General features: G+C 45.1%; 2 protein-coding genes across 2 annotated transcripts in view; both read right to left on the reverse strand.

Moving 5' to 3' along the window:
- Window positions 1-196,543: 196,543 nt before the first annotated feature.
- LOC147730763 (BRCA1-associated RING domain protein 1-like) lies at window positions 196,544-739,866 on the reverse strand. The gene is made up of 11 exons (XM_086955577.1): window positions 739,546-739,866; window positions 676,608-676,664; window positions 639,830-639,981; window positions 481,335-482,320; window positions 388,356-388,436; window positions 364,790-364,962; window positions 282,297-282,411; window positions 271,084-271,219; window positions 238,472-238,564; window positions 200,137-200,234; window positions 196,544-198,733 (listed from the first exon to the last, which is right to left on the reverse strand). Exons 1-11 carry the CDS (start codon window positions 739,713-739,715, stop codon window positions 198,392-198,394), a joined length of 2,403 nt encoding a protein of 800 aa, XP_086811703.1. The 5' UTR covers window positions 739,716-739,866; the 3' UTR covers window positions 196,544-198,391.
- A 300,517-nt stretch (window positions 739,867-1,040,383) lies between these two features.
- The window catches only part of LOC147730764 (uncharacterized), a 625,137-nt gene continuing 532,094 nt past the window's right edge, over window positions 1,040,384-1,133,426 (reverse strand). Inside the window, exons 47-57 of the mRNA XM_086955578.1 lie at window positions 1,123,760-1,123,931; window positions 1,121,664-1,121,917; window positions 1,114,179-1,114,392; window positions 1,112,687-1,112,796; window positions 1,081,100-1,081,250; window positions 1,078,495-1,078,629; window positions 1,076,123-1,076,226; window positions 1,070,733-1,070,825; window positions 1,068,202-1,068,307; window positions 1,058,856-1,058,993; window positions 1,040,384-1,041,914 (exon numbers count right to left, since the gene is read on the reverse strand). Coding sequence (XP_086811704.1) covers window positions 1,041,828-1,041,914; window positions 1,058,856-1,058,993; window positions 1,068,202-1,068,307; window positions 1,070,733-1,070,825; window positions 1,076,123-1,076,226; window positions 1,078,495-1,078,629; window positions 1,081,100-1,081,250; window positions 1,112,687-1,112,796; window positions 1,114,179-1,114,392; window positions 1,121,664-1,121,917; window positions 1,123,760-1,123,931 — 1,564 coding nt within the window. The 3' untranslated portion in view covers window positions 1,040,384-1,041,827. The remainder of the gene's footprint in view (window positions 1,041,915-1,058,855; window positions 1,058,994-1,068,201; window positions 1,068,308-1,070,732; window positions 1,070,826-1,076,122; window positions 1,076,227-1,078,494; window positions 1,078,630-1,081,099; window positions 1,081,251-1,112,686; window positions 1,112,797-1,114,178; window positions 1,114,393-1,121,663; window positions 1,121,918-1,123,759; window positions 1,123,932-1,133,426) is intronic.

Raw genomic sequence — 1,133,426 nt, forward strand, 5'->3', positions numbered from 1 at the left:
GGAGGCCAGCATACTGGGTTTTGGGCTGCAGTTTCACTGTGCATGAAATGCATGGCATTGTGTTGTGTGTCACAGCTCCTTTGCATGTGTTGCTGGGATTTGTCTATGCTTTCTGTGCTTAGCACAGCCAGTATACCTGCTGCCTTGGTATGCTTGTTTCTGTTTTGTATTGTTTTGACAATTCTATTTTGATACTAGTACAAGCTCCTCTGTGGGGAATGTGTTCTGGTCCCTAAATTTCACAGACAACTCTTCAGCAGTGTATGTCTATTTTGTTAAATGGTATTGAAGAGTTATTCTTGTGTACTCATGGTGTTGTGTCACAAGCCAGACCATTACCTAAGTAATTTTTGTTCTTTTATAGATTTCCCTTTTGCCGCCATTTCCCTAATGAATGTCGCATAGTGTCTGGTTATGGGGGATTTTTACAATTTCCTTGTCCTTACTCCTTAATGGGAATAAAAGGCCTCAAAAGAAGTAGTGTGTTTTGTAATAGATAAATAATAATAATGAATTCTCGATATTAATAGGCACACACATCATTTTATGGCAATGACATTTGTACATGTGCTAAAAGATGTTCTAGCCCTCTCAAAAGTGCTATGTATCTCCTACAATATTGTTTATGCCCAGTGCTACACCCGGGGGTTGATGTTTTTGACTGAAGTGAAATATGTTTTGGATTTCCTTCTGTCAAAAATGGGGGAGGTAGCTAGCTCCCCGCTAGCTCTCCTATAAATTAGGAATAGGTAACATGTATATTGCTCCCTCCTCTTCTCCAATTTTTATTAGCCTGTCCTGCTTTGCTCTAAAAGGGGAATTAGATGTGGGTAGTTTTGTTTTACAAGTGTTGGGTAATAACACCATTATTGTAGTCGTGCGAGTACATTGCTAGTTCTTTATTAGCTAGTCTGTGAAAATAAACTGATAGTCTTTATTAGAGAAGACGCCCCAGACTAATGTTTCCTTATTTGACCTTTGAAGGGAACAATAGTTCTGTACTTTTTTCTTGTTTCACATTCCTAGGTAACAACATCATTATTGTGCAGCACTGAGTAAAGGTGCACAGGTATCACAAGTTTCTTATCTTTTAGTCTGTATAGTTGAGCTGATATGATCTACATAGTGAAAAAGGTGAAAGATGCTTGTGTGATCCGCAGCAAAATATCCTCAGCAAAATATTTTTTCTGTTGCAATTATAGCTTTGTAGAAGTTAGTTTCATGCTGCTTCCCATAGTACGTGAGCATGGTCATGAGCAAAAAATAAATAAATAAATAAAGTTGTTTTGAGTAAAAAAAAGAGAATATTAGAAGTGTTTGATGTTTTGCACAACAGTGAGGGTTCACAAAGTAGACGCTGTGTGCATGCTATAGGAATAGCGGTTTGAAATTCCCTTTTTGAGGATTCTCAAGCAAATGTTTTGCGGGAATACAACATGTCTGTTTTGTTTTATTTTTTCTCTTCTCTTAGAATTAACGCATACGTCCGACCACAGGTAATACAGTGGAAAAGTCAAATATGTAATGTATTACCTATTGTTAGCACAAATTTATTGATAGGCCTGAGATGTTTTTTTTTTTTTCATTCCAATCCACAACGCCCAGCAAATGTTTGAGGTGTCCTGAGACCAAATTGTTTTGACCCTTTGTTGACAGACTATTTGTATGCTTTGACTAAAGATCTTCGCTCCCTTCATCAGCAGGTAGCAGACACACTGAAGCCGCAACCGGAGGGGCCTGGACACACCATCCAACATGAGGACTGTGTCGACATCCGAAGATACCAGCGGAAGTCTTACTTTGAGCCGAGGCAGGTGCTGCTGCCACCCAAACCGCACTCAGGATCCGGGCTCATAAGTTGTGCACCCATGCTAGCCGTGTAAAGAGGGTCCAGCTTCTGTTGACCTATAATGAGTGGGTGAGAAAGGGCGTCGCTGATGACAAATACGCTTCTCAGATGCGTTATTGAGAGGTGAGGAGCGTGATCAAAAGGAGAAGAGGCCGGCTCTGATTGCTAGTGGTGAGGTCTCTCTTGATCACAGTGAGCAAACATCAGCGGATAAGTCCCCTGCAAATGAGCCCCCCATTCTGTTCACAGATCCAGAGGTGCGAGGGAGCACTCGATACAATCTGTGGCCCAAGAAAGGAGAGCAGGGCACCGGAAGAAGGGCTGAGAAGGGAAGTAGGGAAGGACTAAAGAAAGTGTTAGGGATGGACTGCTGGAAGAGCCCTGGTGCACTGTTGAGACATTGTCAGGTGGGACACTAGGATTGCGCCTGGGCCCAGATTAAGTGCTCCTCTGAGTAGTGAAGCTGTGCGACTCCGTCGTGGGAGTTAGGGAATGAACAATACAAGCCTGCCTGTGAGGCTTTAACAGACACAGGGAGAATATCCCTTGAAGGGAGACGATCCCCTCTGGTTGGCCTCAGTGTGAACTGTTTTTCCCCTAGTTTACTTTGGTCTTTTAGCTAGGAGAATGAGTCCCTTTTGAATGTTCCTTTTCCCCAGGAGGAGCTGCCTCTGCGGCTCCTTGTCCAGATGCCCCTGCCCATATTTGGTTCACATGGTCTACAAATTTAATATTGTGTTTGTTTCTGGGAAGTTCATTAGGATGATGTAGTATTCCATTGTTGCACAAGACACATGTTACTTATAGTACTGCAGATTATTGGGTGTGTGGGTCGTTGCCTTCAAACGCACACAAGGGTGAAAAAATGTTGCTTCTATTCTTGCCCTATGGAAGTAGCTGTGAGAGTTAGTATACTTTGAGTAGTCTAGTAAAAAAATATTTCTCAGCCCAATAAAGATATGCTTCATGGATGTTAGATACAGGTCCTCGCTGATAATGCAAGTGAACACTGAGTATATGGTTCAATAGGGTGTTTTCTCTGATAATGATAGTTCGATATTATTTGCATTAATTCCTGCTCATGACTTGAACTGTGATGTCTTTTTAAGTTGTCCGATCATGACATAGTGTTATAGAGCAATGGTACGCCGAGAGCATATGCTTAGATTAGTCAAAAAGGAGGGTGCCTCACACCCAGAGAATAATAATTGTTTTAGTAGTGCAGGGGTTGTTCTTTTACTAGTTGCCTCTGCACTTCCTGTCCTATAGTATGCTGCACTACTTCTATGATCATGCTCATCCTAGTATTTCCTTTCCCGACCTTTGATTGATGAGTGATGCCGTCCCCGTTCTCTCCTTTAGAATTGTACAGTCCCTACTTTGAGCAATAAAGGCTGCACTTATGTTAGCCACATTAGGCGAAAAGGAGGGTCTGATAGATTGTAATTTTCCTGCTAATGATGTTGTGAATATGTTAGCCTAATGTGTCTAAACCAATATGCAGTTACAGCCTATTATTCATGTGCTGCAACCCACTGAGCTATTTTTGTAATATGCCAGCTTCATTTGGATAGAATTGTTTCTGTAATGGTTAAGTTTTTGTCTTATTTTTGCCTTCTAAGTTAGAAGACTTGCTGTAGTACATTACCTTCTATCTGTTAGGTTCCCATTATTGATATTTTTGTATACTTTCCTATAAGAGAGAGAAGCGTGTCTATGACAGACAGATTTCTAATGCTGACATTTGCTCTGCAGCTCAAATGTCTCATGGTACAGTTTTCCCCCCTCCCTTATGAGCAGAAAGCCCCTGTTTCAGCATTTCTTTCCTCAGAGCTTCGGCTCTGTGGCCTTGAGAGGTGATAACAGTGTTGCCTTCGCAGGTGCAGATGCCTCATGTATGAGTTCATTGTTCTCCCTCTGCTGAGCCCAGTACTTTTCCAGTCTGGGCGTGGTTTTACTCTGCCATGCTATGTGATAATGTATTGCTGTGATGAGAGGGGTCAGTCCTCTCGATGCACTCCCTGGGGTGTAGACCTGACAGGGCCCATCTGCAGATGAATATTATGGCCAATAAATATGTTTTTAATTCTTCTCCACTGCCTGGCTGGCTTATTATATGAGAATGATAGATGAGTGAGGTAAGTCGCTCAGGTGGATTTGAGCCACTCTTATCAACGCGCACTGTTAGTCAGACTGTCCTGGCATGAGAGAGGATTCAAAAGTCAGCTAGAATAAAAGCAGAAGGTCTACAAGGTTTGCCTAAATAGGTAAGTTTTTAGGTGTTTTTTGAAATATGTGAGGTTTGTCGTGTGTCTGAGGGGGTCGGGGAGATTGTTCCACAGCTGAGCAGCTCTGACCACCAAGGATTTACCCCCTAGACGAATTCTCTTGAATCTGGGGGTAACCAAATGTCTCAGGGTGGCAGATCGCAGTTGACGCGGAGGATGGTGGAAAGCAAATCTGTCCCTTAAGTAGGACGGACATGGGCCATGTAAGGCTTTAAAAGCCAGTGTCAGGATCTTAAAGCGTACTCTGAGAGTTACTGGAAGCCAATGTAACTCTGAGAGCTGCTTGCGTACGCTGAGACTCCTGGGAATGTTAAACAGGAGCCTTACTGTCGCGTTCTGGACCACTTGCAATTTGTGAAGCAAAAAGTCAGGTACGCCTATATGAAGGGCGTTGGCGTAATCCAGACGCGAGAGAATGAGTGCTCTGGTCACTGTTTCTTTTGCCTCTTAGGGGAGAAGGGGAAAAAACATCCGGAGAGTGGTTAGGGTCCCATAGCAGGTTCCTGCCAATCGCGTGATTTGATCTCGGAAGCATAAGTCAGCTCCGAACCAGATCCCTAAGTTCTTTGCGACCCCGCAGTTCCCAGCGGGGCAAGGCAGTCCCCTGGGCCAAATGGATTCCTTAAAGGCCGCTGGAAAGTGGCCGTACAGAAGAATCTCTGACTTGCCCTCGTTACATTTGAGACAGGCCCGGGCAAGCCAGGCAAACACTGAGGACAAGCACTGTTGGACTCCGTCTGTACAGAGGTTCTTCTTGTCCCAAGTGAAGAGAAGTTGGGTGTCGTCGGCGTAAGCCATTATTTTCGCACCCAAGCTCTCAGCAAGGTAGACAAGGGGGGTCAGATAAACATTAAAAAGTAGGGGACTCAAAGTCAACCCTTGTGGAACACCAGTATCTACCCTGCTGTTCGAAGAATGGTAGGGGGGAAGCCAAATTTGTTGGAACCGGTCTGTGAGAAAGGATTTGACCCAGCTGAGGGCCGTGCCCATGATGCCAATGTCCTCCAGCCTACAGAGAAGCTGGACGTGGGGAACCGTGTCAAACGCAGCAGAGAGGTCCAATAAGATTAGAGCCGCTCTGCCGCCCCGTCCAGACATTCCCTAATGGCCTCGGTGACTTCCACGAGCGCGGTCTCAGTGCTGAATGAGGAGCGGAACCCGGATTGGGCAGGATGTAAAGCCCCTGTAGATTCCACAAACTTTTCCAGCTGTCGAAAAGCAGCCTTTTCACAGACCTTGGCTAGGGCCGGGAGTAGGGAGATGGGCCTATAGTTGGAAGTAATCAGAGGGTCCGCTGAAGGTTTTTTTATCAGTGGGAGGAGTTTTGCTTGTTTCCACTGGGGTGGTGCAATACCGGTTTGTAAAGACTCATTAACCAAATCGGTTACTGTAGGAGCAATAACCTCCGCCACACCGCTTAAAACTCTAGCAGGGCAGGGATCAGAAGGAGACCCAGACTTCAGCGCTTTAAGGATGGCCAAAACATCCTTCTCTTCGACTTTTTTAAAAGAGCACAATGCGCCTTTCGGTTTTATGCCGTTGGTTGGAATAGAAAGTTGAAGAGAGTCGTCTTGTTCTCGGGCCCCCTGAACTGATATAGAGTGACCAGAGTCAATAGGCTTAAGACTCTCTTGAATTATTTTTTTTTTCTATAAAGTAAGTGGACAGTTTCTCACACCAGCCCTCAGGTATAGGGGCCGCCTGAGTTTCTGCCCCTGGAGACGTAAAACTTTTAACGATAGAGAAAATTTCTGTACTGTTGGTTTTCGCCTTTTGAATTCTGTCTGCATAGTAGTCTCCCTTAGCCTTCTTGATTACAGCGTAGCAATCTTTTTGCACTGCTCGGAGTTCCGCCTTGACTAATGGGCAGTACTCTCGCCTCCATATTCTTTCCTGCTCCTTACAGGCTATTTTTAAGGTTTTAAGATGTTCCGTATACCAGGGGAGGAAGGAGAGGCTCTAGGCCGCTTTGTACCTTTGGGCTGTGGTAGCAAGCTAACCGAGGATCTGATCCATGTCGAGGAATTCTCAACCGCTTCTTCTAGATTCCCAGCCTTGTCCGGAAGAGTATGGGTTAGGGATGCTGCTAAAGCTGGGATACTAATTTTCTGGGGAAAGGGGACCTGCTGCTCTTTAGCTAAGGCGCGAGCCCTGTCAGTCTCCCAGGCGAAGCCTACCAAGAAATGGTCTGACCACGTAACTGGACGAGGGGTATCAGATGTGATACTAAAATTGGTGTAGACAAGATCAAGGCAGTGTCCTCCAATGTGAGTAATGTCCTGACCCTGTGTCCTAAGATGCGCTAGGGCGCATAATTCACCCAGGTCCCTGACCCCCGGGGCTGTGGGAACATCCATATGAATGTTAAAATCCCCCAGGAGCAGGAACCTGGGGAACCTCAACGCTCTCTGGGCTACTAGCTCCTCCAGAGATTTAATAAAGGAGCCCAGAGGGCCCGGAGGGCGATAGATCAGCAGCCCGCCCAAGGTGAACTGCGGAGAGAGAGCAATCAAAAATTCCAGTGCTTCCCGTCCTCCAAGGCACCTGAGCATTCCTTTATCAGAGACCATTGGTCCCTATAAATGACAGCTAATCCTCCCCCCTTGCCCGAGCTACGATCTAACCTTGTTATCTTGAAGCCCCTGGGTATAATCAGCTCAATCGTAGAGGCACAGAAGGTGTGTAGCCATGTCTCTGTGACAAATAAGAGGTCAAGCGAGTTAATGATTATCAACTCGCGAACCTCCTCCGTGTGCTTGACGAGGGAGCGAGCATTGATGAGAGCAGCACGGATTCTGGAGTCAGCATCCCCATTAACCAAAGAGGTAGGGGTGGGGTAAGATGTTCTGAGTTGGAACTGACATACAGGGCAAGCCCTATCAAAGGAGTGTTGAACCTCCCGTGGCGAGCAATAGCCGCACGAGTTTTTATTAAGGGAGAGAAGTAGATCTCTACTATATGTGATAGCACTTTGAATGATGGAACCCTAAACGAGCAGCGCCTCTGGCCCTGTGCGCTACCGGTGTGCGGACGGGCGCAGAAGGACTTACCTTTGGCGCACCTTCGGCGCGCCATCGTCGCGCCCGCTGCGCCCGTCCGCTGCGCTCCCGGAAACACATTTGCTTCTTATGCCCTGCCTCCCCAAAACTGAGTAGCCTGACAAGCTTTTAGATGTAAATTGCGAGCTCGTAGATGGAGAATCAGCTCACACTAACACAGAATCCCTCCAGCAAACCTCAGGTGCTGCCACCTACCTGAAAGTTCACCGTGAGCCCTGCGCTGCTTGTCTTCTTATGCCCCGCCTCCCCAAAACCGCTAGACCACTAACTCCGGCCAGGCTTCAGGAACAACACAGCCCAAGATGGCGCCTCGCCCTCCACTCAAACAGCACTGTCAGCTGTGGTGGAACGGGGCGAGGGAGGCCGCAGGAGGAGCGAGAATGTGCAAAAGATGCAGTAGGAAATGCGAGTATTAAAAACAGTGCTCAAACATGGTAAGTGACAATTTTTAAAAATGAGTTAGGCGCCAGCATCTAAATCATGCCTGTGCACACTGAGTAGCCTGACAAGCTTTTAGATGTAAATTGCGAGCTCGTAGATGGAGAATCAGCTCACACTAACACAGAATCCCTCCAGCAAACCTCAGGGGCTGCCACCGACCTGAAAGTTCACAGCTTACATCCTCTGTTTTCACAAGTCCTTTACCAGTACCACTGCAACAAGACTGTCAACTAGTCACCTTTTCTATTATGTTTTAACTGCAAAGTTTGGGATTTTTGCGAACACCAATCCACATGGTAAAGGTATAAGCAAAAATGTGTCACTAGGAGAAATTAGTCAAAAGGCACAGCCTGACATTTGTCCTCTGAACACATTGCAGTTGTGACAAGATGAAATCAAAATGAAGGATCTATGTACTGAGTTCCTACTGACGATGACAACACTAAGTCCACAATAAACAAATATTGTGTGAATCTAAGCAATGAAGTTTGAAGGGAAATCACAGCGGTTACGGTGAGGTCTACAAACAGCAGGAAGTAAAGACATCCTAGTAGGTAGGTAAAGTTTAGGACAAGAGGCAGTACTACGCATAGAAGAGCATAAGTCTTTGAGATCCAAAAATGCAACTTTCTGAAAGTTTAGCTATCCAAAAATAACACCTACTTGTATTACACCTCAGCACAGAACAGGATATGTATGTTGGGTGTAAGGCTAATAAATTAAGGCATTCGGGATGCAGAGGTAACGCTAGGTTGAAAGTGGCATGTTCATATGTAATGTGCTGTATCATTTAATAAAGGTTATGGTGCAATTATGGCTTTTATCCAATACAATAATGCCCTATTTAAAATGCATATAATTTACATGATAATGCTTATTGTGTCCTCTAATATTCATTGTCTCACTCTCAGTTGCACAGAGGTGTTTTCGACATATACAAGTGGGCCCTGGCCAAGATGCCAGCCTTTCAGTGATAGAGCCAGCACTGCCCTTGCGCTGATAACCTTTAGTTTGTCTCAACAGATTGGTTTTGGTGGAGGGAGGAGGGGAGACACACAAAATATTTATTAGCAACAACATTAGTGATCTGCTGATGAATTATAATATTGAAAACACACATCACTACCCTGGGCAGAACTTTAGATGTAAACATATTTAGAATTTGTATCAGCCTGCCTCTTTCAGTGACCTCACCAAATAGGGTATGTAAGTGGTGAAATTGATGATAAATTCAAAGGTGTTGTGAGGGGCTCCCAAAATTTGTTTGGGCCATGACCCCCCAAATCCTTAAGATGTAACTTGGAATTGCACATGAAATAATATAGTACAACATGGCATATCAAAATAAAAATCATCTCAACTGAAAGTAAATTAACTCAACCTAAAAAATGAGTTAAACAACACCAAACACAATGTTCAACGTGTCACTTTAACTAAAAATAGCTCCACATACTCAGCCTAAAATAATGCAACTCAGCACTCTAGTAAGCAAAATGTAATGAGTTTAACATATCATGCACATAACACACAACGCAACATAATACTGTGATCAGAGAGTCAGCTGTTTTTAGGCTGATCTGATCACCGAGACATAGTCTGAAGGGGAATCATGGCATTCGAAAAACTTAAATGTGGGAGAAGAGAAAGAGACTGGGGAGTGAGTAAGTGCTTCCTTGAATGTATTCCAAAAGGGAAAAGATAAGGAAAGTGCATGTAACTAGAGACACGTCATTTTAAGTCTAAAAGTCAAATAGAGCTTTGTTTAGGTAGGAAATTAAGAAACATGGGCCCCAGAGATGTTGGCTGTTGAAGACAATAAAATAGTCTTGCAATGAAAATTGCGATTCTCCTATTAACATGCCTAGAGAATCTAGATTTCATTAAAGACACAGAGGCTGATATTATGCAATTACTTTTTAATGCAGTTCCAAGCAGCCGCATGAGTCATAATACAAAGGTTCCAAAAGAACATTGAAACAAGGTAAGAAACATAACATGACAACCATGTGCCTCTTTTAAATCAGGCGAAGAGAAGATCCAATGAAATAGCAGAAATGAAGAACTCGAAGGCTGACATCCAAAGGAGACGTGAAGAAGGTAACCAACCAAATAAAAATCCACAAACGTAGCTCACGAAGAAGGATTACCTGAAAAGAAAGAAAGTAATGAAAAATTGTGACCAAATATCCACCAATGGAACAAAATAATCACAAAATTGAATCAAGGTAAAACATGTCAATGAGAAACAATTCAAACAATTGAAATAACATGTCAATGAGAAACATATGAGCAACCAAAGTATAAGTGAGAATAAACATGGAGTCACTGTAGTATTCCATGTTAGTGCAGTATTCTCTGTTAGAATTGTTATCTTACATTTCCACTAGTATCTCGGTCATGAGATTTCTCCAGAGGGCATTAAACCTAAGTTTAACCACATACAGAGTATCTTAAAAGCTCCGGCACCGTCAAATAAAGAACAGTTGGTCTCTTTCTTAGGTTTAACTGAATTCTACAGTAAGTTCGTTCAGAATTATGCCTCCAAAGTACACTCTTTAAGGTCTTTACTAAAGAAAGATGTAACATTCAGCTGGTGCAAAGACCAGAAATTTGCTTTTGACACTATGAAACAAGAGGTAGCTAATGCTCCGTTTCTCAGACCCTTTAATCTGGGTAAAGAATGCATAGTATGCGTGGATGCAAGTAATACTGGTTTGGGTGCTGTTTTAATCCAGAAAAATGAAGGTGTAGAACATGTGGTTTCTTATGCTTCCAGGACATTGCGTGGTGCTGAATATAATTATTCCACCATAGAGAAGGAACTCCTAGCATGCACTTGGGCTTGTGAGCATTTCAGGCAGTTCATTTGGGGTACCAGTTTTCGTTTAAGAACCGACCACAAGCCTTTGATACACATGTTAGCAGCTGGTGGTGGAAGAACTTTAACCGCGCGTTTGGCCCGTCTGGCTGCCAAACTACAAGAGTTCCAATGCATTGTAGAATATATTCCTGGTCGCTTAAACGCACATGCAAATCTCAATGTTGATTGACTCCTGTGCCTGGTACACCATTATCGGGAAAAATGTTTTCAGTCGACATTGGCATTCGACCAAGTTGTTACCACCAGACATAAATCCTGGTGGATACACGGGTAAGAAAATTGACATTGAGGGTTACATGTGGGCAGAAATCAAATTCAAAGACAGATCCATCAAAGGAAAGTTTTATGTATCTTCAAAAGGAGCATCCATTTTATGTTGGCCTCATCAGTACGATCTAGGCATTAAACTTGAACCCAATGCTTCTCCTCCGGTGTATGTAGTTCCTCCTGAAAATGATTTCATTTCACAATTAAAAAACAAATTTTCATCCATTTTTTCAGACAATTTGGGGACCTTTGTGAACTTTAAACACCGCATTACTCTTAAGGATTCAGCCATACCCATTAGACATAGAGTAAGGAATGTTCCTTTGGCATATCGTGAAAAATTAAAGGGTATTCTTTCGGATTTGGTTGATAAGAAAATAATTGAGCCAGTTGAGTCCTCCCCATGGGTTTCGCCAGTGGTTTTGTCACTCAAGAGCAATGGCGAACTCCGTCTATGTGTTGACCTACGGAGTTTAAACAAGGAAATTTGGATTGATAGACACCCCCTACCCAACATCCATGAACTCATCTCCACCTTGTCTGGGGCATGGGTATTTTCCACACTAGACTTGACTAGTGCATACCATCAGGTATTGTTGCACGAAGAGTCAAAATTCCTAACAACCTTCATCACGCCGGAAGGCATGTTTCAATATTGCTGCATGCCTTTCGGCTTAGCCAGTGCAGCCTCTGTGTTCCAAAGGCTGATGAAAAAAACTGTGCTAGAGGGTTGTTTGGGTGCAATTGCATTTCAGGATGATATCTTCATTTATGGCAAGAATCTTGAGGAGCACGATGCTAACCTGGAGAAAGTTCTCAAGTCTGTCCAGGAAAAAGGTTTAACACTAAAATTGTCAAAATGTAAGTTCAGACAAAGCAAAGTAGAGTATCTCGGTCATGAGATTTCTCCAGAGGGCATTAAACCTAAGTTTAACCACATACAGAGTATCTTAAAAGCTCCGGCACCGTCAAATAAAGAACAGTTGGTCTCTTTCTTAGGTTTAACTGAATTCTATAGTAAGTTCGTTCAGAATTATGCCTCCAAAGTGCACTCTTTAAGGTCTTTACTAAAGAAAGATGTAAAATTCAGCTGGTGCAAAGACCAGCAATGTGCTTTTGACACTATGAAACAAGAGGTAGCTAATGCTCCGTTTCTCAGACCCTTTAATCTGGGTAAAGAATGCATAGTATGCGTGGATGCAAGTAATACTGGTTTGGGTGCTGTTTTAATCCAGAAAAATGAAGGTGTAGAACATGTGGTTTCTTATGCTTCCAGGACATTGCGTGGTGCTGAATATAATTATTCCACCATAGAGAAGGAACTCCTAGCATGCACTTGGGCTTGTGAGCATTTCAGGCAGTTCATTTGGGGTACCAGTTTTCGTTTAAGAACCGACCACAAGCCTTTGATACACATGTTAGCAGCTGGTGGTGGAAGAACTTTAACCGCGCATTTGGCCCGTCTGGCTGCCAAACTACAAGAGTTCCAATGCATTGTAGAATATATTCCTGGTCGCTTAAACGTACATGCCGACTGCATGTCCAGTTTACTTCTAGTCAATTCTATTTGTTCCCATCTTTCTGATTCTGATGTGGTTTTTAACATTGATGACGTCAATGAATGCAGCAGTTCAGGTTCATCTACTGGCATTTCTGAGGTTGCTTGGCGAGAAGCTATGTGCAACGATACTTGTTTATCTGGTGTTGTTGATTATTTACAGCATGGTTGGCCTCAAGAAAGGTATTTGTCTGGTGATGTTCTCTCTTTCTTCAAAGTTAAGGAAGAGCTTATGTTTAACCAGGGTTTTGTGACTCGTAGTGACAAGATTGTCCCCCCTTCCTCTTTAAGAGAGAAGATTATTTCTATGGCACATGAAGGTCATATGGGTATGTCCAGTACCAAAAGGCGTATCCGTGAATTTTACTGGTGGCCTGGCATTGACAGGATGGCTGATAAGTGGGTAAGTTCTTGCCTTCCGTGTGCCAATAGTGACAAAACTGTAAAACCTTTGTCCACAGATATTTCTCCCATCGAGTGTGTCAACTGTCCCTGGAAAAAACTAGGTATCAATATTGTTGGACCTCTTTCTTTGTCCCCGAACAAAGAGGTTTTTGCTTTAGTTCTAATCGATTACTTTTCCAAATGGCCTGAGCTCAAGATTGTAGATAAAATTGGCTCTACACAGGTTGTTCAGTTCCTGGACGAAGTCTTTTGTAGAGAAGGAATTCCTGCCGAAATTGTGTCTGATAACGGTCCGCAGTTTGTCAGTAAGGAGTTTGGGTCTTTTCTTGAGAGATGTGGCATTGTCCACAAAATAGTGTCCAATTATAATCCCCAGGCCAATGGTCAGACAGAACGCTTCAACAGGGTTATCAAGGAGTCTATCCAGTTGGCAGTTAAGAGCAACCTTGATTGGAGGAAATCCTTATGTGCTACACTTTTATCATATCGCACCTCCCCCAACTCTGTTACCGGTCTTTCTCCCTTTGAGATGCTTAGAGGTAGGAAACCTGGTTCAAAACTTCTTCCTTGGTGGATGAAAATTAAATTCCCAGTTGGATCTTCCTTTGACTGTGATGAAGTTAGGGATAGAGTGTTGAGATACCAAGAAAAAATGAAAGGTAGTGCTTTGTCTTCTAGCAATTGCAATAGGAAAATCAGTGTAGGTGATTTTGTTCGTGTCAAGTTTGGAAGGTCTGTTGGGAACAGGTGGAACAAATGGTCTGACCCTTGCAAAGTTATTGAAATTTTCTCCAAAGCTGTTCGTGTTGAAGGGGGAAAAGTATGGAATTTCAGGAGAGTTTCACTGTGCAAAAACCCGAATCTCTTGTCTTCTCCTCTAACTAAGAACCCCATTCTTGAGGACCTAGTACCTTATTCTCCCATGGTTGACACTTTCATGCCGGAGAGTCAAGATTCAAATGTTCCTGTTCCTGTGGGTAGTATTCCTTCTCAGAGTGTTTCCCCTACATCTGTTTCTGCTACACCCGTCAATGAAACTTATGTTCCCACTCCTCCCAATGTAAGTAATGTTGACAATTCCAGCTTTCAAGTGGATGTGTCCATGCCTCAAAATCCTGTTTCTCATGAAAATGTTCTTCCTGAATTTGTTCCTAGGAAAGTTCTCGAGTTAAGCAAATTCCTGCAAAGTTACTTGATTATTGTTGTTGAGCTTTCTTTCTCATTTTTTTTATCTTACTCTCTCCTCAGTGTATTAGTTTTTTTTTTCTTTTTTTTTCTTTCAAAGGGGGAAGGTGTGTAGTATTCCATATTAGTGCAGTATTCTCTGTTAGAATTGTTATCTTACATTTCCACTGTAACATTCTATGTGCTGACCATCCATTCTCTACTGGGCTTCTGCTGGAGGTGGTTGTTTAAGCTGTCTGTCCTAATAAACCTACAGACTTCTACTTGGTCTCCTTGAACTTAATTACCACAGTCACCAAGCACCAAACAGGGGAATGGGACGGGTGGGATAATGTCAGCCTCCGTGTCTTTAATGAAATCTAGATTCTCTAGGCATGTTAATAGGAGAATCGCAATTTCATTACAAGAACGGAGGCAACATTATGCATGTTGGTAGCCTTGTAAAACGACATTAAACATGTGTTCAATTAGTTTACAATAGTGTCTAGCAAAGGTACTAGCGTTAGACCAGTCGGCAGCTTTAAGAATATCATCCAACTTACCTCCGGACCATAGTGACTTACTTGCCATAGCACCTCTAAGTGAATGAGCTTGAAACTTGGCTACGTTAATATCTGCTAGATTCATAGCAGACTTAACCCATTGAGCAATGGAAGTCGAGGAAATGGCCTTATGGGGTTTAACAAAGGAAATAAGGAGTTGATTCTCATTAATAGGGTGCAGGTTAGACATTTTCTGATCATACGCTTTCATACATTCAACTACACAAAGTTTTGGGCAAGGGTCGAAACGAGGATAAAAGATTGAGTGAGGCATGGTTTTGGTTCTTCTGTAGACATCAAATTTAACTCCAAATAAAATATAGTATCTGTTGGAGATCTCCAGAGCTTTAACGTCAGAAACTCTTCGACAAGAGATAAGACAGAGGAGAGTAGCGAGTTTAATGGAGAGAAATTTTCTATTCAAAAGAAAATTGTTGGGCCAAGAAATGAAAAGATCAATAATCAAATTCACATCCCAGAGGATATCATATTTTGTTTTTGGGGTACAGGCCAGCAGTTAGTTCAAGGAAATGTATGTGGTGAGATGATTCCTCCCGAGACCATACCCCTCCCGTATTCTGGTCCAGGAAGCATGCACCCCAACCATGAAGGGAAGCATCCGATTCCAAAACAAAATCTGGTTCTGATCCAAAGATTGCTTTCCCATTCCAAGCTTCCATTTTTTCCAGCCACCAGCCTAGTTCTGCTTTGGCCTCCAAATCTAGGGTGATTCGGTCTTCGTACCAGAGACCGTACCTTAACGCTCTGCCTTTTATCCTTTGCAAGGCCCGGTAATTCAGAGGGCCTGGAAAAATCGGCTGGATGGAGGAAGATAGGAGACCTAGGAGTCTGGCCAGCTCCCTAAAAGGGAGATCCTCCTGTCTTAAGACATGCCGTATCTCTTTCCTGATCTTTGACATTTTGGAAGGAGGTAAGAGAAGAAGACACTTGGAAGTGTCCAGAGTGAAACCCAGAAACTCCAGAGATTTTGAGGGGGTTAAGATTGACTTCTCTTTGTTTAAAATGAATCCTAGACTTTCTAGCAGATTCATGACTGTTTCCAGATCTAAGAGAATTTGTTGGAGGTCTTGAGACATTATCAGGATGTCGTCGAGGAAAATGATAAGACGGATACCTCGCTCTCTGAGGAAGGAGGCTACTGCTCTCATAACCTTGGTAAAGCACCGAGGAGCGTAAGAAAGCCCGAAGGGAAGAGCCTGGAACTGGTAAAGGTGATTCTTCCACAGAAATTGGATGAATGGTTGATGCATTACCGCCATTGGAATCGTGAAATACGCGTCCTTTAAATCCAGTTTCACCAACCAGTCTTCTTTTGGAGAAGATCTCTCAGGAGATGTATTCCCTCCATTTTGAAATGCCTGTAAACAAGAAATTTGTTGAGGTTTTTCAGATTTATGACTGGTCTCCAACCCTTTCCTTTTTTCTCTACGAGGAATAGTGTACTTACGAAAGTTAAAGGATCCAAAGGAACCTCTATTATTGTGCCTTTTTGGAGCATTGAAGAGATTTCTTCCTCTACTATTTTCTCTTTCTCCAGAGAAACAGGAATGTCCCTTGGTAGGGTAGTTTGAAACGGAGTCTGAACAAAATCTATCATAAAGCCTTTTACTGTGGATAGAACTCAAGGATCCCGGGTTATCTCCTCCCATCTTTTCGTAAAAAACCTGAGTCTGCCGCCCACCTTTAAGGGGATAGAAGGGGAAGGTAAGAGTGGAGGACTTACTTGGAGGATTGGTGGTGAATGAGGCATGAGATCTTGTCCCTCTCGCTCGGTTTCCTCTTCTGCGAGTGTAGAAGTAAGGGGTGTTGTATTGTTGATAGCCTCTTCCAAAGGCGCGTGTTCTCTGGTAGGGCCTCTGGTTAAATCGGCCGGAAAAAAGGCCCCTTCTTCCGGCCCTCCCAAACAGATTATTATTAAACACCCTTCTAATGTTATGTTGGGCCTTATCAAGGGCTAGGAAAGTAGACACGTACTTTCCGAGTGATTTGATAAGCTCCTCCCCAAAAAGGAGCCCTTTTGGATTTGAGGAAGACTCTTTTTTGGCCATGTCAGAAAGTTTGGGATCGAGTTTGTATAAAATCAGTCTACGCCTTTCGGTGTGAATACTCGCATTAGCGTTGCCCAGAAGAATGAGGGCTCTTTGACTCCATCCTCTAATCAAATCCGTATTGAGAGGGGTACCGTGAAGGTGACACTCTTCTGCAGTGTCAAGAATTCTAGTAAGGGGGCCAAGAACATCTAACAGGCTGTCTTGGCAGCCCTTGAATGATTTCTCCAGTCCTTTCCTCGGATCCCGTCCGAGTCTGAAAAGGAACTTAATTAGCTCAGGATCAAGATTAGGGGTATAACACGCCTTCTCGTCAATGGACGGTCTTGAGCACTCTGCTCTAAATATAGTCCTCGTACCCCTTTCAAGGGGAAAACGTATCCATTTTTTAATGAACTTAGAGACATGATCCTGGGGGGACCACTGTGATGAACGAGGATATTTCAAGTTCAGGGGGGAAAACATTTCCTCCCCGAGGGGGTCTAAGATACTATCTTTAGAGGAAGTAGGAGGTTCATCCTCCGTGTCGAAGAGGCCAACGTCCTCATCATCCAGGTCTAACACGTACTCATCCGGATCATCTGAATTATCATCAACAAAGTCCCCCATAACATGCTGAGCACCAATAATCAATGAGCCGCCAAGGGCATCCGAAATATCCGGGCCGTGATGGGCACCCAAAGATGATGTGTCGCTAGGGACTTCCTTATGGTTCGAGGTGCGAGGACCTCCGAATTGTTTTGAGGTGCTAAGACCCCTCATACCAATAGAGGTGCTAGGACCTCCTGAGCTCGCAGGGACATGAGATACGATATTATTATGTTTCTTATTACGTTTGCCACTCACAGGTAAACTATCACAGCAAGGGGTTTCCTCAGACCCATCCTCCTGAGATGGTAGGGGCCTCTTATAAGGCACGACCTGGCCAAGTGTCTCTAGCATACATGACCTCATCTCCCTTTGGATCAGGAGTCTAAAGCCTTCCCTATCAAAATTAGGGAGTGTGGTATTATTCAACTCTGACTCAGAGTCAGACAAATGCTCCATTCTGTTATTTTTTTTAATAGAGCCTTAAACACTCTTAAGTTATCTTCCCTTTTTTTTTTTAAGTATAAAGATCTTGTTATTAAATAGCAGTAAAGCGATCTCCTTATTTTTTTTTTGTGCCACGACCGCCGTTTCAGAAGTCGACACCTCGAAGGAAGAGACGAACGAGCAGCTGATCGCTCAACTGCCGATTGAGGGAGGTGAGGAAAGTACCTTGGCAAGGCACGCTCGAAGCGTGTCTCTTGCCAGGGGCAATTTCTCTTAATTTGCTCTTCCTACGCGCTGAGGAGAGAGATTGGGCCTGCCGCGGTGTACCTTGCGGTAAAACCACCGACCAGGCTGGCCCCTTGCATAAGGAGCGAGGCGGAGCTCTCCCTAAATGCTCCGATCCGGCCCGTGTGCAGGACAAACAACGAGCTTGAGCGAGCGAAAGGGAGGTTGTAAAAGCACTCCGACCTCGCTCGTAGGTGACAGCAGTTTAAGACATGATGAATAGAGATCACTAATGAGCTGGGGAGCGCAGCGCCAAAGACGATAGGACACGGTAGCTGCACGGTATAAACGGAAACAAGGGTAAATATATCCATAACTAAAAGGCAAAGGTGGGTTAATCAATGGCATTAAGAAATGATGAAGACATATAGAGAGACGGACATTAGAACAAGGGAGAAGATCTCCATAAATTGCAGATCATTGGGAGGGGATGGGAGAGGACAAAGGTGGGGAAATGGCCACCATTAATCATAAACAATTAAAATATCAATATATAACACTTAAAATATCAATATATAATCAAAAAACTGAAAATAGCGAAATATAATTAGAGAAGACAGTAGGCTACTTATCTGCTTGGAGCCGCATTTAAAAGAGGCTGATGGTTGTCATGTTATGTTTCTTACCTTGTTTCAATGTTCTTTTGGAACCTTTGTATTATGACTCATGCGGCTGCTTGGAACTGCATTAAAAAGTAATTGCATAATGTTGCCTCCGTTCTTGTAATGAAATCCTAAATCAAAGCTATGTCTTAGGACGCATGTGGCCTAAAGACATCCTGTCAATTTCATAAGGACACGCACCACTCTGTCCTTGTTAGTTCTTTAGCAGCACTCTTACCCACACTATTGTATAATCATCTGATTAATATATTTAAGAATCCGAAAAAAAAAACGCTGATATATGCAAATAAAAGGTGCACCAACCTTTCTGTTTAATGGTGTTTTCTAAAGTTTTGTTTCCTGAAATCGCCAGCCAACCAGTCGCCTGCAACCAGAGGAAATGTCTCCAGCACCGGAGAGAATGAGGCAGAGTCTGAAGGGGTATCAAAGCTTATATAAAACTTGAACAAACGTGGGTGGAGAGAGAGACCATGGAGTGAGGGGACTCGCTCCCCGGTCTCTCTCTCCTCCCACATTTGTTTAACTTTTACAAATTCCGTGATTCCCCTTCAGACTCTGCCTCACTCTCTCCGGTCTCCGGGGACTGAGGCATATTCTGAAGGGGAATCACGGCATTTGTAAAATGTAAGCAAACGTGGGTGGTAAGAGAAACACCGGCGAGTGAGGAAATTCCTCACACGCTTGTTTAACAAACCGTGATTGTTGATTGAAAGGCTCCAAACGAAAGGCTGTCACCCACCAGCATTAAAATTACGGACAAATGGTGTTAAAGAATCCTTCTCGGACAACGGACAGACGGGCGAAATTAAGGACTGTCTGTGAAATTTACGGACGGTTGGTCGTTCTACTAGTAGTTTGGCGAGTTATGCTCACTCACTCTGAAATGTGGTCCAATCTTTTAGGACATCAGGGGTTGCCCCTCTCCACTCTGTAGTAAATATTCTAGTCATGCTTCCTCTTTTGAAAAAATTGGTCCAATCTTGAATGACATCAGATGTTGTGCCTCTTCACCCTGTAGTGCATATTCTAGTTGTGCTCCATCACCCTTGATGGCAGCGCCACTTTGTGCTAAAACAGTATCACACATTGGAGATTGCATAAATTGGCATGGTCGGAGAGTAAGCTAAACCTTTCCACACTGAAAATAAAGGAATATGTATTAACTCATTTACATAAAATTTCAGGTTGTTCTGGCATGGTCATAAAAAGTTAATTCTGGGCACATCAGTAGACTCAGTCTTCCATTCTCCTTGCTGGCCATTTGTTGCTATAAAATTGTTTATTTTTAAATAATGAATTATATAATAACTCTTGCATGATATTAGTTTAATTATTAATTTACATAATTATGTGATTTGTACAGTTTGTATGTGTAGCTGCCTACTCCAAACATTTGCAGTTCATGTGTCTCTGCATTGGCTCTTCCTCCCGCCACATATTTGCTATTTCTTCACTTTTTATGTCGAGCTTGCAAGACCTGTTGTATTCAGCTTAGCTTAAACCCCATCCACTGCTTTTCATTTGTTTGTTTCAGTGTTGTTTAAAAATCCTTGCTTGCTAGTGGTCAGTCCTGCCTTGTTGTCCCTCCTTTTTCTCTTTCATGCCTCCCAGGGAGCAGGGGCTAAGTGCTGCATCATTATGCTATAGTTGTTTATCTGTTCTTTGGAGGACTTTTTAAAAAATGTCTTTCCTGTTCGTATTAAACTGTAGGTGCACGTTCAGCTACTGTGCCACATCTTCGCTTTTCCCTTTGTGTAAGAGCACTCCACACGAGCACTTGCTCCCACTGCAGTTTCTGTAAACAGGGTAATAAATATTGTGTAACTTGGGCCCCTCTTTTTTCAGCACTCCATCTCCAGTTTCACTGCTCCCCATGTCACCTCCTGTGGCCGTCGCCCAGTCCCTCTCTCCCGTTGCTCCGGAGCACTGCTTCTCCCCAACCTGTGCTTATGCAGAATGCCCCTTGTGTGCGCAGAGCTCGGACAGACCTTTGCTACTTCTTTTTTTTTTAGACATGTGGAGATGAAGTCATGTACTTACAATCACAGCATGATGAGTGAACGCCAGGACTTGAACTCAGTTCCCCATCTATTTTTTTAGGCACTGGGAGATGAATCATACGTCCATAATCACAGGCTGGTCAGCCTATGCCGGGACTCAAGCTTGGTTCCCTTATTACAAAGTTGGCAGCCTTGGGCTGTAAGAGGAAGCGTGGTAATGTCAGACATTATTATCCATATTAATTGTTCAAGTGGCAGTCTAGGGTTTACTATGTGCGAACATGCAGCAGGGCAGTGCCAGTACCGTCGTAAACTGCCCCTTGCGTGTGCAGAGCTTGGGCCGACCTTTGCTCCTTCTGCTGTTTTTCTTAGGCACGGGAAGATGAAGTCATGAACTTGCAGTCACAGGCTGATGAGCCAACACCGGGACTTGAACTCGGTTTCCCATCTATTTTTTTAGGCACAGGGAGATGAATCATGTGTCCACAATCACAGACTGGTGAGCCGAAGCCGGGACTCAAGCTTGGTTCCCCAGTTACAAAGTTGACAGCACTGGCCATAAGGGTGTGCATGGTAATGCCAGACATTATTATCCATAGTCATTGTTCAAGTGTCATGCAAAATGGTTTAAAGATTGTACAATTTGCACTGTTAGAACCGGGGGTCTCTAGTTGGCAATGGTATACACCTTTGACCAAATAGGGACCCTTGCTTCTAAGTCAGGGAAAAGGGATTACACTTCTTGACAACCCCTGCTTACACCCCTAGTAACTTGGCACAAGTCGGCTTATCTCAGAGGCAGGATGTTAAGCATTTGTGAACACATACAGTAATACAGTGAAAACACTACAGATGGACACAACACAGGTTTTATAAAAATCACTATTATTTATATAGACTTAACCCAAGACCACAACAACAAAAATCTCCAATACTGTACTTAAAATAGACTTAAAGATGGTAGCAGTAACTTAATTTCAGTTGATAATAAATGCGACACGTTTCTCACAAAAGTACCTGGATGCATAATGCAAAACAACCAAAAGGTCCGCATGGAGGGTGATGCATTGGTTCTTTACTTCGGGGGAGGGGATGCGTCGCGCCTCAATGCCTGCGCAGAGTAGGGGATGCGTTTGTTCCTTACAGGAGAGGAGGTGATGAGGTGATTCTCGAACTGCGTTCCGGTTGCGATAACATGGCGTCCTTGATGCGATGCGATGATGTGAAGATGATGCATGCACGCCCGACGGCCGTGCGGTGAACTCTGTAACTTTGGAGCCACGACAGGCCCTGCGACACGCTTCTCCGGTGATGCGACAGTGACCCTTGTGGTGGCGACGTGCTTCTCCGGTGATGCGATGGCAAACAGCTGCGACAAAGACACGCTTCTCTAGTGATGCTGCGGCAATATCCTTCTCCAGCGATGCGACGGCAACAGCTGGGACGGCGACATGGTTCTTCTTGTTGAGTCACGCTTCCACCTCCCAGAGACACGAAGACTTCTGTGGACAGAATTCCCAGCAAGGGAATTCAGAGGGGAGCTGGTGGTGAAGTCTTGTATCTCTGAAACCTCAGCAGGAGGCAAGCACAAGTTCTAGCCCTTGGAGAAATATTCTGCAAGATGATGAAAGTTCCTTAAAAGTTCCTTCTCCTTTCCTTGGCAATAAAGAAACCACTGCAGGCCAATCCAGCAAACAGCACACAGGCAGAGGGGCAGTCCAAACTCTTGCAGCTTCCTTGGTTCTACTCCTTGACAAAGAGTTGCCATTTTGTTCCAGAAGTGATCTGAAGTCCTGGGGTCTGAGCCCCACTATTTATAGCAGTACATCCTTTGTCCTCTGAAGGCAGAGAGTCCTGTACAAACACCAAGCAAATAGAGAGGCAGCAATAACATAATTATACAGTGCATCAACGCACTAGATGAAATACATTTTAAAAGATCAAAAAAACATAGCAAGATCTAGACACAGAATAGGAACAGGTAAAATAAAAATTAGTATCAAAGAGACGTCTCTTTGATACAAATTTTTATTTTACTTGTTCTTATTCTGTGTCTATATCTTGCTATGTTTTTTTGATCTTTTAAAATTAAAAAGTTCAAACCAAGAAAATGTTTCTGACAGAAATACCTTTATGTGATTTATTCTGTGTTTAGACTGATTATTTAAAAATGTTTGCGTTTGAGGTATATGGTGTGTTTGTTTTCATTTTGTTCTTTTTCTTCTTCTTTTCCCCTGCCTCTTAAATATATAAAAATAATATGTTTGATTTTTTCATGATACAAACATCAGTTGCAATTTCCTGTGTGATGTCCTTTGGAGAACAATATGCTAGTATATGAAATTAAGTGGGGCCATAACCCATTAGTAAAACAACTTGAAGCATATGTTTTAAACTTATTGATTAGGGTTTTGATTATATCAATGTTATGGTTACAGCCCTGAAGAAGCCCCAAATGGGCGAAACGCGTTGGCTGTTTCTCTGACTACCCTGTATCAAGCATATTGGCTACCTCTGTTGACATCTTGTACCAAAAGGATACATTAAAAAGAACTTTTTCCATTTTATTGAAGGGCATTTATTTCGTCTGGTGCATTGATGTACTGTATAATTACGTTATTGCTGCCTCTCTATTTGATTGGTGTTTGATTGTTTGTTTATGGTCCTTTGGCAGTGGACATGAGAGGTGGGCAGCATGTGTAGAGTAATCTATTGTGAGTTCTGTGTATAGGTAGGTGGTGCAACGTATAATTCCTTACTGCCTATATTTGTTGTCCTCTTAGAGAGTCCTGTACCTAGACCAAACCAGTTCTGGGTGCAATCTGCCAGTGCACACCTTCCTTTGTCAGTGTGGGCCAGGGTCATCAGACACACCACAGGTGGTGGAGCCAGCATTGTGGAAGGCAGGCACAGCCCTATTCAGGCCCAGGTGCCACTCCCCCCACCATTCCCAATGCAGATAGGTCTATTCAGCCTTGTGCTGACTCACCCTGTCTCCTGAAGCCCCCAGCCCCTGTCAATCACAAAACCAGACATACAATGTACAAGCTAACAGAGGCAGGCTGGATGGTTAGGTAAGAAAATAGCTACTTTCTAAAAGTGGTATTTTTAAACACAGAATGTTAAAACCAACTTCACTGAAAGATATATTTTATCATCCTGAGTTCAGGCATACTAAACTCGAATTTCTACCATGTCCCTGGGTCAATTAAGATTATAAGATGTTATATTCAATCTGCTTATGGGAACAGGTAGCCTTGCAATAGTGAAAAATTAAATAGTCTGTAATTAACTATCAGGACATGCCACACACACCTGGGCATGTCTTACCTCTTACATACAATGCACCCTGCCCTTGGGCCTACAATAGGGGTGATTACAATGTAGAAAAGGAAGGTTTAGGGACTGACAAGTGGGTGCACTTACCAAGTCGACATGGCAGTACTAGAGTCCACACAGGATCTGCAATGGCAGGCCTGAGACACACTTTTCAAGCTGCTTCTGTGGGTAGCACAACCAGTGCTGCAAGCATTTGATTTACTGGCCCTGGGCAAACATGGTGCACTGTACTAGGGTCTGACAAGTAAATCAAATAAGCCAATCATGGAGTCACTAATCCATTACATAAATTTAACATTAGGAGCACTTGCACTGTGGCACTGAATAGCAGTGGCACAGTGCCCAAAACACCTAACCAGCAAAAACATATCAAAAATAGAGAAGGCAATCAGTGAAAAATGGAAGGGAGACTCACGCCAATGGTACCAGGTCTAACACGTGTCCCCTCCAGCTGAAATGTGGAGAGAACTACCTTCCCCTTGGGAGTTCTCTTCACTAAGGCAGAAAAATCTGGACAGACCATCAGCATTGGCGTGTTCTGTACCAGGGCAGTGTTCACCGTGAAGTCATCCCCTGTAGGGAAATGGACCACCTCAACAACTTTGGGTTCCCACCCCTCATTTTCATCAACCATCTGAGTGGCCTGCAGTATGTTTGAACCCGGAAGTGAGTCCCAAACAGGTATGGTCTCAACTTCTGCAGTGCCCAGACCACAGCAAATGCCTCATGCTCAATTGCACTCCACCTCTGTTCCTGTGGAAGTAACCTCCTAGTGATGAAGGCTACAGGTTGGTCTAGGCCCTCCTCATTTATCTGTGAAAAAACAGCCCCCACACTATGCTCTGAAGTGTCTGTTTGGATAATAAATTCCTTTGAGAAGTTGGGTGCTTGAAGCATGGGTGCTGGGCACATGACAGTCTTCAGGTGTCGTTCAAGTTCACTTTCTTGGGCTGATTCCTGGAAGTCAGCTCAGTCAAGGGTGCAACTATATTGCCATACCCCTTGACAAACCTTCTGTAGTATACAATGAGTCCTAAAAAGGCTCTCACCTATGTCTGAGTCTTGGGGGGTTCCCATGCCAGGATGGTATCAATCTTGGGTTGTAGGGGCGCCACCTGGACACTTCCTACCAGGTGCCCGAAGTACATCAGAACCCTACCCGATCTGGCACTTACTTGCCTTGATCATGAGGCCTGCCTTTTGCAGTGGCATCAACATTTCTCAGAGGTGGCTCAGATGTTCTTCCCAACTGGCGCTGAACACTGCGATGTCATCCAGGTAGGCGGCACTGAAATCCTCCAGTCCAGCTAAAACACCTGGTTGACCAACCTCTGAAAGGTGGCAGGGGCATTCTTCATCCCAAAGGGCTTAACCCCGAATTGGTAGTGCCCATCTGGTGTGGAGAATGCTGACCTCTCTTTGGCCCCATCAATTAAGGTGGTCTTCCAGTATCCAGACGTCAAATCAAACGTTCTGAGGTACCGTGCAGCCCCTAACGATCAATGAGCTCATCAGCTCTGGGGGTGGGGTGCGCGTCAGTCCTGGTGACTGAATTGAGTCCTCGGTAGTCCACACAGAACCACAGTTCGGGTGTGGAATCAGGCGCGGCAGCCTTTGGGATCAAGACCACAGGGCTGGCCCAAGTGCTGTTAGAAGACTCAATCGTCCCTAAGGCAAACATCTTGGAGACTACCTCCTTGATGTAAGCTTTGACCCGGTCAGTCACTCTGTAAGCCTTGTGCTTAACAGGACGACTGTCCCCAGTGTCCACATCATGGACGCACCAATCAATGACACCAGGCACCAGGGAGAAACAGATCAGGGAATTGTCAATGCCCACCTGTTCAAAGGGGGTAATGACTGCAAGGAAAGGTTGGAGAGGAGCCTTGTGCTTTCTTCCACTTTTCCCACTTGCCTGGCAAGTTTGACAAGTCCTATAATGAGTGTCTGAACTCTTCCACTTCTGGGGCCAATAAAAGTGGGTGACAAGCCTTTCAAAAGTCTTGTTCTGCCCCAGATGTCCAGCTAACGGCACATAATGATCAAAACCCAGTAGGAAGGCACTGAAGTGCTGAGGTACGACCAGTGCACGGGCTGACCCAGGCTCAGCAACCTTAGGCTCGCTATACAGGAGGTCGTTCTCCCAGTAGATCCAATGTGATCCAGACTGATTACCTGTTGCCTGGTTTGTGGCCTGTTGCCGCAAACCCACAAGAGAAGGGCACGTTTTCTGCTCTGCACCATTTCCTCCTAGGACGGTCCTCCTTCTTGCTGCCAATGGGTCAGCTCAGGCAGGTCCCCCAGTTCAGCAAACTTGTAGGTTCCAGGACATCACCCTCAAGGTCTGCCTCCTAATGGACAGTGGGAACAATGGGGGCTGGTTTCCTGCGCCCCTACTTCTTCTCTTTAAGGCAGGTTCCTTGGCCATACTTTCAGGCTCCAGGACCTCTTGAACACCCTTACTGGCTGCTATAGACCGAGTGGTCAGACATGCCCACCCAGGCGGATTCAACATCTCCAAATGAAACTTCTTCTCCACCTTAGCCCAAGGGGAGCTCTCTAAATCATTGCCCAACAGACAATCCACAGGCATGGCTGGCCTCACAGCTACTTGGAGAGTACCCGAGACCCCCCCACTCAAAGAGAACCTGAGCCACCTCACACTGGCTCTCTGAGTTGTCCGTGGCAACTACAGGAAAGAATGAATGGGGGATAACCTGCTCTTTGGACACCAGCTGTCAACTGACAACTATCACACTAGCCCTGGTGTCTCTTAGAGCTTTCTCGCCATCTGACGGGGTGGTGCAAAAGGTGGTGCTTTTGAATCTCTCATGGGACGCTGTGCATCATACCAACAATGGCCCACCTGACCACACGTAAAGCACTTAGATGGGCCCCTGGGAACAGGTTCACCTGTTGGGCCTCTTGCTTTTTCTCAGGGGGAGGCTGAGAACCCTTCCGTTGGTTCCCTTGGGAATTACTTTGGGGCCCTTTCTGGAACTCCCTCTGTTTACCTTTGTCCCCCCCTCTCTTCTGCTGGGGACCCTGCCCACCTTTGGCAAAGTCTCCCACATGACCCTTGCGGACCGGGTGCTGACCCAGTAGTCTACCTCCTTAGCAAGCTTCCTAGGGTTAGTTAACCTGCTATCAATAAGTTGCTGGAGTAGCTCGGGAAAACAATTAGCAGACAAGTGCTCCCATGCAAAAAATCATAGAGCGCTTCAAATGTATCCACTTTGCTACCCTTCATCCCACTATCTATAGCTCTGCAAAAGAAAGACACTTACTCCACCCAGGCAGTTGCCTCCAGTTTCTTGCAGTTCCTGAACCTCTGTCTATAGAATTCTGGGGTACAACCATACCTTGTCATCGGGGCTTCTTTTATGTGGGCATAAGACATCCAATACTCACTGGGTCATTCTAACAAGGTATCCCTCCCATCACTCATCAACCTTGCTATCTCATAGGCTGCAAACCACTGCCCAATATCTGCACTAACTGTCTTGCTGCCATTTAGGGTTTACTTTCTGCGAATGTACACCAAGGCATTGCCTGGACCACCACAGACTGCCTCTTGTGTGTGCAGGGCTCAGTTACAAAGACATTAGCCTTAGCCATAAGGGTAAGTGGTAAGCATGGTAAATGTTTTATTTGACCAAAAATTGTCACTGTGTATTAAGACTGATCTTGAAAACACACCGTAAACCATTGGGTCACACATTTCCACTTTTATCTTCAGAAATTAAATTGCATGTGGAAATTAAATCAATCTAAATGGTGTGTGCCACCCGCCAGTATATTCATGTTTCATGCATGCAGACCAGCGCTGTTAGCAAAGGATGCGTCACCGACGCTTTTAGACGCTGTTTTGCATTCTTCCTGCTTAAGCTCCCTGAGAGTCAGGCATGGTGAAGATTTTGTGCTCTCCTAAACAAATGTTGTTTACAAGCCCAGAGATCACATTTCTGGTATTCCTCATTTCCCAGAGAGCAACAGAAGGGGCAGTATGCAGCATTATACAAGCGTTGTAGTGACATGAAAGGCAGCTACTTTGATTTATTTGCTTTGTTTGGGATTTTTAAATAAAGTGCGGCGAGTAGTTTGTCTACTTCTGAGTCAGCTTTTCAGTAACTCAATCTGGTTGCTTTAAAAACTTCGATGGCTTAAGTTTGTGGCTGCAAATCTTTTTGATAATAAAAAATATAGAGGCAATGGATGTGCCTTAACTCTAAGATTCTGCCATTTTTCCATGATTGCTCATTGTGCTTTAATGTAAAAAAAATTCTATCCCCTCCTGCAGCATGCAATGGTAACACTGCCGCTTTCATATACTCCTGATTCCATCATCGTAGTCCACACATTTAATCAATCTATATACAGCTACTTACAAATATAAAATTGGTATGTAACAATTTTTTCACCCACTGAAGCGATCTGTGTGCATTAGCCACAGCCCCTGATCCCTCCGAGAGTGATGGATTATGTGGGATTGAATTGTGACTGAAATGTAATGCTAAAATTTGATTTAACTTTTGGTGAACGCTTTCACTGGTTCCATTAGTATTATTTTTTACTCATTAGGTAGACCCTGTGTGGGGGATATACTCAAGAACGAGTGATAATTATCCCAAAATTACCTTAATGCAACTCTACGCATCGCGGGAAATTAACACTGTGTTAACATTGTATTCACAACACAGTGGTACCATGCGATAGTCTCACCATAACGCGGCAAATGTCTGCGATAAAGTCACTGGGACGGCGATAAAAATGTAAACCCCAACGTGAAAAAAGTTGCGATGGGCCCAACCGCGATAAAAAAACAGCAATAAGCTGCGCCAGGCCTGCAATTCACAGACATGAAAAATCTCTATAAAAGTAGAAAAACACATACAAACAAAAGCCAAACAATAGCGAAGCAAAATGGAGGTTGCCGGAGCAAGTACAGAGGACAATCAGAACCCCACAAGCCCCCCGGAGTACCAGCCTGGAACCTCAGGGTCAGGGAAAGGCAAGGACAAGAAGAGTAGGAAGAAGTGTTTCAGTCCGCAGAAAAACAGGACCCTAACAACCGAGGTGGTAGAACACCATCAACTACTGTTCATCACCTCCACTGTGTCATTGGCAACAAAAAATGGACTATGGCAGACCATCATGGACAAGGTGAATGCAGTCGGGGTGCTGAGGAGGAAAATGAAAGAGGTCAAAAGGCCCTGGAATGATGTGAAACGCAAAACCAAGCAGAAACACACCAACAACCAGAAGGCAGCAATACAGACTGGAGGTGGGAGTCCCGCGCCACAGGAGGAGCTGGACGAGATGGAGGAAATGGTGTCCACAGTCCTCAGGGGGGAGATGGTGGCAGGATTTGGGGGACCGGACACTGCTCAACGTGACCTGACACAACAGCACCAGGGTGAGTAACGCTCAGGGACTGGGGGGACGAGGGGAGATGGCCACAATGGCACACATGCACAATAAAGTAGAGCATATCTGCAGATAAACTATTCCCCAGACCCCCAACTCCCACCAAGAGACCAATGTACCTAAGTATGCAACATCTCAGCACTGTATAAGCACAGAAGTCAAAGGCACACAGCATGAAAGGGAGAAGGGGCAGCAAAATCAGAGCTGCAGGGGCAACTCCCCCAAAATGCAACACACACACATAACATGCAGAGCACATCAACATCGACAACGATGTGGTACAGACCGCAACATGTCCACAACAGAACAGAGGACACAACTGTTTCCGCTTTGTGTAGAAACTGTCCAATCACATTTGGCATTGCAGGGAAATGTGAGTTGATAATGTACAAGTACAAACACACATCCGTAATGTTGTCGAAATGTCCACTGTTCCACATCAAATAGGCAGCTCCACTCCAACAGTCACAAAGTACACTGTCATGCAGTCTGTATCTAAACATGTACAATGAAGAGGATCATGGAGACCATGAAGCAGACGCAGACGGAAAGAGCGGCTGCCCTGGCTGCACACCAGTGAGAGGTAGCTGGGTTCCACAATGCCCTAAAGACCATTCTCATGGCATTGCTGTCCCAAGGGCTGGTGCTGATGACTGCTGCTGCTACCACTGCATCCACATCTACTCTCCCTGAAGTGTCAGTGCCACACATAGCGGCGGACATCCCACATCTGGCCCCTGAGGTATTACTGCCAAACAGTGCTGGAGACCGAACACCACCACCACCAACATGGGAGGCACATGAAATAGCAGAGGACGAAGATGTGGCTGAACCTGCCTTTGTGGTAAGAAGGACGCAGTAGCATTCATCTCCGCCATATGGCCAGTTTCGGCTTGGTTCTGCCCTCTGCATCATCACCTCCCACTGTCCCCCGATACACTCTGCGACACTCACCTTGTACCTCAACATGGACTGCCATATTCTATTTGGTCACCAATGACACAGCATTCAGATTGGGAACTGAACTCTTCCTCTTCCGTTGGACTTGTCATTCCCTGAAGGACTCCGACTGGCCCCCCACGGGCCAACAATGTAAAGTGGGGTTTGCATGGACCTGTACTGCTCCAGCTGCAACACTTCACTGAATGTGCATTAAACATTCATATTCACACAGATGTGTCATCATTATGATCTTTCAAGTGTGGAAGTATGGATGAATGTGGGGTCAGCGATGTTGCTCATGTCGTTGGACTTGGGTCACAGGGTGACATATTGCCAATTGCGGTCCGGGTGGCGCCGACACTACAACAGAGACACAGGCATTAGTTACTTCCTTGTACAGCCCAGTACGGAACCACGCCCAGAGCCCCGGGGTCATTGTGCACACTCTTCCGCTGGACGGACATACGCCAGGCCAGCCCACTCCACATAAGCTCACAGGGGGGGACAACGCTACATGTCACAGGTCTTCCCTGCAGTAATCAGCTGATCACAGGTCTAGTTGTCAGCATACCACAGCCACTCCTTCATGGCGGGTTTACACCAACACACACCCATCCAGCACACGCATCACAGAACCCTGCCAATAAAGAAGGCCGGGCACACGTGCTCGACGCCATTTCTACTCTCTATCTGGGTGTATCTGTGTGGTTAATATTTAGGCATGAGGGCCTAGGGCCCTGCCACATCACATTCCCCAGGGCCGGAGGTGGTATGATGGCGTCATCACCACGATACTCAATCATAAAGGGTCCATGACTTGCGGGGCACAGACTTGGTGGCACCAGATACACTGCGTCCAGCACAGGCATACGGCCACAAAAACAGTATCCACTACAGGACATGAAATTTACTTAGAGATAATGTGAGAAGTTTGTCTGGTGTATGATGTCCACTATTCTAGTGGGCACCTGGAACCAGTCCAAACGACCCTTAATGATGGTAGGTTATAAAGTGAACCTTATAGAAAGCTATCCTCGTGGTAGCTGTGAAGAGCAGCCTTCAGGCTAAAACTTGGAGACGAGTTAAGCAGGTTGTTTTACCAATTATAATCTTTTGAATGATCAAATGAAAGCACACCACACAAGGTATATATCAAATATATATGTATTTATTCTAAACACAACCCCTCTGAACTCTTTATAAGGTCAGAGGTAAAAGTACAATACAAGGAACTTAATTAGCATACGATAAATTGCACAGTATACGTTATGCCCTAGGGGCCTCACAAACTATATACTAAAATAGTGGTATAAGAATTACTTGAGAGTTAGAAAGCATGCCTACTGCCTATGGAATTGCTTGGGCTGCTTAGAACCACCAACGGTTAGGATGTAGGAGGCCCACGGGAGAAGCGTGCAGTGTCTAAACAAAGCCGCGGGTTACCATTGACTTTCTATGGAAAACGAACAAGTTACAAAGTTACAATTTAAGGGCACTTCTAGGTGAACTACGATGGAACTCTTTTAGACTAGGACACTTCAAGAGTCAAGACCCATGGGAGCACCAGAGTACTTGTGTTACCTCACCCAAGGAAGCCGGGTGCATAGGTGTCTTTTGGTGTCAGGTTTCGTCGTCGATTCCAAAGGAGAGCTGCGAAGAAGTCCTGCAGGTGACCAGAGGAAAAGTGTCCGGGTGGATCTAAGTGTGGATCGGAGATGTGAGGAACCTGAAAGCAGAGGAGACAGAGTCTGGGTCTGTCAGGATTAATGTGGCAACCATGCACACTGCAGACATAACTGCAAAATCAAACACACACACTCACCGAATCAAATGAAACATGTGTGTCAACATAAAGGAATTCCAGTGACAAGACTTTTTGTGAGACGTTGCTTGAAATACCTTCAGAACTCTTGCATAGAAAATGGCGGCACAAGTAGAGACTATTCTTACGCAGGATCGCGGTCTAGTGTTTTAGATTGCGTGACCGGCACCAATTACGAAGTGCGCATTCCAAGAAGGAACTGCGCACTTCAACTGTAGCCCGACACGCGGAAGCAGCGTTTTCCATTCGCGCATGGGTTCTGTAGTTTTGTTATTTTTTTGGAGACGCCAGAAGTTCAGTCAAAGTTTATTCAGTTCATCTCTTGAGACTTCCAGCAACACATACGCAACGAGGGACTTTTCGACAGAGAATATCGAAGACAGCAAAATAACTCCGTATTGACGAAGCACCACAGAATACCCACCGAGGTTTGACACAGAGGGTTAAGAGAGTAGCGGTAATCCTTAAAAAAATTACTTAGAGCAGATTAGACAAGACAAGGCATCAATGACGTGTTCTAAAGATTAATTCTGACTGAAACGACATAGATGAAAGTTATTAATTAGCTCACTACAAGTAATAGGAAAACCTGGAATTAATCTTGTGACCTTCAAACAATTTACCTTCAACATTTAACAGACATTTAACAACAGCTTTAGGTGAATTAAATTGCACTAACGATACAATTTATTAGTTAGTAGAACTAGAACTGATACTAAGTAAGTGTGTTTATTTCCATGCAGTAATTTACTACAAAGTCTAACATATCACAAGAGAAGCAGCAGCCTAAGGTCAAATGGGTAAGGTTAATGATAGCACATGATGTAATTGTAATTCATTGACATTTAAAACAGTTTAGTTGCATGTCTGTCAATTATATCTCCATGCAGGTTTAATTCATGTGAAGTCACCACATTGGCCTAGTAAAGAAATACCTCGCTATCAGAAGGAGGCTGTGTCTCTCTTTTCTTTCCACTTCCCCTTTCCCCTCTGCTTGAGGCGCACCTCTGGATTGAGTATTCAGGGTGAGGTTTGAGGTGGAGTGGCGTTGTGACCATGATCGACTTCTGTGGACATTGGGTGACTTGACAGGGTCACTAGCCAGTGACCAGGATTGCCATAGGAAGATGCCAGCCGATGTCGGGTGATTTCAGGTGAGAAGGTGAAGCTTTTCTCTTCAGCCACGAGGACAAGGAGATGTCAACAACAGGAGCTGGGTTCGAGCTGTACCATGAAGGATCTAGTTGACTGCGGTGTTGGTATCTGGATTGGACCCAACAAGCCTTGGCAATTGCAATCCACACAAGATGTCAAGATGGACTTCGGTGCAGACCAGCAAGGTCTGGGGAACTCCTCCTTTAGAGAGAAGTTGGAGCAAGCTTGGAGCAACCAGGAAAGCTGAAGAAAGTGAAGATTGGTCTTCGTGGGGGTTTGCTAGCCAACAGACTAGAAACCGCAAAGACGCATCAAGTTGAAATGCGCAAAGTGGGCCCACGGGACACTCGTGGAGTGTGAGCCTCTGAGCTTCGGTGCAAAAGGTGCACAGGGCAGTGTCTTCAAATACCCCAATGCACAACTTCGGGATTCCTCGGGAAGTAGGTGCAGTAGCAAAAATGCAGGATGTCCAGGAGTTCCGGTCCCACATCTCTTGTGTCCGCCACTGGTCTCAGCTTTTCTGGGAGCGCAGGTCAGTGTCACAGATGTCTGTAAGTCTGTGTCCTGTGTCGCAGATTCTTCAGTATCCGGCTGTTGTATAGCATTTTAGGACCCTAGTGTAATTTTCCCGATGCATGCCCTTATATAGGTATAAATCACCATGTCCTTTTATAGTCATAGAAATCATAACCATATTTAGACATAGCTCATGCAGTCCAAATACGGCATGGCTACTTCCACTAATTCTGAAAATCCACAACAATTTCTTGGAAAACTCGGCTTCAGCAGTTAAGGGCTTCCCCTTGCTTGAATACTGATTTGTCCAAGAACTCATGGAGTTTTCAAACAACTGAGACTCTTTGATGCCGTTATTATGTCCACCTTGTGCAAATTCAGCACCTTTAAGGTATAAATATACCCACACTTTCCCAAACAAACACATGGTGGTTTGGAGCAGTTCGACTATCTACTTGCCTGACGCATCTCGCTACTGCAAGTGCCGAAGGAAGCCGACCCACCAGCAGACGCACTGAGAGAGACGCTGTCTTTTCTCTTACCGAGAAATCCAGCTCCAGTGTTTCCAAGCTCCCCTTGCGGGGTGTTGGGAAATCGAGTCCGGAGACAGAGAGATACCAGACTTCCTTCATTCTAAACCAAGGTACGGAGCTGATTAGACCCAAAGAGAAATCTTGGATAGATTCTTGGCAAAAGAATACTAAACATATGCTACACCACACTTACTTCTTCCCTCGTACTAGACTTAGGTTAGGTACATCGGGGTAGGCTTATTTTAGAAGCACCAGTTGAGTACTTTTAGTCTTTATTTATTTATATATGTATTTTATGGCTTAGAAACCATACATGCTTTTACAGTATTATTTTATAATACTCTTTTTGCTGTACGCATTATACTTTACAACCAGTATTACGATTGTAGCAGTTCATTTCTTCTGCATGAGAAAGAAGACTGTTAAATAAATACTTTTTATTCAAAACACCGTCTCTCTATTTCTCTGCACCTCTAGTGAAACTAAGCATGCACGAATGACTGAGTAAAATATCTAACTATTGTTTCCACGACTCTGAAGATCAGTTTTATCTTGGGGAAACAAATTTGTCATGTTTATGCGGTTGTCAGAAACAAATCCCTTCTTGTGAATTCGAGAAAGTTTCTAGTGACCTCTGAGCTAGCTGGCACTCACAATTAAGTTTAATATATTCGATAGAGACCTAGTAGACATAAGTCCTATGTCACATCTATAGGATATATTATTCCAATGTGCAGAGCCTATTGGGAATATAGGAACTACACTACATGGCTCCCAAAGTTTGGTAAGGCACTAATTTAACACTAGATACTAGAGTAACTCAGTTGTGCTTTTCACAGAGACCCCCTTGTCCCATACAATACTCCAATAGACGTCTGGAGTGGGTTAAAGGATAAAATATCCGCCATAACCGAGTAGGACGAAAATTCCTATGTATTAGTTTTTGGTTTTATTCAACGTTGAAGGATACAGTGTTCCAAAAATATTGTGCACCTTATCTTTGTTTCCTTGATACTTGCTCTGCAAGACTTTCAACAAAATGTCGAATAGCGACTCCGAGACAAGTAGACCTACAAGAACCGGTGGAGCTGCAGCTGCAGACCAACCGGGTTTAAACATTACAGGTTTCCCAGAAACCGATGCGGATGCTATAATCATCCCGGAAAATGTACGGAAAACAATAGCTATAGAGCTTATAGAAAATTGCCTAACACCAAGAGGTGGTAGGGTTATATTTGTGATAGAGGCACACGAATATTGGCAGACAGAGGTATTCTATTCATGGATTATCTTCCCTGAAGCAAATCCAAGAACACATGTGTTCCACTTCTACAAGATAGAGGAACCTCCAGCAGAATACGTTCCTTTTGAGGACATTGAAATTCCACTAACTTACCAAGAGCATCAGCTCTGGTTTAAAGGTGCCCTAGGGCACTCGACCTCGGACCTGGGGTTCTGGGTTCGAGTCTCAGTAACAACGCCAAAAACCTCCTGTGATTCTTGGCAAATCACTTAATCTCCCCGTGCCTAAAATGAATGTGTGTCCTCATGTAACTTAACTGGTGCTATGTAAAGCACTCTGATACCCGATTCGGTTCAGGTCTAGTTCGCGCTATATAAAACTCTGCACAAAAAAAAAACATCAAAATGACATTACCAGGCTCGGACCACTAGGTAGACCAGGAGCAACATGGCTGGTACTAGCCAGCTATACACCACATCCTGACATTGAAAGAATGTCAGATGTAGAACTGTTAGCTCATCTAAAACAATTAATTAATATACATAGTCAATTGGTTCAATATGTCATGCGGACTCTAACAGTCCAACCAACTATCAGAATTCCACAGCAAACCCTTCATCAAGGGAACACAAACAAAATTACACCACAGACTATACAATCAGTCTTTGGTAAATGACCCACAAAAAGGGAACAAATTCCATTCTGGTTAGCTCAACAAATTACTCAAATCGATGCAGTATTCCCAGATAGTACACCTCATGAGAAACACAGGATTCTAACAATCTGTTTACCAATGGGGATTGCACCACACCTGGAGGACTGTGACACTTGGGGTACAGTCTTTGCTGCAATCTACACAAAAATACATGGTGTTCAGTTCATGGCGGTAATACCAGAGGTCCTGAAACAGATTCAAAATGAATACAGGGCAGAGCCTGCTTTAAATCTCAGTATGACGTTACTGAAGGATTTCAAACAGGTCTCAGCTATAATATTATCTAATATTAATGGTGAAGCAGCATCCGTGGCAATCCTCCAAAAACTAAAATAACTTGATGTAACTGAGCAACCATATGAACTGGCCAGAATAATAGAAAAATCCTAAGAAGCACTAGGAAGAGATAGTTTGGGTGGGAAACCAGTAAAACCCAAAATAACAGAAAATCCTGTTTTTTTTTATTAAAAACACTCTCACTACTCCTAAAAGGAAGTGGACAATATTAGACAGACACTTCCTAAGGAGAAGCGTTCTCAATCAAGAGGAAGGTCTCCTCAAAAGGAGCCCTCTGAAAAAAGGTATAACCTCAGAAACAGGAATGCTTTGAGAAAACCTGATAGATATCAAGATAATGATAAGCGTTCCTCCCGTACCTTTCAAACTTCCTTGCAGAATTCCAAAAGAAGAGGACGATCAGAACACAAGGAAGAAAGACGATAAACATGTTCCAAAAAATAAGAAAACTCAATTCACCAAGAAGAAGGTAGCAATCTAAAAATCAGACATGCCGAGGATCTTGAGGACACAACTCAAGAACGGGGAGTGGGCCCAGGCAAGGCTGGACAGCGCAGCAGAAGTTACCATAGTTCACAAGATCCTGAAGGATCATCTGGAGACAGTGGACCTGAATGAATATATTCAAGTTGAAACTGCAGATACAAGGGTTAGTGTACCACATAAGTTATATGAAGTAACACTCCGGATAGAGGGGGACATAACTAGAAAAATAAAAGCACTCTTTTGGGAAAAACTATCTAAGGGTTATGACATCCTTCTGGCTGAAGAAGACTGGCCACCTGAATTTGTCATGGAGTGCACAGATGGCGAAGAGATCATCATGCCAGCCTTGTCCAATCATATTCCTATGCATAAAAAATACACCTATGCCAGAAAATGGGCAGTGGCCCAGGCTCCAGCATTATATAAAAATCATTTGGGATGGGATGAGGGCTCGAATCACCATAAGATCCAGTTAAAAAATCAACCAACTGCTCAGAGGCAGTATCCAGTTAAGCAAGAAGCTAAGAAACAGGTCAGGGAGATCTTAGATCAACTTGAATACCAAGGGGTGATTGAAACATGCACCTCGTCCATGAACAATCCTTTGTTTCCTGTCTCCAAACCAGACAATACATATCGTCTAGTTTTGGACAACAGACATTTAAATTCCTTGTTGCACAGCACCGCACATTATTGCTGTTTTAGGATTTGGTCCACCAAAATAAACAAACCGTCCATGATGACTGATCTTTTGGCGTGTCTTGTCCGCAGAATAAAGTTGTTAGAAGGAGGATATTCCATCCTATTTTAAGTCACTAATTTTCCTGTTGCACTTGTTTACTTTACCATCAAAAGATCAGTCATCATGGACGGTTTGTTTATTTTGTTGGACCAAATCCTAAAACAGCAATAAGGTGCGGTGCTGTTTGTCCCAATTATCAGAGGACCAGCCTAATATGCACCAGGGTTTGGCCAAATGATAGGACTGATCATTGAGTCTATTTGATGGAAACCCTATACTAATTGTGTTGGATAAGTCAGCCATATACGAATAACCTATGATGTACCGGTCTCTTCTATGCATGCAGTGTTCACCCCTCTCTCCCTTTTTTCAGAAATACGCTGTCTCTATGTGATACATACACTCTGAGATCCTGTGGACTCGATCACGACAGTGCAGCTTTAGAATTTAGCTGGTAGACCCCCTGTGTTTCGTGTGTTGTACACGAAGACCTCAATGGTCATAATTCAGTGGTAGAACAAAAACCCTTTGATATCAAAGAACGTTTGGCTGTTTTGCAGGACTTAAATGAAACAAGAATAAGTCTAAGCAGCACCATTCAGAAGCCAACGACCACTGAGGGAAAACCACCTGTCCCAACAAGACCTGTCTGGATTCCAAAAATTGGGGATCTGGTCAGAGAGAAAATAGCAGATAAGAAGGAATTTGGGCCTTCTTACAGAAAACCAGTACCTGTACTAGCAATCCACGGATCAAGACCAGTGTTACCGCCACCCCTTGCTGGAAGAAAGGTGAACCGGTTCGTATCAATTGACCTGGTAAAACCACACCATGTGGCTGATAATAAGTAGTAGGCCCAGTGGACTCCAAAGATGTGGCACACTACCAAATCTCGCTACTATCCAAGAGGTTCAAACTGAAAGACTCATCACCTTTGAAGAATCTGCAGTGAGAAAAGAAGGACTATGCAACAAAGCCATGGAACTTGTGCCTCTTGAAACCCAAATAACAGTTCGTCAAGAAACTCCCGTCTACAATGATGTAGCATCCGACTATACAAATATGTCAAGGGAACAAGCAGCGCCAGCGATTTCAAATAATCCGAATGCAATTCCAACAATTGACAGAACTGCCTCTGGCTATTTCATCAACTTTGATACCTTTTCTGAGGATCCCAGTGAGCCCGAAAAAACCCCAGCAAATAAAACTTTCAAGGAACAAGTAACAGAACTTTTTCACCAGCTTGCAAATACATACTTAGTTTCTCCATGGGTTGAATTTTGGATTGTGTTAGGTGTACTTTTTCTCATTCTTGTTTTAAGTTTGGGAAAGCTTGGAGAACCGCAGCCTTAAGGCCCAGCGGCGCAGGGTACGCCTGAAATCCCCGGGATTCACCTGCCTTGTCAGAAACAGAGACACGGACTCTTAGTCTGGCGTAGAAGATTGCATTTATTAGCTGCAGCTAGTACAGTGGTTCTTAGAAGTCGTTGGTATAACGAGGTTCAAAAGAGACTGCCACTTAACTCCGTGGCGCACAGGTTTATATACGGTACAATACAATGCAAAATGCAATCACACAAGAGCATGAGACATAGGCAAATGTTATAGACAGTGCTTTAAATCCAAAGCAACTCAAGTTCCCGGTTATGTTTGTCACTCGACCCCTTAAGAAAATTACAAACGAATCCACACAATTCAATTTACAAGTAGAGAAAACACAGTTGTATGTTCTAGAAGGACAGTCTTGAAACAAGAGAATGCATGAGACGTGTAGCGAAGGACAGCAGATAACTGATAAGATAACTTAGAGGAAAGAATGGTGCGAACCAACAAATGGTCCGGACGGGGATTAATCAGCTCAGACAGGAATTAGTGTACTCGGCCAGACCCTGACACTCGTTAGTAAACATAGGGTAAGAAGCCACCTGACACGTAAATGCAGAAACGACAAAAACATTGCGTTCGCCGCGCTGCCTGAGTGAGGGCAACACAAGATGGCGGTGATTACAAAATGGAGGCTGAGCACGAACAAATTCGCAATTTATAGAACCTCAGACCCTCCTTTTGCCATTACTCAGGCAAAAACAAACCTACTCATGCTAGTCTGAGTCCGAATCAACATCGATGTTTATAAAATCCTCAGCCTGTTGCTGCACCATCATCCTAATATTCTCTGTCTTCTGAGTTACAGGTTGTGGAACACATAAAGTAGCCAGTAGGCCACAAAATGCAGGACCACATTGGACACACAGACAACAAGAGAATATGATGGCCAAAATTGCTCCAAGGAACGTTAGGATCTTCCATCCCCAAGTTGACAATATTCCCCAAAACCATCCCATAAAAGACCAATCCCCTTCGTCCTGATGAATCGACTCAGAGAAGGTATGCAATTTGGAAATGGCCTGGTATATTGTCGGAGCATTATCTGGAATATAGATGCAGCAGCTAGATCTGATCAATCTACAGACACCTCCTTGGTCTGCTAAGATCACATCTAGCGCAATCCGATTCTGCAACGTCATAAGACGGTCAGCCTGAAGCTCTGCTGTAATGTTACCTATCGCACCTGCAGTAACATTAATAGTGGTCTCAACCACATGAACCAATTGCATGATGTTTCTGCTGTTGACCATTGGGCCCCAAAAGGGAAGGAATCCTTTAAGGAAATCTCCTCCCTCTTGTCCTGCCGTGTCCTTGGCATCAAATATACCTCGGCTATATCTAACTCTGTGGTGGTCTGACGGAGCAGTATATGTAGGGGGAAGAAGGAAAGCTATATAACAGGTTCCAGAAAAGTTAGAAGGGAGCCATGTATAAGCTCTGTCATTACAGACAAAATATGTTCCTTGAGACGAAACCACGGAGGGAAATCAGGGGACGAGAAAATATAGGTGTACAGACAACTCTGCTTGCTGTCAGTTTTCTTGCTATTGACTTGGAGACAAAAATTACCTTGATGGGGTAAAGTCCATACTGGAGAAGACTCACCCTTTCTAGTTTTGTCACCAAGGCTAGAAACATAGTGGGTAACATTCCATCCTTCACAAGCTCTCTTCTCGTCTAATGGGATCTTGTTCTTCTCTACGATCTTAGCCATCACCACCATACCCTTGATTAAAGAGCTGTGGCTAAAATCCAATCCATTCCCAAATGTTTTAGCAGGGCTTCTAAGTCTGTTGTGGTATGCAGCCGAAAACATAGTCAGATAGGCCCAAGCTGAACCTTCATATGAGAAAGGAAGAACAAAATATGGCATTCCCTTTCGTGTATTGTGTGGCATAAGTCCGCACACCCAAAAACCAATCATATTAATAGCCAACTGATGTTGGTGTAACAACTGGACAAATGTATTATTCATATATTCGGCTCTCCTTATCTGCTCATGCGGAGGTAGAGTATGCATTTTATGTGAAAGGACAGAAAGACGAGAAGGCAAAGAAGTTGTAGAATTAACAACATTTCTCTGCTGCAGAACATGTACAATCCAACCTGTGCAAGCTAATAATATACACAAAAACATAAAAACACACAAAGTTACACCAAATCGACTACGCAATAATTTACAATACTTCGATCTCATTTCCTGCTTCCTATTTTCCCTACCTATGGTTGTTGTACCATCCATCTTTATCTAAAAAAAATGTCACTCACGGCAATCTTCCTCAATCACTCAGCTACTCACTTCTGTATATCCTGAGGTACTAGCCACTTGCTAAAAGAACAAAAACTAGGTTACAGTCTGAGTCTCCTACCGTGACCCTGCGACGGAGACAGATGGTACATCTAATACTAAATATCACACAAAAAACAAGGAGGCAAAAAGATTTTAAAAAATGTCTTTGGGTAATAAGGAAAAGTGTTCAAAGTGTTCAGTTCCTTTGGTCAACTCTCGGCCTCAGATTGTAGCGTGTTGTGCTCGGCACGGTCTGGTCCTTAAACAAAGTCTCAGGATTGGTAGTGTCTATTCAAAGATGCGCAGGCACAGCGGCTTGAAGAATGTCGTCATCCACTTTCTCAGACTGAGTTCCATAAATTTGAGCGTCACTGAAAGGCACAAAACAAGGAATCGCTGCAAATTCAGATTCCCTTATGCCACTGCGGATCCACTGGTCGAAGGGTAATGGCAGTGGCACCTTTTTACACTGCATGCCATGTATCCAATTCTTCTTACCGACCACTTTCACAGCTGTGCGGGTGACGAGCAAAACTTGTCGAGGCGCAGACCAGCGAGGTTCCAAGTTTTTAGTCCGCTGAAAGTTCTTGGTGCAAACCCAGTCACCGGGCAAAATGGTGTCACCTGGGTCTGTGGAGGCCTCCGGCAAAGCACTTTGTACCTGTTGGCGAATAATACTTAATTTAGCAGTCAAGTCATGCAGGTAGTCAGTTAACAGAGGATGTGGTATGTCTGAATATTTCCTGGGACGAGGGACACCCCAAACATTAGCTGGGCGTCCGAATACCACTTCATATGGGCTAAGTCCCATACAAGAGTGCACAGTAGTTCTGGTTGACAAAAGAGCCAGGGGCAAGGCGTCAGGCCAAGCAAGGCCCGTACTGGCTTGAATCTTGGCTAGTTTAAGCTTGAGTGTACCATTATAACACTCAACCAAACCCGCTGACTGTGGATGGTTTGCCGCATGGAACTTCTGTCTAATACCAAGACCAGAACACACTTTCTGCATAATTTGACCCACAAATTCACTTCCATTGTCACTCCAGACAATTAGCGGAAAACCAAACCTGGGAAAGAACTCTTTAAGCAACACTTTAGCAGTTGACAGAGCAGTGTTATCTTTCAAGGGGTAGGCCTCTATCCAACGGAAAAAGGCACATACCACCACCAGAACATACTTAAGGTTGTTGCATCGATCCATGTGAATGTAATTGATCTGTAACACCTCAAAAGGATATGACGGGGGAACAAAATGACCTGCCGGGGTTGGGGTACCCTTTCCTGGGTTGTGCATTAGACAAACAATACAATGCTTAACCACATTCTCTGCACATTTTGAGGTTCCTTCATTCTGCCACACAGGAGCCAAGAGCTTATATATGCCTTTCGCACTAATGTGAGCTGGACCATGAGCCATAGTCACAACCGGCAACACATAAGCGTCCGGTAATAACCATCGCTGATGTTCCGACAACTCCGTCCAACAACCCATCGAATCTAACATTCCCGTACTTTCTTTCCATGTACTCAATTCCTTCTCAGTAGCCTCACCCTGAATCGTTTTCACACTCTCAATCGTGTCTTCACATATTCCAATTTCTCTAACCCAATTTGCAGGACCTGCCACATACATTCGGCTAGTGGTGTCTCTAGCTGTAGTTTTTGTTACCTCATCTGCAAATGCATTTCCACGACCCACATCATCTGTGACTTTCCTATGCGTGCTGCAATTTATGATCGCTATCTGTGCAGGTAAAGTAACTGACTCAAGAAGATCGGTCACCAACTGACCATGCTGGATCTTTGTCCCGTGAGAGGTGAAGAATCCTCTCTCCCTCCATAATTTACCAAAGCTATGTGCAACGCCAAAAGCATACTGACTATCAGTGTACACATTCACTCTCTTTCCCTTCGACAACACACACGCTCTAGTCAAGGCTATCAATTCAGCTGCTTGAGCTGAATTATGTCTGATACGTGCCGTCTCAACAATTGTGCATAAGGTGGTGACAGTAATCAGACAAAATATCGAAAATAAAATATCTTAAAGACAAAATATCGAAGAAAAATATCGAAGGTCAAAAATATTGGGAAGCAAAACTATCGGATACAAAAATATTGTAATAGGTAAGTAAGTATAAATATCGAAAACAATAATATCGTTTGACAAAATATCGACAATACAAAATATCGTGTAGTAATGGAAAAAATCAATAGTATAGGAAAAAATAAAATAATTGTACATAAAATTTTGTTAAAAAGGTCCATCTTAAAAAAATTAAATATGTTAAATAATTTTTTTTTTTAAAAAACATATCTAGGTTTAGGATCGGGTAATTGGGTTTATAGGGGATAAGGGTGGGGAGTGTATTAAAATGTATGTAAAAAAACCTAAAATAATAAAAAAATATAAATAAATATTTAAATAAAAAATTTTTTTAAATAAATAATATAAAAAAATAATAATAGATATCTAGTTTTAGGAGCGGGTTATTGGGTTTATAGGAGATAAGGGTGGGAAGTAATTTAATAATGATTAATTAATTAATATATGTTAGTAAATATTTCTAATTTATAAATAATTGGTAATTAATTAAAATTAATTAGTTAATTAATTAATATCATATTGTACATATTTTTAATTAATAATTAATTGGTAATTAAATAATATTAATTACTTAATTATATTAATTAGGTTAATTTTTGTTAAATATATATTTTATTTTTTTGTTAATTAATTTGGAAAAATAATATTAATTATTAAAATTAATTAATTACAGCTAATGTGCTAATATATTTACTTTATTGTTTATTAATAATTAATTGGTAATTAAATAATAATAATTAATTTTGAGTAAAGGAGTTTTTTTAGGGTTCAGGGTCAGTTTTCAGTTTTTGGGTAAAGGGGTATTTCTTGGGGTCAGGGTCAGTTTTCAGTTTTTGGGTAAAGGGGTATTTTTTGGGTTCAGGGTCAGTTTTCAGTTTTTGGGTAAAGGGGTATTTTTTTTGTTCTGGGTCAGTTTTTAGTTTTTGGGTAAAGGGGTATTTTTAGGGTTCAGGGTCAGTTTTTAGTTTTTGGGTAAAGGGGTATTTCTTGGGTTCAGGGTCAGTTTTCAGTTTTTGGGTAAAGGGGCATTTTTTGTGTTCAGGGTCAGTTTTCAGTTTTTGGGTAAAGGGGTATTTGTTGGGTTCAGGGTCAGTTTTCAGTTTTTGGGTCAAGGGTTATGTTTTGGGTTCTGGGTCAGTTTTCAGTTTTTTGAGTAAAGGGGTATTTTTGGGTTCAGGGTCAGTTTTCAGTTTTTGGGTAAAGGGGTATTTATTTGGTTCTGGGTCCGTTTTTAGTTTTTGGGTAAAGAGGTATTTTTAGGGTTCAGGGTCAGTTTTCAGTTTTTGGGTAAAGGGGTATTTATTGGGTTCAGGGTCAGTTTTCAGTTTTTGGCTAAAGGGGTATTTTTTGGGTTCTGGGTCAGTTTTCAGTTTTTGGGTAAAGGGGTATTTTTAGGGTTCAGGGTCAGTTTTCAGTTTTTGGGTAAAGGGGGATTTCTTGGGTTCAGGGTGAGTTTTCAGTTTTTGGGTAAAGGGGTATTTTTAGGGTTCAGGGTCAGTTTTCAGTTTTTGGGTAAAGGGGTATTTCTTGGGTTCAGGGTCAGTTTTCTGTTTTTGGGTAAAGGGGTATTTGTAGGGTTCAGGGTCAGTTTTGGGTTTTTTGGGTACAGTTGTACAGGGTAAAAATAAAATTAATTTAAATTCAATCAATTAAAGGAAATTACAAAAAATAAAATTACACCTACTCTAATTTAATGTAGACTGAGGTTGGAATATTATTTAATAATTAATTAGTGTCCAGCACCTACTACAATTTAATGTAGACTGGAGTAGGAATATTAATTATTATATAATTAGTGTCCAGCACCTACTCTAATTTAATGTACACTGGATTTGGTATATGAAGAATTACATTATTAGAGTCCAACATATACTCACATTTAATATACAGTGCAAAAGTTCTAATAAGATTGTTACTTTATAGTAAGATAATGATACAAATAGTTCAACATGATTGTAGAAACATTTTTTTTATTTATGTTTCACAAATAAAATGTTATTTCATAACAATTTCTTTTTATTACATTTGGTTTTAAAAACATATTTTATAAACACAATGATAACCAACTATACAGAAGCATTATTATTTTGTGAATTTTTGTACAAAAATGAAAATTCTTTATTATCTCTTTTACATATTGTAATTTCAGAAACAAATGTAGAAATATCCCAAGTATTTTTCCATTAAGATTTTTTCAGCTTCATTTGTAAAGATCAAATATTTATAATATAAGTCACACATTTTTAACACATTTTAAATTATTATAATTTGTGACAGTGTAGTTATATTTCTAGACATTGTTAACATAAACATTATTGTTTTCATAATATTTATTTATTACATTCATTTACATATTTGTTAATGAAATCATTGTAGGATTAAAGTAAATATTTTTTTACAATAATAGAAACTTAATGTTTATTTTTCCCTATTTAGTTAAGTATAGATATTATATTTTATACTTGGGACTATTTTATTGCATTTGGGTGCTTTATTTTGTAACCGGGTTAGGTCGTTTTGGGTTATTTGGAAGAAGGGCTGATCGCGGTTGGGAGACACTTCACGTCGCTTCAGGTAAGGTTGATTTTATATGTTTTATGTGTATTTTTATGATGTTTTGAGACTAGTGACCTTATATTTAGTGTTGTTCGATGTGAGGGAGTTATGTTTTAGATTTCGAAAACAGATAATTACTTATGGTATATACACGTAGTGTTAGTTAGTTAACTCTTTATTTATAGAGTGAATTTTAGTCTTTTAGGGTATATCTACAAGTGAAATCATCAATGTTAATATGTTTGTACCTAATTACTGTCTAATTAATGTGGGTGGGAATGTCTGTTTTCTATGTTTTTGTCATAGGTGTACGCTACATCGGAAGTTCTGTTTTTTTTTTAAAGGAAGTGTTTGTTTGTTTAATTCAACACTGCTTTACAAACACTTCTTTACATTTTTCGGGTTTCCAGGAGCGATTCTTTCTATTTTTCAACTTTTTTGGGTTTTTAATGGTTATTCGATGGCTCTGGACAACGTGGATTTCTTAATTTTGGAACAGTTGTATTTTTTTGGGGGTTAATTTTGCACTACCTGGATTACTTTGGTGGAGAAGGACGTTATTGGATTGACAACATAATTGGTAAGTCCTTGCTTTCTAATTTTGTGTGGGTGGGTAATGTTATTTTTATTATGGAATTGTTTTTTACTTGTTATTTAGTTTTAATGTGTGCATATATTATAATAATATCTCTATATATTGTATACATTAAATACTTTAGAAGCTCACATTACATATTTTTGCATACTTAGGTGATAGTTTTAGTGTTTTATAACATTTTGGGAATTAATTACAGTAGTGTTTTGGCTATGATATTTAGGTATTCTATGCCTTTTGTACTAGGGTAAAGTTTTACTTGTTCTTCCAGGTACTTGTGCATTTGTTTATTTTGCTTTGATGTTTTAGGGACAAGTTTAGTTACAGATTGGTCCATTCTAAATTCTTGGTAGCTCTGTTCTTTCTGTAGGCATTTAATGAAATTTTCTAGAGTAGGTTTGGTTCTGCCAGTTGATTGTACAAATGCATTGTGCCAACCTTCCACTGCATTGTTAGTTTTTGATTCTCCGTTAAGGGTACTTTTGTAAACGTTCCACCAGGGTATGAGGAATTTTGGATTTCGTCTGTGGCCAGGTCTGTGGAGTCTGCCTACCCAGGTGTCTTCAAAGTAATCGAGAAATGAACTTAATTTAGCTTCATTTTGTTTGTAGAATGGGCTGTCTATAATAATGTTGTAGTGTTCAGCTACATCTGTTTCAGGGACATAAGCAAGTGCAATGAGTTTTTGATTTGGAAAGCAAAAGATGAGTTTGTAGCATATTCGACACTTAGGGTAGTTTTTTGAAGGTGTCTCCGTAAACACTGGTTGAAATGATAATAGCAGCCTTGAATGCAGGTATGGGGTGGATTTTTAGGATAGTTGAGAGCATTGCATGCTCAAAATCAAGAATGATTTTTTCTGGAGAAAAATCATTAGTTTTTTGTTTTATTATATTTAATAATTCCATATATGTGGAATTATTTTTGTTTGGCAATAGTGCATATAGCAAAGGGATGTTGCAGTTGTGGTAGAGGCCATGTATTGTGTATAATTGGAAAAATGGTTTGGGACAGATGTTAAATGTTCCATCCATCATCCAATATTGGCTTTGCTGCAGTTTAACTAAATTCATATTGGTACCAAAAATTATAAGCCTTTTGTCATTGTTTTCGTTGTCGTAAACTATAAATGGTTGTTTATTTAAAGTTATTATTTGGTTTGCAGTTAAATTTATATCCTGATATGTTCTGGGAGATGGTGTTGTAGCAGTAGTAGCTTTTTTAGTTCATGCTATAGTTCTTTTTAAGGAGAGGATATTTGGCATTTGGGTTGTGGCTGTTTTGAGGATTTTAGGAATGGCTTCTTTTAAAATGACATTTGTTTGCTTTTGGGAACCTGTACTAGCTTCTTTTATATTTTCCAAAGCTGTTCTAACTTCTATTTCAGTAACATTAGGTGGATGATTGTGTTCCCTAGTATACAGTACTGTAGCTTCTCTAGTTGTTGCTCTTCCATAGCACTTATTAGAATAATATTTACAACATTTCCAATTAACTTTCATGCCATATTGCTTTTCTTGTGTATACGTGTAACCCATGTAGCATAGTAATAGTTTTCCTTTCTGGCTGGTCACAAATTCGGCTCCTTCGGTCATTTTGTACTTTGTATATCTATAAAATATATATATAATAGTTAATGTCAAATTAAATGTGATAAATAATCTATGTTAGTGATAAGTAGGAATGTTTATACTTACGTGTTTTAGAATTTACAGCAAAATTAGGAGTTGCTTGCTTCTTTAGTTGGGGATAATTGTTTGTGATGTTGTTGTAGCTGTTATGAAAAACATGAAAGTAGTATATTATTAATTAATGTTTCGGTACATTTGCAATGTTAGAGCTCATTTCTACTACAAAAGTGTATCTTCATGATTCACATTGTGAAGATACTTACATATTTTTTTAGGTTGGTATTTGGCAGTATAGTTGTTTCTTCAGCTTCTGGAGAGTAGTTTGTAGTGTTATCTTAAAAAAAAGGAACATATGTGTTAGAATAATCACCATGTTGGTACGTTTTTTAATACATTATCTGGTAATTATGTTCTTTAATATACTTACTTTGTGATTAGTATCTGTATTATTCAGAATGTGGAGTTCTGTATTATATCTAAATATCTATTCGCAGTGTTTGCTCTGTAAATAAACAATATATAATAGAAAATAATTAGAACAGTTCTAAATGTTTGTATGGTTTTTCCACATTTATTTCAGTTGCATAATACTTACTTAGTAAAATTTATTGTAGAAATAGTACTGATGTCCTTAGTTCATTAGTAGTGCAGTTTTCAGTAGTAGAATCTACAGAAAAAAAGAAATATGTGGGGCAAAAGTCATTATTTCTGTGTGTTTAAGTAGTAGTAGCAAATTATGCAGTTTCTATTTTATTTACTTACTTAGTAAAATGTAATGTAGACATAGTACTGATGTCCTTAGTTCATTAGTAGTGCAGTTTTCAGTAGTAGAATCTACAGAAAAAAAGAAATATGTGGGGCAAAAGTCATTATTTCTGTGTGTTTAGATTTATGTGCACATAATGAAACAATGTGAAATTACTTACATAGTTTTTAGAATCTGTATTCCTATGCTTTGTTCACAGTTATTTTGAGTAGAATATTCAGTAGTCGTAGTATCTAAAAAAAATAGTTTTATATAATTATTTAGCATGTTAAGTAGTATGAATAGCAAAGGGGCACTGGGTATTTAGCAGGTAAGTAAGTAGTAGTAGCAAATAATGCAGTTTCTATTTTATTTACTTACTTAGAAGATGTAATAGTAGGTTGATAGTCTGGTTCTTCTAGTTGTTGTGCAGCAATTCGAATAGAGATGAATCTCCTTCAGTGACTTTTGGCAAGTAGTTTGTGCTTAGATTTTCATTGTTTATATAGGGGAGTGTCAGTAGTAATTACTTTGCTATTGGTTCATTTAAAAAATTAGGGTTGTGATTGGTTAGTTAGTATATTTGAATTTCAGTTGTGATTACTTTGTAATAGAAGTGAAAAAACAAAAATAATTATAAAAGTATACAAACTAGCATAGAATATTTTTATATGTGTAGGTGATATAATTATACCAATAGGATATTTTTGATGAATTAATAGTGTGTCTATAGTATTAATGTAAGTATTGTGTGTTTATTTAGATGTGAAAACATATAAAACGTTAATTAATTATGCTAACAGATGCATATAAAAAGTCGATATAGCTTATAATCCGATATTGATGTGCACAATATTTTTGAAGTCGATATTATAGTTAATGTCATTATTTTTTGTAGAAAGCGATATTTTTGTTTTCCGATATTAATGTAGTCGATATCAAAGTAAACAATGTTTTTGTATATCGATATTAAAAAATCGATCTTTGTGTATATATCTAGTTAAGTATAGGAAGCCGATATTTTTGATTTCGATATATTTGTTCCGATATTTTTGTACGTCGATATTGTGAATTTCGATATTTTGTCAGACATTCGGTGGTGACAGCATAGGCAGAAGTAGTCTCCCCATTCGGAAGCTTGAAACAAGAACCGTCCACCCATAGGATCCCATCCGGATCCTTGAGCGGAGTGTCCTTCAAATCAATCCTACCCTTTGTTTCTTCTTCCGTTCGAAGAAAACAATCATGTTTTTCCTGAACATCTTTCTCATCTGGGAGTGGCAACAGTGTAGCTGGATTTAACGTGTTACATATTTTGATATGCACATGACTCGCCTGAAGTGTCAATTCGTATCCAGACAAACGAGCACTCGTGAGATGTTGTGTTCTTGTTCTGTTCAACAAGGTATCCACTGCATGTGGAACCATAACAATGAGTGTGTTATCCAACACTAATCCAGCAGACTGTCTAATAGAAATCGCCTCAGCTGCTGTAGCTCTGAGACAAATGGGCAAAGCTTTTGCTACTGGGTCTAGTGTAGCGGAGAAAAAGGCACATGGCCTCTGCTTATCTCCAAAGTGCTGTGTCAAGACTGACAATGCATAACCCTCTCTCTCGTGAACGTACAGTGTAAAGGACTTGCTATAATCTGGGGTACCCAACACTGGAGCAGAACACAGAGCAGTACGTAGGTCAACAAAACTTTTCTGACATTCATCCGTCCAAGGGAGCAGATGGGGCGTATCTTTCAACGTAAGTGCCAACAATGGTTTAGCCAAAAATGAAAAATTGGGAATCCATTGTCTACAGTAGGAAGTGATACCCAAAAAGGCACGCACTTCTCTCTGCGTGGTAGGTAAAGACATCTGTGAAATAGCCTGAATACGTTCTGGGGTCAATCGCCTTCCCTCCTTCAACAAGAGATGACCTACGTAGGCGGGCATTTTGCAACTTAGAGGGCGACACATTATGAATTAGAGCAGACAAATGATGTAACAACGCAACAGTCACACTCTTACACACATCTTCCGTATCAGCAGCCACCAGCAAATCATCCACATACTGAATAAGCGTAGCGCCTGGAGGCAAGGAGAAAGCATCAATTTGTGACTTAAGAGCCGTGCTATAGATGGAGGGACTTTCACAATAACCTTGAGGTGCTCTTTTAAATCGGAAACTTCGGCCACCTAGAGAGAAACCAAAAATATCCCTACTTTCTTCAGCAATAGGAATACTAAAGAAAGCATTTTTAAGATCTATGACTGAAAACCAAGCTGCCGAGGCAGGAATCATCGTCAACAAAGCTGTAATGTCCGGAACAACAGGAAACTGTGGCACAACAATTTTATTGACTTCTCTAAGGTCAATAACAAATCGATAAACAGGAGGCTGTGAAGGATCAGTTCCCTTAAGAATCAGGAGAAGAGGGCTATTACAAACATTGCCTCTCGTTTCTTCGACCACGCCCTTCTGAATAAAATCATCAACAATAGCCAAAAGTGCTCTCTCGCCATCACTAGAGATAGGGTACTGGGGAATACGTGGCATTCTAACATTCTCTTTAACTGTGACAACATACGGTGGGATCGTAAGACAACCCACATCATTTGGACCTGTACCCAAAGACTTTCAGGAAGAGAAAGCAACTCAGGTGGAAACTGGTCACGGAACAAATACATAGAAGATGTCAATTTCTTCCCTAACATAAGATGCACACCAGAAGGAGAACAATACAATGTTGCATGTAGTCTTTTCAACAAATCCAGACCCAGCAGGTTCCCACCACAACCAGTTGTCAGAATAAGTGAAGCATCCAAATTATAAGGCCCAATTGAAACAGGCAAGGGACAAGAAACTGGGTTACGGACTGGGGCACCAGAAAATCCTACAGACGTATTTATTAAGCCAGACAATGGTGCCCCGGGGAGTTTAGAATGAATGATAGAACTTCTCATCGCACCAGTATCCAAAAGAAACGGTTCTGAAACACCCATAGCATTGACCGTGACATACGGCCCATTTTGATCTACTGGAATCGGCACAATTCCCTTACTTCGTCCATGGCTGTCCTATTCGGTATGAAAATCATCAGCCCCATCTTCAACACGAGAATCGTCATTATAATACTGTGCAGACTGAACTCTCTGCTGATCAAAATAATTTGTAGTAGGTGGAGGAAAAGAACGCTGCTCCTGAGAGGACACACCTCGTCCTCTATCTCTAGATCCTGACTGGAAATTACCACAACCTCGTGGAACAGACGTCCCATTATTACGCTGTAATAAAACCGGACAACTATTCTTGAAATGTCCCTCTTCCCTACAGTAGCACATTGATTAGGACCTAACAACGGTCGCGGTACAAAAGACTCAGGCTTCTGGAACACCTTCTGAAACTGTGGAGGTTGAGAAAACGGAGGCTGTGCAGGGCGCGGAGGATAAGCCTGCTGTAAAAGAACCTTCGTTTTCAAATCTTTATTCTTCATCTCTTCTTTTTCTTTCTCCTCCTTATCTCTATTCTCATAATACTGTGCAGTAGCCAATATTTTAGCAGGAGAAGAGACAGCCCATGCACTTTCAGAACTCTTTAATTTATTTGACAATTCGGGGAGCAAATTATATACAAACTTATCCACAAACAACCGCTGACCACCCTCTACACTAAACTCCTGACCACTATGGTCAATAAACGTCTCTTCAAAACAAGTGAAGAAATCCGAGACACTTTCGTCTTTCTTTTGCTTGCATGCGGCCAGCTTATCCCAATTTACTTGCACCGCAGGCATCATCGTCTTCATCAATTCAATTATTCTGCCTGGTAAGGCAGTAATCAGATCATCGGGTTTCGCACCACCCACTTGACCTGCATCGGCGGCTCTAAGAGCAGCCCAATCACCACCTAATTCAGCATCATGATTTTCCCTACGAATCCGCGCCCATAATGCTTGCGGAACAACGTTTCCAAATAACATATCAATATCGGGCAAATTGATAATACAGGCCTCAACTGTTTGAGACAATTCTTTATAATATCCGGCAGGATTTTCACGGGGGTCCGCAAGAGTCTGTTTAAGTGCCAATACTTCAGACCTTTTCCAGGGTTCCTGGACCCATATACGCTGGAAATGAGCAGGGACAGGAGGTGGACCATTCACCGCTTCTCTCCATACGGGAGGAACTTCACGCATCGGATAATTCTTAATGCCCTGTTTATTAACAGGATCAGCCTCGGAAAAAGACAAGGATAAAAACATGCCTCTAAACACAACAAGTCTATTCACCGCTTCTTCAACCCGTGGTCCTACAATAAAACCTTTATCAAATCAGCTTGTAACTTCAGTAGCTCCGAAGGAACTGTATCTAACTCCATATCTTCCCATCCTTTAATAAGAGTTTGACACATGACATTAAAAACGTATCTCTATGTGGGCTCTACCCATTGATGGAAGGAACTCATAATGTCTTCTGTACTATATTCTAGTCCCTTCTCAATCCATTTACAAGCAAGGGAACCCAAAACTACTTTTTCGTCCGTAAGAGGAAGTTGACAACGAGGTTGTCGTCTAGAGAAAGCTGGCGACAGATTCAAAGACCCAAGAAGAGGAGAAAAGAAGTTCGAGACAGCATGTGCTATTCTCCTATGTGAGGTAGGAGGCAGCATCGGATAGCATCTATCTATCGCCATGTGATGTTGTCTCTCCAGTATCTCATTCGCACCATCTACTTCATTATTTTTAAACTGCTGAGCAGCCTGTATAATTGACATGTCTTGCGCTTTCTTATCTCTTTTCGCTTGCTTAATTTCTTTCTGTTTGGCTTACTTACGCCAAAGGCGAAAAGAGTCAAACATTGCCGGCCGGGCTTTTCTTCTAAACAGAATCGCTTCCAAATTATCTAGTATGGCGGGGTCAAAACTACCATTTTGGGGCCATCTCAAAACTCCACTATTTTTCGTGTATCGGACCCATGTCTCGTTAAAGGTAATGGGACCAATACCATGTTTCGAATAGAGTTCATAAGTGGGAGTTCCAACTGGAGGAATCGGACATGAATCCTCTAACTGGGAATCCCTAGTACAACCTAAGCAACAAATTCTTTTAAACTTACTCAGTCCAGGCATTGTTACTTCTCTAGACTTCTCACAAACAACAAGGGGTTTAAATCAACAAAACAGCACAAACGTACTTACCCCTTGGCTTCGGTTATTGCAATACCCGAATAAAAACCCAAAAACAAGACAAAACAAAGTTTGTGGGAGAGACCCACCAAATACTTAACTAAGGATCGACCTACACCAGCGAAGGTCTGTCTATCGTCTCGCTTTACCAAACATCATCAAAGGGTCCAAGGCAGGGCGACAGTCAGGGCAGCAGTCGTCAGCAGCCGTCAGAAAGGAGTAGCCGCGCTGTAAAAGACCTTCTGTCCACTTTCGACATACAGGGGTCGATCACGTGGTGCGCTTCCTCCGGAATTTTCTTGTGGGGCTCCTCATGACCCTCGGGCTCAACCGCTACCGCTGAAGTCACCCCACGTTGGGTGCCAGTTGGAGAACCGCAGCCTTAAGGCCTGGCGGCGCAGGGTACACCTGATATCCCCGGGATTCACCTGCCTTGTCAGAAACAGAGACACGGACTCTTTGTCTGGCGTAGAAGATTGTATTTATTAGCTGCAGCTAGTACAGTGGTCTTAGAAGTCGGTGGTTATAACGAGGTTCAAAAGAGACTGCCACTTAACTCCGTGGCGCACAGGTTTATATACGGTACAATAAAATGCAAAATGCAATCACACAAGAGCATGAGACATAAGCAAATGTTATAGACAATGCTTTAAATCCAAAGCAACTCAAGTTCCCGGTTATGTTTGTCTCTCGACCCCTTAAGCAAATTACAAACGAATCCACACAATTCGATTTACAAGTAGAGAAAACACAGTTGTATGTTCTAGAAAGACAGTCATGAAACAAGAGAATGCATGAGATGTGTAGCGAAGGACAGCAGATAAGATAACTTAGAGGTAAGAATGGTGCGAACCAACAAATGGTCCGGACGGGGATTAATCAGCTAAGACAGGAATTAGTGTACTCGGCCAGACCCTGACACTCGTTAGTAAACATAGGCAAAGAAGCCACCTGACACGTAAATGCAGAAATGATAAAAACATCGCGTTTGCCGCACTGCCTGAGTGAGGGTAACACAAGATGGCGGCAATTACAAAATGGAGGCTGAGCATGAACGAATTCGCAATTTACAGAACCTCAAGCTGAGAGATGGAAAATATAGTAAAATGGACACAGCAAGTAAGAACATCAACTTGCTCTGAAGCCACACAAATCACCTCATCGTGAGCAAAGAGACCTGTCGTCAGAAAACATCACAGCTGTTCCCCTGCAAGGTGGTATAGCATGGGACAGAACTGACTATTACATTTATGGTCCGGTCGAGCTGTTGAAGATTCCACACCATTTTAGGGTTTCCTTGAGTGATTTTGTTTCACTCAGCACATTTTCTGATGATTGGGACTTTGAGACTGTTAATAACATGATGGCAGACTTAGAAATGTCAGCAAAATTTACAAAACATGAATACTTAGAAGATTCATCAGATTATGAACAAATGTATTGTTTTAACCATTATGGTCACCATTATTTGCACAAATCTTCAAACCCTAGAAATGTTTTAAATTATAATCAATGGGAACATTGTCCAACGCCACCAAAGGGTAGCTCTAAAACATTCTATGAAAAATATTCATACTTCTCAGGCTTTAATGTCACAAAACCAGAAACATTTTACTTTAAAATGCTAATTAGACAGGAATGATAAGTATGTTGACTAATAATAAGCAAATTTATTTTGCAGCCTTTTATGCTCGATTGTCCACATTCGTTTTTGACTTTTGGAAAGACAACATTGAGACAAAAACTTTCTGGGGCACAAAAGACTGGCAGGTGCAAGTTTAGAAGCCTTATTTAGAGCCTGCATCATCCCAGAATAAATAATGTTTTTAAATGAAACTGTTCAACAGACATCTTGTCTTGGCCTAGCTAAGATTAAAGACTTAAACAAACCGTCCATACCTAAGCCCACACTTGATAGTAATAGAACTACAGATGAGGAGGTAGATGTAAATTATATTTTACAACAAAACAGAACTAATCCTGATTGGAAAAAATGGTTAATCTGGCCCACAGGCACGAATAACTGTTAAGATAGATTCCTGAACAAGACACAAGGGTTTACAGTAACTAGGCCAGATCCAAGATATATGCAGAGACAACATCCAGAGATAATACCAACTTACAGTGTAGGAAAACTGTGCCTTGAGTGGCAACAAAAATCCGCACTCCCAGATATAAAACAACACTTAACTTTGCTTAAAGACGGCATTGATTTGAGAGAATTCTTACTAGGACCTCGCAAACAACATCACAAACGTTTCATATACGCCGGTATTTACGCTGCTTATAATGAAGCATGGAAAGTCACACAAATGGAAACTGCAGAATGAATACGAGAAATTGATCGTATTCATTTAAAGAAAGCTCTCTCTGTAGTTGACAATGGGTTAACAACTCTGTCATCCAGAATTTATTCTTTGGACAGCGTTGTATCCTCTGCCATAGACATAATGGAACAAGACTTGCTCATGTTACAACATGGACAGTCTCAATTGTATTCTATAATGCTGTTAGGCTGGACGTTACAAAACCTTTGTTCAGGCTATGTGCCTTGGCGTCTAATCAACATCACGTCATTGTTTACTGGATGTAATCTTACAGATGAACAAATCTCTTTGGCACAGAGGGGAGCAGACTATACGGTGCTGAGCATAGAAAAACTGGAAAGATTACCATTAACCGTTTCTGAGAAACCAGCCGTTGAATGGATAATACATGGCACCATTACGATTCCAGTGACAATTTTCCAGTTTCAGTATTGCTTATTACACATACCAGCAGGCCTGTATGAAAGGTTGGGTAAAGAATACATAAAGTCGACCTGGGATTTACCATACGCACACAAATGTTGGAGTGGGGAAAAGGAGGTATTTCTTAGTGGTAAAAATTGCAAAACTACACTGAGCGGTACACTTCTGTGTCAGGGTATTAATTTACATGAAGCCTGTGACGGTTCTTCAACCAACTTATCATGCCACCTGCAGGGTTCCCCGGCAGCAGTGATAGATCCAATTTTTAGGCAGCTTTCCAATGGGAGCTACATAATGTTGAATGATCACAGCAGTTGTGGAATGATGCCAGGAATAGCCTATCTAGTTAGTGTGTCAGCCAGGGTGACTTGCTGTATGCAAGTATTCTTTCCAAAAACTAAGACAGACGGGGAATCACCGCTTAGGCCTTCACTAAACATCTCTTCTATACAAATTGATACTTTAAGCAGAATGAAAGCCTTTCTTTTACAAAAAACTGTGTCACTGACCTCGTCCAGAGAAACGTATGATCTGAAAGTTGCAAGGTCCTCTGCAGAGATACATGCCTTATTATCAACGAACTGCCCCATACATTTTGCAGGAATGTTAGGTCGTATCTTAAACATGTCTGATACAAGTGGTATTGTACATGTATATAAGACGATTTTTTCTGAACTGTTAGCACCCTTTGAAGCAGTCCTAGGCATTTTTGCTAACTTCGTGCACTCGGCGTTCGGAGGCCTGCCTCTCATCTTGGGACTCGTAGCAGGGATACTATTTTTGTTCCTTCTGCTCCGTTATGGCAAGTCCGGTCACCAGCGATACCCAGATTACCATGGAGAACACTCTTCTGGCAATGCAGTATCATGAGCGCATAAGACAGATACTTGGCTTGGCTCGTTTGAGAGATCTGAATACCACATGGTTCCTATCATTCAGACCAATCTGGCAAGATTGCATCTTACCTATTCTACGATGCCTGCTTTGTGGAGAGGAATGCGTGTTGGATATTTGTCTAACACTTCCATCAGCACTGCCAACAGATGTTGACATTTTGCTTGGTTCAGTAGCGCCTCATGCATTGCGTTTTCCCCAGCGGCTATCGATACTGATGACGGCATTCATTGAGGTCTCACCAGCAATTCCAGCTCTGAATGAGATACGTGGACAAACAGGCACACAGGTACCATCTACTGCGAACATTGCTAATGCGACTGACGCTGACAGCGATGCTTCTCATCTGTGTACAATTGATCTACTTAATGAAGTGGTTCACCTCTCACCTACTGTGGTAGACAATGTCTTTGCCAGATTAGAAGATTTAATGTTTTCTCCTGACACCCAGAATAACTTTTGAAATTAGCACACAGCGTTCTATCAACTTCTGAATTCGACATTCATTTTCAAAACAAAAACTTTTAACTTTGGAACTCTATTTTTCTACGACTTTACTTTTTTCCAAAAATTGAACTTTGGCACAAGGTAATCTGCTTAAAGTGAAACTATTCTTAGAGAACAAGAATTCTTTGAATACTTCCTAGAAACAATATCGAACTTATTAACAAACCAAAATAGTATATAAATTCTGCTATGGGATGGTCTGGACCGTTTTTCTTCTGTATTTAGAGATAGTTCATAAATGTAAATTCTGTGATTCATTCAGTTAGCATTGCCATTGTCATATTATATGCTTACAATGAAATAATTTTTTTTAAATGGGTATAGTACAAATGCTCATTTTTGTGTACAACCATTTCAAATGGATTTTATGTATTTTTGGGTGGGATTGTAAACACATGCTTTAGATATGTTTTAGTGCTTACATTTTAGTAATGTCGAACACAATAAAGTGGAGTGGGTGTTGTATAGCATTTTAGGACCCTAGTGTAATTTTCCCGATTCATACCCTTATATAGGTATATCACTATGTCCTTATATAGGCATAGAAATCATAACCATATTTAGACATAGCTCATGCAGTCCAAATACGGCATGGCTACTTCCACTAGTTCCGAAAATCCACAGCGATTTCTTGGAAAACTCGGCTTCAGCAGTTAGGGACTTCCCCTTGCTTGAATATTGATTTGCCCAGGAACTCATGGAGTTTTCAAAGAACTGAGACTCTTTGATGACGTTATTATGTCCACCTTTACATCAAACTCTGCATCTTCAAGATATAAATATACCCACACTTGCCCAAGCAAACACACAGTGGTTTGGGGCAGTTCGACTATCTACTTGCCCGACGCATCTCGCTACTGCAAGTGCCGCAGGCAGCCAACCCTCCAGCAGACGCACTGAGAGAGACGCTGTGTTTTCTCTTGCCGAGAAATCCACCTCCAGTGTTTCAAAGCTCCCCTTGCGGGGTGTTGGAAAATCGAGTCCGGAGACAGAGAGATACCTCCTTCATTCTAAACCAAGGTACGGAGCTGAAAAGACCCTAAGAGAAATCTTGGATAGATTCTTGGGAAAAGAATACTAAACTTATGCTAGACCACACTTACTTCTTCCCTAGTACTAGACTTAGGTTAGGTACATCGGGGTAGGCGTATTTTAGAAGCACCAGTTGAGTACTTTTAGTCTTTATTTATTTATGTATGTATTTTATGGCTTAGAAACCATACCATGCTTTTACAGTATTATTTTATAATACTCTTTTTGCTGTACACATTATACTTTACAGATAGTATTACAATTGTAGCAGTTAATTTCTTCTGTATGAGAAAGAAGACTGGTCAATAAATACTTTTTATTGAAAATGCCCGTCTCTCTATTTCTCTGCACCTCTGGTGTAACGAAGCATGCACGAAGGACTGAGTAAAATATCTATGTATTGTTTCCACGACTCTGAAGATCAACTTTATCTTGGGGAAACAAAGTTGTCATGTTTATGCGGTTGTCAGAAACTAATCCCTTCTTGTGAATTCGTGAAAGTTTCTAGTGACCTCTGAGTTAGCTGGCACTCACTATTAAGTTTAATATATTTGATAGAGACCTAGTAGACATAAGTCCTACGTCACATCTATAGGATATAATATTCCAATGCGCAGAGCCTATTGGGAATATAGGAACTACACTACATGGCAGGAGCCTTGAAAATGCAGAATGGCAAAGATGCTGTTGGTGCCTGTTTGGACAGGGTGGTCACTTCTTGACCACAAGGGAGATTCTTCCATCTTCCAGTCGAAATGGAATGTCGAAGCTCCAAGAATTATGTATCAGAGTTTTGTCCAGGGTAATCTAAAGTCCTAGGGAGTGGGGTTCTATACTTATAGTAAGTTTAGAGGTTGGACTAACTCTAAGGTCCCTCCTATAGGTGGACCTGGGGAGGGGGAGGTTACACCCCTGCCCCTTTGTCCAGTTTCGCGCTGGGGCTGAGTGGCTCCAGCAACAGGTTTGAACTGGGAAATGCATGAAGAACCTTGTGTGCCCCAGGCAGTGTCTGAAAAACATTCACTAAATGCAACCCTCCCTGCCCCAATGCACTAAAGCCTGTCTGGGGAGGTGCTAACACCTCCCTGGACAGTAAACCTATTGTCCAGGCCTCCCCTGCAAGAGTTTTGTTTCATAAGTGTGGCAGGGTATGCTCAGACGTGAGTCCCGGTCCTTGGAAGCTTGTTTCCGGTCCAGGGAAGACATGGCTTGGCAGTTCGGGCTGGACTGTTCCCATGAGGCACATGGTCAGACTGATTTGCATATGGCCATGTCTGAACTGGGGTGGCAGAGTGGGCAAAAGAAGTATGATGGATTAAACCCAGATCTTTTGACTGGGTGTGAGTGTTTGATTGATTCAGATGCTCTGTCCATCACCACCCCCTTTTGTACCGCTTTTGGCTGCCATAAGTGTGGCAGGGTATGCTCAGACGTGAGTCCCTTGCTCACTTTGCCACTGGATTCAAGCAAGCCGGGCTGAAGACGGCTGGAATGCCAGAAACCGGTCCTCAGAAGCTTGTTTCCGGTCCAGGGAAGACATGGCTTGGCAGTTCGGGCTGGACTGTTCCCATGAGGCACAGGGTCAGACTGATTTGCATATGGCCATGTCTGAACTGGGGTGGCAGAGTGGACTAAAGAACGGTGATGGATTAAACCCAGATCTTTTGACTGGGTGTGAGTGTTTGATTGATTCAGATGCTCCGTCCATCACCACCCCCCTTTTGTACAGAGTTTCGTTCAGCAGCAGGAGGGCAGACTCGTGTCTTTGGCAGCAGCATCCTCTGTTTAACTTTAACCGGGTTTAACAGTAACTACATGTCTTCTCCATCTAGAAGAGTGGAATGCTACCCCCGCACCCAGAACTGGTGGGGGGGAGATAGTATTCCAAAGTTGCTTGACATCCTACACGACATGTTTTGATAAAGCCAAACCAAAGTTAGCATTAACCACGAGGATTATAATGCACTTAAGAGTATATGGTATGGCTATATCATAAAAAAGCTATAAGGAGATAATTCAGAAACCTGCAGAGGGGCTCAGCTCATGCTAGGCACCCTCTCACACAAAACCAAGCACTCTGCCTCCAGGATTTTCAAGGCGTGCCATAGGAGTGACTTATAGGTTACTATGTGTCTATATATAAGGTAGATATAGATATACTATATCTAAGTAAGGGGTGATTACACCACCTTACCCAGGCTGTAAGGACAGACCTGTGGTGTCAGTTTGGAAGGCTAACTAGGTGTGGCACAATACATGCTGCAGCCCCTGCTAGGCCTATGGTGCACCTTTGCCCTGGGTACCTAAGGTACCATTTACAGGGGCTCACAAGCGTGACCTAGTAACCAATCGGGTATGTACCTAAAGCACATGGTATCAATTCAGAGAGAGTACAGCTAGGCTGTGAGCATTGATTAGCAGGGCCACAGCCATACTAAAGTAAAAAAAACAGTGAAACACAGCAAACAGTGTGGGTAACCATAGGAAGCAGACCCTACTCGCCTACAGATAACACCCACAATTATGTTCTTTATAATATAGCAGGAGAGAGAATGATAGAAATTAGTTGGCAAGGCAATATACATACAACTCAGTATCAACATTTAAAGACCCTCATATTGTAGCTGCTGGAGAGCTTCTTGCAGGAATTAGCAAATAACTTCGGAGAGGGTTCCAGAATTCTCGGTCTCACTAGTGTTACTGCAGCTACCAGAAGTCCTTTTCCCCACTAGTCAATTGCTTTTAGACTCCCACTTGACGGTACCCCTCTTAAGGAAGGTGGAGTAGACTGAGTCATCTGTCCTAAAGGAAAAGGAACAGTAGAATCTGAAGGATTTGCAGACGTTTCACCGCTGGGCAAACACCAACACACTCGCGATGCCGGTGTTTCCCCGAGGTGATGGTTTAGTTTCTTTTTTTTACCTGGGGTGCCCCTCTATTCCCCCAGCCCTGCCCTGCCCACCCTGCCAATTGGCATTTTGCCACCTCCAATTTCAGCCGTATTTAACTAGACGCTGGAGTGCAGGCGGTGAAATGGCAGTCGGAAAAATATGTGTGTCACACAGTCTGCCTATTGAATCTTGACTTTTCTTGTAACCTTCAGCTCCCAACTGATCTGAGTATAGGCATTCCTACCAAGTTGTCTTCCCTCCTCTGATCAGAAGAAGGTCTTATTAAGCTAGGGTGGTTACTTTTATTCTTCTTGTTCAGTTTCTGGTACCCAGGATGCAATTTGTGGCACCCTGGTGTCCCTTCCATGGACCCAAACTCAATCACAGGTACCATTCACATTGTTTCATTCAATACTGCTCCTACCACCATAGCTTTGACACACATACATTTGCCTGGCACTCTATCAGTGCCATTAGAGGGTGTTCAAAGCTCCTGTAGAAACACTTACTCATCCACCTCCCCTCAAAAGGCATAAATTGAGGGATCTTGATGCTATCCCACTCACCATTCCCTACATTGGTACAAGAGACCATGAGAATCGATGGAGAAACAGACCTGGTCACCCAAAGACAGTTCATTCTTTGTCCATGGGCAATCCTACTAGCTAGGTTCTGCTGTGACAGTATCTTTTGGCATAAGCAAGAAAAGACATTCTCCACACAAACAAGAGACAGAATATCTTGAAACGTTACCAAATGGCAGTCTAGAAGGAAGGTCAAGGCTATCATCACAACTTATGTGGCATGATCAGCATTCTTCTGTGCTCTTTCACTATACCAGGGAGGAGTGTATATTATTTAATCTGGAAAGAGAAGCAACTGATAAAACAAACCTGATGTCCCACGTACTCACTTATACAGCCACCCGGACAATGCACAAGCTGGCCTGGCTCAAGTCTTAAGATCTGAAACTAGAGGTCCAGTAGAAAGTCACCAACCCCCCTTTTGATTTGATCAATGCCAACAGGTTTATTGAGTACTACAAAATGGTCATGATTGAGACCAAGTAGCTGACTGTCCAAGATGTACCACCAAAGACCATAGTCCTTCTTCCAGCTTGCAAAATCCTTTTTGCCATTGAAGGTCAGAGAATCATTTCCCTAAAAGTCTCTGATGGGTGACTTCTTTACTGCCGGTATCACTTCACAGCCTAAGAGGGGTAAAGGAGAAACCTGTTCTCTGGCCTTGACAAATAAAAGTGGAACACGTCAAGTATTCCTCATGGTGAAACCACCATTTCTACAAGGGGCCCAGTGTTCCTACGCCCAGGATTACTGGGTGCTGGAAAACTGGGTCCAGTTTTTCTGTATGTAGAAAAACACTTGGTAAAACCTTCCAGAGCTGGACTTAGGAAGATGAGACTCAACATGGGCCACACCCAACATGCTTATACGCACGGATGTAACATGTAACACCCTGATCAGCCACAGCAGAGACATACATGGGCAGAAAAAGAGCAACAGAAGTGCTGTGAGGAGGGGGAGTTAAGGGAAGAGAAGTACATGAGTAAGACAGCTATTAAACACACGTGGGGTGCTTTAACAAATAGAAAAAACTAGCACCTGAAGAGTGAGCAGTGGAAGGTCCCAAGTAATGTGTCCATGCTCCAAGGGATGGACAAAAGCACAAAGAGTAAGTAAAGTCTACCCATGCCAATGAATAAGAAGTAAGTAAATGACAATGACCATTACGTCAACCAATGATAAGCAATGGGCGGACTAGAAGCCAACTTTAAGCTGACAATTTGTCTCAAAACACTTGGTAAAACCTCTGGGGCTAGGCCGAGCAAAAAAAGGATCTGCCTGGCCTGCACCAGACACCCTCATTTAGCACAGAAGCAAAATATAGCACTCCGTTCAGCCACAGTAGAAAAATAAATGAACAGAGAAAGAGCAATACAGGTGCGGCATATAGGTGGGGAGACAACACAAGCGTGACAGCTGGGAAACATGCGAACTGTTGTGATATGGACTGTTGTGGAGTGCTTAAACTAAAAGAAAAAAATAGCGCCTGAAAAGTGAGCAATGGAAGGACACAAGTAATGTATCCATACTTCAGGGGAGGGACAAATGTACAAAGAGAGGTTAAAGCTCACACAAGCTAACAAATCAGAAGCAAGTAAATGAGAGTGCCAATGAAGCCTACCAATGATAAGCAATGGGCAGACCTTAAGCCCACTCTAAGCTGACTATATATATCTCACAATAGACAGCACATGAGCTGTCTAGAGGTGAGAACGAAAAAGTGTAACAGTCGTAAAGGCAAGGAGTGTGGGGTTGTGTGAAAAACAGATGGGACAACCTGGGCACAGGAGGTAGATCATCACGAAGACTGCCACTAAGACCCCCAGGTGAAGATTATGCTAGCCCCAGATCTGCCTAGACCTATTTGATTACCCAGAAGTATTGAGGCAGCTGGAACATCTCTGCCATTAACAATTAAGTAAACACTAGGAGATGATGGACAGAACGCTGAAGCTTTTCACAGACTCACCCCCAGTCACAGGTCTAGGTTGAATCCATCATCGTTCTTTAGCTCACTTTACCACCCCAGTTCAGACACAGCTAAAGGCAAATCAGTCTTGACCCTGTGCCTCATGGGAAAGGTCTCATTGTGTTTGCTTCATTAAGAATTAACTGCCCTTACATATCATTTTGGTGCAAAGACTTACATGTAGAATTCTATGGGAATGCATGAAACACACAGTAATCACAACATATACCAGCAACGGAGACAGAGCATACAGAATCCCTTGAAAAAGATGGCGACTAGACCACTTGGTTTTCCACTGTTGACACCAATATCACTCTTGGCAAGCACAAATGCTATATCTAACTCAGGCAAACTCTTACCACTAAAGTAGTGCGTACAATATTGACATGAAGAATGTAATGCAACTGCTGCAAACTGAGGAGCTCTCAACATCATTTCACGTGAGGACACGGAGGATGATATTGATGACATGGATTGCACCCAGGACAACCTCACAGCAAAAAATCATGATGAGGTCTGAGAACCGAAACTCCTTTTGTCTGTGCAGTCATGCAAATTGAAATTCGAATATTACCCATGATTAGAGTAAGTCTGAACAAAAAGGAATACAGCCAGGAAGGAAGGTCCTTGTGTCGTCCAATTATCCAACTCTCTGGCACAAGCCTTACCATCAGATCGTAATAAAGATATAGGGTCTGCATTTGTCAGCTTTGCTACATTACTTGAAAAGCAGAAAAGTGTCCTACCCTAGATGATGCAGTTTGGCACAAGGGACACCAGTACCACATCCAATGTTTCCTCAACCTCCCTACTACATTCTTCTAAACTATCATGTGAAATGTGCAGGGGCAGCAAGCACAGCACAACACTCGGCCCACATAGTGACTCCCACTACAAGACTTTGAAGCAAATGTGTGGATCTCCTTTTTGGTATGTGGTAGGATGCATGATCCAGGATGAAGTGTGATGTGGTAAGGGAAAGGGTAGGTGCTGCTGTGTTCAGGTAGGGATTAGGGAGGTATTGGATATAGCAGCTAATGCAAAGGATCTATTGAGGTTAGGGAGTGTCCCAAAGAGGTATGGTCTCAACTTCTGCAGTGCCCAGACCACAGCAAATGCCTCACGCTCAGTTGCACTCCACCTCTGTTCCTGTGGAAGTAACCTCCTAGTGATGAAGGCTACAGGTTGGTCTAGGCCCTCCTCATTTATCTGTGAAAGAACAGCCCCCACACCATTCTCTGAAGCATCTGTTTGGATAATAAATTCCTTTGAGAAGTTGGGCGCTTGAAGCATTGGTGCTGTGCACATGATAGTCTACAGGGCATCAAAAGCTTTCTGACAGGTGTAGTTCAAGTGTACTTTCTTGGGATGATTCCTGGAAGTCAGCTCAGTCAAGGGTGCAACAATGTTGCCATACCCCTTGACAAACTTCCTGTAGAATCCCATGAGTCCTAAAAAGGCTCTCACCTGCGTCTGAGTCTTGGGGGGTTCCCATGCCAGGATGGTATCAATCTTGGGTTGTACGGGCGCCACCTGGACACTCCTTACCTGGTGCCTCAAGTACACCAGAACCCTGCCCGATCTGGCACTTATTCACCTTGATCATGAGGCCTGCCTTTTGCAGTGGCATCCACATTTCTCAGAGGTGGCGCAGATGTTCTTCCCAACTGGCGCTGAACACTGCAATGTCATCCAGGTAGGCACAGGGTCAGACTGATTTGCATATGGCCATGTCTGAACTGGGGTGGCGGAGTGAGCTAAAGAATGGTGATGGATTAAACCCAGATCAGTTGACTGGGGGTGAGTGTTTGATTTGCTCAAACGCTCCATCCCTCATCCCCTTTTGTATCGCTTTGTTCGCCCTAAGTTGGCAGGGTATGCTCAGACGTGAGTCCCTTGCTCACTCTGCCATTAGATTCAAGATAGCCTGGCTGATGAGGATTAAGAATCCGAAACCGGTCCCAGGATGCTTATTTCCGGTCCAGGGAAGACATGGCTTGGCAGTTCGGGCTGGACTGTTCCCATGAGGCACAGGGTCAGACTGATTTGCATATGGCCATGTCTGAACTGGGGTGGCGGAGTGAGCTAAAGAATGGTGATGGATTAAACCCAGATCAGTTGACTGGGGGTGAGTGTTTGATTTGCTCAAACGCTCCGTCCATCATCCCCTTTTGTATCGCGTCATCCAGGTAGGTGGCACTGAAATCCTCCAGTCCATCTAAAACACCTGGTTGACCAACCTCTGAAAGGTGGCAGGGGCATTCTTCATCCCAAAGGGCATAATTTCGAATTATAAGTGCCCATCTGGTGTGGAGAATGCGGACCTCTCTATGGCCCCATCAATTAAGGCGGTCTGCCAGCATCCAGACATCAAATCGAATGTACTGAGATACTGTGCAGTCCCTAACCGATCAATGAGCTCATCAGCTCTGGGGATGGGGTGCGCGTCAGTCCTGGTGACTGAATTGAGTCCTCGGTAGTCCACACAGAACCACAGTTCGGGTGTGGCATCCGGCGCAGCAGCCTTTGGGACCAAGACCACTGGGCTGGCCCAAGGGCTGTTAGAGGACTCAATCACCCCTAAGGCAAACATCTTGGAGACCACCTCCTTGATGTAAGCTTAGGCCGGGTCAGTCACTCTGTAAGCCTTGTGCTTAACAGGAGGCCTGTCCCCAGTGTCCACATCATGGACGAACCACTCAGTGACATCAGGAACCAGGTAGAACAGATCAGGGAATTGTCAATGTCTACCTGTTCAAAGGGGGTAATGACTGCAAGAAAAGGTTGGAGAGGAGCCGTGTGCTTCCTTTCACTTTTCCCACTTGCCTGGCAAGTTTTACAAGTCCTATAATGAGTGTCTGAACTCTTCCGTTTCTGGGGCCAATAAAAGTGGGTGACAAGCCTTTCAAAGGTCTTGTTCTGCCCCAGATGTCCAGCTAACGGCACATAATGAGCAAAACCCAGAAGGTAGGCACTGAAGTGCTGAAGTACGACCAGTGCACGGACTGACCCAGGGTCAGCAATCTTAGGCTCGCTATACAGGAGGTCGTTCTCCCATTAGATCCAATGTGATCCAGACTGATCACCTGTTGCCTGGTGTGTAGCCTGTTGCCGCAAACCCACAAGAGAAGGGTACTTTTTCTGCTCTGCACCAAATTCCTCCTTGGAGGGTCCTCCTTCTTGCTGCCAATGGGTCAGCTCAGGCAGGTTCCCCAGTTCAGCAAACCTGTAGGTTCCAGGGCATCCCCCTCAAGGTCTGCCTCCTCATGGACAGTGGGAGCAATGGGGGTTGGTTTCCTACGCTCCCCTACTTCTTCTCTTTAAGGCAGGTTCTTGGGCCATACTTTCAGGCTCCAGGACCTCTTGAACACCCCTACTGACTGCTATAGACCGAGTGGTCACACATGCCCACCCAGGCGGATCCAGCATCTCCAAATGAGACTTCTTCTCTACCTTAGCCTAATGGGAGCTCTCTAAATCATTGCCCAACAGACAATCCACAGGCATGGCTGGCCTCACTGCTACTTGGAGAGTACCTGAGACCCCCCCCCCACTCAAAGAGAACCTGAGCCACCTCACACTGGCTCTCTGAGTTGTCCGTGGCAACTACAGAGAAGAATGCATGGGGGATAACCTGCTCTTTGGACACCAGCCGTCAACTGACAGCTATCACACTAGCCCTGGTGTCTCTTAGAGCTTCCACCCTATGGCCATTGATGGTCACCCACTGCCTGTACTTCTTAGTGTTATCAGGCAGCTGGGTTTTAGGGACCATCTCAAAGTCTTCTAGAGAGACAAGGGACATTTCTGCGGGACCCCACCTACCTTAGACACCCATCTCCTCCCCCCGCCAGAGCTACACTCGTCATCTGACGGGGTGGTGCACGAGATGGTGCTTTGGAATCTCTCATGGGACACTGTGAATCATGCTAACGGTGGCCCATCCGACCACACGTAAAGCACTTAGAGGGGCCCCTGGGAACAATGTACCTGTTGGGCCTCTTGCTTTTTCTCAGGGGGAGGCTGGGAACTCTTCCGTTCGTTCCCTTGGGAATTACTTTGGGGCCCTTTCTGGAACTCCCTCTGTTTACCCTTGTCCCCCCCTCTCTTCTGCTGGGGACCCTGGCCACCTTTGGCAAAGTCTCCCACATGACCGTTGCGGACCGGGTGCTGACCCAGTGGTCTGCGTCCTTAGCAAGCTTCCTAGGGTTAGTTAACTTGCTATCAATAAGGTGCTGGAGTAGCTCTGGAAAACAATTAGCAGACAAGTGCTCCCATGCAAAAAAATCATAGAGCGCTTCAAAAGTATCCACTTTGCTACCCTTCACCCCACCATCCATAGCTCTGCAAAAGAAAGACACATACTCCACCCAGGTAGTTGCCTCCAGTTTCTTGCAGTTCTTGAACCTCTGTCTATAGAGTTCTGGGGTAAAACCATACCTTGTCATCAGGGCTTCTTTTATGTGGACATAAGACATCCAATACTCACTGGGTCGGTGTAACAAGGTATCCCTCCCATCACTCACCAACATTGCTATCTAATGGGCTGCAAACCACTGCCCAATATCTGCACTAATTGGCTTGCTGCCATTTAGGTTTTACTTTCTGCGAACATACAGCAGGGTGTTGCCTGGGCCACCACAGACTGCCTCTTGTATGTGCATGGCTCAGGCCGACCTCCACTGTGTCTGCTGCTTTTTTAGGTATGGGGAGATGAAGTGATGTGCCCACAATCACAGGATGTGAGCTAACGCTGGGACTCAAACTCGGTTCCCCAGTTACAAAGTCAACTGCCTTAGCCATAAGGGTAAGTGGTAAGCATGGTAAATGTTTTCTTTTACCAAAAATTGTCACTGTGTATTATGACTTTTCTTGAAAACACACCGTAAACCATTGGGTCACACATTTCTACTTTTGTCTTCAGAAATTTAATTGCATGTGGAAATGAAATCAATCTATATGGTGTGTGCCACCTGCCAGTATATTCATGTTTCATGCATGCAGACCAGCGCTGTTAGCAAAGGCTGCGTCACCGAAGCTTTTAGACGCTGAAGATTTAGTGCTCTCCCAAACAAATGTTGTTTACAAGTCCAGAGATCACATTTCTGGAATTCCTCATTTCCCAGAGAGCAACAGAAGGGGCAGTATGCAGCATTATACAAGCGTTGTAGTGACATGAAAGGCAGCTGCTTTGATTTATTTGCTTTGTTTGGGATTTTTAAATAAAGTGCGGCGAGTAGTTTGTCTACTTCTGAGTCAGCTTTTCAGTAACTCAATCTGGTTGCTTTAAAAACTTCAATGGCTTAATTTTGTGGCTGCAAATCTTTTTGATAATAAACAATATGGAGGCAATGGATGTGCCTTAACTCTAAGATTCTGCCATTTTTCTATGATTGCTCATTGTGCTTTAATACAATTTTTTTTCTATCTCCTCCTGCAGCATGCGATACCACCATTGCCGCCTTCATACATCCTGATTCCATCATCGTAGGCCACACATTTAATGAATCTATATACAGCGACTTACAAATATAAAACTGGTATGTAACAATTTTTCACCCACTGAAGCGATCTGTGTGCATTAGCCACAGCGCCTGATCCTTCCGAGGGTGATACATTATGTGGGATTGAATTGTGACTGAAATGTAAAGCTAACATTTGAATGCATTTTTGGTGAACGCTTTCACTGGTTCCATTAGTATTATTTTTACTCATTAGGTAGACCCTGTGAGGGGGATATTCTCAAGAACGTGTGATAATTATCGCAAAATTAGCTTAACGCAACTCTACAAATCGCAGTCTATCGCGGGAATATAAAACTGTGCTAGCGTTGTATTCACAACACAACGGTACCATGCGATAGTCTCACCATAACGCGTCAAATGTCTGCGATAAAGTCACCGGGACAGCAATAAAAAATGTAAACCCCAATGCAAGCAAAGTTGCGATGGGCCCAACCGAGATAAAAAAAAACAGCAATAAGCTGCGCCAGGCCTGCAATTCACAGACATGAAAAATCACTATAAAAGTAGAAAAAAAATACAAACAAAAGTCACACAATAGCGAAGAAAAATGGAGGTTGCTGGAGTTAGTACACAAGACAATCAGAACCCCACAAGCCCCCCGGAGTACCAGCCTGGGACCTCGGGTCAGGGAAGGGCAAGGACAAGAAGAGTAGGAAGAAGTGGTTCAGTCCACAGAAAAACAGGATCCTAATAACGGAGGTGGTAGAACACCATCAACTTCTGTTCGTCACCTCCACTGTGTCATTGGCAACCAAAAAATGGAATATGGCAGACCATCGTGGACAAGGTGAATGCAGTTGAAGTGCTGAGAAGGACAATGAAAGAGGTCAAAAGGCCCTGGAATGATGTGAAGTGCAAAACCAAGCAGAAACTCGCCAACAACCAGAAGGCAGCAATGCAGACTGGAGGCGGGAGTCCCGCGATACAGGAGGAGCTGGACGAGATGGAGGAAATGGTGTCCATAGTCATCAGTGGGGAGATGGTGGCAGGAGTTGGGGGACCGGACACTGCTCATCATGACCTGACACAACAGCTCCAGGGTGAGTAACGGTCAGGGACTGGGCGGACGAGGGTAGATGGGCACAATGGCACACATGCAGAATAAAATACAGCATATCTGCAGATAAACCATGCCCCAGACCCCCAACTCCCACCAAGAGACCAATGTACAATGCAACATCTAAGCACTGTATAAGCACAGAAGTCAAAGGCACACAGCATGAAAGGGAGAAGGGGCAGCAAATTCAGAGCTGCAGGGGCGACTCCCCCAAAATGCAGCACACACTCATAACATGCAGAGCACATCAACATTGACAACGATGTGGTACAAACGGCAATATGTCCACAACAGAACAGAGGATACAACTGGTGCCGCTTTTGTGTAGAAACTGTCCAATCACATTTGGCATTGCCGGGAAATGTGAGTTGATAATGTACAAGTACAAACACACATCCGTAATGTTGTCGAAATGTCCACTGTTCCGCATCAAATAGGCAGCTCCACTCAAACAGTCACAAAGTACACTGTCATGCAGTCTGTATCTAAACATGTACTATGCAGAGGATCATGGAGCCCATGGAGCAGACGCAGACAGAAAGAGCGGCTGCCATGGCTGCACACCAGAGAGAGGTAGCTGGGTTCCTTAATGCCCTAAAGACCATTCTCATTGCATTGCTGTCACAAGGCCTGGTGCTGATGACTGCTGCTGCTACCACTACATCCACATCTCTGCCCCCTGAAGTGTCAGGGCACACAGTGTGGCAGACATCCCACATCTGGCCCCTGAGATATCACTGCCAAACAGTGCTAGAGACAGAACACCACCACCATCCACATGGGAGGCACATGAAACAGCAGAGGACGAAGATGTGGCTGAACCTGCCTTTGTGGTAAAAAGGACGCAGTGGCATTCATCTCCGCCATATGGCCATTTTCGACTCGGTTCTGCCCTCTGCATCATCACCTTCCATTGTCCCTCGATACACTCTGCGACACTCACCTTGGACCTCGACATGGACTGCCATATTCTGTTTAGTCACCAATGACACAGCATTCAGATTGCGGTCTGAACTCTTCCTCTTCCGTTGAACTTGTCATTCCCTGAAGGACTCTGGCTGGCCCTCCACGGGCCAACAATGTTAAGTGGGGTTTGCATGGCCCTCTACTGCTCCAGCTGCAACACTTCACTGAATGTGCATTAAACATTCATATTCACACAGATGTGTCATCACTATGATCTTTCAATTGTGGAAGTATGGATGAATGTAGGGTCAGTGATGTTGCTCATTTTGTTGGACTTGGGTCACAGGGTGACATATTGCATATTGCGGTCCGGGTGGCGCCGACACTACAACAGAGACACAGGCATTAGTTACTTCCTTGTCCAGCCCAGTATGGAACCACACCCAGACCCCCAGGGTCATTGTGCACACCCTTACGCTGGACTGACGTATGCCAGGCCAGCCCACACCGCTTATGCTCACAGGGGGGACAACGCTACATGTCACAGGTCTTCACTGCAGTGAGCTGCTCATCACAGGTCTAGTTGTCAGCATGCCACAGCCACTTCTTCACGGCTGGTTTAAACCCACACACACCGATCCAGCACACGCATCACAGGACATGTGACCCTGCCAATAAAGAGGGCCGGGCGCACGTGCTCTATGCCATTTCCACTCTCTATCTGGGTGTACCCGTGTGGTTAATATTTAGGCACGAGGGCCTAGGGCCCTGCCACATCACATTTCCCAGGGCCGGAGGTGACATGATGGCATCAGCACCGCGATACTCAATCATAGAGTGTCCATGACTTGCGGGGCACAGACTTGGTGGCACCAGATACACTGCGTCCAGCACAGGCATACCACCACAAAAACAGTATCCACTACAGGACATCAAATTTACTTAGAGATAATGAGAGAAATTGGCCTGTTATATGATGTCCACTATTCTAGTGGGCACCTTGCACCAGTCCAAACTACCCTTTTGATGGTAGGTTATAAAGTCAACCTTATAGAAAGCTATCCTAGTGGTAGCTGTGGAGAGCAGCCTTCGGGTTAAGACTTGGAGACGAGTTAAGCAAGTTGTTTTATCAATTATAATCTCTTGAATGATCCGATGAAAGCACACCACACAAGATATATATCAAATATATATTTATTTATTCTAAACACAACCCCTCTGAACTCTTTATGAGGTCAGAGGTAAAAGTATAATACAGGGAACTTATTTAGCATAGATAAGTTGCACAGTATACGTTATGCCCTGGGGCCTCACAAACTATAACCTAAAATAGTGGTATAAGAACCAGGTGAGAGTTAGAAAGCATGCCTAGGGCCAGTGGAATTGATGGGGCTGCCTAGAACCACCAAAGGTTAGGATGTAGGAGGCCCACAGGAGACGCGTGCAGTGTCTAAACACAGCGGCGGGTTACCTTTGACTTTCTATGGACACTTCTAGGTGAACTACGATGGAACTCTTTTAGACTAGGACACTTCGAGATTCAAGACCCACGGGAGCACCGGAGTCCTCATGTTACCTCACCCAAGGAAACCGGGTGCATAGGTGTCTTTTGGTGTCGGGTTTCGTTGTCGATTCCAATGGAGTGCTGCGAAGAAGTGTTGCAGGTGGCCAGAGGAAAAGTGTCCGGGTGGATCCAAGTGTGGATCAGAGATGTGAAGAACCGGAAAGCACAGGAGACAGAGTCTGGGTCACTAGCCAGTGACCAGGATGGCGATAGGAAGATGCCAGTCGATGTTGGTTGATTTCAGATGAGAAGGTGAAGCTTGTCTCTTCAGGCACGAGGACAAGGAGGTGTCGACAACAACCAGGAGCTGGATTTGAGCTGTACCATGAAGGATCCAGTTGACTACGGTGTCGGTATCCGGATTGGGCCCAAGAAGCCTTGGCAAACGCAATTCACGCAAGATGTCAAGATGGGCTTCGGTGCCGACCAGCAAAGTCTGAGGAACTCCTCCTTTGGAAGGGAGTTGGAGCAAATCTGGAGCAACCAGGAAAGCTGAAGAAAGTGAAGATTTCTCTTCATGCGGGCTCACTAGCTAACAGACTAGAAACCGCAAAGATGCGTCAAGCTGAAATGCACAAAGCGTGCCCACGGGACACTCGTGGAGTGTTGGCCTCTGAGGTTCAGTGCAAAAGGTGCTTGGGGCAGGGTCTTCAAACACCCCAATGCGCAACTTCAGGATTCCTCAAGAAGTAGGTGCAGTAGCAAAAATGCAGGATGTCCAGGAGTTCCGGTCCCACCTCTCTCGTGATCTCCACAGGTCTCAGCTTTGCTGGGAGCGCAGGTCAGCGTCAGAGATGTTTGGAAGTCTGTTTCCTGTGTCGCAGATTCTTTAGGATCTGGCGGAAGCCTAAAAAATGCAGACTGGTAAAGATGCTGTTGGTGCCTGTTTGGACAGGATGGTCACTCCATGACCACAAGGGAGATTCTTCCGTCTTCCAGTCGAAATGGAATGTCGAAGGTTCAGGAATTATGTATCAGAGTTTTGTCCAGGGTAATCTGAAGTCCTAGGGACTGGGGTTCTATACTTATAGTAAGTTTAGGGGTTGGACTAACTCTAAGGTCCCTCCGATGGGTGGACCTGGGGAGGCGGTGGTTAGTCCCCTGCCCCTTTGTCCAGTTTCGCACCAGAGCTGGGGCTGAGTGCTCCAGCAACTGGTTTGAACTGGGAAATGCATGGAGCACCTTGTGTGCCCCAGGCAGTGTCTGAAAAGCATTCACTAAATGCAACCCTCCCTGCCTCAATACACTAAAGCCTGTCTGGGGAGGTGCTAGCACCTCCCTGGACAGGAAACCTATTGTCAAGGCCTCCCCTGCCGGAGTTTCGTTCCGCAGCAGGAGGGCAGACTCGTGTCTGTGGCAGCAGCATCCATTTTGTGATGCTGGGACTCTGTTTAACTTTAACCGGGTTTAACAGTAACTACATGTCTTCTCCCTCTAGAAGGGTGGAATGCTACCCCCGCCGCCAGAACTGGTGGGGGAGATAGTATTCCAAAGTGCTTGACACCTTGCACAACATGTTTTGATAAAGCCAAACCAAAGTTAGCATTAACTGAGAGGATTATAATGCACTTAAGAGAAATTGTATGGCTATATCATAGAACATATAAAAAACACAAGAGGGAGGTAGAGCAAAAGGGTTGGATTCCTGCTCCACAAAAATGCTTAAGTAAACAACGAGAATCCAACGCGGGGAAAGGGAGGGCGGATGAGTGATCGACAGATGTTGAAGCACTCAGTGTTTTGTAAAATACCCCTCACACACCAAAAGGCCCCTTGGTGTCATGCTTCATCATCGGGGTCTTCGCACCCCTCTAACGGGATGCGGCGTGCTGCGACCAACGACTACGCGGGAGCACTTATAGATATGACTATGTGTGGTGTGAAGTGTGTGGGGTGTATTTATAAGTGAGTGGTGGGGTGTGGTGAAAAATTAAAAATTAAAAAGTACCTGGCACATGAGTATAAAGAAAAAAACTTTTTATTCTGAACTCTGGCTGGTACTGTTAAAAGAAGTGCAGTGTGAGGTCGAATCTGTTATATTAAAGAACAGGACCTCTGGTGTGCGTCGACATGTTTCGGAGGCAAGTTCCTTCTTCAGGACGGGGGCACAACTTCCCCACCTTACTCACGTATTCTTAATAAAACTATCTGTGTATTTACAGAAAAGTGAATTTTTAAGGCTAAGTGTGCCTACAGCGGTCTGCTACAAGTACAATGACCTGTAGAAAGACAAAAAAGAAAAATAAATAAACTAATGGTTACCCATGTAGCGGGTAGTTCAAGCAGGTGCAGTCACCTGGAACCTCACCAATTGCTTGTAATAAGCTCTGTTGAAAGAAGGGTACTCACAACACATACAACATATAACACAAAAGTACTAGGAGTTACTGGCAATGTTAATCATACTTGTGAAGCTTGCTTGCTGGCTTCATGAGCATAAAGGAACGTCAGGGGTGTTGCTTGATTGCAATCTGTAGTGAGGAATGATGCAGGTTTTAATAATTCATTCTCACTTACTTTGGGGGAGATGTTCAGATAGCCGTTTTATGGTTGCTCTGGTTAATACTCACAAAATCAGGACGCAGTGGTCACCGTCTTACCCCTCACGCTGCTCCGCTGTTATGAGGTGGTCAAAGGGTTTTGTGCTATTTATACCCTGTATTGTAATTGGGCGGAAACGTCTGTATGCCCAAACAAGGGTATTCCGCTCTCTGTTTTCTAATTACATACCCATGTATGGAGCATCCGCTCCTCAGCCATACATAATGCTTGTATGTCCGACACGGACTCACATGGGACCAGCGTCGATGAGCGCGTGTGTTGCTCTCAGGCGCATACCACTTGCATCGTTCTTAGCCTTGTAAACGATATGGTTGTGGGTCCCCAGTACTACTTTTGCAAACATTATCTCCCTCGTAATTTAAAAACCATCGAATCAGGTTACGAATCACTACCCTCGCCCCGCAGTGCATAGAGTACAGGCACGCATGCGTAAAAAACACATGTCCCACAATCGAGCGCAGCAGCATAACACGCATGCGCGATGGAAAACCAGTGCGGAATCTAAGCGCATGCGCCTGAGAGCAACACACGCGCTCATCGACGCTGGTCTCATGTGAGTCCGTGTCGGACATGCAAGCACCCTGGGTTAGATAATGGCTTTATGCAAATCAGCTCTGACCCTGTTGATCCACATTCGGTCCATCACCTGTTATGTTTGCATATTCCGCCCTAAGTGCGCTGGGGATGCCCAGACGTGGGTCCCAGGCACTCCACACCACTGGAGTCAAGCTAGCCGGGCTGATGAGAGGTGTTACCTCGAAACCGGTCCGGTCCTCGGATGCTTGATTCCGTTCTGGGAAGGACATGGCTTTTGTAGTTCGGACTGGACTGTTCCCATGGGGCACAGGGTCAGAGCTGATTTGCATATCGCCATTGTCTTACCCAGGGTGGTGTGGAGTGCAAAAAAACGATGGATTTGGGCCCAGATCTTTGGACTGGGGTGAGTGTGTGACATTGATCCACATTCGGTCCATCACCTGTTATATTTGCATGCAACAGAGACACAGCATACAGAATCCCTTGAAAAAGATGGAGACTGGACCACTTGGTTTTCCACTGTTGACACCAATATCACTCTTGGCAAGCACAAATGCTATATCTAACTCAGGCAAACTCTTACCACTAAAGTAGTGCGTACAATATTGACATGAAGAATGTAATGCAACTGCTGCAAAATGAGGAGCTCTCAACATCATTTCACGTGAGGACACGGGGGATGATATTGATGGCATGGATTACACCCAGGACAACCTCACAGCAAAAAATCATGATGAAGTCTGAGAACCCAAACTCCTTTTGTCTGTGCAGTCATGCAAATTGAAATTCGAATATTACCCATGATTAGAGTAAGTCTGCACAAAAAGGAATACAGCCAGGAAGGAAGGTCCTTGTGTCGTCCAATTATCCAACTCTCTGGCACAAGCATTACCATCAGATCGTAATAAAGATATAGGGTCTGCATTTGTCAGCTTTGCTACATTACTTGAAAAGCAGAAACGTGCCCTACCCTAGATGATGCAGTTTTGCACAAGGGACAGCGGTACCACATCCAATGTTTCCTCAACCTCCCTACTACATTCTTCTAAACTATCCTGTGAAACGTGCAGGGGCAGCAAGCACAGCACAACACTCGGCCCACATAGTGACTCCCACTACTAGACTTTGAAGCAAATGTGTGGATCTCCTTTTGGGTAGGATGCATGATCCAGGATGAGGGGTGATGTGGTAAGGGAAAGGGTCAGTGCTGCTGTGTTCAGGTTGGGGTTGGGGAGGTATGGGATACAGCAGCTGAGGCAAATGAACTATTAGGGTTACGGAGTGTGTAGAAAAATGCTGATAGAAGTATGGTGTGTTGCAGCCAGAAAACAGCCTGTGTTTTGGTAAGCGGGGAACAATGCAGCAGTGGCACAGGATGTGCTGGGGTTAGGGAACAGCTACGATATAAGGTGTGTTGAGTTACAGATGGGTTGGATAATGTTACTGAGAGACAGGGTGTGTTGAGTCATGGGGAGGGTAGGATATAGCAACCACTGAATACGGTGCAATGTAGTGACAGAGTGATTACATATATATTCAGAGAATTTCAGGCGTCATACAGAATAATATTTAATAAAGTGGGTTAGAGTCCAAGAAATAAAGAAAAGTATAGAAAAAAAGAAAAGGAAATGAGGAAGGGTAGGTAGAATTAAAACGTGTCACGTTTGAGAGAGTGGTGCAGTCTGTTGATCAGGAGTAATTCTATGTAATGGATCTGGCTATTCATAGAGTTACAAAGCCATCCAAAGCTGGTCGGGCCCAGGTGTCTCTCTGCATTCTTCTTCATTGCGCATATCTGGGTTTATTACGTTGTATAAATCTGACAGAATCTTTTGCAGATGAGAGGTTCCTGTGCCCTATTTCTCTCTTCTTGCGTGATGAAGTGGTTTCCTCTGGCGCTCCTCTGCTCAGGTCACCTACGCGAAAAATAAGGGCCTTAGCATTTTTTGTAGGATTACTTTTCATTTCTGGATTTAGTGCGCTCTCTAACAATCTAGCCACATACGGGGGGGGGGTGTATGAAAAAATGTACGTTACCTGTGGCCCTGGCATGCACTAAAATCGCTTGTGCTCATTCCTCCAGCCAGATTTGCTGAGAGGTATTCTCACTGCCATGCTCTAATGACAATACACCCACACTTTTTACGACCTCGTCAGTATTTATCCAATCTGAGCGCCATTTTGTTATTATCAGCATTAATATAAAATCCAGATTTGAGTGTAGGAATTATTGAATCCGAGAGCAAAATAACAACCCATCGGCAACTATGGAACACTTCAGGACTTAGGAGACAAATATAATGAAAGGTTTATTCTAGGCCTGCATTGTCAATGTGGTCTGCCACAGCCCACTCGGACAACTGTAGGTCGACTGTCAACAAACTGAAGGAAAAGGTGGAATTAGGAGGCCATTCAAAATCAATCCCAGTGCCCCAGTTATGGCCCTTCACGGACACATGATGGTGCCAGGTCAGTAAATGTGTGCAGGAATGCATACAAGGGGTAGCTGAATAATGCCATTTTACTTACCAGTGATTTTCATTACTGTTGTCCTCGTCCGTTCATCTCTAATACGAACAAGAAGAATGCTAAGTATGTGCCCTTCCCTTGGAGCTGGCGCCTATAAAGGCTATACATACCCAGCATTCCGCCTGAAATACCAAGTCTCCAAGACTGCATTACAGGTTCAAGGGAGGGAGGGGCGTGATGAATAGGATGAGGACAACAGGACCAGGAGTAATGAAGATTGCCAGTAAGTAATATGACATTACCGCCAGGCCCCCTTGTTACCGCCAGGCCCCCTTGTCCTCGTTCCATTCCTCACTAATGGGGAATACCAAAACAGTGATTTGTTGCAAACTGATTGGGAAAATAAAGATAAAGCAGACTGCAGTACTCTCGGTTATCAGACAACTCATTATGCAATAATGGGGTACAAAAGTGTTTGGTGTGGGCTAGGTCATTGCACTACAAATCTCAGCAAAGGACGTACCATGAATCTCTGCCCAGGTGGCTGACACCCCTCTGCTGTAATTCCCCCACGCCACCTCGGGAGGAGGAGGTCCTGACAAAGTATAAACCAAGGAGAACTCCTCCTTAATCCAGCGACGTAGGGACTACAATGAAGCCTTCTCCCTCCTTGATGGAGGACCCAAAGGACCCATGGGACACAAACAAGCAATCAGAACAAAAGGTTTTAGATCTATTAACATAAACCCAAAGGACCACCACGATTAACTCCATGCGTTCCCACAGCATCCTGGACAGGAGTTTGGAATTTAATGATATTAGGGAGAAAGTATATAAAAGAGACCTTGGCCAAGGGATCAATAAGGCATCCACCTACAGGCCCTCTCATGGGGTACCCTGGCACAAAATCAGGGAACCTGAGTGTTGTGGTGGGAAGCAAACAAATCCAGAGCTGGTTTCCCAAACCTTGCATAGATTTGGAAAACTCTCTTGGTTAGGGACAGCTCTTCAGAAGAAGGAAACACCTGCTGAGGGAATCTGCCACCACATTGTCCACACCCTTGATGTGCACTGCTCAAAGGGGCACCAGGTGACATTCTGCCCAAATGAACAACTGAGCTGCAAACCAGGTTCAAGGACTTTAACCAGGTACCCTCCAGGGTGTTTCAAGTATGCCATCGCCACCATATTGTCCATTTTGACCTTCAGATTACAACCCTCCAAAATCTGTCAGAAACCCAAGAGTGTCTAGAACACAGCCATGAGTTGCCACCAGTTTGAGAAACATCTGCTGTTGGGAAGGGACCACCTGGCTTGAAGTGACTTGCCCTCCAGAGTAGCCCCCCAACCAAATGACCTGGCGTCCATTGTCATTTGATTTGGGAGTTGAAGAAATACTCCTTTTGACAGACAGGAAAGAACCATCCGCCACAGAAGCTTCTGCTGAATGTCTCAAGTTACTGGGACCTGAACATTAAAGTTCCCCAAAGCTAGGCGTCCCAAGGCATGCAGATGATTCCAAAAGGGTTAAAGATGTTACCTGGCCCAAGAGACTGTTAATAAAGCTGCTGCCATGTGTTCCAGAACTTCAACAAATGCTTTACCAGAAAAGAATGAATGTTGAACATCTGTGGAGCCAGGGACCGCAATGCCATTCCCCTGGACTCTGGAAGAAAGACCCTGTTGAGATGGGTCCGGGACCTGGCTCCAATGAAGGTCAAATCCTGCGATGGGTCCCTTATTCATTTCACTTATTGAGAAGGAAGCTGTGACTCTGGACACAGTTGCAAACCACCATGAGCTACTGACATAGCTGGAGTCAGGAAGAAGAAGGAGGTGCCAGTTATCCAGATATGAGTAGATGCGAATCCCCTGCAGGTGGAATAATGCAATCAAGGAGCCACCACTTGCAAGAATTCTCGGGTACCATTTTGAGCTCGAATAACAGGACTCACAGATAAAAATGTTGGCTCAGAATACAAAAACACAGGAACTTCTGGTCGAGTGGATGAATTGGGACGTGATAATAAGTCTCCTGGCGATCAAGAGTGCACATCAAATGGCCTTTTGATTTCCAGGAGAATTACCCTCAGCAAAGTTTGCATCTTGAAGAGTGGTGTCTGTATGAACCTGTTTAGAGAGGTCAGGTTCAGGATCATTCAAAAGTCCCTGTTGACTTCTCCACCAGAAAGACAACGGAGTAGTACACCCGTCCTCTTTCAGAAAGAGGCATCTGCACTATCGCTTTCTTCTGCAGAAGAGATTCCACTCCTTGAACCAGAGCCAGGCACTTATTCTTCAGCTGAGGACACATGGTCTTACTAACCCCTGAATCCCTGGGAGGAGATACAAACTAGATTGTGTAGCCCTCCTTTTGATGGTGTGCAAAATGCATTAGTCGAAAGTATGCCTCCCATGCCGCCTGGAAATGGGGAAGTCTGCCTCCACCGCCAACCTTGAAGTAGTGTCCATATAACCAGGAACGCTTAGTGGGAGACTTTGCCTTCTTCTGCCCCCCCCCCCCCCCTTCTTAGGATAGAACTTTCTTTGAGGGGTAGGTTGTTTCTGCTGTTGATGCCCAGAAGGTTGATGATAAATTGGCCACTTTTGTATATCAAATTTGTCTGCTCTAGACTGTTTCAAAGAGGAACAGCGCCTTTTCTCTTTGAACAATTCATGTAGCTGCTCCTCTAATACCGAGCGAAACAGCTATGACCCCTTGTAAGTCTACTTTAGAGCTGAGGACTTTTGGGCAGCATCTGTGTGCCAATCTTTCACGACCAGATTAAGCCTTGCTCCCATACAAGCACCACCAGTTAAGGCCAAAGCCTGAACCACATCAATAACAATGTCAGACATAAACTCCACCTGCTTTTCAACTTGATCCAGCAAAGAGGAACATTCAGAGGAGTCCTCCATTACACTAAACAGTTTCTTTATATCCAAGAGCAATGACAGGCAAAAACATAAGAGCCACAAATCTCAGCTCAAAGCCAAATGAGAACCAGAATAATCCTTCTTTTAGTCCCCCTTCTTTTCAGTTATGTTCCTGATAATAACATCCTCAGTCAAGGAGGTCCTACCCACTAGAGTTGCAAAAAAGAGCAAATAGGAATGAAATCTAGTAATTTTGTGTGCATGTCGATATCATGTTGCCATGAAGCGGGCCAAAATGATTTTATTCTGGTCCTTCCATTTCCGCTCAAGTGCATCTACAAAGAAGAGATGTACCAGATAATCCAACACTGATGCACTCTGGAATTGGTCAAATAATCCAGAATAGGTTTCTGGTGCTACCTCTTCCTGGAAACTCACTATCTTTTACATGAGCAACTCAGGCAAAATGTCTTTTCCGATGTACTTGCCCTTTGCGCTTCCAACCCCTGAACTGCCTCCTCAAACTCGGAGGAAACTGGTTAACGATCTCTGAAACAATCCTGTAGCACTTTCTTTACAGAAGTCAATTTCAACAAAGTCTCTCCAATTAGGAGGCACTTCAGACGATCCTCTGAACTCCCACAAGGAGTGGAGGAAGAAGAGGAGTGAGATGAAGAGGAAACCTCATGCCTCCTCCTGTGCGAATGCTTGCCACGCTAGCACCAAATTCCACAGGGACAAACATTACAAAATAGACATGGATACCGCTGTGCAGACTTACTTGCCTGTATCGTCTTTAAAAATCCTCTTCCAATAGCAGGAGAAAGACGATCAGCCTTCTGCATATGTGCGGACCTGTGATAATCGGGCATGCATGGTCCAACAACCCAATAGAAACTCACAACACATCCAGAAAAGAAGACATAGAGGACGACCAGCTCCCCCAAACCACATCATCACTTCCTGTGCCTTCAGGTCCTCGAAGCATATCAGCGAACTGAGCCAGCAGGTTCCGCCTGCTCCTCGTCCCGGTCTGTCCAGCAAGACAGAAAAAGAACAGGAGGAATGCTGGGTAAGTATAGCCTTTATGGGTTCCATCCTCATCAGAGGGGCATACACTTAGCGTTCTTCTTGTTCTTATTCTGTTTGCAGGGTGGAATCACCTCATTAGTGGAGAATGGGACGAGAACCAGGGGACCTAGGGGTAACTGAGGAATTACCAAGTTGTAAAAAACTACAGTTACCCTTAATTTGAGATTGTTCGAATCGCTTGTGGAAGATATTTGAATTTAATTGGTGTTAGAACAAATTTTGCACTTTTTTCCATAATTTACCAGATTTATGGTAGTTTAGAAGTAGAGCACATGGAAAATGGACAAATCAGGAAAAAATCATTGATGTGCCAGTTTCATGGGTGAGACTGCTTACCAACTGAGAGGGAACCTAAAGTCCTCTAAGTTTTAAAATGGGTGGCAACAAGCTGACAATCTGCTCATATGAAACTGGCAGCTAGCAAGCCTCCAGCTCCATATATAAAAAATAAACTTTATTTCATTTCTCAGCATCCAGAAAACAACTCCATGGCAATGTCAGTTTTTCATGTGAGATATTGTATTGGGAGGTTACAGGTCAACAACAACAGGAGCATATTTCAGTTACCAAGTTTCAGCAAATGCAGGTGTATGTGATCGAGGGAGAGGGGTATGAGTATAATTAAGAAGGATTTATTGTATTAGATGCTTGGTTTGGAAAGTTAATGTTTTGTATACTTACTATTGTTTTTAAGTGGTACAAAATAAATACAATATACACAGAAGATACAGCACAAGAGATAGTGAGTAATCTCTAAAATTCCGTAATATAAACGGCAAAAAAAACTGGGTTGCCACAACAGGACACCAATTTAATGAGTCCAACCATTCATATTGCTGGATTCCAAATTAGAGCTAGATGTCTCTAGTTCTTGCTAGCAGGCAAGATAGAGATGTCCAGTGCTTAATAATCCACAAAGAAATTCCATCAATGCCTCAAACTGGAGGGTTTCCACTCAAGCAAATTTTGGCTACAGGAGTCTAGAAACTGGGATAGCTGAGAAGACACCTTCATGCTCCGGATATATTGCTGTTGTATATCCAAGCACAATTAGCTTAGAGTAAGGTGTAAATGACGTCCCTAAAAAGCAATAACTACATTAAAAATGTTATTGCAGAATTGCTGGACCTTGTTACAGCAGGTGAATAAGATTTCCATCTTGCCCACCATACATAACATAATGTGTCAGATTGATATACCCATTAGCGAGGCTTCTCTTGTATAGTCTAGATTTTTTTTCCATTTTTCATTTATAAATGCCAAGATTTAAGATTGGATGTGTTAACTCACTATGGCTCTGCTTAACACTATCTACTAGCTCATCACTTGATTTGTGTTTCCTCTATACTGCAGCAGTTTATCTTCATGCTTACTCATGTACAGTGTATATAGGCTGCTATCAGATCTTTCTCTTTAGATCCAATCTACATCGCAGAGAGAGCAAAAGGATTTGTATTTAGAACAGATGGTGCTAAACTCATCAAATAATCCATAACTTGTAGGTATTTATGGAATCCAACCTTTGGGATAAAGTATCGGATTGCAGCTCCTCAAGAAAGCAAATCACTGAATGCTTATATATCTATTTAATGCTTCTGATTTAGTTGTGTCTGCAGAATACCCCATGAAGACCCCAGGTATGGTAGCTTTACCCCAGAGTGGAGTATATTTCATAACTGTAAGAATAATACAATGTCTAAGCCAACACTTCGAAGATACAGGTGAAAACTCTGTTGTCTTGTATCTAACCTTTTTGAAATAATACAGCTCGATGCAGCCAGCTCTAAGGACAAGAGGGCCTGATTTAGATATTGGCGGACGTGTTACTGCTGTGACAGATATCACATTTGTCGAAAACTAAATTCCATAGGATAAAATGGGACTTATATTTTGGTGGGCGTGATATCTGTCACCGTTGTGACGAAGTAACCCATCCGCCAAGATCTAAATCAGGCCCAGAGTCTCTATATAATTTCTGCAGATACCATTTACATTTACATACATATTATCTGTAAAATTATATCAACCACTGAAGTACCTCAAACTGGATACAGCCAAGCCCCCTGAGCTTTAGTCGACATTGAAAAAAACAGAAAGCTCTGTGTGGGTTTTTGTATGGCCCCTTAAAACAATTCCAAACAGCTTTCACATGACAGAAACATTCTCTCAAAAGAAAAAAATGGATTTGGTCTGAATAATTTAAAACGTTTGGTAGGACCACCTTCATGATGTTACACCATCCCACAATACCTAAGCAGACCTTTTAAGGTCTCGCCTGAGCAAGCGCATGCGCTACTCTGGCGAGACATTTAGTAACTGGCTTTTCAAAGTGCTACCCAAAGTCTTTTGCAGGCCTCCAGCGTGCGGTCACGCGTGCGTGGACGTGCACAGCTGCCATCTGTCTTTCTATAATGGCTCATTAAGCCTTACACCCTTACAGCTTTACAGCGCATAAATCCCCTCTCCTACCCCCTCACTTCTCCCACTCCGTCCTCGTCAGCTTCATCTTCATTTTCCACTAGCATGCTTGCTGTGGCGCATGCGCACCCTGCTTTCACTTTTGCCTTCACGCGCGCACCACTCGCGTCCTTTTTTTTTTCTTCTTCTTGCATGCTTGTTCCAGCTTGCTGCCTGCATATAACATGGCTGCCAATGTCAGCCCTGTGCAGGCTCCGGCTCCCTCGGCACTCTGTACCGTAACCCAGCTCCTGTGTCTCTCTGACTCGCTCTACAGTCCGTGACTAAAAGACTTTAACCTTCGCCCTGCAGCACGCGCCATCACGTGATCGGAGAGCCCCACAAGCTATTGGTTGACACAGCTCCCATTCACTTGCCTTGAACATCGAGCTTGCACGGTCTCACAACCAAGTCGTCCTTGCTTCTTAATTTTGAGACACTCGAAGCTCTCTCGTGCATGTCACCATGGCTACCCGTGGCGGCGATGCGAACGACTCTTGCAGAACCTACCAGGTGGCAGTGCTTGGCGCCTCTGGTTTCACTGCCCAGTTCATGGTGGAAGAGCTAGCAGGGGTTACGTCCGAGGAGGAGTTCAGAGTATCATCGCTGCGCTGGGCCGTGGCAGGGAGAAACCGGCAACGGCTGATAAGCTGGGTAAGGGGCGGAGATAATTACCTTGGGTGCAGCAAGAGTCATTTGCTGATTCTCCCAGAGCCTTCTTGCTTTGACTGTTCATCGTTTTTCCATACGAGCGATCTACTCTATGTTCTCAATGCGGTCTCGTTGTATGCCCTCTTGTCGTTTTTCATACATTCTCAGCGGCACTTGTGCAGCAGCTCATTGCTTTCTACCACCAGTGTCTGCTGGCAGATGTGGTTTCCGCCATGGTCTCTTACCTATTTGACTTGTGTCGCTTCCTTTACAAAATGGGATTTGTAGTCCAGAATAGTTTTTTACGCTTATGTTGATTATCTTTGTGGTATGTCTATGGATGTCGCTTGCCAATTTTATATTCTTGTGGATTCATGGCTTTCTTCCAAATCAACGATCGGGGTAGATTTTACACAATGAATTTACTGGCAAACAGAGGATTTGTACCAGGAGATCCCTGCATCATGTCAGGCTCTCTCTGTCTCTCACTGTCTCTCTCTCTCTCATCTCTCTCAACTCTTTTACTCTCCCTTTCATCTCTTTTACTCTCCCTCTCTCATCTTTTACGCTCTCTCTCTCATCTCTTTTATTCTCTCTCTCATATCTCTTCCACTCTCTCTCATCTCTTTTACTCTCTCTAATCTATCTTTCTTTCCCCACAACCACCGCCCGCCTCCCTCGCTCTCTGGGATAAAGAGACAATGAAACCTATTGTTTTCACATGTTGAAGCTGCAGTAATACGTGGTCACATGTTGCATTTGCACGCCATCCCTTTGTGTTTTTGCCGTGGGTAGAATTCTCCAGCCCCTCTTCTTGGGGTGTCATCCCAGCCACACCCCCTCTCCTCAATCCCCACCAGGGCCTTCACACATCATTATTTGCTGAATCACTCGGATGCTGTAATGTTCTACAAAAACAACAAGTGTGTAGTTCGGACTGGACTGTTCCCATGGGGCACAGGGTCAGAGCTGAATTGCATATCGCCATAGTCTAACACAGGGTGGTGTGTAGTGCAAAAAAACGATGGATTAGGACCCAGATCTTTTGACTGGGTTGAATGTGTGACATTGATCCTCATTCAGTCCATCACCTGTTGTTTTTGTAAACTCGCTATAAGTGTACTGGGGATGCCCAGACGTGGGTCCATATTTACAACAAGGGGTGGTGAGGGACAGAGTCTCTGAATTAAGCAGAAAGCTCTCACCCAGTCAAGAGATCAGGGCTAGATCCAACACCGTTTTTTAGCTCACTGCACCATCCCAGTTTCAGAACCTGGCTGTATGCAAATTAGTCTGTTCCTGTCCTAGTGCATGATGGGAACAGGGCAAACCAAACTACAGAAGCCAATTCTTACACTGGGAAGGAAACAAGCTCCCGGGGACCGGTTTCTGGCATTACAGCCGTCTTCGGCCCGGTTTGCTTGAATCCTGATGGTGCAATGAGCAAGGGTCTCACATCTGAGAATACCCTTCCACGCTTAGGGTGGACAAAAATATTTACAACAAGGGGTGGTGAGGGACAGAGACTCTGAATTAAGCAGAAAGCTCTCACCCAGTCAAGAGATCAGGGCTAGATCCAACACCGTTTTTTAGCTCACTGCACCATCCCAGTTTCAGAACCTGGCTGTATGCAAATTAGTCTGTTCCTGTCCCAGTGCATGATGGGAACAGGGCAAACCAAACTACAGAAGCCAATTCTTACACTGGGAAGGAAACAAGCTCCCGGGGACCGGTTTCTGGCATTACAGCCGTCTTCGGCCCGGTTTGCTTGAATCCTGATGGTGCAATGAGCAAGGGTCTCACATCTGAGAATACCCTTCCACGCTTAGGGTGGACAAAAATATTTACAACAAGGGGTGGTGAGGGACAGAGTCTCTGAATTAAGCAGAAAGCTCTCACCCAGTCAAGAGATCAGGGCTAGATCCAACACAGTTTTTTAGCTCACTGCACCATTCCAGTTTCAGAACCTGGCTGTATGCAAATTAGTCTGTTCCTGTCCCAGTGCATGATGGGAACAGGGCAAACCAAACTACAGAAGCCAATTCTTACACTGGGAAGGAAACAAGCTCCCGGGGACCGGTTTCTGGCATTACAGCCGTCTTCGGCCCGGTTTGCTTGAATCCTGATGGTGCAATGAGCAAGGGTCTCACATCTGAGAATACCCTTCCACGCTTAGGGTGGACAAAAATATTTACAACAAGGGGTGGTGAGGGACAGAGACTCTGAATTAAGCAGAAAGCTCTCACCCAGTCAAGAGATCAGGGCTAGATCCAACACCGTTTTTTAGCTCACTGCACCATCCCAGTTTCAGAACCTGGCTGTATGCAAATTAGTCTGTTCCTGTCCCAGTGCATGATGGGAACAGGGCAAACCAAACTACAGAAGCCAATTCTTACACTGGGAAGGAAACAAGCTCCCGGGGACCGGTTTCTGGCATTACAGCCGTCTTCGGCCCGGTTTGCTCGAATCCTGATGGTGCAATGAGCAAGGGTCTCACATCTGAGAATACCCTTCCACGCTTAGGGTGGACAAAAATATTTACAACAAGGGGTGGTGAGGGACAGAGTCTCTGAATTAAGCAGAAAGCTCTCACCCAGTCAAGAGATCAGGGCTAGATCCAACACCGTTTTTTAGCTCACTGCACCATCCCAGTTTCAGAACCTGGCTGTATGCAAATTAGTCTGTTCCTGTCCCAGTGCATGATGGGAACAGGGCAAACCAAACTACAGAAGCCAATTCTTACACTGGGAAGGAAACAAGCTCCCGGGGACCGGTTTCTGGCATTACAGCCGTCTTCGGCCCGGTTTGCTTGAATCCTGATGGTGCAATGAGCAAGGGTCTCACATCTGAGAATACACTTCCACGAGAAGACCCAGATCTTTTGACTGGGTTGAATGTGTGACATTGATCCTCATTCAGTCCATCACCTGTTGTTTTTGCAAACTCGCTATAAGTGTACTGGGGATGCCCAGACGTGGGTCCCAGGCACTCCACACCACTGGAGTCAAGCTAGCCGGGCTGATGAGAGGTGTTACCTCGAAACCGGTTCGGTCCTCGGATGCTTGATTTCGTTCTGGGAAGGACATGGCTTTTGTAGTTCGGACTGGACTGTTCCCATGGGGCACAGGGTCAGAGCTGATTTGCATATCGCCATTGTCTAACCCAGGGTGGTGTGGAGTGCAAAAAAACGATGGATTAGGACCCAGATCTTTTGACTGGGTTGAATGTGTGACATTGATCCTCATTCAGTCCATCACCTGTTGTTTTTGCAAACTCGCTGTAATGTTCTACAGCACAATTCTTTTAGCGTTATCTTTCCTCCAGATGGCTTGACCGTAAACATCACACACCTATCCTGCCTGTAGCCAGCAGGTGTATTCATTCGGTCCTTCCTTGTGAACATGAAGTGAAAATTAGAACTATTTGCAAACAAAATTAAGTGCCTTGAGCATTTTGGCAGGAATATATTAGTAAGTAGCAGTAAAGAAGGAGCTATACCTTATTGTTAGGTCTCGGCTTTAGACGGTCCATGCGGTGTCTCTAAAACACATTGATACCACACCACATAAAACACCAATAGCCCTTGGATTGCTGAGCCGATTGGCCTTGCCAGTGATTGTTTTCTTTGCTTTTTTTATCAACACTGGTGCGGAGCTCTCTGATTTTTACTAAATTCTACTAAACTTTTCAACCTTGCTTTGCTAGGGCATGTGATGACTGGATGAGAAAAAAATGGTTTTGTCTCAGTAGTTCACAGGCAGATTGTTCATCATCAAAGGCCCACACCTTCTGACCTAAAAGTCTTAACAGCCCATGTGTCCAGATGATTCGAGCATCTTCATTGAAACTGAAATCAAGTGCTTTCCCTATAGCACATCCAGACTGGTGGCCCAATCATTTCAACTCCATTGGTATAACGTTTTTTTGCCTCGAAACAGTTTGCTCTTAAGCACTGTCAATGCCATCTTCTCACGCACAATTTAAGTGCCCTGTAGAAAATCGTGAAGTTGGATAGAATTAATCTCTGAGATTACATGAAGACCAATTAACTGTCGGAGTTTGTTAAATACTGCTTAGACACTTCCATGCAAATTCAGAAATATACACTTCACTCAGCTGACACTAATGCCCACACTGGGGCTTCTGCGTTTACCTTGCACAGTCGAGCCTGTTTGCACTCAATAAGATTTTCTGGAGTCCTCCAGTCTGCCCTAATATGACTGCCTACTAAGAGGAACATGGGACTTTGATAATGCACCCTGGCAGTTCATGTTGCATCTTCAACAATTGAACGTTTCACCATCATCATGAAGCATGGATATGCCTTAAACCTCTCTGTAGTCCCTTCTTCATGTTGTCCTGAGATTTCCGATGTCATCTACAGAGCTAATTGCAAAGACCACTTCTTAGAGCAGTTAAGCCAATTATGAAAGAATTAAAATGCTGCCAGTTTTTTCCACTAAAAAGACTATGGCTGTTTTTAAGCCTTTAAGATCTCAAAAAAAGGTTCATTTTGCAGACTTTCTACATGGTTATGCTTGGTCACGCCTTCGTAGCGATGAAGGTAGGGTCCTGGATGATATCTTTTGATTTCCAGAATGTGCACTTCAGTATTTCTAGTAAAGAAGTGCATCATCTTCATTTGAAGGTTGCCATCAGAGGCCTACATTATCTGTACTGATGTATGATTTATTATCCTTTACATTGCCTTTGAGTTTACTGGTTGGATCTATGTTTGACGGTAATCCCGGTTGTGACCCTGTAACCTGGAAAAGGGCCGTGAACTGACCTCAGATATGACATCTGCATTTGGTGGACTATCATTGGACTAAGCATTGGAATTGCCAATAGGTCTCGCTTTTGGGACCTTATAAGTATTTAGTTATGCAGCGCAATATTGTTGGTGCAACAACATCAACTGTTGCATGGCTAAACACTTATAAGGTACATGGTTTAGCCATGCAACAGCTAATGTTGTCGCAACAAGGATATTGTGCTGAAAACTAAATACTTTTAAGGTCCCAAAAGCAAGACCTATTAGCTATGCCAATGCTTGTTGTTTTGTGCAGTAGCCCAACTGAGTCCCATAAGCAAGGCTCATAATTAGGATTGATCATCCTAATGATCTTGGGTTTGACAGTATTCCTCATAAGTAACTAATTCAGCACGTCTTCAATCCTAGATTGGTACATTGTGTTAGCCAACATCTGCCTCTTATCAGGGTTCAGAAAACATCTGCTATTATTACCTAAAGGGAGGGCTTCTCTTTCTCAACTTTCCATTCTGGATCAGGTGTAAACACAGGTTACGTCATCTGTGTTTGCAGTGAGATTCCACACTACAGCAAGACGAATCAATGGGATATCTGTGATTCTCCCTAGATGGGATTAAAAGGGATCCACATATAGCACAAAAAAAGCTAGTGGAAGAGATTGCACCCTGATCAGGGGCCACACAATATCCTTGCCTACTCCCCAACAATGTTTATTAAGCATTAACAAGGAGGTGGTGGTAGGGAAGCCCTCCATTTTGGAAATGAGTTGCCATATACTTTGAGGTGTTGATGACTCTTCAATCGTTGGGAACCAGAACTGTGGATGCAAGCCATCAATACATTTGAACAGGTCAGTTAAAATGGTACCATTAAAACTACAAAAATAAAACAATGCTATAGGTTACTGAGCTAACTCGAACTTGTACTCTTCAGCATGCTCGGCTTATGACCTCACAGATTGCATCACTCTTGACACGTTCAATGATAGCATGAAATCATTGATAACATCACTGATAGCATCTCAAATTACATTATTGATGACAACACTGAGCATGGTGGGGAAACATGTTCTAGCTAGCCCCTATGCCAAATTTCTAACATTTCATTACAGCTCTAAAGGCTGGTTTCCACATCAACCAGATCGAAGATAAAGGCCCAGATTTCGCTCTTGTACATTAATGACCCTTGCTTCCACTTGCAAACACACTGTGTGATCCTGTGCCATTCACTTTTTCTTCTGAATGCTTCAGTGCCATTATGTAACAAAATTGCAATTATACGAAGGTTACTGCTGCTGGCACATTAACCTAGTGAATTATCTTTCAAAGATGTTAAGCTGTAGAATATATACAGAATCACTTCCATCAGTTCTCTGATTAACAGCTCCCTTTTTAGGTCAATCATTCAAGACCTCTTATATATACTTTAGTATATACTTATATGTGTATGTACTTTGGGGGCTCTGGAGATCAGCCCTAGGACAGGTCTGCTTCCGCTTAGGGACTTTTTTCTGTTCAAATGCCTCTATTTATCTGTCTTAATAGAAAACAGCCAGTTGAGGTCAGTAAAATACCAGCATTCCTTTCTGCTTGTTCAACTGCCTCTATTTAACTGTCTCGATAGAAAACGACCAGTAGAGGTCAGTAAAATACCAGAATTGCTTTCTGCTGAGGGACTTTCTTTTTTAAATTTTTCTGGCAACTACCTCTATTTAACTTTCTTGATAGAAAATGACCAGCAGAGGTCAGTAAAATACCAGAATCACTTTAGCATTCTCTAGATTCCAGTCAATAGAAATTGCCTTCCACAAGCACCCGTAGACAATAATATTTTTTCAAATCTTTTCAGTTATATTACCACCGAAGGCCATGATTTTATATTAAAAACAGAGCTTTGGTCTATACCATTTCCAGCTGAACGCCAATATTTCTCTGCATGTGTTCCCATACCTGATGTGTCACACAGTTTGGTACTTACTTTCTTCCATGTTAACACCTTGGCTGCTAAGGGGTTTTCCCGCTGGGTGCTGCAGATCATTGTTTCCCATTGTTCATGACAAGGTCAACTCGTCATAAGCACAGGGCAGGTAAAACCCATGACGAGTTGACCTTGTCATTAGCAGGGAAGTGGTTAAAGAACAGTAGATGTTTCAGCACCCAGGCTAATGTGCTGCATTGCTAAATACATATAAGGCGAGGCCGATTGCATTGCAAATGCTGTTCATATAATATCTCCATTCCTTGCTGTTCAGATAGCATAGACTCTGGGATGAATGTCTAACTGTCAGGGACTGTCCGGGACTATGTCAGGAACACAGTCAGGGGCTTGGGCAAGGACTGGGAACTGGGTAGAAAACATACAGTGCACAGAAAGAAAGAATAATACAGCGTTGCCCAGGATCACACAGGGAGTCATAGGAGAAAAAGTGATCCACAGGGGAAGCCTGTACATGATAGTTAAGACTCAGAAAGGAAGGGCACTCACGAGGCAATTTAGCATTCAGACTAACTACACCCAGGACGGACGTGCAAGACATATATATATAATACAACATTAACAATAAAGGGAATGTGGGGTAAAGCACTCAGGAGCCCCACACGGTAAGACTGAAGCTCAGTAAGTTCCTTATCCACAATTGCTGTTACAGATACTGACTGAAACTCCCCACCTATAAGATATGTATACAAAGGCAGGATCTGTGGAGCTTATACCTATGGTGATGTTATAACTGTAACTCAAAGACAATACTCACAGTGAACAAGAAATACCAACTAGGTAGTCAGCTCTGCCCACAGATCCTGGCAATCAAACAGGAACACGCAAGGTAGTAACAGCAAAGGGGTAGAACTAAACACAAGCACAATAGACAAGGAGCTAGCAAGGAGGTGTGCTTAACAGGAAAGAACGGAAATGACAGGGCACATTTGGCAGAAAGCAGGTAACAAACATACAAGGTAACAGAAGCAAGACAGCAGGAATAGCAAGACAGTAAACTAGGAACTGGAATCAATGAAATGGGAAGAAAAGCAGGGAATGTAAAAGGATATACAGAAGGGGAGGCTACAAGGGTATACTAGAATAGTGCTAGATCAGGAGTCAAGAAAACAAAGTAGCACTGAAGGCTGTGCTGGAGCAAGCAAATTTAGCAAAAGCTCAAAAGCCAAGGTAGAACTGCAGACAGTGCTAACTCAGGAACAAGGGAAACTGTTGTAGCTCAGGAACAAGGAATGCTAAGGCTCAGGAGCAGGTACTAGAATTGATATAACGCTCAGGAGTCAAGGTAGCACTGCAGGCAGTGCTAATTCAGGAACAAGGAAATTACTAAAACTTCAGGAGTCAAGGTAGCACTGCAGGTAGTACTGGTTCAAGGAAACAGGAAATAGCTACAGCTCAGGAAACAAGGAGTCAAGAGAGCACTGCAAGCGGTGCAAATCAGGAACAAGAAATAGCTAAAGCCCGGGAATAGGAACAAAGAATAACTATAGCTCAGGAACTCAGGAAACAAGGTAGCACTGTAGGCAGTGCTAATTCAGGCGCAATGAGTAGCTGTAGCTCAGGAATCAAGGAACATCAAAAGCTCAGGAAACAAGGATCAGTCTCACCTGAATTAGCTACAAATACCAACACTGGGCTGAAGGGAGCTAGGGCTTAACAGAGCTCACAGTATTCATGCGCATCAGGTGTGAGCAGGCTACCAGCAGCCAGCCACAGTTGAGCTGAATTCCTCTACCCATCCTTGGCCTGCAGGGATGGAGACAAAGCAGTGAGCAGGGGATGATAGGTAATGGAGTTTTCAGCATGAGCAGACTGGTTTCCACATATCTCAGCATGGATTTGGAATGGATGTCAATTCCTAAATGATGTCCATATGCCTGGAAGTCAGGATATGCATACTGGGGAGTGTCTGGAAGCATATTAGAATACTGGAAAGCCCCACAGTTCAGCCCCCTGGTGGTGGGAACGAGAGCACAGGGCATGAATCGTGACAGTGCACCCCCTCCAACGACAGGCTCCCGGAATCTGAGACTCGATTTAAACCCTTAGCTGCTATGAAATAAGTCAATTTCCATCAGAGATGGATACCAGAGGACTGAAGGAAATATGTGATGTTCTGGAGGGTAGAATAATATGCTGTAAATTAACAACAGTGTTGGAGGCAGGATCTGAAGAGTCCAAATCCAGTAAAGGGGGCTTAGAAGCTTGAATCAAAGGTTTTTGAAGTTTAGATGATGGAAGGCTAGAGTAGCACTCTAATGAAAGCAGATTGACTGCAGGGCCAAAAGCAGATAACGGATTGGCAGGAGGCACAGCGGTCAAAGGCAAGCTGGCTGAAAAAAAGGAGGTGACAGGAAGCAGACCTGAAGTTCTGGCCCTGGAGGAAAACATACAGAAGACTCACATGCAGGACACTTTGGAAGCGGGTATGCAGGAGACCCAGGACCTGGATCCTTAGGTTTTGAGAATTGTATCTCTGATGCCAGAGGTTCAGTCCCTGCATGTATACTTGCTGAGACCTCTGAAGGCTGGCAAACTGGAAGCACAGGGTCAAAAAGTAGGTAAGACAGAGGCTAAAGGTCGGAAGGCAGGCTGCTTGGAAGCACCGGTTCTGAAGTCAGACAGGCTGGAGCTCGGGCACGGAAATCAGACAGGCTGGAAGCACTAACTTAGTAGGCAGGTGAGCTGTGGGCTTGGGCTCTGAATGCAGGCAGTCTGGAGGCTCCGGTACTAATGGCAGGCAGGCTGCAGACTCGGGCTCAGATGGCAGGCAGGCTGCAGGCTCGGGCTCAGATGGCAGGCAGGCTGCAGGCTCGGGCTCAGATGGCAGGCAGGCAGGCTGGAGGCTTGGGCTCAGATGGCCGGCACGCTGCTGGCCCGGGTTCAGATGGCCGGCTGGCTGCAGACTGAAGTTCAGAAGGCAGCAGGTCGGCTGAGGACTCTGGAGACTCTGAAAGCAGCAGGCAGGCAGATGACTCTGGAGACTCTAAAAGGAACAGGCTGGCTGAGGACTCTGGAGACTCTGAAAGCAGCAGGTCGGCTGAGGGCTCTGGAGACTCTGAAAGCAGCAGGCAGGCAGATGACTCTGGAGACTCTAAAAGGAACAGGCTGGCTGAGGGCTCTGGAGATTCTGAAAGCAACAGGCCGGCTGAGGACTCTGGAGACTCTAACAGCAGCAAGCCAGCTGAGGACTCTGGAGACTCTAACAGCAGCTGGCCAGCTGAGGACTCTGGAGACTCTGCTAGACGATAAGCTGGTGGCATGGAGGCACAAGGATGACAGACAATACATTCTGGGAATGGTGATTGCCCATGAACAGTAGATTCCTTGTTGTCAATAGTGAAATCTTCACAGTTCCTTGGCACATTAAAACACACTGACGTTCTGTCTTCAGGTTGGCTCAGAATAGTGCTTTTCTTAAAGTCTCTGTTGAGCAGACTTCCTTTACCATTTGGCAGTTCACAACTCTTAGTCACAGGAAATAGGTCAGAGATTACTTGGTCATGGGACATCTTTTCATTTTCTTCAGCATTACAAGGTGGTACAAGTATATCCATCAGAGCATAGATCATTATAATTTCCTTACTTTTCAATTTGCATTGTATTTGAAGGCAAGGGAGCAAACAAGCGGTCAGGATTTTGTTTCTTCTCAGCAAAGAGGTTGACTTCAGTCACAGACGTTAAATCAAGAGCATGGTCTGAGTACAGGATATTGTCACATCAGGGATTATGAGGGTCACTGGTTCAGGTTTTGTCTGTATGTCAATGGCCTGTCCATGGGTTATCTCTGAGATAGAACTGACCTCACTACCAGGAAAAGCAAGCAAAGAGCTGTTTTTTGTTTTGGCTGGCATTTGGGGTTCCTGAATAGTGTAGGGACACTTCTCAGATGTAGCGCCTGGATGTAATTTAGCACTCGAGAAGTTAGAAAATTCAGACTTCAAACACATACTTTCATTAACTGCACTGTGAGAAAAGGTAGTAGGGCTTGTCTAAATGGAATCTAAGTGATCAGCCACAGTATTATTCGCTTATACTGGAAAGCACCACAATTTGGCCCCCTGGTGGTGGGAAAAAGAGCACAGGCAGTGAATCGTGACACTAACAAGTGTCTTGGAGATGATCAAGCTTTAGGAAGAATACTGAATATATCCTCAACAGTATGGAAGAGAGTGGAAGTAGAAAGAGCTTCTATTTCATGTAAACTGCACTGGGTGCTGGAAAGATCTTGACATTTCCTTGAAAATATATACAAGTAATACAAAGGTCAATGGGGCAGGTACATTAACACTCCCATTACTACTATTTCACCAGGATCAGAGCCTGTGACCTGCAGTTTGCACTCAGACCATGTCTCCAGCCTTTATAACCTTTATGTTAGGGTAGTAAACAGATTTTTGAATGTGGCTATCTGTGCATTCTTAGGGGAGCATTGATAGCATGTATGCAACCGGTTGCTTCACCATCAGGCAACCATAGATTGACCATTGCTGAACAAAGGAGATACAGAGCTGTTCCCACAGTAGTCTGTCTTTTGGCATATTGTCTCTAGTGTGTTACTGGCAATGGTGGAATGGAATGTGATGGACATCCCAGAAGGATATGGTGTGGGACCCCTGAAATTTCTTTACCTCAAATGGTCAAAATTAGCATGCCTTTGTGACATCCCGCAATACAAAAATCCTCAATTCCCCTCAGCTGACTGTGAATACTGACTGAGTATATCGGCCAATAACGAAATGTGCAACGATGTGAAAGCCTGTAATTCAGAGGGTCTCACAACTCCTGGTTCTACAGAAACTATATCGTCTGACAGTATTCTGCCCACTTCCAATGAACTACTTCACTACGATAATGGGAATACTGGGAACAGACTTGTCAAACATGGAACCAAACACGGCTTATCAATACTAAGCTGGAACGTTGCAGGTTTAGAATCCAAGCTCTCGGACCCTGCATGGATTGAACTAATTAATGATGCGGACATACTTATGTTTCAAGAAACTTGGGCTGTTGATAATCTGTACATTGAAGGCTACCACTGCTTTAGCCTGACGTCAGCAAAACCTAGTTTCGGTCGAGCAGTGGGTGGTCTTTTTATGGGGATTAGAATCCTGGCTGGTGGTGTAATCAGAGATCTGAAGCTAGATAACCTTGCCAATCCCAATATTCAAATCCTTGAATACAAACTAAAATCAAAGACCACAATTTATTTAATTAATTTTTACAACAATGATTTTTATGGTGTACTGAACAAAAACTTTGTTGCATTATCCAAGGTCCTAAATATGATTGATTGTTCCTTATCAGTAGATACAAAGACTGGCATTCTGATAGGGGGTGATTTTAACGTGAAACTTGTAGAGAACTATGGATCTACTAACTCTGTTTATTGTGATGACCGCAGGGGATTGGAACTGATTAGAATACTATCTGATTTTGATCTTGCTGATGTAATGAGTGTAGGATATGATATGAATCTTCCTTATGCCCCCACGTTCATGGGCAGGGATAACGGTTCAATTATCGATTACATATTTACATCACCACTGCTAACAGATTGTATAACTAAAACGTCTGTGGTGCAAACGTCTTTTAGCGATCACAATCCATTGTTAGCTACTTTTAATTTTGTACCCAGTCCAATTTTTATGAATCTAAATGGGGCAAGGGACATTACACCTTCAATTGATGGCCTTCGCTTAAAATGGAGGGGAATTGATTGTGGGGCCATCATAGATACTGTTCAGGAGACATATCCCGATTTGTTGAAATCTCTTTCGTCCCCAAGTACAAATACCGAAAAATTGATTGTAGACTTTGAAGCTTTATGCTCAAATATTAAAACCCTCCTGTCAGTCCCACTTCCTAATGAATGCAAAGAGCCACGGTGGTTTGATTCATCTTGCTCCCTGGCCAACAGAGAATTAAGAAAGGCCCTCTCTGCCAAACCTAGGTGCAAAGATGTAGTTCGAGCCGCCAGGAAAAACTACAAAGATAAAATATCGGAAAGGAAGGCAAACTTGCTCTCCGAACACTGGGAAAAGCTGGTTATTAGCGCCAACCTGGGTGGCAGCGGCCCATTTTGGTCGGCTGTCAGGAGAACGAGGGAAATGGGCAAAGAGCTTACACAAATCAGCTGCAATATAACAAGTGCAGCCTGGGAGACCCATTTTTCTAAAATTTATGCTGCCCCCTCTGATGAGCAATCTCTCCCTAATACAGGTCAATCAGAGGGTTTACAGATTTTGGATCAAGAAGTTAGGAAAGCCATAAAAGAGAGCCTAGGTAACAAGGCACCCGGACCAGACGGTCTTCCTATCGATATTATCAAACATAATGTCGAGCTATGGTCACCAATACTCCTTAACATCTTTAACAGTCTCCCAAAAGTAGCCATGCCTGTCACCTGGGCTACGAGTATCATCGTTCCTATTTACAAAAAGGGAGACAGATCAGACCCAGCAAATTATCGTCCCATTTCCCTTCTGGATAATACTTTAAAAATACTAGGACGTATAATTTATAATAGGGTATTGGAATGGGCGGCTGATACTGACTTTTTAGATCCCTGTCAGATGGGGTTCAGGAGCGGGGTAGGAACAGTGGAGCAATGTTTAAATCTCAAATTGATAATCGACAAATATTGCATTGCCCGCTCATCCCCTGCCTACCTAGCTTTTATGGATCTCTCATCCGCATTTGATCTTGTGAACAGATCTAAGCTATGGTCAATCCTCCTGTCCAATGGCCTTGATGCCACTCTCGTTAGAGTTTTAGCCTATCTCCATACTGACCTGAAAGCACGGGTACGTATCGGGATGGGCGGAGAGGTATCAGGAGCTATTGAGATAGGGAGGGGGGTGAGACAGGGGTGCGTTTTAGCACCCCTGTTGTTTATCATTTACATTAATGGCCTGTCCAATTGTCTAAAGAAAGCCACTCCTGATGTCCCAACAATTCTAGGCAATCCCCTACCTGTGCTTTTATATGCAGACGATGCTGTCCTTATGGCACGCACACCTAACGCTCTACGTCTGCTTGTACATAGTTTTGTAAATTTTATGGAGGGACTGGACCTGAAAGTTAATTTTAAAAAGTCTTTTATTATGTCCTGTGGGCCGGGCAAAAGGAAACTCAGTACAATTCGAATTGGAACAGATAAACTAGAATCTGTTCATAAGTTTCCTTATTTGGGGTTGGTTTCGCTGCGAACAGCTCGTGGAGTGGGCATTTGGCCCACGCCACGAGCAAGTTCTCGAAAGCCAACAATTCTGTTCTGAGTCTCCCCCGCCCAAAGAAAATTGGTGCCTCAAAGGCTATTGTTAAGATTTTTAAATTACAGTGTTCTCCTGTCGCTACGTATGGAGCTGAAGTTTGGGGATCGGATAGTAGCATCTGAATCCAAAGAGAGGAAAATCGTTTCTGTAGAAAAGTGCTGGGTGCACCGATTTCCTCTTCTGATTTTATTTGCCATAATGAACTTAACCTCCCCTATATAAGTGATTTTATCAAAGCAAGACCAGCTCTCTTCTGGATTAGAATCTGGAGGAATGATGCTGCTGTCCTTACACAAAATATCATCAAGGACTGCCTAAATTGTGAATATGGTATGCAGATTCCCTGGTTTAAAGAAGTTCTTAAATCACTTAATGAAATTGGTAGAGGCATTCTGTTCACTGACCCAATGGCAATTGAACCAAAGGATAAATTCGAGGTACAAAAAGCGCTTTATGCACTTTATCACAATGGGCGCATAGGAAGAGAATCTCAGAAATCAAGGGTCAAGAAATACATAGGAAATGGTCTCTGTATGCAAATTCTGCCGCCCTACCTTTCCCTCCCTATGTCAAACTGGAAGCAATCTTTATTGTTTCGTTTAAGGGCTGGTACTGTGAAATTTTTGCTGTCTTTTCCTTTGGGGTACCGACATAGTACAGACCTTACTTCATGCCCTTGCGATGGTATAAGCACTCAAGATGACCTGCACTTTCTATTTTTCTGTAAATTTTATGTGAGATATATTAAATGGTTTTTAACCCCATATTTTAGAAAACATAGACCTCTCACACTCAAAGAATCTTATATGTTGCTGCTTACCCTGGATGCCGATGAACTGACCTTTCGCACTAGCACTTTTTTGAGATTAGCCATACGTGCACGCAAGACAATGGAAAGTCCCTGAAATCAGAAACTAGTCACAATGATACTACTGTAAAATTTTTATAAGAAAATGAAATTTACTGCTCAATCACTGTATGAATTACTTTGTTATCATGGAATGCTATTTATATAATTGTCTGTATTACATGTATATGTGTGTTTTTGCTGTGTTCGGTACTTTTATGAATTATATGAAATTCGAATAAAGGTCTTTTGAACTGAACTGAACTGACTGTGAAGCTTGCAGCACATAAATTATTTTGATGAAGATTGAGTAGAAATGATTTTAGAAAGTACTTGGAAATTGACAGGACTGAATTACTATATTTATAGATCAGTTAAGGTGTTCTCTCTAAAGGAGAGTTTGAGAAATCTGATTGGGGAAGGTCAGTTCTGCATATTTCTCTGTAATGTAAATGGTGCCACGATCACATGCATATAGGTACACGTGCCAGTTCCCCCATGATGGATAAACATTCTTGTACTGCCTTGTAAAAGCTGTGTGAGAGAATGGATTATTAGTTGGAGTGGATGTGAATCCTCACCAAGTAATGTCACAATTCTGTAAAAAGTTCAGCTAGGCCTCTATAATGTAATCCTGAACTCAACTCTAGGTGGCTGTAACACAGAGCACACAGGCTTAAATTAGAAGAAAAGTGTAAAGCATGTATCAGTATTAAAACAGTTAAAACTGAAAAAGCACAAAACAATAAATATCCCACATCAATTTAATGAAAATAGACGGCATTTTAATTAACAAATAGACACCAAAACAATAAAAATCGGATGTAAGCACCCAGAGATATTATTTTAGACATTTTAAGTCAAAACAGTGCCTAAAAGTGCAAATCAGCAATTTCAGTTAAGTGGTCATGCTAGACCAGGTCCAAGTCAAAAGGTAACGTCAATTGCTAACTACTGCCGGTCAGATATGAGGACTAGGTTTTTCATGGTGGAGAGTTTATCTTCTGACTTAGATGTTTTACTACAGAAAAGTCCTAGTTGGCAGATCGTCTGTGGGTCAAGCTTCAGGTTGGATCCAAAGGAGGGCTCTACGGTGGCCTAATGAAGCAAGGGTCATCGGTGTGAGCCTCACCTCCAGTGGGAAACTTTGCATAGTTAGCGCTGACAGCGGGAAAGTTTGGAACGGGTGACATCCGGAATCTGTGCCCAAGACGGCCTAGTCGCCTATCGGCTGCTGTTCGACATCTACCTTGGTGAAGACTCTCTATGTTTGGACTTAAAAACTTTGTGGAAGTCAAGATTATTTCAGAAGGGGAAACCTTCAAGTTCAATCCGATTGCCGATTTGATGCCAGTGGCTTCGGTCCCGGTCTCCACTGATTCTCTTGAGGAAAAAGCTTTGAAAACTTTTCGAAGTGTCCAGTCTTGTGGGTTTTAAGGGCAGATGAGTTCATTCTAACACCAGCCATAGGTCAAGGGCCTCATGGGAACCACTTTGGTGTTAGGACTTACTCCCCCAGAAGCCGCCAACAAGGTCCAGGCCCACTCCAACTCAAACTGGTCTGCTGTGCCCTTGGAAAAGGGAAACTTCTTTCAGCTTTTGTGGCCCCTAGCTTAACTGGTAGTCAGCCAACTGCCACTTGGAGTCCACCTCTTTGCACTGGGTATAGGTGGGAGCAGGCCCAGTCCTTTGGATTTCTCTCCACAGTTCAGCAGAAGGTGCAGTCCTACTGTCTTCCACAGGTCTCCAGGGGTGCTCTAAAGTAGGTACTCTGGGTGCCACATTTACGCCTGGCACAAGCTTGTGACCGCATGAACAACAGGGAAACAGTTCTCATGTGCAAACCTTCCCATTGCGAAATTTCCTCCTGGGAGTTTGGCCCTAAAGAATCCCATAGAACACTGCTCTGCCAAAATCCAACATGGCAGAAACATTCTTCTCCTGGGAAGAGCGCTGGGCACACCCCTTAGGTATGTCTAGGAAAATGAGAAACTCACCCAGCTAACCAGTTCTGAAAACAGGGCCGGCTTTAACACAGGTTGCCTCCTGTGTGACAGTGTTTGTTGCCCCCCCCCCCCCACCCCCAATGACCACCTCTGCCACAGATTCTCTCACTAGCACCCTTTAACAGTGCCCCTCAAGTCTCCATAACCACTGCCTCTCAGAGTAATTTAGTTTTATAGTACCACTCATTCCAGAGTACGGTGTCAGAGCACTTTACATCACACTCACATTGCACAGAGACAATCATATGTGTGTAAAACAGTGCATAGGAAATGTTACATCAGACAGGACTACAAGGTGTAGTGTAGGAGTGACATGTCATTGATACTGGTAGGCTATATAGTTTAGGAATCCTTATTTTGGAAATGCACAAATTCAGAATTTAAAACATAACATTGTTGGGGGTTCTCTTTAATAATAAGAATAGATTTCTACTCGAATGACCCCTTTTGGCAATGTTAGGATAATGAAAGAGGGGACAAAAAACATATAGCTATAACATATGCCTTGCAGTGTGCATTCAGCTCTTTGAGGACAGTTAATAACTCAATGTACTATTTTACGATTTTGACTTATAAACGACAAGTACCAAAAGGTGCTCTCTTACAGAAAAAGTAACCCACTGACTCATTTACATTAAATGCACTTTGTTATCTGCATGGTACACGTTCTTAGCAGCAGGTATTGTAACCCTCTGCGCTACCTTAAAATTAGTCAAAACGAAGACGATTAATCACAGAGTTATCTTGACTTTTTAACTGATGCCTGAAAATTGTTGGAGGCACGGAATGTTGCAGCAGGTGCTTCTAAAATGATAATATACTTGCAAAAATGACACCCCCTACCAGCAACGTAGAGCCGGCCCTGTCTGAAACACTGGGATAGTTGTGAGTTGGAGCTGCCTGTGACAGGGGATACCCCTTTGACGCTTGTGCAGTTGGTGGGCACATCTCCCAGGCCATCCTGTCACATCTCCTCCCGCCCAAAGCACTTTAGTTCCCTTTCCTGGGAGCCATTACACCTTCTGGCGGTGGCCAGCAGGCAGGCAGGCAGGCGAACGTTGGGGATTAACTCTGAAAAGGCTATCATTAGCTTTAGGCAGGAAAATAGTGACTTACTCAAGTCACAATTTCTGACATAATTAGACATAATTTGATTAAAACGAGTGTTTGAAGTATTTTTCTAGCTGGTCCCATTCAGAAGTTAGCTTCCTTAAGTGTAATACAGCAACTCGGTGTTTCCTATCTCACAGTCAGCCTTGCTACAGTGAAAAGTGGATTTTGGGCCTTTTGCACTGTAAGGACATGTAGAAACATTAAATACATGTGTCCTACTTTTAAATACAATGTACCCTGACTTATGGCTGGTAAGAATCAAGTTAGGGGTGTGGACTACTATTTAAAGGAAGGTTTAGGCCTGTCTGTGTAAAGGATGATTTTGACAGGTTTAAATGGCAATTTTCAACCTTACCACATAGGCCTCTACAGCAGACATAGAGTCATGTTTTACATGGCCATCGTTTTGGCACCACAAGAAATGCTGTTGTCCACTAGTGACATTTAACTTACAGACTCTGGGTACTACAGGCAGATGTCCTGTCCAGGACAAGGGCACTAGGACCCTGGGACAGCGCAAGGGCAAGGGGACACCGGACACCACATCCGGTCAAGGGGTGGGGAAAGGGACACTCGGCGGTTGGACCTCGGGGGAAGAGGTCGCGCTCTGGACATGATGTAACAGAAGTAATAAAGACGTACCTATTTACCAAAACCTCGTCCTGTGTGGTTTTCCTGGGTTGACCGGCACGACAACTGGCGACAAAAGGTGAAACGGACCGACGTGCAGATCGTTATACATCGATCGACGGCGACATCGGAGAAGAACCAGAAGATCAGGCAGAACCAGGTGCCCACCCTGGATGTGCCAAGAAACAGAGGAGGAAAGAAGCGACATCGGAGCCCACCCGACCGCTTCTGAGAAATTGCCTGCAAACGGCGGTAAGAGCGAAGGGACGTGTGATTTCAAAATAGCAGCGCGAGCTCTCGCGAGAGTCGTGGCGGCCATAGTGGGGTCAGGCGCAAGAGCCAATAGGAACAGCGATTGAGAGCGGCGGCCATTTTGGAGTCAGGCGTCGCGTTGATTGGACGTGAAGTCCCGCGAGAGCACCGGCGGCCATTTTAAGGACAGGCGCAGGAGCCAATCAGATCAAAGGAAACGGTGGTGGCCATTTTAAAGGGTCAGGCACAGCGCAAAGATCGGCGAAACAAGGGAAAGAATGGTGGAAAGTGAAAAGCACTGGCAATAGCAACACAAAAAGGACAAAGAAAGCCCAGAATACAAGGAAAAAGAAGAGAATACAAGGAAAAAGAAGAGAATAAAAGGAAAAAGGACGAAGAAAGCCCAGAAGAGGCCACATAAAGTAAAACAAAGGAAGAAAAAGGGACAAAAGATCACAAAGAGAAAAGGAAATATAAAGAAAAAGGACGAAGAAAGCCCAGAAGAGGCCAAATAAAGTAAAACAAAGGAAGAAAAAGAAAAAGTTGAGCACCAGGAAAAAAAAAAACACAGGCAATAAAGATAAGAGGACGAAAGGAAGAGATAATAGATGAAAACAGAACAGTGCCAGAAATAGCACAGAGAATAGAAGAGTGCCGGAAGAGCACGGAGAATAGAAGAGTGCCAGGAAGAGCACAGAAGACAGAAGAGAATAAAGAAAAGAGGACAAAAGAAAAAGACAATAGAAGAAAACAGAAGAATGCCAGAAAGAGCACAGAGAATAGAAGAGTGCCGGAAGAGCACGGAGAATAGAAGAGTACCAGGAAGAGCACATGAAAGAGTGTCAAGAAGAGCACAGAAAAGAAGAAATGACAGACCCCAAGCCAGAAAGACAAAGTGCACAATGCAGAAAACCACCACCACCATTCAACTTGTCGGAGCCACAAGTAGGAATAAGGTGGGAGAATTGGATCAGACGTCTGGAGAGATACATGGAAGCGACTGATGTGACAGAGGCAAAGAAACTGGGTCTACTACTAAATTTTGCAGGTGATGACATTGAGGACCTCCTAGTGACGTTACCAACAAAGGAAACAACTACTTATAAAAAACTAAAGAAATGTTTAACTGCGAAATTTGACCAGCAAAGAAATATTAATCTTGAACGATACACTTTCGCAACTGCGTCTCAACAAATAGAGAAACACCAGATGACTTTGCGACCAGACTGAGGAAACTTGTAACACATTGTGAATTTGACAAATTTGACAACACCCAAGCAATAAGATTGCGAATCATAGAAGGCTGCCGTGACACGGGATTCCGTGCAAAAATACTAAAAGAGCCAATGTCACTAGAAAACATCCAGGCCCTAGCAAGAACGGAGGCTAGAGCGACAGCAGACGCAAAGGAAATGGAGCGAGGAAAGTTCACAGAAGAAACAGCGCTGTGCCTGTTGAGCAACATCACAACGCAAATGATGGGTCTCATGGCAACTGAAAGACTGGAAGTAGATGACGCTGCCTACACCCCACTGAGGGGGCTAACAAACAAAGGAAAACGTTTCACAGGGACCGAAGAGCACCACAAAGAATTGAAAGAGATCAGATTTGCTATAACGGCCGAGGACGACCCAGCACACGCTGACCGGAGGCTGCGCAGAGAGCCAAATTCAGATGGGAACGAAATGGAACTGGTAGCAAAGGTGACACAACATCAACAAGAAAAAAATCACCGAAGACAGGTGGTGGCACAAGAAAGCAGAAATGGAACGGCGATGAAGGAATACAGAAGAGTGAGACTGTCACACACAAGAAGGGTAAAAAGAGTGGAACAAGAAGACACTGCTGCAAGAGCTCAAACAGCAAACGCAACAACAAAGGCCCATGAAAAGAAAGGAAGACATGCGACAAAACGAAAAAGAAAGAAAGGAGGCATCGCGATGGTCAAAGAAGGACAAGCGAGGAAATGGAGCAACGAGATCCCAGGAGGCAAGTTGAAGATGACAAAAGCAAAAGAACGGATGGCAAAGGTGGCAGTTTGGCCAGTGTCACGTCACAGGGCACCTTTCGCATGTCAGCAAGGCAGAAGCAAGAGAAGCGCAAAGGTCAAAGCAAGAACTGTAGAAAGACACACCAAAGGAAGAAACTCAAGCGGATATCAGAATACAGCGATCAAGAAGGAAACACATTGAACCAAAGACACTAATTGAGGAGGTGCAAATGTAGGTGCCTATGGGCCATCGAACAACATCTCTCTCTCTCTCTCTCTCTCTCTCTCTCTCTCTCTCTCTCTCTCTCTCTCTCTCTCTCTCTTTCCTTTTCAAAAAAAAAAATGTTTGTTTTGCAACAAGGGGGGAGATGTCCTGTCCAGGACAAGGGCACTAGGACCCTGGGACAGCGCAAGGGCAAGGGGACACCGGACACCACATCCGGTCAAGGGGTGGGGAAAGGGACACTCGGCGGTTGGACCTCGGGGGAAGAAGTCGCGTTCTGGACATGATGTAACAGAAGTAATAAAGACGTACCTATTTACCAAAACCTCGTCTTGTGTGGTTTTCCTGGGTTGACCGACACGACAACTGGCGACAAAAGGTGAAACGGACCGACGCGCAGATCGTTATACATCGATCGACGGCGACATCGGAGAAGAACCAGAAGATCAGGAAGAACCAGGTGCCCACCCTGGATGTGCCAAGAAACAGAGGAGGAAAGAAGCGACATCGGAGCCCACCCGACCGCTTCTGAGAAATTGCCTGCAAACGGCGGTAAGAGCGAAGGGACGTGTGATTTCAAAATAGCAGCGCAAGCTCTCGCGAGAGTCGTGGCGGCCATAGTGGGGTCAGGCGCAAGAGCCAATAGGAACAGCAATTGAGAGCGGCGGCCATTTTGGAGTCAGGCGTCTCGTTGATTGGACGTGAAGTCCCGCGAGAGCACCGGCGGCCATTTTAAGGGCAGGCGCAGGAGCCAATCAGATCAAAGGAAACGGTGGTGGCCATTTTAAAGGGTCAGGCACAGCGCAAAGATCGGCGAAACAAGGGAAAGAATGGTGGAAAGTGAAAAGCACTGGCAATAGCAACACAAAAAGGACAAAGGAAGCCCAGAATACAAGGAAAAAGAAGAGAATACAAGGAAAAAGAAGAGAATAAAAGGAAAAAGGACGAAGAAAGCCCAGAAGAGGCCACATAAAGTAAAACAAAGGAAGAAAAAGGGACAAAAGATCACAAAGAGAAAAGGAAATATAAAGAAAAAGGACGAAGAAAGCCCAGAAGAGGCCAAATAAAGTAAAACAAAGGAAGAAAAAGAAAAAGTTGAGCACCAGGAATAAAAAAAACACAGGCAATAAAGATAAGAGGACGAAAGGAAGAGATAATAGATGAAAACAGAAGAGTGCCAGAAATAGCACAGAGAATAGAAGAGTGCCGGAAGAGCACGGAGAATAGAAGAGTGCCAGGAAGAGCACAGAAGACAGAAGAGAATAAAGAAAAGAGGACAAAAGAAAAAGACAATAGAAGAAAACAGAAGAATGCCAGAAAGAGCACAGAGAATAGAAGAGTGCCGGAAGAGCACGGAGAATAGAAGAGTACCAGGAAGAGCACATGAAAGAGTGTCAAGAAGAGCACAGAAAAGAAGAAATGACAGACCCCAAGCCAGAAAGACAAAGTGCACAATGCAGAAAACCACCACCACCATTCAACTTGTCGGAGCCACAAGTAGGAATAAGGTGGGAGAATTGGATCAGACGTCTGGAGAGATACATGGAAGCGACAGATGTGACAGAGGCAAAGAAACTGGGTCTACTACTAAATTTTGCAGGTGATGACATTGAGGACCTCCTAGTGACGTTACCAACAAAGGAAACAACTACTTATAAAAAACTAAAGAAATGTTTAACTGCGAAATTTGACCAGCAAAGAAATATTGATCTTGAACGATACACTTTCGCAACTGCGTCTCAACAAATAGAGAAACACCAGATGACTTTGCGACCAGACTGAGGAAACTTGTAACACATTGTGAATTTGACAAATTTGACAACACCCAAGCAATAAGATTGCGAATCATAGAAGGCTGCCGTGACACGGGATTCCGTGCAAAAATACTAAAAGAGCCAATGTCACTAGAAAACATCCTGGCCCTAGCAAGAGCGGAGGCTAGAGCGACAGCAGACGCAAAGGAAATGGAGCGAGGAAAGTTCACAGAAGAAACAGCGCTGTGCCTGTTGAGCAACATCAGAACGCAAATGATGGGTCTCATGGCAACTGAAAGACTGGAAGTAGATGACGCTGCCTACACCCCACTGAGGGGGCTAACAAACAAAGGAAAACGTTTCACAGGGACCGAAGAGCACCACAAAGAATTGAAAGAGATCAGATTTGCTATAACGGCCGAGGACGACCCAGCACACGCTGACCGGAGGCTGCGCAGAGAGCCAAATTCAGATGGGAACGAAATGGAACTGGTAGCAAAGGTGACACAACATCAACAAGAAAAAAATCACCGAAGACAGGTGGTGGCACAAGAAAGCAGAAATGGAACGGCGATGAAGGAATACAGAAGAGTGAGACTGTCACACACAAGAAGGGTAAAAAGAGTGGAACAAGAAGACACTGCTGCAAGAGCTCAAACAGCAAACGCAACAACAAAGGCCCATGAAAAGAAAGGAAGACATGCAACGAAACGAAAAAGAAAGAAAGGAGCCATCGCGATGGTCAAAGAAGGACAAGCGAGGAAATGGAGCAACGAGATCCCAGGAGGCAAGTTGAAGATGACAAAAGCAAAAGAACGGATGGCAAAGGTGGCAGTTTGGCCAGTGTCACGTCACAGGGCACCTTTCGCATGTCAGCAAGGCAGAAGCAAGAGAAGCGGAAAGGTCAAAGCAAGAACTGTAGAAAGACACACCAAAGGAAGAAACTCAAGCGGATATCAGAATACAGCGATCAAGAAGGAAACACATGGAACCAAAGACACTAATTGAGGAGGTGCAAATGAAGGGGCCTATGGGCCATCGAACAACATCTCTCTCTCTCTCTCTCTCTCTCTCTCTCTCTCTCTCTCTCTCTCTCTCTCTTTCCTTTTCAAAAAAAAAAATGTTTGTTTTGCAACAAGGGGGGAGATGTCCTGTCCAGGACAAGGGCACTAGGACCCTGGGACAGGGCAAGGGCAAGGGGACACCGGACACCACATCCGGTCAAGGGGTGGGGAAAGGCACACTCGGCGGTTGGACCTCGGGGGAAGAGGTTGCGCTCTGGACATGATGTAACAGAAGTAACGACAGCAATTTAAGTATGTTAATCAGGGATTAGCAAATTGCTCACATTTTAGGGGTTAAATCATATGCACAGGGGCCTGGTTAGCAGAGCCATAGTGCAATGGAGTTTAAAATCCAGCAGCATTATACCTGCTATTTGGGGGTGATCATGAAAAAGAGGTATTTTCTAACAAACTCTATCTCCCAATTTCTCTTAGATGTGCTTGACACATGCATGTACGCACACAATGTCACACAAACATCTGCTTATCAACAAATGTGCACCAGTACTCTCCAACATGTGCTCACCTACACTTTAACATGGTTATTTCACATAGTTGGCTCACATACATGCACAGACACAATCATTGTCACACACTTAAACATGAGTAGCCTCAAGGAGAGATAGTGAGTCAGAGAAAATCAAGGAAAAGGGAAAGCCGTAGGCGTATGCAGACAAGTATATCAGCCTAGGTTGTTCTAGTGAGGCCTGGTTTCTATATGTACTAGTGTTGGCTCAGCTTGTGACATGATTTAGATGGTACCACATTTTCTTAAGGGATGAACCAGATCAAGAGCAAGTTTTATGCACTCTGCGAGAATGGGAGAGAAACACAGTTAGACAAGAGCCAGTCATAAAGTAGAGTGAGACTTGAGAGAGGTAGAGACGGTAAAAGAGTGTGACAGTCTCTGATAAGGAAAGGTACAAGAGGAGATATAAAGCCAGAATGTAAGTGTGGTCAAGGAGTGAATGACAACAGATGATAATGGATTTGGAGGGGAGACAGACTGAAAGAGGATGTGTGACGGCACAGTCAAAGACAGAGAAGGAGATTGAGAAGGAAAGCCCATGACAAACAGTAGATACAGACAGTTAGTGAGTGACAAAGGAGCCTTCTTATAGAAGGTGAGAGAGAATAAGTAAAAGATATCCATAGAATAAGACTGTCTCAAATGAGGGACAATCACAAAGCATAAGGGAGACCACATGGAGGAAAAGGGGAGAGGCACCGAAGATAGATACATCATATGGATAGAGAAAGGAAAAAAAGTAACACACACACACAACTTCCTAAGAACCAGGGAGCTTGGTGCTCCACCCATGAGAGTTGGCAAAATAGTGCACTCTGGGATTTCTAGATGCCACACATAGCCGGAAGTCATCACATTCACAAGGCGGGAGGGATCCTGGTAGCCGATTGGCTAATGATCGCATCATCCCTCCGGGCACTTTCTGGGCATAAATATGGCACCCCGGGCTCCCTGAACCTGCGATCACATCTGGACTGGAGAACGGACGAAAGAAGCACTGCCCTAACCCCTGGACCTGGCAAAAGAGGCTGTACCAATCACCAGACCACACCTACTGCTCCTTGGGCTAGTGAAGAGACGTCTATGCCTATGGTGTCTGGCTCATTCAAAAGCCACTCCAGAGCCCTAGAATGAAGCAGTGATTCAAAGGGTCAGTCAGCTATCCCTGTGTTCTAGCACAAGGGACATAAAAACTGGAGTAGCCTATTCAGACCAGTCAGTAGTCACCTTCACAGAACCACGGCTGATGTGCAGTCGAGAAGACTTCCTCTTAGGACTCAAAAGTGGAACCCATGTCTGCCAGAACCAGGAGAGTCACCAGAGTGTGGTTTGGTCAACAAAGACGAACACACTAGCTCTCACCAAAGGAAACTGCTGGACCCGCTGTGACCGGAAATCTGTAGCCCAGCCACTGCTGAACTTCTACAGACCGAAAGAGTACTTCCAGGGACGCCAGCTACCACGGCCAAAGTCTCCCCACCAAACTCGAGGACCAAAGAATAACTGCAAGGAGATCGCCCTTGACCGCACAGCATCCAGAGCATCTTTCAGCATCCTGTATCCTTAGCATCCAGACTACTCAAATGACGTCTATGGCAGTTTTGATGTGCAGTGTGGAACTGGAATGGAGACTGCTTTGGTGACCAAGGAACTGTCCAAATTGTCCTTATTGGCCTCCCTTACCTGCTCCCTCTTTGAATTGGTCACCCCGTCATGGCCAGAGGAGTCACAACTCTTCCAAACTTTTAAAAAGTGTTCAAACCTTATTGTTACCAATTCTTGTGTGCAGATTTATATCTCTGGAACCCTCTGGTGGATTTTGCTCATCTTGCTGTCTAACAATTCTTAGAAATATAATCTATTTTCATAAATGGGTGTCAATTAACCAATCACTGGTATTTGTATAGCAAAGCACTGTCACCCCTAAGGATATCTGGGCACTTTGAGGGCAGTGTCTCTGGCAAAAAGCCAGGCCTGGAGTTTCTCTCGGATGTCTGCCAAGGAGGGTGCTGTTCATAGGAGATGAGGTAGGTTGCTCTAGTTCTTGGCTGAGGTGTAGGAGAAGCAGCGGCTCCCACTGCGGCTGCAAAGGATGTGAGGGGGAAGCAAGGCAGAGAGCTGGTGTCTTTATGGGAAGTGGAAGCCTAGTGAATGGTTGATGTAGGTAGGCATTTCCTTGGTTGTTTAGAGCTTTATATGTGAGTGTGAGGATCGTGAACTAGCACCTCTTCTGGGTCAATAGCCAGTGGAGGTTTCTGAGGTGAGGGGGTGACGCTGGACCATTTGGGGAGGTTCAGGATGAGTCTGGCTGCGGTGTTCTGTATGGTCTAGAGTCTTTTGAGGAGGTGGGTGGAAATTCCAGTGTAGAGAGCGTTGCCTTATTCAAGGCGGCTGCTGATGACGGTGGCATGACTGTCTTTCTGGTGTTGATTGGGATCCATCTGATGATTCAGCAGAGTATGTAAAAGGTGTGGAAGCAAGTAGAGGCGACTCAGTTGATTTGCCATTTCATGGTCAGTTGGCTTTTGAGGATGATGCCAAGGTTGCGGGCATGGTCTGTCGGAGCGGCTGTTGGTCCAAGTTCTGCTGGCCACAAGCTGTGGTCCCATGCAGAGGTGTTCTTCCCAAAGGTCAGAACTTTTGTTTTGTCAGAGTTTAGTTGGAGGCAACTGTCTTTCATCATTTTTTTATGTCGGTCATAGTGTTGCAGAAGTCGGTTTTGGCATTGTGGGGGTCCTCAGTGAGCGAGAGGATCAGTTGAGTGTTGTCGGTGTAGGAGATAATTGGGGGCTAGAGCATTTGATAGGCACATGGCCTAGAAGAAGCGTGCAGCAGGATTGGCTTGAACCGGACGGAGACCATGATGCATGAAACTCAAACACAGCCCTTGCTCTTTGTAGCTGGCCGCCTCTGTAGTCCGACTTCGATATTGGATTTTTACGGAAACATCACAGCACAAAACTGAGGTCTGCCTTCATTCATCCACCCAGCCCTTCTGCAAGAACCTTCGACCCACTCCTGAAATTAAAAAGACTGTGGTAGTACCTCCTGACCATTCAGCAGCTTCCTAAAACGTCTCTGCATAGCAGTGTCAATCAGTTGCACTGTTTCTGCACACGGAACAGCTGGCTGCAACCTGCTGCAATATATCAGCACAGTAGCCAAGCCAAAAGGCCAGTAGTGCCTCGTGCACTGTGGGGGATATTGGGTGCACTGGCGCTGGAACTTGGGCGCAAGAGATTCTGCTGCACCCCGTAAAACTTGGAAAAGTGTATGTGGAGAATGAATAATAAAAAAAACCTTCAAATGTTTATCTTCTGGCAGCATTTGTTGTCTTTTTGAAGTCAGACACTCACAAGAGTTGGTATACGCCAGCACTCCCACTCTAAAATGTATTCTAGCACCACTACAACAAGTGGGTTGTTAGGTGTGTGAGTGCGTGCAGGTGTACATACACATAAATACAGACACATCCACTGGACTCTCTCCTGTTTCTTTATATTCTCTCCCAGCAGTGTCTCTGTATTAACGTCTTCCTGTGCTCTGCCTTAGTACCTTCTCCTGGTCGCCTCTCCGCTCTATTGGCTGCTTCTTTCTACACTCCATTACTAAAGTTTACTGAGCAACCCTATACAATACCTTCCTTCCAGAACTTTCTACACTAGCAACAGTGAAAAGATATAAATGTCAACGTTGTTACTTTTTCTGCCTATGAACGCCACCATGTTGGTATGGAAAACGACTGTACAATTGTGGCTGAGGGCTCCTGCCCCCATCCCCCTCCCCAAGTGTGAGGAGCCTCTGGACCCCACCTGCTCTGCAGAGGCTTGTGGTACGCCCCTGACAGCAGGAAGAGTAATAAAGAGTACCAAGATACAGGAGCAACCGGGTAGAGAATACCTTGTAGCCTAACGTTAAAGCCAAAGATAACAGGAAAACTGCAGAAGAAAAACTGGAAAAAAACAGCCCATTTCGGTTCTTAAACGTTAAACTTCTGCGACCCCAGTTGAATCAGCACTGGAAGCCAAAGATTTCTAAGCCATCATAGGCAAGTGGTTAAGCAAGTACTGGGCAAATGCCGGGATTTGATTGGCAGCGAAATGTACGCACAGATGTATTATGATTTTGAACAGATGCTTATGCGGTGCAAACAGCATTGATCAATTTTCGCACTCAAAATGGTTTTTGCGCTGATGGTTTATGCAAACGAAATAATAAAATTAAATATTTCATGTAACACAAAACTACAATAATAGATATAAAGTGGCATAATTGAGCGAGAAGAGCTCAAATAGCCACAGGATTCAACTAATTCACACAAAGCAGCACAAAATTGCTGTGTGTGGTATGCCAGCACCATGTGAGAACAGGCGCAAGCAAAAGGTAAGAGGAAATTCTGAGATATTTACACAAATAATATATGCAATTCCCACCAATATTACACATACTGCTTGATTTAGCCTTGGTCCTCGATAACTACGCTCATACAAGACACCACTTGCTCTGCCTTTGTGTTTGCATGGTCCATGAAATTCTGTGCATGTGATGCACTAAAACTACTACGCAGCACACATTTTGAGTGTTTGCACAATGCAGGAGATTCTGGCACTGCATTGTGTTTCCCCAATATTGTTACAGCTGTCCACCAGTCTTTTACCCAAATCAGCAAAAAGGTGATCAGCAGAAAGGAATATTTTGGACAAACTAAAGACTCCAGAGTTCAAATATAGATCAATACTACAATTACACAATGGCTGACAATATTTGTGGGTAAATAAGACGTATACTGCAGATCGCAGGATTATCAAGCACCACCAGAAATTTGACATGGAACCCTGTTTACTGAAAAATTGAACAGGTATGGAGTGCACACTCATAACCTTCATTCACAACTCTAGCAATCCACATTATCCATGTAAGTGTTTTACCCCACCACAGTTATAGGACCTTGAGTCAGGGAAAATTATTATTATTATTATTATTATTATTATTGGGACATTTGTAAGAGCGCTGCGTTACGCACACCGGCGTGTCCGCGCGCTGAGAGTGGGAGAGGCAGCGAGCAGGGAACACAAAAACTGAGCGGACAATTATTTAGTATAAAGGAATGTTTTAAATGGGTGCAGTTGTCTGATGTAGATCGCCTACCTGTTTTCTTAGACAAATTCCCTCTGTTATTTAGTATCCTATAATCCAAGGGACAACCACTGTACCAATACTAGGCTACTGCTTAATAAAGATGGGATCTCAAACGAGTTCCTATTGAGTTCAAAAGAAGTTTTTTCACGACTCTGAAAGAAAGCTCGTGGAGAGCTTTAGTATTTTTGTTTATACTGACCAACGAAGTATAAATTTCATGCAGCCCTCATTAATTGGAGCCTCTTTCTTCAGTCTTGAGTGAACAATGGAATTACTGAGCTGTTATTGACCACGTTTTTCTGAAGAGGGTTGTGTATATGTAATGGGTCCCCGAGATGTTATCTTTCGTCTGCTGCCCTATCTCTGTAGCTCTTGTTTTTTGGTCTTCCATGTCTGGTTTTGCTGGGGAATAGCTATAACCTCCCACTCAGCCAGGCCTCTACAAAAGATGGAGGAAGAAGTCAGTGCAGATGTCCTGAAAAAGAAAGAGCTCCAAATAAGGAGTGTTTTTCGTATGTGTCTTGAAAGCTGGATTCATTATTCTGCTATGGTTACAGTCATTTTTCCGTAGTGAATGTCATGTCAGTCTCCTCGCTTCATGGGTTGGCTGAATCGCCAAAACCTGAATGTTGCTCCTGATAGGTCTTCTACCCGTGGGATAGTGATGTCATAATATGTAAGGCACCCGGAATTACTCATACTGTGGGGATTGTTTTTTTTGTTTTTTTTGGAGTGTGGAGTTACACCTCCTAACTACTCTTGAGCTACAATAGATACTGCCCTCTTTGACCATAGATATGCTAGAAATAGATACTCAAAATGTGCACAATTTAAACATTCCGGTAACCGCATGGAATAGAACAGTGAACACACAGGTAAAGAAAATATCCCACGAAAGAGATCTGGAAAGTTTACACCATCATCCCAATCTCTCTGCACTGGACCCCTCCTACACAGTGGGAAAACCACAGCAATATTTTGAGCAAGCACTGACAGTCCAGGCCCGGAAAAAAATTGCCTATATGAGACTACTTGCACTGCCTATCGCGGATTTTAACCAAGCCTGGGCCCGGAAGGACAATTTAGCAGCATGTCGTCTTTGCAGCTATCACCGGGAATCCTGGCTCCACTTGCTGTGCTGCTGTCCTAAACTGGCTAGCGAGCGGCACCAGCTGGTTGTTCCTATCTGCAGGTCGCATGCCCTAGTACGATGTAGAGAAGTCTCAGACCTGTGTTTTTCTGCTAAAACACCCCAAATAGCCGCACGGCTAGGGAAATTCATAGAAGCAATCGGGGCAGCCTTGTCACAGAAAACTGAGTCACTAAAACAAAACCAGCCAGGCTTCAAGCAAGAGAGACTATAACAATACTCTCCACAAAGCTTTATGTACTTGCACTTTACTGCCATTTTTTGATAATCGTTTTAATGTTTTAAACTTCTCTACAGTTTGTAGCAAGTTGCCTGAGATTTTAACTTTTCTTCTTTTTTTTTTCTTTTTTCTTCTTTTTTTCTCTTCTTTGGAAGTTTTTTTTGTTAAAATAGTATATTGTAACGATTTTAAGTAATTGAACAATAAAGCTTAATACCATTACTCTTGAGCTACAATAGATACTGCCCTCTTTGAGCAAGTACTGCAATTCCTCTAAGGCCTTTTACTTGGGTCCATGAAGCACTGTCCTGCAGGTGCCTTGTAGAATGGAAGAATTGTGAATGGCCGTGCGCCCATTTGTCGGACCAGCTTGACAAGGCCTGCCATAGGCAATGCTGCTGCACGTGCTGGACAGTGAGCCAAGTGATATTCTCAGGACATAGTCACCCTCCCTAACATTTAAAGGAACCACAGGAGGGTCGGGATCACTCAGAAAGCCACCCCTGTCACATATAGTGGGGCACTGAGTGCAGCAAGGTTTGCATCTGGAATTAGGACGTTCAGCCACATTTTAAATGATGCTGGCTTCCTGTTGTACTCGCAGCTACACCAGTATTCAAGCTGCTATACATTTTTCAGACAGTTGTTAATCTAATTACTCTTCAACATCTGACCAACAGAATGCATCGCTCTATATGTCAAAATTATAATCTGCAACATTAACGTCTTTTTTACAGCGGGGTGGGAAGAAGGGGATTAAATAAAGGGATAGCCAATGGAACAAAAATTCCAGAATGGTACAGATATGAAATAAAGTTAAGGGATAAAATAATGTTGGCATAAGAGAAGAGTTAAACTTAAAGAAAAAAGGTTAGCTTAAAGGAAAAAGGTCAGGTTAAGGCAAGAAGTGAGGAATATCCGTGCTATTAACAAAAAGTAAATAAGGAAAAAGTAACCTTTAAGAAAAGATATTTAGATTAAACACCCCCAGATTAATCACCTGTGATTAACCTTTAAGCAACTAATGCATTCTAAAACAACACACGGACACCCTGCAAAAGCCTTCAGTGCAACTTCAAATAACAACCCCCTCTTGGCTTCAACAAAGCGAGTAAAATGTAATGTTTTAAGTTTACTGGAGGAAGGATTCAGTTTAAGGTTTGCGTCGCCTAGACAAACGCACTGCGGGGCATATTACCAAGCAATAGCGATAATTATCGCTATTGCTTGGTTAGCGGGAAAAAAATATCGCCGAGCACCGAGGATTTTTACCGCTGAGATACCTTGATATTATCAAGGTTTATCTCAAAAGCGGTAAAAATCCTGCAAAATGCATGAATATCGCTGAAAAATCTGCGATATTCATGCATTATCGTGACAATGCTCTTAGCCATGTTATCCACCTTCCATTGGATAACATGGCTAAGAACTGCTTTTAGCAGGCGTTAGCTTTTGGAGATATTCGCGCTTAGCGCGAATATTTCCAAAAGCTGTTAATAGGAGTTAGAGATGTTAGCGACTGTTTTCAGTCGCTAACATCTTGGCACGCCCACTTTGCATGTCATTAGCGATAATTATCGCTGACATGCAAAGTGGGCCCCTAAATGCCCGCTATCGCCTACAAGCTGTCGCTAACTGGTGTTAGCGACAGCTTGGTAATAAGGCGATGAAATTATCGCTGCATTAGCGGGAAAAAATCCCGCTAATGCGGCGATAATGCCCTTGGTAATATGCCCCTGCATTTTTTCTCACTAGAACTTGTTGAACAGCGCTCATTCACGCGGTCGCCAGAGCCTAAACCAGAGAGCTTTGCCGTCGCTGACATCAAGGACCAGACACGCACTCGGCGTCATCCTTCCTGTACGGAGACCCCGAGTGAGGATTCCGGGGTTTGCAGTAATTACCGAACCGGCTGGTCGTTCACAACAAGATTTTCACGAGGTATAAACCTGTTGGAATTAGTGCAGGAAAAAAAATCTAATATTCCGAATTTCCGACTCAGAACCAGGAAAACAAGGAGCATTTCCACTTGTTGTACTTGTAAAGCGCACGGCTGCCCCAGAGTTGCAGAGTGGGATCCATGATTAGAATAGGCACCGAGGCGAGAATTGTCGGGTCGAGGAAATTGAGCCCAAGAGCCGCCTCTGCATCAGGGTCTGCTGCTCTAACCATTGAGCCACACTTCTTCACTGTAGTGTCCATTCCGATATGCAATGTAGTAACTCCGCACTTTGTAGTGTCCTTTCCGATATGCAATGCAGCAACTCTGCACTTTGCAAAAAAACAAACAAAACAATCCCCACGGTAGGAGTAATTCCGGGTGCCTTACATATTATGACATCACTATCCCACAGGCAGAAGATAGCTAGCGGCCTGTCCTCCTCCGTCGTACTAGCTGTAGAAATGCAAACCACGGTGCTTTGAGCAGTATGCCACTAAGCGTTTGCAAACATATAAACTTCCGGTCTTTGGTATGATAATGGTGCTGCGCTCAGCAGTTTTCGTCCTGATGGATATATGTTGTGTTGTTTGGTTGCCCACTCACTCCTCCAGACGTTGATTGTGAGCTACAGAAAATGTAACCAGAAAAGAAATGAAGGCCCGAGGGTGGAGCAGCCGCGGCCCGCTCTGCTGTGTATTAGTTTCCGAGGCGGGATGGAAATGTCCCTGATTAGACCCATTAAGCGGAAACCGCGGCACGCGGCCAGTAATGAGGTGAGAATTTTCACAGCGTCAAAATCAGCAGTAAAATAATTCACACAGCAGTTGGAGAGCACCCCAAACATATCAAACAGCTCCTTTCTCATTCTGCCTGCTTTCTAATTACCTCAGCATGATTCAAAGCGTCTGAAAGTTCCATTGAAATGATCTTATTACAAGCTTTCTAGCATCTGAATAGATGAACGTGGTATAGTCCCAAGTCCCTATTTTAAATGGATGAACTGGATTAAATTCAACATCCAGTTGTTATCAAAATGGCTTCTCTTCTCCGGGAATAGAGTTGAGCTGATCTTGGCTCATTTATGGAGCGCGCTTTAAGTTGATAAACCTCTAAGCAGTAAGAATGAAAATGTAGGTTGTTAATAACTGTTTAATATACCGGCTTCATTAGTTAATTAATGACATGCTATAGTGGTATCTGTGAGGTGCTTAATATCAGGGGCGGCTCCATCGCCCCACTGCTATCAGAGCAGTGGAAAAGCAAAAATAAACAATGTTATTATCATTTTATTTTTCATATCTACGGGGCTAGGATAGGGCGAGGTGGGGCTGGTGTCACAGGGAGGAGGAGTGGTTTGTGGACAATAAGAGCACATGAAAGTTTGGCCGGCCACCTTGGGCCGGCCAAACAGTCATGCGCACTTAGCATGTTCTCCACCCGGCTGTATTACACAGGAGAGCATGCACAGTATCCCACACCCTGTCTGAACGCTGAACCACGGTACTCAGACCAATCACGATGCTGCGGTCCTGCTTGTGACAGCAGAGTCGTAATTGGCTTAGGGGAGCCTGTGTGCTTCATGCTTCTGGAACTTGGAGTCCAGAAGAGAAACAGAGGAGAGACCGTGGCTGTGAAGAGGTAAGTGTGTTTTTTAATATTTTGTTTTTTCAATCTCCCCTGCCCCGACTCACCATCCCTGTTCCCTACCAGATGACACTGATTTTACAATGGCAAATCAACACTATGGTCAGGAAGGCACAATATCAATTGTGTTTTCTCTGAGTAAATTTGCCGCTACGTTCCAGAGCAAGATCTGAAAACTCTTCTTCAATCACTGGTGCATTCCAGAATCAACTACTATAACTCCTCATCACTGGTCTCCCCAAGACTCATCCCACTCCTCTTAAATCAGTTCTAGACACTGCAGCACATTTCATCTATGCGGGCCAAAAGGAATGACCATTTTTTACAATGGTTACATTTATAAAACATGGCCATATACAAAACAATTATTCACACTGAAGAGGAGGGTTGAGGGTTATGGACACTACTACTTCGGACCCCCAGAAAACACTTACATGCACCAGAAGGTCAAGGGAGTGGTAAAATATCTCTATATGTGGTGGCACGTGCTGTGTGTCTTAATATTGCCCTCATTCACACAGTTGTGTGACATGCTTATTCATAGGGCTGCTTCAAAACACCACTGCGCAGCCAACACCTGGAGTGGTAGGGGAAGACAAAACACAAAGCCCCTGCAGCTCCACTCTGCCTATTGCTGGAAGACTTAGCCCCACCCTGAACTTTTTATTGGCCCCCCTGAAATTTGGCTCTAGTTGCGCCTCTGTATGTGGGTGTCATTTGATTCAGACCTGGTAGTGTTATCACTTCAATGTAGCTAATGTTTCTTTGAATTTATATAGTCCCTGAAACACCTAAGGTTGAACTTCATGGTGGAGTAATAGTGGCCTCAGTAGAAAAACCCCAAATACTTATAGTTTACTGAGCTCCCACCTTGCTTATCTAAATGTGTAGATTTTATGTTGGTTAAGGTTTTTGCTTTAGTCCTTCTTTTCTTACCTTGTCAACACCCACCCTCTTATAACTTTATGATTTTCCACTTAACATTTCTTGCTTTAATAGAGGCATGTCTACAATAATGTTTGACTAAAAGATGAGTTACAATAGAGAGTGCAAACAGGATGACATAGCAATTGTCATCTCTCAGCCTTGCATGACTTTTTTGGTGGATGAAATATGCTTCGGACAAGTGACGGCTCCCAAGCACTTGTGTGGCCTATAGCCATCCTCTGCCTTAATCAAAGCAGGATACACAATCCCGCCCCACCTTGTGCAAGGTCGAAGAGTGGTTTTTATTAAGCAAGCCCCTGGCTGGAACAGCTAATGTTTGAACTGATACATATTGTTCTCTTACAGCGAGGCAAAGAAGGAGCATGGGGCTATATCCCTGGCCTTCGGAACAGCATAGTTCTATGCAACCTGCTCTGTTTCTGTCCTTGAACACGGTGATGGAGAAAGGCAGTTAGGGCTGCTGATGCCTCTACAATATTTTTTTTAATGTCTTCCCCAGTGTTAGCTCTAATGCTTAAGAAAACATTGGCAAAGCCATTCAGTATGGCTTTGGGAGCACATATTGGAGGAGAAGAAGAATACAGAGCAGTTGCAGGGGGTAGATGGACATGCAGAGGGCATCATGAGAGGGGCGTGAATACACACAGAGGTTGCAGGGGACAGGTAAGGTCAAAGAGAAGGTGCAGGGAGGCAGAGAATACCATCGCCCCCTCGCTTGACATAAGTTTCGAGGGGAGTGGGAAATGGGTGAAAGGTTTTTAAAGGAAACCCTGCTACTTTGCCAAAGGGCCTTATTCCCTTGCATTGCACAAGTTCACAGAGGGCTCAACAATCAGCCACCCCTAGTCTCACCCAAGACCGATGGAGGATATACACTCCTAATTCTCTCCTTGCCTGACAGGGGGTTTACTCACACACACACGTACCACTTTGCCTTGCCCAAGGAAGAGGAAACATTACAACATACTCTTTAGCCTCACCTAACAGAAGGGATTGTCCCTCTCCCTGCATTGGTCAAAAATGGGTGGATGCCCAGGCAACAACAATTCCTTTGCCAAGTGCAAGGGGGGTGGGTGGGTGGGGGAATGTGCACTCGCCTTCACCAAGGGCTTTAAAGAATACCTTTAGAGAATACCTGTTGATTTGCTCTTCTTATAATCAGCGCATATATGCTGGAAAACGTTTCCCTCTGTGCCCTGTTTGCAAACAGGGACACAATTCCCCAAGGTTCTGAAAAAGAGAACAGACGTTCTGGAAAGTTCATAAAAGTCTAACATATGTTAGACCTGGCATCATTGGCGTTGGTTTCCCCGATATTTTTGCATTTGCCTCCTGTGTTTGTGCTGTGTTTTGGACTTCGTTTTGCTGTTCCAGATGCTTGGACACTTTGCCACTGCTGTTGCCAAAGTGCAACTGCTCCCTTTGTAAATTATTGTTATGTATTGGTGATTCCATGACTGGCATATTTGATTTACTAATAAGTGCACTGTGTGTGCCCAGGACCTGTAAATCAAATTCTGCTATTAGGCCGCAGCACTGATTGTGCCACCCACATAAGCAGCCTGTAAATGTAACTCAGGCCTGCCGTTGCAGAGCCTGTGTGCAGTCTGGTACTGCCATGTCGACCTGGCAGGTGCACCCACTTGCCAGGCCCTAACCTTCCCTCTTCTTATATGTTAGTCACCCCTAAGTAGGCCCAATGTACCCCTGTGAGCAGGGTGCAGTGTATGTGAAAGTTAGGACATGCCCTGGTGTGTGGCATGTCCTGATAGTGAAATACTGCCAATTTGGTTTTTCACTATGGCAAGGCTACCTGTTCTCATAGGATAGAATGTGGAGTTTCCTTATAACATCTTATAAACATAACTACCCCTGGGAACAAGGTAGGAAAATAAAATTTAGTATGCCTGAACTCAGAATGTTTAAACATCTTTTTAGTGAGGGTGAGTTTTACATTCTCTGTTTGAAAATACTACTTTTAGAATGTAGGTATTTTCTTGCTTAGCCATCCAGTGTGCCTCTGCCAGGATGTATATTGACTGTCTGGCTATAGAGTGAAAGGGGTTGCGGTTGCGGTTGTGCAGTGGCTCCAGAGAGTCTGGAGGAGTCAGGCTGGGCTGCATAGACCTGGGCTGCATTTAGAGTAGGGGGGAGGAGATTTCCTTTCACCTGAATGGACCTGGTTTGCCTTTCACAATGCTGTCTCCAGCTCCTGCCAGGAAGCTGTACCAGAGAGGACAAAGCTGGTTTTGACTGAACACTGGCTTCTCTGCCAGAAGATAACAAAGGATTTTGCTGTGTGTGCATCCTGCTTGAGAAAGTATCTCCAAGGGCTTGAAGTGGAGCTTGGCCCCTGTTCAAGAGGTCTGAGGAACAGCAAAAACCACACCATCCTTCTGGGCACAGTCACTGGTTCCGCTGGTTCCAGTTGCCAAAGGAGAAAAGGGCAAATGACTCTGTCACTGAGTCCGTTGCAGGATTCTGTGTCCTGAAGGCACGGCAGAGAGCATTGTCTCGCTTGGCAACGCAACCCTGGTCTCACCGACTCCGTCCACTAGCCGCTGCTTGCACCATGTCCAGTGGCCACCGCACTCTGCACCTCTGCGCTGCACACTGCACAGACGTCACCAACTCCATCGGTGCCCGGTTCAACCATCAACTGGCACTGACGCTGTACCATGAACTGCCAGCACCGCATCGAGCACCGTCTCACCATGCAACGTAAGCCTTGCTCTCACTGACTGCTTGCACTGAGCCATGAGGACACCGCACGCCTCATCGCTCCCATCTCACAACGATACCACGCCGGCTCATACCATTGTGTCGGCTGTAACAAGAAAGGTACTGTCTACGAGTCTGTTGATGCTTTAGCTAGCCCGTACTGATGGGGTTGGCTGGAATTGTTAGACTCTGTTGTGTTCAGTATCATGGTAGCCCCCAGAGGAACTACTGAGTCGGAGGAACTGTGTTTTTACTTTATTCCTGTAATTTAAAGGTTATTTTGCCCAGTAACTATTTTTACATGTAATGTATGTTGGATTTTTCTTGTTTCTAGTCATGTTGGTTTAGATAAAGTTTTGCTTTTTTTTGGCATGGTGTACATTTGTAGTGTTTTCACTGTGTTACTGTATGCATTCACAAACGCTTTACACAATGCCTCTGAGATAAGCTTGTCTTCCCATGCCAAGCTACCAAGGGGGTGAGCAGGAGTTCTTTTAGAACTGTATCCCCATTACCCTCACTAGGAAGAATGGTTCCTACTTGGTCAAAGGTACCTACCTCTGCCAACTAGAGACCCCCCATTTCTAACAATGTATTTAATGTAAAAATGGCTAGCAAGCATCAAACATTTGCTAGGTGTACATTGCCATATCAATGGGCTACAGCTTTGCCCCTGTCAGTTGGAGCATGAAATATTAAATTCCATATATTTTAGTGGTATATCTATACACTTTTTCTCAATGAAATCGGATGGAGGGAGGAAGACTTGATACAACTGAAACTACAGATAGACACTAATGAGCAGGTGCTAGGCTATTCTGGTAGGAAGAATGTGAGTGGACCTTGAAGGCAGTACAGTGAGCTAGAGTAAACAGTTGATTTTACTAAATCTGCAGTTCTTACTTCATTGTGCCATATTCAGAACTAGGTTATGCTTACTCCAGTAGTTAGGCTAAATGTGTATTGTGAAACATGGAGTAATAAATTGGCTCTGCATTCAAAATACATGTAAATTTACAATAAAGCTAAGGGTTTTGCATGCTTTAAGTTGGAAAAAAGGAGCTTGCAAATATTAATACAATCAGAAAGATAAATGAAATTCAATGTCATCAGTTTATGTGTATTACCATTGACACGGACTATACCCGACAACCACCATGCCGAATGGTGAAATAAAGACTACTTAGTACTGTAGATCAGACCTTGTTCACTGTGTCACAGCAAAACAATATAAATGAAAATATTGCCCATGATGATCAAAGCTCTCTTCTGGAGCCAAAACACAGCAGGTCTGTTTGTATGCTGTACTATAATGAAACAGTTTAAACACCTGCTCCGGTTTAGGGGCTTGTTACTGCAGAGAGAGAGAGCAGTGTATATATATATATATATATATATATATATATATATATATATATATATATATATATATATATATATATATATATATATATATATATATATATATATATATATATATATATATATATATATATATATATATATATATATATATATATATATATATATATATATATATATATATATATATATATATATATATATTGATCATGTTGATGGAAATGTTGAATATGTCTTAACACCAATTTTTTCAGATTCCAGGGTCAGATATCTCAGCAGCTGCGTGGTGTGGCGATGGGCTCGTGTTTCTCCCCCAGCTACTCTTGTTTACATGTGGGCTGGTGGGAGGAACACAAGCTCAGGACCACGCACCGCCGCTGGCTACCCTATATTGCGCATTACTGGCGCTTTATAGATGACGTCTGTATTATCTGGAAAGGCTCATCAGAAGAGGCGGAAGCATTTGTTAATGAACTCAATGCTAATGTTTTCAATCTCAAATTCACCTCTATCATCACCACTGATTCAGCTGAATTTTTGGATGTGAGCATTTTCATCAAGAATAACCAAATTGAAACCCGCCTGCATAGAAAGGCCACTGCGGGCAATTCAATTTTACATGCTCGTAGTTCCCATCCTGCCCACACAATCCGCAGCATCCCCTATGGGGAGTTCATTCGTATTTTCAGAATTTGCAGTGATAAGGACTCTCTCGATAAATGTTTAAGTGAGTCTAAACAGCGATTCATTTACAGGGGTTACTCTGAGTCTATTGTGGATAAAGCCCTCCACAAAGCTTGTACATTTGAGCGGAAAACATTACTCACACCTAAGGCTCCTAACATTTCCACCACCAAGTGCAATGTACGTCTGATCACCAACTACAGCACTCAGGAGCGCAAAATTAGGCGCATCATTTCTTCTGAATGGCCCATCATCCTAACGGATGTCATTCTTGGGCCTCTACTCCCAAGCATCCCTAACATCACATTCAGAAGGGCTCCTACTATGCGAGATGCCCTTGACAGACCTATGCCTGAAGGCCCGCCCAAAAAAAGCCTCACAACCAAAACTGGCTTTTTCAGATGTACATCTTGTCGAGCCTGTACCTTTGCTAAGAATAGCACACACTATGTTACTGCATTCTGTTCCACACCTATTCCCATTCGAGAATACCTGACATGTAGATCTGAGTATGTCGTGTACAAACTAAGGTGCACCTGTAATCTTGAGTACATCGGTAGTACTAAACTTCCGGTGCACCAACGGATTTTGCAGCACATCCGTGCAATTGTCAACAGCGACAATAGTTATCCTGTCGCTAGACATTTCCGTATAGTACACGACAAGAAATTGAAGGATCTCGAATACACAGTTCTATGCTCTGTACCCCAACCCGGCCGGGGGGGTGACCGAATGAAGCTTCTTCGGCAGAAAGAATCGCACCTGATTCTTGCCCTATATACTAAGGCCCCAAATGGACTTAACCTCACTGAAGATCTGAGTAATTTTCTATGAGCTGTTTTCATCTCATCATGACTTTGTTTTCTGTAACTTTTTCTGATGCGATCTAGATTTTCACAGAGTGGTTGGCCGTCTGGTTAGCCTTCATATGTATATATTTCGGTCTGGTGTTTACTTTATTTCTATGGTATCAAATGTGTATATATTCAATGATGTGACACCAGTGTGCAGGTTCTCTTGCATTGGATTATTCCTTTTTCTGTCATCTGTATTTTTCTCAGCTGTGGCTTTCTCATACTCTTTGTATATTCTTTTTCTCTTTTCATTTACTTTTAATTTTCTTGCTTTCTCTGATCGGATAGCATGTTTTGCCCTTTCAGATATAATTTGTTTTCTCTCGTTTATATGGACTACTTATACTTAGTGTGTTGAGGTTTGCTCCACATGACTGTTCACTTTTTTCATCCCATTATCTAGGATATTTCATCATTATTCCTTTGCACAGGGCAATTACAATATGTAGTAAATAGCTATGTTTTTTGCGATGCAATTTGACACTATGTCATCATGTTCTTTTCATGATCTCTTGATCAGCATTGCTTTTTGTGGTCCATTTTGGCACTATGCCATCATTATGTTTGAAAAACTTTTCAGACCTCCACTTACATTTTAACTGGTGGCTTTACTCATTGTACATACTTTATTTCGTGTCCATGTGCGGAATAATTTGATTTTTCTTTCTTAGTATTGTACTTATTTGCTTGTGATCTTGGAACCTCACTATTTACTAATTTTGGTTCATTGTGTTTTCATTTTGTTATTACTTTAACTCCTCTCATTTCATGAGTCTTTCCATTATGTCCATTGTTCAGTGAAGGCGTGTATTATTGGTTGTTTTCAATTGTCCTTTGTTTATGTTAATTATATATATGCTTCGTGTGTTCCTGGCGTGTTGTGTGAACAAGCTCTCGTGTAGAGTGAAACGCGTCACCTTTATTCAAATAAACGTCTTCCCTGTCATCCATTGTCGGATTTCTGATTCCTGCGAGGCTATGGTTGTTTGCTGGGCGTGAGGCTCCTGAGGTCCTGACCTTTCGGTTCCGCTTCACCTTTACGAGACCTGGACTGCTTTTATATATATATATATATATATATATATATATATATATATATACATATATATATATATATTCACTCAAAAAAACCATAGGTTTCAGGGGCGTTATAGCTAGTTGGACATTTCACTCGTACAAAACCATTGATATTCCCCCGTAATAGTTAGTTCAGCTAACTATAACTCGGCGCCCGCAATGCACTGCTGATGATGTCACATATTACATCAGTCATGACATGGTCAGTGACATCACTCATGACATCACTTATTACATCTCAAATGACATCACTTATGACATCAGCCAGTGATGTGTGTTTTTCTGAAAATTGAATATGTTTTATATATGTATATCTCAAGATCGATGGAAGAATAAATGGGTATATATATGTCTAAATGGATGATTTCTTTTTGAAAAATTGATTGTATAACTGACTAAGTGTATTTTAGTGAATACATGGGTTAGTGAGTAATGTTTAAATATATAAATATCTGTATCAGTCTCTCACTTTGTGTAGAAGTGGCTGCATGGGTTGGTGAGTAGCTACATGAGTGTCTATATAGGTTATTAGTTGTTTTTTTGAGTATCAATATGAGTGTCTGTATGGTTCGGTGGGGGGTATTATGTAGTGCATAGATGCATGAATGAGTGACTCACTGTTTGTATGTGTTGAAAACAGCATGTGTGCAGGACCTTATGGGTGGATGAGAAGGTGTATGGGTGTGTTAGTGAGTGAATGACTGTCTCAATAGTGTCTTTATGAATAAGTACCTATGTTTTAAACTAGCATACATGAGTATTGGTGTATATAAGTGAGTATATGTGAGAGGGAGAGATTGGCAGACTATCTGTATAAATTAGTATATGTTTCTATAAGTAAATGCTTAAGAGAGTAAGTATGTGTACGTTTCTGTAGAAGTAATTGTGGTGGTGTGTGTATAACTGTATATGCAAATTAATGGATGTTTGATACTTTGCATGTGCGACTATGTGTGTGAGTAACTCTATGGATGAGTGTCAGTGTGTAACAGGATGTATAGGTGTATGAGTACATATGATGAGTGAGTACATGTATGAGTGACTGTATAGGACTGTTGGTGAACGAGCGGATGTGTGTTTAGATCTTGGAATTACTGAATAGGTGTGTTGTAAGTGGTATTGGTATGTCCATTGTTTTGAAAATGTTAGTTTCTATTTTTGAGTGTGTATAAAAGGTTATATTAGGGTGAGAGGAGGTCTGCCACTCTATTACAAGGATGATGTCATTGGTGATGTCATCAGTGATGTCATTTGAGATGTCATCAGTGATGTCATGAGTGATGTCACTGACCATGTGATGAGTGATGTAATATGTGACATAACTATAACGGGGAAATTTCAATGGTTTTGTACGAGTGAAATGTCCAACTAACTATAACGCCCCTGAAACCTTTGTTTTTTTCAGTGCATTTCTAAGGTTTTTTAAATGCTAATTTCTAACTATAACGTGCCTAAAAACAATGTTTTTTCCAGTGAATTTCAAAGGTTTATTAAATGCTAATTTGTAACTATTACATGCCTGAAACCTATGGTTTTTTCAGTTAATTTTAAAGAATTTTTAAATGCTAGTTTCTAACTATGCTTACAGAGGTAGGACATTTGAAGAAAGAAGAAAAAACACAAAGAAAGAAGAAAAAGAAATGCAGAAAGAAGCAACAAAAGTCCTCAAAGACGAAGTAAAGTGCAGGAAGAAAGAAGACGTGCATAAAGAACAAACAGAGGAGCAGAAAGAGGCCTTGTTGCAAAATCATCCGGTACCCCCAACTTTTTCAGATGGCTACTGGTGGTAACTGACCCTGACTAACCAGTCCTAGAGCCATTGCTATGCTAAAAGACACTTAAAATACAGTTAAAACACCTACATACACGGCCTGGAGCACCTCTCTGCAACGCAGCGCTGTGGCGCTTACTGGAAGCACCTGGTGGACTAGTTGGCACCCCCGGGGCCCTCAGGATTGAAGGTGAATTATTTTCCCAACTTAAAACACGTCACCTCAGGCCCAGTTTCCTCCCTTCGCCACTGTGTAAACCTGCCCTTTGGCCTTTTTAAGTTTGGAGATTAAGTCCCCTTGAATTCTGAGGGCCCCAAGGGCCCTCAGGATTGAAGGGGAATTATTTCCCCAACTTAAAACGCGCCACAGGGCGTATTTGCACATGTCACCTCAGGCCCAGTCCCCTCCCTTCACCAATGTGTAAACACACCCTGTGGCCATTTTAAGTTGGGAGATTAAGTCCTCTTGAATCCTGAGGGTCCCTAGGGTCCAACTAGCCCACTAGGTACCTCCAGTAAGCGCCACAGAGGTGCGTTGCAGAGAGGTGTAAAAAGGGGCAATGCCTAGACCACCTCTCTGCAACGCAGCACAGTGGCGCTTACTGGAAGCACCTGGTGGGCTAGTTGGCCCCCAGGAGCCCTCAGGATAGGAAGGTAATTATGCGCCCAACTTAAAACGCAACACAGGGCGTGTTTGCACACATCACCTCAGACCCGTCCCCTTCCTTCACCACTGTGTAAACACGCCCTGTGGCCATTTTAAGTTGGGTGATTATGTCCCCTTGAATCCTGAGGGTCCCTAGGGTACAACTAGCCCACTAGGTACCTCCAGTAAGCACCACAGAGCTGCATTGCAGAGTGGTGTAAAAAGGGGCACAGCCTGGACCACCTCTCTCCAACACAGCGCAGTGGCTCTTACTGGAAGCACCTGGTGGAATAGTCTGCTCCCAGGGGCCTTCAGGATTGAAGGGGAATTATTTCCCCAACTTAAAACGTGCCACAGGGCGTATTTGCACACGTCACCTAATTCCCGGTCCCCTCCCTTCAACAATGTGTAAACATGACCTGTGGACATTTTAAGTTGGGAGATTAAGTCCTCTTGAATCCTGAGGGTCCCTAGGGTCCAACTAGCCCACTAGGGACCTCCAGTAAGTGCCACAGAGCTGCGTTGCAGAGAGGTGTAAAAAGGGACATAGCCTCTGAACACCTCTCTGCAACGCAGCAACCTGGCGCATACTGGAGGTACCTGGTGGGTTAGTTGCCCCCCAGGGACCTTCAGTATCGAAGGGGAATCCATTCTCCAACTTACAACTCGCCAGGGGGCACGCTTGCACAGTGGTGAAGGAAGCGGGCAGGGCCTGAGGTGACATGTGTGCAAACACGCCCTGTGGCGCGTTTTAAGTTGGGGAATTAATTCTTCAATCCTGAGGGTCCCTGGGGGCCAACTAGCCCACCAGGTACCTCCAGTATGCTATTGATCACCAAGGAGGGAGGAGGAATAGCTGTCCATTCTGTTCCCCTAAGATAATCCAAATAATCAATGAGAGAATGTACACTTGTAACTGCGTTGCAGTGGTTCTCTTAGACAACCCTCATAAACGCTATGTTGATCTCGGTTGCGGTTTATATTGTTTCTCCGCCCCATATATGCGTTATGGCATTATCATCGGGTTATCTAAATTTGTGCTGTATGCCAGCCTCAAGCCGGAGGCAACCTCTGGTGTAGCGCAGTAGTGTCCAGAGATATATATAGGCCCACAGAAATTATCTAAAAACAAACCTACATCATAGAAAGTATTTTTTTTGCCGAAAGAGGACGTTTATTATTAAAATAGTCGGGTATACACACAGATCGAGTTACTTGGTCGGATTATACCACTTAAAAGTTCAAAAAAATCGTCAACATGTTTCTGCCCCACCTCGCCCAGCCGGGTCTAGGGGGCATTCGTCAGGACAAACAAACTCAAAATGGAACTATACTCACACGATTTGTGTAGTAGTCACAGTGGATTTTGTGTTACCACTTAGTTTCTAAGGAGGTATTGTTTACCTCTGTAATATTTTCGCCGCGTGTCTTCAGGGGAAAGTGGACACAATGGTCCCAGGCCGCTAATGGAGGTTCCTCCGCATCTTGTCCAGGGGCAGAGCCAGCACAAATTTAGATAACCCGATGATAATGCCATAACACATATGTGGGGCGGAGAAACAATATAAACTGCAACCGAGATCAACATAGCGTTTATGAGAGTTGTCTAAGAGAACCTCCAGTATGCGCCATTGAGCTGCGTTGCAGAGAGGTATTCAGAGACCAAGCCCTTTTCACAACACTCTGCAACGCAGCTCTTTGGCAAACAGCAGTGTTCCAGTGATGGGCACCCCGGACACTGCAGGAGCCGGCCGTGGGGGGTGGCGGTCCCCAGGGCCATCATTGGCTTCAGGAGGGGGCTGCATGGACCCCCTCCCACTTAATGCAGAGCCCGGGGGTGGTGGTTCCCAGGGCTCAGAGGTCCGTACCGGAAGCCCTATTTTGAATATTTAGTGCCCCGAGGCGTGTGAGGGGGGCTCAAGCCCCCCACACAGGTTACATATTTTTTTTTTTAAAGCTCCAGGGTAGCGGTCCCCGGGGCAGCAGGGGGGCAGTGTGCCCCTCACAATCATAATTAGAGTCCCTGGGGGTGGCGGTCCTCGGGGGGACATTAGAGGCCCCCACCTTTTAACTTAGAGGCCCTGGGGGGTAGCGGTCCCCTGGGCACCTGGCCCACCCGGGGGGCTTTAATTAAACGAAGCACGGGAGCCCGCAGTTCTTTTTATTTTATATTATTTTCGGCTGGATTCTCGGATCCTCTGTGGATTTTGCCGATTTTTTAAAAAAGCGAGAGCCGGAATTGCTATTCCATAGGGGAGTTGCTGACATGCAGCTCCCCATATGGAAAAGCAATTCTGCTTTGCTTCATTGAAGCGAGAGCAGGTTTCCCTGCTCTCGCTTCAATGAAGCAAAGCAGTTTGCAATGACACGGTGGGAGCCGCGAGGCTCCCGCCCTGTCATTGCAAACAGCAATGTCCAGGGTGGGCACCCTGGGACACTGCAGGAGCCAGCCCTGGGGTGTGGCGGTTCCCAGGCTTCAGGACAGGGGCTGCGTGGCCCCCCTCCCACCTACTGTAAAGCCCCAGGGTTGTGGTTCCCAGGGCTCGGGGTCCGTAATGGACTCCCTATTTTTTATATTTAGTCCCCTGGGGAGGTGGCGGTCCCCAGGGCTTGGGGGGGCTCGAGTCCCCTCCCCCCCCCACAGGTTCAGGCATGATTTTATATATACATGAGGCACCGTTACAATATGGCGCTTAAACAAAGTGTGTTGTATTATGGTTGCACTAGTCCTTTGTTGATGTTCATTATTATTTTGAAATGTGATCACAAGGTTAACATATGAAATAATGGCCGCGTCCGGCACGCCCTCGTACCACAGAGGAAGGCGTATGCCGAAACGCGTCTGGTGCGTTAGAAAGTCGAATAAAATCTATTTCTTTCGCCCCGCGAGTGCTGTGTCTCTTTTGGTAACAAGTAAGGGGACAAGGAGCGTGATATATTGCGGTAGCACTTTCCGCATTAACAGCACCCATGTAAAAGTGCTCTGCACTTTCTGCATTAAATGTTCCCCTGCTCTTATCTGATGGTGTGAAGGCGTTTTACTTCAGAGCCTAATCTATGCAACTGAGAAGAGGTCTGCGCCTGCTGGGTTACCGCTTCGAAAGTGGTCAGGAGTGCTGTTTTGATAAATATATATATGTGTGTGTGTATATATATACACACACACATACATACATACATAAGTATATATACATACATACATAAATATACATTTGATCAGTCAAACAGGGACCGACAAAAAGAGAGGCCCCCAAAACGTGTTTTCCCCATGATAATTTCCATAGGAAAATTTAGAAATGGCTACAGTCTAAACTGCTAAACAGAATTATACCAAGGCAGGAAGGTAGCTGTTGGTCCAGAAAGCGCCCTTTTTGTTAAATGGTGTAAATCTGTTTAGTAGTTGCAGAGTTATTTAAAAGTTTTTCAGCTATACAACTGGGGATGCAGAGGATCTGTGACCCCATCAGAGATCTCGTGCTGAGATCTGATTGGCTGCCAACACTACAAACCAGGAATTATTGGCAGCCATCCTGTTACTCGGTTGAACAGAGCCAAAGGAAAAAATGTTTAAAAAAAGAAAAAGGGGCAGGGTAGATACACCCTAACTACCTAGGCCTCTTGGAGGGAGGCAAAAGGGGGATACCACATGGATGCGGGCTAGGAACTTAAATACTCGCTGCTGTTGGCAGATTGACAGCCTGAGCCTGGTCAGAACTTGCCTGTTTATTACTTTTTACTCAAACTTTACCCAACCTGGCTTTTAATATGTGTGCTTGTCTATTTGCTTTTTAATGTTTTTAAACTGCACTTACCTCAGACACTGCCTTGTCCCCGGTCTACCGCGGTTCTATCCCGATTGTTGTGGAGGGATTTGGCTACTTCCGGTTGCGAGGAGGTTGGTGTTCTAGCAGCCCCTACCTCCCTTGATAAAACTGTATGCCTTACAGAACGCGAAGCGGACGTGCGCAATGGGCACACCGGCGGCGCACCAAAGGCAAGCCCGTCTGCTCCCGTCCGCGCCCGGACGGGACCAGGGGCCATAACCCCTGGCCAAAAATCATTAAAACATATTCTCCCAATAAGATATTCCTTCGCACAGCTGGTGAACTATTGTAGTATGCCCCAGTCTGAGTGCGATCGACTTGATCCACTGGATGAGGTTACTAAGTGCTCTTGCTGTAGTTTTACATTTCGTAAATCACTTCCAAGAGAGCTGAGTAGCTCACGTACTGCGACCATTTTTCCCCCGCAAGACTACTACCTCTCACTACGCTGCAAGTCTTCCAATATGGCTTTCGCCTTCTGGAATATTAATTGTCGTTCCCTTCCCAAACATAAAATAGACATCTTTGACCTGTTAAGTAGTGAACAGCCTGATGACATCTTTTTAACCGATACATGGCAGCATACGAGCTCGGCCCGGATGTGGCTTCTGCTTTACCTTCTAACTACGCCATAGTTAGGATAGAAAGGGAATGTAAGATAGGGGGTAGCATTACCATAATTTTCAAAAAAATCTTTTTCATGTAAATTAGAAGTACTCCCATTCAAGGGATGTGTGGCAGGCCTATTTAAACTTGTGTGACCCCTCACTTTACCTTATCCGGTATTCTTGTCTACCACCCCCCTGGTCCATCGTCCCCGTGGGCTGCTTAATTTCCGGAGTTAATCTCCCTTCATCTTCTTAAAGCAGCAAACTTCACTATCTTGGGTGACCTTAACATTCATCTGGACAACCCTACATGCTTTACCAGCAGCACACTGATTTCCGACTTTGCAGCAATTAATCTGCTGCTTTGTAATAAGGGTCCTACTCATATGGCAGGCCATCTACTGGATCCTATATTTTCCAACTTGTCTGATATTCAATGTCGGCCATCTATCCTTTTATGCTGGTCAGATCACTGTGCAGTCAAATTTTATTGCACTGTCCCAGCTTACCTGACCACAGCCACTTCTGGTGCACAGCAGAAATCTAGGAATTGGAGCAAATTGGAAATGAAATCTTTAAATAAACTCCTCTCCGATAGTGCATCCTCTATTTCTCAAGTTTCAACCTCTTCCTTAGACATAAACCATAATTGGACTCTTAAAGCATTCGACAACTGCCTTCCTACTTAAATTAAAAAGACATACAATCATCGCTCCCCTGCCCCTTGGTTTACGGAGCAACTAAAAATAGATAAAACGAAATGCAAGACCCTAGAAAGGCATTGGAGGAGAAACTACGCAACTGACTCCAAATTAAAATATAAAAAGGCATTAAAAGAATATCAAGCCCCTTGTAAATCTACTTGCGCAAGTTATGTTGCATCCACCATTTCCAATGCACAGAACTGTTCGCAAACTTTGTTCACAATGGTTAAAGAACAATCCGGCTCGGACACTCAACCCACGCCCCCCGCCCTAGACAGATCACAGTGCGAATACCTTGCTAATTGTTTTGTGAACAAAGTAAAGCATATTCCCACTTAGTAGCTCTCAGACAGTCATGCCTTTGCAGCAAAAATCCAGTCCTGAGTCTATTTATATGGCAGAACCCATCAACAAATTGCAATCTTGGTCACTACTAGATAATAATTAAGCATGGGCAAATTTTGCGAATTCGCGATCCGCGAATTTGCGGATTTGCGAATTCGCGATCCGCAAAATTCGCGAATTTGTGGATTTTTAGTTTTTTGCGTGTTCGCTGGGTTTTTTTGCGTGTTCGTGGGGTTTTTTGCGTGTTCGCGGGGCTTTTTGCGTCTTCGCGAGCCGCTTGCATAGCGAAGTTACCCATGCAGTCGTTTATGGGAGAGGGAGAAAGAGATAGATAGATAGATAGATAGATAGATAGAAAGAGAGGGAAAGAGAGAGGGAAAGAGAGAGGGAGAGAGAGAACGAGAGAAAGAAAGAGAGGCCGGATCTCTGAAGGGCCAGATTCCTGAGTTGCCCCTACAGAACATACAGCATTTTATTTTTAGCAAAATGCATATGAAAATTGTGCTGTAAAGGTCTCTTTTAGTTTAACCCCTCCTGACAACTCAAAATGGGTGTATTTGCCATCCTCTCCCTTCTTCCTGTTTTTTATATCTGTAAGTGCTTCCTGATGAGGTTTAATTCCTTGGACAGGTGCCTCGTTGCCTACTTGTAACTATTCTCTGATCCTGCTTCAAGGGTCAGAGAATAGTTGCAAGTAGGCAACGAGGCGCCAGGAAGCAATTAGCAGCAGGTGTCCAAGTTGAAGTTAATTTGTTTGTAACCCTTTTGTAAAAAGTTACAAAGAAATTAGGTTCAACTTTTGCACCTGCTGCTGTAACCCTTGCTTGGCTGAAAATTCGTCCCCGCTGATTCGCGGATTTTACCGCGATTTCGAGAGATTCGTGGATCGCGAAATCGTGGAAAATCCGCAAATTCGCCCGCGAAACGGATTTTACACCCACCCTTAATAATAATTCACTTAAGAAAATCCTAGGTAACATCAAATCAGGTTCCCCCCGTGACCTTCTACCTATCATGGTGCTGCAACAACTTGATACATCTTCTCTTGAATTAATTATGGACCTTCTTAATGGCTCCTTACAAGAAGCAATTGTTCCACCTGAATGGAAGCACACTATGATCCTTCCGCTCTTGAAGAAGGCCAACGCTGATCCTGCCCAACCATTCAATTTTAGGCCAATCTCCCTACTTCCGATATATTCCAAAATTTTGGGAAAGTATATAAATTCTCAACTCACCCAGTTTGTTGAATCCTCCAATTTCCTACATGGTTCCCAGTCTGGATTTAGAGCCGGTTTTTCAACAGAGACAACCCTATTGGGTTTACGGAAATGCTGAGACATCATTTGGATTTGGGGACACAACAGCCCTCATATTACTCGACTTTAGCACCGCTTTTGACCTGGTGTCTCACACAGTGTTAATAAAATCCCTTCAATCCCTGGGTATTTCTGGCTCAGCACTGGACTGGTTGACATCTTTTCTCACCAAATCGTACATTTCACATTCTTTCTTCTACTGCCACTTCTAAATCTCACTTTTCTCCCTACATGGTCCCTCAAGGCTCTATTCTCAGCCCGCTGCTATTCAATATTTATGTTAAACTGCTGATGACCACTGCAGAGGAGGCCGGGTTGTCCCTTTTTTTCATACGTGGACGACGCTCAGATTATCTTTTCGCTTTCCACTGAGAAGGCGCCCGGTCCATAAGTTCTTGAGGACGGCCTAAGAAAAATTGCAGCATGGTTGCAAATTAATATGCTCAAACTTAATGGTGATAAAATCGAGGTTTTGGGAGAATAATAAAGATCTATGGGGCCCCCAGCATTGGCCTACCAAAATGGGAGCCCCAACCCAGCCCACCCAACAAGTCCGCAATTTGGGCTTCATTATTGACAATCAGATTTCTATGAGACAGCAAGTAGTAAAGGTGGTGGCTACCTGCTTTACTGTATTGAAATGACAAAAAAAAATGGACTGAATGCTTCCCTGCTCCACCTAAAGAACCGTGGTCCAGGCTTGTGACCTCAAGACTGGACTACGGCAACATCCTCTATCTAGGGGCTAACAAGGACATACTACGGAGGCTGCAGCTGGTACAGAACGCTGCGGCTAGACTACCATGTTGAATTCCCAAAGCTACCTCCATTTCCAGCTATCTACGTGATCTTCACTGGCTGAAAGTGGATATCTCTGTCAAGTTCAAAGCCTTGAGCTTTTTACTTAAGATCAAGTTCAGCACAGCTCCTTAATATCTGCAAGCCCTTACCCAGCCTTACAAACCTATACGCCTGCTGCATTCCACAACCCAGGGAAAAATGTTGGTTCCCAGAGTTAGACTTTCACGGATGGGCGGCCGCTTCTTTGCCTTTCTTGACCCTACTTTGTGGAACACTCTTCCTACATCCCTTTGTCATGAAAGAAGCTTTGCAAACTTTCGCAAAGATTTAAAGACATGGCTGTTCAACCAATCATACCACTCTTCAGGCTGGCGCTGGGAAACCCTTTTTTCGGTAGCTGTGCGTCTTACAAAAATAATTTAACATAACGTAACATAATACAGGTTCAAAAAAGCATTAAAAAAATGAATTCATTGGGATTCACGTTGGATCTGTGAATCCTGAAATAAAAAAATTAAAAAACAAAGAGTGGGCTCCTGTGCTTCATTTCTAAGTGGCCATGGTCTTGGGGGCATTATAAAATAGGAGACGGGTACCCCCCACCTCATGAGACTCATTGATGCTCCGAGGACCCCCACCTCCCCGGGGCTCCTTTTACAAAAACATGTGGAGGAGGACGTATGGCTTCGCCCAGGGACCACCACCACCACCCTGGGGTTTTAACAAGAAAGAATGCAGGGGGCCCGCGTGGACACCCCCATGACCCAGGAACCACCACCTCCCTTGGTCTTAAGTCAAATTAAATTCTGGGTGCCATGCAGCCCCGGGGACCACCACCTCCCCAGGGCAGATTAAAAGAAAGGAGGGGTGCCATGCCATAGCCCAGGCTGTCCCCAGGGCCATGTCTGGAGATAGACATGGCCCTGGGGACAGTCAACCCCAGGGCCGGCTCCTGCTATGTCCCAGGGTGACCATACCCAGGTTGGGGGATGAACTTCCCTCGACTCCAGAGGGTCCTTGGGGGGACAACAAGCCCTGCTATTACCTCCAGTAAATCCCAGACAGCAGGTTTGCTGAAAGGTCTTTGTAGGCCACATCCCCTTTCTCCATCCTCTACAAATGCGCCTCCTGGTGCACTACTGGTTGGGGGATGAAGTCCTCTTGGAAGATGATGTTCCTTAGGGGCCAAGAAGCCATACTGTTACCTCTAGTATGTGTGACACAGCAGGATTCACAAGAGCTACTCGGAGGTCTGCCCTCTTTCTCCACCACTCTACAAACATGACTACTAGTTAAAAAACATAGAAATTCAATGAAAAAAACTAAAGATTACATTGACGTTGCAGTTAGGAAATAGATTTCTTTTTAAATTAGAAATTCACTGAAATAAACAAAGGTTACAGGGATGTTATAGCTAGGCTCAGATTTCCCTCATACAAAACCAGTGAAATTGAGCAGTTATAGTTACCTGTGCTAACTATAACTTACGCCCTCGCAGTGCTCTGCTTATGATCTCATATATTACATCACTCATCACATGGTCAATGACATCACTGATGCTACCACTAACAACATCATCCACAGAACCACTCACACCCCCATACAACCTCTTGTACACCCACTCACACACCCATACAACCACTCACATACCCATTCACAGACCCCCATCAATACTCACACACAGCCACTCACACAACCATTCACTCCCCCATGCAGCCATTCATACAACCAGTCACTCACACACCCACTCACTAACCCGTAGGAGCCTTTTAACACAGCCACTCTCATCCATTTCAGCACTCACCCACGCAACCACTTACATACCTTTTCACACATCCATAAAAGCACTCACACATATGCTCACTCACCCATACAGCCATTCACACAGACACCTACTCTATAATACAGCCACTCACACACCAACTCACTTAACCAAACACTTACCCAAACAGCCACTCACTCACCAATACAGCCAGTTACACAACGAGTCATTGACTTATACAGCCATTCAGACAACCACTCACTCAACCATACAGCTACTGACACACCCTGCCCACTCACTCACCATTACAGCCACTCATACAGCATCTCCCTCACCCACAAAGCTACGCTACACCCATACACATACGGATACAGTCACACCACCACCTACATAGTATATGTTACAAGTAGAAACACTCAGTAGTAGTGCACCTAATATACCAATTTAACTTTGCAGTAGGTTACTTTATATGTTTAACATCCCTAAACTCCTAAAAAATACTTACCTCACTTGATGATGTCATCAGTGATGTTATTTGAGATCTCATCAGTGATGTCACTGACTATGTCATGAGGGATGTAATGTGTGAGGATATAAGCATTACATTGCGGAAGCAAAAGTTATAGTAAACTCAGGTAACTATAACTAGTGAATCTCACTGGTTTTGTACGAAAGAAACCTGAGCCTAATTATAACATCCCTGTAACCTTTCTTTTTTTCACTATAAATAGAGGGGCAGCAGATCATTTGCTGTTCTGACTACAACTAGATATTGGGGTACTGACTCTTCTATGCCCACTTTGGGGAATACATAACTATATTCTACCCACCGAAAAGCAATTCATCATGTTGCATGTCTGTCTTTACAAAGCAGAAAATGAGGGAATGTTGCCTTCAGCCTAGGTTTTCTTGACAGTGGGAAAATCATCCTGGAAAGGCATCTTAATATGAGACTCTGCCATTGCCAGGAGGAGAACTGCGTCTGAGTTGTTAAGAGTTGAATAGTCAGTGAGGATACCAACTGCTGACCCTTAGACGATCTATAACTTAGCCGGGTCTGGTGGCTCAGTGGACTAATGCGTCTACTCCAGGGGCCTGTGTTCGACCTCATGGTCACAGGTTCAAATCCCGGCGGGTCCACTCAGCCTTTCATCCAACTGAGGTCGATAAAATGAGTACCATTGAGTTGGGTAACAACAAACATCTGTTATTCAGCGCCAAGATACCCGTAGTGGTGAACGTGCGCTTTACAAATACACATGTTATGTTATGTTATAACTCTGCCTCCAAACTGCAAAAATAGTGCTCGAGATGTGAGGAGAAATCACTGGTGAACCGCAAGCTGAAGCAATCGAGTAGTGAGGGATATGGAAGGAAAGATTCTGAAAAGAGAGGCTCAGTTGAACATTCTTGTAATTAAGGGTATGACTGGCATTGTCACTTCATATTGGTTGAAAATTGCAGACAACTTTGCATTCTTTTAGCAGCCTCATATACATCTAAGGCACCATGCGACACATGTCCCAAGAAGTTCTTTCTGAAGTCCTTAAAGCTCTGCTATTTCCAGAAGACAGGGTCTTGATTGAGGGTGAACTCTCAGTTGATGTGATTTTGTTGCCATTTCTAGCCTGCCCACTTGCAAATCCCCTGGTGAAGACAGCTTCCCGGGAGAGGTTTACGAGAATAAGATTAAGAAATTACTGTAGGTGCCCATGTTTTACATGGAATTAAATGAATCAAAACAGAATAAACTGCAGGGTCCTCTGTCCAAATGGACACTTATATGGCTTACCACCAAGGAGAGTAATGACCCCTTGGAATGTGGCATCTATATCGCTCATCAATGTAGACCTCAAGATGATGGAAAAGATTCTTTCCAAAGGTTGCACATGGTATTAATATCCTCCTTTAAACATCACTTTCAAGCGGGTTTTGTACAGGGCCAATAGTCCCAAAATCACCTGAGGACCCTTGTACACTTGTTGTAATGAGCAACAGATCTGAAGGAGGATGCCTACATGCTCTTTAAAAAAATATCTTTATTAAGTGCTGCATTGCTCTGACCTGGGCAGGGATACAATTTGTAAAGTTTGCTGGCTCGATGAGGGACCTTCACCAGGGTCAAGTGCGGAGGCTTTATCACACAAGCAACACAGATTGAAAGGAAGACCCATCAGGATGCTCCTAATCTTCCTTACTTTATTTTGTTAGTCATTGAGCCTTGTCTCCTGTGTTCAGGGCCTCTCCTTCGATTGTGGGTATTCCCACTATTGTTGGGTCTTTATATGCAGATGACATTCTCCTCATCAACACTTCATACTAATGGTAGTAACATCCCTCATACAATCATTATCAGACTTCTCTGGGTATAATGTTAACTGGGAGAAAATTGAGCCTCTGCCTATGACATATACATCCACGAATTACTACATGGGGGACCATAGAGTGAGGTGGGTCTTTGAGAAAAGGAAATATCTTGGGATGTTTGATAAAAGAGGAGTGGCGGGCACGGTGAGGGATAATTAGGAAACAGATTCCCAAATCAAACAATAATTTCATCAAATGGTCTGGCCTCAACCGTCGGTTGCTTAGTGATAGCTTTTTCTCAGCCCCTTATTTTGTTTGCTACAAGGCTATTTGGTAAATAGCATTCAGCAACGAACTTCCTGAGGATGACTGGTTATTGCTACTAGCATCACAGGGCAGATATCGAAGGGAGGCATGTCTGAAATACTCTTTAAGATTCTAAAAAAATTGGTTTTAGACACCTGTGAGTATTTTTTTTTTGTTTTTAGTTTTTGTCCTACATATGAGTGGAGGTTAGATTATTTGGTAGCTTTATATATATATCTTTCCTTTTTGTTTTTCTGCATTTGAATTTATAAATACAATATTTTTAAATTGTAAATGTCATGCATTTATGATTTTTTGATTGTCACAGCCCTGAGGAAGTTCCATCTCTGTAGGAATGAAACACATTGGCTGTTTTGTGTGCTAAAAAGATTTATAAAATTGGAAAAAACTAATTTTTAACTATGGACATACACAGTGGATTCCTCTATTTATTTGTTTTAAATGATGGACTCTCTTTTCACCCTTCAAGAAATTAGGGTACTACAACATTACACTATTTGGTTGATAGTTGTGATGCTTCTCCACCATTTTATTATTTCATTGTGTTTCGTGCATCGATAGCTAGCCCTTGAAAATTAGTTAAACTGTGTTTATCACTACAGCGGTTGCCTTGAAATATTATAGAACTCCTGCTATACTATAATGCATACTAGTTGATTGGTGGAACAGTTTGTATATAATAGTATTGTGGCATATTCGTTAAACCACATAAATTCCATCCTACCACCCGTAGTCATCTATTTCCATTGTTGGTTTACAGCTTTTTTCCTCCATTGAGCTATGTTCGGATTTCGAATATCTGAAGACTACTTTTCTTCTGTTGTTCTGGAACTTCGTGCACTGCTTACACCCTAATTTGTTCCCATGCTACTGTGTCAAATATGTTTCTATTGTTCATACTATTCCAGTTGATGTTTCTGATTCATTTACTGTACGGGTTTTCTGGCCTTTTGCTATTTGCCTCTTTTCAGTAAAGAATTGTTGAAAAAAAGAAGCAGAGCTTCTCTTTTGTGAATGTACAGACAGTACATCTTGACCTGTCTGCTTTTATATTAACACTGATGCACCATCTACCTCTTTTCCAGAGACAAGACTCAAAGGTCATAGTTTTAATATGGGTGTGTACGTCTGCCCTGAAACTAATCACCCTCAGGCACGGAAACTGTGCGGCACCCAGACCAATGGATCTGTTTGGCAGATTTCTATATCTGCTAAAGGAAGTCTCATTTATTCAGCTAGCACATGCTGGAAAATCGTTTCTACTCTAGTGTGATTTTCTGAAAGCTACTAAATGAGGGATTTTATTATCTGCTGTTTTAGTTTGCCAGGGGTCCTGCTAAAGTAGAAAGTTGTATAACTTTGGAAGCAACCCAGCTAGCAAGGGCCTTAAACTTCTTTCTTTTGTTGTCTGGAGGTGGGCCTCTTGAGGCCAGAGCGTATTCTATGTTTTCATTGTTCTAGTAATAATTACAGATTCAGCTTCTGGAAAATACTACACCGAAGGCAGTTCCTGGGTTTGTAGTATTACAATTTTGAGAATTTATCTGATGCATAACACCTGATTTCGGAATATTTCCTTAACCTACTTGATAAATTGAGACAGAAAATATAGAGTTTCCAAACACCCACATTGGTCATTTGTTTCTAAGTCTTTCGAGTGATGATAACAATCAACAGGAAGTGCGTGACGAGGTAAAGAAATGGGACTATTTTTCATCCGCACAAGGAGACTCGATCCTCCCAAACACTTTCAGTCATGTAAGGAAGCTGGTATTCTCCTTCACTTTTTATTGTGGGGACTTTAATTATCATTTGCTCCTCAGCAGACGGTCTCTTGGCAGGTGCTGTAGAGTAAAATCTCCAGATTTCGAAAGCTATAATCTTTAGAGGAATCTGTGTGAAAATATTCAGCTGCAAAATATCTATTTTCAGCTTTGTTTGATCACCATGGATTCTTTCTGTGTTGTATTTAACATTCAACATCACTGTACTCAGATTTTATATGAGGCTAATGGCTTTAAGATTTTGACTCTTTTTAAAGTAAATTCTAGGGACCATTTCCAAGTATCTCAACTGAAGCCTTCTCAATCAATCCCTAAAGAGCCCAGGTAGAGTTACCCAATTTGGGTCTAGTGACCTTAATTTAAGGCAGCCTTCAAAAATGCTGGGGTCTTTTCACTCAAACAAAAACTTTATTTGGTTTGTTACAACCATAACATTATACAATTTACATCTTATCAGTCTGTTAAAAAACATAACCACGGCAGTATCATAAAAAATGTGGCACCTGTTCATCACACATTAAATAACACATTCCTTTTAAACTAAAAGTCAAATATCATCCTAAAATTATTAAAATCAAATAATTTATACATATACATCAAATCATTCCGATATAACGGAAGCAGTACTGTTATCCATTAGTAGCACAATCTCTTATTATTCTAAGGAAACCACTTATGAAGCTTACTCTGTGCACTTGAGGAACACTAACTTTACTCATAAATTTCCCCATAGCACAGGCTATATCTAAGCTCTTCATTTCCACCAAAAGGTTAACAGCTTGCATCCGATTCTTAATCCTATATTTTAAAAAAAATCTGGCATAAAATCTACTTTCGTATATCTAAAATCTGCATGCAATCTAATAAAATGTGTAAGATATCACAGGGGGTACCTAACGTGCAAGTGCATTTACCATTTCTATCTATCATAAAGTTTTTAGCCCCTTTATTCACGTATCAAGGGTTTATCCAAATTCGCATTTTTAATACTTCCCCCCTTAAACGGTAGCTGGTCTACATAAGGAAAATGTTGTTCATTTTTCCACGCCAAGGTCATATGGGCCATTGATATTTTTCGCGAGAGATACTCCCGGTCATGTAAACAAGATATATCAGTTCCCCGTGACCCAAGTTCTTTCTTGTCTATTAACACATGGCCTAGCTGCGGGTATAGCCTTAAACCAAGCACTTCATGCGCTTCACTTATTGAGGCTCTTGTCCCTTTTGCACAGGACAGTTCACTAGTGGCAATTTCACCTTTACACCATTGGGACATTTTAAGAGACTTCCCTGACCCTAGACGCTGCCAAAAGCGTATTAGGGCCATACAGGCTTTTATAGCCCAGGAGGTAATTCCCAACTCAAGTCTTGCTGCCTGTACCATTGATGATCTGGGCAGCAAGAACAAGTTTTTAGGATATTTCCCTCCTCTTTATCCCAGCAGGTCTTGCCACTTAAGTAAAGTACCTCTGCCCCATACAGAAATTGTGGAGGGACTATTGCTAGATAGGGCTTTATAACCGGCCTATCCGACAATTCTCCCTAAACACTGTTAAATCTTTTTAGGCCCTTCACAGAAGCTGATGCCCTCATTTTTAAGCTTCCAGATGAGTATACAATTTCAGGGTACTCAAAAACCACATTCCTAGATATCTATATTCTGTTACCCTTTTGAGCAATTCTGTGCCAAGATACCAGGAGAACTTTAATTTGCTCCTCCCGAAACATACAATTTTAGTCTTCTCCATGTTCACTACTAATTTTTTATTTAGGTAGTATTCTTTAAACCTATTTAATTTTCTCTGGATGCCTATCTTCGTCTGGTTCATGATCACCAGGTCATCTGCATATAATAAGCAGGATATATGATTTCCTCCCAATTTCGGGCTAGCCCCTCTAACCTCTCTTAATTTTAAAGGCAGGTCAGCTAAGAACAGGGAAAGGAGTAGAGGGGCAAGTACACACCCCTGCATCAGGCCATTACCAATCTGGATCCTCCCAGACAATCCTCCCTCCTCATCCAAGATTATCTGGGCCCAGTTTTCAGTATGTAAGGCTTGGATCAGGGCCAATAGATCACCATGTATTTCGTATCCTACCAAGATTGTCCACAGCTGCTCCCAGCCCAAAAGGTTGAATGCCGCACGGAAGTCAACAAAACAGCAAAATAAATTATCCCTCTGTTCTATTGACTTCCAGGCAATGGACCAGAGAGCAAAGCAGTGGTCCACTGCTGAGTGTCCTTCTTTAAACCCACCCTGTTCTGGGGGTACTATTGGTTTGTCATCTGCCCAGTCTTTTAGCAAACCTAAAATTACTTTTGAAAATACCTTTTCACCTATGTCCAGGAGATTTATCAAACGATAGTTTTTAGGGGAATTTACGTCACCTTTTTGTGTATTGGTCTCACAATCGCTCTTTTCCAACTATCTGGCATAATTCCGGTATTTGTTATCCCCTGGAACATATTCGAGAGGAACTCGGCCCACCATTCTGGATTTGTTTTTATAATAACTGCTGGTAGATTATCTAGGCCCGCAGCTTGTGTTAAATTTAGCCTAGCTATTATACTCCTAATATGACCTGGGGAGAATTGCTCTTTTACTTTTTCCCTAACTCGAGGCCAGCTTTTGGGTATTATTTCCACCATCCTTGGCCATTTACCATAAATTTCCTCAAGATAGACCACCCACTTATCTTCTGGCACAGAGCACTGCAGGGTCCCTACAACTTTCCCCGTACATTCTTGTATTAATTTCCAAAAGCCTTTCATATTTTTTTCTTCAACTACTTCGAGTAAATTCACCCAACATTTATCCTTATATGATCTTTTTTTGTCTCTAATAATTGCCTTGTATTTTATCTTTAATTTCCTAAGTTCAGATGATGCTACTTCATTGTACCTACCTCTAAGGCATCTCTCATGTTTCCTAATACCGGCCTTTACTTTCTGGCAAACATCAAACCAGGGTTTGTTATCAGGATGTAATTTAGCTTTACTTACTACCTCGTGTTTACCACGTTAAATTTTTACCCTGAGGCATTCTACCAGTTGCCTTATTATACCCTCATACCAGGATATATCCTCTCCTGGTAGTGGGTTATCTAACTCGACTTAACTGGAGTGCACTCAGTTTCTTTATATATTCTTTACTAATCCGGGTTGTAAGTCGCTTTGGGTATTCAACCTCTACTTGCAATGCTTTTTGTCTCTGCGGGGCGCTGTTTACCTGTAATTCTACCAGCAGTGGGTAGTGGTCACTGCTCTCCAACCTAAGAAGGGAGAGCTCAGGCATTTCCAGTGGCGGTCAGCGCTCCAGTCGCTGCAGCAGAGGATAAAGGGCACATGGGTGAGCGGCCACGCAGCGTACGCGCGCCAAAGGCAAGCCCATCTGCGCCCGTCCACTGCCGCGCCGGCGGCTCGCCAAAGGCAAGCCCATCTGTGCCAGTCCGCGGCCGTTCGGGGACCGGGGCCATAACCCCTGGCCAAAATCCGGTAAGAGTCCAGTGGAGTGTTAGGCAACTTTATGAGCTCTGCCCCAAAATACCTAGTGCATGTGGCCATAGCATGAAGGTAGACCAGGACGTAGGATGCGAACATTGGTCATTTAGATATGACATGATGCGCAAGATAAAGCGAGGGGCATCTAGCTTGTCCTGCAGTCTGCTTAATTGTAGATCAATATGTAAACACAAACTATACATTTATGATCTACTTGCAGATAAAAAGCTTGATCTCTTATTCCTCAGGGAGACTTGGCTGGACGCCGATTCCGAGCCAGAAATTATTGAGGTATATGATTGTTAGGCTGGATAGGTTATCTGGCAGAGGTGGTGGGATAGCTATTGTTTTTAAATACCCTCTAAGCTGCCAAATGGAACCTATGGTTATAGCTGATAGTGAGGTAGGTGCATTTACAATTGGGGTCAGTCCGCACCTTACAGTTAAAGGACTTTTGGTCTATAGACCTCCTGGCCCAAATGCACGCTTCGTCCCCAGCCTGCTGGAAGGCTTTAGGGATTCCGCTCTACGGAAAGATGAATTCCTACTATTGGGGGACCTTAATATTCACTTGGAAAATCCCCTTGATAGGAGGGCTGCAGATTTACGTCAGGAACTACAGTCATTACAATTAAACTTGAATTCCTTGGCCCCTACTCATCAGCATGGCCATCTATTGGATCCAGTATTTGACAATTGGGGGGAAGTTGAAGTGAGTACTCCTATCCCTATTCCCTGGTCCGACCACTTCTTTGTACCCTTCATGGTAAAGACTCTTGAAACTAGAGCGCATGAACAACCTGTACTCAACAACCCGTGTCGCAGATGGGCTGGCTTCTCACAGCTGATGTTTAATGAAGCTCTGGCTAAAGGGGACAGCTAGGGGGTACTGATGTTGAATCTGCTTGCTGTAATTTAGAAAGACTCATAAGAGAAGCCCTTGACATTGTAGCTCCACTACGTCTGAACATAACAGTGAATAGACCTCAGAAATCTGCACCTTGGTATAACGACGATTTGCGCCTAGCTAGGTTAGAGTGCAAACGGCTAGAGAGGCAGTGGAGGATAGCTTTCCTTAGTCGGGCAAAACTGGAATACCATAAAAAGAGGAGAAACTATCATGGCCTTATTAGACGGGCCAAAGCCACTTACTATGCTGAGAGAATTGGGGCGGCGGGAAATTCTATGAAGGAATTATTCAAGATCTATAAGGAGATTTCCTCACTTACATCGTCGACCGTTCCCACAGAAAGTTCTGGGGAATCCTGCGACCGCATTGCGGGTTACTTCTTAGAAAAAGTTGGAAAAATATACTCTTCCTTCCCAGGAGAAAAAAAAGCGGGTGCAGAGTTTGTGGAACCAATTGGTGGTGTTGAGGGAAATCAGAGGTTGGATAGCTTTTTTACCCCTCCCTCTGAGGCGCTCTGCAGAATCTGAAGCTCTATAAAGTCTGGCTCACCCAGGGAACCTGCCTCACCAAAACTGCTTGGGGAGAGTATTGCCACTCTTGAGCCGTATATCAGGCATCTTTTAGATGTATCATTTAATATGCACACGGTGCCTGAAAGCTGGAAGCAGGCTGTGTGTGGTATTGCCACTTCAGAAGAAGCCTAACATCAGCATCGAGAAACTGGATAACCTCCGACCTATCTCGCTGCTACCTTACTTGGCGAAAGTGGCCGAGAAGGCTGTAAATCTACAACTTATGGCCCATGTGGAAGAAGCTAATCTTCTTCATCCCGCACAGTTTGGGTTCCGGTTACTCCACTCTATGGAGTCGGCTCTACTCATGGCCACTGAGGCCATTAGGCAGGGAGCCGATGAAGGGCAGACAATGGCCCTCATTCTTCTGGACCTGAGCACCACCTTTGACACTGTAGCACATTACAACTTGCTGCAGTGTCTGAATAAGGGCGGTGTCTCAGGCGCGCTGCTGAAATGGATACAATCATTTTTAACGGATCGTAGTTTCCAGGTGAGACAGGGTGCCCACTACTCTAGAGCTGTGAAACTGGATCAGGGTGTGCCGCAGGGGGCTTTGGAATCCAGATCGTGTCATATGCCGATGACACGCAGCTGGTGATCTCGCTATCATGTGCGCCGGATCAGGCTGCCTCCAACTTCAGAGCATGCATGCAGGAACTTGCCTCCTGGATTGCCAACAACTGCCTGAAGTTGAACGGTAGCAAGACAGAGGTGCTCGTTGTGGGGGGCCATCTGTGTGGTCATCAGCATGGTGGCCATCCTGCTTAGGCCCAGCCCCAACGCCGTGCGCCCAGACTAAGAACCTGGGTGTATGGATAGACTCGGATCTTACATTTGAACATCAAATCAGACCTGTGGTGGGGACGTGCTTTGGCGTCCTCAAAGGTCTGCGTAAAACTATGGGCCTTCTTCCAATAGAAGCTAGGAGGACACTGGTGCACGCTCTTGTCACCTCACGGTTAGATTACGGTAACATACTGTATCTGGGGGTGACGGTCAAGAGTCTTGACCGGCTTGTGGTGTTACAGAATGCAGCTGCCCGGCTTGTCCTTAGGCTTCCAAGAAGGGCCGCTTCTAAAAAGGCCTTGGACGCTCTTCACTGGCTTCCTGTCAGGAAGAGAATTGTGTTTAAGGCCCTTTGTACATGTCACCGTATTACTCAGGGAACTGGGCCGAGGTATCTGCAGAATCTCATCACTGTCACAGGCCCGTACAGTCCCTCAGATCTACTGGGACTGGCCTGATGGTGATTCCAAAAGTCAAGAGAGCACAAATGAGTGGCAGATCATTCCGGCTCTTGGCGGCCAGGAGTCGGAATAAACTCCCTCTTGAGCTCCGGTTAGAACCTTCTGAGACCAGGTTTAGAAGAGAGCTTAAAACATAGTTGTTCCTTCACTAATGGGCCGGGCATGGGTTGGATATTCAGGGCTCTAGCATCATCCCACTTACTACAGCGCGGGGGAAACCGGTGGGCGTAACCAGGCGCTTTACAAGCTTAATAATAATTTCAATTTTTTTAATTCAATGAAAGCTCCATGCCTGGATAAATGCGTAATCTATAGGGCACTTTTGCTGCCCTATTCTAAAAGTACGTTTAGCTGGCTGATCCGCTTCCTTTCTTCCATTTGCACAGATCAGACCCATAGCCCCCAGCAGCTGACCGAGCTCAACATCTTGTGTTGAGATATCACAACTAGGGAACTAAGCAAACTCTATGTTATATACTCTTAACAGATCACTCTGCCAAGAGTACATTTTTGGGGGATATAATCTATGGTTAAAGTCACCCATTATCAGGAGCACATCTCTCGGGTAAATATCACATAAACCTTCCAAGTCCTTTTTTAAGCACTCCAAACCCGCTTTATACTCCATTATTTTTCCTTTTGTATGTACACATTTATAATGCATAGGTTTTTACCACCTACATTATTATTTAATATCCGCACTCTACTACCTAATGCCCAGTTACACTTAAGTTCAATGAGTTCTATGTCTCTAGCTATCCTTCTTGAAACCAACGTCATCTACCCACCTGATGGCCTACCTACTATGTTCTTTCTTGCAGGTTTTACATAGTGAGTAAAGCCTTCGGTAACAGGGGTTTCGTCGCACAGCCAAGTTTCCTGTAAACAGACAATGTCGGTCTTCTTAAGGATGTTTTTAAAACTTTCCTGTCCCAATATTCTTTTATATTCATTAACGTTCCAAGACAAAATGGATAGGCTGTGCGACGACCCCAGGGTCTTTACACTCTAAGTACTGTCACCCGTTTTTTCACTTATGAGACTCTGGTTCCTCCTCTGTAACCCCACATTTTATTTTGTACCACTTTTTTCACAATTTTGGAAAACATCTGACAGCCTGGTTCAAAAAGTTCAAGGTTTCTGGCAATACATCTCTTGTATATGCACTTGAATAGCTCACAAACCGAGTATGTGGACTCACCATTCTCATGCGGCAAATACTTTAAAACCTTGGAGTTTACATATCTGCGAAAATCAATGGTTACATCCAGGGCATAAGTTACATGGGATATGATGCAAATTTCAAAGTTAACACACAACAGGTGTTAATGGATAGTGGTACTGCCCTACTCTATGGCTTCCCAGACTCCACTATGACATGCCTTAGGGTCATCCTACACGCCACAGCACAGCTAGTCCAGGGCCCAGAGAAAGATGGTCACATCACCCCCCACTCTGATGGAACTCCATTGGCTCCCTTTGCCAGATCCCAACATCTTCAAAACTAGCTGTATCATTTTCGAAAACAATCACAACCAGCACCCTTACTTTTTTTACAGACCAGCTCACTATCTCGGTGGTTCTCGGCACACCCACTGTCAGAAGGCCATCAGACTGCACACTAAAGGCCAGATTACAAGTATCGGTGCTATATATCGCACCTGGTAAATAATTATACTACAGGGTTCCTTATGTATCTGGAGCGATAAAAGGCACTTATTACTAGTTTCTGGGGAGTAAATAGTGAGTTCTGATGTTTAACGCACCAAAATCCAAATGATACTGTAAATATTGAATGCTTTTCCCTGTTAAATTTCAACAAGTTTGACCTGCCAAAATTGAACAAATATTGAGTTATTTAACACATCCGATAATTATCGAATGCGTTAATTAAAACCAAACTCTTAATTCTAACCCATGCCTAAACAGAGCTTTACACATGGGTCAGAATTTAACAAGCAACTCGTAATCAGGACCGAAGTGTAAAAAAGAAAAAACAAGATAACTGGCATTTCCTAATTATGCACTCAGAATTTGGAACAACAGCGCTGGAGCAGGACTACTCCACCGCTGCTCCAATTCAGGGAAGAGTTGAAGACTCACCTCTTTAAAGAACATTACATCGCAATCCACTAACTTTCCACAACTCTGCTTTTTCTCCTAATAATTGCTGAATTTAAGGTTGCCTTTGAACATATATATTGCTTGGCTTTTTTTTTTACGTTTGCGCTATAGAATTCCCATGTAGATACATACATACCTACATACAAAATACTAAAATCCCTTCAGTCCATGAAGCCAAGTGTACCATTCTGATGCCTTAGTCTAGTACTGAATTTCAGTGTTACTAGATTAGAGCCTGGAAAAAAAATCCAAAGATGCAAGAGGTATTGAGCCACACGATTAGGCTGTCTCGCAATAGGCAATATTATGCTTGATGTCTAAAAGAGAAACCTTTGAGAGAAACAAATGAACATTTTCAACCCAATCAACAGATGGCAGGACATGAACATCTTGTGGCTCTACAACAGTTGCATACAGCAAAAATAAGAGTGCTGTAGACTTGATGGCAAAATTATTCTGTGTTTCATCTCAGATACTTCTAATCACAGGAATGGTTGGCTGACAGGATCCATCAACTTGACTAGAACTAGCGGCGTGGCCTGGGAACATGGCCAACAGGACGTGATAGGGGAGAACTCAGTCTTCCCCGACCTTTATCTTGCCACATCCTGCAGCCAGCGGCTTCCACCTGCACACCGAGAGAACCTACAGACTACCCGTCACCCAGGTCTACCTGATACACACTGGGATTGCAAGACTGCCGTATTAGTCTGGGAGCGGCTGTGGCTGGGCTCCGTCGAGGGAGCTAGTGGCCATTTTTTCTAGGCCACGGCCGGCAGCTCCGGGGATCACATACTGGTTGCCTGGTCTGCTCGCCGGCGGTCATACTGGACACCTCTCCTTGCCACAGGCTGGATCGCTCAGGCAAAGGACTACCACTATGGGGCTGCCTACTGGAAGCTGACAGCAACACCTCTCCAGCTACCAAACGCCAGCTGTAGATGCCTTGTGACAACGTCCTGACTTTGGTCAGAAAGTTGACAGACCGAAGTGGCCAGGGTAGCAGAGGCATAAACTTCACTGCAGGCAGGACCCTGCCAAGGGATTCTGGGCTCTGCCCCTACCACATTGCGGAAGAGAGGGGTAGCTTGGCACTCTGTGGGCCCCGGAAGGGGGATGGATATCAGGTGCACTGGGCCTCTAATAGGTCCTAGACTGAAGGAGGCAGAGGGACCCCACAGTGACACAAGATAGACTGCACTGCTGTGGTCGGGCAATGATCCCCCCCACCTGGAGAGAGTCGAACACACCATTCCTGGGATTGCCTGTCATCCACATGTGGACAGCTGTCCTGGAAGCGGTGCACATGCCAGAGCAACTAAGAAGGTGAGTCCTATCTGTACGAGGAGATACAGGGGTATAAATCTGGACTGGGGAGTCTAGCTGTCCCCCCAAAAACACAACCTCAGACTCCCCTGAAACACACCGCGATATACAAGAAGCAGGACTTAGGTGGAATGGAGGATCTGCTCCTGTGACCCCACTTTCTGAGGTACGAGCTGTTCCATCCTGGTTTCCCTACTAAGGCTGCGAACCTACCAGATTAGAAAAGACAGGGCAGCACCATAACAGCAACACAATATGATGACACATAATACTATTCGCAGCTACTGCCACAGAGGTCCACAAGATTAACAGGGGTCCATATTATGCCAACCTAGGGAACTCAGGCAGACAGAGGAGCGAATGTGTGCCGAACTCCTGGTGGCAATTCAAGGTTTCAGACAAGCTTTGGTGTGGAAAATTGAAGATTGTCGTGGTGACGGTAAACCTGCTGTGTGCCGACCTACAAAAGGTCTCAGACAGGGTCCAAATGCTGGAAGGTAATGCAGTAGAGCTGCAGATAGAGGTCACTACCCTTAAACATCACATGACTGCCTTGTTTACAACGATGACAACGTTGGAAAACAGAGCAGAGGATGCTGAAAATCACTCTTGCCGTAATAATATCTACTTTCTCCGATTCCCAGGGAGAGCAGAAAGGAAGGAAGTGGAAAGAGAATCCACTAAGAAAATAATTGAGGAGTGGACAAAACATGAGTTGAAACCATAGGAACTGTTGAAGGAGGTTGAAGGGGAGAGAGTGCTTGGAGCATTGGTGGCCAGACCACTGCTGTTGCCCTCTGATGCTCTGATTGTACATATTTGAAATCATCTAGACAGGGATTGTATATTCCACGCGGCCACAACAGCAGACATGCTGAAATTTGAAAAACAATCCATTGTTGTTTAACCACCTTTTACTAGGATGGTCCAATCTTAAAGGAAATCCTTCTTGAATGTAAAGCAGGAACTTTGTGAACTCAATCTACAATATATCCTGTTATTCCGGGCGTATCTCTGGGTTATCACTCTTGGAGGAGCCATTACTCTGAGCAACCAAAGGAAGTGTGACACTGTCTGGAAACTTAGGATAAGGCACTCCCCCTGAGAAAAAGGGGCTCATTGCATTGTAGAGGGCGCTCACAGTCCAGAGGAAGAAGTGAACAGAGACACTAGCCCTCCCAGAGACTCCAGGATGACTTGCTGTGCACCCCCAGAGTGATCATACAGGAGGAAGGTAACATGGCCACAGAGGGTGATACGGACTGGGATGTTGTGATGGACTTGGACACACCACAGTCGGAGGAACTTGACATGGAATCTGGCCAAAGTGCCAGAGAACTGGAGCTATGGGAGATCAGTCTGGAATTACTTTGACCACATGTAAACTTCTGAACTGCCTAGTGAGTTCTAGCAGGCCATATGATTGTATTCTGTGAATGTAAAAAGGGATTTGGGGAACTAGGTTTGTGTAATGCTGTATTCCAGATGGTGTATGGACGATGCCTGCAGGATATACCAATTGTGATTCGGGGGGCAGGGGGGAGTTGGCCACGGTTGCTTGAGACCTTCCTAGCTGAGGGGACCTCTTTGGCTTCCTAGCTGGTGGGACCCCTTTGACATCAGCCGGAAGAGGATGTCCCTCCGGTAGGGGAGGTCTGAACTGGATAGCGTCCACCTGCATTTTATTTAGCTTCTGCTAGTTTATTGAAGATTGTTTGCTATGTTGGGATATCAATGGGCACTGTGCATGTCCTCTTGTTGGTGACAGAAGATCACATTTCTGCCCATGGGGGGAGAGAAATTGTTCTCCCAGAGGCAGACGCCATATTGGAAACCCAGCTGAGGACCATGACACAGGGAGAAGGTGGGGAATTGAGTCTTCGGTGGCCTCCCTGTACACACACACCAGATTGACAAATGCAGACCACAAAAATAACTTGAAATGTAAGGGGACTTAATAGCTGCCCAAGAGCAACCCAGTCCATTCTTACCTCAAGCACTATAAAGTAAATATAGTGATGTTGCAGGAAACACATTTATTGCAAGCAGAAATGGAGACCCGCAACAAAAAAATGTAGGGGACACATTTATGCCATCAGATACTCAAATTATGCCAGAGATGTCGTGGTCTAAATAGCAGCGAACACCCCGTTCAAATTGTCAGTCTGTGATAGACCCATTGGGGGGGTATGTGGTGGTGGTGGTGGTGGGCGTTCTACAAGGTTATTACACCTGTCTGATAAATGTCTTAACCCACAACATTAATGGCAGGACATTTTTCTCTGAAATCCAACAGATTTTAGCCCCCAATATGTGTTGCAGGAAAATCAGGGCTGGAGACTTTAATTGTGTTTTAGATTTGAGGCTCGACATATACCCTCCAGACCTAGGATGAAGCTGGGAATGGAGACAATGCTTAGTAAGGTTATTACCACTTTTGACCTGATGGAGGTGTGAAGTTTCAACATCCACAAAATAAGGCGTTCTCACTTCAGTCTGGGATACACGGAGGGTATAGCAGACTACACTACGAGCCATAAAGTCTACCCGAATATGTTTCTTTTGGGCCATACTCCATTGCTTATTGTCCTTCAATGGTAGAGTGTAGACCGCAGATTCCCATATGGTCATTGTGCGGTGAGGTACTGACCTATATATGCCCTTTGTGGATCGCATAAAAACATTCAACACCCAATTCTTTGCATTCAATCAGGGCTAAATCCAGATTAGGGCCAAGGAATGGGAGGCATACAAGGTTGTTTTATGGGTGGTGGGGCTGGGGAGAGTGGACAGACGGTGGGGGTGAAAATACAAATGGAACACTCCCTGACAGAACTAGGGAGAGACTAGATAGCACTGGAGCACCAAATGAGCACGGACCCTGCGACCTCCAGGAGGTTGATGGACTTGATGAGACAGATAGTAAATACCTGGGCGGGATTAAATAAATTTCCCCAAAACTGCCAGACACTTTTCAAGGGGAGAGACAAAGCCGGTAGGATGTTGAGTTGGCTACTAAAGAGGGAAACACCTCAAGGAAACTTTCTCACAAAAGCACACCTTAACCCCCAGCGAATGTAGCTTATTATAAGAAGCTGCTATCCCGCGGATCATGAGGGAACAACAGCTGATGCCGGAGGCTCCACTCACACTGGAGGCTCTGTTAGGTATGAAAAAAATCTAAAACCTGGGGTGCAGATGGCATCCTAGCTGACCAGGACCCATCTAACACTGAGGTTGCATGAGCGGCTAGGCAGTGGCTCTTCAGTGCTCTTGCGGCTACCTCAACATAGGCTCATGCAGGTACACACATCCCCAGCACGGCGAACAAGCAGTTGTTTGGCAACCCAAACAAGGGGCCTCCCTCAAGTGCGAGAGATGGACTTGATGTTGCCCCACCAGCAGATTCCAGGAAGGTATCAAGGCTGTCTAACAGAGACTACAGCTAGTCTCAGTACACCAAGACTGTCCTCATTTGATCAAGCAAGCCCTGTGCTACCACACTCCTGTATCAGTGTGATGCACGCAAGGGGGCTGCCTCTATTTTGAAGTACCAGAGACTGAAACCCCCCAGCAAAGAAGGCTGCTGTGGTTCAAGAAGAGAGGTGCTGCCACGCCACCTAGTGTACATGTGCTGCCAGATTACCTTGCCACAGTGAGTAGTGAGTAGTAGGGAGAAATGTGAGGAGAGGCATATACCCACGGCCAGTGGGAAGGACGGTATAGCTCAAATGATAGGCAGGAAATGAGCAGAAGAGGTGTACTGCTCCCAGGCACCGCAGCAAGAGACTGTAAACCCCCGCAGAGTGCCCCAAGGAGCCCAAACTGCCTCAACCAAGAGAGCTGCCAGATGTCCAGTAGGAGTGAAGGCTGTGAAGCATCAAGTAAGCCAAGAAATGTTCAGGGAAGGTAATGGAACCAAACGCCGACAAGCAGCAAGCCCCATAAAAGGTATGAGGAGAATGTACACAGCACCCACACCCCCAATGGCTATATGACACCACCACAAGTGAGGAGATTGTGCCTCATGCCCCAGTGGTGTACAGCCACCACTGCAAGAGAAAGGAATGACACGCAAAATACCAGAAGACAGTGCCCATAAAGAAGACCACATCTGGAAGGCTGACAGAACTGGCAGGAACCCGGGAGAGAGAGAGCTCTCCGAAAGGAAGAAGCAATGCTGAATGGAGGAGACTGTGCCAGCCGGCTGCCCCAGCACTGAAAGGCCACTGTTAGCCCGTCATGGAACATGTCACATGGAGTGACCAACCCTGCCGAGAATGTACAAACCAAGGCAGGATCCAGCTCTGCGATGGCACAGCATCGAGGCGCAAGCAATGCACCCTCGAGTGACGAGGGGGGGGGGGGGGGTTTAGGGATGTTGCCGCTGTCTACAAAGCAAAGCACCAAAGAGATCCAAGAGAGGGGCCTGTGTCTGCCCGAACACAGTTCACCCTAATTGCACCAGCATCGCCGGCAGTGGGCCAAAGACTGAACCAAGAGTGTCCCCCACACTGCCTTAAGGTGGAGTTGCCAGTGGCCTAATACAAGCAAGAGGAGAGTCATATACCTGAGTGGCAAACTGTCACCACCACAGCTCCTTACTGTCTGAAGAAGCTATTCTCTGAATAGGGAACACCCAGGGTAGGAGCTTCAAAACGTTCCTGAAGAGGGAGCCAGAGACATGTAGCCAGACGCCACCCAGCGCTCAAGTAGAAAAGGAGAACCAGATCAGCAACTTCCATCATCCTCACTAAGCCAGAGCCCAATAACCGAGGCCAATGCTGAACTAAGGAAACAGTCGACCACTGTGTGGTCCTGTTGGCAGACCCTGGAGAAGGTGCATACTACTGCAACCAGATGAAGAGTTGGAAGTGTGACCTGCTGGTCTACACACAGAACTGATCAAGTTCAGGAGGGAAAATCGTGATACGACAGGCCTGAAAGGCATGCTCAAGAAGACTTGAGCTGCTGATGGAGCGCATCCAGAATCACAAGCAGCAAGCTACCAAGGAGACACGACACGAGAATGACACGGTGACCTCACTATGGGAGACTGAAGAGTATGCCGCATACATATGCCAACAGAGTCTCTGCCTCACACTTCTTAGTGTGTCTATCCAGTCACAGACGGATCAACAACTCAAACATCCAGGCACAGGAATACCTCCATGAATGAAGAAAGGGAACCCTTGGCCACCATCAATCCTGGTTGTCGACGGCTCAAGAAAGAAGGCTTGCAGTCTTCAGATGATTCGTCACCACCTGTAGTCCAGGTACACCACGTAACTGGCAACTCAATCTGCCAGCCCAGGTCAAAAGCGTAAACACTACCACCTCTGGAGTACCGAACAATCAGACTGTAGTTCTCCACCATTGCCATGCCAATTGACAAGAAACACCAGTGACAAGCTGAAGAGCAAGCTTGTGTCCGGATCTTGGTAGCGGGGGCACATCTTGTCCAGGACCCATCTAACACTGAGCTTGCGTGAGCGAATAGGAGTGGCTCTGAAGTGGTCTTGCAGCTACCTCAACACTTGGGTACACACATCCTAGCGCAGCCCACAAGCAGTCGTGTGCCAACCCAAACAAGGGGCCTCCTTCAAGTGTGAGAGATGGGCTTGATGTTGCCCCACCGGCAGATTCCAGGAAGGTAGCAAGGCTGTCTAACAGAGACTCCAGCAAGTCACAGTACGCCAAGACTGTCTTCAGTTGATCAAGCAACACCATCATGAACCTACGCAATAGACCACGACCCAACTCCTGAGGCACCCTGTTTCTGAACTATTGAAACCTACTACAGATCATCCTCAGCATCAGCGTAGTGGAATGGTAAAGACCAAGAACACATTTCCACACGTATGCTGCCAGAGTCCTGCTGACGTATCCAAGCCAGCATTCGTGCACTAAACCCCGGAGGTTAAACTATGGATACAGGCATAGATGTCCAGTTGCAGTCTGTGCCATAAGCCCCATGTCCACTGCTGTCCCCTGATCAGATACAGATGCTGATGGACCCTTTGGTGTTCATTTTATTGCTGTTTACTTCCACAAGTTGGACTTGTGTCTGTTTTTCATAAAGTTTATAAGGAATGTAGTGCCCTGCTGGACACGTTCTATTGACCCAGCATAGATTAGTTCACCAGCAACTCCTTTGAAGGGTGGCCTTCACACACACCCCACACTCATCCAACAGAGGCATCAAAAGTGACGTGGGCCTGCTAATAAAAAGTGCCTGAGCGCAACTGCTACGGGCCAGTTCCAGTTACTGCAACTGTGCCTCTGTGTCTTTAATGCATTGGTATGAGGGCCTAGGGCTCAAGCCATTACAAGCCTCAACATAACCTTCATGAATTTAGTAAATTAATCAGAAAGCAAAATGATAGACTGAATATAACAATTTAGATAGGAATGTCTGTAGGATTTTTGAATACTTCTTTATTTATGTAGTTTATGATAGATACAACAAAGTTGCCTGCGCTGGCATTGGCTGTGATTTTTGAATCGTGTGCAGTGGTGTGTTTGTTGCGGTTTTCATTATCTTAATGGCTACACTCCTACAAGTCCTCTCTCTATCCAAGGAGTCTGTCACATTCAACTAGCTCTCAAGACAACGTAATGTGTTGTGACCGAAGCCACTTTCCAGGGGGCTTGCGCTCTCTCCGTCTACTCCAATTCTATAAGAGGCAGACAGCAGCCGTGCTGCTCTGCTTTTTAAGGAAGAGCTGGCATCACAGTAACCTGTAGTGTGGAATCTGCAAAGGTGAGCAGGAGGGTTTCATGTGTCTGGGGTACCACATGCGTCAGTGGCACAGAGTGGGGCAGTTTGTGCTGTTTGGTTAACTGTAGGTGAATGCTGCTCTTACTACATAGGCTGCTGAAATGAGAAAATAAGGGTCTTGTGGCAAGGATATTGTATTGGGGAAGAGGGGGAGCATCACAGACCACTGACACAGGATTTGTGTGCAAAAGGCCACTTTTGTTGAAACAGGAGCACATCAAATATATATATACCCTGGGCATTTTCGTCTTACAAAACTAAAACCTCACTATACAAATATGTTACCTATGTTAAACTAGCCCTTACCCCTAAAAGTCCCCCTCCCCCCACAAAACCTAAACCTGCAAGTCTGAACTTCCTCCTGAGCTGATCTTCAGCAATTAAGACCTTTAACCTCCCATACATTTTTACTACAAGTATTAAGCTCTATCTTAACTTCCTAATGAATCTCAAACTCCCTGCCTTATCGAGGCTTGAGCTGATACTCGTCAGGTAGTTTGTTCCCTGGATTTATTGCGTTTTCCACATGGATTTTGCGGATTCTCCTACGTGGGCCGGGGCTTTGGGCACTTTCCCACTGCAAATACATGTGAAAGCATGTGCGCCCTTCCTATCCATGTTGGGAAGTGGTGCTGAATCAATGTTCTGAAACATGGGCCTATGCAGACTAGTGGGTGCACACTGGAATCTACTGAGAATATACTCATGAGCAGTTGGTCAGTGCAGGCTGCTGTAAGTGCACACCCAGACCTACGGGGCCAATGTAGGCTTGTGCAGGCGCACGGACACATGTATTAGTTAAACCCATGACCGGTCTGTTGACTCGGGCGCAAGTGCATCCCTGGTGCTGGGAACAATGTGCCCACCTGCTATCGCTGGTCGGTGTGCAGATTAGCACACGTGCGCCCAGGTAGTGAGGTATTCCTATGGGTGTTTTCACTACCTATGAGGCCTTCTCTTCCCATAGGTTGACACAGGGAAGCTGCTACTTCAGACTGCAATAGAAGAGTTACTTGCCTTCGGTAACACCTTATCTGGGAGTGACATGATCTAGCTGTAGATTCCTTGCTTTGAATTTCCCAGGCGTCAGACTGGATACAGAATTTTTTTCCTCAAGCAATACCCTTGCACTCCGGTGTGTCGCGCCGGTCAGCTCCACATGATGTCATCAGCGCCGCCTTTCCCTCTGGGATGTCTGCGTCACCTATATAGGCACCACCTCGAAGCCCTGACATTAATTACTTTCCACGTCAGGAGTACAGAGCCATGAAGTGCACTGACACAGGTGTGTTTAGACCAACTAGGGCCCTGAAAGGGAACAACCCTGAGCCTAAAAACCTGTCTACACTGCGGGGAGTATGGGTGGATCCGTAAGGACTTTGCGGCTAGATCATGTCTCTACCAGATAAGGTGTTAACGAAGGTAAGTAACTTGTCCATCTGACAGAGACATCCAGCTGAAGATTCCTTACGTTTGAATAGATATTGAAGCAATGCCATCCCTGGAGGAGGTACTGCAGACAAGTTTAGACCCAGAAGCCCTGCAGGACAGAGCGGCCAAAAAAGTTGGAATTGACTGTCCAGGAGTAGTGCTTGGTGAACGTGCGCAGTGATGCCCATGTTGCTGCCTGACAAATGTCAAGGACTGGGACTCCACATTGCAAAGTTGTGGTAGCAGCCGTAGCTCTGGTAGAATGAGCCCTTAAGCCTTCAGGAGGCTGATTCTTGGCCAGAGCGCAGCAGAATTTAATGCAATGGATGACACCTCGAGAGATCGTCCTTTTCTGCACCGCGTGACCTTTCTTCGCTCCCACGTACCCCACAAAGAGCTGGTCGTCCAACCAAACTCTTGTGTGGGCAAGAAAGAACAATACTCTCAAGGCAATGGAGTCACTCCTCTTCTAAAGAGAGGTGCGTAGAAGCATAGAAAGTGGAAAAGGTGACAGAGTGGCCCACGTGGAATGGTGTTACTACTTTCCGTAAGAAAGAGGCTCTAGTGTGAATCACTAACTTAACAGGAAAGTTGGTCAGGTAAGGAGGCTTAGATGAGAGAGCGTCCAATTCACTCACCTTCCTGGCACTGTCACTAAAAAAGCTGTTTTGCTGGTAAGTGGCTGGAGGAGGCAGTTGTGCAGAGATTCTAATGGAGCACACATCAGGAAGATGAGAATCAAATTAAGGTACCACTGAGGCATGATGAAAGGGGAAGGTGGAAACATATGTATAGGCCCCTTTAGAAATCTATTTACAATAGGGGGGTTAAATAAAGAGGGTTGGTCTGGTAGCCCCAAAATGGCAGATAAGGCCAAAAGGTACCCTTTAAGAGTGCTCAGAGCAGAGCCCTTCTGGGCAAAGGTCAAAATAAAAAGGAACCTAGAGAGAGAAGATGATAAAAGGTAAATAGATCTGTCTGTACAATAGGATACAAATGTGTTCCACCGGCAGGCGTACATGGTCTTGGTAGACTGACGCCTGGCTGCCAAAATAACATTACAGACTTTGAGAGGAAAGTCAAGCGCTATCAATTGACACCGCTCAATCTCCACTCAAGAAGGCATAGAGTTGGCAAGTTTGGGTAAAGAACTCTCCTCTGCTACTGCAACAGAAGATCCTCCCAAGAGGCAGCCTGATTGAAGGATCAATGCTCAATTGGAGAAGCTCAGGATACCAGACTCTCTGTGCCCAGTCTGGAGCCAAAAGATCCTGTTTTTCATGAGCACTCTGGGCAAAAGTAGTATGGGCGAATAGGAATATAGGAGGACTAAGCTCCACTCAAGATGAAAAGTGTCTCTGTGCGAGCCCTGCCTTGGAAACTCCAGTGAACAGATCTGACCAAGGCTCTCCCCACTGCTGAAAGAGACCTAGCATCACCTTCGGATGGAGCCACCATTTGGGATCTGCTAGACACCGACTGCTGAGTTTGTCTGCTCTGGCATTCAAAGAACCTGCCAGGTGTTGAACTACCAGGGATTTGACCTGCTGTTCCAACCATGTCCAGAAAATGAGGGCCTCTTGACAAAGGGTCCATGACACCCACCCGCCCTGTTTGTTGCAGTACCACATGGCGGTGGTGTCCATGAGCACTTGAACCAGCTTTCCCTTGCTTGAAGGAAGAAAGGCTTTCAGTGCCAAGCGAACCGTATGGGGCTTCACAAGACTGATGTGGAGAACGGATTCCGCCAGAGACCAGCGTCCTCTGATCTCCACCTCTCCCAAATGGCCGCCCCATCCAAGGAGTGATGCATCTATCACTAATGTGGGATGAGGGTGGGGAAGGGAGATGAGACTGCCTCTGACCGAATCGCGGTTGGACAGCCACCACACAGTTCCCTTCAATATCTGAACCAGGTCCGAGATATACCCTGATGCTGCACCCACTGGAATTTCAGGTTCTACTCTAGAGCCCGCTTATGCCATCTGGCATGTGTCACAAGCAAGATGAAGGCGGCCATGAGGTCCAGCAGCCTCAGAGTCATATTCACAGAAATTCAAGATACAGGCTGAAATATAATTATCATAGCCAGAATATCTCGGACCCTCCGCTTGGGAGGATAGACCCAAACTGCACTGTGTCCAGAATAGCTCCAATAAAAGGGAAGGTCTGAGAGGTAGTCAGGAGGGACTTCGGCACGTTGATAGTGAACTCCAGCGAATTCGGGAGATGCGCCGTAGTCTGGAGGTGGGAGATGCCAGATCAGAATGAGGTCACCTTCAACAGCCAGTCGTCGAGATAGGTGAAGACAGGCACCCCTGATCTGAACAGATCAATCAATCAATCAAAGCATTTGTATAGCGCACTACTCACCCGGGGGGTCTCAAGGCGCTAGGGGAGGGGGGCTCCGCTACTGCTCGAACAGCCAGGTCTTGAGCTGCTGCCTGAAGGCGAGGTGGTCCTGGGTCAGGCAGAGGTGGGTCGGGAGGGAGTTCCAAGTCTTGGCGGCAAGGTAGGAGAAGGACCTTCCCCCTGTGGTGGCTCTTCGGATGCGGGGGACGGCGGCGAGGGCGTGGCCGGTCGATCGAAGCTGGCGTTTGGGAGCGTAGAAGTTGAGGCAGCTGTTGAGGTATCCTGGGCCTTGGTTGTGCAGGGCTTTGTGTGCGTGGGTGAGGAGACAGAAGGTGATTCTCTTGTTGACCGGGAGCCAGTGCAGGTCTCTCAGGTGTCCGGAGATGTGGTTGCGACGGGGGATGTCCAGGATGAGTCATGCTGAGGCGTTCTGGATCCGCTGGAGTCTCTTCTGGAGTTTGGCGGTGGTTCCGGCGTAGAGGGAGTTGCCGTAGTCCAGTCGGCTGGTGACGAGGGCCTGGGTGACCATCTTCCTGGTCTCGGTGGAAGATCTTGCCTAGCATGCGTAGGATGTTGAAGCATGACGAGGAGACGGCGTTGACTTGTCTGGTCATGGAGAGGGAGGAGTCCAGGATGAAGCCCAGGTTGTGTGCGTGGTCTGTTGGTTTGGGTGCGCTGTCTAGGGCGGGGGGCCACCAGGAGTAGTCCCAGGCGGAGGGTGAGGATCCCAGGATGAGGACTTCCGTCTTGTCCGAGTTCAGTTTCAGGCGGCTGTTCTTCATCCAATTGGCTACCTCTTTCATCCCTTCGTGTAGGTTGGCTCTGGCGGTGGCGGGGTCGTTGGTGAGGGAGAGGATCAGCTGGGTGTCGTCGGCGTAGGAGATGATGTTGAGGTTGTGCTGGCGTGCGATGGCTGTGAGGGGACTCATGTAGACGTTGAAGAGGGTTGGGCTGAGCAAGGAGCCTTGAGGGACTCCGCAGATGACTTCGGTGGCTTCTGATCTGAACGGGGGAAGGCGGACTCTCTGTGTCATTCCGGCGAGGAAGTAGGTGATCCACTCCAGTGCCTTCTCCTGGATTCCGACGTTGCTGAGGCGCTGTACTAGGGTACGGTGGCAGACAGTGTCGAAGGCCGCGGAGAGGTCTAGGAGGATGAGGGCCGCTGTTTCTCCGTTGTCGAGCAGGGCTCGGATGTCATCCGTAGCTGCGATCAGGGCGGTCTCGGTGCTGTGGTTGGCCCGGAAGCCAGACTGCGAGAGGTCGAGGGATCCGTTCGTCTCGAGGAAGGCTGCCAGCAGATGAGCTGCTACCACCGCCTTCACCTTGGTGAACAACCGAGGGGCGCTGGTAAGGCTAAAGGGGAGCACGGTGAAGTGAAAGTGCTCATGGCATTCCATAAACCGCAGGTAGCACCGATGAACAGGAATACTGCGAATGTGAAAATAGGCATCCTGCAAGTACAACTCTACCATCCAGTCTCCTAGATCCAGGGCAGAAAGACCTGAGCTAGAGTGAGCATCTTAAACTTTTCCTTTTTGAAGAATTATTTGAGGGCTCGTAGATGTAGGATTGCACACAGGCCCTTTTCCTTCTTCTGCACCAGAAATAGTAGGAATAACAACCACAGCCTACTTCTGGAACCAGAACCCGCTCTATGGCTTCCTTGGCCAAGAGAGTTATTACTTCCTTCTGAAGCAAAGCCATGTGATCCTCATCCCGTCTGTTGGAGGCATGGAGGGAAGGGTACTCTTTAAATGGAGGGAGTAGCACATTCGGACCATCGGAGAACTCACCTGTCTGCCATGCTATTTTTCCAGTGGCTGAGGCAATGGCAGATCCTGCCACCAGCTGACCACCCATAATCTTGAAGGGCCGGACTAGGATTGTTTGGAGGCTGAGGTTGCAGGGTGGATGGTGGACTGACCTGGTCTCTAGCTGCCTGACCAATGGGTCGGAACGAGCTGCACCCACGGCTGTGCAGAGGTTGCTGAACTTGCATGGCCTTGTGGTTGGGTATGGCTAGAGCGGCTGAAAGACCCTCCTGTAGCCATGCACAGGGTGAAAAGCAGACGGAGGACATGCCCCACTGAGAGGCCCAAGGACTTGGACGTAGCCTGAGAGTTCTTAAAGTGTTCTAGGGCCCTGTCCACTTTGTCTCTGAAGGGATGGGTGCCTTAAAGGGCATGTCCATGAGTGAGGCCTGGACATCCACTGAAAAGCCAGATGTTCTCAACCAGATGTGGCCTCGAACAGCCTCCATCAATGACCGCTCTGCCAAGCAAGTTGGTCATGCCAAGCCCACAATAATTGCGAACTTTGCCGCATCTCTTCCATCTCATTCCGCTTGGGAGAGGATGGCCCTGGCCTCCTTCGGGACTTGTGGTAGCACTTGCACAAATGTTTCCCACAAGGAGTGGGCATAATGGCCCAATAGGCATGCAGTATTCAATGAGTGCAATACAAGGCTGGCGGAAGAAAAGATTTTCCTACCCCAACTATCCAGAATCTTGGATTCCATGTCCAGGGGTGCGGAAGGGAATGCACTTTGTGAGGTAGAGGCTTGGAACTACCGATCTCTCGGGGTAGGGTGGCTGATGAGGAGATTTGGGTCGTCCAGTGTAGGGCGATGGCCGCAGACAATTGTCCTCTTCACAGGAACCCCTGTACTGGGCTTGGACCAGGTTTCTCAAAGGACATCAGTCAATGCCTCATTGAATGGGAGGAAGGGTTCTGAGGAGGAGACACCCACCTGCAAGACCTCTGTCAAGATGTTAGTCTTGACTTCCACTGAAGGGAGCTGAAAGTCCAGGCACTCATCTGCCCTTTTCAACACCATTTCATATGAAGCTCTCTCCTCCGTAGCCACAGTAGGGGTAGAAAGCAGGCCAGAATCTGGAGATCCATCCAGTCCACTGGCCTCACCCAATTCTTCATACCTGTCCAGTTCATGTTCAGGATGGTCTTGTAAAGGGTCCAGCGACTCCTTCCAATCTTTCTGTGTTCCTAGTCCATCAAAATAAGACTGAGGAACTGACCTAAGACCCAAGGATGCTGTTGGTGCCAGAATCAGCGTCGGTAGGTGCCGATCTGGCTCTGGGTTGGTGGGGATAAGAATGGGGATAGCGCTGGTCCCGGTGCTGGGGCTGGAGCTGGTCTTGGTGCCGGGGCTGGCCCTGGGGAAGGTAGCAGTAATGCAACCGGTGTTGATCTTGATCCACTACTAGATCCAAGGGGGGCATCGGCACCGGAGTCAAAGGCGTGGAACCTGATGGAGCTTCCTCTGAGACTCTGGGGCCCGAAGTCGCGCCAGGAGGGTCAGGTCGCCCAAATATGAGGGCCATGCCATCATAAAATAGTTTGAGCTAGGCAGAGAAGCACAAAGCCGATCCAGACACAGGTTCCGCAGAACAAGGCCTAGATCTACAAGGCTCCTCTGTCACATTGGTTAACTGATGGTATGAAGTCGAAGCATGCTTAGACTTCTTGTGTTTCTTATGCCTCTTACCTGACCTCCCCGACTACTTCGAGTGGGAGGACGAGGACTTAGGACACCCAGAGCGGTGCCTGGACCTTCCTCTTGACCAGGACTGAGAACAAGACCTCCAGGGCGAACGACACGAGGAAGAGCGCTGGACCACAAGCCACTTTAGGGACCACTTCCTCAAAGGTTTTGGAGCCATGGTGCAGCAGTGGGAGCGCAACTGTAAGTCGTGGTCATGCTCTAGGCACCACACACAAATCAGGTGTGGCTCCATAACAGACATGACGCGGCGGCAGCCACTGCACAATTTGAATCCAGAAGTCTTCTTTGATATGTTGGAAAAACCTACACAACAAAAAATTTTCAACAAAATGTTGGAAAATGCCTGCCAAATGGGACAAGGGGTAGCTCTCTCCACGAATCTGCGCTGACTGGTGCAGAAAGTAAAGAACTGATGTCAGGGTGCCGAGGTGGCGCCTATATAGGTGACACAGATGTCACAACAGCCGAGACAATGCTGACCTCATCACATGGAGCTGACCAACACCACCTTCCGGTATGCAATGGCATTGTTGAAAGAAAATTCTTCCAGATCCAGCCTGACACTTGGGGTATTTAAAGGTAAGGAATCTGCTGCCTCATGATGTTTCAGATCAATGGATTCGCAGTTCCAAACACATTCCACTGGTAAAGGGGTTTTTGGCATAACTCGCTTTAAAATGCCACTTATAGAATATTGACATTTCTATGCTCCAATAGTCTTGAGGGCCATGGTGCCTGGCTCCAGTGAATACCAGGGGTCGGGGGGAGCACATCTGTGCAGTCCCCAATCGACAGGCATAAACCATGGGCATCCCAACAGAACCCCTGCCATTTGAGGGCCCAATGGGAAAGATTGAAGATAGAGGTTTTGTCACTTAGCCTCTAGGGGCTAGATCATGGCCCCACTAAAGATTAATATCTGCATTTCAAGGCACCATGGCAGACAGGCCTACAATTCAGGGAAGACATCTGTGGTTCAAAGGGAAAATCCCCTAAACCACCTGAACTTCAAAGACGCACAACAGGTGCCAACTTTCAGCAAGGGTGGAGATGCACATTTGGGAATGTGAGACTGGAGAACCCGGACTGAGTGGTGTACCATGTCAGAGGACTCTGTGGTGCACATGGAGGATAACTGTCCAACTAGAGACTGGCCTGTGCCGAGGACCTGCTGAAGTGTGGCTCCCTGAAGTGTGCTCTCCAAGGGCCCGTCTGAGGACTCCTGTTCTCACGGAGAGGTCAGGGACATCAAAGATCTCCATCGAGTGACCTACACCATCTACCTGTAATGTCTAGAGAGCGGTGCCCTCCAAGTGCCCACCTCAGTTATTGATACCACCCACTATGTTGTAAACAAAAAGTCAGTAATTCCAGCAAGAAAATTTTGTTGACACTAATTTCTGGCATTTGCAGCAAAGCCCACTCACAGGCCTCAACTCCCTCTCTTAAGGGTATTGAGGTGTACAAAGATATCACATTGATTGTGCACATTAACCATGATGTTTGTAAGTGATCTTGGAGTTGTAAAAGTTTAAGGAAATTAAGCATGGGCGAATTTTGCGAATTCGCAAATCTGCGATCCGCAAAATCCGCGAATTTGCGGATTCCGCGGATTGTGTGGGTAAAGGCCGGGCGGGAAAATGGTGCACATCTCTAGTTTGAGGGGCAGGGCCAAACGGGCGAGGCTTATATGAGAGTTCACATGCCTCTTGTGTGTATAAAAGGACAGGCACGGATCAGAGAAGCTTGTGGTCACAGGAACTGCACAGGGATTGAGCTCGTGAAAGTCAATAATGCAAGGCCTCCATCAAGCATCATAGCTATTTTTCGACGATAGATATGGGGAGAACGCACACCTGCCCAGCCTCGACAAAACTCACATTTTGGCGGGGGCTGATTAACTTTGCCATCACACCGAAGAGCACCGGGGTCCCTTGAGTGAGCTGTTCTTCATCGTGGGTAAAGGGCTGGAAAACGGTGCACATCGCTAGTGTGAGGGGCAGGGCCAAACGGGCGAGGCTTATATGCGAGTTCACATGCCTCTTGTGTGTATAGAAGGACAGGCACGGATCAGAGAAGCTCGTGGTCACAGGAACTGCACAGGGATTGAGCTCGTGAAAGTCAATAATGCAAAGGCCTCCATCAAGCATCATAGCTATTTTTCGACGATAGATATGGGGAGAACGCACACCTGCCCAGCCTCGACAAAACTCACATTTTTGGGGGGGCTGATTAACTTTGCCATCACACCGAAGAGCACCTGCTTTATTTTATCTATTAGTGCTTCCTGTTGAAGCTAACTTAGTAACTATTTTAGGATGGCGCTGGCAGCTTGCGGCGCCATCCTAAAATAGTTACAAGTTCAACAGGCTTGAACTTTTGCACCGCAAATCCGCCGCTCGCGGATTTCGCGGATTTTCAGTAAATTTGCGGATCGCGGATTTACCGAAAATCCGCAAAATCCGCGAGCGGAACGGATTTTGCGCACATGTTTAAAGGAAATGGGTGCTGTCTTTCACATAGCTGCGCCAAGATTGCACAAATTTTTGCAAAAAATGATCAACTAGTTGACCTGCTGGTGCAAAAATGGATTCGCAACCAGAGACGATCGGACGGAACGGAGGATCTGTTAAACTTTTGTGCACCTTAGGGAGCATATAAAGTTTTGTTCTTCTAGGGTACTAGGGTGTGCACTAACTATACTACTGATTGTCTCAAATTTTCCCGCCAAACCCCTAGTTGGTAGCACCCGCCCCTCATTGACCATGTCTTTCAACAGTATTTCTAATCTTACTGACAACAGAGCAGAGACCCTTACATACACCAATGCACAAGTACAAGACATTTATTCTTTAATTCAGGACGCACCATTATTCAATGCCCAAGGAAGTTCAGTATCGCAGCAAATTCGACAATTAGAGTTCGTTACTCGCAGAGCACTAAGCCAACGATTACACGCATCCACACTTATTCAATACCACAAAGTTCAATGAATACCACAAGGTCTTCGATTACCAATCAAACCTCTTCTTTACAAGTTCCAATTCAATAAGGCATTTATGGAAAAATGGCAGGCGGTTCTTAACAAGTGTTCACTTGATCTGATTTTACTTCTCATAGAAGAACTGTCCAGAACTATTAAAGAACTAGAGGAGTAAATTCATATAATTAAATCAGATTTGTCCAGTAGTTGTGAAACTGAGTACTGGCGAATTAAATTAGATGACATTAACAGCAAGCTTGACGCCTACGGCAAAGATATTCAGGAACGTAAATTGCGGAATTTCCGCAGAGATACAATTGACTATAAGTTGAACGAGGTGTACACCTGGGCAGAGGTGTACGCCCGTAGAAGTCCATACCAAAAACCAAATACTTCTTCACAAGAGTCAGTGGTTTCAGACAACGACTTAGATCCTTCTGGACCATCAGCAGCAGCTCAACTTGTATCAGTGGCATCCGCCAATAAAAGGGGAGAAGAGGCAACAGTACAATCTTCATCTTCATCAGCTCCCACTATTTCTTTTTTAGAGAAGGGTCCAACCAGTGGCAGACATCTAGACGCAAAAAAACAAGGAGGAGTAAAAAACATAGACAAAGAAGTGAAGGACACAGAAGCAGAAGCACGGAGCATGAGAAGCAGAGGCAAACGCTTGTCATAAATATTTCTTCTAAACAATTGACAAAAGCTGAAGAAGAAGTTCTCAAATAAAAAATAACTTTAGCGGGATTTGAACTAACTTTATTCTCGGAGGCATAGTAGTCTGCCCGGGCCCTGCATATAGCTCTGTGATAAGCTTTGAGTTCCTCTAAATAGCAGGTTTTTTTCTCCGAGGAGTATTCTTTCCTCCACTCCCGTTCCTGCCTCTTGCAGGACTTCTTTAGGGCTGCCAGGGTATCATTATACCAAGGATTAGCGTCCTGAGTACGTCCTTGGACCCAAACAGCAGGTATAAGCTTATCAAGCGCCCGTGTGATCCAGGCGCAGAAAGAGTCATAGCCTGACTCCACCTCGTAAAGAGGACCTAAAGGCTCGGCTCCCAGAAAAACATGGAGATCTACTAAACGGAGCTTACGCCAGGGCCTTTTAAGCACAGCTCTTTGGGTATTACAGGAGTTGGAGGCAGGAATAGAAAACGTCATACCCACTAGAAAGTGGTCCGACCAGGCTATTGGAGTAGGAGTAGCAGTGCTGGACACCTCAATGTTCGTAAAAATTGGGTCCAACACATGGCCTCCAATATGAGTGGGACCAGTTACGATCTGATGAAGATGAAAGGCAGCTAGATCAGTAGTCAGGGTGCGTATAGTTGGATCGTGCTCCAATTCAAAGTGGAGAGTAAGGTCACCCAAAATGCTGAAATTTGCTGTCCCCACAGCAAACGCCTCTACAAACTCCAAAAGGGAAGTACTAAATCCACCCATAGCTCCAGGGGGTCTGTAAATTAACAGCCCCGAGAAGGTGAAGTTAGTATTAATAGAAATGCTAAAATGCCCGCATTCCCCACCCTCCATACTGATTTTCTCAAAGCGGCAAGAATAGACAGCTCTCGTGATCACTGCAATACCGCCTCCTCTGGTAGCTCTATTAACCAAAGAGATCGAAAAATCAGGGGGTAGGGATAAATTCGGAATAGACAGTTGATCCTCTCATCCATGTTTCAGTTAGGTAAAGGATGTCTGGGGATTCATCATCTATAAGATCGAATATTTCTGCATGATGTTTCGTTAATGAACGCACATTCAACTGTAGCACCTTTACATGTTGTTGCACATGAGGTTTAGTGAGGGCTCTTATAGTGGTCGGGATAGGAATGTAAATGTATGTAAATGTATAGGCATTTATATAGCGCACTACTTACCCGTAGGGTCCCAAGGCGCTTCGACCGCTGCGAAACCCTTCCTGGCTTCCCTGAGAGATGGTCCCTTAATGGGTATCTCCAGGGTGAGACCAGGCATCCCCGGCGGTCTGGTGGGGCCGTTAGTGAAGATGAGGCAAGCTAATGCCCAGAGTTGCCGAGTGTGATCGCTGATCAGAGTGGGCACCGAGGCGAGAGAATTATCGAGTCCGCTGACCCTGGTCTAGAAACCTGCCGCGCCGGGAATCGAACCCTGGTCCCGGGCCGTCCTCTGCTCTCGGGTCTGCCGCCTCTAACCGGTGAGCCACACTAAAGGGAAAACTGACCACACTGGCAGGAGAGCGGGCCACTCAGAGGATGAGAAGGGACACAGCCTTCTCGAGACTTTGGGGGACGTAACTTATACAGGTCCTCTCGTGAGTAGAACTCCCTAACCGGCAAATTTTGGGCAGCATCTCTGGCGAGAGGCGACGGCCTGGCGCGGACGGACGCAGACGGGCGCGCCTGCTGCACCCGCCCACTGCGCGGACGGAAACCAGATGTCATTTTATAAGGCGAGAGGAGGGTGGGAGGTTGCCAACAACTAGACCGCAGCCCTCGCAGTCCCCCCAAGATGGCGGCTCCCCCTATCTCCTACCGCGTCAGCGCCTAATCGGCTGCGCGGGGAACAGGGGTCGAGATGAACAGACAATCGGGTAAGTCAGCACCAGAGTGTGGTACAAGTAGGGGTGTAGCAAACAATACAATATTAAAAGGCAAAACAAATTATAAATTTAAAATGCTGTCTGAGGACCTAATCCCCTGGTTCAGGGGAGAATCGAACTCTGAATCAGCGCGCCCGCACTAAGCTCGCGGTTTAAATCCCATGGGAGGGCGGGAGGCTGCCAACAACTAGACCGCAGCCTTCGCAGTCCCCCCAAGATGGCAGCTCCCCCGATCTCCTACCACGTCATCGCCTAATCGGCTGCGCGGGCAACAGGGGTCGAGATGAACAGACAAGGTGTTGGGTATAAGCGTTTTTACATACATCCGGTGTGAAGTCTCTTTTGTGATGTATAGTGCATTTTTTGCGAGTGGCTGCTGTGCCTTTGCTTTACATTTTGCCTCTGTAGTGAGCCCGACTGCTCAGTGCCAACCTACCCAAAGGTGAATACGGGTTACCCAGCAAGTATAATCACCTGCCCTTGATGGGAGCAGGAGTTATGTCTGGTTGGGGTCATCCCTTCAGCCAACCACACACTGCTGGTTCCAACATCTCGTCCACCCGCTCCCTTTCAACCTGGTTGCCACTGTCAACAACAATAAACTTGGCTCACCCATGCCAACTTCTCAGCTAACAGCCACCCAGAAAAAAGCCCTGACAACTTTTTCTGCCCATCCACTTCCCAGCAGCACCCCCAGCCAGACACTAATGCACGTTCAGAGCATTGGCCACTACGTCATGTACCTACAACAAATATAACCTCATACCATTGTACAAAAGATTAACTTCATCCTGAAGAAAAAGTTCAAGGCATCGTACCTCAAGTGTGCATGCTCGATTCTATTGCTACCTCTATCCCAGCAAAAGGTCCTCATTTCTCTCTTACTCTTCCTCCTCACAATAATTGCTGGCTCGGTGGCCCCATGCCACTCTCTCCTAGGTATGAACTCTGCCTACATGATGTGGCATTCCGACCACCGACCTGGTACCTCCATCAAATTATCCTTCATCGCTCTCATCCAAGCCAACCCATTCTGTACCACGAGGTCATTCTCACCAAGCTGCACCAACAACTGATCAGGGCGCTTCCCTCCTACCAGAAACATATTCAAACAAGGTAACAGTTCCCTCCATTGCATGCCTCCTCTGCCATGTCCAAAAAAACCAATGGATGGATGGAATACTGAACAATATCAAACATTCACTTAAGTGTAGAGATCTGGGCCTAAATCCATTGTTTTGTCTTTTGCTCACAATGCCATTCCAGTTTTGACCCAGTCATATGCAAATCAGTCTTGACCCTGCTCCCCATGGGAACAGTGCAGCCTGAACTATCAGTCTAGGTCCTTCCCAGACCGGAAACAAGAATCCTGGAACTGGTTTTGGGGTATCACTCATCAGCCAGGTTAGCTTGGCTCCAGTGGCATGGAGAGAACAGGGTCCACGTCTGGGCATACTCATCCCACTCAGGCTGACAAATTCAAAAAGAACTACTGATAGATGGAATGCTGAACAATGTCAAACATTCACCCCCAGTACAGAGATCTGGGACTAAATCCATCATTCTTTTGCTCACCATGCCATTCCAGTTTGGACCCAGCCAAATGCAAATCAGACTTGACCCTGCTCCCCATGGGAACAGTACAGCCCGAACTGGCAGGCAATGTCCTCCCAGAACGGAAACAAGCATCCTGGGCCCAGTTTCGGGTTATCACCCCTTATCAGCCAGACTAGCTTGACTCCAGAGGCATGGAGAGCATGGAACCCACATCTGAGCATACCCCTCCCACTTAGGGAGACAAATTCAAAAAGAACAATTGATGGACGGAATGCAGAACAACGTCCAGCCTCACTATAAGCCCCCCTCATCGACAAGGCCAGCAACTCTACCATCAGCTGGAGCATCCTCTGTCGCTTGCCTACTGTCCATTGCTCCTATGGCATCCTGGTCCTTGGAATCACTCCCACTATGAACAAGATTAAGCATCTACAATGTCATTGTCCACACCTGGCAAATGTAGCTCTTAAACTTAAAACAGAAAGTCAAATTTCAGACACTTCAAAGACAATAACCCACAGCAACTTTCTGAACACTTGAGTGTCCATGGATTACTGCCAGTTATCATTGAGGAAGCGAACCTTCTTATGCCATAGCCGTTGTCGCCACAATGACACAGACACTACAAGGGGGAAAAAGTCTAAGAAAGCTATGCTCCTCCCCAGCGCTTCCTTGTAGGAGGCCATGCCCCCAGACACCATTTGCCTTGTGAGTATAACCCAAAGCCTGTACCTCCAACAGCATCAAAGTAAACATTTGCAACCCACTCCAAGTCTGTCATTGACACCAACGGCACACCTCTGAGGCATTTAAAAAAGAAGCGTAACCTTCTCAAATCCTCCTTAGTCTCCACTGACAATCTGATGTTGTGATGTGGCAAAGGCAAGCCAGACAAAGACATCCCGACCGCCTACAAAATGTCCTCCGTGCTCACCACCCTTCAGGCAAAATTCAAATGCCCCAACAGCAGCTGCACCTCTTTAACCATAACTTCCTTTTTTGCCAAAATGGCATCCAACAGCAATTGCATAGTTAATTTTTATGCTACTGGTAGTCGGGCCGCCTTTGCCCCCGAGTCAATTTTAATGCCGAAGAATGACAGTACAGTACTGGGTCTGGCTGCCATCTCTGGTACTCACGGCACCCAGAGGTCCCCTATGAGCTACTGAAAACTGACCAGCATCCGCTGGTAGTCCATGGAACCCGGATTCCATACAAAAAGAAGTCATCAAGATAGTGTGTCACGTGTGTTTTCCTCTGAGCTTCTAACATAAATCCAAACACACCAACGATACATATGTTTCAAAAAAGGGATGCCAGTAACAGCTGCCAAATCAGATCACTCTATTTCTGGGTAGTAATAACTATGCTCCAAAGATGACTTTGCCATTTATGTGAAACTCACCAAATGTCACTTGCAAATACATCTGAATGATGGTCTTGGGATAGTCTTCAGGTCTTCATTGATTATTTCAATTGAATGCTCAATATGTTTGGCTTGAATATTCCAAGTAAGAGTAATATTTGCTAGTTTTAGTACAAGATTTTCACTGAAATTCTGTATAAGTTTCAAGTGTCCACTGTTAAAATGCGCTCAAACCCACACCCTTTCTTGCACTTTAAAAGGCGACTTTCTGATTCAGTCTCCTGTGTATGCGGGAATCAAAGACAAACATCCCCAACTCTTAGCTGGGGAGGCCAGCATTTGGTTCCTTGGCTACAAAGTGTTGAAAGCTTTGATCGAAAGTTCCACCATTTGGCTAAAGGGCTACTCTGAACTTCACTTGTTTTTCCAAAAGTTGTTTAATTTTTACAACTCCCAACTTCACACATCTGGGCGAGCTAAGCCAATCCTATCCCTTCCTCAGTCCACGCAGGAAAAATAGGAAAAACTTTCCTTCAATAAATCACACGTGACTGAATTTGTGGTACACTGGCTCAATCACTACATACAATGAGAGAAAGGGTACTTCTGGCCTTTCTGCAAAGCAATGGTCACTCCCCCTTTGCTTGGCACCAGATCGGCAATATCAGGGGCCCTCTACAGAATTCTTACTTGATAAGCAAAGTAAAGCCAGGACAGCATTATGCAGGCTAGGTGGGCTTCATCTGTGTCTAGTACCTCTAATTCAAAAGACGTTATGTATTTTTGGAAAAAACTCCCGAGAGATTTGGGCATGCAAAATACCGACATACAGCCTTCTGATATAGTTGTTAGAGTTTTCTTCTACACAAATGAAACTGAAAGTGATTAAATCAAGATAATCTGGTCCTTATAAGGAACTTTTAACTAAATACCTATAAAATCGGTATTTTTATTTGAGTCACCCTATCCAGTCGATGGAGTTTGTTTCTTTAAAAGCTTGGTCACTCCTTAGAGAGATAATCTGACCAAACGCTGGCACCCTTGTACACACTCATTTGAAGGGGCCTGAGTACAGTTGGCAAAGGTTTCCTACTGAGGAACTCTTGAAACATGGATGTAAAAGCCAAGTAAACTTTCAAAGGGTGATTAAAATACAGGGTAATTTCATCTCCTTTCCTGTTGGCCTCCTTGTGGAGGTTGCTCCTCTTTGTGGGTGGTTCAGGAATGGAGGGCCTCCATGGCTTTTGCCATCATTTTTTATCTGCTGTAGTGTCTCGTCCACTGCTGCCTAGAATAGTTGTTCCCAAGTATAAGGGCTGTTGACGATGTTGCTCTGCATCTCATTTTTTAAGCCTGACACTGCAGGCAGGTGCGTCTCCTCGGGGTCGTCCCCATGAGCAGCTGCCTACGTTCTGTATTAGCAGCACTCAAAGCAGATTTAAGGCAGATAGCAGCAATGTTGATCCCTCCTCTATGGGAACAGCCACCCTTTTCTTGTATTAATCTGGAAGGGGCTTCATTAGTTTCTTTACTTCCTGCCATTTTTGGTGAGCGAGCAATTTATCAGGTCGCATGACAATTGTTTATTAGTTTTGTGTTCACTCTTAGTGTTACAGATTTTCAGCCCACCAGATAATTGAATACATTTCTCCCTTGATTTAGAATGCTTTGTGTTGTAAGGTCTTTTCTGGTCTTCCTCCTTTTCACCCTGTCTTCCCTCTTTGTTCAGCCGGAGCACATTTAGAATGTTGTATGATGTCACAGAATATGTGGCAACTCATGTTAGTCAGTTGACTTCAGGCTACGCAGAAGTAAGCTGCTCCTGATGGGGCCTTCATTCCAACTTACTTCTGGCCTTTGCTACTTACCTTCTCTCCTCTGTAACTGAACCATCTAATAAACTACAGCTTGGAACCACTACCTGGCCTCCTGTGGACTTCATACTACAACACTTTGCAGCATAAGAAGACACAGATTCCAGCTCTGCGAGTGTAGGAGAGTCTAGCAGAAGGCGTGCACTTTTTCTTCCTCGAATGCCACCCCAAACTTGTCTGTGGCTCTCCCGATCACTGCGTTATACCCCACTATGTCATCGGTTGAGATAGTCTTGATGGGTATTACTCAACTCCCTCCTCCGGCGACTCGGCATTAAGATTTTTCTACTGGTCATCAACGTTTTCAGTGTCCTGGGACATCTCTTGACAATCAAGTTCTTCTTCGTGGAACATTTGCACTTCTACCTGGGGCGCAGGCGTAGGGCGTGGTTTGAGCTTACCATGCTCTTCCTCCTTTCTCTTGGTTTTGAAGGGATTCAAATTTCCCTGAGGGATGCCTCAACTCCCTCTCCTTCTGGAAGCTCATTGCCATTTCAGCCTCAAGGTACTTCTTTTTCAACTCACGCTTGGGTACTCTTTTTTTCACTGTCGAGTGTGACAATCTGCCTTTTCTCCAGGCTCATAGTCTCTATGATCACCTCCGTTGTTCTTGGACGCTTCTGATCGCCCTTCATCCTTGAGTGTTTTTTACGGGGATGCCCTCCATTGGTCCCATAGTTTCCGGACCCATGAGGCTCTTCTTGTTTTGATTTTACTATGGTTGATGAGGATTTCGGCGTTGAACCATTCTTGTGAAGCTTTCAGTATGAAGGCTTGGACTCTGCTCCATCAGGTGTTTTGGGCATTATCTGAGAACAATTGTTTTAGTTCTCCTTCCTTATGTCTTTTCGGCAGCTGTTCTGGTTCGATCTTGACAACCTCCCCTACGGCCGTGGCTCCTCCTACCTGCGCCACCTCTGTGTCTGCTATGTTCTCTTGAACATCGCTTGACAGTCTGAGATCCTCCAGCAAGAACATTCTTTCTTTTGTGGCTGCATGGTAGCGTAATGCGCTTGCCTCTGCTTCTTTATCGATCCAAGCATTTTTGGTTGGAACTCAGCACAAGGTTTGTAGACTGAAGCACTGTGATCCCTTGACAAGCAGACGTTGCAGACCTGGTGGTTATCCCTTTTGGAGCGAATACATGATGAAACATGGAACAGAATCTAAAGGGCATATTTTCCATCTTCATTGACAATATGAAATTCCCCCATTCGTGCATTCTCTGATCATGCGGTTGGTCGCCCACATGGACAACCTACTATTTTGGTATTCTTCCATTTCTTTGGTCTTTGCCTATGAACGTTGTGTGTAGACTGTATTTTTCTCTAGAATCCCTTGACAATCAGTCAAAATCTTGGGCTTCTTTTCAGCATCTGGGAAGTTCAGGTTTTGATCCAATGGTGGAAGATTTTACGTGAATATGTCAGCCATGCACTGGGGCTTCTGGGGACTCACATTTGAAGTCATAAGGGGACACACATATCACCAAATGAGAACAGAAGACACCCAGCAAGAAAAAAAGATGAGTCAGGACAACATTCTTTGTTTCCAAGAAATACATCCTTATAGAAATATTGCCCATTTCCCAATTCATTGATAATAAAGTTACAAATATTGTGAATTCAGCAGTACATATTACTTAATTAAATCAGTTTGACAAACATGTATCACCAGCCTAAAATTAATATAAAATGAAATATAAAATATAATATCTTCTCACTAAAACTCATTAAGTGATCTGCATCCTATCATCCCACATGTATTAAAATATTTGAATGCGCAACAGTTTAACCATTAACATGTAACTCATTTTAAAAAACAAATGAGCATTACACAGGTTAAAATAGCATGCATGGGAGAGGCAATCTACGTAAAAAATCTCATTTGACAGGGCATCATTGATGAGAAAAGAGGACTTAAGTATTTCGGATACAACAACTAGATGGTGGAATAATGCACAGTATATGCATCCAGAAAAGATTCAAGCTGCAAAATCATTGTAATTGGGTTATTAGCAGATAATCACTATGAGGTTCTTCCTGGAGAGATGTTATAGCCCAGAGTAGCCATCATGCATAACCATTGACTATGCACTAGGACTGTAGGGTCATGAAACAGTAAGAATTAGTAGAAGTGCCTGATTGAAAATGCAATTTCTTTAGGCTGTCTGTTCCTCCTCCTTCACACTCATTAGAATGCCATCTAAGCAAATGTGCATCAAAACAATAAAGAAACCAACACATGCAGTGGTGTGTTACCTTGCAAACTCTTCCAGCCTTACAGTATAACTTATTTTCAAAGTTGAAAAATGGATGATATATGGTTGCATCCCAAGAGAGAGGATATGGCGATGAATGAATGGCCACTGCCACTCAGGGGGCCTGAAAGTAGCAATGTTCATTAAGTTTTAACCCTATTCATTGTCACTATTGGCAGAGGTCCCAAGAAACAAAAATGAATAGGTGTAATCAGCTGCATTATGTGGAATAGGTCTAAACAAAGATGCTTTTCAACACGAATGGACCTAACCAAACAGTTATGAAATGCATCTTGAAAGCATGCTGGTTAGAGAACATGTGGGGTACAACTCTTGTAACAGCTTTACATAGAAGGTTGATGAGAACCCACCTCTAGGCCACCAATGCTACTGTGGAACTAACAGCGTTATCGTAGACTGCTTCTGAAGGGGAATTAACAAAAACAGACGATAATCTAGAATACATGATACAACTACTAAATGACTCCATAAGCACTTCCTTGCCTAGAGTTAGGGCCATCATATAAAACAGATTTCTTAAATAAACAAATTGGACATATTTGATCTAGAAAAAACTTTTATTTTCCAAAAGTCTATGAGGAGGACACCATGCTTTGGAAGATGGAGTTGAAAAAACGTGAGACAAAACTTTCATCATTAAGGATGAATCTGATTATATTTGGTGCAACAACAGATTTATTCAATGCACCAACCTATGTATAATCATCAAGTTGGCAAGTATAAATGAAGAAAACACCACATTAAAATAATACATATGATTGTGTTAAGGTGTCAAGGAGTCGACAACGTTTTGATCCCATACATGAAATAGCAGGATCATCATCGGGACATAGATCCCTACCAATTTGATGATTCCTTTGCCAAGCATCAAGCAATGCCTGAGCCTTTCTGTTTGTTAGTACTCCGATTGATGCAGAGTTTGTGTTCCCACTTTTGCTATGTCACAAATTCTCAAAATAGTAGTAGTATTCTTATCCGGCTGGACAACGCAATATAGATTTCATTACATTTCTATATTTATTGTTTCTTTCCTATTTTTCTTGTGAGGGACCATTGTGTTTGTAACATACTTGTACCCAAGGTCCCTGACCAATCCTATTGGGTTCCCCGGTTTGTCAATGATATGACCTCCCATATGACCTCACTAATGACATGTTCTATGACATCATTTATGATATCACTAGACATAAACGTTCTGTCCAGAGGGCAGTATTGCAACCATTCTTTTCAGTAAATAGACAGCAGTGAATAGTGTTCTCCATGGCACAAGCCATCACCCCAATAACCTTAGCATGCCACAAACCGGACTTTATCGACACTCTTGCACCAGACAGTCTTCCTCATTGACACCTGGCTCAACCCTGGATCAGCCCCCAACATCGTCGCCATACCGACAAGATACAGAATCACTGAACCCAATGGAACACCTCAACTTCATTATCCACACGGACGATAAAACCACCATAAGTGGTTCCCTGGCTTACCACACACCAGTACACCGCACTGCCTTCTGCAACCTCATCACCGTTTTCATTGCCCCTCCGCCACTGACTCCAAAGATTGCATGTTCTTGGGTGACCTCAACTTCCACCTTGACAACCAAACATACTTTAACTCTGCCAACTTCCTAGACACGGCCCCATGCACAATCCAGGACACATGCTCAATCCTATATTCACTTCCAGCAGCCGCATCAAATACACACCACCAAACTCACATGGACTGCCCACTCCATCATCCACTTCAGCGTCACAACCGCTATGCCCCCTGTTAGAAATGGGGGTCTCTAGATGACAATGGGTTGCACCTTTGGCCAAGTAGTGAGATCTCTTTCTAGTCAGGGTAAGGGGGATACACTTCTAAAAGAACCCATTCTCACCCCCTTGGCACAAACAGACAGGCTTATCTCAGAGGCAGTGGGTAAAGCATTTGTGCATGCATACAGTAACAGTAAAAAATACTACAATGGGACACCACACCAGTTTAGAAAAATAAGCAAAACTTTATCTAAACTAACAAGACCAAACACAATAAAAATCCACAATACAGTAAGCAAAATCTCCCCAAAACTAAGTTATGATCAAAAAGAAAGTATGTAGCAACAAATAACTCTCCCTGGAGTTATCACAACGTTGTGACAGAACAATCCCAAAGTAGGGGACCAACCGCGAGATGCGTGGCATCGGGCCTGGAGTCGCAGGCACCCCAAAAAGAACAGTACCTTGGGAACGATGAAAGCAGAGACAGTGAATGGCGTCAGGGAGGTGATGGTTCGTTGGCACTGGTTCTTTACGACCACATGGGAGGTGATGCGTCAATTACTTATGACCTCATGGGAGGTAAGGCCTCTGTTCCTTACTGCGAAGCATGGGAGGTGAGGCGTTGGTTCCTTACTGTTGTGGGGGAGCTGATGCGTCGGTTCCTTACTGGTGCTGATGAGATGACTTCACTGCGGCAGTGAGGTGTTGATTCCTTACGAAGTTCAGTGTTGATGGATTCAGGAGTCACCCATATTGAGCAACGACTCCGTGTTGATGAAGCACGGGCGTCAGTGAAGTTGGGGCTGCAGTGCGAGTCGGGACGGTGCATCGTGAGGGTCACGAGCCGTGTCCCCTGCTCCAGTACAGGCAGCGGCATCGGTGAAGGCTTCGGAGTCGATGCGGCGCGGTGTCTGCAGGTGCCCGGGACTACGGTATAAGTCAGGGCGGCGTCCCGTGCTCTTCACCAGCGGTGCCCACAACTTCGGTGCAGGTTGCGGTGTCGCTCGCCGGCATTGGTGTTGTAATTTCCCTCTGTGGTAGCTGAAAAAGAAGTCCCAGTTGCAGGATGACAGAGGGGATGCAATCTTTGTGTCCCTGAGACTTCCGAACAGGAGGCAAGCTCTACTTCAAGCCCTTGGAGATCTTCCTCAAGCAGGGGACACAGCAAACATCAAAGTCTTTGTCCTTTCCTTTGCAGAAACAGTCACTGCAGGCCAAACTCCAGACAGCACACAGCAAAGGGGCAATACTTCTCCTTCAGTTTCTCCAGCTCTTCTCCTTGGCAAAGGTTCTTTTTGAATCCCAGAAGTGATCTAGCGGTCTGGGCCCCAATATTTATACAGCATTTGTCTTTGTTCTCTTGTTCCAGAGAGGCTCAATTAAAAACAGTTCTGTCCTCTCTAGTCCAGCTTCCCGGCAGGAGGAGGAGACAGCATTGTGTAAGGTAGACCATGCCCATTCAGGTGCAAGGAAATCTTCTCCCCCTATTCTAAATGCAGCCCAGGTCCATTAGCCCAGCCTGACTCATCCAAGGAAAGGCAGGACACACCTCAACCCCCCCCCAGTGGCTGTCTGCAGTGAATACACATCCCAGCCCCTGCCACTCCAAAACCTGACAGTCAATACACAAACCGGCAGATGCACACAGGATGGCTAAACAAGAAAATACCTACTTTCTAAAGAACAAGTTACTTACCTTTGGTAACAATATATCTGTAAGAGACATAGATTAGTTATAGATTTCTTACCTGGTAAATTACGCCAAGGTGTCAGATCCGAAGAATTGTTTAGTCAGTAGTACCCCTGCGCGTCGAAAGGTGGCGTCGGTCGGGTCCGCGTTAGTCGTTGACATCGTGGTCGCCGGGATGACTTTGTGGCAGCTACTTAGACGCCACCCGCGTGTGTTGATGTTAGTTCTGTATACGACTTTCCACACCAGAAGCGCAGGGCAGTGCAAGACACTGATCACTGGTGCACAAAAACTAGGGCCCTGAAAGGAAATCCTTAACCCTAGAAGCCAGTTCGCAGAACGGGAAGGATAGCTGGGACGGTAAGGAATCTATAACTAATCTATTGCTGCAGAATTCTACACATACACAGAACTATGCGCAGGAAACCAGTACCTGGGTGTGCAGTGGTGTACCAGAAAACTCACCTCGGTGCCCAGAACCCCAATCCAACTAGCTATAGTGGCTCATTCGTTCTCCATACTACAGCAAAGCTACCAATGATTAAACATCCTAGAACATGTCACTCCGTCCCTGTCAGGAATTGCGGGAAGAACACTCTTTCATTCAAAAACTCATACTTGTCCACAACGTGAGTAAACAAAGACACGGTATAGTGTAAAATGTTTATTTTAACTAACATGCTCTATAATGCAGTACACAAGCCACTACTAGCAGCAAAATGCATAAGAACAATATAATCAGCATGGTTACAATTCCATAAAGCACAAAAGTGGAAACCATATTATAATGACAGTGGAAACAGGGCTGCAGCGCCTTACCACCCTCCCCGTGCTCTAAGCTAGTTTATTATAATTATAGAAGACCTCTGGGCTTTGTCAGGGGGACCCCATACCTCCAAGTCTAGATGCAAGGTATCACATCTCAGGACAAGCACAGCTCTTCTTCGTTAGAATAAATCTCTCCAAGTGCATTTTTAAGCATGCAATGCCTTATTAAAAGCACCCGAATTCCAGGAGTGCAGCTGTGTTCGATGTTGTGTCTATGGACGCGGGCCTGACCAAAGTAAATCAACAGCATACATTGTTTTTCGATCTTGAACACACTGTGCAGACGAGGAGCACAGTTTACAGCTAAATGTGTGAAAGGCAGAGAGTTCTCCTGCGAAAATGCACCATCAGTCTATCCATGAAAATAAAGCGATATAGTAACGCGTACAAAAGCGGCAAGATGACAGTCAAGCATATACTAACTAATGCTAACTTAGCAATGTCTGCAGTTAATCCCATGACCTCACTACACCCTCCCCTGGTCAGGCCATCGGACAGAGGTTTATGAAGAACACAGAGTTCAAGAAGTCTGAGCAAGAAGTTAGAGCATCGTAATTTGAGATTCCCGCATAACAAATTTGCAATGGAAAAAATATCTTTTGTCTTTCAATGAGGTTGACATATACAAAATATCAACAAAAGGGAAAGAGAGAGAAGAATCATAAAATAAATCCTGCAGATGATTGGTGCTAGCCAGGTTAATCCATCAAAGTGTATGAGCAGTAAGTTGCAACAGCCTCCAAGAGTAAGTCATTGTTATCGTTAGAAAAAAGAGACACCATCCACTCAAGCAAATTGAAAGAACAAACATGTTCCTCAATAAGTGGTGCCTCCAGCACCATCAGCGGACAACTTGCATGATATTCAATGTAACTTTGTTGTAGGAAATCCGGTGCAGCTGCACAGATATGCCACTGTGCCAAAACTCCAAGAGCAGCTGCGCAGGCCACTTGAACACTCCTGGTCATGGGACACTAAGGGACTCATCATCAGATCAAAATCCGGGGCAGGAGACACCGTATTGGAGAGGAAAAGGTCCAATGCCCATTCAATTGAGCATTCAAAGCAGGTGAAGACAGGTTGCACGCAAGTGTAATATACAAAAAAAGAAAGGACAATCGTTAAGACTTGCGCTGGGATACTTACGGGTGACTACGCGCTCTATAAAATTAAATAATAATAATAATAATAATGCTGAGTGTGGCCAGGAGCAGAGTACCATAGCATTCACGCATACGGCTATAAAGCATCTGCAGACGGTCTTGGCTGTGTAGGGCCACAAGAAAAGCAGCCATTGGGCAGCAGGTAAATTAACAGCAGTACTCCAGCAGCTAAGACAAGTAATAGTTGCAACCCACCGAAGACGCTGGAAAAAATAGAATGAATAAATGGCGGTATCACACCAAATATAGTTTGGAAAGAAGTCACAAGGCCAGAGCCCACAACTTAAAAAAAAATGGGCCAGGCCGGAAGTAAGAGAGGCATTGAAAATGGTATTAATCAAAGCACCGAAATGCAGTTGGAGGTCAGTATTAAGAAGGGCTTGTACCTCTGATCGGGTATTGGCCACATGAAGGACGAATGACTCAAGTGCAGATGTGAGAGAAACTTCTTTTTGGGTTAACAATGCTCTAAATCTGCTCAGCTTATCGAAGTCTGCCCTCAAGGTCAGAATGGAAGGCCAGACCGAGTTATTGAGTCTCCCATGTGGGGGCAGAAACAGTACATTTTTACAGCAAATTATACAATGCGAAACTGTCACAATGTAAGGGATGCTGGTAAGCATACCGCAGCATTCTTCATTATGTAAAAGCAGATAGCAGAGTGAGAGTAGGCGTAATAACTGGTACTGGAATACCTTACAGAATGCATGCGAGATTCAGGGCCGTAAGGTTACAGGCTCCATACAACTGTATATTTTTGCAAAACACAGAATGACATATGTCTGAGTTACATGATTCCCCAGTTAGGTTAACTTTTTTGTCATCCGCAAGTTATGTGTTAGCGAATGGTACTGACCACACCTCTTGAAGGAAAGCACTGCCTAAGGGTTCATAGCGGCCTAGGGGCTAATGCTTCATGCAGGATCTCAATTTAAACAAATAAATGGTAAGGTTATTACCCCGTGGATGAGCCAGACAGCAGCTTCAGTTTCGGCCACACAAAAAGGCAAAGGTTCAAATTTTTCAATGTGTAAAAGCGTGTATGTAGCATATTTCATGAACATAAATCGCGGTTTGTCCGTTAAGTTAAAAGGCAAAAACAAAGAGGACGCGTTCAAATAATCCCAAGGAACTTTCCCCATCTTAAGAGTTTGTAATGCCCATGAAAACTGCATTACTGAACGCAATTGATTCTGTCCATGATACAAAACAGACACATCATCTTGTACAATATCAACAACAGATGAAACAATACTGCCCAATGTGTAAATGCGGGAAGAAAGTGTGTTAATACTATTATCAACGACAGCAAGGACTTTTTCTAAATTAGCCTTGTCTATGGCCCTTAAACGGGAAGCAGCCTCAATTGAGACAGCTTCCCTATTTCATTATAGGTTGCGTAAATAAATCGTTTAGATCAAGCACCAGCCAATCTGTCAAATCAATGTCACCTGATAATAACAACAAATGTTATTTTACTGACGACAGTGTCGAGTGTTTTAACCAGTTCTGACATAATTTACCAACAGAGTGCAGCATGACCAACCAAGTCAACGCAGTCTCCTCCTCCTGCTTCCACACCCTCCGTATGCTCCGCAAGATCTACAGATGGATCCCGGCGGACACACGAAAAACCGTCACCCACGCCCTCGTGAGCAGTCGACTCGACTACGGAAACGCCCTATACGCCGGAGCCCCGTCCAAGCTCATCAACAGACTCCAAAGAATCCAGAACGCCTCCGCACGCCTGATCCTAGACGTTCCACGCCGAGACCACATCACACCGCACCTGAGAGACCTGCACTGGCTCCCCGTCGACAAAAGAATCACATTTAAACTTATGATCCACGCACACAAGGCATTCCACAAGACCGGCCCAGCCTATCCCAACAGCCGACTCTCCTTCTACGCCCCCAACAGGAAACTCCGCTGCGCCGACCTGTCCCTGGCCGCTGTCCCGCGCATCCACAGAACCACTTCCGGGGGCAGATCCTTCTCCCACCGCTCCGCCAATACCTGGAACACCTTCCCCCTCCACCTACGACAGACAGCAGACCTCCAGGCCTTCAGAAGACTGCTCAAGACCTGGCTCTTCAGCTCCCCCCCGCCCCAGCGCCTTGAGACCCTAGCGGGTAAGTAGTGCGCTTTACAAACCCCCTGAATGATTGACAGAGTAGGTGGTAACCGAATGGGAGTTAGAAAAACGTGGATCAGGCCTATCTTGTGTATAGCAATGGGCCTGGTCATGGAAACGAATTAGGCAAGCATCTGAGCTTGTCTGCCAAACCAAGCAACCTAGGGGTCTATAGCAGAAATTTTAAAAGTAACACTTTGAAAGAACGATTGTAAGTTGTCAATGGAATAATCAGTATGATTGGTCCAGTTCAGATATCTAGCCAGAGCAGGACAGGCAGGGGCATTCATTTGCTTTGAACTAGCCAATCCAAAACACGTAGTCTGATATACCGAATGTTTTAAAAATAAAATTTGAGTCGGGATGAGGCATGCATGATGTAAAGCTTCAGTGCCAGGATCTAGAACCCCACACAGATTTAACATCTAATGTGGTCTTCCACAGATAATAGCCACCCACTGACAGCTCATTAATAAAGGATTGGAAATACACTAATTTGGTGTGGGTGAGCATCACCTTAGGATTGGACGAAACATTTATTTAAAATAAAATGATTCTGGTTTGGATTTTTAAAAATCTGTAAAATATGTAAATGTTTTCAAAAATGTTTCCAAGCTACCTTCCAATGGAGCCGGGCAATGTTCCCACTGTGTGTAATTAAAAACATTTCTAAATGTATTAGCTTTATGCAGGTAATGATGGCCATAATGCTGGTAGCAAAATAAATTAGCATAATTTGCAGTATTTAAATACAAATCTTCAGCATCAAATGCAGCATAATACTTCAAATCTGAAAACAATGATTGTATGGCATGTACATCCCAATCATCAGATCTTATATTGTGTTTCACTACATCACCCATGGAAACATGAATTACATTTGGTACGTTAATTATCTCTGTAGGCCATGAATTTGGAACTCCACTGCATCCCAAACTATGCCATCTGCAACTGGCCAGGTGGAGGGGTTGACAGAAGTCCGGTTCCTTTTCATAATCTGAGAAGGCGAATGCGGGGCCAAAGTTCCATCGACCAGTTTCACAGCAGAGCGTTCAGGTATGTAGTGACCATTTATGAGAAGGTAAAAGAATGTCACAAATCCAATTGACATAAATAGAAAAATGGCAAAGAGGACCATCCAGATGTATGTCCAAGGCAGAACCAAATAAGTCTTTTTAAACCAGGCCACAAAAATAGAGGATTTGGTGGGGTTCAATGATAATCTAGAGTTCGAGCCAAAAGAGAAACGTGACTGGTTAAGGGCATCCGGTTGCAAACGAGGCAATGACTCGGTAGTGGGATAAGCATACTCTGTTTCTTCATTAAGACTTGAACTAGGGAGGTTTAGCAAAGGGTTAATAACAGAGTCCATTTCGATGGCAGTGTCACACTGCATGGCGTCGGAAGCGCCCAAAACCGGATTCCTAGAGATCGCTGGACAAGACGCTGGTGTTATACTATTTAGGATCGGTCAGATGTTGTAACTTGACATTGTCCACTGAGACGTTTGTTGTCTTTCCGACCAAGAAGTGGTGGTAAAATGACTGTACGAGTTCCCTTCACGCCAAGCACTGGGACAGGGGCACAATAAGACGGACCAAACTCTTTTTTGTTGTCCACCTTCTCTCAGACCAGGTCTCTGACTTTGGGGAGCAAGCCGACTACCGGAATCTGCAGTGCTGCATCAGTGACTGAGGGTAAGTGTTCCTTTGCAAGACTGTCTCCGATCTCTTGCAGCTTCTGTAATATAGCAGAATGATTATCTACATCAAAGGAGGTGGCAGCCGCCGCCATGGCTAGACCATCAAGGTCTGGTACAAACATTTGCATGCCAAAGAGCATTTCGTACGGGGTCCGCCCACCCAGAGATCTTCTAGGGAGATTATTTAGTGCACGTTGTACGCTATACAAATGGGCGAACCAGTACCTAAGACCCTAGCTGTCAAGGATTGCTTTAAGTCACGGTTTATTTGCTCCACAACTGAAATACCCTCAGGCCTGTATAGACACGAAAATTTGACCTGCACTCCCAAAGACCTCATGTCCTCCTTGTACACCTTAGAGACGCATGCTGGACCCTGGTTTGAATGGAAAGTGCCACATGCAAAAATTCCCACAAAGACACGCAAATCCCTGATGACAGTTCGAGCGTCAGCACTGTATTGTGGCCACACCCAAAGAAAACGTGTGCATGAATCAACTGCAACTAAGATGAATTTGTGGGCAGTATCTGAAGAAAATGGATCGCAGTGATCCAAATAAACACATTCAAAAGGTCTATTTGATATACACAGCGGTGTTTGTGGTGGACATGTTACTGTAGATGGCTTAATCTATTGGCATATGTCACACGAAAGCACATAATTATGTGTTTGTTTATATAAACCACGCCACCAGTAACGCTGTTGTAAGATAGAAACAGTCGCAGACACTCCAGCATGGGCCGAAGCCAAGCCGTTGTGTGCGGTGTTATCAGTGAAAGTCTGCGGTAAATGTTGGGAATCAACCTGTCACCAACGTCTTTAATTCTCACATAAGGAACTTTATCAGGACTTAAGTGATAAGAGTATCTCGAAGGAAGTTTCTCGTGGGTAATTGCCACCCTTCTCTGTAGCAACAATTGCTGCCAAGATGTCAAATGTCGCTACTGCCGATTTAGCTGCATCATCAGTCAAACTTTTGCCAAACGCGTTTACTCCTACGCGCTGGTGGCCAAGAGCATGAATTACATGTGTGAGAGGCAGACGCTCTTTAAGATCTGCGACTCGAAACCATAGCATCTTATGCTTAATTGCGCTGCCTTTAGAATCACGATAGGGCAGCAAGGAAGGTTAGGGTCCTGTCTCTGACCGGCTTGGACCACTCCAATATACCAAACAAAACAGATAGCTAGTCAGGTTTTACTTTTTTCTCATTTGATCGCACCCTGCCTACAAGTACTGAGCGGTCAATGTTTTATTTGTGTTTTTTTTGTCTTCTTGTATTTTTATATTTCTTTTTTGTATGTCATGAAAAGAACTGTTATCAAACAATAAAGAATGCATTCAGAAAACAATGTGCGCAATATATAGAAGTGTTCAATATGTACATCATCAATACTGAGTGCGAGCACCAGGGCGCCCAGCTCAGCTAATTGGGCGGTACAGCCTCCTAGTGCCTGAGCGTGTATAACACTTGACTTGAACTCTCCGTTCACTATAGCACAATTGCGCATGCTGCTGAATACGAACGCTTTGACACCGTCGCTGGGTGCGCTAAACCGTCAGTGTAAATGATACAATGGTACTCCAACGGACGCATAGCCAGAGGAGCGGGATGAACAAATTCATACTGTAAAAACTCCTGTGTTTGAGGGGAGGAGTCGAAGATGAAGGTGACATACGAAGATGTCAATGAAGTAGCCAATTGTATCCAAAGTGGATGCAAAGCTTTTGAGTTTGGTACACTTGCCTTCGTCACTGCTTCTAGAGAAGGATATGGTGTCACAATCAAAATGCGCTTCTCCTGTGCCAGTGCACGTTCCTTCAGGATCGCCATCTGGACAGCTGTCAAGATCTTCTTAACAGTGGGAAACCGCAGTTCAGCCAAAGTGTACAAATGTGACTTGTAAGCAATAGGCACTGTGTTGCCTTCATTAAACGTCAAGTATGTGAAACTCACCACGCCTGGCACGATATGTATCACCAGGTTAGTATGGTTATGGTAATGTTAATGAGATTTATAAGAGCGCACGAATACCAAACGGTGTCTTGGCACTACGGACCCAAAATAACCTAACTGTGCGCCTAGACCTGGAACAGCCATGTTTTTAGGCTTCTTCTGAAACCAACAAGTGAGTTGGCGCTCCTGATCTCGAGTGGAAGAGCGTTCCACAATCTTGAAGTACTGTAGTGACAACCACGGCCACCCCAGTGAGAGGTCCGGATTCTGGGGACCGACAGCAGTCTTGCCCCCATCAAGCGGAGCTGTCTGGTAGGCTGATACCAGACAAAGAGTTTTTGGAGATTAACAGGACCTGTCTGCACCAAGGCCTTATATGACAAGCACAGTGCTTTGAACTTAACGCGCTGAGCCACTGGGAGCCAATGTAACCTGCGGATCTCATTTGAGATCGGTTTGTGCCGTGGAATATTCAGCAGTAAACGCGCCGTCGAGTTTTGAACTACCTAAAGCTTCCTGAGACATTGCTTCTGGGCATTTAAATAAAGCCCATTACAGTAGTCCAATTTAGATTACACAAGTGCCGTGACTACTGTTTTTTGAGAATTCACGGGATATATGGAAGTATCTTTCTTATTAATTTTTTATAAGGAGGTAGTTGCTGACACGATAGCATTAGTTTGTTGACAGAAAGTGAGTCTGTTGTCGATCAACACCCCTACATTTTTTGCTTTGACCGTAGGTTTAGGAGGTAAACCCATCTCTGCTGGCCATCACAGATTGCTCCAGGTAGGCTTCAAATTGCCAAATACTAGAACTTCCGTTTTTATCGGAGTTCAGTTTAAGGCAATGCCTGCTCATCCAATTGTTAATTGCAATCATGCAGTATTGAAACTGCAGAGTAGGAGAGCTCTGATGTTTAAGAGCAGCTACCACTATCTGGGTGTCGTCAGCATATGACGTCAGCTTAAAGCCAAAATTCCTAATCAAGGGGGTCAGTTCAGAGACAGATATTGAACAAGGAAGGACTCAACGAACTGCCCTGCGGTACTCCACAAGGTAAATAGTAAGGCTCAGAGTTGAAGCCATCAAGAGACACCGTAGATTTCCTCTCTTTAAGGAAACTTGATAGAAGGGCCAAAGCCATTCCATCAACTCCCAGATGTTTTAACCGATTCTGCAAGAGAGTGTGATCCACCGTGTCAAACGCTGCAGATAGATCGAGGAGCACTAATGCCGCTGTTCCCCCTTCATCTATTACCACTCTGAGTTCTTCCTTGGCCTTAATAAGCGCTGTTTCGGTGCTATGTTCGTTACGGAAGCCGAACTGGGAGTGATCCAACAGTTCATTTTCATTAATAAACTGAGTCAATTGGATGTTCATAATTCTGTCCACAATTCTTGCTGGTAGGGGTAGGCGGGCAATAGGACGGTAATTAAGAGTATTAGTGGCATCCAAACTGGGCTTCTTTAATAGACGTCTCCTTCCAGCAAGAAGGAAAAATGCCAGAGGAGAATCTCATATTGAAAATTTCAGCAAGCACCGGGCTTAAAAGGTCTGTAAAATCTTTAAGAAGGACTGGTGGATAGGGATCCAGAGGAGAACCTGCCTTAGCTTTCTTTAGATGTTTTCTCACTAATTCTGAAGAAACAGGGGTAAAATTAAGCAGGCTACTGTTATCTGCATCTAAATCATGCTCTTGAAGAGTGACACACACTGATCGAACTGAATCCTTATTAAAAACTTTAAAAATATCCAAAACTTTAGATTTAAATGTAGCTGCCATATCATTTGAGAATTGTTGGTTCCCTGTCCTACCCACTACCGTAGGTACTGTCAGCTTATTGATAACAGAAAAAAATTCTTTAGAGGATTACTTTGCTGATGTAATCAGTTTACTAAAGTAATTACTCTTCTGCAATCAAAAGTTTTTTATAATTTGTTAATGCCATCTTATACGCTTGTTTATCTGAGTCCAGATAGTTCAGACGCCAGTGTCTTCCATCCGTCGACAATACTGTTTTTCCTTGCGAAGCCGCTCAGAAAACTAAGGTGCCGACGGCGCAATCCTATTGCTAGATATTTTTTTAATAGGAACCGCACTACTGATCGCCTCAGAAATCCAATCCGTATAATTAGTGACAGCAGTATCCACATTATCTAGAATTTGCGGGTAAGAACCTTCCAGTTGGGTTCGGAGGATTTTTGCGTCCACTTTACATGCTTTACAAGAGATCACATGTCAACAAGTATTTAGATTCAAGAAGATCAGACTACAAAGATTGCAGGATAGCTGAATGTTCCGGAAGCCAGCAGGCTTTTGAAAAAGTAGGTTGTATCAAAGCATACAATGGTTTGATATGCTGGGCATACTTGGGAATATAGGTTTGACCGAAGTTTAGAAATCCCAGCTAAGAGTGTTTTTTTTCAGGGTTGTAGGAGGTCAAACGTTCGCATTTCTCCAAGAAGTGAGGCGCCAAGCCTCTACATTCATTATTGAGCTCGTAGCCCAAGATAAATACTGTGTACTCTGCAATGTCTGATTTCGCAAAGTTAATCCACCGTGTCAAACGCTGCAGATAGATCGAGGAGCACTAATGCCACTGTTCCCCCTTCATCTATTACCGCTCTTAACTTATAGCCGTAGTCCGCAAACAAAACTATGATGTGGTCCAATCGACACAGATGCGGCCATAAGATAAATATCATCAAGGTACGAATACGCACTGGGGTCTATGCCGTCTAACAAAGAGACGACACGGGCGACTAATACACCTTGGCTGTTCTTATTGACCATGGCCAAATGCCGGAATTGTTTCTGTTTTCCACCGGCGGTAAAAGCGATCCAATGACTGCTTGCCAGTGACAGGTTTTGACTGAAAAAGCCGTTGGAAATATCAAGGGTAGTTTTATATTTTTTTAAAACAATACTGTCCGCTAGAGCAGAACTATGGGTATTCTGAACCGCACAGGTGCGACAATGAGAATTCAAATGTCGGTAACCCAAAACTATGCGGTACGACCCATTGGAATAACTCCTTGATACTTTAATTGATCTAGAATCTCAGAAAGGGGAGCTTTTGCCTCCCGCCAGATAGGATACTGGGGTTGTGGTTGTGGCATAGACTGTAATGGTATCTCATGCGGGGAAGAGTCTTTATCCCAGCCCACCTGAGTACCATACTGTGCTGGTGCAAGCACCAAAGCCCACTCTTCTGCAAAAGCCTTCGCATGCTCCTTGGAGACGTGATGTGAAAAACTCAGGAGTATTACTTCCTCCCCCCTCGAAACGGCAAGAACAAAAAAGGCTGGGCCAATCTGCCTCTGCCAACAAAATGTCATAAGAAGAAATCAGATTCTCCTAAAAAATCCCTTTAATTACCTGCTGTATGTCACCTTTAATCATAAGGACTATGCCATATTATCTGTCAGGGAGAGCCACTCGGTTGTCAGCCGTTTCAACTGTGAGGAACGTTTCAATTGCTATCGCCTCCAGAAATGGTAACCTCCGAAGCACAGTCTAGCAGTGTTACTGCCCATATTTGGTTCCGGAACAGAGTCCTCACCGTCTGTGGCATATCTTGCTGTCAAAACAGGAACTTTCTTTTTCTGAAACTGTGGGCGCTGATGAGGAAAATCGTCCTGTTTCCCTTTCCTTGATGTTGGAGCCTACTCCTTATGAAATCTCTGATTATGCCCAAGTCGACATAGTCCAACATTCAGCCAGAAACTTTGGAACAGTAGCAATGATAGACTTTAGCACCCTGGCCCCTGCAAATGAAATGTCCACCCTTGATCATGAACTTACACCCTCAACAGATGAGCCTTAAAATCATCAAACTTTTTCATCTATTACAATTTTTGGTTCTAATCAACCACTGAAGGCAAAAGAAGTTACACCAATAGAAGAACAATTTAATAGCAACAACCATTTTTCCGTACAATTTTGAAACACACAAAAGATATTCAAGTGGAAGACTTTCAATACTGAAAAATACAAATAGGTACATTTATTTTATAAAGATTCAATTTCAGAAGTCAGCAAAACACAGGCTTCTTTAGCAAAAGTAAAAATCAGAAAGAGTTAGAAAATTTCACTTCCTGGCTGGAGGATCCAAGCAGATAAATGGATGCATTAAAAGTAAACAGAAAATGTGTACATATTTTTCTATATGTCAAAGATGGGCAATAGTTTAATTTACCCACTTTCTGTCCCAAATGTTCTCACCTGCACATTCCCTCTAGTAGCCTCTTGTTTTATTTAAGCTACCAAAACTCAGAAAAATGCCAAATTTGTATGCCCTTCGCAAATGACCTCCTCTTTCTTTAACTGCCACCTCCCAGCGAATCTCACCCAGTAACTCTTCTGTGGTGGTATACACCGCTGGACAGAAACAGGGAGTTGCTGGGCATCTATAAAGTCACAAACAAAAAAACACCCACAGTGCCAAAGACGTGGATTTTTTTCTTGCCTTGGGGCCCACAGGCAGGGAAGCAAATTCTGCAATTTTCTTTGCACTGCAAACGGCTAAACTTTATAAGCAATAAAAAATAATTTTTGACTGTTCTGCAGTGGTTGCCTATGTACAGTTCAATAATCCCTTCCAACAGACCACACTTCACAAACACCTCACACTCTCTTTAACCCTTTCGATGCTGATGACGAGCTCAGCTCGTCATCACCCACGGGTGTCGTGTGCTGATGACGAGCTGAGCTCGTCATAGTGCCACTAAAATGGCATTTTCCAGCACTGGGGGGGAAAACGCCCAGCAGCCATGTGGTTAAGTCAATAGCAAAAGTGAAGGTGGTCTTCAAGGAAAGGCCATTTGCCGCCACTGTGACAGACTGGGCTGAACTTGGACCAAAGGGCGGCTGTCCATTAAAGCTTCTGAAGGGCTCGAGTTTCTTGTTCCCTCAGTAGTGAAAGAGGTTGTGGGATGTGCCTTGTGACACTATGAAGTCTCTCAGACTAACCTACTCCATGAACTACCACGGGCAAACAGTACATTACTATAAATCCTAACCATGATTATCAAGTGAAAGACAAATGAAGTCAGACTTCACAAGAAAACATCTAAAGAAACATAATGAGTAATGAGCGAGCAAAAGGCACGCCTTTGCTATGACAATCAGCAAGTGACATTCATGACCTACACAGGGCAATCACTAGAGCCCTGCCTGTTTAAACACCGACATCGGTAATTTCTAATAAAAAATATGCAATTATCTGAACATTGAGTCGAGCCAAATAAGGCACTTTTGTCAAAAACCTTCGGTATCTATAAGGGAAAACAATTGTTCGATAATGTCTTTGCTTGACAAATCAAATGAAACATAAATGGTGGCAGTTTTCAGGGTATTAAGTTTGAGAAATCCTCAACTCAGTAGCTATCAACTGGCATTGCTGTGCGACAAAGGCCTTATTTTTAATAAGTTTAGCTGGTAATTGTTACAGCACAGAATCCAGCAGGCAAATCCAGATATATTTAGAACTGTAATCATCAGAAATGTGTCGCCAATGGCTCTCCTACCTTTCTAGAGGCCTCCAAGTGGGTCACAATCAAGGCCATATTAATCCCGTTGGGATCAGAATCAATTTAGGCAGCAGATCACTTCAGCAAAGATTTCTTTTACATTCTCTACAATACGACTGTCGGAGTCCTACAAACCTCAAAGCACGAGCTATACCACAGCCCAGCATGTCTATGAACTCGCAGTAGCTCGGTATTACCCAGCAGCACTCTTACAAGCAGCAGGAAATATGCTCAGCCTGGATGGTGTCTGGTAGGTTACAGAAATGTCAATCTCTGTCCAACTACACCATGTACTAATCTACACATTATCACTGGGCACTGGAAGTAGCTGAAAGGAAGTGATACAATCTATAAGCCAGCTGGAAGGAGCTGTCCAGACTTTGCCCTGACGGACACGTGTTGGGCAATAGTTGGTGGACTTGTCGTAGATGATGTACTGGGTGCAGAAGCTCTGGTCTGAGGTGGCTTCTGCATGATAGGCAACTGTGTTGATCGTCTGGGTTACATCACTGTCTGGCTTTGGTTGCCGTGCCAGAACCTGTCCACCAGCTGCCTTCACCAGCTCCATCAGGTCTTCCTTGCAGTGAGTCTTAAACCATCCCAGAAAGAAGAAGTAGCAACCATCAAGCAGGTTGGGCAGCTATTACAACAGAAAGAAAGAAAACTTTTGTCAGGTAAGATTTGATAAAATACAGGTAATTGAAACACTGAATACACTATGACAAATAAAAGATTCACACTTGGGCTTCATATGAGGCTAGATGCCACTACTGTAGGTCATTGGTTGAAGTTCCCTATGACATGAAAACTCAATGAATTTGCCAACTTATGCCCTCAATCCGTTTAACTTACTTTCATTCTAACATAACCATTTACCTTAAAGTCTGCCTCTAATATGGCAAACTGAATACTCCAAACACTATTTCATGGAGTCACATCTGCAGTTTAATAGTATGGACATACTGTAGGCTATTACAGAATATTCTGTGTCAGGAAACAATGATCTAATAAAAAGCATTATCCAAGATGATAATGTGTGAATACTTTTCACACTGCGGCAAGACGCAAGCTAAAAAGTGTAACATTCTGGTCACAAGACATCACACCGGCAGTTAAAAAATGCAGTCACACTAATATTGCTATCCAGTGATCGATTTTAAAATGAAATTAAAGACACAATTCAACTTTTCTGTTTTAGACCTAATCTTAACCAGCTACAACCACTCTCTGCCAATACCCTCACACGACTACAATTAGCTAAATAAAAAATAAGTGTGCATTCAGAAGCATATTTCAGTATGCAATCTAATACCCAGCAGCAGCTACTACGTTATGGCGGAGGAGCGGCCGCCTACTGCGAGTCGTCTCTCACACCCCCCCGCCTCACCACTCCCCCCGCACACCAACCGTTACTGCTAATACCCCATGATTGGCCAAATATTCAGATGAATTGGAATATGGAGGCTTAGAGGTGTTTTATAGCTAAAGTTAAAATCCAATTACACACTTAAAACAACCAAAAAAAGCATGATATTTGATTTTTGTCCAGGTAACTGGGTACAATGAAAGCATTAGAGACATACAATCTAAAAATAACATCAAATAGGGGCATGAATTAAAACTGTAAAAATTCCAGAGTCAACAATCCACGCCAGCGTAAACTTACAGTTTGATAGAAAACATTTGGAAAAACTTGAAAACGGGGAATTGTGGCTCAATTTTGACAAATACCTCTGTAAAGTCAACAGTGGTGTCGCTCTACTGACAAAGAAAAACATTTTTTTTTTAACCAAAGTGTTGAAAAAGCTAGTGTTTTAGATTTAAGGACGACTTCATGTCTCATAAATTCAAAGTAAAGTATAACGTAAAAACTCCATTGGAAACCATAAGTAAACAAAAGCAAATGAACACAAAAAATAAGCATAAGAAAAAAGCATCGAATCGTCTATATATATCCCACTTTTCAGTACCAAGGAGCAAAGCACAGTTTTATTTTTTTATTTGCATAAACACGATACCAGTGCAGAGGTAAAGACAACCTACCAGATGTTCCTTGTTGAGTCGACCTCTTATGGGTCCACCGGGTACTTCATAGGGCTCCTCCTGTTCTCTTAATCTGCTCTTCAGACAGGCTTGAACCCCTGAAATTATGAAGAAGAGAGGGTGAGAAGAACAGAAAAGTCACCTAGGGCCAAATATCACAAAAGGTTCAGAGGCAGACTTGATGAGACTAATGCCGCGGAGTAGTAGGTGTGGGTTACAAAGAGTTGGAAAAATCAACAATGGATTTTAACTGCTAGTGTAGTGAGTTAAAAGTTGATGCTAAATTATGGTGCACACAATATTAAGTGACACTGCCCCTAAAAGACAGGCATACCCTCCTTGCTGATGAAAGGGGCTCACAGGCCAACTTCTAGATTTGATAAGCATGTGTGTGGACTTGTCCTCTATCCACCTCTGAAGACAGGGCATCAAACAGACCATGCTTCTCCACTAAAGAGGATAAACTGGATTGCAACCAGTTCTCAGCTTCAACAGCTGCCTTCACTAAAGTTACTAACTTTCGATAGCAATATTTCTAGCGGATGCATAATCTTCATGGAAAAATTTAACTTTAAGAATAACCTCCCCAGATGTCAGATTATTTATAAAACTTTCTTTCCCAGCAGTAATTCTCCAGCACCACCAGGTTCCAATATGGTGCTTCAGCTGCAACTCTGCTTGCATACCATGGGTACCATCCTGCAAGCTGGCATTAGCTTCTGGATCTTTTACCACTTCCCAGCAAACCGTGCAGAGAGGAACAGACAGCACATCAACGACGGAGACTACAACAGTATAGAACAAGTTAGCTTACCTTAGTATCTGATTATACCCTACACACAGGCTTCTCCAACAATTGACTTGTGAGCTACTGGCAGCTCTCCAGCAACCTGTTAGTAGCTCTCCTGTGTCAAGTTCAACCAAGCAAATTAGAAGTGTTTGTTTGTCTTCTATTTTTATCGATTCGTCCCACAAACATAAATTAATTGACCTTTTGATAGCCATTGCCTTGCACCATATTACATCTCATTGGAAACAGGCTAATGATGTTTCCTTTAATGCTTGGTGGAATGCAGTTTGTTTTAATCATCGTTTGGACGCTAATTTTGTTTCCCCCATTTCCCTTGCAATCAAACGTGATCTTTTATGGCTTCCCCTCACCGAGTATTTAACCAGAATTGTCAAAATCCCACCTACTTCTAAAATCCGCACTGTTGAAGTTCAAAAACCACAGTGATTGCATTTTCTTAATTATATTTAATGTTTTTTCCATACCACTTATGTGTTTTTATTATGCTGGCTCTTCCTCAATTCCCATGTACACATGAATATTATTGTATGCTGTATTTTTCTGTATGAATATTTTAATCAGTTCTACTTTTTTGTAAGAGAGATTTCTTGTTTTTTTATAACTTATGATTGTTTCTTCATTTTCTGTCTTTGCTTCTTTATACTTTAATAAACTTCAAACTAAAAAAAGAAGTGTTTGTATGTCTCGGTACCAAAACTAAAAAGTGTGTATTCATACGAACATTTTTGTATTTTCAGAACTGATAAACTGATATTCAAATTTCCAAAATCTATTTAAGGCTGATATTTAGTGTTAAATCATGAGGCATTATGGATGTTTATTACTAATATTACCTATGTTATGTTATGTTATGTTATGTTAAAAGAATTTGGTACCGCGCACATACACCAATTGGTTTCTTGGCGCTAGGTGCCAGGGACATTTGAGCTATTGCTGCTAGCCACGTAAAGGCATTCCAAACTGACAAAGCCCTTTGTTTTTTGTGCAGTACTGCTGGCAAACCTGCCTGATGCACTGAGGTGATTAATGAAAGTAATCTTCCACAGGGTAGCCACTAACAGAATATTGTCTGCTGTGGTCACTATTACAACACTAGTGATATTAGTAGGTCAGGATAAGTAGATCTTATTACAGAAAAGGATAGAGACCTCTGCTACAGATTCACCCAGAGAGGAGAGAGAGTAATGAGAAATATGCAGGAAGATTAAGTATCCACTAGAAATATTGTTACCGAATAGTAACTAGGTTCTGATGGATATATCTTCCTCCAGTTTTTCCACCTTAATTGTCTGAAAGAAATACACCCTGGAAGGAAGACATTAGTAGTGCACAATAACCAAGGAACTCTCGATTGGAAGGGTTTGCCAGTAAGTAGACGGACATTATAGAGGGTAATCCCTCTATAATGTATGATTGCAAATCTTTGAAAACTGAGGGCTCACCCTTCAATGTTCTCACTACTTCTAAGTTTAAAGGTTTTCCAGTAAGGACCCTTGTGTCTTGGGCAAGTTCAATATAAGAAGTTACTTACCTTTGGTAACACTCTTTCTGATAGAGACTATCTGCAGATTGCTCACCTTTTGACTATTTCTACAGGCACCGGACTGGATCTGGAAACTTTTGAGCAGTACCTTTGTGCCGTCAGATGGTGCCTGGCGACTCCGAACTGACAGGGTTTTGCAACTGACATTACTTGCAGTGCCAATATAGATGCCACTCCTGCACACTGACCTCTGTTGCTTTCTAGGCTGTCCGTGCCCCCAGATGCAGAACATAAACGGCAAACTGGCCGACTAGTGCCCAGATTCCTAGATTTGGGATCTTTCTTTTGGACAGAATCCAATTGACATAACAGTTCAGTGAGGAATCTACAGTTAGATCTCGATCAGAAAGAGCATTACCAAAGGTATGCAACTTATTCTTCTGATAGAGACTTCTAACCGCAGATTCCTCACATTTTGAATAGTTCCCTAAGCAGTACCTAGTTGGAGTGGTCTGTGATTTGGCTCAAACCAAAAAGTCCTCTAGGGCCAAGAGGGAGAAATGTCCTTCTCGGCGAACCTCGGTGTCAAGACAGTAGTGCCTCCTGAAAATGGCCCACGTAGGCACCTAATAAATGCCCAGGACAGAAACACCACCGGATAAAGCAGTTGTAGCAGATTTGTCTCTGGTGGAAAGAGCTCAATCCTTTTTTTAGGTGCTGTTTCTGGGCCAATGCATAGCAGATCATATTAAAGATGATCCAGTGAGAGATGGTAAGTTTCTTCACAGCTTTGCCCATTTTTGTTCCAGCAACCCAACAAAAAAATGGTTATCTACTCGGTGTTCTCTGGTATGATCACTGTAAAAGTTCAGTGCTCTTTTGAGGTCTAGGCAGTGGGATCTCCTTGCCCTAGAGATGTAAGGCAGAGTATAGAATGCCGGTAGAGTGATGGTGTGACAGACATGGAACAACAATACTACTTTTGTAAGGAACAATACCAGTGTCTGCAGAGCATCTTTGTTTCGGAAGATGGTAGTGTAAGGTGGGTTATCACAGAGCATGGAGCTCGCTCATCCCCCCATGCCAATGATATGACAACTATGAACTCGTCTTTAGGGAGAGAAGCCGCAAAGGAGAGTTGTGCAATGGTTCAAAAAAATGTGCACATCAAGTATGTGAGGAGCAGTTTAAGATCACACTGCAGCATTAGAAAAGGAGAAGGAAGACAAAATGCTGGAGTCCTTTCAAGACACACATCACAACAGGTGATTTAAATGATGAAGGCTGGTTGCCCCAATGACAGGCGTATATAGTTTTGTTGAGGGACGCAGGGCTAGCAAAATGACATCAATCACCTTTGAAGAAAGGTCAAAGGTGTTCAGCTGTCGCTGCTTAATCATCATGTATGCAGGTGGAGATTGTGAAGTCCCAGGTGTAAGTCCTTTCCTCATTGCAAAAATAACAGATCTTCCCTGAGGGGTATCCTTATCGGAGGACCAATGCTCATGCCCAGGATCTCTGGATACTGTACTCTATTTGCGCAATCGGGGGACAATAAAATGACTTGCCCATTTCGTTCCTGATCTTCTTCAGAACTCTGGGCACAGGAGGTATTGTCAGTGAGGCATACAGATGTCTTGAGTACCCCACAGGCAGAACATTCCTCCGCTATAAAGACACCTTGGGAATTCCAGCATGCAGAACTGCTGACATTATGTCTTCTCAGAGGTGGCAAAGAGATCATGCCAAGGCTATTTCCATGTGTGAAAGAGACCTTCCACCACCTCCAAGTGTAATTACCACTAGTGGTCCAGTGGGTGTCGATGGTCTAGCTTGTCTGCCCTGGTGTTCAAATATACCGCGAGGTGGTTCAGCACCAGGAAGATTAGTTGATGGGCCAGCCATTTGTAGCTGTGCAATGCCTCCTGGCACCGGCCCACGACTCTACTGCACACTGTTTGCTGCACTACCACATGGCTGTTGTCTTGTCTATGAGCACCAGCCTTCCCTTGATGGCAGGATGCCTTTCAATGCCTTGAAGCTCCACACAGTTGATATGGAACTGGGCCTCCGCCAGAGCCATGGTGGGAATCCCAAACAGAAGTAATGCATTGGTCACTACTGTCCGCTCTGGGTTGTGTAGGGAGTGGAGTCTGTCGTTGACCCAATCACGGTTGAGCACCTACCACTACAGGGCTTCTGAAGTCTCCATTGAGATCTCAAAAAGATCAGAGCGGTACCCCTTCATGCTGGGCCCACAGACTTCAGATCCCAATGGTCACTGGAATCCGGGACCAAGGCTTAATCATAGAGTGAATATCCTGGAATCTCTTTTCCAGAGGGAGGGCACAAAAACAGACTGTGTCCAAAATGGCTCAGTTGAAAGGAAACGACTGTGAAGAAGTCAGGTGTGGCTTTGCCATGTTGAGAGTGAACTCCAAAGATGTCAGGAGATTCACCAAAGTCTGTCTGGAGATGAGTGAAACTCTCAGGGGCAAGCCAGCCTTCAGGAGGCAGCTGCAGAAACAAGGGACGACTGATAACCCTGACCTCCAAAGATGTGCTGCCATCAATGTAATCACTTTCGTGAGCACCTGAGGTGCCCTGGAGAGACCAGAAAAGTTTACAGTAAACTGAAAATGCCACTGTACAACCCAATATGAACCACAGATAGTGCATGTGGGCCTCCAGGACAGGGATATGGAAATAAGCATTCTGCAGGTCCAACACTACCATACAGTCCCCAAGGTTGAGAGCAGACAAGACTAGTGTCAGGGTGAGCATGAAGTTGATGCAGGGTGGCCAAGAAGGGTAAGGCAAACCTCTTCCAGACAGTTTGCAGGACCCACCTGCCCGATGTTCTGGTCTGTCAACCTGTTAAAGATCACCCTTTGGTGCAGCTTTCTTTGAAGAGCTTAATAGCGGAGTCTGCTTTATCCCCAAAAGGGAGACTCCCATCGAGAGGCATGTCCATAAACGACAGCTAGACATCGCCTGAAAAACGGTTGATCTCAGCAAGGCATGGCGTTGAATAGCGGCGCAAATAGAAATGCCTCGTCCAAAGGAATCTAGTATTCAAGCCACAGTGGACTGCTAATTTAGCAGCATCACAACCAACTTGTACAGCTTGTGTCACTACAGGACAAATGCTTACTTGGACACCTGGAAGGACTTGAGCAACAGAATCCCAGAGAGCCTGAGAATATCAGCCAAAAGGCAACTAGGATTGACTAACCAGAGAGCCAAATTGTGGATGAAAAGACCCTCTTCTGAAATGTCTCGACTTTTTTAGATTCCTTATCCCGGGGGGATAGTTGGGAAGGCATTTGTGTTTGTCTGACTAATGGAGGCTTGCACCAACAAGCTCTCGGGAGGAATGTGGAGTCAAAAAAGTCGGGTTGCCAGGGGCAGGGTGATGGCACTGCACAATTTGGTGATTTGAATGGAGACTAGAACAGGGTTTGGCCTAGACCCCAACAGAATGCCAGTAAGGGCCTCCTTAAAAATCAACGTGGGTTAAACATAGGTTTTCTCAGGTTGGAGAACTTCAGTCAGCACATTTTTTTAACCTCCAAGGTGAGGAGCTGGAGGTTGAGAACTTCGGCCACCCTCCCGTAAGACCACTGGCAAGGAGGGACTTTCTTTGGTTGTAGGCCTTGGGGCGAGACTAGGCCGGTACCAGGAGAGGTGTCAAGGTCACATAAATCTTGGAGGTTCTCAGACCAGTTGTCTTCATGATAGGGTTTCACAAATGCATCATACTTCTCATACTCCTTATCAGAATCAAGGAATATAGTGTATGAGTCCTGCTCTGAGAACGGGGCATTAAGTGGCTCAGTTGGAGAGGGAAAAAGCTTTGGTTCAATTAACAGCGAGCACAGCCTCGATCAAATTCAGGGCAGTGCCGACTCAAGAGTCGGCAAGCACAATACGATGCGCCTCATCCTCCAGCGTCAATCCAGAAACTAGTGTGAGCCATGGAGCCAGAGGTGAAGTTAGCAAGGGTGCCGGAAATGTTTCAGTGGTGGCAACAGATGGTATAACTGGTACCAAGGGAGAATCTATAGGCTCTGTGGACTCGCAGGCATGGCAGCTGAAGTCATAAGGAATCAGAAAATTGCAACATGCCCTTGTGGAACTCTTTGACCAGCCTAGGAGATGCTGGTGGCGCGAACACACAGGTTGTGCTGGGACTAGTTACGGTATTGGCTCTTAAGTCGCCCAACTTTAGGTGTGAGATTGATAGGCATGGCATTGCCATTGCATCTTGTCAGGAGCATAAGAGTTGCTGGAAGGGGGGAGGAGCCAAGCTCGCGACCGTGATGGCCGCAATGTAGCTCGGCTCCGCTAGCCTTCCTGCCCAACACATATATCCTGACACACATCCTGCCCCGAGACGACGTACTCGGGATGATACGGAAAGACGAAGGAAAGCTTGTACTCACCATCTGTCCCGGGGGCTCCTGCGAGCGGCGGATCCGAAGTTACACCCCTGCTTGGTCTGGGGCCTCCGTGACGCAGAGACCGGGGACTTGCCTGTGGAGGTCAGCCGGCGAGATGGTGTCGACGGCGGCCCCTGGTGGCGAGGAGAGGTCGGCTGGGAGAGGCCGTGGTACGGTTATGCCGATGGCAACGGATCGGGCCCGGTCCAGCGGCCGGGGGGCCCCGTGGTGAGGTGCGGCACGCCGTGGACGGGGGAAGACCGTGTAGGAGGCTCCCCCCTTTGTTGCCTTGTCCGCCCATCTTGAAGCCCTGCGCCCGGAATCGGTGTGTGGTGCCCGCGGGGCGGTGGCGCTGGCGGTCCCCCTTTTGGTGGCTCTCCTTTCTGCACCCAGATTGCCATTCCTGGGGTTCGGGGGGGCTCCAGCGGTGGCCCGCTCCAGAAGTTGAGGCGCAGGGGGACGCGGCTGGATCTACAAGATGGCGGCCGGCGCCCTGGGTCACAGACTGAACCAGGGCGGCGAATTTGTGTCGCTGAAGTGTACGGGGGTCTGGTCATGTGAGCGGGAGCCCACGCTTGGTGATGTTCTTGACGCCTTGAAGACTTTGCTCGCGACCCTGGCCCTCGACGCCCCTGTGCTGGAGAGAAGGACGGCCGCCATTGCTGTCGGGCCGCCCCTCATGGACGCGGTTCGCTTCAGAGTGTGTGCTGTTTCGTCCCCCTCTGTTGCCTTGAGGAGTGCTGTCATTGTGCATCGGCGAGACTATACACCAGCGGCCCCGGATCCCAGGGTCGCCTTGATCGTGGCGGGCGTGGGCACCGCGCCGGGGACCGTTCCTGCTCGAATGATCGGGGAACAATGTAGATTGCCGATTCGAACTGCCCCGCCAAAACCCCAGTGTTATCCTGAGGGGACGACTCTACTTTCCTGGGCGGTGAGACTCTACCCACACTGTTTGTTGTTCCCGTTGTCATTGCTGAAACGTCTAGACTGCCGCATAAAGTTCTTGCTTGGCCGCTGGTTGATGGAGTCCTCTGGTTTGCTCCCATGGTCTGCCCTGCTTCGACCATACGGCCTCTCCACTTTGATTTGTTTGCTGCCCGCTACTCTACCACGCGCGGTAGCGATGGCTAGGGAAGGACAGGGGTGAGCCGATTCAGGACCCGGAGGACTACTGGTTGGCGGATGGAGATGAGGAGTGCCCTAAACCATGAGACTATGGACGATTCCTTCAAAGGTTTATGATACCCGAGACTATGTCGATTTCGTTCTGATGTTGCATTAACGTGTGTGATGGCGGGGGGTAGGTGCCGAATGGTTCGATTGATGGTTCTCCTCTACCCCTGGTTCTTTTTCCTTTTTGTCTCTCTTGTTTCATTTCCCTCTCTCTAACTTTCCCTATATTTCGGGTCTCCTATTTAGGGCGACAGGCACGCTGCTGGGGGGGTAGGCCGTAGCCTTCTGCAGGGGTGCAGGGTGGGGTGGGTGGGTTGGGGTCTTTTTCTGATTTTTTTTAGTTTCTACGGCTCTGTTGTGTCCCTTTCTTGGGACGCCGTGGCTGTGCGTGTTTCCCACGGTGTGCTTGCTTGTTGGGGGGTGGGGGGGGGGGGGGTGAGATATTCCTACTTTATACGATATTGGTTGCACAGATATCCTGACTTGAACGCCCCACCCCCAACAACGTGGTCCCCAGTCACTTTGCTCGCCCTTATCGCTGTGGGGGCGCGTACAGCAGCACGGCGTTCCTTCTTTTCTTTCTTTTTTAGCATTCCCCTTTCTTCTTATCTTCTAGGTCAGTATAGAGAAAGGTTACTCAGTTAGGTATAAGTATAATAATTTGGTGGTCTGTGTGCACGTGGCGGGCTACGATGGGTACTGCATGGAAATATGGCATCTATATTCTGCTTGCTGTAGACTATTGCTGATAACCGTTTTTATTGATGCCTTAATGTTTTGCTGCTTGCTTCTTGGCCCGCTATGGGCACTCAGATGATTAAACTGCAACTGATCCTGCTATAATTTCTATTCACAAAAAAAAAATTTAACCTTCTTTGATCCTGCATCCGGCGGTCACACTCAGCTCCTCTACGATTGAACTCCTTGTTTGCAATATACTGGGTGACTGCCGTGAAACCTCTTTATTGATTTACGTGCTCTTCAGATTGTTTTGTGGCCGGCCTAATTTGTTGTAGGCCCGTATTTGTATGCTACTATCAGCACAATAAAGGTTTTCAAAAATTTTAAAAATAAAAATAAAAAAAAGAGTTGCTGGAAGGGGCCTAATTCTGCTTGGATTTTTTGTGTTTTTTCTTGGACTTATCCAATGATTTGGAGCTCGATGACAATCGACCTCCCCACTTGCTTTTGGACCCAGGAAAGGGACCGGGACTGACCCAGGGACTAGGACCTGTCCCAGAGTGGTGTTTTCCAATGCTTGGTGATGTAGGACATCACCTTGCGGTAGGCTTTGGATTCATCGCCATGCAGTCACCGCAGACCTTAGAGTTGTGCTCAACCCAAGACACCAAGCCAACCAGATGAAGATCTGAAACAGACATTTGCTTGCAACAGCCCGTGAATGGTTTAAAAGCTATCATTTTGAAAGGTGACATTTCCCTTGCACACTGTATAATTGTGAAGTAAATATGTGTTAACCACATGCGCGCTGCTTTGATTCCTGCTGGAATGCTGACTTTTTTAAAAACCCATTGTTCATGACGAGCTGGGCTCGTCATCAGTGTTTGAGGAGGCTACACCATGACGAGCCCAGCTCGTCATCAGCCTCGAAGGGGTTAAAAGAGACAAAAGGTAGCTCCGGATATGTGTCTGGTTGCGTGGAAACTAAGGACCGGGCAACAGTGCACGGGAGTGGTGCCTTTATTGGCTTTGCACATCATCTCTGTAGCAGAATGGCGTCAGTGTAGAGCTGCATGTTTCCAATGACTGCACAGAGAGGTACTTCTCAAACGTTTCTGGATTCTGTTTGACACCTGGTTGATTTTTCAAAAGATGAGGAATCTGTGGTTATTAGTCTCTTGAGAATAACAGTACTTTTTATCAAAGCTGTTTAACTCTATTATGCACAACGATATTTATTTCTCACAATTTCAAATCTTTTACCACTAGTAATGAAAAAACGTATCCAGGACAAGCTAAATTGGCATTATCAAACAGTGTCAAAGATTAAACAAATCCACACATTTTCTAGAATAAATATTCATGCAAAATGGAAAAAAGAAAGACCCTTTTACTAATGAAAGCAGTGCTAGTATTTACAATAACTGTTTCCACACAAAAGTATTGGACTCTCCACTTCAGAAAAATAACAATTGGTCCTAAAATGTATGTGTTATTGCATATGTGTTCTGAGGATCACCAAGAGAATGCCTGGCAAATGCGAAATTTCAGTCTATCCACTTCCCCTGTTTGAGGCTTTACAAAACCTTTCTAGAGATGCAGCTGAAAGCAATTTGGTCCATGGTTTGTGACTGTAGAGTTTCTGCAGGTCCAAGTTACTGCTACTAGTACTCAAATGTTCTTCAGTTGACATGCTATCGAATAGGCACTATTGATGCATTTCAACCTCAGTCCCATTTGAAGGAGAAGTCAACAAGTTCTTCATCAGGATGTAATGTAATCCTCAGTCTTCCTTAGTGTGGGATGTCCTGGGTCATTTCTTGTGCCGTTGCCACCTATTCTTAGCCCTGGGGATGTACGCCCTGCTGTTTTCAGGAAGCAGATAGTCTTTCTTTTGGGAATGACCTATTCTACTTTTTTTGCAGGTCAAAATAAAGGCCAGCAGCATCAGCCTACGGATCAATTTTCGTGTGACCACGGTCCTTATCAAACATAGTTGTGGCACTGTGGATGAAAACTCCTTCATATGGGCATATTTCGGAATCCTAGTAAGGCACTTTTCCTCAAGGAACGTTTTGGTATTCTCTTTTGCTGACCAAATTATTTCAGCTGACTAACAGCTGCAGCGATACAGAGTCCGAGCAAAGTGCCACGGTCGGCATTGAAAATGAGGCTGGGCAGACAAGGGGTGACACCAGAGATTATGAACACTGTGTCGGTTGGTGTCAAGCAGATTGGCTAGAGTCACCAAGCCCAAATGTCATTGGGGAGTGGCCTAGAGGGTAACAAAGCCACCCAAAAGACATCCAGCATGATCAGATTGAAGACCTCAAACTGTGCAGGGTTGGCATATGGAGCAGGGTATTCCTGGCAGAAAATGTTTCAGCTTTCGAATTAGCTAGGACGAAGAGTAAAGCCAGGATTGAAGAATTGAGAGTCCCGGAACTGGGATAATTTTCTGGGAAAAGAAGAATCTTTCTCCTTCCTATGGCAGTTTTTGTGTTTCTGGTGGGAACACCTCTTAGAGGATTATTCCCTACAAGACAATTATTATAGGGGAAGGTGTATGCTTTGGCATGTCAGTGTCCTGGTCAAAATTAACTGTGCCTCCTGTTCACTGATGGTCATTGGATGCATCAGCAAACACGTGTCACACCAGTCACAGTCAAGATGTGAGCCAAGACATCACATGCAGCTGTCAAGTGAATTTGACATACATCCGCTAACAGGGCTTGAATCCTGCCCATGGTGCCCTAGCTGTAATGATGTCTGGATCCCTGAAGCCGATTTGGTTGTCATGGTGAACGTGGATTATGAGTGTGCGCCTTTACTCCGATTGTGGTTATTTTGGACTGGGAGGCGTGCACAAAGAGCTACCCTCACTGTGGTGAAAGGATACTGCCTTTGCCAGGAATTATGCAGCAGGAACGCAGAGGTGGCAGCATACGTTTTAGCGATCAGTAGGAGTGAACAGACCTTTTTACCTGTGCCGCTGGAGTAAAGCCAAATTACACTGCTGAAGGGGTTGCTAGAGAGTCCACAGCTAGATGGTCGCACCTTACTGCAGCTCTGCTGGCTGGAGTCAATAACCCACCAAATATCTATGCAATAAACTAGCATCTATACACAAAAATCGGGCTTATGCTGTAATAGACATGCTGGACTGCAACTGGGCCGAAAGCTGCCTTTTTTTTTTACATCTGCCAGCCCTGTACAACCGACATATTAGGTACATTAGGCCAAGGGAAAGACGGCATAGCAATGTGGCCGGGGAGGCAGAGAGTGAAGCGGTTACCCTGGACCGGAGACACCTAATTGTTGGGGACCTGCTAGATGGACCCACTGGCTGGCAGCATCAGGCTACCTGGGATACTGTGAGTGGTGGTGTGCGGGTGCTGGCAGGTGCCTTGCTGGGACTGGGAGGACGGCCTACTGTATGCCGTGATCCGAGCCAGGAGTGATGGGATCTGCCTCTGCAGGCTTGACTGCCGGACGGTGCCAGGGGTGTAGACAAGCCAACCGGGCCCTGGTGACAACATCTGAAGCTATGGCTAGAGTGTGCCGGCAGTGACATGGCCTGGCTCACAGGTGGCGAGTTAAGGGCCGAACTCCTAAACCTGTGCCCCGCTTGCGAGATAGCCCGGAGGTGGGCTGGGCGCAGACCAGTACCAAAATTCAAGGAGTTACCCTATAATACAGAATAGGGACAGAATAATATAAACCAATGAAGAAAAACAGGTCCCTAGACTAATGTATGGATCATGTGTTGCGCCGTAATCATGTACAATACTTAATGGGGTTAAAACGTATACAGTAATTAAACAAACATTAATTACATGTGACTTTTAGATACAGTTAAGGCAATAATGCAAAAAACTAAAGTTTTTTTCATAAAAGGTGGGCGCAGACCATACACGCTGCCGTAAGTACTGTTCTGTTGTGAAGAGGGGTGCTCAGATACTGACATGATCTACTGCTGAACGCCAGGCCTATTTCCATTACTGTGATGTTGGAGAAGTCAGGTGGAGTTATGTAGTACACCAGACTTGTTGGCCAAGTTCCTGTTGGAAAGGGGATGTCTTCGGCATAATTAGATGCTGAAGTGGGTGGTTGGGGAGGGGGGTGTTACGGTTTGCTATACATCACTATGTCAGCACATCATGCTATCGCTTGCCATTATGCCACACTATGCTCAGTCACTGAAATCACTCAACATGACCGGAGTACACAATTCGATAACTTGACGCATAGCAGAGTCCGCTAATAGTCATATCCTGGATTGTTAGAGGATTAACTAACCCACAGAAAATCTGGCATGTATTTGCTTATCTGGACCGAAATCAGGTACAGATAGTCCAGATGCTGGAAACTCACCTCACATGCCCCAATGACCTACAGGTGAGGTATAGGAGGGCAGCTGTCTGAGCTGCTTCATCCTATTCATCTTACTCTAGAGGAGCTCTTATACTAGTTAAAAATGAGAAACGCTGTATAGGAGTTTTGCGAGTTACGGGCGATTGCGTGTATTTGTTCTTGCTGCACGCAGTTTTTGGTAATATCAAGGAAATCAACTGTACCTAGCGTTGGCAATGCCAACAGGTCTAGCTTTAAAGGAATATTGCATGGTAATTTGAAGCGTTACAAATAAATAGCATGGGAATAGCTATGTACTTGTGTGGAAGCAAAGAACTGGGGAATAATGTTGGTATAGGTTAATAGGTCAAGTGACAGTTGCACTGCAAAGCAGTACCTAAAATTCCATGTAGGTTAATGACTGCCCTCAACCCACCAAGTACTGCTGCCAGAAAAAAAACATAAATTATCTAGTTATCTAGGACACTTGAATAGCATTCCAATGTCATGTGTGTCCCTGAAAGTTTAAGGTTAGGTAGGTAGGAAAATAAACAAAATTATCACAGTTACTAGCCGCTTCGATGCGGTGCACATTTCCCCGCTGTGCGGGCGAATTCTATGCGTGCTCACATCGGACGACCCCCAGCCGTCCAACGCACACACCCTCCGTGACGTTAGACAGCCAGGGAAGGCTAGAGGGCGAGAACCAGGGGCGGATTGGCAAGGCGGGCATTCGGGAATGGGCCGAAGGGCCGGTGCCTCAGTGCCCTCTGTCGGCCGTTTTTTTCTCCCCTGTCCCAGTCCACAGAGAATGGACTAGGAAAGGGGAGAAAAAAAAGGCCCACAGAGGGCACTGAGACAGACAGAGAAAATGAAAGCAGCCTCGCTGTGCAGCCGGACAGCGATTGTCAGCTGTGGCCTCTCCTTCACCCCTGCCCTGCCAAGCAATCAAGCTGAGGCTGGGCTGGGGAGGGGTGATTGTTTGCAAGAATCGGCCTCCCTGGGGGCCAGGTGTTTCTCAGGCCTTTGAGCCATTTGCACCTCGGCCCCCTGGCGCCCATGCAGCCCAAAAACCGTGTTAGTCTTAGCACCTCGCCCACAGCCCTTCACATTCAGGGCATAGTGGACGAGGAAGAATGGGTCTTGCTGTGGGGGCCAGGTGATGTTTGGAATTTTTTTATTTTATTTATTTATTTATGCGATTTTATAGAGCGCGGACTTTACCCGAAGGTGTCAGAGCGCTTCACACAAGGAACAGCAATAATACATGAGGAGAAAAATTACAAGTGGACAAATTACAAAAGCAAACGTTAAGTTACATGAATCAAAAGTGACAATCGTGAGCAACCAAAATACATGAGGTAGCAATCGGTACATTACAGGAGGAAAACGTGATATGTGTGCAGGTTACAAAAGCGTACAAAGTACAAGTAGAGGTATAATACTGCAATAAATGGCAGACACTCCAGCACAAGAACAAACGTTACATAGGCAATGGTGGCACTTGTGCAAGTATCTAAAGCAAACAAAAGTGAGAGGTAGCATACAGTGTGATACCAGAGAAAAGTGACGTGTGCTAGTTACAAAAGGGTACCATACACAGGTACAAGGGTAATACTACAGTAAATGGTAAACAGACAAACTGCCAGAACACATTGGGAAGGCACTTCCCATGCACCAGCTTCACCTCAGCCTCCCCCTGGCTACCTGGCTACCTTGGATGACCCAGAAAGCTGTGTTTTGTGCTCCCCTGCCAGGACATTTTCCCAAGGCCTGGAAGGCTGATTAATTTACTAATTGCAGGGGCCTTACCTGTTCATGTGCTCCTGAGCTGAAGGTCTGGGGAGGGCTAAGTAGGTTAGTAATAGCAGGGGCTTTGCTGCTTTTTAGGTGCTCCTGTGATGGAGGGCTGGAATCATTTTGTGACAGAAAGGGGCCTTGCTATTTTTTTTAGTTGCTCAGCATGTAGGCCACTGGCACCTTTGCCCTGTGTCCTGTGCAAGAACAGTATCCTCCCACTTTCATTCCTTGTCTGTGCAAATAGTGTTTCATGAAAGGGCACGCCCCTTGAATGTGGGCCACGCCCCTTAAATATGGGCCACGCCTCTTGAATGTGGGCCACTTTTTTCATCAGTGCCAAGGCCGAATTGTGATCCCAATCCGACCATGGCGAGAACGTATTTTTTTTTAAGTAGGCACACAACGTCCACCCAATCAAAACATGCACTCCTCATCCTCAACATGTGGGCGGAGCCTAAGCCCCACACTAGTGACGATCACACAATTATCTGGCGACAGCTGCGCTGTCAAGCCAGACCATAATAACCAGATCGCTAGATCATAAAACAGCCCCACAAACATTCAAAACACCAGCCCACACAATGAGCTATCAAACCAGCCCTTCGAGCGATAGGCCTGTCCGACCCTGCCCACCACTGCTGGAACAATCCGAAATAACTAAATAATCTTAGTTATAAGGCATGCGTTTATGATCAGAACAGTTGTACGTCTCATGTGTATGGAAAGAAGAGGTCGACGTCCTAGGCACTGCATACCCTGCCGCAGCCACTTGAAATGACTCAAACAGGTCTTTTTAGTAACTTGTCTTAGAAGGCTGAAGCGCCAAACGCCGCTTATATTGTACAATAGAAAATGAAATTGCAGGGTATGGACCTAAACAATGGAGAGAAAAAACGCTTACATCCCGATGAGCATCAGTTTAGCCTCCGAGTCTCTCACAGCGGGAGGAACCAGATAAAGCAACGAAGTTAGACTTTATTAAACATATTAAAACAAGGAAATGGGAAGATCACTCACACGGAGGACACTTTTACAGCCACAGAGGTTTTTTATGAAATCATCTCCTTTCCTTAAAATGTAATTTGCAGACACAACTGCAATATTCCGAGTTTTAACTGCACAAACATGCAGAGGGCGAGCTAATGAGAAACCACTCCTGCTAAGCCTCTGAGGAAGAAAGATCTGCACCATTGCATCTTCTCTTTTCAGTGCCAAAAATACTGCTAGGTCATGAACCACACTCCAACAAAAAGGCCGTGCCCAGCATCTTGCACCACAGCACGACGAGTGACGTCTTTGACATTCATCCCTTTTCAGAAGAACCAGTAAATGGCACCGTACCATCCTAGTTTGACCCTTACCTTTGGATAGAATTTTTTTTAATTTTCTTTTTATTTTTTAATATTTTAACGCATTAATTCGTCACTCGAATAGCCAGCTCTGGATTGAAATCCAAGATGTTGGCAAATCATGTTTATAGGATAAGGCCCAGAGTGCGACTAGTCATTTAATTCAGTTTTATTTCTAAACTTTTATGCACGTCCAAGCTTTAATACAGTTTCGGGTGCATTTGATGTGCGTCTTCCAGCTCCCTTTACGTCTTACCACTTTCCCAAGCACTTTATGGTAGCAAGGTTTCTCCCTATATCCCATTTTAACCTCGAACGCACGTGCCTTTCATCCACAATGATATCTAGGCCTGAGCTTTCCCTTGTTTGTAGACCTCCTTCTTCCGGTGTGTTACTAGGTCATGGAGCATCACCAAAGTCCGAAGTTCAGACTCCCACCATACTTTTCTACACAATTCCAGAAAAAGCTTTCACCCTGGCACTATGATTCAGTGTTTTGCATGACCAGGTGGTTCTGCTTTCAAAATATACATACACCATGATTGGAACACCTCCAACTATGCCCTAACTTTGGTACCTTTCGAAGCCCTTCATACATTCTACTCTAGAAGTCAATTCTCACTTGCTGCACCACGATCAGAGCTCCTCAATGACCATCACCCATGACGCCTACATATGTAGAACACAGGAATAAATGTCTAGCACTTCGGTGCTATCAGCATCCTACATTTTATTCTGTGTCCTGCATGTTCAAGAACTGGTGCATCTCTCACACAATCATGATCAGCGTGAATCAATCAATACGGCAGACAGGAAAATTGTGAGTGCCAAGGACTTAAAATCCAGATACACCTCCAGGAAACATCCAGACTTTTTTGTGACAATCCTTCTTACCCCCAGGATCTTACCATTCTAAAATATGTTACTTGGAAGACCTTCGTGATCCACTGTCAGATCGTCCCGTGGGTTGAGCCTGTGGAGCAGTGACGGCGTCTGGACCTTCACTGGGTTTTTTTCAGACTTTTTTATGTCTGCTTGACACATTGACTCATGAGAGGCAAAAGACTGAGATGGGTTGGAGGAGGTGGGGCTGGGGAACAAAGTGATGGATGGTTTAGTAATCCCTTTCAAATCAAGTATCCTTGTGGCCTGCGGGGTGGCTCAGTGAGCTACAGCCAAGCGCTGCCTGTACAGACCAACCAGATCTAGCCAACACTGCGCTTATCCATTTTATCCGTCCACAATCATCTGTCCCCATCACACCTGACCCTGTGACGAATTTCCCTAACCAGAAAAGGATGATCTAATGCCCGAACACCACATAGAGAGATGGTGCTTTGCAGCACATACTCCTTTCTAGGTCGGTGGAAAGGCATGCTCATTTGGACGTCTGGTCTTACTTCATCGAGGTATGACTGGTGGTAGATGGAGGCTGCACGGTGTGGGGACAGTTTTGGAATTTTGTGTTTGGGAAGCTGGATGTAGGGGAGAAAAGAGTGGCGGATTCACTGCAATACTAAGTTTGGGACACTTACTGCAGTGGTTTTATACTGAAGAGCACTGCAGGGTAGCAATGAGGTCTCCATCCTTCCCATTTTATTCTAGCCTGGCATCCCTCCAAACACAGCGTTTTTTTTCCGGCTTGCTAATGGTCACTATAAGAGGCCGTATGCCAGCTCGTTTGATACTTGATATAGGCCTCAAATTTTTAGCGGGTGGGTTAAGGAACATGGGCGCGCCAAATGTTGGCAGAGATAGGGGTCTTCTTATCATTAGCTGCGTTTGCCGTTGTATCAGGTTGGAAGATAGCAGAGGGGCCTCCCTGGCAACAGTGGTATGGGGAAGGTGGTGCAGTTCAACAGCAATCTAGATCATGGGAGTCTGGCTTGTTCGTTTTGATCTGCACTAGAGGTTGAGGGAGCTAAAATGTGATTCTAGGTTCCAGGTGTAATAATGGGCTCTTTAGGGTCAGGGAGGACCTTTGATGACTGTAGACTTGTTTTGGCTTCTCACTGCCTTCGAGATTCTGAATACCAGTGGATGATGGTGCACGGGGGAAGGCGCTTGTTGAAAGGAGGGGACAGCTGCGCTATACTGATGAAGGGAGGGCAAGTCTTTGGGGGTGGGGAGTGATGACTTGGGTGTATGTTTGGCCCTCCATTAGAATCGGGTGCATTTAGATGTAATGCAACACTACAACTAAACTGTGACAAGCAGAACAGTGAAGTAGTGAAGCGGCACTCTTCCTGAAAGCCTGCCAAGCCCAGGTAACTCATATCACCCGCATTTACAAAGGACCCCAGGAGGAGTTTGGGATCCACCATGGCTTGGCGACGGGAGAATATGAGCATATGGAGTCTATCTTTACCTTGGGTCCATTGTGCTAGATGAGGTGGTAAGCTCCCTCTTTCTGAATTGTCGGTCAACAATGTACACTAGTCAAATGATGTGACTATGGAAGGTAGAGTTGGTCAGGGGCCATTGGTTATTTCCAGCCCTGCCAACCGACACCCAAACATATTAAACAACTGTAAAATGCAATCCATTAAAGAGCGGCTTTGGCTAAAGTTCATATTTTCCTTCCCTTTACGCACCTTGTTGAGGCAAGTTGTGCTTGCTTGCTAATCAACTCGTTTCTACTCACTGCAGAGGGTCACTAGCTACTTCCAAAGGAGAGCTTTTATTAAGACCTTTGGATCCACGCATCCTGGAGCCGTCCGACGCCTATACCCCACATTCAGTGGCTCTGCCTCAAGACTATTGGCAGTGGTTAGCCTTCTGTACTTCTGAGTCCAGCATCTGAAACGTACATCTCGAGTGTCTAGTGTGTCCTAGAGTTTTTTTATTTACTACTTTGTTTGGTTTACCCTTAACAGTGACCTCCACCTTTGCCACTGTTTTATGTCCTTTGATAACGTGCATTACTGCACTGAACGGGAAAAGAGTGAAGTATCTATTGAGATGGCGGACAAACAAAGGAAGCCATTTAAAAAGTAATGCAACACTGAGAAAATCCTCCTCCTTCTAAGACCACCCACCCCTGCAAAGCCCCAGATTTTACAACTGGGTATCTCACCTTTGTGCCATGCTTTCTTCCATTGGAGGCCAAGCAGCAAGTGGACCTGCGCCTGCCCTGTGTTCTTGTGGGGTGGTGTGCTCCACTTCGTGAGGAAGTCTCCCATCCCCAGAGTTACATTCTGGTCTCTTAGCTATTTTAGGTCACAATCAGCATTGCCGCTCCAGACTTGCCTGCTTCTTGTCTGGTTTAGAATGTGCTAACATGTTCGGTGGCCTCCTGCATGACAGTGCTGGGAGGGAGGGTTGCCCGTGTGGAACCTCGTTGTGCCTTCTTCACCCAGAAGGGTGGTAGTGTTCCGAAAGAGTTATTTGTTGTGGTGTGAGGTTTGGATGAAGCTATATGCTGTTGAGGTTTTCTCTTGTGAGATGTAGCATTCGGAACTGATGTGAACTTTTTTATCTTTAAGAGGGAACTCCACACAACTCTGATCCACCTATGGGCACATATTTCCCCTCTCCCACCTTACTCTTAAGATGCCCCACAGTCTCCCTTTACCCAAACTTTCCCTGGCCATTCAGCTCCTGTCACTCGCCATGGAGTGCAACACCAAAGACATATGCCTATTGCATTGCAATCGATCCTTCAATTTCCCAGATCTTTCTCATCATAACACAACTTTACAGCAGTCTTCTATAGAACTGACCTTAGAACATTTGTAGACACCAGCACCAAAGCCTCATCACATCTGCCATTTCTCCGTGTATATGCCAAGTAAGTTATTTACTTTACATATGCAATGATGGGTCTCTGCTAATCTCTGCATGTAGGTAATATGACGTTTACCTTCAATGCATTGTTCTTACAGAACATCCATTAGCACGTGTTAAACAGACTATATTAATGTTCCATAAACTTCCATATGTTCAGCCCAGCATGGATATTCCAAATATATGGCTATTACGGTATTACCACGATTCACCTCGCACATGCATCTAACAGAAATCGTTAAATAAACTCCAGGCTTTCACCCACAACAGAATGATGGACCTTGATGGAGGTGTCCAACAGCCCCTGCTACCTGGTAACATCATGCACAAATCAATACCAGAACACATAAGGAAGAATATCTTGCACATCCAGGCATCGCAACCACAGAGAACACATTAGATCAAACATCACACAAATCAGACATGGGGCGGAAGAGTCACACACCTAACAACACTCTTTAACTATATAACGTGCATTTCTGCCAACTATTAATTCATCACTTATGACTCTGTGCATCATAAGAATCATTCATACACACAAATAACTTATGACCCCCAAGTTGCACATCATGAAAAGCTTCGATACTATGTATGAGTACACTTTTATAAAAATTCCAAGTCCATCAGTTTGCTCCTTATGCTGAAACCTAATCTTTTTCCTTCCCCCGTGGTCCCTTGATGTCCTTTTAGATCAGCCGCTTAATGCTCCCAACCATTCGTAATCTACTGTGCCACGATCCTTTATTACAGTGGGTTCAGGTAGCGGGAGCTAGTTCCTAGGTTTCATCGGACTTCCCTCCCAGGTTGCATCTGGCGTCTCCCAGCTCAGCCTCCAGGGCGAGGTGCTTCAGACCTTGATCTGCCCAGACCCTAGATGTAGGAGGTCATCTTTTGCGTCGCCGGCTTTGAGTTGAGCTGAATTTAATCTCATGAACGGGTAACTCAAGACAAGCCATTATTTTGGGATTAGACCTTAATTAATAGCTTTTCTGCCCACACTTTAGGCCTCGCCCAACTGGTGCCTAGTCTCTGTATGTCCGCAGCTTTCATACGGCTCAGTGAAGTCCTCTGGCTTACTTTCAGATAGCGCCTTACTGAATAGGAGCAGCACTTCAGAGCGCTGGGTCCCGGAGAGAGTGGAGCAAGTAGGGCGGGGGAACAGGCACAGGTGGCTTCGGTTCCCAACAAAAGTAAGATATAATGCAAGAGTGAGCCCAGCCTCCCTCTCAGGAGAAGAGCATGTGCAGCCCTTTCATCCAGGCCAGGTGACTAGAGTGGCCAGTAGAAAGAAATGCACCATTGACTGTACGATGGAAGGTAAACTACAATACTAGTTCCTGAAAAACCAAAGCTTCTGCTGTTTCGAGACAAATATGTTAAACTCTAACCTTGTCACCAACCTTGCCCCCCCCAGTATTGCTGTTTCGTGGCAGATAATGTCTAAAACACGAAAACGACAATTTGCAGTCTAATTGCATCATAAACCAAAGGCTGTGACTGCAAGCCTGCTGGCTGGTCCACAAATCTATTTTTAATACCAACTTTATGAGGGGGAGAGACAGGCGATGCACATAGAAAGAGGCGAGCAGCAGAGTGAGAGCGAGAGACAGACACAGACAAGGGAAAGATATAGAGCGAGAAAGACCGTCACAAAGGCAGAGAAAAAAGCAAAATAGCAGACAACAATAATAACAACAAATGCGTGAAAGGGAATGGAAATACGAGAGAATCGTGAGCAGGACAGGCGGAGAAACAGAGGCAAACATAGGAGAAACAGGCAAGGAGGACGAGAAAGCATCTTGCTGAGGTAGAAGAAAGGAGATAAGGATGCCAACTGCAACGTTTTGCTCAGATAAATGTAGTACCAGCGTGAGCCTAATTATTTCGCATAACATTCTTTAGCTGGTAACGATGCCGAGAAAGACTAATACCGGAACACTGGTGCGAACAGATGGAGCGGTGTTGTTAATTACAGTCACTTAGCTGCATCCGACCCCACGGGACCGTGAGTTATTACCAGCATCCCCCACCGGGGACGAGCGCCGCCACTTTTATTGGAGGAAGGCTCTTTACCGACGAGCACCGTTAGAGCCACGCTGCGCCTCAGCGAGGAGAGTAAATAAGGCTCGGGGAGGCGAGAGAGCTCAGCCTGGAGCTACCCGAAGCAGGAAGGGATTTAACTACTTAAAAAAATATGCAGGTGCGGGGATGGTCCACGTTTTTATAGGAGCCAAGTGCTGGGGCTGTTGAATTAAGGGGTTGGCTATTATCACATGTTGCCTCATTTTGATTTCACCACCTTGCACTTCCTACACTGTATTAATACCACTCCTGCAGGTTGCTTTCTCGCTGTGTCACTGTTTTGCTATCTTTCTTTTCCTCCGTCTTACTTACGTGTCTTCTCTTTCTTGTTCTGGGTAAAACCCCAATGAGGAAAAATAATCACCAGTTCCTAAAAATGAGGGCCGGTGTCTACCTCCAGCAGCCACCAGTGCCAATAAGCAATCGAAATTCCACCACCACTACTACTACTACTACTGGCCTTAGGCTCTGGAAAAAACGCAACCATTGAAGGAAAATGATGGCAGAATGGGGTCTCAGGTCCATCTCGGTTAACCATCAACATTTGTGAGGCCAAAACGACCTTGCTATTCAGTGGCAACACCACACTGTCGACTTACTCCGTACCAGAGCCCTGATTAAGACCTGTGTGCACGAACATCCAGGGTGTAGACACACTTGCTTTATTTAGTAAGAGCTGACAATCAGAAGTCGGTCTTCAGCTACGTTTTTCCTTCTATACATTTATTGTAAGAATTTGTATAACGTGTAATCAACACTTATTTGTCCCAATGTGTTTGTTCTATTCCATTAGAGGGTGTACCAGGAGGAATGGAGCCGGGGAGGAGAAAGACCTGACGCACGTGGAACGAAGCCAGAAAAGAAGTCCAGGGGTAGAGTCGATTAATGGGTTCAGGGCTCTGAGGTGGATCACTGGTTGACAGGCTGAGAGAGCAGGATGCACTAGGCATTTTGTGGAATTTGGGGACAGGATTTAGAGCGGATGAAGAGTTGTCTGAAAGGGTGTAGGCATGAATGGCAAAGCCTCAGCCTTCAGCATATAAGAGGGGTTGTAAGACATGGACAAGAGGGGAGGGCTGGGTCATCTTAGCAGGTCATCTCGCTTTAGAGGAGAGTGCGGGTGGTAATGTGTCGGCAAGGAAGATTTGGGAATCATGGAGTGGCATTCGAAAGGAGCATTAAGCCATGGATAAAGAGGAAGTGAGGTGGCATTGTGCAGGGACAGGTGGAGCCAAATGCGTTATCTTTGCATCTGCCGAGAAGAGAGAGGAACCAGACATGGAAAGAAGTCACTGCAATATGTGTTATACTCATTAGGAGCTTGTCAAGCAAGATGGGGTGCAAGGACACAGGCCCGCAGGTGAATTGGTGCAGTGCCCAAATACAAAGAGTTTGCCCGTAGTATAGCATAGATGACAACATGTGTTGTAAATCACTGCTAGTTTATGGTTCATTGTACAATGGCTTGACTTATTTAAATGGAGATAAGAACTTGTTTGCTTTAATAGAGGAGTCAAAGCACCAGATTTAGTATCTGCCGAACGGTTAACTCGGTCACAAGTGTGCCTGTCTACAAATGTATTATATCCTAAGGCACGTGTAATAAGGCAGAAGGGATTTTCGTCATGTTTGTGACTGATTAACCTCTCCGCAAAACTCTGAATCAGGCCCGTGGCATGCCTGTCCTAACACTGGTGTATCCCTGTGCCATGGGTTGTTAAAAAACGGGTGTTGGACTGAGCCAGAGGGACTACTTAATATACCTAAAATGTGTTTTATGCAAAAATCATAATTTTTTGCTTTTATATTTTCTCTGCAGCTAGCTTTTCATTATGATTTAATCAAGATTTCACCCTTTCTGATAATCCTACAGATTAGAGGTTTACCAGTATATGGAAACCGGATTGGTGTTCTCCAATTTGGTTTTCCAACCTAGTTTTCAAAAGAAGTGCACGATTAACAGACTTGAGTTTATTGGGTAGAATGATGAGTGAATGTAGTATAAACAAGCATTTACAATGCAATGGTTTCGCCCTTCGGAAAAGTTAGAGCTATTGGCATTGTAAATGACAAACTTTTTATTTATGTGTTGGTTTTGAAAACAGATAAATAAATGGCATTGTCATTTACAATGCCAATAGCTTTATGCAGCAGCGCTGCCAAGTGACTCTGCGTGTGCCACGTAGTTGTTTGCCTCTGTAGTGAGACTACTACGCACGTTCAAAGCTTTGCTCTACAAAGTCCGAAATGCATTTTAAACATTATATGCCAGCCTGATTGTTGGGAAATCTGATTTCCCCACAATTTCACCCCAGTCCCACTCACCAAGCTGCGCCCCTGTGTGGTGTCTAGGAACCAAGACATTATGCAGAGGTAGATGGAAGGCGCTGCCAGGGCCAGAAATGTCATGGGCGGAAGCTGGCAAGGGCTGTGCGATGATAGGGAGCGGGTGATCTTCAGAGCCCTGGGGTCCGGGGCAAAGACGCAGGGGCAGATTACACCTGGGTCAGACTAAAGGTAGGCGATGCCTGGTGCAAATGATGTCACGGGCAGATTTTGTATGAATACAGGTAGGGTCCAGGAGCATGTGAACGAATGGGCAGGTGGTTTCGGGGGTGTATGTTCGTACGTGGCATGTGATGTCCGTGCCCAGGGCCGGTTGCTACCCCCGCCGATCTCCCCTTTGATGCTTCGCGAGCCCTGTGTTTGTGTGGGGGTGGAGGAGGCACTCCCGGGGTGCGGGGGGGAGTGGCGAAGGTGTTTGTTTATAGCACTCGGGAGCGCACCTCTGTGTACAGTGGCAACAAGGACTTGGTGTGCTGCCCCCGCCGAGGGCGGAGTCTGTGTGCAATGGGTACAGCTCTAGACTGTGCTGCTGGGGGGTGGGAGAGTCAACGCACCTGCAGCAGAAATCTGAGCACTGACTCCAGTCCCGCAGACAAAGCTTAGGTGGTGAATGCGCCTGCTGCAGGGATCTGCTCGTCAGATCCTTCAGGCCACAGGTTCAGTAAGATAGCTCACTGGGTTAAAGCATGCATGCTTAGTGAGCTGCACCGGCTGCTGGGTTCTATGTTCTTCCTGCTGGTCACATGGGTTTCGTTATTTACAAGACAGCGCATTGGAATAATGCACCTACTGCAGAAGCGTGCAATCGTCATGTTTTACTCTCAGTGTGGTAATATTGAATAAATAGCGGTAGAGACACAAGGTTCGGATGGATAGGAGTTTCCCGCCCAGACCACTGGAACAGCAGACTGGCCGAGGCACTGAGCAGGACCTCAAAGCCCAAGCAGTGCGTACACGCCCCACTGCCCCTGAAAGTACATTAACGCTGTGGTCCGAAGGGTGGCGAAGGCAGTGGCACCCTCTGCCCAGAGGGTGCTAGTGAAATGTCCTGACTGTTCGTTACAAGTGCCTGGACACCCCCGGGGTTTGGCGCTATATAAATACCTGCATTACCAGGCACGCTTCCCTCCACCTCCCAGTGTTTTCACATCAAACAGGCGGTGTGTCCCGCAGGTGAGGCCAGGGCTCCGGTGCACGGTGATACTGTGTGTAGTGTACACACCAGGGCAGCACAGGTCCAGGAGCAGGCCGTGCATCAGAGGCAGCGCCAGGACTGTGTAGAGTGTACACACGGGGGCGGGGGAGGGCCAGGAAGCAGGCCGTGCGTCTGAGGGGGCAGTACAGGCAGCAAGAAGGAAGTGTTTACATACAACAGCGGGCACTAACCCCGGCGCACTCCACACATACCTCGCAGCAGCATCCCACCCCTGGGGGCCGAGACTCTGAGTTCAACCAACTTAAGCATTTAAGTGGTGCGGGAACGGGCACACGGAGAGCGGGAGGGGGGTCAGGGGCGGGAACGGGCACACGGAGAGCAGGAGGGGGGGCAGGGGCGGGAACGGGCACAGGGAGAGCGGGAGGGGGGAGGGGGGGTCGGGAACATGATAAAAACAAAATTATTAAATAAAAAATGCTGCTTACCTGATCAGCGGCCTCAGTGCACAGCCCACCCCTGCAAAAGACACGGTGAAAATGAGGAAAACATGGAGAGACAAAAAAAAAAACATTGCACACGCCCACCGCCGCAATGACGACATCGCAGAGGCGGAGAGGGAAAAAATCGCGGGAACGCCCACGAATCTGGTCCGGCCATGACGGACAGATCTCTGTTCCAATGGCTAGCCTCCATTTATGGAGCTAGCCAATGGAACAGAGGGCGTAATCCCAAGCCCACTCTGTTCTAACACAAGATTTCGCCTGCGCCGAAAAGCTGCGCAGTGCGCAGCCTTCGGCCAGGCGAAACCTAAAAACCAGTAATAGCCGAGTGAGAGTTAGTCAGATACACGTTGAAAAAGGCAGTTGAAAGAGGTTGCTTGAATAGATTTCAGGAAGGATGGACCTCTTATCCATGACTAGGAGGCTCAGAGTGTGGCAGATGCCGAACCCTCTGGAAGTTCTGCAACCACCATACTGGCAGATTCTTTATAACTTTTCAAGAAGAGGGAAATCACCTTATCTTCGGACTCCAGCGCCTCAACTGGTTTCTATGTCAGAAACCTTGCACTGGTGGCTCATCCACCGCATGGCTGTCAGCAAGCCCTGACCTACAATGGTCGGGCCCTCCTGGGTTGCTTTTTAATGTTCACATCTTCTGTGAAAGAAAAAGAAAAAACCTATGACCTACAGAAAAACGTTCTTCTCTTTGGGGGGTTTATTTCTAAAAAGAAAAAAAAAATGATGAACTAGACTCCATGAAGAGCCAGGAAGTCCTGTGGTACATTTGTAATGAAAGCGCTCCTGTTATGTAGTAGAAAGTGTCTGAGAGAAGCACGTTTGGTGAAAATGTCCCATCAAAATAGCAGGGAGATTTTTAGTAATTGTGCTACCGGAGGACTGGCAGCGCAACCACAGAATGTGGTTTGGAAGCCTATCCAAAAGTCAAACCGACCCAATAAGTTCCTTTTTGTGGGCTTCTGGACAGTGTGCCATCTGCCAGAATTAACAGACAAAGAGAATAAGGTCTGCAGCCAGAAATGTTATGTTAAGTACAATTTTATAGTGCATATTCACCAGCAGGTCTCTTAGCACTTGTTGAGAAGACACAGGAGCCATCTGCCAATCCCGGGAGCACCTAGGCGGAGGAGTTAGACAATGTCCAGTGCCTCCCTGAACAGATAGGTCTTAAGGCGTTTCCTAAAAGGAAGAAGGGGGGATTCCTTGCGGAGATTCTCGGGCAATTGATTCCAAAGTTGAGAATTAAAACAGAGAAAGATCTGCCACCTTTAGATGCAGTTTTGACCCATGGGTAGGCCAAGAGGTCTGCCTCGGAAGATCAAAGCGAGCGTCCTGGCACACAGTTCACCTGGCGCTCCTTGATATCAGATGGGGCTGGCCGTAGATGGCTTTATGGGCAATACAGAGGCCCTTAAACTTTGCTCTCTCTTTGACTGGGAGCCAGTGCTACGTGTGCACCAGAGGGGTAGCCTTAGCCCTTCTAGGCAGCCTAAAGATCAGCCTAGCTGCATCATTCATGGTCACCTGCAGCTTGCGGATTAGTATCTCAAGGAGACCAATATATAAGGCATTGCCATAGTCCAGCCTGGACACAATCGTGGCCAACACGATCGTCTGTAGAGTAGTGGGTAAGATAAGAGGGGCAAGTTTCCACAGCTGTCTCATTAAGCCCAGACAAGTGGCGACCACATTAGCAACTTGGTTGGCCATAGAGAGATTGGCATCAATATTGATGCCCAGGCATTTTACAACAGGAACCAGCGTAGGTGCGGTGCCGAGCTCTTGTGGCCAGAGAAGGTGGTTCCAAGGGTTGCCTTTGGAGGAGATTACAAGAATCTCAGTTTTGTCCGGATTGACTTTTAATGAGTTGGCTGTCATCCAGCTCACAGTGTGTCTAAGAAGGTTTTGCACACAAGTGTGGGCATTCGGGGAGTTATTGATCTGCAGGATAAGTTGGGTATCATCTGCATAATAAAAACTTGACAGTCCATGCCAGCTAGGGCAGCCACCAAAGGCTGGAGATACACATTAAACAGGAGACGGGACAGGGCTGAGCCCAGAGGGACACCACAGGTGAGGGCGCCGCAATTTGACATCTGCTCACCCAGTTGGATTTGCCCCAGCAAAAAGGACTCAAGCCACTGGAAAGCCAATCCGAAAATGGCCATATTAGCAAGCGAAGAGTTGGGCATGATTGACCGCATCGAACGCCACTGACAGGTCTAACAAAATAAGGGCGCTCAAATCTTTGTTATTGGCCCTCACTCTGAGCTCATTGAGTATAGCCAACATCACCAGTTCAGTACTATGGTGGGCTCTGAAGCCTGCCTGCCGCCCCTGAAGTAGATGGTGTTCCTCTATAAAGACTGAAAGTATTTTGAGGACATGTTGCTCCAGGACCATTGCCAAAAAAGGGAGCTGGGAAAGTTCCTATAGTTTTTAAGATTGGCCGCCTCTGCCCCTGGTTTCTTCAGCAGGGGAATGACCCTAGCTTCCTTCATACTGGTGGGTAGATAGCCTGTCTTCAGGAAATGATCAAGTAGAGAGAGGATCTCTTTTTCTAGCCCGGGGAGGGCCATTCGGAAGATCCTTGGGGGATAAGGATCTGCAGGGGAGCCAGATTTAACATGGTTCATGAGGTATGTCAGGGTCGCTGAGTCTAATTTAGGGAAAAAACAGAGTTGCTTGCCCGGAGTGATGCCTAGGACTGTTTTCTGAAGCAGTCCAAGATGTTGGATAGCCAATGCAGACTCTTGTTAACCAGGGAGAAACTGCTTATGAGTTAGGGAGATTTATGCACAAAAACAATAATTAGACGGAAGACTTCCGACTGAGAGGAATGAGATGGTGGTATTATCCATTCTTTAGGAATAAGGCTATAGCATTTCCAGGCTTGCCAGAGTCTCTTTCGTCGACATGGATGCAAAGACCAGACACCGTGTGAGCACAGACTTCTCTGTCACTACAGAAGGAGGACATATGTTAGAAGGAACAAGGTATACTGGGCAGATCGACTCTGTAAATAAAAAAATTACTAGAATTCAACCGGGTATTAAAAAAAAACAAAAAAGAAAGAGCAATTTTTCTGTGAAAACATAACTACTTAACAAAAGTATAAGCTGAGGGCAAATTGCTCCTGTCTAGAACAGACACATTCGCCAAGCATGCAAAATTGGTTATGGCCTTCGGCACGACTTCACCGTGTGATAAATTCCTCTCTTTCTTCTGGTTTTGTACTAACTGGACTGAGATCATCAGTGGTGGAATGCCATCGATGAAAGGCGGAGGTGCCTATGCTCCAAATATCCACTGTTGCTCAGCTGGCTTCATCAAAGCTTCCCCATCCTCTTTTCCATCAATGGTTCTGACACCGAAATCCAGAGCAAGGCTTTAAAGTGGATCAAATTCCTCCTTCTTTCTCTTACCCAAATCCTGTCTTTGAGGCACGATGAATCTTTCCTTAACATCATGCGCGCTAGCGTTATTCCGCTCGCACGCTGAGATTTGCGAAAACGCACTTTACGTGACGAGCTGGGCTCGTCATCAGCGTGCGAGGAGGCTACGCCATGACGAGCCCAGCTCGTCATCAGCCTGGAAGGGGTTAAACTTGTTGACTGGTGAGTCTGTCGGGGGTCAGAGCTTTCTGCCCTCTTGTCAACTACCTTCTACTGCCCCTCTCTCTACACTAAGTTTCAAGTATGCCAAAGTGAAAAAACTTATCCTTGGTGTAAAAGTTAGTGTTCGATCTATTCATGCTCCAGCTCTCTCCAGATAGATGATGGGATCGACATGCCCTTGAGTCTTTTAAAGCAGCAATTGGATGAAGTTGGATTCCTGTTTTTTTTAAGAACCTTCAGAAGGTTTGGCATACACTAGAAACGTGAAAAAAGGTACCTAGATGATGCAAGTATGTAGGAGGATGCGGCTGCAGAGGCAGATTATGAATCACCATTAAGTTGTGCTGTCAGTGGGGGCCTATTTTCAGATCCCCAAGGAGGGCTGCACACGCGGTACTAATGCCTAAGGTCTTACTGACTTTGGGCAGCCCTGCCATTCGGGAAGAGCAGACTTTTGATGCACATGAAAAATACAAATGGGAAATAACACACTTTATTTGTTGATGTGTATGGATTCCCTCCTGCTCGATACCCGTCCACCAGAGAAAGTCAGTCCCACAGATCATTCTGCATACAAATATATGAATCTACACTACTGAAGGAAAAATGTTAAGGGCAAAAAAAAGTTCAATCTAGACGAGCAAGGGAACTGACTGAAAACAATTTCAAGTAGTAAACCTTTTTTTTTTTTGGTGTTCAAACTGCTTTTATTGAATATTATAGACAGTACACAGCTTCCAATGCCTACAACCCGGAGGCCGGCAGCGTGGAGTGCAGCTAGAGCATAAAATCAGAATAGGTGTAACACAGCTGTAGGACCGGCATCCCGGGTAGGGTAATTAAGCACTGTGCCCTGAGTGTCCGAGAGCTAGTACAGAGGACATAACCCTTAGGAGCAACTGCAGAAGAACAGAGTTTTATGGATTTTTGGTTTAATTGTAATCCTGTGAAACAGTTCCCAACTTTAAACAAAACAGTGAGGTCTCATAGACACACTCGGGTGTATAGTCCTAATACAAAGATATAGCAGTATATAGCAAGAGTCTTCTAGGGCAATGTTTCCACATACGCTAATCGCAGCAGTACCTGTGCATCTGACGGATAGGGGAGAAGTGTAGTGTCAAAGTGCGGTACCGGGCCTAATAAAAAGAAATAAGAAAAAAGGAAAGTGTATGGAAGTGTCAGGGCAGTAGAGAGTATATATCAAGTAAGGGTTCGGTTACGAGTGCTGCGCGTGAAGTGTCAGTGTAAATGTCACAGGAAAAAAGTCTTGCCGGTGTATGTACAGTAAGGCAGCATATGGGGCAGTGTGTCAGGTTGAAAGGTTGGGCATGGTGTAGGCATCTACAGGTAGCAATCTATAGCCCCAGGTGCATTCAGTGTAGCTAGTTGTTAACAGCCACTCCCTTGGGGATATCATTGTCATCCGCCTGGGCAAGCAAATAGCCAACCAACGGGCTCCAAATATCCTTGGGTCGGCTAGAGATCGGTAGTAGTTCAGTAAATGTGAGGTGTTGTTCCTGGCAGTATGTCACGTCCGCCAGCCACTCCTTAAATTTAGGGGCTCTTCCTCTACCCTAGCGACATGCCACTCGACGCTTCGCCAATAGCAGTGCCATATCCACAAACTTTCTGCAGGTTTTGGAGATATGGGGCGTGTGCCCCAGCAGCACGAGGAGCGGCTCTGCCTCAATGGTTACTGTGGTCATGGATGTAAGAGCGTCAGTCACCTGCTGCCAGTATAAGTGGACAGAAGGGCATTCCCGAGCTAGGTGCAGGAAGCCCGCATGTTCAGCATGACAACGCTCACATCTATCATCTTCGGCTAGGCGGAATCTGTGTTTTTTGACTGGGGTATAGTATAGTTGGTGCAGGAATTTGTAGTGTATGATCTTAAATCTACTACTAGCCGATATCCGGGCCGTCAATGCACAACAGTATTGCCATTGGTCGTCTGTGAGTTCCGTGGCTAGGTCAGCACTCCAGCGCGTTCGAGACCCTGCCTCGGGTAGCGAGGAGACAGTTCTGAGCTGGCGATAAAGACCAGCAACCAGGTTGTGTCCCTTCCTGCGCGCATAACAGAAAGTAGAGGGGGAGGAAGGTCTCAGGTTCCCCAGGGAACGTAGGGAGGATGTCCTTCATGCCCAGAGGAGGTGCAGGTAGTAAAAGACATCCAATGGGGTACGTCCGTGGGAGGCGAAAAACTTGTCTGCAGATTTGAATTTACAGTTCACAAAAAGGTCGCCCCATGCGGTGATCCGCAGTCGTACGCAGAGCAGTCGAAATCCTCGTTCCAGTAATAGGGCAAGATTAGTATGAAACGTCAACGGCATTCTGGGAGAGTATGGCAGGCGACAGGACATTCTCTTGGCTATGCGACGCCATGCATCAAGTGTACAGGAGACTGAGGTGTGTGGTGTCTGTATTAGTGACTCTGGGCAGAGAATCAGGCCATTAAGTGGAATGGGATGTACAATCCAGTCCTCTACCGCTAGCTGAGGCATGAAGTGGGTGGGGACTAACCAGTGGTATGCATAATGCGCTTGTGCGCATAAATATTAGGCCTCGAAGTCAGGAAAGTCAAAGCCTCCGACCTCATAGGGTAGGGTCAGTGTGGACCATTTCAACCGTGGGTTCTTGCCCCCCCCAGAATAGCCGACAGAGTTCTGATTTCAAGGTTTTAAAGAAGAACGCGCCCGGATAGTATGGGATGTTGAGGAAGAGATCTAGAAACTGGGGCAGAAACACCATTTTGATAAGGGACGCACGGCCAGCCATTGAGAGCGGCAGTGCTATCCAGCGGTCGACTGTAGTTGTGAGTTTGGTGATTGCAACCCCATAATTGGCGCGGAGCATTTCCTCCCTGTCGTGAGAGATGTTGATACCAAGATCGTCAAGGGGAAAGTCAGTCACTGCATCAGTAAGTGGGAAGAATTGTGACTTGGACCAGTTTATGTGTATCCCCGACATCCTTCCGAACACCACAAATTCTCGTAATAAGGGGTTGAGGTGAAGGTCTGGATATTTGACATAGAGGGTGATGTCATCAGCATATAGGGACACATCGATTTGGCGCTGGAGGCATTGTACCGCGCCCGCTCGATGCAGCTGACGTAGCCTGCAGGCCAGAGGTTCAACCGCGATGGCAAAGAGGAGGGGGGATAGGGGACACCCCTGGCGAATACCCCTGGTAATGGCGATAGGGTTCGATAGATGACCATTGATAAGGACCTTAGCGGTGGGCTGTGTATAGAGTAACTGGACCCAGGAAATAAAGAGTTTAGGAAACCCCATTTTTGCCAGGACGGAGAACAAATAGGGCCATTCGACGGAGTCGAATGCCTTGGTGGCATCTAGGAAGACGGCAGCAACTGGTAAGTCGGAATGGACTGTACGAAGCAGGGAGAACAGGGTGCGTAGGTTATGAGAGGTCGAGCGACCGGGAACAAATCCAGCCTGATCAGGTAAGACAATCCTGGTCATGAGGAGGGATAGCAGAGTGGCCAAAACCTTTGCTAGGATCTTAACGTCGCAATTAAGGAGGGAAAGAGAGCGGTGTGAGCCACAAGAGCCAGGATCTTTGCCCGGTTTCAAGAGTGAGGTAATAACTACTTCTCGCATGGAACAGGGGAAGATGCCATCGGCCAGCGACTCCTCATACACCTCCCGCAGGACAGGGGCCATGATGTCGATATATGCCTTGTAGAACTCGGCGGGAATACCATCTAGGCCTGGTGCCTTGCCATTCTTCAGTGACATGATGGCATCCCGGATCTCATCCAGTTCGAAGGGAGCGGCCAGGAAGGCTCTATCACCGTCGCTGAGCCAGCATAGCGCCCCATCTCCTAGGAAATCAGCATATGATGCGTCAGCCGGAGTGTCAGTGGTGTAGAGCGTGCGGTAGTGGGATGTAAAGGCATCCAGTAGTGCATCTGAGTCTCTAATGACGTGGTCTTGGTCATCTGTAAGTTCTAGGATGATGTTATGGTCCCTTGGGGTGCGTGTCAAGACCGCAAGTGCTCTCTCCGGTCTATCCCCTTCGCAATATTTCCTGGCCTGCCAATGTTTCCCCCATTTAACCTCTCTACTAGCCTCTTCCTCGTACTGCAACAGCTTATCTCTAAAGGCCGCATGAATATCGGGATTGTCGTCATCTACCATGCGTAGTTCTAATGCTCTGAGTTCCCTGTGTAGCGAGTGAATAGTGTTTTGTATATCTCGCAGGACCCCGAAGCTCTTGGATATACAGTACCCCCTTATGGTGACCTTGAAGGCCTCCCAGATGCATTTGACCGAGTCCACCGACCCCCTGTTCCTGGGAAAAAAAACAGCAATCTCCTCCCCCAACTCAGCACGGAACAAATTGTCTAGCAGGGCCATCGGCTGTAATCTCCAACTAGGCCTAGGGCTGTCCCACCCAGGGATACGCATATGTATTAGGACAGGGCTGTGGTCAGAGTATGTTCTTGGCAAGTGTGCAACCCCCAGGATCTCCGAGGTGACCTCCCTGGTGAGGAGAAAGTAGTCCAAACGTGACCATGTACCCGTGTGTGATATAAAGTGTGTACCTTCCCTTCGAAGCGAATGTAGGTGTCTCCAAGCATCCACCAGGCCTCCCTGGCCCTTGGTTTGTAATGATGAGCTCCATCCGAGCTATCTAAATGAGGTGAAAGTGCCAGATTAAAGTCTCCACCCCAGATGACATGGCGGGACCCTATATCCATTACCTTGCCCCAAAGTGTGTTAAAAAATGAAGGCACATCCGAGTTGGGAGCATAGCAGTTTATGAATGTAATTGTGACGTGGCCCAGGCGCTCCCATAGTAATGCATAACGTCCCTCACTATCAAGTAGGTCTCCGTATTTATGGAAGGACACTGTGCGTTTAAGCAGGATGGTCACCCCTCTAGCGTACGTAGAATAGGAGGAGAATACACGGATACCAGCCCATTTGCCAGCAAAAGTGGCTCTAACTAATGGCAACAGGTGTGTTTCCTGTAGCATGGCAATATGGACATTATGCCTGTTAAGATAGGCAAGCACATCACAACACTTCCTGGCATTGTTAAGCCCTCTAACATTCCATGATATGCAGTTCAGTTGTGTATCAGACCCTAAGCCCGCCATCGGCATCCACATATCAGTGCATCCCACCCCAGTGGTGGCGAGAGAGCAGGCATTGTACTACTTAAAATAGATAGTCGCCCATTGCCTTTCGTGTCTTGAGTGTCGTCCTCGAGTCTGGTCTGGTTTTCCCCAAATGTTCCCATCCCCCCTCCCACTACTGCATCCCAATCATGCCAGCAGCCGCCTATCCCCACCCTCCCCCCCCACCCTTCTGCCCATTGTCCCGTAACATTAACATTTCAACATAGTGCATGGGGTACACCCGAAAGGGAAACAACGACAAGGGCGCACAGCCACATCTCCCGCCAACCGGCCTCCCGATCTGTACCGCCCTCTGTGGAGGTCGGGGCAGGGAGAGTGGTCCTTGGAATACGTTACCATCGGTGAGTTTTAGTAGTCCAGTTCAGTAGTGCAGGGTCTGCATCTCTCACCTCCCGAAGCTAGGGGTGATGGTTGCGTCTCAGTTCAGTAAGTAAGGAGGACAGTACGTGATCGTATGTTCATTGCTCCTCCGCAGCTGAGGATGGGTCATCCCCTTCCAGATTTGCCTCATCGCCACGACCATTCCGCCAGGCCTTGCTGATCGATTTCAGGAAGTCCTCAACTTTCTGGAGGTTTGTAAAAAAGCGATGTTTCCCCCGATGGGTGACACGCAGTCTCGCTGGGTAGAGGAGAGCGTATTCCAGCTGGGCCTCTCGCAGTTTCTTTTTGACAGGAAGGAACTTTCGCCTCTCCTCTTGTACCAAGGGGGTAAAGTCAGGATATATGGAGAATGCCACACCTTTATATTGCAAAGACTGTTGAGTCCGGGCCGCTCGCAGTGCGACATCGCGGTCACGATAGTTTAGCAATTTAGCGATGATCGGCCTGGGCGGTAATCCGGGCATAGGGACAGGTGCTAAAGATCTGTGTGCCCTTTCCACGATAAACTGCGGTGAAAAGGCTTCCTCCCCCATCGAGCTTTTGAGGAGTTGTTCAATATATAGTTCCATTCTGCCCGTGTCTGTGGATTCCGGAATGCCTGTGACGCGTATGTTGTTGCGTCGGCTACGGGCTTCCAAGTCTTCGTTCTTAGCCGCTATAAGCCGGAGCAAATTGTCCATGCGGGCCAATTGTGTAGTGTGGGAAGAGGTTGTATCATCATTGTCCGAGATCCGCTGCTCCACAGTAGTGATGCGTTCTTCATGTCGATCAACCTTATGGACTAGGGCATCCAGTCTGGAAGTCACGCCGTCCACCTTCTCCACCACCGTGGCGAACCCCTGTCTCATCTCCTGAAACAAACGGTGTAGGTCAATGTCTCTGGCGGGGGAAGCAGCGGCTGATGTAGTAGCGTCGCCGGACCTTGTTTCAGCTGGTACTGACTTTGTACCCTTCTTGGCGCCATCAAAGCTAATTTTAGTTTGGCGATTTTCAGGGAGCACCATTTTGTCTGTTGACCGTGTTTTTACCACCCCTGCAGGCAGTACCGCGCAAGTTCCCGCAAGGTCGAGGCCGCGGGGTGGGTCGTAGACAAGTGGCAGATGGTCCCAGAAGCCGGCGCCCCTGGCGTCCACCCTCCCCACAGGGGGCCCCGGCAGCCGCGGTACAAATCCCCAACCTCCACCCGCACCGCCCAGGCCAAAAATGAGTCGTGCAGAGGCAGAGTACTGGCGCTTCGCGGTGAAGGGCGCAGATCGCGGTTGCACCGTATGTGGATAGGGTTAGGGCCAGCAGGACAGCGTGCAGGTCCGAGTCGTTGGTCCAGTACTATGTCCGCAACCGGTGCCCAGCAGAGCCTCCCTACGAAAACAAGTGCCTATTGTCCCTTCAAAGCACCATGGCATCGGGTCCCAGCATGCGCCTCTGTACTGTGTAGCCAGCTGTATCCCCTGTGTTGTAGGGCGGACGCCAGTGCGCAGGAACAGCAATTGTTTAGGCCCGGAGCTCCGGTAAGTCGCACCACAGGTGGCTCGAGGCGCAGCCCCCCACAGCACACCCAACAGCAGGCAGTTCAGGACACTTACGAGAGTTCAGGCTCCTCACCCTGAATGCAATGGCAGTGAGTACGATGGTCGCACGGCGCCTCCCGGTGTGTGTGGGAGCCGCAGCAGCGCTCACGGCTCTCCCCCCTCAGGTCTCTCCGTCCCTCCGGCCGCCCAAAGAGAGTAGCAGCGCCCGCCTCCTGTGACAGCCTTAAGCAGCGGATCAGGCACTCGGGGTCTAGCCGGCAGAACAGGCAGCTCGCAGCGGGGGAGATCCGCTGATCACAGCGCTCCCGTGGTTCAGGATCAGTCGCAGATCGGGCACCAAATCCAAGAGCGCCAGGCAGGCCCACCACCTTGTGGCGAGCCCCGGCCTCGCGTGGACTCCCGCAGCTGGCCACCTCAGGGGGTACACTCCGTAGACTCCTCCGGTTAACTTTCCGATGCCGATTACTGCGGTCCTGTCACAGCTAGAGATTCAAGCTTCAGGTCGAGTGTTGGGAACAGTCCACTGCTTCGGATAATGATTTATTTTAGAGGGTCACTCGCCTCCGGCAGCAGATAAATGCAGTATTATAAACCAAGGAACGGGAGCTGTTCAGCTAGGCAGCCATTCCGCTTGCGCGCCCTCTAGCGCCCCCCAAGTAGTAGACAGACACAATACCGGTAAGGTCTAAACCACGAGACATTATCAGAATCTGCGAGGATGAAAGCTTAACAAAGGAAAATCAACTGCAGGCACAAGCACCATCAGCAGAACTGGACACACAAAAACAGTCCGTTTCTTTCACCTCCTATGTTTTTGACCGAAGGTTGGTACTGGAAGCCTTCCACGGTACTGGAGAGGTATCAATGCATTGGTGTGAACAGGTTATAAAGCTCAATGAAAAGGGGGGTTTTCAGCAGAGCCAATCAGACTCTTTTCCTGCATCTGTTCCAAGCAGGTATTTCAAGCAACATTTAACGCCCAACAGACTCTTCGATAGGTAGTGGCACGGTAAGACATGCAAAGGTCCTTTATGCTTCAGATGGGTCAACAAGGCGCAAAAATAACCCTTTCAGCCTATTGTCCAACTATCAATCCCCTAGACTTCTTAATCATGTAATGACCAGAAACAGACTGTTCCAGAGTGGCACCTGTCTAACTCTGGAGTTGGATCTCCAGAGATAGCAGGACAAGGCGTTGGAATAAAATGCCAAATAGGCTTAGCGGGGAACAAAAAACATGAATTCCTTTGAAAGAAAACTAAAACAACACTTATTTTAAATGAGATTCAGTTGTGTTTTTAACACCTTGTGGTATTCATTGTTTAATTCAAATTTCGACTGCGTATAATTTTACGCTGTCAAAGTATTTCTGTATTGTTCCTGTTTTTCGGTGTTTTTCAAAGGTCTGTCACCAGAAAGAAACCATCTCCCCGCCAACCAAGGACTCTTTGGATCAGAAATCACTAAGCCAGGTGACTTGAGAACATGTTTTACTTTTTATTCTTCAAATCTTTATTATGAAATTTACAGTGAGCTATGAAATGTTAATTTAACTAACACGCTTGAAAGAAAAAACGTAAGTAACGCCAAAGATCAGCTGGAAACAAACAATATCAACTAGCAAAACTAGCTGTAAACCACGTTTGTAACTACTTACACTGAAACCTTACGATCCAGCAGCCAGCTAGAATGCCCAGCATCCCTTTCATGGTGCTCACCACGCCCTCATCCGGTACAATGACATGCGTTACTGAAATAAAACAAAACAAGTAATTAAAAGTTAAAAATTCTATTTATAACCAGCACAAACAAACTGTTCTACATCCACCAGTTAACCACAAGCTCGTTCGTCCACTGTTTCCTTTGTCTCATACATAAGTAGGTTACATGGCTACCAGATACATGGAAGTATTTACATTTGGAGACATGGCCTATAAGTATTTCATCATCTTGCTGAATGGAATAAACAGCAATCCAACAGCAAACAAAATAGATCAGCTTATACAGTCAAATGACAAGGACATGTCCATCAATTGTTCAAATTAAGCACAAGCTCGGGACCAATCCAAGGCCAATTTTTAGATGTCTGGTCTCTGCCTGGCGCCGAACACAGCCCAAGGAATTACCAGTGAGCTTACTTCAAGTATACCAGCCATTGCTATTTTGGTTTTTCAATGTGGGATGCATGAAGTGTTAGAGAGTATGTCCAAACGTGGTTTCCCTGCTCACAGAACTCAAGCTGCACCACAACGAGGAGACCCAAAAAGAATAAAACCTGCCTGCGATTACTTATGTTCCTTTTCAGAGCCTTGCAGTTCTGACTGGAGAAGTACCATACCTGACTGTCAAAACAGAGATGGACTGGAATGTGGCATCGAAATTCAGCAGTGGCTGAGATGAATTCAAGGTTTTCACTGATCACTTCTTTGTTTTTCTAAGTGCACATGAAAAGCAAGCAAGAACACATGAAGCTTCTAACTTTCTGGCCCATGATCCATTTTTAGATCAAGCCCTGAGCCATCCCACAAGCGCTGCTCTGGGGTTGATCTGTGGTAGTAGAGTACGGGGGAGTAGCCATGCTCACTCCCCCGCCCACTTTTTATATTGGTTTATTGGCTTGTTTGTCCTTTCTAAATGCTGCCTTCCGATTGGTTTATAGGCTGTTAGTCCCTCCTTATGACAGCCATGTTGTCATTTGTATCCTTCCATGGCTACTGGCCCCTTTACTTTGTGTTGCATGAGCACTATTTCTTCCTGTGCCCCCCCCCCCCCCGCTGTCCGTGTCTTCTCTACCAACGCCCCCACTCCCGTTGTTCGTGCCTTCCCGCCCACCAAAATGGAGATTTTTGCATTTTTTTGCGTTGTATCGGATTGTTCGCTGGGGCGTCTTGGTATGCATATTAACTGTGTCCATGTTCTGTTGTATGGCTGCCACGTTTTTGTGAATTCGACCGCTTTCTTATGCATGGTAAAAACACAGGTGCTCCCCAGCGTAATATAATTACAGAACCACTTCTTGAGGGGGTATATGCGTTTTAACACGCTTGGTTTCCTTTCCAGTGAGTTGACGTTTGTACTCGCCGTGTATGACTGCTCATCGACGAACGGGGATCGTCTATTAAAATTGTACTTGGTGTAAGTGCATTCAACATCAGAAAGTGATGGTGCACCTAAGGAATGGGACTTAATACTGCTTGAGCGATCCTACCTGGTATTTGTGGGCACTTGTGCTTTGACATGGTGTCTCAAACCTTTTCTGGTATATGCTACTTGGCTTCTGAGAATAATCCCGAGCTGCTGATAGTGCTGTGCAAGTGACTCCACAAAATAGGACAACCGTAGTGACTTCCTTATTTAAGGTTACTGGCAGTGATAAACTTCGCGCATCAGGAAAGGTTACGAGTAGTAATGTAAGAAGCTGGCGATCTGGAATTCTCTATGTAAAATATCAGAGCTCTAATGCTCTTGGCACAAATATACTACTTTGTGAAGTTTGCCCACGAAACATGACTTAACCCTCGTTAGTTTGAAGTGTTTTGCCCATTCAGCCATTTTTAGGTCGAGCATTCGAGATCTCTTATATATACTTTAGAATACACTTATATGTGTATGTACTTTGTGGGCTCTAGAGATCAACCCTAGGACTTGTCTACATCGCTTAGGGACTTTATTTATGTTCAACTGCCTCTATTTAACAGTCTTGGGAGAAAACCACCATTAGAGGTCAGTAAAATACTAGAATTGCTTTCTGCTGAGGGACTTTCTTTTTATTTTTCTGGCAACTGCCTCTATTTTTCTTTCTTAATAGAAAATGACCAGCTGAGGTCAGTAAAATACCAGAATCATTTTAGCATTCTCTAGATTTTAGTCCATAGAAATTGTCTTCCACAAGCACCCGTGGACAATAATATTTTTTCAAATCTTGTATTTTCACTGATATGACCACCGAAGACCTTGATTTTATATTAAATAGAGAGCTTTGGACTAAACCATTTCCCGCTGAAAGGCAATATTTCTCTCTATGTGATCCCATACCTGGGTGTCACGCAGTTTTGTGCTTACTTTCCCTCCATGTTAAAGAACAGCAGATGTTTCAGCACCCAGGCTAATGTGCTGCATAGATAAATGCATATAAGTTCCCAAAGGCAAGACAGATTGCATTGCAAATGCTTGTAAAGGAGGCGCTAAAGCGCAATTTGGTCAAACAATAACAATGTTGTTTGTGTCTGAGGGAGGCACCACAGAGCTGAGATCCAGACTGTGGCGTTGGTTGGAAATGGCAGAGTGTCGGGCTTCCCGGGTAGATTCAGATGAACACAACTACATGGAGTAAGGAGATGACTGGCAACTGACGTGACCCGACTGACTGGGCCCGCCTCTCGACAGTGAGGGTACAAGCAGACCCACAGCACACACACAGAACCTGCTCCACCGGGGCTCGAGAGAGTACAGCAAAGGACTTTGGCTCCGTCAATACTGAAGGAACCCTCAGGAGTGATTTACAAGGGAGCAGATCAGCGTGTTAGGCCAGTGTGCTCTCAATCATCACCGTACATCATGGCCCTCAAGAGGCTTTTAAGGACTGCAACTCGGCTGACGCACGCCTGCCAATTAACCGACAATGGGCTTAGCTAATAACAGCAGGAGACATATGCCTTCCCAACGAGCAGGCAATGCTCTGAGGCACAGTAAATGCAGCTGCTGCTCACGACTTGCTGCGATGGGCCTTTCACGAGCTACAACTGTGGACATGACCTTCCTCTGAGCATGAATGCGTGAGTGCTCACTGCGGTTATGGCCTAGTGGATCGCCTTATGCTACAGAGACCGATCGAGTAGCACCTTCACTTGAACCTTGGAGGATTAATACAAGGGGCAGCATTGAGTAACTGTAGTGATTACATCGCAGAGGCCTAGAAGTGCTGTGACTGCAAAACTACAGCATAGGGACACCTATATTTAGACCCGCTTTAGCCAATAGCTAAATCCTAAATGCAAGAAAAAAGGGACATAGGGCGAAATTGATGTTTGGCTTCAAAAGAACTGCCTGTGCAGTGGAGCAGACGCACAATGTCAACAGAACCCAGAATTCAGAGTTTCAGTGTAATGCAAATGTTAAACGACTGCTACTTGACAAGCAGAAAAGACGGTCGACCACTGACCGTAAAATTGACACACACATTAAACGGGAATGTTGTAGGAAAGGCTAGATAAACAGAGCAGCCATATTGACATGACTGAGGGTTGATTTTCCGAGATGGAACATAATAATTCGGTAAGACATGATAAACTAAAAATCGAGAAAGTACTTGAACTAATCTGAACAAAGAAGGAAAATCTAGAAGCCAGATCTAGGGTTTACAATGCCGCATAGTGGCATTCCGGAGTCAATGGCAACTAGACGAAATAGGAGGTTTGTGGAAATCAGACTGAGCAAACTAGCGCACGGAACACAGTTTTCAGCTAATTTTGTGGTGAAGATAGCACACTGTACACTGGAGCAGAGGCCTATACTGGACATCCCATCACAGCCAAACCTCTCTTGGATACTACACTACAAAGATACTGAGACATCACCCAGAGACTTGTGTGAGAAACAATGGATCTGGGAGAACCGAGGTCCACAGTGTACCTCTAGCCCAATTTTCCAAAGGGAGTACTCGACGGCCGGAGCAACTTCATTAAAAAGAAACAAACAATTGCACTCCAATATGGCATGTTACACCCTCCATTGTTAAAATGTTCACTCCATGGTAAAAACACGTCTTCAGCAACCATTTGCAGGTGGCAGCATTCCCGATTAAGCAAAGAGAAGAAGGGGCACTAACAGTGACGGGACATGTACCCTCAGTGCCATCAAGCAGCAGTGAGAGTTACTTTCTTGACATTTCTATACCTGGAGACTTTCAATGTCGATCAAGAAACTTATCATGTTAACGTTAAATTTACAACAATACATGTACTGGGTATATTGAACCCTGGATATTTGTACAACAGAGACAAAATTATTAGTGGAACAGTGGCTTTCGACCTTGAAGATGTGATGGCGCTCATGCTGGACATGCTACACGAGCCACCCCAACATTGGAGTGAACAGAAATTGCCAGTTCTCGTCATCTCAAGGGGCTACACACATATTTACCAACACTTTCAGATCCATCCGCTTAGCAAGTTTCAGTTATGAGGTTTAATATGCAAGTGGGAGGATGTGCTGGAAAGTTGGGATTCAGTGTAGTGGGAAAAAGGTGAAGGTTGGGATTTGTCAGGCACTGTATGCAATGGAAAGCTGGTAATAAATGTCTCAGCTAGTGCAAAGAAGAATACCACTCTAGCACAGCTACACGTGTAACCTCGTTATAGATCCAGGAATGGATGTAATTGGTGTCTGGGTTAGGTCAGAGATAGTGGTAATGGGGACAGTACATCAACTAATAACAAACTCACAGATACTGGGCACACCAGACATGAGGATCACAGTTCATTTACATTTTACTCATTGGTACAGGACTCCTCATCTACAACAGACATAAAAGGGATTGAAGAACAGATATGGCTGCGAAAAGAAACTAAACACCTTCCCAGAACATTGCCAAACCTATCCCCAGTGGTGCTGAAACTCTTGTTGTCTCAACAGTGGTACAATGGTCATTGTTAGAGACTCCCTCCAGTATACTGCTTTAAGGAAAAATCAGGGCAGTGAAATAAAAATCAAGCTTTATTCGGCTGATCAAAAACTGCCATAAAAGCGTAATAAATAATACATATAGAACATACAATCAAAAGCAGCATGTGCAATACAACTTAACAGATTGCATGTAGGTAATCCATTACAGTATATACAGAAATCCATTAAAACAAAAAAACAAAATAAGATAAATGGCAAATATATCATAGAATTATACGTTTATGATATCATACTGATTATTTTAGAGAATGCCCTACACCACCACAGGAAAATATATTTGAAAGAGACTGCAAAAAAAAATACAAAGCTGGTCTGCATTGAAGAAAACACTGCATTTTCTGAAGAGACCTTAAATAACGCTTAGTGAACTGCTTATAGTGCCCACAAAAAACATACAAAGTGCAACACGGTCTGGCTGGAAGATTCATCCCCGGTGCAAGTTAAAATAGTGGAAGAATAAAATTTGCCGAAGGGGAATGATAAAGGCTACCTAATGCTGTTTAGTCGAAATCTCGTCTACAGGGTTCTCTTCTAAACAGTAATCACCCGGTGAAGGTAAGACCCATAAGACCGGGTAGAAAAAATAATAGTCACAAACCGAGCGTTTCAACAATTGAACATACTTTCTATGTCTCTTCCTCCTCTCCCAGTAATGTGCCTTCACCCAGGTTTTGCCCCGGTTAGTAATTTTCCCGGGTACAAGAAACAAATCTGATTGTCCTAGCTCAGCAGTCAACAAATTCAGTCAAGGCATTGTATATCCGTCGGTACGGCTCAGATAATCCTCAATGAAATTAATATTGAGGCTAACGTTTTCGTTAGTCCAGGCCAATAACCAGAGCTTTAGTGGTGCCAGCCTAACATCATCCATAACCTAGTTAATCCCCAGCTCTTCGTGGATAATGAAATGAGGGCTATAGAAGTGTAGCCCTAAGAGTTTCCTACAAAACCTATTTTCTTTAACTTGGAGACATCCTCTAGAGCAATAACTCCAAACTGGTGCCCCATAGGTTAGAACAGGGAAGCACTTGCGTTTATATAATCCTAGCAACGCTGGAACAGACTTCGATCCTATTCTGTTGACAAATTGAAAAACAGCTCTCGGTGCTTGCACATATGTGCTAGGCCTGTTATTCAGACAGGGGCTCCAATTACATTGGGAGTTTAGAGTAATACCCAAATAAACCCCTACCCATGACAAAAATCGGTTGAATCTTGAATGGCAGATATCAAGATGCCAAGTAGGGTCTTTTGGTAAAGTTTGTCACCAAATTAAGGTCATCCATAAATGACACACAGGGCCTGATTCAGATCTTGGCGGACGGGTAACTCTGTCACGACGGATAGAATGGTATTGCATTCACCTTACTCCTGAGGCTTGAGCTGGGAGGATTTGCTTTTAAAATTACAGCACTATTGGATTTTAATTGTGTTATCATTTCCCTGTGTGTCCTTTCCCTCCCCCCAGCATTGAGCTGAACGCGCATTGACTGCCACCTTAGCGCCTAACTAAGTAAAGGCGATCGTTTTTAAATTTTCTGATTCTTTAGTTGGGAGACATTATACTCGCTTGCCCTGGGGGTGTGGTCGAACCTATGACCGTCATCAGTGGGGACTAAGCAAGTATTTGAGATAGGCAGCGGCCATCTTAGTAAGGGCTCGCGCTGCACGTCACGCTACCGAGTGCATAAAACCATACGTCTATGGCTCCACGCAGCGGACGCGCATTGCGATCGCGCGCTGGAGTCAAGCCAGAGTCCTGCCCGTCTGCGCCCGTCCGCGCTGAGAACGCGCCGGGCGGCTGGACTCTGGACTCAGACGATGCCATTTCACCCCACCATAGATACTCCCATCAGGAGATGCTACGCCTGAAACCTCGAAGATTAGGGTGTTCACACTCCTTTGAGCCTGACAAACTCCTTTTTCCCTTACGATGTGGCTGCTACCACACACGTAGGCCTTCTATTTCTGCCCCCTGTCACCTCTCCCCTGGCCACCCCGACGTTATCAGTCCTGGGACAGTGGGAGTAGAAGGCATCTTGATCAATGCCCGCTCCCTTGTCAAAAACAAGATAATGTTCAGGGAGATGGTCCTAGACAGAAAGCCTGCCCTAGTGTTCGTCACTGAAACTTGGGCTAAAGACTCATCTGGTCCTGATCTAACCGAAGCGGTCCCTGAAGGGTACTGCCAGGCTAGACTGGACAGACAGGGACGAGTGGGAGGGGGCATAGCGATCCTTCACAGTGACTACCTGCAATGCCACACTGTGCCTATACCCGACTTCCCGGATTGCTTCCAAGCTCTCTATTTTACAATAAAGGAAGCGCAATGTCCCTTCTTCAATGGAATTCTATTATATCGACCTCCTGGCCCGAGGACCGCTTTTACGCACAACTTCCTACAGTCCCTGGAACCCTACTTTGGTCGAGAAAATTTCTCCATTTTGGGTGATTTCAATTACCATTTAGAACGGCATGATTTATCTGATACATCATGTCTCATTGAGGCTTTGGCGTCCTGTGGACTCACGCAGAGAGTTAGCGGGGTCACACATCGCGCAGGCCACACACTAGATGGTATTTTCTCCAATGACAATCGTTTGACCACCAAGGATCCGGTGCATCTATCTTGGTACGATCATCTTGCGGTTCCATTTCTCCTGAAATATCACAGGGTGGACGGAAGTAAAAAAGGGATTCACATAATGGAAACTGCCAGAAACTTTAGGAATATCAGCAGTGACTCCTTCGCGCCTTGGGCTGCCAGCCTTTCTATCACTGGCTTGGACAGCGTACAGACCGCGGTTGGCCATTTCGAACAGGTCACCACGAAGGCCTTGAATGAACTGGCCCCAGTACAGACCCGCCGCCGAGCCAGAAAGAGACCATCTGCCCCATGGTTCTCAGATTCCCTTAGACTCCTCAGGCAAGAAGTGAGGAGGAAGGAGAGGCTCTGGCACTCTAGTTGGGACCTTAAGAACAAGGAAGCCCACAAACTCCTTGTCAGGAAATACAAGGCTGAGATTGTACAGGCCAAACAAGATTACTTTGTGGCCTTGACAACTTCGCTTTCCTCGCCGAAGGAGCTCTTTAAAATCGTTGATTCCTTAGTCAACCTACAAGCCCCTGACCCTGTTGTACCATCACAAGACCTATGTGATAGGATTGCCTCCTTTTTTCACACCAAAATACAGGATATCCACCTGGCTCTAGAGGAGCAAAGAGCATGTACCAGTGTGCCCCCTGTTCGGGTTGAGATGAATATGACTACCATTGACATCTCCCCATCGTGTACTCTGGACTCCTTTCCCCCGCTGTCTTTGCAGGATCTGGAGATCTTGCTTAATAAGACCAAATCTGGTTCCCCCCTGGATACCTGCCCACTGAAAATCATCAAGCAGTGTAGGGAGACCTTCCTACCTCCTCTGCTAGAGATAATGAATCTAGCCATGAGAGACGGTATCTTCCCCTCGGAGTGGAAGAGCGCAGTAGTGAAACCCCTGCTAAAGAAGGCCTCCCTTGATCCGGAGGTCCTAAAAAACTTCCGTCCAATCTCGCTGCTCCCAGCTCCAGCGAAGATGCTAGAGGCACATCTAAACAAGCATCTCGCTGCCTTTGTGGAAAGCTCGGGCTGCTTGGACACCTCCCAGCACGGATTCAGGAGGGAACACAGCACCGAGTCTGCCCTCACCATCGTGCTTGATAAGATCCGCACGACAGTGGATGGGGGCCAGACCAGCCTCCTGGTCCTGTTAGATCTAACTGCCGCCTTCGATACCCTCTCCCCTCCCCCTCAGTACTTACATCTCGCCTGAGGGATGTGGGGGTGAAGGACGCAGCTCTAGATCTATTGACTTCCTTCCTTGATGGGCGGGAACAAAGAGTCAAGCTGGGGGAGTTCCTATCTCCATCCCGACCAGTGCTGTGTGGGGTCCCTCAAGGGTCGGCTCTTAGCCCGACCCTATTCAACATCTACGTGACCCCACTAGCCAGACTAATAAGAACTTTCGGGATGGAGGTAGTTTCTTACGCAGACGACACCCAAATACTCGTCTCTCTTTCCCATTCAGATGTACAAACTGCCTCCAAATTTAGATCTTGTATGGAGGCGGTCGGTCACTGGATGATCCAGAATTCACTTAAACTGAATGGGGAGAAGACTGAGGTGTTGGTGTTTGGAGGGAAAGAGAACATCTGGTCAGCCAGTTGGTGGCCTGACTCGCTAGGACAGTGCCCTTCCCCCACAACATCTGCTAAGAATCTTGGGGTGATGATAGACCCTGCCCTGGATATGAGCAGGCAGGTGAGTAGAACCCTCTCCACCTGCTGGGGCTTAATTCACACCCTGCGAAGGATCAGGAAATACCTCTCTTTGCAGTCCAGAAAGCAAATAGCTGTCGCACTCATTGGCTCACGTCTGGACTACTGTAATGTGCTGTATGCGGGGCTAAATAGGAGCCTCCTGCAGCGCTTACAGGTAGTTCAGAATGCCACAGCCAGATTTGTTCTGGATATTCCCAGACGCTCTTCGGCCACGCTGGCCAGGAAATCGCTGCACTGGCTACCGGTAGAACACCGAGTACAGTTCAAAGTCCTATGCATGACCTATAGAGCCATTGCACAAAACAGCGACAGGGGAGTCGGCTCCATCATCTCCCATTACATTCCCGGAAGGAACTTGCGCTCCTCCGAGAAATCGCTCCTGACAGTTCCCCGCACACGGAGAGCCAAGTGGGGTGGCAGGGCCTTCTCCACCCTAGCTCCTAAATGGTGGAATGATCTTCCTTTGGATCTTAGATCTCTGCCTTCCCTACAGAAATTCTGATGTGCCCTTAAAACTTGCCTCTTTCTGCAAGCCTATGTGTAAGGATGTATGTTTCAATTTTCTGATGGTATTGTTAGGCGCCTTGATACCTGCGGGTTATTGTTTTGTGCGTTATAAATTTTTATCTATCAATCAATCAATCAATCTATTGATATTTATATTTTGTGAAGGAGTAACCCGTCCGCAAAGATCTAAACCAGACCCAAAGTTATCAATCTGATCCTAGAACAAAACTGCATCATTGGCAAACAACAGAGCAGCCACAGGGCCATTCTCAATTTTTGGGAGGCCACGCCATGGGCCGTTAAATAGTCATGCAGCTTAACCTATATTAAAAAAAGAGAAAGCACACAACCCTAACTCGCACCTCGATCCAAACCAAAAGAGTTAGTGCACTCGCCCCTGGACGAAACAAACAGAAGCAATAAGTAAGGTCATTGTAGGGCTGTCGGAGAAAATCGAACAGTTCAGAATCCATCTTTATATCCCCTAAAATAGCCCACAGGTTTGATCGGCTAAGACGATCAAAGTCTAAGCTAAGATCCATAAAAGCCAATTATAATACCCCTCCTTAGCCACAGTATATTTTTGAATTAACAGTGTAAGATTCCCCCTCTGCTCAATGGTGCCTACGCCTTCTCTAAATCCATACTGGACGGGGATACTCATGCCTTGAGTCTCAATCCTGTCTCAAAACTATGTGTCCACAATCTTTACAGAAGAATCCAACAAGGAAATCGGATGATAGCACCCAGGATTTTGCCTGCAGCCCTTCTTAACAATAATTGCACAATGCAAAGAGCAAAATAATTTGCAGCAGACATCTGAATGGAGGGCATTAGTGGTCATAGGGGTCCAGAACTCCGGCTTTGCCATATAAAGGGTGCATCAGGACCCCTTCCGGACTTAGGACCTTATTACCAGGACATCTTACAAGCAAAACTAAATAGTAAGAGAATTACTTGAGAATCCTCGCCGTAATATGATAAACAGAATGATGTCCATAGATGCATTTGAAATGCGATACCCACATGTCGGCAGAGATAGTAGTGCTTTAAATCCTCCTTCTGTCTTACAAGGGGGTCACCAGAATTAACTATCTTCCACAAACTTCCTGTATCCTTCTTTGAGCAGGTAATAGTTAATTTGCCCCAGTTATCCGTCTTAATTTCGTACTACCTTGCTTTAACACCCCTATCTCTGGGAGGATTGTTAAGAGCAGTCCTTAGGCACTTATTTACAGCTTTACAAGTACTATACCACCTCGGTTTCATGTTCAGACCGAAAACAGAAGGAATCAAAATACATTTTTTAATACTTTCCCCCAGTATAATGAATGCATCCACATTATCATCTTGTGCCGTAGGTTCAATCAACAATTTATTAAGAAGCAGGGCACTGTCAGAGCTAACCAGCCATATGAATAAATAATTACAGTCGATAGCCCACCACTTAAGGCACAGCCCTTTATCCACCGCCCTGGGGTCTATAGGGCCTGTATAGTTAGAAGATAATTTGGTACTCTGTATATAAGAGTGTAGGGGTTGTGATCGCTAGCACAGTTATTCACTGTTCTCCAGACTCAAAAATTGGGAGCAGAAGAAGAGATAACAAGCATTTGCAATGCAATAGGTATTGCATTCGGAAAGTGTGAGCTATTAGTATTGTAAATGACAATTTTTTAAAATATGTGTTGGCTTTGAAAATATATAAATTAATAACATTCTTATTCACAAAGCCAATAGCTTAGACTTTCCTAATGCAAGTTCTATTGGCTATGGCAATGCTTGTTGGTAGCAAACAAGGACATTGCTGTTGTAGTGCTGAGTGACGCTGTTGTGGTGCTGAGTGATGTGGTGGTGCCCCCGAGTGATGTGGTGGTGTCCCCGAGTGATGTGGTGGTGCCCCCGAGTGACGTGGTGGTGCCCCCGAGTGACGTGGTGGTGTCCCAGAGTGACGTGGTGGTGTCCCCGAGTGACGTGGTGGTGTCCCCGAGTGACGTGGTGGTGTCCACGAGTGACGTGGTGGTGTCCACGAGTGACGTGGTGGTGTCCACGAGTGATGTGGTGGTGTCCACGAGTGATGTGGTGGTGTCCACGAGTGATGTGGTGGTGTCCACGAGTGATGCAGTGGTGTCCCCGAGTGATGCGGTGGTGCCCCTGAGTGATGCGGTGATGCCCCGGAGTGATGTGGTGATGCCCCGGAGTGATGTGGTGGTGCCCCTGAGTGGTGTGGTGGTGTTCGCGAGTGGTGTGGTGGTGTTCCCGAGTGGTGTGGTGGTGTTTCCGAGTGATGCGGTGGTGCCCCTGAGTGATGCGGTGGTGCCCCTGAGTGATGCGGTGGTGCCCCTGAGTGATGCGGTGGTGCCCCTGAGTGATGCGGTGATGCCCCTGAGTGATGCGGTGGTGCCCCTGAGTGATGCGGTGATGCCCCTGAGTGATGTGGTGCTGCCCCGGAGTGATGTGGTGGTGCCCCTGAGTGATGTGGTGGTGTTCCCGAGTGGTGTGGTGGTGTTCCCGAGTGGTGTGGTGGTGTTCCCGAGTGATGTGGTAGTGTCCCTGAGTGATGTGGTAGTGTCCCTGAGTGATGTGGTAGTGTCCCTGAGTGATGTGGCGGTGTACCCGAGTGATGTGGCGGTGTACCCGAGTGATGTGGTGGTGTCCCCGAGTGATGTGGTGGTGTCCCCGAGTGATGTGGTGGTGTCCCCGAGTGATGTGGTGGTGTGCCCGAGTGATGTGGTGGTGTGCCCGAGTGAGTTGGAGGGTGGAGTTGGAGGGTGGAGTTGGAGGGTGTAGTTGAAGGGTGGAGTAAGAGGGTGAAGTAAGAGGGTGGAGTAAGAGGGTGGAGTAAGAGGGTGGAGTTGGAGGGAGAGCAAGGAGTAACAGATAGAGCGTGGGTGCGAGAGCAAGAAAGAGACGTAGAGAGAGGGGTAGGAGGAGAAAAAAAAATAACACACGAATGGTGCGCACGTAGAAAGTGAAAAAACTTGAGTTAAAAACCCCTGGCGACTGCTTATATTTTTCAATATTCAGCATTGAAAGAGAAAGTAGGTTAGCGAGAGGGATGTTACGGGGAGAGTGAGGGAGAGCGGGAGAATGAGAGTGAACTACAGGGGAGGAATGGAGATAAAGAGAGCAAGGAGTAACAGAAAGAGCGTGGGTGCGAGAGCGAGAAAGAGACGTGCGGAGAGGAGCTTTTAGTGAGGGGCAAAAGGCCCACTGGTGAGCTTTAGCTAATGCATGGCAAGTGTAGGGCTAAAAGAACAAGATAGCGGGGAGTGCATTCGTTTCAAGTCTGATGCGGGGGTGGGCGGCAGCCTTTGAAGTCTGATGCGGGGTGGGGGACCAAATGGTAAGGTACATGCAATGGGCATAATCCGTATTCCAAAGCCCTCTGGCATCAAAGGAAGAGTGGGAGGGAACGAGCATATGGGGTGTGAGCAATAACGAAAGTAAGAGGGGGAGCAGAAAGTAAGCCCGAGCGCGCGCTGGCGAAAGCAGTCCAGATGCCAGCTTCGCGCTTGAATGCCTCACATGCATTGGCCATAAACCGCATTTTTAAAGCTCTTTGGTAGACTTTTCTTTTCCCCTTACTATAATCTTGGCAACAATGCGCAAGCGCATTGTCTCACACGAGAACTAAAAATATAATCAATCGTGCTTCCCTACCCCGTCCACTGAAGGCAGGGGACCAACCTCAACCCCTGTGACTTCAATGTAATGGATGATCTCGCAATCACGTAACTTCCTATGTAAAATTTCCCTCCACACTCTGCTGGTTAAAAAACTCATCCTTAAGGGAGAAAGGGTTGAGCCAAGTGAGACTCGTGCCAATTTTAGAGTTAAAATCACCACCAAGAATAATTCTAAAACAATTACGTGCCAAAGAGCATTTCTGTCCGAGAAGGCCAATGACATTAAACAGAGTCACAACACTGCTGGCTTTCTCCGCTTGATTAAATGCATTATAAAAATGGATTAAAAAGTAGTAAAAGTATCACAGTGCAAAACCCAAACTACCTGCATGCTAGATCATGAAAGTTTAATCGGCGAAACCTTGGGAAATAACATGGAGAGCAGAAGTGGCGAAAACCTTACCCTCAGTCTGCAAGAATGAGAGGGAACAACTAGCAAGCAAAAGCTAAGAAAGCTCTCCCACACAATATCATTCAAGGCCCAGGATTTTTGGAACATGTTAACATCTAATTTGTCTTCGTAATCTGTATAATCCCTTTCAGAAACTTTGGCTGCATGCACAGTAATATTCCAACACACAAGGTCAAAAGAAGAGGACTGTGGGGCCATTCCACGTGGTGCTTGTTGCGCTCTTACATCAGTCCTTGGCCCTTCTTTGTACTGAACTTTCAGTGGGGCAATATTCGTGCGTAGTCAGTCCATCTCAAATAGGCCTGATAATGGTGCAAAGTGATTGGACACCCTAACAGGCTTTGAATGATGTTTCCATCTCTCTGTGACGGGGTCACCAATCGAGGGTCAGGTACTATGGGTGGAGGTTGATAAAAAAAAGCCAAATGGTAAAACACCAATGTTCAACCCCTGAGCAGGCCAAGCCCACCTTGGCTTAGAATGTAACGTGCCAGGTCAAGATGCCTAAAGTTAATGATTACACAATCCCCCTGGAAACTCTTCTTAGCAGAGCCAATTCATCCCACTGTTGGCATGCTCACTGAGCCAACGGCACACTATGTTCTTTAGCTGAGCAGTTGTCTCAGATGCATCAGGGCCTAGTGGTGGGACGCTCCTTAGAATGGCTACGTAAGGGCAATCATCAGGGGACAAATTAGTAATAACACCTGGTTTCCTCTGTGGAGCCAAAGCGATAGGAACAGTTTCAACCCGTTCCGCCTTTGCAGAATTCCCTGCCTGACTACTAATGCAGCAGCTGGGCTCCTCCCCTGCCCGAATCAAGAAAACCAAAAACAACAATTGATGGACGGAATGTTGCACAATGGCAAAACATTCACCCCCAGTCACAGATCTGGGTTTAATCCATCGTTATTTTGCTCACCACACGACTCCAGTTCAGACATGGCCGTATGCAAATCAGTCTTGACCCTGTGCCTCATGGGAACAGTCCAGACCGAACTGCCAAGCCATGTCTTCCCTGGACCGGGATCAAGCATCCTAGGACTGGTTTCTGGCTATCAGCTGTCCTCTGCCAGGATAGCTTGATTCCAGTGGCATGGAGAGCACAGGACTCGCGTCTGAGCATACCCGTCCCACTCGGGGTGACAAAAGCAAAAACAACACTTTTGATGGACGGAATGTTGCACAATGGCAAAACATTCACCCCCAGTCACAGATCGGGGTTTAATCCATCGTTATTTTGCTCACCACACCAAAAATGAAGAAAACAGCTGATGCAGTGTTGAACTGTGGCAGGCGCGACTTAGCAGCGACAGCCATGGAGGATTCTCACTCACAGAATTGTCAGTGCTTAATTTGTGCCGGTGGATCCGGTGCTCAGCACTGGCACTTAATTGTCAGCACCGGCTATATGGACAGCCTACCATATGGTGGTGTTTTTTTATTTAATTTTGAGATGAACACAAAGTCAATATACACTGAAAACGAATAAAACCAGCCCCTCATGCCATTATTATAGCATCTTGTGGTCGGACAATGTCTGAAATGTCAAACTTGTAGGATGTTGATGCTTAGGTGTTATGTTGCTACTGTCAATGGCAGCACTGGCAGGGGCAATGGATGGTGCAGGCTGCAGTAGCCTTCCAAGAAAGGCCCTGGCACTTAATTCTTTACAAATTAAGCACTGAGAATGGTGAAGGTTGGAAGGGAATGTAGGATGCGTGTAACACCTCTACACACCTAAGAAACTGCCCGTTCACCCCCAGGGTAGACCGTTTAGCCAGCTCTTTCTTTCGCTAGAGCACCTATTAGCTCAATCAATGGGCTGATACATGTCTCGATCATAGATCTTAATTTGACAAATAACACATCCCAGTCCGAATCCCCGCTAAATGCGCTGATAGAACTGGGTAGACTTCTTGGCTCGCTTGTGTTCCAAGCTTGAAGATAGGAAAATTAAAACTGGGGTTCCTCGAGCTTCACTTTCCTCTCCCTCTTGCCTGTTGGTGGTCCAATATCGGCCCTGCTATTTACAGCGGAGCGCTATCGCATGGAGTGTTTCAAATGTAGGAAACTGAAGAAACAATATGACTGCACTGGTCCACAGAAGATGAGGTAGGACCTGGCATCGACTGATGTATAATGTCCCTTGGGCAGGTAATGGACTGACCAAATAACAGTTCGACAAGGACCAAGGGCAATCGTCTCTCAGCCAGATCTATTTCTTTAGTATTTACCCCTACAGCACAGATAAGAAAGGAGTCCACTTGTCCTGCTGTGAGAGTCTGTAGAATTTTATGAGCATGCAGATTTCTTTTTCCCTACGTTCGAACCAAGAAGGTCAAGGTTTCAGAACCAAGTAGGATCACCGCCTCAAAAAAATAAGAAATGGACAAAAAAAAAACACGACTTTAAAGGTAAGTACAAGTCTCACACAGGAGAGGTACCAGAGCTCTCAGCAGAGGCCAGGGTCTATGTCACAATCTCAATTGTGCATGCCGCTAACAAGCATTTGCAAGAGACAGACCAAAAGGTGAAATCACAGTACCAGGATGGGGTAGCCCAGCCCAGTCTCATTGGACTGCAGATGGGCGCAGATGTGCCCCCACACCGCAGGGAGGAGTAAGCACTTCTGAATCGTGAAGCACGGAGGAGCCCCTCCTCCTCCTGCTCATAGCTCGGTGAATTGTGGGTAATGTAGTACCCCACACAAAAGCAAACGCCCCAGGCCACGGGGAGATGAAAGAGCTTATGAAGCACAATGTGCGTGGAAGCCCCTCCTGCTCAGGGCTCAGTGAATTGTGGGCAATGGAGTTCCCCACACAACAGCAAACATAAGGGCACTCATTGAAGAGTATGCCGAGCACAATATGGGTTCAATAGAAAGGCACTCCATACTTTGGGAGGCTTTTAAATGTGTTTTATGTAGGATATGTACAGTAAAACCTCATGCGCAGCAAGGTCCATTCGCTTATCCCAACTCAGAATTCACTTAGGGATCTTGAACTGATATATGAAACCAAAGAAAAGCTACGAGGATTTAAGGACAAAGTTGACAGAGAGATTAGAGTCCTGGAAAACATGCTGCCAATCGGGCTTAAGGTGAAATGTAAGGCTGAGCAGGACACTAGCCAGACTGATTAGGCCCAGTGAGCCGTGGGAGACATTGCACAGAAACATACAGATGGGAATAAGGAGAGAAATGCCCAGGAGGGCATCACTGGGGAGTTTGTGACATACTACACTGAGCTTTTCTTCCCTTTGCATAGCAAACCGTGCACAAGAGGTTACCAGCTACTTAGAGAGGGAGACCCTGGTGTTGCTAGAAAACACAGATATAGTGCAATTGGAGGCACCTTGAGCATCACTGAAATGGCAGCAGCGAAAAGTAAGATTAGTGACCATGCTCTAAGCAGTAATCGTAGGTCTGTGGACTTTTATAAGTAGTATACAGATATATCTGTGCCACTCCCTGTTATGGCATGTTGAATTACATAGTGCACCAATCACCTGAGTGATTATCCAAGTGCTTGGGCAAGGTGTGTGGTCCCCACGGTGCTTATATGAAGAGCCAAGTCTTCAGCTTCTTGATGAACACAAGAAATGTGGAGGAGTCTCTGATGTGTTGAGGGAGGTCGTTCCATTTCTTGGGTACGATGGAGGAGAATGAGTGACCTCCAGTTTTGCATTTGCGGATTTATACGATTTCTTATTATCACCCTATTGAAACCAGGCAAAACTCAAAAGAGATACAAACCATACCATCTGCTTTCTCTCAACCACAGACAATAAATCCTGGCCAAGATTATAGCAATAAAACTGCTGCCATGCACATCATGTTCAGCCATTCCAGATCACTCTGAATTTATCCTGGGTAGATCTACAACATGTAACCTACGTACCCTATTTGTAATTATTCAAAAGTTCTGCTCAGAGCTAAGTGCAGCTGTTGTCTTACTTGGCGTGGCCATAGTTTTTGATTTGATTGAGTGCACCATCTTATTCACTGTATTAGGTGGGTTGTGGATGGTATTCCTTATTTGAATCAAATGGGTATGCATGGTCCTTGTGGCTAAAATCCAATTGAATAGACTCACAGAGCAGGTTCACGTGTTATATTCCATATAGGTACCCTAATATAGGCCCAGGTAACATTGTAACCCATCACCTATATTCTTCCCTACATAACATAACCGTTATAACGGTTTACAGGGACTGACCTTTTATCTAGATACGACACTGCACTCAGAACACAGGTTTTCCCTAGTTCGAATCTCATACATTAAGCATGAGGTTTCTTGGTAGCACAGCGGGACTACCATCTGCTGTATAATATATATGTATAAAGTTCATGCCCGATGTCATCTTTAGGCAGACACAGTAACATAGCGAGGTAGGACCCATGGGGAGGCCAATGGGTATATATGCAACACATCTTACTCAGCATAAACAGAGACCGAGACTTGCCAGCCGACACACTGGCCAGAGCCGCTGAGGTTCCTGCATGCAGACACTCCAGCTCGCAGTGGTCTAACATCCCTTGCGAGGTGTCTAACTCAAGACCAGGACGGGGGTCCCAGTCTCTCACTTCAGGTAATGGGGTTGACTAAATCCTAGAGGAATTCTTGGCTTAACACCTACACACATGCTAGGTACACTTAGATACATCTAGTTAGGAAGGCATTGTAGGAGTATGCACTTTTATTATAATGTATTTTATATACTTTTATGTATTCATGATTACTGCAAAATGGTAGAGCGATACCAGTCTAATCATCTAACGGTCGTTGCAGCTCATCTATTCTACACTAGAATAACAACTGTTCAAGTACGTATTGAAAATGCCTAGCCTGTTTATTCTGTGTATCTCTCTGAGACAGACTAAGTAAGCACGAGTGACTGAGCAAAAGGTAGTATATTGTTTCCACGTTCTTGAGGATCAGAGTTGTCATGTTCCATGGTTTCCAAGAACTATTCTCTCCCCGGTAAGAAGAGATTCTAGTTGCACTGTGAGCTAGCTGATACAGAAGGTCAATATACCCGGTGAGGGTGTACAGAGTCAGGCTGACACCAATCCTACAGTGTATGCTGTCCGAACGCGCAGATCCTGCATAGTATTTTTATAGGAATTACACCAAACACGTTGACCAGGGGAGCAAGGCAGATCTGCACAATAACACCCATATTACTTGCACTGGTAATGAACTGCTTGCTTTTTTCTTAAGGGAACACTATTCAACTAGGGGACTGTAATTTGAGTGCTTTTGGTTTCCTTCTCTCTGTATGCAGACAATATCATGCTGCTTGTTAGGCACCCAGGTATTAGTCTCAGCCCCCTGACACAGGAATTTGTAGGTTACGAGGGTTAATCTGGAACTCTGTCAATTGGTCCAAAAAGCCAATTGTATCATGAACTCCTCTAAATGATCAGTACAAATCCCACTAACCTGGAAGGAAGCCCCTGTGCGATATATGAGGAACACAGTTCATTAAAAACCATATAAGGTCATAAATACATAAATTGTTGTATCTGTTAAACCGCATATCCCAATCGCTCTTACTCACAAAGTTTTGATCAGCTGAGATCGTTATTATTAAAATTGGCTTGGACTGGGAAGCAAGCCAAGATCAGCGGACAAAAAAATCACTAGGCTGTATAAAACTGCGATATTCTCAGCCCTCAACTTTGAGCTGTATTAATTAAGTGACTCTGGTAGGTGAAGTTGTTGATGTTCTAAAGTCATGTATGAAATTCTCAGTACTCGCTCAAAGCCTGGCCAAGAGAAGGGTAGTGCTGAGATGCGGTAGGGTCTAAAGATGGCAGACTGATTAAAGGATCTGGTGTTATTATATGATAACACAGAGGTGTGTTCCTCTGCGTCCAGGCCTAACCTGGCATAACCAACACGAGCACCAACACGAAGGTTATGATACTACAGAACTACAGAAAAAGTGTTGGATTCCATACACACGTGCAGTGCGTACAAAGAAGGAAACAGAGGGGTATGTTAACTGTTCATCACATGATACTTTGTGTGACTTTCTAAAGGGAATGCTCATAGCCGAGCTACACCCAACCCAAGCGTATATTCAAGGACAGTCAGACACCCAGAATGGGTAAGGTAAGAAAATGCCAACTTTCTTAAAGTGGTACAAAAGGGGGTGGTGATGGACGGAGCATCTGAATCAATCAAACACTCACGCCCAGTCAAAAGATCTGGGTTTAATCCATCACCGTTCTTTTGCCCACTCTGCCACCCCAGTTCAGACAAGGCTATATGCAAATCAGTCTGACCCTGTGCCTCATGGGAACAGTCCAGCCCGAACTGCCAAGCCATGTCTTCCCTGGACCGGAAACAAGCTTCCGAGGACCGGTTTCTGGCAGAGTGGGCTAAAGAACGGTGATGGATTAAACCCAGATCTTTTGACTGGGTGTGAGTGTTTGATTGATTCAGATGCTCCGTTCATCACCACCCCCTTTTGTACCGCTTTTGGCCGCCATAAGTGTGGCAGGGTATGCTCTGACGTAAGTCCCTTGCTCACTTTGCCACTGGATTAAAGCAAGCCGGGCTGAAGACGGTTGGAACGCCAGAAACCGGTCCTCGGAAGCTTGTTTCCGGTCCAGGGAAGACATGGCTTGGCAGTTCGGGCTGGACTGTTCCCATGAGGCACAGGGTCAGACTGATTTGCATATAGCCATGTCTGAACTGGGGTGGCAGAGTGGGCTAAAGAACGGTGATGGATTAAACCCAGATCTTTTGACTGGGTGTTAGTGTTTGATTGATTCAGATGCTCCGTCCATCACCACCCCCTTTTGTACCAACTTTCTAAAAGTGGCATTTGCAGATTTATAATTTAAAATGCAACTTCACCATAGGATGTGAATTTAAATTGTGAGTCCAGCAACACCAAACTCCAAATCTCTATGTTTTCCCAGTTGGAAATGACACCAAATAAGTTATAAAGCAATCACAATGTTAACCTATCGGAAAGATAGGCCTTACAGTAGCGAAAAACAAAGGTAAAACTCAAATGTACATGTTCTACCCTTTCAATACAGTACACCCTTGCCCATAGGGTTGCCTAGGGCCTACCTTAGGGGTGACTAATATGCAATAGAAGGGAAAGTCTGGGCCTAGCAAGTAGGTTAACTTGCTAGGTCGAAATGACAGTTTAAACTGCACACCACACAGGCTCTGCAGTAGCAGGCCTGAGCCATGTTTAAAGGGCTACTGAAGTTGGTGGCTCAATTTGAGCTGCAAGCCCACTAGTAGCATTTAATTTACAGGCCCTGGCCACATATAGTGCACTTTACTAGGGACTTATAAGTAAATTAAATAAGCTAATTACGAATAAGCCAATGTTACCATGTTTAGAGTACAGAGCATATGCACTTTAGCACTAATTAGCAACGGTAAAGTGCCTGGAGTCCTGAAGCCAACCAATATGAATTTAGCAAAAAGGGGAGGAGGAAGACAAACTTTTGGGAGACCCTGTAGAAAGGGCCATTTCCAACATAGACCATACACACATGCTCAGCAGATGCACTGAAGGGGTCAGAAGGGTATAGTAACTGAACAGAACATTATAACAGGTATGGGTGCTCATATTGCATGAGTTATGACTCAGTCCAGTGTTCGTACTGTCAAGGTAAAGCACAAGTATTAAAAAAACAGACTATTTCTCTGCGACCTGGGACAATGGCTATAAAATTGAGACTTCTTGTCTACTTTTATGTTTTTTACTATTTAAGTTGTTTGTCATGAATACTGAAACTGGTTTCCACAATCGTGTAAACTGAAATTGACACGAAGAACTGCACTTATGACATGGTATTCCGTACCTCCAAATATTAAACAACAGATGCAAGTTGAATTGCGCATAAAAAAATTAAAATGGAAAACTATTTGATAATATACACTCATATCTCAGTCTGCTTCTGTTCTGCAGACTGAGAGGCCGAAGGCATGTTATCCAGAATAGAGGGCCTGCTGTTGACAGCCTGCCAAATTTAGAAATAACTGACAAGCTGACCGCCATTTTTTAAAGCATAGGTAGGAACCACCATCATGGCAGGTCCTGTCAGTGGTCTGTGAAGGTTGGTGCATGGCTCCGTCAACATGATGGGGCCGCCCACCAAACTGTTTTCTTTTGTATTTTCAAAACGAAAATTGCAAAGCGAGATTTTCTTTTTGAAAAACCAAAAGAAAACGCCCTCCTCGCCACGGGAGCAGTGGCGTCACTAGGGTTGATGTCACCCAGTGCGGTAACTCATGGTGTCACCCCCTCAAGACTTACCCTATGATGGACCGCCTCAGAGTCCGCCAGTGACTGGCGGACTCGGTCCATCATGCAGTAAGTGGCGGCCAAAGCTTGCTGACTGCCCTCCTTACATTCATTTATTGAATGTTTAAGTGTTTAATCACTAATTGTAGAAATATAATAGAAAACTGTTTATAAGCATTTGTAAGTATAGTGGGCTCAACAACAAAGGCGCGACATATAAATGTTTTTTCACCATTGTGTTCTTAACCACTCTGTCCCCCCGCCCCCCCTCCCGTACGCTTTGAAGTGGACTCTCAAAGAGACTCGTTTTTAGATCTACCCATCTGAATGCTCACTGAGAACTGGCGCTTTGAGAGGTGTGGACGGGATTACTTCCTAAGAGTATTGTAGGTGAAAATAAAAACAATTTATTAAGATTGGCTAAACTCTTCTAAACTTACACTTTCATGGATGCGAAAGCATTTTAGCTTTTACCAAAAATCTCTGGAAAAAACCCTACCATCAATCTTCGAAGGGCCTTTCAATACTGACCATCTTGCTCCTCTTGTGACTAGGCATGCAAAGAAGTTCGGGCAGTTAAGAGAACCACACAAAGACTTAATGTTGATAATTGTAACTGTTTTTCTCTGAACGATTCATGCAGTCCATGTTAAGTAAAAAGAAGACTCCCTTCCCTTGCAAATGTGTAATGCCAGATCTGTATACATGATGGGAAGTGTTCTATTGTCCACTTTATGAAAATACTTACCTTTGTATTCTGTACATACAACTTGTGGAGATTCTTGACGAACGGAAGGCTACTTACCTGCCGCCACTGCCAGGAGTCATTTTAAGGCAGCCAAGCACCGCGAAAGCACGCCGCCACCGCCAAGAGTCATTTGCCAGCAGATCATACGCGCTGCCGCTCCGGGACTACAATTCCCGTCAGCCTACCCGGCGGCGCGCCGTGTGACAGCGTGAGGGCGCCAGGAGGCGCACATAAGCGCCACAGGAACCCGCTACGCGGGACGCCGGGCTAAGCCCGGGCAAAGGGCGGGCCCTCTACGGCCCTCATCGGCAGGAAGAGGCGAGGCTAGGCCACCTCCCTAAAATTCATCATTGTGCACCAGGGATTAGCTCCTGTCAGTCTATTGTGAGTGGTGGTGTTAATGCCTTTGGTTGACCGCCTCCTAAGTCCTAGTTATCCAGATGGGGGTCGGTAAGTAGGCTGTATAGCTGCCACCGAATCGCCCAGGAGCTCGGAAAAAGGAGGGGGCCTTCGCTGATAAGTTGATAGCAGATAAAACACCTCTACGAATCAGGAAACGAGTCCGCTGGATATCTGCACAAGGCGTTGAAGTAAGACTTTTGTTTTAACCTTGAGTAATACCTTGTTATTTTATTGAGTTGTGGGCGTAAGACTATCACACACCTTTGTATAATTATGACTAAAAGAAATCATCACATGGCATCTGAAACACCAAAGAACACCATGGAAAACTACCTTGTTCAAGTGGTTAACAAGATAAACAGTGAGCGCAGACAATCGTTGGGTCTGTCCCAGTCACCTATCCTCCCTCCTATGAGCCCACCCACTTCCTCGCAAACAAATGAGTCTCTGCTATTAGACTCCAACAATGATGCCCATGAAACAGCTTCCCCAGTAAATGTTAATATTGATACCAGTGCAGCTAATGTGGCGGACAGTGAGCCACATGTGGGCAATGACTTAGATGCACAGGTTGTCATTGAGGTTGAAGAAAATGATGAAAAAGAAGAAGTGGAGGACGAACCACCTGTAAAGCAGTCCTCAAGGGCAGTTAGAGCCTGTCGCAGATTACAAAGTAAACGTGGGGGGGCACGTTCAGGAAAAAACAAGGTTACATCACCACTAAAGTCAAAAAGTACTTGCCAGAACAATGAGGAGAACAATCTGAGGGAAATACTGGATGAGGACCTAATGACAAGAATAGCGGAGCTGTTAGAAATAAAAATTCAGACAATTATCAAGCCACTTATTAGCAAGATTGAAAACTCTCTGCAGAGATAAAGAAATTGGGAGGTACACAAAATGTATTAGCAGATGCGATAGGAAATGTTTTAAGTAATGTTAATAAGGGCCGTGATTGCCCAAAGGAAGATAATGAATCCGGGTTAACATCAGATGCTACCCCACCAGGGCCAACTCTTCCAGAATGCCCACAAACTGGCCATATTATCAATGACTTGCCACCAGAAGCCCCAATTGTTCAATTAATTGATCCACCACATGTCGCAGTGCCCCCTAGTTTTGAAGAAAATTCAACACAATTTGTAGTTGAAGCATCACCGTTGGTGTTAGTGCTAGCCAATACACCAACCCTACAACCGGGTCAAACCGAGTCAGCCTCGTCACTAATAAGCAAGGCACTATACTGGCTGTCAAATAATATGCGGATAGCACAGGGGGGCGAACAACGGCTGGCTGACGAAATTAAAATGGCAAGGAGGGTTGGATGGATAGGAAATAAGCAAAAAAAATGGAAGGGCGACTGTGTGATACTAAATTTCTCAACCCCAGCTGCTCTTCCTGATATTCTATCCAATATTCTTCCACCACAGAGAAGAAGTAGTTCTATAATCCCCCTTACATTAGAATTTTTTTATAATGAGTCGCAAAAAGCCAACAATCATAAGCCCCTGAAGCCAGCTTGGTTAGCGAGAGATAATGGATGGGGTGGGGGACCTACAATGTTTGACACGAACTATGTTTCCAAAAACAGGGCTGGCCCATGGCAAGTCAACCAACATAACACTCCTCGTCATATTACTCCAGGGCAAAACTGGAACCTAATGGGTAGACGAGGGCCTGGTATACTAGCTAACAACTGTGGGACCTTAGGTAATGGCAATTATAACGGAGGATGGCCAGGTATGCAGCAGAATTTATTGTATCCTAATACCCCAGCACCCATAGGCAATGGCAACTATAATGGAGGATGGCTGGGTACTCACCAGAATCCACCTTTTCCTATTACCTCTGCACCTAGATGGAATGCTCCTGTAAATGGTTGGGGTTTTGGGGCCCCATCTTACAATTGGGGAGTCAGCACCTCAAATAGGTTTGAGGCCCTAGCTGGTTTAGCTGATTGCGATTGACTTGATGGAGGGGCTTTGACAATGTCATGTAGCATAAATCACACACACCCTGGTTTGCATCCTGAAGTTGCATCAAAGCAGATTGCACTTGTTAAAAATTCTTAACAGCCACTGCATCCTGCTGACACAATGGCACGAACACCACATTTAGATGCAAACGGGTCAACTACACTACAGCAGGTAACAGAGAAACTAGGCGTTCTAGGAATCACAAAAATTATCTGTTGGAACATTGCAGGTCTGAAAAAAAATCTTTCAGATCCGGCCTGGCATGACTATCTGGCTAGTGGGAATTTAATTATGTTCCAGGAAACCTGGGGGCTCGAGAATTACTTTAAGGTTGACTATAGATCTTTTTTCATCCCCGCAGTAAATACAAATGGGGGAAGACCTTCTGGCGGTCTAACAATTTGGGTGAAAATTACAGGACGCCTGTCCTTCAAGCAAATTGATACAAATAATCCCGACCTTTTATTACTTGAGTTAAAAAACACTAAGGGTTGTAGCATTTACGTGATCAATATCTATAGTAGACCACATCGATCATGTAAAGAATCAACAGTGGTAACCCACCTGAGTAATATTGTGGCGGGGTTTGATCAAAATGCAAAAATGATTATAGGTGGTGATTTTAACAGAGGTTTTGAACCCATAATAGGTCTAGAAGACATCTATAAGGATGAGGACAGTGCCAACAATATCCCTTTAGGTGACACAAATTATAAAGCACCTTGTACAGTGAGTGCCTTACAACTATTGAACTTGACTCTAGAGTCAGGCCTACGTGCCTGCAATGGGCGGTTGCCATCAGACTGCCCCAGCAAACCAACATTTACCAGGGGGGCAAATCCCAGCCATTTAGATTATTTGCTAGTTTCTCTGAATTTATGGCCCATGACCATCGACCTAATGGTGGATGACCGCACGGAAAGCGATCACTATCCCTTGACCTTATCTGTCCAGACTCAGATCTTTAAAACCCTTGACAAAAGCGTTAATAGTACCGTTTCCTTGCCACAGGACCCTCTTTGTGGCAAATAACCGTAGATCCCTGAAGTGGCCAGTGGTATTAGACAACACAAAAATCATTAGTCAAATCTATAATGTATTTGTGAGGCATATGTCTTCTCTCTTAGGAAATAGTACTGTCATCCAAAATCCTTGGCTGATAGAATCCCATGAACACTTAATTAACCAACTTGGCGAGATCCTGACTAGGGCGGTAAAAAGATCATATAACGCCCAAAAGAGCAAACAAACAGGGATCACCTGGTACAACCAGGATTGCCGGAAAGCTAAAACAGACCTAATTACAGCGGTCAGGGGGGATTCAGCGGATATTGTGAGAATTAAGAGAGCCCAGTATAAAAGAACCCTATTAATGGCCAAAAAAGAGTGGGACGAAAGGGTTTGGTCAGATTTGTTGGACGCATGTAAGTGTAAAGACCAGACCTCCTTCTGGAGCCTCATTGCTAGAGGCACCAGGGGGGAGACCGAATGCAAAGACAAATTCTTAGAGGAGAAAACATGGGTCGAGCACTTTACCTCGTTATATTCTTGCGAAAGCTCAGGCGAGATTGAAGGCTGGGATAGTTTGCAGGCACCTTTGGCAGCGCATGATACACCTCTTGTTTTCTCCTTGACAGAAACAATTCTAGCAATCAAGGCAGTTAAGCCAGGGAAAGCGCCAGGCCCTGACAGAATACCAGGTGATCTTTGGAAACACGAGAACTATATTTGGGCTCCTTATATCAATTTATTATCTAATGATATTGCTCGAGGAGCTCCTGTTCCAGAAACCTGGAAGGGGGCGGAGATTGTAACACTGTTCAAGAAGGGTGATAGGTCAAATCCTTCGCATTATCGGCCTATCAGCCTAATTGACGTGTTGCAAAAAAATTTTGCCCGACAAGTTCTTAGTCGGCTCTCCTCTTGGATTGAAGAACACTCTATCTATACAAAATACCAGGCAGGTTTTAGATCAAAGATAAGCACTGTAGACCAGGTTTTTAGATTTTTATGTTTAGTATGGAAATATACGATTATAAGAAGTTCCCATATATACGTGGCTTTTGTTGATTTGAAGGCAGCTTTTGATATGGTTCCAAGGGTAGCCCTATGGAAGACATTAAGTAAGATGGGCGTCCCTGGGAATATCCTTCAAATTTTAATCAGACTCCACGAGAATAATTACGCACGAGTTAGATGGGGACCAAATGGAGAAGTCAGTGAGAAAATAAAAATAGCAAAAAGGGGTAAGGCAAGGATGCGTAATGGCACCTACCTTATTCTCTTTATACGTCAATGACATTCCCGATACTCTTTTGGGCTGCGAGCATGACTCTCCCAAATTGAGCGGGCAAGCCGTTTTGGCATTATTGTTTGCAGACGATACCATTTTAGTTTCCCAGACACCCAGGGGGCTCCAAAACCTTTTAAACACATTCAGTTTGTATTGCCATGACAAGGAATTAGAAATTAATTCCTCAAAAACAAAAGTTATGACAATCAACCCACATAAAGGTTTTAACAAGGTTTTTAAGATAAACAATGAACCTATTGAAGAAGTCCCCAATTTTAAATACCTGGGTATTATTTTAGACAGCCACGTTACATGGAAAACACAATTGGAGAACTCAAAATTAAGGCTGACCCAAAATCAGTGTCCGATTTTAAAGAGGCATAAGAATAGCCATTTCAAAGCAGTCTCACCAGCCATTGAATTATTTAAATATAAAGTGCAATCATCTTCACTTTATGGTGCGGACCTTTGGGCCTATGCTTTAAAGGATACTTTTCGAGTGAGGGAAAATTCCTTCATTAGGCAACTTTTAGGGATACCTGGGTCAACACCATTGACACCCGTATTATGGGACCTTAACTTTCGACGTACAGATGACTATGCTTCTCTTCGTCCGTTGCTCTATTGGGTCCGTTTATGGTCCGTTGAGGAGCTGGCTGATTATAGAGAAGCATTGAAAGAGATATTGGCTATAAGGAATACTACGCATCTGCCATGGTTAGAGTACGTCAAAAAATGGTTTGAAAAACTAGGGTTAAGTGATTTCTGGTTTGACCCTGATTGCCTCACAAACAGCTCAAAAAAGATCTTGAAGCAAAGGTACTGGGACTATATTAGAGATTCAGTGTTGTCAAACCCCAGAACAGGGACTCTAACCTCAAAGTTTTTTGAAATTAAAATGACTATGCAATTAGAGCCCCTTATGGATGAAATTCACCCTCCACTGGTCAAAAGCCTATATTTAAAGTTCCGGTATGGTATTCTGCAACTAAAAGAAAGGACAACTAGCTGGAACTGTAATAAGGGGTTGGCCGGGGCCGCTGGCTCGGATATATGCGAGTTTTGCGAGATGGGGCTGAAAGAGGATGAGTCCCATGTTTTATTTATATGCCCAGCATACCTTAAAGCCAGGAAAAAATGGCTTAAGCCAATCTGCAAAAGGTTAGGCCTCAGACAAATTAAGGTTGGGCTTAGAATTTTTAAAGGAGACACTGCACAACCGATCGTGTTCAGCCTAAGTCGTTTTCTCTTATGTGTAGCCTTGATTAGGAGGATGAAAAACCAAAAAACCTAATGAAATAGGCTACTTCACCATGTTACTGAGTCATCTGTTAGCTGCTAAAGTGCTGCTTGCTTTACTGTTCTGGTATATATCTTTTTAACATAAACAGATGTTTAATTTATTGTTTTATTATTCTGTATATTTATTTAGTGTTCTGTATACTAGAGGGGCCGATTAAGATCTAGCCAACCCCAAGTGGATGATTTGGAAAATGAATTGAATTTTATGTATTTTATGCAAAGGAAATGTGTTGATATTTTTATCCACCGCTACTTTAATATTATGTATTTATATTGTGATATGATGTACTATGATTGAATGTATTGCATCTTACAAGGTTTTTTAAACCGAAAAAAGATTGAAATGAAATGATTAAATGTCAATAAAGAAATATAAACATTAAAAAAAATAACCCTCAATGAATTCGAATGAATGACTAAAAATCAGCCTACAGAGAGTCTAAATAAATGAGAAGAACAAATAGGATACCAGTAAACCCATGGCACTACAACTAACAGTTCTACACCCGTTGACCTTCTGTACTTTACTTGCCAACCCAGGTATGCTGATGCAGATTACATATACGGATCTCCTGGCCCGTTATATACAGTGCCCTGGTGTTTTTAGGCTTTCTTGCATTCATGAGTCCAGCACAGATTAGATTTGCATTACATGCTACATAAACTCGGATAACTCACAACTTATTATGCACAGTAAACAATTCTAGTATCTTTCCACTTGATCACATGACAATTCGAAGTTATGATTAATCTATGCAATAGTGTTCCATCCTGTGAAAGGACAGGAGTAGAGAAACCTGCTACAGATCTTGACAAGGGCAAGGTTTCTCTTGACTGTGTGCACCTTTTCTGCAAGAGGAAGGACTAGCGTGTGAGGTTAATGATCTGTTCTCGAAAGCCTCTTATGGTGCACACAAGAATTGAAATCTAAGATGGCTCCACCGGAAATTCTCTCTTTGTATTTAAATGTTACCCACGGGCAATCACGCAAGGCAAACACACGGAACCTGCATATAATAGAAAGAAGTGCACACTTTTGGAGCAAAAACACATCGACTCCAATTGTACCACTGCCATTGCCAGGCAGTCGTACAGACCCAGTTACTGCCTGCATGGAGAAAGCAGAAGTGCTTAAACAGACGCCTTGAGTGGTGCCGACTGTTCTTGCCATAGTAATCTTTCTGAGGATTGAACTTCACGGTTGCCCTCTTAGGCTCTGATCAGAAGTCGACAAACAGAAGCAAGTTACCTTTCTGCGTGCACAGTATCCAACAAGCAAATCTCCTCTTTCAAACCACAAGGCGATCTCTGGGCATCTTCTTATGTAAAGGGAAATCAAACGCGCTCCTTTCGACAACACCCTTCACGCGCTTTGAAAACGGCGGGTCCGGGAGCCACGTCATGTGAGTGACGTTGGGACGCCGACGTCATATAGCTGAGCTAATTGGACAATTTTTGCTGGCGGCAGGGTAAGGAGATTGCATGGAAAACCCCTATAAATCTGTGCCCGTCGCAGATTAGACTTCTGTCAGAAAGATAATGATGCCCTAGAGACTTTAACCGGCGCAATAGACTTTATCAATTTTAAACACTGACTTTTTTTCAACAAAATAATAAACCCTTTATTTCAAATATATACTATATTATTGCATTCTTTCTATAGTTTCTGGTCATGCACTTCATTTAGCACGCCCTAAAACCAGAGGGCGAGTACACAGAATGCACGGCTACACTGCCTGAACATTTTTGCATTACATTGCAGATTAGCAAATGCAATACCACGTGTGCGCCACCTGACAAATGCCAATTCGGCATTCAGCTTTTAGGTACAAACATCGGCGGAAAACTGCACAGGCACCAACGCAATATATATTCGGGTGCATTGCCGGGGAGCTCAGAGGTGTGGATACGGTGGCTTATTACGGATGTTTGAAGCTGTGCACGGTAAACGCGAATATTTCACACCATTGTTCTCTGTGACACCCGCACTATTACGGCTGTTTTCAGTGTAAGAGTAGCAAAAAACGTCATTGTGAATAAACGCCACCTCCTAATCTGATTGAATACGGCATGGAAACGATTGGGACCACCCACTATGAAAAGAGCGCCTCAATAAGCAAGGCGCGAGACCACTGACAAACAAGGGTTCCTCATCACGTGGGGTGACACCATGAGTGAGCCTCTGCTTTAAATCGTGACATAAATCATGACTACTGATTTATGTAGCGATTTAAAGCAGAGCTCACTCACAGTGTCACCCCATATGATGGTGTCACCCGGTGCGGTCTGCAAGCCCCCCCACACCCCCCCGCAACCCCGTAGTGACGCCACTGCACGGGAGTCTTGTCCTAATACAAAATTACTGACACCACACAAACCCACGTGAGTGTTAGGAACACCTGGAAATCAGGAGCCGCTATCCTACAACGATTCCCTGCCCAAACAACAGCTGGGACGGAAGTATAACCGTCAGGAAGGCAGGCAACAATATCTTAGATCTAAATAGACCTGAGGAAGTCGTGGGTCTCAATCCCAGATGACGAAACACGTGTTGGCTGGATCAACCACGGAAAGAAAATTAAATCCTAAGAAGTCGTGTATAAAAGAATACTGTGCCATGTTTGCTATTATGAACAATGTATACTGAACCATAGTATGTGTGCTAGGGCGTGCAAGTAGCCCCAATGTATTTGTGATCCTAGAATTCGGACTTTAGTTCACTGTAATCAAACTGTGGATTTGAATTTTATTTTTACATTTTGTGTCTGACGTTTGCGCTACATTTTCTTGTTTCCCTTTCCAATCTTGTCTATCCCAATTCTATATTCGGCTCCTTTTACAGCCCCAATGCCCGTGTGATCTTAGTATTCTGACTTTGGTTCACTATAATCAAACTGAGGATTTTAACTTTCATTTTCATGATATTTTCTGTTATTCACCTCAGTGTTACACTTTCAAGGAAAGAAATGAGTTCAAAGTTCCCAATATGACTTCTAAAACTTAACAAAATGGATAAACTAAGATTTTTTTTCAATCAAAGATTCATATCCGTCCACGTTTTCCATCGTTTCTGCTGCTGAGTTTCACCTAGTGCCATGTGAACATTTAAGATACATTTCAATATGTTTGGCAACGAGCAATTGTGATAATTTATACACGATTTTATAATAGATAAGAAGGAAACAGGTGGCAGTCCAGAGCACATGAAATGTTTCCATAGTATTCATGCACAAAGTCCTAGTAAATTGCTAAATTTAACAGATGGTACATCAGTTTAAAGTGGCTACGGAAATACACCGTTAACCATTTTACAGAAGCCAACTAAGTTTTTAAAGCAACAATGAAAACAAAGAACTTCGAAACTGCCATTTGTGAATGGCTGGCAAAATAAAAACAAAATGAGAAAAGAAGTGCCCCTTAGGCTCTATTATTATGTAATTGAATTATTCGTCACACATGATCTATTGAGCAGCAAACGTTATGTCACGATTCTACATTGGTCATTTTGATAGTAGACCTCATATTGGCGAAACTTAAATTAAAGATATGGCACAGCAACTTGGAAGGCACAGCCCTATTATGTCGTCCAGCTCTTAACCAAAGAGTGAATTTCTAGTACAATGAATAACAGAATGAGCAATCCTTACCGGTGGTGTTAAACTCGGTACACCTCCCCGCCTTCAGGACTCCACCAAGCTTGCTTAGAACTTTCTGTTGAGCAAAACTGAGGCCACTTCCCATTACGACAACAGGACCCTCGCGCTGCTGGCTCAAGATCACCGGCTGCACGAGAGGGAGAGAAAAGGAAGCAGAATGTATGTACCAATACACTTTAATGCTGCCCCAAAATAAAGTTACTTACCCGCAATACTATTTCTCAATCACGATATTAAACTTCAGAAATTAAAACGATATAAACGTCCCTGCCATGGAGCTTCATGATGGAAATTATCATATACACGGTACATTTTATTATGTCCCACAGAAGAGAAGAATGAAAAAGCAAAACTTAACGTTTAACGCTTCAGGCTTCAAAGTTCTAGCGTTCAGAAGTGAACCACTGACATTCCACTTTCTACTGGCAGCTTAACCAAAGTAAATGAGTTACCACATCACTATTAAAAGCAGGCAGTGCCGCTGCTGCACGGCCACTCTTGTTAGGTCGAAGCCTACCACTAAAGACATCTTCGGGAGATTCAGAAAGCTTCCCTGGAAACGCATTCCACTCTTGCTTACCATTGGTTTTGTGATTGTAACTCTCATTTTCTGGATTCCTGTTTGATAGCTTAATTTGTTTAATGCTGTTCAGTGAGTTTGTCCCTCCCAAGGGGCAAAGCATTTTCACACCAACTGCCCTTGTATTCTTCCATGAGTGCTTTTTCTGTGCACAGGTCTATAAATCTTGCGTTAACTTTTCACAATTGCTATGCCTTTAACAACAGCGGTGAAATGTCAGGCTCTGCTTTCCAAGGAGAGCTTGGTGTTTACTTTTCTTTCTCAGGCTTCAAAGTGAGAGGATTTATGAGACAATCTTGCTGGATACTGAGAGTAGGAAAGGGTTTGCTTTTTGTACACACAATTTAAAAGAACTTTACAAGTATTTCCGAAAATATCAATATTAGGAACGCACAAATGAAACACATTTTTTGTTAATTCTGAAGTGTACTAGAAACAAATACTTGAATATGATCAAAGCAAACCAATACACTTAGGTGATGCCAGTTCCACCATTTTCGTTTGTGCTCTACATCGGTTTGTTAGTAAACTGTATGTCTGTGCAAATGCTAATGAAATTTCAATTCAAGATGTGTTGTCTGGAATGGCAGTGTGCTACCACACCATGCATACTCCACTCTACATTACTCCACTCTGCACCACTTCATGCCACTGCACTCTACTCTGCACCACTGCACTTTACACTACTCCATGACACTGCACTTTACTATACTCTGCACCCCTCCACTCTACTCTACGCCTCTCTACTCCTCACTACTCTATGCCAATGCATTCTACGCCACTGCACTCTTCGCCATGCCCGCTACACCACTCTAGTCTAGGCCACAACAATTTACTCTGCACAGCTCCTCTCTAGATCACTCTGCAACACTTGATTTTATGTCAATGCACTCTACGGCAATGCACTCTACACTTTATCACTCAAGTCTACACCCCTACACTCTAGGCCAGTCCACTACACACCACACTAATCTACTCTGCACTCCATTCCACTGACCTCTACATCACTGCACTCTACGTTGCACCATTGTACTCTATGCCATTCTGCACCACTGCACTCTATGGCACTCCACTCTGTAATACTGCAGTCTCCACCACTTAACTCTACGCCAATCTACTCTGCACTCTATGCCACTCTATTCTGCATCACTGCACTCTGCATCACTTCACTCTACGTCGCTGCACTATACTCTGCACCGCTGTACTACACACCACTTCACTTTACATTACTTAACTCAACACTTCTCTACTCTATGCCAATGTACTCTACACCACTGCATTCTACGACACTCTACTCTGCAACACTGCCCACTATATAGCACTGAAGTCTGTGTCGCTCTACGCTGCACTACTGCTTTCTACGTCAATGCACTCTATGCCACTCAACTATGCATCACTCCACTCTGTGCCAGTGAACTATGCAGCACTCCACTCTACGCCACTCCACTCGATGCCACTGTATTCTAATCTGCACTACTTTATGCCACAGTGCACCACTGCACTCTACACCAGTGCACTCTGTACCACTCCACTCTGCACCACTGCCTCTACTCCTCTGCATATTACTATGCAATAATCTGCACCACTGCGTTCTATGACTTTGCATTTTACGCCGCTGAATTCTATGCTGCAGCACCATACCCCACCTTACTCTGCAACACTCTATGCAAATACACTTTACAACAGTCCACTCCACTCTACCCCCTCCACTCTATGAAACTCCACACCACTCTCCTCTAAGCCACTAACTTTTACCCTTGCTGAACAGCAGCCACGCTGGTATGCAAGATGGCTGAAAGACATTAGAAAAGTCAATAGCTCTTCCATTGGAGAGACCTGCTGGCTTTGGTAATGCTTGTTGAATGTTAGGGTGCAATATTCCTAAACCACAGCAGTCATGGGCCATCATTTTCTTACTATAGATACACAAAAACTGGATTGGGCCCTTAGGTGTACGAGAAAGTAGGGGAGGCTTGGATCGTCCAGCTCTCCCTCACAACAAGACTAATTTCAACATAAACCTAAATGGTTAAGATTTTAAATTTTAATTGAGGATTGCCAAAGAGTTACAAGTTACAAAGGTCAGAAGCCAAAGGTCAGTGCCAAATCTGGCGAATATCGAACTGCATGATACAAACATACAATATTATCCCAGATACACTGCATAATCTAATATTTGTAACGTTTTGTGATCCACTTATATGGACTTAAATCTGTACTACAAGTAAGAATTTATCGTTTATTATGGAGATTCCCTCCTTAAATATGGTTTAACATATGGGTAAAAAAGGTGTCATAAAAAGGCATGCCGCTGAAATAGGCCAACCATGTAAAAAAATACTTTAAAAAAAAGTTACGTTTGTGGATCTGTATAGCACAGCTTTGTCACCCGTGAGGGTATCCAGGCGCTATCCATATGCATGGGGAGATTAAGTGATTTGGCTAGAGTCACAGGATGTTGAGCCTTGAGCCGACGCTGAGGACACGCCCCCGGATCCCCAGCTACCGAGTTCGTAGCTTGCCAGCTGCGCCGCATCCTGTTTCCAAAAAATAGTACCATGCTGACAAAACGATATAGGCTGACTAATCTCCTTTTGTGGGTGTTTTTTTTCTCCGATTTCAGGTAGACTTAAGGAATGACCAGAATCGCACAATATTGTCCCATTAGAAAGGGGTGGGGGTTATGGAAGGATATTCCACGATACACCATTGCTTTAGTTTGTGGTAGCTTGCACTGAAGTCTGTGGAACCAAGGAGCAGCTTATGTTGCTGCTTTGTGGATTTTCGTGCAGCATTCGACTCGGAAGATCGTAAATGTCTATGGGAAACTGAGACAAAGTTGAAAATCCTCCTCATTATTAGAAAGAAGCTGCACTCAGAATTGGGCTCAGGTAATCATCGATACTGAAGGAAGGTCGCGATCAGTAACGGGTTGGACCCTTGCTGATTTACCATCAGTAGGACCTGTATCGAAGGGCCTCAGTTAAAAAATGGATGACATCCAAATTGTATGCCTTTTACATGCAGATGACCTTGTCATGGATAGGACGGAAATAGGCCTCCAAAAGAAGCAGAACTTATTCATGGAATACTGTAATAGGAATAAGTCAGTTGTAAACATGGACCAAGGCAGTGATAGTTGTGCTCCCTAAAACAGGTCGTGACCCTCTGAGTGTAACATCCTATCACCCGTTATATCTTTTGAATCTGGATTATAAGGTTCTCAGCAAGATCTTAGTCAATCGACTAGGTGAGGTAGTTCACTCATTAATGCACTCGGACCAGAACGGTTTCAGAGTGTAACACATTCCTCAACCTGAGGGGATTATTGACTGGGCGAGGTGTACGGAGATGGAGGGCTTGGCTGCACCCTTTGATATAGAAAAGACGTCTGACACCCTAGGATGGGAATATCTTATGGCAGCCTTGAGACACATGGGGTTTGGAGCACCCTCCCTTAGACGGGTGGCACTGTTGTACACTAGGCCAGTCCCCCGATTACATTTAGAGGGAGTAATATTGGACCCTTTCTCAGTACTAGGCAGGGCTTCCCTCTATAACTGCTGGAACCACTGGCATTCTTCCCAAGGGAAGATGCACAGCAGTGAGGTCTTGCGATATTGGGACATCCCCAGATCATATCCCTTATGCGGATGACAAGCTTTTGTACTTGAAGGCAGACCCTACTGTGCTGCCGGGAGTTATGACAGTGCTAGACGATTTTGGGATAATATCAGGATCCCACATCAATTGGGATAAGTCCTGTTTCTTCTCCTTGATGCCTCTGACTGATGACCAGAGGGAGGCACTGACTGATGCATGTTTGACCCGGCAGTTCGACTCCATCTAGTATCTGGGGATGCAAGTATATATGAGGCAAATGCCCTGATGCAGGGGAACCTGGCAGGGTGGTGGCCTCCATGCGTTGCTCACTCCCCTTTCTGAACCGGGTTGCAGCTGTCGCCAATGAGCAGGATCGAATCTCCAAAATGCTGGTATTGTCCAGATTGTTGTAATTCTGCGGAGCCATTCCGTTGGCCATATGGAAGCCATTCTTTGGAGAACTGCAGGGTATGTTGACAAACTTAATATGGGGCACTGGTATGATCCCTCGGAAGAGGGAGTACTAAGTGCTGCCAGCTATATTACGTGGCAGCCCAGTTACAATGGCCGATTCTATGTTTGGCCGGGGAGCGGTCACTTGAACATACAGGGATCCTGAATGAACTGGAGGGACAACCCCTCTTGCATTGACTCCTAGAAATAAACCCCCCAAGAATATGGACAGTGTTACCTTGGACAGCCCTATACATATGGAGGCGTGCCCAGTCTCCTGATATGGGCAATGCCACAATGTATGTGACTGATGACAACATACCGCACTAGGGATAGGGAAGAAGCAGGGTGGTAGTGGTGTCCACCTTTAATGAGCTACTACCACCACCACCACCATGTCCATCACATCCACCACCACCACGTCCACCACCAACAGGTCCACCACATCCACCACCACGGCCATCACCACATCCACCACGAGGCCACTACCACGTCCGCCACCACCACCACACCCACTACCACCACCAAGTCTACCACCACCACGTCCACCACCACCACGTCCACCACCACCACGTCCACCACCACCACGTCCACCACCACCACGTCCACCACCACCATGTCCACCACCACCATGTTCACCACCACCATGTTCACCACCACCACGTCCACCACCACCACGTCCATCACCACCACGTCCACCACATCCACCACTACACCCATCACCACCTCCACCACCACGTCCATAACCACCACCTCCACCACCACCATGTCCACCACCACCACGTCCTCCACCACCACCACGTCCACCACCAGCTCCACCACCACCACGTCCACCACCACATCCACCACCTCCACCACCACATCCACCACCTCCACCACCACGTCCATAACCACCACCTCCACCACCACGTCCACCACATCCACCACCACCACGTCCTCCACCACCACCACGTCCTCCACCACCACCACGTCCACCACCAGCTCCACCACCACCACCACATCCACCACCTCCACGTCCACCACCACCACGTCCACCACATCCACCACCACTACGTCCACCACCACTACGTCCACCACCACCATGTCCACCACATCCTCCACCACCACCACGTCCACGGCCACCACCACGTCCACCTCACTCTATCTATCTATCACCCTGATTATCTATCTATCACCCTGATTATCTATCCGTCACCCTCATTATCTATCTGTCACCCTCATTATCTATCTGTCACCCTCATTATCTATCTATCTATCTATCTATCTATCTATCTATCTATCTATCTATCTATCTATCTATCTATCGCCCTCACTCTATCTATCTATCTATCTATCTATCTATCTATCTATCTATCTATCTATCTATCGCCCTCACTCTATCTATCGCCCTCCCTCTATCTATCGCCCTCCCTCTATCTATCGCCCTCTCTCTATCTATCGCCCTCCCTCTATCTATCGCCCTCACTCAATCTATCGCCCTCACTCAATCTATCGCCCTCACTCTATCTATCGCCCTCACTCTATCTATCGCCCTCACTCTATCTATCGCCCTCACTCTATCGCCCTCACTCACTCTATTGCCCTCACTCACTCTATCGCCCTCACTCACTCTATCGCCCTCACTCTATCTATCGACCTCACTCTATCTATCGACCTCACTCTATCTATCGACCTCACTCTATCTATCGCCCTTACTCTATCTATCGCCCTTACTCTATCTATTGCCCTCACTCTATTGCCCTCACTCTATCTATCTATTGCCCTCACTCTATCTATCTATCGCCCTCACTCTATCTATCTATCGCCCTCACTCTATCTATCGCCCTCACTCTATCTATCTATTGCCCTCACTCTATCTATCGCCCTCACTCTATCTATCGCCCTCACTCTATCTATCGCCCTCACTCTATCTATCTATCTATCTATCTATCTATCTATCTATCTATCTATCTATCTATCTATCGCCCTCACGCTATCTATCGCCCTTCCTCTATCTATCGCCCTTCCTCTATCTATCGCCCTTCCTCTATCTATCGCCCTTCCTCTATCTATCTATCTATCTATCTATCTATCTATCTATCTATCTATCTATATATCTATCCCACTCACTCTATATATCGCATCACCACGGCATCACTCAGCACCACCAAAGCATCACTAAGGGGCACCACAACATCACTATGCGTTACCACAGCATCACTGAACGACACCGCATCACTCGTCGCCACCACATCACTCAGTGCCACCACAGCATCAATCTGTGCAACCATTCAACAACTGGTTCAAATATGTTCTCTCAATGTTTCAAGCTTTATTACAAATGTCACAAAAAGATGTTAATATTTCACTTCTGTTCTTGTATTTTTGTCACAATTATATACACTGAACATAATCTTCGCAAAAGTTATTTTTTCCTTAGGAGATCAGGCAGTTGATTCTGTTAGCGCTTCAGATCTTCATGTTATGTATTATGTTTCCATTATTTAGTTAAATATTCTTTTCTCCTTTTACATTTCAAACAATCTTCTTAAAATTCAAGGTGATTTAAAGACCAATTACATTTTAAAGCAAGCATTGGCAACGCCAATCGGTCTAGCCCTGGAAACTGGTGTGATTTTTTTTGTAATCTTTTATTTTTATTGCAAGCATACATAACTTAAAAAGAACAACAAACAAGCATTTGCTATGCAATAGGTCTCGCATTTACGCAAGTTTAAGCTATTGGCATTGTAAATGACAATGCCTTTTATTTATGTTTTAAAAACGAAAACATAAATAAAAGGCGTTGTTATTTGCAATGTCTCGCATTTGCGAGAGTTTAGCCTATTGGCATTGTAATTGACAATGCCTTTTATTTACGTTTTAAAAACCAAAACATAAATAAAAGGCAGTGCCATTTACAATGCCAATGGCTCAAACTCTAATAACTGCAAAACCTATTGCATTGCACATGCTTGTTCTTTATTAACGTTGCAGTTGTTGCTACAGTTGTCTAGCATCTGGGGCTGTATTATCTATCTACAGGGTACACTTTCCCTGTTTGCGCCACGGCGCACCTTTCAAATGGTGTGCCAGGTGCAAAAAGGGAAAGTGCACCTTATTAAGCAGAATGAGCCAGCCCCAGGGCCGCTGGAAAAGGTGTGGCTTCAGAGGCAGAGCATTTAACTGAAACACGGCGTGGCTGCTTCAAAGCCGCTCCGTGTTTCATAGTGCAGGCGGCATGCCGCCTGCATCTTTCAAAGGGGAGAGAAATCCCCATGCAGGAGGATGCAGTGAGTGACAGCACCCGCCTTGAGGGGCATTTCCTGGAGGGGTCCATGGGATCCTCTTTCTCCCTCCAGAGGGCTGCCTTTAGGAGGCGTACTTTCAGTGCACATCCTAAAGACATGTTTGCCTCTACGCCTGTGTCCATAATATGTCTTGAGCGCAGAGGCAAAGGATCCCCTTATTGCATGGGGCCATGCCCCTATTCAAATGAGGGAATGCCCTCTCATGATTGCGCTAGCACTACATGTGCACCAGTCCTATCAGTATTACAGAAGGGGATGCACAAGCTTTTGCAGCCTCTTCTGTAATACCATTGTGCCCTAGAGTTGCACAAAGCGGACGCACACAGCGTTGCACCCCCAAGACAGAATGTATAATATGGCCCCCAGTTGGTTGCAGATAGCCAGTTCGAGAGACTGCTGTATGACCTGAGCAAAGCCAGACAGAGCTGCCACCCATCCTTACCAAGGTGGACCCAGCCTGTGAGATCTACGGCATTTAGGGACCAGATGCAGCAAGATATCCCATTTTGGTAACAGTAAATGTTACGGACTCCTACCAGACCTTAGTTTTCAACGAGAGTGAGCCTAAGTTTTACAGTGTTTTGATGATAATCATCTAGCGATTACAATAACTCTGTTCTTTTGGTCACTGCTTAACCTCACAAATGTACCTGTAATTCCACTGTCGTGGTTTGGAACTCTTCTATCACAATTGTGCTGATATGCTAAGAGCTCTGGAGTTACACCTACATCCTCCTAGACTACTTTTTTATTGTGTATTTTCCACCATTTCAACTGCTCATATATAATGTATAGTATATTTATATTTTTGAGTTATTAAAGTGTTCAGTACATTCAACTCTAGAAGTATATTTACATTTTTGTTGCAACTATGAACGTTATGCTGAACCTACACTCACTCTAAACCATCTCCCTTGAACTATGCCTGGACTGCTCAACCCTGTCTAACTGGAGAGTTAAGGAGGCCTGGAGAGCTTACCTTTCGATTGTAGCCTCAGCTCTTGGAAGTCCCAGTTGTTGGGGACACCAGCATTTTTTTTTTTACTTTTTAGTGCTTGGTGGCCCCTACAGCTGTTGATTCCAAAGAAAATGCCCGATAAGTGTGCAGATCTCCCTAACCATTTGCATGAATCTGAAATTAAACATCCCATAATTCATACCTTGACCGAGTGCGTTGGCGAAGTCACCCAGATGTGTTTGAACATCTCAGAGTAAACAGGACTGGTCCAGTAAGGTCAAGAGTTGAAGGAGGTTGTCAAGATGGGGCTGTTTTACAGGTGGCCGATAGACTATTGCACACATTAATGTTGTAGTGGGGATGGTGACTCATTTGTCCAATAAGTATGTTAGGAAATCATAAGACTGGCCAAGAAGTTCATTGCATGCATTGGGGTCAGAGTACTTTAGGATGAGCAGCATGTCTGAGTACACGTTTCTGCAGTCTATTGTTGTCTGCTGGCTGAAGTTCATATAGAGTAAAAAGGTTCTGTAAACCATTGGTCTGGGTGGGCCATGAGGAGTGGCGACTGGCCAGTCAAGATGTCCCACACTTGTGCTTTTAGTGACTGATCTTAGTGTGACTTTGAGCCCCAGATCATTTTGGCACAGAGGGGAGTGGCAGCCCACAAAAGGCTGCAGGAATGCCATTGTCTAAGTAAAAGGACCACGTTGTAGGGAGGTACTTCTGCATGGAGTCCATGCATTTGGAGCAGGGACTACAGGCACCGCAAAGTAATGCTAAATTGCAATTCTTGTGACCTGAAGAAAAGCTGCTAAGAACCGGGTGGAGCAGAAGGAGGTGGGCTGATTGAGACAGGAAGAATAGGACATGAGTAGAAACAGGAGGTTAGTGATGCTTTTTTTACTTCGTAACCTTTCTATTTTGTAGATATTTTAGGTGACTATTGAACTGCGACTGATGTTAACAGCATGCCATCCAAAATTACTTTGAAGGCATCTACACAAGGAAGTATTTCAGGTTTCAAAAAAAACCCTAGAGTTTGAGTACAGACATCACAGCGATTATAGTAGCGATATGCAAAGAAGGCCTTGGGTGGTGGGCTAAGATGCGATAGTCCTATTGCTTCTGGAGCTGTGGAGCTCATGGAGTTAATTTTGTAGGTAATGTCAAGGCAGGAAAAGCCCTTGTGATTAATCATTGGTGCTCTACCACTGTTCCCTCTGCCTTGGCATGGATTTGTAATGACTATGCAGCAGACAGGTCAGCTGACTGCATGCAATATGGGCCTTACTTGGCAACTTGCTTATTTGTGGGGGAAATGTTTAGGTAGATGCTCAGGTAGACACCAATGTTCTTCACAGAGTAAGAAAATGCTGAAGGCCATAACATGAAACGGGAGGATTAGTACCCATGTTGAGAGCATATCAAATGGACCTATATTTTACAATGAGGTTAAAAATGCGAGCCCTTCCCAACCGCAACTGATACACAATAAGGTAGGTCAGGCTGTAATCAGTGTATTATTGAATGAGGAGTCCAAGGGTATTCTAATATGTGGTTGGGGCATGGAAAGCCTACAATTAATAGAAGGGAGAGCCATAAGGGAAAAAGCAAATGAGATCGGGGGTGGTGGTGGTAGTTTATGGGAACTGGTGGGGGTTTTAGCCGCTGCTCCTGGTTTCTCAAAACCTAGTGGAGCCTTCTCAGAAGGTTCAGATGCCTTGGTAGCTTTTTGTACAGTTTATGGTGTACAAAGCAGACCAAGACCAAGCACGCCTAGGCATCGATAGCAGGCCTGGGAAGGGTCTCTATAACTAACACGTACTTAAAAGACGGTAGAAAGAACATGGGATTCAATTAATTGTTTTAGATTGCCACTACAGCTTTTCCTATGATTTTTTGGGTATTTAAATATCCACAATTGGGCTCGCTGTCACGCTTTCTGTCTCGGTATGATTTTTTTTTGTTTACAATGTTTTTCTGTATTTTCAGAATTCACTATTTAGAGGATTTCTGTACAGTGCCTTTAATTTGTACAGAAGCGGCGCCTGAAATGCAGCATTATAGCACTATATCAAAGAAAGAAAGATCTTTCACTGTAAGGTATGTCCCTGGCTGAATAAAAAATGTTTCTGGTTAAAATTGTAAAATGTATTGTGTTTTCTTAGCATTTTTAAGTGCGGGTTCTAGACAAGGTTGAGAGAATACCATACCAAGCTCACCCGAACTCTAGCAGGCTAGTGACTGCGCTTCAATAATCGGCATTTCTAAGCACTACAAGAGATCCGCTGCATTCACATCTCACGGCAGTACTTACAGCAGGGCCCTGGCCATCTGAAAGGGACTCCTCATTATTTCTTGACTGTAACAGCAGTACCGACTTCATCTCCTCCGTCTCCGCATAGTCCAGGGGCCGCAGACCGAATATATTGCTGATAAAACAAGCACAGATGGGGTTTAAATGAATAAAATATGTGACCGAATTGTTAAGCAGATGCATTACCAGAGCAGTTTTATTTCATCCTCCCAACTCCTTGTTTCGTTTACAGCCACAACTTCTCTGCGGCGCCATAGCAGGCACCGCCTGTCAGACACCAAGGCAGAGGGATGAGAGCAGCAAACAGCAGCCTTAGGCCTCGCCCAGTCAGCCACCTGCCCTCGCTCAACAAGGACAAGCATTTACAATGCAACGGTTTCGCATTTGGAAAAGTTTGAGCTATTGGCATTATGAATGACAAACTTTTTATTTATGTGTTAGTTTTGAAAACAGATAAATAAATGGCATTGTCATTTACAATGGCAATAGCTTAATCTCTCGCAAATGCGATTTGTATTGCAACTATTTCACTTATCATTTTGCACTACAATGAAAACTGGCTTGTGCATTTACTCCTGCAGAAGAGTATCAAGAGGAGAGGCCCTGTTGCAGACCCGTGGAGTTTCAAGTATCTGTTGTGCATCACCTCATAACAAACAGCATAATTGTAAACGGGACTGAGAAAACTTTTTTTTTTTTAAGAGGAGTGCCCCTCTAAAAGAAAGGCCCCGGTCTCTACTGCTTTCTTTTACAAGGACGCACTTGGTTGTTGTGAGGCGCAGGCTGAAAAGAGAAATTGCGTTGTCAGTCCTCGCCCTGGTCCAGTCAGCAGGGCCACATTGGTGGTGCCATACCCAACCTAGCGCTGCCAACTGCATGCCCAATGAACTCAGTGCAGCAACGTGTGCCCACCCTCATGCTAAAGCAAGCCACCCTGTCCTGAAGGCAGCAGCCCTGGTTCCGCCGCGGTGTCGCCGCCCTGGTCTCCCTGGTCCAGCGGGTGTCTTCCTGCTGCGCCCGCTCTCTTATCGACCAGTCAGTCACTTTCCCTCATCCGAAGCCCTGCTCCGTGCTGCACGTGTTCCTACCCCGCTGCAGGTGCCCCTCACCCGGGGCAGCTGCCCTTCACTCCTTCTGCGGGTGCCCCATTTCTGTCTCCTCGTGCAGCTGCCCTTCACAGCCCCCCCCTTGCAGGAGCCCCTTTCCCTGCTGCAGGTGCCAGTGTCTATCTCCCTTGTGCAACTGAACACCCCCACCCTGCTCCCCACGGTGGTACACCTCTCACCCTGGCGAAGGAGCCTCGCTGCCTGACGCATGTGTCCTGCGCCCCTCTTCCGGGTGCACCAGCCCCACTCCCAGGTGCCTCGCCCTCATCCTGCTTCCCCTCTGCATCCCCTGAGCCCTAGTGCAGAAATCTCACTCCAGGCCTCCCTCTCTCCAGCGCAGTTAGCCCTGCCCCTGGAGAGAGGGCAGGGCTAACTTTAAGGAACTCTCCAAAAATATTAATTTGGTCAACACAACACCTTCTTTGTTTATCTCTATTATGTTTCTCCTCCTTTAGCCCAAATCCATCCTATATTTCCATTGTAGACATTTGTAATTTGGATTCGTGCAAAGACAGCCCCCTGATATACATATTTGCATAAATAAAAATTCAGAGGCCACCAGATCTAAGGTGTACAGTAGTCACTTTTACAAGAGACCCCCACATTCATGAGAGAATAGCAACGGAGACAACAGAACGTGGGAACGCTTGCTTGTGGCATGTCGGTTCCTTCTGCTGCAGGGCCAACAAAAAGGAGATTGTTTTCCCTTCTATTAAACACTGCCAGTATGATAAATTTAAGAGGTTGCGTATTATTGAACCCTGGCATAGATGTTCATTGTCCACTGCGAGCTAGAGTGTGTGTATAGCATTTATCAAAACTTTCTGTGACTCCCCCCACACCTCATTAGCATCTCAATTTCTGTTCACTGCCTAATATGCGTTACAGCTCAACCGCATAGTTCTTGTTTTCAGAAAGGCAGTTGTAAAATGTCAGACTGTCACAATACAAAACCCCCCAAAACGATGGTATTTGTAAAAATGTTATCACCTCATAAAAACAAATTGTAAAGACACGAAAGTAGTCTGGTAGGCTGTGCGTTCAGGAGCCAGTGAGTGCAGCTGCTTCAAGTACCAGTTGCCCTGATTCCCACACTCTCCCACCAATGGAGGGTCAGACACAGGCATAATTTAAGATACAATTACGCCAATTAACATCTCATTTGCATAACTTGGTGAAGTCAGAACAACAAAGAGTGTCTTAAAAGACTTCACCCTGTTTGCCCAAAATAGATTTTCTTTTTTTTTTTTTTGCTCGTCCGTAAAAATGTAGCCAATTTATTGTCGCTAGTGAAAAGGGCTCACACTGTTTCTACTTGACAAAATCTAAAAGAAGGTTTTAACTATTAGACGCTGCTCACCTCCAAGTATCTGGTCTCTCCCTGCAGGGCCGAGAGGCAGATGAGCATCAAGTGCACCTGAAGCCTGGAAGCTGGGGCCATGGCAGCGCCCGCAGAGATGGCCACACCGCACCGGACCGCTTCTGCTGTTTTCCGCCGCCTGCCCGCCGCCACCTCAAACACCGTCGTGGAGTGTGGTATGTGCGCTGCGGGCTGTAGATCGCGGGTCATAGAGCTCCTGCCGAGCCGCCACTGCTGCCTGCTCTCCCGCGCCTGACACCCCCGCAGTTCTCTGCGCAGATGAGGGGGGGCCACAGAAGGAATGCGGTTGCAAAAGCTGCCGCGGGACCAAACAAGTACAAGGGAAAATGAACTATTTGCCACGCACCTGGGGCTCCACTCCGATGTAGGACAGTTCAGGCTCCGGGCCTCAGGCTCGGGTCTCTCTTCACTTCTGCAGATCTGAGGCAATGCGGCCTACAGTTCGCCGTGCTGCCCAGTCGGTGCGCTCTGCAAGCGGCGGTCCCCGAACACCTAGTTCACCATCCGGGGCCACCCGCCTCTGCTGCCACCGCTCTGGCTCCTCAGGATGATGGGACACTGCCACAGGGCTCCCCCGGCCCGTCCGAGTCACTCTCCTCACCAGCGCAGCTGTCCGCCTCCACCCGGCAGCTGAGTCGAGACCGGGGAGGCCGAGAGTCTCCGCTGATCCTAGACTCCACAGGGGGCGGCACCAGGCCCTAGTCTCTACCGGCCACAGAAATTGCAGCGCTCCTCGTCCACATGACACCGCTCAGCTATCACGCCCAGCTGCCCTGCCTCTCGTGCCTCCCAGCAGCGCTGTCTCAGGATTCGCAGGACGTCTGGTCTCAGAGCAACGGCCGACGCCCCGCAGCGGTGCTCCTCCACTCCAATGGCTGCCAGGCACTTTTCGAGCCCTCCATCTCGGGCCTCGGTGCCTCCGCCTGCCGGCAGTCTCCACGGTTTCATCCGCGGCCCCAAGTCGAGATCCGCTTTGCTCCGCAGGCTCCCCGCTGTATCCCCGCACAAGCTCCTTACCGCACAGGCTTTAGAAACACCTCTGCAGGGTAAATTGCAGGATAATTAGGGGTCAAACTCTGGAGCCCTACACGGACATGTCTGCCATGTTGGCTGGCTAGCCACGCCCCCTGCCCATTTGCACAGTGACGTATACGGAGGAAAAAGATACTCAGCAACACGGGAGGGGGCGGAGATGTTCCTAATGCCGTGGTTGAACCCGGGAGGGGCGGGAGAGTACACGAACGGCGGGAGGGGGGCGGGAGAGAACGAGGGGGGCGGGAGAGTACACGAACGGCGGGAGGGGGGCGGGAGAGGACGAGGGAGGCGGGAGAGTACACGAACGGCGGGAAGGGGGCGGGAGAAGACGATGGGGGCGGGAAACGTGCACAGGACAGCGAGGGGAGGGGGGACGGCGGGAGGAAGGCAGGACAGCAGCAAGCACGGCCCGGCCGGACCAGATTCGGGGGCGTTCCCGGCTTTTGGCTGACGCTGACGTAGCCAAAAGCCAAAGATTCTCGGGAACGCCCCCGTGTCTCCTCCGGCCATGACGGACGCCTCTCTGTTCCAATGGCTAGCCTCCATTTATGGAGCTAGCCAATGAAACAGAGGGAGGGACTAAGAGTACACACTAAGAAACATAAGATTTCTCTGGAGGCGGAGCCTAAAGGCTCCGTTCCCCAGCGAAACCTAAAAAAAGAGGGGAAGGCTGGGTCCTGTCTCTGACCGGCTTGGACCACTCGCTCAACAAGAGCACATAGAAGGGACTGGCGCTCTGAACGTTTTGAGTCGTCGCACCTGAATGACGATTTTTTTTTATTGAACCGCAACTCACCATTATTCAAATGTTGCAGGCAGAAGAGATGCAGGTTATGAAGCATCGAACCAGTGTTGGTATTTTTCTGTTCTGTGTATTCAGATGTTTCTTAAGTGGATATTCTATCATCCTTACCACTCACAGCACTGTGGATATACTGCACTGTAGCATAGGGGTGGGGGGAGTTACTTTAATTTTTAAGAAAATAAATTAAATTTACCACCTCTTCCAGTCCCGTATTGCCTCTCCTCTCTCCCCTCTATACAGGAAGGAGGCGATCCCACTCTGCAACTCTGGGCAATAGCTTGCTTAATCTCCACAACGGCCCCCACAACTCTAAGGATCCCTGGCCTCCACCTTGGGGGTGCCCAGGAGTGGACGCCTCACAGGGAAAGCCAGGATGGGTTCCACAGCGGTATTCGTACAAGCGCCTTGAGACCCTTGCGGGTGAGTAGTGCACTATACGCGCTATACAAGTATCAATTTACATTTTTACATTTATGACTGGTTTGGTCGGCCCTGGGGCCGACCAAACAGCGCACTCAGAGTGGGAAAGCCACTCCGCCCCTTGACTCTTTCAGGACCAACCACTTGCCCGCCCTCAACCAGGCATACCCTTCTGCTTCCTCGCAGTGCGAGAAGCAGAAACATAAAATGGTGTTTAAAATACTATTTTATGTTTCTGCTTCTCGCACTGCGAGGAAGCAGTGGGGCGACGCTCCTCCGCCCAAATGCAGGAGCCGCCCCTGGCACTGTTGGAAATCCGGGAAATGTATTTACCATTACAGAATTCGGTTAGCGCAGTCAATGATGAATGAGGATGAGCTAAAACAAGGTTTCTGCTTGGATGAGAAAAGTGAGGGTATTTTAGGTAATTCTCTAATTACTTTATTCCAGATAACCCCACCTCAAATCAGACTAAATGTATGTATGCATGCATTGTGTACTTATAAACAGAAAACTTAGCTGCAGAGGAACAGAGTACTGTAGCCTTGTAGGTTGGATGCAATAACTAAATGTAACAACGCATTGGCAAGGCAAATAAGTCTCGCCTATGCAAGAGCTATTGGCTTTGCATACGTTTTAGCCGTGTTGTACATCTGTGTGGCTGCTGTTTAGCATGGCTAAAAGTTAGTGGCAAGGAGTGGAGTGTCATAAAGCGGAGTGTTATGGAGTGGCGTAGAGTGGCGCGGAGTGGCATAGAGCGACATAGAGTTGAGTTTCAAGGTGTAGTGCTGTGGAGTGCGGTTGAATGGGGTACAGTGGAGTAGAGTGTCAGAGCTAAGTGGCATAGAGTGTTAGAGTGAAGTTGCATAGAGTGCCAGAATGAAGTGGCGTACAGGATGTTGTGTAAAGTGTTGCAGAGTAGACTGTCATGTAGTGGAATGGCATGAAGTAGAAAGTTGTGGAGAGGAGCAGAGTGTTATGGTGTGACAGTGTGTCAGAGGAGCGGATTAGTGGAATGGAGTAGTGTGTCGTGAGAGAGAGTGGGTAAAGTGGCATGAGTGGCCTAGAGAGAGTTGCATAGAGCATCGTAGAGAAGTGCCGTGGAGATTTGTGGGGTGGCATAGACTGGAGTACGGTATCAGAGTGGAGTAGAGTTTAATGGAGTAGAGAGACAGAGTGAATGATTGTAGAGTGGCAGAGAGTGAAGTGGAATAAGGTACAGAGTGGATTGTCGTAGAGTGCAGTGGCATAGAGTTCATTCGTTTTGATTAGAGTGGTTTAGAGAGCATTGACGTAGAGCATAGTAGAGTGGTGCAGAAAGCAGTGGCGCAAAGTGGAGTGCTGCAGCATAGAGTGCAGTGGCGTAGAGTGGCACAGAGTACAGACTAGATTGATTCAGAGTAGAGTAGAGTGGTGCTGGGTAGAGTGGAGTGGTGCAGGGTAGAGTGGGGTATCGCGTAGGCTTCGACCTAAAAGAGGATGGCGAATGTATGAGTGCTAATTCACATCATGTGAAGGAGAGGATGATACTATGAGGTGGGTCTCATGTTAAGGGCAGAAAGAAGAGGGGAGTTGGAGGCCAGGGGTCAGCAGGATCTGCCAGATGTTAGAAACAGTAAAGGGATCAAGGCCACTTAACATAACACTTAATATAGCTCCCAGATTTCCCAGGATCATGTGTGATGTGTCACTCAAGGGCCAGGTTATTTCCTTTTAATTCTGGGGCTTGTAGACCTGTTTTATAGTAAATTAAACAAGATTACAAGTCCCAGAATTCAGAGGAAATAACTTGGCATAGTGCAGTACATCACGCATGAACCTAGAAAACATGGCAACTGTGCATGAGTCCATATAAAGAGGTAGAAAGTCCACACAGGGCAGTTAAACTGATTGCAATTTCAGAACGATGTTCTTCTTCAGACTCTAAGCTAAGCATGAAGTAAAAAGTATGTCTCCAAGTCTCCATGAGGGAGGGGGCCCGTAGAGTGAATTAGCACCAAGAATGAGGTAGGTGACAGATTTAAATCCTCGGAAACTTCTATTCGTTCGTGTTTGCAACATTTCCAATAGAGTGCAGTTCCATCATCACAGACCGATTCTTCTCACCCCATCAGTTCGCCAAAGAGTCTTCTTCAAGCCTTTCTCACAAATCCCCCGTTGCAACTTATGTTATAGCTCGTTTATACTTCTTTTCAGGTGACTGCTAGTCAATGTTTACCTGAAAAACATATTACTTTGAAACAAACTTTAAGTACTCAAAAGTGTGAAAGAATTCAAGGGGAATATTTTTTTTAACAAGTTATCAATATGATTGTATCCTAGCTGCCTACTACTTTCAAAACCCTTCACCCGACAACACCATAAGAGATCCTTTTACTCTTTAACTCTTATTATCCTTGGCACTAGATACATTAGAAAATGAGTTCGAGTAAATAAAACTTAATCTGGGCAAAACAAATGGAGACACTCTCCATCAGTTAGTGATGAAAAACGAGCTTGTAGCAAAATCTGCTGAGAAAGGGGGATCAATCATAATTCAGATTACTGACAATTATAAGGCAGATCATGATGAGGCTAATCATTTACTTTACACCAAATATTCTAAGGATCCACTCAAAAAAAAGATACAGGGTATCTTAGTTCTCACGAGTGATGCTTGCTCGGACGTATGGCTAAATACTAAAGAATCAAACTTTCTCAATAGTGCTGAGGCACATTAACCAATTAGTTACACTCTCCCAAAAATATAGAATGGCCCTACTAATTCTCTGGGCTGTCCAACCGCAGGCTGATGGTCTCTAATGGAACCCTTCTGCCAATATGTGAATATTTTAAGGAGACATTTTGTAGCAATAGCAAATGTTTGAGCCAGTGCAACACTGATTAATCTGATTGAGGTTTTTTCATAACACAACAGATTACAAGCATGCTGCAGGAGGCGTTATTATTATAATTGACATTATTGAAACTTGTGATAAACCGCGGGGAGTAACCATAATAGTCATAATTGATTGTGCTGCTATTTCACTCACACCCAACTCCTACTTACAATGGGTTCTAATTACAAACGGTATTTAGATGACCACATTTGAAGATGTGCAAAGCTTTCACAACTGGGACCAACACAGTGAACATATACACTTAAGGAGGCGTTATATAGATCCTTTTTTTGTATGGATTTAAAATACAATTCTTTAATTGTAAGGTGAGCTTCCCTGATCGTTTGATCACAGTAACCGATGAACTGCACACAGCGCTCTATTGTATTCCAACCACAAGAATTCCTTTCTGCAATATGCAAGTCGCATAATTTAAGGGGTGACTTTTCCACAGGCATTTTTTTTTCTCAGACACAATTACAAACTAAAACTTCAATTGAAAAGCAGTCTTACTATTCTGGTGCTGGACCTAGTGACACTGGGGCATTGTAAGGTTCCCTGTCATTTGCATCACATATTTTCATATATTATCTAATCAGTATCACATTACATGTATGGAATCTCTTTCTGGTGCTGTACATTACCACTCTACTGTTGACATTTAGTTCTAGAAATTATTCCCCCAAAATGCATCCTGTGTCTTATATTTATATCGAGTTTTCTTTTCAAAAGGCTTACATATCTAAGCAACACAGATATTTTGCACAGAGGCAACCTTTCCTCTTGTTGCATGGGCAACTCAGCCTTCCACAAAAGGCTGTACTGACATTTTGACACTAAGTCCCTGCACAAAAGACACTGCAGCAGGCTATGGGCTGACTAGGTGTTTTCAAGCCTGTAAGAATAAGCAATTAAATCAAATGCAAAAACACGAACTTCCTAATATCCATAATTTCTGCAATATGGAAAGATTCAGTTCAAATCAGGCGTTTGGAGGAAGATTTAGATCAGAAAGGAGGCGGTTGAAATGAAGGGAGTTAATGATATACTTATTTTCTTTACAGAAAACGTAGGATAATAGGAAATAACAAGCCCATCCATCCAATATGTAGGACTCACTAGAACACAGGATTTGGAACCTATTAACCCCATGTGCTGAAATGATGGAATTTAGTAAAGCTCCCTTCCAAGAAAGGTGCTGCAAACTCGTTTTGAGCTCAAGTTGAACACAAAGGCCCATGTCATTGTCAAGACAATACTTGCAAGAGGAAAGAATTTGGTCATTGATTAAATATTTTAATTTTTTTCCAAATAATAAAAAAAAGAAATCATTTTTTCAATAGTGACATCGTATTACTTGGCAAGAACTTCCAGGTAAAACTTTAGGGTGGAAAACAAAGTTACATTTTCCAAACGCAGGAGTGAAGGTAGTAATAATTCATCCTAGCACACTGAAGGAAAATCTTATACTATTAGAGGGGTTCGTGCTAGCTAACTCCCAAAGCAACACATACATACACAGCGGTTAGCAGAATAATTATATTATGAATGCCAACTGTTGAAATAAAATAGGAAATCTAGGCCTCTTCACACATAAACTCGGGAAACTCCGACGAGTACAATTCACCAGTGGTGCTCCCAGGCCTTACAAATCCATTCTAGCTCACTGTAGAATTTCTTTAATGAGAATAGAAAAGGACCACCGATCCACTGCCCGGAGGTTCTTCCCAAGTGACACTTTGTGCTTTGGCAATGTACCACAAGCTTTTCCTATATTTTTTTTATCTGTCTAGCGACGTGTGTGCAGGCTAAATGTCGCATGTGCCGATGTGGCTCTGGGTGCCCCCCCCCAATCAGTTACCAGAAGTTCTTTCCTTTCGATTTACGATAACACAATTGTCATGCAATTGCAAATAGCCATTGGTACAGGATTCACGCCGGATAGACTGGCCCTTTATTGGAAAAGTTCACTGTTCATCACAAGCTTTGAATTATCTGTGTGTCTCGGCATTTGGGATATGTGCTGTAGATAGAATTTTTTGCCTACATTAAATTGCTTTCCTTAAGTTGATGGAAAGTCTGGTTTAGTGCCAGCATTCTGAATGTCTACTTCTTCCACATATTTGCTGTGTTAGGTCCAACATGGGCCAGTATTCCTTTTTTGCGTGATGAGGAGACGCTTCTGTTCTTGAGGGGCTTCGGCACTCGATCATCTGCATATACTGTTGACTACTGGGATGCGCTTCTCCACATGGAACTGGTGAACTGAATAGGCAGTACCTTTGAAAAGTGCAATGCGATCAGTCAGGAGTGACCAATATACATTTGTTGGCTCGTTGCACTTTTTCAGTTTATTGACATTGCTCCTCCAGTGGGTAAAAGTGAAGGTAGAGTAGGGAATTCATTGCTCAGTCAAGGTTAGTGACTTGCCCACTAAGGCCAATGGTTGTTAACCTTCCTTGCCTTTAAGATAAAGCCTGAAATGAAATCAATTTGCCAGTGGTCCAGTTAATGCTGCCAGAATGAATGTTCCGCCATCTGGTGATGGAAGTAAGCGTCTTTCTGACAACTGTAGTAGAACTCGAGCATCCGAAGGCTGACAGCCTTAGTGCAATGGTTTGAATAAGTGAGTTATTGACTTATCAGTGCAACATAAGCCCTAAGTCCTTTAGGCACTCAGGCTGAAAGAGAAAGTACATACAGAAAACTTTTAACAAAACAGATCTGATTTAAAACCCATGTGGAAAATCTATGTGGAAAGATCCATGGTTGGCAATTTGTCAAACAACAATCATCAAACTATTTATTACATTCATTCTATGTAGTTCATACTTTGAATGACATCCAAACAGCTATGAGTGTAAAGGGAAGGTTCATGATTTATCTGTAGCAATCTGAACGAGCAATGTCCGCCACTTGGAATGGACAGGGCAAAGCCTAGACAACAGTTATAGACTGCTAAATCTGCCATGTCCGCCCCAACACTGAGCACCTAGTATGACACTGGTAGGCTTCCCTGAACAGTCAAGTGACATTTTGGTTTCTATTGGTAGGGACAACCACAGCAAATCTCAATCGACTTCCACAAGGATTAATCACATCCTCCCCGAAGTGCAGAGGAACTGGCGGGCATCCTAGTGGTGAATGAAGTTCTAAAAATCTTACCTTTAACTGTCTCTACCTACTGGCTGTCTTCAAAGGAAAGTATTCTGGATTATGTGATGGTCAGGGCTCTTTTCCTCAAAACTGACATTACCACTGAGCCGCCTTAAGAGTGACGCTTGCAAAACAAGATATCCTGTACCGCGGATTTATATTGCTTCACTACATGATGAGCCACCGACCGTCCTAGCTCAAGTAACAAATATTTACATTGTTGGCTCTAACAAGCCAAAGACTAAAGGAGCCACAGATCTAGAAGGAGCTCTGCACGGCAAGGGGACAGCAATAGGAATATTATGTTTTGGGACACCCGCAGTCAGGACCTTGTGTAAGTATTAATTTCATCTACTGACAAGATTCTGGATGGAGGTTCTTGGCAGAGTTGCTGGTAACCTTAACGATGATTCGGAGATAGTTATGACAGGTATGACGTGTACTTGAAGCTAATGATCTAGGCAGGTGTGTTCCTCATTTTCAGGCACAAAATTAAATAGCAGGGTCACACTTCAATGATGTGGTCTTTCATGTTTGCTTTTCTTTTTAGACCCCCTCCCAAGACGATTTTTTACAATTGTGAAACAGACTTCGCAATTAATCAGAATGGCTGACTTGTAAAGACATCTTAAACCCCCAATCAAAAAAAACCACCACTTTTTTTTGTAAATGATTGAATCCCCAGTGAGATACAAAAGTGATGTGGTGCTTGGGTCTACTATTGTTCTATTTGATGGTATTCATAGGTCAACCTAAATAGCATGAAGACTGAGGTAGAATTAGCAGTGGCGCAACAAATGCCCTCGCAGCCCCTGCTGTATGGGAGCGGCCTGAGCTCAGGGGACCCCTTCGGCACTGGCAGGTCTTTGACCTGAGAGCTTCGAACTGGATCCGGAACATCAGGGGCCCTTGCATGTTCTTTCGGAGGGCCTCCTCAAATTTCGTTACGCCACCAAGTGGGACGCATCTGGTCTGCTGGGGTGTACCGACTTCTGCTGCAGCACCCCAAAACTATTTAGCAGCTGTGAAGAGCTGCATTCCCAAAGTACTACACGCTCCTCTAGTCCTGAAGCGCAACCACGTGTCCCATTTCAAACCCTGATTCAAATTTCATTTGTCCAGGTCTCCTGGAGCGCAGGCTTCACTAACCTGCAATCTTACTCAGTTAGGCAAAGAGTCCCTGGTCAGAGATTCCCGACTGGCCGCGTCTCAAACGCCACGATTAATGCCCCACGATTGCAAACTCCCGGCCCTCCAGTGTTCCTAATGAGCTGGAGGCTGGCATATTACAAATGCTGCAGATTAAAAGATAATTGGTTAAACCTCAGCACAGCATCACGGGAGTTCCAGCCCATTAAATGCTGTCATGCTGCTCCAGCACAGGCATGCATCATCAGAAAGGCACCGGCTTACTTTAAGGTTTAGATCACATTAAATGAGGTAGATTTCTTTCAAACAGCTGGTCAAAAAGACAAAAGCTCATATGTGCTGCCTAGAGTCCACTCACTTATGAATAGCATCATGACATTTTTGCTAATTGACATCTTTTAGCGAAATGGGTATGCAAATCTTTAATGAAAGGCTCTTCCTTAGCACGAAAATGAACAATTATGGTTGGAAGCTGTAACTTGGAATCTACACAGGAGTGAGTCCACATCATGCCTTTAAATCAGGGGAGGACTGCATTAACTGCCTAAGTGTTGCGGAGGAGTCCGACCTGCCTGAAAAGTGATTGACCAGGTTCCATTCCTATAAGTAGATTACAAGTAAAGTGCAGGAATCCACATAATTGTGGGGCAATTCGAAACAGACAGCCAGACAGACAGTCCCTCTCTCTCTCTCTCTCTCAGAGCCAGTAGCTGAAAAATAAATAATATTTTATTATAGTTTTATTTTTCAGCTGCTGGCTGGGAGGGGCCGGGCCTAGTCACGGCAGGGAGGTGCAGTGGAGTGCACTTATAAGTGTGCATGTAAGCTTTGGGCCGCCGTTTAACGCCAGCCTAACAGACATGCCCAGTTAGGTTTCTCCAACCCAGCTATATTCACCAGCCAGGTGGAGAAACAGCACACACTCCCCGTGCCTGAGCGTACGTTAGACCAGCCGCTCAAGCCAGTCCCTGCTCTACTTTCATGCAGCATGATAGCAGCGCGGGAATTGGATGGGGAGTCTCTGAATGAGTCCCAGGGACTGCTACAAACAGGAAGCAAAAGAGCACTGAGGCTGCTGACAGCATCACATATGTTTTTCTTTATTATGAATTCCCTCCACCCCCAAAACTGCTGCCCAGATGCATAAAGACACTTTTAGTAGCCTATATCAGTGACTGGCTACTGTAGTCTTCGGTATAGGCGAAAAGGGTTGTCCATCACCGCTGATGTGAGTCCATGGCATTTCATGAATGTAAATATCACAAATGGTGCTTCTATGTACGTACAATTTTTTATCCACTGGGAGCCCTCAGCCCTTGCCCTCTTTCCACTTCCTCCCCTAACACCACCCTCGCTCATTCATTGCTTCTTGGTGCTCCCCGCCCATACTTTCTTATTTATATCTCCAAAGTCCAGGCAACTGTAAAGTGCTGCAGGGCTGCTTACTTCTAGTTTCACACTTCTGTGCACTTTATTTTCTTTTTTACCATAACAAAATGGCAGTTGGACACGTTTGAACAGTAAAGTAAAACAGCCATGATAGCCTCCAGTGCACCACGACGCATGACCATGCATGGGCACACACGAAGCATGACAGTGCGTGGAATGGATATAAACCATTACATTATGGTTGTCCTGTGCCAATGTGTTTCGATCAGCGGCGAACATTTCGGATGTTTTATTTTATCGTTCCAACACTGCAAACTTTTAAGAATGTAAAAGTAAAAATAAGAAGCATTGGCAAAGTGAATAGTTTACACTCTCTTGGATTCTCAAGTTCATAAAGCTCATTTATTCAATTAATTGTGAGGTGTTGCCGCCCGCCGCCCCCCCCCCCCCCCCCGGACCCTCCACCCATCCCCCACCCACCCTCTTCTGGTCTTAACATCACTCATTGACAATAGAACCATGCTAAGCAGTTGGCACGGAATTTTGGAGCTTACTGGAAGAAAGCAGCAATTCCTGTCCCAAAGGAGGAGATAGGCAGTCTTTCTTGTTCAGACAAGATCTTATATTACTGGCTAATGCTTGATATCAAAGGATACAACTACTTTGTTGGGACAATACATTTCAGGATTTAAACATAGGAAGGACGTTTCCAATTGATCAGCCCCGAGAAAACGACATCTATATTAATCCAGGATCCCTACTAGCAGGGACAACCGAGTTTCACGTGCTTCTGTATATTTTATACCTAATAGTTTTGTGTTTTTTTCCCTTCGGTCTTCAACCATCTTTAACCATTTTCATCAAATTTCTTTTTTTGAGGACTAAGAATTCTCCTTTACCGATTGTCTTTCCACAAATAGTGCTGTGTTGGCAACAATTAGACCATGGATTCATCTTAAACCTTTGAATGCCCCAGCGAACCATGTTTGATACACATAAACTTCAGAGATGCCTGTTGTAGGACACATGACGGCAGTATTCCTGCTAGAAACAGAAGCTATTAAGTAAAGGTAGATGCTGACTGCTCTGCTGCAGAAGGTTTGCAAAGAATGGCTGCGGTTTCCATAAGATAGGGTAGGTACTGCAATAATACCCCCAACACATACTTACAAGTGAGCACCTCTGGCATGGACCCCAACATGACTGCTCTTTGATTTTTATCTCATGCAAACTTGTCTTTGTACTTCTAGGGAACCTTCTGCTCCTGGGTCCCACGATCGGACACTTGCAACAGCGCTGGTGTTCTATGAAAGGCGGAATCCCATAGTGGAGAAGATCTGTGGTCACTACAGATGTGTCTGCTTCCCCGAGCCTATGCTGAATTGCGCCCCTTTGTCTCGCAAAGCCTTGGGCATTGCCACAGGTGCTACCTGTCATGGGAGGCATGTGGGAGAGTAACAATCCACAAGGGAGCTGGCTTCTCTCTGAGATATACACATCCTGAAAGTGGAAAGAGTTGGTAGTAGGCAAGGGAAAAGTTTAAATGAACTGATATGATGGCTACACTAAAAAGGGTAAAGACTGTGGCAAATTTATACATAGAAAGAAAGAGGAATGGTACAGGTACCCAGCTGCTCTCACTTTACCAATCGAATCCTTGACAAAACACCATCTGACTTACCGTTCATAAATTCACATTTGGGTAGGCACGAACAATTACAAGGCCATATGCCTTAGCTGTGTGTGCCCTTTCTACCGGGACATTTGCCATGCTCCAAATATCATCAACGCTATCCACAGGATTTCAGATGTCTTCTGTTGCACCTTTTTGTGGAGTAGTCAACATTTCTACATCTCTTGTTTTTCTCCAGGTTCCTTCCAAGCAGAGATCGGTGGTGGATGCTTTTCATTTCTAGAGCCTATGCCTTACTGCTTACTTCTACAATTCCCACACTCCTGTCTGACCCATTCAGCAACCAGTCACGATTGTAGTGGTGGTCCTTTTGTGCCCCTTGATTGAATGGTTCCCACTTCTAGATCAACTGTTGATGTCCCAGAATGGATTACAGCCTTGAAAACCGAGGGGAGAAGGGTCTAAGATCAACAGAGAAGACTGGAAGCAAGTATGCTATTCTGACCTGCGGTTAAACCACTTACTGTCTGCTTTTTTTGGTAGCTATTATTTCTGACAGGAAGCTGGGGAACTAGAGGTCATGGTGGAAATACCACATATTTTAAGCTCTTCCTTGATAGGTTGGTGCTGTTAGAGACTAACTAAACCTTACCCTCCACGGGGTCAAGCAGTTCAGGCTCCTTTTTCCCCAGATGCATTTATAGAGGAAGGGTATATGTAACGCATAGCAGATGTAGCAAGAGCAGTGGAGGTTACCTGCACTGATCTGGGAACTAAAGATATAGTGACAAGATAAAACCACAGAAACAAGATTATGAGCATGCCCTAATGGGTTATAGTGTTCCTTTCCCACCATAAAACATGGATTAAGACAGGAACCACAACGGCCTACAAGATGGCAGATTTAATCTCCTGGACTCAACAAGGGTAATTAATAGCTGAGTTTCCTCCTGTAAGTCCCTCCTAGTTAGAATTGACAATAAGCTTGTCAAAGAAATAGCTATCAATGTTAGTTTTGTACTACTGGTTAAAAATAGGATAGAAGAGGGCTCAGGACTTTCATGCAAATTTCTTGAGGACTGCTGGTATAATGATGGTTTTGATTTGTTTGGGGATGTTCAATAAAATGATGAGTTGCTATATAGTCAAAGTAGGTTTGTTTTGTTGGGCACAAATCAAAGACTAACACATCACATGCACCCTCAATAAAGAAAAGATTGGGACGCGAATCACATGATGAGAGAAATGGGGATTGTTGCCAATTATCAACAGTACTAAACTGAAGTAATAAAACTATACTGTAAACATTAAGTCACATTGCAACCTGAAATGTTCCTGTAAAGCTATGTGCAAAGTATTAATGTTTACACAATAGAAAGGTTTCCCGTGCATACGTCTCTAAACCACTCCCAAATTATTGCAGAGCAGAAAATCAAAATGCATATTTATCCATAACTACAACACTTCGATTTAGGTACTATATGATAACTACTCAGCCAATCATTTTCAGAGATACCAGATCAATCCAATTTCTAAAATTGTGTATAATAACCATTTTACATGTTACTAGCACCATTACATAATATCGGTAAAGCGAAAAGTGCCCAGTATACTCTCCATCCATAGACTTTCAACCCCACTTTTATAAGACCACCCCCATATATTATAACGCCTCACTCTTTGTTTATCAGTCTTACCAGTTACTCATACAGATTAATTCTGAATCACAAATTGCAAGGAGCCACATGTAGATATATCAAAAGCAAATACTCGCTTAACTGTGAACAAACCATATGTTGGACTCTTTGCACTGGGCAGAGGAGCATAAGACCTGATGTGCTCAAGAAGAACTAAGTTTAGGGTTTGAGGTTAAGATGCCCATTCTTCCAACAGCCCTCTTCAACTTTCATCCTCCTCAGAATTCAGCAGTTCCTCCCACTTACTGAGAGTGTTCTCTTCTCAATCATTCAGACCAATCAGCTAACATTCACCAGCCATTAAGACAACAAACAAAACATTAATCAAACAAGCACAATCACCTAAACCTCCTGTATGGTAAGCCAGCCATAAGCACACCTCCCATGTTATGTAACAGGCTGATCTTTAAGACCGTGATTTGAAATTCATTTTAATACACAAACACAAAGCTAACTTGCCACACATTTTTTTACGCACACATACCAGTGTACCTCACTAACCTCTAAGAACTAGGGTGCTCCATTGCCAGAGGGAGATAACAGAAGTCTGATTGACACTCCACTGTGTAACCAATCCTGCTTAACATTAGGCAGCCAAAATGGTAAAGTGGAGTTGGGAGAGAACAAGAAGGATGAATGCAGTAGTGAGAACTCACTCAATTTTCAGCTCTGCGTTCTTAGTGACTGCAACATAGAACAGGAAAATAGCCTTATCGCAACAGCTCATTCGCCCTGCATTCTGTTTGTAGGCTCCAAAGCAGTTGGAACAATGAGCTATTTACTTAGTGCTAACGTCCAAAGAGAGCAACCCCAGGGCACTGGGCGGAAAATAAATCTGGCAAACTGGGCTGGACGAGGATCAGTTTTGTTCGGAGTTTTCCCAGAAAGGTGTCTGAAGGTTCAGCCTTTGCTAAAAATAAGAGAAAGGCTACGAGTGGGGCTCAACCAAAGCCAAATGTAACTACACAGGAACCAAAACAAGGACGCAAGTGGAAGGCTGGATGTTTGTAGGAGGACTGGCCGGTCTCAACACTCCCACGGTTTCAAAAGGTAACATTACTTCTACAGCTGTCTTTCCCAGTGTCTTGATATCTGGCAACCTATTAGAGCCCACCTCTCTATCATAAGCCATAATATATGGTTCCTCGTAGCCATCAAGGCCATTTGGGAGAGGGCACACCTGAAAAGCTAACAGTGCACAAAAAAGGGTCACAATGAAAGTCAATTTCAATAAAATGACAACATCCATCAAGCTGTAATGTTGACTCTCTGAAGAAGCAGGCAGACCACCTTTCTTTCGGATGGAAAAGTGCAAAAAGGTACGACTGTGGCAGGCAATGAAAGAGACTGCTGAGTTTGGGCACCTTGATTGTTACCTTTTTTTGGGATAAAAAAGTTTTTAAAGTACTGATCCAGGAAGGACCAGGTTCAGCTTCAAGTTGTACAAAACGCGCACAGAATTTTATGCGTGGACCACAGTTAATGAAAGTCAGGATTAGGCGGTTGAAGAAAGGCTTATGAAGCAAGAACTACTTTTACTAATGCCAAAGGCACTGCGCATGAAACCCTGACAGGGCAGACTGCAGTGAAAGGGCAGTCAGGCAATTGCAAAATGGGAAATGCGTCCATCTAATTGATGAAGGCAATCGGCCCATTGAGCAGCAAACAACTTCTAGCGAGAGAGAGACAGGTGGAAGGAAAACAGATATAAAATTCATATTACTTATGTGCAGGAGATTATGGTAAAAACACTGCTAGATCAGAGGGACAATTAATAGGTCCATTGGTCCATGGAATACTTTCTATTCGGTTGTGTGGTATCTTTGCAAGTCAGGCAGACGTTTGTGAATAGCTTGGAAGGCAGTAGGACTGCTTAATCTTTTAGATGCTAAAATACATATTTGCTACGCAGATGAGAAAACAATAAATTATATTGCCAACAAATAAAAACAAGTTAGAGCCTAGACTAAAGAAATCAACTTTTGAAATGTAGCTTTCTCTTTTCATTGCAACAGAACATGTTAAAAAAAAACACAGTCATTATAAAATGCCCATTCATCCAACAGCTCTCTTCAACTTTTATCCTCCTCAGAATTCAGAAGTTCCCCTCACTTACTATGAGAAGTCATCTCTGTGGACACCACGTAATGACGGGTTCCTATAGTGCACTATAAAGCAGTCACCAGTAGTAGCCATGCTGATGGGAGAGAGACTCGGCTGCTTTAGGTGTACACTGAAGACAAGGTATTCAGATTTACCCCTAACATGCAGCAATTGCACTTAGATGGCAAGGTTATCTATCCTGCTATTGCACAGTTGCAACTAAACATCAACAGCAAGGCACATGAGAGATCCTAGCCCACTGACACACCACATACATACCAAGGATGCTTCTGTTCTACTAAACAAACTGGTTCTCCACATCAATAAAGTCAGCATGAAGCATACAAATAACTATGTACACAGTAACTAACCAACTGCAGCTCACAGTGTCAATGTCCTCTAGAACTATGTTACTGTCTAGATGCAGGCCACCACAAGTGAAACTGCCCATTACAGGAGTGCTGCTAACCAGCTGCTGGTCGAAAGTAATGACAAGTCCCTCTAGCGTTCTACTAACAAATAGCAGGTAATCACATAGGGAAGGCACACTAGAGGGGTGTTTGTTACCAGCAGTATTAAGCCACACTGGAAAGGCCCACTATAAATGTGTTACTGTCAGATGCAGTGCACCACAACTGCTGAGGTCCACTAAAGGTATGTCACTAACCAGCTTAAGCTCACCAAAAGGAAGATGGTCTCTATAAATGCGCTACTAATGAGCGGCAGCTCACGACACTCCATTAGAAATGCACTTGTGCAGCGAGACCAACGAGCAATATGGACACAAATAAGATAGAAACGTCTCATTATTGTAAAAAAATAGTATTTTAAGCACAATGCCCATAGAGGTAAAAATAGAACCACCCATGTGTAACACCGGTTCAGTATCCCGGGCCGAGTGTAGGAGAAATTAATGGCTGTCAGAAAATCAGAAGTCCAGAAAGTTATAAGTCAACAGAGTGAAGAAATATTATAAACTCTGGGCCACAACTAGGTCCCGAGTTTTACTTGAAAGCTTGTGGGCGAAAATCGAGTAAACGTGTCCAAGTGATGAACTTAAAGAAAAATGTTAATTTTACTACCATATAATTATCTTTTCCACTCTACTACAAATGCGTATTAAAATAATTCAACACAAGCAGTCAGTCTCCCTGATAACGTGGAGCCAACACCTCATTCAGGTGACGTCAGTTCAAGAAAATACTTTCCCCGCATTTAAGATGCTGGGCAGAGCACAGTGGAAGGCTACCAACCCCTGACAGCAAGGCAGCCCGAATAAACAACAAATGACCACCACCAACTCCATCCCCATCTCGGGAAAAAATCCTACTTTTATTGCTGGGAGTGGGGAAGGGAGCTCTGATAACCACCGTCGTTCATTAGAAGAGGACCACCAAGGCCAACGCCTTAGACATTAGTAAAGGGAAGCCACCAACTAGGCCACATCTTGTTAATTCTTGCCTAACCAATCCCCTGCCAGTGTGCAGATGGCACTCCAAGATGCAGAGCAGGAGGATCCTGGTAAGCCAAACTACAGAAGAGAAGTTTTTATGGGCCTAATAATTGTCCCTACTAGTGGTGAGATTGGATGTCAACCGTGTAAGCTCTCTAGTTTCGCTTCAATATATGAATAGCTCTTCTATTCCACTTTTTTTTTTTGGACCGCTAAGCATTTGACAATGGGGACAAAGCAAGTGAAACCGATGAGTACAAGGACAGGAGAAATGGAAGACAGACCCCCTAGCAAGAGGTCCAGAGTCAGAAGGCGGGAGACAGCAGCACCATGTTTACACACAGCTAATTCCCAAGCAGGCTTACTGATCTAGTGCCTACCTGCATGCATGGAAGAAGGCCTATTGAAGCTGTGAAGAGGGCCGAAGTTGCATCACAAGAAACTCTCTGAAGAACTATCTGCAGGTTCAACTAGAAGTCATTGGCAGATCCAGGAATATGCTAGAAAATCAAGATGACTTGCTAGGAATAAAAGAGGACATTACAACACTGGCCAAAATACATTTTGGCTAAATGGAAACACACAGACAGAAATAATCCCTTAAAAGAACATAGTGAGGTAGAAAGACGAATAGTGGCAGGAGTAGGAGATAGACAGCAACAGACTTATCTGAGAAGATGTATGAAATTGAGGTAGACGTTAATTTTGAAAATGTTTTCATGCATTTTCTTTTTCAAAATGTGGTGCACCGATCAGGATCGCAGAGCATAATCAGAAGTATTCAGCGTTAAGGGAATTATCAAAGAATTTTCTTAACAAATGAGACTATATGGTTTAAAATGATGGTCACTTTGTTTCAGGTTTCCAAAGAACTAACATGGTGGGAAAGGTTTTATACTCTCGGCTATAAAATTGAATTATTTAATTCATTTAGCATTTCCTTTTATAGGAGCTGTCGAGGATGTTTGTAACACGATGGGAATTACCCAAGCTGTGCCATTCCAATGACCAACTAACTCTGTCAAAGCCAATATATCTCGCCTATGCAAGAGAAACGGGCTTTGCCAATGTGTTTTAGCCATATTTTACACCACCGTGGCTCTGTCAGCAGAGTGGAGCGGCGCAGAGTGCAGTGAGGCAGAGTGAAGAGCGGTGTCCTACAGTGTTGTAGAGAGGAGTGTCGTGGAGCAGAGCGGAGTGTCGTGGAGCAGAGTAGAGCGGAGCAGGGTAGAGTGGAGCAGAGTCGTGCAGTGGGAGGGGCATTGAGTAGAGTGTTGTGGAGTGGCATAGTGTGTCATAGACTGGGTTGCCATAGAGTGGTGTGCAGTGGAGTAGAATGGTGTAGTGTGTCAGAGTGGCATAGAGGGAGTGGCACAGAGTGGAGTGGAGTGTTGTTCAATGGCATGGAGTAAAGTGGAGTGTCATGGAGTTGCGTGGGGTAGAGTGAGTGTTGTAGCATAGAGTAGAGTGGACTTGAGTTTCACAGAGTGTTGTGGCATAGAGTGTAAGAGCAGAGTGTCACAGCAGAGTGTCAAGAAGTAGGGTAGAGTGGAGTAGGGTAAAGTGGAGAAGTGTGGCATAGATTGGAATGTTGAATTGTGGAGTGTCTAAGTGGAATGTCATGGAGTGGCTTAGAATGGAGTAGAGTGGCATCTAGTAGGGTGGAGTAGTGTGTTGTGGAGTGGCTCCGATTAGAGTAGTGTCATACAGTGTCGTGGAGTGGTGTACAGTGGAGTGGCATAGAGTGTCATGGTGAAGAGTGTCCTAGAGTAGCGTGTCAGAGTAGCGTGTCATAGAGTAGTGTGTTGTATAGTGGAGGGTCAAAAAGTGTCATTGAGTAAAGTAGGGAAGGGTGGCTTAGAGTGGAGTAGAGTGTCGCAGAAGGGAATATCAGAGTAGAGTAGAGGAGCGTAGAGTGGGGTGTCGGAGAGTGCAATGTCGGAGAGCGGAATTTCATAGAGTGTTGTGGCCTGCAATGGCACAGAGTGGAGTGGTGCAGAGGGGAGTGACGCAGAGGGGAGTGATGCAGAGGGGAGTGGCGCAGAGGGGGGTGGCGCAGAGGGGGGTGGCGCAGAGGGGGGTGGCGCAGAATGGAAAAGAGTGCACAGAGTGGAGTACAGTAGAGCGGCGTAGAGTAGAGCGGCAAAGAGTAGAGCGGCGAAGAGTAGAGCGGCGAAGAGTAGAGCGGCGAAGAGTAGAGCGGCGAAGAGTAGAGCGGCGAAGAGTAGAGCGGCGAAGAGTGGCGTGGCGAAGAGAAGAGTGGGGTAGAGTGGCGTAGAGTACAGTGGTGTACAGTAGAGAGGCGTGGCGTAGAGTGGTCTGGTGTACAGTGTTGGAGCATGAAGATGTATAGAGTGGAGTGCTGTAGATTGGAGTATAGTAGAGTAAAGTGGCACAAAATAGAATAGAGTGCCATTGAGTACAGTGGCATAGAGGAAAATAGAGTGGAGTAGAGAAGAGTATAGGGGTCCAAGAGTGGACTAGAGAAGAGGAGAGTGGCATAGAGTGGAGTAAAGCGTGGTAGTTCAAGTTCAAGAATTTATATAGCGCACTACTCACCCAGAGGGTCTCAAGGCGCTTGAGGGAGGGTGTGTGTATTACTTATCGAATAGCCAGGTTTTTAGCTGCTTTCTGAAGGAGAGGTGGTTCTGTGTAAGGCGGAGGTGAGTGGGGAGAGAATTCCAGGTTTTGGCCGCTAAGTAGGAGAAGGATCTTCCTCCCATGGTGGATCTATGGATGCGCGGAATTGCGGCGAGGGCTTGATTGGATGATCGTAGTTGGCGGGTGGGTGTGTAGAAGGACAGTCGTGTGTTGAGGCATTCGGGTCCTAGGTCGTAGAGGGCTTTGTGTGCGTGGGGGAGGAGCCGGAACGTTATTCTCTTGTTGACGGGGAGCCAGTGGAGGTCTTTCAGGTGACCAGAAATGGGAGCTTGACGGGGGATGTCCAATATGAGTCTTACTGAGGCGTTTTGGATGCGTTGGAGTTTTTTCTGTAGTTTGGCTGTGGTTCCGGCGTAGAGGGTATTTCCATAATCCAGACGGCTAGTGACCAGTGCGTGGGTGACTGTCTTTCTTGTTTCGGTGAGGATCCAACGGAAGATTTTTTTGAGCATGCGAAGGATGTTGAAGCATGAAGATGAGACGGCGTTGACTTGTCTGGTCATCGAGAGGGAGGAGTCTAGGATGAAGCCCAGGTTACGTGCGTGATCTGTAGGTATGGGTGCTGTACCCAGGGCCAGAGGCCACCATGAGTCGTCCCAGGCAGAGATGATCCTAAGATGAGGACTTCCGTTTTGTCCGAGTTTAGTTTTAAACGGCTGTTCTTCATCCATTCGGCTACTTCTTTCATTCCTTCGTGTAGATTGGTTTTGGCGGTCTTTGGTGAGGGAGAGTATCAGCTGGGTGTCGTCTGCTTAGGAGATGATGTTGAGGTTGTGTTGTCGCGCGATGGATGCAAGGGGACTCATGTAAACGTTGAAGAGGGTGGAACTGAGTGATGATCCTTGTGGTACGCCGCAGATGACTTCGGTGGCCTCTGATTTGAATGGGGGGAGGAGGACTCTCTGGGTTCTCCCGGCGAGGAACGAGATGATCCAGTCCAGAGCTTTTTCTTGTATTCCGACATTGCTGAGGGGTTGTATGAGGGTGCTATGGCAGACTGTGTCGAAGGTGGCGGAGAGGTCAAGTAGGATGAGGGCAACTGTTTCTCCGTTCTCCAGTAGCGTTCGGATGTCGTCTGAAGCGATGAGGGCGGTTTCGGTGCTGTGTTTGGCTCGGAAGCCGGACTGTGAGGGGTCGAGGCAATTGTTGGATTCAAGGAAGGCGGCGAGCTCATTATTGACAGCTTTCTCAATGACTTTGGCAGGGAATGGGAGCAGTGAGATGGGGCGGTAGTTCTTAAGTTCAGAGGGGTCTGCTGTGGGTTTCTTCAGAAGGGCGCTGAGTTCGGCATGTTTCCAGATTTCTGGGAAGGTAGCGGAGTTGAAGGAACAGTTGATGACATCGCGGAGATGGGGTGCGATGATGGAGTCTGCTTTGTTGAAAATGTGGTGGGGACATGGGTCGGTTGGTGATCCTGAGTGGATGGAGTTCATCAGGCGAATGGTGTCTTCAGTGGTGATTGAGTTCCAGGCGCAAAGGTTGTGAAGGTGCTGTTTTGGTTCGGAGGTGGGTGGGGTGGACTGTTCTTCGGACTGGTTTTCAAAGCTGTTATGTATGTCAGCGATTTTGTTGTGGAAGAAAGAGGATAAAGAGTCGCAGAGGTCTTGGGAGGGAGTGATGTTGTTGGTGCCGGCGGTGGGGCTGGTAAATTCATTGACAATGTTGAATAGTTCCTTGCTGGTGCGGGCGTTGTTGTCGAGTCGATCCTTGAATGCTGATTTCTTGGTGGATCGGATCAATTGGTGGTGTTTGCGGGTGGCGTCCTTGAAGGTGGTTAGGTTGTCAGTGGTTGGGTTTTTTCTCCAGGTTTTCTCGAGAGTACGACATAACTTCTTGGATTTCTTGAGGTCATCGTTGAACCAGGGGGCCTTTTTGCTACCTTGTTTGATCTGGTGGTTTTTCAAGGGTACTAATTCGTCAGCGCTGTGGGTGATCCATTGTGTGAGTTTGGTGGCAGCTTGGGTTGGGTCCGATGATATGGCAGGAGGGTTTTGGTTAGGCGATGTGAAGAGTTGGTCGGTGGTGATTTTGTTCCAGTTTCTTCGAGGAATAGGTTGTGGGTCAAGGTCTTTTTGTAGCTGAAGTGAACGCAGCTGTGGTCCGTCCAATGGAGAGCTGTGGTGTGATCGAAGGAGATGTGTTTGCTGGAGGTGAAGATAGGGTCGAGCGTGTGTCCGGCAAGGTGGGTGGGGGTGTTAACAAGTTGTTTGAGTCCGAGATTGGCCAGGTTGTCCAGAAGGGTGGTGGTGTTGCTGTCGTTTTTCTTTTCCAGGTGGAAGTTGAGGTCTCCCAGTTGGATGTAGTTCTCGGAGGTGAGGGGATGTGGGCTGACGAAGTCAGTGATGTCTTCGTTGAATTGTGTGCGGGTTCCTGGTGGTCTGTAGATGAGGGTGCCTCCAAGTGTGGTCCTGGGGTCTGGAGTAACAGAGTGGTGTAAGCTGGATTAGTGTTGTAGAGTGTCAGAGTGGTGGGATGTGGAGTGCCATGGCGTGGAGGGCATAGAGTGGAAGGGAGTGGAGGGGCATAGAGTGGAGTGGGCATAGAGTGGATGGGGCATAGAGTGGAGGGGGCATAGAGTGGAGGGGGCATAGAGTGGAGGGGGCATAGAGTGAGGGGGCATAGAGTGAGGGGGCATGGAGTGAGGGGGCATGGAGTGAGGGGGCATGGAGTGGAGGGGGCATCGAGTAGAGGGGGCATCGAGTGGAGGGGAGTGAGGCAGAGATTGGAATACTGTGTTGTAGAGTGGAGTGTTGTGAGCGACGTACAGTGTTCTAGAGTGGAGGGGTGAAGAACGGAGTAAAGAGTCGTAGAGTGGTGCAGCGTAGAGTGGAGTAAAGTGTCAGAGCGGAGTGGCAAAGCGGTGTAGCGTGGTCTGGAGTGGTGCAGAGTAAAGTGTCGTTGAGCGGAGTAAAGTTGAGGAGTGGCATAAAGTGGTGTAAACTGGTGTAGTGTTATAAAGTGGATTAGAGTGATGTAGAGTGGAGGGGCATATATTTGCATAGAGTGGAGAAAAGTGTCGTACTGTAGAGCAAAGTGTTGTAGTGTGGAGTAAAGTGTCAGAGTGGAGAGGAGTTAAGTCTCAGAGTGAAGTGTTATAAAGTAGATTAAAGTGGTGAGGAGTGGCATGGAGTGTCTAAGTGGAGTGTAGTAGAGAAGACGAAAGTGGCCTAGAGTGAGTGGTATTGCATGTCGCAAAGTGGAGTGGTGCAAAGTGGAGTGGCGTAAATAGGAGTGGCGTAAATAGGAGTGGCGTACAGCAGAGTGGCGTACAGCAGAGTGGCGTACAGCAGAGTGGCGTACAGCAGAGTGGCGTACAGCAGAGTGGCGTACAGCAGAGTGGCGTACAGCAGAGTGGCGTACAGCAGAGTGGCGTACAGCAGAGTGGCGTACAGCAGAGTGGCATACAGCAGAGTGGCATACAGCAGAGTGGCGTAAAGCAGAGTGGCGTAAAGCAGAGTGGCGTAAAGCAGAGTAGCGAAAAGCAGAGTGGCGTAAAGCAGAGTGGCGTAAAGCAGAGTGGCGTAAAGCAGAGTGGCGTAAAGCAGAGTGGCGTAAAGTGGAGTGACACAGAGTGGCGTGGAGTAGTGTTGTAGAGTGGCATGTCACAGATTTGAGCAGACTGAAGACCAGTGGAGTGACATAGGATGGAGAAGAGTGTCGTAGAATGCAGTAGCGTAGTGTGGCACAGAGTAGAGTGGAGGAGTGTAGAGGGTCGTACAGTGGAGTAGAGTGACAGAGAATGGATTAGAGTATCATGGATTGGAGTATGCATAGTGTGGTAGTGCACTGGGATTACAGACAACACATTTTTATTTGCCCATTACATTTGCAGAGGCAAACTGTTTTACTGCTAAAACAATACAGAACAAAAATGACAATGAGTGGATATGGCATCACCTAGGGTATTGATTTGTGTTGATGGTATTCAAATATTTGTTTCCAGCACACTTCAAAATTACAAAAAAATGTGCTTGATTTGTGTTTTCCTATATTTAATACATTCTGAAATAACTTCAGTCAATTTAAAGACTTTAAAATGTTGTTGTTGCTAGAAAACATCCATTAGCAAGCACAGTCCCAAAGGTATCACAGCACTATTAAAATACAAAAGCTGTGACAGAGGAAATGAGAGCAAACGAAGAAGAGAAAACCATGCACAGAATCATAGGGAAAAAGCCACCCTGTTTCACACCCCCAGATTGTCAGATAAAGCCTCTCATTTTGAAGTCAGAGAAAGAAAAGTAAACATAAAGGAGCCTCGGAAGACAGAGCCTGACATTTGAACTCAGTCTTTAAAATCACAGCAAAGGTGATGAGAACAACATTTTCCGAAAGCGAGCACTGTAAAAGAATACATTAAACAGGCTATGCTCCACAGATGGTCTAACTTAAGCTGGACAGCCTAAAACAAATAAAGGCAACAAATAGAAAGCAGGCAAATGTCAGTTACAAACCACAACGCCACTGGTAAACAGCAGGTGGAGTGCATTCCTTGGCCAGCTTACTGAATAGCCCCAAGATCTTTTTAGCGAGCTGTCTGGTAGTCTTCGACCTAAAAATTCATACTGAACTGAATGATTTACAAAATCAGATCACTGTTTTTGGGCTGTGTACAGAGAAGCATGGCTCAGTTCCTGCATGAATTCTGCTAGTGTTCTTTGATGTAGGACTCTCACGGTTGTAATTGTCTTGAATATCACTGGGGGCATCCTAGATATTTATTTACATTTACACTTACATTTACATTTACATTTACAGATATCAAGCAAGGATGTGCATTCCTCCAGCTCCAAACCTTGAAGCGGGGATGCAAGTATCATTAATTTCCAGGAGATAGTGGGCATTATCGAGGGTGTACAGTCATCAGCAATCCAAACTGCAACATTGAAATTTGCAAATAATGCATCTTCAACAAGCTTTGCCTTCAAATTGGTGTCAGAAGGTAGATTGTCATCATCGCAGTCTTTTTCCATTATCCTGTTCCCAAATACCCTAAAGTCCCTTAAATCACCCCTCAGTTTTTTAATAAGTCTAAACTTCATGTGAACCCAATCTCATAAGGTGTTTGCGATATCCTGATATTATAATACTAAAACCCTTGCTGTCAGAAACTATAGTGCCCATGATTCTAAGGTCCACGCTAAGGTGGCCTCCAATCAGGCCAATAGCCAAAGGCGGGCTTTCCACTCACTCGATGGGGTATATCTTGCTTGTGGACAATGATTTTGATAGAATTAGGGCTACAATGCAGTGTTTGATCGTCTATGATGGATTTCAGAGAGGTGCAAATTAAGACGAGCTCACATGTCCTGTATAAGTTTCATGCTTACCATTCTGCCTAGATAGCGACATTTGATAATTACAAGGAACAAGTGTGCTTTGTTGTATGGAAACGTTTAGAAACCTATATGACGATGCCTTAGGTTTCTTCCTAAAGCATACAACGCTGTGAACAGACCAGGTGGAGCAACTGTTCTCCCCTTCAGGCACAGTGCAGCTTCCTTTATTACTTTCCCCGTTCTACAAACTTCAGTGCGGTTCCTCAACAATTCGCCTCCATCGTTTTTGCAAGACTTGCTAAAACTTTTCAGGCTGCTACCCATTTGCCACCTAATTCTTGCCCAAATTTTCTAATACAAGGTACATGAACGTATCTCACCTTGGAGCATTACATATACATCCATTAGGGGCAGATCCATTTTTACAATATAACCTCAGACTAAGGAAATAAATTACATTTGGTTTCATTTTAAGCACATCTATTATGTGGATATGTTGAAAATCTGGAACAAATTTGGCGCTCCTGAATCTACATTAGAAAACACCATCCTTAACAAAAAGGAGTTAAAGTCTGCTAGCACAACAAAACTAGCATTTGCGTAGCCAATAGGTCTCTCCTTTGGGACTTTATAAGTGTTTAGCCAGAGCTATTGCCTTTGTCAATGTCTTTAGGCTATGTTGTAGAGCAGTGTCGCTTCAGTGCACCATGTTGAAAAGTTATAGTAAAAAAGTTTTATAAGCATTTTTGTTACCTTATATATAACCAAGAGGACATTATGAACAACTGAAAGAGCCAATTAAATATAGAATAAGAGTAAAAAATGTCTCCTAGTTTTTTTGTCCTTGCAATGCTGGCAGATTCTTCCTGCATGTTCTAACGCTTGTTGGTTACAGTTTTTTTTTGTTGGGGAAGATGGAATAAACAACAGCAGGGTGGAGGTCGAAAATAGTACCTAAATATGAACAGCGGATGGACATTAGAGGAGAATCAATAGATGCCAGAGGGCAGACTGAGGTGGTGCTGAGATGGAGGTATGCTGCTACGGAGGTGATGCTGAATGATGCTGAGGTGGTGCTGAGCCATGCTGGGGTGGTGGTGCTGAACTGGTGCGAAGTTGGTGCTGTGCTGAGGTGATTATGTGCTGATGCTGAAATGGTGCTGTGTTGGTGCTGAATTACTGCTGAGTGGGGGCAGCGCTGGTGCTGAGGTAGGGCTACACTGGCGGTGGTTCACTGGTGCTGAGGTGGTGCTGCAATGGTGCTGAGGGGGAGCTGCGCCAGTGCTGAGGTGGAGCTGCACTGGTGCTGAGGTGGTGCTGCTGTGGTGCTGCGCTGATGCAGAGTTGGTGCTGCCCTGGTGGTGCACTGATCAAGAGGAAGTGGTGCTTTGCTGATGCTGAGAGGCTGCTGAGCTGATGTGGTGCTGTGGTGATTCTCGGGTAGTGCTGCGCTGATGCTCAGGTGGCGCAGAGTCCTACGGGAGGTGGTGCTGATGTGGTGTAGTGCTTGTGCGGAGGTGGAGCTGAGTGATACTGAGGTGGTGCCGAGTGATGCTTTGGTGTTGCTGTGCTGTGATTAGGTGGTGCTGAGTGATGCTGTATTGGTGCTCAGGTGGTGCCAAAGTGGTGCTGTGCTGGTGCTGAGTTATTTCTGTGGTGGGGTGTGCTGCTGGTGGTGTACTGATGCGGAGGTGGCGCTGTGCTGGTGGTGGTTCACTGATGAGGTGTTGCTGTGGTGGTGCATTGGATCGTTTCCTGATGCTGTGATGGTACTGAATCATGCTGTGGTTGTGTGGAGTCATGCTGAGGTGGTACTAGTGCCCAGGTGATGCTCAGGGATGGTGAGTTGGTGCTGCACTGATGCTGAGGTGGTGCTGCAGAGATGCTGCTGAGCTGGTGCTGCACCAGTGCTGAGGGGGTGCTGCTCTGATCTTGAGTTGGTGCTACACTGGTTGTGGTGCACTGATGCTAAGGAGGTGTTCTGGTGTTGAGTGATGCTGAGGTGGTGGTGCTACACAGGTGCTCAGGTGGTGCTGAGTTGGTTCTGTGCTGATGCTGAGGTGGTGCTGCATCGGTGCTGAATTGCTGCTGAGGTGGGCCTTCGCCGGTGCTGAGGTGGGCTGCAGTGGTGGTGGTGCACCGATGCTGCGCTGGTGCTGCATTTTGCTGAACTGGTGCTGCACTGGTGGTGCACCAATGAGGAGGTGGTGCTGAAATGGTGCTGTGCTGAGGTGGTGCACAGGTGCTGGTATGTTTAGGTGGTGCTGCATTGATGCTGTGCTGGGGTGGTGCGGCACTGGTGATACTGAGGTGGTGTGTTTGTGCGGTGGTGGTGCCGAGTGATACTGAGGTGGTGCTAAGTGATGCTTGGTGGTGCTCTGGTGATACTGCACTGGCATTGAGGTGGGCTGTGCCAATGCTGAAGTGGTGCTGTGCTAATGCTGTGGTGGGGTTGCGCTGGTGGTGGTGTACTGGTAGAGATGGTGCTGTTGAGTGATGCTGAGTAAATGCTTCCCTGGTGCTGGGGTGGTGCTGAGTGATGCTGTGTTAGCACGGAGTGATGCCGTGGTGGTGTTGATAAGCAATGGGTGGACTCCAAGCCGCTCTGTGTTCTTGATGAGCAACAATATGCCTCGACCTAACAAGTAACAAACCATTACGGGTAAAGAGGTCTTTTCGAGTTTTGAAACTTTGGCCCAATAATAAGCAAAAAAGGTAGATTGGCAAAGAAAAACACTCACTGCCTGAAAACAGCATGCTTCTGAAGTATACATTCGGGGTGTACTCCACTAATCTCAGAAGACTTCTACTCTTCTTACCAGCTGCTTTGATCTGTCAAACATTCAGAATTGTAAATGTGCGTCACAAGCACGTAAAGACTAAGCCTCGCCGTAATAAGGCTTCTATGGGGACGCCTGCCTAGATCTCACGTGCAGGCTCACTTGTTCGACTTTTGAGAAAGGGATATGTATTTTTTGTAACATGTCAGCTTTTCATTAATGTAAGTGTTCACACAAATGGTGGCTTTCAGGATGTAGGTCACACGCAGAGCAAAACCGGAGTGCAGCAGTATCTACAATTTGTGACTGAGCATAAGGAAGAGTATTAATTACGGCTTCTTGGTTTTATAAAAAATGGAGTCAATTAGCAGATTAATTTGCCTCCAAGATTGCAGAGTGGAGAGCCCATCCAGAGACCCGGCAAGTTGCCTGGCTATGCAAGGTTTCTTTCTTCTAGCCTGAGAAATTGAGAACCAACTAATTTGGTCATGACGCCTATAAAACCAGCCCCTGCAAATTAATACATTTATGATGTGGATCATATAAATAGCCACCCGTATTGTCTCTCTGAGACATCTACGTCGTTTATGATTTACAGCAATAGTATAATTGCCCAACATGTTATTAAAACGGCATTACATGTACTTCCTAGACAGTATTACAATAAAAAAAATCAGACTGAATTTCTCCCGTTACAATAGCACATTACGAGCGTTGCATGTACCCATAACGTCTGACATTTTGCTAGTTTACTACATAGTAAATTACTCGAAATCTAAAGAAAAATTGGGAATTATTATAGTTCTTTTTAAATTGAGACCGTGCCGTGAAACACAAAATAATGGATTTAATTAAAACTGTGGACTAAAGAGATTATGCCTCCTTTAAGTAAACAAAACTTCTAATATATGGTTCAATGGGAAGTAAATCCTGTAAATCATTGTAATTCAAGCCAAATCCCAAAGGGCATTAGACAAAGAAGCAGCAATCTCAGGAGCAACTTAATCACTGGCCCACAGTCCCCGACCAACTATGCACTGATGAAAGGGGCCCCCATATATACAGATGAACTATATTTAATACAGCACTTAAAAAACGACACCTAATATTGAGATATTTCACTGAAACGTTCCATTTCCTTTTTTTCTACAGAGAGGCATGGTATACACATATCTAAGGTGTGGGAGAGCTAGTGAGTGTCAGTAATGCAATCCATACATTTATCTACACACACACTGTAGGTTATGGCTGCCAACACACACGTGCACACGAGGGAGTTGACTGGTAGGAATATTTGTTCTTTGCAGAGCTCCAAAGTGGCAAACTGATCTAGCAAGCACTACATAGAACACAATTTCGTTTTTCGTAACTGAAGAAGAAAAAAACTTTCCATGGAAGTAACGGTTTTAACGCGTGTAGATTGGCTACAATACCAAATAAACAAGTGTGAGGGGTGGGGGAGTGCACAGAACGGAAGAGACGCCCTCAGAAGGCCTCCGATTACAACTAATTGTTTCAAAGAAAATACTTTCATATAAAATATAAACTCAAAAGCGACATTCAACTTCAATATTTTACATGCTGTGCGACACCAAACCATGCAGGACCAAATTAAAAGAAGTGGGAGAGGTGGAGAAGTGCAAGGGACAGGCGCCCTCAGAATGCCTCTGTCTATCTACAACTAACAAGCGAATGGCATGGCTGCCAGTAATCCAACTGAGGCTTGCCACGCTAGTTAAATACATTTTTAGGTCTCACGTGCGAACGCAGCGCATACGCTGTTTCGCTATCAAGACCATTGTTGCCGCTTTGGTGCTGGAAGGGAGACAGATGTGCACGCGTATGAACAGGAGATGTGCACGCGTGTCAACACCTGTCTACCTTCGGTAGAGAAACCAGAGGCACAGTGCGTGCATCGCGTGCTTTCACTTTCCCTCCTCCCGTCGGCTACACAGCTCATGGAACATGACACCGCTACTGAAACAAAGTTGAACTGCGAAGATCTAAATAGACCTTGTTTTTCGGCTTCTATTGGAGGCCGTTCTCTTTGAAGTGTTTTTCCGCCTGTACTTTGCTCATTCTGCTATGTCCAGTTCTCTCCCTTAGTATGTGTACAATATCTAAATGGTTGGAAAACAAATATATCCTGGAACGTTGTGTATAAAAGAGCTCTAGCTATAAATTACAGGTTGGCAATGAGAGACTCGAAGGTGAGATGCGTGTGTTACATATGAGTGACAGAGTGTGTGGAATTAGCTGAGGTTTTCCTGTGTTTTTTAATAAACCCTTATTTTTGGGCTACAAATCCCCTCTGCTGTCAGGGAACAACATGGAGGTCAAATGGGAGGGTGTGGGCTGACCTATCTTTCATGCTCGGTTGTAGAGAGGTGACTCTCTAGCCAGGAGTTAACACTATTGTGATAATGCTCAGTGGTACCTAACCAAGATGCATGTCATCCTCCCACACCTGCTATACCCCATACCACACTTCTTATCCCCTCCCCCCATCCTGCTGGGACACCATGCACTATGCTGCGGGAACTCACTCAGATTTATTACTGGAAGAGTGGGTTGGCTTTCCAGGGGAATAATTTAATCTGCAAGGAAGGGGAGGCACTTTTGGTAATGAGTTCTAATCTGTCAAGGGAAGGATGTTGTCTGCAGTCCCTGTAAACACCAGACCACGGCTGCATTGGATTACACGTGGGCTCTGAGAGATCGGGCTGCCTTCATTGAGAGTGTAAACATGCTTTGCTTTGTACTCCAATGTCTGCTTACTTGATTTAGTATTCCCTGTCCTGTATCTTTTACTATTGTTGAGTCTATAAATATACAATATATTCCTCCTGAGAGCCCGTTTTCTGTGTGTGACATTTTTGTGATGCATTCTTCCTTACCCAGTTCAAGGGAAGCTTTCTTAGAGGTCTGGTGCCCACAAGGGATTGTTGTGCGGTGCAGACAGCCATTGCTCCTGGAGTCTGCATCCACGTTTTGGTAGAAAAGTGGGGCTGCCTCACTCTTTTCTTGGTTTCTACTGATGCTGTTCCACTATCAGTAATGTTTACCTACTGTATGCACGTTTTCTGCCTGAAATGAAGGTTACTCTACATCTGTATCCTTAAACATGACATACGCATACGCACACAAACAGTTCCCTTAAACCCCCCTATTTCTCACGTATAGTATTTAGCTTTGAATTCACTTTTGATTTGCATTGTATTGATTTCTATAAAATGGTCTGGTGTCCTCACGAACCCTGACTAACACTGGGAAAACATATTCAAACAATACCTCTATTGGTCTGTGTGAGAACTGGTTCAGTGGAAATGGCATTTAAGGGTTAATGGGTTGCATTGGCATCAATAGAGATTAACACATTTCTCGAGGGGTCCCTTACTATTGGTCCCCAAAACTCAAAACCAAACCCCGTCTGCAGGTGACTCTCAAGGCAATCTACAGGTCTCCTTGTAGGGGTCTTGTTCAGGTTGACCCATTGGGGAAGGATGCTAGCAATTAGGGCTCCTGGTTCCGGCTCTCAAATTTTTGTCACCTAACTGGTGTGTAGGTCCAAACACTGGGCATGACAGTCATAATATACTGATCTGTGTCTACTCTGTATTTCTCCTAGTTTTGCAGGCCCAGGTGTGTATTCCAAGGCAAACAAAGCAAAAGTTCAGACTTTTTGCACTGCTGCTATAACACTGCACAGAAATTTGGAAATGTACGTAATTCAGTACATGGGCTAAACGGTAAAAGATTTCTTGCAAAAAAAAACGAATCATGGAGTTGAGTTAGAAACAAGAGCATCATGCCCATGAGTGCCTTTTCTCCATTGATTTAAGGAGAGGTAAGTTTAAACTGAGTGCAACATAGGAGAAGCAAGAGAAACGCAATTGGCATTATGAAACTATAATCCCCATAATTCTCTGACACTATGTGATTTAGTGAGCGGCAAGTTTAAAATAAATAGAAAAAAACAAAATAGGTTTTTAATTAGTATCATTCCCTGACACTGCATTATTATACAAGAGGCAATTTTAGATAGAATGATCCATAGGCGCAGTAAAGATAATATGAGACTTCAGTCCTCATTTTCACAGGATGATGCGCTATGCCATGAGAGGCGGGTCTAATCTGAGAAGACGCAAATAAGTAAATGGGCAAATGCGGCAGACACAATGGGACTATATTTCTCATGATATGATGGGCCAACATTAACCATTATCCCCTTACGCTGCCAAACGCCACATGACTATACGCAAGGTATCGGTATCAAGAGCATGAAACGAGGGAATAACAATACAGCATCCAGCCGCTGTCTGTTGTATGCCTGGTAAGGCCAAAGAGAGTCATGCAGGTAATGACTGGTGACGCTGCATCCTTGGATTAGTAAGCAATGCAAGAATCTCGTACCCAGCAGCAGCATTGATTACCTTGATTTTCAGCTCGGAGAGTAGCACTATAATTTATGGCTAACATGAAGCACCCACCATGTTAATATAACCAAAGAGCACAACACTGGCTATACCGATTTTAGGGGGAATCACTAGGCCTGGGCGGTAAATTCCATTCCGCTCACGGAATTTGGGTAATTTCGCGTTCCCTGGAGAATGCGAAATTGCCCAAAATTATGCATTCCGCGAGTTTGCGAAATGTTTTGCTTGTTCGCGTTCTCAAATGCGTGTTTGCAAGATATTTCCCCCGAGCATGCAAACAGCAAGTGTGAACAGTAAAAAAGCATTGCGAACAAGCAATTCCGCATGTTCGCAGAATTTATGCGTGTTCGCAGAGATTTTTTACCGTTTCGCTGAGATTTGCGTAAATTGATTACGCAAATTCCGCCCACCGCTAGAAATAACCACTCAACAGGCAGAATATATCCGCAGAATATAGGCTGAATTGTAAAATAAATACAGGTGCATTTGGTCTTTTTTTGTTGTTGTTGAAAGAACATCAAAAATAGAGAAGAGAAGCAGAGAATATTGTAAATATGACATTACTAATGAAAGATTGTGTCTGTAGGAGAGTAGGGTCTGCTTCCTATGGTCACCCCCACTTTTTGCTGTGATTTTTTGGTTTCTCGACTTTAAGGTGGCTGTGGGCCTGCTAATCAGACCCACAGCCCAGCTGTTCTCTCTCTAAATTGATACCATGTACTTTAGGTACATACCTGATTGGGTATTGGGTCACCTCTGTGAGCCCCTGTATAGTGTACCACAGGTACCCAGGGCATAGGTGCATCCAAGGCCTACCAGGGGCTGCAGCATTATGCCACTCCTGGCTGGCCATCCAAACTGACACCACAGGCTGATCACTCAGCTTGGGTAAGGTGGTGTAATCACCCCTTACTTAGATATAGTATACCTATATCTACCTTTATATATAGACACATATGCACCTATAAGTCACTCCTATGGTAGGCCTTGACAAACCTGGAGGCAGAGTGCTTGGTTTTATGTGAGAGGGTGCCCTAGCATGCGCTGAGCCCCTCTGCAGCTTTCGGAAGCATCTCCTTATAGCTGTTCTATGATATAGCCATACCATATACTCTTAAGTGCATTATAATCCTAACAGTTAATGCTAACTTTGGTTTGGCTTTTTCAAAACATATCTTGTAAGGTGTCAAACACTTTGGTATACTACCCCCCGCCAATTCTGGCGGCGGGGGTAGCACTCCACTCTTCTAGAGGGAAAAGACATATGGGTTACTGCTTTACCCGGTTAAAGTTAAACAGAGCCCCAGCATCACAAAATGGATGCTGCTGCCACAAACACAAGTCTGACCTCCTGCTGCTGGATGAAACTCCGGCAGTGGAGGCCTGGACAATAGGTTTCCTGTCCAGGGAGGTGCCAGCACCTCCCCAGACAGGCAGATGTGTATTGGGACAGGGAGGGCTGCATCAGCAGATGCTTTTTGAGACACTGCCTGGGGCACACAAGGTGCTCCATGCACAGCCTGGTTCAAACCAGTTGCTGGGGCACTCCAGCCCCGCTCTGGCGCGAAACTGGACAAAGGGAAAGGGGTGTAACAACCCCCTTCCCAGGTCCACCCATAGGAGGGACCTAGCAGGTAATCCAGCCCCTACAATCAGTATAAAGATAGGAGCTGTGTCCCCAGGACTTTAGATTATCCAGGAACGAAACTTTGAAACAGAAATCTTGGACCTTCGGCGTTCTATTTCGACTAGAAGACTGAAGACATCTCCCTTGTGGTCAAGGAGTGACCACCCTGTGCAAACAGGCACCACCAGTAACTTGCCGATCTGCTTTGTCGACGCTCCCGTCGGAACCCGAAGACTCAGCGACACAGGAACTGGACTTCCAGACTTCTCCTACTCCGACCCACATCCACAGCAAAGTTGAGACCCGTGGCGGACACGAGAGACGTGGGACCGGACACTCTGGACATCCTGCATCTTGCTAACAGCTCGACTACCGAGGTACCCTCACAGTTGTGCATTGGGGTACGAGAAGCCCCAGACCTGAGCGCCATTTGCACCGAAGCTCAGCCCTTCACGATTGCCGCATGGGGCGCGCTCTTGCATTTCAGCTCAACGAGTCTTCCCAGTTGCTAGCCCGCTGGCTCTTGAGCCCCCTGAAGTAAACATTTGAAACCAAACCGCTTTCCTGCTTGCTCCAGGCTTGCTCCAGCTTCCCTGCAAAGGAGAAGCTCCTCAGACCTTGCTAGTCTGACCTGAAGCCCATCTTCACTTCCTGCGTGGATTGCGTTTGCCAAGGCTTGTTGGGTCCAGTCCGGATACTGACACAGTCAACTAGATCCTTAGTGGCACAGCTCGATTCCAGCTCCTGGTCGTCGTCGACACCTCCTGGTCCTTGTGGCTGCAGAGACCAGCTTCACCTCTTCTAAGATAATTGCGACATCGCCGGGTTCCTTCCTGGTCACTGGTTAGTGACCCAGACTCTGTCCCCTCTGCTTTCAAGTTCTTCACTTCACTGATCCACCCTTGGATCCACCCGGACACTTTTCCTCTGGTCGCCTGCAGCACTTCTTTGCAGATCTCCATAGAAAACGATGACGAAACCTGACACGAAAAGACACCTATGCACCCGGCTTACCTGGGTGAGGTAACACGAGCACTCCGGTGCTCCCGTGGGTCTTGACTCTCAAAGTGTCCTAGATTAAAGGGATTTTACCGTACTCCATCCGGAAGTGTCCTTAAACAGTAACTTTGTAACTTCTTCGTTCTCCATTATAAGTCAATCGTAACTCGCGACGTGTGTTGAGACACTGCACGCATCTCCTGTGGGTCTCCTACTTCCTAACCTTTGGTTGTTTAGTGTAGCCCCAGCGATTCCCTAGGCCCTAGGCCTACTCACTATTTCTGCAGTGGTTCTTATACCACTTACTTAGTATATGGTTTGTGAGGCCCCTAGGGCATAACTGAATTTGTGCAACTTATCGTATGCTAATTGAGTAACTTGATGTACTTCGATCTCTGACCTCATAAAGAGTGCAGAGGGGTTCTGTTAGAAATAAATACATATATATTTGATATATACCTTGTGTGGTGTCCTTTCATTTGGTATTCAAGGGATTATAATTGGTAAAACAGCTTGCTTCACATGCTCTCTGAAGTCTTAGCCTAAGACTGCTGGTCCATGCTACCACTAGGATAGCTTGTCTATAAGGTTGACTTTACAACCCCATCAATAAGGGTCGTTTAGACTGGTGCAAGGTGCCCACTAGAATAGTGGACATCATATGCCAGGCTAACTTCTCACAATGTCACCCTCAAGAGTGTGACTAAAGAGAAGTGTCTGCTCCCTCTGACCTTCTGGGACCTACTTAGAAACCTAAATTAGGTGAGTTCGATTGGCATCCACACAAACATTTTAAGCCACAGCAACTGACTTTGTTGTCAAGTTGCTGTATATATGAGCAATTAGTGGCTTTTACGGCATGCAGGGTCCATGTACTATGGAGTTAGGTCTCACTTATACACCCTTGAGTGTGCATGTTCTGTTGTGAACACAGAATGAATAGGTGAGACGTCCCCACCTGAGGGAGTCCGGAGTTGATGGACTATTTTACGCACAAATAGTGACATCATTATATAAATAACAAGTAGCTCTTTTTTGGTATCCTGCATAAACATTCCGATAGGACAGTCTAATGCCTCCTTTTATTCACTTTCCCCTTTAAAAACAGAAAAGGGTAGACAGGGAGTTCAAGGTGCCCTGACAGAAGGCCAAATGACTGATTAGGCATTTTTAAATCAGCTGAAACAGGTTGGCAAAATGAGGATGCAGGAACCATTGGATTTCCCATTGGCATCCGAGTTATAGGTTTTTAACCATGGTATGGATCCCTACAGAATAAAGACATTTAGGGCACACCCATAATCTCTTTTATCCTGAACAGTACCCTCTCCCCCACCCTGTAATGTCCAGATGCCGCCTCCCTCCTAGCCCTTAACCCTGGTCGCGCCCCCAACTGCGTCCAAGCCGCTCCTGGACACACCCATGGACCTTTCTCTTGCTACTCCTGCAAATTCAGCGGCACCGACAACATCCCCGCTACGTCCACACCACAGATTCCCGACCCCAATCACCTACAATGCATCCTTCTCAACACCCGCTCGATCCACAGGCACGCCATTGACCTATGGAACCTACTAGACACCATCTCTCCAGACGTCGCCTTCCTAACGGAAACATGGATGAACGCTTCCTCCGCACCAGACATCACCATTGCCATCCCTGAAGACTATAAGATCACTCGCAAAGACCGTACCAGCCACACAGGAGGAGGAATCGCTATCGTCCATAAGAAATCAATCCGCATCTCAACCAGCTCTGACGCCAACCTCGCCAACTCCGAACACCTTCACTTCCAGATCCACATCGACCCCAAAACAACACTCAGAGGCACTCTCCTCTACAGACCACCAGGACCCCGCGCAAAATTCAGTGAAGACATCACAGACTTCATCTCTCCACACGCGCTCCCCTCCAAAGACTATATTCTTCTAGGAGACCTCAACTTTCACATTGAAAAGATCAACGACCGCAACACCGCCACCCTCTTGGACAACCTCGCCAACCTCGGACTTAAACAACTAGTCACTTCCCCCACCCACATCGCAGGTCACACACTCGACCCCATCTTCACTTCCAGCAATCATGTCTCCTTCAGCCACACTACGGAGCTCCTTTGGACCGACCACAGCTGCGTTCACTTCACCTACAACAAGCCAAAACCCATCAACCGCTCCCAACCTACCCTGCAAAGAAACTGGAACAAAATCACCACGGACCAAATCTCGGCATCGCTCCTTCGAAACTCCCCAGCCCTCTCTTCTAACGTCAACGAAGCTGCCGCCAACCTCACCCTATGGTTATCCAACACCGCCGACACCTTAGCTCCACTGAAAAAACGCCAAAGCAAACCTGGCAGCAAGAAAGCCTCTTGGTTCAACGATGATCTCAAGAAGTCCAAGAAAATCTGCCGCTCCCTTGAAAAGGCCTGGAAAAAAGACCCAACCACCAGCACCAAGGACGCCTTCAAAAGCGCCACCCGCATACACCACCAACTGATCCGAAAAGCCAAGAAAACAGCATTCAAGGATCGACTTGACAACAACGCCCACAACAGCAAGGAACTTTTCAACATCGTCAAGGAATTTTCCAATCCCTCGGCCAACTCCAACGACATCACCCCCTCTCAAACCCTCTGCGACTCCTTAGCCTCTTTTTTCCACAACAAGATAGCAGACATCCACAACAGCTTTAACAACCAACCCGGAATCCAATCCACCCCACCACCTGCTGATCACCTCCCCCCCGTGAACACCCTTAACGCCTGGAACCCAATCTCCACTGAAGACACCATCCGCCTGATGAACTCCATCCACTCAGGATCCCCCACAGACCCATGTCCTCACCACATCTTCAACAAAGCAGACTCCGTCATAGCACCGCACCTCCGAGACGTCATCAACTTCTCCTTCAACTCCGCTACCTTCCCAGAAGACTGGAAACACGCTGAACTCACCGCCCTTCTGAAAAAACCCACAGCGGACCCCACCGAACTCAAAAATTACCGCCCCATCTCACTTCTTCCATTCCCGGCCAAAGTCATCGAGAAAGCCGTCAACAACCAGCTCGCCGCCTTCCTCGAAGCCAATAAATCCCTCGACCCCTCACAATCTGGCTTCCGAGCAAAACACAGCACTGAGACCGCCCTCATCGCAGCAACAGACGACATTCGAACTCTACTGGACAATGGAGACACAGTCGCCCTCATCCTCCTCGACCTCTCTGCAGCATTCGATACAGTCTGCCACAGCACCCTGTTACAACGCCTCAATAACATCGGAATTCAAGGAAAAGCACTTGAATGGATCACCTCGTTCCTCACCGGAAGAACCCAGAGAGTCCGCCTTCCTCCTTTCAAGTCCGAGGCCTCTGAAGTCATCTGCGGCGTACCTCAAGGATCCTCACTCAGTCCCACACTCTTCAACGTTTACATGAGCCCCCTCGCGGCCATCGCACGCCAACACAACCTCAACATCATCTCTTACGCGGACGACACTCAACTGATCCTTTCCCTCACCAATGATCCCAACACCGCCAAAACTAACCTACACGAAGGAATGAAAGAAGTTGCCGAATGGATGAAACAAAGCCGTCTGAAACTGAACTCAGACAAAACAGAAGTCCTCATCTTAGGTACATCCCCCTCCGCTTGGGACGACTCCTGGTGGCCGGAAGCCCTCGGAAAAGCACCCATCCCGACAGACCACGCACGGAACCTTGGAGTCATCCTGGATTCTTCACTCTCAATGAACAGATAAGTCAGCGCCGTATCCTCTTCCTGTTTCAACATTCTTCGCATGCTCAGAAAAACATTTCGCTGGATCCCCTCCGAAACTAGGAAAACAGTCACCCACGCTCTGGTCACGAGCCGACTGGACTACGGAAACACCCTCTACGCAGGTACCACCGCTAAACTCCAGAAGAAACTCCAACGAATCCAAAACGCCTCAGCCAGGCTCATATTAGACATCCCACGCAACGAACACATCTCTGGTCACCTTAAAGACCTCCACTGGCTACCCGTCAATAAGAGAATCACTTTCCGACTGCTTACCCACGCACACAAATCACTCTACGATATCGGACCAGATTGCCTCAACTCTCGACTGTCCTTCTACACCCCCTCCCGCCAACTTCGTTCTTCCAGCCAAGCCCTCGCCACTGTACCCCGCATCAACAAGACCACCATGGGAGGCAGATCCTTTTCTTACCTGGCTGCTAAAACATGGAACTCACTCCCCGCTTACCTTCGCCTCACCCAGAACCACCTAGCGTTCAGAAAGCAGCTTAAAACATGGATATTTGACAAATAATCCCCTCCCCTTCTCAAGCGCCTTGAAACCCTCGGGGTATGTAGTGCGCTATACAAATTTGTTGACTTGACTGACTTGACTGACTAGAAAATTTAATAAATAGGAGCTCCCAGGCTTGTTTGAGTCTACCCAGGTTGCATTGACCTACCAGGCCGAGAGGAAACACCAATGATGAAGCATGCCACCCTTTGGTAGGTGCAGTGTTTTCGCATAATATTGTTAATATCTCTGTAGAATCAGGTACCACGCACAGGTATCAATACGTTCCTGGGCTTTTAACGTTTTGTGGTGAAACTGTTTATTTCGGGGCACCATTTATGGAACTTGCTTCATTCAGGTAGTTCCTGCCATTGTGTTTATTAGCTCCAAACTGGTCATATGATCATCCTTTTTATTCAAATTTAGCACAAAGATGGGGTCGGGTATTTGATGTTTCCTTAAGAATCTTACAGTGATACACAAATGGTAGAGAAATAGGCCTCTTGGCTAAAGTATTACACAAAACTGCATGTAGTAATACCTCTGGAGAAGAATGATGCAGAAGAACGGGGCAGAAACTGTCCCTACACTTCAAAGAGGCCTTTGCCTTAATTCTTTATTTGATCCACTTCAAAGGACCTAAGAAAAGTTCCTACAGTTTACATCCTTATCTGCCAGACTCTTGAGCCTCTATGCACACTAAGAAGATCCAACATGGATTGCTGACCCCATGCACTAAAGCACAATAGGCACATTCCATGCTCACCCTAATTCACTCATGCAACATGCATGATGCAAATGCATTCTCCATAAATGTCCCGCACAACCTACCCAGAGCCATTTTTCTTAGCAGTCCAGGCTGGTCTTACATTAAAAAGGTGGGCACCACAAGTTCATAGCCCAATTATAACAGAGCTTACAGTGGGGGAGTCAACGTTAGAAAGGATCACTTAACAATACCAGAGGTCAAAAAGGGTTGAAACGTGGAACCTATTTTCCTAACAGTATGGGCATGAGCGTCTGTCTATATGTCTGTTTAGGTGTGTAGATCTGTTGGTTTGTTAGGGAGTTCTTTGTACATGTACTACAAACATCAAAACCTATTGGATAGAGGAGAACATTGCCAGTTACTGAAATCCTGTTACCCCTTTATCTCTAATCCTATAAAAGCAGCAGTTGCCAAGCAAAGGATAGCGAATAGGTGGTCAGGTTTTTGTGTGCAGGTGACAGTTCTCTAGAACTCCTTTCCTCAGAGAAGCTTCAGAGCAACCAGTAGTGTGCAGCTACTTGTGAGCAAATGATAGTATTGAGCCAGTATCAAAATTGTTGCTTTTTTGTAAACAAATAATGTGAAAGGAGGTGCACCACACACAAAAGGCAGGTGTCCCAACAGAGAAAGGTGAATAAGTTGACTATCATATCCTGTGGAAACTTTGACCTTCCAGTCAGGTGATTGATTGGATAAGTGGTAATAAGGGGGTGTGACAGGGTGGGTTCCCTTGAACCCCTAGAGGGGGATCAAAATATGGACTGGTGGTCCGCCACCGCTGTTTCACGTGCCTCCGTTCCCTCCCTGCAACAGGCTGACAGCCCCGAGGAGGAGGACTGGAAAACCGGAGACCCGGAGTACTGGTGGCCGACCAAGGAAGGAATCCAACCCTGTGCCTTTAAGGACTTGGAGCCCGCACTGACAGCCCCGCCCCTATGGAAGAACGCGCCGGCGTCAAAAGAGGCCCGGATATAGGCAGCGACGGACAGCGTTTCCCAGGAGGAGAGGAGTGAAACCGAGGAGCGAGTGAGCAGTTGCCGGGAAGTCGAGGAGAACATATCGAGAACCGGAGAGGAGTCCGAGAAGCCAGGAGGCCAACGGAAAAACGAGCCGCCCCGCCACGCTCCCACGGGAGGAGTGTGGCTCGCCTCCCGTTGACTAACTGTATAGTCCTTTGTACAGCTCCACCCCCGATACCCTGAGATTCACGAGCACAACCCCTTCACAAACCGCTCTTTGTAAAAACACCTGAGCACTAGTTTCCCTCACTCCCGGCCCTTAACGTATAGTCCCTGCTTGGTCCTAATACGCCCTTTGTCTGTTCTTTCATACGGCGATACCTGGTTCACCGGCAGACCGGACCCGAGACCGAGGCACCCTGGATCCTCCCCGCACCCAGGCCTATGATCCAGCTGCATTTGCCAGAGAACGCATTACCAGCAGGCGGAGAAAGACTTATACTCAAATGAAGCCATCTTTGAAAGGTTTATTCAAGTTCTCTGCCTCTTCTTCAATTGAACAGTCTCCAAGGGCCTCGACTAGAATAGAAGAAGCTAGCCCTGTCCCCAAGCCCCCTCTCACCCCGCGACAGGGGGTTATATTAAGAGACGATTTGTTGTTGAAGACTAATGTTCAGAAAATGGTTTTTGAGTTTCCTGCCCCATCAAGCTGTCACCCTCACTCTATCTGTCTATCTATCGCCCTCCCTCTATCTATCGCCCTCCCTCTATCTATCTATCGCCCTCCCTCTATCTATCTATCGCCCTCCCTCTATCTATCTATCGCCCTCCCTCTATCTATCTATCGCCCTCCCTCTATCTATCTATTGCACTCACTCTATCTATCTATCGCACTCACTATCTATCGCACTCACTCTATCTATCGCACTCACTCTATCTATCGCACTCACTCTATCTATCGCACTCACTCTATCTATCGCACTCACTCTATCTATCGCACTCACTCTATCTATCGCACTCACTCTATCTATCGCACTCACTCTATCTATCGCACTCACTCAGCACCACCACAGCATCCCTCAGGGGCACCACAACATCACTATGCGCTTCAACAGCATCACTGAATGCAACAGCATCACTCAGCGCCACCACAACATCACTCAGCGCCTCCACAGCATCAATCTGTTCAACCATTCAACAACAACTGGTTCAGATATGTTCTCTCAATGTTTCAAGCTTTATTACAAATGTCACAAAAAGATGTTAATATTTCACTTCTGTTTTTGGATTTTCGTCACAATAAAATACACTGAACATAATCTTCACAAAAGTTATTTACTTAAGTTTAAGCTATTGCCATTATAAATTACAATAACTTTTATTTAAGTATTAATTATTAAAAAAATGAAAAGCCATTGTTATTTGTAATATCAATACATCTAAGTCACGTAAAAACAACATATTGCATTACAAATGCTATAGGTGTCACATTTGTGAAAGTTAAAACCATTGGCATTGTAAATGACAAAGCTATTAATTTCGCTATTTTCAAAACCAACACATAAATAAAAAATGTGTCATTTACAATACCTATAGCTCAAACTTTCCTAATGCGAGACCTATTGCATTGCAAATGCTTGTTTAAAAAGCCATGAGGGAGAACACTGCAGGCAGGAAAAAAAATATTTGCAATGCAATAGGTCTTGCATTTAAATGCATGACCTCTGCCGCTATTGTCCAGGCTGCTTCAAAAGAGAAAGCATGCATGGCGTGCTAAATGTAAGCAGACCACATCGTGCTTACAGCACGAGAAACTCAATAAAGAAACAGTGCTCACAGACTTAAAAAGACGTACCGGGTAACATCCTAAGTAAAGGGGTCGGTCACCATGGGAGATTACAGATGAAGACAAGGCGGTACTAAGGAGGGACTAACTAACTCTTTACGAATCAGATACCAGCATTTACGTAGGACACCAACATAAGCCAATGACAAATTGGGGCGGGGTTTCTATAACATACTCCACTACAACATGTCCCCCAGAGCAGCACATGAATGCTGCCTCTAGGCTTGACTGAACGTATCTCCCAGAACAGCACATGGGCGCGGACTCTAGGCTCAACCTAAAAAAACGAGCAGGAAAACCTTCTCCGAAGAATATGGCGCCCGGACCCTAATATGGGTATATACTTCAACAGGCAAAATAAACACAAGGGTACATAAGTCTCTGGAAAGACATGCCAAATATCCACAAATCAAAAATGTGGTCAAAGAGAGAACCTTGTAGAATGCAGCAATCACAGAAACCCTAAAGTACAGTTATGTACATGCAAAGAACCAATAAAAATAGGAGATTGACATCTTGCAGTCTCAAAAAGAGTCAATCACATTCCCCAACAACTCTGGTACTTCGGAAAAGGAATGTGCTTATAGCAGTGTGGCGGGATAGCCACGCAGGATTGGAATTTGCTATGCTAGTGCCTCATGGCAAACTCCAGATTGCCCCCTGACCCCAACTTTCTATAAACAATATTTCTTGTACTCACTACTTAATTTGATGGTGAGACTATCATACATCTTCCTTACTCCTAGCGGCTTTGGTTGAGAGCTGCAGAATGGACATGTGCTGGCTCTTCTTTGCAGCCAGGTCGGAGAGAGACTTGTATACAGCAACTCCATGTGCCCCTCTAAGTGTTAGCGCCCTGGGCCCAGTTTGTCTATTCTGAAGGCTGGCAGTTCAGAAGCAGATACTTCAGGGACATAAGTATCTTTAAATGTAAACCTCTCCTGGATGTCACTGGTAATGAGATTGTGTTAGACTTGGCTTTTTCAGCCGGTTTACCCTCAGACGTTTAGACCTTGTTTTTGCTGGTTTAGTGTCTCTGTGCACTTTCTCACTGCTGTTCAGTGTTAAAGTGAAAGTGCCCATTCTATATAGTGTGTTATGATTGGTTTCCAATGATTGGCCTATTTGATTTACTACTAAGTCCCTAGTACAGTGCACTGTGTGTGCCCAGGGTCTGTAAGTCAACTGTAGCACTGATTGTGCCACCCACACAAGCAGTCTTTCAAAGGGTTCTCAGACCTGCCACTGCAGTGTCTGTGCACAGTTTTCACTGCCATGTCGACCTGGCCTTTGACCTGGCGGCTAGTCTACCTCTGGACGGCCAGGTCACCTCACCCTATTTTGGGCAGGGCGAGCGTCACTTGATGTCCACTCACTAAATGCCTGACATCACATTCTCAGTCATTGTTTTTAATGAATGAAACAGACCCTAGGGCCATTTGTTTTCTGTTTCCCAGTAAAACAAACTCTGGCCTAGGGTTCTTTCCAGAAAGCAAAATATTTTGCTATGTGGGCACAACAAACATGCCACATGCTTTGCAAAGTGCTCAGCCTTTATAGCAACCGCCTACCCATTGCTTGCAGTAGAGGCTTTGGAGATCACACTGCAGACTGGGATCTCGAACAATGGTGGTCGAGTGCCGGGGACATCTTAGTTTTTGCTGTAGAGAGTGGAATATCATGGGATTTAGAGCCACCACATTACCTACTCTTAACTGAATGGAACCACAGAGATTAGACTCATGAGCCTGCAAACCCAGCATGTTCATTATCTGCTCTCTGACTGTGAGCCATGTAAATTATGCTCAGTGTAAGGAGAAAAAGCTTTGATTGTGAGCCTCAGTCTATCCTAAGAAATATTACACCCGATTCAGTCTTTGTTGTGTGGCATACAATTGTACTTTTCACCATATTAATATTGCCTGCAATTTATTAGAAATGGGGGTCTCTAGTTGGAAGGTTGTTACCCTGTCCAAGTAGGGGCCATTCCTTCCTAGTCATGATGGAGTTACCCTTCTAAAATAACCCCTGCTCATTACCTTGGTAGCTCGGCACGAGCAGTTAGGCTTATGTTATGCTATGGGGTTTTATATAGCGCACAGCTGCCCCGGCAAAGAAGCGTCTCAGAGGCAGTGTGTTAAGTATTTGCACATAACCAACAGTAATACAGTGTAAACACTACAAACAGACAACACACCATTTCTAGAAAAATGGCCATTATTTATCTGTGTAAAATAAGAACAAGACAATAAAAATCCAACATCCGTTACTTAAAAGAGTCAAAGCAAAAATAAACTTTAAAACATTTCCTTGAAGTTGACAGCTCCGTCTGGGCCTACTACGGCATAGTGAACAAACAAATCCAACAGTTCTGAATGAGCGTGACATCGTGAGCAAGCTAAGGTTGCCAGGAAGACGCGCAAAACAGTACCTGTAGAAATTCAAGGTGTCTGGGAACTTGCGATGAGCTGGCGTCGGTCCCGGAGGTCGGTGCAGGGTTGTTGGGCTCTTGAAGTCACACACGTTGCAGGTTGAACTCCGTGCGGTTGAAGTCAGGAGCGCCGGCATTAATACGAAGTGCAGCGTGTGGTGCCCTCAGGTCGCGGTCAAGACATAGGCTTGATGACTGTATCCATCAGTGATGTGAGACCTGGGATGTGGTGCAAAGCGGGATGGTGCTCGTTGCGGTGCTAGCAGGGAGCGTCGTCATTGCTAAAGCGCTTTCATCAGTGACGAACTGGAGTCGATGGCGCCGATGTCGGTGGATTAGGGCTGCGGTGCTCGTTGCAGTACGAGCAGTTAGTAGTGGCATCGTTGCTGAAGGGTTGTCTTCTACTGACGAGCTGGAGTCGATGGCGCCAATTTTCGTGGACCAAGGCTGGAATGTGGGGCGGTGCATTGTGAAACCTACGAGTGGAGCGTAGATGTCAACTTGGAGCATCGTCGCCAGTGAGACGAGGTTGCAGTGCGAAGCGGGACGGTGTTCTATGTTCTCCAGGAGCGGTGTCCAAAGGTCATGCTGCAGGTAGCGGCTCGGTGGCGGTGTCGAACAGCGCCATTGGTGAGACCAGGGTTGCGATGTGAAGTGTGGCGGTGTCCTCTGCGGGGCCTTCAGGTCTCAGAAGCAGCAGCAGCGTTGTTGACGGCCCCGGTTGCTTTTTCTTCTGTTGCAACACAAAACACACACTTCCCAGAGCAGGTAGCACAGATGAACCTGAAGTCTTTGTTGTTCCTGAGACTTCTTGAACAGGGAGCAAGCTCTACCTAAATCCCTTGGAGAAACTCAGGGAAAACAGATACATAAAGTCCAATCCAGTCATTTCACTGCTCAAGACAGAAGCAGTCACTGCAGGCCAACACAGCAAAGCACGCACTAACATGGTAGTCTCTCCTCAAAGCCTCTCCAGCTCTTCTTGGCAGGTTTCTTGATCCAAAAGAGTTCTAAAGTTCTGGGGTCAGGGCCCCAATATTAATACCACATTTCCCTTTGAAGTGGGTACAAACAAAGTTCCACTGGCATACATAAACCAGTTCTGCCTGGCTCCGGCCAGGTTCACTTCAGGAGGAGAGAGACAGCTTTGTGGAAGACAACCACAGTCCATTGAAGTTGCATGTGACAACTTCTCCGATTACTCTAAATGCAGCCAGGTCTATTCAGTCTGACTATGAGTAACCCAGGAAAGGCGGAGCACACCTCAACCCCCCCTTGTGTATGTCTAGCGTGAATGCAAATCCCTGCTCCTGTCAATCTGAACCCAGACGGTGAATACACATATGGCAGACATACAGGATGGTTCAGCAAGAAAGTGCCCACTTTCTAAAAGTTACATTTCCAGACACACAACATAAAAATCATCTTCACTAAGAGATGTATTTTTAAATTCGGAGTTCAGGAAAGTTATGCTTGTAAAGGGTTACTAAGCAGCTCTCATGCTAGCCTATGTACAGATAGCCGCTCAATAGTGATAATAAAATTGGCATAATTTCACTATCTGAACATGGCACACACACACCAGTACATGTCCTATCTCGCACATACACTGCACCATGCCCGGGGGTTGCCTTGGGCCTACCTGAGGGGTGTCTTACAGTCTTAAATAAGTAGAGGGACATTTTGAGCCTGGCACGTGTGTTACCAGCCCCATCGTAATTACCTCCGTATTCTTGATGGCGCACTGACAGAGGCAGTATATTAGGACCTATTTCACAAGCTTTACTGGATTCCAGATTGGGGTGCAGCCCAACTGAGATGAGACACTGGATGCAGAGTGTTAACATAACAGTGGATTTCTGCATTTCTTCATATTGAGGAGCATTTAAAAACAGTGCACAAGAGGTCGTACACTAAATCGCTGAAAACGGTTGGAAAGGTAACCTTTAGATGACTGTTAGTTTCTTAGTTAACATTGCTCTGGGTTCTAAGATAGTGAGTGTCCGCTTTGGTAGTGTCATGCACTTCCTGACTTGAGTGTCTTTTTCTCCCAAGAGCCATAGGGAGTGATTTGGAGCTTGGCGGAGTTGGACAACTTTAGTAAATCAGTAGTTTTTATGCCTTGTCTAACTCACAGTGCCTTTCCCCATGAGAGAAGCATCAGCTTTGCACTGGTGGAACCTCAGCTGGCCCTGCCTGCTCAAACCTGTCCATGTGCCATCAAGAATATGGCGGTAATTCCGATGGGGCTTGTAGGAAGGTGGTATCTGACTACATGGTTGCCCCCACTTTTTTCTGGTGTTTTGATGGTTTTTTACTTAGTTTGGCTGGGATCCTGCTATTCAGGGCCCCAGCCAACTGCTTTCCTCTATAAATTGATTGCATGTACTTTAGGTACACTCCAGCTTGGTTACTGGGTTACCCTTGTGAGTCCCTAGAATATTGTACATTAGGTACTAAGGGAATAGGTACCCAGAGACCTACCAGGGGCTGAAGCATGTATTATGCCACCCCTGGGAAGCCTTCCAAAATGGCACCACAGGTCTGCTACTGCGGCCTGGTTAAGGTGGTGCATGCACCCCTTACTAAGATATAGGTTACCTATATCTACCTTTAATCACTGACACATATAAACCTATAAATCACTCCTATGGCAGACCTTATCAATCCTGAAGGCAGAGTGCTTGGTTTTGAGTCAGAGGGTGCCCATGCATGAGCAGGACCCCTCTGCAGCTTTCGAAATCTATTCTCTGATGCTGTTCTGTGATGCAGCCAGACCATATACTCTTAAGTGCATTATAACCTCGCGGTAAATGGTAATTTTGGAATGGCTGCATGGAAACATGTCGTGTTTGGTGTTAAACACTTTGGAATCCTAACCTCCCCCCCCCCCTCCCTCGCAGCCAGTCCTGGCGACGAGGGTAGAATTCCACCCTTCTAGAAGGAGAAGACTTGTACACACTAACCTAACCGGTAATAGTTTAAAGATGGATACTGCAGTCACAGACACAAGTCTGACCTCCTGCTGCTGGCTGAAACTCCGGCAGGGGAGGCCTGAACAATAGGTTTCCTGTCACAGCGAGGTGTAGCCACCTCCCAGACAGGCTTTACTGTATTGGGGCTGGGTGGGTGCATTCATAGAATGCTTTTCAGACAGTGCTGGAGGCACACTTGGTGTCCCTGTGCATACCCTAGTTCAGACGGGTAGCAGTGGCACTCACTGGACAAAGGGAATGGGTGTAACCCCCCCTCTTCTCTGACCCTCCCATAGGTGGGTCTCCAGAGTAAGTCCAACCCCTAAAGTTAGTATAAGTATAGGAATACAGTCCTTAGGACTTCAGATTACACCTGGACGAAACTCTGCAACATATATCCTTGAACTTCGACATTCTATTTCTACTAGAAGACAGAAGAATCTCTCTTGGGGTCAAGTAGTGACTCCCCTGTTCAAACAGGCACCAACAAAGCATCTTGCCGGTCTGCATTTCCAAGGCTCCCACCGGATCCCGAAGGATTTGTGACTCTGGACACGGACTTCCAGACATCTCAGAGGCCGACACGAGTTCCCAGCAAAGCTGAGACCCGCAGCCCTCACGAGTGACGTGGAACCGAAACTCCTTGACACCGTGCACATTTACAAGTGCTTCGACTTCCTGAGCTTTCCTAAAATTGTGCATTGGGCTACTTGTAGTCCAAGCCCGAGCACCATCTGCACCGAAGATTGTGGGCCTTAACTCCACGAGTGTTCAGTGGGCCCGCTTCTAGCATTTCCGCTTGAGGCTCCTTCGCGATCCCTGGTCTGTCGAGTGGTGGGTTCCCACGAAAGTAACTCTTTCTGTTTCTTGGGCTTTCCTGGTTGCTCCAGACGTGCCTTGACTCCCCACCAAGTGGTGAGTCCCTCAGACCTTGCTGGTCTGTACCGAAGCCAATCTTTGCTTTCTGCATGGGTTGCTGTTGCCAAGGCTTGTTGGGTCCTATACGGATGCAGACACCGCAGCACTCGACATCCTTTGTGGGACAGCTTGAATCCAGCTCCTGATTGTCGTCAACGCCTCCTGAGGTTCCGTGACAATTGTAAGTGGTGTTTTCGACTCGCACGAATATAGTCGAGTCTGGTATCTATGAACCGCAAATGACGAGTTTAGTGGGTGTACGCAGTTTCGCTGTGCTAACCTAAACCGTTTGTCTGTTACGTGGGTATTTCTATCTGTACCCACGGGTTCCATCTTAGATACGGCATCCATTTTGTCTCTTGCCCTCAAGTAGCCAGCGAACGGACGTTGTCCGCTTCGCGACCCTGGGACTCCCAAGATATTTGCGGAAGACACATGTTCTTTGTAAGTGTCTTTATGATGAGGGGGATGATACTGTAAGGCAGATGGCGCCGCTCGAGGCTCATCTCGAGCGGCCGGCTTATTGTCTCAGCCGTGCATCTCATTAGGCACGTCCCTTTTGATGCCTGTAGCTCGTGTTTCCTGATACCTCCCTTTTTGCACCCTTTTCAATCCCCCACTGTTTCCATCTTCCTCCACACCTGTCCTTGTTCCTTCTTCGATCTGTTTTACTGCTGATTGGAATGTACTAATGGTGGGAAGATAGGTTTTTACAGTTGGGAACCGCCAAATGTTTCCGCACTTATGTTCCAGACCTTGTGTGTATCAAAGTAACCAAAACGACCCCTCTGGGGGATAATTGTGGGAACCAAGCCATAAACTTTTGTGTACCATGTAACCCTATGGGTAAAATGTGTATAAAAGGAGCGATCCGCAGAACCAATTTGAAGCAGTCTCCACAAGTAGCACATGATGTACTTGCCGTGACTTCTGTGTTCCCTGCAGTAAATAAAGCTTGAATCTTTGACGCCGAAGGAAGTGTCCCGTGTCTCTGTCACTTGTACGCCGGAGCAGGTTACCCACGAAGGTTTCAGGTGTTGTTCCCTGGCACCGCTGGGTCTTAAATAACCCAGTCCTTCAGTTGGCGCCCAACGTGGGGCTGCATCAGTGGTACCGGTCCAAGCCCGACGATCGTGAGGAACTTGGTGTGAAATCTCCGAGGGAAGGTGCACTCCGCTTCATCGATCCTGTTGTCGAAATAAGTGGCCCAAAGACTTTTCCCGCGAAGATTCCCGCCTCCTGACGGCTGCGACGGACTGCTGCCCTGACTGTAGACCTGTTTTGGCGCCTGGCGTAGACCTTGGTATAGCGAGACTATTGACGGGCTTTCCTGGTGACGCCATCGATCTTTGAGTTAAGTATTTGTGGGTCGCTCCCAGTATTCTTGGTTGTGGTTCTTAGTTGTTGCATGGTTCCATTGCATTTGTGGTTCTTGGTACTTTGTTGTGATATTTGACGACTGCAGACGCCAAAAACCGAGGGTTTTCGCTCTTTGCTGGGGACTTGGTAAATCCCGTAACCCTTGAAGTTTGTGAAACTCGGCTAGTGTGCAAGATGCCTGGTCGTAGTGCTTTGTTTAGTTGTTTCAGACGTTGTGGTACGGATTCCCGGCTGGAGGACTCGTGTCCGATACCTCCGGTTGGAACTCCCACTTATGAACTGTACAGTAAGCACGGATTGGGCCCGATTACTTTTAATGATTATTGGATTCGGTATACTAAGAAGGATGGTGTCCTTAGTTGGCCACCTCATGGTAGTTTTGAGACTCCAATCTTAGATAATCTAGAGGCTAAATTATTTGCGAAAAAGTCAAGGCCGGCCATGTTTGATGCCTTTCGGTTGTGGCGTAAAGAAGCCCGACAGAAAGAAATCAGACAGACTAAACGAAATCAGAGAGATGGTGTTGCTACCATTGTAAAGAAAGCAGAGCAGTTTCAGCGTGATAAGGAGGATAAGGAAAAGGAAGTGTTCGATAGGCTACAGCGTATGTCCATAGATAAATGCTATCCTGTTTTGCCTACGGAGTCGGATAAGAAGGAAGAACCAGTTGAGGATCCTTTAATGTCTTATCTTCTGAAGTCACCACCTCCGTATGTACAGGGTACCGCTGCTCCAGTGGCTCCCCCTGTACCTGTTCCACCACCTATTCCTCAGCCTGTTCCTCAACCTGCACCCGTTCTTCCGACTGTTCCTGCTCCTTTGTCCGTTGCTATCCCTACCGCTCCTCCACTTCCACATACTCCTGCTCCCGCTACTGCTCCTGTTTTGTTAACTCCTGTTGTTGCTTCTGTTTCTACCCCTTCCCTTGTTAGTCCTGTGTCCTATACTTCTCCCTCTGTTCGTAGTCGTACTTCTCCTGTTGCGGCTAACTTCTTTCATTCTCTCGGACCTGTTCTTGGGTCCGCTGGTTCAGATGGTCCTCAGAGACGTAGTCAGCTTCCCGGTAATAGGGAACGCGCTTCGCTATATAATATGGCGATGGGTTGGATGACACATCCTCTTAGAAATCCACCACGTATTGTACTCGATACGTTCTGTCAATTTAATATACCAACACAAAGATACGTGTTCGAGGAAATGTGTAAGGTCCTTCGTGATCAGATATCGGCCGATGCACCTGACGAGGTGCTGTCCGCTTTGTCTGATCTACAGCTTCAGTTCTCGAATGGACTGATAGTGGATACTAACGTTCGACGTGCTGTTGAGCGGTTGCTATCTTTTCGTCCCACTCCTATACCTCAAGCCCTGTTTGTTGAGGACGTTGAGAGGCAGTTAGATGCGTCTGGTCAGTTTCCTATGCGTGAAGTTCCGCCAGTATGGATGCCAGGTGATGCCACCCAAGCACCGCCGGTTCTGCCGCATTTCCAGAGAGTATGGATTCATCTCCCGTGGAAACGATCAGAGGTGTTACAGGTGAAGCAATCATTGCCTGACCCTCGCAAAAATCCTACAGGGTACTACAAGGAATTATCGCAGCTCGTAGATGCTACGATAATGAACCTTGCTGATATCGATATGCTGTTCGGCAATGTCGTACCGCAACCGGTTTGGGCTAAAATCCGTCAGGAAAATCATCCGAATGAACTAGGTGGTGATTGGGCTGCCATTGTAGCGGCAGATGGTCGACAAACTGGTGGTGCTAAACCCGAGCAGTTGATTGCTGCTCTTCCTCAAAGAATAATTACGTTAATGAAAACTCTTATGCCAGCTATGAGGGTAAATTGGGACAAATTGTCGGCTTGTAAACAGAAGAAGGACGAGAGTGTCTCCGACTTCTTTACGAGATTCGAGGAGGCATTCATCGACCATAGTGGTCAGGATATGGGTACTGAGGGTGGCCAACGGTTGTTTGTGGATAAATTTGTCTCTAACTTATTGCCCGATTTGAGCAATAAATTGAAGAATTCAGAAAGTGCATGGGCCGTTTCTACCTCGGCTCAGATATTGGCTACAGCCCAATATTATGAGAATAGAGAGAAAGAAGAGAACGACCGCGCTGATAAAAAGACGAAAGAGCTTAAAACTAAAGTGTTGTTACAGCAAGCGTATCCTCCACGTTCGAATCAGAATGCTTCGCAACAAAATAGATCGCAGTCGCAATCTACTCGACCACAATCTAGAAATGACTCCTCTTCCCAAAGATCCTCTTTAGGGTACAATCAGTGTGCCTATTGTAGACAGGAGGGTCACATAAAATTCAATTGTCCTGTTTTGAACGACCGTAATAGTGGTAATTCATCTAGAGGAGGTCGTGGTGGTTCTCAACAGACATCACGCGGTAGGGGTCGCGGTGTTCAAAATGATCGCTCAGATAACCAATCGAATTCTAACAACTGTTTTGATCAGCGTGGATCATCGCAAGGACGATCTGCGCAGTACAATGTAGATGATTATTACGTCGATCAGGGAACTGACGACAGTAATTACTAGGACAGCTATAGACAAGGAGAGGGAGTGGTATCAGTTCCGGTTGATCAGAGAGGGCCTTACGTCGCAGTTGCTACATCGGGCGTCGTTGAGCCTTTTCTGTTGGACACTGGTGCAGCGAAAAGTTCCATTATGCATTCGAAACTCCCTGGCGCACCTTTGTCTGGCTTAACAAATGTTTCCGTTGGATTCTCTGGCGCCCCCGTTAGCAATCCAGTTTCACGCCCTTTGCCTCTTACAATTGGGCCGCGTGAGCTTGAGGCTCCGTTGATTTTGGTTGTGGTGAAAATCTCTTGGGTCTGGATTTGCTAAAACGTTTGTATGCAACTCTATATTGTTCTCCTGCGGGTGTAAAGCTTACGTTGGGAGAGAAGGTTGTCTCTCCTATGTACTTGTCTCTTGATAGGCTTCCACCGGAATTGAGCTCCCTTCCTGCATCTTTGTGGGCAACAGGTCCCAATGATGTGGGCCTGCTTGACATCTCCCCTTATGTTGTTCAGTTGAAATCCAATGTGCGATTGCCACGTATTCCCCAGTATCGTATCTCTCTTGATGGTGAACGAGCACTGTTAGCGATCATCTATGATTTGATCGACAAAGACGTTATTGAAGAGACTCGGGGAAACGTGTGCAACAGCCCTGTACTGCCTATTCTAAAACGTACTGATCCTTCGAAACCACCTGTTTATCGTTTTGTCATCGATTTACGGGAGGTAAATAAAATTGTGATTCCTCAGTTCCCTGTTGTGCCTGACATCACGGCGCTACTGACTCTGATTCCAGCATCTGCGTCTTGGTTTTCGGTGATCGATCTGAAGAATGCGTTCTTCAGCATCCCGATCGCAGAGGAGAGCAGAGACCTTTTCGGTTTCTCTCTTGGTGGGCGCAGCTTCCGGTTTAAACGCGCTCCTCAAGGCTACTGCGAGAGTCCATCGATTTACAGTCAAGCCTTGAAGGGTCAACTGGATGCGTTTATGTTGCCGGCTGGTGCGGCCTTAATCCAATATGTCGACGACTTATTGGTAGCTGCGGATACTCAGGACATTTGCAAAATTGCTACGGTGTCGTTGCTGCAACATCTCTGCGAGTTAAATCACAAGGTGTCACCTTCTAAACTCCAATATTGTTGTCAAGAAGTAACCTATCTAGGTCACTTATTGTCAAAGGAGGGAAGGTGGTTGACCCCAGAAAGAATTGCAGCAATTGCTCGAATGACTGTGCCAACAACGGTGGTTGACCCCAGAAAGAATTGCAGCAATTGCTCGAATGACTGTGCCAACAACACAAAGAGATGTGCGTGCCTTTCTAGGTATCATGTCATACTGCAGGCAATGGATTCCAAATTTTTCATTGCTAGCGAAACCATTGGTGGCTCTTACGTGCAAGGATGTTTCTACTCCTTTACCATGGACGGAAGAATGTCAGAAGAGTTTTTCTGAACTGCGTGACTCACTGTGTTCGGCTCCTGTGTTAGGTACTCCTGACTACAGTAAGCCATTCACGTTATATGTTCACGAGAGGGAAGGTTGTGCTTTGAGTGTCTTAACGCAACCTTTTGGTGGTAAGCAACGTCCATGTGCATATTTTTCCTCGACCTTGGACCCGGTAGCTAGAGCATTGCCGAGTTGTTTGAGAGCAACAGCGGCAGCTGCGGTGTCCATCCGACAATCAGCAGGATTGGTCATGGATAATATGCTTACGGTGATGGTTCCGCATGCAGTCGACACTCTTTTAAATCGTACGAAAACTCAGCACTTGACAAGTGCGAGGTTGTCCGGATACGAGTTGACGCTTCTGGCAAGTCATATTCAGATAAAACGTTGCAATGTTCTGAACCCGGCAACTTTGTTACCAATTAGTTCAGAGTCAGATGAAATAGCAGCCCATGACTGTTATTTGAGGACAGAAGAGGAAACAAAAGGTTGAGTGGACCTTAAAAACACCCCATTGGAAGACCCAGATGGAACGCTGTATGTGGATGGTTCATGTTTTAAATTGCCGAATGGTGATGTGACTACTGCTTATGCTGTTGTAACGTTGAATACTGTTGTTGAGACTGCGAGGTTAAATCAGAATTCTGCCCAAGCTGCAGAGCTGATCGCTCTCACTAGAGCGTGTGTGTTAGCAAAAGGGAAACGTGTGAATGTGTTTACCGACAGCCAATATGCTTTTGGCGTCGCCCATAGCTTTGGACGATTGTGGAGAGAGAGAGGTTTTCTGACATCGCATGGTACGAAGATTCAGCATGGCCAGCTTGTGAATGATCTTTTGGATGCACTTACGTTGCCTAAGCAGGTAGCGATTGTTAAATGTAGTGCACATCGTAAGGTGACGGATGATGTTGGTCGTGGTAATGCGTTTGCGGATGAGATTGCTAAGGAGACTGCCCGGAACCTTAGTACTAGAATGTATGTGACGAGTTCGGTTAGGTGGCCTGCAGAGTCGAGCATGTGTGAAGACACTATTGAGAGTGTGAAAGAAATTCAGAATGAGGCCACCGAGACTGAAAAGACGAAGTGGAAAGAAAGTACGGGAAAGTTGGATGCGAATGGTTGTTGGATTGATTTGTCGGAGCAGAAAAGATGGATGTTACCAGATGCGTATGTGCTGGCTGTTGTGACAATGGCACATGGGTTAGCACATATTAGCGTGAAAGGTATTTGCAAGTTGTTATCTCCTGTGTGGAAGAATGATGGTATCTCGAAATGTGCTGAACGCTTGGTTAAGAATTGTATGGTATGCATGTTGTACAATCCTGGTAAGGGAACCCCAACTCCTCCTGGTAGTTTTGCTCCCCCTTCGTGTCCCTTTGAGGTGATTCAATTAGACTTCATCCATATGGAGCGATGCAATAACATGAAGTATGTTTTAGTTGTGGTTTGTGCATTCTCCCGATGGATCGAGGCCTATCCTCTCAAAGACAACACTGCTTTGTCTACTGCGAAAGTCCTACTGAAGGAATACTTTCCTCGGTACGGAATGCCTAGAGTCGTGTGCTCAGATAACGGAAGTGAGTTTGTGGGGAGTGTGATGAAGAGTGTGTGTAAAGGCCTTGGAATTAATCAGAAATTCCACAGCGCCAATCATCCCCAGTCAGCTGGTTTGGTTGAGGGGTATAACGGCACCCTTAAACTAAAGCTAGCAAAGATTCAGGCTACGACTGGTCTCTCGTGGCCTGACGCTTTACCCTTAGCATTACTGTCAACTAGGGCGACTGTACACTCCCGAGTAGGGCTTAGCCCCTATGAAATAGTGTTCGGTCGTCCTGCGAATGTTTGGGGGGTCCCTAGGCCGGGTGTGTTCTGTGATCTTGAGTATCCAATGTTGATCGATTACTTACATGACTTGACTGCTAAACTGAGGTTAATTCACCAACAGGTTTACGAAGCACTGCCGACGCAGACTGAGGGTCCAGGACACCAGCTCCAGCCTGGAGACTGGGTGGTTACCAGGAATTTTTCTCGGAAGAAGAACTTGGAGCCTAGGTTCACCGGACCCTACCAGGTCCTCCTTGCCACGAGAACTGCTGTTCGTCTTGAGGGGCGGAAAAACTGGGTGCACGCCACCCATACGAAGAAAGTCCCTATTCCGTTGCCGGCAGACTCGTGGGTGAGGAGAGGCATTGCATCAACTGAAACCGAAGGGTTGTCGGCGTTTGTTCCTTTCAGCGACGCACAACCTGTCGGAGAATCCTCAGTGCAGCAGAAAGACACTGTTGAACATTTGTCATCAAAAGACTCAAGACCAGAACATTCGACTGATCAGCAGGACGTTGTCCCTTCAACGGATCCTTTGTTTGACGAGCAGACACGTCCTGGGAAAACCCGATACTTTTTGCGATCCCGCACTAAAGACTAATAAAAAGATCCTGTTTTGTCCTTTGACAATTGCATTATCCCGTTTTCCACGATCAGTCTGAACATTTGTATCATTGTAGTTATTCCTGTACATATTGAAAGTTTTTTTCTACGTATTTTTGCTTCCACAGCTGAGAGACATTGATTATAAATAAAGGCCGTAGGGCCGCGCGCGTACTTCTTTCTGGTTAGTAGGTCTTGACGCTAGGTTAAAGACCGTCGGTTTCTGGGAACTCCTGGGAATTGACTACTGCTACACAGAACAAAGTGCGTCAAGAAACGTTGCGGACGGTCATAGGGGATGGCGTTTTCGAAGCTGATGGATGTAGAAAGAGCACAGGCACAAAGATTTGAGCTGCAGCGACTTAGTCGTACGAAATGTTTCATGTTTCAGATATTTGTATTGTTTCTGATTATTTCTGCATTTTTGGCGGGTGGGGTGTACTATATGATGTCGTACTTCTTACCTTCTGCCATACCTACACCTATTCCTACTTCTGACTCTAAATTCACCTCTACTTCGTCTCCTCATTCCTTCCATATCTTACCCGAACACGAGCAGGCTAGACGTGCAGAATTTCGCAACAATTCCTTTATTCAGCTCCTTCACCAGCACCAGTTAGTGGTTAACACTACTAATTGTTGGGTGTGTGGGTTAATGCCACATACCACAGATAAGGGAATTCCATATTTGGTTTTACCGTATAGTTCCCAGGGTTCTGCTCGAGCATTCCAAACAATGTTCCGAAGCGCACTAGGTTTCCACCCCATTCGAGAACCACGTTCTCCCTACTCTGGCCCTGGCTCGTATCAGAAGCCTTTGTCTATAGCAATAGAGGATTTAGATAGCGATATCTATGATCCCTCGCTTATTCCCGAAGAAGAGGTACAAGCCTATAGGGTTTTGAGTAGAGGCGAGTATAGTGTGTTCACTAGTGAAAAACAGCTTAAAAGCTCACCTCCGATATGGGTCGTACCCCACATTGGTAATTTTTGTCTCATAGGTCGTGGCCGAAGATCGAAAGCCCGACTTGGAGAGAGTGCTTGCACTGAAAATTACATATTGCCGATGGTCTCGTCCCCTGTGTTTCTGGCTGCCAAGGGTACATACTTTATCTGCCATGATCGTGCGTATGCATGGTTGCCCTTCGACTTTGTGGGCTCATGTTTTATCGCAAATTTGTTGCCTCCGACGTTTACTGTAGATGCAGATTATCACAAGACTAGAGTTTTGAGAGGCGTAATTAGCGAAGAGGATACTGCCGGTCAAGAGGCAGGAGACTTTTTCAAGGGTTTCCTCCCGTTTTGGGGGCCTATGGTTAATAGTAGGAACCTGAGACAGTTGACCCGAGTGGTGGAATCGACAGCTAATATTACTGCCAGTGCCCTTGGTAATATCACCACAGAACTTCAGGCGGATAGACTTATGACGTTACAAAACCGTATGGTTTTAGACGTGATCTTAGCAGATCGAGGTGGGGTATGCAAGGTGATCCATTCGAGCTGCTGTATTTTCATTCCTGATAACGCTCCGACTGTTTATCAAGCCATCTCAAAGTTGCATAAGATCTCTGAGTCCATACACGTGGACGTAGGGGATTGGACGCTGCTTGGGTGGTTTTGGGGCTTGATGTCGACTTGGGGTTGGAAGATTCTGATGATTATCGGAGTTGTTGTGGCGTTCCTGTTCACTTGCTGCCTTTGCGTGCAGTGTGGTCCTGCCTTATGTGGCCTCTGCGCTACAACGTGTATAAGACAGCCGCCTGTTACCAAAGAAGCTCGATTGGACAGAGCTATGTTACAGCAACATCTAGATGATCTGATGAATATCGAGTAGGATTCCGACTAGTGCTTGCCTACATGAGGGCAAAAGGAGCGTCTGAGGTTCCGTGACAATTGTAAGTGGTGTTTTCGACTCGCACGAATATAGTCGAGTCTGGTATCTATGAACCGCAAATGACGAGTTTGAGGCTCCTTCGCGATCCCTGGTCTGTCGAGTGGTGGGTTCCCACGAAAGTAACTCTTTCTGTTTCTTGGGCTTTCCTGGTTGCTCCAGACGTGTTCACACTTCGTTTTGGCACAAGTACCATTTTAGGGTTCCCAATTTTTGTTGGTTGAGTCCCATATTCTCTTTATTAATGTTATCGGACATGCCTTCTTTGTATTTCTCTAGTGATATGATATTAAACCCCCCCTCTCGTCCTTTTATAACTTCAGAAGCATTAGGGATCTTCACTGGACCCTCAATAATATAAATTTTATGAATTATATTTTTATATAGATTCTTTGCCCCGCCTTCCCCGCTCCACCTTCCTGATGAAGACCCTCTAGCAAGGTCACAATCAAACCTGCATCTACCTGGGTCGAAACGTCGACATTCCGTCTTTTGTTCAGCCTCTTCCCAGACATATCATTTGTGATTTTATTGTTTCAGAGGCATGTTTATGTAATTGACTGATGAATTTTTCTCCATTGTGTTTATTGATGATGATGCTTTGATTTACTTGAATTCAATTGACTTGTGTTATAACTTCCTATACCTTCACTATCCCAACACTACCCTTCCCTGTCCTACCCATTAGGGGCATTGTATGTGTTTGAACTGTGTACTCATTTTTATGAATAAGTTTATATGACACGTTGTGATTAAAAACAATGTTGCTATAATTCTCATTGAATTCATCTAAGTGATTTCGATTGACTTACTTTCTGGGACCATCTTGTTTGCACCAATCATTCACCCAGGTCCCAGGGACTTGCTGGGTCAACCCGTGTCTTTACAACACATTCCTTCAAGACTTAGCCTGAAGGATGCTCTCCACAGTTACCACTAGGATAGCTTTCTATATAGGTTGTCTTTAAACCTACCATCAATAAGGGTCGTTTGGACTGGTGCAAGGTGCCCACTAGAATAGTGGACAGCATATGCCAGGCCAACTTCTCACAGGGCTGGTAACTTGTTCCATCAAAATGACGAAGTCCACAAACTGACTGCAAACAAAGTACTTGTCACCCAGGGAGTCTGGCTGCCAAAATAGGAAGACATTCTGGGGGAGAATATGGAAATTAAGGGGGGCAATCAGAAACAGAATTAACAATTCATCCAGTAATTCCTTATTTCATTGGGGGTTAGGGCTTCCCTTAATATCCCTGTTCACTTCACCCCCTAGTACTTCTATACTGAGGGTTGGGGGGTGGTGTGAGGTGTGATTGCACTTAATATCCGAACTGTAGCACATGTAATGTGCTCCCATATGCATGCTGTAAACCGTGGCAGTTAGGATACAGACAGCGAAGATTGTGAATTGCTTTACCACCTTCCCTTATGATTTGCAGATCATTTTGGGCCTGCCAAAAAAGGACAGTTAACTCTCTGTGAAAGGCCGATATATTGGTCATTTAAAAGCAGCAAAAGATGTTTTAGTGGGGGGGGGTAAGCTGCACCTACGCAAGACTTCACAAACAGCTTCTAAATTAACACATTTATTGCTCACCTTTAAACTCTTTTTTAGCAGATGAAATTTGAAGTCTATAGACCACCAGAGAACTTGACAGGCTACCTGTAAGAAAATAAGTTTATAACTTCATTTCCCACTCACCCTTATTAGCTTTCGCACCATAGGCTCATGAGGGCCTTATTACTTTATAATGAAATTGGTCTTATTGATCAACACTAATCTTTTTTAAATTTACATTATTAATGCCTAAGGATACATTGTGATTCAATCTCTTCGAGATGAGTACGAGATTCCCTGGACTGCCCAAATTACTACAAACGATTACATTGATAACACGCTCCTATGGGTGATTAGTTTCTCAATGAAGCCAGAAATGAGGAGGATTGTTCTTGCACAGGATCCTGTCAATATCACGGAAGTGGTTAATTGAACCCTGCACTGCTTTTACCCTGACATGTGGTGTGGGATAAGATGCGGGTCACCCTATACACAAAGTATCCAAATGAAACAAGCCATTTTGATGTAATATCTTTAAAAAAAACTCAACACCAACGTGTTTCTTGCACAAGAAATGAACATATTGTAGATCAGAAAGTAAGATGGGATACAGGAATGGAAGAGTAAAGAGCTATCAAGATTAAGACTGTCAAATAAGCCTGCAGGAAAACGTTAGTTTTCGGTTGATGTTTAAAGATTGGAGAACTCACTTGCCCTAGTGATTGTGGGATGGAATTCCATAAATTGGTGGCACACACAGAGAAGGACCTGACTCATTATTCTGATGGGTTAAACGTAGAATTCAATAAAGCCGATTTACTGTCGACCGCAGAAAGTGGCAAAACGATACTTTGAACAGAAGGAGCTAAGACAGAAAATGACAGTATGTACAAAAAGCTTTGTGCAACCCAGGTATTCAGTGACAGACTTATACCCATAACTTTGTTTCCGGGTCATGCTTCTCATAATTGCAATCATTTTTAAACAGAAGCAGGAGACAACATAAAAGTAAAAAATCTCCATAATACATGTGTTGCATGCACAAAATAACCGCAACATCAGTGAAAGAGTGTAATAATCTTAGCACATCAATATAACCGGCATTCCCGAAGGGGTAGCACATCTACGCTGGCAGTATTAAAATATAGCTTATATAACAAGAAGATTGCAATTGAATACAATTATGCAAACCACATGAATTGATATGACCAGATCACTTACATTTTGCAGAGCGGCACACTGTTGCATATATGCAGCAGGGAAAAGCTCCCTTTCAGATGATTATAATTAGATTTCAGATCAGACAAATTCAATAACTAAACCTTAATTATATTATTTAGAAATTGAGGCAGTAGACCGGATTGTGTACATATTTCTAAGCCATCTCAAACGTTTCAAGCAGAAGCATGGCTTTCAAGACAATAAGCCTCTCCGAAGCACATCCTCCGGTACCCTCAGTGATTTGTTGGGATTTAAGAAATTAAGTTGCATCTACTATTGAGGTAAGGCACAACTAACCAACCACCTACAATCAAGCACAACCCTCCCCTACCTGCATAAACCACTCACTGAAGCAAAAGCTGTGCACCCTCCGGGGAGGCGAGGAATCTTTTGCCTCCCAAGCAGGCAGTGGACAGGAAAGAGGCAGCGGTATGCAGGGCAACGGTAGTATTACAATAGGATTCTGAACTCCCTGCACGTCTAGCATCTATGAATCTATTGGCTCTCACAATCTCTGCAGCAGAACACGGCCCACATTTTCCTCTCATATGACCTCCCCACAATAAATGCCAGATGAATTCACGGCAGAGGGCACGCTTTTGGCGTGCTAAAGGCACGTCCATCTGCGCCTGTCCGCACCCAAACGGACCACAGGCCAGGATCCCTGGCCCTCCTCACCCCAGACAGTGGTCTATGCCAGTCAACATTTGCTTGCCCTGGGGGCTTATAATCACAAATGTCTTCACTCTGGACTTAACTAAAGGCAGCAGAGCTTGTAAGCACTGTTCTTACAACGTGTTACCTGTCCTTCTCACTGACAACACCCTTCTAAGGCCGACAGGAAAATGTTTCTTCTAAATTGCCATTCTCTCCCTCGAGATTAGATGGATATTTTCTCCTTTTCGGAGAAAGTTATGCCTGGTGTTTTTCTTACAGAAACCTGGCTCCATGAGGAGTCAGGACCGGACATCGTTCAACCTCTCCCCCCTGATGATTCCTAGTCACAGTAAGGGGATACACATCTAAAATAACCCCTGCTCACCCCCTTGGCAGCTTGGCACGAGCAGACAGGCTTATCTCAGAGGCAGTATGTAAAGCATTTGTGCATGCATACAGTAACAGTGAAAACACTACAAATGGACACCACACCAGTTTAGAAAAATAGGCAATTCTTTATCTTAACCAAACAAGACCAAAAACAACATAAATCCACAATACAGTTCTGAAAAATATGCAATTTGCAAGAAAACCTTAAATTTATAGAGATATCCACAAAACACAGTTCTTCTGAGTCTGTCGCTCCGTCCAGGGGTACCACCATGTTGAAAACAACAGATTCTAACAGTTCCACCCGACACGTCAGTAGGAGCCAGCTACTTTCTCATTGCGGCCTCGTCGTTGGTGAGAGTTGGTCGGTCGCAACTGTCACGGTTGCGTTGCAAAATGGAAGCGGTGCAGGCAGCGGCTCGGTGATCCTCCAGACGGCGTCGGTGAGACCAAGGCTTACGATGCTGGGTGAGGCGCTGCTCGGTGCAGTGCAGGGGACAGAGTCGGTCGAAGCTCGGGTCATGCAGCGATAGTGTCAGTGATATCCAGGTAGGGTGAAATGAGGCAGTGCGAATGCGGTGCCCACAGGACGCAGTGCAAGCAACGGCTCAGTGTTGATCGTCCAGATGGAGTCAGTGAGGCCAAGGATACGGTGCGAAGTGTGGCGGGCCTTCTGCAGTGCCTTCACGACACGGAACCTGAGAAGGAGTCTGTGACAGAGTCAGCTGCTCCTTTCTTCTGCGGCGACTGAAACCAGCGGTTCCAGAGACGGTACCCAGAAGGATGGTGAGGTCTTTGCTGTTCCTGAGACCTCTAGAACAGTGGGAAAGCTCTACTTCAAGCCCTTCGAGACACGTTATAAGCATATACACACTCAGTCCTCTCCTTGGCAGAAAACAGCTACTTCAGGCCAACCCCAGGCAGCACACAGCAAAGGGGCAGTATTTCTCCTACAGGTTTTCCCAGCTGTTTTCTTGGCAGAGGTTCCTCTTGAATTCCAGATGTGGTCTAAAAGTCTGGGCCCCACTTTTTATAGCACAAATTCCTTTGTTCTCTGGTGGCAGAGAAACTCTTTGCCCAGCCAAAACCAGTTCTGTCTTCCCAGGTGCAACTTCCTGGCAGGAGGTTGAGATTGCATTGTCCAAAGCAGACCAGGCCCATTCAGTTGTGAAATAAATCTCCCTTCCCCCTACTCTGAATGCAGCCCAGGTCTATTCAGCCCACCCCTGACTCACCATGGAAATTTAGGACACACCTTAACTCCCCCGCCAACCCTTAAGTGGCTGTCTGAACATAATGCACATCCCCAGCCCTTGTCACTCCAAAGCCAGACAGTCAATACACAAACCAGGCAGAGGCACACAGGATGGCTAAGCAAGAAAATACCTAGTCTCTAAAAGTGGTGTTCTCAAAAACACAGAATGTAAAAATCATCCTTACTAAAAGATGTAGCTTTATATTCTGAGTTCAGGCATTCTAAACTTTGTCTTTCTATCTTGTCCCAATGGGAAAATATATTTATAAAAAATTATAAAAACTCCCATTCTATCCTATGGGACAGATCGTCTCAATAGTGACAAACAAAACGGGCAGTGTTTCACTATTAGGACATGCCACACACATCAGGATATGTCCTACCTTTCACCTACAATGCACCCTGCCCACAGGGGTACCTTGGGCCTACCTTAGGGGTGGCTCCCTTGTACGGCTACCTTATGGGACAGTATCAGCAGCTCTCAGCAGAGGTGCTTCACGGGTCAGTATCAGCACCTCTCAGCAGGGGTGCTTTACCCTTTATGGGACAGTATCAGCACCTCTCACCATGGGTGCTTTATGCTTTATGGGACAGTATCAGCTCTTTTCAGCGAGGTTGCTCTGCTACTAATGGAGCAGTAGTGCTGCTGAACATTTTTTCGGACAGCCCAGAACCGGTGGGCTTTGCTGCAATACAATACCGGCCCTTCTCAGAATGATTTAGATCCTTGCATAGGACAGCGTCAACATTTCAGTGCTCTGCTCTGCTGCAACCTTTACTCAGGAGGTGCGGGCACTCATCAGTAGGGCTACTGTAGTGTAGTAGAATAGTACTGCAACGTCAACATGTTCAATGAACGTTCTTGGCTCAGTACCAGTGCTCTACTTTAAGCCTACATGTTAAACATGTATAGTGGCAGAGCCGACACCCCTAAGCAGGGCTTTTAAATGGGCAGGACAGAACTTCTCAACAAGACTGATATATTGAATAGGAAAGTTCTGTCCAACTGATAGACTTCAGCCTTAATGAAAACCACAGGGATGTCTTCATCATCCCTCAAGTTGAATGGGGACAAAACAGAGCTGATGCTCCTAGGCCCCTCAGATCTTGGCCTCCCCCCCCTCCTTGTGGCCTCCCTGTCTGGGTCCCCCACCCCCCAACCCCCAAAAACAATATTAAGAGCCTCGGAGTGTGGCTGGACAGATCTCTGTCCTTCAACGTCCAAGCCACAAAACTATCAGCCACCTGTTTTGGCATCATGAGGATGTTAAATAAAATCTTCCCCCTCCTTCCCATGGAAGCCAAACAGGTGGCCATACACGGTCTCATACACTCACGCCTCGATTTCAACAATGTGCTCTATCTCGGCGCCCCAGAGTACACTCTGCGCAGACTGCAGATAGTGCAGAACTGCACAGCGCGCTTACTGCTCAAGATCCCTCGTAGACAATCCGTGAGGGCCGGACTGGCTAGCCTTCACTGGCTACCGGTTCGGCAGAGAGTTCTTTTTAAAGCAATGTGCATAGCCCACCAAGCATTCTGGGACACAGGCCCCAGCATTGCCCGTGACTTAGTTACTCACTACATTCCCAACCGAAGCCTTCGCTCCAGCCAGACCTTTTTAGCAGTGGCGCCAAGAATAAAAAGATCCAGATCAGGCGGAAGGACGTTCGCCTACAATGCGTCCAGAACATGGAATACTCTGCCATTACATCTCAGAGCCAATCCCAACCTCACTGTGTTTCGTAAACAATTAAAGACTTTCCTGTTCAATTCCCCCCACTAACCCCCAGCTTCCTCCTCCTCTGCTCATCGTTAGGTTCTGGTTACCCTAGCGCTTGGACGCCTCCGGGCAGCAAATCGTGCTCTACAAGTTTACAAGTTTACAGTAAAATTACTTCTAACCAACAATGCATTTTTCTTTGAGAGCGCCCCCTTAACCCCATGGCCCCAACCCCCACTTTCTAAATGCCCCTTGGTTCGGCCCCCACTCCCCAGGGAGAGGGGGATAGTGGTTGGACCCGGGGACTCAGTGGAGGGCGCCCCGATGAGCAGAGCCCGAACACCAATATACAGGATTGGTGAGAGATAAGGAAAGGGAGAGAGACTAGGAAAGAGCGGGACCACCAGATAATAGGGCTGGGCCAGCTCAGCCGTAAATCTAGGGTTAGGAATGTGGGAGTGAGGAAAGGATATTTAAATGTGGGGGCCAGCAACAGACGTGGCTAGGTCCCATGCAGCAACAGACAAGTGGAGGACAAAGGCTATAACAATTGGGATCAGCAGGACCACAGATCACACAGGTGGGGCATAGGCAGCAGGCAGACACAGCTTTTCAAATTTCCAGCATGCAGCCTGGGGGGCAGCTACCACAGGGCAACAATGGGCTATCAAATGCGCAATTCAAAGGGGGCAGGGGTCATCAGCTCTAGACGGCGGTGGGGTTCCCAGCTGGCGTGGGGTAGATGACGGCAGGGCAGCAAGGGGAATAAAGTCAGGTCGGCATGGTGACAAAGGAAAATACCACAGGATCGGTGCTGGGCCAGGGGAGGCACCAGCAGCCGCTCCAGGAACAGCTGCAGGCATTTCAAGCGCAAAAAGTGGCAGACGGAGCCAAGCAGCTGCTACATCGTAAATAAAAAGGGATAATACCTGTCGCCTGTTCAATACAGGCAATTGCAACTGGGGGATGTAATGCATTTTCAGCGTGGGTGCTCCCGGTGTAGTGGAGACTATCCCGCTTTGGCATGCAACACGCTCGTTAGAGTTGCACCAGGAGCCACGTTCATGGGTCAGCCATAGTCTGGGCCTGGTAACAAAAGGTCCATCCCCAATAAAGTTTGAATTGCTAGCAACACCTTTGAATGATTGCCCAAAAGATGAGGAGAGTGAAATACTTCTTAGGGGACCTTCGATCAGCAGAGGAAGTTCCTGAAATAATTGTGGAAAAGATACAAAAAGAGCTGCGGCGGAAGAATAGCAGGTCCAGTTGATACCCCCTCCCCCCCTTTAACAGCTTTATTATTTCTCCACTAGGTATGGTTCCAAAAAGGAAAGAGGCAAATACAGAAAGATCCACCACCTCTCTTACCCCTAAGGCAACTCAGTAAATGACTGGCTACGCTAGAGTAGAAGATAAAATTGAAGAGCATAGTTAAATATATCCCAACAGCACGGCATAGCGCCTCTTACTGTAGCATAAAACATCACGGCGTGACATGACCAAGCATAGCATAAAACAGACGATGAGCAGCCTCTAGGTGCTTCCTTTACCTGCAAGCTCGGGCAAGGTGCTCCTGGGTCACTGCTTGCAAGGGATGAGTTATGCCAGTGTGAGTTATCTAAAGAGGGCAGGCAAAGCACGGAGCGTCTTCTTGGCCCTGGAGCAGGAGGGCGCTTGAAGCTCACAGGCAGCACTTGCTCTGACTGCCTCCGGGCCCGAGGCAGTGTTTTTAGGTTTGGGGAGACGAGGGCTCGCGCAGCTCCTGGAATCCGGCGCACTTGGCAAGTGTTCTCGTGTCCTCTGACGAAAGCAGAGGCAGTGTCCTCGAGGTCCGAGGAGAGGTAGATAAGCTCGTATCCGAGGGAGGGCCTGGCCGGCGGTGTGTAAGAGGAGCAGAGGGGGCTGGACGGGTGGAAGGGCCGAGGAGGGTGGAAGTGGGACTGGCAAGCGTGTGGGAACCAAACCCTCCTCCCACTGAAGCAAGAGTCAGGTTAGCAACAATGCCAGCGGCGTGAGCCCTGAAACAATAGAAAATAAAAACATGAACTGAAAGAGTGGCGAGAAGCCCATAACAGGAAATGGTGTTCCTCCTAGAGTGTGGGAAAGGTAACGCTCTAAACGAGTGGTGTACACACGCGCCACAGGAGACGTGCTTTCAATTATCGCGCTGGTCTGGGCGCGATAATTGATACCACGTGACAGCCTATTGGTGTCTATTATGCGCACCAAGCGCGTAATAGACACCAATAGCCCGTGGGCGGAGCAACGCGCAAGCCTTTGGCCAATAGCGTGCAGTCTTTCATTAAAAGACACACGCTAAGGCCAATGGGGTAGCTGAAAAGGAAACGCACACACACACCAGCGTGTGCGATTCCTAGGTCAGCTTGAATTCCCCGTTTTTCACCTACTAGAGGTCACGCAACCTGTGCGTGCACAGCTGCGCAGTGCAACGCATGTTGCAAGACCTAAAAAGCAAAAAACAGCAATGAAAATATCAACATCTGAGTGATATAAATATATCAAAGAACACATGGACTCTGAATTACACACGTCACATTGCTTCTGTTGTCTAAAAAAGGAATTACTTTAGCCCATCATCAAAACCCATTGGGAACACAAATAGGCCAATGTAACCACGCACGAAATGCCATGGTCTTGACAAACAGCCCATAAAGTAGCAGTAAACCATGAAATACCCATAAAAGCCAATCGTTGCAGTGGGGTTTTTTTGTGTTTTTTTGGGGAGTTTTATATAGCGCAAACTAGACCCGAAGGTATCAGAGCGCTTTACATGAGCACCAGTTACATTACAGACGGATGCATTCATTTTTGTTAGGCACAGGGAGATTTAGTAATTTTCCCAGAATCACAGAATGTTGAGCGTCCCTGCCAAGACTCGAACCTGGTTCCCCAGCTCCGAGGTCGACCGCCCTAGCCATATACCTCGGGTGGCTTTGTAATCATCAGTTTTCAATTTTAGCACTAGTCGGCCAGGCACTAACAAGGCGGTGACAATGAACTCTTATTCTCATCTTTATTTTTTATATTTATTTTTATTGAATCAAACATCAGCATAAAGACATTACAGTGGGTCAAGTACAGTAGCTGAGCAAACGACCTGGGACAACAGAATATACAAGTGCAAGAAAATCATCTGAACTTCACAGGGAGGGGGAATCATCGGAGACAGCCTCGAAGGCGGCGTACAAATTTCTCCCCTGTAGCTATTCCAGGGTCCCCAGATCTTTAACCATTTACGGGGGCGCCCCCTCGCAACATACGTAGTCTTTTCCCTAAACATACTCCAATCTAGATTATTCTCTTATCTTTCAAGCGAAGGGGCCCGTTCCGATCCCCATAACTGCGCGATATCACGTTTGGCAATCATATAGCCCAAGGTGACCCATTGTGTCTGCGAGCTATTTAAGTCAGTGGGCTCCCATACATTGAGCAAGCATCTCCTTGCCTCTGGGGATAGAGAAACCCCAAGCACCTCTTTGATTGTGTCGTGAAAACTGCACCAATACGCGCATACGGAGTCGAACTCCCAAATGATGTGCATGAAAGTACCGATAGAGCCACAGTTCCGTTTACAAAGCCCTGAGTCTGAGAGACCCATGTGTATCACCCTAGGACCCGTCAGGTAATATCTATGTAGAATTTTTAACTGTACGAGGCGGAGGCGAGCTGGAATAGCGACCTCCCTAGGCGACAACACTGCTACCTGCCAGTCTTCCATCGTCCAATTTCTTATAAATGAGAGAGATCGTCTTATCAGGCAAGTGCCCATCGAGTATTCTATCTTCCAGGCGAGAAGGCTCTGAGGGTTCAGCACCACCTGGTAGTGCTGACAGGAGAGCGTGCCGAATCTGCGTGTATCGAAAATATTCAGCAGGTGCGAGCTTATATTCTTTCTGCATCTCTTCAAATGATTTAATCTCCCCTTCCCCCAAATATCCTTGACAGAGGAGATTCCAATGAGATCCCACCTGTCGAAGCCTTTTGTCTTCCAGAGCCTACCAAGGTTCCCAGAGTCCCACAGCGGGGTAGCCATAGTCACTCTCTCTCCAGCCCACGGAGTTTGTTGCCCCATTCCACACGCGTACCGAATGTTTAGTAGGCCCTGTCAACTGCATTTTATTAGGCCGAGAATATAAGGCTCTATTGTAATTATTACCGGGAAGCAACCACCTATCCATTGCGTATCCGGGCTCATCAATCCGGCCATACGTACCGTGGTTAATTGCAGCCAAATGTCACCACCCATTAATAGCGTTTAATATCCGGAAGGGCGATGCCACCATCATACCATGAAAGAGTAAGCTTGTGCAATGCGTGGCCACCCCTCCCAGAGCAAACTTCGCTGTAGCCCCTCAATCTCACGGAAATAGCGCGAGGGCACTACATCTAAGGAATTCTGCAAGGCGTATAGAAAGCGTGGGAGAGCCATCATTTTAAACAATGTTGCCCTGCCTAATAATGACAGAGTAAGCTTCTTCCAATTAGATACGTCTCTCCCGAGCCGCTCAAGAGGAGGAAGAAGGTTATGGGAATACCAACCCGATGGATCCAGAGATACAAAAATTCCCAGATATTTGAAGCCGTCTTTACTAAGTTGTATAGGACAGTTCCTAGGGGGTACCGGAGAGTCCCCGCTCAGCACAAATGAAACCGATTTTCTCCAATTAATAGAGAGACCAGAGTTGCATCCAAATGAGGCAAGGAAATCACAAACTACCATGAGAGACTTGCGCGGGAAGGTCAGATACAACGAAATATCATCCGCGTATAGGGATATACGATCCTCCCATTCAGGGGACCACCTCAGCCCCCTAATCAAGGGTTCCCAGCGTATCCAGGCCGCCAGAGGCTCTATTGCCAGGGCAAAAAGGAGAGGGGAGAGTGGACAACCCTGCCGGGTACCACGCCCCAACAGAAAGGTGGCTGAAACTTTATTGTTCACTACTATTTGCACCATGGGTTCAGAATATAACAGGTGCACCCAGTCAATAAATCCAGGACCAAACCCAAACTTGGCCAACACTGCCCACAAATATGGCCATTCGACAGTGTCAAAAGCCATTGTTGCGTCTAGGGACGCAACTACAGCCAGCTCTCGTATCGTGCGTGCCCTGGCCAAAACCCCATGCAATCTGCGTAGATTCAGAGCTGTGTTTCTACGGGGCATTAAGCCCGATTGATCAGGGTAGACCAATTCAGTGATGACCTTTATCAGCCTGTTGGCCAATTTCTTGGCCAGAATTTCGGGTTCTGCGTTCAGCAGGGAAATAGGCCTATATGAGGCACAACAGGTCTTAACCTTACTCTCTTTATGTATCACAACTATTGAAGCTATCCTCTGGTCTCTCGGAAGGGTCCCCACCTCTCTGGACTCCAGAAACATTCCTCTTAAATAAGGTGCCAGGCGGTCTGGCCCAAACTTATACAGTTCTATAGGGAGACCATTGGGGCCTGATGCCTTACCAGATCATATAGAACGGATAGCCATAGAGACCTCATCCACCGTAATGTCACTGTCCATGAAATTCTTGTCTTCCAAAGAAAGATGTGGGAGCTGCAGATCACGGAGCAATCTGTGAGAGTAAGCCTACGGTTTCGACGAGACCGAAGTATAGACAGTACAAAAGTGCCTGGCGAATTCGTCCGCTATTCACTGAGGATCTATTAACTCCTCGCCCTCCTCCGTAATCAACTCAGGGACAAGACGGCCAGCCAGTTGCTCCCTATCCAGCCAAGCAATACGTTTCCCTGCCTTGTCCCTTAGGTCATAGAGCCTACCTTGCTGTTCCCTACCAATGGCTCTCGCCCTATCTGAGACTAGCACCTTATAATTGTTTTGTTTAAGGCTTAAATTATGGAGCTCGTCCAGAGTCACTTCTTGCTCCAGTTCTCCTTCCAGTCACTCTATCTCAGTCTCCACTTCCACTACCTCCCTCTGCTTCTCTCTCTTTACTCCCGCTATCAATGACACCGCCTGCCCCCTTACCACAGTCTTAAGGATATCGATGAAGCTACAGACCCCTCATTTAGGACAAAGTATTCTTCTAGCTGGACCAGGAGTTCCTTACAAACCTTGGGGCCACACAAATACCAAGGACTGATAGGGGCCACTCGCCCCGCCGAGCCACGATGCACTATAACATGGACCCATAATGGAGAGTGGTTCGAAATCCCTCTGGCCAAATGGCTGACCTCCGCCACATACATGGATTGAGCTGCAGGGACTAGACAGTAGTTCAGTCGCAACAGACTATTATGCGCCCCTGAATGGAATGTGTATTGCTTCTGGTTTGGGTGCCGAATCCTCCAACAATCCACAAGACCCATTGCTTCCATAAAGTCAGGTAACCAGAACACCACCCGCCCCAGAACTCGAGGAGGATATCTGTCCATATCTCCTGAGACGACGGCATTAAAGTCACCTCCCATCAGCAAATGACCCTCCGGGAGAGATAGGAGGACCGATCCAAGGTCTGCCAAAATCATGGCCTGAAGCCTAGGTGGAGCATATACGGAAAGAAAAGTGACCTCGCGACCCTCCCATCGGCCCGATACCCCAACATTTCTACCTTCTTCGTCCTTCCACACAGAGGTAACTGACAGCGGGAACGAGTTCCGGATCAACACACCCACTCCTCTCAACCCCGAGATGAACCCCGAATGTGCAATCAATTTATAACCCATTATGTGCTTTGCCTTACATGAATTGCCAACCAAATGGGTTTCCTGGAGTAGTACCACATCAGGTGCCCGCCTCTTTAGAAACTGAAGGACTACACCCCAGCCCGTTAACATTCCAACTCAATACACTTATTTCACTACACCCCATTGCGTACCCAGCCCCGTTTACCTCCCCCCACTCGCTGCCCTCTTGACCAATACTTGATGCTGATGGAAACCATAAGTCTAACAACACTAAACATAAACATGCCCCCCCAACTGCCCCACCTCCCTGCTGCCCTGCCCAAGTGGCTCAAAACTGCCCGCTGAAAACTGCAGAGTGCCTGTTGCCCCTAACACTTCAAAGAAAGAAATAAACACTAGAGGAGGATCCCGTCCCATCACCACTGCCCCGAACCCCACCCAACAACAATAACCCCCTGAGCCCCAAATCCAATCATTCCGCAAAAGTCAGGATAGTCTCAGGTTCCACTCAGTCCTGGCTCAAGTTCCTGAGAAGGGGGTACAAGAGGTGCAAGAATATTCTCACTCCTGTTTTGGCCCCGTCTCCTCCTCCGACCCGATGACTCCGCTCCGTCCACAGTGAGAGTGTCCAGCCAGTCAGATACCACCTCAGGATTATCGAAAAACGACACCTTCCCACGTGCCTCCACTCTTGTGCCTCCACTCTCCTGCGCAGGAAACATCATGGTATATTTCAAGTCTCTGTCACGTAGTTTCTTTTTAACTGCCAGAAAATTCGGACGTTGCTTCTTTACTGTCTGCGTGAAGTCCCAGAGAAGGTGATAGCAGTGTTTTCAATCCGGACAGGACCACCAACTCGGACTGTCTGCAGATAAGGTCTCTATCACGAAAGTTCAGCATCCTTGCGATCAGTGGGCGCGGCGGTGCCCCCGGTCTCGGCCAACCCCTGGGCACCCTGTGCATGTGCTCCACGGTGAAAAGCTTACTGAGGCCCTTGGGCTGAAGCTGGTTGAGGATGAGTCTCTCCACAAATAGGTCAGGTGTGGGCCCCTCTGATCTCTTCGGAACACCAATTATTCGTACATTATTTCTGCGGGCTCTGCTTTCATACTCATCCAATTTGCGCTCTGCTTGCTCATGGGAGGTTCGGAGCACTCGTACTTCCTGCTGGAGCTGGGTGACATCATCAACCAGACTAGATGTTTTAATGTCCAAGGCTTTGACTTTCTCATTGACCTTAGTCAGATCCGCCCGTATAAGATTAACTTCTATAGAGACAGTTTGTAGCTTGGCATCCATAGTCTCCATTTGTTGACCCAAGGAGGACTTAACTCCATCTATGGCACCCATAATATCTTGTAGCGTGACTTCCCCCTCTTTGTCAGGTCTCGCCCCAGAGGCCACCGTAGGGGAACCCGCTCCAGAAAGCGAGTTTTTAGGCTGGGTATAGCGGTCCAGCTTATTAGATTGTATTAGTTTAGGGGCTCTCTGTGATCTCGAGGGGTTCTTCTCTCCATCCTACCTGGCCGCCATTTAATCTGCCGTTCATTTTCAGTCCAGCCAACCCCACAGGGGCTCCTCTGCCGCCTCTCTCTGGATCTTCCGGGAGTCCCTGTGTACCAGGCCAAGCAGGGCCACTCCGCCACTAGTGCAATACAGGTCTGCGCAATTGACTTCGGGTCCCTCTTTATGTCGCCACTGGAAAGGGCAAGCTGAACAGCAGGGTCCACGGAGGGCTTATCAGGCACCCCCCAGGTTCGCCTATTCCACCACGGAGCACAGGGAGTCATTTAGGGTGCGGGTGTGCAGTCCTCGCAGCACAATACATCCACTGCCTCTATCACGCTGCTATGCACCCTTCCCCAATATCTTTCTCAGTAGATGCCACTTCTGAGACCTTCCGATCGGTGATCACTCAGCACAGGGGAGGGGCTGGCGGGTGATAGGGGGGGGGGTTTGGGGAAGCATCCGACCGCCTCACCTGCCAGTTAGTCCACAGCCTCAGCCAGCCTTAGCGTCGTTCCAGAGGGGACCCGATCGGACACTTCCGGTTTCGGGTCCCAGGTGTTATTCAACTCCGGGGCGGCCGGACTTTCAACTCCGGTCCCTGGTCTCTGCTGGTGGTAGGCCCCGAGTTTTGAGCGGGCACATCTCCCGAACTGCGCCTCACCAAATCTTCGGCCGAAGCTCCACCCGCACCGCTCCACCTCCCCCGCAATTTCCGAGGCCCGGGAGGCAGGATGGCATTCAGGATTTTGGAGCTGGTGGACGGACTCGGCGGAGCCAAGAGTCTACGCGGCCATCTTGTGCAGGCCCGTAGCTCCTCCCTCTTATTCTCATCTTTAACACCAAGTTTAGATGCAAGAAGTTTGTTTTCCCCCAAAACTAATGATCCTTGTTATTTCAAAAAGATGAAACTAAGACCAGTCAAGACTTGATTTGTGTATGAAGTGGCACAAGCAAGATATTTAAAATTCCTGGCCTTTCCTCACTTATGTCCTTGTGTGCTTCACAATTATCGAAGCCAACATCACTAGATTTTTGATACCTAAGGAATGACTTTAATCGGAAATCCCTATTGAGGTCAATTGGTGTAAGAGCTTTGGTGAAATGTGGCTTACTTTGTATATACACTTTCTTGCGTTCTCATGTTTTACTGTCCTCTGGACAAAGATACAACTTAATGAATACATGACAATGACATTTGAGCTCTCCAGGGACAAAACTTTCAGTAAAGAGCTCCACAAACACCATTATTGCCCATCATAAATAGTCAATCAAGAATGTGTCCAGAAAAAAGATCAAACCCTTATGACTCCGTAATTAAAAGCAGCCAATAACCGTTTGCAACACATTTACACTTGATTGGTCTATGGATAACCCTGTCGGAGACTTCAGAAATGCTGTATCATAAAAGGATTGAAACGTCTTAAGAGGAAACCAAGAAGTTCAAATATATTATGCATCTTTGTTGCAGGTCAGTGACTCAATGTTTCCTGGTTAGGGAATATGCTTATTTTAGATCTCTTTCGCCCACTTTCTTCGGGCTCTAGGATATCTCAACACAGGAAACTTTACACATGCTTTGCGTCGGCAAGTTTCCAGCAATTAGATTGCGGATTCCTTGGCCCTTCACCTTCCCGATCCACCCTATACCTGGCCCTATTTGTTGTGCCCCCTTTTCTGGAAACAATTTTTTTACTCTAGGAAGAGTTTAGTCTTAACGATTGTTGATGGGGTGGACCATGATCCAGAATGTATTTAATCTTTACGGCTAACGGCTTTTTGATTTATGAGGTTAGCCCCCCAGACTCCAGTCTTTTCTTTTTTCGTCCTTAGGGTTGTGGAGGATTTCCGTGGTTTGTTTTCAATCTACCACCCACTTTGTGCTGTATCAGTCCGCAATGAAGTACAGAAAGGGAATTGTGCAGCGGCGTGCAGAAAGCGCAATAAATGCCATCTACCGCATGTTGGATACAAAAGCTTGGGATCTGGCGTGCACATATAATCTGAAGAAAAGACACACTGTGAGCCATGAAACATGGAGCTCCATTTCTGAAGATTTTTACTGAAGCAATAAAGAACGAGCGGATTTACCAGCTGATTTAGACTATAGATGACACCTTGTTTTAAATTAAAACATTTAAGAATCAAGGCCTATTGTTTCTATTGGGTGTTTATTTAGAAGTTCTATGATTTTCGTCTCTTCTTTTCACCCGTCTGTAGATGCCCTAGTCAGCCAGAATAGCGCAAACGTATAAAGTGTATATTTATTCGCTGTCTTTTAGAGTCAGGGAAGTCACTTGCATACGTAAGTCATATTGGAATGTTTAGTAATTTTGGGAGAAATAATCCTACAGCAATAGCACATTATGTGAGTGCGAACGTCTATCTGCTCGTTATTCGTGTTCTGCTGCATTTAGAGCTGTTTCTTAGGGCAAAATGCCTCCTTCTGTCCATTTTGCAAATTAGTGCTAAATACCAGTAGTGAGTTGTAGCAAAATCTATCTTGGATGTGTTGCAGAATTACTCTTCTCGCTTTAATTCCGTGGATCTCGCTGAATTCTTAGATAATTCAACGTGATGGCGCTACATGGAATTACGTGAGCTATGCCCAGACAAATATCTGTAAAAGATTTAAAACTTCCATTTCATAGGGAGCACTAAAAGCTTATCTTGTACAGCGCATGGACTGTGACGGAGCCATCCAAATCCTATTTTGTCACCACGTATTTTGGCAACGTCAATTTGGAATTACCAAGGGGCTGGTTAGTCATTACTATGTCCACATTAATGTCAATCTGGTGGCAACATGATTTACTGCCTGTATGAAGATTACAAGATCTGTGGTGACTCTACGGATCTTTTAGGTTTCACAGGGTCTCGGTGTTAACAACGGGGAAATGGAGAATTACAGGGAGGGGTGGAGGATCGGGACTGGAACAACAGATTTCTCGGGTAATACTTCATTTCTAAGGGGACCTTCAGGGTCCCATTTGTAATGTGCGGTAACTCCGCCATACCATGTAGCCACTGGCTGACCTAGTATTAGTAACTCATGAAAAAGGTGGGGGTAGTTATGAGGGGGGTTAACGGGACCCTTGCATTAAGGCCCTAAATGCATATTGGGTGAAAGTGGAATTCAAGGGTAAATCTGATGCTTATTCTATAGGGGCCTCCCGCTTATTAATCCTGGTACATTGCTGCATCAAGTCGCTTGCCTCTTTGCATAATCTGGTAAAGTTCTTTTAGTTCTGAAATATTACTCTGGAAAATATCGCTTCGTTCAAAGCAGCAACCGAACCGAAAATAATAACCTTTAATTTTGCCGACAAAGAATGTCCAGCTGCTTTTGAAGAAATATAGGCACTCCCCCGATCAAGCTGTCACAATGCAGCTCTTTTTGCTGCAGCCAAGTTGCAGCACGCCAGCCGCATAATAAAGAGCCATGGTCCATTAGGAAGCAGGCTGTAAATTACAGCCCCGCACCGCGCGCATATGCAGCTGAAGGGCAGGGTGAGCACACAAACGTAAGACCGTCAGTTGACTGAACGACGCCCCGGCCTCCCCAGATGCGTCGTGTTGATACATTTCGAGCCGGCTTACCTGTGGCTTTTCCTGGGTCGATAGAGCCCCCATTAATATGGGCTTCTCAATCAAAGAGACGAAAAAGAGGACAAGGGAAACCCTACTCACGACGGAACCAGGGTTATGCGTTGATCCAGAAAACAATGGTTCCTGTGGCATATTATTTAAAAAAAATACTTAATAAGTGTAACAAGCTGAATGACAATTCAATTCTTAGAGGGAGGTTGGCAAAAGAAAGAAACAATAATGTACCAGTTTATAACGTTTTTTTATATTTCAAACAGGACAGATAGTACTGTAATTAGGTCTGCGACATACACACAATATACAAAAGTGCAATGTGTCCCAAGTGATACTGTGAGTGAGACAAAAAAACGTGTGAAAGTGAGTGAACTATACAGGTTTCAACTATAGATATTTACAAGGAAAATGACCAAAGGCAATGATTTAACCAGTTGTTGATCAGTGGCGATCTACATTCATAGACACTGTGTTAATATGGTTCATTTCCTAGTGCGTCGACGGCGTTTCGACCCTTAGGGTGGGGGTCTCGTCAGGACTGGGCAGTGAGGGACATCTTGTAATGTGATGACACGCAAACCTGTGTGCTTCCGTGCTGCCAAGAAAAGAGGACGGAGATTTCTGCGGTCCTTCAGGTAAGTGAACTTTATTTGTTAATATTTCTTTTTTAAATTTATGTCCCTCCCGCCACCTTACCACTAATTTTCCAAAGCGGCCACCACTGGCAACTAGTTACATTTAAATTAAGTACCACACAGAGTCCTGCCAATCAGCCAAGGCTTACACCGTAGGACTCTAGACCTAGCAATGCAGCTCGAAGGTAAAAGCTCAGAGGAGCAAGGAGCAAGACTCACAAACCGCACCTGTGCCGTCATCTTCAATTCCACCTTTGCAAAGGAGATTAAAGATGACGGGATAAAGGCCAGCAGCTTTTATTTCATTCATTTCAGGAGAAAGCCTTCTGCCACAGCATTCCAGGGCTTCTCCTCTGACTATTTTGAGTACAAGGTCCCAAAAAGATTCCCGCTCTTGGATCGATGGGTACTACTGGCTGTTTTATGCTTGGATCCTCGCTACAAGGTCTTGCCTGCAGGACAGGCCTATAAATCGGTGAAGCTCCATAGAATCTAGTGTTTAGAAGTGTGCCACAGGGATACAGTAGTTCATTGTTAGGTCGAAGACTACCTGACAGCGAAGCTGTCTGGTTTCCAAAGACTTCTTGGGGAAATTCGGAAAATTTCCCTGGGAATGCATTCCGTCCACTGCTTAACATCGGCAAAAAGTGCTCAGTCACTCACAGGTGTTTGCCTTCTACTTGCTGGCTTTATTAGACTGTCGAGTATGTCTTTGTCTCTCCCGTGGAACATAGCCTGTATATTGTATTCTTCCACAAGTGCTCACTTTCTGTAAACAGGCATATAAATGTTGTTCTTATCTTGCCACATTTGCTTTGCTTTCAAAGACAGCAGTATAAGCCAGGCTCTATCTTTTGAGGAAGCTTGGTGATTGCTTTTCCTTCTCTGACGTCAAAGTCAGAGGATTGATGTGACAATCATGCTGGAGACTGTGGGTGTACTGGAGAAAGGCTGTATAGGTTATTTTTTTTTCTAGCACACAACACATTTTAAATGTCAGTATATGAACTGTTCAGATATTTTAGAATATACAAGAATTAAGAAAGCACCAATGAAGCACATTTTTTTCATTCTGAAGTGTGGTGGAACCAAATAGTTTAATACAATCAAAATGAATCAATACACTAGCAGAGTGTGCAAAGGGGACAGCTGCTTCGAAAAGAGGCAAAACGTGCAAATCAAGTACACAAACTCCTATTTGCCAACTCAATGCTGCTCAGTTTGTCCATATCAGAAAGAGGACAGACAGTATGAGGGTTTCTTTGGATTAATGCCTTCAGACTAATGCAGAGGGTGTAAATATCTACCAAATCAAGTTATTGGCTACAGTGACAGGCCAACAATAAAGAAATACTAACAAGTAAACGATTTAGGCATTCCCATCCTCGAGACTTGGAGGATGATGGTGTCTGGATCTACTCACACAGCTTCCCGCGAGGCTCCATGCGCCAGAAGTAGCTTCACTATGGCGGTGTGTCCGTTCTTGACTGCGTCATGTAACGGAGAGTCGTTCTGGTAACCCGTCGTGTTCACCAATGCCCGGTGCTGCAGCAACAGCTCCACGACTGCCACATGTCCGTGGTTGCAGGCCTCGTGCTGGTGGGTAAAAGGCGGCATGAAGCGCGCAAGGATAAAAAAAAAAAAAAAAAAAAAAAAAAAAAAAAAAGAACGAGGGAGATTAGCAGGCAGCAGTATTACAACTGAGAAACACAAAGAGAGAATATTTCACTAACTAGATTTCCCTAACAGCAAATTGCTTCTATTTTTAGGAGGACGATCAAAGCAGAGTAAAGCGTCATATATTGGTCATCTCATTTGCATATATTCGATGTGTACTTATTGGAACAATGTTTGGTCCAGTGAGTAAGTGCCATCTTCTAGCAAGCCCAACCATCTCAACAAACGGACAGGGGGACCCCTACCCCTCTCTGCTAGGAGGGTTTGTCTCATCAGCCTATGGACATTTCATTCTTTGTGAATAAACAAAATAATTGTCGACCATTCAGACAATCGTTGTTGACTGCAAAATGTAACCCTATTTTTGTATCTTCTATCTGGCAGACCAGCACTGTGAAGAGGCCAGAAAGCAATAAGTGTGCTCCACAAAACATCACATACACAATGTATAATTAATTATCCTAATAGTGTTTTGTTCATATGATGACCCATAGCCAGTGGAGGTCGCTGAGGTGTTGGGTGATGTGGTTGTGCTGTGGGATATCAAGGATCAATCGGACTGCAGCTTTCTGGACGGTCTGGCGATTGCAGAGGAGTTTTCTGTTGATTCCGACATAGAAGGTGTTGCCGTAATGCAGTCTGCTTGTCACAAGGGCGTGAGTGACTGTTTTCCTGGAGCTAGGGGGGATCCACTTGAATGTTTTGTGTAGTATGCGGAGGGTGTGGAAGCATGCGGAGGAGACGGCGTTGATCTGGCAATTCATGGTGAGTGTTGAGTCTATTATGATGCTGAGGTTACGTGCATGGTCCGTTGGGGTAGATGGGTTTTCGAGGGCGGGGGGCCACCAGGTGTCATCCCTTGCAGAGGGGATGGAGCCAAGGAGGAGGACTTCTGTTTTTTCCGAGTTGAGTTTCAGGCAGCTGCTCTTCATCCAGGTTGCAACAGCTTTTATACCTTCTTGGAAGATGTGCCTGGTGATGTTGTGTTCCTTGGTGAGGGAGAGGATGAGTTAGGTGTCTAATTTGAAGACCTCTGCAGCTCTCTGTGACCATATCTTGGTGATTTGTGGTGCAGGATATCCAAAGCCTCCTAGTGAAGTCTCAACCTTGAAATGAAGGACCATCTTCTGTTTGGTGTCCCTGTGGCAACCCATTAGTGCCAACTAGTTTGGGAAACAGCGCCTCCGCTGTTACGGAATTCAATAAAGAATTCTATTTCTGGCTTTTGGAAGATTGTGTCCACTGCCACTTCTAGTCTAATTTTCTGTCCCCCATGTCCTAGAAAGACCTCTAAATATGATCTTTCCACCTCTTTCTTTGAGCAGGGGCAGCCAGTTAAGTACCATTGGTAATGTTGACTGGCATTTTTCGGAATCATTTTCTGATCTTGCTTTGGACATTTCAACAGAGTTTTCACCTAAGCTTTTTGACAGGGCAGACATGGCAGGGGACACCCATTCAGCCATGAATAAAGACACTGTCCCCAGGCAGAGCATTGGACCTAAAACCCCAGGACTTTAGTTTACTTAAAGGAACAGGAAGACTCTGCCAAGAAGAAGAGCGAAAGATTGTGTCAGGAGCGCTGCCTTTGCTGAGTGAAGGGTGGGCTGGGCTGCTGTTGCTGCTTCTGTCTATGGTGTAGGAAAAGGACTGACTCTTTTTGCCCTGCTGTAGTATCCTGCTTGTGAAGAATCTCCAAGGGTTTATGTATGCTTGCCTCCTGTTGGAAGTCTCAGGGAAATCAAAGACTTCAGAAGAGATCTATATCAGATCTAAAAGTAACCTGCCTAAAAGGAGAGTTGAAGAGCTGTGTGGAGCGCTACCCCTTTTCTATAGTATAACGAGTAGGGTTGGCTTGCAGCAGCTGCCCCTACAGGAGATGGACAAATTACTTTTCCTTCTTTTATTTTAAGAGTAAAGCACATGAGGAGCTCTTTTTGTGTCCATCCCAGTGAGTGGGGAGCGCTGTTTCATAAAGTTAGTGCGGGCTCCCCCCAGCCTGTGCATCGCTGCACTGTCCCTCACGGTTCCAGGAAGGGGAGAGCTTGAGGAAAGGACATGCTCTCCCTCTCCCCAGCAGCCGGTGTGTAAGGGCCAAGTCATGCAGCCTCAGAGAGGGAGCAGCCGTGCTGAGGCACATCCCTGACAAGGGATCATTACCGCTAAAGCAGTGAAGAGGAAGCCCCAGAAATCGGCGAGAAAGAGGCTGAGGCGCCTCCGGCGACGTCAGCAGTGGGTGGGGCTCTGACCTGGAGACAGACTGCACCGTTGGCTGACAAAGTTATCAGCGGGCCAAGAGAAAGCGGAAGAACTCCGCTGCCGTCCCGCTGTGGACAGGGCCGTGGAGGGATTCTCGCTGGCAGTGTGGTGTTACCGGGGGCACTGTGAGGTCTCAGAGCCAGTGCACACCCATGCCCAAGGGACCGGGCTGCCCAACATCATTGCAGTTGCTCTGTGGCGCTGCACTTTTCTCTGAAACACAACATTGCTTCTATGCTGGAGTGCGTGTCTCACAGGAGGAGCGGCTGCCCCGTTGGTTCGCAGGCAGTAGCCATTGACTGCTTACAACACGGGGGCCCAGCGAGGTCCCAGCTGAGCGTGCCATGTGTAATCCCTTGCCCCAGGTTTTGCCACACCTGGAGGATCATTAGAACTCCTGAATCGGGTGAGCAGGGGTTATTCTGGGTGCGTTACTACCTTGGTTACTCAAAAGGGAGGAACCAGGAGCTTTTTCGTTGGTCGTGCACAATGCTCCTAATTAAAGGTATGAGAAAATTTTCAGCATGTCTGAACGGCGCTGTACATTGCACTTAAATATTGACAATCCCCTCCCTGCTAGGCGTGGCCTGTGTAGGCCTTGTGGGATCTGTAGTGCAAGTTCGTAATGCCTCAGTGGGCGCGCTGTCAATGTCTGCTCAATACATGAATAAATAAATCCCAAGTGAGCTGACTTGCATTCTGAAAGGCTGATGTCGTACTTTGTAGTTGCCTTATAGAGCTTGAACAGGCAGCTCCCTGCAAAGGCACCTGTCCGACTTTCTCCCTCAATCCAGACATTCATGTACAGCGCCGTTCAGACATGCTGAAAATTCGCCGCTGAAGAAGGGAGTTTAAAACCTGAAACGCGTCCGGCGCATCACTGTGTGACTTTGTTTCATGAAAGCGCTATACCAGCAAGTTGCCTGATTGAATAAACGAGCTGATTCCATTACTTTCTGAGGCCTCCGTCAAATTTGTAGTTTCCTGTTTTGATGGATGTTAAACGGCTTGCCCGAAGTTGTGTATGGAGGCCCATCGCTGTGCGGACCCGCTCTGATATCACTTGAATGTCGGGAACCCCTGATGAAGTGATTAGTTTCACGAAACGCGTAGGGAAGGACATTCTACTTGTGCGAGGCACTGGCAGCCGCTTGAATATTGTATGCCCTCCAATGAATAAAGTACGGCGAAAACTGAACTTACCTGTGATGGGTGTTTCTTACAGCAGGCAACTCGTCGTTGGATGTGAATGCGGCCCCGCCTGAGCCGCGAGAAACGCCCCGCTGCACTTCGTGCAGTTCCGCCTTGGTGTCAACCGGCGCTGAGGCAAGAGGAACAGGTTGGTACCTTGGAGGACTGTAAAGGCATGACAAGTCCTTTCAGTGCGGAGCAACCCACTTGGGCTCATGAACTTTGTTTTATTAAGAGTGAGAGCACGGCGCACCACTGGGTAATGTAAAGACAGAACTCCAAAGACCAGCAGGCCACGGGAGTGGCAACGCCCACCTGGGCTGGAGAAAAGTAATTTAAAGAAGGTGTGTTCTCCCTCACAAATGCCCGCAACCCCTGATGAAGTGATTAGTTTCACGAAACGCATAGGGAAGGACATTCTGGTAGCCCCTTGAATATTGTATGCTCTCCCATGAATAAATATATATATATATTCATATTCCGAAACGCGTCAGATTTGAAGGCCAAATAAAATAAATCGACAGACAGAAGATGGCTATGGTTGGCTGTGGCAGAATCAATGTTACTTGAAATCTAACGACTGTGATGAAGGACCATTTGCTGGACAAATAACTGATGCATTTTGTGTATTATTTTGTACTGACTGTGTTTAGTCAGTTATATATTTACTTGGTGGTGTGCTCGGTCTATGTTGTTCCCAAATAAAATACCATTGGTGCCTAATTCTGAGGGGTTTGTGTCTTCTCTGTATATGTATGTATATATATATATATATATATATATATATATATATATATATATATATATATATATATATATATATATAGTTTCGGTGGACGTACCGCCTTGTTCACACAGTTCAGCGCCATTAGAGATAAAGTTTATAAACTGTTGCCATGGACACCATGTTACTAACATGGACATAAAAGAAACAGAAACAGTACTTTACAGGCATGTTCATAATGCAAGTAGGAATACAAAATATGTATAAATAGATATATGTGACTCATTCTAAAGACAGCATTGGTTATAAAAATTAAGCGTTATAAATTTTAATCAAGGATTGTAAGTCACACGTACAGTACAATTTGTAAGCAAACCATGGTATGGCAATAGTGTGTGGAATCAACAGTGTGCTAATGCAAATTTTCCATTCAACAAAGGGGTTACAGAGTTATACAGATGTGTAAGGTACCATGTCCTCAAAATTATGTTGGTTTCCAAATACCTGATACAGTGACTCAATATAAGGCTAAGTAGAAAGCGCTATTCCCATGTGCCAACACATACTTTATATCAGGCCCAAGTGGGCTATATATAGATTTGGTAAACCCCAATGATGTGTTACAGCTGCATACTAAGCTCATACACTCGAAGTACCTATTACATGTAGACCATATTCAAGAATTTCGAAATCATACCATAAAGACTGTGTCTGAACTACAATCCAACGCTTTAAACTGATGGCAAAAGGTGAAATACTTTTTTTTTTTTTAATTTTGCACTAGAAAGGCTGCAGGGGTGCGGGTAAATAAATATAATTACAGATGCGAAATTAGCTCTTCATCGAGTTGAGGCCAAACAGGATTTTACTATTACGCATGAGGATATACCGTGATTGCTGCTCCCTATCGCCAACCCTCAAGGATATATATATTATATATATATATATATATATATATATATATGAACGTAAGTTCGTCACACTGGCTGAAGCAGCCGCCCCAGCACACAACTTGTAAATGACGAAGGAACAGACCCAGATTGCGTGCTCAATTGAAGTGTTTATTCTCCAGCAAGCCTGCCGCCGCCATTACGCGTTTCGCCTCTTGTAAAGCTTGGTCACATGACGAGTTGCTGAGAGCAAGTGCCGAGATTTAAAGTGCCAGTGCGCGCGTTATGTTTTTCAAGAAGTGAACAACATGGAAAAAATACTTTGTTTCACATGCTTGGATGCAAGAAATAATATTGCATTATACATTATATTTGTGCAACCGTAAAATGTATAAAAAATATATAAATAAATAGGTATTTAGATATTTTTAAAAAACAAACCAGTTTCCCATTGTATTTCATTATAACTGTATAAATACTTTAGTGACATGTAGTGAGAAAATATCAAATCCTCTACTCCATTCATTCTAGTTATAGATTACTTTGTTCACTCTCAAATACGGTATGCACAATATCAAAACGTTTTGAATAAAGCCCAAGTGGGCAGCATCAAATATTATTTGAAAGAATAAAGCTCATGTGAGCATCAACTTCATTGAAAAAATCATTACTGAACTCTTTGGTTATTAGTCAAATCAGTGAGTGCATGATTACATTATTTCTTTTCTTTTTTTCCCCTAGTGCATGTGCTAATTAAAAACAGTCATTCTATATGATATTGAATTATCAATATTTCCATGGATAGCCATCCAAGGTTGCCCTCTTTGATTGATGTTGCTCTCAAAAGTACATACAGAAAGAAAAGGCAGTATATATTACTGAACCAGATGTTACTTTAGAATGAATTTCTCGCAGACAGAGCAGTTAGCACAAACAAAAAAATATACATATATTTACATTCCATGTATGAAAAATCCCTACTTCAAATTATTTGTAACCACACTATCTATGACACTACTAATAGTATGCCTCAAACTTGCAGAGCTATATGCTATCCTAACCCAGGTTGTCATTTTAAACATAGCGCTTGAGTCTTATTTTCAAGTCTCTTCCTTCAGGTTTGAGGCATATGCTCAAAGATATGAAGTGGTTCTAATCATTTACAGACACGTATACAAATCTTCAGTTGCGTTTAACCCATGCGGTTGCTTACTATTCATTTCCAGAATATATCTGGTTTTGAGTAAACGAAGCCTCGCATCTCGATTGCCACCTCTTTTCATGGGCCAAACTGTATCTACTGCAAAATATGTGAGATGAACTGGATTGGAATTGTGATCTGATTCAAAATGCCTAGCCACCGGATAGGCCTGGTCTTTGTTCTTGATGGCTCTAATGTGCTGAAGCGCACGTTGATGGACCGGCAGGCGGGTGCTACCCACATACCGGAGCCCGCAACTGCACTCAAGCACATAGACTGCATAGTCTGTTTTGCAGTTGAGGCGCTTTGAAATTTCTCTTGGGGTTTCTGAAAAAGGGACAGTATATTTGGTTTTGTTGATCCCATGCTTGCATATACGCTCCTTCTCCCGTTTTGGATGAATAAAGCACTCATGGGGGTATCCACGTTTCAGCACGATTTATTTTTCAAAATAATAGCAGCCACAACATGACGCGTTTCGGCTACTGCCTTACTCAAATGTTGTTCAGTTCTCTGGCGAGAAAGGCGCCATATTTAAAATCATTGATGTCATAAGGTCACATGTTGCACTTAGTTACCAAAAACTGAAGAGGGACTGTACGCTCACCAAATGATGGGCGCCATCTTAACATGTCTAAATACAATTCATTTTCGCACTTTCTATATTGAAATGTAAAAATGTTCAATGCTAAATGTAAGATCGTTTGAAATATCGACATTGCATCAATAAATTCATTAAGTCACATTGCATTATATGCATAAACCTCGAACTTAGTTTAACATAAAGGCCTGTATCGGCATAATTATAAATTTCTAGGTTAATCTGGCCGTGTATCGGCTAAACCAGTCAATTCCTCAAAGTGCTTAAGTGACCACAAAAATACAATTACTTATATAAACTCGGCATGTTTAACAAGTATCAAAACAGTAATTTCATCATATACACTTATATGTTATTCAATGTTTTCAGTCTCCTAAATGTATTGATAATTCTTCCCCCATATTCATCCCTCTGGGAGCCTTAGTCCCAAGGTCGATGATATATCTTGACTCGAGTCTGCGTAACTTTCTTATCCTGTCTCCTCCCCTGATATCTGCAGGTACTGTATCGATACCATAATATCTTAGGTGTTCCCTATTGCTGTCATGTTGTTCTGCAAAATGCCTCGCGACCGGGTAGGTCGGGTCTTTCTTAGCAATAGCCCTAAGATGTTCCAGGATTCTCATTTTGATGCTGTTAATCGTACTTCCTATATATTTTAGCCCGCAGGCACACTCCAAGCAGTAAACCACGTAAGTAGTACTGCATGTGATGAACTTCTTTATGAGCCTAGGTTCCTCAAGTCCTATGACTTCATATTTAGGAGTTCGTCTGCTGCCTGCACAAGCCTTGCATTTCCCGCAAGGATAAAACCCTCTAAGGTCCCTTAGAGTGTTACTTGTGGTAGGAATTGCTTCAAAATGGCTCTGAACTAGGTTATCTCTAAGTGATCTGGCTTTTCTATATGTGATCAAGGGGACCACAGGTATATCAGAACCGATGATATCATCAGCTTTGAGGATATTCCAATGCTTCCTCATGATCTTATTAATTGCATTGGCATCCTTGGAGTATGTGGTTATCATCCTGAATTTATTGTCCACATCCTTGCTCTTCTCTCTCAAGAGACCTTCTCGTGGAATTCTTTCCACCCTTTTAAGGGTTGTTTCCAGAAAGTCCCGATTGTACCCTCTGTTCTCACACCTTCTCAAGCTGGCTCTGGCTGCAATCTTAAAATCAGCCTCTAATGTACAATTACGTTTCAAACGCAAAAGTTCACCATACGGGATACTCCTAACTAGTTTGGGTGGATGATTGCTATCCGCATGGAGTACCGAATTTCCAGCCGTGGGTTTACGGTACAATGATACACTGGGTTTGTTGTCAATAACGCTCACTTTCAGATCCAGATAGTTCACTGAGCTAGAGCTGACTTCCCCGCTAAATTGCAAATTGATGACATTGTTATTCAGACTAGTGATGAACTCATTAGCTGTTTCACTTGTCCCGTTTCACACAATACACAAGTCATCAATATAGCGGTACCAGGTGATTACCCTGCTCATATCAATTCCCCCGCCTGCTTTGGACACCTGCTCCTCCCACCAGCCCACGAATAAATTCGCGTGACTGGGGGGCGAAGCAGGTGCCCATCGCAGTACCAGAGATCTGCCGATAATATACATTTCCATACATGAATATATTGTTCGTTAGGCAAAACTCTGTGAATTGTAGAATCATTTTGTTATGCTCAGTGTACTTCAGAGATTTTTTATTCAGAAAGTGTGTGATAGCTTCCAGTCCATGTTCATGATTTATACGAGTGTATAGACTAGTGATGTCTAGGACGATAAGCTTACACTCCTCCTCCCAATGGATATTCTCAAATTTGTTAATGAAGTCCCGAGAGTCTTTGATGTATGCTGGCAGTTCTTTGACTAATGGAAAAAGGAAAAAAATCAATGAAAATAGATGTGTTCTGTCAATCCTCCTTGAGAAGAAACGATAGGTCTTCCCGGTGGATTTCTGCAGTCTTTGTGGATCTTTGGGATGTGATAAAAAGTCGAAACCACTGGACTCAGACACCGGAGATACAAAAATTCATCCATGCTTAACATTGATTTGTTCAGCCACAGTTGTATGAGATCATGATATCGTTGGATACTTTCTAGATATGTGTTGTGTGTGACGACTTGATAGTTAGTCTGATCAGACAGCTGTTTCAGTGCCTCCATATTATAATTGTCCCTTGTTTGAAGGACAATATTCCCTCCCTTGTCTGAGGGTTTGTACACTATCTGCTTATCCTCTTTCAATTGATCCAAGGCTTTACGTTGTTCTTGCGTCACATTATCCTTCCTTGGAACATTACTTCGTTGTCTGAGTTTTTGAAGATCTCTTACTACTGCAACAGAGAAAATATCTATAGCATCATGTGGTAACTGGGGTAAGAATTGAGATGTAGGTTTAAATGGACTGTCCTCCTTTTCTTGTTTGAAACCAAGAGATACTGTCCTTTCTACTTGATCTCTTCCGAGATTCAGCACTCCATGTTCATCCAGTATTAACGACTCCATCACTTCCAAAGCTGGTAAATCAGCTCCTGTTAGTGTAGAAAAAGGGTAGGGCTAAGACCTTTTTCAAGATTTGCCCGGCGCTAACCGCCTTTGTACCATTCAAATTACCAAGCAATGAGGCAGGCGCCGGAGACCAGAAGGCAGGAAACAGAAGTTTTTATTCCGACGGAGCAGAACACATCAGATCAGACAACAAGGTATCGTCTCGAGGTGCTCTAACAGCCTCTCGGAGGCCTGGCCTCTTATACACTGGTTTATGGCATGTGACCTTTCTTTATTACAATCAGAACATTGTGAACAACAAGGAAAAAGACATCCCCGTAATCCTCGTGTCAATCCCACCCTCATACACTTCCACAATAGAGGTCCTCGACCTGCTGATAAGAGGAGGGGGTCATCACGCAGCTGAGTGTTCTGCCGATTCTTAGGATGTGTGCGCCTGATCATATCCCGGGGGGTGGGGAGGTCTTGATCAATAGAGGGTCCTTTGAAGAAGAGTGACTTCATACAATAAGGGGCAGTAAATGATATCTCCCGGCTTAGGCGATGGCCTCGGACCTGTGTGGACAGCTGGACACGGGGGAAGGGGTCATCAAAGGAGTGGTATTCATGCCGCGTGGACAATCGAGCGCGGAGGGAAGGTTTATCAACAGAGGGGCATTCATGGGAGGAAAGGAGATGCTGGTCAGGCGCAGGCGTGACTCCCAAGGACAGGGTCATGCAGAAGGGTTATGCTCATGAGAGGGAGGGAGGGGAGCCAGGGTGCGCGGAGGATGCCTGCTGGGTCAGAGGGGCGCGCTGGCGATCGATCGTGGACAGGGAGACCATGATACCTAAAATGGTTGTTGTGCACGTTGTACATGGGTGACAAGCTGGCGCAGATGATGTTCAGTTCGTAAACTAAAATTCCACAGTCCTCCCTTTTAACATGTCTCGCCAACTTGTCAGTTCGGATTTATCCCCATAAGGCCACGTATTTCTACTTCATAGAGGGGACTCATGTGCTCAGTTCGGAAGTCCAAAGTCTTTGGGCACATACAGTTAGAAACGAAGCTGCACAAGGAGGGTAGACATTGAATACCCAAGCAACACCCACATAATATCACAACAGGTATCAGTATGAAGGAAAACAACTTCCAACCCCAGCCCTTCAAAGTGTCCCAAAACCAGCTCCCAAGCGACCATCCTTCTTGTTCTTGGTGAACCTCCGAGGAAAGTCTGTGGAGGTGCTCAATTGCCTTGTAGACTGAAGGCGAGTTGTCAGGCACGTAGGTGCAGCAGCTAGATCCGATGATGCGGCATGCTCCTCCTCGGTCGGCTAGGACCACGTCTAGGACAAGGCGGTTTTGTAGGGTCACAAGGCGGACCGCCTGAAGCTCAGCCGTGTTGTTAGCGAGGATGCCAGCCGTGATGTTGATCGTTGTTTCTACTGCCTGGGTCAGGTGTCGGATAGCGCGGCTATTTGCCATTGGGCCCCACAGAGGAACAAGTCCCTTTGCTGCATCTAGGAACTGTGCTCCAGTGGAGTCGGCTTGTCCAATGTCATCTGCACGCCTCTGCCGGTGATGGTTGGCAGGGGCTACATACGTGGGGGGGAGAACGAAGGCAATGTAACAGATACCCTTCCAACCTTTCGGGAGCCAGGTGTAAGCTTTGGTGCCACACACAAAGTACATGTTTGGAGAAGCAACAAAGGAAGGGGGGTCGGCTGAGTCCAAGGTTCTGATGATTCGGCAGGAACTGCGACCCACCGGCTGTGTTCCCTGGCCTTCGAGACACACAAGACCTGTGGCATTGATAACAGACAGAGCCACAGTCAGAGTGGCAGTAGTTTGTTTTTGCAGATGAGAGAAGGTGGTTCTGGCTGGATTGTGGAGCACCTGTACTTCGACCCGTTCTTTGGCTGGAATGTCTTTAAGGAAGGTGGCACCCGTGAGCGCAGGACACAGGGCAGCAGAGGTCTTTCCGGTTTTGTTCAGCCAGAAACCAGAGTAGAAGTGCAATACTGTCTGGCTGGAGGTGGCGTTGTCCTTGTGGATCTCTTGCATGAGGATCAACCAGGCGAGGCAAGAGCCGTGAACTGAGAAAGGAGAAGGGATGAAGGGGATGGAGTGTCCAGTGGCATGCGGGAGCAACCCGCAGATCCAGCAGTTCGTAGCATTTGCAGCAAGGTTGTGTTGGTGCAACAGTTGCACGAAGGAATTGTTCCAGAACTCCCTGCGCCTTTCTCGGAGCTGAGGCGACAGAGAGATTAGGTGATGCTCTTTTAGGGGTGTTGGTTGTGCAGTAGGTAGCAATGCCTCATGAGCCGGTGTGCTTTCCTCCATAATCCAGAAGGAGGTCATGAGGAGGAGGCAGAAGAGGAAGACAATAAAGAGGGCGATTGTCTTTGATTTGTGCAAATTGTCAGTCTTTGGGTTTCTATAGTGGGTATTTCCTGTTGCTTCCATCATCTTCTTGTCTGGCGCTTTCATCATCTTCTTATCTGGCGCTTCCATCACCTTCAAGGGGCTCGGTAGCGGGCAGAACCACAGACTTCGTTTAGCTTCTCTCCCGGCAACCCTTGGTTGTGCTTAGGTCACCGTTCTGAGATTTAACTTAGTCCGTGGCCTACTTAGCCGAAGCTCCCTCCTTTCGACGCAGGAAATACCCTTCTCTGGATGGCACAGTGGGATCAGAGAATTTTGCAAGTTCGAGTGCCTCAGTATCGGGATAACAGTTCAATGTCGGTCGGTCTTTGTTCAGGAGCTCTTCTTGGGTGTTGACGTTTTCTGTCGTGGCCAGGTTTGCAGAGACCTTCCGGCAGTGATGCGCGTGCAGCCAGTGCCTCTTCCCCTCCACTCGAAGCGCCGTCCGTGTGGTAATCAGCACTTGCCAGGGGCCCGTCCACCGGGGTTCCAGACTCTTGGTCCGTTGGAAATTTCGTATTAGCATGAAATCTCCCGGCTGGATGTCGTGGCCGGGGCCCCTGGAAGCATCGGGGATGGCCTGCTGCACCTGTTGATGAATGACAGACAACGTTTTAGTTAATTTGCACAAATAATCAGACAGTAGGACGTCCGGGACGTCATGAATGGAGGTTGGTTTGGGAGCAGTCCAGAGGTTCATCGGTCGCCCGAATACAACCTCGTAGGGGGTCAAATGATGTTTGGTGGGAGTGGAGCGCATCGATAACAATGCCAGTGGGAGGGCATCCGGCCATTTAAGTCCAGTGGTGGCCACTATTTTTGACAATTTTAGCTTCAGTGTGGCATTATGGCGTTCCACCCGGCCGGCGGATTGGGGGTGGAAGACCGCATGAAACCTTTGCTTCACCCCCAACCCCTTTAAGATTAATTGGATAACCTCAGCTATGAAGTGGGGGCCATTGTCGCTCCATAAAATTCGACAAAGGCCATAGCGAGGGAAGAATTCTTTCAGTAGTACTTTGGCAGTAGTCATGGCGGTGTTGTCACGGGTTGGATAGGCCTCTACCCATTTGCTGAAGGCACATACGATGACTAGTACATACTTCAAGCTTTGGCATCTCTCTAGTTGGATGTAGTCCATCTGCAGGACCTCAAAGGGGTGATTGGGGGTCCCAAACCCTCCCCGGGGTACCACAGTTCCTTTCCCGGGGTTGTGTTGCAGACAGATAAGGCACTGTTGGACTAGGCGTCTGGCTGAGTCGGGGATTTTGTCGTTGTGCCAGACTTTGGAAATGAGTTCGATCATGGGTGCGGATCCTATGTGTGCAGGGGAATGTGCCATCGTCAGTATGGGGATCAGATATGAGTCAGGTAGCAACCATCTGTTGGCATCCTTTGTTCGCCAGCAGCCCTCATCATCCTTCAAACCCACCCCGGCCCACTTAGTCAGTTCGTGAGGGGTGCTGGCCGACTGGATGTCTCTGATCATTTCCCTTGTGTCAGTCCATTTCTCTGCTTGTGACCTGGTCACATACATGCGTGTCACCGTCCTATTCTCAGCTGTGGTTCGTGCAGTGATGTCGGCCAGTGCATTCCCTTGTCCGACTATGTCTGTCACCCTCTTGTGTGCCTGACATTTGATCACTGCTAGTCGTTTGGGGAGGAGAACTGCATCAATCAGGGCGGAGACTAGATCTCCGTGGAGGATAGGGGTGCCGTGGGACGTCAGGAATCCCCTCTCCCTCCACAGGAGCCCAAAATGGTGAACCACCCCGAAGGCATACTGGCTGTCTGTATATACGTTCGCAGTGGTCCCCGTGGCTATGATGCATGCTCGTGTGAGGGCTATCAGCTCTGCTGCCTGGGCAGATCGTTGTGTGATGCAGGCTGTCTCAACTACTGTTCGGGCTGTCGTGACTGCATAGGCAGCTGAAGTGGTGCCATCTGGGAGTTTGATGCATGAGCCGTCTACCCATAGCTCTCCATCGGGGTCAGTGAAAGCAGTATCTCGGAGGTCAACTCTACTCCTAGTTTGTTCGTCCGTGAGGGTCACACAGTCGTGTATGGGAGGAACGTCGGGGTCATTTTCAGGAAAGGGCAACAATGTGGCAGGATTCAAAGTCGTGCATCTCTTTAGTGTGATGTGGGGTGCAAGTAGCGTCAGTTCGTACCCTGTCAGTCGTGCGCTAGTCAGATGTTGAGTCTTGGTTTGGTTCAGAAGGGTGTCGACAGCATGGGGTACTAGCACAGTGAGGGAGTTGGAAAGTACGATTCCCTCGCTCTGACGGATAGAGACAGCAGCGGCAGCTACTGCTCGAAGGCAGGCAGGCAAAGCTCTGGCTACAGGATCAAGAGTGGCGGAGAAGTAGGCACAGGGGCGCTGCTTAGGACCAATTGATTGAGTCAGGACAGACAATGCACACCCCTCCCTTTCGTGGGTGAAGAGGGAGAAGGGTTTGGAGTAATCCGGGGTTCCTAGGACGGGTGCTGAACAGAGTGCATTTCGTAATTCACAAAAGGATGTTTGACACTAAGGGGTCCAAGGGAGCGGGGAGGGGACATCTTTGGCCAACAGGGCAAGTAGGGGCTTTACAATGAGGCTGAAATTAGGTAACCACTGTCTGCAAAAAGAGGTTAGGCCAACCAAAGAGCGGACTTGCTTTTGTGTTTTTGGGACGGGGGTGTCTAGGATGGTTTGGATTCGGTCGGGCGTGAGTTTCCTCCCTTCTTTGGACAGGAGATGGCCTAGGTATGTCACTTGTGGCTGGCAGAACTGTAATTTCTTTTTGGAAACTTTATGGCCATTCTCTGCAAGAAAGTGTAGGAGTTGGATAGTGGCTGTGATTGCAAGTGGGGTGGTGTCGGCCGCCAAAAGGATATCATCGACATATTGGATCAACACCACTCCATCTGGTAGCTGGAAGGCATCCAGCTGTCTTTTGAGGGCCTGGCTGTAAATGCTGGGGCTTTCAGTGTACCCCTGGGGAGCTCTACAAAATCGGTACGAGCGGGATTTTAAAGTGAAGCCGAAGAGATAACGGCTGTCTGGATGGATGGGGATAGAGAAAAACGCATTCTTAAGGTCGATAACAGTGAAGGTGGTGGCAGTGGACGGGATGAGGGTCAGAATGGTGGTGATATCGGAGACTACAGGGTATTGGGGTACAACCACTTTGTTAATTTCTCGCAAGTCGATGATGAAGCGGTATGCTTTCTCATCTCCTTCGCCTTGCTTCTTAACAATAGGTAGGATTGGGCTGTTGCAGACGTTGCTAACCACCTCTTCAACCACTCCTGCATCTACCAGAGACTGAATGATCGCTACCAGTGCCTTCTCGCCCTCTGGGGATATCCGATATTGTGGGAGTTTCGGGAGCATAGCGTCCTGTCTTACAGTTATATGAATAGGGTCAATCATCATTCGTCCCACATCAGAGTCATTTTTGGCCCACAGGTACGGAGGCAGGGTGTCAAGCAAGGACAGGTCAGCGTCAGTTATGGAGCACATGTGTCGTGAGGGGCAGGATCTGGGCATGCCTGGGTTGTCGTACAGGATGACTCGGATTCCATCTGGGGAACACCTAATGGTAGCTCGAAAATGTTTCAGTAAGTCAATGCCCATAATGGCGTCAGGGGAGTTGGAGGAGAGCAGAAATGTTGTGTCAGTGGTGTTGCTTTCTAGGTCAAAGGTGATAGGTACGGACAGGGGGTTAGTGGAGGGCGTCCCATCGAAACCTATCGATGTAATGTGTGAGCCAGACAAGGGTGCCCTTGGAATCAGTCGTTTCGATAACACACTACGTGTCGCCCCAGTGTCTACCAAAAATGGAGACTCTGTACCCAGGACCTTAGCGGTGACATAAGGACCTTGCTGGTCAACACAGAGCTCGACTGGATCCCTCCCTTGCCCCTGGCAGTCCTATGCAAAATCGGGGGCATTCTCACCATCGGATAGTTGATATTGGTTCTGTCGGGGGCGGTCAAATGTGTTCAATCTCCCTGATCTGTCATTGTTGGTGTCGTTTGTGTGCCCTCGTCCTTGTCCTCTGTTTCTCTGACCACCTGCCACATCCCTGGGGTCCCTATTTCTATTCATCTCTAGCAGGACCGGACACTCGGATTTCCAGTGGCCGAATCCTTTGCAGAAGGCGCATTGGTCATTGCTAATGTCTCTACGTCCAGTGTGTGGTGTTGGGGAGTGATCTTTAGGAGGTAGATTTCTGGGGGTGGTCGATTGGTAGTTCCCCCTTTGGTGTTCCCGTCCTACCGCTATACCTTGTATCTGGGCTATCATTACCCTTTCCTTTAAATCTTTCTTCTTTTTCTCGGACGCCCTATCATTCTCATTCTTTTGGTGCTCGTAATACTGAGCCATCTGAAGGATAGCTGCGGGTTTGGAGGCCCCCCAACTACTCTCACTCGTCTGCAGTTTTTGGGAGACCTCTTGTGTTAGGCCCTTTACATAATTTTGTACAAACAGGTGCTGTCCGGTTGCAGTGGTCATGTCTTGGCCACTGTAGTCGGAGAACACTGTCTCGAATCGGGAGAAGTATTCTGACACATCTTCCTGGGGTTTCTGTCGACAGGCCGTGACTATCGACCAGTCTACCTTTCTTTCTGGGATCACTGTGTTTAACTTCTGAACTAGTTTGTCTGGGAGTTCCAGTATGTCCTTTACTGGTTTCCTTCCTGGCTCTCGCTGTCTATCTAGTTTACCGAGTTGGTCCCAGGTATGTCCAAACAGATCCGTGTGGTCAGCCTTCCGGATTTGCTTCCACACGTCAGCTGGCAGGCATAACCCGAAGAACAAGTCAATGTCCGCTAAAGTCATTATCGTCGAACCCAAGGCTGTGCCTAATTCGGTATAGAATGCTGTCGGGTTCTTTCTCAAATCGGGCAGAGTTTGTTTAAAGGTTAGGATATCTTGTCGGTCCCATGGTTGGTAAACCCAATTATACACGACTCTCCCTTTTGCATCTGCGTGATTAATATCGTCGCTTGTTCCCAGGCCCCGTGGCGGGATCCAGTAAGGGGCCGCTTCTCTGATGGGCATCATAGTATTGGCTACTTCTACTGAGGTCGTTTCAGGGACTGTAACCTTGGCTTCTGGTTTTTGTTCCGTGAGGTGGCGGAGGACCTCAAGCATCTGCATGAAGAGCTCCGTCGCCTCACATTCAGTCCCATCTCCAACATCAATCTTCCTATACAGCGTTGTTAGTTTAGCGGGGCCCTTACTTTGATACCTATCTTCATATGCGTTCAGGATGTGGTAGCTGAATCGCAAAATGAAATGCCGTCTGTGGCTATCGGCATGCGAGTCATACATGCTCATTGTGTACTCTTCGCTCTCCCTTCGTTCCACTAGTGTCTTTGCTATTTTGTCAATCCCATCCCGTTCATCTTTGCTCAACCTATTTGATCTGGCTGGTGGGTGCTCGCTAGCCTCGGGGGCATCTGTTGGTGCTGCTAATGTGGCTGGTGCGGAGGCCGTGAGGGCTGGTGCACTAGCGCTAAGGCCGCTCTCGCTCGTGCTCAGGGCCTGCAGGTGTTGTTGGCAGGGAGCATATGGAGGGGGCATGTAGATGATTGGGGGACCTAGCAGTAACTCATCGTTCGCCCGCTGTTTGGAGGGCAGAGGGGGTCCTAACAGGACATTGACCTGTCGACCCTGATTCTTGGTTTTGTGTAGCTTCCTTTCTTTCTTTTATTTCTTCTTCTAGTTGCTTAGCAGCTAGGTGGGCTGCCTTTCGTAATTCTTTCCCTATTTTTGCTTCTTCTCTTTTCTTTCGTTGTTCCGTTTCTTTGCGCCACATGCCTATACTATCTAGCATAGTGGGCGTGGTCTTATTTTTCTGGAGCGCTATTTCCAATGTTTTTATTTTATTTTCATCGAAGGAACCTATCAGTGGCCACTGACTTTCAGGGTTCTTCTTTGTATATTTATGCCATAGCTTAGTATAAGCTATAGCGACTAGTCCATGCTTAGTGAACATGTCCTTATTAGGGGTGCCTTCCAGTGGAGCCGGATGGTTCATCTCTAATAAGCGGTCCGGGCTGTACAGGCTACCAATCAGTGGGGAGAAGATAGGCATGACGGGTTACAACGGGGACAAAGGTCTGCACTACCTATCTTATCACGGCGGGCAAAGACTAGACAGAATATTTCTATTCTCCGTTGTTTGCCGGTGGTGAATACCTCAAAAGAACCAATACCGAACAATCAGTGTTCGGTCAATCAAACAATCAGTGGGGAGAATAAGTGGGTACGAAAAGTTTGCGTTACCCACTCTTTCTCTACCTGCAAAGAGAGACCTTGTTCTTCCCTGTTTGCAGACAAAGAATCTCCAGACAATAATCCACGGTGTGTTACTCTTACAACGCAACTATTACAACGTAATGCTGTTACAACGCAGCTATTACATCGCAAATACCATTACAATGCATGCCATTACAACGCATGGCATTACATAGCAGATGCTATTACAACGCATACCATTACATCGTAAGTATTGGTAAGTATTTCATTTTTTTTTATTTTATTTAATATTTTATAATTGATTTAATTATTATTTATTACAACAAAAATATTTATTTCGTTTTTAAATATTATAAATTAAATATATTAATTTAAGTAATTTTTTTAATAAGTATGAGTATAGGAGTATATGTTTTGGGGTACTGATGTATATGTTTTGGGGTGTTTGGGTATTTTTAGGTTTTAGGGCAGGGTTTGGGTTTTGGGGTACAGGGGTGTTTTTAGGTTTTAGGGCAGGGTTTGGGTTTTGGGGTACAGGGGTGTTTTTAGGTTTTAGGGCAGGGTTTGGGTTTTGGGGTACAGGGGTGTTTTTAGGTTTTAGGGCAGGGTTTGGGTTTTGGGGTACAGGGGTGTTTTTAGGTTTTAGGGCAGGGTTTGGGTTTTGGGGTACAGGGGTGTTTTTAGGTTTCAGGGCAGGGTTTGGGTTTTGGGGTACAGGGGTGTTTTTATGTTTCAGGGCAGGGTTTGGGTTTTGGGGTACAGGGGTGTTTTTAGGTTTCAGGGCAGGGTTTGGGTTTTGGGGTACAGGGGTGTTTTTAGGTTTCAGGGCAGGGTTTGGGTTTTGGGGTACAGGGGTGTTTTTAGGTTTCAGGGCAGGGTTTGGGTTTTGGGGTACAGGGGTGTTTTTAGGTTTCAGGGCAGGGTTTGGGTTTTGGGGTACAGGGGTGTTTTTAGGTTTCAGGGCAGGGTTTGGGTTTTGGGGTACAGGGGTGTTTTTAGGTTTCAGGGCAGGGTTTGGGTTTTGGGGTACAGGGGTGTTTTTAGGTTTCAGGGCAGGGTTTGGGTTTTGGGGTACAGGGGTGTTTTTAGGTTTCAGGGCAGGGTTTGGGTTTTGGGGTACAGGGGTGTTTTTAGGTTTTAGGGCAGGGTTTGAGTTTTGGGGTACAGGGGTGTTTTTAGGTTTTAGGGCAGGGTTTGGGTTTTGGGGTACAGGGGTGTTTTTAGGTTTTAGGGCAGGGTTTGGGTTTTGGGGTACAGGAGTGTTTTTAGGTTTTAGGGCAGGTTTTGGGTTTTGGGGTACAGGGGTATTGTAGGGTTCAGGGGTAGGTTTGTGTTTTGGGATAATTAAATAATATTTAGCATTTTTAAATTAATTAAAATATATTTAATAAATTAAATTAATTTTATTTCATTAATTACATTTTTAAATTAAATTAATTATATTAATTAAATTATTTCAATTAATTTAATTTAATTTCAATTATTTAAATATGTTAATTAAATTAATTTCTTTATTTAAATTAAAATAAATTATTTCCTTTTTTATTAAAATTACATTTATTTAATAGATATTATTTTATTACATTAAATTAATGGCTATTTTAAAATGTATTTTAATTAAATTAATTAAATTAAATTAATTAAAATAATTTATTAACATTTTTTAAAAAAGGTATACTTACCTATACTTACGATGTAATGCCATGCGTTGTAATAGCATCTGCGATGTAATGCCATGCATTGTAATGACATGCATTGTAATGGTATTTGCGATGTAATAGCTGCGTTGTAACGGAATGCGTTGTAACACAACGCGTTGTACTGACACCAATCCTAATCCACGAACGACAGTTCGGGAAAACAGTGGGGGAGGAAGATAGGCACGACGGATTACAATGGGGACAAAAGTCTGCGTTACCTATCCTTCACTGCTTGCAAAGAGAGAGCCTGTTGTTTTCTCTGTTTGCAGACGGTGAATCTCCAGAGGGTTCAACAAAGCGTAATACTAGTATTATCCAAACCAAACAATCATTTCTCAGTTTGTCGTGTCTACACGACCTTACCCGGACCGCATGGACGGTTTCCTGTCTTCTGAATCCAGCGCCCGATCGTCCTCTCTTCTTCGTGATGTTCGTGGCACTCCTGATGGTTCCCAGTCAGGACCGTAGATCACTCGAGAGAGGTCTGTTCGGAACTAGTGAAGGTCGGATGATCGGCTGTCAGACGAGGGTCTATCGGACACGAGCTCTCCAGATCGTTGCAGTCGTTCACTCTGTCGTCGGGACCTCTCCCACTGGATCCACGTGTCGCTGATGGGCCCCACGCTTTGGGACGCCAATTGTAGAAAAAGGGTAGGGCTAAGACCTTTTTCAAGATTTGCCCGGCGCTAACCGCCTTTGTACCATTCAAATTACCAAGCAATGAGGCAGGCGCCGGAGACCAGAAGGCAGGAAACAGAAGTTTTTATTCCGACGGAGCAGAACACATCAGATCAGACAACAAGGTATCGTCTCGAGGTGCTCTAACAGCCTCTCGGAGGCCTGGCCTCTTATACACTGGTTTATGGCATGTGACCTTTCTTTATTACAATCAGAACATTGTGAACAACAAGGAAAAAGACATCCCCGTAATCCTCGTGTCAATCCCACCCTCATACACTTCCACAATAGAGGTCCTCGACCTGCTGATAAGAGGAGGGGGTCATCACGCAGCTGAGTGTTCTGCCGATTCTTAGGATGTGTGTGCCTGATCATATCCCGGGGGGTGGGGAGGTCTTGATCAATAGAGGGTCCTTTGAAGAAGAGTGACTTCATACAATAAGGGGCAGTAAATGATATCTCCCGGCTTAGGCGATGGCCTCGGACCTGTGTGGACAGCTGGACACGGGGGAAGGGGTCATCAAAGGAGTGGTATTCATGCCGCGTGGACAATCGAGCGCGGAGGGAAGGTTTATCAACAGAGGGGCATTCATGGGAGGAAAGGAGATGCTGGTCAGGCGCAGGCGTGACTCCCAAGGACAGGGTCATGCAGAAGGGTTATGCTCATGAGAGGGAGGGAGGGGGAGCCAGGGTGCGCGGAGGATGCCTGCTGGGTCAGAGGGGCGCGCTGGCGATCGATCGTGGACAGGGAGACCATGATACCTAAAATGGTTGCCGTGCACGTTGTACATGGGTGACAAGCTGGCGCAGATGATGTTCAGTTCGTAAACTAAAATTCCACATTAGAATGTCTGTTTCTTCCGTTATTCTCATCGATTTTTTCTGTTTTAAGCAACTGGGTTTCGTCTTTAAGTATTTATGAAGCTTTAGTTTTCTTGTCATTTTAAATAGGTCGATACGGGTTTGTGTATATTCCCATTTGTTAGATGGACAGAAGGAAAGTCCCAATCTCAGTACTTGTTGTTCTATATTCGTCAGTACTTTCGGTGTTAAGTTCGCAATTGTGAGGTTATCTAGTTCCAATTCTTGGTTTTCTTGCTGCGGTTGTATTTTTTCTTTGCGTTTGTTTCTCCTGCCCCAACCACCCCTCCTTGTTTTTCTTTTGCTGGTTCTGGCGGTCTTGTTTTGCCTCCCCTCAGCCAAGTTTGTCGCATGACTCGATATTCCTCTTGAAAAGGGGTCTTCATGGAGGTGGATTGCTCAGCCCCTTCATCCGAAGACTCTTCTGTGACTTCTGATTCCGATGTTTCAATTCGTGTCACTTCTGGCGTTTTATCTCTTGCTGTTAATGCCTTCCGTGGGCCATCAAACTTTTTTGCAAAAGTAAGAACTCTTCCTTGGGCATAATCATGCTCATCTCGTGCAAACGTTTCCTTTTTCCTCTGTTTGATTTTCGCTTCATATTTTTCAAGGCGTTTTTTCATTTGTTCACGCAGTTCTTCAATTTTGCTTTTATCAGATTCCAAATTGATCTCTGCTTCCAGTTTTTCTATTTCCAATAATGCTTTGTCTCTATCGCTCCATGCGAATTTGACAGGGATAAATAGCATTCCTTTACTGGATTCTGCTGTATGAGCCGCCCATTCATCAAGTAATTTGGGGTCAGGGTTTTCATATGCGGGTATAGTATAGATGCGCAACCCTCTTGGTATCCTGTCCACATCTATATAGCTTTGCAACGAAGTTGCTTCCCACCATTTCCGTTGTTTGCGCTCATAGAGTCTTTCCGGTGCGTTAAACTTAGATATTAATGTATTAGTCTTAGGTGGTTTGCTTCCCGCTATGGATTGAGACTCCGTAGTTGTTACTCTTTGAAACATGCCTTGCGCCGCCTCAGTGCACTCAGAAACATTAAACATGTTGGCTGCTGAACTTTCTTTGACTGCGTTCGATACCCCTTCGTTATGCCGCTTACTCTAGGTAACGCGAGTAAAAAGATTGAAACTCGCTTACCCGATCCTCGACGCTGCATCCAGGGCGTCCTCCGACACTCCCGCTTGCCGCTTCTCCGAATCGGGTGTTCCCTCGGCGGTGCACCAGCGTATCAAAATAAAGGCTCCACTTGCATTTGTTTAGCTGTGCGCTCACGAACGGGTGCTTTAAAACGCAGAAATGCAAACCGCGATAAACATGCACGCTCCTTCTCCCGTTTTGGATGAATAAAGCACTCATGGGGGTATCCATGTTTCAGCACGATTTATTTTTCAAAATAATAGCAGCCACAACATGACACGTTTCGGCTACTGCCTTACTCAAATGTTGTTCAGTTCTCTGGCGAGAAAGGCGCCATATTTAAAATCATTGATGTCATAAGGTCACATAATGCACTTAGTTACCAAAAACTGATACACGGCCAGATTAACCTAGAAATTTATAATTATGCCGATACACGGCTTTGTGTTAAACTAAGTTCGAGGTCTATGCATATAATGCAATGTGGCTTTATGAATTTATTGATACAATGTCGATATTTCAAACGATCTTACATTTAGCATTGAACATTTTTACATTTCAATATAGAAAGTGCGAAAATTAATTGTATTTAGACATGTTAAGATGGCGCCCATCATTTGGTGAGCTTACAGTCCCTCTTCAGTTTTTGGTAACTAAGTGCAACATGTGACCTTATGACATCAATGATTTTAAATATGGCGCCTCTTAACCTGAAAATCAGCTGGTTAAATATTTTATTTCGATGGTTGATCCTAGCAAAATCTAGTTTTTCCCCTAACAGGATCACAGAACAAAATGCTTAGGAACAAAGGAGGCATTCACTTGTAGAAATCTGGGCAGGGGTTCTGAGAATGGTTAATAGTTACAATACTTACCAGAGGTGTCCAGCCTGCATGATCTTTAACATTGGGGTCCCCACCATTTTTCAAGAGGTCTTCCACCGCCAAAAGGTCGCCCTGTACAAGAGAAGATGCCATCAAAGATCACACAATAACTCACACAGTCCAGTAAACCAATATAAGCAGCTATACTTTTATCTGCCAGTTTTTCCACCTGCTGCTTCGGACATTACATTGTCTCCATCTTTACCACAGCAGTACCTATCTGTAGCGCTCATGAGGACAAAATAAATGGCGCTATTTGGTGGTTCAGTGTGCAGTCTAGGCAGCATTCACTTTGGTAGGGGGTTGTTAACTCATTAGGAAATGCAATTCCTCTGGGTTATCTACTTTTTAATCTATTTGTGCAACAGGTGTTTGTAGAATGTGGGACAGAATGTTCCAGTCCCATTCAGAGCTAAAGTGCCTTTGATGTCTTCACTGGGATTGTTGGAGCTTGAGCTGAAACGAAGGACAGTGCGAGTCAGATGGAAACTTGAGGGACAAGAGATACGAGTCTGGAATGGACATGCGAAGGGGTGGGCAAAAGCGGCTACAGGCTGATGCAGATAACCCTGAAAGGAGCCTTCGTAAAGGTAGTTTGTTTCGTAGCTTGTTCTGATGGTTAACGGTGGCGGCCTCTTTCAGGCATATACTTGGAGAGTTCCAGGTTTCTCACACCGAAAATGGGTTTGAGTCAACCCAGCTCCCTTCCTCAATAAAACTACTACAGGGCAATAGGTGGACAACGGGATAATTAGTGACTCAAGTGAACTGCCAGGATTCCACAGTTTAAGCTGTGTTCAGGTAATAGTGCATTGCTCTGATTCCTGATTACTTCACAGATCAGTCAGGATGACCGTGTTGTGTGAGATGGTGTAAATTGACTCGCTTACTTACCGGTAATCTTCATAACTGAGTTGTAGCGTTCCTCATCACAGTCACCTCTGAGCATTAAGTGTTCCGTGCACAGCATTTACCCGTAGAAAAAAAATCCCTACCCAAAATGGTGCTCTGGCAGAAAGTACCTGTCACCTCACCTCTAAGGGTGGGGCAAATCCATACCACATCCTGTAATTCCCAACAAATCATAATGACCAAAAAACAAAATAATAATTAGAAAAAACAGATTAGACCCATCAACTTGCCCAGTGACTTGAATGAGCCCCACCATTTTCTCTTTTATTTATCCTGCCAACTCCCAAAGGCTGGAAGGATACAGGACAGTTACGAGGAAAATTATGACTCGGAGTAATGAATATTACTGAGACATTACATTCCTCCTCCGTCTTCCTCATCACAGTCACCTCCCAAAGAGCTTGACAAAACCAAAAAAGAAAACAAACACCTATAAAGATGCCAAGAAAACTTTCTTTTCGGTCAAATACAAATCAGTGAGCTGCAGTAAGAACATCTGAACAAAAATCTTGAGAGGCTGAGAGAAAAACCAATCCGGCAGAGGAAAAAGAACGCTACATTGGCCCAGAAACAGAAGTCAGTGCAAACTTAAAAAGGATACGGTGCAATCTTGACAACATCGACCTTATTGGTTCAATCGCGAAAACCCTCTTCCACCAAATTAATTGCTCATCTAAGTTGGCGAACGTCTGGCATGACTTCATCATCACCATCGGGGAACAACTGGGTAGTACCAGGCCTTCCAATTCTGGCCTGGTGAGAGGACCCTTAAGCACGAGACAGATACGGTTGGATATGAAAATACAAAAACGCTTGATTAATCAAACTCTGAGGAGGATACAAAAGGATCAGGGAAACCCTAGTCTGCAAGTAGTGCTGAGGGAAGCAAAAAAGCAACTCAAACTGCTGAAATGGGCAAGTCAAAAACAAAGGAAAGAAGAACTTTGGGGAACTTGTCCACGAAGGAAAGCAAAAAAAGTTCTAGGTTCTGGCAAATGGTGAAAAGGATCCAGAACCCGGACCATCTGGGGCAAAATTCGCATATAGCAGAGGAAGTATGGACCAAATACTTATTGTCACACTTTAATAATGACAATATAGGAGATACGACAACAAAGGCTCCCTGCATGGAAATCATAAAGCTTGGTCGTGATGGTAACCCCAGCAATCAAAGCGGGACAAGCATGTGTGGACTGGGGGAGTTTGAGGGTATGACCGTACCACAATCAGAATCTTTAGAAGGGGAAGGAAGACCCATAAAGGACATGGAGACAGGGCTCACGGGCGTCCACGGAAGTGCAAACCGGCAGACCCCACCATACGGAGATTCGATACCAAACTGAAGACCCCATATCCATGACAGCTTAACAAGAAAGACCAGGATTCTCTCTACCAAATAAAAGGAAACAAAAGAAATATATGGATCTCCCCAAATAATGAGAAAACAAGAAGTTTTGAAACTAAAAAGGGAAAACAAATGACGATAAAATTACTGCGCAAAAGATTTGTTTTTCCGGTACCCGAACGGAGGTTAACACGTGGACGAATACTAGAGGAGAATATGCACTGAATTCTCTATGATCTTCATTTCCTTTAAAATCTATTTTGTGCATATCTACAGACAACAAGGGGTATTATAAGAAAAAATATCAGTTTGATATATACCTCGACCATAGTCTACAGATACTAAAAATATTCAAAGTGTTTTTCTGGACAAATCAGACTCTACGCTTCATCAAAATAAGTGGAAGTTTATGTTGTACACCGGTCTATATGTAATATACGAATGACGGTCACCTGACGAAGGCCCTTGGGCCGAAACGCGTTGTGTTCCATTCTACCACATTGCCTTCTTCAAAAAAACTTTTTCACCGACTGAATATATCGTATAGCACTTTTTTGTACTTTTGTTGATATTGTTTTGGTTTTGTCAAATGTGTATTATATGTTATTGAATGTTAACTTATATGAATTACATATGTTTTTTATGAACAAAGGGCCCGATGTAGGTACCAAATACCGGTCGGAAACGGCCGATTTCGGCCATTTCCGACCGGTATTTGGCCTACTGAGATGTAGGGGACCTTTTTTTGTCCGATTCGGTATTTTACCGATTCGGTAAAATTACCGAATCGCAAAAATACCGAATCGGTAATTTTACCGATTTTTTAAATTTGGGATGTAGGTGGGACTACTTTCAGTCCCACAGTCCCTTCAGATTCGGTATTTTAACACCCAATCCAATTGGGTGTTAAAATACTGAATCTAGGTGTGCATGCACATGTGTGCATGCACACCTATGCCATGTGACAGACAGACATGCCCTTAGGGCATGTCTGTGTGCCACATGGCTCACATGCCTTTTATTGGGGTGCTGGAGGGTGTCAAAGTGACACCCCCTGCACCCTTGCACAAATCGGTAATTACCGAATCGGGGATTCCGAATCGGTATTTACAGAATCGGTAAATACCGAATCTTACAGATTCGGTATTTACCGAATCTGAAATACCTACATCTCCCCCCCTCTAATTTACCACTTCATAAATACCGATTCGGTATGATTCGGTATTTATGAAGTGGTAAATGTAGATTTACCTACATCGGGCCCTAAGTGAGATAAAAATGAAAAAGAGTTTTTCTATACAAAAAATATAAAAAGAAAACAAATAGAAAGAAAAATAAAATAATCAAATAATTTTGACATATTACTGTCTCAGCGAACTATTATTGTACAGAATTTGAAATGAGGTCGATATAAGGGCGATATAATTGACATTTGTTTGCTATACATTACCTTTTTCCCTAACTGTGACAGGGCTCACGGGATACACCCCAGTAGACATCGGGCGTCGAATTACCAAGGGACGACCGAATGGGGCCCCGGGACCGAATGGAATCCCCCCCCCTGTTGTACAAATCTGACGTAGCCTTTTGGAGTGCATCCTTGTGTCAGGTCTTTAACGAGGCCAGACTTACTTTATCCCTTCCGGACTCCTGGCATGGGTCCGTCATTAGCACGATATATAAACATGAGAGCAAGAGTAATCCGAATAGCTACCGTCTCATTGCTTTGCTTGACATAGAAGCAAAATACTTCAGTGGTCTCATTCTGGAAGAACTATCGGCGTGGGCGTCCGAAAAAGCCATTATCCCTTCCAACCAAACAGGTTTCCGTAAAGGCCAAGGGACAACAACCAACATCATGGCCCTGTCCCTACTGATGGGCGAAGCAAAAACCACCAAGCTACCGCTTTTCCTTTCATTTATTGACTATACGGTGGCCTTCGACCATGTGGATCGAAACAAACTTTGGAAAAAACTATCCACTTGGGGCATTCCGAAACATCTCCTAGATGTCCTAATACTGCTTCACTCTAACACCTGGGTTAAAATTAAACTTGGAACTGGCCAGCACCTCTCGAAGCAGATTAGGACAACTAAAGGACTAAAGCAGGGGTGCCTTTTAGCGCCAATTCTATTCAATCTGTTTATTTCTGACTTACCGGAAGAACTTGACAAATGCCGTAATCATGCGCCCAAGCTAGGAAAAGCCACCCTCCCTAGTTTGTTATATGCGGACGATTTAGTGCTGATAAGCCGGTCGCCAATAGGCCTTCAGCATCTTTTGAATTGTACCCATGCCTTCTCGGTAAAGAATGCCCTAGAAATAAACCTCAATAAATCTAAGGTCATGACGGTAAACTACAGGAAGAAAAGGATCCCTTGTTGGTACCTGAAACGAGTAAAGCTCGAACGGGTAGCCACATACAAATACCTTGGCGTCATGCTGGATTTTAAGAACACGTCTAGGCCTCAGCCCCAGTCCATCCGAGGGAAGGCAATAATGACCCACCTCGCACTGAAATCACTAAAGACTAAACTCCCTGACCTCACCCATAAACCCTTCCTTGAAATCCTCCGAGCGAAACTTCAACCAACGCTCACCTATGGGAGCGAATCGCTGCATGGGAAGGACGCTGCATTGTTAGACACAGTCATAGCCAATTGTTACAGGGCCATCTTCAACCTTCCCAAATACGCGTCTCCGGCCCAAATTCGTTTAGAATTTGGGGTGGTCAAACAAACACTAGAAAGACGGAGTGCATATGTAACTAACTGGCGCAAGATCCGCGACGCAGACCCTGACTCCTTAAATGCCAGCGTCCGGGAAGAGCTACTCAGATGTCGGACTTCACTGCCTAGGGACTACCTATTTGGATCTCTTGATGTGCTAGGCTTATCCGATATTTGGGAAACTGCCATAGACCACCTGTCCTTCAAAAAGTTGGCAAAAAAATCTGCCCGAATAATCTCGGCAATAGAAGATAAGAAAGACCTAGCCAACAGGGCGCATGGATGGATAACGGTGGGAGATTACGGCAAAATACGGCCACAAGCATATCTTAATATCGGGATGAAAATAAAAATCAAAGAAAAGTTCCTGAAATTGCGCCTTGGAGCTATCCCGATATTACCGCACCTGCCGCCATGGGAGAGAACTCACGCCTCGGCCCTATGCCGCCTGTGTAAATCTGGCGAGGAGGACATCATCCATGTGATATGTATTTGCCCGAGACTAATGGACCTGAGGCTCAAGCTGTTGCAACCTTTTTTTAGATCACATGCCGTTCGGACCTGTAGGCAGGCAGTTAAACTTTGTTTTTCCTCCAGCGATATTAAACTGAATTGTCAGGTTGTGAAGTTCTTTGATTTAATGAAGGAAAGATTCAAGCACACTTGAAAGACTCATTGGGACTTAATAACAACCTTGAATTGGCAATAGTAACTGCTGTATTTTAAATAATTTGTACTGTTATATGGCATTTTAAATAATTTGTACTGTTATATGGCGTTTTATATTTTTGTAAAGATTTTAATTAATCATATACAAATAAATATATTACTAACTTACTTGCTTGAGAGAAATCTCACCATTCTCAATTTATAATTGGAGCTGAAGGTATGAGGGGGAACACCATGTCACTGATGCACAAATGAGGCGCCCTTAAAGGATGCCAATGAGGAAGCAACACCCCTGGTTGAACGCCCCTGAATAACAGGTGGAAGAGAAACCCATGTATAATAATAGGCAAAGTAAACGGCAGACCTAACCTAAAAAGAAATAGTTACGGTTGTAGGGCGATGACCCCGCCTGGTTACCCTAAAAGTTAGAAAAAGAAAATCCACCCCGTGAATAGAAGTAGTTCTTTCCAGATAAACAACAAGAGCCCTTGTCAAATTGAGAGAATACAGCAGAACTTTTTCCTCTATAGAAGGAGAACGGAAAAAAGCAGGATGCACAATATCTTGGGCCAAATCGAAAGGAGAAGAAACCTTGGGTAGCAAAGCCAGGTCAGAGCAAAGGACCACCTTGTCCAGAAAACACCTTAAGTAAGGAGGGTGAGAAAACAATGCTCTTATCACCCCCAAATGCCTCCTTGAGGTTATCTCCACCAGGCAACACAACTTAAGGTCAGAAAATCTAGAGATCCTGAAGAAAGTGGCTCAAACAAAGACTTCTGTGAAGTGTGAAGGACCAGTGGAAGATCACATGGGGGAACAGGTGGAAAAAGACTAGTAATGTCTTGAAACGGAAACTTTGAAGAAGGAGAGAGGCCAAAGACTCAAAGAGGAGCAGAAAGGTACCCCCGATAGCCTTGATGGCGGCCCACTGGCTACGGAAAGTAGAGATTGATAGCCCCATCGAGAACCCATCCCGTAAGAAATCTATGATAGAACCACCCTCACAGAAGTCTCGGACAAATTCCCTTGATGAACACCAGACAGAAAAATTCTTATTGTGTCTCCTATAAACACAGAGTGTTGACGTGTCTAGAACTCTGAATTGAAAGCGTGGCTCAATGGTTAGAGCAGCAGACCCTGATGCAGAGGTCTAGCCCGGGACCAGGGTTCAATTCCCTGCCTCGGCGGGTCTTGTGCTCACAATTCCACGGACCTGATAATTCTCGCATCGGTGCCTTTTCCAATCATGGAGTCCCACTCTGCAACTCTGGGCAATAGCTTGCTTAATCTCCACAACGGCCCCCACAACGCTAAGGATGCCTGGCCTCCACCTTTGGGGTGCCCAGGAGTGGACGCCTCACAGGGAAAGCCAGGATGGGTTTCACAGCGGTATTCGTACAAGCGCCTTGAGACCCTTGCGGGTGAATAGTGCGCTACACAAGTATCAATTTACATTTACTTATGAGGAGCAACCCAAATTAACGAGCCTCCTCCTTTGTATTTTACAAATGCCACCAATGGCACCTACCCGATTGAACTGTGGAACAGATGAAGAAACCTGAGCGGAGAAGGGGACACTGGATACCAAGGAGGAGCAATGGCCAAACAATGCAGTAGGGGGTACCACGGATGCCGACTCCAAAGCGGGATTACCAACTGAACCTTCACCCTTTCCCTCCTGATCTTCTCTAAAACCCTGCTGAGAAGATGAAAGACAAAGAGAAGTTCCTGCAGCCAGGGGAAACTCATGGTGTCTACCTGCCAAGCCCCCTACAAAGGAGAAGGTTGCAAATCCTTGTTAGAAGAGCATCCTGCAGGCAAGCAATGATCCAGCCATGGTCTCCCGAACCTCTCCCTAAACACCAGGAAAATCAGAGGTGACGGGAACAAAGACACGGAGGAAGGGAGTTGGTGAATGTGCTGATGGGCACAAACATTCTCCCTCCCCAGAATATAAATTGCAGTCAGACCCAACAGGTTGCCCTCTGCCCATGCCCCCATCTGATCTACCAGGAGAGCCTGAAGAGGGGAACGAGTACCACCCTCCAATCCCCCCCAAATGATTTCAATTGGCTCGGGCCACTTGACTGTCTGTCCTGATCTGGACAAGCTTATCTTTGAGAAGTGGGAAAAGGTGTAGAAGAGCTTTGGAGAGTGTAGCCTGCTTTTTCCAATGCAAAGTCATCCAGTTCTCTCTGGTCGATCAAAACCCCTGAGAAGGAAGCACTCCGAGAGTAGCTTCCCAGTCCCAAGGGTTTGCGCCAGTTCTCAGGGAACACTTACCCTTCATGTCTGTAATCACGAACAAATGAAATGCAGGGAGAAAACCGGCTAACTTAGATATTTCTGTTTAGCACTGTTGCTAAGCAACAGCCACGGAATCAATGAAGCGTAATGCTGCCGACGGCTCCTTCAACATCTATATTATCACCTAGCAACGTCATAGGAAAAGTAGACTCTCTGAAGAGAGGTCAATCAAGACTGCCACATACCAACAAGGTAAAGCAACCCAGCACAACTAAATACTTTAGTGGAGGAGCTGCGGCACATCATGCATGATTTAAGCTCCTGAGAGCCCTGCAGGGCTCACTCAAGTGTTTACTGGCAATGCAAACTAAGAACTGTTGCCCCCAAGCGCCAGGAGCAGTGGCGTGTACAGAAAAATGCTAAAACTGAAACTGCTGCTCCTGACTACTACAGCGCAGGAGCGGCGTCCTAAAATCATGCAAACAAACAAGAGACGCCGTTGCTACTAATCACTCAGCATAGGAGCGGCGGTTCGTACAAACAGCAAAAGTGGTGCAACCTGAAACTGCCACTCCCAATCGCTATGCGGAAGAGCAGCGGTACAGTATGAATATAAAAACATGCGTGGACGCTATAGCCTGTGCAATATAAAATAAATATAACAATAAAAACTTCTATGGGTGCCAATTGCCAGAAACACAGAAGAATAAAATAGGATTTTGTATGGGTTTGCCCCACCGCTATAGGCCAAGTGACAAGAACTTCCTGTCAGATCACCATTTAGGGTGGGGATTTTTTTTCTATGGGTGAATGCTGAACCATGAACACATAGTGCTCAGAGGTGACAGTGACGAGGAAGATGGAGGAAGAAGGTTATAATTCTTAATGGGTACATATTCTATTTTTTTTTGGTAATCCTCATATCACCAAATATGCGTCTGCAATTCTTATAAAGCTGCCCATCTGATCTGCGCTCCCCGCGGCCACTGCATTCGCTTTGGTCTGTGAACCAATCCAGACCTGCACCATTGTTGATGACTTGGTGTAATCAGTGTACCATGAGGGGTTATTCGAATCCCAAACCTCTACACCACAATATAAAGGCCTGCCAGATCTCAAGGCAATGCTCGCTTCCTACTCCCTGGTCCAGACAGGCAATTTTAGAAGCTGCTTTAACCCAACCTTCCAAATTAGGGGCAGAGGGTCTTTCCATTTCATACATATTTCCCTCTGTGCTATCAAAACAAGATACAGCAGTAAAAAATTCTCCCCGAGCACTCAAAATATTCAATTTTCAAAGTTCAGAGTCAATAAAGTTTGTAAGTTGACACAGTCACAGGTTAGTAATCCAAGTATTGATAATCAACTCAAGTCCTTCCAATCAAGGATGTTTTTATTTTCTTTGATGGTTCTTATTCTTCAAACTTCATAAGTATCCACATACAGGAGTCATCTGAATAAACAGCCAGCCAACACGTGTTTCGTCGTGTTAATTATTACACATCGACTTCATCAGGGCATAATCCACATGAGTTGATTATCAATACTTGGATTACTAACCTGTGACTGTGTCAACTTACAAACTTTATTGACTCTGAACTTTGAATATTGAATATTTTGAGTGCTCGGGAGAATTATATAGTTTTAAGACCTACTTAGTAGGTTGTGGTGAGTGTTGGTAACACACCTTACCTCTGAAGTGCCAGCAAGATATTTCGTAATTAATACAACACCCTTATTTTGCTGAGGCCCGTTTACCTGGGTTACAGTTTCTTCGTTAAAGATACAGCAGTAGACCTCTATGTGAATGCTTCATCTTATTATTTATTGTACCATATTGCCCAAAAAGAATAAGTGCCATATTCAAAATGATTTTCCTGCCAAAAATACCACAAAGGGCTTTATCAATTCCACTCCAATAGGCTCTCAGCCTGGGGCAATCATAAAAAACATGGAGGTCATTAGCTGTTATAAAATGGCATCTTGAACATTTGGGTGGGAGATGGAACAAACTTTGCTACTTTAGCCGGAGTCCAATACAGCCGATTGATAACAAAAAAGTGATTCTTCTTGAGGTTAGCCAGCTTTATATACTTACATAGAAGCTTCCAGGAAAGTTCATAGGTTGCTTCGATATCACACTTCAAAAAAACCTCATTCCATACTGAGTGTTGTGGAGGATACTCCTCATCTGCCTCTAAGGACTTGTTTAAATCTAGAGAAGTCACTTCTGATCCTAGCTCTTAAAACCTCCCATGGATTGACCCCCTCTGATGTTATCAGATCTGACCATATTGTAATGCCTGCCTTTCTAATTGGAATAGTTAGGCTCTTTTTAAGGCATAACTGGGTCCCAGGAGATTCCCAGATTGGGGAAAAATCATAGTAGTAACCTACCCACCATATTCTGTTCTTGGAACGGAAACAGGTGAGGTACAAACAGAAAAAACTGATTAGAATAATGATTAGTAACCCACTCACTTTAGGTATTCACTGAAGTCCTTCAGATGTTACTTGAGAATGAGGAACCAAATTAGATATCGGAGTAATAGCAGTTTCTCTGCCAGGGCGACGGTGTAAATTACTCAGCCGGCCTGCTTGAGATGCACCATGCTGAATTGAGAAATGATAGCCAAGCTGGCCATCATTTCTAAGGCATTGGGAGGAACTGCTGTCATGGCAGTTCTTGTCAATGCCTTTCACAGTTTGGTGCAGGGCTCCATCAACATGACATAGACTTTTTATTTTCAAACATAAAATCCCAAAGTGGGATTTTCTTTTTGAAATTAGAAAATGATAATGCCCCCCCCCCTCACTATGGGAGTTATCTTCCATGACGAAGGTAGCATTTTTTGTTTTTAACAGCCCCTTGCCGTCACGGCTTGCCTGGCAGTGACGGATAGAAAAAAAAAGAAGCTATATGTACGCCCAAGTGGTCAGTCTGACATATGGCCCATTCTCCATAGGGTTGTAAGAGAAGTTGGGCTATGGTGGTGATGGAGTAGTCACCACCTTAGCCAAACTATGGTCCGCCTGCATTAAAATCTGGCATGACAACTGACCACTGTGCTAGCGGGAAGGGTTGAAACAAAGATCCCCATCAACCAATATCTAAATCTGCCTTCAAGTAAGGTATTCACACCATTAAATTGGAGGTACATTTAAAAGATTAATTTTATTTATGGACCTAACACGGACCAAATTACCCTGGCTAGGGGTAACCTTCTTTATTCCCTGCCAGGAAGTTACTGGCTAACAGACTACTTGCCCCTCCTATCCTGTCTCTACTTCCTCTTCCTCCTTGCCTGACCTGTCCCTCGGAGAGGTCAGGCATAACGACATGACATCTCCCCCTTTTGTACAAAGAAGTGATGCTACATTTCTTCGACGAGTCGCCGTGGTTTCCTCACCTGGCGTCGGGGTCGAGCGTCTCTCTCTGGCGTGTGGCTGCGTCGATTAGGGCTATTGGTCATTCTTGGATGTTGATAAGGTTGGATCTCGGTGTTGTCGTTTTGACTGGCGGAGTCACTTGAAGTGTGACCTGAGGATGATTCGTGCCTGTTCACCGGATAGTGTCTTTTGAAGTGAGATATATTTCTCGTTATTTGCTTATGATCAGCTTTGGCTGTAATCATGGTTCCTTTCCTCCTGTGGACTTGTAGGGGAAGGTTCAGGTATCGGCTGTCTGCTTTTGTTCGCCGGTCTCCTCTCACTATGACCCAGTCGCCTTCGCGGATATCAGCGTCTTTGGCGTGTCGGCGACTGTCTGCATACGTTTTCATTTTCTGTTTCTTCTTTCTGTCAATGTCGACTAGTGTTTCGTGGTCAACAGTGACAGTCCTTGATTGAGGTGTTGTGCTCATCATGGGCACTCTTGTCCTCGGTGTCCTTCCCAACATTATTGTGGCCGGGCACTGATTCGTGGTGTTGTGAGGAGTGGTCCGGTAGGCCCTCAGTACCTCGTTCACAGTTTGCTGGACATCTCGGCGGGTTATCTCTGCTTGTTGGATGGCTTTCTTTAATGTACCCATAAATCTCTCCACCATGCCATTGGCTTGTGGCCACAGTGGAGTTATCTTGTGATGTTTGAAGTCGAGGTGCTTCGCGAATTCCGCGAACTCATGGCCATTGAACGGGGGCCCGTTGTCGGACTTGACCTTTGTGGGGACGCCCCATGCTGCGAAGATGTCATCTAATACGGGAATGACGGCTGTTGCTCTGGTGGAGGCTATCATGTGTGCAAAGGGGAATCTTGAATATTCATCCATGACAACCATGATGTACTGTCCAGATTGGAGTGGACCAAAGAAATCAATCGCTACTTGCTTCCACACCTCATCTGGCAGTTCAGACATTTGAAGAGGTGCTGGGGGTTCTTCACGACTCACTAGTTGGCACGTCATACAGTCTCTTAGGGTTGTCTCTACCATGGAGTCGAGGGAGGGGAACCAGACTCGTTCTCTCAAAGTCTTCTTTGTGGCGTTCATGCCTCTGTGGCCTTCGTGGGCTAGATTGACAATGCCTTGGCGCAGGTTGTGAGGAATCACGATTCTTCCCCCTCGCAAAAGAAGGCCGTTGTCACTGATGGATAGTTCCTCGTGAACACGATGAAACGCCGTGAGGTCGTGCGGGGGAGGATCTGAGCCGGGCGCGGTGTTCATGGCGTGTCGCCAGGAATTGTTGCGTACGTGGGTCATGACAGTTTGAATTAGCGGGTCAGAAGCGGATGCATTCTGGATGGTTTCCAGGGGAACTGCAGGAGGACACGCCGCATCAATGACAAAATGGATGTAGTCGTCTGCTAGGGATTCAGTTTTCGCGACACTCGGCAGGGGGTGCCGGGACATATAGTCTGCGGGGTTTTCAGCTTTGCCTGGTTTGTGAACAATTGTGTAGACGTAGTCTTGGAGTCTCAGACCCCATCGTTCGATGCGAGGTGGCATCTTAGCGTTGGGATTGCCAAAGATTGTGAGTAGGGCTTGATGGTCGGTAATGATGGTAAAATGTTTCCCATATACGAACAAGTGAAAATGTTCGCACGCCCATACTACAGCGAGGCTTTCCTTCTCCGGCTGGGAGTACGCCCTTTCCGTGTCCGTGAGGCTGTGACTTGCATATGCAATGATGTGTCGTTGATCAGAATGTTCTCGGTATTGGGCTAGAATGGCGCCCAAACCTACCGGACTGGCGTCGACGGTGATTTCTGTCCTTTTGTTTGTGTCAAAGTACGCTAGGTTGATGGCAGACCCAACAGCTTGTTTAATTTCCGTGAAAGCTTTGGCACACGCTCGTGACCAATCAAAAGGTTGTCCTTGACGTGTCAGTTCTCGGAGCGGGTAGCTGATGGTGGCGTAGTCACGAATATATCGCGCGCAGTAGCTCGCCATCCCCAGGAAGGAGCGGAGGTCACTTACGTCCTTGGGTGTCGGAGTGTCAGCGAGTGCGGCCACCTTGTCGGGGTCTGGCGTCATGCCTTCACTTGAGAAGGTGTGTCCGTAGAATTTGAGGGTGTTCTTATGGAATTCGCACTTATTGGCATTCAGCGTCAGGTTTGCCTGTAGCAGTGCATGGCACACTCTATCCAGCGCAGTGTCATGTTCAACTTGATCTTTGCCGAAGACCAGCAGGTCATCGCTGTAGTTGAACGAGTTTGGGATCCCTTGTATGACCTTTCGGATGGTTTCCTGGAAAATCTCAGCGGCTGATGAGATGCCGAAATTCAGGCGCTTGTATCGGAATAGGCCTTGATGCGTGGTAAAAGTCGTGATATAACGAGACTGTTCATGGAGCTCTAGTTGGTGGTAACCTTTGTTCAGGTCAAGCTTGGAGAATATAGTGGCACCATTCAGTTTTGTGATCATATCACTGATATGTGGCCCTGGGTGGCGCTCACGTTCAATGGCGGTGTTGGGTGCTCTCATGTCCACGCATAGCCGGACTTTGTTATCTTGTCCTTTCTTCGGGACCACCACGACCGGTGATACCCAGGGGGTGGGTCCGGACGTGCGTTCTATGATGTCTGATTGTAAGAGGTCCTGTAGTTCATCGTCAACGGCTTGTTGCAGATGGAAGGGCACTTTCCTATGATGCTGGGCAACAGGTGTGATGTTTTCATTGATGTGGAGCTTTACTTTGAAATGATTCAGTTTGCCCAGTCCTTTGAAGAGTTTCGGGAATTTCGCCACGATGTCAGGGGCATCTTCCGTCATGTACAATAGCTCCACCATCTTCAGTCGTTCCGCTGTTGGCAGACTGAGCAAACAGTCGGCGAAGTCGGGTCCTTCCACGACGTGGACAAATGCAGGAATTTTCCTATTTCTGAAAGTCAGGGTGGTGTGGAATCGACCAAGGCATGGCAGTGGTTTCCGGCTCATCCACGTGAAGATGCGGACCGCCGCTGGCTCTAATTTGGGTCGGTTCTTCATATTCTGGTACTCTAGTGCACATATATAGTTCAACGAGGCACCTGAGTCCAGGACGAATTTCGCTGGGTGGTCTCCTATCAGAATGTCTAGTTTTGGATATCGTTTGAGTCGGTCCGGGTCGGCCACCATGCATATGTATTCGTCACTGTCCTGTAACGTTGTTGATGAGTCAAACACTCTGCAGACGTACTCATCACTATCTTGTGACACTGTGGTGAGCGCCGATGAGCTGTTGGATGAGGAACGGTAAGCCTGGCGTGACCTCGTGGGGTGAGGACGAGAGCGAGACGTGCTTGTGGAGCGGCTGTGTCGTTGGTGAGAGTATGCCGAGCGGGTACTGGAACCCGAGGAGTCTGATGAGCGGCTCTCTCTTCTCGTCACAGCTCGGACATGATGCCGGGTGTCGGACCGTGGAGTGGATGACCTTCGGGTCGATTGTCTGGCTTGGCAGGCTATCTCAAAGTGGTTATCCTTTCCGCACCGGTGACATCGTTGGCCAATGGCTGGACACTGCCCTGAGTGGGGGTAATCTTGACCGCATCGATAACAGGCAGGTGCAGGTTTGGTGTGTTTTGTGTGTCGTGATTCTCGTCGGGGTGATATTTTCCGGGAGCTGCGGTGATGCTTGTCTGTCCTATGCGCGCTCGACCCTGGGCGAGTGTTTGTGCGCGACTGTATCCGAAAGGCTTGCTCCTTGTGATCTTTGTCTTTATGTTCAGGCTTGTGTGTTTCCATCCTCTTGGCATGGTCTTCTGCTTGGTCGTTAATCCTTGTAAGTTCTTCGATTTGTTCTAGTGTGTAGGACTTCTTTAGGAGGCGTCTGCGTAGTGATTCTGAGCGACAGCCATCGATGATGCGGAGCCGTAATGCGTCTTCCGTCTTGAAGTTCTCGAAGTCGCAGTGACGCGTCATCCTCTTGATGCGTGTGATGAAGTCGCCCATGCACTCTCCTTTCTCTTGAGACGCTAGGTTGAACACGTAGCGCTCGTAATCAACATTTCGCTTGTGTAGGAATCGCCGATCAAGGGCAGCCTTCACCTCGTCATAAGTGGCCGTGGCAACATTGGGCAATTCTTTGATTATTTGTGCTATTTCTTGGCCGGCAAGATTTCGTAGCGCCACCAGTTTGCGCTTAGAGTCCTGTACTAGGGACCCTTCCATGTAGTCCTCAAAGTCCTCACTCCAGGTTTTCCAGGCTGGCCCCATAGTGTTGCCAGGCGTCAGCACCAGCGGCTGTGGTTGTCGCATGAAGGGTGCTCCTATGGACGCTACTTGAGGCATCGCCGTTGTGTTGGGTTGTGTGGGTGCGCCTCCGGACGAGGAAATGTTTTGAGCGTCGGTATCAGACATGGTGCTTCTGTAGTCTGTTGCTTTCCTTTGATTGTCAGCAATATCGTTTTATATCTTTTGTTTTGCTTGTTCCTGTATTCTTTCGCAGTGCTTAGGAATGTTATTGCTTATTGTTGCTTGCTGCTGCACATGTGTGATGTGAGTGGCTCTGTTCCCGTTTATTTTGTATACTCGGGGTTATTCGCCTGACTTTAAGATGGCCGCCGTCGGGGAAACGTGGGTCTACTGGGAGCTGGCGCCTGACTTCAAGATGGCCGCCATAGTTTCTGGCCCTCGGCAGTCCCTGACGCACGTGCAGACCACGCTCTGGCGTGTCCGGTGGTCGCGTGTGCTGGGGGGGGAATCCGCGCTCACCTCGGCGCCGCTCGGCAGGGCTCTCTGCTTCTCGCGGTCCTCTCCGCTTCTCGCGGTTCTCGGAGGGGGGGGCGGGGTACTCGCGCACCTCGGCACCGCTTGACAGGCTCTCCCCTTCTTCCGCGGCCAGGCGCTGCAGGCACTTTCTTGCGTGCTCTTCCTTGCTCCGCTCCGTCCGTGAGCCAGGATCGGGTGCAGGCGTCGCTCCGCTTCGCGCTCTTTGGAGCTGCTGGCTTGTCGATGGGGCCGGTGCTCGGCTGGGCTGCGCGACGTTGTGTGTGGGGTTGACTCATCCCACCCTCGTCGCCATTGTCGCGCTCTAGCCCGCCCAAATGAACACAGGACACGGAGCTTGGCTAGGGGTAACCTTCTTTATTCCCTGCCAGGAAGTTACTGGCTAACAGACTACTTGCCCCTCCTATCCTGTCTCTACTTCCTCTTCCTCCTTGCCTGACCTGTCCCTCGGAGAGGTCAGGCATAACGACATGACAATTGCCACAGCCAATTATGAGTGGCCCAGTGTTCCCATACCTAAAATTACCAGTTGTGAGAAATTCTGGCTCCATTTTACATTTTAGCATCCAATCAAAACACACCCATGTCCAATCACATTTTTCACATGCGGCGAAGGGTTCGGTGTTCCCAGAATTACATGTTACTCCCCTGTTGGATACTTTAACTTGTAACTTTTGGGATTAGGGGTAAAGATTCTCTGGAATGGGTCTCTCCGAACCAGTATCTCTGCCCTTTTATTCTGGGCATTTCGGAATGAGGGTTATAGAGCTCAAAGTTGGTCAGGTCATCGGTAGGAGTTAAGCCGACCCGAGTCATTTGCCTTTGAAAATTTAAATAATTACACACAAAAGATAAGATAGATGGTTCTTTATTACTGCCACTTCCCATAATTTACCCATCTTTGCACTGAATGGACACAAACAGAAATAGGGATTACTTTCCGTACTAAAGTGGAGGAATTATATTTAGTTGAAATAAATATACAGAGCGGAAAGTGTCTGCGCTACCCCAAACATACAGACAGACACATAAAACCTTTAAGGAGCTCTGCATGAATTAGCCCCAGGCATGTTTCTCTGAGTGAACCTCAAAGCTATTGCAGTTACCATATAGCGTTAGAAAATGGAAAGTGACAACTGGTCTGCAGGCGTTCCCCAACATCCTCAGTGTAGCGCCTCGATTGTAAGTGAACCAAAGGAAGGCAAGGCACTTGCAGAATTTTTTGGGGGGCTTTTGAGGTTTGCACGCTCTTAACTTTTAATGTTCACACTTGAATGTATGGATTTCGACAACTGACACTTGCCATGACGATTCCAATGCCGAGGAAAAGCGCGAACCGTGTTCTTTTATGGCAGAACACATTGGGACTGCGAAATACCCCCTATAATCCAAGGCACTGACTTTAATATAGTATTTAATGAAAAGATAATGGTGAGGTGAAGGGGTTGTGGCAAGGTACAGAAACTCATCCACACGCCACACCTAATAAAATATGAATGTTCCCACCAATATCCATCCTCTTGCACCTTGTGTTCACGTGTGAGGTGTACAGACACAACACTGGCAGGGTTAAGGCCTGACACTACGCCAGTGTTGGGAGGGTTCTTAAACGTGCCGTGATAAAGCATGAACTTTAAGAGAAAGCAATAATTTTTCAAAAGTGCATTTGTGCCTGTGTGCAAAATTAGCCATTTCTGCAATGCATTTCCATTTATCAAAATCCCTTTCAGAGGCCCGGTCGTCTTCTAAATGTCAACCCTCTGATTAAATAAGTGCATTAAAACAAAAAATAAACATTCATCTTAAGTTCATCATGCTTCGGACAATCAGAATGGAGGTTTACGTATCGGAAGCCCATTGTACCCTCAGCGGCCGAGTCAGTTTTGGTCCGCGAGCAGCCATACAAGCAATCACACTTCACAAGCCATAGCGCAGACCCAAATCTGTGCACTGCAGTTCTCTTTCCCCGAAAGTGTTACTGGAGTCCTATGTTCCTAGGATTAATACACGTGTAAAGACTTGAAAACACTTTCATTTTCGTCCATTATTTCGATATCGCACGCTCAACAAGCCAGTTTCTTCGCAGCCAGATTTTTTTGACAGCCACTGCTACTGCACGAAGCAAAATAAATACTCGACAATATTCAACCGACTGCAATTAGAATCCTCTTCATGCTGAAAGCGAAATTAACACTGAACAGCGAACTAGAGGCCAACATTAAGCTAAATGAGAGGCTGCATTAATCCAGTTTTATAAAGTCACTGATTCACTTTGAAGACAATGAAAATACGTCATTATGTCTTCACTGCAGTTTAGAAACGCTTCTGCAATGTGGGGCACACGATCCAAATAGCACTAGAGCAGGAACGACGGTTAGCAAGTCAGCTGTTTTAGATATCCACGTGTTCTTTTAAACCACATCTTGTTAACTCCAGCATAAACATTTAGTTTAGTTTTAAAATGGGGGTGAGCGATAGCGCATGATTTTTTCACAGGATTTTGAGGTAAAAAAAAAATCACAAACATTACGTGACATTACCCAAATGGTGTCAAACGTGGTTGCAGGCCCTTTTACATTCAGCTTTATTTTATGTGAGGGAATATTTTTACATAAAAAAGCCAAACGAGATACTAGTGACAGGAGACTGGTTCAAGCAGAAAATGTCTCTGAACTAAAAAATAGTAAAACACCCAACACACAAAACGACCCGGAGTCTGTCCATGATGTGAACACCTCAAACTCAAAGACGTGAACAACAAACATTGGCAGTGCCAATAGGCCTCGCTTTAAAGGAATGTTGTATGCCAGTGTGAAGCATTACAAGTAAATGGCATGATATGTATGTGGAAGCAAAGAAATGTAGAATGATACTGGTGTACTTCAAAAGGTCAATGAGAGTTGCGCTGTCAAGCCAGACCTAAAAATCCCATGTACATTAATGATTGCCCTGCTTTCGTCTGTGCTGCTGCCAGAGAAAAACAACAACAATTAAATAGTTATCTAAGATACTTTAATAGCTTGCCAATGTCAAGTGTGTGCCCTTTAAAGTTAAAGCTTAGGAATCTGGATAAATAAACAAAATAATCACAACTATGCGGAGAGAAAGCATTTTTTTGTGGAAACACACAATTTTTGCAGAATCAAAACATGCATTCCTAGCTCCCAACTTGTGGGGGGAGGCAAATCCACTCTCTAGTGAAGCTCACAATTGTCTGGCACCATCTACACTGTCAAGCCAGACCATAAAAATTGAACACCAAACATTCAGACACAAAGAAAAGCCAGTCCACAATAAAGACAACCTAAGGCTAGGGCGCTCGAACTCGGAGTAACTGGGTTCAAGTCTCAGCAATGACGCTAAACATCCTGTGATTCTGGGTAAATCACTTAATCTCCCTGTGCCTAACAAAAACAAGCATTTGCAATGCAATAGGTCTCGCATTAGGAAAGTGTGAGCTATAGGTATTGTAAATGACAATTTTTTTTAATATGTGATGGCTTTGAAAATATATAAATTAATAGCATTGTTATTCACAAAGCCAATAGCTTACACCTTCCTAATAAGAGTCCTATTGCCTATGGCAATGCTTGTTGGTAGCAAGCAAGGACAGTGCTGTTGTGGTGCTGAGGGATGATGTGGTTGGGCTTAGTGATGTGGTGGTGTTCCCGAGTGATGTGGTGGTGTTCCGAGTGATGTGGTGGTGTTCCAGAGTGATGTGGTGGTGCTCCTGAGTGTTGGAGGGTAGAGGTGGAGTTGGAGGATGGATTTGGGAGTTGGAGGGTGGAGTTGAAGGGTGGAGTTGGAAGTTGGAGGGTGGAGTTGGAGGGCGGCACTAACAAATATGCTCGCTCCATGTCGTAGGTACAGAAAAACGCAGACAAGAATGGAACAACATTAACCATGTAACCCCAGTAACCAAAGACCAGTTACCCACCTGAAATTGGAACCGGTGTCTTGACAAACAATGGATCGCAGCCTCTCTTAATGCGGCAGTCACAGGCAGCTGGCGCGTGCAGAACTTTTCTGTAGTTTCCCAGTTCACAGCTCCTAGAAGCAGCTTTCAGAGCACGCATTCATAGGCGCAGACATCCATTTTTTTATGGCTCATTGGTACTTACCTGAATCAACTGCTTTCTGCTAGAGGGAAGCCGCATCCGCCGTGCTGCTGCGGTTGTGAAGAGTGGACTCCCAGCGGGGTGGACACCGGGGCATCCGGACTGGCAGGGGGCAGTGTTTCCTGCTCAGGGATGTTCAAAAACTTAACGAGCAGGACTGGGCTCTGTAAACACTGCACTGCGGGGAGCAGGGGTAGGGTCGGGTACAGCCTTTTACAATGCAGCACAATCTTCTGCAGATTTATGTATAACTTATGTCAAGTCGCACTTCTGTACGGAGGTCAAACTGCAGCAGAAGTATTAGAAACTGTGAGAGGCTGGGGAAGGCGTGGGTTTGTGGAAACAGATACGTCTCAGCCCAGCAGGAGTCAGAGACAAACAGTTACAAGACACTGAAATGCAGACCAACAACAGCAATGGAGATAAACAAGGGGGAGGAGAGCACGAGGGGAGAAAGGAAACATCCCAAACCACAGGGAAGAATGCATCCCTCCAGTCGCTGGGTGCCTGTCTTTTGCGTTATGCTGAATGATTAACACATAGTTGGCTTTGTGGGCTAAAGTTGGAGCAAGCTTGCCCTCTAACAACTCGCTAATATTTTTCAGAGCCATCAGCTTTTTATTGAAAAGAAAACTAACAAACACGGAATAGCTCTGAAGCCTTTAAGTTTCCTGCTGAGCCTTTACAGTTTAAGGAAAGCTTTCGAAATGCTCTTATGACAAGCATAGTATTTTTAGCAACTATATTAAAGTTTAAAGTCTACTCAGATTTTAATTACATCCAGGTTTAGACTTTTAGTGTGCAGTCTGCGTCACGGTTCAGCTTTTCTGTTCAGATGAGAACTTAATTAATAAATTGTAAATAGTGACGTCTATCGGTCTATTGTAATTCTGTTGCTGCTCCGCTGCCCTCCGGTTTCTATTCATGCATGGCTGTCAACTCACCCAAATGCCCGTGGAACCGGCAATGAATGCTTAAGGCGAGCGCTCCGTAGGTTCTCTGTGTCTATCAGCTTGTGATTCCTGGTCCCTTGAACCCTGCAAGTGTCCCCCTGATGTGGGGCAGTTTACCAGGTGCTGTGCTTATCGACTTTATTCTTTCGCTTCTAAAATAAGCTCTCAGCATTGCAGGGGGGGGGCGGGGGAGCAGCAGCCTTTGATGTGCGAGCGAGTGGGAGGGAACGACCATATGGGGTGTGAATGAGAAGTGAGGGCAAGCGCGCACTGGGGAAGTGTCGCGGTTGAGTACCTCACATGCATTGGGGACAGTCCTCGCTGGTTTCAAGAGCTGTTTTGCCCACTATAATCTCGACATCTGCAATGCCAGAGGCATTGGCAGAGGTCGAGACCTAAGAATGGGCAAGAGTGAGCAAAGCTTCAAGCCCATACCTGAATACAGCATGCTTTACAGAGCAGCGCATGCACTGACCAGGCTCGACCTAAAAAGTGACTGAGCAAACGTCTGTTGAGGTAAATGATGTACTAAGAACAGTAAGAATCCAGCATAATAAAAAACACTTCATCTGAAAGAACACTATGGATAGGAATCAAAACACAAAACCATAGTTACACTGGCACAAATGTAGAGGCAGAGGCACATGCACTTTAGTGGCATCTCTAGTAATACAGATTGCAATGGCTCCGTGACCCTGCCTGTGAGGTCAGGTTCAGGGGCCCTAAGGGTAATCAGGGGTTACTGGGCCTCCGTTGGTACCACATTTCTGAATGGTCAGCACTCCTAGGTTGCCCTGAAGGAAGCACAACTCTACAGCACTTGAGTCTCAAGGTAAAGATGGCAGAACAGTTTCTAAGGCTCTGTTATGAAGGTAATGTAGGTTGGAAACAGATTTTAATAACACTCAATAAATCTTGCTTTAAATCAGGGCTTTTAGTTTAAAATAAAAAAAAAGAAACCAGCACTGGATAAAACACATCGTATTTAAGGTGCAGTGGGGACGTTCCACTACTAGTGAGAGCCCTGCGCTAAAAGAGGATTCAAGAAATTCCCGGGCACCTTCACCCAACTCTTCCAACTGTGCATCTCGGTTCTACTCAAGCAGCACACCAGAGTTGTGCTGATTCTGTGGAGCATCGTAATTTATTTTCACAATAGTATACCATGTTCCGCCACAAATGCCTCTTCCCAACCTTGCGTGGATCACCTCAACTGTAAAGCTCTGGCTGGACGTGTTTGAAATCTCAATATAGCTGGTCGTGCTATATGCAGGACAATAACAGGTCCTGGAAGGCATAGAGCGGCGTTCAGAGGTGCAACAGACTGGCAAATTGGTCAATATTAGTTTAGTACAAAGAGAAAATATTTTCTCACAATACGGAAATCTCACATATTAAACCAGTATCTCACTGGTACACTCTTCCAAATCTCATCAGTTTCCGTTCTAGAACTTAGCAAGCATGTATTATTTTTTAAGGCATAAACATGATATCACATTTGTCTTAGGGTTGTTCAACAGCAATCGACGTATAACGGTTTCAACCCTCCTTTTACCCACACTTTCATCAAAACGAGTGCTACTTTCACCACCCAAACCCCAACCTTTCCCAGGCGTTTATTAGTGCGAAATTCTGGGTGGGCTAGGACACTATGGTTCTCGTGGTGCGGAGGAGGCGTGACGTAGGGTAGCAAAAGGCGCTGCCCAGTGCCGGACGCACGTCTCTGAAACAGTTCGGTTCCTATCACTGGTCCATGAAAGATAGGCCCCGTTGAGGGTAAAAATACCTTTACCAAGTAATGATAAGCATTTGCAATGCAATAGATCTCGCATTTACGCGAGTTTGAGCTATTGGCATTGTAAATGACAATGCCTTTTATTTATGTTTTGGTTTTTAAAACATAAAAAAAGGCATTGTCATTTACAATGCCAATAGCTTGAAAGCAAGTAAATGCGAGTCCTATCACATTGCAAATGTTTTTTTCCCCTTCTTCAGAGGGGGAGTGGAAATAGCAGTGCTGCGTGTTTAACATGCCCCACAGTGCTTCACGTTGTGCTCCCCCTTGCTCGGCCCTAACGAAAGTAGCATGCACTATTAATAAAATACATAAGTGCGTTCATTATAGTTAAAGTGGACGTGCTATAATTTAAATAAAAAAAATTCTAGAGCGGCAAGTTATTAAGTAAATAAATAATCGCATTCGCTATAGTTAAAGCGGACGCGCTATTATTTAAATATATAAATTAGTAAAAACCAAAGGGCCTGCTGAGATGTCGTGGGTTGAATACGGAAGATCAATAACGATAAATTGCCAACTGGCTTATGAAAGAGACCGTGTAACGCCACATGTAAAAGAGCCTGTCCTCATGGGAGGTAACAAACGGCGACAAGGCGATAACAAGGAGAGACAACAAGCCTCATAATCAATCGGAAGCCAGCATTCACCAAGGACAATGCCACCAGCCAATGAAAAATATGGGAGAAGAGTGGGCGAGGCTTCGACAGCATACTCTACTTCAGCATGCCTCGCAGAGCGACGAGTGCATGTGCGCTGCCGCAAGGCTCGACCTAATAACTGCTAACTGCGGAGATACTAGTCGCTCACCATCACGAGTTTTTCATCAACAGCTAACTCACATCCTGATCTCGGACGCCCTAGTCTGTGTTGTATCTGAAAAGAGTTTAGTGCTCTCAGCCAGTTCTTTTGCAACAGCGAGTTCCTCCTCACACAGTCTACCCCCGCCTTCCTTAAAAAGGCAAACTCTCGAGGCAGAAGGAACGATATTTCAAACAATAGTAGTAAGGCCTGCTTGGAGCTCAGGACCATTACAAGGATAGGTAATGATCCTGCATGTGCAAGTGGATCTAATGTACATGTTAACCTGCCATATATAAATGGTCTGTCTTCCCAATGGCTCGGTGAAAGAGTTAAAAGAAAGGTTCTGCAATCAAGGATAAAGCAACATATCTACTACATGGTTACTAAAGCTTGTCCACAGAAGCAATGATATGCAAATAATCATCAAAAAGCTTTAATTGGAGATTTTGAGAAAGTAAACTACTTCTCACGTGTAAGAAAATGAAATGTCTACGACTTTTGCCAGGTACCAACTTAAATACTCCCTTGAGTAGAGCAGTGTGCAACAGGAGATAAGGTTAATGTTTTATATGCTGGCTGAATAACAGAGGTCAAGTCATTTTTATTTGGGGTAAGAAAACAAATCTAGTTGAGGCTCTCCTAGCTTTGCAAACCAACTGCCACCACCAGATGCATGCAGAAAGATAAGCATTTGCAATGCAACAGGTCTCGCATTTACGCAAGTTTGAGCTATTGGTATTGTAAAGGTCAATGCCTTTTATTTTTGTTTTTGAAACTTAAATAAAACGCATTTTTATTTACAATGCCAGTAGCTTAGAAACGCGTAAATGCGATACCTCTTGCATTGCAAATTCTTGTTTAGTTTGGGACGTTTGAGATTCCCCCCCTCCCTCATCCCCCCTCCCCAAGAACTTCACTGACTAAGTTACGCACCTGGTCACTGGTGGACAGTGAGTAGCCTGCATTGGTACAGAGCCCTGGTGACACTGGTCACTGGTGCATGGTAAGCAATTTACATTTAATGGAGAGGTGCTGTTGCCCACCTAGGGCACAGAACAGTAGGAGAAAGTATATATTATGAGCAACCTAATAGAGAAAGGTGGCTGCCCAAGAGACTGGGTCTGGTAAAGCTGGCTAGCCTTGATATGGAGCTGCAGGGGACCTTGGTACATGGAGGGTACATTGGGGGATGGTAAGATGCCTCCACGATTCAAGATATAGTGATGTTAGAGCAGTTGAGGGGCAGGGTGAGCCACCTAGCTTGGTGATGGAACTACTATGATGATGTGCACTCATGGATGTGGCCTAATTGCTAGAGTGGTCGCCCACAAAGCTAGGGGCCTGGGTACGAATCTCAGCTAGGACGCTCACCACCCTGTGATCCAGGTGCGGATCGAGGAGGCAGCCACGACTGCTCCAGAGGAGCCCCCGGGAAGATCGCCAGCCCCCATACCCCTTGGAGGACGCTAGCCATGGCTGCGAGGCCCTGCCTGCTGCGGCTGCTCTGGGCTTTGAGAACTGTGTGTGACATGCAGCCCAGGCACTGGACCACGTCTCCTGCAGTGGCGGCTGCTTCAACTTTGGATTTTGGCTTCTTACCTGCGGAGACCTATGACACCAGCACGCACTACGAGCCCGGGGCCATCGGGGCGCTCTTCCAGATCGTCAAGGCATTCCTGTTTGTGGTGCAGCCAACCCCTTCCCACAGGTTGAGTCTGATTGGAGGGCTGTGGTGTGTGTTGGGTCTTTAAATAGAGTAACTGTTCCCTGCAGCACGAGCCCCGCATCTGTTGTTAACGCGCACTGCATGCACGCTGCCTGTTTCACCACTGCAGGTGTGAACACACATCGTATCTCTCAATACATGCGGTGCGTGTCAGCTATCAGACTCTCACCACACACTGCCTGTCTAACTGAAGCTGCATAGTAACAACGCCTCACCGCATACTGCCTGTCTCATCAAAGCTGCATAGCAATTCACGGCTCACCGCATACTGCCTGTTGCATTGAACTTGTTTAGTGCTGTATGTCTCACCATTGCTGCATGTTCCACGAAGAACTGCATATCTCACTACACACTATCGTATCACTGGTAACACAATGCATATATGAGCACACACAGCTTGCCTGCCACAGACTGTCTCACCACACACACTGCATGTCTCAAACAGACTTGACTTTTTACTATACACAGTCATATTACACACTTCATGTCTCACCACATCCAGGACCTCTCGGCACAGAACCTGTTTTGCTATGATGTATTGCCTTACGGGTCCACAGCGCCTAGATGCCTTTGTTGGCGCAGGAGCGCATTAATAAAAATAAATCAAACCATGGCGCGCATTGCGTTACTGAACACTATAGCATAGAGTGCACTCCTTGGTCTTTTAGCGCTGGACAACATATACGTCTTTTAGATCTCATGTCACACCCACTCATTGTGCTCTTGTACTCTGTGTGTTCCACATTTCACCTCACTCTAATCTTCTTGAAGCATTCTTGCTATGTGTACTCACAGTTCCTTTAATCAGGAGGCCCACGCCACATTTTTTTTTTTTTACATTTCCAATAAACCGAGCAAGTGCTCGCCCGACCCACACTGCGCGCCAAGCGCCATTCTGCATTCTTCAGAAGTAATAAATAATCGAGGCGTGTTTGTGCTATCTGGGCTGCCCCGGTGGCCTTTACCAAAGTTACCAGCAGGCGGCCGGCCGAGGGAAAGGGGTCTGGCTGGCACAGGCCAGACAGCTGAGAGCAGTGCAACCACCCACGGTTAACATAGTGCAGATATCCCACAGACACACACAAAAACCAGATACCCGGAGGGAGAGAGACGGGCAGCCTTCGCCGAACAATGGCTGTGATAACGAGTGCTTCTCATCCCTGGAGCATTGCTAGCGTGGGGGCTGCAAGGAAAACAAGAGCTCGCCATGACGCAGAGTTTACTCAATTTCTGCCGTCCCACTTGGACAGACTGCCCTGACTTCCTGCTGGCGTAAAAGGTTTTTATTATCTTTAAGGGGTCATGTGTTTATCCCCATAAAGATAACAAACCTTTTACGTCAGCAGTAAGTCAGGGCAGTCCTTCCAAGTGGGATGGACGAAAAAGAGAAAACAGTACGTCACCATGACCTCTTTCCCAATGGCTGGCCACCGTTTAGCATAAACGGTGATGCCGGCCAATGGGAAAGAGGGACCGGGTTTAACCCGCTAGTGAAACATACCCCATAATCATTAAATCTCACCAGCGAGACTGTGCATGTGCGCAGTCTTACTCTATGCTCGACCTAAAAAGGGAGGTTAGGGGACTCATTTCAAACCACTTTAGGCAAAAGAAAGCTGGTGTTGAATGTGATTGCTCCATCTAAAGGATCCAGAAGGAATCTCAGATTACGATCCTTGACCAAAACATGATGTTTCAATATACGACCTGAGTAGCAAAGATCAGGTTAGTCCTAGAATAAAACAATTCTTGTTGACAATATATTGGATTTATTTTGTGGATTAAGTCAAAGAAAACTGTATAGTAATCTGCCTGACAGGTCGATGAAGCATTTTATTTTGCAACTATGGCCCCCTACGATCCAGATGAAACTTCGGATGTTGATTCGAGACAACAATAGTATATTCAATGTTTTATTTTACTTGCAAAATGCAGATAGCAATTTGCAGTGCCAATAAATAAGACAAAGCACATTAGATTGATGCAGCTAATGTTGCATCAATGCTGCATCAATCTAATGTGCTTTGTCTTATTTATTGGCACTGCAAATTGCTATCTGCATTTTGCAAGTAAAATAAAACATTGAATATACTATTGTTGTCTCGAATCAACATCCGAAGTTTCATCTGGATCGTAGGGGGCCATAGTTGCAAAATAAAATGCTTCATCGACCTGTCAGGCAGCTCTCTGAACCTGCTCTGGGCTCGGACAGCACAACTGGAGCCTGAGACAATCCACATAACCACCATAGAGAAGGAAAAAAAAGAAATGACGGACTGGACGGGGAAAAAGCAGCGTTCATTAAAGACCTATTCCATCAGAGCAAGGCACAAGGGACCCCCATAGACACGAGGAGCACCTCTGAGGAGAGCCAAAATGGGGAGGAAACTACCTTCAACCAAGGTTGTCACTAGCGACTTTCTAGTGCAGGCCTTTTGGGAGATCAAGGAAGGTATTCAAACGGTCAAGATTGACATAAGGACACTTACAAGATATACTCTCCACATAGTTGAATTGGGCAGATGAGTGGATGTTCTGGAGAAAGGTCTTAATGAACAAGTTCACAACTGTGACTGCCTTCAACAGCATATGGTTGCAAACAAGGAACAACTCATCATCCTTCAGAAAAGTGTGAGGACATAGAGAATCAATAACGACTAAACCACATTCGCGTTGCGAGGAATACCCATGGAGATACCGGGTGGAAAGCTACAAAGATATGTCCAAAACATGTTTGAAGTTATTCTAGAAAGGTTAGACCAGAAACTGATCAAACTGGACAGAACCCACAGGGAACTAGAGGGAAATCCCCGAAAAGTTTGACTTGGTCAACTTATGAGAAAAACGCAATCATGACTAGAACTAGAGTAGGGGTGTTATCTTGTTCAATGGGTCATCACTCCAACTGTTCCAAGACCTATCCCCTCTCACATTGGCAAAGTGTACATATTTTAGGCCTGTCAAAGAACTACTGAAAACCAAGTGCATCAAATATAGATTGGGGCATCCATTCCGGATCATATGAACGTAATACAGTAAACAGCCTTAGCCTCCCAGGAAGAAGTGTGCACTTTGTTGAGACTGAAAGGAACATAGTCAGTCTCAAACTTTGGAAGATGCACTGGACATCAGACAGGCAAGAGGGGCTTGTAAAATAGCAACCAGAAAGTGAAGGAAGTATAAACCTAACAGAGAGGAGATCGCAGCAGGCAAAGAAAGCATGCTATCACATTTGTAACGTGTTGGGGGAGTGAATATATATTTTTTTCAGGTTTTGGCATCGCTGCTCTGCGTGTAGCGGGCTCCTTGAATGACTCCCTTCTTTTACTCTGTACACTGGGTAACATTGGAAGGAATTGATTCCTTGTTTGTGAGGGTATTAAAGGCTCTAGGACGAAACGCGATTGAGTCTTCTCCTTTTCTAGCCGCAGGCCATGCTTGTCTTTAGCCTTCTTTATCATTTGATTGTACATTGCAATGTCATCCAGAGACTAAGGCCTTGATGGAAAATAATCTACTCTTTCTTCAGGGGAGTCTGTCTCGATCTAATGTCATTGAGTCTCAGAACATTTGGAGTCTTCTGACCCCTAAAACACTTCCTGGCCTGACTGGCCTTCCTGAAGGCTTCCTCTTCCTGAAGCTCTAGTATCATCGGAGGGTCTATTTCCTCAACCTCCTGCTCCCCTTAGTTTTCCTGCCTCAAAGTGTTTTGAGGGAATTAAAAGTTCCTTCAGAGAGGCGGCAAAATCCTTTTTCTTTTGGCTTAACGCTGCCTTTTCAGCTTCAAGGTGCTGCTACTTTCTTTCGATCTTCGCAGAGTGTTCTCCGGGGTTGAGTGTCAACATCGATTTTCATTTCAACGTCAAAGAATCCTTCAACGATGTGTCGGTCACCGAGCCCTTTGACTCCTCCCGAGATCTATCTCGTTTCGACGTCAAACGTCTCGACTTTTAACATCTTTCAACGATTGAATCTTTTCTGGAGACTTTCCTCCTACAGAGTCCTTGTAGACAGATCCAACGAGTTCCTTGTCCCTGGGCTTGCCTCCGATCTGCGATTTTTTCAATGTCGAGGCGCTCTTTAGTGCCTTAGAGTCTGATTTTTGAGATTCTAGTAAGCGCAGTATTTTTGGAGTAGTTTCTTGTATTTGGTCTTGAGCAGTTTCCCCACGGTCATTCTCAGCTCGGAATCCAAAGCTTTTCCCTCTGCACCGTCGGTTATGTTCTCGCCGTCGTTGCTTGACAGACCCAAGGCTCTTAAGGAAGGTGTAGGCCTCTGTTCCTGCATGGCTTAGTGCGCCTGTCTCTCTGCTTCACTCTTGCCTTCAGCGTCTTTGCCTTGAACCTGGCGCAAGCCTCGCAGTAGTCGCTTTAATGGTTAATTGGCAGACAGAGGTTGCAGACCTGATGTTGATCCTTCTGCGTGAACCTATGATGACAATTCAGGCAGAATTCAAATGGACGCTTCTCTATCATGTGAAACAGGGAGCCCCCTGCCCAGACATTCTTTAGCAGTCGAGGAAAACGTCCCTCAACAATAGTAATCTTCCCTGGTACCTCCTATTTGATTATCTTCTTCTGAATTTCTTTGACAAACTTCTTCCGACTTTTCCTTCTTTCAAAACTTGGAGAACACTCAGCAAAGCGTCCAGACCCAACGGCGGAAAAAAAGAATCTGAAGATAGCGGTCGAGGGTAAGAGTTTCTGGGGAAGGGCAAACAACGTGACAGGAAGCTCCAACTGGAGAGCCGCAGACGCCCAACAACAACAAAAAAATAATTAGAAGTACTACGAAAAAAATTAGAGAATTCGAGACCCATTCATCAGATGGTAGAATAAAGGTCTGAAGGTGCTAAGGGTCAAACTTCCTGCAGCCTTCACACAGTGGTGAAATCTTTACAGATAGCCCATCTTCTCAAGCTGATCAAGGTCCTGTACATTGGTTGGTAATGGGTGCACAGTCTTATATCTTTTGAAGAAATTGTCATACTGAGACTATTCTGTCTACTCAAGGCTGTTTACAATACTAAGGATCTACTACTTAGAATCCTTGCCCTGTTTGAAACTTTTCCTGAAGTACCATAACACTTCTGAAGAACATACTGGACGCAAGTCGTCAACAGTCACCTGCACAGAGAGTTACTCCTGAATACAAAGATTTATAATGTGTTCCATACCCCTACACACCTATGATGCATTGGGAGCACATGTGGTTTGTAAACAGTTTCACCCATTAGCTGGATACAGGCTGTACAAAATTAGGCACAGAAGTAATATGGGAATTACCTGTCACTATGTAAACTATAAAACAAACTAGCCCACTCTTTGAATGATGTAACAGTGATGTCATCAATTATGTAATTTGAGATGTCATCAGTGGTGTCATAAATGATGTCATAGAACATGTCATGAGTGATCTAATATGTGAGGTCATATGTGAGGTCACATGGCAGGGGTGCAAGTTATTGTTAGCTCTGATATATGAGCAGTTGCCCAGGCTCCCAACTTACCTGGACCAGTCCTCCCACCAGTCATGGCCCTTTCAGACCCAGCTACCCACTCTGCTGACTACCTCCGCCGCCCACCATCTACTCCCTCTCTCCTGGGCCTTTTTTGCTTCTTCTGTGCTCCTTGGCCTCTTTTTTCTTCTCTCATTCTTTCTTTCACATTCCAAGACTCTTTTTGACTTTTGCTTTTCTGCTCTTTGGCCCCTTTTGCCACTCTCACAGTTTTCCCACTTAAATTCATTTGCTCTTTTTGACATTTTTCTTTTCTTCTCTTCCGCCTCTCTTCCCCTTTTTCCACTTGTATTCCATCGCTCTTTTTGACTTTTTGCTTTTCTGCTCTTTTGCCTCTTTCTCATCCTTTTCCATTCATATTAATTTGCTCTTTTGGCGCTCTCCTGACACCCTCTTCATCCCTTTTGCTAGCCCCACCACCGTTCACCCGCTCTCCCCTCCAATCTCTCCGGATTCTTACCTGTTCTCCTGTGTGTCTTTCCCACATCTCCTTCCTGTCTCTGCTAGCCTCTGCCCCCCACCACAACCTATTCCACTGCCCCATACCCCGCTACCCCTCCCACTTACAAGGACATACTTAATTCTGGCCTCAGTGCTGCCTCACAGTGATTGGGCACAGCAGGCATCCAACCAGCCTGAACCCACCAGCAGCCTGGACTTGAGCGTCAAACTTCAAAACCTCGATCACAAGCCACGCCAACACCCTTGCCCCAGTCAAACACTCTAAACACAGGAGAACCAAGAAACAAGCCAGCTGGTACACCGAAGACCTCAGGAACTTCAAACACCACTGCAAACAAATTGAGAGGAGATGGAGAATCAGAAAGGATACCTCCTATAGGATCACGTACAAAACCGTCCCCAGCCACTACCACCACCAACTGAGAGAGACAAGGAAAAGAGCCCTCGCAACAAGAATCAAACCCAACTAAAACAAGGAACTCTTTGCATCGTCAAGGAATTCTCCAACCTCTCAGCCACAGCAAATCAACGTTACCTCTTTGCGAGATTTCTGCAACTGCCTCACAGACTTCTTCCACGATAAAATAGTCACGATCTTCAGAAAGTTCAACCCTCAGCACAAACCCTCCAACATCATCAACCATCGTACCACCGGCACAACAGGCGCCCAACTGAACAACTAGATCCAACTCACCCAACAGGACACCACCTCCATCATGAGGTCAGTATATACGGGGGCCTCCACCACATCTTCAACCTAGGCAGACCCAAGATCAGCCTCGAAGTGACAACAATCATCAACGCCTCAATAGCCACCACAATCTACCCTGAAAACTGGAAAGACACAGAGGTCAACAACACTCCTAAAGAAACCGGCCGACCCCATTGAACTCAAACGACGGACCCATCATAATGCATGGATTCAACCCAGATCTGTGACTAGAGGTGAGTATATGAAAAGTTTCAACACTTCGTCCATCATCTCGTTTGTTTGCCTTAAGTAGGCAGGGTATGCCCAGACGTGGGTCCCTTGCTCACTTTGCCACTGAATTCAAGTTAGCCTGGCTGAGGAGGGGTGTTACCCCGAAACCGGTCCCAGGATGCTTGTTTCCGGTCCTGGAAAGAGCTGGCTTGGCAGTTCGGGTTGGACTGTTCCCATGAGGCACAGTGGCAAGACTGATTTGCATATAGCTAGGTCAAAACTGGGGTGGCAAAGTGAGCTAAAGAACGATGATGGATTCAACACCGATCTGTGACTGGGGTAAGTGTCTGAAAAGTTTCAGCGCTCCGTCTACCATCTCCTTGTGTTACCCATTTACTGATACCCCGACAGGCAAAACTCACATAGAAAGCAATCGACCAGAGCAGGAGAGTCCAGCCTATTTGAATGGTTACCCCCGATTTTTGCCTGACATTTGATGCAACCTGACTTGATGTGCCCCGGGTTCCTACCAATCAGGTTCACAGGGCCTGTGATCTTTCACAAAAGTGTACCTCTGTATCCACAATAGGCACATCCCTGGCAACAGGAAAACCCCTTGTAAAAGGTACCATGGATACCAAGGGCATTGTGACCAAGGAAGGCCACTGAAGGCTGCAGCACCTATTGTGCCACCCTTGGAGGCCCTTCACCTTAACCTACACAGGCTGCGTGCTTTGGTGCAGATAAAAGTGAAGATTGACATGGCACACACCAGTGTGCCCTAACTACAAACTACTGCCTAAGGCCTAAATGAGTCCCCCTCTAGCAGGTGAGGGTACAGACGCATGAGCTCTGTTTCCCCTACAGTGTGAGAGTCCATTCATAGACATTGTAAGTGTAGCAAAGGCATAAAGAGTATATGGTCTGGGAGTCGGTCACTGCGAACTTCACAGCTCCATAATGGCTTTACTAAAAACTGGGAAGTTTGGTAGCAAACTTCTCAGCACATTAAACCCCACACTGGTACCAGTGTGGGATTTAATGTAAAAGGCACTCAGAGGGATTCTTAGAGATGACCCTGAAAACCGACCAACCCTGGTGTGGTTTCTGAATGGCCGCCCGCCAGTGCCACTATCAGACAGGTTTCTGGACCCCTGGGTAGAGGTACTCTGCTCTCTGGGTCCAGAAACAATGTCCATCCTGGGCAGAGGTGTCATACCTCCTTCCCAGGATGGGCTGCGCTCACAAAAGTGGAAGCTTCAAAGGCCTGCTGCCTTTTGAAGTTGTCCCTGCCGTTCGCTGCACCCAGCAAATGGCTCCCACAGGTTCTGATCCCCACTTGGGCGGGAGAATCAGCGGAAAATCCAACTTAGGAAGAGAGGTTTACCCACCATTGCTAACCTCACCCCGCAGGTTAGGGAAGCGAGGTGAAGCATACATCTCAGTCCCCCCATCTTGAAGATGAGGGGACTCAGCCAATTAGGAAGAGGCTCATGCCCCCTTCTGCTGGAAGGTGGCATAATAGGGGGTGTACCCCCCAAGGAAGAGACTCATTTGTCCCAACCTACACTGCCCTTTTAACACCCCTAAATGTAGTATTTAGGGGTGACCCAAAATCTGGCCTCCTCAGATTCAAGGAAGAAAGAAGAGGGACCGAAAGGCTGAAGGCTTTGTGGACCCTGGAAGAAACAGAGGACAACAAATGACTTGGCCCAAGCCCTAACGGCCTGTCCCAATCATGACCTGCCTAAAACGAAGAAACCAGCATCTCCCTCAGCAGCAGAACCCCAGAGCCCTGAGGTCCTGCCCTGCACTCAACTATCAGACTCTGTCTCCTGTGAGCACCGGATTTACTCAAAGCAAAGACTAACCAACAGTGTCTGGACTCCGCTATTTTGCATCACTCTCCAACCGGCGCCACAGCCAATCCGAAACTAAACCTGTAGCCTTTACTTGAAGCGTCCCCCTACCGCAACCGAAGGCGGTAAGACAACTGCGCCCTTGACCGAATCAGTCAAGGAAGTCAGACTGCATCTCTCTGGCTGATGCCAACCGTGTCCGTTCGCAGCCTAGAGAAACTCAAGCCTAAGACACCTCAGCTCTCAATGCCCTCCGGGCCTTGGGTGGCCCAACCGACTGTGTCCAAGCAACCTCCAAGATCCCCGGTCGCCGTCCCACTAGTTGGCCACCTCCAAGTAGTTCTCCTGACCCAGCCTGTACCTTTCCAAAACCCACAGTCTCCACTGCGAAGCCCAGGGAAAGTGAGGTCAGCTTTATCTCCTGCACCCAGCCGCCTCAGTGCCACTGGGGGTGCAGTTCTTGTGTCGGTCGTTAACCCCTACAGTGCCGACCGCAACTTTAGAGGCTTTTGATCCCACACTTAAGTGACCTACTTGCCAGCAGACTCCAACCAAAGCCGTTGGCTAACGTTGGGTCCCTGCACTTTTCACCCGGCCGCCCCAGGGCCACTGGCGATGAAACTAGAGTGTCCAAACCCCAAAACCTCAACCTCATAAGTCCAATACTTACCTCCGAGCTCGATAACCATTTTTCTTCCTACTGGGACTTATAATATGAGATTTTGAGTATAGAAAGTGTTCTATGCAGAATGGCTAATGTATGGGGAAAGGTGAGCACTACTGTAACGTAATCCAAAAGTGATCAAAGATTATTTACTGTGTAATGCCAAGTATTCTGAAAAGTGGTATCAACATGTAACTGTTACAATTATAAGAACAACAGCATTTCTTTGAAAAGATGTTCATTTGAAAGTACTTATTATCAACCTGTACCAAATCCTGCTTGGTTCTAGAAAAAACTATAAGTTACCTTTTTGATACTTTCCTAATTGGTCTGGATTCTGTCTCGGAGTGTGTGACGTCAGCCTTGATTGAGTGAGTACAATAAATGCTTAACACATCCTCCTAATAAGCCTAACTGATCGACCACACTACCACAAATAGATTTGTTAGTGATTAACTAATTTAGCTTCTGCTATACCTCTGGAGATCCCCTGTACTTTGGTATAGTATACACAGAGCCAGCTTCCTGCAACCACAAACTTGCTAAACATCTGAAACAAAAAACTCCTGGACAGCACTCCTGGACAGCTCACAATCTAGAATGCGAAGCAACTACAGCATCAAAACAGCCCTCATTGCAGCCCAGACAAAATATGCACCATACTCGACCGAGACAGCAGTGCTCATCCTTCTCGACCTCTCAACGGCTTTCGACATCTCACACCACATGCTCATCACCAGACTCCACTGTATCAGAATCCAGGGATCAGTACTCAAGATGATGACCTCCTTCCTCACAGGAAAAACTCAACAAGTATGCCTTCCAACTTTTACCTCCAAAGACAAGAAAATCAACAGTAAGTCCCACAATGCTGGTCACTAGGGGTGGGCGATAAATTCCACTCTGTCGGCGGAGTTCACAGAGTTTTTGCAACTCCGCATTCCGCTTGGAGCTCAGAGTTCAACAAAAACTCTGCCACATGGCTGAGTTTTACTGGTGCCCACTCTATGAGCAGTTGTGTGAATGCTAACACAGCCTACCAGTCCTTGTCAATTAGCTCCCTATCCATGTTGTCAATTGTTTCCTAGTCCACTAAATCTCTTTTTGACAACGCATGCTTTAATTGGCTGAGCAAGCACAGTACCCATTGGTTACTGCCAGCAATGAGTGAAGCCGGAGCCTCATAAACACTTGTTAGAAATGGGGGTCTCTAGTTGGTGGAGGTTTGCACCTTTGTCCAAATAGGGACCCTTGCTTTTAGTCAGCGTAGGGGAGTTACGCACTTTGGATAACCCCTTCTCACTCCCTTGGTAGCTTGGCACAAGCAGACAGGCTTATCCCAAAGGCAATGTGTAACGTATTTGTACCCAAAAACACAGTAACAGAGTGAAAACACCACATCAGTTTAAAAATATTAGGTATCTTTATCTAAACTAAACAAGACCAAAACAACAAAATATTTAACATACAGGTATCAAGATATGCTTTTAAAACAGTTATTTCAAAAATAGAACTTGTAGTAACAAAATAGCTCCACCTGGGGTTATTACGACGTCGTGACAGACATAAATCCAAAGTACGGCGTGGACCGCGAGATGCACAGTGTCGGGCACGGATTAACATGACCCCTCAAACAGAACCTTGGAAACAAAGTCTATGGACGAAACATGGCGTCATAGAGGTGACGCGCCTGTGCAGAGGCCAATGCCGAATTCCTGGTTGCCACGGGGGAGGAAAGGCGCCGTGTCCATGAGGAGGCGATGTGTCTAGTCAAGGACAGGGGAAGTTAAGAGGCGTAGGCAGTGAGGCGTCTGTTCCAGTGAGGTAATGCTAAATCGAAGAGTTTGCGAAGTCACCCTTTTGGTTATCGGCTCCACGATAATGGGATACAGGTGCTGACGGCGCCTGTTCAAGCGCTGGCGTCTGGAAGGCCGATAACTGCAGGCATCGGCAGCCGTCGGAGCTGCGGTGCGTTGTACACTTCCTGAGCAGTGCCACCAGCCTTGGGGCAGGTCACTGCATCACTAGTGGCGGCACTGATGGCTTTGGAGTTGTTTTTCTTGCCTTGCAGCCCAAAGCACACAATTCTCAGGGCCCAGGAACTAGAATTGGTGCCCTTTTGAATGCAGAAGTCCACAGTGGAGTCCATGTGCTGGTTAGTGGGTTGCAAGTGAAGTCTTTGCGTCCGGAGACTTCAGAACAGAAAGCCAGCACACACAGGCCCTGGAGATTCTTATTCAAGCAGTTTCCCAGCACAGTTCCAGTCTCTGTCCCCTCCTTGGAAGAAGCAGCCACTGAAGGCCAACCCAGCAAAGCAACACAGCACAGGAGCAATACTCTTTCTTACAGCTCTGCAGCACTTCTCTTTGGCAGAGGTTCCTCTTGATTCCAGAAGTGATCTAATTATCTGAGGTTTAAGGTCCAATACTTATACCCAAGGTCTCTGAGCCCAGTCCAAACCTGTTCTGCCCTCTCTGGCCCGCCTTCTCTACAGGAGGTGGAGACAGCATTGTGCAGAGGAGACACTACCTATTCAGGTGCAAGCGAAACTCCTCCCATCACTCAAAAGTGGGTGCACTTGCCAGGTCGACATGGCAGTTTAAAAGCGGCGTGTGCAGACACTACAATGGTCTGAGACACAATAACAGGGCTACGCATGTAAGTGGCACAACCAGCGCTGCAGGCCCACTAGTAGCATTTGATTTACAGGCCCTGGCACACGCAGTTCACTTTACTAAAGACTCACCAGTAAATCAAATGCGCCAATCGTGGATAACCAATCAGGATAACAATTTCCATAGGAAGAACTTGCACTTTGAAACTGATCAGCAGTGGCAAAGTGCCCAAAGCATCCAAGCCAGCAAAAATGAAATCCAGCACATCATCAAAAATACAGGAGGTAGAGGCAAAAAGTCAGGGGATGCATGCCAGGATGCCAAGTCTAACAACACTCTTATTATTGCTACACTTTAGGGACCCTGTAATGAGTGGACAAGTTTCTGTTTCTTCGTGCCCCTCAGCTCCAAAAAAATCCACAGTTCAGCAGCAGACGAAATCAGCTGATAAGACTTGGTTTAGTGCAGCAGTTTTGCTATAAAGGACGTGCAACACACCTACCTGCAGCCCAGAGACCATGACCTAAAAATACACATTTATAACCCCTCTCGGTCATGCCTTCTCCTTGGTCAGGTTGTTGGTTCCCTGCTGCTTTGGACAGGCAATAGCTGAAGTTTTTTTAGGCAAAGAATACTCTCATTACGGAAACTGGTTTCGCTGCTGTGGGACAAGCCGGGAGGATCGAGCTTCGGCAGACACAGTAAGCCCGTATACATAATTCTATTATTACTACTGGGGTAGTCTGAAAAGCTGAGTGGAATTGTGGTCACTGGGGCGGGGAGGCGTGTCTATCGAAATACACAGACTTCGGGAAATGAAGTGCAGTTTTGGCAAGCAGTCTTAATCTGACTTAATTTACCTGTTGATGAGTGCAACCAACTAACCCTGAATGGCACAGTAAAGACTCACTCCATCTGCAGCTAGGACACCCTGTTTAGCAACTTGAAAAAGTGGTATATTTAAAGGAATTTACTGGGACAGCGTTGAAAACAGGCGCCTGCAAAGCCTGGGCATCTGGTCCCCCTCATGTTCATAGCACTCACCTGGTCACCCTTATGTTCATATCGCTTCATGCTTCCGTTAAGGCTGCAAGCCACTCTCATTCACCTCAAATTACTCTGCTGACAATGTTACTGTATCAAAGTGCTTTGAACACCACTTGCACAATTTTCCCTAATAGTGCACAACCTTACTCACTACCAAAACAGTTTGTGTCTAACCATCTCACATCATGGTGTATGAATGTACACATCTCTTTTTTTTTTTTAAATCATCCCGCCCATTTTGTTTAGCCATTTCAATCTACCTTACCAGCCATACACAGGAGTATGCAGAGCTACGAATCCAGAAACATGGTAGCAATGAGCTACACTAATAACCTAGCTGAATAGCTCCTAATCACGGAGTGGCAGAGCAGTACTCCGCCGCACGTGGAACTCAGCGGAATATGGCAGTTTTTCGTTAACTCTGTGGAATTCCACGGAGTGAAACTCCGCAAGCTCCGCCCACACCTATTTGTTGCTAAGTCCAAACGTATTCAACACCGACATGGCACCACTGGCTAACATCGTCAGATCCCACAGACTCAACATCATCTTTAATGCTGACAACATACAAGTCATCCTCTCCCGGTCCCTCTACGAAGACCCCACCAACACCCGGAACACCTTCCACAAACAGATAACCAGCATGGCTGACTGGATGAAGAACCGCCTAAAGCTCAAAACTGACAAGAAGAGGGGTCGAGTAAGACGCACATCTAGGGAGCTCCAGTCGGAGCAATCCATTCGGGCATTATCCTGCCGTTCCCCGCAACATCAAGGGCCATGAAGGGTCTCCCCTTAGTGGCGGAAACACTTCCACTTATAGTGGAACAACAGAATGCTGCTAAAATAGAGACACAGGAGACAAGGATCGAGCGAATGCAAGGCCGGTTGGGATCCAAAATGGCAGAGTTGAGGCTCTGCCGATCGCCAGGAGCTACAGGAGAGGAGACAGATCGTGGACCGGAGACTCCCGGACGCCATCACCGATCAGATGCAAGGGCTCGTTCCCCAGGCGGCGCGGCGGTGTCAGTACCCGGAAGAGAAAGACCGGGAGGCTCTGGGATGGTAGCCCCTTCGGAAACGCAGGGCCGGACTGGTCAGTAGCCAAAGGTAGCGGAGGCCCGGCTCCAGCCAGCCCCGACCCAGAGGGTGCAGCTGATGGAGAGCTTGCGATAAGAAGACTGGGACAGCTGGGCAATGTCCCTCCCAGGTAAGAGTGGAAGACCTGGGAGATGTGGCGCAGCTCAGAGGAGGATCCCGCGAACCAAAGTAGAGAACAAGCAGCCGCCAGCAGGCCCAGCTATATTCACGAGCAGCGAGGAGAAGTAACGGTTGGGGTACCTCTTTCTCTCCCTCCTCACATATAAGCGAGCCTCCAGAAGGGCCAGAGCAAGCAAACTGCAGAGGGGGGAGGGAGGAGAGAACCAGTGCCGATAGCTATACAACAACACCAACAGCTACAGCGACCTAGAAGAAGGGAGCAGCGGAGGCACAGAAGGGAAGAAGCAGCATTTGGCAGCAACACGCCACACAAGCTACCGCCGACGCAATGAGGGTCATAAATGACAGCAATAAGGAGAAAAGGGGCAAGTGACAGCCGTATGCCAAAGAAGGAAGGGGCAGGCATTGGAACTGCAACGGGGCCAGGGCTCGGAGAAGCCACACGATATAGAAGGAACAGAGGAGGCAGAAATGATCCCCACCTCCAATACCTACTCTGCAGGCCCACCCCAAGAGAGGACATTGCATGAATAAAAGGGCCCACGATAGAAGACCCGGGTCTGATGTTCTTCACCCTCATGATCGTGGACCGCAAGAAGACAGGGCCCTGTGACCACTGTTGCACCCCAACCCGGAAGACCGGATAAAGCAGAGTCCCGCGCCCTTTCTGAAAGGCAAGAGACAGGGGCAATTACCCAGGATGATGGCCAAGGACAAAAAGCCAAAACACCCAAGGCAAGGAAAAATGGATCGATACACGAAAATAATGCCAAGACAGGCGGAACCTGTTGAGCATAAGCAGCTCCCATCAGATACATCAGTACTCATCCCAGCCAAGCAGCCCTGGAGGGTAAAATAGGAGAGGTCTGCTCTGAGGTGTCACTTCTCCTTCATGACCTACACAAAGTACCCCGAAAGAGTGACCAGGTAGAGACCCAAGTCTCAGAAGATGAGGACGCAGTCAAAGACCTTCAGAAAGGGAAGGAGTGGAGGGGACCAGCATACTTGGTGAACTGGCTCAGGAACATCATCCCTGCAGAACATTTCTCCACCTGCTTTGTTATAGAGCAGGCACACAGCGCACTGAGCGCAAATTCCCTCCCACCCCGGAACGGCACCAAGACCAATCATTGTGAAACTACTTTATTTAATGGTTAGACATGATCCTACGCAAAATGTGTCGCAAAGGAGAGGTTCGTTATGAAAACTCAAATAAAATAACAACCTTTCTGGACTACAGTCGCGAAGTGCTAAGACAGTGACAAACATTCGATTCAGTCAAGACGAAGCTCAGGGTCCTTAAAATCCAGTATATGGGTCATTTTCTAGCCAAACTCAAGGGAAATCCTTCTTTTTTTTAAACCCCTGAGGAGGCATGGGTAGAAGAGAGACCAACTCTCCGGCCTTCAGGAGGGTCGACACTGGACAAACCAAAAAAGCAGTATAGGGAAGAGAGACATTTGACACCACACCAAAAGAAACATAGGACCGGAAGCCGATCGAGAAGACTCGGCGGTAGAACTCCTTACACCCTCAGGAAAGCTACACAAGACAAAAGACACAATGCCCAAGAGAAAGACACGCAACCCAAATCGGGCACTGAGGCCCTCTCGAGGCCCAAATTCTCAGACGCACCTACAGACTCTGAAGACACTGAGATGTTGTCGGGACCAAAGTATATGCACCCATTGGCGGTGGATATAGAGGCTTTGGAGAGAGACAAAGAGAGCAAGAGGCAGATGGAAAAATATATACCACCTGATTCAGACAGATTTGGGAACTGGCACTTGAACTGCGGTTGGAAGGTAACTATGAGCCACACAGTGCCATAAGAAGGTGATAAGTACTCTTAATGCAAGATTAATATCGTATACGGACTCAAATATGATATGATAAGAGCTAGCAGTTTGACACATAGGATAGAGTTGTGGGGGGGGGGGGGGAGGTGACGACAGACTGCCCTGTGTTCTCTGGCAGAGGGCCGCTTTCATTGATGAGGGGGCAGGATGCTGAGGGGGACTGAGGGAGGTAGGGTTGGAGGGGGGGGGGGTAGTTGGGTTGGAAATCAGTTTTGGTTAAGTTGTTTACTTTATAGTTTACCAGTCGAATGGGCCAACAGAAAATGGTACCCCTATAGGATACCCATGCAGTGGAGAGTTGCTCTCCTCCCTTGAAGAGGAAACATGAATGCACCCTAGAACTAGACATACAATAGCCCAACAACCAGACTTTGCGGTACTGAAGTGAAATGTTAACGGATTGGGAGACTAAATCAAAAGGGGACTAGTAACACACTTAATTAAAAGACTCCACCCAGATATTGTGATGCTCCAAGAGACACAACTTAAGGACACGTAATTCAGATTTATAGGCCGAGGTACATACACTGTGTTAACACACACAGGAAACACCAGTGGGTCGAGGAGGGTAGCCATATTGATCAAGAAAAATATCCCCTTCCAATCCACACTCCTTTGGTAGGATCCCATGGGCAGATGCGTGGGGGTGACTGGCCAATGGGGGAGCAAAGAGGTAACACAGATATGTGTATACACGCCGCCCAGACTTCAAGCACCCACCATAAGCAAAGTAGTAGATGTACTGCTCAAAACACCCTCTACCCTACATATAGTTGGGGGTGGGGGGATTTTAATTGATCTGGCAATAGACCGCTCAGGAGGTGGGGCAAGTCAACCAAAACCAGCCCCCTGTCGAGGTTTGCCAGCACCATAAGGTTGGTGGACACGTAGCACCACAAACATCCACAGACAAAACAATTCTCCCATCACTCTGGCACACACAACACATACTCTAGACTGGACTATGTCTTTATCCCCGGGGAGGAACTGAATGAGAAAGGTCAGGCAGAATACCTGGGAGAGGTCTTTCGGACCATTTCCCGCTTCTTGTACAACTAGGAATGAGAGGCTGGGGAAGCGGCCAGGGATGGTGACTTAACGCCTGGGAACTACAGGGCAGTAGAGCATCAAAAGGTATCCGGACAGACACAGAAATATACTTTCAGGAAAGCAAGACCACGGTCTCTTCCAGGGTGATAGTATGGGAGGCATACAAGGCAGTGCTGCGAGACAGAGCCCAGAGCTGTATCGCCTGGAAAAAGAAAGAACAAAGGAAATGTCGGACTGCACTAAATAACTTTACTCCAAATACTGATAGTCCCTTTCAACCTGTCTCACCACTCCCTTCGGATCACATTTCAGCGGCTTTGACTAGGTTGGACCCTATTTCTTTAGAGTATTTTGAAATATTGTATAGATCCACGAAATCAGGGTCTCCTCTTGACCCCTTCCCATCAAAGCAATGGATAAAATGTGAAGATGAACTGGCAGGCTCTCTCCTACAACTCTGTAACCATTCCCTTCAAACCGAGACTGTGCCTGACTGTTGGGAAAGAGCTATAGTGAAGCCATTACTGAAAGAAGCTCTATCTGATCCATCAGATCTAGCTTATTTTAGACCCATTTCCCTTCTTCCATTTTCAATTAAAAAATTTAGAGCATTATGCAAGTACAATATTATCACAATACCTATAGTATGCATGGCTGGAGGAAGAGCAATTTAGATTTCGTCCTGGCCATGGAACTGAGACTGCTCTGATTTGCGCTACTGATGAAATATGATTTGCGCTACTGATAAAATATGGAGGATAACAGAAAACGGCCAATCTGTGGTACTGGTCCTCCTAGATTTGTGTCCCCGTTTGACAGGGTGAACCACCGCACTCTTCTGTCCAGACTCATGTCCGTGGGTGTCGGTGGTCCGATGTTAAACTAGCTAAAATCCTATTTGCTTGGCTGCTGTCAAGCGGTATCTGTTCGTCCATTTTTTTCTAAATTCAGAATTACTTCAAATGGCATTCCCCAGGGCTCTTCCATTAGCCCTATTTTATTCAATATTTATATTAAACCCCTGATTTCTCTTATTAAGTCCCACCAGATGAAGCTGATTAATTACACAGGCGATACCCAGTTGATTTTTATTAAACAAAGATCAGAACGACACTCAATGCAACTTTCAGGCATGTATCCTGGACATCTCTAACGGGATGAATGCAAATTCATTCAAGTTGAACAGTAGGAAAACAGAGCTCCTTTGCTGCACGTCTAACAAAATTCTGGTATCTTTATCCCCTAATTTCTGGCCATTACCAACGGAAACCCCGCTGGGCACCTCAACTGCGGTACGAAGTTTAGGGGTTGTTATAGATGAAGGTTTCTCTGAAACAGCAAGTGAATGGAATCACTGGGACTTGTTTTGCATTGATCCGTGCACTCAGGAAGTTATACCCACTGCTTGTCCTCCCAGCCAGATCATTGATCTCTAGAGGTGTATTATTAAGCAGGCTGGACTACTGCAACACCCTTTTATTAAGAGCTCCCAACTATTAAAGAAGTAGGAACGCATATAGCTAATTACAGGAAAGCTAACATTAAACAGACCCAGATACTCTTCTGCCACAAATGCCCTGAAAGATCTTCAATGGCTGCCTATCAAACAGAGGATTATATTTAAATCACTCTGTATTGTACATAAGGCACTATACAACAAAGGACCGAAACCCTTACAAGCCAAACTAATAAAATACACCACTCTTGGCAGACCCCTCCGATCGGCCGCATGCAATTATGTCAAAGAATTCAGAATTGAAAAAGTCTGACAAGGAGGATGTGCATTTACCGCAAAAGCAGCTTAGATCTGGAATAAACTGTCAGCTCCATTACGATTCCATTTCTACCTGTTAAAATTCAGAAGGTCTTTGAAAACCTTTCCTCATCAATAACCAGTTATAGCGCCAGTTTTCATCAGTCGACTTACTTACATACTGGTCTAGTTAGCGCCAGGATACCATTTTTTGTCACAATGCGCTTTATAAATTTTACCTACTACTGGAGGACATGGAGTACAAGATATTAGAGATGAAAAACAAGCGACTTAAGGGAAAGACCCCATATTAACTTGGAAACTGAAGGCCTTGAGACAAGAATACAGAGACATAGCTGTGGACAATGCCAGAAAACAAACACTGACCACACTTCATCAAATTTATGAAGGTGGAGACTAGGCAGGGAAACTGCTGGCCTTGATAAGCAAGAAAAAGATGCACGCAAGATGGGTAAGGGAAAATTGTTGAGAGCTAGGGAATCACTCACTCCACAGATGACGGAGTGGCGGGAGCATTCGCCCAATACTACAGAGACTTCTTTAAGGCCCATGACTTAAGATCCCACACAGAGATAGAAAAATATCTAGCACCAATTAAGACTCTGGCATGGGAGGGATGGGGGAGAAGTAAATCCAGGAGCCAGTGGCGAAACTGCGCCCGGGGAAGATTCCTGGCACCAATGGGTTGCCGGCTGAACAATAAACCGCTATATCGACCTTCTAGGCCTCACCTGCTCTGGCTTTTCATGGACACAGAAAAGGAAGGTATACTACTCCCTGATTGTAGAATGGCAACCATAGTGGTCATACACAAGAAAGGCAAACCATGCAACTAATATGGCTCTTACAGACCTATCTTTACTAAACATTGAAGCAAAAGTACTGGCCACAAACATAGCAACACGCCTTCTTAAGCACATCACATCTCTAGTCCATGATGATCAATCGGGGCTAATGCCGGGTCGAGCTATACCCGTCTGAATCTCCGAAGGACTCATAATTGGTTAATGAAGGTAAAAGATCGGGATGCACCCCAAATATTCCTATCGCTAGATGCAGAAAAAGTGTTTGATGCAGTACACTAGCCATTCCTAGACTGCACTCTGGCCAATTTCGGGAAGAGGGCCTGAATTCCGTGGCTGGGTAACACTCCTGTGTAATCAACCCATAGCCGCAGTGCAAGTAAAAGGGATACGATCAGCAACATTCCTTATAGGGAGAGGGACGCAGCAAAGATAACCCCTCTCGCCACTTCTCTTTGCGTTAACCCTTGAATCCCTTGCCTGTAAAATTGGAGATCACCCAGAAATCCAGGACTTTAAAATAGTTCTCACTGACGACAAAGAGGAAAAGATCTCCCTATATGCCGACGATATCCTCTTATATTACCCCAACCCTGATACAGTAATCCCTACTCGGTTAGATACCACAGTAGAATATGGCAGTCACTCTGGGTATAAAATAAACTGAATAAATCTACGCGCTATTGTCCCAATGACACCCAGATATGCTGGTTGTTGCCTGGCAAAGTGAGGGCTGTTCAGGAGGGCTTTCAATATCTAGGGATCTTTATAACCCCACAACGCGAGAAATGTAGGCTTAAAAACCTCGGAAAGGTCCAACGAAACTTTAAACTAGATGTGGAACATTGGAAAGACCTCCCCTCTCTCTGCTCGGACGAGCAGCCATCTTTAAAATGATCACCCTGCCTCAATTACTATACGTCCTCCAAAACACATACAACCCACTCCCAAGGGGAGTTTTTGCGGAGCTGGAAAGTGGACTCAGATCACTATTATGCAAGGAAGCCACCCCAGAATTGCGCTTAAAACACTAAAGCATGGGAAAGGAAGCTACCACGTACTGCCCGCAACACAAGTCACTCTAGAAGCATGAACGAGAGTGACCATAACTATAGGTTGGACAGGCCGGGTTGCAAAGACCACACCATTCTGGGGAAGGAGTAGATTCAAGGAAGTGCACAAACTAAAAGGGTTCAGGACCTGGGACCTCTTGGGTATTTTCACAATAGGTGATATAATGGACAAAGGGGAACTCAAAACCTGGACATGCTTAGTCAGGAATATGACCTACACAAAATACCAATTCATCAAATATGCATAGCAGTGCCATACATGGCAGGCAGAGCGTATTCAGTGTGAGAAACTCCCGGAATATGCCCCATTAGAAGGAGGACTACTGCAGGAAGAGCTTGTAGAAACGGCCGTCTCACTCACATTCAAAACCATCAACAACGACATGCCAGACAGACTGCGGGGACTTCAGAAAAGATGGGAGAAAGATGTCAGGCCCTTAGAAGACCTAGATTGATTAGGAAGCGGCACTAATACACCCCAGAGAGGTAGCTATCAAGGCAAGATTACGCTTCGTACAATATAAGGTGCTATACATAATTTACTATGATAAAGACAAACTACACAAGATGGGAAGGTCAGAGACACCATACTGTACTGCCCCACGTGTAAAACTATCAAAGGTGATTTTTTCCACACAATATGAGCATGTCCCATGATACAGGCATATTGGGAGACCGTAATCGAGACACTAGGGACAATATTGGAGGAGACACTGCCGTTCAAACCCAGATTTACCATACTGGGAATCCCAAGTGAGGTGACATTACTAGGACCCAACTAAGCGTCTTCTCCCTCGGATTGGTGGTGGCGGTGGGGAGTGGAGGAGAATGCCACGGTCCAGGAATGAACAAGAGGGATGGACATCTCTTTATATGGAAGTTGAGCACACCAAGTACCTAAGACGGGGATGCCCCCGAATAGGCCACAAATTATGGGGTCCATGGAGATGACACTTTGGGCTTGACATATGGGAGAATACGCAACAACCCACGTTTCAATCAACACAAGGCGCCCCTATGGTTAGTAATGAAGAATTGCCCTAGTAGAGGGGGCGCGCGGTAGTTCCTTACTCCTGGGCCCAAAGGGGAGAGTAGTTGTCATGAAAGAGCAATGGTACTAAAATATATTAACACAAAGAAATGAGAAGGGGTGTTTCTGTTGAAGATGGCGGGGTTTCAATGTGACCAACAATTGTAGTACTGTTTGTTGAATGTACGGAGTATCTGAAAATAATAAAACAATATTTAAAAACAAAAACCACTGAGAAGATGGAGCTGCTGATCATCGGAGGCAAGAATTCCCTCTGGGGTTCCTCCTGGTTGCCATCAGAACTCTCCCTACACCAACCCTGACTGAGCATGCCAGAAACATCGGCATCATCCTAGACAGCACACTTACTATGGCCTCTCAAATCAATGCCGTCACATCTAACTGGCTCCTTATGCTACACAAAATCCTCAAATGGCTCACCAAGGACTTCAGGTGCACAATTAGCCAGGTCCTTGTCACAAGCAGATTGGATTACAGCAGCGCACTCTATGCTGGAGTACTAGCCCACCTCATCCAGAGTCTCCAGACCATCCACAACTCCATTGCCAGACTCATCATCGACCTCCCTCGATGCACCAAATTCATTGCCCGCCTCAGACAGTTGCACTGGCTCATGATCCAAAAACATCAGTTAGTTAAAGTTCCTCATGCACGCCACACCCTACACAACACCAGACCCTCCTATCTCAACCACAGCCTCCACTTCCATCACACCACCAGAAGCCTTGGCTCTGCCTCTCCCTTGCCCACACACCTCGCTATACCCAGAGGCAGAGCTGGAGGACAGTCCTACTCCCACCTCGCAGCAAAGCCCTGGAATGATCTCCCAATCAACATCAGGACCTCCATGTCACTCTTGGAATTCAGACTAGCCTTTTAGTCCTTACATCTACCTCACCCAGTCTCAGATAACACCTGGCCAGCACCTGCATACCCTCTTGGGTGATAAGCTACGCTTAGAAATTCACTAAAATGACGTAGCAGAGCTAGAACTGGTGAATTTCTGTGGCTTTTTGAGTTCAAAACGTTATGGTTGCACGGACATATACACCTAACAATAATGCCACTTTAACCTTTGTTTTTTTGTAGATAATTTCTAAGGTTTTTAATGTAAAGTAAAATATAATAATAATTTGTAACTATAACTTCTCTTTAGCCTTCGTTTTTTTAGTGAATTTCTAGTTTTATTTGTTTACGTGAAGTAATATTTTGTTACCTTACGTAAAGCCAAGCTCCTGCTGCGTATGGCCTTTGGTCACCTGTGGCAGGGGGTTGGCCGCAAGGTCTAACCTGTGGCCAACCACTCCCAGAGGCAGCCAACCCCACGTCATGCACAGCCTTCGGTCGCGGGTTCGACTTGCAACCAGGCCGTGCTTCCACCCCCATGCACGCAGCCAAACCCCACGATGCACATGGCTTTCGGGCAACCAGCCTTCAGGCAGTCAACCCCATAGACTACTAGACTTGCATACAAAAGAGGAGGGGGAACACCTGGCCCCATCTACCAGAGGGCCAAAACCACTGAAAAAGGGAAGTGGGCTGCAGGCAACTACTCAGAACCTTATTAAGCCCTGGGTACCACATCCTCTGAAGCCAAAGTTCATAATTAAGGGAAGGGACCCTATCCAGGAGGCGCAGCCGGGGTACACACAAAGTTCAAGTTGGGAGCTGCAGGGTCATAGGGCGGGAGCCAGCTTTGCTCCGGCCAGGAGTTAGCAACTAATTATGCATGCTCCCTCAACATGGGAGCAACTTCACAGAACACAAACTTGTTATTTTCGCTATAAAAACGCTGCGACAAATTTTCCCTCATTTGGGATTTTCACACAAGGTCCAAGCTACCATCTCCCTTGTTCTGTCCAAACTCGATTACGCCAATAGCCTCTTTTACGGATCACCTTTAACGACCATGAAAAGACTACAACAGATTCAGAACTCGGCTGCCAGACTACTCTTACATATCAAACCATGAGACCACATCTTCCCTGCGTTGAAAGCCCTGCATTGGTTACGGGTTGCCAGAAGATCTACATTCAAGCTCTTTTGCATCATAATAATAATAATAAGGGAATTTTATAAAGCGCTTGGTTACGCTCAGATGGCGTGTCCTCGCGCTGAAACCGAAAAACTCAGAAACAGAAGTGTGGAGTGAGCCCGGTTATCGTGAAAATAGATCTGTTTTTGGCTTCTTCCGGAAGCTGGATTCAGATGGTTCCAGGCGGAGGTTAAGAGGTAGAGCATTCCAGCTCTTCGCCACCAAGTAGCGAAAGGATCTTCCTCCCATACGGGCCCTCCTTACCCTAGGGACCTTTAATAGGCCTCCATGTGAGGAGCGCAGGGCGCGTGATGGTACATACCTGGTAACTAGGTTCTGGAGTGGTGCAGGCGCCTTCCCAGCAAGGATACGATGACAAGTACAGAGGGCTTTGAATTCGACTCTGCTCCTTACTGGCAACCAGTGGAGGGTCTGAAGGGCAGCTTTGGAGGCCGATCTTTTGGGAAATTTTAAAATGAGGCGGGCTGACGCATTCTGTAACACCTGAAGGCGATTTATTGCTTTACAGGTTGCTCCCAGATACAACAGATTGCCGTAGTCTAGACGCGATGTGACGAGGGCATGTACCAGCGTTCTACAGACAGACGTAGGAAGGAGATCTAGGACCTTCCGTAGGCTTTTCAGAACGCTAAAACAAACACCCGCCACCCGGTCTATCTGGGGTCCAAAAGACAGGTCAGCATCAAGCCAGACACCAAGGTTTCTGACTTCCTGACGAGGTGTTGGAACCTCACCTAAGCATGGGGGCCACCACGCCGACGACCAAACAGATGGGTTCCCCCCCACCACGAGCACCTCGGTCTTGTTGCCATTTAATTTAAGGCAGTTAGTGGACATCCAGGTTGCAAGGTCTTGCATGCAAGCCTTGAAACTGTCCATAGCAAGGCCGGGCGCACGTGAAAGGGAGATAACCAACTGCGTGTCATCGGCGTAGGACACAATTTGCAGCCCATGGCCCACAGCAATCGGAGCCACTGGGGAGACATAAAGATTAAATAGGGTGGGGCTCAGGGACGATCCCTGGGGAACACCCTGGCCCAATCCTATGTCCCTGGAGTAGTAATCACCCTGGCGGACCTGGAAGCTTCTCCCCGTCAGGAAGGATTGGATCCATTTGAGTGCAGCTCCAGATATTCCTCCACTGTTCAGACACTGTAGCAAGGTGGTATGAGCTACAGTGTCTAATGCTGCACTCAGATCCAATAGGATGAGGGCCATAGTATGACCCTCATCCACCCCCTGACGTAGGGTCTCCACCGCCATCAGGAAAGCAGATTCCGTTGAATGGCGGGGACGGAAGCCAAACTGGGTATCGTGTAGTAAGGCAGCCTTTTCCACGAAATCCATCAATTGCAAATTGACCATTTTTTCAGCCACTTTGGCCAGGTAGGGCAAAAGGGAAATAGGTCGGAGGTTCTCTAGTTTATCAAAACTGATGTTAAATTTCTTCCTAAGGGGTAGGACCACCAGCTTTTTCCCCTTTTTCACCCACAAAGCAATACATGGAATGGGACCGCTCTTCATCAGGAATAAAATCACCAAACACATTCAACAGAGGAACCTCCGCTCTACAAGAGCATCTTGCCTTAAAATCCCAAGATACAAGAAAAAACGATGGGTGGCACATCCTTCTCTGTTCAAGCAGCCAAACTATTGAACTCTTTAACCCCAACATAAGATCCACAGACAACCACCTTATCGTCAGAAAATGACTCAAGAATTGGGTCTTCCCTACATAAGCACCATACGCAAACAGAAATTTACAGCATATCCCTCTGTATATAAGCATTTGTTTTCACTATAGATATGTACCTACCTTTGTGTATTGCTTTGTATAAACATGTAGAATAATTATGTTGAGAAAATAATAATAGTAATAATAATAATAAATATATAAATAAAAATCATCTTTGGTCTACATGTACTTCCTTCCATTGTGCATCTATGTACCTTCCATGTACTTGGATCTGTGTGTCTCTTACTTTTTCCCTGAAAAAGCATATCCAATGCACTACCCTATTTCTCAACCCATGCCTCTATCAATATCTTTAATCTACATATACTTACCTCCTTTATGTATCTATATACTTTCAATGTACTTATGGATCTATATATTTATCACTTTCTTCTAATTTAGCATTTCCAATGCACTACCCTATTTCTCAGCCTATACTTCTCTCAATATATCTTGTAGCCCAACCTTCTGACTCCTCTCAAACCTATTTCTGCTACTCTTTCCAGTGTACTACCCTATCTCCCATCCTATACATCTATCAATATATCCTCTACATCCACCCTCTCATTTATCCTAAACCCCATACCACTACTATGTTCCCCAAAATAAACATTTCTAAACACTCTCCTACTCTACCCCTCCTTACATCATCTGACACCTCTTTTACTATACCGATTCCCTAAAACAAACCTTTCTAAACTCTTCCCTCTGACTCCTCCCCTCCAAAACTCCTTTTTACTCATCCTAAAGCCTCCTCCTACTGCTAAGACCTAAAAGAAAAAAACTCCTTTACTCTTTTATCCCTCCACTGTCCTTTTCAATCAAAATAACAGACTAGCATGTTCACGTCTCAAATTCCATATTCAACTATACTAATTCACCACTAATCCTTTATGGGTTCCAGAGTACCGTGTTACTCGACAATAAAGTGTCTCAACACCCATCGGGTTACAAGCGCTATAAAAATGCAAACCTTTTTCCTTTTCTACACCTCCCCAAACCTTCTCAATCCAAATAACTGACTAACACATCCACCACTAAAATTACTTTCACGTTTCACTATACTAATTCAACACAATCCTTATGGGTTCCAGAGTGGCGTGCTACTTGCGCTTCAAAACCCCTTCAGGGGTCGCAAGCGCTATATAAATACAAACCTCTTTTCCTCTTCTATTCCGCCACCTACCCTTCTCTACCCAAATAACTGAATAACATATCCACTACTCAAATGACCTCATATTTCACTATTCTAATTTTCAACACCAATCCTTTATGGGTTCTGGAGTAAAGTGCTACTCGCCAGAAAAGCTCTTCAACACCGATCAGGAGTAACAAGTGCAATATGAATGCAAACCTTTCTTCCCCTTTTATCCCTCCACTATCCTTCTCACTCCAAATAACTGAATAATATCCACCACTGAAATTACTTTCATATTTCACCTTATTAATTCACCACTAATCCTTTATGGGCTTCCGGAGTAGCGGGCTTCAAAACCCTCTCAGGGGTAACAAGCTCTATATAAATACATACCCTTTTTCCTCCTCTATCCTTCTGCTATCATTCCAAATAACTGACTAACCTATCCATCACTTAAAATGTACGTGCATGTTTCACTATACTAATTCAACACTAATGGTCTATGGGTCTTGGAGTAGCGTGCTACTCGCCGAAAAAGCGCTTTGACGCCTCGTCAGGGGTAGTAAGCGCTATATAAGTGCAATTACAATACAATACAATTTGTAATGACTTTCACATTTGAAACATGAGCATTTCAATGCCTGTGATGATACTTACGTGAACTAATACTGCAGCATGGAATAAACACCATTGGGTTTGATACACATTGCACTGCAGTACACAGAGCATTATGGAACTGTAGTATTGACTAACTGTCACATGGCTATGAACTTATAAACGCCTGTGTTCTGTGAAGACGCCTTTCCCTTTGATTAAGGCATCTTCGCCAAACCGCGTCAGGGAGTTGCCTGTATGCAGCCTGCAATACTGAATAAATGCCTTTGAATCCGGGCTTTGCACTTCTGTTGTGTAAATAAATATAATATATATATAGGGTCCGTCTCTTCTTTCGCTGCGCAAGTGGAGGTCTGAAGATTTCTTGTGATATATATATATATATATATATTTTTTTTTTTTTTCGGCTGAGCACCGAATAAAGCATTCCTAAGCTTTAAAATCTAAAAACTCCGTGTGTGCCTTTCATTTCTTGCAAGCTGAAGGAGTGCCTGCTGTTTGAAGTATATATATATATATATATATATATATATTACCTACTGGCGGTCGCCAGTAGGTAGTTATAGTTAGGATAATTTTCAATGTTAAATCTCAACATTCTATTTTGAATAACTTTGGCGCCGGTTGACGAATCTGCCTGAAATTTTCAGGAAAATGGTCTCATGGCGGTCCGGTCCTTCCCTGAAAGTTTGGGGGGGATTCGTCAAGCGGGGGCCGAGATAAAAGGGGGGTCCCAAAACGCGTTTTCCCCATGTTAATTTCCATAGGGCGGTCGATTTCACTTTTAGCCCGAACGGCTGAATGGATTTCCACCAAACTTGGCAAAATTGTAGGGACTGGTAGCCCGATGTGCCTTTGCTATGTCTCAAGATATGTGCTCCAGTGGATTTTGAGTAATTTAGGTTCAAAAAAATATATATATCTATAGGCGCTCTCCCGTGCGCGCACCCGAGTGCGCTCCAGGCGCGGCACGCGACTTGCGCGCAGGAAGCTGATTGGCTCTCAGTTGTCTGTAAACATTCTAAACAGTCCGGAGCGGCCGCCATCTTGTGTCTCGGTAAAATCGAGACACAAGGGGTTTGAAAAAAAAAGGGGCAAATGACCATAAGGGGGAAGAGTAGACCCCCTCTGACCCCCTAGGTTTGATGTAGGGACTAAAATAGGGTCCTGCAGGGCATTAAAATTTTTTTTTCGTTTTGCGCGGGGGAAGCGCATGGTACGCGCACCGGCGAAGCACGGGGAAAATCCAGGATTATATTTATGAAGGCCTTGCGCTGTTAGTTTTGCGCTTCCTGTGCGTCAATTTTTGTGACGCACCAGCGGTGTAAAAAAATGCGCATTGTTATGCAATATTTAAAAAGTGACGCATCTATCTAGATGCGTCACTTTTTAAATATAGTGCAACGAGGTACATTTTATTACACTGCTGGTGTTATGCGTCACTTTTCTGTGCGCACTCCTTATGACATTCCAGATGTGTCATATTTAATGTATGACGAATCATGTTGCAGATACAATATGGCGCAGAGTTTTAAAAAGTGACCCATGTACCTAGATGCGTCACTTTTTAAAAATAGCGTCAGGTATAATGCATGCAGAGGGGGTGTTCTCCCGCAAAAAGCTTTGTAATAGCGACGCAGTGAAATCTTTCAGATTTCACTGCGTCAGTTTTAGGATGCTGTTGCGTCAAAATCTTGTGCCTGCTTTACAGCAGGTGTTAGACTGAGGCAAGACCTTTCATATGCTGCTTTCCCCATTTGAAAGGACACATTACTGGAGTTGCGTCACTTTTGTGACGCACTCCAGCAATGCGTTACTTGGAATGTCATAAGGAGTGCGCACAGAAAAGTGACGCATTGCACCAGTAGTGTAAAAAAATGTGCCGCGTTGCGTTATATTTAAAAAGTGAGGTATCTAGGTAGATGGGTCACTTTTTAAAATCAAGCGCCACATTATATCTGCGTGAGGTATAATGCATGCAGAGGGGGTGTTCTCCCACTAAAAGCTTTGTAATAGCGACGCAGTGAAATGTTTGAGATTTCACTGCGTCACTTTTAGGATGCTGTTGCATCCTTTAAATATAGTGCAACGAGGCACATTTTATTACACTGCTGGTGTGATGCGTCACTTTTCTGTCCACAGTCCTTATGACATTCCAGATGTGTCATATTTAATGTATGACGAATCATGTTGCAAGGAGCTACAGATACGTCAGTATTTCTGACATATGTGTAAACATAAAAGTGATGCGAGGCCGGCGCAAAATTTTGACGCAATAGCATCCTAAAAGTGACGCAGGGAAATCTCATAGATTTCAGTACGTTGTTATTACCAAGCTTTTTGCGCGGGATTGCCCCTCTGCATACAATATACCTGATGCAGATACAATATGGCGCAGAGTTTTAAAAAGTGACCCATGTACCTAGATGCGTCACTTTTTAAAAAATAGTGTCAGGTATAATGCATGCAGAGGGGGTGTTCCTTGCAAAAAGCTTGGTAATAATGACGCAGTGCGTCACTTTTAGGATGCAGTTGCGCCAAAATCTTGCGCCTGCTTCACAGCAAACCTTTCACATGGTGCTTTTTCCATGTGAAAGGACACATTACTGGAGTTGCGTCACTTTTGTGACGCACTCCTGCAATGCGTTACTTTTGTGTTTACAGATATGTCAGAAATACTCCAGTTTATTCACTGTGTCATAACTTTCTTTTCTAACACTCACCTTCTTTCATTCCTCCTACTTCACTTCCTTTCACCTCTCATACCTTTCTGTTCTTTCTTACTCATTCTCCTTTCAATTATCAATGCACTATATTTCACTTACTCTTCATTTTTTAAGATTATAGCTCTTTGATGAGAATTGGAGGTAGTTCTGAAAAGAACTTTTGGTTTTCTTCTTTTAACTGAAGAGGAACAAAAACAGGGAATAGAAACTGCTCAACAGGAGCAAAAAGAAAAGAAAAAAATTAGGGGTGGGAAGGGCAGTGATGGTTCTCCAATGCCCGAACCATGAGCAGGACACTTTGCTCCCCATAGGTGAGGAGTTGATTGCAGTATCTGCATTTGACGACCCCATGGTTGAATGCAGGTTGAATGTTTGCTACCTGCCCCTGAGATTGTTCTCTTCCAGAAGAAGTTGCTCCTCCTGTTGATGTAGAGGCCCCATCTCTGGGAACCTCCTGTGCCAGAGCCCTGACACTTTCCCGGGCAAAATTCTGGGGGTGCCTCCTCTCCACATGTCGGATCATCGTAAAGTTCCCAAAAGAGTATTTTTTTTGGGGGTTACCCCGTGACAGGACCTGTTTGCAGATCCTGCACTCTACTTTTGGTGCATTCACCTTCTTCTGGCCTTCTGGAAACTTAAAAAATTTCCAAATGAAATGTTCCTTCACCTTTGGGGTAGGAGGCTCTTCATCAATGAAGTCATCTTCACTGCTGGATGGTCTGGCAGCCATGATGAATCCAGGAATATGGAGCAGCAAAAAAGGCAGGTCTTTCAGTCACAAAAGTGAAAGAAGAAGTGAAGGAAATGGGTGGGGATTTCATTCATTGTAAAAAAAAACTGTTAGCAACCAATGAAAAGTGTTATTTGAGGGTCACATGACCCGACGCGTTTACGCTGCGCGCTCCGGAGCACTTCCGGGTGCGTTTACGCAGCGCGATCGTAGGCGCTTCCGGGGCGCAAACGTGGCGCGATCGTAGGCGCTTTTCCGTGCGTTTATGCGCCGCGCACGTATGCGCTTCCGAGGGCACTTACGTTGCGCGCCGAAGTGACGTCATCAATCTTTTATAGAAATGCATAATCATTTTCCATATTAAAAAAAACTAATTTTATTTGTATGGTACGAAATGTTTTGCATTATTATTAACTTTTCATTCATATTTTTTTTTCACGAACGACAGTTGCGCTCTGGGTGCGCTTTCAGATGAGCTCTCGGAGAAGCTTACAGGAGAGCTTAGCTGAAAGCTTCCCGGAGCGCGCACCCAGAGCGCAAAAGAAAAAAATTATAAGAAAAAATGAATACTTAAAAAAAAACAGCAAATTGTAAAAAAAAAAAAGGTTAGAAACTCGATATACAAAGGAATTAGCATTTAAAAAACCTATGAAATTCACTGAAAAAACCATAGGTTTCACACCAGTTATAGTTAGGAATTAGCATTTAAAAAACCTATGAAATTCACTGAAAAAACCATAGGTTTCACACCAGTTATAGTTAGGAATTAGCATTTAAAAAACCTATTAAATTCACTGAAAAAACCATAGGTTTCACACCAGTTATAGTTAGCTGGAAATTTTACTGATATAAAACCATTGAAATTCCCACGTTATAGTTAGTCGGACTCACTATAACTTGCGCGTGCAATGCACTGCTGATGACATCACATATTACATCACTCATGACATGGTCAGTGACATCACTCATGACATCACTGATGACACCATCCTTGTGACACAGTGACAGACCTCCTTTCAGTGTAATGTAACCCATGAAACACATATTCAAAAATAGAAACTAATATTTTCAAAAAAGTGGATATACCCATACCAGTTACAACAACCAATTCAGTAATATCACCATCTAATACACATCCACTCATGTGTATGTATATGGGTTATTAGATATTTTTATTAGTATCAGTATGAGTGTCTATATGGTTTGGTGGGGGTATTACTTAGCACATAGATGCATGAGTGACTGACTCTTTGTTTGTATGTGTTTTGAAGACAACATATGTACAGGACTGTATGGGTGGATGAGTGTCTATATGTGTTTGTTAGTGAGTGAATGACTGTCTCACTAGTGTCTTTATCAGTAACTACATATGTTTTAATCTAGTATATATGAATATTGATGTATATAAGTGAGTATATGTGAGAGTAAGAGATTGTAAGAGTTCCTGTTTAAATAAGTATGTGTTTCTATAAGTGATTGTTTAAGAGAATAAATATGTGTAATTTTAAATAGAAGTAAGGTGGAAGTGTGTGTATAACTCTATATTCAAATAAATGGATGTCCAATAGTTTATTTGCACGTGTGAATATGTGTGTGAGTAACTTTTGGATGAATGTCGGTGTGTAACAGGATGTATAGGTGTATCACTTCATATGATGAGTGAGTATATGTATGAGTGACTATATAGAACTATTGGTGAATGAGTGGATGTGTATATAGATAGTGGAATTACTGAATTGCTTGTTGTAACTGATATAGGTATCTCCATTTTATTAAAAATTTCAGTTTCTATTTTTGAATATGTGTCTCAAGGGTTACATTATAGTGAAAGGAGGTCTGTCACTATGTCACAAGGATGGTGTCATGAGTGATGTCACTGACCATGTCATGAGTGATGTAATATGTGATGTCATCAGCAGTGCATTGCACGCGCAAGTTATAGTGAGTCCGACTAACTATAACGTGGGAATTTCAATGGTTTTATATCAGTAAAATTTCCAGCTAACTATAACTGGTGTGAAACCTATGGTTTTTTCAGTGAATTTAATAGGTTTTTTAAATGCTAATTCCTAACTATAACTGGTGTGAAACCTATGGTTTTTTCAGTGAATATATATATATATATATATATATATATATATATATATATATATATATATATATATATATATAAAAAAAATATATCTCTCGACAAAGTGCCCAGAAGCTCAGAGGAGCACTCTACAGCGCATCCACCATCTGGTGCTCGTAGTCAACCTGCCTGCAGGAAGCCATTAATTATATTGGTCTGACACGTTTAGGGTAGATAACCCCTTTTTCAAAGGCTTTTTGCTTCAAACAATGGCGCTGATACATTCTCTTATTTGCCAATGCTCATTATTGGATGCTGGCCCCCACCTGTCATCATGAGCCCTGCTGAGTGCAGTGTGCATTCTGGGATATGCAGTTCCAATCAGCGAATCTGCACCACAGAGTTCCTCATTGCGAAGGTTTTCAATGTCTATGGTAGATTCCAGGATCGCGCAGGTAAGTTGACTTTACATGATTTGCTGTGCTTTTCGGTACTGGAAAAGTTTCCCACCTCAGCCTCTATTTTTCTTTGAGATAGTGCTCCCCCCACGGCAGGATGGCCGTGTACGTAAATGTGAATCAACAAACTGCTCAGAAGCTCAGAGGAGCACTCTACAGCGCATCCATGATGACAAGTGGGGCCAGCATCCAATAAATCAGCATTATCAAATAAGAGAATGTATCAGCGCCATTGTTCGTTTTCTCTCTCTCTCAATCAAACAGTCGCTATTTATGCAAATTTAACACTAATCAGTGCATATAGACATACAAGAAATACATTGGAGATGGAGAAAAGTTAGTCACTTTTCTCTTTGTTCAAAATAAAAAAAACATTATGCATTTTTTCAATGTGACAATGTTTAAGTAAATTATAAATATCATAATACACAAATCTTGTGCATGTTCAGGTATAGTTGGTGTCCCCAGTCATTTCATCAAATTATAAGAACTAAGCTGTTATGCTGTGATTTCACTTTAGTTCATGTGTATTGCTTTAAGGCTCGTGTTAGAGCGAGCCTCTCTGTAGAATGCTTTTACTCCTTGTAAGTTCGTATTCTATGTTGGGGCAGTTGAAGCCTTCCTGAGCTACTGTGCAGCTGTGCTTCCTGGCTCCACCTGTTTTATCCTTTATCTTAAATAAACCTTGAGAGATGAAACCTGCCTCCCCCTCTACTTTACAATTGGCGACGATCGGGATCGACACCCTACAACCTACAATTTCGTGAAGATTTTTTTTTTCCTTCCCTTCACTACCTTCAAACAAGAAGAAACGAGAATCGTTTTGTGGACTATCCTCCGAGCTACATTTCAACATCTATCAAGATTGCCTGGTTCGTATTTTTTTTTTATTAAAACGAAGACTTACTGACTTTGAGGCTTCGGTTGGTTGCGCGTGCCGGCATCTTTCAATTCTAAGCTGTATTCTATGCACGATCTTCCGACGCGCGACCACGGAATGCCATACGTCAGTCACGCATTCTTTCTTTGATCGCGTGATGACACAATCGCGCTAGATCACGTTGCGTGACCTTGCGTGGCTGCCATTTTGGATTGGTCGTGAAGTTTCTCGGTGGTACCTCAGTCACCGAGGCAGATATTTAAAAAAAAAAAAAAGGAAAACGAACATAAACGAACCAGCGCTGACTCAGCCTCTGGCTCATACTATGGAGTGACGTTTGTTTCAAGTAAGGAGGGTGAAGATAAACAGGTGAGACTGTCGGGGCACTTGTTTTTTTTTTACAAATTGTATTATATTGAAAATGAGGTGCTTTTGAAAAAGCCTTTTTACGTGCTCTATATATATGGATTCTGGGGATCAATCCCAAAGTGAAAGCGTTTCTGAAGAAGTAATGGCCAACAAAGTTTTGTTATTAGTCCCCCACAACCCTTTTGGGCTACTGGTTCACAGCCAGACATGAAGTGGGTGGAATGGAAAGAATATTTTAATAATTACATTTGTGCAATTGATGAGAATGCTAAAATGAAACCGGAACAAAAGAAAAGAATACTTCTACATTCTCTAGGTCCTAAAGGTTTAAAAACATATTCACGCATGCAGAAGTTAGCTGATGCTGATTCAAGTGAATTTGACAACGCCATTGCTGATATGGACAGATATTTCGCACCTAAAGTGTGTATAGGTGTAGTGAGGCACAAATTCTTCCAAAGAACACAGAAAAAGGATGAATTGGTTGATGAATGGGTTGATGACCTTAAAAAACTTGCTATTGACTGTAAGTTTGGAGACTTGCATGATGATCTTATTCGAGACCAACTGGTTATGCACAATGACAATTCTCCGATTCAAGATCGCCTTTGGGTAAATGGCGATGCACCTCTTGACGATGTACTTGCGATAATGAGGAAATCGGAAATTTCGGGGAGATGCGCCACTGTAGTTAAAGATACTGTTAAGGATTCAGACAAAGCATCATCTGCTGTCTTCAAAATCCAAGGAACACCAAAATATCAGAATAAGCAAGTTCAAAACAAGAACTTTGGTCAACCTTTCAGGAATCAAGGAATGGATAACAAGATGGAAGATAAAAGGTGTTACCGTTGTGGTAGCAGAGAACATATGGCCTACTACAAGTCATGCCCTGCCCTACGGAAAAAGTGTAGTGTTTGTGGTCTTATAGGCCACTTTAGCAAAATGTGCCGCAGGCGTACTAATGTCAAATGTATCTGGAATGAGGATGTGTGTGTTAATGAAAGTAGTGAAGATGAGGATGGTTGTGTTAAGAATGTAAGAGGCAATTACATGTTGAACATTACTGAGGAAGGCAATTACATGTTGAACATTACTGATGAAGCTATGGAGGGCAAACCTATCTGTGAAGTCTCTTTAGGTGGTGTTAAGGTTAAGGTATATGCAGATTCGGGATCTCCATATACGATTGTCAACGAAGAGATATGGAAAAAAAAATTCACACAGAAAATAGGTGACAAGTTAAATGCCTCAGATGTTAGTCCTGTGAGTTATACAGGTGGGAAAATTGACCTTTTAGGTTTCAGATGGCTCACCTTCATTTTTAAAGGTAGGGTGACCAGGGGCAAGTTATACATAGCCAAAAAGGGACCTTCTGTTCTGGGGTGGTATGACCAGAAGAATCTCCACATCATCTTAGACCCTAATAGCAAGGAGAAAGTGCTAGTCGTAGATGAGTGCAGCAAGTTGGAAGATATATTGAAGAGTAAATTTGCCAGCGTTGTAAGTGGACAGTTAGGCAAGCTTAAGGGTTTTGAGCATAGAATCATGCTCAAAGGGAATGCACAACCCAAAGTGCATAAGGTTAGACCTATTCCCTTGTTGATAAGAGACAAAGTCAAAAAAGAAATTCAGGGTCTATTAGCTAAGGGTGTTATCGAAGAGGTAGACTCTTCGGAGTGGATTAGTCCAATAGTCGTAGCGAGGAAGCCCAACGGCAAAATCCGTTTATTTATTGATTTACGCCATCTTAATCAAAATATTGTGATTGAACGATTCCCCTTGCCCAAAATTAACGAGATGGTTTCCTCCTTAAGGGGAGCGACTTGGTTTTCCACAATAGACCTTTCTGCTGCCTACCACCAGGTAGTCTTAGAACCTGAGTCAAGGCATCTAACAGCCTTCATCACACCATTTTGGTTGTTTTCAATTTATAAGGATGCCATTCGGCCTTGCATCAGCCGCGGCAGTGTTTCAACGCTTAATGCACAAATTGTTTGGAGATATGGATGGCATTTGTTTTTTCCAGGATGACGTTCTAATTGCTGGCACTGACAAAGAAGATCATGACGCGAAGCTGTGGAAAGTTTTTAACACACTGAGTTCTGCTGGTTTGACTGTTGAATTGTCTAAATGCAAATTTGGGGAAAGAAGTGTCTCATATCTTGGCCATATAATTAGTGAGGAGGGTGTCAGACCAAAAGCTTCACTAATAGAGAGCATTGTTACCTCACCTGCACCTGATTCTAAAGAGGGAATCAAATCCTTTTTGGGAATGGCTGAGTATTGTACCAAGTTCATCAAGGACTTTGCTTCAAAGGTATATAACATTAGGTCCTTGCTAAAGAAAAATGTGAAATTTGAATGGACTAAAGAGTGTGAGAAAGAGTTTTCTGAAATCAAGTGGGAGTTGCAGAAAGTGAGCGCCTTGTCTAGTTTTGACCCTAATTTGGATTGTTCTCTGACAACTAATGCAAGCGACAAAGGTTTGGGCGCGGTCTTGTCACAAGTGGATGAGAATGGTAAAGAAAGAATCATCTTATTTGCATCCAGGGCTTTGTCACCAGCTGAAAGCAGATACCCTATTATAGAGAGGGAAGCCTTAGCTTGCGCTTGGGCCTTAGAACACTTTCGTGCATTTGTTTGGGGAAAAATGGTTCACATCAGAACTGATCACAAACCGTTAGTCCACATTTTATCCACTGATGGCACTGCAACTGCTTCTGCTAGGTTAGCAAGGATCTCTATGCGCATGAAAGAATACATATACAGTATCACATATGTACCGGGAAAAGACAATGTTGTTGCTGATTGTCTGTCAAGACTCCCTTCCCCTCTGGAAGAATGTGTTGATGATCCTTGGGGGAACATTAGTGTGGCATTTATACACGATTCTGGGTTCCCAGCCATTAGCAGGGAGGATTGGTTAAGAGAACATAATGCAGATAAGGAATTAGTAGAGGTCTCAAAGTTTATTTGTCATGGTTGGCCAAAAGAATTTTTTTTATCTGGCACTGTGAAGCCGTTTTGGGAGGTACGATCTGAGTTATCATTTGAGAAAGAGGTTTTATTGAGAGGGGACAGGATTGTTCCACCTTCTGGTTTAAGGAAAAAGATCCTACAGTTATGTCATGAGGGGCATTTTGGTATAGTAAGGACTAAGTTATCTGTTAAAAGTTTGTTTTGGTGGCCAAAAGTCGACAGTGAAGTAGAGACTTTTGTCAGAGGTTGCCCTGTTTGCAGTTCCGCAGACAAATCCTTGAGGACTTTGAGACCAGCTATGAGTGATGGACTCATTCCTAGCATGCCTTGGGAATCTATCGCTGTGGACATATTTGGTCCTGTAGGGGACCCGAAGGAATATGGTTTGGTTGCCATTGATCTGTTTACCAAGTGGCCTGTAGTTAAATTTGTGGATAAAGTGGATACTCAGGCTGTGTTAAAGTTTTTAGATAAGATTTTTATAGTTGAAGGTTTACCCGTGAATGTCTTAACAGACAATGGAGTACAATTTCTATCCAAGGTTGCTAAAGATTATTTTGGGAAGTGCGGTATTACACACAAAACGACTTCATTGTACAACCCTAGCGGGAATGGAACTGTAGAACGTTTCAATAGGGTGATTAAAGGCATTTTGCAAGCTGCTAATTACAAAGGGTTGGATTGGAAATTGGAAATACAAAAAGCTGTGTGGTCTTACAAAGTGACCTTGAATAATTGCACAGGAGTTTCCCCTTTTGTGATGATGAGAGGTAGACTACCCAGGTGCAAGTTCAACCCTAGCTGGTTATTCAAAGACAGTGTCCAACAATGGTCACCTGTAGAGGTCAAGAAAAATTTAGAATTGGTGCATGACAGAAGTAAGGCTTACTATGATCAGCGCCATAGTGTGAAAGATGTCATTGTAAAAACTGGAGATTGGGTTAGGGTTAAGAAACCTTACAAGGTCTTGAAAGGTGAGAATAAATTTGATTCGCCTAAACAGGTTCTTGAAGTTCTTAGGAACTCAGTCAGGTTAAGTGATGGAAAAGTTTGGAACCTGAAAAATGTGGCTTTAGATGTTTGTCAGAATCATGATGAGAGCAAGATCGTGAGGGGCAAACTTACTGATTTTGATTGGGTTGAAGATTACTTTCATGGTAGTGAGTTGCAGTCCCAACTTGCGCCTGGTGTTTCTCTTCCTCAATTAAGGGAGGGGGAAGAGTTAACCAGTTCTCCTGACTGTCAAATCAATGAGTCCTCGCATAAACCTTGCCATGCTGAACATGAGCCCAGCTCTGTTGACACCAGTTACAAGTCTGATAATGTGACTTCTTTCCCCAATGTGAGTTCTTCTTCTGTTAGTAGTGACACAGTTTCAGCACCCACATTACCTGCTGTTAAGGTTTCCAATAGGACGAGAGTGTTGCCTTGTTGGCTAAAGGATTACGTTAGGTAGTTTATTAATTTTCACCTTGTTTCTCTTTTCCTCTTCCTTTATTTTCCTTGTCACTTTCCTTGGGGTTTCTTTTGTTTTATTATTGTAAGGGGGGGGATGTGTTATGTTGTGATTTCACTTTAGTTCATGTGTATTGCTTTAAGGCTCGTGTTAGAGCGAGCCTCTCTGTAGAATGCTTTTACTCCTTGTAAGTTCGTATTCTATGTTGGGGCAGTTGAAACCTTCCTGAGGTACTGTGCAGCTGTGCTTCCTGGCTCCACCTGTTTTATCCTTTATCTTAAATAAACCTTGAGAGATGAAACCTGCCTCCACCTCTACTTTACATAAGCTGTGTGTTTCAACAATTTGAGGTATAGTACTCAGTTAATCAGTTTGAACAAAGGGAAAGGTGACATTAATTATTCGCCAATGTGTTTTATTTATGTCTATACGCACAAACTGCTGTTAAATTTGCATAAATAGTGACTCTTATGAGCAGCCCCACTGCTTAAGCAATGAAGCGGTGAGGCTGTATTTTTTTTAAAAATACATTTCACTGGGTGCTCCGCTTCAGACACCAGTCTATTTTGTTTTCAAGAAAAAAAGTGCTGCCTGTGTCCTTTGTAAAAACAAAAACAAAATTTTATTTTTTATTTTTTGAGAGCCCAAGTCCCACTTGGGGCAGCCACAACATTGAGAGCTCAACAGGCCACCGAGGAAGGCCCATGGCCCCATCTGTGTGCCATAGGAAGCCAACTCAATTAATTTGCTACTGCCCAGTGAGAGCCGCTTTTGTTTCTTATACAGATATTTCTAAAGCGCAAACAGCTACCTCACATGGAGGTGTCCCGACGTTAGGTGAGCAGCTAGGTGAAAATAGCAAAGGGGGGGTGGTTTAGATTTTTTGAGTAAAGAGCCAGGTCTTTAATTGCTTCCTAAACAAAGTTTCTGAAGTTGCAGACCGGATGGAGGAAGGTAAATCATTCCAAAGTTGAGAAGATCCTGCCCCCAAGTCGAGCCTTCCGGACTCGTGGGGTGTGCAATAGAATCAGAGAGTTTGAGCACAGGGATCTCACCTGGTGGTATCGGGGAAGTCTCAATTTTAGATAATTAGGACAGGTAATGCCCTGAAAGCCAGGGTCAGCGCTTTAAATTTGATTCTGCTAGCCACTGGAAGCCAATGCAGATCGTGCAGATGCGGAGAGACCTGATGTTTAAAAGGGATATGTTTAATCAGCCTCGCAGCCACATTCTGCACGGTCTGTAGCCATTGGATGAGATATTTAGGTAGGCCAAGGTAGAGGCTGTTCGCGTAGTCCAGTCTGGATGTAACAGTCGCATGGACTACAGCTTTACGGCATTCTTCCGGGAGTAACGCAAGAAATTTCCTGAGATTCCTGAGCTTGTTAAGGCACCCCGCTGAGACCTGCTGGATACAGTTTTTAGGTTTCGCTGGGGGGCGGAGCCGTTAGGCTCCTCCTCCAGAGAAATCTGTAGTTTCTAGTATGGGTGACTTAGTCACGCCTCTCTGCTTCATTGGCTAGCTCCATAAATGGAGGCTAGCCATTGGAACAGAGAGGCGTCCGTCAATGCCGGACCAGACACGGGGGCGTTCCCGAGATTCTTTGGCTTTTGCCGACGTCACGCGACGCCGGGAACGCCCCCGTGTCTGGTCCGGCCGGGCCGTGCTTGCTGCTGGCACAGATTCAGGGGTGAAACGAGGCCCGCGGTGTTTCCCTGCGCCCAGGATCCCCCCTGTTGATCTGCTGGTTAGAAACGGTCTAACCGCGACCTGGGGCCCCGAAAATCTATTGCCGCCAAATCACCGTCGCGGCCCGGGGCCAGAAACACCCTCCAAAGCGGCCGTTCGTGACCAGGAGCTGCAGCAGCAAAGATCGAAGCCGCCGCGCTCCTATTGGCCCAGCAAGACGAGCCCCTCCAGTAACGCCGCGCTGGGATTGGCCCAGCGCCGCCGCGTCATCGCCGAGGCCGCGCACTGATTGGCTGCCGGCTCAGCATCATCCAGGGGCAGGTCCCGGGAGCCGCGCTGTCATTGGCTGACTCCCGGGCGTGTGTGGAGGCTTGGCGTGAACGCCGCGACCGGATTGGTCCTCGGCGCCCTGCTTGGTAGGAAGCTGCGTGGGAGTGACGAAGCCGGGGAAGACCGACCCGACCTCGCCGAGGGAGCGCCGTGAGTGCCCCCTGCCCCTGGCCTGCCTGTCCCTGCTTGGAACGCAGCGCTAGTCCTCCGCCGCTCCCCGAGGAAACGAGAGCGGGCGGAGGGCTGCTGGGACCGGCCGGGGCAAGGAGCGAGTGTGCTCTGTGAGGCGCGGTGCGCCTAAATCCACCGGGGCTGCGAGGCTGAGCGTGATCAGTAAACAAGGAGTCCCAGGAGTATCTGGTGAGGCGGGCTCGCCGCGGCCAGGACGACAGTGAACAGGGGGAGCAGCCATCCGTAGCAAGACACCGTGACTCGGGTCGCTGGAAGGCGAGAAGTCGCCTTCAAGCCTGTGAGGCTGGAGGGCGCGCTCATACTGGTAAGCGGTAACTACATAAGGGGATAAGCAGCTGCGTTGCGCGGGGCTAAAGGATGGCACAAGTCAGTGATGCGTGTTTTTTAATCCAATATATCTGTGTCTTAGAAGCAATTGACCCATGGCACAGCTGCTCGTAGCGAGATGAGTTATCATTGCAGTTAATTTTTCTTTCACGAAGTGCCGACTGTAGTGGTAAACGCAGGAGAACTGAACGATAAGTAAATTGGAAAGGAAACCAGAGGCGCGGGACCCTGACAAGGAGTTCATGCAGATTAATATTTTCGATGGTACAAATATTTGAGCTGTGTGTGTTAAATGCAAGCCGCTAATCACGATTACACCCGGTCACTGAATGGCTCCACGGGAGAGCGGGAGATTGATGCTTGTGTTAGCAAATAGAGCACTACAAAGGAGGGTAGCATGCTCCCCGGGTTGCTCATGCCCAGGCGGGGGATGGGGCAATGGTGGAATGTAGCACCTCGATGTTAGCTGTACTTTTCCCAGTCAGCCGAGGCCCAGGGTAGTTAAGGCGGTTTGCCTAGGACCCCAGCGCCCTCCCTATGTCACAGCTAGCTGGCTAGATAGCTAGAACGGTGCAAGACTGATTCGATGGGCAATTCACCAACTGAGTGAGAGTCCCGGCGTCGGCTCAGCAGCCTGTGATTCTGGGCAGATCCCCTTGGGTAATGTGACTTGCGCTTCCTTGGGCCGATTTGCGTAAAATAAAACAGTAAAAGTAGATTCTCCGCCTTCTCTTAACTCACCCATGTGGGACAATAAATGAACGTGCTGCCTGTAATGCACGACTGCTCCGGCAAAGCGCCCTGAAACCGGCGGTCAATATCGTAGGCGATCGCCACAAAGAGTGTTACGGAAGGGGTACATAACGGGTGATCAGGCAAAGAGCTCCGATCCGGGTTGGCGCTACATAAACCGATGAAAGATTTGGGGGGGAAAAGGCATTCTCTGCAGGACAGTCAAACCTCGGGATCGCGGCCACAGCTGGTGATATCGGGCAAATCCCTTAATTTTACGGTGCCTGAGTTTTAATGCAAATAAGGTGCCCGGGTAAAGCGCGCCACCCCCCTCAGTTCGAGTTTGCGCTATATAAAGAAAGGTGCAGAAAAATCCCCACAAAAAAGGGTTACTTAAGGTACACACAACCGGGCAAATCACTTTATCTTACTATGCGTGAGGGTGTAATGCAAAGACGGGGCCCAGGAGAAGCGCTCCACCCCCCTCGGGTCGAGTTGGCGCTATATAAAGGAACGCGCAGAAAATTCCCCACAAAAAGTTGCTGAACGTGCACATAATTTGTGACCGGGCAAAGCGCTCCAATCAGTGTGGCCGAGAATGCGCTGCGCAAGCTACAGAAAGATTTGGGGGGCCAAAAAATGAACAAGACATTCGAGCCTCGTGGTCGCGGCCACATGTTTACAGAGTGCACAAGAGATTATGGCGCAGTGATGTGCACACCAACATACACGGGCATACAACTCAGTTGTGAGTTCTTGGTTTTAGTTGCGCACACATGAAACTGCTTCCATTTGGGCGCGCATTGCCTTATCGTGAGGAGAACTGAATTGTGTTTAGCCCTTGTTTATTGAACGGCGCTCATACCTGAAAGTGCTTAGTTTCATATATTTAACGTGTGCACCGCCTTTATATAAAATGTGCAGAGAAATCCCCGGTTAAGATCTATTAAAGGTGCACATAACTTGTGATCAGGCAAAGCACGCCAGTCCTTGGGCCTGCTTTTTAGAGTTCCTTGTTGCTCAAATTGGTGCAACTCCTGATATTTGTGAGTTTCCCTCGCCTTCATTGCTAGAGTTTTCCCCCTGATAAAGTCTCACGGTAGTCCTTGAAGTGGCACTAATATTTACACTGAAATTATGAACACGTCACACAGAGAAATCTGAAACCATGGCAGCTACGAGGGTGGGCAGGATTTCCGTGAAGGTGATCCCACCATAGGCTAAGAGAGATTTGCATGCCTGGTGAATTAGAGGTAATCTATGTAGACTGACACCTCTAAATGAAGGGGATTTGAGAGGTTAGACCAGTTACTTAAGACCTAAAGTGTGGCAGGCTAGAAGATGGAGGTGGGAGCGGAGATAATTTAGGGCAGATAATGTTTGCCATGTCAAATTATTTTACACTTTGCCCTACCTATTTTCAATACCACATGCCTGCCATGGAGTCAACATTTACCATGTTTCTATCCTTAGCTTTATTGCTTCTTTAAAAAATGTTCTCCTTCAGACAGCTTCTTTGATTTGTTAGCCTTTCTTAGACTCTATATACAGGGCGTTAGTATAACCGTAGGTCACCGGGGAGTAGTCTTGCATGCCTCCTTAGGTTTACATATGAAAGTAATTTTCTATCTCGTTTAAAAAAAAAAATCTATCTATCCGTAGTTCCACTCTTAATTGTGGGGCTCTTTGCATGTGTGTGGGGCTCTGTGCGTGTGTGTGGGGCTCTTTGCGTGTGTGTGGGGCTCTTTGCGTGTGTGTGGGGCTCTTTGCGTGTGTTTGGGGCTCTTTGCGCGTGTGTGGGGCTCTTTGCGTGTGTGTGTGGGGGGGGCTCTTGCGTGTGTGTGGGGGCTCTTGCGTATGTGTGTGGGGGGCTCTTGCGTGTGTGTGTGGGGGGCTCTTGTGTGTGTGTGGGGGGCTCTTGCGTGTGTGTGGGGGGCTCTTGCGTGTGTGTGGGGGGCTCTTGCGTGTGTGTGTGGGGGGCTCTTGTGTGGTGTGTGTGGGGGGCTCTTGTGTGGTGTGTGTGGGGGGCTCTTGTGTGGTGTGTGTGGGGGGCTCTTGTGTGGTGTGTGGGGGGGGCTCTTGTGTGTGTGTGTGGGGTGCTCTTGTGTGGTGTGTGTGGGGGGGCTCTTGTGTGTGTGTGTGTGTGGGGGGCTCTTGTGTGGGTGTGTGTATTGGCATTGTAAATGAGAATGCCATTTATTTATCTGTTTTCAAAACCAACACATAAATAAAAAGTTTGCCATTTACAATGCCAATGGCTCAAACTTTTCCGAAGGCGAAACCGTTGCATTGTAAATGCTTGTTGTTCCTGAAATGCACAGTGGTGTTCTCAATTGTGTCATTTCAGATGTCATCACAGATCTTATTTGTGATGTCATTAAACATATCACGAAAGATGTAGTGTGTGAGGTCATAGGACGTTCATGGCTAGGCCTCGAGCTATGATTTCTTCAGCTAACTATAACTGGTAGTTTTTTGTGGCTTTTATAGTTATATAAGTTTGGTTGAGGTGAGAATTTCACCCAACTTTCACGTATGGTTTTATCAGTTTATTTTGGTAATTTTTTAAATTGTAAAGTAAGATATGACTACCATATTTAACTATAATGTCATTTATTTTTTGTTTTTTCCAATGAATTTCTAAGGATTTTGTAAAGTAAAGTAATAGATTGCCATACCTCACTATGCCAACCATGAATGGGGAGAGATTGGGCGCAGGGCTTGGCTTGTGACCAGGCCCTGCAGCCAACCCCCATGGTTAAGCAACCCCCGCATCTCCCTTTTCTTTTTTTTATTCCAACAGTGTGGATATGCAGTGTCCCTGCAAATTTACATGTAGGCCACAGTGGGCGTTGAGGTGGATCCACAGTTTCATGGACTCACAGTAAGAAATTAATTTAATTTGATCCCTGGAGGACTTCTGAAACCTGGTCTCTCCTACAAGGCCTAGAGTATCTGGGTACCTTTAATCTGCACCCCTTAAACATTTGTTAATATTTTTTAGGACCCAGGGAACGAGTCTGATTCCTAAAACGATGGCTGCATCTTTTTTTCATGTTGCAGCCAGCCAATCAGATTATGTAGTTTGAGTTTGTGAATACTCTGTGAAGGTACCAAAGAGTGAAATAAACACATTTTAAACCTTAAGTTCTGCTGAACGGATTTACACCAAATCACCCCAAAAAAATGTGCGCTTTCTGGGTACAGATCTAGCTTTCTGCTAACTTTGGCGTAATTCTGTTCAACCATTTTTTCTGAATCACAATTCAGTTTTCCTATGTAAAATTGCATTGGGAAAACGTGTCATTCCCCTCCCCCCACCTTTTCTCCCAGCCTTCGCTAGACAGATCACCTCAAAATTTTCCAGGAAGGAGCCGAGGTGAAACACGTTTTTGGGTAAAGTTTTGTGAAAACTTGTCAAATGAGACCAATGTTATTAGCAAACTTGGGTACATAAATAAGAAACGCACCACCAGGTCCGTTTTAATACAAAAATAGATAGGAGGGCGTTACCCTATACCCAGCTGCATAATTCCTTGCCTTTAGAACATATACCAATGCAGTACCTCCCAAACGTGGAGGGTCTGTGGAGAGGGCTTAGACTAAAACATCCTGTGGGACTTAATAGGTGAAATGCTCTTCCCCTTGAGACCTGGGCATCAACGCAGTAGTGCGAGCACCAACCTGGTAGATGTTTCAGACATGCATTTCCTCTGCCAACAGGGTGGTAGCAGTCTAAGCACTAGTGGAATGAGCCTTCAGCCCTTCCAGAGGCTGCTTGCTTGCTAACGCGCAGCAGGTCTTAATGTACCATGAAAAGGTCATTTTCTGTAATGCATTGCTTTTTTTTGCTCCACATAATCACACAGAGAGCTGATAGTCTACCAGATGGTCTTTGTATGAGAAATATAAAGCATGGTACATTCCTGGGATCCAGCTATGGAGTCTCTTATCCTCTTTCGCGGGGTGACGTGGAGCAAAGAACGTTAAGAGGGTGATGGATTGTCCTACATGAAAATGAGTGTCAGCTTTCAGCAAGAAGGCTGCTCTGGTCCTAAACACCAGTTTGCCTTGGAAAAGGGTGGTTAGGGCTGGTTGGAGGCACAGATATAGCCCGAAGCTCACTCGTGTGATGAACTGAAGTGATCATAATAAAAAAGACTTGTTTAGAATGAGAAAGCGTAGCAAGCAGCTGTACCGGTGTTCGAAGATGGTACATATAAGAAAGGTTAGGACCAAATTGAGATTTCACTGTGCCATCCCAAATGGTTTGGGAGGGAACATGTGTGCCAAAGCAAAACATATCACAACAGATGATTTAAACAAAGACGGTTGGTCCATCAAATGCAAAAAGATTAAAAGCACCGACAAATAAGCTTTAAAAGTGCTCATTGCAAGACCTTGCTGTAGTTATGATAAAACAATGCATCTGTCAATTTTAGTCCTTGCTGTGGATTCCATACCAGTACGGACACAAATCTGTCTAATGTAGATGGACTTTGTAGATGGATGCTTGGCCTGGAGGATGGCATACCCAACCCCAGGTGAAAGACTAAACCCAGTCCGCTGTCGCTGCTCAATCTCCACAGATGGAGTGGATTGCACAGGTGCAGAACCCTGTACTGGTGACGTGACAGAAGATCTCCGCCAACAGCGGACAAATGCTCATGTCTAGAAGCTCTGGCTACCGCACTCTACTGGTCCAATCCAAACCTACTCCGAAGACTTGGGTCTTGTTGTTTTTCTGATTTTCATCAGAACACATGGCAGGAGTGGCAGAAAGGCCCATACTCAATCTAGTGGTAATGAATCTGCAAGAGAAAAAATTATTGAGAACTCTAAAGTGTAGATGATTTGACACTGACCATTTTATTGAGTTAAAAATATCCAGCCACTCTCGAAAGAGATCTTACCCCACCTCAGGATGCAACCACCATTCGTGATCAGCCACGCATCACCGGCTGAGCTCTTTTGCCCTGGTGTTCAAAGATCCTGCCAGGAGGTTCATCATTAGGAAAGTGCCCTGATACTCCATCCAACTACAGAGGTGCAGTGCGTCTTGGTATATGATTCCACTTAGTCCTTCTTTTTGCGGTACCTCGTGGTGGTAGTGTAATCCGCGAGAACCTGCACCAGCCTCCTCTTGATGGACAGCAGGGAGGCCTTCAGCGCCAGATGAACGGCTACCAACTCCAACAGACTGATATCAAGCCAGGTTTCCGGCAGAGACCAGAGTCCTCTGATCTTCACCTCCCCCAAAGGACCTCTCCAATACAGCAGTGACTCATCCACCTCCACAGTCTGCTCATGGTGGACAAAGGAGAGGAGTATTCCGCTGGTTCAAGTCCTCTGAGCTACTCCTCCTCTCCCAGTGATGCACCTGTTGCTACCATCTGCTCTAAGTGGGGGAGGGTGAAGGGTCTGTAGCTGGTAAGGCTGCCGTTGAGTAGCCAGGACAGCAGATCTTTTGCAGTCTCCTCTGAAACCTGGCTGACATCAGACCAGTGTCCTTGAAGCTAGACCCACTGAGATATCAATTTCCACACAGAGCCCACATATGCCTTTTGGTCAAGTGGACAAGCAGGATGTATGAGACCAACAGGCCAAGAAGCCTCACAGATGCTCTCACCAAGATCCAGGATGGTGGCGGAAACATTGGGATCATAGCCCAAATGTCCTGGACAGAGGTAAGGCATTGAACTACAGTGTGTCCAGAAAATCACCTATAAAAGAAAACCTGTGCGAAGGAGCCAGATGGAACTTCGGCTCATTGATCAAGAATCGGAATGAAATCAGGATGTTCACTGTTGTCTGGAGGTGGTCTACGAATGACTGTAATGTGCACGTCTTCAACAGCTTGTCGGAAAAACTGCCATTACCAACCTCCAAAGATGGGTGGCACCCACTGCGATCACAGTTGTGAACATCCACGGGATACCGATAAGGCCGAAGGGGAGCGTGGCAAACGGAAAATGCTCTTGGCTGACCTTGAACTGCAGATGAGTCTTTGTGACTGCAGGAAGGGCACCTGAAAGTATGCATCCTGAAGGTCCAAGACGACCAACTGATTACTCAGATCTAGAACTTAGGCCAAATTTGCATTTGAATGTATCTTTCTGGAGGAAGGCCTTAAGGGAACAAAAATCTAAAATTGGACGTAGGCCTCAGTCCGTCTTCAGCATGAGGAAATAGAGGGGTTAGCAAACCATCCCTACTTTCGAGGCTGGCACTCCATCAGTGGCTCCTTTGGCTAGCAGAGCCTGCACCACTTGCAGCAGGATGAGCATGTGTTCCTACAAAAGCAGCTCTGATGTAGTAGGGAGTTGTGATGGGTTGGAAAGGAATGAATGGTAGGGCAGCCTTGATGTTATGACCTGCCACCCTTGCATGAAAATGTCTGATACTGCCTCCCACAGTGTGGCTGTGCACCACTAAAAGGTAGACTAAAGCAGCTTGGAGACTAATGACACATGGGCAGAGGACTGAGTGGAACCTGCATGATGTCTGCTTGATCCGCATCCTGAGCCCAAAAAGACTGCAGTGACAATTGTGGTGGTGGCAGAGCCTGAAGGTGCCTATATGCATGCAACCTGAAATAAATTAAAAATGATCAAGAACTGCTGTAGAAACTGTCCTTCAGGGGTAGAAGCATGGAAGAAGGAGGCTATTTTCCCAGACAGTGGAAGTGTATTGCAGATTCTCCTGAAGCGTGAAGGAGGGGACCTAGAAAAGGAAGCAGGGAAAGTGGAGCCTAATCTATCTTTAGAAATTGGATTAGGCCTTTTGCCAAGAGGAACTGCTGATTAGCCTTCCTGAAAATGACACACAAATGATGGATGGAATGCAGAACAAATCAAAACATTCACCCCTAGCCATCTGGGTTAAATCCATCGCTAGCCTGGCTGATGAGGGGTGAAACCCCGAAATCGGTCCTAGGATGCTGGTTTCCAGTCCAGGGAGGACCAGGCTAGCCAGTTCGGGCTCTATCAATGCTTGTTTAAAACAAGGCAGACGCATTAGCATCCCACTTATAGGATGAAAGAATTGAAAAATAAGAGCACTGAGAAATAGGCTCATAAAGTGTGTGATCCACGCAATACAATAGGTGGGGTTCGGGGTGTGGGAGGGGGAATGTTGATTTACATAAAGGAAGGCAAAATATCACATTGCGGCTAAGGCTAACCTGTTAGAAAGCACCAGTGAAACCCTTGATTTCAGGAAAATGCCCTTTAAATTTTATTTATGCCAGTACAATGTACAATACTGAAGTGAAGGGTATCCGACCCAGCTCACACTCCAGCAGCTGACGCGGGTCTGCCTACATTGTGCACAACAGATGTGTGGCATTACAGCAACACATTCATTAATCTTTATTAACTCATCTGCAAAGCACAACAGTGTCAAGCAATCACGACCAAACAAGATGGATGCTTGGGCCTGCTATCCTGCTTCTAATGACGCACTTCTGTAAAAGAAGGAAGTCTCTAGACTTGACAAATGATGTGTCAGCCAGGCAGCCACAGAATGCTGAAGAACAATTCTCAGACCGGTAACGGATGTGTTCGAAGTAAACCTCTTGATGTCTGAAGAAAACAAACTAACACAAAATACACGAATCTTGGAGAAAACCAAACGTGTGTGTAGCTTGAATGGAAATCCACCATAAGAAATACAGACGTTTTGAAAATGATTTTAGATTTCTAATGTTTCATTACAGTTCTGGCAAGATACGGCACATATAAATATGAAGCATCGCTCGAACAGCCCACCGTTACGATGTACATTACCGATTTGATGATACAGCATAAGCTATGAAACTGCAATTTTTTCATAACCGAGTTTATTGGGTTTTAACAAAAAGTCATGGGCGCACAGGCCGTGAAATACACACAGGATGATGGAATTAGCATACCCATGAACACCAAACTCGTGCATTCGAACCCACCCAAGAACAAGACGACAAAACAGGATTGCTACAACTATTTCATCTTCATGTGTTCCATTGCATTTTCCTGCGTCTCCGTACATCCGAATTTCTTCCCCAAGGTATGAACTGAAGGGTGAGCAGGTTCAAGAACAATTCCATTCGTCTGCCCACGTTTTAAAAACCGCATTTTGAAGCAATAACATACCCACTTACCAAATTTCCTCACACACATTTCAGACGTGTGGATATTTTTTGTTAGAGTCTCAATTCCTAGCAGAGAACCTCTGTACACAAGTTCAGGAAATCTCTTCTTAAGTTCTAGTATCATAGATCTAGACTTCAAGGAATTGCTCTCAGTCTCAAGAGCTGCCAGATGTTTTTTAAATACCTGGTGTAGCCAGACAGGTCATATGTGATGTTCTCCATGACTACAACGGACCATATTTTGGATACCACGGGTATACATTGCTTTGCTGTGAATCTGTGTCACAGTAGGTTTCTAGTCCACTTGAGCATCACCTCTGCTCGAAGGTTCCTTATTAGTATCATCAGATCACTGAAATAATATCGGAAACAACAACACCGTATAACACACATTGTGTCAAAAATATCGTTTACAAAAATATTGATTTCCAATGCCAACAATGGTAAGTACAAAAATATATAGAAAAAATATTGTTTCACACTAATATTGTTAAAAAACATACACAAATATTGTTTCATAATATATAGTTTATAGTAGTAAATCTTAAATATTTTAGTGCATACTATTAATGTAATGTCTACTAAATAAATCTCACTATTTAATACTATATAAATATATACTTCTATAAACTCATACATATGTATATATATATATATATATATATATATATACACACACACACACACACACATATTGCAACAATTATTAAAAATATGTATTTTACATTATATTACTTGTTTTTATTCTTTAAATTTACTACTATAAAAACACAGAGTGAAGCGCTGTTCCATGTTCGTGCTGCAATACTATGCATTTGGACTTTAAAATTTAATTAAAAAATGTTTTTACATTGTTTTTACTCCGTTTTAATTCTGACGGAATTTAAGTATTGGAGAAAAAAGAGTTGATCTAGGCAGAGGGAACTGTTATCACGAACGGGGAATGGGCTGCAGAGTTATAGAGCTACAAGTTAATTTTACCTTTGACCATAGAGTTGCTAAGAGGGTTAGCACTCTAGTGGTCAATAGCATAGCCTTAAATGGCGGGTGCACAGGGACACTGCCAGAAACTTCCTAAGTATTGAAAGCTATTCTGTGCAATCCCTATATGCACATAGGCACAAAACTGCACAACCTGTGTCCACCAGCATGGACAGACAAGGAAATTGTGTGCTGCACTGCATGTAGATTCACGCTTTACAGATCTGAAAAGGTAAGAAATAAAAGGCCCACGTATCAAAAAAAGGAACCTACCTCTGGCCCAATGGGGTACCGGCCAAGTTACATAAGAGATGCATAGATTTGTTGGGGCCCCACCTACTGCGCCTCTATCAAGATGCGTGGAAAGAAGGAATTTTACCTACAGACCTGCTGTCCGCCGCAACTGTAGTGATACACAAGGATGGAAAGCCCTGTGACCAGTGTGACTCCTATCGCCCCATTTCCCAATTGAATACCGAAGTGAAGATCTTGGCCACGATTCTAGCGATACGACTCCTAAAACATATAACCACTTTGATACACAAAGCCCAATCAGGGTTCATACCTTGCCGCACCACTAGATTTAATCGTCATAGAACGCACAACTGGTTGATGAAGGTCAGGGACTGACCCCGCACCGGACTCAAATAAAGCATTTGACGTGGTCCATTGGCCATTCCTCACTTACTAAATTCGGTATTGGGCCTAAATTCTGCAGTTGGTTGGCACTGCTGTACAGAGCACCTGTTGCTCCAGTCAGAGTGAATGGAGTGTCCTCATCGGCCTTTCCCATTGGCGGGGGCACGAGTGTCCCCTTTCACCGCACCGGTTCGTGCTCACACTTGAGACACTGGCTTGTGCTATTCGTTGCCACCCACAAATACGAGGCTTCCAATTAAACCCCACTGATGAATGGGAAGAGAAGATCTCCCTTTATGCGGACAATGTCCTTCTTTACGTTACAGACCTGGGCATCACTATTCCCGCTTTGTTTGACATGATAGAGTAATACGAGAGGCACTCTGGGTACAGAATCAACTGGCATAAATCAACACTGTATGGTCCCTGTGGGATTCCGCCTGGGTTGCCATTACCAAGTGACCAGAGGATGGTTTCCGATGGATTCCAATACTTGAGTATCTTTATCATTCCACATAAGGAGTTATGCAGACAATGCAACCATGGGAAGGTGATTGCAAATCTGAAACAGGACGTGGAGGGTTGGAGGGACCTCCCCCTCTCCTTGTTGGAAAGGGTGGCTATCTTTAAAATGATAACCCTGCCGCAACTATTGTACACTCTCCAGAACACGGATCATCCGCTCCCACAGGCGGTGTTTTCCAGGTTGGAGGGAGGCATCCGGTCCCTACTGTGGCAGGGAGGGCACCCTAAATAATCCTTATGAACACTAGAGCGCAACCCATATAACGGTGGTATAGCAGTGCCAGACATTGAGGCATACTACTGGTCCGAACACCTAACCCCAATAACGAATGGCTCCTCAGAACATGGGATCATTCCACAGACAGGTTGGAGAGGGAGATGAAAGGGCCAAATAAACAGTTACACTATCTGTAAAGTGACACTGTTGTTGGCAACGCGGGTCAACTTGGAGGCATGTAATAGAGCCACAAAGGTGATGAGCTGGACGAAACAGGTAACCTCTTTGAATGGGTGGGGTCTACAAATTGGGCAAACAGAAGGGCTTTGGGACATGGGATCGGCTGGGCATTACAACGATAGGGGATGCCATAGTAAAGGCGACCTTAAAACCTGGTCTGTACAGAATATGGGATTAATAGATCCCAATTTTTCAAATACATACAACTATGCTAAGCCTGGTGCTCAGAGGGAATATCGTGTTCCAAACTGCCTGAATATGCCCCCCTGGAAGGGAGACTAATACAAGAAGAGCTGGTGGAAAAGGCTATCTCCACTACCTACAAAACAATAACATACCAGATATCCTCGGGAAACTGCGTGAGAGATGGTAGGGTGACCTGGGAGGATTGGAAAATGTGGATTTGGAGGCTGCCCTTATGCACCCCAGGGAAGTGGCCATCAAAGCAAGACTGCACCTTGTCCAATATAAAATCTTACTCAGGATGTATTATGATAGAGATTAATTACATAAGATGGGAAGGGCGGAAACATCATTTTGTTTTAAATGCAGAATGGTCAAGAATGATTTATATCACACCTTATGGGGCTGTACCACACTGCAATCGTACTGGAGAGACATAGTGGGAGAGCTGGGGAGGGTATTGGGTGTATTCATACCCATGGATCCTGGTTTCATCCTACTGGGCATACTAAGCGAAGTGGACATAAACAGGACTCAGCTAACTTTTGCTGCTTTGGGCGTGGCTGTGGCTAAGAGGGATATGGCACAGTGGTAGGGAGTGGTGGAGACTCCCACAATACAGGAGTAGAGGAGGGGAATAGATCTCTACATGGCAGCTGAGCGTACAAGATACACCAGCAGGGGATGTCCAAGTAAATTCTATAAAATGTGAGGTCCATGGCGATGTTATAATAGATTGGACCTGTTAGATAGCCCACCTGTATCCACACCTTTTATCACCAACCACTTTGATCCCATGGCTCAGGGAAATCATCACTAGACTAGCTAAACATGAATGGATCGAATCCTTCTGAACATCTGGGTGGGCCATGATGTGAGAGTCATTACACTGTGGAGTTATCCGTGATCACTCAATGGATTTCATCAGTGTTAAAAGTGTGTTTTCCTCTTGGAATGTACCTCATGCAAAACAAGTTAGTTTTTGTTGATGTCATGTTCTTTTTGATGTATGCAAGATGTGAAATAAGAAAAATGCAAAGTAAAAATATTTATTTAAAGGAACGTAGCGCTCCTCAATGGTAGATCCCTGGCCTGTCACAAGCATGAACTATTCTCAGATTGTAGAGCAACTGGTTGAGATCTTGTTTTTAACTGAAACAAGGTTACATGATAGCTCTTTGCCAGATTTCATTCAAGCGCTTCCCACAGGATATTTTATATGTAGAAAGGACAGAGAACACAAGAGGGGAGGGGACATTGCTATTATTTTAAAAGACACACTTAGCTGCACATGCAATGCCCTGTCCATCCCAGACTGGGAACATCTCTCATTCACTATATATCTGTCCCCTACGACTTCTTTCTCAGGGCTATTAATTTATAGACCTCCCGGCCCGTGTATAACTTTTACTGAAGCCCTACCAGAGTCAGTAGCAAGTCTGGCGAATAAAAAAAAAACAAATACACACTTCTTGGTGATTTAAATATTCATTTTGAACAGTTAAATAATGCTACAGTCTCCAACATTCAACACGGTCTAGCAGGCCTACAGCTTACTCAGACTAAAAAGCGGTATGCATGCTAAAGGCCACCTTCTACTATTCAGCGACAACCCTAAAATTAATATTGTAAAACTGTGCCCGCTGGTCTGGACAGGTCATGCCGTAATCTCATTAACACTGGTAGGTTCTCCCCCTTCGGACAAGAAAACCACAACTTGTTCGGGCCATAGATAACAAAACTGAAGCAAAACTGGAAAAATCTTCTAGCCTCAACCAAACCTTTTGTTGGAAGCCACCCGGATGAGGGCAACTCTTTAGTATATGAATGGCTAAAAAACTCATTAGATGACGTTGCCCCCATTGCAACAATAAATAAGGGGAAGAAGGAAAGGTCACTACAGAGGTTTACAAGTCATTTAGTTTCCCTGAAAATAGACTGCAAATTTCTTGAAAGGAATTGGAGGAAAAATTATGATAACAACCTAAAACACTCCTGCAGGATAGCGATCAGACACTACCACCAGGAAATCAAACGGGCACAGGCAGCAGATTATGAAACCTCAATAATGAAAGCAGCCAATAGTCCAAGGAAGATTTTTCACATAGTCAAGTCCCTTACTACTTTGAAAGTTGAAAACTCGCTGCTCACCCCTACTATTGTATGCCGTAATTAGCTTGCAGCCTACTTTCAAGATAAAGTGGCAGATGTTTATAGCAACCTGCAACAGACAAGAAGCTCACTGGCAACCCCTCCAGATTTTCAGGCTTCACAGAAAAAGAGTTATTTACTCTATAGCTTCCCCCCAGTCATGATGAATCGCTCTCTGACATAGCTGACAAAGTCAAAGGACTTATACCCCTTCTAGGACTTTAAGATCCTCAAAGGCACAATTTTTACAGGTGCATCGAGTTCATAGAACTAGATGGGGCGGCAGGTCTTCTCATACCCGACTCCAAAATCTGGAATTCTATGCCGGCTGACCTTGGAAACAAAACGAATTAGCCCGATTTCAGAAAAATGCTTACGACCTGGCTTTATCCCCACAAGCCAATTTGCCCAGCGTTGTTCTGCCTTGCACGGGCTATGCCTCACTCCGCGCTGGGAAGCCTTCAGGTAGCTACGCGCTCTATGAATTCGCATAACGTAACACATTTTAAACAATACAGGAAAAATATTTAAATTAAATTTCAAAATATAAAATAAATACCAAACAAGTAAAATAAAACTGAAAAGAATTTACAAAAAAATCATAGAAATGTAAAGACTTAAAAATATAAACAAATACAATAAAATACAAATTATAAACAAATATTTCAAAAATCTATATTTAACTAATATGAGGAGATGTATTGGAGTCTTGAGAATAATGGATATACTATTCCCACTACAGTTTATGCAACAGTAGGGAAATTGTAGGAATTCGGAAAGGTTAAATATATTACTACCAATTGAAACTGTGCAACAGTAAGGAAAACATTGGACTTTCGAGGGGTCAAATTTACTATTCCCACTCCAGTCTGTGCAACAGTGCGGAAAGTACTTGTCTTTGGAGGAGTAATATTTGCTCTTCCCACTCCAGTCTGTGCAACAGTAGGGAAAGTACTGTACTTCGGAGGGGTAAGATTTACTATTCCTACTCAAGACTGTGCAACAATAGGGAACGCATTGGGGAGCTAGACTGTTGCTATCTCTGAGGTTTTTGTTTGGCCTCCGGGATGTGAGGACCGGGGCACTGATGATGTTGAGACGGAGAAAGCAACGGGTAGAGGCGGCGGAGTTGTCCCGAGTACGTAACTCACCAGAAGAGAGGGGGCTCAGACGGACGAGAGCGGGCAACAGTAAAATCAAGCGAGAGACAGGGAATGTTGCTGGGGTGCCACCATACAAGCACCCAGGGGAAATAAGCACAGACAAGAACCCAAAGAGACAGTCAAAAACCAACCAGTGGGCAACGACCTTCAGTTCCCCTACCAATGATGAACCACAACAAGAAATATTTTGGGATCCACAGTCGCCAGCACCGTATCGAACAGAAAACGAAAAAAGAAAACGTCCTGGCAAATGTGCTGTTGAAATCTAAGATATAGTGAATCGAATTGCTCCTCAGAAACATAAATGTTTGTAGGACTAGTGTATGCAGTGAGTTTTCAGAACCTACAGGGATACGTGAGACAACAAAGCTGCGATGTAGTCACCCCACACAGTGATCGTTCCTGAAATACTGCCTGTACCTGCCTAAAATAACGACCGCAACAAACCCTCCTGCGTCTCTCCTAACCTCATCTCTCTCCTCCCCCTACCCCATACCCCATACCCCTACCCTCCCGCTTTCCTCTTCTCCACTTTCCTGCTACTGAACTTTGCCCCCACGTGTCCTGGCCCTTAGTTCCCACCCTGTTTATCTGCGAACTTTCCCTCGTCAATTGAGATCTAGCTATTTTGTTTGATGCCCGATGGAGCTACCTGGTTTAGCTATAGGGGAGACAGGTCGGGGATTCCCTCCTTGGACATCACCTACCCAGTCGGTCTTTAGACAGACTTACTTTCGTCTCTCCTGTTGTCTCTTCCCGCATCCTCTCTCTATTTATGTCTCTCCGTCTCTCCTCTCTCAATGTATTGAGACTGAACTATTTTGTCTGATGCCTGATGGAGCTTCCTGGATTAGTTATAGGGGAGATGGGCCGTGGATTCCCTCCTTGGTCGTCACCTACCCAGTCGGTCTTTAGACAGACTTCCTTTCGTCTCTCCTTGTTGTCTCTTCCCTTATCCTCCCTTTCTCACTTGCCCAGCCCCTCCACTACTTTTCTATCTCCTTTCTCTCCTCTCCTAATGTGTTCCCTATTTTTTGATGTATTGTGTAATTGTTGATCTTTTTCTGTTACATTGTTGATTCTCATGTAAAGCGCTCTGATACCTTCGGGTCTAGCCAGCGCTATATAATACTCTTTAAATAAATAACATTTCCACTCCACTGTGCCTTTGTGGAGATTTGAATTCTCTTTTGGGTGACGCTTGTTATAAAGTCTTCGCAGGCACATCCCCATTCCCCGGGGCTACTCACTCACACCGTTCAGATTCCTGCCTTGAATTCAGGGATCAGTAGTAATGATTTAATTAAAACCACACAAGGCCCAGAGAGCCGGTCCAACAATCAAAGCTCAGTATATGTTCTTACAACACTTGCCCTAACAGTAAACTATTTGCACTAAAGAACCATATATGCAGTTGTGATCATGTTATACATACAACTGCATACCCTACCATGGCAATAGAACATTGGCTCAATAAACAAATGTGCCACTGTAAACAGTCAGTCAAAGGGTATCTTCTGCAGGAAGTTGGCGCCTACTTGTCTACCGGACAAAATAAACATGACTATTTGTTTTCCTTGACCCCAAATATCATATCCTAGGTTTAGGACGAATGGAATTCCACACCGCTGCAGAATAGGTTTTATTCTACCCTGCTCTCTTATAGAAGTCTTATTTTCAACAGTACTCCATGTGTGAATGGTGGTATCCTCTTTGCCCTCACATCTCCAATACAGACTCGAAGTACCAAGGTAAATCTCTAAAGGCCTAATTTATATTTCCGCACAGCGACTATGTTCCCTACCCTGAAGAACCGGGTTTTAGAACCCAGCGGCACCAGGGGCACGCCCGAAGTCTTCGAGTTCACCTGTTTTAGAATACAGAGACACGGGATACTTCTCGGTTACGTCAAAGATCACATTTATTGGCTGCAACAAGGAACAGAAGTCTACGAAGTACCACACAAGTAGGTTCGCTAGAGACTGCTCAATTTTTGTATTGCGAGACATCGTCTTTTATGCTAAAAATCACATTCCTGACAAACACCCATTATTTACGAATTGTCCAATCAAAGGTAACACTGCAAAAGGCATCGCATAACGACAAACCCACTTTTCAGTTGTCCAGCCCACCATCAATTACACAGGAAATATGTGGTTGCTCGGACAGGCCGGACAAACCCATAATAAAAGACCACAACCCATACCATAAACAGACCATAAAAGAAGGAACAGAAACAGATGAGAAGCAAGATAAAGGGTTTGTGCGTGTGTAATAAACTCAACAATGTCCTGTTCTTTGATCTCTATCTCGATCAACTACCGGACAAGGAAATGGCTTAGCAAGGTTAGCTTCAGGCAACGGGGTCAGTTCGCTCAGGTCACCTAGGAGTCAGCTAAAGCATACGTGTGCCAAAGACTCGTTCGGCCATAGTCATCGGCCTATGTGAGGGCAACCACAAAATGGCTGCCGTACACAAAATGGAACCCAAGGTTTCAGAACAGAATCCCTAAATACATAGTGAATCCATCGGTCTAGCATGGCGAAATCACTCGTACATGCCGCACTCACTAGTTACGGTTCGCTACTATCAAATTCGGAACAAAACCATGACCGTTATAAAACGGGTTCAGAATTCACGGAACCTCAGACCCTCCTTTTGCTCTTACATAGGCAATAACCTAAACTCACGTCAATCTGAATCCAGGTCTATACTCATCAGATCATCAAGATGTTGCTGGAGCATAATCCTAGTACTTAGTAACTCTCTCTGGACAGGTCTCCTTGCACACGTAGTAGCACAGAGGCCACATAGCAGGAGCACACTGTACACAAAGACAGAACAGGAAAAGAATCGCTAAAACCATCCCAATGATCATCAGAATCTTCCATCCCCAAGTGGATAACAATTTCCAAAACCATCCCATCAACGACCAATCTCCTTCATCCACATGTACAGACTCGGAGATCTTATGTAGCTTGGAAATGGCCTGGTACACTGTCGGAGCATTGTCTGGAATGAAAACGCAGCAGCTCGATTGAATCAATTTACATACCCCTCCTCTATCTGCAAGTATGACATCTAACGCAACTCGATTCTGCAACGTCATAAGACGATCCGACTGGAGCTCAGCAGTCAAGTTACTAAGGGCACCAGCAGTCTCAACTATGGTGGACTTAACCACTCTCGTCTATTGCCGTATGTTCGTACTGTTTACCATAGGTCCCCAAAACGGCAGGAAACCCTTAAGAAAATCTCCCAATTCTTGTCCTGCAGTATCTTCCTTACTGAAGACACCTCTAGCAACTCTCGTTCTGTGGTAATCTGCCGCCGCAGTATACGTAGGGGGCAACAGAAACGAAACATAACATGTTCCCGAAAAATCAGGGGGCAACCATGTATATGCTCGATCATAGCAGACAAAATACGTACCCTTAGCTGCTAAAACGATGGGGAAGTCTGGGACGCAAAAACATATGTCTCAGTGCAAACACTCTTCCCTAACTGAGCTCTCGGATTCTTGCCATTACCCTGCAGACAAAAATGACCACGATGGGGTACGATCCAAATCAGGGATGACCCTTTCCTTCGCTGCTTTTCACTCAGACTAACACCATATCCAGTCACATTCCATCTGATATAAGCTTGTGTCTCATCTCCAGGAATACTCTCATAGGAATTAATTCCTCTAATCATATCCACTATTTCCTTCACTTGAGCACTATTACTCGGATTATCTTTAATGGAACGCAGGGGATAGACTTCATGGGCATAGATGAACATCGTCCTATACGCCCACACAGATCCATTATAGCTAAATGGCAGGACCAAATAAGGGATAACTTTATCCGTAGTATGAGGCATAAGCCCACACACCCAACAATTAGTGGTGTTCACTACTAACTGATGCTGATGCATCAGAAGAATTATTAACGAATTCCAATATTCTAATTGATTCATATTCAGGCAAAGGATGAAAAGTATACGAAGAAATAGTAGTAGGAAAATACATAGGTTGTGTAGTGGGTGCAAACGTCACTTGAAAAGAGAAAACAACATATCCCACCAAAAACATCGTCATGCTAAGTTGCATTAAAAGACACGTTATCAAAAAACATTTTCTACTCATCAGTTTACACATTTTCTCTTAAAGTTCATTTCTTCAACAGCTCTCTCGATCTCAAAAAACTCCATCCTCTAACCGTGCTGTTCGCGGCAGTTGCTTCTCTTCGGCTCAGATGTACGTCTGAATGTCCCAGGGAACGCCCTAGAACAAACCAGAACAGTCGACCTTGTGTCTTCCGGCTGTACACTCTAAGGCTTTATACCGCGACCCTACAGCTGAACCCGGATGGCAGTTCGAAAAAGAAAAATAGATAAAAACAGCTTTTCGGATGAGAGAGCGTAGTTTCAAAAGCAAAAAGGAATTATTTTATTTGTCCATCGACTCTTGGTCGTAAATTATAACGGCCTTTACCAGGCAATGTCTGATCACGAAACAACAACTCAGGCTCAGTAGTGTCTAGTCTCAGAGAAGGAGACACAGCTTCTTGCAAAATATTGTCGTCTTCACGCTCAGAGCTTGTCCCAACCAAACGCGCATCGGTGAATGGGATGAAACGTGGCACAGTCTCAGTCTCTGAATCACCAACGCCCTCCTGGACCCGCTGGTCGTACGGCAGAGGCAAAGAAACCCTCTTACAATGTACGCCGTGGATCCAGTTCTTCTTGCCGTGAACTCTCACTGCGGTACGCGTCACCAAAAGGACCTGGTAGGGTCCGGTCCAGCGGGACTGATCGTTCTTTGTCCGCTGAAAATTCCGCACCAGAATCCACGAACCAGGATCAATGGCGTGTCCTGGATTTTCAGATGCTTGTGGCAATGTATCGTAAACCTGTTGGTGTAAGACACGTAATTTAGCCGTCAAATCACACAAATAATCGATCAGCACAGAATGTTCAATCTCGCTAAACTTTGTCAGCCTCGGCATTCCCCATATGTTAGCTGGGCGACCAAACACGATCTCGTAGGGGCTAAGGCACACTCGAGAATGTACTGTTCTGGTTGACAAAAGTGCCAATGGCAAGGCATCGGGCCACTGGAGACCAGAGCTCGCCAATCTCGGCTAACTTTAGTTTCAAAGTACCATTGTAGCATTCGACTAAACCAGCTGATTGGGGGTGATTTGCAGCATGGAATTTCTGCTTGATGCCTAAACCTTCACACACTCTCTTCATGACTTGACCCACAAATTCACTTCTATTATCACTCCACACCATCCTTGGCAAACCATACCTAGGGAAAAATTCCTTGAGTAGGACTTTAGCAGTGGACAAGGCAGTATTATCTTTCAAGGGGTCTGCTTCTACCCATCTCGAAAAGGCACAAACAACCACAAGGACGTATTTCAAGTTGTTACATCTTTCCATGTGTATAAATTCCAATTGCAAAACCTCGAACGGATAAGTCGGAGGCGCAAAATGACCAGCTGGAGTTTGAGTTCCCTTGCCAGGATTATACATCAGACAAACCATACAATTCTTAACCACGTTCTCCGCACACTTAGGAATTCCAGCATTCTGCCATACTGGAGCCAACAACTTACAAATCCCTTTCGCACTAATGTGAGCCATTCCATGCGCCATCGTAACCACTGCAAGCACATACGCATCAGGTAACAACCATCGCTGATGTTCTGACAACTCAATCCAACAACCAGTCAAATCCAATTTTCCCGTACTCTCTCTCCATCCATTCAATTCTTTCTCAGTAGCTTCAGCCTGAATTGACTTCACACTCTCTATCGTATCTTCACACATTCCTCTATCCGGAACCCATCTCGCTTGACCCGCAACACACATTCGACTCATCACATCTTTCGCCGTCTCTTTTGCAACTTCATCCGCAAACGCATTACCACGGCCAACGTCATCGGTAACCTTCTTATGTGCACTGCATTTCACTATCGCAACTTGCATCAGTAACGTAAGTGACTCAAGAAGTTCATTCACCAACTGACCATGCTGAATTTTCGTACCATGCGACGTGAGGAACCCACGTTCCTTCCATAACCGGCCAAAACTATGGGCCACACCAAACGCATACTGGCTATCGGTATACACAGTCACTCTCTTTCCTTTCGATAACACCCACGCTCTCGTCGGTGCAATCAACTCTGCTGCTTGAGCTGAATTTTGTGGGACACGTGCAGCTTCAACAATCGTATGCAAAGTCGTAACCGCATATGCTGCAGTCGTATCACCATTCGGAAGCTTAAAGCATGAACCATCTACCCATAAGGTACCATCAGACTTCGCAAGAGGAGTGTCTTTCAAATCAATTCTACCCTTCGTTTCTTCCTCTGTCCTAAGAAAACAATCATGCTGTTCCTGAACATCCGTCTCTACAGAAATCGGCAACAACGTAGCTGGATTCAACGTGTTGCATCGCTTTATAAGCACATGACTCGCCAAAAGCGTCAACTCGTAACCTGACAATCGAGCACTAGTCAAGTGCTGTGTCTTGGTCCTGTTTAATAAAGTATCCACTGCATGTGGAACCATCACAATCAACATGTTATCCATTACAAAACCAGCATAATGTCGAATAGAAACAGCTGCTGCCGCTGTAGCTCTCAAACAACTCGGCAACGCTCTAGCTACCGGATCCAAAGTCGACGAGAAATACGCACATGGACGCTGTTTATCACCAAACTGCTGAGTCAAAACTGACAATGCACATCCCTCTCTTTCGTGAACATAGAGTGTAAAAGGCTTACTGTAGTCGGGAGTACCCAACGCCGGAGCCGAACACAATGCATTACGCAATTCAGAAAAACTTTTCTGGCATTCGTCAGACCAAGGAAGAGGATTTGGAGTATCCTTAAGAGTAAGTGCTAACAAAGGTTTCGCAAGCAACGAAAAGTTTGGAATCCATTGCCTACAGTACGAAGTAATACCCAAGAAAGCACGCACTTCTCTCTGTGTAGTTGGCACACTCATTTTTGCAATCGCTTGAATTCGTTCTGGGGTCAACCTTCTTCCCTCCTTCGATAAGAGATGACCTAAGTAGGTCACTTCTTGTCGACAATACTGCAACTTCGAAAGTGACACTTTATGATGAAGGTCAGACAAATGCCGCCACAACGAAAGAGTAGCTTCTTTACAAGTATCCTCATCATCAGCAGCAACTAACAAATCGTCTACATACTGAATAAGAGCAGCACCATCAGGCAAGACAATCGTATCAAGCTGTGTTTTCAAAGCCTGACTATAGATGGATGGACTCTCACAATAGCCTTGAGGAGCTCGCTTAAACCGGAAACTTCGTCCTCCTAAAGAGAATCCAAAAATATCTCTACTCTCCTCGGCAATCGGGATGCTGAAGAAAGCATTCTTCAGATCAATCACCGAAAACCAAGTAGCTGAGGCAGGAATCATAGTCAGCAAAGCAGTAATGTCTGGAACAACAGGAAACTGTGGCACGACAATCTTGTTCACTTCTCGAAGATCGATCACAAACCTATACACAGGCGGTTGCGAAGAATCAGTACGTTTCAGGACAGGCAATACCGGACTATTACACACATTACTTCTCGTCTCTTCAATCACACCTTTCTCAATCAAATCATAAATGATCGCTAAAAGTGCTCTTTCACCATCACTAGAAATCCTGTATTGGGGAATACGAGGCAATCTAGCATTCGCTTTCAGCGTCACAACATATGGTGGAATCTCCTAAAGACCCACGTCGTTAGGACCAGTAGCCCAAAGAGTATCAGGGAGAGAACACAATTCCAATGGAAGCCGATCTTTGGACAAATACATCAGAGAGATCACGCTCTTACCCAATGTAAGCTGTACTCCTGAAGGAGAACAATGCAATGTGGCATACAATCTCTTCAACAAATCCAATCCCAACAAATTCTCACCACAACCTGTCATTAAAATGAGGGGTGCTTCCAATTCACAAGGTCCAACAGAAAGAGACAAAGGACTAGAAACTGGATTACGAACTGGGGCGCCAGAAAAACCTACCAAAACATTCATCAAGCCAGACAAAGGTGCGCCAGAGAGTTTAGAGTGCATAATAGAACTCTTCGCAGCACCAGTATCCAATAGAAAAGACTCTGACACACCTGATGTAATCACTTCAACATAAGGTCCACTCTGATCTACTGGAACTGACACAACTCCCTCTCTTTGTCTATGGCTGTCCTAGCAATCATTACCATCAACATTCTCACTCTCAACATAGTAATCGTCAGCATAGTACTGAGTCGATCTACCAGACGCAACATTCTGCAGATCAAAGCAATTCATCGTATTCTGTGGAGGAAAGGATCGTGCATTCTGGGGGAACACACCACGTCCTCTACCTCTAGGAACTTGCTGAACACCTCGACCTCTCACACCAGACGCACCATTCGTACGCTGTAACAGAACCGGACAGCTACTCTTGAAGTGACCCTCTTCTCTACAATACGCACACTGATTAGGGTCTGGAGGAACACGCTGCTGAAAAGACTCGGACCTTTGAGATCCTCTCTGAAACTGCTGAGGTTGCTGAAACTCACGCTGATTATAACGAGGCGGATACGCCTGTTGCAAAAGAACCTTAGTCTTTAAATCTTTAGTATTTCTTTCTGCTTTCTCTTTCTCATCCTTATCCCTATTCTCGTAATATTGTGCAGTAGCCAATATCTGGGCCGACGAAGAAACAGCCCATGAACTCTCTGAATCCTTCAACTTATTACACAACTCGGGAAGCAAGTTATGAACAAACTTATCTACGAACAACCTTTGGCCACCTTAGGTACTCATGTCTTCACCACTATGATCTATAAACGTCTCTTCAAACCTAGTGAAGAAATCAGACACACTCATCTTTCTTCTGCTTGCATGCAGACAATTTATCCCAATTCACTCGCATACCAGGCATCAAAGTCTTCATATAATTAATAATCCTACCAGGGAGTTCTGCAACTAAAGCTTCAGGTTTAGCTCCACCTCGGTGAAGACCATCTGCAGCAGTAATGTTAGCCTATGTATCACCTAACTCTTGCGCATGATCCACATAACGAATCGTTCCCCACAAAGGTTGAGGAACCACATTCCCAAACAACATATCTATATCGGCCAAATTCATAATGCACGCATCAGCTGTCTGTGACAACTCTTTGTAATACCCTGCAGGATTCTTTCGGGGATCAGGTAGAGTCTGCTTAAGGGCCAAAACTTCAGCTCTCTTCCACGGAACATGTACCCAAACACACTGAAAATGAGCGTCTACAGCTGCAATACCATTATTAACATCGGCCTGAACTGCTTCTTTCCATACCGGAGGAACTTCTCTCATTGGATACTGTCGCGCTTTTCTCCTAACAAAAGAATCAGGCTCAAACAACGACCGAGAAGGACACTCACTCCTAAACGAAAGCAACGTCGCAACTGCTTTCTCAACATCGAGACCCACTATCGTTCCTTTTGCAAACTCGGACTGTACATGAAACAACTCTGATGGAGTCTGACCCAACTCACCATCTTTCCATTCTTCACGAAGAAAAGTACACATGATGTCGAAGACATACCTCTGCTTTGGTGCTTCCCATTGACGAAGAAATCTATAACCGACTCTAAATCATATCTCGAAGAATTAGTAACCCATTTAAGAGCCAAATGATCCAACACTGCCCGCTCTTCGGGACCAGGAAGCTGGCTACGCAACTGTTTACGCGCCGAAAAAGGGGTCACATCTGTAATTACGCCCACCTGATTTAGATGGGCAGAATTAGAGGTCAATTTTCACTGCCTTTTACCGGGCTTTTCTGAGCGTGTATCGTATTACTTGCAGCTTGTTCTTGTGCCTGCCAAGCTAAAAATCTCCCAGTGAAATTACTCTCCTCATAAACCTTTTCCATATAGGCATTCAATGCACTACACGTAGTATAATACCAATCACTTAATGCCTATCTGGCCTTATCCAAGGCTCTCCTATTCACCATCGATATATGCCTTAGAAGTTTATCTTTACTTTCCTGAAAAGTCTTTTCCAAAGTTGGCTTTTGTTGGCTTGCACTTCTGATATTGACCAGATCTTTCATTATCACAAGCCCCCTTATATAGGCTTTTAAAGCATCGAAGCTTCTTCTTTGAACTGGACCAATGCATGCATTTTGCTTCGTTTGTGGGTTTTGGCGGCTTGTGGTATAAACGGAGTTTGCTTGCGCTGATTATTATGCACCGCAACACAGAATCTGTCACCAATCTGTTTAGTCTTAAGACACAGACACTACCTATTCTCTAAAAAAACACTCTTCATACCACTGCTACTCTACAGATTCGTATGAAGAGTTTGACGGTGTTGTGCACAGAGGAGGTAGACTCTTAATAATAGCCCATCCCCCTCCACAAACCCTTTGAACAGCCACTTCCATGAGAACTGGACCCATTTCAAATTTGTCATGCTCTATATCCAACACTCATTGCAATACAAAAGCAATTCAATTCAAGGAAGAACAAAAAACACCAAAACATTTGCATTACTTGACATACATTCCCTAAAGAGCAAGGCTGATATACCAATTACAAATAAGCTTACAGAACCGCTCTGGTTGCTCAACATTCAGGTATGGTAAACTTGATGGAATATCCTTTAGAATGCAAGAGGCTAAACTGTGCAATTCCTTGCGGAACCCACTTAACACCCATCAGGAATAACAGGAGTTTTGCTTAGATCTTACAACCTGGCATTCTATGCAAAACACATTTTGCAAGAAAAAGCATTTTCTGCCTAGTGTATCCATCACAACATAGCTTGAAAAATCTGTTTTAATCCAGCATATCAAGGGGCATACAGCAGGGGGTAAATAAAGAAAGAAAACGTTCCTACCTTAATGGATGTGACATGCAACAAAGTCTCCCCCTTATAATTCCGCTTGGCACTCTGTCTGGAAGGGCTGAGGAAGGAGGTCTCCGCATGCTTACGGGTGCAGGAAGATGGAGTACTGGGTGTCTCAATGGGTGACTTGTGAGGCGAGCAGGCGCCCTTTTCATCTCCAGATAGCTGATATTTCACTGGCTTTGGAGACTCTGCAACAGCGGATGAGATCTGTGCGATAGTGATGTGATTGCTTCTCAGTGAGACACGATCTGGAGAACACATCTGGGAAGGGTCTGGAAAACCGCCAACATTGCCAAAGCCTACACTCTGTTTTATACGCTGCAGTCTTTTAGAAGCAGGTGATGGAGTGGAAAAAGAATAAGACAGCTTCCTCCCCCTCTTAGGTTTACTTTCTAGAGAGGGTGAATCCAGAGGAGGAATGTCCTCATTTTCAGCAGTTTTCTCAACAGGGTTCACCTGTATAGACAGCTGTACGTGGCACACACTTCCATTCTGGGAAGGGCCTGATTCTGTAGCCAGTCCTAGCTCCAAGGATGCCTCCTCAACAGGGCAGCGTTCTGGGCTGCACAGGACAATTGGTTGACTACAAAAAGAGACTGTTCTTTCTTCCTGGGGTTGAATCGCATCTTCATTGCTCCACTTGCCAGAGCCTCCCCTTGGTTGTTTCTGCCCAAAACCCCACTGCTGGTTTATGACATCCAGTCGTCTTTTCTTAGGTTTTGTGGGCTTGGTGGATGATTTCTTCAGTTTTTTGGCAGTACCTTTGTTTGGTGGAGAGGGTAAAAATGCAAATGTAGAACAAGCAGCCTGGTATATGGCGCCGCCGCTATCAAGGGGCTGCTCTGGCTTTAGCGGCTTGTCCAAGACACATTTCACCTTCCCACTTCGAGGGCTGAACCACATTCGGATCTGTTTTTTCTTTGTATCAGCTTTGGGCATGTTTGCTTTCATGGACGTAAACACTTTTTTCTTTTCTGTATGGAAGTGAAGAGAAGAATATTTGTGGTTAACAGAAAAACTCTTGTTGTCTTCCTCCTGGTGCTTCATTACCTCAGAGTTAAAAATGACATATTTTAAATAATATTTAGCTTTTTCAATATATACTAAAATGGGTATTTTGGCTTTAATCAAATGCACACGCAGTAAGCAGGCGTGGCTCATGTCAGGAAAAGGAGGCAGGGTGGATGGGGGACGAGGGAGAGAAATACATAAAATACAAAAAAAAGTCTCTGCAGCTACTGCACTTCAGCATCGAGTCTCCTTTCCTCCCCCACTGCAGGCAGGCACAGGCTCCCAGACTGCACTGCGGCCAATCCAGAAGCTGCTCTCATGCATGAGAGCAGGTTCAGGATTGGCCTGAGTGCCGATGATTTGCGCTCCCACACAGACTGGGAGCCTGTGCATGCTCTCTCCAAATCAGCAATGCAGCTGGGATTGGAGAGCTTCACTGCGCATGTGGGTTTGGTCGACCTGACCCACATGCGCAGTAAAGTCAGTGCACTACCACTCCACCCTCAGTGCCTGTCATCAAATTATCCCTGCCCCAAGACTCGGCACAAGAAAAATAAAACTACAATAAGAAGGATTTTAAAAACATTTTATTATTCACGTTTTTGAGGGTGCTGGCAGGGGAGCGTCGCTCCTCCGCCATAGCGGAGGAGCCGCTACTGGCAGTAACTCAACTAAAAGTGCTCATTAAACAAATTACATGAAATATTGATGGAAAAAACATTTAAGCAAAAACGCATGTAAACACATTTTACTTTTTTGCAGTACTGAGTCGAAATACCATTTACTAGTTTGTGAAAACTCATCACTGAGCCACTCCCTCAATAGCACATTTGTAATGTAATGTAATGTAAACTATATTTATATAGCGCACTATTACCCACCTGGTATCCTGGCGCTGAGAGAGTACCTTGTTGTTATATGGCGTAGTTGATCGACCACCCAAAAATGAGGCATACGGAGTAAAAGTTTAAGGAGAGGGAGGGAACCAGAGTGAAACCACAGGATGGATCAGTGACACTAATTTTAAATATTACTCCTCCCTCGGGAACAGCAAAGTCTTCAGCTTCTTCCTGAATTGCATTAAATTCTCACTTCGCCAGATGTCAGTTTGAAGTTCATTCCACAGTCGTGAGGCCACGGAGCTAAAGACTCTCCCTCCTGTCCTAGCTCTTTTACATTTTGTGGTGTTGACCAGATTTGCTGTTGACGAACTGAGGTTTCTTGGGGGCTATACCACGTGAATTTTCTCTGCAGTTGTCGTAAATTAGCAGCAATGGGTTAGCGTTAGCAGAAGCCATTTTGTCTTTCTGGCAGCCATTTTGTCTGCCATGTGCTTACCATGTGCTTTGTCCTACCTTCCTGTAACCTGCGCCTGAAGTCTGCCCAGTAACAGGATATTTTTAGCCTCCTCCACTTTAACGCATGCTCAGAAATGCCCGGTAGGGTCTGCAGCTGTTACTGATTAGTTTCAGATAGGAATGTGTTTACTACGTCTTGAAAACTGTTAGCTCCTCCCACTTGGTTGAACAAAGAGAACTTGTATGTCCATATTAGGCATTTTTGTGTGCTCGCATGAGCCAGGACTGCCCCTTGCATTTATGCTTACTATGTAATTCTAAAACATATAAAAAGCCCCAGGTTTCTGCATTCTGCAGACTGCCTCACTCAGTTGCCACGGCTTCTGTGTGACTCAGCCTCAACTCATGTGAGTTTAATAAAATGTTTTTTTTGATATTGCAGCTTCTGTGCCAACTTTTTGTTCAGCTTTTGATCAGCGAGACCCCTGAGAAGGAGTTTTGATTTCCTCAAATGGCACCCAATGTGGGGCTCATCAGAGAGGTGGCTATCTGAAGGAGTGATCTTGTCAGGAGACAGAAATCTACGGAGGAGGACAAGACAAGTTTCTACTAAGAAGGTACTCTGTGCACAGGAGATTCTGGGGGTTCTTTGTCTGCATCCCAGTGTGTTTCTGATTTTCCTGATTTTGATCCTCCACATGATGTCACCCCTGACTGAGAACATTTGTGGCGTGAGTATTAAAAAAAAAGAGAGACCGTTAGGTCATTCAGAACTTGGCAGTTAGAATCTGGACACTCTGGATCGGTTCTACGGTACTTGCTGCGAGGTTTTGGAAGCCTGATTGGCAAGGCAGTTTTAGGATACGCTTGCTCAGACTATTTGGTTTTGTGGGACTAGTCATGTTTGGTTTTGGATTTGGGATATATGCGTTGCAACACATGTAGGCAGATAATGAAGAGATTTTTCTCTACTTTGTATGAAATTTGAACGGTGCACGTACGAAGGGTACTTTAAGCACTACTTTGGGTATAATATTGTATATTCTGCAATATTTTTTGGCATGCCTGTTTTCAAGCTCACATCAAAGAATGAGTTGCTTTTTGGAAGGTACCATAGTGAGATGTGAATTAAAATTAGCTAGCTCCCCTAGAGGGAATACCTGAATAGGTTTGGGTTTAAAAAACATTTCTTCCTTGGTGATTTTGTATCCCCAGGGAATTAAAATATGGACATAATACATATAAGGATCCTTTGTTCTGTGCAATTTTATGAATGGAAAAATGCAGAGCGATTTTTGGTGCTCTGCCAGTCAAAACTGGTGAATTGAGTGTATTTTGGCTTCTTGGATACACAGCAGTCTGTTGGACTGTTTTTGCAGTCTTTTGGAACACTATTGAGAAGCGTTTCTTGTAAATATGACTTACAACTAGTATTTACAAATGGTCTGGTTTAAGTACAGTCTGTGGGCTGTCCTTTGTTTCAGTCTAATGTGTTGATCTGTGGGTTAAATGTGTGTTTAAATGTCTATGTGGTTTTTCCCACTAGTGTAACTTCTGTAAGTGAATAGCGATGGCGCAGGCGCAATTTATGAACAAATGGCTAAAGCGCTGTATTGTGTGTCCTGAGTGTTTGAACCCTTTCTGTTTCTGTCTGAAATTAGCTCAATGTGTGGTTGTGGGTTTCTTGATGTTTTCAGTCTGTTAAGTAAAATGTTACATTAATTAATATTAAGTAGAAATTAAATAAAAATCCAGCAATTTACCATGTCACATGCTAAAATCGCTATATGTTGCTATTTAATTTATAGACTAAGCAAAAACGCATATGTGCAAACTGTTAAATGCTTAAAATAGATAAAGTTAAAATTTGCATTCACTAGGAATATGAAATGCCTCAAAAATAAATTGTGTGTTTTGTAGAAAAACGAATTTATAGCATTTTTTTACTTACATGCATTGCATTACATGTAAACAGGCAAATACTTCAGCTAAAGTGAATTTTTGCTAGATTTAAATGCATCTTAGTGCACACGCATTTTAAAATTCGAAATGTTTGTTTTAAGTAAGATTGCCAGCGTGATCAGATTTCAACACTGTGCAGGGCTCTGACTGCCGTTAAGAAAAACAGATGTTTTTTGAAGGCCACGAATAATATCGGAATGTTTATTTAGCCAGGACTTAGCCGTTAGTTAATCACGGTTGGAATTTTGCCTTTCAGAATAGTGTTTTACAGGGTTACAAAAATAAGGTTCATTATTTTGTATCACAGGAAGACATTTCAATTGCGGTTTACCTCTCTTTAAGCATTTTTTTTGTAAGCATTCTTGGTTCTCCTGCTAAATAAGAAAATCCTTTTAAAAAAGTGGTGCGAAAATCTGTCTTGTTTTCAGTTAGGCTTTTTTGCTTAGGCTCATAAATGAGTGCGTCTAAAAATGATAGGCAAAGGATGCAGCTTGTTTTTATATGTGGATTTATCACAAATGATTGGGTTTAGTAAAAATAATTAATAATTATGAAAAATAATTATTATAAAAATAAGTGCTTCCAAATTCGTTTTTTAATATTTATAAAGCTTAATACTCATACTGTGACCTCCTAGCATTAAAATTTGATTTAAGTTGTGTGTCACTGCATAATCACTTGGCGCAGGCGTAAAAACTCATTTTTCTAAGGAATTACATGAGATATGTCTAATGTCCAATGTTAACAATCTGTAAAGAACATTCTGAGGATGATTAATAAGTAATGCAATTGAAGGAATGTTATTGCTCCAGAGATCAAAGTCGAAATTGAGTTAAATGAACTTTTAAACAGCATTCTTGCCATTTACAATAGCTTTAAAGTGTCTCAGGCTTCAGTAAATGCATATATTTGTGTATAATACAAAACTTGTGGGTTGTTATTATTCGAGGTTGCTTTTCATAGCTCAGTGAGCCAATGTGTCCGGTGCAGAGGTTTGTGTTTAATATCAGGGTTGAAGGTTCTAACTTTAGCAGGGCCTATTTAGACGTTTATCCATTTAAGGTTGATGAAATGAGTACCATTGCATAGGGTGGTAGCAAGCATTTGTTCTAAAGCTGGTATGCTATGTTATTATGTTCTGTGAATTATTCACAGTAAATGTTTTAATAATCTAAGAATAAATGAATTTTAGCCCCTAAAAGAAGTCCTTTATATAACATGTGTTTTTCAATAGGGTTGATTATTGTAGGTTAGAAAGAGTTGGGAAGGCTTTTTGTCTTTGTCACCTCGAGTGAGGGAATAGGAAGGGGGGCTGAGGAGCGCGGAGTGCGCCAGGCAGATTTTGACCTTAAGGTCAGTGAGATGGGGGTTTAGAAGTAAGTGAAAACAGATGGAGAAATGACTGCTTGGTAAAGCTTCTCTGACTAACAGAAATTAACGCTTGCGCATTAGAGGATTGTGCGAGGCTTTCACGTCGACATCTGCAGCTTATTACATTAGGGCTTTGTCTCAGAGAAGTGCATTCCTGACCAGCCTTGAAGAGAGAAAAATAGCAGGGCCTTAAAGGGGGTTGGCTCACAGGACACGCAGAGTAATGTATGTATGTATACTTGTAAAGCGCACTGTTACCTCGTTACGTGGTGTCCTGGCGCTGTATACCGCTGGGGAACCCGTCCTGGCTTTCCCTGTGAGAGGGCACCCCCAAGGTGAAGCCAGGCATCCCCGGCGCTGCTGGGGCCGTTGTGGAGATTAAGCAAGCTATTGCCCAGAGTTGCAGAGTGGGACCCATGGTTAGCGTAGGCACCTAGGCGAGAATTATCGAGTCCGCGGACATTGACCCAAGACCCTGCCGCGTCGGGAATTGAACCCTGGTCCCGGGCCGACTTCTGCTTCAGGGTCTGCCGCTTCTAACCAGTGAGCCACACTTCTCCACTAGAGTCTCTGTGAAAGAGTTTCATTTTTGGACAGTCAAAATTAAGGTGGTTTAGCATGTATAAAAAAGATGGTTGGTTAACAGTTGAGATTTTGTGTGTTATGTGCTGTGTCAGCAGTATGTTGATAAGAGATGTTTTTTATTATGACTTCTTTGAAAAGAAATGTTCGTGTATTTTTTCATGATTTTGCATTTTATCCTTTTATGAATTGTTCCTGCTGGTCCTGTGTGTCAGAAGGGACACAGTGTTGTATTTGACAGCTGATCTCCATTGACTGGTGATCTGCTGTCAAACGGCAGGTGATGAACGTAAAGGAAAGTATTTTTGGTGTAAGTCTGATTTTAAGCCTGACAAATTAAGCAGGCCAGAATATTGGGTTTTGGGCTCCAAGTTCACAGTGTATAAAGTGCATGCAATGGTGTTGTGCGTCACCGCTTATTTACATATGCTATTGTACTTTGTCTATGCTTTTTGTGCTTGATATACAGCGAGTATATCTGATGGCTTGGCATGTGTGTGTGTTTTTATGTTATTGCACGTTTCTGTTTTATGTTGTTGCTTTTGATACTATTACAAGTTCCTCTGTGTTGTGAAGGGATTTTTCATGACTATGCATAATCGCTGCTCAACAGTTGGGTAAATTTTCGCTGATACTAAATTTCACAGATATGATTTTTATTCTTCATATTGTGAACAAGACAGACAGCACTTCACCAGTGTATGTCAAATTTGGTTATAAGTATTGAAGAAAAAAATAAATATATATACAGGATCAAATTGTGTCACCTGTAGTCACGTTACTGCCCTCTCCCTCAAGGAATAGGCAGGCCTAGATTTATGTACCCTTGATTGAACCTAAGGACGACATTATAGATTTGTGGCTCTTGCTAAAGGTGACCTAAACTTTTCATTTTTTTCCCTTGAAGAAGGAACTGGACCATTAACTGATATTACCGTATATGGTGTAGGGGCCAGCGGTAGAGTTCAAATTTCGGCACTACTGTGACTTTTGTGTATTACCCATACTCTTGGTATTATGTCACAAACTTGACTATCACCTGAGTAATTTTTTTGTTCTTCCTATAGATTTTCCTTTTGTCGCTTCTCCCCTGACTGATGTTGCATTGTGCCTAGATATTGGGGATTTTAGCTGTGTCCTACTCCTATTTCCCTTTTTCCGTATTCCTTTCACCAGTCAACTCATTTTTTTATATTGTTCAGGTTCACACTTCCAGACTGCAGTGATGTAACATGGACCACCATATTATGTATAATTCCCTTTTGTGACCAGACTGGTTTTCAAGAGTTTTCTTTAGGCCTACTTCGATGTTTTCCAGTCTGACTGTCAGGGTAGTGATAGATTGGTTAACTGACTTAATAGTATAGTAAGACAAGTTTTCCATCTCAATAGGAGATACCTTATGTTTATTTTTTGAATATGACAAATTCAATGCCTAGGCTAATTTGGTTCTCAGTTCTTTTTTCTGCTGCTTTAATCTTTGATAGACCAGATGTGTTTTAATAGTGGAAGCACTTCCTCTAAGGTTCTTGTCTTTTTGTTTCCACATTTTGATCATTGGCCTTTGTGTTGCAGGAGTGCATCTGGTGCACAGTTGTTGGAGGGGGGGTATCTTTATGTCCCTGATAATCTGTATTGTGTGATTTCGCTTTTGAGGTGTTCTAGATGAGGAATTTAGGAACACTTAGACTTATTCATTGAGAAAAATGTTTACCCCATTAGACGATGCCACTATGTGTGAGGACATCCATTCATATAGAATTCTTATGTAGTTATCTACTCTTAGATGGTAGAGGATATGCTCTCATATGGAAACCCAATTGAAGAGGCTAGAGTCATTGTTTTGCCTTTGTCTTTGTATTCTATGAGAATGACAGTGTATTTTAGACCAGCATAGTCTCGTGGCATATGGCCACTCTTTTGAAGATTGCAAGCCACCTGTTTGCAGTCCCCTTGTTAAATATTGAACTGTTTTTTGTACTAAATTGAAGGAAACTAACAACTGTGTCACATTTATTACATCACTAGGTTCTGCAGGATCTTCCAGAGTCAAAGGGAGAATGATACCCTGCAGAACAAGTGATCAAGACGAATCCTAACTCCTATCATTGACAGCTACAGATGAAAAAAGGAGGCATTGGCTCTATAGTCCCAGCACCCAGAAAGTAGCAAGGCGCCCGCACGCCATCAATGGTATCTTCAAAGTATTGTGTTTGCTTCATTAGACAGCGTTGAACATCAGAGAAAAAGGAGGATCTGGTTTTGCCACAGAACCAGAGTTTCAGTGCAAAAGAGCAAAAGCTACCTGTCATGTGCTGGTAACCTTTGACAGTGTGCAGTCCCTTGAGCCCCTTGGCCTGAGTTTTGGCCACACACTTCCCCTTTTTTTCTTTTGCTCCAACGGAAGGGCAATGCCCCGGAGAATCCAAGATTGGCAAGAGGCACTACATCATGGTGCCCACGAAAGAGCAGCCTGAGCGTCCTCTGACACTGAATAATGAGTGTTGGAGCTTGAGAATGTATACCCAGGTTTGCACAAGATGATCTGTGCCCATGATCAATGAAGAGCACACTATCTGTAGTGTCTGCTGCAGAGGAGAGACACTGGTGCACTGCATTGAGACTTTCGACTGAGCTGTGAGTGTTTGCCAGGAGGGCACTCCAACGGATACTGAGAAATATTTCCATGGGAGGCCTGAATCAAGAGGCCCATGCAACAATGGGAGCAGATTTGATGGACGATAGAAGCCTGCCAGAGAGGCTCCGAACGTACTCTGAAGGTGTCTAGCTCTGATAACCCAGGCCCACCCTAAGTACTTTGCTACTCCTATTACCACAAGCTCTGATGTATTTGTTCTAAGAACCCACAACGCCTCTACACTCCCTCCAATATTCTACTGGCGACAAATGGGCCTAATCCATTTGTTTCTAGCGGCAGTATAGGCCGGACAAGCAAGGAAAAAATGACCCACACTCTCCTTTTGGGCATCACACCAGGGACAGTACTCTGTTGTAAAATCATCCCATTTCTTGTAAAAAGATCTTACTGGTAGAGAACCCACTCTAAACTGATGATATAATTTTTTATCCAGGCTCCTGTTAAACAAGCCATAGATACTCTTGCCCCGCTTAAACTTCATAAGCAGTATCCCCCTACTAAACAAGAAAAGTGGTATACCCCTGACCTTAGGAAAGAAAAACAGAAATGCAGGAGGCTTGAAAAAGCGTGGAGGAAATCAAAAAAAGAGCAGGAAAAGGAAATATTTCTACGTGCTCAGTCAAACTATTACAAGAATATAAAATTGCTAGGAAAAACAACCTATCCTTACAATTAGAGGAGGCGGGTAATAGTCCGAGGGAATTATTCAAAATTCTGCTCAGCTTTGTAAAACCGTCTGCTACTGAGAGCCCTGACGATGCCTCACAGACTCTGTGTGATGAGATCTCCATCTTCTTTGAAGATAAAATAAATCTGATTTATAATAAAATCATCGCTTCTCAAGGCACAGGAACTAGGTCCCCCCCTTCATGTGTATCTTCGGCACCCATAAAAAGCGCCTTTCTTACCATTCCACCTGTCAGTGATTTAGACCTTCCACTCCTCATTACCCACATGAAAACCGGCTCCCCAAATGATCACCTTCCTGCTAAAATGGTGGCCCCTCTGATCTCCATCCTAGGACCCTCCATTCAGTCAGTTATGAATACCTCACTGGCGAAAGGACAAGTCCCGAGGGAATGGAAAATAGCGGTGGTAAACCCCATAAGGAAGAAGGCGACCTCCCCCTGGACAGACCTTTCCAACCTTCGGCCCATCTCCCTCCTACCCTACATCGGTAAAATGACAGAGAAGCACGTAAACACCCACCTATCGAATCACCTGGAAGCAGCAGAAGGCCTGGACCCCTCACAATCTGTGTTCAGGCCAAACCACAGCACCGAATCAGCCCTACTTGAAGTGACCAATAACATCAGGTTGACACTGGATAGTGGGGGATCTATGATTCTGGTGCTGCTGGATCTCTCTGCTGCTTTCGATACGGTGTCCCACAAAGTGCTTCTCGGTCGTCTGAGGGATGTAGGGGTCGGAGGTACAGCCCTGTCCTGGGTGGGAAGCTTTCTTTCCTGCTGCTCTCAAGAAGTCAGGTTGGGCTCCCATAAATCCACCTCTAGGGAGCTCACCAGGGGTGTGCCACAGGGCTCATGCCTCTGCCCCACATTATTTAATGTGTATGTGGCCCCCTTGGCCGACTTAGTGAGGCCTTATGGGTTTACCCCGATATCCTACGCTGACGACACCCAGCTGATGTTCCCCTTTAAAACTTTCACCCCTGCCCTGCAAAAATCTTTTGCTGAAGGTATGAGAGCCGTCGCAAATTGGATGGGGAGAACTGCCTTCAATGCAACGTGGGCAAAACGGAAGTTTTATTGTTTGGGGAGGCGGCAACATTATGGCCTGGAGAGTGGTGGCCCACAGAACTAGGACCAGTCCCTGTCCCAAAGCAGACGGTCAAAAACTTGGGGGTGTTATTCGATCAGGCCCTGACTTTCAAACATCATGTCAACCAAGTTGCGGGCACGTGCTTTAGGGCCATTGGACTATTAAAAAGGGTGTTCCCTTATATACCTGATTGTCACAGGAAAACCCTAGTCCAGGCACTAGTGATTAGTAGACTGGACTACTGTAATGGCCTTCTATTGTCAACTAATGAAGGCCAACTAAACAAATTACAAGTGGTCCAGAATACGGCGGCAAGGTTAGTTCTCAATGTTCCATCTAGAACTCCCTCCCGCCCGCTACTAGCCAAGCTCCATTGGTTGCCAGTGCGGCAACGCACAAAGTTTAAAATCCTCTGTACTATTCATAGATGCCTGACTGGAAAGGGCCCTAAATATTTGACCAGAGCCTTTCAACCCTATGTGCCAGGCCGATCACTTCGATCGAGTAATCTTCATTTACTTCAGGTCCCCAAAATTAAAAAATCCCGTCAAGGAGGTCGTGCTCTGGCACATACAGGCCCTGCTCTCTGGAACTCCCTTCCCCTTGAACTTAAACTTATCACCAATCACTTATCCTTTCGTAAAACTCTCAAGACCCATCTTTTCAGCACCAATTAAATCTAGTTTATGATTTCCCACCTCTGTAATGATCAGACACAGGTCCAATCTCCCCTTCCAACATGAGCGCGGAGATACCCCTCCGGGGATTTATTCAGGCGCTATAGAAGCACATAAATAAATAAATAAATAGTTCTCCAGTGAGGGATCCAATTTGTGCACCAGAAAGCGACCCGTTAGGGTGGTAGTATCAGATAGTGCAACAAGATGGTTTCTGACAGAAGCCCAGAAAAGTATTTTAAATTCTTTTTTTGAAGGAAACACAGAAGACCCCGGGTTAACCCACAAGTGGTTAAGACGCATACTTTCCAAAATTGATTTCACTTCCCGGAACCATGGGATATTACCGGAGCACACGATTAATCTCACTTCTGCTAGTTCGTTGGCAAAAAGACTTAGAACCGGAGACGTCCAGATCCGTCTCCAAAGTGCTACAATGCGATACCGTACCATTTCATTTATCAGTTTACAGCCCATATGCAGCAGAAGGGGTTTAATTGGTGTAGATTGGGGTAGGCCTACCAGTTTACTCAGAAATTTATTTTGGGCTCTTACTAGGGGTGTTGGGTCCGTATGGCCCCATAAATCAGCCCCATACAGAATTGGCGAGTTAATTTTTGCTTCATAGATCTTTAGTGCTGGCAGGACCCTTTTGGTCAGGGTCATTCTTTGCTCCTGGATTAGGCAATCCATTAGTCGTGCAGATCTTAACTGGAGGGCATCAACCTGTGGGTTCCATCTTAGACGGTAATCTAGAGTCACTCCTAGATAGGTCATAACATCCACTTGTTCAAGAGCGATTCCAGTCATGCTAACATAACTTTTAATAGGGCGATTTTTTGTTAAAACCATAAATTTGGTCTTTGACACATTAATTTGCAGATCATTTAATTTACAAAAATCCTCAAATCTATTAATCGCCTTTTGGAGACCACTGCGTGTTTTAGAGAGGATTAAAGTATCATCTGCAAAGATGAGTAAAGGAAATTTAGTCCCACCCAATTTGGGTGCATCAGTTGGGGTGTCTTCAAAGAATTTCACCACCTGATTAATAAATATTAAAAAAAGGGTGGGTGCCAAGACGCACCCTTGTCGGACACCCCTCGTGACCGGAAAACTCTCCGTTACCTGCCCCTGTCTCCCCCACCTCACCGTAGCAAAATTGTCAACATGCAGTCTTACCAGGATGTCAAGGAGTTCAGACGGCAGTCCTAGCTTTTCTAGGACAGCCCACAGTTTGTCCCTGGGCACAAGATCAAAGGCGGACTTAAGGTCCACAAAGGCGGCATAGATGGTCCCACCACCCAACAGCACCACCTTCCAGTATATCAGAACGAATCGGAAAACTTGGTCAATGGTGCTGGTGCCTGATCTAAATCCAGCCTGTAAAGGTGAGAGAATACTTTCCATCTCCATCCACCCTTGAACCCTGGCAAGAACCATCCTTGCGACAATTTTCTGTAGGGCGTCTACAAGACTTATGGGGCGATAATTACTGGGAGCCGATCGATCACCCTTTTTACAACAGGAAGAATTTACGCTCCTTTCCAGGACTCTGGGATCCTTGCCCCTTTGGCAATAGCGTTGGCTACCTGTGTGATATAAGGAACCCAGAGTTGGAGATCAGATTTAAATAAATCTGCCGGGATGCAGTCCATCCCGGGGGCTTTCCCTGCTTGAACCGACCGGAGCGCAGACTCAGTGTCATTATTCGTAAACACCAGAGGATGACAGAGAGAAGAATGCGATGGAACCCAGGACACCAAGGGATCAGTAGGTTCTTTTCCAGGGTCTTTAAATTGGGACGAAAAGAAGTCCACCCATGCTTCCGCCGAAACATAGTTATTTGGGGACTGTGAGTCTGGGTTTCTACCCCATGTAACAACTTCGCAGAAATTAGTCTGGTTAGAGGAAAGACTAGCCTCATATAAGTCAAACCAGTAACACTCGTCCCACTCTCTCCTCACGTCCCACTGTGCCCTTTTATACCTTTGTCACGCCAGTTAAATATCACTGGTTACCCTTGATTTAATAGCCTTTTTAAGTCCACTATACGCCTCCCTGTATTTCTTGTTGTACCATTTCTTCCTAGAGCTAGATTTTTTTCATCTTCCCAAGCTTCGGGGGAAGGGTAAGAAAAACCTTCAGTTTATTAAAACACTGTTCATGTACAACACTAATTTGGGGAACTGTTTCCGTATTGGAAGGCAGATTAAGTATGGCATCCAAGGTCAATGAGACTTCCTGAGATATGGCATCTAACATGGCGGGATCAGCCAGAACCCTACACCATCTAACCCTCCTTCTATCGTTAGTTAACATGGCCTCTGCAGTAACACAAGTAGCTACCGGAGATCTATCTAAACCACCACAGAGCTTCAGGCTTAGGGACAACGGGTTGTGGTCGCTCTCGACACAATCCACCACTACCAGGTCTTCCAAGAGGGACCAACACTCCATTTTTACCAGAATATAATCAATTCTACTTTACTAAACCCGTTATCAAAAGTTGAGGGGCCAGCTTTATCAGAAGCCGTACGACCATTGGCCGCTCTCAAACCCCACTCTAAGCACAGCCCTAACCAGTGCAATGCAGCCTCAGAAACCCTGTTGATATGATTTAATGTCAAGTTCGGGATGTCCCACAATGCATCTTCCTCAGAGCACAAGTCCACGCCCTCACTCCTCAACGGTTCAAAGGTGCAGTTTAAATCCCCTGCTAAGAGTATTAGGTTATCCCTCCCAATCAATTCCAGGTAGGAGTCCAACTCATCTATAATTGCCGGGCATCTCCCACCCGGGAGACCACGTGCATATATATTAATAATAATATTCTGGTGGTTTTCCCTACATAGCTTGATCCCCAGAATAATATTCTGGTGGTTTTCCCTATATAGCTTGATCCTCAGGAGACTGATTCTTATTGTTTAGCTGGCATTGTTTTAGAGTAGTATTCTGTTTAGTAAAGGTAGAATAAAGTTCATTCTCTGTGGAAGAGTATCCCTATTCAACCTGAGAGCATTGAAGGATTGCCACTGCTTCACCTGAGTATATAGTGTTTACTGAAAGATTTTAGGATTCGCTTTTGCTTAGGGTTGTGAAAAATGCTAATTTTGTCTGTAATAGTGGTCATTACTTTGTCCTACTGTCAGTATGTATGTTTCTGACCAAATGTTCCGTTCTCTTTTGTATTCCTGCTCATACCCTTAATGAAATGTTTAGAAAGGAAAATGCTCACCTAGCAATGAATTAGGAAATTGATAAAATTATGAAAATTATTGAGCACATGTTTTCTATGTTCCTACTGGATCATGGGAATGTCTTCAGCTAACGCTAAAACGGCTGTCTGTCGTAAATTAGCAGCAATGGGTTAGCGTTAGCAGAAGCCATTTTGTCTTTCTGGCAGCCATTTTGTCTGCCATGTGCTGCCATGTGCTCACCATGTGCTTTTTCCTACCTTCCTGTTAGCTGCGCCTGAGGTCTGCCCAGTAACAGGATATTTTTAGCCTCCTCCACTTTAACGCATGCTCAGAAATGCCCGGTAGGGTCTGCAGCTGTTACTGATTAGTTTCAGATAGGAATGTGTTTACTACGTTCTGAAAACTGTTAGCTCCTCCTACTTAGATGAACAAAGAGAACTTGTATGTCCATATTAGGCATTTTTGTGTGCTCGCATGAGCCAGGACTGCCCCTTGCATTTATGCTTACTATGTAATTCTAAAACATATAAAAAGCCCCAGGTTTCTGCATTCTGCAGACTGCCTCATTCAGTTGCCACAGCTTCTGTGTGACGCAGCCTCAACTCATGTGAGTTTAATAAAATGTTTCTTTTGATATTGCAGCTTCTGTGCCAACTTTTTGTTCAGCTTTTGATCAGCGAGACCTCTGAGAAGGAGTTTTGATTTCCTCACAGTGGTCTAGGACCCAGACCATGTACTGCTTTAAAAACAATGTAGAGAGATTTAAAATGTATCCTCTGCCTAATCGGCAAACAAGAAAGATCTCTTAGGGCCAGAGATGCAGAGGACCTGTGCTGCCGGTTTAAAGCTAGTTTTGCTGCTATTGTTTGGATTCTTTGCAACTTCAGTATCAAGGAATTTGGAGCTCCAAGAGAAAAGGAGTTACAATAGTACAACTTGCTGAAAAGACCGCTCCTTACTACTTGTATTCTGGCAGAGACTGGCAGTAGTGGGATATTTTTTTGTGAAGTTCTCACCGCTACGCCGCGGCGGACATTCCGCCACGGTGTGGAAAAACATGACGCGTGCGCAGATTGGACAGCCACCGGCCATCCTCCGCACACGGCCAACATGACAGCGGACGGCTAGCGGCCGTTCGATGCATGGAAATGCTAATCAGAGAAAGACAGATGCCAACTGTTCTGTTTACTTACGAGTCCAGTTAAAGATTATTATCCATCAATACCCCCAGATTACGTACTGTTTTGGCTGGGATTCATGGAGTATCTATGGGGGTAAGCCGGAAGTCAACAGGAAGGAGACTAGCTATTTTACTTGTGGTGCAGTAAACAGCTTCTGTTTTATCTCCATTGAATTGGAGGAAGTTATTTCTAAGCCAGTTTGTGGTACTTTCCATGCACTTATGGAATTTTTCCATGGGGATTGTTTGATTTCCTTCCAGCGAAAACACAAGCTGTGCATCGTCACCATAGTTGACTAGTTTCACTCTAAAGGACTTGATGATAGGAATAAGTGGACGCACGTATATATTTAAAAGATTTGGCTAATTGCTGAGCCCTGCGGGACCCCATGTTGAACAGAAGTCTTCGGAGATGTAAAAGGTTGAATATTCACTGCCTGTTTCCTATCTGATAGATAGGACTGAAACCATTTTAAGGCTTGACCTTTAACGCCAATGTTTTTGAGTCTTTTTAGCAGAATGCTATGGTTCACCGTATTGAATGCTGCTGGCATATCTAGCAGCACTATTACGACCGATTGTCCATTATCAGCTTGCATTCTCAAATCATCAAACAGTCACGAGGGCTGTTCCGGTTCCGTGCTCAGGACGGAATCCGAATTGCAGCTCATCCAGTAGATGATTGTCCTCTTAATAGTGGGACAAGTATTTACTCACTCCTCGCTGAAGAATTGTTAATGGGTAAAGTAATAGCGAAATAGGTCTACAGCTAGACGGACAAAGAGGATCAAGTGTTGGTTTCTTGAGTAGTGGGGTCACTATTACCTGTTTCCAGCATTCTGGGACCTCTACGCTGATCAATGCTTGGCAGCAAAATTTGATGTAGCCAGGGGAAGAGTTACAGCTTACATTTCTTCCAAATCCTCTGTGGGAGGGAGTCCAATGGTGACCCGGAAGATAGACATAAGAAGAGGAAGGAAAACCATCAAATAGGAGGGAAAGCAAATGATAGTGACAATAACCCCAACCGTGACATGAAGGGAAGAAAATTAATTTAGAAGGGAGAAATCAAGGGTCACAGAGAGTCTGGTGGTGGACAGCAGAGGCAGGAGGGGGAATCAGGACAAGACAGCCTCGGTTTTTACAAGCCTGACATTCAATAGCGCTGGCGGACGATTTCCGAGCAGAACTTTGGGCCCGGCACTTATTATTTTACAAACTAAGCACTGGTAATATCTGCGCATTTCTCCTCAATAACAGGTGCCTGGACTTGTGAGCCTGCAAATTGACTTAGAATGCATATTCCTAATAAAACTCCAGAAGAAGCAGGTTCAACATGCATACCTATTTCTTTAATGGCGCATAGAACGTATGGCGGTGAAACGAGGTTCGACACTCGACAAAGGCCTCTCTGCAAACCATTTGACCGTATTTAAAAGAAAAACATTGAGTTGTGCTCCTTCTTTCCCACAAGACAGAAAATATACCAGAGTAGTGCCTCCCACAAATAACACAAAGTTAAAATGCCTTGGCCAACTCTACACACCTGGCAGGCGCTAACCAGGCACTGCTCTCCAATAAACAAAGAACGGGAAGTGGTAAAAATCAGTGCTTAGCAATCTTAAAATAACCCCACAATTCAATATACTTAATTAATAGTGTTAACTACACATGCAATTTGTCTAAGGCATGCTACAGGTCATGCAGCTTCATTGCTACCCCAGGTGTTGCTTCACATAGCAGCACAGCTTGCAGTCACCATAGGAACTGCAGCTATTCTGCATATTAATTCCTTAGCAGTTTTCTCTCCTATGGCCAAGTGGAGCAGGTACAGACCCAGATCAGACAATAATATTCATTTATTGGTCTAGTTCCTTATTGGTATCGTGTGACAAAGAACGGGTCAGTACCTCACTGGCGTACAACACCGCACTTAGCACTCCCACAAGCTATCTTCTCACAAGTAGAAACTCTTCATTAAGTTTTATCTGCTGTACATAAATCTTAAGGAGGTGAAAACATAGCTTCATTTATGCACATCCTTCAAAGGAGAGAGGATGGACCTTTGAAAAGAGAAGTTTATATGCTGGAAAATAACACAATCATGGGGTTGAATGAACTTACTTGAAAATGCTAAATCAAGAAATCGGTACAAAGAATGGAGATAAGACTGGTTAGAAAGATGGAAGAATTCACAATAGGAATGAAAGCAGGAAAAAAGAAGCAAAGGCAAAATTATTTCTAAACAGTGGAAAACCATCAGCTCTTTTCTGTTTTTTTACAGTGTAAACATAGTAAATTCTGAAGACGTATTTTTTTTTTAAAAACAATTTTTGGAAACGGAGAATACTGAACAAATCCCACCATTAAAACAAAACTGAAACAGGACAACCTACGCACACCTAACTGACATTTAGCTTATAACTTACTAACCCTCTCTCTCTTTTGTCCCCTTCAGACCACTCAGCCTATCCCCCTTATCACTCAACTCATCAAATGAGGTAATCCCATTCTTAAAGCGACCATATTCTGCACACCATCCGATTTGTTTAGATCAAACCATGACTCAACATCCTGCTTTCAACACTGCCTCACTAAACTCTTCAACCTTTCCCTGATCACCATTTGTCCCTAGCCCGGTATCAGTGACTCCGGTGTAGAGGAGATTACAGCCCACTCCTAATGAGTACCTCAATTGCCATTATTCTGGATCAGAAACCCACTCCTCTCGGACTGCGCTAGTCTGCACATTGCCGACTTTATCTCCTCTCCAAACCACAATCATCGCTCTTCAATCCTCATTCTCCTCAACACCTGCCTAGTAGCATTGAACTCTGTGGCTCTCTTGAATGCTCAATAATCTGTCCGTACTGGGCAATGCATGTTCCACAAGCCCACCACAGACTGTTCAATTTCCATCTTGATGCCCATCTCTTGACCCAAACCACCTCGGACCTCAGGTATTCCCTAATGCTCTTTATTAGATCACTTCCTCTTCCTCTCTGTGACATCTCTTAGTTTGGTTTCTACTACCACTTCTTTGCTGTGAACGGCCAAATAATCTTTTCTTTCCGATATATTCCTTTCCACTGTCCATTGCCATAAATTAAAACCAGAAAAGCTTACTGTTATCCAACAATGGACTGCTGTTCGATATTTTATGATTAACTCCTCCAAAAAAGGTCATCTACTTTTCCGATTCATCCTTTGTCACATATCCACTAAGTTACCAACAACTGGAATTCAAGGTTTTTTTTCTCCAAAACTACTGCCACCCAAGATTCCAACTACACAATATCAGAAAAATGAGCCTACCCGTTTTTTTAACGCAAACAAATCCGTCAACTCCATTATCATATGCAAAGTTAATATTGCAACAGACTGTTCCTCTTCCTCCTTGTATGTATGTATGTATGTATAAATTGTTTTGTAACGCGCACTGTTACTTGGGAGTATCCTGGCGCGGAGGGAAAGAGCAGAGGAGAGCATGCAAGGATCGTCTTATGTCACACTTCTAAACAGGTGGGTTTTTAGATTTTTCTTGAACTGGGCAACACACTGACTGGAACGCAGATGAAAGAGGAGAGCGTTCCAGGCTCGAGCCGCTACCACTGCAATGGACTGGCCACCTAGCCTGGTTCGCTTGAACCGGGGAAGGGTCATTTTAAACAGTGAAGATGACCTAAGTACTCTTGTGGGGGCATAGAGAATAAATCTCTTCTTTAGATAGACCGGACCTTGGTCATGAGTGGCTCTGAATGAGAGTACTAGAGCTTTAAAGAGAATGCGTTCAGGTACTGGGAGCCAGTGGAGGCTGGACATATGAGACCGCACGCTCTTCCATCTCGGAACGTTAAAAAGGAGACGGACAGCGGCATTCTGAATGACCAGCAGACGCTTGACCAAATAAGCAGGAATGCCGCTGAACAAGGAGTTCGCATAGTCTAGCCTTGCTAAAATAAGTGCTCGAGAAACAGTCTCCCTGGCCTCTCTAGGAAGCAGTGGAAAGAATTTTCTGAGCATTCTTAGGGTAGCGAAGCATGTCCCGGTTAGTTTCTTTATATGGTCCTCAAATCTTAGATCCTCCCCAAACCAAATCCCAAGATTTTTCGCAGGGCCGCCCATCACCTTAGGACAGGGGATATTCGGGGGCCACAGTGAATTCTTGAAACTGAGAGGGAAGGAGCCATAGAAGAGGACCTCCGATTTGTCCTCGTTGCATTTTAATTGGGCCATGGTTAGCCAGCGAAAAACTGAGGATAGGCAAAGCTGGACTGTTGCAGTGTCCAGATGGTCGTCTGGCCAGGTAAAGAGTAGCTGCGTGTCATCAGCATACCCTATAATCTTAGCCCCATACTGTTCTACTAGATAAACCAGGGGGGTAATGTAAATATTGAACAGTAGGGGGCTAAGAGTAGATCCCTGTGGGACCCCAGTAAGGAGTGATTTTGGCTCGGAAGCATGAGGTGGCATCCAGACCTGTTGTGTCCTGCCCGAAAGAAATGAGGACAGTCAGGCCAGGACATTGCCGCTAACGCCAATAGTGGATAGCCTGGCAGTGACGAGCGCGTGGGGAACGGTGTCGAAGGCGGCAGAGAGATCCAATAAAATCAGGACCGCTCTGCCGCCCCCGTCCAGACACTCCCGAATCGACTCCGTCATCTCTACCAGTGCCGTCTCCATACTATATGCCGCCCTGAAGCCTGATTGGGCTGGATGCAGAGCATTAGAGGTCTCTACGAACCTTCAACATTATGTTGCCCCTCACCTTCCATTCTCCCCAAAGACATTGCCGCTGCCACAATATTCGACCTTCCCTACATCGCAGTGGAGGCCATAGCCCCATTGAGGATGGAGTGACCATTACTTTTTTTCCTCACCCAGGACCATCATGAACCCATAGCCATTTTGGACTCGGAAACTGCACAATGGTCCCCACGTTGAAGGAGAAAGCTTCTAGCACATTTGAGTCATCATAATTTTGTTCTGCAAAAATAAACTCTGTCTTTGTTGAATGGGGGCATCAACCATGGCACCTGCTTGTCAAAGCATTAGTAACTGCATTGAAGCCGAAGCAGTAGCGGCTCCACTGGAGGCAGAGTTCACATCTACCAAGGTAGATGGGGGGGTTCTAAATTTGGCAGGGGTCCCACGTTAGAGGAGCAGAGACCATAGCCTCAGATGACCTGGTAGGGTGGTGGCTACCTGCCAGACTTAAAATGAGGTCTTTATTCAGCATTTTTTGCTTTTGGAGAACTAAACAGGACTTGTTCCGTTGGAGGTGGATTTGGATGTGACCCGACTGAACAATGAGGGCAGCTTCTCCTACTGACAATCCAGCTTTTACACAACTTTATTAGAAGACTATTTAGAAGTGATGAATTGGTTTCAGATTTTAACTGCACTCATTCATTCATTCATTCAATCTTTATTTCGATCTATTTAGATCATAAAAGAGTACAACAATTTAAAACAATTTAAAACAGTATCAAGTATAAGAGAGTTTAAAAGCAATACAGTTGGCCTGTTTAAAATCACTTACTATACAATACATTTAGGAGTCATCAAAAACAATTCATTTATCTGTATCTGATTTGATGCAGCGGTTACGGGTATGCCACATTGTTGTTAAAAAGTTTGCCACTGCAAACACAATTGGAGGGGATAATTCGGTCTTTAATATTCTGTAGGCTGGGAGGTAGTGCCTGAAACCAAGGTTTATGAGGAGTGGGACAAGCCAGTGCTTCCTAGATCTTTGGTAAGCTTTACAGAAAAATATAATATGCAGGTCATTTTCTCGATGATGTGGGCATGCTGGGCACTGTGTTGAGGGCTGGGACTTAGCCCAGCGATCCGTAAATGCCCTGAGAGGAAGAGTGCCATATCGCCACTGCATAAATAATTTCCTGGTGAGAACGGGGATGATGCCATCAAGGACAAGCTCTAGGTGGTATGAGTGTTTACATTTAATAAACAAATTTGTTAAAGACCCCTCGCGTGTACTCTCTATTGAGACAAGTAACTTGTGCTCGTTGAAATCCCTCACATGTTTGTTTGATATATTTCAACCATGGGATTTGTGCAACACTAGGTAGGCGTAACTACACTACTCCTCTTCATACGCACAAGCAACAGGACAAGGTAGCTACCCCAATCCAGTTAAGTCTTTGGCTGAAAATCACTGAAAAACAATTCTCATGAGCAAGTTCATCACCACTCAAGTTGTGTCACACAAAAAGTCAGAGTGAGCAGTGTTCAGAGATTTTCTTCAGAGCATCTAAATCCAGGTCCTACATAAGAATTTCCATGTGGCTATCCACCATGATGCGGACAACAGTTCTCCACTCTTGCTTCATTGGCTGCAACTTAAGGGATACTGTCCAGGAAGGACCCTCAATAGAGAAGTCTGACAGCAGGCAAAGACTGGAATTTGGGGACCACAGACGGTGCAGTATGGCCCATGTTAGTCTATACAGATGGTTCCAGGGAATGGCTGTTCAGCTCTCTTTCGATTCTGTAAATTGGATAAATCTTTCAAGCACCTTCATTTTACAGGGAAATGAGAAGAGCTTTGTGTGGTCCTTCAGCCTTTTTTAGCAAACTCAAGGATTCTCCTTTCACTCTGAAGAAGGGGGCTAGGCTTCAAAGAGTAGTGGGATTTTCCATTGTGATCCCTAGATGGTTTTGGACAGTTAAAATTGTCCCTAATAGGATACAGTAATAACCAGTAATGAGGGAACAGTGGGGTTCCCACTACTGTGCCCAATAAGTCAAATGCAATCCTCTCAATATTGTTCCCTTACAGATACAAAGTTGAAAGTGAATAGGAACTGAAGAATGCACGGAGAAAGGTTTGAAAAAAACTTGGAGGGTAAGCTCCAGGTACACGAGATGCTCGTGGGGGAGGCGAGGGGAAAGCATCCCCCTCCTCCCCCAGGCATGGTCCGTGCTCTCCCTCCACCTTGAGTCCCATTTTCGCCCCATGAGGTGGTAAATGGGGTTGTTCACCCCCAATCTGCCCTTCCTTTAGAAAGCCCACTACACACTAGGGATTTTTAATCAACAGAATTTGAGAGGATGGGGGGGAGGGGGAGTCTTCTTGCAATGAAAATGTTTGATTTTAGCCAAAGATTCGGGTTTTCAGGGCATTTTGAGTATGAAAATGTTGTGGGATACACATGAGGCTCACCCTTCTCCCAGGTGTCTATTTTTCAAAAATGTGAGGGTTTGGTAGGTTTTCCTGGATGCCAGCTGAGCGAGGGCCCAAAATACACAGCTAATCAAGTTGCACAAAAGTTCTGAGAGGAAACTTTTGATCTGTCCATTTGAGGACAGCAAAGCCAACAGAGCTGGCAGATAATTGAAAATGCCTCTTCATGTATTGGTCAATTTGTGCGTGAGTGTGGGGTGGTATAGTATGGCTGGACAAATAGTTGACCTCAAGAATGAGTCAATGAGTGAAAGGATGAGTAAGTGAACGCATAGGCAGATGGATGAGTGACTGAATGGATGGAACATTCCAGGTACGTTAAGTTAAAAGCCTGACATGTTTGCTTTGCCATTACTGGTTTATAGTTGTTGAAGAAGAGAGCTCATTGAAAAAAATCGCAATAGTTCTGCCATCAGAAGCCAGGCCAATCATTTGCCATGGGACACCTGTTTAAAGGCTCGCAACCATACTTACAGCATACAGAGATTCCACCCAACTCCTATAACCATTGTACAGGCCAAAGTGCAAATCGGGGAATCATACATTTAAGAGTGTTGCTCTATGGCTTTCTTTGCTCAGTTTGGTCAGAAAGAGAACATTTGATACGGTTTCTTAGGGAAAAAAATAATACGTCCATCTACACATTGCCAAAACTATAGGTCAATGAATGGGACAGGAGAATCAACATTCACTTGGTAGATGTCCTGGTACCTCTTCTTGCCTCGGACTCCTATGAGACTAGAAGTGGAAAATAAAGGCTACTGACCTGGTTCTGAGCAGCTGTCACAATCAAACACTAGGCAGGATTCCTCATCCACACAGGTTCGAGGACTTCTATTTGTTATCAAGCGATCTTGTACAAAGACTGAAATGAGACTTTGTTCCAGACCTGCAGGGCTTTTCCAATGAATTAAGATACTATATATAGATAAGTGCTACATTTTGGGAGTGTTCAATACTATATTTGCACAGAACCTGCTGTGTAGCGAGGCTCAATTTATCCCTAAGAGTTTGAGTGCGGGAGTTCAGAGCACAAAAGAAGAAACTGGAGCTAAGCAGAGAAGATAAGCTTGAGAATCAATTGGCAGAAGGACCCGAGCACATTGGTGGTGTTTGTTTTTTTGGGTTGTACAGTGCTGGTGAAGGACAATCCTCATAGCAGATATGTATTATGTGAATTTAATAGGTATAAGTTACAATTTGTTGCTGACCGCCGCATGTCAGGGTTTTAGTATTATGGTGGGCCATAAAAGTTATATACGGGAGTACATAACTATATAATGTCACTTTGAACCATAGGTCAGTCCTTTTAGCTTACCTGCATAATGAAAGCAGTTTGCTGGTTGAGTTGTCTGTAGTTCATTATAAGCGGAGGCTTGAGCTTGAGGGTGTGACTGGTTTCTGGCCGGTTTTGTCTGGATACAGGTGGTTAATTTATCTACGAAATGGGCAAGATTTCAACTGTCTTCAAACGTGTATATGTTCCAGAGTACTTCTTCTAATGCTGGCTGGTAGTGAGAGTTTGGCAGGTTTCACTGACAAAGCAGTACCTGATTTGCAAGATCATTTTGGTGCTATGTGCACTGGCTATGCTGTGTGGTTCCAATCCGCTGTTAGAGGCTGCCATCCTCCTACAAGCCTCCTGTGCCCTGGTTGCAGAATGTTTTGCTCTTACAAGGACATGTGAGATGTCTGGAGCAACCTCTGTCATGATTTACACTGACTACCGTTATGCCTTTAATGTTGTTTATGCTAGTGGTCAGCTATGAAAAAGGAGAAGGTTTCTCAAGTCTTGTGGTGCTATAATTTCTCACGCTGTATTGATTAAGGTCCTGCTTGATGCTATCCACCTTCCTTCAGAAATTGTAGTTGTTCATAGTCGTGCCCACAGTAAAGAACAGTATGATGACGCCTGTGGTGATGACCCTGCAGATGCTGCAGCATGTCATGCTGTGCTGCAAGAGGCCCCTGCCATCTTCCCATACCTAGGTGCTTAGAAAAACTTCTCATTCTCTTTCTAATCTTTTGGCCACTTCTGGGTTTATCTCATATTGCACTTCACAAGGCTGTACACTAGACCCTGCTTCACACCTCTTTGTTTCCTACAACGGAAGACCAGCCATTCCTCCTGTGTTGCAACAACAGCTTGTGATGGAGCAAGGTGGCAAAAACAAAATTTTGTATACCCCTCGTAAAATCAATGTTCCATAACGTTAACAATTTACTAATGGTGTGATGTGGTGAAATAATCAACTATAGTATAAAGTTGCATACATGAACACACGGGAATACTAATTTTGCCTGCATGAAGCAATATAATTAACTAATATATTTTGTAATTGTGATGTGAACTAATGCGTAGCTTAAAAGTAAACAAATGTAGTTTAAACGTGCTTATTGTATGTTTTGTGCCAAAAAGTCATCGGAAATGTAAGTATAAAACGCATTTATGTGGCTTACCCGCTAGGTAATAATTAATGTGGAAACATTAGTACGGTGGGAGGTAAAAAGAAGGGCTTTAGTTCTATATTTAACATAAATTTGTGTTTGCTTCTATAATGGTTCCAAAAAGGGGCCTCTGAGACTAAGAAAATGGCTGCTCTGATGAACTGCGAGCGAATGTTATACTGCGCAGGTGCATCCAAAGCCTGCAAGCGCAAGTGAGCTGCCTGTGCTTGGATGGGAGGTTCAAGGCTACCTTGCCCTGGAAGCCAGGATGGTTGCCAAAACATGGACAGTCGAGTGTTCAAAACGTGGGAAATCAGCGCGACGTTGCGAGTTAAGGACTTGACCAGGCCAAAGACTGTCCTAAACAAAGCAGTATTATAATTTTGCTGATTCACCGTGAATATAATGTTGTAATGGTGAGGAGATGCTCACCCACCCCAAATTGTCCAATCAGAACCCGAATTGATGATGCTAGATACTTTTTAGATAGAGTAAGTTAGGAAATTAGTGTATAAAACCCCCTGATTTTGCTTAGAGGCATTGCTCTTTTCGATTTCCTCTGGAGATGCTGTCGGACTGAAGATCGATTTCTGGATGTAAGATTTCTCTCTGATTGTTTGTTTCTTTTGCAGGACTGTTAGGATAAGATGAGGCTGTTAAGTTAGGGATGTTAGGAGAGAGTGAATTTGGAGCTATCTGTCCTTTTTGCTAAAACTTCCCAACTGAACTTTTAAATAAATGTCTGTTTTCTGAGTTTTAAATAAAATGATGATTTTTCCATAAAAGTTAAAGATTTTATTGAATAAAGAATTAATAAATGCCTAAATGTCAGATATACAAAAGTTTGCTTTGATTAAAAATTAGATAAATGGAGAATTAGAGCTGATCTCGTATTTTCCTACGCCTAATTTTCTTTCTAGCAGATCCATTGCCACAATGGTGGTGTGTCTGATTAAAATTGTATTTAATGAAACCATGGTAAATCGTTTTTGAACTATAGGTGTAAATAATAAATAGTTAATTAGATCTAGACATTCCACCAATTTTATGATAGGACTCCGGATTCTTTCACCAAAATCCCTGAAGTGGAGTTAGATGAACAGACAAAGTGTGCAGTGTAATGGGCCCCACTATTGAATGAATGTGTGTTTTGAAGATTCAGGGAAATGGCAATTTTGATTTACAATTTATTTTTGGAGTACCGCTGTAGCACTAGCACATGCATTCAATTCAATTAAACACATGTGCCAGAGTGGAATTACTAATGAAATACTGAATGATTAGTATGCGTCCGGTATATACCGGAGAGCGAAGAAAGGGGCTAGTAACTGCATCACAAGTATGAGAAATAATCTAGGAGAGCCACCAAGGTAGCAAGTGGCAGGAGTCAGGCAATGGGCAAAATGACCAATGAAGCATATACAAACTGATTTCATGGACATACCACCCTCACAAGGCTCACGTTCTGGAGTCTTACAAATGTCTGGATTCGGAGAATGCCCCATTTCATTGCTCAAGTGTTTAAATACTTTCTTAGGTGTCTAGGGACTTCTCAGAACCTGCACACTTCTTATCACACCCACCTTCGGGTACAATGAAAATAATTAATGGACAGATCAAGGTCAAACTAACAAATGGCAAAAATATTTAAATAGACAGGACTCAAATAGGCAGAAGCCCTTCCTTTGGAAAAAAAGATGAAACCCAAGATAAACAAACAAGACACGCTTGAGAATTATTGACAGCAAGCTAGGGCACATGAGCTTGCAGCGCCTTAAAGTAATGCCCACAACAGCGACTTCCATAATTGTATTTTGGCCTGAAGGTACACTGATGGAAAACAATGAGGGCAAGGTGCAATGTTCTGCTCAAGGGTCATTGGAACATGAGCAACATAGAGTGGCTCTCTATAGAAGGGAGCGGTGTTTGGTCCAGTAAAAGGGCTGTATTCTACAGAAAGAGTATCCTGGGCAAGATGCTCTGAAGGGCTGAAACAAATCTCCTGGTCCATACCTGTAATGATCCAAATAGGGGTTAACAGATGTAGGAAGATTCACATGATTTTTTTGTGAGTAATGTGCTCTCAGAGAAGGAGGTCACTGGAACATAGGGTCAAGCAGTACAACAGAATTGAAGTGGAGACTGGGCTTAACCACTATCAATGCAGTAGGAATGCTTCAGAAAGACCAAGCCAACTGTTGGGCAAGTTACACATGTGATGCATAGGGACTAGAGAAGCAATACCGATTCTTCAAATGGCTTTTAGGGTAATAACTTTAAAACCTTTTGTAGAAGAGCTGACCTACGCCAGACAAGGGAGTTCTAGAAATTGAAAAAAACAAGGTGTCCAGTTCAAAGAGAAAGGGTTTTTCCAGGCTTAGATAACATAACGTGCATGAAGAAGTGCCCAAAAATCTTTCTAAGCTGCAAGAGTTCTGGTGTCCTAAAAGGTGTACTGGATTTGACATTTTATATCAGGTGAAACTTGACATTTAAAGTACAATAGGAGTGTTAGACCCGGGATCCGTGATTGGTTGAGTTAGGTACCTTAGGCCAAATAGGGACCTGCGGTTCCAAGTCAGAGAAAGGAAGGTCACCTCCTGAGATATCCCAGCTCACCCCCTTTGGTAGCTTGGCACGAGCAGCCAGGCTTATCTTCAAGGCAAATGTTTAAAGTATTTGCAATCACGCTCACAGCAACCCAATGATGACACCACAAACAGACTCCACACGAGTTTTATAAAATCGAGTATACATTTTATATAAAAAGATATACGATAAGACCACACAATATATATCCAACATGTGAGTTTGTGTAATATTTCACCTGACTGGTTGTTTGGCCAGCCAGCCCTTGTAAGTTCTGGCGATATTAATGAGCCCTTCTAAACAAGCTCCTGTAACCCTAATATCATGTTATACAGTTCATAATGCTAGAATCAGGCACTTTTGCAATGTAAAATTAATGAAAGGTGTAACGCAGCAACGTAAAAAGAATGCAATGCATAACGCAACAATCAGGCACTTTGCAAGGTAATATTAATGCAATACGTAATACAACCCCCAAGTAAGCCGTTTTGCAGAAATAAGGCAATGCGTAATGCACTAACCAGGTAGTTCGTTATGCAGGAATAATGCAATGCGCGATACGCTAATCAGGTAGTTCTTTATGCAGAAACAATGAAATGGGTCCTACGACAATCAGGTAGTTCTTATGCAGAAATAATGCCATGCGTCATATACTAATCAAGTAGTTTTTTATGCAGGAATAATGCAATGCGTAATACGACAGTCAGGTACTCCGTTATGCAGAAATGGAATAATGCATAATACACTCAGGCACGGATCACGGTGCCCTAGGCGGTCTCTCCGCCACTCCTTCTGACTTGCAGTCAACCTCTCAACAGTTGCCCCCAACAAAGGTATGGCGTAATCCAAAAGTGCAACTCTGCACTCCGGCCCAAGTACTGCCACTCCCTTGGCAATACGGGCCGCGAAATGAGCCGAAGCAGAGGCTCGTACTGCTGAAATGAGAGAGAGGCCGAGAGCGTCTCCCTCCGACCCCTCAACCCACTCCAGGAGTCGACACATTACCTGGGGGGCGTGAACTCACTCTCCTCGTCCAGCGGCTGGGCCTCCAATGCAAACCTTGTGAATTGGTAATGGCGAGCTCGGGACGGCAGCTCAGCTCCTCCGGTGCTGGCGGTCCAGGCCAACACGGTTACTAAGATCTCAGGCTGCCACAGGGTACACGCACATAGCTGAGACTTCCTTAACCTTCGAGTGCACGATCACCGGGCACTCCACATGAAAGTCTCAGGCTGCACGAAGATCACGCGCACAGCATCGCTGAGAATTACTTTAACTCCGGGTGCACGCTAACAAAGCAAATCCTCACGAAGGTCTCACACTGCACAAAGCACATGCACACAGTCGATGAGACTCACTTGGATTTGGTGCACACAATACCTGGACAATCCTCACAAAGGGGTTCAGGCTGCAAAAAAGACAAGCACACCGCGTCGCTGATGCTTACTTGGACTGCAGGTGTCTACGATCACAGAGCAAACATTTGTGTTCCTGTGTTTCCGCAACAGGGAGCCAGCTCATCTCAGGCCCTTGGGGTTAAATTACTTCAGGACACAGCATAGCAAAGTCCTTTCAAGCAGGGGGACACAACATACAGCAAACTCCCTTTAGCTTTTCCTTGGATAAATCAGTAAACTGCAGGCCAGCCCCAGAACAAACAGCAAGGGTCAGTCCTTTCCTTCAGTCTCTTCAGTTGATTCTTCCTTGGCAAAGGTTCCTCTTGACCACGAAGAAGCTCCAGTCTTGTTCAATCTTGATCAAGCCATTCTCCAAAGTTCAGGGGCTTCAGCTCTCATAGTTGTACCCCTCAATAGCTTTGAAGTCTTTGTGTTCAGGGGGCCCTGACCCCTGTTCAAACCAGTTTGGGGTGCCTCACTGCCAGTAACAGCTTCTTCCTTTGATTAGTGGGGGTCTGGATTCTCAATCACTCAACAGGAGATGGGACAATTGTTTTATAGCAGCAACCCAGGCCTCTTCACCTCTAAGGGCTACTCCTCCCCCTACACTCCAGATGCAGGTCAGCCCGTTGCTGTCTCACCTCCACCCCTGGGTCAAGACATTCCCCAGATCCTATCGCTTACAAATCCAGACAGTCAATCCACAACCAGGCAGAGACACACAGAATGTTGGAGCACAAAAACCCAGCCACTTCTAAAAGAGTGGCTTCTAAACACACAATGCAAAAACCACCTTTGTAGAAAGATGTGTTATTAAACTGTGACTTCAGGCATACTAAACGTCACCTCTCCATCTTAAGCCTTTGGGAAGATAGGCTGGAAAACATATTGCACAGCTTTCCCATTCTATCCTATGGGCAAGATGGCCTTTCAACAGTGAAAAACAAAATGGAGATTATTTCACGGTCAGGACATGGTACACACCGTAGTACATGGTCCTACTTTTCACATGCACTGCACCCTGCCCAGGGGGAACATTGGTCTTACCATAGGGGTGTCTGATGTGCATAGAAAGGGAAGGGTAAGGTCGGGCAAGTGAGTGCACTTGTCAGAACAACATGGCAGTTTAACAAACTGCGTGCAGGTCCTGCAATGGCAGGCCTGAGTTCCCTTTTTAAGGCTACTTGTGTGGGTGGCAAAATTAGTACTGCAGGCCCATTAGTAGCATTTGCATTACCAGCCTGGCTTACATAGTGCACTTTACTAGGGACTTTACTAGTAAGGCAAACATACCAATCATGGACAACCAATTACCATTACACTTTATGCAGGGAGTACTTGCACTTTGACACTGTTAAGCAGTGGTAAGTGCCCAGGAATAGCCCCTGGAGGTGAAGAGGCCTGGGTTGCTGCCATGAATCAATGGCTCCATCTCCTGCTGCGTGATTAAGTGAATAAGGATCCAGACTCCCACTATCAAAGAAAGAAGGTGTCACTGGCAGGGAGACACCCAGAACTGGCTTGGACAGGGGTCAGTGCCCCCATGAACACAGACTTCAAAGACTTTGAGGGTATAAATATGAGAGCTGGAACCCCTAAACTTTGATCAAGACTGAAAAGGATTGAAACTACTTTGTGGTCAAGAGGAGCCTCTGCCAAGGAAGAACCAGCTGAAGAGACTGAAGGAAAGACTGACCCTTGCTGTGTGTTCTGGGGCTGGCCTGTAGTTTGCGGATTTAACCAAGGAGAGGCCAAAGGACTTTGCTTGAAAGGACTTTGCTGTGTGCTGTGTCCTGAAGTAACTTGTACCCAAGGGCCCGAGGAGAGAGGGCTCCCTGTTGCAGAAACTCAGGAACACAAACGTTTTCAGGGGTGTCTCTGCGACGCTGTGTGCATGTGCTTTTTGCAGCTTGAGACCCTCGTACGAATTGCACCGTGATCATGGGCACCTGGAGTCCAAGCAAGTCTCAGCAACGCTGTGTGTGTGTGCTTCATGCAGCATGAGCCCTTTGTGAGGATTGTCCTGCGATCGTGTGCACCTGGAGTCCAAGTGAGTCTCAGCAAGGCTGGGTGTATGTGCTTTGTGCAGCCTGAGACCTTCGTGAGGATTGCCCGGTTATCGTGACACCTTGAGTCCAAGTGAGTCTCAGCGACGCTGAGTGTGTGTGCTTCTTGCAGCCTGAGACCTTCATGAGGATTGCCCTTTGATCGTGCACACCCGGAGCTCAAGTGAGTCTCAGCGACACTGTGCACATGGGCCCTGTTGCAGCCTGAGATCTTCGTTGGGGCCAACGGCCCGGACCAGCATCTTCAGGGGAGCTGTGCAGTCGGCCCGAGCCACCATTCCCAGAGCAGGACCTTGAACCAACCCCGTTAGGGGAGGGCCCGAGTTCCACTACCCAGAATCCACAAAGTCGTATCGGAGGCCCAAGTCAGAAGAAGAGAAGAAGAGAGCGAGGTCGCACCCCCCAGGTAACGCGTTTCGCCGCCTGGAGGCGAGGTGCGGGCTTAGATAGAGACGCTCTCGGCCTCTCCCATTCTTGCAGCACGAGCCTCTGCTTCAGCTCGCATCGCATCCCGTACTTGCCGAGGAGCAGCAGTACCGGGGCAGAAGTGCGGAGCTGCACTTTGGTTTACACCCTACACGTGTTGGGGGCATATGTTGGCAGAAGCTGACCGTGAGTCAGTATGAGTGGCGGAGAGACCATCTGAAGCACCGTGATCGTGCCGGAGTGTATTACGCATTGCATTATTTCTGCATTATGAACTACCTGATTATTGCATTACACATTGCATTATTTCTGCGTTACGAATTGCCTGATTGATACATTATGCATTGCATTATTTCTGCATTACGAACTTCCTGATTGTTGCATTATGCATTGCATTAGTTTGCATAACAAACTACCTGATTGTTGCGTTAAGCATTGCATTATTTTAGTATTACGAATTGCTTGATTGTTGCATAACGAACTGTATTATTTTTATATAGGGAACTGCTTGATTCTTGCATTACGAACTGCATAGCATTGCATTAGGACTGCATTGGATCATCTAGAATTGCTCATTAATACCGCCAGAACATACAAGGGCTGGCTGGCCTAATAACCGGCTAAGAGGAACATTACCAATACACATATGTTGGATTTATATTGTGTGGTCTCATCGTATATATCTTTTTATATAAACATATACTTGTTTTTTTATGAAAAAAGTGTGGAGTCAATTTGTGGTGTCATCATTGGGTTACTGGGAGTGTGGTTGCAAATACTTTACACACTTGCCTTGTAGATAAGCCTGGCTGCTAGTGCCAAGCTACCGAGGGGGTGAGCAGGGGCTATCTGAGAAGGTGTTCTTCCTTTCCCTGACGTGGAAGCAAGGGACCCTATTTGGCCTAAGGTACCTACCTCAGCAAACAAGAGACCCCCAGTTCTCACACCCACCAAAAAGGGACACATCTTATGAGATCCCATTCAAGGGTTATCTTATCAGGGGTAAAACATTAGCAAGTCTGCTAAGTGAGAAACCCGCTCCAGGCAGCAAAGGCAGTCAGCTGTAGCATGAATTGTCACCAGTGGTACAGAAAATTCAATTTAAATATCTATCTTAAAAAAAAAGTAAATATCTGACTATCTTACACAGTGTGGTGCAAGGTAAGTCTCCATCATCTTTTATAAGCAAATTCAAGATACATAATCTGTCTCTCACTCTACATTCAGGAGGTGAGCCACAGGTAGCCTATTTTGTTATGGTGAAAGAGCGTTTTTTATGTGCAGCTGCTAAAGAGTGGAATACCTATGTCTTTGTTTACGTTATCAATGATTTTTCCCCTTTGGTGCTTAGGACGGACCCTGGTCGTCATATGTCATGGAGGGCGTGTGCGGACGATGGCCGCGGGCCGTCCAAACCCTGCCCGCTCATTAATTCTACCGCACAGCAGGAGAATTATCGCAACGCGCAAGGGGTTAAAATACTCTTATTTACGTTTGCTCACAATCGGTCTTCATTTCTCTTAGTTTTATGTCGGAAAATTCTGCTCAGTGGCAAGAAGGTATTGCGTTTGTGCACTTAAGAAATACCCTACTACATAACAGAAGACAACAAAACAAGTATTGGCAAAGCCAATAGGTCTCCCCTATGTAAGTTACTACCTTTATAAAGGTTTCTAGCAATGCTGTGCAGCATGGCTGAAAGTATTAAAAACAAGCGCTATGATGCAGCTTGTGCTGGCTGTGTCAAAGTGCTAGTTTTAAATTGCTGACAAGGCATCTCAGAAGGAGGGAGGGCTTCTAACATGGGGGGCTGTAGAAGCCTCCAGCCCTCCTGCCAACAACAAAAAAAACTGCTATAATATTACCAGCTCTGGCCTTGTCATAGCACGTTTAAAAAAAACAACTTACATCCATGCTGAATAGCAATCATCTTGCTGTGCAACGCAGATAAAATATTGAACAAGTCAATGGGTAGCGTTGATGGGGCATACTGGCTGTGCCATCCATTTCTTTTCTTGCGGGAAGGGAGTTTTGGAGAGGGGTAAGAAACAATGCGGGAAGGGACAATGAACAATGGGAGACCATAATAGAGAGGGGCAAGCAACAAACCGGGGGTTGGAAGTGAGGGTCATAAGGGGCAAACAACAACACAGGAAGGCACGGGGCAAGCAACGACAAGGACAGGGGACTGAAGGAGGCAAGCAACTACAAGGAGAGAGACAGGAGGGAGGAAGGAGGCAAACAACAAGACAGAGGTGAACACAAGTGTGTGAGGGGCAAGCAGCAACATAGAGAGGGAAAACAACAACACTTGGAGGGATGAGAGTGGACAAGCCACAATACGTAGGAGAACGGGAGGGTGAGGCAGCAACAACATGGAGGAAGACAGTGGTAGAACACCATTAGGAAGATGGCCTGCAAACACATTCACTCTTGGTTCAACTAAAAGAAAAAAGTAGCCCCGAAAGTGTGACCAGAGGGAGGCTACAAGTACTTGGGCCAGCCATGCTCTAACGGAAGAACAAAGACAAAGAGGAAGTAAAGCTGGTACATGCTGAGCAAAGAGAAACAAAGAAACAGGTAACGATGAAGCCAACCAATGTTAAGCAATGGACTGGCTCTAAACCCAATGTAAGCCAACACAATGTCTCGCAAACAAAAACGCATGCGCTGTCTCAGGCAAGACTTAACAAGTACAAAGTGATTGTTTACGCACTTCTTTCAGGTTTTCAAAACACAAACAAAAGGTATTGTCATTTACAATAGCAATAGCTTAAACTCTCGCAAATGCGAGAGCTATTGCATTGCAAATGCTTGTTATAGCTACAGATGAGGACAGAGCAATACAATGAACTACCTTTTCTGCGAGCCTATGTCTGCTGGTTTCACAATAATCGGTTTACTGGGTTCATAGTAAACACACTACAGCCTGCCACTTTAATGATAACAGTTGGCGCAAGGGGTGATATGTAGCAGGAAATTGCAATTTATAGTGTGTAAAATACATTACCTCCCCTGATGTAAACATGCACACAGTCTTGCAGAAATGCATCCTTTAGCACAGGGCTTAAAACATGAAAGAATACCTGCATTGAGAATGGGGGGATCTGAACCCCTAAAAGGGTTGTCCATGAATGTAAAACACCCCACAGTGCAGCTCTGCAGGGCAGCTGCCCTCACCCCATCTCGTTCCTATATTAAAATGCTCACTGCTTCCGTACGTAAAGGTAACAGGCGGGTCTCAACAGGTCAATCATTTCTCATGATATTGAACATTTTAGAATCCGCCGGTACTAGCTGGAGTCGCCTGTTTAAGATCAAGAACAGCGCCGCTAGGAGCTGCCCAGATGCATCACAAAAAAGAGACAGCGAGATGACCCAAGGGTGTGATCACCGACACAAAAGCATCAAGTAAATCCCCCGATGTCTGTTTGTCGAGGTATTGAGACCAGCATCATCAGGCTGGTAGGCAGTAGAAGAACTCCCACATATTTATGGAGTCCCACATATGGAGCCCGGAGACCAAGTGGATTGGGTGATGGTGAATGTCAGCATATGGGACCAGGCTCTTAGCATCATTATCAGAAAGGGCTTCTGTCTATTCCCACTTTGAGATAACATGTTTTTCTGTGTTTTTGCAAAGATGGTGGACAGTCACACCCACCTTGCTCTACACACGAGGATTATACTGGTGTACTGAGAATTCGATAAAAACATTCCAAGCATACTTTTCAAATGAATGAATGGAAGATGTATTTACAATAGTTTTGGAATGACTCACATATAAGAGAATGGGAGATAAAGCAAAACAAGTCCATACAATTATAGATAAACATAAGAGAATATTTACCTAGCCTAGCTACTGAGTTTTTGGGTAAAAGAACCAGTTCTACTTTGAAGTCAGCTGGGACCCATCAGGAAATGACCCGTCACTCTCTGTGAGTTGGAGAGATTCATTAAGCATCTCTCAAAACTCTGCTCTGATGTATTCACCAGTGCCATGTGATAACATCCTAGTAAACAAGCAGCACTAAAAGTGACCGCGAAAGCATTCGCTATTGTAAAAGATAAAAAAAACACGCCTGGGAGTGGTGCGTGCGCGCCATTGCGAGCTATACGTTTTCAATTATCGTGCCGTGCCTGGGCACGATAATTGAAAAGATATGGGCTTTGGTGCGCTTAACAGACACCAATGGGCCATGGGCGGAGCAATGCGCCTGCCTTTGGCCTATTGCGTGCTCTGTTTAAATAAAACACGCAAACAAAGCCTAATAGCGGAATCCAAAAGGAAAAGCACACGCACAAGCGTGTGCGATTCCAGGGTCCGTTTTCAAACCCAGGACAAACGGGCTCTCGCCTGCGCGAGCAATGCTGCGCCCTGCAACGCAGGGCGCGAGCCCTAAAAAGGGCATCAGGCTGAACCCAGCTTTGGTTATCAATAGTTTTTCCTGAACCAATCACAGACAGATTACCTGGCCTCAACTAGGAATCGGATGATGCTTTAAGTGTCAAATTATTTCTGGAAAAATAAAGAACACTTAATAATATCAACAGTGATTTATTTTGACATTGATGACATTCTAATAGAAACAGAAAGCAGTTAAACACATTTTCTAAATGTGACCATTGAGGGCAAAAAAAATAAAAACTACTTCTTGTGACTTCACTGGACACAAGAGGACACAATTAAGCACTGCCTCAGAAACTGTAACTGTTGTTCAATGAGACAGCAAAGAAAGGACTATATTTTGGTGTTTCGTAAGTATCCTCATTTAAATAAATTTTAACTTAAAAAAATGTAGCAGGAGAAAGATAGGTCATTGCACATGCATGGAAATAAGGAAGTAGGAGTTTGTTTGAAAAATTAGAAATAGAAGTGATTGAGTAAAGACCTACAGTAGACATCTGAATGTCAAGAACATTGTTTCAAAGAGATGTGTTCCTTCATCTTTAAAAGGGCAGAGACTTCCTCACATTAAACCAGACAAAGCAACAAAGTTAAGGAAATATATAATGCAATTAGATCAGGTTTTTCTACAGAGTCCTACAAAACACATTCAGCTTGAACAAAAACTTGCCGGTCAATGGCCTTGTGAAAAAACGGAAACAGTATGTTCGCTCCTAATTTGATATTATAGCTGCAACCTTTCAAGGTGAATGCTTTTGCTTTGATTTGATGATTTGATCTGAAGTAAACCATTTTTCTTTCAGTCAGCAATATGATAAACAATTGATTGCAGAGAACCATAAATATGTGTATTGCTTTGAGATCCCTTACCCATTCAACGAGGTACTCGACAGGGCTGCCCACTCTCCCGGCTCCTTTTTGCCCTTGTGATAGAACCTCTGCCAGGATAGTGAGCTGTGACGCCCAGATACAGGGATGGAAATTGGAGAGCTCCAAGGAGTAGAGAATTGCATTATATGCGGATAATGTACTCCTCTACTTAGCAAGCCCCCATCTCACTGGGCCACGTGATCTTGGACTCCTTGAGCTATATGAGCCCACCTCTGGACTTCAAGTAAATAAGGGCAAATCCCTATTGGTCTCGATCCAAGGAGACAATGCAGTTACGCAATGGCACTCGTCACTACCAATAAGAGGGCTCAGCTTTAAATACCTATGAAAGCATATCTCCCACACATCAAAACTGGCATGGACCCTTAACATGACACCCCTCATAGGCAATATGAAATTCGACCTTCTATGATGGGCAACCATGCCGCCAATCAAACTGGGTAGAGTGGCCCTCTTGAAAATGATGGTCTTATCTCGATCTATATGTCCTCAGAACTTCTCGTAGTGGATCCCTAACAGATCGTTCAAAGACCTCACGTCATCTATATGAACCTTCCTGTGTGGAAATCACCCGCATAACCTGGACTAAATGTCAGAATGGGTGTCTTCAAGAGCGAGATGGGCATGGGACACCTTCAAATGTACTACTGAGGACACAAATAATAATGAAGAGTGACTCGTTGACTCTAGTGTGGGACTACCCTGCCTACCAGGCAGAGCTATCCCTTCTTGTCTTGACCGAGTGATGAAGATACTATATGGAGACGCCATCCCACAGTGTCTCCCTGAACAAACCCATGTAATCTTTATGACCTCGCACACGGCACTGTGTTTAATGGTCTGGCGGGGCACATTAACGCAACAAAGGATGAGGAGAAGACATCTCCACCAAGTTCCACAGCTCCAGGGCTTCCAGTTGTGGGAAAACATAAGTATCATACATCTAGATGGGTGGCAGAAGGGGACCACATCACCTCCTTTTAGGATATCCAGGCCCATTACAACATCTCCAAAGCCCAGTTCCACAGGTATTCTACAAACCAGGAATGCTCGAAACCACATATGGAGCAGGACTGGAAGAGCTATCCGAATACAAGCTGCTAGAGCTTACGTTCCTTAAGGGTAGGCTGGAAGGAAGTGGTGTCTCTTACATCTACCACACACTAATCACCAATGCTCCCGACACCTACACCACCTTGAGAGGGAAATGGGAGGAGTATATAGGACCCCTTGATGATCTGGACTGGAGGTTTGCATGTATGGCTCCGCAGGAGCTTGCCATTCTCTCCAAACTAAGAATAATTCAACTGAAGTACTTCCACAATTCCTACCTCATGCCCCGGAGGAAGTAGCAAGTCATACAAATTCTCCAACCGACCTGCTACCGTAGTCCCAGCAGAGACGCAGATTTTTTTGGTATGAGCTGCGGTGTTCTCCAATGGCAACATACTGGAAAGGATTGCTCACTGCTTCATTCAGGTCCTGGGTTATCCAATTGAGTTGACGCCCCTGCACGTCCTTTGGGACCCATTGATGACTTAGGAAACACCATGAGAGATACTTAATAGAGATTGATACTCTTGATTGCTAAAAGACATACCACAGAGATGGAGGATCGGAGTGGCAGTGGAGGATGGACTGGTCTGCCAAACTTCACAAACCCATCTACAGGGCAAGGGGATTTCCCTGGAAACATGCACAAATTGAGGTATAATGGTGGAATTATTATGGTCTCGGACTTCAATGAATAAATATATGACTTGATGCTTTATAATGGATGGGGTAGTGAAAATGTGCGCAATGGTGATTGCAAACACCAATAAAATTGTGATCAAAGAAAATGAGCGCATGGCATCAGCATATGACCACGGTGTTAAAGTAGCAGCTGAAAATGGGAGTCATTGAAGAACCCTACAGGCTATATGTACCATGCAGAAGACTTTACATTTGATCCTATGTTTGGTTGGCAGCCATGCTAAAAGTGATTTTGGGTAGCCGTGAACAAAGGCAGACGACGACAAAGGCGAAGGAAGTACAACACGTCCTTGGTGACAGAACTGACATGAATGGAGAATGATGGTTCAATAGCGGAATGATTCCCTGGTTTCAGACTGATTTAAAGAGAGTGGGAGGAGGGCACAGAGACTGGGGTCAGATCATAATCAGTGTCCAGGCTTTCCAGGGCAAATAAGTACGAAATTCTTTTTGGTGCCGATCAGGCAGATCCAATTATCCCTCATCCATTTCTGCACGTCTTGAAGGCTGTTGAGCACTTCCCTCGCTTGCCTAGTTCCAGAATGGCCTGGGGTGTATTTTAGTATGCACATATATATGGTTGCTGACGCTGTGACTAATGGAAACTGATACCAGACTAGCCTTGTCTGCATGGAACACAGCTGGCGAGAAGGGCGATTATCGAAAAACAGTGCAGGTCAAACTGGACTTGCAGTAACATGCACTGAGCATCAGTGTCAATATCTGAAGCAAAAACCATGACCAGGTATGCACTATTACACGGATAGAGAGCTTTATCGCAAACATAAACCTTTTCTCTCATCTAAGTAAGAGCAAGCATAAAGTCCAGAGACAAGCAGAGCAACTAGCAGCATTGAGAATGGCCGCTTAGCACTCTAGCAAAGGCCCATTGCAAAAGCACGCAAAAAACCCACATACACTTGCTTCCATCTCCGTAAAGTAGAAATGAGAGGGCCTGGACTAAATGGCTAAAGGCACCATAACAAAGATGGTCTGCTCTGATTAGGCGTCTGCTGTCTTTATTGTGAAAGACCGTATTTAGCTTGTGGCTATCTGCCTGGAAGTCAGTATGCAAGTGCCCAGAAAAGGCAGATTTGGAAAGGCGCTGAAGAAGGTCAAAGCTGCAGGCAGGCACGGGTTAGCTGAGTGGCGAGGCAGACAGAATGTGAGTGAGGGTTGCTTAGGTAGCCTTGGACTGTTTCGCGTTTCGAATCTGTAGAGTGGCTATACTATGGTACCCCGTGGAGAAACGGATCTCAGAAAGTCACGGACAAGACCATGAACCCAGAAACAAAGCCACGTGAAAACTGATTAATCTACAATGAGAGACATGCTAGTTTGAACGGAATAAATCCCAGGTTATGAGGCATACATTGAGCATTTATCTGCTATGCAAAAAGAGAAAAATAATACAGATGAGACAACTTATGGCAAATCTGGACTCTGCTGAATGCCACTTACAAAGATGGTTTATGAGAGGGAAACCTATTAAAAAAACTTGAAATGGGTAAGCTAGGCACAAAGAGTATTGTGATGCAGATAGTCATTAATGGAGGGGAAGTCCCACCCTCCCTTCCCTACGTAAGGGAGGATTTAACCAGTTTGAGTCGTAAAGTGGATATGCGAGTTTGCAACTCTGCAAACTAGCCTTCAATAAGGATAGTATCCCCTAAGTAGGCAAACAGATGAAGAGAGATGCTAATGCAGCAGGTGTGTGTCACACGAGCACGCAGAACACAGGCAAAATCCTCACTGTCGCATGCAGAACTGAACCAGAGGCGTACTGCATAGGAAGGTGACACTCCAGATACTAGGGGCTAGCTGGGCAAGAAAACTTGAGGAGCATACAGCCTGCCTCTAAGGAAGTCTGATTCTATACTCACCATACAGATCCCAGTTCAGCCACAGACATCCTATAGAGTTGACAGGTGTGGAAGTGATGTGCAAGAAAGGAAGACCAAGACAATGAGGCGAGGTACGTCTGAACAATGAGTCTGGAACAGAAATGCATGGTCATACAATTGGAGTTTTACCAATGACTAAATATGATTGAAGCATCTAGAGAGTAGGGAAGAAAGGTATGGGGACGGCTAGAGAGGAAGGTAATGTTTTGAAGTACATTTTTCACTGGCTGCAATAAATATTGATGTGTGTTTAGGAACAGTTAAAGTGATATAGAAATAGAGAAAAACAAGCATTTGCAATGCAATAGGTCTCGCATTAGGAAAGTTTGAGGTATTGGTCTTGTAAATGACAAATCTTTTATTTAGTGTTGGTTTTGAAAATAGTGAAATGAATAGCTTTTTCATTTACAATGCCAATACTTTTAACTTTTGCAAATGTGACACTTATAGCATTTGTAATGAAACATGTTTTGTATTTACGTGACTTAGATGTATTGATATTACAAATAACAATGGCTTTTATTTTTTTTTACATAATTAATAATTAAATAAGTTATTGTAATTTATATTGGCAATAGCTTAAACTTTAGGAAATAACTTTTGTGAAGATTATGTTCAGTGTATTTTATTGTGGCGAAAATCCAAGAACAGAAGTGAAATACTAACATTTTTGTGACATTTGTAATAAAGCTTGAAACATTGAGAGAACATATTTGAACCAGTTGTTGTTGAATAGTTGCACAGATTGATGCTGTGGTGGCACTGAGTGATGTTGTGGTGACGACGAGTAATGCTGTGGCGTTCAGTGATGCTTTAGTAGCGCATAGTGATGTTGTGGTGCCCTTGAGTGATGTTGTGGTGCCCTTGAGTGATGTTGTGGTGCCCCTGAGTGATGTTGTGGTGCCCCTGAGTGATGCTGTGGTGCCCCTGAGTGATGCTGTGGTGCCCCTGAGTGATGCTGTGGTGCCCCTGAGTGATGCTGTGGTGCACTGAGTGATGCTGTGGTGCCCCTGAGTGATGCTGTGGTGCCCCTGAGTGATGCTGTGGTGCCCCTGAGTGATGCTGTGGTGCCCCTGAGTGATGCTGTGGTGCCCCTGAGTGATGCTGTGGTGCCCCTGAGTGATGCTGTGGTGTCCCTGAGTGATGCTGTGGTGGTGCGATAGATAGATAGAGTGAGGGTGATAGATAGATAGAGTGAGGGCCATAGATAGGGTGAGGGCGATAGAGTGAGGGCGATAGATAGGCATAGATAGATAGATTGAGGCAGATAGATAGATCGATAAATAGTGAGGGCGATAGATAGAGTGAGGGCGATAGAGTGAGGGCGACAGATAGATAGATAGAGTGAGGGCGACAGATAGATAGAGGGCGATAGATAGATGTGTGTGGGTGTGTTGTGGTGCCCTTGAGTGATGCTGTGGTGCCCCTGAGTGATGCCTGATGCTGTGGTGCCCCTGAGTGATGCTGTGGTGCCCCTGAGTGATGCTGTGGTGCCCCTGAGTGAGGGCGACAGATAGATAGGTGTGGTTGTGTGTGTGTGGTGTGGTTGTGTGTGTTCGTGTGGATGTGTGTGTGTGGTTGCATGTGTGTATGTGCGTGGTTGTATGTATGTGTGTGTGCGGTTAGAAGAGGATGCATGTGGAAGAGAGCAGCAGATCAGCACAGCAGAAGAGAACAGGGAGTTAAAGAAGGAGGAGAGTGGAAGAGAGCAGCAGATCAGCACAGGAGAAGAGAACAGGGAGTTAGAGAAAGAGGTGGGTGGAAGAGAGCAGCAGATCAGCACGGGAGAAAAGAACAGGGAGTTAAAGTAGGAGGCAGGGTGGAAGAGAACAGCAGATCGGCACAGGAGAAAAGAAGAGAACAGGGAGCTAGAGAAGGAGGGGGTGGAAGAGAGCAGCAGATCAGTACAGGAGAAGAGAACAGGGAATTAGAGAAGGAGGTGGGTGGAAGAGAGCAGCGGGTCAGCACAGCAAAAGAGAACAGGGAGTTAAAGAAGTAGGCAGGTGGAAGGGCAGCAGATCAGCACAGGAGAAGAGAACAGGGAGTTGAAGAAGGAGGCGGGTGGAAGAGAACAGTAGATTGGCACAGAAGAGAACAGGGAGTTAGAGAAGGAGGCAGGGTTAGAGAAGGAGACAGGGTGCAAGAGAGCAGCAGATCAGCACGAGAGAAGAGAACAGGAAGTTAGAGAATGAGGTGGGTGTGAGAGAGGAACAGATCAACACAGATGAAGAGAACATGGAGTTAAAGAAGGAGGCGGGTGGAAGAGAGCAGCAGATCAGCACAGGAGAAGAGAACAGGGAGTTAAGGAAGGAAGCGGGTGGAAGAGAACAGCAGATCAGCACAAGAGAAGAGAGCAGGGAGTTAGAACAGCAGGCTGGGAGGGAGAGGGCTGCAGATTAGCAATTGTTGCCAATTTAACTATGTCACTTAAAAGATTGGTTTGCACCTCTGCCATGATGTGCAGCCAGTAGGCTGTTTTCTTGCCAGGCTGTGCCTTCCATCCTTCTGAGGTTGGTATTTGAAGTATGATTAAAAGTTGGTAATAGCAGTAATGGCTATTTACAGCACTTATAATCTACAAACTAGATGGTTTAGGGTAAAAACTAACACAGAAGGTCCTGTGGGTCCATTTTACACCCGGTCAGTACCACATATGTAGACCTGTAAATACTCAAGAAAACAGTTTATGACGTAAAAGCAAAAAACAATTTCACTGGTCATGTTTTACAAAATTATATTCTCCTTGACATGTCTTGTGAGTGAAGACGACGCAGTGTTCAAAAGTGCAAGTGTGGAACAAAAGTGATACCCAAATTTATACACAATCATGAATCCATGCAAATTCTTTGTGAGTTAAATACTAAGTAATAAAGCCCCAGAGATTTTCAAACCTTTCCTAAGATTTTGAGGCTTCATCACGCCGCAAATTGTGCCATCTATCTCATGTACCTAAGGGAGTACAGAAAGGCCTGTTGGGCACTTATTAGTGCATAATAGCCCAATCTATTTGTGTGACCTACCTCCAACTCCGTAATAGATACACTTCAGAAAGGAGGTGCCTTCAATGAATGCACTACACAGTAAAGAAAGCACATTGTCTATTTTCCATCAGGTATTAATCATAACATATTGAACTAAGGGACCCGAATTCCCGCCATTTTCAAAATTATGCAACCGAGCTTCATGTTGACCACTAAGTCCAAATTGCAACTGTGTGCACCCAGTCTGTTTATGATATGTACCACAACAAGTCCAACCTATACTATACTAATATCTCTGTTGTGTTTATACTCTTGGTAACCAGGGCCATCCATGATTATGGAAGCAGCCAACCAGCTACACATGCCAGTTCAGTAATTCCGGACAAAAGCACAACTCAGCTGCGAAATAACTTGAATTACAATTATACACTGAAATATTATACTGTGGCCATCAAAATATCCAAAGCTGGTTTAGCAGTTCTGGATCTAAGTGCAATGAAATAAAACCACCATTTGCTTACACTTAAGCTATTGGCATTGTAAATGACAATGCCTCATTATTTATCCGTTTTGAAAACCAATATATAAATAAATAAATAGCATTGTCATTTATAATGCCAATGGGTGAAACTTTCACAAAAGCGAGACCTCACTCCAAGCACACAGAAATGGAGGGGTGGAGGAGAGACTGTAGGGGGGCAGGCCTATGGAGGTGCTCAGCTGTGCAAGTAGGGCTGACAAAGTGAATCCGATGAGCTGCGACTAAAGGGAGGGGCACGGATGCCATTGAAGTGCAAGCATGGCATGGGGTGATTTCACCACAAAAAAAAGCATTTGGTTAAAGAGCAGTTAAGGAGACAGCCACAAAGTGTGCTATACACATGCACGAGAGACTGAAAGCTTTGCGACAGATTTGGAAAAAATGTATATAGACTGGTGGAACAGAAAGAAAGTACTGCTTGTTGACTGGATGGAAAGTTGAAGTGCAGGCAGAAAATAAACAAGCGTGAAAACCCACTAATAACTTGCAGGAACCAGAAGGATCGGAAAGAAATGGGAACGGAGGAACCCCAAGCATGCGATTCACTCATGAATATGAGGGTGAGAATGCCGTGGCATTGGTGTTTGTCCACATCTGCTCGGGTTACAAACGAAGTTATCTAAAACAAGTTTGAGCTACTGACATTGCAAATAACAGCCTTTTATTTGTTTTTAAAACTAAAACAAAAATAAAAGGCATTGTCATTTACAATGCCAATAGCTTAAACTTGTGTAACTGCGAGACCTATTGCATTGCAAGGGATTGTTTCACGAGGGAAAGAAAAACACCCAAGGGGTTGGGTAAGTGGGCTGAATTCTGTTTTCATTTGAGAAACTCGGATCACTGCATGTGCTTTTAGTATTGTGACCTGGATAAGAAGTGGGGTGGGGGGGGAGGGCGCTCGAGCGAGGACTGTTACATAAAAAATGCTGCGGGTCTTTAATATAGCACACATCACAAACTGAATTGCCTACTAGTACTTGAGCAATGGCCGGTGTTATTTCTCCACACTACGTCACTTTTTATATTACCTTCAGAGTTTAAAGTAAGAGTCCACACTTCAGCAAACAGGACCTGCTGCCTGTAGGTTATACATTTCGCTGAAGAAAGCGCTCAACACCATCAATATAAACATACAGATTGCACCTCCACTCTTCAGATGCCTGCCGGGCGCACGCACACACACTCACTAGAGAGAGACAGTCAAAGAGATGGAGAAGCTGAGACAGGCAGTCAAAGAGGCAGGCACAGAGAGAGGCAAGCCAGGCAGTGGTTAGCGAGAGGCAGACAGGTAGTAGAGTGAGAGAAGCGAGGCCAAGTAGAAAAGACAGGCAGACAATGTCAATGAAAGAAAAAGAGAGACAGGCAGTCAAAGAAAGAAAGAGACATTCAGCGGTCACTGTCATTTAAAGCAGCACTCTGCAATGTGACAGAGTGCTTCATTAGTTCATCTGGGGAGGATAATGCGATGCATCTCAGCCTCTGTGTCTCACCACTTTATAAATTCAAAATAGACGGAAAGAGTGTGCGAATTGGAAATGACAGACGGAGAGAGTCGGACCAGATCAAAGCCCTTCTCGGAGATATAATTTGGACGAGAGAGAAAACTAGAGAGGCGGGGATCAGATCCCTTTGAAGCACAGCCTTGCAGCCGTGAAAGTGAGTGAAACGGCAGGGATGTAATTAGGGGGGAGGAGTAGTGAGGCCGAGCGCGCGCTGGGGTGAATGCCTGAGGCCGCTGGGGAAGCTTCAGATGCCTGTGGGAGGGAGGCTGATGGGTTTGATGTGGACGCACTTTCCGCACGAGTGCACCACACAAACTGTCCGAAATCCGTGATGGTTTCAGACCTTGGTTTGCCCACTATACTCTCGTCTATTATCCTTGCGGGATTAATAGGCGAGACCTAAAAAGAAAGATACTGGTACAATCAGAAGGCGTAAAAAATAATCAAGGAGGGAGAGAAAAAAAAAAAGACATGCATACACTTTCTGATCTATCATTTAAGTTGGCCTAACTACTGCCGTTGTCAGTTTCTAAATGTCTTATGTTCAGTTTTTAGCTGATTCGTGTCTGGTTTCTTTCCTACTGACCACGCCACAATTTAAGGTCCTAAAACCACACCAGTCGCAAAAAAAAATGCTACATTTTGGAGGCTCCTTCAACCCGGTGTCCGACTGGGTCCTCCATAGAAATCATGAAATATATTCAGTTATTGTCAATGTTTCCATTCAGGACATCGATTTGAGCAGATTTAGGCCAGAAATTGCTAACTCTATACGGGTCTCAAGTGCGTTGCATTTCACCCATGTGCAAGTATCTACAATTTTCTGATTTTGCAAGTCTTTACAATCTAGTGACCGCATTCCTCTCACCTAAATTTATTAATAAACTGCATTAGAATTGAATTCACAAGCTGAACAATGTGTACTGCCAAAAATGCCAGGTTATGTGAAAATACTCCATTTCCAAGTACACCCTGCGCTGGAAAGGCAACTTTATATAATTAATACAGATCTTGTATCACTTTTGAGTTGGTGGAGGGACGCTGCATCTGCTAAAATTGTGTATTCTTATATTCCTTACAGACTTGCATCGTATATACCAAGGGTCCACAAGGACAGATTTAATTAGGGCCGTTCAGATAACACTGCTGGAAGATTTTTAAATAATAAGCGCAAATGACCATCGAAATGAATGAAATCAATGATGCATGCTGCTTCATGCAGAGAAAGAGACTCACGGGGTACGCCTCGGAAAACAAATTGCAACTAATATGGCCACGAATATGAAAACGATGCCATTTAATTCCAAAAAGCATACTTAGACGCATCCACATGAAGCAAAATGTAACCGTTTTCTTAGTTCATTTACTTAAAATGAAGGACAAAGATCAAGCGTTAATTCAAGCACTGTGGGAAGTCGTAGTAGAGTAATTTCCAATAACATAAGGCAGTACCAACAAACAGAAATTAAGGAGAAAGCAAACTGTGAACACTACCTTTAAACCAAACTTACACAACGGCAGGCCAAAGCCTAAATTCCATTTGCCGATTTCTGTCCAATGCAATGTAGAAATACCATGCTGCTACAGTCTATCAGACCATCAGTCTACATTAAACACCAAATATTTGACTACTAGGAAGCACTTGAGTTCCAGATGTTTGTATTAATGCACCACGTTTCGCCAAGTTGCACTGCAAGTTCCGCACTTTCGAACTAGTAGTAGTACATTTTTGAAATAAAATATCGGAAAAAACAAGAATTTACAAATCCAATAGAACTGGCATAGGCAAGTCAGCAAATTATTTATGTATTTTTGATTTCAAACATACAACATGGTTAAGTGTTCAAGTAATACAAAAATAGAAATAGTGCCATCTTAAAGTGGCTTATGTATGGTAAATAAGTTAAAAGCGTCCCAACACAAAAGAAAAAAACATGGCATGAACGCAGAAAAGGCAGCTATTGCCTTAAAGTGGACACAATTTTAGGCAGATCTGCACAAGCTAAATACTGTCACTCACAAGGTAGAGAACAAAGGCATGAGTGTGCTGTTCCAATGCCCCATGATGTATGCTATGATGGGACGAAGCAAAATGTGAATGAAAGCTGAACCAATTTATTAAATTAGTAAAAAGAAAGCACACTATCGTTTATAGACTGTTTAACTACGAGCTAAATTATTTAAATGTATGGTGAAGTAGATTGGATAAGCTCCTACAACAGGGCTTGTAGTCAGCCTCTTACCATTTTTAAAGATGTGAAAGTCAACAAAACGTCAGTGGGCTCAACACTGGATTATATGTACACGGTTCTTATTAGGAAGAATATTTTATAGAGAAAATACATGTTGCATGTAAATGATGCAATGTGGGCGGACATCAAAGGGCTGCCTCCTCAATGTGTCCAAACAGTCTTTTTCTAACTATTTCTAACTTGAATAGGACGAATGATCACAAGTAATATGTCACTTTTGGGATTTGTGTTTAAAAATGTAAAATATGTGTACTGCTAATAAGCCATTTACTCTTTGAGCATCCCCACGGGAACTAGAGCTTGTCTCCAGGCTAGTCGAGAAGATGCGTTCAAGGTACATTCTGTCACAATAAATTGAACCTACTTGATCTTTACATATGTTCACATCACTACTCTTATGAACCACTTAATAAGAACAAGTTATTTCTTTCTGTAATTCTCTTTATACTGCATAGTGATCTTTTCGCATTTTTCTCATCTTTGAAGTTTTACAAGTTTCAGGGTGAATCTTGTGCATTATAGCAATACTTTCAACACCATTATCAAATCACATTCACTCCCTCAGATGTGGCAGGAGGGAAAAGAGTAATGTAATTATTTATTTACAGATACGCTCAATAAATGTTTATTTAACATAGAAATTGTCATAAAATTAAGAAAACAAACCTACCCGTCATTTTAAGTCAAAACTTAATTAGCACAGACGAGTCACTGTAAAACAGTGATGATATGTCCCTCTGTTAGTGAGCCATTGCCAATTCTATGGCAGGACCTGCAGGCGAAGATTAGGCTTTTCCTTCTTTGCTTTTTTTGTTCGGGAAGCCTTTTCAAAGCCACATTTTTTAATAAACAAACTACATTTCCCATGACACATTGGAAATCTTAACAGAAAACAGTCCATCCAATTGGAGTACCGCTCTGTGCATAACGATCCCTGCAGACACAATATCTCCCTCTTTCTTCACTGCTCCAGCAGCAGACAGATAAAAGCTCTACCCTCTTGACCTTGTTTTGGTGTTTTTTTTGATAGCCAAGCGATATTCGGCTCCCAACCCGACCTGGTGATCGAGTTTGACACCAGTGGTTCGGGGTAGGGTGCTTGCTGCGGCGAGTGGTCCACTGGAGCAAAATAGTCTTCCACAGAACAAACCCTGCATATCAACTGCCTAGAGTTGATGGCAGGCTCATTTGCCCTCCGCTGCTGGACAAAGTTCAATGTTCAGTCCTCTTGAAGATGGACAACGTGGTTGCAGTCCGGTATGTCAATCACCTTGGGGGCACTCGATCAAAAGCCCTGTCGGACCTCGCTCAGACCTTATGGGAGTACTGTTTAGCCAATCGTATTTCTCTGGTGGTGGAACACCTGCCGGGTCAGTCCAACCAGATAGCGGATTGGCACTCTCGCCATTGGATAGATGTCAGCCTGTGGAAATTGCACCCTGCGGAACTCCAAGATCGTTGCGGTCCGACCTCCATGGACCTCTTTGCATCCTGCTTGGACTTCCAACTAGACATGTATTGCAGCTGTAGACTGGGCCCCCAGCCTGTAGCCACGGACGCCTTCCTTCAGGACTGGAGCATGGAACGGGCGTATGCGTTCCCTCCATTTGCGATGATGATGCGATTGTCAGCACAAGTGCGTAGACAGGGGCGGACATGGTGGTGATCACCCCAATCTGAAGGTCGCAAGCTTGGTTTCCAGTGATGATGGAACTTTCCTGGGATTTTCAAATCCCTCTACCTTTATGTTCAGACCTCCTGAGGGACCCTCAAGGCAAACCACACCCCCTAGTGTGGGCAGATTCCCTTTGCCTTTTGGCGTAGAGGATTACCAGGAATGATGGAAAGTCCCAGGAATTTTAGCAGAACTGCCTAGCTTCTCGCCAGAACCTGTGTGGATAGTACCACCAGAAGGTATCGATCGGCATGGTCTAGGAGGTTGCTCTGGTGTGTCCAACACGAGGTGGATCCCATGGGGAAGAAATTTTCCAAATTCGTAATTTTCTGGTAAGTCTGGCTTCTTAGGGCTTGGCCTACCGATCTGTGCCTTTAAGAGAACGTTCCAGAACTTCACAGTATCCTAGAATGCACTGCAGGTCCCTTTTACTTTCAGTTCTTTTTGAAGGCGTAACATGCCAGACCTGTAGCGTTCCTTACATGAATATCACTCTCCACCGGGGAGGCGGGCGGGCGCTTATGACTATATCAGAGATACCCCTACTACAGAACTGGAGTTACAGGACAGAAACTACTCCTTCTGTAGTAGGGGATCTCTGTGTATAGTCATAATCTAGTGAATAGAATGGCAAGCCCATCCCCACACCAAAGCGGCGGTGGAGAAACAAGAAATAACACCACTATTGTGCGAACAGATTTCGCAGCGAAGCCTGCCCAACCTGAGCGTCTGCCCTGGCATCAGTGTCCAGGCAGTAATGCTTAGCAAAGGTATGGACCGACTTCCAAGTGGCTGCCCTGCAGATTTCTGCAATCGGAACATTACGGAGCAAAGCCGTCGTGGTATCTGGCGCCTGCTAGAGTGACTCCTGGCGCCAGACCTCCTTCCACATCTCTTCGGCGTCGAAAAACGGTGACCGGACGGCGAGCGTCTTCTCCTCGACGTCGACCGTCTCTCCCTCGACGGCGACCTCCTTCGCCTCGACGGCGATCTTCTCTTCGGTGTCAAGGATCCCCTCGACAATGACCTTCTCCTTTTCGCCGATGGCGAACGGCGGTGTCGCCTCGACGGCGAGCGCTGACGCCGGGCCTCTCGACGTCGATCACTCGACGACGACTGAAGGAATGGGCTAATTTAAGGCCCAGCGGTGCCAGGGGACAACACCTGAAACCTTCGTGGATATACCTGTTCCGGTGTACAAATCACAGAGACACGGGACACTTCCTTCGGCGTCAAAGATCAGCGTTTATTTACTGCAGGGATACAGAAATCGCTAGAAGTACAACAGAGTGTAGGTTCTGAGAGTCTGCTTCGAATTGCAAAAGTGGATCGCTCCTTTTATACACATTTTCGCCATTGCACAACATAACGAACAAAAGGTTACAACTCAGTTCCCACAGTAAACTTCAAAAAGGATTGCATTCATGTTTTCAGAAGCCCGGAACATAATCACAGAAACATTGCCGGTTCCCAACTGTAAAAGCACGCTATCCCACCATTAGGCACATTCCATTCTAGTTGTAAACGAGCTAAGAGAAGAGACAGAAGCAGGTGCAAGGAAGACAAAGACAAACAACAGATTGAAAAGAGTGTAGGGGCAATATCGGAAGCGTGATCGCAGGATCAAAGGATTCGAGCCTAACGCATGCAAGGCTGAAACAATAGACCGGCACGGCAAGATGAGCCTCGAGCGGAGCCATCTGCCTTTGCCGTGTCATCCCCCTAATCATAAAGGCACACTCAAAGGAATATGCATCTTCCACAAGAGCTTGGGAATCCCAGGGTCATTGAGCAGACATTGTCCATGCGCCGGCTACGTGAGGGCAAGAAACAAAATGGATGCTGTATCTAAAATGGAACCCGAGGGTTCAGATAGAGAAACCCGTAAATAGGACGAACCCTTCCAAGTAGTGTAGCGAAAACACGTACACCTACTAAACTCATCATTTGCGGTTCGTAGATACCAAACTCGTCCATATTCGAACAAGCCCAAAACGTTGTTACGATTCTCACGGAACCTCAGACGCTCCTTTTGCCCTCATGTAGGCAAGCACTAGTCGATATCAGAATCAATATCGATATTCATCAGATCGTTTAGATGTTGCTGGAACATTATTCCCTCCATCAATGTCTCTCTGGTAACAGATGGCCTTCTTATACACGTTGTAGCACAAAGGCCACATAAGGCTGGACCACACTGTACACAAAGACAACACGTGAACAGAAACGTCACAACAACCCCTACAATCATCAGAATCTTCCAACCCCAAGTCGACATCAGACCCCAAAACCATCCTAGAAGCGTCCAATCACCTTCGTCCACGTGTATGGACTCGGAGATTTTATGCAACTTCGAGATGGCTTGATAAACAGTTGGAGCGTTATCAGGTATGAAAATACAGCAGCTCGAATGGATCACCTTGCACACACCACCTCTATCTGCGAGTACAACGTCTAGAACCATACGGTTCTGCAACGTCATCTGCTTGAAGCTCTGCTGTCAGGTTACCAAGAGCACTTGCAGTTATGTTAGCAGTCGATTCTACCACACGAGTCAACTGTCTCAGGTTCCTACTATTGACCATAGGTCCCCAAAACGGTAGGAAACCCTTAAAGAAGTCTCCTGCTTCTTGACCGGCAGTATCCTCTTTGCTAATAACGCCTCTCACAACTCTTGTCTTGTGATAGTCTGAGGCAACTGTGAAAGTTGGTGGCAAAAGATTCGCGATATAACATGTGCCCGAGAAGTCACGGGGCAACCACGTATAAGCGCGATCATAACACACAAAATAGGTACCCTTGGCAGTCAAAAATACAGGGGAAGAGAGCATCAGTAAAACGTATGTCTCAGTACAAACACTCTTCCCAAGCTGAGCTCTCGGATTTCGACCAAGACCTTGCAGACAGAAATGACCAAGGTGGGGTACGATCCAGATAGGAGACGAGCTCTTAAGCTCTCTATCACCCACTGACATACTATACTCGGGCCTCACTCAGATCCTTGTAGGCTCGCACCTCTTCCTCTGGAATAAGCGATGAATCAAAAATATCTCTATCCAGATCGGCAATCGCTATCGCCAAAGACTTGTGGTACGGACCAGGACCAAGGTCTGTGGAGCGTGGCTCTCGACGGGGGTAGGAATCTAGTGCACTACGGAACATGGTTTGGAATGCTCGAGCTGACCCCTGGGAGCTGTAGGGAAGAACTAGATACGGAATACCCTTATCTATGGTATGTGGCATTAACCCACACACCCAACAGTTGGTAGTGTTCATCACCAACTGATGTTGATGCAGAAGTTGGACAAAGGAATTGTTCATAAATTCCGTACGTCTGACCTGTTCATGTTGGGGCAGAAGATGAAAGGAATGCGGAGAAATAGTGGGAACGAGAACAGAATTCAGATCATGAGAAGGAGAGGTAGGTGAAGTGGAAGGCAATAGCAACTGAATCCCAAAATACACTCCACCCACCAGTAGCATAGAAACAGTTCGGAACAACATGAAAACCTGAAACAAAAAACATTTTGTTCGGAAAATCTTATGCAGTTTAGATCTTTGCGCCGACATCCTCTCTACTTCCGACAGCTTAGAGAACTCCATCCCCTAAAGACCGTACGTAATGTTCTTGACGCACCTGGTTCTGAGTAGCGATTATCAATTCCCAGGAGTTCCCAGAAACCGACAAAAGTAACCGACCTAGTGTCAGAAACCTGCTAAACAGAAGTAGGTACCCGCACGGCCCTACGGCCAACCCAGATGGTAGGTTTTAATCAAATAAACATTCAATTTAATATAAGTCTCCTAGCTGCACAGAAGAGGAACACACATGATATGTAAAACAAAATTGAAGGACTCAAAATCAAGGGAAAATGCAGATGTCCACAAAGTTCGTAACAACAGTGAGGGGGTAATGTATATAAAAAAAACAAAAGGGAATTTTATTTGTCCATGTCACGCGATCGAAGAAAATATCGACATTTTCCAGGTCGAGTTTGCTCTTCAAACAACGGTTCAGATGGCAAAACAGTGTTCGATTGTTCAGGCGACAGTTCAGAACTTGAATTCTCCAATGCTGAAGACGAAGGTACAGTTCCAAATGATTCAACAGGTGTATCTGACTGAACTGAATCGTTCTCTACAGGTTGAGCATTACTGAATGGCACATAGTGTGGAATGGCATCGGTCTCAGTCGAGGCAAATCCTTTCTTTATCCAATTATCTGCTGGCAATGGAAGCGGGACTTTCTTCGTATGGGTGGAATGCACCCAGTGCTTCCTGCCGTCCAGCCGAACTACAGTCCTCGTTGCCAACAAGACTTGGTAGGGTCCCACGAACCTTGGCTCAAGATTTCGTTTTCTCCCAAAGTTGCGGGTTAACACCCAGTCGCCAGGTTGGAGCCGATGTCCAGGTCCTTCTGTTTGTGCCGGTAGAGCTTCAAAAACCTGTTGATGAATCAAACTCAATTTAGCAGTCAGATCGTAAAGATAGTCAATCAACATTGGATATTCAATTCTATTAAACTCCTTAGGCCTCGGAACTCCCCAAACATTCGCAGGACGGCCGAACACAATCTCATATGGGCTAAGCCCTACTCAAGAGTGCACAGTCGTCCTGGTCGATAAGAGAGCTAGAGGCAATGCATCAGGCCATGATAAACCAGTTGTTGCTTGGATTTTGGCAAGTTTCAGTTTCAGAGTACCATTGTACCCTTCCACTAAACCCGCCGACTGAGGATGGTTTGCACTATGAAATTTTTGGCGGATACCCAGACCCTTACACACACTCTTCATCACACTTCCCACAAACTCACTACCATTATCCGACCATACGATCCGTGGCATGCCATATCTGGGGAAATATTCCTTGAGTAGAACGTTTGCTGTGGACAGGGCAGTATTATCCTTAAGAGGGTAGGCCTCAATCCATCTGGAGAACGCACAAACCACAACCAATACATACTTCAAATTATTGCATCTCTCCATATGGATGAAGTCCAACTGGATAACTTCAAAGGGACATGTAGGAGGAGCAAAATGACCAGGTGGAGTGGGGGTGCCCTTGCCAGGATTATGCATCAAACATACCATACAGGTCTTGACCACTCTCTCAGCACACTTAGCAATCCCATCATTCTTCCATACAGGAGACAACAATTTACATATACCTTTCGCGCTAATATGTGACATGACGTGGGCCATAGTAACAACGGCAAGCACATACGCATCCGGTAACATCCATCTCTGATACTCTGACAAATCAACCCAACATCCATTCACGTCTAACTTCCCTGTGCTTTCTTTCCACTTAGTCTTTTCAGTTTCGGTGGCCTCATTCTGAATCGCTTTCACACTCTCAACTGTGTCCTCACACATACAAGTCTCCGTTGGCCATCTCACTGAACTCGTAACATACATTCGATTCGTCAGATTCCTGGCCGTTTCCTTAGCAATCTCATCCGCAAACGCGTTACCACCACCAACATCATCTGTAACCTTTCGATGCGCGCTGCATTTAATGATTGCCACTTGCTTAGGCAATGTAAGTGCATCCAAAAGATCGTTCATGAGCTGTCCGTGTTGGATCTTCGTGCCATGCGACGTCATAAATCCTCTTTCTCTCCACAATCGACCAAAACTATGCGCTACGCCAAATGCATACTGACTGTCGGTAAACACATTCACTCGCTTTCCTTTAGACAAAACACACGCTCTCGTTAAAGCAATCAACTCTGCCGCTTGCGCCGAATTCTGACTCAATCTCGCAGTTTCCACAACCGTACTCAACGTCACTACAGCATACGCAGTCGTCACATCACCATTCGGCAACTTGAAGCATGAACCATCAACATACAAAGTACCATCGGGATCTACCAATGGAGTGTTTTTCAGGTCAATACGACCCTTCGTTTCTTCTTCAGTTCTTAAGTAACAGTCATGTGGTGCTACATCACCTGATTCCATATTAATCGGCAACAATGTCGCTGGATTCAACACATTACAACGTTTTATCTGTATATGACTTGCCAAAAGTGTCAACTCATATCCGGACAACCTTGCGCTCGTCAAGTGTTGAGTCTTTGTTCGATTCAAGAGAGTGTCAACTGCATGCGGAACCACCACTGTAAGCATATTATCCATGACCAGACCTGCGGACTGTTGAATGGACACCGCAGCCGCCGCTATCGCTCTTATACAACTCGGCAACGCTCTAGCAACTGGGTCTAAAGTCGAAGAAAAATATGCAGATGGACGCTGTTTGCCGCCAAATTGTTGCGTCAAAACACTAACGCACAACCTTCTCTCTCGTGAACGTATAGTGTAAACGGCTTACTGTAATCAGGAGTACCCAACACAGGAGCCGAACACAACGCATCACGCAATTCAGAAAAACTTTTCTGACACTCTTCAGTCCATGGCAAAGGAGTCGGAACATCCTTGCACGTGAGAGCTAACAATGTCTTCGCTAACAATGAAAAGTTTGGAATCCATTGTCTGCAGTATGACGTGATACCTAGAAATGCACGTACATCTCTCTGAGTTGTTGGCACAGTCATTCGAGCAATCGCTGCAATTCTTTCTGGGGTCAACCTTCTTCCCTCCTTTGACAATAAGTGACCTAAATAGGTTACTTCTTGACAACAATACTGTAGTTTAGAAGGTGACACCTTGTGATGTAAGTCACATAAATGCTTTAACAACGATACTGTAGCAGTTTTGCAAATTTGCTCAGTGTCGGCAGCCACTAACAGATCGTCAACGTATTGAATCAAGGCCGCACCAGCAGGTAACACAAATGCATCTAGTTGACTCTTAAGGGCTTGACTGTAGATCGATGGACTCTCACAGTAGCCCTGAGGTGCGCGTTTAAACATAAAACTGCGACCACCTAATAAGAAGCCGAATAGATCTCTGCTTTCCTCAGCAATCGGAATACTAAAGAAAGCATTCTTTAGGTCGATCACCGAAAACCAGGAGGCAGAGGCTGGAATCAGGGTCAGCAAAGCTGTAATGTCAGGCACTACTGGAAACTGTGGAATTACGATTTTATTCACTTCTCTCAGATCAATTACAAAACGGTACACAGGAGGCTTGGATGGGTCAGTCCGTTTCAAAATAGGTAACACAGGACTATTACACACATTTCCCCGAGTTTCTTCAATAACATCCTTTTCGATCAAGTCATAAATGATCGCTAATAGCGCTCGTTCGCCATCAAGAGAGATACATACTGGGGAATATGTGGTAATCTCACATTTGATTTCAATTGGACTACATAAGGTGGTATGTCCAGTAGGCCCACATCATTGGGACCTGTTGCCCATAAAGACTCAGGAAGGGAACTCAATTCCGGCGGGAGCTTATCAGTTGACAAATACATAGGAGAGATCACTCTCTGACCTAATGTAAGCTCCACTCCCGTAGGAGAGCAGTACAGAGTCGCATATAACCGCTTCAACAAATCCAGACCCAAGAGATTCTCACCACAACCAGTAGTTAAAATCAAAGGAGCCTCTAGCTCACGTGGCCCGATCGTAAGGGACAAAGGGCTAGAAACTGGATTGCTAACCGGGGCGCCAGAGAATCCAACGGAAACATTCGTTGAGCCAGACAAAGGTGCGCCAGGGAGTTTCGAATGCATGATGGAACTTTTTGCTGCACCAGTGTCCAACAGAAAAGGCTCAACTACGCCCGATGTGGCAACTGCGACGCAAGGCCCTCTCTGATCAACCGGAACTGATACTACTCCCTCTCTTTGTCTATGGCTGTCCTAGTAATTGTCGTCTGTACCAATCTCATGCTCAACATAATAGTCATCCACATGATACTGTGCAGATCTACCCAACGAAGTATTTCGCTGATCAAAACAATTGTTCGTGTCCGATGAAGGAGCAGAACGCTCGTTTTGGTTTTGAGAGGTGCCACGACCTCTACCTCGAGATGATTGCTGATGACCACCACGACCTCCTCGTACCGAAACACCATTCGTTCGGTCACGTAAAACAGGGCAATTAAACTTTAAATGGCCCTCACCCCTACAATATGCACACTGATTATACCCAAGCATAGATCTGGATGCAGAGGAGTCAGAGCGCGACTGCATCCTAGAAGACTGCGCTTGCGGTCGATACTGCACATGCTGCTGTTGAGAGTCATTCTGATTCGAGCGCAGAGGATACGCTTACTGCAATAAGACCTTAGTTTTTAGCTCTTTCGTTTTCTTGTCTGCACGATCATTCTCCTCTTTTTCTCTATTTTCATAATATTGAGCCGTTGCTAATATTTGAGCTGTGGTTGAAACAGCCCATGCACTTTCAGAATTTTTCAATTTATTGCATAACTCAGGCAACAGATTTAACACGAACTTATCGACAAACAATCGCTGACCTCCCTCAGTGCTCATATCTTGACCACTATGATCGATAAATGCCTCCTCAAATCTAGTGAAGAAATCGGAGACACTCTCGTCTTTCTTTTGTTTGCAAGCAGACAATTTATCCCAGTTCACCCTCATCGCTGGCATAAGTGTTTTCATAAGCGTAATGATTCTTTGGGGCAGATCCGTAATTAACTGTTCAGGCTTAGCCTCACCAACTTGCCGTCCGTCAGCCGCTACAAGTGCAGCCCAATCACCACCTAACTCAGCTGCATGATTCTCTTGACGAATTTTTGCCCAAATCGGTTGCGGTACTACATTACCAAACAACATGTCGATATCAGCAAGGTTCATAATAGAAGCATCCACGAGTTGGGATAACTCCTTGTAATAACCTGCCGGATTCTTCCGTGGGTCAGGCAAAGATTGTTTCACCTGCAAGACTTCTGATCGCTTCCATGTGAGATGTATCCAAACTCTCTGGAAGTGTGACAAAATTGGAGGAACGACAGTAGCATCACCTGGCATCCACACTGGGGGAACCTCTCGCATAGGATACTGACCAGATGTCGTTTTCGGATCATCGGAGTCGTCGTCAAACGACACTCGAGAAGGCACTGTGGATCTAAAAGCTAACAAACGCTCTAATGCACGTCGTACATCACCACCGACAATCATGCCGTTCGAAAACTGACTCTGAAGTTCAGTCATATCGGGTGGTACATTATCTAGCTCATCATTATCCCACTTTTCTCTCAATGATTTGCACATCTCTTCGAACACAAATCTTTGTGTGGGTTCATTAAACTGAGAGAACGTATCAAAAACTATGCGCGGAGTCTAATCCACCTACGCGCCATAGTGACTAACGTCTCGTCTCTGGGAGATTTCAGAGACATCGAACTCAAATAACGATCCTAAAAGTGGAGAATAGAGATTAGCAACAGAATTAGGTATACGATTACGAGCAGAAGGGGTAGAGGAAAGAAGAACAGGGGCAACAATATTAGGAGAAAACGTAGGAGCAGTAGGAAGAAGAGGCGGTAAAGGAGCAGGGCCCACTTGAGGAACAAGGGGATTCGGAGGAACAGGACCAACTACAGGCTGACCAGCAGCCGCCGGAACAACAGGCGGAAGAACAGGAGGAACTACAGGAGCTATAGCACCTTGTACATAAGGGGGTGGTGACTTTAGTAAATAAGATAACAAAGGATCCTCTTTCAATGCTTCTTCCTTTTTTTAGAACTGGACGGTAAAGCCGGATAACATTTATCCACCGTCATGCGATGCAGTCTGGTAGAAACTTCCTTTTCCTTCTCTGCTTTGTCTCGCTGATACTGTTCTGCACTTTGCATCATCGTAATGATACCCTCTTTCTTATTTTTCTTAATCTGCTTGATTTCTTTCTGTCTGGCCTCTTTGCGCCATAACCGAAAGGAATCAAACATTGCTGGCCTTGCTTTCTTTTTAAACAATTTTGCTTCGAGATTATCTAAAATCTCAGTTTCAAAGCTACCATGAGGTGGCCAACTAAGGACACCATTGTTTCTCGTATAACGGATCCAACATTCATTATATACAATGGGGCCCACTCCATGTCGACTATAGAGCTCATAAATCGGAGTTCCAACTGGAGGTATCGGACATGAGTCCTCCAACCGGGAATCCGTGCTGCAACATTTAGAGAAACCAAACAAAATACTACGGCCAGGCATCGTGCACACTAACCGAGTTTCAAACTTCAAGGGTTATCGAATTACGATATCCTCGCAAAAATACGAGACCCTCGGTTTTTGGCAATTGCAATTGTCAAAGAAAAACCCAAAAGAGAGAACCAACAACTAAGAACAACAAATGCAATGGAACCATGCAAACAACCAAGTTTCAACAACAACAACCAAGTTTCAAAGTATGAAACAAATGTCCCATAAAGGAACCAAAAAGTTAACCTAAGGACTGGGAGCGACCCACAAATACTTAACTGAAAGAACAATGGCGTCACCAGGAAGGCCCGTCTATCGTCTCGCCGTACAAAGGACTACGCCAGGCGCCAAAACAGGTCGACAGTCAGGGCATCAGTCCGTCGCAGCCGTCAGGAAGCGGGAATCTTCACGGGAAAAATCTTCGGACCACTTATTTCGACAACAGGATCGATGAAGCGGGATGCACCTTCCCTCGGAGATTTCACACGAAGTTCCTCACGATCGTCAGGCTTTGGACCGGTACCGCTGATGTCACCCCACGTTGGGCGCCAACTGAAGGACTGGGCTATTCTAAGGCCCAGCGGTGCCAGGGGACAACACCTGAAACCTTTGTGGATATACCTGTTCCGGCGTACAAATCACAGAGACACGGGACACTTCCTTCGGCGTCAAAGATCAGCGTTTATTTACTGCAGGGATACAGAAATCGCTAGAAGTACAACAGAGTGTAGGTTCTGAGAGTCTGCTTCGAATTGCAAAAGTGAATCGCTCCTTTAATACACATTTTTGCCATTGCACAACATAACGAATAAAAGGTTACAACTCAGTTCCCACAGTAAACTTCAAAAAGGATTGCATTCATGTTTTCAGAAGCCCGGAACATAATCACAGAAACATTGCCGGTTCCCAACTGTAAAAGCACGCTATCCCACCATTAGGCACATTCCATTCTAGTTGTAAACGAGCTAAGAGAAGAGACAGAAGCAGGTGCAAGGAAGACAAAGACAAACAACAGATTGAAAAGAGTGTAGGGGCAATATCGGAAGCGTGATCGCAGGATCAAAGGATTTGAGCCTAACGCATGCAAGGCTGAAACAATAGACCGGCACGGCAAGATGAGCCTCGAGCGGAGGCATCTGCCTTTGCCGTGTCATCCCCCTAATCATAAAGGCACACTCAAAGGAATATGCATCTTCCACAAGAGCTTGGGAATCCCAGGGTCATTGAGCGGACATTGTCCATCCGCCGGCTACGTGAGGGCAAGAAACAAAATGGATGCCGTATCTAAAATGGAACCCGAGGGTTCAGATAGAGAAACCCGTAAATAGGACGAACCCTTCCAAGTAGTGTAGCGAAAACACGTACACCTACTAAACTCATCATTTGCGGTTCGTAGATACCAAACTCGTCCATATTCGAACAAGCCCAAAACGTCGTTATGATTCTCACGGAACCTCACGACTCCGGCGAGGACGACGACGAAATCGTCACAGGAGACCTCGACGGCGGTCTGTTCAGCTCTCTCGACGTCGAGCGTCGACGTCGCTTCGACCCAGAGCCCTGGGGAGACGGGGAACAGACTGCAGTCATCCCTCTCGACGCCGTAGTCTGTGCAATCGACCCAGACGGAGAAAGGGGACGCTTGCTGGTCTTCCTGCCCCTGGGGAGCCCCCCCAGAGGCCTCAGCAGGTGCAGAGGAAGCCCCTCCAGACCTACCTTGCGCCTTCAGCCTTCTTTCCTCAAGGCCCTGAAGCCTGATCTTCTTTCTATCCTTCAGGGTCCTGCCAGAGAAGCCCTGACAAATGACACACTCCTCTGGGACATGGGAAGAGGGAAGGCAGAGGATACACACCTCATGAGGATCCGATTTGGCCTTCTTCCCGGAGCACTCTAGACATTTGTCAAATAATGCAGGCATATTGACAATCAAAGAGTGCACCAAAGGATTAACAAGAAGAAAGGCACCAAAGTCCTTTAGAAAAGCACTCAAAGACTTGAACAAAAGTGAAAAATCACCAATAAACCCTTGAAAAGGGAGAGCTCAATGCTCCAGGGTCCTGCTTGCAGGAGCCGGAAAAAAGAACTTAAAGTAAAAGGGACCTGCAGTGCATTCTGGGATACTGTGAAGTTCTGGAAAGTTCTCTTAAAGGCACAGTATCCTGTTTTGAGCCACATAATGGGAGCCTATGGGGCTTGTCTGTCCAGGTCTTCCTCTCTATCATTCCAGAGGGTTTTTGCTGCTGAAGCGAGGGAAATCTGGACAGACTTTGCTGTTTGTGGATTTTTGGTGGAATTTCTAGTTGAAGTACTGGACAGTGTAGCCTGGTTATATAGGCTGCATTATCTGTCTTTAATTCACTCTTAAGGATCTGTGCAGTTCTGCATTTTTCAACACCTTAAGAGATTATTTTTGATTGCTCCGGGGTCCACGCACATGGGCGGGACTATTCACTAGATTAGGACTATACACAGGATCCCCTACTACATAAGTATTCTATTAGTGAGTTCACAGTGCAGACATCAGATACCTACTCAACAAGAGATCTGTTACAAAGAGACCCTACCAGTATACAACTTGATGAATTTTGGTGTCCAATTTAAAATATACTGCTGCCAGAGAATCCTGTGCATATATTTAAGAGACCCAATTACTAGTATTGGAAAGCTACTATTTGAACTAAGACTCATCATACAATTTTGAACTAGACTGTTCGTGAACTGAACTGAGTGCCTACGTTTGGTTGCTGTACTATTTTCTCACTGGCCTCCTTGGGTAAGCGTACAGCACCACCACTGCAGGGAGTTTGTTCAGGATGTGTCTATGCCTGGTTCCAGTGAGCATTGACATTCACAGCTCACCACTGCGGAGAGTTTGTTCAGGATGTGTCTATGCCTGGTTCCAGTGAGCATTGAGAGACTGTGTGAAGGGATGGGGAAGGTGTGCAGGCATGCTCTTGACAGCTTCTCTGTCGTAGCATGGTAAATTGTATTGGTAAATTGTATTTTATTGTATTGTAATTGCATTTATATAGCGCTTACTACACTGGACGAGTAAATGTGTCAGCAATACTTTAGTCAGTCAGTGATCACAAAAATATCAGTATGGTTTAATAACAGACAAAAACTTGTAGGCTTTTGGACTGCACTACAGTGACGCTTAGGCAGTAAATATTTATTATTCCATAACTAACATAAGTGTGTCTGAATTTAAATTGATCAATTACCTTTTTATCCCAGATCATGTATACACTGCAAATTTAGTTTTGATAGCACTTGTTCTCTACAACTGTGCGTGGGTCTTGCGTGGATACGAGTTTTACCCAAGTGACCGATTTGGAAACGTAGAAATAATAACTACCCATTCAAATAGGCTATATGTGCCTGGGCCTAGCAGCAGGCTACCGCCATAGGGCACGTTAAAATACCAGATATTCGGAGGAAAAAAATGGAGAAAATGGATGGAATCATGATTATCCCAAATGTTTGCTGCACCATGAAGAGTCTACCAACAACAATGTGACAAACAGGCACCCATTCCGTAAAAAAATTGGGATGGAAGCCCCACTCGGTCAACAACCACAATCTTTGTCAGAGTAAACCACAAAAGTCACTAAATTAACATTCAACTCTGGTAGCTTGGCAAAAAGAAGTCCCACTTAACAATGAATAAGGTTTTTATGCAGCACACAAACAGTAATAAAGTGAAAACAAAAATCAAGAAAAATTCCAAAGTAATTTAGAAAAATAAAGTCCATTTTGCTGTGGAGCGAAGTGCGGATGTCATGTTGCCAGTCATCGCAGGTAGACACTGTAGCACAAAGAGTCCGTTTCACCGGAGCTTCACGTTGGCAGATGTCGCAGGCAACAGAGTTTCAGAGTGAACAGGCCTTCACCTTTCAATACAGGAGTAGTTCAACTGATGCCTGCCAAGGTTCCCGGACCTGGTAAGGAACCTCTTGGGGATCAGGAACTCACTTCAGCAAGGGCATGGATGACTCAGGCAGGTCTGGTTGAAGTTCCAAGCAGGTCCAGTGCAGCAAGTCAGCTGGACAGTTGCAAGGAGGCCTCTGAAGCTTCTTGTGTTCCTGTAGCTCAGACAGGAGGTTAGCCAACTCACCCTTGGAGTCACTCAGGTTAGCCTGGGATTAAGGGAGCAGGTCCAGTCCAGTCCAAGAAGGTCCAGGTTTACTTGGCCAGCAGGGCAGTCCTCAAGCAGAAGGGCAGTCCTCTGGTAGCAGAACAGCAGTCCTCTGGGGAGCAAGGCAGGCCTTCTTCAGTAATTTCCAAAGGTCCAGGAGTGTACAGAGGAGTGGCTTTGAAGGTCAAATATTTACATCTGGGTCCACTGTTTGAGGTGGAGGGACTCCCTAAACTACCCTGACATCTGATTCTGAAATATTTTTCATTTCCCCTGTCAAGGCTTCAGGAGGCCTGGGGTGACAATAGACTAGTATCAGGTTCCTTTGTGTGTGCTGGAGGCAACGTCCTTTAAAACATATGTGGGGCTGGTATAGCTATGCACCCAACTATCCTGGTTGGATGGCACATCCGTCCACACCCAATTTCCTTTGTGCCACTGTCTGGAAGGAATACACAAACCCCAAGGCAGAGCCATTAACTGTCATGTGACCAAGAACACTGGTAGAATACAAATGGTTAGGACACTAAAATGCCAACTTCTTATAGGTTTATCCTTGTTCTATTCTGATTATAATGCAAATATTGTAACTGAAGAAGTGTGAAATAAAAACACTGGTCAAGTTTATTAAATACCTTGTCCTTCAGTAAAAGTATGTAATGCCTTCAACCACCGCCTTGATAGTTTATAACTTATTAAAGGTGGCATTTTTTTAATTCTAATTTTAAATCCAATTTTACCATTAAAGATGATTTTACATTACAATTCATTTCAGTGTAAACACCATATCTCGATCTGCTCACAATCCTACATTTTCACTTATTAATTGTGATAAGGTAAAACAGTGTTAGTTCGTCAAGGGGAAAGATTGGCCATACATCTGTGAAAAACAACTTTAAAGGTTTTCACATCTAGGAAAAGTAAAACGTAAATCCACATGTCCAACTTTTTAAATACAATGCAACCTGACCTATGCGCATTAGGGCCTACTTTGTGGGTGACTTATGAGTCTTGTAATGGAAGGTTTAGGACTTTGAAAAGGTCTATCTTGTTAGATCGACATGCAGTTTAAAAGTGCACAACGGGCTGCAGTGGTAGGCCTGAGACATGTTTAAAAAGGTCTCTATAGTGGGTGGCACAATGAGTGCTGCATGTCTACTATTAGCATTTAAATTACAGGCCCTGGGTATATGTAGTACCATTTACCCAGGGACCTACAGTTAAACTAAATGTGCCAGTTAGGTACTACACCAATTTGACCAAGTCTGAAAAAAAAGCACAAACTCTTTAGTACTGTAATAAAGCCAACAACAACAAATCCAGTCAAACAAGAGGTGGTGGCAGCAAAATGTTTGGAGGAAGGCCACGCCAACGATGCAAGGTATAACACCTTCCATATCTGAAGAGAGTGTACGGTCTCTTCTAAGGATACCCACTGATAGACTCTCCCTTCACTGGATAACCACTTAGGGCCACAGAAAGATTATGGGGTTGGTATGCCAGAGAATACTTCTACTAACTCACCTTGTGCAAAGCCCACAAAGGAATAAGGTAGTAAACATCAAGAACACATTTGCATTTTATTCCACCAGAAATAGTAGGAGGAGGATCTCCTCCTATGTTTCTTCTAGTGAACTTTGTCAATTACCATCCAAACACTGATAACAGGCGGAAGACAGGTTAAAAGGACAAGAATCGCAGGCCCGGTGCCTGTTGTTTTTTCCATGTGTCTGCAATGAACAGATTTGGGGGAGAAGGTTGGCGGAGTATAAACTGGCTCAAGAGGCAGAGACTTCTTCCCCTCCCAGCATTTAAACTGTGTGAAAGTGGGTTACTGGCTGAGGGGTGGGGAGGGGAGCAACCAACCACAAAAGCAGTAAGCTTTAACTTTGAGGCAATTTGTGAAGTATTTATGCACTACTTAAGCAGTAATAAAGAAAATCCAACACCAATTTACAAAAAAATTAAATCTTTGACACCAAAATAACAAAAATCTAATCAACAGAACCGGAGAAACATAATTTTAAATGATTTTAAGAAATTTGGTTGCAGGGCACCGGGTCCAAGTCATAAGTTCAGGCTGTCATTAATGCAGCACAGACCGGATAGGACGGAGTTCAGTCTGCTGACAGAGCACATTGCGGACTGGGCAGAAAGATGTGGAGTCCTTGCGTCAATGTGCACGGTTACGGAGTTGAGGAGCTGCGATTAGAGGTCTGGCGTGGAGATGCGAAGTGCAGGGATAGGAGCTTGCAAAGACTTGCACTGTGCTGCACCAGCGCAGAGGAGAAGTTGCATCTGGCTGAGCCAATGCAGGTGCTGACCTGCGTTGTGGAAGAAGGTGCCCAGGCTTGCGAGGTCCTGCACTGGGATGCACTAAGGACACAATGTGCCTAGCTTGGAAGGTGCAGATGGTGAGCTTTGTTGTGCCATGTCAAGATGCGAGGAGTTGCATCGATGTTGAAGAAGCCAGTTGTGTCTCGGTGGCTTTGAACAGGAGGTCAGCCGACTGATCCTGGGATTTTTCCTGAAATCAGCAGGGCAGCTCACAGAATCAGAAGAGTCTTGAAGCAGCAACAGCAGGCCTTGGGCAGCAACAGCAGGCCTTGGGCAGCAACAGCAGGCCTTGGGCAGCAACAGCAGGCCTTGGCTTGGGCAGCAACAGCAGGCCTTGGCTTGGGCAGCAACAGCAGGCCTTGGGCAGCAACAGCAGGCCTTGGGCAGCAATAGCAGGCCTTGGGCAGCAACAGCAGGCCTTGGGAAGCAACAGTAGGCCTTGGGCAGCAACAGTAGGCCTTGGGCAGCAACAGTAGGCCTTGGGTGGCTAAGCAGACTGCACAGCTGGACAGTCTTTCTTCCTAGCAGAGTCTACAGGTCCAGAAGTGATCTGAAGAGTTGGGACTCGGGGTCCACTATTTATACCTGGTGCCCAATTGGATGTGGGAGAAGCTTCTAGAGTCCTCCCTCTAGAGAGGTGTCTGGAATTTCCTTCCTCCCTGCCATGGCCCCAGCTTGTATAGGGGCCCAAAAGACTAGTATGAAACCCTTTGCGAGTGTGCGGAGTAATAGACTTTCTGATGTGCAACTGTGGCAGGGGACAGATCTTTTTGACAGAGATGGCCCATCCTCGTACACTTATTCCTCCTTTGTCTCAGAGTACAACTGCCAGTTACATCCAGTCATAGGACCCAGGTTACAGGCACCAAATGGTCAAGTTAAGAAAATGCCAACTTTCCAAAAGTGAAACAAAAGGGGATGATGGACGGAGCGTTTGAGCAAATCAAACACTCACCCCCAGTCAACTGATCTGGGTTTAATCCATCACCATTCTTTAGCTAGCTCACTCAGCCACCCCAGTTCAGACATGGCCATAGGCAAATCAGTCTGACCCTGTGCCTCATGGGAACAGTCAAGCCCGAACTGCAAAGCCATGTCTTCCCTGGACCGGAAACAAGCATCCAGGGACCGGTTTTGGATTCATAATCCTCATCAGCCAGGCAATCTTGAATCCAGTGGGTGAGGTGCGGCAGAGCTGGGAGGTGCCGTTGGTGATCCCCGACAGCACCTGGGATAAGAGGGGCTGTAGCGAGGAGCTGTTGGGCCGTGGACCACCCTGAGGCGCCCGACCGAGGTGCGGTGCAGAGGAGGCGGCTCATGGTCCGGCTGTGAGCCCGTGGGAGCTGTCGTCCCGGAGAGAGCGGCGGAGGGACAGACCTGCAGCCTGAAGTGGTCACGGTGAGGAGATCCGGGGGGGTTGGAGTGGGCTGCCCGCTATCTACCTCAGGGGCCTTATACTGATGCTGGCCTGCTGGTGATTCCCTGTAAGGCGACTCTCGGCCTGTGTGTGGTGCGGTGGCCGCTCCCCCCCCCCCACGAGGCAGCCCTCCGGCCCCCTACCGCTGGCGGGAGTGCCTTGGCCCTGCAGAGATCCTACCAAACACCGTGAGGCCGTGGAGGCGGCCCTGGGACCCGTCCTCTTCTGGGGTGCCTGCGACCACCTATGCCCGACCAAGTGAGCCTGCGCCACGGGGAGACCTCAAGGGAAGATCATCAGGGAACTAATCAGACTGGAGCTGTGTGCCCGAGGGGGGGCGCGGTGGGCTCGTCACCAGCGGTGGGGCCCCGGGCGGTCTGACCCTATGGCCGGCCTGTCGGAGGCTCGCCTCTAAGCACTATTGAGCCCAGAGTTCCTCACTGTGGAACCCCCTGGACCCAGGAAAACTGACCATTACGCTGCGGGCGCCACCCCTCCCCCCCTCGCCCCTGCCTCTGCTCCGAGCTCTCTGCCTGCGGGGCTTGGGTATAGGTTGAGCCGGAGGCTACGGAGAGACCCCTCCATCTTATCAGAGGGCCTCGTGCTGCTGGATCTGCGGCCCGTCCTCCCCACCACCTGTTGGTTGGCTGTCTGCATCAAGGGCAAGCCCCGGGCCCTCCCGGCCCCTGGCCCCACAACCCAAACGACAATGGAACAGTTTACGAGGGCCCGGCGGCGGGGCGGTAGCCAGCTCTGGCCCAGCCGGGGGTGACCTATCGACCATCCTTCAAGCGATCTCCGCGTCCTAGACGTCAGTTGAAAGCAAGATAGGGGAGGTGCGAATTGATGTGACCCTCATCCGTCAGGACCTCCGCAAAGCCACTGAGCGCATCACAGAGGCGGAATTCCGGATCTCCACGGTGGAAGACGACGTCACCACCCTCAAGTCTCAAATGGCTTGTCTCCAATCGCGAACCGCGGAGCACCACCGTAGGGCAGAGGACGCTTAAAACAGGGCGCGCCGAAACAACCTGCGCCTCGTGGGCTTTCCTGAGGGGGTGGAGAAGGAGAACACTGCCATCTTTATAGAGACCTGGATCCGGTCCTGGATGCCCAAGGAGAAGCTCTCCCCCTGGTTCGCGGTGGAGCGGGCTCACCGCTCACTGGCTCCTAAACCGCTGCCTGGAGCCCCTGTCCGTCCCATCATCCTCCGCGTCCTCAACTTCCGTGACAGGGAAGCCAGGGAGCTGGGGCCGCTGCATCACCAAGACTCTAGAATAATGGTGTTTCCGGACTACTCCAAAGAGGTCCAGTCTCAACGTCGCTCATACTACGAAGTCAAGCAGAATCTTAGGGCGCAGGGCCTATGATACGGGCTCCTCTTCCCGGCCCGGCTAAAAGTGATCTTTCAGAACAAGACATTTTTTTTTTAATCTCCTCAAGCGTCGTGTACTTGGCTCACGGAGGAGCGGCCCCTCCGGCAGCAGCGGACTCTCTCTCCTTCCCAGAAAGCCCCAGAGCAGGCGAGTCGCACCGCGCCTGCGCCCAGACGCCGCAGAACCGGATCCCGGAGGAGAGCCGGCCACCGAGGTGGTGGCTCCCAATCTCCCGAGGTACGGACCCAGCGCTCTTTGATCCAGACCCAGGGGCGGGATCCCGCTCTTCCGTCAGTGGCCTCCTCTCTGATCGACCTGGGCAGCGTCCCCGTACCCAGTGAGACTCTGCGATGCGCTATGTCTGACTCTGACTTGTCCGGGAGTCCTGTGATCCGCGGCTCGGATGGGGACACCGGGTTGTGACTGGCGCTACCATCAGTGCCTGTGGCTCTGACCTGAAGCGTATCATTATTAAACATGTCTCTAGCCCTGCGCTCGGGCTTACATCGAGCTCATTACCTGGATATGTCGGGGTCCTCTCATTGTTACACTCCTGAGTTCAAGTACCCTGACCTGCAGATGTTCGTTTGTTAACTTTTCCTTTAACAGGCAAATAGCACTTCATCCTTACACATGGAGGGGGGTCCGACTCAGCCATGTCCCAATCTTATGGTTGCTAACCGTTTTAGTTTAGCTGTTTGCCTCCAGCATGGTTTGCGACTAGTTAAGGGCGACATATTCTTCTCGTTTCGAAGTATAGGTTGGGGGAAGTTGGGGGGAGAGGGAGAGGGTCCCTCAAGAGTTTGTTGTTTTTGGCCGCCCACGGGCCGCCATCTGTTGTTCTCATTGGTAGTCACATGTCCTATTGTCTTCCTCTGCTTTCACATACACCCCTGTCCCCACCAACTGCGCACCGGTGCCCCGGGTCAGGCCGAGACCCACCACCTGGTCACGGGGTGGTTTTCTTTCCCGCCTGCCACACACTAAGCCCCAACTTCACAAACGACCCACATGCTTAGCACGCCCCTCCACATCCTCTCTTGGAATATGAACGGCCTCCTAGACCGCATTAAGCGCACAGCAGTACTCCGCGCAGCCCGCCGACACATGCCTGATGCCCTACTCCTACAGGATATGTACTGGAAGTTAAAATTACACAACCCAAGTTGTACTTGGTGCAAACAAGGTGCAAGTGATGTGCACGACAGCGACGCAAGTGACAAACGTGCTCAGCATAAACGGCGCAAGTAATACAAGTGTACAATATTTACAGTGATAGAATACAGTGTGACTAGATCCTTAGTAGGAACTAATTGTTCTGGTTTTCAAGGGTGGTCACATTGTTGGTAGCGCCTTTTGAATGGGCTGGGGAGTCGATGTTTCGATCCAATCAAGTTAGGATCATCCTCAGGACAGGGTTGTAGGATGAAGCAGTGGTGTCAGGTGTGAAGGAGTGTTCTGGGGTGTCGACTCAATCAGATGGTAAGGTGGAACTGTGACCTGTAGTCCAGTATAAAAATTGGTAGTCATGGACCAGGAACCGGCGGTCGAATACAACGTCGTCCGTCCGATAATTAGGGCGGTAGCACCACAAGGAGACCGCACTGGCCAAGAGTTAAATCTCTGGCTGAATCAAGAGCACTTCCGGGTCAGTCGGGAGCCTCGGGACGTAATTATCGGACTTCCAGTGCTGATAGTGCTGCCTCTCCTAATTTGTTTGTTTGAACTTGATGCCAATGGCACATAAAAACGGATATATTGAGTCTTTTCTTTCTGTCATTGATAATGTTTTTGCATATCCTATTAATTGTCTAATTGAATGATACCTGTTGGGATACTGTTTGTTTAACACATATTCTTACCCCAATCCCAACGCGGTTGATGGGTTGTACTCCTGTTCTTTTCACAACCTACTCCTACAGGAGACACATCTTCTGGGCTCCCAATGCCATTTCCTGGCCCGCTACGGGTTTGACCGGGTCTGGCACTCTGGCTTCGCTAGAGGCTCCAGGAGGGTGGCCATTCTTCTGTGGCATGGGCTCCCCTTCACAGTAGTCTATGTTACCACCGATCCACAGGGGATGTTTGTGGCCGTGTCGGGGATGGTGGAAGGTAACCCCGGCCATCTCCTCTGCACTAATGTTCCCACGGTGCTCCTGTCCTTTACCCTTCGGCGTCTTACACAGGTGATCTCCTCCCTGCCCCAGGACCTCACAATCATTGGGGGTGACTTCAATGCTGTCCTACAGCCCTCCAGGGACGTGACGGTCCCCCCTCGGCACACCGGTTAGCTTCCGCAAGGAGCCTCTTAGGCTGGACTTAGGCTATGGGTCTCTGTGATGTATGCAGGGTGTGGGACCCTCGCAGGGATCAGTTTACACACACGTCGGCCTCCCATCAAACCCACTCTCGCATAGACCTCATTCTGATGCCCGCAACCGATTGTCAGCTGGTATCCGGGGGCCTAGATCCTTCCCAGAGGAATTTCAGACTACTCCCCATCTCTCTCCGTATCGGGTCCCCCTCCACAAGCCAAAAGACGACCTGGCGCTTAAACGCCAGGTTCCTGCAAGAACCCGCACTGGTGGAAGCTCTTGGCCAAGAGCTCCGCCACTACTTCTCCACCAACGCAGGTTTGGTCCCTTCGCAGGGCACACTCTGGGAAGCGGGCAAGGCCTTGGTTCAGGGGGTAGCCAGGGGGTTAGTACACACCAAACGCGCTGCCGAAGTCACCCAACTGCGGCAGCTGGAGTCCGGAGCGGTTCATTTGGAGCGGGCTCAGTAGGCCGAAAACTCAGTCGACTCCTCTAGGCAGTTGGCGTTGGTCCGGGAAGAGATCCGGCGTCTCTCCCTGGAGTCGGCCAAAATGCTATGGCGCTCCTCCGTAGCACGTACTTATGGATGGGGGGACAAGAATGGTAAACTGCTACACAACCTGATATCCTACCCTAGGGCCCATGGCATCTATCCGGAGATCCAAACAGCCGATGGGACTCCCCAAGTGACATCGGCGGCTATTGCGCAAACCTTCGCCCACTATTACGCGGCCCTGTACGCGGCACACCCCCCAAAGCCTCCCTCGATGATTTGATGGAGAAATTCGGGACTTGCATTCCCTGCCTCCCCCGTGAAATCGCGGACTCCTTGGATAGCTCCATGGATTTCATCCTGGGTGAGGGGGCCATCACCCTGCTACAGTCCGGCAAGACACCCGGACCCGATGGGTTCCCCCAAGAATACTACTCTACGTTCCGTGACGACCTGGTCCCCCACTTAACGGAGCTCTTCCGCCAGGTGGTTGACGACAGGTCCTTCCCATCCAAATCGGATGTTGCGACCATTGTGGTCCTCCCAAAGACGCAGCCACCTTCCCTAAACTGCTCTGACTACCGCCCAATCTCATTGATAAACACTGAAATTAAAATCTTTGCTACGGCAATAGCCCAAAGACTTAGGCGCCTTCTATCCGACCTGGTCCACTCTGACCAATGCAGGTTCTTGCCAGCCAGAGGCACCATCCATTGCATTCGCCGCCTCCATCTGGCACTGGCCCATCGGCATTGTCTATCCCCATACCTGGCGCTTCTCCTCGTGGACTTTGAGAAGGCCTTCGACACCGTGGATTAGGGGTACCTAAGGGATGTTCTGGAATGCATGGGTTTCGGCCTTTCCTTCCGCCACTTGATTCAGGTCCTTTATAACCGCCCTAGAGCCCGTGTCTTGGTCAACTGTGCACTTTCTGAACCATTTTTAATCCGGAGGGGCACCCGACAGGGCTGCCCCCTCTCCCCACTCCTATTCGCTTTGGCGATGGAGCCTCTGGCGGCACTGATCCGGCAGGACTCCCTGATCCGGGGATGGACGTGGGATCGGAGCTGGGTGGATAAAATCGCCTTGAACGCGGATGATGTTCTTCTGTACTTAGCTGCCCCGGAGCACTCTGGCCCTAGATCTTTATTGGCTCTTTCCGAGTTCGAACAGGTCTCGGGCCTCCGCCTCAATCTGACGAAGTCCACCCTGGTCCCCCTTCACCCCTCCCGGGAGTGTTTCGATTGGCAGGAAGTGATCCTCCTTCGGAGGCATTCATTTAAGTACCTGGGAGTGTGGGTGACCCTTCTACCGGAGCTGGAATGAGTCCTTAACATTACCCCCCTGGTCACCCGGATGAAAACTGATCTTAGGAACTGGCAATCCCTCCCCCTTAACCCGCTGGGCAGAAGTGCTCTCTTTAAATTATGATCCTCCCCAGCTTTCTTTATATCCTACAGAACACCTTAGTTCACCTCCCCAGTAGTTGGTTCAGAGAGCTCGATGGCACACTCATTCGGTTTTTGTGGGGTGGTGGAAGGTCGCGTATGTCCTTGCCCCACTGCCGGATTCCCCCCTTCGACAGTGGTATGGGAGTCACTAACCTCCATTTTTACTATTTAGCTACCAAGCTCATAGTGATCCATGACTGGTTCTCGGGAGGCTGGTCCGACCCAGCCTACCGGGTGGAGCTTTCGGCCCTCGACTTCCTGCAGATTCAAAGCTTTCTATATGGCTCCCCGGTGCCACAAACCCTGCCCCCACTCACCAGGTCGGTCCTCATGGCCTGGCGTGCGGCCCTCCGCTTGGTGACCTGGGACCGGAAGCTGACTAGGCAGACGCCCCTTTGGCATGGCACCTGGTTGAACGGGCAGGCTTCCGTTGCAGGGACTTGGTGGGGATAACAACTCAGGGACGTGTGGGTAGGGGACTATATGCGCTCCTTTTCTGATCTGCAACATAGACACAATCTCCTACACTCCCAGTTCTACAAATACTTGCAACTCCGCCACGCTCTTCACACACACCTCCCAACGCCCACCTCCCTCCAGGAATTCAGCCCCGTAGAAGCACAAGTCATGATGGGTAATCTGGGGAGAGGGGGGTATCCCGTATATACCGCGCCCTGGTAAATAACTGTTCCGCATCTCTGGACCGGCTTAGGGAGCAATGGGAGGGATGGGTGGGTCATCTGGATGAAGCGAACTGGCGTGACGCCCTTATGGCGCCCAAAACACTGACCACATCTTCCAAGCTACGACTGGTCCTGCTTTACTATTTCCATGCGGCCTACCCCACCCCGGCGCGTCTTTTGCGCACGGGTATAAGAGCCTCCCCGGAGTGCGCACGCTGCTCTGGTGCGCCGGCCGACTTCTACCATATGGTGTGGACTCTGTTCTGGGAGGGTGGGGGGGGGTAGGGTGGAGCGTGAGCTCACGCAGGTCAGGTTGGGTGGTTCCCCACGACCCGAAACACTTGCTATTGGGGGTGTTTGATGGCTTAGATGGCTCCCGGGCTGATAAGCGCTTCCTGGGAATAGCATAGCTGTGGCGAAACAGGATATAGCTGTTAGGTGGGCGTGGGCACAAGTTGAGGCGCCAATACTGCAGAAATGGAGAAGTGGTGTGGACTGGTGTGGGGTGCAGGAGGAGTCCCTCTTCGAGGCTCGAAGAAGCCCAGAGGGGGGGGGGGGGGGGGGGGGGGTGGAGCGTGAGCTCACGCAGGTCAGGTTGGGTGGTTCCCCACGACCCGAAACACTTGCTATTGGGGGTGTTTGATGGCTTAGATGGCTCCCGGGCTGATAAGCGCTTCCTGGGAATAGCATAGCTGTGGCGAAACGGGATATAGCTGTTAGGTGGGCACAAGTTGAGGCGCCAATACTGCAGAAATGGAGAAGGGGTGTGGACTGGTGTGGGGTGCAGGAGGAGTCCCTCTTCGAGGCTGGAAGACGCCCAGAGATGTTCAACAAAGTATGGGGCGAATGGTTTGGCCTGCTTCTGCCCTGAGGGGCTCCGGTCTGTTCTGCCGGTCTGTTGTCAGAGGACTATCTTCCTATTCAGTAGTGACTATTGTGATTTGTGTTGTCCTTAGGGGGGGATCAGGGGTTGTTAATTGAGATATGTGATTTGATACCAATGAATTTTGTTTGTACCCAAAACTTTAATAAAAAGTTGATCAACAAAAAAAAAAAATCAACTTTACCAACTAAAGAATGTTTTAAATTACAATCCTTTAGAGACCAAACTCGACTGGGTTGAGGAGGAGGATGAGGAACTGAGAAAGAAAACCAGTCAGAGGGGCTTAGGACATCCAGGCACGGCAGTATTGTATCCTCTAGTAGTGTGACCCCAGAGAAGCTGGCGGACAGGCAAAGGGCCAGGGATCAGAAGTTGGAGCTAGCAAAACGTAAATGGGAAATAAGAGAAAAGGAAATGATTCTGGCTCATGAGGCGAGAATGAGAGGGCTTGATGAGGAGCTCGAGCGGGTTGAGCTGAAGCTCAAAGAAATGAGGGCAGAGTCCAGAGCAGCTGGTAGCAGCATAAATGTGTTGACTAGTGCTAAAAGAGAAGTACATACACACAGAGATGGGGCACCAGACTTGTAGGAAGGGGTTGACATACATCAGTGGATTAAGGTTTATGAGGTAGCTCCAGTTGTGCGAAATGCATGAGGTTGATTGGAGAACTGGCAAAGGGGGTTGTAGTCCTAATAGTGGGAGGTACACTCTACTCACTCTACATGAGAGGTGCAGGGAGAGGTGTTCCCCCTTTGTACAAGTCCTGGTACGTGTGTGTGGAAACCACCCAGAAGAGTGGGTTGAGAGACAGAGACAGTCAGACACGGTCTTACCAGTCTCAGGAGGGTGATGCGACGTACTGTTGCAAGGCACTGTATGGGGAGGTGAAAGGTAGTTTGGTAAACACATGAGTGGCTGTATGAATTAATTGTTGGAGAGCATATGTTAAGTCCCTGTTACCCAGAGTTATGCCAACACCCGGTGGAGTGTGAGTTCTCTGATTCCAGGGAGCCTGCACTGAGGGCAGACCTTTTGGTGGATTCCAAAGGCTCTAGTGAGGCTGTTGGGAGTCATCCTGAAAGGGGTGGCTCAGGTTTTCCTCAACAAGGTGAGGTAGGGAAGGTTTGGAGTATCCCAGATAGGTCCCTGTGTAGTAGGATTGGTGAGGGATCCCATGTCTTGTATCCATAGTACCCAAATCCCAGTCCCAGGGCCTGGTTGGTTCCATGAATAAACACCAGGAGGGGGGTCTAGTCTGTACTGGGAGGCCATCCACTGAGGGTGGTCCCCAGGTGTCAGGTGAGCTGGGGGGCTGATGTTAAAAGCTTCCCACCAGTTCTGGTGTCTGGCACCACAACTCCACTTATGAGGGTGCATGAGGCCAGAGAAAGGTGTGGTGGGAGGGGGAGACAGACCTCAGTGGAAGGACCAGTGAGTCAAGGATTGCCAGCTCTGAGATCAGAGCACCCCTTGACTGACCCTGGTGAGGCCAATTCTGGCATAGGGATGGGAGGGGGTCTTCCTGCACAATCAGGTGGATAGGAGGCTGGAGTCCTGCACCAGGCAGACTCTCACACATCTCATGAAACAGGTCCAGCCTGGGTTGGAGAACCAGGTTCAGGGTGTACCCCCTGACCCTGAGAAAGACGGGTGAATGTTAGCAGTGCCCCTACAGGGCAGGCTTCTGGGGGTACTCCACCAGTTGGGAAGGTGCGGGCCCCAGGGGGGAAGACAGGATGTGGCAGCGCCCACCCTAGTCTCTGCACCAGCCTCAGGGTACATACCCTGGGCTGGTGGGTGAGTGTCATGATGCCATCCCTGACCTGGCAGGTGGGAGAGTGGACAAAGGGTTCCAGGCACCTTGGGCTAGTGTCTCCCACTCTCTAACACCACAGAGGTTAGAGAGCCCTGACAAGCATGAGTCCTGCTCTCGTCACAGATGACCGTCAGTGGCCTCTCTGGCTTGCTGTCCTGGTGGACAGACTTGTCCCTGGGAGGGGGTCAGGAGTCACACCCTGAGGGTGGACTGGGCCACACCACTGTGTTGGCCATGGGGGTACTGTCTTCCTGCTGGGACACATCTGGGAGCAAAGTAAGATGGGTTCTGCAGGTGAGAAGGGGTTTCTACAGTTTAACTTAGTGGGCCCTAAGAGTATGGATAGAGGGAAACATCTGGGTACAAGAAGGCGAGGAACTGGAATGCGCCCTCGCTGTTGCGGGCCAGGGTCCATGTTCTTTTGCCTCATTCAGGGAAGTCCATCAAAGTATTGATTGGTCTCCCCTGGCTTTAGGCTGGTGGGGTTTTGTGTAAGAATTGTCCCTTTCTGCAGGGTTTTCCCCAAACTTTTTTCCTTTTGCCTCCTATTTTTTTACCCTGTTTTCGTTCGCTATAAGATTCTGGGCACTTTACCTCTGCTGATCAGTGCTAAAGTGTTTATGCTCTCGGTATGAATTGTGATACGATTGGTTATCCATGATTGGTATATTTCCCTTTTCTTGTATTGCAAGGCATCTCTATGGTAGGGCCAGTGTTCCCCCATGTACAGGCGTTCAGTGCATGTGAAAGGTAGGACATGTACTGGTGTGTGATAGGTCCTGATAGGGAAATACTGTGTATTTCATTTTTCACTATACAAAGAATGTCTGTCCCACAGGTTTATCATTGGTTCTGTGCAGTAACATTTTACATGTGCCGCTTTCAATAGGGACAAGATAGAAAAATTGAGTTTAGGCTCTCTGAGCTCACAATTTATAAACACACTATTCTGTGTGCCTCTGACTGTTCATGTATTCAGCGTCTGGTATTGGAGTGACGGGAGTTGGGGAAGTGCATTCACTCTGGATAGTCAAAAAGGGGGGTTGAGGCATGTCCTGCCTTGCCTGGATGACTCGTGGCTGGGCTGAATAGACCTGGTCTGCATTTAGAGTGGTGGGAGGAGTTTCTCTTGCACCTTAATAGGCTGTGTCTTCTTTTTACAATGATGTCTCCACCCTCTGTGGTCATGCTGCATCAGGGAGGACAGGACTGGTTTGGGCTGGGTTCAGAGACCCTTGCCACAAAAAGAACAATGATAAAATGGGGTATAAGTACTAGACCTAAAACCCCAGGACTTTAGATTACTACAAGAAACAAGAGGACCCTTCCAAGAAGAGCAGAAGGACTGTGTGAGGAGAGCTACCTTTGCTGTGCGGGGGGATTGGCCTGAAGTTGCTGCTTCTGTCTGTGGTGCAGGAAAAGGACCGACTCTTTTTGCCCTGCTGTGGTATCCAGCTTGTGAAGAATCTTCAAGGGCTTGTTTGTGCTGGACTCCTGTTGGAAATCTCAGAGAGATAAAAGATTTCCAGAAAGATCTTTGCTGGATCTAAAAGTGACCTACCTTGTGGGAGAGCTGGGAAACTGTGTGAGGAGAACTGTCCCCGATTTGTGTGGGGGTGGGACGGCCTGCAGTTTCTGCTCCTATCTGGGGCAGGAGAAGGATTTAACTGTTCTTCCCCTTTATTCTACTGTAAAATTTCCAACAAGCGCTTGAGTTACAGCCCATCATGTGAAAATCGCTTTTTGTAGCTGTCCCACGCGTGGTGCGTGATTATCTTTCTGCTACAAACCTAAGCGCTGAGCCGATCAAACTTAGAGCATGTGGATCGCTTTATTGGGGTCCCGGTTTCAGGGCATAAATGAAAATTGTGCCGGCTTCACCTCCACTGCCCTCTCCAGCAAGGGAGCGGGCCCGCAGAAGCAAAGAAAACCACCCGAAGGGGGTGTACCACCTGACTGCAGAGAGAAAACGCTGACCGCCCTGCAAAGACACCCCTCAGTGGGGCCTCGTCTGCAGGGAAACTGTGTGTAGCGACAACGGTTTGCAACCAAGATTCCAAGGGGTGGGAAGCCGGGGGTGTCGCCACCGAAACTCAAGCCCGAGAAGCCTCGGAACAACACCAGGAGCAGGTGTGCCCTCACCCGGAAGACCCGACTTGGTCTCGAGGGAGTGCAGGGAAGTTGACCAGCTGGGGGCAAGCAGCTCCCTTTGTCATGTGGTAGTAGGGGTCCCGGCGAGGTCTCCTCACCGGTTGGGTCCAGTTGGCCTACAACAGCAGCAGTCTGTGCGGTCGCAGGCAGCTGCTCTGATACAGGAGAAGGACCAAGTGAGTGGGGCAGCTGCACCACATGTTTGTGGGCAGCTGCCTGGAGTGGGTTCCACCCACGAGCGACCCAGTGAGGTCTCCCCGCCAACAGGGGCATAATATCGCATTGCTTTTACCGGGGGGGTAATTGAAATTACCCCACTGCTATAGTAGGCGCGCAATTGTTCCTTCGGGAGTTTTTTCTGGCCCATTGTGATGATCCAAACCTGTTGCATTGTTTTTGGACCCTGATGTGTTGTTTTTGCAAGTCGCTTTGGCCCTGCAGGGTTGGACCAATGCGGATATCAGTGACTGGAAACACAGCGGCATCAGTAGCTGCTCCAGGCCGCAAAGAACCAAAGTGCCCACGCACCGCCGAGAGGAAAAGCGCCTCTGACAGAGGGGAGAGCTCAGTGTGTGCCGGATCAATCTGACACATTTGTTACGACGTAGCTGCACCACATTCGCGGACAGATGCAATTGAGGGCCATTCTGCCTACTGGGCTCCCAGCGCAGAAGTTGTGCTCTGCCCTTCCCACTTTCGGGGATTCCACCAAGGGCATTGCCCTTCATGGTCAGCAGCATTCACCTAGAGCGGCAAGACGGTCCGATAGAAGGCCCAGCTCAGTGAGCAAGGGAACTGTGTGTTCAGAGGTGGGGGAAACTGGAGCCACGAAGATGAAGAACCACTTTGTATCAAGGCGCTTTTCTCCCCTGCATATCCTATTTGGGAAATTGGACCTGCTTATGTCTCGTACTGCTTGAGAAGCCAGCGTAACATTTGCTGTTCAGCCTAGAATGTGCAAGGAAAGAAATGTTTTGATTCATGCAACTAAAAACGTACTTCCAAGGCTCTTAACATTGTGTTTACTAAGTGTTATTATATGCCTTGGGACAGGGAAAAAATAGCAATTGTATGAGATATACATTATGTACAGTAATGATGTTCTTGTAATGTGCAATACAAATGTCTTTACTGTTTTGCACTGACTGTGGTGTTATGCAAATGTAATGTATTTATATAGCGCCTTCTACCCAGAGGTCTCGTAGCGCTGTATTCATACCGCTGTGGAACCCTTCCTGGCTTTCCTTGAAGATGTCCATTCCTGGGCACCCCCAAGGTGAAGTCAGGCATTCAAGCGCTGCTGGGGCCGTTGTGGAGATTAAGCAAGCTATTGCCCAGAGTCACAGAGTGGGACCCATGATTAGACTAGGCACCAAGGCGAGAATTATCAGGTCCGGGGAGATTGAGTCCAAGAGCCGCCGAGGCGGGAATTGAACCCTGGTCCCAGGCCAGACCTCTGCTTCAGGGTCTGCCGCTCTAACCACTGAGCCACGCTTCTCCTATGACAAAGGCCTAATTGGGAAAGTGATTTATGATCTATGTATTGTCATGATGATTGCCTAGTGGCAAGGTGAATATTGGTCTATGCGATTTGTGGTCTAAGTTTGTTTTACATAGCCTTGTGTGGAGTTCCTTTTTGAGGGGTGCCTAGTGTGTCAGTGGTGTGTGCATGTGTTGCACAAACACTTTACACACAGTCTCTGGGATAAGCCAGACTGCTCTGCCAAACTACCAAGGGGGGTAAGCAGGGGTTATCTTCTGTGTGTAACTTACTCACCCTGACTAGAGTGGATGGGTCTGCCTGGCTTAGGTGCAAACCATAGCCAACAAGAAACACCATTTCTAACATTCCCAAATTGAAAGTGATCACTTATTAAATTAAATAAGGTAACCCAATGTTATCCTATGGGAGAGGTAGGCCTTGCAGTAGCGAACAGCATACTTAAGAGTTTTTCACTACCAAGATATGTAAAACTTAAAAGTATATGTCCAAATTTTTAAATGCACTGTACCCTGCCCAATGGGCTGTTTAGGGCCTACCCTAGGAGTGACTTATACCTATTAAAAAGAAATGTTTGGACCTGGCAAAAGGTTTACTGGGCCAGGTTGAAATTCCAATCTAAAACTGCACACAAAGGCTGCTATGGTAGGCCTGAGACATGTTCACAGGGCTACTTCGTGGGTGGCACAATCAGTGCTGTAGTCTCAGCAATAGCATTTAATTTACAGGCCCTGGGTACATGGGACTTGCAAGTAAAAGTGCAAATTGGATATAAGGCAATTTCACCATGTTTAAAGGACAGAGGACAAGCACTTAGCATACTTTACCACTGAAAACGAGCGCTAAAGTCCTATTGCCAACAAAAACGAATTCAGCAAAAACAGGAGAAGTATGGCAAGAAAAGTGGGATTTTTGTGCGCTTGTCCACTTTGCTCTCTGCAAAATATGACCTTGTGGCACATCAAGCAATGCAAGCCCACATTTCAAAGTAGCGATCAATTTGTTACTTCTCCTTCTGCGGGACATTTTAAGGCATCCTCTCCATGAGGGATGGTGTGGTACATGTGTGAAGACTTATTCATCTCTTCAGCATTCCTCTTCCTCTTTGCAGCATTGAACTGCTGTTCCCGCAAAGCATTAAGGTGCTTGTGAATTGAAAATGTTCCAAAGCTGAATTTGCCTTGGCTTGTTATTTTCGAATCACCCTCTCCTGTTCTTGTTCAGAAGCTATTGCAAAGGAGAAAAAACATTTGCAATGAAATAGGTTTTGCATTAACAAGAGTTTAAGCTATTGGCAAACAGGGCCGGACTGGGAAACAAAACCTGCCCTGGCAAAGTGCTCTGCTGGCACCGGGGGAAGGGGGAGGCAGAGAGGGGTGGGGCAGTGCTTACGGGAAAGCTTGATGCTGTTTGTTTCCGGGGGCTGCAATATCGGCCCCAGGAAACAAAAACGGCACCTCAGGGGTCTATAACAGACCACCACCCTGGCAGCCCACCAGGGAAACGCCCGGTGTCCGCTACGCCAGTCCGGCCCTGTTGGCAATGCAATAGCCTAAACTCTCGTACATGCGAGACCTATTGCATTGCAAATATTAGTTTTTTTACTAGCGTCCATGCGGTGCTTTCACATTTATGAAGGCTGCGCCCCTTTATTTAAACGAGGCACGTCTAAAGAAAGAGGCGTGTCCAACATTAAACTGAAACTGCGGCATGGGGGCATTGACAAAAAAAAGCATCTGTTTGTCAAGTTGACAAACAGATCGGTTTCTTTTGGTAAAAGCTTGCGTGCTGCGCTTTCACTTTAATGTTGGCTGCGTACCTTTCATTAGACGCGGTCTGTGTAAAGAAAAAGGCGTGACCTCTATGAATGTGAAAGCGCCACATGTGTGCTAGTAAACAAAATAAATAAGTAAGCGCTGCCTCTTAATGTGGACCGAGCTGCTAAAAATATTTTTAAAACACGCCCGCTATAGTTAAAGCGGAATGCCATTAGTAAAAATTTGAATAAAAGCAGGCAGCGTGCTGCGAGGTAGTGGGTGGAATAGGGGAAGGGCATTAAATAAAATGGTGCTCACAAACTTATAATGCCGACCATGTAACTACACCGGTAAAAGGTCCAGTTGTTATGGGAGATAACAAATGCAGACAAGGCGGTGCCAAGGAGGGACTAACAAGCCTAAAAACGACTCTCAAGACAGCGTTTATGAAGGACAATGACTCAAGCCAATTAAAATATGGGCAGAGAGTGAGCGGGGCTTCAAAGCCATACTGCACTACTGCTTGCCTCGCAGCAGTGCATGCGCTACCCAGGCACGACCTAAAAAAGCTTTTGACCTCTAAAAAAAAAGAAAAGTGCAGCAAAAACATGAACATTCTGTAAACAGTATCCTTTGCTGCAGAGCTCTTCAATGCCAACGCGTGCATTGATATGTGCAACAAGGTTAAGAACTATTTGAATCTTTTTCAATCCTTCTCAGGAATCAATCAACCCTCTGGCAACAGAAAAAGTTCCTTGCACCGCAGATCAAACTAGGTTAAAATTGGGGGGAAATAAAAATGTGCTACTTCAGGTATGTGTTTACTGTTGTAAGTAGGTAAACCCCCCTCCCTCATACACTGTCATAATTTTGCTCTCACCAATCACAACTTTTTTTAAATGTACTGCATTCGCAGATCTCATTTTTGTGTTCACTGTACTCTGAAAGGAAGTCAGGCCTCTACAATCTCGTGAAAGCCGCGGACGCGCAAAAGGACTTGTGGTAGCAGAGTATTATTGCTTTTGGATGAGCTACAGAAGGACCACGAGCCTGACAAAGCAAAACAAAAAAAGGATTTGATTAGTTTAAGTACTGGATGTCCGACCTGTGGCCTCCCGACTTTCCAAAAATATTTGGCACTATAAATCGGTCCAGAATCTTTGGTAAAGGAGGGTCTGTTGTCAGGTTTTTTTTCATCATAGGGTCCATGTGCATTGAAGAAGTACATCTAGAAACAGAGTCTAGAAACTGAAAAAGAACAGAGAGCCTCAATCTTATAGGGCTGACTAGATCTAAATATAAAGGACTGTCACATATCAACCTATGGTTTAATTAAACACACGAGGAAGCAGAGTCCTTCGACATCTTTCTGAAATAGAGCCCTTGTACTGTTTACTAATCTGGGACCTTCCTGTATGTTATTTTCAGAGATGAAATTCGGTGTCATTCCCGCTTTTTTGGTTCAGACAGGGGAGAGTTTAAGAAGAAACCCTAACAAGTCTTTGTTGCTTTAGGTTTGCTTTATTTTCTCTAGTATATGGCTGCTGCCATACCTAGTACGCCCAGCCACATGGTAGGCAAATAACACAATCCACTTATCCCGACTAGATGGAATGGCCCCTGCTTGGACAAAGGTGCAAGTATCGCCAACTAGAGACCCCCATTTCTAACAGCCGGTCTCCAAAAAATGTTTAAACAATGCAGAACGGCAATATGCTTAACAATATCAAACAATTTCAAAGTCATCTTAAAGGTTTTAAAGTGATTACTTAAACCTCCCACACAATAGGGAGTCATGAGTTATAAAGGCTTTGTGTTTGATGCAAATAATCTTAATACCAAATTGGTTTATTAACCTTACAAATCGACGTTTACTTATAAAATAATTTCTTACATGCCATCAAGGACCTTAGTCCTCGTCTCTAACGGAAGTGGTAGCACATCCGCCTCTACTGAGTGTAGCCCATACTACACTGGCATATAGGCTGATCACTCTGTAAGAGGACATATAATTAGGCTCATGTAAGGGATCTTAGGACGTTCACAACATTAGTTTTGTGAATGTTTTCCCAGCTTTTGCAACACTGCCTTAAAGAAGATTCCCACGATTGACTAGCTGTTCTATTTGCTTGAGATTGAAGGACCAGTGACAAATAGTCTTTCTAAGTGGAGAGGCCTCCCAAATATCATGTCATGGGGTCAATGGCCTTGGATAAACATCTGACCAAGGAAGACACGGCTACAGCAGTCAGGTGCTCAGTGCTTGAGGCCTAGATTCTTCAAGGCGACAAGAGACAGATGGCACTATGGATGTTCAAGATTTAAGACTTGCCAAGTGCCTCTCCTAGTTAATCCTGTGTATTTTTTTCTGACACTGTTCAGTAAGTTTAGACCCTGCTGACACAAGATTTTTAGGTTGAGCCTGGACAACGCATGCGCTGCTCTGTGAGGCATGCTGCATTGGAGTATGCACTTGAAGGCCCACTCATTCTCCGCCCATATTTGTCATTGGTGTGTAATTATTCTTTGAGAATGTTGGCTTCTGATTTGTAAATAGGCCTGTTATTCCCTCCTTATTACTGCCTTGTCTTCATTTGTAACCTCCCATGAGGACACCCCCTTTTACATCTGTTGTTGCTTGGTAGGCTTTAATTACAGCCTCCGACCACTATTTTGTTTAATGGTTTTCACATGCCTGCTGCTGCAGGCATGACACGCTTGCTCGCAACTGATTTACTATTTATTTTTACATAGCACGGCACGCCACGCTGATAGTGGCTGCCTTGCCTTTACAGTACTTGCTGCGCCAAACGCAGCCATGTTGGTTTTTGTAACTATTTCATTTCTTTTTTTTTTTTTTATTGCCACATGCCACACTTACACTTTAATGTCGGCTGCGGCTCTTTCCTTAAACGAGCCGAGTCTAAGGAAAGGGGCTTGGTTAACATTAAAATGAAAGCATGGCATGGAGCGCTTTTACAAAAAAAAGCATTTGTTTGTCAACTTGACAAAAAATGCTTTTTTTTGTAAAAAGCGCCCCAAACTGCGCTTTCACTTTAATAGCGGCCACGCCCCCTTTTTTTGACACAGCTCTTCTAAAGAACGGGGCAAGGCCAACAATAAAGTTAAAGCGCCACATGGACATTTTTACAAACTAGCATTTGTAATGCAATAGGTGTCGCATTTACGAAACTCACGTAATTGCGAGACCTATTGCATTGCAAATGCTTGTTTTCAGGTGCTATGTGGACAGAGCTCCTCAATCGCATTCTGGTATCTTTGGAAGGAGAACCACCTCTGAGCATGCTCTTGCAAAGTGGCAACCCTGAAAGAAACTGTAGATATTACACATTGTGGGCACCTTGGAAGGGAACCTTTGGAGATCCCCACTAGAATAAGCACGTGGCTGTTCTTTCAATCAACTGGGAAGCCTTCTAGAACCACATCATGGAGGTCAATGAAAATACCTACCTGATATTTAATTTGCTTTCTTCTCGCCAAAAAGTCCCGGAAACTCTGCAGCGGACGAAAAAGCACGAGGTCCCTCAAGAATCCTATTCTTCAGAGCCTGAGCTGAAAGAGAGCGGGAACATTTGGAAAGAGGGTGCCACATTCCTGGGGGTAAAAACCGGTGCATGCAGATGATTTCCCAGGAGCTGTGAAGAGCAGCCGAGAAACCACAGCAAAAAGAAAAATAGTACGGAATAACCAGGATAAAACAAGAGCACTCTGAGTAAGGAAAACAGTGTACACAGAGGGGAGAGACTTAGGAAGGAAGTTGGTGAGTGAATTAGGATTTCACTGCTGAAACAAACTGTGAAAAGAGATACGGATGCACAAAGGTAAACAAATAGCGTTTTTATGTGAAGCAAAAAAAAGGAAATACTGTCCTCTGAGATGCTGGCTTTCAAGGACCCGTAAATCGGGAAGACGCAGTACTGGACATAGGATGCGTCAATTCAGAATTTATATATTATTCTGCAAATGTTAACTTTGTATTCACACTTATTCATCATAAATCAAAACTAGCAAGAATCATGAATGGATTTGAAAGACAGGCGTACTCAAGTAGATTGCTAATGAAGGCAAGTTTTCTCAGCTCATCCACCAAAGGAACCCCTCAATTTACACTTCAGGAAATGAAAGCACATAAATTGCAAGCCCTACAAAGGCTCTTGGATGAAGTAATGCTTAAAGTGTCTTCCCAACTCCCCCCACCAATGCACAAACAGCAAGAAGCAGTAATTAGAAGATGAGATTTCAGCGACTGTTAATATGCATCAAAGGGATCTAATGATGCACATTGTGAGTCTTTCAGAAAGCTCTCCATTAAGGGTTTGCAACAGAAGTCAACAAAATTCTCCAACAAGCTCGTGCCTTATTAAAAATGAAAGGCAAGTATCTTGTGGCCACCTGGCTGCGATTAGCACCTCCGCGGAGGAAAAATTGCTTTGCAAATCCAGGATGGTCGGCCCAGGGGATGGGGAGAACGATACAGATCTTTAAAAACTCTCTTCTTAAAAAAATTGCAAGTTATTTTGCTGGGTCTCAAGAGTCTGCAATAGGGTGGCCTGATCTGTGTCCCTGCAGACGTCCATCCGCTAACGCATGATGGGAATTATGCCTCAGCATTTTCCATTACTGTTGAGGTACCAAAAGCATGTTGCATAAGTGGATTGGCCAAGATTGTAGATTTACTTTCAAGGAACCAGCCATTAAATTAGGGCCTGTTGCCTGCGAACAACGTAGCCACATTCCATCCACTGAAGGACCATCATGTAAGCACTGCTCTACTCCCCGGAAAACTAAAAGGCAACTTTGCACTGACCTTCGAGACTAGCAATGTCAGCGAGAAAGATGGAGAAAAGGGACTATAAGCTAGAAATACAAATGCAACTTAACTACACTTGTATAAAGGAAGATTGTGCTTATAAAGAAGGAAAAAGAATCTACATCTGGCTGAAAGCAACCATAATGACCAATCTCTTCAGAGGTCGCTCAAGCCACAAAAATCTTCACGCATCTTTAGAAGCTCGTTTTGGCAAGCATTAAAGCAAATCAAGCTTCTTTATCTGTACTCTGCTACACACCATTGTCCACAACTAAGTTTTTGCTAATTACCCACCTTAATTACAGCAATTATACAATCTGCAGCAAATGAGGCTTGCAATGGTATATTTGAAATGGGAATGAATTAGGCAGAGTCGCTCGGTGCCAGAATAACAAAGTCAATGGAAATAAGAAGAAAGCCGAATAGATGGCCAGTAAAATCTGCAAAGAGGTATCATTCTTTGAAGTAAATACAAAACTTTTGACATTTCAAAGGATGTTAGCCCGACGCCACAATGCCCGACTCCACTACGATGCCAGCACTCTCCACGCACTCAACTCCGGACGAGAACACACTTGCTACCGGGCCACCCTGAAGCGCACCCAAGGACCCTTCACCTGCCGGAACTGCAGATTCACCAGCATCCACCCCACCAAACCTCCACCCAGGAAAGAACCCAACTACCTAAGATGCATCCTCCTCAACACACGCCTTGCCCGCAAACATGCCATTGAACTCTGGGTCCTTCTCAACTCAACCTCCCCAGACGTTCGCCTTCCTGACGGAGACATGGCCGAACCCCACCTCAGCACCAGACATCGCCATAGCCATCCCGGAAGGCTACAAGATCACCCGCAAGGATCACAACAAACAGAGTAGGAGGAGGAATAGACATTGTCCATAAGAACACCCTCAGCGTCTCGACCTACACCGATGACACCCTCAACACCGCCGAACACCTGCACTTCTAGATCCACACCGACCCCAACACCACCCTCAGACGAACCCTCGTCTACAGACCCCCTCGCACCCCATCCACAGTTCAGCGACTCAATTGCCGACTTCATCAGCACACACGCCCTCGCCTCCACGGACTAAAACCTCCTCGGGGACCTGAACTTCCACCTCGAAAACAACAAAAACACCAACTCCACCACCCTGATCGACAACCTCGCCAACCTTATACTCAGACAGCTCGTGGCAACACCTATCCACGCCGCCGGCCACACGCTTGACCCCATCTTCTCCGCAAGCTCCCACGTCTCCTTCAACCACACCACTGAACTCCACTGGACCGACCATCAATGCATCCACTTTGCCTTCAGGAAGCCCACCATGCACCACCGCACCCAACAGATGCCTTGTCGCGACTGAAGCAAAGTCACGAAGACCAGGTAACCACCACCCTCGCCCAGAGCCCACCAGTCGACCAGCCGACCCCACCAACCCCGACAACACCGCCCGCAACTTCAGACAGTGGATCGGCGACGGCCCCAGCTCCAACACCAATGACATCCCACCTTCGCAAGACCAGTGCGACTCGCTGGCCACCTTCTTCCACCGCAAGAGCGCCGATATCCACGACTGCTTCAAGATCACGACCGCCCCGACAACCACTGAGACCTTCGTCCCCACGACCACCACCCGCGCCAACCGCCTGCTCTCCTGGACCAACATCAACGACAAGGACACCAGCAAGATTATGAACACCATCCACTCCGGATCACCATTGGACCCATGCCCACACCACATCTTCAACAAAGCCAGCACAGCCATCGCACTCCATCTCCGGAAAGTAACCAACATATCCTTCGAGATAGCAACCTTCCCGGAAAGCTGGAAGCACACAGATCAACGTGTTACTCAAGAAACCCAAGGCGAACCCCAAGGACCTCAAGAACTTATGGCCCATCTCCCTGCTCCCATTCCTGACGAAGGTCATTGAGAAAACCGTCAACTAACAACTGACCCGCTACCTCGAGAAGAACAGCATCCTGGACCTGTCCCAGTCCGGGTTCCGCAGCAACCAGAGCACCGAAACCGCCCTCATTGCCGCCACCGATGACATCAGGACCCCACTAAAAAACGGAGGAACAGCGGCCCTCATCCTCTTAGACCGGTCAGTCACCTTCAACACGTTCTGCCACCGCACACTACGAACAAGCCTACACAACTCCGGGATCCAAGAGAAGACCCTGGACTGGACCACATCCTTCCTCTCCACCAGAACACAGAGCGTCCGCCTCCCCCTTCTGCTCCAATGCCACCGAGATCATCTGTGGCGTACCCCAGAGCTCATCCCTCAGCCCAACCCTGTTCAATATCTACATGGCACCTCTCTGCCACGTCACCCGACAGCACGACCTCAACATAATCTCCTATGCTGATGACACCCAGCTGAACTTCTCCCTCACCAAAGACCCTCACACCGCCAAAACCAACCTCCACGAAGGAATTAAGGCCGTCACTGAATGGATGAGGAACAGCCTGTGAAAAATGAATACAATCTTGGTGAACATTATCTGCGCCATCTTGCCCCCTTTTCGGGCCCATTCGTGCGCGTAAGCGGCAGCCACTTTGAATGCCATGGCCTCCCTGCCCCTCGCTAATAGCCAGCGCGTCTCTCTCTCTCTCCTAACCTCACAAGCATTCCCCCGCACACTGACAACCCCCGCTCTCTCATGTCTTGGGTCATAAACCCCTCTCCAGCACAGCTTCACCTCTGAATCCCATCCTGTTCCCAGCGCGACACCTCCCCTCATTCCTTTCATGGCCTCAAACCCTTTTGATGCAAACCCCCTTTTTCTGTATCCCCGTTTGTCTTCCCTGTTCCCAGGCCGCCACCTGGCTCTGCGGATACTGTTTATTACCCCGTACAGTAGGAAGCCTCCCCCCCCCCACCAAAAGACCCCCGAACCGATCAAAGCCCCCACCCCATGAGATCCGATCAACCCCATGCATTCCGTGAATCGGCGGAATGCCCTGCTGTGCGACAACCACCACCTGTTGTGACCGGGGTGGGGAATCCGACTGTAAATGTTGTTGGGAACGGGTCTGAAGGGGAGATTCCGAGGATGTTCTTTCTAGAACTAAAGTATTGCGAGAATGTGTTATGTGTAATAAAGGTCGTAAACTCCAGTATAAGAGGCCAGGCCTCAGAGATGTGGTTAGAGCACCTCGTGACGATACTTGATGTCTGAATTGATGTGTTCTCCTCCGGAGAGAATAAAATCCTCGTTTCCCGCCTTCCAGTCTCCAGCGCCTGCTTCTTCATTAATTAATATCGGTGGGTCATAGAGGCGATACCGCCGGGCAACATAAAAGGGTTTTTGGTTACCGGTTGTCTTTGGAACCCTTTTTAACAATTGGCGTCCCAAACGTGGGGCCCATCAGCGACTCGTGGATCCAGTGGGAGAGGTCCCGACGACAGAGTGAACGACTGCAACGATCGGAAGGTACCCTGTCCGATAGACCCTCGTCTGACAGCCGATCATCCGAACTTCACTGGTTCCGAACAGACCTCTCTCGAGTGATCTGCGGTCCTGACTGGGAACCATCAGGAGTGCCACGAGAAGTACGAAGAGAAGAGGACGATCGGGCGCTGGATTCGGAAGACGAGAAACTGTCCATGCGGTCCGGGTAAGGTCGTGTAAACACGACGAATTGCGAAAGTGATAGTTAATTGAAAGTAATTGATAATTGTTGAGAAAATACTAGTATTACTCTTTGTTAATTTATTGGAGATTCACTGTCTACAAACGGAGAAACAACAGGCTCTCCCTTTATAAACAGCGAAGGATAGGTACGCACCCGTCGGACCTATCTTTCTCCCCCACTGAACAATTGCCCCTTCCCCCCACTGATTAACTGTTATAGATTGTTTTCTGGAGATTCTCTGTCTGCAAACAGGGAAGATTAGGTCCCCTCTTTACAGATAGTGAAAGGGTAGGTGACGCGAACCTTTGCGAGCCTGCTTATTCTCCCCATTGACCATATTGATTTTTTATTTTTGACCTAACGTTGATTGATTGCTCAGAATTGATTCATGAGGTATTCACTACGTGCAAACAACGTAGAATAGAAATATTCTATCTAGTCTTTGCGCGCAGTGATAAGATAGGTAGTGCTGACTATTATCCCATTGTGATCCGTCATGCCTGTCTTCTCCCCACTGGTTAGTAGCCTGTTTAACCCGGACCGCTTATTAGAGATGAACCATCCGGCTCCGCTGGAAGGCACCCCTAATAAGGACATGTTCATGAAGCATGGATTAATTGCTATAGTCTATAGTGAGCTGTGGCATAAATATACGAAAAGGGATCGAGAAAGACAGTGGCCACTGAGAGGATCCTTTGATCTCGACAAAATAGAAACAGTAGAAATAGCCCTTCGTAGGAATGAAACAACACCTATTATGCTCGATAGTCTCGGTATGTGGCGCAAAGAAGCCACACGACGAAGGGAAGGTGACGAATTAAGACAGGATGAAGGGACACGACGGACAACCCACCAAACGTCTAGTAGGCAAAGGGAAGGGCCAGCGATGGCACAGTCCCGAGGAGTAAACATGAAAAGCGAATGGTGTAAAGGGATGTGCCGACAAACCAACCCCGAAGCACAACGATCTGAAGGTAATCCCCCGACATTACGCACAGGACGGACAGATTTAAAACAAAACCAATGTGCTTTCTGTAAATGTCTTGGACACTGGAAAGCCCAATGCCCGACTCTGAAAAGCATAGATAAGAATGGAGGGTTGACAGAAAGGACGGACCGACAGAAAGGAAAAAGACGTGAGATAAAAACCAATCAGACTAGTGCAGACAGAATAGACAGGACCACCCCGTTTGACTATGCCCGGTGGCACAGATTTCGTCAGGCCAATTTTAACGACATGTTAGAATTCTGGGACTGATTGCTCTCTGTTGCTCCCCCACTCTGAAAAACAAACACAACTGCAGGTCAGTGTAAACAACCCCCCGTTAAAGAAAAGACTCAAGGAAGCCAAGCGTCTATTATATAAACTTAGGATTTAATTACGGTAAAGAAAACACACAACCAACGGTAAATAGAATAACTAGTAGAACTCTCACTAAAACAAACTTTACTGATAGGAAAAATACAAAACGTGTTATGCTCACTCCGGAAGCCCTCCAATGTAACAGTTCGATGGTCCCGCCCATCCGGAACACCTAGCACGTGTGGGGCGGGGCCTGCCAGCAACCAGGGGCCAAAAAGAGATTGCCGGCGAGAAGGTACCGGAGACTCCACAAAGCAGGCAATGAAATGGTCTTCCCATACTGCCCTTCCAGGGATGGCGTCCCCCGGGCCGCAGGTAGGGAGGGGGCGGCTGCAAATGACCCCCTCCCTCGTATCTTCTGGTCCGGCCATCACGAATTCCTCCGCCGAACGGATGCAGGGTGGGCAGGGAGGAAGAGGCGACGCGGACGAGCCTCTTCCACCTCCACAGGTAGGAGGCTTCCCTGCCCTGGTCCGGCGCCGATGTCCTCCAGCCGGACGACGGCCATATACCTGCGCTGCACAGGACCTACAATGCCCGCCTGGTATATTTCCATAACACAGGACATACAATGCCCGCCTAGTATACTTTCTCAGCACAGGACATACAAGACCCGGCTGGTATATTTGCGCAGTACAGGACATACGATGTCCGACGGGCATAATTACGGAGCACCGGATGTACAGTGGTCCCCCAAGAGTCGGAATCAGGGGTGTAGGGTGGTCATCATGTGCGCCCCTGATTCCAAGGGACGGTGTAGGATGCGCCGGGAGAAGGAGACGGCACGAGTGAGCCTCCCTCACCTCCCCAGATGAAGGCTCCACTGCTGCACCCTGGCGCCCCGAACCAAAAATGTCCAGCTCCAGCAGCATGATGCTCTGTCCTCCGCCATCACAAGAAGTTCCTTCCACTCCTGATGGATACGGCAAAGGTGGCTGCCACAAGGATCTCAAAATGGCGTCTGGGCCCTCGAAAAGGCGGGTCTAGGCCGCTGGAATAACTTTTGTCCAAAGTTGCAACTCGGGCACTTGCCCACCTGGGCGCAAGCCCCCACCATCGACAAACATCCCCTCGACTTTGAAGATTCTACCAAAGTCCCAAGGGCCCTCGACCCCTTCAGGCTTCCGGTGAGGAACAGTTGCATTGATCTCAAATGAAATAACCACGGCACAGCAACAAGATGGCGGTGCTCTCGTGTCTGCATCAGCTTCCGTCTGAACCACCCAGGAACATTATGGGCTAACGAACTTGAGTAAGTTCCGGCTGAACATCAACATGACCCGGTAAGAAAGACTCTACTCCCTCCCTCTCTTGATTGACAGTCCACACCACCAGCCCCTCTGTTAGCACAGCTTTCTTTTGAACTGCCGAAAGGGACTCTGGTCCAACCGCCAATTGTCGGGGATATTTTGCCCCTGATGCTACTTCCGGACTAAACCGGCCTCGCCCAAAATGGCGCTGGTATCAATGGAAACTAACCGATGCCTCGTGGTGTTCCTTAGCTAATGAAACTTGATGTACTAAGATATATATATATATATATGTACGAACCATTGCGCACTCGATGTTAAAGGGAGGGGGGTTCACTTGGCGAACATTTAAGAAGGGTTCCGTAAAATGTTGATTTCAATGAACAATCTATTTTTGATATTTGTTGTAACTGATACATAACGTCGCTTATGATACATACCCACGGTATATATCTAGGAAATGTGATTACGATGAGCTCGCCTGTGTTTCCATTTATGAACTGAAATGCCCCTGATTCCCTCGTCACGCAATGAAATATTTTTAGTTGCTTGCAAATAATTAAATTAAGGTTTTTTACATGTTCTTGTGCTACAAAATAACCCCCTACTGTATGTGCTTCCATCGACGACATATCAGGCCAAAATATGAATTGCGTTCTCACATTTCACGTACTGAATAATTCTGCAAATAAAGGTCTTAACAACTATGAATAAGCATCGCATACTTTTGTAAATATGGGTATCGGTGGGAGGGTTTTTCTGTGCGCAACCATTCTGCTCCTCTTTTTAAGGTTATCTGAAGAAACGGTTGTTCGGCCCTGGATTAATGATCGACTCAAAGGTATGATACGCTGCCTCCAAAATATGTGACTAAGCCCAGGAACTAACGTATGAAGAAGGACCTCGACTTCTGAGAAATGGGTAAAGAAAAGCGGGGTGATTGATAAATTGTTATAAAGATATGGGGATCGAAGGTACTAAGGTACAGGGTTGAACGACGAACTGATATGCCTTAGAACGTCACAGCTTTGGGAATGATTTAGGGATCCCGAAGGCCAGATACATCTACAAACCCGGGTACCTCACGCTAGGCACCTCTGATTCTTTTTAAACGTTTCCCTACACACGATCCTTAATGCCACCCTCGAACCTTCCCATGAACAACCTATCCCATTGCCTGCCCCCATGACCTTAGGAAACCAGAACCCTAAGGGATTATATCCCGAAGAGATAAGTACGAGTATGTGGTAAGTAAAGGACTTTCGTGCCCATACATTTGATGTGTTCGAATGTTGTCCCCCTACCTTCCCTTTTTCCCCCTTTTTCCCTCTGCAGGTTACGTTAGAATCCCGATCAGAGTATCATAAGGGACCTGGAACCACGTCACGCCCGATGCATGAAGACGGACTAGCGCTGCGAAATGGCGCAACAAGGACGCTTTCACGGCCTTTTTACCTGACCTAACTCTCTTCTGTCCCAAAACTGCATGCCTTCTACCTCCTAACTCAGACCCGAAACGTCTAAAACGTTAGGTAACGCACTGAATAGCCCAAACAATACACGGTCATTCCCCATGCCACACGTGTACTGCTTGGCCTAGTGTCTCTCTCTCTCTCTCTCTCTCTCTCTCTCTCTCTCTCTCTCTCTCTCTCTCTCTCTCTCTCTCTCTCTCTTACTCTCTCTCTCTCTCTCTCTCTCTCTCTCACTCACTCTCCCACCCCTCCACGCTTTCCCTCTTCCTAGCAACTGGCACCTAATTGGCGAACCTGGTGCACCTCCTAATTGGCCCCAAATACCACAAGTATTTGCACAAATTTGTCCTAAATAAAAATTGTATCGGTACCACGTTACTACCTCTCCTTTTCTACTAAAATATGGATGAAATTTAAATTGGCCGATAGGAAAGGGACAGGTAAGACGACAAAGGTTCTCTAAATTTGACCCACTCTCAGGGACCTATTTGTCAGTGGTTTCTATGATAAAATGTGTCTGTAGTAATGCGACCATCCCCATTGCAAATTGTCCCCGTACCCCAAGCTATAAGAAATGACCGAGACACCCCCATCTACCCAAAATGCCCCCAGTTTGGTATCAGCCACCCTGAACGAGGACTTGAAGAATGCCCCTTGCTCCGATTCGCTGTGTTCCTCATCGTTTTCCATAAGATCCCTCCTTCCCGGAGGATAAGTTTAATAATTATTGTTTCAAACCACCCCTCCCGAGTTTTTGTAGTAACCAGGTTGCGAGGATTTATATAGAAAGTTAGAAGGATGTGTGCAAAGTTGAAAATTAGATTGAAAATCGAAAGAACTTGTTGCAGTGAGCCTGGTTGATAATAAAATGTTTTTTTGGAAATGCAGATTTGTTTAGCCTATGTTCACCCCTCAGAAGGGTGCCTATCAGACTACGGTGACTAGCACGTTACACTTTTTTCGTAAAATACAAAGCCCTGAAGACCAGCCTAGCCTTGCAAGACTCGTACTAGGAAAATAGGTCTCTACCGGGAGAACTGACATCTACTATGGTAGACGTTTGCAATAAATAAGTACCAGACCTCGTACCTATTACAAATGAACGTAATAACCATCAAAGCGCCAAAGAATTAGCCACAAAGGGAAGTTGTAAGGAATCCAGCAAACCCATCATCAATTGCTTATCCGCTAGCCGCAAGAATCTCCAAAGTAGCGAGTGCTTACCCCAGTTGCTTGGTGTTGGGAGAGAAATAGACTTATGTAATTGCCTTCTTCTGCAATATCTCTAAAGACTGTCTTTTCAAAACTCATTTAAGGGTATCACTGTCGGAGGAGAAAGAGACCGGATGTGGGAGCACGCGGCCTGACAGCGGATTGTGGAACATCAGCGACGGAGGCCGAGGCGAGACCACAGCAGTAAGAAGACGCCGGACGGGGCATGGTTTCAGACAAAGCTAAGGAAAGGACTGACCTGAAGCCCCTGCTATATGGTCAACGTGTGCCAAAAGCCCCCGCTCTCTGAACGTGGTTACAGACCCGCCTGTCGAAAACTCTCCGCCTCCCCCTGATCTGCTCCCGACTTGGCCTTGCTCCATCCCCTCCTCCTCCGACCTACCGTAAGGACTGTTCACACCCGCACCTTTCCATCCGAACTCCCAAGTTCCTCCAAATCCTACTGAGCTACCCAGAGAAGAGTACTCCCTGCGTCAGAAGGGAGGGAGCTCCGACTAAATAGACCACGAACTATGTTAAACCCCAGAACGGTGACCTAGAACTCCACCAAGGGTCGCCCCCGAAGAAAAGATAAACAAAGTCTGTGGTTCTGCCCGCTACTAAACACCCTGAAGATGATGGAAGCAACAGGAAATGCCCATCACAGAGACTCAAGACACGTACAGATCTCACAATTCTGGAACAATCGCATTTTTTTTATTGCAAATCAATGCTCTGCGCTACAAAAGAAAGTGCACCTGTTCCAAAACCGTAACGCATTGCTCCTATGGGGTCTGGCGAAACAAAGCAAAAATACCCCCGCCCGCAGACCTCCAACGACTCAATCCACATGAACATTTCTGTTGATAGGTAATCCAGGTGCTCAACAATGCTGACAGAAGACGGCAAAGGACAACGAGAACTCTGACATTTTTACTGTATCTCCTTACTCTCCCAATCCCCATTGGACTGACTAGGCACCCGCCGTATACAAAAAGGACCTACTTATATGATAACTCACCAGTTCTTATTCTATGATCTGTACCCGACGCCCTCACTGTGTAATTCTAGTCTGATATTGCATTATGATGATTTCTCCTGCAACCAACTTAACAATGAACGCGCTTACTAGATGATGAGATTTTTCAATGTGATGTTTATAAAATGATGTATACGCGCAGTTCCTTTGCCTAAGTCCCCTCTCCCTTACTTGTGATCGCTGCATATAGGTGTAGATAGGAAATAGGCCAGCAAGATGTCTTGGAAATGTTAAAGGGAGGACTGTGAAAAATGAATACAATCTTGGTGAACATTATCTGCGCCATCTTGCCCCCTTTTCGGGCCCATTCGTGCGCGTAAGCGGCAGCCACTTTGAATGCCATGGCCTCCCTGCCCCTCGCTAATAGCCAGCGCGTCTCTCTCTCTCTCCTAACCTCACAAGCATTCCCCCGCACACTGACAACCCCCGCTCTCTCATGTCTTGGGTCATAAACCCCTCTCCAGCACAGCTTCACCTCTGAATCCCATCCTGTTCCCAGCGCGACACCTCCCCTCATTCCTTTCATGGCCTCAAACCCTTTTGATGCAAACCCCCTTTTTCTGTATCCCCGTTTGTCTTCCCTGTTCCCAGGCCGCCACCTGGCTCTGCGGATACTGTTTATTACCCCGTACAGTAGGAAGCCTCCCCCCCCCCACCAAAAGACCCCCGAACCGATCAAAGCCCCCACCCCATGAGATCCGATCAACCCCATGCATTCCGTGAATCGGCGGAATGCCCTGCTGTGCGACAACCACCACCTGTTGTGACCGGGGTGGGGAATCCGACTGTAAATGTATGTGGGAACGGGTCTGAAGGGGAGATTCCGAGGATGTTCTTTCTAGAACTAAAGTATTGCGAGAATGTGTTATGTGTAATAAAGGTCGTAAACTCCAGTATAAGAGGCCAGGCCTCAGAGATGTGGTTAGAGCACCTCGTGACGATACTTGCTGTCTGAATTGATGTGTTCTCCTCCGGAGAGAATAAAATCCTCGTTTCCCGCCTTCCAGTCTCCAGCGCCTGCTTCTTCATTAATTAATATCGGTGGGTCATAGAGGCGATACCGCCGGGCAACATAAAAGGGTTTTTGGTTACCGGTTGTCTTTGGAACCCTTTTTAACAAGCCGACTGAAGCTGAACTCTGACAAGACGGAGGTCCTCATCCTCGGTTCCACCTCTTCAGCCTGGGACGATTCCTGGTGGCCGACCACTCTGGGAACAGCTGCAACACCCACACCATGCACGCAACCTAGGGGTCATCCTCGACTCCACCCTCTCCATGACTAAGCAGGTCAACGCCGTCTCCTCCTCTTACTTCAACACCCTCCACATGGTCTACGAGTGGATCCTCACCGAAACGAGAAGAACGGTCACCCAGTCCCTCGTCAGCAGCAGGTTGGACTACGGAAACACCCTCTACGCAAGAACCTCGGCCAACCTCCTGAGACAGCTGCAATACATCCAGTTCGCCTCTGCACGTCTGATCCTCGACATCCCCCGCCGCAGCTACATTACACTCCACCTGAGAGACCTGCACTGGCTCCCAGTCAACAAGAGGATAACCTTCAAGCTCCTCATCCACGCACACAAAGCACTCCACAACACCGGACCGGCATACCTCAACAGACGACATAGCTTCTACACCCCCACCTGCCAGCTCCGCTCCACCGGCCTCGCCCCAGTCCCCCGCATCCAAAGAACGACTGCCGGCGGAAGATCTTTCTCCCACCTCGCCGCCAAGACCTGCAACACCCTCCCCACCCACCTACGGCAGACCCAAGACCTGCTGAGCTTCAGAAGACCCCTCAAGACCTGGCTCTTCAAGCAGTAGCAGCACCCCCCTCCCCCCACCCAGTGCCTTAAGACCCTTCAGGGTAAGTAGTTCGCTTTACAAGTGATATGATTGATTGATTGATTGATTGATTGATTAGACCTGATCTGATCTGCATGCTGGTACATTTTTTGTGGTGCCACAGTATATAAATAATACTGAAATTATTCTGGTGCGCTTGCAATCCCCATAGCTCTTGTTACCTACCCCTTCCCAATCACATGTGTATTCCAAAAAATATCCCTATTGTATTTACTCCAAAAAAATGAATAAAGTCCAGCCAATGCGTTTCGTTCCATTTTCTCCTAGAACTTCGTCAGGGCTTAAGATAATGTCAGGCAATTGTTTGCTTTAAAATATTTACCCTGAATGTCCATCCTAATTTTTAAGGTCTGAGAGTCCATTTTTAGCACTTCGCCAATCAGATTCGATAACCTCTGGTATTTACCAAAGAGGTTAATAAACAACTCTTTTTGATACCCTAACGAGTATAATTTGGAATACACAAAGGATGTTGACTATTCTCTGGTGCACCTTCCCTTTTGCTTTAATCTTCGATCTGCTGGACAGTGGTACCGAACAGCGGCAAGTGCCGGAAAGGTTGTGCACAGGAAACTATATAGTGTATGAATTATGATTGAGGTGCAGTTGTTCTAATTCACCATTGTTTTTTTGGTTCTGCTCTTTAGAGGGTCCTTTGGAGCATGCAGAGCCAATTCTGATACTGGAGCGGCACAAATTATTATTATTATTTTTTTTTAAATCAGACCATTGAATCAGTCTGTGTTTTGCGTTATCTGTACTAATGGAAGAAGACCATCACATGTACTGGATATTTTTCTGCACATTCTAACCTTAAAACTATTAATTTCACTATACGTAAGTTGCTATGTGGCACTCTCGGCTCTCTATACAAGCCTGAAAAAAATCTAAGCCTTGTCAAAACGTAGCCTGTCCTAACTCTGAAAGACACCCAGAAATCCTGCAAAGTGAGAATTCACCATACAATCTTCAGACCTTAACAAGCAAATTGGCCAGATATCTACCCAAGCGAGCAAACAAGGTTTCGAAACGATCACTCACCCTTTAACCCTTTCCCCTAATATCAGCTTCATACCGTCCCAATACCCTCTTCACAGGCGATATGCACACACATTCTCACAGTTTGATGTCAGGAAAGGGGGTGACGGCCATGCAACTTATTTACTGATAACCTCAAACCCACAGTACCCATAAAACTAAGAAACAAAACTACAACAAGTCATAACGCACCATGGGGATAACCGTCACAATGGAATTTAATTCCAACTTCTTTGATGTTCAGAAGCCAGGAAGAAATGCAATCTTTATTTGTGATTTAGCGTACTGGCTTATTGAACTGGTTTTGGAGGTGAGTGACTGAAGTGCTTCAGTTTTTTTTACCTTCGCTCGTGGTCATTCAGGAGATGATATTCCCATAACCGGATCCAAAGGCAGCTGTCCCGTCAGTGGGTTCTCTCTCAGGCTCTGAGCATGAGGTCAACTGGATGAGAACTAGTGTGCAGTTTAACCTCTTTTTCCCTCCACAGGCATATATATGCTCTAGGATTTTACTGATAATGGAACAAGGTTGTGAATGCCCCGCAGGAAGGGGCACAACTTCACTTTTCTCTGTTAAAGCATCCACGTCCTTCATTTTGGAGCATGCCCAAGAAAGTGAGGTCTTCCCTGCTATGGTAACTGCACAAATGAGCCTGGTCTCTCTAATGGCTTGCTACGTTACATTTTTATGTCAAGCCTGGGCAGCGCATGCGCTGCGCTGTGAGGCATGCTGTATTCAGGTATGGACTCGAAGCTCTGCCCTCTCAACGCCCATATGTTTAATTGGCTTGTGTCATTGTTCACTGTAAACTGTGGCTTTTCATTTGTCAATAGGCTTAGTATCGGAACTCAACGGCCGTAGACACTACGGAATCTCAGACCTGTAAATCGAAAAAGACACAATGCAATACACGTGGCCTTGCTAGAGAGGTTACTACAGTTGGGAGAGGCCTGATGATCCCATTATAGATATTTTTTTTTTGTCTTTGCATGCTAAGTGCGCTTGAATGTTTGGCCAGCCCTCTTGGGTCGGCCAAACATTCATGCAAACTTAGCATGTTCTCCATCCAGACTGCATTACAGCCTGAGTGGAACACATGCCCAGGCCTCCATTCCCCATCGGAGCGCCGAACCACGGCATTGCAGCTAAGGGGAGCATATCCTGCTTCCAGTTCCAGGAGGAGCCAGGAAGAGAACAGAAGAGAGGCTGCGGCCAGCCAACAGGTAAGTGATAACAAAAAAAAAAAAACTTTCTCCTACCCTCGCCCCCTCCCTTTACCACTCCCCACTACTGATTCACGGGACCAGCCGCGACTGGATACCTGTAAGTAGCTCTCCTGTCTGCAGCCCAGCCTAATAATATACAAGTCTTTAGTTGAATTATTGTATGCAGAACAAAATTAAAAAGCATGTATATGAGACAAAATAGTGCGCATTTTCAGAACTTACAAGCTGATGTTCGAAGGATAATGGTTGAGTTGAATTTCCATAATGTACTTAAAGCAATTATTGGAATTGGAGAAATTTAGTACTCTCATTACCTCGGTGCCAGTGAAACTGCAGCTGTGACTGTTATATATTAGCCACGTAGAGGTATTTGAAAGTGATAATGCTGTTTTACTTTACTGTTGGCAACTCTGCCTAACGCACTGAAGTGACCACTGCTGCCAATCTTGGATTGGGGAGTCACTAATACATAACTAATACTAACAGCTCTGGGTGATTGCCACCTACCATAGGAGCTCTTATTTCAGAAAAGTCGGAGGCCCCTGCCCTAGACCTGTAAAATGGCACACATATGGTCTTACTTTGTGGCTCAGTCTAGACTACAACCCTGTAATTAATAATAATAGAGGAGGCTACTGTAACAAATTGTCTGGAAATAAATACGTGCATGTTAACTGGGCTGGCCTAGCAATATGGACTAGAACGTCCATTTGAGGATGGGGAGGGAGACGTATGCATATGGTTGGTCCTTGTCTGTCATAGTGCCAACAAGCTAAACAGCACATGGACTGTAATGCAGCTACAGTAATTACCAGTGGTTGGGATGAATTCAAGTATTCCATCCATCATTTATTTCTGTGAACATGCTATGCATGGTCTGTGTTGTTTGTTAGAAAGACACAGACCGAGAGAGAGCAACTGAGAGCGAAAGAAAGAGGGATATACTGAAATACTATGTAACGCCTTTGTATACCCCCTAAAGGATTTTAGGGTCTTGTTTCTACTACTAAAAAAACAAAAACAAACAACACTGGAAAAGTCAATAGGGCTCGCCTATGCGAGAGTAGTTGTATTTGTCAATATGATTAAGTCACGTTGTAAGGCATTGTGGAAGAAACAAATACAAATAAATAGCGATACAACATGGTCAGCGCTAGTTGTTTTTATTTTATTTCATTTATTTCTTAAACTTTCAGCCGTGTTGCTGTACAACATGGCAAAAAACAATTAACAAGTAAATATATAGCATAGGCGAGCCATGCTGGTTTTGGCAATGCTTATTTTCTGGAAGTAGGGGTTGGGAGCCTGAAAGCAGCAAAGCGGGAGGATGCAATCATAGTAGAGAAATATCCAGCAGTGAAATCAGAGCAGGGCAAGCAGAAACAATTCTCCGTGAAATAAAATCAGAGCATCAAATTCATATTGGGAGTCATCGCTGTGAAATCACAGCACAGCAGCCCCAAAAATACATCTCTCACTGTACCATCAGAGAAAAGCAAACAAAAGATATACGGTTAACAGAGCAATTTACAAATATTCACAACCTTCTTGTGGTGCTGGAGCATGAAAACACGTGCATAAACATCTCATTTTCCTATCAGACCAAATCAAACAGACATACATATCCTTGTGATTTTAGAAAAAAAACGAACCGGACAGGCACATACATCTGATACGGCAACGACGCTATAATACAGAGACACCTTGTAATATCAAAAAAATCAAAGATACAAATACACAGAAACAACTCGTGAAATCAAACCAAAGCTAACACGCATGAAAAGATCTTCTTGTGACGGTAGCGTACAGCAAACTAAAACACCAGCGAAAAGCAAAAACCAGTCATTCTTGCATCGGAGAAAACAAAAAAACCTTATGGCATCAGGGTACATCAAATGGCACTGTGACATAGGAGTAAAAAAAACAAGCATTAAAAATGAAATAGGTCTCGCCTTTAAGTCAGAGTCATTTGTTTTGCTATACAATACCATTAGCAAAGCAAATGGCTTTACATTAATAAAAGGCGATACCTATTGCATTATCAATGCTTGTTATCTCAGGATCGGACAATCAAAATTAGTAGATTATATCTCTTCACCATGAGACGCTCATAATTGAGGGCTGCCGGGCTTGCACTCTGTAGCTACCTGTCTCTTTTGGGAGGCTGTGTAGGGTTCCTCTTGATGAAGTGACCTGGCTTAAAGGGGAGCCAACAGGTGGGGAGTGGGTAGGGGGGCAGCATTCAGAGCAGGCAGGCTTCCTAAAACTGCCACTCATGAAGATCCACCTAAGCATTGTACATTCTGCCTCTGAAAGAAAACCAAGTACACTCTGCTGTTGTTGCGTTAGAGAAATCATGCCATTCTCAGGCGATATTTACTTAAACACAACATAGAACATATCAACAAAGGTTTAACCCCTTCCATGTGGCCGCGATTCCCCTGGTGTGCTGTAAACAACATGAACAGGGGCGGTCCGTGACGAACCCCAGCCGTCATCAGCACACGAGCACCGTAGTGCATGGCGGCTAGGGTTTGTCATCAGCATGGAAGGGGTTAAAGAGCAATGAAGGGAAAATATTTACACTATTTGCAGTGCAACAGCATTGCAAGCAACCAACACATTCAAGTCTACGTTTAAAAAATATATTGGCAGAGTCATGCTTGACTAACCATCAGGTCCCATTCCCTGTAGCATCACCCATATTCAGTTGTCCTGACGAAGGGGAGATACCCCTTTCTGTTTGTTCCATTTGCTGCCCTTACAAGTCAAAGCCACCTGTTCCCTCAGTAAAGAGAAAACCTGTGCGAGCATCGAACTTGTCCCCCAGCAGCATAATTCACCATGCCAGAGTCACCCATTAACGTATCCCCCTGGCCACCATTTGGAGATGGACCAGGCCTTACCTGAAGAGGGAACAGGCCCCCTTCCTGCCCTCACCCCCTTATTGGCGAGAGGACAGGTGGGAAAACATAGAAAGAATAGGAGGTGTGTCCCCCTCTGCCAACTCCACCTCTCAGTTGCTGGAGGTGAGGTGAAGTACACTTTTCAGTGCAAACCATCTTGAAGATGATGGGACTTTTCCAATCAGGGATAGGACTATGTCCCTCTCCCTCGGTAGGTAAGCGTAATAAAGCGTGCAAACACCCCATGTGAGGGGCCCACTGGCCACTACCTGTCACTCCCTTGTAATAATGCCCCATAATCTAGTATTTAAGGGTCATCTCCAGATCCTGAACTTCCGTTCAGGATGACCTAAGAAGAGCCAGCCCTTTTGACCTGTCTGCAGCCCTGGACGATGCTGCAAAAAGACCACTTGTCCTGCAGCCCAGCGACCACCAGAACCTAGGAAGGACTACCTGCCTTCGATAAAGACCAAGATCTCCCGAGAACAGCAGACTTGTTCACAAAGCAATCATCTTCAAAGTAAAGACTCTGATGACCTGAAGAACTGCGAAGCCTGCCCCCGGTTCCACCTCTGCACCATTCTCCTCCAGCCTGAGCCAAGAAGCCCATCGGTTCCAGCAAGGTTCCCCAGAGCTCCAGAGCCCAAGTTGACCATGAGCTGACCTCTACCGGACTCCTCGATGTCACCTGCAGCCTCAGGCACAGAGAACCCCCTCAACCGCGACCTGCTCCGCCAAGCCGTTTCCGACATCAAAAGGCAGCCCTGCACCCATCTGTTCTGGATCTTGGTGAAGAGGTCAAAAGGTGTGCTTACATTCCAAGCATCGCAACTTACCTCTTCAGCTGTTGGTTTCCTCCGACCGGCCTCCTGACCTGAGCCTGCAGCCCTTGCTCATTTGGGCCTTTCTTCATTGCTTTACATTGGGCACCAAATGCTGTCTTGGCAGCTTGCTCCGAGCCGCCCATGTGCAGCTGGTGGTGTAGTGTTGGTGCTGCTTTAGGCCCTGTATAGTGCTTGATTCAACCCCCGGGCTGGTCCTCCAAGCCGCTGCTATTTACCTCTAAGCAGCCCCGGTCTGATTGCTCCAGTACCCATTGATTTGTATTAGGCACCGGACCTTGAACTTGCACCCTGCACCCGGCCGCCCCTGGTGGTGTACTGTTGGTGCTGAACTGAACCTTACCCAATACTGACCTTCACTCTTGAAGACTGATCTTGTAAGCCGATGTTGCCTATACGCATGTTGAATGTTTTCTTCCTCTCACAGGTTAAGATTACAATTTATGAAAGTTACACTTTATCCACTTCTTACATTGAAAATTATTTCTATTGTAAAAAGTATTTACCAGAGACGAAATTCAGTGGTTTTACAAAATAAATAGAGCCAAGCATTCTTTTTATAAATTGGAAATCAGATTTATTCATGGAATGTGTGTCTGATTTATTGCCACTGTGTGAACAACAAATGCTTAATACTACCCTTTGTTAAGCCTAACTGCTCGCCCACACTACCACAAAAGAGAGCCTTAGTATTATCTACTTTGGCCTCTGTGAAGCCTCTGGGAATCCACTGGACTCTCTGCACACTATATCTCTTTTTGATGTAGTATATAGAAAGCCAGCTTCCAACAATAATTAACTGCTGTTGAGGTAATCTCTAAATTTGCCAGACAACGCCATCTTGTGGTAGACTGTCACAAACACTGGTGTTGACAATTAAATGCCAGTGCAGAGCACCGTAAACCACTGGCTCGAAAAAAGGACTGGGACACTTTCTGTAGCTGAATCCACCAACCCTTCTCTAAAGATTGTGTATTCCTGCCACAAGTTGGTAAATCAGGTTACGGCCAATTGTCTCTTGGATTCGTCTGCACTTATACCTGATGCCCCGGTTGTCCACCTGTTTTGTAGCCGAATACAACTCCTTCTCTGCCCTCATCCCCCGCCGTAAACTAGGGGAGGGGTGGTTGGAAAAAAAGCTGCTGCTGGCAAGGTGGTTGGTTACGTGCCCGTCCGGGGCGTCCAGGGAGCGAGGTAAGAACAGGTGAAGTTGCCCCTGTATTTAAGTACGCCTGGCTTCTCCAGTCGGATGGCTAGGCGACCTCCCATCAGCCCCAGGCCGCCAACAGCAGTGCAGGCTGAGCCCGTGAAAATACAAGGTTGCAGCCACCGTTGGCCACCTGGCCACCAGTTTGTACAGGTTCAATCCGGCCAGCACCAGTTCTGAGGGCCTGCCAACCTGAGGCGTGGGCCCCCGTTTTGCCAGAAGCCACATACTGGGAGGGCTAGTGCTAGGCCTGATTTCAACCCCAATGCACGTTTACCAGATTGAACTCTGTTACTAAGGAAATTTCACTTAGCTTGAAAAGGACAGGGGCAAAAAGGGGAGAAGTTAACCCTAATCTATACGAAAGGATCCAAAAAATAATGTTAAAGAAAATACAATAAATACAATGAATACAAACTTTGTTATTATAAACTGCAGATTGTTTCAAATAGAAGCCCTAGGCAGCGCAATGAAAATACACATTTCGCATGATCAGGCAGACAACATTAGTAGATCAGTTCTCTGGAGTACACCAACACTACAAAATGAGGACTGCAATTTTTGGGAGGGGTGATTAAATAATCTTCTATCAATGGGGACCCTAGGAGTCACAGACTGGAAGAGCTAATGCTAGGTCAAATTCAATTTCAATGGCAATACACATGTTCAGCAAGTGGAGTACTGTAGCTAAGATCACCCCACTTCAGTGCTTACTTGGAGCCAGTGGTTCTACTGCTCAGCACCGGCACTTAATTTGTCAACAACTGCACTTGTGACAGTCTGTAACAAGGTGGTGCTGTCTGGCTAATTTAGAGAAAACTACAACAACAGGTAATTATTAATTTAATATACATTAAAAATGACTATTACCTGCTGTCCAAGCCATTCTTATAACTTTGGAGGCGAGACAAAGTCAGAATTGTCACACTTGTAGGAGTGTGATGGTTAGTAGTTGGGTTGCTACCAACATTGGCAGCATGGCAGAGGCAATGTGTGGTGCAAGCTGCTGTGGCCTCCTAACGAGAGCCCTGGCACTTATGTTTTTTACAGATTAAGCACTGCCCCTTTTGGCTTGTAAGTGGCAGGACCTGCCGTTAAATGTTTGGCAACAGCTGCACAGTTAGGAATGCAACAATTGTATTATTTTGGTGCAAATGGACAACCCACTCATTTGCCCCTGACTAGTATTGTGCAACGTAGAGGTCAATATGCCAGTATCAAATCAAACCCCTTGCCACCATAGACCAACGTGTGCTTTATCACAGAAGGCACCATATCCCCCTAGCAGGCAGCAAACACAACAGGACATCTTAGATGCAATTTATTTTTTTCAATTAAGCTTTATTTCGGTTTTTGAGTTTAAAACCATAAAAGCAGCAAAAAGAAATACATACATGTATATAAAAATCAACAGTTCATTACAATGTTGAGAACGGATATTTAAAGCAAACTAAAACCAATCTAGTGAAAAATAAAAACGCATGGTAGACAGAGTCCCCTTTCACCGAGTGTTATAGTTCAATGTTCTGTGGCCAGGGTAAAAATCAAACAAGTCCCAAATAGAAATAGGGCCATCTCCAATTTTGGGCTGGGAAAATCTTAAAAATGGGACAATGTTCCTATGTTTGAATTTGATTAGTATCAGGTCTCCCGGAATGTCTTTGGGCAACATCCCTAGCCATCCCACTCTCCTGACGCTCAGGATTCCGCCATCTAGGTCAGGTGGCAGCGGTCTGTTGTTATTGAGCCAAAAGATGGCTTTATTCAGCAGATTTCATGTTTGTCCTGACTAAGTTCAGGGACCCCGGAGAGAATAGTCACATAGGGGGCGGCTTCAGGGGGTAAATTCATTTGGTGTCTTCTTTCTTGAGGGAGCCTAAGGGCTTTAAGAGGGGGGCGAGTGGGCTTAGAAGTAACTTTACTGCCGCTTAGGATGGGTGTGCTGAGAGAAGGATCAATTGTTCGTTCTTTCCTGTGTTCGATGGACTTGGGGTTCACAAGGTTAGTAGAGAGGGTAGGACGAGAGGGAATAACAGTATTTACAGGTGATGGTAGAATCCTTTGTACTATTTGTTCAACATCAAACAACCTATTTCCCAGATCCTGAATTTTTGAGAGCAAAGGTGATAATGCAGCATTCAACAGTCGCTCAATATGGGCCAGTAGGGTCGATTGGAAGGGGGAAACAGAGTCATTTGATGTGATCACTGTCTTAAGTGGCGTAGATACGCTTGGGTTGACGGAGGAAAAAGAGGGGGCACAACACATTCGGGCGGCATTTGGTGGGGTAACCTCATTGTGCCTTTTGTTGACTGGTTCCCGAAACGGCGTATCAGATAGAGGTAGGATTATTTCAGGGGCCTGGGGAGTGCAGTTTATGAGATCCGTATCTCTGTCCACTGTAGGGGAAGTAGAAATATCAGGGGCATAGTTTGTGCCACACAAGGCATTCAGTTCTTCCCAGACAGACATAGTAGTTAAGTTACGAAAAAGGGCCCCAATACGTCACTACACAAATCACAACGCACACGAAAAGGGTAAAGTGTCTTTATACCTCATCCTTTGGTGGGGCCAAGTGGGGTGGCCCGTCCCGTCCTCCTCGGGCCACAGAGGGCCCGCCCTTTGCCCGGGCTTAGCCCCGGGCGCTGACCCGCGCGCGTTCCCGCGACGCGGGGGCTCGCGCTGTCCTTTAGCGCACCTCCGGGGGTGGGACAGGAAGCGCGCCTTCCAAAGCGCTAGAGGTGTTGGGGGATGTAGTCCCCGGTCGCTGCGTCCGTTCAAAGCGGCAGGCTGCAGGCAGCAGGGAGCCTGGAAAATGCTGCAGCAGGGCAGTGCTGGGGCTGCGAGGGTCCGGTCGCTGGGGCTGCGAGGGTCCGGTGCCCTGCTGAGATGACCCTCCCAGGTAGGTGAGTCGTCTGGCCGAAGTCCCCCGCTCCTCCGGGGCTCGCGCTGTCCTTTAGCGCACCTCCGGGGGTGGGACAGGAAGCGCGCCTTCCAAAGCGCTAGAGGTGTTGGGGGATGTAGTCCCCGGTCGCTGCGTCCGTTCAAAGCGGCAGGCTGCAGGCAGCAGGGAGCCTGGAAAATGCTGCAGCAGGGCAGTGCTGGGGCTGCGAGGGTCCGGTCGCTGGGGCTGCGAGGGTCCGGTGCCCTGCTGAGATGACCCTCCCAGGTAGGTGAGTCGTCTGGCCGAAGTCCCCCGCTCCTCCGGGGCTCGCGCTGTCCTTTAGCGCACCTCCGGGGGCGGGACAGGAAGCGCGCCTTTCAAAGCGCTAGAGGTGTTGGGGGATGTAGTCCCCGGTCGCCGCATCCGTTCAAAGCGGCAGGCTGCAGGCAGCAGGGAGCCTGGAAAATGCTGCAGCAGGGCAGCGCTGGGGCTGCGAGGGTCCGGTGCCCTGCTGAGATGACCCTCCCAGGTAGGTGAATCGTCTGGCCGAAGTCCCCCCTCTTAGATGCATACTCACCTTTCTTTCATGCATTCTCTGCAGTGCAAAGTCCATGCAGCTGGTGACATGTTTCTCTCCAACACACACACTGCATACTGCCTACAGGAGAGAGACCGCCTGCATGCTGAGCTGTCTGTCTCCCACAGTAGTCATACTTGCTCTGAAACCAAAAAGACCTGCTCGCCAGAGTTACTCAGAACACAAATCAAACCGATTGAAAGTGTGTTATCCACTAGCCAGACGGCTGACTGTGCCATAACATCTGAAGATGAGTCAGTGGGAAGGTGGAACATGTTTAAGTCTCAAGACAAATGCTTGAGAATCCAAACCAATGAAATCATGTTTTTACACTATAAACCCCAAAGACAGTCACGTCAGTCTGGGTGGAAGGCCACTGAATAGGGGCTTGGCAAGTAAGCCAAGGACCCGTAACTTGTATGGCCTGTCCAAACCAATATTATTACCACATCCGAAGGGCCGTAAATATTGCCGTAAATCGATGTTTCACCGCGCTTTAATATAAGGATACGAGACACACACTGTTTCAGTCTCAACCCCCCACCGCACATGCAACTTTTCTCACCCTCCGCTTTCGCCTTGTTATTGCTCTGGAGAAAGGTTTAACAGCCTGGCCGCCCCCTTTGTAAAAGGGCCTCATAAGGGACGGTTTTAAGGGTCATAGTTTCAATAGTAGACTAACCAGAACTCATCAATACATATGAATGCTGAAAGGATGTTGAGATAAGTATGGTCCGCTTTCACTTTCTTCCGTCATGAAAGCTTTATTGTCTTTATGGGCACATTGCCCCATAAAGATAAGAAAGCTTTTACAGCAGAAGGAAGTCAGACAAGCCCGTCCAAGTGGGCCGTCTGACAAATAGAAAAGTCTATGTAAGACAAACCTCTTTCTCAATGGCTGGCCACCGTCGCCGGACCATTGGGAAAGAGGGGCGGGGCTTGCAGCCTGTTACTGAAAGCTACCTAAAAACAAACTCTCTCCAGCGAGAGTGCGCATGTGCGCAGTCCACGCAGGTGAAAATTCAAATCGGCACACAGCCTTCTAGTTGTGACCTGAGAGGGAAACTAACATACTGTGAAGAGCGGAGTAAGGAATACTATAAAAACAAGCGATCCAAAGTATGCCGTGGGGATGACAGAAGCTGCAAAATACCAGTGGGGGGGGGGAGGGATGGGGCACATTAGGATAAGTATAGATTTTTAGCTTAAGTGATTTTAAGCCACGCCCTTAATTACGCCGGACATGCCCCTTTGAGAGACCAAAAGCCACCCGTTTTCTTTTCCTACTTAAAGCCCAGCGAACAAGACGACGGATGGCGCGAGGAGGGAAGGAGCAGGGAAAACATTGACAGTAGAAGGGAGCGAGGAAAGCACTGACGGGGGGCGAGAGGGAGCAAGCAACACAAGGACAGTGAAAGGAGTGTGGGTGTTGGATGGAACCAGCAAGGACACGGAGCAGGGGAGCCGGACTGCGAACACATGCAGTCTTCTGGAGTGTAAGAAGGAGATTTTTATTTTTTTAAAACCTCTTTTTTATTGACAAACTGATTAGAAAGACATACCAACAAACATGAAAAAAAGACAACCATTGTTTACAGAATAAAAATAGATCATTCTCAGGACAAGACTTTATTCAGTTTCCACTTGGAACACATTATAACATAGTTCATTTTTTGCGTGCATGTGGCAGAGCAACAAAAAAAAAAGATAAGAGGAGAAAAGAAAAAAAAAGCAGTATATGTACAATCTTCAAATAGTAAAATTACCCCAAATTTTCACAATTTTTTTTAATGAGCGTACACCTCTAAGTTTTGCGAGGGCTAGTTCCATAGAGTAGATCTCAATTACTAGTGTCCACCATTCCCAGATGTTAGGCGGTTCGGGGCATATCCAAGCTCTAGCCAGTGTTAGTTTGGCACAAGATATAAGAATCGTCACCAGAGCGGGCCGGGGTATGGAGGCAGGATGGATGTCGAGTAATACTGATAAAGCGGTGATAGAAGGCAGCTGAATCTTCTTAATTTCCAAGACTTTATGAACTTCCCCCCAGAAGTCCCTAAGGTTAGGACAGGAAAACAGCATATGTTCCAAATCTGCAGCTTCAGCTAAGCATTTAGGACATTTCGTGCGATCGCTATGGGTATTGTTGGTGGACCATTTAAAAATCCTTTCCGGTGTGTAATACAACATGCAAGTTGTTCTAAACTGTTGCAGCCTTAAGCTAGATGATCGTACTGAGTTATTAATATTGGATAAGGAGCATATTATCTGTTTGGTTGTTATGTTTAAACCCATTTTACTGCTCCATTTCTCGGCTAGTTTTGTACAGTCATCAGTTTTAAAGGCACAAAGATGCCTGTAAGCTTCACTTACAATTGACTTTTTTTTAATTTGAGTATAAACAATTCCAAATATCACAATCTGAGATGTCATAGAGTCGATTTTTCCTAATCAGAAATTCATGAATTTGTATATATTTGAATCTCATTGTTTCAGGTAAATCGTATGAAGGTGACCCACTTGTGGGACACCCCCGCGCCGCACGGCCACCAGCTGCTGCGTGTGCCCCCAGTGCCTGCCTCTGCCTCAGCGCCGTCCTCGCTGCTGCCTTGAGCGCTCCCCGTTGGTTTTTGCCCGTTTTGTCGGAAATTTGTGCTTGTTCTCTGTCTGTGCCCGAGATCGTGTTTCCACTGTTTTTTTTCCCCGTTTTGCCCTGTAATTTTGCCTGCTTTTTCTGTGACGTGTTATCTTCGTTTTTTTTCCCTCCATTGTGCCTGCCTCCTTCCTGCTTGCCCGCCTACCTCGCCGCTCTCCCTCCCCGCTCCCGCTTCCCGCCACCGCCATTAGCCCCGCCCCTTTTTCTTCTGTACCCTCCCCGCTCCCGCCTCCCAGCTGCTCCGCCCACCCGCGCACTTCGCCTTAAATGGCGACCGTGCGAACGCGCAGCGGTCACGCGCAGCGGTCACGCGCAGCGGGCGCGCCGATTGTGCGCCGAAGGCGCGCCAAAGGTAAGCCCGTCTGCGCCCGTCCGCGACCGGATCGCGACCAGCACCAGGACCCCTGGCCCACGAAGACCCCGACCAACCCGCCTGACGTACTCCGCCGCCACCCTCAACGCACTCAACACCGGCCGACTCCCAGAATGCCATCAAGCCGCTCCACGAGGTACCCACGGACCTTTCAGCTGCCACACCTGCAAGTTCTCCTGCACCCGGACTAGCCTCGCACCAGCACCCGCCAAGTCGAACACCAGCAGCACCCACCTCAAGTGCATCCTGCTCAACACCCGCTCCATCCACAGACACGCCATCGAACTCTGGAACCTCCTAGACGCCACAGCCCCTGACGTTGCCTTCCTCACGGAGACCTGGATGAACGCCTCTTCAGCTCCCGACATCGCCATCGCTATCCCAGAGGGCTACAAGATCGTTCGGAGGGACCGAAACGCCAACCAGATGGGAGGAGGCATCGCCATCGTCCACAGGAGCACCATCCGTCTCACGACCAGCACCGACAACACCCGGACCAGCGCCGAACACCTGCACTTCCAGATCCACACCAACCCGAACACCACCCTCAGAGGCACCCTGATCTACCGACCCCCTGGACCACGCACGCAATTCAGCGAGGACATCGCCGACTTCGTCAGCCCGCACGCCCTCCCCTCTGCTGACTACATCCTCCTGGGAGACCTCAACTTTCACCTGGAGAACAACAACGACCGCAACACCAGCACCCTGCTCGACAACCTCGCCAACCTGGGACTCAAGCAACTGGTGTCCACCCCCACCCACCTCGCCGGACACACACTCGACGCAGTCTTCTCTTCCAGCACAGACATCGACTTCAGCCACGCCACAGAGCTTCAATGGACGGACCACAGCTGCGTCCACTTCACCTTCAAGAGAACGACGACCCACCACCACCAGAAACAGGCCGCCCGCAGAAGCTGGAACAAGATCACAGCAGACCAGCTCGCCACCTCCCTGAGCCAGCACCCTCCTGCCAGCTCAGCGAACCCCAGCCAGGCCGCAGACAACCTCACGAAGTGGATCAACAACTGCGCGGACGAACTCGCCCCACTGAGGACCCCGCCTAGCAGACCCGGCAGCAAGAAGGCCCCATGGTTCACCGACGAACTCAAGAGCTCCAAGAAGAACTGCCGAGCCCTCGAGAAAGTCTGGAAAAGGGAACCGACACCGGACAACAGGACCTCCTTCAAACTTGCCACCCGGAAACACCACCAGCTGATCCGCGCCGCCAAGAAAACAGCTTTCAAGGACCGGTTGGACAACAACGCACACAACTGCAAGGAACTCTTCAACATCGTGAAAGAGCTTTCCAACCCCAGCGCAGGAAACAACGACATCACCCCATCGCAAGACCTCTGCAACTCCCTCGCTTCATACTTCCACAACAAGATCGCGGACATACACAACAGCTTCAACAACCAACCAACGCACACCATGACCGAACAACCATCCCCCACCACCACCCTCCACGCCTGGACCCCGATCAGCACCGAAGACACCATCCGCACGATGAACTCCATCCACTCCGGATCACCGACCGACCCCTGCCCTCACCACGTCTTCAACAAGGCCGACGCTGTCATCGCACCCCACCTGCGAGACATCATCAACACATCCTTCGACACCGCCACCTTCCCCGAGAGCTGGAAGCACGCCGAACTCAGCGCTCTACTCAAGAAACCCACAGCGGACCCCACCGAACTCAAGAATTACCGCCCCATCTCGCTCCTCCCGTTTCCAGCCAAAGTCATCGAGAAGACCGTCAACAAGCAGATGGCCGCCTTCCTCGAGACGAACGGATCCCTCGACCCCTCACAGTCCGGCTTCCGAGCCAACCACAGCACCGAGACCGCCCTCATCGCCGCCACCGATGACATCCGAGCCCTGATGGACAATGGAGAAACAGCGGCCCTCATCCTCCTAGACCTCTCCGCGGCATTCAACACGGTCTGCCACCGCACCCTAGTACGGCGCCTCAGCAACATCGGCATCCAGGACAAGGCGCTGGAATGGATCGTCTCCTTCCTCAACGGAAGAACACAGAGAGTCCGCCTACCACCGTACAAGTCAGAGGCCTCCGAAGTCATCTGCGGCGTCCCCCAAGGATCATCTCTGAGCCCCACCCTCTTCAACGTCTACATGAGCCCCCTCGCGGCCATCGTACGCAAACACAACCTCAGCATAATCTCCTACGCCGACGACACCCAGCTGATCCTCTCCCTGACCAACGACCCCGCCGCCGCCAGAGCCAACCTGCACGAAGGGATGAAAGAGGTAGCCGAGTGGATGACGACCAGCCGCCTGAAACTGAACTCGGACAAGACGGAGGTCCTCATCCTGGGCTCCTCACCCTCCGCCTGGGACGACTCCTGGTGGCCTCCCGCCCTGGGCACCGCACCCAAACCGACAGACCATGCACGAAACCTGGGCGTCATCCTGGACTCCTCCCTCTCCATGACCAGGCAGGTCAACAACGTCTCCTCGGCGTGCTTCAACATCCTACGCATGCTAAGGAAGATCTTCTGGTGGATCCCCACCGAGACCAGAAAGACCGTCACCCAGGCCCTCGTCACCAGCAGACTGGACTACGGCAACGCCCTCTACGCCGGTACCACCGCCAAGCTCCAGAAGAGACTCCAGCGGATCCAGAACGCCTCAGCCAGACTCATCCTCGATATCCCACGAACCAGTCACATCTCCGAACATCTGAGAGACCTTCACTGGCTCCCCGTCAACAAAAGAATCACCTTCCGCCTCCTCACCCACGCACACAAAGCCCTACACGACCAAGGCCCGAGCTACCTCAACAGCCGAGTCAACTTCCACGCTCCCAAACGCCACCTCCGATCAGCCAACCACGCCCTCGCCGCCGTCCCCCGCATCCGAAGAGCGACTACAGGAGGAAGGTCCTTCTCCTACCTGGCCGCCAAGACCTGGAACTCCCTCCCGACCGACCTGCGCCTGACCCAAGACCACCTCTCCTTCAGGAAGAAGCTGAAGACCTGGCTGTTCGAGCAGTAGCGGCACCCCCCCCCCCCCCAGCGCCTTGAGACCCTACGGGTATGTAGCGCGCTTTATAAGTGTCAATGATTGATTGATTGATTGAAGTTTGGAGTGTGTGAAAATCTAAGAACCCTTGTGTACCATAAAGGTCTCCCAAAAGATTAATTCCCTGCCTAGACCATCTAAGGGCTGTGCCATCATTAAAAATCCCCGGAAGACCCGGGTTTCCCCCCAATGGAGTTTCGGATGATAGAAGGAGGTCTTACAAAATGCTAATATATTAGCCCAAATCCTAACTATGTCCCGGGCGGTCTTAAATTTCACCCTCTTGTAGTAATTAGGGTCGTTAGCTCGAAACAAAGACATGTTTGAGTCAGTTTTTAGCAAGAATACATGAAAGAAAAATGTGTCTTCGCTATTAAGTAAAGACCGGAGGCGCTTGACAAATGAAGACCAAAAATATAGCTTAACGTCGGGAAAGTTAAGCCCTCCCTTATCCGTACTATTTTTTAAGAATTTCAATGATCTACTAGCTTTTTTGTACCCCCATATAAAACTACTAAATATTCCATCTAATTGCTTAAAGAACGAGTTGTTTAGTGCTAGTGGAATGGAGCGAAAAAGATACAGGAATTTGGGTAACACCTTCATTTTGATTATATTGATTCTGCCAATTAGATTCAAGGGCAGTCTGTGCCATTTTTTTAAAAGTAGAGTAGTATATTTAATTAGTTTGTTATAATTAATGTTATTGATTTCCCGTACTTTTGATGTAATTTTAACGCCTAAATATGTGGCCACCGTACAGATCTCAGGGACTACTACCGTTGGTGCAAAATTAGCTATAATCTGTGTCTTGTTTATATTAAGCTTATAGCCTGATACTTTCCCAAACTTGCAAGCCTCAGTGGTGATCCCTTGTAGTGCCTCGATGATATCGGAGGCGTAAATGGCAATATCGTCGGCATATGCCGTAATTTTCAATACCTGTGAGCCGCACCTAAAGGGTACGATTCGAGGTTGGACCTGAAGAGCAAACAAAAATGGTTCTAATGAGAGGGCAAATAATAAAGGTGATAAGGGGCAGCCTTGACGGGTGCCCCAAGAAATTAAAAAGTATGAGGAGGTCAGCCCCCCGTAGCTGATACAAGCTGAGGGATTGTCATAGAGTGCCTGTATACCCTTTAAGAAATGCCCACCAAACCCCATTTTCAACATAGTGTGCCAGAGAAAGTCCCACCCCACTCGGTCAAAAGCCTTCTCGGCGTCCAGCAAAATCATGCCGAGTGGGGTAGACTCGGTCTCTGCCACGTCAAATGCCGTTATAGCCATATTGACGTGGGTGGTGGTGTCTCTCCCGGTCACGAACCCGTGTTGCTGCGGGTTAACTATTTTAGGCATAAGGGGGGCCAACCTAATCGCTAATATTTTCGCAAATATTTTTGCATCAGTATTAATCAGAGAGATGGGTCTATATGACCCCCCTCTCCTCTTTTGGTTTACCCTTTTTAAGAAAAAATATAATTTTAGCCCTGTTCCAGGAGTTGGGAGCTTTTCCATTTGACCCACTAAATTGTATAACCTGTAGTAATAGGGGTATCATTTCTTCTAAGCAGACTTTATAGATCTCGAGGGGAATAGTGTCTTCACCTGCGGCTTTTCCTGCGGGCAGGGCGGCAAATGCTTGACGGAGTTCTAGTCCTGTTATATTTTCAGACAGTGGGTCTATTTCTGAGGTATTACAAATATTTGTTAAGTTCTCGTCTAGATAATTCCGTATTGCATCTAAGCTTGGTGTAAATTCCGGAGTATACAGAGACCTGTAAAAGTCCACGAATTGTTCTAGTATATCGTGCGGCTGATCGTATTATTTAAATTGGTGTGTGTCTTTATTGGAGCTGAAACATTGTTGCTAGACTGAGTTACAACTCCTTTGAGTTCCAGCGAGGCTGTTACATTTAGAGCACTTGCGTCTGCCGGGGAGATTACGCGACCCATTTCACCCCCATGTCATAAGTCCTGCTGAGACCCCCCGTTTAGCCCCTGATTTAACAGCATTTTTTGTGGCATTTTTCGAGAGGGAACCCACAGTGGTCAGCGTCGGGGGTCGTAGGATTTGCTTACCCGCAGTCACTCGATTCGAGCCCTTGTCTCCCACCGTCACCACTGCTGCTGTAGACGGCGTTTGTTTGTGCGCTGTAGCCTCTCCTTCCGAGGAAGCCGGTAGCGCCGAGGAATCCAATGGAGCCGCTTCTGCTGCCGCTGCTGCGGTGGGGGGGGAGGAGGGGGGGCAAAGCTGCCGCTGTTGTCACGGCTGCGGGGGGTATTTTTGTTATTGCGGGTGGAGCGGGCGGGTTCTTTGGCGACATTCTGCCTGGCTTCCAAGCACGGGCAGCCGACCGGAGACCGAACCAGCCAAGCCCAGACCCGGCGAGCAGACTACAGCTCATACGCCGAATGTTCCGTGAAGCACCTAGTAGCCAGAGCATCGGTATCCTCCGTGTGTACGTTTTTCTTTCCCAGTTTTCGGGACTCAGGACCCAATAAGGTCCAAGATGGCGGAGTGAGGACTTGGCCGAGGTCGGGACTCAGGACCCGGTAAGGTCCAAGATGGCGGAGTGAGGACTTGGCCGAGCGGTAGCTAGCCTGGAGGCTCCCCACCCCCTCTGATGAGAACGGAGGAACGGACCGGACTCTGAAGATTTATAAACGTAATCAAACTTGAATTAAAACAAATATTTTTTAAACCTCCATAAGAGCATGAAAAGTGAGAGAACCCTGGCCGCGGACAGGAAGCTGGACCTGGTCCTAGCTCCAAGGAACAGCCAAACCAAAGGTAAAGAAATTGAAACTAAGGGGCCATGACCAATATGAATCACGGAAATAAGAGAGATATTGATGCAAACCAATGGTAATTAATGGTCCCGTTTCCCGTTTTTTAGGTTAAGCCTGGGCAGCACATACGCTGCTGCGAGGCATGCAGTAGTGGAGTATGGTCTAAAAGCCCCGCCCACTCTCCGCCCATATTTGCAATTGGCTTGAGTGAGAAGCTGGCCTGGTATATGATGTCCACTAATGTGAGTGGGCACCTTGCACCAGTCCAGACAACCCTTATGGTGGTTTAAGAGGTCTTAGACAACCTTAGAAAGCTCTCTAAGTGATAGCTGTGGAGAGCAGCCTTCAGGTTTAGTCCAGAAAGAATGTAAAGCAGCTTGTTTTCCCAGGATGCAATCTTACAGATTAAGTGAAAAGAACCACACCAGGTATTTATAAAAATATGTATTTATTATAGAATACTCTCTAGCACGTTGAAGAATCTCCCACACAGAGACAAACACAATGTACACAATACTTTAACAAGAAATTCAGTAAATAGCGTGAAATACACAGATTGCCCCGGGGGGGGGGGGCTATGGGGCAAACCATTTATTAAGAAAGTAGTATAACTACGACTCGAGTCAGGACGATGTCGAGAGGACTAAGAATTGCTCGGGACCCACAGAAACACCCAAGGTAAGTAGACAGGGACCCCACAGAGATTGTGTGCAGTGCGTGAACACGACTGTGTGCTCCATACTAGTCTATGTGTAAGTCGACGTTGGATTATTAAAGCTTAAGGACCCTTCCCAGTGGACCCTGGAAGAACCCGTTGGAAGACAGAAGGTTGGAAAGCCACCCCACATGTGAATGCCCTAGCACCCCCATTATCTACACCAGGGAAGCCGGTGCATATGTGTGAAATGGTGTCGGAAACTGCAGTCAAATCCAATGGAGGACTTCAGGAAAGTGCTGCTGCGGGAACAGGAGAAAGATTCCGTGGGAATCCAAACACGGATTTGTGAAGAGGAGTACCTGAAAGCAGAGGGGACAGAGTCTATGTCACTCAGGAGTGACCAGGAGACTTGGAAGACAAATGCCCTCCGATGTTGGGTGCTTCAGGAAAGATGAGGAGGACCTTGGCTCTACAGCTGTGAGGACTAGGTGACACTGAGGAAGACTAGGACCCGGATATGAGCTGTCCAAAGAAGGAGGAGTGTTGAGGGGTCGTTGTCCGGCGGGAGCACCAACAAGCCTTGACAAATGCAACCCATGCAGGAAGTCGAGAAGGAGCAAAGTGTGGACTATCAAGGTTCAGGGGACTCAGCAAAGGCAGGGGAGCAAGACAGGCCTGAGCAATCAGGGGAGCCCAAAAGTAATACTAGTGACCCTCAAATGTATCCACAAGCGGGAGGCCCAGGAGTTGCAAAAGGACCTCAAGGAGCTCACCCAAAGATGCAGGCCACAATGCACATGATGCTGTGTGGGTGAAGATTCTGGTCACTGGAGGTGCTCGAGGTTGGGCTACTTGGATCCCGAAGATCTTCTTGCAAACAAGCCAACATGCCTTTGCAACTGCAAGTTGGACTCGGTGCACAGGGGTATGGTTAATGCAACCCCCATGAGGGATACTGGCCTCAAACATGGTAAGAGGGCAGGGCAAGCCTCAGGAGCTGTGGAAAACCACCAAATGTGTTGCAGGGCCCTCGAAGTCTAGAGGAGCTCAGGATCTGAAGACTGGTTGACTTAGTTGCGGTGCCTGCAAATGCAGGGGAGTCGCTCCTTCACTCCAAGGGAGATTACTTAAGGTGTCTTTGATGCTTCACAGGCCTTGGAAAGTTCCTGTATGATGCACAGACGATGCAGCAGACTGGAAGGGAGACGTAGTCAGGACCAATCTAAGTCGTGAGCACCCAGATGGTAGAAGTTCAGTGGTGTCTGATGTGAATCCCACGACGAATCTAGAGACCTTCACCCAGGTAAACCCTTAAGTACCCTACGGCAAAGGTTGGGAAGATTCAGGGGACCCTCCCCTGGGCAAGGGGGGCATGTCCTTTGTCCAGTTTTGTGCCTGAGCAGGAGCCAACGACTCCAAGGACTGGTTTGAACTGAACTATGCACAGGGACACCAAATGTGCCCCTCGTGCAGACTTTCTGGTGCTGGCAAGTGCACCCAGCCTGCCCTAATACACTAAATCCTATTTGGGTAGTGGTCACACCTCCCTGTGACAGGAAGACTATTGTTCTACCTTCCTCTGGTTAAGCTTGGCTCAGCAGCAGGAGGGCAGAAATGCGTCTCTGACCCCCAACAACCATTTTGGGCTGTCCGGGGCTAGAAGGCTGATACCGGGAACACTGAGAGCCTAATGGAGGGCTCTTCCAGTGCTTGGAATCTGGGGGTATGATTCAAACATGTTTGATACCAAACATTAAAGGATTTGTTGCAGCTGTTTGAGATGGCCATCATGTAATTATGCTGTGCCCCTCTATATAGTATATGGCTGCTTCACTAATAACCCGGGAGAATGGACTCCATAGGCTGCAGGGGTTTCCTCTCACTTAGAAGCAAGCACCCAGCTTTCAGGTTTGTAAAGGCCTGCTATAGGGGTGACTTATAGGTTTTAAGAGCAGTGATCCTTAGATATAGTAAACCTATATCTTTAGTAAGTGGTGCATCCACCAACTTACACAGGCTGCAATGAGGCCCCGTAGTTTCATTTTGAATGGTCTCTCATGGGTAGCATAATGCATGCTTCACCCCATGGGAGACCTCTAGGGTACCTATGCCCTGGGTACATGGGTACCATATACTAGGGACTGTCAAGGGTATACCAGTATCAAATCTGGGATGTACCCAAGTACTGAACACAACAGTTTAATGTGAAAGCAGATAGACCGGGGTCCTGATTAGCAGCATTCCGGTCAGACTAGTCAAAAACCAGCATAGCACCAGGCAAAATTTGGGGGTAACCATGCAGAAGGATCCTACCTACCAACAGCTTAACAAAAAAACATCTGTTTGTCAACTTGACAAACGGATGCTTTCTTTTGGCCAAAGCCCCCATGCCGCAGTTTCATTTTAATGTCGGACATGCTCCTTTCTTTAGATGCGGTTTGTCTAAAGAAAGGGGTGCTGCCTTCATGAATGTGAAAGCGCTGCAAGGGCACTAGTAAAAACAAATATTTATAATGTAATCGCTCTCATATTTGCAAGAGTTTAAGCTATTGCATTGCCAACTGCTTAAACTCTCGTAAATGCTAGACCTATTGCATTGTTTTTTTTTTTTTAAGTTTACCAAAAGCGCATGCACTGTCTCGGGCAATACCTAAAAAACACATCTTAATGTTCAAAGTTAGTCAGTACCGACACCCACCTCCAGTCATTTATGCAGAGGGATGAGATGTTGAAGCAAACCTCAAGAGCTTGTGCATAACTTTCTGAACGACACATTTGCTGGGCATACACTGATCGATGCAATTAATTTCTTATTTTTAACCCTCTTCTGCAAGGGAGTAAACGTTGACTCTGCCACGTAACCCAAGTATGCAACCTTTAGCGGTCAACAGGCTTAAATTGCCAGATGGGCCCCTGCAATTTTTCACAAGCGTTTACGGTAAAACATAAGTTCAGTTACTCGGAGCTACAGGGCGATAAAGAAAAAAAAAACACCCATTCTTACAGAACGACACAAAGTGGCAATTTACACTGAAGCATATTCATACTGTGCATTTTAATTATCTCTTGCTGCCGAAGTAATGGAGTGGAACAAAGGTGCTGCCAATCCAAACAGAGGCTTGTTTAAAGTACAGTAATTAACGATTAAAAAAGAAAAAATGGAATTGCAAACGTAGAAGAATGCAAGTTATACGGCTGACTTTGTTTAACTGCGCGTGATGTGCACATTGACAAAAAGAGCCAACAGTTTAGGAATCAAAGACAGAACACAAGTAACACCGAGTCTATAAAATGTCCATGGGGCTGTGGAAAATTCTATGAAGTGGGGGTTAAATCGGCACTAAGGAGAGACTGACCCTGCTTACCATTCTTAAGACCGGTGGTATTTGGGAAGGGTGGAGAAAGAGGCAGTCTTTTCAACAGCTACAGCACGAGACACGGCAACTAAAGAGACTGCGCCACTGATTAAGTCAGTTAAGCTCAAGATAGCCTACATTTTCTGGGTACCAGTTTAATCACCCCTACTCTGTTTTCTCAATTCTCTATAATTAAACTATGTTGGTTTCTTTATATCCCCTAGTACACTTATCCCAATTCTTGTCCCATAACATCATGTTTCTTCCACACTCTAATCATGATGCCCTTCAAGTTCAATTTGCCCTAATGGGTTTTCTCTCCTATCTGACATTTCTAATGGTCTCTAGTATGCTTCCACTCTTGCAATAAAGCTATTGTTATGCTAAGACCATTTACTACATCCTTAACTTCAATTTCTTTTTGCTACCTAATGTTGGATACCAACTCATCATGACTATTTCTCCAGTCTTCATTATCTCTAGTCCTCACTCCACACAACCTATGTCCTCATAGCACTGGTGATTTTACAGCTCTCCTTTTTCATCCATTCTCTATCCCTTCAATATCCTCCTCGCATTGTTCCTTAGTCACCTCTAGTATATAATCATGCTGATTTTATCTATCCCTACTTATGTTCTCCGACCATCTTGGTGGCAGTTTCTCCCTTGTAGCGAGCTGCTTATGGGAGGGTAAGGGAGGACCTGTCCTGGCAGGTCTAAATGGACTGTTTACATGAGAAGCAGGGTCAAGACTAATTTGCACATGGCTGGGTTTAAACTGCGGTGGCATGGTGAGCAAAAGATCTATGGGTTGGAATGCTACTCTGAGCTATTGCCAGTGGTTAGACTTATTGCAAGCAGCCTCCCTTCACCTTTTGTGTGTTTCATATACCACCCTAAGTGACATGGGTATGCCCAGACATGGGTCACTGGCACACTGTGTCACTGGAACCAAGCTGTGCCTGGCTGATGAACCCATATCTAGAGCCAAACCGGTCCTGGATTGTTTGTGTTTCGATTCAGGGTCGACCTGACTTGGTAGTTGGGCTGGACTATTCCCTTGAAGAGTAGGGTCAAGACAGATTTGCATTCGGCTGGGTCCAAACAGAGGTGCCATGGTGAGCAAAAGAATGATGGGTTGGAGTGCTACCCCAAACTATTGCCAGTGATTAGACTTATTGCAAGCAGCTCCCCTTCATCTTTTGTGTGTTTCCTGCTCAGGTTTGAAAACGTATTTGGCTGCCTGCTGTCATTTTAGAACAAGGTGCTATACAGATGCAGACTTTGTGAGGGATCTAATGGTTCTATCAATAGGTGTAGGGGAAATTCAAACTCTAACCAGTGACAATGACGAACCATCTAAGGAACCCGATACACCACCTATCTTCCAACATGTGAGAAGACTGCGCCTAATGTACTTTTATTATTGGGGCCATTTACATTCCAGGTCAAAATCTGATATTGCTCATTACAGTTATGGGTCATATAGTGCATCATTTTAGAGTAGGGATATGCACGCTCAGTAAGTGACAATTTACAACCTAGGACCTTTGTAACACCAATCTCTTTTGCACTGTGGTCACAGTCTCCACCAGGGACAACCACATTATGATGGAATTTTAACATGGTTATGGATGAGGACCATACAACTAGCCTTATAAAATTGCTGATGCTGTGTTTTGGCTATATGTGGTGGAGGTGGCACCCAGGGGAAATGTAGCACAGCTTCTACTCATATTTACACTCTTCTTTTTCGTTTATTGATGATATTTTTGCCCCTTCTGCTGAAACTGTGGAAGTGCAGGCAGTCCAGAATTTAACCAGGGTATGTCTTAACATTCACCTTTATATATACCGCTGGGTAGAGATGGTGGGGTGGGGAGGAGGCGGAGCTTAAGACAATTCCCAGTGGCTGGAAGAAAAACAATTTGGATTCACTCTCAGGAAAGAAATCAGGACTTTCTTGGAGGTTAAAGTGGATACACTGCACTCCACAATAAGTATATGTAAGGCTTTCAATGGACCATTAGGTGCGAGCTTTGTCCTTCAACGTGGGGAACAGAAAGAATCAACGAAATTGAGGCACTGGAGGAAATCGTCACTAGGCTAGAATGAAAATTACCCAAGTTAATGACACAGACCATGTTAGAAAGCTTAAAACTGCTAGGTTTGCACTTCAGTAGTGCCTGATGGATTCACCAAGGTTGCCAGGATGGCTTGCAAATGTAGAATTTGAAAGGCAGTGAACAAAGCTGGCAAGTTATTGCATTGGCCGTCTAATCATAAGGTTTAGGCTGGAACAGTTTCCGATAACCGTGATCTTGATAAAGGAATGGTATATGGTGCCCAGTCGATAGCCGGGGGTTTTGTGAAATATAACCACCAACTATACAAATACCAAACACTTCCTGTGGCCAAGTTAGAAAACTCAATAGCCATAACTGGACAAACACCCTTTATCTGTGGTACACACCTTGAACTGGCAGTCCCAGTGACTCTGGGGAAGATTTAGGAGGAAGTAGTGGCCATGTCTTCCTTGAAGACTCTCTGGCCCCAATGGATTTTCAGTGGAATTTAAAAATAATATTCATCGATAATCACACCACACTTGTCGGCACCATGAAGAGGCACTTCAAACAGGTTAATTCCCTCAACACTTACGAAGAGCCATATAATTGTCGTGTTCCTAAAGCATGACAAACCGACAAAGGAGTCATTCTCTTATCAACCCACATCCTTGATTAAAGCAGAGGCAAAGATCTTGGCAAAAATGTTGGGGATTAGGCTGGTAAAATGGCTTTATGTCAGGGCAGCACACACATCATTGTCTCCGATAATGCACAAGACTCTTGCAAAAGCCAATGAACTTGAGGTCCAGTCCATCTAGGCAGTAGCAAACTTTAAAAAGGCTTCTGATTTAGTCCACCAGCCATTCATGTTTAAGGTACTTCAGAGAACAAAATGTACCTGCTCTTTCCCATTTATGTCATACTCCCTACTCCGCACCTTGGCTCTAAATCAGTCAATGGGGTGATCTACCACTTCCCATTAGAGAGGGGTAACAGGCAGGGCCACCCTTTATCTCTAGTACTCTTTGCCCTGGTTATTGAGCTGCTGGGTGAATTAGGCAAAATACTAAGGTGCAACATTTCAATGGTGGGAAGGTTCTGAAGATAGTGTCACTGTATGCCAACGATTTGCTACTTTACACATGGAGACCCTAAAGCTCAGTCTCAAGATTAATGAGAATCCTCCACATTTCAGATCTCAGAATAAACGGGTCTAAAACACTCTATGGACCACTCTGGGGTGACCACTCTGGGGTGACCACAGACTGGGAAACCAACAATTTTTTCACAAGGGCAAAAGATCACTTTAGGTATCTGGATCCCCACATACCCAAGATCTTGAGGTGGGACTTTTATTCAACTCCACTACTGACTCGTACGAAGATGGATCTAAAGGCCTGGGGAACCTTGCAACTAGTTATAACAGAAGCTTTATTTGAAATGATTATACCGTTCCTTTATATACTTTAGAACTACCCATCTTATTATTTATTTATTTATTTTTGTGTTTTATAGAGCGCGAACATGACCCGTGAGGGTATCAGAGCGCTTTACACGGTATACATTGTTGAGCAAACAAAAGATTAAGGTGCAGGGACAAACAGATCAAACGTTACACGGTATACAATGTTGAGCAAAAAGATTAAGGTGCAGGGACAAACAGATCCACACGAATGGTTGCACTCATTGTCATAGACAGAAACAAAAGCAAGGTTCCAAATGTATTTGTCGTGGGTAGCTTTTGATATGTGAGGCGGTAGTCTTAGATTAGTCCCACTCAATGAGGAGGTTCTGGGCAGACCTTAGGCGAAGAATTTACCCATGAGGAAGGTTTTCGTCTCAGTTTTGATGCGTGCTAGAAGAGGGATTTTTCTGATGGAGGGTGGAAGAGAGTTCCAGATTCGTGGTGCTGCTCCGGTGAACGCCCTGTTATAAGTTCTTTTTTTTTTGAAGGAGGCAGGTTGAAGCAGTAGGTTTCCGGCAGACCTGGAGTTTCTGCTTCCTCCGGATAGCACTAATTTCTGTGCCAGATAAGCAGGGGAGTTTGTGTAAAGCGCCTTGTGTACAGTGCAAGCCAATTTCAACTGGATTCTGGCCTCCAGGGGGAGCCAGTTCAGCGCTTTCATGTGTGGAGAGATGTTGTCAAACTTCCTGGTACCTGTGAGTAGTCTGGCAGCCGCGTTGAGGCACGCTTTTAGAGGTGCTAAGGAGGTCTTAGGTAATCCTGTGAGGGTAGAACAGCCGTATTCCAGTCTGGAGATGACAAGTGCTTGAACTGCAGTTTTTAAGTCTGGTGCATCGATGAAAGGTTTCAGCTTCCAGAGGTAGCTCAGGTGGAATCTGGCTGCTTTGGCCATCGAGTTAATGTGGTCTCTCATATTGAGGTTACTGTCGAGGATAATGCCCAGGGATTTGGCAGAGTCCACAATGGTCGGTGTGCAATTCAGGGCTGTGATGGCCTTAATCCACATCTGTATCTCCGGGTTGGTTTTAGATGGGGAGATTAGGAGAAATTCAGTTTTCTTTGCATTTAGTTTGAGTTGGTTATTGGCTAGCCAGTGGACAGTTAATTTCAGGGTCTCGTTCAGGGAGATGATCTCATTGAGCGAGGAGATGTTGATGTATAATTGGGTGTCGTCCGCATACATATGGTAGGAGATGTTGGCGGAGCGGAGAACTTCGGTGAGTGGCTCAAGGTAAAGGTTGAAAAGGGTAGGGGAGAGGGTTGAGCCTTGAGGGACTCCGACTGTGACCGGGGTGGGAGCTGATAGATTGCCGTTGATGAGGAATCTCTGGGAACGATTGTGGAGGAAGGATCTGAACCATTCTAGTACCACGCCATCCAGGCCCATCCTGAGTTTGAGGCGTTCAAGTAGTTTTTCATGGTTGACCGTATCGAAGGCAGAGGATAGATCAAGAAGGATTAGAAGGCAGGTTTTGCCTTGGTCTAGGGCTTGGAGGGCATCGTCCACGATGTGCAGCATAGCAGTTTCGGTGCTGTGCCCTGGTCTAAATCCAGATTGGAAGTCATCTAGTAGATGGAAGTTGTTAATATGCTGGCTTAGTTGCTGTTGAACACACTTCTCTAATACTTTGGCTAGTAGCGGGATATTGGAGATAGGTCTAAAATTGTCAGGAGAGGCAGGGTCAAGTGAAGGTTTTTTTAAGTTGGGGAGAACTTGGCCAGCTTTCAAAGGGTCCGGGATCAAGCCCTGCTGGAGAGAGGCGTTGATAATTGCAGTCCAACAGGGGACGATGGATTGGGAGGCGGTGGTGAGGCAGTTGGAAGGAAGCGGATCATTGAAGTGATTGTTTGGTTTTAAGCTAGAGAGAATTTTTGAGATGGAGTCTTCATTATAGTATTTGAAGTCCGTCCAGCGGGCTTTGTTTTTAGGGGAGGCCATAGAGGTAGGAGTGGAAGGGTGTGGCAGAGCAGGAGGGGGTTGGGCGCAGTTGGTAGTACTAAGTTCAATTCCTAATGCCGTGATTTTATCAGCGAAGAAGGAGGAGAATTCGTCTGCAGATATTAACGATTTGGGGGATTCTTTTGTTGTTTTAGCCAGTTTGTTAGATTGGAATTTGACCAGTTCAAAAAGCTTTTGGGGTCCGTTCTTGGCGTTCCCTAATTCCGATCTGAAGTACTCTTTTTTGCAGTTGATGATGTGCTTGTTGTAGGCATTTCTCGCCTGGCGCAGCAGTTTTAGATGCACTGCTGAGGGGTGTTGTCTCCAACTTCTTTCAAACTGACGGAGGGCTCTCCTCTCCATGTTGAGGCAGCCAGTGAACCAAGGGTTTCTGTCCTTGATTTGAGTTCTTTTAAGTTTTAGAGGGGCAAGGTCGTCTAGAATGTTCGAGATGGATGATGAGTAGTGCTCGTTGAGATCGCTAACCTTGGTTATGTGCAGGGGTGGGGGTAGGTCAGATCTGCATCGAGCCTCGAATTTCCCAAAGTCAAGGTTCTTAGTGTCTCTGGTCCATCGCTTGGGAATCACCGGTTGAGACGTCTTTGTCTTGCGAGTCCCGGGCAAAATGAGGGATATGGAGTGATGGTCAGACCAGTCACAGGGGTCTATGGAGATAAGCTTGACAGCGGACTTCTTAGAAATGATCCAGTCAAGGATGGCTCCTTTTGAGTGGGTTGGCATAGAGCAGGCTTGGGTCATGGCTTGGTCATTTAACAGGTCTTTTGTGGCATTGACGTAGGGATCTTTAGCGTCATTCCAATCCAAGTTGAAGTCACCCAGGAAGATTTCTGTGGCATTGGAGGAAATCTTTGTAGTCATGATTTCCAGAAGGTGATCAGTGAAAGCATCGTTAGGACCTGGTGGGTGGTAAAAGATGTGCAAGTTACAGAGGTGTACTGAATTGTTGCAGACGGAGACGGCGAGGTATTCGCAGGAGTCTGAGATGTCCTTTGCGAGTTCAGTGATAAGCAAGGAGGATCGATAGATGCAGGCTATGCCTCCTCCTTTCTTATTAGCATGTCTATCCAGTCTGGCGATGTTGTAGTTTGGCGGGGCTAGTATATCCAGGCAAGGCGAAGAGTATTCCTTTAGCCAGGATTCAGTTAAAATGGCTAGGTCTAGGTTTTTGTCCAGAACTAGGTCGGCGATGTCAGCGGCGTGTTTAACTGCTGACCGGCAGTTTATTAAAAGACCAGATAAGGGGGTGTCGGAGGGAGAGTCAGGAGTCTGGACAGATAGAGCTACAGGCGCCAGATTGCTTTTTACCACATTTCTGTTGTGGAGGGTAGCTGGCCTGTTTGGGTTAATGGTGACCGTGCTGATGGGGTGTTCGGGCCGGGTGGTTGATGGACAGGGGATGGCTGGGGTAGAGTTGTGGTCTTGGAGGATGGCTAGGATTTCATTTCCAGTGAGCTCAAGATGGTTAGGGGAGGCGGTGGGTGCGTTGTAAGTGAGGGAGAGAGCTTGGGATTCCTCCTCAGAGAGTGGGCAAGGTTGTTTGCGTGGGCGAAGGTGTCTTAGGGGTAGCGGGAGAGGGTGCTTGGCAGGTTCGGTGTTGGGTGAGGGGGAAGTATGCGGTGACTTCAGGTTAGCTAGTGAGGTCTCGGCACTGTGAAGGAGGTTCATCAGGTCCAGAATGGAGCAGTGAATGCTCTGGGTGAGTTTGGTCGCTCTGGAGTGCAGAGTTTCAAGATTGGTATAGTCAAGGGGTATGAAGGGATAAGGGTTCGAGTTGACCAAATCAGTTGAAGGGGCATGTGACAGTGGTAGGGCATTGGCTGGAGCAGGCTCCATGTTCTTTGGAGAAGGAGTGTCAAACTCTGTATTTTGGTGGGGGGCTGGCGGGGAGGAGGTCTGGTGTCTAGGGGTGGTTCCATTATAGGTGCCTGGGTCGGGGTGATCAGGGGAAGGGGGGGTTAAGGGGCTGGCACTCACTGGGGCAGGGGACATTGGGAGGGTATCAGTGTTCTCGGTAGAGAGGGGCACTAGATGGGAGGAGATCGCAGGTGTGGGGGAAGTGCAGATGCCAGGGACAGGAGATATGGTAGGGTGGAGTGGGAGAGCCGAAGTGGAGACCTTTGGGGGACTGGTAAATGGCTGGCTGGATCTGTTAGGGACAGGAGGCATGATAGGGGGGATTGGGTGAGCCGAGGTGGGGACCCTTATATGATTAGTAGGTGGGTGTATGGGTCTGTTAGGGTGACGTGATCGTGGGTCATTGGTACCAGTATTAGATATCCAGTTGGAGTTGTTCACGTAGTTTCTGAGCAGGGGGAAGAGGTCAGAAAATTTGTGGAGATTGTAGGTTGAGGCTTGGATTAGCACAATGCCGTTTTTGTAGAGGGTGATGGTGAGGTCAGCTCGCAAAGTTGGGGAGGGTGCTATTGTGAGCTTAGTGCCATGTGGAATGTTCTTGGTTAAACGAATGTTGAGAAGTTGCGCAAGGGTTTTTCGCCAGGAGGCGGTTCTTCTAGAGTGGAAGATGAGGCCATTGATAATTGTGCCGTTGTCCGCGCAGTATCGCATGTCGGATATGAGCGTCTCAGGGTGTCTTTTTAGGGTAGCGTGCTTGAATGATTTAGTGGCGGTTTTAGAGAGGTTTGGGGGGTAGATAATAGTATAGGAATTGTGAGTTCTTAAATGAAACCGAATCATTGGGACAGACGTATGGACTGGTGGCAGAGCTAGAGTCTTTCTCCAAATGCGTACATGCACCCTATAATGGTGGTCTGGGAGTTGACAAAATTTGCCTCTACTGCTGGGCATCAGAGTTCATCACAAAAAAAGACAGAATATTTGCAAATAGAGATGCCCCTCCCACCAGGATGAAAACGACGTAACAACCATATTCAGTTCTTTGAACAATTAGACACTGAATACACCCTCCATAGATACCGGTTTAAAAATATTTCCTGTTCTACCACACCATAAACACTTACAGCAAAAGATTAGACCCACCAGCCAAATTTAACCCATTGTAACCCAAGAACCACAATGGAACAATTGAGTGGCATAGGCATCTTAACAGTGTATAAATCTCTAGTTAGGAATACACCTCACCCCAGAAGAGATTTGAGATCTGGCTGGGAACAAGATATGGTCATCCTCGAGGATGAGGACTGGAAAGATGTCACGATGTCCTGTAGGTGTCTAATGATTTCCTCCCGTCTGAGACTTATACAATTTACAAACTTTCACTGTGCCTAATAGAACACCCAGAAGCTCTGGCTAATGGGCAAACAACCATATGGGACCTGCCCTTGGTGTGATAAAGGTACCCTATTTCATATAAAATGGGACTGGATACTAATAGTGGATTATTGTGACATGGTCTACACAACACTATCTTAAGTAATGTTACAGGATCACAATTACTCTAGATCTGAAGTAATCCTTGGCATCATGGGGGACTGAGAGGATTCCTGGCATCCACTGTGCCGATAAAAAAAAACTAGATGCAGTTTTTTTCCCCTGGAGGAGTCCATGACCTGGACAAGTCAGGCAGGGTATCACTACCCGTCTCCCCAAATGGTTTTTCCTTATTTTTGGAGTGGTACCCCTCCCCTTTAGTGTACATTTAGGCATCTGGGGACAGGGTCCCTCGGGTCTAAGTTGGCCCCGGGAGAGGTGCTGCACGGCCCCTCTCTCTATTGCCTCCGGTGGGTGAGTCCCTGGGGCCGAATACAGCTCGGATAGGTGAGCCACAAGCCCCCCTTCCCACCATAAATATAGTTGGCCATGGGGATAGGGCCCTACGGCTGAAAATGAAGGACCCTCTCCCGCTAATATACAGTGCCCTCGGGTCAAAATGGGCTGGGGAGGAGGCACTACTCACGCCCCTTCGCCATATACATAAATATATATTTTTTTAAGTCGCCTGCAGATTTTTTTTTACATTTTGGTTCCGGGGGGAGGTCCTCCTGGGTACCCCTCACAGGGCCTAGGGGGACAGGTATCCCTACCCTGCACCCTTATATCATTTAAAAAGTTCAGGACAGGGGTCCGAGTTCCAAAGTCCTTTAATGGCTGACAGTCACATTTATCTCATATTGCTGGCAGCCAATCAGCGCCCACTGAAAGCTCCCATGTCCAATCAGAACACTCTATCTTTAAATCAGTACACCCGTGAGACTCTTGCAGACCCAACCGTCCAGATAAACAAGTATTTTTTAACCTAAATTTCTCAAAAGCTACTGAACTGATGTACACCAAATCGGAAAAAGAAAAATCTGAAGACCAAAATCTAGCTTTTTGACAAATGTTGTGTAATTGCGTTCAGCAGTTTTTGCTGTAGCCCTGCTTAAAGAAGTCTATGGAAAATGTATGAGGATTTTGTGTTTTGGGACCACCCTCACCCGTTTTACTCAGCCCCTACTTGAAGGATCACCACAAAACTTTCCGCAATGAGCTAAAGTAAATTAGCTTGTTTTCAGAAAGTTTCATGAAGAGTCATCAAACAGAGCTAAAGTTATTAGCAAACCAAAAAAAGCCTTGTCTAAGGAAAGGCAATCCGAACTATAACTGTACAGTGGCGACTGTCACTGGGTAAAATAGATGCATTAAAAAAATATATATACATACATATATGTATAAATTCACGGAGAGAAAAAACAAAGGTTACAGTAACGCTACAGTTAGGTGGATTTGTCAGTGACAACATTAACCTTTGAAATAAAAAACATATTCATTAGTTATAGTCATCAGATCTAACTATACTGCCCCCACGCCATTCACTGCTTATGACCTCGCCTATTACATCACTGATGACATGTTATTTCACATGTCACAAACAATGTCTTGGGACATCATAGCCCAGGGCTTTTTTCTTTTTAACAGGGGAGGGGGTTTCGTGGCCCCCTCCCACAGTCTTATTCGGCCTTGGGGACCCCACTCCCAGGGCCTTTTTGTTAATTAAAAGGGAGGGGGGGTGCTCAACCCTTCCCTCTCCTGAGCGTTTTACGGTCCTAGGGACCCTATCTCACAGGGCCTTTTTAGAAAATATTAAAGGTGAGGAGGGGACGCTCACCCCCTCCCCAAGACTCTTAAGGCCCTGGGGACCCCATACCCCTGGCCTTTTTAAAAATTAAAGGGGAAGGGGCTCCTCAAGCCTCTGTAGGCCCTGGGGACCCCACAATCTCCTAATCTCCTAGAGCAGTACATATATTGTAAAAGGGGAGGGGGCAGCCTTATGGCCTCATCCTCCCTGAGCTGTGTAAGGCCCTGGGGACCCCAACCACAGGGCAGTTTGTTTTTTAAATTAAGTTGGATGGGGTCCGCGCAGCCCCCTCGACTTTTTAGGCCACAGAGATCCCATCTCCCAGGGCCTATTCTAAAAATAAAGGGGAGGGAGCTGCACACCTCCCTCCGTCCCAAGCTGTTATTGGCCCCTGGGACACTATTACCCAGGACCCTGAACACTTAAAGGTGGGTGCCCTAGGGCCCAACCTCAGCACTCACCATATAGTCGTTGAGGCCTGCAGAGGGAGCCCCAAGACCCCCCCCCCGGCCCTAGCTGGCTCCCCACATGCAGCGAGAGCCGTCATTGCTCCCGCCCAAAGCAAGCAGCTCCCAATGCTACTCCCTCTGGGCGGAAGTACTATTTTGATGTGTTTTCCTGCCCTCTTCAGTGTGGGCAGAGAAACAGGTCAAAAGTTGGCTCCGAGCTGGTGACAGCATTTTCAAAGCTCCCGCCAGCTGGGAGCGGCCTTGGTGTTTGCTCCTGCTTGGTGGGATTTTCAAAGATTCTCCCGCCAAGTGGGAGCAAACACAGGTTTCCCTACCCACGTCTGTGCCGGCAGGGAAACCACAAAGTCCAAGGGGTGGGCTCCATGGGACATAGCTACTGATCCGGTCCTAGGTTATGCGGTTCCCGGATCCATTTATGGCTCAGGGTGGAGGGTCGCTCAGTCCCCTCCCTTTTTACTGTCATTTCCGCCCCAGTGGGTGGGGGGCCCCCATTGGTCTTTAAAGGCTCGGGAGGGGGCCATGTGGCCCCACTCCCCTTTTTTATGGTTTTGGCCCCTGGGGTATAATTAATATCCTGCACAATCACAGCACTTTTTTTTTGCAGATTTCATTTTCAGCACTTGTGGGTGGTCCCTCTGCCCCCCCCCTCTCTCCCCATTAGGCCTAAAGTGTCAGGGTACCTCAACCCTCCCTCCCCCCCATATTATTTATGTTTTTTAACCCCAGGACAGTGGATTAAGTCCCCAAGTCCTGTAATGGATGCAAGCAACATTTTTCTCATGTTGCTGGTAGCCAATCGGAGCACTCGCTCTTGCTGGAGTCTGACTCCCACGGAACATGATGGCCAAAGAGAAATACAGCTCCCTGGGTCAATCAGATTGCTCTGCTTTCAAACGGGCACTCCCGCAAGAGACTCTTGTGGACCCAACCGGCCAGATATAGAACTCTATTTCAACCTTAATTTCTCAAAACATACTGAAAGGATTTTACCCCAAATCACAAAAAGCACATTCTGCAGAACAAGATCTAGCTTCCTGTCTAATTTGGTGTAATTCCGTTCAGTAGTTTTTGCTGTAGCCTTGTCTAAAGAAGTCTTTGGCAAATACATGGCAAATACATGGGGATTTTGCGTTCACCCCAAAATTTTCCATACACAAACCGCCTGGACTACGGAAACACCCTATACGCAGGTATCACTGCAAAACTCCAGAAAAAACTCCCACGCATCCAGAACGCATCAGCCAGACTCATACTAGACATCCCACGTAAAGACCACATCTCTAATCACCTGAAAAACCTCCACTGGCTCCCCGTCAATAAGAGGATTACTTTCCGCCTCCTAACCCACGCACACAAAGCACTTTACGAACTTGGACCCGAATGCCTCAACACACGACTTTCCTTCTACATCCCCTCTCGCCAACTACGTTCCTCCAACCAAGCGCTTGCCACCGTACCTCGCATCAATAAAACCGCCATGGGAGGTAGATCCTTCTCCTACCTCGCAGCTAAAACCTGGAACTCACTCCCCACTCACCTTCGTCTCACTCAGAACCACCTAGCATTCAGAAAGCAACTTAAAACTTGGATATTCGACAAGTAATTCCCCACCCTTCTTCAAGCGCCTTGAGACCCTCCGGGTATGTAGCGCGCTATATAAATCTTTGACTTGACTTGACTTAGTCAAAAAGTAGCACCTTTTTGGAATTGTTCATGGCGATTTGTCAAAAAGGGGCCAAAGGTATTAGCAACACAAAAAAATGCTTTCCCTATGGAACAGCTGACCTAACTAGAACAACCTAATGGTAAACACCACTAGGAAAGGTGTCTGGTGAGCTTTCTGTCCCGCCCCCTTTCCTCGCGGGGTGGACATATAAGGGGGTAAATCCATAATCAGTGCCCAAGGGGTGTAGAAAAACTGACATGGCTCCTTAGTAGCGTACGTGAGGGGTACATGGCCACCAAGAGAATAGCGAATTATCTGGATGAGCATTCAGTAATTCTCATATTTCAGTTTCAGGAAGGTCAGCTTCATACCAAAAATAAGAGCAATTGTTTACATGGATATATCATTAAGGCATAGACTTTAACTGTTTAAGTTGGAGGCAGAACATTTATGGCAGATTATTAAAAATCCATTTGCCTTTAGATACCCATACAGTACTGCAGAAGCCATTGCCCAGCCGAGGGACACAGCAGTGTTGATCTCCAGTTTCTCTGTTTTCTCTCTTAACCTAGTCCCCCTTTCCCTACCTCTACTAGATGTCGAACATTATACTGAATGTTTAGTAGTGGTTGCACTCAAGAGGCAAAAGAGGGCATATCTCCATTTGGACCCAAAGTACACGGTTAGGGATTTATAACAGTTGAACTACTGACAAGTACTAAATGCATGAAATGTAAGAGATTCGCAGCCCACCTCTGCTCCTCCCAAGTCAGTCACAAAGGTCACTGCTAGATTTTGGCTTGTCCTATTTGGTCTAATAAGCTCCTGTTGGATTGGTTCCTAACCTAAACTTGTGAAACACAGTGTGATATGCACTGGTTGGATCCAATTCAATTAAAATATGACTCGGGACAACGTTTTCTTTGTAGGAAAGGTAGTCGTATGTGAATGCACCATATTTGGTCACTCAAGCAGCTAACCTGCGCTATGAAAGCCAAAACTCCTCCTTGAGTCAAATAAACATGCATGTCTGCTTTACAAAGTTCATGATTATACCAGAGCTGGCTGGATCCCAGTTTCATCAGAAAGTTCTTCACATGCAACATCTACCCAGTTGTAGCAGCTACATAATATGATGCCACCTCCAGCATGTAATTGAGATAATTCCAACTTTTGGGTTCTGGTGCAGCTGGCCGGAATACCAGATTAGGCAGAGGGTGATCGTGTAAACCAGTGATACTCAAAGTACAGACCAGGGGCAGCATGCGGCCCTCCTGACCTTCACATGTGGCCTCCTGGTCAACAGCAGCACTGGGCTGATGTTTTCTCAACTCAGCACCAACACTGAGAAATAAGTTAAATAGACAGGCAAGTCTTCATTTAAAGGTTAATTGAAGTTAAAGAACTAAGGTAACTGGGTTATCCTGCACTGCCTGTTTTTTTAGAAACACCCTTATTTTTAAAGACATTTTGCAGCAAAATCTAAGGTCGCTTCAAAATTTAGAAAGTGTATTTTTTTTTTAACTCAGGCCTCTTTAATCTACTGCAAGACAGTCCCTTCCCCCTTCATCTCACTCTAGCAGGTTCCTTCCTTTGATTACACCAACACATTTGGAGATCGTCAAGGTAATAAAAGCATGACACATGCTAACGCCTTTTCCAAGGCTGATTTACGTGGTGGCCATTTCTAATGTTAGCGATTGTCTTTGAATAAAAATAAAACTCTTCATATTCTTCAAATTTATGCAGAAATTCAGAAGGAACCACATTGCTAAAGAATGAAAAACACTATTTAAATATCAATTTATTAATATAAATTGATACATATCAGTATTCCATAAAGTCTACTCGTTTATGCATAATTACAGTTTTCATAATGGTATGCAAAACACAAGCGTGGTAAAATGTGCAAAGCCTTGGATTATGTTTCGTAAACATAAAAGAAGGTGCATATTTTAAGATCCTCTTGCTGAGATGCGAACATATCACTGTTCAAACATGGCTACTCCACTCGCAGCCTTACAAGTTCGAATGCGCTTGCCCGTCTTCTAAGTCTCTAGTCTACAGTGTGCGTTCGGGGTATCTGATGCAGCAGTACTGGGTTTTGATCACATGACATGAGTTTATGCTGGTAGAGCAGTAGCTGCTGCCGCAGAAACAATGTTGAACATGAAGCCCCATTATAGCGTTCCCAAATTCCTGACCAAGATCTTGGCTTTCATGGAAGATCCCAAGACTAACAACTTCATCTGTTGGAGCCAGGTGCGTGGACAGTCTCAGGAGCGCAAAAACTCAATAGCCAGGTGCAGCCGTAAAAGACAACCACTTGAACATAACCTCCTGTCAGGAATAGTGATGTGCAGCAAACCAAACCAGGCATTCTATCTAAACTTTTCTCGCCCATTCAAATGCCTTCTGTTGGTTTGTTCAATCATACACCTTCTTGGTTGAAAACATGGCTTTGCAATTTTAGTTTTTCACACGAAACTTGAGGTCTATTTGGTGTTGTTGTTTTCCGCATTACTCAAAGTATCCACATTGACATTTTCAGTCTGTTTTAATCTACTGTTTTGCATATAACAAACAGGGGCATATAATAAGATGCAAGACCTAGTACTTAACTGTGACAAAGTCACCGCATTTTTGCCAGCCCCGTTCCAAGCCTCCCTCACCCTCCATCAGAGAGAGACAGGCCGACACACTCACAGTCTCTCTCTTTCTCCCAAACCTGTTTATTTCGCCCATGCTCAGATTCCTTTTTTTTCTTTTTTTTACTTTATTTAGCGTTTTACATATAACAATGCAATACTAATTAAGAATGCAGTCATTGACGAGCAGTATTAAAAAAAGACTATACACGCTTCAGTAGTCCCAATCAGGAACACAACATCAACATTAATGGGCTTTGAATAAAAATCTGAATGCAATATGATTCATACAGTTATCCATATAACACAAATACGTCTCATGGCATTGTCGACAATATGGATAGTGAACAACATAGGTGGTTGAAATGTGAAAGATGTGCTGCAGTGGTATCTTGTATATGCGTTGGAATTATCTACCCTACTCCGGTGGGCACAATGCCTCGTTCCAGTTGTGTGTAGGGTTTGCACTGCCACGATTCAAGGTAGGTTCGGAAAGGGTCCCATATGTCCCTGGGTCTAGAAGTGGGAGAGAGTGTGGTCGCATATATTTAGCTTCTCGTGCTGCAAGAGGCCATGCTACTCAACCATCCCTTCACCGAGGGTGCGGACCTGCCACTCCAGTGGATGGCAACTTCTCTTTTGGCTAACTACAGACCAATGGCTGCAAATTTACGAGCTTTAGGGGAAATTAAGTGACTTACCCTTGGAGGCAATCTCCGGCAGTCGATCTTTTGACAAATTAACCATACTGCTCAATGTCCTATATATCTCTACCCAATATGAGTGAAGGCGTGGGCAGGTCCAGGCAAGGTGGGAGAAGTCCGCCTATGGGGCATTGCATCTCCGGCAGTTGTGTGGTTTGGAGTGATCTATTCAATGGACTCTGGCTGGAGTGGCATATATTCTATGAAGAAACTAAAAATGTATCAATTTGTGGCGACTATTAAGGGAGACATTCTTAGTGACTGCGCAGCAAGTCGCCCATTGCTCATCCGTTATGGAGTTACCTAAATCACTCTCCCAATCCCTGCGGACCTTGTGGTCAGTAAATGGGATAATGTATCTGCACGCCTTGTATAGCTTGGAAATAAGGTGCATGCCCCGAGTGTTCTTAATATGGATAGTGGGGAGAAGGATGGGTGCTCAAGGGGGAAAAAAAAAAAAATCAGGAAAAGTGGCTCGTAACACGAACAAATTCGCAATAGCACAAAATTATCCATGAACGTTGATTTGGGGAATCGGGCCATGTCATCCTGGTCGAATGCATGGCCACCCGGAAACAAATCGCCCATTTTGACAATGTTAAATTTAGTGCATGTGCGTTGTAGGAGTTTCTCACTGGTAATCGGCAACCATCTGGCGATGGGGAGCGGAAGGGATGTAGCATATAGGACGGGCGTGTTAGTGATCAATCTTAGTTTCTCCCATGGCCCAATTGGTAGTGGAAACTGTTTGGATGTCTTTAGGGTCCCTGGGAAGGCCTTTGGGCAGGACAGTAGCTTGCGTCGCGGGAAGAACTAGATCTGATTCCGGACGTAAATAAGGGATTCGGGCATCAGAGTGGTACCATGTGTGTGCGAAACTGCATTGGGCTACCAGATAATACAGCTGCAAATCAGGGACGCCATAACCCCCTCTGCCATAGGGTAATGTCATCACCCACCAGCATACCCGGGGCAGTTTATCACCTTATACCAATCGTAATAAATGGGTACAGAGTAAAAAAAAACCTGTTTGGAAGGGGGATCGGAATATGAAATAAATATAAGAACTTAGGGATCACGACCATCTTGACGAGAGCCACACGGCCTGCTATGGAAAGTGGAAGTTTTAGCCATTTGTCTATCTGAGCCACTAAGGCATGGATCGCCTGCCCGTAATTAAGGTGGATAACCTGTTCAGTGTTGAGGTGTATGTGTATACCCAAATACTTTACATAGTCCGTGCACCACTCCAGCGGGAATTCGAGGTCCCACCTTTCTGTGCTTGTTGTGAGGGGGGAAAAAAAATAAAATCACAGATTTATGCCAATTGATGCCTAGGCCGGAATGTAAGCCAAATCGGAGGATTGCAGGGAGGAGGGGATTTAAATTAATATGCGGATTGCGTACATAGAGGATTGTATCGTCTGCATATAATGATACTAATAACGGATATGTGTTAAATTGTAGGCCTCTGTGAAGGTGTTTTTCTTGAAAATGCCGGATCAGAGGGTCCATGGCCAAAATAAATAATAATGGCGAAAGTGGGCAGCCCTGCCTCGTGCCACGCAATATGGTAAAGGCTGCAGACAGGGTACCATTCAGTCTGAGCAGAGTGGTTAGCTGGCTATACAGCAGTGCAGAGGTGGCAATAAACCCGACCGGCATTCCCATGCGTTGCATAATGGATAAAAAGAATGGCCATTCTAGGGAATCAAAGGCTTTTTCTGGCGAGTAAAATCGCGGCCGCAGGCACCTTCAGGACTTATCCTATGTAAGGTAAAGAACAGGGTTTGCAGATTGAAAGTAGTGGAGCGATGGGGGATGAAACCGGATTGCGCCGGGGATACTATGGATCAGAAAGTGCATTTTATTAACATGCAGAAAAGTTTTCAACTTATAACATCACATTATATCAGTGCATTAAGAAGTATTTTATTTTACAGCAATAAATTTCAAACATGAATATACCAACATTCATTCTACCTCCCCGCCCCACCCAAACAATAATGTCAATAGTGAACTAAGATGCAAGTCAGTTGTTAAGTGCACTCTTTGGGCTGGGTTCCTATTATACATGAAAAACATATTAGTTTATTAAATCAAACACAGGAGAAGGTTTTGTACAGTGCACATCCAGAAGCCATGCATTTCAACGAACCTATATGTATGATAATGAAGAAAAACAAGCATTTACAATGCAACGGTTTCGCCCTTGGAAAAGTTTGAGCTATTGGCATTGTGAATGACAAACTTTTTATTTATGTGTTGGTTTTGAAAACAGATAAATAAATGGCATTGTCATTTACAATGGCAATAGCTTAATCTCTCGCAAATGCGATTTCAACGTTCCAAGCACATCAGCCAGCGTAGTGAGGCCAAGCTGTGATAGAAGACTGTCCCGGGAAATATGGACCCCTCAGGACTAAAGGCCTGCAATATTAACTGGACTCTTCGCAGGAGCGACTCGGAAAATAGTTGTTCTTGTTGAAAGAGATAACAACTACAGCACTAATACTCTGAAAAGTGGTCACCATGGAGAGAAAGCAGACAGAAAAAGTGGTAAACAGAGATTAAGCACCGCACCGAGTCTTGTCCAAAGACACCGCTTGTTTTTTTCCTTTCATTTTTTAAAAAAAAAGTGAATTTATTATCCATGCTTTCTTTTACAAAGTAGAAAAAAGAGCGATGCAAGAAGGGTCTGGAGAAATTTGGAGCAAATATACTGGCATCTGACCAATAATATATTGTATACATAAAACTGTCAGCTAGCCAGAGATATTTCCTCAAGCCTTATGAAGCATACTCGACTTTCTTTGGAAATCAAGGACCTGCCTGCAAATGAACAACTGGTCTGGCAACACTGATCAACCAAACCAGACCACCTTCCAAGTAGATAAACGCTTTTGGGTGAGGCACAGAGAACAGAAAATGGGAAACTGCTTGAGGACATAAGGCTGGTCCAGACCCTATACTCTTAAATGAGCTGTGTGACAGAGATGCTGCGGATTAATTCTAAGGCGCAAAAAATCCAGATGATTGTTATAGATGTGAATATTAGCTCCTGAAAGGCTACGTAGACGATGATGTAAACTCATAAACCATTAAATGAAAATGCTGTCAGGCTCTCTAACCCCTCCTTCATGCTGATATGAGATATTAACAGAATATACATATTTAGTTCAGTAATATTTCTCTATTGCAAGTAAAAGTGAGCAGTAGAAATAGAAAGCTTGTGGAAAGGTTAATATAGAAAAAAGGGATATGGGGATATGAAAAACAGTAAATAGGACAAAGTGATATAAATGTGACTTTAGAAATAGATGAAAGAGAGAGGGCGAAAGAAAGGGGTAGTGTGCTGGGGAGCATACATTTAGGAGTAGCAAAAGATAATGAGTTTGAGGAAATTAGAGACAAGAAATAGATGTAATAGTGATATAAAGAACAGAGGGAGTGTTGCAAAGGATTAATAGGAAAAGTGATGGAAGATAAACAGACGAGAGGGTGCAGGGAAAAGTGCAAAGGAGTGAGTGGCAGAAAGAGGGATCTAACAAGAAAGACAGGAAGAGGATTTGTGAAGAGGCTGATAGCCGGAGTGGGATGTCAGGACTGCAGTACGCCTTTGCCCTTGATGAATGAAGCTTACTTACTTGAGTTTTACATTTAAAATATACATGTATTTTCTCTTATTGATTTTGAATAAATTCTCCTGACGGAGACAAGGAAGTGGATCTATTATTCTGCAAGAAGATGGTATAAATAAGACATAGATCAAGGGCAAGTTCTAATCTCCAAGCGCTACTCAGGTCCACCAACAGCAGGCAACAGAAACTGCAAATGTCACACAATTAAGATCACGTTGACTCGTGGCAACACTGTCAAACACACACATGAAGCTACACACCCATTCGTCGCACATGCAACCATACACACACATTGCTGCATGTTAACTCTCACACATACACATACAGCAAACACCAGCAATCTCATGCCCACCTGTCATTAAACTATCAATCACACACACATGGTCACACGTCCATTCATTAGACACCTGTCCCTCACACACAGTCACATATTCACTCTCAGACATACAGATTTCCATATAGGGTGACCTAAAGTCGTCTATGGAGGCATGGTACTTTCAGATGGATACATTTTAGGGAAATGAGTGTAACTCGATTCGTATGTTAGTTATTCCTGTCACTTTTTATGAAGGAATCCATACTTTTTTGCGCACTGTAAACCATTTATTTTAACATACCGAACTTGTCTTTCCTTAATGTACGAGGCCCATAATTTCCCACCCATACACTTTGTATTAGTCAGCGACTGCCAGGCAGGGTGTCCCCTCGTGCGATGCGCTCGCCGCAGGCCTTGCAGACGGAGATCCAAAAGCCTTTAAAGTCTGGGTAATAAAAAAGGTCAACACTTAAAGGAAAACCATAAAAGCACGCATGTCAGAGCATAAAAATAGAAATTTGGGAAACGAGAGCAGGTCATGGGATGAACAGGAGCGAAATGCAGCTGGAGGAGAGCAAGGGAAGGAGGGACGAAAGGAGGAGGAGAGGGTGAAAGGAGAAGGAGGAGAGGGTGAAAGGAGGAGGGGAAGAGAGGGTGAAAGGAGGAGTGGAAAAGAGGGTGAAAGGAAGAAGGAAGGTGGGACGAAAGGAAGAGGGGAGGAGAGGACGAAAGGAAGAGGGGAGGGACGAAAGGAGGAGAGGGCCAAAGGAAGAGAGAAGGAGCGGGCAAAAGGAGGAGGGAAAGTGGGCGAAAGGAGGGGAGGAGAGGGCGCAAGAAAGAGGGTGAAAGGAGGAGGGGAAGAGGGCGAAAGGAAGAGGGGCGGGGAGGGACGAAAGGAGGAGGAGAGGGCAAAAGGAAGAGGGAAAATGAGGACGAAAGGAAGAGGGAAAGAGGGCGAAAGGAGGAGGGTGAAAGGAGGAGGGGAGGAGAGGGCAAAAGGAGGAGGGTAGGAGAGGAAGAGGGAAGGAGAGGAAAAGAGAAGAGGGCGAAAGGAGGGGGGAGGGTGAGAGGAAGCGAGAGGAGAGGAGAAGAAGGGACACAGCGTCCAGCAGCGGGGTGTGTTTAGTCCGAGCAGAGAAGACCCTGGATTGTCCCGAAGCTTATTCTCCGCTTCCACAACCAGCCTGAGGAGTTTGCTGGGTACAGTTGGCGGTTTGATGTGGCACCGTCAGGGAGAAGCTGGCACTGGCGGGCAGTGTGGAAAGAGTGGGGCTGGCAGGCAGAGGCACTCTGAGGAAGGAGAGCCGCTGAGGGCAGAGGGAGAAGCCCACAGCGCTTCGTTTGTGAAATAACAAGTGCTGGGGACTAAAGCGCTGCTCAGACACCTGTGTTTGGCGCTATAAAATGTCAGCCTGTCGAATACCAAGGGTGCGGAGCCTTAAATCCACCGCTGCCCTCTTTAATTCGCTGCCAGTCACTCCCTGCCCCCTTATCTCAGTTTTACAGGTTCCTGCTTTCTCCGTTTATGGCGGGGTTTCCGTCTTTCTCTTCCCCCGTCTTTCTGTTTTGTGTTCGTTTCCTTCTCTTGCTCTCGGAAAAAGTCTAATGAGGAGAATTAATTGTTGGTGCCCACACAGGCTCAAATTAAGCACTAGAAGCATGTACCAGTGATCAGTGCTTTAAGTGGCACCAGCGGACAGTGTAAGAAGCCTCTACTAGTGAACAAGCGCATAACTACCGAGCGGGGGGGGGAGGCTTCCTCCGTTGGCGGTGGGGGGGGGGGACAGCGGGAGGGGGGTCGGGAAGGCTTCCTCCGTTGGCGGTGGAGGGGGAGGGGGGGCGGGAGCGGGATGTAAACAAAAGCAGACAGAAAAAAATACATGAAGAGCGAAAACGTGCGGGAGCGGGATGTAAATTCCTCCGTTACCTTCTTCATGTTCTGTGCCATGTCATCGTATCTCTCGGCCTGTTCTGCCAGTTTGGCTTTCTGCACCAGCTCGTTTTTAGCCATGACTGCACTAGCTAAGTAAGACAAGCACTCACCTGGGCTCGTGGTCGGCATGAAATGACACAAAAACAACCCCCCTCCACAGAGGAAAACATTAGATTTTGCTGGCGCATGCGTACTTCGTACGCATTGCCGAGGCAAAACCTAACAAGTCAGGTCCCGGGCCGCGCTGTGATTGGCTGAATTCACGGGGGTGTCCCGGCCGGCAGCCAATCACAGCGCGGCCCGGGAATGACGTCACGGGGGTGTCCCGGGCCGGCAGCCAATCGCAGCGCGGCCCGGGACAAAGGGGCGGGGCTTAAAAAAGCACCAGAAACGCCCCCGAATCGCGTTTTCAAGAGAAAGCGCGATTGACAGCCTCTGTCTCCCAATGGCTAGCCTCCATTTATGGAGCTAGCCAATGAGAGGCAGAGGCTGTGCCGACATCCATACTGAAGACAAAAGTTTTCAAACTGGGAGGGGCACTTCGTGCCCCTCGCCAGGTCGAAACCTAAAAAAGAGAAAACGTGAAATTAAATAATTCCCTATGTTTACACAGTTTGATAAAAAAAAAAGTGGGGAAGCCGAGATTAATCCCAGGTTTTCGGATTTCAAATTCTACAGTTTAACTACTGGATGTATATGCTTCGCTTTCCTTATTCCAACCTTGCCGGTAAGGTTGGCATCAGCATGGCCTTCGGTTTTGCAACATTAAGGGTCAGTTCCATCACCATGCAGGTCTCTGTAAAACTGTATCAAGGAGAGCAGAAGAGGATCATAAGCAACAAGGAGTATAGGCATCTTTGTGTTGTATAACTTGGGAGCACCTTAGTCCAGGTCCTCCAAAAAGCAGCGAAAATGACTTTAAAACAGTAGAAATAAAAAAGGTGGGCAGAAGGCAACCCTGTCATACTGAACGAAGGTCCTGCGCAGCTGCTAACGCAGATCTTCCAATGCCCCGCTGATTTACTGCAAGTCACAATTTAAGCTAATGAACAACTCCAAGGCTTATTTTAAATCTCGGAAAGTTCTATATAATGGAACCTTTTGACATATACACCCTTTATATAAACGAAATGCAATCGCATAGCTTGGTCGACAAGTCAATTAGCTCGACTGAAAAAATGGCTTCAGAGTCAACCCAAGTCTGCTGGTGATTTAGAAGTACTCATCCAATTGTCTTTCAGACTCAGTCCAATTTAAAAAAAAAAGGCTATTGTTGCCTGGGTTGCCTAGACTGGCCTTCTTATACTGTGGAACTATTCTGACTCACTGCCATGAGTAGGTTATGGAACCGGTTAACAATGCTACATTAAGAAACTAGTTGAGGACCGGCGCCCAAACCTTAGGTTCTGCTTGGCACATCTCAAATCTAACACCCGTCTCCATTTGCCAGATTTTTTCTTTATGAAGAAAATGTTTGAATACAAGCCTGTGTTACCATGTGCGTAGGGGACCTTCTCCATTGGCTTCTTGTGTATGAGCTACAATTTATTTCCAAAGGACTAAGAAGCTGGTGTGACCTTCTCCATGGTGGATTTCAAAGAGGTTTCCGAATAAATTCTAGGCTGTGGCCCTGCAGGATGAGATCCAACACCCAGCAGTCTGAAGAGATGGAACTCCACTCTCTGCAAAATTGGGAAAAACTTTGGCTGCCAAAGTGAGATGTGGTGGCAGGGTGAGGAAGGAAGTTGGAGGGATGACAAATCCCTGAGATTTGACTGTCGCCTAGATGATTCACATCTGAGCTCTAGGGGTCTTTTCTGAGCAGTAAGTTTCAAATAAGCAGTGGCTGGTGGAGCTCCGTACTGGTGATGTGAGTACTGCTGGTGGTAACCTTGTCGAGGCTGAGGTTATCTTTGGTACCTGTTTGTTTGGTAGCTTCCACTACCCAAGCATTACACGCTCCCTCAGGCTCCACGAAAGGGCTGAAAACAATGTTGTTGTAACATCCACAAGGATCTTGCCTTCTCTTTACATTATTGTATAGTTTGGAGGCCATTCTCAACTTATTTTCCAGGTCTAATATTTTTGTCTGATATTATGGTCTAAAAATCGTTGCTTTCAGCCAACCCTTGTGCCTTCTCAGCTGATGCTGCAAACGGTCTAACTCCGTTAAGGCTACATCGATGGTCGTATCTATAATCAGATGTTTTCTCAACCTCCTTCAAGACAGCTCGTTTCCTTCTGTTGGTCTTCTTGCAAGATTGTTATGAAGGTTACTAGATCGGACCACATTTGGTGGTCTGTCTGCATAGGATAGTCAGAGCGTGGGAAGCTTCAATGGTCATAGGGGCGATAGCAAGAAAACTCTTGCCTACATTGCCCAAACACCTCCCCTCCTCATCAGGTAGTGCAGTGCAAGGGGTGGTCGGAATTTGGGAGAATTTATAGGTTTCTTGCACAACCACTGAGCCTGGTGTTGGGTGACCAATAAGGGAAACCAGGGTGTCCTCTGGTCCCTTGTATTTTTTGTCAAGGCTGGGTATCACCACTACCACTGTAGAAGAGTTCTTCATTAATTTAAAACCATCTGTCCATATGTGATATACAACAAATATAGACATTACAAACTTTCTTGATGACTCCTTAAAGATGTAAAGGAAGCAGTCCATTTCTTGTTTCTTGAGTGTGGAAACCTAGATATCATAAGAGTAAGAGGGGAGGTATCTGTGTCAATCATCCCACTCCTCTCCTGTGCCACTTGGATGATCATGAATGATTCCTCCTTCTTCCAGCTCAGCATCATCCTCTTGCACATAGTCATCATAGGTGGTAACAGATTCCAACTTTCTGGGTTGTGCAGATTGTCTCTGTTCGGCCCCTGGACTTCTCATCTGATGTAACACGCGAGGCGTGTGTGTGGAGGAAGTGTTTTGAGGTGCAGGGGTTGGTTGTGTCTTGAAAGGAGTGTTACCTGATTCAGCAAATCCCTAACAGTAATTATTAAGCATCTGTTGAAGATCTGTAACCAGTCTAATTGAAACCTGCATCATAGGTTCCTGTTAGCTGTTCATCATATGAGTCGTCATATGCATACTGTTCTTGAGAGGGTTTCAAAGATCTTGGTTTCACCTCCGATCTATCATGGAAGGAAGAATCTCCTTCAAATAATTCTTTACCCTGGTCATTGTAATCTAAGTCCTGACATTTCACATGAAGCTGTGATGGGCTGCACGCGGTGCCTAAAGGGAGCTCGTCATTATCTTCTTCAGCTCCCCCCAGCTCCAAGAGATGTACAAGTTGGAAGGATGAGACCCTACTTGGTGAAGTCTGGCCTGGGTTGATGAGAATTATTTCCGCGTGTTTTATCAACTGGTCTGTCATAGGTGCCTTTGCCAATGGTGCTCCTTTAGGCTTCAAAAAAGTATCTGGTTCTTTTGTCCCCATCAGCGGCAGTAATGCACTTGTCAGTGGTCTAGTCGATGCGGATGTCGTAGTCGATATGGATGATGTCGACAAAGCTGTTAGCGTAGTTGTTTATGATGGTCTCATTGACTGTTTCTTCGTCGACGCATGCATTATTAACGGTGTGTCCGTTGACTACCTTTTGATCCCTGAGGAACTAGATTCCATCGTCAATTGGGTTGAGGGTTCAAACTTGATTTTTGATGGCTTCTTCACAGAAACAGAGGACGGAAGAACTATTATCTGAGATTTTTCAGTCACAGAATGTAGACTTTTTTTAAGTGCTTTTTAGGTCTCGGCTAAACGCGCGGAAGCGCTTCTCCGCCGAGATCTTTTGTTAGCGACTATGCTTCCCAGGAGACAGTTTCGGCCACGCGCATCCTTCGAGTCGATTTGTAACTGGAACGCGCGCTGTGGCCAGGCGCTGTCTCCTGGGAAGCACACACGCATGCGCATACACACACACACACACACACACAAGCGCCCACGCACATACATACAGAGTCACCCCCCCCTCCGCAGACATACACACACGCGCACGCACACACACACACACACTAGTGCACCCCCCCTCTCCCCCGCCGTCGCACACATGCATACACACACAACGAGAGAACCGAGCCCCGAGCCCCCCCCCCCCCTCCCCCCCAGCCATTTGTAAGTTACCAGCTCAATGTTGAGGGACTCCGCTCTCCTTCTGGCGTCGTGAGACGCTTTCACTCCGCCTTCTCTTCCGGTTACGTACGCAGCCCCGCCCCCGTCACATGCGACTTTGCCTGACTTCCCGTGTGCACAGCTTCTTTGAATTAATAACTAGCCAGTGACTCTTTAATAAATAAATGGGACGCACGCCTGGGCCCCGGCCGGGCCTCAGACGCTCGCTTCCCTCTTTATTATTAAATGGTGCAACTGTTGCTCACCCGCGGGGCCCAGGGCGGGCCTCGAGGCTCTTCATATTAAATAGTGAGTCAGGATGCGTGCGCGCGGCGCACATTTGTCTCCGCGCCGGGTGGGGGCGGGGGGTAGGAGGGGGAGGGGCGCTGCTGGTTACTAATACCCTGATTGAATTGTTGGTCATGCGCATTGAGCGCACACAATTAAAAGTGGGCATGAGTTTGAGGTGTGGCATTCCAGGACCCAGCCACGCTTCTACGCCAGAGACTGTCCCACATCCGTCACGGGCCATAATTTAAATTAATTAATGTATTATTCGCCCCTGCCTGACTAGCCTTGCCCTGCCTTCTGCTGCCTGCCCAGCCCACTACAGTTCCCTCGTCCTCTTAATATCGTAAGTGTTTACTTTATGACTAACAGCCGCGAGGGGTTCAGACATTCTGTAGTGCCTGGAACTTTGTTTCGATTTTATTTTGTTGATCTAAGAAATAGAGCAGTAAATAGATTTATTTGTATTTCGCATTGGGTGAGGGCTGTTTAACCCCCTCCCCCCATCCCCAATTTGACGAATGTTTAAGAAGGTGTAATAGATATTGCGGTTTGTATTTTTATGTATTTAAAAAAGATAGTAATGTGGTGATGCCTGTTTGGAAGATCCGTTGTGTGCGCCGTGTGGGGGGCTTTCGATATTCGCTGGCGGGTGTTTTTTTGGGTACTTTAGCCAAACGGAGGTCTGGAGTGCCAATTAATAGCAAGATACTGTTCGGACTTTGTTGTGGGGATGGCAGCTGCGTCTTGGAACTCGCTTTCAACGAAATGATGTTGTGCTCCTTTACATAAATGCAGTGTTTAGTTGATGCATTACATCCTTGTAAACATGCATGCTGTTTATCCCAGGACAAATAAAATAACAGCATCGCATTTAGCATGCGCGTCCCTCAGGTGACCTTCATAATTCAGGTTGTTGGTTTTAAACAACCAGTAGCAGTTCCTCAATATTATGGTCACCGGGGGACTGGATTCCAGCTTTCACAGCTACCTACCTAAATACTGTCTGCCACCATTGGGCCCGGTGGAAAGCACGTGCCCAGGAATAACATTTTTACAAGGACTTTCCCTCATAAAATCTTCAGTTGAGGGTGTGCTGGAGCCCCTCTTGAAGCTTCCAAGAAAAGGAGGTGTCCCGCTGTCTGACTGCCCTGTGTGGGCCCCCCATTGTGACCAGGTGACTCATTATTTGGAGACCGACTAGCAGATTTGATTCCAGCAGTCTTATTTTTTAGCGAAGAAACGTAGGCCTAGTTCTTCAAATGCATGGCTTTTTATAATCCAGACAGCCCTCTCTCATTCCCACACTGACATCTTCATTTGTTTTGTGAGTGGACATTGCTGAGTCCATAAACCCCAAGCCAGGAATTCCACCCCCCTGGTCACGGTTTCCCTGGGGTGCACGTACATTACCATAATTGCATGTACATTTTTCAGCCATGCACACATCCAATCTCCATTGTTTGGACGCCGAGACCATTGTAGACTATGCAACCGAACCTTCCTCCCACCGCCATGGAGAAAACCGAATAGGGGGCGGGCGGCATTAGTAAGAAAGTGATCTGCCTCAGTCCCCCATTAGATGCTTTGTTGCATGTACGAGGCTGGATTTCAAAAATGAAAAAAATGCGCAAAAGATGCCTCGGTGTGTGATGTGATATACTGTGCTGGGCGAAGATTTTCTAAATGAGAAATGTCCAGCCCAGTGTACGTGTGCGTATTTGGGTCAGGCACATCCGGTCCTAATGAGAAGAAATAATTTGTTTCGTAATGGAAACTTCCGCCAAATATGCGTGCATTTTGTTTTGTGGTTATCTGTGGGAAATGCGGCGTAGATTTCGAATTAGTGTGCACTTATGACCATAAGTCAGCAATTAAGTCTACGATCCGTGCTCTCCAAGGCAATATGCATTGGGCATTTTCTTTAGTGGGTAAACCTCCCAGCCTGCATAGCACTCCTGTAACTTTATCCTGTCAGGTATAGTGCTAAAAACTGTTAGGCATTGACAAATAAAGGTACATTTATTGGCTAAATAAATGTGGACACAAAAAAAAATGCCATTTGCAATGCCAATAGCTCTAACTTAACAAAAGCCGAGACCATTGCAGTGCAGAGTAGTGAGTGCAGAGTAGTGAGTGCAGAGTAGTGAGTGCAGAGTAGTGAGTGCAGAGTAGTGAGTGTGCAGACTGCAGAGTAGTGAGTGCAGAGTAGTGAGTGTGCAGACTGCAAAGTAGTGAGTGCAGAGTAGTGAGTGCAGAGTAGTGAGTGTGCAGACTGCAAAGTAGTGAGTGCAGAGTAGTGAGTGCAGAGTAGTGAGTGCAGAGTAGTGAGTGCAGAGTAGTGAGTGCAGAGTAGTGAGTGCAGAGTAGTGAGTGCAGAGTAGTGAGTGTGCAGAGTAGTGAGTGTGCAGAGTAGTGAGTGTGCAGAGTAGTGAGTGTGCAGAGTAGAGAGTGTGCAGAGTAGAGAGTGTGCAGACTATTGAGTGCAGAGTGCAGAGTAGTGAGTGCAGAGTGCAGAGTAGTGAGTGCAGAGTGCAGAGTAGTGAGTGCAGAGTGCAGAGTAGTGAGTGCAGAGTGGTGAGTGTGCAGAGTAGTGAGTGTGCAGAGTAGAGAGTGTGCAGACTATTGAGTGCAGAGTTTGAGTACAGAGTGCAGAGTAGTGAGTGCAGAGTAGTGAGTGCAGAGTAGTGAGTGCAGAGTAGTGAGTGCAGAGTAGTGAGTGCAGAGTGCAGAGTAGTGAGTGCAGAGTAGTGAGTGCAGAGTGCAGAGTAGTGAGTGCAGAGTGCAGAGTAGTGAGTGCAGAGTAGTGAGTGCAGAGTGCAGAGTAGTGAGTGCAGAGTAGTGAGTGCAGAGTAGTGAGTGCAGAGTAGTGAGTGCAGAGTAGTGAGTGCAGAATGCAGAGTAGTGAGTCCAGAGTAGTGAGTGCAGAATGCAGAGTAGTTAGTGCAGAGTGAGTGTGCAGAGCAGTGAGTGCAGGTGCAGAGTGGTGTGTGCTGTTGAGTGCAGAGTGCTGTTATTTATGATTTAAGGAAAAAAAAAGAAATGTCATGAGCAATGCCAATAGCTCTACTTTTAATGATGCCGAGACCATTGCATTGTAAATGCTTGTTTGTCTTCGCTGTTGTGGACCTTCAAGGGAGGTTCCACTAAGCAGTCTTTTTCTTCTTGTCTTTCTCTTTTAAGGGCTTTCTTGACAGGAGATGAGGTTTCTACGTCTTCAAACACTGGAGTTTACTCTGCCTTATATTTCTGCAGCCAAAGAAGAAGTCTGGCTTCCATGTTTTCAGTGTTTGACAGAAAATGTACAAACCTTAGGTTTGTGATGAGAATGGATCCAACATAGGCACTCTTTATGTGGCTCCTCAGAGAATAGCCTGAGGTTGCCACAGAATATGCAAAGTCTGAAAAGCCTATTTGTAGAGCCCTCTGACATGATTTTACCTGTCAGAACTCAACACCCAAAATGCTACTATCTAGCAGTCGACAGTTGAGGTTCAATAAAAGTGCAAAAGAAGCTGAATTATCAGTTGGCTTATTAAAGAAACTGAGCACTTTTCAGTACACCTTCCTTCACACAGCATGCAGTAGGAAATCTGAGGTACGGTGGCCCTTGTGATTCCAGAGCTGCTTTGTGAATGGCTGGTGGTTTCATTCTTTGCAAAATAATGTAAATGGGTTTCCAATGTCACATAGTAACATTTGCTGTTCAATGTTTTTCTTTGCACTACTCATTATAATTACTGTGGGACTCCCACCTAGGTGACGGGGAAGATTTAAGCATGTGAATCTATGAATAATTCAAGATTGGAGAATTATCAATATATATTTTGTAACCTGGCATGAATATGTACAAAAAAACAACCTCCAAAATAGTTGGAACAGAATGGTTGTGCATGAACGAATATATGGTTGGCATATGCAGCTACTCAAACTACTTTCATCCCCATCTTTCCAAACTACAGCCCAATAAAATCTAGATAACATCTGCATTTTTCCAGAAAATGTTCGTGTAAACAATGTGGAAGACAGGGGTCCCGCCATGTCTTGTATCCTTGTTCCAGTTTAAAATCAGATCACCATATTCCGGTACTGAAAACACAAGCCTGTGAGGAATCATGTCAGCATTGCATTACCTGAACACAAAATATCATCAAACCTATGCCACTTAAGGAAGTTACAACAACAACCATGCACACACATAAAATCCATTCTCGGAATCCATGCTTTTCTATTTTTCCTACATTCAACACATCAAAAAAGTGAAATGGCCGAAACCACTGCGGCCCAAAATAACAGATTTTATATACCTCCGACAATTACATTATCATCAAAGCATCAATAAATGATAAAAGTCAGCATAAAGGCATTTTGTTGTGGAGATTATCTTTACCCTCTTGTGTTAGAGCTTCCCTAATTCTATTGCGAGTAATGATTTGTCCAATGGTGCATTACAGTCACCACACATTTCATTAGTCAGAATAGTAGATCAGACTGTGAAAAAGGAGGGTGTAATTTACTTTAAACGCATACCACTGGTAACAGGTAATTGTTTACCCTTACCAACAACTTCATGTACATCCACCGAAAAAACATCATATTGTAGCAAAAGAAAAATCAATGCACTAATATACATGGAAAAAAAATAAGGAACAGCACCAACTGATAACAATATGGGAGGAAAGGCTTTAGAATAAGGTTAAACGCAGATGAAGAGTATGGGAAGAATATGTATCAAATGGGAGTTGGGCTATATGCTGAAGACCAGAAGAACAAATTCCACATCTCCGAGAACCCTTTTTCTGGTGAATATGCTACCTATGCTACCGCATTGCATAACCTCGGGATACTGCTAAAGAGCCATCCTGTATGTGGAAACTTTTCATCAGCAGTGCTCCTACACGCCGCTAGATTGTGCTGTGTGGCTCAGCCTTGGCTCTGTACCACAGCAGGAGTGACCGAGTGGAACATAAAAGCACCACCCCTTCCTCCTCAGTTTCTTATTTTTTCCTTTCCCCATATTTGGGACATTACAGCATTTTAGAAATAAGGTCTCTCCATAGAACGGTGAGGTGAGAGGGCAGTTAGCAATCTGCAGTGAGGGAGAGTATCCACCAGAAAGACTGTTACAGAGGTAAGTAACTTGTTCTTCTGATGGCTACTTCTAATAACAGATTCATCACCTTAGAACAGATAGCAAAGCAGTACCTCCCCAGGTGGAGGGACTATGGAGTGGACTTAGACCAAAAATGTCCTCAGGACTGAGCAGGCAAAGTGCCCCTCCCACCAGAATTGGCAACAAAGCAGTATTACTTCGTGAACATATTCAATGACGTCCAGGTCATACCATACAGATGTCAACCACAGGCGCTATATGAGTCAATGCAGCCGTAGCAGACTTGGCCATGGCAGAATGGGCTCTCAGACTTTCTGGGGGCTGCATCTTGTCCAGATCATGATGCCAAAGGACTATTCACTTCGACTGGGTCCTCTTATGCACAGCCTTTCCTATCTTCACCCTGGAGAATCCCAGAAAAAGTTCCTTTTTTTATCAAGCTAAAAGCTCTTGGGGTCCAGCCAACGAATCATCTGCCTTTTGAGGATTGAAAGGGAGCAAGGAACGCTGGCAGAATGATGGACTGCCCGACTTGAAATGGAGTCAAGACATTTGGCAAGCATCCCAAATGAGTCTTCAGCACCTAATTGTCTGAAAAAAGGTGGCGTTTGGCAGTTGCTTTGAAACTACCTGGAGCTCAGTCATGTGACGAGCTGATGTAATCACAATGAAGAAGAGCGTCTTCCAAGTCAGGAGATACAGTAAGCAACTATTCATCGTACATGAGAGAGATGTTAAGGTCTACTGTGACATCACAAATGGCTTGGAAGGGAACAGGTGTGCCAAATCTTTTATAATTTTTACCACAACTGCAGATTTAAACAAGGACAGTTGGTCTTAAAAACGTAGAATGGTCGAAAGGGCTGAAAAAACCTCTAACAGTGCATACTGCAAGACTTAGCTGGGCCAAAAATAAAACCTACAAAAGGAAGTCCGATAGGTTCCTTGCAAGAGATCAGTTTTAGGAGTACTACACAGGTCACAGTTTTGTCCCAGCATCTGACATTAATGGATTTTGTGGAAAAATACGCCTGCGTCAAGGAGGGCATCCATCACTTCAGGTGGCAGATCAAACTAAGTTGTCGCTGCTCAGTCTCCATGCCTGTAGGTGTAGCTTCCGCAGATTTAGGTGAAGGATTATGCCCTGTTTCGGCAACAGAATATCTCTGTGAAGTAGTCGCATTATCAGGGGACAGATGCCCATACCCATAAGTTCTGGATACACTCTAGTGCCCCAACCAAAAGCCACTAGGATGACTTGGGCCCAGTCATTCTTGATTTTTATTAAAACTCAGGAGAGGGGAGGAAGGGGACGCAATGCATCCAGGAGTCCTGTGTTCCATTTAAGCACAATACTAGAACCGAAAATACGTTTATATTGCGCATTTGACTATCCCGAACACATCTAGCCAGGACTACCCTCCCCACATGCCACTGTTGGAAGGTGTCCTTCAAAAAGCTTGGGCTATAGATGCCACTGGTGATCTTTCAAACATCCCCTGCTCAGCTTGTCTGCTTTGGCATTCAGGGGCCCTACCAAGTTGTTTGTGGTCAGGGAAATGCCTTGGCATCACAAGAACTCCAGAAAAATAGAGCCTATTGGCTCAGGACACAGGCGCACACTCCATCCTGCTTGTTGCAATACATCATGGCAGTGCTGTTGTCCATGAGATCTTGCACCAGCACTCCCTTGATGAACAGCAGGAAGGCCTTTAGAGCCAGCCGAATGATTTGCCAGTCCAACAGACTGATGTGCAGCTGGGCTTCTGATGGAGTCTAGGATCCTCTGATATCTACCACTCCTAGATGACCTCGCAAGGCTAGCAAGGACACACCTGTCACCACCATCAGCTCTGGGTTGTGAAGGGACAGGGGCTTGCGGTTAAACCAGTTTCGATCGAACAGCCATCACAGCAGGTCATGAGCGATCTGCTCTGAGATCTTGACAAGATCTGTCAGATTTCCTTGATGCCAGCACAACTGGAACGTCAAATTCAATTGTAGTACCTTCAAGTGCCACCTAGCGTAACCTACAAGGATACTGCAGATGTCTAAGAGGCCAAGAAGTTTCAGAGGTGCTCTCACAGTGCTCCAAGGCAGAGGCTGAAAAAATTGAGATAACAGCCCAAATGTCCTGGACACGTTGCGGAGGAAGGAAGCCCGGAACTGTACCGTGTTTAAGACTGCTTTAATGAATGGAAGCCTTTGTGAAAGAGTCAGGTGGGGCTTAGTCTTGTTGATAGAAGGTTTGCCATCGTCTGGAGGTGGTCTATGACGGACTATGACAAGCCCGCCTTCAATAGACAGTCGCTGAAGTAGAGAAAGGCTGGTATCCTCAACCAAAGAGGTGGGCTTCGACCATCACTTTCGTAAACACCCGAGAGAAGCTGGTGAGGATGAATGGAAGCACCACAAACTGAAAATGTTCCTGGCCTACCCTGTACCACAGATATCCTCCATAGGACCGCAAGACCGTTTTATTCAAATATGGTTCCTGAAATGACACCATCCAGTCACCCAGGACCAGGGCAGGAAGGATCTAGGCCATTAGGAGCATTTTGAATTTGTCCTTCCGCAGGATGGTATTCAGAGGCTGATGGCCCAACATAGGCATGAGGCCAAGTCCTCCTTGGGAACCAATAACACTCTTGGAGAACAATGGCCGCACCTTTTGCAGAGTAACGGACTTGTGCTCATCTGAAATGCACTGTGATGTGCGGGAGACATTTTGAAGGGCAAATAGAAAAGGCATAGCATAGCCATGTTGAACAATTTTTAAGACCCACCTGTCAGACGAGATGCATCACCACCCTGGAAAAAATGATGGATCTTGACCCATTCTGGATGCGCGTGCACCACTAGGAGTACATTTACTGGACAGTGTAGCTGTTGCAGCAGGGTAAGAGGAATAAGAAGATTGAGGTCTCTGCTAGCCCATGTGCTGTCTGCCAGACACTCATCCACAGCCAAGACTGGAGTGACTTTTCCACTGGCTGGGAAGACTATCTCTGCCTATGTACCAGCAGCCTGGAATTGCCTCTGAACCTTTTGAACTGGTGTGGAAACTGTTTAGCAGGGGCCAATAAGCTCAAGGATCACGCTGTAGCTCTATTTTTCTTAAAAGGTTCAAAAGCAGAGTTTGTCTTCTCACTGAAAAAGCATAACCCATCAAACATCATACCTATGAATAAGACCTGTACATTTCCAGAAAATCCTATTGAACTGATCCATGTGTGCCAATGAATTACAACACTGGTGTTGGCTGCCCTCTCCTGGGAACAACACAATCTAGATTGGTGCATATAATATATTTGGCTGAGGCTTGCCCATCATGAATTAAATTAGCCAAAGAGACCCCAAGGTCAACCAAGGGTGCCAGTAAGATCTTGCTGGCCATGTCCTACAGGACATGTGTATAGCAATCCACTAGGCACACAACATTTGCTGACTGCAATGCCAGACAGACCGAGAAACATTTATGCTTGCCAAAAGCCTCAATCCTCTTGGATTACCTGTCTGGAATATTGGTCGGGAACGAGTTGGGAGTCATGTTACTGGCTGAGGCCTGAACCACAAACCGCTCTGAAGAAGTATATTTGTTAAGAAAATCAAGGTCATCAGGAGCCAGTCTGCGATGCATGGCTGCCTGCATATTTACAGGTGGGCAGCAACAGGAATTTGACCAAATTACCTTTGAGGTACCTTTCAGTAAGGGCCGCATTAAAAGGGAGCAAGGGATCAGAAGTAAAGTAGGATATAGCCTAGGCCTATGTTGGGAGGAGACCATGCAAGATTTTTGAGATGGTGGAAAAGGCATTGAATTTTCCACCAGCATTTTTAAGGTGTTTGATACCTAATTGTACAACCAGACAGTTGTTAACAGCTCATGGATATTTTTAGATCATCATCAACATCCCAGCAGATCCATTACTATTTAAACAGCATTTGATGAAATACGGCATGTGGTATAAAAACAAGGTGGGCTCAATGAGAGAAAGAATTACAAAGTAGTATCAACGAGGGTTTACTAAAAACTTTTATCTCAGAACCCAAATAACGGTTGTACAAATACAAATGTTTAAGTATGTTTGACTACAGAGCCTTGAAGAATAGTCCGAACGCAACCCCGAAAATGAGTTAAATCATAAAAGTTACTGAGTGTAGTGATGATAACGGGGACATTTTTTTAGCTAAGGTATACAAAATCTGTACAATTGAGACACTCTTCCTCATATCCCATAAACAATAACTTGTATGCAACTTCTTATTTTGCTCACCACAAAAGAAGTGCTAATTGTAACAGCTTACATAGTTTAGATTCCAAGTGGAGTTTAAAACACAGTTTCTGACCAAAGAGGCTTTATATTATTCAATGCAACTCATTTCAAAATGAGTAGTGTTCAAAATTACAATCAAACTTGTAATATCATCATATAGCTTTGATGTTAATGTGAAACAAGTGTGGTTTGGAATTCAACTTCGGATTAAAGGTCCAAGTCGGAATATCGAAAAGCACAGATTTACACACTGTGTCAGTATAGCCTTTTTAAGTTAGAAGCAGGAAGGTATCAGTTAAACATTACACAACATAGGAAATGGTTTACTCTGCCAGACATTTTCCAACATCACTTACCATCAGGCCTGTGGGAACCATCAAGCACGTCGTGAAGTTTGCTACAGAGCTGAATCATATTGGCCAATTGCCGGTTGATCTGCACATCTTTCACCCAGGCTGGAGTGTGGCAGACAGGACATTCGCTGCCAATGGATGAGCCCACACATTTTCTGTGAGGTGGAAAGCAAAATAATTAAAATATCTTCAAAAACAAACTACACAAGCCTACAGGTAAATGGAAAGGCACTTGGGGCCCTGTTGGTCGGCCACAACACTGATCAAGAATTCAATATGGTAACAATGCAGCTGAGAGCACACATACCCCCACACTTTATATGAACAGAAACAGAAAATGGCCCAGGGAGGTACAAGTTAAGTGAAAGAAACAAGTGCCCAATCTGAAGCAGCTTAAAGATGGTCAGGCCCACTTATCGGGTTCATGCATTTTCTTGACATGAACGACTTAGTCTTAGTGAAGGGAGCTTTTACACTACTGGGTAGACTAATGATGTAACCTCTTATACACTGATGCTACAGGGTGGGGATGTCATCCGCAGCGGGTGTAAACTGTGGAAAGGGTTGATATGTTCTAGGATTATTACAGAACGTACTTTGCAGAAGCGGGTAGAGATTAGTCATGCCCAACTCTGGTGCCCCATTCCTCCCATCTAATTGCAAACAGGGAGAGGAACATGATCGTGCACAATCACCACAATCATGGATGAGATGTATGCTTCAGTGATGAAGATGAATGGGAGAAATAGCCTTGTAATGCAGTATGAGAGCAAAAGTAAAAAAGAAAAAAAAAAAAAAAGAAAAGGGGGCAGGGTAGGAATAGCTGACCTCCTAGAACTGGTCCTGAAGTCCCCCTGGAACCCTGCTGTGGCAAAAAAGCATTTCAATTTTTATTTTTTTTGCTGCGAAATTACATGAGTTACAAATCCGCAGGAAAAATATATTTTAAACAACAAGCACTGTATCCAGCGTTTGTTTCTTTTTTAGCCCCTCGGCATCCGTTTTGTGCAACCTTGCTTGAGTGTTGATTCAAATATGTTGCTGAACAGCATTACGCAAATCAATTAAAAGTCTTTAATTGCATATCTATACTTGGAGGAAGGCAGTGTTCCTTCTACACTACTAGGGACAACATCCTATATAAGTGAATGTAGTTCAATAACCAGAGATCTTAAGTAGCACTTAAGCACTGGACTCGCAGCTTACAGAAGATTAAGTCTTAGTGATATGTTGCTACAGATGACAGAGGTCAATTTCAGCTATTTACTGATAGGGTTGCGAATTAGCACTTGAATAGTGCGAAGTGTTTCAGAAGCACGCTCACGTTGCGGCTCTAAAGTGGTTGAAATGCTCAAAGGAAAACTCAGCAACGTACACTGCAGTGAATGTCACCGAGCAGAGAAACAGAACTTTCAAAATAGCCAACGGTTAATACATGGAATGACAATCATATTTTGTTTCAAAGAATGCCAAATAATCTTTAGAATTCTCAGAAACAAAAGCGATAACTCCTCATTACAGGCACACCCATGCATGCATTTCAGTAAATGTACTGCAGTTTTTCAGAAAATGATGCGCCCTTTTGAAGGCGAATATTAGAAATTGGGGCGAAACAATGTTCCACGGAGGTAATCACTTAGTACGATATATTACAAAATGAGCATGAGTCTAGAATAGAAGGCATAATTAATATTCCTTATAGAGTATTATCAACATTTAAAATGAAAACAAAACATAGTGAAATCATGTAGCTAAACGTGTGTATATATATATATATATATATATATATATATATATATATATATATATATATATATATATATACATATACATATACATACACACATATATATACACGTAACTTGCCAATAAAAGCAGGCAGCAGCCACAGTCTTTTTCACAAATGACGAAAAGCAGACCCGAATTCTGTGCTCATTCAAGGTGTTTTATTTCTCCAGCCAGCCAGCCGCCATTACGCGTTTCGCTTCCAACGAAGCTTGATCACATATATATATCTCATATTCAGGACCAACTTTTCCCATAGACTAAGTATTTTTTGTTTTCCTAATGAAACACACACACAGCCACTCACTCACCCATACACCTACTCACACAGCCAGACACACCCATACAATGACTCACACATCCACTCACTTCTTCCTTCAGCCACTCACACATCCAAACACTCACCAATATAGCTCCTCACACACCCAGTCACTCACCCATACAGCCTCTCAACAGAGCCACTCACACAACCACTTACTTACCCATTCACACATCCATACAAGCACTCACACATCTACTCACTCAACCATACAGCCACTCATACAGTCAGTCTCTAATACAGTCCTTTCCACACCCAGTTAACAAAACACCCACTCAAACTGCCACTCACTCACCCATACACCACTCACACACCCAGGCACTCACCCATACATCCTCTCACACACTCTCTCATTCACCAATACAGCTACTTACACAGCAACTCACCAATACAGGTACTCACACCCAATCAAACATGGATACACACAGTCACATAGCCACTAACATAATGTAGGTTAGAAATAGTTTTACTATTTAATAGTACACAAATTTAACTTTTGTATTACCAAAGTATATATGTTTAACGCTCACAAACACTAGATGATGTCATCAGTGATGCCAATGACCATGTCATGAGTGACATAATATGTTAGGTCATAAGCAGTGCATTGGTGGCGTAAGTTATTGTTACTGGTTTTGAATGAATGAAATATGGGCCTAACTATAAAGTCCCTGTAACTTGTGTTAATAAATATAAATATTACTTCTCCTAATTCTACAGCCTTGTTGTTCTCTGTTGGTCTTGGGATCAGCGCTGGGATGCCCCATCGCGGAGGCAGCCATGCGCTCTACAAATCTCATAACTAACACGAACACACACACACACACACACAAACACACATACACACACACACACACACTAACAAATATGTACTTTTTATAAATTATTATTTTTGCAAATTTAAACAATCACTTTTAAGACGGGAGTAAAGCGCTCAATGCAGTTGATGAAGACAGAAAATATTCCGACAATAAACATCTGTATCAGGTATAAGCAAATCATTACCAACCATGAAACGAGTGGCAAACCAATTTAAGCAAACCAAGAATTGATCTTCTTACAATTGAGGAAAATTCAATCCACACCCAAATCATGTGTCATCGTCAGGATGAAAGGGAAGATAAATATGAGCGCAGAGAAGACAAGGACCGAAAGAGGATAAGCTGATCCTGAACACAAATACTGTGAAGGTAGATGAAGCTGGGTACAGAGCTGCAGACAGAATGTGCTTAATATAGGTCTCACGGAGGAAGATTCTTATAGGACAATAAAGACTTTTGCCATAAAAGGTCAAAGGGTTTTTGATTAATGTTATTAAAGATTTGTAGGGCACACAGCTACCCAAAGGGTTTTCCCGGCACCGAGCACGGTAGGACAGTAAAAAAGAAGGAAGTACGTGGGAAGACTGAAGTTAAAAAAGCCAGACTTTCAAACCCTTGCGGTAGGTGCATAGAGAGGTCTCACCTCGCAAGGAGGTGGGCAAGGAGTACCATAAAGTCAGTCCCAGGTATGAGATCTAAACAACGAAAAGTTAGCGGCCAGAGAAAATGATTCTCTAAATAACAAGAGAGTGTCTCATTAAAGTACACCCATTTTGCTATGAAATGCAGCAGTTTTAGGAGAGGTACAGCAAACTGTTAGTGTCCCTTGGTACCTCTACCTTTGAGGTCTTGTTGTCTTTGGCAAAGTGGTGAATACGCTTTACTGTCCGTCCCAAAAGTCATCCTGAAATTTTGTAGAACAGCGTTGCCACCATAACCGTTTCTCACACTGTGCGCGATGGAGCAACAAGATACCTTTTGTCTTTCGCAGCATTGAACCCTTAATGGATTATTCTGCTCTAAATTAGAATTACAATCCATGTACAGACCAGTGAAGGTAAGATTGAGGTTCAACCTATTGGAAGAGGCTTTTTGACGACTGTCTTCCAGCTCTTCTTTCTCTTTTGATCTTTTGTCAGCTCTAGGTTTCTCTGGCTATATATTGACTAGGGATGGGCCACAGTGTCCACCATGTACCAAAGAAAAATATATCCTTTATTTGTACCTATGCAAGTAGGGCATCGTTTGTCCCAAATTAAACATTGAGAATGAGCAATCAATTGTAATAGTAGCCACCTGTCCACTTTGGCATGATGCAAAACAAACCTACCTAGCAATACTCCGGCCTTTATGTTTTGTAAAGAGCATAGCTACCCGAAGGCTTCGCCGCGCTGGTGAGTACTGTGCTGAGAGTAGGGCCTCTGGTACATTGTCTTAAGTTACTTCCTGAAGGAAAGTTCATTTTCCAGAGCTCGGAGACTGGGTGGAAGATCTTTCCACAACTTCGTTACTACATGTGCAAACTATCTTCCTCCCCATCTCATCCTTTTTACTCTGGTTGTACAGAGGAAATGAAGATGTGAGGATCTCAGGTGTCTAGTTGGAACATAAGTGGTTACCAACTCTCTGAGCTTTACTAGGCCCTTGTCATTTATGGCCCTATGAGCAATACAGAGGGATTTAAACTTAATCCTTGCCTCAATTGGAAGCCAATGCAGCTTTTTGAGGGCTTCTCTTGTGGAGACATAACTAGAAACCTTAAGAAGGAGCCTTGCTCCCGCATTTTGCAGAGTCTGAAGTCTCTCTATTATGTATTTGGGTGCGCCCACATCAAGTGAGTTGCCATAATCCAGACGGCAAACAACGAGGTATGGAATGGCCGTTTTCCTTAGATGCTCTGGGATCAATGCCAGTATCTTCCAGAGCATTCAGAGTAAAGAGAAACAGATGCCAGACAGTTTATTTGCTTGGTGGTCTATTGCTAGCAAATTGTCCAACCAGATTGCCACACTTTTTAATTGCCGGTTTGGCAACATGGGGCAGGGGGGGCATGCAACAGGCCAGCTGATTAGAGGTCTGTGTATGGCCTGGTTTACAAGGATCATTAATTCACTTTGATCACCATTCAGCTTTAGGAGGCAGCTTGACATCCAGCAGCACAGTTTATCCAAACATGGTGCCAAATGTTTATTTCCTTGATTAGGGCCCTTTTGTAAAAGAAACAACCAGCAGGGTGTCATCCGCAAAGGAGATCGCTGACAGGTTAAAGTCCTGCACTAAGGTGGCGAGCTGGCACACATATATTGAACAACGTGGGGCTGAGAGACGATCCCTGAGGGACACCACAAATCATTGGAAAGCTGTCAGAGAGGCAGTCTTTGTTCATGACCGGGTAGGATCTGTTTTCCAGATATGAGGTGAGCCAATCTAATGCTATGCCCTTTCTACTTCAGAAGCAATGAAATCTGATCCCTCTAGCAAATAGTGTGGTGCTTTTTTCTAGTCTTGCCCTTGAATCCCTCTAAATATGATTAGTACTGAAGCCACTTGGAACTAAAAGATTTAAAATAAAACTTGGGTTTGCCTTTAAAAAAAAACTTAACTGACCAGAGATAGAAGATAGCTAAAACCTTATAAAAGCGATGACTATGAAAGAGTATATTCCAGGAAACAATATTTATGGCAGCCTTGGGAATAGGTGTAAAATATCACCCATATGTTTAAATAGAACAGTATACAATTCGTATTATGGAGCCCTTTTTCACAGCGCAGTGAAGAATACATAAGCAACCATTTGCAAAATGCTTCATAATTGTTTCAGAAAACAAAGATAATCAGATTGGCTGTGATTGAAAATGGGACATAATTGTGAATAGCACCATCAGGAAAGGATATTTTAAGCCAGATACAGCGAACTACCATAAATGAGTAATTATATGAAAGAGCAGAGGTGATCGCTTTCTTTGCAGCAAACATAATTTATTTCCATATTTTGTGTAGATTTTTCTGGTTAATGTCAGCTGGAGCTACAAAATCATTAAGTAGATTTCCGGTATGGCCACATGTCCACAACTGAAGGGATTCAGGCACCAGAATATCATGCATAGAAGTGCTGAGCTCGAATAAGAGCTCTTTCATTCTTTCGCTCATCAGTAATCTCCAGTGCATTCAGAATCTGACATGTTGCTGTTGTACATCTCCAGAAGGCCCCTGTGCCCGAATTATGTGACCCACTCTGGAGCTAGCAGAAATATTCTAAATTTAGCTCTTCTCAGTCTGGCTTCCAGTCAAGGGATCAGAAAACATTGAATAGAAGTTATCGACCAGGAAATCGGAACCTATTCCCACAAGACGTCCTCATGGACAGTACTGCCTGGGACAAGACTAGGCATTTGGAGTTTCCAGAAGTGGAAAGGGGTCTTCATGCGCAAAATACTTTCTGCATCTCTTCTGCAATTATCTAATATTCCAGGAAAACCTCTATTTGCTTCTCAGAGTTTCTGCCAGGTTCTTGGAAAAAGATCTGTGATCATTCCTGGAAAGTGCTGGGTTAGGATGTATATTCCTCTAACAATATTCCAGTTTAAAATGGCTTAGCCTTTTAAAGAAAACCAAAAAAGGTTGGACAGAATGTTGGTGACGCAGGACATTGCAGGCAAGATAGATACCACGGAATATCATTACCGATTTCTCTCTGATCATGCATCTCTAATCATAGATTATGCTATGGCATGCACAGTGCCGACAGTCCCCCTATGGTGGCTACGCACAGAGGCACTGCGAAACGCAATCTTTCGCACTGAAATTCAAAGCGTAATAGCCGGATACTTTACTACTGAGTGGGGCTAAACAACCACAAGGGGCCATTAATGGGAGTATTAAACAGAGTATGGGGGGAGGTGAGGACTGTCGTAGTAAAAATGTAGGTACAGAACAGTGGTTAGGGCTGACATCCTGATCCATGAAAAGGAGGATACTCACCTTCAGAGCAGGGAGCCCACTGATGCCACTGCTATGGTACAGTCGGCCCGAGCCCAGGGAATACTTGTAGAAAAGTGGGATGCTCTAGCGGCACTCACATTGAAAGAATAGAACTTAGTAATTTTATTATGCGTGATTAATTAAAACCGTTGCCTTCAGAACATTACAGACTGATATCAAAACTGTTACTATAATTAAACAATAAAAAATAAGTACAAAGTTAAAAATGCTTTTGTTTTGTGATTAAAAGACATAAAATTGTTTCGAATATGATAGCACTGCTGACACAGGTTTACAAGCCTGTTTGAAGTCAATTATATAAACTTTCTATTTTTAAACCAGTAGAGTGGTCGAATTCAGCATCTACTGCACTCTATAGTAGGTCTCTATTGTTGGCAGCAGGAGGTTTTAGTCTCAATGCTGTCAGATCGAAGAATTTCGTAAGGCGACAGTTTAGCTGCACTAAGGTGGGATTAAAGCACAGCATCACTGCCTGCTTAGAAGACCTCACTCCATGCTGGTTAAATAGCGGTTTTAACAGTATTTTCTGGATATCATCTAGCTTCTTGCATATGCATATGATTTGGATCAAAGTCTCAGTGTCATTCTCACACAGACGGCAAAACTGATCGCCACCTCTTCTTTCCCACGGTGGCAAAAACGGGTTGATCGGGCAGACTCCCAGCTGTAGCCTTAGGAATTTTTCTTTGGTCTCAAGCTTGGATCCGACCTTGAGGTAGGGCTGAGGTTTAAAAAGATCATAATTGTGGAGCACAAACCAACCATGAGCTCACTTGGATACAGTTTTCTTGTCCTCTATGGCCGATATGAGCCTTGTCGATTTTGTTACTAACTTTTTGAAAACCCATTGTATGGTCCAGGCATCTGTCAGACCGAGAGGCTGCAGGGAGAACAGAAGGAAGACGTTAGCTGGCAGCTTTCCAGTGCGGGCCAGCTCAAGCCAGAGTTGATTGTTCAAGGACCCTGTGTCAGCAGTTCAGATTTTGTGCCAGCTCTTTAAGAAAGCTCCCTGCCTTTCTATTTCCTGTTTTTGGATACCAAATGCCAGCCTCATATGAGTAGGTGAAACATATTTGGGGAGCTGGAATATCGCCCGATAGGAGGTTGCAATTATACAGTCGAGGTTAGCAGCATCTCTTCCAGTCATAGATTCACTCCCGTAGGTGATTGTTGGCTGTAGTTTCGCTCACCGGACTTTTAAAAGAGGATCAAGCGTTATGTCTGGCAGCAGTTTCTTCAGGGGCTTTAATGCCAAGCAGGTCATTACTCCCTTCCTTCGTAAGGATTCAAGCTGTGGCTTAAAAGAATTGTTTTTTTTCTAAAAGCACGCCCAAATATTTATAGGTTGTTACTTAGTCCAGACGTTTGCCGTCAAGGCACCAGCTGTGATTTGACTTATTTTGATGATTTACGCCCATAACTGGACTTTTTCAAATTTATTTTTAAGCGTACCAATGTGAAAAATTGTGGGTGGCATCTAGAAGGTGCTGAAGTCCTATCGGAGTTCTGCTGATCAGCACTAGGTCGTCAGCGTAAAGCAAGTTTGTCAGTACCATGCCACCTAGCTTCGGGGCATGTGAGGAGCAAGCATCCAGTTCTGCCGGCAGGTCTGCCAGAAAAACGCTAAAAAGAAAAGGCCAGGACGCATCCTTGCTTTAATCCCTTTTTAGTAATGATTTTTCTTGAGAGATGCTTCCCAGCACCTAACTTAATTCTGACCCATGTGTCGGTATGCAGCTGTATGAGTTGGTCTAAGAGGGGCATTGAAAGAATAGGAGGCAGAGAATACATAGAGATCGAGATAGATTATTAACCTGGCTGCTGAATAGTTAATACCCACAACCCCAGATTCTGATTTTGCACCCATCTGACTGAGCCATGACGTGGAGAAGTGTGGCTCACCGATTAGAGCGGCAGACCCTGAGGCAGAGGTCTGGCCAGGGACCAGGGTTCAATCCCCGCCACAGCAGGGTCCTAGGCTCAATGTCCTCGGACCCGATAATTCTCGCCTCGGTGCCTACTTTAATCATGGGTTCCACTCTGCAACTCTGGGCAAGAGCTTCGTTAATCTCCACACTGGCCCTAACAACGCTAGGATGCCTGGCTTCACCTTGGGGGTGCCCAGGAGTGGACACCTCACAGGAACTGGCTTCCACAGCAGTATTCGTACAGTGCTTAGAGACCCCTGGGTGATAGGCGCTATACAAGTGCAAATTACATTTACATTTACTTCCAACCAAACTGGCATTTTACATGTGCTAGACATACACTTTGAGCAGGTATGCAGATGACTCCTGCTACAAAATAAATGATGCTGATGGGGATTATGTCCTGAACTCTCTACACCTCCCCAGATTAGACAGAGGCCACTTAGAAACTTGAGAGGCACAGATGGCACAAGAGGAATTACCTGAGGCTCTAAAGGAGCCTCCATGGAATAGGTCTACAGGATTAGATGGCTTCCCGTCTGAACTCTCATCAGTCACAGGAGACCCTTCTGGCTGATAAGCTTTTGGACGGCTACGCAGAGGTAAAAAAAACGTAGGTGGCCTAAGGATATCTATGAGGGAGGCAATCATAGTCATAATTCGGAAACCGGGAAGAGACCCAGCTCTACCTGCTTCATACCTGGCTCTCTCCCTCAAGATTAACACAGATATTAAACTCCTGGCAAAAGTGTTGGCCAACAGCCAGAAGCAGGTTGTGGGCACACGCGTCGACACAGACCAGTGATGATATATACCGCAGAGGAGAACACTCATGAATTTTAGGAGACTTAAACATGTCCTACATGAGGTGCAGAATATAGAGGTAACAGAAGCATTGATGGCCCTAGCCACAGAGAAAGCATTTGATACGGTCAGCTGACTCAGTATGTTAGGGCACTGCAACAGATGGGCTTTGGACCAGAGTTTATAGTTTGGGTGCACATCATATATATTGCACCCAAAGACCAGATATGACTGGAAAATATATTGTCAATGCCTAGTCTATCAAAAGTAACACCCATCAGGGGTGCCTTTTGTCAGCCCTACCATTCCCACTTGTAATGGAACCCCTAGCAATAATTCTGTGCAGGGTGATGAAGACATTTTGGATACAAGTGAGGGATTTCCAACACACAGTGTCATTATATGCTGATGAAGCTCATTTGTATCAAAGACCCTCAGAACACCTTGCCTGTTTCGTTTGACAACCTAGAGACGTTTGGAAATACTGCAGGACTACGGGTGAACAAAGACATCACAGTGGTGTCTCCACTAGATTCACTTGCTAAAGCCGGACCTGATAGGTTACCACATATTGGACTGCGCTGGACACTCGACAGCTTCTGTCACCTCAGGGTGCAGGTTAAACACTCTCCACAACAATATAACCTACATATGGGTAGAATAATGCAAGGTTTACGTGAATGCATCAACTTCTGGACAACACGTTCGTTCTCCCTGGCCAGCTACATCGCAATCGAAAATGTTAACTTTCTGCTTAGGGGCCTTTATCATTGGCAGAATGCGTTAGGTACCATCCCCCGATACTTATTTAGGACTTTAGACAAACTACTGACAACATTGGAAGCGGAGAAGAGAGCCAAGATACAACTGGAGATGCTCAACTTCGACCCAGAGGAGGGATGTCATGGACTTCTAGACCTGAAGTTGTACTATCTAGCAGTGTAGCTGCAGCATGCTGCACAGTGGTGGGATGTCATGGACTTCTAGACCTGAAGTTGTACTATCTAGCAGTGTAGCTGCAGCATGCTGCACAGTGGTGTGAGGAGGACAATAACTGGGAACGGCGATTACCGAAGCCTTTTGGGATGAGGAAGCACTGCCGATCACACCAATGAGGGGCAGAGGCACACCCGCAAACTACCTGTTCATAATTCGGAATGTCGCTACAGCATGGGATATCATGGTTAAGAAAATAATAAAACGCTCCCAATTCTTCAAGATCTCTCAATATATGGTGGCTACTGCCCCTCTGAGTACTTTCGAATGCTATGTCAGTGACCAGGTGGCGGGAGAGTGGTTGCACTACACTGGGCGATCTTTACACTGGAGAAACTTCCTTAATGTTAAAAGAACAGTTCAACTTTGAGGTAGGGCGGGGACATTTTAAAATACCAAACACTGTCAGGGAGGTCTGGACAGACTTCCCGGACGCACCTCAGACAACCACAGTGCTGGACACCCTAATACAGTAGGGACATTCTGCGCATGCTGTATTGAACCCATATGATGCACTAAAAAAGATAAAATTAAGTGGCTCTAGGTACTGGTGAACAGACTTCTGGCGCCAATCACAACACTGATACACCCAGATCAATCAGGTTTTAAGCCTCGCCGAAGCGAGGCATAATCTTCGCCGGCTCTATGGGGTGATACATCTGGTAAAGATCAACCAGAGGGTAGAGGCTGCGCTACGGTCACTGGATGGACGCATGTCGTTTGATAGCATAGAGTCGCACCACCTTTTCGAAGTCCTAAAACGGTTTGGGTTTGGCCCTCACTTCCGTTCATGGATTGAGTTGCTGTATACACAGCCCCAGGCCAGAGTTCGAGTTAATGGATCGGTGTCCCGCGCTTTTGCTCTCCAGGAAGGTATGAGGCAAGGGTGCCCTATATCTCCCATTTTATTTGCATTGGCACTCAAACCACTCGCGACATGGGTACGGGGGGACCCAGTGATATCGGGCATTAGTGGGGGAGACCAGTGGGAAGAGAGGATATCGCTATACGCCGACAATGCATTCTTGTATGCAACGAGGCCACGGTTTACCATCAATCGACTAGTACACATTTTCCAGCTCCTCGAGGGGTACTCAGGATACCAGATCAACTGGGATAAGTAACTCCTCTACATGTTATCGAACTGGCCACCGCCACTACTGGGCACAGATTCCAAATTGCAGGTTAAAGATAGTTTTAAGTACCTGGGTAACCAAAAAGCGAAATCAAATTCTGCATTTTTGGCGGGGACTCTGCAGTCGCAGCTGGATCGTTTGAGTAGAGATGTAGCCCATTGGAGGACGCTACCGATATCCTTTATGGAGAGAGCTGTCCTCTTCAAAATGATGTCCGTGCAGCGATAATTATATGTCATACAAAACACCCCCTGTCAAATACCGGACAAGTTCTTTAAAGATGCGGATAGTGAATTGAGAAATCTGTTATGGGATGGCAGGAGTGCACAGATCGCATTGGCTAAACTGCAAAAGGGAGTATACGAGGGTGGCCTAGTCATTCCGGATTTGCTGAAGTACTACTCGGCCTCACACCGGATGGTCATTAACGCTTGGGTATTTGTGGATAGAAATGACCTAGCGTACCATGTGGATCACTGGGCGCGGGGGCTAGCGGCGATTTAGGGGCACTGTACAGGCGAGGAAGGCGAGGACACATGCCCCCACATACCCAGATAGTACTGACAGTATGGTCAAGGACAAATCGATGTCTAAGGTGGGCCAATCGCCTGACAGAACAGACCCCTCTGTGGAACAATGAAATGCTCCGGGAAGTGGGTAACTTGCGGGGCTTCTCTGAATGGAAATTAATAGATATTGTTTGTCTAGGTGATGTGTGGAGGAGGCAGGCAATGTTATTGTTCCCAGAACTATAGTAGGAATTTCAATTGGCACACACAGAACACTATAGATATCTACAATTGAAGCACGCGCTGGGCAGACACCTCAAAGAGGGGGACCAGATCCCTGAATACAGCCCATTAGAGTTCAGATTAGTATTAGACCCCATTCCGGAGAAAGCACTGTCATGCTCATACAAGATAATCAACAATTCCCTGGATTTACTCACAAAGACTCGGGAAGCATGGGAGTCCGATGTGAGCCTGCTAGACTAGGAGGACGGGGTGGAGGCGGTACAGAGTCCTGGTGATTTGGCGATCACTGCAAGATTTAGACTGGTCCAACTGCGAATCCTGCATAGGTCACACTACACCAGCACACTAATGTTCAAGGTAGGACGCATACCAACAGAGGAATGTCAGAGGGGTTTGTAACGAGAGAGGAAGCTTCTTCCACATCCTGTGGGAATGCCCGGCTATACAGGCATACTGGAGGAAGGCTGTAGGAGGGTGGGGAAACATGGCGGCAGTCGGCTGACTGCTGCAGTGCTCCGCTCCGTTCCCGTTCTCGAGTGCCTGAGTATGTCTCACGTGGCTCGCTGATCATGAATTGTTAGGGTCGTTACGAACAGCAAAACATCTACAATCTAGTTAGAGACCAAAATTTCGAACAATTTTCGAACAACTCCTGCGCACATTTTGTCTGCTGTTACTTACAGACTCACGGATAGCACGGACAACACGGCTGCGTCCCGATGTGTATCGACGAGGGCGTGCACCGCGGCACTGAGTAAGGGAATTCCGAGGCCGGTTGTGGTGAACGCCCAACGAGCGGGCGCCGCGCACCAGAGCTGCTGCACTGGAGACCGGCCACCCTGGAGCTCCGTAGGAACAGGCGTTTACGGAGCCTCCGTGGAGACTCCCATTCAAGCCATACGAGTCACACGAGCCGAGGCAGTAAGGGCACGTATGCTTCCAGCGTCACATCGTGCCTTTCTACAGCAGATTTCTCAACCAGGTCTCATGTAAGTGCATCGCTCGAGGAGGAGGTTGAAGCCAGCAGCGACAGCGTCTATGAGGTAAAAGGCAAGAATGGAGGGTGTGTACTGAGAGCCTTGAACTTACCCCCCGTTTGCATGAATGCTGCAGAGTCTGACAAGAGCCATAAAGGTAAAAGTACAGCGAAGAGCCTGGAGAGGACTAGCGCTTCCCGCAAAAGGAGGGGTAAAGGCGTGTTGTTAACTTCAGGGGAGAAGCTAGTAAGGGAGATACCTGAACTCTCAGAGAGTTACCAAAGCTCCGCCAAAGTATCCCCTGACCTGAAGTCCCTGAAAACATCCTCATATCTTTCTACCGAAGTAAAAGCAAAGAGGGGAAGAAAGCGTAGTAAGGCGAAGCCTCTTCCTGCCCCTATCCCTAAGATTACTCCATCGCTGCGCTCTTACTTTAAGGTTATCCCACAAGTGCTGGAAAGTAGACAAGAATATCAACGGAGGGATAGTACTTCTATTGAATTTAACCCAGGGGCTAGTGATATGGCGTCACTTGAACACGATCTAGCTTCAGCCACAGCGCCTACCAATCCTATTGATAGCATAGCCCAGCATGAGGAATTTGACTCTGATTCTTCATTACATCCTTGTTCGGGGGGGGGGGGGGGGGGTGGAGATCCACATAACAATCAGACTGGACAAGCAGGTTCAGTTGTTAAAGGCACCGCTTCAGGATCAGAGAAAGTTTGTGCTACAACACCGCTTCTTGCGTCCTCACTTTCAGAGGGTAGTTGTGAAGACCCTCCCAGTAGTATAGCTTTGGATAATACTGTAAATAACTTGGGAGCTGGAGTACGTTCAGAGCCTTTTTTGGCTTCCAATCCTGCTTCTAATTCTGCTGTTGGCGATCTTCTTCCTTGTTTGGAAGTAAATGGAGCTTTAGATTCCAACTTAGCACCCATCTCAGTCGCCTCGTTGCAACAGATGTTTGCAGCACTATCTACCGAGATTAAGCAAGGTTTTGTAGAGTCAGCCTCAAATCAAAGAGAAATAAGGAATTTTTGCGAGTCCCTAGATGAAAAGATAGTTAGTCTGACGATAAGAACTCAAGCCTTGGAAGAAACAATGGGACAAATCTCTATGCGAGCTGAGGGCTCTCAGGAAGACATTCTGAAATTAAAAAGGGAAGATCTGGCCTTATCGGAGAGAATGGAGGTTTTGGAATATAACGCCAGGCGCAGTAATATACGCATCCTGAACGTTCCTGAAGGTAGCGAAGGAACTGATATCAAGAGCTTCATTATCTCGTTACTAAAAGAATGTCTTAATCTCCTGCACTCTAATGAAGATTTAGCAACTGATATACAACGAATCCACAGGGACCCATTCAGGCGCAACCCGCAGAGGGCTAAGCCGAGAAAAATCCTCGTAAACTTTCACACTTACTCCTTGAAGGAGCATATCTTGAACCTAGCTTTAAAGCAAAAATCACTAACAGGCAAAGGTTTTAACTTCCAAATACGTTTCGACCTGTCCAGATTTACCCTTGATAAGCAGTGGGAGCTAGGCAGAAGAATGGACGCCTTTCGCAAACTGGGTGCAACGGTGCAGATGGGCTTCCCCGCATCTCTCAAGATTATGTTGGACAATAAAATGCACAATATTCGTTCAGTGCAGGCTGCAGACGAGCTTTTAATGTCTCTAGGCAGCAGGAAGGAGAAGGGGGCCAGTTGAGTGGTAAAAGATGCTTCATTCTTCAATCGATAAAAAATCTCTCCCTAATGTAATTCCCCACTATCATAGGCTCAGGCTTAATCAACGCAGTGGAAGGGGAAGGAAAAATTAAAAAAAAAATATATACACGCAAACATAAATATTCACAATATAAAAAAGAAGAGAATAATATAGGTGTTGGCCTTTCTCTTAGATGTGATAATAAAAACAATAATCTGTTAAAAAAAAAAAAGGGGGGGAAAGGGAAAAAAAGGAAAAAAATATACATATAAAAAAATATATACAAAATACATAATAATATTTGTAAGGCGAGTAATTACGAAATAATGAGAGGCACATGAGGTGGGGACGGGGAAGAGCAGGGGCACTTACTTCTGGAAGCTTCCGGACAGTGAGTTCAAGGGTTTCCCATGGGAGGGGGGGGGGTTTTGGGGGCCACTTGGGGGTGAAGGGGCACAATAAAAATAGAAAAAAATATCCATTCTTGATAGAGCTCCAATCATCGTATTTTCGAGAGTTTTTTCTCCCAATTTTTTCAATTTCTAGCTGGCAGATAAACATGGAACTGTACAAACTGGCAGTCTTTCAATGTAGCCCCTATTCCCTGAACTATGAGTAGGCTCAGGATTTTATCCTGGAACGTTAATGGTCTCCGCACCAGACCTCTCGCTAATAAAATCTTGCAGTATCTCCGGGACGCTGATGCGGAGATCATTATACTCCAGGAGACACACTTAATTGAAAGCGAAATGCTTGAGCTAGCCGAGAGGAATAGGTGGATAGAATCCTCAGTCTCAACATCTCAATCATTAAACACGCGGGGTGTTTCTATTCTTTTCAAAAAACCTATGAGTTTGAAAATTTTACAGCAGAAAGTAGACTCCGGAGGGAGATGGGCCATTGCAGCAGTAGAGATAGGAGGTACGGCAATAACATTAGCAGGCTATTATGGGCCTAATTGCGACGATCCTTCTGCACTAGAATCTCTATTTCAACACCTTTTAAGATTTCCAGAGCCAGTTATTATAACCGGTGATTTTAACATCACCTTGAACCCTCTATTGGATAAATCTCCTAATAGTAGACAGCAAGCTTCCTCCAAATCTAGAAACTGCCTATTAGGTTGTATGAATCAATACGGATACGTCGATATTTGGAGGCTTAGAGAGGGCCAGAGGCAGGGTTTCTCGTTTAGAAATCTTAAGTATAGACACCGATCGAGAATAGATTTTATCCTAACTAGCAGAGCTTTGGTCGATTCCATCACCTACGTAGACTATATTCCATCCCATCTATCTGACCACTCCGCTATGAAGCTGGAACTGGAGAGGGGTGGTAAGCCTCCCACCAGATTGTGGTCCTTTGATAGATCATTCCTCACATCTGCGGATGATATAGAGTTTCTTCAATCAGAAGCGCGTGAGTTCTTCATTATCAATATTTATTTATGTGCTTCTATAGCGCCTGAATAAATCCCCGAAGGGATATCTCCGCGCTCATGTTGGGGGGGGAGATTGGACCTGTGTCTGATCATTACAGAGGTGAGAAATCATAAATAAGATTAATTTGTGCTGAAAAGATGGGTCTTGAGAGTTTTACGAAAGGATAAGTGATTGGTGATTAGTTTAAGTTCAAGGGGAAGGGAGTTCCAGAGAGCAGGGCCTGTATGTGCCAAAGCACGACCTCCTTGACGGGATTTTTTTATTTTGGGGACCTGAAGTAGATGAAGATTACTCGATCGAAGTGATCGGCCTGGCACATAGGGTTGAAAGGCTTTGGTTAAATATTTAGGGCCTTTTCCTGTCAGGCATCTATGAATAGTGCAGAGGATTTTGAACTTTGTGCGTTGCCGCACTGGCAACCAATGGAGCTTGGCTAGTAGAGGGCGGGAGTGAGTTCTAGATGGAACATTGAGAACTAACCTAGCCGCCGTATTCTGGACCACTTGTAATTTGTTTAGTTGGCCTTCATTAGTTGACAATAGAAGGCCATTACAGTAGTCCAGTCTACTAATCACTAGTGCCTGGACTAGGGTTTTCCTGTGACTATCAGGTATATAAGGGAACACCCTTTTTAATAGTCCGATGGCCCTAAAGCATGTGCCCGCAACTTGGTTGACATGATGTTTGAAAGTCAGGGCCTGATCGAATAACACCCCCAAGTTTTTGACCGTCTGCTTTGGGACAGGGACTGGTCCTAGTTCTGTGGGCCACCACTCCCCAGGCCATAATGTTGCCGCCTCTCCAAACAATAAAACTTCCGTTTTGCCCACGTTGCATTGAGGGCAATTCTCTGCCATCCAATTTGCGACGGCTCTCATACCTTCAGCAAAAGATTTTTGCAGGGCAGGGGTGAAAGTTTTAAAGGGGAACATCAGCTGGGTGTCGTCAGCGTAGGATATCGGGGTAAACCCATAAGGCCTCACTAAGTCGGCCAGGGGGGCCACATACACATTAAATAATGTGGGGCTGAGGCATGAGCCCTGTGGCATACCCCTAGTGAGCTCCCTAGAGGTGGATGTATGGGAGCCCAACCTGACTTCTTGAGAGCGGCAGGATAGAAAACTTTCCACCCAGGACAGGGCTGTACCTCCCACCCCTACATCACTCAGGCGACCGAGAAGCACTTTGTGGGACACCGTATCGAAAGCAGCAGACAGATCCAACAGCACCAGAATCATAGATCCCCCACTATCCAGTGTCAACCTGATGTTATTGGTCACTTCAAGTAGGGCTGATTCGGTGCTGTGGTTTGGCCTGAACCCAGATTGTGAGGGGTCCAGGCCTTCTGCTGCTTCCAGGTGATTCGATAGGTGGGTGTTTACGTGCTTCTCTGTCATTTTACCGATGTAGGGTAGGAGGGAGATGGGCCGAAGGTTGGAAAGGTCTGTCCAGGGGGAGGTCGCCTTCTTCCTTATGGGGTTTACCACCGCTATTTTCCATTCCCTCGGGACTTGACCTTTCGCCAGCGAGGTATTCATGACTGACTGAATGGAGGGTCCCAGGATGGCGATCAGAGGGGCCACCATTTTAGCAGGGAGGTGATCATTTGGGGAGCCGGTTTTCATGTGGGTAATAAGGAGAGGAAGGTCTAAATCACTGACCGGTGGAATGGTAAGAAAGGTGCTTTTCATAGGTGCTGAAGATAGACATGAAGGAGGGGACCTAGTTCCTGTGCCTTGAGAAGCAATGATTTTATTATAAATCAGATTTATTTTATCTTCGAAGAAGATGGAAATCTCATCACACAGAGTCTGTGAGGCATCGTCAGGGCTCTCAGTAGCAGACGGTTTTACAAAGCTGAGTAGAATTTTGAATAATTCCCTCGGACAATTACCCGCCTCCTCTAATTGTAAAGATAAGTTGTTTTTCCTGGCAAGTTTTATATTCTTGTAATAGTTTGACTGAGCAAGTAGAAATATTTCCTTTTCCTGCTCATTTTTTGATTTCCTCCACGCTTTTTCAAGCCTCCTACATTTCCGTTTTTCTTTCCTAAGTTCAAGGGTATACCACTTTTCTTGTTTAGTAGGGGAATACTGCTTATGAAGTTTAAGCGGGGCAAGAGTATCTATAGCTTGTTTAAGAGATTTGTTATACTTTTCCAATGCCACTTCAGCAGTGTCTGTTTCAGAGAACTGAGGCTGTTGCCAAAGTTCATGCAGATTTTCAGCTGATATTTTATGCCACTGGCGGCGGTAAATAGGAGGAGGTGGTGTTCTAAGTTGTTTTTTAGTAGGTCCTGCCAGATAGAACTCCACCAGAAAATGATCTGTCCATTGGATTTCAGTGGCAGGAAGGCACCTAATTTTAGAGCAATTGGAAAATATAGAGTCAAGGGTGTGACCCGCTATATGGGTAGCCCCACTATTTTTTATCTCAAGTCCAAGATTGGACAAGTCTGCTGTTAATTGTATAGATTCAGGGTCTTCAGAGTTATCCATATGTACATTAAAATCACCGAGGAGGAAAAAATCCTCCTTAGCTCTAACATGGGGGGCCAGTAATTCCAGGAGAGAAAGAGCAAAATCTGAATTGTGTCCCGGTGGACGATATATTAATGCTCCTTTCCATGAGATGTTGCTTGCAAGGTTGACTTTAAATACCATGATTTCCAAAAAAGGAGTAAAACTTTGTTCTAACATTGCTATCTTAAAGGAGTCTTTAAAAATGATAGCAAGCCCCCCTCCTGTCTTAATTGGCCTATCCGCATGTATGATTCTATAACCTACTGGGACCCCCAATGTAATAGCAGTTATAGTATGTGGTTTCATCCAAGTTTCAGTTAAAAAACATATGTCCGGTTGTTGGGAAGAAATCAGATCCCAGATCTGGAGTTGGTGTTTGGGGAGAGAGCGTACATTAAGGAGAAGACACTTCAGTTTTAGAGGGGATACTAAAGAGGTCACATTGTCGGAGGAGCACTCTATTGACCCCATTGATTGATAGCGGCATTGTCGACAAGAAAAGCAACCCTCGAGTTGTAAGCAAGACAGTCGTGTGGTACAAATGCCTGTGGGTTCAAGCTGGCGTAAGGAGCTAGAGGAGTAGGAAATATAACGAGTACCTGAGTCAGGAGGGTCCATAACACATAGGCCCTAGCCCCTACGCCCCGTCCTGGCGCGGACGGCCGCAGACGGGCAGCTCTTTGGCGGGTCTTCGGCGGGGCTGCACGCCCGTGGTACTGCGAGGGCTAAATAGCCCTGAGGAAGTGATTCACTAGAGCGCTAACCGCTCTTCGTGCCGGCCAACCGGAAGTGCCTGCAGGTCCCCACGAGAATAGTCAGGGAGGCAGCTCCGGTAATCAGTCAGTGGTGGCGTGTGGTGCAGGGGGTAATGATTTTTAAAAAACAGCAATTTAAAAGGCACAATATCACAGCAATATTACAATTCAATTTTAAAAGCGCTAGCAATTATTTCTAGTTCTCGATCTCTTACTGGCCAGGTCAAGTCAAAACGCCAAGCGGGTTAGAGACATATGGACACAGCCCCAGCAGGCATAGTTTGGGACGCTTTCAAGTGCACACTAAGAGGTATTGTTAAGAATAGGGCGGCTTATAGAAGAAGGCAGTACATGGAAGAAGTATCTTCTATTGAGAATAGCATGTCTGCCGTTCAGTCCGACATCGATATCGGTAGGGCAGAAGACAATCATGATTTATCTCTGAAACTTGCAGAGTTAGACGGACTAAAGAATAGCTTGTTATCGGTCCTAGATAAGCGTGTCTTACAGAGATGGGAGGCAAGCAAACTCTCCCATTTCCAATATGGGGAAGGGGCAGGTAGATTACTGGCCTGGAAAGTTAAATCAGACCGGGTTCGAAATAACATCGCCTCCGTCACATCAGATAAGGGCACCTTTTCAAGTGATGCAGAAATCAGGGAAACCTTTAAAACATTTTTTCAATCAATCTATCACGAAGATCTCAATGTTACATCTAATGATATCACGAGCTGGTTAGAGGATATCTCCCTACCATCCTTGTCACTTGAACAGAGCAGGCTTCTGGAAGAGGAAATAACTGTTGCTGAAGTAGAGCAGGCTATAAGGGGAGCAAAAGGGGGCAAGGCGGCAGGAACCGATGGCTTACCGAGCGAAATATATAAAAACTTGATATCAGAGGTGTCCCCAATTTTTGCGGATTTTTTAACCAAATATTGAGGGATGGAGAAGTACCACCTGCCTCTTGGGACAACGCCTCAATAACCCTCATTTTGAAGCCAGGGAAGCCTCCCTCTGATTGTGGCTCGTATCGGCCGATTTCAATCTTAAATGCCGACTACAAAATTTTTGCCACTATACTGGCCAAACGGCTTGGCCAGGTTGCGCCTGACATACTACACTCCAACCAAAAAGGCTTTATAAGAGGGAGACAGTTATATGAGCTCACTTATGAACTAGTAGGAGCCATAGATGTGGCCATAAAAGAAGTTCTTCCCCTATCTATTCTCACGTTGGACGCTACCAAGGCCTTCGACAGGGTGAACTGGCTGTACCTGTCGGAGGCCTTGAAAAATTCAACGTCGGAGATAAATTCAGTAGAGCAATCGACTTGCTATATCGCAGCCCTTCAGCTTCAATCTTGATTAACGGGGGCCTTACGGCGCCATTTAGGGTAACCAGAGGAACTCGACAGGGCTGTCCCCTGTCTCCCCTCCTTTTCGATTTATATATAGAGCCTTTCGCGCAAATACTAGGAGATAGCACACTTATTAAACCTTTTGTCTTCGGAGACTGGGAAAAAAAAGTGGCACTTTATGCTGAATGTATAATGATTTTTACGACAGATATTAATGCAGCATATCCAGACGTCATAGACTTTGCTCTCAAATTTGGTAAAATTTCAGGATACGAGGTGAATGCCTCTAAAACAGAGTCAATGTCTTGGAATATTAACTTAATTACACACAATGAAACATCAAGACCTCAACTACGATATCTGGGGATAAATATAGTTAAAGACATTGATTTGATTGCCTCTTTAAATTTTGCTAAAATAGCAGCGCAGTGCCGAAAACACATGAGAGATTGGTCACACCTTCCGCTCACTATCTTAGGTAAGGTTAATCTGGTAAAGATGTGTATTCTGACAAAGATCTCGTTTTTATTCAATTCAATTCCACTCTTTTTTGATCCTAAGTTAATTTCAAAGCTGCAGAGCGCGATTTCTACTTTTATTTGGAATAATAAGAACCCAAGAATCTCTTGGAAGAAAATAAGACGCCGCAGAGAGAAGGGAGTGCTGGCGGGACCAGACCTCCAGGTCTACGCATGGGCATTTCAGCTCTCGCATACACGCATGTTACTAAAAACACCAGTAGCAACAGGGGTAGGTCACATGTTCTCTACTTTGCTGAATTGTGAGGGAGTAGGACAGGGCAGTTTTTTGTTGAAATTCGGAGACCCCAAGTTTTAAAAAAAATAAATTTGAAGGTACTGCAGGGGATAGTTTCCACGTGGCATAAAGTGAGGCACGCAATCAAATTAGGGTATTACTCAGAGAAAGCTCCTATATGGGACCTACCCGCACCCCCAGCTTGGGCAGAAGACGCATTAACACAACCACTAAGAGAGGCCGGAATCATCACCTGGGGAGACCTGTTCATGGAGGGCTCTGTACTTCCTTGGGACTACTTAACCAACAAAGTCGGCCAAGCCTGTCGAGATTCAAATACATACAAATATCAAGCTGGTCTCAGACATATAATGTACAGCCAACCCGGAACAGCAGCTTACCTATAGGTGGAAACAGCGAACTAGTGACGTGCCTGCTGGACAGTCCCCCTGCAAAGAAGGAAATATCGCTCTGGTACAATAAGATCATAGAGGAAGCAGACGGTAAATTTTGCCTTACAACATCATTATGGGCTGATTCAATGCCAGGAATAGACGTGGAGGAGCTTTGGTCAGCTTCTTGTGAGGTATTGTGGGACTTGGTTAAACCAGCCTGGCTCCGTAGGAACCATCTTTTCACAATACACAGGGCCTACTATTCCCCGCAGAGGCTGTCAAAGTTTTCTTCGACAGGCCCGGTCTCGTGCCCTAGGTGCGGACTAGCAGCTGCATCCGACATTCACATGTTTTATGAATGCCCAAAAATAACTTCATTTTGGGACTCCATAGGGAACAAATTATCTTTGTCACTGGGCCTTCACATTTCCATTGATCTTGCCCTTGTTATTTTCGGCCTGAGGGGCAAAGCCCGCAATGCTGCTTCTAACTTGTTGTTTTATTCTATCCTGGCGGCGCGTAGGGAGATCTGTAGACACTGGAAAGACGCCCTGCCACCTACCATACACGAATGGTGTTCTTCGGTCCTCCAGATCTCAAAACTCGACCTAGCCAGGGGTGGAAATTCGAGTAGGAGAGCTTTTTGGACACAGTTAGAGCAGTCGTACTGAGCCTGTTTTTTTTTTTTTTCCCAGGTCCTATGATTAATGCGGGCATTGCTCACCCTTGTTTCTATGGCAAGGTGCCATGGTGCTTATGGGGCTTCAGTATCTCGGGCACTATCTACCAACAAATAGCCCTATGCATGAACTATCAAGGCTTACGTGTATGTGCTGCTGGGATGTGGCCGCCCCCCCCCCTCCTCCTACGATATCCCTGCCAGCTAATGCTGAGACAGTACAGAAGTACAGCCTGATTTCCTGCTCTGTGGCAATTTCTTGTTTTGATAGATTGGAGCCATGCACGCAAATGAGGATATAAAAAAAAAAAAAAAAAAAAGATTTAGACTGGTCCAACTGCGAATCCTGCATAGGTCACACTACACCAGCACACTAATGTTCAAGGTAGGACGCATACCAACAGAGGAATGTCAGAGGGGTTTGTAACCAGAGAGGAAGCTTCTTCCACATCCTGTTGGAATGCCCGGCTATACAGGCATACTGGAGGAAGGTGACTTGGATTATGTCGGAGGTGCTCGAACAGGAAGTCACCCCTGGACGCCAGGTGTCATGTATTATGCATTTCTGGGGAACGGACGTGGCCCAAATAACAAAGAATTTGGCTAGTGGTAGCTGCAATGGTGGCCAAGAGAAATATTGCAGGGCCCTGGGGGGCTGTTCAGCCGCCGAGGGTATCACAATAGAGCCAATTAGAGTTTTATCTAAGGTTGACTGAAACTTTTGTTACATTTGGAGTCCATTATCATCAAAGGATGCTAGACAACATGCAAATCTTTTGGTGGGCAATAGACTGCATTTCTAAAAAGAATGCCATTTGCACAGAATATTCTTTTCTTCCTTGGCTTGACTCTTTACTAGTATCCTTCTCCTCTTTTCATTTTCTGCTTCAGTAAGCTTAGATCTGCTAGCTCTTCCACAGGACAGTCAGCGTTTCACAGTTGTGCAGTGACAAAAGAATCCCTGTGTATCATTAGACAGATCTGGTGGATGGGTATTACACTGCTAGCTGTCTTTGCAAAGAGGGTTGATAGAGAAGAAATGTGATTAGGAGTCATGGGCAGAAAAATATGCTGATCACAGAGCAGTCGCTAATAACCATTCTATCATAAAGGCAGTATTTTAAACCCAAAACAATTCAACATTTCATAGAAATGCACTGATATTTTGTTCTAGTATGGAGAAATGGTCACCACAGTTATTTGTAGAAGGTAGAGACAATATTACTGGGAATACCCACTGATGTCAAATCAGCACTGTCCATGCAATAGCATAATGTTTAAATACACAGGTAGAACATGGTTCGTCGCCATAACTGAAGACAGCAGAATTAATAATAGCCCTTTCAAAAGGAGTCATTCTACACTACATTCTAATGAAAAACGGCCACCCGGTGTTTTGAGGAATTTCTTATGTGTTCTGTGATTAATCTAAATAAAGAAAATAGGTCCCAGAAACATATATAAGCCTAGCAGATTGCAGCAAGAGGTGTCTTCTGAGTGGAGATTGCCAAGTCTTGCAGACAAGTTGGGGGATGAGCCCCTCTCTCCTCATATACTCGATTCATGTTACAATTGCCTCTCAAATGGATAGATTAATGCCAAGTGCACGTTTCAGTATTGCTGTCAATTGATATGGGGTAGTTTTCGTGCAGTTATTCGTGGCTATGTTAAAATAATTAAATGATTTAGAGTGAAGTAATTTTTTTTTGTAATTTACAAATGCTCCAACAGTCATTTGGATAGCTGGGATGCATTTGGGTTCATAAAAACGTCAAGGTAAGCTGTCACACCCATGGAAATGATGTGCAGTAATGGAAATTTGCAATTTGATCTCCTGCAATTTATTCACTTACCGCATTTATCACACACAATTACCTGCAGGTACGACTGGGAGGAAAATGAACATGCAAAAAACAAAAAAAACTGCCTGAGCAGAGTAAACTTTGCTCATAAATCTCCACATTATAAATATGTATATGCACCTTTTGCAACACATATTCAAGTAAGCGTAGCGCTTAGTTTGAGGTCATTACTCTGGTGGAAGCAATATGATTATTGTTAGACCCTAAACCCTTGTGTTGTAGTCCCCCAAACCTTTTGCCTTTCCTCTCATGTTTTTCTGAACTCTTTTTTATATAGGAGTCTGTGCACTTTACCACTGCTAACCAGTGACAATGTGCTTGTGCTCACTACATAAAACATGGTAAAATTGGCTTACACCCAATCAGCATATTTAATTCACTTTTCCCTAGTAACGTGGTGTACCATATACCCAGGGTTTGTAAATTAAATGCAACTAGCAGGCATGCAGCACTAGTTATGCAATCCACTTAAGTAGCCCCCTGCCATTGCAGCCCGTGTGCAGTTTTAAACTGCCAATTCGTCCTGGCAAAATAAATCCCTTGCCAGGGCAAAAAATCCCCTTTTAATACATACAAGTCACCCCTAAGGTAGTTCCTATACAGTCCATAGGGCAGCATATGGTGTATTAAAAAAGCTAGAAATGCACTTGTAAGTTTTACATGTCCTGGTAGTGAAAACCTCAGAAATGTGTGTGTTCACTACTGTGATGCCTACTTCTCCTATAAGATAACATTGGGTTACATTACTACATTTAATAAGGGATCACTTGTTTGGGAGCAGATAGAAATATCATGTTTCGTGTCTAAAGAATTACAATGTAAAATCCTCTTTAATAGTAATGTTGGATTTTAAGTCACAACTCTGAAAATGCTACTTTTAGAAAGTTTGAAAAACAGTAAGGGTTTGACTCAAAACTCAGCAAGGCTGAGCCAATAATAACTTGAAGAACAACACACCTGCCTATGCTGAGCAGTTTTTTAGAAACAATACTTTGATAATTGTACATGAACAATAAACATGAACAATGGCTTTTGAAATTGCAACGTTTCTTTTAATTTTTTGCAGACTATTTTGCTTTTTAGTCTTTTGCTTGTTTTTTGGCATGAGAATACAAAAAAATGTGTAAGAGGATACTATACATTTACATATACACAGGAAAAAACACACTTTGGTATGTACATAATTCACTCAAACTGGCATTCAACACATTCTTGGCCATCCAGACATACAAAAAACATTCATACAGGTCCCATCATCATAATACAGTTCGTAGTAATGCAAGAATAATAACAGTTGTAAATTTCAAACGAAAGTGAAACTTTTTTCAGTTTTTTCGAAGGAACAATAATCCATCACTTGAATGACACAACCATAACAACAATGATGATATGGGACTGGGTCAGGTCGACGCGTTTCGAACCCTATCCTTAACAGGTTCTCATCAGGACCACAGTGTTACTAAAAGGGGAAGAGGAAAGCAACAGTCACTAAACTGCACCTGGGAGGTCACCATCTCAACCGATGTACCCCTGCGCTCAGCCTACCTTAATACGTGGGTCAAAGCTCCTCAGAAAGTGTAGAAAGCCGATGTAATCCCATCATAGGGGAGCGAAGAGGTGCTGTGAGAAAAGAATACATGCATTCAGTCATGCCGGCTCACAGCGTACTGCCTGTGTCTACACTAGACCGGGGCTTAGGGGGACAGAGGAAGATAGCGTGTGCTCACCTTGCAGCGCGTGTGCGCTCGCCAATGCTTGTTGGGTGGCGCTCGGTCCGCAATTTCTGGATCCGGCGCCTCTGAGGATAAAAATGTGACGGTAAACGTTTTGAATCGGGCAGGCGGGGGAGAGCGACGTTAGCCGTATCACGATCGCGCCGAAGCGTTCCAGTGTCCGCTTACCTGAAAACCAAATTGAACTCTCTAAACAGTATTTCGAACGTCCTCGCTCCTCATGCAATCACTGCTTGCAGGTTACTGAAGCCGTGTCGTCAGATGACTGAAGGTGGAGGTTGCCTCCCAAAGCATGAAGGGAGTTGTAGTTTGAATGGAGGGAGTTGTAGTTCGGTTTCAATAAGGAGGATTCTGGGAGATGAAGTCCATTGCAACAAGCATTGGCGAGCGCACACGCGCTGCAAGGTGAGCACACGCTATCTTCCTCTGTCCCCCTAAGCCCCGGTCTAGTGTAGACACAGGCAGTACGCTGTGAGCCGGCATGACTGAATGCATGTATTCTTTTCTCACAGCACCTCTTCGCTCCCCTATGATGGGATTACATCGGCTTTCTACACTTTCTGAGGAGCTTTGACCCACGTATTAAGGTAGGCTGAGCGCAGGGGTACATCGGTTGAGATGGTGACCTCCCAGGTGCAGTTTAGTGACTGTTGCTTTCCTCTTCCCCTTTTAGTAACACTGTGGTCCTGATGAGAACCTGTTAAGGATAGGGTTCGAAACGCGTCGACCTGACCCAGTCCCATATCATCATTGTTGTTATGGTTGTGTCATTCAAGTGATGGATTATTGTTCCTTCGAAAAAACTGAAAAAAGTTTCACTTTCGTTTGAAATTTACAACTGTTATTATTCTTGCATTACTACGAACTGTATTATGATGATGGGACCTGTATGAATGTTTTTTGTATGTCTGGATGGCCAAGAATGTGTTGAATGCCAGTTTGAGTGAATTATGTACATACCAAAGTGTGTTTTTTCCTGTGTATATGTAAATGTATAGTATCCTCTTACACATTTTTTTGTATTCTCATGCCAAAAAACAAGCAAAAGACTAAAAAGCAAAATAGTCTGCAAAAAATTAAAAGAAACGTTGCAATTTCAAAAGCCATTGTTCATGTTTATTGTTCATGTACAATTATCAAAGTATTGTTTCTAAAAAACTGCTCAGCATAGGCAGGTGTGTTGTTCTTCAAACTTTTAGAAAGTTGGCATTTTCCTGCCCTAACGATCTGGTGACTGCAACCTGTTTCTGGGTCACATGACTTAGTATAGTTGGCAGCTGGACTTCGATTATTCCTCAATCAGCCACACTATAGAGGGATTAGCTATTCCTTCATGGGGGTGGAGGGTAGAGATGGGCACGGCCCCACTTCAAACTCAATAGGCTGTGGTCTGCTGTCGTTAAATGACTTTGTCATCCTTGCACTGTCATGCAGGCAGCTTGGAGTCAGGGCAGGCGAGTAAGGAAACTTCAAGCACTTGAAATGGAATTCTCTAGAACCTTCTCCTACTTCAAACAAAGCACCAGGTATAAAAATAGGACCCTCAGGCTCACTCTTCGGTACACTATCTGGACCCGAGCAGGGAATCTCAGAGTACTGCCTGCTGTGTACTCCCCTCAAACTGTTTTGTTGCACCTGGAAGGTATGCTTTGCTGGCAGGAGCCTGCCTTGAACACTCAGAGGCCTGCTCTGCTATTTGAGTCTTGTTTCTGCTGTTGAACCCCGGGACTAACAAAGTGACTACAAGTGCTAGTTGCTGGCCTCCTGATCAAAGCCTCAAGAACAGAAAATGCTCCAATCATCGTGATCTCACAACTGGATCCAGACTGAGTGGATCCTCACTCTTCCACCCCCCCCCCCCCCCCACCCCCCCACACCACCACCTCAGGTCTGGGTCATTGGTGGTGGTGCTAAAAGGGCACAGATAGCCAAAAGCCAAAACTTGTGACTTAGAACATTTTTGTCTAAAAACTGCTTTGAGAATCGAGAAAGACAGGCACCAACCTGCTCATCAATCTGCACATGGTTCGCCACCGGTCAGCCTGACTTCACAGCAGCTTTCGCTACGTTCTGGGCAGCAAATCCTGTTCAGCTGTCCTTCAGCAAAGGGGTATACGGCCTCCTGAAACGCTTGTTGGCTATAGCCTCCAGCTTCATCCAGCTGGAGATTTAACTTTTAAAAAGTGCTTACGTCTGAACTAAGAAATATTCATAGCGACTTCATCCAGCGACTCACCGAAGAAGACACTCCTACCTTAGACACCGGTCGCAGCCTTGCCCCGCTGAACTTTACAGCCTTCAACATTTCTTCCAATGGTGAGCACCGAATTGGCCCAATCCACTCTTGGCATCCAAGCTGGACATTGAGACAGTGGTTCTTCCATGTTGGGAGTCGGTAGAATGGTGCATCTTGGAATAGCCAAATGCCACACTTTCCAGGAAGTGGTCATCAGGAGGGAGGGAGGGAACCTAGTAGCCTATTGGCTACTGACCGAGTTCACCCTGAAGGCACTTTCTGAACATAAATAGGGCACCCCTGGCACATCTCCTGTGGCCTGGAATAACCCCTGTCCTGCTGCACTGTGGATATAGCACAGAGGCTGCATCTGCTTGGACATCACCGGCTGAACCTGGCAACTAACACAGGGGAGGAACTGTGCATGCTGCGTCCTGCTCCAGAAGAAGTCATCTCTACAGTCCAGTCAACGCAAAGAGACTCCAAGGGTCAGTTTGTTGACCTCCTGTTTATAGGGCCACAAAATCTGAGAAGCCTGCTGGGTCAAGTTGGTAGCCCAGAATCTTCAGACCACCGCCAACCACTGCCATACAGCACCAGAGACCAGGATCTAATGCTCTTAGTTGCACCGATGTTCATGGAGCTCTGGAGAGTCCTTAGTGAGCGGCTTGGTCACCCAGAAGCCAAGTTATCACCCAAGGAATGATTAATATTTGACATTGACCGCAATACCAGGCGAAAGGTAGCCCAGTGACAACTGGAATTCTATCTGCACAGAGAGGACTTTGAGGATGTCGACCCTGTGACTAGGACCGTCTCACCCCCTTTGTGTACTAAGGAGTAGACGCAGGAAGTCCCATGTCAACTTCATTGCATCTACAGCAGCCTTGAGGATCTTCAGCATCCTTTATCACTTGCATCAGGACAACCTCCATAACAAGCATTAGAAATGCAATAGGTCTCGCAGCATTAGAGTTAGTGCTTTTAGAATTGTTTATGGGTTTTTTTGTAAATCTTTAGCATGAGGTTGAGGGTGAGTGAGGGTGAGTGAGGGTGAGGGGTTGAGGGTGAGTGAGGGTGAGGCTGAGGTGTTGAGGGTGAGGGTGAGTGAGGGTGAGTGAGGGGTTGAGGGTGAGGGGTTGAGGGTGAGTGAGGGTGAGGGGTTGAGGGTGGGTGAGGGGTTGAGGGTGAGTGAGGTGAGGGGTTGAGGGTGGGTGAGGGTGAGTGAGGGTGAGGGTGAGTGAGGGTGAGTGAGGGTGGGTGAGTGAGTGTGAGTGAGGGTGAGTGGGGGTGAGTGTGGGTGAGTGTGGGTGAGGGTGAGGGGTTGAGGGTGAGTGAGGGTGAGGGGTTGAGGGTGAGTGAGGGTGAGTGAGGGTGAGGGGTTGAGGGTGAGTGAGGGTGAGTTAGGGTGAGGGGTTGCATTGTTGGCATTATCCTCCCCCATCCCTAGTAGATTAGGAGAGGCATAAAAAAGGCACTGTTTTCATAAACAGAGAAGCTGTTACTGGGCTGCTGGGAGGGGACAGAGGGAGCCCACAGGAGAAACCATGTCTGTCTGGCCTGTTCATATGAACAGGATGCAGAAAAAGTTGATATGTAGGAAAAGGGAGTGCATTCAATGAAATGCGACCACTAACATTTACCTCAAAAACTAAGACTTATTTCCGGCTGCATTTGACATAAAAATGAATGCAATGAAACGCGATCACTAACATTTAATTCAACGCCAAAGACTGATTCCTGCATTTGACATACATAAAGAATGAATTTTTAGCACACTGCGCATGCCATGAGCAGATGGGAGCGAAAAAAAGCAGAACTGCATGTTTTTTTTCTCTATTTCCGGACTCAGCTGCATCTGAAAGACAGGCTGTCAAAAAAGCATCATATTGTGCTGGAGAATCTGTAAGTAAAGCTGTCATTCATCCTTACTGGAGAAAATGGAGGCCAAATATACAGAGGGTGGGGGCGTCAGGAAAATGACATTGTACATGCAGCCTGATAACACAGAGTGACCCGGCCCAGCAGGCTGCACTGCCAGCAGCAGCCCTCTGCTTCGAGGCTCTGGCTGCCTTTCTCTCCTGCTTCCCCCCTGCCATCCACAGGACCTTACCTCGTCAGCATCTCCTTGACCACATACAAAGAATTTATGAGGGGGAGGGGGGCTTTGACTGACAACTCAACAATGTTTGGAAGGCGCAGCACACAGGAATGTGGTACACTTGTTCAAAGTACGGTGTATCACAGTGGTGTATTCGGTGCGCCCCCTAAACCACACAAATCAATGAGGAGCGACTAAACAGGAGTGGATGACGGGTCATTTTTTTCTCTCTCTTTGTCTTTAGACACATTTAACTGCTGAACCTCGGATTGCCCTGTTAAAGTCTTATGCTGGTTTTCCAAAAAGTGTTAATGTTAGCCTATCAGCAGAAACATGAAGGATTTTGCATTTGAAAGGCTGTCTTTGGCCTCTAACCCACTGGGCAGTTTAACCCGTAATCTCCTACAAGGAAAAACAGGCACAGATGCTTTCACATACACAGGCAAACGCACACAGATGCACACACAAGTCCAGGCACGCACACACACTGATGCACACACACAGATGTGCACACATACACAGGCACGCACACATAGGGTCGCACACATACACAGATGCGCGCACACACACACGCAGGCACGCACACAAACACACACACACACACAGATGCATTCACATACACAGGCAAACACACAGGCATGCACACATACACAGATTTGCGCACACTCCCAGGCACGCACACACCAAACACACACACATGCATTCATGTTTCCGTCTTGCGAGGCTGCGAGAAACAGTCAATTCCAAACTCAACAAGTAGAAACCCGTTGTGCACAATTTGCACCCCAGTTGGTATTTCGTCTTGGATGCAATTTTTTTTTGCAGCAAATCGGGATGTTGTGCGCCTAAGATGGAATGGAGAAGGGGTTCGTCTCTGCGTCTAAAATGCAGCGGGCAACCATGCGCCTGAGTGAGATAGAGTAACCCGTTCTGTGTCCGGGATGTCGAAAGGAACACTGCGAGAGAGCGCGTTTAAGTGTCATGATTTACATGTAACAGTTTAACAGGACACATCTTTAATCTATACCATTGTAAAAGACTATTTTAATAAAATAGAGGATGAGGCGGGTCATTTTTTTCTCTCTCTTTGTCTTTAGACACATTTAACTGCTGAACCTCGGATTGCCCTGTTAAAGTCTTATGCTGGTTTTCCAAAAAGTGTTAATGTTAGCCTATCAGCAGAAACATGAAGGATTTTGCATTTGAAAGGCTGTCTTTGGCCTCTAACCCACTGGGCAGTTTAACCCGTAATCTCCTACAAGGAAAAACAGGCACAGATGCTTTCACATACACAGGCAAACGCACACAGATGCACACACAAGTCCAGGCACGCACACACACTGATGCACACACACAGATGTGCACACATACACAGGCACGCACACATAGGGTCGCACACATACACAGATGCGCGCACACACACGCAGGCACGCACACAAACACACACACACACACCCACAGATGCATTCACATACACAGGCAAACACACAGGCATGCACACATACACAGATTTGCGCACACTCCCAGGCACGCACACACCAAACACACACACATGCATTCATGTTTCCGTCTTGCGAGGCTGCGAGAAACAGTCAATTCCAAACTCAACAAGTAGAAACCCGTTGTGCACAATTTGCACCCCAGTTGGTATTTCGTCTTGGATGCAATTTTTTTTTGCAGCAAATCGGGATGTTGTGCGCCTAAGATGGAATGGAGAAGGGGTTCGTCTCTGCGTCTAAAATGCAGCGGGCAACCATGCGCCTGAGTGAGATAGAGTAACCCGTTCTGTGTCCGGGATGTCGAAAGGAACACTGCGAGAGAGCGCGTTTAAGTGTCATGATTTACATGTAACAGTTTAACAGGACACATCTTTAATCTATACCATTGTAAAAGACTATTTTAATAAAATAGAGAATGAGGCACAGACGGTGTATTTACCCAACTCAATATAACTGATTTTATAAATGAAAGAATGAATGTCCTTCGGAAATGCGAACGTCTGTCTATCCAAACTACAGATTACTTACAGGTAACTGCAGCTGAGCGCCGCGCTCAGGTCCCGATTGGGACCTGGGAGTTTCCTGTTTAGGGACTGCTGTCTAAACATTGGAGGGAGAGGTTAATCGGAGGTGACGAAGAGTCGCGAGGGCGGGGAGAGAGGATGCTAAAAACAATCATGTCAGCACCGACTGAAAAGGTTTCGACAATGGAGCGACTGAAAGCACACATCGCCTCTCCGTGTCGGGGCCATTGTGCAGCGGTGATACACGACCGCGTTGTGATCCAGCGGCCATGACAGCGAACCTTCGGGAACAGAGCGTGGCAAATCATTGTGAACTCAGAACTCATAATGAGGAACCTTCCAGGCCTCGGATTATTAATTTGCTGACAACAGCCATTGTCAAGAAATTGAGACTTTACACGAGGACAAAGAGCCTGCGTGCAGAATTTGGAGAATTCAGGGGCGAACACCACAACGATAAAACTCTGCGCCAAAAAACACATGAAGAATACCTGTCACGGCTGTTGGGAAAGGCACAACAAAAACACAAACAGAGAGAACGCGGTTCACCCTACACCAATGAGGCAGTCTCTGAGATACTGCTGCAAAGGAGAAATGTGCAAACCTCATTGGGATGTATGGGAGTTATAAGAAAACGAGACGGCGGGGAGGGGGCGGAGCGGGTCAAATCAACAAACAAGCCGGAGGGAAGAGAGGGGAGGGGGGAGGAGAAATGCGACACGGCGGGAAGGGGAGGGGGCGGAACAGGGGAGGGGGCGGAACGGGGGAGGGGGCGGAGAGGGGACATGCACGCGCCCGTGACTTTTAAGGTCAATGCGCATGCGCATAAGCTTAATGCGCATGCGCATTGACCTTAAAAGTCACGGGCACTGCAAGGAATCGCCACGATTCCTTGCAGTTAGATAAAGAGTGGATGAGCCCCTATAGTCTCGCTTGCTCGATGCGCATGCGCATCGACAGGCGAGACCTAAAAAACCAGTGCAACGGAAAAAAGTGCCGCAAATTGATTGAAGATTACGTCACCTGCTGAGGTGACTGTTTCGGAGAACCTTGCTGGTCCCCTGACTGGCTCCCTACTGGAGTCAGTCACCTAAAGTGACTAAGTGACCGCATTACAACTTGCCCAACTTTTCGGTGAAAAAGTTTGTAAATGTCAAATTTGTAAAATTTGCCAGTGGTTGTTCACGGCTCAGTGAAATTAAATGATTTACTACACCTTGTAAATTCTACATCTCTGGAACCCTTTGTTGGCTCTTTTTGTTGTGGTGTCTAAAAATACATAAAAGTACATTCTATTTTTTATAAATTTGTATTGGTTTTGCTTGCAGACACCTGCAACACCAAGCTTACAGGTGAGGGATTGCAAGATAAAAATGGACGGTCACCTAGGGATGGGGCGGTGGCGTTGTGCAATCTGGCAGTTGACCCAGAGCAGGGTTTGGCTCATGCCCCCAAAAAGGTGTCCCTAAGGTCCTCATGAAATGGTAAAAGGGGCTCATTAGTTGTCTGCTGCTAGTGAAGAACTTCCGTAGATATATTGGTCTTGATCTTCAAGGTGGGGAGCTGGAGGTCAGGAATTTCAGCCGCCCTATGTCCAACCATGGCTTAGGTTGCAATCTCCTCAGTGGCAAGGTCAGGTGTGAGAGTGGTCTGGCCTCAGGCGAGGTATCAAGGCCACTACCTTCTGAAGTTGCCACTGCGTTGGACAATCTCATCACCTGCAATGTAATTGTTATCCCAATCAGTACTGAAAAGAAAATATAGTGTGTGCTGTTGTCGCTGTGGAGGTGATTAAGCAAAGGAAATGGAGCCTCAGCGGCAGCCAGGCACTACTTCGATCAATATTTTACCTGTGTCGATTCGACATCAGAAAGGACAAATAAGGCCTAGTCTTCTAGCGTCAACATTGATGCACCGGTAAACCGGCGTGGACCTTGGAGTCCGTAGTGAAGTCGACAGTGGAGCCAGAGGCAGCCTTGGTATGAGTTTGGATGGTCGAGCTGGCTCCAAGGTCCCATAGGTGTGTTAGAGGGAGTCAGCAATGATCCAAAGAGTCGGGCATGGCCTCGCGGAACGTTTCGATCTGCTTAGGATTGGCAGACAGCCCCAGAAACTGTGCTGGAACAAGTTGCAGCATCAGCTCCAAAGTCGAAAGACTTCAGGAGCAAAATTATGGTGTGTGGTGCAGGCCCTATGCCTTCTTAGGAGAGTATGCGTGGCAGGAAGGGGAGTAATCTTGCTTAGATTTCTTGTGTTTTTTCATCAACTTATCAGAAGATTTGGACCGAGAGAAAGACTACGAGTCTAATTCTGGATCTCTAACGGGACCAGGTCTGAACTTTAGACTTGGACCGGTATTGTTGTGGAGTCTTCCAATGTTTGGCGATGTGGAGTTTCACATCATGGTCTAGTATGGCCTTCGGGTTCAGTGACATGCAGTCACTGCAGGTCTTAGAGTAATAGCTCAAACTGAGGCAAATTTAGTGAGGATGTGTCACAGACATTTGTTTGTACACTATAAAGCAATTTTTGGCTTGAGGTAAGGGTCTCGTAGAGATGAGAGGTAGCTCTGGATCCTCGTCTGGTGACACAAAGAAAGGAACGGACATCTACACTCAGGAGTGGTGCCTATATTGACTCTGCACGTCATTTCAGGAGCAGAATGGCAGCTGTGCAAAGCCGCACAATGCCACCTACCAGCGAGCAGAGGTACTGCTGAAATGTTTCTGGTTCCAGCCTGACAAATATTCAAAAGAAAGGTGAGGAATCTGCAGTTAGAAGTCTCGATCAGAATAGGTGGTTTTGAGCCTACTTCGGGAGCGAAGGGTTGTCTGCCAATTCTATTTAAGTCAGCCTACAACTCATGAGGACAACAGTATGGGATTCAATATTTTACATTAAATACATTCTTGCAATTGTTAAACTACGTGCATGCAATCTTCCTCTCACACAACCTGCTCCAAATCACAACTAAAACACACTAGGAGCAATGAAGGACATGTTAAATCTTCCAAATAAAAAACTGAGAATTAACAATTAAAATGTTCTGCTTACATGTTAAGATGTATTATCAAGTGACCAAGATACATAAACAACAATAACAAAAATAAACTGCTGTAGATTATGGAACTGTAGTGCCTTTCAAAAGCTGGAACAACCTGTAACGCTTCACCTTGCACTGCTCACAGAAGATTAGCTAGTTCAACTACTACTACTAACAAAAACCAGACCAGTTGACCACCCGCATCTCAACGAATCCAAGAGGACTCACCAACCACTGCTTAATGAATTCATGGATGGTTCGGTTTTCGCTGCTCAAACCCCCTTAGCTCTTTCACCACCCACTGCTCAAGGAACGCGGCCCAGTGCGCTTCCTAATTCTCACAGAACCGGAACAAGTGCGTGCCACAGTGTATTGAATCTGAGAATGCTTTCCTTACACTAGTCACGGATGCCGAAACCGTTCTCTCAAACTCCAAATAAGCGACCCTTGCCCTCACAGCTTCTTAAATCCAAGTCCAGCTACTTCCTGGTTCAGACCTTGACACTGAAGCCTCCAAGACCGCTATCAAGTCGGCAAAACAGAAGTACTTTTACCGGATTACAAAGACAACTTTTTCACTGCTTATGATCCTTTCCACTAATTTGACAAAGAAATTGGTCATGCCACACGGCATCCCTTACCTGCAGAAAACATGTTCGCATCCACCCAGACACACAGGCTCCTCCAGCATGCCATCACTAGTGGAAAAAGAAAAAGCACACATTAGGAAGGGTGTTGTGCAAAGCCTTCACTCCTACACAGATGCAGACACTATGGCTCTTTATTGAAGTAAACACATTACCAGCATATGCTTGAGGAGACGGAAGGATGCATCATCACAAATGGGCCGATCCCAATTAACAGTGAAAAAGCATGAACGCTTACCAATATGTCTGTTTGCCCCCCATTCTTCTTCCAATGCTGGACCACAGAGGGTCCCACTAAGTTAGCACCACAGAGATCGGAGAATCGAAGTAGAGCCTGGAAGTGTGATTAGTTGGAGACAATCTCATATGTCTCCTTGGTTTACAAGGTTGGGGACAGACAGTTTGGTTTCAAAGACTTTGCAACAACAATGCTTGGTATGCTGGGGATAGAGCCCACTGTGGGACAGAGCTCACTGTGGGACAGAGCTCACTGTGGGAAAGAGCTCACTGTGGGACAGAGCTCGACGTCAGACGGAGCTCACTGTGGGACAGAGCTCACTGTGGGACAGAGCTCACCGTCAGACAGAGCTCACTGTCAGACAGAGTTCGCTGTCAGACAGAGCTCATTGTAGAATGTGTCCGTTTCTTTACCATGTGTTAGTTAAGAGTTAAGTATGTCAGCGAGCAATATCTGTAATGAAAACCATCAATGTCACCATCAAAGTCTTCCCATCCCAACAATTGGGAAATCAGCAATTCTTTCATTTATAAAATGTCCTAGTCTAAGGCTGCGCAACCTAACGGTCCGCCCGTGGGGCACTGAAAGGCATGGTTTGGTTGAACAAACACACTTGGTTAGCCCAGATTTCTTGGCGCCAACATGATACTAATCCTTCTACGAGAGACTTAAGAGGCATATACATACGCCTCTATGTAAGCAGGCCCGGAATAATGAGGGTGCTGTAGGTGATGGCACACAGTATTTTAGGGGTTTTAACAAGTTGACCTATTGTTCTGAGTAAGTTTTGCATCAGAAACCCCATATCAGTTGTGGCGCAGATTCAATGTTGTGGATAGTGAAGATCACCATCCTTGCACTTTGGCCTCTAGCCAGACTGATTATGGCACTTTGAATGACTCCTCACTGACCAACACAGATGATATAAATATATCTTTCAGCAATGACACGTCACCTGTGACTCGTGGCAGCGACATATTTTGTTATCAGGAAGTAGATAATATGAATATTCTGGCCAGCGCAGAAACATTTCTATATTGTCAAATCAATACAACATTCATCATGTCAACAAGGACAAGGGCCTAACAGGCATCGTTGAGCTTGTGGCTTAAAAAGGTTGATCACCAAACAAATGAAGGATGTCAAGGATGGCTCCTTCCATGTGGCAGATTGCAGGTATAGCATAGGACCAAAACGGACCTGGGCTGTGGTTTCATTACAGACAGTCTCTTGCACAGACTGTCTTTAAAGTTTGGTAATTAAGGGAGCACAGGGTCCTGAAGCACTTGTTCAGATTTAAGCCAGGGTATAGCCACAGCAGCACACTCTGCAGAGGGTATAACCTTCAATCAACCAGGGTATTTTGAAGCGCGCTACTCACCCACAAGGGTCTCGTGGGGGGAATGAGGGGGGGTTGGTTGGAGCAGCTCCGGTCAGTCGAAGAGCTAGATCTTCAGGGTCTCCCTGCGGATGTGCAGGGTTGGGGCGTGTCTGATGTTGATTCGGAGCTCGTTCCAGGTCTTGGCTGTGATGTAGGAAAAGGTTCTTCCAACTGCTCTTATTCTGCAGATGTGCGAGGGTTCAGCGAGGGCGGCAGATTAGCTGCTCCTCTTGGGTATGTGGAAGGAGATTCTATCGTTGAGATATTGGGGTCCGGTGTTGTGGAGGCACTTGTAGGCGTGGGTGAGTATCTTCTCAATGAGGAGCCCGTGGAGGGCATGCAGGTGTTGGGTGATGTGTTGGTGCTGAGGGATGCTGAGGCTGCAGTGTTCTGTATTTCTGTATCGTCTGGAGTTTGCGGAGCAGAGAATGGTTGATCCCGGTGTAGAGGGTGTTTCCGTAGTCCAATCTGCTAGTTATGCATGCATGGGTGACGGTCTACCTTGATTCAGGGCCGGGGGGGGGGGGGGGGGGGGGGGGGGGGTTGAGTCCGTGCTGTCTGACGATGGCAGCGAGTGGGCCTTGTAGATGTTGAAGAGCGTGGGGCTGAGCGACGATCCTTGGGGTACTCCTTAGTTGATTTCCGTGGGTTTGGAGAGGAAGGGAGGCAGTCCGATTCTTTGCGTTCTTTGGGTAGGATTAGGGCCACGGTGTGTCCTTGGTCGAGGAGGGTGCGGATGTCGTCTGTGGTGGAGAGTAGAGCGGTCTCGGTGCTGTGGTTGCTGCGGAATCCGGATTGGGAGGAGTCAAAGATGGAATTCTCTTTGATTATTTTTTTTGGATGGACGTTGGCGGTTTTCTCTGTGAATTTGGCTGCGAAGAGGAGGAGGGAGATGGGTCGGTAGTTCTTGAGGTCCGTGAGATCTGCTGATGGCTTCTTGAGTAGGGGTCTGACTTCTGCGCATTACCAGTCGTCGGGAAAAATGCTGGTTTTGAAGGTGGCGTTGATGGTGCGTTGAAGTTCCGGGGCGGTGGCAGCCCTTTGAAAGATGTGTGGCGGGCAGGGGTCTGTGGGGGCTCCTGAGTGGATGCCTTTCATGGCCGCTGCGGTGTCTTCGTAGATGACTGGGGTCCAGGAGGTAATGGTGGGCTGACTGGCGTTGCTGGAGGAGGGAGTGGTTTCGGAGTAGGAAGTCTGGTTGTTAAAGTTGTTGTAGAGGCCCTTGATTTTCAGGTAGAAGTAGGCGCAGAGCTTGTTGCAGAGGTCTTGGAGGGGGTCAGCGGCGGAAAAAAGGGTGGCAAAAACAAAAATACAAGTCAACTGGAGAAAAATAAGGCACAATTACAATAGGGCAACACTTACAATAAGACACAATGAGCACAATAATGCAGGAAGCAAGCAGAGAGCGAGACCCAGGTAGACAGCAGGAGGGCCTCGAACACCTACCAGGAGGAGGTGTCAGGGGCAGCAGCAGGCGAAGCACAGCGGAGCTGCTGGGGCAGAGCGGGACTCTGGTCTGGAGGTCAGAAGTCCTGCTCAGTCATCCCCACAGTGGCCACCATTGAATAGGGAAGGGGGAGGGAAGCGCAGCTGGAAGGTGGGAGCGGGAGTTGGCAGAGGGGTGAAGCCGCGGGGGTCAGCAGCGGGAAAAAGGGGTGCGAAAACTAAAATACAAGTCAACTGGAGAAAAATTAGGCACAATTACAATAGGGCAACACTTACAATAGGCACAATAATGCAGGAAGCAAGCAGGGAGCGAGACGCAGGCAGACAGCAGGAGGGCCGCGAACACCTACCAGGAGGAGGTGTCTGGGGTAGTGGCAGGCGAAAGCACAGTGGACCTGCTGGGGCGGAGAGAGGGACTCTGGTCTGGAGGTCAGATGTCCTGCACATATACAATATATATATATATATATATATATATATATATATATATATATATATATATATATATATATATATATGGAAACCCTCAAACCACTTCACACAACGCGTTTCAAGCCCGTAAGCCCTTGATCACGTGTCACAGATTGAATACACCATCATTCTAATTTAAAGTGCAAAAGCGCCCCTCCCACTGTTTGCATCACAGATCACATGTGTAAAAACATAGAAAAAATACTGTTGGTATAGTTTTCTTCTATATTACCCATACCACTGTTTCCAAGAGGCTTATTTCTTTTGGCACATGATAGAAGAAATATAGCATACTTCTATAGCCATAATATATGACTTTGATTACATACATTCTCAATGTGCCACTGAACTTATTTAAAATAATAAATACAGTTCATATCAATTAAAACTACTTCTTACAAAAGGCTAAATCCCTTTTCAGTCGCCATATTTGAAACAGTAATCAAGGGGAAATAAATAACCGGTTAAATCCGTTTTATCAAATACCCTATGTAGGATAATTAGTTATAAGATGTTAATATAACTGAACACAGTTTCTTTAGTTTATACACATTACATAGTCTATAGTAATGGAGAGGTTTTAGAAAAGTGCTAAAAGTGCATTCCATAAAAAGTTGTAAAGTGCAATTGCAAAATGGTGTAAATTTCTCAAAGTAATCAAATGTATATGTAGGGTCCAATTTACTGTTTTACCACAAGAACAAAAAATTAATTAATTCCTGGATAATACAGGTATCAACAATATCTTAAAATCCCGAGAACATTTGAATATATAAAAAACATATATTTACATTTCATTGTTCTATTTTGAGAAATTCTTGGTGAGGGAAATTATGCATACATATTTTATATACAGTCTTATTTACAAGGACAAATTCATATATTTACAAAACTGAAATGTTTGAACCAACGTGTTAAGCCCATGCTATGTTCAGCTTGTACTACAAAAAACTACGCATGTCTTCCGTTGTGTTCAACCCGTTGGGCCATTTGCAATCTAAGTCCAAGATGTATTTGGTCTCTAGTTGCCGGAGTTGGCGTTCTCTATTGCCCCCTCTCCTCTTTCTGCTAACAGCGTCAATTACATAGTAAGAAAGGCAGTTGATGTTATTGGCATGCACTTTCTTAAAATGTCTGGCAACAGGATATGTTGCATCGCTGTGCAGGATGGCCCTGATATGCTGCAAAATCCTGACGTGCACCTGTAGCTTCGTGCTACCAACGTAGCGTAGCCCACAGGTGCACGTCAGGACATATACAGCATATTCAGTTTTGCAGTTATAATTGCCTCTTATCGGATTGGAAGTAGTCTTAAAAGGAGTGTAATATGAGGACATGTTGCACCCGAAATTGCACGCTCTACAAGTTGTACACTTGGTAAAACCTTTCTTGGTTGGCATCCAGGTAATGACTTTCTTGGTTTCAGGGGATACCTTATCTAATCTTGTGCCCATAGTGCTGCTTCTTCTAAATATGATCACTGGTTTAGCAGCTATCCTATTTTGTAAGATGTTGTCTGTCAGTACCACAGGCCAATGCTTGTTAATAATAGACCTGATCTGACGTTCCTCTCTATTCAATGTTGTGATCAACCTAGGAGTATCAATTGTCTGAACAGGGCTATCAGGACTGGTGGTGTTAGGGCATTCCTCTTCAGAGAAAAGGCTACTTCTAGATCTAGCTTTGGCCTTCTCTTCTGCTTCCCTAATTATTTTGGTGGAGTATCCTCTGTTTTTTAATCTGGTTATCAAGTCAGATTTGCATTTCTCAAATTGCTCCTCATTGCTGCAAATTCTTTTTATCCTTAGGATTTCTCCATATGGGATACTAGCAATGAGGTGCTTGGGATGCGAACTGGTGGCATTCAAAGTAATGTTGCCAGAGGTGGCCTTCCTGTAGAGTGTGCTCTCAAGATTGTTATTGTGCACAAAGATCTTGACATCGAGAAATTCAATTTCTCTTTTCTCGATGTGGGAGGTGAATCTTAGATTTAAATCATTTTTGTTGATCTCATTCACAAACAATGTTGCTTCCTCTTCTGTACCCTCCCACAGAATGAACACATCATTTATATACCGCAGATAAGATCTGATGTGGGTATCATATTCCTCTTGAAAGGCGGTCTTAAGGACCCGCTCCTCCCACCAGCCAACATGCAAGCATGCATAGCTGGGGGAGAAGCAGGCCCCCATCGCCACTCCTCTCAACTGTTTGTACAGATCTTTGTCGAACAAAAAATAATTATTGTTCAGACACCAGCTGATGAGCTGCAGTAAGATTTTGTTGTGCTCGTACAACGTGCTTGACCGTTTTTCCAAGAAGTATTTTACACAATATATATATATAGCCATATCGGCGAAACGCGTCGCATTTTTCTGCTGCCATTAAACATTTTGCAACGAACTTCGTGTGTCCTGGCTTCCTTCATAAACTTGGAGGGAATTGGTAAATATATATATATATATATATATATATATATATATATATATATATATATATATATATATATATAAATATAATCAAGGCACTTCAGTGCTGAAAAGCGTAAAGTCCAACAAGATGGTAACTGAATAAAGAAGTATTCTGTGCACCAAATCGGGTCCGTGCTCCATTCTTTTTGGAAGAAATTACAAGAAACCTGCTGGCAGTGGATTTCTTGGAATATATAGATATATATATATATATATATATATATATATATATATATATATATATAATATATATAATATACACACACACATACACACACACACACACACACAAACACACACTGGGTAGTTCTCAAGTTTAGGTGGAAAGCAGCTCCTGTATAGAGCACCAGCAACACTCTAGATCTGTTCACCTCAAGTGTCTGCTTTTCTATCAAAATCTTGTTTGTATTCAAATCATTTTTATTGAAATAAAACAATTATAAAGAAATACATCAAGAATTCATCAAAGCAAAGGAAAGAATAAAGGAAAGAAATGAAATGAAAGAGAAGAAATGAATGAAAGAAAAAGTAATGGGTCTGACAAAATAACACATACAAGTTACATTACATTGCATACATATCGGGGATGCTCAAGCGCCTATTGATTACATTCAATACATACATGCAAGCTGCATCATGAAAAAGTAGCAGTAAGCGAGGATTTCCAATACAAGTATCCATACATAGAGTCAAAGTGGGTACCTACAATACAGTGTATTTATAACAACGCTGCTTAAAACATTACAATAGAGTATATTCATGGCGGGTCAAAGGAAAATGAGGAGGCCGCTAAGAACTTCCAGAGTTTCCGGTTAGTCTTACGCCACGGGGAGGTGTGGAGAGCCGGGTTGTCCGCACCTCTCAAGAAGGACTGCCACTCTTGCCACATTCTAAAGGATACGTCCCTAGAGTTTTTCCATTTGCATAGTATGACTTTACGGGCTAAAATGAGCAGGAGATCCATCAGTAGACGATAGTCATCACTGGCAAGCGTTGGGTCAAGGGCGCCTAATAGGACATATGAAAATTCTCCAGGGGGTTTGATATTAAAAATGTGTTCTAAACAGTCCTAAATTTTATCCCAATAAAGCTGTAGGGTGGGGCATGTAAAGCGCATATGAGCGAGGTTTCCAACAACAGAGTTACAGTTCCAGCATAACTGTGTACCTCTTAAGCCTAGTTTAAAAAGTTTTTCAGGGGTCCAGTATGAACGATTAAGTAGCATATATTTAGTCTGAGAAAGAATAGGAGATATTTTATTCGAGAAGGCCGTACTGTATATCTTGTCCCATTCAAATGGGATATTGGAGCGTTGGGTTCAGATTCCCAATAAACCTCATTACGTGTATGCGTTTTCCTAGGGTTGGGTAGAAGAAGTTTGTAGATTTTAGAAACAGTATGGCCGTTTAAAAAAATCGAGAGAGTAGGGAAGTGAGCGGGGGGGTCACAAGGTTTAATGGAGCGTGCTGACAGGAGAGCTTTCAATTTCAAAAAGTCGTAAAAATCCATGAGGGTTAAGTTGTGTTGGCTTTGAAGAGTTGAGAAGGGTAGCGGGTGGGGGCCTTCGTAAAGATCTTTTATTAAGTTTATACCTTTCTAGGACCAGAGATCTCAATAGAGCATAGTGCGGTCTATCCTCAGGGAGGGGTTTCACCACAAGGAGGCTATATTAGATTTACGTACTTTCAATTTATGTGGAAGGTCCAGTCTTAGAAGGGACAGTCCGTTGTTAAGAAGAATATAACGAGAGTGAGGGAGGTGAGAGAGATACATGGTGAGGAGAGCCGCTAAAGGCATTTTGGTGATGAGTGACCGCTCTATATATCAAGCCAAACCGGAGTTTAGGCAGAGTGTACGGTCAACCAGTTGGCTCCTTGTTTGCATAGAAATGCGGTTTGATAATTCCTAAAGTTAGGGAAACCCAGACCGCCTTTCTCTTTAGATAATTGTAGTTTTAGTCAGTGATATTCTGGGTTTCTTCCCCTGCCAAAGGAATGTATTGAAGAGCTTATCAATCTTGTTCAAAAAGTCAGCGGAGAAAGTCATCGGCAGCATACTAGCTAGATAATTCACTAAAGGGGTCACCATCATTTTCAGCATTTCAGCTCTACCCCACCATGAGAGATATTTAGGAGACCATCCTTCCAGTAGTGTGGAGATCTTTTTGAGAACTAGGTTTTCGTTAGTGTGGAGGGTCGAAATCAAGTCTGTATCAAAGTCAAGGCCCAGGTATTTAAAACATTTAGGTTGCCAAGTTAGGCCGAAATCCCCCATAATCTCTTTGTTGCCTTGATTATTCAGGAGCTTTACTTCAGTTTTATCTTTATTTAGTTTATAACCAGACAAACTAGAGAAGCTTTCAATTGTAGACATGAGAGCAGGGATGGCCTCATCTGCTCTTTCCAAGACTACCAAAACGTTATCGGCGTAAGCTGTAATCTTAACCGTACAGTCGTTAAAGTGGATCCCTGAAATGCGGTCATTATTCCTGATGTGATACAAGAAGGGTTCAATGGCAAGTAAAAAAAGTGAGGGAGAGAGGGGGCAACCCTGTCTGGTTCCTTGGTGTAACAGGAAGGGTGAAGAAATCTCTCCACCCGCTCGTACCCTAGCTGAGGGGCTGAAATATAGCGACATTACCATTTGCGTGAAATTTCCCCCAAGCCCAAACTTATTCAGAGCCGCTTCTAGGTACGTCCAGTCAACTTTATCAAAAGACTTTTCGGCGTCAAGTGTGATGGCTACAGTGGGTGAATTAATAAATTTTACCTTTTCTAGTACGTGGGCTAAAATTCTGGTGTTGTCGCTAGATAGTCTGTTCTTTAAAAAGCCAACCTGAGAAGGGTGAATAAGTTTGGCCAGGAATTTCTGTAGGCGGTTAGCTAGAATCATTGCAAAAAGCTTACAGTCTATGTTGATGAGGGAAATCGGTCTGTAGTTTTTAGGGAGTGTTGGGTCTTTCCCTTCCTTAGGTATGACTGCAATGATGGCTTCAGCCAGCGTACCTGTGATTTTGCCAGCCTCACCAAGTTCGTGGAACAAGTGTAAAAGTGGGAGGGATAAGAGTGGAGAGAAACATTTATAGAATTTTGCGCTAAACCCGTTGGGGCCAGGAGCTTTTCCACATTTAAGTGATTTGATTGAGCTTTCAATTTCCAGTGCGGTAATTGGGCTATTAAGTTCTGCTTGTTCCGCTTCTGATAGAGTTGGCAGGTCGCACTCGTTTAGTTAATCCTGGATTTTGTCAGTCTCAACTTCTTTGTTTTTTGAATATAGAGCGTTGTAGAACTCTTTAAAGATTTCCGCAATCTTTTCTGGGTCAGAGTGCGTTATACCTTTGTAATCCTTAATACTATTAATCGTGTTTTTCTGTATCTTAAATTTTAAGTATGCAGCTAGGCCCTTGCCCGCTTTATTTGATTCGCAAAGTTTAAATCTTTTTTGTCTGTTTATCCAGACTCCAGCTCTATTGCTTATTATTTTATTATATTCATATTTCTTGTTCACCAACTCGGTCATTACTAATTCATCTCTAGATGCTACCTGTTTAATTTCTAGGACTTAGATCTCCTTTTCCAGTGCGTCAAGGGCCTTATTGTAATCCTGGTTTATGGCAGACCGGATTTTAATGATTTCACCCCTAATAGTACTTTTCAAAGCTTCCCATCGGCTCAGGTCAGAAGTGTCATTTCTTTTGTTGTGTAAGAGGCGAGACTGGATTGCATCTTCTATGAGCTTTCTATATTGTTCATATATTGTTTATAATATACTGAGTAAAAGCAACCCCTGACAGTGTTTCGCTCTAATTAGCTAATAAATTATGCAAAAAAAGAAGCAGAGTTTACTCATTTCAGGTTGGCTTGGTTGGTATTTTACCAATTCAAAGCTGTAACACTGTGCCTGGAGTGGTAAATGGCTTTTGTCATTTTACAGCTCGGCAAGGAAGAGCACTGTGCTAGTCCTATGATTAAAGACTTTGCTATAGAAATGGCAAAAGACATTGTCCTTTTCTATCTCGGCATGGATGGCACTGTGCTAATACTATGCCTAAAGACTTCGATAGAAAAGCAGACATTTGAGGTGAGCAGATCTATAGTGTTGCTGGTGTTGAGAGTGCTCTATACAGGAGCTACTTTCCACCTAAACTTGAGAACTATCCAGAGTGCTCTGATATATATATATATATCATGTAGATAGCAAGGCCGATTCATCCGCCGAAACGAGTCTAGGTTCATCTATGAATGAACTTTTTCTTTGAATTACTGCATCCCACGGAGTCAGCGCCTGCTTTGCATGTTTGGAAATCAGGACTGGTAAAATATATGTATATATAGATTCACTGAAAAAACCATAGGTTTTAGGGGTGTTATAGTTAGCTGGACATTTCACTCGTACAAAACCATTGAAATTCCTCTGTTATAGTTAGCAGTACTAAGTATAACTCGTGCGCCCATAATCCACTGCTGATGATGTCACATAATACATCATGTTCGATCAAGCAGCCTCTATACTTAGAGCTGACCCTCTGGGCACAACGGTTATCGCCAACCTGCGATTAAATCAATGATTTAATCGCAGGTTGGCGATAACTGTTGTGCCCAGAGGGTCAACCTCCAAGAATAGAGGCTGCTTGATCGAAAATTTCACGTACACACTCCAAGAGGCAGAGAGTGAAACCTCAGGAGCACACAACAAAACAACAGCATAAAAACAAAAACACCCTGTGTGCATCCAACAAATACATACTTTGAATTTCCTAGTCGGACCTCAGGACAGCAGCACGGCAAACAACATACGGAGTAAAAACATGTCTTCTTACGACGAAATCACCAGAATGACAGATACAAGTGCAGAAACATTTGCATTTGTGGAAGACGATGATTCAAAGATTTATGCTCTCATCAATGAGGATACAACACCAATAGTAAACAAACGTAACAAAGAAAACAACTTGAAGCAACTTTTATACCTAATGAAGCAAGAAATCAATCAGAGGCTACACGCCAGGACCCTTATAAAATATCACAGAGCGCAACGAAGCCCAAGAGGCCTAAGAGTACCCATAAAACCACTTCTATGTAAAAATAATCCAAAATTTGTCGAACGCTGGTATTCAATTCTGAACAAATGTTTTTTAGATCTAATACTATTGAGAATAGATGAACTATCAAGAGTTTTGGAAGATTTACAAAAGGATATTTCACAAACCAAATCAGAATTGCAAAACATGATTGAGAAGGAGGATTGGCAAAAAACATTGGAAGATATACAAATACAATTAGACAAATACACAGAAGAAATAAACAAATGAAAAATACGCAAATACAAAAGAGATGCCAATGATTATAAGATGGGAGAGGTATATTCATGGGCAGAAGTCTATGCTAGGAGACAACAAAATAAAACACCTCATACCAACACGGAGACAGAAACCTCCTCGTCAGAAGGAGATAATCGACCACCAGACAAACGTTCCACACAACAACTAACGATCTCTACCATACCTACAACAAGTACAGCAGTTCCTTTATTAGAATCAGGCCAAACATTAAACGAAGACTCAGGAGGAGCAAGAGAAAAAGAACAAACACTACCAACAAAACCAACGATTCAAACAAACAGGCGCAACAAACCAAAGAAGACCAACAATTAGTAATCAATATTTCTCAATACAATCTCAGCAAATTGGAACTCAAAACTCTTCAAAAAGGAACATCTTTTGTCCCCACATAACACACAAAAAAACTAGATTTGAATATTAGTCTATTCAAATTGATGCGTAACCTAAGATTACGCCACTTCTTTGAAAATGTTATGACATTCTCTACAAGAGAAGAAGACACACAATTAAAGAATTTAAGACCAAAAAGTACTTTCCAATCACCAGTCAGCCATAAAACTCTGGATAGTTTTGAAAACTTGGTTCAGAATGACATCAACAAATTGGACTTTAAGAAGCCAACCAAATTACAAAACATGTCAAAAAGTGAAAAGAACATTTTACGAAACCTAGCCAATAATCCTAACATGGTCTGCCAACGTGCAGATAAAGGGGGAGCCCAGGTTGTGATGGATTCAGCATTCTATAAAGCGCAAGTTTACGAGCATGTACAAGACAAAGACACATACATGTTGTTGAATCATGACCCAACTGCTAAATTTCAAAATCAATTAAATCTAATCCTACAGAAAGCATTGGAAGATGGTATCATCACCGAAAAGACGAAGAAATACCTCACTCAAGAATATCCTAAAACACAGACATTGTATATGCTTCCAAAAATTCATAAGCATTTAAAACATCCACCTTTCCGACCAATTGTGACAACAAAAGGAAGTATACACGAACCAGTAGGCACATTTTTAGATACTCATCTACAGAACTTTGTTACAAGCATGAACACATATGTGAAAGACACGACAGATCTCATCAACAAAGTGACAGCAATTCAATTCACAGACAACCAAGAAATTTGGATGTGTACAAGCGGTATAAAGTCTCTCTACACTTCCATCCCCCACAACCTAGAAATAGAAGCGGTAGAGGAGGTTCTCGTGTCCACTTAACTAGACCACAACTTTCAGGTGTTCCTCATGGAATTATTGACCTTCACACTATACCAAAATTATTTTAAATGGGACAATGACCACTATCTACAACTCACAGGCACTTCAATAGGCAATTGTGCCGCCCCAGTATATGCAAAAACATTCATGAACATCTTTGAAAATAAATACATTCTGAATCAAGAATCGTGGAAGAAAAAACACACTAACTTTTCTCAGATTCATAGACGGCATCTTTGTACTATGGAAGGGTACGCAGCAAGATCTCCTAACAGCGTTAGAACAACTGAACAACATCAACGATCGGATTTAATTCACATACCTCATGGACAATACAACAATAGCATATTTGGATGTACTACTAACCCGCAAGTAAACAGGATTGAAACCACCATATACAAAAAAACAACTGACCAAAACAACCTACTTCACTATCAAAGTTTTCACCAATTACCATTAAAAAAACAATTTACCAACATCACAACTTTATAGAGTAAAAAGGATAGTGTCAGAATCCGAAGAATTACAAATCCAAACACAAAATATGATCTCCAGATTCAAGGAACGAGGATCCAGATTCAAGGAACGAGGATATCCTAAACCCATTCTTGACCGAGCTGCACAGAAATGTACACTGAAAACAAGAAATGATCTACTTAAACAGACATACAAAACGGAATCACTTAAAACGATGATCATATCGAAATTCGACGCACAGTCAACAATACAAACAGATCATTAAAAAACATTGGCCGTTGCTCACGGGAGAACCAGATTTTCAAAAGATTGTTGCAAAACAGCCTACATTTGGATACACCAGAAGTAAAAACATTCAAGAGCTTCTAAAGAATCCAACAGACAACACAACAAGCAATTATAAGGGAACCATGCCATGTCTGAATTGTAGCAATTGTAATAACATCATAAGAGGAAACATCATCACACACCCGATGAGAGGAACATCAAACAAATTAAAAACTACTGAGACATGCGATTCAACTAATGTGATCTAGCTACTAAAATGTCCTTGTGGACTAGTATAGGTGGGCAAAACAACCAGGAAAATCAAGATTCGTGTATCAGAACATAAAAGAAACATAAGAACTAAAAATACAAAGTCCACCGTTGCTATACACTTCAATGAAAGATCTCATAACATCTCTCAACTCAAATTCACTGTGCTGGAAGTGATAGAGAAACAATCTGGAAGAAACATCAATAGACTCTTACTACAAAGAGAAAATCATTGGATTTACTTCTTAAATTCAATGAAACCTAATGGACTCAATGACCGTCTGGAATTCGCTTGCTATCTGTAAACATACCATCTCTTACTAACGAACCATCTTGTGTCATTATTTATTGATATTCTTGTGACTAACTTGACATGTATATTCATTTCATTTATTTCTACAGATTTGTATATAGTGTATTCAGTCCACGATCAGCTGGTTGATCAACCACTAATATCATATATCTGTGACATCAGCCTCCTCATAGAAAGACCATTATTATATGACTCATAAACTAATACACAGACACAATTATGTGACCCACAGAATACCATAGCACACCGCAATATCCTTTTTAATACCACATGTTGAACAATTTCACCGACACCACTTTAAGATGGCGCCGGTTTAGGGAACCGGAAGGAACTGGTCCTATTTCTAACTCCAAACAACAAACATCTACACATATACCGGTGGATTCACAATCCCAACAGGAATGCCATGTCTTAACGACGCATGAGCTAATACACATTAAACGGCAGGTAAGAAGCACCAGTGTTTTATTTCCATTTTTTGTTCACAGCAAACATTTACAGTTATCATTTCATCAGACTCACTGTCACAGCGCGCTATATTCGCCATCACGCAACTGAAAAACAATGACCATGTTACAAACTAACAACACAGTTTGATTTCCTTTGCATTATTTAAAGTTTCGCTCAATATTGTCACTACTAATCGTAAAACCCTGATAATGTGCCCTATGGTCAGTGTTAGATTTACAGGCAAAACAATCATTGTTTTACTAAATTTTTTTTTATCTATTTTTTGGGGGTTTTATTTTTTAAATTACATGAGACATTTAATAAAAAATATATTTAAAAAAAATTAAAAATATCTTTTTCTCATCATTTTATGTTCTTTTAAATATATTTATATTATTTTCATTATTTTATTTTTACTATTTTTTTGGGAGTCGCGCACCCAAAGCGCACCCTTCTCGTTCACTGCACGGAACGTGTCCGCCATTTTTGGATTGCTCTGTAGGATCCGCGTACGGTGTGCGACGAGTACGACTTTCCAAACACGAACGCTATGCGACTGGTACGCAACTTGTAGCGCATACGCAAAATGTACGTATTACGCTACGCGACTGTCGAGCGGTTGCGCGCGACGTCATACGCGCATCGGACTCGGTGGGTGCGCGACCCGCGCGAAATGTTTTAATGTTCAAAAACGTATATTATATATATATTAAATATAAATATTAAGACAAGACATTATCTGAGCTAATTATAATAATATTCTTTAACGGTCAATAAAGTTACATTACTTTTAAATGCAATTTCGCGAAGTCACGCTGGGTGCGAGCACCCTACGCGGATCCCATGTGACCAGAAAAAAAGTAAGTTGATTGGTTCATTACACTTCCTATTGTAAGTATTGAAGGACCCCACCCATTTCAAACACTCTTGTTGGACCTTCCTTAGGAGAAGACCACAGCTACTAAAAACTATTGTTTTTGTTGATTACAGGCCTCTTTGCCTCTAACATTGCAAAAATGGCTTCAAAATAAACTTTCTTCTAATTCAGAGCAGTCCAATGAAGAGGGGTTTGTTCCTGAACCACCAAGCCCCAGGAGATTTGAATCCATTGTTTGGAGATTTTTTACATTCCCAAAAGGACAGAAGAAAACAAATACCACAAAGGTAACCTGCAAAATTTGCAAGGTAGTTCCATCAAGAGGAGACCCCAACAAAAAATATTCTTGTGGAACTGCCAGTATGTTTAAACATCTGCAAAGTTTGTATCCTGTGAATCTGGCAAGAGAGGAGTGCAAAAGACTGCAACAGACTGGACCACCACCACAAGTTGCAAGCACTTCTGGGGCGTCCACTTCAACATCTACTTTGGACATCAGGCCCCAACTGGCAAATGCCAAAATTCATTGCATAAAATGCTATATGTTGCTTTGCTATGGGGAGCAATCAGTTGATTTGGTTTTGCAGGGCTCTGGAGAACCATCACTGTTACACTGTTTTTTTTGTCCTAAAGTTCATTGTTCTGTTAGTTCCGTTCAGTTTTTTTCCATTTAAAAAAAAATCAAAACAATTGTTCAAAAAAAGAAAAAAAAGTAAAACACTACAAAACAAAAAAAAAGTTATTTTCAGAACTACCTACTCTGGTTAAAAAAAGAGCTAAACTTGTATGCTAGTGTGTGAAAGTTTAGATGAATGTATGTGTAGTGCATAATTGACTGAAAGAATGCATTTGTGATATGTGGTGAATGCATAAGTGCAGAACTATAAGGAAGTGCTGCAGCATGACACTGTAAAGTGTTTAAATACAGCATGCTGTGGTACTTCCGAAGCACAGGGATGCAACATATGAACATAAATATGTTGCAAATCTTTGCTTCCCTCTGCACAGATGCTTAAAGTGCAGCCATGTGGTGACACAGGCACCCTTGCACCATGGTACAAGAATGTCCGTGTCATGCGGAGATTGTTTTAGTGCAGGAAGGGACACCTTCCTGCACAAAAACAATCAGTAAAGGCATTTTTCTCCTTCAATATATGCTGTGCATTGTAGCATATTGTAATGGCCTGAGAATTCTGCCAATAATCAGGACACGTACAAGCTTTTCCCCTCCTAGGACCCAAAAGGACAACACTCCACAATACTTACCCAAGAAAGGAATAATAACATTATCTAGAAAATGGCCATTGCTGAGAAGGTCACAAGCAACAACAACGCAAACAAGGTACCACGAGGTACAACAACGCAAACAAAGTACTACGAGGTACAACAACGCAAACAAACCTACCCAGATAGGACTATGTATATTTAACGCATGTTTCTCCTAACAAGGCTGGGGGTGGAAGAATTAGAATTTACACTTACTGTTAGAACTGGGGGTCTCTAGTTGGCAGAGGTAGGTACCACTGTCCAAATAGGGACCCTTGCTTCTAGTCAGGGTAAGGAGGAAACACTCTTCAGATAACCCCTGCTCACCCCCTTGGTAGCTTGGCACGAGCAGTCAGGCTTCTTGAAGGCAATGGGCAAAGTATTTGTACCAGCACTCACAGTAACACAGTGAAAACACCACAAACTGACTCCACAACAGTTTAGAAAGATAAAGTTATTTAATCTAAACTACACAAGACCAAAACAACAAAAATTCAACATACACAGTTAAAGAATATGGTTTCAAAAAGAGTTCTTAAGGTTGCGTTAAAATAATCCACAGTTGTGTCACGTTTTAGACAACAGAACCTTTAGATGCGACAAAAGTTCCAAGTGAAAGCTGTAGCGTTGAAAAGCAAGCAATGTGTCACTTCTGAGACCTTGGGGAGGCGATGCGACAACCCCGATGTAGCGAGCGTGTTGCGGTGACTCCGGTCTGTACGGGGAGGGATGCGATACCTAGCGTGGATTTCGGTGCACATGGTTTAGGTGGAAGCGGCTCGCAAAAGGTACGATGCGACGATCGTCGGTGCGGCGACGATGTGCGGCTCAGCGTCAATCTTCTACTCTCGCAGCCCCTTGATGCAATGGCTCTGCGACGACTCTTGCAGCGACGTGATGCGGTCCGCAAGCAAGCGGTGCGACGATCTCAACCAGTGACGACAGGCTCTACGACGATACTCACAGTGATGGTATTCTTCCCGCACCAGACTGGTGCGTCCCGCAAATGAAGGATGCGACGACTCTAGCAGCGGCAACAGGCGCTGCAACGATCTCAGCCTTCGTAGCGGCAGGAATTTCCTCGCACTGACGGGGATGCGCTCCGCAAGCGAGCGATGCGTTAGAACTTACAGAAAGTTTTTTAAATCTTTGTTTCCAGCTTCCCAACAGAGGTACAACTTCCAGAGGCACCACAACTGCCCAAGGCACTCTAGGAAGGACATACCTCTCTCAGCAGAGTTCAGGGAAGCTGGGGGTGAAGTCCTTTTCTTCCTGGGACTTCTTAACAGGGAGACAGCTCTTCTTCAGGCCCTTGGAGATTCCTTCAAGCAAGGGGACACAGCACAAAGCAAAGTCCTTCCCCTCTCCAATGGCAGCAAAGCAACTGCAGGTCAGGCCAGCAAAGCAACAGCAGGACAGTCTACCTTCTTCAGTCTTCTAGCTTTCTCCTTGGCAGAGGTTCCATCTTGATTCCAGGATGATCTAATTTTCTCTAGTCTGGGGTCCTATACTTATACCTCTAAAAGTCTTTGTTCCCTTTGTGCAGGAGGGCTCTGAGCCCGGTCTGAACCAGTTCTGGGTGTTCCTGGAGCACTTTGTTTTCCTGGCTTCTCCTTTCCTTTCAGAGAGAGGGGCATGGTCGTCAGCTGCCCAGCAGGAGGTGGAGCCAGCATTGTGAAAAGCAGGCACAGCCATATTCAGGCCCAGGTGCTACCCCCTCCCACCACTCTAGATGCAGATGGAGCTATTCAGCCCAGGGACGGCCTACTCAGCCTCTGGGAGCCACCCAGCCCCTGTCACTCACAAACCAGACAGTCAATTCACAAACAGGCCAAGGCACACAGAAAGGTCAGACAAGGTCAATTTCAATTCTTCCAAAGCATACATCTCCTTGCTCTTCTCTGCTTCATTCTGGGCTTCTATTTCCATCAGCCTCAACTCAAGCCTCAAGACTTCTAACTCATGTTCTCTAGCCCTTTGGTTTTCCTCCAACTCCTCTGGGGAAAAACCAGTGGAATGGTTGTAGCCAGCCCTGGAGGCTGCTCTGGACACAGGCAGATCCTGTGACCTGAAACCATCCCTTTCTGCATCCTCATCCACTTCTGCACCATCTGTCTCCCCAGCCTCTTTGGTCTCCCACCAGGGCCTTAAGGCCTTTTGCAGCTCCTTCTTGGAGCAGTGCTTCATGGGACATCCAAAGCTCCTGCAGAATTGCTTGAGTTGACCTACTTTGTAATCACTTAACATTTCAATATCAAACTCCAGTTCCGCAACCTCACTTGCTGGTTTACCATTCCGAGACATGATGTGTGGATACTTTCAGGGTTACAATCAAAAATAGAACCAAAACAAAACACAGTATGTGTTTGCGTAGTGGTCTGCACTAAACTAGTGATGTACACCAATTACTGCGGGTCAAGTACAAATACAAGTTCAAATCCCAACGCTGCCACCAATGTTAGAAGTGGAGGTCTTTAGTGGGCAGAGGTAGGAACCACTGTCCAAATAGGGACCCTTGCTTCTAGTCAGGGTAAGGAGGAAACACTCTTCAGATAACCTGTGCTCACCCCCTTGGTAGCTTGAAACGAGCAGTCAGGCTTATTGAAGGCAATGTGCACAGTATTTGTACCAACACTCACGGTAACACAGTGAAAACACCACAAACTGACTCCACGACAGTTTAGAAAAATAAAGGTATTTAATCTAAACTACACAAGCCCAAAACAACAGAAATCCAACATGCACAGTTCAAGAATATGGTTTCAAAAAGAGTTCTTAAGGTTGCGTTAAAATAATCCACAGTTGCGTCACGTTTTACCCAACAGTACCTTTAGATGCGACAAAAGTTCCAAGTGAAAGCTGTAGTTTGAAAGGCAAGCAATGCGTTACTCCTGAGACCCTGGGGAGGCGATGCGACAACCCCGCTCGATGTAGCGGGCGTGTTGCGGTGACTCCAGTCTGTACGGGGAGAGATGGGATAACTTGCGTGCATTCCGGTGCACAGGTTTCGTTGGAAGCGGCTTGCAAAAGTTACGATGTGATGATGTTCTGGGCGGCGACGATCTCCGGTGCTGCGAAGATGCGCAGCTCAGCAACAAATCTTCTACTCTCGCGGCCCCTCGATGCTATGGCTCTGTGACGACTCTTGCAGCGACGTGATGCGGTCCGCAAGCAAGCGGTGCGACGATCTCACCCAGTGACGGCAGGCTCTGCGACGATACTCGCAGAAATGGTAATCTTCCCGCACTGGACTGGTGCGTCCCGCAAACGAAGAATGCGACTACTCTGGAAGCGGCAACAGGCGCTGCAACGATATCGGCCTTCGTAGCGGCGGGAATTTCCTCGCACTGACTGGGATGCGCTCCGCAAGCGGGCGATGCGTTAGAACTTGCAGAAAGTCTTTACAATCTTGGTTTCCAGCTTCCCAACACAGGTACAACTTCCAGAGGCACCTGGCCCAAGCACTCTAGGAAGGACAGAACTCTCTAAGCAGAGTTCAGGAAAGCTGGGGGTAAGGTCCTTTTGTTCCTGAGACTTCTTAACAGGGAGACAGCTCTTCTTCAGGCGCTTGGAGATTCCTTCAAGCAAGGGGACACAGCACAAAGCAAAGTCCTTCCCCTCTCCCTGGCAGCAAAGCAACTGCAGGCCAGTCCGGCAAAGCAATAGCAGGACAGTCTTCCTTCTTCAGTCTTCCAGCTTTCTCCTTGGCAGAGGTTCCTTCTTGATTCCAGGATGATCTAATTTTCTCTAGTCTGGGGTCCTATACTTATACCCCTAAAAGACGTTGTTCCCTTTGTGCAGGAGGGCACTGCGCCCGGTCTGAACCAGTTCTGGGTGTTCCTTGAGCACTTTGTTTTCCTGGCTTCTCCTTTCCTTTCAGAGAGAGGGGTAGGGTCGTCAGCCACCCAGCAGGAGGTGGAACCAGCATTGTGGAAGGCAGGCACAGCGCTATTCAGGCCCAGGTGCTACCCCCCTCCCACCAATCCAGATGCAGATGGAGCTATTCAGCCCAGGGATAGCCCACTCAGCCTCTGGGAGCCACAAACCCCCTGTCACTCACAAACCAGACAGTCAATTCACAAACAGGCTAAGGCACACAGAAAGGTCAGACAGGAGAACAGCCACTTTCTAAAAGTGCTGTTCTCAAACACAGTATTTAAAAAACACCTTTCCTAAAAGATGTGTTATTAAATTATGAGGTCAGGGATACCAGACCTTTATGTTCTATCCTGCTCCTATGGGAAGATATGCAGGTAACCACTGTAGCCAGCATTCCCCATGATGGCCTATGGGCAAGATAGCCTTAAAATAGAGAAAAACGAAAATGGCTATAATTCAATATCAGAGCATGTCACCTGCACTAGTACATGCTCTACCTTTCACATACACTGCACCCTGCACAAGGGGGTACCTTGGGCCTTCCATAGGTATGACCAATGTGTACAGAAAGGGAAGGGTTAGGTCTGGTCAGTGGGGACACTGGCCAGGTTGACATGGCAGTTCACATGGCAGGCAGACACCATTTTAGGGCTACTCATGTGGGTGGCACAATCAGTGCTACAGGCCCACTAGTGGCATTTGAATCACCAGCCCTGTCACACTCAGTGCACTTTATTAGGGACTTCTTGGTGATACAAATATGCCAATCATGGATAACCAATTACAATAACAATTTACACAGAGAGCATATGCACTTTAGCACTGATCAGCAGTGGTAAAGTGCCCAGAGTCCTATTGTCAACAACCACAAGTCAGGAAAAACAAGGGAGGAAGAAGCAAAACGTTTGTGGATAACCCTGCAAAAAGGGCCATTTCCAACACTTCCCTGGTTGGGAGTGGAACTATTTTCTCTCACACAATTACCTGCCAGAAGGGAAACTTACCATCCTTCTGTGCAACAGCACTTGGACAAGAAAGGTCCTAACCTCCCGTCCCAAGGAATACAGACAAATAATCATATACTCCGGGGTTTCTTTTATTACACGATGATAGGATAAAATAGAATACTAAGTCACGATAGGCCTTCACATTAGCACCTAAGCTATTGCTAAACTCAATCAGTAAAACATATATAGAACTTATATGTATATAAACGTATAGAACCTGAAAACAGAAGAAGATAGTTAGGCAAGAACAGTAGGAATATAAGAATTAGTGGAACACCTCACCAAGTATCTACACATCCTGCTTCCACTTCACCAGAAAGGAGTCAGTTTCTCCTGCCGAATCAGAATTATCTGCTCCACCGTCACAGCTACACGTCTGTACTGTGATAAACTACCAGTGGTCAGAACCCAGACACCCCCTTTAGTACCAGTGGAAATGTAAGACGAGGATCCTGTGAACCGCGCCTCCTTTTCCCATCAGATTCTGTGCCACTCTGTACCAAGGCCACAGCTTCAGCTGGCCAAGCGTCTGTTATGACTCTGGGGCAGAGTGAGCACATTCCTCCGATAAGAACCGGTTTCTACCAGCATACGAAGTGCAGAAGACAAGTGAAAAGCATAACATGGCTTTTCACCTAGAAAAGCTCAGAAGATGGCGACAGCTTAGAAAATGGAGTCGCTCATGCATAGGCCACTATTCCCGTAAATGAGCAAAATTAGTATGCAAGACGGCATAAGAGTATGCCAAAGCCAATAGGCAAGCACTGCCATGAAGCAAGATACAGCTACTTTGTAGCTTATTCATACTAAGCAGACCTACACATCACTATATTAGATTAGAATATACTGAGATGGTGATGGGCAACAGTCATAATCTTGCCATTCAACCATATAAATGGCACATTCCTTACACATATCTTGAAAGAGAAAAAATAGGAGAAGTGAAAACAATTCTCCTTGTTGTGCCTTGCTACACCAATTGGAGGATGGTGCAGCATTCACACACATGTCCAGATTGAAGATATTTGATAAAACTGGAGATGTGCTTTCTTCTATGAGTGTTCTGTGCAACCACGCACAGCAGCACCTATAGAACACCGTTTCAATGCAAAGTAATGTGTATGATGATATTGTATTTACATGAAAAAGAAAAAAAAAAGGTATACAGAGTGCCTTTTCCTCTTTTTGTAAATATGAAAGAGTTAATGGGCAGGCTAATTCTTATTATAGGAGTACATTTCTATACTGCTAACAGAAAACAAGATAAATTTATAATTTCTTAGGTTTTAGCAAACTTATAGTACATATTTATATATCACTGAAGAGAAGAGATGGGGGCTAATGTGACAAGTGCAAAAACACTCAGTGATGTGCTGTAAGTTAAATAGTTTTATTTCTTGTAATTCTGAAATTACCAGGCCCTACAAGACCACCATATGTCTCTATTGTGTACCATTCCATGTGTCTTGCAGACAGGTGTTCTGAAGCTGTGTCCTATTTGATACCTGTCTGCAATGGAATTCTCTGGCACAAATCTACTTCATCCATCTTTCCTTTTTTCAACTGTGTTCAAAAACATGCCATTGTGCATTTTAAGACTTACCTCAGCAGAAATATATCTGAAAACGCTACTCACTTTATTCAGTTGTTTTTTATAATGTAAATTATGGTAAACTGCTTATTTTAGAATTAGGATCTGTAAAAGAAAAGATAGTTATAACATGTAATTATATATTTTTAACAACACAGCATAAATTAAACATTTTACAATGTAATTTCTTTGCCTTTTTTGCGGTTCTCAGAATATATTGAATTTCACTAGAATCAGTGATTTCAATCGTACTCATCACATAACAGCGGGCAAAAAAAAAAAAAATCAATAAGATTGTTTATAAAAAAAACAACAATCCATCCTCAAAAATATACCTTATAATACAAATCACACATATATAACCTCCTTACTGCTAAGAAAATGTTATAACTTTAATTTATAATGACTGTAAATATTGTCACTTAAAAGTATACACCGAGACTATGTGCAAGAAAAAGTCCATAATTCAAACAGATACCTTTTCATAAGGCCAAATTGTATTTTTGCACTCCTTTTTATGTAAATTACCCAAAGGTAATCCTATAAAATCATAATAAATTCCTCAGAGGCTGAATTATCTTCCTAAAACTTTGGCTTTAAAAATATTAGGTAGGAATTTGATAATTCGAAAGGCAAACGTTGTTTGAAAACTAACTGAGCATCATTACAAAGTTTACAGCCTTTGTCAATTTTTAGATAGGCAGTGTTAATGTCCAGATGTTGTGGAAGGACCCTCATGGAAAATTATTGCTACGGCTACAAAAGTCCTTCATAATATTGATAGTTGACTGGCTACAAAATGTTTTATTAAAGTGTCCAATTTTCTCCCATCAGCTGTACAACGTTGCATCTTTAAAATTATATATTGTCTATATCTTTGTAAAAATAAGGTTGATAACATTTCTGATTTGCATTGGCTACACTCCATGTTTTGATTTGCTGCTTTAACTAATTTCTTGAAAGACACTGATTTACAGTCCGGTAATGTCAAATATAGAAATCTTTCAGTGTCTACATTAGTGTTACATGTATATATACAATTTTCACAATGATGTTCCTATTTATAACAAAGGCCAAAAATATTCTCTCTGTCTACACCTTCATTTTCCAATACAGTAAGCATACACATTAGAAATTCCTGAGCATCTTGTTGGATATGTTGCGTAAATTGTGTAGAACCAGAACATACGTCCAAAAGATTACGAACATCAGAAACACTTTGGGGTCCATTAGGATGGCGGGCGGACTTAGTCCGCCCGCCATCCCATCGGTAATCGGGACCGCCCGCCATAAGGGTGGGGGTCCCGCAGGGGGTATTAGGATACGTCCGCCACTGTGGCGGGCGCATCCTGTATTTTTAGCATTGTGGCAGACGGTGCTCTGAGCACCGCCCGCCACAATGCTAAAAAAACACTTTTACATTTGCATAAACTAAGTACGTGATGACTGCCGCTTTGTTTATGCAAATGCAGGGAGGTGCCCCCGTGCGCACCCCCCACCTCTGCTTCACTCTGGGGGCCCACAGGGGGCCCCCAGAGTGAAGACTGCATCCCTTTCCGTGGCATCTCCCTAAGCCCATTGTAATATGGCTGGCGGTGTCTAATAGACACCGCCACCATATTAATCCTTTTCCGCCCCGGCCACAAGGCGACCGGGGCAGAAAAGCGCCAGACTATCTTTCCGTCCGACGAGGTCCCCCCTGCCATACTAATATGGCGGGGGGAATTCGAATGCAGATGTTGGGCGGATTGCCCCCGCCCGTGACCGACCTACACTCTGCTGACGAGGAACAACAATTCCGAAACACCGGTGTCCAGAGTTGGCGCTGCAAACTTGCTTAAACACACAAACTTTCAAAATAGCGCACTCGCTATGAAACGGCATCTACCGTGATGCTCCTGGGGTTCACCTGCTGGTGGGTGGAGTCGGAGCGCGACCCACGATTTTCAAGAACTACTCTATTATCAAATATTTTTATGCGAATTTCTTTATACTGATTTTGTTTTCTTTTACCATAGATCGTATCCTTTGACTGTTAATTTGCTTTTTTTCGTTTGCAATTTTTTTGACTATTTTTTCTACTTGAACCATTTCAAGTGGTTTCATTCTGTCTGACCCTACAAACATTTTTTATAAATTGCTTTGTGCTCTTAACAGAAGATTTTGTCTTTTAGCCACATTATGTTGGTCATCCAATACTTTTGGTTGAGATTTCTTCAAGTAACTATCCTTACTCTGCCCTTTTCTTTTTCTTACTTTATCCGGCATGATAATTTTAATGATGCTAAACAGTATCTGTAAAGAATAATCATAACTAAATATATATTAATAACTTTATAAAGTATACTTTTCTATTACTATACAAACATATTTTATATAAATACTGAATAAGAAATTGTAGACCTTAAATACAAGTGTGAAGGTGGTTAAAACACTACATACATATTGTTAGGAGTTTGAAGCATTCCATACCCTAAAACCTTGCTCACTGCATAACTGTATACATACTGACTGAATAATTACAGTACTATAAGAAGAAACATTGGGTGAATTCATTATTAGTTGAATTTTTCTTTCGTGAATGGATTAGTGCATGCTACTGAAAGAGTCACTATGGGATTGCAAGAGCACTCACAGGGTGTTTGCTTGAGTGTATGGATACTAACTGGGGAATTGTAGGCCTGAAACACAAGTGTTAAGGTGGTTAGACGACTACATGCATAGTGCATAGGAGTTTCAAGCACTGCATGTCCTAAAGCCTGGCTCACTACATGAGTACATGAACATATGTGTCTGCAAACACATCAAGCAACAAAATGATTCTCTCTCAATTTTCCCAAATGCCCACTGACTCACAGTGTGATTCTAGACAAATAACAGTATCCATAGCACTTCACTGAAAAGATTACTACATGCTACTGAAACAGTCACTATGGGATTGCAAGAGTACTCACAGGGTGTTTGCTGGAGTGTATGGATACTAACTGGGGAATTGTAGGCCTGAAACACAAGTGTGACGGTGGTTAGGCTACTACATGCATAGAGCATAGGAGTTTCAAGCACTGCATGCCCTAAAGCCTGGCTCACTGCATGAGTACATGTACTTATGTGTCAGCAAACACATCAAGCAACCATTCCACATATTTCATTACTGTATTTTACTTTTAAAGCCTAACTCATTTTGCAAATACATAACCAATGATTTCTTTCTAATTCTACCGAAATGTGACAACACAATAGTTTTTTTATCAATTATGTCTGCAAGCACATGAAGTACCAAAATGCTTCTCTCAAACTGATTCCTAAATACACACAGGCTCAGTGTGATTCTAGACAAGCAACACTATCCCCTACATTTTACCAAAACAAATTTACTAATGTACAAGACATAAGGTGACTGTACACATTCCACAAACGTTTCTACTACATACTAGTATAGAATGCTTCTCTCAGAATGGTTCCTAAATGCACCCAGACTCACCGTGCCATTCTAGACAAAGCTACACTATCTCTTATATTTTACCAAAATACATTTACAATTCTACAAGACAGAAGGTGACTACACACATTCCACAATATTTTCAACTACACATTAGTACCAACATGCTTTTCTCAGAATGATTCCTAAATGAACACAGACTCACTGTGTGATTCTAGACAAACAACACTATCCCTTTCATTTTAACAAAACACATTTCATAGTCTGGCAGGAGTACTGCATATTAGTGTAGAAACTGGACTTATTTTGCAAATACGTGAAGAATAACTGCTTTCTAATTGTACCAAAATATTAAAACAGCACAGATTTTTAAACAGTTTTCAGTCTGAAAACACATGAAATACACAAATGCTTATCGGAGAATGGTTTCTAAATGCAGACTCACTCACAATAAGATTCTAGACAAAAAAAGTACTCCCTGCACTTTAGCAGGAAAAACACATTAATCTTATTAAAAACAAACACACTACATACAACCCCTCACAAATTAATAACTCACCTTTCAAATTGTTTTGTAGATTAAGAAGTATGTGAGTTAAACACCAGCTTTTCTTATACAGAATCTGTGTACTGTGTACTGTGCAGCTGTCAGCAAAACCAAAGAATGGCAAAGTTTCCCTCTCATTTTCAACACATATACATGTAAACATCAAATCACATTGCTTCCCATATTAATTCAAAAGCAAATACACATTTCTATTAATTACACATGTCAGCCCTTTCCAAGTGACAAATTTGAACCCTACCCCCAATCTACCTTCTGCCTGTTACCATAGAAACAGTTCATGGAACACTTAACTGAGCACACAGGTCACAAGTTCACCACAAAATGTTGCTAATCAAAACAGCAAGTGTGCTTGACTTTTCAACATATCAGCTTATCCTATGTAATGTTCCTTTCAAGCAGTTTTTGTTAACCAATAAGAATCATGCTTTTAAAAAACAGAAATATGCATCCTAATTTTCAGTGTAGAATGTTGTCAAACAACTAATCATTTATTTTCTCAAAACTGCATCTTATCGACCATTTTAGAAAACTCTTACTTTTCAAACTGCCATTTCATTTACAGTGACCATCTGAGTGCATCCAGACCTCCCTTCAAGATGCTTAGAGTTTGGATTGTGGGACACAGTTATATTTTCTGAAGCCAAAGGTATGCAGACAACAGAAACACGGACAAAGACCTAGGTTTACCAAATGTAGACATTAAATGGATTGGACAGAGAGGGTTACAGTGGCTCCAATTGATGCCATTGGTTAAATCCTTTTTTGCATCTCCAACACCCTGACCTCATAATTGTGCACTGTGGTGGCGATGACCAAGGCACTTTCACTGGGGTAGGTCTGGAGATGCTTATAAAGAGCACCTTTACAGAATGTACGTCACTTTTTCCCCAAACTGCCTTTGTCTATTCTAACATATGCCAAAGGCAGAAATGGAACTGGTCCAATCAATTTTGTCCACAGATTGAGAAAGCTAGGAAACATGTAAATAAATCCGAGATTATAGAATGGGGTCCATTTACCACAACAATCTACGTTTCAATATGCATGGGATCTATAGGAGAGATTGTGTACATTTTACAGATGAGGTTAACAGTCTTCCTCTTGAACTTTAGACTCTGCATAGGTATTTACTTGTAGGTACCAACATCTCACAATAAAGACAAGGGCTCTTTTTAGAGCCACCTAAGAATTCAACATAAAAGCTTGATGTATATCTAAAAAAAAAAATTTAATTTTTTGCTTGGAGTCGCGCACTCAACGGGTCAGAGTAATGCACCAAACGCTTATAAATCGTGCACCAAACGCGTTGGAGTCGCGCACCCTACAGATTATGAGTCGTGCATCCAACGAGTGCACACCAGGGGGCCGCACTGAGCGTCGTGTCGGGTGCGCGACTCCTAATTTTACCGTAAAAAAATATATAGCCCCTAACACTAATTTCTAATATCCCCGTGGACCCCATCGCCCAGGGCATATAAAAAAAACATTGGGGACCGTAGGGGGAGCCCCAACGCCCCCACGGTCCCGCCAGCTCCTCGCGTCCTTCGGAAGCCGGCATTGGGTTTCCACATGGGGAGCTGCTAACAGGAACCTCCCCATGTGGAAAAGCAATCTGGTTTGGATTTTGAAAGAGAGAACAGGTTTCCCTGCTCTCTCTTTCAAAATCCAAACCAAGTTTGCTATGGAAGGGCGGGAGCCGCGAGACTCAAGCCCTCTCATAGCAAACAGCAGCGTGGGTAGGCACCCCGGGACACTGCAGGAGCCGGCCCTGGGGTGGTGGCGGCCCCCAGGGCCCTTGAGGGCTCCAGGAGGGCGGCCACGCAGCCCCCCCTCCCACAATACAGAAACCCCCAGGGGTGTGATGTAAATGTAATTTGTACTTATAAAGCGCACTAACACCCCAACGCATACCGCTGTGGAACCCTTCCTGGCTTTTCCCTGTGAAATGTCCACTCCTGGGCACCCCCAAGGTGAAGCCAGGCATCCCAGCGCGGTTGGGGCCGTTGTGAAGATTAAGCAAGCTATTGCCCAGAATTGCAGAGTGGGACCCATAATTAGAATAGGCACGGAGGCGAGAATTATCGGGTCCGAGGTAATTGAGCCCAAGACCCGCCGAGGCGGGAATTGAACACTGGTCGCGGGCCAGACCTCGGCATCAGGGTCTGCCGCTCTAACCATTGAGCCACACTTCTCCGGTGGTGGTCCCCAGGGCTTGGGGGGGGGGGGGGTCATTGAGGCCCCCCACTACTAATTTTGCAGGGGGGGCCTTGGAGACCCCCAACCATGTATTTTATAGCCCCGGGGGTGGTGGCCCCCATACATTTTTTACATTTGTCCCCGGGATTTGGCCACCGTGGGCTAATTATAAAAGAAACCCATTATATATATATATATTTTTTTTTACTGCAGGATCCACGTACCCTACGCGCACCTGCCGTTTTATTTTTTTTATTTTGAGCCCTGGGGGTCCCCAAAACAGGTCTAGAGAATCAGGATATTTCTACCCTGCCCCCTTTATACGTTTTGCACACTTGTTCCACTGACTTCTTCAGCCTCGCTTCTACCGAGGCACAAAATGGCTGCCAACAGTTCCTTGTTTCGAATGTTGACAACCACTTGACAGCCAATTAGCATATAACGCGTGATCGGAAGGGTGCGCTTATAGTGCGCTCATGGTGCGCTCACGGTGCGCAGATCCAACGCGGCCATAGATATATAAATGATTTTAACTGTCATTTCCTCAGGAACTACAGCACAGATTGACACCATTTCAATAAAAGGCACGAGTCTGAACTGAGGACTACCTCCTTGCCAAATTTGGTGTAATTCCGTTCAGCCGTTTGGGCTATAGCTACATCAAAAGGTCCTATGGAAAATTGCATGGGAAAAACAAGTTTTGGGACCCCCCCCTTTTTTCTCGGCCCCCACTTGACGAATCTTTCAGGATAGAAGTGGACCAGAGCTGATAATTAGTTTGGAAAATTTTGCGAAGATTCATCACCCCGCGCCAAAGTTATTCCAAATAGAATGTTGCGGTTTTCCTATGGAAAATAGGTCCTAACTATAACTACCTACTGGTGACCGCCAGTAGGTTATATATCGCCACACTCAGCCTTTCACTTCTCCTTTATCGGAAAATAACGACACAGGTTTGGTGAAGATTTTTAATTGTTTATTTCCAGTGTGCCACCAATTCTGCCATGACTCTTTTCGGCCAGATTCGGCCTTGATCACATTATGGCAACACCCTTCTTCACGCTACGAGCTTCCACCCTAACAACTTGGTGCGAAGTATTCCTTATGGGGAATGTTGGAGGGCCATAAGGAATTGCAGTAATAGCCAGGATTTGGAAGCAGAATTAGAATGCCTGAGAGGGCGCTTTGCAGAACGAGGATATCCCAAAGACTGGATTTGTACAGCTATCCATAAGGCAGGTAATAAGTCTAGGGAAGAAATCCTATTCAATAAGGTTAAAAGTACTAAACACGTGTGTGGCAAAGGAAAAAGCGATCAATGCAGAATGATTACCAGTTACAATAAACAACATGTTGAAGTAAGGAAGATTTTACAGAAGCACTGGCATATTGTTTCCAATGATCCAATACTAAAGAAAGTGGTCACGAGTCGGCCCCTAATAACCTTAAGAAAAGCCAAATCACTAAAACAATCACTAGTTAGTAATATGTTACCAGCTCAAACTAAAGCATCAAGTAAAAGTTGGTTAAAAAGGAAGGATGGCTTTATAAAATGTGTCAAATGTAAGGCCTGCACTTATGGGAAGAATACCTCCAGTTATGTAGTGGGGTTTTCATCTAACATTAGAAAGACGGATTTTGCTGTCTACGTGCTTCAGTGCCCTTGTGGCCCGAGGTACGTGGGCAGCACTATCCTACCTGTCCATAAACGAATCCTGCAACATGTCCGTGCCATTAAAAATGGGGATAAAACATACCCCGTGGCCAGGCATTTCGAGCACAATCATGGGAAAAACCCAACAGGCCTAGAATACGTTGTGGTGAATGCAGTCCCATTGAGTGAGAGGGGAGGGGACAGAGTAAGAAAGCTAAGGAGATTGGAGTCCAATTAAATTATCATGCTCAACACTAAGACCCCTGAGGAACTGAATATGGAGGACGATTTCCACACACATTTGTAAGAATCAGGAAAAGAGTATTGATAAGAATGAGATTGTGCTGCTAGTCCTCGCTGTCATGTGGTTTTAACTTGTTTAACTTGTTTATTTTCCTTTATAATTTTCAATTTTGGGGAATTAAGTTATTGACTGGTTTTAAGAGTGCTGGCTTTGATAAAGCCTTAGAGGCTGCTTAATCACTGTTGATGCCCACTTGGGCTATATTTCCCAGTATAAGACTGGTATATACATTGGTGGAAGCCCACTTCGGCTCAATTGTTCTAAATCTGAGGTCACAAATAATTGTTCTCGGACAAGTTCGGAGATCATTTACTCAGTCTGGTGCCATGAATCTCGGCTTCAAAAATGAGCTAAGCAGAAATTTCTTTTAAAATTTATACCCGGGTTTAATGTGCATTTGACCACAGTGCCGGAATAGCTCACCAAGGCAAGACGGGGTTCTGTGAAAGAAACTTTAACAAATTTTACTGAATGTAAACGGGGTTCGATACCTATACCGGAAACGTATTGGTGTACAAGGCATTATGAATTTTATTGTGAATTTATATACAAAGTTATTTATTTGTGTATTGAGAAATTTTAATTTGTTACATAGATTTATTTGCCTATGAAATGCACTCGCAATGGATTAATTACATTTCAATCGTAATGTGCTTAGTAATGAACTACCAGTCTTTCTTCAAGCTTTATTATTTTGTAGTCATCACGTGGTGTTATGTAATGTATGTAATGTAAATGTATAGGCATTTATATAGAGCACTACTTACCCGGAGGGTCCCAAGGCACTTCGACCGCTGCGAAACCCTTCCTGGCTTCCCTGAGAGATGGTCCCTTAATGGGTATCTCCAGGGTGAGACCAGGCATCCCCGGCGGTCTGGTGGGGCCGTTAGTGAAGATGAGGCAAGCTAATGCCCAGAGTTGCCGAGTGTGATCGCTGATCAGAGTGGGCACCGAGGAGAGAGAATTATCGAGTCCGCTGACCCTGGTCCAGAAACCTGCCGCGCCGGGAATCGAACCCTGGTCCCGGGCCGTCCTCTGCTCTCGGGTCTGCCGCCTCTAACCAGTGAGCCACATAGTAAGTTAAATGAAAGAAGAAACTTTATGTAAATTGTTGGTGAACAAGCTGGTGTTACCGGCAAAACGCGTTCAACAATTGTGGCTGACAATTAAAATATCTGCACACGAAGTCGACATTTCTTTATGGAAAAGCAGTTTGTGTTACCGGACTGTGCTTGGGAGTCCGTTCATCGAAGCGCCCTCTGATCAGGAGGCAGAGGGAGTAACCCGGCAGTTTGGAGGTATGGAGGTATATATATATATATATGTGTTGTGTTGGGTCACTTAATAAAATCACTGCCCACTTGAAAACCTCGGAGGTCTGTGTCTCTTTCCTCGCCTGACTGCCGTTGGGAGATTTCAGGAAGTGGTTTGAGGGTTTCCAGAGAGATATAGAGATATAGAGATATAGAGATATAGAGATATATATATATATATATATATATATATATATATATATCATACTCCTTCACTTTCGGCAAGAAGTTGAGCACACACTGGGGTCCCAGTTGAAACTGCGCTTTCATTGATCACTCGGCATGCCGCGTTTCATTCTTACGAACTTCCTCAGATGCCGTGATGTAGTGAACTGTTTGCCACCCTCAGTTTAAAAACACAGTGTCCCTCTACGATTGGTTGGATGCACTGCAGGCACTGCTGTGGGGAAAATACGGCCCAGACTTAGCTGAGTGAGTCCGTGCGGAACAGACTCCTAGCGTTAGTACTTGCCCAAGTGGACGGTGTCTGCTCCTCCCCCCTCTGCTTGCCTTTGATCTTCTGGGGTTCGGTCTTTGCGCAGGCAGCAGTTCCTCTGTCCCCTCACACCACTACTAACATCCTGGAACAGGATCCGAGGCACCACCTCTGTAAGTAGACGCCTCCCGCAGAGTCGCAGTCCATCAATAGTGACAACGTTCACTGTTCCAGGTAAGCGGGGATCCAGCGTTTTCAAAAAGTTTTTGAAGCACCAACACTTTGCCACCAAGTCCCCTGTATCACTTAAAGGTGGGCGCTCACAGGGTGCTAGTGGCTGCACCCAAAACATACACACCATACTCCTTCCCTTTCAGCAAGAAGTTGAGCACACACGGGGGTCCCAGTTGAAACTGCGCTTTTATTGATCACTCGGCATGACGCGTTTCATTCTTACGAACTTCCTCAGATGCCGTGATGTAGTGAACTGTTTGCCGCCCTCAGTTTAAAAACACAGTGTCCCTCTACGATTAGTTGGATGCACTGCAGGCACTGCTGTGGGGAAAATACGGGCCAGACTCAGCTGAGTGAGTCCGTGCGGAACAGACACCTAGCGTTAGTACTGGCCCAAGTGGACGGTGTCTGCTCCTCCCCCTCTGCTTGCCTTTGATCTTCTGGGGTTCGGTCTTTGCGCAGGCAGCAGTCGACATTTCTTTATGGAAAAGCAGTTTGTGTTACCGGACTGTGCTTGGGAGTCCGTTCGTCGACACACCCTCTGATCAGGAGGCAGAGGGAGTAACCCGGCAGTTTGGAGGTAGAGATATATATATATATATATATATATATATATATATATATATATATATATTCACCAACTTTCCCCCACCAAGGGGAAAAAAACGGGTCACACACCCAATCACAGTTTACAAATCTTCTTTATTTTTCCAATTACAGGGCTGACAGCGCGTTTGATCTACGCGTTTCGGTGTCTCTCCACCTTGCTCACGATCAACGGGTTGCCCCAACCCTTGTAAATTTAAATATACTATATATATATATATATATGATGTATAATATATATATAGCATGTGAGACAATGACTTAATCAGCTTGTTTGATCACTGAGATCCCTTATCTGCGACTTGCTGCTACAAAACCTACAAGTACTCAAAATGATTGATCAATTCAGCTCTTATGTAATCTATAGATGTGGTAAATATTTAGAATGAAGGCACTTTACTTAGAATCTTAGAAGATATATCTACTTTAACAGCGCTGTTAGACAAATAAAAAGCAAAATCTTCCCAAAGGTCGTACAAGGAGGATCACGAGGGCATAAAGCCACAAACGTGCACTCCAAAATCCAAATGACCAAAAATAATAATACTAATCAGTGGCCCATCCAGTCAACATTGAGGCCAACCAAGGCCACTAGAAAATGAGACTGCGTGGCTACTTCTGCCTGCAAAAACTGATTCTTTGTATTCACCACCGAAGCCTCCATATGCGGATTTTACCAAAATGTGTTTCGATCTCAAACACAAAAGGTTATTAAGAACTCAGAATAAGGATTGCAATGTGGGACCAGACTCTGCAAAGGTTAGTAGGTTCCACCTTTCAGCAGGTGATTGCTTTAATCAGGCATTTAATCAGGTGAAAATTTGCCCAGTTACAGTAGCACTCTCTATTATCTAGTGGTGGCTGTAGTTTAGTCTTCAGCAAGAAACCTAAAACCAAGGCCATTCAAACGGACCGGCAAATGTTATTTCTCCTTAGCCATAAAATATGGTTTGTTTTACTATACAGAGACACTGTTTTCAAAATAGCAGCTATTACCATAAGGGACTCGGACTTTAGAACAGTTCCAAACATATTTTCATTGCATTTTAAGGTCTGAGGTTTAAACCTATTTTATGTTACACTACAATAGTTTAATATAGCGCAACGGCTCGTCCTCAAAGGGACATCTCTGCGCTTAGATTGCAAGTCAGGTAGAAATTTGCCATTAAGAGACAGATCATCAGATGTCTTTTGAAACCTGAAAACTCTGTGCATGCCCTGATATGAAGGAGAGCGGATTCCAATGGTGGGAGGAAGGTACAACAAGCATTTACAATGCAATGGTCTCGGCATTCTTAAAGTTAGAGCTATTGGCATTGCTCATGACATTATTTTTATTTATGTTTTCGTTTTTAAAACATAAATAAATGGCATTGTCATTTACAATGCCAATAGCAGGGCAAGAGAGCAAGCACAACCAACAAGGGGGTAGGAGAGCAAGCACAAGAACGAGGGGGCAGGAGAGCAAGCACAAGAACGAGGGGGCATGAGAGCAAGCACAAGAACGAGGGGGCAGGAGAGCAAGCACAAGAACGAGGGGGCAGGAGAGCAAGCACAAGAACGAGGGGGCAGGAGAGCAAGCACAAGAACGAGGGGGCAGGAGAGCAAGCACAAGAACGAGGGGGCAGGAGAGCAAGCACAACCAACAAGGGGGAAGGGGCAGGAGAGCAAGCACAACCAACAAGGGGGCAGGAGATCAAGCACAACCAACAAGGGGGGACCATTCAACAAATATGGGTTAGAGAGTCTTTTACAAGGGCAATGAAAAAAATAACAGGAGAAAACCAGGCAGAAAGTGCCACAAAAACATTGTTAAGTCCAACATGAATCATAGATCTAGGTAAAAAGCTACCTTTCATAAGACCTTTTTTATGCAGAATGGCTCGGCTTCAAAGGCGCAGTGATCGCGCCATGTGTTCAACAAGGATAACTGAATTTATATTTATTTGTTTTGTAATGTACCAACCCAGTTGCTTTGAGATAACTAAGCAGAGCTGTGGGTACCTAGAAAGAGTTCAAGTGAAAAGAATAAATATTTCCAAGTGGGAGGGACATCTGATCGTACAAGGAAGTCTTGATGTTAGTTCTCAACCAGGAAGGTGGAGCCTGGCCTTCAAACCACCAACAAATGTAGAATCTCAGTTTCCCCATTTCATTCAATGATGTGATCCTGGGTAGATTACTTATCCCTAGATCTCAAAACCATGATCGGCCGCAAAAGGAGGCACTGACAGGTTATTATCAGGATGCGCCCAGAGTAAGTGAAATCAGGCTTGTGGGCAGCCCACGAAAGAGAAAATTATCCTTATTGAAATACTTTACATAGATTAGGAAAGAATGAGTTCTGGCTAAATAAAGTGTCTTTGTTTTACACCAAAGTTGACTACAAAAATGTACGTTCCAGTTTTAAATTGTCAAATAGATCAAAGAAGCATGTTTAACTTTAAACAAGATCCCTTAATTTTAGGTGCAATAAACCTCCGAAGCAGGAGAGGCTGAGATATGCCTGAGGGCGGCATGGTTCTCTGCCCTTTGAAGTAGGTCCTCCCAGTTACTGGGTGTGTGGCACTAACACCCACCCAATAGCCTCCAGCTCACTAATGGCCAATGATTAGCTTCTAATGGCCATATATATCTTTTACATGCTGGCTCCCACCAACGTGAGAGCACACGTGAGCAAACAGGAATATCCACCTTCCAACCTTTAAGAGGCACAATGTTTCGGCAAATGCACATAAGTGCAATCTCTTTGCCAAAATATGTTCCTGAAACACAATGCCTATCGCACACCTTCATAGGTGTGCCATTTCATGCAATAAATGCACCGAGCTAGAGAGAATGTTAAACGCATTCTTCTAAACCCACTGAAGATTAATGGATGATGACGCCACAGGTTTACAGGCATGGACGGCCAACACACGATTAACTGTTCACTCATTGAAGATGGACATAACGAGGCCTTCAATGGTGGATATTCAAGATTTTCATTTACCAAAGGATTCTGCTGGTTAAGGAGCTGGCATATGGTCTAGACACTGGACTACACATGCCCTGCAAAAAAAAAAAAAAAAAACACACAAACCTCAACGATGTGAAACCAACTCACACCATTGGTCACAAACGACCAGTTCCAGGCCACTACTGGGATTAATATGACTACTCTACAAGGCAGTTCAAAAGATTAAAATAATAAAAACATCTGGATGCAACGGGATCCAGTAGAAAACATCTAGAAATGGTGAAGTATGCAGTTAGATCAGAACTTGAATGCTTTACCAAATCAGCCACAAAGATGTCACCACATGTAGTGCTGCATTCATAATGGACATTTTTAAACTGCAAGTACCAGAATGCACCGGGCTAAAAATAGATTAATTTATTGAATGTGGACATTAAACACCAGGGATTACAGCGGAGGCCCTCGCATTTCAAGCTAATATTAACATAACAAAAACAATGCAATGGAAACAGCGCAGGCCATACATAGATGCCGAAAATAAGTGTGAAACCTGCATAAGTCAGAGCTATCAAGTGGACTCGTCCTGGGTCTGTAACCAGCAACATGGTGCGTGCAGGGAATTTTAAGTCACCACTTCCAAAGATAAACAAAACTATAAATTTCAGAGTTAACTAATAAGATTACTGCCACATTTGACAGCTTTGAGTTAACACGTTTCAACTCCTATTTTATAGAGAACAGTGTAAACAAAAAGTGATTTTTATTCGAAAAGGACTTTAAAAAAACACCACCAAAGGCTTCATGTTTTGAGGTTGTGGCCTTATTGTACCCCTCAATTTACAAATCAGTGGAATTTGGGGCTAAACTCTGCGTCGTTTACGCTGTCTAAGCTGCATGCACATTTCTCAAACTTTCCAAGTATTAAGAAGGTCGTTCACACGTGTACTTTTCTTGTAATTTATTTCCAAACCGGCAATATTTTGCCCTACACCTAAATACCGCCAGGTTTGTGAGCCAACCTAGCTGTCCGTACTGGAGTGCAGCGGGTTTCACCTCATCCCCGTGTTCCAGCTAACCCTCGCCTCTCCCCAAAGCAATAAAGGTTCACGTCAGTCAACTCACGCACCACAGCCACTGTTAATGTTTAGCTGCAGACAAGCCGAGGGTTCTCACCTCCAGCCACCTCTGCGCCTCGGTGAAAGCCGGCTCGCAGTTTTCCGTGGGGCTGTCTCTCTACTCCATGGCCGGCTGCGGTGGTGGAGGCGCGGACAGGGGTGGTCAGCGGGTGCGCCGAGACTTTATGCTGATGCGGAGCCGAGCTGGAGTTCCCTCTGCCTGACCAGTCAGTCCTGCAGCTTCAATGAATTGAACGAGGAAGCAGCGGGTCACATGCCCCTTCCCCGCTGCTACCACCGCAGTTTGGGACACTAATGTAATAAATAAAACCTGCGCACTCCCACCACGGAGGAGGTTTGAAGAAAACTTTCTGGCGGACACTCCTCCGCACAGCGGTGGAGTTGTTTCACAAACTGAGTCACCCGTTCGAAGAAAGCGGCGGGCGAGCTTCTTTCACTGCGGCTGACTGGGCTAAAAATCAAACTGACTGCATTCAATAGAACAAGCCGCGAGCGTGCACGCTCCCGAACTTCCGGTTTTGGGATGTGCACGCTCACGGCTGTCGTGGGGCGGGACTTCCGTCTTTGCGAGAAGCCCACGCCACGGAGTGGATGGCCCAGAGGAGCGGTGGCAGCAGAAGTCAGGAGTGGCGGCTGATGCGGTAAGTGGGGCTTGGGGGGATTGGGGGGCTTGGCACGTGCGTGTGTGTCTGCGCGTGTGTGTGTCTGTCTGCGCGTGTGTGAGTGTGTGTGTGTGTCTGCGCGTGTGTGTGTGCGTGCCTGTGTGTGTGCGCGTCCACAGACCCTCTCTATCTCCCTTGAGAGCGAACTCGGCGGCAATAGGTCTCGATGCCGAGACCTAAAAAAGGAACGACCATTGTATTTTAGAGTTTGAATACATCGTGGTTGAAGGAGAAGCTGGTTAATTGATCTGAGGTTTCTTTGAGGAAGATGGGGGACTAGTTTATCCAGCAGATATCTTGGTTCTTTGCCTGACCTAGCTTTAAAGGTCAGATAGAGTAGTTTAAAAATTGCACTTTTCTTTACGGCTAACCATTGAAGGGTTCTGAGCCGGGGAAAAGACGGTGTCCCTGATGACTTTTTATTAACAAGACGAGCGGCTATATTCTGCACCACCAGTAATTTTGATAGAAGGGATTAGTTGGATGCTGCGAGTAACGTATTTCCATAGTCCAAGCAACGGATTATTAGTGCCTGGTCTAGGGTCTTCCGGGAGGACACCGGAAGCCACTCGAATGCTTTCTTAAGGAGGGGCATTACCCCAAAGCACATGCCACAAGTGGCTATTACCTGCTCTTTCATCTATAGTCTGTATCAAAATGCCTAGATTTCTTACTCTGTGTTTAAGGAGGGGAGCAGAGTCGAGCTCCGTGGGCCACCAATCAGTTGTCCAAAGGGACTGGGCCTTTCCAAACAGTAAAATCTCAGTCTTATACCTGTTCAACTGAAGGCAGTAAGGGACATCCATGTGGCAATGTTTCTCATGCATATAGTGAAACAGGTTTTGACATTCTCTAACTCTAGTCCAAGTGCAATGACCAGTTGTGTATCGTCTGCATATGAGAGTATTTCAAATCCGAAGGGCTTAACCAACTGAGCCAACGGAGAGACATTGATGTTAAAGTGTGTGGGGCTCAGGGTGGAACACTGAGGCACTCCCCATCCTAGGGACAGAGTCTTCAATTGAAAGGGACCAAGCATAATTTTTTGAGTCTGGTTCTTGAGAAAGTTAGTTAGCCAATTCAGTGCCGTACCTTGGATTTCCATCTCATACAGACACTGGATCAGGATAGGCGAAGACACAGTATTGAATGCCGCCGGCAGGTCGAAAAGGACCGGCAACGCAGGTGTGCCTGCATCCAAGGAGAAACTAAGCAAGTCAACTACCGCTACAAGAGTGGTTTCTGTGCTATGAGCTGGACGAAAGCCAGATTGGGAGGAATCCAACAAGTGATGTGTGTCTAAATCTGAGGAGAGTTGTCTGTTAACATGAGATTCCAACTGCTTGCCAATCAAGGGCAACAGGGAAATTAGACAGTAGCTTGCAACATCCATGGGATTGGCCAATGGTTTTTTAAAGATAGATGTAACAAAAGCAGTTTTCCATTCCTTAGGCATGTTGAGTACAAAGACAGGTTACATAAATAATTAACCGCTGGTGCAAGAGAATTGGATAGCATGGTTGTGGTGTGAGGGTGACAAAGATCAGCTAGAGATCCAGATTTTGTTTTATCTAAGAGATCCAATACTTGAGTGGGTGTGATCAATTCAAATCTTTCTAATATAGCCTGGGAGTTGTTTTCTGAAGAATTCTCATTTTCTGCATATGTTGGCTCAAGGAGTCATTGTGAAAATTACGATAGATATTATCTTTTTCTTGCTTCAAAATGCGAAGCTAAGGTTTCACAGAGTGTTTAAGAAGCTATATTAACTGAACTACTGGCAAGGGGGTTAGAGTGCTCGTGTAAGACTTTAAAATGCTCTTTTGTCGAGTTTCCAGCCGGGGCGATAATAGCCCTATCTGGACTGGCCGATCCCTTCTCACTTTGATCCCTATACTCATAAGTGATTTCTGATGTTACCCCAGAATTGATCTCCACCCTCCCACATGGTTCATCAGAGGGTTCAACCCGATTATCAGTGGCTCTACCTTTACTCGCCCCTTCTAGTAGTCAATCTATGTCATTCAGATCCCTCAATGGAGCAAAAGCATTTTTTGATTTCAAGGCGCCCCCAACCCCAGATAGAGCCCTCTTCCTGCACAATATAACGTTGGAAAGATGAAGGTTTAGAAGTGGGTCTGTAAAAGAAACCCAGTGGTAATGATTTAATTCCAGAATCTACTGAAAATGATTGCAAAGAGGAGAGTAAAATCTTGTGGACCAGTTCAGGGTACCTAAGCGTGACAATCACACTATCCCCAGAGAATATTTTCTTGGACCTACCAATCCATGCTACCCTCCTAACCATCAGGATGTCCCTATGCTCAGAGATGTTAAACCCAATGTGTTTACATAACCAGTGGGATACCTTGTTAAATAGCTGGACACTAGACTCATCCTGTGTATTGTCTCGTCCTGGGACCCCCACCAGAACCACTGTGTAAGGGCAGCTTGCTGGTGGGAGATCTATGACTGGAAGATTGCAAGTATTTCGATATTCGAGTACTAGGGGCAAACTGTGTGACCCCACTGGCTGACCAACCATGGAGTTGGTGTCCCCCAAGGAGACCCCTTTCATTCGACTCACTATAAGGGGAGGCCAGCCGACCGGGCATGGTTGACCCAGAGGTCGTAGCCTGTCCCCCAAGTCCTGTTACACCCGTAGTTACTAGAGGGTTCTGGGTCTCAGTGTGTGTCACTACAGAGGAGGTAACGTGGGAATTCGTTGTTGAGCAGCTTTGCTCTTGGGGCTATGATCTGCGTGGATTGGCTAGAAATAGGCAATAAATTATAAATTTTGGAGAGTGTGGCCCGGATGTCAACAAGAGCTTTCAAGAATTCATTTAAAAAGAAATTCGATAGACAAGACACTGTTTCCACAATTTTTTGTTTCAGGGACCCCACAGATCTTCAAAGTCCTTGGCAACCTTAGTATCTGGGCCTGTGGTGCCTACCCCTGACTGCTTGGGAATGGTTTTCCTATGTACTTTACGTTGTTTATGTACTTTCAGTTGTTTCTTCGGGGCGGGAGGACTACTCAAATCCGCACAATGAGTGGTGAGCGACAAGGCCCTGCTCCGTGTGATCTGGCCAGCCACATTGTTGTTCAGGCTGGTGCCCAGGTTAGGCCTCCCTACTTCTTCCACTTACTCTACTCACCCCTGGACCAGGGCATGCTCTGTTACCCTTTCGGCTGCCTTGGCCACACTTCCTTCCAGGAGCAATGCAGCTGTTCCAGCCCTGTCCAGAGAGAGCCTCCTCCCAGCTTTGTCTATTTCTTTAGGGATTACCCCCACCGCTTTTATTAGAAACGAGTCAACAGTTCCATTACTTAGGTCCTCTTGGGAACATGTGGGGGCACCTTTCCACTTCCCCTTGGTGATCTTGATTGATCAACCTGCCAAACCCACCACCACACCACGGGCAGAAACACTTAAGAGTCTCAGTAGGAGAGGAGGCACAAGAAAGAGTAATCACATGAGTTGCGTCGGTAACCACTGTCCTGCTAACCCCTATTCTTTTCCCTATGTAAGAGACTGGACAGACCATCCAAGAAACCAAAACAATGCCTGTGTCATGGAAGATGTTGTGACTGCCTTTGCCATTGCATTTTGTCTAGTGACTAATCCGAACAAAATGTCATATTGAAAAACAGAATGACCCTGGAAGTTATCCACAATGCTAGGAGTATGTTTGTGCCAGATTTGGTTCAGAATGTTGTACGTACATATCCAACCCCATGCTTTAGACAAGTTCATATAAATATATATTACATCAAGAGTAATGTCAGGGAATTACACGAGAATTAAAGTGACTTTGAAATTAATAGTATCACCATCTGACCTTGGATATGTGGAATATTTAGAAATTGTGGAAAGAAGATTTCAAAATTGCATGGTCAATATTTCTTGTTGTGATAACTACATATATTTGTTTTAAGTACGAATGTGTAGTATTCAGTGCATTAGAAGAAAGAAAGGCGTTTTCCCATCTTATTCACACGATATTGCCAAATATGCTAACAGTTATGTAGAAAACCAAAAATGCAAAGATATTAACTTGCATGCTGATATTATTACACTGAACACTATTAATGTGTTACAAGTTTCACCTCACAGAGGAACAAGAGAGATTAGTGAAATCGTTTTTATACGGTCTTAATGCACTATCAACATCTTTACATTAATGCTCATTATAAAGCATTTTAAATAATACTACCATCTTGTTATTCTGATGTGGACAATGTGCATTTAGCCTGGCTGTTCAATAAGGAGTCGTCTTCTTTTGAATGTGGCATAGGTAATTGGGAAGTACAGACCACCTTACTACTGTACCCTACTGTATCAAGTCTTCTGGATCTTTCTACAATCTTCCCAAGAGAAGAGCTAGGTAAATGCTTGGTTGCTGCTATCTAGAGATTTGATGTCTTGCTTGATCAAAGAAAATGTTTAAAAGGAATGTGAAACTTTAGTGAATTAAGCATACATTCAAACAACTCAGACTGTAAAGTACTGGTCCATTATTTTGCGAATTTACACCTAGATTAATTTTGCTGCATATTTGATTTTTGCTAATATACATGTATTAGACTTCGGGTGGGCCTCTCAGTGGTTGTTTTTCTTCCACAAACTGCTATGTAATTGCTTGTACCTAAAAACTATTCAGTGATCTAAATACATTACTTTCATAAACTGATGTGCTATCCTCTCTCCTGGGTGGACCTTTTAAACCAATAACACAGTAGACCATATAACGTCCATTCCTACGAGCTGTGGCTAAAATATAAAATGTGCATGAACACGGATGTTTTAAATGTAATGCTTCATAAAACAAAGTTTATGAGAAAAGATATTCAAATAGATTAACGTTTTTAGGAGAGAGATAATGATTTGCTGAACAAGCGATTACACTGTGCAATCTATAGAAGCATCTTGCATATTCAATACAAACAAGGGTATTCGCAAACCAGCCATGACCAACTTTTTTTTCATAATAGTAAAACAATCTGGCCAAGCATCATACAAATGTAAGACTACAAAACTGGGAAACAATACAATCACAAACTAGCATACATGCCAACAGACCCGACTCAGGTGTATGTCTCCCAATTTTTAAAACCAAAATTGCTTTATTTCAGCTCATGCTTGAAATTGCCAGTGCCTCAATATTTATCAATACATTTCTAATATATTTCCAAAATCTCCCCTTTCCAGTAGTAAAATGTTAGTATTATGAACTAGAGGTGCCAGTCATTGTGGTGCATACCACATTCTGACTCCATTACACCAACAAGAAAAAGGTAAAAGTAACTTTATTAAGCAACTCTCCAGTTGGCGCACCGCGACAATCGTCGCCAACCCATAAAAAAAATCCAGTAAATTCACACACTCACCACTGTGATTTCAATTTAGCATCTAGTTTGTACAAACTCCTGTCTTTAAAAGCTTCATGGGGGGCGTGGCCAAGATGGCGGAGGGAGCGGACGTGCATCGCCACAGCTCCTGCCAACGGCCCTGTTTCAGCCCCGGTTCCGATGCCCTCTGCACCTGCAGTCTGGGCTCAGGGCTGTCGGAACCGACCACATAGCAGAGCGGACCCAGTGGGCGTTGCAGAAGGCACAGCAAGCGACGGAGCGGGACAACCGCGGCCCGGAGGCGCAGGGCGCCCTTCCCCCCTCCGACCTGAAAGCGAGGCCGTCTTGGTGCTGGGGACCCGGCTGAGCGGAGAGGCGGCTGAGCGGAGAGGCCCCTGCCGCGGCGAACCAGCGCGGCCTGCAGCAAGTGCCTCCCACGTACATTTAGAAGCAGCACCAGGGCCCGCGGCGCCTGCAGAGGTCTCCAGGTAGACGGCGGGGGCGGGCAGTCGGCCCGACTGACGGCAGAACAGTGCAGGGACGCCGCGGGGCCCAGAAGACAACGGAAGCGTGCCGCTGGAGAAGAGCCCGGAGGTGAGAGTCGACCCCAGGCACTGCAGACTGCGTTGTGGCAGGTCCCGAGTGGGGGCGGCGTTTGGGGAACCGGGGCGGTGGAACCCTTCGGCGGGCGTATCGGCCCAGTGGGAATTACGACTCCTCAATTGGAATCGCCCTTCACAGGGGCCTGGCAGACTGTGTCCTCCCTTGGTAGGGGCCGACATTGGCGGGGCCTGCCCGGCGGCAGAGTGCAAAGCCGTGGTGCCGGGCCTAGCCAAGGTGACCTGCCATTCTACACGTCGAGAGGCGACCGGCCCTGTACAGCACAGGAGATACCCCCGACATTGGAGGTGGGTGCAGCGCAGCGCAAAAGTGACTCCCACAGTCACCAGAGGCGGCAGCCGGGTTTCGGAAGGGGCGTGAAGCCCACCCGCGCCATTCAGGGGAACCGGCCCGCACCGAGACCAATTGAGCGTTTAGGCTGAGACGCGGCGAGAGAGCTCTTGCAGGAGGAAAGCAGAAGAGGCGCACTGGCGCGTGGGAAGCCGGCGCCAACTCGGGACCACGGTGAAACCTGGGACACACGCAGAGACCGTAGCACCGGGTGACAAAGACGCCCGAGAAGCGGGATATCGACGGTCAGGCCTCCCAGGGGCAAAACGGTGAAGGAAAACCCTGACCCCCCCTCAGAAGGACGCGGGGGCCCCTACACCGAAGAAGATGGACCAGGCCTCTGATAGCGGGGCGGAACCCATCACAAAGTCCTTTTTGGAGTCCCTCTTTGCGTCCCTGCGAGACGATATCCAGACTTTTAAGACAGAGTTCGCCAGTGAAATCCGAGAGGTGCAGCGCGAGATGGACGGTACACACATTCTGGTGTGTGTACAGGACTACCGTACACAAGAAGAGATCCTACAGAAAGTGCGCCAGAAACATCCGATAGCGTTCCAAGGCACATCCCCGCTGCTATTTCAGGACTTGGCAGCGCTCACGCTCCATAAGCGTCGACTCTTCAAACCCGTCACGGGCTACCTACAGCAGAACAACATTCCATATAGCTGGGGCCATCCTTTTCGCCTCGTTTTCCGGCTGGAGAACAAACAATATCAGCTTCGCTCGGTCTCGGAAGACTGCACGCTGTTAGGAATTGAGAAGCCCGAGGACGAGGCCGAGACCCAGGGCTCTGTACCAAGCACATATGGAAAGACATCACAGTGGAGCAATCAGAGACGGCGGAAACGAGTCAAGAAACCCCCAGCGACAGAAATCGAGGCAGGTCAGCGAGCCGCAGTAGAAGCAGTGGCCACAGATAGCGGCGCCGGTTCCACGGGATGAGAGACACACAGTCGCCTACCGGCATGGTTGTCCGCTCTGGCCGCATGGCCGTTGGCGGGAAGGCATTCCCGAACAGACTAGTAAGACTACCTTACATTTACCCTTTTTCTCTACTTGTCATCCTTGGATGAGAGACATTGACTACTTACTGTTGTTTTGGTGGTGGGGGGGGGGTCGGGGGTCGGAGTTGGGGTTGGGGAAGGGAAATGGTCCATGGTTCGATTATTGGCGGGGACGACGCTGGGGCAAGAGGGTGGGATCACGAGGCTGAGCAGACCGGATGCTCACGGGCCTGGTCACTCCAGGGCTGCGCCAGAGGCAGGGAGTGGTATAGATCTTTTAGATGAAGGGCGATGAGTTGATTATCCGCACACTGAATGTCCGCGGCCTTAATAACCCCACTAAACACAAAGCAGTCCTGCTCCACCTAGAACAGTCCGGAGCGGATATATGCCTTCTACAAGAAAGACATCTTTTAGCCAAAGATTGTCACAAGTTGAGATCATGTAAGTTCCCTCACCAATTTTTCTCCTCCGGCCCAGACAAGAAAGCAGGAGTTGCAATTTTGGTGGCACAAACGTTCAGAGGCAAGGTCTTGGGGAAGCTTGCCGAGACCAGGCGGCGCCTGCTAGTCTACAGATTTGCGGTGGGAGACAGGACACTCACAATAGGTTCGGTGTACGGGCCCAATGAGGGTCAGGAACAATTTCTCCATAGGGCACTCACAGACATCACTGACACCACTGATCATCACATAGTTCTGGGCGGGGACCAAATTTTAGTCTTCTACAACACGTTAGACAGATCCTGCCAAAGCACTACACAGGTGGGGGCACTCACTGCAGCGGGCAAGGACAGACTACGAGACTTGGGGCTAACGGACCTTTGGCCTGAACTGCACCCTGGTGAGAGGGACTACACATACTTCTCGGAGGCACACCAGACATATGCACGACTCAACTACTTACTAGTGTCCTATGCCACTAAGTCACTGGCTATTAGTGCAGACATTAATACCGCTTCCCTCTCTGACCATGCCCCTGTCCGAACCGTCCTTTCCATGCCTGACACCCAACGTCCACATAGAGTTTGGCGCCTCCGAGACTCACTCCTACAACAGAAAGCGGTGGTCACCAAAATCTGCAGCGCGATCACCGATTATCTAACACATAACAGCAATACTGACACCACTCTCTCCACACAATGGTCCGCACTGAAGGCAGTTCTTAGGGGGGAATTCCTTTCACTTTCCACGGCCGAAAACGCAGAACGTCAAGCTAAGAGGGAGGAACTTACACGGCAAACTAGAGAGTTACAACAGATGCACCAGAGAACAGGGGCTCCGAGAATCTGGTGGCAGTTAAAAGCAGTCAGACAACAGCTCGCAGCGCTCGACCTCGACAGAGCGGAGTACGCAGCGTTACGGTTGCGCCACGCTTATTATACAGGCGGAGACAGGTGTGGGCGCTTACTGGCGCACAAACTTCGCGAAGTCACGCAGCGAAGAGAAGTCAGGGAGATAAGAAGGGGGGATGGCATCACGGTAGACCAGAATCAAGACATAGCAGAGGCCTTCAGCTCATTCTACGCGGATTTGTACAGAGCTGACCCCACCTGCCCGGAAGCGGAGTCTGAGTTCCTGGCGAGTGTCCCCCTGCCGAAGCTGACGCAGGAACAAATAGACTGCCTGGAAAAAGACATTCGGCCGGAGGAGGTGATCTCGGCCATCTCCCGGCTCAAATTAGGAAAAGCCCCGGGCCTAGGCTGTTTCCCGGTGAGTTTTTACAAAACATTCTGTTGCCAAATAGCCCCCCTACTCGCTCGACTCTTCACCTCCTTCGCTGAAGAAGGAGCGATCCATAGGGATCTGTTGGAGGCATCTATTGCAGTGATACCTAAGCCAGGTAAGGACCTGGCCGAGTGCGGAGCATACAGACCTATCTCCCTCTTAAACGTGGACCTCAAGCTGTATACAGGGATCCTCGCCTCCAGACTGGGACTATATATGGGGGGGTTGATTGACCCGGACCAATCCGGATTTATTCCGGAACGCCAGACCACGGATAATACAAAACGGGCCTTTCACCTCCTAGAAAAAGCCGCACGAACGGAAGGAGAGTTCATGATGCTGACCATTGACGTCGAAAAGGCATTTGATAGGGTACACTGGCCCTACTTAGAAAAGGTACTACTCAAAGAAGGGATAGGGCCTAAATTCCGTAATAGAGTGTTTAATTGCTACAAATTCCCGACAGCGGCGGACCGTGTCAATGGGTGCACGTCCCCCCGATTCGACATCGAACGTGGCACCAGGCAGGGGTGTCCATTATCCCCTCTTTTGTTCGCCCTGTACATGGAGCCCATTGCACACCTCCTGCGCTCCGATTCGGAGGTACAGGGTATCAAGTTTGGAGGCAGCATCCACACCGTCAGCCTATATGCCGATGATGTGTTGATTTCCCTCGCTAAACCCCGGAGCTCCCTGCCGGCGTGCATAGCGGTCCTAGAAAGGTTCGGCAGTGTCTCTGGCTTTAAGGTCAATATGACAAAATCGGTGGCCCTTGATCTCTCTCTGGACCCCACTACTCGCACTCACCTACAGGCACTGTTCCCCATACCGTGGACGTCGGACACGGTCCCTTACTTGGGGATTCAATTAGCACCCTCCCTTCAGGAATCAGTAGAGGTCAACTACTCCAAGCTGCGACAGAAGATCAGAAATGAGCTAGGCTGATGGAAATATTATCCGCTGTCCTGGCTGGGTAGGGTGGCTGCAGTAAAGATGACAATCCTCCCCCAAATCCTGTACCTTTTTCGAACGATCCCTCTTGCACCACCTCGAGGTTGGATAAAACAAGCACAGTCCGACCTGTCCCAATTCATCTGGAACGGGCGGAAACCCCGTCTGAAACGCCAGATCGCCATGCTGGCACCAGAACTGGGCGGAATCGGGATACCAGACCTTGCGACATATTTTCAAGCATCCCAACTCCGCTTTCTAGTTGTTTCAAGATCAGGCTGTAGCAGGACGGACTTTGCAGGAAATCCCCTTCATGAGACGAGAACATAGGCCGTCCAATCTCTATGCATCCTTCTTTACACGGGTTCCCCTAGAAATTTGGGATTGAGTGGGGATTCGTCAGGAGTTTACCATCTACCCCTCCCCCCTTATGCCCATTATAGGGAACCCGGACATCCACCCAGGGCTGGATGAGAAGGCGTTCTCGTGCTGGAAGCCTGCCGGCTGCCGGGCTCTCCATCATGTCTATGATTCGGAAGGGGTGATTCCCTTCCAGCAATTTCGTCAAGAATTTGGTCTGCCGAAGACGGAAAGGCTCTGCTACCTGCAGGTGAGGCATTGGGCACTAGGCACCACAGTGAGGCCGATGGCGGATAGACACCTAATCAAATTTGAACGTTGGCTGATCTCCCGCAACACTGACAAACAATTAATCACAGACCTCTATAAGATGCTGATGCAGAAACACCAATACACGTATAACGCGGGCAGAGTGCGCTGGGAGAGGAAGCTGGGGAGAACTCTGACACGCAAAGAGTGGGAAGGAGTCTATTACAGGGCGCGACACTCAGCCTACCACATGGGTCTCACGGACACACTCACGAAAATTGCATCCTACTGGTATTACACCCCTGAAAGACTGTATGAATGGACAGCAAGCAAGACCCCCTGTGCTGGCGCGGTTGTGGCCAGATTGGCACGCTGACACATATACTCTGGGACTGCCCACTTCTACAGGAATATTGGAACCAGATTTTGAAGGAGGTAGACACACACTTTGAAACAGACATCCCACGCTTACCCGCATACGTGCTCCTGGGGTTACCTAACGCACCGACGTATCCACTGAAATCACACAGAGGTCGACTGATTGCGATCGCACTGGGAATCGGCTGTGCAGAATATTGTGGCGCATTGGCGATCCAAGCATGTCCCCACACACCTGGGGTGGCTACATCGTTTGTGGATGGTTCTGGGGATGGAGAAATTGTCCCTATCAAGAGCGGGGGAGGGAGCGCGCTATGCGGAACTGTGGAAACCATTCTTGTACCTATTGACGTCTGAGTTCACGGAGGTAACCTGTCCCAAGTACCTCCGGCTTTTGAGATTGACGGATGTCGACACGGTGCCAAGCCCTCAGTGATCTGTCATCACAGACTTTGTAGGCCCCCGGCCGGAACACAAATGAACCATGGGGGTGTGGGGGTGGGATGGGGTTTGGGGGGGGGCGGGGGGGGGAAGGGGTGAGTTGGGGGAAGGGGGGGTTCGGAGTTTGAGAGACATTGTGATGGATTAAGACAGGCCCGTCCTACCCTTTCTTGCCCGTTTGGTTTTTAGTTAGTTTTTGAACTCTTTAGGGCGAGGGGCCTCGGGTGGCGAGTAAGCAATAATGACAGCTACCAGAGCTTGCAGACGTGGCACCAGACTTTCAACGACGGTGACGCAGGTCATCTAGAACTCTGGCTTCTCAGTGGAAGGGGGGAAGCTATGCATCAGTGAAACGCACCAACCACCTTAGGTTTATGACGCGGCCGGCCCTGGTTGGGTTGTAGGCGGCTTGCTGTGTATTAGTTTGCAGTCTCATTAGGTGATCCGGTTCCGGGTACTCCTCAACACCGTGTGGTGGGTCTGCGCCCAAACAGTTTTGTCATTTTGGAAATGCCACTATGTATTACCATCTGTTGCACCCTCAATAAACATATGTAATACTAAAAGCTTCACATTTTTCAGTCTTCTACAGAAATCATGGTATACCTGCACCCACCCCCAGTCTTGGCTTGTGTGTAAGGTTGTAAATGGTTGGGCTGCAACGGAGCTGTAGCTGTTTTGCTGCTATCCAAAGGCATGACCATTTTTGGAGGTGGTCGGGCATTTGTTCAAGGGTGAAGTTCTGACAGCCTGGAAACCTGTGTCCAGCAAAAGGATTTGGGGTGATACTTAGGTGCTGGTGTTAGGGAACATCTGGTCAAGAGTGGAGGCGAAGCCGCATTGTAGTTCCTTGGAAATTGAGCAGCACACGTGACACCACATTAGCGAGCTGCAAAAACCACAGTTGATGGACAGAATGCAGAACAATGTCATACATTCACCCCAATACAGAGATATGGGCCTAAATCCATCGTTTTTTTGCACTCCACACCACCCCAGTTCAGACATGGCCATATGCAAATCAGTCTGACCCTGTGCCTAATGGGAACAGTCCAGGCTTGCTTGAATCCAGTGGTGTGGAGAGCATGGGACTCACGTCTGAGCATACCCATCCCACTCGGGGTGACAAATGCAAAAACCACAGTTGATGGACAGAATGCAGAACAATGTAATTTATTCACACCAGTACAGAGATCTGGGCCTAAATCCATCGTTTTTTTGCACTCCACACCACCCCAGTTCAGACATGGCCATATGCAAATCAATCTGACCATGCACTACATCAGCGAGCGGCGCCATTTTGGTTTGGGCATACATCACAGTAAATGCCATTGTGCATGGCAGTGTAGGTTTGGGCATTTATCACAATAAATGCTATTGTGTATGGGTACATGCTTGTATGGGCGGCATGTTTTTAATTCTGGGCTGCCGTTTTTTGGGTTATGTTGCACTAGACGTCCATCCAGGCTTTCCTTAACTGAGATGAATGTCTGTGCAAAGTCCGTCGAAGATCTTCCTGATCTCACTGTTGAACCGCTGTCACCTTTACTGCGTGGATTTGTGGATAGGGAGTCATCCACTCATTGCCAAAATATGGTGTATACAACATTACGACTACCAACAAGTAAAAGGTATGAGTAACTTTATTCAGTAACTCCCCAGGGCAGGCTATCTGGCCTTCATTCAGCTGCCAACTGCCTTCCTATTTAAACATCAATAATTCCAAGGTTCTGTGTTCTACATTTCATACACAGAACATTGGCAGAGCATCAAAACATGTCTCGACCAGTACACACATTAGGAAAATCACCTAAAGGTGGTATTTTTTCACCTTAGCAGTACATACACGCCAACGTTTTATACGCAGTAAGTGGGAGACTTTATAATAATATTTGGGCAAATATTTTTCTCCACTTGACTATATCGGGGCCTGAATCAGGTATGTTGTCATGTATGGGACTTGAAAGTGTGCTACTGGAGGACTGGATATCAGAAATGCAGATACTTTCCCTCCCCCCCCCCTACTTCTCAGGAGCATGGAGAAAGCGATATGGCAGACTAAAAGTGTGTGACAAAAATGCCATGCACTGACCTGGCAGTGAAAACTACGAGTCTCACAAGCTCAGTCAAGGTTGGCAGTATCCCGCTGAGGAATCTGTAGGTGGGAGACTAGCCTTTAATTCAGAAGTCTCCCATCTGAATATGGAGGGTTGGCATGTATGATACATTAAAATGTAAATTGAAGAACACAATTTAAAAAGTGTTCGGGAACTACCTTAATGATCCATGACCAATAATTTGAAAAAAACAGATACCATGTTGAAAATAAATACAGAATATTTTATGTGAAGTTCTCTTTAAGTATCATGTCCGGGCCTTTGCAGAATCTAAAATGTGAATTTCTCTATGGGAAACATAGCATCCCTATCTCAAATTGCTTCTCAATTGGAAAGGTTAACCACTGTGAAGAATGATAATGGCCTCTATTATACTAATGGTAACATACCCAAAGATTGAGGGGCTTATTTATAAGCTCCTTGCACCGCTGGTATGTCACTTTTAGTGACGCTCCGATGGCGCACTAGCCTGCTCCATATTTACCAGGCAGCAGTAAGTCACTTTTTGTGGCTTAATGCTGCCTTATAAATATTGGTGTTGCATGTGGCGATCCCAAAAACGTACCCTTACCTAGGGGAGGCCTAAGGAAGGCACAACAAAGAAATATCTTTATTTCTACTTGCTTTTTCTTTTTCGAGGAAAAAGCCTCTTGGGATTGTTTTTCTGCTGGAAGGTTTCCCTTCCTGCACAAAAATAATCATCCCGCAACGCAAATACCTTTGGGCCGTGGTGCAAAGGTGCCTGCCTAGGCGCACGGCAGCCCATTGTGTACCAGCTCAGGGTAAAAGGACAGTATCTGATAGATATAACGCCTTCCTACCCATTTCTTTTCCCATAGGGCAGCTCAGCAGAAAGGCCGGCGGCGTTGCCCTATGGCAAAAACTCATAAATGAGGCCCTCAGTTTCTGCAACTTGAGAAAGCAGAGAAAGTTTAAATGTTTAGTAATATCCCAATACCTGTGTATGGTACCCTTTTGGGGCTTGCACAGGTCACTTTTGTTTTGTAACACACTGTTTGCTACCTCGCACATTTTGTTTGTTTTAGATACTTGCTCAAGTGCCACCATTGCCTACGTAACGTTTGTTATTGTGCTGGAGTGTCTGCCTTCTATTGCAGTATTATACCTCTACTTGTATTTTGTACGTTTTTGTAACCTGCACCCTTATCACTTTTTTCTCCTATAATGCACCGATTGCTACCTCATGTATTTTGGTTGCTCACTAGTGTCACTTTTGATCCTTGTAACTTATTGTTTGCTTTTGTATTTTGTTCCTGTATATCATTATTGGTCCTTCTGTGAAGCGCTCTGACACCTTCGGGTAAAGTCTGCGCTATATAAAATCATGATTCCTGCCAAGTATCACGCATCAGACGTGACTCTAACGCATTTCAGTGTGGTGATCCGCATCACCGCACTGAAATGCATTGTCATGCATTTGCATAATGTCTGTGCACCAGCTAAGCACTGCCTGAACGGTAAAATTACGAGTGAGCTACAGCCCCCCGAGCCTGCCGGCTTCGGGGTGCTGTAGCTGAGCTAAGGCTGCTGTTAGGCAGCTCACTGGCTGCTACAATGTATCATAAATGTCCGCTGCGCCGCTCTCAGCTCTTGCAAGGTAGTTAAGTGTGGCTGCGCAAAAGTTACGGATATCACATGGGGGGGGGGGAGGGGGGAAGGCAAGCCATACCTGGTGCCGCCGGGTGACATCACCTCCTGTTGTTGAAGGCGGGCAGTTTGTTTAGGGAAGCGCGAAGGAACTAAGGAGTACTTGCTGAAAATCATCATGGTCGCGGGGCCGGCAGCGCTGCCTGCTCGCACCCGCCGCCAGCCGCCGCTCCGACAACATGCAGGGCAGGAAATATGCAAACATGGGGGCCTCGTGTTGTTGAATTACTGCCTGAATAAAGGCCGTGAAGCTGCAGCCAGAGCGATCAGTAAGTGAGTTTCGCCTTGAATTTATTCGTAATCGCAGTGAAAACTCCAAATGCTTCCCCAGCACAGGTAGCGAATGCTCCATCGCTCCCACCCCCCAGATGCCAGTGTGATACTTGGCAGGAATGCCTTTGTCACCGTGTGCCTCAGCTATCTGTGTGAGAAGCTGAACAACTGCTGTAAATGTGACCCCCAGATGCCGCCGCAAATTTAATTGCTGAGAGGAACTGGCAGCTGGTTGTCTGGGAAACTCTCACTAAAATGTAAAAAGTGAATGGCATGTGCCAGTGAGGGGCCCGTCGAGAGGACGCGGAGTTTCTACCAACCGACCTTGGTGGTAAACTACTCCAGCCTTTAAAAATGATGTATCCAGATATACAGCCTAAAATAAACACAAAGAGAATTTAGTCTATGCTGTGTCTCCAATAGGCTTAGCGAGTTAAGGGACAGTCTGTTACTCGTCAGAAAAGACTGAGTGAGTCCTCCCCAACCCTACCTGCCTTTCAGGGATACATGCCTCCAGTGAAATCTGCAAATTTCCTTATGAACCACTCCACCTCCGGATGCCTGTGAAATGTGGGTGGAATTTACTTTTTAGCTGTGCACGTGTGATTTTAATACCTCATGGCAACTTCGAGCGTTCTGTACTACAGTGTCCTTGGTCACTATTGTGGGCGCTCAGGTCATTCAGTAATTTGTTCTTCAGCAAAACGAAAGCTGCTCAGAAACAGCATTTGTAATGTTGCATCTGGTCCCCACAAAGCACAGGAAGCATGGGTAGGTTTGCTCCTTAATTTATTCACTGTTTAACAATATAACTCTTTCATAGAGCGCCGAGCGTCTAACTCTCTCTGGCTCCAGTCGCTTCTGCCGTTAATCTCCTCGCGCGCTTTCCTTAGCCTCGCTCTGCGCATGCGTGCGTCTCACGCTCTAGCTACTGCGCAGCGCGTCATCGCGCTGTCCGCCATAGACAAGAGCGCAACACCACATATCTCCCCCTTTCCAAACCAACAACAACAACTGCAAGAGTTTCAATTCAATAGTCACTCATATCATAGTCTTTGAATCGGGGAGGCAGGATGACTGCTCTCCCGGTGCGGGTGCGCCTTACCAGGTTAGCTTCTTCACAGTTAAACCCCTCGGGGAGACTCCTAGTGTCCACCTGGTTACCGTTCTCCATGTCCCCAGTCGGGGCATCGTTGCTTCCTGCTTCTCCCAATGTCCGTGATTCTCCATTCCCTTCATTGTCTTTTATCGCAAGTCTTTCCTTCTGATCATCTTCACTTATCTGTATTTCATCCTCTCCTCCGGGTTGCTGCTCCTCTACCTTGATCGCCGGCCATTGCATGATCCTGTTGACTCTTGCCATGCGGTCTTGGGACCACACTCTCCCATCGCCGAGTAAGGCCGCTCTACCGTACACTTCACGAACTTGCAAGGGTTTGCTGTACTTGCTTTCACCCTTCTTTTGGAGAGTTGGGAGTTTGACTCTGACCCACTCCCCTTTTTCCAGAAGGACGTCCTTGGTGTTGTGTCGCTTGTTGTAGTGTGCAGCATACACTTTTTGAGCTTTTTCCAGGTTGTGCTGCACCACTGCCGGTGACCATTTACTAGTCACGGTTTTCTCTCTCCACACTACATTGTCTCTAGTGAAGGGGAACCTGCCTCTCAAGATTTGGAAAGGGCTGTAACCTAGCACAGTCGGAGTAATCCTGTATGCCCATAACATGCTTTGGACTTCTGTTTCCCACTCTTTTCCTTGCATTATGGCGGCTTGTATTGACCCCATCAGCACGCGGTTGAACCGCTCCACTTGTCCATTACACGCTGGGTGATAGACTGCAGTGTGCTTGGACTTTATTCCATTTCTCTTCATGTACCTGATCCATTTGTCCGAGGTGAACTGTGGTCCATTGTCACTCAATATTTTCTTTGGTATTCCTTCCCTCAAGAACAGTGAGGTGAGGAATATTAGCACCGTGTCCGTGTCCATGGATTCCTGCACATCTATCTCGGGCCATTTAGAGTATTTATCAATGACCACACACAGGTATTTACTAATGCCTCTGTTGTCGAGAACAGGTCCTAGGATATCCACAGCAATATCCTCCCACGGGTTTTGGGGACAGTCAAATTCTCCCAGCGCAGGTCTCAATGGTCTCAGTATTTTATCAGCTCCTTGGCACTGGACGCATTCCCTTACCTGCCTTTCTATCTGACTGTCCATTCCCGGCCACCAGTACATCTGTTTCACCCTGACTTTCGTCTTCACAATGCCTAGGTGTCCCTCGTGAAGTTGTTTCAATAGCACCGGGATTATGGCCTCCGGTGGTATCACTCTGTCCCCTCGGTACAAGAATATTCCTGAGTCACTCAACGACAACTCTTCCCGAATCTCATAGTACTTCCTCAGGTCCGCTTTGAGATTCCGCTTGTCTGGCCATCCGGAGATGAGATATTGTTTGACTTCCACTATCTCACGGTCATTCTCGTACGCCTCGGCCCATTCCTGTTTGCTTATCGTCGTCTCCATGTCGACCATGTCCGCTACCATCTCGTCCGTGTCCGGTGGGGTCACAGGTGCGTCTTCCATGGCGGAGGCTCTGCTTAGGTAGTCTGCTACCCTATTCTGTGTCCCTGGCAGGTACTCTACATCATACGTGTAGTCCAACAGCTTAAGCGTCATCTTGGCAATGCGTGGTGTGGCCGTGTCGTGGCCGCACGATGTCAGGACCTTGACCAATGGTTTGTGGTCGGTTTGTAGTTTGAACCGGGTGCCCCAGATAAATTGCCTAAACTTTCCCATGGCCCATGTAACCGCCAGCATTTCTTTTTCGATGACGCTATATTTCTGTTCGGTGGGGGATAGAGAAGTGGGGGTGGAGAAGTGTGGCTCAGTGGTTAGAGGCGGCAGACCCGGAAGCTGGGATCGACCGTGGACCAGGGTTCGATTCCCCGCCTCGGCGGGTCTCGGGCCCAAAATTCCACGGTCTCGACAATTCTCGCTCCGGTGCCTACTCGACTCACGGGGTCTCACTCTGCAACTCTGGGCAATAGCTTGCTTAATCTCCACGACGGCCCCTCGCGGCGGGATGCCTGGCTTTCACCCTGTGGACACCCTGCCGGGGTCTCTCACAGGGGAATACCAGGACGGGTTCCCTAAGCAAGCGCCAGGATGCCCTTTGGGTGACAGGTTGCGCTATATAAGTACACCTACATTTACATTACATTTACATAGAGCTCGAGATGCAAAGCTGATAGTCTCTACTGTGCCAGTCTCCCTTTCTTGAGCGAGTACCGCCCCTAATCCTTTGTCACTGGCGTCTGTTGTCAATATGGTGCTGCCTGTGGGGTCATAGCCATGTAAGGGTACTGCCTCGCTGATGTCTTTCTTCAGTCCATCGAACTCGCCTTGTGCTTCTGCGTCCCACTCGAACATTGATTTGTCCCTGATGAGCTGGCGAAGTTTATGAGTCTTAGTGGCAAAGTGTCTCACAAATTTGCTGTAGTATTCGGCCATCCCGAGGAATGACCGAACTTCCTCCTTGTTGATTGGGGCCCTGGCATCATTAATGGCTCTCACATTCTGTCGTTTGGGTGATATGCCTTGACTCCCGATCTCGTGTCCCAGGTATGTGACTGATGACATGCCTATCTTGCATTTACTCCACTCCGCAGTGAGACCCTTTTCTTGCAGTACTGTGAGCACTTTAGACAGTTTACTATCGTGGTCTTCCTGGTTCGTTCCCATTATCAGGATGTTGTCCTGGAAATATTGGACTCCCGGTAGATCCTTAAACAGACGATGCATCAGTTTTTGGAACACTGCGGCCGCAGAGGCCAGTCCAAAGGGCATGCGGCGAAACTGATAGCGCCCGAAAGGTGTGATGAACGAGGTGTATTTTCTGCTCGCTGGGTGCAGGTCGATCTGGTGATACGCCGATGTGAGGTCGATAGTGGAAAACCATGACACTCCTTTCGTTCTCGCCAACATTTCCTCAATCCTTGGTAGGGGAAACTTCTCCACTATTAGGCACTTGTTGAGTTCACGGAGGTCCACACATAAACGGACATTGCCATTGGGTTTCCTGGCCACGACCAAGGGGGCCAACCATTTGGAACTGTCAATCGGCTCGATGATCCCCTGTTGCTCTAACCTTTGGAGTTCCAGCTGTACTGCTTCTTTAATGGCGATGGGGATGTTCCTGACCTTGTGAGACACCGGGCGGGCACCTTCCTTGAGTAGTATCTTATTTACGAATTTTTCTAATTTTCCTACTGTGCCTCCGAAGACTTTGGGGTAGGCTTGATTTAGTTCATCTCGTTGGGGTGATTGGCTATCTTCTGTTAGTAGGATCGGCTCTTTGCCACCAGGATCTAACTTAATTCCCAGGTCGCCAGCATCTCTCCAGCCAAGCACAGAGGGCCCCCTCTCTGCCACGTATAGCTTGCAGGTGGCTGATCTACCTCTGAATTCGAACTTCAGTGCGCGGAATACTACTATGGGGATTGCGTTGTTGGTGTATGAAATTGGACGGATATCAGGTGGGTGTAGCATCGGCCCCAAGGTGGGTACAAAGTCTTCTTCCCACACGGATCGCTGCACTATAGTCCACGGGGATCCTGAGTCGATTGCTATGTGCACCTTTACACCACCGATGAACATGTCCGTGCGCGGTTTGTCTGAGCGCTTGCCTGTCACATCCAGCACTTGATCGTCTACACACAAAACCATGTCATCGTCCTCCAGGTCTTCTTCCGTCAAGTCCTCCGACGGTGTGGGCTCGATGCACTTCACCATGGCCTTCTTCCCCTTCTTGCGGCACACCTTTTCAAAATGGCCGACCAGGCCACAGAAAGCGCATCTGGCGCGAAACGCCGGGCACCGCTTGTCCTGGGCCGAGTGGGCCGTGCTTCCACACCTGTAGCATGAGAATTTGTAGTCTGTGGGTTGTCTTCCGGGTCCCGTTTGCTTCTCTGTCCACCTCGACTCTTGCTTCCGTACACTGGTGGACCCCTTTTGCTTGTATGCCGCAGGAGCCTCATCGATTTTGTTGACCATCTGCTTCTGCGCGTTTTCTCTTTTGGCTGCGTCTGTACAGCGCTTTGATAACTCCGCCTTTTTCACCATAGCTATGACGTCTTTGAGCGACGCTTCTCCTTGTGCCCATAGTTTGTCCTGGACCGACTTGTTTGTTGTGTGCATGACTATCTGATCCTTGATGTACTCGTCCTGAAGCTGTCCGTATTTAGATGTGATTGCAAGGCGTCGCAGGGCTGCAACGTAGTCATCTATCGACTCTCCTACCTCCTGTTTCCTTTGCTGGAAGTTGTACCGGTCGATGGATACACACACTGCCGATCGGTAGTGGTTCTAACAACAAAAGAACTGGGGGTCTATAACGGAGCTTCAAGTACTCCGAGCTGCTGCAAAACTCCTACATAAGTGAGTTAGGCGCTAATAGAGCTACAAAAGTCTCTATATCAAAATGTGTGCCAGGACAAACCTGTCGAAGAACCTACTGAGATTGTTGGTAAGACCCGTACAGAGATGTGTTGGATTCCCATCAAATAGGTATGTAGATCAAGTGTTCTCATTTGGTCATCCAAAAATGGGGTGGTATGTCTCTTGATCAATGAGACCCATCCATCGCCCTTACTCAATTGGGTCGCACCATCAATCGCTAAGGTACCCATGAACACATGATAAAGATGGGATCGAGTGCAGTGCAAAAATCAAAAGATGTGTGAGTTAAAAACAAGGGGTAAAAGGATCAATAGGCGAAAAACTCTAATGTTATTTGTCCTTTCCCTCAAACAAACAAGAACAATGCAGAGGAAGCAGTCTAAACATATAACTGCATTTACAAGGCCAACATGTTTCAGCCGGTAGGGACAAGATCCCATGGCTTTCTTCAGGGCCAGAGTTCTAAGCATTAGCTACTGCATACATAAAGTGAACGTAACGACAAACTGTAAAGGATATACATAAATAGTCCAAAATCGTGTTCCTCTGTACCAAACGGTGTCTCTTACATCTGTTAACAAGAAACAAGAAGTAAATTGTAGTAAGTCCTATCAAAACAGGAAAGACCTGGCACTGGCTTGTACTAATTAAGCCAATTTATTTTACTAATGTTACTCACCTGAATAGTACAGGGAGTGTACCTCACCTTTCCTGGAACCCAGCTCAGGAAAAAGGAGGCCCCGCTCTGTGAAGGCAAGGAAGGGGTAATGAACGGAAGGGTGGACAGTACTACTCTATCTCTCCCTCCAATACATAATATAGCCCCTATAACAGTCAAGCTTCACAGAGCCACAAAAAATCCTAAGGGTGGAATAAGTCACAGAGCCCATAAAAGTCCCAGGTTCCCAAGATCCATCACTTAATGTAAAAAGCTTTCCTCTAAATATGAGTGTCCTAAATAGGATGGAGCTAAACTGTAGCAGGTTTAGATCTGGGCTAGCAAAAGTTTGACAGACCAAGCCTGGTCTCATATCCCAGAAACATAGGTGAACCAGTCTATGCCACCCCAAAAGAAAAAAAGGCCAAACATAAATCCTAATGAGCCACTAACCTGTCCGGCGTTGTCTCATTGCAGGACCCGAGCTTTGTGGAAGGCAAAAATGGCTGCCCACAGGAAGCTTATAAAGGAGATAGGGGCGGAGTATCACGTACTCTCGCGGGATTTGATTGAACTACAGAGTGATGTCACAATCCACTGTGTTGTAGTTCACCCAAGAACTACAAGATGACATCATTACGGCCATCTTTGTAGTTTGAAATTTGAACTAGTTCAAAAATAAAGGTGCTTTATTTAACCAAGTACTCCGAGCTGCTGCAAAACTCCTACATAAGTGAGTTAGGCGCTAATAGAGCTACAAAAGTCTCTATATCAAAATGTGTGCCAGGACAAACCTGTCGAAGAACCTACTGAGATTGTTGGTAAGACCCGTACAGAGATGTGTTGGATTCCCATCAAATAGGTATGTAGATCAAGTGTTCTCATTTGGTCATCCAAAAATGGGGTGGTATGTCTCTTGATCAATGAGACCCATCCATCGCCCTTACTCAATCGGTAGTGGTTGTCAAGATCCTCCAGAGCGTTCTTGAAGACATCAACGTCTGTGTCGGGCCGTTCTTTAGGTACAATGTTCGCAAACACACGCATGCCCTCTGGGCCTAGGTTGTGCAGTAGTAGCCTTTTCTTCCGAGCACTGGGGAATGGTTCACCGTTCTCGTCCTCTAAGGCTTCCACGTAGTTCTTGAAGTACTCCCTCCAGTCTTCCCACTTCATCAGGGGTTCACATGGTCTGGGTAGGAAGGAAACGGGGGCTGTCAGTGAAGTCGCCTTGTTGGCCATTCTGGGCTCTATCCTGGGACCCCCTGATTGGCTCCCCGGGCTGCCTGGCGCACTAGGGGATCCTTCCCCACGTGAGACGTCTCCTCTGCCTCTGGGACTGCCCGGTGAGCTGTTGGTAGCTCCCTGTGTGGGGCTGAGGGGAAGCGATCCCTCTTCCTCCTTCTGAGTGTCCCCTCTTCGTGCCAGGATCCTAGCTAAGGGCCCCTCAGCGCTCTGGGTCTGCACTGACCTTTATCTGTATCACTTATCTTTTGTTCGTTGCCTGTGGTGTGGTGCCACGCGTCTGCCAGTTGTCCTGGATTTCCGCTGCTGCCACGCTCTATGGAAAAGAGCACCGCCGTATTGACCAGGTCTCTGACCTGCCCCTGATTCCTGGTGCCCTGGTCGCTGTTTCCCAGTGCTGCTGTGTGGAGACAGTGGGGTGCTCCCAGTCCTCGTCGCCACTGTAATGTTGCATCTGGTCCCCACAAAGCACAGGAAGCATGGGTAGGTTTGCTCCTTAATTTATTCACTGTTTAACAATATAACTCTTTCATAGAGCGCCGAGCGTCTAACTCTCTCTGGCTCCAGTCGCTTCTGCCGTTAATCTCCTCGCGCACTTTCCTTAGCCTCGCTCTGCGCATGCGTGCGTCTCACGCTCTAGCTACTGCGCAGCGTGTCATCGCGCTGTCCGCCGTAGACTAGAGCGCAACACCACAGCATTAAAGGGAAAAAAAATTTTTTATGGATGGCACATGCATCACGTGGGCCGTCATATGAGATCATAAACTGTGCTGCCTGAATTATGCAGAAATGCTCAATAAATTATGTGACAAGACAAATTATGCAACATAATGCAGCTCTTTCTCTGCCAATAGTATTATTTGGAAATGTTAACACACGCTAATACTGATTAAGGAAGAATGTTAACTGATTAGTACCAATTTAACACTTAGCAACTGACCAGTGATCAATTATTTTTTTGCAAAGGCTTCGCTACTAAAAGATATGCAAAACCGTTTTTAGAAAAAAAAATATTCAAAATGTTGGGACGAGTTATGGTAAAATACGTACATTTTGTGAAGTACAATTTGTGTGGAGCTTTCTAAGCTAAACAGTGCAGTGCTTAGAGTTCCAGTCTTCTTGTTCATGTTTGCGGACTTGTGGTTATATATGTTTGTAATTAAAATATAGACGGTGAACAATAAATCATTAAAAGATGTACTCACACCTCAGTCATTGCGGCCATGGCCTGCCAGTTGCTGCAGGTTCGCCTTGCAAAGAGTAAGAGCCAGAGTGACAGGTATCTCCAAAGCTAGATGAGTTACTAATGCTATATAGAGTTTCTTGTTGCGGGAATGGTTATAATTTGTCATATTTATTTTTTCATCGTCTTCATTGCTTTATTTTGATCTCAAGAAAGTGTCACTCATACTCATTGAAATGTCACTCATTATAACACTAAAATTATGAAAATGTCACACATGGCAATCTGAAACCTTGGCAACTATGTAAAATTGCTTACCAAGATGGCCGCCATGTTATTACTAGCTTTCAACAGAAAGATGGCCGCCCCACACACCTCTGCCCCAATCTGGTAGCTACCGCAGGTAGACAGTTCTTCATAAAAAGGTCCTATTTTTACCATTGTGAGCACAGCAGCCTCTTCTCCAAAAGTTCAAGTGCGGCACGTGTGTGTACCCAGTCCCGCCGGGCGGACTCCGGGTTATTCTCGAGCCCGATAGACATATCTTTTTGCCTTCTGCTGTGACTCGTCACACGGTTCCCACTGCGGACTCCAAGCGGCGGTGCCATCTGTGTGCGCAAACCAACTTCTGTGCAAGGCGTGCGCGGGCAGCCGATTTCCAATCATCCGCGGCACCGGAGAAGCAGGTCACAGTTGTTTCTGTGCTCCCTGCGCGAGTCTGGGCTGGGGTTTGTCCTGAGCAGCGGCCATATTGAAACCAGGCAGATCGTGCAGAGCTCCCGTAGTCTTGACAAAGTTCCGCCTGGTTCCTTTATGGAGACCAGCTGTCTGACAATTTGCCATATTTTCGAAATTGCCGCCAAAGAGGATTTTATTCTCTATGTATGTTTCCGAGAGGCACTGTCTCCTTTCTCTTCAATAACTCAACTTCCTTCCCACCAGTGGCTCCCTTTCTGCTGACCACCCATTTGAATTTCACCAGTGCTGTCCCCCCTCACTCATGAGACCAGAGCAGAGAGAGAAAGAAAAGGGGGGGGGGGGGAGAGAGAAAGAAAAGGGGGGGGGGGGGGCGTTTAATTTTCTTTTCTCTCTTTCAGGTTTTAACTTTCAAGCAGGAGCGCACGATCGGCGATTGCATCTGAGGGTCCGATGCCACCCGAGCAGTGTTTTGTGGACGGGCGCGATGGAGCTATGGGCACAGGAAGCGAGCGTTCGTGATTACAACAGGGTTGGCAAAGACTGTCGGAGACTGTCGGGTGCAAGGTAAGTTTCAGCCCAACGGAGCGTGTGCGACGTTTGAATCAACATTAGGGTAAAGAAATGTTAACGGAGCAAAGCAGGGTCTGCTTCGGCAGCAGTCGAATGGGAGACCGTTCGGGGTTTTGTAAAACAAATCGATCGCTGAGTCTGTAGGTGGGGCCAGACTCTGTTTATATTGTGTGGGAAAGCTTGTTCATTTTATGAAGCAGGGCAGCTTTAAATAAGGTGTGATTCTGGGCAAATTCATTTAATCTCAATATGCGTAACGAAATGAATGTTGTAATGTTATGCTGTCCCCCAATGAAAACGCTGTACTCGCTGGGAAGATTCACTGTTATTATTTATTTAATGCTTCCCAAAGAGCGCCGAGCCTCTGCACGCGACTCGGTTCTTCGCGCCTAATGAATTGCGCTGCGCGCGCAGCCAACATGGCCGCTGGCACGTCGCCGACGTGACGTGCAACCACTAGACTGCATACTACATATCTCCCCTTTTTTCCACGCATAACAAATATTCCAACTTACAGTTCACTGTTCATTTCATAGTCCCTGAACCTTGCTGGCTTGACCACTGCTCTACCCCTCCGGGTCAGTCTTATCGGGGTAGTGGGAGCCACTTCTTCGTTTCTTCCCCCTCCGCTTGGCGCAGCCGCACTGCCATCTCCTCCACTCAGGTGCTCTCCGACTCTCTGCTCCTGGTCACCTCCATCAGCTCTTTCCCTTAGTTGTTCTCCTTCTCTCGCCTCAGATTCTGGCGCCGGTTGTTCCCGTGGGACAGTTCCACTTTCTGTAGAGTTGTTATCCTGGTGCACTCTAAATTTCTACAATGTTTTAAGCGAATAGTTTTTGAATTAGCAGACTCATGTCACAAGGCGTCCTTCCCTTGTCTTAAAGCAACCTGATAAGTAGTGTGGAGGGAAACTCCCTCCCACAAATGAGTGCGCTGGTTTGCAATGAAACTCAAAGGTTCCTTCACCACATTTTTTCAAAGTTTCATCCGTAAGTTATTCCATATTTTACAAATCAATGATCCATTTTAGTAATCCATATGATTTATTGTTTTTTATTTCACAATTTCTTGCAGGTTATCTTGCCAATAGTCAATACATCTTTAGCACCCAATCCATTTCGGGTCCAAAGGAATAGACCCTTCGTCAGGGGACTATGGAATGAAAGGAAACAGGACCAATTAATTCACTGTCCAATGTACACAAAAATCAATACAGTTACCTCAATAATAGAATTGAACTTCCTAAATTATTACACACAGATGCTGAGTCGGTACATTTATAATCAGCTCTAATTTGTCTAATGTAATGCAATATCACTTTCCTAATGTCGATCCTATCTAAATAAAAAATATGCGATTCGCCACCTCACAGATAAAAAGATAGTATTATAGTATAAGATCGCCTGGCTTTAAATATACGATCACGCTTCAGTTCTACTTACATTCGACCATCCGGTCTGCTACACGCAGTGTACTGGCGTATTGGCGTTCTCAAAGTTACGCGCCAAATGTTAAGGGGCAAACTAATGAGTAAAGTTCCGCTCACGTGATCGGAAAGCCTTCCAATCACGGCAGTGTTATACTCAAGTCATGTGACAAGGTCCATTCTAACTTCAAGGAAGTAGGTTATGTAAACAAACTAAGAGCTACCGATACGTAGTGCATGGAAAATCAAAACATGTACGTGATATTGGCATTGTGTATGTGCAACACTCAAATACAATACAATAGAAATGGAAATGAATAAAAAAGAACATGTAATTAACTTAATCAGGATTTCAAGAATCACTTCTAGGGTCACGGATATGGTCCAAGCCTATAGTTGGAAAATTTACAAAAAACATGAATATTCTATTCGGTCATTGAGCCCAATGGGGTGGGCAGAATTAAGTTTTTTGATCCAGTAATATTCGCATCTAAGTCTTTGTTTAGAAGGATCCAGGTCGCTGCGTGGGGAGATTCTCTCCAAAACCGTGAATCTTAACTGAGAAATTTGGTGTCGAGCTTCAAGCCAGTGGCATGCAATAGTAGATTTGGAATTCATGAGTCTAATATTGCTCTTATGCTCAGTTATGCGTGTTTTGACTTTTCTTTCGGTCTGACCTACATATGTTTTGCCACAAGGGCATTTGATGGCATACTCACAATTCATAGTGTCGCATGTACTGTTGTGTTTCAATTCGATTTGATGCCCTTTGGTGGGGTGGGTAAATTGATTTCCCATAATCACATTCCCGCAATGGGTACAGTTTTGACATTTTTGCATTCCACGAAAGGTCATAGTGGGTTTCTTCGGAGTGTTCAAAAGTTCCTTAATGTTTTTCGACCTTTGAAACGCAAAAGTTATTTTTTCATTGTAAAGATCTTTTAAATCTGGCTCTTGCTGAATAAGTCTCCAATGTTTGTTGACAATTTTTTTGATTTTAGGTGCATCTGTTGAGAATTTCAATACACATACAGTTTTAGCTTCTTGGGTTTTAATTGTCTCTTTTAACATGCTGGTTCGAGACCGATTTGCCACTTTATTTAAAGATGTTTGCAATACATCATTAGGATATCCTCTTGATTGATATTTCATTACTTTGTCTTGCAAAACTTTAGTCAACTCTTCTTCATTGGAGGTGATTCTTTTCATTCTTATAAATTGTGAAGTAGGTAAGTGTTTTTTCAAAGACATAGGGTGAAAACCTTGAAACAATAGTGAAGAGTTTTTATCTGTTTTCTTGATGTGGACGTTCGTGTTGATGGTGTTATTTACAATTGCCACTTTAACATCAAGGAATGCTATAGATTGTTCATCTATGGTGTGAGTGAATTTGATCCGTTCATTACATGCATTGAGTGCAATGATGTTGTTTTCCAGGTCTTCTCTTGCTCCTCTCCATATTATGAATAGATCATCAATGTACCTTTTGTACATAATCAAATGTTCTGTTCATAACGGGTTTTCAAGGATGTGATCAGTTTCAAATTTGTTCATAAAGATATTGGCGTATGAGGGCGCCCCCCCAAATCCCATAGATGTGCCGCTACTTTGGTTATAAAATTTTCCATCCCATTCAAAATTGCTGCAAAACAATGCAAATTGCATGAGTTGTATGATGAACAGTTTCTGTTCCTCTTCAAGGTCACTGTTTATAAGGCTCCATTCTAATGCCTCTATACCCTCGTTGTGGGGGATAGAGGTGTAGCGGGCGGTAACGTCAATGGTGCACAGTAAGTATGTTTCATTCATGTCTAGTACAATATTTTTCAACAAGTTCAAAAAAGCCGTCGTGTCTTTAATGTATGTGGCACAGTTTTGTACGATCGGTTGCAAGAACCTATCAACAAATTTCCCTATGGGTTCAGAGATTGACCCGCACGCAGAAACGATGGGTCTGAATGGCGGATTGTGAAGATTCGTATGTATTTTCGGTGTCATATACAACTTCGGTCGTCTGGGGTGTTTCATTTCAAAATACTGTTTAGTTTTTTCATTTATCCACTTCATCTCATGGGCATGATTGATGATTTTTTGTAGAATCAGTTGGTATTCTTGAGTAGGATCAGATTCTAGTGGAAGATATATATCGGAGTTGTTCACATGATCATTCACATTTTTTGTGTAAAAATCAGTATCCATGACCACTAGGGCCCCTCCTTTGTCTGCCTTTTGGAATGTCAGTCGCTTGTTGTTGTTCAGATTTTTCAAGGTATTCCATTCACTAGATGTGAGGTTACTTTTTTTAGGTTTGGTGTATGTAATTTGTTGAACATCTGTAAGGACCGATCGCTCAAAAGCTTCAATAGTTTTATGCGTGAATGGGGCACAGAACGAGCTTTTGGGTCTAAATTCTTTCTCCCAAGTTTTTTCAGCTTGAACTTCAGTGGAATCTTTAAAGAAGTATCTTAATTTCAACGATCTGAAGAATTTAAACAGTGCAATATCTGTTTCAGCTGGGTTGGAGCAATATGTAGGTACAAATGTCATCCCTTTGTTAAGAATTTTGGTTTCAGCTGGTGTGAGTTGTTTAGATGAAATGTTAACAATTAGGTGGTTTTCGTTTTTTGGCTCCTTGTCCTTTCTGCAATGCATTAGTTGGTTTTCGTTTTTTGGCTCCTTGTCCTTTCTGCAATGCATTGCAGAAAGGACAAGGAGCCAAAAAACGAGCTTATCGTGTCCATCTGTCCTTGTCCCCGGTCTTGCATGAGGACGGCACCTAGTCCCTTGTCGCTGGCGTCCGTGGCAGCACTGTCCTACCTTGACGGTCGTATCCTTGGAGCGGAATAGCTTCCGCCACTTCTTTCTTGATCACCTCGAATTCTCCTTGTGCCTCCTCTGACCAGTTGAATTCTGTGTTCTCTCGTGTCAGTTGCCTCATATGATGTGTCTTGGAGGCGAAGTGCTGCACGAATTTGCTGTAATATTCTGCCATTCCGATAAATGACCTGACTTCTTCTTTGTTGGCTGGTGGGGCTGCCTCACATATCGCTTTCACGTTTTCTGCTTTCGGGGTCACTCCTCGCACTCCTATTTCGTGCCCCAGGTAGGTCACTGATTCCATCCCGATGCGACACTTGGACCATTCTGCCGTGAGGCCCTTTCTTTCTAGGATCTGTAGTACCTTCTCCAGTTTCACATCGTGGTCTGGTCTATCTCGCCCCATCCCCAGGATGTCGTCCTGGAAGTATTGGACTCCGGTGGTTTTCTGGAAGAGTTGGTGCATCAGCTTCTGGAATACTGCTGCCGCTGAGGCCAGCCCGAACGGCATGCGGCGGAACTGATAACATCCGAATGGGGTGATGAACGATGTGAGACGGCGGCTTTCCGGGTGTAGGACAATTTGGTGGTAGGCGGAGGTCAAATCAATGGTGGAGTACCATTTGATACCCCTGGTGCTGGCCAGCATCTCTTCTATCCTGTGTAGGGGAAACCTTTCCACCACAATGTTCTTGTTCAGTTCGCACAGTTCGACACACAGCCTGACCTTGCCGCTGGGTTTCTTGACCACCACCAAGGGCGCCAGCCACTCGGCGCACGTGATGGGCTCGATGATCCCTTTCCTTTCCAGGTCCTGGAGTTCTTCTCGGACTGCTTCCCGTACTCCCAACGGGATATTTCTCGCCTTGTGGGCCACTGGCACTGCGTCGTCTTTTAGGATGATTTTGTGTGAGAATTTTTCCAACTTTCCCACCGTGCCACCGAATACCTTGGGGAATCCGCTCTTCCACTTGTCTAGGTCTGGCCAGGCTTCTGGTTCCGTTAGTAATATCTGTTCCTTACCTCCTGGGTCCAGCTTGATGCCTAGGTCACCTTGGTCCAGCCATCCTAGGACCGAGGGGCCCTTCTCCGACACATAGAGTTTGCAGAAGGCGGATCGGCCTCGAAATTCAAAGTTTAACGGTCTGAATCCCGCCATTGGTATGCGGTCCCTGTTGTATGTGACCGGGCGGATGTCCAGTTTTTCCAGTTCTGGGCCTAGACGCGGTGCAAATTTTTCCTCCTACACTGCCCTCTGAACGATGGTGTAGGGTGAGCCCTTGTCAGCCACCACACTGATTGTGATACCCCCTATTGACATTTCTAGGACGGGCTTCATTGTTCTCTTGCCATCGATGCCCAGGACTTGGCCATCCACGCTCAACACCTGGTCGTAGATACAGAGTACCGTGACGACATCTTCCTCTGTCCCTTCTTCTTGTTCGTCGTTGCCTTGACCCACGTATTTTACCGTGCTCTTGGAGGCCTTTTTCCTACACACCTTCTCATAGTGTCCAATTATTCCACAATACATGCATTTGGCGCGAAACGCTGGGCATTTTCTGTCGTGCGCCTCGTGTGACCAGCTCCCACACCTGTAACATGACTTCCTGTTGCTTCCCGCTTGTTTTCCCGGGGGGCCCACATTGCTTTGCCATTTGCTATGTCCCTTCTCTGCTGACTTCTTGTTCTGGTAGTCCTTGCGGGGCTAGGCACTGTCTCCTTCTTCGTTGCATCTGCACACCTTCATGCTAACTCTGCTCTTTTGACGATGACCATCACCTCTTTTAGGGTGGTGTCCCCATTGGGCCATAGTTTGTCCTGCACAGCCGTGCATGTGGTGTGCATCACCACCTGATCTTTGATAAACTCTTCTTCCCAGTTGTCGTATTTGCACGTGGACGCTAGTCGTTTCAGCGCCGCCACATATTCTTCCACCGTCTCTCCCGGGCGCTGTTTCCTCTGCTGGAAGTTGAATCTATCCACTGATACGCACACTGCCGGCCTGAAGTGTTCGTTGAGATCATCAATTGCATGGGCGTATACATCATCGTCCGTGCTTGCTCTCTGTTTTGGTACCAAGCTTTTGTAGACTCTCAGACCCTCGGGCCTAGGTTTAACAACAAGATGCGTTTTTTTCTCGAGGGTTTAAACACTTCTTCATTTTCGTCTTCCAATACACCTATGAAGTTATCAATATATTCTCTCCAATCTTCCCACTTCATAAGTGGTTCTCCCGGTCTTGGTAGAAACTGTACCGGAGCCATTGCATATCCTGCCTGCGCGCTCATCTTCTCGCTCTTGACCGCGAGTTGTTCACTTCCCGCGCCTCTGGGGCTCCCTGGCGTGCTGTCCGGCTCACTCTTACTTGCGTGGGCTTGGGGACTACTTGTGTCAGCCCCCTCGCTCTTTTGTGAGGTATCCAGCACGGGGTGTCTCTGAGCGTGGTTTGGCGCGCTTTGCTAGTGTCACTGGGGTCTGTCCACCCACTACCGCTTAGTTGCCTGGCTTCCTGGCATCAGGGGGGCTCTGCCGCGCTCTTTGGGGTTTGTACCTGTTGGTAGCCGTGTGTCAGTTCCGTTTCTCTGTTCTTCTGGCTGCCAGGTTCAGTGGTCTTGTCTGCTGCTTGTTGTGAGGTTCTTTTACAGTCACCAGTGTATCGGCTGTTTCCCTCGGTGGTTGTTTTCGGTGGGGGGGGCCTTCTATCCCACCTTCGTCGCCATTGTAATGTTATGCTGTCCCCCATTGAAAACGCTGTACTCGCTGGGGAGATTCACTGTTATTATTTATTTAATGCTTCCCAAAGAGCGCCGAGCCTCTGCTCGCGACTCAGTTCTTCGCGCCTAATGAATTGCGCTGCGCGCGCAGCCAACATGGCCGCTGGCACATCACGTCGCCGACGTGACGTGCAACCACTAGACTGCATACTACAAATGTGTCCTCTTGTAACATAACTGGTGCTATGTAAAGCCCCTGATAGCTGAGTCGGTACACGCTTACGGTTTACAGGATAGCTCGTTTTTTTGAACTTGCACGCTGTTTTAGCACGGCCCAGCTGCAGCCATTGATAGTGATCAGTAGGAAGGTAATTGTGGTGTTGAATTCAGGCTGTGTGGATTTTGACAATTATTGACTGAATATTTGGGAGCTTTGCACAGTTTGAGGTGTAAGGACACAGATCGCTTCTATTTTAGGTAAAGCAAAAAAGTGCCAGACTGCACAGTGCGCCTGTGGTAATGGAGATAATGCGACAATTGAGAAGAATTTATGCCCAAATCTAAGTTTTTGCTATTTTGCAGCATGTACGTTATGACGTGTTATCCCCATTTATATAATAGAACTCACATTAGCAGAGTCAATAGGGCTGGCTTTAATGTGCCAACAAATGCGCGCTTATTACACATAAATAACATTGTACCTCAAGCCCACGTCATTCGGTGACAGCTTACGGCCTGCTGTTTAGTTTGCGTATTTTCACTTCAACTAGGGAAATACTCCCAATAACGCCAAATGTTTCTTCATTAGGAAATGTATAATTGCTTTATGTAGTGTTTAATTTAAATGTGTAAAAATTGCTTTAGGGGGACTTGGCTGCGGTTAGACTACGCAAAACAAGATAAGTAAAGCAACTATATAGAAGGTAGTGTCTATTTTAATTTTGGCGCAAAATTTTTAATGTTACGGTGTACAATATCGGAGCACCGAAGCACAGGGTCAAGTAACCTGGAACAATCTTATCCGCAGTATGATCTCCAGGGCTTTACGGGGGCCGGGCTGGGTTTTAGTAATGACAGTTGAATCAGGTCTCTATCGGGCTCTGTTTTGTGCCCTGGCATAGGTGCGCTGTTTTTCCTGACTGCAGGGACAGCGGGCACTTTGAGGTGCGTGTGCGCACACTGCTCACTTCTCATTAGGGGAGAACTTATGGCATGTCGTCATGCCAGGTGAGCGTTGTAGGGGAAGGGAAATCCTGTAAAGGGAGTCCTTTTCTCTATGGTTTTCCTTTCTCTTTTGAAAACATCGTCATGGTGTCACCAGGGCTGCAAGTGGAAGCTTTTCAATATTATATACAATCCATAGTCACTGCTCATCTATCCTAAGTGGCTAACAACCATTGGGAAAACCTTGTAGGTATGGTTACTTGGGGTAGTATCATAGATCTGGGTGCAATGACAGAAACAGCGAAACACAATTAGGGAAGCACAATATGCTGAGCACAGATGTCTAGCTTAATGACATTTTAAACCGGGCCCTTAATTACATTGGCCACGCCCCTTTGAGAGACACACTCCCGGGTTTTCAGCCGCAGTTAGGTGCAATGATAGTGCGCTCTGCGCTGTTTGTAGGACGTGACCTTGATTAGGTGAACAGACAAGGGTTTCGTAAGGAATAACGCTACCCCCTTCTCCGCGCATGGCCCCCATTGTCCAGAACAAGGAGCGAGCTGTGCCCTAGAGTGAGTGGGGTCCTGCCCAGAAAAACTGCGACGCACTGACCATTGAACATAAACCATTCAATTTTGCCATCAGGAAGGTGTGGGCGCATAAATAGTGATGCAGTAGGGCTACCTCTTGTAGTGTCATCGAGTGGTACTCTGTGGGCTTCAGACTGCAGGCTATGATTCAGAGCTATGGGTAGGGACTGTCATTGGTTCCTTAATAGATACATTTTCCCCGTCCAGTGACAACACTTACTAATTGACTAATGGTTGTGGTAAAAAGACAGGCCTGGCTCGGAGTTCCCAGATTATAAGGATATCATGCCTTTGACTGGTCCAGACTGCAGGCTATGTTTAGGATCTATGGGTAGGGGCTGTCATTTAGGCCCCCCTTCTCATCAATACGGGAATAACATTCTGTTGTGGATTGTTAGTTTATTGGCTTTTAGAAACAGCAACAGCAGCAAGATATGCATTACTGAAGGCAACGACTTTTAGGTGGCAAGGAATTCCAGGGTTCCCCACTTGGAGCAAAAAAAAAAAAAGTGAATCCTCCAGTGGATTTCGTATTGGAACCTAAGTTGAGAATCTGAGTTGCTACCTCTGAGCGAAGGGCCCTGTTTTGTCGGCATTGCTTACATTTTGTTTGTAGTGGCACTCCTTTGCCTTGAGATGCTCGGTAGATGGCGCAGAATGCCTTAAACATTGATCTAGCCAGATCAGGTAGCCATTGAGGTGCTGGGGGGAGTGGCGTCATTTGTTCTTGGGGGGAATTAGGTGAGCATAGTGGGAGAAGGTCGGCTGGCATATGCTGCCCACTCTTCTAGAGGGCATATTGCACCAGTCCAAACGACCTTTATTGATGGTAGGTTAAAGACTACCTTATTGGAAAGCTATCCTAGTGGTAGCTGTGGAGAGCAGTCTGCAGGTTAAGTGTTAGAGGGATGTAATCAGCCTGTGTTACCAGTCTACAATCTCATGAGTGAGTGGATGAAGGGTGAACCACATCGGGTATATATAAAAAATATGTAGTTGTTCTAAACACATCCCTCTAGTCCCCTTTTGGGGCTAGAGGCAAAAAATTAGTCAATAAACTTATTGAATACACGGTAAAGTAGCGCAATATACGTTGAGCCCTATGGGGAATACCAAACTAGGTGTCAAAGAAGGGATATAAGAACCACGATTGGCATACAGACACGGCCTAGAGCCTGTAGAACTGCTGGGGCCACCGGGAATCGGCCAAGGTTGCAACACATGGGGACCCACGCGAAGGAAAAGCTTTTATCCCACAAGTTCAGCTCATTTTAGAATTACTATCAAAGGCATCAACGGAACTGATTGTTACAACAAGCGTGGGAACTTCTCCATGCTAATGACCTCTTTCTTGGGGTGCTGATATTCCGACACGCCCTGGCCCCGGTTGAGAACTATCCAGAGTCTTCTGCTTTGGTTTTCTGGTATATTTATGCAGCATTATCTGTCTGAACGGGGTTTTGTTTAGACTTGAACCCGGTGTGCACTCTGGTGTGGACAGGGTTATATCTCTATGAGGAGGGTAAAACACAGGTCAGGGATGCTTGTGATCATGTCCGGTTGGCTGGGGTGGTATTTACCAGAAGCCAAAGTGGGGATCTAAAAGGCTCCGGTGCCATTTTACAGCCTGGCATGGTTAGGGCTGTGCTAATCCTTTGCATAAAGACTTTGATGCTGCACTGGCAAACAGACCGTCCCTTGCAAACTTTTACCCTATGCATGAAGACGTGGGTGGAAAACCAGGAATAGGAGGTGATGTCCTGATCTGCAGCAGAATTTTAATAACAACGAATGTGCTGTGGCATTGCACACCACACTGTGTATCGTCCTTAAAGAGTCATGAAGGCGCTATTGTATTCACTGTGGACCCCATGCACTGTGTCACTGCACTTCACACTGGGTACTATTCTTTAATGAAGGTCATTCTACAGGGCACCCTCTCCGTAAAACACTAATGCAAACACGTCACACGGGACACAAACTGAGGCTATACTAAACACTTACAGTTGGAAGAGTTAATGAGAATGCATCTGGCGCTAATCTTATCTAAAACTTAGCATGTGAGGGCAATGTAAGACAAGCTCGTGTACTGCAGTTATCGCCGGGAGGCCAGAAACACTAACGGTTTGTGTTTGTCTTTTGAATTTATGTATGGCCGGGTCCATGGTGGATATCTGTGAAGCGCTCCACACTGCAACAGGTTGACAGCCAAAGGGATGCGTACGTCAGGGAGATGATGGCAAGCAACGACATCGGATCTGATGGGCGATCGATCAAGGACGCCTGAGGTGACAACACTGGGTTGACTGGTGTGTTACCATAGGTTTGGCTGGCCGCAGTAATGTAGCGGGATGTTCACATAAAAATGGCAGTAGTTGCCTTATCAAGAAATTGTATTTCTACAGTAACAGCGCCTATGCTCGCAGGGCCACCAGGGTCATCATGGTATATTCATAGGTTACCAATTGGTAGGGCCAACGATAGGGATGTGGCAGTGCACAAGGGTGTGCATTGCTAGCCTAGGAAAACCCAGGAGTAATAGGCCTATGCAACACCTCCGCACCACTTGTCGGGACTTCCATAGTAAAGAAGTAGACATACACTTAACATTTCCCAGAGCGGAGTGGGCAGGGAGGGGTTGGTTAGCACACTTCACGATACGCCAGTGGGAGCCTTTTTGGGGGCCTGTGGTTACCCGGGTAGCATTTTTTCATTTGCTCTGACAAGGGGGATCCGCGTCTTATCGTGCGCAGCAACGTAGGCGCGTAGGTCGGGTGTATGTCTAGGGCCGGGATACCCCCGGTCACAGCAATTTCAGGGACCCCAAAGATGGGGTCTGTCCGTCCAGAGTGGGGAAGGTGAGGTACTTGATAGACACGCCCCGCCACCCTCAGTCATTATCTGATTTGCGAGTAGCAACGATTGGGTTTAATTGGGCAAGGGGGTCCTGGTGGAAGGGTTAATCGCAGTAGCAAGCAGGCTAGCAAAATATAGAACCCAGACTGCACCATGGGGGGTCTCAGTTGCTTCCCAGGCTGCAGGAAAAGGGGGGTGGACTCGGTGAGTGCGCAGAATCACTCGGTGAAGAATCACTCGGTAAAGAGGATCAACACTTGGATGTAGACATTATTTCAAACACCTCATTGCAGTATAATCCACAGGGGTGCATCCGAGAGGGGCAATTTAGATTAGCAGGGGGGGGGGGGGGGGGATTCACTTGAAGGGGACCAGCAGTGAGCGGCCGACAAGAAATGGTTGGCAATGGTTGGAGGGGTTGTCTCTACTTGCAGGTTAGGGGTACATTTGACGGAGTCAGGGAATGCCTTATTGATAGGGAACAAACTAGCAGGGGTAGAGGGTTTTGATTAGGAGGATATGACCTTTCAGTGTAGGCATTTGGGGGGGGCCAGATAGTCGGTCAACTATGCTGGCCTGTGGCGGTAAGGTCATAATCGTTGAGCAGCAATTTAAGGTCCTTGGGTGGGGGTGGCCCCATTCACGAAAGGGGTCGCCCAGGGGGAGGGGCCACTGGTCTCTCCCAGAACTTCAGGGGCAGGATATCCATCGCTTAGAAGGGTGCGGGGGAGGGAGTCTAGGCTTTCCTCAGGCTGGTAGCCACCCCTCGCATACACTATGACGTCATCAAGGTGCGCGAGTGTAAGGGACCTCCTGTTATGGTTAAATGGAGTTCAGGGAGCGCACGCGGGTAAACGGGCCCTGGTTGCGCATGCGCATCTCGGACCTGAGAGCGTAGCTGGTAAAAGGATCTGACACCGGTTAGCGACCTTGCCGTAGGACCAGAAATTATTAGAATGCAAATTTAATATCAGGTTGTTAGATTCGGTTAGGAACCACGCTGTATTAGATATTTGTTAAGGTTAGCCCATCATATCATGTCAAAATGGATGTAAATCTAATGTTCTGAAGTTTGCATTTAATAATTATGTAAATGTTAATTTTATTAAAATTTTACTTTTGTTTAATATTTTAATAAATACGGCCGGGGGGTCTCGGGCTCGAGACCCCCTGCCTTCCAAAGAATTATGTTGTTGGTCTGTTAAATGTGTAACTGTAGTCTGCGTGTTAGGGCGGGGGTGGCCGGCAGTCACAGACCATGGGTATGTGGGTGGCGCACATGCCATTTACGCTTGCAGGAATGGCACCACCTAATCTCCACTGAAAGGAAATTGTGTAGGAAATCACTCACCAAAGAAGGCCAGTGCTTCTTCACAGTAATTGACTAGGTCGTTTTGAATGAAGAGCGTCCCCTCTTAGTCCAGCAGATTTTGCATGATAGGCAAAACATTTGCTTTAGACAATTACTGTTGTTAATCACCCCATGATGTTTAGAACGTTCACCTATTGTACAGTACGTTTTTTTTTTTCCACCGATTCATACCGTGTCCAACCGACCACAAGGCCGCTGGATCAAGTCCCTAGAAAACTTTTTTTTTTAACTGAAACACCAGCCAATATGTATTTATTTTGCTTTGCAATCAGTATATATTAAAAACCACGAACTCCATTGCAGTCTGCAGACACTTTAAAGTGAATGGAATATTTAGTTTGTGGAATTCTAGAACTATCATTCTGTTAAATGCAGTGCAGTGCTTTAAATGGGCTTGTATAAGTTCCGGCACATCTAATTTTTCTGCCTTTGAGTACCGGTGTAGTAATGTGGACATCAGAATATGCGTTTCTAAAACAACTTAACTAAATACAGTCTGCTTGCACTAGTGCTTCTATGTCCCTGTGCATGTTTTTGTATGAGTGAGTGTTGTCTGCAGTGTTCCTATCTGCACACCAATTAAACCTCAATCAAATTAAATGTGTGCCTCTGGCCCGCCCCTTGGCACTGCCAGTAGCCCCGCCCCTATAGCCCTGGTCCCCTAACCCAGCCCCCTAGTCCACAATTCAGGTGAGTAACTGCACTTGTTTTTTCCATGTACAGCACTGGTGAAATGTTGTAGGGGAATATCAACATGTAGATGGAGCCCTCACAATAGTGCTTCTTACAGACAGTCCTGCCAATCATCACGCGTCAGGCCTGATTCTAACGCATTTCGGTGTGGTGATCCGCATCAGCGCACTGAAATGCATTGTCATGCATTTGCATACTCAGCATCCCTGGCACTGCCTAAATATCATGGAGTCAGTAAAAGAGTGCCAGCTGGCAGCGCGCCGTTCCTGATGACCGTGCGCTGTTCCCCATGAAGGCTCGAGTCTTGCAGAGAGTGTTGAGGCGGCTGTAAGGCTGGCTAACTGTACAATGCAACAATGTTTCAGGTGATTTCCGATGCGCCGCGCGGCTTTCACGCAACCTGACGTCAACAGTGGTCTAGTATTAGTCTGGCGCTGAGGAGTTGGGAGATAGATGTTAATTCCTGCTTGCCATGCTGTGAGTTTTGTTTTGGGAGGAAACTGTTTTGACTGGCTAAAGGTGCGCAGGCGCAGATGCTATCTTGGCCCCCGCTGCACTGCCTGCTGCTCACCTGCCCGGGCCGCCATTGCGTACTGTACCACCACAGCACAGTGAATTATTTTTCATCACTGGAGCTCTGCCTCACGTCAGACCCGCGGCACTTTCAATTGCACGGAGACTGAGGAAGACGGTTGTGGCAGCATTGGCCAGGACTTTCATTTGACCCGAGCCCAGGCCTTGCCCAGAAGACTCTCAGAAGAGGCATGTGACGCGGCATTTGTAAATGCTGTAGTGGCTCGAGCTCCTGCAACTTGGAGAAGTAAGTGAGAGAGCAGTGCTGCAATGCAGCCACCGGACTGTGTGCGTGTGATTATTGAGTTCCTTCAGAGAGCGCACGATCATCGGCATCTGCCACAGTGGGTGCCTGTCGTGTACAAAACTCACTTTAACACTCACATAAGTTTTGTAGTGTCGTAGCATGGCTGCATGTTGCACTATTGCTAATTTATTTAGCATTTATTTACCCTGTGTGAAACTAATCCTGTCTGCCTAATTAGGATGAAAAGTGAAGTGGGCCTCTTTCGATTACAAACGTATGAGTGAATGCGCTGATGTTATGGCAATGATGTTTAAACCCTTCACTGTGTAAATAACCTTAATTTTACTCTGCTCCACCCACGACTGTTCACACCCAGAGGCACAGCTAGATCCAAATTACGGGGAGGGGGGGCCTGATTCTTCGAGAAATAGGCAGAGTGCAGCTGCATGGGCTCCAAGAAGGGCTGAAAAACAACAATGCCTCATTAAGAAGCACAAGGTTTTTTAAAGACCTGTGAAGTACTTGGGTGCGGCTGTGTGTCTGCCAGGGAAGCTGTCTCAGCCCCTGCGGACACACACAACAGGGGATGGGGGCTGAAGCGTTGCTGACCTGCTCACACCCGCCTGCTCCATTCTCCCCTGAAGACTTTTCCTAATCTCTAGCATTCCCTTGCCCAGGGGGAGGCTCAGTGAGAAGACCTCTGTACCTTCCGACCTGCCCCCGAGCTCTCCTGTGCTTCAAGCCCCTCCAGTTCTGCTTCGCAGGCACAGAGCCGATCAGGCTGCACTCAGGTCCCTGGATTGCCACAGGCCTAGAATTGGCCACAGCTGATCAAGGCCGTTTGCCTTCTGCTGAAAAATATACCGGAGAAGCAGAGACTCAGGGTTGAGTCTGAGGGTGTGTGTCTGCCGGGGCGTGCCAACTGATACCTGCACCTGTCATCCGGCTACTGCCTTCTGCAACCCCCACAGGGCTATGAAAGGTTTTAAAAAAAATTCTTTTAATGCATGCAGCATACTTTTCTAAAGAATCGGCATTCTGTTGTCTGGTATCCTTGGATTTGTCTATCAAGCTGGGAAAGAGCTCAGTGCGAGGGCAATTTCCACCGGCTCAAAGGAGAAGAGTCTGAAACTCGGACGGCCCACTGTCTCTTGAACATAGAGCAGAAAGCTAACCTATAAATGATTACTTTTCGCACCTGAACCATTACTGCTCACCACTCCCTAGCAACCTCAATGTGCAGAAGCATTTAGTTTATCCTAGCATGATGGAACACGTGTTGACTCACATTTGGGGGCCCACTGACACTAATCGCTGTACTCGGAAGGTGCAGGGAAGTCGCCAGCTTCGGGGGAACAGTACAGTAATTCAAAGCGGAGCACACCAGTGTTCCATTCCTTAACTGAGATGTGATCTCTAATTCAACTGAAGTGTCCAGCGCATGTCTGGCTATATTTACTTGCTGCAATAGTCATGTCAAGTGCCTCACATTTGCATTTCCCCTTCCATTTCTGCTTTTGGCCATTTGTCTCTCCCCAATATCACCTATACCCCTTCTTTTGTATCTCTTTCCCTCTCTCTTCCTTTTGTCTACCTCCTCCCCTTGCACCCCTCTCCCCCCCTCTCTGCTCCCATTGTCTCTCTCCTCCCCCTCCTTCATTTGTTTTTCTCTTCTTCCTTCTTTTTCCCTTCTCATCCCTTTACCTCCACCTTTTAGAAATGTCTACATACATAGTCTGCAGTGAATGTCATGTGATGTCTTAACTCCATGGCTGCTAAGGCAATTCCCCTCCTGTGCTGGGAAATTGCTATTTTCATTGTTTTATGACGAGCTGGGCTCGTCATCAGTGTATGAGGAGGCTACACCATGACGAGCCCAGCTCGTCATGAGTGTGGAAGGGGTTAATGAACAGCCTGTATTCTACAGCATGTTAAAAATCGGACATGTATGAAGTATGCAATACGGTATGCACTTCCACTGTCACTTTTGTGCTAAAAGAATGATAATAGCTGTAACCAAGTGTGCGTTTCTCTGCCTTCCTTTTAGTTTTCATTTTATTTCTCGAAACTGCAGGGGGTAATTTAAAACTGATTTCTGACAGCAATACGCTATCATCAATGTTGTATGGGAGATTATTGCACCTGCCTCAGCCTGTGCAGATAATGCAGAATGTTGCTAGACAGTCTGTCTGTGCACGTGTCAGCTGAGACAGTGTGACGCTTAGATGGCTTCGTGGGTATCGTGTTCATATTGGCCCCTCACACATCCTTCCAGTAGGGCCAGGTCCCATGTGGATAGAGACCATGTCTATTGCTTTGCAGCACTTTTAAGATGTTCTTGGAGTTTCTTGTTGCTCAAATGGGTGTAATTTCTGATATTTATATGTTTCCCTCATCTTCATTGCTTGATTTTGCTTGTGAGAAAGTGTCACTCCTAGTCGTTGATATGTCACTCATAATTACACTGACATTTTGAAAATGTCACATGTAGCAATCTGAAACCTTGGCAGCTATGTACATATCTTATTCTTTTGATCATATTAAGTCTGGCAACCACTATAATGGCAAACACGACCTCAAAACCAAGGTATACTATATGCCAGCACTCAAATCCATCTCTCTTATACCTTCAAAATACACTAATTACTTGGGAGCGCTGTAGTCATTATCCGGACTTTGGTGCTCCCCCACTGGATCCGTCTCTCTTTTGTAAATCTGAAACATTAAAATAAAGCTGTGCCATTTTCCATAAAACACTAAAGAAGGTGTTGAGAAATTCTGACTTTTCTTTGGTGCCATCACAAATCAGTTTATATGTTAGTACATAAATCGTAAATACAAATAACTCGGTAAAGTTCAATTGGAAATCCAACATAGACCTGCCTTCTAAAGTGGGAAAAAGAGGCCATTTACAGACAGTGAAAAGCAAGTCCTTTTATAGGACTTTAGACAAAGTATTTCATACATTCACTGCATGAGAACATGGCACCAAAGATGTGCACTGATGGGGAATGAGCAAGAAGAAACATTTAATTACAGAATGCATTTGAAGATTCTCTCGTAATGCTATTTACTTTAGATTCATTCCTTCTCAGAGTCTATTCAGATAACATGAGTTGGTGCATAGTATGTTATACATTCTGTGACAGCCAAGTGTTCCTTGGTTAGGTACATCGAGTTCAGTGTAACTGAGAAATCTTTAGTATTTCAGTAGAAAAGTAATCTGTTCTTCATTACAGCAAGAAAAATAACATTAGCAATGATCACGTGGTGTATTACAACGGTGCATTCAAAATGGAAGAAAGCATAAAATTGACTTATGTTAGTGTTGATTACTAATGCATTAAACATTACAATTCAAAGAAAACAGATTACACACACATAAAAGGAGGACTATATGTGGTGGCCACAGCTTTATAGGACTACAGGAACAGGGGTCATTTTCATAGTACTATCATAACGCTGATCTCGGTACACGTAGTTAGGGTCGACAACTTTCTGTTATCACTTTGCAAGGCCCTTTTTGTGAACAGTGACACTCTGACAGTAGAGCCATCAGAAAACATGTATTTATTGCCAGAGGTAAATATGAGTAGTTGAGTACTTTTGGGGTTTTTATTCCATAAGTGCCTCAGACCCCAAGTCCCTTTAAAAGCTTGAACTTTGACAGGACATGTTTCTATCCATCGTTCTGTTGTTAGTCTTGGCTGCTCGATGCGACTTAGCTGAGAGTCAAGTGCATTCAGGCAGTAGGTCAGGGGCGTAACACAGACCCCCGCAGTGCTGGGAGCTCCAAAGTCTAGGGGTCCCCCTCAGCACAATGCAGTCTGGCCTGACTATGTGACCGAATACACTGAAATAGTAACTCAGTGTCACAGCATGGTTTGCCTGGGAAGAGTCTCCGAGGCAGAGGGGCATTTTAATAATGATAATGACCTGCCGCCAATGCACAGCAAAGGCTGGCTTTGTACATGGCAGTAGGACATTATTAAAACGGGCCCTCGGCCGCAGAGACAGAGGCTAGAGTCACGTGGCAGCAGTTCACATTTATTGCCCTGCCTGCACGCCATCACTCATTGCTCTGGGGTGGGTCATGTGTGCAGAGTAAACTGCGTGCCTCAGCACCAGTCATCTGCGCCTGCTCACGTGGACATTACTGAAGCAGCCTGCAAGCAACTGTTAGGTCACGTCTCCTTCAATGTCCTCAGGTAAAAATCCTTTCTCTAGTCATTAAAATGTTTCCACTACAACGTGCAACGTAGTCAAAAATTCAAATTTGGTGCTTATGCACATATTACTGCCTTGTATTGGCACACGTGATGGTGACGATGGGGGGGTTTATGGCGTGTCTTGACGCGGCTTCTTTTGTCCCCTTTGTGGCCTTGAAGTGTGACTTTACGAGTTACTTTACATATTTAACCAGGCATTAAAGGCGCAGAGAAAGCAAGAGGGCTGGGGTGAGAGGGGTATGTTTAAATAAAGGAACTCTCATTAGGGGCTCTCCAAGCCAGGACCTCTTTTGTGGGAAAACATTGCAATTAGAGCGCCTGACGAAAAGAGCAGCTCTCCCCCCACCCTACTCCCAACAAACATTAGGGGCCGCCCTAATGATTTTAATAGCTCAACTCGAAGGTTAAAGTAAAGTGTAACAAGTCTTTGGGTAGAGGTGTTGTGAGCAGATGATGAGCATTGCACGGGTGCCGCAAAGCCTTGAAGTCAGAACTAATCTCCCCAGGATGTCTCAGGGAGCACTTGTGCACATAAATTGCTTTGAAATTCCATTTATATAGCGCTTACTACCTCTGATGAGGCATCGAAGCCCTTGTGCATCAGTGATTTGAACAATTCCAGACTTTGGTTTACTTCTTTATTGGTTGGTATAGAGCCAACCAATTTCATTGACAACAAATATGTTTTCTAATTGGAAACTTATTGTAGGTTCTAGGTCGAGAAATCGGCTGCACGGATTCCAAACTTAACTTGTTTTTGCAGGACACCTCATACCACAAGTGCCATTTATAAACACTGTGAATAACGGAGGTTATATTACCTAATTTAATCGTTTATAATTATTTAATGTCCGAAGGATGGAAAGTGGCCTTGCTCCTAGTAGAGCTCACACTGGTGACTTGCAAATTACAGTCGATGTCAAATGATAAAGTTAACACAAGGAGCCATCTTGCTGGATTTATTCATGTTATAATTAGTTTTACTGCATAGTTAGATTTTTTTTTTTGTATATAAAAAGGAAACATTGGTAAACTCAGTAGGCCTGGTTTATATAGGTATGGCAAATGTAAACGCAGGCATGCATATATATTGGTTGCAGGCTTTGTAAAACAAAATTCTGCTTAGCATAGTAAAGCCAGACCTATTGACTTTGCCAGACTTGGGGGCCAGGGAAGAGTAGCTAAATGGGAATCAAGCATTAGAAATGGCAATAAGTGTGGGAAAGCAACACACTCAAGGATTACTGGCATCAGATATGGAACCATCTCTCGCCTACCTTTTTGGCTAAAGAGATGGAGAAATGTGAATAATCTTGTGGTTGACTTCTTAGAGAAGCAACAGACAAGGGCGTAACATAGGCCCCCACAGCCCCATGGTGAGGGGAGGCCCCCAAGCACCATGGGCCTCATCAGCACAGTACCCTAACCTTAGGGCTCCTGCATAAGACTGGAGGGGGCCTCTTCATATATCTTGCAGGGGGGCCCTCTCAGGTTTCGTCACACCGCTGCAGTAGGTGGTGATTGAATTGGATTTAAATAGTACTGATAGAAATATTTTTTTAACAAAAGTTCGACTTGCATACTGTATTAGAATTTTACCTCAGAATGCTTTTAAAACTCTGCTAAAGAACTGCATTTATCTCTTTCCCTGCGGCGGCTATTCCGCTGCAGCGCTAAGGGTCGCGGGCGGGGGGGCGCGCGGGTGACAGAACCGTTCTGTCACGGCTCGCGGGTGAGCTGTGCTCATGACGGAACGGTTCCATCACGGCCCCGCCCGCTCAGTTAAACGCGGCGCGAAGGCCGGGCCGCGACGGAACCGTTCCGTCATGAGCACAGCTCACCCGCGAGCCGTGACGGAACGGTTCCGTCAATAGCCTCGAAGAGGTTAAAGAAACGCATGTAGTAAAAGTGTGCTTTCTTTAAATGTGAAAGAATCACTTTAGAATACATTTAAAACTCTGCTAAAATAACTTCATTTATAAAACCCGTATTGTGCTCACCATAAACCTGTAGGAAAAGTTTGTGAAAAAGAAAATTGTAATTTCAAAAACCATTATTCTTTCTACTCTTGCTCACAGTTAGATAGATGTTTATTTAGAACATTTTGCCTAGCACCAGCATCATACTAAAGAATTTGCTGACTTTAGAATTGTTCTTGTGCTTCATCACACCACCTTAGCACACCCTGTTTAAACAATGAATTTGCTGTGGATTTTTTATGAATAAAGAATTAATTAGAGCTATTATGTGTATGCTTAACCAGGACATTGTGGATAGATTTGTTTCATTGCATTTTGACTAGCCCTTTGTATTCACAACAGGACATTGAAGTCAGCTAATAGTTAGGTAAGAAGGTTATAATGGGAACTTTCCACTTTGTATCCAAATATTGAAACCGTAATCAACTAATGTACCAGCATGAATGTTTACTTTGGGAATCAGGAGGAGAAGCAACGGATGTCGACAACACCTTCAGATGAGCGGTTTGCATTGGCTAAGGACTATGTACACCTACTAATTTTTGCTACATTATTGTGCATTTTCATATTATAACTGAGTGTTCCTAACTCGAGAGGAGAGAAGACCCTTTACCTTGCCCAACACTTGATGCTTCAGGCGTTCTGTCCTCGTTAGTAAAACCTACTGCTGACAATGACTTACCCTGTTTTCACTTTGATTCTTTTTGATCAATACTACTGCTGTGATAATTCCTCAATCACTGATTTATTTTAGCAATTGCTACTGCAGCTGTGGGGAACTTGGCTGCGTCTCCTGAATGACCCTTTATGGGAGGTTTAAGACTTTATGCTCCGAATATCATGTTCTTTTTCCACAGGAGAGACTTCATGAGATCTCTACAGGGTAGGTTTGGCTCTTAAATAGTAAAGTGGCTGATTCCTGTATGTAAACTTAAAGGCACGTTGCGAACGTACCAGGTTAGCGCACTGCGATATTGGGACCTTTTCCCTTTCAATCCATAACTATTCAACCAATTTTTCTCCAAACTTGACTTTTTATTCAATATTTAAATCCTTCCTTTTCATGCCAATGCCAAGGAGACCACGAGATTCCATAAAGATGTTTATTATACATTTTCAAATGCTTTCCATTCCTGTTTTTTTAACAGCAACACGTGATTCAATAAACACCAACGTAGGCCAGGTTAGTATTACCCAATGCATTTCGAGCCGAAAGGTTCTTCGTCAGGGGTTTCTGAAAAATACAACAAAAACAACTATACCGATTGCGCAGAATTACAAGTTAAAAGATACTATTTACGAAAACACAATAACAACAAAATCTTTCCACCCGCCCCCTTGATAAAATACTAACAGATTAATGTGCTCACCCTTGCTATAACCAACTTACAAATGACCTCCCACAGTTATTCACAACCTAACCCTGAAAGAAATAATCAAACACTCAAATCTGTACTTACTTTCCACGATATAGTCACAAGCCTGTACTCTTATTTCAACCAACATCCTCTTCACTCACTCTCCCGAACTGCTCTCATAATCCTCCTCACACGCAAACCATTATGTAACCCGTGCTTACACCCAGGTGACCACAATCACCGCCCACTCACCTGATACACTCACAAACCAATCCAGATACTCAATATACCACAATGCACTTTGCCTGACAAATAATCCTAACACGCTAACACCACCTCCCCAACTCTCACCCAAACACCAATCAAAAACGTCTCCCAAAACAAACCATCCACACACAAACCATCCTCTCCACTCCAATCTGATATCCCATCCTACGCACAAAACAAACACAACGCATTTCACACTCAGCCGCCACAGCTCATTCTCACATCCCACAATCCTACAGCCTCCCCATTGTATAATTACGACATTGTTAAAACTTTATCCCAACAAAAACGTGTGCAGCTGCAAATCAATAACATGAAAAATGAAACATAATCAATAACCCATAATCTAACGCGTTTAAATACAGTAGTCCATGTTATACAAAATATTAAGTCCCTACGTGATCAAAGTTCTCGTTGATGGAAAAAGTCTTGATATTGATCTTCGGTAGTCTCCGATAGCGAAAATCTGAACTTGTCTCCATTTGACTTCGGGATGCACCCTTCGTTGAGACGGAAATATTGTGGACAACAAAAGTATCTGGGTCCGAGTGCACTCCTTCCCTTAAGATTAAACCATATTCATACAATTTTAACTTGTGTGCGCGATATTCCTAGTGACCCGTCACTCTCAAAATGAAAACTTAAAGGCACGTTGCGAACGTACCAGGTTCTTAAATAGAAAAGTGGCGGATTCCTGTATGTAACACTCTGTTTGATTTATGCTGCCACTAATAAACCTTTTTTCACGATATTTCTGTAATCGGAGTAATCTGAATAAAAATGATGAAACCATACTAACCCCTTAAAAGATCAAAAAAACGTTTTGGAATCTCCTTCTTCTCATCATTGACTGAAAATGTAGAACCTGACAGTTCATGATTCAAGACCTGTACGTTCCGTTTTACCTCCAATTTGAAACAGTGGCATAGGTCCATTCAACCTTTCACGCTCCATCTGGATTTGGACTGTAAAGAGCAGTATCTGTCACAGATAAAACAACCTATTGCCTCAGGACCCTAAGGAAAGTTTACAAAATCCCCAGACCATATTCTTATATCTGTAAGCATTATGAGGTCTTATAAACCTGCTCATTTCAAGTAGTGAGTTCTATAAAAACACCCTGTCAGGGCCCCTTCAAAGTTGGTAATTTATTTGTGAGTGCAGACATCACCACCCTCACCATTAGATGTGGTACACACGGTAAGTTGTTCCATAGAACTATGGGACTTGAGGTCGAGACCCAAAATGAGCTGACAATAAACACTACATTAAAAATCTGGTCAAGACTATCACAGTCACGTTCCCTGGGAAGGGCACTCCAGGGCCACACCAGCGGAACTATTCCCATCACAGTTGCGGTTTAGTCAGCAAACCTGAGATATGTTTTTATTCCCCTTGCTATAAATCTGTGTGCTCTTTTCTTGAATTATCATTTTCTGATTCCATTGTTTCAAAGAATAGGGTTTTTTGCAGTCTGCTATTAAGGGCCTGATTACGATGTGAGACTTTTGTTTGCTGCATTACAATGCCGGCGGCTGGAAGTGAAACCTGGCTGGTCATTCCGGCTGAATTCCGACAGGCTCAAGGAGCCTGTCTGCCATTCGGAGGCCCCAACGTAATCGCTGTGGACTGCGTTTCTGGCGTCTGGATTACGATATCGGTTGTCGACAGGCTTGTCATGTCGGGCTTTCTGACATGAAAAGCTTTTTGGAAATTGACTTTTGGGGGTGCCTAGTAGGGCTCCCAATTCTCCACGGCCTTTGATTGGGGTCCGAGGGGGCACCTATGATGGCCCCTGTTAATGAGGTGCCTGCCATGCTGTGTAGGCATTAACACGGGGCATCATAGGTGCCTCCTGGTGCAGTGATTAACAGAAACTACCATTTCTCTATGAGAGCTTGTGCTGCGGCCGGTTTACGGCCGCAGCACAAGCTCTCATAGAAAAATGGGAATATGTGACTGCACCATGTGCGGTTCCATTGTAATACTGCGTTCTGGACCGCCGACCAGAGGTCAGTCGGTCCAGAATCCGCAATGATGTCCGTCAGAGGCAACTCCGACCGACGACATAATCAGGGCATAAGAGTTTGATGAGAAAACTGGACCGGAGCCAAATAGACATTAGCAATTTTCCTGGGTGGACAGTGCCCAGTCTTATGGCTTACTCTGTGTGTAGTGGGAAAGGTACAAGCCTTAAATGAACATTCCTTCATTGTAATCGTGGTTCTATTACTTCTCAAAATTATTAAACTTGAACAAATCATGTTCTCCTTATGACTTTGTCCCCTCACCTATTATTTATGCAATAACTCGATACAGGTTACAAAAAATGAGCTATTCTAAATTCAGGCCCCAGACACAGTTTTCATTTATTTATGACTAGCAGCCCGCCCCGACGTTGTCCGGGGGCAATGAGGCTTCAGGGCCAACCGCCCAGCCAGGCCCCCACCCGCCCCGACATTGCCCCGACCCCCTCCCGCCCCGCCTCGCATTTGCCTTTCCTGAGCCGCCAAGACACCTATTAGCTACACGGACCAGATGGAAGCAGGGCCAACCGCCTGCCCCCCTCCTGTCCCGACCCCCTCCCGTCCCGCCCCGCCTCACCATTGCCTTACCTGAGCCGCCGCTAATGCTGGTTTTTTGTTGTATTCAGGGACGGACACGGAGCAGATGGAAGCAGGGCCAACCCCCCGCCCTTCTCCCTTCCCGACCCGACCCCCTCCCGCCTCGCCTCGTCATTGCCTTTGCCTTACCTGAGCCGCCGCTCCATGTCCGCCACTCCTCCTCGTCATCACGTACGTCGCGGCCAGCGCAACGTCGCGGCCGGCGCTACTTTCAGGGGACTATTTTTTTTAGTTACATTTTTTAATTTACGTTTAATTTTTATTTTTTATAGACTATGTCCATCTGCACACCCTGGCAATTTCAACGATGTATCGGGTGTGTGGATTGGCGCTGTGGTTCCAGAGGTTACCTGGCTCAAAGGTTTGTGTTCTCTCTTTATAATAGTAGTATAGATTATGATTTCAATATGTTTTCATGGCAAAATCGAGGTACTCTGGCAACCAGTAACCACCTGCTTGGTCAATGTCCCAGATTAATAAAACACCTTTATCACTTTGTTTCATGTGCTGTTTTTAGTCTTTCATTATGTTAGACTAAATATGTGCGGCAATATCAAATTTGCAACACATACCTGAGTGGTGGGAAATAGATTCCAACAATTACTTTAATATTTTTCTTTATAAACTGAAAATTCGTTAAACGGATTCATCTGTGTAATATGAGAGAATTGGGGCGAGGGGAGGAAGTTTAGGCATCAGAGGATCACTGACTATTAATATAATATAGCTAATGTAAAGGTTCAGGGCAGTCACCCACAGATTTAGGGCCGCTCCCCTTCTAGTTCAGGGCTTCTTCATTGCAGGTGTTCACAATGCTCCATCTTAGCATATCTTAAAAGTATATTGCTAGAGCAGTATTGTGCTGGGCACTAATGCAGCAATTTCTCTTTCGTGGTATAAGCTAGCCAATGTCATGCTAGGACGACCTTTTACGCCAGTTGGGGTTCCCAGATAGCCATTTTTTCTTGCAAGCACAGAGATTAGCCTGTCTGAGCAAAGTATTCTGCATTTTCTGAACTTTGGAAGAGTATTGGTCTGTATTGTTCTCTATGACCACTAGAATTGTAACACTTGGCATTGTACAATAGCTCACTGCAGGAGTTTGACACACAACTTAATGGAAAGACAGACATTCAGAAGTTGATACAGTTTGCAATGCTAATTTTATTGTAGTTGCATTTATATACTGTTTGTCTCTTACCACTTGTGAGGAGCCACAATGCTTTTGCATATAGACTGCATCTGTCCGGCTTATATCCTACGAGATATCTTCCTTACTTGCCCTCTCCCCCCTCTCACTTTTCTCAACGAGACCCTTAATTCAGGCACTGTACCTCCTAGCCACAAATCAGCCACCATCATTCCAATCCTGAAGAAACCAGGCGCAGATCCAACAGCGTTGGTAAACTATCGGCCACTTTCTCTCCTCCCCTACCTGGTCAAAGTTCTTGAACCCTACGTAACTAAAATCTTCAGTTCTTTCATCGAGGACAGCGGCTATCTCTCTCCATGCCAAGCAGGGTTTCGCTCCCTCCACTCCACCGAGAAAGTGGTGGTCTCCGTCTTAGACACACTTAGAGAGGGACAAGATGCTAATCTCCCACAGGCACTGGTTCTTCTTGACCTTTCGGCCGCTTTCGACACGGTGGACCATACCATCCTTCTCTCCTGTGTCGAGGCCGCCGGCATTGGAGGCTCTGCCCTTGCCTGGGTTAACTCATTTCTGAGTGACCGGTCACAGGCAGTCCTCCTGGCGAACTTCTCCTCCAAGGCCCACAAAGTGCGATGCGGCGTCCCTCAGGGTTCTTCTCTTTCCCCCCTTCTTTTTAATTTGTATATTTTTCCGCTTATCTTTGCCCTACAGAAGATGGAGGTGTTTAATTAAGCCGATGACCTCCAGCTCATCTTTAACCTCCCTGACTCCCCTGACTCTATCAACAACTTCCAGTCAGTGATGGTCTTTATCAGGGATTGGATGAGCTTTAACCATCTCAAGCTCTACCCTGATAAAACTGAGCTTCTCCTCACTGGCAGTAAACTCGACCCTTGGTCTCCCAGTTTCTGGCCCTCCTCCTTTGGTTCCTCCCCCTCTCCCTCTCACTCTGTCAAGACATTGGGGATCACCCTCAATCAACAACTCACCCTACACTCCCAGATTAGCACGGTGGTTTCCTCTTGTTTCTTTACCCTACGCACCATTCGGAAAATTTCACAGTTTTTTTCTTTCTCAGCCCTTAAACTGATCCTGATGGCCATGGTCCTCTCCCGGCTAGATTACGGGAATGTCCTGTACAATGGGGCCCCTGCATACGCCATTCGGCGGCTCCAACTGGTGCAAAACCAAGCTGCCCGCTTGGTCTATGGCCTATTCAAATCTCACCACACCTCTCCCCTTCTAAGATCCCTCCACTGGATCCCTATTAGACAGAGGGCCCTCTTTAAGATGGGTTGCATTACGTTCCAGGCCCTTGCGGGAACAGCCCCACCATTTATCACTTCCAAAATCACACCCTACATCCCCAGCAGACAACTGCGATCTTCCTCTCAGTCCCTCCTGGTAGTGCCCAGGTTCAAGAAGAGCAGAACGGGAGGCTCTAAGTTCTCCGTCCTTGCCCCGCAATTTTGGAATTCTCTACCTTTCCAATTGAGATCAACATCATCCTACCTGGAGTTCCGCAGCACATTGATAACCAATTTGTTCACACAGGCTCATAAAATCTAACAACCGCACCCTCCACTCAAGACTCACTCTCCTCAACAGCGCCATGAAACCGCCTGGTGTACGAGCGCTCAATAAATACTTTCAAATTCAAATAATAGACTCTCTAGGAGTGCAGACCGGCCAACCCACATGGTGTGCCACTATGTATAGTAGAAATATTCCAATCCAATCCAAAAATTCTTTATTTCGGCCATTTAGACCATAAAAGATACATATAAAAACATTCATCATAAAAACATCCATATTATATTAAAACATTACTTTGAAAGACAATAGAAAAGAAGAAAGAGTCAATTCCCTTTGATAATCAGGAGGCAGATTACCATTACAGTCATATCAGTGTTCCATCCTTTAGTGGTCAGGCTTTTAACAGTTTTCCCCTGATCTGCCACATGGCCATTATAAATTTGGCAACCGCAAATACTATGTGAGGGGAAGTATTTGTTTTCAATATTCTGTAAGAAGTCGAAAGGCTCCTTACGCCCAGATTCCTACATAGAGGCACTAGCCAATGTTTCCTTGGTCTATTGTAAACTGGGCAAAAGAACAAGACATGAATTTACTCCTCATCATAGTTGCTGCACCCGGGGCAAGTTTTGTCATCCCCCTTTGTCCATTTGCATGTAAAAGATTTGATGGGCAAAGTACCTAGCCTCCATTGGATGAACAGTTTTCTTGCCAAAATCGGGAAAATTATATCCATAAAATGTTCAAAGTAATAAGAATTCTTGGAGTCCAGAAAACGATCAGTTAAAATTCCATTTTTGGGTGGAGACAGTAGGGAAGCAAGACTTCTCTCTTTTTCGAGAGACTTTTTGGCACCCTAGCTCAGGGGCCTCCCATAGCTCAGGGAGACTCAGCCGGTACAGTTCCTTCTTTATAGAAGCCAACCACGGAATTCTATCACACTGATTCAAATTCATTACGTGGATGAGATCTTGCCTATAGTGTGCAAGCTCACTGGTGGACCAGAGCCTATGCCAGAATCTTAGTGGCTTTAATTCCAAATCCTCTCCTATGGAGGGGAGACACACATCTAATCTACGGGGAAGCAGAAGTGTGCCGTAGGGAAGGGACATGAGGCGTCAAAGAAAGTAGTTTTCTACACTAACCAGCACACCCTGCTTTATACCCCCACAGCTCACTACCTTAAGATGCAGCCACTTTAGCTTGTGTTTTATACATTTCCACTGCCGGGCTGATGGGTTTGTAAGTAGAAGTGTTCGCAACCTTCAAAATTGCCCCTGACAGTTGTGACAGCTTTATCCGGGATCTTGCTATTTGTGGTTCCCAAGATAGATTCTCTTGTAGGGTTACCCCCAAATACTGGAATGCTTTTACCCTCTCCAATCATACTGCGCTCAGTGTTGGGTTAGGTCTAGTCTTGGGTGAGGGGTTGAATATCATGAACTTGGTCTTCCCTGTATTAATCTCTAGACCGTGTTGTCTACAGAAAAGACCAAATCCATCCAGGATCCATTGAATCCCCATCGGGGATTTGGAAAGCAGGAGGGTATCGTCAGCAAACATGATGGCCGGCACCCTCCTGCCTGCCAAAACGGGAGCGTCGTTATCCCGCACATTGTCAAGGTGGGATATGACACTATTAACATAAAGGCAAAACAGGGTTGGCGCCAAGACGCAACCCTGCCTTACCCCCCTAAGGACTGGGAATCTTTTTGACAGTACTCCATCCCTCCCACACCTGACCTGAGCATAGTTACTGTCGTGTAGCCTAATTATGGCCCGTAGAAGATGGATAGGGACACCCAGCTCTTTTAGAACCTCCCAAAATTTCTTTCGAGGGACCAAATTGAATGCTGACCTCAGGTCCACGAACACCATATACAGCCTCCACCCCCCACCCCCCCTCGATCCTCACAGTTTTCCAATAGAGGAGAACGAGGCGGAAAATCTGGTCCATGGTGGACGTATTTTTCCTGAAGCCAGCCTGGAGGGGACTCAGGATTTAATTATCCTCCATCCAGTCTAGAAGATGGTCCAAAAGGAGGCGAGAGAAAGGTTTTTGAGGGACATCTATGAGGCTGATTGGCCTTTAGTTGGCTGGGAGAAGAGGACAGCCCTTCTTGAAGATAGGTACAATCTCCGCCCCCAGCCAAGTGCAGGGGATCTTCAGGCCCCCCACGATGGAATTAAAAAGAATAAGGAGGTACTGGCCCCAGATCTCTGGGTGGGACCTGAAAAGGTCACCGGGCAGTCTATCGAGTCCCGGGGCTTTTCCCATCGCCAGTCTCGCTATTGCACTGACCACCTCCCCCAGGCTAAATTCCAGTCCGTCATCAGGATTAGATAAAACATCAACAGCCACATCACTGGCAAATTCAAAGGTATCTTCGTATAATTTGTCAAAGTGGGCTTCCCAGACAGGAGCTGCAATGTTTGGCTCCACTGCAGCTTTGGGTTCACCTGTGCCAGTATTTACCAAGGACCAAAATCTTCTGGCGTCCCTCGTTTCTAGTGCTAAGGAGAGGTCCTGCCATCTGTTTCAGTCCCATTCCGACCTTGCCAGTGCCATAGTTTCCCTATATTCCCGCCTAAGCTCAGCGACCTTGCCCCTATCAAAACCTGCTTTTATAGTTGCTATTAGTTCTGACTTAATCTTTTTACAGGCAGAGTTATACCAGGTTGAGGTTTGAGTCTTTTTCTTCCGCGGCACTACCACCGGGTAAAGGACCTCACCCAAGGCTCCCACTAACTCTTCATGAATTTGGGCTATTTTCTTGTTGAAGTCTTGAGGTCCGGGCTGATTGATTAAATCGTCCAGGTCCTTTAGCCTGGGCAGTGCTAGGTCATAGATTTTCCTGATGCTCTCATGTGAATTTGCCAGTTTCTCCCATTTTACCCTTCGCCTGTTGGAACCTAGGACCAAGTTCCCTAAATCCTCACTAGGCTCAGCGGGCTGCGATCCAGCAACATCTACAGGGTACACCATATCTAATAAAAGTGCATTATGATCGCTGTCCGTTCTTGCAACTACTCTGATATCCTGGACCTTGGACCACAAGCTGATGTCTACAAAGATGTAGTCCAGCCGCGATTCGTGATCCTTCCTATTGAAAGTACATAGTGAAGGGGTGTCTGAAGTTGTACGACCATTACAAGCCCTTAACGCAAAGTTTAGTGTCAAGGACATGATTTGCACCGCAAGAGGAGACCAAGATTTGGGGTGGGGAGATTGACATGGTGGAACACTGCAAAAGTCGTCTTCTGGAGTGAGGGCACCCTCCTTCAGACCTTCCAAGGGTTCAAAGTGGCAATTAAAATCTCCACCCATCACTATTTTAGTCTTTCGGGAGTTGGCCCAAAAAGAACGAGAGATCATCTAGTGTGGGTGATTCCATAGTTGCGCCAATAATTGCCAGCTTAGGAGCATTAGGCCACTTAAGCAAGACACACTGTATGTCCTGCGAGAACGTGACTACATTCTCCGCATTACATCCAATGTGACTGGCTACCCAGACCGCCAAACCACCTGAAGGCCTCCCTTTACCACTCCAGCTGGCTTTAGTTTCAAAAACTGCATAACCCGTTCTAGACAGGGGTTCCCTGGCCCAAGACTCTTGAAAGAGACAAACCTCACTGTTGCCTACTAAAGAGTCCCATTAATCTGTGTATAGTTTGTTGGCGATACCCGCCACATTCCAGGACAGGACCTTCAAAGTTGCAGATAGAGTTTTAGAGCCCGATCCCCCGTTTTTCTCGTGTGTAGTAACCACTGAGGGAACCACAAGCCCTTGTAGTAGTATTGTTTCCGGGTTAGATGGGGCAAGGGATATTGAGTTCGGGTCAACCGGAGCGATTGGGAGCCTCTGACCTCCGAGAGTCCCGGCGCTGAGGGCGGCGAAGCGCTACAGAGACCGCGGAGGATTGTCCCCTGCGTTGGAGGTCTGGGGCTGGGCGGATCGCAGCAGAGGTGCACCCGACCCCCCTCTTTCGCCGGACTGCATGCTCGCAGGGAGCTGGAGGGATTGTGTGACAACGGAGCATCCTGGGGCTTCGGGGCTGGATGGAGGAGTAGGGCAGCGGGTCGGCTAGTTCACGGCTCGGCGGTCCTTGGAAGGAGCACGCTGTGACTGTACACGGAAGGAAGGCGTCTATTAGCATCGCCCCCCCCTGGAAACGTGCTAAATAAAAGAAAAACAAGCATACAGCATTGGAGTTCTCCCTACTTTTAATGAGCAGTTAACAGGAAAATGGGAATTGCCTCTTCACAAATGCGTTTTTAGCGTCTGACTTTGAACAGCCTCAGTGCAGCCTGACAGTCCTGAAGGTATTTACATGCACACTTTTTTTATTAATTTCTATCCTAATCAAGCCAGCGCTGCATTCTCTGCCCTAACTCATACAAATGTATCTGCTTGCAAACTATCCACGCGGCATGCAATCCCTTTACTCGTCTCACTCTCCTTCACCTAAAATGGCGGGGGCCATATACCGGAGCCATAAATCGCCTCCACTGCCCACTAGATGACCATGAAGCTGCATACCAACGTGGTCACAGGTCACCAAAACAGAGAGAAGTCTACCTCTTCGCCTCCGAGCAGCATAGAATCTAATCTCTCCCCTCCCCACCTAACAACACAGAGGATGGACTAACTCGACCTGCCCCTGAAAGGGAAACTATCTCTCTAAGGCACATCAACAATAGAGAAAGGACTACCTCTTCTCTCTCTAAGGCACATCAACAATAGAGAAAGGACTACTACTTCGGTCTCCCTATATACTATCCTGGTGGCCATCTTGACCAGTCCTCCACTGGGGGGGCCATCTTGGACTAGTCATCCTCACCTATTGCCCACACCTAAGTCCACTTAGGCTTGCAGCCCTGTAACCGCACAAACTCACCCACGTACTCCCACCCTCTTCTACATGCGCCTCTTCCACCATGGAACGCATGGGCGAGCACACCTACAAAATCATCTACCCACCCGAGCTCTCCAAAAAAAAGCCAAACGCCACAAACACAACTTCCTGAAGGCACACCCTGAAACCCCGTGTGTGGACACCTATTTTTTACTGATTAACGGAGCCACGAACAATGATATCATCTTCTACACCCTGCGTAGAGCACAATGGAGGAAAGCATTCCTCTCCATTCTCACTATCCACACCACCAGCAAATCCGCTCATGGCCTAACGCTTTCTATCACTCCCTTCCAAGTTTTCCCAGGCAGAGCCACCATCACCATCTACAGCAATGGGACCATTCTACTCCAAGCCACTGACAGGAACCTTGACCTACTCGACAACCTATTCCCTACCTTCTTAGAACACATCGCCAAACGGCGGACCTCCACTCCGCACACATCAAGCTGCGCAACACCCCCTAACCCCAATACTCAACATACCCTACTTTGCCCATTGCAACAGCGGAATGACACACTCCTCTCCCATCCCCCCAGTGCTATAGATAGTCACACACCCGACGTAACCACCCCACACCCCTCATTTCACTGACGAAGATCATTCCCCCTCATACATCCCTCATACCCCCACCCCCCCTTCCCCCCACCTCACACCACCTCCCCCCGTGGCAGATCTTTCCCCCATTCTATCTCCCCCCCCCCCACTCTCACTCCCCACTCCCCCACACTCCCAACTAGTCCCTCAGAACACGCCTCCTCCCATACATTAACACCCCCCCTCTCTCCCCCCCCCACACTCAACTCCCACTACCCTCTTGTCACCCCTATTGCCTTCAGCCTACACTCACCCCTCAACTCACCGGCGCTGCCTCCCATCGATGACGACCCCACCTTTACCTCCCACCCTCCCGTTACTTCACCCACACCCCTCGACCTTAAATTCTCTCACCCATCGAATACCACCCCACCCACTTCTACCGCAGAGCCCATCAATGAGCTCTCCACTAACGCTAGCATATCTCACCCCTCTGCCCCAAATTCGCTCCCCAGCTCCCCAAACAACCACTCGCTCATCACAAACACTAGCCCCAATCCATCTCTGGACCTGATTTTATCCACCCTCTTACAAGTCAAAGATGAGCTCCACACCATCAAAGAATTTCTCTACTCATTCCCCAGACTACCCCGACCTACAACGACCACCTCCGTATCCAACAAACGCCACACTCTCCCCACTGGCCACCGCACTCAATTCTCTCCACGTTGGCCCTCTATCCCCGCCCGCAACAACACCCACCGCCCCCGGCGCGCCCATAACTCCCTGTCGGACCACGACTTATGCACCCTCCTTCGCTTTTTTGGCCCAGGTCCGGTTAAACACATTACCTCCACACACCTCCCCATACCCACAATTCTCACAAATCCCCATAGGCACCCAACTCTAAGTAACAGAAGCTCCGTCCCCAACAACCTCAGAAAAGTCCCCCTATCTCTAGAACACTCGACCACCCTTTTCACCCCCAGACTCAAATGCATCCTACTAAATTGCAGATCGGCCCAGAAACACTCCTCCGACATTGCGGACCTCGTTGCATCAATGGATCTTGACCTAACCATTTTGACTGAAACGTGGCTAACTGAAGCTTCTACGCCGTTTATGGACATACTAGTTCCCCCCAACTACCACATCATTAGACTCGACAGGACCGGCAAGACGGGCGGGGGAATCGCATGCATTTTCAGAAGCAACCTCTCCGTTACCAAAGTCACCTCCCCCTCCCTCACTTCCTGTGAACTCTTCAGCCTCGATATCTCTAGCGAGGGCAAACCAGTATGTGCCTTACATCTCATCTATCACCCGCCTGGGGACAACCTCTTCTTCACCCAACAACTCATGGACACGATCACTTCCAATGCTGGCCGGCAGATCACTCAAATCTACCTGGGTGACTTCAATCTCCACTGGAATGACTAGAAAGACGCAGTGGTGAATAGTCTCAAAACTTTCCTTAATGCGCTTGACCTCACCCAAATATGCAACAGCCCAACACACGATAAAGGCTCGATACTCGATCTGATCATCGCCAAAGAGGACTCTACCCAACTGGGGGCAATCCAACCTTGTGATTGGTCAGACCACCACATTATCACCTTCTTTATCAACGAAAAAGTCAAACCCTCCCCGGCTCAACATACCAAATCCAAGATCTGGAAAAGGGACATGAAGAATCTTAACCCCAACTCCCTACCTCCCCACACCTACAGTCTCCTCCTTCCCCCTGCTGGCGCCTCTGATGTTCAATCACTGACCGACCTCTACCTCGACTCTATGAACTCAATAATCAACTAAGCCGCCCCACTGCAACTAAAGAGAGTCTACACCAAGAACTCGAACCCTTGGTATGACGGCAGACTCAATGAAGACAGGCGTGTTATGCGATTGGCAGAGCGCACTTGGAGAGCTGACCCCTCAACACTGCATCACAAAACGCTTAAGAACAAGAGAAATGCCAACTTTAGGAAAATCAAGCGTGCGAAAGCTGACTTCTTTAGCCTCCAGCTTGACCAAGCGATAAACCGACCAAGAAAATTGTTCGAACTAGTCAAAACTCAAACCAAGCTGCAACCCTTACTATCAAACAACACAACAAGCGATATCCCACACAGTGAAGACTTTTCTGCTTTCTTTAAGCTAAAGACGGACAACATAAGAATTGACCTCCTCAATGATGTAAGCCGATACCCTAGCCACATCAGAATGCCTAACACTCATCCTAAAAATTGTGCATCTTGGACGTCCTTCGACATCTACTCTGAAGAAGCAATACACAAACTGCTCGGCACCTTGAAGCCCTCTAACCACCTCATAGACCCCCTACCGGCTAATGCTGTAAAAGACTTCACCCCCATGCTCCTCCCACTCTGGACCAAAATCATTAACAGTTCCTTTCAACAAGGTCTCATTCCTGACTCCCTCAAGGTTGGGCAAGTCATGCCCATTCTCGAGAAACCTACAGCTGACCCGTCTGACCTAAACAATTACCGCCCTATCACCAATATCCCCACCTTGGCCAAACTGCTGGAAAAATGTGTACAACTCCAACTAACAAAACACATTGACCAGTTCGACCTCCTCAACCCTCATCAATCAGGCTTCCGAGCGAAACACAGCACGGAAACGGCCATGACACACATAATTGATGACGCCCTCCAAATTCTTGATCGCAATGATTCATGCCTCCTCATCCTTCTTGACCTCTCATCAGCATTTGACACGGACAAACATGAAAACCTACTGGAGCTGCTAAACACTAGAATGGGTTTATCCGGGACTGTTCTCAAATGGTTCACCTCCTTCCAACATAACTGGTCTCAGAAGTTCAAGATCAACAATGTGCTGTCCTCACCTGTGCCAGTAGACTTAGGCGTTCCACAAGGATCCTCCCTTTCACCCACACTGTTCAACCTCATCATGGAACCACTTGCCACCTTGCTCCAAGCATCCAATGTACACTTCCATATGTATGCCGATGACACTCAAGGTACAATCCCCAGAAGATACAATCCCCAGAAGATATCAAACTACTGAACTACACACTTAGAAAACACCCAATCATGGTTGGCCGATAATCACCTTAAACTAAATGCTCTGAAAACTGAGTTCCTCCTGATATCACCCCCTGCGACATTTACCACCACCCAAATCTGGCTCAATCACCTAACAGCACTCAATGTCCGACCCACCATCGTGGACTCTGTGAAATCCCTAGGCATCACACTGGACGCAAAGCTCAACATGCAACAGCACATTAGCAAAGCAACAAAAGGAGCTAATTTCCAAATCAACACATTAAGGAAACTTAAACCCTTCCTCCCTGCCAAAGACTTCCAAACTGCTGTACAAGCCCTAGTCATACCCCGCATAGACAATGGAATTGTGGCCCTCAGCAGACTCCCTCTAGCCACAACTGCACCCCTAGGAGCCTCCTTGAACGCTGCCGTGAGACTCATTACTGGCTCAAGAAAACACTCTCATATATCCCCTGATTTGAAATCACTGAATTGGCTGCCCTTTGAAGCCAGAATACAGCTGAAAATTGCTGTTATGGCACACTCGGCCGTACACCACAAGGCACCCAACTACCTCACTCAAAAGTTGACTATATCAGGAGGGTCGAGATCCAATAGAAGTACAAAAAATCTACTCCTGAAACCTCGCAGATTCCGGAAGGAAAAAACTTACAAACGCTCCTTTTCAGGAATAGCACCCAGGATCTGGAATGCACTCCCTCCTGAAACCAGGCTTATCTCCTCCACTGCCTTCTTCAAGAAAGAGGTGAAAGCCATCCTTATGGCCAAGTTCACCTGAACTTTATTGCTGTCGGATCAGAGACTTTACACCGCTTGTGTAACACTGGCTACCTCATTGTCTAACGAAATCATATTCTTACTTGATTGCGAGCCTCTTATACTACTCACCCACTACCTATTACTATATTGTACACGTTAGTATAGTATGTTGTATGTATAGTATAGTATAGTATGTATAGTATGTTGAAACTAGATGTCCCTAACCATGGTCTCTCAGTAACTATTAGAAAATGGTATAAGCCAGCCTTATAGCCTAGCTCTCCTGATCTCTTTTATAGTTGGACCAAAGACTCTGCACCGTCTTATATTAACGTTAATTGACTGTTTATTGTTACTTTATCAGCACATGAAAACTATGTTGAATATTATACTGTACCCAATATTATGCTTAGTCACCCCCTGTCTCTGTGAAGCGCTCTGATATCTGCAAAAATCTTGTTCGCGCTATATAAAACTCTGAATAAATAAATAAATAAATAAACCGGGTCAGTGGATGTTAAAATGTGGGCAGATGGACTATCAGGTAGAATATTTACTTGGCCCCACGACCTAACAGGAGTTAGGTTGTCTAAAAGAAGTGGTATCAGCATTGCCTCCCTCAATCCCCAGCCCTGCAGATTCACTAGTAGTTGGCAGGAGTTGTTGGTGGTGGCTTAAAATCACTCCTGTGCTATTAATCCTCAAGGACGACGATATGTCAATAGGGGAGCCCAACCGTCATTCGCAGTCTTCGAGGCCTGAGAAGACCTCGAATCTGTTGGTGACTTCCAGAGGGGTAAATGGAAGCAAGTGTTCATCCCCCTTGTTCCTAACAAGTGGTCCACCCTCCCAAAGTTATTACATAGCCCCTATAAGGTACAGTATCCCACCCAAATGCATTCTTGGGGACCATAGGATTGGGCAACGGCAGAAAATACTGATTGCTGGATTTTGTGCATGGATTATTCAATAAGGCAGGGGGTGCCCAAGGACACAATATAGGAGCCACTAGGGCTCTTGGATAAAAATATGTAAGATCGCAGGGGACGATTGTTTTACCTGCGTTCCCTGGTATCCAGTTAAGAATGTGCCTGACCGCCCCTGGATCTCTAAAGTTTATCACTATAAGATCGCCCTTAATATCTTTTTCTCGGCTCCCCAGCCAGGGGAGTCGACGTACATGCACAATTTCCCCATTAATATTACCAGGGAGTGGTCTATTCTGAGAGATCCAGTGCATGGTTTTATTTTTAAGTTGGTCAGGGCCTTCTCTCCTATCAGCCTCTAATGTAGGGACACCAGTGAGCACCACCACGTAAGGAACCGCTTCTGGGGGTAATTCGACTTGGCGGCCCCTACGGTGTTCTACTCTGTTGGGAGACGCCCTCCCTCTTGCCTCCTGCATGCTTCTTGCGACAGTAGTATTTCCCCCCTTCGGAATTGTGCCAGAAGCATGTGGGACGGTTTGCTGGACAGGTTTGGAAGAGTTTACCCCCTGGCAATTTCGACTCGCTAATTTATTAGATGCATTTGAGTCCTTATGAGAAGCAGAAGTAAGAGATATAGGTGCGACTGAGGGGGTTGGGGCTGGGATGACAAGATCTTTTAATGGCCCACTTTGTTGGAAATGGCCATTTCCAACTGCCCAACCGTTGCTCCACCCCCATCAACCTTTCTAAAATTGGTAATGTATATGTCCTGAATAAGTGTTCAAGAGTGTCAAGGGAAAAGACAGGCGACTGTTGGTCCAGCAAACTGTCCCTAGAGGATTCTGGGCCAAGTGACAGTACAGTCAGTATAGGAGAAGATGGTATTACTTGAGGGGTCATTTGGGTTACTTGAGATATTAGGGTGTCCTTTTGTTTAGGTGCAGAAGCAGCATCCTTTAATTTGGGTGCAGAAGCAGCATTAGCCCCTTTGCCCTTGCCAAAGTCAGAATGGCTAACCCTACCTCTTTGTTGTGCACCACCCCTCCTCCGTCTTTTATTTGGCGGCGGGCCATATACTTTAGGCACCTCCAGTTTCCTAGGTTTATTTTTAGTAGTCACTGTAGCAACTCGCGGGTTATCAGATGTAACTTCTAACCCCGTACTGGAGCTGCTGGGGATTAGTGTGATATTTGTGGCCATGCTGTTAGGATCAACTGGTGTGTGGGATATGTGGGGTGTGTCTCGAAGAAGTGCTGGAATACCCTGTGTGGATAGTGGATCTTCATTTTCTAAGGCCACACCTACATCAGGGATGAGGGTCTGTGGTGATGGGGCTGGAGAGGGTCTGGCTTTAATACTTTCAATGGAGCGACGTCGCTCAGCCCTCCGTTCCGCCAGTGCATTTACCCTATCTGTATCAGGGATAGATTTTTTAAAATAATTGTCTAGGGTACCTTTACTGTTATTTCCCCCTGCAATAATCAACGTAGATGGGTCAATGGTGGTAGCCATGGGAAAGGACCCGCCAGATGTAAAAGAATAAAGCCTTTATAAAAGCGCGACACAACTTTTCTTTACAGCTACCCAAGACCCGCACAGAGTGCCTACACTAGTGGTAAATTGAACCCCCGCCACTCACCAACGCAACAAGGGAAAGAATGTTGTAATTTATAGCGGGAACTGGAGTCTAATACCAAATGCCACATGTAATGGAGAATCCCAAGATGGGGGTAGATAGATACTAAACACTAGAGTATACTAAATAGATGCTATGGGCAGGCAATGATCTTACTTGCAGCAAGTGGAAGCAGCAGTATTATAGAGCAAGTGGACGAAAGAGAAGGGCCCCAGCCCAGCCTCCTTCAGCCACACAACTGCCCGCCCTTTGCCCGGGCTTCGCCCCGGGCTATGTCCCGCGCGAGTCCCGCTTCGCGGGATTAGAAGCAAGATTAAATCACTGCAGGCGGGGAGGGGGGGCGGGAACGCCGAGGGAAGAGGCAGCAGCTGTGTAACAGAGAGCCTGTTGGACCACGCAGTCCCTCGGCGTCTGTAGCAGTCAATGAACTCTCCCCTTTCCACAACCCGCACAAGGCAGCAAGCGCTGTCAGATGCGCAGAAATCCCACGACGTCCTTTACTCACAGCCAACAGGAATTAGGGTCAGGAACAGCAGCACACAGTGAGCGGCGCCCGCGGAGCGGGGGCCGCGATAGGTTTTTCAAATGTCCGGGCAGGGGGGCGGGAACGCCGAGGGAAGAGGCAGCAGCTGTGTAACAGAGAGCCTGCTGGACCTCGCAGTCCCTCGGCGTCTGTAGCAGTCAAAGAACTCTCCCCTTTCCACAACCCGAACAAGGCAGCAAGCGCTGTCAGATGCGCAGAAATCCCACGACGTCCTTTACTCACAGCCAACAGGAATTAGGGTCAGGAACAGCAGCACACAGTGAGCGGCGCCCGCCTAGCGGGGGCCGCAATAGGTTTTTCAAATGTCCAGGCAGGGGGGCGGGAACGCCGAGGGAAGAGGCAGCAGCTGTGTAACAGAGAGCCTGCTGGATCTCGCAGTCCCTCGGCGCCTGTAGCAGTCAAAGAACTCTCCCCTTTCCACAACCCGCACAAGGCAGCAAGCGCTGTCAGATGCGCAGAAATCCCACAACGTCCTTTACTCACAGCCAACAGGAATTAGGGTCAGGAACAGCAGCACACAGTGAGCAGCTCCCGCGGAGCGGGGGCCGCGATAGGTTTTTCAAATGTCCGGGCGGGGGGGCGGTAACGCTGCGGGAAGAGGCAGCAGCTGTGTAACAGAGAGCCTGCTGGACCTCGCAGTCCCTCGGCGTCTGTAGCAGTCAAAGAACTCTCCCCTTTCCACAACCCGCACAAGGCAGCAAGCGCTGTCAGATGCGCAGAAATCCCACGACGTCCTTTACTCACAGCCAACAGGAATTAGGGTCAGGAACAGCAGCACACAAATATTGGTTTTCTTCACAAAGTCACATTTGAAGAATCAGTATCACATGGTGAACATAATGTAAACTAGAAACCTTAAATATACTAGGTTTCCAGTTTTTGTGTGTGGAGGCTGTGCACAGTTGTAGGTCATTAAGGGTTTTGTAATTAGGTCACAGTAATTAGAGGTGGGGCAGAAACTGTTTAGTTTTTGGAGAGAGTATGAGTGGTACTGTGACATGTTCAGGCTCAGTGCTCTGTGCCTTATTATCCTAGCCAGGCTCCTCTCTCCATAGGTTCACACATTGATTTTGTTTCAAGTTGGTAGGTCTGGGAGCAATTGGATTGAATACTGTGTGTCCTGTGGCCTACATGGGACCACAGTATGATCTTTTTGTGTTTTTGTTGGTGTATATCAAAGTGTATTGACACACAATGAGCAAGAGATAATATTCTAAGTATATGGATAGATAGAACTGGGGGAATTTAGGGAGGCCTACGTGAGCAGCATTTTGGTGCTGTATTTCTATGGAAGAGGCTGTCTTTACACGTCGCAGTGAATGTGTAACTGGACATAAGCACAGTTTTAGGCAGAATGTGTGAGAGTAGATGTGATGGTGCATGTGGAATCCTATCATCTTTGGGGTGATATCTATCATTCAGTTTAAATAACATTCACTCTCATTATGAGAATCCCAGTAAAATTCCTTATATCCTTATAAGTCTGCCCTCATATAGTCAAATACAGAAGATGACGTCCCAGGGGATTCAAAGCAGGACCCTGAGGGTCCTGCATAGAAAAGAGGATTTACTGAGTAAATTCAGTTCTGAAACCCTCCATAATTCCTCATTTAGTCACTGAACAACAGTGCTCTTAATCCCAGTAAGGCTGTTAACTGCTCTTACCAGCTCACTCAACAATAAAAAGAGTATATAAAGATCCCCGTTGATGATGGAACAGTCGGCTCCTGGCTTGGAGCAACCCCATGTAATCTACAGTGTAAAAACAGCCATGCTCTGACAAAAAAAATCCAGAGCAGCAGGGAACAAATCCTAGGAAAAGACCTTATACAACCAGCCTTGGTATGTGCGCTGAGTTCACCCAATGCTCATTAATCATGAAAACATTTTTGTATCCAGTGTTACTAAGTTTCACCAGTGTGAATTCTAATAAGTGTGACTTCCAACAAATTATGTTCAAACTTTAAACCATTTTAAACCATAATATATCTATAATCTTTTTATAAAGTACATCTCGGGGTTCAATAAATATAAAGTACTTGACCTATCACATAACCCACTGCTAATAAGAACAATCATGTCCTTCTAAGGAAGGGAGTGAATCTGGTCCATTTAAATTACTGCCCTTCTGGTATAAAGCACAATTGACCTAAATTATTTACATGAAATATTAAGCCTCTCCTGAATTCAGTGTAACCTCAATTCATTTAGACCTTAGGGGCTAGGATACACTTCTAGCGAGGCTTCATCTGAGAAAATCTATTTTGAGTGTAAGAAATTGGCTTATTAGTTGAGGAGGGTAACTACCCACCTCGGGTAATATTCACAATCCTTGTCAGAGTGCACCACTAAAGTCACTAAATAAATGTGATGACCCTGTTAACTAAGACACGGGGCAGACAGGCTTACCTTAGAGGGCAATTTGTAAAGTATGTATACAGTACTAAAACAGTAACAAGTCGAAATACAAAACAATCAAATTCCCAAAATGAATTAGAAAAATGGAGTAACATATATTAAACAAAGTAACACCAAATTGACAAAAATCTATTAAGGGAAACAGGAGATATGAATTTGTAAAGTTTTAAGTAGAAATAACACCACGAAGCACAAAGTACCCATGATATTCAATGGTCGTGGTAGAACAGGACCTAGGCACAATTTGACACTGACGGCGTTGGAGTGCGGGTCGGATACACTAATCAGGTTTGTCCTGTTCAAAGATTTAACCTTCTGAAATTTTACACAAAATCAGTCCTATGGCCATTGACGTCCACTTCTTTGTCCTGGGTTCAAGAGGGACAGCAAGTCCAGTCTTCTCAGCTCTTCTCAAGTGTCAGGCAGCCGGTTCAGTCCTCTTTTGATCTTCCACAGCCCAGTAGTGTTCTGAAGTGGGCATCTGCAGCTACCACATTTATCCCTGACACAAGCTAGTGGGTGAGAATGATCCCTGAGAATGACCTAACAGGTGGAGTAATGCTTCCAGGGGCCAAACCTACCCACTTTGGACATTTTCACAATGTCCAACGACTTTAGCCACAATAAACATGTGCCCTGAGGGCTAGGTGTGTGTGGGTGTATATGATGATCAGTGATCTCCCACATCTAACTCTAAAAGTGAGTTTGAATCAGGCCCTGTACCTACAACAACTTCAGAGACAAACACATGGTAGAAAAAAAGGTGAGTTTTCAGCAACCAGACAGTGCATACACATTGTTATGCAGCCTGTTTCTCCGCTTTGAAATGTGTCCCAAATGTTATGTATGAACCTAGCAGATATGTCAAACAGGCTATGACACTGTAACATCAAAAATAGACCCATTGTATTTGTTGTCTGCCTGGCTGGTGGACACAGGACGGGCCATGATCAAGTGTCCGTTAACATTTGCATGTGACAGGGGAGGATCTGTGAAGTGTCATAAGAAAAACCCCAGCAGACCTATATGCAGGATCTGACATTCAAGTAGGATTTTACACTTTAATGTCAAAAAATATCCTCATAGCCCTACACCTGTCAGGTTAAGATGGGTCATCTCCGCCCATTCAGGTCAGCCTAATAATTGCTCCTGGGAACAAGTGCATACCTCGTTCATGTCTATTTAATTGACAATTACTGATTTAGCTTCCAGGGACATTAAGCAGGGCAAAAGTAACTTTATAAAAGCATCCTTTCTAAAATATATATATTAGAAATCGAATGTCACTAGTGAATTGGACTTGTAATAAATATTTTAAAAAGTCCAAAAATTAAATTTGTAGTTGTTTTCTAACCGAAGATAACATTTATTAAACTTGATAGTAAATCCCAATGCTTTCCTTTGGAACAGCCAACACTGCTACAGTGAAAATAGGGCCTGTTAGGGCATTTTCACTGTAAGGACATGTTTAACCACGGCCAGCTTTAGAGCAGTGCAACTGGTGAACCCTCACTTGGAGCTGACCATTGAGGAGCGCTTTCTTTAGAAATAACTTATGGGGTTAAAAGACCCTGCTGCAGTGTTCCTTGTATGACCAGCAGTTTTCAGGCAACAATAAAAATGTAAAGATAACACCAGTTATTAATATTTCTTCTGGAGAGAGATCGCGTTTTGTCTAGTGGCATGTTTTGACTCAAAATCTAGAAGCACAGAGGGTTAACATGCCTGCTGTAAAGAATGTAAACCATGCAGATCACAGAATTGTATTTTAAATAGATAGCTCAGTGTACTACTGCTTTTGTCACAGAGATAATTTTGTTATTTGCAGTTCATAAGTCACATTCCTAATATAGCACAGTGACCTATGAACTGACATATAACGCAAACTGCAAGGTATGGTTTAAAACGTTATGATTTTTTCCCCTGTCTCTAATTATCCTAATGTTTCATATGTTAGGCATAAATACATTCTTATTAGTAAATCCCACCCCAGCTAGTGTGCTACTTTTAAATCCTGAGCTTGTGTTTCTCCAGACCAAGCACTCTTAAAATATAATGCCTAGCCGTATGGATGACAAGTGACTCCTACTTTGCTCTTTATTTTAAGTCTCTACCTCCATTATTTTCTGTAGACTTTAAAGCGTAGGAAAGTCAGAGTCTATGAGGAAAAGGAGTAGATCTTCACGAGCCACAGACTGCTAGAGAATGCTCAAGGTGCATTGGCCTGAGGGAAGAGGCCACCTCAAGAGTGAGATTGGGTGCCAGACGAGTAAGTGAGTGAGCCCTCAGAGGAAAGAAATAGAAAGGGGAAGGAACGATGCCACAACAGTTGGCCACCCCAGCACAGAATGGCCACCAGTTGGCCACCAAACAAGTCACACGGAGTGACCGACTTTGACAAGCATGCCCTTACTTGGGCAGGACCAAGTGCAACAATGGCATAGCATGAGGCTCAAGCAGTGCATACTCTAGTGAAGATAAGGCGAAGGAAGAAGGGTGACCCTCCAGCCAGGGAGTGGAGCACCAAGAAGATCTCTCAGGGAAGGGACAGGACTTTTGAAAGGTCCATGAGAAGGAAGAAAGCCTGTGAGAGGTCAACAAGATGATGATTCATGTCCTACAGAGAGGACAGGATGCAACCAGGGAAGTCCCTGTGAAAAGAAGATCAGAACGAGAGGCCTGGTCAGGAGACAGGAGGAGAGAGTCAATACTAGGGGTAAGACGTGACCAAGGAGGCCAATGTGAAGTGCACGTCACATGGAGAGGCCTGGTCAAAGGGAAGGATAGCGTGACTAGATGACATACGGCCAAGTCTTGAAGAGGAAAGTGGAGAAGCAGGGAGTGGCCTGACACCACGTTGCGGAAGAGATGAGTACAATAGAAAATGGTATAAAAGTAGGCATTTCTGGCAGTCGCGGCGTACAGAAGAGAATATAGGTAGACCGAGGAAGCTTGGATTTCCAGCATTCACAGTAAAGGTTGATTGATTCCATAAGACGATTTTAAAGTGGATGGTGATACTCCCTATGAGCCCATGTTGGAGGGCGCTCCACTAAGCCAAGTGGGAGGTTATTGTATCCTAAACATTGAGACACCTATATGGTGTTCTAAACCGCGTACCCCGGTCCTTTGACGATTTGTTACATTAATGTACAACCCCTGTCCTGAAGAGGCCTAAGAAGTAAAGGCTAATATATGGTCACGTCGATACTTCAAAGGAGGAGTTTTGTAATTAAAATAATCTGTATAATTGTAGGGTGCCACACTAGAATTAGGTCTATTCTTGCCTTCGGTGTATCACCCTGACTACCTCCAAGTGGTTTACCCTGAACTGTAAAGAGGACACTAGTGAGAACTATTTTTGTAGGGTTATTGTGTTGTTGTATATATATATTTTTTTTTTCATCTGTTTTTGTACGGAATGTTGTGATATGTCATTTTTGTATGTATTTCATTGATTAGGTGCCTCTGCGCATGTGTATTATGAAAATGTTTTGATATATTTCCTAAAATAATACGAATTTTGGAGAGGGTAATTAAAAATTGTGCTGTATTTTTTCCTTTTATACCATGTTCCATTGTATAAACTATGTCTCATACCTAGGTATAAGAGAGTGATTTGGGTATACCCATGTTGATTTTAACGAGCGGAAGAGATGAGTGGCATGATGCCATAACGTAAAGAAGAAGAGAGAGAGGTGTGTGACAGACCCGTCTCATGGAAGATCCCGACATCCAAAGTTGTGCAGGAGAAATGAATAAGAGCGGCAAGCATCTCCACAATGAGGAAGAGGTCACCATCTGCAGGACGGTTGTCCAATGGTAAAACTCATCACCATTAACCCTTGCATCATATGTCACCTAATTAGCATCACATCACCTGAGTGGAGTCATATGCCTACAAAACAACCTGGAGAGTGACAAGACGTCCCTGGTGTCGTGGGAGGCTCCCCCTACTGAGCTTCTGTTACCTCCAGTGAACCTGAGCCTGTTGAAGAGAGCATACCCCACCATTTGAACCATACACCTTTGGGGTTGCACAAGAGACTTGGTCGTGGTCCCTATTCGAGCTTCCGTAGCAACCTCGGTCAGGGTTCAAGAAGTGGCGCGGAGCAATCCAGACAGGCCCGCGTCAATCCAGGGGCAAGGGCCTCAGGGAATTCCAGTGAGAGGGAAATCCCAACACAAGAGATTCGTCTGCAGCAGCTTCACAGCGGGCACCAGGAAGCATTGGGGTCGTGGACGAAGTCTGGTTAGCCAAAGACTATCTAACACATGCCTGTGCTCCTAAGTCCTGATGGCAAGAACACAGAAACCCTGAGACAACCACCCTTGCGGCGGAATGAATGGCTTATATGTGGTCCTTTTGGTGGTTCCCCAGAAGCCACTTCGTATGACCTGGTAGACGTATCGCACAGTTCAGACAGTCCCTTGGAAGCCCGGCAGAAAGGAAAGTCCTTTGAGAGAGGAAGCCTGGCACAGGATGGAAGTCTGAACCTCATCCACCATCAGGTACCGGGAAGCACCACAGCCGTCGAAGAAGACTTTTAACCACCGCAGTGTCATCCTCCGTCTTTGCGGTTGGCCATCCATGGAGACGTGGTGTCTTCAATGATATCGCTACAGCAGACTCCACCACTGCTCTGGATGGACCATCACAGTAAACTTTGTAAATAGACTCCAACACAGTGAGAGCAGGCGGGACTGGACCAACAGTGCCCAGGTGGACTATAACTTCATGGACGGGCGATTGAGTGTTCCAGACTTCATCCACACTGTCATTCGTGCCCAGAGTAGTCTGGATGAACTATGGAGGTGTGCTGTGATGCCGGGTGCTTCCAGCTGCACCCGTCCACTCATCGTGTCCGTCAAACAACCTCAAGAGACTTAGTGGTGTTTTTGTTTTATTCTCCCCCACAGATTGGACTAGTTGTCTATTTTCAATAAAATTTGCGAGGGATGTAGTGACTGACTTGCCACGGTCTAGTGTTTCTGCACTATGTGTTTCCACCAGCCACGCCTTAGGGCTGGCTTCCACACTCACCCCACAACCACCCATCCATCCATCACAACTGTCACCGGACAGGTGACCCTGCTAATCAAAGGGACCAGACGCTGGTGCCCAGGCCCAGTTCCAGACAGTGTTTCTATGTGTCTGTGTCATTATTGCAGCTGCATGAGGGCCAAGTGCCCTAACCATTACAATATATAGCAAGTATTCAAAGAAACATGCTGTCTGGCCCCGTTTAAAGTTCAGTGTACACTTGAAAATCTTGGGGGATATTGTCCAGTCAAGAACAGTGCATCCCCGCAACTCAGTCCCCACCGGTTCCTACCCCTATTCTTCAATCTACAGATAACAATTATAGACAATAGGACAGGGCAATCCTTGATGTGCTTTGCTTTCATCCGAAAAGAAACTCACATATTCACAAGGCCATTTCTGGACTTCTGCGTAACATCTAAAAAGCAGGAGCCATTGTGTTATCAAATTAGGTGCTTTTATTGACTATTTAATTACCATACTGATCTTTCACTGGTAACTAACTATTCATTGTTGACTAGTAATTGCAACCTCAAACCAGCAGCAGCATCTTGTAGCGCACCGCGCGCCGCTTCCTCCTCCACGGGACGCCCACCCCCCAGTCGAAGGATTATATTATTTTTTTTCCAGTGTAATTACTGAAGCGCAGAAAGCGGAGATGGCGGGAATTCATCACCTTCAGGTGTACACTAGAAACACTCTCGGCTACGTAACAAGATGGAGGGCCGTCGCTAGCAGCCATTTACCACCGGCTCGCTGACATTTCAAGTCTGCGAGCTCAGCCACCATATAAGCATCACGCAATAAATCTCTGGGAATATGTGATTAAAGCGATCCTGTTATTGTTCGCAGGAACTTCGTCGATACGACAGCCACGGACGCAGAGCAGAGGAAACCAATCTCGTGCAGCAAAATAGTGCCGTGAAAACAACTATCGGGAAAATGTATAAACAGCTTGCCTCAACCATTTGTTAAGTTCCAGCAGCTGCCACGTGTGCACATTAAAAAGATGCATTTGGCCAATGAGTGCACGCTCCTGCTTTGTCTGTTTTTGCGGCGCTATATTTAGTTTTAATCAGCTTTTTATAGGAGGCCTTTAGTGACTGAATGCTAGCCAGGAGGAGGTGAACTTCTACTTTGGAATTGTTTAATGTGCACGAAATGTTTTGTGCTGTGGTACATGGAAAGCTTTTTTCCACCATCAATGCAACATGAATCTTGCAATCAAGATGAAAAAGCCATCGCGCTATTTCTAGCATTGCCGGGCATTTGTCGGCTCCCATTTCCTCTGAAATTGTCTTTCGCAGGGATTCCTTCGAGCATTTTTGGCCAATTGTGAGTGCATGGCTCTGCAGAACCCCATCATTTATTTTAAATGTAGTTTTTTTCACTTAAGATGTATGTAGCAAACAGGAATATTACTTTATACCGCAGCTTAATGGGTGGAATTCTGTTTTAGTGACCGTTTGCAGAGAATACGCAGCCACTATCCATTACATGGCTTCCCCGCCGCCATGTTTACAAGTGGCTTTGCCTATTTGCAGAATGACCCAAATTATTAGGAAGATATCTCTGTTCCCTGGGTCCTAACCCTTCCTGTAGATGTTTACCCTCAGAGGTTGTCTTGAGTTTGTTCTTTTCTTTGAAACACCATATTGCTTAGAGTTTGCTACTCGTCCTTAAGGCTGCCATGTTGCTGGTAGACGGCGCCCAAATTAAGCAGCTTTTTTGGGCCCAGCACTCCTCCCCAAGCAATGTTTATGTGGGGGACTCTATACCCATATCCAAGCATGCCAAATTGTGGGGGATTCCTCACTCTTTTACAACTATGCATTTTTATGGGGGCTCATGCCCTACCCATTAATTGCCCATCCATGCCTCCCTCCATGGGGTAATGTGTATTTGCAACTCTACCTTGTTGTAACGACTGCAGGTTGCACCTACCTCTATTGTGCACCTAGACATAAAATGAGGCAATTGTTTGACATGCTTTGTGAAAAACAGGTGCAGAAGTAGGGGGCGTGGCCAACATAATTGCTAAACAGACATTGCCTCCTCTGGCAGGCCTGTAATGTATCCTATACTAATCCCACACTGCAAGGTGAGGTGGGCCTGAAAAAGGGCACACAGGCTGGGCATTCAAACAAGGTTGTAGCACAGCAGGACCCTATCCCACTGTGGCCATGTGAGTGCTGCACTGGGTGCTGCTGTCGGGGGCATCAGGAGACTTGTCTGAGGAGGCGACTTCCCTTCCAGACAGAGAACACTTTCTGGACAGTGGGGGACAGTCCCGGGCGAACCCCTTCGGTCCTGAACGTTAGAACCACATTGCAGCTTGGCCTGCCCTCAGGCAGTGCTGTAGTGCCCCACCTTGCCAGAAGTGGAACAATCAAGGAGAGCATGAGGACGTGTGTGAGGAGAAGAGCCTCATCCTCCCCCATGGGGCAACAGCATTAAGCATGGGCGGAAAATCCGTTACGCTCGCGGATTTTGCGGATTTTCGGGAAATCCGCAATCCGCGAGATTTGCGGATTTCCCGCAAAATCCGCAAATTCGCACGCAGCGGATTTTTTGGGCGGCGCGCGGCGTTGGTGATACAATTTTTGCGGCGCGCGGCGTTTATCATCGTTTGCCGAGTTGTTTTTTTCGATAGTTTGCGAGTGCTGCGCCATTTTGGATCTTGCTGTGTGATCCCGCGGGAATTGGCGAGCGCGATTACGTCATCGCGGCTTGCCAGCGATAGTTTGTCAACGCGAGTACGGCGAGATCACGTCTCGCAGTACTTCGCAATTGCGAGATTTGAGATGCGGCGAGCGAAAATATAAATTTGCAATTCTGCACAAGAAATCCACCAGCAAGCAGCATAAACCTTCTAGAAATGATGATTTTTATGTGAATAACTCCTTAGTTTGACATTTGCCTGCACTTTTTTAGCGAGGAGTCCATTTTGGGGAGGGGGGCAGGGGGGTGGGAGGAAGGAAGTGCCCCACAGTCTTCAACTTCCTGTTCCTGTTCAGCAGGCTCCTCCCAGTGCTTTGTCCATCTCCTGGTCACTTTTCATTTGGATGTGGAGCTGGAAGGATTACTTTTTGTGGATGCTGCTGGATCTTTGGATTTGAGGCCTTTTTGACTTTCTTTGGATCACTGTTGGATTAGAAATTTTACAAGTAAGTTTGTTTGGGGCATTACAGTTGCTGCAACTAAAATTTTGGAATTTTCGATTTTTGGGCTGTTTTGGGGCCTTTTGCCCAGGGGTACTCAGTGGTGGGTGGACTGAGTCTTTCTGTGGGTTGTCTTGAACTTAAACATCATGGAGGCCATAGATGAATTGGGATTGTGCTGATTTTTCTGTGTTTTTCGATTTTTGACCTGTTGTTGGGGCCTTGACCAGGGGTAGTGAGTGGTGCATGGGCCTACTCTTTCTGTGGGCTGTCTTGAACTTAAACATCATGGAGGGCATAGATGGAATGGGATTGTGCTGATTTTTCTGTGTTTTTCGATTTTTGACCTGTTGTTGGGGCCTTGACCAGGGGTAGTGAGTGGTGCATGGGCCTAGTCTTTCTGTGGGGTGTCTTGAATTTAAACATCATGGAGGGCATGGATGGAATGGGATTGTGCTGATTTTGCAGTGTTTTTCGATTTTTGGGGGTGTTCATGGGGAGGGACATGCCATGTGGCTGGTGGCCATTTTGAGTGCAGCTACAGGCCCTGGCCATGTGCTGGCAGGCAAGTGGCCATTTTGAATGCAGGCTTTGTTGTTAGGCCTCCAACCATTTTGCCTACTTTTCAACCTTTATTTATGCCCAGGGGTAGTGAGTCTTGCATGGGCCTAGTCTTTCTGTGGGTTGTCTTGAATTTAAACATCATGGAGGCCATGGATTGAATGGGATTGTGCTGATTTTGCAGTGTTTTTCGATTTTTGGGGGTGTTCATGGGGAGGGACATGCCATGTGGCTGGTGGCCATTTTGAGTGCAGCTACAGGCACTGGCCATGTGCTGGCAGGCAAGTGGCCATTTTGAATGCAGGCTTTGTTGTTAGGCCTCCAACCATTTTGCCTACTTTTCAACCTTTATTTATGCCCAGGGGTAGTGAGTCTTGCATGGGCCTAGTCTTTCTGTGGGTTGTCTTGAATTTAAACATCATGGAGGCCATGGATGGAATGGGATTGTGCAGATTTTTCAGTGATTTTCGTTTTTTGGGCCTGTACTTGTGGCCTTTTCACCAGGGGTATTTGAGTCTAGCATGGGCCTAGTCTTTATGTGGGCTGTCTTGAATTTAAACATCATGGAGGCCATGGATGGAATGGGATTGTGCTGATTTTGCAGTGTTTTTCGATTTTTGGGGGTGTTCATGGGGAGGGACATGCCATGTGGCTGGTGGCCATTTTGAGTGCAGCTACAGGCACTGGCCATGTGCTGGCAGGCAAGTGGCCATTTTGAATGCAGGCTTTGTTGTTAGGCCTCCAACCATTTTGCCTACTTTTCAACCTTTATTTATGCCCAGGGGTAGTGAGTCTTGCATGGGCCTAGTCTTTCTGTGGGTTGTCTTGAATTTAAACATCATGGAGGCCATGAATTGAATGGGATTGTGCTGATTTTGCAGTGTTTTTCGATTTTTGGGGGTGTTCATGGGGAGGGACATGCCATGTGGCTGGTGGCCATTTTGAGTGCAGCTACAGGCACTGGCCATGTGCTGGCAGGCAAGTGGCCATTTTGAATGCAGGCTTTGTTGTTAGGCCTCCAACCATTTTGCCTACTTTTCAACCTTTATTTATGCCCAGGGGTAGTGAGTCTTGCATGGGCCTAGTCTTTCTGTGGGTTGTCTTGAATTTAAACATCATGGAGGCCATGGATGGAATGGGATTGTGCAGATTTTTCAGTGATTTTCGTTTTTTGGGCCTGTACGTGTGGCCTTTTCACCAGGGGTATTTGAGTCTAGCATGGGCCTAGTCTTTATGTGGGCTGTCTTGAATTTAAACATCATGGAGGCCATGGATGGAATGGGATTGTGCTGATTTTGCAGTGTTTTTCGATTTTTGGGGGTGTTCATGGGGAGGGACATGCCATGTGGCTGGTGGCCATTTTGAGTGCAGCTACAGGCACTGGCCATGTGCTGGCAGGCAAGTGGCCATTTTGAATGTAGGCTTTGTTGTTAGGCCTCCAACCATTTTGCCTACTTTTCAACCTTTATTTATGCCCAGGGGTAGTGAGTCTTGCATGGGCCTAGTCTTTCTGTGGGTTGTCTTGAATTTAAACATCATGGAGGCCATGGATGGAATGGGATTGTGCTGATTTTGCAGTGTTTTTCGATTTTTGGGGGTGTTCATGGGGAGGGACATGCCATGTGGCTGGTGGCCATTTTGAGTGCAGCTACAGGCCCTGGCCATGTGCTGGCAGGCAAGTGGCCATTTTGAATGCAGGCTTTGTTGTTAGGCCTCCAACCATTTTGCCTACTTTTCAACCTTTATTTATGCCCAGGGGTAGTGAGTCTTGCATGGGCCTAGTCTTTCTGTGGGTTGTCTTGAATTTAAACATCATGGAGGCCATGGATGGAATGGGATTGTGCAGATTTTTCAGTGATTTTCGTTTTTTGGGCCTGTACTTGTGGCCTTTTCACCAGGGGTATTTGAGTCTAGCATGGGCCTAGTCTTTCTGTGGGCTGTCTTGAATTTAAACATCATGGAGGCCATGGATCGAATGGGATTGTGCTGATTTTGCAGTGTTTTTCGATTTTTGGGGGTGTTCATGGGGAGGGACATGCCATGTGGCTGGTGGCCATTTTGAGTGGAGCTACAGGCACTGGCCATGTGCTGGCAGGCAAGTGGCCATTTTGAATGCAGGCTTTGTTGTTAGGCCTCCAACCATTTTGCCTACTTTTCAACCTTTATTTATGCCCAGGGGTAGTGAGTCTTGCATGGGCCTAGTCTTTCTGTGGGTTGTCTTGAATTTAAACATTATGGAGGGCATGGATGGATTGGGATTGTGCTGATTTTGCAGTGTTTTTCGATTTTTTTTGTGCTCTATAACTGAACTGATGTTCCTCTGTCTTCCATTTTTTTTAGGTGCACAAGACTCAAGAGAACCACCAGTGCCAGGAAGAAGTCCTGCAGCGGTGTGTGTGTGCAGCATTACGTCACGCGACGTCACGTCTGGCCTCAGACAACTCTACAATTCGTGCAACTGCGGCCTGCTGTCTGACCTGCTCTGAAGAAGATGGCCCCGCCCCCAAAGAAAGTTCTCCGTAGCTCCTCTAGCAAGAAAGTTGCTAGTAAGGAGCAGAAGAAGCAAGTTACCAAGGAGGCTGGTGTGCCACCCGCCACTTTTTTTGGGAGCAAAAAAAAAAGTACGCCTGCAGCAGCAGGATCTGCTGGGGACCAAGCTGGGAGCAGCACCCCTGCTCCATTGGGTTCAGTGCCTCCACCACCACGCCAACTTAAGTCAAAGCCCTTGAGTGCTTCAGAGGCAGTCAGTGTACTTCTCCAATCACCATCGACCAGTGATGTTGGCTCATCGCAAGAAAGTAGCAGCAATGTCCCTGAATCAACACAGGTTGTTGTAACTCATCTGACAAGTGTTGAACAACCACAGCCGCAACAACAACACCATGTGCAAGTACACGCCCAAGTACATGTGGAAGGAGAGGCAGCAAAAGGAGATGCGCAAGCAAAGGTGCATGGAGGTTCACAAGTGCCCACAATAGTTGTTCCTCCCGAAGTAGGGGCACATTTGGAAATCGACAATGAAGCCGAGGTATCATTGGAAGCCACTCCTCCTGATGATCATTCATTGTCTACCACATCCCTAGCAAGGAAAAGATCAAGGGGGGTGTCTACATCTTCTTCAAGCCCACCTCGTTCTGATGCAAGTGATCCGTCTTGGGAACCACAACTGCGGTCTGACAGTGAGGCACACCATGATCTGACACCGGTACCTAAGCGTAAAAGGAAGGTCGTCCAAAAACTCAAACCTATGGAGTGTGATGAGGCTCAACAAGAAGTGACAGATACTGCTGGTGATGAAGCCTCTCACGATGAAGACGAGCCAGTCATCACAAAGGTCACTGCAGCCCCACCGGGCATGCAGCAAAGAGACATTTTGACCCTATCCCGAGAAGCTGCTGAGCGTGATGATGATGTCGGCGAGGAGGCAATGGAAATGGAATCATTAGATTTGGAGTTAAGTAGTACACCAAAACCTACCGCTTCCATATTTCTTCGCAAGAAGGTACCCACCTCGTCCTCGACCTCAATTCGTGGTGGTGAAAGTGCAAAACGTACTGAAGTTCGGCAATCCACATCCTCCACTTCATCTGACATTAGCAGCAGGACCACCACCACCAGTATCGCCGCCTCCTCCGGCCCCCGAAGACATTTCAAGTCTCCAGTTTGGGACTTCTTTAGTGTTTGCCCAAAAAAGGAAAACGTAGCCATTTGTAGCCTTTGTAAGCTTCGATTTAGTCGTGGTAAGCTTGGTTCTAACTATGGTACCGGAGGCCAGAGAGGTCATCTTGAGAGAAGGCACGCTGTCCAATGGTTTCCGCACCTAGAGGCGGTCAAGAAAGCCGGAATTGCACGTAATGAAAACGTTGATTTTTCATCTGCTGATGACGAGGAGGTAGAAGAAGACGATTCAAACACTTCACTTACACCCAGTTCCCATGTCAGCAGCACACCCCATGGGAGCCACACTAAGAGTGTGGGAGAGAGTGAGACATCAATGCGGAAAAGTTCATCAGCGAGCGTAACTGGGTCAAAGAGATCATCATCATCCCGTAAATCATTGGTCCAGGGCAACATTAAAAAGATGTTGTTTACAGAAGCGCAATATGAACGCAACCACCCAATGACCCGTCTGTATAACACTAAGCTGGCTAAAATGCTAGCTCTGGACCTTCTCCCTTTTTCTTTTGTAGAAGGGGTTGGTTTTCTAGAATTAGTGACAGCGCTCTGCCCTAAATGGAAGGTTCCTAGCCGGTTCTATTTTGCCCGAGTTGCGGTTCCAGCACTACATGAAGATGTTCTGAAGGTGATTGGGGCAGCTTTGCAGAAGAGTGCTGTTCACACTATACATCTGACAACAGACATGTGGACCAGTGGCGCAGGCGCTGATTACATGTGCATCACTGCACACTGGGTCTCTTTTTCAGGGGCTAAAGCAAAGCTAAACTCAGGTGTTGACACTAACATTGTTTTTAAAGGTGCTCGGAAACATGCAACACTAGCCATGTTTGGTTTGGAGAAACGTCACACAGCAGAAAACATTTTGGATGTCTTTAACACAAAGGTCCTTAACTGTCTGTCCCCACTAAAACGCAAGGTTGGTTATGTTTCCACGGACAATGGCGCCAATATAGTTAAGGCCATGAGGGACGGTTACTATTTCAGAGTGCGGTGTTTGGCGCACTGTATAAACCTGGTTGTCCAAAAATTCTTGGGTAATAAACGCAGTGCAGCGTACAGTGTATTGGAGACCTGCCGAAAAATTTGCAAGCATTTCAGGCATTCTTTTAAGGCCCGGAAGCAGCTGAGGAGCATGCTATATCAATGTCAAATGCCAGTGAAAGCACTCATCCAGGAGGTGGTAACACGTTGGAACTCAACCTTCTACATGCTTGAGCGTCTGTATGAGCAGTATACGGAACTCGATCAATATTTCTTGAAAGAGGGTATAGAGGAGCTGAGGATGGGTGGGCCGCAATGGAACATAGTTGAAAGCCTAACACGCATGCTTCGTCCTTTTGAGGTCTTCACGCGTGCAGTCAGCAAGGAGGACTCTAATTTGGGAAAAGCTATCCCATTGTTGTACATGCTGGAGGACCAACTGAAGGAGGTGTGTTCTGTGTTTGGAAAAGATGACAAAAAGCAAGACTCTTTGCTTCTGGCTGAGCAATTATTAGAGCTCCTACAAGGTGATGAACGTCTTAAAAAGATCCACTCAGAACAGCATTACATTTGTGCTACTATTCTGGATCCACGCTACAAAAAGGCGCTGGCAGGCAGAGCATTCTTTCCTTTTGGTGATGAAGATGTTACAAAGTACAAACGTTGGCTAGCCTTGTCAGCCAAGAAGTTTGAAACAGAACGGCTGGAAATTGAAGGAAATGGCAGTACATCAGCAGGCCATCCCCAGTCAAAACAATCCACTTCTGCACCTGTGGCTGTGGCACAAGTGACCTCTCAGCCGTTAAAGACACCGGCAACCGGATCATCTGCACGAAAGACAACAGAAACATTGGAGGCTGAAGAGGATTGGCTAGCTCTGCGTGGGTTTGGTTCTCAAAAGGTCAGAGGCACAGCAAGAGCTAAGCAAAGTGGAGGAACCTTGGAGGAGGACCTTGAGTCGATGGTGAAGGACTATCTGAATGACTCCACAGAGGTCTATGTTAATTCTGACCCATTGGCGTATTGGCATGGGAAAAAAGAATTGTGGCCACAGCTCACCAACCTGGCTTTAAACTACTTGTCTTGCCCACTCGCAAGTGTGTCTTCTGAACGGGTTTTCAGTGCGGCTGGTGGGATTGTAACTCCCAAACGGAGCCGCCTCTCGCCCAAAAATGTGGAGAGGTTAACAATGATCAAGATGAATCAGCACCTCATACCACCAGATTTCAGAGTACGAGAGAGCGTGCCGGATGAAGAGGAGGTGGCCAGCAACATAGATGAGGGAATTTCTACTCTGTCAGGTGACACTGACCTCACCCTGCCTGAATTCGCAGAGTATGATGACGAAGCCTTATTCTTATTCCTGGACCGTGATACCGACTTCGAGCCCTGAAAATGAGACAACGAATCAATAACTTTCTTTTTCATCCTTATTCACTTTTATTCCTGTGTGTCTGTCTTTCTTTGTTGTGCACAGTTAATATAATTCAAACTTTAATCAGATAATCACAAAAACAAGCCCATCAGCAGAACTGTCTTCACTTGTTTGCTAATTTATTTGAAGGTGCCGCAGTCTGCATTCCTCAGGTTCACAAGTTCAGAAGAACATGCTCCTCTATCCTCCTCCTCCAGACTCCTATTTCCATCAAAGCAGAGGGCTGGTTTACGCCCAATGAAGAAAGACTCAGCACTTGTGGGGGTGTTGTTCTACCTCTTTGCAGGTGAGTTGACGGGTCTGGGGCCATTGCTGGGAAGCACTAAAAGTGGTTTGGACCAAATCCGAGGCGGAAAATTTTTTGTGTTTTTGATGACTTGCTTGCCTTTGAGGTGCTCTTAGGGGGGGTTCCGTCTGTTTGTGGGTGAGTTTCGTGGTCTGGGAGCATTGCTGGGACACTCTAATCTTGATTGCATTTGCTTTTCAGGAAATCCGTCGTGCCAACCCCGACTTATGGCCTAGCTACGCAGCGCGTTTGGACCGAAGGCCCAGAAATATTGCAAGTATGAGATTTTGCTTTTGGCCTGTTTGGGGGTGTTATGCTTCTTGGCGGGTGGGTTGACGGGTCTTGGGGCATTCCTGGGAAGGTCTAATACCGGGTAGAAGTGGTTGGGACAAAATCCAGGCCGATTTTTTTTTTGGCTATTTCTGACATTTTGCTCTATGTAGCGTTTTCGGGGGCCTGTTTGGGGGGCTTCCTGGTGTTTGTGGGTGAGTTTCGTGGTCTGGGAGCACTGCTGGGACACTCTAATCTTGATTGCATTTGCTTTTCAGGAAATCCGTCGTGCCAACCCCGACTTATGGCCTAGCTACGCAGCGCGTTTGGACCGAAGGCCCAGAAATATTGCAAGTATGAGATTTTGCTTTTGGCCTGTTTGGGGGTGTTATGCTTCTTGGCGGGTGGGTTGACGGGTCTTGGGGCATTCCTGGGAAGGTCTAATACCGGGTAGAAGTGGTTGGGACAAAATCCAGGCCGATTTTTTTTTTGGCTATTTCTGACATTTTGCTCTATGTAGCGTTTTCGGGGGCCTGTTTGGGGGGCTTCCTGGTGTTTGTGGGTGAGTTTCGTGGTCTGGGAGCACTGCTGGGACACTCTAATCTTGATTGCATTTGCTTTTCAGGAAATCCGTCATGCCAACCCCGACTTATGGCCTAGCTACGCAGCGCGTTTGGACCGAAGGCCCAGAAATATTGCAAGTATGAGATTTTGCTTTTGGCCTGTTTGGGGGTGTTATGCTTCTTGGCGGGTGGGTTGCCGGGTCTTGGGGCATTCCTGGGAAGGTCTAATACCGGGTAGAAGTGGTTGGGACAAAATCCAGGCCGATTTTTTTTTTGGCTATTTCTGACATTTTGCTCTATGTAGCGTTTTCGGGGGCCTGTTTGGGGGGCTTCCTGGTGTTTGTGGGTGAGTTTCGTGGTCTGGGAGCACTGCTGGGACACTCTAATCTTGATTGCATTTGCTTTTCAGGAAATCCGTCGTGCCAACCCCGACTTATGGCCTAGCTACGCAGCGCGTTTGGACCGAAGGCCCAGAAATATTGCAAGTATGAGATTTTGCTTTTGGCCTGTTTGGGGGTGTTATGCTTCTTGGCGGGTGGGTTGCCGGGTCTTGGGGCATTCCTGGGAAGGTCTAATACCGGGTAGAAGTGGTTGGGACAAAATCCAGGCCGATTTTTTTTTTTGGCTATTTCTGACATTTTGCTCTATGTAGCGTTTTCGGGGGCCTGTTTGGGGGGCTTCCTGGTGTTTGTGGGTGAGTTTCGTGGTCTGGGAGCACTGCTGGCTATATATACTTTACTTTGCAAGAGGTTTGAAGCAAATCCATGGTGGCAGAGGGGACTTAGGGCCTAGCTGCAGAGCGCGCGCTGAATGATTTGGGAAATTTGTGAAAAATTGACTAAGTCCCCATTTTTGTACTTTTGCTCTTTGGCTGTTTGGGGGTCTTCTACTCGTTTTCTCCTGGGTTTACGGCTCTGGGGCCATTGCTGGGAAGCTCTAATACCGGATAAAAGTGTTTTGGACCAAATCCCAGGCGGAATTCTTTTTGTGTTTTTGATGACTTGCTTGCCTTTGAGGTGCTCTTAGGGGGGGTTCCGTCTGTTTGTGGGTGAGTTTCGTGGTCTGGGAGCATTGCTGGGACACTCTAATCTTGATTGCATTTGCTTTTCAGGAAATCCGTCGTGCCAACCCCGACTTATGGCCTAGCTACGCAGCGCGTTTGGACCGAAGGCCCAGAAATATTGCAAGTATGAGATTTTGCTTTTGGCCTGTTTGGGGGTGTTATGCTTCTTGGCGGGTGGGTTGCCGGGTCTTGGGGCATTCCTGGGAAGGTCTAATACCGGGTAGAAGTGGTTGGGACAAAATCCAGGCCGATTTTTTTTTGTGGCTATTTCTGACATTTTGCTCTATGTAGCGTTTTCGGGGGCCTGTGTGGGGGGCTTCCTGGTGTTTGTGGGTGAGTTTCGTGGTCTGGGAGCACTGCTGGGACACTCTAATCTTGATTGCATTTGCTTTTCAGGAAATCCGTCGTGCCAACCCCGACTTATGGCCTAGCTACGCAGCGCGTTTGGACCGAAGGCCCAGAAATATTGCAAGTATGAGATTTTGCTTTTGGCCTGTTTGGGGGTGTTATGCTTCTTGGCGGGTGGGTTGTGACGGGTCTTGGGGCATTCCTGGGAAGGTCTAATACCGGGTAGAAGTGGTTGGGACAAAATCCGCGCGGAAAAGCCTTTAGTTTTGGCACTTTTTGTAACTTAGGGTTCGTTAGGGTTAGCCCTAGCAGCAGGATTGCATGTGTTTCGGGGTGTTCTAGATTTTTCCAACTGAGTTCTGGGGTCTTAGAGCACTCGTGAGAATGTGTAATTTTGGTTGCAAGTCATTTGAAGAAAATCCATGGTGGGAAAGGGGGGATTTGGCATAGTTAAAGAAAGCCTTTGCCACTATTCTTAACTTAGGGTTTGTTAGGGTTAGCAGTATTTCTATTGCATGTGTTTGAGTGGGGGGGATTTCGAGTCTTGGAGCGATGCTGGCTATGGCTACTTTTGCTTGGTTGCTTGCAAGTGGTTTGAATGCAATCCACGGTGGGTAATGGGTAATTAGGAAGGGGGTACTTCGGCCTACTTTTACTTTCAAAGTAAGTTTTGTCACCAGTTTTCTGCTAGGCCTCGTTTTTTGAGATTTGATTGGGGGTCTTCTACATTTTTGCGACTGGCTTTAGTAAGGGTCTGGGTGGGAGCACTGCTAGGAAGATCTAATTTTGTTCTAAAACACAGTTTACAGTACACCTAGCTTGAGGGGCAAGATCCGCTACATTAATTTGCCCATACTTATTTATCCTTCAAAAGGTGACTCAGAGTACGCACTTTCAAAAATATTGTACTGTCTACTAGGAAAATCAAATTGTGACTTTTTGCACTCCACAGCCTACATACCTTATATTTATTTATCAGTGGTGTTGTAATATTATATCACTTCCTGTTTTTCGTTGAATAATTACAGGCCGGGTTTCAGTCTCTGCAATGGGGAAAAAAGGATGGAGTCAGGCTTCACAGTAGCGAGCCACAATTCAGCATCAGGCAGGCAGTGGACAGGGTGTCTTCTGGTGACCAACATCGATGGACGAGGCGTCGGCTGCAATGGAGGAGTGCCGCTAATAGGAGGATTTTTTTTCTGCAGGCAACTTACTTACCACTTCCAACAGGACCACTACAACCACATAGATACAGTATCCCTTGCCTTTTTCTCTGACTGTGACTGCATTTCTTGGCTCTCTCTCGGCTTCTACATTGATCCCTTAACACATCACTTAGTCCACTCCACTATCACATCTGCACCACACATAGTCATTTGTAAGTGCTCCTACGTAATTCGCAAGTCGCAGCACGCCCCAGGCCTTAGAGGACTGGGATGGCCCCAATGATGAAGCATGTCACCAAGGGGCAACCCTGGTGAGTGAGGGGACACCTAGAAAAAAAGCAATTTCTCCTTTTCTATCTACTATACCTTCCAGACCAACCCCACTGAGTGTTGTTGTGAATGGATTTATAGTGACCAGCAAGGCTCTCGGGTATCTGGCTACAGAGACCTTATGTTGAATATCGTTATCAATAATTTACACATAGGCCCTTTACTGTTGCATTCTTTCTTCCACAGTTGTCGAATGTACTACTTACTTTTCACTGACATGCATGCAGTAGTGCATGCACTTTCAAAGATTGATGGATAGGTTTGTACCCAAAGAATTGTTTATGTTCAATTGTTTGTCTATGCTGTGCTTTTTTTTACAGGGTGTCTTCTGGTGACCAACATCGATGGACGAAGCGTCGGCTGCAATGGAGGAGTGCCGCTAATAGGAGGATTTTTTTTTTGCAGGCAACTTACTTACCACTTCCAACAGGACCACTACAACCACATAGATACAGTATCCCTTGCCTTTTTCTCTGACTGTGACTGCATTTCTTGGCTCTCTCTAGGCTTCTAAATTGATCCCTTAACACATCACTTAGTCCACTCCACTATCACATCTGCACCACACATAGTCATTTGTAAGTGCTCCTACGTAATTCGCAAGTCGCAGCACGCCCCAGGCCGTAGAGGACTGGGATGGCCCCAATGATGAAGCATGTCACCAAGGGGCAACCCTGGTGAGTGAGGGGACACCTAGAAAAAAAGCAATTTCTCCTTTTCTATCTACTATACCTTCTGTCAGGTTACGCAGCCCCTAAGCGCCTACCGTACTATGAAACTACATTTCCCATGAGTAGGCGGGAGACTTGCAGGAAGTTTATCTGGGGAACAGACGCGCTTCCTGTTGCGCGTTATTCTGGTTTCTGTTCTGCACCGGCATGAGAGCGGACGCTCTGCATGCTTTTCTATCGTGTCTCCTGTGGACTATCACCTTCCCCCCCCCCCCTGAGGCTCAGTGGGGAGCGCTTCCGTGTTCTGTCCTTGGCGGTAGACGGACTTCACGCGTCTTCAGGTAAAGCCGCTCTAAACTCTTCGGCCGCCGGTGCGGTCAGCTGATTACTGCCTGAACGGATTGTTAAGGGAGGTTCTGTGACTGTTTTCTAACAGAATTCTACCTTTGATGAATTCCTGTTTGGTTGAATTGTGTGTGGCGGAGCACAGTGGCGGTCTATACCACGTGTTAGCGTTCACATCGGGGATCGTTTTTGTACTATTAAAACGGAGCGCGGTAGTAAGGACAACTACGCGTCTCCGTTGTATAACTGTGTATTTCAAAGGACCTCCATAACTGGGCATGTAGTGAGGTAACTACAGGCTACCCCAGTTCTCTTTGTGTAGTGCACCGTGGGGTGTGTTGTTGGCAGAATTCAGTGGTGGTCGCAACAGCAACTACGTTTTTCTGTTTGACCTTCACCAAAGATTCTCTACTGGGTCATTACTTAGAGAGCGCAGTGTTGTAGTTCTTGCTTCCTACACACTACCGTTTCCCTCTTCCTTTTTGTTGGACCATACATCTTTGCTTTGACTATTTGGAACCCCCTTTGTACATTGAGTCCTCTACCATGTTTGTGGTATGTTGTGAGTAGTGGGTTTGATGTCTTAGTATAACGCGAGTGTGTTTGGTGCGACAGGAGTGTGTTCGTTAACTATATGTTTATGTGTTTCTTAGGCCTTCCTCACAGATTGTGGCAGAAGGGCTATAGTATTTCCTATCCAAGGTCATGTTTTCTTGGTGCTCAGGTACTTGTCTACTTCCTTGGTTATTTAGTGAGACTATATGAGAGTACCCTTGTATGTTAGGACAGCACTTCACTGATGCCTGTCTTGTCTTCTGTTACAGGTATCCTTTCCCTGCTGACCCTACCTTTACCCATCCCACATTTTTTATTTTAGTTTGTTATTTTTCTCCCCCGCCTAATGGCTCGAACACCCTGTGTTTACACTTCTGGGTGTTGGTGACATTTGGAGGTGGAACCATATTTGCATCGACTGGATCACGGGGAGTAAACCTGACACCTTCCAGACCAACCCCATTGAGTGTTGTTGTGAATGGATTTATAGTGACCAGCAAGGCTTTCGGGTATCTGGCTACAGAGACCTTATGTTGAATATCGTTATCAATAATTCCACACAGGCCCTGTACTGTCGCATTCTTTCTTTCCACAGTTGTCGAATGTACTACTTACTTTTCACTGACATGCATGCAGTAGTGCATGCACTTTCAAAGATTGATGGATAGGTTTGTAACCAAAGATTTGTTTATGTTCACAATAGTTTGTCTATGCTGTGCTATTTTTTCTTGTCTCCCAAAACCTTTCCCAAAAACCCCCGTACCCATCCATTTTTCAAACCCTAACCCTCTTCCCCCGGGCTGTGTGGTTTTGATTGATGTGTGACTAAATTATTATTACAGCAATAAATCCACACACTTGCTGGGTGGGGAGGATAAGGTGATAGCAACAGGCTGGTGAAGAAATCCGAGGATATATTCTTACTCTGCTTGACAAAGAACCATTGCTAATGTGAAAGAACTTCAACCGAATTAGTAGTTATACTTTACCATTTGTTAGGCTACAATGTGGCACTGCTCTACTGTACTTCTGTCACCTGCTATATTCTCAGTTGTACCGTTGAATTGCTCAGGAGGACAAACCAGATTTCATTTTCTTTTTTTTCATAGGCATGCAACTGCCACTGTGTCACACCACTAGTACCACCGCTATGAGGAAATTTTATCCGACCAAGAATGCCAACCTTATTCGGTGTTTCCCATGGAGCCAGCCCTGGGTCTAGCCCTACTTTCAAACACAAATTACAGGTAAGATAAGCGTTTGGTGGTTTGGGGGTATAATGGAGTATTAGTACGAGAGACGAGAGACTGAAGGTAGTACTACTAAAGTCCTAGGACTCTTGGATTCACTTCACTTAGTCTGTGAGAGGCACTTAGTGTTGAAAACATTTGGGCATTTACACTTAAAGGAAGAAAATGGAACTAAACTTTCAGGAAAACAGTCAACGTTAAACCCCCACCCACCAGGCAAGCAGTAAAAAACAGGTATGCTCAGATAAAGTTTGAAAAAGTATATTTATATCCCTAACAAAATAATCTCCCGCAAGACCCTCCCTAACCCCAACGATTGTCCTTCAAAAGTCCCCAAAAACCCAACTCCCAATTCCCACCCCCCAAAAGTCTCTAAAAAAGGGGCAAGGGACACTATGGGTGGATGCTGTTAACTTTTTGGGCCAGGGCATCATGCTCCTCGCGGAGCAAGGCGAGCTCCTGCTGAAGGCGGGACACCATCAGGGTAGTGCGGCGCAGGCGTGCCTTCACTGCCTTGCAGGTGCAATGCCTGTGAGAGGCAGCTGTTGGCCTTGCTGCTCGGCGGTGGCGTTTGCCTTTGGCAGCCCGGCTCAGTCTGGGTGGACCACTGTGCTGGGTGGCAGCCCGTGGGGCCACGGAGGCCGATGCAGACGACGTTGTTGTAGTTGTCGACTGCACACTTTCCACGTCCTCCAGGGCCACCAGCCGCCGATATTCCGCAACAGTGGCCTCGATCCTCCGTTGCCGGGCCGCTCTAGCCAGCTCCTTCCTCCTTGTTCGTTTGGAAGGAGAACCTATATGAAGAAAGAAAGACATAGTCTGTAACCAATGCTCTTTAAGATTAACTCAATCATTCAGCAGAAATTTGTGTTGCAGTACAACTAGCAACTTGCAAGCGCATTACATAACTATTGAGGCCAGTATCTATCTAACCTCACACTTCTTCATCCTTGCTCTAACATTAGTGGGAGTTTAAGGAACAAATTCTACGAGCACTGTGGACTTCCATTGGAGTCGACTATGAAAGTACACCAGTCTTATTCTTCTTCTTATCTCTTGTTTTGGAAAATTGGTACGTTATTTTCTGCAAGCCGGCATAATGCCAGCGCGGTAAACTTGCACCCGAGAAAAAGAGACGCACGCCATGAGGAGTGACCTAGACTTGCGTTGCCGTTGCGTTACTGTACCCGTCCAGTACATGCAGGTGGTGAAGCTCTTACTTTTCTATTACGGGTGGCACTGAGAATACTCTGTTACAACTCAAGGGCTACTGCTTAATTAATTTAACTTTCACCCTACAGTGGAAATGAGTACTAGAAATGGAAAATTGAAGAAGATAAATAATCTGATTATCTATCACTTCACATGGGATGTTTTTGCTTATATATGGGATGACTTTAGGTGCTTTGCTTTTTATTGAGTGACCAGTGATACATCCACACATGAATGACTGAGTACTACTAAACTTATTAAGAGAGGTAGGGAGTGGCCACCATAATAACCGGATCTATGCAGTGCTTGCAATACAAACTTCTGCTACTATTTATGGTAGTATTTGGACAAAATTAAAAGTTCTTTTCCTTGCCTTTCCTACACTGGAACGGACATGCGGGTGCAGTGTTACATGCTCTTCAAAGTTACACTTAGTTCATCCACTGACCGTCTACTCTCTCTAGATCATGGGTACTCACAAACTTTCTCTCAGGGGCTACATTTACAGTGTAGTTTGGGGCCGAGGGCCGCACTGGTGGGGGCGGAGTCAGAAGGGGCGGGGCTAAAGCAAAACGATAACTTGTGACCATGAGGTTGCACACAGGTCCCTGCAGCAGATGCCCTCATCCACTGAGCCACCAGACCCAGCATTTACATACATCTCTCTCCCTCCTGCTCTCCCTCCTGCCCTCCCTCCATCTCTCTCTCCCTCCTGCCCTCCCTCTCCCTCCCCCTCTGTCATCTCACTGTGTGTGTGTCTATCTGTGTCAGCCTTCAGCCCGGGTTGAGACCGCTTCCTCAACGCGCACACACAGACAACAACACCAAAGTACTTAACAGGTCTTTAAAAGACCATTAACATATTATTGAGGCTTTGTTTGTTTTAGCGCCCCTGCTTCTCCACCCTGACAATCACTGCTTGCCCGGCCCCACAGAGCAGAGGCTTTGTTCTATTTCACCTCTTTGTGGCCTTGCATCTCCACTCTGCTCTGTGGGGGCCGGGGGAGCAGTGATTGTCAGAGTGGAGATGCAGGGGCGCTAACAGGTGAAATACAAAAAAGCCTCTGCTCTGTGGGGGCCGGGGGAGCAGTGATTGTCTGCAAGGTCTGCGCACCGCCAAGGAAGGCTTGCCGGGCCACCACCGGCCCGCGGGCCGTACTAGGAGTACCCCTGCTCTAGATACACATATGCTATCTAAGAGTCAGATAGTAGCATGATCCAGGTATATGGACACATACAGTTTCTGTGTCACCAACCCAGGCTGTTGTCCTTCCACCCATCATTGCTTCATCATTCACCCAGCCATGCATCTCATATTCTTGCCTTCCCAGCTAGTCTTCAATCTCAATAAGTAAGGAATATATAAGAGCTTACCTCTGGCCGCCACCACCACCGTCTCAACTCTCACAGCCGCCGCCGCCGCCTCCTCCCCTGAAGAATCGCCCTCCGCCTCCGTGTCGAGCACCACCACCTCCACACTGGCCCCGCCACCAGATGTTCCACCTACAAAGTCACCTTAAGAATGTTAGAATAAAGCACTCACTAGTCACTAGTCTTTGGTCTAGGAATGAAGACATGTGAAAACAATGTAATTTGTGACTGTCTACGTGAAAGTTAAAAAAAATGTCCCTTTTTCCAGGGAAGGTTGTCTTGCTGCACTTTTTGGCACAACTGATGAAGGCTGTTTTTTTAACACGCACCATTTTTCTCCACACAGACAGAAGATGGACTTCTAACAACAAGATCAAGTTGAAACCAGGTGAGAGCTCGGCTCGACCACAAGAAATGTCTTCAATTAATCGTCAGCACTAACCACTTTTCCATTATCAGTTAAACGTTTAGTTTTATTATGACTTCATTTTAATAAATGTGTTTACTTTTAATAAAGCTTTTAAACTTAAATACAATCTGTGTTTTTTGGTCCAGACTGAGCGAAAGGTTTTGCAATTTTTGCAAGCATGAGTCCAGATAGAACACTTCAAAAGACATTATGGACAATCCCAGAGGACTGCACTAAGTTGATAGAGCTATTGCTGACTAGAATCATGGGAGTTTCGCCAACCGTGCAATCTTAGTTAGCTACACAGACAGACTAATAAGAATAATCTAGTAATACCACAGGGAGTCATAGTAGAGGCAGGATAAGAATTTAGATACAGTCTACAAGAAGAGCAAAGACAATTTTGAAAAAAGTCAAATGAGGAAATGAGGAACGCTAGGAAAAATAGGTACTAGTCTAAAATGAAAACTTACTGGGGCCAGCAGAGGAGCCCTCGCCTGCCCGATCCTGGCCCTGTTGAACAGCATCCGCCGCCTGCTGCTCCTGTGTCCTCCTCTCGCCCCTGGGGGGAGCTGACGTACAACATGAAAGAAAGAACAGAAAACATGGATGATTGTTGCTTGTCAATGTCAACCAGATCAAACATTTCAAAAGAACAATAACAAAATATTTCCGCGAAATTATATTGATTATGGTTACTTTTCATTTATTTGCGGACCTGTGACTTCGAAAGTCACGTAACTCACTAAACAAAGTACTGAAACGTTCACCTAGGACTGGCAGGCAGCAGTCCGCAGGCAAGACGCAAAGTGACAGACAAACTCCATTGTGATTTCAGTCAGATCAGTGACAACACTAACAGTTGCCTGCTACATTACCAGTCATTTAAATAGTCAAACTATCAATCCACCGCCACTATTTTTCTTATTGTCAGGGGTACAAAGGAAGGGGCAGATTTAAGCCCTTGCGGCTCTTTTGCGCCGTTCTTGCGTGACTTTTGTGACGCAGCAGCTAAACAAAAAAGGGCGCCATGGTGCGGCGTATAATATTATAACAACGTGATGCATTTGGGAGATGCATCCCGTTATAAAGCCCTGCGCCATCAGGGGGCGTTCCGGCGCAAGGGAGGGCATTCCTGCGCTGGAACACATCCTAATAGTGGCTGAGGGAAATCTACAAAATATCAATCAGTCACCTTTAGGACAATGATGCGTCACACAAACCCTGCACCTGCTTGAAGCAGACGTACGGCTTGACCCAGCATTGGGGAGATAGGGTACCCCAGAGCATTGATGGAGCTGCGCCATCGTTGCGACGCAACTCCAGCAGTAAAGCTTCGGTGACGTTTTGGGCCCATGGTGCGCCGCATTGCAAATACGGCGCACCATGTTTGGTGGTGGTAGCGGGCCGCACAATTAATGGCGCATCCCTGCTACTTTGCAGGGATGCGACGGTAATTGCAATTCTGCCCCTTAGGGGCATACTTACTTACGCGTTCTGGCGCATCTCCAGAGATGCGCCAGATCAAATGCGTCACGCAAAACTACCCTTGCGACACGGCAGATGTGCCTCATTTACAATGCGGCGCGCCCTGGCGCAAGGGTAGGCACTTGCGTGACGCATCTCGTCACGTAAGAGCGGCGCATCGCTGGAGTCACGTCGCCAACGCAATGCAACTCCAGTAATGCTCAGGGCCACCCAATACTTAACATGCTGTGTCAGTCCTTTCGCCTGCTTCGAGCAGACATAAGGAATTGAATTGACGTAGCAGCGTCGCAGAAGTGCCTGCGTTAAATCTTGTACATTTCACGCAGGCAATTTTGCGAGGCGCACAGCCGCTGGACCGCCCACCCTGCGTACTAGGAACGCACCCATTGTGGTGCAGGCCCATGGCTTTATAACGTGACGCATCTCCCTAGATGCGTCATGCTGTAAATGACTCGCAGGGATGCGGCACGTTTACGCCGCTGTTGCGTCACGCAAGGCAACGTAAACGTGGCGCAAGGGGCTTGTAAATGTAATCTGCCCCCTAGTGTCTAGCATTACGCAGTTCTGTAAAGTACACTCATACATAATAGTTACTCAGGCCAATGAGACCACGAAATAGAAAACAAATAAGCATAGTAGCAACGCCACTGAGAAGGAGAGCAGTGCACCTGAAATGCACAGAAGATTTTGAAATATAATTTAACTACAATGTAATCGTCATCAGCGGCATTATTGGCTTGCTCCATGTAAAAAACAAATATTTGCAATACAACAACACAGAGCAGGAGAAAACATCATAGTAGTGAGTGATTAAATGGCTACTACTACTCACCAAGCCCGGGGATCTCCAAGCCGAGCTGGTCCAGCAGGTCGCGCTCGCGGTCCAGGAGGTCCGTCCAGCGATGGGTGACCTGGCTGTAGGTGCGCTGGACCCCGTAGAGGTGGGATATGGCCCAGCACACCTTCTCCCACCGCTTCCGGCGCTCCCGCATGTTGTAGCCGCCGGCCGCGATCCTGCCGCCTCCCGCGATGGTCCTGGGCAGGCGGCGCTGGACGAAGTAGACCAGCGCGCCCACTTCCTCCGGGCTGAATATCTCCCGTCGGGTCACCTGCTCCCCCCTCAATCTCCCGCATGCTGTCCTGCCACTGGGTCCAGCACTACTCCCCGCCGCCGCTGCGGCCCTCAAGTGCCTGGGCAGCTTCACGGCGCCTGGCTTGACCATGGTCTGGGCAGGTAAGGTAGGAAGAAGTAGAAAATTAAGAAAGAATAGGATAGGGAAGAAGAAAAGAAAAGAGTTTTAAAAAGTAGTTTAAAAGTAAAGAAAAATAGCAGAAAAGACAAAAATATACAGCTAGGAAAAGAGAGGGATAGATAAGAAGCAAAATCGTAAAAAAAAAACTGAAAACAAGCAAAGGATGGCAAAGATACACAGAGGATTAAACACCATGCCCAGACACAGGAAATGAATGAAAAACAAGATGGCCGGCGCCCGTTCACAGGCGCGAAAGTATGTTCGCGCGAGATTTTCCTCGCGATCTCGTGCGAACCTCTAGATTTTCCGCGCGATCTCGTGCGAACCTCTACTCGCAATGCGCTTACTGCGCGAGATTATACATAGCGGGCGGAAACGGAAATACGTCACGCAAACAAAATGGCCGCGCCCGTACTCGACCTTGGGGTAAATTCGCGTGTTGCGCTGCAAGCGGCTCGCGAATACTGCAAAAAAACTCGCGAAACAACAAGCCGCAAAAAAATAAAATGCTCATTCGCACGAATTGGCGGCTTCCGCGGTCGGTTTCGCACGACGCCGCGCCCCGCGAATAGCGCGAAAAAAACCGAAAAACGATTTCAGCAAAAGCAAAAGCAATGAGCAGGTGCAAAAGGTCAACCTCATGATTTGTAACGATTCTTTGTAGTGCTTCCTGAGGGGGCCCTCCAGAATTCGGTTGCCTGCTTGCAACTATTGTGTGACCCTGCTCTGACCTTAACTGTATGCCACAAAGGTCCTGATTTACAGCTAAAGGAGCAGACAAGCAGGTGCCAGGCTGGAACTTTAAATTCTTTCAGTGACACATTAATTAGCCCCTAATTCATTATTGTCAGTTGGGGCAGGGCAGGTGTTGTTAATAAACTAACCCCAAATTAATTCATGTCAGTTCAAGCAGGGCAGGTGGGCTTGCTTTTCCCCCCCATCTTCTACAGTGATGATGAACCAGAGGGTGGCATTGATGTAACAGAGGGTGGCATGGGTCAAAGAGAGGGTGCCAGTGGTAAAACAGAGGGTGCTGGGAGGCTGTGATGATGAACCAGACGTAGAAACAACATAGTCGCGACCGTTGCGAGCCGACAAGTAAGTTCGCAATTGCGAACTAGTACCAAATCCTCGCGAACTGGCAGAAACAATTGCGAACACAAAAAAAAAAAAATCCGCAAATCCGCGGGAATTCGCGGATTTTGCGGATTGCGAGTTCGCAAATCCACAAAATTCGCGAACGCGAGATCCGCAAAATTCGCCCATGCTTAAACAGCATACTATAAAATAGAAAAGGGGAGAAAAGGAAGTGATACAGGGGCCAAAGTAAGACTGTTGCCAGGGAAGAAGGCTTAACACATGAATGGCATGATTGGGGGTGGCTGCGACAGTGATCTGCTGGGCTAGAGAGAGTTGAGGGCTTCAACCTCTATGGAAACATTACGCCAACAAGCACGTTGGGCTGCTTGTGGTGCCTATTAATCACGTAGGGGTAAGTGGACTGGGACATCAGTGTGAATTATACAGAAAAGTGCTGATGATCCACCCCTGGCTCTTGACCTACGAGGGTGGCAGAGGAGTGAATATCTAAAATAGAAGATACAGTTAAAGAACTTAAAAATACTGTGTCCCAGTTGCTACAGTCATCTAAAGAACTGAGTCTTCAAGTAGAAGATGTAAAAGGCCTTTCTTGCAGAAATAATCTCCAGTACATTGGTCTTCCAGAGAGGGCAGGAGGGAAAGACCCTGCACAATTTCTGAATACCTGGCAAATCTCAGCCATAGATCAAAAAACTTCTCCCACTGCTTCATCATTGAAATACGCATAGGGGAGCGTATAGAGCGACTGACCCGGTCCGCTCCTCACCAAGGCCAATGATGGCCGGCTTCCTTAACCCCTTGCATGCTGATGACAGCCCCCGTCCGTCATGCATCACGGTGGGCGTGTGCTGATGACGGCTAGGGGCCGTGATGATCCCGCCCACTCTTCAAAACGGCCGCATAGGCGCAGAATCGCGGCCGCGCCCAAGGGGTTAAACCACCAAGACAGAAACACGATCTTTATAGAAATCAGACTTAAGGAGGAGATACTCTTTGTAATGAAAAGCATGCTGAGATTCCTGGATAAAACATTTGATCAGGTAAAACAAATGATGCTGGCTATTGGACTCAATGTTCACAACGAGGGGTTGCCTTGTGCACACCTTTCTTATACTTATTTCCTCTTGCAATTGTAATCCTTATGTCTCCTATTAGCGTGCAGCCTCGGTCACGTGGCCTGCCTCAATGCCTCGTGTAAAACATTTACAACAAACACAGAAGTAGCATTCCACTCCATCCGGACGCACAGCATACTGCGTGAAACATTTTCACAGTAAATCCATATTTTGTCGATACTCCATTCTCTTTATTCCTTTAATTTCAAACAGTTTATCCAAATTACACGCTTTTTTTCTCCTCCTGCCACATGTGAGGCGGTGTCTGTGCACTTAAACTTCTTCTGAATCGAATATGCCCATCCAGGCCTTTTTTCAAAACATGTTGTGTACAGAAATCATCATTGATAGTGGATGTAATTAACCCAATGCATTTCAGGCTCTTTGTAGCCTTTCTTCAGGGGTACACTAAAACGGTAAAATATTCACTTTAGTATAAATTAATACGATTACAGTTCCAAATTTCAAAACTACGTAATGTCATATGGTGTTGTTATTCAAAACTAACGTTTTTCCCTCTAAACGCGCAAAATGCGCAAAACATATCGTGCACCGAAACGTCCTTCAGCCACCTTGTTCACCCTCCCTTTATACCACAAATCGTATCCCTCCCCTAAACAAACTTTTAGTACCAATCCTCGTTCCAATAATCAACCTATGATGGAGTCCTCCATACCTTAATCACTCTGCCTCATTTCCTCCTTCTTAGCAACTTGGCTTCTTTCACACGCTGTTAACATATTATTCCCCTCTCGTAATCCTGTCTCTTAAGTGTACAGCTGACCCCTCCCTTCTATTCCCGCCGATTTTTTGACTGGTCCACCCCAATCGCCTGCTAGCCTACAAATCCCATCAGCCACTTTAGGAAAAGACATATACGATCCCTTACGTTCCTGTGTTCCAGTGCTGTGCTTTGTTGTGCCCCGCCCACCCTTTGCTGTTACCTTAACGTCAGTTACACCAAATGTTTAGGACATTGATCTTGTACAGTTTTAAAACATGCAATACACACAAATCGTTAAAACCCGTTTGTTCTACGAGCATCCATAGTCATTTTACAAAATTATTGTGAATATCTCTAATAATCAATGTTCGTGCCGTGACACATGTGGCTCTCTCCATTTTTTACGTCTCTGTTTTTTTGTGTTCCACGGGTACTACATGGCTGAAAGGCAGTCAGTTTAATGTTCACAACGAGGGGTTGCCTTGTGCACACCTTTCTTATACTTATTTCCTCTTGCAATTGTAATCCTTATGTCTCCTATTAGCGTGCAGCCTCGGTCACGTGGCCTGCCTCAATGCCTCGTGTAAAACATTTACAACAAACACAGAAGTAGCATTCCACTCCATCCGGACGCACAGCTATTGGACTCAAGCCAAAGGAACAAATGACAGATGGAATGTTGAACAATGCAAACATTCACCCAAGTCACAAAGATCTGTATTTAATTCATCGTTCTTTTGCTCAACAAGCTACCCCAGTTTGGACTGAGCCATATGCAAATCAGCCTTGACCCTGTTCCTCATGGGATTATTCCGGTGCACAGACATAATATCGAGTCCAAAATATTGTTTGGACAAAATATCAAGTATTTAATATAGACCGGACAAAATATCGACTGGACAGAATATAGACAAAAAGTTAAAATATCGAAATATATAATATAGATAGTTAAAAATATCGATTTTTTAATACTATATAATATTTTATAGTGTATTTTTATGTTATAATATGTGTGAAAAGTGTGTATTTATGTTATAAATAATGTTATTAAATTAATTTTTTTAAATGAATATTGGGTAATGTAATTCTGTAGCGGGTTGTTGGTTTATAGGGGAATAGGGTGGGAAGTAATTTAATTATAATTAATTAAATATGTAAATGTATTTATTGATAGTAATTAGTAATTAATTGTTACTTAATTTATATTTGTTAATTAATTTAATTAGAATTTTCCAATCATTTATATTAATTGATTAATTGGTAATTATGTAAATTTTACTAATTTAATTTCTGTAGCGGGTTGTGGGTTTATAGGGGAATAGGGTGGGAAGTAAATTAATTATAATTACATGAATATGTAAATTTATTTATTGATATTAATTAGTAATGAATTGTTAATTAATTGATATTAGTTTATTAATTTAATTATAATTGTTAATTTATGTTAATTGATTAATTGGTAATTATGTACATTTTACTAATTTATTTTCTGTAGCGGGCTGTGGGTTTATAGGTGCATAGGGTGCAAAGTAATTTTTAAATAATTAATTAAATAATACAATTAATTAAACGTTATTTATTTGGAAATAATTGTGAAATAATTTTTAAGTATAAAAAAATTATTGTTAATGTATAATTAATTTGTATTAATAGGTGATTAATTAAAATAATTATTGTTAAATAGTAATTTTAAAATATTATTTATTCTATTAGATAACATTTTTATTTACTTTTTATTAATTATTAATAGATATTCATTGTTAGAATTTTGAATAATATATGAAATATTTACTTTCCCTAATGTTGTATTCTCTGGAGTGGGAATAGTCATTTTTACCCCTACCCTATCCAACGCTTTCCCTACTGTTGCACACACTGGAGTGAGAATAGTAATTTTAACCCCTACGCTATCCAACTCTTTCCCTACTGTTGCACTCTTTGGAGTGGGAATAGTAATGTTAACCCCTACACTATCCAACGCTTTCCCTATTGTTGCACCCACTGGAGTGGGAATAGTAATTTTAACCCCTACGCTATCCAACGCTTTCCCAACTGCTGCACTCTTTTGAGTGGGAATAGTAATTTTAATTCCTACGCCATCCAACACTTCCCTACTGTTGCACCCACTGGAGTGGGAATAGTAATTTTTACCCCTATGCTATCCAATGCTTTCTCTACTGTAGCACTCTTTGGAGTGGGAATAGTAATTTTTACCCTTACGCTATCCAACGCTTTCCCTATTGTTGCACTCACTGGAGTGGGAATAGTAATTTTAACCCCTACGCTATCCAACGCTTTCCCTACTGTTGCACTCTTTGGAGTGGGAATAGTAATTTTTATCCCTACGCTATCCAACGCTTTCCCGACTGTTGCACCCACTGGAGTGGGAATAGTAATTTTAACCCCTACACTATCCAACGCTTACCCTATGCTTGCATTCTTTGCAGTGGGAATAGTAATTTTTACACTTTTGTTATTGTACGTTAATAATATTGGCTATTTTTTAATTATATTTTGTTACTCTATATATATGTTTTAAGAAATATGATTAAAAAAAATTATTTTGACTTTCATTAATTATTTATTATAAATTAATTTAAGTATTTTTAAATATATTTTAGTAATTAATTATTAATATTAATGTAATTTAACATTGTTTTTATTAAAGTCGATATTTTTTACAACTATATTTTTGTAAACGATATTTTAAACTCGACATTTTTGTACTTACCTGTTAGTACATAGAAACTCGATATTTTGACAGTCTATATTTTGTCAACGATATTATTGCAACTCGATATTTTGGCAATCGATATTATTTCAGTGATCCGATTATTCCTTTAGGAAATGCTAAGCCAGGTCCACCCTGGACCAGAAACAAGCATACTGGGACTGGTTTTGGGGCATCACCCCTCGTCAGCCAGGCTAGCTTGAATCCAGTGGTGCAGTGAGCACAGGACCAATGTCTGGGCATACCCGTCCCACTTGGGGCGACAAAAGCAAAAGGAACAAATGATGGACGGACTGTTCAACAATGAAAACACTGTATTAACCTGATACTTTGGGAAGCCTATAGGACAGTGCTGAGGGACAAAGTACAGAATATCATGGCTCACAAGAAACAAACTGAAGTACGAGTCGGTTAGAAGGATAGAATTCAACCTCCAAATGTTAGAAGATATATGGATTACTAGGCCGTTCCCCCAGTTAGAGACACAACTGGAAACACTCGCACAGGAATACCGGAACACAACACAAGACGTGGAATGCCAAAAACGTCTGTCACCCCAACGTAAGTTATACAAGGTGGGAGACAAGGCTGTCTGTCTCTCGGCCTGTCTTAGTGAGAGGGAAGAAGAAGCGAGATGGGTGGGGGTGATAACAGATACCAAAGGAGAAGCAAGGGACACCGACTGGGAAATCATGCAGGGCTTTGCACAATGTTATAGCGCCTTCTACGAGGCAGGGAATGTGGCTGAGGACAGAGTTATTAAAGAATTCCTAAATTCAGTGGCTCAACTAACAATGGAGAATCAAGAAAGGGAAGAGCTGTATCTGTCACGCTTGTGGAGGTCACAGAAGCCATTAATCAAATGAATAGCAGGGAGACCTCTGGACCGAACAGAATACCAGTCAAACTATAAAAAATAATCCCAACAAAACTGTTACCCCACCTACTCCATTGTCATTTCCAAACTAAGTGACCGAATGGAAGGAGATGCCATAAACCCAAACTGAGTTATATAAATGCACGCAGCTACAACATACCCTTCAAGCAGAAGGGCCTGAATGATCCCAAAATTCAAGACAATATCCTGATGGAAAATAGATTCCTCGTCATGAATGTGTTAGGAAAAGGAACAATTTCGTCCTCCTACAATACTGTCATCAACAACATGCCAGCCGGGCTACAGGGGTTGGGCGCCAGGTGGGAAGATGACTTATGGACAATGGAAGACATAGACTTGGAAGCAGCATTGATGTATCCTAGGTAAGTTGCAATAAATGCAAGGTTACACCTGATCCAGCTAAAATCTGAGCTAGCTCAGTTGACATGTCCACGGTACGGAGGAGAAATAAAAATAAAGAAGGGCCTAAATGTTAAACAGCCAAGTTTTCAGCAGCTGTTGTCTGAAACTGAGCAAGTTGGGGGCAGAGCATATGAAGTAAGGCAGCTCGTTCCAAGCCTTGGCCATACAAATGATAAAGCTTCTTCCACACCAGTTAGATTTCTTGAATTTGGGGATGACCAGGTTTTTGGCACCCAAGGAACAAAATATTCTATTGGGTACATACCAGGTGAGCTTTTGTCTAAGGTGAGTGGGACCAGTATTGTGTAATGCATTAAAGGCTGGGCACAGAGCCTGGAAATTGATCTTGTTCCTGACAGGTAACCCATGAAGTTTTTGGATTACCGTTCTGACTGAACTAAATTTAGGAGTACTGGACAGAAGTCCAGCAGCAGCATTTTAAAGCACTTGCAACTTATTGAGATGTGCTTGCTTTATGTTAAGAAATAGTCATTTACCGTAATCCCGCCTTGACAAGACAAGGGGGCCACAACAGTTTTTTGAAACTTAAATGGGTTAAAACGCAGAATCTTTTTAATCATCCTCATAATGAATAAGGCAGGGGCCTTTGACTGAGATAACCTTGTCACCAAATGTGAGCTTGTTGTCTATTTTGGCGCCCAGGTTTTTGGCTTTCCTGACATTGGTAGGCAGTGTGCCTAATTCCTCCGGCCACCAAGAGGGAAACCAGAAAGAGAGGTTATTGCTGAAGAAAAAGACCCCCGTCTTTATGGAGTTCAATTTTAGGCAATTGATACTCATACATTTGCTGATTACTTTCATAGAGTCATGGAAGCTACTGCCGGTATTAGTGTTCTGATTTGACAGAGACTCAACAATTTGTGCGTCATCAGTATATTAGGTCAGAGAAAACCCGAAAGATCTTAGGAAGCCAGGGCTGACACAAACATTAAACAGGGTTGAACTGAGTTAGGACCCCTGTGTGACCCCACATGGGAGAGAAAAAGGCTCAGAAACAAATGAGTCCAGAACCTCAAACTGTTTCCTATCCAAAACGAAGGAGAAAAGCAGAGTCTAAGCTATCCCCTGCATTTCAGTCCAGGCTAGATCATCCAACAGGAGGTCATGGTGGACTGTGTCGAACACCACAGAGAGTCTGAATAAAAAGTGATATTTGTGAGTTGATTACTTTTTCCACCAATTTGGCTGGCAGAGGGATCATGGGGATGGGCCGCTGGTCTCTAACTGGTTTCAATAAATGGGATAGGCTGCCTTACCTACTTGCCTAAAATGGAAGAGGGCAATTTGAGGGTTTAGTAAAATCCAATAATGTTAGTAAAACATATTGCATGAATTGGGCCAGGTTCTAGCATGTGACGTTTCCCTCTGCCTCAGACTCTCCAATGACGTGGACCTCCCACGGGCTGCACTCAAATAATGGGCTGGGTTTGATAGTAGCAAAAAGGGACCTTTATTTTTGATGATCAATTTGTATTGACTTTTGAAAAACAGCATAAGAAATCTAAGACCAACCCTTAGTACATTGTTCAGTGCAAAACGGAAACAGGAGAAGAGCACACCAGCATATAGAGTCCAACATACCAGAAGAGGGTTACAGTACATTTGCCCAAGTCCATAATTGACCTTCTGAGATGATCAGTCTTCTACCACCCGACCCCATTACTCCACATTCTACGAAACTTCTTCGGGCAGCCTTTGGCCGTGTATATGAGCCGCTCTTGCGCAGCACACCAATCCATCCCCTTGCACCAACACGCCATAGCGGGTGCAGTCGAATCTAGCCAAGTTGACTGCAATGTCCCTTTTGGCCACCGTCAGAGCTGTGTTTAAAAAAAGCTTCTGAGCTCTGCAACCATCCAGTTGATGCCCAGGAGTATGTTCATGGGGCAGAGGGGAACCTCCCAACCCAGGACCTCAGTGAGCTCCCCCGGGATTGACTCCCAATTGACTCCCAGTTGAGCGCGTTTGTGGGGCAAAGCCATATTATGTGATAAATATCGGCCTGGGTGCATTTGCAGCGGGGACAGGATGCATCAGGTCAGAGCCCAGCGCGATGACGACACAGCGGGGTGAGGTAGGCAGCATGTAAATAGTATATTTGAAACGAATCGGAGGCGTGCTGAGGCTGTGACTGTCTTAGGAGACATCAAGGCATCCCTCCAATCAGCATCATCTAGGGATACAAGCCAACCCTCCCATTTGCCGCTGAGCTGAGATAAGGAATTGGGGGTGTTGTTTGTGAGGGAGCGATAAATATGGGAGATCCCGCCTTTCCCCAAGTTGCCGGTCTTGACCAGTGCTTCAGATGGACTATATTCAGGCAGGGAGGTGCCCTCTGAAATGTGAGAATGGAGGGCATGGCGCAACTACAGGTAGCAGTAAAATTGGGAGGCATTGAGGGAATAACGGGTCAGCAGGTCCTGAAAGGTGCGTATGTGGTTCCCACCCCAGACATCCTCCAGTTCCCCAGACATATCCCAATGAGATCCCAAGCTCTAAAGCCAGAGAGAGTGACGACGCCTCGGAGCCATGTTCCGCACCACTGTGGGTCATAGCAGGTTAACTTACCCAACCAGTGGGTGTGACACAGGAAGGCTCTTCAGGCCAGAAGCACCCCGCGTGTGACCTCAGGCAGAGTGTGGGAGATGACGTTCCCGTACAGTATACCTAGGCTGTCCGGAATTCGGTTAAAACCGAATATAAACGATAGTACCCTACCGATTGAAAATAAGATGACCTGGTTTAAACCGAGTGTCACTGATTTTTTTACATATTTCGAGTGTTACTGATTTTTTTTTTTTACATATTTGATGCTCCGCTTGGCCACTTGAGGGAGCCAGAGGAGCACAAAAAAGAACTCTCCTTGAGGAATGGCCTTTCTCATGATGCACCACTGCTTGCATATTAAAGAGCATCTGAAGATAATAGATAAGCCCGCGCTGCCCTCATTTACCCTGAAAGGTAGTACAGCATTTTTGTCCTTGCAGTTTTCTGTTTTTTTCAATATTCAGAGGCGGCTCACCCGGATCTCAAGCTTCATGTGAAATTAGCGTAATAGCCCTTCTGCAACATTTCCTGCAGGTGCATGAGGAAAGAGGCACATTCATCTGCAAGGCACTGGCAGTAACTTCTTAGCTGGCTACACTGCGAATGACGGGTGGGTTGGATTGGGATTGCAATACGGCCGGGGCTCTCCAGAAAAAGTAGTCCACATTCCCAGATCGTCTCTTTATTAATCGCCGTTTTTTACCAGATTGACTGGCATTTTAATGTTCTGGCATGCATGAAAATGTGTAGTAAACCTGCCAGAATGAGCCATAACTGATAGTTAGCAAGACAAAGGCAGAAAAACAAAATAACATTAATATGGATGTTTATAGAAGACTTCTTTAGTTATCACGTCCTGGCCTTTGCAGAATCTAGCCGGAAATGTTGTGTAGTTTTATATAGCGCTGTCTCAGCCCTAAGGCAGTAGAGCGATTTACATGTGTGCCAATTAAATTACAAAAGATCAAATCTAGTTTTATTTTAGGCCTTGGGAGATTAAGTGAGTTGTCCAGAATCGGAGGAAACTTAGCCAATGCTGGGACTCTGTCGGGTCACAGAGAGGCCTAAACAAAGGCACACCCCTTCCATAAAGGCCTAAATGACGCTGAGGCCGAGGTGAGAATACCTGGTCCCCTGCGAGGCCCATGCATACTTCTTCCTCCCCACCCATTATGGCCTGCAGGTGGTGGCCTGGCGGGGAGGGGAAAACACTGCTTCTGAGCCGGTCTGACACATGAGGAGACGAGGTGTGAAAGCCCAACGGCCAGAGCAACACTTGGCCCCCTGCCTGGCTCAGGATGTTGGGGAGGGTGTGTCTGAGGCAAAGATAGCCCAGCACGCTAATGTCCTCCCCCATCCCTCTCCACCTCAGTTTGTGAGCACCACAGGGGAGTGGGACAGCATGAAATGTTCGGTGGGCTAGTTGACTGAGTCCCTGAAAACATTTAGCGAACATGCGAACATTTTCTGCTTGTGGGCATGAGATACGTGGACATTTTTTAATAGAATTGTACAATTTTATATCGGGTCATATAAAAATTGTATAACATGCAAAATAATTATGCTCTTAGTCAAGCAGATGTGGAGTACAGATACAATCTGATCAGGGAATACAGATTCTGGTGACCTTTGTGACTAGTTCAATGCGTAAAGAGTTGTACTGTGTAGTTTAGACTAGGTGAATTTGGCTTTTAAAGCATACATAGATTATAGATTTGCACCAAACACACGTTTTAAAAGTGTGTGGTTGCAATAGAAAGAGTAAGGGTCATAATTTCAGAAAAACTATAGCTATTTGAATACATTGTAATTCCCTTTGCAATTCTTCGAATAACGTGCTTGTTGTGTTTAAAAGCAGGTGTAACTGAGGTATACTTTGCTGGTGCCGTTTATATCTGGTATTTAGAGGCTGTTTTTCAAAGTAATGAATGTACGAAACATAAGAATTTTATAACTGTTTTTTTTTAAACAGATTTAGGCCAAAGTAGCCAGTGTCTTAAAAAACACCTTCTTAAGGAATTTCGGATCATAAACCATCGTGGTGCACAATGTTGTTACACATACATTCTGTCCAACAACCCTTAAGAATGGCAATAGCATATAACAATTGCTTGTTTTTACAAAAACAAGCTTGTGTGAGATTAACTGAGTTGTCCAGAATCACAGTATGCTTAGCCTATGCTGGGACTCTGTCAGGTCACAGCGGAGCCTAAAGAGAGGCACACCCCCTCCACCACGGCCTAAAATACACTGGGGCCGGCCCAGAATACCTGGCCCCGAGCAAGGCCTATGCGTACTTCTTCTTATCCCACCCACTATGGCCTGCATGTTGTGGCCTGGCGGGGAGGGGGTAACACTGCTGCTGAGTTGGTCCGACACATGGGGGGCCAGGGTGTGAATGGCCCAAGGAACACCTGGCCCCCAGCCTGGCTAAGATGGAGTGGGGGGTGTGACTGAGGTATAGATGGCCCAACGGACGCTGCCGTACTCCTCCCCTTGTTCTGTGGGCTGGTTGACTGAGGCCCTAAAAAAACGAGCCCAGAAGTGACCCTGAAGCACCGACCTATCACCCATTTCGACCCTCATTGGGTAGGGGGGCAGTGAACCCAATATTGAAGATAGTGGAAACAACTTGTCTGTTGCACATAGTACATCCCTCCTAAATTCATAAAAAAGTTGTTAAATTGAAAATGCATATAATTCAGGATTACAGAATCTCCGCAGAAGAGAAGAGGCTCATACTGCACAGATGGGTCAGTCCTACAACCAAACTCATTGTAATCAGATTTAGCTCCGAATTGCATTAAGATTTATGCAAACACCCCCACATTCAGTTGATTTCATAAGCTACAAAAGGGACATGTCGCTCTGGGAAGTGTCTTGCAACAGTAGCTCCCCAGCTGCCTGGCACTGTTTTTTTTTGCGGGATTTGCATTGTTCGTTTCCCTTTTGCTCGATAAACAGTGGAGACTGGGGTGCACGGGTAGTGGTATGTGTTCAGGAGCTTAGGTTCGTGCTTCGTGTGCCCTTTGCATGCTGGTAAATTGGAACCAGCCCTCGTTTTGAATAATAATGTGCACAGCCTGAACGTTAAACTGTGTTGTGCCTCTTCTGATTTTCAAATCCTGGCCCCCACCCCTCAGGGCTAAACTCCACTATAACAGATAAAGTGTTCTATTTTGAGGTGCTTTCTTGTATCAGGTTAACCACAACCGTTGTGTTTCTTTTCAATTTTGTCAGAAGTGTGATGTTTAGCGTGATAATTATGAGGCATATATTGGATTCGTATACAACACCTTTTCCCTTGTCTACCAAGTGTTCAGCATAATTGGTATAGATGGGGAACATCTCTTCAAGAGGAGGCTGGGCGACACTTTTAGTGTCTTTGGCACTGCAACATGTTCCCTATGAGAATGATTGCTACTTAGTAAGCAAATAAATGTTGAGGATCAATTCAGGAAATTCAATTTTACAATGCATAAAAATAGCTTGCAATGATGCATAGAAATGCCCCTTCACCAACCATGGCATTTGAAGTCGATGTAGCCTCACTGTGGTACAAATGCTAGATCCCTTCCCTAAAGTGGAATTTTCTCAAGACTTTGAAAAGTACTGCTTCATTTTTGACTGCTTTAATAACTCTGAGAGCATATGCATTCAGTTCAACGCATATGTTGCAGAACTTGTCCCAGAGAATCTCAAGCTTCAGGTCCACCTAAATTGGCATGGAAAGCTACGTCAGTGGCCAGAGTTGGTGAATTGTGTTCAGGCTGTTTTGGCGTTGCCAGTCTCAAGTATCAATGTTGAGAGGGTCTTTTCACAAATAAAAGTTTACATGGGAAGGAAAGGGAGAGCGCGCTTGACCAACGACTCACTGAAGAAATATTGTATGGTGTTTATAACAATAAGTTTGACTTCGAAAAATGTATTTAGACCTAATATACACTCTACGTACACTGTCTGTAAGCCATGCATCAGTGAAGAAAGCAAGCAATAATAAAAGCAAAGCGTTCCATAAACACCGGTAAAACACTGTTTCTGCTGTTTTTTTATGGCGCAAAATAAATAACCACTGAAAAGCACAGTTTTTTAAAGGTATTGAAATCACTGGAAAACACTGAAAAAACACCACCAGAATTTACCAAACATAGAAACTGAAAACAGGAAAGCCTAAGTATACCCTGAATGTTGGAGAAACCCAAATTATGTAGTTCCAAGTGATATGCCGGGTACGACCAGCCGCCATTAGCCAGTCATGCACAGTAAGGAGCCGAGTCGCTAAATAATAAAGATATAGGTTTGTTATTCCCAGACCGCCATCAAAGGGCGGGATCCGGCACTGGGTGAGGGACAGCCTATGCCTCCGACCTCCTCATAAGAATTTGGTGGCTAAGCCATCCATCTCCCTGTACCATGACCGTGAAAAGGAGAGGGGCGTGTTCTGGAGCATGTAGAGAGATCTGGGCAGAACCATCATTTTAAAAAGGGCTATTCTGCCCATAGGGTTCAATGGCAGCGCTTGCCATTTAAGATCAGTGCAACCCGTTTCACTAGTGGGTTGACATTGAAAGGGTCCTTTCTTGTGATATCTATTCAACTCAGTTAAAGATATAATAGGAGATATCTAAGAGTATCGGGAGGCGCTAGGGGGCGCACAGCGGAATGGCTGCTTAACCAGGCAGCTCTGCCGGGCAGATACAAAACCGGCGTTTTAGGTTGCCAAATTGGCGTCCCGACATGCCCTAACCCGCTGGCTGTGGATGGGAACCCCAGCCGCACCACTAGGCAGGATTAAATGACGGCAACAGACTTTCCTCGTGCTCTAAACATCTTCGGGAAAAAGATTGGGGGCCCAGCAGAGACATGGAGACCGGCCGATAGCTTGCGCACTGAAGCTCCGCTGCCCAGCACAAGCCGCGCGAGGACATGAGCGCTGACAAGGACAACAACCGGCAGATCGGCAGACGCAATAAGCAGATCTGACACTGGGGCGCGCGAAAACATCGGAGGTGAGGAGTTTGAGCTGGTAGCTCCCAAGGACATGGTCAGGCAGCGCAAAATGGCGGCGCCCACCGCTCCGTGATCGCACTGATTTGCCGGACATCTACTGCGTGTGGAGACGCTCACGGGGCTCGCTCTCTGCGCAATCACTATTACTCCTCTGCAGTGGAGGGACATGGGGACGCCTCGTGGGAGGCTTTACAAATGGTACCAGCTATACAGTTTGATATGGATTGTATGATGACTACAAGATGGCGGCGACCACGCACTGCGAACAGGCTCTGAACTATGCATTTACAACACTTGCATTAACAATACACATCGTGGGCAACTGACGTGCACGTACCCCAATGCTCAGAATCACGTCATTCGTCAGTGACCCCGACAGGCTCCGGTTACCAATTCCTTACTCATTTGAATTTCACGCCTAAATCCATCTCCCCAGTTCACGCAGGGAGGCACCGATAGGAGAGCGGTGAGTGGCTGACCCTCCAACCCCTACACCTTACTACATCTGAAGCAAAGACACTGTGTAGTACTCGACCGCTCTATTGCTCGCAAACATGGGAAAACCTGACAGGCAGCAATCTAAAATAAATTTTGAAGTGCGCAAAACCCCAAAGGGCCAACCAGAACCCACAGACGAAGATACTGCCACGGGAGACTCAAAGGAATGTAATATGGTGGACATCCTCAAAGCATTAAAGCCAATCTTCAGGATATCAATGGAAAGCTGGATGGCCTGACGGGACGTATGGATAAAATGTCTGCCAGGATGAAGAAGCATGGGGGACGATTGGACGAGGCCGAGAAATGTATCTCCACGGTGGAAGATGACACCCACACCACCACCACCAAATGCACTGGCATGGAGAAAGTTCTGGAAGTCATTAAGGCCAAGGCTGAGGAATTGGAAGCGCGCTCGCGCAGGAACAATATACGCATCGCGGGCCTGCCGGAGACCACCAACACGGAGCGTATGGAGACATATGTCGAACAACTATGCAAAGACTTATTCGGTGAAACGGCCTTGTCATCTATTTTTATCATTGAACGTGCACACAGATCTCTGGCGCCGAAGCCTCCAGTGGGCGCAACTCCTCGGCCCATAGTTGCACGAGTCTTGAACTACAGGGACAGGGACGCCATCTTACGTCTCGCGAGGGAAAAAGGTGACATGATCCTTCAAGGCAATAAGTTAGACTTCTATCCAGATTACACGTTTGCAGTTCAGCAGGCAAGAAGGGAATTCGCAGTTGCCAAGGCTAAACTTCGAGACTTGCAGATACCTTATGCCATGCTTTACCCAGCGCGCCTGAGAGTCACCTGGGAAGAGAGACCGGTATTCCTGACAACGCCTAAAGCAGCCATGGATTTCATCAAAAAAGCCACGTCCAAGGGGAAAAAGACAAGTGGCAAGGAGAGACAGCAGGACTCTGAATGACGGTAAGGTGTCGACCTACTACACTGACCTCTGGGGTGTGCGACGTCCCGGATACAAGGCTCCTCTATCCCTGGATTCACAGGGATGGCCATACAAGATCATGTACATTTGTCGTTAGCTGACAAAAACTATCCCTACATGGACAGTGCCTACCGGGCGCCTCACTACATTATTTAGCTATTATGTTCTATGTCGCACCTCCCTCTCACTGTATATTGCGATTTGCATATGGCTATGCTGTGGGGGTGACCAGGAGACTCTCAGGTACAGGTGTGACGAGGAGGGCAATTGCGACTGTCGCAAGGTATCTCCGCACGGACATGACCACACTTATGCTCAGGGGGGTGATTTAGGGTTCGTGTGCTAGTACATTACTATATCATCTATTCACATTTCAACCTACAATTTGCTTTTCTGTAATTGATCTGCCCCCGCCCTTTCAGTAGGGTGGTGAATGTGTTTCCTCGGCGGACCTCCGCATGGGAGTTCCCCATAAAGTTATGGTTATCGAAGGAGTTGTTTGGGGAATCTGGCTTCGGCATAAATGGGTTGCTGAAGTGGGTGGGTGCGGGTCAAGTTGGGGTTTTGTTCAACAATTACTGCCAGGATATTTAAGATGCATTGCTAATTCCCATTTTGAGCGTCAGGTACGGAATATGTATGTATGCAGGTTATTTGAGTCGTGTACTGTATCAATCGAAAACTTGGTGAAACGATTACAGTTATATTCCCCACCATCCTACAGATATGGCTGGCACTAGAACTTTGAACCTATTGTCTTGGAATGTACGTGGCCTCACTAATCCCCAAAAAGATTTTTGCGGGGTTTGACAGACATCACATAGACATTGCTCTATTACAAGAAACTCACATAGCCCCAACCTTGTGCAGGAAAATTGGGATGAAATGGGCCAAATCCTGTTACTCCTCCGCATACTCCTCTTTCTCCAGGGGGGTGATGACATTAGTTAGACGAGGTATCAACTACAAGGTTAATAGATCCATCCTAGATCCGAATGGCAGATATGTGTGTGCTGAGAGGCCAACCCCTGATATTAGTGAATGTGTATGGCCCTAATACAGATGTCCCTGATTTCTTTCAGGAGATTTGGAATGATATGCTGGAATTTGCTGAGTCGAACATTATGTGGGGGGGAGATTTTAACGTAGCATTAAATGATTCGCTAGATAGTTCCGTACTTACCGTTGAACCACACAAACGTGCTAGAGGGACAATATGGGACATGATGGACAACGTTCCCCTCAAAGATATATGGAGAATTAGGAATCCGGTAGAAACTGATGCCACTCACGTCAATATGACGCACGGGAGTTGGTCCAGAATATATTATTGGTTGGGATCTGACAAAATACTTTTATGGACGACAGCACTGACGACATTACCAAGAACTATATCTGACCATAACCCGATCACATTGCAATTACAGATACCACATTACACGCCACCACCATTTAGTTGGAGATTTAATGCTAAATCACTTTTGGACCCATTATTTGCGGACACCATAGCCGTACCATTAAGGAATACTTCCAGCTGAATGTAGCCTCAGTGGATGACCCAGGGATACTATGGGAGGCATTTAAAGTGACTCTGCAGTGGGTTTGTATCAACACCACAGTTGGGATACTGAAAGACATCAGAACCCAGATCACGAACTGCGAAGCCAAAATGAGAACGCTTGAGAAGGAATATGAACGGACACAGAACGCCTCTCTCATGGGTGACATTAGACAGATGCATACTGAATATCAGACATATGGTACTGATGAACTTAAATATATCACTAAACGGCCGCTAGCTAGGCAGTTTGGGGAAAGCGGTAGACCGGGCAGGGTCCTTGCATCGAAAATCTGTGAGGGTAGGACAAGAGAGACTACCACGCAAATACGTGATGCGGGGGGGCTCACTATTGACACGACCAGAAGACATACTCTGCTGTTTTGTAGACAATTACTGCGCTTTGTATCACTCCAAACACACACCACCCCGACGAAACATTAGAATATCTGCGTGATGTCGCCATTGCTTAGCTTTCGGATCACAAACGTGAATATTTAGCAATGCCCATAACTGTGGAAGAAGTAACAGATATCATTAATTCCCTCCCTAATGTTAAGGCGTCCGGCCCGGATGGGTACACTTGTGAATTTTACAAGACGTATGCGGACATGTTAGCATGGCATCTGGTTGCCATGTATGGGAACGCATTTGATCAGGGCACTTTACCCCTATCGCTACGTGAAGCCATGTTGATAACGCTCTTAAAGCCTAATAAGGACCCAGATGTCTGTGAATCCTATTGGCCTCTTTCTTTACTAAATGTCGACTCCAAAATACTGGCAAAACTACTCGCGGTTAGATTACAACCTCTTATGACTAATCATCTACCAGACCAAGCGGGGTTTATACCCACCAGGGCCACATCCCACAACACCAGGACGCTGTTCGCTGTTTCCCATTACTTAACACCTAACACTAAGGCGGTGGCAGTCATGCTTGATGCCGCCAAGGCATTCGATTCAATCGAATGGTCCTATTTGCTCACAGTGCTCAGACGTATGGGTTTCCCCTCTGGATTCATATCATGGGTCACTCTCCTCTACACCACTCCAATGGCCAGGGTACATGTGAATGGCTACATTTCCGACCCCTTCCATGTTGAACGTGGCACCAGGCAAGGGTGCCCGCTATCACCCCTATTGTTTGCCCTTGCGCAGGAACCACTTGCATGTATCATTAGCAGACACACAACCATTCAGCACTCCATTTCCCCAGTCGACCATTGCATATCTCCATGTATGCCGATGATATGCTTTTATATATCAGGGTTCACGAACAGAACATGAATCCGCTACTCCGCGAATACATTAAATTCGGCAGACACTCGGGCCTACAGATTAATTGGGATAAATCTTCCATAATTCCGCTCACCGACACTACAACGCGCCACAATATAGATTTCCCACTAGATTGGCACACCGACCCCTTTAGATATTTGGGGGTATGGTACAGCAGAGACCCAGAAGAGATCATCCGGACCAATTATGGTAGAGTCTTAGATAAGATAGCGGAGAATATTGATCGGTGGATAAAACTGCCACTGTCTTTGGCAGATCGTATTGCCATAGTCAAAATGAATATCCTACCTAAACTACTATATCTCTTCAATAATATACCGATCCCCCCTCCAAAAGCAGTGTTCAACAACATAACCCCGTTGGTGCTTAAACTAACATGGGCGGGTAAACAAGCACGCATAGACCTACACACCCTGACATTGCCTTATGAGAAAGGCGGCTTTTGTGTCCCCGACTTCTACTTGTACTATCTTTGAGCACAGGCGCAATATGCCACATACTGGTACCATACGGTCCCTTATTTGACGCATACGGCGATAGAGGAGGGGGACGCCTCTCCGATACGCTAACGGCTATAATCACACATAAGCGGCCACCGCTGCATGCGGCGAATATTACCACGGTTGACGTGACCACTGCCACCTGGAGATCACTGGCCAGGTTGACACACAAATCGCCACTTTATGCACCAGCACTGCACCTGCATCATCACCCTCAGCTCTCAGTCACTGCTGAACAAGTAGGAATGGATCTCCTAAGGCAGGCAGGTATAGACACATTTGGAGATCTTTACTATGATGGCACCTTCAGACACATAGACGATCTGACCTATATCAGCAATCAATCCACACTATTTCGTTTCACCTACTACAGGTTGCAGAGAGCCATTCATGATCTGTACCCGAACTATCCTTCTGAACCCCCCTGCTTGGAAACACTACAGTGTATCATCACCTCCCCCGATACGTCACATTTAGTTTCGCGTTTGTATAAAAAAGCCCAGGGCGAGATACCATTTACCACCATTAAAGCGTGGACACTCTGGAATGAGATGTTACCAGTCCCATTAACTGAGAAAGACTGGTACATGGCATGCACGCTGATTAGATTGCTTACTCCCAACCGGAACCTACGCATCCTTCATCTAAAATATCTACATCAAACATACCATACCCCATCACGCCTTCATAGATTTGGACTACGAGAGGATGACAGGTGTAAGCGATGTGGGAGACATGGTGCAGATTTTATACATCTGGCCTGGTTATGTCCGAAAATACGGGAATACTGGGGGAAAGTTACTGGGATACTTCAGAAAATGATTGGGGTAGAAGTTGAATGCTCTATAAAGGTGTGTCTGCTGGGTCTTCTCCCCACGACCAAGGCCGGAAAGCGTAAATTTTGTGTTATCTCTCTGCTTCTGGCCAAACGGCAGGTATCGCTGTGTTGGGGAGGTACAAAGGTGCCAAGCCCAAGGCAATGGCTGTTGGACCTGGCTTACTGCAAAACCCAACTGCTGACCTATGAGGAGGACCTGCTGGCTAGGTCTCGGCCGAAAGACTTTTGGATTTATTTCACAACTTTTTTGCAAGACAATGATGTCACTGCCACTTTGTAAATTCGACTATGCCATATATTGCACTGTAAAGGTTGAATAATTGGCACAGGTATTATATTATGCCGCCTATATGCAAACTGTACTGAACATGGCGCTTTTCACATTGTTCTATTGTATCAGACAAGATGGGATGACGAATGCAGAAGTGTTCTGGTAATTGTTGTATTTCCATTTCTCAAAGGGTTGTACCTATTTGTTTCTGAAACTCAATAAAAAGAATTTAAAAAAAAAGATATCTAAGAGTATCAAAACATCTCTAGTGGTATAGGTTTGAAAACCAACTTCATAATAAAGGCAATACATATGATCACAAGACCGAACGCTGCCATCAGTGCCCATGTGGCCAAGATTAAAGGGCACATCGTCTTATCCCTCCATAGGATAATTGATGTTCTGAGGGGCATGCAACCTCCTGCCCGAAAAGATTGGATTTAAACAGCTTTATGTTTCATTAGCTTCATCATTACCCATGGATGTGCAGGTGACAGGAGTGTTCCAAGCAGCCCCATGTTGCATGTGTGGTGCAAATGAGGCACACACTCCTACTTTGGGAGGAACACCAGTCACATGTAAGAAAATGTGCCTTATTTTACATTACATAATCATTGTTAGGGATGTTCGTTGTTACAACGCATGCTTTTACCACGCATGCCTTTACAATGCAGGTTTTTCAACGCAAGTCGTTACAACGACTTGCGTTGGGGGATGCTGGATAGTGAATAGTTTAATTTACTATTCCAACTCCAGTCCCCGTGGATAGTAGGGAAGGTATTAGATAGTAAATTAATCTATTACCTATCCTACAGTGCCCCCCAGTGCAACTCGTTGTAATGACTTGCGTTGAAAAACCTGCATTGTAAAGGCACTGCGTGGTAAAAGTTGTGTCGTAAAGGATGTTTCCCATTGTTAGACCTGGCACCATTGACGTGGGTATCCCTTCCATTTTTTTGCTGTTCCCTTCTGTGTTTTTGCTGGTCTCAATGCTTTGAGCACGTTGCCACTACTGTTCAGTGCCAAAGTGCAAGTGCTCCCTTTGTAAATTGTTGTTATGGATTAGTGATTCCATGATTGCCTTATTTGATTTACTTGTCAGACCCTTGTACAGTACACCATGTGCACCAAGGGTCTGAAAATCAAATGCTGCTGGTGGCGGCTTGCAGCACTGATTGTGCCACCCACAGAAGCAGCTTGTAGAATGTGACTGGCCTGCCATTGCAGAGCCTGTGTGCATTCTGGGACTGTCATGTCGACTTGGCAAGTGCACACACTTGCCAGTCCCTAAACCTTCCCTTTTTTACATATTAGTCACCCCTAAGGTAGGCCTAAGGTGCCCCTGCGGGCAGGGTGCATTGTATGTGAAAGGTAGGACATGCCCGTGTGTGGCATGACCCGATAGTGAAATACTGCCAATTTCGTTTTTCACTATTGCAAGGCTATCTGTGCCCATATGAAAGAATGGGTAGTTTGTTTATAACATCTTATAAACTTAACTGACCCTGGGAAAATGATAGGAAAATAAAGTTTAGTATGCCTGAACTCAGAATGTTGAAATGCATCTCTTAGTGAGGGTGATTTTTACATTCTGTGTTTGAAAATACCACTTTTAGAAAGTGGGTATTTTCTTGCCTATCAATAGATCAAGAGGAGAGAGAGGACCAGGTAAGCTGGTCCGAATCCCCAGGGTTATATGTTCTATCAAGAAGGACCAGTACCATGTATGTATTTAGAAGGTGAAAAGACTCAGAGTTGTATGTTTTCCGAAGAAAAGGAACCGCTTGGGTTTTTCATGAAGCCCTCACCCACCGACCTAGTCGGTGGCATGCTTCATCATCGGGCCCACCACAGTGACACCGAATGTGTCCCGGGTGTGCTGCGACGCCAGATGTTACTGCGGAGCTGGTCTTCTTACTGAGTGTGCAGTGAAAAGGTGTTATGTTATGTTATGTTATTAAAAATTTATAAAGCGCACATACGCCCGAAGGCTTCTTGGCGCTGGAAAGAGATAAAAAACATAACAAGGGGTGAGTCTGCAGGAATCTTTATTTCAAGTAAGCCTGTGTGAAGAGGTGAGTCTTAAATGCCTTTCTAAAGGCAAGGAGTTCCTTACTCTGTCTGAGGGCTAGTGGCAGGGAATTCCATAGGGTAGCTGCTAAGAAATGGAAGCTGCTGCCACCTTGTCGTTTTTTCTTAAAGCGAGGTACTTCAAGTAGGTCTTTGTGGGCTGATCTCAGGTTACGTGAGGGAACATATCTTCCAATCAGCTGCCTGATGAATAGGGGTCCCTTGCCTTGCAGAGCCTTAAAGATGATGCACCGGCTTTAAATTCGGCTCTTTGAGCCACGGGTAGCCAGTGCAGGGTCTCTAGGCCTGATTTGATCGATTCCCATTTGGGTACATTGCAGATCAGCCTGGCGGCCTGATTCTGCAAGTACTGCAGTCTTCTAAGTTGTCCTACAGGTAGGCCAAGGTATAGGCTGTTTGAGAAGTCGATGTGGGAGAGGACTAGGGCCATGACCACCTGAATTAAGGCGGAAGGAGTGAGGAAATGGGCGATTTTCTTAATTTTCCTCAATTGGAAAAATCCAGAGGAAACCACGGTTCCAATTTGGGATTTTAGCGAGAGGTCCTCATTGATGGTTATCCCCAGACTTTTTACAGTCAGAGATTTCTTAGGGGGAAGGCCCATATCAGCAGGCCAGAAGTTAGGACTCCAACTGAATTCGCTCTTGCCGGGCAGGATCAACTCAGTTTTCCCTGGGTTTAATTTAAGGTGATTTGAGGACATCCAACTCTGGATTAGAGTCATAGTGGCTTGGAAGTCCTCCACAGCATTTGGGGAATTAAGAACGAAAACTAGCTGCAAGTCATCTGCATAATTGTAAACAGTGACTTTGTGCTTTCTCAGGGCAAAAAGAAGGGGCCGCATGTACAAGTTAAACAATAGGGGACCGCAGAAGGTACCGGGCACCGCAGAAGGACGTAGGTTCCAAGGAGGATCTAAGGAGGATCTAGACCGGCATTACCGGTCTCTATCTCTGCCAGGTGACCCAAGAAGGCTTCAACAGAAAAAGCCTATCAATACCAGAGGGAATCCCCCTCTAACACATATACGCACTTTAGGGCGTGCGACACATTGTTACCATTTAACACAATCACTATAATTTAGTTTCATAATTTAAATTGCACTTCTTCACATATCATTTGGTCCTGAGGAAAGCCAGTTTTAATAAAAAGGCCTGGCTGAAACATGTCGACCACACAGGATGCAAGAGTTCATAATTTAACTCCACCGCATCCGCTTGCCTTTTAATCGCCAACAGGGGCCCAGAAATTATGGGACTTCCTGTATGGCATTTCAACTTTCACTTCCTTCACCTTTTCACTGCACACTCAGTAAGAATACCAGCTCCGCAGTAACATCTGGCGTCGCAGCACACCCGGGACACATTCTGTGTCACTGTGGTGGGCCCGATGATGAAGCATGCCACCGACTAGGTCGGTGGGTGAGGGCTTCATGAAAAACCCAAGCGGTTCCTTTTCTTCTGAAAACGTACAACTCTGAGTCTTTTCACCTTCTAAATACATACATGGTACTGGTCCTTCTTGATAGAACATATTTTCTTGCCTAACCATCTAGTGTGGCTCTGCTAGGTATGTGTATTGCATGTCTGGCTTTTGGATGACGGGCTGGAAAAGGGCAGTGGCTCCAGAAGTCCGATGAGTTAGGGCTGGGCTGAATAGACCTTGGCTGCATTTAGAGAAGGGGGAAGGGAGATTTCCTTTTCACCTGAATGGGCCAGGTCTGCCTTCAACAATGCTGTCTTCACCTCCTGCCAGGAAGCTGCACCAGTGAAGACAGAACTGGTTTTGGCTGGTTACAGACACTCTCTGCCTTCAGTGAACAAAGTATTTTGGTGTATAAAAAGAGGGGCTAAGACCCCAGACTTTTAGATCACTTCTGGGAAATCAAGAGGAAACCTTTGCCAAGGAGACGAGCCGGAGAAGCTCAGGAGGAATACTGCCCCTGTGCTGTTTGCTGTCTGGGTTGGCCTGCAGTGGCTGCTTGCTGCCAAGAAAAGGAGAAGGACTTTGCTGTTTTGCTTTGTCTTGTCATCTGCTTGAAGAAAAGATCTCCAAGGGCTTGAAACTGAGCTTGCCTCCTGTTCTGATGTCTCAGGAACACAAAGACTTCACCCCTTCTGTTTATCTGCATCTGGAACTGGTGGTTCAGCTGCTACAGAAGGAAACTGCAATACCGATGCCGGCGAGCGATGCCGTAACCTCCACCGAAGCCATGGCGCACCGCTCGTGAAGAGCACCACGCACCGTCCCCACTTGCACCGTAGGCCCAACGCCTCATGATGCCGTGCCCCATCTCCTCTGAAGCCGTCAATGAGGCCGCTGCCTTCACTGGTGCTGAGGATACCGCTTGAGACATCCACGACGCACTGTCCCGACTCGCACTGCAGCCCTGACTTCAGCGACACCGGTGCTTCATCAATGTGGAGCCGATCCTTGACATGGGTGGCTCCCGAGTCCATCGTCATCGCACTGTCGCATGCAACCGACGCCTCGCCGCCATTTGTGACGTCACCTCCCAGACACAATAAGGAACAAAAGTCTCACCTCCCCTGTGCTGCAGTAAGAAACAGATGCAAAAACAACAGTTGATGGACAGAATGCAGAACAATGTCATACATTCACCCCAGTACAGAGATCTGGGCCTAACTCCATCGTTGTTTTGCTCACCATGCCATTTCAGTTTGAACCCAGCCATATGCAAATCAGTCTTGACCCTGTGCCCCATGGAAACAGTCCAGCCCAAACTGCCAAGCTAGGTCCTCCCTGGAATGGAAACAAGCATCCTAGGACCGGTTTCGGGCTTTCAGCCCTCATCAGCCAGGATAGCTCGATTCCAGTAGCATGGAGAGCACAAGACTCACGTCTTAGCATACCCGTCCCTCTCGGGATGACAAATGCAAAAACAAAAGTTGATGGACAGAATGCAGAACAATGTCATATATTCACCCCAATACAGAGATCTGGGCCTAAATCCATATTTTTTTTTACTCGCCATGCCATTCTATTTTGAACCCAGCCATATGCAAATCAGTCTTGACCCTGTGCCCCATGGGAACAGTCCAGCCCGAACTGCCAAGTCAGGTCCTCCCTGGACTGGAAACAAGCATCCTAGGACCGGTTTGGGGCTTTCAGCCCTCATCAGCCAGGATAGCTTGATTCCAGTGGCATGGAGAGCACGGGACTCACATCTGAGCATACCCGTCCTATTCGGGGTGACAAATGCAAAAACAACAGTTGTTGGACGGAATGCAGAACAATGTCATACATTCACCCCAGTACAGAGATCTGGGCCTAAATTCATCGTATTTTTCCTCACCATGCCGTTCCAGTTTGAACCCAGCCATATGCAAATCAGTCTTGACCCTGTGCCCCATGGGAACAGTCCAGCCCTAACTCCCAAGCCAGGTCCTTCCTGGATTGGAAACAAGCATCCTAGGACTGGTTTCGGGCTTTCAGCCCTCATCAGCCAGGATAGCTTGATTCCAGTGGCATGAGAGCACGGGACTCACGTCTGAGCACACCCGTCCAACAAGGGGTGACAAATGCAAAAACAATAGTTGATGGACAGAATGCAGAACAATTGTGTGTCTTTTGTTTTCTCGCAGAACAATTGTGTGTCTATTGTTTTCTCGCTCTCGCTCTAAGTGCGCCAGGTATGCCCAGTCGTGGGGTCGAGCTCACTGTGCCACTGGAATCAAGCTATCCTGGCTGAAGAGGGGTGAAACCCTGGAACCTGTCCTAGTGTGCTTGTTTCCGGTTCTGGGAGGACCTGGCTTGGCAGTTCGGGCTGGACTGTTCCCATGAGGCACAGGGTCAAGACTGATTTGCATATGGCCAGGTCTAAACTAGGGTGGCATGGTGAGCAAAATAATGATGGATTTAACCCAGATCTCTTGACTGGGGGTGAATGTTTTGATTTGTTCTGCATTCCGACCATCAATTGTGTGGCTTTTGCTTTCTCGCAGTAAGAAACAGAGGCATCACCTCCCTTGGGATTGTAAAGAACCGACGCTACAGGCGCCAACGAAGCATCACCTCCCCGATGCCGTTCACCGTCTTTGCTTTAACCGATTCCAAGGTACTGTTCTTTGTGGGTCTGCTTGACTCCGGGCCTGACGCCGCACACCTCGCGTTCTGCGCCGTACCTTGGGATTTTCATCTGTCACAACGTTGTTATAACTCCAGGTGGAGTTATTTGTTGCTAGATGCTTGATTTGAGTGAATAACCTATTTTTAAGGATATTTCTGATACTCTATTGTGGATTTTTGTCGTTTGGCCTTGTTTTAGTTTAGATAAAGATTACTTCTTTTTCTAAACTGGTGTTGTGTCCATTTGTAGTGTTTTCACTGTGTTACTGTATGTGTTAAAAAATGCTTTACATACTGCCTCTAAGATAAGCCTGTCTGCTTGTGCCAAGCTACGCCCTGGGAGAGCAGGGGTTATTTTAGAAGTGTATTCCCCTTACCCCGACTAGAAGCAAGGGCCCCTATTTGGACAAAGGTACCTACCTCTGCCAACTAGAGACCCCCATTTCTAACAATCATTATCTAGTTTCTCATGCCTATAGACATGGTGACATGCAGCAGCATATGCCTAAACATTACTGGCCAATTACGCACGGAGTGAATGTCACTGTTTCTGTTACAAGTGCGTGTAAATAAATTGCAAATGAATGGCTGTCTCCTCATCCATCCTTCCTGTGAGTCTAAATCAAAGTTGGTTCCTGTTGTTTGTCTTGGTTTCGTGAGATTGTACACTGCATTCTACCTCTCACAGCTTGGTTTTGTGATATGCAACAATCATGTTACAAGCTATCTGTGGGTGGTAAAGGAGTATAGCAGGCAGGCACATGCATTAGACTCTTGATTTGAGTATGCTAACAATGTTGCACGAGTTCATGTATTCGCCTGTCTAATGTGTTAGGGGGTCTTTAAATCTCATCTAAAGGGTATTAGCCAATGATTTTACATTTTGCCTTTGATGTGTCATCTCCTCTGATGGGCATGTATTACATACATATCCATTAATAGGCCTTGTCTCCACGCAAAACTTTCTTAATTGATGGGTGGTACATTGCCTGAATATGTATGTCACGTCTACTGTCTAAGTACTGGGTAAAACATTTGTTAGGCACTATTTGGCATCACAGATGTATGTACATTTATTGAGATTGCATTTTTTGCATAGAAAACTGTCTTGACCTTTTGGTTATTGGACCATCATTTTGGGAATCTGAGGTGATGCGCTATGATGGAGATGAATGCCTCCAGGACTAGTGACAGTAATGTAGGTAGCGCTCTTTATGACACCCTAACTACTTCGGTGATATACTCTTGAGTGAGCCTGATAGTAGTAGATGCAGTATTACAAGTAATTTATTGTGAGCTTGTTTTGCATGCAAACTACCTGTAGTTGGCTCAAGACGGCCCAATTTGTTGAAAGACTCCCTATTCTTTCACTGGTTAGGCTATGGCTTTGTTTGATTACTGCCTCATGCTTCCCTATTGGTTAATTAAAAAAGTGTGTATTAGCCTTGATGTATATGGTGGTTACTCTGGAGCAGGTCCTCATGCCAGCTCCCCCTGCAACAGTTCCTCTGTCCAGCTTGCCTCAAGTCCGCTCCCCTCTTCTGCCTGTGTACCTGCTGCCCTCAGTTTGTGCCTACTCTGTTCGTTTCTTGAACTGTTTTGCCTTTTCTGCTCATTTGTCTGTCCTCTGTTTAGCCTTTTTTGTTTGGTTTCTGCCCTCTGTTTTGTCTTTCCTGCTCATTTTTCTGCCCTCTGCTTTACCTTTTCAGTTTGTTTATCTGTCCTTTGTTTAGCCTTTTCTGCTTGTTTTACTGCCCCTTGTATTGTCTTTTACTGCCCTCTGTTTTGCCCTATTCTGCTCTGGTTTACCTTTTACTGCGTGTTTTTGTTTAACTGCAACACTGCTAGAAATGCCTTCAGAATGAATAATATATAGTAACCTTTAACCTAAATACAAGAGAATGACACTACATCTTCCCACACATTCAATTCAATGGACTCTTCAGAGTCATCCGCAGGAACAGAAAATGTCCTTGCCTTGTTGCAAGAGTGAATACTGATAGGACAGAGCTTCATCCAAAACTATGAAGAAATTACATTTCGTTTCAGCATGACCGCATAGAATAAATTGTATTCCTGCTATTTTCTGTTAAGGGAAAAGAACACCAGCAGGCCTTTTAAACACGAAAAATAAAATAGCATTTCTTTTGTAATTGAAGAAGTGCATGTGAGTACGGGCATGCGGAGGCCCAGTAATGTCAACCCGATTTCTAGTTATGCTAACTTAAACACACGCAAATGAACATTCATTTTAATTAATAGGTCTACTCTGACATGAGTTACTTCAGAGGTGCATGCATGGCAACTAAAATGCTGATAGTGCTGCCTGCCAAAGCATGACACACCAGTTTTCTGTCAGAGAACTTTGCATTATTACCTCCTCATCCGTATGCATGTCAATTCATTCCCATTGAGAGGAAGTCATGCCCCCAGCAGGCAGGCTTAGCTAGTTTGCCTCAAATAGGACCTTGTTGACAACAGAAACTCCCCTTTCATTTCTTTTTCTAAAAATTATAGCTTTGCCCAAGGTCTGATATTCTAAGAGACAAGTGGCAGCTTAAGTGACATCACACATTATTTTAACCACTCACCACACAATGTGGTGACATCACATGATAACAAGATTGAGAGATCTGCAATCTGAAGTATGTACAAATCTCTCGCAGAGCCTGCGAGTGTTATAAAGGAGTTCAACTTTATGCACACCCAATTCATGGCCTCTTTGCAGAGCACACAGAGTGACGGCCACATATTTGCCAATTACAAATAAGATTCTATGAGGAAGTGTGTGGAAGAGGTACACTACTGTTGAAATATTGATAATGCAAAAGGAAAAACATTGCAGTGATTACAAGCGGTGTGTGTCTGTAGGGTATGCAAGCTGTAGGAGCTGAACAAAGACGGTGCTGAAGAGGAAAGAGATAACAAGTAACAAATCAGATGGAGAATTTTAGAATGATGTTGGAAGGAAAAGGGTAAAAGTGTCTAACAGAGAGAGAGCGAGACTGCAGAAGAGAGTGATGTGAAGGGAAGAATGAGGGTTATTGAGACACTCCAAAGACAATTGCCCCCCCAAAAGAACCTAGTTACTCCCACTGTAATATGTTCAAAATGGAAACATTTATTTACAGTTCAAATTATTCCCAGCTAAATCATTGTTACTTCTCACTTATTTGATACAGCTAACAGTTATTGGCAAACACCATAGATCTGGCTTGTTTTAGGTAAATTACTAAAAGCGAGGGAGAGGATAGACACCCAAGCACATGCTCCTAATTATGCAGGATTTATCGAGCTCAGCACTGGCCATAGGCGTCTCGGTGCTATAGTCTCAGTAGTCTAATTCAGCCAGAAAGCAGATTAGCAGATTTGAAAAAACGAGCTGGGGGATCCCCCTATTGGGTAAAAAGCAATGTTTTTGAGGCTTTTCTGAAGGGAGAGTGCAGTTGGAAACATGTCAGATGATTAGGAAGTGAGTTCCACATTTGTTCTGCTGGCTCCACATCTCTTCTTCTGAACTCTAAGCACTGTTACAAAGTTAAGGTGAGCTGGGGGAAGATTTCTCCCAGGGATATACCAGTGAAACATCGCAGAGGGCCTTGAACATGACGCATTTTTTGAAGGGGAACCAGTGCAGATCATTTAATTATTTATTTATAAAGTTTTGTATAGCGCGAACAAGACCCAGATGGATAACAGAGCGTTTCACAATTTGGAATGTCAGAGATACAAAGGTGGAAAATTACATGTCGTCCCTAGGACGCCGTCTGCCATTGTGGAATATTCAAAGTAAATCTAGGCAGCACATTCTGTGCTAACTGCAATATGGCTTGGATGCTGTTGTTGGTATCTACAATGATCAAACTTTAAAATGATGAACACCGTGGCTACTTGTTTCCCTGCCGAGAGGGTGATAAAAGAAAAATATTTTCTTCAGCATTCTAATGAGCCAGAAACAAGTTGACGCAGTGCAGTTGTCCTGCTGATCAAGTGAGAACGCGCTGCCAGGGATCACGCCTAGATTCTTGGCCTTCTCTGTTGGCATTGATAAACAACCTAGTGTCTCAGGCCACCAGTTAATATTCCAGATGAAGGCCCCTCAGTCGTTTCCACATTGAGCTTCAGGTAGTTTTTTCTCCATTCATCTTGCTACTGCTGTCATGCATTGGTTAAAGTTATCTGCGGTAGCTGTAATATCTTTCGAAATTGACATGATTATCTGGGTGTCGTCGGCAAACGTGACCTCTTGTAGCCCAAAGGAGCCTATGATCCTGGCAAGTGAGGACATGTAAAGATTAAAGAGTGTGGGGATCAGAGATGAGTCCTGCAGCACCCCACATGGCAGAGAAAAAGGGTCAAATTGAAATTAGTTCAACGTCACCCTTTGGGATCTATCCTTAAGGAAGGCAGACAGTAGTTTCCAAGCCCTGTCTGTGACACACAATTCCCGTAGGTGTTTGATCTGCAGGGATGGAAAGATGGTGACAGATCCAACGGGATCAGAGCCGCAACCTGCCCAGCATCCACTACCCACCTAATAGAGTCAGTAACAGACACTAACGCTGATTTTTCCGGAACCTGAACTGTGACATGTCCAACCAACTCTGTTTTTCCACATACTCCATCAAGTGACTTTTGAGATGTTTCTCCAAGGTCTTCACTAATACTGGAATTAGAAAAATAGGGCATTCGTTTTTAAGGTCACTGGGGTCCAAGTTGGGCATCTTAAGAAGTGGTTTCACTACTGCTTCCTTCCACAACTCGGGTAGCACCTGGAAGGGATGGTTTTATTCATCATGAATGAGAGTGAGTACGCTACCAAGTCAGCCACAATATGTAAGGTCTTTGGTGCATGTGGTTCAAGGGGAGACTTTGACTTGGTATGAAGGAGGTGCAGTTCAACAAGTTCTGGTGTAAGAAAGGAAAAAAACCTAAAGCCTATTTACGGTTTCTTCCTTAAATTCTGAAGATTTAGGAGATTCTGACTGAAGCTCTCTGCTTAGGGGCAGCAAGTTTTCAGCTACTGGTTTTGACGCTTCAAGCTCTTCATATATGTTTGCAATTTTAAATTAAAAGAACTCAGTTAGCTGGTTGCATAGCTCTTGTGATCCTGCAGTTTCTGAGGAGGTAAGGAGTGTGGATAGCTGATAACCGATTTTAAAGAGTTCCTTTGAGGAATTTGTGGCCTAAGTTTTGTTGGTGCAATAGATGGATTTTTCTTCTTTAAGACTTACCTTATATCCTTTTATCATTATCTTACAAGCAGATCTTTTCTGCGCTTCGTAGGTTTTCCTCCAGGCACGCTACTGGCGGCTATATATCAGTACTAGTGCTGGAGCAGCAAATAGCCTATTCTGCAAATCACTGTAAAGGTCATCTAAAAAAATCAAACAAGACTCTCACCCACTTCCTTTTGTGGAATGCTTAATATTCAGCAGCCCCCCGTCGAAGTAGGACAATATCACTCTGGTGGACTCAACCTTATAGGGAGTACTCAGATATTCTTTATCAGGACCAAGGTATGTCTGTGAGTAAACACAGAAACGCCCTCTGGGGTATAAAAACACTGTGGCTTTCAGATACTTAACACACAGGATCAGTTGGCCTGTGGTAAATAAAGTATTACCCTGTCATAATTTCTATAAATAAACAAAGGGTCATGCATAAAATGAGAGGCAGAGTCCGTGGTGTCCGATTCAAAAGGGCTTTATTCCAATAACTCGAGTTAGGGGAGAATCGGTTCCATCACCACGAAGGTTCAGGAAGGGTCTTCTAAACTTTATTCACAGAGTACAATATTTATACATTCAATTTCGCACATTGGGAGAAACGCTCCAAGCAGAGCAAGAGAAAGAGAGATAAGAGCATGTGGGCGTGCATGTGGGCGTACATGTGGGCGTACATGTGGGCGTTCACTTGAGGAGTCATAGGTGGGTGGATGCATGGAGGGGGGTTGCATGGCCAGCTGGAACTTTGCCCTACTTGTGTGCGCAACTTGATCATGACGTGCAACTGACGTGTAACTGGGGGGAGCTGACTTTCGGTCTGGTAGGGAGGCCTTCAGTGTCAGGGCGACCAGCACGTCTGGTATTATCTGATATCTTAGGTCCGGGGATGTTTTATCTGAAGCAAAGGTCGCTCATCACCAAGAGCCAGTGTGGGCATCTATTTCTTCGTTCATTGCGTGGGGGCCTTGAGCTTTCTACGGACGCGAGCTCTGCAAATCACTTAAACGGAGACAGAAAGGCTAGGCCCTATCTCTGCAGACGGGTTCTGTTTACCTCCTTCACCAGGCAGGAATGTGATTCTGTAGAGCAAGCAGATAACTGTTATGCACAATACTGTCTTGGCACCCTGGGCTGGGCCCCTCTCGGCTTAGCCAAAAGTATGCGAGGTCAGGGATACGTAGCTGCAGCCCTCAGAGTGTCTGGAGGCATGAAACCTCAATTCGGGGACTGGCTGAGCCACAAAATGGAGAAATGGGTTTTTCGCGATATATTAAAAGTGCACAATGCAAACACATGGGCCACATGGGCCTCAGTGCAAAATTGACGTTTCTTTTATGGGAGACTTGGTGACTGGCATCCTAATGCGGGACGTAAATGCAGAGGCATCATTATTGCAGGCCATAGAGGGAAAATGCATGGGTGACATGCACATACACTAAACATTGGGGTACACGCAGGGGACATATTGGCCATGTAAAATATCTTTTCCTCAGGCCAGCGGGCATCACAATAAGCCAGATGAAGCAACTTTTAAAGACAAGCAACCCACAATTAAGTTTGTTCTCATAAACACCAGGTCCCTGATCAAACATGAAACACAATGTGTGTTATTCCTAGAAGAATATAATATTAAAATTGCCTTTATCACAGAATCCTGGGCTGATCAAGCCTCTGGCCCTGATTTGGTAAAAGCAACCCCTCATGTTTTTTATGTTATACCTTGAATAGACCTTTGAGGAGGGGTGGGGGCCTAGCAGTCATATACCATGACTCTATGAATCCCATTTTTCACCTAGCTTCCATTACTTCTTGCGAGGCTCTTTCCTTCAATTTCAATATGGAGCATCATAAAAATTTCAAAGGGCTATTACTCTATCACCCTCCAGTCCCAGAACCGGTTTCCTGGAGACAATAGGTACCCTACTTGAAGATGGAATGTGCTCAAAATCCTATACGGTACTAGGGGATTTTAACTTTTTCCTCGAGAATACCATGGACCCGGATACCATACACTTAGATAGATGAATGGAGACTGGGGAGTTGAAGCAGTTGGTGGAAGGTCCCACGCATCTTAAAGGGCATACTTTGGATGGAATTTATTCTAACAATCCCGATCTATCTTAGTCTGAGGTACAACCCTTGGCCTGGTCAGATCACAGGGTCGTCATTTTTGAGTTGCAGGAATTAAAAGCCCCTACATCCAAATCTTTGCCCATAAAGATGCTGGAAAAAAGAATATGTAAGAACTTAGACGGGGCCTAGTTAGAAAAGGAATTAAAGAGAACCATTCTCCCTTTCCCGCTGGAGGTAGACAAAGCTGTGATGACCTATACAGACTGGCTAGATAAAGACTGTAAAAAATTGGTCCCCATAAAAAAGTGGCCCCCCAAGCTGGCTAAACCCTCGGCCCCTTGGTATTCAGACAAACTTAAATCTCAGAAACTGGTCTGTAAAAAATTTGAACGGGCTTGGAGGAAAGATTATAAAAATACAGATAAAGTAATCTATAAGCACAGCTTCAAATGTTACAAAGAACTGTTGCTGGAAACCAAAAAGAATTTCTATTCTCATGAAATTCTCCAAGCAAAATCCAATGCCAAAGAATTATTTAAAACAGTTAAAAAACTTGCCTCACCTAATACTTCTAAAATTGCAAGTAGCCCAGAATTATGTAATAAACTGGCCATTTTTTTCCAACACAAGGTGGAATGTATTTTTGCCACATTCTCTCCAGTTCAGAAGAGAGAAGGAACATTCTCCCAGGAAATGGTCCAGACAGCACCCAACATCGTACCTGTCTTTGATCAGTTCCTTCCATTAGATAGAATAATAACCATCAAACTCTTGAATTCCATACGTTCAGGGTCCCCCACAGACCCACGTCCAGTCTCAATCCTGAAAACCACTTCAGAAATTATAGGATCCGCCTTACACCCCTTGATCAATAATATCTTTGTTTCAGGGTGTTACCCTACTTGGGTGTGTGGGTGGACAATAAATTGTCCTTTGACAGCCACATTAGAAAAACGGTGGGCAAATGTTTCGGGGTAATGAAAACTCTGAACCGTACCCTTGACCTGTTACCTATTAATTCCAGACGTACCATGACGCAGGCACTGATAACATCCCGTATTGATTACGGAAATGTGCTGCTCATGGGTACATCTGAGAAAAATATTAAAAAGCTGCAGGTGCTACAAAATTCGGCAGCTCGCCTGGTCTTAAGGCTCCCTCGGCGAGCTCCATCTTGCCCCTCTCTGGTAGCCCTCCATTGGCTGCCCATCAGGAAAAGGATTGATTTTAAGGCTATGCTGTGGTGCCATAAAATAATTCATCACAGAGCACCGGCCTACATGTCGGATTTGGCTACTGTCTATGAACCGAGCAGATCGCTTAGGTCTAAAGGTATGGGTCTGCTCAGAACCACTCGCCCCAAAAAGGTCAGAATGGGAGGCAAATCCTTCCGGACTTTGGCGGCCAGGAAATGGAACCTTCTTCCTGCGGATATCAGGATGGAGAATAATGAAATCCTGTTTAGGAAGAAATTAAAAACTTGCCTCTTCACTTGCTGATGGGTTTTTTCCTCTACTCCTTCACACATCTCTCCACAGCGCGGGGACACGCCGAGAGGCGTCACCAAGCGCTTTACAAGCTCCTTTAAATTAAATTAAATTAAACTAAGGAGTGGAAGAGGGCTTCCATTCTTCCTATACTGAAAAAAACAACAATGGACCCCACAGGCCCCAGCAGTTATAGGCCAATTTTGCAGCTTCCACTGCCAGCAAAAATCATTGAGAAGGCAGTGAATATCCAGCTTAGCTCTCATCTTCAATCCAATCATCTACTTGATCCAACACAATATTGTTTTAGAGCTGAACACAGTACAGAACTGGCCGTAATTAAATCTATTGAAGAAGTAAGGGAGGCATTGGATGGTGGAGGGAAGGCTGTACTGATTTTGTTATTTCTATCAGCTACCTTTGACATGGTTCATCACTTGGTTTTGATTAATTGTTTGTCGGAGGTAGGAGTACAAGGTGTGGCGTGGAAACTACTGCAATCCTTTCTCTCCAATACATCACAGACTGTCAACTTGGACAATAACAAATCCCATCGGTTCTGCCTTCCTTGTGGGGTACCTCAGGGGTCCTCACTGAGCCCAACGCTTTTCAATATTTATATGATATCGTTGGCGGGCCTAATAAAATCCTACGGCTTCCAGTTTACCTCGTACGCGGATGACACCCAAATTGTGTTATCATTTACCGACGGCAAGGAAAAAGAAACGGAAATGCGCTTTCATGATTGCATGGAGGAGATAGCTGGATGGATGGCATCCAAATGTTTAAAATTTAATTCCACCAAATCCGAGATCTTTGTTTTCGGAAATAATCCTCATGTTTGGACACCTGATTGGTGGCCAGCAGATCTGGGCAACTGCCCTTCCCGACCTTGAAAGCCAAGAATTTGGGGGTAACATTTGACAGCAGACTGACATTTAATGATCACATAAGTGCCGTGGTATCCGCTTGTTTCTTGTCATTTGAGATGTCATCAGTGATGTCATGAGTGATGTCACTGATTATGTCATAAGTGATGTAATATGTGACGTCATCAGCAGTGCATTGCGGGCGCGCGAGTTATAGTTAGCTGAACTAACTATAACGGGGGAATTTCAAAGGTTTTGTATGAGTAAAATGACCAGCTAACTATAACTAGTGTGAAACCTATGGTTTTTTCAGTGAATTTGCAAGGTTTTTTAAATGCTAATTCCTAACTATAACGTGGCTGAAACCTATGGTTTTTTCAGTGAATTTCAAAGGTTTTTTAAATGGTAATTCCTAACTATAACATGGCTGAAGCCTATGTTTTTTTCAGTGAATTTCAATGGTTTTGTAAATAATAATTTTTAAATCTAATAATTGTTATATTTTTTATACTGATTTACTACATTATTATAATTTTTTTTAGATATATTATTTGTTAAATTACATTACATATTTTTAATATAAATTGAAAAATAAAGTTTACACCTCTCTGCAACGCAGCCCCCTGGCGTGTTTGCAGAGGGGGAACTAATTCTCCTTGCATACTGGGGGTCTCTGGGGGCCAACTAGCCCACCTGGAACCTCCAGTATGCGCCAGGGAGCTGCATTGCAGAGAGGTGTAATGAGGCCACACCCTTTTTTACTCCTCTCTGCAACGCAGCCCCCGGGCGCGTTCACAGAGGGGGAACTTATTCCCCTTGCATACTAGGGGTCACTGGGGGCCAACTAGCCCACCTGGAACCTCCAGTATGCACCAGGGGGCTGCATTGCAGAGAGGTGTAATGAGGCCACATACCTTTTTAAACCTCTCTGCAACACAGCCCCCGGGCGCGTTTGCAGAGGGGGAACTAATTCCCCTTGCATACTAGGGGTCCCTGGGGGCCAACTAGCCCACCTGGAACCTCCAGTATGCGCCAGGGGGCTGCATTGCAGAGAGGTGTAATGAGGCCACACCCTTTTCTACACCTCTCTGCAACGCAGCCCCCGGGCGTGTTTTTCCCTTACAATAATCATACCTGCCCACATCCCCACAGCCTGACAACCCTAAAGGCGTCTTACTGTATCTGTCTAACAGCAACAGGGTACAGTAACATGAGGAACAAAACCAGTCTCCCTTTTATATTACTATAGCACAAAATACAGGTGGCGATAAGAAAAGAGTTTCTAAATGAATATAAAAAATATTATATTATATAAATCCATGGAAATGTAAAAAAAAGTATTAAAAGCTGTTGAAAGATGTACGTAGAAACAGTGTTAAAATATCAAAAAAATGCTAAGTAAAGTATTAGACAAGTACAAATGCATATGTAAAGTATAAATTAAATAATACAATAACAATATATTCATATATTAAATAGTACTAATTAACATATACTAAAATATTATAAAAATGTAAATACACAATGTACTTTGTATATATATACATGCACGAAAAAATAATATGTACCATTTATGAAACAATATTTATAATATATATGTACAAGGCTATACACAATTTAAAACAATAAAATACATGTGATACTATATAAAACATTTGCACAGAAGTATTGGACAATTGCAAAATGTACAAATTATGTATTTTGTTTTCTTTCTTTTGAAAATGTATGTTTTTAAAAAAAAGGAACACAAATGAACATGAAGTGAAATAATTAAAATGTGCCCACCATCATTCACACAGATATACAATATGCATGGTGAATATCGTAATACTTACCAAATCATAATACCCCAAATCTATGCATTGCTTCCTTACAAGCAAAGCAAAACTTATTTTGAACTTCAAAATCACATCAAAATGAAAATTAACAACTGCTCTCCACATAAAATCCTTATAGACTTTTAACAAACAATGATACAAACAATATTCAAACAATATGCGGCTAAAAGCACTTCAACCAAAGCATTTGGAAGAACCTGCAAAATCTAACTTAAGTTTAGAATATACAACAAATAGCCAGTTTGCTTTTGAATTTAAAAGTCATATTCAACTTAAAACAATAAAATACATTTGATACTATACAAAAAATGAGCACGGAAGTATTGGACCTTTGTAACATGCACAAATAATGTTTTTTGTTTTCTTCTTATAAAAGAAGGCCCCTGGGGACCCCTTCCCTTTTGCGGGTGCATTACCACCCTCTTGAAGAGGGTGGTAATTTGCGAGTGTTTTGCACCCACAATTCCAGACACAAAACATTCTTACATAGGGTTGTGCTCGCTATAAGGAAGAGATCACCCCCTCCTAATAGCAAGTTGCAAAACGCTATTTTGTGAGTCGCAAATAATTGTGCTTCGCAAAATCGGGTTTGCACATTCCCCCTGCTGTTTATGCATGCGGAAACGGGTTCACAAACCTGTTTGCGCTTCAAAACTGGTCGTACATCTGGCCCCAAGTGAAATAAATAAATATTTGCCCACCATCATTCACACAGATATACAATATGCATAGTGAAAATCGTAATACTTACCAAGTCATTATATTAATAAAACATGTCCAAACTGTGACGTGTATTATTTAATATTTTATAGAAACACACACTACGCTTAACTATGATCTGTAAACCATTTTGAGGAAGATGTTGGACACTAGAGGGGTTACATTTATTATCGCCACTCCAATCTGAACTATTTTAGGGATGGTGTTGGACACTAAATGGGCAAATTACCTAATGCCAATCCAATCTAAACCATTTTGGGGAAGGTGTTTGACGCTAAAGGGATCAGCTTTACTATTCACACTCCATTCTAAAGAAAGGTGTTGGACACTAAAAGAGCCAGATCGACTATTCCCGCTCAAATATGAACCAATTTTGGGATAGTGCAGGACACTAAGGGGGTTGGATTACTATTGCTACTCCAATCTAAGTCATTTTGGACACAAAAGGGCCCTGGGTTACTATTCCCACTCCACTCTATATCATTTTGGGAAGGTGTAATACACTAAAGGGGTTTCTTTTCCTATTCCCACTCTAATAAGAACCATTTTGGGGAAAGTGTTGGGCACTAAAGAAGTTAGATTTCCTATTTCCACTCCAATCTAAACCATTCTGTGGAAGGTTTTGGACACTAAAGAGGTCAGACAACAATATACATCTTTCTATGAAAGCTTATAAACATTGGAAAAGCCAATACATTTTAATTACAGTAAATATTTAGAAATTGGATAAATTAAACATAACATAATTTAAATAAAACATAGGGGCACTATTGACAAAAAAGTAAATACAAACATTATAAAAGTAAATATTACTTTAAAAAAATGAAAAGATGAAATGCATATTAACATTTTTGAAAATGTCTAAAATATAAATTTAGAATTTTTCTTATTTTACATTAAATTACTTTTTTCAATACCGAAAAATGAATTCACATTTTATAAACATGCTAGAATAAAGACAAAAAAATTGAGGGGTTTTTCAAAATGCATAAGTATAGTTATAAAATATTTTTTTTCTGCAAAATGAATACAATATATACATACAATAACTGCAAATATACATACCCCTTCTATTAATCCTTATAACATTTTAAAACATTTACAATTGTAGAAGATTGTAATAATTGTTGTTTTTGGCTAAACAAAATTATATAAATAAATAAAAGCATATCAAACATAAAAAGAGAAATTTTATATGTAAAATGTGTAAAAGTTAATATTGCACACTATAAAAAAACACTTAAAACTTTTACAATCTAAAACATGAAATCACACATAAATACACAAATATTACTTTGAAAATTTCCCATCCCGTTCGCCTAAAAAACAGCACCCCGCTACCAAATACCTTAATAAATTACGATCTTAAATTCTCAAAACAACTTGAAAAAGAAAGAGAAATTCATAAACATTACAAAGTAATAGCTAACAAATCTTGACTTATCTTTTATTAAAAAAATTAACTTGTAACATTTTTAATAATATGTAAATACCATTATAAAATATTTGGATTTTCTGCAAAATTAACACAATAGCTATATAATACCTTAACAAAAAAAAAGATTTTAAATTAATTCTCAATTATGTTTAAAAAGTTGGAAATATACAACAATTAATACTTACGTTTTCTATGTAATTACATTATTTAAAATTATGTTAACTCCATCAAACAATTTAAATTTGTTAATTTAAAATTTTTTATAATATACAATTGCAAGGTATAAACTTAAAGTCCCAAAAATTAGATAACATATATATTTTATCATACAGCCTTCAAAAATCTCCCTTGTAATCCCAACATCTCACTACTTAAAATGTTATTAAACATATACTCTGCTTTACAAAAATCAATGTAGGTTTAAAGATAATAAATATTACAATTACTTTTTAAATACAATGTACATTAAATCAACCTAATTATAAATTAAAATATACAATGAATAAATAAGTAACAAAAATTTCATAAAGAACATTATCTACAATGATATTTTAAGAAACAATACATTTTATATTAATATCAAAAACAACCCTAAAACAATATTGTTACGTTTGATATCTATGTCTGCAGCACAATTACATCATGATATTTCAGTAACTATATTTGCGTATCATTATATTTGATATTCTGTCCATATACCCTGAACAAGAGATCTGGGTAATAAAGTCTCTCAGGGTTAAACAATGGAAAGACCCTAGCTATTTGTCACAGAGTTCACAATGGAAAACACCTACCTCTTACCTTTGTCAAAATGTTCACAATGTAAACCTTCCTATTGTATTTTTCAAAGAGTTCACAATGCAAAACCCTTTCCTATTATATTCGTCAAAGTTCACAATGTAACGTGCCTTCCTACTGAATTTGTTCCAGGGTTACACCATTTAAAGCCCCTTCCCTTTCTGCTTGACATGGGTTCTACCTTAGCAAAGGTACTAGCAGTTTAGAGCAAATGAACTACTTCATTGGAAAGCTAACACAACTGTTGCCCAAGCAAATGCCTTTAAGAAGATATCAATAAAGAAGTGATGCCAACGCACACCCCTCTCTATAATTCTTTTGAATTTTTTGAAATTACAAGTGAACTAGCATAAGGCAAAGCTATCTCTAGCCAGCCGTAAAATGTCTAGGAACTATTCCATTAAAAAAGTCTCCTAATTTTGTGTTGAATAATGGAGAAAAGTCCAGCTTCAACGCATGTAAATGTTACTTCTGAAAATCGCGGTAGTGAATGGCTCAAAAGTGGGCACACGACATCTTGATGAGTCTCTTCTACGAAAGATTCCTACAGAGACCATCCCTGCTCTAGGAGCACAGTGATTTTGATTTATAAGGTCTTAAAGCTTTCAAGGTAAATGCACTCTCCACGGGAAAGTACCAGTCATCAGCAGCAGCAAAATGGTGCAGTTCTCGGGAGATAATGATTCCTTTCTGAGAGTGACATTATGAACCTAAGCGGTCCATGAACCCCTTGCATAAATGAAGCAGCATTACCAGCTGCAGAAGCTTAATTCGCCTGAAGGACTCCTGAGTCATTTTTTGTTGGGGTGCTGTATAAAACAATTTGATGAAAACCATTTGAAACACCATTCTTTCTACACCATGCAGTATATTTTTCTGTCCTTGACTCTGTTGCTGCCACTAGACTGGATTCCTACCCCTTTGTCAGCGTGCTGTAACACATTGTTATATAAAGAGCTTAAGCGAAAATTATTTGTCTCGTTCAGTGTTTACGTGTGAAAATCATCAAGGGCGGACAACAGACTCTGTTATTTTTTGCCTTATTTTGTCCCAAGGCTATGGCTGCACGAGTGATGTCAGTGTTGAGAATATGCAATGTTTATGCAACAGTTGGTGTGTCCGTCCCACATTGATCATTTGGTGTACCTCCTCCTAAGCATATGGAATAAGTTAATAAACAAATAAATTAATAAATAACGTTTTAGTTTAGTTTATTGATGTTCAAATAACTAGAATCGTTACAACTTAAACAGCGATAAAAGTGAAAACAGAATAAAAACACACGTTCGTTCAGTAAAAAAGAAACACTACAATGCAGAATAAAACTCACAGTAATGCAGTCCTGTAAAGAGACACTACAATAGCGATCAGAACACGACCATTCCTTTAAGAGTGACCTAATAAGTGCAATCTGATCTAACCCAAAAAGTGCATTGTGCTTTCAATGGTAAAACATAATTTGGACGCAAATGTTTAATTTATATTGCTTTAAAATATTGATACTTCTTTTTTTTTGTTGTTAAAATATCCACCTCAACGCAGGATAGTAAATGATGACATGACAAATCAGTATTTTAACGACGCACACTTCTTCATAGGCCTTTCAAAGGATGTGCGTCTTAGTCGTACCTATGTGATGATTCATAATACATAAATTGTTCCTCACACAGGTTGTGTCATCGATATATTCCTGATCATCAACACCCCTTGATTTTTTGATTTACCTGTTATTGATTTCATAAATGTTATTACGTTCCCAGATAACTAACCTGGTTCTCCTTTTAGGGAGGTGAAAACAGCAGCCCCACATGTTCCGATGTTTAAAATTTAAAATATTGGTTGGAGCCTATTGCACCTTAGGGGTTTCAAGATTTTGCATATTCAGATTACATGCTTAGTGTTTCTTCTGTTTTAACATACCATCTATATCATGTGTCAGCATCGTCCTCACTTCGTCTGTACCAGTAACCTTTTAGGGAGATCAGCCTGAAGCTCAGTCTCATTAGGGCATACCCAGGGGCTCATTAGGATGGCAGTGTTTGGCACATCCGCGGTGCTGGCGTAAAACTTCCTTTTCCACTCTCCAGCTGCGGTCCTCACGTCCGCCATATTACAATGGGTAAAGATAACCCATTTCCCGTCCACTGCGGAGTTCCGGGATCTGCCTGCAATTTCCTTCCCAAAAGAGAAACACTGCCGTACTGCATGACGTCCCGACCACCGGACAATTCACAATGCCTCAAACAGACTATCACAAAGCAGTGGAGAAACCAGCCACCCAGAGACGGCAGAAGCACTACTGCGGAGAGCGAAACTAGAATCCTGGTCACCTCCACGTGTTCCTGACTGCTAAATATCCAGCTCTTCAAGTCCTTCAGCTGATGTACCTCATCCACTACCAGCAAATAAGACGTTGCGGCGGTCAACACCGCAGGTACGTAAAAACACATCTCTACATACAACCACAACACAAAACTCCTGTACTGAAATACGGTTCCTGTCCACTTCAGACACTCTGGTGGGGACAGGAACATATCCCCCAATATACTCACACATGTCCTGCCTGCTAGAAATCTACACCCCCGCACCCGGGTCACCCATCAACTCCGAAATTACTGCAATGTCCCAGGCAAAGCACCGCAGCAGTGAAGTCACAGGAAAACCTGCGCACAATGTAGTTGCAAGGCTGGTGCCAGGCATGGGCAGTCTGGGCAGCTACCCAGGGCCACACCTTTACCCTACCCACATGGTGGGCTGCATCAGTTGGCCACAGACAACAGCACGCTTCCCACATCCATTCCTGCACATGCTGTGTGCCCCTCTTGTGCCCTCCATCAATGCACCATTTAGCAGGTGTGGCTCGCACCTCACACATCAAAGGGCAAAGTAGATTGGCTGGGAAAGTTGGGGTGAAGATAAACACCCTTCACAGAAGGTCAGGGGCTGTACAACCCTCCTCCTTACACCTGTCTACCACTCATGTGAATCTTGCTGACTAAAACAAGAACTGAAGACTCGCACTGCATATTATTAACCACTGAACTGTTCACATTGCATGTCAACTCCCTTAGAAAGATCCCACACTGACACTCTGCCACATACACATACCATAGGTCAGCAGCAATGTATGACAAGAAATGGACTAGCCCAAACTGGAGTGCACAGTGCTGGAAAACCATGGAGCAAGTCACATAACATTTGTACATGACATGCAAAAGAAGGAACAGCTCACACAACCCTTAGGCCATCAAATCAGACATGGGTGGCACAGTGATTGTAATTAAACCTAAGTGACATCTGTGCAATATCTCTGGGATACAGAAATGCAAGCTATGCATTGGCACAGGAATGATAGGGAGTGTCAGAACCCATACAGTGACCAGTCTTACATCTGTGTCAACTACCTTGACATGTGTATGCCACCAACACAACACACATATCTCATTGTCACGCTCTCTGACTGTCAAACTCAAGTAGGACACATACACATCATCTACCCATCTCATACCTGCAACACTCAACACCTGTGAGAAACACACATAAAGGTGCAAATAAGGTCCTGTGATTTTCCAGACAACCAATGACATACCCTGGTGTGTATCCACACATGTCAGATTCACACTCAGGGATGTCTGAACCAATGCTAACCAAAAACCAATACCCAAACACAAATCTCACAAACAACATCCAAAGAAGTCCAACAAGCTCAGCCATGTGCAGGCAAACACTGGATAAGCAATGTGACCCCCGACAGAACAGGAATACACAACATTCTCACCCTGCACAAATGCACAGACACCTTACCCCAACCCAAACAAGAATTGCATCATCAAATGCCAATCATGAACACTAACTAGGATCAATGGGACAAATCATCTAACACAGACCCCACACCAGTTATCAAGTGAGCATGGTGTCAATGTATACCACAAGCATGCACATGCACAATCCTGACAAGTAACAGGTCAAATATAGGACGACATAGCACAATTGTGCACTCAAAAGAAGCTCGTGAACAAGAAGACACAGTACAGCATGTGACATTCACACAAATGCACACTAAATGCAACACAGAATGTATTATAAAACACAAACTGCTCTAACACAATGTCATGCAATTACAACATCACACACATGCACTTGTCAGTAGAAAGAGCCAACACAGGCCAAACACTGCATCCATCAACAACAAAAACACAACATATGCACATACCAATACTTCACATAGTCAACTCAGCTGGACATCAGGGGGGTGCACGCCAGGCAAGTACAAGGCATCATACACTCACAGCAGTGCATGCACAGTAAGCAGTGTGTGAACACCATCAAAACCAGTATCACACATATCTAAGTGCTCCACCATGCACTCCCACAACTCAAATCATCACAGCACCCAAATCACATCACACCCAGGAACGGTAGAAGTACCTCAGCAAACACACATAAACCTTAGACATCACTCACAGCTGCACAACTCAGGAAAACACAGATGCATACAACATGACTAGAGGACTGTGCTGGTCAAACATATGCACTGCACATGAGCAACCATGACTGCAATCCAGTAGAAGAAGATACAACACAACTAATTGCGAAACTGCCCTGAGTGGCACACAATCATCCTCCCACAGTATAGTGTTACACTATGAAGTGGTCGGGAGGGTTAAACACTGGCATGGCAAGGGGTGGAAGACATGAGACTTCTCAAAAATAATGTCAGTGTGGCTGAGCAGGTCAGCACGGTGAGCACAAACTTAAACAATGCCTATGGCTGATCAACAAAAACACAACACAGTCTTTGCAGTCACACACTCTGCATACTCACAACTGACAAGACAACAAGTAGCTGTCTCCCCAGGAGTGCAAGGACACACAGTCACACTGCTCAGTTCTCAACCTAAAACTCCTACATGTGCCCACAATCTGATGCACATGTTTGACAAAGTAAACAAACAGGCATTCATTACCTGGATCATACATGTGTGTAGTTGGCATGCGCTGGGGCACATACACCTCAACTCTACTGACAATGACAGGCCAATCACACTGTATGACTCCTCAAGGGCACACATTCAAATGTACCAATGTGACCATGAACACAGGCCTACACAAGATGACTATACATCAACACTGCTGTTCACACATCAAGAAAGGTCCCACATACACGAGGGACCCTAGCCACCCCGCAAGTAATCCTGGGGATAGAATCTACCTCTGTTGTGGTATTGCATCCTAATAGGCCGACGACACTCAGATCCTCGTGTCTCTCTCCCAGTCAATCGAGCTGACCGCCTCCAGATTTAGATCTTGTATGGAGGCCGTCGGCCAGTGGATGATTTACAATTCACTCAAATTGAATGGGGAGAAGACCGAGGTGATGGTGTTTGGCGGAAGGGAAGATATTTGGTCCATGGAGTGGTGGCCTGACTCGCTCGGTCGTTGCCCTAAACCTACTTCTTCGGCTAAAAATCTTGGGGTAATGATTGACCCTACCCTGGACATGCGCCAGCAAGTCAATAGGACGGTATCGACTTGTTGGGGCATAATTCATGTCCTTAGGAAAATTAGGAACTACCTTTCCCAGCCGGCAAGAAGGCAACTTGCTGTCGCCCTTCTGGGATCGCGCCTGGACTACTGTAATGCGCTGTATGCTGGACTGAATAAGAGTCAGATGCAGCGCTTGCAGGTAGTCCAGAATGCGGCAGCTAGATTTGTCCTCGATCTTCCCCGTCGCTCTTCGGCCACGCTGGCCAGGAAGCAGCTGCATTGGCTCCCGATAAAGGAGCGGATTGTTTTTAAATCCATGTGTATGGTCTATAAGGCCTTGGCTAAAAGCAGCCCCTCAGGGATTAGAGCCATCTTGACCTATTACAACCCTGGCAGGAGCCTCCGCTCCTCCAATCACTCTTTCCTCCACATCCCCCGCATCCGGAAAGCCAGATGGGGTGGTAAGGCATTTTCCCTCTTGGCCCCTAAATGGTGGAACGATCTTCCGTTAGAGCTCAGGTCCCTCCCTTCCCTCCAAACCTTCAGAGCTGCCCTTAAAACACGCCTCTTTGTTCAAGCGTACATGTAAGTGCATGAGTGCTCGCTTTTTGATCTTTTTATTAGGCGCCTTGACACCTTCGGGTTTTAGTTTGCGCGGTACAAGATGCAAAATAAATAAATAAATAAATAAATATGACATGTCTACAAGTTAACAAACATGAAATAAAATGATTAGGATACGTATAGATCATCACAAACAACCATCATTGCACCCTCATGCCTCAGAATCAAGAACAACAAAAGTGCCGTGGACCTCTGGCAACCCATGAAAAAGTAAACCAAGTAATTGCCAATGTGGAAGTGGCATACAGAGCTTGTGTCACATGAACATATACCCATACATAAAACACTTTTCATTTAGCAAGGGCAGCGACAAAGCAGACAAGAGGAGTAATAGTCTTTATTACATAATATCCATATAGGCATCAAAAGTGCAGAGCATCAAGGCCATTGGCCATTACATATTCCTAGCATGCGGATGTCTGCATAACAAACTGCACAGGAACAGGGCATCAAAAGTAACAAACCGCAAGGCCATTGGTCAGTCCATAGTTCTAGCCCGCTCATGTATGCATGAGAAACTGCACAGGAAATGGGTAACACCGCCAACTGCCATGGGAATAACCACTGCTCAGGGGCTACATATGGGCAGTCCAGGCACCGCTGTTGGGGAAATGGTGTGGGGAGGAGTACTTGGCTTAAATATTTGGCTTTAGGTTGAACTAGGAGGGAGCTGATTGTTGGGGCCAGCTGGAGGACTGGACCTGGGAGAGAGAGAACAGGCTGAGGTAGAGGCATAAGTGGCTGTGAGAGCCTGAGGGCTGCTTTGACTGGGTGGAATGGTGGCACAGGGAGGTGGAGACATGCTGCATGGAGGCACAGTGTTTGAGGGTGAATGTTGAGGGCTGGGTCTCAACTGTTTGGGGATTCAATAGCCCACTTGTGTCTTGGCCGGAGTGGGAAGTGAGGTGGGCACAACAGCCTCACTCTCCACCAAAGGTGTATCAGGTGCTGGCGGCTCTCCCCGTGGGGATTTGCTGGACCTGGTTGTACGCCTGGGGTGGCCTTGCCTCTTCCCCTGCATCCCCTGTTGTCAATGTAAACTCCCCACCTTGCTCTCTTGTCCCTGCTTCACAGGGGTGTGGGTGGAAGTAGATGATTTGGGTGAATCTGCCTTTGAAATGTGTTTTGGCTTAGTCGTAGCAGGCACCAGGTTCACAACAGACAGGGCACGTGTTTGTGGGTCTTTGGGAGCAGGTGTGGGGATGAAACTGTCCTTGCTTTGCAAAATTTTGATGAATGTGATGTTGATGCCTGCTTTTTGGCTCTGATGCCCCTGAGTGTCACTTGATGGGTTTTTGGTTTTGAGATCATGTGGGCCCATTTTGTCTTGTGGTGATGGTGTCTGTGGTCTGGTATGCTTCGAGTGCTGCTGTTGTGCGCTGTTTGTGGAGGACTTGGTGCCTGAGGGCACTGGCGTGTAGGCACTCACATCAGGTGGTGCCACTGTCAGGGTGGTTGCTGAAGGGACAGGAGCTGGACTGGGAGCTTGTGACTGCTGAATGGCTGTCGTCACTGTGGAGAACAAAGACTGGGCAGTTCGGTGTAGGCCACCCAAGTCAGAATGAATGCCCTCCATGAATGCAACTACCTGTGCCAACTTCTTTTCATGATCCTGGAAGGCATTCAGGAGAGCAGTCTGACCACACACAGCCGGCGCAAAAGGTTAACCGTCTCCACACAGAGGGCATTAGGGGAGATAGGGGCAGGGGCAGCGGTACCTGGGGAAGGCGACTCTATCCTTCCTTGGGCTGCGTGCCTGGATAGCACTTGTTGGAGCATCTGGGAGGGTGGGCACTGGACGAGATGTGGCAGAATAAGAGGCAGATCTGGAACTTCCTGAGCCTGCCAACATCGATGAGTCCCTGCTGGAGTCGGAAGATGTGGAGGTTGGTGTTTCCAAGCATGATTCATCCAGGGCACTCCTGTCCCCCTCCGAGGCGCTAGTCACATTAGTGTCAGTGAAATCATGTGTAGCTGCCGTGCCTGAAGCTTCCCCACTGGTGTCCGTCCCCATCCTTCCCTGCCCTCTGTAGATTCTGCAAGAGACAGAGACATAGGTTCAGTATAGTGCCATAATCACAAACATCATATGCAAATAGAGCACAATACTTTCAAATGATACTCCCATGTTGAATTCTTCCATGTACATTCAGCATATGCTACATTAATGCAATCATCAGAAGATGTATGGAAACATGCATAGTTGATAGTAATGCTCCATGTGGCATTGACACAGCCAAATAGCTGACCTTGTGCCTCCCTGTAATCACACATACTATTCTCTGTAAGCATACCTACATGCCTGTAGGTGAGTTAGCTAGACATCAAAACGTGTTGTCTCTGTCATATATGGAGTATCGTTAAGGGAACACCACAGAGAAAAACTCAGAAATTCCCTTTTCCAATGGCTACAATCTCAGGATATCCACCATGTTGTGCTTTGAAGCACAGCTACAGTTGTACATTGGTGTCAGCTGTGTAGATGGCACAATTTATCTGTGGTGTACACATCACACATCTATGAAGGCACTCTAACATGATGTTCACTGTTGTTCACTGCCAGGTGATGTCTATGACACTCATACTGCAGCATATGTCACAAGGCCACAACTCATCTGGCAATGACAAGGGTCATGGTTTTAAACACATGAGAAACCACATGTTGTACAAATCCAGAACAGCTGCACTCAACACTTTGGCCGCTTAGAAGCCATCATATCACACTAGAGACATCACAGAGCTTTGCGCTGGCTCAAGGTTGAGATTCATGCAGTCACTCACACCCATACTCACCCCTAACTTGCTGCTGTTGGGCCCTCAATCATCCATCCAGCTCTGGCTGTGTCACTGCCAAGATGTGGGCCATTAGTGGTGTCATGCTCCTGCATACCAACCTGCCATTCTGAGGGAGCACACCCAGCATCATCTCTACCACGTTTTTTCTCAGCCGGCAGATGTCATCCCACCTCTTGTGACAGTGTGTGTTCCGTCGGTTGGAGACACCCAGAGCCTGCACCTTGTGTGCAATGGCCCCCAAATATCACTGTACGCTGGTGGACCTTAAGCTGCAGGCATGAGAGGCAAGATGAGGAAGTTTCAGTGACACTGTGTTATGTACTAATGTGTGCGAGTTCAGGAGCATGAAAATACATAGCACACTAATGTTGAGCATAGGCCATACAGCATGGCACAGAGTACACTTGCATCAAATATTCCCCGATAAATGTATTCATGTATGATGATGGACACAATACATGGCCATCTCATACACATGCAGAGTGCCAGCACAGTAACCAATGTGAAATTGACCCTAATCTGTGATGCAGTATGTGAGTGAGCATGACATACAATACATTTGAAATGATGTGTCATGGCAGACTCACTGTATCCAACACTACACACCCCTCAATGTCCTTACACATGTGTCATGGTAATCACATTTAGGGCCATGAACTTACATTCTCACACTCTTCTCACAATGTGGTGTTGTCTTGTGCAATCCTTAGGCCTAAGATAGCTCATTAAGAAATATGGTGGTGGACAACACATACGTTTCACTCAGTCCATTTAGTGATGGATCCATGTAACATTGGGCAGTTTCTGTGTAGTCATGCAAACAACGATGACCTGGTCCACTTAGGCAGTTTTTTATATTTTCTCAACAAGTGTACGTCGTGTTGCAATCTTTTACAAGTATCTCCCCTTCCTTAAGGACAATTGGGGTAGAGAGTACACCGTTAACACGCCAATTTTAAAAGGCCTCCATCTCATCTACGACAGTCGTGATCGATGGACAACATACAACAATGTGTAGCTACTGTGAAAAAAGTGTGGAAAAGCGAGATCCCCTTACGTAGTAAGTGCAAATAAGTGCAGTGGAAAAAAGGGTGCAAGATAAACAACATACAGGGAGTGTAATGCAAAAGAAGATAGGAACTGCACATATTTATAACTTTTATTCTTTTTCTTCGTGCAGCCTATCTGTTTAAAAAGCAGGGTGTGGTTAGTAATTATATAACCAAAACCACAAGCCAACATGTTTCATTGCCTTGTATAATTTAAGCAATTTCTTCAGGGCAGTAATTTTCTTGCCACTGCATCAATGTGTATTGTGTTTACAGTTTCTGTGCAGGCCAGAGGGACTCACACTGAGGTTAAACGTGGGCCATAAGAGCAATCACATGCATGTACAATACGAGATGGTAAACCGTGCCTACACATGCTAGACTAAACACCTAATGAAATCTATAGAAGGATGACATCTCCAAATCACCATAATCTGATGTGTCACAGGTGAATTACCACCAAGAGTGTTACACTCAGGCATTGCACTCATGTGAATAATGCACACATCACCATATGGGCAATTTGAAAACTGTACGCACATCATTCAGTACCCTCTGACAAAATACATTTGTAATGTTCACAAATTAGCATGTGAAGACATAATGGACTATGACATCACATAGCACAGGCAATGTGTGTTCTGACTTTGACTGTCTAAAACCAGCAGTGTAACTGAATGGCAGCAAAACCACAGCATGGCACTCTCATCCTTCAATGCAGTCATGGATCTGTGGAAATAAGGCTACCTACCCCATTGACATGAAGTCAGCATGCTAAGCAGTGTATCACACATTTACATTTCCCCGTCTCAGACCAACATGTGTTTATTTTTGCTTAAGGAGAGCTGTAGAAGTGTCCTTGTTTCCATCCACACTACATACTCAATTGCAATTCCTAATAGGCCATGTATGTAGCATGCTATAGGAAAAAAATCAATGCATGCACATTGACTTGCACTCGCAGGTACGTATGCTGAAGAGCAACATCATGTGAGCATTCTGAGCACTCTCAAACTTTTACTCAGACACATACCAGTACATCTGGCACACCATATAGCCTCCCATACTGCGAAAGGACCTCGTCCACCAGGACCTCCAGCTCCTCTGTGGTGAAGGGACGGGCCCTGATGTTCTCAGTTCTTGCCATCACTGGGTCCAGAATACAGGAACAGCAGCAGTCGGTGGTGAAGAATGGCAGGCAGCAGTATCTGAATGCAAGTAAAATGTGTGGCTTTCTCACAGACATTTATAGGCCCTGGGGTTGTTTCAGTGGTACTTTGCTGATGCAATTGGCTGCCTGGTTTGCATTTTTCAATTGTATCCAATAACCGGGACTGATGTAGAGGAGGACGCCTACCGCAAGTTTCAAAATTGTATTGCACTACCGTGATTTTGGTTGCAATGTCATTGGCATAGGCAGTGTCACACAGCGGGGTCCAGGCTGCCGCTATCTCAATCGTGCATCTTTCAATTGTATCCAATAACACATCCCGTGGTAGCAGAGCACGCCTAACACAGGTTTTAAAATTGTATTGCACTACTGCGATCATGATTCTCATTGGCTGCAATGGCATTGGCATAGGCGGTGAAACATCGCGGGGGCCAGGTGGTCGCTACCGCAATGGTGTATCTTTCAATTGTATCCAATAACTGGGCCCGTGGTAGCGGAGCACGCCTACCGTGGGTTTCAAAATTGTTTTCCACTACCGCGGTTCCCATTGGCTGCAATGGCATTGGCATAGGCGGTGGCACACCGCGGGGTCCAGGCGGTCGCTACCGCAATCGTGCATCTTTCAATGATATCCAATGACAGTGCCCGCGGTAGTGGTGCATGTCTACTGCGGGTTTTAAAATTGTATTGCACTACCGTGATCGCCGTTCCCATTGGCTGCAATGGCATTTGCATAGGCGGTGGCACACCGCAGGGTCCAGGTGGTCGCTACTGCAAGTGTGCATCTTTCAATTGTATCCAATAACCGGGACCGCGGTAGCGGAGCACGCCTACCACGGGTTTCAAAATTGTATTCCACTACTGCAATCGCGGTTCACATTGGCTACAATGGTATTGGCATAGGCAGTGTAACAACGCGGGGGCCAGGTAGTCACTACCGTTGTTTGGCATTTTTCAATTGTGGCCAGAACCATGATAGCAGTGGCAGAGCTCGCATACCGCACATTTGGACAAATTATGCTCTAGCAATGGCCAGTTCTCATCATAGAACACAATGTATTATGGCACCTGATTGCTAAATTCAATGCTAGTGTGACATTCATCTCACTGATATCTACACATGTCATGTAAGTGTACATGATTACTTGCATTGGAATCTACGTCCTCCCATGTCACACATGATATTTGTGTGCATGTACCCTGATTTGGTGTGCAGTGGACATGTCAGTGTGTGAGATGGCTAATCAAGCCACAGTAATGATGGACTGACCACATAATGTGCCTATTTCACTGTGTAGATTGCTGTATTCATTTTGATAGTTGATCAGCTTACACACACTGTGCTCATTGTGTAGAAAAGTTGTGCTCTGTGCAATTTAAGCAAGAAGGTGTTGCAGGTTCAGCAGCTATGTAGAAGCCACCAGTGTTGCTGTTTCAAACATGTGATGTGTCAACTACTACCAGGGCTGGGGACACAAGATGTAGGAATGTACAAATTTCCATTAACATAGTCGATTATGTTTTGTAGGTAGTCAGTATGTACATACAGACTACATGTATGACTATATGAGATCAAGGTGTCTCTGGATGTGACTTGTGCATTACGCTGTTGTGTCAGTCCAGTCATTGTTGGCACTGTGTCAGTCAAGATGTAAGATGTTTGACACATCTCATAAGGGAATAAAATTGACATGTGTCCCCAATCATTTTATGTAAGAGACGACCTAATGTGCATCATCCCTTCCCAGTGCTGGCGAACATGAAGGATGAGGACATCATAAGGAAATTCCGTCTGGATCGCCTTACCCTTCAAGACCTATGTGCTCAGTTGGAGACCCATCTGAGGCCTCACAGAACCTGTCCGACTGCTTTGACACCAACAGTTAAGGTGATTGCGGCCCTGCATTACTTTGCAACTTGTTCGTACCAGTACACATCCCCCAGGTGGCCATGGCCAGTGGGATATCTCAACCGATGTTCAGCATGGTGCTACATCATATCCTGTCCGCAATGATGACATACAAGGACCGCTACATCCATTTTCCTAGGAGACATGAATTGGCAGCTGTGAAGGATGATTTTTATGACCTTGGCCATATACCTAATGTTTGCGCCATTGACTGCACACATGTTGGACTGGTTCCACCACAGGCACGTGAGCACATATAAAGGAACAGGAAGCTTTTCCATTCCATTAATGTACAAGTGGTATGCCAAGCGGATATGATAATCTTCCATGTCTGTGCCAGATTTTCCGGATCAGCACATGACTCCTACATATTGCGTAACAGCATCATACCACAACTGATTAACGCACAGTCAAGTAGTGTGCTGTATGTGTGACACGCTGTTCTCAGCTAATGTTTATATAATTAAATTGCTCCCTGTATCTCACACCTAGGTGACTTTGCGTATCCGAACCGGCCTTGATTGCTGAGCCCACTGAGGAATCCAAGGTCCCCAGGGGAAGTTCGCTACAATGATGCACATGGGAGTACACGTTATGTGGTGGAGCGTACTTTTTGGCGTCTGAAGTCTAGATTCCATTGTCTGGACAACATCGGAGGTGCACTACTCTACTCTCCCCAAAAGGTGTGTCAGATCATAGTTGCATGCTGCATGCTCCACAACCTGGCCGTGTGCAAAGAGATGCCCCTGCTCCTGGACGATGATAAGCAGCAGACACCCCCCCTGCAAATCCACACATGCCCAGTGACGACAATAGTGGAGAAGAGAAAGGTGTTGACCTGCGTCAACAGCACATCGACAACTATTTCCCATGAGTGTAAGTGATATTGTACAACAGAGACATTGTCTGTTGTCTTTGATGGCAGTGGCAAGGCATTAAAGTTTTTTTGGGCTGCTGCCTGTTGTTGGCTCTGTGCAAATGGCTGATGTGTGTGGCACAGGGAATATTTCTCCAGCTACCTTATGTCTATGTTGAAGTTGTTGCTCATTGTTATGTGTGCTGGTTTGTGTATGTTGATGACTTGTGGTGTGTTCTAGCTGTAAAGGCATCACCTGACAAGTAAATCTCATTCTCTTGTGTTTTTCTAGGTCCCTTCACCCTCTCAATGCCTCGACACAGTCAGAGCTTGTGGTAGATTGGCATTTGAGTTGACATTGTACATACTGTGATAAACATAGAGCTGACACAAAGACTTAGGTGTGTAAAGAGTGTTTATTTCCAATAAATATTTGTGACAGAGAAGTGATTATTTACTAAATTGTGCAAAGTGAATTTTTGAGTTGTCAGTGATGGTAAATGAGACAAAAAGAGTAGTCACCACATTGATGTAGCCACACAGTCCAACAGACTCCTGCCATCAACATGGCAATGTAGGTAAGGATAGTCAACAAAGTTAATGTCAAGGGGAGCAGAGGTGCCATCAAGGCTGGCTCAGCAACTAGCGTTTGGATGGTGCATTGCCACCGAATCCTCCCCTGGTGTTTCGCGGATGGCCCCTCGTGCATTTGGCAGGGGGTCCCCTGCTGCAGGCTTAGCGGTGTCTGAGGAGTAATTTTGTAGAAGGTTACCCCTCTATGTGGCCGTAGCTGAGGTGGTGGGAGTATCTATATCAAACAAAAGGGGCTAGTAAAGAGGTAGTGTCCAAAAACAAACACTGGAGGTGGATATGTCTTCCTCTTGAAATGTATCATAAACAACAGGATCCTGCTGCTTAGGTCCATGGACACGAGTATGGACAAGATTGTGGACCTCATTGGCCAGCTTGTGGGTGTTCTGAAGGACAGACATGCGGCCCACATGACTGCTCAACTCCCCTCCAGTGTCCCATGCATTTTGAGAAGGATGGCAGGGTGCAGGCACTGTCTACCTAACTGTTCGGTGACACAGTGAAGGGAAATAGCTGCCACGTGGTTATGAGTGGGATGAGTGTACCATCCTATTCAGCTTCATGACAAGGGGGCCTGGTGGAAGTTGGAATGCAGGCTTCCCACCCACAAAAACTCCTCCCTATTGAGATGGCTACCTACCTGTGAAGTGGAGCAGAGGAAGGGAATAGGTTACACAGGGCTCTTGGGTGTGGGGAGTGTTCCATCTTGCTCAGCTGTGGGACAATTGTGCCTGGTGGGAGTTGTAGTGCTGGCTGCCTATCCACAAACCCCCTTCCTGTTAAGATGGCTACCTACCTGTGAAGTGGAACAGAGGAATGGAATAGATTACACGTGGCTCTTGGGTGGGGGCAGTGTTTCATCCTGCTCAGGGGTGAGACAAGAGAGCATGAGAAGGCAACCTACCATTGAGTTTGAGTTGAGCAATGCAATGGCTGTCACATGGTTATGAGTGGGTAGAGTGCTCCATCTTGCTGAGCTGTGGGACAAGGGGGCCTAGTGGGAGTTGGAATGCTGGCTGCCTGCCCACATGCCCCCATGGAAATATTGTTAGCTACCTTTGAGGTGATTCAGAGTAAGGAACTGTTAGATCTGTGAGACATGTGCTTGGAAGAGTATGTTGTACATACTTGCATTTGAGTCTAGGAAGAGGAGCTTTGTAGTTGTGGAAGGCAGTACATAGCAGTTTAATGTGAGACATTTGTTGGTACTTACCAGCCTCCACTCCCCGGGTATTCCTGTGAGACTCTCTGGATGCACTGTGGCAAGCACCTTCTCCTCCCATTCAATGAATGTTAGTGGTGGAATGTGAGGGCCACCGCCAGTCCTCTGAGCCAGCTCATAGTTCTTGTTGACATGATCTTTCACCCTGGTCTTGAGGTCATGCCACCTCCTCCTGATGTCCTTCAGAATGCGCGTGGTGGTCCCCACTGCATTGACTTTGTTCACTATCCTTTCTCACATTTGATTTTTTGTGGCTACTGGTGTCTGTTGGACCATGCTTCCAAACAAATGGCGTACTACTCTGATTAGCTCATCTACCATCACAACTCATTGTCAGTGAATTTGGGCATCTTCTTCTGTGACAGGGTGTGTAATGAGCAAATGGGGGAAAAGTGCAAGTGTGAAGGTGGTGGTGGTGATGTGTGGTGTGTGTGTGTGGTTGTGATGGTGTGATGTGTGCTGATTTGCCTTTCCTTTGTGCTGTGGGGTTGGGCCCTTCAGTTGTGGAGTTGTGCAAAGGATTTTGGACAGGGAAGGAGCTGGATTAATACTCCGCTATGTGGGTGGATCAAAATTGATTATTCATGTCAGGTGTGTTGTGTGGTTTGCCTGGGATTTGCTTTTTTTACTTGCCATGGGGATGTGTCATTCTGCTCGTTGAACAGCAATTTTTGGTCTTTCCGCAGCAAATCCGAGTGCCGTGGGCGGATTTTCAGCGGACGGTCCTGGCAGAGTTTCGTGGAATCCATCCGCCGCAGTTGGATTTTTCTGGCGGTTCATCCTAATCTGACTGCCGGTTTTACCACGGTACATGCAGACGGTGATTTTCCGCTACCACGGCAGTCGTAATGCTTTTTCAACCGCCATACTAATCGACCCCTTAGTGTGGTAGGGGAGCAGCGAGCTTAGGTAATCATGTAAAATGCCAGGAGGATAGAAATAGTTGCCATGCTGTTTAGTTTTTAAATCAATTAAGTCCAGTTCGCATGAGATTTTCTTAGCTTCCTTTGATAGCAGTTTGCAATAGTTCTTGATGATAAGCTGCTTTTTACTAAGTCTTCCGCACTTAAAGTCTCAATTGAAGTTTCCAAAAGCAAACCCCATGTAGAACCAGGTGACTTGAACTTCGCCCAAAGCAGATGTTTTGTTGTGCCCATCGGGCCATTTGCAGGGTTCTGCAATAAGTTATCAATGTTGCCCTTAGGACTAAGTCCTGCTTTGGCAATTTAAATTCTAACCTTATTTCTGACTAGCTAGTAGAATCCGGGAGAGCAAAGGTATGTCGGTAGCAGATGAATTGCTATTCATCTAGCCACTCGTGGAGATTATCTTTGAACATCATAGCACCATATATTAAGGCTGGCATCACCTCTGCTGCCATCACCGTTAAAATGGACTCCGTATTTTGGCTTGCCACACTTCTTTTCATCTGGCCCATCTTGCTGGCCAGGTGTTTGGCAGTCATTCTCAAGGAACACAGCTGGGAATTCTTGCCCCCCTTCCATCCAATGTAACGCCAAGTTACATAAAACTTGCTGTACTTTACAATCTTTTGCCTCCAATCGACCAGACGCCCTTTTTAATTAGGCATCTGCCAAAGATCATAGTTTGTCTTTTTCAGGCTGATGGTAATTTCATTTCCTATGGAATATTATTCTAATGCATCCAGTGATTGCTGAAGACGGATTTGAGTATTGTTGAGAATTACCGTATCGTCGCATATTGCAGAATTTGTATTTTCCACTTTGCCTTTCAGAGGGGAAATCATTGGTAGAACGAGATTGTTTTCCAAATCTGTCATACAAAGATTAAAAAGGAGGGGGCTAATATGCAGCACTGTTTCAACACTTTGTTCGTGGAGACTGTTTCTGACATCACCCACTTTGCTGTTAGTTTGACTCTGACCCATGTGTTGCTGTATAATGATACTACTGCATTTAGGAGATGTGACAGAATCTCCCACTTCTAGGAATATTGTCGAAAGGGTTAGTAACATTGATGATAGCTGCATTTAATGGAAGGGCCTTGGGGCTCATTGCTTCATCAATCAGACAAGAAATAATTAGAAGATTATCCTCTATGTGACAGTGTTTTTTAAATTTGGTTTGAAACCATGGGTACATTTTTTTTCCTTGGCCCACATTTCAAGCTCTTCATACAATATTTTGGAATACCACTTCCCTTCGACAATGAGAAGTGCTATTATTAATTAATTAATTTAGGGGTGAGGTTCTGCCCCCTTTTTTGTATACGGGTACTAGAGTTGAACCTCTCCAGCTTTCCGGAATGGTTGCCATACTTCGGCATACTGAGAATAACTGGCTTAAGATGGGCGTCCATAGGCTCAAATCAGCTTTTAATAGCGCTGCAGGTAAACCATTGGGCCCTGTTGCCCCGGCCCATCTCATGGTCCTTAGGGATGCACCGGCCTTTTGTCATGGGCAGCCAAATATTAGGACCAGTCTATTATTACAGAATCCTTTTCCTGCACTCCAGAGGGTGCTTATGATGGCTGGTTGGCAGCGCTCGTTGAGGCTTGAGTTGATGCCCACTGGGGATCTCACCAACTGGGGTAAGTGAGCTGTTATCTTTTATGGGGCATGCCCAATGTATATTATACCCACAGAATGGGTCCTCTTCTGGGCCAATGGGGGAGCAGTAAAACTGCTTTATGTGATCGGCGCATTGTTTTGCTGAATATGACAAACTTTTTGGCTTTGAGTTTTGGTGAGCTTATTCACTAGCCCCCAAACTTTCTTAGAATGTTTTTGCTTTAGTGTGGCATATAGCGTGGCCCATGTTTGATTGTTATTTGACCAGTTATTCGCCCATTACTGACTTCTGTATACGTGCCTTAATTTTCTTATTCTTTCTAGAGTTCCTTTAACAGTCCGACTTTTATGTTTTAGGTCCTGGAGTGCCTTATTTAGCTCCTTCCTTAAATATTTAGTTTTCTGGCTGTCCTCTCTCTTGTTCAGCTCTTCTTTTTAGGCCTTCCGTAGATTTGTCTTGAAGCGATGTGATCAAGGAGGGCGATCCTTTTATTAAGTCCTCTTTCCTCTAGGTTTCATGTAGCCTTCCTGTTATAGCTGCACTTTGGTTGTCAATTTGATGGTTTTCCATTTGCCAATTTATTCTTTTAATTGCAACAGATTTCGGCAGCCCAGGATCTTTATTTCCTGGTGCGTTGCTACCACCGGTTTAACCTTCCATGAGACTACAGCATGATCGCTTGTTATTTGTGTAGTAATCTGGAAGTCATTGATGTCATGGAAATGTTCGATTGAGGTCCAAATGTAGTCTACGGTTGAAAATCTCCAGGGGGAGAAGTGGGTATAAGCAATTTGGCAATCGGATGTTACTCAGCTGTTAATGCTACGAATTGCTAGGACTTCTAGGGCGTTTACTAAGTTGGTAAAATGTATCCTGCCTCTGGTCATGAGTGGATACTTGTGGAATACCCCAGTGTCCGATTTTTGAAAAACGGGGGACCCCTACAGATACTAAGTTTGCTAGTCGTAGGGAACAATAAACAAATTGGGAAAAAGAGAGAGAACCTCTCTATAGCAAACAACTATTTTATAACTGCCCTTTATATGATCAATATTCAAAAATCTCAAAGCGACTATCAATGATTAATAAACAATTCAAAACCATGTTAAAAGTTTAAACAACTCTATGTTCATTTTATTTTATATATTCTCTTTTTTATATTAGATCATTTTTTCATACTGTTTTTTATCCTTTTTTACAATTATTGGCATATTACAAAATATCCTTTTTTACAATCATTAGCATATTACAAAAGATACATATAAATACATGACAAATACAGAAAAAGGAAAAAAGTGAAAAAACACAGGGAATATTTTGGTCGATGTAATACTGAGGTAGGCAAAAGCGGTGGAATGGAGCATTACGCGCGTTTCGGCCAGTGGCCTTCTTCAGGTGCCCGTCATTCACAAATTACAAGACATAACAGTGTGTAACGAAAATCTACAAAAAAAAACATAAAACAATATATATATCAGTCGCTTTGTTAAAATTCATATTTATGTATTAAATTTTTAATCTAACAGTTCATTGGGTCAGTCTATTCATTTCTGTAACTTATCAAAAATCTATAAGAGACAGCATAATTTAACCTATTAAGATTAATAAATTGAATCTTTTTTATCAAAACATCATTCATCACATTCTGTTGTTTATCAGCTTTACATTATAAAGGTATCTTCCTAAAACATGTCCTTATGGATTATTTTCTTAAACTCATCTAGGTCTATATCCCTTCTCTGTATAGCATATATAGAAAAAAGGTGAAGAAAGAGAGAATTTAAGAGAGAGAAGGGAAAAGAAAACGAATAGCACCTAGAGTTTAATAAATGTGTATATTCTTTTCTTTTCAGTGATTACCAATATTAACCCTTTCTTCTAGTTTGAGAGTTATAAAATTTCAAACTTACTTACTTTGAAAATATTTAAATTGATAATCCGTCTATATAGCTAATATTAAATGCTTTTTCGATTTCAGATTCTCCAGTCAGAGCACTCAACTTTTATTCTGTAGGTGTATAATCTGGAACAAGATTCTGTGAAAGGTGAAAAAACTTAAGCTAAGCATGATGGTTTTAGTCAGCTACGAAGTATTGGCCTAAATATTGCAATTTAGGCGTACCACAAATAGGGCTAAGCGTCTTATTTTATTACTTTAGATCTAGAAAATATCAATCTAATTATCACTACACATCAACATAAGGCCTATATTTATCAAAAACCTTAGATATACCATCACATATCGGTTTTTACTATAGGTACTGGAGAATAATTTTATCACTAAATTGCCCTTCAGATAGCCTTACGGACATTATGTTAGTAGTTATGCGAAGGCCATAGTGGTAAGGTTTATATCTTAGCCAAAAGGTCCTCGTAGGTATTTAAATCTTGTACATACGGATCGTCAACGGTAAAGAGTTCCTATCACCATACTGTATTATTATGTATACATAGACTCTTTATTTATACCTTTATCTACTTTTTGTGTCCCAGTAGAGCCCTGAGCCTGTTTAGTCGATAAAGAGGAAGAAACCACGAGAACAGTATATTACTTTTAACTATTCAAGGCTTTTTGTTGGCCAATAATGTCAGAAACCCCGGTTTTTATTTACCTTAAATATTGTGTTGTTCAGCCGAACACTTGTGTTAACACAACATGTAATACGTTCTAGATGATCAAATACCAGTAAAAGATCGACTCAAAAAAAGGAGCTACATGATTAAGGATATAGCGGTCTTTGAAATGTGCTACATAGATATTAGCGATCGTAGGGGCGCAAGATGCGCCCATGCTTACTCCTTTTACTTGCTTAAAAAGGCTACCTCTAAATTCAAAAATATTATCTTCTAGGATGGTTTTAAGACAATCAAGGATAAAGTCTGTTTTACAATCGATCTCAAATGACTCAATAAACCACTTAGTAGCATCAATGGCTCCTGCACAAGGAATATTGGAATACAAACTTCAATGTTACAATCCATTGTCTGTACGCATTGAATGGTGTGCCTTCAAGTTGATTAATGATATGTCTTGTATCTTGGATATACCCAGGTATTTTTGCAATGTGCGGACGCAAGATTGCATCCAAATACTTGGATATTGGCTCTGTAACACTACCAATAGTTGTAACAATCGGACAAAATGGGGGACGCATTCGTTTTTGTGCACTTTCGAGATGCCATATAGACTGGCCATTTTCGGATTGTCCACATTCATAAAGGCATGTTCTTTAAGGCAAATATCACCATTATTTAGTGGCTTAGCAGTAAGTTTAGATATCTTGTTTTTAATCTTAACAGTTGGATCTCTAGATATTTTGACATAGAAGGAAGTGTCGCTCAACATTTCTTCTATTTTATTGACATACTTGTCTGTATCTAGGATGGCAATCCCTCCCCCTTTATCACAGCTTTTAACAGTTATTTTTTTAGAATCTTTAAGTTCAATCAAAGCTTGATGTTCATCCTTCGAAATATTATAGGGGGTATGAGGTACTTTTTTCGTGATATTTCTCAGTTTATTGATGACTAATTGTTCGAAAATCCGTACTTCTGGAGCTACCTGATCAAGTGTCGGAGTAAATACCGATTTTGGGGCCAGTCCTGATTTATTGTATTCTAGTGAATTATTTTCTGTGTTACAGAAGAAACTTTTTAATTGGATCTTTTGAAAAAAGCTTGTCATGTCATTGAATAATTCAAATCTGTTTAACCCAGAGTGGGGAATAAATGAAAGTCCCTTGGAAAGTATAGAATAGGTGGAGGTACTAGCCATATGTCCACTTAAGTTGAAAATAGGGATAGTTTTTACTCCCTCCAATACCTGGCATTTCTTGTTTCCAGGTATTTGCCTGAATTCAGTTGATGATCCTGGAAGTGCGGTTGATACTGTGCCTGAGGTTGGTAAGTTTGATTCTGTTGGTATTGTCCCTGAGGTGGATATGATTGATTCTGTTGGTACTGATATTGCGACCGATACTGAGGACGGTAATTTGGTCTCCAATTCCCTCGGTTTTGGGGACGTCTCCCTAAAAAAGTTTGATAGCCTTGATTGGATCTAAATCTATTGCCTCTTGGTTGGTATGGTGACATGCTGGAATTACTTCCTGAATCAGAGGAATTTGAAAAGGTAGTGTATTTATTAGACTTGAAGTTTGGTTGGTACAGTACATTATCTTGATCCATATTGTCAGATTGGGCATAGAAGTTTTCTGCTAAATAGGGGTAGATTTTCTCATGACTGAAAAAACGAAGATCTTTTTGAAATTTATCTAATTTTCGTTTGTATAGATAATCACTATACGAGTTTAGATCCATTTCTATGTCTCATAATTTCTTTTTGATGTCCAATATAACAGTGGACGATTTAATTTTATCCTCGAGTTCTGTGATTTCTTGGGCCAATTGATTTAGTACCTCCTTGGCCGTTTCCACAATCAACATCATGAGGTCCCTCGAGCAGCGATTAGCAATGAGGGACCAACGTTCTAATAAGTGTTTCAATTGTATGAACAGACCAGGGATGTTTTTTATTTGAAGACCTTGAGGGATTGTTCCAGCTTTTAGGTAGTCTAATATATATATATATAATAAATCTTATAGATTTTGTTTTTAAGGCTAATAGCTTAATTAAATCCTCACTGTGTTCTGTGTTGGTATTATTTCTTGTATCAAAACCGACAGTAGATCCCATCATGGAGACAAAATCTTCGTCGCTAAATCCAAAGGATTTTATTGTAGCCATAATTGAATGGGTAGATTCGTACTATAACCAATAGATATTTATTTTAGAATTAATAGAAACTATTGTATTTAATTTTCTATCAAAAGGAGATATCAATTATAGGGTAAAAAGAACTAGAAGGTTCCAAGTTGTTAAATGGAGATGTAACCACAGATTAAGAAAACATTTTTGGGAAAAGTGAAGGAAGAGAGCAAATGCTAAGCAGACAATACATACCATGTGTAAAAAGCTGCACTACAATATCTTCATATTGACTAATTTGTCACTATCGTAAATGCCCCTCATGGACAGGCCATGAGTATACAATTTTTGAAAAACGGGGGACCCCTACAGAAACTAAGTTTGCTAGTCGTAGGGAACAATAAACAAATAGGGTAAAAGAGAGAGAACCTCTCTATAGCAAACAACTATTTTATAACTGCCCTTTATATGATCAATATTTAAAAATCTCAAAGCGACTATCAATGATTAATAAACAATTCAAAACCATGTTAAAAGTTCAAAGAACTTTATGTTCATTTTATTTTATATATTCTCTTTTTTATATATATATAAATATATTAGATAATTTTTTCATACTGTTTTTTATCCTTTTTTACAATCATTGGCATATTACAAAAGATCCTTTTTTACAATCATTAGCATATTACAAAAGATACATATAAATACATTGCAAATACAGAAAAAGGAAAAAAGTGAAAAAACGCAGGGAATATTTCGGTCGATGTAATACTGAGGTAGACAAAAGCGGTGGAATAGAGCACTACGCGAGTTTCGGCCAGTGGCCTTCTTCAGGTGACCGTCATTCACAAATTACAAGACATAACAGTGTGTAACGAAAATCTACAAAAAAACATAACATAAAAATATATATATATCAGTCGCTTTGTTAAAATTCATATTTATATATTACATTTTTAATCTAACAGTTCATTGGGTTATTTCTGTAACTTATCAAAAATCTATAGGAGGCAGCATCATTTAACCTATTAAGATTAATACATTGAATCTTTTTTATCAAAACATCATTCATCACATTCTGTTTGTTCATCAGCTTTACATTATAAAGGTCTCTTCCTAAAACATGTCCTTATGGGTTATTTTCTTAAACTCATCTAGGTCTATATCCCTTCTCTGTATAGCATATATAGAATAAAGGTGAAGAAAGAGAGAATTTAAGAGAGAGAAGGGAAAAGAAAATGAATAGCACCTAGAGTTTAATAAATTTGTATATTCTTTTCTTTTCAATGATTACCCTTCCTTCTAGTTTGAGAGTTATAAAATTTCAAACTTACTTACTTTGAAAATATTTAAATTGATAATCCGTCTATATAGCTAATATTAAATGCTTTTTCGATTTCAGATTCTCCAGTCAGAGCACTCAACTTTTATTCTGTAGGTGTATAATCTGGAACAAGATTCTGTGAAAGGTGAAGAAACTTAAGCAAAGCATGATGGTTTTAGTCAGCTATGAAGTATTGGCCTAAATATTGCAATTTAGGCATACCACAAATAGGGCTAAGCGTCTTATTTTATTACTTTAGATCTAGAAAATATCAACCTAATTATCACTACACATCAACATAAGGCCTATATTTATCAAAAACCTTAGATATACCATCACATATCGGTTTTTACTATAGGTACTAGAGAATAATTTTATCACTAAATTGCCCTTCAGATAGCCATACGGACATTATGTTAGTAGTTATGCGAAGGCCATAGTGGTAAGGTTTATATCTAAGCCAAAAGGTCCTCGTAGGCATTTAAATCTTGTACATATGGATCGTCAACGGTAAAGAGTTCCTATCACCATACTGTATTATTATGTATACATAGACTCTTTAGTTATACCTTTATCTACTTTTTGTGTACCATTGAAAGTTGTCGAAGATATTTGCAGATACACTGAACATTATTTTCAAAGGCGATACGGAGGGAGTAGAGCCCTGAGCCTGTTTAGTCAATAAAGAAGAAGAAAACGTCGAGAACAGTATATTACTTTTAACTGTTCACAGCTTTTTGTTGGCCAATAATGTCAGGAACCCCGGTTTTTATTTACCTTAAAGATTTTGTTGTTCAGCCGAACACTTGCAGATACACTGAAAACTATTTTCAAAGACGATACGGAGGGAGTAGAGCCCTGAGCCTGTTTAGTCGATAAAGAGGAAGAAACCACGAGAACAGTATATTACTTTTAACTATTCAAGGCTTTTTGTTGGCCAATAATGTCAGAAACCCCGGTTTTTATTTACCTTAAATATTGTGTTGTTCAGCCGAACACTTGTGTTAACACAACATGTAATACGTTCTAGATGATCAAATACGCCATCTTTCTTGTGTCTATAGGTTCAGTCTAAAAAGAGCAAAAACAGTAAATAAACTGTCTCGATTGTTACATTTTTATTTCTAGTCAAGATTCAAGTTTGACACCGGAAAACATGGCGGCCGCGAGCTAGAGCGGCTCGCACGGAGGTGATGGTCTCTCCCCCAGCACGCTGAATGTAGCCGTAAGGTACCTGCATCGGAGCTCTGGTGCGGGCAGCATTTAAGATTCCCCGGTATCCCCCGGTATCCTTGGTATCTGTCGGTCCTCAACGAAAAAAAAAAACGGTCAGACGCGGATGTGTGTGACCGTGACCGTGGCTACAGTCCCGGCGTTGTCCGCCCCTCCCACCGCATTGCAGCAGTGGTTACGAGCAGCCGTGGAGCTGCGTCGGGTGGCGGCTCGCGGATGCCTCAGAGTCGGGAGGCAAGCAGACGGACGCGAGAAAGTGCATCCACTGTTTACACCCCCACGCACCCAGCTGAGCAATGGAGAGCTCGAGGCTGTTAAAGTCGCTGCAAAAAAGCTGAGGACAAAAGCCGCCGCTGCATCTGGTGAAGAGAGAAAGGTGTCCTCTCCTGTAACAGAATCATCGGGAGACGAGCGCGATACCGGCAGAAGCAGTAGTGCATACAAAGGCCGCGGTTACGGTGACAGTAAGGAGAGGGGGTGGTTGGATAATTCGCTGGGCAGTGGCAGTGGCAGTGGAGGGCTAAAGGCAGCTGCACTTGTAGATAACAATCTCGACTTGAAATCCCCCAAAAACCCACGGCAGATCAGTATTAGTAAAAAGAAAGTGCCCCTAAAGAAAAGAGGAGGTAAAGGAAGGAGGAAGGGAGAAAAGTCCAGGGGGCAAGGAGCACTGTGAGCGAGGGGTCCCAGGTGAAATCAGGGAAGCAGGACAGGGACAGGGAGGCAAGGTTGTTCCTGACTCTAACATCCAGGCAAGGGGAAAACGAAAGGGGGCTCCAGTCTCAAGAATAACTCCCTCGTTGCGCACCTTTTTCAAGGTACTACCACAGGTTCTAAAGGTGACCCACAGCCCGAATATACAAGTCCCGGATTCTTCCACACAGAAGATGGCAGATCTGGGGGGTCCAGGGGGGTCCACGCTAGACGTACCTATACTTGTGCCCGCATCTGTGGCAAATATGATACCAACAGAGGCTTCAGGAGGGCTGGTTGAAGGTTGTTCTAGTAGTAGAGAAGAGGGGAATACAACGTGTACTGAGAAGGAGCAGGGGGAGGAGGAGGGAGGGACTACCCTAGAGGTCCTGCTAAATGAGATAAAGTTGGGCTTCGCAGAATCTAAGCAAAACCAGAGCGAGATCAGGATAGCCTGTGACACCCTGGAGCGGAAAGTAGACGGGCTCTCAGAGAGAACTGAGACCCTGGAGGGATCTGTCGGGGAATTAAAAGCTAACCTGGAGGCTGCACAGTCTAAGATCCAATCCCTAAGGAAAGAGGGGAATGAAATGAGGGAAAGGGTCGAATCTCTGGAGAACTTTTCTAGAAGAAATAACCTACGCCTTTTAAAAATTCCAGAAGCGAAAGAAGGGGGAGACCTTAAGACTTTTGTGGTATCTCTATTAAAAAATGCCCTTAACTTGGAAGAAACAGAGGAAGAGCTGGCCAAAGACATTCAGAGAATCCACAGGGATCCGTTCCGCCTCAATTCAGGGAGAGTAAAACCAAGGAAAATTCTTCTGAACTTTTTGACATACTCCTTGAAAGAGAAGATCCTTAACCTTGCCCTGAAGGCAAAAACATTGAAAGCCCCGGACTTTTCATTTGAGGTGCGGTCGGACCTATCAAAGGTCACCCTAGAAAGGCAGTGGGAGTTGGGGCAAAGAATGGATAAGTTCAGGGCAGCAGGGGCAACTGTACAAATGAGGTTTCCCGCCTTCCTCAGGGTAATGTACAATAACAAGATGTACAATATTCGTTCCCCTTGGGAAGCGGACGAGTTAATTGCCTCCATTTCTGAACACTCACAAGGGGGAAAACAAACTTTAGGAACGGCAACATATCTCCCAGTTAATGGGGGGAGGTGAATTACTAACTCTTAAGAATAAATAATAAGTCAGAAAATTTATAGGCAAGGGAAAAAAAAAAATGGGAAGCACAAAATCGCAAATCACTATAAAATACAAAAAAAAATATATATAATAGCAAGGAAACCCCCCCCCCCCCCAAAAAAAAAAAAACCTTTGCTTCCCTTACCCCGCCTTGCCTAGTCTCAAGTATGTGGGGGTGAAGTACTATATGTATGTATATGTATATATATATGTGTGTGTATGTATGTATGTACGTATGTATATATATATGCACATATAAGGGCAAGAAATAAAAAATAAAAAAAATAAAAAAAATAAAAATACATAAATAATCTCTCCTTCCCTTCTCTTTGCCTCATGTACGGGATATGGGGATAACCAAACAAGGAGAAAAAAAAAAAAGAAATGCTAAGAACGGCAGGTAAATAGTTTCTTTGATAGAGGGTAGATGGGGTCAGAGACCAAAACACACCTACGTGAACCTGGCAAACCAACATGCCAGGAGAAGTGAGGGGGGGTTTTCCAGGGGAGGGGGGAGGGTGGGGGAGTGCAAAGAAAAAAGAATCCTCAAATGCCTGTTCATATTTTTTATATCCAAGCTTATCTATAACCAACACCACCTTCTTTTTCCGAGAGAACTATTTTCAGCTAATGACAGGGGGTATAAAGAGACGCAGAGAGGTAGAAGAAGGAAAAAAACATGACGGAAGTACATTTTCTATCCTGGAACATTAATGGTCTGCGAGTGAAGGGGAGGAGGCATAGAATCTTACAATATCTTAGAGACTCCCCTGCGCAGGTCTTAGTGTTACAGGAGACACACCTACTCAAACAGGAAGTAGAAACAATCTTGAAAACACAGAAGTGGGTGGACAAATTTATCTGCACAAATCAGACAGCTAATATTCGGGGGATTCTTATTATTTTCAAAAAATCAGCAAAGGCACAGATTTTGACTTTGGATGAAGATCTCAGTGGAAGGTGGCTGATGTGTAAAATAACGTTAGACGGTCATTACTATACACTGGTAGGCTATTACGGCCCAAACCAGGATGACCCATCCTACCTTCAAAAAATCCAAGGGGCCTTAGTTACTCTGAACGATCCTATCATATGGGTGGGCGACTTTAATATCGTCTTGAACCCCAAACTAGATAAATCCTCCAACTCCAGAGCGATAGCATCACCCAAATCTAGGTCGGTTATGCTGTCCATAATGTCGTCTCTGGGGTTGGCAGACGTTTGGAGAGAAAGGGCTGGTATCGCACCAGGGGTTTCGTATAGGAATCTCAAGTATAAACACAGTTCAAGGATCGATTATGCCCTCTTTAGTTACACCATCCAAGAGGAGGTGAAGGGATTGCGGTACTTACCCCCCCATCTCTCAGACCATTCAGCGATAGTTTTCTCTCTGACAGTTAAGCAACAGAAAAAGTATTCGTCATGGTCATTTGACAGGACGATACTGTTAGATCAGTCGGAGATCAACCTGCTGTCAGAAGAGGTGTTAAACTTCCTAGAAATTAATTTGGATTCAGCGGGAATTAGTATTGTTTGGGAAACCCTTAAAGCTTTCTTAAGAGGGCATATTACAAATCGTGCCTCATACAGAGGTAAGGCCTATAGAGAAAGAGTCAGGACTTTAGAACGAGATCTGGATAGCTTAGATAGGAGCTGTGATTCCTCAGTAGAGCAAGAAGAGCGGAATAAGGTGAAGGCAGAACTGAACAACGTACTACAGGAAAGAGTTGAGAGGAGGTGGGCGGCAAGTAAGATCTCGAACTTTGAATATGGAGAAGCGGCTGGTAAAGTTTTAGCTTGGAAAGTTAAAACAGATAAATCTAAAAAGTTTATAAGGGGTATTCGAAAGGAGGGGGACCCTACTGTTAGGACTACCAACATTGAGATTGGTAGGGCTTTTCAGGACTTCTTTCAAAATATTTACACTGAGGACATTGAAGATGATCCCCTGGCAAGAAACTCATGGCTAGGTAAGATCCAACTGCCCACCCTTACGGGTGATCAGACTGACCGCCTCGATAGGGAAATATCGGAGGTTGAAGTAAGTAAGATGATAGGTCAACTTAAGCATGGGAAGGCGGCAGGGCCAGATGGCCTCCCAGGGGAATTATACCGGGTATTATGTCCAGTGTTAGTAACAACATTGACTTCGTTATTTAATAATATCTTTATAAATGGGTCAGTGCCTCCCCAATCATGGAGTGAAGCAACCATAGTCCTTATACCGAAACCAGGCAAAGATCCAACTGAATGCGGGTCTTATCGGCCGATCTCGCTACTAAATAATGATTATAAAATCTTCACAGCAGTTTTATCAGCACGGCTGGCAAGCGAGATCGGCTCGATAATTCACGAAGACCAAAAGGGCTTTATCGGGGGACGTCAGTTGGCGGACCTAACTAGGGACTTGGTTGCGGCAATAGATATCGCCACTACGTTTTCTTTACCTTTGGCTACATCAACCCTAGATGCCACTAAGGCCTTTGATAGGGTCAATTGGTCCTATCTGGCGGCGGTATTAAGGAAGTTCCAGCTAGGCGAGAACTTCTGTCGAACCATCCAGCTCCTATACAGAGCTCCCACCGCCAAACTGCTAGTCAATGACACACTTACTGAGCCATTCAAGATTTCACGGGGAACTAGGCAGGGCTGCCCCCTTTCACCACTCCTGTTCAACCTTTACCTAGAGCCATTTGCGCAGACACTTAGAGAAGAACTTAATATTACCCCCTTTGAGTTTAGCGGATGGGTGAAGCGGCTGGGTATGTATGCAGATGACATCCTCATTTATACATCAGACCCTGCTCAGGCCTTTCCAATAGTTGTCAGGAGAGCAGAAGAATTCGGTCAGATCTCGGGGTACGAGATAAATGCGGGGAAAACCGAAATAATGGTTTGGAACATCAACAACACACAACTAGATATAACCTCCTCAATGCGCTATTTGGGAATTAAGATCACACACGATGTTGGGAATATAGCTCAGGCCAATTTGGATCGGGTTTGCCGAGAATGTCGGGCGCTTTTAAAAGCATGGACCTTTCTCCCTTTGACGATCTATGGGAGAGTAAGCCTTATAAAAATGTCAATTTTACCAAAGCTCACATTTATATTTAACAGTATTCCTTTAGCCTTTGAACCAAAGCAAATTAGGAAATGTCAACAGGACATTAATGCGTTCATTTGGAATTACAAGTCCACTCGGATAGCTTGGAAAAAATTGAGGAGGAGGAGGGAAAAGGGTGGGCTCTCCCTCCCAGACATACAATACTACGCTTGGGCCTTTCAGTTATCATTCTCCAGAATGTTACTGAAAACCCCAACAGATTCATCAGCAGGGAGAATGTTTAAGGCCATGTTAAATGGAACGGGCTTGCCACTGGACGGCTTTCTATTTAAATTCGGAGAACAGAAGTTTTTCAAAAAGGTGAGGCTGAAGGTCTTGCAGTCGATGGCCAGAGCCTGGACAAGGATTAAGAGGTCGGCAAGGCTGGCCTACTATTCAAATTTAGCTCCAATTTGGGGGTCTCCGGGGCTTCCCCCGTGTTTGGGTGACGACCTTCGATACCACTAAGAGAGGGGGGGATACTGAGATGGGGAGACTTGATGGCTGGTGGGGTATTAACATTGTGGGACAATTTGTTTGAAAGGGTTGGCCCAAGGCTATCAAGGTTTAAATATATACAACTAGTAAGCTGGTCTAGAGAGCTCCTTCAAAATAATGCCCTAGTGGGGAGGTGTAGTGTGCTAGAACAACAGCTGGTGGAGAAACCTCAGGGGGGCAAAGAGGTTGCATTTTGGTATTGGGCAATCTTGGAGGAAGTGGACGGAGATTTTGACCTTCCCGATGAACTGTGGGCGGAGGACACGAACCTTCAAGGGGAAGAATGGTGGATAAGATCATTCACGCTTCTTTATAAAACTGTCAAGCCTGCATGGTTGAGGCGGAATCACCTGTTCACGGTACATAGAGCCTACTGGACACCACAAAAGCTGGCAAAATTCCAAGCTGGTAAATGTTGTAACAAGTGTAGTCTCCAAGGCGCATCGGATGTTCACATGTTCATGGACTGCCCTCCAATCAAGGCTTTTTGGGTAGAAGTCCTGCTTCCATTGGGCTCGATACTTAAAGTATCTTTACCCTGCACATTAACACTGATAATCTCTGGGATGGATGATAATGTCACTGGCACAGCAAGGCCCTTGTTGTTTTATGCAATCTTACTCGCTCTGCGACAGATATGTAAATTTTGGGTCGATTCCAAGGCGCCAACACACGCCAGTTGGTTGTCATCTCTACTTGAAACATCAAAGGTAGATTTGGCTAGACCTTGTAGCAGTAATAACCTTACATTTTGGAACCTTTTGATTTCTTGGTGTTAGTGCACCAGGGTTTTTTTTTTTTTCTTTTCCCCGGGTCCTATGATTATGTCTTTAAACTCCAGGGTCCACTGTGGCGGTTTCGAAAGATACGAGTTGGGCCTTAGCGGTAGTTCCTACCTTGATGGAGTCTGGGATGGGTTTGGCAGGCCGCCATCCGCCACCAATGCCTCAGTAAACCCAGATATATTCTCCCGCCAAGTTGGTTCCCAAGGTCGTGGTGGCAGTGAGGTGCGTTCCATCCCTGGTCGCACGAATAGGTGGTTGGCTATACAGTCTCGGGTTAAGAGGTACAGGCAAATGAGGACAAAAAAAAAAAAAAGATTCAAGTTTGACATACATAAAACGCATTTACCTTATGTTATCGATATGTAAAGGATAAGGCCATCCGTTTTCTTTTTTTTATTTCTAGAAGAAATGAAAAAAACAAGAAAGACGCTTTAGGCGTCTATAGAAACGAGGTACTGAAAGATTGTTAACTATTGACGGAGTCCCAGCGCACGACCCGCATTTACATACCTCTGATCCAAACTGGCCCTGAATGCATAAGGAAACTCCTCTCTGCACCGAAGTAGCTGAGGGCTAAAGTTGATAGTGGGTCTATATATATAGCGCAACCGAGCTTGCGTTTTCGGATATATTGGATTCAGGTGTTAAACCTAGTCGGCTGATTTGTACGTAGATCCACTGTCTTTCTTATTTTTTTGAGGGCATAGAAATAAATGATCGACTAAAAAAGCGCAGCTAGATGACATACAGGCCGCGTCACTGTGTTATCTTTCTTGGGCATAAAAATAGAAAATGGACCTTTTCTCCCTGTGTTTCCTGTTTGTTAGACACAAAAATAGATGATGGACCAAAAGGGCGCAGTTAAATGACATGCAGGCTGTATCGTTGTGTTGTCTTTCTTGAGCACTAAAATCGAAAATGGACTAAACAGATGTAGTAAACCACCATTTGTTTACGATGAAGTTATTTTGCTTTAGATAACATGAATGCCACATCACTGTGTTGTCTTTTTTGGGCACCAAAAATCGAAAATGGACTAAATAGAAATAATGAGAAAACACTCTTTACAATGAAATCATTATACATAATAGCTTCATATCAGTACAGAACATAAATCTGACAGGAGTAAATTATATAATCGCTTGTTCCCAAGGAATATCTAAATTCAATTCTGAATTAACTGTGTCTAAGGTAAAAATCCAGAAAACTTCACATGTTCGACGGATTTTATCTGCACACAGTCCTTCTTTCGGGGTAATCTTCTCCAAGATGACCCATTGTATCTCTTCAGGCTTGTGTCCATGTTCTGTGTAATGGGCTACTAGTGGGGCATTCATTTTTCTAGTTCGTATCGCAGATTTATGCTCCGTAACTCTCGTATAGATAGAACGAGAGGATTCTCCGACATATCCCAAATTACATGGACATATTAGTAGATATACAATGGGGCAGATTTATGAAGGGTTTGCGCCACGTTTACGCCGCCTTTGCGTGACGCAACGGCACGGAAGCGTGGTGCATCCCTGCGCCCTATTTACAACGTGACGCATCTAGGAGATGCGTCACGTTGTACAGCACTGCGCCATGAGGAGGCGTTCCTGCGCAGGGCGGGCGTTCCTGCGCAGGAACGCCTCCTGAAAGTGGCTGAGTGAAATTTATGAGATTTCACTCAGTCACTTTCAGGGCAATGCTGCGTAAAAACCCTGCGCCTGCTTGAAGCAGGCGTAAGGCTTGAGGCAGCCTTGAAAGAATAGGCCCCCCCAGAACATTGCTGGAGCTGCGTCGCGCTTGCGACGCAACTCTAGCAATGCGCCACATTTCCGGCACAGATGCGTCACGCATCTGTGCCATTTTTGCCCCATGGTGCGCCGCATCATAAATGCGGCGCAGCTGTGGCGCACTGTGGCGCATGTTAACTGGCGCATCCCTCGGGATGCGCCAGTTAACATAAATCTGCCCCAATATTTTTTGTTTTACAGTTTGTCATGTAGTTAAGTTGTACAGTGATCCCATTGTATTGGATCTCCTTAGTTTCAAATGCTTGTGGACAGATTTTACAAATTCCGCACTTATAATTTCCAATTACCGGGTCCCCGGTAATGACATTTCTTTGTATGTCTTCCCTAACTGTTGGCATGCGTGATCTTACAACAATATCCTTTAAGTTTTTATTTTTACGAAATGCAAAAAGGGGTTTAGGTATTTTTTCTTGATCGTTTTTGTTAACATTTAATACATGCCAATTAGAATATATAATTTGGCGTACTTGATTGTTTAAAAGAGAATGTCTTGTTACAAATACCAAACTAGCATCTTGCTTAGTTTTGGTATTATGTAAAAGATGTTGACGATCGTAATACCTCGCTCTTTTGCAAGATTCACATATCAATCTGTGGGGATAACCGCGCTCTTTGAACCCCAGTGTCCGTCCTTTCATTCTTTCAATTCCTTTCTAATATTATTTATGAGTACATTTGCGTTAAAATTCCCCCCAATTATTAGCTGAGTTGTGGGATATTCAGCTTGCAAATGTTCGAATTGACCCAATAATAACTTTGCAGTTTTGCTTTTCCTAGACAGCATTGGATGTAGGTAGATAATTCCAATAATTAGGAGGGGGTTTGTTAGGCCACTCTGCTTCAAGGTTGATCAATTTTTATTATAAGAGCATCTCCTTTTCCTGCCCCGATTATAGTAGAATTGAGAACAAGATCACTCTTTATTTGAATTGAGACACCTCCCCTGGGTCGTCCATCACATTGGGAGGGTAGGGTGAATGATGCAAAGCTTGCGTACTCCATAAACCGCTCCTGTTCCAGGCTCCAGATTTCCTGCAGGCAGAATATTTCATACTTAGATACTTAGGTGCCTATTATAATCTGATTCGGAAAGCCTCTGACCTTAGGAGGCTTTCTGACCGAGATATTCGGTTTCAATTCCATCCGCCTAAGTACAATTAAGGCTCCCTGTTTTCCATTTTTACTGATAAATACAGACAGAAAAAAGTTTATTTTCTTGTGTGTATTTATTTTTATATGCGGATAAAAATGTAAATTGGGTGCTTTTTGAGCGATTCTAAATAAATTTTGCCAGGACTGCCAGACCAATAACTGTGTGGATTCATAGGTAAAATGGTTACAAAAAAAGGTATGTTAGTAAAGAGGCTTAAAAAGCAATAGATATGCAAAAGGCTGATACTGAAATGTACATATTTTCATATAAGTGCATTGATTTATCTTCTGCGGGTGCTTATATCACTGAATCCTGCTAGGCATTAAAGCATGACTGCATATTTATTGGTTAAATAAATGAGGAAATAGACCAGTTCCAGCTTAATTTTTTTCACAAAATCCATAATAAATATGGATAAATACAGATAAAGTTGACAAAAAATAAATATGAATAAATACAGACAGAAATGTCAAAAAAATAAATACCATAAAACCGGAAGTCCTAATTACAATATAAGCAGTCTGAATTGAAACTGGTCAGTCATTCCAGCTGGATTCCGACGGGCTCTAGGAGCCTCTCGGTCATACGTTGGCCGCCTCGTAATTCCAATGGATGGCGTTTCCGCTGCTGGGATTATTATGCTCGGTTTCCAACAGGCTTTCCATTCTGGGCTTTTCGACATAAAAAGCCTGTCAGAAAGTGAGTTTGAGTGTCCGTAACAGGGTCCCCTTCTTTTTGCAGCCTCTGGTTGGGGGCCAGGTGCTCCCCTGTTCATCTCTGCACCGTGTTGGTGCCTGTCACATGGTTCAGGGATGAACACAATCTCCCATTTCTCGATGGGAGCTTGTGCTACATAATTCTGCGGTCCTGATTCCGCGATGATGTCGATTGGAGGCAACTTCGACCGACATCATAATTCGCCCCTCAGTTAATTCCTCAAGTTCCCCTAGTTTGTCTTCCTGCTCCGGTAGGTCTCTCATGTTCTGATTATAGATTTTTATCGCCCGTGTAGGTGGAATCGCTCTGCTTGTCTTGCGTTGTTTAGGAATGGCCATTTGTCGAGGGGGGAAGGTAAATCCTCCACTTTGTTCGTTGCGTGACCTGGGCTGCTTTCGACATTTTTTTCTTCATACCCGAGGTGATCTGCTTCTCGTTGGTGCCCTTTTGGCAATTTTTGGGGAGGATCCATTAGTTGTAAGTGGGTAATTCGCGCCTTTAGTGCTCCTCAGTCCTGATGTGGTGCTAAAGCACCAGGCGATGTTCTTGGCATGAATTGGGGGCGGGCGAGTTTAAGAACGTGGGATATCTCTCAGGTGGGATGTAAGATAAGTTTATACCCCACCTGTACACTTGTTCTTCATAGTTTATAAAGCTTAAAGCAAACTTCTCTTCTTTAAAGCGGATCTCACTACGTTCGTTCTTTTCCCTTCATCCCTGGGGTTTAAAAGCTATATATTGCATATCCTTAGATCTCAAGTTTATGAGACTTAGTAGTTTGGTTGCCAGTCTTAGAATATTTTGCCTGTTTAGAATGTCCCACTTCCCTTGAAAAGCATATTCAGGGTTTCATAGATAGGTCTTGATTCCCATTACAGGCGTCTCCATTATTACCCTCTTTCCATGCCTCTGGCAATCATTGATGTGTCCTTGTATTTGGGATTTGTTTGGTGTTATAGTTGAGGCACTCATGCCCTTGAGTGTCCTGAGTGTGGGGCTGAAGGATTTTTCTGCTGATCCCTGGTTTTTCCTACTTTACCAACCGTTGTTGAAAGGAGTGCTCCCCGTGGCCTTTATTTATTTGAATTTAAATTCGAATTTTCATTTGGGGCATTGTCTCACATGATGGTGAAATTTGCTGCAATGATTCTCTTTCTTTTGACTTAATCTATTTTTGTAATTGTTGTTTTGATGCGCTACTTCAGTGCGCACCCCTGGCCAACTGATGCCCGCTACCCATTTCACTTGTGTTATGTTGTTCTGTGTGCTCCAGTCCTGGATTTAGTTGGGCAGGTTTGGTATTATTGTTAGATATATCGGCTGTCGTCGGGAGTACTGAGAGTTTGCTGATTTGATTGATATAATCCTCACCAAAGAACTTTTTTAATGAAGATGGGAAATGGCTTAAATTCTTGTTTTGATTGGACTGATTCAGGAGATGCAGAGTTTTTACGATCTATGTCGCCGGTGGCCTTTAGTTCCTTTTGTTGCTTTTAGTTTCCTTAGGCATTTTTTATTTTTCCTGGATAGCTGACTCCTGTCATTATTCAAATTCCCATTTTCACTTGCTTGGGACAGGGCTGCTTTCTGAATGACCACCTGTTCATGGAATGCCCGGTGATGGATCAAGCCCTGATCTGTTGACTGGGTACGAGTGTTCTGCTTAATTCAGATACTCTGTCCATCACCACCCCCTTTTCTGAATCATTTTGTCCACCATAAGCGTAAAAAGGGTATGCTCAGACATGAGTCCCTTGCTCACTGCACCATCAGGATTCAAGCAAGCCGGGCCGAAGATGGCTGTAATGCCAGAAACCGGTCCCCGGAAGCTAGTTTCCTTTCCAGTAAAAGAATTGGCTGGGTAGTTTGGTCTGCCCTGTTCCCATGATGCACTGGGCCAGGGACAGACTAATTTGCATGTAGCCAGGTTCTGAGCTGGGATGTTGCAGTGAGCTGAAAAACGGTGATGGATCAAGCCCTGATCTGTTGACTGGGTACGAGTGTTCTGCTTAATTCAGATACTCTGTCCATCACCACCCCCTTTTCTGAATCGTTTTGTCCACCATAAGCGTGGAAGGGTATGCTCAGACATGAGTCCCTTGCTCACTGCACCATCAGGATTCAAGCAAGCCGGGCCGAAGACGGCTGTAATGTCAGAAACCGGTCCCCGGAAGCTTGTTTCCTTTCCAGTAAAAGAATTGGCTTGGTAGTTTGGTCTGCCCTGTTCCCATGATGCACTGGGCCAGGGACAGACTAATTTGCATGTAGCCAGGTTCTGAGCTGGGATGGTGCAGTGAGCTAAAAAACGGTGATGGATCAAGCCCTGATCTGTGGCTGGGTACGAGTGTTCTGCTTAATTCAGATACTCTGTCCATCGCCACCCCCTTTTCTGAATCGGTCTAGGCTGGGGCACATCAGCTATGCCGTATCCTTTGCAGGTATTTTGCCCTTCATGCCTACCACTCCTTGGTGCTTGTTTTTATATCATGTAAGATAGTTTGCATTATTTCTGGTACGGTGGGTAGCTTTTTCACTATTGGCTCTCACTGGCAATATATTGCTTTATCCTTGGCGAAATCCTGGGCCCACCTGATTAAGGAATTTTAGCGATCCAGTTTTGCCTCAATTGCTATTGTAACAGTTGACAGGGTTTGGAACACATTTATCAGAGTCCAGTTTATTGGCATACAGACTGCTGGCCCTGGTAATTGCTGAAATCTTTTTTATTGTGGCGTCACCTCTTACTATTTCTATATCGTCATAAGATCCAGTAAATGCATGCTCTGGCATTCCTGGGAAACAGTGAGTTTGAGTGCTTCTGCAACTTTATCCTTTTCCTCCATTATTATTGCATGAGGAACCTTCAAGTTGTATACTGCTGCTGCTGTGGCGAAAGTAAATAAATATTTGATACTGCATCAATGTTCAGACTTGACAAAAATATGTATGTCTATACAGATGAGGTTGTCTATACACTAATGTGCATGTCAGTGTTGAGAATGCGCGATGTATATGCAACAGTTGGTATGCGCACCCCACATTAGTCATTTGGTGTACCACCATCTATGCGTATGGAATAAGTTAATAAATAAATATTGGCACTACATGTATATTCAAACTGGACAAAAAAATGTATGTCTGATACATGTGACCAAGGCCTCTGTGTAGGCCGAAACGTTATGCTGATGGTGAGGTGTGCTGATAATTAAAAAACTCACCTGCACTCTGGGTCTTCCGTTTCTTCCTGTTTTGCTGTGGCTCCGGATGGTGGGCGCTTCATTGAGAGGAAACGAGCGAGATATATATATATATATATATGCATAAAACTCCACGAACACCAATTCCTGATCCACCCAGGACCGGCGAGGCAAAGCAGGAGACGGACCACGTATTTCACAGGCTCTTACTTTATTGCAGCTGGTAAAAACAGGAGGGCAATACGCGTTTCGGGCTTCAAGAGCCCTTGTTCACATATATATATTATACAGCTCCCAGTCCCACCAAAACCACTGAACTCCTAGGGTGGGTGCTCCGTGTCAGAGGGTGGGGTCTCCCTTCAGAAATCATGCTCCACCCTAAAAGGATACGTTGCACCCACGGGGTTGAAACCTATATTTATTAAAAGCAATCGTCTCAGACATATTTCGGCGTGATGCCTTTCTCAATGATTAAACTGCTAAAATATGTCACCCGGTGTTCGGTTGGCTTATGAGTCATGACATCCCTCCCCATTGGTGGATTCACAGCCAATAGGAGGGCTACAGTTCGTATGGCTGCTATTCTGCAGCTGCGTTGTGTCCCGGCTTCAGCCTCATCCCGGTGATCACATGATTCAAAATTCATCCTACTGTCAGGGTCTAACGGACTGCGCCTACATTGTCACAATGAACTACAAGTCCCATGAGGCTGAGGGCTGGGAGTCCGTTATTTAATGCATTTAGACGCACATCACGTTGTGCGTAATTTGAGGAAGTCCTGAGTTGCTCGTTTCCCGGTCGGAGGAGGGATACTGCAGATCCGGCGTGTGCTCAGACACGCCTTTTTCCAGAAGAATTGCTGCCCGTGTTTAAGGATTCCTGGTGGGAGTGTATCGAGTGAGTGAACTGTGTTTACCTGAATGGAAGGGAAGCCGTCTCTTCCGTTGTTGTGGAGTGAGTGGCAGAGGCTTCTGCTACGGCTTTGTTTGGATGTGGCGGAGTACAGTGGTCAGCACCACGTACTGCTGTCACGAAGACTTAAATACGGCTTTGTGGTGTGGTGGAATACTGTGGTAGGAACCACGTATTTCCGCCACGATGATTGTAGGATAGAGTCTATGGTGAGCGGAATGCGGTGGTAAGGCACCATGCATTACCGTCACGGGTAAAAGAACCTCCCTTAGTTTGGCTAATACTGGTCATTGGATTATAAGTGCCAAAGCGGAGGGCAGTGGTGGTCGCCACGCTTTGCCGTGTTTGGAGAACTTTGCTTCCCATAGGATCTAATTATGCAAAAAGGTTGGGCATAAGTGACTTAACCTCTTAGCCCGTGGATTTATGTTACTTATTTTCGAGAAAAGGAAAAAAGGGACATATGGTTTCCAGAGGATTCTCCTGTTGTTTATTTTTCTTTTGGATTACATTACATACACTAGTGGGTAAGCTCTTGAACCACAGTCTCAGGTATCAGTGGAGATCCTAGGTTGTCATCAAGTACATGGTTGTATTGCAGAAAAGCATAGCATTGATTCTTGTGTGCTCCTTCCACACAGGTTACTGAAACCAGGGAATTGAAAAAAACACAGTTGATGGACAGAATGCAGAACAATGTCTTACATTCACCCCAGTACAAAGATCTGGGCCTAAATCCATCGTTTTTTTGCTCTCCACACCACCCTAGGTCAGACAATGGCTATATGCAAATCAGCCTTGACCCTGTGCCTCATGGGAACAGGCCAGCCCGAACTACCAAGCCATGTGTTTCCCAGACCGGAATCAAGCATCCAAGGACCGGTTTCTGGCTATCAGCCTTCTTCAGCCTGGATAGCTTGACTCCAGTGAAGTGGAGAGCCTGGGACTCACGTCTGAGCATACCCAGCCCACTCGGGGTGAAAATTGCAAAAAACACAGTTGATGGAAAGAATGCAGAACAATGTCTTACATTCACCCCAGTACAAGCCTGAGAAGTCTTGGTGACTGTTAAAGGTGCATATCCAGGGCTCGAGAAATCTGAAAAATGGTACTAGTCCTGCAGGTCTAATACTTAAAAAAAACTCCTCGACCTAACAGTAACTTACTTGACCTCCGTCTCTGAAAGTGGAGCAATTGTGACAAGATAACAAGATTTAAAGGCATCTTTATTGCTCATTTGCTTTGGGAGCAATAAAAGGCCTTTACATCTTATTATCTTGTCACATTTGCTCCGTTTTCAAAGACGGAGGACAAAATTTAGTATGTTTTCCTACTCGCCAGAAAGGGCGAGTAGGACCTAAAAATAACTCAACCTCATAAAATTTACCTCACAAATGCGAGCGGTCGAGTGGATTTGTCGAGCCCTGATATCCTATCTTAGTGAGATCGTTTGAGTGTAGTAATTATATGTACTTGAATATTAACAGGTGTTTTGTCTCTTCAGGTTCCTTTCCCCGCTGTTCCCTTCCTATCCTTCCCTCGCCTGATCATTCGAATACTCTGTATATATATATTATCTGAGTATTGGTAAGATCTGTGGAGAAGTGTGGCTCAGGGGTTAGAGGCGGCAGACCCGGAATCTGAGATCGGTCCTGGACCAGGGTTCAATTCCCCGCCCCGGCGGATCTTGGGCTAAAATTCCACGGACTCGATAATTCTCGTCCCGGTGCCTCCTCAACTCTCGGGTTCACACTCTGCGACTCTGGGCAATAGCTTGCTTAATCTCCACAACGGCCCCTCGCGGCGGGATGCCTGACTTTCACCCTGTGGACACCCTGTCGGGGCTTCTCACAGGGGAATATCAGGACGGGTTCCCTAGGCAAGCGCCAGGATACCCTTGTGGTGACAGGTTGCGCTATATAAGTATACCTACATTTACATTTACATTTACATCTGGAGGTGGACCATTCTTGCTGCATCCTGATCCTGCGGAGTGTACCCCTGCCAGAATTACGCACCCAAGTAATTCACTCTGCCTGGTCAGATTGTAGCAAGATATGGCTTTCATGGAGGATGTACTGTATGCCTTGGTGTTAGCTCAGCAAGAGTTGGCCTCTTCTAAGTACCAACCAGGGGCCCCATTGGTGGTGCGCCCGTGAGGTGTCTTCTAGCTATTCACACATTTTTTTCAAATGTCGTCTCTCTATTGAATGTTTGTACTGTGTTGTCTAGTGTTAGACGTATCAGAGATTGGCTACTTTTATTATTCTTTGGCAAGTATCTGGAGTCTGACACCTATTGCTGGATTCAGAGGTGTGATTGGAATGATCCTTTGACATATCCATATATACCCACAGATTTATATAAAAACTATTGCCTCTTGGACTAGGTTATTGTGTTTTTTGACTCTTCTAAGGCGGAGACAGCTGCTCTAAAAGATAAAGTAGAACAACTAACTAGAAACCCTTTCAATGCCTCTTCGGCCGCCTCTCGGATAAAAGTTACTGTACCCCCACCCATTCCATTGGCTAATCCAGAGAGATATGCAGGGGATCCTCATAAGGTTCAGGTTTTTCTGACACATGTGATGTTGCATTTCTAGTGTAAGCCTGCCTCTTTTCCAAACATTCATTCTAGGGTGGCCTTTGCCATCTCGTATTTAGCGGGTCATGCTACAAACTGGGCAGTACCATTGGTCAGGAATAACGACGCAGTAGTATCCGATTGGGCTGCTTTTCGAGCGGAGTTTGAGTGAGTATTTGATCGTAGGGCCACTACTTTTGTTGCAGACCGAGAATCTGCTTGATTTAAGACAAGGAAAGGGGGATCTGATTACTTACTTAACTACCTTTAATCGGTTGGTGACTGAGACTGAATGGCCTGAGGAGAAACGCATGTCTTTGTTTTACCAAGGTTTACGTGAGGAAATGAAAGATGTGATCGCCCAGATTGATCCCCAACCCACCAACTGCATAGACATTATCAACTTGACGTTACGTTTGGATAGTCGCATAACTGAAAGAGGGGCAGACAGAAGGAAATTTTAGAGAGGTTTTTACAGATATGATAGATCTCCTCGTAAGGTAATGAGTACCCCTGAGGCAGTCACTGAACCGATGAAAATAGGGGCTATAAGAGCTCCCCTTACAAGAGAAGAGCGGGAGAGTAGGAGAGTACATTGGTTGTGTATGTATTGTGGACAGAAAGGTCATTATGTGAAGGAATGCCCTACTAAACCTAAGTCTTCCAATGCATGGGCCAAGAATAAGAAAGTGGCTGTATCGGCCATCACTAGAGAGTCAGAAAGAACAGAGTACTCTGAAGCTGACGAAAATGCTAACAAAGGGTGGAAGCTCCCCTCGCTGTCCATGCTGGTCACAGGAGACAGTGAGAGACATATTGTGCTCGATATGAGTCTCGAAAGCAATCAACAGTATCATCAGATGTTGGTCATGTTAGATTCCGGGGCTCCAGGCAACTTTCTAGATAACGGCCTTGCAAATCATTTGGAGTTATCAAGGTTGCCCAGAGGGAAACCTGAGGAAGTGTTAGCCATGGATGGTCAACCTCTGAAGTCTGGTCTTGTTATCGAACGCACTGATGAAGTGGTGCTATCCATTGACATAAACGGCAGACGCCATACTGAGGAGTTAACGTTAAATATCATAGATGCTCCCCAGTATGAGGTGATCTTAGTGATGCCTTGGTTATGTCTCCACAATCCTTCTGATGATTAGAGAACAAAATCAATTCCGTTTTCGTCAGAGGGATGTCAGGATCATTTGGTTCCTATTCCACCTTCGCAGGTGATAGCTTTGACCTCTCTGTTCTTGGTGGCCACAGCAGTGGAGAAGGAGATGGTTTTACATGTGGGATACCATTCATACAGGGAGGTGTTCAGTAAAACTAGAGCAGAACGGTTGCCTCCTCACAGGGAATATGACTGTTGCACTGATTTGGTGGAAGGTGCTACTATACCCTCATGCAGAGTATATGCTTTATCGGTACCAGAAGCCAAGCATTTGCGAGAGTTTTTAGATCATTATTTGGCTATTGGTTTTATTAGACCTTCCCGTTCCCCGGCAGCCTCCCTGTTGTTTTTCATTGCAAAAGCAACAGTGATCTGAGGGCTTGTGTGGACTACAGGATGTTGAATAAAAACACAGTACTTAATCGCTATCCACTGCCTCTCATTTCAGTGTTGTTGGACCAAGTGAGAGAAGCACAGATTTACACTAGATTAGATCTTAGAGGGGCTTATCACTTGGTAAGAATTTGTGAGGGGGATGAGTGGAAGACAGCTTTCAAGACTCGTTATGGATTGTATGAATATTTGGTTATGCCATTCGGCCTATGCAACGCCCCGCGGCGTTCCAATACTTTCTTAACGACGTCTTGAAAGAGTACGTAGACCACTTCGTTGTGGTTTACATTGATGATATTTTGATTTATTCAGACAACAAAGCATGTCATCATGAACGAGTATGCCAGGTGTTGGAACAACTGCTTGAGCACAGTCTGTTTGTTAAGTTGAACAAGTGTGAATTTGAAGTGGAGGAGGAGGAGCCCTAGGGGTAATGCTGAGTCCAGAGAGGTTGCACATGGCAGAGAGGAAGGTGAAGGCAGTACAGGAATGGCCAACCCCTAAAAATGTAAGGGAGATGCAAAGCTTTCTTGGTTTTGCGAATTATTTCCGCAGGTTTATCCTCCGTTTATCACAAGTTGCTGTCCCCATTACTAAACTGCTAACAAAAGGGGTGTCATTTGTTTGGTCCAGTGAGGCTGGGGTGGCATTTGAATATCTCAAGAGGGCATTCACCGTAGCTCTGGTGCTTGCACATCCCAAACTGGAACATCCCTTTGTGGTGGAGGCTGATGCATCCGACGAGGCTATTGGGACTATCTTATCACAGAGAGATCAGCAGACAGGGCATCTCCATCCAGTATCATACCTATCCAAGTATTTTAATCCAGCTGAAATAAACAACACCATTGCAGAGAAGGAACTCTTGGCTATAAGAAAGGCATTCCAGGAATGGAGACACTACCTGTGGGGGGCATGTCATTCAGTTACAGTATACACTGACCATCACAACTTGTAATATATGAAAACCGCTAGGCATCTTACGCAAAGGCAAATGCGTTGGATGCTTTTCTTTGCAAAATTCGATTTTGTGGTAACTTTCAGACCTGAAGCAGAGAACTGTAACTGTAAACTGTAGACAGGAATTGCCATCTGTACCCAGTTTGGAGGACACCAATGCTATCATAAAGCCTTCAAAGGTAGTTTGTGTGGTTCGTGCAGAGAACTTCTTGGATGAGGTCAGGGTCCACCAATCCAAGAGTGAATGGGAATCTTGGGCTAAGCTGGGTGTTAATCGTTCAGTGAAGCAAGGTTTACCTTTTTATTAGTCCAAATTATACCTGCCCATGGTTGAGTTGCAAACGAAGGCATTTGCTTGGTGTCACGTCATCCCTATGGCAGGTCATCCGGGCATACAAAAAACTGTTCAGGCGATGCAGAGAAATTTCAGGTGGGGATCTTTGACTAAAGATGTTTCTGTATGGGTGTTGCGATGCTAAGAGTGTGCAAGAGCAAAGGGGGAAAACACCAGAAAGAAAGGGAAGTTCTTACCTATGCCTACCCCGCAGCGGCATTGGCAGAACATTAGTTTGGATTTTGTGACTGGTCTCCCTACCGATCAGGGCTACTCGGCCATACTGGTAGAGGTTGACAGCCTTACTAAAATGGGGCACTTCATCCCTTGTAAAACTCTTCCCACAGCTTGGCAAACAGCTCAACTGTTAGCGGGTAATATTATCAGACTACATGGGATTCCAGAAGTGATTGTTTCGGACAGAGGTCCACAATTCATTGCCCGTTTCTGGAAGATGTGGTGTCAAGCCTTGCATATAGAATCTGCTCTTTCAACTAGCTTTCATCCGCAGACAGATGGTCAGACAGAACGTTTAAATCAGACTTTGAAAAAATATCTAAGGTGCTACGCTAAGGAGGCTCAGGAATCATGGGTGGAACTATTGTGGATGGCCGAGTTGGCATATAACAATACATGGCACTGTTCCACTGGGGTTTATCCTTTCAAGGCCAATTTTGGGTTTGATGCAAATACCTTTCCGATTATTATACCTGAGCTTGTCCTGAATCAACCATCTGTGTTGTCTCAGGTAAATCGACTACAGAGGGTTCATAGTGGAGTGAGGAAACATCTGCTGAAGGCTAAGCATGTATACAAACAATGGGAGGACCACCACTGGATCGATGGGCCTCATATAAGGTGAGGGATCGAGTATGGTTATCAACCTAGAACATAGGATTTAGACTCCGTAGTATATTCCATCCCAGATTCATTGGCCCGTATCAGATCGTGATGCAAATCAATCCTGTTGCTTACAAATTAAGGCTGCCTGGCACTCTGCGGATCCACTCGGTGTTTCACTGTCATCTGCTGAAGCCAGCGCTCAATGCTCGCAGGAGAAGGCCTCCACCTGTGTTGCGGGATGGTGTGCTGGAGTACGAGGTCAAATCTATTCGAGACTCCAAGTTTCGTAGGGGTGTGCTGTGGTATCTGGTTTCTTGGAAAGGCTATCCTGTGGAGCATGATTCGTGGGAACCCTGGCGTAATGCACATGCACCTAGGGCAGTGAGATCGTACCATCATAGGTTTCTGGCCAAGCCTGGCCCTAGGAGGCGCTTGGCGGGAGGGCCTACTGTCAGGGTCTAACGTACTGCGCCTACATTGTCACAGTGAACTACAAGTCCCATGAGGCTGAGGGCTGGAAGTCCGTTATTTAATGCATTTGGACGTACATCACGTTGTGCGTAATTTTGAGGAAGTCCTGAGTTGCTTGTTTCCCGGTCGGAGGAGTGATACTGCAGATGCGGCGTATTTGGGCTCAGACACGCCTTTTTCCAGGGGGAGCGCTGCCCGTGTTTAAGGATTGCTGGTGGGAGCGTACCGAGTGAGTGAACTGTGTTTACCTGAACAGAAGCAGTCTCTTCCATTGTTGCGGAGCGAGTGGCAGAGGCTTCTGCTACGGCTTTGTTTGTATGTGGCGGAGTACAGTGGTCAGCACCACGTACTACAAAGAATTAAATACGGCTTCGTGGTGTGGCGGAATACTGTGGTAGGAACCACGTATTTCCGTCACGAATATTGTGGGATAGAGTCTATGGTGAGCGGAATGCGGTGGTAAGGCACCACGCGTGACCGTCACAAAGAAGAAGGGAAAAGAACCTCCCTTAGTTTGGCTAATACTGGTCATTGGATTATGAGTGCCAAAGCGGAGGGCAGTGGTGGTCGCCACGCTTTGCCGTGTTTGGAGAACTTTGCTTCTCATAGGATCTAATTATGCAAAAAGGTTGGGCATAGGTGACTTAACCTCTTAGCCCATAGATTTATGTTACTTATTTTCAAGAAAAGGAAAAAAAGGGACATATGGTTTCCGAAGGATTCTCCTGTTTATTTTTCTTTTGGATTACATTACATACACTAGTGGGGATGCTCTTGAACCACAGTCTCAGGTATCCGTGGAGATCCTAGGTTGTCATCAAGTATATGGTTGTATTGCAGAAAAGCATAGCATTGATTCTTGTGTGCTCCTTCCACACAGGTTACTGAAACCAGGGAACCTTGATGGCTGCTGCCAATAGCCTGAGGAGTCTTGGTGACTGTTAAAGGTGCATATCATATCTTAGTGAGATCGTTTGAGTGTAGAAAGTATATGTACTTGAATATTAACGAGTGTTTTGTTTTTTCAGGTTCCTTTCCCCGCTGTTCCCTTCTTATCCTTCCCTCACCTGATCATTCGAATACTTTGTATATATATATTATCGGAGTATTGGTAAGATCTGGACGTGGACCATTCCTGCTGCATCCTGATCCTGCAGAGTGTACCCCTGATACCTTGATGGAATATGACGTTAGTCCCCAAAGGTCTAATTCCGGCATCAATGCGAAGGCCATGGATACCCAGCTGATCATTGCCGTAAAGCAGCCCCTCCTAGCCCGCTGTTGCAGGCCAAAGTTCTCATAACCCTCGCCAACCGCCGGATGTAACAAGTGACTTTCCTGCAGGCGCTGGTCTAATGGATCGATGTCCTCTAGCTTGTTTAGCTCTCTCCCATCATGGTCGGCAGGACCATCACATCGGCGGTGGTTCAAGTGGTATATTAAACATACCACTCCCAGTCCCACCAAAACCACTGAACTCCTAGGGCGGGTGCTCCGTGTCAGAGGGTGGGTTCTCCCTTCAAAAATCACAGCTCCATCCTAAAAGGATACGTTGCACTCACAGGGTTGAAACCTAGATTCATTAAAAGCAGTTGTCTCAGACATGTTTCGGCGTGATGCATTTCTCAATGATTCAAGTGCTAAAATATGTCACCCGGTGTTCGGTTGGCTTATGAGTCATGACATCACTCACCATTGGTGGATTCACAGCTAATAGGAGGGCTACAGTTCTTATGGCTGCTATTCTGCAGCTGCGATGTGCCCCGGCCTCCGCATCGTGCCGGTGATCACATGATTCAAAATTCATCCTCGATGGAAGATGACGTCAGCCCCCAATGGGCTAATTCCGGCAGCAATGAGAAGGCCATTGGTACCCCGCTGATCATTGCCGTAAAGCAGTCCCTCCTTCCCCGCCGTTGCAGGCCAAAGTTCTTATAACACCGGATGAGCCGCAGAGAGGTGTAAAAAGGGGCACGGCCTAGACCACCTTTCTGCAACACAGCTCCCTGGCGCATACTGGAGGTTCCTGGAGGGCTAGTTAGCTCCCAGGACCCCCAATTTTCAAGGGGAATTAGTTCCCCAACTGCAAACGCACCAGGGGGCGCATTTGCATAGTTCTGCAAGTAGGGGGCGTGGCCTCCGGCACAATCCAGTCTTTTTCTTTTTTAAGAGGGGGCTGTGTAGTCCCCATTCTTTTCCTAAAATTATTCGCCCTGGGGACCCCATCACCTAGGGCCTCCCCCTATTTTATTTTTGTTTAAAATAAAATTTGGAAGGGGGCTGTGTGGTCCCCCTCCAGAGGCCATAATCCGCCTGGGGACCCCATCCCCCGGGGCATGCCCATTCTTTTATTATAATATGAATTTGGAGGGGGCTGCCTTGCCCCCCTCCTCATCCCCTTCATGGAACCAGGGAGTCCCATCCCCCGTGGCTGGCCTTTGTTTTACTTTTTTCTAAAAATCTTGTGGAGGGGGGCCGCATTGCCCCCCTCCTGGGCCCCTAATAGCCCGTGGACCCCATTCCCTGGGGTTGGCCCTCTCCAATGGGGACTGTGGGGGTGTCCCCAATCCTCCCACGGTCCCACCGGCTCCCTGCCTCCTGCATGAGCCGGCATTACTTTTCCACACGGGGAGATGCTAAGATGCAGCTCCACCTTGTGAAAAAGCAATCTGCTTTGGTATTTGGAAGAAAGAGCTGGTTTCCTGCTCTCTCTTTCAAATACCAAAGCACAAGGCTCCTGCCCTGCCACAGCAAACTTCAGTGTTCTGGGGTGGGCACCCCGGGACACTGCAAGAGCCGGCCCTGGGGGCTGGCGGTCCCCAGAGTCATGACAGGGCTCCAGGACCACCATTACAAAGCCCCTTGGAGGTGGCGATCCCCAGGGCGTGGCTCAAGCCCCCCCACAAAGGTTATATATATATATATATATATATATATATATATATATCTCTTTTTAAAAAATACAAGCCTCGGGGTGGCGGGAAGTAATGCAAATTGTAGGGGTTTCAGCACGGATATTTATACCCCAAAAGTCTTTGTTCTCAAAAGCCACATGTGACTGAACCCAGCCAGAACCAGTTCTGTGCAGTCCTGGAGCACTCTGTTGACAAGGCTGCATCCTTCCTTTCAGAAAGAGGGGGGTCTGCCATCAGACGCACAGTAGGAGGTGGAGCAAGCATTCACCTTAACAGGCACAGCCCTGTTCAGGTCAAGGAGCTACCCCTCCCCATATACCAATGCAGATTTCTCTATTCAACCCAGGTCTGACTCAGCCTGACCTGTCCCTCCAAAACCAGACAGCCAATACACATAACAGCAGAGCACACTGGAAGGCTTAGGCAAGAAAATACCTACTTTCTAAAATGGGTATTTTCAAACACAGAATATGAAAATAACCTTCACCAAAAGATGTATTTTAATATTCTGAGCTCAGGCATTCTAAATACGACTTCCCTATCATGTTCCTTGGGTAAGTTAGGATTATAGGATGTAATAATCAAACTGCCCATTCTTGCCTATGGGAACAGATAGCCTAGCCATAGTGAAAAATGAAATGGGGTGTAATTCACTATCAGGACATGCTACACATACCAAGGCATGTCCTACCTTTCACATACAATGCACCGAGCCATAGGGGTGACTTACGTGATGCCAAGGGAAGGTTTAGGGACTGGTATGTGGGTGCACTTCGCAGTCAAACATGGCAGTTCCGGACTGCACACAGACCCTGCAATGGCAGGTCTGAGACACACGTTACAAGCTGCTTCTGTGGAGGGCATAATTAGCGCTGCAGGCCCACCAGCAGCATTTGGTCTACCATCCCTGGGCACGCATTGTGCACTATACTAGGGGCTAACGGGTAAATCAAATGAGCCAATTAGGGAAATACTAATTCATACAGACATATTTACAACAGGGTGCGCGTATGCTGTGGCACGGAATGGCATTGGCACAGCGCCCAAAGCATCTAACACTAACAAAAACAGAGGAGATAACAGCAAAAAATGGAAGGGAGACCCATGCCAATGGTGCCAGGTCTAACAGTGAGTGATATAGATTTCTTGGGAGAACGAGGGAAGGCAAAATCTCTGTCCCTTCTGTTTGTGTGAATATTGTGAGGACGGCCACTGAGCCGCTGGGAATAGTGTTGGTACCAGAAGAGAAGATGGATGAAAAGGTCTATCTTATGGAGAAGATGCGATGGCATCTATTTTAATTGGACCCTCCCTGTTGGGGGATTCCACTATCGCCCAGGCTGTAAAAATGGTGGAGGGCTGGGATACACTCACGGACCTCAAAAACACTCAAGTTAATACCATTTTACATGGTGCCATTCTAACATAATATCTGAGCGCGAATGCTGCATCACGAGGATTGTTCGTTGTAAATGAATCGCCTATCTTTCTGGAAGATGCCTCTTTCCGAAAGTATCGGTCTCTCATTGCGTGGAAATGTACCAAAGATTGGTTGATTTTAATCATAAATATTGCAAAAAATATCTGCTATGCATTACTAATTCAAATCCAGACAACTGAAATTATTCTACAATTTACAGTCTTTAAAAATAAATTAGAAAAGGCAATCATGCAAGTGAATGAGTACAAAGATTATTTGACATGTTAAAAAAAATCAATAAATTACATAAGGATCTGAAAATGTTTTTACGAGAAAGAGTCTACCCTTACATCAATGAGGAGTAAGTAAAAGAAAAGGGTGCACTAAATACTAAGAAAAACGTGATAGGGAGAAGGGAGACGGATACCTCCAGGTCAGGAAGTGAAAGTAGCAATTATGAGCAGAGGGAGAGGAAGAGGCAGACAGAAGGGACTCCGAGTGCAGTGGGAAAACCTGAATCAGCGGGCCACCCGTAGCATGACCAGAGATCTCCAACCAGGAACCAGCAGGGAAACACTCTGATTATGAATTTGACAGACATTGCACTTACCAAAGAACAAAAGGCCATCCTGAATAGGGGTCTAGGTTGTGTCCCTACCAACCAAGTTGGCCTCTTTAACTAGCTTAACTATTTAGCAAAAACCGCTTGAGTGTCTTCTTTGGGAACGACAAGAGAGAGAATACAATACAGCAGGGATGCACAGGACTTCACCGTAAAACTACTTTTGCTCCATCAATTGCGCAGGTAATACCAGAAATAGGGGTATTCAAACAAGCTGTCATACATGAATTTGAGCATTCAACTGAAATAAAAAGAAAAACATATAGCAATTTGACAGAACTGGAGAAAAAAGCTATGTTAGAACTCAAAGAAGATGAACTTATTATTATAAAACCAGCAGGCAAGTGTGGTGCCATAGTCATCAAACCACAGATGCCTATAATGCAGAATGCTTACTCCTCCTAGCAGACAGGAGGAACGATGAAGTAATAGGAAGAGACCCCAAAACACAATTGCAAAGAGAGAATAACAACATTTTGGAAGAAGCACTCGCAAACGGGTAGATTAGTCACAAGGAAGAAGCCTTTTTATGTAAAGAAAACCCTAAGATCCTGTACTTTTATATACTTTCAAAAGTACATAAAATAACGAGGCCCCCACCAGGTAGACCTATAGTCTCCGGTATAGACTCCATCTTGGAACCGTTATCACAATTTTGTGATTTTTCCCTCATACCAATAGTTCAAAAAATGCCATCATACCTGAAGGACACTAGGGAGGTTCTAAACTTGATAAAAGAAGATCTCCTAATTGGATTAGATATCGCTTCTCTGAGTCATTGAAAATGTCCTTTTCTCAGAGAATTGGGATTTCCAAACCCCCAGACCCTTTATATTAGGGCTGGGGGAATTGGCATTAACTAGAAATTTCTTTCAGTACAATGAGACTCTGTACTTACAGACCCATGGTACTTAATTTGCACCCAGTGTGGCCTGTTTATGTGTGCATCAAATTGTATTAAGAGAATCATCACAACAACGGCTTATCCTGAATACAAATGGTTCAGATTTAAAGAACCCATTATTTTCATTCAAGAAAAGTGCTAGTATATGTAATGTCTTAGTGCACATAAGAGATCAACAAATAAGGCAGAGCTGACACTTTAGGGTATAAGTATATATGTACTTCAACTCATATGGGCATAGGAGAAGATATGATGTGATGTTAGCACACATGGAATGATATGACCATGTGCACATGAAGGATTCCAAATAATAGAAGCACTATATGGACCTGAAGATCGGGTTCCAGAGCTAGGACAAGGAAAGTTAGAAAATAATAAAAAAATATAAAAAAACCTTTGAAATGAAGTTAATACCAACGTGTTTAGAGGCCATGTCAACTAAGCACTAGTGCACAAGAATATAACTACCTCATTTGAGGGACTATTTTATTTTCCATAACCAATCTTATATCATCAATATAATCCAATATACAGAGGTCACAATAGAAACAGACATAAATAACAATTTACTGTAAATTACCCAAAGTAATACGTAAATAAGTGAAAAAAACAACATTGTTGGTCCCAGTATCTAAAATAGGATATTCCCCTGATAGCCTACATTCCCATCTAATTTGAGATTTGTGTCATGGCTGCACTACAAACCATTTCTCTTCTGCATATCATTTTGAGCGAACGGGAAGGGCGGGGGATTGCAACCCACGTGAGTGGAAGAATGGATGATTCAGGATGCAGGCATTGGGAATCCGGCATCCTCAGAGGTAGTAGAGCTTTGCCGTGTTTGGAGAACTTTGCTTCTCATAGGATCTAATTATGCAAAAAGGTTGGGCATAGGTGACTTAACCTCTTAGCCCATAGATTTATGTTACTTATTTTCAAGAAAAGGAAAAAAAGGGACATATGGTTTCCGAAGGATTCTCCTGTTTATTTTTCTTTTGGATTACATTACATACACTAGTGGGGATGCTCTTGAACCACAGTCTCAGGTATCCGTGGAGATCCTAGGTTGTCATCAAGTATATGGTTGTATTGCAGAAAAGCATAGCATTGATTCTTGTGTGCTCCTTCCACACAGGTTACTGAAACCAGGGAACCTTGATGGCTGCTGCCAATAGCCTGAGGAGTCTTGGTGACTGTTAAAGGTGCATATCATATCTTAGTGAGATCGTTTGAGTGTAGCAAGTATATGTACTTGAATATTAACGAGTGTTTTGTTTTTCAGGTTCCTTTCCCCGCTGTTCCCTTCTTATCCTTCCCTCACCTGATCATTCGAATACTTCGTATATATATATTATCGGAGTATTGGTAAGATCTGGACGTGGACCATTCCTGCTGCATCCTGATCCTGCAGAGTGTACCCCTGATACCTTGATGGAATATGACGTTAGTCCCCAAAGGTCTAATTCCGGCATCAATGCGAAGGCCATGGATACCCAGCTGATCATTGCCGTAAAGCAGCCCTTCCTAGCCCGCTGTTGCAGGCCAAAGTTCTCATAACCCTCGCCAACCGCCGGATGTAACAAGTGACTTTCCTGCAGGCGCTGGTCTAATGGATCGATGTCCTCTAGCTTGTTTAGCTCTCTCCCATCATGGTCGGCAGGACCATCACATCGGCGGTGGTTCAAGTGGTATTTTAACATACCACTCCCAGTCCCACCAAAACCACTGAACTCCTAGGGCGGGTGCTCCGTGTCAGAGGGTGGGTTTTCCCTTAAAAAATCACAGCTCCATCCTAAAAGGATACGTTGCACTCACAGGGTTGAAACCTAGATTTATTAAAAGCAGTTGTCTCAGACATGTTTCGGCGTGATGCATTTCTCAATGATTCAAGTGCTAAAATATGTCACCCGGTGTTCGGTTGGCTTATGAGTCATGACATCACTCACCATTGGTGGATTCACAGCTAATAGGAGGGCTACAGTTCTTATGGCTGCTATTCTGCAGCTGCGATGTGCCCCGGCCTCCGCATCGTGCCGGTGATCACATGATTCAAAATTCATCCTCGATGGAAGATGACGTCAGCCCCCAATGGGCTAATTCCGGCAGCAATGAGAAGGCCATGGGTACCCCGCTGATCATTGCCGTAAAGCAGTCCCTCCTTCCCCGCCGTTGCAGGCCAAAGTTCTTATAACACCGGATGAGCTGCAGAGAGGTGTAAAAAGGGGCACGGCCTAGACCACCTTTCTGCAACACAGCTCCCTGGCGCATACTGGAGGTTCCTGGAGGGCTAGTTAGCTCCCAGGACCCCCAATTTTCAAGGGGAATTAGTTCCCCAACTGCAAACGCGCCAGGGGGCGCATTTGCATAGTGCTGCAAGTAGGGGGCGTGGCCTCCGGCACAATCCAGTCTTTTTCTTTTTTAAGAGGGGGCTGTGTAGTCCCCATTCTTTTCCTAAAATTATTCACCCTGGGGACCCCATCCCCTAGGGCCTCCCCCTAATTTATTTTTGTTTAAAATAAAATTTGGAAGGGGGCTGTGTGGTCCCCCTCCAGAGGCCATAATCCGCCCGGGGACCCCATCCCCCGGGGCATGCCCATTCTTTTATTATAATATGTATTTGGAGGGGGCTGCCTTGCCCCCCTCCTCATCCCCTTTATGGAACCAGGGAGTCCCATCCCCCGTGGCTGGCCTTTGTTTTACTTTTTTCTAAAAATCTTGTGGAGGGGGGCCGCATTGCCCCCCTCCTGGGCCCCTAATAGCCCGTGGACCCCATTCCCCGGGGTTGGCCCTCTCCAATGGGGACTGTGGGGGTGTCCCCAATCCTCCCACGGTCCCACCGGCTCCCTGCCTCCTGCATGAGCCGGCATTACTTTTCCACACGGGGAGATGCTAAGATGCAGCTCCACCTTGTGAAAAAGCAATCTGCTTTGGTATTTGGAAGAAAGAGCTGGTTTCCTGCTCTCTCTTTCAAATACCAAAGCACAAGGCTCCTGCCCTGCCACAGCAAACTTCAGTGTTCTGGGGTGGGCACCCCGGGACACTGCAAGAGCCGGCCCTGGGGGCTGGCGGTCCCCAGAGTCATGACAGGGCTCCAGGACCACCATTACAAAGCCCCTTGGAGGTGGCGATCCCCAGGGCGTGGCTCAAGCCCCCCCACAAAGGTTATATATATATATATATATATATATCTTTTTAAAAAATACAAGCCTCGGGGTGGCGGGAAGTAATGCAAATTGTAGGGGTTTCAGCACGGATATTTATACCCCAAAAGTCTTTGTTCTCAAAAGTCACATGTGACTGAACCCAGCCAGAACCAGTTCTGTGCAGTCCTGGAGCACTCTGTTGACAAGGCTGCATCCTTCCTTTCAGAAAGAGGGGGGTCTGCCATCAGACGCACAGTAGGAGGTGGAGCAAGCATTCACCTTAACAGGCACAGCCCTGTTCAGGTCAAGGAGCTACCCCTCCCCCAATGCAGATTTCTCTATTCAACCCAGGTCTGACTCAGCCTGACCTGTCCCTCCAAAACCAGACAGCCAATACACATAACAGCAGAGCACACTGGAAGGCTTAGGCAAGAAAATACCTACTTTCTAAAAGGGGTATTTTCAAACACAGAATATGAAAATAACCTTCACCAAAAGATGTATTTTAATATTCTGAGCTCAGGCATTCTAAATACGACTTCCCTATCATGTTCCTTGGGTAAGTTAGGATTATAGGATGTAATAATCAAACTGCCCATTCTTGCCTAGGGGAACAGATAGCCTAGCCATAGTGAAAAATGAAATGGGGTGTAATTCACTATCAGGACATGCTACACATACCAAGGCATGTCCTACCTTTCACATACAATGCACCGAGCCATAGGGGTGACTTACGTGATGCCAAGGGAAGGTTTAGGGACTGGTATGTGGGTGCACTTCGCAGTCAAACATGGCAGTTCCGGACTGCACACAGACCCTGCAATGGCAGGTCTGAGACACACTTTACAAGCTGCTTCTGTGGGGGGCATAATTAGCGCTGCAGGCCCACCAGCAGCATTTGGTCTACCATCCCTGGGCACGCATTGTGCACTATACTAGGGGCTAACGGGTAAATCAAATGAGCCAATTAGGGAAATACTAATTCATACAGACATATTTACAACAGGGTGCGCTTATGCTGTGGCACGGAATGGCATTGGCACAGCGCCCAAAGCATCTAACACTAACAAAAACAGAGGAGATAACAGCAAAAAACGGAAGGGAGACCCATGCCAATGGTGCCAGGTCTAACAGTGAGTGATATAGATTTCTTGGGAGAACGAGGGAAGGCAAAATCTCTGTCCCTTCTGTTTGTGTGAATATTGTGAGGACGGCCACTGAGCCGCTGGGAATAGTGTTGGTACCAGAAGAGAAGATGGATGAAAAGGTCTATCTTATGGAGAAGATGCGATGGCATCTATTTTAATTGGACCCTCCCTGTTGGGGGATTTCACTATCACCCAGGCTGTAAAAATGGTGGAGGCCTGGGATACACTCACGGACCTCAAAAACACTCAAGTTAATACCATTTTACATGGTGCCATTCTAACATAATATCTGAGCGCGAATGCTGCATCACGAGGATTGTTCGTTGTAAATGAACCGCCTATCTTTCTGGAAGATGCCTCTTTCCGAAAGTATCGGTCTCTCATTGCGTGGAAATGTACCAAAGATTGGTTGATTTTAATCATAAATATTGCAAAAAATATCTGCTATGCATTACTAATTCAAATCCAGACAACTGAAATTATTCTACAATTTACAGTCTTTAAAAATAAATTAGAAAAGGCAATCATGCAAGTGAATGAGTACAAAGATTATTTGACATGTTAAAAAAATCAATAAATTACAGAAGGATCTGAAAATGTTTTTGCGAGAGTCTACCCTTACATCAATGAGGAGTAAGTAAAAGAAAAGGGTGCACTAAATACTAAGAAAAACGTGATAGGGAGAAGGGAGACGGATACCTCCAGGTCAGGAAGTGAAAGTAGCAATTATGAGCAGAGGGAGAGGAAGAGGCAGACAGAAGGGACTCCGAGTGCAGTGGGAAAACCACCCGTAGCATGACCAGAGATCTCCAACCAGGAACCAGCAGGGAAACACTCTGATTATGAATTTGACAGACATTGCACTTACCAAAGAACAAAAGGCCATCCTGAATAGGGGTCTAGGTTGTGTCCCTACCAACCAAGTTGGCCTCTTTAACTAGCTTAACTATTTAGCAAAAACCGCTTGAGTGTCTTCTTTGGGAACGACAAGAGAGAGAATACAATACAGCAGGGATGCACAGGACTTCACCGTAAAACTACTTTTGCTCCATCAATTGCGCAGGTAATACCAGAAATAGGGGTATTCAAACAAGCTGTCATACATGAATTTGAGCATTCAACTGAAATAAAAAGAAAAACATATAGCAATTTGACAGAACTGGAGAAAAAAGCTATGTTAGAACTCAAAGAAGATGAACTTATTATTATAAAACCAGCAGGCAAGTGTGGTGCCATAGTCATCAAACCACAGATGCCTATAATGCAGAATGCTTACTCCTCCTAGCAGACAGGAGGAACGATGAAGTAATAGGAAGAGACCCCAAAACACAATTGCAAAGAGAGAATAACAACATTTTGGAAGAAGCACTCGCAAACGGGTAGATTAGTCACAAGGAAGAAGCCTTTTTATATAAAGAAAACCCTAAGATCCTGTACTTTTATATACTTTCAAAAGTACATAAAATAACGAGGCCCCCACCAGGTAGACGTATAGTCTCCGGTATAGACTCCATCTTGGAACCGTTATCACAATTTTGTGATTTTTCCCTCATACCAATAGTTCAAAAAATGCCATCATACCTGAAGGACACTAGGGAGGTTCTAAACTTGATAAAAGAAGATCTCCTAATTGGATTAGATATCGCTTCTCTGAGTCATTGAAAATGTCCTTTTCTCAGAGAATTGGGATTTCCAAACCCCCAGACCCTTTATATTAGGGCTGGGGGAATTGGCATTAACTAGAAATTTCTTTCAGTACAATGAGACTCTGTACTTACAGACCCATGGTACTTAATTTGCACCCAGTGTGGCCTGTTTATGTGTGCATCAAATTGTATTAAGAGAATCATCACAACAACGGCTTATCCTGAATACAAATGGTTCAGATTTAAAGAACCCATTATTTTCATTCAAGAAAAGTGCTAGTATATGTAATGTCTTAGTGCACATAAGAGATCAACAAATAAGGCAGAGCTGACACTTTAGGGTATAAGTATATATGTACTTCAACTCATATGGGCATAGGAGAAGATATGATGTGATGTTAGCACACATGGAATGATATGACCATGTGCACATAAAGGATTCCAAATAATAGAAGCACTATATGGACCTGAAGATCGGGTTCCAGAGCTAGGACAAGGAAAGTTAGAAAATAATAAAAAAATATTAAAAAACCTTTGAAATGAAGTTAATACCAACGTGTTTAGAGGCCATGTCAACTAAGCACTAGTGCACAAGAATATAAATACCTCATTTGAGGGACTATGTTATTTTCCATAACCAATCTTATATCACCAATATAATCCAATATACAGAGGTCACAATAGAAACAGACATAAATAACAATTTACTGTAAATTACCCAAAGTAATACGTAAATAAGTGAAAAAAACAACATTGTTGGTCCCAGTATCTAAAATAGGATATTCCCCTGATAGCCTACATTCCCATCTAATTTGAGATTTGTGTCATGGCTGCACTACAAACCATTTCTCTTCTGCATATCATTTTGAGCGAACGGGAAGGGCGGGCGATTGCAACCCACATGAGTGGAAGAATGGATGATTCAGGATTTAAGGATGCAGGCATTGGGAATCCGGCATCCTCCGAGGGAGTAGAGCGGCCGAGTTGGCGACACCAGCCACACCTTGAAGAAGTAAGCAGGAGCCCTTGGGGTTGTGAGAGATACTGGAACATGCCCACCTGCTGGCGCATGATGAGCGCTGTGCGCAGGGGTCTGTGCGCATACGAGACTCAGCAATTCCTTATAAACACGTGTTCCGAGGGGACAAGACGATACGACTCGTTAGCAATGAATAGGATTAGATTGTAGCGGATATATCAGTGATAGAGTAAGCCCCCAGCTCAGAAAAAGAGGCTATACATAGTCAGAATTGTATGATGCAGCTATATAGAAAACAAAAATCAGTTTCTCTCCAAGCAACCGAGGAGGGGCTGCGGATAATGCAGTTACAAGGAGCAGGAAGGTATGCTCAGGCAGATGCAAGATTGGAGTCACACCGGGGAGGGTGCACTAGCAATCAACTTCATACATATTCTAACCAGGGGTTAAAGTTATTAAAATAAGAGGCTAATGCACAAGACTTATTTTTTTGATTAAAAACAGCGACTGGTAATCAAGATGCTAACGTGTGAGTAACTTCTAAAGCATCCCTCTCACACGCAAGCCTATTCAATCAGACAAAAAGACATCTAGATGATTGGTTTTAAATTTGTTGGAAATAAACATATTCATGCTTTAATTTAATTTAATTTCTTAGAGTGTGACTACAGGGCGGTGATCCCACTCTACCCCCGAGTTTGGAGCATCCTCGATGGAACTCGGGTAAGAATGAGGCCAGCCAGGCGATCGATGATTGCGTTGCATAACTCGAGTTTATATGAGTGCATCGCTTTCACTGGGTATGTTATGAATTAATGGGGAAATACAGTGAAAGCTCAATAAGGAGATCACGATTTTTAAGTGTGCTAAATAACAAAGGGAATAAATGCAGTGGAAGGGAACAGTGAAAATACATGAATGAATCTTGTTTTATTCTTCTAGGTATACAAACGATGTGTGTCTACTAAGAGAAAGTATTGCCACCAAAAGGTTCCATACCGCACTGTTAATACTAAGAAGAAGGTTAAAATAAGACATTTTAGGGGATCTGTATCCCGATGAATGCCATCGACCCTGTCGGCTGGCAGACAAAGGCACAAACATTCTGATCCAGCTGATAGAGTAATGGAGACGGTGACTCCCTCATAGGCCCCTTATTCCTCTTAACCCTGCGAAGTGGGACCCGGAATAAAGTTGAAGGGTATCCACTTAGATAGCTTTATCATTTTTCTTTTCTGCAACAGGGAGGCCGATATTTGGAATTTTCTTCTTTTTTGTCTATACACATTTTTTTGTTTTTGCGCTCCACCTTGTACGTTGGTCTGCGCCAGGGAGTGGTAGCGACCTACGATGAAGCATGCCACTATACAGTGAGTGAGGGCAATATTTACAACCTTTTGGGTTTTCTCAGTTCGGTACCCTCTCTTATTTTCCTCTGCTTTGATCTTTTTTTCCCTTTATTCTCTTGGGAATAGCCAGCCCAAATTAAATTGGGGATCTGTCTCTTTCCCTATATCCTGAGTCCTTCTTGTATAGTGAGTTATATAAATATTGGACCTCCTGATCTACTCATGAGGTCACCTCTGGAAATGTGAATGACTCAGAAGAAGGCCTGCTCTGCTGCTGGAAGGACTGTCCTGCTGACTGAGGAAGTGAGATTGGACCTGATCCTTGAAACCAGGACCACCACAATGTCTCCAAGGGCCAGCTGACTAGCCTCTTATGTGAGCTACAGGGACATAACATGCTCCATAGGCCAATCCTGCATCTGACCTGCTGAACAGACTCCACTGCACTGCTGGCCTCTGCTCGAGTGAGTCCTGCTCCCCAAGAGGTGCCTTTCATGTCCTGGACTCCTGGCTGGCATCAGAGTGTACCCCTCCTTGTCCAACTGAGGGTTCCCTCAAAAAAGGCACAGCGTGATGCAACTTGACGCAGGACCTCGTTTTGCAGCACCTCTCAGCTCCTGATTGGCAACTTCTTTGGAATCAACACAGCTTGATGCAACTCAAAGCAAGGCTTTGCATTGCAGCACATTGCAGGTCCTGATCCGCGGCCTCCTCGGAACGAACACAGCAAGAGGTATTCAATACAGGACCTTGCACGTTGCACCTCCTATTCAGGAACCTCATTGGAATCGACACAGGATATCCCAACAGAGCACCTCCCAGCTTCTGATCAGCTGCCTCATCGTACATGACACATTGTTATGCAGCGAGACCCACAACCAAGTATCTCAGCCCCAATTAATACCAAGTACACCAACGGGCAGGCTGATCTAGGCCCTGTACCCAGTCCATGCTACATTGTGGTCAGCTGGAACTTATGACTTTGTCAGGGTCCAGCGTGAATAGATAATCACAGTTGCTTTTTGGTGCTACTTAAAATGTTTAATATTCATAACTCTGGTTCTACTGATTGGATTATGTTTATTTTTGGGTCATTTTATTTATTCAAATGTCCTCTATTCTCGTAAATTAATTTGGGATTTTCCTTGTGTAGAGTTTTCACTGGCTGGTGCCTCATAAATACTTCAGCGTTCCGTCCATCAATTTTTCTTTTCGCATTTGTCACCCCAAGTGGGAAGGGTATGCCCAGATGTGGGTCTCATGCTCACTATGCCACTGGATTCAAGCTAGCCTAGATGACGAGGGGTGATACCCTGAAACTTGTCCCAGGATGATTGTTTCAGGTCCAGGGAGGACCTGGCCCGGCAGTTCGGATGGACTGTTCCCATGGGGTGGGGGGTCAAGACTGATTTGCATATGGCTGGGTCTAAACTGGAATGGAATGGTGAGCAAAACAACTATGGATTTAGGCCCAGATCTCTATACTGGGGGTAAATGTTTGACATTGTTCAGCATTCAATCCATCAATTGTTCTTTTTGCATTTGTCGCTCTGAGTGGGAAGGGTATGCCCAGACGTGGATCCCGGACTCACTGTCCCACTGGATTCGAGTTAGCCTGGTTGATAAGAGATGATACCCTGAAACCAGTCCCTGGATGCTTGTTTATGGTCCATAGGGACAGGGTCAAGACTGATTTGCATATGGCTGGGCTTAATTGTAATGGCATGGTAAGAAAATAAATGATGGATTTATGCCCAGATCTCTGTACTTGGGGTGAATGTTTGACATTGTACAGCATTCTGTCCATCAGTTGCTCTTTTTCCATAAATACTTTACACATTCCATTCAAGTTAAGCCTGAGGGCTTTATACCAAGTACCAGAGGGTTAAGCACAGATTAATGTATTGATGTTTTGTGATTCACCCTTACAAGGATTATGGCTGTTGCCTGAGTGGGACTTTCACCCCTCGTAACCAATTACACAATTTCTTGCAGAGCAGCATTGCTGGACGTCTAACATGTGGCAGACCCTGTCCACTTGTAAGAGTAAGATATCTGAAGCAAGCCTATTCTGGAGAATCATTGCTCTAAGAGCGACTAATACTGTATTATTAGCAGTCACACATACTGTATTGCCGGCAAGATGGTTGCCTAATGTAGGTAACTTTTTACTCTTTAATGTAATTCAAAACTATGCTTACAGAAGGAATCATAGTGTCAAAGATGTCACCAACTATTTATGAAGCACTACGCTTAGCTCTACCATGAAGCACTACTCCCTTATCATCTATCTCATGTTCCTTGATAAACTTTGGGAAACACTAACGCTAGGAAGCAGCTGCCTACTCAATTTGCATGAAAGTAAGCATTCTTCCCACACACATAATCAACTTCAGGAAAAACAGGGTCCCTTCCACTATTCACTGTCGTGCCTGCACGAACGGCAGGGACGTGGTTGGTATTTTTCCCGACAAGAATGGTTGGCAAAGTGTCGGTGACGCTCGAAGCGCATGCGCGGAGATTGGCGCATGCGTGCTGTAAGCATAAAACCCTTCCTCGCTGTTTGTAGAGCGCTTCGCGTTCCTGCCGGGTAAAGAAGTCCTGATTTGCTTCCGGGTCACGGTGGTGGCGTTGCGGTCCTCGTCGGGTTCGTCTATTGGCGTTCCAGTTCTTTGCAGCTCCTGTTCGTTTTGCCTATTCAGGTATTGAAAATCCTAGAGCTGGTGTTTAGCTATACGTTTGTTGTGGCACTTGCCATTTACTCTCAGTTTCGTTTACACTTACCGGATCCGAGTATTGGAACTGGTGTTTAGAGTATTATTGAATACTTAGCAGTTTCTTTGAACAAGAGCGGTTGCTCCCTATTTTCTTTATATATTGGACTCAGGGTTCGCTGAGGTTCCGGGATTGCCTATCACTTTCTGAATACCCCCCACACAGGTAATAGAGCTGTGTAAACTTCCTTATAGAGATCCTTGGTTCAGGTGGTTACATAACATTAATGTGTTGCATTTTGTCTCACAGAGTGTATACGGTTCTACTACCCTATATCTTCTCTTGTGAAGACAACTGGAGAACATTGACGTACTTCCCTAAGGTACCCATAGATATTTTCTGATGTAATAATCTTTACATGTAATATACACTTGGGTTCATATAGATACTTATTTCATAGGGTGTTTCCAGCATTCTTTTCCCTATTTATCTCTGCATTGTGGAGTGAACAGGACATTGGTGATCTCTAAGAATACACACACCCAGTGTATGCACAGGTAGTTGCTTACATCATTTCCCACATATATACATAACAGACCTATAGGATTTGATATTAACCTCCATGCTTTGTCTTTTAGGGAAAGGTTACCAGAAGATTCCCTGTCCCTCAAGCAGACTACCCTAACTACTGTACATGAAGACTCTGTGTTTCCCCTCGTTACCTTGTTTTGTTTCCCTGCTTTCCCCACACTGGCATCACTTATTGCTACCAGTATATTTATAAATTGGGGCAGAGTGAACCGGTGAGGGGGAGTTGTGGACAGTGCTTCAATTCCATGGTGTTTCCGAGGCAACCACATTTATCAGCTTGACATTCACAAGCTTTCCCAAAGCCTGAAATCTCTTCATATATTTCCTCCATGCCATCATCTGAGGATTGTCATCTTTTCCTTTTACTCATAAACCAAAGTTCGCCATGCTTATACCAATCTAAATTCAACTTTGGGTCCCTTTCCCACTCACCCTTGAGTTCCTTCTTTCCCTCAGAGTCGATTTTGTTCCCTTTATCTTGCCATTCCTCAGTAAAATTCTTCCTAGGTCTAGTCATCCCTTCTTTCTGAGTATGGGAAACATCAATCTTTGTTGGAGACCAAAAGACATTCCATATTGTGTTTATATACCTAGCATTATAATGAGGATTCAAATGTTTATATAACTGTTGAAAGATTTAATCAAAATATTAAAAAACGACCCTGATTGATTCCGACTATGGAAGATGGGTGTCATCCAGTCCCCTGTGTGCTTGCGATGTGGGGTGGCAGAAGGGACCTTCATACATAGACTCGGGGGATGTACCGCATTGCAACCATTTTGGCGGAGGGTGGTGGCTTGTATGAGTGAGGTGCTGTCATTGGACCTGCCATTTGAGCCGAAGCCACTGTTATTGCAGAGCATGGATAGTATTGGGGGAAACAATACAAACAGCACTTATTGTTCTTAGCGGTTACCGTCGCTAAACGGGATATTGCTCAGCAATGGAAAAGTGAGTCTCCTCCGAAGATCGGCTGATGGAACAAGGCCATAGATGAATGTATGAATGCAGAGATAGCTGTGTTTCAAGCTTAGGGATGCCCCCAGAAACACAAGAAAATATGGCTGCGGTGGGCGGATTACCGTGGCATAGAATTACCCCATTATCACCTCTGACCCCTGATTAATTGTGACCCCGTATCGAGACTGGACTTTATTCAGGTGGGAGGGCTACATGAACCCCTCAGACTACATATCCAATTATATGATTATAATTGAGGGGATTTGGGTGGATCTGCGCAATGTTGTTTTTTTATTGACAATCGTTTTTCAGAAACTACGATCAGTGATCTGTTATATCACATGGATCCATCAATATGTATCCTCCGGGATGCAACCTGGCATCTACCATGTAAAATCAATAAAATATGTTAAAAAAAAAACGACCCTGATGGTAAAGGAGACTAAGAATTTTATTACAAGACAAGAAGTGAGGGGTAAGTGATGTATGTAGATGGGTACTCACACACATAGCCTGCCTATGTTTGTGTCTTTCTGAAGGGAATGTACCAAGTATAGTTGCCACCTGGAACGAGCTCCCGGTAGACATCAGACTCTCCCCCTCTCTGAACACCTTCAGGAAGGCCCTCAAGACCTGGCTCTTTGGAAAACTGATCTGCGAACGCCCCCTTACCCCTAGCACCTTGAGACACTCACGGGTGAGTAGCACTTAATAACCCCTGACTGATTGATTAACTCACCCCAGACATGTATTGGAAACAGGCTGCAAGGCACACAGAGCAGTAAGTACAGAGAAAAGTCCACTTTCTAAAAGTGGCATTTTTAGCACAGTAAAGTTAAATGCAAATTCACCAGTAAGGACTGCCAGGACATGCAAAACACAACAGTAGATGTCCTACCTTTTACTTACACAGCATCTTGCCCTGAGGACTTCTTAGGGCCTACGCATGGGGTAACTTATGTGTAATAAAAGGGGAGTTTAAGGCTTGGCAAGTGGTTTTGAATGTCATGTCGAAATAGCAGTAAACTGCACACACAGGCACTGAAGTGGTAGGCCTGAGACAGGTTTGAAAGCCTACTTCTCTTGATGGCACAATCAGTGTTGCAGCTCACTAGGAGCATTTAACTTAGAGGCCCTCAGTATATGGTATACCACCCGACTAGGGACTTATAAGTGAATTAAATATGTCAATCAGGTATACACCTATTACAAACATGTTTAGGGAAGAAGCATATGCACGTTAGCCCTGACAAAAAGAATGGGGGAAGACCACCCTAAGGCTGACAGGTGTAGCAGTGATACTCAAATTGTTAGAGACAAAACAGGCTCTAGTAAAAGCAATCAGCTTGACTACCTGTACAGAGGTTACATTACACAAACAAGAGGCTTCCATTACACCTTCTAATATGCATACAGTATAAACGGCTTTCAAACTCCATTGTTCATCTCTTAGACAAGAGCCGTCCACAAACAACATACAATCAGGCTCTTCCAGCTGGACATCTTGAATGTCGAGTCATAGCTTAGTGCACAATTCTGTAACAGCAAGACAATTATGGTCAACCCTGCTGTCGCCAGTCACAGGTTAAGGCAATAGTAGGGCAGATGTGAGACTGTTACACCTCTGAAGAGAAATGCTGCCTGTGGCAAGGATTTGCTGTTCATACATGTTCAGCCTACTATAGCTCATGTGTTGTGTTTGCAACAGAATGGGGCATCATAACCATAAGGAGACTAACCATTATTATCCTGAAACATACTGCGGCCACCGTCTTTAGCCAACCCGGCAATGCTGCAGTTACTGGGTAAAGAGTGGCGGAAAAATAGGCGACAGGGCATTTAGAATTTTGATAGGTCTGTGTGAGGACATATAGTGAGCACCCATCATGTTCACTGCAGTAAAAAATAAACTATTTGTCATACTCAGGCGTTCCTAGAGCTGGGGAGTGGCAGAGACGTTCTCTCAGCTCGAGGAAGTCTCTCATGCAGTTGTTGTCGCAAGGTGGAGGCTCAGACACATCTTTGTGCGTTAGCTTCTGTAGAGACTTTGCCACTAGGGAAAGGTTGGGAATCCACCGTCAACAGTATCCTACCATTCCGAGGACCATTCTGACTTCTCTTTGTGTTGTGGGTGGGTGGACTCATTTTCAGAATGGTAGAGATTCTCTCTTGAGACACCTTCCTAGATCCTTTGTAAATACTTCATGTCACTTTTTGCTCATATGGCTATGCAGGGCAATGGTATCCTCTCTGCATGCATCTTCTATTGACGCCACCAATAGGTTGTTGCTGTTTTGGACCAGGATTGAATTGCACAGCAACCGCAAGGTCTCCAGATTCCTTTTTGGTATCTGATTGATGATCAAGGGACTGTCTGACTACCCCTATGGGACTCAGAACAATGCCACAATTTTATTTAGAAATGCAATACACAGAAGAATCGATTGTCCTCCTGAAAAGGAGTGGAAAAGAATGCTTTGAACAGGTCTATGTCTGTGCACCACTGACCAATACAGGGTATTTAGAAGAGTATCACAGTTGGATTCTGTACCACAGGACAATGTGGACAGCAATATTATTGACCTTTATATAGTCCTGCACAATTCTCCACTTTTTATTTGGTTTCTTTAAACCCATTATAGGTGAATTGCAGAGACTCTCTAATATCTCTTTTAAGGTGCCTTAATATAACATGGATTCAATTACTGGCATAATTCCAGCCACCACCTCTGGTGAGAGGTTAAAGTGGGGAATTCAGGAATACTCTTCATTCTGCGTGATTGTTATTTTCACAGGTTCAACATCATTGATCATGCCAATATATTTGCCATTCAAATCCCAGACTTCCTCCTTTATGGAGTCCTTTAAGTCAGGGGGTAAGTTCTTCCTTATCATTATGAAAAATAGGAATAGTCCAACACCTGAGGTTAAAGGCTGCATCCTCATTGTGTGCCTGAAGCTTGGAACCATCCAGTGTACAATAGATCACACCATTTAGTGCAGAGTAAATTCCTGCCCACTAGATTTGTTGAAATCTGGTCTGCAGTGTCAACTTATCCCGCCATCTTGTCCCCCCTTTTCTGAGTCCATTCGTGCGCATAAGCGGCAGCCATTTTAAATACCATGGCCTCTCTGCCCATCGCCGACAGCCAGCTCGTCTCTCTCTCTCTCTTCTGACCTCGCAGGCATCCCCCGCGCGCTGACAGCCCCCGCTTCCACATGCTTGGGCCATAAACCCCTCTTCAGCGCAACCCTGCCTCGGAACCCCATCCTATTCCCAGCTCAACACCTCCCTCTATTCCTTTCATGATCCCGGGTCCTTTGATAAAATCCCCTTTTCCTCTGTACCCGATTGTCTTACTCGTTCCCAGGCCGCCACCTGGCCCTGCGGATGCTGTTTATTGCCCCCCCCATACAGTAGGAAGCTTCTCCCATCAAAGGATCCACGAGTTGATCAAAGCCCCCACCCCATGAGATCCGATCGACCACATACATTCCGTGAATCGGCGGAATGTCCAGCTGCGCAACAATCGGCACCTGTTGTGACCGGGGTGGGGACTTCTACTGTAAATGTGTGTGGGAACGGGCCTGAAGCGGGGATTCCGAGGATGCCTTTCCGAACTTCAAAGTATTTACGACATCACGCCACATGCAATAAAATGTAATAAAGATCGTAAACCGGTGTATAAGAGGCCAGGCCTCAGAGATGCGGTTAGAGCACCTCGTGAAGATACCCTGTTGTCTGAATTGATGTGTTCTGCTCCGTCGGAATAACACCTCTGTTTCCTGCCTTCCAGTCTCCAGCGCCTGCCTCTTTGTTTGGTAACTTGAGTGGTATTAGAGGCGGTTAGCGCCGGGCAACTTTGAAAAAGGTCATCGGCCCGTACCTTTTTCCACAATTGGCATCCCAAACGTGGGGCCCATCAGCGACTCGTGGATCCAGTGGGAGAGGTCCTGACGACAGAGTGAACGACTGCAACGATCGGGAGAACTCCTGTCCGATAGACCCTCGTCTGACAGCCGATCATCCGAACTTCACTGGTTCCGAACAGACCTCTCTCGAGTGATCTACGGTCCTGACTGGGAACCATCAGGAGTGCCGCGACGGTCACGAAGAGTAGAGGACAATCGGGCGCTGGATTCAGAAGACAAGAAACTGTCCATGCGATCCGGGTAAGGTCGTGTAACACGACAAATTGTGAAATGATTGTTTGATTTGGAAAATACTAGTATTACTCTTTGAATTGTTGGTTCTTTTGGAGATTCGCTGTCTGCAAACGGAGAACAACAGGCTCTCTCTTTGCAAGCAGTGAAGGATAGGTAACGCAGACTTTTGTCCCCGTTGTAATCCGTCGTGGCTATCTTCCTCCCCCACTGATTGATTGTTTGGCCCGAACTGTTGTTCGTGGATTGTTTTCTGGAGATTCTCTGTCTGCAAACGGAGAAGAACAGGCTCTCTCTTTGCAGGTAGTGAAAGGGTAGGTAACGCAGACTTTTGTCCCCGTTGTAACCCGTCGTGCCTACTTATTCTCCCCATTGATTGTTTGATTGTCCGAACATTGACTGTTCGATATTGGTTCTTTTGAGGTATTCACCGCCTGCAAATAACGAAGAATAGAAATATTCTGTCTAGTCTTTGCACGCAGTGATAAGATAGGTAGTGCAGACTTTTGTCCCCGTTGTAATCCGTCATGCCTATCTTCTCCCCACTGATTGGTAGCCTGTTTAGCCCGGACCGCTTATTAGAGATAAACCATCCAGCTCCACTGGAAGGCACCCCTAATAAGGACATGTTCATGAAGCATGGATTGATCGCTATAGCCTATAGCAAGCTGTGGCATAAATATACGAAGAAGGATCAGAAAAGTCAGTGGCCACTGATAGGATCCTTCGACGAGGATAAAATAAGCGCGTTAGAAACAGCCCTTGGGAAACACAAGACAACGCCCACTATGCTCGATAGTCTCGGCATGTGGTGCAAAGAAACCGAACAGCGTAAAAAGAGAAATGAAAATTAGGTTGGGAAAAGAGCTGGCAAAGGCAGCCCACCTAGCTGCTAAGAAATTAGAAGAAGAGATTAAGGAGAGAGAAGAAGCCAAACAGAAACAAGAGTTAGCGACATCAAGCCAGTGTCCGGTTAGAACACCCTCTACGCTCTACCCTGAATTACCCTCGAAACAGCGAGCCAACGATGATCTCTTGTTAGGTCCTCCGATCATCTACATGCCCCCTCCATATGCCCCTTCCCAACCTTTAGCACAGCACCCACCACCCTCAAGCACAGACGAGAGTAGTGCCAGAGCTTCGGTCCCCATGGCCTCAGCGCCGGCCGAACCCATTGTACTAGAGACAGCACAAGCGACAGTGTTAGATGACTCAGAGGCCCGAAAAACAGATTCCACAAGAACGAACAGGTTAAGCAAAGATGAGCGAGCAGGGATCGACAAGGTAGTGAGGACACTGGTGGAAAGAAAGGAGAGTGGGGAGCACATCACGGATATGTTCAACTCATATGCAGGGAGCCACAGACGGCACTTTGCCGTACGACTGTGTTACCATGCCCTGAATGCGTATGAGGACCGATATCGAGACAAAGGTCCCGAGAGCCTAACGACTCTGTATAGAAAGGTCGATATCGGGGATGAGGGCGAGTGTGACGTGGCGGACCTCCTTACGCGTACGCTTGAGGTTTTCCGCCACCTCACTGAACAAGAATCGGAAGCTAAACCTACGACACCCGTAGCGACCGAATCACGAACTGAGCGAGCTAACACCATGATGCCAATAAGAGAGGCTGCCCCCTACTGGGTTCCCCCACGAGGTCTGGGAACACACGATGACGTCAACCACCAAGATGCAAGAGGGAGGGTAGTGTACAACTGGGTCTACCAGCCATGGGATCGGCAAGATATTCTGACGTTCCGGAAGTCTCTGCCCGATTTATGTAAAAACCCCACTGCCTTCTACACTGAATTAGGTACAGCCCTAGGTTCAACGATTATGACCCTGGCTGACATCGACTTGTTTTTTGGGTTATGTCTGCCAGCTGATGTGTGGAAGCAAATCTGGAAAGTCGACCACCTTGAGCTGTTCGGACACACCTGGTCACAACTCGATGGCATAGATAGGCAACGAGAACCTGGACAGAAGCCTTTGAAACCCATTTTAGAACTTCCAGACAAAATTGTACAGAAATTGAAAACCCTGATCCCAGAAAAGAAAGTGGACTGGTCGATAGTAACGGCCTGTCGTCAGAAACCCCAGGAAGACGTATCGGAATACTTCTCCCGGTTTGAAACGGTGTTCTCCGATTACAGCGGCCAGGACATGACCACTGCAACCGGACACCATCTGTTTGTCCAGAATTATGTAAAAGGACTGACGCAGGAGGTCTCTCAGAAACTGCAGGCCAGCGAGAGTAGTTGGGCGGCCTCCAAGCCTGCGGCTATCCTTCAGATGGCGCAATATTACGAGCACCAGAAAAACGAAAACGATAGAGCGACAGAGAAAAAGAAGAAAGACTTAAAAGAAAGGGTGATGATTGCTCAGTTGCAAGGGGTGACTCTAGGACGAGAGCAATACAAAGGGAACTTTCAGACAAATGTCCCTAGGAACGCACCCCCTAAAGACCGCACCCCAAAACCCCATATTGGACGTAGAGACATTAGCGAGGACCAGTGTGCTTTCTGCAAAGGATTCGGCCATTGGAAATCCAAGTGTCCGGTTCTGTTGGAGATGAACAGAAATAGGGACCCCAAGGACGTAGCGGGTGGACCGAGAAATAGAGGACAGCAACGGGGTCCGCAAATGACACGACTAACGATAGATCAAACAGACCGAATACTTTTGACCGTCCCCGACAGAACCAGTACCTGCAGTCCGACTGCGACGATGCCCGCGACTTCGCATAGGACTGCCTAGGGCAAGGGAGGGATCCAGTCGAGCTCTATGTTGACCAGCAAGGTCCTTATGTCACCGCTAAGGTCCTGGGTACAAAGTCTCCATTTCTGGTAGACACTGGCGCGACACGTAGTGCGTTATCTAAACGACTGATTCCAAGGGCACCCTTGTCTGGCTCGCTTGTAACATCGATAGGTTTCGATGGAACGCCCTCCACTAACCCTTTGTTCACACCAATCCCCTTTGACTTAGAGAACAACACAACTGACACGACATTTTTGCTTTCCGCCAATACCCCTGACGCCATTATGGGACTTGACTTGCTGAAACATTTCCGAGCTACTATCAGATGTTCACAAGACGGAGTTCGAGTTTTCCTGTACGACAACCCAATTCTGCTCAGACATTGCCCTTCTCAATGCATGTTTTCCATCACTGACGCTGACTCGTCCCTACTTGGCACTCTGCCTCCGTATCTGTGGGCAAAGACAGATTCGGACGTAGCACGCATGATGATTGACCCTGTGCACATCACTGTTCGACAGGACGCAATACTCCCAAAAATTCCACAATATCGGATATCGCCCGAGGGCGAGAAGGCATTGGTAAAGATTTTTCAGTCACTGATAGACGCAGGAGTGGTAGAGGAAGTGGTTAGCAACGTTTGCAGCGGCCCTATCTTGCCCATCATCAAGAAACAAGGAGAGGGAGATGAGAAAGCGTACCGCTTCATCATTGACCTTCGAGAGATCAACAAAGTAGTTGTACCCCAGTACCCCGTGGTCTCAGACATCACCACTATCTTGACTTTGATTCCTTCTACTGCCACCACCTTCACTGTCATTGACCTCAAAAATGCTTTCTTCTCTATCCCCATTCATCCAGACAGCCGATGCCTCTTTGGCTTCACCCTAAAAGCGCGCTCATATAGATTCTGTCGAGCACCCCAAGGCTACACAGAAAGCCCTAGCATCTACAGTCAGTCCCTCAAGAGACAACTGGATGAAGTCCAGTTACCCGATGGAGTGGTGTTGATACAATACGTCGATGACATCCTTTTGGCGGCCGATACCACTCCACTAGCAGTCACAGCCACCATTCAACTCCTGCACTTCCTTGCGGAAAATGGCCACAAGGTCTCCAAGAAGAAGTTGCAATTCTGCCAACCCCAGGTCACTTACTTAGGTCACCTTTTGTCCAAAGACGGAAGGAAGCTTACTCCCGACCAGATCCAAACCATTCTTGAAACCCCTGTCCCTAAGACTCAGAAACAAGTCCGCTCCCTACTAGGCCTCACCTCCTTCTGTCGGCAGTGGTTGCCAAACTTCAGTCTCATCGTGAAACCGCTGCTTTCTCTGCTAGCTAAAGATGTCCCCTTCCCACTCCCTTGGACCCCTGAATGCCAATCCTCCTTCATAGAACTACGAGATGCCCTTTGTTCGGCCCCTGTCCTAGGAACCCCCGATTACACAAAGCCCTTCTCCCTCTACACTCATGAAAGGGAGGCATGTGCTTTGTCTGTCTTGACCCAGTCCATTGGCCCAAAGCAACGACCATGCGCTTACTTCTCTGCCGCTCTTGACCCCGTAGCCAGAGCCTTGCCTGCCTGCCTTCGAGCTGTAGCTGCCGCTGCTATCTCTATCCGACAAAGTGAGGGGATCGTGCTCTCGATTTCCCTCACGGTATTAGTACCCCATGCAGTTGACACCCTCCTGAACCAAACTAAGACGCAACACCTGACAAGTGCATGACTGACTGGATACGAAATAACTCTGCTTGCACCCCACATCACCCTGAAAAGATGCACCACACTGAACCCGGCAACCCTGTTGCCCCTACCGGAGAACGATCCAAACGTGTCCCCTGTACATGACTATGCGACCCTCACAGACTAGAAGTAGGGTTGACCTCAGAGACACGGCTTTCCCTGACCCTGACGGAGAACTGTGGGTGGACGGCTCTTGCATCAAACTCCCTGATGGCACCACCTCAGCTGCTTATGCAGTCACCACAGCCCGGACTGTAGTAGAGACAGCCCGCATCACACAACGATCTGCACAGGCAGCAGAACAGATTGCCCTGACACGAACATGCATCCTGGCAGCAGGAACCACAGCAAACATTTACACCGACAGCCAGTATGCCTTCGGGGTGGTTCACCATTTTGGACTCCTTTGGAAGGAGAGGGGATTCCTGACCTCACACGGCACCCCCATCTTACATGGACATCTAGTCTCCGCCCTGATCGAAGCCGTCCTCCTCCCCAAACGACTTGCGGTCATCAAATGCCAGGCACACAAGAAGGTGACAGACGTTATTGGACAGGGAAATGCACTAGCCGACATCACTGCTCGGACTACAGCTGAAAATAGGACGACGACACGCATGTACGTGACCAGGTCCCAAGCAGAGAAATGGACTGACGCTAGGGACAGTATTAGAGACATTCAAATGGCTAGCTCGCAACACGAATTGACTGAATGGCACGGGTGGGACTGAAAGACGACGAAGGCTGCTGGCGAACAAAAGACACGAACAAATGGTTGCTACCTGACTCATACCTGATTCCCATATTGACTATGGCACACTCCCCTGCACACATAGGATCAGCCCCCATGATCGAACTCGTCACCGACAAAATCCCAGATTCCGCCAAGCGTCTGGTCCAACAATGCCTGATATGCTTGCAACATAACCCTGGGAAAGGAACTGTAGTACCCCGGGGAGGGTTTGGGGTTCCCAATCACCCATTTGAAGTCCTACAGATGGACTACATCCAACTTGACAGATGCCAAGGCCTGAAATACGTACTTGTTGTGGTGTGTGCATTCAGCAAATGGGTGGAGGCATACCCAACCCGTGACAACACTGCTATGGCCACTGCAAAAGTACTATTAAAATAATTTTTCCCTCGCTACGGCCTTTGCCGAATTTTATGGAGCGACAATGGCCCCCACTTCGTAGCCAAAGTTATCCAGCTCATCTTGAAGGGGCTGGGTGTAAAACAGAAGTTCCACGCAGTCTTCCACCCCCAATCTGCTGGACTTGCCGAGGGACACAATGCCACACTAAAACTAAAACTAGCTAAGATAGTGGCTACCACGGGACTGAAATGGCCAGACGCTCTCCCACTGGCTTTGCTATTGATGCGCTCCACCCCCACCAAACACCACTTGACACCTTACGAGGTTGTTTTCGGTCGACCCATGAGCGTCTGGTCTGCACCAAAACCGACTTCATTCATGACGTCCCAGACGTCCTAATGTCTGATTACTTGTATAAATTGACTGAAACTCTGTCTGTCATTCACCAACAGGTACTGCATGCCATCCCTGACGCTTCCAGGGGTCCCGGACACAACCTGCAACCCGGGGATTACGTGCTAATAAAGAATTTCCAGCGCGCCAAGAGTCTGGAACCCCGGTGGACGGGCCCCTGGCAAGTCCTCCTCACCACCCGAACAGCTCTTCGAGTGGAAGGAAAACGGACCTGGGTGCATGCACACCACTGCAAACGGATCCCCCCGACTCTGACGATGACTGAAGACGTGACCACCCAGGAAGAGCTCCTGAACAAAGATCGACCATCATTGAACTGCTATCCAGACACAGAGACACTCGAACTAGCAAAGATTCCTGATCCCACAGTGCCATCCAGAGAAGGGTATAACCTGCGACGAAAGGGGAGAGTTTCGGCTAAGTAGACCATTGACTAAGTCATAATTCTCAGATCGGTGGCCTAACACTACAAAGGCTGTCAGGAGAGAAAGCCAGACGAGGTCTTTGGTTCTGCCCGCTACCGAGCTCCCTCGAAGATGATGGAAGCGCCCGATAAGAAGATGATGCAAGCGCCCGATAAGAAGATGATGGAAGCAACCAGACACCCGAAGATTCACTACAGAAACCCAAAGACTGACAAAATGCACAGTTCAAAGTCAATTGCACTCTTTATCGCAATCCTCTTTTGCCTCCTCCTCATGACCACCCTCTGGATTGTGGAAGAAAGCGCACCCGCTCATGAGTCATTCCAAACCACTGCACAGCCTACCACCATGAAGGAACATTATCTGATTTCTCTTTCACCCCAACTCAGAGAAAGGCGAAAGGAGTTTTGGAACAACTCCTTCGTGCAATTGCTGCACCAGCACAATCTTGCCACCAATGCCACCAACTGCTGGATCTGTGGGTTGCTACCCCACGCCACTAGACATTCGATACCCTTCATCCCTTCACCCTTCTCAATTCACGGCTCCTGCCTTGCTTGGCTGATCCTCTTGCAAGAGAGCTATAGGGATAATGCCACCTCCAGCAAAACTATGACGCATTTCTTTCATGAGGTCTGGCGAAACAAAACGAAGACACACTTCTGCCCGCAGACCTCCAACGACTCTATCCACATGGACATCCCTGTCAAAGAACGAATTGAAATGCAGGTGTTTAACAATCCGACCAGACCCACCTTCTCTTACCTTCGGAAACGAACAGCTGCCACCCTGAATGTGGCCCTATCTGTCATCAATGTCACAGGCCTTATGTGCATAGAAGGGCTTGGGACACAGCTGGTGGGCCGCAGTGCCTGCCGCATCACCAGAACTTTGGACTCCACCGATCCACCTTCCTTTGTATCCTCTCCAAACATGTACTTTGTTTGCGGCACAAAAGCCTACACCTGGTTCCCCAAAGGCTGGGGGGGCACCTGTTTTATCTCCTTCGTCCTTCCTCCGACCTATGTGGCTCCAGCGAATCACCATAGACAAAAACGAGCCAAGGACATTGAACAAGCCGACTCTACAGGAGCACAGTTCCTCGATGCAATGAAGGGACTTGTTCCGCTCTGGGGCCCGATGGCAAACAGCCGTGCCATCCAACATTTGACTCAGGCAGTCGAGACAACAATGAACATCACAGCTGGCATCCTTGCCAACAATACAGCCGAGCTTCAAGCGGTCCGCTTGGTGGCTCTCCAGAACCGCCTTGTTCTAGATGTGGTTCTAGCGGATCGTGATGGAGCATGCCGCATTATTGGGTCCAGCTGCTGTACATATATACTGGACAATTCACCCTCAGTGTACAAAGCCATCGAACATCTCCACAGACTCTCCTCAGAAGTTCACCAGGAGCAAGAAGAATGGTCGCTTGGTGGATGGTTTTGGAGTACTGTTAAGAACTGGGGCTGGAGACTGTTTACTATTATCCTGATTCCTGTGGTTGTAATATGTGGGTTCTGTTTAGGAATTCAATGCCTGCCGCCTCTGTGTTCACTATGTGCGAATTGTATCTGCCCTAAGACTGTGGACTTTGAAAAAGAACGCATGAGAGCACTATATGATGTCGAGGTTAGGAATCTAATGCAGATAGACATTGATTAGACAAGCTGGCTAGATATGTTGAAAAGGGAGGACTGTTGAAATCTGGTCTGCAGTGTCAACTTATCGGCGCCATCTTGTCCCCCCTTTTCTGAGTCCATTCGTGCGCGTAAGCGGCAGCCATTTTAAATACCATGGCCTCTCTGCCCATCGCCGACAGCCAGCGCGTCTCTCTCTCTCTCTCTCTCCTGACCTCGCAGGCATCCCCCGCGCGCTGACAGCCCCCGCTCCCACATGCTTGGGCCATAAACCCCTCTTCAGCGCAACCATGCCTCGGAACCCCATCCTGTTCCCAGCTCAACACCTCCCTCTATTCCTTTCATGATCCCGGGTCCTTTGATAAAACCCCCTTTTCCTCTGTACCCGATTGTCTTACTCGTTCCCAGGCCGCCACCTGGCCCTGCGGATGCTGTTTATTGCCCCCCCCATACAGTAGGAAGCTTCTCCCATCAAAGTTGATCAAAGCCCCCACCCCATGAGATCCGATCGACCACATACATTCCGTGAATCGGCGGAATGTCCAGCTGCGCAACAATCGGCACCTGTTGTGACCGGGGTGGGGACTTCTACTGCAAATGTGTGTGGGAACGGGCCTGAAGCGGGGATTCTGAGGATGCCTTTCCGAACTTCAAAGTATTTACGACAACACGCCACATGCAATAAAATGTAATAAAGATCGTAAACCGGTGTATAAGAGGCCAGGCCTCAGAGATGCGGTTAGAGCACCTCGTGAAGATACCCTGTTGTCTGAATTGATGTGTTCTGCTCCGTCGGAATAAAACCTCTGTTTCCTGCCTTCCAGTCTCCAGCGCCTGCCTCTTTGTTTGGTAACTTGAGTGGTATTAGAGGCGGTTAGCGCCGTGCAACTTTGAAAAAGGTCATCGGCCCGTACCTTTTTCCACAGATTGATTGGACTTGAATCACAAATAACAAACTGATGGTCCTCTTCAAGGGGAACTGAAACAGGCTTCACAATCTGCTTATTGGAAATGTATACAACTTGGACTTGCTTTACCAAGACAGGTAAGTTTGGGACCTCTGCAGGTCTCACAGTAGCTCATATGTCAATCAAGAACGACACAGGGTGGCCATTCACCTCTCCATCCACATATGGGCAACTCTAGTCTACCTCAAAGGCTGCTCCAAGCAAAAAATCTGCCAGCCCCAGGCATCGCCATTGTGATTGATCAGAACCTGGATCTCCAGAACTATTAAAGATCAGGAACTGTCAGGGCTTGTGAAAATGGTTTGCTGAACTCGGGGGTTCGGGGTTTCGTTAATCCTTGGACCACTTACATTTGGCTGCACAAAAGGCCTTGGGGTATATTAACATTTGGAGGCCCTTAAATTTGTTCATTTTGCACCGGCATCACATTCATGTTTGTCACCTGACCATCTATTTGCACTTGATTAAGGTTCAACCTATATTCTTGCTTCCAGTGCCAATAATGACACGGAGCAGGGTTTTTCAACATTGCTTTGTTCATCCCTGAACTTGGGCCTATCAGCATTCCTTGTCCTCTCCCCTGTGGAACACAGTTCCCATCCTGCATCATTTTACCACCACTTTGATATCCAACTCCCTCCATTGTAGCACCAACACTAGGACTATAACCTGATTTTGCCATATACATGTCATTCGGAAATCCTTTCTGTGCTAACTTCATTAGGACCAACATGAATTATTCCTAGATACTCTTCTACTTTGCCTGTACATCATTGCTGCCACATTGTAAATTGCCATCCAGAGGCTTTTACTCTCAACAAATCACAGTCTGCTGAATATGAAAGCTAATCTCCGGATGCAAACCAAGAACAAAGAACGACACATGGGATTAGATTTACAAAGATAAGAATAGCGATTTCCGGCCAATTTATAATGTATTAAACTCTTTTGAGTTGCTTTAGTGATTCTTTCTGGGTTGCAGATAGAATGGTTCACTGACAAAATATCGCCACCTGAAATATTGTTTAAAAAAAATATTGTGACATAAATATTGAAGTAAAAAAAATCATCATCCTATACTTATGGTAAGTACAAAGATATCAACAAAAAAAATATTGTCACTAATATCGATGTATAAAATGTAGTTTTTAAATATATCTAAATTTACATTGTGAATATTAACTATATTAAATAACATTAATAGAATGAAAATAACATATTTAGGGCCCGATGTAGGTAATCTCGATTTACCTACTCTTAAATACCGAATCATACCGATTCGGTATTTAAGAGTAGGTAAATGGGATGTAGGTAATTCCACTTTTGAAATTACCGAATCGGAATGATTCGGTAATTACCGAATGGGTATTTACCGATTGGGTAATTGCCATTGATTCCTATGGGCCTCAAGGCCCATAGGAATCTATGCCAATTACCAAATCGGTAAATACTGATTCGGTAAAATTACCGAATTTGCAAGGGGGACAGGGTGTCACTTTGACACCCTGTTGCTCCCCTCAATTGTGCATGGGTGCACATGTTGCTGAAATACATGCCCTTAGGGCATGTATGTCTGCAACATCGCACATTTTTTAAAGCAAAAATAATGCTTTTTGAAGGGTTTTCATTATTTACCACCAACTTCTAGTTGGTGGTAAATAACAAATTCTTAAATCCTTGTAGCACTGATTACAGTGCTACCTACATGCTAAATTACAGAATCGGTGATTTTACCGATTCTGTATTTTACCGAATCGGAAAAATTATGGATTCAGTAAAATTACCTATTCTGTAACTTAACATGCCCCTACATCTCATTTTCCAAATACCGGTCGGTAACGGCCGAAATGAATTTTGGCCGTTTCCGACCGGTATTTGCCTACCTGCATCAGGCCCTTAATGTTTATTTAAACAAATCTAACAATTGTACTTATTTTAAAAAACGTAAACACACACAAACCCACACATATATTTACATACATATACATATTTATTTCCACATATCTAGTTAAAAAAGTATACTAATAATTGTAATTCATATTTAATTTAATATTTTTTAAATAATGTAATAATATATATACCTAAAAACATACAATTTTTTAAAAGGCATTTTAATTACAAATAAAAAAGTAAACAACGTAAAAAAATACAATTTGCTAAAAATATTTAACACATTAAAAACAATTATTATAAATATGATAATTTGATATAAACAAAAACATAAAAATATACATTATAGCAATATAAAACAAACTATTACATTTTACATTTAATACATATACTATTCCCACTACAATTTATATAAAAGTAGACTTAGTGTTGGCCTGACGACGGATGAAATGTACTACTCCTACTTCACACAATGCAACTGAAGGAAATCTGTTATGTTACACATGGGCAAAAAGGACTATTCCCACTCCATTGAGTGTAACAGCAGGGTAATTCTTAAATTGCGGAGGGGTGCATGTTACTATTTTCACTATAGTAGGTGCAACAGTAGGGAAAGTGTTGGATTGCAGAGGCGTAAAGTATACTACTCCCACTCAAGTCAGTGCAACAGTAGGGAAAGTATTGGATAAAGACTGGTAACATTTAATGTTCCCACTCCAATCAGAGCAACAGTAGGGAAAGTGTTGAAGAGCAGAGGGGTACAGTTTACTATTGCCACTCCAGTCAGTGCAACAGTAGGGATGGTGTTGGATTGTGGACGGGTAAAATGTACTATTCCCACTCCAGTCAGTGCACCATTAGAAACAAACTAATTCACTTCAACATAATAGAATATTTTCAAAAACATAGTAAACAATTAGAAAAAGTAATATGTTTTTTTTATTTTTAAATACCTAAAATAATTATGTATTACGTTATTAAATACATATCATAAATTACTTCAAATATTATTAAAATTAAAATACAAAGCTATTGGGGTCATTACGGTGATGGTGAACCTGCCACCGACAGGCTATTGGTGGTGGGCTCACCACAATCGTGGGGCCATTTTCCACCCACATATTATGATGGCGGGAGGTACCATGGTGGTCGGAAACATCGACCGTCACGTTATCCGACGAGCTCCTTGAGCTCGCCGGTGCTGCTAAGGCCCTCAGCATGTAATGCATGCCGGCAGATTAAGATGCTGGCTCCACACCAGCCTTTCCATGGTGGCATAGCCCCCATGGAAAGGCTGGCGGGGTGGCCTTAGGGGGACCGTTGCGACACCCCCCCTTGTGCAGGGGCAGTTGGTTTTTGCACTTGAGGGTCAGCTATGGTGCCCCCTACATTTTCCTGCACAATGTGGCAGGCAGCGCCTGGTGCCTGCCACGTAGTGCAGGGGAAAACAAAACCTGCCTTTTTCCATTGCAGTGGGTGCTGAAGCCAGCAGCACCCACCGCAATGAAAAAATACCGGCCGCATTGTAACAGCATATGTGGGACCGCTGCCTAAAAGGTGGGCAGGCCCCAGCCCTGAGATGATGGTGTATAGACAGAAGTCCGTCAGCCATCGTAAACATACCCTATATTCTCAAAATAATAACTAATAAACACAACATTATTTACATTTAAAAAACACAACACAATTAACCCATACAATAATAAATAACAATTAAAAAAAGAATGACCTATTTTAAAATGTCTTATTACTTAAATAACTTTCTACCCTGTACTTCAGCAAAGTACACAACAAATATCTAAAAGTCTTCATTAAAACAATATTATGTACACATGTTAAATATTCATTATATTATTTATTCCTAAATTAAGTGTAGTTAATGACCACCCAACCCTTTATCCAAGCAAAAAAATCAACACACACCAAGTATATAAATGTAAACATTATTATTTCCATCATTTTCAAAACTAAATCGCAATTACACATTAATTATTAATAATTAACTAACAATAAATTATTAATATTTAATTAACTTCCCACTATATACAGCTACATATTCAACAACTGACACCAAATATATATTATAAAAAACTAATGTATTTACATAATATACATAATTATTTCTAATTTCTATAATTTTTATACATTGACTTTATTTATTATTTAGTATGATTTGTTTCCTACACACCCTTTACACATATAAAAACAACCTCACACACCCCCAAAAAAATATTTAGGCCCTTCTTACGATGTTGTTCTGTGTTGTTTCCGGCGGACATTGCTGCGGGTTGGGAAACAGCCGACCTCAGGTCGGAGGTTCCGACCCCGCAATTAGGATGTGACCAAACCTTCAATTTTTCAATGGGAGCTTGTGTGGCAGGTCAAAACTGCTCGCTGCACAAGCCCCCATTGAAAAATTAGAGTTTAAAAACATCCCTGCACTGTATGGCAGGTACCTTGAGGTGCCGGTCACACGGTGCAGGGATGTTCACGGTGGCACCATAGGTGCCCCCTCCAGTCCACATGCGGAGGGCCAGTGGGAAGGGGGCCCTGCTAGGAGCCGCCAATGTCGCTTTCCAACAGCCTTTCCATGTAAGAAAGGCTGACATGCAAAAGCTGTCGGAAGCCTGTAGTGGGGAAACGGTGTCCTTAAGGCAGAGTTCTTCAATCTGTGGGGCGCGCCCCACTGGTGGGGGTGCGACACCCTCCCAGCGGGGACGCACACTACAATCTAATCATGCCTATGTTCCCTGCGTCCATCGCAAGTCTTCTTGGAGAACTCCGGTATGGTTAGAGGAGGGAGGGAGGGGAAATCGATGGGGCACTACATGCCCGTTCTTTTGTCTTGTTAACTCTCCCAGGAGGGGGTTAATTCATAGAGCTGACATGCTTCAGCTTCAGTGGGAGGCAAGGAGTCTCCTCTGCTAAAACCGAAAGCAAATATCTTTGACTGTGGAAATCCTTATAAGGGCCCACTTATCGAAACCCTTGGTCTTCCAAAGCTTACCCAGCTTATCAGAGTCCCAGAGCGGGGTGGCCATTGTTAGCCTGTCTTTCCAACCCAGGGAACTTGTGGCGTCGTGCCAGATCCGGACAGCATGCTTAGTCGGTCCTGTCAAATCCAATGTATGCGTTCTTGAATACAGGGCTCTGCTTTACCTCCCCCCGGGAAGAAGCCACCTATCCATGGCATATCCGGGGTCATCAATTGGACCATAGATGCCGTGGTTGACAGCTGCCAGCTGAGAGGCCCAGTAGTATCTTTTAATATCCGGGAGGGCAATGCCTCCGTCGTACCAGGAAAGTGTCAGCTTATTTAAGGCAATACGTTATCTGCCTCCCATAACAGGTTACGCTGTAGACTCTCGACCTCCCGAAAATAACTGGTGGGTACTGCGTCCAAAGTATTCTGAAGGGCATATAGGAAACGAGGCAAAGCCATCATTTTAAATAGGGCTGCCCGACCCAACACCGAGAGAGGGAGCCTCCTCCAGTTGGCAATATCACTCCTGAGCCTCTGCAAAGGGGGAAGAAGATTTCGGGCATATCTGACCGATGGGTCAAGAGATATGAAAACTCCCAAATACTTGAAACCTTCTGTTGTCACTTGTAAAGAACATTGTCGCGGAGGGACTGGCGGTCACCACACAAGACAAACAACACAGATTCCCCCCAGTTGATTGAGAGCCATGAATTTCTACCAAAGGAGGCTAGTACATCAAAGGCAACTCCCAGGGACTTACGGGGAGAGGTCAGGTAAAGCAGAATGTCGTCTGCATATAAGGATATACGGTCCTCCCATTCAGGGTACACAGAAGGCCCCTTAAAGATGGTTCCCAATGCAGCCAGGCAGCCAGAGGTTCCAGCGCCAGTGAAAAAAGGAGGGGGGACAGTGGGCAGCCCTGTCTGGTACCCCGACAGAGCAGAAACGGAGCCGAGACCCTATTATTTACTACTATTTGAGCAAGCTGTTAAGAATAGAGCAAACGTACCCAACCGATGAATTCGGGGCCGAATCCAAACTTGGCCAAGACCGCCCACAAATAGGGCCACTCAATAGTGTCAAATGCCATAGTGGCATCGAGCGAAGCAATTACCGCAGGCTCCCGTAGGGTGTGGGCTCTGGCTATCACCCCGTGTAATCTGCACATATTTGGGGCCTAGTTTCTATGGGTCATGAAGCCCGACTGATCTGGGTGGACCAAACCACTAACGACTTTCACCAGCCTGTTTGATAGAAGCTTGGCCAAAATTTTGGGTTCAGCATTCAATAAAGAAATCGGCCTATATGAAGCACAATTAGTTTTGACCTTGCCTTCCTTATGAATAACTACCACCACAGCCACTCGCTGGTCCTTAGGTAGAGCACCATTGTCTCTAGACTCCAGATACATATCCTTCAGATAGGGAGCCAGTTTATCAGGCTTAAGCTTGTAGAGTTCAATAGGGAGCCCGTTGGGGCCCTGTGCCTTCCCGGAGTTCAAGGAACGAATGGCTTGGGCAATCTCATCCGCTGTTAATGCACTGTCCATAAACTCACGATCCTCGGGGGAAAGGCATGGTAGCTGTATGTCCCGGAGCAACAACTGTGAGTCGGCTTCCGATCGAAGGGAGACCGATGTATAGATTGTCCGGAAGTGATCCGCAAACCTTTCTACGATGCCTTGCGGGTCTGTAAGCGACACTCCCTCTTCAGTGACGAGTTCAGGGACGAGACGGCAGGCCCAATCTCTTTTGTCTAACCACGCAATAAGCTTCCCTGCCTTATCCCCCAGGGATCACTGACATAATATCGTCGACCACAATATCGAGTTACAAAAATATCGGCGATAAAATATCGACTACAATTATATCGACATCCAATACTAAATTAAGAAACTACAAAAATATCGACTACAAATTATCGACTCTAATAATGATCGAAATCAACCACATCGAAAGACAAAATATAGAATAAACAAATATCGAGTATTAAAAAAATAAACAGTACACAACAAAAATATTGAAAGCAAATATATAGATGACATTAATATCGAAAATTATGGTATGTCGACACTATAAAAAATACCTAAAACATTTTAAATACAATACAACTATATATTTTAAATATATAACACACTCCAAAAGATATATAATACAGATAATAAACATTGTTTGAAAAATATACAAAAAAAGGAAACATCTTAACCACATATCATCCGAACATTGCAATGAATTGAAAAATAAACATAATACTTTTAACATATAGTTGCTAATATCATTACATATATTTTAAATAGAACAAAGAACAAACCAGGTTTACTGCAGAAATCAATAAAATTTCAACAACACCAAACAAAGCTAATAAATTGAAAAAAATTCAAACCAACCAATAAAAATCTCCCACTCTTAAATCATCCAATCAAATGAAGCAACTAATCAAATACACAATATAAAAGGATTATTTTCCTACTGCTATTTCCTGCTTCTAACACTAAAAAAAGAAGGTGACACTCTGACCAACTGTTTCCTGAGAAAACTACTTTTCCAGACAAGACTCCTACAGAAATAATTCAAGTAAGTTAAACTAATTTGCAAATGAAACAAAAGTATTAGGCTAAAAGTTCAATTATTTCTCTAAACAGTTTAAATAACATTTCTTTTTTACCTTTTACATTTCTTCTACAGACATCTCCAAAAGGCAATAAACCTTTAACAGATTATTTACTAAAAAATTCTAATTGTAAGTATATTTAAATGTTTCCTAACACACCAACTGCATTAATGAAACCCAAATTTCTAATACACATTTTATCTTTATTCTATCTTCTTAACAGAAATTTTGAAGACATCCAAAAATTACTCCATCAAAGCTAAAGACTCCAGAAATTAAAAAAGTAAGTATATATTTTAAAGCATTTAAGAACCCTAAAATGCTAACTACAAGATAGCTTCCCCCTACAAACCTCGCAAAATGTTTTAAAAGAATAGAATAACCAAGTTTTTTTTAATTTCTACCAACAGAAATAATACAACGAAATAGAAGAAAAAGCTTGAAAACACCTTCTGAACATTTCAAATTACAACAAAAAATAAATGTAAGTATCATTGAAATATGAGTGCATTTAAAACATGTATAGCAGTATTTTAACTTAAAATGTATTTCTTTCTAATCTTTCATAGCACAACAAATATAAACATGGCTGAAGGTGCAGAGTTTGTTATGTCTCAAACAATAAGCTATTACTATGTTATATGGGGTATGCGTATACTCATGAAAAACAGTCAGGACGTAAAGTATTTTGGAAATGCAGCAAATACTACTCTAACAAATGCTATGGTAGAGCTAATACTGAAGAAGCTAATGTATTATCTACCAAGGAACACAATCACTCCCATAACGTAACTGAAATTGTGGTCAGGGATGCCCTTGAAAGCATAAAAGAAGCTAGTACAAGGACTGACAAACCAACAACTCAAATATTAAAAGAGGAACTCTTAAAAGTTCCTCAACATGCTTCTGGGCAACTACCCTTAATTGACTCCCTAAAACGAACATTTGCAAGGCAAAAAAGAGTTACAACAACTACTCAACCTGATCCGAAAACGTTTGAAGAAGTTGTCATTCCCCAGGAACTGAGTATAACTCACAATAAGGAACCATTCTTACTATTTGACAACAAATGCCCTACAAACCGAATTATAATGTTTGGTACTGCAAACAATTTAAGAAAATTACAAGACTGCCAACACTTGATGATGGATGGGCCCAGCTCTACAGCATACATGGACTGTACCACCATTCTAACATCCTTTTTATTTACTGTTTGTTGCCCAACAAACAACAAAATACATACACAGAAGTCCTAAATACAATAAAACAGGAAACAAATAAATATTTTCCACAGAAACTAATTATTGATTTCGAACTAGCAATGATCAATAGTATATTAAAAACTTTTCCACACACAGCAATACAAGGGTGTTATTACCATTTTAATCAAAGCATTTAGAGACACCTACAAAAATTGACATTAAGCATACAGTATGCTACAGACAGCACTTTTGCATACCAAATCAAAAAATTAATTGCCCTATCCTATGTCCCTGTTACAGACGTAGCAGAACATTATAACATATCAATCGATAGCCCATATTTTAAAAAAAATGAAGATTAACTAGCACTACTCCTCGACTACTTTGAGGAAACATGGGTGGGAAGGCTACATCGATCTGGTCATAGACGCCAACCTAAATTTCACATAGCTTGGTGGAATGTATATTTAAGTACACTCAATCAAGAAGATAAAACTAACAACAGTGTTGAGGGATGGCACAATGCATTTCAAGCTACCACTAGCAGAGGGAAACCTACTGTCCAAAAACGAATCGAAGCTTTACAAAAATAACAAAGCTACCAAGAGCTACGCATACAACAATCAGTAACCCAAATAGGACCTAAACTAACTAAACAGACTAAACAAATGTTTAGACTACTCCAAAGCCAAGTCACATTATATCCTTCTACACGAGGCCTAGACTGCCTATTCCTAATAGACAAAAGCCTACTGTGAATTATGTACACACAAATAACAGTACTCTATTTTATTTATACAAAATCTGATAAGTAGCATAAAAATATTATATTATAACAAATATTCTATAATTGCCATACATATTTATGTGTATTTAAAAAAAACAGGATGTAGACAATTAAACAATATTTCTTATAATATAAAAAATATCAATAATAATAACAATAACATTTCCCACCCAAATAAAATAAAATTAATAAACTTACAATTCATGTTGCTGAAAAATACGTAATCCAACCACTTGTAATCCATGTTCTCCACTGGTAATCCATTCCAATTCCAATTTGTGGAAACCCTCAAAAACCCGAAAACAAGTAAAATTGAAAAAAACGCTCCAGGAAATCCCGATAAAAAAAGTGTGGTAACTTTATTAATTAAAGTGACATACACACACTTTTAGTAAAAAAAAAAACGCATGATCTTCTCCAAATCCAAATCGATACCCTTAAAAACCCGAAAACCAGTTTAAAAATTGAAGAATTGCTCCAGGAAACCCGGACAAAACAAAGTGTGGAAAATTTATTAATAAAAGTAACATATACACACTTTTAGCAAAAAAAAATCGATACCCTTAAATACCCGAAAAATAGTTAAAAAGTGTAAAAATTGCTCCATTAAACCACGAGAAAAGGAAAGAGAGTATAAAAACACTCTTCTTTCCAAAAAAAAATAATGCATCCTTCTCCGGAATGGAACGGCGGAATCCCGTTTCCTGTAAAAAATATCGAAAACAAAACCACCCACACAAAGCCCCCAAATATTACAAAATAAACATAAACATTAATGTAAAGCATTACAATCAACATATGTTTAAATCAAACACAGAAAATACACTAGGCCTCAAACACTCATGACACCTCCGTAAAAAAAAAAAAACACCTAAAACATACAAAATACATAGAGTGATTCTACACACCTCCAAAATACACTCAAACACTACTACTCTCTAACATATAATAGTTAAAATTCACCTTACTTTTCCCAACGCGACGCAGCAGCCAACCGCGAGCTTCTCCAGTCCTGAATGAAGCAAAATAACCTTACGCAGTAAAAAAATAGTCCCATTTACACAATAATAGAAACTTAAACGTATTAAATACAATGTTCTAAGTAAAAATAAAATATACTACTAAACCATTTATTTCTATCACTTATAAAAATAATTTTAGATTAATTCTCGTTAGGAAATTAGTAATAAGTAATAATTAATAACAATGTATTACTAATTATTATTAATACTTCATTTAATATATAAACAGTCTAATAAATAAATAGAACAAATAAAACTTGAGTTTATATATAATTGACATTTATGTATTATTTTCCAAGTTACTATACAATTATGTAACATTTGTAAATTAATAATAATAAATAAGAACTATTATTTTTTATTATTATTAATCATATTTATGTATATAAATTGTAAATAAATACAGAACCTAATTTACACTTGAGTGAATATTTTCCAAAAATGTTTGTGTTAAAATATGTAATAATTAAATAACCTATGTAAATTAATAATAATAAATAATATTATATATTAATTATTATTATTATTATTAATTGTATCTATGTATGTAAATAATTTAAAAATACAAATCAAACATTGTACCTCACTGTACAAATTATTTTCTTTTTTGTATTGTATTAAGAATTACTTTTTAATTAAATAACCTTAGTATCTACTTAATAATAATTAATTACAAATATTATTTTTATTAAGAACATTGTATTTTATATGTATAAATGTTATTGAAAATATATTTTGCATGTCAAAGTACCAAATATGTACTTACCTGTTTATTACTTTTTGTTCATGTAAAAATGCTAAATATTTAATTAATAAAATTAATATATTATATATTAACATTATTATATGAATTAAATATTTAAAATCCAAAAAAACAAACACTTTGTAAAAATCTTTATGAATGTTAAAATTTGTTTACAATGTTTATAAAAATCCTGAAACAAAACTGTATATATTTTTTGAGAAATACTGTTAAAAAATATATATTTTGAAATGTAAAGCATTTATGAATATAAATAAATGTAATGTAATACATTTTATTTACCTAACAATGGGCCCTATTAGGATGGCTGACGGACCTGCGTCCGTCCGCCACCCCAGAGGAGGAGGGACCATCCGAAGGGGCAGCCGTGGTCCCTCCGTGCAAATTAGGATGTGACCGCCACCCTGGCGGTGACATCCTGTATGTTTAACATTGCGGTGGGTGCTGCTTCAAGCAGCACCCGCCGCAATGTTAAAAATGCAAGTTGTGCATTTGTATGCACAAAGCGGCAGGCACCGCGCGGTGCCTGTCGCTTCGTGCATGCAAATGCAGGGGTGTACCATGGGTACCCCCCATGTGCACCCCCACCACCCTCTTCACCCTGGGGGCCCGCAACGGGCCCCCAAAGAAAAGACCGTATGCCTTTTCGTGGCGGCATTGCCGCCGCGGAAAGGCATTACAAAATGCTAATCCTAATATGGCTGGTGGTGTCTGATAGACACCGCCACCATATGAGAGCTTTTTCGCCGCGGTCTCGTGGCGGAAAAGCGGCGGACGGAGAAATGACCCCTCAGCCATCCTAATCTAAATTTAATTTACTATTCCCACTCCAATAAGGTGAAAATCAGGGAAGGTGCTGAACACAGACCCATTATAAATTACTATTCCCACTCCAGTCAGATAAAAGTCAGGGAAGGTGCTGGACACTAACCCAATGTAATTTACTATTCACACTCCAATAAGGTGAAAATCAGGGAAGGTGCTGGACACTAACCCAATTTAATTTACTATTCCCACTCCAGTCAGATAAAAGTCAGGGAAGGTGCTGGACACTCACACAATTTAATTTACTATTCCAACTCCAGTCAGATAAAAGTAAAGGGAAGGTGCTGGACACGCACCCAATTAAATTTACTATTCCCAATCCAAATAGTTGAAAATCAGGGAAGGTGTTGGACACAGACCCATTATAAATTACTATTCCCACTCCACTCAGATAAAAGTCAGGGAAGGTGCTGGACACAGACCCATTATAAATTACTATTCCCACTCCAGTCAAATAAAACTCAGGGAAGGTGCTGGACACTAACCCAATTTAGTTTACTATTCCCACTCCAATAAGGTGAAAATCAGGGAAGGTGCTGGACACATACCCATTATAAATTACTATTCCCAATCCAGTCAGATAAAACTCAGGAAGGTGCTGGATACTAACCCAATTTAATTTACTATTCGCACTCCAGTCAGATGAAAGTCAGGGAAGGTGCAGGACACTTACCCAATTTAATTTACTATTCCCACTCCAGTCAGATAAAAGTGAGGGAAGGTGCTGGACACTAACCCAATTTTATTTACTATTCCCACTCCAATGAGGTAAAAATCAGGGAAGGTTCTGGACACAAACCCATTATAAATTACCATTCCCACTCCACTCAGATAAAAGTCAGGGAAGATGCTGGACACAGACCCATTATAAATTACTATTCCCACTCCAGTCAAATAAAACTCAGGGAAGGTGCAGGACACTAACCCAATTTAACTTACTATTCCCACTCCAATAAGGTGAAAATCAGGGAAGGTGCTTGACACAGACCCATTATAAATTACTATTCCCACTCCAGTCAGATAAAACTCAGGAAAGATGCTGGACACTAACCCAATGTAATTTACTATTCCCACTGCAATGAGGTGAAAATCAGGGAAGGTGCTGGACACATACCCATTAAAAATTACTATGCCCACTCCAGTCAGATAAAACTCAGGGAAGGTTCTGGACACTAACCCAATTTAATTTACTATTCCCACTCCAGTCAGATAAAAGTCAGGGAAGGTGCTGGACACTAACCCAATGTTATTTACTATTCCCACTCCAATGAGGTGAAAATCAGGGAAGGTGCTGGACACAGACCCATTATAAATTACTTTTCCCACTCCAGTCAGATAAAACTCAGGGAAGGTGCTGGACACTAACCCAATTTAATTTACTATTCCCACTCCAATAAGGTGAAAATCAGGAAAGGTGCTGGACACAGACCCATTATAAATTACTATTCCCACTTCAGTCAGATAAAACTCAGGGAAGTTGCTGGACACTAACCAAAAATAATTTACTATTACCACTCCTTTCACATAAAAGTCAGGCAAGTTGCTGGATAATAATCATATCAAATTTACTATTCCTACTCCAAAATATTTAAAATATAAAAAAAAAATTATTTAAACAATATATCCCATATCCCCTATTAAACAAACCTCCCATTAATAATGTATATATTTACATTTTTAATTTTAAAAATTTTTATATTAAAATTAATTTTCAATTAATACATTTATCAAAATTTGATAACAAATTTAATTTATTTCAAATTAACAAATTTTATTTTTTAATTTTTAAATTAAATATATTTTTTAAAATATCAATACCCACCATTAAACACTATTAACACAAATATTGGTTAGTAATATTATTTTTTTAAATCATTTCTAAATTAAAATTTTAATTTTTAAATTTGCATAAAATTAACTAAAATATTATTTGCATAATATATTTTGTTTTTATCATACTTTCAAGCACTCCCCACCCTTATCCCCTACTAACCCAACATCCCGCTCCTAAAATTAAATTTAAAAATCTGTAATTTTGATAAATATTTTTTTTAAATAATTTTAAATATTTAATTTAATTTGCATATTTTAAAATTTCAATTTAATTTTTTAAAACACTCCCCACCCTTATCCCCTAATAACCCAACATCCCACTCCTAAATTTACATAAATACATTTGAAATTTACATGTTTATATTTTTAATTTTAAAATTTTTATTTTTAAATTTGCATATTTATAAAATTAATACAAAATATTTTAAAACACTCCACACCCTTATCCCCTAATAATCCAACATCCCGCTCCTAAAATTTCAAAAATATATTTAAAATTTACAAATAAATTTCAAAAATGTATTTACATTTTAATTTTAATTTGTATATTTATGAAATTATAATTTTTTTTAAGCACTCCCTGCCCTTATCCCCTAATAACCCAACATCCTGCTCCTAAAATTTTAAAAATAAATTAAAATGTTACCAAATTTTTTAGAATAATTTACATATTTAAGAAATGTTAAAACATTTTTTTTAAAACACTCCCCACCCTTATCCCCTAATAACCCAACATCCCGCTCCTAAAAGTTAAAATACATTCTTTAAATGTATTGTTCATCCCTCTGTAATTGTGATTGTGGTTACTGCTGTACTATACGTGCTCTATTGTAACTGTGATTGTTTTGATAAATACTACCTCTGCTTTCGATCAATAACATATTTTAAATAAAAGAAAAAAACATAGACCTATAAGCTATCCAGAACACGAATCTGATTGATCTGTGTACACCTTACTTTACCACGCCGACGGACCCCAGGGATGTCGGCTGAGGGGCTGTGTTACTCCGACAATGGTGCCTGTCCACCATTCCAGAGACAACCGCATTAAAGTCGCCTCCCAGGATCAAAGGACCCTCAGGGAGAGTAAGCAGGAGTTTCCCTAAGTCTACAAATGTCGTACTCTGCAGCCCAGGAGGCACATACACTGAGAGGAAAGTGATATTGCGTCCCACCCTGCTGCCCGGCCCACTGAGCTTCGAACTGCCCCCTGTAACACGCAGAGTGCCTGTTGCCCTAAAGATTCAAACCAAAGAATAAGAAACACTTGGGGAAAAACCTACTGTGAGCCCCGGTCTGCGCCCCAATTTGTGCAGTCATTGTTCCTGAAGAATGCAAACGTTAGCGATACATCAAAACCCTAGCGCCCCTGTAGCCCTAACCAAAATGTATCATCCCCCCCCCCAAAGAACCACCCCCGCACCCACCCCGAAACAGTGCCAGCGTACAGCTGGCCTCAGCTAGGACGGCTGAAAGTCTGCCCCGCCGTCTTCACTCTTATCCGTGGGGGCATGAGATTCACGATATTCGAGCCACTCCACCACCACCCCTGGTTGATCAAAAAACCAGGCTCGGCCTTCCGCCTCGACCCTAAGACGGGCCGGGAACAACATTGAGTATTTCATGCCTCTGTCTCTCAGATCTCGCTTCACCGACAGAAAGGACCTCCTTTGCTTTTGCACTCTTTGCGTGAAGTCCAGAAATAGGGATATAGTCAAGTTTTTGTACTTGAACGGGGCGCCGGCCCTTGCACTCTGGAGGATAGCGTCTCTGTCTCGGTAGTTAAGGACTCAGGCCAGCATAGGCCGCTGGGGCGCGCCCGGTCTGGGTCGGCCGCCCGGGAGTTCGGGACCCTATGCGCTCGCTCCACGACAAAGAACTTACTGAGACCCTTTGGTTTCAGGTGCTTGAGGATGAGATCCTCCACAACAGGTCGGGGGATTGTCCCTCTGACCGTTCCGGAACACCTAAGATGCAAAGGTTGTTGCGGCGGAGGCGACCTTCATAATCATCCAGCTTAAGATCAACAGAGATGCGGGAGTCCTTCAACTCCCGGACTTCATTTTGCAGTTGCGTGACGTCATCCACAAGGCTGGACGTAGTGAGCTCCACCTGCTTGACCTTCTCGTTGAGTTTCCCCCATATCTGCCCTGATCAAGTTAATATCAATGGCCATGGAGTCCATTTTGTGTTCCAGTGAGGTCTTGACCCCTGTAATAGCATCCATGACATATTTCAGGGAGAGTTCTGGTTCATTTACGGTCGAGGACCCTTTCATCGTTTTGTTAGAAAGCCGACTCCGTTGCGTATCTTTTGTGATCGTATATCGATCCAGTTTAATTGGCCTGGACCGAGTTCTGTCCTTTGATCCCAGGACCTTTAACTCTCTCCATCACACAAGCTGCGAATATGCAAATGAGGGCCCACGGTACAGCTCCGGTGGCCAGCAAACCCCATGCCGCACTTTAGACCCAGCCAAGCAGTATGATACCACCCCTCAGCAATTACCGCAGTCCAGTAGCAACACGGTCGCCCTCGCTAAGGAGCAGGATGATGCAGTCGCCGCCTTTCCAAAGTTATCTCCATGCCCGGGGGGTGCACTGCGAGTGTAGCGTGAGGGAGCTCAGTTAACCTACTATGTACCTGGTAGCATCTAGGGTCCACAGCTAACACACCTCCTCTGAGCATATGCAACACCCAATCTTCAGCCAGGCCAGCAATAGCACACTCGAAGTCAGGTAACAACCAGAAGTTCAGGCCCAGAAGCAATGGAGGCAGGGATGCATAAGGGCTCTATGCTTCCCACTTGTTCAGACTGACAACATGGTCATTTCCCACCTGTGACCCACGTCGTAATTCAATCACGCATGTTTCTCCACCACACTGTGCAAGGGCCAATCTCCCCCTCGCCTGGCCAAGCCCCTCACTCCAGTCCAATGATGCCTGCACTGGAGACGATTGCGGCCCAGCCCCTGCGAGCCTTCACCTGGGCAAGAGCGGGGGGGGGGGGCAACGCACGTCTGGATGGGGAGAGCACCCCACCGTCCCCTTTATCTCTGCCGCCGTCGCCTCCACAGGGACCACTGACACGGTTGTGGTCGCAATCACCCAGCTGCCGCCGCCCACGCAGTGTCTCGTCCCGGCCGGGAAGTAGATCGCCGCAGGACAAAGCCCCGATCTGGGCTGCGCAGGGTAGCGGCAGATGGGCCCCGGCAGCGGTCCCCTCCCCTGATTCGGGGCGGGCCGGAAGTTGCAGCAGAGCCAACACTGTGGGTCCCGGCCTCAGGGCCCAGGTAGAGTCCGCCCCCAGTGATGGACGTAGCTCAAGTATACGAGACCCCACAGTCACTGGGGCCGGCGGTCAGGCTCTGATGCTCTTTGGGCACAAGGGGTCATAAGCAGGACCTCAGGATAGCAAATCAGGTTGGTTGTTGGGGGTCGCCTACGTCGGAGCTCACATCCTATGCGGCCATTACAGATCTTGCGTGGCCATGCCCCCTATCGTTCATTTTTAATGTGTAATAGTCTATTACAGACAATTTGCAGACAAAATTTGTTTATGCGTCATGCAACATCCATTTAAAAAGTTTATTTTAGTCAATACAGGACCTCACATATGAGAAATGGGAGGGAGTGACAGAGATTATTTGCAGTAATATTAGTGAACTTCTGTTGTGTTACATACTGAAAACACACATTACTATCCCTGGATTTTAGATGTACACACATTTAGTATTTGACCAAAGACTGGATCATAAAATCAATGCCCGTCCGTACAGGGGCCCCCAAAATACATTTGGCCCAGGGCCCCTAAAATCCCAAAAAACGTCCCTGAAAGTTCTTTTTTAAATTACACAAGCAGGCGCGCAAAATGCCACCCAGCCATGTGTTGTTTAAACAGCCTGCAAATTGCTAAATATGGTTATAAATGAGAAGTATGTATTCATTTGTAATGTGACTTTTCTGTCTTTGTTCCCTTTTATTATTAGTCATGGATCATTCAGGCAGCTCTAGAAAACAATTACAAGTTCGTCCTATTTATATTTGCTGTGCAAAGTATGCACAGACAAGTGCTAAAAATACAGCTTTAGGTAACTGTTTATTTTTATACCATCTGTGACATCAAAATAATGAGCTGGCAACCCTAATCATAAGACTGGAAGTTTTTTGAGGGATCAGCACATTATTTATTTCCTCTACCCTGATCCCTAGATACTGACATAATAGCAATAGTTTAACACATTTGAAACCCTACGCTGCCGTCAATAACATGCTGAGTTACTTCAAGTGTCTGGTAATGCACCCTGCATTCAGACCACTCACTCCTCATTCTCACCCTCCACTTTCACCCTCACCCAGCACTCACATTGTTCCCGATGCACTCACACCATTCACCCACTTACCCTCCACTCACAGTGATCACTCTGCACTCACAGCGATCACAATGCGCTTTCACTGATCATCATGCATTCACACCATTCACCAACTTACCCTCCACTCACAGTTGTCACTCTGCACTCACAATGCACTTCCACTGTTCACCCTGCACCACATCCTGCAGTCACATGAGCACACTAGTCATCCTGCACTCATGACACTTCACTCACCTGTACCCTCACTGCTCAATCTGCAATCTCACTCCAATAAGCCCATCACTAACCATGCCGTCCCACTCTGCACTAACATGCACATCAAAATTCATATGGTCACCTCACTCACCCCTGTACACAAGTATGGGCATGTCGTGTCTCATGAAGGTTTTAGTCCTAAATTACAAAAGGAGACATCTAAATGCACTGCAATCCAGCCTTCAGGGGGCCCTTGATAGAGACAGTTCTGTTTTTGCCCTAATGGACTGGAATAATTCCTAAACAGATTCTTGCAAATACCGTTTTGTTTAATTTCTTTTTAATGTAATTGATGTGAGGGACTATTTGCAGAGAAATGTGTTTGTTTCAAGGAACAACCATAAAAAAGTTAACCATAAAAATGTTAGATCCAAGCGGGTCCTCACACATGAAAAATTGGAGGATATCACAGATATTGTTCACTGTAAAGTTAGTGGGCTGCTGCTTTGTTACAACAGTGAAAACACATCACTATCTCTGAAGATTAGATGTAAACGGTTTTAGAATTTCGACTACAGTGATTGTGCACCATTAGTAGCCTGGCTAAATAGCGTATGGCAGAGCTAAATCATGTAAACTCAAAGCTGTACTGAACAGGGGCCCCAAAATAGTTTTGGCCCAGGGCACCCAAAATCCCTAACATGTCCCTGCCATCACAAAGTCTGTCAGAAAACATTACTCTGAAGTAAACTAGACAACATCATTCATGTATTATTAGTTCTATTATTAAACATAAACCTGACATGTCCCAAACCCCCACTGCTTCAGGCAAGCAACTTATCGTACCACCAAGGAATTCTCAATTAAGAGTTTGTTCAGCGACTTCTTTGTGGACTATCAACTGTCTTCGGATCCATAACTGGTTGGTGGGCAATTATCCCATTATAACGAGTCCTAAAAAATGTGTTAATGATTTCTAGAGAAGATTTGTTTCTCGTGTACCAGCTCTGAGCTAGGGAGTGCTCGAAACATCTGACAACACTGTCGCCCTTACAGTCCGGGTCTTGGCTGAAAATGTCTGCAGAATATTCAGCTTTGGGAGAAACTGCAATCAAAACTCTCTTGCCTTTCAGCTCGTCCTATTTATGTGAGATTGGGTGCTCAGCACTTGTGGTATTAAAGACTAAGTACTGTTCAAGACTGGATGTGGAGCACAACCTGAGGATGGCAGTTGCAAAAATTCATCCACAGATTGACTGTCTCTGAAAAACAGGCACACCTGTCATGATGTTATTATCAATCCATGTCATGTGTAAAACAAAGCATCCTAGTAAAAACAATTTGCGCACATTTTATCTTGGAAAGTGGTGTTTTGAGCTGTGTAATACGCCTCTGTCATTTCACCATACCCACTCACAAACCTGCAGTTTACTAAACACTCTTATTGTATTGAACATTATTTGCTGGATATGCCCGGAATGTGCGTGTGGCAGTTGATTCCAGTCAGATGGTGGGGGGCCCAACATCTAAAGCAATTAAGCTGGGGGGGCTCAACCTACAAAAGTTTGAAGACCTCTGCCTTAAGGGATTATGAGGCCTTACAACCCACGGGTTCCATGAGCCCATCAGATTGTGTCGGTCGGACCCTCCAACTGATGCCTCCGACTGCATGCATCATAATGCGTCAGTAAGACAGCAGCAGTACATGCGGTTCAGACCTCATCCTACAAGCCCTCGGTTGCGGTCTGAACTGTATCATAATCGGACCCATAATATATTACACAATTTGCATTTTTCATTTAAAGAATTATTATTATTTAAAAAAAATATAATTAACAAAACATTAATTATTAAATACTTATAATTTACGTACATTCCACCCTATACTCCTACAAAACTCACAGTGTAATGTAACAACAAATCATTTACAACATTAACAAATAATTGTCAATATAATAATGTCAATTATAAATTAATTATGATATCATTAAAATGTTATTTGCTTCCCACCCTTTACCGCTACCAAACCCACAACCCACAACCCACAACTTGGAAAGAATTAAGTGCACAATTAACATCATTAATTATCAGTTGCTGTCCCGCACTGGCAATCAGGATGGCATACCCCTTCCACAACATTGTGGTGGGCGGTGCCGGCCACGTTGTGCATGCAAATGCACAGTACCCCCCCATGTGCACCCTCTACTCCCCCAACATTCTGGCCGCCCGCAACGGGCCCCCACATTCAGGCACCAAATGCCTTTCCATGGCGGCAACACTATCATGGAAAGGCACTACTCTGCCTGTATTGTAATGTGTATAGCAGTGTCTTCCAGACACCGCCACCATATCCAGCCCCTTTTACTCGTCGACGGGCAGAAAGCCAGCAGATGGTCTTTCAGTCCGCTAGGGTCCCCCCCGCCATCGTAATATGGCAGGGAAATGAGAAGCAGACGGCAGGTAATGGTGGGCGGATCGCCACCACCATACGGGTGGTGGCTATCCGTCCGCTATTATAATAGACCCCTTAATATTAATAAAAACACATTTTTAACTAACAATAATTAATTTAATTCCCAACCTGTACCCCTATAAACTCCACAACCCACACCTAAAATGTAACTTAAAAAAAATGTATTGCACAATTAACATAATTATTTATCAATTACATTATTATTATTAATTAAAAATGAATTATTAATTAATTATAATTTAATGACTTCACATGCTGTACATCTAAAAACTCACAACCACACCTAAAATGTAATTTACAAAAATTAATTACACAATTACCATAAATAAATAATAATGTAATAATTAATAATAATTAAAAGCTCATTATTAATTAATTATAATTTTATTACTTCCCATCCTGTACCCCTATAAACCCACAGCCCACTACGGTACTAACAATCACAAACATGTATTAAATGTAATTGAATAACTACTAAAAATTTAACAATAATATTCAAAAATACACACAATAATTATACAAAAAATGTACAACATATACATTTAAATATATACTAAAATACATAACAATAATTGAAAAATCATTTTATTTTATAGCTATATTTTTGTAAACGATAATAATGACTTTGATATTTTAAAAATCGATATTAGTTACCTTAAATCAATATTCTTGACAACGATATTGTTGCAGACTATATGTCCATATCACAATATCTTGGAAACAATATTTTGGCGGCACATTTAAAAAATATATATTTTGTCTGAATACTAAATAAAACGACTTCTTGAATATTAATGAGGTATGTCACAATTTGCGACCTATTAGCAATCTCAGCCATCACTGCAATGGTGGCCTGCTGAGGTTAGCAGACCACCATGTCTGTGATTAGTTTTTACGAATGCAGGCCATCTTATTCAAAGGAAAATGGATGCGTTTAAAAAACACAAAATGGAACGTTGTAGTTTTATTTTTTAAGAGCAGACAGGGGTCCCACGGACCATTGCCTACTCTTAATGAATATTTTTTCAACATTCTCAAAGGAAAAGGGGTTCCAAAGGGACCCCTTCCCATTAGCGAATGGGTTACCAACACTTTTAAAACAGTAGTATAGTATTGCTGTTTTGAGAATAGAATTAGATCGCAAAACAGTAATACATACCATACTGATTAGGTGTTTGGAAGGAACGCCCAAAACTCATCCCTTCCAAATAACAAATTGCAAATGAAAATTGCGATTCGTTAGCAAGTTACCAGATCACACCTAGCAGTTCTTCATCAGAAACAGGATTTTTATGGTCAACAACAGCCCACAAATGCTTTGGACATCTGGCCCAAAATTCCTGTTTCGGAATTTTCAAAACTATTATGCTAACGAAAGACCTTAAGTAGACTCTCATAATAACCATGTACAAGCTCTTTAGACTCCTGGGTTGTTGATATTTTCAACCAATCAATCTATTTCTGCAGGACCGTAGTTTTTTAAAGGTTAATCACCTGAATATACTCATCATTGACGGTAGTGGAAGAGGCATTCTTTTGAGCAACTCTTGACGGTTCCTCAGTCGGCCACTGTACCAATAATTTGCACTCAATGCACAAACTGCTAGGAACAACCATGTCAAAGAAAGTATTCAAATCCACCCAAAGCAGCTTTGAAATCTTCACAGACCAGTCGATTTAAGTGTACCAAAGGTCAAGATTTTTTTTCAATTTTGGAAATCTATTTCTAAATGTGTAAAGATCATCATTACTCTAAGGCACAAGCACATATCCACCGCCTCGCACCTCTCTCAAAGGGTAAGTTTTGACCTATACATAACTTTGACAGCCCTCACCATTGGGTCCCCCAGAATCTTTCCTTTTCTTTCAATTTTTCTTCTGAGCCCACTGATCTTTAATGTTTTGAACATCACTCCATCTTAGGATGTTACCAACTACCTCTTTTAGGTGTAATTTTAGTCCAAGCGCTTGCATTTTCTTGTGAATCCCCTCACCTACGAACATCCTGATTTTTTTTTTTAATTCTGTTGGAAACTGGATTACTGGTTGAGGGAGGGGAAACTCTACTCAAGTAGGAGCCACAATCTCTGTCAGGGTGAAACATGCAAACCCCAAATTAACCTGCACTTAACCCTCATATAGCTTGGCACAAAGGTGAAGTGAAAACACCACACAAGAAAAAAATCCCAAAGCAATTAAGAAAAATACAGTAAAATTTAATAAATTATTTGACGTCAATACAACAAAAACCAAATCAGTCGAAGCGGACATAGGCAGCTTTAAAGGTTTAAGTGAAATTGGTGCCTGAAAGCACAATCCTCCAACTGTAGTTATCTGGTTGCACCGGACTGTGACAAAGTCACAAATTCAGGCCAACAGTGATGGAGTGCATGCCGGAAACAGGGACCAAGTTAGCCCTGCTGAACAAGTATCCTGGTCGCTGAGTGTTGCAATATCCCATGTCAAGGATGATTCGCGCAGCCAAGGCAATGCGAGGCCTGGTACAGAGATGCATCGTTCATCAATGGTTTTGGGAAGATGTAAGGCTGCAATAAGAAGCCCTCCGTCGGGGATGATTTCCACAAGGAGCTTGCAATGTGGAGTCCAGAGATGAAGAAGTGTTGCGCACCAGCTGGTTCCAAAGAAGTTACAGGCCTTGCGGTGCTAAGACCTGCATTCGGGATGCGTTGTGCAGCGGCGGTTCTGAGGAGGCTGTGGGCTGCAATGCAAAGTCCCGCGTCTGGGATGCGTCAGGCAGCGGTTTTGTTGCGGAGTTTAGTGAGGCGATGTGTCGTGCTGTGTTTCCAATTCGGATTTTAGGGTCTGTGTCAGTTCTGCTGGGACCACAGAGGTGCTGGCAGAGCACCTTCAGGCCCACTTCCAAGGGTCCAGGACAGAGGGAGGGCAGGACTCGCAGCTGGCAGAGTTCTGCGGCTGGGTAGAAGGTTGCTGGTGCTTGCTCTGCCCCTTGGGCATACACGAGCTGCAATAGCAGGCCTGAAACATATCTATATATTTATTTTAAATGTATTTAAAATTCAAATTTGGCATCACAATGCAGAGCAGACATAGCTGGCATCAAATTCCAAAAACACACAGAAAATGACCGAGGTACATTAAATAAACATAAGCCAATCATTTAAATGTACACTGCAGTGAGACCGTCACGGACACAATATGGCAAGATCATTGTAGAAGCCTAGACACAACAAGATAGCCATTACAAGAAGATCATAGGCAGGGATCAGATTATCGGCTGACTGGTAATCTCAGTAAGTTCATTAGTCCCCAATATTATGTCAAGAATCCTCTAGGTTGGAATGTGTAGACTGTTGTATTGAGTACATTCTGAAGGGCTGCCATATTTGACATATCTGTTTGCTCCGCATGTGATATCCACTAGCAAGTTTTTATTACTAGGCGACTTCAACATTCATAGCGAAAACCCTTATGATCCGGAGGCCACCACTTTCCAGAGGGAAATGTCTGCCCTCGGACTCACACAAATAAAACAATATCCCACCACTCATCGCTGGTCATGTTCTAGACCAAATTCTTGCCAATTCACCTGATATCTCTTATAAAGCTACTACCCCCCTAATCTGGTCGGATCACTCGTGTTTATCTTTTCACATAACTGGTACCCGTGAATATGTAACTAAAAGAATCCCAATAACCCGTATCTATAGAAAATGGCATAAACTCTCGCCCAGCGAATTTCGTACTGCTTACACTCCTGAATATTTTTCCGCTTCGGATACAGTCGACAATCATTTGTCGTCCTTTCATAACATAATTAAGCTCACTCTAGATGCCATAATCCCTGAGAAGAAATCTTGTGTGGCCCCCACTCGCACACCGACTCCCTGGTACACAGCAAATCTGCGCCTAGAGAAAAGCAAATGCAAAAGGCTAGAGCGACTATGGCGCCGAAATAAAGATCCCACAGCTAAAGAAAATTATAAAGCGGCCCTAGACAATTATCATAAAAATCAAAAATTTGCACGGATAAATCACATAGCCAGCCAGCTGGAGCAAGCAGGCAATACCTCAAAAACACTCTTCCATATCCTCAATTCTCTCATGAATCCGAAAGCGTGGAACTCAGATGAAGAAGCAACTCAATTACTGTGTGATAATATAGCCCTCCATTTTTCTAAAAAAATCGAAAACATTTTCAATAAGATACTAGCTTCTCCTACTAACACTAATCACATCCTTCCAAACGACCATGATTAGGCTCCGAAAAATCAGCCTACTCTAAATGAATTTCCCATGCTTACTACTCAGGACACAGAATCTTTATTGAAATCCGCAAAATCGGGCTCTCCCAAAGATCTAATACACACCAAAGAAGCAAAAAAACTAGCAGCCGAATTAGCAAAGCCCTCTGCTCTATTTTTAATTGCTCCATCAAACAGGGCCGTCTCCCCAAAGAATGGAAGGATGCGCAGATCATGCCCATTAGAAAAATCTAAAACTACCCCCTAATGAGGTGTCCAACTACCGCCCAATCTCTTTACTCCCCCTGTATAGAAAACTTCTGGAAAAGCACATTAACACTCATCTTTCTGCTTTCATAGAATCCTTCAACTGCCTTGACCAATCTCAGTCAGGTTTTCGTCCCATGCATAGTACTGAACTAGCATTGATGAACGTAACCGATGACATTCGTAGGCTGGCGGACGAGGTCAAGCAGTGATTCTTATACTGCTTGACCTGTCCGCCGCTTTTGACACCATCTCTCATCAAATCACTCTCACTGCACCTTAAAACGCTTAGGAATAAGACAAATGCCTACTTTAGGAAAATCAAGCGCTCGAAAGCAGACTACTTTAGCCACCAGCTGGACCAAGCAAAAAACAGACCAAGAAAACTGTTCGAACTAGTCAAAACCCAAACCAAGATACAACCTCTACAATCAAACAGCACAACAAGTGATATTCCACGCTGTGAAGACTTTTCTGCTTTCTTTAAGATAAAGACCGACAATATAAGAAGTGATCTCCTCAATAATGTAAGCCGATACTCCAGCCCCATCAGCATAACTAACACTCAACCTAAAAACAACGCGCCATGGACATCCTTCGACACCTACTCTGAAGAAACAATTCACAAACTGCTCGGCACCTTGAAGCCCTCTAATCACCTCCCAGACCCCCTACCTGTTAATGCTGTAAAAGACTTCACCCCCCTGCTCCTCCCACTCTGGACTAAAATCATTAACAGTTCCCTTCAACAAGGACTCATCCCAGACTCCCTCAAGGTAGGGCAAGTCACGCCTATACTCAAGAAACCTACAGCTGACCCGGCCGACCTAAACAATTACCGCCCTATCACCAATATCCCCACCTTGGCCAAACTGCTAGAAAAATGCGTACAACTCCAACTGACAAAACACATTGATCAGTTTGACCTCCTCAACCCTCATCAATCAGGCTTCCGAGCAAAACACAGCACGGAAATGGCTATGACGCACATAATTGATGATGCCCTCCAAATCCTTGATCGCAATGATTCCTGCCTCCTCATCCTTCTTGATCTCTCCTCAGCATTTGATACGGTCAAACATGAGAATCTACTGGAGTTGTTAAACACCAGAATGGGTTTATCCGGGACTGTCCTCAAATGGTTCACTTCCTTCCTACATAACCGGTCTCAGAAGTTCAAGATCAACAACGTACTGTCCTCATCTGTGCCTGTAACTCTAGGCGTCCCACAAGGATCGTCCCTATCCCCCACATTGTTCAACCTCGTCATGGAACCACTCACCACCTTGCTTCAAGCATCGAATGTACACTTCCATATGTACGCCGATGACACTCAACTTTACCTCAATCTACAATCCCCGGAAGACATCAAACTTCTGAACTCCACACTAAGAAACACCCAATCATGGTTGGCCGATAATCACCTCAAACTAAATGCTCTGAAAACTGAGTTCCTTCTGATCTCACCTCCTGCGAAAATCGCCATCACCCAAACCTGGCTCAATCAGCTAACAGCACTCAATGTCCAGCCCACCATCGTGGACTCCGCGAAATCCTTAGGCATCACACTTTACTCCAATCTCAACATGCAGCAGCACATTAGCAAAGCAACTAAAGGAGCCAATTTCCAAATAAACACTTTGAGGTAACTTAAACCCTTCCTCCCAGCTAAGGACTTCCAAACTGCTGTACAAGCCCTAGTCATCCCTCGCATAGACTACGGAATTGTGGCTCTCAGCGGGCTCCCCCTATCAACAACCACACCCCTAAGAGCCTCCTTAAATGCTGCCGCGAGACTCATCACTGGCTCAAGAAAACATTCACATATATCCCCTGACTTAAAATCCCTGAACTGGCTGCTTTTTGAAGCCAGAATACAGCTGAAAATTGCCTGTATGACACACTCGGCTGTACACCACAAGTCACCCAACTACCTCACTTAAAAGCTGACTATATCAGGAGGCTCGAGATCCAATAGAAGCACAAAAAATCTCCTCTTGAAACCTCGAAGATTCCGGAAGGAAAAAACATACAAACGCTCCTTCGCCCAGGATCTGGAATGCACTCCCTCCTGAAACCAGGCTTATCTCCTCCACTGCATTTTTTAAGAAAGAGGTAAAAGCCATCCTTATGGCTAAGTTCACCTGAACTCTATTGTTACTGGATCAAAGACATTGCACGGCTTCTGCATTATTGGTTCCCTGATTGTTTTTGTACTATATTTTTACTTGATTGTTATCCTACTTTGCTACTCACTTACTACCGACTATTATATTGTTTTCAAGAGTTTGTTTAATCACCCCCTTGTTGTCCCTACCCTTTGTTTCTGTAAAGCTCTCTGTTATCTGCAAAGATATTGTTCGCGCTATATAAAACTTTGAATAAATAAATAAATAAATAAATCCTGCTGGACAGATTGCAGTCCATAGGCATCCAGAATTCTGCTTTGGCCTAGTTCCAAGATTTCCTCAGCAATAGAACGCAAACTGTGAACCTTGGCCCTTTCTTCTCCAAAACTACCCAAGTCACCACAGGGGTAGCGCAAGGGTCCTGCTTAAGCCCTTCCTTGTTCAACGTTTATATTGCCTCTCTCTCAGCGCTGCTTAGGAAGTTAGGGGTCATCCCGATCTCTTACACGGATGACACCCAACTTATCCTATCTTACAAGATAGACACTCCTGACATCCAAAATATGTTCAAGGAAGGGATGAGAGCCATAACATGTTGGATGAGCAGTAATTTGCTGCAATTGAAAGCAGGAAAGACTGAAGTAATACTCTTCAAAGATGCAATCAACAGCTGGTCGCCTAGTTGGTGGCCTGATGATTTGGGCCCATCGCCTCTGCCAAAGACAGATGTTAAAAACCTAGGGGTGCTAATGGACGAAGACCGTAACATGGACGAAAACATAGCTGCAACCAAAAGAGCTTGCTTCTATGCACTTAGCCTCCGTCGCCAGGTCTTTCACTTTTTACCCGTTTCCACACGTAAAACCCTGATTCACGCCCTGGTACTCAGCCGCCTTGACTTCAGCAACGCTCTGCTGATCGCCGCTAAGGAATCAGCACTGCAAGGTCTTCAGGTGGTCCAGAACACAGCCGCACGCCTGGTAACAAGTGCCCCTTACCATGCCCCCTCACTCCCCTTGTTGCGTAAACTTCACTGGCTGCCTGTTCGTAAAAGAATACATTTTGAAATCTGTTGCATTGTTTTTAAAGGCATAAACCAGATAGGCCTTGCCTATCTTGCAAACAAGCTAATGCGTTACATACCACCTCGCTCCCTTCGCTCCGAAGGAAAGGGCCTGCTCATTGTCCCGCGCATAAGTCGAACCAGGTTGAGAGGAAAATCCACTGCCTCCTGAGATCCGTCTCACCACTAATTACCTAGGTTTTAGAAAGAAGCTCAAAACGCTACTTTTCTAACTTTGTTACTCATTCCAACTGCTGTCCTCAGCGCGGAGATACCCCATTCGGGGTGATTTAGGCGCTTTTCTAAATGATGTAAATAAATATACCGCTATGTCTTGAGGGAGGGGGTAGCATTTCCGCTTACAGTTCAGGTTTCTTATTACAATATGTATAGTTGGCAATTCATTGCTTGAATTTTAGAGCCTGTGTCGGCTTCATTTTCAAGCCATCTGACATTTGGCAATCAATAGCCCTAGTGCTCCAAGCTTCCTGTAAGATGTTTCTACATCTTTTACATACTCTATTAGGCCTATGCAGGGACCTGTGGCAAGTGTGTTCCAAACTAACTTGATCAGGACTAAAAAGAACTGCTTCCAGCATTTAGAAATCATCAGACAAGCCCATGCTCAGTGAAAGAATCCAGCATCTGCTTCCCCACATTGCCAGCACAGGTCTCTTTCACCCAGGCCGTAATATATCCTATGGGATTTATATTTTAGCGGATGGAATATCCGCCACTGTTGTGACTGAGTAACCCAAACATGAATCTGGCCCTTAGCTTCCTCTTGGGCATTGCAGTTGAGTGTGGTAATCAGGTGCCTGGAAGATTTGGCACCAAGGACGTTATCCAGTGTGGAAAATCTGGGGGGATCATTTGGGAACCCAAGGAACTTACTTTTACAGCTACTTTTGAGAATTGATATGTAAAGACTGCCAAGGGAGTTTCTTGACCGTCTCCAAGAAAGTCTACTAATGTCAGAAAGGTGCCATGTCAAAATAGGTCAACCCAACGTCACAGCCCCCTCTCATGCTATTGGAATTGCACCAATCTCTCTTGTATGACCGGTATTAACTGGTGATACCCCAGTGACAGGCGGAGGGGATATAGACCACTTGTACCAGTCTTTTTCAACCTGGGCCATCCCTTGCAGAGGCTTCACCATGGGCTAATGGTGCACTCCACTGTTGTGTATTGCCTGTATTTGGAGTTGAATTACTTCAGTGGAGTCGGCAGCATGTAAGCTGAATCTACTGCCAGATGTTTAAGATAGGGTGTAGGATGGTACCAGTGCAGTGCAAAGACGGCCTGGGTGCATATACAGTAGAGTTCGGAGACGGGTACCTCAAAACCTCCTTTGTGAATCAGTAATGTGAAAGTCCCCATTTTATTCACAGTTGTTTCCAAGCCCATGCTAACTGAACCATTTGTGCCTTGTGATCCATAGAAAACGCTGCAGTCAGCCGAATTGGTATATTGAAAAAAAATATAGTAGTTTCGGTAGTGAAAGGACTGGACCCATAGATTCTTACCCTACTCTAGAATCACAATCCAATGGTACTTTTTAGCAGCATGTAAGCATAGAGGGGAGAAAGTTGTTATTATTGACAATTAACAGGAATTTATCTACACACATAGTAAATACAGACAACTACGCAAATTAGTCAATTACAAAGCCACAAATAACTGGACATAAAGACACCTCAAGATGAGAGTGTAGAAATATATTGAATCAACATGAAGCCAAACCAGCGCATCTAGTCTGAATATAAAGCATTATTCTATCCCTATGCTAACCCTAAAGTGACATCCCTGCTTAAGCATCTTCAGACTAGAAAGTTAAAAGGTATCAGTCTATGAAGTCTCCCTAAAAAGTCTCTCCACAATAATGGATCATGTAGCAAAAAGCTACTGAGACAGAGCTTTTTCTAAGATGCTCTCTCTCCAAAAGCAGAGAAGCGGCCGCTTTCCCTACTCCCAACAGCACAATATTGACGAGATTTTCCTAAGATCCTTTGCAGGTCACTCAATCCACTCTGGGTACTGCCCTAGAGGTAGTTTTTCATGGGACCGCAATGTTTTTCTTCTCACCACATTAGTCCTTGGTTCCCAAGCCCTTGCTTGTGCGAAGGACAACGCCTTCCATTTTCGATTCAACTCAAATCTCAATCCTTGAAGCACAACCGTCCTGAAACCACATTCACTCAACTCTCACACCAGCTCGGCTAGACATCACACAATCAATTCATTCCTGCAATCTAACACACAACATACACCCTAATAATATTCACTCCTCCGCTCACCGCCGATCTCGCTGCACACCAGACTCTATCAGTCTCCACCGAATTCTGTTGCTCTCCATTCTCAGCCATTGGGCTGTACTTTGGGGTTCTAGGTTTCTAGGTTCCACTTTTCAAGACTGATTTCTAGATTGTTCCCTCCCTTCATATGCTAACCATCCTACTCTACTACCAACTGAATGGGACGGGCCCATAAGTTCTGATCCTACTCTAGAATCACAATCCGATGGTTTTTTTAGCAGCATGTAAGCTTAGAGGGGAGAAAGTAATTATTATAAACAATCAATTCAACAGGAATTTCACTCCACACTTAGTAACCACAGACAACTATATAAGTTAGTTAATTTATTACAAAGCCAAAAATAACTGGGCATAAAGACACCTCTAGATGAGAGTGTTGAAATACATCGGGATCAACATAACGCCCAACCTGTGCATCCAGTTTGAACGGTGCGGAATAAACAAAACAATTAAATCAAGAAGCAGAATACAAAATATCAGAAAGCATGAGTCCAGGTTTCCTTGCATCGAGAATTGGTGTGGAGTCTCCCTAAGAAGTCTCTTCACAATAATGGATCATGTAGCAAAAAGCTACTGAGACACAGCTTGTTCTAAGATGCTCTCTCCGAACGCTGAGAAGAAGTGGGTGCGTTCCCTTCTCCCAACAGCACAATATTGAAGACAACCTTCCCAAGATCCTTTGCAGGTCACGCCATCCACTCTTGGTACTTTCCTAAAAGTTCTTTCCATGGGACAGCAATGTCTTTCTTCCCACCACATTGGTCCTTGATTTCCAAGCCCTCGCTTGTGCAAAGGGCAACAGCATTCCATTTTTGATTCAGAACATACAATGTAACTTTCTCTCTCCTTGTATGACTAATAAACCAAAGACATGATTTTAGCGAACAAGAATGCTTCTTTCACCTGTAACACAAAATGTGAGAAAGAACAAATTCCACAGCACACATGACATTCAACTGTTAACTCTAAAACTAGAGTTTCCGGCTAAATGCATTTCACGTCTACAATATTCCGCTAATATAAGGAACAAACATATGAACTTTAAAAATTTGCATAGGAAAATAAAGCACATTCAGTTAAAACATTTACCTACGCATAAAATGACACGATTAATCATGATTTTTGTACATGCATAATCTCCAGTATCACAACACAAGCACTTCACGTTAGTGTTTTCTGCTAGTTACGATCATTTTTCGCGTACATTCTACAGATTACTATTCAATGGCCTAAACGCACCATGTTTCATGCTATTACATTTTGAATTTCTAACACTTCATATTAATACGACTAAAGATTATGTGCGGGTGCACTCAACACATTACACCGTGATTATAATGCACCCCTAAAAATAAAATGTGATTTCCGCTTTATCAGTTGCCCCACCCTCTTCATTATTCCTATAAAACCTGCCAGCAACAGTCTAAGTTAGATCCACCCGGATATCTGTTCAGTGATGGAAATTATTGTGACGCCATAGTTCGCGCAAACCACTGTCTCTCGATCCCTATGCATCCAGGTCCTAAATATTAAAGCTCATCGGTGCACCAATCCAGTGCAGTGGACAGTCTTTATTTTTGTCTTATCTGTTTATTGAAAAGCTTGACGACAGTGGACTAACAATCCAATTAGCCGTGTTAGGCTGTTATGCATATATATAGTAGAAATAGACACTCCCAGTTCGCAGAAGTTACAAGCCCAACTATATCACAAATCTACAATGTTATCTTCTTTTGCAGCCACACTCTCACCCATGTCAATTACAGAGTGGAAAGTCTTGAGAGAACTGTGGGGTATTGGGGGCGTGGCTTAGCGCCCGTCGGAGATGGCGGTGTCGGCGTGAGCGCTCCGCTGCGGCTGGGGAAAAAGAGCGGACCGAGTTGGACTTTGCCTCGCCGAGCTCCGGATTTTGCTGTCGGAGTGCGTCCGGATCATAATGCGGTCCTCACTATGAGTTTCTGAGCTCATTTTCGGCTTTTTTCAGGTAACGCTGTACCATCGCGGCTCTGTGACGGCCGCGGCCGCCATCTTGTCAACAATCTTCACACAGCGCTCCTCATGAAATCATAACCGGCGCTCTCTGCATTTCTCGCTCCTATGCCTGCTATCATCCTCCTCCCTCACGGTGGGCTTCATTTAACAACAAATTAACTGCTCGCTATGTGAAAACGGCCCAATATCGCTTTCAAGTGGCATCTCTCTTCATTATTTTTTTTTTTCTATGTGCGCAAATGGCCATTTTGCTGCTTTGATGCTTTCAGGCTTCCTCATTACAATTTTGTCTGCGCAGCAACGTTTTTTCTGCCTCCTTTTTGCACAGTAATTGCCTTTAACCTATTGTGGCAGATTCTCTCAACCATATTCGCTGTATTAGCAGTTAATTGACATTCTCTGTCTACACATTGAAAGTCGTTAACCCCATTGGTTATTATTGATTGGAAGAGTGCATTCTTGTATAGGTGCCTTCCTTTTTTCCTGACTTTGGCAGCCCTTTCTCTTGCAAGAGCTCTCTTTGTCCTATATATCCATTGTAACTCCACCAATTTGACTTTTCAACTCACTATTACTGTTGGGATCCGCCTCTTTTTCACATTGGTGCATGCTATTACTGGATGGTAAAGGGGCTCTTCCATTTTTGGTCACCTACTGCTGCCTTGGATGTAGCTTATCACCCTGATGGGCAAACTTACAGCGAACTGCGTCGACAAAACCTCAAAGCGCACCTTCATCAAAAATTCGAAGGTTTTTTCGGCACTGGCCCAACTAGAATCCTCTCAGGAATTTCCTGCTCTTATGTCGAAACCAGCCATGGAACCTCTTCCTCATTCCAACGGGAAGAACACAGTTAAGCGGCTGAAAAAAGACCCACCCTCGCCAACTGCCTCTGCTTCGACTCCGTCTGCTTCTATTGACTTGTTATTGGAGGAGATAAGGGCACTCCGCCCTTACATGGAAGAAACCAATGCTAAATTACAAGTCTTAACTGATAACTGGGCCCAAATGGAGGCGCGGGTCACGTCAGTGGAGCATACTGTAACTTCGCTTCAGGAATCCTCTGCTAAAACTGTCCACATGCACTCTCAGATTTCTTCTCTTCAAAAGCAGGTTGAAGACCTTGAGAACAGGAATAGACGCAATAACTTACGAATCTACGGCCTTGCGGAGAATTGCGAAGGAAATGACCCTATAGCCTTTTTCAAGTCTTTTCTTCCTAAACTTCTGCATCTTCCGGAGGACACTGAACTTAACATTCAAAGAGCTCATAGGCTTGGCCGAGCCCCATCGTCTACTTCTCCTTCAACAAAGCCAAGAGGTGTCATCATGTATTTCCTACAATACACCGACCTTTTGAAAGTTCTTTCTGCATCTAGAGCTGCTCCTCGTCTTACTTGGTCTGGATCCACCTTGTTTTTTGCGCAGGATTACGCTAGAGCTACAGCCAACCGTCGCAAAGCCTTTTTGGATATGAGACCTGCACTTCGCTCCATTGGTGCCCGGTATGGTCTTTTCCATCCTTGTCTCTTCCGGGTCACTTTTAATAACAAGACCACGACCTACGAGGATCCTGTGCGACTCCAGAGCTTCCTCAACTCCTGCCACGCTTCGACCATGGATACTTCTCCTACCTCTACGGCATTTCCTCCTTGATTTATGAGACTAATGTTACTATTTACCTTTCATAGTCCAGTATTATATGCATGAGTTTTTGCATTGGTTTATTACCGTTATTACAGTTACTTACGTTGTGATTCCTTTTCCTCTTTTCAGGTTGCTCTTGCTATTCAATTTGTTTACTGTCTTCTTCCCCTTTTGCATAACCTACCTTTCTTGATATGTCCTTCGCATTGTCCATTTAATTGTAATGCTTTCTTTCTTTCCCTAATGATTTCCTCCTCTTTTCACAGATCTTCCCTCTTGCTTCATGTTTCCCCAGCCGGGCGGTTGGTTCGCCTGCCTTGGCCGCCTTGTCTCCTCCAGTTGGCTCTACCCCCCCTCGTCGTACTCGTCTGCTTCACCCTCCTGTTTGTACCTCCTCATTTTCCCTACTCGTAAGTATACTTCCTTTCCTTATCGACATGTTCATTTCTTACCCTGTCCTCGACTCTTCTTTCCTTTTCCTTTATTCTCTCTTTCTACTCTTTGAGGTGTCATTTTTGCTGTTCCTTTTTCAACCTTGCTTTATCCAATTCGTCTTTCCTTTAACTTCTTTATTACTTCTTCACCTTTTCTTCTCATATATCTTTCATAGTGTCATTATGAGTCTTTATTGCAGTAGTTTCCCCTTTTTCATGTTTTCATAATGTCAGTGCGTATTATTTCATGGAACGTTAAAGGTCTGAATTCTCCAATTAAGAGACAACGAATTCTTTCTCACATTGCTAAATTAAATGTAGACTTTGCTTTTTTACAAGAAACTCACTTGACTAAAGCAGAGTCTGTTAAGCTTAGAAGGGGCTGGGTGGGAGAGGTTTACTTTGCACCTGGAGATGGTAAGCGAAATGGAGTTGCTATTCTTATTCGTAAATCTCTTACTTATTCTGTTTTAGAACATGATTGCGATCCTGATGGTAGTAGGTCATTTGTCAAGCTTTCCCTGAGGGGTGTTCCACTCTCCCTTTTTAACATTTATGCTCCCACTGGTGGTCATCCGACTTTTTGGCGTGAGATAGCTACTCACATTTCCAGTCTCGTAGACGATCACTTTATTTTAGCGGGAGACTGCAATCAACCTCTTGACCCTTTTATCGACCGAAATTCCAAGGCCTCTTTTATCCCAAATAAGCCTCATAAACTTTTTACCCATGCTATTTCTCATGCATAAACTCATTGATGCATGGCGCTTATGTAATCCAACGGCCAAAGAATTGACCTTTTATTCCCCTTCCCACCATTCCCAATCACGTATTGATTATATTTTTGTATCCCATCACCTGGCACAATCTCTCATTCATGCTGAAATTGGCCCCATTCTTTTATCTGATCACGCTCCTGTCCATATTGATATTGATATCCTACCCAAGATTAATGGACCGAAGAGGTGGCGTTTTAATAATTCCCTACTTTTAGATCCCAAATTTACTGCCTCTTTTATTGACTTTTTTAATGAATACTTTCTTTTTAATGACACTCCCTCTCTTCCGACCCACATAATTTGGGATGCTTTCAAAGCCACGGCTAGAGATTTCATCATCGGCTTTGTGTCTGCAAAACGGAGAGATGCACGCAAGCATAACAATGACCTACTCCGCAAAATCAAGAGTTTGGAGCACTCCTACTATACCTCTCACTCCAGGGAAAGCTTGACAGCACTTATTGATGCTAAATTGAAATTTAATAAGAAATCTACAGAAGACGCCTCTCTTTATTTGTTGAAATCTAGCTCCAAATTCTATGGGGGAAAAAATAAAGCGGGGAAAATTCTAGCTAATTATTTAAAAATTAAGCACAACAAGCTCAATATTGAATCTGTGTTTGACGAAAATGACACCCCTCGACACAAAGATGCTGATATTCTGGATGAATTTTCTCATTTCTATTCCACACTTTATTCCTCCGAAACCCATCCTACTTCTCAATCACTCTCTGATTTCTTCTCTACTATTCGTAAACTAGACCATTTTCCTATTGATTTAACCCCTTTGGAATTGGATGTCTCTCAGAAGGAATTACTATCTGCTCTAAACTCCCTCAAAAAAGATAGGGCTCCGGGACCTGACGGTTTCACCGTTGAGTTTTATCGCCATTTTTCCGCATTGCTCATTCCCAAGTTGCATTCTCTTATTGACTCCTTTGTAACCTTGGGTGGTTCTTCGGGTACCTTTGCTGACGCCCATATTTGCATTATTCCCAAGGAGGGCAAAGATTCTAGATATTGTAAGAATTATAGACCAATTTCCCTTGTCAACATTGATTATAAAATCTATGCCAAATCTCTCGCAGCCCGATTGGACTCCTTTTTACCTGATTTACTTGGTCCTGAGCAATCTGGTTTTGTTAAAGGTCGTTTTATTACTGATAATACTAGGCTTTTATTTAATGTTTTGTCCAAATCTCCACGCTTTTCAGACTCCCTAGCAGCTATTGCCTTGGACGCAGAAAAAGCATTCGATAGAGTTGAATGGACCTATCTTTTTTCTGCCCTTAAATGGTTTGGCTTTGGTCCCAAATTTTTGTCCTTAATTTCCTTTCTTTATTCCAATCCTAGAGCAGCGGTCTGTGCAAATGGTCTGGTTTCCTCTTTCTCTGACCTAGGCAGAGGTGTCTGACAAGGTTGCCCGTTATCTCCCTTCCTCTTTAACTTAGCCCTGGAACCCTTCCTCTCCAAGCTTCGACAGAATCCTGATATTCACGGCTTCCACTTTTCACAGTCTCACGTTAAGCTTGCTGCTTACACTGATGACATTTTGCTCGTTATTTCTAACCCCGCTGTTTCTATCCCTGCTTTTCTTTCTGAGGTTCATGCATACTCGCTGATTTCTGGATACAAACTAAATAATGACAAATGCGAAATTTTACCCCTCACTAAATTTACTTTCTAACCTGATTTTGCTACATCCAATTTCACCTGGAGCTCCTCTCACATCAAGTATCTAGGTTTACATGTTACTTCCTCCATCACAGATACGGTTTCCCTATGTCTTAATAAATGTATCCAGAAATTAACTGATCTAACGACCAAGTGGCACCCACTTTATCTCTCTTGGTGGGGACGCCTCGATACTATTAAAATGATGCTATCCCCTATTGTTTTGTATACCATCTCTAATATTCCTGTCTCTATTCCCATGAAGTTCTTCAGAAAAATTCATTCTATTCTTACTTCTTTTCTCTGGTCTGGCACAAAGCCTCGAATGTCTCTTCACCGATTAACACGACCTAAATCGGAAGGAGGTGTCAATTTTTCTGATTTTCCTACTTATCATAAAGCTTTTCTTTTATGCCAGGCCTCCTTTTGGCTACAAGACCCCGAAGAACCCTGTCCTCTCTGCGTCAATGTGGAACGTCTTTCTATTTCACCTTTTACTTTTGCTGAATTTCTTTCTTTTACTCGCAAACCACAGTTATCATCTCATCCCATACATACATTCACTTCCAAGTTACTTCTATCCTCTCCCCCACCCGCCCCCTCCTCTGTTGCTGATTTTTTATCCTCCACTATTTGGCATAATGCCAATATCCTTATTAAAGGCAGGCCTTTCTATTGGAAGTCCTGGCGACAGAGAGGTTTGATTTGGGTTTCTCAACTTTTCTCTCAGTCCACTTTTCTATCTTTTCACTTGTTGCGTCTTTCCTTTGATTTGCCTGCTTCCTTTGCACGTAAATATCTCTTATTGAAAGAAGCCATCCTGCCTATCTATGCCCAGTTTCTGCACTCTCCTAACCTCTCTCCATCTCCTACTCCTACCTCACTACTCCACTCTTTCCTGACCACCCACTCCAAAGCTTCCCTTATCTATGCTTTCCTGCGCTCCAAATCTCTTCCTCGTCCGAAATCTAAAGTAGAAGAGCAATGGGAAAGTGACTTTGCTACTTCTTGGCCCATTTCACTTTGGGATAAGCTGTGGATAAAACTTCGCAAATCCTCCAGAGCTGGCAATCTCACCCAAACTCTATTTTTCATTTATAATAGACTCCTTTTTACACCGTTTCTACTTCATACCAGATTCCCCTCTGTCCCTGATCTCTGTTGGTCTTGTTCTACTCCTGCTGCTACTTTGTTCCACATGCTCTTTTCTTGCACTATTATTCAGGACTTCTGGAAGCGAATTTGGTCCCAAATTAACGATATCTTCCACACCCAAATCCTTACTCATATTTTTCTTGGTAGTCTCTCTCCGTGCTGGGACCAGGTTACTTTTGATGTACGGATTATTGATTTACTGATAGCAGTTGCATTCCAACAAATTACTGCTGATTGGAAAGATTTTACGAAGATATCGATTAAAGCATGGTGGTAAAATGTCTGTCACAATCATAGATTAGACACTGCCTTTATTTTTCCTCCTCAATTGGCGATGAAACGCACTGTTTTGTGGCTCCCTATATCAATGTACCTTGATGCCTCTGCTAAAAAATCGTTTCATTTGTTACCAACTCAACAAGAAGTTTCCAAACCTCCCCGATTGACCTACTCGTTCCTAACCATTTTCATGTATGACAGATTTACTACTCTTTTTCAATTTTCCTTCTCAATATTTGGTTTAACTTGATTTTCAACTGATGTATATATTTATTGTATTTTTATTTTTTTATTTTATTTGATTATGTCTGCAAAGATTCACCAACTTATTTTGCTCCTCTTCAATATTATTGTATTACTGTATTGACACCTTTTTATTTTCAATAAATTTTATTCTGAACTTAAAAAGAACTGTGGGGTATTGGCTGTTGACGTTAAAATCCCAGATTTGTATAGGTTGATCCACATTGCAGAGTATGAGGAAAATCGTATGACCTTATTCAGTAAGATTGCCATAGGTGCAGCATGATGTCATCTGTGTAAAGTAATACAGTATATGCCTAATGGTGAACCTAAGGGCATCTTCAGAATAATGCTACTGGAACCTAGCTACCAATGGCTCTATCACTAGCGCAAACAAATGTGGTGAAAGGGGACACTTTTCTGATGCCCACCCCAATACAAAGGGTTCCAACATCACCCTGTTTAAGAAGACTCTCACATATATCTGTTGTAAAGTAACCTTATGCACCTCTAGAAGGGGGAATTGTAGCTCCATCCTCTCGAGGATAGAAAATAGAAAGGCCCACTCCAGAGAATCGAATGTCCTACTGGCATCAAGGAATACTGCAGCTGTAATCAGCTCCGGGTGTAGTGTCTGCAATATAGCTAAAAGGGCGTGTAAATTATGTGTTGTGGAGCAGCTTGGAAGGAATACCGACTCATTGAACCGTACCAAATGAGACAGAAGTAGTGCAAGCCTATTTGCCACTAATTTCTCCTAATATTTTTTCATCAAATTTAAGCAACAATGGTGGCTGGTAAGAGTCACGTACAGAGAGAGGCTTGACTGGTAAGAGTCACATACAGAGGGAGGCTTACCAGGCTTCAAGAGGGGAATGATCACTGCCTCCTGCATGGTCTGTGGCAATGTACTGTTCTGTCTAGCTTCCTCAATGGCTAGGTCCAAACTGGGGTGGTGTGGTGAGAAAACAAGCAATGAATTTAGGCCTAGGCCTCCATATTTAGGGTGAGTGTTTGACATTGTTCAGCATTCTATCCATCAATTGTTCTTTTAGCTTCCTCAAACAACACCAGTATTTTAGGGTCTGGTTGACGAGCATACCTCTTACAAAATTCGGCCAGTCTCCATTTATCCCAGGCACCTTACAACTGGGCAGTGAGCCAATGACAGATGAGAGCTTGTCTAGCATATATGGCTTCTACGACAAGAGCTTATGCCTGTCTCCAAGCCACTCCCAGTCCCTCCATATAAAGGTATTGCACAAGATGCTTTTTTGGCATCAAGTCTGTGAAGGTGCAGAGCACTTTATAGTAATCTATAAAAACATTTAGGATGTCATTTGGGTCGTGATATAGCTTGCGGTTCTTGGTTGGCTAAGCATTAAGAGCAGTGCCCATATTTAAAGAGGGTAGCGATATGTGATCTATCTGCCCTTGTCACGTGGGACATTGTCGACATCACTAAGTTAGCATGAGCCATGATGCAGCTTTTGCGCACGTTACTGCATGGCTTTATTTTTTTGCAAGGCTCTGGGTATGCCTTTCACATGAGAACTGTCTGCTGTGTTTGTTCTCTACCTGTTCTTGGAGTTTTGTGAGCAAGGTCGATAAACAATGCCCCTTGTTATTTTGTTCAGGTGAGGTCCTAGCACCTGGACATACCATTCTAATGCATCTGCTGCTGGAGACTCGTACTTTGATATTATGAGGAGACATGTTTAGGTGACACACACTTGGAGAGGGACCTTTCCAGGGAGAAGAGCAACACACACCTACGATATAGAAATACCATCTATAATCTAAGGAATGGGGTCTGCTGACAAAGACCAGAGATCTTCTATTATATAATAATACTTATTTGTACCAAGGGAAGGGAGTTTCACTATAGTCCTTTCTCCATTGTCTTGGACTAGCTGTGATGCTAACTATATTTGTGTTATGTAGTTGTCTGCTTGTTGTGGCACGTATACTGCAATGTTAGAGCACAACAGTCAAAATAAATATTTTAAACTATATTCGTGTCTCGGTCAGATCTTTTTGTGCACAGGTACAAGAGTGTGAGCGAAAAGGTGTGTCTTGTTACCCCGATTCCTGAGAGATCCGGAAGTGTCGTGTTCTGGGGTGTCTAATCATTTGCTTCTTTGTGAGTGTGTAGGAGAGTGAGTGAGACAGTATAGCTAGTTGGTCCTTGGCTCCTGGGCACTAAGGTGGTAGGAAGGCACAGTCCCAATACACAGAGGTACCATAATCCTGCGCATAGTTCTCTTTATGCGCAGAATCCCTGCAACACCTTTACATGTAGGACACAATTAAAGTCTGCACCCCAGAGCAATGCATGCAGGTTTGTAGCTAGTTTCTTCCCCCACATTCCATCAAAAAATTCTGGTCCATCTGCATTCGGGCCATAACAATTCACAACACATTTGAAGTGCCCAATTTGCCTCATGTGATGGCCTGTCGCCCTTGGTCATCTGTGCAAGAGCACTCCATGCTTTTTTAATATGGCCACCCCTCTAGCATGTGCGTTGTATAAGGAGAAAAGCAGGTATAATGCCCACTTTGGCAAATCCATTTGTTGTCCTGGATGTCAAATGTTGTTTCCTGCAGGAACGCAATATATACCTGATGGTGGTCTAAAGCTGAGCGTACCAGTCTCATTTTGTGAGGGTTATTCAGTCCTCGCACATTTCAAGTCAGGCAAGTCAATGGGTCAGCATAGGTACGGTGGTCCCATATTTCTTCTGTTTGGTAGCTAAGTGGTTAAATGTGATTGGTATGCGTGCCTGTGTACCTTCACAGGCTGCATGTCTACTGTTTCTTAGGTCCCACAGCCATCTATAGCTGCATACATTTCCTCTCTCAAAGCAAACCAACCCCATACAAATCACATGAATTGAGTAAGCAGACACCTGCGCAACCACAAAGTAAAACAGAACTGTAATAAGTTCTTTGGTCTTGATTCACAGCAATAACAGGGCTCAGTTGGTGAATGTAGCAATATTATTTATTGCGCCAGCCGACACGTGTTTCATTGGAGTGTGCTACACTCCAAATCTTCAGGGCCCAATCCAAATGGACAAAGGCAGAATGGAACCCCCACGACTGGTGACAATTCCAACCCAGTCCGGGTATTAGGATCTTCAAGTCAGATGCACCGGTAGCGTGTGGAATATGCTTGTCTATTGGTTCATAAAAAGTAAGGGATGATTTGAGTAGATATCTGCCTCGAGGACGGTGATACTGTAATCAGAGGCTCTTCGGTTAATAGCGACCATATGGAAAGCCTCGATGGGCAAAAGAAGTCGGCACCGCCCTCTCTGAAGATCCGTTTCGCCTTCCCTGGTGTGCTGCAGTCTCCGAGTCAGAGGAGAGCCTCTGATTACAGTATCACCGTCCTCGAGGCAGATATCTACTCAAATCATCCCGAAGAGCCTCTGATTACAGTATCACCGTCCTCGAGGCAGATATCTACTCAAATCATCCCTTACTTTTTATGAACCAATAGATAAGCATATTCCACACGCTACCGGTGCATCTGGAATTATCACCAGTCGTGGGGGTTCCATTCTGCCTTTGTCCATTTGGATTGGGCCCTGAAGATTTGGAGTGTAGCACACTCCAATGAAACACGTGCCGGCTGGCGAAATAAATAATATTGCTACATTCACCAACTGAGCCCTGTTATTGCTGTGAATCAAGACCAAAGAACTTATTACAGTTCTGTTTTACTTTGTGGTTGCGCAGGTGTCTGCTTACTCAATTCATATGTAAATGCTTGTACTTTACATTGTTTAGGGGTTGTACAGGTCACCCCTTTTCCTAGCTGCACCACCCCAACACAAACATTGTATAGACCATTCCAATTACCCAGTGGTGCACATAGTATCCCTTCAGCTTAGTACCTGTTCCTTGTTCTGACCCATACAAATCACCTTCCCCTCCCACTCTGGTAGCCCAATCCACCTTCTGCACAGTAATTGTGAAGTCACGGAAAAGGGATATTGCATTTCCTTTAAATGCCAATAAGCGTTTCTCAAAGGCCTTGGCTGTGTCACGATCCCCGAAGTCATGGATGTGGGTTATAATGGGTCTAGCAGCTGAACAGCCAAATATGTGTGCACCCTCTCTACCACCAACATAGGAGAGAAGGTGCTGGATACCTGAGTGTAGTATTGGCAAGGTAAAAAAAGTGGCAAAAAGAACAAAATATTCTTTAAGTGCTTTATTTTAATTTTTTCAGTAAACTTAGTATAAAATAATGCAGAAACCTTAAATGAAAGATAAATGCAGGTTAAGCTAATGGGTTGGATATTATATTACGTTGTGAAATTTCTCATATGTTTTTTTTTCAACATTTCAGAGGCTGCATGTAAATGAAGACAGACTGGAAACGTGTCTAGTCACACTTCTAGGCCATCTTCATTCACACTTACTTGTGGCATTTGCGACCACCGGGAATGCAGCCACTAACCCCCAGGGGGATGTGTCCCTAGTTTGAAGACCTCTGTTCTTAGGTGAGGTATCTGCAGTTAAATAGAGTAGCCACCAGAAAGGGTGTTACTGTTACCAAAGATAAATAACTTGTTCAGCATACAAAGTAATTTTCTTCGGTGCCAGGGGTTATTCTAGCTTTGTGTGTTTTTTTAGATGAAAAAAAGATTTTTGTTTTTAAACTTTTTTTTATATATTTACCAGTCCCTTTAATAACAGTCTTACAAAACTTATGACAACAAAAAAATATATTGACAAAGTCAAAACTCTTGTAGTCCATACCAGACCTATGGGCTCTGCCAATTCTTGGTATTAATGTAATCGGTTATTGTGTGTCAACATGCCATGCAGAGTTCTTCTCCGTAAGACAATTTTGCAAAAACTGAGACCAAACTATGTTTTATATTAAAGTTTCTCAAATTGCATTAGTGTTACAATCAAGTCTGAAAGGCAAATAGTGATAGCTTCAGTTACTCAAGAGTCTCTCACAGTATGCAGGACCTTTCTGCACAACGGCAATCAATCATGCATCTTCAGACAAAAGATTTGCCAATGATACAAAATACTAGGGGTCAAAATTACTAAGTTTTATGCAACATAGCACAGCAACCAAAGTTGCTACGCTGAGGTGCGTAAGGGAGAGAGCAGAACAATGCCATATAGTCTAAGATATGACACTTTCTCTTTCTCCCGTGGCTCAGGTGCTTATGGCTGTCTTGCGCCAAAGCACACAACCTTCCACCACAGTGGAAGATTGTGTGTGATATAACGCATAGGTTTTGTATTATTTCAGTGTAAATATTATGTTTTGCCATGGTTTAACATCTTTCTCTTTTTGTGTGTGCTCTGTACAATGCAGCATATATGCAAAGTTGGAAACGTTATTAGAAAAAAAACTTTTCTCAAATGTTATGGCTGCCTTGACAAGGCGTAATTAACTGTTTGGTTCAAATCATTGCCTACAGATGTTAGTAGATAGTAGATAAGGGTTTACATCAAAATACCTTAGTGGTTGCATGGGAACACATGTGGCATGAATGGAATGCCCCCTTGACGCCTAGTAGATCACATCTCCCCATTGCATTCCTTTAGGGTACTTTCCAACGCAAATCAGGATATGCATTGGACAATAAATCTTAGTGCAACACTTTACACTCAGTTTGTGCCAGTTATGTGATGCAAATCAAGTGCAAAGTGATTGCAATATCACCTTAGGATAAAGGGTTCAAAAGTATTTGCATCACAGAAGAAGCAGTACCAATCTAAGACACTGGTACATTCGAAGAAAAAAGGGCTCTCACTGTGTATCTCTACAATAACCTGCAAAATGAGCCTCCACATCACTACTGAGGCATCTATAAACCTATCTAAAGACTCCTATATTTTGTCTTGTTATCATGCACTATGTATTGATATCCCAAAATTAGGATATTTACAGACCTACTATTGGGACACTCACAGAGCTCTCACAATGAACCAGTGATGACGGATGTAAGCTCCCACCTCGAAGTGCAAAAGACGAGCGAGCCTACAAGAAAATGTAGCAAAGTGCTCGAAAGTTTTGGTATTTTACACCTCACTTTCCATTTAATTTGCCAAAACTTCACAGATCCTGGAGGGATACCTAAGAAATATTCCAATAATTTCTTGTTTTCCCAAGCAAGACTGACACTTCCCAAGAGCGCACTAGGCTCGACCTTCCATAGTAAACCCTGAAAAAATATGAAATGAACATTGCATTTTGTGAGAACTCTTGCTCTAAGATTTGTATAAAAAACTATAGGTGAGACATGCAGTTGAATACAAGTGCAATGCAAATCTGCCATGCACTGGTAAATGGCATATTATGGTACACAATATAAATTTTACCTTTCTTAAATTCTTCATTCCTCTTCCTTGATTTGTCTATATCAGCCCTTCTAAGTAAATTTTCATTCATAGTTATTGAATTAGAATCTCCACAAGCTCACATTCTCAATGAATAGACTGCTGAAATAAACTTCTCATACAGGCGCATATAATAGTGGGACTCCTCGGCAGATATATTCAATCAGTGTTACAGGTTCTGGTTTCACACAGCAGGAGCGATAATTGCATTTAAAGTTATAAAGTAGATGAATGTATACCTCCACATAAGGAAACAGAATTAAAACTAAGGGCTAATTACGACTTTGGCTGTGTGGGAGCAACACTTGCCCCACTGCATGCACCCCCATTCACAGGGTCACCAGGGGACCCTGTATGACCCCATTACTTTCCTGACCACCACACTTTTCATGGCAAGCTCCCTGCCATGATAAGTGTGGATGACGGGAAACTTGGGATGTGCTTGGCGGTGCCGCAGGGGCACTGGTGGCATATTGCTTATACAGACCGCCATGCCACTGCTGAGGCATTGCCGATCCCTGGCAGTTGCAGAGGTCCCATGGTGGTCCAACCACCAAAGTTGTAATATGGTGGTCAGACCACCCCCCGCCGCTGCACCACCTTGAGTTTGGAGGTCCACAGACCACTATACTCATAATCCGGCTCTAGGTCTCCAAAGTTATCATATATTTTGAAATTAAATAATCGTGTCCACCATCAATTTTTGAAACTACACACATTTTCAAATGTAAGCTTGCTAGTTTCGAAATATAAACAGAAGTACCCCAAAGAAAGCTTGTCATTTCAAATAAATGTTATGGTATATATTTATCAAAGTTTTACGCCGCCTTTGTGCCACACAAGGGAATGCAGGGGTGATGCAAAACCAACATGAGCATTACCAAGCTACACAAGGCTACCTTGCGTGACCTGTGTGGGATGGTAAATGTGGAGTAACGCAAGGCAGAGCAAGTCGCTGCTTTGCGTTGCTCTGCAGCAGGGAGGTGTTCCACGGGTGGAGCGTGGATGTTCCCATGCATCGACCCATGGATTCTGGCACATTTCCTGATTTACTAACATTGGTAGACCTGGAATGCATCAGAAGTATACACCTCAACACCAGAGGCGATACGAGGAAACATATCCCTATTTATCCTCGTAGTTTCTTCTTTTTAAGTGTGCTGCATTGCATAGCACACTTAGAAAGAGGAAAATGCATATGAGCATTGTTTTTGGGCAGGAAGGTGGGCCTTCTTGCACAAACACACCACTGCCTAAAACACAAGGGTGCCTGCGCTGGTGCTAGGCAGCAGTTTCTGTGCTAGCACAAGCAGAGAGCAGGACTGCGCCGCATAAGGTCAAATATGGCACATTCCTGCCCTCTCCCTTTCACATAGTGCAGTCAGTTGGCTTGCTGCTTTGCGTTGAGTGAAATATGAATACATATGGGCCCATTTATGTCTCCAAATCATAGATTTTCATTTTCAGTAGATTTCCATTTGATCCATAAACATCACCTTGCCATGTTCATTGAGTGCTAACATGACCTACTGCCATACATGGACAGATTCTACCTTACATGTCAATGTATTACCATCGCCGGCTTGAGATGCTAACCATCTCTCGGGAATTTCCGCCACTGTGCCAGGGATGCCATACTTTTGTAATGAACGCCCGTATTATGCAGCGAGTGGTAATATTATGCCATGTCCACCATTGCGCCAGGGTTTGGCACCGGAATGATGAGAATTCACATTATGGTAAACAAGTCGGTAGTCACGTCAGGCCAGAGATGACACTTTATGTATAAGGTGCTTCCATCCCCAGTTTTTAGGGAAAGTTCCAGATTTCAAGATCTTATCCACACACTGGCCTCTGTGTCCAATTGTGTTCAATATTTTGAAAATGTGTCAGACTTGGAGACTAACCATCGTCTGGCAAATGACGTTCCACAGGTGTAGAAGGAACCTGAACTTCACTGGTAGCATGTGGGTTGAAATTAACAGAGGGTTGGCAGAGATTACTGAATGCTGCAGACCTGTCAGCTAGTCAGTGCACATAGGGCAAACGATGATGCAGAGACCAATCCCGATGATAAACAGAACATGTTTATGTCGAAATTCAAAAAAAATTGAGCCACTGTAAGTGGGGAAAGAAATCTATAATACCATATTGTAACAAACAGGCCTATGTAAAAACGCACGTGTTTACCACCGAGGGGGTCTCTCAGTGATGTTAAGAGGTAATGAATGTTTATGGTACTCATAGGATTTTATCAACTTGACAAGAATTAAAGGAAGAGTGCACAATCAGGATTTCAAATTGGGACCATGAGGTCAAAGGCAAATGCCTGCAGTTATACACGATACCAGTCCAATTATACCTTTTAAGCAGCTATAAGAATATTGAGCTTCTAATTTTATTTTAACATTAATAAGATCCACAAGCCCCTGTCTCCTCAAATACGAACCTCTCAAATACCACAGATGCATGCCAAAACAGTGCTAAAAGCAAATTTAAATGTGACAAGTATTTACCTTTAAGTAAACAAAGCGCAGTCTCGAACAATTGCCTTAGTTTCCTTGACATTTTCCTGTAAATGGAAATTAAACTACTTAATTAAACACACTAGAGCTTTGAAAAGAACACTGTCTCATCGCGAGAAAACTACAAAGCATCCTCTGTGCTCTAATAGCTTCTTGTTGCTCATGCTCTGTTTCATGTGTCTCCTAGTGACTATTTGCCCTTTAATATTCTTGAGTACAGCACAATGAGCAGTGCAGCCTCTCAGCCTCTTCAATAAGATAAGGGAACGGGGAGGTCTGAGTGCAGTCCCTGGATTCTGCCATAGTGAGTTGTGAGGGGTGATGGTTGGCTTTCCCCTGCTTGGGCCCTTCTGACAGCCCACCGCCTTGATGTGAAAGTGTTACGCTGTCGTCATCATAAGGTGGCGCAGGACATGACTTAGTGAGTGGTGAGTGTGTTTCCTGTACTTCCCACAGTGAGGGACAGTTGAGTGGCAACAGATGAGCATGAATTCTATCCCTGTTTGTACCACTTCAAACCTCATTTTACTATTCAGATCTCCCAAACAACCCTTTCTAACCCCTTCTATCATGTATCATTCCTTAAACTCATCCAATAACTCTTTTTTCCCTAATGCACTTCTAGGGACTCTTCCCCCCTCTATCTCTTGTTTACTCTTCCCAAACTTACTCATACTACTATAATCTCCAAATTAACATTTTCTAAGCCTTTAGCTCTTCTATCCCTCCATTATCCTTTCAATCCAACTAAGAGATTCACATGTCCACCTCTAAAACTAATTAACCACGCAATCTAATTCATATTTCACTATACTAATTCACCACTAATCCTTTTTGCATTACGAAAAGCACTTCGACGCCTCGTCAGGGATGGTAACCCCTATATAAATACAATTCCAATTATCTGATGAACGAAGAAGCAGCTTTTGGTCAAATTCCCTCAATGACTCACCCATGCCTTGCAGTTTTCCAATATCCACTCTGTGACCCAGAAAGAGTGGAAGAAGATTCTACCTCCGTCATACTCCCTACTGTTTGTGCTTGTGCTGACTCTGCCATTGTCTCCAAGTGCCTTTCCTGTCTGCCCCCTTGACTTAAAAGGCCCAGGCCTTTATCATCAAAAAACAGCCTAAGCCACAATTTAGTGTACGACTTGTATGAACTCTAGACTAAGCTACAGTAAGGGATAGTTGATAGATGACCAACGAAGGAAGCAGCTGCTGTCTTTATTACCGATCCCATCTGTTCGTAACTGAGTCAATTCTGTGGTCTCAGCTCTACCTTATTTGACCATCCATTGGCATAAAGTTAGTTAGCTTAACATCATCGTAATGCTACACGGACCATGTGTAGCTCTGACATGGCCCAGGACAAGAGGGGTGCATTGTACCTGATGCAGCGGAAGTGTTGGGGGACTTTTGCCAGCTCACTTATCCACACCAACCACTATATAATAATTGGAAACGTAACTCTAATGACTGGTCCATAAGCCATTATCACTCGGGTAGCAATATCAAAGGTCCTCTGATTAAATTTTGGTAGAGCTAAAAGGGACTAAGGGCCCAATGTAGGTAATTGTATTTTACCACTTCTTAAATACCGAATGATACCGAATCGGTATTTAAGAAGTGGTAAAATAGAGGGGGGGATGTAGGTAATACAGAATTGGTAAATACCGAATCATTAAGATTCGGTATTTACTGATTCTGTAAATACAGATTCGGTAATGCCCATTGAATCCTGATCAGCCACTTTGTTCTGTTTATCAATTGTTGAGATCCAGGCTGGTCAGTAGTAGTATCCAATACCTTCATTTGTATACACATTGATTCCAATGGGCATTGAAGCCCATAGGAATCAATGGGCATTACCGAATCGGTATTTACCGATTCGGTAAATACCGATTCCAGCACGGGTGCAGGGGGTGTCTCTTTGACACCCTCTAGCACCCCAAATACAGGATTGTGTGCCATGTGGCACACAGACATGCCCTAAGGGCATGTCTGTCTGTCACATGGCATAAGTTTGCATGCACACATGTGCATGCACACCTGGATTCGGTATTTTACCACCCAATTGGATTGGGTGGTAAAATACCGAATCTGTAAGGCCTGTAGCACTGGAAACAGTGCTACCTACATCAGGAATTTTCCGAATCGGTAAAAATACTGATTCAGTATTTTACAGAATCGGTAAATTTACCTAATCGGTAAGTTTACAGATTCTGTAAAATATAGCCCCCTACATCTCAATCACCAAATACCGGTCGGTAACGGCCGAATTCGGCCGTTACCGACCGGTATTTGGTGACCTACATCGGGCCCTAAATAATGAAAGACGGAATGCTATTTCTCCATGAAGACCTACAATGAAGAAATAAGCTAAAGATTTGTCATTATAAACATGTCCATATAACTCAGTAATAAAGACAAACACTATTCTTTTTCATTAGTTTTTCTTGTTATTTCATAATACGAATGGTCAAGAACAAATACAAATTAGAATGTCATTATTTGGTTCATAAACATACAGAATAGAGTCACAATAATCAGAACAGTTCATTCATGAAAACATCAGAACATTAGATTTAGAGGAGTGAGAGAGAGAGGAAAAAACATCAGCGGAACACAGTTCACTTAAGAAAATTAAATACTAATGCAAAGCTAACCTCACAGCTGTTAAGGTATAGCAAGAGAAGCATCACCAGCCGATGATGTGCAATGTCTCTAGGAAAGTCTCTTACAATGAGCATGATTTGCCAGGCAGAGAATCAGGAACCTGCACAGCATTCAGCTTACCACGAATGCAGGGACAGGTCACCAATCTTGTGAACGAACCGAGGAACATTTTCCCACAGGAATCTTTTTAGTATGCTACTTCCTTGCTTCCGTTAATATGTTGCATTCTCTCTCTTCGGCAAGCATCTACATTGGTTATTCACCGTGTTGTGACACTGTGCTGACAGTCACTTTACTACTTTTTTCTAAACACACTTTGTCTAAATATTGTATGGTTTCCAAAAGAGGAAAAGGAAAATAACCTGGTTACAAATGTATTTAAAATATTATAACAGTTACATTCTTCATCTACATCCCTCACTTAGACAGTAAAGAACTCTAAAATTTAGGCTAAATATCTGTACTCTTAGGAAGCATTTGTAACATTTGAAGGACAGTAGCACGGAAAAGCACATCCTCTAACAATTCAGAGGCTTACATGTTTTAGTAAAACAGAGAATCTTTTCTAAAAGCCTACGCTACTTTCACGAAGAATAACGTTTTTTCTTTTGTTGTGTATTTTTCTGCAGTTAGGAAGACAGGACAACATGCCGTCAGCATTATTCTCATTATTTCGACTAAGCAAATCAAACTATTGTGCCTTGTGCACATTTCACGTGTTGTACACTCTAGTATTATGTGTTAATAATTCCACTCATGTTATTAAAGCATGCCTTTGGGTGAATTAAATCGAGCAGATTTTATTTACAAAAATTGTGCTCCATCATACCGGTCAGTGACCAGAAGAGTCCAGCGCTGGGCCACTGTGGTTGCTTTTTTAAAATGCGATGGCTCAGAATCGAACAAAGCTCCTTGTTTCCATGCTATCCTTTCGGCAGCTACTAGAGCAATAACTAAGAATATTGGTGATTTAAATTAGAGAGTGCAGTGCCTTTAAAACAGTGACCAGCTCAGATCAGATCAGTGACAAGTGCACCCGTTCATTGTATAGTAGTTTCATTTATATAGCACTTACTAGCCCTGTCAAGGTGTTGAATTTATTTACTCTGGTCAGCATGATGCTCTGGAATGCAAACTTTTTTATTAGTCCAGTATTGTTGGCTATCGTGATTAGTCTTGTCTGCCAAAAACAAACCATTCCATGCAGTCATTCCAGTAGATTTGCCATTCATTAAATTAGTAGCAGTTAGTTGGCATTATTAGTTGTGGGGTGGGGGAATGTGAGCTCCTACAGATAGTTAGTGGGTTTAACAGTTGAGCTAGAAGAGATTTGGTATTGTTAGATTGCAGGGACATTCAGAGGAGAAGAGGTTGTGATCTTGTTAATTAGTTGTGGGAAGTTTGCAGAAATACAACAATTGAGATTAAGGCGAAGATGCATGAGACATAGAGGAGGTTGTGCTCTAAGAGAGGAGCCATGTAGAGGATGGAAAGAAGGATAGATTCATTTGAAAGAAAACAACAGAAGCAGCAATCAGAAGATTCAAATGAAGGTCAAGTCAAATAAAGTTCATGTCGCATTATAGGGATATAGAGAATGTTTTTTGATATAGCATGTAATTTGAGGAAACTCGATCATACACAACATTATTTGCATGTGAAGATAGTGCTATGTTAGGCATTTTTGGTAGGCATTAGAATTACAGACAGTCTGTCGGCTTCTAGACTACTGCTAGACCACAGCTCCGGCCTGGTCAGCAGACTGTCTCAATGATTGAAAGCACAACATAATGACTGGAAGCACATTTAGGGAAATATCAAGAGCTTTAGGCTGCGCTCACAGGAAGCAGTAACTCCAAGATCATATCAGTTTGAGAAAAATATATGGGTTAGTAACATAAGCATAGAATGCTGGAGTGGATATCTTCTGATGTACATACTCAAGTTGTTTAACAGTATTAATTACAAAGCAGAGTGGGATCCATTTTGGATGCCTCTGGTCTGACATGGCACAAGATGGTGGGCTTGGATAGCTTCCTGAGAAAGTGGAAGTTTATTGTTTGCATTCTTGTGGCTGGGGGGTAGAGATCCATTGAGGTGAGGAGGAAGGTGTAAGGAATCTGCTTTTTCTGTATGATCACCCCAAAGTCTTCGCCTTGTGCTGGTCCCAATAGTTTCACTGGCTTTATGGCGCTGTACACTTTACCCCTGCTACATGTAGTAAAGTGTCTGTGCCCCTCCTCTTTGAACATGGTTGAATTGGCATATTCCTAATTGGCATATTTAATGTACCAATGTGTCCCTGCTATATGTAACAAGTGGACCCAGAGCCTGAAAGTTACATTCCACCAGTGAACTGCAGTACCTATTGCGGCATCCACTACAGTGGAAGTACAAACATAACTTCAGGCCTACAGTCTATAGCCTGGTACTAGAGGTGTAAAAACTGCAATTAGACCAGTCAAAATAATCCCTTTTAGCAGGTATAAAACCTCCTTTTTAAATATTATTAAGTCGGAGTCCATGGGGGAGAGTGCATGGTATTTCACAGTAGGACATGTAGAAATGTAATGTTATACAGTGACAAACATTCAAAACCAATTTTTCACTTTGAAAGGCCTAGCTGTCCTATTTAGAAAACCAAGTACAGACTAACACCCTAATCCACTACCTTCCGAATATGAGTAGCTAGGAAAAATAATTAAGCAAATATTTTTTATAGTGACTAAAAATTCAATTCAGTGGTGAAGTCGAAAAGTACCTTTTAGAAAGTTACATTTTACCTGCCTGAAGTTCCTGAAGGTTAATTTGCATTTGCTCTTCGATTCCCACAGTCAGTGATTAGCAATTGAATAGAAAGATGCAAGCTAGAAAGAGAGCTGGGAGGTAGAGAGGGACAACATGATCAGGCGCAGAAAGGAGGGCTTGGCCACGAGAGTAGAGAGGCAGAGAGAAAGTAGGACAGGTAGAAAGAGAAATCAGGTATACAGTATAAAGAGAAGTAGATAGATACAGGTAAAGAAGAGAATTGTAGTGAGAGTCATGGAAAAGCAAGAGAGGATGTTTTAGACAGAGAGAGCTATGAGGTAGAAATGGAAGTGGAGATAGAAGTGAGCTAAATACACTTTTTAAGCTAGAGGTTGAAAGACGGCAATGTAGAAAGGATGAGTTTAAAATGGAGAAGAAGGTGCTAGGAAAGATGAGTGTGTGAGAGAAGTGTTAATAATACTGGGAAAGCTAATTTATTAACATGAAAAATAATTAATCTAGCACTTTAATGTGCAATGAAAATATTAAACTTAAAGCAGAAAAAGACACATTTGAAATGTGCTGATTTAAAATAGGCAGTCATAGTTATCCGTGCATGCCATAAAAAGCTATGAAGCAAGATTTCTTTAACTATAAGCAAACACAATGGGATTTAGAAGCTTTACCTTAAAGTGACATGCTTAGAAATGCTTAGAAATGTTGTCATTAAGGAATAATGATCAGGTTTAACAAATGTATTATCTTAAAAGCAACATTATATTAATTAAAGTCATTACCTCCTACTTCCTTACATTTCATATTACATTTTATTAGAATAATTGTGCTTTTAAATAATGGTGCTTGATTCATAGTAAAAGGAATGCATTACTGAACAGTGATTTTGCCTTTTAGTTCATAGTTCATTGTTCTACCAGAGAAACAAACTTAGATGTAGAAGGTTGATCTGTGTTTAAAGGCTTATGGAAATCAAGACCAATGTTTCCAAAATCTAACTACAGAAGACTGTTGATTGCTAACCTTGTGATAAAGTGTACAAGCTGCATGTATTTTCGTGGGAATGGAGTAGTTGAACCCTGCTTACCAAAGAGACACACATCCAATTTGTTCATGAAGGAAGAAGCCTGATGCAATGTTTTTAACATGTTTTCCTGACTTTTATATTAGTGCATGTTCCTAGATAGAGGAATCTCATCTCTTCTCTCTCTCTGAGAAGGATTGTTCCAGACCCCTGACAGTTGTGGCTACTACTGCTGCTACTGATTGCCTCACTTTGCTATTTGATTGCAACTGCAACTCTATGCTGATTTGTTTGGATTTATTGAGGCTCGTTTGAGTCTTATGAATTACTCTTCATGGGAAGCTCTGCTAGTCTAATTTGGCTTTAAACCTCTGATTCTGGTCTTTAGAATAGGGAATGTATTCCTTTATGGAATGCATTATATTTTTGGTGCTTTGTTCTAGCCATTGTTCTATTGAGATTCTGTAAACATATTTTATTTTTTGACTAACTGAAATAAAAACAAAATAAAGAAGAGCATCTTAGTAATCTCTTAATGAGACCAAAGGCATTAAAAAAGTATCATAACTCTCATTATTGATTGAATCTAGAACTGTTGAGGCTATTTAAACTTGAGATATCTGATCTGTTCCTGGCCTCCTAATACAACATTCAAAGTTCTATATAGAGGGAGAGGAATGATTTAGAGTAGAAAACTGTGATATTATCATAAATGAGCATACAACAAGATTATCATTTTGGGCCCCAGTCTGCACTACCAGTTTTCTGGTAGCAGAGTAATTGTTCAATGTTTGTTGCAAGGAACTATACATAATTACTCAAGTTAGAATAAAATGCCCGAATCCTGGAATCCAATGCTCAGAGTTTGAGGAGCTGACAAGATGCAATTTAGAAGGTGGTTGCTGTTTGGTGGTGTGAGTATTACTATGGTATTGTGATGTCTATTGTAATTGTAATTGTGTTTACACATGTATTATTGAGTTGAGAGTAAATGGTACGATAAGTGCAGATGTTTATTGTTTCTTTATGAAGAGATAGAGAATTTAGACTAGGAATAACCTAAGATCCTAGGATAATAAAAAGATTGAATAGGATACAGCGAGAATGGAAAGGGGCGACCACTCGGTCCCCCCGAACGTATGGTGGAGTACCCCGATCCCCCCGGGAAGCCATTTTGGGCGGGAGGCGCGTCTCGGCTGGTATGCCCAAAGCGGCGTAGCCGGGGCGCGCTTTTTCCCGCCCAAGAGTGGGCTGTCCTAGACACTGAAGTCGTCAGCCACGCCCCCGGAGGCGGGAGGAGGCGGGTTTACGCCCGCCCAAAGAAGAATAAAAGGAGCGATAATCCAAGGAAGCATCCTCTTGTTCCTGTGCTCTGAAGCTGCACCTCCTCGCTGCACGTGAGCTCGAGACGGAACGAAGAGCCAATTTTGAAATTTGTAATTTCTCTTTTTTCTCTTCTAGCAATACAAGTCTGGTCCAGGACCTTCCACCTTCGTGAGGAAAAATGCCGGGCAAAAGAGTCGCAAAGAAGGTCAGCACCGACCAAATGCTCCGGATGTTGGTGAAAGACATGGCAGAGATGAAAAGGAAAATGACGGCCAGGGACGGGGCAGGAAGGCCAAAAAGAACCAGCCCGGTTGAGGTCCCGGCCGGGAGAAGGAAGAGGGCCAGGAATGGGGCAAATGAGGACAAGGTCCCAGTTCCGGAGGCTCCCCCGGCGAGCCCTCCCAGACCAGCGGAGATTCCCGCGCCGGCTCCCGTCGAGGGCCAGCGGATCCCCGTGGTGGTTACCCCGGTGAACGAGGGGGACATGCCCCCAGAGTTGGCCGCCCAGCTGGCGGCATGGTTGGGTAATAGCAGCGGGGGTTCCGTGGCTCCAGGCGACACGGCCGAGGAGGCCAAGCAATTAATGAGGCAGTTGCGGCAGTCACGGGAGGCCGCAAAACCACCTTGTCCTTTTGTTTCCCCGCAGGCTCCAGTGGGTCAACCCGCAGTGGGCACGAGTTCGGCAGCAACTGCGGTTACAGCTTCTAGCTCAGGTAAGCAGCTAATGCCGATTGCGGGGAAGGGGTCTGTACCCTCGAGAAGGGAGAAATTGGCCCAGCATATCCCGATGGAAATCAAAGAGCGGATATGGGCTGAGAAATATGTGAACATGTTTTCCTTGCTAACTGATCATTACGAGATTGAGCACGTGAAAGTTCAGAAAGAGCTTATGCACCCGAGTGTTTGGCGCGCCAAAATGGCCGCTTTTAGAGTCGATGAGACGATAGGTAATTGGGGCAGAGCATTTGGCATATTCACTTCAATTATGGGGGAACGGAGGCCTGAACTGTTGGCCGAGTTACCCGTGTACCAGACACGTATTATGGAGTTTTCTCAGACATATGAGGGCAATCAGTGGTTTTGTTATGATAATATTTTTCGCAAGGCCAAGGAGTTCGACACGTGTCTGACGTGGGATTGTTACGACTCCATTTCTTGGCAAAAAATGGAGAACTCAGGCATGTTGAAGGCGCCATTGTTGGGGGGGAACGGCGGCGAAGTTTCCCGCCATTTATCTGGGGTTAAGGTCGAAGGCCGAATGGCAGTACAGGTAAGAAGGGGGTATGCTGGAATTTTAACAGGGGAAAGTGTACGAGGCCCCAGGGGTCATGCAAGGTTAGGCACGACTGTGGGGGGTGTGGACAGTCCTCGCATCCCGAGACCATGTGCAGAGCCAAAACGGTTGATAACGGAAGTAGGGGAAACGCCAAACAGGTCTGACATAGTCCGAGGGGCGCCTTTCCCTACACCAGTTGATACCATGGCAATGATTCCTTGGCTCAGTAAATACCCGGATCATGTCTCCGCTGGGGTGTTGCGAGACGGTTTTTCGTATGGTTTCCGCATCCCGGTGGGGAATTTTCAGGGTAAAGCGCATTGTAGGAATCAACTGTCGGTCCTGCAGAATACAGCGGTGGTGCAAGCGAAGATTGGGAAAGAGGTGACCCGGGGTCGGGTTGCCGGACCGTTCGACATGCCACCAGTTCCTAATTTTGTTTGTTCACCCTTGGGAGTGGTCCCTAAGAAGGACCCGGGTGAGTTTAGATTGATACATAACTTGTCAGCCCCGAGAGGTCTTTCGGTGAATGATGCGATAGACCCGGAGGTGTGTTCGGTGCGGTACGCATCCTTCGATGATGCCGTCGCCATGTTGAATCGCCTAGGGCCCGGAGCGCTGATGGCCAAGTCAGACATCGAGTCAGCGTTCCGGTTGCTCCCGGTACACCCAGACGATCAGCGTCTCCTGGGCTTTATGTTTCAGGGGCGCTATTACATGGATAAATGTATGCCAATGGGCTGTTCCATATCTTGTGCTTATTTTGAGAAATTCAGTTGTTTTCTGCAATGGGCATTCACAAGAGTGACGGGGTTTCAGCATGTTATGCATTATCTTGACGATTTTCTGTTCCTGGGGGCAGCCGGGGATCCAGAATGTGCACAGGCTTTAGAAGAATTCTGTGGTCTGATGAGTCAGTTTGGTGTGCCATTGGCGCCAGGTAAGACTGTGGGGCCCTCAACTTCGCTTGAGTTTCTTGGAATAGAGCTCGATTCCGAAGAAGGTTGCTTCCGGTTGCCCGAAGAAAAGGTGCGGAAATTCAGGGCCTCGCTGGAAGCATGCATTAGGGAGACTAAGGTGAGCTTGCATCAATTGCAGCAGACTGTGGGTCAATTGAATTTCGCCCTTAGGATAATGCCAATGGCCCGCCCGTTCTCCCGCTCGATTGCACAAGCCATGGTCGGTCTTAAAGAGGGGCACCACCGCACGAGGCTCTCGGCAGAGATTCGCCAGGACATGCGCATTTGGTTGGCATTCCTGGCGGATTTCAATGGTCGGGTGTCTGGAGCACGCCGGCGGTGTCCTCCGAGGAGTTGGGGCTGTGGACAGATTCAGCGGGGAGTATAGGCTTTGGCGCCATATTTGGTAATCACTGGTCGGCTCAAACGTGGCCGTCATGGTGGCACGAGTGTGGGCTTACAAGTAACATTGCTTTTCTCGAACTGTTCCCTATTCTGGTGGCTTTGAAAACATGGCCTGAGGGGTTTAGGGATCACTCTGTGGTGTTCTGGTCTGATAACATGACCGTGGTTGAGTGTATCAATAGTCAGGCAGCACGATGCAAATGGATTCTGAGGTTGCTCAAAGAAATTGTTTTACTATGTATGCAATTGGCCGTGCTCTTTAAGGCGAGGCATGTGCCAGGGGTGCTGAATCAGGCTGCTGATGCGCTTTCTCGTTTCCGTATGCAGGCCTTCTGGGGTTTTCTGCCCACAGCAGACCCGGTGGCGGCACCATTTCCCGAAGCTCTCTGGTCTCTCGGTGCCCCGAACTACAAAACCTCGTGGGAGAGAGTTTAGCACCCAGGACAAGGAAGGCATATGAAGGGGCGTTCCGTTCCTATTGGTCCTTTTTGGGTTCTGCTAGGGGGAGCTTTGGGGCCAGGAAGAATTTGTCATAAAGTTTTTGCTGTCATTACGCAAGGCAGGCAAATCGGTGGCCACGGCCCAGAGGCATCGGGCCGCCATTTCCTTCATGGCGCGGGCTCATGGTATCCAGGACCCTACAGCGTCTTTCGTAGTGCAGAAAGCGCTGCGTGGGTGGCAACGCCTTGAGGGTCGCAGAGTAGATGAGAGGCACCCGATAGGTCTGGATAGGTTGGCCCTGTTACTGTCCGTACTCCCTGCGACATGTTCATCCATGTCGGAAACAGTGTTATTCCGGGCCGCTTTTGCATTAGCATTCCATGGGGCTATGCGGGTAAGCGAACTGGTGGCAAAAAACAAGCAGGATACGGGGGGGACTGTGCCGAGAGCACATTCAAGTTAAGGGGGGGACGATGATTGTCTCGTTTGCCAGGTCCAAAACCGATCAGGGGTCGATCGGGGACAGTGTAGTAGTCCAGCGGATTCCCGGATCTCCCATGTGCCCGGTTGCATGCGTTGAGGAGTATTTGGCGCAGAGGGCGGCATCATGGGGGGGGGACCTTGCTGAGGCACGCTGATGCCACCCCACTGACGAGGTTTCAGTTCCAGCGGGTGCTTGCAATGGCAATTGCGGCCGCGGGCTTGAACCCGGGCGAGTTTGGGACCCATTCCTTCCGGATAGGGGCTGCTACAGAGGCTACAGCCAGGGGTCTGAGTGTGGAAAAAGTGAAACAGTTGGGGCGTTGGTCATCGAATTGTTACAAAAGGTATGTGCGGTTGCACATGTTGTGAAGCTGATATCATGTACTCACGCTTCTTGTCTTTGTTTGGTTACAGTTTCGCAAACCTACGAGGCGGGGTGGACTGTGCAGTCGACCCGACACCTGGGAACCAGCGGTCAGAGATCACCGGCTGATGAAAGAGTGGTGTGGGTCGTGGGCCACTCATACGTGAGGCGTGCCGCGGACGTATTGAAGGCAGGTGACATGATTCACACGGCTGGGGAATACGGGTACAGGGTGACCTTCTACGGAAGGGGCGGGCTCTGTATTGACCAGTTTCAACCTTTTCTTGAGGGTTTGTTAGGGCGGACAAGGTCACCGCCAGCTATAATCATAGTGCATCTTGGGGGCAATGATTTGGTGACCACTGGTAGACGACTACTTCTCGAGGCGATACTATCCACAGTAAGTTGGTTGGCGAGAAGGGTTCCAGGGTGCACGATTGCATGGTCCCATATGATACCACGGAAGGTGTGGCGGGGGGCTAATTCAGTGTCTGCTATAAATCATTCTGTAAAAAAGGTGAATAACAAGCTTGGTAGACTGTTCCGTACCAGTACATTGCATTCGATTCCTCATGGTTGTATCAGGGGGGACAATATGTATCTAGAGGATGGGGTCCATTTGTCCCGGGTGGGGATTCTTTACTCATAGGAGACCTCGTAGCCTGGTTAAGGAGTTTACAGCATGACCTTTAGGTAGGAGTTTTGTGGGGGGTCCGGATAGCCGGTCAACTATCCGGCCTGTGGCGGTAAGGTCATGATCGGTGAGCAGTCATTGGAAGATCCCTAGGGGGGGCGTCACCCATTACGGATGGGAGCGCCCGGGGGGAGGTGGCCATTGGCCCCTCAACGGGGAGGCGGTCCCTTCTAAAGGACGGGACGCCTAAAGGAAAGGGAAGGCGGTCAAGGCCCCTCCCTGGATAGGAGGGGTTACGGGCCCCTCCTGGGAATTTCCCAGGGCCAGGACATCTGCGACGGCAGATGTGGTAAGTTGTGTGGGGTGGGGAGGGGGGTCTACGCTACCTTCTAGACACCTCACACGAGTCCTCGGACGACCACGTAGATGGCGTCGAGTTAACAGGGGCCCCCGTCAAGACAAGGGAAATTGGTATGGCACATGAGGTGCAGTCCTCTGTGCGGCCGCCCCTCACAAGTGAGGGGGGAGTTCTGGTTTAGGGATCTGACACCGGTTACGACCTTGCCGTTGGCCCTTAACGTTAGGATGTACAATTTCAATCTTGAAATGCATTTGTAAGGATGTTAGTATCGGCTAGGAGAACCTTTGTATTAGAAATGTGTTAAGGTTAGCCAAAACATCGTAATGTGGATATGAAATTGTACGTGATATGAAACTGTTATTTTAATGTTTTAATTTTGTTTCATATTTTAATAAATACGGCCGGGAGGGTAACTCCCTCCCGCCTTCCAAAAGTTCAGAACTGTTTCCGGTTTCCCAATTCTTGGGGATTGTGTTGAGAGGGGGTGGCGGGTATCTCAGCCATATCAACTGTAATCCCTTAATAGGAAAAAAGCTTTTTTCCTAGAGACATCTTACCCACCAGGGTTGCCTCTGGATGGCATGCTATATCATTTGGGTTCATGACGGTTGTCGCTGAAATATCCCGTATTTAAAAACGCTATTCTATAGCAGCATGGTCTAAACCAGGGTCAAGGGGTCTGTAGTCAAACCTTCATGCACGGTATGTATACTAGGTGCATGCACATTGTGTGTGTATGAGTGTGTCCTTATTAGAGGATTTATTAGGAGTGGTACTAACAGGACTGGTTCCCGTGTAGTCCTGAGGAAGAGCCAATAGGAGAACGGCTCGAAACATGTTGTCTACCTATTACTGAGACAATAAGACTCATTATGGTCCTAGTTTTCAGTAATTACCCCAGATTTTAACCTTACTGACTAGGGGCGGGAATAAAATCGTCGCCCACTAGTAGGTATTTTACACTTCACTTTTTCCACTTCCTTTTACTTCACCTCTTAAAAACACCAGTAAGAGCTCCTGCTTAATCGCCACGTCTCAGCATGGCTCAATATGTAGAGGATGGGGATGAACCCCAATGATGAAGCATGCCACCTAGGGGCAACCCTGGTGGGTCAGGAGTCTCTAGGAAAAAAGATTTTTTCCTATTAAGTGATTACAGTGGATTCTTGCTGTATCCTATTCATCATTCCCTTGGGCAGATTTTCTTAGAAGTATTTGATTGTTGTGTGTCTTGTATCTAAAAGGAGGGTAAACCTAGCCTCTACCTCTACCTCCCCCAATTTTTCGTATAGCTAATGTAATATTGAGACAAGTGCAAAAGATACTTGAATAAGCCATTGTCGAATGGTATTTCTTGTTTGCAGGGATTTTCTGGTGTTGAGTGTTAAGTTCCATCACCTACACAATTGAGATAGAAATACTAATAATCTGTTGTTGTGGTCTAATATAGGTTGATGTTAGCAGACCCTAACTGTGCAAACAGGGGAAGCTGCATTGATTAGGGTGATTTCACGCTGGTTGAGAATTCACTTACAAATTAAATTTATGTGTGTATGATAAAAGGCGGTAGGTGTAAAGCCCTTAATATTCCGGTTGTTGAATTGCTATCGTTTTCCTTTAGAAAAGCAAACATTTTTAGAAGTTCTTTAGTGGTTTGTGTAAATACGGAGAAATTGTACAGGAGGGTGAATTGATGCAAGATAATACCTCATAGGGTTTTGCGCTGGGATTGGTTGGCGACGTCGAGGTGTGGGCTGTGATAGGTCGACAACGATTTTGCTAAATAAAAACCGAGACAATATTGAAAGGGAATATTTGACGTTTATGGAACAGAATCATAACATTGAACTGTTAAAAGATTTGTTAAAACATGAAATTCTTTGAAGGATTTAAGAGTTTTCTAAGAGGAGATGTTATAGTTCCAATACTGAAAGAGGAAGAGGCACTTACTAAGGGTACGTCTGCACATTTTATGTTAAATTAAGTGGGATTAGATAAATGTTTATGGTTTACTCACTGGTTCAAGATTACTGAGAAAGAAGGTCCATTGAGGTTTCCAAAATATGGGAGTTGTGAAGTAAAAATTATTCACAAATAAAGAGGAAAAAGTATGTGAGATGACGCCCCCTCCTAAACCCACACAATTTGAAGCTTTCAGCTTGTGGGAAAAGGCTGCAAGAGACAACGAGAGAGAAAAATACCAGAAAAGGACAAAGAGAGAATGCGTAATTATACTGATGTTCAATGGGACAAGAAACAGCATAGATAGGGGAAAGCCATAGTCGAAGGCACTAGATTATAGCCAGAAAAATACTAAAGAAAAAGACAAGGAGGAAAAAGAGGATGAAAATAGCGATTCAGGAGATATCAGAACAGGTTTGATAGGCACGACCCACAGTTTATGCAACTACAGCTGATAGTCCTGAAAGTAGTTCCCCAGGAAGCAGTACAGTAACGACAGCTCTTATAGAATCTAGAGTGGTACAAGTTGAGAGAACACTTAAAACACTTCAGATTGCCCCACCACAAGGTGATCAGAGACAGATTGTTCCTCCACTAGTGGTGAATCCTCCTGCTATGCATGTACGGGTGCAAGCACTGCAGGTAACAAGTGTATAGCCTGTCCCTAGGCATGTCACAAATGCTCCAGTAAATATTAATCTAACCCCTGAGACAAAATGAGTGGTAGGAGGTTTTCCTGTGACAGGATGTCTCAAAATTCACAGATTTTTGTGTGGAGACCACCTCAGATAGTTCAAACACTAAAAGATGGGGGAGGTATTGTCTTTACAACACCAATGACCCAGGAGGAAACTAACTTGATTGAAGATTAATTTTGTACCATGGTTGAAGGAACCTGTAGGTATTAAAAAGAGAAAAGTCTCAGTGCAAATGACTAGCCCAAAACCTGAGAAGGAGAAGGCACTTAATATCCAAATATAACAAATTTAACTAGAGGAAATTATTAGGGGATGTTTGGATTTAGAATTTTTGAGTACGTATCAAGAACGAGAATAAACGTACCTATGTAAAGAAATTACAAGACAAGCAGCAATTACACATGAGAAACTGACTGATTTGGCCAATAAATATGTTATAGGGTACAATTAGATGATGGAGCAATTGCAAACATGCATCCTGCAGGAATGTGGTTACACATTATTGAATTATTAAAATGTATTAATAAATGGAGTGATTTTGGAAAATTAGAAAACATATGGGCAAAGAAACACGAAAGGAAAAGTAAACTACAAAAAATAGGAAAGGAAAATAAGGAGCCAGACAAAGAAGGAGCTTCAAATTATCCACTTAGAGAAATAGTGGGAGAAGTGTATGTTCATGTGCCTTAGAGCAGAGGTGGTCTTGCAGCATTTACAAACAATTTCCCAAAACTGAAAGACAAACCTTTGCAGTGGTACACACAAGTTGATCGATTTGTGAACATTTCAAAGGTGTTGCGTACTGATATGAATACATTATTTGATATTGTGGTTCCAAGTGATTTGTGGGCTGAATGTAAGACTACTGTACACTGACCACGTAATGAGCCACAGAGAGAGGCCCACACTAATGCACCATCTCCTGTAGTTATGTGGAAATATGAAAGGTAGAGTGCCTCCAAAAGACTTAGGGCCTGATTTAGATCTCAGTGAATTGGTTACTTTGTCACTACGGTGACGGATATTCCATCAGCCGAAATATAAATCCCATAGGATGTATTGGGATTTATATTTTGGCAGGGGGGATATCAGTAACCGTTTTGATGGAGTAACCCGACCTCCAAGGTCTACATCAGTCCCTTAGATTGGTTAAAGATTAATTGAACCACGTAAGAAGCAAAAGAACCAGTTCATGAGTATTATGAATGTTTGTTGCAGGTGTTTCAGCAGCACAGTGGACGAAAATACCCTGAAGAGAAGGAAATGGGGATTTTTGTATCTCAGTTTGTGTTAGGATGAAGACCAGAGATCAGTTCCCATATAATGCAAAGCGTGATCTTTTGGCAGAATAAGTCACTTGATGAAATCCTGTGATATGCAAAATATTGCAGTGACAAATTAGAAATGAAGCAGAAAATAATTCAAGAGAAATTTATGTTGGCTCAAGCGAAGTAGGCTCAAAAAGGTATCTAGAATTCTTCTTTTACAGGAACTGAAGGAGGTATGCAAGGTATTATTGTTACACAGACTGTTTTCCAGGGAAATTCCAGAGGTTTTAGTATTTCACAAGGTAGAGGTGTATCTATTGATTCCGGTTTATGAATGGCGTTTTCAGCATTGAAGAAAATTATTTCTTGTCACATCTGTCACATGGTCAGGCATTGCAAGTGGGAATGTAGATTTCATCCTGATAATGCGAACGGAAATGTGTCTATGCAGAGGGTAGTTCAGATACCAAATATGACAGTAGAACACATGCAAGTGCCAATACACAATCAAGTCCTGATGATACAAGTCCCACAGGCTCAAATGATTCTATACAATATGGTAAATCCAAAATTCAGTGTGAACCAGCTGCCAAAAATAAACACAAATTCTTTCTAGAATATATATCAAAATACATTCCAACAATTTCCGAACGCAGGTCAAAATGCTTTTCAACAATTTCCTGTTTTCGAGAGTGATGATTCATGCTCTTATACTTGTCTATGACAGTGCCTGAGAGGGAAGGAAGATTGTGTGCTTGATGCAGTTTTAAAGGAAGACCAGAGTGGTCCATTTGTAGATGGTGAGGTAAATGCATGGGTGGCTCCTATATTGGTGGGGAAGAGGGTTGCCCCACTGCTTTCTCACAGTGCGAGAAACAGAAACATAAGTTGGTATTTTTAAATATCATTTTATGTTTCTGCTTCTCGCTCTGCGAGAAAACAGAATGGTATGCCTGGTTGGGGGCTGGTGTGTCAGAGTGGCTTGCCCAATGCTGTGGGCCCTGACTGTTTGGATTGGCCCTCTGGGCCCGACCAAACCAGTCATGCGCACTCTGCATTTTCTCTATCTAGGATGCATGCAAACTACATATACAAAATGGCCTCCCCACAGGCGGGCGGCTGGGCGCCATTAGCACCAATCAAAATGCTGGCATTACAGCGTTGTGATTGGTTTAGGGGAGAGGAGGGAGGATGCCTGCTCCCTGTTCCTGCCCGAGGCAGGAGAGCAGGAAAGCAGCAGGAAAACGTGGGTGCAGGATCTGGCCAGGAGCGGAGGCGGCACGGGACCCGGTAAGGTACGTTTTATTTTTTAAATCCTAACCCCTCACCCCGTGTAAATCATCCATCCCGCCCCTCCACCTGCGAGTCATGCGAGTCATGCGAGTAGCGACTGAGTAAATGGCCACCCCATATCATTTGTGATAGATACTGGTGCTACCAGATCCATTGTTAAAACTTTGGAAGTCCCAGACCTACTTCTCCCGGGAAAAAACATACAAGTTGTCGGAGTTTCAAATAAACAGATTTCTAATCCAATTTCAGAGAAGGTCCCTGTAAAAATAGGCTCATTTGAGGAAAATCATCAATTTGTTGTTTGTGACAAAAGTCCTGTAAACTTGTTAGGGAGAGAATTATTGAGTAAGTTAAATTATACAATCTAATGCACACCAGATGTTGTGGAATTGCAGACACGTGATGAAGATGTAGAATTAAAAATGATTCTACAAAGACAGCTGTAGGTTTGTTCACATTAATGACAATTAACACATTACCTGCTGACTTCAGAGAAGCTGTAAACCCAGAAGTGTGTGATCTCTCAGGAAAAGGCATTGGGTTGATTAATGGAGCAGAACCAGCCCAGATTACTATAAAGGCAAATGCGGTGTTTCCAAGAACCCCACTATGCCATCTGCCCCCTGAAACAAATGCAGGAATTATGCCTGTAATAAAAGACATGATACAGAAAGTAATTTTGAGAGAATTAATTGGGAGTCCATGTAACTCTCTGATCATAGGTTTGCAGAAACCCATTGGAAAATATCGGATTGCGCAGGGCCTGAGGAAAATTAGTGAGATAGTTGTCCCATGGTACCGAATCCAGCCACAATATTGTTTCAAATTTCTTGTACTGAAAAATGGTTTACAGTCATTGATCTCTGCCAGGCTTTCTTCTCAGTGCCTTTGCATGAAGATAGCCAGTTCCTTTTTCCCTTTCATGTTTCAGCAGAGTTTTGGCATGGCGCCGAGTCCCAAAAGAGTATACAGAGAGTTCAATCAATTTTTAACCAGATCTTAAAAAATAATCTGGAGTCATTGCAGATGGCCTGTAGATCAGTACTGTTGCAGTATATTGATGACCTCCTTGTGTCATCAGAAACAGGAGAAGCTTGTAAACTAGATACTGTTGCTTTGTTAAATCACCTGGCTGAGAACGGACATAAAGTGTCAACATGTAAACTGCAGTATTGTCAGAAAGAAGGTCAATATCTGGGACAAATAATTGAAAAATGTTCTGGAAAGGTGTCTCAAGAGAGAGTTGAAGCAATTCTTCAGATGAATCCAGCTTGAACACAGCAGGATGTCAGAATGTTTCTGGAAATGGATAGCTACTACAAGCATTGGATACCATGTTTTTCCCAGTGGTTAAGCCTTTACTGAGGCTGACACACAAGGATCTTTATTTTATTTTATTTTATTTATTTTATTTAGTGTTTTCTATAGCGCGAACATGACCCTGCTTAGGGTGTCAGAGCGCTTTACAGGTGCAATTTCAACAGTCAGAAACTTACAATACACAACCTTACTGGTTTACGAGATTTACACTTCCGGAAAGTTTATAACATATATATTAGTCGGGAGATAGGATACCATAAAGTCTTTTGAAAAATAAAACCACAATAGAAAGCATATAAAAATATGTGTCTGATGCGCTTCCATGGGACAATGAATGATTGAAAACATTCCTGGAGCCGAAAGAAAGTCTTTGTCGTGCCCCAGCACTAGGAATGCCAGATTACAGTAAAGCATTCTTCTTATTTAGCAGTGAGATGGTAGACTGAGTTCTATCAGGGCCACACAGATGCATAATGTGAATGGTCTTTTAAAGACCTGTGAAGTACTCGTGCGGCTGTGTGTGTGCTTGGGAAACAGTCTCAGCCCAGGCTGCCACACACGACGGGGGGCTGAAGCCCTTTTATCCCAATGGGCGTTGCACGCCTGCACATGACCCATAATCGTTTCACAAAATATGAGAGGAGAATTTTATCTTTTGAGAATGTTTTGGTTAAACGGTGTCAGATTTTGTATCCTGCTATATTGATTTCAATAAATGAGGATGTTTATGATGAAATTGGACATGATTGCCTAGAAGTCACAGATGTATGCACAATGCATAGACCCCAAATTAAGGATAAACCAGATTGAGCCAGATCATGTAATGATGTAGGTGTCTCATGCTTGAGAATCAACAAAGGTAGCCTGAGAGCAGTTTATCCTTTATGTACAGAAAATCATGCTGCTGAAGTTTCATGGCTTCAAGGGGTTACCTTAGCACATGTTGCAGAATTGATTGCCCTTACCAGAGCATGCAGTTTATCTGCTCAAATGAGAGGGACTATATTTCCAGATAGTCACTATGGCTTTGGTGTTCTCCATGATTTTGGGCAGTTATGATATCAGAGAGGTTTCATGACCTCCTCAGGACCCCCAATTAGAAACGGGCTGCAGGTGAAAGATTAGCAAAACTGTTATTATGAGAATTGAAATCTAAATATGGCAAGCTGGTTGCTTTGGAATCAGATTGGCGGACCCACTTCAGTAATGAGGTCTTGAAGATGATTTGCACAGCATTAGAAATTGAGCAAAGACTAGATTGCAGCTATAGACCTGAAGTTTCTGGCATAGTTGAGCGGATGAGTGGGACTATCAAATCTCATTAACAAACGTTAGTGCTGCAACATCACTGAAATAGCAGGACTGTGCATTTACAAAAAGATTTTGCAAAGTTTAAAGGAAAGACAGGCAAAAAAAACAAGAGACTGATACTGATCAATTCCTATTTTTTAATTTTACAGAAGATCAATCTAGGTCCAAGCCTGCAGTAGAAGACTAGGGATAGCATTAAGAGAAGAACACAGAGTAGGGTTAAGGACTGCCTAAATTTGCATTGTTGAAAACGAATCCTTTGAAGAAGCTATTTGCAAAGTCTACATATTGAACTTTACCTTAACTAAATTTAATTCAGAGAAAACATGTGTTGCCTTAGAAATAGATGTAAATATATTCTGTGTACAATCTTCGTAATAACAACACCTATGATTACCAAAGTGCTATTAGAAATTAATTTAACACCTGAGAAATATTTTAGAAATACAAACACAACAAAATCACACATATATATCTGATTAATGAAGAGCAATTTGAAGCTTCATTTGACACATACAACAAGGAGGATTACTCAACAAACGTCTACTCTAGATTAGTACAAGAATACACACGTGCAATGGGAGCCAAGGACTCTTATGTCTGCACTTATTTACAGTCATCAGCATAAGAAGAAATTGCATACTAACCACATGCCGTTATCTTTTGGAATGTTATGTAGTATATTATTACACTTGTATATATGAGAACACTTTGAATATTTCTATTTTAACTATGACTTAACAAATTAATACTTTCTGGCGGGCTTTGATAGAAAGCATGAATTTAATCTAACAAAGAAATGAAATGGTCACTGCTTGGTATTATTTTATTACACACTAGCTTATCCATCGCGCGTTGCTGCGATCTCAGAAGAAAGGAAATTTTACGGAAACTTGTTATGATAACATTCAGTTTACATTGTGTAATTTTTATAGAAACTTATTCATTTTATAAGGAAAACATTTTAAAGTGTTGTTATAATTCTGTTTATTTACTCGAGTTCTTGTGGATACACGGTATTTTTTATTTTTCCGTCTGGTGCATTCACGAATAAATCAGAAGGTTTTCCTACGTGTGAGCTGGCCACATACAGTTGTCCATGTGAGAAGCATGGATTCTCCAAATTTAGTCCACACACTTGCAGCGATTGTCCTTGTGCTTTGTTGATGGTCATTGCAAAAGCGAGTCGCACCGGAAACTGTAAACGTTCAGTATTGGAAAGATTATGAGGGCCCTGGGAGGGCCCGGTGGCCGATATTTAACAATTTTATTTTTTTTGCCAGAAACCCTCGCGGGAGTGTACTCAACAACTTCCCAAAGTTTCATGCCGATCGGATGAATGGTGTAGTAATGCATAAAGGACAAACAGACAGACATACATTCGTTTTTATATATATAGATATATATATAGATATATATGTATTTAGACATACATATATCTATATATATACTTATACATATATATATATATATATATATATATATATATATATATATATATATATATATAGACAGATTTGCACTTAATCAACTTCAGCGTTAAACTGGCTAAGGCCATATATATATATATATAGATATACCTATAGATAGTGGTAAAGCTTATCAGAATAATTTAACCTGTTTGATGCGACCATAATGATTTCATTATGTCATTAGAAGAGAGAAACACTAACATGACATGTAGTACAGAAAAACATAGTGATGTCTTGAGAAATGTTTAGGAAAAGGAGGAAGATGAATGTAGAAAGAAAATGGTAAAGCTAAAAATAAATTAGTAGACACAAAGGAAAAGTTTGCATTTACAGAAGAAGGACATCCAAATGAAACAGACATGTGGGAATTAGTAGTTGTGAACACACATTTGAATTAAGGGTAAGGACATGACACATTTTACACGGAGAATTATCTGGAATTCCAGGAGTTTATTTTGTTTGTGGATAGAATGCTTATTTCTTGTTACCTGCTAATTGGGATATTTTTTTTAGGGGTGATATTTGCTAAAATGTACAATGTGAAGGGTATGGATACATTAACCATAACACCAGCACACAGACACACCCTTAGTGTACAGAAGGGAGCTCAATTAATGTGGAGAAGTGTGGCTCATTGGTTAGAGCAGGCAGACCCTGAAGCAGAGGTCAGACCCGGGACCAGGGTTCAATTCCCGACGCGGCAGGGTCTTGAGCTCAAATGTCCACGGACTCGATAATTCTCGCTTCGGTGCCTGACCTAATCATGGGTTCACACTCTGCAACTCTGGGCATTAAGCTTGCTTAATCTGCACAACGGCCCCCCGCAGCGGGATGCCTAGCTTTCACCTTGGGGATGCCCGTTAGGGGCTATCTCACAGGGAAAAGCCAGGACGGGTTCCCAAGGCAAGCACCGAGATGCCTCCGGGTAGTCGAGCGCTATATAAGAACATACAAAAAAAAAAATTAGTGGGAGACATATTTGGAGCAGGAGTCATACTAAATGATGAACAAATTTGAAAACAGGCAACTCTTGCAACAAGCTGGCAACTAGTACTTGTGGAGCCCTACTAGTAGTAAACACAGAGCTGATTGCCATATTTCAATGGTTTTGCAAGATCTTTTAGCATTAGACATTTTGCTTGCAGAAAATGACTGAGGGCCGATTCACAGAACTAACTTAAGACAAAATCCTGAACTTAACTACCATTTTCGTATTCACAGAAGGCACTTACTCATTTTGGTATTCACAGAAGACACTTACTCATTTCGGTATTCACAGAAGTTAGGAGTCCAAACTTTAGGACTCCTAAATGCCTTCTGTGAATACCGAAAGTCTCAAAATTAGGATTTTTCTCAATTTAGTAGTAATAAAGGTAGGGCTCCTAACTTTAGGACTCCTAAATGCCTTCTGTGAATACCGAAAGTCTTAAAATTAGTATTTTTCTCAATTTAGTAGTAGTAAAGTTAGGACTCCTAACTTTAGGACTCCTAAATGCCTTCTGTGAATACCGAATGTCTTAAAATTTGGATTTTTCTCAGTTTAGTAGTAGTAAATTGAGAAAAATCCTAATTTTAAGACTTTCGGTATTCACAGAAGGTATTTAGGAGTCCTAAAGGTAGGAGTCCTAACTTTACTACTACTAAACTGAGAAAAATCCAAATGTTAAGACTTTCGGTATTCACAGAAGGCATTTAGGAGTCCTAAAGTTAGGAGTCCTAACTTTACTACTACTAAATTGAGAAAAATACTAATTTTAAGACTTTCGGTATTCACAGAAGGCATTTAGGAGTCCTAAAGTTAGGACTCCTAACTTCTGTGAATACCGAAATGAGTAGGTGTCTTCTCTGAATACCAAAATGATTAAGTGTCTTCTGTGAATACGAGAATGGTAGTAAATTTAGGATTTTGTCTTATGTTAGTTCTGTAAATCGGGCCCGGAGACTGCAAGATTTCGAAATTAACCCATTGTATATACCTGATGAGAGTAAATAGTGGTCGGAACTCACGGAGATGTACTCCTAAAAATGTCCTGCAAAACACAACCGATCAATGTAATGCTCATCACTGAAATTCTATATGCTCTAATTTGGTGCTTTACTCAGGTAAGTGGCACTGATGCTATTTGAATCTTGATGCAGCTTGCATATTTCAAACTCAGTTTGACAATAAATACATACAGCTGACATTCCAATTGAATGCTATTCAGGAGTCTCCCCACCCTAAGTTATTTAACTACACATATGCCTTGGCTGCAGCAGCCTAGGGGTTGTGGTTTGGCTGCAAAACCAGCATGCAAGACTCGCTGCATCATATCGTAAAATGTCTGTAGCTAGACAGCTGCAGTGGGTCATGTCTCTGTGCTGCTCTGGCCACATGAGACAGCCATGTTGATTAAACTCACCAATCTTTTAGCGGGTGCTGGGAGGACTGCAAGCCGCAGATTTGTTCGTCAGAGTACCTTCCATATAGGCAGCACAGAGCCACAGTAGTACTTTGTAAGCAACAGGGGCAGACAGCAATGCAACATTGGTGGCAGATGGCTGATAGCAAAAAGCAGGCACGGGCCGTGCCGGGCATTACACTGGGGCGGTGACGTCAGGCAGGGGAGGGTCAGGGTGGGGGGATGTAAAATACAGGATAAGGACCATTAGAGGTAAGTATCGAAAACAATAAATAAAACGAATTTCGTTGCCCACTCTGCATCACATTTGGCGATGCAGAGTGGGCAACAAAATTCGTTTTATTTTATTTTTTCGATACTTACCTCTAATGGTCCTTATCCCGTATTTTACATCCCCCCACCCTGACCCTCCACTGCCTGACGTCACCGCCCCAGTGTAACGCCCGGCACGGCCCGTGCCTACCAAAAAGCGTGCCACAGAAACTGCTAAAGAGTGCCACAGAAATGTTAGTGGCTGGCCAAAGCCCACCATAAACTCGCAAGTTCAGCTATCACTACAACCCTCAAGCACAGGCTCATTCTGGAGCAAATGAACAGTTGGTAAGCATTTTCTCAGCCAATTACAAACCACAGCACAGTCTTGGGCTCAACATCCAATGAATAACAAGAACGCACTGAGTGAGTCTTCCTCTAAACAATTGATCAAACTATGAAAAAGTGAGTGGGTGCCGTTATACTACGCTATGCGGCAGAGGGCAGAGTTTTTGCCAAACTCTGCGCTCCAAGGGGAACGCGGAGTGGCAAAACTCAGTCAACTCCGCCAACGGAGCGGAGTTTGCTGCTCACCCTTAATGAGAGCAGAATTTGAAGGAATTTGCAAAGAACATTTCAGTTTTAAAACTGAATTAGAGGAGTTGGACACACATAGTTCTTTAGAAAAGTTTGGGTAAGGAATAAAAACAATTGGAACTTGGATTGCAATAGTAGAATGAGGTATTTCGAAGGCTATATGTATACCAGTACTAATAATGGGGCTTTGTTTGTTAGGCCTGTTTTTTTTCAACGGCTGTAGATATTACTTACACAAGAAAAGGGAAAAATAAATTAATACAAGATTTGAAAAAGTCTTAACATTAAATGACATTATGAATGATGACTATAGAAAGAAAGTCATTACAATTTTAAAAAAGTTGAGAAAGAAAAAGAAAGGATTCAACGAATGATGAGAGTGCCTTTTGAACAAAACTCACATGTGAAACCATTATGGAGGGATGGTTAAGTAGAAAATCAGACGGGGGATTTGGGAATGCTAATTTAATAACATGAAAAATTATGAATCTAGTAGTTTAATGTACAATGATAAATATAAATACATAATGCAGAAAAGGCACACTTCTGAAATGTGTTGATTTACAATAGGCAGTCATGGTTACCCATGTAGGCCATTGAAAAGCTATGAAGCATGTTTTCTTTAACTAAAATCAAACTCAATATTTCTGGAATGTGCACATCATGATTTAGAAGCTTAGAAATGTTTTCATAACTGCAGGATGATTAAGTTTAACAAATGTTTTATCTTATAAGCAACAATATACTAATTAAATGTAATTAGCCTGCTACTTTCTTATGTTTCATATAAGGTTTGAATAGAATAAGTTGTACATTTATACAAGGGTGCTTGATTCGGAGTAAAAGGAATGCATTTCCTGGCAGTGATTTTGCCTTTAGTTAATAGTTCATTGTCCTTGCAGTCAAAGAAACGTAGATGTACACTCAATCATACAGCTTGTGGTAAAGTGTACAAGCTGTATGTGTTTTAGTGGGAATGGAAGAGCTGAACCTGCAAACCGAAGAAGACTGCCATCCCATTGGTTCATGAACGAAGAAACCTGGTATAATATTTTTAACATGTTTTCCTGACTGGTATAGTAGTCCGTGTTCCTAGGTGGAGGAATCTCTTCTCTCTCGCTCTCTCAGAAGGATCATTCCAGACCCCTGACGGTTGTGGCTACTGCTGCTACGGTTTTTCTTTTTACCTCACTTTGCTATTTGATGTTCAACAGATTGGTACTGCAACTGTATGCCAAGTTGCTTGAATTTATTGATACTTAACTGAGTCTTATGAACTACTCTTTATGGGAAGTTCTGCTACTGTAATTTGGCGTTGAATCTTTATGCTACTATGATCTCACTCTTTTCTTCGCATATGCGCTCTTCATGGATTCTTGAACTCTAAACCTCTGATCTTGGGAATAGGGAATCTATTGCTTTATGCTTTACAGCCCCTTTGTGCTGTCAGTGCATCACTTTTTGTGACGGACCGGAGTGCATTTTGCTGTGCCATATTTACAAGGACACGAAAAGCCACCCTGTGTGGCTTTTCCTGTCCTTGTAAATACAGCCCCTTTACACTTACAGACTGCATTCAGACCCACTCCCAACCTGCATCCACGCCCACTCTTAACCTGCATTGAGACCCCTCACAGCCACAAGGTCTGAGCCTTCAGCACAGGTTGAAGTCAACCCACTCACACCCTGCTTTCACCTGAAACCTTCTCGCGGTAGCTCCACACAAGAAGAGAATAAATATGCAGGTGACATGTAAACAAAGGTTGATGTTTATTTTATCAGTTTTCGAGATCCTACAGACCTCTCCTTAGGATCTGTGGCAGAGATCTGTGTGACTGAAGGCTTTGCGTTGTATTTTCAGCTGGTCCATTGGAAAAAATACTGGAGTGTTTGAATACAAGGAAGACAATGAGCACATAGCAGTTTTTTCTACAAAGGTCCTTATGTTAAGAGGTAGTCAGTGAGTGAACATTCCATATCACATATTAAATGTGATAATTGTGAGGTTTGTTAAAAATAAACTCCGCTGTGCGCCGCACGCGTGATCAATACTTACACGCGTGTAGAGCACACAGCGGGGTAGTCTCTAAGTCCCAGATTGTGCCCAGGAGACTATCCTCAACTTGGAGAAGAGTCTAGGGGCTTGTTGATCACCCGGTCGTGGGTGGGGGTAGAAGACCCTACTTCTTTGAAGGACCCTCACTCACCACTAGTTGGTGACATGCTTCATCATCGGGTCCCCGCTGAGGTGACCGAATGTCTCCCCAGCGTGCTACGATGGCTGGTTACAGCGGAGTAGGATGTGGTGAGTGCAACAGTGCCCAAATTAAGAGGTGACTAACTGTGATTGTGCAAATGTGTCAAAAAATTAAAAAATGCAAGGGTTGTGCCTTTAGAATTTTTTTTAATAATGGCCACCCCGCATTGATTAAAAACAAAGTGAGCGGACTCCCCAGGTTCTTAATTAAGGAACCGGAATCCTAGTTCAAAGGCATAAATTGGTCGACATGTTTCAGCTGTTTATAGCGTGTCACTCAGCTTTCTTCAGGACCTATATAAAAGTCCTTCGGTGGTATGCGCGCGCTAAGGCGCACCCTGCCGAGAGGCTCTAAGTGTGAAAAAAATATATATACAGTGAAATCACACGGAAAATATCCGTCAACACCACACTACACACTTGGTAGGGATGTATGAGAAGACCTGTGGAAACAAAAAAGGACAGACAAGACCACAACATATAGACATGAAGAAGGTGGGCTACTATCTTCATTTCTGAAGTTTTAATCAACGATACTTGTCACATGTAGGTAGGTCTAGGCATCATACATCTTATATGTGCCACCATGTGCCGCCAAAACTATCTTAGAATCCCTGATTTCGGTGCTTCTAAATTAGCCACTAGGACCGTCCCTGCAATTAGGTCCGTGTCCAGATAGTGCGCCATAGTCATTAGGAGCGAGCAAGGTATCATGCGCTTTTCATTCTAAAAGCGGTGAAGTTGGTGAGCCACAGTGTTTTTGGAAAGTAATTGCAAGTGTATTCTAAGATCTTAATGGAGAACCATAAGCCCACACTACGGGACGGGGGTCACTCACACAGCGTGACAAGCAAGCAAAAGCGATTTTAAAATCAACGTGAGTGAGAAAGAAATTCCTGCAGAGACTCACTTCAAAAGGGACATGGTTGCGCCCCTAGGAATGACAGCGTGGGATGTCTTCACGCGGCGTATTTCTATAAAACATGGTGGGTAGGAAAGGTCGTTAGGAGAAAGATGCGAGCAGGGCCGGCTCTAGGCTCATGGTGGCCCTGTGCAGGGAGAGTAGGTGGGGGCCCGGAAGAGGGGGTCCGGACGGGGCGGAGCCAAGTCTAAATATGGTTATGATTTCTATGCATATATACAGTGGCGTCACTAGGGTTGGTGTCACCCGGTGCGGGTAACTCATGGTTTCACCCACTCACGACTTACTGCATGGACCAAGGATACCAGTAAAAACCCTGGGGCTTATTTTATTTACAAGCCCCTTGCGCCGCCGGTGAACCACTTTTTCCCATATTAAAAGTGACGCACTGGTTGCGCAAGGGGCTTGTAAATAAGCCCCCCTGTTCCACTCACTAGTCATAGCTGCCACCAGCTAGCTGCCTGTCTCCCTTAGACTGGTGAAAGGGCACTGTACCAATACCCCAGCGGGCTTCAAAAACAACAAGGAGCACGTCCAGTGAGATCCAAGATAGGAAGCCTTTCGTCCTTACAAAAAATCTGCTCTGCCTCCCCCCCCAAAAAAAGACCTAATCCAGTTGGCTCTGAAATGTTATGTGTTTTGGCGAAGGAACTATGCCAGCAGCGGTGTTCTAACAAGGCGCCATTTTCTTGTTGTTTTTAAGCAATCTATGGTTTGTGCACTCATATAATTCACACACATTGTTATACTTGCCATAAGCCCTAGATTTCCGCTCAAATCATTCTTTTAATTGTTGTTGGCCCTTGAAAAAAAGCCTTCCTGTTTGGAAAAAAAAAGCGAAAATGATGGCACGCGCGCTGCTAGGAACAGTAGTGAAACATGAGGAGAAAATTACAAGTGAACAAATTACAAAAGCAAACGTTAAGTTACAATTGGCAAAAGTGACAATTGTGAACAAACAAAATACATGAGGTTGCACACGGTGCATTACAGGAGGAAAAAGTGACATGTGTGCAGGTTACACAAGTCCTTAAAAGATGACTGAAGGCAGGTTTTGAATTTTCCAATCCCTGAATGTAACAGCTTCACATCCACTGTCTGAATGCTAGATGAATTATCTACACGAGTAATTAAACTAATAACAGTGTTCTTTTGTGACTGCTGCTTGTAAACTGTATACCTCGATTTAAATAGATCTTTCTGTGAGGCTGTGAGAGGGATCGATATTTTATGAAAGTATATCTGAGAAGTGTTTGTCTCGGTGCTGATGGGGCCGGCAAGTGAAACTGAGGCAGTGAAAACAACAATGCTCACACATTGCCCTGGGGCCGCCAAATTCTGCCAGGGGGCCGCCAGTGATCTTCTGATCTGATCCTCGTCGTGGCGGCCCCTGCGGTTTGGCGGCCCTGTGCAGGTGCACAGTTTGCACATGCCTTGGGCCGGCCCTGATGCGAGTGCTCGCCTTGGTGGCGGGGTGGAGATTCAACTTACTTTAGCGCACGCGGCTCCCCTCCGTGTGCCTACACGGTCAGCGTCTGTCTCCCGGAAATGCAGGAAGCTAGTCACCGGTCTGTTTATGTTCACAATTCCCCTGATTGGTTAGTTCAGCCCTCGTGTGTCCATGACGTCGGAGGCAATGCCCCGCATCTACGCATGATTTGGCAGTGAGGGTTTTGGGCCAGCGGGATTGGTTGAGTAATCCCATGTGGGAGGTAGGCGGATCGGTGCTTACAGCCACAAGCCTAAGGGTTTGAGTCCCCGTTCCGATCGCGGCTCGGGTCCGTTTTTTTTTAAAAAGTATGATAATAGATTAATTACCAATACATAAATCAAAGGGGCCCAAACCAAATGAAGCAAGTTAGAGGTCATACCAGAGGAAAGTAGGGGGTTCCTCATGACGATGTTTCAGAACCGAGCAATGAGTGGCTTTAATGAAAGTGTCTCCCGGGGATGCAGGGAGACAGGAGACAATCTGTTTATATCCCCAAAGCTCTTAAATGGTTAGCACAGCCCTCGTGGGTCTATGACGCCGGGGGCTTAGCCCTGCGTCAACGGTTGATTAGCAACAAAGGTGTGTGGGCTAACGGGATTGGTTGAATGATCTCTCGGGGGAGGTGGGTGAGTCGGTGCTGATAGCACTAAGTTTGGGGGTTCGAGTACCCGTTCTGAGCACAGCTCGGGTCCGGTTTAGTGATTATCAGAACGCAATAAAGTCAAATCAAAGGGACTCTTAGTTGGTGTGCCTGCAAAGATTACATATTGTTGGTATAATTACCAGGTTGCACAAGTTGGTTGTGGTCCCTCATTGTGGTGTTAGCAAAACCAAGCAATGCATGGTTAGAATGGCCCCTGGTCATAGAGTGAATGTACTTAAAGCATGAATCCCCAGTCTTGAAGGTACTGGAGGGCAATAATGAAAGTGAGGGATCGAGTATTGATCAAATCCACTTTTAGCCTGCTTTGTTAATACGCTCCCCCACAAATTTGTGCCAAGATATTAAAAGCCATTCTAAAAAGCCAGGTGGATTTTCGCCATCTGGGGGAAGTCAAAGTGTTTCACACCCATACACAGTGAGGTGTCTACGGACCCGAATGTGTCCTGTACCTACTGATGTGTGTTGGGTACTTGACTCTGGGCATGCGAGCTCTTGCTAGTATCCAGAATTCTAGTTCTCATGATTCAACCCGTCAGCGTAATACACTGCCCCACGGTATCTCATCATTCAGGCCTTAGAATTCGTGCCTTGGCGGTACACTCAACGCTGCTCCTTCTCGAATAGCAGGGACTCTGAGCTGCCTTCCAGGTGATCCAGGACTGTCCATTCGAGGTTGTTGGGTGTATGGTTGGTTTTCAAGAAATGAGTGGTGAGTTTCGTCGTTGATTTTCTGCAGCGAATATTGCTGCGGTGTTCACATATTCTGGTTTTGACTCGTCTAGATGTCATCCCAACGTATTGCAACTTGCATCTACATGTGATCAAGTATACCACGTTTGTTGTGTTACAGTTAGTGTGGCTACGTTGAACCCAGTGTGTACCATCTGTTAAGTTCAAGAATTTGGTGTGGGATGTCAAATGGCAGATGCTACAGTTGCCGCAGGGGTGATGCCCCGTAACTGGAGGTAATCCCCAGGCGTTGAGAACACTCGGTGGTCGGTTGTGATTGTTGTTATCTCTTGGTCGTGTGTGGACCAAGGAATCTTTCAAACTGGTGGCCCTTTTATAAGAAAAGAGTGTTTTTTGCCAGTGCGCCTTAATGCTGGTGATAGTTCTCCAGTTCCAAGATATACATCTGCTCACTGCGTTAGAGAGTGGGTTAAAAGTCGTGACACAAGTTAGAGGGATCTCGTTCCTTTCCGGAGGGGGGTTATCTTCCAACAAAGCCTCCCTTTGTTGGTTCCGTGCTCTCTTTTGGCTGGTGTTCAGGATCCTTGACGGGTATCCCCTTTTCTCCAATTTGTTAGTCAGCACACTTGCCTGTTGTTTGTATGTAGACAGAGTGCTGCAGTTACGCCGTATCCTTAGATATTGTCCGTACAGGAGGTTCTCCCGCAGGGCCCGGGGGTGATAACTGGTGTAATGCAACAAGTTGTTTTTTGCTGTCGGCTTTGAAAAGGTTTTTGTTTCCAGACGGTTGCCTTCCCTCATGATGGTAACATCCAGGAACGTCAGTTCATCCTGGGAATGTTCGTGAGTGAACCTCAGGTGGTCATTACACATATTGATCCAGGCATAGAACTCGAGTAGAGTTGGTTCATCTCCTTGCCAGATCATGAACATATCGTCTATATATCGACGCCATACGGCGATGTTATTGCCGTATGGGTTCGTAGGATTCAGGATGTGTTTAGACTCAAAGTCATAAACGTAGAGGCCCGCTATTGATGGGGTAAAAGTGCTGCCCATCGAAGTTCCTGTTGCTTGTAAATACAGTTGTCCTTCGTATTCAAAAAAATTACGTTTAAGGGCGAGGGTGGCACAGTCAACTACAAAATCCCAGGTGGTGTTGAAATCCCACGCCGTTTGATCCAGCGCTTCCTTGACCACTTTTATGGTCTCATCCTGCGGGATGCAGGTATACAAGCTCTCGATATCCATCGAGACAAGGAAACAGGAAGCATTTGGTAAAGAGATAGTGTTGAGCAGGAAAAGAAAACTCTTGGTGTCCTTGAGGTAGGTGGTTGTGGATTGTATAATCGGTTTTAAGAAGAAATCACAATACTGTGAGAGAGGCTCCAGGAGGGATCCTAGGCCCGAGACAATTGGTCGTCCGGGGGGGGGGGGGGGGGGGGGTAACACATTCTTGTGTGTTTTTGGTAACACATAAAAGTACGGAACCCAGCCCTCTGATTACGTCAAGAAATCAGCCTCTTTCTTCGAGATCCAGCCATCCCTCTCTGCTGTTGACACCAGGTCATAAATTTCATTTTTTAAGTCATTGGTTGGGTCCGCCTCCAGTGGAATGTAATTGTCAGCATTGCTTAGAAGTCTGCGACACTCTGTGTCGTAATCATGTCTGTTGAGAATCACAATCCCGCCCCCCTTGTCCGCACTTTTGATAACGATCTCTTTATTCTTCTTGAGAGATTGTATGGCCTTAAACTCCTCAGCGGTTAAGTTCTTAAAGGGAGTCGGTTCCTGCAGCTGTTCTATTTCTTTGAATACAGCTTGTTCGAAGGTTAGGATCTCTGGTGCAACTGTATGTGTCGGTGGTACAAAGGTTGATTTCAATTTAAAATCTGTGTCACTCTCAATACCTTCCGCTTGTTCTCTTTCTGACTAACAAATTGGAGAAAAGGGGATACCCGCCAAGGATCCTGAACACCAGCCAAAAGAGAGCACGGAACCAACAAAGGGAGGCTTTGTTGGAAGATAACCCCCCTCCGGAAAGGAACGAGATCTCTCTAACTTGTGTCACGACTTTTAACCCACTCTCTAACGCAGTGAGCAGATGTATATCTCGGAACTGGAGAACTATCACCAGCATTAAGGCGCACTGGCAAAAAACACTCTTTTCTTATAAAAGGGCCACCGGTTTGAAAGATTCCTTGGTCCACACACGACCAAGAGATAACAACAATCACAACCGACCACCGAGTGTTCTAAAACGCCCGGGGATTACCTCCAGTAACGGGGCATCACCCCTGCGGCAACTGTAGCATCTGCCATTTGACATCCCACACCAAATTCTTGAACTTAACAGATGGTACACACTGGGTTCAACGTAGCCACACTAACTGTAACACAACAAACGTGGTATACTTGATCACATGTAGATGCAAGTTGTAATACGTTGGGATGACATCTAGACGAGTCAAAACCAGAATATGTGAACACCGCAGCAATATTCGCTGCAGAAAATCAACGACAAAACTCACCACTCATTTCTTGCAAACCAACCATACACCCAACGACCTCGAATGGACAGTCCTGGAACACCTGGAAGGCAGCTCAGAGTCCCTGCTATTCGAGAAGGAGCAGCGTTGGGTGTACCGCCTAGGCACGAATTCTAAAGGCCTGAATGATGAGATACCGTGGGGCAGTGTATTACGCTGACGGGTTGAATCATGAGAACTAGAATTCTGGATACTAGCAAGAGCTCGCATGCCCAGAGTCAAGTACCCAACACACACCAGTAGGTACAGGACACATTCGGGTCCGTAGACACCTCACTGTGTATGGGTGTGAATCACTTTGACTTCCCCCAGATGGCGAAAATCCACCTGGCTTTTTAGAATGGCTTTTAATATCTTGGCACACAATTGTGGAGGAGCGTATTAACAAAGCAGGCTAAAAGTGGATTGGGTCAATACTCGATCCCTCACTTTCATTATTGCCCTCCAGTACCTTCAAGACTGGGGATTCATGCTTTAAGTACATTCACTCTATGACCAGGGGCCATTCTAACCATTCATTGCTTGGTTTTGCTAACACCACAATGAGGGACCACAACCAACTTGTGCAACCTGGTAATTATACCAACAATATGTAATCTTTGCAGGCACACCAACTAAGAGTCCCTTTGATTTGACTTTATTGCGTTCTGATAATCACTAAACCGGACCCGAGGTGTGCTCAGAACGGGTACTCAAACCCCCAAACTTAGTGCTATCAGCACCGACTCACCCACCTCCCCCGAGAATTCATTCAACCAATCCCGTTAGCCCACACACCTTTGTTGCTAATCAACCGTTGACGCAGGGCTGAGCCACCGGCGTCATAGACCCACGAGGGCCGTGCTAACCATGTAAGAGCTTTGGGGATATAAACAGATTGTCTCCTGTCTCCCTGCATCCCCGGGAGACACTTTCATTATAGCCACTCATTGCTCGGTTCTGAAACATCGTCATGAGGAACCCCCTACTTTCCTCTGGTATGACCTATAACTTGCTTCATTTGGTTTGGGCCCCTTTGATTTATGTATTTGTAATTAATCTATTATCATACTTTAAAAAAAAAAACGGACCCGAGCCGCGATCGGAACGGGGACTCAAACCCTTAGGCTTGTGGCTGTAAGCACCGATCCGCCCACCTCCCACGTGGGATTACTCAACCAATCCCGCTGGCCCAAAACCCTCACTGCCAAATCATCCGTAGACGCGGGGCGTTGCCTCCGACGTCATGGACACACGAGGGCTGAACCAACCAATCAGGGGAATTGTTAACATAAACAGACCGGCGACTAGCTTCCTGCATTTCCGGGAGACAGTCGCTGACCGTGTAGGTACACGGAGGGGAGCCGCGTGCGCTAAAGTAAGTTGAATCTCCACCCCGCCACCAAGGCGAGCACTCGCATCTTTCTCCTAACGACCTTTCCTACCCACCATGTTTTATAGAAATACGCCGCATGAAGACATCCCACGCTGTCATTCCTGTAGGGGCGCAACCATGTCCCTTTTGAACAGCGTTGGGTGTACCGCCTAGGCACGAATTCTAAAGGCCTGAATGATGAGATACCGTGGGGCAGTGTATTACGCTGACGGGTTGAATCATGAGAACTAGAATTCTGGATACTAGCAAGAGCTCGCATGCCCAGAGTCAAGTACCCAACACACACCAGTAGGTACAGGACACATTCGGGTCCGTAGACACCTCACTGTGTATGGGTGTGAATCACTTTGACTTCCCCCAGATGGCGAAAATCCACCTGGCTTTTTAGAATGGCTTTTAATATCTTGGCACACAATTGTGGAGGAGCGTATTAACAAAGCAGGCTAAAAGTGGATTGGGTCAATACTCGATCCCTCACTTTCATTATTGCCCTCCAGTACCTTCAAGACTGGGGATTCATGCTTTAAGTACATTCACTCTATGACCAGGGGCCATTCTAACCATTCATTGCTTGGTTTTGCTAACACCACAATGAGGGACCACAACCAACTTGTGCAACCTGGTAATTATACCAACAATATGTAATCTTTGCAGGCACACCAACTAAGAGTCCCTTTGATTTGACTTTATTGCGTTCTGATAATCACTAAACCGGACCCGAGGTGTGCTCAGAACGGGTACTCAAACCCCCAAACTTAGTGCTATCAGCACCGACTCACCCACCTCCCCCGAGAGATCATTCAACCAATCCCGTTAGCCCACACACCTTTGTTGCTAATCAACCGTTGACGCAGGGCTGAGCCACCGGCGTCATAGACCCACGAGGGCCGTGCTAACCATGTAAGAGCTTTGGGGATATAAACAGATTGTCTCCTGTCTCCCTGCATCCCCGGGAGACACTTTCATTATAGCCACTCATTGCTCGGTTCTGAAACATCGTCATGAGGAACCCCCTACTTTCCTCTGGTATGACCTATAACTTGCTTCATTTGGTTTGGGCCCCTTTGATTTATGTATTGGTAATTAATCTATTATCATACTTTAAAAAAAAAAACGGACCCGAGCCGCGATCGGAACGGGGACTCAAACCCTTAGGCTTGTGGCTGTAAGCACCGATCCGCCCACCTCCCACGTGGGATTACTCAACCAATCCCGCTGGCCCAAAACCCTCACTGCCAAATCATCCGTAGACGCGGGGCGTTGCCTCCGACGTCATGGACACACGAGGGCTGAACCAACCAATCAGGGGAATTGTTAACATAAACAGACCGGCGACTAGCTTCCTGCATTTCCGGGAGACAGTCGCTGACCGTGTAGGTACACGGAGGGGAGCCGCGTGCGCTAAAGTAAGTTGAATCTCCACCCCGCCACCAAGGCGAGCACTCGCATCTTTCTCCTAACGACCTTTCCTACCCACCATGTTTTATAGAAATACGCCGCATGAAGACATCCCACGCTGTCATTCCTGTAGGGGCGCAACCATGTCCCTTTTGAAGTGAGTCTCTGCAGGAATTTCTTTCTCACTCACGTTGATTTTAAAATCGATTTTGCTTGCTTGTCACGCTGTGTGAGTGACCCCCGTCCCGTAGTGTGGGCTTATGGTTCTCTATTAAGATCTTAGAATACACTTGCAATTACTTTCCAAAAACACTGTGGCTCACCAACTTCACCGCTTTTAGAATGAAAAGCGCATGATACCTTGCTCGCTCCTAATGACTATGGAGCACTATCTGGACACGGACCTATTTGCAGGGACGGTCCTAGTGGCTAATTTAGAAGCACCGAAATCAGGGATTCTAAGATAGTTTTGGCGGCACATGGTCGCACATATAAGATGCATGATGCCTAGACCTACCTACATGTGACAACTATCGTTGATTAAAACTTCAGAAATGAAGATAGTAACCCACCTTCTTCATGTCTATATGTTGTGGTCTTGTCTGTCCCTTTTTGTTTCCACAGGTCTTCTCATACATCCCTACCAAGTGTGTAGTGTGGTGTTGACGGATATTTGCCGTGTAATTTCACTGTATATATATTTTTTTCACACTTAGAGCCTCTCGGGAGGGTGCGCCTTAGCGCGCGCATACCACCGGAGGACTTTTATATAGGTCCTGAAGAAAGCTGAGCGACACGCTATAAACAGCTGAAACATGTCGACCAATTTATGCCTTTGAACTAGGATTCCGGTTCCTTAATTAAGAACCTGGGGAGTCCGCTCACTTTGTTTTTAATCAATGCGGGGTGGCCATTATTAAAAAAATTTCTAAAGGCACAACCCTTGCATTTTTTAATTTTTTGACACATTTGCACAATCACAGTTAGTCACCTCTTAATTTGGGCACTGTTGCACTCACCACATCCTGCTCCGCTGTAACCAGGCATCGTAGCACGCTGGGGAGACATTCGGTCACCCCAGCGGGGACCCGATGATGAAGCATGTCACCAACTAGTGGTGAGTGAGGGTCCTTCAAAGAAGTAGGGTCTTCTCCCCCCACCCACGACCGGGTGATCAACAAGCCCCTAGACTCTTCTCCAAGTTGAGGATAGTCTCCTGGGCACAATCTGGGACTTAGAGACTACCCCGCTGTGTGCTCTACACGCGTGTGAGTATTGATCACGCGTGCGGCGCACAGCGGAGTTTATTTTTAACAAACCTCACAATTATCACATTTAATATGTGATATGGAATGTTCACTCACTGACTACCTCTTAACATAAGGACCTTTGTAGAAAAAACTGCTATGTGCTCATTGTCTTCCTTGTATTCAAACACTCCAGTATTTTTTCCAATGGACCAGCTGAAAATACAACGCAAAGCCTTCAGTCACACAGATCTCTGCCACAGATCCTAAGGAGAGGTCTGTAGGATCTCGAAAACTGATAAAACAAACATCAACCTTTGTTTACATGTCACCTGCATATTTATTCTCTTCCTGTGTGGAGCTACCGCGAGAAGGTTTCAGGTGAAAGCAGGGTGTGAGTGGGTTGACTTCAACCTGTGCTGAAGACTCAGACCTTGTGGCTGTGAGGGGTCTCAATGCAAGTTGAGAGTGGGCGTGGATCACAGTCACTCCTTTGTTGTTTATTATACATTGAACCGGGGTACAGGAGTGTCTACTCCCTACCTCTCTTGTTGATATTATACATTCCATATCACAGCCAATAGGAGACAACGATGCAAGGAATGAAGGGTGTGCATATAGGGAGACTTATACATGCACTTCATGCTTTCACATCAATGCATTGTTTACACCAAGTATGCCTTCCAGAAAGCCATGTCTCAATCGGGAAATAAAGCTTTTTGTTTTCATTCATTTAAACAGCAACTGCCTTCTGATGATCAGCACTTTAAGGTTTTGGGGCTTTGCACGTGCCATAAAAAGCTGTAAAGTACTTGGGATTCGTTACTGACCACCTGCTGGCCTTGTTGTCTCAGATTGTTAAACTATCCAGTACCTGTATTTGCTGTCTGATCCCGAAATGGTTGATTCTGCCTTTCCAAGAATCACATGTACACATTCCTTGGGTAAACATTCTTCTTGGTTCTCTCACAGGCTGTAGAGACAGTGTCTAATTAGCAGCAAACTCTGGGATCACTGGTTCAGTGCAGTTAATCTAGAATTCTGCTGCTAAGCTTGTTATATATTTTACAAAGGGGGCCATATATTTTCCACCTAAAAGTGCCCTTCACTGGTGCTCTATGAATAAGAGACTAGCCTTCAAGGCTTTGTAACTGTGCATAGGACTATTTATAGAAACTGTATTTCCTAGCTTCCAAATTCAGGTGCCACTTATGTGACCATCTCTCTGTACAGCCATCTCTCGAACTGACTAGTGGATGTTGCAAAATGTTCTCAGTACCAGTTGAATACTCGGGCAAAACCCTTCTGTAAAAGCTGCTCAGGGAACATGATTTGCTTAATTTTAGGAAAGGCTTGAAAACATAACTGTTGCCCTGATTCACAAGAAGTATCCGCCCTTGATGCAGGACCTCTGCACTGCAGTTTCCCATTGTAGAGATCCCACAACACCTGCGGAGATCCTGCCATGACTGCGAGGCTACACCCAGAGTGCAGAGTGTTATATCTTACTTACTAGTATAACATGTACTCTAGCCCTGCTGCCTCTAGCTGATCAGCCAGAGTGTGACTTGGTCTTAGAATGTTGGTGTGCCTGTGTTGCGTGGAATGCCTGGGTGACTGAGTGGGATGAATGTGGCAGTTAGAGATGGGCTGAGCAGCTAGGAGGCTGCTCCTGGTGGGGCTGGTACCACACTAGGCTGGCTGGAGTCAAGACAGATGTACCTTGAACTGGAGGCTGAATAAAGAAGACTTAAATATGCATCCTGGCTCCTGGTGTCTTTCTATATAGGACACAACACAGAGGCTCTCAGTGAATGAGGCCTGAGTCTACAGCACAGGTTGTAGCCAAGTTTTTCTTAGCTCAATGCCTTCCTAGAGCAACTTTGAGGTTTTCAGAAAGTGTTGTTGTAGCGTTGACATGTTTGCCTTTTTTTGGTTTATAATCCACTATCTTATTCTTATTCAAATTAATCTTTGCTACCTATCAAACCCTTTCAGTCCTCCGATGGATCCTATCAAGTTAGGTGTGATGCGGTATGTCCATACTGTGTTTCTGACTTGAGTCTCCCAGTTCTTGCCGGCACTAATGGATTGAGCTCATGATCACCCGGTTGAAACGTTCCACTTGGCCGTTGCCCGCTGGGTGGTAGACCGGAGTGCGCTTCATCTGGATTCCATTTCTGCTGGTGAAGGCTGTCCATTTGGTAGATCTGAATTGTGGTCCAATGTCGCTGGTGATGGACATGGGGATGCCTTCCCTCAAAAAGATGTTGGTGAGGAAAGTGATGATGGTGTCGGAATCCATAGAGTCGCAGATTTCGACTTCTGGCCACTTGGAATAATGATCCACGGCGATGATGAGGTGTTTGGGTGTGCCCCAGGCATCTAGGACCGTGCCTACAATGTCAATGGAAAGGTCCTCCCAAGGGTTATTGGGGGTGGAGTACTCGCCCATGGGGGGCCTCAGGGTAACAAGAGATTTGTCAGGTCTGGCGCAATGGGTGCAGCCGCTCACAAACCTTTCCACTTGGGTGTCCATGGCGGGCCACTAGTACTGAGATTTCATCCGCCTTTTGGCCTTCACTATGCCCAGGTGCCCTTCGTGGTTGATGTGAAGATGTTGGTCATACAGAGCCTTCGGGCACCACTTTCTCACCTCGTAGCAGAAATATCGAGTCCTCGCCAATGGAGAGTTCCTCGCCAACTTCCCAGAATTTCCTGAGGCTGCTGTCGCTGTGTTTCTTCTCCGGCCAGCCTCGTGTGACAAACTGCTTGACTTGGGATAGTTCCGGGTCCTGCATGTAGGCTTCTGCCCAGTTCTGGGCACTGATGGTGTGATCCTGATCTGCCATGAATGCGACTCTGCATTCGTCCCACTCTGATGATGTGATGGGTTCCTCTATGGCTGCTGCCCTGCTCAGGAAATCCGCAACCCTGTTGTGCGGGCCAGGGATGTACTCCACGTCGTAGACTAAATCCAACAACCGCAATGTCATTTTTGTGATGTGTGGTGTGGCCGTCACGTTGCCACTAGAAGTGAGGACCTTGATCAGGGGCTTGTGATCCGTACGGAGTGTGAACAGGGAGCTAGCATTCCCTTCTCGATCACACTGTACTTCTCTTCACTGGGGGTGAGGGATCGAGATGCGAACGCCACTGTGGTTTCGGTACCGTCTAGTGCCCTCTGTGAAAGGACTGCTCCTTATCCCTTGCCACTGGCATCCGTGGTGAGGATACTGGTGCGGAGCCATCACATCCATGTAAGGGAACAGACTTGCAGATGTCCTGTTTGATGGCTACGAACTCTGCTTCTGTCTCCACTGTTCAGGCAAACTATTCTTTTCCTTGAGCAGTTGGCGTAGGCTGTGCGTCTTAGTCGCAAAATTCCTGACAAATTTACTGTAAAACTCCACAAGCCCAAGGAACGAGCAAACATCGTCTTTGGTTTTCAGGGAGGGAGCTGACATGAGGACCTCCACGTTTTCTGCTTTGGGGTGATGCCTGTGTCGCTGATTTTATGCCCCTGGATACGTGACCTTGCTGAGACCGAACTTGCACTTCTCCAATTCGGCCGTGAGGCCGTTGGCTGCGAGCGTGTGTAGGGTGGTGTGCAGGAAGTCGTCGTTTTCTGATTTGGATTTCCCCTTGATGAGGATGTCATCTTGAAAGTAGAGGACTCCCGGGATACTTTGGAACAGCCTGTGCATGAGTTTTTGGAAAATGGCAGCCGCAGATGCGAGCCCAAAGGGTAGGCGTCTGAACCTGTAGCATCCGAACGGTGTGATGAAGGATGCTGGTTGCCGGTATGACGGGTGGAGTGACACCTGGTGGCAGGCAGCTTAAAGGTCGATGGTGGAAAAGCACTTGATTGCAAAAACCACAGTTGATGGACAGAATGCAAAACAATGTCATACATTCACCCCAGTACAGAGATCTGGGCCTAAATCCATCGTTTTTTTGCACTCCACACCACCCCAGTTCAGACATGGCCATATGCTAATCAGTCTGACCCTGTGCCTCATGGGAACAGTCCAGCCTGAACTGCCAAACCATGCCTTCCCTGGACCGGAAACAAGCTTCCAAGGACCGATTTCTGGCATTCCAGCCGTCTTCAGCCCGACTTGCTTGAATCCAGTGGTGTGGAGTGCATGGGACTCAAGTCTGAGCATACCCATCCCACTCGGGGTGACAGTTGCAAAAACCACAGTTGATGGACAGCATGCAGAACAATGTCATACATTCACCCCAGTACAGAGATCTGGGCCTAAATCCATCGTTTTTTTGCACTCCACACCACCCCAGTTCAGACATGGCTATATGCAAATTAGTCTGACCCTGTGCCTCATGGGAACAGTCCAGCCCGAACTGCCAAGCCATGCCTTCCCTGGACCGGAAACAAGCTTCCGAGGACCGGTTTCTGGCATTCCAGCCGTCTTCAGCCCGGCTTGCTTGAATCAAGTGGTGTAGAGTGCATGGGACTCCCGTCTGAGCATACCCATCCCACTCGGGGTGACAACAGCAAAAACCACAGTTGATGGACAGAATGCAGAACAATGTCATACATTCACCCCAGTACAGAGATCTGGGCCTAAATCCATCGTTTTTTTGCACTCCACACCACCCCAGTTCAAACATGGCCATATGCAAATCAGTCTGATCCTGTGCCTCATGGGAACAGTCCAGCCTGAACTGCCAAGCTATGCCTTCCCTGGACCGGAAACAAGCTTCCGAGGACCGGTTTCTGGCATTCCAGCTGTCTTCAGCCCGGCTTGCTTGAATCCAGTGGTGTGGAGTGCATGGGACTCACGTCTGAGCATGCCCATCCCACTCGGGGTGACAGTTGCAAAAACCACAGTTGATGGACAGAATGCAGAACAATGTCATACATTCATCCCAGTACAGAGATCTGGGCCTAAATCCATCGTTTTTTTGCACTCCACACCACCCCAGTTCAAACATGGCCATATGCAAATCAGTCTGATCCTGTGCCTCATGGGAACAGTCCAGCCTGAACTGCCAAGCCATGCCTTCCCTTGACCGGAAACAAGCTTCCGAGGACCGGTTTCTGGCATTCCAGCCGTCTTCAGCCCGGCTTGCTTGAATCCAGTGGTGTAGAGTGCATGGGACTCACGTCTGAGCATACCCATTCCACTCGGGGTGACAACTGCAAAAACCACAGTTGGTGGACAGAATGCAGAACAATGTCATACATTTACCCCAGTACAGAAATCTGGGCTTAAATCCATCGTTTTTTTGCACTCCACACCACCCCAGTTCAGACATGGCCATATGCAAATCAGTCTGACCCTGTGCCTCATGGGAACAGTCCAGCCCGAACTGCCAAGCCATGCCTTCCCTGGACCGGAAACAAGCTTCCGAGGACCGGTTTCTGGCATTCCAGCCGTCTTCAGCCCGGCTTGCTTGAATCCAGTGGTGTGGAGTGCATGGGACTCACGTCTGAGCATACCCATCCCACTCGGGGTGACAATTGCAAAAACCACAGTTGATGGACAGAATGCAGAACAATGTCATACATTCACGCCAGTACAGAGATCTGGGCCTACATCCATCATTTTTTTGCACTCCACACCACCCCAGTTCAGACATGGCCATATGCAAATCAGTCTGACCCTGTGCCTCATGGGAACAGTTCAGCCCGAACTGCCAAGCCATGCCTTCCCTGGACCTGAAACAAGCTTCCGGGGACCGGTTTCTGGCATTCCAGCCATCTTCAGCCCGGCTTGCTTGAATCCAGTGGTGTGGAGTGCATGGGACTCACGTCTGAGCATACCCATCAGACTCGGTGTGACAATTGCAAACACCACAGTTGATAGACAGAATGCAGAACAATGTCATACATTCACCCCAGTACAGAGATATGGGCCTAAATCCATCGTTTTTTGCACTCCACACCACCCCAGTTCAGACATGGCCATATGCAAATCAGTCTGACCCTGTGCCTCATGGGAACAGTCCAGCCTGAACTGCCAAGCCATGCCTTCCCTGGACCGGAAACAAGCTTCCGAGGACCGGTTTCTGGCATTCCAGCCGTCTTCAGCCCGGCTTGCTTGAATCCTGTGGTGTGGAGTGCATGGGACTCACGTCTGAGCATACCCATCCCACTCGGGGTGACAATTGCAAAAACCACAGTTGATGGACAGAATGCAGAACAATGTCATACATTCACCCCGGTACAGAGGTCTGGGCCATAAATCCATCATTTTTTTGCACTACACACCACCCCAGTTCAGACATGGCCATATGCAAATCAGTCTGACCCTGTGCTTCATGGGAACAGTCCAGCCCGAACTGCCAAGCCATGCCTTCCCTGGACCGGAAACAAGCTTCCGAGGACCAGTTTCTGGCATTCCTGCCGTCTTCAGCCCGGCTTGTTTGAATCCAGTGGTGTGGAGTGCGTGGGACTCACGTCTGAGCTTGTTTCCGGTCTAGGGAAGGCATGGCTTGGCAGTTCTGGATTCACTGTTCCCATGAGGCACAGGGTCAGACTGATTTGCATATGGCCATGTCTGAACTGGGTTATTGTGGAGTGCAAAAAAACGATGGATTTGGGCCCAGATCTCTGTACTGGGGTGAATGTATGACATTGTTCTGCATTCTGTCCATCAACTGTGGTTTTTGCATTTGTCACCCCGAGTGGGATGGGTATGCTCAGACGTGAGTCCCATGCACTCCAAAGCAAGCCGGGCTGAAGACGGCTAGAATGCCAGAAACCGGACCTCGGAAGCTTGTTTCCGGTCCACGGAAGGCATGGCTTGGCAGTTCGGGCTGGACTGTTCCCATGAGGCACAGGGTCAGATTGATTTGCATATGGCCATGTCTGAACTGGTGTTGTGTGGAATGCAAAAAAACCGATGGATTTAGGCCCATATCTCTGCACTGGGGTGAATGTATGACATTGTTCTGCATTCTGTCCATCAACTGTGGTTTTTTAATTTGTCACCCCGAGTGGGATGGGAATGCTCAGATGTGAGTCCCATGCACTCCACACCACTGGATTCAAGCAAGCCGGGCTGAAGACGGCTGTAATGCCAGAAACCGGTCCTCGGAAGCTTGTTTCCGGTCCAGGGAAGGCATGGCTTGGCAGTTCGGTTGGACTGTTCCCATGAGGCACAGGGTCAGACTGATTTGCATATGGCCATGTCTGAACTGGGGTGGTGTGGAGTGCAAAAAAACAATGGATGTGGGCCCAGATCTCTGTACTGGGGTGAATGTATGACATTGTTCTGCATTCTGTCCATCAACTGTGGTTTTTGCATTTGTCACCGCTAGTGGGATGGGTATGCTCAGACGTGAGTCCCATGCACTCCACACCACTGGATTCAAGCAAGCCGGGCTGAAGACGGCTGGAATGCCAGAAACCGGTCCTCGGAAGCTTGTTTCCGGTCCAGGGAAGGCATGGCTGGTCGGTTCGGGCTGGACTGTTCCCATGAGGCACAGTGTCAGACTGATTTGCATATGGCCATGTCTGAACTAGGGTGGTGTGGAGTGCAAAAAAACGATGGATTTGGGCCCAGATCTCTGTACTGGGGTGAATGTATGACATTGTTCTACTATCTGTCCAACTGTGGTTTTTGCATTTGTCACCCCGAGTTGGATGGGTATGCTCAGACGTGAGTCCCATGCACTCCACACCACTGGATTCATGCAAGCTGGGCTTAAGACGGCTGGAATGCCAGAAACCGGTCCTCGGAAGCTTGTTTCCGGTCCAGGGAAGGCATGGCTTGGCATTTCGGGCTGGACTGTTCCCATGAGGCACAGGGTCAGACTGATTTGCATATGGCCATGTCTGAACTGAGGTGGTGTGGAGTGCAAAAAAACGATGGATTTGGGCCCAGATCTCTGTACTGGGGTGAATGTATGACATTGTTCTGCATTCTGTCCATCAACTGTGGTTTTTGGAAAACCACTTGATCTCTTTGGTCCTGGCGAGCAACTAATTTATCTTGGGCAACGGAAACTTGTCCAAAATTATATTTTTGTTTAGCTCGTGGAGATCTATGCAGAGGTGGATCTTCCCACCCAGTTTGTGTGTCACCACTAACGGTGCAAGGCATTCGCCGCACTCGATTGGTTCGATGATGCTGCTGTCTTCTAAGCGTTTCAGTTCCAGCTGTACTGCCTCCTGGCAGTTGAACGGAATGTTCCTGACTTTGTGGGCGACTGGTACTGCTCCGTCTTTAAGAATGATCTCGTGGGGGGATTTGCAAATTTTTCGATTTGGTTGCTGAAGACAATGGGGAACTCCGCTTGGAGTGAGGACGGCAGGGACTTGTCCTCCATCAGGTGCACCTGCGTGTCACCACCCGGGTTGAGCTGGATGCCAAGCGCCCCTTGGTCGGCCCAACCTGGTCCTTCTTAGCCACGTACAGTTTTGCTGTTGTGTGCCATCCTTTGAACTCTAACAGGAGCCGCCTGAACCCGACCATGGGAATCATTTCTCCAGTGTATGTGACTGGATGGACATCCGTGGGGTGAAGCCAGTCTCCTACAACTTGCATGAAGTCCCGGTCCCAAATCTGTTTCTGGATGATGGTGTAGGGCGACGCGGAGTCCGCTACCATGATGACGTGGACTCCCCCTTGCATGAGGGTTTCTTCGTTGCAACACCCCCTATACCCAGGATGTGCTCCTCGATGCAAAGGATGCTGTCTGGGTCTGAGAGATCTGCTCCCTCCTGATCGTCGGAAACGTCTTGGATGTATTTGATTGCAGAGTTCTTGGGTCTCAGACAGCAGTGTCCTGTGATGCTACAGAATGATTATTTTACATGGAACGCTGGGCATTTTTTGTCATTGTCCATGTGGGAGTGGCTGACGCATCTGTAACCGTCCCCTTGTTTCTCCTGGGGGGCACGCCCAGCACGCCTAGTACTCCTTCCAATCGGCCCATTTCATGGCCAGCTTCCCAGATTGTGGCAGGAAGGGTACTGGATTGGTCAGGGAGAAGGTCTGTGCACACATGGTGCGTGTGACAAGGATGGCAATGGAGCCTAACCGGTTACGTAGAGTCCAGGAGGGCTACCGCAGGTTCGGAGGAGTACCCCCTGCGTGGGCGGACAGGGTGCCGCTTTCTGGGTCGTGGGCTGCTTCTCGCCGCAATAGGGTGCCTCTCGTCCTGGTGAGGCAGGCAGTTGTGTGGGCTCGTGGACCCCAAGGTCGCAGGAATCCAGCAGGGGCCCTTCAGTGGGTGAAATCGGTGGGAACATACTGTGCGCACCGATAAGCGCGCCGAAATGAGAGGCCGCTGGCGAGGGTAGTCCTGGGAATACTGTCTCTTGTGTACGGCCTTTCAACAGGCTGTGGCATTGCGTGGCAAAGGCCTGGTAGTGACAGTCCCAAGTGCCCCCAACTGTGCTGTACCGTGGTTGGTCCTTCTATGGATGGCCGGGAGGTAGCAGTTCCTGTGGCCTGTGAATGGTTGCCCTTTAGAGCTCCTTTTTGCGCAGGGTAGTGCTGTGGTGGAGGCTGCCCCCGTCTTGCAGGCACACCTAGCTGGGAACACATGTCAAACTGTGTGTCAAAATTAAAGTGGGCGTGGTCGGCCGTTGCTGCACTGCGGAAGGCTGCATGCTGCAGTCTGTATAAGTGCAAAAACAACAATTGATGGACAGAATGCAGAACAATGTCATACATTCACCCCAGTATAGAGATCTGGGCCTAAATCCATCATCTTTTTGCACTCCACACCACCCCAGTTCAGACATGGCCATATGCAAATCAGCCTTGACCCTGTGCCTCATGGGAACAGTCCAGCCCGAACTGCCAAGCCATGTCTTTCCTGGACTGGAATCAAGCATCCTAGGACCGGTTTCTGGCTATCAGCCGTCTGCAGCCAGGATAGCTTGACTCCAGTGGTGTGGAGAGCATGGGACTCACGTCTGAGAGTCAGATCTACTATAAATTTAAAGGATACTCGTTGTATAGCTGCACAGGAACAGAGATGCTAGCTCCCGAATCCTCCTTGGGCAACAACTCGGAGCTCAAACAATCAAGCCTCCAACCTGTTACCTCAGGGGGGAAGGGGGAATTGGATAAAATAATAAAAAAACAAGAAGAGACTTTCTTAGCTGGTTCCTCTCGTCAGTCCGACCTGCAGACCGCTTCAATTTTGAACCCTGCAGAGACAAATCACAATAAACCTTAGTTCTGACCCTACTCTTCCTATTTCTACTCTCTCCCCTCTGTTCCTCACATACCATATACTTCCAAGAGTCTTGCCTTCTCTTCTATCTTTTCTTTTTTTCTGACGCTGAAGGACTGAATCTTTTGGTATGTTATTTCCTGCAAAGCACAATGAGGTTATATTTCGTTAGTTCTCTAACTCTTTAACTATACTGGGGCTTATTATGACGCTGTCTGCCTTCACTCACTTGTTTTCTGTCCTCCAGTGCCTTTATCCTATTTGTCTTTATTTTTCTGCTGTCTATTTTTTTCTTTTCTGTGAAATGACAACACACAATCTCTTAGTTATTAGTTTATCAACCTACTCTACCTAATTTATGTATTGTTTACTGATTCTAACTTACTGTGTTTTATTTCTATTCTTCTTTAAGCTTGTCGCTAGCTTCCTGCTTTAACTACGTTGTTTTTATCTCCTCCAGGAATTTCTCTACATTGGTTCCAGTCTTGTGAGCCCTTTTGAACTGGTTGGTCTCACTACTAGTCTTTATCAGGTAAGTAACACTCTATCCGCATTTGCATTTACGTTCTTCAAAACGTAACTATGATTTTGTTTTCACTTATCTCCTCTTTTCTCTTTCAGGTCCCTTAGGCGAAGTTTCCTGGTTGCCGGTTGGTTTTCTGGCTGCTTCGTCTCAGGCTGGAACGCGGCTGCCTCAGCTGACTAAGGTTCGCGGCTGCCACAGCTGACGAAGTCTTTGTTTCCGGCTTTCTTTTCGGCAGAATACAGAGTCTCTCTTTCTAATACGGGCACTAGGAGTTATCTAGGATACTTGGGCAGGCGAAACGAGTTGTTTTTTTAAACACTTGAACGCTATTTCAGCAAACAAGGTTTTTCTCAGAACACGGAGCTCACGACCTCCTCTCCTCACCGGGTCCTGGCGCAGGTGAAGTGCGCTGATTCCAGAGAGCGCGCGCCTCACCTGGACTCAGCATTCTATTGAAGGGAAATACTAGACCGCAAGCTTAAACTCCAGCCCTCCGGCCATGTTGGAGTTCCGCTTGAGCACATGTTCTAACCATGAACCTCCTATCGAGTTCTTTTGGGTACTATAGTGCCGTTGGTGCGAGATGGCCGCTACCTGTGGGCTAAGGGTGCTGACACTGAGCATACCCATCCCACTTGGGGTGACAAATGCCAAAACAACAATTGATGGACAAAATGCAGAACAATGTCATACATTCACCCCAGTACAGAGATCTGGGCCTAAATCCATCATCTTTTTGTACTCCACACCACCCCAGTTCAGACATGGCCATGTGCAAATCAGCCTTGACCCTGTGCCTCATGAGAACAGTCGAGCCCGAACTGCCAAGCATGTCTTTCCTGGACCGGAATCAAGCATCCTAGGACTGGTTTCTGGCTATCAGCCGTCTGCAGCCAGGATAGCTTGACTCCAGTGGTGTGGAGAGCATGGGACTCACGTCTGAGCATACCCATCCCACTCGGGGTGACAAATTCAAAAAGAATAATTGATGGACAGAATGTAGAACAATGTCATACATTCACCCCAGTACAGAGATCTGGGCCTAAATCTATCATCTTTTTGCACTCCACACCACCCCAGATCAGACATGGCCATATGCAAATCAGCCTTGACCCTGTGCCTCATGGGAACTGTCCAGCCCGAACTGCCAAGCCATGTCTTTCCTGGACCGGAATCAAGCATCCTGGAACCGGTTTCTGGTTATCAGCCGTCTTCAGCCAGGATAGCTTGACTCCAGTGGTGTGGAGAGCATGGGACTCACGTCTGAGCATACCTATCCCACTCGGGGTGACAAATGCAAAAACAACAATTTATGGACAGAATGCAGAACAATGTCATACATTCACCCCAGCACAGAGATCTGGGCCTAAATCCATCATCTTTTTGCACTCCACACCACCCCAGTTCAGACATGGCCATATGCAAATCAGCCTTGACCCTGTGCCTCATGGGAACAGTCCAGCCCGAACTGCCGAGCCAATTCTTTCCTAGACCGGAATCACGCATCCTAGGATCAGTTTCTGGCTATCAGCTGTCTTCAGCCAGTATAGCTTGAGTCCAGTGGTGTGGAGAGCATGGGACTCACGTCTGAGCATACCCATCCCACTCAGGGTGATAAATGCAAAAACCACAGTTGATGGACAGAATGCAGAACAATGTCATACATTCACCCCAGTACAGAGATCTGGGCCTAAATCCATTGTTTTTTGCACTCCACACCACCCAAGTTCAGACATGGCCATATGCAAATCAGTCTGACCCTGTGCCTCATGGGAACAGTCCATCCCAAACTGCCAAGCCATGCCTTCCCTGGACTGGAAACAAGCTTCAGAGGACCGGTTTCTGGCATTCCAGCCGTCTTCAGCCCGGCTTGCTTGAATCCAGTGGTATGGAGAGCATGGGACTCACATCTGAGCATACCCATTCCACTCGGGGTGACAAATGCAAAAAACACAGTTGATGGACAGACTGCAGAAAAATGTCATACATTCACCCCTGTACAGAGATCTGGGCCCAATACCATCGTTTTTTTGCACTCCACACCACCCCAGTTGAGACATGGCCATATGCAAATCAGTCTGACCCTGTGCTTCATGGGAACAGTCCAGCCAGAACTGCCAAGCCATGCCTTCCCCGGAAACAAGCTTCCGAGGACCGGTTTCTGGCATTCCAGCCGTCTTCAGCCCGGCTTGCTTGAATCCAGTGGTGTGGAGAGCATGGGACTCATGTCTGAGCATACCCATACCACTCGGGGAGACAAATGCAAAAACCACAGTTGATGGACAGACTGCAGAACAATGTCATACATTCACCCCAGTACAGAGATCTGGGCCTAAATCCATTGTCTTTTTGCACTCCACACCACCCCAGTTCAGACATGGCCATATGCAAATCAGTCTGACCCTGTGCCTCATGGGAACTGTCCAGCCCGAACTGCCAAGCCATTCCTTCCCTGGACCGGAAACAAGCTTCCGAGGACAAGTTTCTGGCATTCCAGCCGTCTTCAGCCCGGCTTGCTTGAATCCAGTGGTATGGAGAGCATGGGACTCACGTCTGAGCATACCCATGCCACTCGGGGTGACTAATGCAAAACCACAGTTGATGGACAGAATCCAGAACAATGTCATACATTCACCCCAGTACAGAGATCTGTGCCTTAATCCATTGTTTTTTTGCACTCCACACCACCCCAGTTCAGACATGGCCATATGCAAATCAGTCTGACCCTGTGCCTCATGGGAACAGTCCAGCCCGAACTGCCAAGCCATGCCTTCCCTGGACCGGAAACAAGCTTCCGAGGACCGGTTTCTGGCATTCCAGCCGTCTTCAGCCCGGCTTGCTTGAATCTAGTGGTTTGGAGAGCATCGGACTCACGTCTGAGCATACCCATCCCACTCGGGGTGACAAATGCAAAAACCACCGTTGATGGACAGAATGCAGAACAATGTCATACATTCACTCCAGTACAGAGATCTGGGCCTAAATCCATCGTTTTTTTGCACTCCACACCACCCCAGTTCAGACATGGCCATATGCAAATTAGTCTGACCCTGTGCCTCATGGGAACAGTCCAGCCAGAACTGCCAAGCCATGCCTTCCCTGGACCGGAAACAAGCTTCCGAGGACCGGTTTCTGGCATTCCAGCTGTCTTCAGCCCGGCTTGCTTGAATCCAGTGGTGTGAAGAGCATGGGACTCACGTCTGAGCATACCCATCCCACTCGGGGTGACAAATGCATACATTATTCTCTGTATATTCTCTGTATAAGAGCAAAGCAGAGCGCGATGGGCTGCGCTTCCCACTCTTCCTAATGCCGGCTCCGGCTCTCCCCTACCTGATAAGGCATCGGTCGGCGGGTGGTTCTTCCACCTCGTCGACACTGTGGGGTTCTGAAGTGTGCCACCTTAATGATTGGCCAAGACAATCTGGGGTGGTTTACTGGCTTCTTTATTTTTAACATAATCAGTGAAGGGGAGAGCCGTCCGGCATGCACTCTGCCGCGGTCATAATCACCCGCTCCAGCCGCGTCATGTCCTCCCGCGAAGCCTCGTTGTGGATCACGTGACGCCGGGAAGATAAACCGCGACACCACACACAGTAAGAGTAGTACAGTGAGTTGCACATTTCCCAGTCGCCGAGTTCAATAAAGCACTTTAAGTAGATTCGAAGTTTAGCTGGCCTTATCAGAGCAGGCAAAAGTAATAGTAGTGTAATCAATAATAACATCCCACTAGGACCAGGCGTGGGGAGACAGAGAAGTTAAACAAACTTTTTCTATGCCCCTTTCTATGCAAACACAGACAATATATTTTATGTTGACCACAGAGCGACCATGGATGAACCAAAAGAAATTTGCATTATATACCCAGTCATGGAGTATCCAAACAGGGTCCACCCGAGACTGACAGAAGAGCAACCCACAGCTGAACAATGAGCTGCAGGAATCAGCGTAATACAAAACAACCATGGGATGATTTCCAAGGTATCTCTAGCACAAGGTGTAATTTTAGACAATCCTCCAATATCTGTTGCTTTAGCATCAGTTTCCTTCTTCCAGACCATATCGAATGCCAAAGCAGCACTGGTGCTAGCTTAATTGTGATTGTAATCTAGGGTAAACCCAGCTCACTGTGGCATATACCACTAGACCACCTGTGAGGTAGCGCTAATAGCTTTTTAATAAAAGCATCCTTGGCTCACTGTATCTCGTCAACTTCCACCATACCCCAGACAGCTGCCACAATGGTGGCTGTTGAGACATTTAAGGGATAGGTTTCAGCCCAAGTTTCTGACTAAAATTGAACAGGGCCAGCATAGTGTTTTCTAACATTAATGCCCTATTTGACAGCAGGTGTTTCCAGGAGTATATAATGTCAAAGAGAATCCCCAGATCCAAAAGGTCTCAGTCTCATCCAGCCTGTGGTTGTTGATGCTAAACACTAGGCGTTTCTTTGGCCATTTCCCTCAATTAAATTTGAACGTTTTACTTTCATTCACCTTTAGGTCTAACTCCTTCATAAGGATTGTATAGTCCTCTATGAGGCCCTGCAGTGCTTCACCTGTCCTTGCTACGAGCACAGCGTCATCTGCATAGGGGAGTATTGGGAGGGGGCTAGATACAGTATGGGGTGCATCTCAGGGACTCCCCGTCATTTCTGTTTCCAGTCTGTTTCCTTGTCTTTTTCTTGCCCTTGTCCAACTTTCTAAAGTAAGGTATAGTAGGAGGAAGTGGCAGAAGAAACCAGTTATGCCTCTTTAAAGACCCTTCATTGAAAGTCTCTCTTCAGAGGGCAATGGAAACCTGTTTTAACACTATTGTCAGACACTATTAAGCCGTTAGACAACAATTAGTCTTTCAGGCTAGATCAACTGTCGTAGTAACTGGAGACTTGTATCTTCCTTATTGTGAACCAGCTCTATATACTCTCTTAGGACCTTAAAATGAGTTTGGCAGTGCGGGAGCCGGACTGCCACACTTCTGCACTGCCAAGCCCAAGTAGGAACCTCCCGCCAGATCAGGAGTTTTCTTCTGTCTAGCGGGTGGTTCTTTAGTGTTCCCAGGAAGTTGCGTATGAAATAGGCATCGCAATTGGAACTTCAAAGGTAGTACCTGCCCGGCATGGACTGCTGCATCCACATGCAATGTGGATGTTTCCTCACTGCCAGACTTTTCATGGCGGTCGTACTGGCATGAATAGTGTGACGGTGAGAAAACTTGTAATGTGCTTGGTGGGACACGGATGCCCCCCCAAGCATATTGTGGCCTCAAGACCGCTGCAACACTGCTATGTATCTCTAACCCCTGGCGGTTGCGGTGGACCCAGGGCGGCCCGACCACTCTGATCCTAATAGGGTGGTCCGAAGACCGACACCGCCGCACCCCTGTGAGTAGACCTGTAATAAGCCCCTTAGTTTTCCATCTACCTTTAAAGTTGGATCCAGTATTTGACATTTCTATTTTCTAATTAATATACAGACAAATGGAGCCATCTAGAGCACATACTTAAATACCCCACAACGTATCCCAGAAACACTTGAGTAAAGAATCCCCATTATTAAACCACCAGACTCCGGGATAGCTCACATTTTCTTCAAGTTTCACAATTTTATGGACCCTGCAGATTTGTGCTTTATGCAAACTTTACCAAGAGGTACTACGTAGAAATATATTAGGAGGTATAAGGGTGTAAATGACCTGCAAAGCTTTCTGGAATTCTCATCCTTCACCCAGTGCTTTGACAGTGTGCTGTCTCCATGCCACAGTCTGATCGTGACCTTGGTGTCTTAGGGAGATGTTGTAATAAATGCACTTCGGTGGCCATGTTGCAGTGGTCAACAGATTTCAAATGTAATTATCAGATGGATGAATGAAGGTGCCTGCAGAATGGGTCAGGATGTTCTAGAAGAAAAGGGGGCAGTGAGGTGAGATTTTGTTTTACATTTTATTTGAGTACTCTCAGAACAAGGACCTTTTGTATAGAAAGTCAGGCTAATATACATGTGGTTAAATTACACACTGACAAAAACAGAGATACATCTGTGGGCCATTATCTAGCTGGTGTTTGTGGGTATTGAATAAAGAACAGTTCTGGGGTGTTTTAAATTAATTTCCTGTTCTTATAATTATTTTTCCCTTGTGCAATGTGCATCATCAAATGGTTCTGAGTTAATTTCTTCATCCTAATATTATGTTTTCCCCTTGTTTACTGAGCATCTGCGGTCCGTTGAGTATTTTCTGTCTTGCTGCCCAGCATCTTGGCAGATAGTAACCCATTAGTCTTGCTGTAGCATCTGACATGTCGCAGAGTGCGTTCAACACCTTTTCTTCCCTTATTTCCGGGTGTGTGTTGGTAGTTGCTTGTGTAATTGTCTTCTCATGAGTTTTAGGGCACATTACAAAGTTAGGAAGAAAGTGGAACACATCTTTCTTCTCTTCACAGACTGACCTGTCTGTGTGAGCAATATGTATTTCGCTTAGGAATGTTCCAAGGGTAGTAGTCCATTTTTAGCCAGGGTGAATAGCCTCCTTTCCATAGGATTTGTCAGATAAGGCTGTGAGCACAGATACCCATCAAACAGTGCAGTTGAGCTGCTGCTGAAACCCTTCAGGAGCTTATTTACAAGCACCTTGCGCCACTGTTGCGTCACTTTTAATATGGGTAAAAATGACGCTCCAGCGACCAAGGGGCTCGTAAATAAACCCCTCCGCTTTTTTACTTGGAATCAGGTGAGAGTGTTTTGCGTAAGTTGGAGGCCTCTCATGAGCCCGGAGCGTTGCATTCCTCAGGGTGCTCTTATGGTAAAGATGTACCTAAAAGGGTCTCTCTGGATCTCACGGAAGGAAAAAGAAGGACAGGTGGGCACTAGGCCTATCCTGAACCACTGACCCTTCAGTCTGAGGGTCCCTGGTTTGTCCCACTACTCCATAGGATGAAGCAGTTCAGACTCACTGGTGACATTGTATCCAAGAAGCTGGGAAAAGGGCAGTAAATGTGCAACAGAGAGCGATAACTACTGCAGAACCCCCCAACCTTGTGGGTGGTTGAGAAATCTGGCAGTTCCCTACCAAATCCCAAGTTGTTGTTGCCTCTCATGATGTCAGCTTCTAAAGCCTAGATAGAATACTGGGATAGGAGTCTGGGTAGCCAATTGTCTACAATAGGCTTCCTCGTGAACGTAGAGGCTTGCTTTCCTTTAGATCAGACTCACAGATCCACTGTTCTCACTCCATGCGAAAGTTCTTCATTTCCCCTGGGTTACAGAGATGCTCCTGCACATGGAAGATGCAAAGTCAAGGCTCAGGTTAGCCTTGAAAAATCAACCAGGAAGTTCTGATGTTGTCCTAAATCCAGGGGGGTGTGCCACTAGGGATGTCTGGATGTGTTGACTACCTGGCTCTAGGTGTTTTGAGGGTAGGCCAGTTTTGGAAGGTCTGGGTGGGCCTAACCGCACAGCAAGTATCCCTCTGTGTTTATGTTCCCATGAGAGTGCCATCCTCCATAAGCTGCAACTGTTGCCATGAAGGTGTATGGCTTCCGGGTACTGGATGACTGTATTTATTGAAGGAAGATAGGCTGGTAAAGGAAATGTTGTTCATGGACAGTGGATGTGAATTAATTATGCAAATGCTCATTGAACGAGCATTGCCTATGTGACCATTCTTAGAGGCTGCACACTCAGTCAGGCATGGGAAGCCCACTGCTGACTGGCATCACAGGTTCAACCACCTCCCACCTCCCGTAGCGCAGAAAGGACTATATCATGTCCCTTCCCTCATTCCACTAAAGTGGACCAGGTCGTAGTAGGTGACTCAAGCTTTAATGTTGCGAATTGTACTGTAATTATGGTTACCTTGACTTCTATTTTATTAAGAATAGATTTATATTCGTAGGCAAAATGGGTTTCTGGATACTAACAATAGCAAAAATGACTAACCAACAGCCCTTGCACTGACACACTCTAAAGTCTGGTTTTATTCCCAATGCTTTCACACTCATTCTCTACAATTATCTTGGTAAATCAATAATCTAGCTCTGCAAGTGTAGTTTCTCCAAATATATATTACGGTGTTGAATTAATCAATAAAATAACTTATTTTATTAATTGGGCTCTTAACTCTCAAATTAGCCTGCCTTCTCTAATACACATCCTACAGCCCCCTCCCACAAGCCACTTCCCTCAGCCCAACACTCCCAGAGGTCCCCACCTTACCTAATCTGTGTAATATGGTAAGGGCAATTGCTTTGAAACCTTCCCCTCCCTATCTCCTACCATCATAAATATTTTTGTGAAACAAAATTATTGCAAGTATCCTAGCGGAGTACTAATTTTTATATATATATATATATATATATATATATATATATATATATATATATATATATATATATATATGTATATACACTTCACACTTTATCTACTTTCATTTCTGTTTTTGCATTTGTGCACTTTATATTGAAAATGAATTGTATTGATCGGTTGTCATAAAGGAAAGTTTACCTTCTATGTCTATGACCATGTGATCCTAAAGAATTGAGCAATCAGGGGGCGTGTAAGCAATTCACAGCATTTAAAAATGTAAAACAATGTAACAACTTTGCATGTGATCATGGGCCCACGGGTCCGAAACGCGTTGTGCTGCTGTTGTTTTACCTGCACCATTAAAATCATCTAAAGCCAGATCTGGTGGTCCGTCTCTCTCTTCGCTTCGCCGATCGGATCGATTGGAGGTGGCTTGTGGAGCCTTTGTATGCATATGACGGCGGAAGTTGGTTTGCTTCTGTTTACGGACCCCCTCTCCAAAAGTTGGCGATTTCTACAAACCATTTTTTCTACTGGATCCTGATCGGAACTACGGAAAACGCCCCCTCACACAGCCGATAAACGGTGTCATCGCGTACGAGGAGGAAACGAGCTGTACCTGGGTCGGAAGACGCAAGGGAAGATCGAAGTACCCGCGACGCGGTGAGGTTGAAAGGCAGAGTGGAGGTGGGGAGGTTTTATCGGCAAGGAACGAAGGTGTAGTCGCCAGGGAAGAGTTGGCGCTACATCCGGAGTTTGCGGGTGTTCAGCAGCATGTCGGCAGAAGCTGTCCGTGCTCAAGCAGCAGAGGTGGAAGAACTTTTTGGGAATATACCAGCGGCAGTAGCCGGTTCCAAAAATGTCTCCAGTAGAAATGAAGCTCACAAGGAGACGAATATCAAAACTTTATACAGAGATCTTGAGAAAAACAAAAAACTTTAAGTCACAAAATGGTGGGAACACTATTCGTTATCAAAATATGCAGACGTGGGGAGAGTGCCAAGAGTATTAAGGAATTATATTTTTATGTATTATAAAGCTCCAAGCTTTGACAAACCTAATCCTTTAATGTTGAAGGAATGGGAGCAAAGTAACCTTGCAGCCTCCATGAATTTGGTGCATATTTTAATTACATATGCAGCCATTGACCGGGAGGAAGTTTTAAAAGAAATTGAGAGGTTAAACATTGAAATTGCCAAAGTTGGAGATAGGGAGGTTGCGAAGAAATTACAGGATACAATGACAGAACGGCTTAAGAAACATGAAGACAAGATGAAAATCAGAGAAGTACATAAATTTGCACGAGATCAGGCCGACTATGATCAGGGCCAGATTTTTACGTTTGCTCGGAAATTCAGCGCAGCGAAACGGCAGCAATATAGTACAAGAGGACTGAAAACCTTCAACCCTTCCAGTGCCACAGTATCGTCTAACATCACAGAGGAAGAGCCCTCCAGCATAGATTCCATTTCGCTTACTAGTGGTTCCAGCCGAGATTCAGATCTAGGCAGCACCCATTTTGAATCTGGAAGAGGAATTGGATTTTTTAATAATAGAAAGACTGGAAACATTGAGACCACAACTAAAAAATTAAACAAATACCGTAGAAACAAAAGGAGACGTGAAAGAAGACGCAAGTGCATTAAAAAAGCAACAGCAAAAAAAGAAACCCCAAACAAGGTGGCAGAAGAAACACAAGTGATAATTCCGTCATCAATCTATCTGATGTTACATTAACTTTGGCAGAACAACAGCTATTGTCATTAGGCTTAAGTTTCTCCCCAAAACAGTAGTTCAACTATGCAGCCACTAGGATAGATGTCTTTCGTTTCATTAGAAAATTAAAACTGAATAAATTATTTTCCATTCAGAAATTGAAAGAGAGTGCAGAGTCTGAGATTCCTCCATCTGGGGCTCCAGTGGAGGGCGATGGAGTCACATCGGGGGATGTCCCTCTCCTTTTAACTCTCCATAACTTGCATAACGCCACGGATTCACAGCCTTGTGGCCCTGACATAAACTTGAGTACACAAGCCAGATTGAATAAAATCGACAAATTAGAAAAAGGAGCGGGTCTATTCCCATTTAGAAGCAAATCCAGCTTTGTACCACTGGCTACAAAAGATGCAATAGATACATTTCACGATTGTGTGGCTAATTATATCAAGCAACTGCACAGGTCTACTACAGGTAAAGGTAAAAAATGCAATCGACAACAAGTAGAATATGCCACCTTGATGAATAAATTGAGCAAGAACACAGATATTGTAATTAAAACATCTGACAAAGGTGGTAACATCGTTATATGGCTCAAAAAGGACTACAACACGGGAGCTTGCAGACAGTTACATGATGAGACTTGTTATGAGAAGACGACTCACAAAGAGTACGACAAGGCAAACGAGTCTCTCCTTAAATTGCTCCATAAATGCCGCAGAGAGGGTTTAATATCTATGGAGGAATTTAAATTCATGCATAATGATTTCCCTGTACTCTCTGTGTTTTATTTAATCCCCAAAGTACACAAATGTATAAACCCTACCCCTGGGAGACCTATCATTTCGGCTTAAAGTGCCAGTGAACAGGTAGGACAGTATATAGATTTGTTCTTGCAGGATATGGTGAAGGTGTTGCCAAGCTTTGTCAAAGATACTAGCGACTTCCTGCAAAAAATTGGGGACCAGGAGTGGAATAATGGAATGTTATTGATTGCCTTAGATGTAGAGTCACTCTACACTAGTATTGCCCATAGCATTGGCCTCCAAGCTAAGGAATATTTTCTCAGCAAGCGCCCGGCAGAATACTATGAGCACAATAAGATTATCATTAGTCTTATTGATTGGTGCCTACATAATAACTTTTTCTTGAATGGAAAAGATGTGTGGAGACAGTTAAGGGGTGTAGCGATGGGATCCTGTTTCTCCCCAGCTACGTGTGTTTACACGTGGGCTGGTGGGAGGAACGGGTCCTGAACATTCAACAACGCACTTGGGTAAATGAGAAGGTAGTCAAATACTTACGTTACATAGATGATTTGTTTATTTTATGGCAGGGAGATGAAGAGGAAGCTTCTCTGTTTGTACTAGAGATCAACGAGAATTCCCTCAACCTGAACTTCACATCCAAAATGAGTAAACAAGAAATTGAGTTTTTGGATGTGAAAGTGTACATCAAAGACATTAGAATTGAGACTACACTCTTCAGGAAGCCCACGGCTGGGAATACAATACTGCACGCTACCAGCTTGCATCCCAAACACTCCATCAGTAGCATTCCGTTTGGTGAGATCTTGCGTTTGAAACGAATTTGCAGCACTTCCGATGATTTTGATATATGTCTAACACAAATGAATGAAAGATTCAGAGCACGTGGTTATTCAGACGATTTATTAAAGCAAGCGTTAACTAAATCAGAAATGCACCCCAGAGAAAGTCTGTTTAAATCCATTTTGATGGACAATGAATCAGATGATTGTGAAAGGTCCATCCCTATAGTTAATGACTGCCCCAGATTGATCACGGCTTTCAGCAATGAGGAAAACAAAATCAGAACCATTGTTAAAAAGAACTGGCCTATTTTACTTACTGATTCAGTATTAGGTGTCCAGCTACCAGATAGTCTGTTGGTCACTTTCTGTAGGGCGAGAAATATGGGGTCTGTGCTCAATACTAGCAGTCCAGAAATCAGACAAAAAAGTATGTGGCTAACACCCGCAACTGGTTTTCGGAAATGCTCCTCTTGTAGGGCTTGTAAATTCGGGATTAACAAGACACATTTTCAAACGCCTTTTGGACAGAAAGAGTTTCCCATCTCTGGCAGTTTTAATTGTAAAACTGAGTTTGCAGTTTATGTCCGGACTTGCACCTGTGGCCTCAACTATATAGGCAGCACAAAACTGCAGGTGCACTTCAGGATTTTACAGCATTTGAGGGCTATTCTGCATAGTGACCCCACCTGCCCGGTAGCACGTCATTTTAAGGTTAAACACAACAATGGCGTAGCTTGCCTGTCTTATTATGTGGTGGGATCCAAACCGAAACTTCGCTGGGGTGGCAACAGAGAACAACTACTCAGGCAGTTGGAGACAACCATGATTTTACAATTTGATAGTAAATGGCCAAATGGGCTCAACAATTCTGAGGATATGTACACTCACCTCTAGAAGTGTTGTAGGTTGTTTCTCTTTCTGTTAGCTTGTGGCTCTATTAGGGTTGACTAATGGGTGTCTTTGTTCCAAGTGACACAGGGGCGAACAATTATAGGTAGTCAGGTTCCCTGTTACCCAGTATTCACTGTACAAAATCAGTGTTGCTTCCTTTGGGCTTTGATACTCCAAAATTTGTGATATATATTGAGGTAGTCAGTTTCCCTGTTGCCTCTATAGTTGCTTCATTTCTCTGTAAATATTTAATATTTAAGACCTCTAGAACTGCTCACTCTTGTATTTGGTGTTCACTTTGAATGAAATATGATGTAAGAGGATATTTTTAACACATGTGTTATTTATGGAGATTTTAACAATGACTTTTTGGCTACAACCGATTTTTTTATTGTTATTGCATATTTGCACATAGTATTTTAAATACCTTTTTCATCATGCACGTGGCACTTTAACGTGATAATTACTTTGCACTTTCTAACTGTACAGCTATGTTTGCACTGATAGTTGAGTTGTTACCCGGTATAATAATGGGTATATTTGTCGTTTTAGACATTTTTACATAACAAATTGCTTTTTTTCACCTGATATTGGTTTAATTCGCCTGATATTTTATTCTTGTCTTTAGTTGAAATTAAGATAGTGTTTTCTAATGCATTGCAAGAATGATGGGAGCCAGTAGGGATTTATCCTGGAAGACAACGGCACCCCGCAATGTGTGAGAGCAGACAGCCTCAGCACTCTTTGTTAGCTGTTGTGCTGCCACAATTACAAAAAGCATTTATGTAGTTATAAGCAACACTTCACACTTTATCTACTTTCATTTCTGTTTTTGCATTTGTGCACTTTATATTGAAAATGAATTGTATTGATGGGTTGTCATAAAGGAAAGTTTACCTTCTATGTCTATGTTCATGTGATCCTAAAGACTTGAGCAATCAGGGGGCCTGTCAGCAATTCATAGCATTTAAAAATGTAAAACAATGTAACAACTTTGCATGTGATCAAGGGCCCACGGGCCCAAACGCGTCGTGCTGTTGCTGTTTTACCTGCACCATTAAAATCATCTAAAGCCAGATCTGGTGGTCCGTCTCTCTCTTCGCTTCGCCGATCGGATCGATTGGAGCTGGCTTGTGGAGCCTTTGTATGCATATATACATATATATATATATATTTATATATATATACTGTAATGTTTAACTATAAAAAAACAATGAAGCGTAATGAAAAAGAGGGCATCTATTTTCTATTTTGTGCAGGGTCAGATGACAGTTCTTTTTTTACTTTTGTTCTCTGTCCCATACTAGGCTGGATTGGACCCTGGAGAGAATTGACAATCCCTACATCCAGAAAGTGAATTATTAATTAATATTAATTAGTATAGCAACCATATTATTATAAATATAATTCTTGGCTAAAGTAAGTAAACAGTGGTCGATATTGGTATTGGGCTTCATCAGCAGCCTCTCACTGAAAGGTATTAAATATAGGCTCAAGAGGACCGTCCCCGTGCCAGAGTTCAGGAAAACCCATGCATATGTATGTGAGCTCGATTTAGATTCAATTTATACAAACATATTTTATGGATATTAAAATCTGGACCTATATTTGATACTCCGCTTCTATCAGCTCCCTTAGTATGAAGTTGCCAAAACATCCTCGGCTGGGCCTGTAATGTTGAGGTTGCTACTTGGTGACAGCTGATGGACCTACTGTGGACCCAACAACCACTATCCCAATTGTACAAGTTTTGAAAACATTTTCAAGGCCTGGCTGTACCTCTCTTAGTTTCCCAGCTATGTTAAATTAGCTTGGCTGTTACAATCTTCTAAAACCTGCCTCTTTCCTGTCATGAACGGAGGAGTCTCTTCCCGCCTTTTAATTGTTGAGTCAAGTGCCGCGATTGCTTCTTCTGCTGAACTGTACAGTCTTTGACTTCCTGGCTCCAGTGATGTTCTCGTGAACCGGTCTTTCATAAAATAGAGGCAAAGAAAATGTACGACAAGAAGAATAATGCAAGCAATCATGACATTGAGCAATGAATGTAGTTTTGTGCCACAGTTTATTTGCTTAAAAGAGCTTGTAAACATTGAGGCCCTGAGTTTGAAGAAGTCATCCATAATAACCAAAGCTTGGTCAGAAACATTTGCTCTCCTCTAAAATCCCTGTACAGTAAAATACAAATCTGATTTTTTTTTATTATAAATCACATACAATAAATAATAAAATCCTTCCGAAGATCAAAGTGCAGATTGTGGGTGTGGAAGGGTCTCATAAAAGTGCTTTTCTAAGAGCTAGGGCCTTTGCGGTTTGGTATTAATAAAAACAGTCTTGGTGTGGTATTTTGGCACTCAGGGAACCTTTAAGTTGTATGGTTGGCCAACGTGCCGGGATGGCCACAGGACAACGTGCCAGAATGAAGCAAGACAGGCATCTCATATACTCTCTCAGAAGGAAATAGAGCACTATTGTGACTGTATGCTGGCATCATGCTACCCGGTCACACAGATGAAAAGGTAGAATCATCCCTCTTTACTGTGATCATCGCAGCAGCGCCGAGGGCAGCCATGGTCCATGCTGAGAAGCTGATTGCATCTTCTTGGAGGCTTTGTATCGCCTTCTTTAAGGCAGGGTGAATTTCGGTTCCCGTCGTGTGCCTTGCGCTAGACAAAAGTGAAAGGTAACAGGACCTCTTCTCCTAACAAGGTGTTTGCACACCCTCGCCCAGTCGGCATAGCTTGGCAGTGCCTTTCCTCTTGGGTGCCATGATGCGTGCACAATTAGATTGAAGCACTTGTTCATGCAGGTGAGCTGACATGGTCGGCATATCTGCATGATGAACGGTATGGCTCAGTGTACATTCACCTAGGGGAACTGATCCAGGTGCAGCGAGTTTGCTCACATGGATCCCCCCAACACAAGGAAAATAAAAAAATAAATAGTTAATCTATTGCAAATTAAAAACAATAATATACACAAATAATGCAATGCGGCATCATATCTAACAGGTGAAACTGATTGGGAGTAATTGAAACATAACATCACATCTTCATTTCATGTTCTTGGTTTGAATTCCTCGTTTGCAATCGCACACATTTTTACGCTTTCCTTCTGTGTTTGCAAGCAGCAGAGGGAAAACTTCCGTAGTTCTCGGAAATGCCGTATAATTGTTGCATTTTTTGTTGTACAGTATCTGGAAGCTGAGTTCTCCTTTGAGGCTTGGTTTTAGTATTTACTTGGCTGTGGCTCTCCGCAGAGTTGAGGGACATCTGGCGCTGAAGAGGTTAAAAAATCAATGTAAACAATGCACAGTAAAAAATATAATCTTGTTTAAAAAAGAAAAAGAAACTCCTTTTGGCTGCTGGTGACAAAGTTCGCAAAAGCAGATTGTTCAAAGGGAACGTTTCACTCTTTTTCCTCGTAGTTGCATTGGTGGTGCTTCGGCGGGACACCGCACTCCTGGGCTAATGTGAAGTCCAGGCTCCTGTCAGGACACAATCACTCGTGGGAGCTCCTCGCTGCCGCTGTTAGAGTTGTCAGGTGTGACTTGAGCCTGCGCAAAATTGATGAATACCTGAGACATGGGAATAGAACGGGTAAACATATTAAAGAGAGGCGGCACAGCGATACACACCAATCTCTAAAATGAATTGCTGAAATCATTACAAATTACTTTTCTTTGTTTCTCTGGGACTGGGATTGTGGAATCTGCCAGAGAAGAGCCTCTGCTGCTACCAAGATGAAAAGCTTTAGCTGATTGCCCACCTGCCACAATGCCACTGGAATTAGAGGGTCAGAAGGTCCTTTGTACCAGGGTAGCGTAGACCTTATAACGCTCTTTTAACATGTTCACGACTGACATGCAAAACATGTCACTTCAATGACCCCCGCGTGCTGGGAGTTAACATTTCCAGCGCCTGTGATTTATTTGTTTTTTAGAATAAAAATGTCTATGGCCCACTTTGAAGGGTTGTTCCAGAAAATCAAAAAATATGCTGGCCGAATGCCATTTCATTTTTGTGTAAAGTACTGAAGGGCAGATTCATCAAAATGTCACGCAACACAGCTCAGCAAGATACCGTGCTGCGTTGTATGACAGAGAGAGGGCAGGAATGGGCCATATTTAACATTATATGGTGCATTCCTTCCCTCTCCTTTCGCGGTTGCACTATATGCTGCCTAGTGCCAACACAGGTACCCTTGCACCAAAGTTCAAGAGTGCCTGCGTTGCAGGCAGGATTGTTTTTGTGCAGGAAGGAAAACCTTCCTGCACAAAAACAACAATCTGGGGCTTTTTCCTCTTTCTGCATGTGCTGCATATTACAGCACTGCAGAAAGAGAAAAAAACAAGGAGAAACAAACATTTCTCCTCGTTGCGCCTACCCTGGGATGGTGTAGCATTTTGACACATTCCCAGATCTACGACTCATGGTAAATCTGGCAAAGCCCCAAAATCCATGGGTGGATGTGTGGGAGCACTCGTGCTCCACCCATGGAGTGCCTCTCTGGTGCATAGTAACGCAAGGTAGTAACTTGTGCTGCCTTGAGTTACTCCAGATTTATCAAGCACAGCAGGGTCCCGCAAGGTGTCCTTGAGTGGTTTGGTAAAGATCATTCTAGGTTTTGCATCGCCCTGTGTCTCCTTGCATAGTGCAAGGGCGATGCAAAACCTTTGATAAATATGCCCCTGAATCTCATGTTAATGCAAACTATCAGTGTAAAGATCCACACCAAGCTGTCAGGAAATCTGTAGATATGGCAGGTGGTTCACCACTGGCAGGGGAGGGGCTATAATACACCTGTAGGCTGGCAGGCCGTCCTATGGGCACTAATAACTTCCTATCTGACTTTCAAATTTACCAAACATTTACAAAACAACCCTGCAAAAGAAATCGGTTGCACATGAAACAAGAGTTGGGAAAGTCAATACTTCGTGCAGTATTTACCAGCCTTTTGACTTTGCCAGTGCTTGTTTTGTTTTGTTGTACTTTTTTCAAAACTTTATTGTTGTAGAAGCTATCGGGTCCTCATCAGTCTAAAGAAATTGGCTAAAAGCAAATATATGTGTTGGTCTTAAAAAGCACACATGGTCCTAGAGAAAACTAATTTGTGTGTGGATGTGCTCCTTGTGGAAGGGCAGAATGTGGTCACTCACACTGAAGTTAACCAATGGGTAAAGTGGGCTGGCCCATTGCCCCTTACTGTACTGTACTGCATGGAATTAAAATGTAAATGACAACAGATTATTGAATGAAGAGGACTGGCTGAAAGTAAGTATACAATACGTATAATTTAAGTAAAATCAGAATGTTGGTTAATTCCAGGCCTTAAGAGTCTTAAAGGACAGTAGCTTTGGCACTTATTCCTATACTACGAATATACTAGACACCTCTTGAAAACCTGATTTTGCCTGGCTAATGTCAGGAATTTTAAAACATAGAAACCACAGTCATTGTAAACCACAATTCACCTGTCAATGTGTGAGAAAAATTGCTTATTTTTAATGTTTAACCATCGTTTGGTTATGTATTTTTATTTCTTAAGTTCACAAGTGGTCTCTTTGCAGTTGAACCGCTGCTAGTTTAGCAGAGGACTCTCATCTCTACCTTACCCCAGAGGCTACACAACTATGAATGGCTATGCAGTGCATAATCCAATGGAATTCTCTCAAACAATCCCCCCATTGAGTAATAAGATAAACCCACCCTTCCCTTTGTTGTCGGTGGGAGCCTGGGGAATGTTGTTGTGCAGCAGAAGGAAGAAGACCATCCAGAGCACACCAAAGATAGCTGGGAGTGTGCACAGATGGGTGGATGGCTACTGCAGCCTGCGACCCTATCAGACGGAGGTCCAGAGTTCTCAGTGGAAGGTTGACAGGGTCAAGTATAGACAGGATTGGTAGCCTGCCTGTTCTTTCTAGGGTCGCTGCAACATATCATGAAAGGGTTCCCTCGTCCCTCATGTCAGATCACAGAGATGCACTGAAGCCCTCATTGTGTGGCTGTACCCATTATAGGAGAGGGCTCCTCCTCCGGTGTCTGAGGGAGGAGAGCTCTTTCTATGGTGTGAAGGGAAGAGGGCTCTGTGATACTTCTACTCATTAGTCACATGTTACTACAAGTGATAAAATGTTCTAACTACAGGCGTTCAGACAACAGAAGGTAGCTCTAATAAGAAAATATAGCACAAGCCTTTTGTAGGAAAGTCATCCTCTTTGTCCTGATCACCCCCATGACTAATGCTGGTGGTTACTGAAACCTAAAGAGCCCTGGGCACTACTAATCAGGCCCAGGGCCAGTGCTCTGTCCTTAAAAGCTATACGACAATTGGTATAAATCTAATTGGCCAAGACAACCTACCTGTAATTCCCTAGTATATGGTAAGGCATGTAGTTTAGAGACCCCAGTCGACTTAATACACTCTGCACTGCTGTGGTGTCTGGTATCATTTTAATGCCAGACCTGCTTTTCAGGCTGGTTTCAAAACAAAATGGGAGACATTGTTTACTTCACATGCGTTTTATTACACGCCATTACAACGCAGTTGTTATAACAACCCGTTGTTACATCGCCTACGATTACATCGCAAATCGTTTCTTGCTGTAGGGAGCAGAACGTGTTGGATTTACAATCCAACATCTTCCCTGCTGTTGCACAAACTGGTGTAGGAATAGTAAATTATACTATTCCTAAGTCCAGCGCACCCCCTACAGCAAGTCGTTGTAACGACTTGCGATGTAATCGTATGTGATGTAACAACGCGGTCGTTGTAATGATGCGTAGTAATGGCCTGCGATGTAACACATGCATTATAATGACATCTATTCAAACAAAACTATGTCTAAATTTGGCTTTGGAATTAAAAATACTTCTGAAGTCCAAAACTACCCTTTTAGTACATATAAGTCACCCTTAAGGTCTGTTCTAGGTACTCCAAGGGGTACTTTGTTATAGAAAGCATGCACAATATGAAAGAGACGGTGGTAGCAGGACAGCCCAAACTCCTACGTTGCTGCTGAGTGAGTCACCCCACCCCCCGGACCACAACTCACTGCAGCTCTTCTCTTCAGGTGCCGGAAACCTTGCATGATGCTGCCGAATTGAGATTCCCGCTGGCAATGTTCCGAGGAGGATTTGTGCTGCTTCGGGGTATCGGAAGCCCCTGAGGATGATGTCCGAGTTGGCAAGGCATAGCACTTGACAGGCTCCACTGCCGATTTCAATTTGGCTGTTTTCATTTGTTTTCCGGCAGTCTCCAGAGTGCCAGAACCAGGCAGAGTCTTCACCCCTGTTTTGATGTTGGAATCCTTTGCTCCATTAATCTCGCAGCGGTGAACATCTTGAGGATGTTTTATTTTTATCTTCTAATTAAGGCTCTTTGGGGCAGCATAGATTTGCCACCAGGTTTTGCACCAGGAGCAGCCGCACAAGGGTGGTATCTCTACTGGGGTGCCCTGGTAGTGGGTCGCTGGGTAGGCCCTTTCCTCCTCTTCAAAATCCATCGAAACCTACCCTAGAACCGGAAGAACTCTTCTGCCTGCAGAACTGCTTGTTAAGGAGAATCCCTACCTAGCATTAAGGAGATCACCATTTTTCACCTTTACAAGGGTCGATCATAGTAAAAGCACTCTGTGATTGGGTCGCTGGGTAGATCCCCCAACTAAAACCTATTAGAAGGTTTTAAAGAGAGAATATTTCAATCAAACACTATGGGAAAACATTTTAAAATCTCTCATATGATGATGAACACGTACTCCGCTACCAGCCTTAAAACCAAAGCACATTTGGCCCTAGCTAAAACTGCATCAGCAGCCGCCAGGGCAGACCGCAGTTTAAAATTACGGCATGGATCTGCTGCAGCATTAAGCCCATTACGTTCGGAGAAAGAGATTGTGGACCCTGGTAGTGAAGGGGCAATCAATACACCTTCTATCTTGAATACTCAACAGGCTGGATCAGAGGGTCAAAAAGAACCAGCGCAGAACTCCGTTCTATATAACATACCTTCAAACTCTTCCAGCGAGAATAAGAGGGCAGGAGATGATAAAGAGGTGCAGTCCAGCAAATCTATCACAGAAAGGAAAAAAGAAGCTTTCCCCTCCTCCACAATAACAATTGAAGATGCTGCAATTCCAAATTGAGGGCAAGGAGAAGAGTAGCCACTGTTCTCAAAAACGAAAGCTACTTCCGCTATACTGCCAGGCTCTTCTAGTACTCGGCAGCCAGAACTACTCCCTGGTCTTCTGGCAGATGCTCCCATTTCAGGTTAAGTTTGAAAGAAACAGCTATTCAGCCAGTTCCATTACAACTGAATCTGCTTAGCAACCCACTGCTGTTGTTGCAGCCCCCCCACTACAGAAGCTAGCAAGATTGTTGCCTCACAAAGACAATGCCAGGCTCATGTAGAAGGCTCTGTTGAGATGTATCAAGGGGACAAATTGTCAGAAAAATGGGATATAAAGACCATGCTAAATGTCATGCCTGATAAAAGTAGAGAATTAAAAGCCACACTTGCATCTGAGATAGGTACCCTGCATCATCGTCTATCAAAAATAGAAGAAGCTGTGGTGAGCTACCCGGTAAGAATACAGGAGGCAGAACCAGGATCTCGCAGGTTGAGGATCAGATAAATGGAATGTAGCAACACGTGGATCTTATCAGGAAAGAGAAAGTCTCATTGGAGAACAAGATGGACGAATTGAAGAACCACTCAAGATGTAACAATCTTTGATTAGTTAGTGTGCCAGAAGGATGCGAAGGAACTCAAACTACGCAATGGGTTGGGACTTTTATAAAAAAACTTGTTTTACCGGGAGTCTCAGATGATTTGTCAATTAGGCGAGCAGATAGCGTGCCAGCTAAACCTTATCCAAATTCTAAATTGCAGAGGACAATTCAAGTTAATTTTGAAGACTATTGCATCAAGGAACAGATACCATCCATGGCCAATCAGAAGAAACAATTCACTACTAATGAAGTACCTTGCTGTCGAATCTTCTCAGATATGTCTGCTGCTGTAGTCAAGCTTCTATACGTATTTAAGGCTCAGGATGCGCAGACGACAATAGCACAACAGTCTAAACTTAGGGTACTAGTAAAAGGGAAGTTCCACATGTTTACCAATCTAGAGGAAGCCCAAGAAGTGCTGCAAAGAATTACTATTTAGTGAATGAAGACAAGAGGGAAATCATACACAAAGTATTAAGAACCGTAGGTGAGGTGGGGTCCTAACTATGGGTGCATTAACATGGCACCCAGTACAAGCGCAAATGCTTGTGCCTCCCGAGGTAGGTTGGAGAGAGGTATTGTGGGAAATTCTCCATCTCCCAGTGTGAGGAAGGTTAGTAACGGGGTGTTTCGGGGGCATGAGGGGCTCTTGAGGGGTGGTGTTGGGGAGCACGGGTGGAGAAGAAAAATAGGCAGAGCCTGAGGAGACAGCAAAAAATTGTATTAATGGATAATATCTATAGAAGAGAAGTTTCTCAACTGTCAAGATGAATGTTAAAATGAAAAAATTATCATACAATGTTAATGGCATATCTAACAAATGAAAGTATGGGGGCTAATAATGTGGTTAGAATCATTTTTTCCACACATTTTATTGCTTCAGGAGACTCATCTTAAAACTAATAAGCCAAAGCTTTTTATTTCTAAATTCTATCATAGATCCTACTTTGCCTCAGCTGGGTTGGCCGTAAAGGGGGTAGTGGTGTATCTAGGCCAAGGGCTTAATTGGGAAGAAATTCAAGTTCGGAGAGATCAGTGTGGTAGATGGCTTTCGATTACGTCCAAGTTAAATGGGATTCTGATTAACCTAGTGAGCTAATATGCCCCAATACCAGATTACCCTAAATCAATTATCCAGATTAAAGAGGTGGCTATGAGAGCAGAGGGCCATATAATTATAGGAGGGAATTTACATTTTTTACAGGATTTATCAAAGGATACCGCCAACAAAACCATGAAACAGCTAAAGCCGCACGCCAAAAAATTAATAGATATAATGAAAAGGGAGTATCAATTGGTAGACCCATGGTGCAGAGCTCATCCAGAGCTTCCCCAGTATACTTGTTTCTATCAGCAATTCAAATCAGCTTCTCCTGTTGATTTTTTAAAAAATTCCCATTATTTTACCTGTCCAGACGCTTTTTCTGATTACTCATTGGTTAGTATTGATCTGGAGTTCGAAACTAGGAAGAGGGAGAGGCCCAGGTGGCAGATGGACTGTAGCCTTCTTTCTAACCAGAAATAGGTAGCAAATACGAGGAAGTTCAAAGAGGAATTCTTAATGGCACTGCTTTTGTTTTTTCAGTTTGGGGTGCCTTTAAGACAACTATCCGAGGGCAGATGGTCGCTTTTACGGCCTCACAAGCAGAAAAACAGGCAAAACATATAGAAAAACTTCAAACCTCTGTGGACAATGCTTTACAGAATAGAAATAGTAGACGGGGCACAAACTTAGTAAATAGGCAATTAGTAAAAGTGAAGCAGGAGTTGATGGAATTCTTTATTTTAGAGGAAATACAGAGTTTGCGACTTTACCAGCACCAGGTCTACGAGGAAAGTCAGATGGTGGGAACGTTTTTAGTTTGGTCAGTTAGGATTAAGCAAGAAGCAGCAGCGATTATGAAACTAGCTGAACTGGACACAGGGGTTCTAGTTTATGAAAAGGATAAGATAGCTAAAATGTTTTTAACCCGTTGCATGCTCATGACGGAGCCGCTCCGTCATGAGCCGCGGTTGCGCTGTGCTCATGACGGAGTGGTTCCGTCATGGCCCTGCCGCAGCGCCTGCGCGGCGCGTTCTATTAAGTGGGCGGGGCCAAGACGGAACCGCTCCGTCATGAGCACAGCGCAACCGCGGCTCGTGACGGAGCGGCTCCGTCACGAGCATGCGAGCGCCACTCGCTCCCCCCCCAGCGCTGCGGCGGAATTGCCGCCGCAGCGAAGGGGTTAAAGCATTCTGATGACTTTTATGCAGCTAAGTATACGTCCTCAAATGATACCATAGGTCAGTATTTTCAGTCTATAAAATTCCAGCACCTGACTAATATACAATCAGAAGAATTAATCATAGATATTACAACATTAGAAAACCAACACGTTTTGATCTCAATGCCTCGGGGTAAGACCTGTGGCAGTGATGGCTTCCCTACAGAATTGTATAATACTTTTTCTAAAGAACTATTGCCTTCTTAGTAGAACTATTTAATTTTATTAAAAACAAGCTTTTACAATGCAACGGTTTCGCCTTTGCAAAAGTTAGAGCTATTGGCATTGTGAATGACAATTTTTTTATTTATGTGTAGGTTTTGAAATCAGATCAATAAATGGCATTGTCATTTACAATGCCAATAGCTTAGTCTCTCGCAAATGCGAGACCTATTGCATTTGCACTCACACACACACAAAGAGCCCCCCACACACACACACAAACATGATGTGGTGGTGGTGGATGTGGTGGTGGTGGATGTGGTGGAGGATGTGGTGGAGGATGTGGTGGTGGATGTGATAGTGGATGTGGTGGTGGTGGATGTGGTGGATTTTGTTGTGGAGGTGGATGTGGTGGTGGATGTGGTGGATGTGGTGGTGGTGGTGGATGTGGTGAATGTAGTGGTGGATGTGGTGGTGGATGTGGTGGTGAATGTGCTGGATGTGGTGGATGTGCTGGATGTGGTGGTGGTGGATGTGGTGGTGGATGTGGATGTGGTGGATGTGGTGGTGGATGTGATGGATGTGGTGGTGGATGTGGTGGTGGATGTGGTGGTGGATGTGGTGGTGGTGGATGTGCTGGATGTGGTGGATGTGGTGGATGTGGAGGATGTGGTGGTGGATGTGGTGGTGGTGGATGTGGTGGTGGTGGATGTGGTGGTGATTGTGGTGGTGGATGTGGTGGTGGTGGATGTGGTGGTGGTGGATGTGGTGGTGGTGGATGTGGTGGTGAAAGTGGTGGTGGATGTGGTGGTGGTGGATGTGATGGATGTGGTGGTGGATGTGGTGGTGGATGTGGTGGTGGTGGTGGATGTGGTGGTGGATGTGCTGGATGTGGTGGATGTGGAGGATGTGGTGGTGGTGGATGTGGTGGTGGTGGATGTGGTGGTGGATGTGGTGGTGGATGTGGTGGTGGTGGATGTGGTGGTGGTGGATGTGGTGGTGGTGGATGTGGTGGTGGTGGTGGGTGTGGTGGTGGATGTGGTGGTGAATGTGGTGGTGGTGGTGGATGTGGTGGTGGTGGTGGATGTGGTGTGCGGGCTACTCCACTCCACACACACCCACAGAGCCACACACACACACAGCCACACACACACACAGCTCGACTGCACATGTGACCAGTACGCCACACGAGACCTAAAAATGGGGGAACTACATGCCCCAGAATGCTTAGTGCTGATAGCTAAAAGGGCAGTACTGGCTGAGAGGCACTCTCATTGCAGAAAGCTAGTTAAGAAAGGCATTCAGTAGAGTGGATGTAAAAGCCTGCTGTGCTTAAAATTCCAAAAATAGTAGAACACCTCCAACATGTTATTCAAGTTGGATTTTTGTGCTTTCCATCTATTCTAGTCGAACGCTATGGTCTAACAGAAGCGAGGCCAGACATGTCAGCCTTCCAGTTTTCACAACTAATGTGGTTTTGTGGAAAGTGCTTAATTCATGGGTGTGACGTTGCAGGAAAGAAGGCTGGTACGCATTGTAAACATCGTAGGTTTCAATTAACTTACAAGTGGCCTGAAAGGATTATGGTGCTTTAAGCAAAGAATAACCACTGAAGAGGAGTAGACAGGTGGAGCGCAAGTGCTTCTTGGCATTTACGTAAATTCTCAGTCGGGTCACAAGGTCTGCCCAGTTCAACCTGCCCACAAACCCTTTATTTCAGAAGACACACCCTGGTGTAATGGCAGCTATTCACTTTCGGTTAACTGCCTGACCTTTCTTTAAAAGTGTATTATGCAATAAAAACTACTATCTGTATTTTTGTTTAGACCAGGGCCAGCTCAAGGGTAAGACAATAGAACGCAAGCACGCACGATGCCAACTGTAGGGGGCGCCATGTTTGTCTTTCAAGTAGGAAATGTGGCTGTATTGCCAGGGCTGAAAGCAAGATGTCACTTCCCCGATGGCGGCTTAAGTCTTTGCACAAGAGACCATGGAGGATCTCGGAAAGGGAGGGGGTGGGAGCATGGGATGATTGAAAGGCCCTAGGAGACCTGGCCTGTGGTGCCTGGTTCAAGATGCGTACTTTATAAAGAGAATATACTACTTGTAAAAGCCTTTATTCAATATGGGCTATTTCGTCCTCTGCGTCGCTGAGAAAATGAAACTTATACAAGTAAAGATGTACGTATTTTTTGAAGGAGTAAAAAAATATCGTCCCGAGTACGCCTGGAAATATATATGTTCGATACCTCTTGAAGACAGAAGTCTGCAGATTGGCCACAGTGCAGATAATTCACATCAAGTCATCATAGTAAACAATGAATCCCTTAGCTGGATTTGCTTTAAAGTAAACAGACATCTCAGCTAAACGTCAAGCCCTTTAATAAAAAAAATAAAAAAAATACCATCACAAAAATGTGTGTTCGGCTTGCAGTAAATTCCTTTGCTGGATTCATAGCAGATGATGGTGGAGATCACCGCCTGTGTCTTGGTGTAAGTTGGTTTGACCTCATATACGCTGTCTGTATATAAGAGCTTTGGCAGTTTTTTGATCCAGGGCAGGCAGCAGCGCCTAGAGTGGGAGACGCTCCAGCCAGGGAGATGGCAGCAGGCCCAGAGATGTGATGGTACATGGGGGTAGACTCAAGACCGCACTACCGAACTGAAATGATGTTAGCTGAGGCCGCACAGGCATGTCACGGGGTGGGTCCCCAGTGGAGCCGGTGTGAGAAGGTGGACGTCCTCGCGGTGAGGAGTAGCTTCACTTTGCCCCCAGAGTGGATTAGCAGGCGATCTCACATGGCCCTTTGTCTGGGCCTCTGAAGTAGATGATAATTGTCACTCACGCTGCGAGTAACTCGCAGCTGTATCCTAGTGGGGGGACGGCGCCAGTGCAAAGGGGCGATGCGAAGGTACGTGGGGGTAGACTCAAGGCAGTGCCGTAGAACTGAAATGGAGGCTTAGTCCGCGCAGGAAGGCCCGTTATAGTCACATGGGGGTCCCTGGTGGAGCCGGTGTGAGAAGGGGACGTTCTTGCAGTGAAAAGTGATGTCACTGTGCCCCCAGCAGTGGATTAGTAGTCGATCATGTATGACCCTTTGTCTGTGCCTCTTACGTATATGATGATTGTCACTCGCACTGCCTTCACCTCGCAGCTGTATCCCATAAGGAAAGTGGAAAGCAAACAAAGTAACAACATGTCTCAAAAAAAAAAAACAGGAAATGCATTGCCTTCGAAAACAAAGCCAGAAAATAAGCCCCGTCTTTTTCAGATTGACTACCCGGACTCCCTGCTGGGGTAAAAGGTTCTTTATCTTCTTTATGTTGCCATCTGGACCCATAAAGAAGATAAGAAACCTTTTACGCCAGTAGTAAGTCGGGGAAGTCAATCTGAAATAGATGAGGCTTAAAGAGAAAGAAGAACGTCACTAGTACCTCATCTCCAATGGCTGGCCACCGTTTAGGAGGCCAGCCAAGGGAGAAGAGGGGCGGGGATTAACCTCCCTAGTGATGTTCTCTCTAATCTCATTAAGTCTCGCCAGTGAGACTGCGCAAGCGCAGCCATTGCAGGCTGAGATCTAAAAAAGTGGGGATAGTTTGACAAATTTCAAGGAATCTACAATGATTACTTTTGTTAAGAAGGAAAAGAACCCAAGAGACCTAAACTCCTATAGGCCAATAAGCCTACCTAATACAGATTCAAAAATGTTTGACAATCTGGGCCAATCGAGAGACTCCAATAGCACAGAAGATAATCCATAGAGATCAGACAGGATTTGCGGCCGACATGTTGATGTCGTCTAATACGGGCTATTTAGTACAAGCACTTGATTTATTTTAATGTGAATCAGACCCTGGCAATTATAATGATGGTAGATGCAGAAAAAACATTTGACCTTGTCAATTGGGATGCTTTCTTTTTAGGCTTAGAGAGCTTAGGCTTTCCACTACAGTTTACCAGAATGCTACATGCTTATAGAAAGGTTTACAGGCAAAAATGCTCTTAAATTCCAATTTAGAAGAAATTGTTGAAAAAAACAGGGGAACTCGACAGTATTGCTCTCTGTCACCTGTACTATTCACTTTTTTTATCGAACCATTAGCCGCTAGTATAAGGCCCAAATCGGATATAATAACACTGGATATGTCTATTATTTTCAGATGATACAATACTTCATCTCAGGACAGGAGGACAAAATATTAAAACAGCAGTGACAGAATTTGAGCAGTTTCCAGAAATGGGGGGATACAAAATTAATCATTCCAAAACGGAACTGCTGCTATTTAATACCCCTCGTAATATTCTTTCTGTTAGTCTTCAGCAGCAGACTTCTAATCATGCACCTATCCATTATTTAGGTACACAAGTTCCTAATCCGCACACATAATTATATAGATTGAATTATGAAACAATGATGAAAAAGATTAAAGATTTACACTTCTTCCCCTTGCGTTAATAGGGCGTGTTGCGCTGATAAAAATGTCTATTTTACCTTTACTGATTTTTCTGTTTACTAATATTCAGATTAAAATTAATAGAGTATTTTGTAAGGAATTAAACACACTATTTAGACGCATTATTTTGAATAAAAAAGGCTTCATAAAGTTAGGGTACCTGTGCTGCAATTAGATGTTAGCCTGGGGGGAGGGGGAGGGGTAGCATTACCTCATATGAATACAGACTATTAAGCTGCTCCTCTAGATACGATAGTACGATTCATAGATGCCATGGGTATACAGTATAGTTTTTTGGTATAGAAGATGATTCAGGAACCCAGATAGCAATATTTATTAAAATGGCAAACCTCCCCAAAAGACAAGTTATAAAACACTTCATGAGTATGGATGGAGACTCCAAGCATTCAATTCAAAGAATCAAGCTGCTGAATTCTTGCAACTAAGTGAATGTAAAGTGTTCGGTCTTCACATATCAAGTAGCCACATAAGGCACTGGATTACAAATGGATTTAAAGAACTGGAACATTTTCTGGTTAAATGGAGAAATGTAACCTGGCAGCAACTCCAATCCAAGGGTGGAGATCGCTGCAAGCATTTGTAATTTGGGTATCTCCAGATTGTACATTTCCTAAAAAAATATTGTGTGTACTTAAATAGTGACTCCTCACCAATATTAACCGCATTATTTAAAAGTAAAATGCGGGGTATAGGAAATCGGTATAGGCTACTACGGAGTCAAGGGGAGTGGTACAAAGGGTTTTAGAAAAGATCACGTTGACAACACAGTGCACCTTTTCTGTGGACGAGCGGCAAGACGATCTCAGAATTAGCATATAAGGCACTAGGAGCTGCAAATTTTAAGAGAATGTCATTCCTGGCACATTGGATAGCATAATATACCCTTAAGGCTCTCCAGAAAATGTATCCTGAAATGGAAGATCGTTGTGTATGACGTAATCAGCTAGGGGGAGCAGACTGGCTGCATACGTTTTTCACTTGTTCAAAGATAGCTGGGTTCCCGGGAACAAGCGTTTGATGCCATAAGTAGGGGATTGCACCTACGTATCGGGTGGCACTTTTTGGACTATCTAGACAGAGGCAACATCGAGTAGCAAGAAAGGGGCCGATATATTTACCACTATTAGTTATTTAGTCGCCCAATCTTTGATTTTGCAAAACTGGAAGACAAATAGAGTGCCAATATATGTAGAATGGTATAATAAGATGCCCCGAACGAAGAAGTTTGAGGAGGCATATGCTAAAAGGGTTGGGGACATCAAAAGATTTAATGCCTCTTGGCAATTTATGGAAAACATTGATAATAACACAGGGTAAGATTTTGGCCAAATCTATTCTGGAAACTGATTGGAGTAAATGAGGATAGTAAGTTTATATATGTATACAGATGTATACGTGTATGGGTGCATTAAATTATAAATAATAGGGTTATAAGGGTATATGGAGGAAAATATTGTAAGCATTTTTCCTTGGATAGTAGTAATTTTTGAAAGCTGATGCTAGTGTTTTTTGAGTGGCGGGAATTTGAATTTTGAATAGAAATGGTGGCCTATTTAAATCTATCACTGCTGCACTTTATTGAAAGCAAATCGGACACTCTGGCGTATAGTATTGATGAAATAAAATGTATGACCACAAGATGTAATAATATAAGGAATGGATATTATTAACATTATTTGGAAAAAAGACTATGACTGAAATTCAATTAAATGAACTTTAAGGTAACAGCAGACTGCTATAGGTTGCACTGGTGCACTTTATTGGAAGCATTAAGGACTATTTCTCTATTTATGTAAAATCATTATCTATTTGCTTCACCATGTTTTGTATCTTGTCGATATAATAAGAATTGTATATCTGTATGTACAATATTTATGACTATACTGTCTCCTATGGATCTGCTTAAAAATAAAAGTTAATATGAAAGATGTTTTATATGCCCTGGTAAGTAAAAACAGCCAAAGTTGTTTTCCCCATTGTAGTGCTGCTAGCCCCATGGACTAACACAGAAAGGCTTTATTAAACTTAAATAGAGTCTAACCTTTGATTGGATTTAGCTTGCAATATGATTCAAAGTATCAAAATAATGGTTACAATACATCCAACAACTTGTCAAGATTGGATTTAGTATGTCTATAACAGGAAAGTAGTTTTAGAACTGAAGTAGCCAAGATGCTGGAGTTAAGGGTAATTGAGTTGTTTGACAGTTCATGGGCCAGTCTAGTGCTACTGGTGTCCAAGCCTAATCCCCAAGGCGGATATAAATAATTAAGGTTTTGTGTGGACTACAGAGGTTTGAATGCAGTCACCAAGACTGATGCTCTCCCCATGCTTCGAGATGATGAGCGTTAGGGGCTGCAAAGTACGAAAGTGCCTTTGATCTGAGCGGTGAGCATTTTCCACCCCAGAGGCCAGTTTTAGTTCAAAGTTATGCTCTTTGGCTTAAAGAATACTCCTGACACCTTCCAAAGATTGGTAAACAGAGTCCTATCTGGGTTGGAAAGTTTCAGTGCTGCTTATCCAGATGATATAGCTGTATTCAATCTACCTTGGGGAGCACCTGGCCACCTCTGAGGGAAGTGCTGCACACTTTGCAGCAGGTGGGCCTGATTAGCAAGGCAAGAAAAATGCCAGATAGGGCATTCTGGGTCAAAAATATACCACGCTTCCCAGGAATTGGACATAGCAGCGTGAGGCAGCTTTGCAGACCCTCCATTTTGTCATTTGCAAAGAAATTGCAAAATCGCCTGTTTTGTAAAAAGGCAGTGCGTTTTACATAACAGCCCCCGAAATTTGGAGAATGCAATATTTTTTTTATTGTTGACGAGGCTGATAAAGGGTCATAAAAACATAACAGGTGTTTCCGCCTCTCAATTTCTGACTTTTTGGAAATTAGGACCTCTTATGGCCATCTTATGATGTCCATGATATTAGTAGGTTTTGTTCAATGTATTTTCTTGTTGGGGTACCATTGGTCAAATGCTTATCGTTTTAAGTTGGAAATAAGAATAAATAACATTCTTTAAAATTCTTAATTTTTGGAATTTTAACTTGTTGCCTTCAGATCAATGCAGATATCTGCAACAACATTTTTAACTCACTGAGCTACCTTGCCAGCATATCTTTTTCAATGGACTATAAATTGTCAACAGTTTTCTTGCAATCTGCTATCATTTGTCCACTATGCTTTTTCATTTTGCTACATCTTGTTCAAGGATACAGCCATCTAATGCCAAGAAACTATGGGCACACATGTGGTCCTCCGCTGGGGAGCTTGCAAGATATTTGCTAGTGCTATTATAGCCTAAGAGCCCGATGTAGTGTGTTCTACCGGCCAATAAAGGCCTGTTCCAGTGTTAAAGCCACAAGCCGAAGCCTTTAACAAGGGAGCAGGCCTTTAACGATCGGTAGCGCACAATACAGAGGGCTCTAAGGCTATTAGAAAATTCCACCTCTAGAAGGCAGAATATACTAATTTGTAAAACACAGGCCTCACAGAACCCGGGGGGAGGGGGTTGAAACCCCCATGGGCTTCATGAGGCCCTTGTTCACAGCAACAGCTGTGAACAAACATTGGTATGTTGATGCTCCAGGCTTTTACCAGCCATTAGAAGTTCTGAGCACTCCATCGTCTACAATGTAGTGCTCAACATTCCAATGTCCTAATATAGCTTTAGGGCCCACCATAGCAGTTTCTACCGGCCATTAAAGGCCTGCTCAAGCATTAAAGGCCTGCTTCAGCTCGGGCCGCTCGGGCCTTTAACAAGGGAGCTGGTCTTTAATGGCCAGTAGAGCCCGTTACTGAGGGCTCTAGGGCTATTGGAACATTCCGCCTCTCAATTTCAGAAGGCAGAATGTTCTAATTTGTAAAAGAAAGGCCTCACTGAGCCTGAGGGGGCTGAAACCCTCTCGGGGTCCGTTATGCCTTCGTTAAAATTTGGAATATTAATGCTCTGGGCTTCTACCAGCCATTAGAAGCCCGGAGCACTCTATTGTTTTCAATGGAGCACTAAATATTCCAATGTTCTAATACAAGATATTCCACAGCCCTGTGATTGAATTTGTACATACCAGTATATACCCACTTGTAATCACAATTTTGAGAGCACAGTGGGTACCAAGCCCTGTGACCCTTGCTGCTGTGTAATCTACCAAGAATACCCACTGTTGTTGGGGGGAGAAACAACAGATTACAATGGAGAAATGAGGAGTCATTAGATCCAAGGGAAAAAACAATAAAGAAGGATTGCGCAAGGGAAACAATGGAAGATGAGATTTGTTAAGGCAGATAGATTGGTAGATCCAAGAACGATGGTTGGAGGGGAAACAAATGTGTTCCGGAGAACTGTATAGACAATATTGCTTTGAGGAAAAAGACTAATTTCCGTCCCTTAAGAGGTCGAACATGCCAAGCTTGGTACACACATGCTGTGGATAAATGTTTGGGTGGAAATTGCTGGGTCTCGTTGCTACAATTGTCAGGGCCCAATCGTGTTGTGGCACATTCCTCGCGAAAGGCTTCACCCAAGAGCCATTGTAAGGGTAAGTATAGAGGAAAAGTGGAGGACTTTCATAGAACGTCTGTATTTCATTTTCGGATCATTTCTGACAAAACGTGAGGACACAGTCCTCCACTTTTCCTCTATGGTACACACACGCTGCTCACTTCGTAACATTCTTAGCACAATTCTGGCACTAGCTGAGCAATGACACCTTTTTCACATATTTATATTTGGAGACACTAAATATGCAAAGATCTTTCTCCAATGTAAAAAATACTCCCTCTTGTGTCAACAGCCAGTTTGCTCTGAAGTATTTTGGGAAAATTCTCTGTGGTGAGTGAAGAAAATCTTTGTCAAGTTCCTCTGTTTCTCTTGCTCCCCTTACCTCATCGAGTGTAGTCTGGCTAACGGAGAAGTGTTGGATGTTGAACGCTGCCTTGTTGGTTTCCAGTAGGTCAAAAATGTTGGCCACTCCTCCTGCCGAGACAGGCACATGGTACTCCACCATGGTCAAGTGATGATCCTGCGAAGAGAAAGAGTTGCAGTCAGTGTTTCAATTATTGCCTTACCAGACAGGTCTCATTTTCATTTGTGTATGAATATACCCGAAGCCCAGGTCTAACCTGGTGTGGCGGCATCAAGGCTCGGGCTATTCAGAGTCTACTGCACCAGCAGCTTCACTCATAGTTGCTGACACCGATTCTAGATGTCATACTGCCTAGCCCATGGTGAGGCCATTTCCTGTGCTTTCATGAAGACTCATGTCAAACTTGCTACGCCACTACTATTAGAGGCATGCTGCTAGGAGCTTCCGGTCTCACCTGCTTGGCCTGCACTTTCTACCGTTCATTGCTGAAGCCTGGTCTTTGGGTGGCGTTCATAAGATGGCTAGGACTCCTATTTGAGCTGTTTTCATAATCTGTGTCAAAGTCAACTGCCTCAGAAGCAGCCTTTCGAATCCAGTGTTAAGAGCCTCTGCTCCCAAATCACAAACACATATGTATTTTGACAACTGTGAAAGTGCAAACCCACCCTTTTTGGAACCACTGGAATGTTGAAATGTTGCTTTTGCCCCTATAAAATGATTTACTTGCACAAAGTATTTTTGCGAGTAAATTTACTCACCAGGCTGGAGTGGCATTCCGAAGCTTGCATACACAGTTGTAGGTATTTGCAAGTTTCTCCAATGACATCCTTTGAACTCTGATAAAAGTCACATATTTGCTTCACTCAATGGTAGAGGTAAATCACTTTGCACGGAGAAAGGGGATTGTAATACCCCAAAAACTAGTGTGGGTGGAGGGAAAGGGGTTTCTCTACAGGACACACATTCCCTCTACAGAAATGTTTCATTAAAAACTCTATTTCAAAATGTGATATCTCTTCTATGTGCAATTGTGCATTGTGTACAACTGCACATTTGAGAGTGTTTGCATTTTGCCATAACCAGCGATTGGCCAAGAATGGAAATGTAAAAAATGTGTACAATTACATTCATATCAGGTTTAAGCCTCTCTTTGTAGATTTACTCACTTAAGTGCCCTGCCTGTGGGGGAGAAGTGGGAGTGAGGGCAGCAGAGAGACAGTAAACTTGGAAAACTAATGGCTTTTGAATGAGAGGTATTTACTTAGGTCACTGGGTAGTGGCGTATTTACCCTGGAAAATCTAATACAACACAAGTAAATGATGCAGCGCCAGTTTCTCGTTCATGTGTCCCTACTTCATACGTCTGTTTTATGGTACATTGTTTTTTGAAGAGAATATTGTTCATTCACCCATCACCAGGAGGCAAAATTTGCAGCTGTGCTCTGCAGCCTGGGTACAATTTACAATGAAGATAAACATATGAGGTTTGTTGGCGTTTCCTGTGAATCTGGCGCTAAGAGCATGTTGACATAAACCAGAGAACCGCGCAGGTTATCCTCCTGCTCCCCTCAATATGTTTTGACAAAGTATGGGATTGCCAGCAACAACTGGTAACTCAGCCTCCATACGAGGCGCCTCAAGAAGAGCATGCAGAAAGCCCCCTTATGTAGTGCACTTGTATTCTTCCCTTACTCATTGCCCTTGTATTACGTCTGCCCAGGGGCAGCTCCTCCGCTAAGGCGGAGGAGCGTCCCTTACTGCTCTTTGAGCAGCGCAAAAAAATAAAAAATAAAATGATAATAACATAGACATTATCGTTTTATTTTTCACCGCCGACTCGGAGATAGATCAGGGCAGGCTGGCTAGAGGAGGGAGAGGAGTGGTTTGCACTCCCTAAGTGCGCATGGCGCTTGGCTCGCCCTCTTTTGCTGTTCCCTACCAGGATATAATGCACAGCCTGGTGAGGAACATACACAGGCTTCCAGTCCCTCTCAGAGCGCCGAACCACTGTGCTCAGACCAATCACAACGCTGCTGTAGAGCAGAGTCGTGATTGGCTGGGAGAGTCTGGGAGGCTGGGTGCTTCCGTTCTACCACTGCACTGCTGAGAGAAGAGGACAGATAAGAGGTGGCGGTGTTTATAGGTAGGTTTATTTTAATTTTTTTCACCCCTGCCCCACCACCTCCTTTCAGAGGCAGCCTACACTGCCTCTGCCTGTCTTTCTGAGTGCCACCTGGTTCAAAGCAGTAGAACTATACTATGGTTTTACAATCGTTTCACAATCCTGCCATTTTTTGTCTAATCAAGTTTTTTTGTTTTTTTCCCACTGCAGTCATGGTGGTCTGGCTGCAACCACGCCCGAAACCCCATGCTATTTAATTTATTTTCTTCATTCTGTATAGCACTGTTAATACTTATCTTGAACATCATGAACAAAAGAAGCTGGAAGAGTCAATATGTCTCAAAGGCGGGACCTATTGGCTTTGCCATTGCCTGTTGATTTTTTATCGCCTGGCCGAGCATTTAGGTTTCAACCTTGTTTTTTACTTCCTGAGTGTATCCTTCCACTGTTGACGTCAGGGAAGTAATTTTTTCATTGTCATTTGTGATTTAGCGCTACATTGAAGTGCATGTCCTGATTCTGTGTCTATTTCTTTATTTTCTCTCTCTTACTCTTTCCCTTAAACCACCCATCAGTCTCTCTCTCCATCCCACCCAACAGCACATTTTTACCTTAACTACAACACTGAGCACTGCTCTGGCTTGCTGTCACACTTCCCTTCTTTTTCTCCCTAGCCTGCCTCTCTCTTCTCTCTCCCACCTTTCTCTCACTCCTGCTCTGCGCTGCACTTCTCCCCCTCCCCCCCCCACTCTCCAGGCACTCATTACCATTGGCTTTGCAATTGACAAATGCCTTGAAAAAGTGTTCCGGCAAAGGCAACAGTGGTGGCCGGCATTCTTTGAAGTTGTCATTTTTATACTTCTAATATTGGCACCACTTTGTGTGATACAACGCGCAGTGATTCAAAGCGGCGCCCATCCTTACAATTTATTGGTCGATACTTCCAAGCTGACCTCCATATTGTGTAACACAACACATCGTTACACAATACAGCAGCCACTGAGCAACTGTGTTCTGTTATTCTTCCAAGATGGTTTCCACAATGGGTAATGTAACAAGGTGGCCAACTTGGAAATGCATTCTTTAAATTTCCATGATGGGTGCCATGCCGTGTGATGTAACGTGGCATGACACAATCTTTCTGCATCGTAGAAGTATACAAAATAGACTTCCAAGATGGCCAGACACCACTTTTGGAAGTATACAAAATGCACTTTTCAAGAAGGCCAGACACCACTATTGGAAGTACACAAAATACACTTCCAAGAAGGCCAGACACCACCATTGACTTTGCTAATGCTGTTTCAATTGAACAAGGCAATAGTGGCAAACAAGAAGCACTGGCAACCCGAGACAGTATGTCTTTGCCAATGCTTGCTACTCTTTGAAGGTAACTGATTTGCTTGTACTCTTAAAGAGCTGGAAGCGATCAAAACTATTATCTCTTTCGACCAAATCCTCTCCCTCGCATCATCCTTTCAAGCATGCCATAACATTTCCGTTCATTTTGGTGAGAGCTATACCTCTGGTCAATACTTGAATGCCCTCTCCATTTTTTATCTTTCTTTCTCTTACCCTTTTTCCCGTACACCCCTTGGCTTCTTCCCACATCTTTCCCATCTTATGTTCCCTTCTTCGCCTGAAATTAAGGAAGTTCCTCAAAAACTCTTCTTTTCACAAGTAATTTGTCGAAAGCCCAATGCTGGTAGTTGATCAACATATTTTCATTACAGGCCTTAGCCTGGGTCTACTAGCCAATGAACAACTTCTACTTTTTGTATCTACCCACATAGGAGACATCCTAGGGCCAGCTTGAAACATGGGATATCTGTCTTGGACTCTAACATGGGACGCCATGGGAAGGGCGAGAGGAGGGTCTAGAATTCGGTGTGTAGTTCTATTGTGTTTCCTTCTTAGTTGAGAATGCCCCTTCTTGGTATATAATGAAAAAATGTAAAAAAATATTGAAACCTAAATAACCCATACGTCTTTTACTATGAAAAACACTTTGACATAACTTTCTGGCACACAGTTAAATATCATTCTAAATTTAATTGAGAATTGTATTATAACTGTCCATATACTATTAGGTATTGATTGTGCTGACATATACAAATAAATATTGAAAATACTATTGAACGTGAAAACAATAATGAAGTTTTTGTCACTTGATTTGTTTTTGAGTTGTCTGGTTGATAGGAGAATCATAAGACTACGCCTATTTTGCCATAGTATAAGAGGGAGGTTAGGGTGTCGGAATTATAGAAAAGTAAAAATATTATATGAAAAAGGGTTCAATGAACAAAAATTAAATTAAAAAAATATTGTGACATGGTGCTACATTGTGTGGTCATGGTGAAACGAGAGGTAATTCCCTACTAAGATAACAGAACAGGGACAAAAAACTATTGAAAATAATCCCACCGTCGCTAAATAGAACATGTAAGAAATACTGATAGAAAAACTTTGATGTAAAGTGATTCAGATGTTTTTTTGCATTGATATTTTCCCATAGAATCTAACATTGTTATTTTTTTTGTTATGTCAACTAGTTTTGTCCTTAATTGTATCCCTGTTTTCCAGTCCTTTGTTGTTTGTTGTAACTCTATAATGGCCAATTCTTAGACATGGCATGAAGTTTTATTTTGTTCCGTAGAAATAAAATACTCTGTCGGAGCCTTTTGGCAAATGTGTCCCTAGGAAATAATATGAGAGCCACTACATGCCAAACTCTATTATGGAAAGCAAAAGTACAACTTATTAACACAACATTTAGCCTAATATGCAGGTGCTGAAAAGAAGATGTAATGCTGGGATAAGATTTGGTAAACTGTGCTGACTCTTCAAAAACTGACCCGTGGATGCTAGGTATGTGGAAGTTGGAGATTAGTGAAGCTGTCCAACGTACTATTAATATTCTGAACCGGAAGATCATTGTGCAGTTAAGTAGACCCTGGATATTATGATTGAAGTATCTTTGTGTCAAGGAGCTTATGGTGCGAAAGCTGGTCTTGGGATAGTGATCTGACAGCATAGCTTCGTTGGTTGAGCCCTGACTGCATAGACCATGTTCACCACCAGTTTGAGTACCAGCAGGGTTTACGCAGTCTTTCCTTTTTTCATGTAAATACAATTTGTATCACATTTGTAGAGTGCACTATCACCTGGAAGGGTATCTACCACTAAGTTGTTTAGTAAAATACACATTATTTAGGTACCAAGAGGCAATTTCATAAATCCACCTCCCTCCATTTCCATCCATGCTATACGTGCATTTATTGCGGTCCTATTCGCTTTCCTTGTGTCTGCCTTCAGCGTGAATAAAACTGCTGATGCCGCAGTGATCAAATCAAATATTTAATTCTTGGGGGAGGTAAAGGTCAGAGCGTATTAGTGTCACTAATTTGTGGGGTAACAAATCTGTAAGGACTGCAAGTGGCAAAACGACAAGCCCTACACTATAAATGACAATTGAACAACCCAGGCGTCTCCCTGAAACAAAGGCAGCGGGAGAATAAATAGCTCAATATACTTTTTTATGGAAGATGCATGTACAAGACGAGACAATTCCAAGCCCATCATTAGCAAACCACTTTGGGATATGACAGGAACCCTGCTTCATCATTCCGGTATCGCTGAGGTATACGGAGAATGATCTTTCATGTGGCTTCTTGATATGACTCAAGGACCGAGGGTTCCACAGGGAGACAGTGATTCTCAATGTCTCGGTTAACCCGTTCGGCGCTTATGACGGAACCGTTCCATCACGCGCCTCGGGTGAGCTGTGTTAGTGACGGAACGGTTCCGTCATGGCCCGCTGGACGCGCCTGCGCGGCGCTGATTTTGCGGCTGCGCGGCGCGATCTATTGAGCGGGCGCGTTCGTGACGGAACCGTTCCGTCACTAGCACAGCTCACCCGAGGCGCGTGACGGAGCGGTTCCGTCACAAGCGCAGGTGAGCCGCGCGGCCCCCCCCACCCCCTAGCACTGCGGCGGAATTGCAGCCGCAGTGAAGGGGTTAAAGTGGTATTCTGGATCCCTGACAATGTTAATGAGGTGATCCATTAGAAAGCAGCAGAAGGAGAAGAGGTTGAGCTATTGACATTTTAAATGCCTGTTTTATGTTTTAAAAACCAAAACATAAATAAACGACATTGACATTTACAATGTCAATAGGTCAAACTTGCATAAATGCGAGACCTATTGCATTGTTTACTTGTGAAGACACGCTTACAGGTGCTTTTCAAAATTTGGTAATAATCTCTGGGAATTCAACAGTACAAACAGGCCCACCCGACCCCAAAACAGGCCCAGTAACAGCCAGAGCACCAGCCCCCTCATTGACTTGTCAGACCAGCCCTACCAGCCCACTCAATGACGTGTGAGATCAGCATCTGGGACACTGCCTGAATGATTGCCCAATATGCCAGTCCAACCCTGCTCCACCCATTTTTTGGGGCCACCGTTTAGCCCCTCAATGTATATGAGTGTGTTGTTCAGTCAGATTCACAGTACAAGTTGGTCCTGCAGTTACAGGCATCAAGAGAACCACAGGTAATATTATGTCAACCTATAAATGACCCCCATGGGACGGATTATGTCAACACAGCCTGCATTGCTGGGTGGTCAGTGGGCGGGTGCTAGAAGATGCACTTCGTTCATTCAAAGGGACGGTCAGGTACTGCGGTATGGTAAGCACCGGCGCATATTTTGCTGTTAAACCCTGCTGCGAGGAGTTTCTAGGTATCAATCAGCATTGCACGGTCAGAGAACAACGGCGTCACAAGCAGCTAGACACAGAGTTATAGACACAAGTATGCCCTGTTATTGGACACAGTCAAGCACAGATATCCGCGGGACTGTTCAGTGTTTGCACAACAAACACACACTAACAGAAGGGTGGTTACCAAGTACCCTGACGACGGTATCGCCTCTCTGCACAAAATTCACCGCATACCATATATTAAATGTCCCATGGCATGCGCCTGGCTTTCAGTCTGCGTTGTTTTTAAGTCTGGAGAAGAAAGTTATACTTTTACTTTCAGTTTAGGCGCTATAAATAAATACAAACCTGCGAGGGAAATCCAGAACTGTTTGAAAGTCACCTTCATGTGCCGGAAACAGGTGGCACCCGAGCTGTGGTAGTTACTCATCGCACACAGTCATCCACTGGGAAATGCCTTGTATCTGTTCTGCCACAGTTGCATGGATTCATCCTATATTAAGATTCACTCCGTCAAGGAAATGGGGGGCTAGAGTCACGCTTTGGAGTCAAAATAGTTGCATCCTGGGACTTGTAGTTTCGACTTTACCATTTAAAGTACGGATTCCCAAACACCAGCGTGGAAAATGTTGCACACGTCATGTATAGCTGTAGCAACCATGGACCACTCGCCCAGTTCACGGTCACCCAGTACCCCATCACCAGTACTCACCATTGACACAAAGCCACCATGAAGCACTTATGCCACCAACCCAGAGTACCCTAATCAGCACACCTCAGACGTTAACCTCTCTATATCCTGTTTACTACCATCTACCTACTGTGTCTAACAAAACGAACCAGCGCAGGTCTCACAACGGAGTACACGTCAGTGAGGGGAAATAAAAGAACCAGGCCAGGACAGACCAGTATTCACCATCACCGGGAAGGCACCAGTCCCCGGACATCCGCCCGGGGGCAGAGTGGTGCGATAATCCACAGAGAACTGAGTGCGGGTAGGGGCGGGGAGTGCGAAAATCCACGGACAATGGAGTGCGGGCAGGGGGGTGCGAAATGACAGGTGCTTTAGGGAAAGTAAGAAATATTATTGGGCTTCGCGGCCGAGTGAAACAAGTGAAAAAAGTTAAAGGGCGCTCCAAATACAACAAGTAGTCCCTAAACATGACATACATACAGTTGCAGAGCAATGAAACTGTAGTTGGCTGCTTCTGATAAAAACGGAAGTGATGGTGCAAGGTAGCAACCAATAGGTAGGCAGGAAATCAGAGTGACACATAAATAACCCAATTGCAAGCAGCAGGCAAGCAGCAAGCGGGATTACTCTCGCTATACTGTTTACTTTAGGTCATGCGCTGTCTATGCTCTATCTAAAAAGTTAGATTTTTCCTTTTTGTCTGAAGGCAATGTGATTGATGGAGTTCAGAAATAGGCCTTTTAATTTCATTTGCAAAACCACAAAAAGCCAAAAAAGTATGTGAAATCACTCAAAATGTCAGTATGGCAAATTGTGCTATTTTTTTCACAAAATGCGTCCTCTTATCCATTTTGGATTTAATATTTATTTAGTAGCAAAAAGATGACCAGAAAATCGCACAGGATGAACACACAACAGCCGCTCAAGTTCCCCTTCGTTCATGTTATTCCTGTGCTCTTGCAATAGATTTGTAAGGTGAACTACATCACAATTGCATAATGTGGTGTAATGGCATAACCTTGGCATTTCGCATAAGAAGAGTAACGTGAAATGTCGGAAATTATGTGATTTCGCTGGCGAAAGCTAATTTTTACCTAAGTTTATTGAGACACACTAGCTGCCTAAACAACTCTCTTCACATCAGATAATTTGTAAAATGTCCGCGTAGGTCTTTTAGTCTCAGCAGAGAGAGAGAGACTTAACACAAAATGCACCTTCCTCCCTAATTACTTGTGAAGATTATCCGACTCTAAAGCCCATGGGGCTTATTTATGAGCCCTTGCATCACATTTACACTGCCGTTGTGTCACTTGTAGCGCAAATAATGTGCCACGTTGCGCCATATTTACAAAGTGATGCACCTAGGCAGATGTGTCACTTCGTAAACCCCTATTCTACATTATACCTGCATCAGGTATTATGTATGTAGGGTGGGCGTAATCCCCACCCCCCATCAAAGCCTTGTAGGAGCGGCACATGAAATCTATAAGATTTCAGTGCTAGGATGCCATTGCGTCAAAACCTTACCCCAGTCTCATACAGGCATAAGGGTGATGCAGGCCCTTTCACATGGGGCTTTCCCCATATGAAAGGACACATCTCTGGAGTTGCGTCTGTTTTCAGACACACCCCAGCAATGTGCCACTTTTGCGCATACAGATACCTCAGGAATACTGACGTATCTGTAACTCATTGCTGCATGGTGCGCCATATAGTAAATATGACACATCGATGGTGTCACAAGGAGGGCGCACTGAGAAGTGTTGCAGCGATGCAACACTTCTCATAAATAAGCCCCCATGTTTCTTCTCTGGTCTGACACCTACCTTCAGGTATGTGTTGGGAAAGCGTCCACGCATCAGCTGTGTCAGTGCCTCGACATCCACCGAGCTGTCCCTCAAGTGCATCTTCACAGTGAATCCGCTTCCAAACCTGGAGAATAAAGGAAGAGGGTATTGTTTAGGGAAACACAAAAGAGACTCGTCACCAGGCCTGCGTTTTGTGGGATATCAATCTGTTTTTAATCATAGTCCTATCATCAAACAACATATATTTTTCTTTTAATTAAGAATTAAAACATATTAAATAAAAAAAAAACATCACACACCGCAATAAAAAAAGGATGACTTCTCAAAAGTCAGTTCATGGAAATACTTAATACAAATATTCCACCCATTATATCCATGATTTGCTTTTCTCAGTTTAGTGTGAGTGTAGGATTTCCGAAATTCCTCTAATCACCTCTACAGGGCACAGCTAGCATTTCGTTCTTTTAAACGTCCATCTTAGTTGATCCATCATTCCTCAAAGGTTGAAGGTATCATCAGTGTGTTGTCATGCTCCTTACATGATAACAACAATAGCCATCATTCTACCAATCATAGCTGCCAATATTCTCATGAGGATAATTTTTTGTGACTGAGTGGGTAGCTTTAAACTATGCAGTTCAGAGATTTTATTACAGTTTTCTTTGGGGTAGCTTTCTGCTTGAGAAGCATTAGACAATATGTAAGAAAGACGCCTACTAAGTTCCAACAATATCAATTCCCAAATGTAAATGATTTCATTTGCAAAGCTTAGCTCTAGTGTAATACATATTATATAGACAGTGGTAGCACAAGTTTAGGAACTTGAGCAAAAATTAGTTTAATGTGTTAAGTTTGAACAAACATTCAAAACTAGTGTAATCACATCTACCCTCTGTTCCTACAGACTATCGAGCTTTTAATTACACATCCTCACAGTTTCTACAAAAAGATGCCAAAATAATAAGAAACAATAATTTGTTATTTTGGAAAGAACACTTTTAACAGAAAGCATGCATAACAAATATTAGAACATTGTACTGTTGAGTGCTCCATTGAAAACAATGGAGTGCCCGGGGCTTCTAATGGCCGGTAGAAGCCCGGAACTCCAACCTTCTAATGTTTATTTACAGCTGTTGCTGTGAACAATAGGCCTCACTGAGCTGTTTTACAAATTAGAACTTTCTTCCCTCTAGGGCAAGAAAGTTTGAATAGCCTTAGAACACTCCGTAGCAGACTCTACTGGCCATTAAAGGCATGCTTACTAGTTAAAGGCCCTTGCCTTTGGCCCTAGCCATTAACGCTGGAGCGAGACTTTAATGGTTGGGTTGACCCCTATGGCTAGCTCTAAGGGTATATTAGAACATTAGAATGTTGAGCGCTCCATTGAAAGAAATTGATTGCTCCAGGACTTCTAATGACTGGTAGAAGTCTGGAGAATCAACTGTGAACAATGGCCTCAGGAAGCACAAGAGGATTTTAACCCCCTCTAGCTCCCTGGGGCTCTAGGGGCAGAATGTTCTAATAACCTTAGAGCCCTTTAGAGAAGGTTCTACTGACCATTTAAGGTCCGCTCCCTTGTTAAAGGCCAGAGCTGAAGCGGGCCTTTAATGACTGGTAGAGCCCGCTACGGTGGGCTCTAAGGATATTATGTGAACATTGGAATGTTGACCGCTCCATTGAAGACAATTGAGTGCTCCGGGCTTCTAATGGCTAGTAGCTTTCAATGATTAGTAATGTTAAGAAATGTGCAGGCGTGGGTCAAAAAACAACAAACAATCTAGCAACTGACACTAATTTATCCTACCGGAAATGGGGGAACCCAGTAAACCTGGGACCTGTGTAATCAAGTAATAAAGCAAAACACTAGTCCCTCAAGTGAGAAGTGTGAACTTCTACTTCCTAGGAGAGAGTAATTGTGACTATCAGGAAATTGTTGGTGAGAAAAGCACAAATAGGGTTATTGTAGCTTCAGGTTGCAATCCAGATGCAGATAGTGTACTCATGAATGGGATGTTAACGTGTTGCCTCTAAAATCGCTGCAAAATTTTACTGAGAAAGCCCATTAATATATAACCGTAACACACAACTCTAAACAACTTTGGTCTGGGAAGACTATTTTTTGGTTTTCAGGGTTTTCTCTGTGGCAGACATAATTTTTACCATCGCCTGCAAAAGCTACCGAAGTTGGCAAATGCGCACTTTGCACAGCTGCAGTGTTTTCAGAATTTGGCACTTCACTAGTGTGAGAAGATCCGTGCAAAAAACATTTTCCAAGAGAATATTTAGTTCTTTTTTTTTAATTAGCAATCTACTTTTATCACATCTGTCCCACAATTTGCAAACTTTGTGAAGCTTTAAGAAAATGGTGAAGTTTTTAAAAAAAACACTAAAGAAAGATGTGGAGTTGAAAACATTTGGAGCTCATTACATTACTAGTTTTCCTCCCTCCTAATAAAAAAATGTGATATCTGATTAGTAAATTTAAGAAGCTCATCGGTTCTATACTGACAAGTAGTATTTGAAACAGAGATAGGGTAATAGTTACGAACCTGTTTTTGATGTGCTGCATAGATCCGATGCACTGGAACGCTCCCCGGACCATGATGGCCAGCCTTGTGCAGAGAGCTTCGCACTCCTCCATGCTGGAACATAAGCAGTATTGTCATTTACAATGAGGTCGGGAGCAGTCCCTTATCATACATATTGCACTGAAGGTCCTTGAGATAAGCCACCAGGATATCAAAATCTTCAGACAGGGCTCCGGTTCCTAGCTGCACTGCAACATTTGAGCATTTAATTCAGAACTCGATCAGCCCCCAAAAGCCACGAGTACTAGCTTCATCAGATATCGGGCTCGCATCGTAGGGACCTGACTTTTAACTTTACTGAGTCCCAGATGCCCTACTGTACTCTCGTCACCAACCTCCATTGACTTCAGAATGCTAGCTTCACCCAATTCCCAGCTTAACTAGATCCCTAGAAGCACTGATTGCGATGAGTCACCCGCAGCCCCGCTATTGAGTACAAACAGGTTCTGCTTAGGCATCCCTGTGGGAATGCGGTGAGCTGAGAGAGGGAATGAAATAGTAAGGGAGGGGGAAAGAAATACTAGCTTCACCGAAAACCAGGACACCTTGAGTCCACCCCTCAACAGCCTCCAGGCCAACAGATTTCTAGCTTTCTCACCCTCAGATTCAGGACTTCATCAAAGGCCATTAACCCCAGCTTCATCATCTTACAAGAACCCACAGCTCTTCGTTTCATTACCAGCTCTGAAGAAGGTCTTAATTCGTAACTTCAACAGCCCCTTTAACTTCTGATTTCTAGCACATGCCAACTCAAAAGGCCTTTGATTTCCATCCTCTTAGCTCAACCGGATGCCAAATTTGCCATCTCCAGAATTACCAGCTCTGAGGGGTCGTCTCAGTCTCATCTTCACCAGTGTATAGGTAGTCTTGGTTTTACCAGTTCCCAAGAATCCGGACACAATTTCACCAGCTCCCAGTGACATGGATTCCCATTTTCAGCATCTCTCAGAAGCAATGATCCCCGGCTTTATCTGCTCCCTGGGGACCTGACTCCTATCTTAGCCAGCATCCAGGAAGGCCTGCATCCCAGGTTTCACCAGCTCCACTAGCTCACAGCACCCCCATGTCACTCTGACCTCCTTAGCCACCAGTCATCACATGCCCTGTGTAGAGGGTAACCAGGCATCCCTTCATATATAATAGCTGGACTGAATCCAAAACTCTCCTCTCCTTTTCATGTTACCAGGCTCTTTCGAAATGCTGTTACACTCAATGATGGGCGTATATGGAATTTAAATCGCATTGCACGCATTCCTGGAATGGTGTCCAAAAACACACGCAATTCTCTTGATTCGACTAATGCAGGTAGTCGAGCTGGTGTTGATATCCCTTTAAGGAAAAGTATACGGGTGTCAAGAATTCCAACGACTCTACGTGATTATGTTTTGAAATAAGTTTGTTCTGTTTTCTTTCTTGTTTTGTGAAATTGAAACAATATGCATTTATTAATATTTATTGTTTATTATTATTTATTTGTTTAAGGTTCGGGGGAAGGTGTGTGGTATCCTTCCAACTTCTTCTTTCTGTGGTCATTAGAATGCTTAATGTAGAATGTAGAATGTAAGTGATGTAATGCTTTACTGACCAATCTAAGACAGTCAATGCCGATGTCTGCTGTGGATGAGATCTTTTATTACCCTCATCTCAATAAAGAACTTATACTAATATATATGAGTTCCTACTTCTTCACAACTCCCTCAAGAGAAGTCTACATTGTGGCAGTAGACAAGGCAGCATCCATCCTGAACCAGAGACAAGTTTCCTTTTACCTGTACTTTTGAACATCTCTGTGCCTCCTTCCTTGCAGCAGATTGTGAACAGAGAGTTGTTCATGCCACATACAGGGGAGCTATTTGCTAGGTGCGGGGCTGGCAGCTGGCGTCATTCTTTCATGGCATCATTCGCTTTCCGCTGAAGTGTTGCCTTTGAAGATCATCAAATCAAACCACCTGCTGCATTGAGCAGTCCAGCAAAGGCCAGGCTTCTCGGCCGGCTCCCAGCAGGCAGCAGGAATAAACAACACATCTCCCCTGTGAGGGAGGGGCGAGGAGACACCCGCAGCCAAGCTAGCGAGCACTGGCGTGATCTGCTTCAGCATCCCCGTGGGAAGGCGGAGAGCTGGAAAAACGAGGGTGGAAGAAATGGGAAAGTCCCCAGCACATAAGAAAGAGAGGGGAAGGGAGCGAGAACGAGCTCGATCAAAAAGGATGACCCGAGGCATGGACAGGGAGAGGTGGGGAACAGGCAGGGGCAGGAAAGACTAGAGGACGATGGAAACAGAGATGCTAAAAAGAGGGTGGCAAAAGAAGAAATAAAAAAGATGTTAAAGATAATGCGTAAAGGTTGCTAAACAGAGAGGAGAGTCAGAGTAGAGGCAGAGACCAGGTGGGGGAGACGGAGAAAGAGGGGGAACGGAAAGATACGGCGAAGAGGTCCAATAACTAAGGCGCAAGGGTGAAAACGACAGAAGCTAAAGTGAGTAGTAATGAAGGGCTTACAATACCCCACCTCTAGAATCAGATCTAGAATCAGTTGATAAAACAAAAACAACCCTTAAAGTCTGCTCTTCAGCCAGACTCCAGCAAACATATACCTGTTGATGTGCTTTTAAAGAAGCAGGAAGAGCTGCAGAGCAGCATGGGGTGGGCCCAAGCATTGAAAGGGAAAGCATCACACGATGGAGAGAACTATAAAACACATGCACTCTTATGGAGTGCTGGATGAAAAAGAAAAAAATGGTTCTCTAAATGTGAACAGTGGAAGGATACAAGCCAGCCAATCAAAAGGATCAGAAAGAGGATGAGCATGATGGAAAAAACAAATCAAGAATACCGAATAAGAAACAAGCAAAGTAGCTGGTAAGCAATGGGAGGACTGTAAGCACATTGGAAGTTCATAACAGGCCATTCACAATCAGACATAATCAGACAGCTTGAGCTGTCTGGTATGCGAGACCTAACAGAGAGCAGAAACAGGGATCAAATCCTATACAGAAGAATGAAGGCATAAGACACAGAATAGAAGCAGGCAAGGTGACATCAGAGCTAGACGAGGTATAAAGAATTGGAAGTAAATTCAGAGAGGGAAAGTGAAGAGTGAGAGAACTGCAGTAGTAGGAAGAGATAGAGACAGAAAAGAGGAGTCTGTAAGAAAAAAGGAAATAGAGATCAAATGAGGAGTGACTAAATAAAACAGATCAGCGAGACAGCTGAAGAAGAAACAATGAGGTAGGGAAGGAGAGTTAAATAATGTTTAAGAAGGGGACAAAGTGACACAAAAAGTGAGAAAAATACATACGGGCGGGAAAACTGTGAAGAGTGAGTGAAGGGGAAAGTACGGGAAAGGTAAAGTGGTAAAGGGAGACAGTAGGAGGCAGGAAGAGAAAAGAGGGAAGGGAAAGAAGATGAAGCTGCAATACTCAAGCCCTCCTCTTTTAAAGGGACTTTTTGATCTGATTAAAGTATGATGTATGAGTGTAAATGCAGATAATTATATTAATTATAATAGGGGTTGAAGGTATGAATTTACTACCGAAATTCTGCCCAACTCTGTCACAACGATCGGATCTTCGTTGTGATAGAATTGCTGGATCGGAAGAGTACAAGGCTCAAAGGAACAAAAGCCCCCTGCAAAAGGAAGGGAAAAAAATATCGAATATATAACATCCGAAGAGACTTGCTTGATGTTCAGAATTCGAGAGCAATGAGTGATTCACCACCCAGAATGCAAGGGTGACCATCTATTTTCATTTTTAATCAAAGTGATCATCATTTTAACATATAAGGGATGTGAATGGATTAAAAAAAGAAGAAAAAGTCCATTATGACCTAAAGAGAATTTTATGGATTTTATTACTTTGTCTTGAAGAAGGTGGGGTGAACCGACTCGATATTCTTGTGATTTATTATTCTTTGCATCGATAAATGTATTCTTTACCTGTATTGCTAGAGGACCACTAGCATTGCAATGTTTCCTCCTTGCGTCAATGATGAAAACATATTTGTTTAGTATACAAGTATTGAGAAACCCATTTTGTTTTGACACAATTAGAGAGAACTGCGTTTTTTATGTATTGCGATGATCTAATATGAATAATGTTTTAAAATATTTTTCTTAATGAGACTGGATTCTTCTGGATCATTGTATCAAGTATACTTTTATGAATTGAGGATATATTTTTGGTTATAAAAGGAGACATGTTTGCATCATACAGGACTCAGTATGTAGACAGTGGTGTGGATGATAGATGAATGAGTGCTTTCTCACAGCAAGATTAGTATAGCGATGGATTATTATGGTCGTGGTAAATACCACATAGGGATTTGAGCAATAACAAACCAGGGACTTAACTCCTGTATAACATGTACAATTTAAGTTTATTTATTTATTTATTTATTTATGTGCTTCTATAGCGCCTGAATAAATCCCCGAAGGGGTATCTCCGCGCTCATGCTGGAAGGGGAGATTGGACCTGTGTCTGATCATTACAGGGGTGAGAAATCATAAACTAAATTAATTAGTGGTGAAAAGATGGGTCTTGAGAGTTTTACGAAAGGATAAGTGATTGGTGATGAGTTTAAGTTTAAGGGGAAGGGAGTTCCAGAGAGCAGGACCTGTATGTGCCAGAGCACGACCTCCTTGATGGGATTTTTTTATTTTGGGGACCTGAAGTAAACGAAGATTTCAATCGCAAATATAAGTTCAATCGTTATAATAATAACCTGTGGGTTAGCCGCTCACCCACAGGTTCTCAACTATATGCAGAATAAAATAAATAAATAGATACAGTGCGAGGATGGACAAAGAGTACCAAGCATACTCTCTGCCACTGTCCTTTCTTCAGTATCATCTGAAAACCCTACACAATCTCTGTATGCCCCCTCACTTTCTTCCTGAATCACAAGGAAATTCTTACATCTCCATCATTTCACCTTTAGAGCCTGGAGTGTCCCTGTTCTCTTTCTCAATTTCGCAAGACCAATTTTGAGCAGTGCTTGTTGCTGCCAGTCCTCATCAATCCTCCTGCCCCTGTAAAAATGTGGACGCAATGGTATGCATGGGAACCCTCAGGCAGCCGCACGACCCACCTCAGCTCCACTGGCACCTTGAAAAACTACTAATGAACAAGAGTCGAACCATTCTACAGCTCAGAAATGACCCTTACCAGCCCTAATGTTCTCCTGATGTGGGCTTTAACAGGTACAGTCGAGGATACCAAAATGCTGCAAGTCATACTTCTGTAATATCATGAATCAAACCACAAAAGACGCACACATGATGAATAACAGGTCCCTCTTGCCAAGAGCACTGTAAATTTACCACATGACATGCCATGGCACCAGGACACTCACCTGTGGGAAGTCAGCACCACAGCACACTTATCCCGCACTTCTTCTGAGATCACTTTCCACAGGTGTCGCTTGGTTTTGGGGTCCATTCCAGAGCTTGGCTCATCCTTAATTAAAAATAAAATAAAATAAATTAATAAACTTTTTTGCAGTAGATCAAATCATGGATATTTTTTCAAAATTGTGAATACTTTCCTTCTTATCCATTATCCCGCAGATTGGGATTTTACGTGACTCTCGTGAGAAAGACAGTGGGAGGCAAGATTTTTAGCTGATCACAGAAAGCAATTTATTTGAGCCCCTTGAATGATGGTTTTTATCAGCCCAATGGACAATGGAAGCTCATTCTACAGCTTTGGATCTCATCAGATCTCAGCTTACTGCGTTCTGTTTGGAAGACCCAGAGGGATAGATCCCAGAGAAATATAAACCTGACCAAGTGAGGAAAAGCAAGCATGGCAGTAGTGACTTTGAAAAAAAGTAAACAGGTAGAATAAAGATATATGTCTGTAATGAAGCCCAGATTTCATACCCCTCGTAGATAGATTGTAACTGAAATCAGACTAACCACAACTACATTTACAGTTTGTTGAGTTGAGTTGAATTTTAACATATTACTTTTTATCCATAACCTTATTTTTGCATAAAATACTTTCATCTAAATGTATTTTACCTGGGAGTTGGCTACATATAACAAACATTGGTAAAGATAATGTGTCTCTCCTTTTGGCTTTGCCAGTATTGTTTGCCGATGATACTGAGCATCAATGAAAAGAAAAAAAAAGTTATCCATTCTGAATACCCTCGGCAAAAAGAAACAAAAGCTCAGCGGAATGATGTAAATGAGTGCATGAGATTTCATGCATGCACACATATGAATTATGAGGTAATGGCAGTTCCAGCATGTTGAGGTATACACATACATGCATCACCACTTATGCGCACGCATGCATCATGATTTGACGGCCTTTTGTTTTTATGCATTTACCGTTCTGAATTTGGTTGAGGCCAATATTGGAACAGTGAATTAAAAAAAAAAAGGTATACGAAAGTGTTACTACAGAAAGTAGCTGCAGAGAAGCAGAATGCAGCTAAAAGGCCTCCTAAAAATTTACAAAAAAATAAAGTTACAAAAAATGGGACAGGATGGACAGACGGGTGGGTTGAGAAACTAAATGCCAGAACAAGAGGGTGTAGTGAGCAGGGAGGCTCCAGTGAGCAATGGAATGTGCTGAATTTACACAATGTGTAGTTTGACAACGGATAGTGACAACCTTCTAAAGGCTAGGCCTAAAAATAAAGTCATAGGGGCCTCATTTACAAGCCCATTGAGCCTCTGGTGCATCACTATTTAGATGCACCGGTGGCGCAGTGTGCCTGTACATGTTTACAAGGCCACGTAAAGTCACCCAGCATGACCTTTCATGGCATTGTAAATATGGACCCTTTCTCACATTACTCTGCATGAAAAGGGAATTCCATGGGTGTTGCTGTGGGTGTTCCCACGCATAATCCATGAGCCGGACACATTCCCAGATTTACAAAGTGTTGTTAACCTGGGAATGCATCAGAAGCTTCTCCAGGGGAGTCGTAGGAGTAGAGCAACAGGGAGAAATACTTTTATATGCAGCACACATAGAATGAGCAGGATGCTATTATTGATTGTTGTTGTGCAAGAATTGGCAGACTGCTGCTGATCGAGCACCGCCACAGGGGAGAAGGGCAGGAATGTGCCATATCTTGTAGGTACAGCGCATTTTTGAACTGTTATTGTGACGCAAAGTAGCACCGCAGGAAGGCTTGCTGCCCTGCCACGCATCAAAATATAGTACACGAGGCCCACAATCTCCTAATGAGTGCATATTGAGAGATAACCATGTCTTGTGGGCAACTAAAGTACATAGGAGCTGAGTAGGGACTGACCAGCTGTTTTCCTTTCTTTAAAAACAGGCAAAAATATAGATGGTCACTTCCCACTGGTGAAGTACATTTTATCATGGATATTTCCAAGGATGAAGATGGGGAATGAAAAAACTCCATTATTTCTCATGTGCTTGTTTGATTGCTAAACAATTTGAAAGGAGTACATTAACTTTCAACACATTTTTCTTGAAGTTTGGATTTTTGTATATTTCTCCATGTTGCTTGATGCCAATCTACCTCTGTACTAATGGACCTCACCATGCCATCTTTGGAAGGACACATTTTAAATTAGGTAATAGCCTGGTATGTGCTGTGACCTAACCTTATATTGCAAAAATAACCCAAAAAGATATTTGAATGAAGAAGGGAACTTGTGTCTTACACTGCCTCCTAGTGGGAAGAATCTCTATGGACAAATCTTATCTCTGTTCCCCCAGGCCTCTGTACAATACCAGTAAAAGGATGGAGGGTCCCCCGATGAGTGCGAGTGCAGTGGAGAGCTTTCTCTTGGTACCACAGCTGTATGCCTCGGTGATCCGGCTTTTGTACTGCGTGAGCTGAAGCTTGTTCAGAAGGTCATTCACCACCTGTGGGAATTCAAGGACACATCACATACCACTGACAGGTTAGTGTTCAGAAGGAAAGATACAACAAACAATAGAAACATCACCTAGCTGAGTGCTTAGGGGGTGAATACGATGGCGGTGAACCGGCCACCGGCAGAATGCCGGTGGCCGGTTCACCACCATCGTAAGGCCTTTTTCCACCCACCAGATCAGGATGGCGGGCAGTGTGCCAGGTGGGCAGAAAGCCCATCCGCCATTGGTCTGACAGAGGCAATCGTTACGACTGCCTGTTGGACGCACTCCGCATCCACAAAATGGTGGCGGTGCTTAGCAGGCATCGCCAGTCAAATTTGGATGCTGCATCCCCGCCACCCTGTCTATGGGAGTTCAATGGCCATTGAAAGGTTGGCAGGAATGTATTTTGGGAGCCCGCTGCGGGTCCCCCCCTTGTGCAGGGGCATTTTGAATTTGTTCTTGGGGGCACCTATGGTCCCCCCTACAGTTCCCTGCATCAGGTGGGAGGCACTGCATGGTGGTATCATTTTCAGACCACAGGTAAGAAAAAGAGCAAACTGATCAACTATATTTACAAGCTTCTGTAATGTAACTCAAAATAAGTGAATTTCCAATTCACCAATTGCAGTATTTTCATATAACACTACAAATAGTTACAGAATGTGTATGCCATTCTAAAGTCAAAAAAGAGCAACATACTGACAAATCAGGTACATCATATTCCCCTTTTGTCCCTGAACATATCATTTACTCATCAGATTCCTCTAGTGGCTTTAGTGACCTTTCACTTGAAGCTACCTCACATTCTCCAGATTCATTCTTTCTGTTATCTTTCTCAGTTCAGCCCATATGTTCCTGATCCTTATCACTGGCTCCTGTCTGAACACTGCTAACTATGGTGAAGGCACAACCAGAATATGGAGTTCAAGACATTTGTGATTCTCTGATGTTTTGAGGCTGTCTTCAATTCTTGTTTCAGAAAAATTATCCCTTTCGTGAACCCTCTTGTAGTGAGCATCTAGTCCTTGAAAAGTACTTATCACAGCTACACACTCTTTTCCGATCAAACATACAGTTCTGCCTTCAGTTTGGACAGAAATAATGTGTGCTACAATGCTGCACAAGTGGCAGTGGGGGAACATCCTTTACAACGCGGATTTTACTCCGCAAGGCTTTCACAACGCGTTCGTTACAACGCAAGTCGTAACCACGACTTGCGCTGGAGGGCGCTAGAGGATTAAGGATAGTATATTTACTATTCCAAAACCTTCCCTAGTGTCCACGGGGACTGGTGTTAGAATAGTAAATTATACTATTCACAATCCGTGCCCCCAACGCAAGTCGTGGTAATGACTTGCGTTGTAAGGGACGCGTTGTGAAAGCATGCGTTGTTATAGTACGCGTCGTAACGTCGTACATCCGTCATTCTTTTCCTTGTTTCCAGTTTGGATATCTTAATACATTCTACACTGGACACCTCCCACCCTGTCAGTGTCGGCTTGATACAGAGTCAAGATGCATGAAAGAAAATCATGATATACTTGATAATTCATTTGATGGTTATTGTAAGGGCTCTTAGGGCAAAGTCATCTCTTCCCTTAAATTCTGTAGATTGCCCACTTTTAGCAACAAGCCACTGAAGAAGTACAGTGCCCTTTAAAAGGGCTGATATATAATATAACTCTACTCTAACGTGATATGCCATTGTAGAACCCGTTTTGATTTAGGTTCCATTTTCTGACACTTTATAGGAGCTTGCAGAATGTCTAAAGCTCTGCTGTCCTGTTGAACTTGCAGTGACCGCAAAGCCTTGAGAAATAAAGAAAATCATGAGACTATGAATATAGCTATATGCTTGTTGTCGATTAATGCTTGGATAAATATTTGGAAAATCCCAGCGCTGGGTGAGCCCGATTGGCTGTGTGTACTACATTATATGTATGAAAAGGTATAAAGACCAATATGAATCATTTCAGTATGAGACAGCCCCTCAGAGATGTTGTCTCCAGGCTGCTTCCCTTTTATAAAAGTATGAATTTGAACTTTACCGAGTACTTCTACACCATATCTTTACTATACTATGTAGCGTGTTTGCGGTACCTTCGTCTTTATAATGTATTTGTCCCCAACATTTTGTCATAGAAAACATGATCACTTAATCCCAATCTTTAGGCAGCAGCACTGGCTTCTAGTAGACACAATGTCTAGTTTAAAGTTATTTCTTGGTGTACTAAGCCTTCTATGAAGTGCACATATCATAATATTGTCCTGAAAAATCAATCAAATCGTTTATAAATGTAGAAACAGAGTGAAGAATACGTTTTTCAAGTTACATGGTAGAGGGGAAACCCCCTTTTTATGCTTGTTGCAACAATCTTATTAAGAAATCGAACCAGGACATATATTGCCCTCTGCACTTTCCACAAATAGGAAATATAATCACAAAGAGTTTCCCCATGCCAGCGGCTATGCTCACCACTCTGATCCGCTTTTCTGGGATGCCATGTATCCTGGCGTAGTAATACAAGTGTTCCTCTCCTGTAAGCAGGTCATCTAGGGCGTCCTCCTGAGGGCAGTATCCAAACGTTGACCAATCAGAATGGCAGTCAAGGACATTCACCAAGCATCTGTATCATAAACAAACAAGAAACATCTCAGTCGACTTTGAATCAGCATTTCTACCCAGAATGTACAATTAAATGGTTGATATTAGCGAGTTCAAGTCACTCATGATTTGTCTATCATGATTTGTCATAATTCAGGTTGAGCCTGGCCCAATAGCAATCGTAGCGTGCAGACAGTGCAAATGCGATTCATGAGAAGTCGTAAATCTATCTGACACAGTATTAATTGCTTTAGGCATATTCAATTCCATTGTTTTTAACTTGTCTGACCCATCACCATCTGGGGCCAGTGGTAGGCAGGTCTGCTTTGCTGCTATCAAAAGAGGGACAGTCCAGTCCGGGCTGACAGACCATGCACCAACTGAATAAGAAGAGAAGCAAGTCTGGAAATGATTCGGCTATGTTGGGCCTTATCAATGAGTGTGTCTTGAGACGCCATAGACGTTGCCTTCCTGACCGAGACCTGGTGGAACGACTCCTCTGCACCTGACATCACTATAGCCATCCCGGACGGCTACAAGATCTCCCACAGAGACCGCACCAACGGAATGGGAGGAGGAATAGCCATCGTCCACAATTCCTCCCTCCAGGTCCAAACCCTCGCAGACGAATCCCTCAACTCTGCCGAAAACCGGCACTTCCGGATCCAGACGGACCCCAACACCACCCTCAGAGTAACACTCATCTACAGACCTCCTGGACCCCGGGCCCTCTTCAGCGACTCAGTCGCTGACCTCGCCATCTCCCACGCACTCGCCTCCACGGATTACATCCTCCTCGGGGACCTGAACTTCCACCTCGAGAACAACAACGATGCCAACTCCTATGCTCTGATCGACAACTTCACCAACCTCGGCCTCCGTCAACTCGTCACCAAACCCCACCCACGCCACCGGCCACACGCTCGACCCCGTCTTCTCCACAAGTTCTCACGTCACCTTCAACCACACCACGAACTCCACTGGACCGACCACCGATGCATCCACTTCACCTTCAAGAAACCAACCACACACCACCACACCCTACAGCTTCCCTGCCGCTGTTGGAGCAAAATCACAGAAGACCAGCTGACCTCCACCCTCGCCCAGAACCCACCCACCGACCCAACCGACCCAGACGCCGCCACCCGTAACCTCAGACAGTGGATCGACAACTGCGCCAACACTTTTGCCCCGCTCAAGAAACCCTACATCAACCACTCCAGCAAGAAAGCTGCCTGGTTCACCAAAGAACTCCAGACCTCCAAACATAATTGCCGGAAGCTGGAGAAGAAATGGCTCCACAACCACACCTGACAGCCACGCAGCCCAAACGGACGCCATCTGCAGACATCACCACCTCATCAGAACAACCAAGAGATCTTCCTTCAAAGCTCGCGTGGTCAACAATGCACACAACAGCAAAGAGCTTTTCAACATAGCGAAGGAATTCTCCAACCCCAGTGCCAACACCAACGACATACCGCCCCCGCAGGATCTGTGAGACTCACTAGCCACCTTCTTCCACCGCAAGATCGCCGACATTCACGACAGCTTCAACACCTCACCCGATCCGACCACGACAGACCCCACCCCGAACACCACCTGCACCAACCAGCTGACCTCCTGGTCCCACATCAACGACGACGAGACACGAAAGATCATGAACTCCATCCACTCAGGATCTCCGTCAGACCCCTGCCCAAACCACGTTTTCAACAAAGCAGCCGCAACCATCGCACCCCAACTACAGAAGGTCATCTACATCTCCTTCGACACAGCGACATTCCCAGAAAACTGGAAACATACTGAAATCAACGCCCTCCTCAAGAAGCCCAAGGCAGACCCCAAGGACCTCAAGAACTTCCGGCCCATATCCCTGCTCCCTTTCCGGGCAAAGGTCATTGAGAAAATCGCCAACATGCAGCTGACCCACCACCTCGAGGACAACAACATCCTATACCCGTCCCAGTCCGGATTCAGACAGAACCACAGCACAGAGACAGCCCTCATTGCCGCCACAGACGACATCCGGCGCCAACTAGACAACGGAGAAACCTCAGCCCTCATCCTCCTGGACCTGTCGGCTGCCTTCGACATGGTCTGCCACCGCACACTAAGAACACGCCTCCAAGAGGCCGGAATCCAGGAGAAGGCCTGGACTGGACCATATCCTTCCTCCCCGGCAGAACCCAGAGAGTCCGCCTCCCACCCTTCCGATCCGAAGCCACTGACATCACCTGCGGCGTACCCCAGGGCTCATCCCTCAGCCCGACCCTGTTCAACGTCTACATGGCTCCCCTCGCACAAGTGGCCCGCCAGCGCGACCTGAACATCATCTCCTACTCTGACGACATCCAGCTCATCCTCTCCCTCACCAAGGACCCGCACACCGCCAAAACCAACCTCTACGAGGGAATGAGGAGCAGCCACCTGAAACTGAACTCAGACAAGACGGAAGTCCTCATGCTCGGCCCCACACCCTCTGCCTGGGACGACTCCTGGTGGCCGACCACACTGGGAACAGCACCTACACCCACGGACCACCCACGCAACCTAGGATATATTCTCGACTCCTCCCTCTCCATGTCGAAGCAGGTCAACGCCATCTCCTCCTCCTGCTTCAACACCCTCCGCATGCTTTTCAGGATCTGCAAGTGGATCCCGACTGAAACCAGAAGAACGGTGACCCAAGCCCTCGTTAGCAGCAGGCTGGACTATGACAACGCACTCTATGCAGGAATCCCGGCCAAACACCTACAACGGCTGCAATGCATCCAGAACGCCTCCGCCTGCCTGATCCTCCACATCCCTCGATGCAGCCGCATCACCTCCCACCTAAGAGACCTGCACTGGCTCCCGGTCAACAAGAGGATCACCTTCAAGCTCCTCAGCCACGCACACAAAGCACTCCACAACACCGGACCAGCATACCTGAACAAAAGACTCAACTTCTACACCCCCGCCCGCCAGCTCCGCTCCGCCAACCTCGTCCTCGCCGCAGTCCCACGCATCCAACGAACAACCTCCGGCGGCAGATCATTCTGGTTGCTCGCCGCCAAGACCTGGAACACCCTCCCCACCCATCTGCGGCAGACACAAGACCTGCTCACTTTCAGGAAGCTCCTCAAGACCTGGCTCTTCGAGCAGTAGCAGCACCCCCTCCCTCCAGCGCCTTGAGACCCTCACGGGTAAGTAGTGTGGTCTACAAGTTCATTGATTGATTGACCCCATAGCACAGCAAACCTGGAACACACACCTGGGCATACCTGCGCTACTAGGAGAAATACACTCAGTGCAAAACTTTGTATCATTCTAAAACACGACTAGAGGAGGGGTGCCTTTAGTGGAATTTCGTGCCGAGGGAACGTTTTCCTTTCCCTGGAAGTGGGCAAGTGGAGGGTCGCAAAGAAATGCGAGGAATGAGGGGGATGCGCTTGTGGGCCCTCCCCGTAGGTGATAAAACTGCTGGGCTCGAGGGAGCAGCCCTCTTTGTCCTCTCGCCTCTGGGGGTTGCCGGGAAGGCGCAGCAGAAGCAGTTGGCTTGGTATGGGCCACCTGGGCCCGGTGATTCACAAAGGTGATGGGCCTCACGGCATAGCAGATGGGTTGCGGTTTCTATCAGGGAGCGAGTTTGGTGCACGGGTTGCATGTTATGAACCCTTTTGTAGCTAAGCGTGGTGCCAGAATGGTGTGGGTGCTTAAAAGCACCTCATTGGGGCATTGCGGGTATGGTGTTCGAGGCCGGCTTAAGCATTTATTTAGTGTGCCTCACGACAATGTTTTAGAGCATTAGGCTTATCGAGGTGATGCAGGCAGTGTCATGAGTCACGCCTTAAAATGCAGGTCGCATGGGGAAAACATGTGGGCATTAGTACGGAGAAGTCCTTGTAGTGCCGGACTGATGGGAAGGCAGGGGGCCCGATTACGGGAAACCACGTGGTGAAGGAGGGGAGGAGGGCAGATTTGCTGCAAACTGTTGCGGGGAAACTAATTAGTGGCTTAAGCGAGGTAGGGCGGTGGGCAAAAATAGTTTGAGGACAGTGCGGAGCAGGACCACATCTGTTTTAATATGTTTCTGGCCATTGACTATTGGGATTAGCGCTGCCACGTGACATGCTGATTAAATGGGCGTGTCGTGTCTTCAGCGCTGTCAGCAAGCGGAGGAGCGCGGCTCACAGATGACTCGCTGGGGAAAGGCTTTGAAGGTTGTTGTTTCAAAAAAGCGGGTCGTGTCTTTAGCGGCTTTTTGCTAAGTAGAGGAGCACAGCTCAGCAATCACGCGCTAGGGAAGGCAAGGATGATAATAAAAGGGGGAGGCGCGCCAGAGCGCATTTTGGTGCGAAGAGGGTGGAGTGGGATCACCATTGAGGGGGTGGGGGTAAGAAATAAAGAAAAAAAAAGAAAAAAAACCATAATGGGGTAGGGAGGCACTTGGGTGGTAAGCATCTCTAGTGCTCGGCCCAGGGAGGTGTGGCATGGCATGTCGGTATGGACGCGTGCCGGATCAAGGCCTTTCAAAGGAAAAATAAAGGGACTTGTGCAGTTTCTAACTCTTTTTATTTCTTTAGTAGGCAGGATGCCGCCTAAATGAACACGGGGGCAAGGATGCCCCGGCGACAGCAGAGGATTTTCGTTCCTTGGCAGCATTATGGGAGGTCGCGGAGAAAGGAGGCATCAATTGGGCATTGAAGACCCTGGCTCAGGATGCAGGGACGAGCGTGCAGCAGGAGCCCTCCTTGCCAAAGTACATAAGGCGGACACCAAGTCATTTTAAGGACATGCATCAGGAGAAGGTCACGCAGGTTGCGGGAGCGCAAACGAACAGTGCAGGTGAGGCAATGGCGGTTGGCCAGCCTCTGATAGGCACGGATAATGTACAGGCTGCTAACGCTGTCGCGCAGAAGGATTTGGCAGAGGGCGTGTTGTCTCCTATGGGAGGGCTTACACAGAGTGTGGTGCCAATCACAATGCTAGGGCCGGCCGCAGCTAATAGTCAACCATATTTGACAACTCAGGGGGAGGTTGTGGCTGTGGCAATGGTGCCAGTTGTCGCGCAGCAAAGGGGTGGAGTGGCTCAGGTATGGGTCCACTCAGGAGGAGTACTACAATCACCGGTGGTAGTTGCTACAACAACTCAGGGACCAGTGAGTAATACAGGGGCGGCAGGGTTGGGGGCAGTGTCAGTGACGCTGGCAGTACCTTCGGCGACTGTGGTATCAGCCCAGACCCCCCTTTCACGCAGCCCGTGCTATACGGTTCTGCTACATTGGCAGTGTCACCATCAGCGAGTATTATTTGGCACGTGCCGGAGAAAACCAAGGATAAGATTTTCAAGGGTGAATATGTGGACGTCTTTGATCTGATTAATGCGGGTGTGGTTCCTGGGAAGAGCAGAGCGGGCAAAGATGGGGAACTCAAACAGAAGAAAGATTGGGTGGAATGGTATTTAAAGAACTGGGTGACGGGTTTTGCTTTCTATGCAGCAATCATGGTTGAGCGGTTTCCTGCTTTGGCGGCCCAATTGATAAGCTACATGTCTCTGATTCATGGGGCAGCTTGTGAATTCCAGGGGACGGCCTGGCTGCAATATGACACGAAATTCAGGCAGATGAAAGCGGTGAGGCCGGAAGTGGCATGGGATCAGCGGGAAATTAATATATGGCATGGGGAGTTTTAATCAGGCGCGCCAGTCAACAAGCCCAATAATTCCTTTCGGGGAGACAAGGGAGCAGAGGATAAGAAGCAAGCAAGCTGGCAGTTCAATAAGAACGAATGTAATAGAGGAGGAGCATGTAGGTTCAAGCACATATCTTCCTCCTGTGGGATTCTCGGACACCCAGAGATTAAGTGTTTCAAAAAAGTGGGAAAGCCCAATTAACAGCGCACCCCTGCCAATAGGCAACTCAAGGGCTGCCCGGCCCAATCTTCATAGGAGCTTGCCTACTCCTATACGCCTGCCTGTGCTGGCTCGTCTGCTCGCCAGATATCAGAGGGGGGCAGAAGCGCAATTTTTGTATCAAGGTTTTAAATTTGGCTTCCGTATCCCGTCTAGAGCCCTGTCCTCTTCAGTTCCCCCGCACAATCAGATGTCAGTGCTAAGAAATTCAGAGGCAGCTCGTGAAAAAAATACGAAAGAGATGGTGCTGGGGAGGGTGGTGAGGCCTTTTTTTCGACAAATGCCGCGGCAGGACTTAGTCTGTTCACCACTGGGACTGGTACCGAAGAAGGAGGTGGGGAAATTTTGCCTTATACATAATTTATCCAGCCCACCTTGTCAGTCGGTCAATGAGGGGTTAGATCCGGATTTGTGTGCAGTGCGATACACCACTTTTGACACGACGATACAAAAATTACAGAGGCTAGGTGAGGACGGGCTGCTGGCCAAATCAGATAGTGAGTCTGCTTTTCGCCTTTTGCCAGTGCACCCTGAAGACACTAGGTTGTTAGGTTTCACGTTTGATGGCAATTTCTTTATGGACTTATGTATGCCTATGGGGTGTTCCATCGCGTGTGCGGTTTTTGAAGCATTCAGTCGATTTTTGAAATGGACAGTGTGAAATGTGGTAGGAACGCAAGAGGTGGTGCATTACTTGGATGATTTCCTATTTATGGGGCCACCTAACTCGTCGGCTTGTCAGGAGGCATTGGTGGGCTTCCAAGGCCTAGCGGAGGCATTGGGGGTGCACTTGGCGGAGGAGAAAATGGAGGACCCTGCAACACGAATAACCTTCCTGGGCATTGAGATAGACACAGTTGCAGGAGTGTGCAGACTCCCACAAGACAAAATAAGGGCTTTTAAAACCTCATCGGATGAGTGTTTAAGGGCACGCAAGGTTACCTTGCACCAATTGCAGGTGTTGGTGGGGCAACTCAATTTTGCGCTGCAGATTATACCCAGGGGCAGGGTCTTTTCGAGAAATATAGCCAGGGCAATGTCAGTTTTAAGGGCAAAACATCATCACACTAGGCTATATGCCGAAGTGAATGATGACATGGTCACGTGGAGGGATTTCTTAGAGTGTTTCAATGGATCAGTGATTTGGCAACAACCGGCATAGGCGAACGGTGAGCTAGAGCTTTACACAGATGCAGCGGGCAATATCGGTTTCGGGGCAGTGCTAGGATCAAGGTGGTGCATGCAGCATTGGCCAGAGGATTGGGTCAGGACGGGGTTGGTCCGCAATATTACATTCTTACAGTTGTTTCCCATAATAGTGGCATTTCCGGTGTGGGGCGATTTACTACAAAACAAGCGCATTGTGTTTTGGTCGGACAGCATGTCGGTAGTTCTGGCAGTGAATAGTCAAAGGGCAAAATGTCTGCGGATACTTGGTTTGCTTAAAGAGCTGGTGTGTTGTTGCCTTGTGCGTAATGTGTATTTTACAGCCAAACATGTATCAGCTGATGCCCTGTCTCGTTTTACGTTGACAGAATTCAGAGCGCGATGGCCGCAAGCGGACGTTCAGATGACGGTCTTCCCGGAAAGCCTGTGGAAGCTTGGTGCCCCGTTGCTCCCGAACTCATAGCGGCGTTGGTTGCGCCAAAGACTAGTGTATGTATGAGAAGTCATGGCAGGTATACTTGGTTGTTGTACAGGGAGAGGGGGGTGCAGAGGAATTCACACCACAGGGGGTGCTTCGGTTCATAGTCCATCAGAGAGAGAAGGGACGGTCGCTGGCTCTGGTTAGGAGGCAGTTGCCGGCAATCGCCTTCTTTGCCGGATTAAAAGGGGTAGCGGATCCTACTAAGGACATCAGGGTTAGATAGGCTATAAAAGTTTGGGAACAGCTGGCTCCAAGGGTCAAGGGTAACGAGACCCATAGACGCCAGTAGGTTGGTAAATATCTTGACAGTGTTACCTCAGGTGTGTTGGTACATCTGCTGAGATTAGCGTATTCCCTAACTTTTTTCGGGGCATTCCGGATATCGGAGCTTGTACCAAGCTCTAAGGCAGACAGAAAAGGGGGAATCAGCATGGGGGATGTGGTGGTGGCTGCTGACGTACTTCAGGTCAGAGTAAGGAGGTCAAAAACGAACCCGTTAGGGAAAGGCGTGTGTGTCCAGCTAAGAGCAGTGCAAGGGGCATGTTATTGCCTGGTGGTGTTGGTGGAGAGGTACCTGCGGATGAGGCCTGGGTGCGGAGATGTTAGGCTTCTGTTACATGCAGATGGCACGCCTCTGACAAGATTTCAGTTCACGTGAATGTGTAAACACGCGTTGGGTCTGTTGGGAGAGGAGACAGCTCATTTCACATCCCATTCATTCCGAATTGCGGCGGCTACTACAGCAGCTATGTTGGGTCTTTCATCTGAAACAATCAAGAAGGTGGGCAGATGGAGTTCGTCGTGTTTTGAGAGTTACGTTAGACCACAGCTGGTGTAGTAAGGAGCCGGGGGGCTTTGGCAGTTGTGTAATTACTTTTTCCTTTTCCTTTCTATTTTGGACTTACATGCAGTGGTGGCAAGTCAGTGGACGCAAGTTTTCTGGTGTGGAGATTCGGTCATAAGCAGAGCAGGGCAATGGTTCAAAGAATCTGGGTAATTTAAAATGCAAAGGGCCACTGGAGTCAATCATAATTGGATAGGTATTGATGGGCAACGTGTGGAGGATGTCACAGCCCATTTGCAGAGTGCACTCGACGAAGGTATGCCCATTCCAAATGTGCTGGTGATTCACTCGGGGGTGACAACATGATTCCAGGGGGCAGGAGGGGAGTGAAGGAGGTCTTGTTTTCTACCTTCTCATGGGTCAGAAGAGTATTGCCAGACACCACCGTCTTTTGGTCAGAGGTACTAACTCATAGATTTTGGGGTGATGGCATGCCATCAGCCGCGGTGAAAACGTCTGTGAGAAAGCTGAATCGGGAGGTAGCGAAACTGTTGAGAGGTTCGCAGATACGTGCCATTAGGCATAGTTTGCTACAAGCTTTGAACTCGGATTGTTTCAGACAAAGGGGTTGCATACGTCCAGGGCAGGGTTGGAATTGTTTGTTCAAACTATACTGGGAGACATAGCATTACATACAAAAGGTGTAGCCCAGAGCGTTACAACAGTAAGGTGAAGCAGCGGTTGGGGGGAGGGCAAGAGCGCTAGTGGGCTCCTTGCCCTTTGGCGGGGTCCCGGACAGGAGGAAAAGGCCGGGGACTTCTTTTGGCGGAAACTGGGTGACCCTGCAACAGGGAGGCAGTCATTGGGGCTCAGGGCTGGCGAGAGAGGGGGACGTCCTGCTGGTGTTCCTGGACTCTCCGGCCCTACCCTAGTAGCCGTTGCTTGGATGAAGCAACATGGTACCTCATTTGGAAGTAGTGGTAAGGGGTTGGGTTGTGTCCTGCTGGTACAACACGCCTCAAGAGTGGATCTAGTGATGCAGAATTTTGTAAATACATGGTAACCTGTGGCGCATATGTATACTGCGCCTCCTTATGTTCAGTAATTGGAGTTTTGTTATGGTTAATAAAATTGGTCAAAGTTGAAGGTTTATCAACAATTAAAGATGGTGTTATTTGACAAGTAATAAAAGCTACGCAGTGAACACCAAGCACTTGTAAAGTGTTTTTGTGGTGGGGGAGTGTGGTGGACGAATGGCACGTGATAGCCCCACTATTACTGTGGGCACATTCAATTCCATTGTGTTTTAGCATGTGATCATGTGTGTCACATCCTTCCTATTTTTCTCTAATATGCCACTCGTTGCCCATTGATATTTCTCCTCGACCATCAGGTTGGATTGAAAGCCAACATTTTTCCATTCTTACACAGGCAAATTGATCGTTCATACCTCGGGGAAATATTAACAGCTACGGGTCCAGTGCTTTAAATGTGCTCTTTCTGGCGTTTTTTGTAGGCAAACGCCTGCTCAACAAAATCCGAAATTACATAATGTAACCTAGGGCAAAAATGGAAAGGGGTGACCACTCGGTCCCCCCGAACGTATGGTGGAGTACCCCGATCCCCCCGGGAAACCATTTTGGGCGGGAGGCGCGTCTCGGCTGGTATGCCCAAAGCGGCGTAGCCGGGGCGCGCTTTTTCCCGCCCAAGAGTGGGTTGTCCTAGACACTGAAGATGTCAGCCACGCCCCCGGAGGCGGGAGGAGGCGGGTTTACGCCCGCCCAAAGAAGAATAAAAGGAGCGATAGTCCACGGAAGCATCCTCTTGTTCCTGTGCTCTGAAGCTGCACCTCCTCGCTGCACGTGAGCTCGAGACGGAACGAAGAGCCAATTTTGAATTTAGTAATTTTCTCTTTTCTCTTTCAGCATTTCAAATCGGGTCAGGACCTTTCACCTACGTGGAAAAATGCCGTGCAAGAGAGTCGCAAAAAAGGTCAGCACCGACCAGATGCTCCGGATGTTGGTGAAAGACATGGCAGAGATGAAGAGAAAAATGGCGGCCAGGGACGGTGCGGGAAGGCCAAAAAGACCCAACCCGACGGAGGCCCCGGTCGGAAGAAGGAAGAGGGCCAGGAATGGGTCAAACGAGGACGAGGTCCCAGTTCCGGAGGCTCCCCCGGCGAGCCCTCCTAGACCAGCGGAGTTTCCCGCGCCGGCTCCTGCCGAGGGCCAGCGGATCCCCGTTGTGGTTACCCCAGTGGACGTAGGGGACATGCCCCCGGAGTTGGCCGCCCAGTTGGCGGCATGGCTGGGTAATAGCAGCGGGCGTTCCGTGGCTCCGGGGGACACGGCCGAGGAGGCCAAGCAATTAATGAGGCAGTTGCGGCAGTCTCGAGAGGCCGCGAAACCTCCTTGTCCGTTTGTTTCCCCGCAGGCTCCAGTAGAGCAACCCGCAGCTGGCACGAGTTCGGCGGCAATGGCGGTTACAGCTTCTGGCTCAGGTAAGCAGCTAATGCCGATTGCGGGGAAGGGGTCTGTACCCTCGAGAAGGGAGAAATTGGCTCAGCATATCCCGATGGAGGTCAAAGAACGGATATGGGCTGAGAAATACGTAAACATGTTCTCCTTACTAACTGACCATTATGAGATTGAGCATGTGAAAGTTCAGAAGGAACTCATGCATCCGAGTGTTTGGCGCGCAAAAATGGCCGCCTTTAGAGTCGATGAGACGATAGGTAACTGGGGTAGAGCATTTGGCATATTCACTTCGATTATGGGGGAACGGAGACCTGATTTGTTGACCGAGTTACCTGTGTACCAGTCACGTATTATGGAATATTCTCAGACATATGTTGGCAATGAGTGGTTTTGTTATGATAATATTTTTCGTAAGGCTAAAGAGTTCGATACGTGCCTGACATGGGATTGTTACGACTCCATTTCGTGGCAAAAATTGGAAAAAACAGGCATGTTAAAGGCGCCATTGTTGGGGGGGTGCGGGGGTGAACTTTCCCGCCAACCATCCGGGGCGCCCTTTCGGTCAGGGGCAAGTAATGAGCATCACCCAAGGCCGAACGGTAATACAGGTAAAAAAGGGGTATGCTGGAACTTTAACAGGGGAAAGTGTACGAGGCCCCAGGGGTCATGCAAGTTTAGGCATGAATGTGGGGGGTGTGGACAGTCTTCGCATCCCGAGACCATGTGCAGAGCCAAAACAGGTGATAATGGTAGTAGGGCAAGCGCCAAACAGGTCTGACATAGTCCGAGGGGCGGCTTTACCTACACCGGTCGATACCATGGCAATGATTCCTTGGCTCAGCGAATACCCTGATCATGTCTCCGCTGGGGTGTTGCGAGACGGTTTTTCTTACGGTTTCCGCATCCCGGTGGGGAATTTTCAGGGTAAAGCACAGTGTAAGAACCAACTTTCGGTCCTGCATAATACGGCAGTGGTGCAAGCGAAGATTGGGAAAGAAGTAGCCCGGGGTCGGGTGGCGGGACCATTCAACACGCCACCAGTTCCTAATTTTGTTTGTTCGCCATTGGGAGTGGTCCCCAAGAAGGACCCGGTGAGTTTAGACTGATACATAATTTGTCAGCCCCGAGGGATTTGTCAGTTAATGATGCAATAGACCCAGAGCTTTGTTCGGTGCGGTACGCATCCTTCGATGATGCGGTCGCCATGTTGAATCGCCTGGGGCCCGGAGCGCTGATGGCCAAATCTGACATTGAGTCCGCGTTCCGGTTGCTCCCGGTACACCCGGACGATCAGCGTCTCCTGGGCTTCATGTTTCAGGGGCGCTATTACATGGATAAATGTATGCCAATGGGCTGTTCCATATCGTGTGCTTATTTTGAAAAATTCAGTTGTTTTCTGCAATGGGCATTCACAAGGATTACGGGTTTTCAGCATGTCATGCATTATCTAGACGATTTTCTGTTTCTGGGGGCAGCCGGGGACACAGAATGTGCACAGGCTCTGAAAGAATTTTGTGATTTGATGAGTCAGTTTGGTGTGCCATTGGCGCCAGGTAAGACTGTGGGGCCCTCAACTTCACTCGAGTTTCTTGGAATAGAGCTCGATTCCGAAGAAGGTTGCTTCCGGTTGCCAGTAGAAAAAGTGCGGAAATTCAAACGTGGCCGTCATGGTGGCACGAGGGTGGGCTAACAAGTAACATTGCCTTTCTCGAACTGTTCCCTATTCTGGTGGCTTTGAAAACATGGCCGGAGGGGTTTAGGGATCACTCTGTGGTGTTCTGGTCTGATAACATGACCGTGGTTGAGTGTATCAATAGTCAGGCAGCACGATGCAAATGGATTCTGAGGTTGCTCAAAGAAATTGTTTTACTATGTATGCAATTGAACGTGCTCTTTAGAGCGAGGCATGTGCCAGGGGTGCTGAATCAGGCTGCTGATGCGCTTTCTCGTTTCCGTATGCAGGCCTTCTGGGGTTTTCTGCCCACAGCGGACCCGGTGGCGGCACCATTTCCCGAAGCTCTCTGGTCTCTCGGTGCCCCGAACTACAAAACCTCGTGGGAGAGAGTTTAGCACCCAGGACAAGGAAGGCATATGAAGGGGCGTTCCGTTCCTATTGGTCCTTTTTGGGTTCTGCTAGGGGAGAGCTTTGGGGCCAGGAAGAATTTGTCATAAAGTTTTTACTGTCATTACGCAGGGCAGGCAAATCGGTGGCCACGGCCCAGAGGCATCGGGCCGCCATTTCCTTCATGGCGCGGGCTCATGGTATCCAGGACCCTACAGCGTCTTTCGTGGTACAGAAAGCGCTGCGTGGGTGGCAACGCCTGGAGGGTCGCAGAGTAGATGAAAGGCACCCGATAGGTCTGGATAGGTTGGCCCTGTTACTGTCCGTACTCCCTGCTACATGTTCATCCCAGTCGGAAACAGTTTTATTCCGGGCCTCTTTTGCATTAGCATTTCATGGGGCTATGCGGGTAAGCGAACTGGTGGCAAAAAATAAGCAGGATACGGGGGGTGGACTGTGCCGAGAGCACATTCAAGTAAAGGGGGAGACGATGATTGTCTCGTTTGTCAGGTCCAAAACCGATCAAGGCGCGATCGGGGACAGTGTAGTAGTCCAGCGGATTCCTGGATCTCCCATGTGCCCGGTTGCATGCGTTGAGGAGTATTTGGCGCAGAGGGCGGCATCATGGGGAGGGACCTTGCTGAGGCATGCAGATGCCACCCCACTGACGAAGTTTCAGTTCCAGCGGGTGCTTGCAATGGCAAATTTGGCCACGGGCCTGAACCCGGGCGAGTTTGGGACTCATTCCTTTCGGATAGGGGCTGCTACTGAGGCTACAGCCAGGGGTCTGAGTGTGGAAAAAGTGAAGCAGTTGGGGCGTTGGTCCTCGAATTGTTACAAAAGGTATGTGCGATTGCACATGTTGTGAAGCTGATATCATGTACTCACGCTTCTTGTTTTTGTTTGGTTACAGTTTCGCAAACCTACAAGGCGGGGCGGACTGTGCAGTCGGCCCGACACCTGGGAACCAGCGGTCAGAGATCACCGGCTGAGGAAAGAGTGGTGTGGGTCGTGGGCCACTCATACGTGAGGCGTGCCGGGGACGTATTCAAAGCAGGTGACATGATTCACACAGCTGGGGAATACGGGTACAGGGTGACCTTCTACGGAAGGGGCGGGCTCTGTATTGACCAGTTTCAACCTTTTCTTAAGGGTTTGTTAGGGCGGACAAGGTCATCGCCATCTATAATCATAGTACATCTCGGGGGCAATGATTTGGTGACCACTGGTAGATGACTACTTCTCGAGGCGATACTATCCACAGTAAGTTGGTTGGCGAGGAGGGTTCCAGGGTGCACGATTGCATGGTCCCATATGATTCCACGAAAGGTGTGGCGGGGGGCTAATTCAGTGTCTGCTATAAATCATTCTGTGAAAAAGATTAATAACAAGCTTGGTAGACTGTTCCGTACCAGTACATTGCATTCGATTCCTCATGGTTGTATCAGGGGGGACAATATGTATCTAGAGGATGGGGTCCATTTGTCCCGGGTGGGGAATTCTTTACTCATAGGAGACCTCGTAGCCTGGTTAAGGAGTTTGCAACATGACCTTTAGGTAGGAGTTTTGTGGGGGGTCCGGATAGCCGGTCAACTATCCGGCCTGTGGCGGTAAGGTCAAATCGGGAGGTAGCGAAACTGTTGAGAGGTTCGCAGATACGTGCCATTAGGCATAGTTTGCTACAAGCTTTGAACTCGGATTGTTTCAGACAAAGGGGTTGCATACGTCCAGGGCAGGGTTGGAATTGTTTGTTCAAACTATACTGGGAGACATAGCATTACATACAAAAGGTGTAGCCCAGAGCGTTACAACAGTAAGGTGAAGCAGCGGTTGGGGGGAGGGCAAGAGCGCTAGTGGGCTCCTTGCCCTTTGGCGGGGTCCCGGACAGGAGGAAAAGGCCGGGGACTTCTTTTGGCGGAAACTGGGTGACCCTGCAACAGGGAGGCAGTCATTGGGGCTCAGGGCTGGCGAGAGAGGGGGACGTCCTGCTGGTGTTCCTGGACTCTCCGGCCCTACCCTAGTAGCCGTTGCTTGGATGAAGCAACATGGTACCTCATTTGGAAGTAGTGGTAAGGGGTTGGGTTGTGTCCTGCTGGTACAACACGCCTCAAGAGTGGATCTAGTGATGCAGAATTTTGTAAATACATGGTAACCTGTGGCGCATATGTATACTGCGCCTCCTTATGTTCAGTAATTGGAGTTTTGTTATGGTTAATAAAATTGGTCAAAGTTGAAGGTTTATCAACAATTAAAGATGGTGTTATTTGACAAGTAATAAAAGCTACGCAGTGAACACCAAGCACTTGTAAAGTGTTTTTGTGGTGGGGGAGTGTGGTGGACGAATGGCACGTGATAGCTCCACTATTACTGTGGGCACATTCAATTCCATTGTGTTTTAGCATGTGATCATGTGTGTCACATCCTTCCTATTTTTCTCTAATATGCCACTCGTTGCCCATTGATATTTCTCCTCGACCATCAGGTTGGATTGAAAGCCAACATTTTTCCATTCTTACACAGGCAAATTGATCGTTCATACCTCGGGGAAATATTAACAGCTACGGGTCCAGTGCTTTAAATGTGCTCTTTCTGGCGTTTTTGTAGGCAAACGCCTGCTCAACAAAATCCGAAATTACATAATGTAACCTAGGGCAAAAATGGCCTCATATGCACCTAGGATTTGTGTGCAGGATATTTACAATGATATGTAATGTGTATTGTTTTTCTAAGTAGAGATCCTATTCAATATGTGTCAGTTCTCATGAAGAAGGCGGAAAGTCAGGAAACACTGGAACGAGGTAGTAGTGTCTTGGCCCATACAAATCCGCTGCATTACATAAAGCGAATACAAAGCATGATCAAGTTTGCACATTTTCCTGAGTAGCTGATTCCAGCAAATCTGCATGGTTATATAGAAGGTAAAAGTATGCCTTCAAATAATTAGAGAGTTAATTATCGTATGACTTTTCTAGTCTCCGAGAATCCCACCTTGCCAGGAACTGTTTTTTTGTCACTTTTTACAGCAGCTATGAAGTGGTACTTACAAGCATTTACTATTTTAGGTGGCTAAATGTATTGAAAAATGTGTTAAAAAAAACTGGTTGCAAATTGTGCACTGACCTTTTGCAACCAGTCCTTAATTTTTTTGATGTGCATCACAAAATTGTCAGTGGCAGGAACCTGCAGGAGATCATTAATTATGACCCCCCTCCCATCCCACCCCACATTATAAGCTACAAACAATATAAGAACAGCAGACCACCATCTCCATTTGCATTCCTAAACGGGAAATGTCCCTGGTCCATGTTCCTGAAAGGGAACTTAAAGGGAACGTTCTTCTTAAAAAAATGTTTTAAACAAGATACATTTCTCATTTGGGGTAGCATTGGGAGGATGAGGCAGTGGTGGTCTACTCTTACTAAGAGGCTGCTGACATGGTTCACAAAGAGGATGGTGTACCAAGAGTGATCCTTTCCCATTGTGAATCAGTTAACACCCCAAACCTGCTCACAAACCATTGATTGGTTTCTCTGATTCAGCAATAAATAAACAGGAAGTAGGCTACCCTTTCACGTTTCTTTTATTTGCAACTAGGAACGAAACACAAGAGCTCTTTCATAAGTCAAATTAAATTTTTATACTTATAAATGGGCAAAAAAGCTATTTTGCGGTTGCATGCCTTTTGATTTTGCAAATGGGCTTTGTAAATCTGGCTCAACAGTGTCCTTGTTGGGTTGCATTTTGTTATCATTGTCAGCTTCTTGCCTGACATACAACTAGGTTATGAGATGCACAAGGATAACTACATTCCTCATTAGAAGTGTATCATAATAGGGAGGGGTATTTACTACGGCTCTATGACAGAACCGAGCGTGCCTTTACAACACGTCCATTACAATGCATGCATGCATTGACCACAATTTTTTTTACCACACATGTAAGGTGACCAGGTGTCCTGGGTTTGCCTGGACAGCCCCGATTTTTCGACAGCTGTCCCGGCACATTTCAGGAAATGAAGCTCCTGTCCCGTTTTTATGAGAAGGTCGGCTGAAAAGGGTGGGAGGTATTTTTAATGTTTCACAAAGCAGGAATAGTTAGCAGATGTTATAAGAAAGCAATTTAATTAACAGGCATGCAACTGGCTTTAAAAATTGCATTTTATGGATTTTCTTACTGCCTTTTCTGTAATTTTCTGCTAAGGAGCACTATCATTCTGTGCACTGTGTTGCAGTAAAATTGTAGTCCTTCTAGTTTTAGGAAATGTTCAATTTTTTTCTTCAAAATTCTGGCCCCCCTACACACATGTGCCTTTGGCGCGATAATGTAAGTATTTTAGAGGTAAGGATAAACCTTTTATATTCGTGTATAAAGGGTTTATACTTACCTGTAAAATACTTACATTTCCATGGTACAGGCATGCATGGTAAAGACATGTGTGGTAAATCATATCTATATATCTATATCTTTATCTATCTATATATATATATATATCTCCACACACACACACAACTACATATGTACATGTGTGAGTATATATATATATATATATATATATATATATATATATATATATATATATATTCACTGAAAAAACCATAGGTTATTGAACATATATAGTTAGGGATTAGCATTTACAAAACCTTTTTTTACTCACACAAAACCATTGAAATTCACATATATAGTTAGTTGCACTAACTATATATCGCGCACCCGCAATCCACTGCTGATGAAGTCACATATTACATCATTCATGACATGGTCAGTGACATCACTGATGACATCACTGATGACATCACTGATGACAACATCCAGTGGCTGTATGTTTCTGTAAAGTTAAAATATGTCTTACATATTGAAGAATGAGTGGATGTATAAGTGTCTGGATGAAGGATTTAGTAGGTGCATGACTGACTGTATGAGAGAGTGATTAAATGTGTCTCACTGAGTGCATGGGTTAGTGACTAAACTGTCTTAATTTGTGCATCATTATATCTGTTGTTCTGTAAACTGCTGCATGTGTTGATCAGTAGCTATATGAGTAACTATATGGGTTATTGATTGGTTGCCCAAGTATTTGTATGGGAGAGTGAGTGTGTGTGTGGGGGTGGCTGGGAGGTGTGTGACTCTGTGCATACATGTGTGAACAGTTGATTCACTAGATGTATGGGTTCAAAACTGCATGTGGAAACAGCTGTGTGGGTGGTTGACTGTGTGCATGAGTGTATTGGTGGGTGAATGGATATCTCAGTGCTATATTTCAAAGTAAGTACATATGTAAAACGCAGTACATGTGAGAGTTGACATATATAAATTACTGTGTATAAGAGCCAGTGAATGTGTGAGTGGCTGCATGGATCATTAAAAACGTGTATCAGTGATTGTATAAGAGAGTAAATATGTGTTAGAATATGTTCCAATAAGTAAGGTGTGTATAACTGTATAGTTGAGGAAATGGAGGTGTGATTGATTCGTTGCATGACTGACTAGGTGTATGAGTAACTCCATGGATGAGTGACAATCTGTGAGTGTCTGTTTACACTGAGTGTATCTAACGTTATATTAGAGTCTGAAGAGGTTAATCGTATTATCACATGAATGATGTCATCAGTAATGTTGTCAGTGATGTCATTTGAGTTGTCAACAATGATGTCATCAGTGATGTCACTGACCATGTCATGAATGATGTAATATGTGACATCATCAGCAGTGGATTGCGGGTGCGCGATATATAGTTAGTGCAACTAACTATATATGCGAATTTCAATGGTTTTGTGTGAGTAAAAAAAGGTTTTGTAAATGCTAATCCCTAACTATATATGGTCTATAACCTATGGTTTTTTCAGTGAATTTTCAAGGTTTTGTAAATGCTAATTCCTAACTATATATGGTTTATAACCTATGGTTTTTTCAGTGAATTTCAATGGTTTTTTAATAGCAAATATCAAAAGCTGTAAAATGTATTCTTCTTTTAAAGGAAAAATATATTTAATATGTTTTTAATATAATTTTTTTATGTATATATATATTTTTTTTGTTTCGCTACCGGTCCGCGCACCGGGTAGCTTCCCGTTAGCTCAATTTGGTGCTGCGACCCGGTCCGCGAACCGGTAAACGTACCGTTAGCGCAACTGCCGAGTTAGAAAACAACATCGTGACACGTCGCGTAAGCACGACGTATCGCGTTGCCGCGTGATGCGTCTTATGACGCGCTGCGTTAGCGCACCCGGAAGCGCTCCGGAGCGCGACGGGCAGCGCCCCAGAAGCGCTCCGGGGCGCGGCCCGGGGCACGTAACGTAAGCGTAACAGGTCATGTGACCTGAAAATAACACTTTTTATTGGTTCTGAACATTTTTTTTCAAAATGATGAAAGCCCCCACCTTTTTACCTCATTCTTACTTTCTACTTCCAGAGAGCAAGACCTGTTTTTTACAATGGCTTCTATTTTAGCTGCAGCTAGTGCTTCTCAGCAACCACCACCACCACCACCACCACCACCAAAAGGACCACCTCCAACACTGGACTTTGGTGTAGAGGAAGATAATGAGGATGAAGAGGAGGAGGAGGAAGAGCAAGTAAAGCAGTTCCTGACAGAAACACCATTGCAGAGACATTCCCAAGCACAAGTAAGGGATCTTGCTGCCAACCCCCCAAATGTCATCCCCAGCACCTCCAGTGGACAAAGCTCATTCGCCGGACCAGAAGGCCGAGAAATGGTCTACAATTTTCAAACTAATTTTGAAAACTACAAAATAGTTTGTATATATTGTGGAGGAACTATCAGTTTTGGAGAAAAGAGTATTACTTTGATTATCCGAGCTGGAGAAAATCATAAATGCAACAAGAAGACAAAACATTGATTCCTTTTGATTTTTTATTTGCTCCTGTTGAGAAATGTTCTAACCCTGCTTTTTTGTTATTTCCCCTAAAAAAAACACAAAAAAAACCACAAAATAGTTTTCAAAAATCCTAAAAAAACAAAAAATTGTTCTGAAAATTAATTAAAAAAAATAAAAAAGAAGAAAAAGAATAAAAAAACAGTTTTTTTCAGAACTACCTTGCATTTATATCAAAATTGCTAACATTTTTACACCCCGTCTTTCTTTTTTTCTCTTTGTTGCGCTTCCCGGAGCGCTGCCCAGTTCGCGTACCGGGCGTTCCCCCTGCGACTTTTTTAATTTTAATTTTTATTTTTGGCCTATATGAGCGTCCTAAGCCCCCCTCAGAAAACCTAAAGGGTCAGGAAGTGTCTACCGTGCCCCCTTCTACCCATTCCGAACATTGTTTGCCCTCCATCTTGTGTCTCAATTCTACCGATACACAAAATGGAGGACTCCGGTAACGCTGCCGGTTCACGTACCGGGGCGCGCACCGGTGAGCGCTCGCAAAAAAAAGGTGGGAAAGTAATTTACAAAAAAAACACCGGAGACACTTTCATCAAATATAGAATAGGCCCTACTACACAGCAGTCCCTACCATTTACCCAAATTTGATGGAATTCCATTAAGAAAATTATGCTATAGGCCTGACTAAATATCCTGAGGTAAATTACATGACAGAAACACATATGAAGTGTTAGAATTGACAACCAATTAAAATGTTACTTTCATTTTCTACTATTATTTCAAGACATTTGATTGGTTATGTACCTGAATATATATAAAGAAAGAGAGAGCAACACAGCCATTTTGACTACTACTTTCTGAAGTACATTTCAAGTGCATTTCAACTGAGAACTTAAACTTCTTTTTGAAAGGTAAGATGTTATTTTAAAAACTGAAGTATGTTGTGCACTTTAAGTTAATTAGGAAAACATTTTCTGATAGTTATATACTATCCCTCTGTAATAGTTATAGAATAAGATAGACTTCTCTGTTATAGTTATGGATGGAGTTAGGCTTGTCTTGTATAATTATGAATTTACTTAGGCTTTATCACATACACTTTTTTATATTTCTACTTCCAGTCTGATACCATACACTGCCCAAAGATAAAATCACTGTTAAAAAAACCAAACTACCTGTCTGAACTTAAACCCAACAGTGCCCTATCTCTACTGATATATTTTTTTTAAATTCAAATAACAGCACAAAAATGGAAGGAGAGCACAAAAATACCATCGAAATTGTTCTGGAAAGCAACAAAGATACAGATATTGAACCCAATGACTCTGAATTCTTTGATGAATCACGGGACTATGAACTTCTTCAATGTGTAGAATCAGTAGATTTCCTGATTGAAAATGAGGAAATTTCTTACAATCAAATATTAGAAGTTCTTTTAAATTTTGAAAACGAATCTGAGAAATAAATTTATATTTAATAATTCAAAAATTGTTTGAGACATTATTCATTTCTATATGTATTTTTTAAACTAGTACCAAATTGATTATAATGTAAAGTCAGACTTTAAATATACTGTGCAACTTTTTTGTGTAACATAGTAAGTTTGCTCATAGTTACTTCCTTTCTCCCACTATTTTATCTCCAATGTGTATTTAACATCTCTTTTTCATCTCCTGCCTCCATATTCTTTCTGCTTTCCTCACATACTATGCTATGAATTCCATATACCACAATAACTTCTGAAACAACATGCAAGATATCTACAAAGGAAACGGTGTATTTTTATTTTTAGACTCTGCATTGGTACCTACATGTTGGTACTTAAATAAAAAATTTTTTAAAAAAAATACAACAAAAAGAACAATCAATATACATACATTATTTGAACATTCTTTCATTCTATTTTCCCTATATTACGCTCCCCGGACCGCTTCCCGGTGCGCGTACCGAGCGCTCCCCCCGCAAAAAAAAACGATAATAAAAAGAATTTTTTTTTGCCCCGCGGGGCCCTTTTAAAGCCCCCTCATCAATCCTAGGGGGTCAGGGAGGATGTACTCTGGCCCCTTATGGTCATTTCCCCCTTTGTTTTTGCCACATCTTGTGTCTCGATCCTACCGAGACACAAGATGGCGGCCGCTCCGGACTGTTTAGAATGTTCACAGTCAACCGGGAGTAAATCTGCTTCTCCTCGCGAAGTTCCGTTACGCGTCAGGTACGCGAACCGGGGCGCTAACCGGGACGCTGTCACAGATATATCTGTTTTTTAAAACGTTAATTTCTCAAAATCCACTGGAGCACATATATTGAGACATCGCAAAGGCACGTCGGGCAAACCATATCTACAATTTTGCTAAGTTTCGTGTAAATCCATTCAGCCGTTCGAGCTAAAAGTGATTCCAACCTCCCTATGGAAAAATGAATGGGAAAAACGCGTTTTGGGACCCCCCTTTTTTCTCGGCCCCCCTTGACGAAACCCCCCCAAATTTTCAGGGGCTGCTCAGAAACAAAATGTGCCATTTTCCTGAACATTGCAGCCAATTCCGTCCACAAACGCCAAAGTTATTCGACATAGAATTTTCAGAAATCCCATAGGAAAAAAATCCTAACTATATATACCTACTGGTGACCACCGGTAATATATATATATATATATATATATATATATATATATATATATATATATATATATATATATATATATATATATATATATAATATATATATATATATATAATCTCTCAAATACACACATATCTGTATAGGGAGTTATAGTTAGGACCAAGTTTCCATAGGAAGAGCATTTTTTGTTTTGCTTATTATTTATTTTGGCGTTGTTTGATGAATTTTGATGAAATTTTCCAAACAAATTCTTTGCTCATATCAGCTCTTATGTTGAAAGCTTGGGGGTGATTCGTCAAGGGGGGCTGAGATAAAAAGGGGGTCTAAAAACATGTTTTCTCCATGTTAATTTCCATAGGAAAATTTAGGCAAGGCTACAGGTCGAAGGGTGAACGGAATTTTTCCAAATTTGGCAGGGAGAAGGGTCTTGGTCTAGAATGCAAGCTTTTGTTTATTTGGTGTAAATCCGTTCAGTAGTTTTGGAGAAATGTCAAAATTTACAGATATCAATATTTGGCAATTCTGTGATCTGATTGGCTGAGGCGTTACGAGCATGAGCTTGCTACTAATTGGCTGCGAACGGTTGCAACTAGGAAGTGCTGGCCGACATTTTGTGTTTCCGTTGAAGTGAGTAAGGGGAAATAAGGGTGAAAAAAGTAGGAAAGCGGAGGGTAGGAGCACTGTAATGTCTGTGGGGTGTTTATGGTGTGCTATACAGGGAGTGTGTAGTGAAGTATTTACCCCTACCGGTGTGAAAGTGCTGTTTTGCCCACAGTGAGATGGTGCTGAGGTGAGGTGCTGGTACACTCCGGGATGAAAGCGTGGGCGTAAACCGTGAGTTGAGTGCTGTAAACTCATGTGCTCTGGGCGCTCGGTTGCAACTAGGAAGTGTTGGCCGCCATTTTGTGTTTCCGTTGAAGCAAGTAAGGAGACAAAAGGGTGAAAAAAGTAAGAAAGACGAGGGTAGGAGCACTGTAATGTGTGTGCGGTGTTTAGGGTGTGCTATACAGGGAGTGTGCAATGAAGTATTTACCCCTACTGGTGTGAAAGTGCTGTTTTACCCAGAGGTAGATGGTGCTGAGATAAGGTGTCGGTACTGTCGGGGATGAAAGCTTGCATCTAAACCATGAGATGAGTGCTGTAAAATGATGTGCAGGGGGTGCTGTAGCGTACTGGCGGAAGCAAAGTATTTACCCCTACCGGTGTGAAAGTGCTGTTTTGCCCGCTGTGAGATGGTGCTGAAGTAAGGTGCTGGTACACTCGGGATGAAAGCGTGCGCCTAAACTGTGAGCTGAGTGCTGTAAACTGATGTGCTCTGGGCGCTGTAATATACTGACAGAGGCGAAGTATTTACCCATACCGGTGGGAGAGTGCTGTTTTGCCCACTGTGAGATGGTGCTGAGGTGAGGGGCCGGTACACTCAGGGATGAAAGCGTGTGCCTAAAGCGTGAGATGAGTGCTGTAAACTGTTGTGCTCTGGGCGCTGTAGGATACTGGGTGCTGTAGCATAGCTGTGCAGGTGGTGTTAGTATGCGTTTAGAGTATAGCGGGAGTGGGAAGCAAAACTACTCACTGTTACCGGTCTGGAGACTCAGGGATGAAACCGTGAGCCTAAGCTGTGAGCTGAGTACTGTAAAGTGATGTGCTGTGGGTGCTGTAGGATACTGGCCGCTGTAGCATACCTGTGTAAGTAGTGTTAGTATGCTTTTATACTATACAGGGGGTGGGAAGCAAACTACTCACCTCTACCGGTCAGAAGACTCGAATGTAGTGTTTTAGCAAGCAGGAATAAAGAAATAATCGTGAAGAATATAATGCAGAATGTTGCAATGCCACAGAAGACAAATGGTGAAATCAGGTGTGTCTAAGAAAGTGGCTGTGTGTAATAAAGCTTTGGAGTTTGAAAGTTATATAAAAAGTGTCTTTATTTAAGTGCCATAAATGGACCCACTGATGGAAGAGCTAAAGCACCCAGCTGAGGCAAACTCCAACCTGTTCTGCTGGATTCAATGTAAGCTCCTGTATCAGTGAATTCCACATTATATGTTACAGTTCCATGTGACATAAACAATACCTTTTAAACTTGAATGACTCTTAATTCTATGGGGAAAATAAAGGTAGGATTTGATTACCACATATATCCTTTAAGAAAACAAAGAAGAAAAAAAAATGTAATCATCAAACCTTTTAGGTCACCTTGCACTGCTTTTTTGTAACACAAAATTATCATTAACTGTAGAACAGTCAGGAATCTGTTGTACAGTACATTCAATGTGGTGCGTGCCATAACTGGTAATAGTTCTACCCACATTGGAACTTTGAGAAGGCATACAAACATTGTGCCTCTGAGAAGCACATTCGGTACCCTTCTGGTCAAACCGTACATTATTGTCTTCAGCTGTTTCAAAAAAACATTCTTGTGCTGAGAGCTAAGGCATTGAGCTGAGGCAAACTCCTACCGCTTCTGCTGTATTCAAACCGAAGCTCCTGCATCAGTGAATTCCACATTACATGTTACAGTTCCATGTGACATGAACAATCGCTACTAAACATGAATGACTAGATTGTATATTGAAATTAAGGTAGGATACGATTACCACAGTGTGCCAACCAGTTCCTAAACAATATTGTGTTTTTTTATCTTCATCTGCAGCTTGTGAGCACAGTCTGAGGAAGAGTAAATGTGTGTGAAAGGGCTTTGTGGATAACAGGCAGGCAGAGAGATGTATGCACAAAGAATAGACATGGTTTCAAAATGGATATGGGCTTTAGGCTAATTTAGCAAGTAAATAGCGTATTTGCATAGGCCATACATCACCGATCCCTGGTTAGAGTGGAAACGTAAGGGGCAATAATAGAAACAGAGTTCAAATGCGTGAGTATACTTAGAAAGTTATTATATGAAAGTAGTACAATTGAAGTGTATTAAAAAAAATTTAAGGAAAAGTCAAAAAAGATGAAAAAAATCAATCCAAGAATAAAGTGAGTTTCTTACAAGTCTTGGAGATTGCAGTCTGGAAGTTCTTCAGATGGCTTGAGATGCGTAATATTCCAAGAGGTCATTCCATTGTGTGAAAAAAATGAAGCGATCCAATTCATATCCTCGAAGAGACAGTAATATTCCTCGAATGTTGGAGCGGCAATTTGAATTGGCAGGCAATCTGCAATGTTGTCAAAGGTCGCACGTTGCAGGAGATCTTTCGCGGCTGCATAGAAATCCCATTCCGCCACAATACCTTTTTGCGTGGCATCCGTCATTCCTCCAGTGCCCGAACAATTAAGTTCATGGTTTTCAAGATACCGCATTACCCGATGGAGCTACCTGGTGTAGCTATAGGGGAGATGGGCCGTGTATTCCCTCCTTGGTCGTCACCTACCCAGTCGGTCTTGAAATCCGCATGCTTCTCCGTGGCGGCATCCTGATATGGATGGCGGTATCTAGTAGACACAGCCACCATATGAAACTCTTTTCTGCCCGGTCGACTTATCGACCAGGCAGAAAAGCGGCAGGCGGTCTTTTGCGTCCACTGTGGTCCCCCCGCCATACTAATATGGCGGGGGGAAATGGTGTAGGGCAGTGGCAATCTGCCCTACAACAAAATGGGCCCCTTAGTATCTGCAGGTGCACCAGAAAAGAAACAGGTATTACTGTTGATAACTTTCAAAAAGAGATTACGAACTTTAACATAGTATGTTCAGAGAAACCAAACTGTCTTTGTATATGTTTGGATATTAATTGGATATTAACATATATGTTAGATATTTTTTTGTATTATTTTCTAACATTTTGCACTTTTTGTATTTTTTCTCAAATAAAATGGCAACTAGGGAAAATAATCTAACAACAAACACAGAAACAGTGGAAAAACTGGAGTAAATGATAAAATAACAAGAATGTTACCTTGCTGTCTCTAAAATCACATTGACAAGCTGCTCACTAGCTGTCAAGGTGGTGTTGCAGTAAACGTAATACGTTCCAATGCGCCTTAACTCAGGAGGTATTTGTGGACAACTCCTCTCCACTTCCACTGGAACTATCTCTCCAGGAGCAGAGGGTGCAGCCCTGAAGGTTGATGGCCCCTCTCCAACTCTCGCCTTCTGGCCCTTTTTGTGATAAGTTTTTAAGTAGTACAACATACTTGTTGTACCACATGAATAGTTTTTGTTATGTTCCTTGATTGGGTTTGTTGCAAAGTCATCCTGTGCCCTGGGCACCCCCCAACTTTTTGCTGACTGGAACTAGTGGTAACTGACTCTTACTGGGCCTGGGCTCTGTTTAACAAGGCCCAGTGCCAGTGCCAAGCTAAAAGGAACACATTAGAATACAGTTAAGACACCCAACATACACTAGAGTACACTATGGTATGGTGGGGTACCCCTGTAATTGGCATGACCTACCCTATAAGCCCCAAGTATGTAATAGGGCAGGGGATTGACACTACCTTGAAGTCTCTAGTATCCTGGGGCAGGGCAGTTTAGAGGCCAGCAGATTTTCTGCACTAGCATGTGTGCAGTGCTGAAGCCTGAGGTCAGTTTAAAAGCATCCCTGGTGACCAGGACAGATTTTAAACCTTAAATTGTGCCCAAACTCGACTTGGGGGGGGGGGGGGGGTAGGGGCCCCTAAAAAAGAAAAACCTGCCATGTGTTTGCATATTAGGGACCCCCAGGTATCACCCCTGGGTATCCCAGGGGTGGGGGGTCAGTTATCTATAAGGAGCCCCCTTATAAAATGAGTTTTTATATGCCTGGGGTAAAGTGAAATTTTACATTTCACTCCCCACATTGTATTAAAGAGCTGCTCAAATTCGACTTTGATGCTAGAAGAATTGGGTAAGGATGATCTTCAATATTTCTGCAGATTAGGAACCCCTGAAGTCTCCCCTAGTTGCACAGGGGGTGGGGGTCCTGTAGAAATTAGGGAAATACTTATTAACTATGGTTTTATAAGTCCTGGTGCTAGGAAAGTGGCCCAACTCATTTCCCCATTGCAAACCTCATGGCCCATAGGTTAATATGGTAGGAAGTTATTGATTAATAAATATTGATAGGAGAGGAACTAGCCGGACCATTCAAAGACTTCCCAGGATGGCAGTAGTAAATCCAACAATAGTATATTGTTGAATTTCTGCTAAAGTGTACATACAAGAAGTTATCAGACTTTCTTGTTTGTAAGTCCAAATTCAGCCTTTCAGTGGTCCGTCCTGATTGGTCAGAATTAAGTGGATTTGCCAAGCTGCTGGGAGGGCAGTGTGCTGGTCTATAGGAATGCCAGGCCAGGCGGTGGCGTCGTAAACTATGCTCTTCAAAGGCAGAGGGGAGGCCTTTGTTTCAGCTCCACTCTGACACTCTCAACCCAGAGTCAGGGATAGGCTTAAGGAAGGTATGTGCAGATGGTAGGGGGAGAGTCCATTGAAATATGCCATCCCAGGGGATGTGTTTAGCCAGCTCTTACCTCCTTGCTGGAAAATCAGCCATTATGGATTTGGAAGAATGATGCACTCTGGGACAAACTAATGCCACACTCTACAGTATGTGGTAATAACTATAAGGAGTTGCCCTGCTCTCATTGGTCAGCAGTGACCTTGTGCTTGACCCAGTGAATTTTTAATAAGTATCTGAGAGGGGCAGAGCCCTCCAGATCTGCTGCTTGAAACTGAATGAAGCAAGAAGTGCCCTGCTGAAGATTTGCTGTGCAAGGAACTCTAAGGCCTGACCTATGAAGACTGCACCATCTGAAACTACAGCCCTGTGGATTACCTTGCTGCCAAAAGACTCAAGAGTGGAACTCTCTGCAACTACAGGTTAACAGAGCTCACCTGGACAGCCCCACAAAGAATTCAAAGCCTGGAGTACCAGTGGATTTGTAAGGGTTTTGTTCAAGTGGATTGCGGAATTGAAGTTTCACACTTTCAAGGATCCTCTTGGAGATCCCAGAACCGTGGGTTGTGTGTTGGATACTTTGGGACCTGCAAGCAGAACGCCAGGAAGGTGTTCTAACTGGACTCTGCTTGCTGAAGAAGGTGGCCTACTACAGTGGTGAGAAAATTCCTCAGAACAATTTATAAAGGTGTGTCCCTGACAGAGAAAGCGAAATGACTTAAAGGAGCACTGTTGGTTTCTAAGCACTAGAAAGTGACTCGTCTTTAAAAATTCATATCTCTGGTTCCCTACAGTGGATTATTTTCGTTTTGGTGTCATTTAAAAGATAAAAATATTACCTATTTTTGTAAAATTGGTGTTGGATTTTTATTTTGTGTTGTGTCTTAATTATTTACTGAAATTGTGTTTTTAAATGCTTTACATACCTGTCCTTGAAGTTAAGCCTGTCTGTTCGCAGACATGTTACCAAGGGTTGAGCAAAGGAATAATTTTCTAAGACCTATGCTGAGTCCTATCATGTGTTAGTGGCCTTATTGCCAGTGGCAGACCTACATTTGCCCCTATCAATAATCCACATTCCAACAGGGTTTTATCACACAAGGTGCACTTACATCATCATCGCAACTACAGTCATCGCGAAAATAGGAAATACAACTAAAAAGTGGTCATCATAAAAAGTTATGACAGAAACAGAAGTTTAATCAAAATGGGCCTCATTAAGATGACGTCGGTCAGTCCGCCAACAGCCCATCATTGGCGGGCTGACCGCCAACAGCCCTTCGGTTCGACCTCCATATTATGATACTGGAAGTTGGGTCCACAGCTGTTGGACACCACACCCCCACCTCCGCCAGGATCATAGATCCTGATGGTGGGGCGGTCGGAAAAGTGTCCCGGAATGGTAGTGGTGCCGAGGCAGGCACTGCTGTTGGGATTGCGATATCCCTTTCCGACAACCTTTACATGGCGGAGATCCCACCATGTAAAGGTTGTCAGAAAGGGATGGAGGGCGCACTAAACTGGGCATCAGAGCCTAGACTAAAATGTGCCGGAGGACACATAGTGCCCCCCTACATTCTCACTGTTGTGTGTGCATCGTGTGCCATTTACAACATAGTCCATTGCAAGTGGGGCACTGACGTGCTGAATGCGCTACACGACGACGGTATCTGCTGAAGCAATTTCCAGTGGTCACAGCATGCCCCACCTTGGAACCACTGAATTCCGACCCACCAGCCAGGGGGTCCTTCCAAAATTCGGCGGTTGGACGGCCGCATGCTCGTTGGACTGTCTCCTGACCACCTGGCATCATAATGAGGCCCTAAGTTAGTAAACAACTATTGTCAAATATTACTTACAATATGTGTATATATGAGTTTTACACTTTTTCAAAAACATGGTGTTCACGACGTATCCGCTAAGCCAGAACATGCATATCACAATAATTAGGGATGGATTTGTGACAATTAAAGCAATTTGAAAAAAACATAGTTAATAATCCACCGAAACAAAGTGACACAGAGAAATACATAAATGAGTGGTCTATTATGCAAGTGTAGTTTATAATATGTAGTACAGATTTCAGAATAACAAAATATTAAGTAATTGCCAGTAGAATGTAACTCAGATGAGTGCGCAATTTCCAGAAGTCAGTGGACTCTTCTTAAAAAAATGAGATTGTAGTCAAATCTTCATGCCCATTTTAGAAACATTAAACCTCAACATGAAACATTTACAAATATAAAGATAGTGCCAATCCTAGGTAAAGCGCCACTTCATCAAAATTTAAAAAATCTATCTTCAAAGTTGCGCAAATAGAAACCAAACAGTTTCTCTCTAGAAATCCATAGTTTAAAAAAAACTGAAATCCTTAACAGAATGGAAGACATGATAAATACATTTGAGTAAAATCTGAACTACACTCAGTGAGACGAATGTATACTAAACTGACATCTCCTTGTAAGAGCAGACTACGGTGTTGTTCTATACTAAGTATGGAAATGCTTAAAAACAGTAACATCACTGAGACACCCACTTGTACACCCATAAAGTCTAAAACATACCCACTCAATGATCCAAAGCACCACTTGTACTTCCACTGACAGACACTCAGAGGCTCTGACACGAATCAGAAATCCACAGATGCATTTACACAGTCACTCGCAGACCCACTAACGTACTCATAGACCACCTCAGAGAGCCACTGACACAATCACACTCCCTCAGATAGCCACACACACTCATACACCCACTAACAAACTCACACAGGTGCTCACACATCCACTGTGGAACATTACAGGTTACATTTAAGGGAAAATATTTAGAAAACTCAAAGAAAAAACCCTATTGTTACAGGGACATTATAGTTAGGAAATAGAATTTAAAAACCATAGAAATTCACTGAAAACCCCAAAGGTTAAAGGGATGTTATAGTTCTGAAACAGACTTAAAAAAACATAGAAATGCACAGAAAAAACAAAGGTTACAGGGACATTATAGTTAGGCTCAGATTTGGACAAAACCAGTGAAAATCAGTAGTTATAGTTACCTGAACTAACTATAACTTAAGCTCCTTCAATGTATTGCTTATGATCCCACATATTACATCACTTTTTATACAAGTGAAATGTGAGTCTAACTATAACACCCCTGTAACCTTCAATTTTTTTCAGTAAAAAAAAAATATTTATATATGTATATACATATATTCATACACTTACCTACGATATACTTACATTTTAATTGAAAAGGCATGTGTGGTAAAGATGTATGAGTTGTAATGGATGCATTGTAAAGGTAATGCGTGATTCTGGTTGTGTTGTAAAGGCTGTTTCCCATTGACCACACCTGTTAATTAACATTACCTTATGGTGAGGTATTTACCACGGATGGTAAATACCCCCTATTCTAACAAGAAAATGAGACATAACATGAAGACTCTGTTTTAACACTCTGAATTCCACATAATTGCATAATTTTCTAGGCCTTTTCCCCCAGATAATTTTTGGCGGGTTTGACCTGTTGGAATTTGTCAGGGGAAAACAACGAAGGCTTTACAATTATCACAGAATTCATCATTCCAATCCTTGTGCCAATCCTATTGGCACAGGTTCTGAATTTATCCCTCAAGTCATAATGGAAGCCATAGATGTGTGAAATAGCACACTACACAATGGTCATATATGATGAAAAATCCCTACTTTCACAACCCAGACAATCTTGGAATGTTCAGTGAATAATTATTCGTACCCTAATCGATCCTGGATTTGTATTCGTCCACTGGAAGGCGCAATGTCCCCCGTAAGCATCTTAAAGGTGGTCGTCTTGCCAGCTCCATTCACACCCAGCAGGCCAAAACACTGTATGGAAAACATGACAAATCATAAACACCTGCACAAGGGTACACCTCGTCCCAGTTCTCCTTTCTAGAATAATATGAGAAGTTCAATTGAGAGGAATGTGGAGTTGGGGCGCAGAGAGCAATGATTAATTTGCACTATGAACTTTCTGAGACATTCATTGGGTAAGCCCCTGTATGTATGTATGTGTATATATATATATATATATATATATATATATATATATATATATATATATATATCCAACAAGAACGTCGTCTAATTCGTTTCAAAAGACAACAAGTTGAGGCCCAAACTGCATTCAAGGTGAAGTTTATTTGGCGATCACACCCAACGCGTTTCGCAGCCGCAGCCGCTTGTTCACGAGTGAAGAGTGGTGTTAAACAATAAAGTTATATACAAAAAGGAAGACATTGTCATGTGGCCAAAAATAACAAGTGAAACTAGACTCTCACAATTTCATAATTTTTCAAAACAATAGATACAATTCCTTTTCTGTACCATGTTTTGTACTCATTAATTAATAGGTCAGCATTCCGACATTAACAATAAATTAAACCTTTTCTATCCCAATTCGTTCCGTGATAGTTGATTTACTAGGAACTACAAGTCCCACAATTCAATGTTCGTTACGAATCATCAGACAATACGTAAGCCCACTGGGGCTTAAATGTGAATAACAAATGAATTACCCGATTATTAGCCATAAACAATGGATTAGCAGTTGTGCCCTCTGTTTTGAAATGTGTAAACAATTGAATTTTGTTGAAAATCGGCAATGATTCGTAACGAGCATTGAATTGTGGGACTAGTAGTTCCTAGTAAATCAACTAAACTTGCTTAATGTGTTAAAAGTGGTATTTTGACTTGTGTATGTTGGATTTTTGTCGTTTTGGTCTTTCTTCTTTAATCAGGGTGTTGCTACCATGGGGGTGAGCAGGGGTTATCTTAGCTATGTGACTTCATTGCCCTGACTAGAGACAGGGTCCCTGCTTGAACAGCGTGAACACTGCCAACTAGAGACTCCATTGCTCACATTGTATAAATAAATATATATAAATATATATATATTTTTTTTATGGATTTCAAAACAACTGTATGAAGATTTCATTGTGCTTCATGTGCACTCACAAACTGTAATACAGTAGCAGGCCTATTGACAAGCTGATGCCATCGTAAAGCCACCACCTTCATTTTATTTCTAGAAACATGGATATCAATGTTAACCATTTCATGACTGGTCTTTGATGTGGTTTTGCTCATGAAAAGGTCTATGCCGTCATGCCCTAGCTGTGTACAAACATGATTGGCCCATGATCCCACAACTTATTCAAGGAGTCAACACGCCCCATGGCATGCACAAGGGAATAACGCGTCCTCACCTCTCCTGCTCGGATCCCAAAGCTCATATTGTTCACCGCAAGCACATTCTTGTTGACCTGGTGGTAGATCTTGCTGAGGTGATGGATTTGAAGCAGATCTGTATCCCCTCGCCCAGACTCTACCCGATCCCTCTCTGCTTTCACGTCTTCATCTTCCTCAAATGTGTTAATCACAGGCCGCATTCCAATATCAAACCTTTCTTTCAAAAACATCCTGCAGAGAAGAGTAATATTAAAACTGATGTTGATCCATAGTTATGTGATAAAAACAGGTTTATCTACTTTGTGTCATTGCCTCTTTTTTGCCTTTGTTTTTAAAACCTTTCATTCAACAAAATCTTCTTAAAACAGACATTGCCAAGCTTGAACAAACCATTGATAGCACCCACGGACAGGCCATATACTCAAACTCGTCAGAATTTTTCTCCTTCTTTTTATTTTTTTTCAGACCAAAATGTTTAGATTTTTTTTCTTCAAGCAGGTGACTAGATTCCTTACTATTTCTCCGTTATTAGGTCAATATTTGTGCGCCCACAATCTTTCTTCTTGAAGTAACATTGTGCTTCTCAGTTCGATATCCCATCGAAATTACAGAGCTCACGCTCAATAGGGCACCAACACCAGCAAATAACCTTTGTACTACATAACCTATCCTTTTCATTTACATTTACATTTAAATGCACATTTATTCTCCATTATCATATTACATCTTAGGTATTACAGATAAATACAAAATAACCTAAAACACATTGCGCAGAGTCAAGGCATGTGTGAAAATCATTTGTATCAGCAACGGATGTTGTTTGGTGCTTCATAAACAGTTTGAATAGGAATTATCACAAGACACCCTACCCATTTTTAGGCAATTAAAACGTTATTCTCAGTCAGTCAGTAATAACTTTATTTCGGTCAATTTGACCTTAAAATCTAAAATGGCATACAATTCATTTACTTTAAAATCGAAATGGATAAAAAGAGATAGAGCAAGATTGGATGCATACAATAAAAACAGTTGAATAAAAAATACACAGGTATGGCCCGGTGCAAATATGAAATGTGGTGCTGTCTATGCAAGCGGCTCAACAAGTGGGAAAATCAGATCATATAAGTCGATGATTTAATCAAAGATTATAACAGTACTGGCAATTCAAAATACATTTGCGAGCTATATAAGCAGGAGACCGGTCCGAATATAAGAAGTCAGAGCAATGTCTTAGCCACTGAAAGCGGGTTCTCGGGAGCAGCAAACCAATGTAACAGTAAATTCGAAATGTAAATGTACTGCATCAAGACAAGTGATCTCAGTTGAACAGTGGACACTTTAAAATTCCTCATTTCATTTGTGCGAAACTTTAGACCTTATTTATTAAGTTGATTTAAAAAATGCTCTGCGAGTGCACCACATAGAGAATAAAACACCTGCTACCGAGTATACTATCGGGAGGCTAGAATCATGTTCCAATATCCTAAAAGCCTCGAAACAGCGCCTGGTACCTGGGTTTCTGCAGATCTGAACCAGTCCCTGTTTTCTCGCTTTGTGGTAACCGGGGCGGCAAAAGAACACATGAAACTCTGATTCTGTGGAACAGTCACATGCCTGGCACCCCAGGGTTTGCAAAGTCACCCACTTGTTTGTAAAAGAGCGGAGTGGCAAGGCCCCATGTCTGAACTGCAAATAAAGCTTTCTTGCGGCTTTCTTCCGGCTCTAGGCAATACCAGCCCTTGGTTTCTAGGAAGACTGCAGTAAGCTTACCCGCTACATGATTGCACTGGAGTTGGACCAGTTTAAATGCCCAGTAGCAGTCCTTTAGCATTTTCCTAGACACTGAGGCACAAGCAACCTCCGGGTTACCCCAAAGATTGCCCCGACCTAGACTCTCTAACGTGTGTCGAATATAGGAGAGCCAGGGTAGTTTGCCCACCCCCGGTAGACTCATCACCTCCCTTGATTCATCCCTGTATTCTGTGAATTCTGGGGTAACCCACAGACGCCGCCAGAATAGAAGGGGTCCGAGATTGGATTCTTCGGCAATGGCTCTTACCCCCAGGTCCAGTCGGAGCGGCGTGAGTGGGGTACTCCGTGGGTGGCTAAAGAGTTGCCTGAGAAAGGTGTTTTCTGTCTGTCTGAGACTCCCAGAACTGCTGTGACCCCATATTCCTGCTCCATACAGCGCCCTCCCCTGGCTTGCACCTTGTATATTTCTATGGCTGGCTCACAGGTTTGTGGCTAGATTTTCGAAAAACCTTCATTAAGCCCCCTGAATATTGGGCTAGTGTCAGGGTTGATTTTTTAATTTGGGCCCCCCAGTCCATAGATTCTGTGATGGTTATACCGAGGTAATCAAAAGCGGATACTCTCTCTAAGGGTTTACCATTTAAGCTAGGATTTTGTCGGGTACTTTTGGCAGAGTTGAACGCCATGAATTTAGTTTTTTTAAGGTTAATTTCAATCCCTTTTCCCCTGCAAAATGCACCAAATCTATTGAGTACCCTCTGTATCCCCATGGGCGATTTAGATAATAGGAGGGTGCCGTCTGCAAACATCATGGCTGGGACCCTGCGTGGTGCCAGCCTAGGGACGTCTAAGTCTCTCTCGCTAAGTAGAAAATCAGCGAGCCCATTTATTTGAAGTCTAAAGAGGGTTGAGGCGACGACACATCCCTGGAGAATGCCTCTATTTACGGGAATGGGGGCCGTAAGTTTTGCTTCCTTGCCATATATAATTTGGGCATAGTTTCCCTCGTGCAACCACTTCATGATTTGGCACAGGTATGGCGGAACCCCCATCTCATGGAGAACTGCCCACAACTTCTCTCTTGGGACCAGATCGAACGCAGACCTCAGTTATACAAATATTAGGTAGAGGCTACCACCCTCCAAACACACGATCTTCCAGTGTAAAATTTGTAGCCTGAGGATTTGATCCAGTGTGGACATTTCTTCTCTGAACCCTGCTTGGAGGGGAGTAAGTATCTTGTGCTCCTCCAGCCAGCTCTGCAGCTGGAGCAGCAACAAACGTGCAAAGATTTTTTGCGTAATATCTAGAAGGCTTATCAGCCTATAGTTTGTTGGTAGCAGTGGTGAGCCCTTTTTGTATATGGGGATTATTTCGGCTCTGGCCCAGCTAGAAGGGATCTTCATGCCTTGGAGTATGGCATTGAATAGAACCCAGAGATATGGTGCCCAGATGGTGGGTTCGCTGCAGAATAGGTCCCCTGGTATCTTCTCTAGTCCGGGAGCTTTACAAAGGGCTATTTTGGAGAGGGCGCCATTTATCTCTTTGAGGGTTATTATTGCGTTGTCATCCATAGTTCTGTTAGTGTACATGGGTGCGATTGGGTAGTCAGTCCCCGAAGAACAGCCCTTGGCTGCTAAGTCGTCCAGTGTCTCCACCCTTGAGTAGAGGGACTTGAAATGGTCTCTCCATACATCTGCCTCCAGGTTTGGCTGTATCGGTGATTTAGCCTCAGAGCTGCCTGAGTTGGCCACTTTCCACAAGGTCCTCATATACCGGGCACCGAGGGAGCTTCTCAAGGTGTCCCACTTGTTGCTTTTCCACCCTTTTTTTGCCTAGTTGACACTGGCCTTGTAGGCCACTCTAGATATTTTGATTAAGGAACGGTCATTGTCCTTAATAGATGTGAACAGGGCTGTTTTGGCCGTACGGCATTTGTCCTTATACAAGGGGTGGGAGGGGGGGGGGGGGGAGGGTGTCCTGTTTGGCCTTGTGTTTTTTATAGGAAAAAATAAATCTACAAGGATTACCTTTACCCTAGTATGGTTCTGGGTAACCATCTGGGGATCAATTCTGGTGCTGTTAGTAGGGACAGATTTAATTGCAGTTGAGAGCAGCGGGATAATGGCTTCATACAGGGAGCCTAGGCTATCTTGTGACTGATTTATGTTTGCCCAACGTATTCTCCTACAGTTTGAGAGGGACAACCTGTCATCAGTGGGGGAGTTTACCCCAGTGGCACTCCCGGGATTTAACTCGTTTGATTCTAGTACAAGGGCATTATAGTCACTATAGTGCTGTACCATGGCTTTGAAGTCAATCACCCTATATCAAGATTTTGAGTCGATTAAAAATAGTCCAGTAAAGAGCCTCACTCATTTCTAATGAAAGTGGAGTTGCTAGATGTATCAGATTGTCTTCTTCCATTGCATTCCCTTAAAGAGTATTTTAGAACAAGGCAATTCATCTGGATCACCAGAGGGGACCAGATTTTAACTGGTGGACAGGTAGTCTCCGGGATGGCCCAGTACTTATCTGCTCCACAGAGACTGTCTTTGAGCATACCATCTAATGGCTCAAACTGGCAATTAAAATACCCTCATATAATCATCATGTGGTTGTCTGGGATGGTGGCTAAACAGGACATTAGTTCCTCAAGTGTTTTTGACACCTGTCCCTTGCTAACTGGTCTTGAGTACACATTTAATAGGGCTATAGAGGACCTGAGCGGAAAGTACAGGAGGACACACAGAATATAATTTGAAGATGTTTCTATCTGTTTAGCTGAACAGCCGAGGTGAACTCCCACTCATGTACTTAGGCCCCCCTGAGGGTCTCCATTTTCCACTTGATATTGCAGGGATATTGAAGATGGCAAAACCCAATTTTGAGATGTCCCCTCTTGCCCACGTCTCCTGGAACATGCAGATCTCATGTTGGTCAATGAAATGGCCCTATTCGGGGTCATATATCTTGTTGTTCAGACCTGCTATGTTCAAGGATAAGACTTGCAGCCTTGGGCGATCAGGAGAGTTGGTTTTATCGCCAACTGGAGGGTAGGGATGGAAGAGAGACCCGCAGAGCCCAGAAACAGCTTTCGTGATGGTCCCGCTATTCGGTAGAGGGGATTGGTTGCAGGACAGAGTCGTGATAAGGCCCTCGTGGGTGTTCCCTGGGGAGCTGCTCATGCTCCCACAGGTTTCTCCTTCTCCTAACATCGAGCAGTGCCCTGCATCATTCCCGCGAGTCTCAGTTACCACCAGAAGGTTGCCCAGCTGCACCTCGGAACCAGTGGACTGAGCCTCAAGTCAATCCACTTCTTCTAGGCTGCTAAATCTGTTTGCTGTGGGAATGTTGAAAATTGGTTGCCTAAGCCAATAGTGGTCCAAAGCAGCTGTATTATAGCTGTGGTTTTCGTGTCTCCGGCCCCACCCATAATACCTTATGTCTTGATGGACTCTCTCTGGGGGATAAAAATAACCCAATGGGAGGGCTCGAATAGGAACCGTTTGTCTCCCATCATCTCTATTTAAAATTTCTTGGACAACGCAAGGGTTTCTAAAGTTTATCACAATGCAATCTCCTTGCTTGTCCTTAGGCCTCCATCCTAGCCAACCCACTCTGCATGTAGTTAAGATCTCTCCTGCATCCTCGTACCGGAGTGTCTGTGATTAGCTAGCCATTGCATGCATTTATGTTTTAGTTCTTGGTGTGGTTCATGTTGGCTCTTCCGAGCTCGGGATGCCTACAAGAATGAGAACATATGGGGTTGAAGCCGCCGGTAGGTTTATAACTGGAGGGGAGTTTTTTTTTTAGTAGCTTCTGTGCGTGCAGGAAAGTCTACCCATGCCCATTGTTTATTCTGCTGCCATTGCCTGGTGGGTTGTTGGAGTAAAGGGGGTGGATTTGCTCTAGTGGTGGTTGTGGTGAGGGGCCTCTCTAAGCTGGCTCTAGTGGGGGCTAATGATTGCTGTCTTTCTAGATTTGGTACTTGAGTAGCTGGGCAATCATTATGTTTGGGTGTAGAGATGGCCCTAATGGTGTTCACAACGGCCTGATCTCGGGGTCCAATGTCAGGTCCAACATTTCCGTCTACTACCCCCCTGGTGCTTGTCCAATTGCTGATGAGCGAGGAAAGTTTGTCAACCCTTTCTACGAGGATTTGAGCTCGTCCATGACTATGTCCCTTACTTGGATTTGCAGATCCACCACTAACTTAGTGACCTACACTGGCTGTTCGCTGGCCATTTCAATACTGTTTACTGATCCTCCCGTCCCAATGTTCCTGTTATCTATCTTCTCTCCCATGGCTTTCTTCCTTCTTGCCTCTGTTTTTGCTTGAAATGTAGGTCTCCCTTTTATAGCAGACTGTATAGGAGATTCCCCCCTGGTTTGATCAGAGTTAATTACTTCAGCTATTGTAGTTTGGGCCCTGGGCGTATCGTTTGTCAAGACTCCCGAGGTTTGTGAGGTGTCAGAATCTACTAGAGGGATTTCCAGGTTAGGGATAATCGCCTCTCTGTTCTCTCGATTTCAGTGGCCACCGCTCCTAGAGCCTTTCCCAGCATCCTATCTATAGAGGTCGGTTTGGTTTTATTTTTAGGCATGGGAGGGGCCTTTTGTTTCTTTTCTGTACACACACACGTTTGCCCATTCTACTTTGGTTATGACAATTACCTTTAATGTTATTCTAATCTTGCAATAGACTCAAAGAGAGCGCACAATCCTCATGAGGCTGATCTGCAGTAGTCACTCTACGGCTGAAAACTATCACCCAAGCAGTGGTTAATTGGTTTAAAAATATGTGCTGGGGCTCTCGTCAGGAGGCAGCTTGCACCAGCCCATTTTTCCTGTTAGCACCACCTAAAACAGAACCAACTACTAACCATGAAACCCTACAAGTGTGGAGAGGATATGGTGTAACGGCCTGAGCTGCTGACAGGTTTGAGTCTCGGTGTCAGCTCACCATCCGGAGATTCTGGGCAAATTACTTAATCTCCCTGTGCCTACCAAAAATTAATGGGTCGAGTTTGCATTATAAGCGCCAGTGTTGATCATTAAGTGCTGGTGCTGAGCAATGGAAACCACCGGCTCAAATTAAGCACTGCACTCAAGTCAAGTACACCCATATTTGAATGCACATAAATGCCCTACTTCAGGGAACCATTTTATATGCAGATAAAAGTGAATTGTGCTACGGGCAACAAAGCAACCACCATAGGCCATTCTATGCATAGTGAAGCAACGTTCATAATTGCGTTCAGACCCATATATTTAATAATGCCATGCACCCAAGGTCATAGTTGTTCCAACTTATGTTGGAACAAACAACGGAAGAAAGGTGCTTCATTTTTTCCCCACCACCCCTAATGTATCCCTAATTGACATAGATCTATGCCCGCCATCCTTAAATGAGTATACTCGTTTTAGGGTCATTGGCTAACTCCAGCAGTATTGAAGATTTCGCAAGCAATCAGGGGTCTGGTGTAAACTACAGAAGTATTGACATAACTGGGCCACCACGCTCTTAATGAGAATGTTGAGTGATGAAGCTGCACATCTGTCCTGGAATCTGGTTGCAGCAGTTGCTGAATTAGTTGATGGTGTCCAACCGAAATCAATGAAAGGGGGGGCGGGGGGCATAGAGCTGGTTCATAACTTTCAAGAACAGACAGTGTTCAAAGGAAACATGGACTTGGGGTAATTTTGCCCCACCAACAACCACCGAATCATAGACAGATGCCACCTACCTGATGTTCTGATAAATGGTATTGTTGATCAGCAACCGCAGGACAAAGAAAAACACTCCTTGGAACATCAGGGCAACAAACATCCAGCCGAGTTTGTCCATGGCAAAGACATTGGATGAATGTGTGTAGCCGAAGGCTTTGTAGTATTCAACAACTTGTTGTTCTTGAGATAGCTTGATCAAACCATAGCCGAAGCAGAACTGAGGGAAGATCTTGAAAATGCCTTCCAAAACGACTGAGACATTCCCAAGATTCTGTCGGGGGTCGGGAGGGAAGGAGAGGCGAGACAAAAAAATGACATCTTTAAGTGAGTAATGTGTTATCGGTCCTAGTATAGATCTTTTTCGACACCAAAACACAGTAATATACAATGGCTGCAATCCCCCACCAATCACAATGTGCAACCAGCTTTCATCGTCTGTCCCCTCCACACATCCACAAGGGCAGCATTTCCCCCCTTACTACACCCAAAAATGTCAGATAACTAAAAAAAAACTCGCCCCTCTGTCTACCCATTCACAGCACTCAAGAGGACACCTGCACACAGCTCTTGTTCCTAAGTGGATGGCTTAAAGGCTCCATCCTCAATCATGTTAGTCCACTTTCTTTATCATTTTCCCATCATGTCACGATGTACTTGATCTCCTACCCTCAATTTTCCTATTTGAGTTTGGATATACTTCCATGTCTTTGAATATTTATGCGTGTTTACTTCAAGATGGCTTTAGCAAGTAGAACATACCTGTGCAAATATTAATTTGAAACATTATTAGCTATACAATATACTGACACTGACCCTATTTTTGTCAACTTTAGTGGAGGCAATTCTCCTCTTTGTTCGGATTGGACTTTCCATTTAATTCTAATATACGGCCTTAGAGAAAAAGACAAGGTTGGCTGTGCTGAAACTAAATTCTATACTGGTTTGGAAATATCAGTATTGTGTTAAATTATCTGCCTATATTATGCTGTTTATTTAGCAGCTCCTGATTCCTATTATGTACCTGTTTAGTGGGTGATCTTTTTCTATGATTAGCCATTTCCAGCAGTCCGGAGAAGCTCTCTCAACAGGCTAAGAAGCAAAACATACACAGAACGGTATACTTCTGAGTCCCCCATCAACATGAATACTGGGTTGTACTGGTTCGACAGCAATGAGAAAAAAAAACGAAGGTCATATTTACAAGGAGGCAACGCAGCGCGGTGCCACAAGCCATTTGGCTGCATTGCGTTACTTTTGGAACAAAGGGATGCGTCATATTTACAGCAATATTACGTATCCCTGAGCTCTCCCCTGAGCTAATGCACAACTGAATGCCATGCGCCAACGCAGGCAACTTTGCACCATGGTGCAAGGGTGCCTGCGTAGCGGAGATGATTGTTTTTGTGCAGGAAGACAGACATTCCTGCACAAAGGCAATCACAAGAGATGTTTTCCTCTTTCTATGTGGGCTGCAGGATGCAGCACACAAGAAAGAAAAAAACGAGGAGAAATAAAAGTATTTCTCCTCGATACGTCGCCTTACGACTCCTCTGGTCAGGTGTAAGATTCTGACCCATTCCCTAGTTTATGAAACATTGTAAATCTGGGAATGCAGCAGAATCCATGGGTGTTGCGTGGGAACACCCACAGTAACACCCATGGAAGGCTGATCTCACACAAAGGGCTGCGTGAAAAGGGGCTGTATTTACAAGGACACGAAAAGCCACGCTGGGTGGCTTTACGTGACCTTGTAAATATGGAGCACCACACTCCCCCGCCAGCGCTTCAAGAAAAGTGACGCAACGGCGGCGCAAGGGGCTAAGAACATAAAGCAATCCTGCAACATACAATGACATCTGGGCCACTTGAAAAAAGAAAAAAAAAAGCTCAGGCAGGGGCTTACATCTTCATGTGAAAGGCAGGATTTCAGAGTCTAAATGTAATCAGCAAATAGGCAAGTTGAAAAATGACCACAGCCCTGGGAGTCACATAACAACAATAAGGAAACCTTCATGACCTGCCCTGTTAGAGACCTCTAGCATAAACCCCGTGCATTGGTAGATGTTGTTATGCTCGCAGACTGCAGAAGGCAGCATTCGATTGATGGTCTTACCTGGAGAACTGTTGCATTCTGTGATGTGTCCAGGGCCAGGACGTTAACAACAGTGGCTGATATGATGGTGTTTATGCCAATGAACAGATTGATGCAGACGAAAACGATGAAAGCCATGCCCACGTTCTTGAAGGTTCCTGCCAGCAGGTACATCCAGGTGAATGTCGCAAACCTACCGAACAGAGAAAAACACAGACGCGGCTCATCATAACTGGAAGGTGGCTGCATCACCTCTGCTCTGACCGAAGGATAGTGTCTTTGTGTTATGTATTCTCACATAGGACACCAAGGCAATTGTTTAAAATAATGCTAGGCATTTAACACTCATCCCCTGCACACCTTGCAACAAAGCCAGATGTGTAAAAAAGACCGCCAACTTTGCATTAACAGCTGTTCTTGTACTTAATAGCTAATGATTCTCCCAATGGCCGAAGTTAAATTACTCCTTCCAGTTTTAAGTCAGTATCTCTTATTGTTAGCTGTTTATGTCAGTCACCACTTTTTGCTCATTGCTTTCTTCTAAATACAGGTATATGCGATTGTGTTCTAGCATCCTGCATCATAATAGTCATGTCAATCTTTCTGCACAAGCCTGCTCTACCTTGGTCTGCCATTTGTTTCCTCGTTCACTGCCAATCTCTATTGAGAAACGTAGCATCTTCCATACATGCTGATCCTGATCCTAAACTAAAATATGCCCTGCATTCAGTTATTTTGAGTGTGAACTTCACCCTTGGCCACTTCAGAGCTACTACTCAAAACCCTAAAGAGGAGGACGGTTAGGGTGCAAGTAAAGATGGGGAAAGTCGGTGGAACTAGGTGGAAGAATGGAAGTTCATGCTTAATTTTAATGTTTTTTGTACAAACATGACACACTTCGAAAAGCTCAGGCTGCTGCTGCAGAGTCATAGTAGAGTAACATTGACAATTTACAGACACTGGAAGTTAGCATCATGGATGTATTTAGTTAATAATGTATTTTTAACATTTACTCAGCACCCCTTGGTCTAACAGGTAGTAGGGTGCATTACAAAGAACAATGTGAAAAAAATAAGGGATACATCAAGCAGGAGAAGTGGAATCACTGGGTTGCACACTCAGGCAAAATACAATGTTGAGCATATTTTGAGACAGAAGGGCCTTTATGTTGACTTCTAGTTTAGTACTGTCTGAGGAAATAGGATTTCAGTGATGTACTAATTCTGGTCAGAAGGGTCTATTTTCTGAGTTTATAGGGAGGTGAGACCCAGGCAAAGATGGTGGCTCCAGAGAGGTATATTGCTATGGACAGTAGAGGCTCTGTATTGAGAGCTTCAAGGGGAAATGAGTAATGACCTCTGAGTACTCATGCTAAACCTGAGATGATAAGAAGCTAAGCTAGCTTGCATCAGGTATATAAGAAGGTTCAGACTTAAGGTAAATTAAATCCAATCCAGACTGAGCCAGATTCCCATATGTGACAGACAGGGCCGGACTGGCTACAGGGCAGTTGGGAATGCTGCTGAGCTGGGGGCTGATTTCGTTAATGGGGACCTGCGTGAGGTAAACGAAATTCGTTTTGCTTTCAGTATTTCGAAGCACACGCAGGTCTTCATGGACGAAATCATTCCCCACTGCAGTAAAATCAGGCAGGAGTTCGGCAGCATTCCAAACTGCCCGGTAGCCAGTCCGGCCCTCGCGACAGAAGCAGTCATATTAACTCTGTCCATTTGTAACACTGGTGAGCACAATGGACCCTCTAAGTTAATCAGGATTTGTGCAAATGTTCCTGGCCTTGGTGAAATATACATTGGAGCAGATTTACAAACCCCATGTGACACTTTTGTGCAGCAGTTGCGTCACTTTTGTGATGCAGCGGCGGTGTAAAAAATGTGGCCAATTTAGATTGTGACACATTTAGGGAGATGCGTCGCATTGCAAAGCCCTGGATCACGTTATACATGGTGGGCGTTCCCACGCAGCAAAGCCTTGTAAAAGTGCTACAAGATTTCACTGCGTCACTTCTAGGACCCCACTGCATCAAACAAAAAATTACGTCTGCTTCAAGCAGGTATTTGGAGTGACGCAATGTAGTGGGAATAGGCCTCAAAATGCATTGCTGGAGTTGCGTTGTGCTTGCAACACGACTCCAGTAATGCGTGACTTTTGCCCCAACAGTTCCGTCAGAATTTCTGACGCATCTGTCAATCTTTGCACCATGGTGCGCCGTATTGTAAATACGGCGCAACCATGGGGGTGCAAGGGTTTCTCAGGGTGGTGCAGGGAAAGTGACGTATCTCTATAGATGCGTCACTTTCTTGTATATCTGCCCCTTACTTTTTTGAGTTTTACTTCCTTTAATGCCCTTTAACGGTACATAATGAGGGCCACAGATTCACATCATAATTTGCATACATTCGATATTCTATATTTTGGTGGCACACCAATATTTAACCTAAGTGCTAGAAAGCCATCAACGGTAAGGTTTCCTTCATGATTCCAGTTAGTAAATTGGACAAACATGTTGGAATAGATTATTGAATTGTATAAAAAGTTGCATCACTTTTCTCTGTTATCCATTGTGTTGAAAGTGATCAGCAAAAAAAAGAAATTCAATATTATTGGCAGTTAAAGATCTCAGAAAAAAACTACAACGGTTCAATATTGCTAAGACAAAATATAAAACTATTCAAATTGGAGCACACAAGAAAAAATACAACATAAATGTCTTTAGAGATAAATATTTGTTGTAAATGATGGTTTACAATCACAAAATGAAATGGTAAAAAAAACAGAAGAAGAAAAATCTTCACTTCGGCAACCTATAATAAATTGTTATAACTTAGAGGCTTGAGATCATTGTAAGAAAGAGACTCCAAAACACTGCTTGTTTTTCTTAACAAACTAATATATTAGAAAATATTGTGAACAATGACGTGAACATAAGCTAACACAGGGAATATTAATATCCTCTTCCTTTCATCATTTCAAGAAGGTAACAAAGCCTGGGGCAATATTCTTCAAAAAAGATCTGAACGAAAAAAGGATCAAAATGAGACAGAAGAGAGAATAAGCAGGAATGTGGTAAAGAAAATGCAACAATCATTTCAGAAAAAAAGAGTTTTGGAAAGCACAACAAGTAAAGAGATTAATGGCCGGTAAAACATATGGAACAAAGGAACACATGTGCCATTACTCGACCTTTCTTCTAAAAGGGATCTCTGACTCCTATCTTCATATGGTCAGTGTGTGTTTTATGTAGTGCCATAATGAAGGCACTGATATTTCTAATCATTTTAATAAAAAATGTCCAGGAAATATTATTATCAGTTTTGGTTGATGTACAGTATCAATTAGCCATTATTATCTACTGTAGCAACCGTAGTTTGTATTTTTTTATGTTTCCTGCAAGAGTTCCCGAACGTATAGTTCACTTTTTTTTAAGCCGATGTTCTGTCGGTGGATCATATAGCTCTGGTACTTCATTCCCCAGAAAAGAGGATGGGAATCAGTTGTGTGGAGGCTATCGTACTATGACAAATCCTAAACTTCTGCACTCTTCATTTTCAGGTGCATCTACTGGTGCCAAATTTGTGAAGATCTTAACAAAACCTGTGTTTTTCAAGTAACAGGATCAAATCCTAGTCTGCTCAACTGCTATAGTATGGCCTATGTGGCCCTAAACGTCTCTTGCTAAGGTCCGCTCAAAAGCAGCAACCCTTAGTGCTACTTGGCAATTAAGCTTATTCTTAGGTAGTACAAAGCCCCTTGTATACATTTATTTTTAAAGTATTGTATAGCGCGAACAAGACCCCGAAGGGTATAAGTGTGCTTCACAGTTGTGGAAGGGGAACAAGGCAGGGGAACATTGCGGTATAGGAGGCTAACATGATGAGCTAATAAGATTGTACATAAATGCGAGCAGCATATAACTTGATACGGGACAGTAAAACGTTACTTCATAGGTAAGGCAAAGAATCATAGACATGAAATTAGATAGGAGAAAAAAGCGAAAAAGGACATTTCAAAAACAGACGAGCCATGATCCAATTAAGGCAGGAACTTGTTCATTAGGATTGTTTTTACTTCCTGTTTGAATGCCGCTGTGTAGGGCGTTCTGTAAATTTCCAGTGGGGGAGAGTTGTAGATCTAAGTTGCCGCGCTGAGAAGGCTCTGAAACTTGTTTTCTTTTTTGCGATAAGTCTGCAGTTTGAGTAACAATGAGTTAGTACTTTGGAAGGTCTGCTACCACCTAATAGTTCCAGTTTTTGACCAAGGCAATCAGGTGTTTTCAAGTGGATGGCTTTGTACGTCAACCAAGCAATCTTTAGTTGTATTCTTGCTTCGTAGGGTAACCACTTTAGAGATCTTAAGGCTGGGGAATTGTGCTCATTTCTTTTCGTGTTAGTGATCAGTCTAGCAGCGGCATTCAATTAGGCCTAAGCGGGGCTAAGGTATATTTGGCAAGGGCACAGAGCGTTGCACTTCCATAGTCTAGTCTCGGTAGGACAAGTGCTTGTACCACCTGCTTGAAGTCCTTTTGAGGGAGGAATGGTTTTAGGTTTTTAAAAATCCTTATTTAGTTATTCGCACCCTTGCACATCTTACTGATATTTTTCTTCATGTTCAGGTGTGAGTCCAGGGTGATTCTAAGAGATTTTGCTGAGTCGAGGATAACTGGGGAGAAGTTGAAGGTGGTGAGGTGTTTCATCCAGAGGTCAATCTTGAGGGTGTGCTTAGGAGGGGAAATGAGAAGGAATTCTGTTTTGGTGGTGTTCAGCAAGAGATGATTTTCAGTTAGCCTGTTTTGGATAAACATCAAGTAGGAGTTGAGTGAGATGAAGTCTTCAGAAGAGTTGATTTTCAAATAAAGTTGCGTGTCATCCGCATACATATGAAAAAGAATGTTCATAGATTTTAGAGCATTCGCTAGTGGTTCCAGGAAATGATTAAAGAGGATGGGAGAAAGGGCAGAGACTTGCGGGACCCACATGAGAACTGCAGATGGATGGGATAAGGTATGATTCACCTTAACTCTTTGGGATCTATTGTGAAGAAAGAAAGAGAACCATTGCAGTACGGAGCCGGAGAGGCCCATCTTGTGTTCTAGTATAGCTAGAAGGTTAGCCATGTCGAATGCAGAAGAGAGATCAAGGAGGATTAAGAGGCAGGATTCATTATGGTCTAGCATGTTTAAGATATCATCAGTGATGTGGATGAGTGCCGATTGAGTACTGTGACCACTCCTAAAGGCAAATTGGTATTGATCCAGGAGATTGAAAGACACTGACACTAGTAGCATTTTCTTAGATACTCTCCCTTTACCCTTGCCCCCTTGCCCCCAAGAATGTTTTTGAGTATATTGTTTATCTCTGCTTTACCAACACTTTCACGAGCAGACGTAAACATGGAACAAAAACTCAGGGAAACATTTTGAATAAGGTCATTTTTTACCAATTAGGATGTACCATGACTTTTTCATTTCAAATGGCTTGGTTTGTTATGTTGTCTCAGACCGGGCTGTAAGTAAATTTTCTGATTTTGCCCTACTAATCATCCAGCATTGATTTCCTCTATATGTGGCTGGTTCAAATGGGGTGAGTAGTCTAAGAATCTTTCCTGTAGAATGTCATGTTCACTGTGTAAGACTAACTCAGACTCAGTTTAAGTTCTGATTCTTTCTCCAATGTGTATAACGCCTGATTGTTTCTCCAAAAGTGGACTGAAATTTTGTTTGATCACCTATGTTGTGTTTCGCTTTGCTTGAAAGCACATTTGAAAACAATAATTTGTAGGTTTATAGTTCAACACTGGGAACAGTGACCATATTGTCCTAGAGTGAGTCACCCTTTTGAGGGTACTCAATCCTAATCCCATATATAATGATATATATGGATACAAAAATGATTTTCAGAGGTGGCCTCTTCAATTGTATTTTTGTATTTATTTTTGGATAGATTTCAAAAGTGTTACAAAAGTCCTAGCTCCGATACCCCCGGGTGATAACCACGCTCTACAACTCCACCTAACATAACAATCCACAGAACATAAAATAACCCAACATAGCAGAAACAACAAGCTGCATGTCATCAAAAATCTTGCCATTTTCTTTTATGAATGCCCTTGTCGGCGTTATCCATTTCCCCTCTTTATACTTCTACTAATTGGAACGATGCTGCAAACATAAGCGAAACTAAAATCCACCAGAACAACCAACAGAGCAGGATGGGATTGGTAACCATTATAAACATGGCCATTAAGGTATCATTACCAAAGGGGATTAAGTTAATTAAGAGATACGATTAATAAGCTGAACAATAAATGTAAAGATAAGCATGAGTATGTATACACAATTGAGTTAAGAGAATTATTTATATATATGTATTTTAATCATATATAGATATAGACATGGTCAAATCATTCAACAAATAGATATATGTTCAGTGTGCAACAGTGAACACACGAAACTCTTAGATAATGAAGCCGAAAATGTGATTAAAAAAGTAAAATTTTTACGACGACAGGACATCGTAAGCATCACATTCAAAAAAGTACATGTGACACATAGTATAATAGTGTACATCCATCGTTAAAATGTCATTGTACCCTCTTCAGTGTTGATGGCGTTACTTTCGACCCTTGTGCAATTGAACGGGTCTTCATCAGGACAGGGTGAGTCGACTGGCCACCCGAAAAATTCTATGTTGTAGCCTTCTTGGATAAACAAATATATAGAAAGAAGATTTTAAGAATGGGTGAAAGGAGCAACTGAAAGAGGATACTGTAATAATGTGAGACACGTTCTAGTGTCTCTGTTCTGTTGTAACGATACACCTAGCACCCACCCACCACCAGGCGTCATAGGTCAGATGACCCTGGCCAATAAAAGGGGCTGAGCGCACGTGCTCTGGGCCCATTACCCATCCCCAGCCACTGTGTCCGTGTCTGCCTTCCTGTATTGCGTGATTGTGCATGTCTGCAGTATGAGGGCCTAGCGCCCCCACCCCAATCACCACAATGGCGACGAGGCCGAGCTATGCCTAGCGTGCCACAGCTACATGAAAAACATCGTGGGGGAAGAGGAGAGAGCTGCAGGGCGATGTCGCGCCGCCCCCTCCCCAGAAGAATCGGCGCCGGCCGCCGAGAGGCCTGCTATCAGCGACCCCCGCCACACGTGTCTGAGGCTGCCGCGGCGAAGGAGAAATTAAACCCGCATGCCAGAGGTGAGCCTGTATGAGCGCGGCCGCCCCAAGAAAAATTAAAGTCGACAGCGGAGCCCACCCGCAGCAGCCAAGGACGGAGCGAGGAGTCAGTGAGCGACTGGCAGCATGTGAAGAGCTGCCGGGCGCTGGTGTGTAAAGCGGAGCCCAACCGCGATAGGAGCCCGCAAAGTAAAGGTCAGCGCCGACACCCCTCCCCCGCCGCGTGTGGAGTGCGAGGCTGCGGGGGGGAGGAAAGAGGCAGCGGGCAGTTGATGGCCGTCCAGAGCGGCCGGGACAAACTGAGGCCAGCCACCCCCGGTCCAGGCAGCAAGTGAAGAGGAGTGAAGTGACTTCAAGCGGCCAGCGCCGCCGAGAAAAAAAAGTTATAGCGCGGTGGAGAACGGCCTGCAGCGTGTGAAAAGCTGCCAAGGCTTGACACTGCAGAGCGGAAGCACGGGCAGCGAAGTGAACTGTGGTGCCCCCATACAAACGTGTGCCCTGATGAGACAATTGCAGGCAAGTGTGACTGCAGGGTAACTGTATGCGGCCATCGCCGCTAAGAAGCATGCCACAAGGACCCCCTCCCAACCCAAGCACCAGCGCCAAGGAGGTGAGTCAAGAGACACTCACCAGGACGAAGGCAGCAGTCCCCCTTTCCCTCATGGAGACTAACGAGCAGACACTGCCAAGAGCACTGAAAACGGACAAGAACCAAGCAGCACTGCCACCCTGTGGCCAAGTGCGAGATTGCACCTGTGCATTCCAAATAAACCCTGCAGAGAGACTGGAGCAAGCCCAAGGCTGCCAAAGTGGCGAGCGTACCCCAGGACAAGTGAGCAGGTCCTACAGGGACGCGACAGAATCGCAGAAACACAGTACGGGGCACACATCAGGAGTGCAAGAGCTACACACCCAGAAACGCAAGAATGCGCCAGGCCCACAAGAATACCAGGAACACATGAAGGAGAGTGCAAGGATGGACGCTCGCAAGCAGTGACCAGAAGCAGGAGACAGAGCAGAGGCACAGATCACCTGACGCACGGGGACAAGCAGAGACCAACTGCCAGCGGAGCGGCACCTGATTGCCACAGGTTGTCGTTGCAACCGCAGGGAAGAAACTGCAGCACCACCACCACGGGTAGAGGCAGAGGTCCCAAGACGCTCCACCAAACAAGTGCAACACAGGGAGGAAGCGCGACGACCGCCAACACTGCTCCAGGATCCCCGAAGAAAGCAAGCACACCCTGTGAAGTAACGGGAGCAACCTGAACACAAAGAAGCTTGGAGTGGTGACGTAACCCTCCGCACCAATGAAGTACAGGAAGAGCGCGGACAAAAGCACGCCAACACTACAGCACCGGAGCGGAGCGAACAGCGACCAACAGAAGACAGTGAAGCGTGAGGACTCACGCAGATGACCACCCTGATGGTCGCCCCACAAAGCCGACCCCTCAGATGGTCGCACGAAGAACCCGGACGGTCACATACGTGACGCACCCAAGAAGCCGGCCAGCCAGATGGCCGCACCAAAAGCCGACCCACCGGGGGTCGCAAAAGGAAGTGACCAAAGCAAGGGTCAACAAACCGTAACACAGCAAGTATCCCTTAAGATGACCGAAGGTAGCCTGCCAGCATCGGCAGAGTGGACCGGCAAGAGGTCCAAGAAGTTCGAACACCAAGACACAGTCCACGATCAGCGACTACCGAACTTCAACAACCACAATTCAACATTCAAGTCGGAAGAGAAGATTGCAATGACCGGTCCAGTCACAGACTGAAAGAAGATAGTGTCCGTGAACTAGGACAAGACCAGAGGGATGCAGGCGGAGTGCACGCTGCCTGGAGAAGTCTGGTCACGGAGATGAAGGCAGCAAGATGACCAGACCGCGTTGCGGAAAAGGAAGATGAAGAAAGGAGATGTCTGTGTGGCACGTTTGCCACCACAGAGGAAAAGGAGGATGAAGATGTCTAAGTGGCACGTCTGCCACCACCAAAAGAGAAGAAAAGGAGAAGAGGTCTGAGAAGCACGACCACAGGAAGATAAGAGAATGGAGTAGAACCAAGAGGAGTGTGGACCAAGACACTACGACACACAAAAGGGGAAACACCGAGGAGAACGTGAGAGGTGCACGACAGCCCACATGCACGACCGGGACAAGAGCATCCACGTGCGAACCCGACAGTCATCCAGGAAGGACAGAAGCGAGCAGGCCGGTCTGTTGGCAACACCCACCTCTGGGATGGAACGGACACAAGGGCCGCGGAAATCCAGGGGCAGAGGCCTCAGGGACACCAGTGGCAGCGGGTCCCACAACGAGAGACGGACTGCTGCAGCTCGCGCTGAAGATCCTGGAAGACCGAAGGTCTCACACGACGGAACCATTGCCAACAACACCCTTTCAGGTGGAGCTTCGGACACGGAGAGAGGGCCCGTAGCGACGTCCTTCAACACTTTGGAGCGACAAGGCGGCATGTCCTCCGGTCCA

The sequence above is a fragment of the Lissotriton vulgaris genome, chromosome 2_1, assembly GCF_964263255.1.
Source record: "Lissotriton vulgaris chromosome 2_1, aLisVul1.2, whole genome shotgun sequence".
In the NCBI taxonomy this organism is placed as follows: domain Eukaryota; kingdom Metazoa; phylum Chordata; class Amphibia; order Caudata; family Salamandridae; genus Lissotriton; species Lissotriton vulgaris.

What these genes read in the sequence shown, in the direction of transcription:
- LOC147730763 (XM_086955577.1), bottom strand. Translation starts at nt 739,715, where the DNA reads ATGGCACCGCCGCTTGGAGTCCGCAGTGGGAACCGTGTGACGAGTCAC. An exon ending in AGGCTGCTGTGCTCACAATG is followed by an intron (nt 676,665 to 739,545) that starts GTAAAAATAGGA and finishes TTTTTCCACTAG; the next exon opens with TGATGGCATGCTGGAGGAGC. An exon ending in TACCGAGTTTAACACCACCG is followed by an intron (nt 238,565 to 271,083) that starts GTAAGGATTGCT and finishes GTTTTATTTCAG; the next exon opens with TAACGCATGTCATTGTACCG.